This window comes from Chrysemys picta, chromosome 1, assembly GCF_011386835.1.
Source record: "Chrysemys picta bellii isolate R12L10 chromosome 1, ASM1138683v2, whole genome shotgun sequence".
Lineage (NCBI taxonomy): Eukaryota > Metazoa > Chordata > Testudines > Emydidae > Chrysemys > Chrysemys picta.
Genome location: NC_088791.1, coordinates 105238672 through 106392104, shown reverse-complemented (window position 1 = coordinate 106392104; position 1153433 = coordinate 105238672). Strand labels below are relative to the sequence as shown.

Sequence of the window (1153433 nt, the reverse complement as noted above, 5' to 3'; positions counted from 1 at the left end):
AGTTTGCAGCTCCATCAAATGTACAAGCAGCCATCTGTTTGGGGTCCAATTGACAAGCATTTAACTCTTCTAGATGTGGGTTGTAACAGATGCAGCTGATGTGCCTTCTATAACTTGAACATCTAGAAATCCATCTACTGGCTTACCCCTGACATCAAGATAACATACACAATGACTTAATACTTGATGCCCATTTGCATCAGTGCATTCTTCAGCCATGTATGCAAATTTTTTGAATGTGGTGAGAGAGTTCTTCACTTTTTCAACTGTTGAGTCTTTCACTGTTGCACTGCATGCTTCTAGCCAGTCAGTTGAGTTTCTTGCAGAAAAATAGTGAGCATTTGCTGGTCTTGTTCGGAACCAGTGTTCAACTTCAGGATGAACAAGTGACAATGCACTTATCACTTGGCCTCCAGTTTGTAGTGTGTGGTATCTCTTACTTAAATAGAAAGTAGGATGCCACAGCCATATTTGTTCGCATGAACTGTGTTGTGTCTCCAGCATTCTTAACAGCCTCATTAAATACTTCTAAAATTGGCTTTGAAAGTGGGCTTATAAAGCTTTCTGCATGTTGATACACTCCAGAGGCCTGGTGTTTTGCAGCCTTTTCACATAGTTTGACAGCATTGGCTTTGCTGATCGGTTTGACAAACCAAGCTCCTCCACTTTTACCAATTATAGCATTGGGAAGCTTTCCTTCTTCATAAGCTTTTTTGCAAGAGGTGCACCAGTAGCCATCTTTTGTAACTTCAATAAATGGAAACACTTTGACCGACAAACATTGGGAACTGCCTTTAGGTTTTGGAGACACTGTTTCTTCAGTAGGTAGTGCTGTATTTGTGCTTCGGACTGGTCGGATGTAGATATACCACTTGAACCTTCAGATGACATGTTGATATATTCTTGGTTCTTGATGTGTTCTTCACCTTGGTTAGTTTTTGAGGCCTTTGAGTGGAAAAAAATTTGTATCGTTTTTTGTCTTTTTTCATTTTCACTTTGACCTGCAACATATAAAAGAGATATGAATAAAGTAAATGTTTTGTTAGGATAATGCAAATTTAACATAAGGATAATGCAAGTTACACCAAAACACACAAAAGGTCTAGATTTCTAAAAAAATATAATTTTTTTTTAAAAAGTATTTAATTTAAATTGACTTTTGAAAAGTAAGCCCTCATGGGATAAGAGGGAAGTCCTCTCATGGATCAGTAACTGGTTAAAAGATAGGAAACAAAGGGTAGGAATAAATTATCAGTTTTCAGAATGGAGAGAGATAAATAGTGGTATCCCTGAGGGGTCAGTACTGGGACCATTACTGTTCAACATATTCATAAATGATCTGGAAAAATGGGTAAACAGTGAGGTGGCAAAATTTGCAGATGATACAAAACTATTCAAGATAGTTAAGTCCCGGGCAGACTGCGAAGAGTTACAAAGGGATCTCACAAAACTGTGTGAGTGGGCAACAAAATGGCAGATGAAATTCAGTGTTGATAAATGCAAAGTAATGCACATTGGAAAACAATCTCAGCTATACATACAAAATGATGGAGTCTGAATTAGCTGTTAACACTCAAGAAAGAGATCTTGGAATCATTGTGGATAGTTCTCTGAAAACATCCACTCAATGTGCAGCGGCAGTCAAAAAAGCAAAGAGAATGTTGGGAATCATTAAGAAAGGGATAGATAATAAGACAAAAAATATCATCTTGCCCCTATGTAAATCCATTGTATGTGCACACCTTGAATACTGTGTGCAGATCTGGTCACCCCATCCCAAAAAAGGTATATTAGAATTGGAAAAGGTACAGAGATGGGCAACTAAAATGATTAGGGGTATGAAACAGGAGAAGAGATTAAAATGACTGGGAATTTTCAGCTTAGAAAAGAGACGACTAAGGGGGGATATGATAGAGGTCTATAAAATCTTGACTGGTGTGAAGAAAGTGCATAAGGAAATGTTATTTAATCCTTCACATAACACAAGAACTAGCAGTCACCCAATGAAAGGTTGTAAAAAAACAAAAGGAAGTACTTCTTCACACAACATAAGTCAACCCGTGGAACTCTTTGCCAGGGGATGCTGTGAAGACCAAAACTATAACAGGATTAAAAAAAGAACTAGATAAATTCTTGGAGAATAGGTCATCAGTGACTATTAGCCAGGATGGGGAGGGATGCAACACCCTAGCCTGTTTGCCAGAAGCTGGGAATGGGCAACAGGGGATGGATCACTTGATGATTCCCTGTTCTGTTCATTCCCTCTGAAGAACCTGGCCTTGACCACTGTCGGAAGACAGGATACTGGGATATATGGACCATTGGTCTGACCTAGTATGACCATTCTTATATAAAAATTAATTATAATAATAAAAATTTTTAGTACAGGAACTCCCCAACATAATGACCTCTCAAGATAGCAACGATGTGAGATAACAACCTTGGCAAATAATGCATTTTAAAAATCTTGGCCTACTAGGAAACATATTTATATAAGTTTCCATTCCCAGTCACAAATCTAGCATTCTGGAGCAAAGTCACTAAAATATAGTCCAACAAACAAATTTTTATTTAACGTGCCCCTCACTTTTCCCTCCACTGCCCCCCACTCACTGGTGTTGTCCTTGGTCAGTGGAGACTTAGAGTTCAAAGGTGCTTTCACATGAGTACACCTCCCAGATGGGGGGCAAGAAGGCACCTTGCTCATTCCTCCAGCTGCTCACTGTTCGCTCTGGCCACTGCTGTTTGTTGTCCCACCGTTCACTCCACCACTCTGTTGCCAATGGCCCTGTTCCGTCACCTTCTGCTGCCACCTGCCACTGTGACCTCTGCAAGTTGGTCTCTTGAGGTTCCACCCAGCTCTCAGTGATTTCAGCTGAGCTCTCAGTGGGGGAACCTCGCTGCTAGTGCAGTCTTGGCCGTCTCTTCCACAGAAACACTGTCCCCACAGCAGGACTAAGCACTTAGACCTGATTATCAGTGATTTCAGCTGCAGTGGTCATTTAACAGAACAAAAGACTATCTATGGAGCCTAATCAGCTCTGTCTTTAAACAGTGGAGAGGGACAGGTTCCCATCCTCTCTTGATGCCCTCAATCACCACAGGCTAAGTACAGTTCTATTGCCCTTTACTCATACAATAAGAACAACATTTCATTCCCCCCCCCCACATTCAAGTGATTTGTAACCCAACCCCAACCAAAATCTATCACTTGAGCAACACAGCTCTGTTTGCTGGATACCTAGGTAGATTAGGTATGAATGTAAATACAATCTGGTCCTAAAGCCTTTCCCTCCAGCCCCAGCTCATCACTAGCTGTCAGGGAGAGCTCATTTAGACTTCGCTTACAAATCATCGTTTGAAATTATTAGGTTGGCCAACATCACCGAAATGAATGCACTGACATTGTCAGAAAACACAACAGCTGTATAAGGAAGCTAGTCTATGTTCATACTTTTCAAATCTTTTATACTTTTTCAGATACACGTATTTTATCATACACTTTATATGCTTTTAAAGCATATATTAATGTTTCAATTTCAATTCAAATTTCCAAACAGTCACTAAATTGGCATGTAACTAGTTCACAAAACTCAGGGGGAGGGGGTATTGGAAAAATTCAGTGGGGGTGTAGGTTTCCCAAGAAACACAGACTAACATGGAAGTTAAATAATGGAATTACTGAGAAACAATTGGATTACATTGCCATACATGATCTTTTACAAGTGGTGATATAGCAAAAGACCACTATCTTTCCGCTGGAACAGTTAGACTAAAGGTAAAAAGGTAAGCTAACACGAAAAGAGAGATGGTATTTGATGTGAAGAAACGGCCTCAACTGGAGGGATTTTAAAATCTAGCTCTCAAACAGATTTCAAGAGCGATGGGTAATGAATGATGATAGAGGAACACTGGGTACACTTTAGAGATGTTTGCTGGGAAGCTGCCACAACTTCACTTGAACCAAGAGGATCAAGGAAAGAATAGTCCATGCAGCCAAACACATTGAGACGGAGGAAAGAAAAACCTAAAAATCGGCAAAGCACCCTGGTCAAGATGAGATCATTGCTGAAATGCATAAACCTGGTGAGGATGTGGTAGTATATGAACCACATAAGCTTTATCATGTAGTTTAGGAGAAAGAACTCTGCTCAGAGGATTGGAAGAAAGGTGTGATCTATAAATTACTGAAGAAAGGCAACCAACTGGCATGTGGTAACTGGCAAGGAATGACAATACTTTCAGTACCTGGACAAATGTTCTGCAGTATACTGTTGAACAGAATCAAATGGGTCATAGATGAAAACTGTGTAAAGTGAAAGCCAGCTTTAGATCAAAAAGAGCATGTGTAGATCTCACATCTTTGCCCTGAAATCATTTTTTGAGAAAGGGCTTGCTTACCAGAGAACATTAGTCTTGAACTTCATAGATTTCATCACTCTTTTGGCGGCATTCACAGAAAATCACTATGGGAGATCTTGCAAGAATATGGGCTTCCTAGAAAGATAGTGTCACTGGTCAATATACTGTATGAAGGTTCAAAATGCTGTGTAAAGACAGAAAGTGGAGAGACTGGTCGGTTTGATATCATCACTGGAGTGTGACTGGGTTGCCTTTTATCACCTCCCACTTCTTATCTGCATTGTGATAAATTATGTGATGTGAAGAATAACATCAAAGGAAGATACAAGAATTTTGTGGAGTAGAGGAAAACTTCAAGATCTTGGACTTTGCAGATGACATTGTTCTGTGACACAGATCATGATGCCATGAAAAAAACCACTATCAATGTCAAATGTGAGGCTGCCAAAATAGGATTAAAACTCAGCCAAAAGAAAATGGAAGTCATGATCGTTGAAAGAGGAGTCATCAATTAAGGTACATATGTGATTGTTCGTGAAGAATACAGCATAGTTAATGAGTCTGTATATCTTGGAAGCACAACCAGTAGTGATGACCGACTCCATAATGAGATGGAAGCAAGAATTCAGAAGGCAAGTGGCACTTTTTTGAGATTGGCAAATAGTTGGAAAAAAATAGATTCACAAAAGAAATAAGATAAAGTTATACAATGTCATCATGATACCAAATTGTTATATACTTCTGAAACTTGGCAAATTTGTGAAGCTCACAACAGGAAACTTAGCACATTAAATCAGAGATACTTGCAGAGAATACTCAAAGTCTGCTGCAGAGATAAAGTAACTAATGCTGATGTGTTACAAAGGAATGGCCAACAGACTGTGGAGAAAATGATTTGAGAAAGAAGGCTGAAATGGTTTGGGCATGTTGTATGGATATAAAAAAACCCACAACCCAGACAAAACATATGACCAGACAAGCCATTATCTGGCTAATGCTTGGTGGAAAACAGAAAAGAGGAGGACAACAGAGGACTTATAAGAAAACCATTGACAAAGGTGTTGATGTCATGGAAACAGACTATAAAGAAGCAAGAAACATGCCACTAAACAGATGGAGATGGAAAAACTGTATTGCCTTATGTGTCATAAGGCGTGAGAGCAGCTAATCTAAGTAATCTGCCTCCTAAAGCTTAAAATGTAAATAGAGAAGACAAAAACGATAGGAGAAAGGCAGCATTTTTCTTCCCATTTTACAGTTCAGGAACTGAGGTACAGCGAGGTTAAGTGCCTGGCCCAAGATCACATAGGATGTCTGTGGCAGAACTGGAGATCATGCCCAATTCTCCTGAGGCTCAGTCCAGTGTTTTAGCTACAGGAACATCTTTCCTAGGCTGACCTTGCTGCTACAAAGTCCGTCCATTTGAACAGGCATGTGCAAAGGACTGAGGTCATGAAGGTGGGTTTTTGTTTTGGGGCATAGGGGAATCTGAAGGGTGGATACATTTCTACTTGTAATATGTATTGCTGGCTGGTGGTTTGTGTATAAGAGGCAGGTGTGAAGGGAAATGTGTTGTTATTTTGGTCTGGTAATATTGGTGCCTACAGCTCAGAATAGGCATTCTTTTCTGTTATTTTATTTAAATCCAAATAAATAAACAAAAGGCAGAAATTCCCCAAGCTGTGTTCCATCACTAATGGCCAAGCTTGTGATATCACACAAAAGCTGGACCTATTAAAATGATGGCGTTCAAGACTATAGGGGTCACTAGTTTGAAAGGAGTTCAAGACAAACAAAATACCTGACCTAACCATGAACCTTAAATGCCATTATGTTTGGAAGCCCAATGGCTTCTGATGTGGTTTGATTTAACTTTTTTTTTTCTTCCCTTTTTTTTTTAAGAACTCTTGAGAAAGAAGCTAATACAGAACTGACCTATGGAATGTTATGTCTGAACCCTCTGGGAAGGAGCTAGAATGTATTATTGCTGTAGCTTTTTCTTTTTAATCTTGAAAGTGATTTAGGAGCTAATAACACTGGCTACTAAATACCAATACTGCAGATACTATGCAAGTTTTTACAAGGATTTTTGCCAACTTTCCTCAGCCCTGAGCTGCAGTACCCCTTTTATTCCCTCCAGCAATCCTGTCAATATACCTCAGTCCCGATCTGCAATATTCACAAAGAGAGGACTATACAACTCATTTAGGTGATGACCTAACCTAAGATTAGTACTTGCTGACAATTAAAAAGCTAATTCACTAGCCCATCATACCATCTACCATGGCCCTACAGTGTAAACATCAGAAAGTATTAAAAGCCAGTGATAATTTGTCAGCACACATCTTAAATGCACACATTAAAACATAATCAGGCTATGGTATTTAAATATAAATACAGTGCGGCCCACTTAAAATGGATGTGTACATTCAGCAAAATCCAAGCAATTCTAGTTTCTAAAGCAAATCCATTGAGACCAGGGCTTGTGCTGATGGTTAAGCCTTACTGAAAATTGTTTTCTGGACTCTTTCCCTGCTTTTTCTCCTTCCTGCCCAGCACACATTTGCTTCTTTCTCTCTAGCCACTTAAAATGGACATCAGCTAAAACAGACTAAACAGGATTTGGCCGATAAATCAGTTCTAAGCAGCTTGCACTGAATCCTAATGCACAATTCACAGTGTTCATTACTACTTGAATTATGTTTCTATATTTGGTATTACTCTGAAATTGTAGAGGGAGCATCGGAGCCTATAAAAATGTGCTTGAGCTAAAAGAAGAAGTGGAGGGACCTGCTTTTTGACGGAATAAACATGCAGGCTATCTAGGCCTCATTCAATTTGAAGCATTGTATATTTTAACAAAAAGCTCATTCTGGGCTGCTTACATCTCTATGGGGATTAAGCCACCAAATGGCTGCATTGGCCTTGTAGAAATCTGCACATGAGGATTTCAAGAGGTATCCCTTAGGGCAGCATTTCTCATTATAAAGGTATCAGCAACATTCCTGCAATACTGTATAAAGCTGTTTAATGAGTTTGAAAACTCTTTCAGGGGAAAACACAAAGCTTTATACAGATTTCAGCAAAGGAAGTGTACCACGTTCTGGTTACCTATACACAGATTTTAAAATAGCTTGCTTTAGGGAGGTAGGAGACTAAAGGCTTGATCCCACGCCCATCAAAGTCAATGGAAAGAGTGTCATTGACTTCAATGGGCTTTGAATTAACCCTTAAAATAGGACAAGTTGAACACTGAACAAACAGCCTTTCTCCATCCTTTAGCCTTCTAGTACATTACAGCTGATGTCAGAGGTGAACCTTTTTATTTTTATTTTAACTCAGATGTTTTGACAGAAGCTGTTTCTACAGTAAGAGGGGGTCCATTGAGTTTTCCTTCCATCTTCTCATTTAATATATCCATCAAGAATATTTGTGTGTGCATATGTCTTAAGTTTGCTTGCCAGTTTCATCACCTAATAGGGAACAAGTTGAGGGCCTGGGGGTTAAATCCCACTTCTTTCATTTTGTCTTTGAAAGAATGATGTGTGTGTGATGTTGGTTTTTAGCTGATAGAAGCTACAAATCTTGTAAAGCAGCCATGCACTGCATAAACTACGCACCATGCAGGCTTGATGAATTTACAGGACACAGGTGTTGTGCAATGCAACTATGAGATCTGGTTATGTTTGTCAAATTTGCTTTCCAGTTCTAAGCACAACAGCAATTTCTCTGCTTCTAGGCTCAAGGAAAACAGATATTTCTCTCCATGTGGCTGTGGTCAGTAATTGCTGTTAGCACTAATAGGTGTTAAATATAGGCAGCAAGGGTGACATTCAGGGCAAAATAGTCTATATCATTTAAGCTCTGTTGCAGGGCTGCTTGGGGAGCCACTGTCACAGAGGCTGCACAAGGAAGCTACTGTACTCTGCCTAACAGAATGGGGGCTTCCATTACACCCTGCCCCAGATTAGCATGGATGGTAACACTGGCAGTGAGCTATGCATGTGTGGAGGGGGTCAATTATGAGATGTGCAACTATGCAGATCCAGTGGCTCTGACACCCTGTAGAAGTGGTACAGAAAAGTAGAGGCTATATGTATTGCAGGCTGGAGTAGCAGCTGTGGGGGAATGTGCTACAAGCCAGAGCTCTGAATCTGGGTTTTGGAGTGGTTGGGGTTGGTTTAGCAAGCAACTTTGGCTATATCTATCTTGAGTGTTGCTAAGGTGCCTAGCACCTTAATATCTAAATGAGTGAAGTGCATGTCACCCCAGAAGAATTTTCCCCCAAGTATTAGGACATCAATGTGTCAGCATGATTTTTATAGATGTTACTAATGTCTTTAAGTACCTGAGGTTTGATTGCACTTTGGAATGCATGTAGTGCAATTATACCTTATTGAAAGGCTGGCCAAATTTTAAGTACTTTTGGCCAAACGGTCTAATAGGTGTGCAATGAAGGGCCACATCCCATTCAGCAGAAGGCAGGTAGAGACAGAAAAGGTAGCAGTAACAATGGGTGCACAAATGAGGAATGAAAACAGAGATTATCAAGTGAAAGAAAGAAACCAGCTTACCTCTCCAACTGCAGGAGGGAAAAAGCACAAACCATGTGTTTTAACTTAATACCTGGAGAAGGAGCACAGCATTGGAAAAAAGAATTCTGCTGATTTTCCTTCTCCATGGACATTGGGTATGCTACCATAGTTAACATGAGAGCACCCAAGAAGGAGTTTCACCTACTCTCCCCTTATACATGCTATTTGTCTGGGTACTTAGATTGCCCCTCATCACCTCACAATCATTAATGGAGTTTATGCTCAAAACTCCTCTCTGAGGTAGGGATATGGGACTGAGACTCAGGGTAGATTAAGAGACTTCCTCAAGGTGACCCAGGAAGTCTGTGGCTGAGCCAAGAATTGAACTTAAGTATGTGAATGCTAGATAACTATCCTGTCTGCTAGACCATCCTGTCTATGCTAGCAACTTGTGCTATGCCTACAGGCTGCAGTTTGTGAGTGATTTATTGTGTTAAATCCTGGGATGGGTCTAAACTACAAAATTAGGGTCCACTTCAAAATTCAGGGGTTTTCAGATCTGGGATTTCCTCCAGTCATTATAAATCACAAAAGCATTTACAAAACAAATTCAGAATCCCTCCCCACCACAGAGTTTAGTGGTGTTTGAATCTAGTGGCTTGGTTCAGGCCCAGATTCTAGTTATACCCCAAAATAACACCAATCAGCTGGGGTAATATAACTACAGCCTCTTGACCCCACTAGAACAACATCATCTGATTTCAATATGCTAACAAAATGTTATGTTTTTCTTCATTATAACCAGAAAACCTCACATATTTGGGGAAGAAAATCTCTTTTAAATTAATCAATAGCCCAGCTTCTTCTTGGTGTTGAGGTGTATAGACCTTCTTCAAGGACATAACACACTTACACTCTCCTCTCCTTGAGCAGAGCAAAAGCCACAGCTGTATGCCCTAAGCCTAGGGATTGTCAGGATAGCAGGGCTGGACCAGCTGTCATAAATTAAGCAATTACCCACCACCCTATAAGAGTGAGGGGCCAGAGAGTAGAGGCCTTTAAAAATAAAAAAATAAAAAAAAGGCAGCTCCATAGAGAAGGGTGGTTTGGGTGCTTAGAGAGGAAAGATTCTAGTCTATTATTTTCCTATTTAAATGAAAATGGTTTCTTAGAACTATAACTAAATAGGGAGGTAAAAACACTAGGCATTTGTTAGGACTATTTATACTATAGTCCTGAAAAGTGTATTAAATATGCTGAGTATATAGTGCAGTATTTGGGCTGTGTAAACTGAAAGAGAGATGTCTAGGGTATCCTTCCCTGATCTGTTCAAAAATATTCCTGGTACTTGGGGCAATCAGGCCAATTCTAAAGGTGCAAAAAAGACCCCAACAACAACAAAAAACAGTATTCTCCTGAAGTGTTTGTAGAAGCCTTGGAGAGGAGTCCTTTCTATCAGGAATGAGTCCATCAGTATACAGAACTGCTGCAGGAAGATACAGAAGTATTTAGATACTGTATAGAGTCCTATATATTAAAGGAAGGGAAATCATCCTAATTGCCTGTTAATTTTGATAGAATTCTAAGGCTGTCTGTAAACATCTAGGAGACCTTCAGTATGTAATTGTGACCATAGTTCTCCTAACATACACCTCTGCGACTAGCACTTGTATTAAAATCTTATTTTCCTCAGCCTTTTCCAATTTACTTATGGGGATCAAAGTTGGCATAGGGAAACAGGAAAAAGTGGCATTTGTTCTAGGGGTCTTTCTGGTATAGATCAAAGAAGAATGAGCAAAATACAACACAGTCATTGAGAAAAGGCAGATTCACCTGTGAGGCAAAATATCCATAGGCCTCCTGCATCTGCATTCTGATCTCTACTTCTGCCCTACATATGTGACCTACCAACTTCCCCCTATTATCAGAGATTTCACAAACATCCCGTCAGAAACCAACAACTTTCAAGCCCAGGAAAGCTTGTCTGTAGAGACTGTAACATTCTGGGGTGCAATTCAGATCAGTGAGGGGTCATCACTGCCTGTCCCACAAACTTGGGTGCCTCACAATGTTTTGCTGTTGTAGATACCAACCTGGGCTACCCACAACAGCCAAGCAGTATGCAGGTCACACCCTGAGTGTCTGTATATAGCTACAGTCCTGGCCTAGCTGCTCTGAGACCAGCAGCCTGTCAGCAACACACAGCCATGCTCTGGCTTCCACCAGCCTTGGTTACCACTTACAGGGTGATCCCAAAACACTCCCAGTCCTGAATCTTCCCAAAAATGTGTGTTTTGCACAGTTCAGCCCCTTCTTGGGCAGTTCAGATATTAAAGGTCTGTTGCCCCTGGAAGGGGTCCATATGCAACAGTTTGCTACTTTAACTGGAGTAACCAAACAGTTCAGTTTAAACACAGCACTGGATTAGTTTAGATTAAAAAATAAAACAAATTTGCTTAATTACAAAGATTTTAAGTGAGTACAAGTATAAGTATTAGTCAGAAATGGTCACCAAAGAAATAAAGATAAAAGGCTTTCTAGTAGATAAAACTTAACAAGCTAGCCTTAGTTCATGGTAAAATCCTTTCCACAGGTTCCCAGCAACATGTCTGACCGCCAAAGTCAGAATCCTTCCCCAAAGTCAAAGGGCTGGTTCCTTCGTCTTCTTTGGGCGGGGGAGAGAACATAGGGTGTTTTTTGCCCTTCACTTTTATAGTCCGGTCACCTTTTGAAATGCATTTTCCTGAAGGTTACCCCTAGATAAAATCCATTCAGGCTGTGAGGATGGAGACAAAGCGGTTCCATGCTGCTTGCTAAAATGCAGATCCATCTGTTCTGGCCCCGCTTTGTTGCCAAAGAATGGCCACTTGTTGGGTGATTGCCAACCAACTTGGGCACCTGGCTGGAGTCGTCAGCTTGTCCTTTGTCTTTGAGAAACAGGTTTATAACCCCCCCCTCCCCCGACATGTTTGGTAAACACATTCTAGGCATAATTTCAGCTTATGTTCATAAATCTTAACACCCATTTCTTACATTATACAAGAATATTGATCTGTTATTAGCTTTCAAATGATACCTCAAGGTATATTTTGTACAAGATTATTGCAATAGTGTGTTGGGTGTGAATACAGGGGTGTTTTTGTTCAGACATAAACACCGGTACAGGCAGAGAACCAGACTTTATCCCCACCAAAGGAAACGGGCATATCTGGAGATGATGCACCTTAGCACAGCATCCCACCAAAACACTAGCACAGCTTCAATGGGATTGTTAACATGAATGAAAAGAAACTTCTCAATATGCATAAAAGCCTTGGTCTATACACCCTCAATGGGGAAAACAGGAGGGGACTGCCTAGGCAAATTGCCCTTTGCTGAGTTAATGATAAATAATGTGATTGATTATGCCCAATAATGGATCTAGAGTTCAGTGACATGAGTACCAATAGTCAAACCCCAGTAATTCTTATTAGACCACAGTTAATTGGTCCTGTAACTAAACCAATCATACTGAATGCCGGTGAATAACAAAACACCACAAAACCTCTATGCACTACTCAACAAACATATCTGGGGACAAGACTGAAAAAAAAATGAGCCTTGAAAACCACCATCACTGAAGATTTAATTTAAAGTTTTAAAATTAACACAATGGCTAAACAGCCACAAAAGACTTCTAAAGAATCCTCATCCAAGAAACAAAACAATCCCTAGCCATACAACTAGCAAAAGGAGATTTCAGCTCAAAGGGAAGGAAAAGGAAACAAAAATGGCTTGATAGAGGCTGAAAAAAGTGAGGGAACTCTGCAACTGAAAATAGAGACACATTTGACATTAACTTTGTATAGCTGAGCATAAAACCCCGTAGAACTCAAACCAGTACTCCAGTAGGAAAAAAATCAGACCACGTGAAAAGAAAAATTAGCACAAAGATACTATAGACACCAATTCCTTCTGGCAAAGGTGGAAATAATTTAAAGTAAACAAGGAAACAACTAGTCATCCAAAATAGAAAACCATGGAAAGAACACTAAAAAGGAATCCAACTTGGATATCTGACAGAAGAACAAAACATTATAAAAAAAAATGACTCTTGAAGACTCAATAAAAGCTATCAACGCACTTGGATGTTCTTATAACAATTCAGGAATTAAGTGAGTTTCTGAAAGTTCTCCGCCCAGTAAATCATGTGTCCCAGATAACATCTCAAACAAAGTGCTGAAACACTGCATCGAATGCATCCAGAAAACTTTTGTAAAGTTATTTAAGCTAACCCTCCGATCTGGACACAAGATGGATTGATTACCCCAATATACAAAAGTAGAGATGCCCTTATGCTCAACAGCTACAAAAATATCTGGGTTAAAAGCAACATCAGCAAACTATTGTGTAACCCCTCAATAAAAGAATAGTGCAATATCTGACTGGCATCTCCATAGTCCATAAAAGCCAAATTGGCTTCTTCACTGAGAAAAGAGCCACTGACCACATCTTTACCTTTCTGATCTCAAATTACTACAAAATGGAATAGTGGGAAAATGTAGGACTTCATTAAATCCATGTACCACTCCATCAAATGAAGGATAAAAGTAAACAATATGCAAGCAGAGCCCTTCAAGAAAGAAAAGGGAGTAAAACAGGGATGTAACCTTATCCTGTTCCTCCTTGCCTATATGTCAATGATTAATCAGCCCTACTGGAACAATCCTCAAGCCTGTCCTGGGCTGATGATCTAGTCATCCTCTCACCTGTCTCCAAAGAAATGTACACCTTCTAGATGCCTACTACAATATGTTGGCCCTACAGATCAACCTGCCACAAAGAAAAATGAGATTTCAGGAAAAGCCCCAAAACAACTAATAAAGAGTAAAAATATTAGACATAGAGATTAAACACATCCTAAATTATATAAACCTGGATCTCGTAATAAATGCAGAGAGCTTCAGAAAGTCTATCAAAGCGTTATAAGGAAAATTCTGCAGGTCTTCTATTCCATAAGGAAACTGCTAGAGAAATACAACTCACAAAAAAACAAAACACACAAAAAACCCCTACTGCTAAAATGTTTCAATGGTGTAAACTAACCGATTCAGTTATATGGAAATCTGGCACCCAGCTTTAGCAACCAATTGCACTGACTGAGCTAAATCACCAACAAGAATCTTACAACTGCAGTTCTGCAAACAAATAGTCCACATGCACAGAAACTCCAGCAATAACCTCTGCAGAGCAGAGCCCCATGTGCAGCCTGCTAATCCACATACAGAAAAGAATATTTATCTTCTGGTGCCACTTCCACCAAAGCAGCAAACGCTTCCTGCACCACAAAGCACGAAAGAATCAAAAACTAAATTCAAATGAAAATACAGTCCACTCATCCATACATCTATCTTGTCATCCCCCCAACCAGTGGAGCAAACAATCTCACTCTAACCTGAAAGAACCAAGATGCTAGATCAACACCCAGAACGTGACTATACTAGTCCTAGGAAAGAACATGATAAAAACAGCAATACGCTAGCCTGTTCTGTGCAGGGATCTAGCAGCTCACCTCACTACAGTAAAATGTACAAAGCTAAGGCAGACTCACCAAATACAGAATCACTGATCATAAACTAGAGATGGAAGATACGAAGCATAGTCAAACCACTGTCTACGCTGGCTTTCCATATAATATAGAGTCATGTTCAAGGTTTCAAAGTGCTCAGTTATGTAGACCTAATATCTAAAATTTTCTAAAGCTCTCTCTGGGAGGGCAATGGCAGACAACACCACTCCACTGGTAAAATTGAACTAATGTTTAGATTTTCACTTCTCTTAAGCCAAATTAGATAAGGAAATCTCTGCTTACTGGGCTACAGAATACATGTCCTGAAAACAGCTCCCCTCTCTTTGACTTCTCTGGTCAGTCTGTCACCATCATGCTGCCACTTAGATACCAGCTCCCTTTGCTGCATCCAAAGGTGTCTTGCCAAGCCCACCCAATCCAGGGCTGTGGCTCCTGCTTTACAAATCCATTTTTTCCCAGTTGTCTGCACACATAATTGGATTTGGACTCCAGGCTTTATCTATCACAGGGGTCAGCAACCTGCGGTACGTGTGCTGATTTTTAGTGACACACTGCTGCCCAGCTGGGATTACGGAACCCCAGACCAGCAGCGGGATGAGCCGCTCAGCTCGCTGCTGGTCTGGGGTTCCGGTCGCCGGCCCTGCTCAGCCTGCTGCCAGCCTGGATGGATGGAACCCGGGCTGGCCGCAGGCTGAGCGGGGCCAGCGGCCGGGAGCCCGGCTGGCAGGGGCCGGTGGACGGAACCCCAGACCGGCAGTGGGATGAGCCACTCAGCCCAGTGCCGGTCTGAGGTTCCGTCTGCCACCTGCACTGCCGGTCTGGCATACGAAACCTTTTACTGGCACACAAAACCTTAAATTAATGAAGACTTGGCACACCAGTTCTCAAAGGTTACCGACCCCGATCAGGTGGATCACTGAGGAGACAAAGACTCCTTAATAACGAGTTATAGCTATCTTTCAAGGGCTTGTAACCTAGCCTAGATACCACCTTTCACAGACCCCCGTGGCTGCCTGTATCTAGCTTCATTCAGGTCTCTTGTTGAAAACACCTAAGCAGTCTTTTTTTTTTTTTTTTTTTTTTTGCCTTCAAATATGAACTATGTCCCCAAACCCTTCATCACAGGAGAATTGTCTAAGTTGTCTCGTGCTAATTTGCTTTTTTTGACCACTTATTCAACAACGAGATGTGTTCACTGAGCTACCCACAAGAGCACTCTCTTTACAGCACAGTTCACTCAGATTGGCTAGCCAAACTGCAAAGCTGTGTTCTAGTAACTGCATCCACACTGGTGCAGCTTGCATGAGCAAATACAGCAGGGATGTCTTGGGGTGCACCCTATGGTTCTTAACACTACTTGAATCTGAGCCACTCTATGAATTCTTTTCCAGTGTGGTGGGAACATGGGTAAAAATGGCCTTAACCCATCAGCTCAACAATGTATACAACTTCTGGCTTGGCAGGTGCCAGATTTGTCCATTGCCTTTATTCCAGACAGTGATAAGGCATGGATCCAACTCTGAATGATGACCTGCACCAAATATTGGCATTCAATGCAACCCCCATTTTGGGAACACGAGGAAGATACCTGGACAAGACACAGCCAGGGCATTTCAACACCCCCGCCTCCCAAACCCTACCCAGAGCCCTTAACCCATCCAGTGTGAAAACAGGCTCTGTATTTGGGTCACTGCTGATCATCTAATCTGTCTCCTCATAAAGTGGGTTGTGGGAAAGGCATTGGAGGACTAGTAGCACTTTGATGGCTTAGGCCTGCATCCACATTGTGGAATGGTCATATTTGCAGCTCAGGTACTCGCAGCACTCAGTGTTTAGCATATACCCTCTCTTGGGCCAGCCAGCTTGAGTGAAAAGCATTATTGCACTCAAATGAGAGGTTTTTGTGTCTGATCTGGGCTCTGGCTGGGCCAGCACTAGAGTAAGAACTTGCGTGAATTGTGCAGTCAAGACAAGGCCAATGGTGTGTAATATAGATAACTGGGTTTGCGATGACTGGGAGAATCGCATGGTGACTTGCCTGCCTGGTGCGAAGGTTGCGGATCTCTTGAGACATCTAGACAGACTTGTATGTAGTGCTGGGGAGGAGCCAGCGATCATGGTACATGTAAGTATCAATGACATATAGGGCAGGAGAGGATAGAGATCCTGGAGGCCAAATTTAGGCTGCTAGGTAAGAGATTGAAGTCCAGGATCTCCATGGTAGCATTCTCTGAAATGCTTCCAGTTCCACATGCAGGGACACTTAGACAGGCAGAACTGCGAGATCTCAATGCGTGGATGAGACAATGATGTAGGGAGGAGAGGTTTAGATTTATTATGATCTGGAGAAGCTTTTGGGAAACGGGGAGCCTATAGAGGAAGGATGGGCTCCACCTAAACCAAAATGGAACCAGATTACTGGCACTTAATTTTTAAATTAAGGGCTGGGGGAAAGCTGATAGGCGTGGAGGAGCACGTGGTTTGTACAGCAACATCCCTTAGGGAAGGCTCTATTAATGGAGATTCTCTATGTCCTAGTAAGGAGGAGAGGATGGAAGATAAAATACAGGTAGGATCACATGAGAAACAGTCAAATGAAAAAAGTCCCTTTCAATTACATCATGTAATGGCAGACAGCTAAAAAGTGACAAGTTTTTAAAGTTCTTATATACCAATGCTAGAAGTCTAAATAATAAGATGGGTGAACTAGAGTGCCTAGTACTAAATGAGGATATTGATATAATAGACATCACAGATACTTGGTGGAATGAGGATAATCAATGGGACACAGTAATATCAGGGTACAAAATATATCAGAAGGACAGAACAGGTCGTGCTGGTGGGGGAGTGGCATTATATGTGAAAGTATAGAATCAAATCTTAAATGAACCCAACTGTACCATAGAATCTCTCTGGATAGTAATTCCATGTTCTAATAATAAGAATATAGCAGTAGGGATGTATTAACGACCACCTGACCAGGATGGTGATAGTGACTGTTAAATGCTCAAGGAGATTAGAGAGGCTATTAAAATAAAAACACTCAATAATAATAATGGGGGATTTCAACTATCCCCATATTGACTGGCTATATGTCACCTCAGGACGGGATGCAGAGATAAAGTTTCTTGACACCTTAAATGACTGCTTCTTGGAGCAGCCAGTCCTGGAACCCACAAGTGGAGAGGCAATTCTTGATTTAGTCCTAAGTAGTGCACAGGGTCTGGTCCAAGAGGTGATTATAGCTGGACCACTTGGTAATAGTGACCATAATATAATTAAATGTAACCTCCCTATGGTGGGGAAAACACCACAGCAGCCCAAGACTGTAGCATTTAATTTTGGAAACGGGGACTACACAAAAATGAGGACGTTAATTAAACTGAAATTAAAAGGTACAGTGCCAAAAGTGAAATCCTTGCAAGCTGCATGGAAACTTTTAAAGAACACCATAATAGAGGTTCAACTTAAATGTATACCCCAAATTCAAAAACCTAGTAAGGGACCAAAAAAGTGTCACTATGGCTAAACAACAAAGTAAAAGAACCAGGGAGAGACAAAAAGGCATCCTATAAAAAATGGAAGTTAAATCCTAATGAGGAAAATAGAAAGGAGCATAAACTGACAAATGAAATGTAAAAATATAATTAGGAAGGCCAAAAAAGAATTTGAAGAGCAGCTAGCTAAAGACTCAGAAAGTAATAGAAAAACATTTTTTAAGTACATCAGAAGCCGGAAGCATGCTAAACAACCAGTGGGGCCACTGGACTATCAAGATGCTAAAGGAGCATTCAAGGACAATAAGGCCATTGTAGAGAAACTAAATTAATTCTTTGTATCCATCTTCACAGCTAGGGATGAGGATGAGGGAGATTCCCAAACCTGAAACTATTGTAAATAACAAAATTGTCAGACACATGTTGGAAGAGTCAACATGGTTTTTGTAAAGGGAAATCCTGCCTCACCAAAGTACTAGAATTCTTTGAGGGACTCAACAAGCATGGACAAGGGGTATTCAGTGGATATAATGTACTTAGATTTTCAGAAACCCTTTGACAAGATCACTCACCAAAGGCTCTTAAGCAAACTAAACTGTCATGGGATAAGAGGAAAGGTCCTCTCTTGGATCGGTAACTGGTTAAAAGATAGAAAACAAAGGGTAGGAATAAATGGTCAGTTTTCAGAATGGAGAGAGGTAAATAGTGGTGTCCCCCAGGGTCTGTACTGGGCCCAGTCCTATTCAACATATTCATAAATGATCTGGAAAAAGGGGTAAACAGTGAGGTGGCAAAATTTGCAGACGATACAAAATTACTCAGGATAGTTAAGTCCCAGGGAAAGCTACAAAAGGATTTCTCAAAACCGGGTGACTGGGCAACAAAATGGCAGACAAAGTTCAATGTTGATAAATGCAAAGTAATGCACATTGGAAAACATAATCCCAACTATACATATAAAATGATGGGGGTTTAAATTAGCTCTTTACTCAAGAAAGAGATCTTGGAGTTATTGTGGATAGTTCTCTGAAAACATCCACTCAATGTGGAGTGGCAGTGAAAAAAACCTAACAGAATGTTGGGAATTATTAAGAAAGGAATAGATAATAAGACAGAAAATATATTGCCTCTATATAAATCCATGGTATGTCCACATCTTGAATACTGTGTGCAGATGTGGTCATCCCATCTCAAAAATGATATATTGGTATTGGAAAAGGTTCAGAAAAGGGCAACACAAATGATTAGGGGTATGGAACGGCTGCCATATGAGGAGAGATTAATAAGACTGGGACTTTTCAGCTTGGAAAAGAATCGACTAAGGGGAGATATGCTAGATGTCTATAAAATCATGACTGGTGTGGAGAAAGTAAATAAGGAAGTGTTATTTACTTCTTCTCATAACACAAGAACTAGGGGTCACCAAATGAAATTAACAGGAAACAGATTTTAAAACAAACAAAAGGAAGTATTTTTTCACACAATGCACAATCAACCTGTGGAACTCCTTGCCACAGGATGTTGTGAAGGCCAAGCCTATAACAGCATTCAAAAAAGAACTAGATAAGTTCATGGAGTATAGATCCATCCTGACTAATAGCCACTGATGGCTATTAGCCAGGATGGACAGGGATGGTGTCCCTAGCCCTCCGTTTGCCAGAAGCTGGGAATGAGTGATGGGATGGATCATTTGATGATTACTTGTTCTGTTCATTCCCTCTGGGGCACCTGGCATTGACCACTGTTGGAAGACAGAATACTAGCCATTCTTATGTTCTAATTAATTAAAAACCCATCAACAAGTAAGAATAATTCAAATTTTCCCTTTCATCCATTATTGTATTGCCTAGTCATCTAGTTTTTGTTAGTCTTCAGTCTTTACTAGACTTTTTACTTTTAAATTTTGTGTCCAGGCCTATATTGGCACCAGGACCTGCCTCAGGGGAAATGGCGCTGTGGGTGAACTTGTATTTTGGTGCCCCTGGCTCTTGTGCATACAGTGTCCCCCACATTGCCCCTGGCCCCTATGGTTGCCCCCATTGCCCTTGACCTCCATGGGCTCCCCATTCCCCTATCACCATTGGCTCTCACTTAGCAACTTCTACATTAGCTAAAAAATAATGTATATAAACAAGTGCAAAAACCATGGCATAAGTGGTATAAATTTTGGGCTTGGACATAAATTGTTTGCTATTAAACAGCCTTTACAAAAATAATGATTTGATTAGACTAAGCAATATTGCAAAAGTTGATTCCAGTGCTTATTCTAAAGAAATGATCGTTATTAGGAATTAATTTGTAGGGAAATTCCTCCTCTGAAAACCTATACATTCTAGCTTCAACAACATTACACATCTGCAATGTCTGTCTCAGAATCGGGAAGAAAACATGCTTTATCTCTCTCAGCACATGCTATCTGTAGCCAACAGGAGTCTGGTATACGTCATTCTACTTCAGGATACAAAAACTGTATGGTAGAACATAGAATCATTCTTAGTTCTCAATGGTAGCAGCAAAGCATTAGCATGTTTGCAGACAAATCAACACCTATCTAGTGCTGCTCCAAAACTCTGAACTGCCGAGCTACAGCAAGGGCTGGGGACAGATTGTGCAACCTTCATGAGTTCAATGGGATTAAGTGTCTGAGGAAGGATTCCTTGCAGAGTAAAGGTTTCAGGATCAGATCTTTGGCTCCTGGTGGTAGGTTTCTGCATGCTCTTAAGAATAACATAAGGGAAGAGGAGAATCCAGGCAGATGAAGGGGGAGATGGACCCAAAGAAGCTGAGAGATGGTAGTCACTGATTTAAAAACTGAGCGTGATTTCAGGCATCTATTCTGAGACGTGTGTCTGAAATTAATTGTAAAATACACAATAATAATGAATAGCCCCTTCTCCCCAACCCCTCATGTCCCCCTTCACCCCATCCCCTTCTGCACCCCCCCGGTGCCCCTAACCCCTGCACTCTCTTCCTGCGCCCACATGGGGAAACTAACCTGGTTGCACGAAGCAGCTGGCAGTATTCCTTGCTCCCCTCCAGAACACTGCTTCTCTGCAGCCCCCATCGGGCTCTGATGGGAGGAATGAGGAACAACGCCAGGTGCTTCCTGCATCCAGGTCACTTTCCCCACCTGGGCTGCATAAGGGGAGGGCAGAAGAACAACAGCTCCTCTCTTTGGCATTGCTCCTTGCTCCCTGCCCATAGCCGCCCAGGGGGGCACGGAGGAACGTGCAGAGGTCGAGCAGTATCTGTGCATCACTGTTCTCTCACTCACTCACACGCGCTCTCTCTCTCTCTCTCTCTCTCACACACTCACACACACACACACACACACACACACACACACACACACACACCTTCACCAGGAGGGAAGAGTCTGCAAGTTTGCAGCGCTCCCCTAAAAGCTGGCAGGGTGCAGGTCTGTGCTGCTTCAAGGTGCTTCCCTGACCACAGCTACCTGGGTGGTCACCCTCATGGCCCGCCCCTAAGGCCAGCCCATTTTGTCACCTTGTTGTGTTTAACTCCATCTTCCAGATCATGATTAATATATTAATCAGCACCAGTCCTGGTATCAGGTTCTTGGGAAATTCATTATGAAACTTCTGCGTTGAGAAATTGACTTTCTACTCCTATTCACTGCCTTTGGTCTCTTAACTTGTTCTTAATCCTTAACCGAACTTCCCTTTCCTTAATACTCTCCTGTGAGATTCAAAATGCCTTTGTCAATGTAAGTCTTAGTAAACTGCCAACTGGTTCTCCTTTAACTTAATAAGCACATTTATTTGCTTCTCTCATAGGCCAAAGGAAGTCTGTTTTCCCTCTTGTCTAAATACACCCTCAAGTTCATACCTGAGAAGAGATGTTGTTTGCCTTGTCAAATTCAGAAGGAATAAATGGACCAAAGGGGTTAACATAATTCAGTCACTGTCCAACATTAACCAGTGTTAAATAATGTTTTGGGGTTTGGAATACGGAGACCTAGGCCCGTTTAGTACCAGCGCAAACACACCCTTAAACATCCTTTTAACTTTTTATTAAAGATACAGAAAAGAAGGACAAACATTTGCAATGTAAAGTATTAAATAAGACTTGTTTTAACAACATCTCTTGTTCCCTGTCCCTTTAGCTGGAAAGAGATTGTAGAAGAAAAAAATGCCTTGCTTAATGGTCTCTTAGATGGTATCGGTATCAAAATCAAAGATGGCAATAATAGTCCTTTGGGGGGAAAGAGAAGAAGTTAATTGAGATGGGCCAGAGCTGTCACTGTTGTTGTGGTTGTTAAAGTCTGACTTTGTTTCACAGAAGACGAAACAAGTCAAACAGTCACAAGAAGGAAGAGAAAAGAATTGCAAAAAGAGAGCACGCAGCTTCTGTCTGTGGTGTTGTCTCAACGTGCATCCTCACTGCTGGAGAAACACAGGCACAGCACAGAGTCTTACCAGCCACTCGGAGACCTGGAGTACTTGTACCAGCTTTGGAATGTTTAGGCATTGCTTTTAATTGCCTCTTCCTGGTCACATGTCTCTCACCTATCCCGGGCCCAGCACAGCCACAGCAACACTTAAAGCAAACAGACATTTAAAGAAAAAGCCCTTGACTTTGCCCACATCTGAAAGTGAGTAGTGTTGTAAAATATACAGCTAAGACTCTCATTAGAAAGAAGGGGGAAAAGGAGGGATAGGAAAGAAGAAATAAGGTGGGGAAGGAAAGGGACAGATGCGAGGGGGGGAGAAATCACATTCCAGCTGATGTCTGGGATTCAGCCAGGGCGGGTAGAGGTGGCAACATCATGTGGGTCCCTCTCTGTGTATTGGTCTGGTCAGAATATCTCTCAGGATCAGGATGAGGAAGGCCTGGGGACCAAGGAGAGGAATGGGGTAGCAGCCATGATGGTGAAGCTCATTCAAGTAGCCAGTTTTTCTCCCAATGTCTTGATGTTCTCCAAAAAAAAAAAAAAAAAAAAAAAGGGGGGGGTTGGGGGGGAGAGACAAGGAGCCAAATAGCTCACCTCCTTACCTGTCACTAATTAGGCCTAGTTTTCCAACACACCAATTTTGGCTCATTGATTTTTGGTTCCACACTTTTCTTGTTTATCAAACATGATCTTAGTGCAGTCCTTGAGTTATATCAGTAAGCATTTTTGTTTGGACTAGTGCAGTCTATCTCCCTTTTGTACCTTTTCCCAGCCACATTTATTGTTCTAGGTTATTTTGACATCTTATGAACTTGCGCTCACTTTTCACAGTTGAGCTCACAACTAGGATAAATTGGTAGACCAAATTATCACAACAGATGTGTAAAGGTAAACAGACATGGGCATGGCTGATTCCGAAGTCAGTTAACTTTTGAAAACACTCAGTCATCATCCTCTTGATATTTGGTGTAGTGCTCCAGCCGTTTTCAACTGCCCCTGCAGCACCTGGAAAGAGACAGTCTGCTAGGTAGCCAAGCTATGTAAGGTTTTACGGATCAGAGGTTGTCTAGTTTAACAAATTGAAGTGGCAGTCTTATATTCCCAAAAGAGGGTGGATAATGTTATTTAATGGGGAACAGCAGTAAGTGATGGTCCGCCACTCTGTACTGAAATGAAGTAAGTGCGTTAGTACATTACTGGAATTAGAGTGCATGGACATTCACAGATTTGGGAAATTAGGTAACTGGGAGTGTGGTCTCAACTTTCCAAAACAAATAAACATCAAATCTATCAAATTAAACTTAGTTTGCAAACTGTAGGGACAGACCTTGCTTTCCACTCACACAACCAGAGGAGACTTAAACTTGGAAGGGCCCGGCTAGGTGGTATGAAAGAAAGGAGTGCTCCCTTATGTATAATACTCCCACCTACTGGGATCCTGGGAAAGCCTTTGGACTTGGCCCTCAGTAGCATTTTGGGTGTTGTGCAGCTGGCGGCGGGGAGAAGGAAGAAGAATGCAGAATACCCACACTAAGAACAGTAATTCGACTTTGTGAGTCCACACTAACGGGGCAAGCGTCGACATTGGAAGCGGTGCACTGTGGGCAGCTATTCACAGTTTCCGCAGTCCCCACTGCCCATTGGAATTCTGGGTCGATCCTCCAATGCTGCAGGGGAAAAAAATGTGTCGAGGGTGGTTTTGGGTAACTGTCGTCATTCAACCGTCACTCCCGCCCTCCTTCCATGAAAGCGCTGGCGGGCAATCAGTTCGTGCACTTTTCTGGTGAGTGACAGTACGGACGCCACAGCACTGCGAGCATGGAGCCTGCTGCGACCATCGCTGCAGTTATGGCCATTGTCAACACCTCACACCTTATCATCCACCTTTTTCAGAGGCAGATGCTGAGAAATCGGGCGAGGAGGCTACGGCAGCGCGGTCAGGACATTTAAGTCTGAGAGTGGCATAGACCTCTCGCAAAGCACGGGACCCCGCGCCATGGACATCATGGTGGCAATGGGTCATGTTGATGCTGTGGAACGGTGATTCTGGGCCCGGGAAACAAGCACGGACTGGTGGGACCGCATAGTGCTGCAGGACTGGGATGAATCACAGTGGCTGAGAAACTTTCGCATGCGTAAGGGAACTTTCCTGGAACTTTGTGAGTTGCTGTCCCCTTCCCTGAAGCGCAAGGACACCCAGATGCGAGCAGCCCTGACTGTCCAGAAGCGAGTGGCCATAGCCCTGTGGAAGCTTGCAACGCCAGACAGCTATCGGTCAGTCGCGAACCACTTTGGCGTGGGCAAATCTACCGTGGGGGTTGCTGTGATGCAAGTAGCCAACGCAATCGTTGAGCTACTGCTCTCAAAGGTAGTGGCCCTGGGAAACGTGCAGGTCATCATAGATGGCTTCGCCGCGATGGGATTCCCAAACTGCGGTGGGGCTATAGATGGAACTCACATCCCTATCCTGGGACCGGAGCACCAGGCCAGCCAGTACATTAACAGAAAGGGCTACTTTTCAATGGTGCTGCAAGCACTGGTGGACCATAGGGGACGTTTTACTAACATCAGCGTCGGATGTTCGGGCAAGGTTCATGACGCTTGTGTTTTCAGGAACTCTTCTGTTTAGACGGCTGCAGGAAGGTATTTACTTTCCAGACCACAAAATAACTGTTGGGAATGTGGAGATGCCTACAGTGATCCTCGGGGACCCAGCCTACCCACTAATGCCCTGGCTCATGAAGCCCTATACAGGCGCCCTGGACAGTGAAAAAGAACTCTTCAACTACCGACTGAGCAAGTGCAGAATGGTGGTGGAGTGTGCTTTTGGACGTCTCAAGGGGAGATGGAGAAGCTTACTGACTCGCTCTGATCTCAGTGTGGAAGCAGAGAAAGAACTGACAGGAAGGGGATGCAATGCATGACAGTTCGTTAGCAAGAGTTAGGCTAACTGTAACCCTAATAACGTGAGATTTGTAGAAGCGAGGATGTGTGAGGCGAGTGGGAAAGAACTGTGTGAGAAGTTGTTGCGACCTTGTGTAGATAATATGGAATGTAGACTAAGAGTCTACATTAGTGAGCAAAACAAGATATCAGAATGACCTATATATAAACAAAATGCAACTGTTGCTCATTATTGTCTGTAACAAAAGGTATAAATGCTTGCTGTAATTGTTTACCTGTTGAGAGACCTGCTTAGCTCTCTCCCTCTGCGCAATTGTGAGAGTTAATAAAGCATCTGACTTGCTATACCTAAACAAATAGTGAGAACTCTGTTTTTCTCCGACAATTTGGGGGCTCGTCCGGGATGGCAACACCCGCAGAGGCACCGGCAGCTGCTACGGATCGTTCCCCTTCGAACCCCATGGCGCCACAATAGAGGTAGGAGACCTTTTGAAATCTCTATTGGGGTGTCGGAGGAGGACTGTCCGTGGGGCCGTCTGTCCCTGTTGGGCTCACGCCATCCGAACTTATTGACTGTGCAGCAAGGTCAGATGCTGAGCGGCGTAATAGGGGAATTGTTTGCCGCCCCCTGTATGCATATGCTAGGTGCATAGGGTTTGCACCTGTGTTGAGGGGTTGTTACCGCCTCAAGAGGGGTTTTTACCGCCTCAAGTGATGCATCGAGGTACTTGGGAATAGTACCTGGAGGTACTTGGGAATAGTACCTGGAATAAGGCCTTGGTGTGTGTGTGTGTGTGTGTGTGTGTGTGTGTGTGTGTGTGTGTGTGTGTGTGTGTGTGTGTGTGTGTGTGTGTGTGTGTGTACCAGTGTGAATTGAGTGTTACCGGAAGACGCCCAGAGTACTCTGCGAAGTCTTTTGGCTCGTGACCAGAACTACTCTAACGCAAGCCCGGTAACTAGAGGATCTTTTAGGAGATCCGACCCACGGTGGGCTAACTCGGCCTGGCATCGTCCGGCGAGGAGGCTACCTGGGTCTAGGAGTGTGTGAACCCATCTTCCCTCCCCCTTTTCCTCTCCGTGTGAGCCACTGACAGTCTGATCATCTCACTGGATGCAACAGAGTAAGCGGCGCCGTCTCTCTGAGACTAGCCGACGCTCTTTGCTGAAGGGAGGTGTAGGAGGGTCGTGGCCATCCTTGTTAGTCTCTCCTGTGTGAATACCCTGTAGGGAGAGATCCTTAGTTTATGTGCCGCTAGCGCGGACAGGGCATCCTCCTCCCTGTGTGTGTGATTGGAAATGGGTGGGGGACAGTCTAAGTCTTCCCTCTCACCCACTAAGGGTACCCCAGCTTATTTCATGTACGTACATTATGGTACTAAAACCTGCAGGTATTTAGAGAATTGAAATCATTACACGCGTGAAAAATTCATCTAAACAATGCCCACTAGAAGGTACCTTCAATCTAGATAAGATCATACATCTCAGAGGAGCTTTTAATCACAAAAAAGCCTCTGACACACAATGGGAGCAATTTGTCTATTGAGGAAAGGAACGGGTTAATTTGAAATTCAGCTTGGTCCAGAGATAAAGAGAAAGTTAATCTGCGTTCAAGGTCAAGAATCAATGCAGACCAGGCTAAGTACAAAGAAAAACTGCTTTCGGCCCCAGCTGACTGTGAAAAAATATAGACATAGTCAAACCAAAGGCAATACAAGTTACAGTGCTGAGATTACATTTGCAAAGCTTAACTGTCCAGTGAGATCCAACAGTCTGCCTTTGCGACCCTGGAGCCGGCGTGGTTTGGGGAAGCTGAAGAAGCCACAGGCAGCCGGCCTGGACTGGAATCACTGAAAAGACGCCCCAGGAGACCTCAGGGTGTAAAAGAACTGCCCTCCCAAGAGAGGAAGCAAGTTGGAGATTGCACAGCACCTTCTCTGAACGTTATACACAGACGTGGCCAGTCTGGACGTACGTGTGTGAGTATGAAAGTGTGCCTACTCTCAGCCGCAGTAAGTCTGAGAACCGGAGAGGGATTTAGCATTCCTCTTTCCACCCCGGCTGACCGGGAAGGGTGTCAGGTGGATCTACCCCAGTCGTAGCAGGACTGGGCAATAGAGAAGTTGGAGAAAAGGGAAGAGTTGTTTACTTGATAACTAGAATTGAGCAATTAAGAGCATAGATCATGAACCAGGCAGCAACTCAAACCTACGCCCAGGGCAAGTTGCAAGCCTTGAGACAGGACTTCCAGGCAGAAAAGGAAGCACTGGCTAAGCAAGTACCGGTCCTTCAGGGACTTGTCAGAATTTAACCATTTGTGTTAGCATATGCTGTAAGAGCAGTGTGTTTGCCACAAGAGAAAATTGAATAGTTAAATGCCAATGGGCCATGTGTTTTGCCCAAGTGGCAAGCCTCACGGGGGAGGACTCGGGTAGCCTTGTGAGTAAGAATGTTTAAGAGAAGAGACCAGGAAGGGTGGGGGCTAGTTGAGAAGCCCACCCTCCTATCTAAATTGGTAGTGAAAAAGCTGGTGCCCATGGAAGGGACGGTTCAGCGAGAAAAGCAGGATCGGGCCCAAGCGGGCAGGCAATAGATAGAGAGATTGGAGAACAGGTTGGAAACTTTGAGGGCATAGTGGAAGGAAAGGAGTAAGTAATTATAAGCATGGGGATTTCAAATCCCCAGGATAATAATTGAAATGGTAAAATGTGTGTAAGACAGTCTTTGTACCAAGGTGCAAGGCTCTCCTTTCTTCTGCTGAATAAAGCAACTCTTCCTTATCCCTGTCTGGCTGTTATTGGCTCTCAGCTAGGTGGACCCGATATTTTGGTGACAGTTACTGGCGACTCCGGTTAATGAATTTCTGTCTTATACATTTAGGTGTTAGGTGTGTGGACGGAACTGAGCCTCTCATTTGTAATTCCTCAGAGTGGAAGCCATCGCGTGCAATGAAGCTCTGAGGTTGAATTGGGATCCTTCTGTCCCGTCCCCTGTAGCGGTCAGTATTAGTAGAAATTCCTGTAATAGGATCCTATTAGGCCATAATTCCCTCTGTTCTCTGTGTAATTCTCTGTTAGAGTATCAGCAGGCAGATGGGTGGGTCTCTGGTAAAACCCTCTAAGGATAGCCCTTTGAATTATATGTTAAGTAAATGGCCTTTACCCGGTGTTCAGGAAAGAATAAAGATTTGAATTTGTTTTTGGGTAACAAAATAGCAGATAAAAGATCTGGTAAAAAGAGAGAGAAGGACAGTGCCCCTGGCTCTGTGTGGTCGAGCTGTCACTTTACTAGGGGTGCATGGAGATTTTGTAAGCACAAAAGAAACAGTTATACCTTGTGTAGAAATTGATGTGGCTAGTGTTGTGGAAATTGAATTGTGGATAGGATGTGCATTTTCCCCAGAACATGTGCAGTGTATATTGTAGCAGAGGTAAAAGAAATGCAAACCTACCAATATAGGTTGTGTCGTCTCTTTCAGATCACTGGGTGTTTGAAAGCAGGAGTTAGAAGTAAAAGGCAATCAAAAGTCTGGGAAAGTTAATTGTGACCCTTTTTAAGTAAGAATCTTTAAGCTGTGGATAGCTTTGGATCTGGAAGCAAGCCAGAAAGCATCTGTATTCATGCAATTTTCTAACTAATAAGGTAGAAGCCACTGAAACCTGGGCTGCCTATGAAACAAATACAAGGAAATATGGGGTAATTCTGTTTTGTCTAAAATCAACAAGAGTATGTGTGTATATAAAGGAAATATTTTAAGTAATGACTGACTGCCCAGAAGGGGTAGACCTCTGTTCTTTTGTCTTTCAGATCATCACAGAAAATGGATGCCAGCTGAACAGCATTCAAAGTACCATGCATTTACTGGTACAATAGGAATTATTTTTGTGTTCTTTGTCCTGTCTTGTGGCGTTTGTCTTGTGGCCAGAATTGTTGGGTTTAATATTTTCATAAGACAGTCTAGTTCAAAATTAAATAGAAGGGTTAAATCAAAAAGCAGATACTTGTTTTTATTCAACTTGGAATACAAAAAGTGTTTGGATAAATCAGGAAAATGTGATATACTAAAGTCTAATACAGTTGCTTAAGTAAGAAAAAGAAACTTCATTGGCCAGATTTTTTTTTAATTGAAAAAATTGTTGTTAAAATTTGCATACCAACAGTCTTTGGAAGCAAGGACATGGAATGTTAACCCACTCCCCATATTGCCCATGGGATCCTTCTGGCTACTTCAGATTTCTAGCCAGAGGGCTGGGGAGGGAGGAAAGCTATTGGACACCTGAGGTTGTACCGAGTGGACTCCTCAAAAGTGGGTGTGCTTGTCCTGGTTTGTTGCTCCAAAGCTCTGTAATAAAGTTATTTTACTGGAAGGGTGTACATGGCATACATTGAATAATAAGACTAATGTACTGTATAATGGCAATGTGTATGTGTTCATTGTTGGGAAAAGGTGTATGAGTGAAAAGTGGAAGTTTCCTTTGTAGGTTAAAAGAAGCCAAGAAGGGGAGAAGGAAAAAGAACAGAACGAGTTAACTGAGGAAAAATAGCTAGCAAGCTCAGTCCAAAGATAAGATGCTGGCACCATCCAAGGACACTGCCCACAGCTAAGACTTGGCTGATAGCCAAGAAAAGGGGGGCCTGAATGTGCCCAAGCAACTATGAGATCTGCAAAACACTGCCAGGCATTAATGAAATGTGTTAGGTTTCTTTTCTCACAGATAAAAGAAGTGCTACCCAAAGACCCTAGCAGCCCTGCCATTCATTGAAACAAGGAGACTGAGTCTACGTAAAGTCCATCAACGAAAGACTGCTTTGGCTCCACACTGGAAAGGCCCTTTCCAAGTCCTGTTAACCACCACCACTGTGAAGTGCCAAGGACTACCTGCCTGGACCCATGCTTCTCACTGTAAAAAGACCCCTCCACCTCGGGAGGACTCTCCGACTGATAAGCCTATTTCTCCTTCTAGCTCTGCTGTGTCTTCTGGACAGCAGGAAAAAGAAAGAAAGAAAGAAAGAAAGAAAGAAAAAAAAGACAAGGTGAAGTGCTAGTAACCTCTCCCTTGTCCACTGACAGACCTACTGTGCCTCTGGATTTTTCTAGAAGAAGCAAAACCATTACAGGGTGATGTGCTAGTAACCTCTCCCCTGTATGATGCTAAACCACACTGTTTCAGGAAAAGAGAAGAATGAACACTTAGGCCTTGTCTACACTACGAGAGTAGTTCGATTTTACTTGCATCGAATTTTTGTAATCGATATTGCAAAGTCGAACGTGTGTGTCCACACTAAGGACAGTAATTCGACTTTGTGCGTCCACACTAACGGTGATAGCGTCGACATTCGAAGCGGTGCACTGTGGTCAGCTATCCCACAGTTCCCGCAGTCCCCTCTGCCCATTGGAATTCTGGGTGTAGCCGGCAATGCCTTCTGGGTAACAAAATGAGTCGAGGGTGCTTTTGGGAAACTGTCGTCATCCGTCCATCACTCCCGCCCTCCCTCCCTGAAAGCGCCGGCGGGAAAACAGTTCGCGCGCTTTTCCAGTCATTGACAGCGCGGACGCCACTGTACTCCGAGCATGGAGCCCGCTGCGACCATCGCTGCAGTTGTGGCCGCTCTCAACGTCTCGCAGCTTATCATAAAGGTTTCCCTGAGGCAGATGCAGAAAAGTCAGGCAAGGAGGCTACGGCACCGCGGTGATGTCCTGAAGTCTGAGAGTAGCACAGACCTGTCAGAAAGCAGGCGACCCAGCGCCGAGGACATCACAGTGGCAATGGGTCATGTTGATGCCGTGGAACGGCGATTCTGGGCACGGGAGACAAGCACTGAGTGGTGGGACCGCATAGTGCTGCAGGTCTGGGATGAATCCCAGTGGCTGCGAAACTTTCGCATGCGGAAGGGAACTTTCCTGGAACTTTGTGAGTTGCTGTCCCCTGCCCTGAAGCGCAGTGACACCCGGTTGCGAGCTGCACTGAGTGTACAGAAGCGAGTGGCCATAGCCCTGTGGAAGCTTGCAACGCCAGACAGCTACCGGTCAGTCGCGAACCAGTTTGGGGTGGGCAAATCTACCGTGGGGGTTGTTGTGATGCAAGTAGCGAAGGCAATCGTTGATGTACTGCTGCCAAAGGTAGTGACCCTGGGAAACGTGGAGGCGATCATAGATGGCTTCGCAGCGATGGGATTCCCAAACTGCGGTGGGGCCATAGATGGAACTCACATCCCTATCCTGGCACCGGACCACCAGGCCACCCAGTACATTAACCGAAAGGGATACTTTTCCATGGTGCTGCAAGCACTGGTGGACCACAGGGGACGTTTTACCAACATCTACGTGGGATGGCCGGGCAAGGTTCATGACGCTCGTGTTTTCAGGAACTCTGGTCTGTTTAGACGGCTGCAACAAGGTATTTACTTCCCGGACCACAAAATAACTGTTGGGGATGTGGAGATGCCTATAGTCATCCTCGGGGACCCAGCCTACCCGCTAATGCCCTGGCTCATGAAGCCCTATACTGGCGCCCTGGACACTGAAAAAGAACTCTTCAACTACCGGCTGAGCAAGTGCAGAATGGTGGTGGAGTGTGCTTTTGGCCGTCTCAAGGGGAGATGGAGAAGCTTACTGACTCGCTGTGATCTCAGCGAAACCAATATCCCCATTGTTATAGCAGCTTGCTGTGTGCTCCACAATCTCTGTGAGAGCAAGGGGGAGACCTTTATGGCGGGGTGGGAGGTTGACGAAAATAGCCTGGCTGGTGATTACTCACAGCCAGACAGCCGGGCGATTAGAAGAGACCAGCGGGAAGCGCTGTGCATCCGGGAGGCTTTGAAAGCAAAGTTCCTGAGTGAGCAGGGTAACCTGTGATTTTATAGTTTGTGTACTGAGAAGCTAAACCTGCCCCCGTTTCTTTACCCAGGTAATGTTGACTATCCTATCCAGTTACATACCCCCTTCACCCCCCCTCCAACACACGTGTCGAAATAAAAATAGTTCTACTTTGTTAAAGCACACCGTTTTCTTTAATACTGTTTTAGCGGGAATTTTTTAAAACTGGGACGCAGACTGTGGTGCGGGGCGGGTCTAGTGTTGTGATGCGAATGCAGCTTCTAAACTCAAGGATTGACAGGCTCCGCTGCGGTGGGATGCTTGTTTCAACGGAGCCTGTCAACCCTCCTGATCGGGACTGTGTGTATGGGAGGTCTATTTGACTTTGTGGCAGGGGGAGGACGGTTACAGATCCCATGCTGTGTGGCTCTGTGATCCTGTCTAAGGACCGGCGCTTAAGATCTGTAACTGCCCTCCCCCGCCACAAAGTCACAGAGCAACCCACCCCCCCCAACATTACATCAAAACAACCTCCCAGACTAACCGGGGCAACTAGTCACTGCATCACTGCACTGTGTATGTGCCCTGCTGCTGTGCCTGCCCCCGACTATGTACCCTGCCAAAGGAGACTGTCCTGTCCAATTTCCAACCCCCTTTCCCCTCCTCCTCCAAAAGAACATGATTGAAACAGTAGTTAACAGAAACGAATTTTTTATTATCAACTACACATGGCATTGGGAGGTGAAACTTGGACGTGGGCTTGTGTCAGGCGGGAAGGAAAGAACTTTTCAAATTTTGGGAAATGAGAGCCTTCTGCTACTAGAGCTCTCTGCAGGGGTGGAGTGAGAGTTAGCAGGGACTCTGCCGCCTCTCCTTCTTTGCACTTTGGGTGAGGTGGGTATGGGACTTGGTGGCGGGGGAGGGCGGTTAGAGATGGACTGCAGCGGGGCTCTGTCCTCCTGCCTCCGTTCCTGCAGAACATCCACAAGGCGCCGGAGCGTGTCCGTTTGCTCCCTCAGTAGTCCAAGCAGCGTTTGAGTCGCCTGCTGGTCTTCCTGCCGCCACCTCTCCTCCCGATCCATGTTGGCTTGGTGCATTCGGGTCAAGTTCTCCCGCCACTGGGTCTGCTGTGCTGCCTGGGCTTGGGAAGAGGCCATAAGCTCAGAGAACATGTCCTCCCGTGTCCTCTTCTTCCTACGCCTAATCCGCGCTAGCCTCTGGGAGTGTGATTCCAGGCTAGGTTGTGAGACAGTCGCAGACGGGGCTGTGGAAATGGGAAAAAGGGAGTGAATTCCTCTGAAAGATAAATGTAGTTGTGAACAAAGAACATAGTCTTTCTCTGTGAACAAGACCATGCACAGCACCTTTCACATGCGCACTCAGCACAAGGTCGAATTCTCGGCCTTCGCATTCTGTGCCTGGGGTCTTGAACAGCACATTTGAGAAGCGAGGCAGCACAACGGAATTTCTGTTGCAGGCAGACATGGTAAGCCGTACACTTGTGGCAGTTTAAAACTTTTATATTACCACTGGCCTCATTTCACATTTAAATCAATGTCAGTCCCTGCTGCCAGCAATCCGGCAAGCGGGAACTCTGCCCCTGTCCCACCCCCTCGCGGCTGTCCCCGGGAATGATCCCTTTCGGCTGCCCCTCTCCCGCCTCCACCGCGTGGCTGCAAACCAGCGGTGACAGTTCTGTAAAGGAACGGGAAAGCAGTCCCAACACTAACATTCCCCTACCTAATTAAAAGCAGGTCACCATGGCCGACATCACCCTGATGAGGATCTCCGAGAGCGACAAAGAGAGAATGCTCCGGGAAAGCCTCCAAAGACCAGGGCCGTATGCCGCCCTGCTGTGCAGAGCAATGATCCCCGAGTACCTGATAATCTCGTGGCGCGGCAACGTGTCGTACTTCGGAGGACCCAATAAGGCCGCTCTCCCCAAGAACCTCATGCAACGGCTTTCAAGTTACCTCCAGGAGAGCTTCATCGAGATGTCCCAGGAGGATTACTGCTCTATCCCCGCACATATAGACCGCATTTTACTGTAGCTGCAGTAGCAGGGAATACACAGTAGAGCGGCTTGTGCAGGACAATCACTGAAAACCGGACATTGCTAGATTTCTTTTCAAAACTTGCACTGCCCCTTACTAAACCGTTAAGCGCCTAGGGCACACTAATCATGAACAACCCATTCTTTTAATTGTTAATATTCCTGTTTTGTTAAAAATAAATGTTTAGATGTTTACAACACTTACTGGCTGATCCTTCACCAGATTCTGTGTCCGGGGTAATGGCTGGGGACGCTTCGTAGGGGATCTCTGTAAGGGTGATGAAGAGATCCTGGCTGTCGGGGAAATCAGCGTTGTGAGAGCTGCCAACTGCCTCGCCCTCCTCATCTCCTTCCTCATCTTCCCCGTCCCCTAACATGTCTGAGGAACCGGCCGTGGACAGTATCCCATCCTCAGAGTCCACGGTCACTGGTGGGGTAGTGGTGGCGGCAGCACCGAGGATGGAATGCAGTGCCTCGTAGAAACGGGATGTCTGGGGATGGGATCCGGAGCGTCCGTTTGCCTCTTTGGTCTTCTGGTAGCCTTGTCTCAGCTCCTTGATTTTCACGCGGCACTGCGTTGCATCCCGGCTGTATCCTCTCTCTGCCATGTCTTTAGAGATCTTCTCGTAGATCTTTGCATTCCTTCTTTTGGATCGCAGCTCGGAAAGCACGGACTCATCGCCCCACACAGCGATGAGATCCAAGACTTCACGATCAGTCCATGCTGGGGCTCTCTTTCTATTCCCAGACTGCACGGCCATCACTGCTGGAGAGCTCTGCATCGTTGCCAGTGCTGCTGTGCTCGCCACGATGTCCAGACAGGAAATGAGATTCAAACTGGCCAGACAGGAAAAGGAATTCAAATTCAAATTTTCCCGGGGCTTTTCCTGTGTGGCTGGTCAGAGCATCCGAGCTCGCACTGCTGTCCAGAGCGTCAACAGAGTGGTGCACTGTGGGATAGCTCCCGGAGCTATTAGCGTCGATTTCCATCCACACCTAGCCTAATTCGACATGGCCATGTCGAATTTAGCGCTACTCCCCTCGTCGGGGAGGAGTACAGAAGTCGAATTAAAGAGACCTCTATGTCGAACTAAATAGCATCGCAGTGTGGACGGGTGCAGGGTTAATTCGATTTAACGGCGCTAACTTCGACATAAACGCCTAGTGTAGACCAGGCCTTACTTCACTGAAACCACAAAGTCCAGGGATTCCTGACTACAAGAGACATTAAGAACTGACCCTGGTGAAGAAACTTGTGGGACCCATGCTTGGGAACGTGGTATTGATTGGATTTTGGGGTTTATTCTACAGGCTGCGCCCTGTGTTTTGGATAAGTCCTTCAGCATGTATTGCCCTCCCTAATTGGATTTTAAATGATAAGTACCAAAGGCACCTTGTTGCCATTGCCCCTGCCATCTCCTCCATTACACTATTACCCCTGTAACACATCCAAATACAGACAATGCCATATATTTGATAAAACCAATGACTAAAGCCTTCACACTTTAGTGATTTATTTAAATATTGTTTGAAAAAATATATTTTTAAGGTTCAGGATATCCCATATAAGCGAACAATTGAATGGATCAGTGGAGATAAAAGTATATGATATCACTACCAGTGAACCCCAAGAATTTATAATTGCTCACAGGGGGCTGCCATTAGATTAGCACAACAGAGGGCTTGGGTTATTTCTTCTAGAAAGAAGAGAGACCGGATCCCTGTGGGATGGGGCCAATAGTGCAGCAGCAGTTTGGAATATTTTTAAGAACCAAGAACATGATGAGAAATTGGGCCAACTAGAGAAGGCCATAGGCCTTGTTTCTGGAGCACAACTAACCCAGGTACAGGCTGGAGTTGGTGAGTTACATGTTATTTCTGCCCTTAGTTCAATGACCCAGAAGTTGCTGACAGAGATGATATTGAATATCACTGAGGCTGGGAAGGCATTGCAGTGGGATCTAGCATGCTCAGAAATTCAGGATTTCCTGAATGACCAGCTAATGGCCATTCGGAATGATCTAGAGCATCAGGCTTGGCCCACTGCCCTTACAGACACATCAGGAGTACCATCTGATCTGTGGCCATGGAGACACACTTGGAAACTTTCTGGGTGGAAGTGTGGACGTTCTCAGTGCTCCTTCCAAGCATATGGACCGGTTCAGGGGGTGTGGGCTCCCACATACCGAATCCTGCCGGGTCCATGGGGAGGATGCATGTGGGATTGGGTAATTCACCGAGACATCTGGGAAATGAGACCTCCTGGTATGCCCAATCGATTTTTAGTCAGTGCTCCTGGGATTACATCTGACATTTGGATGGGGTTAGGGAGTCAATGGACATTTTGGCCGTTACAACCCCCACAGCTTCAGTGTATCCGTAAACTGAAGCCAGGAGAAGTTGTTACTCTTCATGACTACGTTTGCTGGGAGGGTAGGGGACAAGGAACTACCCTGACAGGACACTTATTTTTTAAGCTAATGATAGCTGTGTGTATGTTAAAGCCACCACATTGCAAGACATACATTTTAATCTCATTACCACTGCAGGCAATCATATTATTTACTGGCCTGCAGATAGAATTTTGCAAGTAGTCCTTAGGTTCCAGATACCCTTTAATTGGACTAGTTTAGTACCTGATAGATTTCAAAATTTGCTTTCACTGTTACCAGAGGTTCAGAAAATCTCTGAAGTACAAGGGCAAATTCACATGCTTCAAAATATGTATCAAGTTAAAAAGTATGCCTTTCAGACAGCTTATAGAGTATCCACCTTATGTACTAAGTATGATGTATTGTGTTATATGACTAAGATTGTACAACAACCCCATCATATTATTGCTATGGGAATGTTATTGCTTGTGTTGTGCAGGAGTATGTTATTGTTGTTGTAAAGGACGTAATAATAGTAATACCTTTCATGTCCATGCTCATCATGCATTGTCATTACATCCAATCAAAACCCCTAAGGTTGAAGCATCTGATGTAGAATCTGAATTCCAAGATTTAATGCAAATAGAGATTTGAAAATGTTTGTTGTACTAGTAGTACAAAAGGGGGGGTTGTGGAAGCAGAGAAAGAACTGACAGGAAGGGGATGCAATGCATGACAGTTCGTTAGCAAGAGTTAGGCTAACTGTAACCCTAATAACGTGAGATTTGTAGAAGCGAGGATGTGTGAGGCGAGTGGGAAAGAACTGTGTGAGAAGTTGTTGCGACCTTGTGTAGATAATATGGAATGTAGACTAAGAGTCTACATTAGTGAGCAAAACAAGATATCAGAATGACCTATATATAAACAAAATGCAACTGTTGCTCATTATTGTCTGTAACAAAAGGTATAAATGCTTGCTGTAATTGTTTACCTGTTGAGAGACCTGCTTAGCTCTCTCCCTCTGCGCAATTGTGAGAGTTAATAAAGCATCTGACTTGCTATACCTAAACAAATAGTGAGAACTCTGTTTTTCTCCGACATCAGTGAAACCAATATCCCCATTGTTAATGCAGCTTGCTGTGTGCTCCACAAACTCTGTGAGAGCAAGGGAGAGACATTTATGGCGGGGTTGGAGGTTGAGGCACATTGCCTGGCTGCTGATTACGCCCAGCCAGACAGCAGGGCGATTAGAAGAGCCCAGTGGGACGCGCTGTGCATCCGGGAGGCTTTGAAAGCTAGGTTCCACAGTGAGCAGGGTAACCTGTGACTATTAAGTTTGTTTAAAGAAAAGCTGAATCTGCCCCCGTTTCTTTACCCACTTAATGTTGACTATCCTCTCCAGTTACATACCCCCTTCACCCCGTTACCCCCCTTCCAACACACCTTTAAAAATAAAATAAATGGAACTTTGTTCATTAACACAGTTTCCTTTATTAAGGGTTTCATGGTAAAGGGTTGAAACTGGGATGCAGACTTTGGTGGGGAGCGGGTGTAGTGATGGAAAGGATGCTTCTAAACTCGAGGAATGACAGGCTCCTGCTCCTAGAGTGGTCCGCAGTGGTGGACTGGTTGTTTCAACGGAGCCTGCCACCCCTCCTTTTCGGCACTGTGTGTGTGTGTGTGGGGGGGGGGGGGGGCGGCTATGTGACTTTGTGGCGGGGGAAGACAGTTCCAGATCCCCTGCTGCGTGGCTCTGTCATCCAGGCTAAGGACAGCTGCATAAGATCTGTAACCGCCCTCCCCCGCCACAAACTCACATAGCCTCCCCCCCCCCCGAACATGAAAACCACCTCCCAGGCTGACAGGGTGCCTAGTGACTGTGACCTGCTGCTGAACCTGCCCCCCGTGTCTGTACCCTGGTAAAGGTGACTGTCCTCTCCAATTACCAACTCCCTCTCCCCCCTTCAAACACACTCTCCTCTAAAAGAACATGACGGAAACAGTAATGAACAGAAACTAATTTTTTATTAAAAACTACACAGTTAGGGGATAACACTGGGATGGGGGCTTGGGTGAGGTGATTTTGGAGTGAAGGAAAGGACTTATCAAAACTTTGGGAATGAGAGCCGTCTGGTACTTGAGCAGTCTGCAGGGGTGGAGTGACTGTTTTCACGGCCCCTGCAGCCCCTCCTTCTTGGGACTTTGGGTGAGGGGGGGATGGGACTTAGACTGCAGCGGGGCTCTGTCTTCCTGCCTCCGGTCCTGCAGAACATCTACAAGGTGCCGGGAGCGTGTCGGTTTGCTCCCTCATTAGTCCAAGGAGCGTTCGAGTCGCCTGCTGGTCTTCCTGCCACCACCTGTCCTCCCGTTCACTGTGTGATCGCTGGTATTGCGACATGTTCTCTCTCCACTGGGTCTGCTGTGCCGCCTCGGCTCGGGAGCAGCCCATAAGTTCGGAGAACATCTCGTCCCGTGTCCTTCTCTTTTGGCGCCTAATCTGCGCCAGCCTCTGGGAGGGGGATGCCGGGGTAGGTCAGGAGACACTCGCAGCTGTGGGATGGGAAAAAGGGAGTGAATTCCTCACAAAGATACATTTTTGTGAACAATGAACATAGTCTTTCTCTGTGAACAAGATCATGCACGTTACCTATCACATGCGCACTCAGGACAAGGTCGAATTTTCGGCCTTCGCATTCAGTGCCTGGGGTCTTGGAGTACAAATCACACAAGCAGAGCAGGACAGCGGAATTCGGCTAGCAGGTGGACATGGTAAGCCGTAGACTTTTGGCTGCTAAAAGCTTAATTTATAGCAGTGCCCTCCTTTCACGTTCAAAGCAGTGCCCCTAGCGTTGGCCAGTTCCTGCTGCCGGCAATCCGGCCAGCATGAACTCTGCCCCTGCCCCACCCCCTCGCAGCTGTCCCCAGGAAAGATCCCTGTATGCTGCCCCTGTCCCGCCTCCACCGCGTGGCTGTAAACCGCCGGTTACAATTATGGAAAGGAACAGGCAATCAGTCCCAATACTAACATTCCCCTAATTTAAAGCAGGTCACCATGAGTGATATAACTCTGATAGGATCTCGGACACAGAGAAAGACTGCATGCTGCGTGAATGCCAGCAAAAACCGGGGCCGTATGCGACCATGCTGTGTGAGGCACTGATCCCGGAGTACTTGCTGTTAGCCTGGTGTCGAAAAGTTTCCTACCATGGAGGACGCAATAAGGCCGCTCTCCCCAGGAACCTAATGCAAAGGCTTTCAAATTACCTCCAGGAGAGCTTCGTGGAGATGTCCCAGGAGGATTTCTGCTCTATCCCCGTGTAACCCTTCTGCCCATCTAAGTTGGCAGCAACAAGGGCCGGGTTCTGTATCTAGGGGTTCCATTTCAATAACGCAATGCAAAACCGGCTTGAGCCCCCACCCAGTGACCTGGGACAATTACATACCACCCCCTGGGTGCCTCTAAGGCTTGGTCTACACTAACCCCCCAAATCGAACTAAGGTACGCAACTTCAGCTACGTGAATAACGTAGCTGAAGTTTGAAGTACCTTAGTTCGATCTTACCTCGGTCCACACGCGGCAGGCAGGCTCCCCCGTCGACTCCGCGGTACTCCTCTCGTCTAGCTGGAGTACCGCAGTCGAAGGCGAGCACTTCCGGGTTCGACTTATCACGTCCAGACAAGACGCGATAAGTCGAACCCACAAGTTCGATCGCTCGCCGCCAAACTACCGGGTAAGTGTAGATGTACCCTAAGAGGCAATACTTCCCCTCTCGCAAGCACGGAGTCTGAGTGTAACAGAAAGTGTTTAATAACATGAGGTAAACGACATCAGCATTAAATTGGAAAAACACCACAAACAGGATTCATAACACAAACCATGAGCAAAAAACCCACCCCAGCAAATTGGGCTGTGTCCTTTCCTTTTGGTTCTTGAATCCAGTAACCCAAAAATCACCCAGAGTCCCCAAATTCCAACACCCCCAAAGTCTCTTGAGTCCAGCAACCACCCAAAGTCCCAAAAGTCCAACAGACCCCAAAGTCTCTGTCCCTGGCCAGTGCAGCCCCAGAGTAAAAGGGGGGGGGCACGCAGGGTGTTAAGGGGCACCTTACGTGATCCGAGCCCGGGTGGCCGTCTCTCCGTGGGCTTCCGCCACAGCCTTCACCACGAGCCAGTCCACTTCCTGCCGTCCCACAAACTGCTCCGCTCTACAAGCTACTCCGCTCACCAACCTGTGAGCCGCTCCAGCCGTCCCCGCAAACAGCTCCGCTCGCCGTTCCTTGGGCCACTCCAACCGGCCCCACGCCGCTCTTCCAGTCGTCCCCACAAATTGCTCCGCCAGCTGCTTAGCAATATAGCTTCAGGCTCCCCCACTAGTTAACACAGTACTCAGTGATCTCAGCTCTTAATAACTTTAGCTCTTTTGTGATTTCAGCTCTTAGCAATTTCAGCTCATAGTAGGGGAGCCCCAGTGCTAGTGCACCATTGGCCCAAAGTGAATTCAGCTCAGCAGCCTGTAACTAGACTCCTAATAGAATCAAAGTTAGCTCTGACATTCAACAGTGGAGAGAGGAGGTAGTGCAATTGGTGTTTCAAACCCTCAGAGGGGGCCCATATCATCAGGTATAAATACCTGTCCCCATCCTCTCTCAATTCACTGGGTTTTGTAACCCATGCCCCTTGTCAAGCAAGTGCTACTTAGGTAATGGTGAAGGACTCACTCAGTCCTTCTGTCATACAACAGTTCCACTGGCCTTGATTCACAGATTCAGGGTAACAAAACTTTATTCTTCCCGCCCCAATAACAGAGAAAACTGGGGATCCCACACCAGCCAAAGTAACCACTTTGAGTTGCTGTTGTTTTATGCCAGGAGAGTGGTTGTGCCTATGCAAATAAGATCAGCCCCTGGAGTTCTTTTCCACACTTGCCATAATTCACCACCAGATGTCAGGGTAGAGCTCATCCTGACTCTGCTTACACCCGGACATATGGACACAATTTTCCAGTAGCTGTGCTGGCAAGGACTAAAAAGTAGAGTGCCTAGGGCAAAGTAATCATGCAAAACTGAACATTTTGAGATACTTTTGCAGTAGTTGCACTGGCAAGGACTAAAAAGTAAAGCGCTTAGGGCAAAGTAATCATGAAAAACCCATTGTTAATATTCCATTCCTGTTCTGATCAAAATAAATGTTTACATGTTTAAAACACTTACCGACTGATCCTTCCCCTGATTCAGGGTCAGGATTAATGCCTTGGGAGGGTTGGTAAGGGATCTCCGTGAGGGTGATGAAGACATCCTGGCTGTCGGGGAAATCAGCGTTATATGCGCTGTCGACTGCCTCGTCCTCCTCATCTCCTCCTTCATCTTCCCCGTCCGCGAACATCTCCGAGGAAGCGGCCATCGACAATACCCCATTGTCAGAGTCCACCATCACTGGCGGGGTAGTGGTGGCGGCCGCACCTAGAATGGAATGCAGTGCCTCGTAGAAACTGCATGTCTGGGGCTGGGATCCGGAGCGTCCGTTTGCCGCTTTGGTCTTCTGGTAGCCTTGTCTCAGGTCCTTGATTTTCACGCGGCACTGCGTTGCATCCCGGCTGTATCCTCTCTCCGTCATGGCTTTGGAGATCTTCTCGTAGATCTTTGCATTCCGTTTTTTCAATCGCAGCTCCGAAAGCACGGACTCATCGCCCCACACAGCGATCAGATCCAAGACTTCCTGATCAGTCCATGCTGGGGCCCTCTTTCTATTCTGCGATTGCATGGTCACCTCTGCTGGAGAGCTCTGCATCGTTACCAGTGCTGCTGAGCTCGCCATGATGTCCAAACAGGAAATGAGATTCAAACTGCCCAGACAGGAAAAGGAATTCAAATTTTCCCGGGGCTTTTCCTGTGTGGCTGGTCAGAGCATCTGAGTTCGGACTGCTGTCCAGAGCGTCAACAGAGTGGTGCACTGTGGGATAGCTCCCGGAGCTATTAGCATCGAATTCCATCCACACCTACCCTAATTCGACGTGGCCATGTCAAATTTAGCGCTACTCCCCTCGTTGGGGAGGAGTACAGAAATCGATTTAAAGAGACCTTTATGTCGAACTAAATAGCTTCGTTGTGTGGACGGGTGCAGGGTTAATTTGATTTAACGCTGCTAAATTCGACATAACCTCCTAGTGTAGACCAGGCCTAATTCATTGTGGCAGAAGTCAGTGTATTCAAATAATACCTTTTGTTACTTTTTGTTAGTGAATGCTCAGTATATTCTAAATGTGATACACATGATCTGCAGCAGTTAATGTTGCGATGCCTATTTCCCACTGAGGACTTGATTATGTTTTTAGTTTGTAAAAAGCAAATTATTGAAAACTCTAGGACTATCTGGATGCTAAGGGTAGCACAAATCACAGTGCTTGCTTTATTTTTGCTGAAAGGTGCAGGATCCCTTTATCTGTCTGGTAGGGTTTCCATGTCTGTATTGTTAACAAATATGATCATTGTTTAACTTTCACCAATTGACACATTTGTCTTTAGTTCTAATTGTGTCTTTCATTCTGTCTCAACCTGAATTGGCTACCTAAGTCAACTGTAGACCAAAACATAAAGCAGTATACTAAATGAGATCAGATTTAGATGAGAAAAGAATAGAGCTGAGCAAATAACTTACAATGATTTTTTTAAAATGAATTTAGACTCTTCTTATAGAATACCATGAATGGATCATGATTTCCCTGAATTTATTTGATGACTGCCTGAGTAGTGAGCAGTGCTTAGTTTTGATTGGTTAGATATTCATGTTTCTCTTTTCTGACTGGGTGAACCCAATACATTGTTTAACTAAAGCATACCTCCAAATCCAGATTTGGATGCCTTTCTGGAAGGTATGCTTTAGTTAAACACAAACACAAGTTATTGGATTACTTATTAAAATGAGAAAATTAGCCATATGTTAATATATTTCAGTCATTGTTTTATAAATCCAGAGTCACCGAGGGAGACAAATCCAGGGGTTATAGAACAATAAATGCTATATTTTTCATCTGGATCTGAGTCCATTAAAAATCTGAACATTTTGCAGATAGCCAGTCAGCTCCTTATTGACTCCACGTTGGAGGAGGCTCATGCCAGTACCAGATTTACCATGGTGCCAGGCCCACGGTCCAAAGGGTCACCCGCCCAGCCCACTCTTCTCTGCCCCCTGCCCTCCGCTCTCTCTTGTGGGGGTAGGGGGTAGAAGCTTGGTTCTGCCAGTGCCAAGCTCCGCCCTCCCCCGCCTCTTCCCCCAGTGTGCTGCATTCCTGCCCTCCCCCCTCCCTCTCCCTGCTGCCGAACAGCTGATAGCCCTTGCGAGGGAGGGGGAGGAGCTGAGCAGAGCAGCAGCGCACTTGCTGCTCGGGGGAGGAGTCGGAGAAGGGGCGGGGGCTTGGGGAAGGGGGTGGAATTGGGGCATACCCCCTTCAGCCCCGTGCTGTGAGCCGGTTAGGGCAGGGGGCTGGGAGCACCCACACCTCTGCCCTGACTCCTGCCCCCCCGCACCCCCGCACGACCCCAGCCCTGACTCCTGCACCCCCACACATACCCAGACCCCCCACACACCATGCCCTGACTCCCTGCCACCCCTCCCACATCCTCACCCCCACCCCTCGCACCAAATGGGAGCTCCTGCACCCCCCCCCATTCCCACCTGCACCCCTCGCACCAAATGGGAGCTGCCCCATGTAAGCGCTCCACACTCCAACCTCCTGCTCCAACCCTGAGTCCCCTCCCTCACCCTAGCTCCTTGCCAGACCCTGCACCCCAACCCCCAGCCTGCTCCTGCACCCTAACTCCCTCCCAGACTCTGCACCTCCAGCCCTGTGCTCAGTGCACCCCCACCCTCAGCTCAGTGCAGAGAGAGACTAAGAGAATGGGTTAGAACCAGGGAGAAGGTAGGTACCCACTCTATGTGGGCAGGGGTGTGGGGGGGAGCCTGTTTACCCCCTCCCCAGACCTGCTGCACTTGCAGTTTACCCCTGGCCCCTCCCTTGCTCCAGGGAATAACTCTAGGTCCTGCCCCGCTGTACTTTTGCCCCCAGCCCCTGCCTTGCTCCAGTCAGCAGGAACTAATCCATGCCCCACTGTGCTCATCTTGCCCCTGGCCCCTGTCTCACTCCAGCTGGGGACCAATCCTTCCCCTCCCCCCCATGTCCCACCATGCTCTTGCCCCTGACCCCTGCCTTGCTCCAGCTGGGGACCAATCCTTCCCTTCCCCCCTCCCCCCCATGCCCCGCTGTTAGGGTGGATAAAAATAAATTACTTTTTTTACTTAAAAAAAATAAAAAATTGGATTTTTTTTTATTTAAGTCAGATTTGTGAGGAAAAAACTTATCTAAAAGTTTTAATTAAGATACATTATATCTCATTATGAAATAGGTATTATAAAGTCTAACGTTATAGTATGAGACAATATATTCATGTAATGTTTAAGAAAAGTTTTGTAAATGAGTTCCAATAGTTCATGGATTAGGGACCCAATCTTATGGGGTTCCAGGGGCTTCTGTATAGATTATTTAGGTTAATCTTTCTATCTACCCAAATGGGACTCAGTGCTCAGTCTAGAAGATACCATCAGAGATGCTTAGTTTTGCAGTTCTCAAACTGTGGATTTGTGTCTCCAGAGGTAACATGCTTGTTAACAGCAAAAATGTTTTTAAATAAATAATTAATCTATAGAGGTGAGAAATAACAGACCTCAACTCTATTATCCCTCTGCAAATTTGTGTACACAGAGTCAATCCCTTACCTCTCTTTAAAAGTGAAAAGTTTCAAAAAGTTCAATGAATAGAAGATTGTTGGGGGTGGAATAGATCTGGACAAGGAGAAGAAGTCTGGAGATAAATGTGAGAAGAGAGGGACATATGCTTTTTTGTTAAAATATTATGTTTGCCGTTGAAGAAAAAAGTCCAGAATACTTAACATTGTTGTTTTAGTTAAATAAAACAACTTAAATGTCTGTGTGGTGGTGATGTTCTCCTCCTAATACAGCCTGGCAAGAAAATCCTCCAAATATTAATGATTAACCTGTTGGATTGGAGATAGTTCACCTCCCAATGACTTGATAAATATCTTCTTCAATTATCTTTGTTAAATGAAATAACCAATACTGTATTTTCTGGCGTATAAGACTACCTTGTAACCCAGGAAAATCTTCTCAAAAGTCGGGGGTCGTCTTATACGCCGGGTGTCGTCTTATAGGGCGGGTGCTGAAACTTCCAAGCCGGACTGGAGAATCTGCGGTCACCGCATATGGTGGGGGGAGCTCAAAAACGGCCGCGGCCACATCCCCGCTGTATGCGGCGACCGTATGAAAGCAGCAAGGGCGGAGCAAGCTGCAGGCGTCTGGGACGCCCGGGGTATGGAAAAAAGAGAGAGAGCGGCGCTGTGCCCAGAAAAACACGCGGTAGCGCAAACACGCCTCTTTCACCCGTCTGGCCCGCCCTTGTATCCTATTACCTCCTTCTCTGCCTCTCAGATCTCGCTCCTGAGGACTGCAGTGAAGCGGCACAGGCACGCATGTGCTAGATCTGAGAGGCAGAGAAGGAGGTAATAGGATACAAGGGCGGGCCAGATGGGTGAAAGAGGCGTGTTTGCGCTACCGCTCTGATAGTCTTGGAGACAGGGAGGGCTGGGCAGGCAGGGAGAGCTGACCAATCCAAGCAGGCTTTGTATACAACAACCAGCCAATCGCCGGTAAGGTACATCACTGTTGTATACTGGGTACCACATACAGTACAGCACCAGTATCTGTACCTGTTCATACAGTATAGCACCAGTACATACAGTACAGTATTCAAATTTCCAACAGTCCAAACCCCATCATGGCTCCACCAGCAAGAAGAAAGAAATATGAAGCCAGTTTCAAACTTAAAGTTGTAAACTTTGCCATGGAACATAATAACTGCACTGCTGCAAGGCAATATGGAGTAACAGAAAAGATGGTTCGGGACTGGAAAGCAAATGAAAAAGCATTAAAGAGTATGCCAAGGGGTAAGTGTGCATTAAGAAGAGGCACCCCACCTTGGCCAGAACTCGAAAAACATGTAGCAGACATGGTGAATGAGCATCGCCAAAACGGTTATGTAGTGACACGAAATAAAATACGTTTGTTTGCACTTCAGTGGGCCAAATCTAACCCAGATCACAGCAACAGATTTAAGGCCACTGTATCCTGGTGTACTAGATTCATGGGAAGGCATAATATGGTACTGAGGCAAAAGACGAAAATTGCCCAAAAATTACCTGCAGATCTTGATAGCAAAGTAAATAGTTTCCATCGATACGTAATACAACAGCGCACTAAACATGGCTATGCGTTAAGTAGTATTGGAAATATGGATGAAACTCCAATTAATTTTGATATGGTTGGAAATAAAACTGTCCATCAAAAAGGTGAAAAAACAATTTTAATTAAAACAGGACATGAGAAGTCCAGTTTTACAGTGGTACTAGGATGCACAGCTGATGGCGCCAAACTGAGACCAATGATTATTTTTAAAAGAAAAACAATGCCGAAATTCAAGTTCCCTGTTGGTTGTTTTGTACATGTGAATGAAAAAGGCTGGATGGATGAAGAAGGGGTAAAGCTATGGCTTGATAATGTATGGAGCAGGCGACCAGGTGGACTTATTCAAAAATGTAGTCTACTGGTGTGGGATATGTTCAGGGCTCATTTAACTCCCAGCACCAAGCAAAGGCTTGCAAGACTAAACACAGATGTGGCAGTTATTCCTGCAGGATTGACATCGTTGGTACAGCCACTGGATGTGTGCCTAAACAAGCCATTTAAAGATCGCATTCGAGAACAGTGGAATGAATGGATGGTTAGCGGCGAAAAGTCATTCACAAAAGGAGGAAACATGCGTGCTCCACAGTTGGATGTTTTTGTGCAAGTTTGTCATAAAAGCCTGGAATGATATTGATGCAGAAACAGTAATCAAGTCTTTCAAGAAGTGTGGCATATCAAATTCATTAGATGGTATGGAGGACGACTACTTGTGGCAAGATGAAGAGGAAGCTGAAGCTGAGACCACACCATCTGATACGGAATTCGATCCATACGATGACTGCCTTACAAATGTATCACAAGATGTCATTGATGTACTTATGATATCAGATGACGAACAGGAGGATTTTGAAGGCTTTTAAAGGGAAACTGTCATGCCAGCAAAACCTGTAAAAATACCATAGCTTGCAGTTATGATGGGCGTTGCTAACTCGCCAGGGACTTGCCCGGCACTTGCTCTCTCTCTATTGTTTGTTATCTTCCTCCTATCATCATCAGTTCCAGTTTGGTTGACAGCTTAGAAAACAAACAGCATGGCAGCTCCCATGGGTTTATTGTCTTATCCTTCCTTTCAGCTTTAGAGTGAATTAGGAAAAGTTTAATCCACTTGCACTGTTTTATGTTTACATGTTTGATGACAAACAGCCTTATGTTTATAAGTGACAGTTTTCCTGCTAAGTACCTGCATGTCATAAGCATTTGAATTAAAATTACCATATTGAAATCAAATCTGATGTTTTTTTAATTTTTATTTGGTGTGCGTTGGAAGAGGGGTAGTCTTATACGGCGAGTATATCTCAAACTCTATATTTTAACTGGAAAAGTTGGGGGTCGTCTTATACGCCCAGTCGTCTTATACGCCGGAAAATACGGTAATTCATTTTCTCATATAGCTGTAAAACTCATCTGAAAAGTTTTCAAAATAAATCACTGTTTAAAAATGTATAGTGTGTACCTTCTAAAAATGAAACCTATATCTATCTCCGAGTTGTGAAGAATATGTATTAAGGTTATAACAACCAACAAGAATGCACTTTTATGTAGAAAACCATGGTTAAATCAAGTCTTTCTGACTTGTGATTTAAATCATGATTTAAATCAGAGCCTGCTGTGCTCTTGCCGCTGGCCCCTTCATTCCCCAGGGGGCCCCACAAATATGTTTGGGGCCGGGCCCACAAAAAGTTAATCTGACCCTGGCTCATGCCCATGGTTTACTCCAAGTGTAATGTACATATTAAACTGTGCTCATCCACAGTGCTCCTGTTTAGTGTTGGCCAGGTGAACGTGAACAGCTAACTTGGGCAAACTCCTCTTATTTCTAGCTAAAACATAATCCATTTCTTTTCACTTTGAGTGGAAGCAGATGGGGCACATATATCAGATCTCAAATGGGCTCTTTCCTGGAGTAGAAACGTTGTTGCAAATGTGACTGCTAATGCATCAACCACAAACACTGGTCTGTTTTTTTGGTGATGCACAAATTATCTCTATCAGAACCTACCCTGAAATGACACTGTACAGTGCCGACTTTACTGTTTTTGCCGCCCCAAGCAGCGCGCCGAATTGCTGCCGCAGACGGCGGGGGCAGTCCGTGCACCGTTAGGGTGGCATGTGCGTTTCAGCCGGAAGACAGAAGCTGCCGAATTGCTGCCGCAGGCAGCTGAACATAGAAGCTGCCACCGAATTGCCACCGCCACGAAAACGTGCGTGCCACCCTAACGGCACACGGACTGCCCCCGCTGTCCGCGGCGGCAATTCGGCGTGCTGCTTGGGGCAGCAAAAACACACGCACTGCCGCCCCTTTCAGATTGCCGCCCCAAGCACCTGCTTGGAATGCTGGTGCCTGGAGCCAGCTTTGACACTGTAATTTAGAAAATAAAACCGTGTTCATCTGGAGAAAATAAGTGTTGAATTTTATAATAAGGCATAAATTGCAGCTTACTTTACAGACCTGAATCTATCAATATATTGAGCCCTTGTCTTTGGGCAAGGCCCTTCCCACTTGAAAGAATTAATAGCCAATAGTGAAATTGATAGTAGTATTTTCTGGTGAGCCAAGAAAGTTTGTTCATTCATTGTACAGTATATACAAAAATAGAAGATTAATTACTACTTAAAAAAGAAAAGTCCACAGGTAATAATAATGTCTGATATAGTTCATCTTTATCTGACAGTTTATGGCCCTGCTGTGATGAAATTAAAATTGCAGGTACGTTACCTTCCCTTAAGAAAAGAAAGAAAATGAAAAGTGAAAGATAGCTTTTATTTAAAGGAAAAGTACCAAGGGGTGATCAGCTTCTTATTGTACAGATCTCTCTGATTGCAAAGTGCTCAGTCTTGGTTTCCTACTCCTCAAAGGCCAGTAACAAATATCTCTACCTCCACAGTAACTCTCTCTCTTCTACTTGTTGTCCCCTTAGAATACCCTTCCCTCCCATCTCACATATAAGCCACCAACCCCACTTACCAAAACCCACATGAATCCTCATTAAGAATCTGGTTAAAATGAACAAGCTAGGACATGGTAGGCCACATCTGCAAATGTCAACTTCTAAGTGGAGTTCACCTGGTTCAACAAACATTGGCTATGAAAGGCTAATATATGAACCATAGCACCACCTAGCTCTTTTTCCCCCTTCCCCCTTCAAAAGCCATGTATGGAAGTTGGGAGTGGGGACAGGGGAACACTGTTGCTTATAAGGTTGCTTTCCAAAAGACCCAAAGGTGTCATGGAAGCTTAGGTACATCAAGTATCAATACCTGAACTGAATTCAACACTTATTTTGCTGATGATGTCATTTTTCCAGCAGCAGCAGGGGGACATGCTGCATAGCAAGCTAGCCAGTACATCAGTGTTAGAAAATAAGAGATGAAGGATAAGAATTTTTTTTTTTTAAGGAACCAGTCTAACCCAAATTCATGGTGTAATTGATTTGAATGGAGTAACACCAGAGATGGATTTGGCTCAGTAATGTAATGACATTTTCAAAAACAAAATTTATCACCAGTCAAATAATATAAGATCTCATAATTCAGGTCCTGCTTGAAGCCACCACAGTCTGAGGCAAAGCAAAGTGTATGCCATACTTTCCTAGGAGCTGTGAATCCCAATTTTTTTCACCTCCCTGTGTTAAGAATCTCAGACACAAGAGCCATCTTTTTGACTGGACAGGGCTGGAAAATCTCCATTTGGATCTAGCCAACACAACTAATTGATCTGGAGAATGGGGAGCATCATTTGTTGAGCAATGCAAAGCACTCTGTCAAATACTGAGTTGTCGCCTTCTCCTGATACTGGGGTGTGCCAGAGCTCCTGAATCATGGTGCTGAGGTTGACTGTTCTGCCCTCTCTGCTATGAGTTCTTCGTAGGGTTTCTTTTGTCTGCCCTTGTTTTCTTGCACCACTTGGTTTCCACATGACAGCTTCATTGTGTGTTGGCATCTGGAGTACATGTCCCAAATATGTCCAATGCTTTCTTCTCATTCTAATGGAGAAGAGCTGCTGGTTGATAGTTTCTCAGATCTCTTCACTGGCAATTGCATCTCCATCCAATTCCCAGAATCTTTGTAGGCACTTATTTTCAAAGTCCTCTAGTTTTCTAGCTGACATTTTAATAGCTCTCCAGCTCCCGCAGCTATATGTTAGCATAGAATGTGTATGAGTTGAATTGACTGTTTTGTTTTGGTGCTGTGTATCATTGATTTCCACAGGTTAAGTTTAGTGACCGCTGGTGATGCCTTTCCTATCCCTGATGTCACTTCTCTCTTGAGGTCTCTGTTGGCTAGTATGGTGCTGCCCAGGTAAATTAACTGTTCGACTTGCTTGATGGTTTTTGCCTTCTAATATGGTATCACTGCTTGACATCTAGGTTTCAAGGACATTTTGGTGTAACTGATTTTGAGCCCTGCTTGGGCTGCTGTTTTTGCTAAGGGGTCTGCCTGTGTTCATAACTTTCCAGGAGTGTCACTCAATACTGCAATATCAGCAAAGTCTATATCTTCTAAGAGAATTTGCCATCTGTACGTGCTATGCCACGGTTTGTGTTGCTAATACATGTCTTCATTATCTAGTCTCTGGCAATGCCAAAAAGCAGCAGTCCTGTTTCATATCAGAGTCCACGCTGAAAACTCTTGTCTGGTTGTTCACACTTACAGCGCACTTTGCATCATTGTACAGATCTTTGATGTTGATGATTTTAGCTGGAATTCCATAAGACTGAAGAATATTCCACTATGTACACCTGTGCATGCTATCAAATGCCTTTTGAAAATCAGTTAAATTGAAGTGGGAGTTTGCCATTCAGATGGTTCTTAATGTGAATATCTGATCTACACACGATCTCTTGGCCCTGAATCCAACCTGTTCTCTGTAAGCTTTGCATCTACTGCCTCCTTCATCCTCTGTATAACACTACAGAAGACTTTCCCTACAACAGATAGTAATGAAACTTCTCTCCAATTCTTAGCAGTAAGATCACCCTCTTTGGGTATTCTGTCAGTTATTCCATGTTTCCACTGGTCAGTAGAGATCTCTCTTTCCTTAATTGAACAGCTCTGTCAGTTTTCTTAGGGTGGTAATGTCAACTGCTTTTAGCATTTCTGCTGTGATCTAATCCTCTCCTGCCGATTTGTTGTTTTTCTGCTTCTTGATTGCAGCCTGTACTTCTAGCATCTCTGTTGGACCAATATTGATACCAAGTTAATCACATGTTTCATCAAACTCTAGCGCTAGGTCTGTTGAGGGTTTATTTGAAGTGCTTTTTCCATCTGTTCTGTTCATACATCAGTTGTAAACATTTTTCCATCTTTACTTTTTATTGACCCATTTCCTGTTTTGAAGTTTCCACATAGGGTTTTAGTCACTTGGTAAATGACTCCAGTTTCGTATCAGAGCAGCAGCTTCAGCTTCTGTTGCTGGATCTTTAACAGATCTCCATTTACCTTTCCTTGTGTTGCTTTCTATTGCTTTGCCCACTTTCTTGTACTTCTCTGACATTCTTGTCATTTTGGTTAATGATTCCCACCCATGCTTCCCCATTGCTCTTTCCATTCCTTGATTGTCACACCCTATTTTAGCATTAAAGTTGTCCATCATAAGAAGTAAATCATGTTTTTGTATTCTATCAATCACACTTTGGAGGAAATTATAGAACTTAACTTTTCCCTCATCATTGTGTTCATCTATCAGAGCATAGCAGTGTATGATTGACATCTTTAGGAATCTGGTTTGGAATCAGGTCTATACCATGTTAGTTGATAACCTTCCAGCTGATTAGTGATGTTTTTCATAGCATCTGTCATAACGAATGCTACTCCCTCTGAGTATACATTGTCACTGCAAGCTGAATAGATGAAATGTTTTTGCTCTTGCTTGAAGCACTCCTTATCTGCTTCTTTCAGTCTGCTCTCACTGATGACTGAGATTTCAAGTCCATGGTTGCCCATCTCCCTCATGATCTGCAAGATCTTTGATGTTTGAAACCTTGTTCTCACATTCCAATAACTGATGCTGGAAGTAAAAAAATACTTCAAAGTCAAACGTTTTGGCATCCTGACTTCCAGAGACTGTCTTTCACCAGGATCCTTCATGCAGCATGAAGGGTTGGCAGTATTCTTGATGGAGCAGCCATTTGTACTGGAATGGTAGCCTGGTTCCACTTCTACAAATCAATTAGGTGTTTGGAGGTTTTTTAAACAAGGCTAGGTCATTAGCCTTGCATTCAACCGATCCCGCTTTATTTGGGCTTGGGACCTGCAGCCACATCATAGAGCCATAGAATTGTAGGACTGGAAGGGACATTGAGAGGTCTTCAAGTCCAGTCCCCTGCACTCAAGGCAGGACTAAGTATTATGTAGAACGTCCGTTACAGGTGTTTGTCTAACCTGCTCTTAAAAACCTCCAATGAGAGAGATTCCACAACCTCCCTAGGCAATTTATTCCAGTGCTTAACTACCCTGACAGGAAGATTTTCCGAATGTCCAACCTAAACCTCCCTTGCTACAATTTAAGCCCATTGCTTCTTGTCCTATCCTCAGAGGTAAAAAAAGGTTTTTATAAGGAGGAGGAATAAAAATTGTTCTCTTTAAGGTACTTGAAAACTGTTATCCTGTCCTTCTTCAGTCTTTTCTTCTCCAGACTAAACAAACCAGTTCTTCCAATCTTTTCTCATAGGTCATGTTTTCTAGATCTTTAATCATTTCTGTTGCTCTCCTCTGGACTCTCTCTAATTTGTCCACATCTTTCCTGAAATGTTGTTCCCAGGACTGGACACAATACTCCAGTTGAGGCTGTATCAACATGAAGTAGAACGGAAAAATTACTCCTTGTATCTTGCTTGTCCTTATTGAATTTTGTCCTATTTACTTCAGACCATTTCTCCAATTTGTCCAGATCATTTTGAATTTTAATCCTATCCTTCAAAACACTTGCAACCCCTCCTAGCTTGGTATCATCTTCAAACTTTATAAATGTATTCTCTATGCCATTATCTAATTCATTGATGAAGATAATGAACAGAACCAGACCCAAGACTGATCCCTGTGGGACTGCACTTGATATGCCCTTTCAAGTTGACTGTGAACCACTGATAACTATTCTCTGGGAATGGTTTTCCAACCACTTATGCACCCACCTCACAGTAGCTCCATCTAGGTTGTATTTCCCTTGTTTGTTAATGAGGTCATTCAAGACAGTATCAAAAGCCTTACTAAAGTCAAGATATATTACGGTTCCCTCCCCCCCCATCCACAAGGCTTGTTATCCTGTCAAAGAAAGTTACTATGTTGATTTGATACACTTTGTTCTTGACAAATCCATGCTGACTGTTACTTATCACCTTATTATCTTCTAGGTATTTGCAAATTGATTGCTTAATTATTTTCTCCATTATCTTTCTGGGTACTGAAATTAAGCTGATTGGCCTGTAGTTCCCGGCGTTGTCCTTTAGTCCCCTTTTTATAGATTGGCACTATATTTGCCCTTTTCCAGTCCTCTTGAATCTCTCCAGTCTTCCGTGACTTTTCAGAGATAATCGCTAATGGCTCAGATATCTCCTCAGTTAGCTCCTTGAGTATTCTAGGATATATAGGCCTGGCAACTAGAAGACATCTAATTTGTCCAAATAATTTTTAACTTGTTTTTTCCATATTATAGGGAAAGTGCAGTAGGTGGGGTTAGGTCTCTCTCTCTCTCTCTCTCTCTATATATATATATATATTCATTCTTGTTCCATTTGACTGATTCTTAAAAGCTGTTTTGACTTTTCCTCTTTAGCAAGATACTTGCACCAGAGGAGTCCCCATGTGTGTGGCATATGAAAAATTAACTGGTGGATTTTCAGCCTTCTATTTTACTAAAGGGGAATTCTACCTCTAATTCTATATGTTTAATCATCAATCATACAATTATAATAGTACCTTTTAGACTGTGTTTAAGGGAGCTATACAGTACACAAATAGCATGGAGCAACAATTAAAAAGAGAAAAGAGAGACTGAAATATATGTGTGTCATAACAAATTGAAACAGTGACTGTTTGTGAATAATGATGCTAACTTAGCATCCTTTCTGTCTGCAACATACTAATTAAAACCCTGCAGCACAAATGGTTACATATTGTATGTTATTGGCACCCGTTAGCAGTGCTAAAACTATCACCACTCAAAATTAACTCTCACAACCAACACTGTACTGTACAAATAAATAGCAACTCCCAGTTCCCTAGTAATGATTGATATAAATGTGAGATGCTGTTTTCTAATAAAATCCTGACATATACACTGATGTAATTATTGGGAGGCAATTCAGAGGAAGATCTCTTTTTATGGGGTATGGGTGGGTTGAGCAATACAATTGTAACTTTAGCTGTTGGTTGGCATGAAACCTTTTGTTTGTGGAGTATCAGATTTATATTTGGATATCTTGAACGTAGGGGAAAATGCACATCCCACAAATGTGGGTTGAAGTTCCCACAGTCCTCCCTCTTCCCCCAGATAAAGATATATTCCCCTAGAATATAAAAAATGAGTAGAGGTGAATAGAAAGGAAACTCCTGACTCAAGCAAGAATAATGCAGATGAAAACATTTGAAAAGCAGCAGAAGTAAATCATTCTTTTTTTTTATCAAAGATGCTTTAATGTTGACAGCACTTTGAGGAGTTTTTCAGTTCTTCTATGATATTAATGGTATAGCCACAGCAGGTGCTGGCTTGGATTCAAATAACAGGCATGCAACCAAAAGTATATGAAACAAAAAGCAAAGATGTTTTTCTGTGGGACTGCAAAGCTCTTCCATTACCTATATTGCTTGTCATGCTGTCTCACTTCACTGCAAACTCTTTTCTTAGATTAGTGGCCCTGAATGCAGATCCTTTTGCAAACGTGTGGAGAGGCGAGACAGGAATAAATCCCACAAGCCTGCACTGCTGTTTGATAACCCAGGCATGCTAAAGATTGGTAGGAAATAATTTCCTTTTCATTCCAACCCCAGCTCATTCCTGTTCTCTTCATTTGTATATATCCATGGCACAGATGCACATCTGCATGTGTTTGATGTATGTGAGGTGTTTTGCGGGGTTCTTATGGAAATGTAGAGGATTTTTAAAAGCTTTTAAAAATAGAAATAAATATAGTACTCAAGACAAGAAAATGATAATCGCAGATAACACGAGGCAGACTCAAAGGGCTCAGTTCTACCCTTCATTTGAAAAACAGACAAATATATAAAAGAAGTAGGTGTCTTTCTCCACTTTCTATTATTTTGGTTTAAACCATTTATTAGCCTGACGTCAGATCAAATCAGCCCAAGATTTAGGTGTTTTTTTTGTAAAATGGAGAATCAGATTATGCCCCTTGAAATTTATGGATGGGGGAACTGTCCACTCAAAGATCTCTTCACTTCAATGAAGAAGACTCAGTCCCCTTTGTAGAACAGTTCCCTCCACCTTATGGAGGCCTATCTGTGGGGTGCAGGGCAGAGACTGGGAAGACTGGGGGGAGAAATGGTCAGACGAGAGGTGTGGCCTGGAGGAATGCATGTCTCTCTCTCTCTGTAGCCCTATCCTAGAATATTAGGATTGGAAGAGACCTCTGGAGGTCATCTAGTCCAATCCCCTGCTAAAAGCAGGACCAACATCAACTAAATCATCCCAGCCAAGGCTTTGTCAAGCCTCTAAGGATGGAGAGTCCACCACTTCCCTAGGGAACCCATTCCAGTGTTTCACCACCCTCCTAGTGAAATCGTGTTTCCTAATATCCTACCTAGACCTCCCCCACTGCAACTTGAGACCATTGCTCCTTGTTCTGTCATCTGTCACCACTGAGAACAGCCGAGCTCCATCCTCTTAGGACCCCCCCTTCAGGTAGTTGAAGGCTGCTATCAAATCCCCCCTCATTCTTCTCTTTTGCAGATTAAATAACCCCAGTTCCCTCAGGTTCTCCTCATAAGTCATGTGCCCCAGCCCCCTACAAATTTTTGTTGCCCTCCACTGGACTCTCTCCAATTTGTCCACATCCCTTTTGTAGTGGAGGGACCAAAACTGGATATTAGTTAAAGCCTTGAGCAGCCCCCTTTGAGGGTCTCTGGGTGGGGAAGTGATGTCTGGGAGGAGAATGGGGACATCCCTGGGAGCTTGGTTCTGATGGAGCTGGAGGTGGAGTTGGGTGCAGGTGGTGGACTCTCGCAGGTCACAAAGATCTGCTACGCTTGGTGGGGAAGGGGCAAAACTCTGAACCTTGAGACAGTGTTAGGGGTGAGTCTTCCCAAGGGAATCCAGAAATTATCCTGCAGAAGGGATGATCGGGGCTGGGCTCTACAGCATCAAAGACCAATATAAATATTTCCATAATTTAAAAATAAAATCATTAGAATAATTTTCAACACAATGAGTAGTCTGGAACTCATTGACACAATATCAATGAGGCTCGAAATTAGCAGGGCTCCAAACAGGCTGGATATCTGGAAAACCAGAATGTCCAGTGTCGCTATAGTAAATATTAACAAAAGAGAGTTTTGGAGAGGATGTGAAACATCAAGCTTCAGGGTTTAGGCAACCTCTAACTATTGGAACATAGGAAGAACTTTACTGGGGGCAGATTGTTCCAGAACTGCCCATTGCAGGGTTTCACGTTTCCCTCTGACGCAGCTGGTGTCTGGGCATTTTCAGAGACAGGATGCCACTGTAAATGGACTAGTGGTATGAGCAGGTATGCCAGTATGCTCCTAATCTAAAATAAACTTATACCCCTGCTAGTGCATGATAATCAGTACGTGAAACTAACTAATATTATTCTCACTGTTCAAACACTGCGAGAAATGCAAAGAATAAACCACCAGAATAACCTGTATCTGATGAAAAGTACATTAGACTATCAAAAGTCTAAAGGTGTTTTAGTATCATCATAAGCAATTACACCTCTACCTCCATATAACGCTATCCTCGGGAGCCAAAAAATCTTACCGCGTTGTAGGTGAAACCACGTTATATTGAACTTGCTTTGATCCACTGGAGTGCGCAGCCCGACCCCCCCGGAGCGCTGCTTTACCGCGTTATATCCGAATTTGTGTTATACCGGGTCGCGTTATATCAGGCTAGAGGTGTATTTTTTTTTAAAAATAAACCTGATAGTGTCCTTTTAAGCTTTATAACATATATACAGAATGCAGAGGCCTCAGAGAAGCAGTATCTACATAACAAATATAAGTCTTTCATGCTTACACTTTTAACTAAAACATATAGATAATAGGAATCAAAATAATGAGATAAGAGTCCAGTCTAGTGTTTTGGAGATATGCATTCTCAAACATACGTCAAATGAATTAAATAGATAGTGATCCAAATATGCTTTAAGAGGAGTCTTTCTATTAGGGAAGAATATTTTTAATTGTAGATATTTGTAAGTCACTTTTTCACATTTTTCTACTCAACTTGTAAACTAACTATGCATACATTAACATCAAGTACTGTATGTTTTTATTAATGAGGTTTCTATAATTGTTTACAGTACATATTAACTTCTTCCAGATAAGAGGAACTGAGCTATGATGAACAAGCAATTGACTATTACTGTATCGTAATTAGCACTCAGGGGCTTCAACGAAGATCAGTGCCCCACTGTGAGAAGTGCTGTACAGACACATAGTAAAAGACAGATCTGCCCCCGAAAGCTTGTCAGTTTAGAGACAAGATAGAAGTTGAGAGAAATGAATTATAACCTCTGTACCTCAGTTCTGTAAAATGAAATAACACATTTGCCTGCTCCAAGATTTATTGCACCTTTTGTAGAAATTGGTGCGGGTGGCTGTTGGATAGGAACCACTGGTGAACCAGATGGACCCTGACATGGCAATTTCTATGCTCCTGTGATTTGCTTATTCAGTATGGTTATTGAGAAATAAGTGTTTAGTGTACAGTGGTGATGCAACTGGAACAAACTGGAATGCAAGAAATCCCATAAATGGGGACAAAAGTGCAATGTTATGAATCGGTTATTCTATAGCATCTCTGCACTCTGGTGAAGACACTTTTATTTCAGTATAACTGGCAACAATATGTCCAATTAACAGGCTCCACCAGGTGTGACAACATTTGGAAAGTGTTCCTCCACACAGTAGGATCTAAGGAAATCACTATTTAATTGTGTATGAGGCCTAGCAGGATCCAACATTTTCTGGCAACCATTTGTCCTTCCTGGTCCAAGCTTAAGTCATGTTTACCGAGAGTTATTTTCTTTTGAAGAAGAACAGGAGGACTTGTGGCACCTTAGAGACTAACAAATTTATTAGAGCATAAGCTCTAATGGATGCATCCGAAGAAGTGGGCTGTAGTCCACGAAAGCTTATGCTCTAATAAATTTGTTAGTCTCTAAGGTGCCACAAGTCCTCCTGTTCTTCTTTTTGCGGATACAGACTAACACGGCTGCTACTCTGAAACCTTTCTTTTGAAGTATTCTTTTCATAACTAAGTTTAACTTTTTCAGTGCTTTGCTATGAAGAGAACACCCCCTCCCTTTTTATTAAGAAATGGACATTTTTCTTTACATATTCACATCTATGTATGCTATGTTAAGAACATATGGATGGCCATACTGGGTCAGACCATGGTCCATCTAGCTCAGTATCCTGTCTTCAGACAACAGTTGATGCCAGATGCTTCACAGGGAGTAAGCAGAACAGGGCAGTTAACTGCGTGATCCATGCACTGTCATCCATTCCCAGGTTTTAGCAGTCAGAGGTTTAGAGAAGCCTAAAGCACGGGATTATGTTCCTGACCATTTTGGCTAATAGCCATTGATAGACCTATCATCCTTGAACTTATCTAATTCTATTTTGAACCCAGGTATACTTTTGGCCTTCACAGCATCCCCTGGCCATGAATTCCACAGGCTGATTGTGTGTTGTGTGAAGAAGTACTTCCTTTTGTTTGTTTTAAACCTACTGCCTATTAGTTTAATTGGGTGACCTTTGGGTCATGTTATGTTGAAGGGGTAAATAACACTTCCTTATTTATTTTCTCCCCACTATTCATGATTTTAAAGACATATACCATATTCCTCCTTTAGTCATCTCTTTCCAAGCTGAACAGTCCCATTCTATTAAATCTCTCCTCGTATGGAGCTGTTCCATACCCTTAATGATTTTTGTTCTCTGTACTTTTCTCAATTCTATAATATCTTTTCTGAGGTGGGATGCATACAGTATTCAAGGTGTGGATATACCATGCATTTATATAATAGCATTATGATACTTTGCCTTATCTATCCCTTTCCTAATGATTCCTAACATTCTTTTACCTTCTTTGACTGCACTGCATATTGAGTAGACATTTTCAGAGAACTATCCATGGTGATTCCAAAATGTTTGAGTGGTAACAGCTAATTGAGACCCCATCATTTTGTATGTGTAATTGGGATTATGTTTACCAATCTTTATTACTTTGCATTTGTAGAGCCCTGTGTGGATACAAATTTATATCTGCGCATATGGATATCCGTGGATATAAATTGGTCTGTGGAACTGCAGGGCTCTCCCAGGAACTGCAGTGGTGAAAGGAGTAGCACACAGGGCCGCCACTCCTAGGAACCAGCGCCCCGCACCAGCAGCTCCTCCCATGCAGCTGTACTGCCCCCAGTCCCACCCCCAGCCCTGCTCCCATCCCTTCCATGCAGCTGTCTGTGCCTCCTGTTTGGGGGCGGTACAGCCGCGCTGGAGGAGTTGCTGGCATGGGGCACAGGCGCCTAGGAGCGGTAGACCCACATTCTGCTACTTTCACAGCTGCAGTACCCGGGAGAGCCCAGCGGTTCCACGGACACTAATTTATATCTGTAGATATAAATTTGTATCTGCACAGGGCTCTATGCATTTGTCAACATTGAATTTCATCTGCTATTTTGTTGCCCGATCCCCCAGTTTTTTTAGATCCCTTTGTAACTCTTTGCAGTCTGCTTCAGACTTAACTTTCTTGAGTAATTTAGTATCCTTTGCAAATTTTGCTACCTCACTGGCAAATCACTTTTTTGCAGATCATTTTTGAATATGTTGAACAGAACTGGCACCAGTAAAGATCCTTCGGAGATTCTGATATTTATTCCTCTCCTTTGTTTCCTATCTCTTAACCCATTACTGATTCATGAGGACTTTTCCTCTTATCCCATGACTACTTACTTTGGGTGAGAGACCTTGTCAAAGACTTTCTGAAAGTCCAAGTACATTATAACCACAGGATCACCTTTGTCCACATGTTGTTGAAAGCACAAAAGAATTCTAATAAATCGGTGAGGCATGATTTCCCATTACAAAAGTTTTGTTGACTCTTCCCAAACATATCCTGTTCATTGGCCTGATAATTCTGTTCTTTACTGTCATTTACACCAATTTGCCTGGTACTTAAGTTAGGCTTATCAGCCTGTACTTGCCAGGATCACCACTGGACCATTTTAAAAAAATCCATGTTATATTAGCTATCCTTCAATCATCTGATATAGAGGCTGATTTAAGTAATAAGTTACATTCAACAGTTAATATGATGGGGGCTAATTTAGCTACAACTAATCAGGAAAAAGATCTTGGAGTCATTGTGGATAGTTCTCTGAAGACGTCCATGCAGTGTGCAGCAGCAGTCAAAAACTCAAACAAGATGTTAGGAATCATTAAAAAGGGGATAGAGAATAAGACTGAAAATATCTTATTGCCCTTATATAAATCCATGGTACGCCCACATCTTGAATACTGTGTACAGATGTGGTCTCCTCATCTCAGGATGCCCATTTCTACTGGCATTAGAAAAGGTTCAGAGAAAGGCAACTAAAATGATTAGGGGTTTGGAGCAGGTCCCATATGAGGAGAGATTAAAGAGGCTAGGACTTTTCAGCTTGGAAAAGAGGAGACTAAGGGGGGGATATGATAGAGGTATATACAATCATGAGTGATGTGGAGAAAGTGAATAAGGAAAAGTTATTTATTTGTTCCCAAAATATAAGAACTAGGGGCTACCAAATGAAATGTTTAAAACAAATAAAAGGAAGTTCTTCTTCACACAGCACACAGTCAACTTGTGGAACTCCTTGCCTGAGGAGGTTGTGAAGGCTAGGATTATAATAGGGTTTAAAAGAGAACTAGATAAATTCATGGAGGTTAAGTCCATTAATGGCTATTAACCAGGATGGGTAAGAAATGGTGTCCCTAGTCTGTGTTTGTCAGAGGGTGGAGATGGATGGCAGGAGAGAGATCACTTGATTATTACCTGTTAGGTTCACTCCCTCTGGGGCACCTGGCATTGGTCACTGTCGGTAGACAGGATACTGGGCTGGATGGACCTTTGGTCTGACCCAGTATGGCCGTTCTTATGTTCCTATACTTATTATTCAAACATAGAATTTCTATCCATAGAGATTCTGTGATGCTGTTTTATTAATTTAAGATTTTTACTACATTTAACTGTTGTTTTTGTCACATATAGAACCAATCCTGCACCAGCATGACCCATTCTGTTGTTCCTATATATTTTGTACCATAGTACTACAGAGTTCCATTGATTGCCATCATTCCATCAGGCTTCTATGATGCCTATTATATAATATCTTCATTTAATACCTGGCACTCAAGATCACCCATTTTAGTATTTAGACTTCTTGCATTTGTATGCAAGCACTTTCATAATTTATCAATATTTAATTTTCTGCCTTCATAAAATGTAATTAAATGGGACTCTTTCATTTGACTGTTTTTCTCTTCAGTTCTTATTTGTACTTTTCCAACTTCTATTCTCTTTTCTTTACCAGGATATAGAATATTCCCTTTAATAAATCTTCCCCTACGGGATGTCTCTGTCCAAACTGCATGATCCTCTGCACCAGTCGGCTTTCCTTCAGCCTTTAATTTAAAAACTCCTCTATGGCCTTTTACATTTTACATGCCAGCAACTTGGTTCTGTTTTGGTTTAGGTGGAGCCATCCTTCCTATATAGGCTCCTCCTTTCCCAAAAGATTCCAGTTCCTAATAAACCTAAATCCCTCCTGCAAACAACGTCCTCTCAGCCACACATTGAGACCCTGCAGTTCTGCCTGTCTAAATGGCCCAGCATGTGGAACTGGAAGCATTTCAGAGAATGCTACCACTGAGGTCCCAGATTTTAATCTCTTTCCTAGCAGCCTTGGAGACCTCTTTTCTACCTTGTCATATGTCATTGGTACCTACATGTACCTTGACCATCAGCTCCTCCCCAGCACTGCACACACTTCTATCAGGATGTCTCAAGAGGTCTGCAACTGGCAGGTCATTCACCACACAGTTCTCCCGGTCATCACAAACACAAAAAGGCTGTCAGACTGGGTGTGGGACCACTCTAATGTGTTTTGGAAAGCCGCCTCTATGTACTTCTTTGTCTCCTTTAGCTCCTCCTGTTCCAGCACTTTTGTCTCAAGACCCCGTTACTTGGTCTCAGGGGCATGAGCTGCTTGCACTGAATGCACATGTACACCACCTGCCCATCAGGCAGGTAATCATACATGCTGCGTTCAGTGTCATAAACTGGATAGCTTCCACTCGGCTGCTGGACTTCTGCTTGCATTCCTTTTACATTTACAGGATTGTTGTGGGACGGGATGGGAATGTTTGCTGGTCTAAGTTTAGAGAATGTTTGTTAGGTGTATCTGGCTCTCACACTCCTCCTGTAAACTCTGTCACAAAACTCCCCTGTTTGCTGCTACTGGTGACTAGCTCCGTTGGGCACTTATGAACTGGCTTTCTAAACCCCTGTTCTCCCTGAGTTAGCCATGTCAATGCATTCTAAAGGGATTAGGCTAGAGCCTCATTAGGAAGTGCTCCACTTTGCCTAGCAGGCAGGTGTTTAATGTCAGTGGTTTAGAAGTTATGCTGCAAGATGGTTCAAAAGGCTTTTGCATCCTAGCGTGTGGGGACTTAAGTCCTGCATTACTTTTATAGTCCCTCTACGTAAGATTAGACACAGATATGTATTTTTAAATACATCCTGCATGGTGGTGACTTTGCCCTTAGGGCCAACCGTTATTGATGATAATTGGAAGGATATGACTGAGAGAGGAAAAATAGGTAGATGCTGGACAGGGTAAAAGCAGAGAGAGGATATACCTCTGATTATAACACTTTAACAGCATTGTGCCATGCAGTGTGTGATGCGTGAGACAATTTTATTTTCACTATATATTTATATGCTAGATGATGACTGTGACAGGGTCGGTGGCGCCTCCTCCTGGCCACTTCGGGGAATTAGTTTTGCGCCAGTAGAGCGCCCTCTTTGGGTGGCGTTCCGCCTGTCGTCTCGCCTCTGTGGGGAGCACGGACTTGCGTTGCTCCCGACGTCGGCGTCCTCTTCCGAAGCACTGCCCTCCGACAGTGTCCCTTTGTCCAATCACACCCCCTTCCGGGGGGGGGGGGTAAACAACAGCCCCACACCTTCGAGTCCGATCCTCACCGTCTAGGACCTGGTGTGGTTCTGACCGGCCGCTCCCTGCGGCCCGTGGCTGTGCGTGGGGTAGCACAGCAAACAAAGGGGGAAAAAAAGGGGGGGGGGGACTCAGGCCCGCCCACTACTGAGTCCCGGTCCAGAGGCCCTCGGGTGACAGTCTCACTGTCTTCCTTCTCCTTCCTCCTCTGACTATCCCTCTGGACCGCTTCCCCCAACAGCCCTTCACTCCGCTAGGCCTCCTCCTCCCAGGCCTGCCGCCTAGCAGGCTATGGAGTAGGGCCTTCTCGCACTCTCTCAGGCTGGCCTGCACTGCACTGTCCGTGGTGCTGGCTTCCCAGCTCTGGAGACAGACCTTCCCCTCTGAAGGCCTGGGACAGCCTGACTGCTCCTGCTCTGGGCAGCCTTTTATATGGCTAAGCCGGACCCTGATTGGCTGGCTACAATCTGCCTTCTGATTGGCCCTCTGTAAGCCCTTCCCTGATTGGCCGCGCGTCTACGCAGGCGCCCAGGCCTGCCGCAGCCTAGTCTCTCTAGGTGTGGGGTAATCGCCCCACCACAATGACATTAAAATACATGGCTAATTTGCTCGTGTGTATGTGAAAACTAAATCAGTATGTCATCCAAACGATTATTTACCAACTAGTCAAGGATCAATAAATTGCTTCAACAGTTTTCAATTTTCTTTTTTTGTCTTCAGCACTCCCTACACACACTCCAAAAATACTTAGGGTAGGTTGACATATTTTATCGTGGTTTCATTTAAAACGTTAATGTATGACATGAGCAATCAGCTAAAATAGCTATCTACCAAACTGATAGTTATGTATGTGAGGCAGGAAGTTGACTTTCTGCTCATTTCAGTCTTCCTGAATCTAGTTGCTGATAAACACCACATCAATGCAAGACTGGGTTTGTTGATAAAGGAGCTAGTTTGGGGAACATTTTAGCAGGTTTTGATAAAATAAAACAATTGGAAATACAAAGTACATACTCTGTTATCAGAAAAGTAAACAATATATGTGTGATCAATGAGAATGCATCTATTTCATCTTGTATTCAGACTAGCACCTTCACATAGGAAAAACAAAGTTGGATTTGTCTGGGGATATCCATTAAGACTGGGTACACTAACTTCTGTATTGTCTATCTAGCCACAAGATGTCCCCATTGTGCCTCAGAAACAGAGCTGGAGGAACATTCATCTGGCAGCAAAACCAAAACTGACTCTGAGAAAATGGTTGGAAATTTGAAAAATTTACTTTGCTTGGCTCCATATCAGTCAATTGTTTTACATCTGTTCTAGTTCACTTCAGGCACTTATGCTGTTTAATCAGAAAAACAATTATTTCTCATCTTGTAGATATATCGACCAGAAACATAAGATGTTTTTCATTAATGGAAGCCAGATTACATTTCTATATGAGAAAGTATCCAACTGTAATCTGCCATGGAAGAGGGAAATGCCATTGATTAACATGAGATAAACAGACTTGGCATGATTTTCAAATTGTTTTTTCAGAACATGTTTTAAAATCTAATGTTGTGGCCCTTAATGCTTACATAGCTCTTTTTATCAGTAGATCTCAAAAACCCTTACAAAGGAAGGTATGTACCATTATCCCCATTTTATAGATGGGCAAAATGAGGCACAGAGAAGTGAAATGGCTTGTCCAAGGTTATGTATCAGGTCAGTGACAAATCTGGGACTAGAACCTAAGTCCCAGTGCCATCCCTTGCCATATTTTTTATTGGGCCAACCTCAGCCATACTGAGTCCAAGGGGGAAAATGTTGACTATTGTACCACCATCACCATTTCTTAACACATTCTTTGGAGGTCTCCCATTCAAGTTCTGGCCTGACCCAAGCTTGCTTTCACCTATGCAGTCAGAAAAGATCACAAACCAATGTGGTGTGTTTATATAGGGAGCTGGGTTGTGTTCTTGAAAACAAATTGTCAATTTGTATTGGATAAAGGGGAGACAAGCCAAGTGGGTGATATAAGTGGAGCATATCAGATGCTTTGTGGAATTTTACAGCTGCTTTCACTTTTAGAGTATTACTGTGGTGCAACCTTAACTTCTAAAGACTGACACTTACTCAAGGCCAAACAAGAATCTTTCTTGACTTTGAAGTGGCTTGCTAGGTAGATGATCAAAGGAAAACAAGCCCAAAGTTTCGTGATAGGGGTTTTATGCTGAATGTATTTGTTCTGCTAAAAGTACAGCCATGAAGTAGAGAGGATGGTGTTCTGACCACTCTCTGCTTTAGTTTTGGTTGCAGATCTTCTTGATCAGAGATTTAACTAAAAAGCTTCCTCCTTTGTGGTGTGATTTTAAATGAAACTAACAACAACTGTCAAATTGAACATAGTGACAGGGCATCTTTGCTGGATTGAATTTTTCTGTGTGCAAGGCAAGCAAACAATTGGTTTCTAAAACTGTCATCACTTTGTCAACCCTGTTCTTTAACAACCTGCATGATTGATTGGAGAAAATGGTCCTTTCACTGAAGACACGCCTTCACCTGTCTGCTTCTGGTGATTCCTCTGGCAGGATTACTTACTTCTTGGCTTCAGCTTTGATCCGAGGAGGGCAAAGGGCTCTGCTAATGAACTGAGTTGTCCTACACTCTTGGAAGTGATTTTTACACTGGTATTTTTATTTAAAGCTATGTTTTTAGGGCAAATCCACATGCTCTAAGTTTGCAGATAGGTTTCACAAGATGGTTTCCCATGGGAAATCCTAAAATGCTGTGGATTTAGCAGGTCCGTCTTCTGTGGGGGCTTCTCAGGGTAGGCTTTGCCTACTCTGCCTTGAGTCCTAGAGAACACTCTTTACCTGCTTGCTAGAAATGAACTCTTAATGCACTTTTATGTCTGCTTTGTCTAGCCTCTGTCAGATATTGGTAGCCTGCAGTACCAGGCTGCTTTGTGAGCACCAATATCATCCCCTGTGTCTGCAATCAAGTTCTTCTAAGACAACACTCCTTTATCAACTCATTTTTTTTCTTTATATAGGGCTCACTCTAGCAATAGAAATCCCCTTTTCGGTAGAGGTTATTAATCTAGTCACTTAATCCAGCAAACATTTCCCTACAGATTGACTTCAGCAAGAAAAACAAAGCCTCTTGAGAGGGGCTGCTGCTCTATGTTGGAATAATTTGAAGTGTGTTCATTGCAGAATTCCTGCTGTTCACTGCCTGGTTACACTCACTGGCTCAACTTAGGAGCCAAATAGCAGCTATGTCTCTGAAAATACATAGCAGGCTATTGTGTTTCTTGTTAGAGATGATACGGTATGAAAAGCACATTGATTTACATTGCATTGCTGAGATTAGAGAGTTTAACAAACTTCATCAACTAGCACTTGGGTGATTTCAGCCACTGATGGGTAGAACAGGTTGAACAATCAAAACTAAAATCTGAACCCCAGAAGTGCAGAGTTCATTTCATTTCAGTTTGTATTGATCTCTATTACTGCTCATAATGGTTTCTATTACTCAAGTATTTGAGTAATACACTTTTCAGTATGAATTTTCAGGAGAAGAATAATTTATTCTAAGGTTTGTAACATTTAGAATTTGCAACTATTTTCTCCAGACTTTGGGACTAGAAACAATACCATGTGACTTAGCTGACCAACCACATAACAGAAGTGAAAAACAGCAAATAGTCAAACTGAAGCAATCCAGAGATTGAAAATGTATCCCTCTGAACTATTTGTTGAATATTTATAAATAAGTTAAACTGAAGAAAATGAAGACTAGTCCACAAACAATTCACCAGCAAAAAGGAACTAAATTCACAATGAATATTATTAATAATGAATTGTTCAGCATCCTCACTTGATGATTCAATCTACCCAGCAGTGTGGGGAGGGTACGATTAATTATGATTCATAATAATGAATTTTATTCTTATAGTACTAGCATAGTATTAGGTGTTTTACAAATAGTCCAAGTGACAAAGACAAGTCTTGAAAATGCTTAATCTAAATTAGCTAATAATCTATCCTAGTGCCATTGTGCCAGCAAGATAAAGGTACAATTTTTATTGAGTTCTGTTCTCTTCATTTCATTGACTCAGAACTACAAGAGTTAACCCCAGCTGCTATCTCCAATAGGCTTTCAAGACATAGACATCCTTATTGTCCTGAATGAATTCCATAGCCTCAGGAACTGAATACAGGATCAGCAACACTAACTGTTTTACCACCTTAACAAACTTCTGAGTTAGAAGACTCTTCCTGCTTTGATGCATAGATTACTTTTTTTTTTTAAAGGAGGGTCATCATTCTAAGTAGATGAACTGAAGATGCTACAGCAAATTCACTAGTCAGAATGTCTCCTGTATCCCTAATTTGACCACCTTGGAATGGATGTGATCTGCCTAGCAAGCCTTATAGCTTTAACCAGGGCATCAAAACTGGGAGCGAACAACAAGCTGAGAAGTTGTTGCTGGTGGGCTACAGATCTAAAACTCATACCCGTAAACAGCTCTTGAGGCAATGCTCTGCTCTTCAGTGCTAGAGAGAAGCCTGTAACAAGGACAAGACTGCCAAGTAGCAGATTGTTTTCACTGATGCTCCACCCCCTGTGCACAGCAGGAAGTCCACTTTAACAGAACACTGTGATGCTCCTGAGGAGGAAGAAAAACTTAATTGACATGTGTTCCTCTACACATAGTAATGGACTTAAGGGCCAGTTCATGGCTCGTCCTGGGCATCTGGGCATGTGAATAAGGAGGCATAAGGCAAGTAACACTGATGCAGGGGAGGGGAAGCAGCTTTCCGTGCAGCTGAGTGGGTGGGAATTTTGTTGAGCCTTAAAGGCATCCGTTCTTTCTTTTTCTTATTTAATGTGACTTTAAATTTGTTGGGAAGAGAATTTGAATGCTGCTTCCCCCTCTTTCTTGCCCCCCCCTCCCCAAAACCTTGACAGCAGCTAGATTTCCCATGGTTCCCTGCCCTAATCTCAGTCACTATATCCAATAATATTGGATAAGGATATTAACAGGATGTTTCTTCTAAAATGATTGGCAGGGTGATTAGTAATGTAGCCATTAATTTTTCACTCTTAAATTTCAGCCTTAGCATCTCCTTCAGTGAATGGGGTAGTCCACATTTCACTTAAAGCTGTCTTCAGCCTCAGGAAGGCTACATGCATTTTACATGCAGCTCACGTTTTGAAGGTTATCTTTGCAACATAATAGCTACTCGTAAGCACCTATTTTCACTTACACTGGTAGTCCTAGCAGGAAACTGTAGCCAACTGTAGCCAACTCCTCCTCCTCCTCCTCCTCCTAGTATTTATAGTGAGGTAGCAACTAAAATGTATTAGGCACCTTCCCAATATAGAGGAAGATAGCCCATGCCCTGAAGTATTTACTTACATACGTATACTAGTAAAATGCTTCATCTCCTTTAGGTTTCAGACACTGCATCATAATGTTTACATTCAAACAGCTGTTCTTTATTGATTAAAGCTTTAATCATTTATAAAAATGTTTCCATTCATGTTGGATTTGGAAACATTTTAATAGGCATATTAACTACTAGAGGCTATCCCTTTAAAATACATACCAGGAGGGTGTTGGAAGGAAACTCGTATGTGTGTATAATTGGAACTACTTACATTTCCATTTTTAAAATGTTTTTCACCCTCCACCCCGGTTTTTTAGTTTCATGTTTTCACTATGGGCATTGCTAAAACTGTAGTTGACTCTCCCAGGCGTGCTTTTTCTTTAGTTCTCAAGCACTTTTACCTTGATAGTGATTTTCCAATCAGCCCCTTTCATTATCTGTTGGCGGTATTAATTCAAGATGTATTCACATTGAACTGTTCTATCTTATCTGAACAAGGAGCGTGGAACAGTTCCAGCACAATAGAAGCAGTAATATTCTGAGTCTGTAATTATATTCACAGTTGATGTGCTGCTAGAATTACTTGCAAGTTAAAACTATTGAGTGCTGGAGTTTTTAAATCTCCTAGATTAGTGGAGAAGGAACACACAATATTGGCTTTAGTAGACTGGAATCTCCCAGGTTCTCCTGGGAAATGTTATCATTTAGCTGCCTGCCTAGAAACAGTTAAGTTTGAGCACCTTTCTCAGGAAATGGGGGGTGGAGGGGAGGATTGGAGATTTGACAAAATATATTTTATGGGACACACAAAAACTAGCTGTTTCTTTTTTTTAAAACAACAAACACCTTTCAAGGTCTCCTTGTAAATTATAAAAGATGGAAAAAGGATACAAGACCCCCATTTCTTTGCTCTGCAGGCCACCATTAAGGTTGTATAAAGAACTTTGTTGGTCAGCGTAATGAGAATCTTACTTCCCTGCTGTCAGCTCATTCAGATCTCTTGGGTTTATTACCTGCTCATTCTAGGGCACCCACCTTTATCCTTCTGTGGGCTCAAGGCATAACCTGGTTAATGTAGGCACCCCCACACTCTTTCCCAGTTCCTAGGGCTCCAGGCAAAAGGCACTTACCCTTGCCCCATTCGTAGGGCTCAGGGCCAGCTCATGGTGTAACCTGGTTAATTAAAAAACCCACCCTTACCCAATTCCAAGGGCTCAGGGTATAACCTTCTGCAAGTTTGTGGGGTCTTTTCCCAGTGAAAGAGCCTTAAATATTAATATCTTTAAACTCTATTTATTAACAGTTACCAAAACAAAATGCTCACCACTCCCAATAAGGCAGATGAACTTTTTCTGGTGGCCAGTCAGGATCAGGTTGTCTGGGGATTCCAGCTTCTGCCCGATATAGTTGGCAGGGTGTTGAGGTCTGGCAGCTCTGAACTTGGGCTGCATCCTGGAGTTAGGTTCCAAAAAACTTCCTTATGGATCCCAGTTTATATAGTGAAACTTGAGTCCTGCTTAGGTAGACCTTAACAAATCATTTTACTAAAGTATTATAAAATAATTCTTTGAATCCTAATATATTGTGAAACAATGCTTTACCCAATAATACCCCATCAACTTTGTTTCTATTACATTACTAATTTTGCAAGGTTTAAATCAACTATCAAAGAACTAGACAGAAACCATACAGACAAACAATAGAGAAGTAGGGACCATAAAGGCAAAACAATACAGAAGTATAGATTTCACAATTACAACTGTTGATAAGTGATTCCTTGTCAGACAGAACATTATCTAAGTTTTCTTTAAACAGTTTAAGATCTGTTTCTTTATCTGGTGATGGTGGGTACTATTATGATAGGAATGCCTTCTTAACAGCCCAATATTACATTGTTTTAATGTAATTTAGATGAAATGTGAAGATGTGATTTTCTGCTTTTTAGCTTATGGCTGTCGCTATCCTAATGTGGCTGCAGAAGAAGGCCTTAGACCTTACAGTGCCTTCCTTAATGACGCTTTTACCAAAGCCATTATTACTATTACAGGAGTCCAATACTCAGACCTGATGAGCTTGGGCTTGCTTCCTGGGTATAATTAACAAGGGCCTTATTTGACTTTGGAGAATACAGGAAGCTGGCATACAAACAGTTATCTTCATCTAGCAAGCCAAAGCTATTATGCTCACTGCTAAAGCCAAGTGGATTCCAATAATCACCACTATGGGGTGAACCATTATATTTAGCACACCAGTTGCAGAAGGTGACCACCCTAATAGTGTTTCCCATCGAGTGCTGTCCTGCATCTGCAATAGTTTTTAGTACATGAGTGATTTCTATATTTGTTCTCCTGTCTGTGCAATATATTCGTAAATATGAATGTAACATAAGATGGACCAACAATTTTCTTGTCATGGTCGTATTCATGCCTAAGGTTACAGATATTTCATTATGATACAACTGTGGTTTCAATTTCAATTAGTTTACAGTCCATGCAGATATAGTATTCAAAATCACAACTTTTAATCTTTTTAATATTGCAAAAACATCTATTAACTAAATAAACCATAAAATACAATTCATTGTCTATTACTACCATTGGACAATGATACCTAATATAAACACATCCCCTTCCTGCATACCCAACAGCTGACTTTTGTTCAGTGAATGTATCAAAAATTTGGGTTCCTTTGGCTTTAACATAAAAACATTCATCTCTTTCTTGTAAAATTTCGATCCTCCCACACATATCCCAAATTTTCATGGGCCACACACTGAAACATGTCAATAGTTTTCCATTGTTGATGTTCTTTATATGCCCAGGAATGATGATCAGCAGAATACATAACCAAATATTTTGTTAACTGGATTCCCACAGGTACCACCGGATATATATCAATAGTGACAATGGGATACATGGTTATTAAATATGTTCACAGAAGCATTTGGTCTTTATTCAGTGTAAGCTTTACCAATTTACACCAGGCCATTAGTTGTCTCTCCTCTTCTGTAACGTTTTCCCACAACAACTTTTTATTTCCAAAGGCAAATTTCCTTGCATGCCTTCCCAAATCACTTGGATGGCCAATTGCTAACTTATTTTCTGGGCCCGTGTACAAGCAAATGCTAAGGACATATTTTCTTTTATTATTTGCATAGTCCCTGCTAAAAGTAACAAATTCTTTTCACCTTACTGTTGCCATACTGGCAGTACTTTAGAAAATAATTGTTTCCTCATTCCTAATTTTGACAAGGACGCACTGATGAGCTTTCCCAATTCTTGTATTTCAGCTGTAACATAACTTAGTTTGTTTGCCAATACCTCTATGTTAGTAGCATCCAGTATTCCAACTCTGAATCCAGGTCCACCCAAACCAGTTTCCAATATGCTCCTTGGGAGCTTTTTTTTTTTTTTTAGGCTACCCACCCCTCCTGGCTGCCAAGCAAATCCAATAACCTTCATATCATAGTTTGCAAACTAGACACAATCAACTCAGGATTAAATAAGGACTGGGAATGGCTGAGCCATTACAAACATTGAATCTATCTCCCCTTGTAAGTATTCTCACACTTGCTTCTTATCAAACTGTCTGTACTGAGCTACCTTGATTATCACTTCAAAAGATTTTTTCTCTTACTTAATTGGCCTCTCAGAGTTGGTAAGACAACTCCCACCTGTTCATGCTCTCTGTATGTGTGTATATATTTCTCCTCAATATATGTTTCACTCTATATGCATCCGAAGAAGTGGGCTGTAGCCCATGAAAGCTTATGCTCTAATAAATTTGTTAGTCTCTAATGTGCCACAAGTACTCCTGTTCTTTCTTTAACTGGTGATTGTGAGTACTATTAGGACAGGACCGTCTTCTTAACAGCCCAATATTACATTGTTTTAATATAATTTAGATGGAATGTGAGGATATGACTTTCTGCTTTTTAGCTTAAGGCTGCAGCTGTCCTAATGTGTCTGCAGAAAATGGCCTCAGACCTTGCATATTCCTTAGTCTCCAAAATAATCCTGCCATGTCCTCATTCACCATGGCTGGTCAGAAGCAATGCACCCTCCTCTGTATTTTCAATGGCAGAATGCTGAGAGACCTTTCCAAAACTATCACATTAGTAATCTCCCGACTGTCCAAGCTTTGGGTTTTAAGCAGTGAGTGGCAAGGTTGCAAAGTTCTTAGGCAGGTGTTAGAGGACAATCCCCTGGACAAACTAGGCAAACCTAGTACAGAAAGTGATGGCAATAGGCCTCTTCAGTTAGGACCAACTGGTCCAACACAGCAACCTTTATTATGCTATAATCTCTGGCTGCCTTCTCACTGAGTCCTTGGTATGTGTCCTGAGCTTCCCTAGTGAGAATGAAATGGGTGGCCTAAGATGCTTAGCCCCACCTGGCTGCTTTCACTACTCCCTCATATATGATAAGATTGGCTTCAGGGTCATCTGGTCCCCAGTTGGATAAAGAACTGCTAGGCCTTGCCTGGTAGCCAACAGATGGCTAGTTCCCCATCAACTGGGCTCTTCTTAACAGATTAAGCAGGGCAGCCTGTGATGTTGATGCTGCTCTTCCATGGTGGCTTCCTGTTGTGCCACCAGGTACAGAATCTCTTCCATGTTCTTTTTACTAGGAAGGGTCTCGCAGTGATACCAGCATGTAATGGAGTTCTTCTGTGATGTCATTGTCTCAGTTTATCCATTTCCCTTCTTGTTGGATGGATGATTTGGGGGATTGGGGTTAAGTCCTCCAGCCAAATCTATATAAAATGGCCTTGCCTTTCTGGGTCAACAAAACAAGTTAATATGAGACAAAATAATGTTGCACCCAGCCCTCCCGGAGCTTTGTAGTCCCTTAAGCCATTGTCAGTCGCAGTGCTGGCTCTCCCATTAGCGCATGGTTAGCACTGCTAACCCATCACAAGGGCAGCAGGCAGGACAAGGAGAGAGGCAAGCTATGGCCCTGCACCCATAGCCAGCTAGCACAATTGGCCAGTCATGGAAGGAAGTTAAGGCATTCAGGGCCAGAACCTCAGCTGGTGAAAATCAACATAGCTCCACTGACATCAGTGGAGCTGTTTACAGTTGCTGACTACCTGGCTCCAGAGATGAGGCAGCTGCCCAAGTCTTTCCCCTGAGTGGATGAAGTGATCATGGAATCCAGGAAGGTGCCCAAGTAGTTCTAATTATTCCTTCTGAGGTGCACAACTTGCATTTCTCAGTGCTGAACAACATCTGCCATCATGCTGCCCGCTCATCTAACTTAGCTGCATCACAAGGGCCCCATGACCCTGTCTGCATTCCCTTCTCTGTATAGCCCAGCCTGGTGAAGGCAGAAGTCTTTATTTCACAAGACTGTGTCAAGGTACCCAGCCTGTGCACTGCCTGCCAGAGCGCTCGGTCTTCATCGTAGCCAGGTGACTTGAAATGCCTTGGTAAACACAGAACTAGGAAGTTGCACTGCGCCAACAACAGCCTGTTGCACAAGGAAGGACTATTGATACCTATGTTTTTATTTATAGACGAGAACTCACCAGGGCAGTTCCTGAGCCCTGCCTGAGCAGCTCTCTTCACAGCTCTGGAGGGAGTCAATGCACAGGTGACTTTAAGCCACTTTTACACACCCTTCAATCTTAGCCCATCACACTGCTGGATCAGTCCCTGGGGCTATCTAGAGCAGACTCAGGGCTGCTCTAAATTGCATGTGGTTGCTCATGGCCTAATCCTGAAGCTGAGGATTTCAAGAGTGCTGCGGCCATGCCCCTTTGCCCTGGTCACACCTGCTATGCCTGGGGCAGGGTGGCACAATGGTTCTAGGTGTAGCTATGTTGGGTCTGTGCCACCCAGGCATTCTCCTTATGCAATTACATTGTTTTTTCTGGCACTGAGGAGGAGAAAAATAGTGGCTCTGTCCCTGGAAACATCGGCGGGTTCAGGAGGAAAGATGGGGAGTTAGTCTATGGAGACTTATCTTGAGATGGAAGCAGGACATCCAGATGTTTGAAATGCAGCTGGAGATACCAAGGAGATAGGTTGGGAGGAGATGGACAGATGTATGTATCTGTCATAGGAAGGTTGTAAGTGAACCATAGATGTAGCAGGAGAAGTTGGTGCAGGTCAGGAATGTGTTGTACCATAAGAGCTGTTTGATACAGGCTCACAGCCCCTATGGCAGCTTTCCTGGTTCTAGGCAGCACTACCAGCCCCTCTGTGTCATGAGCACTGAAATTCACCCCATACTCAACTTAAAATAACTTGGAAATTCCTCTCCACAGCAGAAGTAGCTCAAAGGAGACACAGGTTCCCTCTCCGCAGATTTCATGGAGTGCTTTATATAAATGGAGCCCAGTTCTTTAGATTCCCCACAGTCACAATACCCACCTCTCTGATTAGACTAGAATAAATACATACTGAAATGAGAAACAGTCCAAAGCTGGTAACTGGAACTCCTCTCCTGAGGACATAGTTTATAACTCATCAGGCCCTTCATTAAGAAGCTAATTTACTTGTGTAACTTGCACTGAAGAAATCAGATTGATCCTCCAGTTGACTGACTGATTCCAGGACTGGTTTAACATAAAGCTGCCCCAGAAAAATGAAGACTCTTCTGGATTTTGCCCCAGCCATGGGTCGTGGTCTGAATCAGATCTTAACTGAATGGAATGGAGTTGTGTTGTACCTTCGTTTAGGAGATGGATTCAATTATGTTGGGCCTTCAAAAGGAAGGTGCCAGCTACCATCTTTTTGTGCTCTGTTTGTACAGCACCTAACACAATAGGTGATAGACTCTAGGAGCTCAATCTATTTAACTTAACAAACAGAAGCTTAAGGGGCGACATGATCTGTAAATAGCTACATGGAGAACAAATATTTAATAATGGAATCTTCTATCTAGCAGAGAAAGGGCTGAATGAAACATAAAATTTGGAAGCCTATTCTGAGAGAGAAATTTTCCTCCCCCTCACCTAGGGTACAGATAGTAGCAGAAGAACTACATCCTGAATCCTATCCTGCTCTTGAAGGAACAGGATACAGAGGGACTAAAGATCATATGTCAGACAGTTGGAAACAGGAGTCAAACTTTACAAAAGAAGGAGCTTCAGGAGGAACAGTGGCCAATAAAGAATTCCCCAAAGCAGCCAGAACAAGCTTCAAACTAAATATGAAATCTCAGCAAATTTCTTTCCAAGGTACGTTAGAAATCTAAATAAACGTGTAATATGATGAATGGAACTGGATAAAGAGGATCAAGTTTCAGGAGGGACAGAGATTGGTGAGGGACTAGAGGCTCCCAAATGCAATCCTGGGGCTACAGGACCTCAACATGTATTATTGGCCTCCCTACATGTTTAACAAAGCTTTGTTCCTTATAGTTCTGCCTGTTTGCTCTGTTGTTATTTCTAACAAAATAGTTGTTTCATGGAAGCTGTTTGCTGAAATAATTCAGTATTGCCAATGCCAAACATTCAAAAATCACAAGATGTTTAAAAAATAATACATTTTGGATTGTTTTTTCTTTGCCTTCTGATTTTTAGCCTTTATGATTCAAATGTTCAAGGTTTTTTCTGCAAGCATAAGGGCTTGAAATGTACATTCCCCCCCCCCCCAATGGAAGCTGAGTCTCACATAATCAAATGGTTCCAAGAGGTAGGCCTTTCAGACAAAGGGCAAATATCATGAGACTAGCAATAAACCTGCAAGGGTTGGCAATGCTGCAATTGTAGTGAATGTGCAGGCCAAGGCTTTGCAGACACAGTAATTAACAGATTGAGGTTCCTGAAAGATGTGTGTAACAAATTTAGAACTAAGGGCAGTTCTCCAGCTTTGCGCTTTGTTCTGTGCTAAGCACCCTGCTGCGACTTAACAAACATATAATAGTAATAGCTGAAAGTCGTAAAAGATAAAGGGTGGAAAAAGCCTGTTTGACTGATTACATCCTCCTCCATAGACTGTCGGGATATAAATACTCCAGATAATGTCCTAGATAGGAGACTAATACTAGTGCACTCTTAATATGTTACTCTAATCTGTTTTCTCAGCTTTTAGTTCACTCTTAAATTCTAAACATTGAGCAAAGGAACAAAAAACCCAACCCCACATTCTTGTTCAGCTTTACCCTATAGTAGTTTGGCCTGCACCACAATTAAGGTGACAGCATAGCATTCCCTCCCTTCCCCATAACATGTTAAATAAATTCCATCTAGTCTAGTGAAGCGGATGGCTGATGGCGGACATCAGCTGGGTTTGTTAGTTATAGAATGAATAATCTTACAGATCCTTTTCTGTCTTTTGGAGATACCTTTTTATTAAAAAAAAAAGTGTTTGCTTCTTCTCTATGGCTTTGCTTAACTACAATATAGCTAACAGCTTGATGTTGTTGTTTGAACCAATGTACCATACACATCAAAGGAAATACAAACACTTTTGAACCTGCTCAAGTGCCTTTTCTCGGGCTCGAAGAGTAGGGCTTAGGGAGGAGTCAAACTTGACCGAGCTGCAAGTTAAGCTCTGATCTTCTGGTGAAGGGGACGAATGAGGAGCAAATGGCATCTTGTGCTGGGGAAATGTATAAATATGCTGAAGAAAAACATACTCACTTCTTAGAGGTGTTCTGTTTTTGAAATGAAGAGTCAGACTCTCCCTGCCCGTGGTCTAAAATTTTTGCACACGGCAAAATTGTGAAATAAATAGGACGAATGCAGCCCTCTTGCAGCTCCTTTGAAATCAATGGACGAACATGGCCCGGTATGTCCAGGGAGGAAAAAGGCAAATCAAACACAATTGAAATACACTGGGCATTTCCCAAGCCCCTTCAAGTTTGTTTCCTGAGGCACATCTGCTATTTCTGTACTGGGTTCAGCCTTTCCCTATTCTAGCATCTTTTTAAAAAAAAATTATACTCTCCCAAATTACCCCCCAACCTAGCATTATTAACTCAATAATGTCTTGTAGACATTGGAGTAGAAATGGGTTACAAGGGGGGGGAGGGGGTTGAGTCTGGAGAGAATAGTGGGCTTGAAGACCAGCTCAGGAAGAGTGTTCAATGGACAGGAAATAGTGCGTGTGGTTCTTGCCCATTTGTTCTTGTATTCCAATAAAATAGAATAAGTTCACTAGATTCCCTCCCTCCACCCCGCCGCCCTCAGATGGTAGTTAGGGTTTGGGAGGAATTCCCCATTCCTGAAGGTACTGGCAGAATCTAAGCTTATTCTCTCTCTCTCTTATTTCACTGAACATCTATTTGATCTCCAATTTGTATTTCGATTCTTACCCATATAATTGTGACTCCCTTTTTCAAGTACTTATGCAATGTGCAAGTCCATCCCATGCCTAAAGCTTTTTCTTCTCCAAATTGTTTGGCGTATTGCAGGATATTTATTAAAAAGGAAATGTGTGCATTTTTCACATTCTTTAATATTGGACATACATTGGTGGTGACCAGCCGTCTTGATTTCTGCTTCCCTGTTCTTAAGAAATATCAAAACCTAACCATACCTGCTGGACTGCTAGCTCTCCAAATTAACTAAAAGCAATTTTGCACATATCTATTGAGACTGACTGGTTTTGATATTACTGTTGTTTCACTAGCAAACAAACCTTTTTATTTTGCCCAAAGACAGGGATCTATGTAATCTTGAAAGCTTAGTGTGTCATGTTCTCTAGTCTGTCTCTATGCAAATGATCACATCCTATATACCACAACCCTTGTTGTGTCTTAACAACTGTTTAGCCAGTGTGTGCTGACAGACACAAATTGTTTGTTCACTTGAGAAATACTTTACAAAGGAAAAAAAAAATCTCAGACATAACATCTTGTTTTAACAACTGTCCTGGGGGATTTCACAAATGTAGCAGCCTCTGCTGCTGCTTTTCACATTAAATTGCATCCAGTAAACCTAAAAGGAACATAGTTTTACAACAATTAAAAAAAAAACCACTCTGAACTAATAGAAGTTCTCTTATTTGGAAACCTCTGATATCTTTAACAGCCTTATGTTCTCCATCATTCATGCAGCTGTTTCATAGAGCCACAGGTCCATATTAGAAGATTTGCAAGTCCTCAGCTCTTTAGTCCCAAGGAAGGGATGAGCTTTTTGCCTAAATTCAAGAAGATTTGTGGGTGTATATAGTGCAGATTCCTGAAACCAGGTCTTTTTGCAACCTTTAAATACTGTTGGTCCAAGAAAGGAAAATGAATGTTCTTATCAGCATTGACCTATGAGGAGATAAAACCCTTTACGGTTGTCTTAAAGATCCTTGTCAAAAGCCGTGTAGGGTTCTGTGGCAGTAATAACATTTAAACTCATCACAGGCAAGAAATCTAGTTTTCTGAAGCTCAGATTTAGGGGAAGGCTGCCATTCTTGAGTCTACTCCCATTTTGACATGAGTGGAAAAGGGAAATCCTGGGGAAGATCTTTCTCTCTTGAGAGTTTGAGGTCAGTGCAGAGGGTGAAAACATAGGAATGTTGGAGGAAACTAAGATACTAAACACTTGTTAGCAAGCTCATATCATGGTAGCCAAACTTTATATAATGAGGGTATTTTTGACATAAATCAATTGTCTTTTTGAGGCCTGCAGAAATTCAGAGAACACAGTGGTTACAAACAAAACAAGAATGAAATTCAATAGCTGAAGTAGTAGCAAGGTATGTCCCCCCCCACACCTTCCAAGTTCAGTGTCCAAACATTACAAAGCTTGCATTGGCTGAATTGACTGCCTGTTGCGCTTTTTCACCTCTTTGTCCACCGTACAATTGCAGAACCTCAAACCCTTCAGCTTTCTAACCATCCATCAAAAAATGGCAAGTAAAACCCCACATCAAGAGTGAGCGGTGACTACTGAAACCAGCCAAAATACTGCACTATCACTTAGTGGAAAATACATTTGCCTCATGACACCAAAAGTAAAGCAATAAAGAAATAGTCCCCAAAAATATTGGTGGAACAATGGAATTTTCACAGCAAAATATTAAAAGGAAAACTAAATTGGCTGTGGCACAAGACGTTAATTTATTAGCTATATGTAGGGCAGAATACATTGTTTGAAATGATTGCACATCTTAGCAGCACTTGGGAAGAAGAATCTCTGCAGGAAAATGTTTAAAACTTCTATTTAAATATCAGGTGGTAATAGCAATAATCAGTTGATCTGTCTATCACTGTAGTATCTGGGTCTCTGCTGTGATCCCATAATCCATCATATTTACTGGGGAATCAATAATGAAACTGGGGTTAGTGTCCATTTGCTTTTTACGGGTCCATCAGCTTTCACTAATGGGGAATCCCCAGGGAATGCTCTAAACATTAATTGCTATTGAATTAAACATGACTAGTATCAATTGAACCTAAAGAACAGTTGAAGAGTAATTATATATAGTGATCCAATAGAATCCATTCTGCTTCTATAGAATATTTGCAGTCTGTTTTCCCTCTCTCTATTAATAGTGACATATGTGAAAACAAGATTGCTGCTTTTTAACAGCTCACTTCATTCACCTGAACTGTTCCTCTCATTCTCCTGCTTTATATTTTTAATCTAATTCCCACAGCAACCAACTGTGGTGTTGAAAAGGTACAAACTCTGCTCAAAGCTCAAGTAAACAGGCTTTGTGCAGGGGATCTCCACACAGGTCTGGGTTCTATCACTGTAGTTTCTAAATGCATTCTTCCCCCACGCACACCGTCTCCACATACAGGACAGAGAACACTATCAGAGACATTCCACAGCTGCTATTGAAACCTCAGCGGTTTTGGCTAGTGGAGACATGCTCCTTTTCCTCCCTTGGCAACTTGCTTTCCCTTATGCAATGGAATGGAAAGAACCTCCACAGAGCACAGCTCTCTGGCACATGAAGGGAGAGGAGTCCCTCAGCACGGTGTCTCTGCAGCCGGGACCAGCGTGTGTGCTGAAGAACGCTGGCATTCAGCAGGATTTGGTCGAAAGAGAAGATTCTACCTTGATCTCTGCAAAATGTTTGCAATGAAAAGCCAGAACATTCTGGTTTTCCATCTGAATCTTGGGAAATCTGTGGTTTCACTTGGTTTGATCTAAAACCAACTTGGTGATTAAGGATTAGGTGGGCACCTAGCATCAGCTTCTGCTCAATCCTGCTTTTGCAATGGAGTAGCCTGCTCCTGCAGTTGTGGTTATTGCTGAGGTCGTGGTTTGGTATTCTGCTTTCCCACCCCACATGCAAGCAGTAGTTCACCTTGTTTTTAAGAGGAAGTTATTTGGGACTGAGGTTTATGGCTGTCCATTATTACTGGCTGGCTTGTTCCTAACATATTGGGCCTAAAAGAGTGATATGGCTTAACTATTGCACTTTAATTTTTAAAGTGCTTTTATCCTCAAAACTCGGCAGTGCCATTGGATGAAGCAGAGATCCATGTCCAGAGCTAGCCTGCATGAACAGAAACGACTGGAGAAAGGAGGACTCTTGTTTAGAGTCATCTCTGTTGTATTGCAGTGGTGAGAGGAGAGACTGACACATGCCATGCCAACTCTTTCTATTCCGTGCACAACCAATGAGAAATAACTCCAGCCAATACTCAGATGTCAAACAGAGCCCTGAGAGAACAACCTAGTCATCATTTAGGCAAGAAATATACTTGTCTATTTATAGCAGTCAGCTGAGAAGGTTGTGGAGAAATGCTGCCACAGTGTTGAAGTGAGGTTCTTACCCACGAAAGCTTATGCTCCGAGTACTTCTGTTAGTCTCAAAGGTGCCACAGGACCCTCTGTAGTGTTCTAACTGAAACACGGGATTAGTGATAAATTACTACAGCTGTGAGAGTGACAAGTTATGTCCTGGTTGGTGCAAATGCTGATTCACATAGGATGGTGGTCTGCATTACCATACCATTTGGAACCAAACTCCACCCCAAATTGTATATTGCATTGTTGTTAGGACAGTGTACACCTGCTGTAGGAATGCACAGTTTGGGCAAAACATGCAGTGAATAGGTCCCTTTCCTGCATGTGCTCCCCAACTGTTACTGAGTAAAGTGACTGAGCTTTTTGCCCAGGTCCCACATTGACTTTAGGTAGGGAAATAAGCAGCAGGTGCAGATGAACCAAGAAATAAGGATGCAATTTTCATGTAAATATTCCTATGTCCTTACAGCAAGGGACAGAAAACAGACCGTACATGCTAAACTGTTTTCATATTGAATTTATCAAATATTTCTGCCAGGCATCAGCAAATTGACCGTCATAATCTAGTTCTTGCAACTGATCTCATCTCAGAGGGAGAGCACACTGTGCTCAAGATGAGAACTAAGTGATGTAAGAAGTGGAAGGAGTTCCGTGCACCTGCCCATATAGCTGCATTTCAGGAAATCCCAGGTAAATGGGAACAAAGCAGGATTGGAATTTGTAGCAATTCTGCTAAGCGACCCTTTGAGAAATGTATGGCTGAGTCCTGAGGACAGATAGGACTTCTGATCCAACATTCAATGAAGTCAAAAGAAGGACAACTGTTCGCTTTGCTGGGCATTGGATAGGAGCTATGGAGAGCTCAATGTGCAGCAGCCCCCACCCCAAGAAAATATTCTTTCATGGATGTCTTACCTGGAAGATCCAAAAGAAAACCCCACACATAGCTTGTGTCCTGACCCCTAAGAGACATAAAAAGGAATGTTCTTAAAAAGTTGAATATTTAGAAGTGAAAAAAGGTAAAAAGCTAACTTGAAAAGTTGTTAACATCTGGTTAGGCAAAGTCTCTCCCTTTGAAAAAAGCATCAGTAAAAAAAAAAGCATGCAAATCTCTTGACTGCATTTATTTAGCTATTTTTCAGTATTGAATAGCTATGAATATTGATTACATATTCAATACATTTTATTGAACAAACAGTCAAGTTAATTACATTTTTTAAATTATTTGAGTGAGGAATTGAATGTTAAAAATTCAAAAACTGCTGGTAGCAGGCCTGTACAGTGCATCACCAGGAAGTCATGCTTGCCCTGATGCCAGCAAATCTCCTGCCTTTCCAGGTCTCCAACTTCAACAGGTACAGAATGGAAGAAAGGGGGATGGAGGGGAGTGTAAATGTTCTCTCCTCTTTGGCCATGGTGTGTAAGAGTTCCCATATATGTAGCAGAGGGTTGGATTTTGATGATAAATAAGACTGCAGAAAACTAATCCAAATTCTCACCACCCATGCACAGGTCCCCAGTTACTTCTTGGGAGAGGGAAAAGGGCAATAATCTGAAGTTTGTGCTGTTAAGGAAAATTCTTAGTAAAATGTAGCCATGTAAATAGGTTGGAGTTGTAAGGACCAGCTGTGATGCTGGCAGACCAGGTGCCAGCTCATGCCAAGGCCTCTAGGACTTACTGAACACTGACGAGTGCATAGCTGGAAACCAGTCTGGCTCACCTGTGTATTAGCATTGTTAAAACGGATGTTAAGTTTATAAGAATGTGTTTAGTGTTTGGGCTCTATGAAATGCTTGAGAGGTGTTGTGTGCATTAAATGTTACCTTATAACATGGGCTATAGATATTACAAGTGAGATTAAGTGTTTACTTTGTAACTATAAAAGTGTTTGTTATGAAACTGGACACCCCCACAGTCAGAAGAGAAGCATTACCAAGCATGAAATACTAGTTTACCACAAGAGGTGTCCTCTCCTACCCAACAAAAGGCCTATAGTCACCAGACAAACCATTATGAAACATCAGTGGACAAAAACTTTGATTGCTCCCCCCCACATCCATGAAGAGGGGATGTGCACAAACCCGCCTCCCATTACAGTTTGAACTCTAGCAGAAGGGAATAAAAATGCCTGACCAGAAGGATCTGTATCACTGTGCTGCTTGGAATTTGGAGAGGGCAGTATTTCCAAGCATAAGCAAGGGATCCCAAAACTGCTTAGCTTGGGTTAGCCATAAAGGCCACATAGAACTTGCATGTTACAGCTGCTTCTATTACTTTTTGAAACCTAAGACCATAGCTCATTTGTGTGTGTATGTTTGCCTGGGATTAACCTTATAAATAACTCTCGTTTCTTTTTCCTAGTTAATAAACCTTTAGTTTATTATAGGGTTGTCTCCAAGCATTGTCTAAGGTACAATTGACCTGGGGTAAGAGACTGGTCTTTTGGGACTGGGAGTAACCTGAATGTTGCTGTGATTTTTGTGATAAAGGCCCATCTATCACAAAGGCAGGCTTGCCTGGGTGGCAAGATAGATTGGTGTGCCCAAGAGGACTGTCCATGACTCCATGTTAAGACTGTTACAGTGCTTGAGGAGTTCACACGTGAAACTTGGTTGGTGGAATCTGACTATAGAGTACACAACCAGTTTGCAGTTTATGCCCTGGTTTGTAACAGTCTGCCCTGAGGATGGTACCCTGGTTTGTGAGCCACTCCAGGCAGCTTGCCACCAGGATGTGAGCAGTCAGGCCTGATGGTTAGTAAGGTGCCACAATAAGAGTCAGCGACAGAGGCGGGGGTAGGAAATAGAAGCAGAGATTGGGAACAGATAGGAGTCTGGGATGAGGAGGACAGGAAAAGGCAGGGAAGCAGGCACGGTCCATAATAGCAGCCTGCCAGAAATTTCTCTAGTTGGTCAGACTTCTGTGCACAGCTTGGGGACCTATGGGTCTAGGTTTGAGGCCCAAGATCCCTCCCAGGAATATCTAATAGAAATTCTAGGCATTTCCTAGCAGTTCTTCAGTACTAAGCAACAGAGGGTCCTGTGGCACCTTTGAGACTAACAGAAGTATTGGGAGCATAAGCTTTCGTGGGTAAGAACCTCACTTCTTCAGATGCAAGTAATGGAAATCTCCAGAGGCAGGTATAAATCAGTGTGGAGATAACGAGGTTAGTTCAATCAGGGAGGGTGAGGTGCTCTGCTAGCAGTTGAGGTGTGAACACCAAGGGAGGAGAAACTGCTTCTGTAGTTGGATAGCCATTCACAGTCTTTGTTTAATCCTGATCTGATGGTGTCAAATTTGCAAATGAACTGGAGCTCAGCAGTTTCGCTTTGGAGTCTGGTCCTGAAGTTTTTTTGCTGTAAGATGGTTGGAATACAAGCTGTCAGGAACAGTATCCCTGATGATGACACAGCACAACTTATTGCTGAGCTCTGTGACTTTATCCTCATGCACAATTATTTCAAATTTGGTGACAATATATACCTCCAGACCAGTGGCACCGCTATCGGCACCCGCATGGCCCCACAATATGCCAACATTTTTATGGCTGACCTGGAACAACGCTTCCTCAGCTATTGTCCACTCATGCCCCTTCTCTACCTACGCTATATTGATGACATCTTCATCATCTGGACCCATGGGAAGGAGACCCTGGAAGAATTCCACCATGATTTCAACAGCTTCCACCCCACCATCAACCTCAGCCTGGACCAATCTACACGGGAGGTCCATTTCCTAGACACCACCGTACAAATAAGCGATGGCCACATTAACACCACCCTATGCCGAAAACTCACCGACCGCTACGCCTACCTTCATGCCTCCAGCTTCCACCCCGGTCACACCACACGATCCATCGTCTACAGCCAAGCACTGAGGTACAATCGCATCTGCTCCAACCCCTCAGACAGAGACCAACACCTACAAGATCTTCACCAAGCATTCTCAAAACTACGATACCCACACAAGGAAATAAAGAAACAAATCAACAGAGCCAGACATGTACCCAGAAGCCTACTGCTACAAGACAGGCCCAGAAGAGAAACCAACAGAACTCCACTGGCCATCACCTACAGTCCTCAGCTTAAACATATCCAATGCATCATCAGTGATCTACAACCCATCCTGGACAATGATCCCTCACTTTCACAGACCTTGGGAGGCAGGCCAGTCCTCGCCCACAGACAACCTGCCAACCTTAAGCATATTCTCACCAGCAACCACGCACCGCACCATAACAACTCTAACTCAGGAACCAACCCATGCAACAAGCCTCGATGCCAACTCTGCCCACATATCTACACCAGCAACACCATCACAGGACCTAACCAGATCAGCTACAACATCACCAGCTCATTCACCTGCACGTCCACCAATGTTATATATGCCATCATATGCCAGCAATGCCCCTCTGCTATGTACATTGGCCAAACTGGACAGTCACTACGCAAGAGGATAAATGGACACAAGTCAGATATCAGGAATGGCAATATACAAAAACCTGTAGGAGAACACTTCAACCTCCCTGGCCACACAATAGCAGATGTAAAGGTAGCCATCTTACAGCAAAAAAACTTCAGGACCAGACTCCAAAGAGAAACTGCTGAGTTCCAGTTCATTTGCAAATTTGACACCATCAGATCAGGATTAAACAAAGACTGTGAATGGCTATCCAACTACAGAAGCAGTTTCTCCTCCCTTGGTGTTCACACCTCAACTGCTAGTAGAGCACCTCACCCTCCCTGATTGAAATAACTGATTATCTCCACACTGATTTATACCTGCCTCTGGAGATTTTCATTACTTTCATCTGAAGAAGTGAGGTCCTTACCCACGAAAGCTTATGCTCCCAATACTTCTGTTAGTCTCAAAGGTGCCACAGGACCCTCTGTTGCTTTTTACAGATTCAGACTAACACGGCTACCCCTCTGATACTATTCTTCAGTACTGTTTCCCAGAGTGGTTCTTTGTTGTGCAGCTACATCCCCTCTTATGGTGATGTTTTCACTCAGTTCTTGGCAACATATACACCTAAGTGTTTTATACAATATGGCCCAAGTTCTGCTTGCTCCCCTTGTTCTCTGTTGGGTGTATGTGGCTCAAAAGGCAAAGAAACCAGTGCTGTTCCATTGTGTCATGGAAAAAGGCCCCCAGGACACACACCTTTGCAGCACATAACTATGTGCCATGGAAACTCCACTTGCAGGAGGGTGGAACTGGAGGATTTGGGAGACCTATCAGTAGATTGCAGCTATGCGGATTCATCTTCAAAACCACCTGCACAGAGAGGGGAGTGTGAGGAAATGCAGCTTTCACTATTTTGCTGAAAGCAGATGGAAAACTTGTGGTTCCCTCCCACCCCTCTGGCCTCAGAGAGTTCTCTTCCTTCCTGCTCCTCTGTCTAGGGACGTGAGGACACCACTTCACCCAATAGGAGGTTGAAAAGACATGGCCCTGTGGTCTCTATTTCTCTCCTGTTGGAAGACCTTGGTGTGCAGCTTTTTGTCCTGCTTTTGATGTGACAGCAGGAGTGGAGAGCTTACACATGCCCTCAGACATTGTGCAAAGCCTGAGGGGAAAACAAGAATAAAGCTTTGGCAGCTCTTCCTGATGCCCCATGGCTTAGGGAAAGAGAATGGGGAAGAATTTTACTGCATAAATCCTTAAAAAAAAATAATCTCTCTTCCCCTCCCCTCCCCCCAGATTCCACACATCATAAAATCCCAAAGCAGAATTTGAAACTCCTGATTCTAAATGTACATTTTAGTATGAGCTACATGCATTTCTCTTCAGTGTCAGGATCCCAGTGTCATTGTGTTGCATCACTCAAGGTAGAATATACAATTTATTCTAGATTACAGGGTTTCACAGGGTCCAAACAGTGATTTCCCACATACACACACGGGTGAAATCCTGGTCTTGGTGAAGTGCACACTTTGAGTTACAAATCGAATCACCATCTGCAGCGCTTGTAAGCCATACTATCTTTAATATGAAAAAAAAAACCCACAGTTTTGTAGGGTCCAGAAATTACTCACGTACACCATGCAAAAGCTTAAAATAAAACCCAGTCCAGAGAACAATGTTGATGCTGTGCCCCATGTCTTACGCTACTGTACTCCAGAAACTTTGCAGAAACCACCAGCAATGGATGGTTTGCTTCTGACCCAGAGCCAGTCAGAAACTGACTCAGCAATGCCATGGGGAAACAATAAAATGGTGGTGTGTGAATAAACATAAAGGACAACATTCTTCAGCCATGAAGTGTTTCCCCCAGAGCTCTTCCCACTCAACCTTTGTGTACATAGATGCCTGGATAAATAAATCTTTCTCTCTCCTGCAAGTTGGTGTTTGTTTGACAGCTTGGTGGGTTGGGGATTGGGTTTGAACTGGTGCAGATGTGTGCATCTAGCATATTGTTCTTTCTATTTTCTTTGTTTTTAATAGCTTAGAAACCTTCAAACACATACCCTTGAGGCATCTCCATTCTTTATCTAACTTCTTGGCATTTGTATGGTGCCTATTATTATTAAATATCAACACTGCAGTAGAGCCTGAAAGCCCCAATCAGGATCTAGGCTCCAGTGTGGTAGGTCCTGTATAAACACACAAGGAGATACAGTCCCTCCCTACCTATATTGCCTCAGTAAATAGACATATGTGTCTCCTCTTCCTCTGTATGTTTGCTTAAATGCAGACAAATGGAGAATATGTCATGCTCAGACACGGTGGCACATGCAGATCCTCATTTATGCATATAGAGTCCGATCCAACTCCCAGTGCAGTCTTTGGGAGTCTTTCAATTAACTTTAATTCCAGTTGGATCAGGCCCATATGTAGCGGCATGTGCAAACAGGTACTTCAGTGCACATGTTTGTTTGTTTGAGCAGTGACCTGCACGCAGGGGGGGGGGGAGGTGGGGTGTCTACCTGTATTTTGAATGTGTAGTTTAGAAACTAAGGAGTTGTTTTGTTTGTTTTTTGCTTTTTAAATCTAGCTCATACTGGGTAAAAAATAGCAACTCTTATTTAATGGGTACTGGGAAATGTATTCACTTGAAATATAATCTATATATTTGTGCATGCAGGCATCAGTTGAAAATGCTACCAGCTCTTTTGGGTAAATTATGCTGGATGGTTGTGCTGAAGATGATGAAAATGTATTAGGATGTTCAAGGCTACTGTTGACAGACATATGTTAATCATGCTTTGCAGACCCTGTAGCAAGATCCGTTTTCAACGTGTCATTTCCCCCAATATATATGTGTGTGTGTGTGTGTGTACATATGATTTTTAAAATAATTTTGATCTAATGATTAGCATTTGTCATATGGAATATGCAGTTCTTAGGAGACTGAATAAGCCTTTGGAAATATTCAAAAGTGCTTGTCTAGTTTATAACAACTCTAGTGGCATGGCTTGGGATCTGGCAACATATTACTAGTGCCCACGTGTTAATATAGCCGTTGTTTTTTTGTGAGCACTCCATTGATGATAATGATTCAAATTCTTGTTCTGCCTGATTTGACTGGATGGCTCGAGGGTTTGAAATGAGATACTGAGCCTTTCATGCCTAGATCATCATTTCGCTGTGGCCCAGGCCAGAAGTGACCAAAGGTTGTTTCCATCCGAAGTCTAGTGGACAACCTGTGTGGAATGAGTTTATGGTGTTGATCCAGCAGACAGCATCCATCACAATTAGCAGCCCTGTTAGCCCTTGCAACAGAGAAACTCATGACTCTGGGACATGAAGACTATACTACCTGTTCACCCTTAGGTAAATTATGATGCGGAATTAAAAATAATGTTCCAGGCTTTGACTAATTTTTATTATTTCAAATCCAAATGGGGAAACAGAAGCAGACCTGATTAGTCGGTGCTGGTTTGCAAATTCCATTTCTTTAGTTTAAAACTGCTCAGCAGAGGGGACAAGCCATTCATGCTAAAAGACTGGGTGTCTCCTACACTATTGTTTAGACTTGTCTGGTACACAAAGCAATAGAACTAAATGAACAATTTACAATGAATCTTCCCAATTTTTCAGTTTCTATATTGTCCAAAAGTTGATCTTTTTTTATATATTTTTATTACTTCTGTGAATAATTCTAACTGCAGTTAATTTGCAAGTCATTTGAGATGATTCGGTACTGAAAGTCTCACACTTGACCTATGTCTGTTAGATTTGATTGGAGACATAGGTCACATGATATTTTGTTTGTCTCTTGATTGGATGAGTGTGACTCTTAAGAATCAGGTTCCGGGTGGAGAACTTTCATGATCATGAATTGCTTTTTACAGGAATAATTGTTTATTGGTGTAAACAGTTGTTGCTTCCACAAATATTCCTGCCAGTAAACTTGTTTGCTAGTATATTCAGAGTGAACATAAAAGTAATATGAAGACAATTGAAACAAATGTGCTAAACCTTAAATGAATATTTGTGAAAAATGTTTTGTGGCATTCACTCAGCTCCTCCAAAATGCAAAAATCAGCTTTGACACGGTTTATCAGAAAAATTAGGTTTGCATCAATCCAGTTCAAAAACTGTTTGTACTTTGGGAAAAACGATCACAGAATAAACTGAGCTCATTTTGCTCAAGTCGACATCTTCTATAATCAGGGTCAGCTCTTTCTCAGTCTGGCTTCCTCTCCCTGTCTAAGGTATAAACAAGTGGAGCCTAGGTGTACCCCGTGAATTCCAGCTATCTTGCTCGCCAAGATACTTGACTCTTTCTTGCATTGGCCCCAGGTGATGAGTGTGGGATAAGGATCTGTATAGCATAGAATAGAATTCTGGTGACAAATACAATACAGGAAGAGTGTTTCTGAATCTATCCTTTCTCAGGTGGACCTAGCCCCCGTGACCAGCGCATACTATGTCACAACCATTTTTGATTTTCCACTTCTTTTTGCCTAATCTCTGCTAATTCATAAAGATATAGAAAAGGTGCAGATAATTATGTGCAGTTCCCTGGAGTTCTTGCAGGATTTGAGCTGTCCTATGTTGCCCTCTACATGGAGGAATTCCTATGGCAGGCTGCATGGAATGTGTGCTTTACAGTGAGTGTGAATGACTTCTTCAGTACTGAAGATAAAGTGTAGTGTTCAGAAATATGAAAGAAAACCCTTTTTTGATTTAACAGCGGAAACTGGGTGTTCAGAGTTATTGAAAAGAATCCCATACACACATGCAGATCTTCATAACAGGCTTCTATGCCAGTTGAGGGCATGAAATAGAGGAGTGCAGCCATGTGGAATCTCCTGGAGCACAGTGAGTTGGTGAATCTGCTGAATGTGGGAGGCAAGGAGGTGGAGCTGGGAACTATCTGAGCTCCACAGTGTCATCCCTTGTTCACCCTGATCCAGGGTTGATGGTGAATACCCACCATGACTGCTACTGCACAGCTTTTGTGTAGACTCAAGCAGTGGCAACACACATTCCAGAAAGAGCCATGCTGCCAGTGGGCAAGAGACAGTTGCCATTCACAGGGACACCATTGCCTCTAAGGGTCTAGAATTGGGAGAAAGAGAGTGCAGTCCCCCTCTATGTTCCACAGCTCTTTCTACTGGAGAGGGGAGAAGCTCTGGAAAACTATGCCAGGTGAGCATTGAAGAGTTTGTCCCTGTTTTGCAGGTTCCTGTGCATGTGAGTATGAGCTAGCTCAGTATCGTTTTCCATCCTCAATATTTATTATTTAATGCTTGTATTACAGTGGCACCTATTGGCACCAACCAAGATAGAGGTCCTTTTGTGCTAGGCACTGGACAAACAGCTGAAGACAGTCCTTGTTCCAAAGATCTTACAACCTAAATAAATGCGACTGACAAAGGTAGGGGGAAGTGATCTCAGAAGCAAGCAGAATGAATCATGTAATGACTGGCAAACATCATGTTCTCCTTTTTTTATATTTCTGAGCAGGATATTGTTAGGAGAGGATGAGCTGATTGGAAGGGCAAAAGAAAGGGAGAGGGGACACTGAAAAGGGAGATACGTGGAATAGGAGAAGAGGGAAGAAAGGAAAGCGAAGCATGGAAGGCAGTAAGAATTGAACTGAGATGAAGATATTGGAATGGGGAGGGTTGGAATAAAAACAAGTTAGCAGATGGATGTTCAGAGCAAAAAAAAAAAAGTTGTAGTCCAACAGCCTTAGGGAATAAACAAATTTTACTTGGCGCCCCTAACACGGGAACTGAAGTAGGCAGTTGACCCCAACACAGTAACCACCTGCATACATGCGGAACATCCTTGTTAAAAGGTCTCACTGGAAAACTACGGTTAATAAATTATAGATGGGCGTGCCTGATGTCCCAGCTGATACTCTGGCTGGAAACCATCCCCCCTTCACTGCTCTCTTCAGTGTCTGCCAGCAGAACTATTACTTTCTGAATTCCTTTATACTGTATTTATAGGACCCTTGTGAAGTTGTACTGGGTCTCTGCAGTACATTTAATGTGGTGGCTCCTGCTGACCATTTCCCTCTTCCTTCGCTGCTCAGTGGGAACTGACCAAACCTTCCAGAAATGTCCACACTATTTCATTTCATTGCTCATACTTACCATAACGCTGGCTGACTAGGGTTTGCCAAGGAATGGCTGATTCTAGCTAGTAATTTTTTACATCAGACCAATTGATTCGGTCCTATTTGTAATTGTTTAAAAGGTCCCTTCTTCAGCCATGATATGTGATATATGCCTGTGCATTTCCACAGACACTTGCATGCCTTAGTATAGTATTGGTGGATTATATGAAAAGTTACAGTTGTGTGCTGAGTACAGATGCTATATGTGCACATGCAGTCAAACAGCATCAGAAACACCTTCAGCAGTCTAGGGCTTCTCTTCTAAATAAGAGATTTTTTTTTCTTAATTTCACACCATTTCCAGCTCTCTGATAGGCTACTCCTTTGATTTATAATTTCAAAATAGAATTCAATCATGAAAGAAAGCTGAGTGCGCTAGTCCACTAGCAAGCCCTACTGAAACTCCTTGCCTTTTATATCCCCAGGTTCCTAATCTCTGCCTCAGTCTGTCTCTGCTGTTTTATTCCCTTTCATGTTTTGGGACTAACATGGAAATGATTGAAAAGAGGTAATTCTCTTCTATTTTTTTAAATAGCAGTCAAAGATAAAGGTGCACCATTTGACCAGCTGCTCAGAGCTGATGAATAAAACTAGTCTTGAGATGTGCTTAGAATGGACTTACTGGGTGAGAACAGTTTGTTTCAGCTCGGATTTTTACATCTTTTAATTAGCGTGTGCAGAACTTTCTAACACACAAATGACTGGGAGATCCATTCAACTGAAAATTACTGTGTTTGTTTTTATTCACTTTGCAAACTTCAATGGAAAGAGATTTTGCATCCTGCATCATAAAATGTACTTTATTTATTTGAATAGATACATTTGAAATGACTTATTCTAATGCTTCATGGTATTTGTAGGCGGCAGACACAATACCCTCTGTAGTTAAGGCCGAGTTCCAGCTGCCACATTAAACCTGCTTTATCAGTTGTTTATAACTTATATGATTTCCAGATTGGTGGGGGGAGCCCATTAGCATAGTTAAAGGCCGACCCCCTCAGGGGAGGGGCCACAGATCCTAGAAACAAGTATGGGTGACAATGCAAAAACAGGGATGGAGGTGCAGATTATAGGGGCAACACAAGGGATCTGGGGAGGAGGATAGTGCAGAGAACCTCAGATAACACCCAATGCTCCAACAAAGAGTCCAAGAAGTCAGTGGAAATCCCTCAGAGGAAGTCTGCTCATGCATAGACAAGATACCAGAAATAGATTCCGCAGTTCCAGAGCGCCCCAGCCCCATTCATCAAGCTTTCTCCTCTGGAACTGTTATATGGTCATATTGGCCAGTGCCAGGAGGAGGTTCATGGTGAGGTCCCTGGATTAAAGGTGACAGATTACTCAGCCTTGGCACTGAGTCTGTTAATTCAAATGACAAATTTGAGGCAAGAGCAGTGCAAGATACCTCTTGATTATGCTTCATCTTCAGTCATGTCCTGGAAAGTCCCTGCCCCAGAGCAATAAAGGGTAGTTCAGTTTCTATGTCTGTTCAATATTTGGCCTCTGCTGTGGTAGCTAATGTCGATTAATGCTAAAAACAATACTGTTTGGTAATGTTCACTAGGGAATGGACGTAAGTCAGCTACTCATTTCACATGAGGATAATGAACAGCAGTCAGATGGCAAAGAATTCTGGGCTGCATTTGACCTAGTGATATAGAGGTAAATAATTCCATATCTACCTCATTGCCCCTCCAGCCCTGAGCCATAGACTTTTAAAAGTGACTTTGCTGTAATGTCCTTGTGGGGGGGGGGTTGTACCTCGTAAACCCCTTTGATTTAAGGGGGGGGAGGTTAACCCCGCCTCCCTGAGTCTACGGTGGTCTTACTACCTCTCCGGTAGTCAGGGCTGTATGGCCCAATGGCCAGAGTCCCTCTAAATCTGCTTCCCCTGGTAGGATAGCGTGGCCTAGTGGCCGGAGTCCATATAGTGCGCTCCTAAAGCAGTGGGGCCCAATGACCAGAGTCTCTCTACACTTTCTTCCCCTGGCGGGGTAGTGCGGCCTAGCGACTGGAGTCTCTATAGTGTGCTCCTAAAGCAGCGTGGCCTAATGGCCAGAGTCTCTCTAAATTCTTTTCCCCTCGGGGGATAGCGTGGCCCAGCGGCCGGAGTCCATCTATCTCCTTTGGGGTGAGAGAGGGGTTAGTGAATTATGTCATCAAAAAAGGTGGGGGGGTTAGAGACCCCCAGTAGGGGAGCCTGGGCCCATCTTCACTGGGCTCCAACCCAGGGCTCTGTCAGTGATGGCATGATCCACCACAGGTCAGCGGGGAATCCTACCACAACACACTGCCCTCAGAGTTGTGGTAGATACCACTCCCTTCCCTTCCCTGGGTCACTTCCTACCAGTTCTCCAAACGTAGCAGTCCCTGTGGCATCAGGGTCTTCAGGTTCCTCAGAACCCGGCGCTCCCTGGGGTTCCAACAGCTGTCAATCTCTGGCAGGGCTGCCCAGAGGATTCAGGGGGCCCTTGGGCAAAGCAATTTCGGGGGCCCCTTCCATAAAAAAAATTTGCAATACTATAGGATACTATATTCGCATGGGGGCCCCTGCGGGGCCCAGGGCCTGGGGCAAATTGCCCTCTGGGCAGCCCTGGTCTCTGGGCCCGCTTCCTGGCTCCTCAGCTCCCTCCTGTAAGGGTCGCAACTGCTCCTGGGCTGGAGCTTCCAGCGGCTGGACGTCCTCCTTCCCCAGCCGCCAGCCCTGACTGAGCAGTTCTGCAGGCTTTTATGCTTGACTCCCGGTTGGAGCCTCAGGGGCATGGCTTTCTCTGCCAGTATGGAAGGGTTAACTCTTTCAGTCCCAGTGCGGGGCCAGTCCATCCCGTCACAGTCCTCCCCTGATTTTGTTTACATTTACAAAGTTTTTCAAAACTTTGAAATCTACTTTTGAAGCTTGCAGGATTTGCAAAACTAGTTTGTGCTTGTGAAACAGTTTACCTGTAATTTATACTTCCCACCCCCATCTCCCAAAGGTGATTAAATTTAACTAGGGTTATTTTTTTTAAAGGAAATCCTGCATCATATGTTCAAATTAAAAATTCACCCAAAGTTCACTCGTCCTGATTTCAAATACAGCTTTTTAAAAAATAAATAGGCATTTTCTAATAGGAATAGCATCAGGAGTTGCACTAATGAGGAAATAAATACAAGAGCTGTCAATCCTTATGCTTTAGAACATAAATTGATCACAAGCTGTGTGGGAGAGAAGTTGCCCTACACCAGCCTCCATAGTTCAGTATTGAACAATTAGGCGCTTTAGAGGAGTTTGATGCCTCCTTTTGAGACATTGGTCATTAGCCACTGTTGGAGACAGGATACAGGACTAGGTGGCTATTGGCCTGTTCCAGAGTGGAAATTCACAGGTTTCCTATGTTTTATTCAGTTTGATTTATTCAAGGTTAATTGACTGTTCTGTTGCTCAAAGCTCCTATTTTTGCATTTGCTGTTTCATCAGACACTACAACTCTCAAATGTCAACAACAGGAAAAAAAGTGTTTTGTATTAATTCAGACTGTGCTTTAACTACTGAATATAGTAGAATCCCAATTATCTGGACCCCTGCTGTCAGTCCCTCCCTTTCTCAAAGTGTCAGCATGGCTGCATGTTTATCCAGGTTCCCATTATCCAAATATTTGGTGTTGCCACAGCAGATCAGGTGATCAGGATTCCACTGTCCCTATAATGCCATATCAGACCAGTGGTCCAGCTAGTCTTCTCTCTGACAGTGGCCAATAACACATGAAATAACAAAAGGATCTGTGTTTTCCAAGTACTCCACTGATATCAGGTCCCCTCGGGCCAGTGTTTGGTCACATCTCGAGTCCAGTAGGCCAGAATGTGGTTTTTCCTTCAATTTGGACAGACAACAGAAATGGCACAGATGCCCTATCAGGTGCATCTGCAGTAAGGCTACTAGTCTGTCTGTCCCAAGATATCACATTCCATTAAATGGACAGAATTTCTTTGTCCAAGCTGCCAGAACCAGAAACATTCCCTGGTGCTTGTAGTTTCCTCAAGCCTTTCCTTTTTTCTGGGAAAATGTGCTAATCTGTTGGGGATGAGCACTTGGCTTTCCCTTGTAGATCCAGAGACCTGGAACTCCAGTTGTCACCAGGGATTCACCTGTTTCTCTTCACTGTTGGGAGAACTCTTCCAGATTTATCCCTGAGCCTGGGCCCACATCCTCTTGGACATCTTCAAGTCCTAACTTAAAAGCCAAAGACTGGGGCTTGCTGTTGGGGAAGCAAGTGCACTCCGCTCAACAGAAGGGTGGGTCTAGCCAGACTCAACACAAGGTGCTCTTGCAACTGCTGTTTCTTCATAAATTGCTACTGGGCCTCTGGGGCTGCTCCCTGAGCCTGCTGCACTATGAATTTTAGCATCTCCTCAATTTCCCCTTCATTTAAAAGGGGATTTCACCAGCAAGATCCAGATGGCTATGCCAGTTGTAGCAGGCTGTGCCCCCTAGAGCCAACTTCTCCCATCTGGCATTTTAAATTATTTCCACCCAGGCTGGCCATAAAGCATCTCAAATAAACAAAACTTGAAACAAAAAACTTCAAGAAAACATCATTTTCTTCCCAGGCATCTTTTGGGGTGGGATTTTCCCAACACTCCTGCAAAGTTTAGAGAGAGAATCAAAACAGTTCAGTCTCACTCTCCCTTGCCTGTGACAAGTTAGCTAACAGCCCTCTTCTTACTGGCATCATCCCCATTATGAGGTGAGAGGCCAGGGGTGAAAGTAACTTAAAGGACTTACCGGTAAGCAGCGTCGGGGTCCTGAGCAGGGGGGTGAGGCCTCAACTGGAAGAGGCGGGGACTTTAAATCTGGATTTAAAGGGCCCAGGGCTCCGGCTGTGGTAGGGTTACCATATCTCATAAATAAAAAAAGAGGACCCTCCACGGGCCATGGCCCCGCCCATTTCCCCACCCCTAGCCCCGCCCCAACTCCGCCCCTTCCCCCACCCTAACTCCGCCCCCTCCTCCCTCCCACTCCCAGCCAGGGGGAAAGGGCTGCCCCAGTGCTACCAGCTTCACGGTTTGCCGGGCAGCCCCCAGACCCTGCGCCCCCGGCCGGCGCTTCCCCAGCGCAGCTGGAGCCTGGGAGGGGAAGCGCCCAGCCGGGGGCGCAGGGTCTGGAGGCTGCCCAGCAAACCGTGAAGCTGGTAGCGCTCGGGCTTTGGGCAGCCCCTATGCCTCCGGACCCTGCGCCCCCAGCCGGGCACTTCCCCTCCGGGGCTCCGGCGGCTCTGCGTAACTTACACTGTATAAGTTACACAGAGCCGAAGAGGAGCAGAGCCCCCGCAGCTGGAGGCTCTGCTCCTCTTAGGCTCTAAGAGCCGGGCTGCCCCAGCGCTACCGGCTTCGGGCAGCCCCCGTGCCTCCGGACCCTGCGCCGCCGGAGCCCGGGAGGGGAAGTGCCCGGCTGGGGGCACAGGGTCCGGAGGCAAGGGGGCTGCCTGAAGCCGGTAGCTCTCGGGCAGCCCGGTTCTTAAACAGAGCCTCTGTGTCAGTTACACACAGCCCAGGGGGCTGGAGGCTCCAGCCGCCCCCCCTCTGTTTAAGAGCCGGGCTGCCCAAGCGCTACCGGCTTCGGGCAGCCCCCGTGCCTCCAGATCCTGCACCCCCAGCCGGGCACTTCCCGTCCCGGGCTCCGGCGGCGCAGGGTCTCCAGGCACGGGGCTGCCCGAAGCCGGTAGCTCTGGGGCAGCCCAGCTCTTAAACAGAGCCTCCAGCGGCTGGGGCTCTGTGTAACTGACACTGTGTCAGTTACACACAGCCCCGGCGGCTGGAGGCTCCAGCCGACCCCGCTCTGTTTAAGAGCCGGGCTGCCCGAGCGCTACCGGCTTCGGGCAGCCCCGTGCCTCCAGATCCTGCGCCCCCAGCCGGGTACTTCCCCTCCCGGGCTCCGGCGGCGCAGGGTCTGGAGGCACGGGGCTGCCCGAAGCTGGTAGCGCTCGGGCAGCCCGGCTCTTAAATAGAGCGGAGTCGGCTGGAGCCTCCAGCCGCCGGGGCTGTGTGTAACTGACACAGTGACACAGTGTCAGTTACACAGAGCCCCAGCCGCTGGAGGCTCTGTTTAAGAGCTGGGCTGCCCCAGAGCTACCGGCTTCGGGCAGCCCCGTGCCTGGAGACCCTGCGCCGCCGGAGCCCGGGACGGGAAGTGCCCGGCTGGGGGTGCAGGATCTGGAGGCACGGGGGCTGCCCGAAGCCGGTAGCGCTTGGGCAGCCCGGCTCTTAAACAGAGGGGGGGCGGCTAGAGCCTCCAGCCCCCTGGGCTGTGTGTAACTGACACAGAGGATCTGTTTAAGAACCGGGCTGCCCGAGCGCTACCGGCTTCGGGCAGCCCCCTTGCCTCCGGACCCTGTGCCCCCAGCCGGGCACTTCCCCTCCCGGGCTCCGGCGGCGCAGGGTCTGGAGGCACGGGGCTGCCCGAAGCCGGTAGCGTTCAGGCAGCCCGGCTCTTAAACAGAGCCGCCATTTTCCCGGACATGTTCGGCTTTTTGGCAATTCCCCCCGGACGGGGGTTTGACTGCCGAAAAGCCGGACATGTCCGGGAAAAAGAGGACGTATGGTAACCCTAGGCTGTGGTAGCAGCAGCTGGAAGCCCCGGGCCCTTTAAATCACTGCTGGAGTCTCATGGTAGGGGTAGCTGAGGTGGCAGCCGGGAGCCCTGGTGGCGATTTAAAGGGCCCACTTTAAAGGGCTGCTGCCAGGAGCCCCGGGCCCTTTAAATCGCCACTGGAGCCCTGGAGTTCCCGGCTGCCACCGCTACTTCAGGGCTCCTGCAGCGGGGCTCTGGCGCTGATTTAAAGGGCCCGGGGCTCCTGCTGTACGGAGCCCACGGCCCTTTTAAATTGCCGGCCTGGGGAAGCTGTCCCCTGCTGGTATGGTCATCTGTGTACTGGCTCTTGCCCGTATGCCATACTGGATCGTACCGGCTTACTTTCACCTCTGTGACTGTCGTCCTTCCTGATTGGCCAAGAGAGGGGGAAGCCTGCCCGACACCCTATATTACAAGTCACCTCTTGCCAGGGCCTAAGGGAAGAGTAGCCTGAGGTTGTTCCAATTGCCAACAGTTGCCCAGGGACCACTTCTCCCTCTCTGTCATTCCCTTGGACTCTGTCTGCACCAGAACTTCTGCAGGGGGGGTAGCCTTGCCCCTAACACCCTCCCCTCTCCCCCCGCCTGAAAGGGCCAGTATACCATATTGCAGGTCAAATATGGAATAATCCACTCAGAGGTGCTTCTTGCTACACCCATCAGTTAGTATTTGGCTAATGCCCTGAATCATGCCGTATGCACTTATCCCTATTTTTCTTACCAAACAATTCATTATCAATACCAAAATGTAAACCTATTTTGAACCTTACAAAGCTCATTGTCTTACTTTTACTATCTTGTGGCAGTGGGTTCCATCGGTTAATAATGTGCTGTGCTAATAAAAGCATTTCACCAGTTTTTAAATTTAATGTTTCATTGAATGTCCCTTTGTATTATCAAAAAGGGTAAATAGGAGCTTTTGACTTTACTTCTCTTCACTATTCATAATTTTTTCTGTCAATGCATTGTCTCCTCTGATACCTCTCCCCACTAAACAGCCCCAATCCTTTTAACCTATCTTCATATGGAATTTTTTCTACATCCCTAATCATTTCATTATCCATTTCAGAACCTCTTCAATTTCTGCCCCCCCCCTTTTTTGGGATGGGTTGTTACACCTCTGGCTGCACCCCAGTTAGTGGACGGTCACCAGTCTGCTGCATTAGTCCCAACTAATCTTTGCATCCCGAATGTTTTCAGGTCCAATGAGTGTGAGCAGCATCCAGTCATTATCCCTAACTCTGGCCCTCTAGCGCCCATTTTGGGGGTGCACTCTCCCTGTCTGGGCCTTTTTGGAGGTGGGACTCCACAGACCAACCGCCCGAAACTCTGAGACCAGTGCTGAATCTTTCAAGTCTCCCTAATCACCCATGCATGCGCCCCCCAGAACTCCATCCCACAGAACACTCTGGCTTATTGTCTAATTCTCTGAGGACTATGTGACAGTTCAGGAAAGGAACACAGTCTTCGCAAAAAAAAAAAAAAAAAAAAAAAAAGTATTAATCACACACACACACACATTTTACTCTTAGACAGTATAAGGAAGGTGCAGATCTAGGCAAATCAAACATTCAAATGAGCCTTCCCCACAACCTGAGTCCTTGAGTTTGGTCAGCGTCCTTGGAGGAAGGCAAAACCTCTCTTACCCCCAGTCCTCCAGCTGGGTCTTCCACTTCCACATTGGAATGGCTCCCCTTGCTCAGAAAACCTGTCACTTTAAAAATCAGCCAGACCTTTTTATTTCCTGTTCTTCAAAAGGAGATTTTCCATACTGCAACCCAGTGTGGGACTGGTGGGCAGAGATAGTTAATTCAGTGGTTCAGCCAGGACCAACTCCATTGTTCTACCGGGGTAGAGCTATTCAATGCTGATAATTCCTTGATGGCCCTGTTTCAGATTTCCTGAGGTAGTCTATTCCTGCTATAAAAAGGAATTCATAGGTTGACAGTGGGGCTTAAATTCTTGGAGGATTTCCCAGAGCCTCAGGGCTTCAGCCCTGCCAGGGCTCGGGACTTCAGCCCTGCAGGAAGTGCAGGTTTGAAAACGTTTACATGAGCTCCACTCCAGACAGCTCTGGTTGACAGAGACATATTCCTCAAACTATCACAGGGTGACCGCAATATTCCAGATGTGGGTGTGCCATTGAGCTAATATTTCCTGGAAATCTTTATATCAGAGAAGGGAAGGGGTAAGATGAATCCTTTTTTTTTAATTAAAGAACTGCAATTTCAGGTCGATTACACTTTGAAGTTTACTAATGGAACATGGTGTTTCCTTCCATTTATAACTGTTCTTGTGTGGTGAGTGTGGCAAGCAAAACCTGAATAAATGAATAACTGCAATTTTAAAATCATAAAAATGAGGGGGGGGGATTTTCATCCTGATCACATCAGGACAGAACAAAAAGCAAGCTCTTTGTTCACTTCCCTCAACCATAACTATAGAAGCTGGACTGTTAAGGGTCACATTACTAGCACAATATTCTTAGTTTATAGTAGAGATTTGGGGTTTGGTATTAATTTATATGATACAGTGAGCTGCTTTTCTACCAGAATTACTGTATGTCTTTAACGTCGAGACTTATGAAAAACCTCCCAACACAGCTCTTTTTAAACCCCTTACAGTCTTTGGAAAGAATAAAATTAAGACTAATTAAAATTATGTAAAGGCTGCACAATTTTCTATTAACAAGATTCCCCCACCCCCTTCAATGTAGCATTCTTTAGCTTTAGACCTGCTTTTCCTTAGGGAGAATGCAGCAATCTATCAGGGACAAACAGCAGACGTTCACAGAATACTGAAATGTTTATTAGTCATTTTACAAAGTGCATAATCAATATTTATTCTGGTCACAATTAATACTCTGCAAACACAGAGCATATCATGTCCCTCTGATACCACCACTTTTTCTTTACACTGTCATGATTTGAAAACTGCTAGTTTAGCCTGGCTAATTATAAAAGTAGCCAAGTGGGCTGTGCATGTGAACTGTATTTTACCCCTAAAACAAACTTTGGTCTTGGGTGGGTTGGTAGGAAAGGTGAAGTGGACATTTTTTGCAAAAAATTCAGTTTTAGAGTCAGGGAGAAAAGAGTCTATTTTTTCCTGTATTTGGGTCTCAGAGAGGTTAATGTTTAATAACAGCAAGAATAGAACTGGGTGAATAGTGAGAAATTATTCATAAAATATTTCAGCACCTTCTAAAATAGAATCTCTCCAACCTGGCTCAGGCCCTTTTTCTCTCTCATTTAGTGAATATGTTATTCATAGAAATGTTTGTGCCAGACCCTGGATTAGTTTAATCAGAAAATGAAATGCATTTAGTGACCAAACAAAATTTTGTTTTTGAGTGAGGTAGAGGTGGGGCCTGGTTTTGATTTCACTTACATTGGGTTTTACTACAGTGTGACTTGACTTTGGTGTAGGGACTCTTGATGTACACTAGTGTAAATCAGAGGAGAACCAGGCCTATGTGTTCCTAGAAGTTGGGCCTTTCAGACACATATGGTTGCCCAATCCCACAGCTCACATATGAATAGTAAACAGAATACTCACAGTACAGAGTTTGAGCCACAGTGAGATTAAAATTTGTTTGCACAAAATATTTGTCAAACTATTTTGAAAAAAAAAATGTGCCTGGACAGTTTGAAAAGAGAAACAGTAGGGTTAACAGCCTAATCCAAACCCCATTGAAATGCATAGGAGTGTTTCCTTTGATTCCAGTGAGTTTTAGAGTAGGTCCGACATGTGATAGTTTGTTACAGAAAGTTCACCTTACTTTAACCAAAGTTCACAAACTGGCTTGTTACCACAAGAGCATGCAACATTCTCTACTGTAATTCACCAGAAGGCTTAAAGAGGAATTTGTTAAAGCTAATTGAAAATTTAAATTTCTGTTCTGCTTCAATTTATTATTTCAACATTGTTTCCATGCTGAATCAGGCCAAAAGGTCAACATCAAAGTTTTCTGAGGAATGAAAAGTTCCAAAAAAATTAATTTGATTTGACATGTCAAAATGTTAAATTTAGTCCCAGTTTCATATTAAATTGCATTTTCCTGAGCCACCACAGCATCTCCTACCTCCATTCTTCCCTGTTTCCCAGGCTTTCTGGCTAGACTACATATCCCATAATGTACTATGGCAACTCAGATGGAAGGAAAACCATGGTGCATCATGGGAAGTGTAGTCCAGCCCAGGAGTCTGGCTCATGTGGGGCAAAACAGGGCATGAGGTGCCACAAAAATCTCAGAGCGACACAGGTTAATGCTGAACTGACCCCAAACTGATTTTGCAGAAACAATATTTTCTGTTGGAAAAAACATCATTGTTTATAGGATTTAGAGTTATTCTGTACACTCATTCACTTGTAGCTATTTCTGCTTTTATAAATATTATTCTAGGTGACGAGCTGAACATTGGTAAGATGTTTTCAAACCAAAATGAAATTTCACAATGTGTTCAGAGTTTGCACACAACTGAGGGGAGACAAAGGAGAAAGGAAAGAATCCTACACTGGTAAAGAAGTCCATGCAAATTTGCTTTGTTAATATTGTGCATCCTGCTGAGAAAGCAGTGCTTAGATATCTGAGAGAAACTTGAGAAAGGCAGACAAGGACTCCAGATTTCTAACTCAAATGATCAAAGTGAAATCAAGTGGCACAGCTTTGTTAATAATGCTCAAGGAAAAATTACAGACAAACTCCTAGAAAATGAGGGTGGGGGGGTGGGGAGGGAAGAAGGATTAAAGAATATCAATTTTGTTAAAATTAAATGGGAAATTCATGTTGTCAAATTTAGTATTATTCAGATGTGTATTAATATCCATTCCCTTAGCAGAGAGGAGGAGCAAAATGGCAAAGCTTGTACAAGTTATAGGGGAGTCCATATACCACAGCCCCTGAGTAGACTGCAGATGGAAATGCTGTCATCCTACAAACAAAACTGATTAGCCCCTATCCTCCTTCATCTGATGGCAAAGAGTTTCAAATGACTAACATTCCAGAAGGGATGATCAATTATCCGTTCCCTTAGGAAGGTCTATACACACTAACCTTTGCCATAACAGGGGAGCTGGCAGATTATTTACAGATATAACTAGTTCTTTAAATGAGACCCCAAGCAAGAGTCAGCACTGCAACCAGACATTAACTTTCCCCACTGCCTCCTTCCAATTTTCCATCATAATCTGATCATTTCCAAAGAAAACCACTCCCTGAGCATCTTAATTCTAATTGTTCCCTTACCTTTGGAGGGAGAGAAAGAAGTGGGCCATTGTCCTATCAATAATTCGCTGAAATATCACTTTTAACCCAGTTTATCCAAGCAGAAGAATTTTTCACACTTTACCAAACCAGCACAAACGGCCTGAACATACATTAGGGTAGTGAAGTCATCAGCTTGTGCCAACAAGATATATAAAACAATGATGCATATGCATTATTGTCCAATATGGAGAAATCTCCTAGATGGCTGCTCAACAGTTGCTGAAAAAGGCTCAGTGCTGAGGGAGTATGACTAGGGTGACCAGACACCAAGTGTGAAAAATCAGGACAGCGGGTGGGGGGGGGGGTAATAGGAGCCGATATAAGAAAAAGACCCAAAAATCGGAACTGTCCCTATAAAATCGGGACATCTGGTCACCCTAAGTATGACATGCTGGACAGAGAACATCTCTGATTTCTTCTATTGAGCAATATTGATCAGCATTGTTCTTAATCTTCAAAGCACTAATTCATCAAAATGATACAGTAATGTAACAAGATAACAAAGTTGTCACAATCCTTTCACAAACACATTGAAGGTTCTAAACAAACATTTATGATCAATTTTCGCAAAAGCTTTCTTCCCTAGCTAAAGAAATGAGCCTCGCATCAACATTAGAATTTACAAAGTGTTAAAACGTTTCTGATTTAAAATGCAATGCTTCGGTGCACATTTGAAATGATCAGTATGAGTGCATGTCATGTCTGAGGCACTTTAGGGGGTTTCAAACAATCTCTAAAGCAAAAAAAGGAGTCTCCAGTTCTTTAAATGGTTTAGCTGTAGTGTAGCCACTGCTCTGAGGCAGCTAAGGGGCAGTGATTTCTCCTGAATGCATCCCAGATGTACATTTTTTAAAAAAAGGTAATTAATTACCAGTTATGTCCTCAAACTGTTTTTGAAACTCTTTGGGCAAACTGTCAGTGCCAGGGGCTTTGCCATTAGACAGCTGGTGAACAGAGGTGGAACATTCTTTCAAAACACAGTAATACTTTCAAACTCTGTTGATTCTCACGAGGCAGGTAGAGCACCCTGGAGGAGCTTCTACCCTGCTTCTTCATCCCTCTCAGCACTTTGTAAATCAAACAGGGATGGCACCTTGTCTAATTTCTGCAGGATTAACTCTTTCTTGACAACCGGATATCTTTACACAATGAACCTCTGTTTCAGTCTTTTATGCCAACCCCCAAAATGACACACACACGAATCTATATCTTCCAGCTGGTTGAAACAGGCTTTGGTCAGAGCACTATATACCCTCTTGACTGACAGGTTTTCTATGAGTTGTTTCTTCTCATGTAGGTTCTGGCACAGTTTTCCATTCATCCTTCCATCCAGACTAATGAAGCTCCAGGATAAGCACATCACGTCATGCATGGAATGATTCAGGCATCTGAACTGGAGAGAGGATGGTCAGTGGTTAGGGTGCTAGCCTGGGACTTGGAAGACCTTAGTTCAAGTCTTGTTCTGCTACAGAATCACTGTTTGATCTTGGCCAAGTCATTTAAACTCTCAGCACCTCAGTCCCCCATCTGTAAAGTGAGATAGGAAAATACTTTTACCTCCACCGGGGTATTGTGAGCTGTTCAGATACAATGCAAATGGAGGCCATGCAAGTACCACAGAGAGAGCTATTTATAGCCTGAGTGTTCTGTTGACAAAGCTGTTGTATTTGTACCTCCTCTGTTGCTCACTACCATCTGACACGCTCACGTTTGTTGTTGCCAGCTCTCCCGCTTCCAAAAGGCAAATGATTCACGAATTAGAAATCTAATAGCACTTTAACATTGAAATGCCAGTGGGAAATGAGTGCCATGTCCCGTCTAGCCTCCAGGGGTGTGTCTACACTGCAATTAGACACCCATGACTGGTCTGTGCCAGCTGACTTGGGCTCCTGGGACTCAGGCTAAGGGGCTGTTTAATTGCGGTGTAGAAGTTCAGGTGCAGGCTGCAACCTGAGCTCTGTGACCCTCCTAACTCGCAGGATGTAGAGCCTGGTCTCCAGCCTGAGCCCAAACATCTACACTGCAATTAAACAGCTTGAGTCCAAGTCAGCTGGCATGGGCCAGCTATGGGTTTTTAATTGCAGTGTAGACATACCCTATATGATTTTGAATTAACCATGTGCTAGGCGCACTCCTTGTTGGATGGATAAAAGCCGGCATACGTGATTCAGATCAACGATGTACAGTAAAGTATAGAATTCTTCTTTCTGGTGTGGGAGCAGAGATCAGCATGGCACAGACACATTGTTTCTAACAGAACAAGAGCAACCCTTCTGTTGGGAAGTTCCCCTACTTTCCTGAATCTCCCATATAGCAATTCTTACCCTCTGTGTTAGGTGGAGAGGACCTATAGCATTTAAGTTTTAACTCAACACCACTCCATATTCTGGCTACATGGGATGGTCTTCATGAATTTGGTTTAAAATATGATCAATAGTGCATTTGTGGTCTCCCCATAAGCAAACAATGCTCTGTGGGGTCAGTTGGTTAAGGCTTAAGGCAGAATTTGTAGGACTAGAATGTGATTGTAAAAGAAAATGGAAAATAACATTACTGATATTTACATCTACCCATAAAAGTAGCCTCTATACAATCTCCTGCAAGGAAAAAAACCTGTGCCCTTGCACCAAAAAAAAAAAACAGAACAAGTCACCACAGCATTCTTATTAGAGCCAAAGCTGAAAAATCCTTTCCTTTCCCAGTCTCTCAAATAATTGCCTAGGTTCTCAGGAACTGAATGCATTTCTTGTCATGTTGTAGTGCAGGCAGCAGCCCTGGCACAGAGCAGTTCATGGAATTACTACAGAGGTGTATGCTAAGTGTTTTGTTAGTAGCAACCCAGAAGTGATGCATACAGTCAGCACTACTTTCACATGTAGTAAGACTTCTCTCTTTAAAATGTCAGAGCATATTTCGGTGGCCTGTTTTTATTAGAAAAACCCAAACAAACATCTGTGCCATTTTCTCATTGCTGCATCCACTGATGATTAGAGGAACAATATGAAGCGAGATTGTGGAGGTGAGAATTAAAGGGAAGGAAAGAAGACCAGTAAGCACACAGAGAAACAAGTGATTATGGAGCGTGTGTAAATTTAACAGTTCCTAAAAGCTGCTTAACTTTGCAAACAATCTTCCTTAAACAAAAGCATTTTTTACTATCAAAGCTGTCAGCTGAAATGTGTCTCAGAAGAAGAGAGGCAGCATTTTGAAAACACTAAGTCAGGAAAATAAGCCTCAATCTCAACATCCCCAATTTCCTTTACAAAACCACTAATTTCCTTTACGTTATACAGCCCCCCCCCCCCCCCTTAGTCCCCCTTGTCTAACTGGGACATTAGAGACAGAAGAGCTGTCAGAGAAACCATCTTCCCTCCCCTAACTCCAAAATCTCATAGTGATGTCACAGTCAGAGATCTACTGCAACACTATCACAACTCTCATTTGGGAGGCAGCTATGAGCCTGCACTCAGCAGGGAAAGATCACTACGGAAGCACCTTCCATGCCTGTCTCTCCAGAAACAGCATTGCTCCCACCACACTCAGATGTTATGTCCAGAGGACCCAGGACACTTGAATGAGTGTTTTGAATTTTCATGCATAGAGCAGTAGGAAATAAGTCATGTTTGTCAATCCTTCCCACAGTGGGGACAGGAACCAAAACCAACCACACATGCAAAAAAGATTCTTGTAAATAATGGCATAAGAGTCTTAGCCCCAAATATTATTACACTGACTGACCAACTCTAAACTAGAGCTTCCCTGGCTAGTGTAGCCTTGTATTTTATTTAAATTGAATTTAATGATGTTGTATGACACCACCCTGGGTTCAGCTCCTCTTGCTACAGTTTCAAGCTCAGCAGAGTGAAGATCACCTCTGGTGCTTTCCTCAATTTGGAAACTCGAGGAACACACAAAGACCAAGGATAGTGACCACAACCACAAGTATAAAGTCTTATCTGTACTACAAGTTTTATTAAAGCAATAAGTAAAGCTCAAATTACCCATGCATATAGAAATCCTACAAAAACACAGGCAGGAGTTATAACTGGAGTCATACGCACATCCTCAAAGATATTCTAGGGTCTGATGGACACCTCAATAGATGATCAGCGATAGAGAGATGGTTCCTGCTGAGATTTCTCATGGGGTCATCCCTTGGGTCTTCCCACTTTCACCCAACCAGGGAACCCTCATTTATATTGTAATTCTGACCACATCTAACAACTTATGCATATGCATGAAGGCATCAACAACTCTTTTCCTTATCTATATTTCTACACCCCATGAATATTGGGGTGCTGTGATGGGGTGCTTCACTCGCCACTAGTATGGCACCTCCTCCTGGTTGCTCTGGGGATTAGCTTGCAAGGTTGATGCCTCCTCCAAAGGTTGCACACCGTCACTCCATCTCTCTCTCTGGTCTGCAGCCCCTTTCTCGCTCCAGGAGTTGATGCATCCTCTTCATGATTCGGCCCTCCAGCCAGGTCACTCAGCGTTCCCCCTTCCGGGGTATAGTCCTTCAGTCTCTGTCACTCCCACAGTGACCCAGATAGTTTTCCAGTTCACTGCCTTGCCAGTTCCACTTCCCCAGTGACAGGTAGAGGAACCTGGGACCACCCTCTATGTCAGGTTCCAGCCCAGGAACCCTACAACATGCAGCCAAGGTCCATTCAGTCCCTAGACTTACTGCTTCCTACCCTGGCCCTCCCCCACTCTCTGGGTTTTTCCAGCTTCTCTACTCGCTCCTCCCAAGGAGCAACCATGGGCTACTTGTCTCTATAGTCCCCAAACACCCCTCCCTTCCCCCAGGAGTGACTGCAGATTAGCTCCTTCCAGCTCCCTGGCTTTATAGAAATCCTTCCTGTTCCTGCATAGGTGAACTTCCCCTAATTAGAGCTTTCCTCTTAGCCTTCAGCCTAATAGGTTAATTGACCCATCTGGCTTCTTTTAACCCTTTCTGGGTGAGTGTGGGGTGGACACCCCATCACAGGTGTCCCACTTTTCATAGATTGTTTCTTAGTTCTGCTTATTCTCATTAATATCTACGCACAACATTTACCCTGCAGTCAGGACAGAATTTTCAAAGATGTTGCAATCAGGTGTCTCATGGTCTTGGACAATATATAGTGGTCTATTGCAATCCACTTTTCTATAACATCACTTATTGGCACATCTTTTACAGTAATCTTGTGACCTTAATGGCATAGGGTTATTCCTCAGTCACCCACTCATGTCAAGTGCTCCAAAAAGCTATGGCCTTGTCTGACTAAGCTAAAATTTTACAGGTCTCCGCCTACAGGCCTTGCATTCCAGCCATGCTTTACTAGTATACCTAACACACACTCATCAGTCCTAAATACTTGTCAGTCTCATACTTCTATAATCCTACAATTTAAATCTGTTTAGCATACATTGATTGTATGTGAAATAACACATGAATTGACCGTAACACAATGATAAATAGATAACAAAATTAACTAACTGTCTACAATGAAAAATGGATGATAAAATGAACTATTTGGCTACATTAGGGACAGTGACTAGATAGCAACGGAGTAGGAAGGGAAATAAGTAAACACCTTAATATTTGTTAGAGCTCTTCTAATGCTGAACTAGTTTTGGACTGCCATTTTGAAAGGTGACAGGGCACATATAGGGGGACAGAGTAGATATGGGAGCATAAGAAATCTGTGCAGAAACAGAAATATTGAAGGACGTTCTCTGGCCTGTGTTATGCAGGAGTCAGACTAGATTATCACAATGGTCCAATCTGGAGTTAGAATCAATTAATCTAGTCTGATAAGTGTGCTCTAAAGTGTTCAGTCTCAAGTCTACCCACAGTCTTGTTTTTTATCATATCCTTCAATCCCCCTATTCTCCAGAAAAAAAATCTTAGTGTATAATGAAAGCAAAGGTTGGAGAGGAAAGACTACGAGTCAAATCATGGCCCAGATGAAGTAAATTGCAAAACCCTCATTGACTTCAATAGGGCCAGGGTTTGACACTAGAGCAGTATAAAAGCAGATTAAGTTAATGCTAGCCAAAAGCCAAGGGGGAGAGAGAAAGTTTTACAAATATATAAAAGAGGAAGTGTAAAGAGAAAGTAAGTATTCAGATGAATGGGGAGGTGGATGAAATTAATGATAACTAAAATAGCTAAACACTAAACTTTTTTTTTCCAAATCAACTTTGACAAAAAATGAAAAAGTTAAAACTTTGAGCAAGTTTTAAGGAAGGAGAGTTATTAGTGAGCAAGGATGGCAGAACTGGACCCCAAATGAGAATTTGCAAAGTAGAAAAATGCAAGAAGATTTATCTTGCGGGAAATAATCTGAAACACAGATATTCATTTGTAGGAATAATCTTGGAAAGCCATAATGCTGAAAGATATGTGGGGAATATTGGACAGCAAATTACACGAGTTTGCAACGTGACATGACTGCAAAAAGAGCCAATGCTATTTTGTATTGAATATGCAGAAAAATATGTCAGAGTAGGGAGATAAAAATCCATCTCTATATGGCTCAGATATGACCGCATGTGAAAAATGGCTTTCAGATCCAGGCACTGTTACCAGAACATATTGACAAATTAAAGGGGTGGAGTTCAGAGAAGGGCAGCAAAACTGATCAGGTGGATAAAAGAAATGGCTTATTAGGAAAGATGTTTAAAAAAAAAAGATTTAAAATAATTTGAAGGGATGCCTGGGTGACATGGGGATAACATATGACAGTCTACAAATATTTGAAGGGTAAAGTGAAGGGTAAATATTCCTATTGTACTGCAGGAATATTTCATTCTTGCTAAATGGTAAATATTTACCTGAATGGTAAATATTTCTATTATAGGGTAATATTTACCCTACAAATATTGAAGGATAAATATTTTCAAGAGTAAATATTACACATATGGAAATGTATCATTTAGAGTGGTGCATGGAGATGTAACTAGGAGCAAAGGAATGAAATTTAAGATGGGATATTTAGGGTGAATATTAGGAAAACCTTCCTGATAGTGAGATATGTTATTGTTTTTTAAAGAACACAGGAACCCAACAAATACACCGACATACATCACAAGCCATAAGATCAATGGATTTGTATTACAAAAACGAATTTCAACCACACAGAAGGCCACATAGTTCCAACAATTTATAAAATCAAAACAATGAAACCATATGTGCAGTTTTCCCCCAGCAGCCCTGTAGGGTTGGCAAAAAGTCAGCAGCAAGTCCATTCCTCTGATTTTCACTCTTCTGCCAGAGTAGAGAGAACAGGCCCTGTTTGACTAATGACTATAAAAGGAAAACATTCCTCCAGCATTGCCCTGCTGCTATTGCATCCTTTCTTACCTCTTCTATCTGCTGCAGCTGACTAAGATGTCCTGAGAGTCCATCATCCCGCCAACCTTCTAAATCCATGGCTTTTAGCCCCCATCTCCCACGTACCACCAACCATTCTGGGAGACTAAACAAACCAGGACCTGCAAGTACTACCTGATGAATAGGGGAAGTGCGGGGGGGGGGGAGTGTAAATAAGGTCAGAAACAAAGGATGTCATGAACCCAGGCCACTAGTTTCTGACCTCTCCATTAATACACACTTTACAGAATTATTGTACGTCTCCTTCCAGTTTCTGTTCCATTGTGCTGCCCATACACCTTCAGAACTGTCCCAGGACTAAGTAAGTACTAAACCTACCATTTTTCAGGAGCCCTGGAGATGGATCACTGCCATCAGATCCCCAGGATTAAACCCCAGGTCCCTCAGTACCAGAGAGCCCAATAGTTTGGGGAGAAACTTGCAACCTTCAGACTCCCCTCCTCAATTTCCATAATCCCAGCATCTCTCAGCTCCTCAAAAGTGACTGTCACCTGGACATTCCCAATCTTCTCCTTACATTTGGCATCATTTGACTCCCTGCCAGAATCTAGTATCAGCAGACATCGTTCAACACCTCCTGCAACTTCTACAGCTACTTCCAGCTGACCCATCAGTCTATCATCCATGAGCTGTACAGGCTTGCTAATCATGCCCAATACCTCTGCCTGGGCCTCCAAAGCTAAGGCAGTCATAGGCAACCTGGGAAAGCCTCTACACAAACTTTAGTACATTATACAGCATTTACTGTGGCCTGTTCCTTCAGTCCACACAAACCTTCCTCAACTCTCAGCATTCATGCTCCAGTATCAGAAGGCTCAGCAGGGCCCACAGGCAGTACGGTTTCCTCTCCATCAGAGGCAGCAGGCATTTTGGTCCACTGCCCATCCCTGCCCTCTGAGCGGATCAGGAACAGGAAGCCTCTTCCCTAGGAGACTGTGGAATAGTCTCTCCAGAAGAGGGGTGGGACGCTTCTTGCGGCATTTAAACGTAGACTTGAGAAAGTATCAGAAAATATATTTTAGTAGGAAGCAATCCTGCCTTTGCAGGGACATGGGCTTGGCTGACCTAATAGGTCTCTTCCATCTCTAACTTCTATGATTCTATTATTCAATGAACTAATGTCCTCTACTTTAACATCCTCTCTTATAACCTATTCCATGTACTTATTGCCCTTTTAGTAACATAATTATAAAAGCATCATTGGCCGTCTACTCCATCCTGAACATTGCAGCAGGATAAACGACATTAGTCTGGAACCATCCACAATAATGGATTGTGAAGTCGAGCTCTGAATACCTCCAGTCTTCTCGAGTTCCGCCATTTACTTCCATTTTCCATTAAATCTCCTCTGTTGTCAGAGGTTCACTGGTGTGTGACCACAACTGCCTGTGGATAAAAAAAAAAAGAGATAAAAGGAGTATCAAGTGTGTTTTGTGAGAGTGGGATTAAAAGAGTAGGGTGGGGGAGGGAAAGTAAAATAATAAATACTAGAGAAACACTGAGCGAGGATTTACTAGCTCAGGTTTTTAGCAATGGGGTACAGAGCTTTTTCCATTGTTCAGATCTCTAATACACCTCTGAGCCAGCATAGCAGTGATCAAAACGAAATTAGAATATAATTGCTAAAGAATGGGCAAAGTGAAGTGAGCTGGTGTCATTCCAGTTCCTAGTGGACAGATGTTATGTACACATCACAGAAACCTCTGTCATAATAGGCACTGATTATCAACTTTGTTGACAGTTTCAGAAGAGATGCCAAAGAATGAATGGCCATGGAGACTGAACTGCCTTAACCAATAGTCCTTAATGCAGTATGTCATATATAATCATGCTGGTGAGGTGCCAGTGAAATGCTGTCAATATCAAAAGTCAGATGCTAGCAGAAATTAAGTGCCTTAAAGAAAGTGCCAGATCATAAATCCTGGTAAGTGCTCTATGGGAGATGGGACAGAGGCAAAAATATAGATACAGACAGCCAAAGAAAGTATTCTGGAGGAAAATCACCCAACAGGAACATATGAATCATGAACTTGTGGAACTCCTTACCTGAGGAAGTTGTGAAGGCTAGGACTATAACAGCGTTTAAAAGAGAACTTGATAAATTCCTAGAGGTTAAGTCCATTAATGGCTATTAGAGTCTAGGGACACCATTCCTTACCCATTGTGGCTGTTTGTCAGAGGGTGGAGATGGATGGCAGGAGAGAGATCACTTGATCATTGCCTGTTAGGTTCACTCCCTGTGGGGCACCTGGCATTGGCCACTGTCGGTAGACAGGATACTGGGCGAGATGGACCTTTGGTCTGACCCAGTACGGCCATTCTTATGTTCTAACTATTTTATAACTTCTCTGTAGAAAGATGATCCTGTTGCATGCATACTGTGTATTGTAGGATGAAAGAATCACACATGGAATATGATGCAAACAAGCTTGAAAAAGTGATTGCAAATGTTCACAGGAAGAAAGCATCAAGAATGAAAAGGGAAGAGAACTCACAGCAAATGAATGATTGGTAAGAATATCAAATAGTGACAGTGTGACAGAGAGATGACTAATTAGCTGTAAAGTTGGTGGACAAAGTACCATCAAACCCACAAGATTGTAAGACATGAGCAATTCCATGACAAAGGAAGCAGTGGTAGAGATCGCGGATAGGCAAGAAAGATAAACAACTGCATCAATATCCTAGAAGGAGAGGATGGCAGAGAAGAATAGAGAGTGAAACTGACACCAGCAGAATAAAGACTAAGAAATAATTTACATTCAATGGTCATTAAAACCAATATCCGTTTTAAAAGTACCATAGTGTTTAAAAGTACTCTTTGCCAATACACATTGTATGTTTCTAAATCAACATTTTGCTGTTGTTTTCTTTTGCTTCTCCAATGTGAAAATAACAGAAATCCTGCTCGGGCTACTTCACAAGGCTTGCGCATGTTATCAGCCATGTTGCATAATTGCTAAATGCACTCAGAACGCTAATGGACAAGTAATGCGTGCAGGAGAGCCCATTTTGTAGATTAGATTTCTTAATGGACTTTTTGGAAGCAGTAGAAGTAATTAATCTCCACAGTAACGTACTGTCGCCTGCTGCTGTGGTTTTTATAATTTCCTTTACCAAGACAGCACTTCTCTTTGTATGGTGTTGTGTTCATCTGCTTTATGAACTGTGTATTGTTTATGATTTTTTTTTATTGTTGATTTGTTTTGTGTGACAAAACAACCTGAATAGCACGTGGAATAGGCATAATTTCATTCAGATATTATACTGAAAGTTTTCTACATCATGTTAGCAATTTTCCTGTTACTTCACAGCTGAAATATTCTGTCTCTCTCCAGGAGTGCTCAACATCCAATTTCAGCAAATGCTCAATGGGTGGAGCCCCCACTGAAATCTGTGGGCCTTTCAAGTGTTGCTCAGTTGCAGACTTGGTTTGTGTTTTCCAAATAGCATTGGAACCCTGGTGTGTCACTCCTTAACCACACAGGCCACCCCCTCAAAATAAAGATACTTGTGTTTTAGTGCCATTTAGTTATGTTTTAATCACAGTCCTCATGTGATGTCATTGAACAAACTGAGAAGAAGGCAGCCATGGTATTGTTAAACCTTTGTAAGTGAAGAAAGGTTAAAACAAGCTTCTTTACAGTGCTTCTCAAAGGACTCCTTTCAGTGATCCATAGCAGAAGACTGAGGCCTTGTCTACACTGGCAAGTTTCTGCGCAGTACAGCAGCTTTCTGCGCTGTAACTCCCGAAGTGTACACACTGCCAAGCCATTTAGTGTGCAGAAACTGCGCAGTTGCAGCGCTGTAAAAAAAGCACCCCTACAAGAGGTGTACAGCTTTCTGCGCCGGGGCTACAGTGCCGTGGTGCCAGCATAGAAACCCTGGTCGATTACAGCGCTGCGATTGGCCTCCGGGAGGTGTCCCACAATGCCTCGTCTCGCCTCTCTGGTCATCAGTTTGAACTCTACTGTCCTGTCCTCAGGTGACAACCATCATCCCCACCCCTTAAATTCCTTGGGAATTTTGAAAGTCTTCCTGTTTGCTCAGTGATGCGTGCAGTGGTCTCAGCGCATCTTTCCAGGTGACCATGCCTGTTCCACGCACCAGGTGATCCCCCGCTTGGAGCAATGCCAAGCTGCTGGACCTCATCAACATTTGTGGAGAGGAGGCTGTCGAGTCCCAGCTGCGCTCCAGCCGTAGGAATTATGATACCTACAGATAGATTTCAACGATGCATGACAGAAAGGGGCCATGACTGGGACACATTGCAGTGCAGGGTCAAAGTGAAAGAGCTGTAGAACGCCTACCACAAGGCGCAGGAGGTAAACCGCCACTCCGGTGCTGCGCCCACGAGCTGCTGGTTCTACAAAGAGCTGGACGCGATACTCGGTGGTGATACCACCTCCACTGCGAAGGCCACTGTGGATACTTCGGTAGCTCGCATGCCAGCCGAGAGTGGACCGAGCTAGGTGGAGGAAATCTTGGACGAGGATGTGGAGGGGGACCCAGAGGCAGAGGACGACTCAGAGGTCAGAGATGCATGCAGCCAGGAGCTCTTCTCAACCCCAGAGGAGGCTAGCCAGTCACAGCTGTCGGAGCTTGGTGAAGCGCAAACAGGAGAGGAGGCCCCCAGTAAGTGGCTTTGATTTTTGGGAATCGCTGAAGTGAGTTATTGGGGACAGGAGGGTTGCAGAAAGCAGGCTTGTGTCTGTATGGTGCACGTACCACCACATGCCTAGTCTGAGCGGTGAAACAGGGTCTTGAATGACTCCCTCACTTCATGGGAATCTGCCTTAGATCTCCAGAAAACTCTCATGGAGATACTGGGCAATCACTGCTGCAGGTTCTTTGGCAGAGCTGCTTTGTTTCTTGCCCCATTAAGGGTAGCTCTCCCATGCCACTCTGCTGAAACTATGACGGGGGAAGGAACCATTGCTGCACACAGGTGAGCTGCATAAGGGCTCACCTGTGTGCAATCTTGGAGAAGACCCTCCCTTGATTCCCTGCTCACCCTCAGCAGCGAGACATTTTCCATACTGAACACAGCCTGTGGAAAATGTGGGGACAGTAATTACTATAAGGCCCCCTCTACAATTCTGGCTTTCCCCAAGAGCCACGTGCCCAGTGTACAGTACGGTCCTGGAACACTGATTTCCCTTGCCCATGTGGTTACTCACCATTTTGGGTGTCTTGTGGCTCATGTGTGCTTGCCTGGGGTCAGCCAATTAGTAACAGGTATGTGAATACTGGCTGTGTTTTAAATCCCTGAATTGGTGTTCTCTGTGTTGCAAACAATACTGCTCCTGTAAAATGTTGCATTTTGGCTTCACAGAGATGACCTTGAGAGCCCAATCTCCCTCTTTGTTATCACCAACTGAACGGCTGTGCAGAATTAGAAAGCGACCATGAAGAACTAAAGAGGACTTTCTGTGTGATGTCATGATGCACTCCGCGGCCGAAAACCAAGAATTGAAGGAGTGGGAGGACAGCAAGAAGAGGGACTGAAAGGAGAATGCAGTGCACCAGAACAAAGCCATGGAGTGGCTTGTAAACATTATGGAGCACTAAGCGGACACACTCCAGGTGCTACTAGCACTGCAAACTGAGCAGCTCCATGCCCACCCTCCCCTGCAGCCACTGTTGCAAAACTCTTTCCCATGTGCCCCCCAGACACCGCCAACACACTCTTATCAACCTCCTGGCTCCAGTCTGTATCTGCTGCATTCCACTCCTGCCCCATCACAGTCCAGCCCTGCGGACTCCCAGTACCCACTGCACTCAACACCCATTCCTCTTCAGTTTAGCCCTACTGAAGTATAGTACCCGCTGCACTGTATTCCAAAGGACAAGGTTGCATATGATACCTGGACGTACACAAATCTTTAACCGGGACCCCACCTCCTCCTGGGACCCTCCCTTCCCCAATCCCCCACAATGCTGATGTGGGGTTTTTTTGGTTTCTCTCTCTCCTCTGGGTGTTGTTTTTTAATAAAAGAATTGGTTTGGTTTGAAAGCTGTCTTTATTCCATTAATTGAAAGCAAACAGAGCCCTGCAAAGCAACAGGCAATTTTCTTACACCTTCATAGTGCATCATTTGCACCAATCACAATCACCTCCTAGCATTACAAGCACTGCACTCCCGAGCATAGCAACAAATATTAGTGGCTTTCAGCTTCAAATTGCTGCATCAAGGCATCCCTGATCCTTATGGCCCGTGCTGCGCCCCTCTAATAGCCCTGATCTCTGGCTGTTCAAATTCAGCCTCCAGGTGCTGAGCCTCAGCGGTCCAGCCCTGTGTGAAGCTTTTACCCTTCCCTTCCCAAATATTATGGAGCGTACAGCACGCAGCTATAAGCATAGGAATATTGTCATCGGCCAGGTCCAGCCTCCCATATATGCAGCACCATCGGGCCTTTAAACGGCCAATAGCACACTCAACTGTCATTCTGCACTTGCTCAGCCTGTTGAACTGCTCCTTGCTGCTGTCAAGGTTCCCTGTGTTTAACTTCATAAGCCACGGCATTAAGGGGTAGGCAGGGTTTCCTAGGATCACAATGGGCATTTTGACTTCCCCTACAGTGATATTCTGGTCTGGGAAGAAAGTCCCTGCTTGCAGTTTCCTGAAGAGGCCAGTGTTCTGAAAGATGAGTGCCTTGTGCACCTTTCTGGACCAGCCTGCGCCTGCAGAACCATTGAGAAATACCCCTTCCAATGAATGTACTTGGTGGCGAGGTGGTGGTGCCAGAACTGGAATATGCATGCCATCTATCGCCCCTCCGAAGTTAGGGAAGCCCATTTGTGCAAAACCATCCACAATGTCACAGTCTTTAATCGCATCCTGCTCTGAATGGCCCTGCACACTTCCGTCAACACACATCCAATGGTCAACTTTCCCACTCCGAACTGGATCGGTAGCAGTCTAGAGTAGCCAGCTTCCACAGTGCAATCACCATGCACTTCTCCAATGACAGGGCAGCTCTCATTCTCATATCCTTGTGCCACAGGGCTAGGGCGAGCTCATCACACAGCCCATGAATGTAGCTTTCCTCATCTGAAAGTTCTGCAGACACTGCTCATCATCCCAGACGTGCATCACAATGTGATCTCATCACTCAGTGCTTGTTTCCCGAGCCCAAAAGTGGCGTTCCACTGTGGTCAGAACCTCCATGAACGCCACAAGCAATCTCATGTAGTAGCTACTATGCATGGTGAGATCAATGTCGAACTCCTCTTGCCTTTGTAGTTTAAGGAACAACTCCACTGCCACTGTGATGTGTCAGTGAGAGCGAGCAGCATATTGGTCAGCAGTTCAGCATCCATTCCTGCAGCCCAAAAGAGGCAGAGCGTGCAGTACACAAACCGTTGAAAGATGGTGCCAAATACGGACAAAAGCACAGGGATTTCTGAGATATGAAGTAATGCATCACAGGGCATTGGGACAGGATCCAGGATGCCCCACGACCCCCTCCACCTTCCCACAACTCTTAGTGGCAGAAGAGGAAGAGGTACTCTGTGGGATAGCTGCCCAGAGTGCACTGCTCCTAATAGCGCTGCAAGTGCCGCAAGTATGAACACGCTATTGCGCAGGCAGCTGACAGTGTGAACACACAACAGCGGTTTTCTTTCCGCGCTCTCTGAGCGGCGCTGTAACTGCTGGCAATGTGACTCTGCCAGTGTAGACATACCCTGAGTGTTGAGATTTCATGCAGATTGCCTGCTGTTGTTTGCATTAGTATTCATCTATAATCATGCTTTATGCAGAGCCCACTCCTGCTATTCTTGAAGTAAATGAGAATGTTGCAACTGATTTCCATGAGAGCATGAGCAGGCCCATAGATACAAATTAATGGGATAGGCATGTGACATTGCACCCCATAATGCTTTATGGAAATATGCTTATGAATATATATATACGACATAACTGGAATATGTTTTATGCTACATATGCCATGTAACATATCTCTATAAAGGTTATGATTTATTGATATATTCATCCTATTTGTATGCATGTATCATTTTTGTATTCGAAGTTATGAATATTGGCTGTGTACTGGCTTGATTTTAAGTAGCCTTAGTAAGGCATTTGGTTAGCTTTTTAAGAAAGGAATTTGCAAGTTAAGTGCCCAATCAAGAAACACTTAACAGACAATGGAACCTTGGAAGACTTCAATCCACATCTGAGCTTTCCTGGGAACATTCCTGTAGAGAACTAAGTCATGCATGGACATGTGACTTGCCCAGGTGACTCCAAAACTCCATTTTGTAGCGGGGATCCTACACAGGGGAAGGGAGGGGTCTCCACCCACAAGAGAGAAACTGTTTAAAGCCCTGGGAGACGCCTCCATTTTCTCTTCAGCTGGCTCAGTAGCCTCTCCACGCCCAAAGGATACCTGAAAGAAACTGGAACAAAGGACAGTGACCACAGGGGTGTGAGTGATTGTTGGACCCAGACTAGAAGGAGGCTAGTCTGTAAAAGAAGCTTACTGGAACATCTCTGAAGGTGAGATTTCATCTGTCATCATTTTCTTACTGTACTAGGATTAGACTTGTGTGTTTTATTTTATTTTGCTTGGTACTTCACTTTGCTCTGTCTGTTATTACTTTAAACCACTTAAATCCTACTTTTTGTATTTAATAAAATCACTTTTTACTTATTAATTAACCCAGAGTATGTATTAATATTGGGGGGGGGGGGAAGGGAGGCAGCTGTGCATCTCTCTCTATCAGTGTTACAGAGGGCAAACAATTTATGAGTTTATCCTGTATATGCTTTATACAGGGTAAAACAGATTTATTTGGGGTTTGGACCCCATTGGGAGCTGGGCAGCTGAGTGTTGGAGACAGGAACACTTTTAAGCTGTTTTCAGTTAAGCCTGCAGCTATTGGGGGGGGGGGGATGTGATTCAGACCTGGGTCTGTGTTTGTATCAGGCCAGCATGTCTGGCTCAAACAAGGCAGGGCACTGAAGTCCCTAGCTGCCAGGGAAAATGGGCTCAGAGGTAGTCTCAGCACATCAGTTGGCAGGCACAAGAGGGTTTCTGTGATCCAACCCTTCAGAAGGCAGACACAACTCTGTTAAAGCACCCATCACATTTAATGAGAGTTTATAGGTGTACCGGATTTTTAAAAATCAGGCCACTAATTTATGTGCCTACATGTGGATTTAGGATCCTATCTTTAGGCATCTACTTTTGAAAACTTGCCCTATATTTCTTATGGATTTTGAGAATTCTGAAAGAATTGTGCAAAAAATCATTTTATTTTGGGTTTCTGGATTGATGATATCCTTCTGATCTTTTTGTTTATGATGTTGCAAAACTCTCTGTGTTATTCTGAATGGTATAATGTTCATGGTGCTGGACTATAGAAGGCAACAAGAATCTGTTGAGATTGATTAATTGCCATATGTAGCTAGTGTATTGCAGTGCTACAACTATTTATGTTATATATCAAGTTTATTCTGCATTCCTATATTTTGAGAGGGGAAAATGGTATTTGTGGAAGTGGGATATGGGGTTTTGAACTGATCCAATGATTTACTTGTGCTGCTTTCAAAAAGGGGAATGTATGAATTTCAAATGGGTGCTTTTGAGTTAAAATTTAAAATATAAGCCATCACCAAGAGACAATATGTATTGCTTCTCAAAATAGGACATAACCAGCGGTTTGAAAGTGATACAATCTCTTTCTTTGATTATCTAATGATATATTAAGGATAGTGCTAAGACAAATAATTACAACTTCACTGGGATGGGACTATAAGGTGAATAATTTATCTGAGTGAGTAACCTGTGTGGAAAAGGAAAGATGTAATTGGGTACAGATAGTATCATGTTGGTCAAATCAATGATTTTTAAGAGGATTATTTTTTGTAGGCTGTGATTGGGTGAACTGATTTCCTGGGATAACTCTTTATATCAGCTCTTCTGCGAATAGATTCCAGCTAAGAAGGATGATCAGGTTTTCTTGATGGGCATCAATATCTACAGTATATTTTCCCAATGTGGCAAGAAAATGCATTTATTAGTACTGGGAAATAGGAAAAATAAGCCCTTCTGCCTCTATAGACATTTAGACCCAATTTAAAGGATTCTGGAATACATTAACATGGAACCTGACACTTAAAAAGCTGCTTGGTATTTAATGTGTTAAAGTAAAAGCCTTTAGAATCTTTGAAATAAGTTGTTATCCTTTACAAAAAATGGCACTAAATAGGCAGGATAGTTTAAAAACAAGTATATTTTTAGTTTTCAAAAGGTTGACTCAACCTAATTTTGCATATCTGGAAAAACTGTGTGCTTACAGCTGACAGTTAATGGCAAGGGTCGAAATGACAGCCTGTAAGGATTTATACTGGTAATGAGCTTGGCCAAAAAATGTCATAATAGGCTGCTTCCCTTAAAGCGGAGGGCAGGAAAATGCCCTTTCATTCATGCGAACAGCATCTTGTCCAGTTTAAGGTGAGCAAAGAACAGTTTCACCTGCAACGAGCTGAGCTCTAATCCTATGCTATCTCAACCAAGAGGGGAAGAGACTACCCCATCTTGCAGGCAGGTACATATCTGCTCTCTGGTGACGTGTAGGGACCCACACTGCCTAAGGGATTCTTCTAATTGGCCTATTCCAGCCACCAGTTTGGCAGCTTGTGGAAAGGGCATCGTTGCCTCCCTGGTACCCCCTTGCAGCTGAGTATGGTGCTGCTGTGGCCTGCCTCAGTTTCCCCTCTTTAATGAGGTTACTTAACCAGCCTGGTCAAGGAGAACACTCTATTTTACAGCAGAATATCTCCCTTTGATAAAGCCTTCAGAAAGGAGCACTTGTACAAGGGTTTAAAGGCCCTTACCTCAGAGCCCAGATAAAACTTAAAACTCCCCAAACAAAAGTCTCTAAGTTCCAGCAGCAGTTCCTTCCTGCTGTAAGGCCTCAGGCTTCTCTTCTCCCTGGAAAGCTCTGCAGTCTTTCCCCTCTTTGTTCAGGGTCTCTCCCGGGCTTCTCTTCCTGGAGAGTTTTTACCTAGTTCAGGGTTCCTAGAAGTTCCCATCCTTTGGATCTTCCTTTGTTCTCAGGAGATGCTTCCCTCACCCCAGCTGAGCTCTCCCATGCCTTTTGGTAGACCCCGGAGCTTCTTCCTTAGTTAACTGCCTTACAGCTATTTAGGCAGTTAAATCTCTCCAGCTGGACCTGGGCTGGCTTGTTCCCTTCAGTGCAGCCTTGGCTCGGCATCAGACTCCTTTAAAGGCCTCTAGCCCATGACACATCCCGAAAGTGAGTGCACTAATTCAACCTACATGAAAGTTCTGTCCTGCCACCAGGCTTGAAGGTGCTGTTTCCTATTCATTTCACATTCCTGGGCTCTTTGTCTTCCTGCCTTGCTGCTTCAGTTGCTGCATTTTCTTAGTGACTATTGTGATTCTATCTATCTCTAGTTATAGAAGGTGCTGCTTGGTGCTGTAATATCCTTTCCCTTAAAAACCAAGAACACGTGGACAGAACGACACCTTTACTGGGGATGAGGTTAGCCAGCTCTCAGCGCTGAATATGGATTACGTGAAAGGGCCAGACCCCCATGGCCCTTCACTCCAGTAAAGAGAGGCTCTTGGGCAAACCCAAGAGAATAGTTATCTGTTTGAAAGGTTTTGTAGAATTCCCCTGTGGGGCTGTGCTTGTTTAATTTAGGCTTCTGCTCCATACAGCGTTAGTGGCAAATGAGACACTCTACTGTTCTTTTTCTAAAGGTGAATGATGTAAATTACCCAGAGCTGGGAGCCAGGAAGTCCTCTAGTCTAACTTCAGCTCTCATACTAACAAGCGTGACCCTGGGCAAGACACATCACTTCTCTCAGTTTACCTATCTATAAAACACTAATAATATACTTGCATCCCTCTTGGGGTGTGCGCTACTTAATTACTGTTTGTGAATAATTTTGAAGACAAAAAGCATTGCTTAAGTGCTTAGTATATTGTTTTTCAAGATGCTGAAAGGGGAACTTATGTACAATTGTAACAAAGTTTAAATTGGTTTCAGAGTAGCAGCCGCGTTAGTCTGTATCCGCAAAAAGAACAGGAGTACTTGTGGCACCTTAGAGACTAACAAATTTATTAGAGCATAAACTTTCGTGGACTACAGCCCACTTCTTCTAGTTACTGGTTATAGAGCTGTATTACAGTTTCATTTTATGTAAAGATGGTAATTTATAGACTACAAACCAATAGAAGCACAGAATTAAGTACTTAAAAGTGCTATTTGAAGGCTCAGACCAGGTCAAAATATGAGCTATTTCAATGTGTCTTGAGTATGGTTGGGGGTTGTTGTGAACATTTCACCCAGCCCTGTCACCCTTTGCTTTTCAGTTTCATCAATGCTTTTTTTTTTTTTAATTCAGTCTGTGCTCCCCACATACAGCTCTTCTCTGTTTCATTCTGTTTGCCACACACATTAGTCTGTCTTAAGTTTAATCGTACACTATACAAGTATAAGGAACAACTATACAGCACTATACCATCAGATCCACGTAGTGAACCGCCTTCTTAGCAAATTCACGCAAAGATCAAGAATAGAAGTGATTAAAATCCAGCTCAGTCTCCGAGAGTTATGTTGATTCTTTGTTGCTAACAGAAGTAAGAAGTAGTTAGGCTTTGTCTGCACTGGCACTTTTGTCGTTAAAATTGTGTCACTCAGGGTTGTGAAAAAACAGCCCCCCACCCCCCGAAAGACAAAAGTTTTAATGTCAAAAAGCACCAGTGTGCACAGCGCTTCGTTGGCAGGAGCTGCTCTCCTCGCGATGAAGCTACCACCCCTTGTTCAGGGTGGTTTTATTTTGTTGCAAGGAGAACTCTTTCCCAGTGACAGAGTGGCTACATGGCACACCTTACAACGACGTGGCTGCAATGGCACAGCTGCGCTGTTGTAAGGTGCACAGTGTAGGCCTAGCCTTAGTCAGGTAAGCATACCTGACCTTGAATGCCCACAATTAACAGATCTGCTGAGTAAGAAGGTGCCAATGTTTCATTGTCACTTCAGGACAGAATCCACATTTGAAACTTTTCTAAGGGTTCTACCTGACTTTCTCTCAAGCAGTAGTTATATTTCTTTCCATTAAGAAAATCCTTATAAATACCCCTCTGAGAATATCGTCTTCAGATGCCAGCTAATCAAAGCTTAGTTGTGCTTAGATATATTTTTTTTTAAAGAACCAAATGGAAAATAATTACTGTAAAGTACCCTCTTATGAGAATAACTCTGCTCATCAGTTTAATTACCAGCAGCCACTGTATTTCCACCACAATAAATTCACAATGATTCATTAGCTTCTATCGGGGGATGAAATGGATCATCTTGTTAACATTAACACTGATTTGAACGGCTGATTTCACTGTGTGTTGTAGTCACGAGCATGCACACAAACCAAAAATAATTATTTTAAGAACAGTGTTTGAGAAGATGGGAGGGAAGCCTGACATGGGGAAGGTAGCAAAGCTAATATCGCTGCAAGACGGAGCCTGGATGTTTAACAGCTCTGTTAAACATTGTGATGTAGCCACAAAGCTATACAGGCAAAGGTAGAAGCATAATTGTCTGGTAATCCCTCACTATAACGCTGACTTGGTTTTTGCCATTGAAACAAAGGAATATTTGTGTGTGTGTGTGTGTGTGTGTGTGTGTGTGTGTGCGGAAAGAGATCATAATCAGCACAAGATCCTTGGGCATAGCATTCCATCGGCCCATATATATTAATGGAGCTAAATCCATCCTTGGTGTAACTATTGTCTTCATTCAGTGGAGTTACACCAGGCATGAATCTGGCCCATTGTTTGTTTTAAAAACTGCATCAGACTTTCCTTTCCCTCCTCCTTTTGCAGGGATTTAAATACAATTGTGGTCCTGCTGAATCCCTCAATCCATTTCCTTCCTAAGGCTGCCAGTTTGCTATGTGGATCTGACGGAGGGAATTTGTCAAGAAGCTGCCTCTGAATGTAAATTAGGATTGCTAACAAGAGAAGAGAAAGGGGAAATAAAACGTACTGTTTACAAATGGAATAAAATAGGAAGTAGGAGAGACACTGGGTCTCATCTCATCTCATTACACTTACGCAAGTGTAATTTCATTGACTTCACTGAAGTTTCCTTTGATTTGCTTTGATGTGAGAAGAGAATCATAGTCATTGTTTACAGTTTAAACCTTAATACTCTGACATGCACTATACAGATCCTACTTTATTATTTATTTTGGAGGTTGTTTAGATTGTAAACTCCTTGGGGCAAGGACCGCCTTCTTGTTCTGTGTTTTTTGTACAGCACCTAGCACACTGGGGTCCTGATCCATGACTGGGGTTCCTATATCCTGTGATGATACAAACAAGAAATAATGATAAAAAAGCATGACTGAAGGATTATCATTGTAAATTCAAGATACAATATTGTTCATTTATAACAAAGCCTGGTTAGTTTGGGGATTAAGTTTTCCGTGTTCGCTACCTCTAAAGCTCACACGTTTGGTTCTATTCCATGCCTCTCCAAATCTGGTTTCACGTCGGAAGGCAAAACAGCCACTCGAGTTTAGAAAAACCCCAAACCCTTACATGTTCCCTTTTTCCAGTCTTGTATCTCTTCATGCTTTCCCCAGCCTTCTATCTGCTTTGATTCTTCAGCTTCAAGGAAGTTTAATCCACATTTGCCTTAGACAATTAAAAAATTCAGGCCGAAACCCCTACCTCGTTGGAGGCACTGGGCGTGTTGCCATTGACGTGCATGGTGCCAGGATTTCACCCTCTAGCAAGGCATAGGCACAGGTGCTCTGTTTCTGCTGCTTTCCTGTAGCTCAGCATATACCTTTCTTCTGGGCACTATGGATCAGATTCTGCCACCTTACTGATGAGTAGCTCCTTATTCCATGGAGGAAGGTTCTTCTTGACATGATTAAAGGTAGTGAATTCTCATCCTATATGCATAGTACTTCATACGCTGTGGAGGAGAGGTAGTTGTGGTTTTAATGCTCTTATGGCTCCCATCATATGTAATAAGGTACATTCAAACCCTACAAATGCTGGAGGGGCTCTGGCATTGGCATGTGATAGTGAGACTGCATCTACGTATATCGAGGAAGATACAGACAAATGGGAGGCTGTTCAGAAAACAATGCAGATAATCATAAACAAGAGGGATTGACTCTTAAAGAGAAATTAAGAGCCTAAGTACAGCGTACCTTGGCTAAGAGCTATTGGGGTGTATGTGGAGGATGGGTGTGGTGATTCTATAGAAGCTGAAGGGTGTAAATACTACTTTAAAGCCACCATGACAGAAAAATTCACTAGACAGAACAGTACTTATGAAAACCCGGGGGGGGGAGGACCAATCAGCCACAAGACAGAATCAAATCCCAGCTATACAATGGGAATAAAGTTATCAACCACTATATGCATGGGATAGGTACATCACAAACTGAAAGGAGACAAGCTTGCTGAAGTCCCTAAGCTTATACATTGAAAGACCCATGAAATCCTTACTGCATTTGCTCCCAAGCCATGCAGTGATTGGTTACTGAGTTCACTCCACCTCTATGTCTAGAAGGCGTCTCCCCCACCACTGTGCAATGGCTCAGGAGTTTCTGCTCCCTTTGTCTCCCCAGTCATACCAGCATGGTACCCGCTAAGCCTCGGAGCTGCCCCAACTCTGCACACCTCCGCTGACAGAAATCTCACAGCTGCTGTGCCAAAGAATGGCACATTACCCCCCATGTTTGTGCTTTACAAAGGAATAAAATCCCCTGAAAGGTTGGGGGTAGTGAACTGACCCATACATGAGCCTCAGGGCCATCAACATTGCGAGTTTTGGAGCTACTACCCATCCCCACTACATTGTGTGGCTTCAAGGCCATTCAAATAATAAGTGCTCAATGGTTTTGTGTAGATCTTGTCTAGCCTAGAATTAGACTTCTCCCTTTTAGGGGAGCATGTTGGCCCTTACACATGACTTCCCTGTACCTGCTTTTCTGTTTGCTGGAGTTTGGGTTTATCAATACAAAGTGGCTGATATGCTCTCCCTACTTGGACAAGATCAATCATGGGACACCTACTAGCTTGAATCTCTAAAGCTTGGAATACTATAATGTGATAAAATAAAGCATCCCCCATACTCTTTCTTTGTGATATTTACTGTTGCTCTCTACCTAATCTGGCTTCCTCTGTAAAAAACAAAAAAAAAACAAAAAAACCACCATACTCGGCTTACAAGATGCCTAAGAGAAATTTTCGCAGGCTGTTGTAAATGACAGATTTCAAAAAACATCATCTGGCAGTTCTCGGCCTTGGTTTTCACCATTCCAGCATCGCTCAGCTCTGTGATAGCAGCTAACACATAATTACTCCCAGCCTCCTCTGTTATAGCAGCAGCACATGCCTCCTTGACAACTCTGGCTGCAACTTCTCTCCCTGCCACGGTCCCAATATCGACACAGTCAAAGGCAGTCCGTTAGCACTTCTGCCATTGTGGCCCCCTGCTCCACCCCACAGAGGGAACAGGAAGTGTTTTCCTCCAACAGACTATGGAAGTGTCTCCCTAGCGAAGTTCCAAAAGCCTCATCACTTGGAGCATTTAATACCAAATTGGATGGAACACTAGAAAATGTTCTGCGGGGGGGACCATCCTACACGGGCAGGGCAGTGGATTGGATTACCTAATTGGTCTCTTCCACCTTTAACTTATGTAGCCATGAGACTAGTGTAGCCTTCATTTCAAGATTTTTCTCTTAGACGCAAATACAAACAAATGGTCACCTGACAACGCATGTCCTCCCTTCCAACTGTTTCCCATGGAGGTGACCTTGGTCAGCAAGGTGTGAATAGGTATGGTGTAACGATGTGCCCTCTGGCTGGACACAGCTGAGAGTATCAATTCAGGACAAATTGCTTAGAGCAGGGCAGTTACAGCCCAAAGCTGGAGTTCCTTTACTATGAAGGCACCAAACCAGCCAAACAGAGAGGACTTCGGTTTCATCCCACTGGCTAACCAGAAGTCATACAAGCAATTCCCTCAGACACTCCAGTTTCCCAGTATCACCACCAGCACCACTCCTTATGGGGATGAATGGTTATGAAAACCAATACCCCAGTAAAAGAAAAAAGGTTCTCCTGATCCCAAAGGACCGAGCCCCAGACCCAGGTTAATATACCAGTTAGATCTTACCCACAAATCACGTTGTTGCCAATCCTTTAGAATCTAAAATCTGAAGGTTTATTCATAAAAAGAAAGAAATATAGATGAGTTAAAATTGGTTAAATGGAATCAATTACATACAGCAATGGCAAAGTTCTTGGTTCAGGCTTGTAGCAGGAATGGAATAAACTGCAGGCTCAAATCAAGCCTCTGGAGTACATCTGCAGCTTGGATGGGTCATTCAGTCCTTTGTTACAAACTCGAAGCTCTGCACAAAGTTCCTCCAGGGATAAAATGCAGGATTTAAGACCAAATGGAGGGGTTTCCAGGGCCTTTTATATTCTCTGCCATGTGGAAGGACCCCTTTGTTCTTACTGTGGAAAATCATAGCGGCCAGGTGGAGTTTAGAGTCACATGGGCAAGTCACATGTACATGCATGACTCAGTTCTTTACAGGTGGAGCAGCCATTGCTCACATGCTACCTTGAACGTTCCCAGGAATCATATGTGGATTGGAGTCTCCCAAAGTCCATTGTCAGTTAAGTGTTTCCTGATTGGGCACTTATTGTGAAGAGATTCTTCAGATTAAGCTGGTGAAATGCTTCACTGGTGCTACTTTGAAGTTATTAATATTGGCTATGTAATTATATCTCAATGTGTTTGATTCTAATACAAAAATGATACATACAGACAGACAACATGATTATAACCAGCAAGTTACAACCTTTTCATATACAACGGAGGTCCAGTAAGGTGTCTAAGATTTGGTGCAACTATAGGTTGGTTGCAACAATGATCTATACATTCACAGTTCATGTCAATAACATCACACGACCTAATCGGTCTCTTCCACCTTTAACTTATGCAGTTCCATGAGACTAGTGTATCCTTCATTTCAAGATTTTTTCCTCTTAAACGCACATACAAACAAATGGTCATCTGACAATGCATGTCCTTCCTACTGTTTCCCATAGAGGTGACCTTGGTCAGCAAGGTGGGAGTAGGTAAGGAAACCAAATGCAGACCAAAAACCGTGATGCTGGAGACTCGACAAAAGCGTCACCAAGGACCAGTGTTCGAATATGGTTTCTTTGCTGGTTATGGTGGATAACACACAGTTTGAGCACACAGCCCCTTCAAATGCAACCAGAACAGTAAGTCTAAAGTTCAGTACTAATTCTTAACCATAATGTAACTTTTCTGGTGTTTTTTGTTTATTTGTTTTTTTTAAAGATTAACATGCTGCCTCATCTTTCCCAAAGCTCATTTTCTCTGGGGTTGATTTCTAGAATGATTGTTTCTGAAAAAGTCACTGCACAATGGACCTAGGATCATTGCTGTAAGTCTTTTGAATTGAAGGTTTGACAGAGGAAAATGAGCTTGCAAGTCAAATGACAGGAAAACTTCATCTTTTATAAGATGGGAAGTGTTCAAATACTGTGGTTTTAATCCCAGCATACTCAAAGTGCTCCCATAGGACCTTCTCAGTTGGTCCAGTAGCTCGCTTTGTTTTTCCAAGCTGAATATTCACTAAATACAAGCTTCATAGTGGCATTACAACGAAATCAAGTTAAGAATTAATTATGCAGCTTTTTCATTGTAAAGACATTTATAGTCACTTCTGTGAACAGACAGAATACAGTATAAACATGTAACATCCTTTGAAAGAACATTTTTACAGCACCATAAGCAACAAATGGCAAATAAATAACTAATAGCTGGACTCTGCTTTATTTACCTATGTTCCATGGACTGTGGACCAGCACAGCTATGAAGCAGAAGCAACTTCCAACAATTTTATTCTAATGGACAAGTGAATTTAATTGCATGTTTCATTACAGTCCATTGGATGCTTTCTGAGCGCTTGGGCCACAGGAGTTACTTCTGATTTATACCTGTGTCATGAGATCAAACCTAGACCCAGTAGAGTCAAGCCGTGGCAGAGAGTACTACACCCATGCTCTACAACAGGGATCGGCAACCTTTCAGAAGTGGTGTGCCAAGTCTTCATTTATTCACTCTAATTTAAGATTTTGCATGCCAGTAATACATTTTAACATTTTTAGAAGGTCTCTCTCTATAATAGATAACTAAACTATTGTTGTTTGTAAAGTAAATAAGGTTTTTAAAATGTTTAAGAAGCTTCATTTAAAATTAAATTAAAATGCAGATCTTATCAGTTTAGTGTGATCCTTGCCTTTGCTTTTCCTTGCTGAGTTTTCCAATGTCTGGCACTTATTTGGATACTTTAAGCTGCACACAGACTTCTGAGTGATCAGTTGTTAACAGGCCCCAAGAGGGTCAGAGGACAGGTTTCATATGTGAAAATACCTGTTCACACAGGTATGTGGATCCAAATGCTGAAAGCATTGCAAAAACAATTTTCTTCAAACAGTTAAATTTCACTGGCAGGGACGTCCAACAGGTCAGAATAGAGGCCCCATGATCTCTCTTGGTAGCTTCAAGTGCATGCCGCAGATCTCTAAACTTTGATGTCCACAGTTCTGAGCTTTTTAACTGAATGAGCTGCATTTCAAAATCTTCAACACCCATCCACTGAAATACAGACAAATCCAAGTCGCTTTTGTTGAACTTTTCAGGTTTAATTAGAAAAGAAAGCATTGGGCCAAATCACTGGAAATCTTGAAATCTGTCAGAAAATTCTGATTCCAGTTCTTGCATGTACATTCCAATCTCATCGACACTGACAGTGCAACGTGTCGATAGCTCTTTTATGTGTTGGAAGTAGCGAAAAGTCCAAGTTTGACTATCCCGAGAAAAAACTGTTAATTTTACAACAAATGCCTTCCAGGTTCCATAAAGATCCAGAACCATTTGCCCTGCACCTTGGAGATAGAGGTTGAGTTCATTTAGGTGAGTGGTGATGTCAGTCAGAAACATGAGCTTACACAGCCATGTGTCATCATCCAGTTTGGGGTAGTGTTGTCCTTTTTCCGAAAAAAAGGCCTTGATTGCATCAAAACAGTTTACAAAGCACACCAAAACCTTGCCATGATTTAGCCACCAAATGTTGCTGTGAAGTGGAATGTCATTATAAGCACTGTCCATCTCTTCTAGCAGTGCTTGAAACTGTCTGTGAGTCAAAGGAGATTAAGCAACAAGGAAATTCACAATTCGCACCACTGTATTCATCACATTATTAAGCTCTGAATTAGAAATTTTAGCACACAGGTTCTTGATGGATGATACAGTGAAATTTAACTCTGGGGCAGCCAATTTGATCTTCAAGTAACTTTACAAATCCCTTCCGTTTTCCGACCATGGCAGGAGCACCAACTGTTGTCACACAAAATATTTTTCTGATGTCAACTCCTCGTTCTTCAAAAAGGTTTACAAAACTTTCCACTATATCTTCCCCCTTTGTTGTGCCATGCTGGGGTTTTAGGCAACAAAGTTCCTCTTGGATTTCATTGGAAGCACAATATCTTGCAACAACTGCCAAACGTGGAACGTCGTTTATATCCACACTCTCATCAACTGCAACGCTAAACATTGCTGTGTCTTTTAATGCAGTTGTCTGCTTTTCATTTATGTTTTCTGCCATTTCACTTACATGTCTCTCAACTGTTCTGGCAGAGACAGGCAGTTCTTTTATTTTAGATACGCATCTTTATTTGGCAAATCATTGAAAAAACCTCCAAACTGCTGAGAAAAACTTTTTATATATTCCCCATCTGTAAACGGCTTTCCATTTTTTGCAATGCACTATGCAATCTTGTAACTTCCTTCTGTGCCTTGATTTTTACTTACACTTAAGCATTTAAAAACACTGCTTTGCTTCTCATATCTGCTACTGCCTTTTCGATGATTCACTCTTGTCTGCTTCGTCAAGAGAGGTTTTCTCGATCTTAATTTGAAAATGTCGTCGAACACTTAAAGCGTGACAAACACTTTCATAACAGAAAGTACAAACAGCATGGTCCTTCTTTTGAATAAACCCAAATGTGTCTGTCCAAGAAGGCTGAAATGAACGGACATCTAACTTTGCTTTCTTAGGAGCTGACATTTTGTCAAATGTACCCATCAACTTAGAGTGGGGGGAAAAAAAAATAGAGACAGACGGCATGCACGACGTCAAATGCGGTGCGCTGTGCCGCGTGACATGATTGTGATGTAAGCAGCAAATCAGGACTTAAAAATATCCCAGTACAGTTGCGCTGGAACAATTTTTAAGGTGGAGGTGGTGAGCTGTGCCCCCTCTTGCCCCTGTCTGCACCCCTCACTGCCCCAGGCTGGGTTCAGTGGGCCACAGCTGGGAGTGCCTGCAGAGCCCCGGGCCGATGGCTGGGACCCCAGGATGGCAGTAGAGCACCCAGGACCGGTGGCTGGGACCTGGTGTGGCAGCGGGCCGAGTGGAGCTGGAGGATGGGGCCCCGTGTGGCAGGGGGCCGGCAGTAGGACCCCAGACCAGCAACAGAGCCCCCGGGACCAGTGGCCGGGACCCGGGGCTGGCAGTGGGCTGAGTGGGGCTGGCGGACGGGACCCTGGGTGGCAGGGGGCTGGCGGTCAGTACCTGGGCAGCGTGAGTGCCACTCAAAATCATCTTGCATGCTGCCTTTGGCACACATGCCAGAGGTTGCCGACCCCTGCTCTACAATGAACTCATTGGCAAATGCAGGATTAGTATTGCTAGGCAGCAAACAGAACCACATCCAATTCTTCTTTGCCAGTATGGTCATCTCAATACAGGGCCTTCAAAAGGAAAAAATCAAAACATGGCAATGGTGAATCCATGGAAAAAATAATGATGAATGAGATTGAAAGGGAAGCAGAAACCCCACTTTGACCCAGAGCTCAAGATATTAATTGCTATCCCAGTTGTCATGGCATCCTTAGTTGATACAACATGAAATCCAACTCTGGTGATTTACAAAATTGTCAGTAAAGTGAATCAAGCACAAGTTTTTAATATAAAGAGTTATTTTTGTGTTTTATGGGATGCAGAACAATAGCCTACTTTCTGCTCTGATTAAGGGGAAGAAGTGACTATTTTTCAATGCTGCATCATTTATTAAAAATAAAAAAAAATCCTTTCAAAGATGGATGTGGCAAATTAAAGATGTTTTGATGAATACTCTTATCTCCAATTAATTTAAACTGCCCAAATTCTTTAGCTGAGACATTGAAATGTATTGTGATGCTAAATTGATTTGGTAAAGTCTAGCAACAGCATTGGATTTTTCCAACCGCCTGATTTTTATGTTGCAGATGTGTCAGTGTGAGCATAGATGCACCAATCACTCTGGTATAATTAACTGCCTGGTGAAATGTCTCATTAGCGTGGGGTGTTACTGATGAGCAATTTGTCATATCCTAATTATTCCTGCCCCTCCCCTTTTAAAAATATATAATTATAAGTCACTAGGAAATAAATTTTCAACACCATACAAGTTCTCATCATTTAGATCCATAAAACACTTCTGAAGCACCATTTATGTTAACGGATGGAAATGAAGATACCTACAGCAATAACCATTCTCTGCTTGTTAAGGGTCCAGATAAGGGCCTGAGAGTGGACTAGGCACCCACCTGTTTGGCATTACAGGCACCATTTCTTGTTAGTGTTACTCTAATTGCCCCAAAGGGGTGGGGGGGGGGGAATTAGGAAGTTGTAGGATAAAAGCAATGAGTGGATATAGTTATGACATGAACGTCAAGAGCAGGTTAAATTTAATCCAAAATCAAATGACCACCTATCAAGCATTCTTAGAATCTCCTCAGTCACAAAGTTATCCCAACATAATAAAATAATGTTTTAAAAGTAAAAAATTTATTACACCTCTAAAAAAACCAACCTCTAACCAGAGAAGCAAAAAGAAACAGAAAACTCTATGAAGTCCAGAAGCGACTTCCTTCTGCTGTTCGAATTTACCTGGGAAGTACAGGTCTGTCGCATCTTATGCGCATTTAACATGCGCGAATTCAGCTTTACGCAGTCGGCAAAAACAAAACCAAAAAAAAAAGAGAAAAATAACAATTTAAATACTGTTCCTGTAGTGCGGGCGATTCCGCCCGCCATTACACTCAATGTAATTTTGACTATACTCGGTTTTCGCTTTACGCGCTGACCACGGAACGTAACCCCAGCGTAAGATGAGACAGACCTGTATTTGGATTTTGTGGTGATGGACTCTCCAGAAAACCCAAGACAGATATCAGAGCCACCCAGCTGGAGGAAGAGTGAATGATGTACTTTCTACACGGATGGCAGCACTGCTTCTTTAGCATGCACTCCCTGGGTACACCAGCAGGAGTTTTGACAGTGGCAGCTGGAATTCCTCCAGACTTGTTGCCGTACAGATTCCTGCATACTTTCCAGCAGTATTGTGGCCTAACAGCCACCAGTTATCCCTAATATACAGCTCCTGGCCAAACAAACAAACAAATCCAAAATACTGGCTGATAGTGAGTTAATAATCTTTCACCAAATATGTACTACAGAAGGAGAGATTGGATGACCCACTCTAAAATATCCTTCTATCTTATCTGTAGTTTGAAGGGGCACAGCTCCACGGTCACCATATGAATAAAGAGTCTGCACCAATTTGGACTGCAGTATGTCCTAGTGATTAGGGCACTGTACAGGCAGTGAGGAGAGTATGGTTCTAGTCCTCATACTGCCACTGACCTGCTGTATAACTTTTGGCAACTCATTTCACCTCCCTATGCTTCTGTTTCCCGCATTTCTATCTGTCTTCTTTATTTAGCTTGTAAACTCTTTGGAGAAGGGACTGTCTCTCACTATGCTTTTGTATAGGTCCTACTAAGTGGCCCTTTAAGAAAAGAAGGGCAGCAAGTTTGGACCTCCAGAGTTGCCTAGAAAGGCTCCCAGAGTCAGCTGTTGGTGGAACCAGTAACTAGAAGAGGTGGAAATAGGCAGAGGCTAATCAGGGCTAAGCAGGCCAGATAAAAAGGGCTGGCTGCTTCTATCAGGAATCCATGCTAACTTCAGTTAGGACAGGGGTGGAACACTTTTCCTACCCTACCCCAAGGAACCTGGCCCAGTCAGAGCTTAACCTTAACAACACCAGTCTTGAATATCTAGGAAGGACGAGTGTAAATATCATGGACTTCAGTGTCCCCATGGCTATGTTGAGTTGAGATTTAATTTGTTTTCTGTTAACCCCCAAAAGGGGACTGGAGTGAGAGCTGACCTGCCCAGAGGGGCCAGGCCAGGGAAGCCACAAACTGTTACAGACCCAGCCTGCAAGAGGATGCTGGAAAATAAGACCTCATGCAATGGGGTATTCTGACCCAAGGGAGTGCTCTGGTGGTGAGTACATTCAATTACAGGACCTCTAGACACTACTATATTTCAAAAATAACCTTATACACCTCTACCCCGATATAACGTGACCCAATATAACACGAATTTGGATATAACGCGGTAAAGCAGTGCTCCGGGGGGGCAGGGCTGCGCACTCCAGCGGATTAAAGCAAGTTCGATATAACACGGTTTCACCTATAACGCAGTAAGATTTTTTTGGCTCTGGAGGACAGCATTATATCGAGGTAGAGGTGTAGTTAATGTTGTTAGGAGGGCTGGGCAAACGTTTTTAGCCAAAATGTTTTTTGCTCACAAGTATAGACTCAAATTGACCAAAACATTTTGCAAATTCAGGTCAAATTGACCAAATTGTGTCAGTCAGGGAGGAGAGAAGAGGAGAAAAAGAAATCCCCACCCCCAAATAAAAATATATTGAAACATTTTGTTGCAAAAATGTAGAAATAATTTTTTATTCAAAATTCCTTTTTAATTTAGAATCTTACTACAATGTTATTTAAATAAAAATTAAACCACCAGAAAATGAAACAAAATGTTTGGTTTCTTGTCAGTGATTTTTTGTTTTTGTTTTTGCAGGTCTGACTTGACTCTAGAATGCTTGGGGTTGGCAACACTGAAAAAGTCCTCTCACTTGAGGGTACAATAGTTTAAAAACTAGTTTTAGAGAAACTACCAGCATACTTTGTCTCAGCATCATGCCATATATTACTGTCACCATTTCCAGTATTAAAGCTGCTAAGAGTAGTAGGTTCAAGTTGCTATTGTGGTATAAAACAGGTGGCATACAACCTCAGAAATCCAGTGTTCATTATTACCACTGTGACCCTGGTCACCCAAATGGTCTGGAGAGGAAGATAAAGTGTTTCATTTCTGAACACTGCCTCCCTCACCTTGACAGGCACAAGAGCCTAAGAAATATAAAGTATTGTCCTCTAGCTGCATTTGGTGCTATCCATGGTCCCTAATTTCTATTCTGGCATTGACAGAGAGGCCTGGACTAATAATAATTCACATCAAATTTGTGAAGCAGACACTGCCTTGCATAAGCTCAATGCTTTCCTATTGCTTATCATCCTTCCATGCTTTCAGGTCTTAAGTATTTTTCAGTACCACCAACTTTCTCTCAATTGGTCTGGAAATGCAATAAGGGTGAACTTGGCAGAACTAAAGAGTTTGGGATATAGGAAAGTTGAATTCCTTGTTTGCTTATTTCTATGAAAGGTTTTTGTCTTTCTGAGGGAAATATACACATACGAGAGAGAGAGAGATGGATAGCTCGTTAGATAGGAGATATTATGTATTTATATTGCTGATTCATAGAGCCTCAGAATTCAAACCATGGTCTGTTGCTATTTCCATATTCTCAAATCAGTACCTATTAGTCCAACCACAGTGACATCACTGCAAGAAGAAAAGTACTTTAAAATGATTTTTAAAAATAAATAGAATATCAAAATATTCCTGAGCGGTGTAAATATACGTTATATATAATCATTAAGTTCCCAGTTCTTAAACTTAATTCTCCTCCATTCTTGAATTACATTATCAGCCTCCTTTCAGAAAAAGATGTAGCTTACTACAGCAATTGATGTCCAGTCCTCCAGACCCTTAACCTGGGAATTATTTTTCCCCATGTGAGACATGCATGCAGGATCAGGTTGACACTTTTCTAGTATCAGACTTTAGGTTCAGCTCTCTGTAATCTCTATGGCTTGCATGCAGTGAGGTGTGACATCCTGTGAAGAGAAAGAAGAAAGGCAATTTAGTCAGCTTTCTTTTGAAAACATGTATGGTCTTGGCGATCTTCATTCTATTTTGACCCATAGCCTCAAACACACTCTTTGACTAGCCTCTCTGCACCACAGTTCTCTTCACCTCTCTTGGTACATCTACAGAGCTACTGGCAGCCCACAGCAGAGAGTCTCAGAGGCAGGGGCGGCCCTATGTATCTTGCCGCCCCAAGCACGGCAGTCAGGCAGCTTTCAGTGGCGCGCCTGCAGGAGGTCCAGCTGGTAACGCGGATTCGGCGGCATGCCTGCAGGAGGTCCACCGGTCCCGCGGCTTCAGCATACCTGCCCCCGAATTGCCGCCGAAGCTGCGGGACCGGCGGACCTCCTTCAGGCAAACCGCCGAAGGCTCCCTGACTGCTGCCCCCACAGCGACCGGCAGGCCGCCTGCCGCGGCTTGCTGCCCCAGGCATGCGCTTGGTGCGCTGGTGCCTGGAGCTGCCCCTGCTCAGAGCCCAGGTCGACAAAGTTAGTCTCGTGCTAAAAATAGCTGGGTAGACGTTGCAACTGAGGCTGGAGTTCAGGCTGTGAAGCCTAGGAAGGGAGATGCAACATCCTCACAGCTGTTTTTAGTGTGATAGTGAAGCCCAAGTCTGTTGGCATGGGCTCTGAGACTCGCTGCTGCTCACTCTGTAGATGTATCCTCTATTTCTTAGCCCTTGTCTACACTACTGGGGTAAGTTGACCTAAGTTATGCAACTCCAGCTACGTGAATAACGTAGGTGGAGTTGACATAGCTTAGGTCGACTTACTGCAGTGTCTATACTGCACTGCGTTGATGGGAGTTGCTCTCCCATGGACTTACCTTACTCTTCTGCGATCGATTTACTGGGTCTTCACTAGACCTGCTAAATTGACCCCCAGTGCATCGATCGTAGTGGCGTTGATCCCCAGTAAGTGTAGACATGCCCTTAGTTTCCCCATCATTACAATGGGGATAGCAGTGCTTGCTTGCCAAATACAGGCATTATGACACTCAGTTTGTTTGTCTATGAAGTCTATTGAGATTGGAAAGCTACAGAAGAACAAAATAGAATACATTTGGGATCTGGGCCTGAGCTACTTAGGCACCGATCTCCCACTGAAATCAATGGGAGTTAGGTGCCTAAATACCTTTGGGATCTGGGCCTTACTCCCTAAACTAGTCCATAAAGCCATTACTCTCTCTTCCTTCAACTACCTCTGCAAGACCCACTTTTATCTTGATGCATACAAGAAATTGCTAGTTGCTAATGTCGAGGTGGAGGGACAGTGAGTAATATTCACATTTCTTTATTTTTTTTAAATCAAAATAATCCAGATTTGTCAAGTTGTGCACATAGCTAACCAATGTAAAAAAGAGTTCATATTGCTATGACCTTCATCCTCCTCCCTCTTCCTTCCTCTTGTTTTTTACACTCACTTCTTACAGCCTAATTTAAAGACAAAACATAAGCTCTTTGTGGCAGGGACGGTCTTCCAATGGGTTTGTACAGCACATAACCCAATTAGTTTACAGTGGCATAATTAATCATTGGAACAGTTTAACAAAAGATCTGATGGATTCTCCATCCCTTGAAGTCTTTCAGGTTCCAATTTGGGAAAGCATCCCCCATCAGGACAGCCTTTAAACCTCATGCTTAAGGGCTGCCCACAATAGTGGTGTATTTAAGCAGATGCATGTTTTCCTGGACTGGGAGCTGAATCAAGATTTTTTCCAAATGATATGCCTTGTTCAGCTACAAGCTGTTGGCTTTGATGAAGGAATTACTGGGTGAAATTCTGTGGTTTGTTATACGGAAGATCAGATTAAAAGATCATAAATGGTCACTTCTGGCCTTAACAATCTATGAATCGGTGGATTCCCCCAGTCCTGACGTGGTACTTAAGGTGCTACTGTAATACAAATAATGAGTGGTTTCTTGAAGAATTTCCATTGCTGAGGTATGAAAGGGTTCCCCTATACACGCGAGAGAATAAATACCCTCATTGGCAACATCATGGGTTGTTTGTTTGCGAAGATTCCATATCCTATAGGGAAGTGTGATGCACTTGTTTATAATTTTAACATACAAATATTTGATGTACTGTGTGAGCTTGGGCAAGTCTCTGTGCATCTCTTTCAGTACTTACCTACCTCACGGGCATGTCGTAAGGCTTAATTAACATCTGTCAGTGGCTTTGAGCCACTTGGAGACAAACCGCTATATGTTATAATAACTGCTGTATTGTAAGCTCTTTTGGGCAGGGATCATATTTTTGTTAGGTTTGTACAATGCCTAGCAGAACGGGGCCCTGAGTCCTCAAAGAGTCTTCCAACTGTGACTGCAATATAAATAATATAGTGAGTGCAACATGTAAAATATTATAGTGATGATATTGAACACGTTATATTTTCCTGAAATGTAAATTGCTCCAAGCCCTAGAGGAAAAAGGAAGAAAAATACAAACGATAATGCAGAATTGTTTCTAAATATTACATTTTCAAGGTTTTCCACATGGCATCAGCTGCTTTTTTAAAATATGAATGCTCTAGTTTGCTGTGCAAAGTAACACTTATGGAGACTTGCTTTACCTCTGTTGGCCATAGGGAGCCAATCGGTAGAATGGAGCTGGGTGTGAGCAGGGACGTATTATTCCCCCCAAACCTTTCTCATACCATCATCATCCTCAAAGCATGTTGCTTTCAGCAGGATTATTTAGCATAGGGATGGTAGCAATCATAAACATGTGGCTTGAACTCTAGGTTGCTGCAATATTGGAGAGAAAAAAAGTAAACAGAACAGTGTGTTCAAGTTGTAAAATCTGCATCTAATTGGTCTTACCTTGGCATATCTTTCATATTGCCTAGTTTTATCTTCCTGCTGGCTGTCTTTCCAATGATATACTCTGCTAATGGAATACAAGAGGTTTCAGAAGTACAGCTTCCCATCACTTTGACAGCATGTTCATTTGTGTAGTAGCTCATTGGAGCAAGAGAATTAAGGGGAAAAAAATGAACAAAAATATCAGCCTTGCAGAAGTGACTGTTGGCCATGCTCGAACAATTTGGAAGTGGGAGCATGCTTTTTTGACAAGCATGCTTCCTTTGACCCACTCTCCTTTATTGGAGAGTCATGCAAACTCACTGAAAAATCTTAAACTGCAATTGAACATGTATGGGGTAAAGAGGCTCTCTAGGACGCAGCCATTGGTCAAGGTCACAGGGATTTCGAAGACTGAGGTTCATTTTGGGGTAAAGATCTGTGCCATCCTGATCCATCTTAGCATGTTGTAGAAGGTGTAGAGCAGCTTTGGGGTTGGGTCCTAGACAGCCACTACTCACTTTGACCTTTGCATATCTCCACAGTTCCATATTGGAAGTCCATGTATGGGACTGCAGCTACCTTTACTGTTAGATGCTCCTCTAGCTCACAGGTGATAGAGGCCCATGCTTTTAGATCCAGAGGTCTTGAGTTCAGATGATCTGAGAGGCATTTTCACCCCCACTTTGTTTACGTATTCACCAAATGCCTACTCTCAAATCCTTGCTTGTAAACTTTCTGGGGCAAGGTTTGAGTGGCTTGTTTGTACAATCTGGCCTGTGTCCCTCAATGGGGACATGTTTTACTCTCAATACCGTCTCAAAATGAAGGAAAAAATACCACCATTTTAGGGAAGCTAAATGTATCTGTTTAATTGAATTTATTAAAAAAAATACTTGCAGTCACCCTTGTTTGCTGTTCCCCATAGCCATGCTGCTACTACTGGCTTTGTTTAGTGGTCCAGGTTGATGTTGCATTAAATTATGTTTTTCTTCTACAGGAGTTCCCTTGTAAATTAGCAACAGTTAATGGAGAGTTAAACTGTTCTCAAAATTGACTATTAAATCTACTCAATAGGGGAAAAAATGATGGTTGCAAAGAATTGACATTGTTACAAAAATATACCCCAGGGAACACTAAGAATGGCACACAGAGAGAGGTGGCCATCAGGAAAAAAAATAGGTCTTTTACATAGTTCCAATAGAAAAGTGCATTGCAGGACCCTTATTCATCCACTCTGATATAATTACCTTTCCTCATTTGCATCAGATCATACTATCTTGATTCATTCGTGGCATTTATGGGTAAATATAACATTTTATTCTTAGTACTCAGCCACCATGAGCTCATGGGGATAACACTGATCTGAGGGTGCAGGTTGCATAGAACTACCTATAATGTGATGTCTTAGAAGCTGATCACCCAATTTGTATTTTGTTGTGATTAATTAAATTGGGGATGGGTGAACAGATGGGTATAAAATAAAATAAAAATATCCCAAACCTTTGCTCAAAGCTGATTCAAGTTTTTTCTGGGGTTCACAAAAGATGAATAACTTAATAGTTATCTGAACATTTACTTGTGTCTGCACTTCTTGACAGAGTATCTAAAATATAACAAAAATGTTGTTCCTGCACTAGTGCTGGGCCAACCAGAATCAGAAAAGCCCCAAAAACCTCACCTGAAACTCTCTCCTAACATTGAACCAAATTATGCCTGCAAGTTATGCACATGAAACTTTCATTGACTGTAACAGAGGATAAAGAGTAGAATACCGTGCCCAATATTCCCAGCCTAATTTTGCAGATGCCAGAGATCTGGGTAGTGTTTAGATCAACATCTAAACTTGTGCAAATAGAAACGCCAAACCATTTCAGATTTGCCCATCATTAAACTGAAAACTTTATTGGATGGGGAGAGGGTGATAAAATTGTCATTTGAGAGAATTTTCTTTAGCATATCTACTGTCTTAATTACAAGATTATTTCCTTCTTCAAGTACTATCAGCAATGCCAAATTCTGTAGGAGAAAGCTGTCACTTTAAGGTAATCAAGTGGCATTGAATAGTGCAGCTGAGGCTGAAGGATAGGTGAGTGGCGACACGTAGATCTTCCGCAGCAGAACCGCAGGCTCTGTAAGTTTTACTTACACACACACACACACACACACACACACACAGTAGTTCAAGATATCAAATATGTCACATAAAAACTCACAATTGAAGTCTATCAATGAGAACCATGTTTTGGAGGCTGAGTCACAGTTTGTAGTTCTTGAGTATAATGTAGTGGGGAAATGACTTCAGCGAAAGACACAGCAGGAACTTCAGGGAGACAGTGTTGTGAGCTGAAGTGCAGTCTGGGCCAGCTTTGGTTGGATAGTGGTGTAATGTGCTTTTCCCCCACCTCCCTCTGCTGGTTTGCCTTTACCTACTGAGCAACTGCTTACAAAAAATTCTCATTTGATTTGTTTTTAACAATGTCAATTCTCTGCAAAGGTTATTTTTTCCCTATTGAGTAGATTTATACACAGCACAGTCAACCTGTGGAACTTCTTGCCAGAGGATGTTGTGAAGGCCAAGACTATAACAGGGTTCAAAAAAGAACTAGATAAGTTCATGGAGGATAGGTCCATCAATGGCTATTAGCCAGGATGGGAAGGGATGGTGTCCCTAGCCTCTGTTTGTCAGAAACTGGGAATGGGCAACAAGGGATGATTACCTGCTCTGTTCATTCCCTCTGGGGCAACTGGCATTGGCCACTGTCGGAAGACAGGATATTGCGCTATATGGACCTTTGGTCTGACCCAGTATGGCCATTCTTATCAGAACCATAACTTAGCATATTTCCTTAAATGGCTGATATAATCACTTCACTGAAATGTTCTAGGAAGGAAGGTATCTGAGTCATTACATCAGTTGATCTGTAGCACACTAACTTGAACAATATATCTTTTATTATCTGGGGCTTCAGTTAAAAAAAGGACAAAGCAGCAGCACAAGCAACCCAAGTGGCCTTCACCTACGAATTCAGGGTTCATTTTCCTGGCTGTAAGCTCATTGATCCACTAATTAAGTACTAACCGAATAGGTTCGCTTAGATCTTAAGATGCTCATACATTTAAAATAATGTGTTAGTTTCCTTCCAACAGAAAAAGAAGGCTTTTAGAGTATCCTCTTCCTACCCCCTGCTTGGATGGAATACATGTACTAAAATATGCCAAGTGGCTGGATAGTTCAGGATTGGTAGTGGGATATAGGAGTGTTTCATCCTTAGGTCACCAGTTCCATTCTGGCTCAGGTGAGCATAATGAATGGAAGTTATGAGTTGACTGTTAAGTCACCTATGTAAATTAGCTGAACTAATTTCAGTTTAGTTCTGAGTGTGTCACAGATATGGCTATCTGAATGGACACTGATTTTCACCCTCCTTGGTGATCTCATCAGAGAAGCGAGGGGCTGAATGGGCGATGGAGAGCAAGCTACTTTTTCACCATTAGAAGTGGTCCGTTCAGGTTAGCATGAAGCACATTTGCAAAGCATCATAGTGTAGGATTGCAGGTGCACTGCTCTTCCCTGTTTCTGTTCTGTGGTAAAAGGAGGAATTCAAATTGGCAGTCAATTCACTTGAAAAACCATCAGCAACCAAACCAAAAATCCTTTGCTTTTAGTAATTTACTGTTGTACAAAAGTTGCACGGAAGCTTGTATCCCAAATTCTACGAAAGATTCCCCACGTTCTCATTTTTAATAATCAGTTGTAGCTATAAATGATTTAACTTTTATGTACACCTAAAGTGACATGCTGTAATTTATGAAAATACCAGTGCAGTGAAATAACCCAAAACACAGATGAATATACTGTCAATTGCAATGTAATTACTTCAGAGCTGTTACTTTTTGTTCAGTGCATTAGTGCATAACAAATGTGAAACACCCCAGTAATCAATATTCCTTGTCAAGAACAAGTATATTACCATGGAGTTATTACCACGTTATTCCTTCTTTTCAATTTGTTTAATTAATCCAGCTGCATTGCATTACCTTACTTAACATACAACACTGCAGCCTAGAGTGGATCACTAATAAGCTATGTGCTAAGTAGCCCTTTGATATTTTGAAAACCATCTTTAAAAGGATGCCTGAGCAAACAATACCATTTATAATGCACTGCAAATATAGACTGTTTGTTGAGATGCTCTTTTCTTGTTATTTAAGCAACTTGGTGTCAAGTGGTGCTACATCGCTTTATTATTTTCTGTGCAATGGGTGAGATTAACATGTATGACCAGAGAAACACAATAGCTAGCTCACTGAGGTGCTGTGCAAAATCAGTGCAAGTACAAGTGTGGCAAGCACTTTCACCAAGCAATGCTGTGTCTTATCAACCAGACCTAATTATTTCTGTGGGAGCAGGCTATTTTCCATAACTATCTTCTTTGTGTATGCGTTTGTCTGAATTTAAAGAATAGAGGGTTTTTTCAGAAATGAGCTCTCAGATCTTCCCACATAGGTATACATTTAGAGTAGAGAGTGTCTCAGGCTACCAGTACTGTGTGAACTGGGCAGGTGAATTGAGTCACCTGACTCCCAGCTACTGCTTAATTTCCAGTTTCATAAGGTTGTGTATCTAAACCCCATGGAAGCCAACGGGAGTCCTTCCATTGACTTCAATTAACTTCAGATTATGCCCTTACCAACGTCATCTGAAGAGTTTAGAAAAGGGTGTCATGGACATAGGATGCCACCCCACTAGCTGTTGGGAAGCTGTTTTCCCATCTCATGAGAATTTGAGACTTGAAAAGAAAAAAAACGTATCCCAAATTGGGGTGAAAAATAAAAATCTCAAATTTTCACAAATGGGGAAAAAAAAACCCCGAAAACAAAATAACTTCAGGTTGGGTCAATATTTCGTTTCAATTTTGACCTTTAAGTTTTGTACATTTATTTTTACCACAAATTAACTTAAATTTCAGAACAAAGTTATTTTAACCTGAAAAAAGAACTCCTTTAAATCAATTTTCAAAGCTGACCCTTTCCTGCAAACTGTTTGTTTTGATGAATCAGCATTTTTCAATGACAAGATGCTTTATTGAAAATTTCTCGACCAGCTCTAATCTTTACCTCTTTGGACTTGTGCTGCCAGGAAGTATTTGGCAGTAATCAGAGAAGTCCCATGCCACCTGCTGCTTATTGACTCACTGGAGTTCTGTTTTTCTTCATCTGCCGATCAACTATATACTTTCAGTCTGAATAACTTTAATATTAGATTAAGGGAAAAAATGAAATGAGAGAACAAACTTAGTCCTCTTAAGTGAACACCTAGTGATTCAACGTATTCTGTAAAAGCAGCCCTCTTGAACTGACACTGCTCTTCAGAATGGAGGCCCTCGCATCATTAGAAAGGGATAACTGCAAAGCGGAGTCAAATTGGTTACATGGTGTGACCCTAACAGCATCCCAGTGCAAGAGGGCAAAGGGCTCACTGGTATCTGGTAATGAGTTTCAGCTGGCCTGATCAGTTCAGTGTATCCCTATTCGTTAGTGTCATAAACTGTATTTGATATGCATCGTGTAAAGTACCATTGGAAAACTAATAACACAGATATCATTAATATTCTTTCAGTAAATGCCCAAGCGACCATACAAATATGAAGGAAATATAGAATTAAAATATGTTTACCAGAAAAGACTGGGGAAGGAGTAAACAGGTTTCTCCCACACAAAGGACAAGCCAATGCTCCCAGCCAGCTGCCAGAGTTGATTAGCAATCACATGTCAAGTGGCCATTCATTTGCATTGGAGAGAGCAGGAACAGATCAATTTGAATTTTAGCAAATACCAGTGGGAGAAGAAACTACCATAGAACTTCCTTCACCACCAGATCCCATGTCTCCTTCATCATAGCTTGAATGAACTTTATTTTGGGGAGTAACCTTCAAAAGAATCCATTTCAAAGATTCATTGAACTATAAAAGAACCCCAGTTATCTTTCCCCTAAGAAGACACTTTGTATTTGGGGAGAGATCCTGACCAAAAGGGTTCTCAGTCATCTTGCTGGAAGAAATGTGTGGCAAGAAACTTACCCAATACGTAGACAATAGCTTCTTAAAATGTTAACATTAGAAAGCATATTTTTACTTTTTTTTGTTTTTCTCTAACTTTATTCCTCCTATTTGGTATCACTTAAAATCCTATCTCCTTTTGTTAATAAACCTGTTTTACTTTTAATCTAAACCAGCCCTATGCTGTGTTTGAATCAAAGTGGTTACTAACGCCAGTGAAAGTGATAAACTGTATATTTTGTCTCTTCAGAGGAGCAAACAAATCTTATCATCCCTCTGAATGGTCCAGGAAAGTGTTGGACATTGCAGAGCACAGTGTTTTGGGATAATCTGGGATTGGGGAATGTTGAGGTCATCTTGCTAGGTGTAACCAAAGATGATAGATTCCAGGACGTGGCTGGGCTGTAACGAGTAGGCTGCTGGAATCAGTCGCTGAATCAGAGCTGCTTAACACACAGACAGTCAGTGCTTGCTTGGCTGCTGGCTGTCAGTGTCCAAACTATGAGCCAAAGCACAGAACATCTGAGGCACCCAGGGTTACAAGACAGGTGGTGACATAACCTCTCACTGTTCTAGACTGCACACATGAATACATAAACCGTAAATTGACCTAACTACAGGAACCAGCCACATGATTGTCAGGCATCCCTTAACCCTTTCCAGACTACTGCTATATCCCATCACAGACACAGACCCTGGAAATCCACAGTGCAAAATAGAGCTGTGCTTAACAAACAAACAAACAAAAAACAGAGCATGCCGAGATGTATGAGATGGCAGAAGAAAGAATTCCATCCACTTGTCTCTGAGGAACTTTAGACCACAATCAATCTATTAGTTCTCATTTTTAGTATTGTGCTGTAAAGAGGATGGTAGAGAACTATCTGGAAAGGCTAGGAAAGCAGAGTTTGTAAACAATGGAGCAAAAAAGGGGTAAAAGGGAGAATGCTAAGTTGGAGGTAGTAAGGATATTAAGGGGCATCTTACTTTCTGGATTAATAATTCCAGGGCTATGGCACATGAAAGATCAATGGAAAAAAATAGCAAGTGCAAAAAGAAGTCAAGCAAAATCATTTCTTACAGAAACTGGTGAACATGGGCATCAGCAAAAAGAATTACCACACAAATCACTGAACAGAAGAGAAATATACAGGTTCCTGAATTACTGAATACAGTCATTAATTAGAAGAATAAGTTGGATTCTATTACACCAAAGCCAATCTTCAAGACTGTTCCTATACCAGGGTTCTATTTAATTGTGTCTCCAATCTTGGATAATCTCACTCCAGGTTTAGAGTGGCACCCCAGGTGGAATGATATTGATGTTCTTCTTTAAATGTACTGCTGTACAGCTTATAGCTATTAATTCCAAAGTCCCACCACTTCTGAAAAGGTTAAGCTCTTTTTCTGTATAGTAATAAAACTCCTTTTCCCTTCACACCTCACCCAAAATACTAAATCTTTAAAAAAGTGATGTACTGTCAGTGAAGTATATAAATCTTCCTATACAGAAACCATGTCTTAAATATTTGCAAGGTGGAGATGGTAGGCAGACGAGTTTCGTTTGTAAGCTCTTCAGAGAGAAATTGAAACATTTTCCAAATTTCACAATTTTCGGCACATTTTGTCCATTTTCTTCATATTAGTCAGCCATGATTTTTTAAGTCTTACATAAACCTATAATTGATGAATGAACTTCCCCCCTTTTAAGGGGATGTCTACATGCAAATTGAAACCAAACTATCTAAATAGTTTGTAATTCATACATTTAGTTTTATTGCAAGTCCTATGGGTTGGTGATCTTATATCAGTTCAAGTGTCCTATTATAATTTAATTGAAATCAGTAAAAAAATACTGACCAATGCTATAAACTAGATGAACAAGAGAAAACATTTTTCCTGAAAAAATTCCAGTGTAATTTGTAAGTTAGTTTTGATTTTGTTTTTGAGCTGATTTTCAGAATCAAGCAATCACAAAGCAAAACAATTTTAAACTACCAAGTTTCACTTGGCTTGATGGGTTTGATGAACAGTCATGAGACTGTGACCCAGATTTGCTTGAACATCAAGCTTTTTAATAGAACTAGTCAAAATATATCTTGACAACTTTTTTCTATCAAAAAGTTCTTGGTGGAAAAGAGATGTGGTTAAATCAAGATTAACTAACACCCCTCAAAACAAACCTCAATCTACTAGTGTAATGTAGATATCCCCTAACTACTTCTTACTTCAGTGTAGTAGACCCATGACTCAGGTAAATGTGTTAAAGTCAGCAAAAAGTACAAGCAGATAACAAACATTGTGAATCTTTCCCTCTCGGTATATGAGCCCAGCTGTTCCAGGGGGAGGGATAGCTCAGTGGTTTGAGCATTGGCCTGCTAAACCCAGGGTTGTGAGTTCAATCCTTGAGGGGCCCACTTGGGGATCTGGGGCAAAATCAGTACTTGATCCTGCTAGTGAAGGCAGGGGGTTGGACTCAATGACCTTTCAAGGTCCCTTCCAGTTCTAGGAGATGGGATATCTCCATTAATTAACCAATCATTAACCAAATAATCATTTCTTGTTTACTTTGGCCACTGACATGGCTAATCTTTCTAACAGGTAATTTTGTAGATCCAGTACCACACATCTCTATGGACAATTTTTCTTTCTGAAACGTTTTGGATCAGATACTTGATATATCATGCTCTGGAAAACTGGTAAAAATCTAGAATTGAATGGATGTGGGGGTGGGGGAAGCAAATAGAAGTTCTAATAAAAATACAACCTAAGCAATATTTGAACATTAAACATTTGAATATGAGTTGGGTACGTAGATCCTGATTCTACTAGCTACTTAAATATGTAAATAGTTCCACTGGCCTTCACTAGAACTACTCCAGTGCTGAAAGTGAGGCACATGCTTAAGTAATTTGTTGACTCTCACAGACTCAAAGACTTTAAGGCAAGACAGGACCATCATGATCATTCTAGACTGACCTTCTGTACATCACAGGCCACAAGCCTCACCCACTCACTGCTGCAAAAGGCTCATAACCGCTGGCTGAGTTATTGAAGTCCCCAAATCATTATTTAAAGACTTCAAGTTACAAAGAATCCATCATTTACTCTACTTGAAACATAAGAACATAAGAACGGCTGTACTGGGTCAGACCAAAGGTCCATCTAGCTCAGTATCCTGTCTACTGACAGTGGCCAATGCGAGGTGCCCCAGAGGGAGTGAACCTAACAGGTAATGATCAAGTGATCTCTCTCCTGCCATCCATCTCCACCCTCTGACAAACAGAGTCTAGGGACACCATTCCTTACCCATCCTGGCTAATAGCCATTAATGGACTTAACCTCCATGAATTTATCCAGTTCTCTTTTAAACGCTGTTATAGTCTTAGCCTTCACAACCTCCTCAGGCAAGGAGTTCCACAAGTTGACTGTGTGCCAGCAAGTGAACTGTGTTTTACTCTACTAGGTGTCTGGCTGGTAGAATTTAGATACATTATCCAGGCCAGTGGGTGGCTCCCCAATTGTTCCTTGACTGCAGTGGAAACCCTGAGAATTACAAGGAACATATTAATAAAACGATCAAATTCAGTGGGCCAGATCTGTAGCTGCTGTAGATTGTCATAGCTCCACTGACTTAAATGTTGCTATGACAATTTATATCAGCCTCAATGTGTTTCCAAGTTCATACCGAGATCAACATTCATGCAAAAATTCATGAAAATGAGACTTAATTTGCTACACTACTTGGTGTGCTCTAGTGAGACGATGATAGTGAGCAATTTCCCTACGTTCTAGGAATACATTTATCCATTAAAATAGAACATGTATCATAATAAAATGCTTATGTGTAAGTGATGCTAGAATGATTACATCTATTTTCAATATATTCGAGCATAATTAAATTCCAGTGCATAATTTAAGGTCCAGCACAGGACAGTGATACAATATTCGCCATCAAGCTAACATCCAGTAAAGACAGTAGTGCATGATCTGTTTAAATAGATAAGATGTAACAGCAAATAATTCAGTGTAATTCTCTCCCTTTTGGTGAATTGTCTGCAAACAAGTCCTGGTTTGTATTGGCTTATCTGTTTTGAAATTGAGTGGATTGTTTGTGCAGATTTTCAACCAGCATAAAGCTGGCAGAGCCAGCTCACCCACCACCCTCCCTCATCCACCTCCACCCCATTCAGCATAGGGAGTCTGATATGGGAAGAAAGGGATGGGGGAGCTCTATTCTTACCCAATGGCCGTTGTCAGTTGGCGTATGTCCTCTGAGGGTGTTTAAGGGGCTGTTTAATTGGGGCGTATACGTTTGGGCTCGGGCTGCAGCCTGAACTCTGGGACCCTCCTACCTAGTAGGGTACTAGAGACCAGGCTCCAGCTTGAGCCCAAATGTCTACTCTGCAGTTAAACAGCCTCACAGCCCAAGCCCAACAACCCTGAGTCAGCTGACATGGGCCAGCTGCAGGTGTCTAACTGCAGTGTACACATATCCTTAGGTATTATTGCTAGCTGTCTTAAATTAGAATAGCCCTTGTGTCAGGGCAGGGGACAGCACCACAGTAGTCTGAGAATGAGGGAACCGAAGCTAGCTCCCTATTGTGCACCTCCCTCCTTGTGCTGAGTGTAACTTGGTTCAGAAAGTGAATTTAGCCCACGAAGGAAGAGAATTTAGTTCCTTCATGAGCTAAATTAACTTCCTGCACAAAATTATACTTGGCCTGCCAAAAAGTGCTGGGGTACAGTCCATTTCAGGGCTCTCAGCCTGTGCGTCTGCCCCCTTTTGAAGAAGACTGCAGAGAGTCAGGGTCACCGCACATCTAACTCAGCCTAAATCCTGGCAGCAAGGACAGGCACCTGTGATTCTTTTGTACAGAAGCAAGGTAAGCTTTCTTCCCTTCTTTGGACATGGGAAGTGCACAGCACCACAGCTGTTAACTGCACGTGTGTGCTCAGCTCTGGGTGCAAAGAATGCAGTCACCTGTCCTTCCCATCCCATTTGAATAGCTGCCTCAGTGCTAGAAGATTGCTACTCTAAGTTTCCCATGAAACATATATACATGTGCATATACTGAATATACTGATTTTCCATTTTCTGTCATCTCCCCCAAACATTCCTCCCAGTCACTGATGCACCATAATTATGAAAGCGAGCAACACTTGTTGGAAAGGGAGATCTCAAGAGTGTAGGACTTTGTCCTTATCTTGGAAACCAATCACAGCTTCTGTTCCTCTGCTGTGGTAACTTCAGGAGTGTCTTATTGCCGTTGATAACCTTTATCACAGATGGATCATCAGCACAAGCAGTGAACAAGACATGTACTCGACACAGCAGCAGAGGGAGAAAAGAGTTCTGCCACAAAGACACTTTATAATCTATAAGCAGAAGAGAGGGGTGGGTGTAAACTGGGTACCACCAATTTAACTTTGTCGTCAAGCCAAGTACTTCTCCTCATGTCCAGGAAAGGTGACCTGTAATAATCTCTGTTTTGGGGGGGGTGTTAACTGAAGAAAGCAGGAGATCAAGGACTTGGACCCATTACAGTACATGGGATCTGATGTAGGCTGTTATGCAATCACTGGGGGACGCAGAAGTGTTCAGTGTGTCATTTTACTAGCATAACATGGCAATGCATGTGTGAATTTAAGAAGTGGCCAGCAAGTGGCAATAGGTAAGAGATTTTCTGGCTGCTTAAATATCCTCCCATCCTCCTCTCTGCTGCTTATACCGATGGTATTTATTTTGTTTTTAAAAAGTGATTTTAAACCACTCTTAATCTCTCCCTGTCTCCTTAAGCCCTTCACTGCCAAACACATGCAGCCAATATATTCAGGAGATTAAGACTGCAAAAGTGACATGTGACTGGAGGTGCCTGGGTTTTTCAGAAAGAGCTGAAAATCATCCCTTTTTCAGGTGTCTTAAACTTCAGGCAAGAACGTCTGGAACAAACACACTTTGCATGTACAGATGCCAGTTTGTACATTGCTATGTTAATTTGAGTTTGCATAAATATTTTCAGGAAAGTGTGTGTGGGGGGGAGTAAATTCTGTCCCAGTGTGCACACAAACAAAACCCACTTTTTACCCAGCTCTAATAACGGGAATGCTCTTTTCCTAGCTTGACTTGAGTCATTCCCATCCTCCATACCAGGATCACTGCAATTTACTCACTTTTCAGCAGAAGAAAATGTCATGTTCTGCTTGACAGCCAAAGATTATTAGAGTTTAGCTACAGCTCATGTGCAGCTGGGCTCCTACTTTTACAACCTCTTAAACCATATTTACAAAAATTGCTTTATTTGTTTTTAAAGAACTTCTGAAATCTTCTGCCTCATATGTGGCATCAAATTGCACTTCCTGCCACATTGTATCAGATTACCCCAATCCTGCTGAATCACAGGTTATTTAATGTGGCATAATACAAGTGAGCAGAATTAACTGCAACAATTCACAGTAGCATAAATGCTGCAGAGCCCATGAGTGAGGCAGGCAAATACTGCAGGTAAGATAAATGACAATTTGAATGGTTCTCAGATTATTCAGGTGCTTTTGTGCAGTATGAAATGGCTGTAGAAATCTCCACACAAATGGAGCTTTCTGATTTAGTTGCCAGTGATGGCAGTGACGGAAACCCATTGTGAGAATGGCTAGTAAGTGCACAGATCCAATTAGAAACTACAGATAAAAATAAGTAAACCATTGCATGATAACAAAAGTTACTCCAAGGACTGAATTTCAGGGTGGTTACTGCATTTCTTGAGAGGTTAAAGCCATTTGGGCTCATGTAGGCACTTTAAGAGGTGCCTTGATCACCGTCTATATCTTATCTTGATTAAGATAAATAGACTCAAGGAGCTCAACCACTATAAGTCATATTTTCTAATCCTTTAATCATTCTGATGGCTCTTCTCTGAAACCTCTCCAATTTAGCTCTATCCTTCTTAAACAAGACACTAGAACTGGACACAGTATTCCAGGAACGGTCACAGCAGTGCCAAATACAGAGGTGAAATCACCACCTTACTCCTACTCAATATTTCCCTGTTCATACAGCCAAGGATCGCATCAGCCCTCTTGGCCACCACATCCCACTGCCAGCTCATGGTTCCGCTCATTATCCACCATCACCCCCACATCTTTTTCAAGTCTGTGTGCACTCAGTGCAAGGTCAGAGGTCTGACAAATGGTCCATAAATCTATTAAGAGGACTTTTCTGACCCACCCCCCAACAGGTCATTAAATAAGAACGTCTATAAATGTACGGCTAGTTTTTGTTTTTTTGGCCGCTTAGCATTAAGCAACAGGGCTATTGGAGTGGATAGAGTGTAATTCAGAGAAGGCAAGCCTTACATAGACTAGCAATATTGTGCTGTAGAAAGCCCAAGCAGAGCAGCAACTGCAGCAAGAAAGCAGGACGAGTTAGCAAGATGAGGAAGTACATACGCAGGTGCACACAAAACATGGATGCAACAGTGAACTCCTTAGCATTGGTCCCAAGTAGAGCCATAGCATTGCTAATATAAACATGAGAATCTGAGCCATGCACACACCGCTCCAGAATGAAGAAGACATGCCTTCCATCCCTGTACCGTGGCTGCCAAATGGCATCAAGAAATAAGTGATGGCATCAACACAAAGAGTAATCATTGCAGCGTCAGGAGTAATGGAAGTTTAGTGTGTGTCATGGGGTGCGGCAATTGCTAGTGGCACCTCCTGCTGGCCATCCTGGAGATTAGCTTTGCCAGGTGTTGTGCCCCCCACTCCTTCCCGGCGGCACCTCCCCTGTGAACCCCTTTCGGTCCAGGTACCGCAACTTCCTCTTTGTGACTCAGCCCTCTGGCCAGGTCACTACATGGTTTCCCTTCCAGGGGGTTTACCTGAAGTCCTTCTGCACACATCTCAGGCAGTCTTCTCCAGCATTACCCTGATGGTGTCACTTCCCCAGTGGCCAAGAGGGGAACCTGGGCCCGCCCACTACTCTGGGTTCCAGTCCAGGGACCCTCAACCCAGCAGTTCTCTCCTAGCCCCCACTGCTCTGCTCCTTCCCTGGACTGCTTTCTACAACTCCTGGTTCCCCCCCTTTCTCTGGGAGTACCAGCTCCAAACCCTCCTCCTCCTTCCCAGGGAGTGACTGCTGCCTACTTCCCCTGCAGCTCCTTCTGTTGCCAGCTACCTGGCATTATGCAAGCCCCACGTGTTCCTGTCCAGCTGAGCCTGCTTCCAATTAGTTCCTTGCTCCCTGGCTTCTCTTCCAGGTGCAGCCTGTGGAGTTAATTAGTCTGCCTGGCCATCTTAACTCTTTACAGTCTTGTGTGGGTTGGACATCCCATCAGAGTGTGGTTGATGCTGTTACAGCTGCTTGGCCTTCCAAGCAATAGAGGCTCTTGCCCTGACATAGTAGGTAGAGCTATAGCTATATAGCTATATCCTCCTGGCTCATTATTCCTCATTAGTATGCTCCTGCTCCTCTCTCTCATTGTCACTCGTTGCCTCCATGGAAGCATGGTCATATTTCCACATGAGCTGACACATTAGAAGAATCAGCCTGTCCAAATTAGGCACTATCATTAGTAGCAGCAGCCTCTTTTAGGGCCACTTGTGCCACAGTTCCTGGCTCAGATGAATATCCCCCTGATTTATAGATCCACCTGGTTACATTAGGAAGCTAAATCCTACATTTTTGGGCAGCAGACTTCTGAGGTCCTCAGGCAGAATGGCCTATTGGTAGATGGAGGGAGTAGCCAATGCTAAGGAAACAAAGTGACAAACTTGGAGCCTTGCTCCTTGCGGTAGCCCCTGGTTAATGGTCACTTTGCCTTGCATCTTATGTAATCCTTTACACCTGTGAACAGTGTTAAATGCCACCATGCAGGCTGGCATATAGCACACTATATGCACTTTGCCCACATGTAAATGGCTACATGAGGTGCAAGGCAATGAAGACTCAGGCCCATAATTTCCAATATAGGAGAATGTAAACAATTCCTTGACTATAAATTAGACTATTAAACTAGGCAGCAAGGGAACACGGGCCTCCCCCTTCAAACTGAGGCAGCAGGTGGTCAATACCACAAGAAAACAGATTTACAGGCATAGGTTCCTGTTATAAAATGGTATATAAAGTAGGGGACAGTATTATTTTAACCTAAAATATATTCAAATATCTGTTTCCCGAACAATATAGTAACTAGTTACAACAGAATTGTGTTTCCGATGTAGCTCAGAGAGAAAAGCTGTAAGTTGTCCCTCTGAGAATTTAGTCAAAATGGCTTTTATTTATTTATTTATTTTTGACCCGCTTGGACATCTGGAGTACACTCAGCCAAAGAAACTATAGCAATCACATGTGACTTCATCCACGTGAGCAATCCCAATTACCTCAGCTCAGAACTTAATAATGCATTGAGCTTTATGCTGCTATCCAGGTGGAACAACAAAAAATTGTGCCCAACTTTGACAGTGGTTTTCTTTAATATTAAGAATTTTGATGAAAGCAGTATATGCATTCTAGCAATACTTGGTCCTGCTAGTGAAGGCAGAGGGCTGGACTCAATGACCTCTCAGGGTCCCTTCCAGTTCTATGAGATAGGTATATCTCCATATATTTTATATTTATTTAAATACAAGATGTCCGGCAGACTTAACAAAGGGGCAAATTTTGATTGTTTTCAGTTCCGCTGTAACTCTTTTACATAGCTTTGGTAAGTACTCAGATTGGAATTTATCTAGGTCATAGGGTTAACCCTGTTACTTTTGTGAAAAGTGCTGTGAGATCTTTCCTTTTGGTCATTAATCTGGATTTTGTGTTCTCTGAAAAATGGCACTTTTAGGTGCTCCCTTATCACCATGCTGGGGCTGTGGTCCACTCCTGACTTAAGAGGATAGAGTGTTACCATTGAGTAACTAGCACAATTTCCTGAAGCACCCAGGTGTTGCTTGGAGGTCCTTTTCCAAGTGTATCCCAGGTCCTAATTTGCTTAGCTTGTGATATTTGATGAGACCACAGATCATACATTTTCATTACTTGACAATGGGTTGGTTGAAAGATGTTTTAATCTAATTGGTAAAGCAAGCTAATGAAGTGAATATCATTGTGTTGGAGCAACTAATCTGTTGTCTTCCTGCCCATCTGGCACAAATGACTAAAGTTAATAAAGACCCGACACAAAAGGCCAAAATATCTTCTGGTCTATCTTCAACTGACTTACATCATGGATGAACCTGGCCCAATGTGTCTACAGCAAAGTTTTAAGAGTCTTGTTTTCCTTTTAATTTTGAACAAATAAATACTACATTTTGAGCACAACAAAGGATGCCAGAGAGGGTAGGTTAACAATATAAGAAAGGACAATGTTGGACATGTGCATTACAGTCCAATAAGAAATAATGTCATAAAGAACAGTTGTGATTTTATTTTAATCAGGCAAGTTCTTCAGGCTTAGTTCACCCATCTGGACTCTTCTTCAATTTATTTGGTTTCATTATTATGTTTATCTTATTCATGATTATTTTTTTGAAACAGCTTTCTGAAATCAAGTTTGGTGTGGAATGCTCACGGTGTATAAACCCCATATAAGTGAGAATTGTCTAAATTTTTATAATGATTGTACAGGGGATCAAACAGCCAGATGACATTCTGGAAGAGATTAAATATTTTAATCCAGCGCCCTATTGGACACTTTATAAAGATGACATAGGTCACTGTGGAATATGTTGCAGCTGGGCATTTACTGGATGACAACATTCTGCATCTCTTTTTAGTGATGGTTTTGTAAATGAATGTGTAATGGCTCTGACTGCTAGGCCACACTGCCCAGTACAGAAGGGCAGTCCCATTGACTCTGGCCAGTAGGCCATTCCGCCCTAGACTGAAGGGTGGTCTGACTGGCTCTGGCCACTAGGCCATATTGCTCTGTGCTGAAGGGCAGTCCTATTGACTCTGGACATTAGACTGAATCTAAAGATGGCCCCTCTGATGCTGGCCACTAGGTCTCACTGCCCTGGGAAGAAGGGTGGCAACTTAGACTTTTTCCACTGAGACTTAGGGCTTATTTACACTACCGCACGGGGTTGATCTAAGATACGCTACTTCAGCTACTTGAATAGCATAGTTGAAGTCAACAACTCGTGCTCTCCCATCGACTCTGCTTGTGCTCCTCGTTCTGGTGGAGTACCGGAGTCGATGGAACAGCACTCAGTGGTCGATTTATCACGTCTATGCTGGACACGATAAATTGACCCTGCTGGATCGATCACTGCCCGGCGATCCAGTGGGTAGTGTAGATAAGCCCTTACTGTCCTGAACTCTGAGACAATCAGACTGACTCTGGTCATGGGCCTCCCCACCCTGAGAAGAAGAGTGGTTATTTGGACTTGGCCACAGGGCAATAATGCCCTAAAGGGTGACAGGCTATACCTGCCACAGAATCAGAGGGGCCGTCTAGATTCAGGGCAGCACAGCCTTATGACCAGAGTCAATAGGACTGCCCTTCAGCACAGAGCAATATGACTTAGTGGCCAGAGCCAGTCAGACCGCCCTTCAGTCCAGGGCAGTATGGCTTATTGGCCAGAGTCAATGGGACTGCCCTTCTGAGCTTGGTAGTGTGGACTAGCAGTCAGAGCCCATAGGGCCATCCATCACCACAGGGCAGTATGGCCTAGTGGCCAATGGGGAGTGGGCCACCACCCAGTGGTGGATCAGCGGCCAGGGTAGGGGGACCTGGGCCTTCCCTTGTCCACAAGGTCCCAGCCCAGGACTCTATCAGCAGTGAGCATACCTGCCACTGGGTCACCAGGGATCCCCCCAAAACATGCTGACTCTGTTCCTGGTACCACAACCAGATCAACGTCTGTTTCCCCTGGGCTATTTCCTCCCCTGTCTTCCTGCTCCATAGTCTGCAAGACCTCTGGTTTTCCAGGGTACTCAGCAGGTGGGGTTCCCGACAGCTCCTTTTCCTCATAGCCTTCTGCGGAGAGCTGGGTATTTGACTGGGTTTCAGCATGCCTGGCCTCTGCAGTTTGGGGCTCTGACAGCTTCCAGGCAGGAGCCTGCAACACACATTCCCTCTCCTCCCTGGTCAGCCCCCGCTGAGCTGAGCTAAGCTGCTCCCTCTTATACTGTGGTTCCAGTTGGAGCATGCCTAGCAGGGTTGAGGAGTGTGAGGCTTCCTCAGTCCATAATATGCCCGGGTGGGGAAGTTATACACTGTCACACATGGGGAATCAATCCATGCTCCCATTTTCCCTTCCCCTTCTTCCCTCATGTTAAAATTCAGAGAAAATTGCAAGTGTGAAATGCATGGAGTTTCTAGTCTCCTACACTGAAGGAATCTGTGTGGAGAATAATAAGGCCCTTCTGTTGTAAATGACTAGAAATCATTGAACTACATTATCACAAAAATGGGGGGGGGGGGAAATCATAGACTAGCAGATTATTCCATAAAGAAAATGTGTATGGGCTGCACAGAGAGCAAGAAAAAGAAACAAATGCATTTAATGATGGAATACAGCCAGGCAGCTTGTTTATTTTTGTAATCCATAGATTGATGACTGTTTTCAAGTTTGCAAGTTTTAAAACTGGAGCCTCTAATTAGTGCAGCAACTGTGGTGGAAATTATTTTAAACTACTATGAAAAAACCAAGGGGACTTGGTCATTCAGAATCATTTGTTCTCTGTTCTCAATGTGTATTTAGCAGCCTGAGGAGTTCCTGAAGACGTATGGAGGTAGGCAATTTAATTACAGTTTTAGTTATGCCAAGAGTACATATGCAAAGACTCTGTAAAATGAAAGGAAAAGTTGAACCATATAATATGTGCATGAGGAAAGAGAATCTAGATTAAATTTGATGGAAAAGGGAACTATTGAGCGTGTAGTGTGGTCTGAGCACAGGACTCCAGATTAGGAACTTCTGGGTTCTAATCCCACATTTGAGTTGGACTCCATGACTTTGGAGAGGTTATTTAACCTTTCTGTTTCACTTCACCAGTTTCAAACCAGAGATGATAGGATAAAACTAGTTACCCCTCAAGGATGCTGGGAGTATTAATTAATTTCTGTAAATAACTTTAAAGAGGAAAAGCTAAGAATATTATTTATTTGGCTTTCTGGGTAATCTAGTTGTAATTATACTTTGACTGAATTTCCATGTGGACGATCCTAGTGTTTGATTTCATGTCACAATTTTAGCTTGAAATGCAGCACATGTAGCCACTGGAGACAGGTAAGGCTAGATTTTAAAGGTTGTTGGGGTGCCTAATGATGCAGATAGGTGCCTAAGAGTGCTTTTTAAAATCCCAGTGGCATCTATATCAGCCTCTTTACAAGTCTAAATACTTTTAAAAATCTGATTTGAACTGCCTTTCAATCCTTCAACACTGAATTTCAACCAATGAAGGTGTGATCCATTGCCCACTGAATTCAATGCACAGGAGCCTACTGACCTCAATGCTTAATGAGCATCAATGATGGCCATGTAAGGGAATTCTGGCTGATCCTCATCAGCTAAAAGATGTTAGCTACAGTGCAGGGTTTCGTGCATGTGGAGGATGCAGTTCTGTCACAGAGTTAACAATGTGATTATTTACAGCATCTAGCCTATCAGCTGAGAACACACTGGGTTTTGAGTCAACATTAGATACCTGTGAAAGGAAAATGGGGCACATGAATACAGTATCGGATTGCTCATAATCAATCTGGCAACAGGCTGCAAAGCACAATGAAATCCACCTTTACATGAAAACTGCTGCACAGGTGATAGTAATTATGTTGACGTGTCAGAATTTTTGGAAACTAGGTAATGAAAAAAAAAAGAGCAACTGTCTTTCAAAGTCAAATCAAAATTTGCTCCTGTCAGAGGAGTTATGGATATGAAGGACAGCTGTCAGGTTGGTAATATAAAAGCACTGGCTAATTTGCAAAAATATGCAGCTGAAAGATTGGAAAAGCAGGCAGCCAGTGTTAAAACATCCAGTACACATTATCTGGCTTTCTAAGGACAGGAGTATAGAAAGCTTGGCATTAATTAAAGATGGTAATAAACTCAGGTGGCTCAGGAAAGCACCATTTAGGGATTTACCCTTTACTGCTATACTTGCCCCAAAAGTACAGGAAATGTTCTAGATTATCTCAACACTCAGGTTATTATTTTTTTTTTTTTAGAAAAACACCTGGGACTTGCAAGTCAGTCTTGAATTTTATTTACACAGCAGCAATAGACTGTAAGAAACATATTTTCTAGTGGGGGTTGAAGGCTTTTGCCTTTAGTTTAAGATTCACCCATATTTTGGTATTTCCTCACAGCTAGACCCCCATGGATCAAACTGGGACTTTCACCATGTAGCAGGTCAAAGATCACACTCAGTCTGAAGTAATTCCTAAACATTTCCCAGCCACGCACTGTTCTGAGGATAGATTACTATATAATGAAGCTTGTGCATTTCATGAACACAGTTGGCAACAATTACAACCTATGTATGTCATTGTAACAAAACTTCTAGTATATTTGCAAGAAAAATATACTGGTAAATGTTGTTGGGGAAGAGATCGAGGGCCTTCTTTGTAGAACCAATATTCTAGAATTAGTCTTGTGCAAATTCAGAAAATCACCCCCACCCCCACGTAGCATATTGAGTATCTATGCCTCGTGCCCCATGGGTCACAAGTCATCATCTCCATTTCCTTTACTAACTAGACTTCTTTACTGCTGTCTATATCTACACAATCCCTGAATATATCTGTTGAATATACCATAGCCAATCTTACTATTAATACTAAATGCTATGGAGCCATTTTTAAATATGGATCATTGAGTCTATTGTCTGGCAAAGACAGGATATAGTCCTCTGATAAAGGATTTGTCAGATACTAAACCAATATCACACTAAACTCGATACCTGATCTTAACCAAAAGAGGTAATGAGATATTAAACTAATAATTCCCTTGGTCTGAGGCAAAAGGCAACTAATAAATTTCCCATATGAGGTTATCCAATATTTTAAGTAAAATAATTATGTTGTATTATGCTAATAATGTGTTGGACTTTAGACCAAAAGCTATGTAACTTGGGGTAAACCTGTGCATCCTCCCCCAACAACACCCTACATTTCTGTTCAGTAGCTGTGTACAATGGAATGAATTAACACATTTGTTCTGAACCCATTAAGTGGTTCAATATAATAAAAACAACCCGATGTCTTTTCTGCCATGTAAATAGGGGGCCAGTCCACATATGCTGCTGTGTATTCCATCCCAGGTTTGTCTGACTGAGGTAGGTCTAACATACTTCTTTAATATCCTCTCAGTGTTGTTCTTTTTTGTGTATACTGTGTGCTTTGGTCTGTTTTGTATAGAGCTAGGAACATAAGAATTATCATACTGGATCACAGCAGTGTTCCATTAAGACCATTAACCTTTCTTCGACAGTAGACAATAATAGTGCAACCCCCCCCACAGCTGACATATGACAATTTGTCATAGAAGCTTCTTACCCAAATGATGAGGGTTAGTTAGTTTATACTCCGAAGCATAAGGGGTTTTGTAACCCCTATATTGTAATGGTTTTTATCCTATCTGTGTATCCATATAAACATCAATTCCTTTAAAAAAATTCTACTAAGCTCTTACTCACAGTGCTATCTTGTGGCAGTGAGTTCTAAAGGCTAGTTATCAAAGGAAATATTTTCTCACACATCTTATAAATTTTAAATGTTTCCGTTTTATTGAATGTCCTCTCATTCCTGAATTATGGAAAGAGAGTAAATAGGTAACCTGGCTTACATTTCATATATCATGTCTAGTATGTCTTCTCTTATTCATCTCTTCTCTAAATGGCACCATTCCAAACTTTTCAATTTCTCCTCATGTGGAAGTCTCTCTGGCCCAGATCCTCCAAAGTATTTAGTCATCAAATGCTCTTTGACTTCAGTATGAATTAGGATACTAAATTCCTTTGTGGATCTAGGCTTCCGTGCCTCCAATACATTTTTTTTGTCACCAACCTCTGCACTGAGATAGGTTGACCAGAACTGAACCCAACATTCCAGGTGACTTCATACCAGCAATTTATATGACCACTCTATGATATTTTTGGCATTATTTTTCCACACAGCCTATATGCAACCTAAGATTAGTTTTTTGACCGCTGCAGTGCATTGAGCAGCAGATTCATTGAGTTATCCACAATCATGTTCAGTTTTTTTCCTTGGTGGTTACAGTTAATTTAGAACTCAACAATGTGTATGAGTAGTTCAAATTATTCCAATGTGCATTACCTTGCGTTTGTCAACAATGAATTTCATGGCTGAATTATTCGTTGTGAATAATTTATCTGATGAATTTAGTACTTTCCATGAATTAACCACATATCAGTTTTGATTTTTATGAATGTGTTTGTCATTTGTAATTGTTTGACTAACAGTTTATGCAAACAAATTTTAGCTGATGGTTTGTTCACAAAATGTTTACTTTGACTGTTCGCTATTCATTACTTATTATTTGTGAGTCTGACTGGTCACTTAAGTCACAAGGTATTATTTCTGTTTCTGAATGGATTGCTGAACTGTTTAAACAGGAGAATAGCAAATAATGAATTGAGAATAATGAACAGAAAAATAATCTTGTTCATGCACATATACACTTATCAATATGTTAATGATGAGATTCTTATGAAGAGACATCATTCCCCAAATAGCCATGCAAACAAAATGGATTAAGCCCAACAGCTACTCAGAATGAAAACAAATGGCTGTGAACACTGTATTATACTATTTGCCATCCATTCATGTGGGGGAGGAGGTATTGAGGGGTCAATTACTTTGATTTTATTTAGGGCTGTTGTTTAATCTCAGTTAACTCACGCAATTAACTCAAAAAATTAATCGCAATTTTAATTGCACTGTTAAACAACAGAATACCAATTGAAATTTATTAAATATTTGTGGATGTTTTTCTACATTTTCAAATATATTGAATTACAACACAGAATACAAAGTATACAGTGCTCACTTTATATTATTATTTTAATTACAAATATTTGCACTGTAAAAATGATACACAAAAGAAATTGTATTTTTCAATTCACCTCATACAAGTACCATAACATAATCTCTTTATCGTGAAAATGCAACTTACAAATGTAGATTTTTTTGTTGTTACATAACTGCACTCAAAAACAAAACAATGTAAAACTTTAGAGCCTATAAGTCTACTCAGTTCTATTTCTTATTCAGCCAATCGCTAAGACAAACAAGTTTACATTTATGGGAGATAATGCTGCTGGCTTCTTATTTACTATGTCACCTGGAAGTGAGAACCGGGGTTCACATGGCACTTTTGTAGACAGCATTGCAAGGTATTTATGTGTGAGATATGCTAAACATTCATATGCCCCTTCATTCTTTGGCCACCATTCCAGAGAACATGCTGATGACGCTTGTTAAAAAAAAAATGTGTTACTTAAATTTTGACTGTACTCCTGGGGGGAGAATAGTATATCTCCAACTCTGTTTTACCTGCATTAAGCCATGTATTTCAGATTATAGCTGTCTCGGAGGATGACCCAGCACATGTTGTTCATTTTAAGAACACTTTCCCTGCAGATTTGACAAAACACAAAGAAGGTACCAATGTGAGATTTCTAAAGATAGCTACAGCACTCAACCCAAGGTTTAAGAATCTGAAGTGCCTTCCAAAATCTGAGAGGGATGAGGTGAGGAGCATGCTTTCAGAAGTCTTAAAAGAGCAACACTCTGATGCGGAAACTACAGAAGCAGAACCATCAAAAAAGAAAATCAACCTTCTGCTGGAGGCATCTGACTTAGATGATGAAACAGAACATGTGTCGGTCTGCACTGCTTTGGATTGTTATTGAGCAGAACCCGTCATCAGCATGGCCGCATGTGGTCTGGAATGGTGGTTGAAGATGAAGGGACATATGAATCTTTAGCGTATCTGGCACGTAAATATCTTGTGACACTGGCTACAACAGTGCCATGCGAACGTCTATTCTCACTTTCATGTGACATTGTAAACAAGAAGAGGGCAGCATTATCTCCTGCATCTGTAAACAAACTTGTTTGTTTGAGTGGTTGGCTGAACAAGAAGTAGGACTGAGTGAACTTGTAGGCTCTAAAGTTTTACATTGTTTTATTTTTTAATGCAGTTATTTTTAATACATAATTCTACACTTGTAAATTCAACTTTCATGACAAAGATTGCACTACAGTACTTGTATGGGGTGAATTGAAAAAAACTATTTCTTTTGTTTTTTACAGTGGAAATATTTGTAATAAAAATAAATATAAAGTGAGCACTGTATACTTTGTGCTCTGTGATGTAATTGAAATCAATATATTTTAAAATGTAGAAAACATCCAAAAATACTTAAATAAATGGTATTCTATTATTGTTTAACAGTGCGATTAATCACAATTAATTTTTTTAACCGCTTAACAGACCTAATTTTATTGAAATAAAATCTAAAATTATATTTTCATGGATTGAAGAGTTTGTGTTTGCTTGTGAGTGGGAGCCTTTGTATAACAACAGCAGATGTACAAGACACTAGAGACTTGGCAGGTCTGTAAGAAGGCATTTGCTGTGGACCAAATATGTCACAGTACTGGAAAACTTGATACAAAGATCACTGTAGGAAGAGGAAATAGCACCAAAATGGACAGTGAATCTGGGAATTTGTGTATGTTTTGGACAGACAAATGTAAGTTCTTGAGAGCTGACCCATAGAACGACTAATTAACAGATTGGAACAGTAAATGACAAAATGTGAATGTTGCTCTGAAGATCTGGATACATTGGAAGACTTTCGATTCAAACTACTTTTCATGTTAGGCATTAATCTGTGGGTATAACCAATAGAAAGATTGCTATTCAGCCCAAGGCAGTAGGAAGGAAATGAAATGATCTGAAAAAATTAGAAGTGATTGAACCAGTACAGAGAGGAACAGTTCCATACATTTGACCACTAGTCATTGTTTTAAATCAGATTTGAAAATTAGTCTCTGTATAGTCATGCAATGGACAAATGAAATGACTGTTGGCTATAGAGAGGAAAGTAACCACTAATTCACAAAAAAGCAGATGAATAAAATGGCATTAGCAAATGGAATCAAAATGGCTCCTTACCTGGGTATAATGTGAGGTAAAATAAGATTCCAGGGCAAATCTGGCGTTCAGTAGACAGTGGGGACATAGAGTACTTACACACAAATAATCACTCTAGCTACACTGCTCAGTAAATTCTGTTGGCAGAAAGCTTGAGTGTGCACTGTGCATTGGCTTGTGGGAAATATAAATAATAGGCTAAATTACTTCCTGGTGTAACTCCAGTGAAGTCGGTTGAACATCACCAGGGGTGAATCTGGCCCTATGTGCTAAATTTTCCCTTCTCAATAAACATCACATACCTTAAAGGTATGCCAATAAACAGTCTGGACACCAAATTTGACTTAAGGTATGTTGACCGTGCAGCTGGGAGTATACTTCCTAGCATGGGTAGAAAGACACTTGCTATCTCTGCTCAAGCTAGCACACTAAAAATAGGAGCAAACCCTATACGCTCAGGCTAGCCACCTGAGTACAATCCCACCTGAATCCCCTAGATATGTATGTGGGCAGCTAGCCCAAGCCACCACTGTGCTGCCTCCTGTCTGTCTTGCTGGTTTTGGTGAGTTAGCTTGAGCAGAGCTAGCTTGTGTCTGTCTATCCATGGTCCCAGCAGACGGGTAGACATACCTTTACTTTTAAACTGGCATGATCTGCTGACAGTGAGGATCCTCGATCCTGAATCTCTTTCCTTAAAAACAAAATGCAAATGTCTGTCACTGAGAAAATAACACACTGGAACTGTGCATGGCTCTGGACTACATTTGTTCTTTCGCTGCTCCAGCAACTAAAAATGTTGGTTGGTCCATAAGGGCAATTTGTCATTAAATCCCCTAGTTAACTGTGAAAATCTCAACACTTATTCCCAGAGTTGAGCAGGCAACATGGAGGACATTGTTCATGATGTTTTGATGAAGCCATTGTTACAATGGATCGTGTTTCATTACAAATGCGTTCCTTTTCAGCTTCCCACCAATAGTCAAACAGCTTGGGAGAAAAATGCTCTTTTTAAAGCTTCTATGAGGCTGGGATTAGCAAACATAATCAATTAATAATGAATTGTTATTGTATTTAATTGTTTATATTTGAACTCATTCCCGTGTATCTAAGCGCTATGCAAAGCTAAATCAATCACTTTCACTTTGCTATGTTTATTCCCTCTATCAACATCATGTTTAAACATTGCGTTGAACCAAGATTAAAATATAGATAGGTTCAATGGCCCACAAAAGAATCAACTGCTCTGACAAAGAATGACAATAAAATCATTAAACAAACAAAATCCAGAAGGGTAGAGCTGGTGGCAAAGGGAGAACCAAGTTGGTTAAAAATAAACTGAGTTGAATAAAAGGCCTTACATCAACTCCTTGAAGTCTATGGTAAAGGTAGTGAGTGAGAGATTTCAATATATGGAGAGTCTGAACCAAGAAGTCTTTCCCCCACAGTCCACTCCAAATGAAACTTCAGGATGGAGAGATTGGAAAACCGAGTTTAACTACAAAGGAAACTTTAGGCTGGATATTAGGAATAACTCTATTATGTTGCAAGCACTTTGTAGGATAGGATTAGAGGTCAAAACAACCTTGACATATTGGAGAATTGTTCTGAAACCAACAAGAATAAAATTCAGTAATGATAAGTGCAAAGTACCACACTTAGGATGGAGAAATTAAATGCACAATTATAAAATGGGGAATTACTGGTTAGGTGGTAATACTGCTGAAAAGGATCTGGGCGTTATAGTGGATCACAGACTGAATATAAGTCAACAATGTAATGCAGTTGCAAAAAAGGCTAATATCATTCTGGGATGTATTGACAGGAGTGTCGTGTGTAAGACATGGGAGCTAATTGATCTGTTCTACTCAGTACTGATAAGGCTTCAGCTGGAGTACCATGTCAAATCCTGGATACCAGAGTTTAGGAAAGATGTGGATGTATTGTAGAGAATCCAAAGGAGAACAATTAAGATGATAAAAAGCTTAGAAAACCTGACCTATGAGGAAAGTTAAAAAAGCTGGGCATGTTTAGTCTTGAAAAAAGAAGGCTGAGGGGGAACCTGATAACAGTCTTCAAATATGTTAAGGGCAATTACAAAGAGGATGGTGATCAATTGTTCTCTGTGTTCACTGAATATATGGGCTTAATCTGCAGCAAGGGAGATTTAGGTTAGACATTAGGAAAAACTTTATATACATAATGGTAGTTAAGTTCTGGACTAGACTTCCAAGGGAGATTGTAGAATCTCCTGTTTTTAAGAACGGGTTAGACAAACACCAGTTAGGGATGGAATATTTTTAGTTGATCCTGCCTCAAAGCAGGGGGCTGGACTTGATGACCTCTTAAGGTTCCTTCCAGCCCTACATTTCTATGAGTCTATGTTTTGTCAGACTATGGAACTGTCTCCCAAAATCCATTGCTAGACCTATTCATAGGAAGATTGAACAAAATTTTTAGACAGTAAGAAACAGTTTTTCTTTTCTCGAGAGTGGAACATGGGGACCTATTACAGTAGAACCTCAAAGATATGACCACCAGAGTTATGGACTGATTGGTCAACCAGACACCATGTGAAACCGGAAGTAACCAATCAGGCAGCATTGGAGGAAAAAAAAAAAAGCAAATAATGTACTGTCCCTATATTGCATCTTAATGGGGTAGGCACCTCTGGGCTGCCTGTCCCCACCCCTACCCCCACGCATGGGGCACCCACTTAGAGCTAGGAAGTGAAGACGCTGAGATTCTTAGGCAAAGCTGTGAGCCCCCCCTGTCAGCCCAAGGCAGAAGGAGCAGGAGCTGCACTGGGGTCTGTGCTGCTTTCCTGTAAGCCGTGTGTGCTGTTTTCACACACCCCCACCCGGGAGGGGGACGGCTGTTTTTAACCCCACCTCCCCTCCCCCGCCCCCCACTGGCCAGGAGGGGGGCACAAGGTTGCCTGGGACAGGGAAAGAAGCTGCCTGCAAGAAAGCTGCCAAGCTGCCTCTAGACCCTGGCCCCGAGTGTGAACTGCTGGAGCCAGAGCTGCATTTTCTTCAGAGTTATGAACATTTCAGAGTTATGGACAACCCCCATTCACAACTCTACTGTAGTTCTTTGCTCCAATTTCTGTGATAGAACATATTAGCAGAGCTGACTAGAAAGCAGAATTTCCCTTCTATCAGAAATTTGTTATTTTGATGTTTGTTGTCATCTCAAATTGGGATAAAAATGTGAAATACTGAAACTTTGAGTAATGAAAAATTCCAAAAATATTCCATTAAAAATAGTGAGATGATTCATTTTGACACTTTGGATTGAAACAAAGCATTTAGACATTCCTGAATCAAAATGTTTCATTGTGAGCCAAATGTTTATTTTTGGGTTGGGTTGATGTTAATCTTTGTGTCTGCCTGTCCACCACAATATTTCATGAGAGTTATAATTCCCGGTCACTCATGCCACCACTCTTACTTTTGGGGTTGGTTTCTGGCTATAATACGTCTTCCATGATGCACTGCTGTTGTCCGTGAGGCTTAGCTGCTGAAGTGCAAGATAGGACTTTCTTTATTTCTTTTTCAAAAAAAGGGGGGAGAGGATAAAACAGTTTTGATCAGCTCTACTTATGCATATTTGTTCTGACATTATCTATTTTCAGGGATCCCGCCATAACCTCTTAGGTCAAAAGGACATTATGCCTCTGTGCTGGCAATCTCAAAGAAGTGGAACTCACTTTTCTTGAAATCCATCTCAGCCCATCCCTTCCCTCTGTTTTTTGTTTTGTTTTGTTTTTTGTTTTTATAAACACCTGAAAATTCTTTTGTTTCCTTTTTCAAAGGTGTTTCTTATGACGACTCTTGCCCCATATTTGCAGCCTAATGGGAGTTTTGCACTAGTTAGAAGTCTAAAGTTTTCAAGGACTACAGGACAGGGTCCTGATAGATTTTGTAACTCATCAGACTTTTCCTTGCAAACTGTTATGCTAAAACAGCTGATACTTTGAGATATCTGGGGTTTGGGACTGAAATAGGTTGACACAAATCCTACTGGGCTCTGGGTAGAGTTTGTGGCATAGATGTCCTAAGTTAGGGAATTTTTATTATCAGGAATTCCCTAAAACTCCAGGGCCAACAGTTACCAACTAATTCATTGATAGGAACCTAACAAAAATGTTTATCCCCTCAGAAAATTTAAAGTCCATCAAGTGCATTAGATTACTTCCTAAAATGGCAGAAGTAGCAATATTAAAAGGCAATATGGGGGAATCTGAATTATCTAGGAAATCTTCTCCTCAAACTGTAGCTTGCCAATGCCTCCAGTCCAAATCATATTCAAAATAAAATGGAGGTGGCCATTAGCAAACACGGTGGCATTTCAAGGGTTTCAGAAGCAATTTTATTCATCAGCAGTGAAGTACAGAGATAGTAGGAAGAGCTATACAAATTCTTATTAACTTATCACAGTACTTAACTTTGCACAACATGAATAATTCCACCAGGGCTGTTAAAACAAAGACTGAGGATAAAGATCCTAGTTACCTGATCTGGAGAGATGAAGGGAGAGAGATACAGTGGGATGGAGGCTGAGGGAATGCAAGAGTCAGAAAAAAGAAAATCAAAGGAAAAGCCTGTGCAAATGGAACAAAAAGAAACGGAGGCAGACTGAAAAGTAGGAGGCAAAAGGATATTAAGATGCAAAATATGATACCAGAGAAGTATGCAACTGAATCTCTATTGTATTGTGATGAAAAACATCCTCATTCATACCCTAATCCAGGAAAGTACTTTGGGCATTTGAAGTCAGTGGCAAAACTCTCATGGTCTTCACTTGTTCAGGATCAAGACCTTACGGAGGTGCTTAAAGTTAAGCACCTGCCTCAGTGCTTTCCTGGATAAGGATAAGCTCAAGCATGTGATTTCCTGAATTAGGGCTTGAAAGTGCATTATAAGGTGCAAAAACAACTGAAACAAAGTGTTTGGGTGTGAAATCACAAGTCCTGTGTAGGAGGGAGGTAAAATGGGAACTCTGGTGTTTAATGTAAATCAGTGAAAATGCCAGAAGCAGCAACACGTTAGTACTCAAGATGGAGCAGAGACCCTGGCAAAGGGTGACCAGGTTTTTATGGAAGAAAACAAGTATACTTCTCTCAACATTGTCATAATGTCAGCGCATTTTCCCTAAGTAGCATGCAGTATCAGTAGGGTCTTTCTTTCCCCTTTTCTCCCAGGGTTCCATGTTCTTTCACTAGTTTGACAGCATTGTGTTGGAGTACTTTTCCAAGATTATTAGAAGTGTTGAAAATAGGGACAAATTTAATTCTGTAATTAATAAAAACATTTGAAAAAAACATCTGGCTATTAGAATGCAAGATTATTTGAAGTAATTTTTAAGTGGAACATCTATATGCTGTTTTCTTAAATTATCCTGTAGCTTATCATGTATTGTCTTGGGACCTTTGATGCTGTGAATATTGACCTATACATGCTATACAAATTGAAGAGGTCTCTGGTCTGTAGGTCTGGCATGGAGACAGTGGCATGACCGGACAGAACAGTGTGTTGGGGTCCTTCACAAAATAGGGAAAATACAAAATGTGAAAATGGTAAGGATAATGGCTCAATATGCAACAATTTAGTACCATACCAATATGTGATTTTAATCACAAAATACCTGGCCTGATTCTCCTCTCATTTATACCTGTTACTCCCTTGACTTCAGTGGATGGAGAATCAGGCCTGCGCTATTTAATTAAAGCAAAGCATAACGTGACTAGGTTCTGAAATGCAAGATTAAATGTCTCCCCTGAGGTCAATAGCTTAATGTCAAAAATGTCAGACATTCAATAAAGTTTACTTTAAAGATCCAGATTAAATCTAGGCATAGGTGCTGGAACTGGGGGTGCTAGGGTGCTGCCGCACCCCCTGGTTTGAAGTGGTTTCCATCATTTACAGGGTTTACAATTTGGGTCAATGGCTCTCAGCCCCCCATACAAATTGTTCCAGCACCTCTGGATCTAGACCTAGATCTAAAAATCATAAGTTAAATTAAACCAAAATGATGGGGGGAGGGGGGGGCAGGAGGGGAGTTTGTCACAACAACCCTGGATGGCTATAGTTTGTTGAAGACCTATGCAGCACCATCAACACTGGAATATTTTGGGTTTGTTAAAATTAACCTTATTTTCTAACCAGTAATTAGTGCCATTATTACCCACAATGCTTTACATTCTATTCTTGCTTGCAGTGGCTATGCAAAACTTTTGATTCTGATTAGATCTGAAGTAATGCTCAGGGCTGTCATTCCAGTGTATCTGCAGACTTCTGAACAGGAAAAATAAATGATCAAATGCCCATCTTAACATTGACTGATATTGCCTCAGATTATTAACTATAATTTAGCATGTGCCAAAATTAGAATAAGTGATATTGGATCAATTTTCTCCTCATCTCTCAAAATGACAGAATCCTATGTAGAAAATGTCCAGAGAAAGATTATATAAATGAGGTCTTTTTTTTTTTTTAGACAAGTCTGCTAAAGCTATATCTATTTCCCTGGAACGAGTACCTTTAAATATAATGTTGTAGAAACAAGTGTGTCTTTGTGAAATTAAATGTTATGGCAAAAATAGAGTAGAAACAGAGTTGGGTGAACTATTTATTAAACAAATTTTGCTCTTTTACTTTTCAAATTGTTTGTGAATACACTTTGATTAAAATGAATGAGCACATTTGAAATTATTCAGTGCTTTCATGTAAACATGTTTAACCCTATGGTCTGCTCATAAACTGTATTCACCCTGTTTTTCTTGTTATCTGTTTTTATTGCTGTGACATCAAAATTATGTGGTATTTTTTTCTGTTTCTAGAGTGGGTGAGTGTAACTATAACAAAGGGAGGTAATGGGCAAGGGTGCCAGGTTTGTATAATTTTTGGTGGTGCCCAGAACAGGTCCAAGCAGAACCGTCCTGTCCATAGGATGGACTGGGGCAACCACCCCAGGCCCCACGCTTCAGGGGGATGCGGGGTCCAGGGAAGCCTGGGGGGTTAACGGGGGACCTGGCGCTGGCAGCAGCGAGCGACCTGGCCCCAGCCTGCCCATCCCATTCCACTCTTTTCCCCAAGCCCCCACCCCCACCCCTTTCCAGCTTCCGTCCCCTCCCCTGGGTGACACCAGGGGTTGGGCAGGGTGGAGCAGAGCGGGCTGGGGCTGGGTCGCTCACTGCTGCTGGCACCAGGCCTCCTGCTAACCCCCCAGGCTGCCCTGGACCCTGTGTCCCCCTGAAGTGTGGGGCCCCCCAAAGTGCGGTAAGCCCAAACATTGGTGGAGCCTGGCCCACGTTCCTAAATATTGGTGGAGCACGGACACCACGGGCCCATATAACTCGCTGCCTATGGTAATGGGTAGTGTAGTTACTTGGCCTTTGAGTCTCACAGGGAGAAGGTAGGAGTAGCTTCTGGAGTCAGGAGTAGCTAAACTAGTGGAATTAAGGAATTTGGGAGATATTTTCTCTTTTTTTTCCTTTCTGTGCCAATTTAATCAGCTCTTGCTTAACATCACTGCTAGAAAAAAATTGTAATACTGTAGGCTGAGATCATACATTAAATTAATCTTCCCTTGTCATAGTCACACAAAATAAGTGTGTGTAGATTGTATGTGCGCAGTCCAGCTTTGAAAAGCGTTCTTGTCAGGGCTCAGGGCTGGTCCAAATTAAAAAGATACTGACACATACTCTTGTCTACAACTGCATATTTGTGCCAAGACTCCGGCTTGCGATTTTGTGAAGAGTGGTGCATTGCTGCGGCTAAAGGAGAGGAGATCTATGTCAAAAGGGATAATTAAGTAAAACAGAAGGTCTTAATTAAAAATGATGCTAGCCATTTGGTTTGTGACTTATGAATTTTACAAAATGTATTTCAACGCATACAGTGTTCAGTAAAAAAGGAGCACCTCTTCTTTGCTCTAGTCCAGTGGTTTTCAGTCTGTGGTCCGCAGACTCCCGTGGGTCCTGTTAAAAATGAAATGGAAAGCAATCCTTAAAAGAGCAAAAAATCAAAATGAAGACAAGAAGAATTCCATCAAACACCAGCCTTATGAGGAATGATTGAGGTTGCCCTTGCATAACTGGACAGAAGGAGCATGCAAGAAGCAACCAATTCCTCCTGTGTTGACGGGCGTTAGGTCTTCCTCCATAGCAGTCCACTTGTTCTGGAAAGCACAGAGATTTCTCGTTCCCTGCTCTCCCCTTGGAGCAAATCATTTGAAATGGGGATCGGTCATGGTGCACCAAGGGGGAGCAATCTGTGCTATGCTAATGGATGGAGCCAAGTGCAATACTCCCATGGGCACTGAACAGCCCTAGGAGAAGTTCGGTTTGCCTGAGGTGCAGGTGCTTTTCCTGGGATGGTGCATCTTCACGCCACTTCTCACACTATCTAACCTTTATTGAAGAGACTCTTGATCTAAAGCACAGGTCTTTAATAATCATATAATCCATGATTATATGGGGAGGGGGGGGAATGTGAGGCCTAACAGACCTCTATTTATCAGTTTGTTTTGAAGCCACTTTCCAACATTTTTTCAATGTCAACAATCTGAAATGTGGAGCTAAAGACTAGTTTATCCTGCATCAGTGTCATCTGTCACTGACTTTACGTTTTTAAACGTCTGTAAACATTTAATTAACAAAAAAGAGAGCATCTCCTTAAAAGAAGCCTTAATCCAGAGAAAAGAGCACGTGCCCCTGCTGGCACAGTTAATGGGGTCATTTATTGCCATTGCTTGTTGCATTATTGCAGTTGACAAGAATGATGAGTGGAACAAGAAATGCAGTATTTGATAACTATTTGTAGAGGAGTTTAGTGGGGCGGCTGCCCCACTCCGATAGGCAGGGGTTAAAAGCAGCCAAGCTAGGCTGATTGGGGAAGCACACACAGCTGTGGCCAGCTCAATCAGGGCCGCAGCTGGCCCTATAAAAGGGCTGCGAGCCAGGAGCTCAGCCAGTCTTTCTCTAGATTTGGAGAGAGGAGGACCTGGCTGCCTGGGAGAGAAGGGTACCTGAAGTAGAGCAGTGCTAGGGAAAGGCAAGAGGAGCTCCAGCCTGGCAAATCCCCAGATTGTGGGCCTCGCTAAAGGCCAAAGCAGGTACTGGGACTACAGAGGTGTAGCCTGGGGATAGGCAGAGGCAGCTGGTCCTATCCCCTTGCCAGTGATAAGCAGCCATTACATATTGCAGTCTGCCCCAGTGAGAGGGGGCTAGATGATGACTGGCAGTAGCCACTGAGGCAAGGTGGGTTTAGAGGGTTGGGGGTTCCCCTAGGAAGGGAGACCCAGAGTGTACAGAGTGCTGGGAGCAGAACCCTGAGGTAAAGGGCAGGGACATGGGGGCCGGCAGCAGGCGAGACAGCCACTAGCAGAGGGTGCTCTGTACGCTGGAGAGCTAATTCCCAAGATGACCAGCAGGAGGCACCGCGCCAGTGAGTCTTTGACCTTGCTACAAGGAATCTTTTACATAAACACTTCCTACAGAATATAAAACATGTAAACAGACACTAAGCATGATCATTTACATACCTAATTCACCTTCTGAGAAAGCTGTCTTCTTCCTTGGATCTTTGTTTCATTTTTATTCACCAAAGTGAAGCTGGAGATGTGTCTCACTTTTGAGCATTTTATTTTGTGCTGCTCTTTAATCAAGTATGGTATTGCTGTTGGGAGCAGATTCCTCTCCTTTTGTACTGATTAACAGAGATGCATTTGTTTCATTTAACGTCTGGAGCAAAGCAGCTGACCTCTTTGGTTCTCACCTCTTGGGCTCTTTGAATGCTACTGCAGGCCAAAGTTTCACCACAGAGAACTCAAGAGAAAATCAAACAAGGGAGGATGTTGACAATATCTCCTCAGCACTTTCACTTTCTGCTGTCTATGAAGAAGTACAGGATGAACAGAGGAAGGAGGTCCTGGGGCTAGGGTGACAGCCTGAGAAATGGGGTTCAATTCCCTGCTCCTTCCCAAGTCACATAGGGCCAGATTTTTTTAAAGGTATTTAGGCACCTAAAGATGCAGATAGGTGCCACGAGGATTTTCAAAAGCCCCTAAACCAATTAGGTGTCTAACTTCCATATATTTCAAAGGGAGCTGGGTACCTAACCTGATTAGGTGCTTTTAAAAATCCCACTAGGCACCTATCTGCATCATTAGGTGCCTAAATACCTTTAAAAAATCTGGCCTTTAGTCTCTTTGTCTCTCAGTTCCCCATTTGTAAAGTGAAGCACTTCCCTACCTTTCAAGGGTGTTGGGAGGATAAATACATTAAATTTTGTGAGGTGCTTGGGGACAATGGTGATATGGGGCATATAAGTACCTTAGATAGATAAATAGACATTGCAGAAGCTCTGCTACTTTAGGATAACATACAGCAGATGTTCTTAGTCTCAGCGACGGGACACTTGATATGGAAGTTATGCTGCATCTCTGGCCTTAGTGTCAGGGTCATGTGATGAATCATGTATCATAACACATACGCACCGGGGGAGGGGAATTAAGGTTGTACGGACTAACTTAATTCTGGCATTTCCTATCGTTTGAACGCTTACTGACACCCACATGGGTCATCAACAGGACTGGAACTTTTTTGGACCACTGCTCCTACTTCTGCCACTTGAGCTAACAGAGAAACTGATATCAATAATAGGTTGTCAACCTCCCTGTGGATTGTCACCTCACTATATGGTGATGAGGCGTGCACTTTGCCAGGGGGGTTCACAGATGTTTGCTGACAGCAGAGGAATGGTGAGACTCAGGAAACTGAAGTGCCATTCTCTAGTGGGCACAGACTCTTCTGCCTGCTTACCCAATCTTGTCTCCTCCAACTACCTGTCCCTCCCCCAGTCTTGTATCTTCCCTACCCTGGCTCCTTTCCCTAGTCCCATTCTTCTTGTCTATCCAGTCCCAGTCCTCAGCCTCCTGCCCCAGTCAGTCCTAGTTACCTACTTCCTCATCCAATCCGTCTCTCTCCCACCCCCTCCTACTAGCTCCCAATCCCAGTCTCCCCCTGGGCTCATCATCCAATATCTGTCTCCCCTCCCTGGCTCCTTGTCCCAGCCTCTTTGCCCAGCTAGTTCCAGTTCCCTGAACCCCAGCTCCTTGTCAGACCTGTGTCTCCTCCCATCCTATCCTAGCATCCGATCTCAGAGTACCCCTAGCCAACTGGCTCCACTTCACACTCCCCAATTTCCCTCCCTGATTCCCAGTCCCAGTCTCCAACCTCCAACTCCCAATAACAATTTCTCCTCTCTCTCAGTTCAGCTTACCAGTCTCTTTGTCCTAAACTACTACTTTCCCTCCCGTGGTCCAGCTTTTGTTCTCTGCATTCAACTCAGATGACTTCCTCCTCTGCCTGGGTGCCAGCAGGGGGTTGGGGGCTTTGAGAGCAAAGGAGAGACAGGCTCCCTGCTGTCAGGTTCAGTGCCCAGCTCTGCCTGAAGCAGCCATTACAGGGAAAGTTCTTCTGAGCCTTCTTATATCTTATCCCTGGTCTGCAGAATGCTCAGTCACTCTGTGGGGATGGTGCCTGCGCAGTCTGGGCAGCACTAGGAACTGTGAGGGGATGAAGTATGCTCAGAAAGGAGACACTCTTTGGAGATTTTTAGCTCTGAAACTCGAACACGTCTGTAGTGAACATGTGAGAATGGCAATTTTTCAAAGATTTATAATTTGGCCAAATGTGGGTGGATTTTCACAGATATGGCAAAATGAAGATCCTGGATGCACAGGCCACCAAATGCAAGTGCACACTCATGCATGTGGGTAGTGGAGCATCTAAAATAAAGGTTTCAAGAATTTTGTGTAGGGAAAAATGTACTTTCCCTGGCCTTATTCTTGGAAATGGCTGAACCATTTTGGCTGAAATTTTCCAAAGTCACCCTGAGGCATTGAGCCAGCATAGGAAATTTCAGACGAAACAGTTAAAATTTGGCAAAGTTATAAGTGACTGAAAACAGTGTCTTTTAATAGGAAGTGTCAGGCGACCTTAATAATAATCAGAACTTCTGTCTGGGGATCTACATGTGCTTTACAAACATTATTAATTGTAATCATAGCACCCTTTATCCTATAACTTCAATGTTTTCAGATGGGAAAACGGAGACGCAGAGAATGTAAGAGATTTGTCCAAGGTTACACACAAAGTCTGTGGCAGAGTCGGGAATTATTACCCAGGTCTCCTGATCCTGAGTGCCGATCTCTAACCCCAAATACATCCCACTGAAGTACAGGAATGAAATACAAGAATTGTAAAATAGGTACAGAAGGGAAATAATGTATGGACTATAACAGATGGTTCATTAAAAAAAATCCTAATGGAATTAGACTGGCAATTTTTAGCAGGTCTAAAAGTTTCCAGAAGTTACTAAATGTATGTCCATAACTTATAACAGAATGTCCTGGACATTTAAACATATCTCCACTATCATATAGCTAATACCATATGTTATATATGAGCTGAGTGCCATTATAATTCATTACATTTCCTAATAGGTTTAATATTTTACAATGTATGTGTAAGCGGTGGAATTGTCCCACTATTGTGGGGAACTTTCCTGGCTTATACACTACCCCAGTGAAATGGGCTAATGAAAGGATCTGAGTCCTCGCTCCCACTTCCTTTTCCCAGAGGCCTGCCTGACCTCAAGGGCTCCCCTTCCACTCTCCTGTGGGGCAGAGTCCTCATAACCCCAACAAGGCTGGGCCCAGGACTTCTGGGGGGCTTGACCCCCAACCTTGTCATGGTCACTTAGGGCAGGGGCTAGGGTGTCCCCACTCCGGGGTGCTCTCTCTGCACTGGATGCTTCCCTGACCCACTGATCATGACATACAGTTCAAAGCAAATACAATTGATTAAACAATCAATTAAAAAAAATAAGGAAAAAATGGGAAAGGTTAAAAGAAAACACGTCACCCCACTCTGTGGCACAGGGACATAACAACCAGCGTCTCTGGAATGTAGGGGAAGTTCAGTCTGTTCCTCACATGTCCCAGGCCTCCTGCCCAGGCCCGGGCTGTGCTGCAGGGATGCTGCGGGTTGGACACTTGCTCAGGCGGTGGCCACACGCTCTCAGGCTCTAGGTGGCAGGAGCCTTCTCCCCAGCGTCGCCCCTGCCCCGTCGGGGTTACGATCCCCCTCCCAGTCTGGCCTGCAAGGCCTCTTGGCTGAGGGTGTCTCCCTGTGCTGGGCCCACTGCCCAGGGTCCCCCTCACACTCCCCAGCTACTCACCGCACCCAGCTCTGGACTGCTCCAGTTCCACTCTGCCACTGCTCCAGCTCCAGCTCTCTGCCTCAGCACGGCTGCTGCTGCTTCTCTGCCTCCAGCTCCCTGGGCTCCTTCTCTGGCCCCTCTGGTTCTGGTTGCTGCAGCTCCCCTCCCAGCACAGGTCTGCTCTGTGGGCTGCTTCTGTGACTCTGCTCCCAGCACTGACCTGCTTCCGGGGCTGCTTTTCTGGCCCCTCTAGATCTGGCACAGCTCTGCTCCCAGCTCAGCTCGGGCCCCTGCTTTCTACTTAGCTGGGCCCCCTCTGTCTGACCCAGGCAATTCCAGCTCAGGTGGAGTCCCCACCCCCCTCCCCAGGCCTGGTGATACCCTGATTAGCCTGCCCGCCCTGTCAATCAGGCTGACGTGGAGCATTGGTCTCTCCCCATTGCCCCTGGGGACTGTCAGTCTCAGGGTCCTGATTTCCCATCGACCTTTCCCCTTTCTTTTGGTGCTGGGAGCTAGCCCACCAAAACACTCCCACTGAGTTTTAGTATGTGGACAACAGTCCACTTATATATGTACATAGGCCAGAATATTGGCGCAAAGTGCCTGGAATCACTGAATGGGTAAACTTGTTTATCTGCTTGCCCCCTGCATGCTAAATAAAGTCTGTCTTGTTGGAGACTGAGCTTATCTGGGAGCTGATAGAAAGAAATTCATAGCTGGCTACCCTGCTATGCTGATCGCATTCACTCTTCTTACTGTCTTCCTTATATTTAATAAAGATTAAGCATCTTACTAAGGAGCTGCTTTGTGCTGCGTCAATACCGGATGGATGTTTGAGTTACTGTGACAGCACCAACACTTACAACAAGGAAGTTGTTGAAGTATGCATAAATCATCATCCAAATCAAACTAACACAATAATTGAATGTGTGACAGAACGATAAATGTGATGGTTCTCATCCAATAAGAATTACATTTTGGATGGGGGTATATGAAGTAATATAGAAAACTCTAGACATGGAATTTGAATAAAATCATTTTTTTTAATGTTCTGGGCCAACTTCTGTTTACGTTAGGCTCCATTAAATAAAACATCTCTTTAAAGTACTTGTGGGGGAACCTTCATTTTACAGTAGCTAAGCTTGATTGCTCCACGTGCTACTTTGTGGAGACAAAATGCATAAGAGGTCAGCATAGTGGAAGAAATTACTCCTTCTCTGTTGGCTATCAGCTGTGGACTTGCTGTTTCATCAGGCCAGAAAGACATGGGAGAGGTAGTTTATGGCAGAAAGGTGTGCATTTGTCTAGGTGGTGTTTTGGTGCAATAAACTTGGGGCTAAGTGGGAAACTTGTTTTATAAATTGTAGCTATGTGCAGCAAGTGTCAAGGGACTGATCCAAAACTCCTGAGCTCACTGGAAAGCCATGCAATGACTTCAGTAGGCTTTGGATCAGACCACAATGTAAGATCAACCAGCCAAATCCAACATTCCTTACTCACGATGGGGGAAATGGAATTTTGCCTTAGGAGTAAGTCCTGAAGAAACCATGCAGAATGTGGACCTGGCTGTAAGTACTTTCAGTTCTCACAGTGTGGTGCATTGAGGTTTGCACCTATTTCATTCTGCATATTTTTCAGAGAGCAGATAAACAAAACCAAAGGAATATTTCTAAACCATAAGCAGTGTGGCTTAGTGGATCGAGCTCTGGACAAGATGCAGGAGACCTGACTTCGATTCCTGGCTATGGCCTGCTGGCTGATCTTGGATAAGTCACTTTCCCCATTTGTAAAATGAGGATAACGATACTGACCTCCTTTGCAAAGCACTTTGAGCTCTACAGATGAAAAGTGTTGTGTAAGAACTTGTTGTTATTGTGTGCTCTTTTTCAGGCAAAAACCCCATTTCATTTCAGGGTCAGGTCCATTGTTCACACAGTAATGATAAAGTCTGCAGTAGTTTCCTAGATTGCTTTACTTTTGTAATGAAAAGTGTCTATTGTGGCATTAAATAAGAATAATTAGCGATTGTTTTATTTTTAAAGCATCCTCCCTCTGCTTGATGTGCAATATAACAAAAAATAAAATACAATAGTGTGCACTGAAATGTTATATTAAAATTAAAACTAAAACAAAGCCAAACATACTAAAGCTATCCTTGAAAAATTAAGATTTGATCCAAAGCCCATTGGAGTCAATGAGAATCTTTCCACTGAGTTCTATGCGTTTTGAATCAGGACCTTGAGAAGGTGTATGACACACAAAAAGAGTAATTAATATATGGGCTCAACAGTGGACATTCAAGAAACAATTTAGTGGGCAAAATCCCACTTCCCTAAATGTAGGGGAGGAGGGGCTGAAATACTTGTCAATAGGGAAATAAGTTTCATGGTTTATCATCATTGCAATAAAAGAGCAAGTGACTGTGAACCTAAGAAAACTCCTGAAAGATATGTGGTGTCAGAGTGCAATTGTTCATCGGGAAGAGGCTCAAGAAGGAGGTCTCTGATGCCACCAAGATCTTCACCGTTAAGAGTTTTAAATCTCAACATCGTCATAGAGCTTAGGGCCAGAAAGGACCACCAGATCACCTAGTCTGAGCTCCTGCACATCACATGCCACTGAATACCATCCAGTTACTCCTCTATGGAGCCCAATAACCCCGATGAAACTAAAGTATTACAGTCCAATAGTTTACAGTATAAACCAGCATTTCTCAAATGCAGCCACCGTGGTCGCAAGCGGTCACCAGGGGCTTTTCTTGCAGCCACAGCCTCCTGGGCTGTAATGGGGGGGGGAGGAGCAGCAGGGGCCCCTCTTCCAGGACCACCAGTGGGGTTTGGGCCCCGCCCAGCTCTAGAGACACAAATGCTGGAGGTGCATGCACCTGGTGAATTCCCCGTGGTGGGGGGGGTAAGGGAGGAGGCTTAGGCAATGGGGCTTCGGGCTCCATCCACACAATAGCAGGCTCTTGTTCCAAGCTCACCACCCATGCCATCATCCCTGGGCCCCGCGGCCTCCCTGCCCACCTGCCCATCCAGGGCTTAATTTGTCCCAAAGTTTGTTGGGGCTGAGTAAGTTTGCTGTGAAAAGTGATATTAACAAACATACAAATATCTCTCTTCACAGCAGCAGACTTACTATCTAGCAAGTTTTTTTTTTTAAAGCAACCAAAAAAGCAAAAGAAACAACAACAAAAAGACAAGAACATGCAAAGCACCCAATTTGTGTTTCTATTTTGTTTAGGTCCAGTAAAGAATAGAGACCACTGTACATTATTTTTATTACTGAGTCTGAAAAAACCCTACATAAATAAATTACAATGATTTGGAGATGTATATGTGCATATTTATTTGTTTTTCCTAAAGTTAATTAAGTATTTTAGAAAAAATTGTCAGCACGGCCACCAGCAAGAGAAAAGGAAGGACTGAGATTCACCAATACTTGAGGCCCCCGCAATGACAGGGAATTGATTTGGTGAGATATACCCAGGTGGTCCTAGCAAGCACCCACATCTCATGCTGCAGAGGAAGGCAATAAAATCCCAGGTCCCTGCCAATCTGACCTAAGAGGAATTCCTCCCTATCCCTAAAAATGGTGATCAATATGTCCCTGTGCATGTGACCAAGACCCACCAGACAAATATCTGAGAGAGAGAATTCTCTGAACTGCCTCACAGCACCGGTACCTCCATCTGATGTTCCATCTCCAGCCATAGCCGTCTGTGATGCTACAGAAGAAGGAGAAAAAAACAGAAACATTCCAGAATACCCTGGGGTGGTGTGGGGGAAGAGAATTCTTTCCTGATCTCTATAGGCAACCAGCGAAAGTCCTGAAGCCTGAGATTTAGAAACAGGACTGGAAAGGACTCCCTAGGCCCCTAAGCCTAGCCCATGCCCACCACCACCACCACTTCAGGCAACTTCATCATACAGTCCACCTCATAAATTTAGCGGGCTGTAACTTAAAACTAATCAGTCTCTTTGCCACCAGTATTCCTATTGGGAGGCTGTTCAAGAGCTTTACTCCTTTGACGGTTAGAAATCTTCTAATTTTCACACTAAATATATCCATGACCAGTTTATACCCATTTGTTCTTGTACCAACACTGTCTTTTAACTTGCATAGCTCTTTCACCTCCCTGGTGTTTACCCCCCTGAGGAGCAATCTTATCCCCTCTGAGCCTTCTTTTTACTAGGTCAAACAAGCCAAGATGTTTTATCCTTTTTAAAAAATAACTTTAAATCAATTCACCAATTTATAGGGAGATGATGCCTAAATAAAATACAGGACTGCCATAATATGATCATATGAGGTCAAACCAGTAAACAAATGTGCTGCTGCATTCCAGGCAGTGAAAATAACACTCCTGGTTATTCTGCTATATGGGAATTCCAATAATCAAGTCTAATTGTGATGAAGTTTTGTGTTTCTGTACAGGGCCAACACCAAACATTTGGATGCTTAATGCATGGTGTGGTGGGGTGAATTGCTGGGGGATGCTTCAAAAATATGACTTAAGAAGGATTTAATGGTGCAGACACGTGGAGCTGGCCTGCTACACGGGAGAGAATTTAATCATCTGTGAGTATTGAGTGTTTTTTTTTGGGGGGGGGGGGGAGTTGAATGGCATTTGTCCAGCTCCTAGTCATAAAGCCATTCTGGCTTGTGTATATACACACACAATGAGCAGGTAAGCAATCGACAAGCTACTCAGACTTCCCACCATTATCCATCCCACCTCTAAAAATTATATCTGAATTAAACTTAACACTAACATTGATAATACAATGTATACCTATAGTGTTAAGTAACAAACAAAAAGAAGGGAAGGAAACTGAGAATAATGGCCTCAAACATCTCAGCATTTCATAGCAGAGACAATACTTCCTAGAGAAATGCAAGTCCAAGCAGGACTCCAGCTGTTTTTTAATAATTGGGTTGCCGATTGCTTTTCAGTTATTTAATGAAAAACTATACAATTCAGGCATTTTTCTTCAACCACACTTCTCATTTATAATTGTACTCTCTGGAGTTGGTTATTAATTTGAGAAAGATACAATTATCTGGTAATGCAGGAGTCCTGCAATTTCTTTAAAAGTCAATTTTATTAATATATAAATAAATAAATACCATTAAGCGGATGGTCCTGAGGGGGGAAAAAAACCCCGCAGAGATAAGTAGTGCCTGCAGTGCAATGTCTTTACCATTTCAGCAGTTTGGATTAACTGAGAGAGAAGAGATGGAGAAGCCTCAAAATAATGACATGTCAGAGTCAGCTGACTTTAATTGAACAACAGCAGCAATGGCAAAGCAGCTAAGCCGTTTTTAATAATGTAGTAATGAAGCTGCTGGATGCTTTGGGTCTTTTTGTCCGGTGGGCCATGGGTTTAAATCCCGATGAAAGCAGACAAAATTACCTACTTGCAAAATATGTGGAGTTTACCAGTTCTGTGTTCCCTGAGATGTAGGTTTTCTTGGAGCAAGCTTCAGGATTAAACAAAATGCCACCTCCACAGACAGTATATATTTGCTTTTAATCAATCACAAGTCAGTATTTAATTCTGATTCCACACAACTGCGAAATCACAGAAGCAGGGAGTCTGCCTGCATTAGAAAACAAAACCAAGCCAATCAAAAGGTAGCGGAGGAGGCTCAGCCACGCATGGGAAGCCATGTAGACTCTTTGCAGAGCGAAGTATGCAGCTGTGCTAAATTACCAGCATCTTATATACATTCTGTACACTCTAGTTTATTGTTTTCATTCAGTCAAACTTTCTGAAATGGAATCTGTTCTTTGTTGACTAGTATTATCCCTGCAGTAACTCATGCACACCCGTGCCTTATCTGTGCATTCCAAAGGCCTTTTTGGTGGGCTACTAGGAATAACAAGATTAATCAAATTAATGCCAGCCTCCTCCAACACTGCCCCACTCTCACTTGATATTGGTCCAGATTCTGCTCTCATTATAGGTACAATGTAGTAGGCAGACCCGAAGAAGAGCTCTGTGTGGCTCACAGGCTTGTCTCTCTCACCAACAGAAGTTGGTCCAATAAAAGATATTACCTGACCCACTTTATCTCTCAGATATATCACACAAACATATAATTCTCATCAGAGTCATTAGGGGCTATGCATACATCACTGAGGGCAGAATTTGGCCTGTTGACTCCAACATATACATCTTTTCTTTAAAATGCACTGGATCCCACAAAACTCTATATGCTTTTTGGAAACGTTCCTCTGTCGGTGGACTCCATCTGTAAGGGGTATAACCGTGTATCAAAGGTCTTTAGTTTACTTCCTTAGGGCTAGATTGTGCCTGTAAGCATTGCCCTTGGCAAAGGGCAGTGTGTGAGCTGCACCATCCCAGCAGGAGCCTGGTGACTCAGAATTCCTCCCCTATTCTCTTCTTGCTCCTGGGGACAGTTATTGAGGGCTGACCTATAGATGCAACAAATTACAGCACCCCATGTGCTGGCTAAGTTACTCTGGCCAAGATTTCCATAGTCCCTGTCTGTGCCTGCCCATCTGCTCCACATAAGGGGTAAGTGCAGGAGTAGATCTGTCTATTCCTGCATGCCCAGACCCTAGATCTAGAGAGCTTTGTATAGGGGGTACTCATTCTTAGTCCCTTGTGTGGGCACATAGTCCAAGTCACTATCCAGCCATCATTTATTTAGACGTACCATAAAAAGGTAATAAATATATCAATGCTGTAAATTCAAAATGGAGTTCTTAGAACAAGATGGACATAAATCAGGAGTTGCAGCTCCCCTCATGCTGGTTAGATTAGCCATCAACTAGAGGAGAATATATCACCCTTGCAATGAGCCAGAACACTCGCTGCCCTCCCAAAAACCCATGAAAACAGGAGAGATTGGCAGCCTGTGCTGAAGGTCAGTGGTTTGGGCTTATTTTCAGACCATGGTGGGAGAAATTGCAAACCTCAGAGCCCCTAACAGAGACTGATTTGTGGGCAATTGCAAAATCACGTTCATTTCCAGATTTCAGAGTTGAAATTTAATTTCAGGTTTTATTTATCATAGTCAAATAGTTTTTCCTCTCAGGCTTTTCCTCCAACCATATATGCAATACAGAACTAGGTTACTCTAAGCAGCATCTAAGTTGTCAAATGCTCATGTCCATTAATGGCCTGAGTTTTCAAAGATCTCTGAGCACTGAGTTCAGTGAAGGTTGTGGGAGCTCAGGTCTTAAGAACATAACATAAGAGCAGTCATACTAGGTCAAACCACTGGTCCATCTGTCTTCTGACTGTGGCCAATGCCAGATGACCTAGAGGGAATGAACAGAACAGGTAATCATCAAGTGATCCATCCCCTGTTGCCCACTCCCAGCCTCTGGAAAACAGAGGCTAGGGACACCATCCCTGCCCATCCCAGCTAATAGCCACTGATGGACCTTTCCTCCATGAATATTTCTAGTTCTAGCTCTTTTTAGTTATGGACCAATCAGGCCCTTTGGAACTTATGGACTGATTTATAAACATCTTCCCTTTGCATGTCATCACTCAGCAACAGCATCTAAAAATTCCCAGACTCTGGGAAAATTCCGTCCCGAAGCTGAACATTACATCTTGCACCATCTTACTTATTCGAGCTGAAGCACTCAACTATTATAGCTAATGCTGCCTAAGCATTTCTTTACAACTTCCTAGCTTTGGTCACTTATAATGCTATGAAACTTTCACTTTCAGCCTGAAGGTCTCCGGACCGAATCTTTTAGGGATAGTTTTGAGTAAAACAAGTTCATCTATTTTTGAATGACAGGAGAATAAAAATTAAAACTTTTTCTCCACCATTAAAACAAACATTTAATTAAAAAAGGTAGTAATATTGATCTGAACAAGGTCCAGTACCCAAATGGCTAGAGTGAGAAGGTATGTGAGGGAAAGAAGGATATATTTTTGAAGGTGTTGAGGAGTTTGGAATGACAGAAGCTTAAGATGGATTAATGAGCTGTGTGCAGATGAGGTGGTCAAAGGTGCACGATGAATGCAGTTTGTCACAATGCTCTGAAATGTATCATGCTGATGTCACCACCACGTTACATCCACAGTGCTATAATATATCCCTAAAAAGTAGCCACACCTAGGTGGAGAGCAGAAAAAATGAATACATTACGTCATGCATGAGTGTGGTGAGGGGGAAATTTTGTCTGACATCAGAATCAATCAATCAATCAATCAATCAAAAACACACAGTCTACTGAGGACTGCTGTGCCAGCCAGTTGATGGTGTCATGCTAGGCATCATGTAGTGAAGTTCCCAGATCTGGCTCAATCCTGCAGATCCATGAATCTCAGACAGCTCTGCGGGCAGTGCCAATTAGTCAGGCCACGCACCTATTTGTCTGCTGATGTGGAGGTTGAGAGCATGGTGTGCTGGGTTTTTTGTTTTTTTTTTCATTCTGGTGACCGAAAAGCATGCAACACCACTTAGGAATATAATGAGCGATTGAAGGAAGGCCAGATCTCTGCGAGTTAATGACATTTTGCACAAAGTCAAACCACTTTATGCTCAGGATTTGGCACTGACAGTGTATCTGGAATGTCTCTAGCCATTGCAAGTGTGCCTGTAAGAGGATACAGGACATCACAGCATCAGGACAAACCTTATTACAGAAAATATCTTGGGATCTTTGCCACCTATATAAAGCATAGGGGGACTCAGTTATTACAGGCTCATCCAAATGGCCCCCAAACAGTTAACTACAAAGGTATTCAATTATCTATCTTGGGCAGATGAAAGGCTGAGTAGACCCTGCTGGGATTTTCCAGAGGTGGCGGTAACTCTAGATTTGTCAAACTAATGTTTATACTGCTGATCTCCCTCAATTTTCAATTTTTATTTTTTTCCCTTTTGACTAGGGGGTCCTCCTAGTAATAGGCAATACATTGTAATTTGTGCCAGTCTGCAGCTGTGGCCATCTCATTCAGCTGTGGAAGTGATGGGAAGAGGGCTTCCGAAATCTGTTTCAAGGCTTGATCCAATACCATTAAAGTCAAAAGGAGAGAGATCAGGTTCGCAATCGCTAGTTCATAGATTCACAGATTCCAAGGCCAGAAGGGACCATTGTAATGATCTAGTCTGACCTTCTGTATAGCACAGGGCATAGAACATCCCCAAAATAATTCCTAGAGCAAATCTTTTAGAAAACATCCAATTTTTATTTTAAAATTGCCAGTGACAGGGAATCTACTGCGGCCCTTGGTAAGTTGGTCCAATGGATATTTATTCTCACTGTTAAAAATGTACACCTTATTTCCAGTCTGAATTTGTTTAGCTTCCCACCATTGGATTGTGTTATAGCTTGCTCTGCTACACTGAACAGCCCATTATTAAATATTTGTTCCCCATTTAGATACTTATAAACTGTAATTAAGCCCCTTCATTTTCAGTTTAAACTGATTTTTACTGAAAGATTTCCAGGTTTTACAAAAAGTATTATTCAGGTTTTTTTCTGATGTTCACCCTTCTTTTGTATCATTCAAATATATAAAAATATCTTATTTTATTAGGGAAAATACAATACATTGCATGAGATATATGTCTTATGATAATACATTAGTCTGTGTGTATATGCAAAGTTGTCTGTTGAAGTAAAGCTATGTAATAGTCTAGAACAGTGGTTCTTAACCTTTACTGCAGCCTGCACTCCTTTGGTTCTCAAAATATGTTCTCGCACCCCTTATAAAAATCATTGAAGTAGTTAAGTTCTTTAAACCTAGATATATTTTTTGTTTGTATATTACAGTGATCGTTAAAATTTTTTAAAAAATACATAGGTTTGATGAAACAAAGTAGTTGTACTTACGTGCCTGTGCTTAATTTGTGTTTTCGATGATTTACCTTCTAAAAAAATCTGGCATGTCTCACACCCTCAGAAAGGGCATCTCACACCCCCAGGGTGTGTGTGCATCCCAGGTTAAGAACCACTGGTCTAGAAGATACACACAATAAACAAACAGACACACACACAAGTTCTCAAGTGTGTGCGCATCTGAACGTACTGATGAATCTCACACTCACCATGTACATGTTTCAAGCTATTAGCAGATAATGGTTTAAAGACTTGACACACTAAAATGGGAAGAGTATGAAAGTCTGTATCGGAATACATTTCAGAACACAAGGAAGTATTCAAAAGTTTTAAAAAACCAAAAACAGGAGAAAAGAATGAAGTTGAGTGTATGTGCTGCAAATGGTGTGGCCCAATTATTAAATGTAAATATTTATAGACTAATAGTTCTAAGTTTACAACAATAAATTGTTTATTCAAATGAAAAGTTTTATTTGAGGATTAGAGATGTATTGTTTTCTTAAACTCAGAGGTGGCGTGTTTTGAGTTCTGTTTTAGTTCTGCAGCAAACCACATTGATGAATGGAATTCAAAGCATTAATCTACTGAATACTTTCCCCCCGTCTTTCCCTCCACCAAAATAAACCCCAATATTTATCCAGAAAAAAATATTAATAGTTTTTTGCACTGATTTTCATCTATTTTTGTTGTTGTGATAATAAACACTGATAAATTCCTGGAAAAGATAAATAAAATAGAAGCTGAAAACAAAGGGTTCCAACAATAATCATGTCACCCCTTAACCTTCTCTTTGTTAAGCTAAATAGATGGAATTTCTTGAGTCTGTCACTATAAGACATGTTTTCTAATCCTTTAATCGTTCTATGAAGCCTCTTCAATTTATCAACAGCCTTCTTGAATTGTGGACACCAGAACTGGACACAGTATTCCAGCAGCGGTCGCACCACTGTCAAATACAGAGCTAATGGCTTGGAACCTATTTTTTGTTTAAAAAACAAAGAAGTAAAAACCAACAGAAACAACAACAAAGTAGGTTAAGCATTTTGCTAAGAATATACTCCTGGACACTTTGAGGTATATTCACAAGGGGGACGTAGGCACTTAACTGCCACTTTAGGCACCTAAGTCCAACATTTAGGCATCACTTGCATTCACAAAACTGCTACCCAGCCGTCACCTAACCCTGTAGATTGTTAAGTGTCCACTGCTCAAGGTGACAACGTTTAGTTAGTTGGGTGTGTGCTCAGCTGCCTCTGTTATGACACTGCACAGCAGCTTGGCACTTAACCTACACTACTACTACCACCTCCTCCTCAGTTTTTCATGAGAAACTACTAACCTGCCTTAAATACCTAACACCACATGAGGTATACAGCCAAGACTACTGAGTGGAGATAGGGCCAGTTGTAAGTGCCTATCTCCTTTTGAGGAGCAAGGCCTAATTCATGCCTCTCTCTTCCGCATTTGCTACTGGCTAGCTTAGGGAGCTCCCCGTTCAGTGTCCTGGGTTTGTGAATCTCTTTTTAGGTACCTAACTCTCCTCATGCATTGTATAGGGAGCTTGGGTGCCCTGCTTGGGGCTGTGAATTCCATTAGGCAGAAGGGCATCTAAAAATTAGGTGCTGCAACCAGTGGCGGAGCTAATGGGGGCAGGGGTATGACCACCCATCTGGCAGCCTTTAGGTGTACATGTGCACCTTTTTGCAAGGGGCTGGAGAGTGAGCCTGCCTTGTTCTCACCCAGCAGTGGCAGCTTCTGACCCATGGGGCTTGGCCTGGCTCTGCACTCCAGGCGTTGTGACATGCCCTGTGGTTCTATGTGCCACATTACAATGCCATTCACTTAGATTTGGCCTGGCTGCCCCTCCGTCATGATGCAGGGGCAGTAGGGCCAAACCTGAGTGGTGCTGTGACCCCATGTGCCAGGTCTCAATGCCCAAAGTGGGAAGCCACGCCCAGGCCCGCGGGAGAGGAGCCGCCTCTGCTAGGTGAGTGCAGGGCAGGCTCACTTTCCAGACCCATCACATCCCTTAGGCTCCAAAATCTGGCTCTGCCACTGGCTACAATGCTGATTGTTGCAGTGCCTAAGTCCCCTTTGTGAATCTAGCACTTTATGATTCATTTGAAATATACTGTTTGATAAGTATTGAACACTTCTATCATGTTTCTTTATTTTTCATTACAACTGTGGGCTACCAGATCCCTCATTCTGTGCCTGGACTCTCTTAGCATCTCAAGAGGATGCCATCACTGTCTAGTATGTTGCAGGTAGACTACAATAGAGAGATTGCACTTAAGGTACTTGGTTTATCTATCTAATCTACGTGTACAACAGTAGCTGAATTACCTACCATATTAATAAAGCAAAGCCGCAAACACTGTCCCTCCCTTCTGTCTATGTTGGAGTAGCTTGAAAGGCCGAGGTTTCACCCCCACACTAATTCTTTCATCTCCCGATCTCCTCATATGTGAGTAGACTATGAGAAGGGTTACTAAGGAGAAGCTAAGTCAAAGAAATGGCTTTTGCATTTACTTCTGAATGTGGTGAGGTCTGTGGTAATTCTGATCTCCTGCAGAAGTTTAAGTTCAGTTCCAATGAAAGCTCTGTCTCCCACTCTCACAAGCCTCCTGCTATTGGTCAACAGTTTCATGGTTCCAGTGGAACATAGCTATTAAATGGAGTTCAAGTTCATAGAAGGATAGGCTGTTTCCTAGGGAGCATTTTCACTATCAGGACAAAGACTTTGAAAAACTTCATTTGCAGAGTAGGGACCAGAGCAGTGGTTGAATATGTTTAAGGCACCCTGAGTTGCTAGGCAACTGGGCTGCTTCAGAGAAGTCTTCTTGGTGTTCCCCTAATGCAAAGGAAAGGATTGCTCACACTGTGGCATCCATGTTTCCATGAATTTTGAGATGTCCCAGACTTTGGCTAAGAATATCATCAGACTTTTGGATGAAGCAAAGTGGAAAGAGCTGAAGCAGCTGTATTTCTGTGAGGCATAAAAAATAATGGACATAGCTCTTGAGCTTCTATCTCTGAGAAGGCTGGGCCAATCAAGGCAGTAATGAATGAGCTGAATATCAGGTCACCTCCAAAACAGAAGACATGGTGCAGTGGACAAACAAAGACACTCTCCATTGAGTACAATACAGTTACTAACAGGAAATACCATTACAGAAGATCAGTGCTCAAAGTCAGAAAAGGAACATCTCCTGTTGACTTTAAAGAGTGGCATGTGTTGAAAAGTTCAGGTACACAGGTTCCTGATAGGCCAAAGGGTTCAAAAGGCAACACCTAGGTCTCTTTTATAGACTCATGGGACAAGGAGAACAAGTCTACCTCTGCTGTGTCTGGAATCTACCCTCCTTAGTTATTTCCTTAGTTTGGAATCAAGAATGGTAACTTCATCCCCTCATACAAACCACACAAGAAATAACATTTTTTTCCATAATACAAATGTATTATCTGTAGGTTTCACACTGATTTATAAGTATCTTTCTGAGTGTTTTTATAGCGGAAGACTCTTGTGATGATGTGTATTGACAGTCAGAAGTATACAAAATTAACTGATATCAAAATAAGAAGCAAATATTTCTGTCAGTTGGACCAGCGAGCCTTAAAATTGAAAACATCAATAACATTCAGTAGCTCTCTGCACAGCACCCACCCTATTGAGGAAGTTAATAATACATCGAGTGTAGGTGGTGTTCTGGAAACAGCTTGTAAAGTTACAGGATAATACATTACATCCTTCACTACAGCTCTTTTTAAAATAAAAGGAAAATATCTTTAATGCATTCATTTCTGTCTCACTTTGAAATGTATACTAGCTCTCTTTTTAAAGCTATTTTGCAAAAAATGCACATTAACCTCTCTGTGTGATTATACTACATTAACAAGAAAAAATAATGAAAGTTGGTCTTAGGCTGTACAAAATGATCACGTAAAGTACTTTATTTTATATCACATCAGCTTCTTAATCCTATTATACATAGCAAATGGAGAGTGTCAATGTTCAACATCCCTGGCGTTAAAATCTCATGGGGATTTTCTATGAACATCACTTGGAAGTTGTCTCTCTGCTGTTACTGTGTTTACACTTCCTGCAGAGAGGGTTTAAATAAAAAGTAAAGTAGTGCTGGTATTATGTGCCAGCATGATAGCACTAGGAGGCTAAATGCCTCCGCTTATCCACAGAAAGGTCGACTGCTAGCAGGAGTAGAAAGGTCCCAACCATGTACTTTAACACCGTTCTGGACAGACTTCCTTTAGCAGCAACGGCCTGATACAAAGCTCATAAAGTATATGGAAAGATCCCATGGGAGTTGGATCATGTCCTATAAGAATAAGTACTTTAGTCTCTATGTCCATTCTTTCATTGGCTTCTCTGTTGAAACAGTCACCTAGGGTGGGGATTACATGATTGCTGCTGATGATATGGACATAGAAACCTGCCCTATAGGGAGCTAGACTGAGAACAACTCATTTCACATAAAGCCATCAAGCACCTAGTGGGGTCCAGCAGGGGTCAGTCTTGAGTCCAGTAATATTCAACATTTTCATTAATATTTTGGATACTGAAGCAGAGAGTTTGCTTATAACATTTGTGGATGAAACCAGTCTTGGAGGGGGTGTAAGCAATTTGGAGGACAGGATTAGATTTCAAAAGGACCCCGACAAATTGGAAAATTCGTCTGAAATCAACACGATGAAATTCAATAAAGACAAGTTCAAAGTTCTACACCTAGAAAGGAAAAATATTATGCACATATTAAAAATGGGGAATAACTGGCTAGTCAGTAGTACTTCTAAAAAGGATTTGGGAGTTACAATAGATCGCAAATTGAATATGAGTCAACAATGTGATGCAGCTGCAAAAAAGGCTAATATTCTGTAGTGTATTAACAGGAGTATTGTACATAAAATGACATGTAATTGTCCCACTCTGTCCAGTATTGGTGAAACCTCAGCTGGAGTCCTGTGTCCAGTTCTGGGTTCCATGTGTTAGGAAAGATGTGGGTGAATTGGAGAAAGTCCAGAGGAGAGAAACAAAAATGATAAACGGTTTGGAAAACCTGACTTATGAGGAAAGATTAAAAATGCTGGGCATGTTTAGTCTTGAGAAAAGAAGACCGGGCGGGGACCTGATAAATCTTCACATATGTTAAATCCTGTTGTAAAGAGGACACCAATCAATTGTTCTCCATGTCCATTGAAGATAGGACAAGAAGTAATGGGCTCGATCTGCAGCAAGGGAAATTTAGGTTAAATATTTGAAAAAAACCTTTCCAACTCTAAGGGTAGTTAAACTCTGCAACAGTCTTCCAAGGGAGGTTGTAGAATCCCCATCATTGGAGGTTTTTAAGAACAGGCTGGACAAACACCTGTCAGGGATGATCCAAGATTACTTGGTCCTGCTACATCACAAGAGGCTGGACTAGGGGATCTCTGGAGGTCCCGTCCAGCCCTACATTTCATAATCTCTGTCAGTAGCAAATTTTGGTCCTTACCAAATTGATCCAAAGTCCAAATAATGAATAAGGTGAATGTATTTAAAAATGTGAAGGAATATTCACAAAATTTCCTTCTCTCCCCTCCCCTCTCCCCCATCTCTACTGTAAATGGATAACACTAAAGACCACACTCCTATATAGTGTACCTAAACCACTGGTAGGCTACTGTCGGTGATTCAGGACAGTCTTCTAGTTTTCTGCACTGCTTGGGCCTGTTACACTACACTGTCACTGATCTGTAAAGTTTAAGACTTGAGCCCTAGCTATCTCTCCCAAATGACAAAGGTTGCACTTCACAGGAGCAGAATCTGGAATACCTTCATCTGGTCTTTCACAGAATAGTCTCTCTTTATCCTTGGCCATCAGGGCTTTCCATCTACATGCCTTGGGCCACTGATCTGTGTCTACAGCTATGCCCCTCTACTGCCTCCTGGCAAATCTGCTGGGCAGTTATTGAACTGGGCTCCTCCTATCCAAGAAGGTGGCCTTCTCTTTCCCTCTCCTCACAGTGGCTCTGAGAGTTAGCTCGCCCTGGGAAAAAGGAGTGAAGGGGAGAACAGTTATCATTGTCCTCCTGTGAAAGTCTGGTTAAGGGTTGGGGCTGTACAATGAGATAATTAGCTCACCTTGCAAAATCATATCCATTTACCTGCGCCATCTGGTCTCTCTCCCCCTGAGAATCCTGTAACTTAATTGTGACCAAGGCTGTGCTGCTTCTCTTTTGAACAAAGTGTCCATGAAAGGACAGAAAATATCAATTCTTTTCTTTTTTTTACCTTGGGAAAAATGTAAATGATGCGTGGAATTTAAAACGTTTAAAGAAAATGCTTCAAAAGGCCAAATGTTATGCAACAACCCTTAGCTATCAGCTGAAAATGTAGCTTACTCAGAGGGACAATTGGACGTCCCTAGACAGATCTTATCTAATAACCTAAAAAACTTCAATGCCAACATCCCTTGAATAATGTATTTTGATCCTAAAATTATTGTGGCTAGTCTCTATAAATGATCACAAGAGGAATCTCACTGCTCTTATATCAGTGGTTCTCAAAGCCGGTCCGCCACTTGTTCAGGGAAAGCCCCTGGCGGGCTGGGCTGGTTTGTTTACCTGCCGCGTCCGCAAGTTCGGCCAATCGCAGCTCCCAGTGGCTGTGGTTCACTGCTCCAGGCCAATGGGGGCTGTGGGAAGCGGCGTGGGCTGAGGGATGTGCTGGCTGCCACTTCCCGCAGCCCCCATTGGCCTGGAGTAGCGAACCGTGGCCACTGGGAGCCGTGATCAGCCGAACCTGCGGACGCGGCTGGTAAACAAACCAGCCCGGCCCACCAGGGGCTTTCCCTGCACAAAGACCGGCTTTGAGAACCACTATCTTATACAGCACTCAGCAGGCCTCATTCTTTTCTCCAAGGAAATCAGTTGCGTTACATCAACATTCAACTGGTGGAAAAGAGAGACTACTCAGGCCCCACATATTCAAAGGGCTCTGTAGATAATAACTAATCATCACAACATTACTGAAAGGTAGGTGAGCAGATGCTATGGTGCAGATGAGAACATGGAGGCACAATGACTTTGCATAGGTCAAGCAGTGAGTCAGTGGCAAACTCAGAAGCTCCTGCCTCCCAAACCTGTTCATTCCTGTCTAGACCATGATACCTCTATTTAAGTATATTGGTTTTAATGGTAATGAGCTAAATCCCCACCTTCCCACTGAATGGATGTGGATCTCAGCTAGAGCTTCAGGGCCTGGGTGGGCTCCTGAAGCACTACAGACACCCCCCGGGTTATGCAAACCCAACTTATGCAAATCCGCACTTACAGAAAAAGTTCTGTAAGCTAGAAATAGGGTTTTTTTGCAGGGGCGGGGGGTTGGGTTTTTTTGCGTACTGGTTGGGTATACATTTCAGAGTTACACAAAATTCAAGTTATGCAAGGCATTCCGGAACGGAATGCTCGCGTAAGTCGGGGAGCGTCTGTACTCAAATCTAGATTGGGGAGACCATCATTTGGTTGTAGCATCTCAGCCACTCCCTTTAGCAACTCCATGCCTATCGCCATCCCCACATAAGGCAGTGGGCAGCATGAAGAGGGCAGGGCAGTGATGCTTTCCCTGATATCTCTAAATGAAGGGGAAGAGATATGTCTCCTTTTTGGCCAGCCAAGATTCAAGACTTGTGAAAGGCTGGTGGGGCTTGGCATGTCCTCACCACACAACTACTGAGGGCTCTGTGAACTCCACTGCACCTGCATGACAATCACACAGCCATGCAGGCCCCATATTCCCAGGAAATCCAGCTCATGCTCACAGGATTTGTTGCTATAGAAATACCATCCACTGGATAGGCTAAACTTTTTATTAGAATACACCCAGAGCTCATGATTTGCATCATGCTGCCTTTATTCATCGATACCGAGGTCTAAATTTGCATCCCTTGTATACTAATTTGCACACCTACTCTTTTGTGCACAACCGATTTGCAGCAGCAAAAGTGATTGTGCACCCAGTGGGTGCCCACCTCCGTGACTGGACTGCAGCACAATCTAATCAAATAGTGAATATCACACTGAAACAATTGCCTGGTGTTAGTCATACCTAAACCACACAAGAAATTGGAGGTTAGAGCATGATTCATGGGATTTTGCTTTGAAACTTAAAATATATTCTTTGTTTTTCCAATCGTGTAATTAAAAAGAATCCTGTCACAATCTATTGGAGAGCTCGTTTCTAGTCAACATACTTAAATGTCTCAGCATTAACTGAAAACATTGCGAAGTCCTGACGCACTCCATGCCTTGTTCTCTTTATAATGGTGTTTGGAACATACATTGTCCCTTTGACCACAAGAGGTACCTGATGCTAGGGCGTTAGAGGGAATTACTGGCATGGTGTGGGATTTGAGACAAAGAAATCGGGGCAGTAACAGCACCTGTCTGTTTGGCACTGAAATACATCTGACCACGGAAAAGAGATAAATATAGAAATTAAGGATCTGATCCAAGGCCCTGGACGTCTTTCCATTGACTTAAGTAGGCAATACTGAGGTACCAACATATGCGGAGATAAATCTGTTCGATTTCAGCATTTTGGGGGGGGCAGCTACAGCTTCTCAATTCAAGACTCGTGCTTTGAAGGAGTTTAAAATAACAGAGAGTGCTGTAGCTCCAAGGTTAAAAGGGAGTGTGAGGGGTGGTCTAAATAGCCACTGAAGTATGTAGTTTCTGATGTGAGAAGACAAGTATGAAATGAGGCCATAAAGGACCTGACATTTGTAAAGATGCTATTTGAATTTCTTTTTTGACAGCAGGTACTTCTATGCTATAAAAGCTTTTTATTTAACTGTAAACCTAGATTAAATGTGATCACTAATTATTAATGATTATTATCTCTATGATGAGTCATTTACACAATGTAGCAGCAATTTAACATTGGGCTGCAATGAGATGCATTAAAATCACGTGGGTGGCTTTTTTCAATTTCTTCATTTTGAAGTCTTGAGGCTGTTGTTGCTAATCACTATAGTTTTGCCATTAAGTATCATTACATTCTCCTAACCAGTTAGGATGAAATGTCAATTTTTGCAGTCCAAACATGTGAAAATATGACGTTCCTGAGTTCTATGCAAAACCCACCTTCCCTTGACAATTCAGCCCATTTTAACCTGGTAAAGTTCCCATTTGGACTGGAAAAATTGGGTCTATTTTCACCACAAAATAGACTTAGTTCTGCTTGAAAAATGCACAGATCAAGAATATTTCATGAGGTTTTTTTAATGGATTTTATATATTTGGATTTCTGAACACACTAATAAAGTTACCTATTGATATATATTTTGAATCCATACAAGACAAAACTGGGCATAAGGGTACAAGTAAAGGTAATTTAAAAAAAAAAATCTTCCTAATATTTTGTCCGTAACTATTCAACAGAATGGACATTTATAAAATATTTGCTTGTATAGTGACAACCCAAATGTGCACCATTGTAAAATAGTCCACAGCTGTGACACCGTCAGAAAAGCCCAACCAGCCAATGTGGATGCAGATTTGGATAATCAGGTGACCCACGCCATATCCTAATGCTAGTTTATGCCAGAGGAGGGGAGTAGGGCCTAATACTTTAGAGCAGGGAAACGGGACTCAGCACTGTTAGTGATACGAAATGTACAAAAAGGGACGTTGTATAATGGCCACTTGCATAATACCTTGTTCTTGCCTCTGGCATCTGATGCTTTCTTTTATGCCACCATACCGACCCATTGCTATACAGAAATGGGGAGGGGGAGGTATAATTATAGGTAGAAAGTGAGCTGGAGTGTGACCCATAGAACCTAGGACCAGCAATTTGTACTGACAGGTAGGGGTGTGTATGTGTGTGTGTGTGTGTGTGTGTGAATAATACCTGACGTTGTGCTGTGCTACAAAGGTTTTAATGGCATGAGTTTGTGATAACCAGATTATCAATAAGTGGTTAAGTCACACATGAGTAATACAGATCATTCTTGGTGTAAGATGACACAATCTTATATCACAACATGATCATGCATTGTGTATACAGCACATATTGCATATTAAAATTATTTTAGAAATGTTTTGGAGAGCTTTACAAATTGTTATTGGGAATCTGTGTATTTTTATACCTGTAAGGTCAGATACCTTAGGTACCATGAGTTCAAATGTCTTTGACCCAGAATAAGAGGGAAAACATATCTACTCATTTATTGATGTTTCTAAAATGTATTTTAAATAGTCTTTGAAAATATCAAAGTGTCATAGTGTTAAAAATTGAATACCATGGAACTTCCAGAGCCAAAGTCAACTGCTCTATGTTCCATTGCAAAGCTAGGAATATTCCAGTGGTATACATTTACCTATATACCAGCTCCAAGAACTGATCCAGGACTAAATATGTCCCTCTTGCAATCCAGAAAAGTATAATTTTGCATGGGAAATGCACATTTAGGTCAAAGAAAACAGTTCTCAGGCAGACTGATTATATTATTACACACATAAAACTGTGATAAAAGAACATTATTAAGGTTGTACACTCAAAAGTTAGGAAATGCCAGAATTAAGGTTACCTTAATTTGGTCCCCTTGTGCACATGCATTATGAAATAGTTTTTATTTACATGAGCACATAATATTTTTTTCCCCACAAGAGCCATGTCTCATTCAGTATCCACAGTGGATGTTTGGGTTTCAGCCCAAATGGTTAAAGTTTGGCAAAGTTATAAGCAACTGAAAACAGGGTCTTATAATGGGAAGTTTCAGGCAACCTTGATAATAGGTGGAGCTACGAGCCCTGCCTATAATAATAGGTGGCTGTTTTAAAGCTAAACAGAGGTTTTGAATGTTAAAATTAGTCCCAGGGAGACTAATTAATGGGCAGAGTGCAGTGGATACAGTCAAAGATGCATGATGTTTACAATTTATATAGTGTCTCCATAATTTACAGTATGACTACAGTCTCCACATATAGCAATCGTTGTGTTGATTGCCACAGTAATTCTGCCAATCAATTGGTAGTATGAGAAAATAATTACAGCATACAGTGTGTACGTTATATGTCCATATGTTTAAGGACAGTAGTGGCACAATATAAAACACACTCCATGCATTACTTTTTCAGTGGTATGAATTATTTCCATTTTACATATTTTGTGTGTTTCTTTGATTATCCCAGCTGAGAGTGGGGACTAAACCTTAATACCTGCCCTGCTTTCCAACCAGCTACTGCACACAGGTCCTTGAATTCAACAGAATAATTGCCTGCTAACATTATTATTTGTCCTTTTACCTTTCAGTTAACTTTGCCCATTACGATAGACATAAAATGCAGAGAGACGGTGGGCCAAAGCAAATAGGATTACATTTCTCTCTGCCCCTCATAATCCTGCAATGACACTCATGACCAAGCTGCTACAGTGTCAGCCACCACCACCACGTCACACATGATAAGCATATGTAAGTGATACGGCCTTAATGCCTTATATATCCTAAAGGAGGATCTGTCAAAAAACAATGCAAGCATGCATGCAGGGGGAAAAATCACTAATGAAATCAAGCATTGTGCAAAGATAGTTATGCCTTTACTGTGAAATTGTGTGTCTCATGGTCCAACACCATCCTAATAATCTGTCAGATCTAATCAAGGAAAGCCAGTCAGACTATCACAATATTTTGTGCAGCTGGGAGCATTATGTCAGGACCAATCAGGCATTACCATCTGTCACTTTATTGTATATATATTTGAAATAAAGCAACATAAACTCTGTGGCTTCAGTTTACAAGTTAAAATTTTTTAAAATCATTTGGTAGTAGAAGGATCTGTTTTTCTTCGATAGCCTGAGCCACTTAATGAGGTGAAAATGCACACGACAGTGGAGGGAACTGTGAGACAACAGCAGTTTTCCTTAAGAGGGACCTGTCCCATGCTGCTATGATTCATATTGAACAGACCCCTTTCCCTACACCTTTTAAAACATCACTGTTCAGTTAGTAGGAATCAGGAAGTGAAGTGGAAATCAGGAATTCATGGGGCACAGCCATTATGAGGTTGCTAAAGATTTGCCAAGTCCACTTAGAAGTCGATGACAACAATAGAACTGTACTATAACATTCAGCAGTTTGATTGAAAGGCCTTGTTTGGTCTTGCAGAATAATAGGTTTTTGAGTTTCTTCTGTAGTAACCTAAAGTTGTTACTTTCTGGTGGCATTTGGTGACCTTTGTGAAATGAATTGGTGGTGTGGGACCACTATCTTACAGGCAAGGGTCTGTCTATATACTAACACTACTACAACAATTTGGACATAGTATGAGAAGGGGGCCTTCTGGTTTATTGAGTCCAGATGAGGTACTGATACTCTCAAAAAATAAAGGCCAAGAATTAAATGGGTGTGTAGACTATGTTACGTAGAGGTGATCCATGCAGATCAGGATAAAGACACACAGGGGAAGGTGTTGTAGGGTAAATTAGCACTGCCTCCGCTGTACCATCTTCGGTGGTTGTTCTGTTTTAAACTAACAGTCCAAATTCATCCTTGGGGTAGTTTTACTGAGATCATATTGAGTTACACCAGGGATGACTTTGATCCCAGGCTGTTTTTTAAAAAGTAAGTATAGGGGATAAACCCCATTGTTAACAGGCCAATATGATAAATCTCTGAATAAACCAGAATGTAAGAACAAAGCTGAGGAGAGCATAAAGGCTGTTCCATTTATCTATGCAGCCACCAATATCTAGCATTGTTTTGGAACACCGTGATTATGAAAGAAGATACAGAAAATCACATTCTATTAAGCTCTCTCCACACATTCTAATTATCCAAGGAGCTAGGAGTACTAGCAGTGCCTAACTATCAAGTAAATATTTGTGACAGACCAGCTGGAAGAGAGGTTTGTACATTCTGTTGTCCTGACACCAGAGGAGAGGGAGAAAGTAAGTAGCACTCGTTCACTTCAAATATATAAGGAAACAAAATTGTCTTGTCCCTCACCAGGGCCAATTCCAATGCTATTGCAACCCACCTCACCTTTGTTCTCCCTTCTTGTCCCCCACCTCCTCTGTTCCAGATGGTTCTCTCCTTGGGCCTACTCTCCTGGCTGACCCATCTCCTGCTGGTCACAAGCCAGAAGGTGAGGCTGAGAATAGTAATGGGGAGGCAGGCCTCCTGAGTAGAGCTGAGTGAATAATTCATTTGATGACTTACCTTCTTTTCTCCCTGTCCATGAATTTCTTCAGCAAATAATTCTTGGTGTGAAACTTGTTTGGGAATAGTTTGCTGTAAATATCTGACATTTGAAATGTATTCTACATTAGCTAGTTAGCTAAAGAGATCTCATGGCTTTATTTGGACATTTGAGCTTAAAATTCTCTTCCCATGAAGATCTAAGCACAGAAGGTGTCCAATCATGAATATTCATGGGAAATGAATGGAAAAAATAGGTTGTGAATATGGGTGAATTGATATTGGATTTTGAATGTAAACAAATATTTATAGACAATTGTTACTATTCTTTGCTCACCTCTACTCACTGAAGTTTTCAGAAGAAAGGGATAGTTTGAAAGTCAGTCTAGTCAACATTATCAACTTTCCTTCTTTCCCGCTGTTAAACCACCAGTTACCTCCTGAATTGGTGTCTTCTAAAAACTCTACAAAACAACTAGTTCTCTAAGGAATAACACATGTTCTTTCTACTCCTCCTCCTCAGTCATCCATGTGGCTAGTGTCACTAACAGTAGCTTGGTTATCTGTCTCCTTTGGTAGTCCTTAAACATGGAATAGTTTTCTCCCTCCTCTATGAACAGCTGGCAGGGTGACCCTCTCAATCTTCTGCTGGTACTACTCCATGAATAAATGAGCAGATGGTGCTCATACAACTATGAAGGTTATCAAATTAACACCTGCCCATAAAGACTCATGTCCTCTGCCTATAATACAGGAGCTGCTAAGAAACTCTTGGATCTGCCATCTGCAGCAAATGGTAATGCACTACGTGCACTAGGGAAAACAGCTCATTTGGAATAATTGTCACAGTCTGTTTCTCAAATCCACCACCCCTGAGAAGTTTAGAATTAAATGGCTGAAATCTTTGTCCTAACAATCCATAAAAGTGGGGGTGGAGATCATATCTTCAATAAACATTGGAGATTCCAAAGGCCCCCACTGTTTGCAGATATTTGACTCTTCTATAGGAAGCTGAACCCATCTCCTGGTGCAAATCTTTACCTGTTGTTGACATTTAAAGATAGGTCAGGAAAGTTTTTAAGGCTTGCCTGGGAGAAAAACATCCATGGTGGTTTGCCATTACGATAAAGATATCTAGCAAAGATTGGAATTTTACAGTGAAGTAACCCACACCATATTTTAAAAACTGTTGTAAGATATATTTTTGCAATGTACTAACTACAAGATGTGCACAAGATATGTAATGAATAAAATGTCCAAAAAAGGCATCAATCATGACTAACCTCAAGGTGTTGAGATGGTTTGAAAGTTATGAGGGAACAAGAAACTTACGAGATAAGGAGAAATATGAGCCAGAAGGAGAAAGTAGATACGGGTTGGAATGATGAACGAATAAGCATACCAAGAGTATAATTATACCATGAAATAATGAGGAATAAGACCTAAATTCCCTCTAAGCTGCACAGCCACGCAGGAGACTATCAAGGGCCACGCAGACAGGGAGAGGCACCCCCAGCCAGAGCCCTCACCCCCGAACTCCAGCCCTCTGCCCCAGCCCTGAGCCCCCTCCCACACTTCGTACCCCTCGGCCCCACCCCAGCCATACATCACCTCCATATTGGTGCACATAACAAAATTCATTCTACACATGGATGTAAAAAATTAGAGGAAACATTGAATAAGACTCCTGAGGTCCCTTCCAACCCTGATATTCTATGATTCTATACAAAGAGTCTTCCACAGCTGTTGGTAATTCTATGCCTCTTTGTGTATGTGCTGTCTTTGCTATTTGATTAATAAATCCCATCAAAGCTGACATATTTGAGGTCTGTTATTATTAATCAAATATGAATTCAAGAGCACTCTATTAATTAAATATATAATCACAACTAAAATTCCTATCAATTATTGGTTATTGAAAGCCTTTGACAAAGTCATTCACTAAAGTTTCCTAAGGAAACTAAGCATCCATAGGATACAGGGAAGGTCCTCTCATGGATCAATGACTGGTTGAAAAATAGGAAGCAAAAGGTAGGAATAAATGTTCAGTTTTCACAAAGGACAGAGGTTAAATGCAGGGTCCCTCAAGGCTCTGTGCTGGAACCTCAGCTGTTCAACATATTCATTAATGGTCTGGAAAAGGGAATGAACAGTGAAGTGGCAAACTTTGCAGGTGATACAAATTTATTGAAGATAATTAAGACCAAAACTGACTGTGAAAAGTTACAAAGGGATCTCACAAAACTGGGTGAGTAGGCAATAAAATGGCTGATGAAATTCAACATTAATAATGCAAAGAAATGCACACTCGAGAAAATAATCCCAACTACACATATATCTAATAATGATTTATAAATTAGCTGTTATCATTCAAGAAAGAGATCTTGCAGTCACCATGCATAGTTCTCTGAAAACTTCAGCCCAGTGTGCAGCAGAGGTCCAAAAGGCTAACAGAATGTTAGGAACTATTAGGAAAGAGATAGAAATAAGACAGAAAATGTCATACTGCCACCATATAAATCCATTGTGCATCCACACCTTGAATACTGTGTCCAGTTCTGGTCACGCTATCTCAAAAAGGATATAGTGAAACTGGAAAAGGTTCAGAGAAGGGCAACAGGGGGTATGGAACATATGAGGAGAGACTAAAAATATTAGGGCTGTTCAGATTAGAAAAGAGACAACTGGAGGGGATATGCTAGAGGTCTATAAAGTCATGAATGGTGTGGAGAAAGTGAATAGAGAAGTCTTGCTTACCCCTTCACATAACAAAAGATGTAGGGGGTCACCCAATGAAATTAATAAGCAGCTGGTTTAAAACAAACAAAATGAAGGATGTCTTCATACAATGCACAGTTAACCTGTAGAACTCATTTCCAGTGGATGTTGTGATGGCCAAAAGTATAAGTGGGTTAAAAAAAAACTAGATACGTTCATGAAAGATAGGTCCATCAATGGCTATATTAGCCAAGATGGTCAAGGGTGCAACCCCATGCTCAGGGCAAATCTAAACCTCTGATTACTGGAAGCTGAGAGGGGAAGACAGGGTTGGATCACTCCAACTGCCCTGTTCTGTACACTCCTCCCTGAATTTCTGTTATTGGCCCCTATTAGAGACTGGATGCTGTACTACAGGGGTTCTCCTGGGGGTCAGGACACTCAGGGGGTCACGAGGTTATTACATGGGGGATCGTGAGCTGTCAGCCTCCACCCCAAACCCCGCTTTGTCTCCAACATTTATAATGGTGTTAAATATATTTTAAAGTGTTTTTAATTTATAATGGGGGGGGGTCGCACATAGAGGCTTGCTATGTGAAAGGGGTCACCAGTACAGAAGTTTGAGAACCCCTGCTCTACTAGATGGACCATTGGTCTGACCCAGTATAGAAATTCTTATATTCTCATGATCAGTCACAAATTATTGATAAATGATTATTGATGATCAATATTGCTCACTGGCTTTGACTCCATAATCATATATATTAATACTTTATCTGTAAGACTCTTAAACTCTCACATCCTTAAGCACATATCATATATACATTTCTCCTTATCAGCTTTACTGCCATTGTATAAGGAAAGGATCCACTGTTCATTGATTCAGATAATTTTGGAGAGATAAGATTTTATTTTCCTAGTCTTGCATAGAAAATTTTATCTTCAGTCCCTAGCACATCTCTGGTCTTTAAAACACACACACACACACACACACACACACACACACACACACAAGCTTGCCAGACACACAATCCCACTCAGTACATTTCTATTCTCTAAAATGTTTATCTGATCTCAGCTGCAGGATTCCCCTGCATGGGGCACTATGGCATTTGGTTGATATCTGTATGGCAATATAGACCCTGTGTCCCATTGTTGCCATTATTGACTTCAATTGGTAAGCTCTGGGGTATTCTTCCTGTCTTACAAGTGGTATTAATGTTTTTAAAATTCCAGTAAACCGTGGGTTATGTGACTTAATGCTTGGTAGATGGGTGAGCAAACAGCACCAACTGATCCTTAGCATCAAGACTGGAGCAATATTATCCATTGTGCCTGATGTATTCAGGTTTTCTAAAGATACCAGAAGCTGGACAGAACTTCCTTCCTCATTTTTAAACCAATTGTCCATAACCAGCACAACTGTCGTATTTATGTATCCCTCTGGGGTGATTTTGATTTCTCTATTCCAAATTCCCCTTGGCTCTCACTTTCATGCAATCAGATGGCTACTGCAAGTTACCAAGCATTAAACAACGCTCTTTCTTTTGGCAAAGCAAGCAACAGAGAAATAAAAAATGATGGGGATAGAAAGAGTACCCCAGATAAGACCAGTGGTGGCAGCAGGTGACAGACTGTCCTCTCTCCTAGTGAAGGCATTAGTAACATTTGCAGTGGCTGTGAAGCTGGAAACTTTGAGATACTTAAAGTCAGAGCGACAATTTTCACAATCAGGAAGATATGGGGAAAACAATGGGTAATCTAGGCATATTACATTTTATACAAATGTGTAATCTAGACATGGTAGGTTATACATGCTCTCCGTTCACTAACTGGCTGTAGTTAACTCTTCAGATTCTGGTGGTACAGTTTTGACTCAGTCAAACTGTCTTTTTGGAGGTTTTCAGGATAGTTCAAGAGAAAGGAGATTAATACTAATCTCTTATGAGTTCCTTGATATTTTGAACTAGATAAGGCACTACTGAGGGAAGTGAATGTCATGGTTGGAGCCCTGTTTATTCTCGATTCAGATCAAGGCTCAAAACTAGGCTTTGCCAAAAACTGGTAATTTTTAACAATTTTTGTCAACATTTCAACTTTTGACCAGGAAGGATGACAATTTTTGAGAATTTATCATCCCATTTTTCAACAAGCTCTTCTCCAGATGTTTCTGAAAGACGTTATAGAGACAAAAAGAACAGGAGTACTTGTGGCACCTTAGAGACTAACAAATTTATTAGAGCATAAGCTTTCGTGGGCTACAGCCCACTTCTTCGGATGCATAGAGACAGTGAAAATTATACCACAAGGTATGGAGTTCACAGATTAAATAGGCAAAAAATCTCCTGCTTCCATTTATAATCCTCTGCTCTCAGTCTTCAGTGATGGTAGGGCTGGCCTCGGTGGTTGGAGCTGTATCCTTTTCTTTCATTGTTCTGCAACTTCCTTTCACTTAGAAAAGTTGCAGTAATTCCACTTATCTGTCATGTAACTTGTTCTTTCTCCATAATAGAGTAAAAATGGACTCCAGATTCTGGTTGATGGTGAATTTTTAATCTGAGTTGGTGATAAAGGTGAAGAATATCCTTCCTATATATACTCTCACCTGAGAATGAAATGTAGGGATACACATAGATTGGAAGCTTCTTTGACATTCTTCTACTGCTTATGCATACTGATTGGTTCTTCTAGCAGTGACGCTTAGAAGTACCTTTACACTGTGCACTCTATATAGACATTCTAGAACTTGGCTTTGGAAGAACAAGGATGGATGTGAACTGAGGAAAGAGAACTACCATTTTATTGACCTATTTCTAGTGCCCCATCTCTTCTCAAAGGCTTGTATAATTAGGGGTACCTGGAAAGACTGGCTCCCACCTTTACCTTAAAAAAAGGCAGATCTGATGGGCTATATGACTAGCTTAAACAGCATTAGTCAAACAAGTAAACCTCTACCCTGATATAACGCTGTCCTCGGGAGCCAAAAATCTTACCGCGTTATAGGTGAAACCGCGTTATATTGAACTTGCTTTGATCCACCAGAGCATGCAGCCCCGCCCCCCGGAGCGCTGCTTTACCGCATTATACCCAAATTCGTGTGATATCGGGTCGCATTATATCGGGGTAGAGGTGTATATACTAGTTTGTAGCATACTAAACTGATGAGAAATAGGCTTGCCTTCCTAGCTAGTAAATGAGGGGATTATTTATTGAACTGTCGTTTTGCCTGCTAAGGAGGTGTTCTAGTGTCTCCACAGAATGAGAGATGAATCTGAATCAACACGTCAAATCTGAACATTTATAAATTTTTGGTCTCGGGTTCTATATCTAAATGATGTGTTGCATCCTTTACCTGCTTTGTTTTGCGGTTCACATATATCTATGCATAGACTTCAATACAGGCTATTTGATGAGTACTGGAAGTATAATCTTCATGCAGGGTACTACTTGAACCATCTATGATAGAGACAAATTCTGGAAAAATAGGACTTTATTCAATTCTTTTTCAGTTCTTGTCAGAAATGCCATCCAGGTTTAAATTCTCCTAAGGCAAAAAAGATCTGTAAGCAATCGTAAAAGAGCTTTGGCATCATTTTTCAACCAGGATTAGGGACCATGACAGTACTTGGAAGAGACACTTGCAAGAAATTTAGAGGAAGTGATGGCAATTGCTTCAGTAGAAGGCACTCTTTCTTCTGAGTCAAAGTGAACCTGGGAAAAGGGAATGCCTTCGCCAAATCTTTTCTAATGAAGAATGAACTGAACATCTACAAAGAGTACTGTGAAACCAAGCCAAAACAAGTGTTTCACCAGCTGGTTTGATCCATTTTACAGGGAATAACTGGGATACCAAAGTATCTAATTACAAATATCTATTGAAATTCTTGCCAGACTGGTACCCAGGCCAGGACTTAAACACAAGCAGCCGCTTTGTGCCATGCATACTCTGCAATCTTTTCATCATAGACACCAGCCTTATGTCACATTTCAGTAGCAGGATAAACACATGGCCTGATTTTCTGCCCTTATCCCTGCCCCCTACCTGTTAGTAGCTTGCAGACCCACAAATCCAAAGGTTGATAGTACAGCAGTACATTTACAGTTTCTGCACAGATCTCAGTCTATGTCCCTTTTGACATGTGAAGCTTTAATTCCTTTGTTATGTTCTATTTTCAGTAGTCACTTATTCCTCTTTGATTAAATAAAATGTTGCAATGTGACCTTTCTGTGATTTATGAGTCTGGTAGGTGTCTTCCTTTATGGGAAAAGAGGTCTTAGAAAATAAAATTCTTATTAATTTACAGTAGCACCCATTAAGAGTTAGGTGCTTTCCAAATACTTAGAGAGCTCTCTCTGTTTCAAGAAGCTTACAGTCTAAGGAAATAAGACTGACCTTTCAAACATTTTATCTCTTTAAAAAGATGCTCATTTAAATTGTTAGGCATATTAGGAATGACATGTTCTTATTGTTGTACTGATTAAGAGTTGAACACCATTGCCAAATGTTTTGGTGCCCTTATCACCTACTCTCTGTAGGCAAGACATTGTGGGGACTGATTTAAAACTCACTGAAGTCAATGAGAAGACTCCCATTAATGTCAGTGGACTTTGGATCAGGCCCTGTGTTTGACAGGATCTGCCTCCAGCAACAGTTCCTGAATAACCCCGTAGTATAGCTGACTACTTGATTGCTGGCGTCCAGTCCCTCTTTCCCCAGTATCCTGAGCAGGTGCATAATTTTAAGCATCAAAGAGAATGGAGTATTTTCAGCTAACTCAGTCCTGTCTAAAGCAGTTGTAAAGGATAAATATATATGGAAATCGTTCCCAAAAGGTGACTGTTTTTTTTTTTATTTAACCCCTGCTTCTGAGGAGCTACCAAGTAATCTGGCATTTCACCTTTTTTCCCATGGTGATCCATTTTACTTTGTATTTTGACCAAAGGTGTATACTTCAAGAAATGTGACTTGGTGCTCCCTTTATGTTCTTTTGAGCTCCTGCTATCCTGAGGTATGAGGGACCAGCTTAGGACCCTGCAATCTGCTCCCTCTAGTTGTAGAAAAATTACATTTCTGGGCTGGCTCACTCAAAGGTAAGAATTCTTAAAGCAAATTGGGTTACACAAACTTTCTATAAATAAGTCCAAAGGAGAGACAAGGTAATTTGTCTTTGCACTTGACAGGCACTGATATTTTATAACTGGCAGAAGCTAACGGAAGCACCATTTGATTTGCATGATGAGCGACATTGTTTCTGGGCCTTACAAATGCATTTCAATGGAAGTGCTTTGAACTCAACAATACATTCATTAAGAAAAGAGTTTTCTGATTAGACAGTGGAGCAAATAGCGCTTTCCCCCCATCTTACAAACAGAGCTGTTTTACATAAGCAATAATACAGAGTAGGGTGCGGATTTATTCTGCTGCCACATTTCATGATGTGGCTGCAGCATGAAAGGTCTTTCAGCACTGAAGAAGTATGCATGGATATGTGACACTATTACTGCATGCCTTCAAGTGGATTGTATACAAGAAACAACTATTATATAGATTTGGCTAATGGTTCTGACCAGCGCACCTATGTTTCAATCACATGATTCACGTACTTTTTCTATCCAACCTGATTGCTGTCACTCCAAGTTATTTCATGGAATTACATTTGGTGGCAGGTTTGAATTTATTAATATTATCCTTTATGCCTGGGCTGAGGGACCCCTGAACAGTAGCCCTCTTCAAACATTTCAGTGAGAGATATCCAGTTTTTAAAAGGCGATACCCAGTGTTTGCTATTTCTTTCAAACACACATGCCCTCTGCTGTGAGTGCTGATCTTACAGGGCAGGCCATCAGCTGCTAGAGATGGAGATGTTTTGTATTCCCTCAAAAAAAAAAATTGGCAACAATGTTTTTAAAATCATTTTTGTTGAAAATTTTCTTCAAAAGTTTCTTTCTGGCAAAAAATGAAACCCCCCAAATTGAAAAAAAGTTTTTTTTTTCAGCAACCAAATATTGATAAATGTTTCAGGTTTTGGATAATTGTTGCTGTTGTTTTGGTGGCCGAAAGCCAAAACTTGTTTTTCCCCAGTTTTTGGTAACTGAAAGAAATGTTTAGTTTTGTTGAAAAGAAAAACAAAAACAAAGAAACCTGAAAAATTGAATCAAAGCAGACATTTCCCTGAGAAATTTCCATTTTGACAAAAAAGCCATTTTTCATGACAGGAAAAGAAAAGTTGAGAATGAAAGCTTTCACGTTAGGGCTCAGTCTGCCTGTGACTGTCTTCTGAAGGCCCACCTGGGAGTAACTGACTGCCCCAAGTAGCAGCTTAATGGTATAATTGGTAAACGAGCATCTAGACCTAATAAAAAGTTACCAGAGCTCAGTTAGGGTAGGTATTCCCGGGGAGAAAGTGCTCCTGGAAAGAAGGGGCTCACACAGAAAAGAGCAATCCCAGAGAGAAAGTTCTCCCAGCAAAGGGACAGGAGTAGCCTAGGAGAAGGAACTAGGTGAGGGACCTCCTGGATAGTTACGAGGGACTTACTTGGCAAAGAGTGATGCACTGCCTCGGGGGGAAGAGTGGCAGGCAGCAAACTGCTGGGCAGAGGCCTTGATTCCAGACAGTGAATGCAGCATGGGAGTGCTCCATGGCTAAAGGGCCAAGATATAAGACTGACTAACCCAGAGGTGGCAGGTTTTCCTAGGGAGTAGCTGAATAAAGGATTCTCTTGTACACTGTGTTGTTTATTGTTAAAAAAGACCCTCCAAAGGGGGTGCTCTTGAGTATCTGAAGGCTTGCTTGGACTTATTCATACCCCGGGTGGGGGGAAACCAAGGCCAGGTTCACCCACAGCACTGCACCTGGGGATGCAAGGGGATAGCCTGTGACATAATGGGGAGATATCAGCCAGCCAGTGTTATTCAGCAAGGCATTCAGACCCCAGACAGCAATGGATAAGAACAAAGAATTTTCCTGCATCTGTGTCTGGATATTAGCCACTCTGAATCCGTAACTGGACATTACTAGCCGTACTCTGGGTACTATATCTACATCACTGGTGTTTTCTTGGTTATTAGCAACTTTTAATTGCCATTCTTTTCTTTTCCTTTGTTTTCACTGCATGTGTGTGCTCATATTGGGGAGTTCTTTTTCCTCATTGGGCAATTCTGAGACATCATCTTCGTGGACACTGGCTTCTATTTAGTGCATGGTCCTTGACTTCATTGGGCACAGGATCAGCCCCATAGGTCCACAATGTTGGTGCACGGTGGTGGAGAAAGGAGGCGAGGAGCCTTCTTGTCTCCACATACTGCCCAGGTAAGAAGTAGGCACCACTGCGATCCCAGCACATAGTGGAGCACAGGGACTGCTCCCTTGTAGTACCCCTGGGGTAGTGAGCAGGACTTCAGTTTCTATTTTTAATTAATCTGCATACAGGCTGCTTTACCCCTTGCCCTTGTCATACCAGAGAATTCTGCCGAGACCTTGTGTTAGTTCATTTGCATTTGGTTTTGGTTTTGATCTTTGATAGCCCTGAAAGCGATGGACTCCCATGGACTCAGTTGCAGAGCTGAGTCTCCCACAACCAGACCTGTGCTGTTGACCACCTGGATACTGAAGAATAAAGGCTAGGTGAGTTCAGTGCCCTGTCATACCATGTGGCTATGCTACACCAGCCTGCCCAGGGTTAAATAATTGTTCTGGGCTCAAGCAACCCCTCTCTGACCCACCTGCCAGATGTGTCAGACCTGGAGAGAAGATGAAAAAGGGAGAAACACAGCTCAGCTGGTAGCAGACCTGAGAGGAGAGCAGACCTTCACTTCTCAGCTCTTGGAGAAGGTCTGGCTGAAGGCTGTAACTGCTTGGAACACAGCTGCCTATTGAGGACCCCTTTGAGGGGACGGAGGGCCCAATATTGAGTCATTACTTTGGAACTATTATAATCGTAATAGTAATGGTAATTACCAGTAACTGTCCTGCAGCTGCCAGATTGGGCTATGGCCTACCGAAGATTCTCTGAAGGAAGAGAATTCTGCCGAGACCTTGTGTTAGTTCATTTGCATTTGGTTTTGGTTTTGATCTTTGATAGCCCTGAAAGGGATGGACTCCCATGGACTCAGTTGCAGAGCTGAGTCTCCCACAACCAGACCTGTGTTGTTGACCACCTGGATACTGAAGAATAAAGGCTAGGTGAGTTCAGTGCCCTGTCATGACCCTTCAGGGCACCCTGGGAGACCACTCCCTGACAGTACTGTATAGCATACATGCCCTGTGTGTGTGGAATTGTGCAAACAGATCTACTTTCTAACAGAGACATAGTCCTCAGTTTGTTACATTTATACCAATAAGGGATGGTGTTTATTTTTGTACTTACAAAGAACCCTTTCTTTTTCTTACAAGGAAGCTTTGTTCTGCACAATAGTGATGTGCTGGAGCAACATGTCATTTAAATTAGTGCAGAAGGAGGTGTGAATGCTATGCAGACACTTCCTGATGTATGGAAAACATTATTTGTGCCTACTTATTCAGGGATCACCATTTGAGGTTGTTAGCTGTCAAAATTCTATCATCGGAACATCAGGGTTTTTATTTTTAACCTGGATTAGATGTCCCTATGGTCAGTTAAGCTCTACCCTCAGTTAATTCATTGACAGTAACCTTTTGACCTCTGTATAGCTGACAGCTGCTGATAAGGCTCCATGGGATTGCCATTCCCTTTAGATGTCTAAGCTTGGCATGTGATCCTGCAAGTGGGGATGGTGATCTTCTGCTAACCTCTGAGTCCAGAGGTGAACTAGAAAAAGAATTGCTTTTAATTAAGAGAGAAATTCAACTGCAGAAGCAGGAGCAAGGGCTGTCTCATGTGGCTTTCCATTTACAGAACTTTCTGAGCTGGGGATTGATGAAGGCAACACTCAGCCAACAAAAAGTATGACATCATTAGTTGTTAGAACTGTTAATGGTAATAGAATGATCAGGTACCCGATAGGAAGGATACGGTTACCTAGCCATGTCTTGTGGATGACCCCAGCTATATTGAAGATAGAACTTTGATCTATGAGCCTCCATAACAATGGCGGTTGTCTTCTAGGACAATGCAGATCACAAAGCCCAGGTGTGAGGAATCATATACCCCTCAGCCTTTATTTTTTATTTTTCTTGGTTAGGCTAAACAAGCCAAGCTCTTTGAGTCTCCTCTCATAAGATAGGTTTTCCATTCTTTGGCTCATCCTAGTAGCCCTTCTCTGCACCTGTTCCAGTTTGAATCCATTTTTCTTAAACATAGGAGAACAGAACTGCACACAGTATGCCAGATAAGGTCTCACCAGTGCTCTGTATAACATTGGATTCAGCCCAAATGTTGGTGAACAGATCAGGTTTTTCATATAGTCTATAAATAATTGGCTCACACACTGTCACATCATCCATGCACAGATACCAATACACGGATGCGGGAAAGCTTCTCTCCACCACCAAAGTAACAATTATTTCTCATGCAATACCACAGCTGTGAACCACTTTGAGGGTGTTCTTGCAATGCTGAGTTTATTTATTTCACTTAAATCCTCCAGGAGAAATACTAGAATCACCCAAGCTCTTTCTACCCCTAGAATTTCACTGGTATGTCACACAACTTGTCCAAAAGAACTGTAATTTTGAATTTGACCACAATGTGTGGATTCTGTCTAAGAATTCCATGTAAAGACTGTTGTGTCAAATACTGAATTTCTACCCCCATCTCTAAAATCTTCCATTAGGGTTGAACACGCCAGTTCATTTTGGAGAGGCAGTCTAGTCTAGCGGATTGAACAAAGGGCCAGGAGCCAGAAATTCCTGTGATGTAACCCCTGATGATTACTGATTTACTGTGTGGGATTTGACAAATGACTTTCAGACTATGTCTACATTACAAATTACTTTGGTATAGCTCATGTCGCTCAGGGGTGTGAATAATCCACACCCCTGAGTGACATAAATTATACCGACCTAAAGGCCGGTGTAGACAGCGTTATGGTGGTGGAAGAGCTTCACTGACATAGCTGTCACCTTTTGTGAGGAAGGAGCTATTGAACCATGGGAGAACAGCTGGGCCATCAGTGCAGCTAGGAACTGTAAATGATGATGTGTAGACATAGCCTCACTTAAGGCCCATCTATAAAATGGGGATAACAATACGTGCCTACCTCATAAATGGGTGGTGAGAATTGTACAGGGTTTTGAAAATGAAAAATTCTATTTAAGAACTAAGTATTATTATTATTATTAGAGTTGGTTGATTTAAAAAACAAATGTGCATGAAAACTATTCCCATTAGAAAATGTGGTTTTTTGAAACCGACCTTGTTTTTTTTCACTTCGATTTTCTAACAGAATTGAAATGAAAAATTGTTGAGCTGACAGCTTGAAATGTCATTTTGTCATGTCAGCTCGTTTGGGGGGATTTGTTTTTTTGTTTCGACATGTTGATTTGAAAGTTTTGGAATTGTTCGCTCTGTGAAATTTTTCAATGTTTTGACTTTCCATTTGATTCTAAATGAAAAGTAATTTCTAAATATTGACACTTCTTGAGGGATGAAAATTCCATTTTCCCAACCAACTCGAATTGTTTTGGGTATTGCTACCTGGACCATTGGTCAGTTGACCGTCAGAAGGTCAACCAGCCCAAATGTTCAGTGCTTGCTGTCAGCCAGCTTGCAAATAAAAGGCCTTCAACTAAGCATCCAACAACACAATTGCAATGATCTGCTTGAGCTCATGCTTCTAGAGTCTGTCCACATCTGAAAAAGATGATCTGACAGGAAGCCATGAGACAGCTTCAGGTGAAAGGGAGGCAGGACCTCCTGTATCCCCAAGATCTGCATGGATCTTGGCTGCAGCTTGCGGGAAGAACCTCCTACTTCTTCCAGGGGGTGAGGATGTGTGTGTGTGTGGGGGGGTATACAGTCACTGCCCTTTGACAGAAGAACCGAGAGGAAACTCAATGAAGGGAATTTCACAGTGTTTTCCTCCCCTCAGACCATTTTCATGAGTCTTCCTGCAGGAGGACATTATCTGGTCCTACGTCACACTCTGCCTCACCCAAAACCCACAATCATTTGAACTGGTTAGTTTACATCAATACAAACAATCTTGCCACCAGTACAGTTTGAATTTTAGGGCACAGTCCTACAAACCCTTATTCATGTGCATAATCCATATTGAAGACTAGGATTTGCAGGATCATGCCCTTAATTTGATTGGGATTTGATTGGGAACTGAGATACTTGAAGAATGGGCTGGAGAACTTGTTCCTCATTTGTGATATAATTATATTTGAGATTTCCTTAAATGGTGCCCTAGGTAGCAGGTCGGAAAGTACTGCTGAGATCAAACGGGGGAAAATGCCAGATATTTCTCCCAGTGTATGGCTATTCTTCATAGGTATTCCCCCAGTTTTCTGATATGATGATGTAACTGTAGCTACCATTGGGGAAGTGCACTGGAAATGAGCAAAAGATATAAATGGATCATGTGTGCATACAAAGTAAGCTAGAATTTTGATACCCACCTCTTGCCATGCTTGCCAGTTAATGACAGACATGAGCTGATTTCTCAAAATCTAACTGATGTTTTCAGTTTTGCAAAAGTCAAAACCAATGGCCTGATTATCCTTTCATTCCATTGACTTTGAACAGAGATGGTCAAATTTTTCCCTCAGTTTGATTTTTCATTGCAAATTCACACTGGGATTTTGATTAGGAAATAAAAGGGGGCAGAGGATTTTTTTAAAAAAATCTGGATTTCCCCCCCATTTATCAACCAGCTCTAATTCCAAAACATGTCTTCTGATTTACACTGATGTAAGTGAGGGCAAAATCAGGTTCCCAGAATGGTTTAGTTCCAGATTCTCTTTTCACCAAATTTTCTGGAGGGTTCAGATAAAATGGGTCTGATAATGACCCATTTCCATTACATGTAGTTTAACTAGATGTGTTAAACAAACAAACAAAAAACCAACAACCATCATTCCCTCACAAAGATAATTATTTTTGTTTGGTTTTCAAACAAGACATTTTATGATACAATGTAGACATTCCCTCCAAAAATATTTCATCCTTAACATGGCTGAAAGTCTCTGCGACAGGGTATATAAATCCCTCACTGGGATAGAGTTAAGGAGCAGTTCTGGGTCCAAGCACCTGCATAGCCTACTCTAGCTGGAGGAGGAGTTTAAGAGAGCCAGACTGCTCAGTAAGCAGGGGGCAGTGAGGATAGGGGGATGCACTTATACTGAAAAGTCCTGAGTGAGGGTACAGTGTGGGAGCTCTTCATATAGGAAAGGGGGTAGGAGGTCCACAAGCAGCAGCTTCCCCAGGTCCCAGCAGAGGGACTAGCTGATCCTTTATGTACTAAGGAACCCTTCACTTGCATTGTTTGTGAGACTGTGACCATGAAGTAAATGGTAGGAAGTAGCCCAGGGAGGCAGCTTTGTAGCACTGCTGGATGTTTGATATTACTGCCATTCCTAGGGCCCTGGGTCAGAGTTCAGTGGAGAGAGAGGGCCTGAGCTCCCCTACCACCCACTCTCCCATGAAGTGGGAACAAACTCCTTCCCTACCCCCCACCCTCCCCGGGAGATAAGGGAGGATGGAGACATTGTAAACCCTGAGGCAAAGGTGTGCAGCCACAGGAGCCTGGAGGTGGACTGAAGACTCTTCCTTTTGTGGGGACACTGGACATATATATTTTGGTGGACTCTGTTACCCAGCAAAGGGGCAGACTCAACTGGTGACCTGGCTGGTGGTCTGAGTCACTACCTACTGCAAGAGGGACTGCCCCAGTGCTGGAGTGACTGTGGGCAAAGGATGCTGGAGATGGTGAAGAACTGGACCCCGTGACCTAACTGCTAGGAAGCACCACTAGTAAACCCAGCCCCATCACAGAATCCAAACTCTGATATTCAGCTCCTAAGTATGATTAATAAACCACAGTATTGTCAGTCTCATGCAAGGTGTCTGAAATTTTGGTCATGGTAAGTGCTGAAGAAATGGACTAGGAGCTTTCTTTCTCAAAAATTATCATAACAACCACAGTCAAGTGGTCACTACTTTGCTGCTAAAAGGCACATACGTTTTTATTTGATCTGATGTAAAGTCTGTCCTAGTTTCCTTCAAAGCTAAAATCTCAGGTAGATTCTGTGCTTCATTTTTTAGCACAAGGAAAACAATTCCACAATTTCTCTTGTCAGAATACACCAGCTTAAAAAGAAAAAAAAATTCTGGGATTTGGAGGAGACAGAGTTTAACAGTACTAGTCTGGTACTAGTACTACATCTGCATCTCTAGAGAGGGAATGTAATCGGCTACTATTCTTATTTGGTAGCATCGTACATCCAGTTTGCAGTTGCTGAGACAAATCTTCAGCTGGTGTATACTGATATTGCTTAACTGGTTTTTGTGGAGCAAAATCAATTTTACACCTGCTTTGTAGGTGTAAAATCAGAGCCTGTGTCCACTCTTGACAGTGTCAGGACCTACCCAGTCTAGAACAAGCTTTTACTTTTATCACTGATTAGTGGTGGAAGGAGAGGACTGAGTCATTCCAATCGCTGCCTTCTATAAAAGGAAGGAAAAGAGAATGCTACCTTTTCTGAGCCTTAATTGCAATGTGTTTCACCTGGTTTACTGCCTCTAGCTGGATCTCTTAATTGCTAAAAATGTTTTAATCATTATATACTGGTAAATTGAACATAATATTATGACAGCACTTTCCAATACAATGAATAGCAGCTGAACAGTATAAGCACTGTACTGAACAAATGCTTGCAATGACTGTGTTCCTTTCAACATTCAGACCTGTCCTTTAAACCACTACTAGCTCAGGAGATTTCCTCTCTGCCAGCTGCAGTTCTTTGCTTCTTTAAGTGATCAGATACTGTCCTTCAACTTACTTGACTAGCTGATTAATTCTGTCCATTGTGTCTCTGAGTGACATAACCCTGGACAACAAGAAGCACCCACACCCACCAATTTTGCCACTTTGGAAGTGCAAATACAATTGCGGTGAGGGGCTGCTCTCTTATGTCCTGCAGCAGCGTGTTAAAATCCTTAGATAAATACAAAGAAAATATCCATGTACACCCTTAAGAGGAAATTACTGGATATACCACAAAGTGCCACCAGGGTGTATCTTGCTGCACTGGAGGTGACAAAGGATATGATAGATCTGACCACTGCAACATAATTCATACTTCACAAACTGTGTGACTGATTTAAAGGCCCATCAGATCTTTCCTTAATTAGATACCAGGAGACTTTATTCAGATATAATCAGCATTCTGTCACCACCATTGGGCACAGATGTAAAGTCCACACATTTTATAGAAATCTGATCTCTTAATTAGCTAGACAAAGTGGTATAACTTATTACAGCAAAGGGATTAAGTGGTCTAGTGACTAAATTCTACTCTATGGAGGAGGATCCATGCATAGATCTCTGGCTGCAAATAAGACAGCACAAATCAAGCAAAATGTAGGCCTGTCTATAATGCAGATTTTGCTCAGTGAAACCAGCTATGAGAATGGTTTCTAGAATTGTACTGCTCAAATGCTTGACAAGTGTTCAACCAGCTAGCATCAAATCTAGGAGCTAAATTGAAGTATGCTGTGGATAGTTCGGATTCCTCTTCCAACTGCCTAACACCGAATCAGTTCGTTACTCTATAAGCTATATGCACAGTACATAGAATGTATTTCTAACTAGCACTGACATTATCTGAAGCACATTTTATACTTGTATGTGAACTAGAAGACGAGAGTCAAAGCAGATAATCTGAAAGTTAGTTCCATGGCAGATTTTTCTAGACAGTATTTTACAAAAATGTCACCAAAAGTCCAAATATCACATAAAGCCATCAGTGAGTCATTTTCAGTGTCAGCAAGTGTTTGTTCCAATGAGAAGCATTAAGGGTTGCAGTATCATTTTGGCATGGCTGGAAGTGAAGTGGAAAACCATGTCATGCATCTCCATTGTTTTGCTATGGCTTGTCCTAAGCTAGTGAGGGGGGACAGAGTCATGGCCCTGCCTCCTTACTCCTCTGGAGAGAGGAGTTTCTGCACTCCCCCAAAGTATAGGGATTATGATTGTTCCTAGCCCTTGAGTGACAAGGAGGAGTCTCTCTCTCTCTCTCTCTCTCTCTCTCTCTCTCTTTGCGTCTCTGTACATTTTCACAAGGACCCAGCCATAATCTAGCCCGAAGTGCCTAGTAATCATAAAAAGAAGAACAGGAGGACTTGTGGCACCTTAGAGACTAACAAATTTATTAGAGCATAAGCTTTCGTGGACTACAGCCCACTTCTTCGGATGCATATAGAATGGAACATATATTGAGGAGATATATATACACACATACAGAGAGCATAAACAGGTGGGAGTTGTCTTACCACCTCTGAGAGGCCAATTAATTAAGAGAAAACAAACTTTTGAAGTGATAATCAAGGTAGCTCAGTACAGACAGTTAGATAACAAGTGTGAGAATACTTACAAGGGGAGATGGATTCAATGTTTGTAATGGCTCAGCCATTCCCAGTCCTTATTTAAACCGGAGTTGATTGTGTCTAGTTTGCATATCAATTCTAGCTCAGCAGTTTCTCGTTGGAGTCTGTTTTTGAAGTTTTTCTGTTGTAATATAGCCACCCGCAGGTCTGTCACTGAATGACCAGACAGGTTAAAGTGTTCTCCCACTGGTTTTTGAGTATTTTGATTCCTGATGTCAGATTTGTGTCCATTAATTCTTTTGCGTAGAGACTGTCCGGTTTGGCCAATGTACATGGCAGAGGGGCATTGCTGGCACATGATGGCATATATCACATTGGTAGATGTGCAGGTGAACGAGCCCCTGATGGTATGGCTGATGTGATTAGGTCCTATGATGATGTCACTGGAATAGATATGTGGACAGAGTTGGCATCGGGGTTTGTTACAAGGATAGGTTCCTGGGTTAGTGGTTTTGTTCAGTGATGTGTGGTTGCTGGTGAGTATTTGCTTTAGGTTCGGGGGTTGTCTGTAAGCGAGGACAGGTCTGTCTCCCAAGATCTGTGAGAGTAAAGGATCATCTTTCAGGATAGGTTGTAGATCTCTGATGATGCGCTGGAGAGGTTTTAGTTGGGGGCTGAAGGTGACAGCTAGTGGTGTTCTGTTATTTTCTTTGTTGGGCCTGTCTTGTAGGAGGTGACTTCTGGGTACTCGTCTGGCTCTGTCAATCTGTTTTTTCACTTCAGCAGGTGGGTATTGTAGTTTTAAGAATGCTTGATAGAGATCTTGTAGGTGCTTGTCTCTATCCGAGGGATTGGAGCAAATGCGGTTATATCTTAGAGCTTGGCTGTAGACAATGGATCGTGTGGTGTGTCCTGGATGGAAGCTGGAGGCATGTAGGTAAGTGTAGCGGTCAGTAGGTTTCCGATATAGGGTGGTATTTATGTGACCATCGCTTATTAGCACAGTAGTGTCCAGGAAATGGACCGCTTGTGTGGATTGATCTAGGCTGAGGTTGATGGTGGGATGGAAATTATTGAAATCATGGTGAAATTCCTCAAGGGCTTCTTTTCCATGGGTCCAGATGATGAAGATGTCATCAATGTAGCGCAAGTAGAGTAGGGGCGTTAGGGGACGAGAGCTAAGGAAGCGTTGTTCTAAGTCAGCCATAAAAATGTTGGCATATTGTGGGGCCATACGGGTACCCATAGCAGTGCCGCTGACTTGAAGGTATATATTGTCCCCAAATGTGAAATAGTTGTGGGTGAGGACAAAATCACAAAGTTCAGCCACCAGGTTAGCTGTGACATTATCAGGGATACTGTTCCTGATAGCTTGTAGTCCATCTTTGTGTGGAATATTGGTGTAGAGGGCTTCTACGTCCATAGTGGCCAGGATGGTGTTATATAACCGCATTTGCTCCAATCCCTCGGATAGAGACAAGCACCTACAAGATCTCTATCAAGCATTCTTAAAACTACAATACCCACCTGCTGAAGTGAAAAAACAGATTGACAGAGCCAGACGAGTACCCAGAAGTCACCTCCTACAAGACAGGCCCAACAAAGAAAATAACAGAACACCACTAGCTGTCACCTTCAGCCCCCAACTAAAACCTCTCCAGCGCATCATCAGAGATCTACAACCTATCCTGAAAGATGATCCTTTACTCTCACAGATCTTGGGAGACAGACCTGTCCTCGCTTACAGACAACCCCCGAACCTAAAGCAAATACTCACCAGCAACCACACATCACTGAACAAAACCACTAACCCAGGAACCTATCCTTGTAACAAACCCCGATGCCAACTCTGTCCACATATCTATTCCAGTGACATCATCATAGGACCTAATCACATCAGCCATACCATCAGGGGCTCGTTCACCTGCACATCTACCAATGTGATATATGCCATCATGTGCCAGCAATGCCCCTCTGCCATGTACATTGGCCAAACCGGACAGTCTCTACGCAAAAGAATTAATGGACACAAATCTGACATCAGGAATCAAAATACTCAAAAACCAGTGGGAGAACACTTTAACCTGTCTGGTCATTCAGTGACAGACCTGCGGGTGGCTATATTACAACAGAAAAACTTCAAAAACAGACTCCAACGAGAAACTGCTGAGCTAGAATTGATATGCAAACTAGACACAATCAACTCCGGTTTAAATAAGGACTGGGAATGGCTGAGCCATTACAAACATTGAATCCATCTCCCCTTGTAAGTATTCTCACACTTGTTATCTAACTGTCTGTACTGAGCTACCTTGATTATCACTTCAAAAGTTTGTTTTCTCTTAATTAATTGGCCTCTCAGAGGTGGTAAGACAACTCCCACCTGTTTATGCTCTCTGTATGTGTGTATATATATCTCCTCAATATATGTTCCATTCTATATGCATCCGAAGAAGTGGGCTGTAGTCCACGAAAGCTTATGCTCTAATAAATTTGTTAGTCTCTAAGGTGCCACAAGTACTCCTGTTCTTCTTTTTGCGGATACAGACTAACACGGCTGCTACTCTGAAACTAGTAATCATAAAGCACCTTACTGAGAATCCAGAGCAAACAATGGGGGAAGGGGGACAACTTTTTAAAGAGAGACAATATTTCAGAGGGAGGGAAGGAGACAGAGCTCCAGAAAGAGAGGAAGCAAATGAAGTGAATGATTGCTGGGGTGAAATCCTGGCCCCAATGAAGTCAATGGCAAATGGCTAGGTCTCTGAAAACATCCACTCAATGTGCAGTGACAGTCAAAAGATTGAACGCAATGTTAGGAACCATGCGGAAAGGGATAGATACTAAATCAGAAAATATCATAAAGCCATTATATAAATGCATGGTACACCCACACCTTGAGTCCTGCGTGCAGTTCTGGTCACCCCATCTCCAGAAAGATATACTAGAAATGGAAAAGGTACAGAGAAGAGCAACAAAAATGTTTCAGGGAATGGAACAGCTTCCATGCAAGGTGAGACTAAAAAGACTGGGACTGTTCAGCTTAGAAAAGAAGCAACGGGGGAGTCGGGGTATGATAGAGCTCTTTAAAATCAGGAACGGTGCGGAGAAAATGAATAGGACGTGTTATTTACCTCTTCACCTAACAAAAGAACTAGGGGTCACCCGATGAAATTAATGTCAGGTTTAAAACAAACCAAAGGAAGTACTTCTTCACACAATGCACAATCTGCCTGTGGAATTCATTGCCAGGGGATGCTATAAAGGCCAAAAGTATGAGTTGAGAAAAGAATTATATACACTCATGGAGGATAGGTCTATTAGCCAAGATGGTCAGGGATGCTACTCCATGCTCAGGGTATACCTAAATCTCCAACTACTGTACTAGAAACTAGGACTGGATGACTGGGGATGGATCATTCAATATTTGCCTTGTTCTGTTCATTTCCTCTGAAGCATCTGGCACTGGCTGTTTCTATGTTTTTATATGTCCCATTGACCCAACTGGGGCCAGGATTACCATCTTAGTGTTCAAAGCCAGTAAGAAAAAAACTCATCATATTCGTCCCAGTAGCTTGTGATTTAAAGAGGCCAATTTAGTTTTCTTTTCAATGCGCATCTGAATGTACTCATGCTGGTAGATGATTCTTATCTTTTGAAATTTCATAGTAATCGTCTGATGAAATGGTGTTTCCCTCTAAGCATCATGAAATGAATAGGGGCAGGATTTTATCTGTCTGAAATTGTCATCTTTTCTTGAAGGAAACAAAAGTCTTTCAGATGTGTCAGTAAGCCCATACAATGTTCTTGAATGTCCTGGGGCACTTACAGTAGCAGATATGTATTGTGTAGAGCTGGGCAAAAACGTTTGGATGAAACTTTGTTTTGGCAAAAAATGCAGTTTTGGCAACACTGATTAACGCTTTGTGAATTCATGTTGGTTTGGATGAATTGTTTGTATTGGGGGAGGGGGAAAGCAGCCAAAAACATTTCAAATAATTTTGTCTGAACACTTTGTAAGCAAATGTTTCCATTTTTTGATTTGAAGCAGCTTTTTGTTTAGAAATTTCTTTTAATTTTACTTTAAAAGTTTTAAAATGCTCAAAATCAAATCAAAATGTGTCATTTCAGGTTGAACAACATGCTTTGTTCTCCCAGAATGATTTTTCTTTTCTGACTTTTTCTGAGAACTGCCAGCGAATGAAATATCAGTTATTGACACAGCCGGTACATCACAGAAGGCAACTGGGAACCAGGTTGAGAGCACTTTTTTGTTTGTTCATTTAATACCCTGAAGTCACCTTTTTACCCTGAAGTCTTGCTTAAAATCAGGGTAAAATCAACCAGTAAAAATCATGGCTTTTTTTGCCCTGTTCTACACCTAAAATTTAGGCCTACTTCACTACGTCACTCAGGGGGTGTAAAAATTCAATCCCTTGAGTAACATAGTGAAGTCAACCTAACTCCCAATATTGACACCGATGAATTCTTCTGTCAGCCTAGCTATCACCACTGAGGGAGGTGGATTACCTACATCAATGGAAAAAAACCCTTTCTAACGATGTAGGAAGTATCTACAGTACAGTGCTACAGCTGCATAGCTGCAGTGTTGCTGTAGTGCCCGTATTGTAGATGTTCCTTTTCTCTCCCTTGGGAATTTGCAGTGGGCTCATTACACGGCTTGCTGGCTTCTGATTGCTGAATTGGGACCAATCCCAACTATAGACTATAATTTCAACAATTTGAAGTGGCTACTTGATATCTCAAAGGTGGTGCATATCTGCTTTCAAACTGATCATTTGATGCGTTAGCTCAGAACTGCTATAGCAAGCCCCTAGAGGGAAAACTTTTCATTTAAAACTACTATAAAACGGGCAAGAGTCTTTTGTTGTGTTATTTTAAAATTTTGTATTTAGTCTTACAGCTGAAAAAATGTTGAATATATGTGCATTTTTCTCAGATTCTGCCTTCTAATTACACTAAAAAAATAGTTTTATCCTTCTAAGTGGTCTCCTGCTGTGATCACTTTTTAGTCAGTTTACATGCTTAAAAATAACCTTCCTATACATAGTTTATTTTTTTGCTACCATTTTCTTAGACTAAACTATTGGATTATGGGGAATGACAAGACAATCAAAAATCTTTTCCAATGTAAAAAAATGGCATGGTACAAAGCACTATGGGTAATTACAGATTGCAACTTATTATCACTTATAAATAGCAGAGACTTTGGGTACATCTACACTGCAATAAAACCCCTGTGTCTGGCCTATGTCAGCTGACTTGGGCATAAAATTGCAGTGTAGATGTTTGGGCTCAGCCACCAGCCAAGGGAGTTTTTTGCAGTGTAGGGACTCCCTTTAAAGTTGGATATTTCCAGAGGTACTCAGCATCTGCAACTCCCGTTGACTCCAGCTAGTTGGGGGTGCTCAGCATTTCTGACAATTGTGTCTCGCATGACCCCACAGCCAGGCAGTGACAGACCTGCAGAGCTGAGAATAAAACCCCAGAGGTCAAACTCCCAGTCCCATTCTAACCACTAGACATTGGTACAGAGTTTGCAAAAATACTAACTATTGTTCTTAAATTATGTGTAGGGGTATACTTACAGGGAAGAACATCCTGTACATATGGGTCCAGATCCACAACTGGTGTAAATTGGTGTATCTCCATTGACTTCCGATAGCTAAGAATTTAGTCATTAAACTTCAATGGACTTTCCACATCAGCCAGTAACTATTTTTTAAAGATGATCAGACTCCGACTCTCAAATCTTATGGTTGCCCCTTTTATTGCTCTATGGTTTCTTTTCTTGTCAGTGCTGATTACCAGGTTACAATAGCTGTGTATAAATAGACACCTTTATTTTTTCTAATCAGCATCTTCCTCTCTGATTAATTCATTGATGTCATCACAGTTCAGTTTTTGACATCACAGCTTATCATTATCACCCTGGGGAAATGAGCATTTCAGGAAGTAGGAGGAGGATGACTAGAAAAGAAAAAGCTGCTTTTTATAAATACATTTCCTGGTGCTGGAAAGATGAATCTAGAAAAGGGAGATAACTGTAGCTTGCCACACCTAAAAATGTTTGTGAGTGCGGCAGTGGCTTTTTAAATATATGAACCATTGTTTGCATGATTAGCATTCCAGGTCCAAAAAATGATTGTGATGCACTGAAGTGCATGCAATATGCTGAAACACACAGGCCATATTTATGCTAGTGTTCGACATTATATCTTTGTGGCCCAAAAATAAGGAACAACACAAAGCCAGTGCACTAGGAAAATATATAAATAAATTAATATTGAGAGTAATAAAAAAAATAGTTCAGAGTTCCCATTGTCACACACCTTCTGGGTTCGTCCCCATTTCAGAACAGAAAATCTATTCACACACAGTCTCCAAAACACTAAGTTATTTGTTTAGAGCATAGAAAAATAAAGCTCTGAACTTACTCATAAAAAAGGTCTGTTGTCAGTGATATTATACACAGATCTCTTCCCTGCAAAACTTTCTTCTGGGTCATGTTAGGCCAGTAAACCAGACACAAAAGACAAATAAACAAATTATCCAAAGCAAATGAACGCAAGAGAAATCAAATTCAGAGTAATTATTCCCTACCCCATCCTCCCACTTTCATTCAAAATTTCTTCATTTATGGAACTGGCAGCAAAGAAAAGTGGCCACAGAGGAAACATCTATTGCCACCCCCAAATCCTCATGTTAAAGCAAGACCACCAATGTATTAAAGATAAAATCCTGGCCCCATAGGTGACAATAGCACAGTTGCTGTTGACTTCAATAAGGCCAGGAGTTTACCTTGGAAGTGTAACAACTTTATCCTCTTCTCCTCTGCTGCGTCTAGTTCATCCTCAGTATACAAATACCCTGTCTTCCTTCTCCTCTCCCCCAGCCTCTCTGATACTTAAAGGGGAGTTCATCTCTGAGTTCACTCTACTTTTAGAAGCAGCTTGTGTCTCTCCTATTCATGAGGACCATCCCCTTCCCTGGGGTATGTGTGACAGCTACCCTAACTTGTGCCCCAATTACCAGAGTGCTCCTATAGGGCTTACAGCATTGGGGAACTGCCAGGTTCCAGGACTACTCCGGGTACGCCTCTTCCTGGTTTTTATCTGCTCCCTTTCTTCTCCACCTGACCCTTGACATGATCTGGGCTTCCCCAAGAATCCCTTATCCACAGGACTCCTGTGCAAGGCAGAGCCAACTGGAAAGAAGTTTCCTGTGCCAGTGCTGTTCACAGGGGGAGCTTGACACCTTGCATTCCCTGTGCGGGTGGGTGAGAGGGTTCTGACAAAAGAATAACCTAGCTGGATCTTTTCCCAAAACTTGAGCCAAATCCAACAATTCTGAGATTTAAAAAAGCCAGTGTGTTTTTATCCTTATTATTAGAACTGGTTGAAAAAAAATCATAATTTGAATATTTTTCTTTTTATGAAAAAGGGACACAATTCTCATGAAAAAAAAAGTCTTTTTAAATGACCTGCTCTATTTTTTTCATTGTCATGCATGTTCACAACTCCTGCTTCCAGCTGGAAGCCAAAGTTTTGAAATTCTACCACAAAAGACTGTTCTTGCATTATTTCTGGCAAAGCCAAAAGCAAAAAACAAAATAATAGAAATCTCCAAAAAGAGCCTGTTCTCTTGAAATTTACAACTTAGTTTTGCAGCACCAAAAAGTTCAAATAAGCAACCAAACTTTTCAGTGTTGAGCCATACTAAATATCCAAATCTTATTGCGGTTTGGTCCAGGAATAGTTCCAAATCAGGGTGTCTACAAATGGTAACTGTAATTTCTTCCACTTTGAAAAGAGAGAGGGGATTATGTTGTCTATCTCCTTTTCTCTTCGTTTAAGGTTTTCCCCAGTTGGTGCCTCCAGACTCTTTCTTGCCACTTGTTCTTGCCTATAGAATTTGCATATAAATCATAGGCTCAAATAGCTTTTTATGAAAAGTCTTCTGTTTGGATTCCTTGCTTGATTATACAAGAACAGGTATCTAATTCATCTTCAGAGCTTTGTCTTGCAATATCAAAGTATAAGAATGACCAAAATCAAAGACCCGCTTACAGGCTTTGCTTTTTTCTCTTCTGATTTGTCTTGCATATCAGACAGACTGGAGTTCAGTCCTTCAACACTGGGTTGAATTTTCCAGTTCAGCGAGTTGTATTTTTTTCCTCTCCTTTCTCAATACACACTAGAAGTTCAACATGACACTGCAGACCAAGCCGTTTCCTTCTCCCCTAGCTTTCCATATATAACTCCTAAAAACATTCAGCTTTAATAAAAGGATTGAGAGAGGTGGGGTTTGAGGACAGGCCTAGCAGACTCCTGAAGTCTAACCCCAGCAATGAGACTGACTCCCTCTATAACTTTAGAGAAGTCATTCAGGCCAACATTTTGAAAAGTAGTCTTGGATTTCGGGTGCCTCAGTGTTTGAGTGTCCAACCTGAGACACCTTGAGCTTGACTTTCAGAGATGCTGAGCACTTGTATCTTCCATTGGTTTGAGATGGTGTTGTAGGTGTTCAACTCTTCTGAAAATCAGGCTCCTGGTGCCTACAGTGACGTACCCAAAAATAAAGGCATCCGTTTTCAAAATGTTGGCCTTTACTTTTCTATGCCTCTTTTTGTTATTTTGTTTAATGGAGATAATTACCCTACCATTCTCAATGGCAAAGTGAGATGATCATGAAAAATACTATAGAAATGATAAATATAACATACGAATCAAAGTACGTTTCTTCTCAAAGCAGCTAAGTGGGATTATGGTAATCATTAGTATGCCTGGAAAGAAGTCATGTGTATTCTTCCTTGCAGTTGCCCATGCTACCATATAGGCCTCTTGGACTTTGCCAAGTGATTATGCTATATAATTGATAAGGCTGGGGAAAAGGGAAAATTCTATTTACAAAACATTCAATGGAGGCACAACTGTTTCCCAGAGGAAAAGTAGTAATTTCTAGTTTAACATTTTCTTTGATATGTATATCACTTTTCACATCTAGAGTTAATTGGCTTAAAGTGTAGTTCTACTCTGAAAATTAACCCTGGCATCACAGAGCTCCGTGTTTATTGTCTATCTATGACTCCCAGTGCACATTGGCTCATTTTACAATTATAAAAAATAAAATATAAAAAAAATTACACATCAACATCACAAACTCATCCTGGGATCAAGTCTAGGTGTGTTCTTTCCTCTTGGCTCGTTATCATTATTACTGTAGTGCTTTATCATTCTGTATTGTTATTTATGAATTGTTAATTGCCCAAAAATATGTTCAGTGCTTTATAGGATGCAAAAGAAGACATTTTTCTGCTCTAATTAGCTTAGCTTATCCAATAACTTTGGTCCTAGTGAGGCACATTATAGGTAAAGTTAAGGTATTCACTTTGGATAACATTACAATGATGTCAAAAATAATATGGGGTGAGTAGACATCAAGTAGAAATGGGATGGCTTTGTGCAAGGATTATAATAAACAAAAAACAAATAAATAAAAATAAATTTGGGTCAAGGAAATATATTTTTTTTAAAGTTGACAAATTGAACAGTAATAAATACATTTTAAAAAATGGTTTGACCTAAAATAAAATGTTTGTTTTGATTTCAATCATTTTAAAAGTTTGTTTTATTTAAAAGAGAAAAATAAAGGGCATTTCAAAATGAAAAGTTGCTTTGAATTGAAAAGTCAAAATGCTTCATTTTGAACCTATCAAAATGAAACATTTTGATATTTGGGGGGAGAAGGATGGCTGAAATGAAAAACTCGGCAAAATCACCACAAATTAATGAAATGTTTGGGTGTCACCAAATCTGGTTTTCTTTCTCTGGGGACAAAAAAAAAAAACATGTTTCCATTGAAAAATTCACCCAGCTCTATCTTCATGCCACATTCCACTCATCTGCTCAAATAAAAGCCCCTCACCCAATTTGTGCGGTACAAAGCCTCTTTAATTATGATAATTTGGAAGTGAGGCATGAAAAAATATAGTCTAAAGCATTAGTGGGTGTCAAATAAGACAGATCCAGGAATCTCTCAGGATGAAAGATGCATCAAAAGGTTGTGTGCATGTTGAGGCAGAGGCAGGTAAAGACCATCGGCTCAGTGGCTATGAAGCTCTTTTGAGCCGTTACTACCAACAATTTGATAGCAAATGTTTTGATCTGAAATTCTTTTTGAACTGGAAGTTTGCAAAGAGCAGAACTTTTCTTAGTGTTTCCTTCATGTATATGAATCAGGAATAGCGCCAGAACAGCACATCTGTAATTTCTAGTGTCACTGAGGCTCAGTTGCTGTTACTTTTGCTTCTGGCCCAGATGGTTGTGGGTTCAATTGATACTGCTTATATCTGAGGCTGACCCTGCAGTGTATTGTTGGGGTGGTAGAAATAGCTGCTGCCCTGTAAGAAGTCTTCTCATTCAGATGAGCTATTAAATCAAGGACTCTTTTGGTTGACCATGTGGAGATTAAAGATCCCATGACAAGTTTTCAAAAGAACGTAAAATAATCCCAGTGGTTATTTGCCTTCGCAGCCTCTGGACTATCCAAGCATCAAACTCAGTGCTTTATAAAACACTTGGGAATACTTGCATGGAATACAAAAGGCACTAACCACATTTAACTCTCTTCTTTTTTAATTACTTTTAGGTGTTTATTACCTGAAATGTGTAGTTCGCTCAGCCAGTTCAAAGTCTCTCTCGAACACAGAGGAGTCTTCAGGATGAGTCCAGGGTTTTGCTATCACACCACTTTCTATTGGATCAGCTTCCTAGCATCTTTACTGAAAGGGCTGAGCTCTTTAGAGGGAAGTGTCATGTGATCTTGCAGTGAAAAGTTGGTGACCTACTGGATGGTGATAATGGTAGGGAACTGCTCCAGACTGTGCTGTCCATGATGCATTCAAGCAATTTAAGTATGGGCAGATAGTTCAAAGCTTTGTGGGACTGGGTTCAGCAGCAGGTGCTATCACTTTGCTCCACTTTTTTTATTGATGATGACTTCTCTTCTATGCTCTCTTCTTCTGAAGTACTCCCCCCCATGCAAATTTATCCAAAAGCATCTGAAATCTCACAACTCAAGAAAATCTTCTTTACCAAGATTTCTAATTTTATGATTTCCTTTCTCTCTTTGTTCTTAGCAACAGATGCCATTTTCTTCAGGGGAACAGCAGCTCTTCTTCCTCCTCTCATCCACCACTTCTCCCCACATCCCTGTCTTCTCAGTTCACCCTCTTATGGGAGCACTGACTCTAGGACACTCATACTTCACTGGCATGGCATGTACAATGCCTAACACAATGAGGTCCTGGTCCATGGCTAAGGCTACAGTAATAATAATACAAATAAAATAATAATAATAGTATAAATAGCTAGGATTATGTTAGCCCCATTGTATCAGGTTTGTATGGCTTACACACAAACTGTACCTTGAAGGTTCACAGGTATTGGAACCCAGCTGCTATAGGATGATTAAAGGTTCAGATTATATACAGGTCCAAGCCTCCAAGAAAACTTTTCCTCTTCTTCCCCCAGGTTTCAGGTTCCTGGCCACATTCCTTACCCCTGAGGTCAGGACCTAGGGCTAACCTGTTTACCTATTGATTCTATGAGCTGGGGGAATAAAAGGGAAAGCGGCCCACTCAGGCCAAGATGGTCTTTTGGGGCTAGGAGTCCCTGCCACCCTTCCCCAGTGTCCTCCGAAGGCATTGAGTGACTTGTCCTCATGAGGGCCTTTGGGGAGCTACTGAGTATGGACCACCATATCCTGCAATTTGATAGTCTTCGGTGTAGGAGAAGAATGCACAGCAGCACTTTCCCCAGTCCCACAAAGGGCAGCTGGAGCAGGGAAATAAAACCTGCCATTGCTGCCTGTCAACTCTCTATTAAACTAGCTATAGAAACACTCCATAATATCTGGTGTCGTATCTGTAGAATAAACAGGGATTCCCTAGCAACCACACACAGGGGATTGTGGAGTTTCCTTTTCTAGCATTCAGTTGCTAGGGAACCCTTAGGGTTCCCTAGTTACCACACTAAGAACTGTGGGGAGACTCTTCAGCCATCTCAGTAGGGTGATGGCTGGCAATGGAAGTGTCCTTGTTCCCTTATGGAGAAGCAGTCTTTTCACTTCCTCATCTCTTTGAACAAGGATAGTGGAAGGCAGCAGCTCATGCCAAGTGTCCCCTGGAAGCCTGTGATAGGATGGAACAGTCACCAAGCTCTCCCTAGAAATCAGAGGAAAGAGGCAGAGGATACCACCCACCTCAGGGTCTCAATGGGCCAATTGCCCATCTCCCCAAAGACATCAAAAGGTAAAATGGGAAGTCCCAGAATCTAGGTTTGGGGGGCCGGGTGTGATTGATGCACAGGTACTGGGGAGCAGGGCTGTATGGATTTCCTGAATTTGGCTGCAGTTCACAAAAGTAATAGACCATGAACCCACTGTAATTTGGGTTGGTTTATGCATTTGTATGTGAGCCTGTCACCTGTCCATAGTCATGACTCTTTTATCTTCAGCCTGAAAAGCAGCTGCAGTCCTTGATAACCCACTTCAGGACAGTTTTCTTTCCACCCTGCTCTTATTGATTTTAACTTTAGAGGGGAAAATGCAAACCATCCAGATTTTACACAAGAGTAAAGCAGCTGCCCATTTACATAATAGGAAAGCATAGGAGTTGAACAAAAATATCCATAAAAGTAAATTTAGTCAAGAAAAAATGTAAAATGAGATGAGCTAATGAATAAAGTCATCAGGATCAGGGAAGCAAAGCACCTCATATTGTACGGGCAGCAGGGGAACTTTTAGAATGTATAATAAACTTTTCTGAGCTGCCATCAAAGACGCTGGGCTCCCGAGGAGGTATGGGGAGTAACTATTATATTCTCTGGGCTAGATCTTCAGCTGATATAAATTGGCACAACTCCATTGACTTCAGCTGAGCTATGCCCAATTTACACCAGCTGGAGATCTGTTCCTCAAACTCATTTAAATGTGATAAGTAAGTATAATTTAATTTAATGAATACAATTATGTTTTCTACATGAAGGATTATTTTAGGAATCTGAAACTTTCTTGTACTAGAATTTCAGGTTCAAAGATCCATGTAAGGTCTCTGTGGGGGGCAGGGGTCCCCTCAAGTCCCTATTCCAGGTCCTTGTACTGTCTTTCTCTCAACCCCCCACAACCGCAGGCAGATGCCCAAGGGATTCTTGGAGCATAAAATAAAACAAAAGTCTTCTCCACTCTTTCTTCCCTTATGAGAGAGGGGAGTCTATGGGAAATTGAAAAGAAGCAAGAGTGACCTGGAACTCAGCTATAGTCAACCTGTGGAACTCCTTGCCAGAGGATGTTGTGAAGACCAAGACTGTAACGGGGTTCAAAAAAGAATTAGATAAATTCATGGAGGATAGCTCCATCAATGGTTATTAACCAGGATGGGAAGGGGTAGTGTCCCTAGCTTTGGTTTTGCCAGAAGCTGGAAATGGGTGACAGGAGATGGATCACTTGATAATTACCTGTTCTGTTCATTCCCTCTGAAGTACCTGGCATTGGCCACTATTAAAAGACAGACTGCCAGGCTAGATGGACCATTGTTCTGACCCAGTATGGCCGTTCTTATATTCTTGTGTACTTCATGTTCACTCTTCCTGGATCAGCCTTTTGGGCTTAGTGTACACTGGGTCCACCTCCAGACCCTTCTACTGGGTTGAGCTGCTCTGAGACTGGATCATGCAGCTTCAAGAGGCTTGTTGCTGTCTCCCTCTCAGTGAGCCTGTCTGAGGTGGAGCAACCTTATCCCAGTTCACCACCCCTTCCTGTGGCACATTTTTTTCTTTTAAGCTCTCCCCCACAGTCCTCCAGGCAGAACAAGCCTTACAGGTGTGCCTGGTTGGTGCTGACCGGGCCAGGAAGAGCTCGTTAGTCCCCCTCTCTGTCAGTGTGAGGGTGTGCCCCTTCACAATCTCCCATGTATTTATCTGTATATATACACCCAGCTATGTATGTGTGCATTTGTTAGGGATTGTCCAGCCAGTTCAGATAAAATAAGGAGTGACATGAAACCTTGCCCCACCTCGCAAACTGACTTAGATCTGAGCCTATTTTTAAGACTTGAAAAAATTACTTTGGGGTCTCCTCACACCAGTTCTAGCCCATTGACTTCTATGGAATTACGCATGCTTTACAATTATATATATGAGAGGGGACTCAGGCCCACTAGGGTTATTTTTTTCTTGTTTTTTCTCTCTTCTATATCTACACCTCTACCCCGATATAACACGACCCGATATAACATGAATTTGAATATAACACAGTAAAGCAGCGCTCGGGGGGTGGGGGGGCTGCGCACTCTGGTGGATCAAAGCAAGTTTGATATAACGCGGTTTCACCTATAATGCAGTAAGATTTTTTGGCTCCCTAGGACAGCGTTATATTGGGGTAGAGGTGTATCTATACTGCCTGGTTACAGGAGAGACCTAAACACCAAGTGCTGAATACCATAAGGCAGGCTCCTCTTGCAAGATTTCCAACATAGTTCCGCACACTTTGCAGTGCTTATCAGAATTGAATCAAAACTCGGAGGTTTGCCCATCTCTGGTGCGTACAGTACACAAATGGTGGTAGCAACATAATAGTTCTTATTTTCATGAGTGTGTGAGGGAGGAAGACTGCCTGATTTGCAAGTGGTAGAGCAAAGCCATGAGTAATGCATGGTTTTCCCCAAATAACAAAAGTACTGTTACAGAGTGAAAACATATAAGAACATAAGAACGGCCGTACTGGGTCAGACCAAAGGTCCATCTAGCCCAGTATCCTGTCTACCGACAGTGGCCAATGCCAGGTGACCCAGAGGGAGTGAACCTAACAGGCAATGATCAAGTGATCTCTCTCCTGCCATCCATCTCCACCCTCTGACAAACAGAGGCTAGGGACACCATTCCTTACCCATCCTGGCTAATAGCCATTAATGGACTTAACCACCATGAATTTATCCAGCTCTCTTTTAAACACTGTTATAGTCCTAGCCTTCACAACCTCCTCAGGTAAGGAGTTCCACAAATTGACTGTGTGCTGTGTGAAGAAGAACTTCATTTTATTTGTTTTAAACCTGCTGCCTATTAATTTCATTTGGTGACCCCTAGTTCTTGTATTATGGGAATAAGTAAATAACTTTTCCTTATCCACTTTCTCCACATCACTCATGATTTTATATACCTCTATCTTATCCCCCCTTAGGCCTGGTCTACACTAAGAGTTTAGGTCGAATTTAGCAGCGTTAAATCGAATTAAGCCTGGACACGTTCACACGGCTAAGTCCCTTTTTTCGACTTAAAGGGCCCTTTAAACCGGTTTCTTTACTCCACCTCCGATGAGGGGATTAGCGATAAAATCGACCTTAGCGGGTCGGAATTGGGGTAGTGTGAACGAAATTCGACATTATTGGCCTCCGGGAGCTATCCCACAGTGCTTCATTGTGACCGCTCTGGACAGCACTCTCAACTCAGATGCACTGACCAGGTAGACAGGAAAAGTCCCGCGAACGTTTGAATTTCATTTCCTGTTTGCCCAGCGTGGAGAGCACAGGTGACCATGCAGAGCTCATCAGCACAGGTGACCGTGATGGAGTCCCAGGATAGCAAAAGAGCTCCATCATGGATCGAACGGGAGGTACGGGATCTGCTCGCCATATGGGGAGATGAATCAGTGCTAGTTGAACTCCGTAGCAGTAAAGGAAATGGTAAAATATTAGAAAAGGTCTCCAAGGCCATGAAGGACAGAGGCCATAACAGGGACGCACAGCAGTGCCGCGTGAAAATTAAGGAGCTAAGGCAAGCCTACCACATACCCAGAGAGGCAAATGGAAGGTCCGGGGCAGAGCCACAAACATGCCGCTTCTACATGAATGTGAAGTAACAATGACTTTATTGCCTCTGCAAGTGGTGCTCGAGGGGGGGAGGGAAAGGTGGGGTGGTTGGTTTACAGGGAAGTAGAGTGAACCGGGCGGTGGGTGGGTGTGGAGGGTTCATCAAGGAGAAACAAACAGAAGTTTCACACCGTAGCCTGGCCAGTCACAAAACTCATTTTCAAAGCTTCTCTGATGCGCACCACGCCCTGCTGTGCTCTTCTAACCACCCTGGTGTCTGGCTGCGCGTAATCAGCGGCCAGGCGATTTGCCTCAACCTCCCACCCCGCCATAAATGTCTCCCCCTTACTCTCATAGATATTGTGGAGCGTACAGCAAGCAGCAATAACAACGGGGATATTCTTTTCGCTGAGGTCTGAGCAAGTCAATAAGCTGTGCCAGCGCGCTTTTAAACATCCACCACCATTCGGCACTTGCTCAGCCTGTAGTTGAACAGGTCCTGACTACTGTCCAGGCTGCCTGTGTACGGCTTCATGCGCCATGGCATTAAGGGGTAGGCTGGGTCCCCAAGGATCACGATAGGCATTTCAACATCCCCAACGGTTATTTTCTGGTCCGGGAAGAAAGTCCCTTCCTCCAGCTTTCGAAACAGACCAGAGTGCCTGAAGACGCGAGCATCATGTACCTTTCCCGGCCATCCTATGTTGATGTTGGTGAAACGTCCCTTGTGATCCACCAGGGCTTGCAGTAGCATTGAAAAGTACCCCTTGCGGTTTATGTACTCGGTGGCTTGGTGCTCCGGTGCCAAGATAGGGATATGGGTTCCATCTATCACCCCACCACAGTTTGGGAATCCCATTGCAGCAAAGCCATCCACTATGGCCTGCACGTTTCCCAGAGTCACTACCCTTGATATCAGCAGGTGTTTGATTGCCCTGGCAACTTGGATCACAGCAGCCCCCACAGTAGATTTGCCCACTCCAAATTGATTCCCGACTGACCGGTAGCTGTCTGGCGTTGCAAGCTTCCACAGGGCTATCGCCACTCGCTTCTCAACTGTGAGGGCTGCTCTCATCCTGGTATTCTGGTGTTTCAGGGCAGGGGAAAGCAAGTCACAAAATTCCATGAAAGTGCCCTTCCGCATGCGAAAGTTTCGCAGCCACTGGGAATCGTCCCACACCTGCAACACGATGCGGTCCCACCAGTCTGTGCTTGTTTCCCGGGCCCAGAATCGGCGTTCCATGGCATGAACCTGCCCCAGTAACACCATGATTTGCACATTGCTGGGGCCTGTGCCTTGTGAGAGGTCTATGTCCATGACAATTTCCTCATCACTCTCGTCGCCGCGCCGCAATCGCCTCCTCGGCTGGTCCTGGTTTTGCTTTGGCATGTCCTGGCTCTGCATGTACTCCAGGACAATGCGCGTGGTGTTCATAGTGCTCATAATTGCCGCGGTGATCTGAGTGGGCTCCATGATCCCAGTGCTATGGCGTCTGATCTGAAAAAAGGCGCGAAACTAGTATTTGACGGAGGGAGGGAGGCAGGGAGGGGCTAGTGACGACATGGCGTAGAGGTACAGGAATTAAAATCAACAAAGGTGGCTGTGCATCAGGGAGAAACACAAACAACTGTCACACAGAATGGCCCCCCCAAAGATTGAACTCAAAACCCTGGGTTTAGCAGGCCGTTGATTTCACGGCGGGAGGGGGAAGCAAATGAATACAGAACAAATCTATTTTTTAGATCTTAAGCTGGCAGACGACGGTGCAGCATGACTGATAGCCCTCGGCATCTTCTGGGTGCTTGGCAGAAAATACTGGGCGCTTGGCAGAAAATAGCATACTACGACTGATAGCCATCATCGTCATTGGGAAGGCAGTGACTGGGGGACATACAGAGTTTCAGCCACTGCAGTACGACGACAACGGATACCAGTCATAATACACCATCTTCTACCAAAAGGCAAGGGGCTGCTGCTGTGTGCAATGCAGCCCCACGTCTGCCAGCCCCACATCTGACAGCACCCAGATCGCCAATGAAGGCTACCAGTCATACTGCACCGTCTACTGCCAAAAGGCAATTAGCTGCTGCTGTGTAGCAATGCAGTACCATGTCTGCTGATACCCAGAGGACATATGGTTACGGTGATCTGAGCTGAGCGGGCTCCATGTTTGCTGTGGTATGTTGTCTGCACAGGTAACCCAGGTAAAAAGGCGTGAATCGATTGTCTCCGTTGCTCTGACGGAGGGGGAGGTGCCTGACGACATGTACCCAGAACCCCCCGCGACACTGTTTTGCATCATTCAGGCATTGGGATCTCAACCCATAATTCCAATGGGTGGCAGAGACTGTGGGAACTGTTGGATAGCTATCCATAGTGCAACGCTCCGGAAGTCGACGCTAGCCTCGGTACTGTGGACGCGGTCCGCTGACTTAGTGCACTTAGAGCATTTTATGTGGGGACACACACAATCGGCTGTATACAACCGATTTCTATAAAACCGGCTTCTATAAATTCGACCTAATTTCGTAGTGTAGACATACCCTTAGTCTCCTCTTTTCCAAGCTGAAGAGTCCTAGCCTCTTTAATCTCTCCTCATATGGGACCCGTTCCAAACCCCTAATCATTTTAGTTGCCCTTTTCTGAACCTTTTCTAGTGCCAGTATATCTTTTTTGAGATGAGGAGACCACATCTGTACGCAGTATTCGAGATGTGGGCGTACCATCGATTTATATAAGGGCAATAATATATTCTCAGTCTTACTCTCTATCCCCTTTTTAATGATTCCTAACATCCTGTTTACTTTTTTGACCGCCTCTGCACACTGCGTGGACATCTTCAGAGAACTATCCAGAATGACTCCAAGATCTCTTTCCTGACTCGTTGTAGATAAATTAGCCCCCATCATATTGTATGTATAGTTGGGGTTATTTTTTCCAATGTGCATTACTTTACATTTACCCACATTAAATTTCATTTGCCATTTTGTTGCCCAATCACTTAGTTTTGTGAGATCTTTTTGAAGTTCTTCACAGTCTGCTTTGGTCTTAACTATCTTGAGCAGTTTAATATCATCTGCAGACTTTGCCACCTCACTGTTTACCCCTTTCTTCAGATCATTTATGAATAAATTGAATAGGATTGGTCCAAGGACTGACCCTTGGGGAACACCACTAGTAACCCCTCTCCATTCTGAGAATTTACCATTTATTCCTACCCTTTGTTCCCTGTCTTTTAACTAGTTCTCAATCCACGAAAGGACCTTCCCTTTTATCCCATGACAGCTTAATTTACGTAAGAGCCTTTGGTGAGGGACCTTGTCAAAGCCTTTCTGGAAATCTAAGTACACTATGTCCACTGGATCCCCCTTGTCCACATGTTTGTTGACCCCTTCAAAGAACTCTAATAGATTAGTGAGACACGATTTCCCTTTACAGAAACCATGTTGACTTTTGCTCAACAGTTTATATTTTTCTATGTGTCTGACCATTTTATTCTTAACTATTGTTTCGACTAATTTGCCCGGTACCGATGTTAGACTTACTGGTCTGTAATTGCCGGGATCACCTCTAGAGCCCTTTTTAAATATTGGCGTTACATTAGCTAACTTCCAGTCATTGGGTACAGAAGCCGATTTAAAGGACAGGTTACAAACCTTAGTTAATAGTTCCGCAACTTCACATTTGAGTTCTTTCAGAACTCTTAGGTGAATGCTATCCGGTCCCGGTGACTTGTTAATGTTAAGTTTATCAATTAATTCCAAAACCTCCTCTAGTGACACTTCATGTTATGGAAGTGTTCACAGAGCACTAGCTGCCGGGCCCTGGAGAGTTGGCTGTTCACATGGTGATGGCTTCTCCACCTTGTTTCTAACTGCTTTAACAATTATCCAAATTTCCTCTTTGCAAAGAAGAGCCTGAAGGCTTGTAGAAGCAGCCAGGAACAAAATGGAGGCACTAAGCCAGTTGTCTCAGGAATGAGGAGCCACCACCAGAGCAACTGAAGCTTCCAGTCAGCAGCCTTAGGGGAGAAGGGAATGAGACAAACGGGACCTATATCTAGCACAGGAGAGGGAGAGAAGAACTAGCTGGCTGAGCTGCATGTCCAGTGGCGAAGGAGACAAGGAAACATAGTAGCATGGAAACAAGTGCAGAGTGAGACTGAGGAGAAGGGGCCAGTGTCAGAAAAGCATGTGATAAGGGGGGAAAGTGGGGAAAGAGATGGGAGGGCAAGATGAAATGAAGCGCCAAAGTGGATAGTGTGATTAATTTTTTACAAAAAGGACAAAATTGCTTATCACATTAAAGAGAGTTAAAAATACATGAATATGTTCCTGATAATACTTTCCAAGAAAGCCATTGCTGTAATGACTGGAGGGCCATTCTGCATTTGTGAACAGTCAAAGAAGTGATCCCACAGGTGACCGTGGGAAGGAAGGTGTTGCAGAAGATTCTCTCTCTCAGGTGTCTTCTACACTCAAGAAGTTTCTAAACCTTTGGATTACACTATACACCATAGCAGAGCACACAGCATGCAGAGTAACTGTAGGGATTCGCTTGTTGTTATGTTCCTTAAAATTGCTCGTATATTGCAGCATAGTTATAGAAATAATAAGATTTATTGATGTGTGTTTATTTCCCATTGGTACGGTATGTTGTATTATTCTAGCTCTGCAGTCACAATGCTCCCGTTATGGTTGAAGAGGCAGTTTCATTATAAACTCCTGTCTTCAGAAGCTTATAACTTTATGGGAGAAAATGTCCTTATATCAACCAAAAGATTATGATTTTTTTTCTTTGAAAGTTTGTTGAAAATCGGGTTGCTTTAGGGTTAGAAAAAGACTGAAAAAAGTGTGTATGCTTTAAAATATTGTTCAGACACTATTTTGCCATATAAATAACCCCCAAACAACTCCATTTTAAAATATTCAATTTGCTGTGAACATAGTGGTAAGGACAAGTTCTCTGGAAGGAAGGAATTTGGTTTTGAAATTACAAAGCTTATAAGGATTAGTCAGCTGTATGGTGTGCATGGTTCAAAGCTCAGTGAAATCAAGAGAAGTCTTTGGATAAGACCCTCTGTGCCAAACCCTGAAGTTTTTACTTAGGGGTCCATTAAAATTTAACTTTACATTTCAAACTTGGTTTTAGCCATCTGTCCTTAGTGGGAATTTTTCCTAAACTTCAATGGGATTTGGGCGGAGTAAAGACTTCAGAATTTGGCTCCATGTAATTATCTACTTATTTTCAATAACACACTATGGTGCAGAACAACTTGTATACACTAAGCATATTTGCACCCACAGGTATATCGTGAGCTCCAATCTCTGAAACTGGAAATTGGATAAGATCTGTCAGTCAAAACTCAACTTGTTTGTCTTAATTTTAACCACTCTGGATCTCCTCCACATCACCCCCTTGAATCCCTGCTAGTATATTTAAATTAAAGTATGGTCATGATATCTTGTTTTTTTATGCTCTGGGGTTTTACACCCAAGAGTTCACCACAGCCTATACCATGCCCATGAAACTGGAAGAAAAGTTAAATAGAAGACAGGCAGGTCTAAAAGAGAGACCTACAGACCTACTTGGTCTGCCATATTAAAAGTTAATTGATTGTTTCTCCTGTCACTTACACGTTTGTAAATCCAGAGTAATTCTATTTCAGTTAATGGAGTTAAACTGATACAAAATCACTGTCAGATCAGAATCTGGCCCAAGATGTTAACATTTTCTTATGCTCCTTGAAATGACAATAGAAGGGGCTTAGATAAACCAGCTCCTTCTGTCTCCTTTTCTGCATTTCTTAACTGCAAATTTCAAAAGTTTGCACACTGTAGGTGCACTTCCCTAGCACATGAGATTGAATGGAATGTGTAATTTAATGATTGTATAGTCAAAAGACAACATAATTTATTAACGGATAACATGTTTTGTGTGTGTTCATGAATTGCACATTCATTTGAACACATTAACACTCACCCTCCTGTTCTATACATCACCTTTGAACACTCAGTTCCTCAGTCCAGATTTACAGTTACTCTGGAAACCATTTCTTTGTATCGTATGTTTAAGTTCTCATCCATGACATCTTTTTGGCACTGAATACCAGAAGTCGCTCCCATTACAATGTGTATATAGCATGCAACATAACTGCAGGTCTGCCCCATTCTTTAGTTTCACTGTCACTCATAAACTATACATTCATCTTGTAGTTCTGCAGCTAGAAATGATACTGCATATAGGGACTGATCCTGCATAATTAAAGTTGGTGGAAGTTTTAGCATTGACTTCAATGAAAGCAGAATCAGGGCCATCGTCCTTACTATTACAGAGTTGAGTTATGCACAGTATATAAACACACAGTTACAAACATGCAAAGACAGACAGGGAGGACGTTCATATTGGGTTCTTTGATTATACTAGTGAGGGTAAAGACCAACTGGCATGTGTGCTGATCTGAAAAAAGCTCATAAACACATTAATAGACCTATCCAAGAATGAAATTAGAGGATGCCAGCTCAGGAAGAGCTCTGATATCAGACTGTAGGATGGCAAACCAAGGATGAATGGTTTGATCATGGTGTTTGAAATGCTAACAAGGCAGCATTTGGATTTCAAGCAGTAATTCTGAAGTAGTTTAACATGCTTGTAAAAAACAGGATTTTGAAAAAGAATATATATATTTGATCAATCAACCTTTCTCCTTGATGCACAGTCAGAATGGAATGGTCCATCGTTACAGTGTGAAGTGTCCTCTTCTAAACTGAAGCTATGACTGGTCAGTCGATCTCAGCTCTTTGATGGAACATCTGTTTGTATGTTATCGCTATGCAATATCAACCTGAACATAATGAAAATACCTTTTTTTAACCACAACGTATCATGTGCTTGATGCGAGCTAGAAAAATGAAGTTTCTTTGACCTTGCATCTACTGTATTTTCAGAAAAACTTGTATAAACTCACTGAGCAAAGCTTTGTTTTGGATGGCCACTAACCTCCCATTCTGAACTTCATTCCTCCAGTTGTCATCCCCACCTCATGGAAATAAAGTGCACCATGTTTCCTACCATTATACTATGAAAATGCCTAGAATCTTAACTGAAACATACAGAAACTGAAAAACACCCTAATGTGGATTTAGTAAATGTTAAATATGAAGCCTTTACTGAAGCAGATTGGGTGTAACTTAAACTTCACAGTCCAAAGTGACCAGATCTACTGTGATCTCTAACAAGCCCAAGACTGAAAGCAATGCACCAGAGGTTTAATATTTTTGGTTAGTACTGTAATACTAAGTGTGTATGCGTAATGTGTCCTCAACTGGATAGGCTCAGGTGGCCTTTTGGAGGTAGTGAACTCAAGTTCTATCCCAGCAGCCACTGTGAAGTTTCAATTGCTCATGGTGTATAACACAGCATCAGCTGGGACATCCACAGAGCCCACATATTCATCACAATTTTATCTAACTTGGTTTCTGCCTGCTTAACTTTTTAAAGGCTTTGAAAACATTTGGGTGGGTGAGAATATTTTTCAAGCATTACCACTGCCCTTTTTTTCGGCTGAAGTAGGACTGAACCACAGCCAGCCATCCTTGAGCACAGTGAGGATCATATGATACAGGCATCTGAAGATGGAAAAATGTCTGTATGGATAAGGGCAGAGGCCAAACTCAGAGAATCCCCACCCCCACTAAAAATGATCCCAGTGTTAGCACCAGTGTCTCTTTGGGCAAGTCACTGAACTCTCTGCACTGGTGATCTCGGTCTATAGAATGGAGATAGTTGTATTTCCTTGCCTACCTCTCAGTAAGGTTAGTTCATGTTCGTAAAACACTTTGAAGATGAGAAATGTTACATATCAGCTATTGTATTACTCATTTGGTTGTGGCCCGTCTTTTGTGGATCCTAGGTTGATAATTAAAATGATCTCCTTTGACAATTCAAGTCATTTTTTGTGCTGAGACAGACAGAAGGAAATAGCTTGCCTCCTTCCTGGGTAATGTTTGGTTTAGAGGTCCTGGGATAAAAATCAAATCTAGCGTGATCATTCACAAAAGGTGTTGTTTGGGCCTAGTGGCTCTGCTTTCACTCTGCACCTCATAGGGAAAGTGACTGACACAAATATATAAGTACTTTTGAAGTGAAGTCAGTGATGTAGCTTCTTGCCATTTAAAAATTTTACAACCCCCTTTACTCTTTGGCATGATATTGAATAGACCATCTACAGCTGTCATCATGGCCAATAAAGCAAGGCCTGGTAGCCTTGTGCGGCAATTTTCTGTAATGCAAGAGAGCTTAATGCTTCTAATACACAGCTGATTGTATTATACATCCCTCTACAATAGACTCTGTTGTATAATGGAAGTACTAAGCCAATTTGTGTTAAGGAAAATTACTGTAAAAGACCACCAGATCTTGCTTTTAGCTGGGTTTGCACCTGCACAGTACTTTAGTCAGAATCGACAGGACTACAGACAATCTCTGTAGTTTCAAGAGAGTTGGGGTATAGGGAATCCCAAGAGATGCTTTAAAGAGGCTCTCTCCCTCCGTCCCCATATATAGCAGTATAATAATGTGCCGTTGGCACAAACACAATGTGCTTAGGGGTTTGTTTAATTATCATTGATGTGGATGCTGTTCCTTGCTCTCTTCTTACTTTTTCTCTGGCTCCCAGTACTCTCTCACCTCCACAACTCTTTCCCTGCCAAAAAACAAAGATAACAACCCCCCTTTCCCACCCCAAAAACCAGCCCATCCTTCCACAAGCAAACACAAATTCACGTGGTCAGTCATTAACAGCATAACTAAAAGGCATTATGATCTAAGAGGGGAGGTTCCCAAACTTTCTCTATCACTCACAACCCTTTTTTGACTGTCCATATACTCACAACTCATAGTGGGTTCTTTGAAATGTACTTTTTATAAACATTTATAAGCATTGACATATGAGATATAACTTACTGCTCAATGGGGTAACAATGCCTGTTTGCTTTCACTGAACTGCTCCATTCATGGGTTTATATGTGCATGGCACAAGAACAAGTTATTTTTCATTGACAAGTCTTTATATTTGTTTTTAATGGCAACCCTTCTTGTGGACCCTTGTTTGCATAAATATATTGTGAAAGGTTTAGGAAAAAAGTTTGAGAATCCTCAGTTTTTATGGAAACTCCTACACAGCTTGAGTGCAGAGTCCCAAATCCTCAGCTAGGGTAAACTGATATGAACTCCATTGATTTAGGGATAGCGATGCTGATTGACACAAAATGAAAATCTTGCCTGTAATCTCAGTTTTAAAGTGTTACCACAAAATAATTCTGCTAAAGGATCATCAGGTCTACCCTTGTTAACTCCTTCCACAATAAATGGGTCACCTATTCGCCTCTTTTCTATGTAAGAAGGGCCATCTGGGAAGTAGTCTTCAAACTGTGTTTAAAACTGTTTAAAATGCCACTTGAAAAAAATATATTTCATGTCAATAGTCTCAAACCATTTGTTAAAAATCATAGATGATAGAATGTATCCGAGCTGCCTTCTACAATACAAGTGAACCTGATTTTTTTCTTCTTCTTAGAACATATTAATTTTGTCTTTGGATGCTATGAAGTTCAAATTACCCCCTGGATGGCAAGAGCTGCATTGTTCAAGAAGCAAAAATCTTGGCAAAGGAAGCAAAGTTGCCATGAAACGAGTGAAGTTACTGCATGTGGCAAATGTTGCTCTCCCAGAAAAATGTACATTTATATTTATGATTATTTGGGGAATCTTTCTACATACAACTTATATGCTCTGGTTGATTTTATGACACTGATGTATCATTGAACCCCGCAGTGTATCTAGGCATCTACCATCTGCTCTCAGGGCTGTGTTACATATCCCCCAGATGAGTGACAATGGAAGGTCATTAAATCTTCGTGACTTTGATTCAAATGGGAACATCTTAGGACAATGTGATGGCCATATACTAGGTGAAACCAGTTTTCATCAACTTCTCTGCTGGGGCCTGGGGTTTGGAGAATGAAAGATCCCCAAACTGAAGAACAAAGAAGTCAGTTCTTAGTACTGTCTTAAAAAATACAGCACAGAGCCAGGGTAGGGTGGGGCGAGGCAGGGGGACTCAGAGGGATCACAAAGACAAAGGAAATTTGAGGAGAGAGGATCAGAAGGGTATGCTTTTGTAGCAGAGCAGTCCATTTTAACTGAGGGGCCAACCAATGAAGAAGGAAATTGCCTGCAGAGGAGAGAGACTCCATGATTCAGATGAGAATCCATGAGCAGAAGGGGGGAATCCTGGACTACTTAGAAGAATTTGACCTCAGCCAAAGAATGCTCAAGAGTGGTGAAGAAACTGAGGCAGGGAAATGAGTACAGGTGTTTTATTGTTTTGTCTAGACCTGCATATTTCTCTGCTAACCAAAAAGTGATTCGTTATGGAAACCCTTTGCAAAAAGTGTGTTTGCTTTCCCTATCACATGTCCCTGAAGAGGTAACTATTAACCCAGAGTACACACAAGGTTGGACCTGGGGGAAAAAAGAAAGCTACTGGAGAGTCTGAGGGGTCAGCATTGGTCATGGGGGGCCGTGGGTAGCTGGGATTTGAGATTCCATATCCATGAAGGGGTAGCAGAGAATCTGTGCCCAGAAAGTGTGCCAGAGAGGCCAAGGAAAGAGACAGTGCTGCAGTCTTACAGCATCCAAGTGAAATTTAAGAGCACATGGTGGGACTCAAACACAACTTAACACACAGCTTAAAGTCAATGAGACACAAGCACACGTTTGAAGTTAAGCACATGTTTAAGGTCGCTCCTGAATCAGCACCTAGATTTGCATCTTTCACATCGGATTCAAATGCAAAGCAAATGTTCATCCATAGCACAACTTGGCAGCTGTTTTCAAAATAACAGTTGCTTGCGAACAGTGTTGCTGCAAATAAATCTGACAAAGCAAAACTATTATCACAAACTTGAAACACTGCTAGACTCCTCAAACTGTACTGCAAGAGGTGACACTTCCCCCGGTGGTAGCAAGGGTTGTGAGGCACCTTGCTACCACCTGCCCTGAGCATGAAAAAGACTTGTCTGTGCCTGCCAGTGGTCAGCTCCCTGACTCCATCAGCCACAGTCAGCACAAGCACTCCCCTCACAGCCTCTGCAGGTTAGCAATAGGCACACCGCAGTCCCCAAGCCCTCCGGTTGTCTGCTGGTAATGTCCAGCCCCAATTCCACTAGACACGCTCAGGATTCCGAGATCCTCTATTCTCAAAGGTACAGTCCACCATGAATTACCAGTTACACCATAGTACACTGATCTGCTTAATGTGCAGCACTTAGATTCATTGATAGAGAAAGCAAGTCTATGTTTATTTAGCAAAGTACAGCGAGATTCAAATCATACAAAGCGGAAATACTGGTAACAAAAGGTTACATATAAAATAAAATCATAATGCACATATTAGAGCCTAGATTTAAACAAGATACCCTCTGTCTAATAAAGTTTATCTCATCCAACTTTCTTCTCACAGCATTTAATAGACTGGCTAGCTGTGATCCTTTTTGCAGGAATAAACTCACTGCAAAAGTTTATTACTTCCTAGGAGAAAGATCCAGAGTGAGTCCCTGTACCTACAGTTATAGTCCCCAAATCCATTGTCTTCACTTGTACACAGGACTCCCTCCTGCTGGGTTATTTCCTCCTGTAAATTCCCTCTCCCTGAAGATTTCACAATCCTTTCATTAGCATTCAGGCCAGATATAAATAAGCATCCATTGTGAACCATACAATACTCAACTTACATATAGACAGACCAATATATAAACATCTTTTGCCTGAAAGAAATTTAACAACTTCTGGTGACTGGCCCCAACTGACAGACCATAAAAACATAATTTTCAGTTTAGATACCTGTATTGTCCGTTCATGCATTTACATTGATTATGATGACCTGTGTGACACAGGCTTTCAGTAGGGATCTTACATGATACTCTTTGGTGAACTAGTTTGTAGATAACAGACCCAGGGGATCCCTTTACACCTTGTGCACCTCTGCCCTTTGCTAGCTGGCACCAAGAGGTCACTGGTTCACACAAAATATTCACTCTAATACTCGAGTGGAAAGTTGCTTGCAGAGATCGTTAGCTATGACCTGACGAGGATCTGGCCCATGACCTTTCTGCTATCGGTGATGATTAGAGGTGTTGGACCAGACCCACAGCTGGTGTAAACTGAAGTCACTGGAGCGATGCCAATTTACATCAGCTGAATATCTGGCCCATTGCAACAATTTTGATATTCTTACATGAATATTTTTAAATGAAAAGAAAGGCTCTCAAATTTATTCATTCAGAATTGTTTCTTTATTTATCCATTGCAGGGTACCTAAGTATGGTCTCCTATTTTAATCATTCTGTTTCTAACAAAGCACACCAAGTTGCTTGGAGCACTGCACAGCTGAGAAGAAAAACATGCCGTTTTATACAAAACTAGCCCATGCATTGCTATAGAGTTTGTTCTTTCTATTGACCTGAATTTCTCTCTTTACTTTATCACTCTGTGATGGCCAGAGTGAATGTGAACTGGAACTGTATTGGTTTTATTAGTGATGCTATTGTTAATGACTGCCCAAGTGCTTACCGATTCCTCATGCACCTGGCTCAGAATCAGACTGCAAGACATGTTGAAATAGAGATAAATGGATTTCTGCCATACCCCACACAAAGAGAGATTTCTGCAGGCTTTGCTTAAATAGTACCCAATTACTATTGCTTTTATTTATCTGTTCTTTATTCTTTAATCCTGCTCTGTGTCTTCCCCCTCATTTCAGTGTTCTTAACACTTTGCTCACTCTAATTCACCTCTGGGGCCCTCTCTGATTATTAATTTTGAGTTAATTTAATAGAGCAGTTTGGATTTGATTATCCAGAAGGCTATTAACAATGAATGTCTCCAGTTTAGAATGTGTTTGGATGAGATATTATTGAACCCATTTGGATAACATTAGACTCCCTTCCAACACTTTCACCCTTTTTAGTACCAGAACCTAACTAAACTTTTTTTTAAAGATCTGATATATTTGTGTAATTAAGAAGTATATATTTTGTAGGCCTTTTGCTAAGAGAAAAGATGTTATTGTGGTATTTCCAGCTAGAATCAAAAGCAGAAATACCAGAAACCTCAAAGAAAGCCCATCCCTGTGAGATTTCAAGCCCAGTTTTACATACTAAAAAGTTACAGATACTTTTGGATACTAATTCAAGCCAAACCCAACTTTCCGACCTTTAAGCATTCTTCCCCCAGCCATGCTAACAGCAGGTAGGCATCACACGTCAGTAAGATAATAAGAGGTCATGATTACTTCCAATCTGTTGGACTAGGGTCTTTATATGAAGTTACTAAACTAGATGTAAAGTGCAACTTTTGTTTAAGAGACACCAACTGTGTATTCCTCTCTGTAGGTTTCTTTGGCTTGTTTATACATTTAACTAAGGGAGGAGTTGTAGTATATGCACACCCCAGAAAAAGTGGAAGTAGACAGTGAATGACCCAAAAGGGAGGAGAATGGAATGGACACACACAGCATGTTGCATATGTTTCCCCCTGGAAAAAAGCTTATGCAAGTGTCAGAAATGTACATTTCTTAATTAAAGCTGACTCAGAATGGCTATGTCACCAGTATTGTGAGAGTGAGCCCTCACCTGCATTTCATTCACTTCAAGTAAAATTAAGTATTCCATTCAGACCTTTTTCAGTTCCTTACCATCTTGGGTACCAACATTATCAGTACAACTCAGTCCTGCCTTGAGCAACTTCCAGCCATTCTATTCCTGTTTCTGACCTTCCTCGGCAAAGATTTAGTCATGCTGCATTTTTGTGGTGCTTTTATGATAAGAGGTAGATTAGACCACTAAAGTAACTTGTAAAATCAGGATTTGAACCCACCTCTACACTTATTGCCCCATGGATGTTGTTTTTCTCTTAGTGCTCTTTTCTGCTCCAGTGGGTCCTTCCTCCATGCACAATCTCCATGGGGACTTATTCTTTGCAGCTTCTGCCATCTGAAGACACCTCTCTCTAACTTTCTGGCCCCAGACAGTCTTTGTCTCTAATCAGGCCAGAGCTGCTGTTTTATCTTTTTCTTGCATACCTAAGCCTCTTAGTTTCTCAATCTTGCTGCTGCTATTTGTTTCTGTACATTCTTTCTGAAAGATACTATACAAAATAGCATGTCTTTCTTTCTCTCTGTGTATGTGTGTGTAAAACTGTAGCGTCCTAACCCCCTGTGCCACTGATTCCCCATGAGGTTGCTTTCCCTTTTATTAACATTTGTTTGTATTTTCAGTACATACTATGATCCCCATCCCGCAAACACTCAGGCCTGTGCTTGACTTTCAGCAAGCAAGTAGTCCCGTGGACTATAGTGGGACTTCCCCCATGCTACATGGGGATCGTGATAATTGCCTCCTTTGCAACGCACTTTGAGATCTGCTGCTGAAAAGCGCTATATAAGAGCGGAGTATTATTATGACATTATTAAAGCTAAGCATTTGCAAGTTTGCAGGATGGGGGCCTATTTCAGTAGAATAGTCACAACAAGCAAATGATGCTATTAACCAAAATCATACAGATGGTATTTAACTGAAATAGAAAGCACCATATAGGTGCTACAAAACAAAACAACAAAGCAAACATATACATGCATACACACACAAGCCTGAAAAAACTCCACCGGACTATGCTGATCTCCAGTCTACCTAACAGGTCTGTCTAAATTATGTACATGGCTAGCAAGGCTGCTGTCCTCAGTGTCACTGCAGATAAGTAATCAGGATAGGGACTCTGAAATTAACCTCACAACAAACCTAGCATTATTTTTCCGAACAAAAGAGCCTTTTTTGCATTTGGCACTATCCAAAAGCACTGATCTAAACTGCAACCGTGTGAGTTTATTTGCTTTTCCAGTTCATTCGTGTTAATTTGTTTTTTGGTGCAATTTTTGCCCTCTTCTGGAACTACTTCTTTTCCCATTTATTTAAAGGATGTAATTGACAAATTTGTCACTGTATGGCCATCAAAACTAAATCCCCAAAGTCAATTTATAGTTCTTCTAATAACATCTCTCCAGACTGTCCCCTTCCATTACTGTAGAAAGGGACAGTCTTACACCATGCGGACAATGGAGACCTTATTTTCATCATATCTCTAACAATTTACAATTCTTAACACCCTGATTCTGGACAAGCAATTCTATACATTTATGCACTGATTTATATTCATGTGCTGGACCAGAAATATCTTTGAATGTCATAAGAAATATTATCCCAATCTGAGAGAGAATTATTCTGAGATCTCATTCCGTATAACACCTGAAGCACGCTATTTGGGCTTAAATGCTTATTTAGCAGCTTGCAAGTCTTTGAGGCTGAATGCTGAGAATGGATAAGATCAATATGTAGCTTTTCTACAACGGCAGTGTTGCATTTCTTTACATGATGATATCTCTGTATTTGAGACTCTGGTAGATGAAAATCTCACTGTAGCCTAGTAAACAATTTAAGATTACACTCTACAGTAATGTCTGCCAGGTAATGATTTCCACAAGCAATTCACTGATGCCAGAAGAAAGAAGGTATGATGATCCAAAGGATCATACAAATAAAGGCTTATAGAAGCCAGAATGGATTAATTCTCTGCCGGCCATTGTGATGCTCAGGGCACCCAGAACCGTAAACTACTTTTACATCCCTGTCTCAGCAAGGGAGAACTTTTCTGGAGCTTAAACTATGCATCAGCTGCCTGCCACATCTGTCTGTCTGCCTCACCAGCAAATGCAATGAGACTCTGCCAGTCTTAACCTTGCCTTGCAGGTAACATTCCCCCAGTACCCAAGTTCCCCAACACATCTCTCTGCAGTGTACAGTGCCTTTCTTTGGACGCCCACAGGAATTGTTACGTTTGCTGCATCCAAAGACAAACCAGCCTGTTGGCTTCCTGAGGACACACTCTTTACCTTAAAACAAAACACTGACATGGTTTATAATAACACTAAGAATAAGTTTATTAATAAAGAACAGATTTAAGTATACTAAGAGGAGTTAGTAGAAACAGAAAATGAGTACAAATGAATCAAAATAAAACACACTTTCTTGTGTCTAAGACTTAACTTTAGCAATCTCCTATTTTTGCCTAAGCAGCTGTCTTAAGTACATCAAGCCACTAGCATCTCCAGCCCTTCTGGTAGAAGGAGTCACAGAATCAGAAGATGATATCCATCACTTAGTGGATAGAGGGACAACTAGAATGTCTTTTTCTCCTTTTATATTTCCCATAGTCCATTATATTTGCCTCAAAAGCCAGATTGACCTCCTGGGGGTTCACACTACTGTGAACGGTTTCCTCCACCGCTTGTTAGTTTGATTACTCTGTTTATGTTATATGTAAATGTACTTTCATTGTCCTCTGCCTGTAACTGAGCCACATAGACAGGTAAATCCACTTTCCTTTGTCTAAAGCAGGCTTGTTTATTCACTGCCTCCAAACTATATTTTAAGAATTTATTTCCAGCACACATATGTAATTCTTTATACACAACCCCTCACCTTGTAGCTGGCTGAGCCATGGGCGGTCAGAACTAATGGCTGAAAGAAGAGTATGTCCTAGTGGTTAGAGATGGTTCCAGGGCAGGCAGACTCCTGGAATGAGCCAAGTGTCTGAACCAGAGGGACAGAAATACAGTGCCAGAGCTGAGGGTAAATCAAAGTCATAGGCCAGAGATGGAGCTGAGAATCAGTACTGGAGAGACCAAAGCCAAATGCCACAGCTGGAGGGTCAACCAGAGTTATAAGCTCAGGGTGCAGCCAAGTATTAAAGTCGGAGGGGAATAGATGCTGGAGCAGAGCGAGAGCAGGAGTAGGAACTGGGAATGGACTGGAACAGAGCAGGAGCAGGGACTGGAACAACGGCTAGGAGCAGGCAAGCACAGCTGTAAACCTGGTATCCATCCAGAAGCAGCTGATCTGCTATGGGGGGCCAGGCTTATCATCAGGGCTGCTAAACCAGCAGCCAATGAGGGGCTGTGGCCACTCTATCAATTCCAAGGCAGTACAGATGGCATCATTGTTTGTCTAGCAGCTAAATTAGTCAGGGCCAGGGCCGGCTCCAGGCACCAGTGAAGGATGCAGGTGCCTGGGGTGGCCAATGGAAAGGGGCGGCAGTGTGTCCGTTGTCAGGGTGGCAGGTCCAGAGCAGCAGCGGCGGGACTTTGGCGGCAACTCAATTGGCCCGCTCCAGATTGGCGGCAACTCGGCGGCAGCTCAATCGGGCTCTCTTCCCCCCTCCCCAGCTTGGGGTGGCAAAAATGTTGTAGCCGGCACTGGCCAGGGATCAGGCTAGCAGCTTGTCCTAGCTAGTCTGGGCCCTGGCATACACACATGTAATGACCAGCGTGTCACCAGTTTTTATATGATACCTTAAAAGACACTGTTTGTCTAAATATTCTGACAACAATATGTTGAGTGTGCCCTTTGCCAGTTGGCATAAAGAGGGTCACAGCTGTGATAATTTGTGGAAGTTTCCAGCTCTTCTAAGAGAAGAGGCCTATTTAGTTTCCTGAGAGCGGGAATATAGAAGTGAAGGCAGTTTCCTCTCGAGTTAGAGGGGTGTGAATGAGTATAGAATCTGATCCCTAGGTTTCATATCACCATTGCTTGAGATCTGAATGCTATGGTATGTTTAGTAAAATTGGGCTCAATTTGTTTTACTTCAAATGAGCCCCACATGAATATCTGAAGACTGCTACTTCAGAGTTCAGCTCAGATTTTGATTTTGATTTTGAAAAGCACTCTAAGTGATGTAGAAGCACAAGTCTCATTGATTTTCAAGGCACTTAAAGTGCCTTTTGAAAATCATGCCCTATATTATTATACATTTGAGGATTTGGTAATTTGAAAGCAGCCCACCCACCCACACTAGTGACATTGGAGCTTGTAATTTCTTTAAGGCCATCCTTGCTTTGTTATCCAACTCATTTTAATTGCTTTAATATCACAGAGAAAATTGAAATGGCTTCCAGTTCTCTTTATTATTATGTACCTCTCAAAGAGGCGGGAGAAAATTACTGGTAATTATATCATGTATTGGTAGCCATAGTCCTACATATATTTTTATTATTTGCTGGTAAAAAAAAATCACTGAGATCTTAAGGGTAGCAAGAAAAAGGGAGAGTATAATTTCAGATCATTGTCTAGCAACTGACAGCCTGAATACCTGAGGAAGACTGCAGAATAATAATTTTCTGCAGACTTGTTCTATTCTTTCTTGATTATTATTATTCATTAATTTAAAGTAACATGAGTACAGAAGGTCAGAATTATTTTTTTCGCGCTACCGAAAAATTTCATCTTTTCATTAAAAAAAAAAAAGATGTCAGGTTTTTATGAAAAAATGCTGGCGTTGGAGGAAAGATACTCTCCATGAACTTTTTTGTTCTTGCAAAAACTCAATTTTCCATCGAATAAGAGATTTGCCAGCAAACTTTCCACCAGCCCTAACAAGAAGCCTCAAATAAAATCAAGTCCCCATTATGTCAGACACTATACAGACATATAGTGACAGTCCCTGCCCTGAGGCACTTATAATCTAATGTTGGACTATTCAACAGGGCCTAAGGGAGTTCCAACTCCTATAGAGGTCCAATGGGATTTGAACACCCTAACTCCCTTATGCCTCTTGAAAATTCCCAGGATAAACTCACAAGACAAAGAACGGAAGAAACAAGTATCACGATCCCCATTGCACAGGGGGGAACTAAGGCACAGAGGCCCCAGTTCGGAAAATCATCCCTTTTCAGGCAGGATGCTCCAGTGCTTTCCTTCTGCATCAGAAATTAAGGGTCAGATTTTCAAAAGTTCTCAGTACTCACCAGCTCCCCACCATTGCCTGCTTCAGGAAATCACTAAGGGCAGGTCTTCACTACAGGGGGGGTCGATTTAAGATACTCAAATTCAGCTAAGCAAATAGTGTAGCTGAATTCGACGTATCGGAGCCAACTTATCCCGCTGTGAGGACGGCGGCAAAATCGACCTCCGCAGCTCCCCGTCGACGGCGCTTACTCCTACCTCTGCTGGTGGAGTAAGCGCATCGATTCGGGGATCGATTGTCGCGTCCCAACGAGACGCGATAATTTGATCCCCAAGAGATCGATTTCTACCCGCCGATTCAGGCGGGTAGTGTAGACCTAACCTTAGGAACATACTTAACTTCAAGCATGTGATTAAGTCTTATTGGCTTCATGCTTGAATGCTGTCCTGAATAGAAATGCTTTCCTAAACCACTGACCAGAAGAACAATGACCTCTAGCCTGTTAACACCTCTGCAGTCATAGGACAAAAAGAGGGGGTTAGTTGGTTAAAGATTGTTGTAATAAGCCTTAAATCCAGTAACTGCAGAGATGTTAATGGGTCACTTTTCCTTGGCTGGTCCCTTAGAATACCCACTAACTATTTATGCTAAACAATCTGTTTCACCTTGCATTTAGCTGTGACACCGTCCCCAAACCTGAAGAAGAGCTCTGTGTAGCTCAAAAGCTTGCCTCTCTCACCAACAGAAGTTGATCCAATAAAAGATATTACCTCATCCACCTTGTGTCTCTAATATCATGGGACCAACATGGCTACAACTGCACGGCATACAAATCCCAGTCTCATGCTTTAATCACAAGACTATCCTTCCTCTGAATGTTCAAGGTTTCTTTTCATGCTTTATCCTCTCTCAAACAACTGCCCCATCGGTACTCCCTTAGTAGGATGTCTTGTGCTGGCTAGGTGTCACTTGCATTGTTTAAGGCCAAAATGGAATGAAGCCAGCCAAGTTAGATTTCCTATTGTGGGCACTTGCAGCTGAATATGATAGGGGAATAAAAAAGGAACTGAGGTAAGACAATGTGTCTAATTTGACTTTTGGGGGCCGGGGGTGTTTCTTAAGTAGTAAATGATGTTATATTCATAGGTTTATTGTTGTGAAAATGTGTTTTTATAGTCATATTCCCTTATTAGCTACTCATTTGGGGGGATATTGTATAAAATAGAAATACATTCGTGCAATACATATTTAATATTTTTAATTTTTTTTAAATCACATTTTTGGAAACTAATTACAACATTTTATGAGCAATAGTAAAATCCTTCAGCGATGCTTCAGATCTTACATCTGGAATCTTCTTGAAATGGAATAGTCATCTGTGAATTTTACTACCTATTCTAATGCTGCACTATTATGTTTTTTTTAATCTTGGTTTATTAAGATCAGCCCTTGTCACCTGATCCAAATGGAAGTGGCTTTGACTGAATACAAGACCAATACAATATTCTACCTCTGGGGCTTTTCAGCCCAGGGTGCTTTACATTCAGGAATTGCTTCATCACTGAAATGTAATGAACCAGGCACACAGTAATGGGAACTCTTGGCTAGGACTAAGGGCTGAGCTCCCATCATTTAAACATGAGACCTCTTTAGAGATCTCGGCAGATCAAAATCTTGACCGTATACTACACACAAACATATGCACTTGCACATGAGCAAAATTTTTGTCTGAAACACTTTTGGCAAAAAGGGCAGATTTGGAGATACTGAAACATTTTGTGAATTTGTATCAGTTTTACCAAATTGATTTGGAAAAATTCACAAGCAAACCAAAAAATCTCTGAAAAAATAGAAATGTTTTGTTTCAAGTCATTTGCAGTGTTATTGAAGCTGTGTCGGTCTCAGGATACTAGACAGACAAGGTGGGTAAAGTAATTTCTCTTATTGGACCAACTTCTGTTGGTGAGAGAGACAAGCTTTTGAGCTTACACAGAGCTCTGCTTCAGGTCTAGGAAAGGTACTCAGAGTGTCTGAGCTAAATTCAAGGTGGAACAGATAAGGAGTTAACACATGTTGCAAGAGACCATTTAAGGTGAAGTTAACACTTCTACAGTCATAGGACATAGGAGGGTTGGTGTGTCACAGATTGTTGTAATGAACTGTACATCCAGTGTCTTTATTAAGTCCATGATTTTTGCTGTTTAGTAGAGCTATGAGTTTAAGTTCCCAGGCTCATCTTTTAAAACTGTTCTGCGGGTTTCCTTGTAGGATGAGAACTGAGAGGTCAGCTATTGAGTGATCGTTTTGTGAAAATTGTTCACCCATGAATGATATGGTGTTTTTGTCTTTTTCATTTTTCTTTGTCAGTTCATTCAATAGTGTGTTGGCTGGTTGCGCCCACATAGTTGTTATTGGGGAATTTAGTGCATGGATGAGGCACACCACATGTTTAGATATGCATGTGTAGGACCCATGGATCTTGAAAGGTGTGTTATGGGGGATATTTATCATCACAGCAGTGGAGATATGTCTACAGGTTTTGCATCTGTTTTTATGGCAGGGGCTGGTGCCACTTTGAATTGGTGTGTCCTGGTCTGTGGGAGTTTGCTTCGGATGATGAGCTTGCTGAGATTGGAGGGTTGTTTGAAGGCCAGCAGAGGGAGTCTGGGAAATATTTTTTTTTATATAATGTTGTCTCCATCGAGTATGGGATGTAATTGTTTAGTGATATCCCATATGGGTTCCAATGTGGGGTGGTAGGTGACAACTAAGAGTGTGCAGTCAGAGAGGGGGATTTTTTCCCTACATTGAAGTAGTTTCTGTTGGGGTATTTGGGTGGCTCATTTCATGATACAATCTACTTCTCTGGTGGTGTGTCCTTGTTTGGTGAAGGTGGCTTTAAATGTGTTAAGGTGTATTTCCCAGAGTTTCTCCTTGGAGCATAGTCTGTGGTATCTGAGTGTCAGGCTGTAGATAACAGATTTCTTGGTGCGTTTGGGGTGGTTACTGGATCTTTGGAGGTAGGTGTGGTGATCTGTGGGCTTCTTGTATATAGTTGTCTATAGGGGTTCCATTGCTGAAGCTGATCATGGTGTTCAGGAAGCTGATGCTGGGATGGGAGTGTTCTAGAGAGAGTTTGATGGATGGTGGTTATTGAAGTTGTGGTGGAAATCTATGAGGGAGTGTAGATCATCTGTCCAGAGGATGAAAATATAATTTCTGTATCTCAGGTATATCATTGGTTTTGTGGTACATTTGACCAGAAATTCTTCCTCAAGGTGGCCCATAAAAAGACTGGCTTACTGGGGATCCATTCTATTACCCATGGCTGTTCCCATGGTTGGACAATGTTTGTTGTTAAATGTAAAATTATTATGGGTAAAGATGAGATTGTTGAAGTGTTTGGGGGGGATAATCTGAGGGTTGTCCATTATCTGGTAGATATTTGAAGTAGGCAACAATTCTGTCATTGTGAGGGATGTTGATGTACAAGGAGATGACATGCATGGTGCTAAGGATAGTGCTCTGAGGGAGGATGTTAATGTTGCAAACTTTCAAGGTCACACTTTTAAAACAAAACATTTTGATTTTTTGGTCCGAAACAACTTTTCATTTCAAAATGTCCTTTAAAATATACTTGATTTTTAAAAGAAAATTAAACACAACATTGAAACAAAACATTTTGATTTTGTTGAAATGAAGCTTTTCATTCAACACCCGTGATTGCCAGTGAACTAAAAAAATCTGTTATTCACACCATTACACACACGCCAACACATGCATATGTACACACACGAGATTTTTCTCATGCATGTGGAGAGCACAATGTAATATAAAACCTGTACATTCTTAAGGATTTCATTTAAACTGTGTAACAGAAGATTCATTGTCTGCCTTTTGTTGCATAGAAACTGAATTTGAAGCCCAAGGGGTTGTAGTTTTAGTAGAAGTACTTCATATCTATTATTCTTGCAATGTCAAACGGATCACTAAATTTTCAACATCTAATTAACTCTGCCATCTAAAGATCCTCTCCATATTTTACAAAAATATTTAATCTTTCTTTTATTTAAATGTCTACTACTAGTGACTACAGCCTTCACTGTGATTATAGGCTGATGGGTTCTCACCACTTTTCTACACAAAGAAAAAGAAATTAGAGCTGTAAAGTGTCTGGCACACCTGTATGAATAATAATTGTAGTAAAGGCCTGAAACATGTAGGGCTCTCTTCCAGCTTTCACAGCCAGAATCATGCTGCGTGAGGGTGGCTGCAGGACTGTTTGGGATTGCCCAGTCTCCTGCAGAGGTAAGTCAAATGCCTTCAAAGGCACTGGTGGTGGGAGCATACTTAGAAGTGCACATATACTTATATAAAAAGGGGGTTGTATCAAATACTGCCCCCAGTTTTATGATCAAACCATTAGTGAGAGTGTACTAGGGTACTGAGTCCTGGTGACACTAATGCTACTTAGCCACAGAATCTTCGCCACACTAGCTTCTCCATTGCATTCTGGACGCCCCTGAACAGGTGTGTAAGAGGTGGCAAGGTTTTCTGGGGTGTTTCCACCCATCCACCTGGTGCGCCACCCATAATCTAGTAAAGCGTATGTTAAAGAGTAAGAACAGCTCAGTCAAGGAAAAATGTTAACTGGAGCCCTTTCCCCTTTGAAACTAATTGCCTCGACACTGCTCTGCTGTTACACCTCATTCCCGACCTGAAACACCCTTTGCTGTTCCTGGCTGAAATCCTACTCAGCTTGGCCTATGAGCCTCACTCCTGACTGATTGGTAGAACTCAGCTGACTACAGTGTGCAGTTACGCTATATAATGTGCTGGCTTCATGATGTGGACAACTGGGGAGCAGAAGCTGAAACTCATATTCACTTGTGACCTAAGCAAGAATTTGAGCTCTCCCAAGTTGAAACGTGTGCTACCCTAACCCAGCCTGACTCAAAGCCCACTGAAGACAATGGGCAGACTCCTGCTGAGGACTTTGGATTGGGCCTTAAAACATTGCAATATAGCTTATTTTAAAAAATCCATCAGCCTGTCAATCCATTTGTGAAGGTGGGATAGTTTTATCCCTCATCTCTGTACTGTGTACTAACAGTTTTAAAACTATTGAAGAAACTAATTAGAGCAAGCTTATTCTTTTCCTGCCCTGCAGGACTGGACTCTTGGAATCAATGACTGTGTTACTATAAGAGGTTGGCAGAGTGTGGGTCTGTCTACACTACCCGCTGGATCGGTGGGCAGTGATCGATCCAGTGGGGGTCGATTTATCGTATCTAGTCTACACGCAATAAATCGACCCCTGAGCGCTCTCCTGTTGACTCCTGTATTCCACTGCCATGAGAGGCGCAGGCAGAGTTGACGGGGGAGCGGCAGCAGTCGATTCACCGCGGTGAAGACACCACGGTAAGTTGATCTAAGTACAGGGCCGGCTCCAGGCACCAGCGTAGCCTGGGGCGGCCAATGAAGAGGGGGGAGGCACGTCTGGCAGTTCGGCGGCAATTCGGCGGCGGGGCCATCACTCCCCCTCGGAGCGAAGGATCTGCCGCCGAATTGCTGCCATAGAATGAAGCGGCGCTAGAGCTGCCACTGATCGCGATCGCGGCTTTTTTTTTTTTTTTTTTTTGGCTGCTTGGGGCAGCAAAAACGCTAGAGCCGGCCCTGTCTAAGTACATCGACTTCAGCTACGTTATTCACATAGCTGAAGTTGCGTAACTTAGATAGATTCCCCCCACCCCCCAGTGTAGACCAGGCCTTTGTCTGAAACACCACAGCTGGTGGTGGGCCTGCTGGGAAAGAGTTAAAGGGTCTTGATGATTCCCTAGTACAACTCACCTTGCTGTAAGGGAGTCAGGAATAGCCTTTAGGCAGAGAAAATGTATTAGGGTTTGGGATAGCTGGATCTTGAGGCAAGCTGGGGAAGAAACTAAACATGGGGTAAAGCAAACATGGTGGGGCAAATTCTGTCCCACCTACAGCCCAAGGCTGCTGCAGTGATGTACAGGGACCAGAACTGTGTGGCTTGGGATTTGGGGAGGATTTTACTGCCTCTACTCTAGTCCCCTCACTAACCCTAGCATGGGGGCATGCCAGGTGTGAGGAAAGGGAGTTTCAGTAGAGCATGCCTCTGTGGAGATTCTGGGCTGCTCCAGATTGTGGGGCAGCCCTTGAGAAGATGACATAAATTAGAGAATTCTTGGGGCTGCTCTAATTTATGCCAGGGATTGTTTTGCCCCTCTGGAGACATTCTGAAATGAAAAGTCATTTCAGAATGAAAAATTGAAATGTTTTGCTTAAAAAATGTTGACTTGAAACCAAACTTCAATGTTTTTGATTGCTCCTTTGTTTTTCCCAAAACAATTTGGTGAAACTGATACAAATTCACAAAATGTTTGTGTCGCCAAATCTGAGGGTGGGTTATAGCCACATTTGCCCCTGCTCTCCCTGGTTTACGCCTTCTGTGCAGCACAGGCCCAGCACAGGAGAAAATGTCAACCACGGCAGCAAAGCCTGAGAAGAATGCTTAGTCTGGGGCTTCATATAATTTGGAACATTATTTTATAATCAAAACTAATGTTGATATACCCTACTCCTGGCAAGTGTCTTTATCTTGGATTTATGAGCGTATTGTTTAGTTTGGAGTAGGGTAGGGTTGCCAGTTATTTTCAGTTGCCAAGACATCTCACCATACAATGAACGATTTCTTACAGTTCTCTGGCAAGTGAGGCCAAAAAGGGTTGTTATCAAGAGACGGAGACCTACAGCATGCGTGTGTTTACAACAGACACCATTACTGATATTATAGTTACTAATCCTTCTCTTGCCTTTTAAAGATATGTTGATTCCATCCCCTCCTCAAAGACACAGCAGAGCGATAATAAACCCTGCTGTTTCTGCATTGTATTAAGTTTCCTGTAAAAGAAATTTATTCTCCCGGAAAAGAGAGCTTTGCATTAGGGAACAGATTATACCTCCACAATCGGAAGCTGCAAATGTTTGCCTTGTTAGTGCACTTGGCAGCGAAAACAGAAGAGAAAGGAAGACATACATTACGCCAACATGATATCATTTTCTTGCTGCAAGAGTGAGGCTGTCTAGGAAAAAGGTAACCACCGGGAAAATTTAATCCAGAGTGATATTTCAGACATAGGATATCTTCATTTTATTCTTCTCTAGTCTAAATAGCCTTTTTTCAAAAGATGTTTTGATCAGGCATTGACATGCTTTGTCAGGACATAGGCACAATGAAATATATTTATTTATGGGAGATTCTCTAATTCCTTTCTGTGTGGCATAGTGAATAGCACACAGGACTAGGGTTCAGAAGACCTATGTTCTGATCCTGGTTTAGCTACTGGATGACACTGGACAAGTCATTTCACTTTCCTGTGCCTAAGTTTCCCTCTCTGTGAAATGAGGATACTAGTGCTTTGAAATCTGGTGATTAAAAAAGTGCTATGTAAGAACTAGGTGATATTATTATTATCTCAATTGAGCTAGAACTTCAGCACCCCCTGCACAGATAAGCACAATCTTTACCAGTGAAAAAGTTTTAGGATTAAATGTGTCATTAAACATTACAAATGGGTGGTCCATAGCTCCATGCCACCCGCTTGGACCCATAGGGATTTTTGGCATCTCTCAGATCTCTCCTCCCATTTACTATGTCTCAGCTTTCCAAAAGAGCTTATATGCCATTGTAGTCAGAAAAATACGAACTAGATTTTCAACAGTGGGTATGGGCTGATTTTCAAAAGAACTCAGAACACTGTGACTATTTTTCAGAATCAGTTCACTTGTTTTGATGCTTAAATGAGAGCTGAGCTCTTTTGACTAGCAGGCTGGATATGATTTTCTTGTTGTGAAGCAGTGAGTGTAATGGTTAGAGCACAGGACTGGGAGCCACCACTCTTATATTCTTTTCATATCTCTGTCATTGACTTCCTGTGTTCTGACAATATTTTAACAATGGACTCCTAAGAAAACACATCTCCATAGCCATAGGGGGGGAAGAAAGGGACTGGGGAATCTATGCATTTATTAACAAAACCACATACTAAGGAGGGAGACGGCCCCACGTGGCAAACAAACTTAATTTGACTGCACTTGCTAGAAATTTGATACTTGAAAAAATATGCTTTGTACAGTGTAGCATCATGCTTAGCTGATGTGATTTGAAATGGGAGTGGTGGTGAGTTGACCAGACTTTGTAGACAGGCCCAGGACCAAAGGAATCCAACTTAGGACATTGTTGTTTAAAATGTATCTGACAATTGGTTCCATTTGGTGCATTCCAAAGACAAAACATTTGCTCTCATCTCTGATAGATGTGATCTTCACGCATAAGCAGGAAAATCACCCTGTCCTTCTAAAATCACCATATACTTTCCTTCAGCTTTGTGATTAAATGTTAACAATTGACTATTGAAAACCCTTTCCAGCATGACGGATGTGACCTTGGGTGAGTCACTTAATGTCTCTGTTCCATTTTAAACATGGATATAATACATACATACCTACTTCACTAGGATGGGAGGCTTAATTAATGTTTATAAAGTGCTTTGAGAAGAGATCTGAGGATGAAAGGCGCAATGCAAGTGCAAAGTATTATTATTTTTTTATTATCGTTCACAGCTATATAATTGATGAAATATTCCAAACCTAATCCCCCACAGACTCCACTTCTGTGCTATAAACCCTGATCATCTTCATGTACAAGCTGCTAATACTTTACACTGGCTCCAAAGAATACAGATGTACCGAACTTGTGCTGGTAGCATTAGCTACATCAATGGTCTCTTTTTGTTGCTAGCTCTACAGCCTGATAGCTGTCCTTCTTATCCATTATCTCCTTTGGCTCAGGATTCATGAGGCTTGTTGCAGTCATTAAAAGGAACTCCAGGGAATGCAAATGAAGGGGACTCTCATTACTAAATCACACTCTTAAATGCCAGCTAACAAAGTGGCCATTTCTTTTATATTTTAAGCTTTTAAATTACTAGATCCAGATCCTCAGACAGGTATAAATCAATTTAGCTCCATTGATGTCAATGGCACTACACCAGCCTATACCAGCTGAGGATCTGACCCCGCTCTCCCCCAATCTTCTTCACTCCTATTTGCTTGTGAGAGGATATAGTAACCCTACCCTTGCTGTGGCAGGAGAACAGTTAAGTCTGTCCTGAACTCTTTGGCTTTCCAGGCCTAAATAAGTGGAGAGAAGGAGCTGAATGAATGGGCCAAGACAACTGTTTGAGGTCTCAATGAAGATAAAGGTTATTTCAGGGGAAATCAGAGACAGGAGGATAGAAGTCAGCAAGGTCAAGCTAATGAAAGATCTAAGGAAAGGCAAACTTCTGAACCCAGAGTGGTAAGTATAAACCCCACTGGACTTTTTATCCTGTCTGTGTGAAATCTCTTCAGTTTTATTTTAAGACACCTGACAGTGCAAGCCCACAAGAAAGCTCTCCCTTGGCAAGACTGAGTTGTTGGGCTCTGCTTGGTGATCCCAGCAGCTTACAGGGCTGACTTATGCTTGCAATCCTACTAGCGTACAGTACTGGAATGGCAACTATCGCATGAAACATTTTGAAGTGAGATGTCTGGGCGTACCAGCACTTACACAGTAATCCGTTCAAGGATGAAGAGATATGGGAAGCGGCTTTCAAAACAGCCAAACCTTCTCTATTCCAACACACCTCTGAGATGTGGCCTTACCACTATCATATTGCAGCCTGTGAGTCCTCATATTTCTTCAAGAGTGCTGGTCATCAGTCTCCCACTTTGTGTTTGTTGGGGGTGTGACTTGCTTCTACCCTGTTGTTGTCTTCATTCTGTTGGGTGGTGTCTTGTTGGTCCTCTGTATTGCTCAGAATCCTCCTTTCTTCTGACTCTCCTCCATCAGGCCAGCTGATGGCTCTGGATCTTCCTAAGTCCTAGTCCCGGCCTTGGTCCAATCAGTCTGGGTGTGATGGTTGTCTGCTACTACTCTGCAGTTGTCTTCAGTTTCTTCTCCACTGCTGTCCTAGGTCTGTAGCTACCGCATATTACAGTGTCCCACTGCAGCGGGACTGTTTTGCTATTGCTTTGTGTTTTGATGGGTGGACACGGACTTGCTCACTTGTGCATAGAGACCTCAGATCCACAGCTCCTTTGCCTGCCTAACTTGGTATTCACTTAACTGTGCCTCTGTCTTGTCTAGCATTCCTCTTCTGGGCTGCAGGAGACTATCCCTCATGGGAAACGCTCTTGAGTTTCTAGCCCATCAGTCTCTGTGCTGGGCTACTATCTGGTGCCTGGGAAGGTGTATTGCATGGTGTAACCAGGGCTGGTGCAACCATTTAGGTGACCTAGGTGGTCGCCTAGGGTGCTAGGATTTGGGGGGGCGCCATTTTCTTTGGCAGTGACCGCGGCGGCCGGATTGCTGGTCGCTGCCAGCATTTAGGCGGAGGGAGCTGGGGCAGTGGAGCGTGGGGAGGGACGCCTGCAGCAAATGGGGGCGCGGCATGCAGGGGAAGTCCCTGCCCCAGCTTACCCCTGCCCCGCCTCCTCCCCGAGCACGCCGTTGCTGCTTCACTTCTCCCACCTCCCAGGCTTGCAGCACCTAAGCTGTTGGCTGTCTCTACTGCAGACTATGCCTCCCGTTGCTTTGTGGATACCCAAGAGAAGATATCCTGTGCTCAAAATCCCATTTGGTGATGAATCATTCAAATTCTGGTGCAATGTGCTGTGACCCATTGGTTTTAGATCAGTGCAGATCCTCAGTTTATCTGAAGGTTTTCTCATCACTAAAAGGCTATTGATCCACTCTGTGCTAGTTTCAACAGTATAGTGATGCCTCTTTTTTGAAGGCTTATCAGTTCCTTTGTCGGTGGTTCTACCAGGGCTAATGGAACTCTGTGTTTCTGTAGTCTTCAGGGCTACACGTGGAGGTCTATTTCTAACTTCAGCGTGCCCTCTAGATTTTCATCTCCTTGAAGTATGTCATTATATTCTGTTGGAATCCTGGACAAGGCCCATAGTGACCCTTCTCTCTCATGTTGAGGATATTCTGGAGTTGTAGCATGATCAGATCCATGGCTTGCACTGCCCTACTGCTCAGCAATGAGTGGCACTCCTGTGTGCCAACAACTATAAACTCCAAGCGATAACGTATTTTATTTCATGGGTTTCTTATCAACAGCTTGCATTTGCTCATTGGCCTCAGAATGGTTTTATTATACATCGCCACCACTTAGAATCATAGAATCATAGAATATCAGAGTTGGAAGGGACCTCAAGAGGTCATCTAGTCCAACCCCCTGCTCAAAGCAGGACCAATTCCCAGCTAAATCATCCCAGCCAGGGCTTTGTCAAGCCGGGCCTTAAAAACCTCCAAGGAAGGAGACTCCACCACCTCCCTAGGTAACGCATTCCAGTGTTTCACCACCCTCCTAGTGAAATAGTTTTTCCTGATATCCAACCTGGACCTCCCCCACCGCAACTTGAGACCATTGCTCCTTGTTCTGTCCTCTGCCACCACTGAGAACAGCCGAGCTCCATCCTCTTTGGAACTCCCCTTCAGGTAGTTGAAGGCTGCTATCAAATCCCCCCTCATTCTTCTCTTCTGGAGACTAAACAATCCCAGTTCTCTCAGCCTCTCCTCATAAGTCATGTGCTCCAGACCCCTAATCATTTTTGTTGCCCTCCGCTGGACTCTTTCCAATTTTTCCACATCCTTCTTGTAGTGTGGGGCCCAAAACTGGACACAGTATTCCAGATGAGGCCTCACCAATGTCGAATAAAGGGGAACGATCACGTTCCTCGATCTGCTGGCAATGCCCCTACTTATACAGCCCAAAATGCCGTTAGCCTTCTTGGCAACAAGAGCACACTGTTGACTCATATCCAGCTTCTCGTCCACTGTGACCCCTAGGTCCTTTTCAGCAGAACTGCTACCTAGCCATTCGGTCCCTAGTCTGTAGCAGTGCATGGGATTCTTCCGTCCTAAGTGCAGGACTCTGCACTTGTCCTTGTTGAACCTCATCAGGTTTTTTTCTGCCCAATCCTCTAATTTGTCTAGGTCCCTCTGTATCCGATCCCTACCCTCTAGTGTATCTACCACGCCTCCTAGTTTAGTGTCATCTGCAAACTTGCTGAGAGTGCAGTCCACACCATCCTCCAGATCATTAATAAAGATATTAAACAAAACCGGCCCCAGGACCGACCCTTGGGGCACTCCACTTGAAACCGGCTGCCAACTAGACATGGAGCCATTGATCACTACCCGTTGAGCCCGACGATCTAGCCAGCTTTCTATCCACCTTACAGTCCATTCATCCAGCCCATACTTCTTTAACTTGGCGGCAAGAATACTGTGGGAGACAGTATCAAAAGCTTTGCTAAAGTCAAGAAATAACACATCCACTGCTTTCCCCTCATCCACAGAGCCAGTTATCTCATCATAGAAGGCAATTAGGTTAGTCAGGCACGACTTCCCCTTCGTGAATCCATGCTGACTGTTCCTGATCACTTTCCTTTCCTCTAAATGTTTCATAATTGATTCCTTGAGGACCTGCTCCATAATTTTTCCAGGGACTGAGGTGAGGCTGACTGGCCTGTAGTTCCCCGGATCCTCCTTCTTCCCTTTTTTAAAGATGGGCACTACATTAGCCTTTTTCCAGTCATCTGGGACCTCCCCCGATCGCCATGAGTTTTCAAAAATAATGGCTAATGGCTCTGCAATCTCACCCGCCAACTCCTTTAGCACCCTCGGATGCAGTGCATCCGGCCCCATGGACTTGTGCACGTCCAGTTTTTCTAAATAGTCCCGAACCACTTCTTTCTCCACAGAGGGCTGGTCACCTTCTCCCCATGCTGTACTGCCCAGTGCAGCAATCTGGGAGCTGACCTTGTTCGTGAAGACAGAGGCAAAAAAATCATTGAGTACATTAGCTTTTTCCACATCCTCGGTCACTAGGTTGCCTCCCTCATTCAGTAAGGGGCCCACACTCTCCTTGATTTTCTTCTTGTTGCTAACATACCTGAAGAAACCCTTCTTGTTACTCTTAACATCTCTTGCTAACTGCAACTCCAAGTGTGATTTGGCCTTCCTGAACCACTTAGCCACATATCTCCAGTCTAACATTGCTACTTATCAGTGTCTCTGGGATTACTTTACAGTTGATTCCACAATCCAGGGGGATTCAAATTGCTCATTGATCCAACAGCATAATTGAAAATATGACAATTCAATGGCTGGCAGCTTTCCTCTGCAGTGCGTGTACATTGAGAGTCTTTGGACGTGCTAAAGTTTGGGCTGGTCCACACTAACCCCCCACTTCGAACTAAGATACACAACTTCAGCTACGTTATTCATGTAGCTGAAGTTGAAGTATCTTAGTTCGAACTTACCGCGGGTCCACACGCGGCAGGCAGGCTCCCCCGTCGACTCCGCGTACTCCTCTCGCCAAGCAGGAGTACCGGCGTCAACGGCGAGCACTTCCGGGATCGATCCGGGATCGATTTATCGCATCTAGACAAGACATGATAAATCGATCCCAGAAGATCGATTGCTTACCGCCGGACCTGGAGGTAAGTATAGACATACCCTTACACTACAGGCATCCTGCTTTTCACTGGCAGTCTCTAGGTCCTCAGTCACTGCATGTACTGAATGTACTGTTTTTTTCTTCCTGGGGTAGGGGCAGCACTGGGACATAAAGTGGTTCTGTTTCCAACCACCCTGTTGCTATTACTCATAAGTTGGGCATTTTTCTTTGTGCTTTTAACATTGCTTTCCACAGTACATATGCTCGATCATGATGCCTGCATTCTCAGTTGGACAGCTTCTGTCATACTTCCTGTATTCCTCTATCTTGAGCCTATTTACTTGTTCTGTACTAGGGGCTGTCATAGCTTTGCCTTTTCCTGGACAATTCAGCTGCTCTTGCTATTTGGAGACATTTCTCTCTTGTTAGATCTGTTTCTCTCAACAGTCTCTCCTGTAAGCTGGACTCGCATGTCCCACAAATGATCTTGGTTCTAATTAGTGAATCTTTTGTATCTCCAAAGTTGCCCAGCATGCCAGAGTTCTCAGCTCTGTAATGTAAGTATCTATTGCTTGTTTCACGGGGGGAGTCTTTGAGTGGTATAGCAGCTCTACATTCCACCTCCTGCCAAGCACAAGGGGTGGGGCTGAGGAAAAGTGGGTGTGGCTGGGAAGTCTTAGTGCTCTGGCTATTTCCGGATGCTGGAATGGACTCCTGAGGTGTGGACATCCAGAAGTAAGTTAGAGCAGCCTTCTTGTGGAGTCACATGTACTCAAACCTCTTCAACCCCCTTATTTTTATTTTGTCAGGAAAACGGCTGCTTACTCATTGGAAATATACAAACCCACCCACTGTTGGATTTTTTTTAATACAAAAAATGATCCTCACCCACACATAGGTCCATTTACATTTTTTTTAATCACCTTGATGCAGCAAACTGGCACAACCCTATGCCAGTCAGAAGAAGGCTAACAAGCACCTCCGAGCCCAATCCCTGTCAAATAGACACCTGCAGCATCTGCTCCAGTTGGAGGAAGCATGCCTAAAAAGAAGAGCTGGTCACAGGAAGAGGCAGCAACCAGGAGGGAAGCTGCTGCAGCTGAGAAGGGGCTGACTTTTGTTACAGAGTAACGGAGAGGGGAAAAGTTGACAAGCCTCCATTGCCCACATAGACTTACCAAAACCCAGGAAGAGCTTTGAAAGGGGGGAAAGGTTCTGAAACTGCCTGAGTGTGACCCCCAAGAAAAGCCCGGCCTATCTTTGGACCTATTTTTACTTTGAGCCTTTTCACACCTGTTTATGATTTTTCAAGTGGCTTTGCATTTTGTCATGAATGTTTCCCTTCTCCTTGTTCACTCTGCTACTGCTGAATTATTGGTGACTGAAAAAAAAAAGAAGAAGAAAAAGAAGAAAAGTGTTATTTTAGGTATTCTGGTGATTCATTGTAATTCCCCATGGCAAATGATCCCAGCGCCATAGGGAACCTTGAAACTTGACTGAAGGAAATACAAAGTCTGAGTCTATATGTATTGTCATCCTCAGATCTAAGAATATAAAAAAGGGAAGGGGGGTTGAAAGGGGGCTTAATGAACCACCGGTTTCCATAGTAACCAGTTTGGAAATCTATATCTTGCCGACACCCTTGTTAAGAAGATCGCATTAATAAAGCTCTACATTGAGACTGGGGATGGAAGCAAAAGGTAATGGCTCACAAAGCCATTCAAGCTGCAAAGATTTTTTTTTTCCTAGTCACTTTTTCCCCCCTTTCCACAGCACTGATCTCCTGCGAATCTCATAAAGACTCAATTATTTTGAAGTTAACAAGATGCAGGAAAGGCTACAAATGGGGACCGCATATCTTCTAAGCAGAAAACGGAGAGCTTAAAGAACTCATGATAAATCTTTCTCCATTTTGCATGCCTTCTCAGACAATGGGATTTAAACTGAGTGGCATTAGACTTCCCTTTGTTCCATAGGCATTAGGAATTGAAATATAATCTGCAGTTTATAATCATGTCAATATGCACTCCCTTCTCATTTTTGTGTGTCTTGCTCTTCCTCAGAGAAGCTTGTGAATGTTTACATTTCCTATACCCTCTGCTGCTTTTCAAAGTCAATTCCACTCCATTTCCCTGATATTACATTGTCACTGAAAAATGTCCTATAAATGGTGTATTTCCAGTACTTAACCACTAGAGTGGTTAACAAGGCAAGAGTAAAAAACATTGGGCTAGGTTGCGATTTGGACTACATCCCTGTATGAAGGAGCAAGAACCTGACTTTCTTCCCTACGTGGGCTACCCAGACCTAGCATGTGGGCTTATCTGAATAATCAGCATGACTCCCCTCCTGAAGCATATGGGTGGGGAATGGATAGAACATTGGCTCCATCTGCTCTACCTCAATGGCTGGAGTAGCTAAGCCAGCTGGGTTACGTGGCCGCAGCCAGTTGGAAGCAGGGAGGAAGCAGGGGAGAAATTGTGGCTCAGGGCTTGTCCCACATGAACATTTGGTGTGCAGCAAGTGGGGGTGTAAAGCTACCCTGCACTAGCTGCCTATGTGACCCCTCTGGCTGTGCACTAACAGTCCCCTAGTGTGCTTTGATCTACTCCTATTTCAAAGCAGGATAGATCAAAGCACACTAAGGAATGGTCAGTGCGCAGCAGCAGGGTCCACATGGACAGTAATGCGGGGTAGATTCACACCTCCGCTTGCCACAAACTAAATGTTTATGTAAACAAGCCCTCGGAGGTATGTCTCTGACCCAGAATGCCTCCCAAGGCTATTCTTGCGAAGGTTGCCAACCCATCAGGAATTAAAGATCAATCTTTAATTAAAATTTATGTCATGTGATGAAACTTCCAGTAATATGTCCAACCAAAATTGGCAACCCTATTTCTGCAGTGGTGCAGCTTACACACCTCCCCTTGCTTAGGGATCTGCCTAGAGGCACCATCTAGTCCTACATTTGTACTAGTGCACCAGCCAGCAGGCAGTCTGACAGATTCCTGTCCTACCACAGAAGGGTTTGGCAGCTGTTTTTCCAGTGTTTGACTTGTAGTTAAAGTCACAGAAATAAACGTCTATCTGGTAAAATCTCGACTCATTTGAATGGGCTGATTGGGACTACATTCCCAGGGTAAGGTTCACCACTCCACTCAGTGGGGCCCTTTATACTCTGTGCCTTTTATATAGAAATCTCCCATTGGTATCAATAGGATTTCTGTGTATGGACGGCAAGCAGCTTCTGTGATGGGGATCCATACAGTGCATCTGAGAGGAGAATTGGGGCCTCAGTGAGGATTAAACATGGATTGTGTTCTTGATCCTTTTCTTGTAACAAACATGGAAACTGTTATGTCTGTGTGATGTGGCATTCCAAGCGTTTTGTCCCTCTGACAGCCCAGCTCGGAAGCTTTGTCTGTTTACCATACAACCTCACTGCTGACTTTCAACTCTTAGGAATATAACCAGTTGGTCTCAGTCCAATTCTTTTCTATCTATATCTTTATCTTGGGTATTTAGATGGCTTCTATTACCACAGTACAGATGCACCTCACAATCTTTAATGTATTCATCCTCACAATGTCCATTTGAGTCAGTAGAACTTCATCTTACAGATGAACAACTGAAGCCCCGGTGGGTCTAAATGACTTGCACATGGTCATATGGGAAATCTGTGGCAGAGCAGGGAATTGAACCCAGGTCTCCTGAGTCCCAGGGGAGGTATTTTTACTGAGAGTCTCAAGACAGAAAGGGCACAGAGACCAATGTACCCTCTCACTTCAAGAGGTGGGGTCCCTCCCAGTCGGGAGTGAGGCCTTTTTGGCTGGTGTAGGGGGAAGTCTGCCATGCTGCTACCCTCAATGTACCTCTTCTATGGCTATATAGGAAACTTCCATTTCCAAAACATCAGTCTGATGCCTTTTGCCAGCACTAAAATTCATTTGAAAGCCAAACAAATAATATAACCTAATTTTTAAAGTCAGCTTTAAGGGGGAAGTATTTTATATTACCCACATCTCTGGACAGGTCATTTTTTGCTGCTATTTAGCTATGTATAGATTATAGAACAAATTTGAAATGTTAAGTGATATCTAAGTGGCTGCCTCAAATGTTAATAAATTAATGGGGGCCAGATCACATCCTCCAACTCGGTGAGTGGAAAGGGCAAAAACCCAGCAGACCTCTGCACAGATGTCACATGATGGGGGAAGAAGAATGTTCCCTGCAGTCTACGGCATCATCCCCTCACTTCTCCTGGCCTCTTGGAAGTTCTTTTGTGGCAACTGTGTAAGGATCAGGAGGATACATAGTTGGAGAAGTGGGCTGGGAAGATGGGCTGTGGATACATATTTCTCACACACACCAGCCATGCAGGGATCCCCTAGATATGTTAATATTACCTGAGGCAGCATTAATGAAGGTACACTGCTAACCCCTCTAGTCTTTGGTACTTCCCTTTGTAAGGGAAGTGCTTCTAGATTCAGCAGCAAGACTTGTACTGACAGGGAGCTGGGAAAGGGCTGCAGGATGCAGAGAATCACTGCAGAGGCAGAGGGCAACTGCATGGACAGCCATGGCCTATGGTACCCTCAAGAACTTCACAGTTCTCAAAGAATCATCAGGGTTTGGAGGCTGATCCTCCTATGCCATCTGAAAAGGGTAAAACCTATCCCTATGGGAGAACAAGGTATGGAAAAATCTGCAAAGAGCTCCTCACCGACTTTACAGTCTCCTCCCCGGGTAATCTCTGCATAGAGGAATTTGTGTCATGATCAGGGAATTTAAGTTCTTCAGTTTTCTCTGTCATACCCACAGTTTTATCAAGTATGGCCTAGGAAAAGCACAATGTTTTATGCTCTTGTGTATCTTCACTAACTCTTCAACAACATTTAACAGACAGACTCTCTTACAGTGGTGGACTGACCTCATGGACAAATCTGGTGCCCAGATGAAGACACAAACCATCTGTGTTTGCCAAATGGAATTAACAGTGGCAGGGAAAGGAAAGCCAGTTATACATTTCAAACATTTAAGATGCAATTAGAAAGTAGAATGTTTTTTTTTTTAAAAGGCATTTGAGCACCTGAATGAATCAGAGAATCAACTGACTAGTCTATTCATTGAATTTCTCCTTATTGTATTTAGAGAGGTATTATTTGTATAAGCATAGGTACTTGGAGCACTAGTCATGGACCAGGACCTCATTGTGCTCAGCGCTGTACAAACATAAGACAAAAAGATGGTCCCTTCTGCAAAGAGCTTACAATCTAAGTATGAGGCAAGAGACAAAAGATGGATACAGCCAGAATTATTGCAGCAGGGAATGAGAGCTCCATATTTACAAATCTCTCTTCTACTCCTTCTGTTTCTGAAAGCATGGGAAATATTTGGAAAGAAACTTCCAAATGTCACCCGGATTCAGGATTTTTGGTAAGCAGTCTGATTTTCTGAGCAGAATAAACTGGCTGACCATATGAATGTGCCAAGCCTAAAGTATTTTAGACTAAGTGAAGGGAATAAACTTTTATTTAGTCTTGAAAAGTAAACTTGTGCATAAAAGAAGAATAAATAATAAATGTGCCTTGTGACTATGCAGCAAGTGCTTCCTTATTTGTTTGCCTGTTTCCAAAGCAGGTCGAGACACTGTGTTCTCACTTCTTAATAAGGTCTAACAGCGAGTTCTGTTTGTAGTGTAAACTGTAAAATCTCATCCACGAAAATAATCAGTCCCAACATTCTCCTTTTAATACCAATATACAACTCTGCATGCACTGTCTACACAGCAGAGATTTACTATGATTGTTAATAATAATAATAGTTATTATTATTACTACCGTGGTTCTTAAAGTCTGAAGCTGAGATCAGAGTCCCACTCTGCTAAGTCCCTGTGTATGCACCTAGAAAGAGAAAAACCCTGGCATGAGGAGCTAACAACTGTAAATAGACATGACAGAAAAAGGAAATTTTGGGATCCCTATTTTACATATTTCAGATAAGGATAAAATTTTCGAAGCACCTAAGTGTCATTTTCAAAAGTGACTTAAGCACTTGGGAGCTGACATCTCACTGAAAATTCTGAGGACTTGGGCTCATAAGGGCCATATTTTCCAAAGGTATTTAGGTGTCTAAAGATGCAGATAGATGCCTAGTGAGATTTACAAAAGTACCTAGGTGAACTGGGAACTTTTGAAAATCACACTAGGCACCTATCTGTATCTTCAGAGTACCAGTTCATTACCTTAACCAAAAGATCAACCTTCCCTCTGTATTTTGTAGTTCATCTTCCTCTTAAGAACCTTAAGGAATACCCATCCCATAAATTAACTGGAATGCTCCTGTCTTTTTTCTAAAAACAACGATATAAATCATTTCAGAGTAGCAGCCGTGTTAGTCTGTATCCGCAAAAAGAAGAACAGGAGGACTTGTGGCACCTTAGAGACTAACAAATTTATTAGAGCATAAGCTTTCGTGGACTACAGCCCACTTCTTCGGATGCATATAGAATGGAACATATATTGAGGAGATATATATATACACACATACAGAGAGCATAAACCCACCTGTTTATGCTCTCTGTATGTGTGTATATATATCTCCTCAATATATGTTCCATTCTATATGCATCCGAAGAAGTGGGCTGTAGTCCACGAAAGCTTATGCTCTAATAAATTTGTTAGTTTCTAAGGTGCCACAAGTCCTCCTGTTCTTCTTTTTGATATAAATCATGTAATCTAAGTTTTATTGGCATTAAATGTAAGGAAATCACATGTGAGAGCTGGTTGAAAATTTTCAAATGAAAAGTTTTTATAGTGAAAAATAGCCTTTTATTTTTAAATTGATATTTGTAGTGAAAAATTGTTGACTTTGACATAGTTTATGAAAACTGTCATGTTTTTAAACCCACCCATCCCCACTTTTTAATCGAAAATGATTACAAAAAAGATTATCAAAATGAAAAATTATTAATCTTTTTGATTTTTTGTTGGTTCATTTTCAATAGAAAATTTGAAAGAATATCATGAAAATTTGTAAGAAAAAAAAGATTAATTTCAAACACTCCAAAATAAAAAATAAACTGTGGTGTGGGGGTATGTGGGTGTGGGTGTGTGAAAATTCAGTTTTTCATATTTCAACCGGCTCTACTGTTTATGGTCATCTAGTCCAGTCCACTGCACTTGTGGAAAGACTAATTATCTGGACCATTTCTGACAGGTGTTTGTCTAACCTACTCTTAAAAATCTCCAGTGATGGAGATTCCACAACCTCCCTCCGCAATTTATTCCAGTGCTTAACTACCCTGACAGTTAGGAAGTTTTTCCTCATGTCCAACCTAAACCTCTCTTGCTGCAATTTAAGCCCATTGCTTCTTGTCTTAGCCTCAGAGGTTAAGAAGAACAATTTTTCTTCCTCCTCTTTGTAACAACCTTTTACATACTTGAAAACTGTTATCATGTCCCCTCTCAATCTTTTCTTTTCCAGACTAAACAAACCCAATTTTTTTTCAATCTTCCCTCATAGGCCATGTTTTTTAGACCTTTAATCATTTTTTTGCTCTTCTCTGGACTCTCTCCAATTTGTCCACATCCTTCCTGAAATGTGGCACCCAGAACTGGACACAGTACTCCAGTTGAGGCCTAATCAGAGTGGAGTAGAGCGGAAGAATTACTTCTCATGTCTTATTTACAACACTCCTCCTAATACATCCCAGAATGATGTTTGCTTTTTTTGCAACAGCGTTACCTGTTGACTCATATTTAGCTTGTGGTCCACTATGACCCCCAGATCCCTTTCCACAGTACCCCTTCCTAGGCAGTCATTTCCCCTTTTGTATGTGTGCAACTGATTGTTCCTTCCTAAATGGAGTACTTTGCATTTGTCCTTATTGAATTTCATCCTATTTACTTCACACCATTTCTCCAGTTTGTCCAGATCATTTTGAATTTTAATCCTATCTTCCAAAGCACTTGCAACCCCTCCCAGCTTGGTATCGTCTGCAAACTTTGTAAGTGTACTCTCTATGCCATTATCTAAATCATTGATGAAGATATTGAACAGAACCAGACCCAGAACTGATCCCTGCGGGACCCCACTCGTTATGCCCTTCCAGCATGACTGTGAACCACTGGTAACTACTCTGGGAATGGTTTTCCAACCAGTTTTGTACCCACTTTATAGTAGCTCCATCTAAATTGCATTTCCGTAGTTTGTTTATGAGAAGGTCATGCGGGACAATATCAAAAGTATGACACCTTCCTCTGAAGCAGCTGGGGCTGGCCACTGTCAGAGACAGGATATCAGAGTAGATGGGCCTTGTGTCTGATTTAGTCTGGCAATTCCTATGTTCCTCTGAGTAGGTGTGGATGAGAAAAGGGATCCAGTTTTGTCTTTGTTGCTAATATGAAGACAAGCTTATGGAAACAGATTGAAAAGCAGAATGAACTGCAATGGACTGGTTCATGACATAAACAGTGATAAAATGTTAGTGAGGTTTTCTGTCTATGGGCACGTATGGAAGCATGTTTTTATTTGGGAGGAAGCAATTTGCACGGTATAACTCAGCACCGTGCAAAGAGACTTTTGCTTTTAAAATAGTGCCTTACTTGGCAGTCACCCTCACTTTATGAAAATGGTCAGGACATACTGTTCAGCTTTGCTTTGTAATTGTTCCAACATACACAGTAATTTAATTCTAAGAACCTCACATTCTTAGAGGGGCCAATGTTGGGGGGAGAGAGTAGGAAGAAATAAAAAAGCCTGAGTGCTGTAAATGGGAAAATTGAATGCTAAGCTACACTTCTTTCAGTGGTGGAGGGTTCCTCTACCTTAGAAGAGACCCTCACCCACCCTGTGGGTTACAGTCACACTGCAGTTCAGTGAGATCTTTCCTTTGTGTAGGATACTAACTGAAATCATGTGTTGCCTATTTAGTTCATTGTGTCCTTTGAGCAGGAAGTTAATAGTTTGATTTAAAAAAGAAATAAAATCAATGCTGGCCTTGAACTTAGCCCACGCCGGGGGGAGAACACAGGGCAATAATTCCTCCCAGTATAGTTTTGTTCATTTCTGGAACAGAGAATATTTTGCACCCTTGTAAGATGTGTGCAAGCAGGGTTGGATGAAGACTATGGTCCTGTGCCTCAGGTGCCAGCTCCCAGAGTCATGTGATTATGTCAGGATCACAGTTTTCATTTTTAATAGAAGTTTCTAGCCCTCGTGTTTGTGAAAAAAATCAATACTACTCCGGGGGGGGGGAATGGTATGGGGGGTGGGTTTAAAGGAGAAGTGCCTAGGTCATGGTGTGCAGTCACCAAATTGCCTTACTCCAACCCTGTGCACAGGGGGTACATATGCCCACTGGAAATGGGATGAATCAGGAATAGTTTTGCAAAAGCAACCTCTGTTGTCATGTTTTAGTTTTGCAAAGGGAAAGAAATATGAAATCCCTGGCCTGATTCTGCTACCTTCCAGCAAGATGAACCTTTCAGTAGGCAATTGGTATAAGAAAATCTATTAGATTTACCAGTAGTGCCAGATGTAGGAAAGTGATTCAAGGAAGAGCGAATAATCAAAATATGAATTCATTGCAGCGTACAGAATAGGAAAGAGAATGAAAGTTACTTTTGTGGACTCAGATGGACAATGCCCCAGAATTCATCAATCCATAGAGCTTAAGGCCAGAAGGGAACATTAGATCACCTAGTCTGACTTCACATATATCACAGGCCACAGAATTTCACCCAGTTACTTCTGTATGGAGCCTAATAACTTATGTTTAACTAAAGCATTTCTTAAAGAATATGGTAAAGGTCAGAAGGAGAACCAGCAGCAATGACTAGACAACCCTGTCTACATTTAGGTTTCCCAACTTTCTAATCGCACAAAACTGAACACCCTAGACCCGACCCGACCCCCCACTTACTACATTCCCCTGCCCTTGGTGACTCACTCTCCCCCCACCTTCACTCACTTTCACTGGGCTGGGGCAGGGATTTGGGGTGAGGGAGGGGGTGAGGGCTATAACTGGGGGTGCGGGCTCCAGGGTGAGGCCAGAAATGAGGGGTTCAGGGTGCAGAAGGGGGATCCAGGGTGGGGTAGGGAGTTGGGGTGCAGGAGTGGGTGAGGGCTCTGGCTGGGAGTACAGACTCTGGGGTGGGGCTGGGAATGAGGAGTTTGGGGTGCAGGAGGGCGCTCCAGGCTGGGGGATAGGGCCAAGGGATTCGGAGTGTAGAAGGGGGCTGCAGGTTGAGGCAGGGGGTTGGGGTGCAGGAGGGGGTGATGGCTCTGGGGTGGGGCCAGGGATGAGGGGGTTAGGGTGTGGGGGGGGCTCCAGGCTGGGGCAGGGGGTTGGGGTGTGAGGGGGGGTAAGGGCTCTGGGATGGGTATGCAGGCTCTGGGCTGGGGACAGGGATGAGGAGTTGGGGTGCAGGAGGGGGCTCCAGGTTTGGGGTGGTCTCAGGTCTGGGGCAGAGGTCTCGGGGTTGGGGTGTGGGCTTACCTCAGGTGGCTCCCAGTCAGCAGCACAGTGGCATGACTTTTTTTGCTCCTGCTCCTACCAGGCTTTGTTAAAATCCCCACACCCTTATTCCGTAGAAATAAGGGCATTTACAAGAAAGACCAGATTAGGTCACAGAAGGGTGGCAGAACAGTAGAGTGTGGCACTGTATGCTAAAGATTCCTTAGTGTCTAATGAGACAATTTCGGAGTGGACAGAACCATCCAGTAGAAGATGCATTGTCAGAATATATTAACTTCAGTTCAAATTCCAGGTGCTTAGCACATCTGAAAATCAGGCCTGATGTGTTTCATGTCGGAGGAATCCCAAAACAAGTGACCACTTTTGAAAATTTTGATCATACTTACTTAAATCGCATAGACTCCAAACATGTCCTTATTCAAGAACAGATCACTTTTTGTTCTGCTTGTTTCCATTGGTTACTTTAGAAGTTCACATAACATCCTGTCAGATTGTGATGTACTAGTTTTTCACTTCTTTTTACCCACGTTGGCTCCCAAATACTGCCCCATTGAAGAGACATTGCTAATGTAAAGTGTGTGTGTGTGTGTGTGTGTGTGTGTGTGTGTGTGTGTGTGTGTGTGTGTGTGTGTGTTAGCCTTGCCAGTAGCTGTATAGCCCTCATCAGACACAAATAGCCTTACTTTTAACTCTCAGAGTTATTCCATCAGTGCCCAGGGGGGTGCCTGTCCTTATCGATCACTGAGATTTCAAAGCAGAAAATGGATATGAAAGGCTTTCTTGTGGTGTGTTTTATGGGGGATTGAAGGTACAGTTTTCATAGGAGTATTGGCGCTTTGCCTGTCCACGCTCCTAGGCTTTGTTCCTTTCTCTTGAATATTGTCATGTGGCTCCTCTTATGAAAAGGGTGACAGGCTTCAAGTTTTTGATCCAAACGTTTTTCAAGGTACCCTGAGTTTTATTTGCCTAATTAGAAAATCACACATAACATAGCGGGAAAACCACCTTCTCCCCCATCCCTCAACTCCTGTGAGTGGTATGGGAAGAGGCACTTAGGATCCTAAGTCCTCAGAATTTTCCGTAAGATGTCAGCTTCCAAGTGCCTAAGTCACTTTTGAAAATGAGCCTTAGGTGCTTTGAAAATTATTAAATTCAAGGCAGAAGAAAGCAATGCAGAGGGCACTGAGGTAGCTTTGGAATAGCTGTTGGTTCTCAGCTGGGCCAAGTTCTCTGCTGGTGTAACTCAGTGTAATTCTTTTGAGCTCAATGGAATCATGACGATTGATGCCAACTGAGAACCTGGCTGGCTGAATTTTCAGGTGGGGTGCATTTTCCTCACAACATGTCCTTTTAAACTTGGCTCTGAAATGACTTGCTTCTTAGGGGAGGGAGAAAGCGACAGCCAACTGGCTTTGTTGGTTTGTTATAGGTTAGGGTTTAGTCTAAGGTTAGAATCTTAAATGTACAATAGCTGTAGCTTTGGAAGGAGTCAGTTTACTGGTTATCACAGTTATTCTGTTCCACGTCCAGAAAGTGTTTTCCCCATCAATATTTACCAAAATTCAAAGCAATGATTTTTTAAAAAAATTATTATAAGTTAAAAATAAATCTCCATGGACTGTAATGTGTGTAAATAGGCCTTTGGGTAAGAGATGAGGTCCCAGCATGTGTATATAAACATGCTCTCTGCCATCAATGGCTGAGTCACTACACAGAAGCGAGATTCTCTGCCAGGTTGGTTGTTTCCAGCAGCACAGAAGCTGGAGCTTGCAATTTGCAGTTAATGATGATATTAATAATTAATAGTAGTAAATAAAAATTTGTGGGCATAGGTTTAAAAATGACTGTTAGAGAAAGAGAGGACTTCAAACAAAAGTATTGTCATCCTTTTATTAATCCCTAGCTCTCCACCAGCTAATAAGCTCACAGTGTTGTGACATTTTCCCAAGTGAGGCTACAGTTTGGGGTCGCTCTGGGCTTTGGGTGTGATGTTGGCTAAGAGGACTCTTTGTCATAGGAAGGGTGTATTAATCAAGAGGCAGTTGTGTAACAGTTGTGGAAATAGGTAGAGTTACAAAAAAAATAAATTAGGCTAGAAATAAATTTTAAAATAACGATCTTTCAAAAGTGAGAAGTAATTTTGGGTGCCCAAATTGAGTCACCCTAAATGGACCTGGGGTAAAATTCTCAAAAGCACCTACATCTAATTTTCAAAAGTAACTTAGGCACTTTGGGCTAGATTCACAAAGGAACTTAGGTGTGGTGACACTGAGAGTGACAACGGCTAACTTTTAGGGACCAAGAAGAATCACTGGGCTTCACAAAGCCTGGGTTTGGTGCCTAGACTCCCTATACAATGAATTGGGGGAGATAGGTGCCTAAGAATGGGATTCACAAAAGCCAGCATGCTGAATTGTCTAAGCTAGCCAATGAGGAGGGTATGCGCTAAGTTCTACCCTTCTCAGAGTTAGGTTCCTATCTTTGCTTGGGATTTGCAGTTGGAAACCCTCTCCTAAAGTCAGGTATCTAAGTCTTTTTTGTGCCGCTGGAGGAGGATGAGGACCTCCCTCAAAACATTTAGCCCAGGTTACTCACCTAGGATGGTGGAAAGCCTCACTCAAGTCCCCACTTTTCCTGATGAGGAGAGAGGATTTGAACAGGGATCTGCTACTTCTCAGATGAGTGCCCTAACTCTTGAGCTATAGGATATTCTAATGTGGTGTGTGGGGTCCCTCAGTCTCTACTGTTGAAGCTGTGAATAAATAATTAAATAGTCATTTGAGCAGGAGAAGGAGATTCTGAGTCTCACATCCTGGGTGAGTGTTCTCACCACCAGGCTATAGAGTCATTCTCATGCTCTCCCTGGCCCAATGACCATTTAATGAGGGCAACACTGAACATTGTGGTTTCAATTCTACAAGGTTTTCAACACACATAACTCCTTTTGAAAATCCCACCCATATAGTCCTTCCAGCCTTTGACAGGGCCCAGTCCTGCAAGGTGCTGAATACCCTCAACTCCTGTTGATTTTAGGAGGGTGTTGAAGACCTTGTAGAAATGAGACCTCAATGCAGCAAAATACTTAAGCGATTGAACTTCAATAGGACTCATGCATGTGCTTGAAGTGAAACATGTGCTTGAGGTCTTTGCTGAATCGGTCTTTGCCTTTATCTCTAGTTCATGCTACAAGCTCCACTTTTAAAATAGTACAGATGGTTCAGATGCCTGAAGCTCCCTAGTGTTTTATATAGACATACTAATAGTTTCTAGATAAAAAACAGAATACAGATAAAATTGTAGTTCAGAATTAAATATTATAGAATAGACTCTATTCCCAGATTTAAAAAAAAACAATTTAGTTATTCTGTACCAACCATTTAAGGGAGAAAACGTTAACAGATATTTTTAGATTTAAAAAAAATTGAAAACTCATAAAATGCAAAGTTATAGATTCATAGATTCTAGGGCTGGAAGGGACCTCGAGAGGTCATCAAGTCCAGTCCCCTGCCTTCATGGCAGGACCAAATACTGTCCAGACCATCCCTGATAGACATTTATCTAACCTACTCTTAAATATCTCCAGAGAAGGAGATTCTACAACCTCCCTAGGCAATTTATTCCAGTGTTTAACCACCCTGACAGTTAGGAACTTTTTCCTGATGTCCAACCTAAACCTCCCTGCTGCAGTTTAAGCCCATTGCTTCTTGTTCTATCCTTAGAGGCTAAGATGAACAAGTTTTCTCCCTCCTCCTTAGGACACCCTTTTAGATACCTGAAAACTGCTATCATGTCCCCTCTCAGTCTTCTCTTTTCCAAACTAAACAAACCCAATTCTTTCAGCCTTCCTTCAAGGTCATGTTCTCTAGACGTTTAATCATTCTTGTGTTCTTCTCTGGACCCTCTCCAATTTCTCCACATCTTTCTTGAAATGTGGTGCCCAGAACTGGACACAATACTCCAGTTGAGGCCTAACCAGCGCAGAGTAGAGTGGAAGAATGACTTCTTGAGTCTTGTTCACAACACACCTGCTTATGCATCCCAGAATCATGTTTGCTTTTTTTGCAACAGCATCACACTGTTGACTCATATTTAGCTTGTGGTTCACTATAACCCCTAGATCCCTTTCTGCCATACTCCTTCCTAGACAGTCTCTTCCCATTCTGTATGTGTGAAACTGATTGTTCCTTCCTAAGTGGAGCACTTCGCATTTGTCTTTATTAAACTTCATCCTGTTTACCTCAGACCATTTCTCCAATTTGTCCGGGTCATTTTGAATTATGACCCTATCCTCCAAAGCAGTTGCAATCCCTCCCAGTTTGGTATCATCTTTTTCTTTTTCTCAACTCTTAATTAATTTAAGTGTAAGGTGCTTCATATAACCTTAACACGACCTTCTCTGATTTGGAAATCAACCAGAGTAGCAGTAAGTAGGCCTTGCAGGTGGTCTATAGTTAGTAAACATTGTTATAACTTATTTGGATCCCACCATGTCCGTGTGGTTCCTCCATGCTATTGTTGTATAAAGAGCAAAATACATGGCCCACACCTCTGCTGCAAGCAGTCTGAGCACATCTGAAGCATTTGCTGTGCTGAAACAGCTGTCTTTCTCACTTTTGTGCAGATGGCTTCATCTTTGATCTGTGGCAGAGCAGTGGTAACACAACATAAGGAACGGCACCACTGTAACCAAACCTTTTCAGTTAGACAAATCCACAAGAGTCCCCTGCCACTGAATTCAGAATAGAGCATTGTGAAGGATTTTACAGCCCTCCGCTAATCTCTTCCTGTTTCTAGGGCCAAGAGCTACAGAACAGAGGCAAGAAAGAGGGGCTAGTGAAGTGGGGAGACACCATCTGCAGTCTGCACCATCTGCACAGCAATAATCTCTTCACATTAAACATTCAATAGGGAAAGTTGGAATGGAAACCCAGTTCTCTGGAACAAAATATTTCCAAATCTCAAAATTTGGCACTACAGCTCGTTGTTCCTGTTATTAGTTATGTATTTGTGGAGTGCCAACAATGTGCTCTCCATGCACCACATGCATTATGGAGTCACTCCCTAGTTAAGGTTGCAACTGAGTTTCCACTTCAAGACTGATTTTTGTCCCTTGGAATTCCACACACACAGAAAGTCACATCAACCAGAAAATTGGTAGGTTTTATCTGGGGCCAAGGTACTATTATTTTGCTACACGTTTAGAAGTGAGTTCAGCTAGGGGCTTCTGAATTATTGTAACACTTTAAAAACAGAGGTGCTGAATACAGTTGCACAGTTCTTTTTGTGTGTGTGTGCAACATTTTCTAGCCATCCCTTGCCCCTCAAAAAAAAAAAAAAGTAAATGAAAACCAAAACCAACCTATCCTTTAACCCGACCCCTGGAAACAAGGAAAAAGGAGAGAGAGAGAGAAACAACAACTTCACATGGCTCCCCTAGCTCAGATCTAGTGGCCAGGACCAAAATTTAATTGCTGAATGTGAGATTATAAATGTTGTTAACATTCGCTTCAGGAAAATCATTAATACAAGTCTACTGAGACAAGCTCGGTACAGCTTCTCCAGTGGTTGCAGAAGACCTAAGGCTTGCTGGGGTTTCTCTCCTGTTGCTTGCCTGAGGAGGGTCAAAAGAAGGTGGGAAGAGCACTCTTGCGCTCTTTTCCCCAGTTCTTAGCCACTCCCCACTGCGCCTAGACCTCCCGAGATTCTTCAGCGGTGCTCGGTAGTTCCTAGCTTTCTGACGCCCCTTTGACAAACCATGGATGGAGAAGGCAGGGAAGAGCCAGTGCTTCCCCCTGCCTTCTCCTCCTGCACCACTAAAATGCTCCTGAGTTTCCATTTTCCCACTTGCTCCACTGTGTTCCTGCCATCTCTGCTACTCCCAGCAAAATATCCATTCCCTTATGTCGTCATGCCTTCTTGGGGCCCCTCTCCCCTGTTCTTTCCCATGACCTCCCTAATAGAGGCCAGATATTTGTATGTGAGGGGAGAGCCTCAGGAGTGCAAGAGGAGAAGGCAGGATTTGCATAACAACCGGACTGTTGTTCATCGGAGGGAGCTCAGCTGCTGTGAACCACAGAAAGTTTATCTGCAGAAGCCAGGGGCACAACTCATGCTTCCTCTCCCTGCCTTCCCCTGCAGTGCTGAGCTGCTTCTCAGCTCCCTCCCTAGCCCACTGTGCTTCTTGCAGTTCTCCCATGTCCACCCACTAAAAGCCCACTCTCCCCTCATTCCTCCCACAGCCATGCTCCCCCCACATAACTAACCTCTTCAAGGACCTAGGGCTTGTGGGGCTCCACAATCAGAAACTCATACAGTGATGGGGGGTATACAAGTCTCCTAAAACTCATAGGGATTGTGGGATTACTGACAAAGACTGTAACACTTATCGGGAGGTTGATGAATTTATCCTGATGGAGCCCTACTTCTGTGTACCTCCTAAGGTTCATATTAGAAAAATCTCCTCTCCCAAGAATCTTAGGAGTGAGTCCCCTGGTGTAGAACTCAGAAAATGAAGAATAAAGGAGATAATCCCTTCCGCCTAGGCTTTCTTGATTCTCTAGAATATGCTCTGACTGATTGCAAACTGTTTGTTTGGCTCTCTCTCTCTCTCTCTCTATATATATATAAACAAGGAAACTCCAACACAATACAAAAACTTTGTTAAATAGGATATAAAGTTGCAGGGACATATGAACCGTCTGGGGGCATATTATTTTACAAGAATGTTAAAGTAAATAAAGAAAAATAAATAATCAACTAGTAGGAATCTAGGAAATAGAAAGTAAGCATTGCAAAGCTATTATTTAACCTAGAAAGAAGACCTGGAAGAGATTTTCTTGGGCCCTATGATTACAGAGGAGGACACAGTGAAAACTAATCACTCTCTCCTTTGTATGCTGTTTGACAATATGAGGAAAAGGGTGATTTGATGGAATTAATTGGTGACTGTAGAAGAAATAAAAAGAAATATGCTATCATGCTGCGTGGTCAACCTGTGGAATTCACCACCACAGGAGGTTATAGAAGTAAATGCTACTGCTGCTAGGTTTAAATAAGGACTAGATTATTTTTGACCAATAATATTAATAGTTATGCAAGCTAAGATAAGCATGCTCAAAGCTCATGCTTCATGCTGATCACTACAGGAGTCAAGAAGGATTTTTTACTTCCCATGAACAGAATTGCACAATTTAGTAGGCACATAATGTTGTTTGTTTTGTCTTGTGTTGTTTCTTTTACCTTCTCTCAAGCAGCAAGTATTGAGCACTGCTGGAGACAGGACACAAAGTTGATGGCCAAAGGTCAGATTCCATATGGCAAAACATAAAACATAAAAAATGCAGGGGGAAAACTCCTTTTAAATATATCTGCAGTAGAAAAGATATGCATGGAAATGAATAAAAAGTTGTTCAAATAAAAATTGAAAATCCCTTAAGCAAGGTTCACAACTAATTTTTCATAAGCATTTGTGAAAATTATTTGCTTTGTTTTTTCATTTCACTGATATTCCCAGAAATTCTCACACATATTTTTGCAAATATGTGTTTGGACAAAGGTTCATGCCAGACATGTTCAGGCAGCTATCCTGTGTACTCTTTGATTTCTCTTCACCTCTTGTACAAAGGTTGTGATTACTGGGAGCAGAAACAGTACTATGTGACTCTGGTGACCAGTCACAAAGTCATAGCCAAACAAACAGTTTGCAATCAACCCACATGCTAACCCTGATCCTCCAAGCTGTGGTATGTGTGCAGATCTCTGGGCCTACATGGAGCCCCCAACATCATAATCAATGGATGGGCTGTAGAGGTCTGCTTGCATGGAACAACTTGCATGTTTAAGGCCAAAATGTTCATTAAGGGCTTGATCCTACATTACCCTAAGTACTTAGCCAAAATTATGTTAACTGTCCCTAAAATGATGGCTGTGATCACAATAAGTGAAAAATATTGTTATAAGGAGCAGGTCACCGATTTTTGGCAACAAAAGAATACTAGAGGAAGAAAAGGCTAAAACCACAGAGAAAGAGGTTTGGAGTTTTCATAAAGTATTTTACTTTTGATCATAGATGTCAGAGTGTTCTACTTAATATCTGGGAAGAGTTTGAAATATTTATTTTAAATTTAATAGCTGTGGGTGTTTAATCTGTTGTAACTTGTATTTGCAAGATTATTTTTTGGGGAAAACATAGTAAATACTAGTTGATTATATCCCCTTTAATTAAACATGTTATATCTGCTTAGGTACACAGTGGAAGAAAATTAGATCAATTTTAAATATTTAAGAGGGTAGAATATAAATCAGAGAGATTATTATTATGAGCCCAGAAGGGATGCAGAGAGAATAGTTAAACAGAGATTAGCCACACAATATATATATATAGACCCAACATGAGTCAGATGGCAAAGATCTGATACATTTCATAAACTGTATACAGTGCTTTTGGGGACAGATCCTTTGCTAGCTTCTTGGCATAGTAAGTAGGCGGGTCTGCCAAGGAGCTAGTTATGTGTCTCTGATGCTGAGGCCAGATTTGTGCTGACTCCATTCCTACCCTGGATATGAAGCCATCAGCCCTCAGGAAAATCCAACTAACACAGATCTCTGCAACACGTGTCCTCAGCAACATGGGTTATCAGCGCACATCAAACCTGTCCTCTGCATTCCACACTCTCTTTCCATAGAATGTTGAGTCAAGTTCAAGGGCTTGGTTCTATCATCAAGATGCTCAATGGCATGGACTCAGGATATGTAAAAGGCCACCTAAAGCAGTAGGATGAGGACCATGGGGAATCACTTTGCTCCTGTGGTACAATGGAACACTCTACAACAAGGGTAAAGCTTGCTGGTGCAGGAAACAGAGTTCTCAGGGGCCAGTCTCAGACTATGGAATGAACTGCTACAAGAAGGAAGGCCCATCACGAACCTCACTACCTTCCACTCCAAGTACAAAGTGCAATTTTCCAACCTGTCTTCTCCAGGAGTGGAGCCAGCATTTTTGGCGCCCTAGGCGGGGGTCCTTCCGCGCTCCCGGTCGTCATCAGCAATTCTGCGGCAGGGGGGTCCTTCACGCTCCCGGTCTTCGGGGCACTTCGGCAGCGGGTCCCGGAGCGAGTGCAGGACCCGCCTCAGAATTGCCGCCGAAGACCCGGAGCGTGGAAGGACCCCCCGCCGCCGAATTGCCACCGAGGGTGGCAAAATGCCGCCTCCCCAAATCCTGGTGCCCCAGGCGACCGCCTAGGTCGCCTAAACGGAAGCGCCGGCCCTGGTCTTCTCTAACACATAGCCACATACACATAAAAACCAAAACATGATGTTGAACATTCTTCTCCTATTGGGGAGAGGATGAAAGAAAAAAAACCTACTCATGGCAGATATTAGTCACTCAAATTATTTAAAGCACTACTGGAGGGTGCTCTGATACTATGGTGATAAGGGCAATACAAGGATCTTGCATAGACTAGGAAAGAAGTTGATGTAAATTCTGCCAATTAGTAATGGACTCCAAATGACCTGCTGGGAATAACTGGAGCACAGCACACACTGGCTATGCTCTGTCCCTGGCCCTCCTATCCTGGATACACCAATTGCACAGAAGGCTGCAGGGGACATGGCATAGTAGCAACTACACTCTTAACACTTGCTGGGAACTCCCATGCACATGGTGGAGTCACCAGCAAGGAAGATGAGGCCTGTCTCCATTCTTGTTGTGCTGCAGGATCAGGGCAAAAGGAGCAGAGTGGGTGGTGGGACACACCTCCTCTGGCACAGTGAAACTCTCAGCAGTAAGAATAAAGCTCATCTGTGCAGAGAGAGAACTTTCTCTGGGGGCAGTCCAGGATTGTGGAATGAACTCCCCAAACAACTAAGGACCATGGCAAAGCTCACTACTTTCTGCTCCAAGCGCAAGGCACATTTCTTTGACCTTTGACCGTCTCTAATATAATCACATAGCCACAGTTATATTTATTTTTAAAAAAAGACACACCCTACCAAAATAAGACACTTTACTGCACACACTTCTCCTTCTGGAGAGAGGATGTGAGAAGAAATAACATGTGACAGATGTGTAGTTACATTGCTTAATGCATTACTGGAAGGTGCTGTGATATAGAAAACCTGAATAGAATAGAACAGAATAGATTAGAACGAGGAAGAGGTTGTGATGGTGGCAGGTAGGGAATGAGGATGAAAACTCTGGAAAGATTATAGTGCTTTCTCTAAATACAGGATGGTTATGATTTAGTGGGTAGATAATAGACTACCCCTCTACTGTTCAGAGCACCCTAGTCACCGGAGCTACTGAGAAGAAATATTTAAATACTAGCCGTAACCTTGTTAGCCAAATGCTTTTATCTTTCCATTTTTATTTAGGGCTACATTGTACCCTAAGGCTTGGTCTACACTACCCCCCTAATTCGAACTAAGGTACGCAACTTCAGCTACGTGAATAACGTAGCTGAAGTCGAAGTACCTTAGTTCGAACTTACCTTGGTCCACACTCGGCAGGCAGGCTCCCCCGTCGACTCCGCGGTACTCCTCTCGCCGAGCTGGAGTACCGCAGTCGACGGCGAGCACTTCCGGGTTCGACTTATCGCGTCCAGACTAGACGCGATAAGTCGAACCCAGAAGTTCGATTTCCAGCCATCGAACTAGCGGGTAAGTGTAGCCAAGGCCTTAGACACAGCTTCGAGTGAGGGTTGATATGCTGGTGCACCAACCCTGGGGAAGCACTGAGCCCCTGAACGATGTCTGTGAAGCACAAATCCTCCCTGAGGATGAGGATATGCACAGGTCGCACATGACCACACAAGATGTGAGGAAACCTCATTCCTCCTTACTCCCCCTGTGCAATCGTGTTGGAGCACAGTCTAGCCACGAGGTAGGCAAAGTAAGGCGGTTGCAGCAGAGCTGCTTTCTTTTTGTTTGTTACTGAGCACTGCCACAACTCAGACGGCAAACAAATGATGCTGTGTGTCTTGAAGGACTTACAGTCTAACCTGAGAAAGACTGCCTTGGAATATGTGTGTACGGTGCTCAGCACAATACAGCCTTGATCCTGATTGTGGCCCGTGGGTGCTACTGTAATGCAAATAATCAATAATAATGATGCAGGCAGGAAAGAGCAGTGGACAGACAAGTGACCCCAGAACCAACCTAACAGTGACTCTACACGGGCTATAGTCATTATTCATTCCTACACAGGGCTCCTTGCTCCATGAGACAGCAAAGGAATCCAGACTCTGTTGGAATATTTTCCTTCTTCCCTGTGACAAAGACTAATGAGAGTGCAGGATCCTTGTCTCTTGAAGCATGAAGTTGAAGTGACTCTGTCAAGAAGAGACCAGTGGTTGCATAGGCACAACCCAAGAGAAGTGCAGGTCTAGTCTATCCTGTCTGGAATGAAGGGATGGGGCAATGGAATATACAAGGGGAGGTAAGGAATAATAATACTTTTCCACTCCGTGAGGCTCTGAGGATTTATTTAATACATGTAAATATCCTTATATGAAAGGCCTATAGAAATTCAGGTATGGGAAGGGGTTGTCTAAGATCCTCCCTCATTTCTCTTCACTTAGACCCTGTCTAGATTGAGGACTTGTCCTGATTACAGCCATCAGTGTAGCAGCATCAGTGCAATCGCTAGTACAAACAGGCAAAGCTCCTATTTGCACTGGTTACATTTTCACTTGTTTCAAACAGGTGTAAGTTCAACTAGTGCAAATAGCAGCTTTGCCTCATCTGGAAAGGGAAAGAGTCTGGAAAAGAGAAGACTGAGAGGCAGGGCTGGATCTAGCGTTTTTGCTGCCCCAAGCACGAAATAAATAAATAAATAAATAAATAAAGCCGCGATCGCGATCAGCAGCCGGTCCTTCACTCCCAGAGGGAGTGATGGCCCCGCCGCCGAATTGCCGCCGAACAGCCGGACATGCCGCCCTCCTCTTCATTGGCCGCCCCAGGCACCTGCTTGCTACGCTGGTGCCTGGAGCCGGCCCTGCTGAGAGGGGACAGGACAACAGTTTTCAAGTACATAAAAGGTTGTTACAAGGAGGAGAGAGAAAAATTGTTCTTCTTAACCTCTGAGGATAGGACAAGAAGCAATGGGCTTAAATTGAAGCAAGGGAGGTTTAGGTTGGACATTAGGAAAAACTGTCAGGGTGCTTAAGCACTGGAATAAATTGCCTATGGAGGTTGTAGAATCTCCATCATTGGAGACTTTTAAGAGCAGCTTAGAGAGACACCTGTCAGGGATGATCTAGATAATACTTAGACCTGCCATGAGTGCAGGGGACTGGACTGGATGACCTCTCGAGGTCTCTTCCAGTCCTATGATTCTGTGATTCTATGCTAGGAGATTAAACTGGTGTAGCTTCACTAGTATAATCAGGGTACTAGTATACATATGGTCTTTTACCACCTTTAAAAGTCCCACATCAGGCTATTGTATCCTTTCTGGCCAAGGAGGACTGAATACTATTCCTTCCCTAAATTGGCCAGAAGTAGAGCATCCCATGAGAAGCTACCGTTTTGATGTGGGACTTCATGCAGATGGTCTTTTGCCTCTGCCACATCCCTTACGCCTGATTTTCCATTGCCTTGCCTCTCGGGTTGCCATTTACACCTGTGCAAAGTGGATCCATGAGTGGACAATTCTGATTTGGGCACCCAATCTGCCCATGTGTAAATGATGGCACAAAAGCTCAGGCCTCATGTGTATAGGGTTCAAATCCCTGGCCTCTTCTGAACAGCAGAAAGCTCCCCACTGCACCCCAGTAGAAGGATATGAAGGAAACAGTTGAAACGCACAGTTTCCACTCCACACCATGGAGATAATTTGTGCAGGGGAGAACATGGCACATAGATTTCACCATATACGGTTAATTGCTCTGATTGTTTGAAAGGAGAACCATACATACTTTAGATGTGGTCAAACTCTGCTGCTTCTTGCTCTTTGCTTTCAATGAGCTACTCATCCCAGCTTTTGATAGGCACAGGCCTCTTTAAAACTGGTGGGCATCTCTGGTTGTCAGAAGATCGTTAATGTTTCTGCTAAGCAGCTAAGAAGCATCGAGCCGTTAGAAACCTTTAACAGGTGAGTTTGCACTTTTGCAGCCACTGGGGGTAGAAAAAATAAATAATCTCAATTTTCAGAAGTACCAAAAGTGAGACGCTGTAGATCTCATTGAAGTCGAGGGGAAAAATAGATAATGGTGGTGGAATAGTTCTCCCAATTCAAGGCTGTTCAGACCTTGAGCTTTGCAAAGCTACATTGGAACACATGAGATCTTCCATAATGCAGCCAACAATCAAGCCTATCAATCACTACTTGGGATTCAGCCATCCATGGCTAGTAACTGCTGTCACTGCACCAATGCATAGACAAGGAAACCTGTGATTTGTACCCATTGACACCAGTGTAACCTCCTCCAGAACATGTCATGACTTTCCTTGTCTACAGTTGAGGAGTGCACCTATGCAGCTAAACTAGTTGCTGGCCACCAGTTGCTTAATCTGAGTTAATCCCAAATTTAAACAAGGCTTTAGTCCCTCAAATCATTCTCCAGCAGTAGCTAATACCTAAAGCCCTATGTACTCTGTAGCAAGATGGATCTAAATTCTGTCCTATGGTACCTGGATTTCACAGCACACTGGGGCAGCAAACTGGAAATTCTGTGGAAGCTTCATCTGGAATAGACAATGGAGGGTTTTATTGGCTTAAATTTGAAAATTAATAATGCAATCAGCCCAATAGCTCCTGTATTATTTAGTTTGAATTTAAATTTCCATTATCTAACATTTTTACTCTGCTGCAAATATTTTGATTGAAAATACTTAACTGCATTGCACAAGATGTCTGGGAAAGCCGAATGCTTGGCGGGGAGAAATCAGGGTTTTGGCCTGGGAGAAGATGTGGGAAGCAGTTTGGGATTATGGGATAAACATGTTAGTTGGATGTTTCTGGAAGACGTGTGACTAAATCCCTTGCATTCCTTTGAAAATTTCAGCCTTAACCTCTGTGCCACATGTTCTCTACCTGTAAAATGGAGACACAACCTAACCCAAGGGGTTATTAGAAGGTTATTAAATGATTCATGTGTGTCAAAGTGCTTTGAGATCCTTGACTGAAAGATGATGTATAAGTGTAAAGTATTGTTGTGTTGTTTTTTTCTCAATGGCTTTCATATCAAAATTGTTCAGTTTACAAATCAAAACATAGTTCTATTAACTCCCACTCTGCAAACTAAACCTGGACTTGGAAAATGAAATGTATTTCTTCTGCATCACCAGTAACAAAAGTTCAGCATTCAGAACTGCGCTGGCACATTTATTAATGATATGTTAAGCAAAATAGCATCCAACTCAGTCTTCCGTAGCAGTGTTGGCTCTGCAGTGCTAACAGTAATAAAAACAGCATTTCATTTTGTCACTAAAGGAAACAGATGTGATTCAAAGATACATAGAGGGAGCCAATATGTTGGCAATGGCACCATTTTTACACAGTAGCTTTTCTTGCTGCAATAACATTTTAAGAAACAGTTTGTGTATGTGTTTAATTGTTTTGTTATTTATGTAGAAATAAAATATAATTTGATCGTGTTGCCTTCCATGAAGTGTGAAGCTGCATTTCTAATAGTCTTAGAAGAAGGAAAAGGCAATCTGAAATGGCTGAACAATAACTATACAGAGTCATACACTGGAAAAGGAATTTAACATGCTGGGAGGAGGGAGAAATTTCTAAATGGTTGATTTTAATCTTGAAAAAGCATTTAGCCACAGGGAAGCTATAAGGTTAAATGTAAAAGGAGAAATCTCTTTGAGTTGTACTAAGTACAGAATGGGCTGCACATCCTGGTAATTGGCTGCTGTTCACACATTTGAGCTTGCACTAAAGAACGTGCCACAGAAGAAATGTGCTGCATCCCAGTAAAATTGCTAACCATGTATTATTATACAATATATGATGTGTTTGCCCTTTTCTCTTTATGATGGTGAACCTAGGACTATATCTGTAAAGGGGAACTTCATGGATTTGTCCTCTACCACTAATCTCCTCAGAGGCTTTTATTTGGAAGAGAGGGTCATCTGAATGTAGAGGAGTAGTAACTGGTAGGCTGAGGACCTTAACCCTATAACAGCAGAGCCTAGCCTATTTGGCAGTGAGGGAATTGTAGGGACTGATCTAAACTCAAACTTTATCCTGAAAGAGAGCAGCATTTTAATTGTTAGATCATCTCTTCCAATCTATGAAAGATTTTTTTTGCATTTTGACAGTTTGAGGGGAGCACACAATATAGTATTATTTGGAACCAAATTCCATCCACAGATAAATGTTAAACCATGGTCTGTTGCACTAATATAGTATTTTCCATCCCAGGATAAAAGGTCAGCAACCTAAATGGTACTCTATGAGCGTATCTGGGGTGAAATTCTGGTCCTACTGAATTCATAGGAATTTTGCCATTGACATCAATCAGGCCAGGATTTCACCCCTGATGAGAAATGAGTATTTATTAGATAACCCCTTTGTCTATATTTTCTAATATGGCTTTTCCAACATCATTCCATGGGATGGAGTTTCTTTTTCCTGGAAAGGCTAGTGTTTAGGCCCCCAAATCCCAAGCTCTTCTACAATACTCTCCAAATTTGTCCGACCTTTTAATTATTCATGAGTGGGCCAAATCGTGCTCATCAGACTTTGGCAAATAGTCCTACTTAGTGGCTTAGTCAGACGACCAGGATTTCACCCAGTGAGGACTTCGGTAAAGGTCTAAGTGCCATTATTGTTCTTTAGTTTAATAATCAATCTTTATTTATTATGTTTAATCATCTTTTTGATCCTAAAGTGGCCAACCTGATACTCATATTATGGGGGCAGCAGCATGAAGCATCTTGGAAGCAAATACAGTTGAAAATCTATCCTATCTTTGAATTAGTTTTTACTGTTATTAGTAGTAGTGTAGACTGAGATAGTAACTACAGTTTCCAAAAAGAGGAGGACTGTCCTGCCAAGGACAGTGTATTATATTAAACGTTTGCCGCCAGATGGAGTGTGTATGGGCGGGGTAGGTTGGGTCAGGTCATGGAGATTCTAAGGGCTTGTCTACACTGCCCTGCAGTTCAGACTACAGGGCAGTGTGCACCAAAGTGCCGCACTGTAACTCCCCCATGTGGACACAGTGGACAAGAACTTAAAGGCAGTGAACAGCAGAGTGCACCAAAGTGCCGCACTGTAACTCCCCCATGTGGACACAGTGGACAAGAACTTAAAGGTTCCCACTTCGCATTAATGCAGTCAGGTTTGAAAAGGACTGTGTTAATGCAAACTCAGAACCTTTTACTTCACGCCTGCAGCCTCCCTTCAGGGGAGATACCGTGCAGCACTTTGGTGCACACTGCTATTCACACACTTCTAGTCTCAACTGCAGGGGAGTGTAACCATACCCTAAGTCATTTGCTGTATTTTTATCTAAAGTACTGGGAATGTGCAAAACAATAGCATGTGAACATGCTGTCATCATCAGACTGCCATAGTCTAAGTCAAGTTTTCATTGCTAGTGAAATGCTCTTTAGTCTTTGCACAACAACAATAGGAATATGAAGAAACCATATGGGCTCAGCTGAATTTGTCATGTTTAACGACTATATACAAACGTACAAGTTGAGCTGGCTGGAAACTGGAATTCCCATTGCATTGGAAATTCCAACATTAGAAAATAAAATTCTAAAATGAAAGGAAAAATGAAATTTTCTATGGAACAGGAATTCCAAAATGTTGTTTTGCCCAGGAGTCCTGGCCCTACCACGGTTTGCCTAGTGGGCTGGCCCAGAACTGGAGACCCAGGTCCCACATAGTCCTAGGTCCTCAGTAGCCCATGTGGCAAGTTGCCTTTAACTGGGGATCCTGAAAGCCCTATCAGCCCCAACTGTGATGCACTGCATCTGGCAGTCTACTCTGGAGCTGTGAGCCTGAGAGTCAGGGTGCCATCAAAATCCTGTCTGGCTTCCTCTGGAGTTTTGTCAAAATCAACATGGTCCTGTGAATTTTTTCTGTTTTGATTAATTAGCATTTTCTGAAGGAGAAACATTCAGTTGAGAAATTTCTATTTAAAAGCTCTAACTGTGTATCTACACCAATCCCAAGGAGCAATGGCCCTATCTCCTGGTTTTCTCAGAGTACATTCTCTAAGAATTTACGTATTAGTACAGTATATGGTTTCACGTGCATGCATGTACAAAAGGGCACTTGAAGGGCAGTGGTAGGAGGGAGGTGATTGGCTTAAAGAATAAAATGAGCTGCTTGGAGATTGAAAATGTCAGGGGATTGGAAATAAGATAAATAGCTTTTTGTTCTAGAGTCCTGGTTCATACCTAAATTCAAGTCCAAAGCTGTTATCTTCTGGCACCTACACTGTGTGAACTTATCTCAACCCAGTTTCTAGTAAACAAGGGTCCACATCACAAAAGCCATCACACCAACTGGCATTAATTGGCACACTAGCTAGCAATCTCAGCAGACAGGTCAAGGACTGAAAGGCTCAGAAAACTGTAGAGTTGTCAGCAATCCGTTCTCCAGTTGTTGTATCTGATCCAAGATGTAGACAGATCCTATGTGGTAATTGTGTAACACAAGCAGTGGTCCTTTCTCTGCAAACTGGAGAGCCAGGGAAAGTTAGTGTTTGTGTTTACTGAGCGATCAATTTTAGTAGATCAATTCCCTCTTTGTGTTTACTGCACCTGAGTCCTGTCTCGTTTGCTTCATGAGGGACACTATAAGATTGACTGACCCTTTCCCCCTTCTCTACTGCTATATTTAAAACCAACCAACAACAAAATTCTAAAATGTGTCAGTGCTGGGGAGGGTCCCACAGGGGTATGCTGCAAGGACATTGCTGTAATTAACCTCTCTGGCCACCGAATGCTTCTGATGTCCCCCTGGAATACAGCAGAACTAATGGAAACAAACAAGCCTCTTGAAGAAGGAAAGAAAGTGCAATGACATTCTTTCTTTTTGGGTGAGGAGAGTAATATCTAATTTAAGGCCAAATGGTCTCCACTGGGGGATGGGACAAAACCTCAGTGGATCCTCAGCTGGGAGGTGAGGAAAGAGAGGGAAATGCTGCCCCATGGTATCATTCTCTCCTTGCTCCAGACCCCCGAGAAGTCCCTCAGCACGGGTATCTGGAGAGGTGAGGGCTGGGAAGGGAGCACACTGTCAGGAGGCTGGGGAAGGAAATGTGTCCTCAATAGCACCACAGGGATTCTGCACAGGTGTTAATATTAGCTGCATTTGAGCTTAGAGCTGATCAAAAACCAGAATTTTCACCCGGTGGGAAATTCCAATAGTTTGACATTTATTTTAGTCTCAAATTGCAACAAAAAGTTAAAATACCAAACTTTTTGAGATATGAAAAGTTGCAAAAAATTGCCATTTGGAAATGTTTAATTTCATTTCAGGCTGACATTAATCTGTGTCTGCCTGAGACACCACAGTGCGCTTTGACAGTTGTAGTTCTGGGTCCTTCAGACCTATATTCGCCTCTATGTACCCTTCGCTGTGAATGGAATCCATGTCCCATGATACACACCAACCTCTCCAGGATGAGGCCCACGATGCATCACAGCAGCTCTTTAGGATCAACAAAATGTTTCAAGTCGATTTTTTTGCTGGAAAATTCAGCCAAAATCAATCTTTTCCCATGAAACGTTTTGATGCTGCTGAAACCCCATTTTCTGTCCAAACAATGTTTCATTAGAATTTTTTCAACCAGCCTCACTTTCAGCCCTTTCCTATCCATTCATTCAGATGGAGTAAAATCAGAATCTAGGAATGGAACCTGTAGAAGATGGAAATACCTTTAGAAAAGATAGTGGTCTCTCTGCAATGAATCTAAAGTGGTATTAGGCCTTGTGCATGTAATATTGCCCCTTAGAATAGGCAGACACAATCATTGTCTATACCTACAATACAGGAGAGCATGTAAAGTACACTTTGTAGCTTGGCTCCCAAATAGCAATATATAATTTGTGACCTCCAGTGACACAATGTTCTGATCAGCAGGGATTGCTGTTCAATAGTTTGCTCATTCAGATGGTATTTAATGTTTGTACTTCCCTGCTCATAAAACATATTGCTCCATTTCACTATCATAAACAGTTATGACTTGTGCGTCGGTGGCAAAGTTTTACTGACGCACTGATGTTTCTCCAAAGCCTGCCTCCACGTGCCAGGTTTCCTGCTCATTCAGGATTATTTTGGAGCATACTGATCGGGTGGTGCCAGAAGCTGTATATGAATACCAGACATGGAGAAGCTGGTGCTTAGCCAAAAGACCTATTGTTACTGCCAGTGGGCACCTGGCTACAACTAATTAAACTTTAGAAAAGTAAGTACCTGATTTTTCAAAGACTGATACGTGTGCGTAATTTTACTCACACAAGTAGCTCCATTGACTTCAATGTGATTACTCTCATAAGGGTCAAGTCACTCATGTGCATTTGCAGGACTAGCCCCCATATTAGTCTCTGATTTTGCTCAAGCTGATTGAAGTGTGGTTGAAAACTGCCAGCTCCATGGTTCTACAGGTAAACTAAAGGACTCTGAAGATTTGAGTGCCTGTAATTGTGGGCTTTTTAGGGGAGAACCGCTGACAATGATTTTTCCCCGCACATGTATATTGGGAGATACAGTTCTGGGGTTTTATTTATTTTTACTCCGCCCCCTCTTCACAGAGACAAAGAGGTGCCCATCCCCAACAGTCACACCCTGACTTAATATCATTTCACAAACAACCACCCCAAAACCAAATCAAAAACAAAAGCCCCACAATCAACTTGTCTCCCCAGTCTAAAATAAACATGTACCAGCAGATAACGTAACTCCCCAAACAAACTTTAACTCTCCCTCACTCTGCCTAGAAGGCAAAGTGAGCCATGCATCATGGCATGATGGTTAACAGAACTAGGCTCTGGCAAACTGAGTTGGTGGAGGTGGGGACGGAGGAGGTTTCCAAAGCTGAGGATCCCTTGTAGAGAATATCTTACTGAAAGTCCCTCTCAAATGTAATGAGTAGGGCCCTACCAAATTCACCGCCGTGAAAAACATGTCAGAGACCGTGAAATCTGATCTCCCCCGTGAAATCTGCCTATTGCAAGGGAGGGGCAGGGCTGCGGGTGCCCCAGCCAGGGGATTTTACTGTTGGCTAGTCTCCAGCTACTAGTCCTGGCTCAGACTGGAGAGGGATGGGACTTCCTCTTCCCCTGCAGGGGCCGCTCCCAGAGGTGGGTCTGACCCATCTCCAGGGACCAACCTCAGCTGAAGAAAGCTCCGTGGCTGCTGGCTGGGACAGCCCCCGACCTGGATGGGAGGCTGCAGCCTCAGCTGTCCAGCCCCCGACCCGGACGGGAGGCTGCCGGGAAAACCCAGAGGTATGGTAACTCCCACCCTATGCCACTCTTCTGCACTACCCATTTATGGCACTGGCTTTAGAGCTTTGAAACCTGCTTGGCAGTCAGTGCAGATCCCAGAACATTTGCGTATCAATGTACTCCTGATGTGAAACTGCTTAATAATCAGGCTATCATAGTCTGCCCTACCTTTGGTTTGAATGTTAGTCACATCCAGGAAGCACTATGTAAATATAATTTCAAGGCAACAAAGGAATGGATAATTGTGGCTAGGTCTCTGCATCAGAGAAAAAAGTTTGCCTTCTCTTCACCATTTTTAGATGGAAAAAACTATTGGCCACAGCCTCTAACTGGGCATCCAGGAACAGCCCAGGAACCAACAACACACTGAAATTGGGCAGCTGTGTAACAAATTGTGGTCAGACACTTTTAGTTAGGAATATCAGTGTAAATTCTTTCATTTCTTCCATCTGCTTCCCACAACCCATCAACATTCTTTCTATCTTGTCTGGAAAAAGTCTCCTCCAGCCAGTCCTTATGAAAGCCCTAATCTCTTCTAGATCCTGGGCCTATTTATTCCATTGCACTACCCAAGGACAACAGCATGCTTTACTAGGGTGAATAAATACTATACCTTTTATTTTGCACATGGAGAAATGGAGAAAGTGAATAGCAGTCTAGAATACTGATATGGGTGTGTATTTGGCCTCAGTGAATGATATGGTGATAGCTCTGAAGTGAGATAGATTAAAGATAGGCAGGTTGTGGTGAGAAATTGTGTCCCCTCCCCAAGTTAAAGGGCAGGAGATTCTTAAATTCACTTCCTAGGTTTCCCCTTTATGGATTCTGGGCATAGTAAAAGTGTCTTGGATCCACAACCAGCAGGTCTTTAAAGGGAATGGGGTTCGGCAAAATAATCTGCAGAGCAAAGCGGTAATAGTGAGTTTGTTTTAATGGGAGAGAGAGAGAGAGAGAGAGAGAGAGAGAGTGCATGTGGTGTGGCATCAGAAGAGCCCTGCATGGGGGATTAACTATGATCTTCCTTTTATATGAATAAATTACATTCATAAGCTTTCATTTTAGATATACAACAAATCCTAAATCTTTAAATCTGCATTGTTTCATTAGTGTGTACTAAAGCCTAAAGATATGTGCAGTGATGCACAACTGTGCAGTGACATTTTTTTCTGCACTCAGTTAAATTATCTACCAACCTACCAGAAGTGATGAAAATATCCAAAGTCTGCTCTGAATTCAGCCCTCAGGGCTATCCAACGCCTACCCCTTATGGAAAGATATTTTTCTTCTTGTGACCCTAGGCACCCCTGTTTTCACACCCTATATACTACTGCAATAATATCTGTACAAAATAGGTCTTGTGATGTAGCATATGAAAACTAATAACACACTGGTTATTAATATCATTGTAAAATGCATGTGAGAACATTTTATGTGGAGTTTTGATTTCCCTCTGTATGATGTTACTAGAAATATATAAGACCAGACAGTCTAGCCTAGAAAAGGGTAATAAACAGGTCTGTCATATACAAGGGAGTGTGGATTTTCCTCAATTTACATATTAGCAGTAAACAAAACCATTGAGCTAAACTGGTAGGAGTTATCCTCATCTTGAGAGACAGAATTAACATGGCTCCTGCACCCCAGAAAGACCCGAGAGACTGAATCCCCAGGAGGCCTTTCTGACTTGTAAAACAAAGACATCCCTTTGGGGATATAAGGAACAGAGAGATTCCAACTTTATCCTTCATCTTAGGAGACAAAGAATCCAAGCCATTTGGTCTTTGTGATAGGTCCTGGCCAGGCTGGTCAGTAAAAAGCTGGACAGGAGACTGTGGGTGAGAGAAACCATTTTGAACAAAGATTATATGATGCTCGATTCAGGTTTAACCTTTTTTTCACTGCATGTTTTCACTTTTATTTGCTTGTTACCATCTCTACCTTTCTCTCTTTTACTTGGTTGTATCACTTAATCCATGCTCTTTTCTTAACAAACTTGTTTTGCTTTCATTATAAATCATCAGTGCTGTGTAAGTTCAGTGAAGTGTGGGCTTCTAAAAAGCTAACGGGTTGGAGTGTTTAACTGTCTCTGTAAAGCAAACCCAACACTTTCTCTGTGAGGGCCCAGTGAGAGGGATTAGTCCCCGCAGCAGGATGATTTGGGGGTTTACTTCAGGCCTGGAAGGGCACTAAGGTCAGCCCACAAGGAATAGCCAGGTTGGGCAAAGCCAGGGTGAGGTTTGTGGGCTGGTTGCAGACTGTTGGGGTCAGAGCTCTGGACTAAAGCTGCATAGCCACAAGGAACCCAGAGTAACAAGGCAGACAGTGACCAAACCCCTTACTGGCCTGGGTGAACCCCAAAGTCTCACACTTCTTTCATGGATATGTTTTCTAGTTTCATGTACCTGATGTAGCATTTCTGCTTACTTTGGGCTATCTCAGTGATTCTCAAAATAGGGCCGCCACTTGTTCAGGGAAAGCCCCTGGCGGGCCAGGCCGGTTTGTTTACCTGCCGCATCTGCAGGTTCGGCCGATCACAGCTCCCAGTGGCCGCAGTTCGCTGCTTGCTCCAGGCCAATGGGGGCTGTGGAAAGTGGCGGCCAGTGTGTCCCTCAGCCCATGCCGCTTCCCGCAGCCCCCATTGGCCTGCTGCAGGTGGTCCATTCACTGCTAGGATGGCATCTCCTCCTGGTCACTCTGCGGAATAGCTCACCAGGTCAACACCCCTTCCCGCAGTGGCATGCCATCACTCCATCTCTCTTCTGGTCTGCAGCCCTTCGCATGCTCCATGGGCTGCTGCTGCCTCTTCATGGCTTAGCCCTCCAGCTAGGTCACTATTGTGGTTTCCCCTTCCAGAGGTTGGAAAGTCACTTCTGACATACAGGTTCAGGCAATCTTCCCATTCACTGCCCTACTAGTGCCACTTCTCCAGTGGCTGGCAGGGGAACCCAGGCCCACTCTCTACTCCAGGTTCCAGCTCAAGGACCCTCTAGTCAACAGTCAAGGCCTGTTCCACACTATACCTTACTGAATTTCCTTGAGCCCTTTCCTAATCTTCTAGCGCTCCCTTCCTTCTCTGCGTCTTCCAGCTTCACCACTCCGTGCTCCCAGGGAGCAACTGCAGGCTGCCCGTCTCTGCAGCCTCTAAACACTCCTCCCAGGGAGTGACAGAAGCCTTCCCCCACCTCTGCTGTCAGCTTACCTACTTATATAGGCCCTACCTGTTCCTGCAGTTGAGCTTCTTCTAATTAAGGCTTCCCTCTAAATTTTAATTCACTCCAGCTTGCTGCCTAATAGATTAATTGCCCCTTTCTTGCACTGCCTTAACCCTGTCAGGACAAGTGTGGGGCGGACACCAGACTGGCATCTGGCGTTTCAGTATAATGACTTTGTGCAGGTAACCGTTTTCATTTCCTTTTTATTTGAAGGTGTATCTTGTCCCAAGTAATCTCCTGTGGTATGATGAGTGGAACCGGAGAAAGAGGTTTAGGTTTCAGGAGGGACCAAGACTGGTGAGGGACCAGGGGCTCAGGATTGTAAGCTTGGGGACTGGCTGCTGGGAACCTCAGCAAGTAATACTGGCCTCTCAACATGTTTAATAAGTCTCTGATTCCTACAACTCTACTTGCTTGTTGCATCACTTATTGCTAATCAAACAATCCCCCACAAAGAAAGACCTTTCAATTGTGTTCATTTTCAATAATCTCCCCCACCCCTGTGGCTAATGGGAAATATTTTGTTATTAACTAGAAATTAATTTTAGTGTTTCTGCATGATTATAGATTGACAGGACTGAAGACTGAAATTCTCTGTTTATACTTCCCCGCGGCATTCGACCTGCCAATGTCCTTCATTGTGGACAGATTACTACAGAACTTTGTTTTGGAAGCACCACCTCTGGGGATGAGAAGAATAGTTCAAATTCTATGTCTATGCCATTCAGTGTTTGATGTACCTTATGAGACTGCCCTCAAAAGAGTACATCTCTGATCAGCTACGAACTGACCTGGGACCAGCAACTCGTTTCACACAAACCAACAAACAGTTATTGGTCAGCCAAAATGTGTAGCTGTTTCCAGTTTGGGCTATTGTATGTTGAACAGGAGGTAACATGTTCCATACTCCATTAGCCTCTCTTGATACATCCTGTCCTTCTGAAGGGCCTCAGTTTACACTTTTCTGGATCTGTACAAGAAAATCAACTAGATATTGAGATCTTCTGGCTAGAGAGCAAAATTTCCCCCACTCCTCCTCCTGTCATCCCCATATCAAATATAAAACCTACATCTTCTTTCTTTTAGTTTCATGCCTCCCATTGGATTTAATGAGTTTTAGCCATGAGGGGGAGAGCTAACAACATGCATTGAAACTATCTAATCATTTGTGAACGGATTGTGCAGAAAACATCTGTTTTCTGCCCAGCTTCACTTGTTTGTATACACTCATGGCTTCAAATGATGCAAAGCTGGAGGAAAATACAACAAAAGGCAGCAGACCCGCCTTACTTGTTGGCTTTCCGAGACATGCTCATCCCCATTTGGGCAGTAACTCTCTGTACATCAAAAAGAGACGTCGACCCAGTGAACTAAGCAAACTAACTGAATTAAGGCTGGTTTTGTACTTTTACCCAAGATTTCTTGCCAATTTCTGCATTCAAATTAGTAAACCTCTTATTGTTTCCAGCCATGTCTGTACAGCTTTGCCCTCTTTCATTAATTCCATTGTGAGGTTTTGGCAATGCTTTCTTTACTGTGCATCTATCAAAATATAACTATCTAATTAAATAAACATATGTGGTAGATAATAAAAGGAGCAAGACTGGCATTATTGAAATGTATAGTAAGCCTGGAATTTGGAATGTCAAAAGTGTTCAGTCCTTTTTACATGGGCTTCTAATTCTTTTTTCCCTTTACTATTTCTAATTCCATCTTTGAAGCATGAAGATAACATTTCTTTCACCACCGATTCGTCCTTTTCTACTTGGCAATGATGTCACCATCAAAATAAACCACGTAGCATTAAATTTCTTTGCTCTTTCCAGGTTGCTTACTTCCCTACTTCCCTTCATTATGAGATTCCCTTTCCCTCATCCTAGGACACACCCCACCCCACCCCCAGACTAGGAACCTTCCTGGTCATGGTGGGAAAGCTCTCTGGGTCTGAAATCCAGGTGCTGTGGAATGGTGAATTCAGATTGAATGTATTCTAGTTTTTTTCCCCCTTTGCATATAACGAGTTTATACACAGGCCTTATGTGTTGTGACCTCACTATGGGCCAGATTTTAGAGCCCTTACTTGCACTGAATACTACCGTACTCTGTATGGAGTCCGATTGAGGTTTATGGGACTACTTGTGCAGTAAGGAGCTACCCAAAATGATGGTGATTATTATGATGTGCTATTACAGCAGCACCTTGAGGACCCAACCAAGATCAGAGTCCCATGGTGCTAGGCACTGTACAAAACACATTGTAAGCAATAGTCCTGCCTTGAAGTTCTTACGGTCTAAATAGACTAGACAAGATGGACAGTGTGGGTTGGGAAAGAAAGGCATAGAGAGGTGCAGAGACTTGCCCTATGTCACACAGCAAGTTAGTGACAGAGCTGGAAATTGAACCCTGCTCTCCTAACTCCCAGCCCAGCATCCTATCCACCAGCACACACGTTTGGCTTTATAAATACTAGATATCTCTTTTTATATATATGATTTATAAGTTACTCAGAAATTAACTGGACCCAAACGTTAGAAGCTACTGTCATGCATTGAGTACGAGAACCATAATATGGCCCAATAGCATCTGTCCAAAAGGGCTGAACTCATCTCCCTTAAAACCACCAGTAGTGCTGTGCCTTATCTGCACCATAATGTCCCATTTTTACTAAATCTCCATCCCGCTCTCTGTAACGGTGCTGAAAACGGCTGAGTCCTGTGATCTACCCTCTCTGCTAAGCTGTTCAGTAAGATTCATTACTGACCATTACTGTCAGCAATGGGTCAGTAAACTAATGTGGCTGGCGTTTGTGTCACTGTTGAGATGCTTAGCAAGTCTGCTGTCCCTGAATGCTCAAGGGGTGAGAAACCAAGCCTGGGATTCAAGCTTTGTTTACACTGAATATGACCGAGAGTGCCTCTCAGTCGGTGTTTCACAATGTTTTCCATAGTGCGATACCTCCCTGCCCCCACCTCTCTGAATTGCTGATCTAGCCAGGAGCCTTCTCTCATTTAGCAATATGAGAAGAACAGGGCGTGTGCCAGTCTCTGGCACCTGTGAGTGAACCCCAGTTTGAGAACACGCGCTGCAAGTTACTGAGTTGGCCCCTGGTTTGAGTCTGATCTCTTTGTCAGGTCAGGCAGCAGGAGGAGCAGCACCCATTGTACTCCTAGTTATAACTATCCCAGTTCTTTTCATTATGGCCAAATACTTTTTGGTCTCTAAAGTGTGGTTTCTGTGCGGATCCCCGTTGTCTGTTCATTTCTTTTAACTTTTATTTAACTCTCCTTCTTTCCTGCAAACACAGATCTCCAAGCAACACAAATGTAACAATAGGGGCAAAATGTGGTGTACCCTGGAACATTCCCAGAGCCATTCATTGTTCAACTAGTAGGGCTCTGTGCCTAGTTGATTCAAGATTCTCCGACTCAGAAGGAGCTTGTTGGAGCTCATGCCCATGTCCCTACGGCCCCCTAAGCCCACATTCTGTGCATTTGACTCTGCCCCTGCTCCTGTACAGATCACCCTTTCTTCCACCTGCTTCTTGCCTATTTACTCCCATCTGGACTTTAAGGGGCCAGACCCTTGGCTGATGTAAATCAGCCTAGCTCCACCGACATCAATCAATGCCTTGAAGCCAGTGGAGCTGTGTTCACTTACGCCCATTAAGGATCTGACCCTGAAAGCTGTTCCTGATTGTCATGTGCTGTTCACATGGAAATAGAGTGTCTAGTGAATCTGATCATTCATGTTGGCAATGTGTTAACCTTAACGGCTCTTCAATGGGCGCACAACAAAGAGCTCCTGGAGCTGGCACTGTCTTTGTTCACAAAGGAAAGAGTCGCCTGGTCCCAGGAGGATGACAGTAGGTTGAACAGAAAAGAGAAACAATCCTTTCTGAGGAAATTCTCCTCCGTTATTTTTCAAAATATTTTTCCCCTTTAAAAGAGTTCTGTCATGGTCCCCATGGCTCCTGGAGGGAAGTGCTATTAAACAACATGGCTTCTTCTTTGGAACAAATACTAAACAGGAGGGGGAAAGCAGTTTTAAAACTCCAATAGGATTAAAAAAAAGATGTCTGATTGCATCGTCCTACAACTCTGGCATCGATGTTCATATCCTATGACCTGTCAGCTGGAGAGGAGGAGTATATTCATGTTCACTGTTGCTTTAGCCAACGTTTGCTTTTATAATATGATCTTCCTGTTTTTCTTTTAACAATTGTTTCTTCTCCTCAAGTCAAAGGCAGCAGGCCAGCCCCCAGGAGCAACCCTACAATAACAAATAAGCCTGCAGAGTACAGCACTGCTGTGAAACCAAACAGTAACGAACCAGCGTGTGAGCAACACAGGGTAAAAAAAAGAGTCAGGAAGAAGACTGATTTAACTCTCCTGATTGCACAGCTGTTATAAGCAGTGAGGGGAGATTATTCAAACATCATGAAAAACATTATTTAAACTTCAAAGAAAGTGCCACTTAGTTGAGGGGTTCCCTTGTAAGCCACTCATTTCAATTAGTGTTTGGGTGGAACCTGCTCTTCGGTTTGCTTGCTTCTGAATTCACTTTGCCAGTTTTCTTTCTTACATAACTTGCCACCCTCTCCTCTTCCAAAGTATGGACATTACTTCAGAGTACTTGCATCACAACACGGCTTCCTGGCTTATTTCCTCAGTGTAGATCTTCCAGTGGTTTGCCTGATTCTGATGCAATGTTATCGCAGACCGGCCACAGCATCAATCCCAGTTGTGTCACAGTGAGGATAATACTGCTCTGCCATTGGACAGGGCAGTCATCTACTTTGGTCATGGGCATAAACAATTTGGCTTTGTCAGCTTTTCCATTTAGGAACTGGATTAGTGCCCATAAAATAGTGCCATGCTGGCACTTGTACTTCATTATAACACTCGGCTATTTTCAAAAAGCTACCACTTGCAGGTAACACTGTAATAATAATCCTGAGCTTTTATATTGCACTTATCATCCATAAATCTCAAAGCCCATTACACAAGCGGTAAGCCTCATTATCTCCATTTTACAGATGGTGAAACTGAGGCACAGGTCAGTGATGTGACCTGCCCAGCAATCCAGTGGCAGAGTACAAATAGAAACCAGTTTTTTTGAATCCCAGTTGAGTGCTCTATCCACTAGGCCATGCTGCTTCCCTGTAGAATTACAGGCTCAAATCTAGAGATCAGTGAACTGAGCTTAAAATAGGAAACAATTAAAACCTTCATCTCTCTATTGAACCAAGCTATTCTTAAGGGTGGAAAAAGTTTGGTTGGGGTCAACCCTTTCTTTTATCTCTCCCTTTTCCATGATGCTATTGTGGAGCCCAACACTTCATTGTCCCAGCTGCAGTGTAACCAAAATCTCACTTGCTTTGGACATGATGGGACAAGGCTCTGGACTGTGCTACATTTCGAATTAATCTGCAGTAGGACTGCAGGGGAAGGGGAATTGCTAGAGGTGCTCAGCTCCTCTGCAGTTGCTGCAAAAGAGGATAAATCCCAGGAAGAGAGGGAACCAGGTCTGGTGGTTGGTGGTGGATGGTCACTCTGAGGAAGTCATCAAAGGTTTGAATAATATGGGTCAGGTTTGGAATGTTTGGGTACTTATCTGAACTGAACTGTTTGAAACTTGACCATCATGTGTCTGGTCCACAAAGCTCATTGTAGAACACAGCTTATACACAAACCTCTCAGTAAGATCACCTAATTTGCATACCAATACTGCTACCATGATACAACTGCTGAAATGGAAATGCCTTCTGAACATTAGCATGCAAATCAGTGATACCAAATGCCCAGCTTCCCTTCAGAGAGTCTTAGACCCACCAGAACTACAGGGCTAGATTCACAAAGAAACTGACATTGACTCTTACACCTAACTTTTAGGCACTTTGAAAAATCACTGGGATTTGCAATGCCTGAGTATGGTGCCTTGCCTAAGCTAGGCAACAGGACATGCCAAGCCCCTCTCTTGGAGATAGATGCAGGACAGTGCCTCCCTCTGCTTGGGATTGTCAGCTGACAAGCCTTTCTTGGTGTCAGGCACCCATGCTGTTTTGGAGAGGAGGAGGAATTCTCTCATAACTTTTAGCTCAGCGTTAGTTAGGGTACTCACCTGGGCTGTCGGAGAGTCCCTGGTTCAAGTCCTCCTTCCACCTGAGGGGGAGAAAGGATTTGAACTGGGGTCTGCTACCTCTTGGCTTATCTGCAGTGCCGCACAGTTTGAATTATAGGGATGTGACTAGTAGTGTGCATCAAAGATCTGTGCGGTAACTCCCCCATATGGATGCTGCAGATGGGAACTAAAAGGTTCCTAGTTTGCATTAATGTAATCCTGTAGTCCTACCATCATCATCATGGCAAATCCTAAAGAGGGGACATAGCCTCCTTGCAGATCAAGCACAACCTAGTACAATCTTTGGGGATAGAGAATAAGACTGAGAATAGATTATTGCCCTTATATAAATCGATGGTACGCCCTCATCTCGAATACTGCATACAGATGTGGTCTCCTCATCTCAAAAAAGATATACTGGCACTAGAAAAGGTTCAGAAAAGGGCAACTAAAATGATTAAGGGTTTGGAATGGGTCCCATATGAGGAGAGATTAAAGAGGCTAGGACTCTTCAGCTTGGAAAAGAGGAGACTAAGAGGGGATATGATAGAGGTATATAAAATCATGAGTGATGTGGAGAAAGTGGATAAGGAAAAGTTATTTACTTATTCCCATAATAAAAGAACTAGGGGTCATCAAATGAAATTAATAGGCAGCAGGTTTAAATCAAATAAAAGGAAGTTCTTCTTCATGCAGCGCACAGTCAACTTGTGGAACTCCTTACCTGAGGAGGTTGTGAAGGCTAGGACAATAACAGAATTTAAAAGAGAACTGGATACATTCATGGTGGTTAAGTCCATTAATGGCTATTAGCCAGGACGGGTAAGGAATGGTGTCCCTAGCCTCTGTCTGTCAGAGGGTGGAGATGGATGGCAGGAGAGAGATCACTTGATCATTGCCTGTTAGGTTCACTCCCTCTGGGGCACCTGGCATTGGTCACTGTCAGTAGACAGGATACTGGGCTAGATGGACCTTTGGTCTGACCCGGTACGGCCTTTCTTATGTTCTTATGTTCTTATGTTTAATCTCAAGCTAGGTCCTTAAAACCATCTGTCTGGATGTTCAGTCTGTGACCATATTGCACCACTGAAGCTTTGACAACAATGGGATTGCTGGCAGTGTAGTGGCATTCCTTAGTAAACACACTTTGTAGTGTATTGCTCTTCCATCCTAATAATATGCCTGTACCGAGAAAGGTCATTAGTGAATAAGAACATAAGAATGGCCGTGCTGGGTCAGAGCAAAGATCCATCTAGCCTAGTATCCTGTCTACCGACAGTGGCCAAATCCAGGTGCCCCAGAGGGAGTGAACCTAACAGGTAATGATCAAGTGATCTCTCTCCTGCCATCCATCTCCACCCTCTGACAAACAGAGGCTAGGAACACATTCCTTACCCATCCTGGCTAATAGCCATTAATGAACTTAACCTCCATGAATTTATCCAGTTCTCTTTTAAATGCTGTTATAGTCAAAGTTGTTACCTTCAAATATCTGCACAGTGGCCGAAGGGCCTCCTGGTAGACTCAAGCCAGTTCTCAGTGGAAGGGCACAAACTTAAAAACCACCACTGTCACTAACACACCCGGCAGCATTGTTAAAGAGTCCAAGGATGGAACTACAATGGAAATTGATCTATCTTTTCACCTCTAGAGCTGATCCATCTGGGTCAGGATAAAACAGTGGTCCCCAAACTGTGAGGCATGCTCCCTAGCGGGGGCATGGAGAAATGTTCAGGGGGGCAAGAGGTGGGGCCCGAGCCAGTCCTCACAGGGGACAGGGAGGGAGTGCCACGCTTCCAGCCCTGCTTCACCCCCACACCAGCTCCATCCTCAGCTTCACTCCTCCCCCAATCCTGTTCATCCTCCAGTCCTGCTCTGTCTCCAGGCCCAGGACAACCCCATGGTGGGCAGGGAGGGAGTGCCAGGCTTCCAGCCCCGTGTTGCCCTGCCCCCAGATCAGCTCCACCCCAAAACCCATTCAGCCCCCAGTCCTGCTCTTCCCCCAGGCCCAGCTCTGTCCCCAGGCCCACTCCATCGCCAACCCTGCTCTACCCCCAGCCAGGTTCTGCCCTCATTCCCTCTCTGCTCCCAGACAAGCTCTGTCTGTAGCCTCAGCTCTACCTTCAGCCCAAGCTCAAGCCCAAGAGGACGCCTAGGTTGTACAGTAATGAAGGGATGGACATGCACAGATTCCGTTAATGGTAAGCAGGGGGCACGACTGGGAAAGTTTGTGCACCACTGGGGTAGAAAGTGAAATATAGCACCTTTCACCAGTTCTGATTTTACATGAAAAATTCAAACAAAACAGATCCTGTGTTCACCCTATTAGTGTCTATCATTCTGACATGGCAATTCAGCCTCGTGTAAGTACAGTATAGACTCATCCTTGGGTACCGGTTGTGTTCACTTGCATCCATTCTATTAATAACCAACGTGATTTTTCAGTCACGAGAGTTTCTCATGGGAGCAGAAGCCTGAGGTCAGGTTCAAGTTCCTGGATGTTGTGTAAGCAGATGATTTTGCAATGTGCTTTGGAAAAGGGACAATGGAAGAGGAAGGTTACTTCTGGGCTTCAGGCATTAGACTGGGACTCAGGAGAGGTGCGTTCAATTCCCCGCTCTGCCAAAGATATGCTGAGTGAACTTGGGCAAGGCACCCAAGGCATCCAAGTCCCTTAGGCCCTTTTGAAAACTGCAGTTTTACTCTCTCCATGCCTCAGTTCCCCATCTGTAAAACTGGAATAACAATAATCCTTTCTCCAACCTCGTGTCTGCCTTACGTTATAAACTGTTTGGGGCAAGGATTGTCTATTACTATATACAGTACCTAGACAATGGTCCCAACCTTGGATGGTGCCTGTAAGTGCAAAGGGGCATGCACAGGAGTTTACATTTCATGGCTTTTGGAAGGGCATGTTCTGTGCCCCTGCCGGGACCCTGGGCTGGAGGAGCTGTCAGCTCCTGCTGCAGCCTCGGGGCTGGAGGAGCTCGCTCTCCCTGCTGCAGCCCCAGGGCCAGAGGAGTTCTGTGCCTCTGTACATTATTGGCAGCACCCGTGCCCCTGTTTGCCCTCATTCTGCACGCCCCTGAGTGCAACCATAATACAAATGATAAGAACAGGTTTCCCCATTGGTGTCCTCCCTGGGTTTTTTTCCATGTATCATTCTGCTTCTACACTTGAGGAAAAGAAAAGAAAAAACTATGCCCAGTTTTTAATTTCAAATTCCTTTTCTTTTTTTTTGCAAGCCGGGGAATACAGAATACAAAGAAATGTTTCCAGCAGGCAGGGTAATAGACATTGGATAAGGATCTTTCGCTATGTTTTTTTAATTGGCAGACGAGAACTGCTGGTTTGACTCTCATAGTGCGTTTACATCCCAGCTACATGATATGCAGAGATGTCAAGTTTAGGATGTCAAGAGGCTTTCCCGTTTAATAACATGGCAGCGAGAGGAAAAGGATGCACTTGCAGGGTGAACACAGTTATTACTCTCAAGATGCTTCTGTTAAAAGCAGCTTGAAGAGTTTCCATCATTATGCATGGAAGAATTACTTGCCGAGGAGAAAAGGGTGTCTTCTTAAAACTCTCAGCCTTCAGGTAATGCTGGGCTCTTTCAGGGCTCACCAATCAGTTGAGAAGAGTCCAATCCCAGGGAAGCGCATGAAATACATTTCTCTATATTCCATTGCAGCTTTTCATCCGTAGCTGTTGACAGCAACACATTTCATCTGAGCTTTCCTTCTGCCCCCACCACTGAAACACTGGCTTATGCTTTGATTATCTCTCACCTTGACTAATTCTGTCTGGCCTACTGGACTCCCACAAGTGACAGGGAAGGATTCACATTTGCAACACATCTAGGTCTCATGAAGTCCTTAGAACACCCTGGGTGTGTTAGTAGGTGGGGTGTGTCTCAGCCCAGCTCTCTATTTCCTTCTTAGCTCTACAGGTAGAAGCAGACAGGGAAAAGTTAAGGGGCATACAGCACATCCAGCTGGGTTCGGCAACCTATCAGGGCTCAGGTGCGGGGTATAAAAAGCATAGAAAGCAAGCAGTGGGTGTTTGGTAGAGGGGAGACCAGCCTCAGGAAGGCAGAGCTCTTATTTTACTCTCTGTCTATGAGAACTTTTATTTGAAAGCCCTAGAATGAGCAGGGGATTTGCCTGGATTGTTATGTCCTGTGAAGGAGAAGAACACTTGCCATTGGACTGCTTGTCATGCTGAGAGTTTGTTTGAATGTAGGGAGGTCCCAGGCTGTCTAACTGCCCTCTAGTCTATTCAGACAGGGGCTGTTAAAATAATCTTACTCAAATGCCACAAATTATACCCTCTCCATAAATCCCCTCACTGCTTCCTTCTAGTATTAGGATCTAGAATAAAATTCATTCATCTTGTCCTCACTTTCAGCTCTCTTCATATAAGCCCTGCTTAAATCTCTACTCTGCTTTCTCATCGTACTGATTCTTGATCCTTCACTCCTCCAAGGAACCCGGCCTCACTGGCACTCACTCAGTTTTCTTATCCTACTGTAGTTTCTGTGCCTTCCTCCATGTTGTCCCATACACCTTGAATGTTCTCCCTGTCCCTCTACCCCACACATCTCCTCATTCAAATCCCTCCTGAAGTCTGACTACTTCTAAGAGGTGGACAAATGCTAAGCCTTGTCAGTGGGTGAGGTAGGGGAGTGCATCACAAATTGTTGAATGACCATTTAATGACCTGTACCAATGAAAGTTTTGGCTATGAATTCAATGGGAGCAGGATTGGAGGTGTCTGCAAGCTCATTGGCACAAGAATTATCTTTTCCCATAGGTTTTAATGTACAGTCCTGAGCACATTGTTTGCACTTACCACATTATTAATAATAATAATTAATAACAAATAAGCCTGCATGCACATAAAACGATAGAAGTATAGCCAGAGGCTAAGCAAGGGATGGATTAGGAAACCACAGAATTAGCAAATTGGGAATTGATTGAGGATTGGACTCCAGCACCTCTGTAGAATCAAAGCCTTAATTTGTCCGTATTTTATTTGAGAAATAGGCAAATTCTGAGGAAAATAAACTAATCTGAGAGTGCCATTTATTTTCAAAAACTGCTGATTGAGTGTGAGTCAACATGGATATAAAAATCATTAATTAAAAAAAGATCCAGTTGTAATTTATATTATTTGGGGTACTGATGTGATATAAAGTCCTAACTTCACCTTTAACAAGCTTTAAGAGATTAACACAATCATATAGTCTTGCACATTATGCTTCTGGTTCATGTTAGCTCACATTCTCTTTCAGAATGTGACCCTTTGTGTTCTTAGAGTCATAGCTATTAAGTTTGTGCCTTGCTCTATAACAGCCTGATGCCAAGCCCATGGAATACCTTGGTTTTAACTCTTTGTGTTTCTCTTCTCTTATACTGTATTATGAAGGGGTATACTTAGAGCATTCATGACTGGATGTAAAATGTTTGCTGTAAGTACAGCTCTTAAAAACTATGTTCTTTAATTGCAAACACAGATTTGATTTTATTAATGGTACAAATGTATGGTCAAGGCAAAATAGCCAAAAGTCTTTTCACAGGAGGAAAGTCTGTAGTCATCAGGCATCTCTGAGATACAAATTCTATCAAGAAATTATTAATCTAACAGATCCTGACATTAGAACTGAGGTTGATCAGAAATGCCAATTTTAATACAGTAAATTGGATACAAAGCAAATTTTACATTTCAAGCCATCAAAGCCTTTCCCCCACCTTCTCTTTTCAAAACATTAATAATAATAATTATAATAATAATTTATATTATTATGTTAAAGACACATTGATGTTGTTCTCTTTTGGAAAAATTCTAGAATAAAAGTTCCTATTAAAGCATGGCTTAAAGATACAATGGGATGTTTGGGAGGAATCTGGTGTTATGTGATGTGTAACATTTGAATGCTGTAGTTAATTTGAATTTATTTGTTGAGGGGCAGAGTCTGTAACTCAAAAGGGGTTCAGTGATGTGTGCGTTTTTATGTCATGGTAAAGATGGATCCCTTAACTGAACATTTCCTCACTTTTAAGGGTTTGCATGAATATGATGGATTTGATGTAGCACTTAAATGACCCTAACTGTGTTTCAGTGAAGTACTGATGGTGGGATAGGAAGGTGAAGTTAGAGATCGTGCAAATGAGAGATTGGATTGATAGATTAAAAACCAGAAAGGACCATTGAGATCATCTCATCTGCCCTCCTGCATAACACAGGCTATATGACTTGCCTGAATTAATTCCTGTTTGAACTAGAGCATCTCTTCTAGAAAAAAAATCTATTCTTAATTTTAAAATTTCCAGTGATGGAGAATCCACCACAACCCTTAGTAACGTGTTCCAATGGTTAATTATCCTCCCTGTTAAAAACGTATGCCTTATTTCCAGTCTGAATCTGTCTAGAGGGCTCAAGCCAGGCAAAGTTCATGTAGACATTGTGCAAGCTTCCCTAGCACAACTTTGCAATACACCTAAATCTTGAACAGCCACCAGCCTCTGATACTTCAGGCCTCTGTCCACACAAGTCTTTCAATTCTCTTTAATGCTGAGCAGAGTCAAATAATCATGAAACAATGTGCCGGAATGTATGATGGATGTCTGGTATGCAAAAGTCCTCAAGTAACTAGAATAAAACCATCAACCATTTCACTTACTGTCTAAGCCCGGATTTGAACATAGGTTTTCATAGGTGAAATAATTTGATTTACCCAATGCAGCACAAGATCACTTTGCAAAGGTTGAATAATCAGATTGGTATACTAGCTGTCTCCCAACACCACACCATCTGAAAATGTGGTAATGGACAATGATTTGGATAAGAAAAAAACAAGTTAAATGTTATGGGGAAAAAACCCTTAGATAATGTGGAGTGGGAGGTTTGCAAATAAATTATTTTAAAAAATGCCCTTTTGCCAAAAATCTTTTCTTGCAAAAAACTTTAACCAGTTCTAAGGAACATGTTGAGCACAGACAGTATCTCTTTCAAACTGTCCCCTCGCCTTGCACAATTTCCTATTGTCTTTGGTCAGTTCCTCCACCAGAGGGAAACTTTTCTGCATACTGCTTATTTTTGTATTTCTCTTCTGTTTCCTTCCCTTTTTTGTTCCTGTGGGAAATGTGGTACTGAGCTAGTCAGGGCAGCTGTAAGTCCCCCTGAGGTTTGTAATGATCTGTGTTATCACTAAATAAAGCCTTCTCTTTCCATTGGATTCCTTAATGCTTTCCAAGAAGGCTGGGAAGCTTAGAATGGAACTGTCCTGTAGGCTGTAGAATTCCCTGTAAATGTTCTACAAACTGATAAATTCCCAGCACCTAAATGATACTTTGTAAACCACAGTATGGCATTTGTTCTTCCCTTCACTTACCTCAGCGCACTTATCTCAGCGCACAAACATCGTTGTGGATTACCTTGAGCATTTAACTTTATAATACATTTCTAGAAACAGCCTTGCATACCTGAAATTTCCATTAATTTTGTGTGGCAGATGCTAGGTGACTTGAGCCGATTACATTTTCGGGGATCAGCTAAGGTCGTGCCGTGTTGATTGATCCCTTGTATTTAGTGAGGTAGCAGTCCCCTGCCTACCTTTTGAATGTACATTTTACAAGCAACGCTGAGTGTAATAGAAGGTCATGGCTGCAAACAGAAACTTACTTAGAGACTTATTAAATAATAGAGACAGGTAATCAGTTTAGTGAAACCTGCATTGGCCAAGGCTACTCATCTGGCTGCAACCTTGTGCCTTCCAAAGGTCAAGCTCCTAGTTGGAATGGACTCATTATTTTTGGAACCCTGGACTTGAGATGAAAAATATGCACCTGCAACCTGTAAGATTAAAATACAATGGGCCAGCTCTTCAACTGGTGTAAATCGGTGTAAGTGAATAGATCTAAGCCAACTGAAATCAGCTGATGATCTGGGCCATTGTATTTTAATCTTACAAGTTGCAGGCGTGCATTTTTCATCTCAAGTCCAGGGTTCTAAAAACAATGACTCCATTCCTAGTAGAAAGCTTGACCTTTGGAAGGCAAAAGTTTACTGTATAAGTAGCTTCGGTACAAGTAGCCTTTTTTTTAAACCCAAAGTCTGGAGTTTCATGTTAGACACATGAAAACAGGAAAATCTGCAAACAAAGCAAATCTGGCAATAATTTCTACCAGCAGTAGGCAGACAAATGCTATCAGGGCTGGATTAAGGCAGGGGCTTTAGGGGCTACAGCCCAGAGCCCCGGTTCGGGGGGGGGCACAAAAATAAATCACAGGCAGTGATCTCTGGGCCGCTAAAAGGGGCGCTCAGGCAGGCTTCCTGCCTGCCATAGCCCCACGCCGCTCCCAGAAGAGGCTGGCTGCTGGCACATCTCTGCGGCTCCTGGCAAGGGGTGGAGGAGGTAGCTCCGCATGCTGCCCCCACCCCCAGCACCATCCCCCGAGCTACGGGGCCAGTATGGGCAGCGTATGGCGACCTGCTGCTCCCCTCCCCAAAAGGGGCACGCAGAGACGTGCTAGCAGTCAGCTGCTTCCGGGAGTGGCGTGGGGCTATGCAGGCAGGCAGCCTGCCTGAGCCATGCTGCGCTGCCAGTCGGGAGCCTCTTGTAGTAAGCACCTCCCAGCCAGAGCCTGCACCTCGCACCTCCTCCTCCACCCCAACCCCCTGCCCCAGATCAGAATCCCTTCCTGCACCTAAACTCCCTCACGGACCCCACACCACCTCCTCCACCCCAATCCCTGTTATTAAAGTGGGTTTTTTTACCCATCTGTTAATTTATCTGTAGATATTGTAAAGTGCTAAAGTGAACCATTTATCCACTACATAGATGGATACTCAGAGTATGTTGTCTTTCTGTTTTGTGATCATCTTGTGTCTGTACATCATACCAATGTTCATATGCTGACATTCCAAGAGTCCAGTGCTGTGGGAAGATAGGATAATTGAATGAGCTTCTGCATTAATTGAAAATGATTTGTTTATGATTATCTTTCCACCAACCACTAGCACTAGCCTCCAAAGAATGTTGTTGTTGTTTTTCCCATTCTCTCATTACTGACATTAATAGCTTTTCATGAATTAGCCAGTGGGGGAGGATTCTTTAATAGGGGAAAGACTCTGTGCTGAAGGCATTGTTTGCCATATGTTTCCCACTCTAACTCTGTTATTATGCCTCTGGCCTGAAGCATTGGCATCAGATGATGAAGAAGTGGGATGCTGGGTACTTTGAAGTCTAGCAGTAGTATAAACAGCAAAGAGGAAATATCAGAAGCAATGATGATCTTACATTTAGCCAACAGCTTCTTCCATGAAGTAGGATCCCAACATGCTTTACAGACTGTACTCATGGTTGTGATCCACCGCATACAGTCTTGAGAATCGCAAGTATAAACCTTGGTCTACTTGGGTGGCTCTTAGACATGATCTCAGTTCTCCTAAACCTGTATCACCTTGTATCTTCTCCCCTATCACTAATTTGTAGTTCTCCCTTCCTCACTCATCTCCTTCCCAACTCACCAGCTCTTTCCAGTCTCTTGTACTTCACCTGCCCTCTGTATTCACTTGTCCTCACATTTTCCCTCCCTTTATTTTATAGTACTCTACCCTGGCTCTGTTTCTCACATACTATAATGTTGTTGTTCAACCAAAAACAAGGTAGTTTTAGATAGAAATGAAAGTATTCACCCCAGTAACCTGGCTCATCAGTGATGGAACACAAATAATATGACTCATCCAATCAAAATTAACCAGTAAATCTCAAATTTCATCCATTTGCAAACTGCTCATAGTCAATCTCCAGACTGAGAAGTATTCACTGGAAGTATTCAACAACAAATTAAATGGGAAAATCATAAGCAGCTTGCAGACAATTGGTGAACAGGAAAGAAATTTAAATTCATTATACACCTGTATTATGTATTGTAAATTATTCACTGAGCTTTACTTGATATTTAGTTCCAGATTGAACACCAAAACAACAGTGTTTACCTAAACTTAATTCCATGAAACAGCAAAAGTGGAGTTCGTTTTCCAAAAAAGGACATGATCATTATGATTTCAAGAGACACATTTAAAATATGCTTTCAAGCTGGGGACAGTGGAAAAGGAAGGATCATCTCTGGTTGAAACACTGGTCTGGGAAACAAGAGATCTGGGCTCATTTTCCAGCTTTGCCACCGACTTCCTATGTAATCTTGTACAAGTCACTCACCATCTCTGTGCCTCAGTTCCTTATCTATTAAATGGTGATAATAAAACTTATTTTACCCACTGTGAGCGGGGGCACAAACCCCACAGTGGGTCTGAAGGGTTAAAGGAAACCACTTAGCCCAGGGAGCCCCCCACCCCAGGCCTGTAGATCCTGCTCCAACTGGAAAGGAAGCTTAACATGGCAACTCAGCTCAGAAGGGGAAGGTTGAGGAGGAAGACAGACGTACTCTGAGGGTTCCTGAACAAACGTGCCTGTAGAGCCCCGCTGGGGCTGAAAGTTTAGTTGTCTTTTTTTCCCCCTTGCTATCTCAGATTGGACTTGAACATGCTTGGGGAGATGGATGGTAGGCAGTGATTGAGGGAGGAAGATCTGGGGCACTCCAGAGTGCCGGACACTATTCTCTCATAGGGCCCTATGGTGGAGCCTGGTGGGGTGGGTGGGCCCGGGCTTCCCTAGCAACTGCGCTAGTTGCAGAGGGGGGCATAAACTTTGTTTCCACTCCTCCTCCTTCTAGTAAGGAGAAGATAAGGATGTTGAAAACCCTGAGGTGAAGATAAGCCATGTACAAGGATTAGGAAATGGACTGCAGGCCCTTCCTGCTGGGAGGCTGGAGACTGCAAGGTGGGTGTGCTAACCAGTAAGCCTCCTGGCTGTCTGAGGACTCTGTTATGCTCAGCTTTGTTTGTCTTGCCTAGTTTGACTATAAACTCTTCAGGGCAGGAACTTTCTCTTACTATGTATATGTATAATCCCTAGCACAATTGGAGCCTGAGCTCAGTTGGGGCCTCTAGATGTTACTGTCATACAAATAAGTAATAATAATAATAAATAATAATATAATAAGCAATAAATAATAATTAATAGGATTGCCAACAATTTGGCATACTTTTTATATACCTGTATGTTTTCCTTGATGGAAACCTTTCTGAAGAATTACTGTGGGATGGGTTGAGGTAAGAGGTAATAATTTCCCCACAGAAAGTTTATTGGAAGAGTATTTAAAATATGTAGGCACAGGCAGTGTTAGCTCAACCCTTAGGACTCAGCATATGCAAAAACATCTATTGAACCCTCCGTCATGAATGTCTACTAATCAATAGACAATTCTGCTCTCGCTGAATCAAAAGGGAAATGATCCAGAAGAAAATAAAACATGATAGGTTAAATCCTAAAGTCCTTAGTAAGTTGTTCTCATCTTTACTGAGACAACTCTAAATAAATCTAGGAGGGGTTTTGCCTGTATGCAATGGCTAAGTAAAAATCTGTATCAGAACGTCAGGATTTGGGTTACTGAATTTCTATCATTATTCATTTTATCTCCGATAGATTGCTCCTCTTTCTTACTTGGGACTGGTGGAAGAGGTTGATCCCATCTCATGGACCATCTAATTTAAGAAGTGATCAGCAATATGAGAAAATTTGTCCTAAACCAGCAACATAGGTGAATGGCTTTTGGTGTTCATAGAATCCAAACAAACAAACAAACAAACGTTCAGTGTAACTCTAGCATTTCTGGAAACAAAACTTCTTTATTTTAAATAAAATTACATAGCCAACTGTTAATTTAGGAGGGAAGAGGCAGTATTTAAATGCAGAGGAATTCTATGCCGACCAGCCAGGAATTTAGAAGGAAGGGTCATACTTTGCTGTACGCCTATCCACCCCATCCATGAAATCTCAAACTTAGAAGTAGCAAGCCCCTGCTTTTCATAAGCTTCCCTTTGGGTCCTCTTAAGCTGAGAAAGGCTTTCTCCAAAACGGGAAGGGTTTGGAAACCTTTTAGTTGGGGATTGAGTTGGCAATAAGAATACTTCTTAAGTCTCTTTGCACAGAAACTCGATCAGGAAAAACAGTTCTTCAGAGCTTAGAAGTTTTATTGCAGTATTTCTGCTGAGCTTCCTCCGCAGCTGGCTCAAAAGGATTTAAAATCTGTCTTTGTCTCCACCAGCAGCAGCCAGCAAGTCCATTAATGTTTAAGCCACACAGGATTCCTGTCATTTTGTTATGACAGGTAAGGATTTGGGGGAGGGGGAGGGGGCAAAGAGGTGCTTAAAGGAAGTCATGGGGAGGATGGACTTCAATTTCACCATGGACTGTAGCCCTGCATGCTGGCACTACTGGCTTAGATGCCGGAGAGAGACATGGATGTTCTGAGGCTATTAAAGGGAAAAATATATGGGAGTAATATGCAAGGGGCCTGCCTGGGCCTTTAAGTCTTTGGTGTCAGTACAGAGATGCACCATTCTTATGGAAACTCCAAGACTCCCTGTGCAGCAGGCAGGCAATGTACAAATCCCCCACCCCCTGCCTGCTGTCTACACAATAGAAATATTCTGAAGAAGAGAGGGTGGGGCCACAGCAAAGGCTGGCCCTTGGAATAGGTCAGTACCACTGTGGGTGCTAGCGTCAAGTCATCCTGTGCTGAGGAGACCACAGAGACTGCTACTATGCCTGTTCCTTACATGCAGGGACAAAGAGAGATGGCTCCTTGATTTCTAACCACTCTTCCCCATCCCACATGCCTGTGCATGGCTGAAATCCAAAATGTGTGACAGCAAAGGGCCCAAATTGCAAATTATAGGTATTTAAATAAAACCTCTAAATCTATACTGAAGCTGGCACCTAGGGAAATTATGGTTATACATGCATCTAAATGCAGCATGTGGATGGATGCCTATTAAAACATCTGTATTTAAATTTAGTACCCTCATTATAATAAGGAGAATGAAAATTCAGGCTAGGAGTTGTGTATGTGTTTGTGGTTTCCTATCTATCTGCAAATGTCTTTGTTAACTAACAGTTATAGCAAGGAAAATTGTGACAATTGCAAGCTAGAAACACAGTTCTGTACTTTGGTATATTAGTCTCTGTTTTAAGCAACAAGAGTCCTGTGGCACCTTATAGACTAACAGATGTATTGGAGCATAAGCTTTCGTGGGTGAATATCCACTTCGTCAGTCATGCGTCTGACAAAGTGGGTATTCACCCACGAAAGCTTATGCTCCAATACACCTGTTAGTCTATAAGGTGCCACAGGGCTCTTTGTTGCTTAAAACAGATCCAGACTAACACGGCTACCGCTCTGATACTTGTCTCTGTTTTGTATTTCTCAGTGTGAAATTCCTGCTTTAAAGGAACTTTTATAATGCAAGAAAAGCTGTGCTGGTCTTCAGTTCTGAATTACTTTCCTTTTACAAAAGCATGGTAGTGATTAGTCATACTCCTCGTTTCAGAGGGTGAGGATTTTACAGATTCAAAATATTCCAGCATTCCAGAACAACTTGCTACATTTTCCTTATAATACATGTTAAATCTTACCATTGCCACATGTAAATCTCTCTATCCCATCCAACAATCCTTGTATCTCAATTTTTTCATCCACTTGCAAGTTCTTGGGTTAGGCTCTGTAGGCTCAATATATATATAGCACACTGACAAATGTGTATGTCTCTGAAGAAGTAGCATTCTTTGAATGCTGCTGCATCCTGCAATATTTTGGCAAACTGACTCAACCATTACAGCAATTTGACTCATCCTGTTTGTCATGCACTAACAAACTCTTTAGCCCTTGCTATTGATTAGGATAATTAACGCAGTTGTATGGGAGGAATCCTATAAATCATGGTAAATAAAGTACTTTGTTAATTTCACTTTTATATTCCAGTGCAGTCATGGACTCTTTAAGTTCTGTTTCTCTTGCAGAGTCATTAACAGTGGGTGAGGGGGAACTAGGGTGACCAGACGTCCCGATTTTATCGGGACTGTCCCGATATTTGCTTCTTTGTCCCGCGTCCCGACCGATGTTTGGTCGGGACGCGGGACAAAGAAGAAATTTTCCCTTCCGCTCCGGCTCCGCCCCCTTCTCCCCCCATTGGCTCCCTCCTCAAATCCCCGCCCTGGCCCCGCCTCTTCCCCAGCATTCCTCCTCCCTCCCAGGCTTGCAGCATGGCGGTGCAAGCCTGGAGGGAGGGACTGGCGGCGGCGGTGCCTGGATCCTGGAGCTGGTAAGTCAGCTCCAGCACCCGGGCACCGGGCAGGCAAAGGGGGCCTGGCAAGGGAGGGAGACGGCGGGCTCAGCTGTGAGCCCCCCCGCCGCGCCAGAGGGCTTCTTTTCCCGCGGGCTGCCTCACCCGGGGCCGGGAGTGCAGCCTGGAGGCTGCTCCAGCCCTGCAGCCCGCGGGGCAGCGCGGTGGGTCCGGGCGGGGGCAGCGCGGTGGGTCCGGGCCGGGGCAGCGCGGAGCGGGCGGGGGGTGGGTGGGTGGCGCGGGCTGAATCCCCGCTGCTGCTGGGGAGCCCCGCGCCTCTCCGTCCCGCTCACGGCCGCGGCTCCTTCCTGGCCGGACGCGCCCCCCCCCCCCCGCTTGCCCCGCGCACATGCGGTGCACATCCAGCTGCTCCTTCCCGGCGGGAGGGAGACTAGGCGCGGGGGACGCGCGCCGCATGTGCCCGGGGCAGCGGGGGGGGCGCGTCGCGTCGGGAGGGAGCCACAGCCGCGAGCGGGAGGGAGAGGCGCGGGGCTCCCTGGCAGCAGCGGGGATTCGGCCCCTGCCACCCACCCGGCTCCTGCCCGCTCCGCGCTGCCCCGCATATGTCCGTGGCGGGCCAGGGGGTGGGAGGCTCCGCGGGGAGGGCAGCGCGCGGGGCCTGCTAATGCCCCAGGCCCCTTAAATTTTTTGGCCCCGCCCCCTTTTTTGGCTCCGCCCCCGTCCCAATATTTTAGGCTTGTAATCTGGTCACCCTAGGGGGAACCCACATGTGGTAATTATGTATTTGCTTTCCTCCTACAATTTGCATGGGGATTGGTGTGTGAGGGGAAACAAACCTAAATTACCTTCCCAAATGAAGCAGACTCACCCAGCTAGTATGATGTGAACAATTTTACCTTGCTAACGAAAGTTTAGGTTTGTCTTAAATAATCATCTCAGTGCCCTTACCCAAACCCTGACTCTGTAGGGGTATGATCCTGGTAGACAGAGAAATAGTTGCATTTGGTGAGGGGAGTGAAGGGGTGAAATTGTTATGCAGACATGGCCTAAAAAATACTATGGCTGCTCTGAGTCGGCACACATACCAGCGATGAACAATTAGTACAAAGTTGAGATGTTGAGAACAATATTAATCAAGGAATCAAAGGATATGAAGAGAAGAAATATTTGAATTGCCTATACACGTATACTAGGAGCCTGGACAACAAACAAGAAGAATTGGAATTGATCATTTATGAGCATAAATTCGGTCTAGATTTATTACTAAAACCTGATGGGATGATTTGCACTGTTGGAATGATAAAATCAATGGTTATAACCTATTTAAGTAAGGACTGAGTGGGCAAAAGGGGATGGGGAGTGGCACTCTATTAAAAAATGGGATTACCTGTTTATGAGTCACTGATAGCTCGGAAGAAAATGGTATTGAATGCTTATGGGTCAGTGTCCGAACAGATAAACCACAAGATGGAATAGAGTTGGTGCCTGCTACATTCTACCAAATCACACTGGAGAACAGGATAACTGCCTCTTTGCGCACCCATCTATGATGTGTGTGTGTGGGAGGGGAGCTGTGTGATCCTGGGGGAATTTCAAATTGAATGACACATGCTGGAGGTCTCATGTTGCCAGTACTAAATTATCCTTGGTATTTATAACCATTATAAATGACAATTTCCTAACAGAATGTGTTGCAGCACATTCTGCTTGTATATTGTGAAAGTGATCAAGTCATGATCACTTGGACCTAAGCTACCATTAAATTTTAGTTCTGTCACCAGTTCCTCCTTATCCATTAAGACAAAGGCTAATAAAGTCCAGACAAGTTATATAAATACTTGGTACTTTAAAGGGTATCGTTTCACAAAGCTGAAAATAATTGAGCCAAATCAGCTGGGAGGAAAAATTTTATAAGAAAAATGTGAATGATAATAAGGAATTTTTTAAGAACACATTATGAGATGCCCCAAAGCCACAATCGAGGAAGAAGATCATATTGGTTAAAAAACTGACCTAGTTTAGGGAGGAAGTTTATATTTTATATATACACCTCTACCCCGATATAATGCTGTCCTTGGGAGCCAAAAAATCTTACTGTGTTATAGGTGAAACCGCGTTATATCAAACTTGCTTTGATCCGCCGGAGCGCGCAGCCCCGCCACCCCCCCGCCCGAGTGCTGCTTTAGCCCGTTATATTCGAATTTGTGTTATATTGGATCGTGTTATATCGGAGAAGAGGTGTATAAATATATAAGTTAATAGTAATACATATAAATCAATATAAATCAGAAGTGGGGAATTGTCAAAAATGGATAAGGGAAGCAAAGGGACACAATGAGAAATCTATGGTCAGCAGAGATAAGGACAATAAGGAGGTTTTAAAATATATTAGGAACAAAAATAATCTAGACAATGGCATTTCTTCATTTGGTAGAATTATCAATAATAGTGCAGAAAAGGGAGAATGGTTCAATAAATATTTCTGTTCTGTGTTTCAGGAAAAAACAGATGATATAGTCTCATCATATAGTGATGATAACAAACTTTCCATTCCACTAGTATCTCTAGAGGATGTTAACCAGCGGCTACTAAAGTTAGACATTTTAAAATCAGCAGGTCCAGATAATTTGCATTCAAGAGTTTTAAAAGAGCTGGCTCAGGAGTTTGCTGGACCATTAATTTTGATTTTCAATAAGTCTTGAAGCACTGGGAAAGTTGCAAAAGACTGGAAGAAAGCTAAAGTTTTGCTAATTTTTAAAAAGGGTAAACAGGATGACCCAGGTAATTATACGTCTGTCAGTTTGACATCTATCCTGGGCAAGTTAATGGAGCAGCTGATAAGGGACTTGATTAATAAAGAAATAAAGGAGAGTAATGTAATTAATGCAAATAAACATGAATTTATGGAAAATAGATCATGTCAAACTAACTTGATATTTTATTACAAGTTTTACAAGATTACAAGTATGGTGGATAAAGGTAATAGTGTTGATGTAATATACTTAGATTTCTGTAAGGCATTTTATTTAATGCTGGACAACATTTCAATTAAAAAATAGAATGATATAAAATTAACATGGATTAAATGGATTAAAAACTGACTAACTGATAGGTCTCAAAATGTAATTGTAGATGGGCAATCATCATGGAATGGGTGTGTGTCCGTAGGATCATGCGGTGTTTGGATCTTGACCCTATGTTATTTAACATTTTTATCAATGAGCTGGAAGAAAACAAAATCATCATTGATACAGTTTGCAAATGACAAAAATTGGGGGGAATGTTAAATAATGAAGAGGACCGGTCACTGATTAAGAGTGATGCGGATCTCTTGCTAAACTTTATGCAAGCAAACAATATGCATTTTAATATGACTAAATGTATACATCTGGGAACAAACTAGATAGGCCATACTTACAGGGTGGGGGATTCTATCCTAGGAAGCAGTGACTGAAAAAGATCTGGGGATTATGGTGGATAATCAGCTGAACATGAGCTCTTAGTACAATGCCATGGCCAAAACACCTAATGCGATTGTGGGCTGCATAAATGGGAATCTCGAGTGGGAATAGAGAGGTTATTTCACCTCTGTCTTTGTCACTGGTGTGACCATTGGTGGAATACTGTATCTGGTGTCAACAATTCATGGATGATGTCAATAAACTGGAGACAATTCAGAGAAGAGTCACAAGAATGATTAAAGGATTAGAAAACATGTCCTAGAATGATAGACTCAAGGAGCTCAATCTATTTAGCTTAAGAAAGAGAAGGTCAAGGGGTGATTTAATGAGTATCTACATGGGGAACAAATATTTAATAATGGTCTCTTCAATGTACAAGAGAAAGCTATAACATGGTCTAATGGGTTGAAGTTGCAGATAGACAAATTCAGACTGGAAATAAGGAGCAACTTTTTAACAGTGAGACTAATTCACCATTGGAACTTCATCACTGACCATTTTTAAATCAAGATAGAATTTTTTTAAAGGATCTGCTCTAGGAATTATTTTGGGGAAGTTGTATGGCCAGTGCTATACAGGAGGTCAGACTAGATGATGACTATGGTCTCTTCTGGCATTGGAATCGATGTTGAGGAACTTCTGTAAGGACTCAATCCTCATTGACTTCATTGTGCATTGGCTTAGACCTTAAATGGCATGAAGTTTTGTTGGAATCCCAGAAAATGTATTTGGAGGGGGAAAGGGGTGGGGTGGGGGTCAAGATTAGCTAAATGCAATGTGGCTTAGACACAGATTCTAGTTATTTTAAACCACTATGCTCATTGAGTGACAAATTTTCTCCTTACCACTATCCATTTTCTCTCCTGTTTTCATTCCCCACCCTCTTTGCCTGCCATCATCTGTTTTTATTTCCCAGGAGAGGTGTTTTCTGATTTTTGGTAACATTTTTCACTCTAATTTTCCATTTCCAAAGCGACTTTTGCAAAGAATGCTGTCGGCGAGGTGATATATTTAAAACTAGCTGAACAATGTCCAGGTCTGTCTGGAACTCAATTAATCTGTAAGCCATTAAGTAAATGAAATCTAAAAATGTTTCCTTGTTCCTCTGAAGTATCAATACATTAGTACAGTCTGCTCAGGCTCCAAGCCATTAAAATAATAGAGTTAGTTTGCCCACGCACTCATCATTTTCAGGGAACTCAGCCTCATGCCCTGCTCTTCTCATTAGCAGGAAGGCAGATCATATTCATCTTTTTTTCTTGTCCCTCTTTCTGGAAGCTTTCCCAGAGTAGATACCATCCTCCACCTGTCCTGCTCTGAAACTGAACCCCACTGCTAAGTTACTTATGTTGGAATTAGAAGAGGTAGAGCTCCAAGGGCAGCCTGGCAGGCCCTGAAATGCTGACTCCCCCCACCCCCATATGCCCTCTCAAGCTGGGGATAAAGCTGATCCACTGCAAGTGAATGTAAACAACAACCTGTCTCTATTCACCTGGCAAGGAACAGATAATTAGGTCACATCTGCTTTTAGTTTTGTTTCTTATCAAAAGTAGATGTATGAGGCAATCAGGGCAATTGTAAGGTTTGGGGAATTTGCCACTGCATCCCTTGCTTTTTGTCACTGGTGTGACCATTGGTGGAATACTGTATCTAGTGTCAACAATTCCTTGAATTAAAAAGTTCTGGCTTTGTCGGGAACTGAGACATCAGTTTGTCAGAATCTTAGGTATTATACAGCTGCCCTTACCATCAGAGCTGAGTGTCTCACAATTTTTAATGTATTTATCCCCGCAACACCTCTTAAAAATGCATTCAGAAGAGCAGCTGCAAGTACACTTTATTATTACATTTTATAATTATTATTATATTCATATATGAATTTTACTGCCATAATACAAATTAGCAATCATCACCATTCTGGAATCCATTTTGATAATCTTATTGTGTCACCTCTTAGAAAAAGATGGAATTCTGGTATTCCCTCTGTCCTACCTGCGGTACAGTTCCTTCTACTTCAGTAGAAGTCACTTGTGGTCTGATGAGCTAAAACATGAGGAACATACAGGGGGAAAAAAGGGTTTCGAATATTTGGGTTCATTGAATCTGATCCCTTCATATTTCAACTGCAGATCAACACTTAAATCTAAAATCTGCACTTATCCAGTTCAGACCTAGAGGGGACCTTGCTTCTCATTAGTGGAAACTAATGAGTACAATCTCTGGAGATCTAGATTTAAATGGTGCCAGCTGTAGGAGCTTGGCACCCACATGTGGTCTTTGCAGTAGGCCAGCTCCTTATCACCTCTCTTCCAGGTGTTTGTATTTCCTTGCTCCACCTTACAAAAATAAATTACATTATCCTATAGTAATGACCCAAAGCCCTACATCTTATAGGAGTAAGACTGCAGGGTTTGGGTGGCTATTTCTGTAGAATGCCATATAATTTTATTTTATATTCTTTTTGAGGAATGGGGAGTATTAAACCCCTATCCCATCGGAAGCCTTTGTGTTCAGGTCTGACTTGTGTTCAGTATCTCCCGCACTGGGCCAGATTCTGCTCTCACACCAGTGTAAATACAATGTAACGCCAGTCTTGAAGACAATGGAGTTATATCAATGTAATTCAGGAATAAAGGAGAGTAGAATTTGGCTCATTGGTGTTACTTGCTAAATAAAATACTATTTCATGTGAATAAATATGGAAGAATTAGCCCGAAAGGATGTAACTCCCATTGATGATTATGGGAGTTTACTTTTGTAGCCAAGGGAAGTTTTGGTCTAGGCAAAATCTTGCCTGTATGGAATATACAGCATATGGGTGAATTGGCGACATTTTATTTTTGGTAATACTGACACTTACATCTGTTTCATCCAGCCTTGCTTTATAATAAGGTATAAAGGGGTAAAAACAAGAACTGCAACATCACTATAAAAGTAACCTCAGTCTCTTTTGTTCTTGTTAAGCTGAAGACAAGTTCACACGACAACATCCAGGTTCTGCTGCACAATATGAACCTGCACTGATTTCCCGTTCCTGCCTTTGAAATGAGCAGATACAGAGCGTATGTCAGCAACAGCTAAACAAAGGCTCTGCGAATCCCTTTTTTTTTCATTTGTTTTCAGTAAAATCCTAGAGCCCATTCTTATGTCTCATTAGAGTCCTTTAGAGCCCATTATACCTACCCTGAGCTTTTCAGTTCATTTCTACAGTTGAAAAGCAAATTGGAACTTTAATCTGCCCTCTCATGCTACCTTAATTTAGCATTAAATTTAAAATTGCTTTGAATTACAAATCAGTTCAGAGATTTCAAGTCAATGAGCTTGCCTTTTTTTCCCCCAGACACTTTCCTTCCTGTAACAGAAGGTGTTAGAAGAATAAGCTTTGGAACACCTTCCCAGCCTCAGATCACATTGGTTGGTTTGTTGTCTGTCCTAGGGTGAATTTAGTGCTGGTCGAAGTTTGTGATTCACAGCACAGAACACTAAAATTTGCTGTTTATCAATCAAACACATACAACAATGTGGGCAGTTGCAGCTCAAGTTTCTTTTCACTATCCCACATTACACCTCTCCCCTGATATAATGCTGTCCTCGGGAGCCAAAAGTCTTACCGCGTTATGGGTGAAACCATGTTATATTGAACTTGCTTTGATCCGCCGGAGTGTGCAGCCTCCCCCCTCCCACCCCCGGAGCACTGCTTTACCGCATTATATCCGAATTCGTGTTATATTGGGTCGCGTTATATCGGGGTAGAGATGTACGTGCATCAAACCTGAATGACCAGACCATCTCTTGGGTGCTGGGGAGTCCAGTTTCTATGTCTGTTCAGTCCTTACCCTCTCCTAAGGATTCCAGGAAAAATACCATCCATGGTTATAACTCTGTTAGAAGTCGCCAGTTGGAACTATTTCAGATGACCTGCTAGTTCTGTTTCGTTGACTGTATGACCGATTAGCTCTTTGAAAAATGCTTATTGTGCATGTATGGCCAGATCCAGATCTCATTGAAGTCAATGGAAAGGTTCCCATTGATTGCAGTGGGCTTTCGACTGGATCAAGTCCATAACCTGTAATGCCTTTTCCCCCTCTTAATCGCTCTGTGACCAAAATAATTTCCTTAGGGGCAGAGCTGGCTGCTGCTGACAGGTTATACCCATACAAGCAAAACATTACATGGTGCCAAATTATTACTGTGATGTGTTATTCAAAGTGGACACCTGCACACTAGAAACTGGATTCCAACCAATGACTCATTCCTCAATTCAGTTCAATTCAATAAGACTTAATTGGCATGACAAGCTATACAAGTGTAGCCAAAGCATAAAAAAAAAGAGGCAGCTCCTTCAGGTATCTGTCAGAAGTAATTACGATCCACCCAGGATGGGGCTATGCACTCTGGCTGAGGGTTTGATCCTTTATCTCCTTTTGTGATTACTGTCCATTCCTGATCTGGTGGCAGGTTGATACATAGCTCTCTTGTCACTTTTCTCGCAGGATTAGGGAGGTTTTCCCTCATTATTTTTTGATGAAAAAAAATTTGTTTACAACTCCTAATTGTTGAGGAAATATCTGTCTTTCCTTTCCCCATGTTTTGGACATTGAAGTAGAATGGTTTCCTCTTGGTCTCAATTGCCACTCTCTCACGCTGGTTGCACAATCACTTCTCTCTGGATTCAGACTGTGCTTTAACATACTCAGCTAGAAGAACTCGTGTCCAATCTGGCCAAAGAAGAATGGCCCAGAAGTGAATGGCTCCATGTCCTATGAACAGTCCCCAAGACAAGGCTGACCCTCTTCTAAATGACAGGTTGTATCCAACTTTTAGAAAGGTTCTACCCAAAGGAGATTCACCATTGAACTGGAAGCCTAAATAACACAGTTGTTTGAATTTAAAACTACTCTGAATTGAAAACAGGCTAATTATGGGCTGGATCCTGCTCTGATTTACATCCTGTATTGGAATCAATGGTTTTGCAGAGGATGAGAGTCAGGGTAGAATTTGGCATTTAGTTTTACCATGGCCACTAACTGTGATCTTGGAAATTGACCAGTGGTACAGGAACTGACAATTAAGGTATAGTGATGCCAGTGATGCCAATGCTATTTTTAGCATGTTAAGCTTGATCAAAATTCCTGCATGTATGTCTACCTGCGCTGGAAAGTACATTTCCAGCTGCAGTGTACACATACTATTAGTGTCCCAGGGAAGAGGGCTTGCTTACTTGTCCTGACTTAGCCAGTTTGGTTATTTGGTTGGTTGTTTTGGTTTCGTTTGGGTGGGTTTTTTTGCTAATATGTATTTCCCATCTAATTTTGATTCACAGGCTCTAATTCTCCTCTCACTTTCCCCAGTTTTACATCAGTATAAGCCCATTGACTTTAGTGGACCTATTTCTGATTTACACCAGTGTAAGTGCAAGAAATATTTGTCTCTAATACCTGCTATTGGAATAAATTTTACTACTCATGTCTAACCGTCCAGCAGTGTTGCAGAGGCCATATCTAGGAAAGATGTCAAAACCTACCCCACTCATGTTGACTGAGTGATGAGAGGGAACATTTGTATAGCAGAGGAACACTTGCAAATGGGGATATGTCTGAACTAAATGCCAAAAATGCCACTGGAGATTGACACTTGGACTTTGAAAGCTGCATTGGAATATAATGGATATGATGCCTTGGGAGAGCCATGCTGGTGTTGTGGATTTCTCATCTGTTGCCTTTCTGAGGTCTGCGCCATATACAGAAAACCTGAAGAAGTTCTGCTTCCTTTCAAGCCTTGTGAACCTACGCATGAGGGAATAGAGACAGGACTGGCTTTTAAACATTATTATTATTTATTTATTATTTATTGTTTGTATTGCTCTAGCTCCTAGGGACCCGGATCAGGGCTCACTGTGCTAGGTGACATACAAACACATGTCAAGACAGGCCCTGCCCCAAAGAGCTTAAAATTTAAGTAAATGTTTCCTTTAGTTCCATTAAACATGTCCTTTAGCCACGTGTTGTGTAATAAAAAAGCATCTTTAATATTCCTGATTATCAAATCTTGTAGGGAAAGCTGCTGATTGTATTTTTATTTATATAAAAGGTTTGACTTATAAAATGGTCATACCCAATATCTGTCCCTGCCTTCTAACATATGAGGGAGCTTCATATCCATTGAACCTTCCTTTATTTAAAATATACTTATTTTGTCAATTGCAGTAGTTCCCCATTGTGCTAGGCACTGTGCACACAAACTTACATTCTATGCATAGCTTAGTGGTCCTTAAAACAGCCTTTAATCAAGCTTTGGTTTAATAATTCAGCTGGTAAATTGCAGAAGATGGAATCTGTCTTTTAACCAATAGCTCTGTTTCCCCTTTTCTGCTGTGCTATGTGGAGCTGATTGCTCACAAACTCTACCACAGAAGTGACAAAGAGTAAATTATTAATCTTTAGTGACTGGAACTGATGAACCTATTTGCTTTTTAGTTTTCCACATAGCAAGATGTCTTACACATAGTCTCAGATCTCTCCTTGCTATGTAGGTAATAGATGACCAGCTAAGGTATGTCTTAGCCAAAGCAAAAAACCAGAAGGCTAAGTAGTGCTAGATACAGAAGGACCGAGTGAAATGTATGTAGGTAAATTGATGTTGTTCTGAACAAAGCAAAATGCACAGATATAATCACAGTAGGGTCTACTGATGATAATGTGGAAACGACAGGACTTGAAAGAGACATCATAGTCTTTGAAGGCTCCCTCTCAGATTGCTGGATGATGGCAGGTTTTTGCTTTATTACGATTCTTTTAACAGCTCCTGTACCTGTCTTGGTAAATAATGCAGAGAGGGCAGCTGTGAGAGCCTACTGTGTGCTGCTAAAATGAATACTAATGAGGGTCCCAAGACAGCACGTGGATTCAACTGAGGATATTAAAAATATAAATCCTACCCTTTTTAAAAAAAAGGGAGGGGGAAGAATCAAACAAAGGTTGCTTTAACAACCTTCCACCCTGTGCCATCTCCAAGAAAGTTATTTCCCAAGGGGTCCATTTCATTTGTCATCTAGTCTGGCTTCCTAGAATGCTTGTTCTATTAGAAGGCTCCCTGTACATAGGTAGAGGTGGATGTTGTGTTTTCTCCCACACTCCTTCCAAACAAAATTCCAGACTTCATGAAAACCAAATGCTGAAGACTTCCTGCCTCCAACCTGTTATGTTTAGTTATCCTCAAGGCCAAATTAGGGCATAGCGTATTAGGACCCACCTCCTGGAGTCATGTGGTTACATCACAATCTCTGGTTTCATTTTTTTAATAAGTAGTTTCTAGCTCTCATGATTGTGAAGAAAAACGTAACCCCTATTTAACAAATGCAACAAAGCCTACCTAAGTCTGCAGAGAGCCTGAAATAATGTTTCTGGGAGGGAGTGCCTTACCCATTCATCTCAATGAGGTGTTAATGCCCAGACCCACTGCTCTGGGAGACCTTGCTAATACTACCCCAGAAGAGAAGTCTGTGTGGCAGGATGGGAAGAGAGCAATAGGCTCAGCCAACCCATCCACCCAATTACATTCCAGCTGCTGGGGTAAGGACTCGGGAGCTCCCATGCTGCCACACCTGTCTCTGTAGAATAGGGGAGAAAAGGAGACCATTGCTGTCCCCTGTTGCCTCTCTGGGGCCCTCCACGAACCTGCCTTTCTGGCAGAGGAGGCCTGTGGGGGATGGGAACCATGGCATGGGGGTGGATCCATTGGGGAGGGCAAGCCATGAGGTGCCTATGCATCAGGACTACATTAATCTGACCCAGGTTGTCCTGTTAATAGATGTCTTTTCATGCCTTCCTTTGTGTACATCCCAGTAGCCTTCTTATAATCCTTCTACTTGTCTCCATTGATTTCACTTGGAGGATTAGTGTCCCGAGATCCACTGCGCTGTTCCAAAACCCAGTAGGAAATCTAGAACCATCTGGCATGTCCAAACAATTCACCTTCCAAACTCAGCAGCCAAAATGTCAACAAGCCCCAGTTAAAACATGTGCAGCATCTCACACTATTCATAGAAAACAGGATTTGAATCTCACGACCAGCAGCTTTTGTCATATTTTAGTTGTAGGGCAGATTCCTATTTCTATCCTAGAAATCTCAGGCAAAAATCTTCTACCAATTGCACTAGTGCAATCCCATTGACTTGAATGAGTTGCGCTATTGTAGCTAAGTCAGAGCAGAAATTGGCCTCCAGAGATTTTCACATAGTCTTTCATGCTCACTCTGTGGATTGACAGATGTGTTGCTAGAATAGGGATTACCAATGGCTGCAAAACCTTTATCCCAAAACACTCATTCTAGTTTTTGTTGCTACAGTTGGAGCTCAAGGATCCTTAATGCTTTCTGTGTCAATAAATAGGGTTCCCACACCAGGCAACAGCTTCTGGAATGCAATGGGATGTCTAGGAGACCTTTCAAAGGGGTCATTTGGGATATGAAGCAGGAAAGGTGGGTTTTTGCTTTAGGCTGCTTTGGAAATTGGAGGAATTTTCAAAACTAGCTGTAGTGTTCTGACTGGCTGCATCTTTTGGCTCTCAAGCTGGCCTGGCACTCTGGGACTTTCAGAAGGCAACTATCACATTAGTCGATGGTACCCATCCCGTGTTAGCAGTGGAGGGTAGGTATCTTCCTCAGACTCTTCGTGGGCCCAGTGCTGCAGCACACGCTCCTGCTCATTTCCCAGGTACACAAGGGATGAAATCTCTTTGGGTGAATTTCCACTCATGAAATATTGTGAGCACATTTGGTTCATTCTGGCCAGCACAATTAGAGGTTGCCTGGACCCAGGTAATTCAATTCATCCTGCACCATAACCATTGAATAGCACACTGTCACCTCTACATCAGAACAGGCAGGGCAACAGAACCACCCTGGATCTAAGAGGGCCAGCGTGCATCGCCATAGTATCAGGCATAACCAGCCTTCTTATAAGGCAGCTGCTGACCTAGCACCAAAGAAGAAGGGAAAAAAGGGAGAGAGAGAAAAGATAATGGCCTGCAGGTGCAGTCATTATCCCATTCCCTCTCTCCCCACATCTTTTTTTGAACACGTTGTGTTCATGCACTCAGGCAGGCTAATTTTGCTTTGGCCATAGGCCTCATGCTCTAATAAAAAAGCATGTTCATTAAGTGTGACTATTATTAACTTAAAGGATGCTTCATTTTATACTCACCTTCAAACTGCTGGCAATCAGCCTGTCCCAGATGGCCGTGGGTGGGGCCACCAGCCAAACAAATTGCTCCTTGTATTCCCCAGGATCACCATCTTTCTTCACCTAGCTTATCCTTAGCACTCTCTACTCTCCTTTCATCTTCATCATCACTGTCTTGGGGTATGACTGAGGGAGGATATGCTAACATATTTTGGATCACACTTTAGGAAAGAAGTGGACAAATTGGAGAGAGTCCAGAGGAGAGCAACAAAAATGATAAAGGGTTTAGAAAAACTGACCTTTGAAAAAAGATTTTAAAAACTGGGCATTTTTAGTCTTGAGATAAAAAGTCTGAGGGGTGAGCTGATAACAGTCTTCAAATATGTTAAGGGCTGTTCTAAAAAGGACTATGATCAGCTGTTCTCCATGTCCATTGATGGTAGGTTAGTTGGTTAGTTGGTTAGTTTCCAGCAAGGGAGATTTAGGTTGGATATTAGGAAAAATGTCCAACTATAAGGATAGTTAAGCACAGGAACAGGTTACCTAGGGAAGTTGTGGAATCCCCATCAATGAAACAGGACACAGGAACACCTGTCAGGAATGGTTTAGATATACTTAATCCTGACTCAATGCTGGAGGATGGACTAGATGACCTCTTAAGGTCCCTTTATATTTCTATGAGCTGATGTATGTGAGCCCCTTATGGCAAAGATATTTGATATCTAAACTTGGCAGAGCTTGATTTTTTTTATCATTTCAGTGAATAATATTGATATTTATTTTACATCTCTTTTTAGATTTGTATTAATTTAATTTTTTACAGTTTCATGAAATTATGGGCGGGAATCAGACAATAATTATTTAATGACAATGGACACTGAGATTCAAAATGTTAAAAGTTTACAACAATTCAAACACAAATTGTCAATAGTACATTTCAAAATATACAAAGTAAATATCCTTGAATCAAACTCTACATTCTCAAGCAGCATTTTTCTGACTTTGCCTCTCTAAATTTTGAGTATTATCAGTGGAAATATTCTTTCATTGGTTTGTGTGTATAGGGTGAAATTGTTGTTGACCGACATTTACCAATGAAAATCAAATCTTTCCAAGCCTATTCATAGCCAATGGCAATGCTGAACAGCAAAACAAGATATTTGCAACACCCTGTTTACTTTTCCAGGTACATAAATAGTTTATGCCAAGATTTTCATGCAGGCATCTGAATCTCATTTTGATAAAGTCTAGTGTCTTTTCTGTGGCTATTCTAGTGGATCTAAGGAAAGTGTTATGTTTGCTTTGCCCTTGACTGAGGATTTACAATGGGGGTGAGGAACAGGTTTTCAAAGCGTGTCCTCTGTCTTTTAAGAGACGAAAACACCTAAGATTTATTAGGTGTTTGTTCTATCTCGTGGTGCTGAATATGACAGCTGTGTTATGCGTTTGTAAGGTGTGCATGTAATATATTTTTTCTGCTCACCCAGGAATAATGCATTTTTAATGGCTCCACTATCAAATGGTGAAGGGAGGAATGATTTGCCCTGGATGTAGAAGTCACAGGAGGAACTAAGGGAGCTCACTACCCTGGCTGTAAACTGCCATTTGGAGTAATAGAAACACATCATGTACAAAGAGCAAGTGTGCGCCCTGATCCAGTGTGTAGTATTCCTACTGCAATATGCATCACTGTTCATTGAAGAACCCTCCAGAGAATGTGTGTCCCATCTACCATGCCTAGTACTGAAGGAAAATAGGCTAAGCACACTGGGTCTCTGAGGGTATGTGGCCCACGGCAGCGAGACTCCCAGCCCTTGTAGACAGACTTGGGCTCATGGTACTGCACTAAATATAGTTGTGTAAACGTTGTGGCTTGGGCTAGATCTTGGACTCTGAAGCCTGGAGTGGGGGGTAGTGGTGGGCCTCAGAGCCTGAGCCACAACTTCAAAGTGCTGTCTACACAGCTATTTTTAATGCAGTAGCACAAGCCCCATGAGCCCAAGTCTGTCGGGATGGGAGGCTCAATTCTGTGGGCTATGTAGTCATACCCTGAGTGTTTTTGAAGAAAACCAGTGGTGTGGTCAGACCCTGCCCTGTCCTCTGAGAGTGCTAACCACATCCCAACTCCCATCCTCCCACAGAATGCTATGGAGACCTGGGTATGACTAACAAACTTCTCTGAAAAACCCATCAGCACCCAAATGCATGCACATCCTCATTTGGATCTCAAGTTACCAGAGATCCTTTAGTGTGCACTGGCAAGGCCTACCCAGGCCAGTTAGTGCACAACACCTTGGAGAGCTTTAGAAGTCACATCCCTCTAGTATGCATTGCTGCACCATATAGAAAAGCCCTAAGACACAGACAATACCAATAGAGTGAATAATGTGATAGCAGCAATATCATGTTGATTCCATGACTTGGGGGGGACAGGTGGGCAGAGGATGGTGCATAACATATACAGCCATCTGGCTAACTAAGCAATGCTTTACCATGGGAGGAAGAGATTTCTTCCTGACCCCATCTCGCAGTTATTTTATGCCTTAAAATATGAAACTTGATTGACTTTGTCATCTTCTTTCTAGTGACTGTAAATATCTATTCCTTTCAAAAATGTTGCTAAATTCCTTGCCTCTGTATCCTATGGAAATGAATGCTACAGTTTAAGTATCTGTTGTGTGAAAGTAGTATTTCCATTTACTCATTTTAAATTTGTTGCCTTTTGGTTTCATTGACTTTCCCATTTGTTTTTATATTATGAGGGAAGATAAATAGGAACCTCCAAATAGCTATTTCTATATCACTCATTAATTAACATATTTCTTCAGTCTACTCTTGCTTTTCCCATTACCATATGAAATGATCCTAGTTTTTTCCAACCTCCCCTAGTATGGAGTCCCCTGCAAACACCTCCCCACTCTTCCTCGTTGACCCACCCCAAGTTCTCAATAATTATATTGCTGTCTTGGGTCCTTTTCTATTTTTACTCCATTCCACTCTTTTCTGATATGTGCATATCCTCCAAACCCACATAAAGCCAACTGGAGGAATATTGCAATGGCCATTGGCCTGTCAGACTGAATAACGATTAGGGCTGAATGGATAAGGAAGAGGTTGAATCAGCAAAATTGTAGTAATGAGTCCATCCAGTAGCTTATGTTGCCTTAGTTTGTCATGCCAATTGGATCCTAACAGCCCCAAGGCCACCTGCTTTCTGTCATGGTAGCTCGGCTGTTCATAAATTTCAGACATTTGTGCCAGTAATTAAACGGTGCCAGCAAAGCACTATTACATTTAACTATCGCAAAAGGAGCGAAATAATTGATCAGATCTGTGGGTCGTCAATTTGTTTGTGGATATATTGAAAATGAGGATGGTGGGCAACTTTACAAAAAGTATCTGAGTCTCAAAATCCATTAACATTGATTTCAATCCAGGACACGGGGCCTGGCTAGCACAAAGCTTGGAGTGATAATTTAAGAGACATATTTTTCCAGTGGCAGAGTACAGTAACTTTGCTGCAAGAAGAAGAAGTAAATAGGAGCTAATCACTCCAAAGAGCTATGAAGGATTATAGACAGTTAAGGACGCAGCCTTCATTTGTCTCTCTTCCTACCCTTTAATTGCATTGTTATGGTTGAATGTTTGCTTTTTATGGATATTGTTGCTCAATTAGAAACCAGATTTTTTCTGCCCTCTTAAGCTATGCTTTTCATAGACCCACCATGACACTGAGACCTCATGAGTTCCAGAAGCTGGAGATGATTCATTGACTTTGTTGGATCATTCTTGGAGCCTTTCTGAGTTGGGGTGGTCACATGGGTAGGCTTGGGCTAATAGGGGCTTTGGTTTTGTAATGTGTCCTCCATGATTAATATATATTAGGGCTGTCAATAAATCGCAGTTAACTCATGCGATTAACTCAAAAAAATTAATCGTGATTAAAAAATATTTTTAAACTAAATGGTATTCTATTGTTTAACAGTTTGATTAATCATGACTAATTTTTTAATCACGCAATTAATCGTGATTATTTTTTTTAATCACTTGACAGCCCTAATATAAATGTGTTATTCTTGAGTCAAAATGTGTCACTTTTCAATCAACCCAGTATCCTAGAGATTAGGGATGAAAAAGTATTACCAAATTATCTAACCTGTCAACCTGCTAGTGTAGGATTGCTCCCTACATATATATTCTAGTATTCTGTGCAGTCTAGTTTTGAATGATTGAAGTGATGATAGTTCTGTGTAACAAAACCCCAACTTGGAAGCATTTCTTGCTACTTGTAGAGTCCTGAGTACAACTGGGTGAATAATTTGTAACTTAATTTTTCTATTAGTTCTCCTTTTAAAAAAATAATTCTCAGAGACAGTGATTTTTTTGAGTTTATTAGTTATTCACGATATGAATGGGAGTCAGGAGATCTGGGTTCAGTTCCCAGCTCTGCAAGAGACCTCCTGTGGGACTTTGAGCAAGTTATTTAATCATACCGTGGCTCAGTTCCCCACCTGTAAAATAGGGATAATAAAGTTTCCTTTCCACCCTTTGTCTGTTTTCCATTTAAATTGAGAGCTCTTTTGAGCAGGAACAGTCTCTTAGGGTACGTCTACACTATCCGCTGGATTGGCGGCTAGTGATCGATCTATTGGGGATTGATTTATCTATAGACGCGATAAATCGATCTCCGATCGCTCTGCCATCAACTCTGGAACTCCACCGTGGTGAGAGGCGGAAGCTGAGTCGATGGGGGAGCGGCAGCAGTCAACTCGCCGCTGTCCTCACGGCCAGGTAAATCGACCTAAGATACGCCGTCTTCAGCTACGCTATTAGCTTGACAGATATTCGCGTAGCTGAAGTTGCGTATCTTAGGTCGACCGCCCCTACCCCCAGTGTAGACCTAGCCTTACTATGTATTTGTATAGTCACTAGCACAATGGGGCACTGGTCTTACTTGTGGTCTCTATACTGTACTGTAATACAAATACTATAAATACAAGTGTCTACTGAACTTATATATTTTTAAATAATCAGGTCCAGGTGACTTGCATCCAAGAGCTTTAAAAGAGCTGGCTCAGGAGTTTTCTGTATCATTAATGTTGATTTTCAATAAGTCTTGAAGCACTGGGGAAGTAGTATTTCCATTTACTCATACACTGAAAGAAAGCTTAAGTTTTGACAGTTTTTAAAAAGGATAAATGGGATGACCCCAGTAATTATAAGCCTATCAGCCTGGAATTGATCCCGGGCAAGATAATAGAGCAGCTGGTATGAAATACAATTAATAAAGAATTAAAGAAGGATAATATAATTCATGCAAATCAACTGGGGTTTATGGAAAATAGATCCTGTCATACTAATTAGATATGTTTTTACGATGAGATTAAGGTAATAGTGTTGACATAATATACTTAGACTTCTGAAAGGTCTTTGATTTGGTACCTCACAATATTTTGATTAAAAAACTAGAATGCTATAAAATTAATGTGACACACATTATATGGATTAAAAACTAGATAACTAATAGGTCTCAAAATTTAACTGTAAATGGAAATTGTCATCAAGCAGGTGTGTTTCCAGTGGGGTCTCACAAGGATCAGTTCTTGGCCCTACACTATTTAAGATGAAGAACAGGAGGACTTGTGGCACCTTAGAGACTAACAAATTTATTAGAGCATAAGCTTTCGTGGACTACAGCCCACTTCTTCGGATGCATATAGAATGGAACATATATTGAGGAGATATATATACACACATACAGAGAGCATAAACAGGTGGGAGTTGTCTTACCACCTCTGAGAGGCCAATTAATTAAGAGAAAAAAAAAAAAAAAAAAAAAAAACTTTTGAAGTGATAATCAAGCTAGCCGAGTACAGACAGACAGTTAGATAACAAGTGTGAGAGATTCAATGTTTGTAATGGCTCAACCATTCCCAGTCCTTATTCAAACCGGAGTTGATTGTGTCTAGTTTGCATATCAATTCTAGCTCAGCAGTTTCTCGTTGGAGTCTGTTTTTGAAGTTTTTCTGTTGTAATATAGCCACCCGCAGGTCTGTCACTGAATGACCAGACAGGTTAAAGTGTTCTCCCACTGGTTTTTGAGTATTTTGATTCCTGATGTCAGATTTGTGTCCATTAATTCTTTTGCGTAGAGACTGTCCGGTTTGGCCAATGTACATGGCAGAGGGGCATTGCTGGCACATGATGGCATATATCACATTGGTAGATGTGCAGGTGAACGAGCCCCTGATGGTATGGCTGATGTGATTAGGTCCTATGATGATGTCACTGGAATAGATATGTGGACAGAGTTGACATCGGGGTTTGTTACAAGGATAGGTTCCTGGGTTAGTGGTTTTGTTCAGTGATGTGTGGTTGCTGGTGAGTATTTGCTTTAGGTTGGGGGGTTGTCTGTAAGCGAGGACAGGTCTGTCTCCCAAGATCTGTGAGAGTAAAGGATCATCTTTCAGGATAGGTTGTAGATCTCTGATGATGCGCTGGAGAGGTTATATATATCTCCTCAATATATGTTCCATTCTATATGCATCCGAAGAAGTGGGCTGTAGTCCACGAAAGCTTATGCTCTAATAAATTTGTTAGTCTCTAAGGTGCCACAAGTCCTCCTGTTCTTCTTTTTGCGGATACAGACTAACACGGCTGCTACTCTGAAACTATTTAAGATCTTCATCAATTAGCTGGAAGAAAAAATAAAATAATCACTGATAAAATTTGCAGATTACACAAAAATGGAGTGAGTGGTAAATAATGAAGAGTGGTAAATAATTGATTCAGAATGACCTGGATCGCTTGGTAAATAGGGTGCAAGCAAACAATATGTGTTTAATATGGTTAAATGTAAGTGTATACATCTAGGAGCAAAGAAAGTAGGGCATACTTACAGGATGGGGGATTCTATCCTGGGAAGATGTGACTATGAAAAAGATTTGGGGGTTGTGGATAATCAGCTGAACATGAGCTCCCAGAACGATGCTGTGGCCAAAAGAGCTAATGTGATCCTGGAATGCATAAATGGGAATCTCAAGTAGGAGTAGAGAAGTTATTTTATCTCTGTATTTGGCACTGCTGTGACTACTGCAGGGATCTGTAACTTTCACTCTATGCATCCGAAGAAGTGAGGTTTTTACTCACAAAAGCTTATGCCCAAATAAATCTGTTAGTCTTTAAGGTGCCACCAGACTCCTTGTTGTTTTTGTAGACACAGACTGACACGGCTACCCTCTGATGCAGGGATACTGTGTCCAGTTCTGGTGTATACAATTCTGATAGGATGTTGATAAATTGGAGAGGTTTCGTAGAAGAGCCACAAGAATGATTAAAGGATTAGAAAACATGTTTTAGAGAGATATACTCAAGAAGATCAATCTATTTAGCTTAACAAAGAGAAGGTTAAGGGGTGACTTGATTGCAGTCTACAAGTACCTATGTGGCAAACAAATATTTAATAATGGCATCTTCAATCTAGCAAAGAAAGGCATAACATGATCCAATGGCTGAAAGCTGAAGCTAGACAAAATCAGACTGGAAATAAGGTGTAAATTTTTAACAGTAATTAATCACTGGAACAATTTAGCAGGGGTCATTTTGGATTCTCCATCACTGACTATTTTTAAATCAAGATTGGATATTTTTCAAAAATATATGCTTTAGGAATTATTTTGGGGAAGATCTGTGGTCTGTGCTATTCAGAAAGTCCAATAGATGATCACAATGGTCCCTTCTGACCTTAAAACCTAATAAATGCTTAATACTATGTCTGAAAATAATTTTTGTTTGGCAGCTTGTTCTCAAGCAGTTCCTTGCAAATATTTGGAATCTGAAATTCAAAGAGGTTTGACTAGACACATAGCTTACATTTCATGTTTCAGTTCTCTGACTGTACAAGTATAACAGAGAATCAGGCTGCTAGTGTGAATCTGAATTCAGAATTCACTTCCTGGAAATATTCTGCAGTATTTGTTTAAACTTCTCTATTTTGGCAAGCATTCCTGCCAATAAACTCATTTTAATTCCAGTCATAAAAGTGAGACAAGACAGGTGAGGCAATATCTTTTATTGGACCAACTTTTGTTGGTGAAAAAGACAAGCTTTCCAGCTTTACACAGAGCTCTTCTTCAGATTAGTCCAATAAAAGATATTACCTCACCCACCATGTCTTTCTAATATCCTGGGACCAACACAGCTACAACAATCACTTCAAACTTCCATTGATACAGTCAATCTAGCATTTAAAAAGTCCTTTTTGCACTTATGTCTAATTAGTGGGTCCCCCTGAGCTGTCAATTTGTCTAGAAACATTCCAGCTTGTAGGGCTTTCTCTCATATGGTTGTTGCCGAGTATGTTCAGGCTACCAAATGTGTTTTGTTTTGTTTATTTATTTGGCTATTTATTTATTTATTTGTAGCTGAATGTGACGGACCCAAGATGAAAGCTGAGGGCATTATGTAAAGCTACCCTAATTATAGCAGACCACAGAACTTATGCAGTAGCTGTTGAGAGTTCTGGTACAGAGCTGTACACACAAAGTCGTAAAGCAGAGAAGAAAAATAGATCTATATTTCTTGACTCCCCTCCACTGCCACCCCGCTTAAATCCTCAGCTTGTCCTTATAGTTCATATTAATAGAAACTTGGACCAAGCTTCCAGGTTAGAAGAGAATAACTTAATTCTGGGTCCATTGGAGAAGAACCTAATGTACAAGTTACTGTTTGGGGAATAATAGTAGTAATAATAAAAAAAATCAGTTACTGATATGCATTTCATGAAAATTCATCCCATGGGTTAAACAGGGGATGGCAGGTATGGGGGGTTGAAATTCTAATCTACTCTAAATTCTTGTACTGTGTACGTCACTGGTGTCTGAGGGCCTGTATTTCAATGAAAGTGTCTTGCCAGTGAAGTAAAGGTAGAACTAGCTGACAAATAGTGCATATTTACTTACACACACCCACACAGCACACACTATTTTTTTCTAAAATTTTCATGGATTTTTTTCTTGAAAACGAAAATGTTTTGGTTTTCAGTTATTTGGATTCCACCCTTCCCTTTGTCTATCATTTCTCCCTACTCCCTTCTTTTTCCTTTTTATATTTTGCCACTGGAAAGGGGAAAAATGGTGGGAAGGGGAAAAAACAAACTTTTGGTTTTCAAAATTATTCCAGATTTTGATTTTACAACAACCAAAAAAAGACCTAAAAAAATCAACAACAATGAAAAATCACTCAAATTTAATTTAGTAAAAAAACATGTTTTGTTGGGGGAAAAAACTGATGAAAAGTTTTCAAACAGCTCTATATAAAGGCATGGTTTTGCTCTAAAGTCCTCTGGGATTCTGCCCACAGGTTAACATCTCTTCCAACCCTGAAAGACATCCATTGGCATGACTGGCACCCTTCCATTCATGATGGGTGAGGATAGTGCTGCTACAGAGAGCTATGAAAAAAATATTCAACTCAAAGATATTACACATCAGACCTTAGTTCAAGTTTGACTTGCACTTGACCCCTTAAGAAAGCTTGAGAGAGAATTTGTAATGAATAATTTAGTCAATTAATTTAGCCACGTTTTTGGCTAGAGAATTGTCTATGAACAGACTGTGTCTTTTTAAAATATTTTAGTTACTATTCATAATTATTCAACAAATGCTCTGTGCAAACAAATTTAAACTTACATTTTTCTTTCAAAATTTGTTTGCTGCAATTGCTCATTCTGCTAGATTTTGTGTAGCTGCCAAAGTGTTTGATTGAATTAACTGGTCTCCATTTTATGTCATTCTATCACCCACCATTCACCATAGCTATTAACAGTGTTTATGGGCACAGCTCTATTTGTGAGGGATGTCTTTGTCTATCTTTTCCCCTCTTTTATCTGATTCATTGTCAGGCCTTAGACCTGAAGGATTTAAGGAACTGTTGTGGATTTTTAAATGTCCGATCTCTAACCCATACTCTATTCAGCTTTATTTCACAAAGGTGCTAAGTCTGTGTAATTGAATTCCCTGGTCTCCATTATCTATCACTGCACCATCAGTGTCAAGTCATACGCACCATTTAGTAATAGCATGTATGTGCTTGTGCTTGGTCCCAGTTGCAAAGGGAGTAGGGTTGCCAATTCTGGTTTGACATATCCCTGGAGATTTCATCACATGACATACTATTTAATTAAAGATTAATATTTAATTCCTGGAGACTCCAGGACAATCCTGGAAGGCTGGCAACCATAAAAGGGAGCAATATTCCTTTCCATCTCATTTGATTAACTGCATTTGAGATTGGAGCAGACATCCCCTGTCAGGGTGATGGAGACCTGTTTTGGTGGTTCACTCTCATAAACTAATGGAACTTGAGTGTTTTCAGAGGATTTGGGGGGGAGAATACTGACAGTACACTCAAATTGATGGTTTAGTCATATTTCATAATACTCCTTTATCTTCCACCATCCATGAGGTAGTCCCAAGGTACTCTCTTTTCAGGCTCCATGATGGTCAGACCTTTGTTTACAGATTACATGACCTAAGAACCCTTTAACGCCAACTGGAAAGAGTGTGTGACAAGAATGTCCTGATTCTGGTATGTACATTCTGGTTCACCAAGGAATGTCACGTGAAGTTTTAAATGAAAGCCGGTGTTGGTGTATATATATATATATGTGTGTGTGTGTGTGTGTGTGTGTGTGTGTGTGTATATATATATATATTGTGATTCATATATCCATGTAATACATTATAGGTCATTGAGGCCTGGTATGAATGATGCGTGCTTGACATTAATGCATGCGTTGCAAGTTAGTAACCGAAGCTAGAACTTAGAGTCAAGGACTATTGGAACTCTTTATGCAAAAACAATCTTATGTTCCGAGAAACATACAGAAAATCATCAGAACAGGAAACAGCTGGACTGATATACAATTGTATAAGAATTGGAGGAAATAGCATGCCTTGGATCATGGTGGCCTGTCCAGGATTGTCTCTTTGGAATTGTATAGGTAAAAGGCCTAGTAAACAAAGGCAAAGAACCGATGATGCGATGGACTAATTTGGTAAAATTGTTGTGTATTGCTGGCTCAACAGGTATCTTTGATTGGCCCTGTTTCACATAACTGTGCAGTCCTAAACTGTCCTCTCAAGTGTTTAATGCTGACTGGCTTTTTACGGTGGCCAATGCTAACATCAGCAACAGAAACACCTGTCTCTTTTGGTTATTATTCATACTCACAAGCACCCTTCCTCTCCTTTTCTAAACCTGAGTTCACAAAGAATTTTCAAAAAGGCCATGGGATCACTTCCAATGCTAGTACCCCTGTCAGCAACCAAAGCAAGAACTTAGGGTCAAGGACTATTAGAACTCTTTGGGCAAAAACAATTTTATGTTCCGAGAAACATACAGAAAATCATCAGAACAGGAAACAGCTGGACTGATATACAATTGTATAAGAATTGGAGGAAATAGCATGCCTTGGATCATGGTGGCCTGCCCAGGATTGTCTCTTTGGAATTGTATAGGTAAAAGGCCTAGTAAACAAAGGCAAAGAACTGATGATGCAATGGACTAATTTGGTAAAATTGTTGTGTATTGGTTGCTCAGCAGGTATCTTTGACTGGCCCTGTTTCACATAACTGTGCAATCCTAAACTGTCCTCTCAAGTGTTTAATGCTGACTGGCTTTTTACTGTGGCCAATGCTAACATTAGCAACAGAAACACCTGTCTCTTTTGTTATTGTTCCTACTCACAAGCACCCTTCCTCTCCTTTTCAAAACCTGAGTTCACAAAGAATTTTCAAAAAGCCCACGGGAGCACTTCCAATGCTAGTACTTCTGTCAGTATTGTATTTGCATTGAATATTTGCAATGCTTTCACTTTCTGTGAACATTCTTGCTAATAAATAAACTTCTTGCACAAAAATTCATAGAAAAGAGCACGAAAAAATTTACAAATACCTGGAAAATGGAATGAACTATTTTATACACAAAATATTTGCAACTGCTTCTTTCAAAATGCGTTTGCCAAATTTTGTAATAGTAATACCCAGCTCTTATATATCGCTTTTCATCACTAGATCTCAAAGAGCTTTACAAAGGAGGCAACTATCATTATTCCCATTTTACAGATGGTGAAACTGAGGTACAGAGAGGGGAAGTGACTTACTAACAATCACCCAGCAGGCTAGTGATAGAACGAGGACTAAAACTCAGGTCTCCTGAGTCCCAAAATCCATTGGTCTTGCCACTGCTCAACAGCATACAGCGATAATTTGCTCACATTTTTTCCAGGTCCATGAATGTTTCATCATAGCTGGATTTGAGCTTTGCTCCTTTATCTAAATTTCTATGAATAATTTTGAGGTGGCTGTTCTCAGAATGTGAAATTTACCCAATATATAGAGGGCTAGGAAAAGAGCTATGTGCCACATACGTCCTGTTTAAACCCTGTTTTGAAGGTTTAAATGGTCTCTAAGTAGTACAGTACCTAGGGTTTTTCCTGTCCCTTTGCACCGGGATGATTTTCACACGGACGAGTAGTTTTAGCTAAATTATCTGATCAGGATGGAAAAAATCAGCACAAACCAATTTGATCTTAGCCTCTGATTGACTATGAAATAGTGGCCAAGGCTTGAATTCCTAATTCCATCAGTTAGTGAAAACCAGCTGTTCTGAGGCACAGAACATTATGTGTGCTATACTTGAAGACCTCTGGGAAGCTACAGCTGGTGCAGAATGTGGATAAATTTATTGAAAATAATTGGTGTTGGGGTTTGTCAAGGCTGCTTCCCCACTCTGAACTTTAGGGTACAGATGTGGGGGCCTGCATGAAAACTTCTAAGCTTAACTACCAGCTTAGATCTGGTCCGCTGCCACCACTCTCGATGCTAATTCCCTTCCCTGGGTAGCCTTGAGACCAATTCCCTGGTGAATACAGATCCAAACACCTTGGATCTTAAAACAAGGAGAAATTAACCATCCCCCCTCCTCCCTTCCACCAACTCCTGGTGGATCAAGATCCAACCCCCTTGGATATAAAAACAAGGAAAATCAATCAGGTTCTAAAAAGAAGGCTTTTAATTAAAGAAAAAGGTAAAAATCATCTCTGTAAAATCAGGATGGAAAATAACTTTACAGGGTAATTAAACTTAAAGAGCCCAGAGGACCCCCCTCTAGCCTTAGGTTCAAAGTTACAGCAAACAGAGGTAAACACCCTAATAAAAGATACATTTACAAGTTGAGAAAACAAAGATAAACTAACACGCCTTGCCTGGCTGTTTACTTACAAGTTTGAAATAGGAGAGACTTGTTCAGAAAGATTTGGAGAACCTGGATTGATGTCTGGTCCCTCTCAGTCCCAAGAGAGAACCACCCCCAAAACAAAGAGCACAAACAAAAGCCTTCCCCCCGCCCCAAGATTTGAAAGTATCTTGTCCCCTTATTGGTCCTTTGGGTCAGGTGTCAGCCAGGTTACCTGAGCTTCTTAACCCTTTACAGGTAAAAGGATTTTGGAGTCTCTGGCCAGGAGGGATTTTATAGTACTGTACACAGGAGAGCTGTTACCCTTCCCTTTATAGTTATGACAGGGTTTTTGTTTGTTTTTTAATGGAAATCAGGGAAATTCAGTGAGTGGTTTTTCAACAAAATTCTTAACTTTTTATTAGAAGAAAAAGTTGTCACCATTGATCAAGATCAAAGCTCACTGACTTTAGTGGAAAACCTCCTATTGACTTCAGTGGGTTTTGGATGGGGTCCCAAATGAGCAATCTGACCAGCTCAGGAGCCATCCCACTTCAACACTTATCTTCTCAGGCCAATCAGTTCTCTTCTCAGCAGCTCTGAAGTTGATCTTCTGCACAGCTCTGCCTCCAGCTTAAACACAGGTGCAAAACAGAATGTCAGGATGTGGGCTAGAATGGTCTGTCCTCAGGCACTTCTAGCAAATAGGAAAACCGCAGTTCACATGGACTCAAACTTAGCCTCAGCGCACATGTCATGTGATAATTAACACTTTAGATACTGAATTAAAATGCAGTTCAATGTTGATATGTAACAACCCCACCAGTATTTAAACAAAAACAAAACAAAGAGGCATGAGACATATTTTTTTTAAAAAGTGGGGGGGGGAGTGCGAAGCCAGGTCAGGCTTAGTGCATGAAAATGCACTTCTGGAAGATATAAACACTCTCAACTTTCTGAACATGTAAAACCAAGCATTTATGTGTGTAAATGACACTCCTGCACACCAGTTCGACTGGCACACATTTACATTGACTGCACCAGGTTGCAGCTCCTTTTCCTGCTCCTCCAGAACCTTCTTCTCGTGTTCTGGCTGCCATGAAGTTGTGAGACCTCCTCATCAACCTCCTCCAGACTTTGGCCAGTGTGGCCATCCACCATGCCAGGAGAAGGATGCTGGATGGGGATGTGTTCTGCAACTGTGGGGCTTATTTCCGCTCCTTTTTAAACTCACGTCTCTGGGCAGAGGTCCTCTGGGCCACGTCTATTGGCTACCTGGACACATTGGAGGAGCAGTGGGCACTGTCTGGGGTTGTCTGCTTGGTGTCCCTCTCTGGATAACTGCTTTTGACCCTGTGACTCTCACTCCTGCTCCTGTTTTTTCATTTGTTTTCCCCCAAACTTACCCGAGCCCTGGGTTCAGGAGCTTCTCCCCTTAGGCTGGGGGAGGAGCCCTTAGTTGTGGGCAGACTTGCGCCCACCCATTCCCCCCAGGAACTCAATCGGTGCATGCCAGCTGGATGGCTAGGCATTTATCTGATTTGTGGGCAAGTCCAGGTCTTTGCATGCTCAAATAATTGTGCGCACGAAGTTGCCAGTGCAAATTTGGAGGCCATATCAGAAAAATTTGCCCTGTAGGTCATGGATTCTTCAAGAATCCAAAATGTTTGGTGGAAGCTGTAGACAGTGTAATGCCTGTGGAAGTTGCCAGGCAGCACAAAGTAGAAAGAGGCAGCTTCTGGCAGCCCCAGCAGCAGTGACAAAGTAGCCGCTAATGACTAACAGTGAGAACTGTAGATACATTTGTTTTTCTTTCAGTCCTACCTATCTCAAACAAACAGAAGAACCCAGGACAGATGTCACTTAGTACTTGTTTACAAATATGAAAATCCAGTTAAGACATCGGGGAAGTTATGTGGTTGCTCTGTTTCTATGGTACTCCAAATTATTTTGATTTAAAAATAACCCTTGCCCCTGCTTCCTCTGTTTCTTAGCAGCGTGCAGAATGCTGCTCACCCTCTCACACATATGGTACTACATCACATCCATTTTTAGAGGAATCCCCTGGCCTCCCAGTCATTTCAGGAGCTAGCTCTGAAATGCCTTCCTTGTTTGTACAACTCCAGACCTGGCACTCACTTCACTGCCTCTCCCTCCACTCATTTAACACCAGCTTCCTCTCTGTCCCACTGCATAATCTCTTGCCATCTGGAACAGCCTTCCAGTATCTCTCTGCCTCATCAGCACTCCATCTCATTTAAAATCTCATCTAATAACATCTCTTCATTCCCCTGCCTACACCTCTTATTTCCTTTCTCTCTCTCGGTCGTTATCTGGTTTTAATATATTCTACATACAGCATCTTTTTGTCCCTGTTTTCTCATAATCTATACAATATAATATCCACTGTCTTGTATTATTTAAATTTGTAAAAGATTTTGGGGTGGAGTTGGTATGAAAGAAGCTATGAAAAATAACACTGCATTGTATTATGGATTGAATTAGCTGAGCCAGTTCTGTGGCTGTTCTTTTCTTTTTCTTTCTTGGTATCCCCACTGGAGCTCTGAGAAATCACTTCTTAAAATATAGACATACATGTAAGTACACTTTTCTTGATTTACAACCCATCCACGAGGATTTCAAATTGCAGCCACTCTATTTCCAGCCCTGGAAACCTAAGTGAGTCACCTTCTAATATTGCTCTCCCACTCTTTGGTCCAGCAGAGATCCCGAGTGCCATGGAAGCAATACACATTTTATCAGCGTAGGGAGCAACTGCCTTCTATTATATCAACAGCAGCAATTTCAGGTTCTTAGATCAGTGGAGTTGATAGGTTCTGAAAGGAATTCTGGCTAATCTTCCTCAAAAATAAGGATGGTGTCTGTGGCATTCAGGGCAGGAGAGAGAGAAGGAGAGGTTGGCCAGAGTAATCCATTCGGTTCTAGTCTCCTGGAAAATCAAACTATATGGTTATGTTGTTCTAAGAGCTACCCAAGCTTTATTAACTGGTAGGTAGTACAAGTGTCACAGATCTAATACAAATGAGCAGATGAAGACTGTATAAATATTCTCTCTGATAAGGGAAAAATTTTTGTCTTGAACATCTTGAGGGTAAGGTTTTGGGGTGGGGTGGGGTGGAGGCCCATGTCCCAGGAGGCTGCTGCAGCCATTCTGCTGATTGTAAGTTTATAACTCTGGCAAATGACTTAGAAACCAAAGCTGTGTTATTCTCTATATGGGAGAGTTGGTGCCAGGCTCTGAATAAGTTGTCAAAAAGACCTTAAGGAAAGGGGAAAGAGGTCAAAAGGAATCCCAGCCTTTGGGTAGCATTAAGAAATGGAACTTGACCTTTTGCTCAGTTCAGGGCTGGTGCTACCATTAAGACAAACTAGGTGGTTGCCTAGGGCGCCAAGATTTGGGGGCACCAAAAAGTAGTGCCCCCAATTTTTTTTACAGCGTTCCTGGGCTGGGCTGCCGGCGGCGTGCTGACACATGCGGCTCAGACTCCCTCTCCCAGCGCAGCGGCCGCTCCATGCAATTATTGTCATTGCCGGTGGGGGTGGCGTGCTCGGGGGGGGGGCATAGCAGAGGTGAGCTGGGGTGGGGAGCCCTGCAGCAGCTCCCCGCCTCTTCCTGAGGCACACCCCCCGCCGCGGCAGCTCCCCGCCCCCCCCGGCCCGGGGAGCCGTGTGGCAGCTCCCCACCCCAGCTCATTTCTGCTATGCCCCCTCCCCAAGCGTGCGGTCTCCGCTCCACTTCTCCCGCCTCCCAGGCTTGTGGTGCCAATCAGCTGTTTGGCACCGCAAGCCTGGGAGGGGAGGAGAATTAGAGCAGGGGCAGCGTGCTCGGGGAGGAGGCGGAGCAGAGGTGAGCTGGGGTGGGGAGCTGCCGCACGGCTTCCCGAGGGGGGGAACTGCCACGAGGGGTGCGCCTTAGGGCGGAGGGGGAGCGGGGAGCTGCCGCAGGCCTGGGGGGGGGCACGTAAGGTGGAAGTTTCGCCTAGGGCACGAAAATTCCTTGCACCGGCCCTGGGTCAGTTGAACACCACAGACGGATCATTACAAAGCAGTGGCAAAGGCAGTCAGCCTAGTTTAAACATCTATCTTAAATGTATTCCTTTCATTTCCCCTTTCAGTTGCTTCGCCATGAATTGCATAAATATGAATAATAGTCATCAATTAAGGCAAAAGATCTTCAAAGTCTTTCATCAGTTTCTCATTTAAGTCTCTTTCTGTTCATTTCACCTTTCTGTTTCTCTCACGCACACTCGCTCCCTTTCATTTTGCTTGCAATTACTTGCCTGAACCTTATTTATATGTTTAATTCACTTTATGATTACAGGTACATTCGCTCACTCTCTAGTAATTATTGCCAGGGCCGGATGTGATTGGCATGTATAATGATGGTTAGTCTCAACAGCGGACTCTGCAGTTCCTTCTCTCCCCTGAGGAATAATGTATGGCTTCCTCTAAGTTTCACTGTGCAGAGGGAGAAAGGTCACCTAAGCCTAAAAGCCAAGTCTTATAGTACATTTTGAGTCAAATTCTCAACTGGTGCAAATCAACGTAGCTCTTTGTTTTTGATGGCAATTTACACCAGCTGAGAATCTCTCCCTTTATTTTTGTGTAGTGTATTTTATACACTGTAGGTATTGCAGAATGTTTTACAGCCAGTTATATGCTCTGCAGGCAAATAGAAAGGTGGGAGGGTGGGAATTGAAAAATAATCTACTATAGAGTTAATGTCTGTGGAAACAGTAGCACAGGAGAAAAAGGTATAAAGGCCAAATTACAGCCAGGGAGAGCCTCTGAGCATAAGGGAATCCGGGCAGCTCAGAGAGTGGAATTTATTGTTTTAATGCAGAAAGTGTTAGGAGTCATCCAGATGAGGGAGCACTGGTCATCAAATTCAATATGAAGAAAGCCAGGGAGGATGTCATATTTAATGGGCGGGGAGGGAGTAGCATGGGAGAAGGATCTACATTAAGGAAAGAGGGAAGAGAAAGAAGTCTAATATTTAAAGACCTTAAATCCAAAGGCCTGATCCAAAGTCAACTGAGCTCAATGGGAGCCTTTCCACAGTTTCAGCTGGTATTGGATCAAGACACACAGTTATGCAATCCTGGATTCCTGCAAACTGCAGGTCCCTCATTCTGCACCGCACCGTTCACACAAGAATGAGCCACCTGAATTCTGCTCAGGAAGATTTGCTTCAAACAAAATAGGATGGATTTCCTTTCAAGGTCAGTGCATACATGTTATGGGTGAGGAAAATGCAAAGGGTAGTTGACCTGGTATCTGGGCACAATGTTACTTTGCCTCATAAGTGCAGTGTAGATGGTGGCAGTGGTTTGAAACAGGAGAGAACCCTCATTTCTTAACAAAAAGTCATTTCAAACCAAAAAAACAAAACTTGGTTTTGATAACGTCGAAAAGAGACATTTTAACAATTTTGAAACTTCTGCCAGGAGGCAGCACCCAAGCTAAAGCGGGAATGGGGTTTGGGAGGGACATGGGGGCCAGCAACAAGTGGGACATCGGCCTGCAGAGGGCACTCCAAAGGCTGGACAAGCTAATCCCCTGGATGACCAGCAGGAGGCGCCGCAGGGTGAGTCGTCACATTGCTACAGGTGGCCAGAGAGGCGCCGTGCACTGCCCCCACCCCCAGTGCCGGCTTTGCAGTTCCCATTGGCTGGGAACTGCAACCAATGGGAGCTGTGGGGAGTGGTGCCTGCGGGTGCGAAGGCAGTGTGCACTGCGCAGAGCCGTCTGACCGTGCCTCCACCTAGAGGCCACAGGGACCTGGCAGCCGCTTCCTCAGAGCCACGGTAAGCACCGGTGGGACCTCACACACTGAACCCTTTCCCTCACCCCAACCCCCTTCCCTAGCCCAGAGTCCCCTCCTCCATCCCAAACCCTTCATCCCTAGCCCCACCCCAGAGCCCACAGCTCCAGCTGGAGCCCTCACCCCATCCCGCAACCCAATCCCCTGTCCCAGCCTGGAGCCCCCTCCTGCACCCCAACCCCAGATCCTGCACCCCCAGACAGAGCTCTCACCCCCTCCTGCACCCCAACTCCCTTCCCCAGCCCAGTGAAAGTGAATGAGTGTGGGGAAGAGTAAGGAATGGAGCGGGGGGAATGGAGCAAACAGGGGGTGGGTCCTCAGAGTAGGGGTGGGGTCTGGGAGGGCCTCAGAGAATGGGGGTGCAGGGGTGTTTGGTTTTGTGTGATTAGAAAGTTGTCAGCCCTAGGAGTGAGGTGTTCCCTCAGGCCATTGCATCATCTTGTTAGTATACTCAGACCCATACTGGAGTTGGTTGTCCACTGAATAAACAGTATCCATGAACATTCATTCAAAGTCTTAAAGGCTCTTCAGGTCAATAATACTTGTATCTCTTATTATTTAGGCATGGATTTCATTTGCATGGATGTTTGGGTAATAGCTTCATATGAACACCCATATCCACATGAAAAGTGTGGTGTATTGAAAACCATTACAATTACAAGCTATCGCTTTAAATTATAAGGGGTTTCCTGGTCTTGCTTGCATGCTAGGGAGCACTGAGGGAAGCTGGGTGCTCTTGAGCAGTCTGTAAAAGGGTCAGTCTTAGAATTGGTGGGTTGAGTTGTGCCTCTGTGCAGCCTACTATCCCTCTGTATATTTGGTTGCTGTGTGCTAGATTTCTGGATTCTAAGAAATAAAAAAGTGTTATGTTGCAACCTTTCAGGAACAGTATTTAGGTTTTGTTTCCAACTCTCTGTTGTATGTTTGTATGTATGCCACGAACATAACAAAAACAAGAGTGTTTATGTACAAACAAAAGCATCCACTATTCCCCATTTGGTATTCATTACTCTCCTGTTTAAAAAGATTCAGTTATCCAATCAGAGAGCAGCAACAGTATAATGTGACTTAAATGTCCAATCACACCTCAGGAGTAACAAACATTGAGTAAACAAAGTGAATCAGTTGCAAACACCACAAAAGCTGAAAATTGCTAGTATAAACTATTTAGTGAATACTTTCGACTATGCATTTGTAGAATTTTGGATTTGTTTCAAGAATGGAAAAAAGGGCTATAATAATTTATAATGACTCAAGAATGAATGATTTATTAGCTCTTTTCAAAACATGCCTATGTTTGTAATGGGCACTTTTTTTAACTTCTCAGAAAGGTGCCAAGTTGGGCTTAAAGTAAGTAAATTCTGAAGGTTCAGGTAAGTTCTTATTTGCCCCCAAATCATTTATTCAGCCACATTTATTGTTTTTTAAGCACTGTATTCCAGAAAATGTGAATCACAGTTTGAAATAGTATCTTGAACACTGATGACTGTACATGGAGATTTTGGCAAAAAGAGATCTGTGTGAATTTTAAGAAAGTCATCCTGGACTGAATACCAGTCTCTGGGATTAGAAACAAAAAGGTTATTTTTGTTTGTTCCAAGTAATATCTTCGTAAAGTGAAAGAGAGAGAGTGCTACTGACCTGATCAGAGTTTAAATTAGAACTCTTATTTCCAGTGTTTGGAGATAAAAAAAAAAAAGAATCCTGGCTTTGCCACTCAGTGGCACATTAAAAATAAAAATAAGTTTGCATTTATCTTGGCTATGGATGAAATCCTGAGTCTGTTGAAATCATTAAACATTTTGCCATTGACTTCACTGGGGACCAAGATTTCACCCTTTGACTTTAAAGTCACAAAAGGGCTGTTATGGGGTTTAGTTTGATTTGGTTTAGTGTCCTCTGTTCACCAACAGTGCCATTATAGGCAGCAGGGAAACTGGGCCGCTGTTCCATGAAAAATGCTGAGGTTTTTTCCCTTTCCTCTATGAAATGAAAACAAAAACAAAACATCAAAATCTCTAACTATTTTATTAAATGGAAAATCCCATCCCATCCAGTTCTACTGCTGGGCATATTGTGGTGGTTGAGTCAGTGCTCTGCCCCCTCCCTGCTTTTCCCCTCCCACATGCACATGTTGGGGAAGGCATTGCTCTGTGGAGCCTGCTTCCCCCTGTGCACAGGAAGTGGTGGTACGAGTTTTCAGCAGAAGGAAAGAAGGGGGACCTTATTCTCCCCCTATTCCCTTCTTCCAGTGCAAAGAACCGGACATGCTCTGGGTCTTGCTTGCTATTTGAAACAATTCACACACTTGAGGTGAATATATTTTCACCCCCAAATTATTTGTTTCAATTATATTTCAGAATTGTTGTTATTCTTCCCTAATTTTTTGTGGTGCATGACTGGTCACCTAAAATATATGGTAATTTTTCTTCTTTGTGATTGGAACTTTTATGAACAAGTGGAGGAAAGTCAAAGAGATTGGCCCAGGTTCCCCTGCCAACCTCTGGGGAAGTGGCACAGACCTGGCGGTGGAGAATGGGCTGCCTGGGACAGTATGCCCCAAAAGACTTTAATACCCTAGAAGGGGAGGACTATAGTGAGCTGGCCAGAGGGTCAAGTTACAAAGAGGAAGCTGAAGCTCCTGGAGCAAGAGGGCAACAAGGCGAGACAGGATGGGTAAAGAGACTGGGAGAGGAGGGCAAAGCACCTGGAAAGAGCTAAATCCCAAAGTGACGCAGGAGGAGGCATTACCTGCAGTGAGTGGATCCTGTCACAGAGCCATATGAATACTTCTTGAGTGAATCTATGCATAAACATATATTCACATAACTGTTCAGCAGATATTTGCTTTCTGCAAACATATTCTAGCAAATAAACAAACAAAAAAAGAACAAGATTGTGGAAAATGAGTAAAAAGAGTTAAATTTAATCAAAGTGAGTTACAGGAATTCATCTGAACAATTGCTCACAAATATATTTTTACAGTAGGTACCCAGATTTTATTATAATCCTTTGATATAAAATACTGATTCTCCGCTCATTTATACCAGTGTATTACTCCACTGAAATCCATGAGTTGCACCGGTGTAAACCAGTGTAAATGAGAGGGAAATCAGGTCCTCCAGATTTATGTTCAATCTGTCTTAATCCAAAGACGACATCTTTTAATTTTTTATTCTGTTCTCAAAACCAGACATAAAATGACCAAACATCTTTCCCCAGACACCCAGCCAAGAGCTTCCTAAATTGATCTGTCATGATACACATCAGATGTTTATTCTAATACTAACTTCAGAGGTTTTGCCTTCATTCAGCAGAGAATTTTTGAAGATGCTGTGAGAGCATTAAGTAGCTGCATCAACCAAATTAGTCCTTCGAGAAATAAATATCCAACATTTTAAAAGGAATTACAGGATCCTTTCAAATAGACGGTCTTGCTGTCAATTACGCTCCACGTATGGCTAAGTTTATTAATCTGGAGCTGCTTAAAGGCTACTTTGACACTTCACTATCTTTTTCCCTTTCGAATGTATTTTCCAGGATTCCCTGGAAACTTCAGAGCATTTACAGTATTGTTTATTCCAGAGGTTTCCAGCCCCTAATGCATGTGTTAGTGAGATGAGTAATTAGACAGACATAGTAGCCCTGTAACTCTTTTAACTAACAATTCCTTTCCAAACTCCCCCCTATTACTTCCTCAGCATGAAGCTGGGAAGATTCTGCTAACACAATCTAATTAGCTAAACAAAGATTATCTAAAGAGCATCTAGATCCCTCCAGATCCATTAAATTACAGCACATTCATCCCAGTGAAGAAGCCTCACAAGTTTTTCCTGGATTTAATTGTGATAATCCATTTCCAGGTCCTAGAAACGGATGGGTCTTGTGCTGGACTGCACAGGTCAGCTCAAAGTTTGTGGTAGTGGTTCAGAAGGTGCTGCTGATTTTTCTAATGGTTGCTGTTGGTATTGTATTCCCAAGTCCTGTAATTCAAGCACTCCTGAAGATGGAGGGTTTTGCCACAATTACTTCATCCCAGCTGGAGCCATTAGTTAGTTGAAATGTGGCTATTCCTAGTTGCTCAATTACTTGTGGTTGCTCTGAAAATTTGAATAATAGAGAGACAATGTGGGTGTAGTAATGTCTTTTATTGGACCAACTTCTGTTGCTGAGAGAGACAAGCTTTCAACCTTACACAGAGCTCGTCTTCTTAATAGTATTTTTCTCCTGTGAGGCTGCTGAATACGTACTCAGCAGAGATTAATGGAGGGTTTGCTCCTTGAAGCAGATGTAGCAGATATGGTGAAGTACTTTATGGTCAGGAAGCAGAGTTGAGTTTTGGATTCTGTAGACAGTGCTGTTAATGCAGCAGCATTTTAGAAAATCCCTCTCTAAAGCAAAGGCTGCTGGAGACCACTGCATGGCAGTGCACCCTAAAGTTCTGTATTTAAGGAATATCTTCTGTAATACCACAGGGAGGAGGATTGAGGCAGAGCACTTTTCATGAGGGTTTCTGTGATGGAGTATCTACTCCCAACTGGTATTAAAAAGTGTTAACTGGAGCTAGGGAGCTCAATTAAAACACCTGGTTGCACCTGGAGGCTGGGCCAGGCCCAAATGAAGAAGAATCCCTGCTGGTGGAGGCAATCTTAAAGGGAAGAAGCCCAGATGAGAAGGGGGCTGCAGGGAGAGAGGGGAAGAACTCTGCAGTCCCTCTCTAGTTGCTAGGAAGTGAAGGAAGGGCCTAGAGAGAGGCAGATGTATGGAATGCCCAGGGAGGTGCTGTGGGAAAGGGCCTGAAGGAAGGCCAAGGTCAGAGAAAGTCCAGGGAGGCAGCAAAGAGTCTGCTACAGGGTCCCTGGACTGGAATCCAGAGGAGAAGGAAGGCTTGGGTTCCCCTACTGGCTACAAGAAAAGGTGCAACAGGAATATCCTGACACAAGGGTGAGAAGCACTGTTGAATTTGGAGCCAGGCACCTAAGAGAAAACCCAGATTGCGCTGCATAAGAGTGGGAGGATAATGCTGCAGATCCCAGGAAGGGGTGAAGATTCCATGAAGGAGTGAGCTTTGGTAGGGGAAAAGAGTTATATTTGTATGAGTTTAGTTTACTGAACTCTCTGTTTACCCTGGAAAGGGTGGAAGTAAACATGACCTGGTCGGAGGGTCAAGTCACAAGTAGAAAGACCACCACTGGATGGGAACAGTTGTCAGCAGGGGGCAGTAGATGAGGAAAGAGCTTCTAGGCCATGCCAAGCCATGATGGGCACCCTAGCAGTGAGCCCACGGTTCTACCGGTTCTGAACATTGGAAACCACTTTCCCCCGTGGTCCACCAGAGTCTGGATGTCTTGGGATGGGGAATCTGGAATGCATTATGTAGAACTGATTCTCTCTCTCTCTCATGTTCATTAATGGTTCTTCAGTCACCTAACGTGATGGGTGCTCTAAATCAATTGAAATGAATAAATCAGTGTTTCTGTGTCTGAGGATTGACCACCCCTTGTCAAATGAGTCATGAGATTTCTTAATGCCAAGCACCAAAAGCCACCTAGAGTAGAGGCACAGCAACAACATCTCAGTGGAAGGAAGCAGCCCTTTCCCAATGGAATTTCTGTGAGAGGCTTCCCCAGGAGTGGATACTCCCCTCCCTGCCATGCAGCTGCTTCCAAGGGTGTTTGTGCAGTTTTGCTCGCCAGGATGAATCAGCCCCTCAGTTTCAATACCAGGAAGTAATGAAATCTAGACTCCCTCAAGTTGCCAGTGGCATGTGGGGAAAGAGACTGGTATTCCGTGACTATGTTGGATGCTGTGGGTTTTCCAGAGACACTAGAGATGCTGTTAATAATTTTGAATGGTCAAAAAAAACCCAATATTTTTATCAAAAAGTTGACTTTTTGAAATGAAATTTTTCATCTAAATCTGACTTTTTACAAATGTTTTGTTTTTCACAATAGTTTTATTAAGATTTTAATTGAAATGGTTGTCAACATTTTACTTATACTGAAAATCTTTTTTTTTTTTTGTAAGTAAAAACGTTGATAACCCAATTAGATGATGGTTTTGAATAAAGATTCTATTTACATACTGATTTAAAAATTCACCAGAAATAATAAAACATAAAAGGTTCAACCTTGTGACATGAAAACAAACTGACACATTTTAAGATTTTTGTCAGCTTTTTTTTCCATTTTCAGAACATCTGTAATGTGCATGGAATTGTGGGAATAAATATTTTTTCAGTTCACTGGCTGAAGTGAAAAATAAAAATAAAAATTTGTTTCAGATTGACCTAAAACAAAAAAAAATGGTTTTCTTGGCAAAACAAAAGCCTTAACGAATAAAAAATGTTTTGAGTTGTCTGAAATGAAATATTTCATTTTCACGCATTCACAGAAACAAAGAAGAGAAGCCCCATCACCTCCATCTGACAAATAGCCTTGTGGTTAGAGCACTCACCTGGGATGTGGAAGACCCAGATTCAAAGACACCCCCCCCCCCACTGATTTGGAGTGGGGATTTGAACCCAGTTCTGGCATATCCCACATGTGTGCTCTAACCACTGAGCAATAGGATATTCTGAGGTGAAGCTTTCAGTCTCTCCTGTTCCCCCTTTGTATAAATACAATAGATTCCACTTAATTGCAACCTGAATATTGACATCTATCAGTTAATAGCAACATTTTGCCGGGCACCAATCCCATCTGATTAACATTAATGTGAATGGGATTCAGACACTGGCATGATGCTTATTAGTAACATTCTTTGGAAGAAAGGCTCTCCAGCAGGCACGTTTACAAGGTTGTAGAGAGAGAAGGAAGTGCTGAGATGTGCCTTCCCTGGCTGCAGCCCCACAAACCAGCCTGCAGCCAGTGCTCAACCCATCCCAGTGCTTCCGTCTGGGGCTGCAGTCCCATAAACCTGCCTGCACACTGGGTCTTCACGGGAGATATGGAGCTGTGGGCTGGGAGGGGAGGCTATGGGCAGGGCAGTAGTGCAGGTAGAGGGGGGCTGCAGCCTGGATGTGGGAACTGCAGGGTACCTCTCCTCAGCCCCAGCCCCATCCCTATCAATTATGGTGCCCTATGCAACCTGAGCTCCTGCCCCCCACACCGCAGAGGGTCTGGGCTGCGCTCAAGGCCTGCGGGGCCACGGAGGCAGGAGCTGAGGGGAGTCACTTTGGGGGAGGCCACAGGCCCAGAGTGGCCCGGGGGATTAGTGGGGGCCCTGGCACCGGCAGCAGGAAGCGGAACAACCCAGCCCCCTCCGCTCCCCCCACCCCAGCCATGTCGGTCAGGAGAAGGGGTCCGCCCCTCCTTCCCCCGCACTCACCGGCGGTGGGAAGTGGAGCGACACAGCGAGGAGCCAGCGGAGTGGAGGAGGCTGGGTTGCTCCGCTTCCTGCCACCGCCGGTGAGTGCGGGGGTAGGCCTGACCCCTGCTGCCAGTGCCAGGCCCCGCCGCTAATCCCCTGGACCACGTCCGCCGCTGGGGGAGGGGGCTTGGGAGAAGGGTTCGAAAATGCGGATGGGGTGGAGGCAGGAAGAGGTGGGGCACAGGCAGAGGAAGTTGTCCCAGGCCCCGCACCCCACTAGGAATGCACAGGGGGGCCAGCTGGGGTATGGGGCTGGCTGCTGGTGCTGCCGCATACAAAGTATGCAGCTGTGTAGGGCACCATGAAATTTGGGGCAATTTGGTGCCCCAAATTTCATGCTGCCCTACGCAACTGTGTATTCTGTGTATGCCTAAGGACAGCCCTGCCTCTCCCTATATTCTGCAGTCTGTGCGCTGGCTGGGGGGCTGCATCCAGAGAAGGCAATGCTGGGATGTACTGAGCTCCAGCCCCCAGAGTGTGCAGGGAGTGGTACAGTGCAGCCCTACAGGCTCCCAGTGCCTCTGCTCCTTGTAGAAAGCCCCAGCATCAGGTTTGCAGCCCTCTTCCCGCTGCCACCCTTCCCACAAGCAGGTTTGTGGGGCTGCAACTGGGTAAGGCCTATCCCAGCACTTCCTTCCCTGGCTGCAGCCTCGCAAACCTCACTTCCACTCATGGGTGCGGGAGGGCAGGGGGCCATTTTGCCCCCCTCCCCCCAAAAAACTGCAAGCCTTGAACAGGCACGGAGTGATGCAGGCCGGGAGGGGGGACAAAGTGGGACTTAGCCCACTTCCATGGTCTTGCTCTTTCCCCCAAGGCCCCAACTCCTGGCTAGGCTGGAAGCCACCTGCCCTGGGTTGGGGGCCAAAGGGCCTGAGAGCAGCCCCGGCACGTGTTCCCAATCCCCGGGGTGTGCCGCCCAGGGCAGGTAGCAGGTCCGGAGCTCCCCACAGCAGCCTGGGCGATTCTGACCACGGCCTGGCTCTAGCTTCCAGCCTGGCCAGGGGGCAGGGCCTCAGGGGAAGAGGAGAAGTGGGGATGGGACCTCGTGGTCCCCCCACTTCCACCGAGGTTCCAGTGCTCCTGCTTGTGCTTACTAGCAACTGCTGGATCATAGCAACTTTTCGCTGGCAACCAAGGGGTTGTAATAAGTGGAATCTATTGTATTTAGATATTCATTGGGACAGAGAGAGTATGTGAGAATGATTCTGCAGCCTGGTGGTTAGGGGACACAGGTAGGTTTCAGTCCCTGCTCCAAGGACTATTTATTTATTCATACCAAGTGGAACAGCTTCAAAAGGAGAGATTGAACAAGATCCATCCCAGAACTCTTTACAAGCCAGGGCAACAAGTAGGGCAACTTCCTGGGATATGGGAGCCCTGGCTTCAAATCCTGCTGCAAGTCAGGCAGAGGAGGGACTTGATCCCAGGTCTCCCACACCCCAAGCTAGTTCTATAATCACAGGGCTATTAGTTATGGGGCGAAGAGGCACTGCCTCCTCTTCAATTTCGTGAATGGCACCTAACTTGCCTTATGAATCTAGCCTGATTTTGTTTTTGTTTTGTGGCCAAACCTATATGGTGAATTTGTGTTGAATTTGCAAATAGTTTGCGGTTGACTGAAATGGCATTTTTTAGGGGAACAAACTCTTGGTCTGAAAAATTTCTCTCAGCTCTAAATGTACATCACTGAGGTGAGTATTAAGATCAATAATGGAGACCACAGTGGAGGCGAGAACACTGTTGATGTCAATAGGCTCCAAGCCCAATCTCCCATCAAAGGTACTACTAAGATCTGTAGAATGAAGAAATGAGATTTTGACAGATGTGGGCATAGCATGAGGCAGATTAATCCAGAAAAGAAAGAGCTTCCCAGTGGGCATTCCTTTTAGGGACAGTATCTGGTCCCTGAAGGAGAATCTCCGTAAGGCAAAAGATGCAAGATGAAATGAGCAAGTGAAAATCTGTCATGCTTGTCCCAGCACTGTGTGGTATGGTGAACTCCCTAATGACTGCAACAAAATTCTGAATAAAGCTGGTTCAAATTCTTCATTCAACTTTTTTTTTATGAGAAAGGTTCTTCCTTTTTTAATGTATTTATTTTTTATGAAAAACTAAAAACCAACAAAAATTGGTTTTCAAAAATAAAGAACAAAAAAAAATTCTCATTAAAAACTACTTTTTCAATTTTAACTTGTTCATAGAACATAGTTACCATTTTCCAACCAACTCTAATTCAAAATGGAGGCATCTCAAGTCTATATACCTCCCAAACTGAGACAATGTATTCCCTGAAGACTCGATGATGCATCAATTTGTTGTATTGTCCCACAAATGGGCCTGGATTTTTTTATCATTTGGTTTGAAATGTAAACAATCATCTTTTTAATGTCCGTAGAGTTTTAGTCATATTTAATCTTTTAAAATACAAACTACTCCCTGCTTGTTTCTATTTCGGGATATGCTCAAATCAGCAATATAAGCCCTGTATTTTTCATAAAACTGTTTCACTTTGGCAATGAGCCAGCTTGAAAGGATAACTTAATAATTGGGCCATTTCCCACTTGCCATTGTCACTGATATCCTCTTACTCTTCAGACCTGCAAATCTGAAATAATGAAATTTTAAAAAGATTATATGCTACATTAGTCAACAAGTTTCAATTCCACATCCATTTAGAACAAAATACACATGCAATGGCATGCCCCGCTGGACAGGCTTTGTTGTTGTTGCTGCTGGAGGGAGAATGACGGTGAGCAGCCCTACCCTGTCCTAGAAGGCACAGTCCTGCAAAAGAATCCTCCACTCCCATCCTATGAAGAGCAGCAACCCTTGCAATTTGAGTGACTGAAGATCCTCTGCCTTGAGATACTGAGGCCAATCCCCCACAAAGAGTCAAAGAGCTGCTCTTCACAATTTAAGGAGTACAGTCCCCCTCTGCTAAGGCATTCAGTGGCCCCTCTTCATCTCAGGACCATCTTCTCCACCCTCGTTAAAGACAGCCTTGCAACTGGAGAAAACAAGGACCCACAAAAAGCAGTTGTTACTCCCGCAATATCTCCCTTTGTAACATCCCAAGCTTCATATCAAGAGGAACAGCATGCCGTCATTTAAGATATGAGCCCTCCCACCCTTACCTCATATAACCCCTGTGCTATCTGCCTTCTCAGCCCCAAAGGCCCATCAGGTTGTACAGTACTGAATTATTTATTAATATATAGCTCCAGAATGTGCTAGATTCCGCACAGAAGGCACAAATCCCAGGCACTTGCAGTCTAGATGTCAGACTTTATGGTAACCAGCAGAGAGAAGGGAACAGGGCAGGAAAATTTGAGGGTTAAGGTGGTAAATTCCTGTACTTGCAAGGATTAGGGATGTACTCATCTGTGATTCTTTTAAGGGTTTTATATTATTTTACTTGTCTTAAAAATCAAAATAAAGAAGATATTATTGGAGGATAAATATTAGTGACTCCCACATTGTGTCTGCCATGGAAGAACCTTCATTTTCTCCACTGTAAGGTGAGCCTTTTCTCCAGCAAGCAACTGTGCAGCCTTTTGAACTGAAATAAATTAGTCTGAATTAAATTAGATTTTAAACTGCTTCAAACAATGATGGTCTTATTATTCTGTGTTGGATAGCGCCTAGCACAAAGAGGTCTTGATCCCTAATCGGCACTCCGAGGCATTAATGCAATACTAATCAACAATAACAATAATTAGTAGTAGTAATATGTGTTTGGTAGGAATATACTCTACAAGATTCTGGTTCTGTGTCCTGTTTACAACACTGAAAGTTTAAATAAGGCTGGAAAATACCATGGCACAATAACATGCTAATTCTATTGTCGTAATGACTATCTGAGTTGGCTCAATATAATTTACTCACTTAGTTAGTCATTATGTAACCCTAGGCTGAAAGAACAAATATGTCAGTCTTTGGGGTTCGTAGGTTGTTCCCATCCACATCCCCCAGGATGATAGATGTGCTTTACTTTTGAAATTACACCTGGTGACTTGGGCAATCAATGGTATTGTTGTCATTTTTTATTTTAGAATATATCTGAAATGCAGAATTTCCAGGATAGGTGAGTAGAAGAACATCAAGACAGTAAAAAGTGCTCCATGTCACAGTGTATAAATAGATCTAGCTGAGAACATAGCAATAGCTCTGCTCCTGCTGCTATCTCAGAACTGAGCTGATCCTAATAAACACAACGGGTGATTGTTTCTTGCTGTCTTTCCCTGTGTTGTCAGGGAACGATTGTAATGATACCATCTACTAAAGTGGATGAAACTCAAGGAGGTAAACAGTAATCTTACAATAGGAAGTACACTCAGGGTGCTTTGCACATATTCACAGGCTGGTTCTCTCTGTTGGAGATGAGATCTAGAACTTCCTCCATTACACACATGCAGTGTATCTTAGGAGAATTCTGTATCATTGCATACACCCATTGATCTGTGCTGTGAAGTCATTCCCAGCACTGCCACCTTCCCTGGCCGGTAATTCTGAGAATAGTGCCCTTGCTTGGTTCAGCATCTATTGCATGTTTTGATTTTGGATTGTCTCAAAGCTGCTTCCTAGGATGTGCTGGTTGCCTAGTACAGGTGGCCTGTAACTAAAGATTAAACAAAACTGTACTGGAAACCTGAGGGTAACTTTAAAGTGGTTAGTTAAGATAATCGTTTGCCTATTGAATTGGTTACTGCAGGTATCATTATCAAGAGGAAGTATGGTCTAATGAACTAGAATGAGGAGCTAGGCACCCTTATCTCCTCTTTGTCTATGTTCCCCCATCTGTAAAATGGGGATAATAATACTAACTTGCTGGCACTTAACTTGCAAGGAGAATTAATTAGTTAATATTTGCACAGTGCTTTAAAAATGAAAAATGCTGATCTAAATCATTTACCTGTGGGTACATGAATCCAAGGTCAAAACCCGCACAGAACTTCCTAGAACCAGAGAAAGAAGAGTGAAGAATCCAAGAATTTCGTTAGTTGACCTCCCCCTACTAATCTCATTAACCTGGGAAGTGTTCAAATACTATGGTAATAGGTACCCACACAAAACACGGAGTAGATATTATTTATAAAAGAAAAATGCCAAAGTATAATTCCTTCAAGAAGGGAGAGAAAGTAATTATTTGATTAAAGCCTACTAATTTTTCAGACCACAGACAAAGATAAATCAGAGACAGTATCCCACAGGCTCCTTATTCCAAGTAGTAGAAGTGGGGGATACAGAATAGTGCAGTGTTTTAGTTAATTCTCTCTCTGTGTCCATGATTTGAGGCAGCTCAATAGATGCCAATAATTGCTGACGTCTCTGAAATTAAAGATGCCAAGCAGACCAATATTAAACATTTAGTTTAAGTTAATGAACATTTTCTTTCTTCTGGCAATCAATGCTATAAAATAGCAACAATTCTTTATTTGTTCCCCTTGGAATGAATTGAATAATCCTGGTAGCAATTAAGCAAAGACAATGAGTTCTCATTCTACAGTAATGACTCTGAATTCGCTATGAAGCCAATAAGGGAACCCTGTAACTGCTAGTAGTATTGGAATGGTTTAGTAGAGGAAATTATTAATCTTCCGTAGAGGCTGTGGCCCAGAGGACCAGGCACTGGCCTGATAGCTAAGACAGCTGGATTCTCTTCCCAGTTCTGCTGCTTTACAGGCACTAATAACTTGGGCAAGTCAGCTCTGTGCCTCAGTTTCCCAACCTGTAAAATGGAAAAATGATGCTTACGTTCTTAAAGTGTTTTGAGTGTATCTATGGCTGTAAAAAGCAAATGATTGTTTGTCATCGATTCCAAGGCCAAAAGAGACCATTGTGATCTAGTCTAACCTCCTGTATAACACAGGTCATAGAATGTCCCCAAAATAATTCCTAGGGCAGATCTTTTAGAAAAACATCCAGTCTTGTTTTAAAAATTGTCAGTGATGGAGAATCTAACATGATCCTTGGTAAATTGTTCCAAGGCTTAATTACTCTCGCCATTAAAAATGTACACCTTATTTCCAGTCTGATTTTTCTAGCTTCAATTTCCAGCCATTGGATCGTGTCTGTTAGACCTTTCTCTGCTAGATTGAAGAGCCCATTATTAAATATTTGTTCCCCATGTAGATACCTAAAGACTGTAATCAAGTCACCCCTTAACCTTTTTTGTTATTAAAGTAGATTGAGCTCTTTGAGTCTATCACTATAAGTTGTGTTTTCTAATCCTGTAATCATTCTAGTGGCTCTTCTCTGAACCCTGTCCAATTTATCAACATCCTTCTTGAACTGTGGACACCAGAACTGCACACAGTATTCCAGCAGCGGTCACACCAGTGCCAAATAAAGAGGTAAATAACCTCTCTACTCCTATTTGAGATTCCTCTGTTTATGCATCCCAGGATCACCTTAGCTCTTTTTGGTATGATCTCATACTAGGAGATCATATTCAGTTGATTATCCACCACAACCCCCGGATCTTTTTCACAGTTACTGCTTCTCAGAATAGAGTCCCCCATCCTGTAAGTATGGTCTACGCTCTTTGTTCCTAGATGTATACATTTCCATTTAACCATATTAAAACACATATTGTTTGCTTGTACCCAGTTTACCAAGCGATCCAGGTCATTCTGAATCAGTGACCTGTCCTCTTCATTACTTACCACTCTCCCAATTTTTGTGTCATCTGCAAGCTTTATCAGTGATTATTTTATTTTTTTCTTTCATCTCATTACAAAAAAATGTTAAATAGTGTAAGGCCAAGAACCAAACCCTGTGGGACCCACTGGAAAACACCCACTCAGTGATGATTTCCCATTTACAGTTGCATTTTTAGACCTATCACTTAGCCAATTTTTGATCCATTTAATATGTTCCATGTTAAATTTACATCACTCTAGTTTTTTAATCAAAATGTTGTGTGGAACTAAATCAAATGCCTTACAGAAATCAAAGTATCAATACTATTGTCTTTATCAACCAAACATGTAATCTCATCAATAATGATATCAAGTTAATTTGACAGGATCTATTTTCCATAAAATCATGTTGATTTGCATTAATTACGTTACTCTCCTTTAATTCTTTATTAATCAAGTCTCTTATCAGCTGCTCCATTATCTTGCCCGAGATTGATGTCAGGCTGACAGGCCTGTATTTACTCAGGTAATTCAATTTACTCTTTATGAACATTGGCAAAAGAGCCACTTTCTTCCAGTTTTTTTAAACTTCCCAATTGCTCCAAGACTTATTGAAAATCAGCATTAACATTCCTCCAGGGTCCTGAGCCAGCTCTTTTAGAACTCTTGGATGCAAGTTATCTGGACCTGCTGATTTTAAAATGTCTAACTTTAGTAGCTGTTGGTTAACATCCTCTAGAGATACGAGTGGAATGGAAAGTATGTTATCACCACCATATGATGAGACTATATAATCTGTTTTTCCCCAAATACAGAATAGAAATATTTATTCAACTTCTGCTTTTTCTACATTATTATTGGTAATTCTATCATTTCTATCTAGCAATGGACCAATACCATTTTTTACAAAGAGTGCCTCTTCTCATCCCATTTTGCCCACTCAGCCCTTCCTAAATAGAATCATAGACTTTAAGGTCACAAGGGACCATTATGATTGTCTAGTCTGATCTCCTGCACAACGCAGGCCACAGAATCTCACCCATCCACTCCTGTATCAAACCCCTAACCTATGTCTGAGCTATTGAAGTCCTCAAATCATGGTTTAAAGACTTCAAGGTGCAGAGAATCCTCCAGCAAGTGACCCGTGCCCCACGCTGCAGAGGAAGGAGAAAACCCCCCAGGGCCTCTTTCAATCTGCCCTGGAGGAAAATTCCTTCCCGACCCCAAATATGGCAATCAGCTAAACCCTGAGCATGTGGGCAAGACTCACCAGCCAGACACCCGGGAAAGAATTCTCTGTAGTATCTCAGATCCCACCCCATCTAACATCCCATCACAGGCCATTGGGCATATTTACTGCTAATAGTCAAACACCAATTAATTGCCAAAATTAGGCTATCCCATCATATCATCCCCTCCATAGACTTATCAAGCTTAGTCTTGAAGCCAGATATGTCTTTTGCCTCCACTGCTCCCCTTGGAAGGCTGTTCCAGAACTTCACAGCTCTGATGGTTAGAAACCTTCATCTAATTTCAAGTCTAAACTTCCCGATGGCCAGTTTAGATCCATTTGTTCTTGTGATTTGGTCTAGTTAAACCATTTCATTCCAAAGCAGAATGAAAACAATTTTTGAAACCTAGAAAGCTGTGAAACAGAACTGTTGTCCTCCAGCCAGTTCTAATTTCCAACCAATGTTACATGTAGGTTTATGCCTTACCTTTGTGAGGTCATATACGTGTGCCTCTCCAGTCTCTTTACACATTATTCCATGGGCTGTCACTGAACTACATGTCCCCAAATGATTTGCAGTGCTATTTGCCTGCAGACATGTCTGTCCAGTGAAAAGATAAGAACAACACACATTTTAACTATTTTTAAATGACAAAAGTATTAGAAAAATTAAAACTGGATTATTATCCCTTTCTTTCAATTATATTTTTAAACTCTAGCAAGTTGATATCAGAAGAAGGGAAACACAGAATCTAGTCGCTGTCCCACTCCAGTTAGTGCTCCCTAAAACTAGAAGAACTAGTCACAGCAAAAAAATATTATTAGATTAGGCTCACAAACTCAGATTTGTCTGTGAAATGATTTAATACATCATTTAGTATGTGTATTATTGCAGTGCTGAGGATCCCCAGTCATGGACCAGTACCCCCTTGTGCTAGGCACTGTACAAACACAGAACAAAAAAACAGATTACAATCTAAGTAGAAGACAAGAGACAATAGAAGGATACAGACAGACGGACTAGGGAGTCCAAATAAATGTGTTACAGGTATACTATATTCCATGCCATGGCTTGCCTGCAAACTATGGGCCATATTCTGAAGCTATCACTCATACTGAATAGTACCTGACCCAGCAAGTTTTCTCACTGAAAGCAATAGCAAGGTAATAGTCCCTTAAGTAAAGGTATCGAAATCAGGCCTTATATGTAAGGAGTATGCTTTGAGAAAGTGCTATTCATAATTGACTGTGTTGTGTGATTGGTCACCTAAGTCACATGGTATTATTTCTGCTCTATGACTGAATGGCTGTACAAAAACTTCATGTGTAAATGCCTCTGTGAATACATGTGTATGTGATTATTTGTGACCCTTTCTCATGGTGTGAATGTTTATGTGAACAAAAATTTGCTTATATGAATCTTCATGGGAAATACCAGTGCCACCAAAGGAGAACTTGCAGTTTTCATGGGAGGAATGGCTGTAAATACTTTTTACAATGTTTTATAATGATTACAATGTTCTCTCAGCATTATTGTTTACCCCATTTTGAGGGGAGAAGAGAGAATCTCCAGGGACCCTTTTGTAAGTTTCTTCTCCCCAGTCCACGTACTGCAGCAAGGTAATAAAGGTATGTCTGTGGCTCCCACCAGGGGGCTTCTATGCTATTCCAAAATCAGTGGTTTTGCTTTATAGACTTTCCTTGTTGATTTTGGTTTGGAGGATTTCATACTTCCAACATTTTATTTGGATTTTTCAGGTGTGTTTGAACCAGAAAACTCCAGACAAAACATGTCTGAAACTGTTGAGTTTCACATGATTCCAGGTCAAAACCTAAATCCCAGCCTGGTATCCACAGGGAGAGGAGTTTTTACAAAAAACATTGTCCACCTTTATGAGTAAAACAGGTTCTTTTGAAAGGTTTGCAAACTTGAACTAATTTAGGGTTCATAAAGATTCCTACCTTGTTTGGCATAGTTTGGGATGTACCTTACTGAAAGGTTTAACAGTGTTAGCTCAAAATGCTTGAGCGTCGTGCAAACTGCTTCCTTCTACTCAGGGTTTGGGCATAAACTGCCCAAGTGCTTATGCCAGTTAATCCTGCATTGCTGTACCTCATTTCCCACCAGCAAAAGCTGCTTCAACATGTTAATGATTGTCTGAGTAATAAGGGACCATGGGCTGTGTGATAGTGCTGATTAATTCACAGCTCAGCTTCCGTGCACCTGAGGTGTACATTGATCAGCATGGCTGTGTGGTCTGAAGTGTCTTGTGATTATTAAATGAGCTTTTACATTTGAAAGAAATCACATTTTTAATGGTTAAAATGCTTTGTAAGAAATGTCCAAGTCAGCTAAAATCTGATAATGCCATAATTAGACAGATTCCTGGAGGGAAATATTTTAACCATTACAGGATTTATAGTTTGGGGATGGGGGGAATGCTCATTAACTGACTCTTTTCTTTTCTTTATTCCATAGAATTTTTCTTCCCTTCTTAGTACGTTTAAATATTTCTCCCTTATCTTATGCATCATTAGGGTACCACATTATGGTTTCCATCACCCCACAATTGTAAGTAATTCATTAAATTTTCTATTGATCAAACATAACTGAGAGGCATAATTTGGTCCCACCTATTACTTTTATCAGAAATTTAAAGTAAATCAACTGCTTAAGCCTTGTGATGCACATTTGAGGAGAAGGATGGAAGAAGTTATTATCCTATTTCACCCCTGGATGCTGTTTTGATTGAACGCATAAGTTGCTAGGTATTGATTCTCTTTCCTGATTGCATGAGCATAACTCTTAGAATGAAGTTTCTGGTGCAAATACTTGACATTTTGAGTTCAAAATTCATTTTGGGGGAATATTTGCTTTTCATGAACATTTGAGAAAACAAGTTTATTTGCAGAAATATTCAACAAAATAGTTCATTTTTCATGATCACAAAATGTGTACAAACACACCCAAAGCAAACTTGTTGAAAAATTTCAACACATATTAGTGGGTAATTGTTGCCACTACTTTACCAATTCTACAACGGATATGTAAATACACATACAAGTTATCGTATAGGGCTGTTGTCACCTGTTACTGAAATGTAGACACCACTGATGTGAAAATTGTGGTATAATATAGATACACAGAACAGTGTGCAGTAGTTTATGGCAAGAAGTGAAGAACGCTGTGTCCAGCTGAAATTTAAGAGGGAATTTAAAGAAGACACATTATTACTCAAACAGGAATTTGGCCAGGGCACTGAGACTAACTTCCCTACTCTTGCAAAAAGTGTGGTTAAATTTTAATGATTACAAGTAGCCAAGGTAATGGGAGTCTTCCATTAACTTCACGGGTTGTTAGATTGGGGCCCAGTAAATTGGTTTTACCTCTCTCAATTCAGAATAGTCCCTAATGATATGCTGTGTCACTGGTTCACTATAGACTAAGTGGAAAAAGTAACAGTTAGAGGATCACCAACAATACTTCCTGCAGCAGCTTGAACATCTTATTGGTGGAGTGTGCAGCAAGCTGGGGATTCTTCATACCACACTTCTAATAGAATTGAAATGACATTGTAATTACTGTTTGAAAGGAAGGCTTTGGTATTCCTTTCTTGATATGAGTACTATGGAGTGAGATCTATTCAAGAATCTGAGTAGTACAGGTCATTGAAAAAGAATTTCTAGAGGATGTGGGTTTTTTTCCAAAGTATGATCTGTAATTTAAGTAGCCCACTTGCAAATCAGTACTGGTGAGAGGTGCTTTGAGGCCACAGAGCTTGGATCCGAAGACTCCCTGTTCATTATGATGTCACAGCCAATTAATGGCAACTTTGCTTTGTTGTGTAGAAACACGTTCACTCAGAATTGGACTGAAGCCACCAACTTCTTTCATATGTGCTACCAAACAGTCACCAGATCATAGTTACTTTGGGCCACTAACACCTGAAGGCAGATTAGAAACAATGGTAACTTTGAGACCACACCTGTAATCAAAACTACTTAAGAACAGCACATTTTCAGAGTATGGTTTGGTTGGGGGTTAGCTTGAATTCTTCAACCCCTGGGAAAACAACATTATTCTTCGAGACCCTGATTCTGCACCCTTTAAAGTCAATGGGGAGGAGTGTGTGACGTTGCGCTCCATATGTTTTATGGAAATATGCTTATAAGTGTGAATATGATGTAAGTGGAATATGCTTTATGCAAAAGGTCTCTTGTAAGGTATCATTACAAATCTTATAATCTACTGAATATATTCCTCCTATTTGTATGTATCATTCTTGTATCTGAAGCTAGAAATAGGAAGTATAACTCTGAGGTCCTATTGTAATTATGCAAAGTGTGGGCCATTAATAGTGGTTTAGAATCTTGATGGCTCCCATTGACTAGGACAATTGGTTGTAAATGGCTCTGTTTACTTACAAACCTTCCTGTGTACTGTAGGCCAGCCCAGGAAGAATGGAGGCTGGGGTCTCCCAGGACATGTGATCATGTCACTTGATACTGGAATCCATCTTAAATCTGGTACTTTTCCATTTAGAAGGAGGGGTGGGGACCCAGAGAGACAAAAGATTCCTGCCTTGTGCCAAAGCTATAAAAGGGGGTGGAACAGAACAAAGGGCTGCCAGTCATGAGAAACCCCCTAGTTTCCACCTAAGATATCTGCAGGAACTAACAAGGACTGTACCAGAGAAAAGGATTTGGCCCAGACTAGGAGGGAGTCTAGTCTGTGAAAGAAGCTTATTGGAACATCTCTGAAGGTGAAATTTTACCTGTAATTAGTTTCTAAATGTATTAGGCTTAGACTTGCGTGTTTTTGCTTTATTTTGCTTGGTGACTTACTTTGTTCTGTTATTACTTGAAACCACTTAAATCCTACTTTTATACTTAATAAAATAACTTTTGTTTATTATTGAACCCAGAGTAAGTGATTAATATCTGGGGGAGCAAACAGCTGTGCATATCTCTCTATCAGTGATATAGAGGATGAACAATTTATGAGTTTACCCTGTATATGCTTTATACAGAGTAAAACGGATTTATTTGGGGGTTTGGATCCCATTGGGAACTGGGTGTCTGGGTGCTGGAGATAGGAAACCTGCTGAGCAGTTTTTGATTAAAGCCTACAGCTTTGGGGACATGGCCCAGACCCTGGGTCTGTGTTGCAGCAAGTTAGCATGTCTGGTTCAACAAGGCAGGGTTCTGGAGTCCCAAGCTGGCAGGGAAAACGGGCTCAGAGGTAATCTCAGCACGTCAGGTGGCAGTCCCAAGGGGGTCTCTGTGACCAAACCCATCACAGGGGGTGTTGCCATTGACTTCCTGGGTACAAACTCAGACCCTAAAACCTCTTCCCAGTTCACCTGCATAGCTGGCAAGAGAAAAGGTTTGTAATCTTTGGAGATAAGCCCCTCTTTTATCCAATGGTTAATCTTTCCTTACATCATAGGCTGCAATAAAGGGTATACGGTTAAGTGCATTTCCTTCAAAGTCCCAGAGAACAGTTCAGTATGATCTGAAGAATGCTTCCTCTCTTCACCCCCTCTTTCCACTTTAATGTGATACCCTGCTCCCCTTATTAAATGTGTTGTCGAAAACAAACAGGTTTTGGCCTTTGCATTGCTGATTTTTTTTATTTATTCAACTAAAACAACAGCTTGGATATTAAGATGGAACTGGTAATTGGACTTTCTCCTGGGGCTATTTCTTATTGCTAGGGGGCTTTTCAGTTCTTAGACTCACTCAATCCAGATTAGAAGCTGAAGAGTCTGTCAACAATGAAGACTTGAAAATAATATGAAGTTTGTGAAATATGCTGAAGTTCAGGAACATCTTATTAGAGTGAAGGCTCTGCATAAAAAAAATATGCACAAAGGAGGAGTATGGAAAAAATCCAGTAAATAACTCCCGATGCTATAAGAAGAAAGGAAACTGCTGGTATTTCTATATACATAATCCATGCTCCCATTAATTGCTACAATACAGTTCTATGACATAGGCCCTGATTCAACAAAACACCTAGGCAGGTGTGAACCTGCAAGTGTCCATCCGTATTCAGCAAAGCACTTAAACATATGCTTAACTTAAACTTGAAGCAAATACTTATACCTGACAAATTGGAGAGGTGAAAAAACAGTGCCTGAAATTAAAGAGCTATGTACATGTATGCCGCTGCTGCTATTTGAACTAATATGCAGTAGCAGTTTTCCTCCATGTATCGTGAATTGTTTATCAAACATTAATTAATAAAACTACGCAACAGTGCTCTGTGTTGGGTAAGTATTGCAGCCATTTTGCAGATAGGAAAACCAAGCCATAGAGAGGTTATGCCCTACATTTTCTTAAGTGCCTCACTTTTTGAGCAACTAAGGCTGGGTCTACACTACCCGCCTGAATCGGCGGGTAGAAATCGACCTCTCGGGGATCGATTTATCACGTCCCATCGGGACGCGACAATCGATCCCCGAATCGACGCTCTTACTCCACCAGTGGAGGTGGGAGTAAGCGCCGTCGACGGGAAGCCGCAGAGGTCGATTTTGCCGCCGTCCTCACAGCGGGGTAAATCGGCTGCGATACGTCGAATTCAGCTACGCTATTCACGTAGCTGAATTTGCGTATCTTAAATCGACACCCCCCCCCCCCATAGTGTAGATGTAGCCTAACTCAGGATACCTAGGTCCTGATTAAACAGCTCACATTGACTTCAGCTGGATTTGTCAGTGTTCAGATCCTCTGAAAACCAGGCAGTCACTGGGTGGCTTAAGTTGAGAACCCAAAAACTATGGCACCCAAAAGTAGCAGGCTCTTTTTTGAAAATTTGGGCTTAAAATGACTCACCTAAATGAGAGCTAGGAAGACAATCCAGGAATCCTAACTCCCTGCCCTGTACTAAAAATACTAAGACCCAATTTGGGAAAGTTTCCCTATTCAGGAAGGCATTTAGGCACGTGCTTACCTTTTAAGCATGTAAACACAAGCTTAAAATTTAGCAATTGCTAAAGCTCTTTCCTGAGTTGGTGCCTACACCACTAGAGACAGATTTTATGGAATATTACTATAGCTTATAAATCCAATTAATGTATACATTTCTTGTATCTCTCTTTTAATATGGAACAAAATATGGGTATACAATATCCCGCAGTGGTTCAGAAAAGTAGCTCTTTTCCTTGGCTCAATCACCATGCAAAAGTTCTGAGTTAATGTTCACCATAATCTTTCAAAGGAAGTCATGCAAAATTAAATAGATACAATCAACTGGAATAATACACGGGATCTATGCAGTTCATGGAGTTAATTCAGGTTGTTTCCTGAAGATGCAAATCAAGAGCAGCATGTTAGCAGGCTTCATAATTTATTAAATTTACACCACAGAGGGACTTTTTCCAAATGGTGTGGAAATGCACAGACATCAGAATATTCCCATTGCCTCACAACAAACACATCTACTGTATATAGATTTCAGCCTCCGTTTGGTATTAGTGCAGGAATGTGCTTCTGCATTGGCTCGGTACTGATTTTTAGGGAGACAGGTGTGATATCATCACAGACCCTTCCTGATGGAATTATACCATGTTCCATTTCATCATCCTCATCTCACTCTGGGATGGATGCAAGAATGAATTGTTCTTATCAGCATTAATAAAGGGTACATAAACTGTATGTGGTAAAATTAGAAAGATTAATAATAGAAATTATGGTTTAATGAAAAGACACACAAACTTGGCCCACCCATGGATCACAGTGGTAACTTGTCAAGAGGCTAAAGGCCATATAGAAAGGAGAAGATTTATCTTAATGTTTAATGTAGAGGTGTGACTTGTCCAGACTACAGATCCCAACATTCAATCTTCAATTTCTATGCAGGATTACATGCTGGGATCTGTAGTCACCACAGGCCATATTAAAGAAGACAGTGCATGCAAGACACTTTATAGAAACCCCTTGGTCTCATTTGGCCTGTTGGCTGAACTTTGGCCACTCCGGATTTATTGCTATTAATAATTAGCACAATCGTCATTGCAGCAATTTAAAACTTCAATTGGGACCTTTCTTTTTTCCTCCTTATAAATAACAAAGCATATTAGAGAGGCTGTTTCAACCAGATATAATACAATTTTGAACTACTAAGCTATTGTCACGCCCTCAAGGGAGTCTCTCACTTCCTTGTAAAGTAATCCAGTTGATGTATTGCTCCAGGGACGTATACAATTCAGGTAACTTATAGGAAGCATCTCTGAGCAGTGCCAGAGAGGATGCACTTACCCTGTGCCTGAAGGGACTACTTGCATAAGCAATCAGGATTATCTATTTTATTATTTTAATGTAAGTTAATTAAATAAAGCCGTGATGGGGTGGGGAGCAAAGTTTTGCTTACTATTCTCATGTTTTGTAAACACATTTCAGCTTTGCTGTAGAAACAGTGGCTAGATTTTCAGTAATGATGGTACACCAATAAGTCTACCAGATCTCTTAGGACAACTTTAAAATCCTCTGTATAGTAATAATAATAACAATAAAATAATAATGAAAAGAGGGTTATGGGCTTCCATGAAGATAAACAAAGGCTGTGCAATTTCCAAGACTGAAGAAAGAGGGATTTTAGAGTAAAGAAGTGGGTGCTGGAATATATGGCAGTAGCTGATATTTCTCAAACTCAGGATATTGTATATACACAAACTGCCATGAAGCGAGACTGATTTCCATCAATGTGAATTACATTTATACCAGCTGAGGAGCTGGCCCTGTATCTGTATTTTTATATAGTGCCCTTCACACAAAGCTCCCCAAAAAACTTTACAGTGAGAAGCACAATAAAGTGAACATTTTAAAAGAGTTCACACAGGAAATAGGGAAACTACCCATAGAGCTGGAGTAGACTAAAGTAAAGGAAAAAAGAGCTGGAATTTAGCAGTAATAAAGATAAAAGTATTTTTGCAGACTAGTTATGCTGAGGGGTGACTAGAGGCAGTGCGGAAGAGCAAGGACACTCAGAAGGATTATTAGTGTGAGAGATGAATAGGAGGCAGTTGTGGGAGTGCAGAAAGATGAATAGGTTTAACCAAGCAAGGTGAAGAATGGGCAACACCGTGGCAAATGAAGTCCAATGTTGATAAATGCCGAGTGTTACACACTGGAGGAGGGGGGGAAATCAACTATCCATATACCTTGTTGGGATCTACATTAACTGTATCAACTCAGGAAAGGGACCTAGGCATTCCTGGGGACAGCTCAATGAAGACCTGAGCTCAATGTACAGCTGCGGTTAAAAAAGCAAACAAGATGTTAGGTTGAATAACAAACAGGGTTGAAAGAAGAACAGGAGTACTTGTGGCACCTTAGAGACTAACAAATTTATTAGAGCATAAGCTTTCGTGGACTACAGCCCACTTCTTCGGATGCTTGAGAATAATATGGAAAATATCATGCCATTATATAAACCAATGGTGCAGCCTCAGCTGGAATAGTGTGTGCAGTACTGGCCACCCCATGTAAGGCTCCATGGGTTCTCAGGCAGCCCTCACAACCTGGCCTCTATTGGGCAGCTCACCCAACACTACTGGAAGTGAGGGGCTGGAAGAACTCTCTGACCCCTCCCCCAGATGCATTACCCATGAGGATCTTGCTAAGGTTGATGATCAGTCCCATCGATTGGCCTGACCATAGTATTTAAGCCAGAAGGAGGCAAAGGAAATTGACTGAGAGACTTCCTGACTGGCAGGGCCAGCTCCAGCATTTTTGCAGCCCCAAGCGATGGGAAAAAAAAAAAAGCTGCAATCGGCGGCAGCTCTAAGCACCTAGTTGGTGCTCTGGTGCCTGGAGCCAGCCCTGCTGACAGGCTACTGGACCTGACTCTCACTTGTTCCCTGGATTCTGAACCTGGCTCTGACTCCTAGCTTGGTTCCTGGATCCTGATTCTGGCCCTGATCCCTGGCTTCATTCCTGTAAGGGACTAGAGTGTAGACAGTCTGGCCTAGCAGTCACAACTGGGTTGAGGTCCACCACCAGGGACAGTAGTCGCCAAGCAGGAGTTGGAGGAATCACAAGAGCCAGGTTCCATAAGCAAGTGTCAGAGTCAGAGACTGGAGATTAGAGGCAGTACCAGTCCAGAATTGAGAGGCGGGAATCAGGGTCAGAGTCAGACTGGAGTCAGAGATAATGAGATCAAGCAAAGTCTGGCATTGCAGCAGGCCAAAGTCTGTGTGGGTGCCCAGACAACTTCCTCGGGTAACCCCTGAGGTTAAACACAGTGCATAGCCACAGGAAACCATCACTCTGGGTCTCTGGGGGGGTAATTCCTGCAGCACCTACTCTCCATGGTGTTCCCTGGGTATGCCTCTGCATGGCCTCCTGGTGGCACTGTGGGAATATCAGCTATTCCAGACTCCGCAGACATTGGTGCTAGTCCCTGGGTCCTTACAGTTCCTGATTTTGGCTCTTTGACTCTTGGCTGGATTCCTGGACCCTGATTCTGGCTGTGACCCTTGGCACTTGGACTCTGTCTCTGACCACTAGGTTAGACTGGCCACATCTGGGTCCTAACACCCCTTCTCAAACAGGATATGGCAGACTTAGAGAGGTTTTAGATTAGGGTGACAGAAATGATTAGGGGCCTAGAAAAACACTCAAATGAAAAGTGATTTAAAAGATTGTGATTGTTCATCATAGAAAGGAGATGAATAAGAGGATATGATAAAAGTATAGAAAATAATGAATAGTCTAGAGAAGGCAGACTGGGGGAACAGAAGCTCCCAGTCTTATAACATAAGAACGTGGTGGGGGACACTCAATGAAATTAAAAGATGTCAAATTCAAAACTGATTAAAAGAAATATGTTTACAGACAACATGTAATGAAATGGTAAAACTCATTGTCCAGGATGACCTTGTGGCCCAAAAGTATTGGATATTAATATGGATGTCAAGAAGATCCAGAGTTATAACTGATAATACTAGCATAAATTTTGAAAGAACTATTAAACCACATGCTTTGGAATTTAAAACAAGTAAAACAATCTCCAATTATTAGAGATTAGGAGGCAATTTAATATAGAGGGCAGATTACCTCCCTTCTGCCTTATGTGAGGTTACTTGCATCTTCCTCTGAAGCATCTGGGTGCTGACCACTGCTGGAGACAAAATTCTGCACTGACTGGTCCATGAATTTGATCCAGTTTGGTGATTTCTCTGTTTCCTAAGGCATTAGCTTGAAACTAACAAGAAGGTTTAAATGACTCATTGGTTCTGAGAAAGGAAGTGAGAGTTGTAGACAGATTCAATAAACAGCGAATCCCAACTAAAAGATTGACCTGTCCTTCTCAACTTAGCCCTCACAAAAAATGCAAAGAGTTGTAGATAGAAGAGATACAAGACAAATACATAATCCTAAGTAAGTGATCCTGTGACACTCTGAGTTTGTTAATAGAAAATGGATTAGACTGTCAGGTCTTGCTTTGAGGCACCTTTATTCATGAGTAACACCCAATTTAGCCAGAGGTCCAATTAATTCCAGTAGGAGTATTCACCAAGGGCCTGATCCAAAGCCCATTCATATCAGTGGAAAGACTCCCATTGACTTCACTAGGTACAGGATCAGGTCCCAAGTAGGGTGCTAATCATCATACGCAAGGGTGGTACAATATGATCCTTAGATTATGAGCACTACAGGGCAGGAACCCATGTCTTCTTGTGCATTTGCACAGCATCTAGCATAATGACAGCCTGATTCCTATTAGGGTCTGTGGGTGTTACTATAATATAAATGTTCAATAACAATAGCATGAATGTTGTGCCAAATTTAAATAGGTGCACTAAGACTCTCATTCAGCAAACTAAATGCATGCTTAAATCCCATTGACCCGTGGTTAGATGTTTTGCTGGGTATGGATTGATATATATATAAGTATATGCTTCAAGTGAAACGTGCTTAAATGCTTTGACAAATTGGAGCCCAAAAACTGGATCCTGCAAGCCCCAAGTGAGATGAGGATGCACTGAACATTGCAGGATCAAAATCTAAGAAATCTTGCAAACTGTAATATGTAACTGAATTAATAATAAAACCAAAATATGGGATTAGTTCACAAAGACCCTCATTCTACGTTAGAGCTTTATCCTCACAGAGTGATTAAAATAATTGTTTTACTTGGATCCATAGGTGGAGGTCTGAATGGATGGGGAATGGAGCAATGGAGGTCTTGCACCTCTGTGACATTGTCCCCAGAACACAGAGCTGTGTTGGGTCAGACATCCATGCATGGAAAGGAGTGGGCCTTGAAAAGGGCCAAGGCAGAGCTGTGTGACTGCACTTGCTATGTGCATATTCCTTTAATGTTCTCCATTCCTTTTTACCACCTTTGTTGTCCTCACCACTCCCACACACACAGTCTTAAAATTACCCCCTTCCTATATCTCTCAAGCTGTACACCAGTTCTTAAGATGAAGTTGAAGTTGCCTGGTCAGCAGGGTAGATTTCCATTTACTGAATACCTGAAGCATGACAGGAGAGAACCCTTAAATTTTATTCTAGGGCAGGATCTTATCAGAATGATTTTACTTTGTCATCAAGTACCAATACATCACCAAGTTAATGCCTAATGGAGAACACAGGGTTATTTTTCTGTCACTCTCAGGCCAGGTTACAGAACATTTTCTGGCAGAAGAAAACAATTTCCATGGATTTGTGACCCTCTCTCATTTCAGAAGCAGAACCTCTGCAAATCCATCCGCCAGAGTGCAATCTTCCATTGGTGTAAATCAACAGTGTTCCATTGAAGTCCCTGGAGCTCTGTCTATTTACAGCAGCTGAGTGTTTGGCATCTCTTATGACCTATTGGATTTTGAACCCATCTTCCTCTTTATCCAGTTAATTAAAATAAAGAAAAAAACATGGTATGATTTACACTAGTGTTTCTATTTGCACACACCACGTCTGTGTCTAGTCAGAGGAAAGTGGGTACTTATAAGTATAGCAGGGCAGGCTTTTATTGACTGAAATCTCATTATAGGGAGATTCCACTGAAGCCTTTGCAGTATGTCTACTAATTAGCTACTGTAGAGCCTGGTCTGAAGAGAGCTATTGATATTACCGAGCCTGGGGTTACTGAGTTCTGCGGGGGAGAGGGTGGACAACTTCACCCACACATTGGAGGCCTCTCTGATATGTAGCTGCAAACTCTTCAAATTAAGGTATCCATTTAAATTCAAGAGAGTCCTCTCCCGCGAGCTGACAGAAGTTGTCTTCAAAGGCAAGCGAGCAACCCTAAAAAGAACTGATGTAACAACCATAAATACCCCTGTGACAGATGTGTAATATTTGTCTTGCTGTATAGAGGAAATAATGAAGAATACAAAGATAGGCCACGGCTAGGTAGGCGGGAAGCATTGCAGCTGATAAGCAGGAGAATTAGTAATGCCTGGGGAACACAAAGATCGTATTGTGAGCTCCAAAGAGTTAAGGGAGAATAACCCAAAAGACAACCACCCTCGTTCCAACCACTGATTTGATCCGTGACTGCGCTTTGAGTTACTTCGGGTCATTTGGGAATATGGCGTTAAGAAGCAGGGGGGAAAGGAATAATGGCAAGGACGTTAATTAGGAGCTGGGCCGGCTTTAGGCCGATTCCACCGATTCCCCTGAATTGGGCCCCGCCCCTAAGAGGGCCCCGCGCAGATCGGGCAGTGTCCCTGCCTGAAGCAAAGCTCTGTGGCTCTCCCGGAAGCAGCAGCTGTTGCTGCTAGGCAGCGAGAGGCGCTGGCCGGCAGGGGCCTGAGGCAGAGGCAGCAGCGGCTGTTGCAGGTCAGGAGGGGGGAGGGGAGGAGAAGGCACATGTGCTTTGCAGCCTTCCCCTCCCCTCCCCCCAGCACTCACCTGGAGGAGACACCGAGGGGGCTTCCTGTCCGGTGGGAGACAGGAGTCTCGGCAGTGGACCTCACTCACCTTAGCAGCTGCTGGGGCTTCGGTCGGTGAGAGTTTGACCCCGTGATTCCCCATAGGTGTGTAATATTGGGTTGGTTTTGTGGTTTTCGGCGGTGTTGCTGTTTGAGGGTGAGTTGTGCCTGCCTGCGTCTGTTTCAAAACTAAACTCGGGATCATGTAACCCAGGAAGAAAGCCCCGAGCCAGTACTTAGTGCTGTGAATTCCAGGTGAGAGAGAGAGAGACAGGGAGGTTTGGAGGAGGAAATCAAATACATCAGGAGGGGAGAATGCGAAAGGTCTGCAACACGGCAGGCTGAGACTTTTATCTCTCCCTTCTCCCCCCGAGAGAGGGGAAACGGAGGCACGGAGTGATCTGATTCCCCTCCCCAAATTATTTTGCAAAGGAGGGGGACGGGGGGCTCCTATCCAAACCAGTTCCCTTCCCATCAACTCTGCTTCCCCTGCTGCAAGACTGCTGTAGGGGCTGAATATTTCCATTAAACTCTGGCTCCTTCATTTGCCCTACAACAATAAAATAGACTGGCTTGGGGGGGAGGAATATCCCCCCCCCCAAGCTGTGTGGACATTAAGGTTTTTTTGGGGGGGGGGCACGATAACATTCCAGATCGATCAAACGCCCAGCTCAGCTTTCTAGCCATCCAGCAGCTCTAGGGTAGGGAAGGAAGGGGCTCTTGGTGCAGAGTGGTCACAAAACAGGGGTGAATTTAGCAGGGGGGGGTCCGGTTGAAATCCCACCTGATGCAGCCACACAGAATCTCTGGCGGCGCTAGGAGAGGCCAGGAGTGGAAGCATGTGGCCCGGGGGTGGGGGGACATTTGCCCTCAGTCCTGGGCTCTGGGATGGACTAGACTGGGTGGGTGGTGGGTTCAGTCTAGTCTTCCAGCCTGTTGCTCTCGCTGGGGTTTGTGGTTTTCATCTGGCTCCACCGAAAAGATCAAACAAGCCCAGTAGAAAAGGGGGGTGAGAGAGGTGGGAAGGGGTTTGTAAGGGGTTAAAGTGACCCATCAACGAAAGAGTAAAACCAGAGTTTGACTGGGTTTCCCCCCAGCCACCACTCCTGCAAACACTGGGCAAGGGGCAGCCCCATCCCCCACCGAGGCTATGGTGAGGGGCAGCAGGGGAGGAAGGAAGCCACATGTGATGGCAGTCCCCTCCCCCCCAGCACCCACCACCCCCTCTCCGGCCCCCAAACTCAGTCCCAGAGCCTGCACCCACCCCTCCGCACTCCCTCCCAGAGCCTGCACCCCTCCATCCATCCTGCACCCCACACCGTGCCCCAGCCCAGAGCCTGCACCCAAACTCTGTCCCACTCAGCCCTGGGCAAAGCTCTCCTTGGCTGGCTCCCAGCCCCTCTCCAAGGGTTGCAGCTGTCTGGAAGTGCCTGCCTTCCACACCTTCCTCATTCACACCTCATTCATTCAACAGGTCAAGTGATTACAAAGTGGGGGAAGAACTTATTCTACTTCTAGCAAAAAGACATTTTTCTTTTACCTTAATTATACTACCTTAGGGGCCAGCTATAACATTACCAAGGTTCAATACAAAGTCATATAAAAGTTATACAAAAATGCATAATGCAGAGATTTATCTACAACTGCACTGATTGACTGCTGTGTGCAGTAATATAGTGACCCCTGGGTCTTTGAATGAGGCTTTATACTTGGGGGGGGGGGGGGGCGAGCGGGTGGGCAAGCGGCGGGTGGGTAAAGAGGCAAGCAGTGAGCAAGCAGGGGTTCTAGGGGCGGGCATGGGGGTTTCTGGCAGGGGAGGGAGAAGGTGAAAGGAGGCAAGTGGTGGGTGGGGGACTGACTAGGAGGGACACAGTAAGCCAGTGGAGGGCTAGGGGGTGAAGAGAGGTGTGATGGTGGGGCTGAGCGGGGAGGGGTCGGGTCCTATTTTACTGCTGTGATCTGGTCACCCTATGTCACCCCCCACCCCCAAACCTTCCTTTTCGGCCCACAGCTGTTTCGGCGGGGCGGCCCTGGGGAAGCAGAGTTTGTTTCCGTGGGCCGGGAGGCGCTGGGGGGGGGGGGGGAGGAGGAGGACACAATTTTATATCAATAAGGAAATATTTTATAAATTTTAATAAAATAAACATTATTGAAGAAAATCAGTTGTACAACTATCAAAACATGAATTATTTTCCTAATATGAAAGTGAAAATCAGCTAATTAATATATAATTTTGTTATTATTTATATAGTCATGGAAAGTAAATAATACATGGAAGAAATGAAAGGGTTCTTTTTAAGTGGCTTTTTTTTTTTTAGTCATCCCTGCTGGGGCCCCGTCGAAACTGTTCGAATTGGGCCCCGCACTTCCTAAAGCCGGCCCTGATTCGGAGTGCCATTCCTTAGCACGGCTTCGCCCCCCTGCCCTGTCAAGGGAAGAGGGGCTTTGGGAACTGGGCTTATAGAACGTTTCCCAAAGCTGACGAGCGGGGAAGTTTGAGTGTCCAAGTTTCCAGATAAAAAGATAAAGAACACGCTAACGTTAAACATCAGTAGGAATGGCAGACTCCGGCTTGCCATTGCCAGGAGGACGGGAGTCCGTCTCTCTCCGAGGGCTTGAGCTGTGAAGCACTGAACTGTCCAGAGTGCTGAAAGCGGTTAGTAAAGTTGCGATCATCCCCCGGGCTTTCACCGAGACGCTCAAGTTTCTTCGGTTGGTCTGGCCCTCAGCCTCACTTAGCTTCTTTCTGACTTGAAGCTTCGCTTGACACCGGGACGTCAGTTTAAAAAGCACTCGGTCAGCTGGGGTTTGAAGTCTTGTAGGTTTGTGCTTCTACGTGCAGTAACTAAGAAAACATGATGCGGGAAGTAACTCGGTTTCTTGTTTTTACTTCCTGCTTCAGGGAGAACTGCATTAAAGCTATCGGCCTCTGCGGTAGACTTGGTATGTTGTACCTACAAGACCTGGGTCATTATAACCCCAGCTGGCCGGCTGTACTTTGAAATCATGCACCCTCTAAATGCAGCCCATATACCTTCAGTATAGTGCTTACTAGTTCTTTGCTTTTAAAGCAAGTTTCACAAATATTTCTGACGGCCGTGAACATATGCTGTGTTCTGACCAGTCATGTTTCAATCATTTGCCTAAACCCATGTAAAGTTCCATGTATATTATGAGATTACATTGGTGGCTCAATAAATCTATATTATTTTGCAGATTGGTCTGAAATGGTCTTGAGATCAGTCCACATACCTGCCGCCGTTCGCGTAGGAAGCTATGGTGTTTTCCAAGATCAGGCAATGCCATCTATACCTAGACGCCCAAAGAGACGTCTGCAATTTGAGGGGTTTATTGACAGACAAACTCATTGCGCGTTCATATAGCAATGCTTCCGACGTGTTAGCTTCTGATCGTCACAGTGCCTGGCGGAATGGTCTTCCAGACACGGGTTAGACCCTTAATAATACAGTAGATTTAATGTGTCCAGCGACCCACCACTCCCTTTGGAACGAGAGTGGATCAGTGTGGCTTTGAAAATCACCCTGATCTCTGACTCTCATCCCAGATCGCTGCGAATTTCAAATTAATCGGTACGGTCTGTTTTGAATCATTCCCATTATCCCGGGCTTTGAGCTTCCAAAGGTCTAGGAAACAACCGTCATCGCGCAGGGAAGGAAGAAAAATAGCGATTGTCTGTTACTGATTCAATAGTTAATTCCTTTAGCTTGGGGAAAACAAGGCATTTTTCTCCTTGCTCTCTGTGTTCGAGTGCTTTCAGGCTGGAGGAAGGAGCTATGCGGTTTGTAGTTCCCTGGCTAGCTAGCTCCTGAGTTGCGATATTACAATGATTCATTACCTTCTCCTGGCAGATCTAACTTTACTTTACTCATATGAACAGAGGGATCTGGACTTAGGCAGCTCAGTGTGTGCCCTTATCTGTTAAAGGTATGAATATCAGTTCAGCTAGAGCATTGAATTTCGACTCGGTAAGTGCCTTTTAACCATTTCTTTGCATGGAGACTGACTTTGTTGTTTTGTTTTGTGTCCTTTCCTCTGTCTCTTCCTCACTCTCACTTGATTGATTATAGTTCCCCATTATTGTTGTTGCACTGGACTCTGTCAAATGCCTGCACCGCTACCCAGCTCCTTTACATCAGCCATCTGAAGGCTCCCATGCGGGGACGGAGTTAAATGAGTGCAGTGGCACATAGAAAGCTAAGCAGCAGAAAAACTAATGTCACTAATCTTATTTAGATTGACACGGAAGCCCTAGAATATCCCGCTCCAGAAATAACCCAGTGTAAGTTAGTGGAGGATCAGGGAGGTCAGAAGCTACAATAGTTTTCGGAAAGGTTGTGAATACAGTGCTACAAGTACTACTCGGAGACCTCTGTTCATCGTCTCTGCCATAGGGTATTATGGCTTAGCCCCGGCTAGATGAGTTTAATGGGTCTCCTTTCATTGCCTGGCAGCAAGTTTGAGAGTCATACAATAAACAGCGAGCGGTAGGAACATTTAGACCAAGTGTCCATATCCAGGCTTTTATTTCTCCAAAGAAAGGCTCGTGCTCTTTTATTCATTATTATTATGGGAGACCCGTAGCCTAAAATGGCCTTCTTCCGCAGTGGTGGAAGTGCTTTAGCTACAAGGAAGCATATGGCCCAGGATAAATTTGCCGTTAGCTGGTTGCTTTGCTAAAGAAAAAGGAAGCAGTCCATGGGTATTCCTGAGACGCTGTCCCAATTTGAAACGACCATTCCCTGTCAGGGTGCCTCTTTTTCCCTACGGAGGAACGAATCTGATTCCAATAGACCCCAGGGACAGGGAGCTGAACCGCTGACGGGGAAGCAAATGGTCCAGTCTCCCTCTCTTCGGTAGCACAGGTGGGTGTCCTCTCTCTCACACACCCCGTCCCCGGGCCTGATGAGTCAGAACGCGAGCTGGCTCCAGTCATGGAACCGCTGTGTCTTGAGACGCTGCTCCTTGGAGGCGAGCCTGCGTTTTCATGGAAAAGGAATGTTTACATGAATGAATGAAGAGTAGCAGTGCCAACTATTTGCCCCTGGGGTTAAGACATACCTGTTGCTGTCAGCGGTGCTGTGAAGGTGCGCGGCTTTTAACACCCAGGCTCTTTCTAGGGAAACTTTGCTAACAGCTAGGCATGCACAGTTACATGCAGTACCGCTCCACGTGTGATTTTACCAGTGCACTGATAGCCAGTGTGCATGAGTTTAGTCCCATGCACAGAGAGACTAGTGGTTACCTGAAAACGGGATGAACAGGATGATCAAACTTTAGGACAGGTTCCTTTTTATCGCAAAAACAGTGAGGGGCAAATCCTGCCCTCTAGTAGACTGCAATGGGACCCCTAACGAGAGCGAGGCCAGCAGAATTTAGCTCCCCTTTCCCCAGGTAGAAACTCTGATACCGTGAGTGGAGCTCCCTGGATTCATCTGGGCTTGGATGCTCTAATAGTATCAATACCTCTGGGAGAGCAAGATGAGAAATGTGCAGCATTCCCGTCTAGTTACTTCACTCCCCAGAAGACGGGGATTTCTCGTATGTCCTAGAAGTGACACCTTATGTTACACCTACAGCCAGGTCGTGCTGTTGTTTGGGTAATTGTGCGCACTCACGGTAATAGCTGAGCGGTTTACTCTGCAAAACTGAGGAGACGTCGATTTCCCTTCAGGCTTGGAAGGTTTTGAAGCCTTATGTTATCTTCTTCCCAGTGCGCACTGAGGCGCTGAATCAGGGAATTGCTGCAATGCCCTGTAGAGCACAGTTTCATCAAACCACTTCCTTCTGATCTTGCAAGAACTACCCCCTCAGAAAGGACTATGCAAGATACCCCCCGCCTCCAGCAGGATATACAATAAAAACGGCCGTAGGGAGGTCAGGGAAAATGTCTTCATGGTGAATACATCCGACCGCATCCTTCCATCCCTCGCCCCATGTCATTTATCCAGATTGCAAACTCCTCGGGGAGAGGACTCTTTCTTTTCCCGCTCTCAACATAACAGGGGGCTTCTCTCCTGCCTGGGCGCTGTTATCATATAGCTATAGAATAATACGGTGAATCACATTAGGAACGGTGCAGCCACTGAAACTTTCCCAACTTTATTTCCTCCTCCAGCAACACTCCTAACCTCATGGGTGGGATGGGGGGGAGAGATAAGTCTGGCGTTAGTAAATATCTGCTTCAGGTTACACTGCTCCCGCCCCCCTTCTTAACATCAATTTCCCTCTACAGCTGTTTAATAGGTTGCCGGCGATTAGGCTTTTTGTTTGCCCTTGCTTGTTTGAGAAAGGGTTCTGCATTTTAAACATTTTAGACTCGGGAGCAGCAAATGTGTTGTAGTTTGTTTGTAAAACAGATTTATTGCTCCAAAGAAAGGAGTTTGCAATAACAGATGCTCTGTCAAAGTTAAAAGGCATTGTTTACCAAAGAGTCATTGGGTGTCATCGAGATATATCTGCTAAAACTGGTTATGAATACAGTTTAGAGAGAGAGAGGCGGGAAATCCCTCTAATTTCCTTAGGAAAGAAATATTGTGTCCTATAAATTTCAGAGACAAGAAGTCTTAATAGGCCCTAGGCACGGCGTGCAGGAAAGAAGAAAGAAGACGAAGAAGTGCATTTTTATATACTACGATTTACAGCAACGTGGCTTTATTTCTCTGGGGAAGGAGGGTTGGACTGAACTGAAACAAGCCAGTTTTGGGGGTTATTTAGTTACATTTTCATCACTTAGGGCTCTAATCAAATGCGATCCCCATTGGTATCTATATCTCAGCCTTGGGCTGGAGCTGTGATAGGGTATATAGGAACCCGCTTAAATCAGTAAGGTGTTGGGGAGCCCCCTGTAGCTGGCTAGAGCCACTAACGTCCTATCCTGAAGGCTACTTACTGCCTTCAAAGTCTCCCTATGAAGTAATGAACTTCGGAGGGGATCATAGTGGGTCCCTCCCCTACAAAAAGAAGTCCTTTTTCCTTCTCATGAAATGAAGGAAGCAACATTTTCAGACACCCGTGCTAGTGAAATACCGGAGAAGGGAGAACAGTTCAAACTGGGCTATAGTTGTCACACCTCTTAATCCGCCTCGCCATAGGCAAGGCTGATTTGTGTATATGATAATTGAACTCTAATTAATTCCACAGGAATCAACGTGCACAATCAAACATTCACAACGCACCTGGGGAAAAAAAGAGGCGTGTACTCTCCCGTTTTCCCCTAATGAGGATCTTGATTAATGCATTTTAAAATATGTTAAGCGACAAGGTCTGGGAGTCTGCTAATGTGACTTCAAGAGTTTGGTGTATCTGTTTCCATACTCCTCTTACACCAGTAAGACTGTTGTAAATGTAGGTGGGTGAGTACTTTTAGAGCCTGACTTTCCTCTCGCTTTTGCTGGGGTAAATCAAGAGTATCTCCATGGAGTTACATTGTAGTTAAACCTGTGTAAGGCCCTGGTTCGAAGCCAAAGGGGTGACTGATGTTGTTGATTTAAATGACTTTTGGATTAAGGTTTATGCGAGAAGACCATCAACCCCATTAATTCTATGGGGTTGATTGTAATTATCTTACATTCCTGTGAGGGTCAGGGGAATCTTTCTAGGTGGCATAAGAACATAAACAGTACGAGGTTTGAATATATGCACCAGTTGCCTTGGCACGCTTTGTATTTTACACCTAAAGAGTTGCGCATCAGCCAGCAGTTAACCCCCCTCCCCCGCCCAGTGTGTCCAGGACAGGAATGAAAACTGTATTATACCCAGAGCCTTATAAATCCAAAATTCACTGACTTCCTAGGCAAGGTGGGCTAAACACCACCACCTTGACAATCTATATAGCCTTGTTTGAACCAAGAACTGGCCAATGAAAATGATTGCATAGGTGAACATTCTCCTCTCCCTAAGATAAGAACTTCAGATGTCTTCACTGGTCCTCGGTCCCTTTAGACATTTTAAGCTCTGTACGTAGTGCTGGTGTATTTAGTATGGTCCCAGGAAAAAAGGCATCAGCTGAATTCAGCAGTGTGATGTCTAGTGAAGCAGACGGATTAGCAGAACGGGCAAGCACACCCTGAGAACCACATCTATTGAAGTGTGTGGCTTCTATGAAACGGAGGTTAAGGGGAACAAGGCCACCAGTTTCAATTCTGGTTTAGATCATTTATCTACAGTCCTACGTAATAGAACTAATGGTAACCTGTTCAGGTTGTGCTGTATCGCCTTTACACTGTCTGGTATCCTGTTCTAAAAGCAGTAGGCCCTTCTAACTGCGGGTTAGCTATTTGATAAAAAACTTTGGGATTATTGGCTAGAGTCTCAAAATGCAAGGCACATAACACCAAGCCATAAACTGATGTCACCTCCACAAACTCTCTCTTTCTTCAGATCTGTCCTACAAGATATGTTTCTTCGGATACCAGAACCGATTACCTCCCCTCTTCTAGTTCCTCACACCCAGTATCCCCCCGAAGGGAATAATCATCATCACCCCATAGTACAAATCCATACAAATCAATATCGGGTTGCCAGAACGGCAAACATTTTTTTAAAAAGATGTTTATAGCTAGATTATTCCCCCCGAATTGGCAAATTCCCTAAAGCAAAGTAAATACTTCTCAGCCTAATGACTATTAATTAAAAGGGAATATTTTACACCCAAGGAGAATTAACTGTTGTTCGCAGAATGTATCTCCTTCCCCTAATTCGTTTGTCATTGTGCCAAGGAAACAACATCCCATGAATATTTCAGCACAATAATCTGTTTAAAAAAACTAAACTGGATTTTGTGTAATAACATTTCCCCCCTTTAGTGCACAGAGACGCATATGATTGCAATAATCTAAAACCAAGACCTCCTTTTTCACTATACATTGGTTGAGATTTACAGCTATCAGGGGATTGCAAAAGCAACCAGAAATAAAGGGGGGGGGAGTGCTGTGTGTGTGAGGGAAGTGGGGGGAAAGGTAATTGAAAAAAAATCGGTTCTGATGTGCAAATTGTAGATAAAGACTTCTGATGAGGGAGAGGGGAAGAGAGAGAGGGAGATAACAAGAAGCAGTAATTTCTATTCAGTGAAGCCACCAAATCAGAAAGCAGTGCTGATCTTATTGGAGGAGAGCCTTCAACAGCAACTAATCCTGTCATATTGAAAGAAAATTGTAAATGTTCTCTGAAGAAATTGCCTGCCCCTTGCAGCTAATCGAACACACACGGCACAAGGGGAGCTGCCTGACGATTCTAACTCCCGTGCTAACAAGGAAATGTAACAGAGAAGTTCACCTAGGCGCATCTTCCCAGCCGGTCCTTGGGTCTCCAGGAGCGCGGGGAGGGAGAATGAATTATTACCAACCCACTTACGAGCCTCAGCCTCTGCTATTTTTAATTCTCTGAGTCTTGTCCAAACCGTTGAGCCCGGTTTGATAGCACTGTTGCGCTACATTTTTTCAGAAAAGCAATTAAACTTGAGCTGAGGCAGAGGCTTCCAAGTGCCAGACGCCGCTGAGCGAGTATGTGTGTGTGACAAACTCGAGCAGCGCGGACAATACCACCTCTTGCCCAAAGCTTTCAAACGGCTGTTCTTTCCCACAGTATCACAGCACCGACTAATCTGTCTCTCTTCCCCCCACCCCCCTCCGCCGACCCACCCCCTGTCGAAGATATGGAAGGGAAAGATAAAGAGGCTGCCACTGGACTCTGACTGTGTGCAGTCTGCTCTTTGCTTTCAGGGCTGGGTGGACTTCCCAATCGCCCTTCCCAGCAAATCGCCTGGGATGCAACTTCTCGCGACTGCATTACAGGTAAGGATACCTTTGTGTTGGCTGTCACTTGGTCTTTTCTGTCTTTTTCTTTCTTTCATGTGTCCTCGGTGGTCTGACTTGGTATTCAGCTGCTGCTGTTATAAGAAAGTCCGCGCAAGGATCTTAAAAATCATTGAGTCTTGCATTTTGTTTTCCAGTAGAAAATCTGTTTTGGCAAAAGGAAACTTTTGCTAAATGGATTCGGCGTGGGGAGGGCGACCAAGGGATAGTAGCTAGAGGGATAACGGAAAGCAATTGCATCAACCAGACAACGGTCTGTCCTGAATTATCATTATAGTAATAACGCTGAAACCAGGCTAAAATGGTACAGCAGTGAAAGAGAGGAGCAGGGTGCTGATTGCAGACTCCCTCGCATGTTTTAAGAAGTATCCACGGCTTTTTTATGTAACTGCTGCATTCCAACGGAGCGTGGCATTTTCTGGGCTCTGTGTCACTCCTGCCTATAGCTGTGACACGTTTATTTCTCCACTTCTGAGAGATGTTACCTGCTAGGGAATGATCGATCCTGCCTGCCCTCTCCCATCAAAGGGATTTTGCTTTAATACCGCAGGACACTGTATTTACCGATGATAGTTAAAAGAAGGTAGCAAATATTTGCCAGGCACTGGGAGGGGAGCGGGTGGGATGAAGAGGTGATCCCTGACAGGCCCGTGCCTCAAACCTGGGTTCGGAAAATGACGAGGTACAAACCGTGATAGAGACAGTCTGTTACCTCGCTGGCTCAAATATAGCTGTGATCACTGTAACGCTCAGGACTGGAGGACTTTTAATAACGCACGCGTTGGAGGTGGAGAGACAATCGTATAGTTAATTTACGACCCAGCCTCGGTGACAGCCGCTGCTGCTGCCCTTAGTTTCCCTTTGTTGTGCTCGAACTAGTGATTTGCGCTTACAGCTCTGTCTAAATGCCCCCAAAGAGCGGGGCGGGGGGCCGGGGGAGGAAGAGATGGGCGCTTGGAGCTGTTGACACATAGGTTATTTGAGGCAGATGTTCTCTCTGAAACTTTCATACCAGTGGGAAGACCGAAGGGCTCCAGTAGCTGTTGTGAAAGTGAAAGGGGGAGAGAGAGGAAGGCAGGTCCGAGAGGCAAAGAGGTGATTGCGGGAAACGGTATGTGGGATCCCAAACCACAGGAGCGACCCGCCAGAAATCATCAGTATTACAGCTCCTCAGCTGGTGTAAATCGAGGACCACAAATTGAAATCAATGGGGCGATGATTTATCTCAGCGGAGGATCAGGCCCAGGATCTCTGCGTTCTAAATGTGCCTCTTTGTCTCTAATACTGTGATGGGTCACATCAAAGGCAGGATTGGGGTGGGGATCTATACAACGGGGGGGAGGGGGAAGAAACAACCTAATGGCACAGCTATAATGCAGAGTGTATACATACAGAGTCTGAAGACTCACCAGTCATAATATTGTCGTTTATAGGCACTTTCCATTCCCATCTGAACATTACTTCTTTGCATATCACTGCTCCACTCACAAGCATATGCACCCTTCCGATTGTTTTTTGTATGAGGAGAGTTAGAAGCCACCAAAATGGTGAGGTGTCAGGGGATGAATGCTCTGGGGCCGGATCCTGGTCTCTCAGACCTAGGGGACCGATCCTATTGATTTCAATGGGTTAGAGTTTGGTTAGCAAGATTTCGCCCCTATGTTCCAAATAGGATGTTTCTGACCATGCCATTTTGTGTTTATTGTGACTACACAGTATCTGGAAATATATGCATATCACAAGGGAGTAAGGTCTCAGACCCGGAATTCTGGGGAAAATCCACCTCTGAAATAACAGCTCCCCGAGGTTCTGTTTGTCTCCCTGGCTCATCAATCAGGTAGTTGCTCACTCCTTCCCCAGCCCTAAGACACACACACACACACTCCTGCCACCAGGCCCACCACCACCTGTTTAAATATAAACATCGATTCGCCACTGTTGTAAAGATTCCTCTGTTTCTTCTTTTATGCCCGTCATCAAGTCCCCCGGCTCATCTTCGTTATAAAACCCAGTTGTGCAAATGCTGTAGCAGCCCTAAGATGAGGCTGCTGCACTGGGGGGAGGGGGGGTGTTTTTGTGTCCGGGCTGCCGCAATAGGAAATCCCTGCTCCATGCAAAAAGCTCTATTTATGGTTTTGCCTGCTGCACACATGCTTTTCTGTAGGCACCGAAAAGTCAGTTCCCATCCGAGATACTTCCCATTAGGAAAGCTACACCAAGGGGACAGGGGTGGTGGTGTCGGTGGAGGTATGATAGGACAACCCTGAAAAAGAAATCAAACTGTACAGCTCACACTTTACAAGTTTAAAGGGGAACTAGCCGAACATGGCTGCTGTAAATCTGCATTCAAAACCAATTTAAACAGCATTCCACTGTAGTCGAAGCTCCCCTTCCCCTACCAGAGCCTATGGGACAATTGCAAAGGTCTCAAGGAGGCGCAAAAGAGGCATGCTAAAATTCTTAGTTTGGGGGCACATTTTCCTGGCCTATATTGCGTGCCTTCCTACAGCCACCACAAAACTCTCTCCCTCTGGCCTCCCTTTCTCTTCCCTTTGCTGGTCAAGCAAATTAAAGACTCTAAAAGAGCCTGATATTATGTAATTGACAAGGTCAGGCTTCCCTAGGTGTGTGAATTCGTACAGAAGACCAAAGAGCAGGTTCCATCGGGACATAGTGTTCTTTTGACAGATAACTAGACGCTCTCTGTCTTGCAAGGGAGGGACTGTGTCCGTGTCATATCACAGCACAGCAATTTATCCTGGCCTGAGAGCCAGCACCAGGGGGATTAAAGTGTCTCACCTAAAGAGGCCGGCAGGATTATTTTATAAGGGTCTGACCCAACACTCATTGAAGCCAGTGGAAGTTTTTCCATTTATTTCAGTGGGCTTTGGATCAGGCCCTAATTTCGCAAATTATAAAGAGGAATAAGGTCATAAATAATAGATCTCCCTTCAGGCTATCTCTAAGTAGCTTTTCTCCCCTCCACCCTTCCTCTATGACTTCCTCTGATCAGGTTCGATGAACGGAATGGAGTTCTCTTTCTCGACTGGGGAAGTATTTCCCTGTCGGCAATTTCTTCGCACTAGGACTCCCTCCTTGCTATGGATTGCCAGTGAGGGATGGTTTTGCAGCGAGAAGCAGAAAGCATGTCTCTATTTCAGCCTCCTTCCGCGGAAGCTGTCCCTCATCTCTGCTCTGAAATGCAGAGGCCAGGGGGCTGCTCCCCTGACTGACATTCTGTACTTGTAGCTGGGGGGGGGGGGGGGGAGGAAGGGGAGGTTAACATTTGATCTAAAAAGTAGGCACGCCGTGCGCTTTTATGGCATTACAAAGCCTGTAATTTTTAGCTGAGTGTTCCCTGCCTCAATCTTGTGGTATATGACACAAACCACTCCGATGACACATGCATAAACCTTGTAATGCTGATCAAGGAATGTTTTCCTCTCTTATTTAGGCAACTCTTTGTTATGTTTGGCTCAGCTCCTCTTCCCTCCCCCCCCCCCCCCCCCCGCACGATCTCTTAACGCTTTTGTTTGCAGTTTGTGCCTTAACAGCAGTATGTACTCTCACGTTGGATCACGAAAGCATGTTCTGGGCTGGGCCCTGGGCCAATGGGCAGTCTCAGGTGCAGGAAAGCTGGCCCGTTCCGCCCTGCCTGAGACCTACCTGTAAATTCTGCATTGCAGTCAGCAGCTAGGTTGCTCTATTAGTACTCAAAATAGTTTCGATTTCAGTTTGAGTTGCCCCGTTTTCTGTTTATTCCATTACTTTGGAGAAAGGTGGGAGGGGGTCAAACACCCGTCGGTTCACTGCTTCCTCCGGGTCAATGCCACAGTCATAATCAAAGGCTATTTGCCCAAGACATTTTACCTTTGATGTCTGCACACAGTGAGAGCTACCTTCCTAAACCAAAAGTGTTGCCTGTAGGAGAGTCCAGTTTAGGTACCAGTGCGTGTGTTGGAAGTGGTGTGCGTGGGACCAATATCCATGAAGGGAGACAAGCGAAGTCGGTTTATTGTGTGAAAACGAGTCTCTAAGAACTATGGACATTTTTAGCCGCTGCTGGTTATCCCCCCCACTCCCCTACTCTCCCCCCACCCCCTGGTCTGGGTCTCCATGTGCCCTTTGTGGATCTCTATTGCTCTGCTCAATGTGTCTGAATCATTCCGCCTGTTTCAAGTTGGTTGTTTCTATTCCCTTTACAGGTGTCTGATGTGAGAGCCCCCCCCCCCGCACCCATTCCACTGTTAGAATCCCAGACAGTTACCCCAACCCGCCTCAACTTTCTCATCTTCATTGATATTATGACCTACATACATCTTGTTCTTTCTTGGTGCTGTTTCCATAGCAATACGGCACAGGAAACACGGCGAGCTCAGTTGTAATGAAACAGATCCTCTGCCCCCAACGAAATCAAGACCTCTAGCGAGTTCAAGTTAGGTGAAACCGAATCTGAAGCGAGTTTGCTCTCAAGCGCAGAGTCCCAAATGGCAGCGCCCTCTAGTGTCCGAGAAAGGCCAGGAGAACACCGCTGGGAAGTGGGAAGCGGCCCTGGGCCTGGATCAAATCCGCTCCGGGAACTGACCTCCCGAAGTAGGTGGTAGGCGAGACGGGCACCTAGTGGTGCTTTCAGAACTAAGCTACCGCAGGCATTTTAAGTTCACAACGTGCCTGATTCCTAACGAGGTTAGGCACCTCCAATGGGATGCGCAAACTGGGTGGGTGAGAAGGATGCACGGGTGAAACTGAACTCGGGTGTTCGGGGAAAGGAAGGAGGTGTCTTCTCAATCTCTAGGGGATGTGTAGCCAACAACTTCCCCGGATGTCTGCCTTCGGTGGACATTTGGCAGAGTATGGTTATGTCTTGGGGAAAATGGGAGAGGACGGGGGGGGGGAAGTCAATTTCCCCTCCTCCTTTATAAGGGGCTGGTCCCAACAAGGGAAGGGGAAAGTCATAGCTTGATTCCCCAGCTAACTTCATACGTTGAACCTGATCCAGAAAGAAACCAAAAGCTTTAAATACCTTGTTCTTTGGATGTACCAACGGTAAGAGATTCAGATCATTCTCTGAGTCTTTTCTGTTCGGTCTCACAGCTGTTCCTTGAGCTATTGTTCATGCTGCACAATTTCTTGCACTTGTCTTACTTCCAAGGCTAGGTCTTTGGCTGTCCTCCCCACCTCAGGTCTGCCCACCCGCCCTCTACAAGATTCTGTAGACCTCTTTAATATTTGTATCTGTCATTGCAGTATAGCAGCAGATGCAGCAGTAAGGTGGTCTGAGTACAGGAGGGCAAGCCAGTTCCAGTCCTGGCTCTGACAGACTCACATGGTACACTTAGCTTCTTTGCCTCAGTTTCCCCAGCTAAAGTGGGATTAATAATACAGAAACACATACCTAGTAGGATGGGTGCATTATAATGATTGATTAATGCTTGCAAAGTGATTTGAAGATGAAAACAATATCAAGCACCAAGTGTTCTCAGAATCCCAGTCAGGGCAATACCTATCCCTTCTCATTTACATCTTGCCCACTTTGCCCCAGCTCTGTACTTCATAATCTGCCCAGGCCCAAATATGGGTAGAACACCCAAAACATGCCAGACAAAAACCATTAGTGTAGAGAACTGAGGGGTTTATTTGGTAATCTTTTGTAAAGTTTTCTATAACCCCAGTTTTCTGATTCAAAATTTCTGCTATGAATTATTCACCATAACAAAAAGGGAGAGCATTGAATCCGTGTGGCATGAAGGTAAACCAGGAGACATTAGAGACCGTTGTCTGATTCCTCTGTAGTCCAGGGGGAAAAAGGGCAAGCAAACAAAATGAGGTAGGTTTGTCTCCATCTGTTGTCTGTTTCCAGTGAGTTCTTTCCTCTTCAGTGAATAGTCTAAAAACCCAGCTGATCTCTCTTTATGGTCTTGGAGGTTAAGGCATCACATTCTAACCTGATTGTACAACTCCAGAGAAGCAGTAATTGGAGCTGGTGGAGGGGGTCTATATTAGCCTTTTATTCACTAACTTTGGAAGCCTCCTTGTTTTCTGTCCGACTTGAGATACTATGGGCCTAATTCTCAAAGATGCTGAGGCACATACAGTTACTGAAGGCTTTTGAAAATGTTGTCCTTACCATATATGCTTTGTAGATGGTGCACATGTGTGGGCATCAGTGGGTAACAGTGATCAGGCTAAGGAAGGTCAAGAGGCATCATTCAAGCCTAGATCCAGCCTGGTGGAGGGCAAAGGTGTTGTTTTTCAAATGCCTGTAGTATTAAATGCTAAAATCATATGGTGGTGTTTTCAAACCCTAGTGAAAAATAAGAGAAGAGGCAGATTCACTCCCCTGGGCACAAAGTTGCAAATTTCTTCATCTCCTCCATGCCTGTGGAAACACTGTACCTAAGGAGAATTAAACCACTGAGTATTTCTTCCATCCTCCCCTAGAAATCCTGTCTGTCTGGTAAAGGCAATTTACAGTTCTGTCTAGACCTCCACACCATTTCCCAGATGAATCAGCTACCTGGCTGTCCTAGCCCCACCACTTCCCAGACAAACCATGTGTGCTTTCGGGCTGCACCATTTAGCTCTGGATCCCCAGCAGAATGAGGGTGATAGATGGATTGTGTCACTGTACTCCTGCTTTCCAGCACCAGTTCCATTGACACAACCCAGCAGAATTAAGAAACGAAGTCAGTCCTAAGAGTTGGATTAAAAGACGGAGACCTTTTCCCAGGGTCTCTGCCATCTATTCTCCTTGCTCAGGTTTAAAGATATTATTTAGTGGGTGTAGGAGATTGTTGTTGGCAGACAAGTTTTGCAGCATTACCTTCAATGCTGTATCTTTGTGCCTAACACTGCTTGTGTCCCATGCAGACAGTGCTGCAGATCAGCATTGGCTCCAAACAGATGCCTCTCCTCACGTCACTATCACCATTATCTCCATCAGTAGCGTGATTTTAAGACCAGAGAGGGTGGGGTCAAGGTGCACTAAATTTCATCTTGTTTCTATCAAGCACTATAGAGTATGCTTGCTAATAAAACATATCTATCCTGTGGTCTCAATAGTGCATGTGCTGCCATATGTTCATTTTCAAGAATATGATAAAGGTAAAATAAACCAAATCATCACTCAGAGCGAGATCCTCAGCAAGGTAACAGAGTTGCATTGACTCATACCAGCTGAGGATCTGTCGCTCTGTTTTCCTTTTGACTAGATGCTGTCCTGAATCCTTGCTACCTAGCAACTTATTTGGATCTATGGGCTAGATTTTTATCTTAATTACATTCCACTCCTGCAAATCAGGAGAAACTCCACTGATTTTAATGGAATTACTCCTGATTTATGCCAATGGATTTTAGCTCAGAATTTGCCTTTAATAGTAACATTTCCTTGAAGAAACTTCATCAGGATATGCTTTGAGATTTTGACAACTACTTACTAAACAGCTCTTGGGAGCTTGCTCCCACTAAAGAGAAAATGCAGTGTGATAATGGACATGATTAGTGGGATGGAACAGCTCTAATAATGATAGCAATTAGACATCTTTAATAGTGACTAAAGCACAAAAGGTGATGAGCAATTGCAACTCCTAGCACCTCTCAGAGTTTGCAACAAACTTTTTGAAAAGCAGTGGAGAAATTGCAGATGGATAAAATTCATGCACAGACAGGGAGTTAGATACAATGCCCTAATAAGTCTAGCTAGTCTTGAGCTATTGTGAAAAGCCTTCCTTGACACACAGAAAAAATAAAATGATTTGTTAAAAACAAACTCAGAAAAAAAGACCTCCCCGTTCTCTAATTTCTTTGGGTTCAATCTTCAGCAGGCGTGAATGGGCATAGCTCCTTTAACTTCAATGAAGCTATGCTGATTTACATCATCTGAGGATATGGCCCTTCATCTTTGTGAATCCATTTCAGCTTGTGAAAAATGAAAAACAACACATCTTGACCATGAAAGAAATAATGCTCTGCCCAGTCAGAAGCTGTATATTACTCAGATCTAGATACTAACGAATTTTCCCCTCAAGCTCTACAATAGGTTTTCTAATGTCCCTTTTCCCCAACCCATCTAATTCCTATTTAGCCAGTTAATTTCCACGGGAACATAATACAGAGAATAGGGGCTGGTGATTCCTTTCATTAGGCCAACCTAACACTTTAGAATTAGAACTGGTCATGTATTAAAGACATTTTACAAATATTTTAATGAATAAATATGGTAAGTTCATTCCACTGTTATTCGTGAAGTTATGTTATTCATTGTTTGTGAATATTGGGTGACCACAGATTTATTCATGAAAATGTGCATTCAACTCAAACGTTTCATGAATTTAGCATGGATAATTAACTGGAAGTGCATTATTTGTAATAATGACTCATTAGTCTCTTAGTCAAAAGTCTTCAGTTGTCCAGTCAGGGAACATAGGAATTGCAACAGTAGATCAGATTGCTGATTGATTTTGACCAGTATCTTGTCTGTGACAGTGGCTAATACCAGATGCTTCAGAGGGAGGTGCAAGAAACACCACCGTAGCCAATTATGCAGTCACTTGCCCATAAGGGAAATTTCTTCTTAATACCCAACAGTTACTGGCTGATTTCTCCCTTAGAAAAATGAGGGTTCATATCCCTTCTAAAAAAACCCAAACCAAACAAAACCCTTTATCCATTGTAATGTTACTTTGGATATTCTCATTATCCATATTAGCAGTTAATCCTGTTTTGACTCCCATTAAGCTCTTGGCCTCAGTAATATCATGTGATGATGAGTTCAGCAGGTCAATTATGTGTTCTGTAAAAAAAAAACAACCAAAACACCCAAACCAAAACTTTTAATCCATTTTAAATGTGTTGCCTCTGAATGTTGTTACATTCTCATGTGTTATGAGAAAGGGCAAATAGGAGAGTCTGACTGTTCTTATATGTACCATTCATTGTTTAATTTATCTCCTTTTCTTTTTTTCCTTTCTCAACTAAACAGTCCCAGTCTTTCCAGTCGCTCTTCAGATGGAAGTTTTTCCAGGTTCTAATCACTTCTCTCTATTTCTTCTATTTTTTTTTTTTTTGAGATATGGTGACCACGGTGTTCCATGTGAGGGCATAACATTGGTTTATTTAATGACATATTTTCAGTATTAATCTCCATTCCATTCATTAAATATCCAAACATTTATCTTCTTTTGCTTTTTTGACCACTGTTGTACCTCTAGCAGAGTTTTTAAGTGAATGTCAACAATGATGCCTAGGTCTTTTTTTCCTGAGAAGTCCCACGTAATTTAGAATGCAGTAAGGTGTGAAATATTTCACATTATTCTTTCCAATGTGCATCATCTTTTACCAGTCCACACGGCATTTAATTTGATATTGTAGCTGCCCATTTACCTGGCTTGTTTAGTTCCCTCCAAAATTCCGCAGTCTCCTCTAGTCTTGTTTAAACCAAATAATTGTATCTGCAAATTTTGCAACCTTACTATTCTCTTACTTTTCCAGATGATTAATAAACAAACAGTATTGTTTCTAGTATAGAACCATGGGGAACTCTATTCTTAATCTTCTACCCAGTTGAAAATAGACCATTCAAGTGTAGTCTTTGTTTTCATCTCTTAACCAGTTTCTAATTCCGGATGATACTTTACCGCTCACCCCCATGACTTCTTAGTTTCCTTAATACCTTCTTGGGAGGGACTTTATCAAAGATTTTTGAAAGTTCAAACAAATTATATCAGCCAGTTCTCTTTTATCTGTGATCTTGTTGATGTGTTCAAACAATTCTAACATATACAAGAGACCTATTTTTCTTTTATAAAAGCTGTGCTGGTTTGTTTCTCTCATTTGGTTTTCATGTAGGTGTTTTATCATTCTATTTTTGACTGTTGTTTCAACCAATTTAGCTGGTAGTGAAGTTAGGTTCTCTGATTTATAATTCCTAGAATCAGCCTTTCCTAAACACAGGTACAATGGTTGTCATCCTGCAGTCCTTCTACAGCATATCTGACTCCAATGAGAGAGTGCATATTTTTGTTATCAGCCCAGCAACTTCATTTTTAAATGCCTCCCAAACTCTGGGATGTACAACCATTCAGTTCTTGCGACAATGATGCTATTTAGTTTATCAGTTTTTCTTTTTTAACACTTGAATATCTAAGATAGAGCTGGCTAGAATTTTTTCAACAAATCATTTGTTCATCAGAAATGCCAATTTGTCAAAACTGAAACTTTTTGCAAAGGAGGCATGGGTTTGACAAATTTCCTGACTTGAAAAAATACAGAGAAAAAAATTCTGAAACTGTTGAAATGTTTCATTTTGACAATAAAAAAAATCTGGTTTTCCAGTTCAAAATGACTCTTCATTTTGAAATTTAAGCTAAGTAGGCTGGAACTAAATATTAAACAAGGAAAAAGATGAAAATCAAAGTGAAACATTTCAAAATTATTGAGAAAATCCTGTTTTTATTGACCTAAAATGAAAAAAAAATTTTTTTTTTTTGGTTCACAAATATTTTTGAGATTTTGACTTTTATTCCAATGTGGGTTGAGGAAAAAATTCAAAAATATTAATAGGACAGGAAAACCATTTCCTGACCAATTCTAATATGACAATTTATGTTTCCTTTGTTTCCCTGAAAAGAATAGGCCCATTGTAGTCATCACTGCAACATCTTCTTGTGGTGAAGACAGATTCAAATAAATCAGTCAGCATCTCTGCAAGTTCTCTCATAGGCTTCCTGATTTTAATATGCTTACAGAATATCTTTCTGTATTTGCTCGTCAACTGCTTTCTTTGCCATCTTAATTTCCATCTGACACATATTTTATGTTCCTTATTTTTGGCTTCACTAGGAGGGATTTTCATTTCGTGGAAGTTACTCCTTTGGCTCAAACCTTGCCATTTAACTAAGCACTTTTTTTTCTTCTTGCTTTTCTTGTTCCTTTCTGTTTGGTGCATTCATGCCTTCTCTGACTCAAAAATGGTATACTTAAGTAGTCAAAAGATTTTAATTTTCTTATTTTTGACTCCAGGGTCTTTAATTAGCTTACTCTTTTATTATTTATTTTTTAACCCCCACTTTTTAAATGAGCTAATTTTTGGAATGACTCCTGCCCTCAGGATGATAAACTCATTTATATTGTGGTCTTTACTCAGTTGTGGCTCAACTACAGTTATTTCTCGAGCCAACTCTTGAACAGCCTCTCCTTTTGTGTACTCTAGGACTAGTTATTCCAAGAAAGAACCACCTAAGGCACTGTGATGGGGTGTCCACCTCCACACAAGCCCTGAATGGATTAATATGTTCCAGGTGAGGCCAGTTAACCTTAGATGCTGCAGCCAGAGGGGAACCACGCATTGATGGGGCCTTATGACAGATGAAGCCCAGCTTGGCGAGGAGCTGGACTAGGATTATTAAGCCAGGAAGTGAGAGCAGGAAGGGGCTGCAGGGAGGAGGTCTACAGTTACTCCCCAGATGGAAAAGGAGTTGGCCAGGGACAAGTAGGAGATCAAGGGTTAGAGTAAAGCCTGGCCATGCCCTGAATGAGACAGTCTTACAAGAGGTCAAGAAGGGGGAAATAGTTAATGGGAGCAGAGGAAGCTCCAGAAGTAAACCTAGAGGTAGGGAAAGGAGATGGGATAGGAAGGAGCCCAGGGAAACAGTACCAGAGCCTGAGGTTGAGCAGAACTAGGTTGCTAGGTGTTGGAACAGAAGACTGCCTGAGATGGCGTACAAACAGCTGTCTGGATGTGACTTTGTTATCCCAGAAGTAGGGGGAACTATATAGTGACCTGGCTGGAGGCTGAGTCATGAAGAAGGAGCTGAGAGAGGGACCGCATAAGCAATCAAGAGAAAGGGGTGCCAGATGGGGCAAGAGAGAATTCCTAGACACAGACACAAGGAGGTATACTTGCAGGGAATTAAACCCTTTCAGAGGCAACAAGAAATTAATTTTTGAATCCTGATGTTAGGGATGGGGTAGGGACAGGGATGGGGTAGGAGCATGTCAAAGTGCAGCTGTGCTACTGCTATCCTCTACTGGTGGAAAGGTATTTAAAGTCACTTAGTAACCTGGTATCATTGGGTTAAGTTAGAATACAGTAACTCCTCACTTAATGTTGTAGTTATGTTCTTGAAAAATGCAACTTTAAGTGAAACAATGTTAAACGAATCCAATTGTCCCATAAGATTTAATGTAAATGCGGGAGGTTAGGTTCCAAGGAAATTTTTTGGGGATAGACAAAAGACATTATACTGTATACCATACAGTACTGTACTGTGGTTGGGAAGTGCCCCTGGCTTACTCCACACAGGCACAGCCCGCTGCAGGCAAGGACACTAGGAAGCACCTTTGCAGCAACAGCGGTAGCTTCCCCAGAGAACAGGCTCTGATTTTGCTGGGAATGCTCCAGGCCCGCCTCTTCCTGTCCTCGCTCCACTCCAGGCCCACCTCTTCCTACCCCCACTCCACCTCCTCTCCAGAACATGCCACATCCCTCCCCCCCAAAGTCCTAAGTGTGCCAAACAGCTGTTTGGCGACACTTAGGACTTTCTGGGAGGGAGGGGGAGGAGCGGAGATGCAGGGGTTCCCCGCTCCTGCCCCTCCCTCCCAGAAAGCCCTAAGCGCTGCCAAACAGCTGTTTGGTGGTGGGGGAAGCGCTAGGAGGGAGGGGGAGGAGGCGGAGAAGTGGAACTTGTGCAATGCTCCCTTGTAAAGTCGCTGCTCTTCCACAGAAGCTTACAAGCAGGCAGCCAAACGCCGTTATAAGGGAGCATTGCACAACTTTAAACGAGCATATTCCCTAATTGAGCAAGGACGTAACATTGAAACAATGTTAAGTGGGACAACGTTAATGAGGAGTTACTGTAGTTCCTCACCTTCTCTAATTCATGCCAAGACCAAGTGGCACAGGCTGGGGGAACCACAACCAACTTCTTGACAGCCCCATCTTGCAAAGCTCTGCCATGAGGGAGAATTCACCCCATAGTGTCTTATTTTTACTTTCATACTACACAAGGTGCAAGGCAATAGTGACTCAGGCCCTGCTTTGGTAGTTTTCTCACTGTGGCTGGGGACAGAATGAGTGCACAGACAATGAACTTCTCAGTGAACTTAAAAACGATCACTCCAGGTCATGGTTAAGGGAAGAAAAGCTTTAGGGGAAGGGGACAGGCATGGGAGAAGCTTGCCCTGTTTTCCATTCTGCGTTGTGGCTAAATTGAAGGCTTTGGTCTCCAGATCTGTCACTCTGGCATCTTTCACCAGCACTGAGTTCACTTTTCTATTTTGACACATGACTTCCTGGCTGGTGAACATGAGTGACATGAAAGAGACAGCCACCACTAAGCTATGTTCTATATTTAGTCTGACAATTTCACACCTTCTCAGTCAGCTGAGGGCGTGTGATTGGGCCCCAACAGGGAGGCTGTAAATTGGGTATCTCACTTGTGATAGCTTTTCCTTCCACCCAAACACATACCTCATGTGAGCTGTATAGTGATGGGACAGGAGGAAGTTAGAGCAGGTACCACTTTGTTTCTGACATCTATGATAACAAACACACTTCTTTTCATTAGAGGGAAACAACAAGTGAAGGGCTCGCTGTTACATTCTCATTAAAATGAGGGTTTGATATCTGCAAGTCATTTTGACAATTTATACACAGGGAGGGAACTTAGAGGACTTTACCAAGAGGTTTTGACATCAGGAGAAGCTCCTTATGAGGAACATCCTACCTATTATTAATTTTATAGTTGTGAAGCAATAAATGCAAGGAAATAAGAATATAAAAGTGGAAGGAAGCAAGCAAGAAATAAAACAATGCTTTGATGTATCCTGCTTGGAGAAAATGAGTGAATTTCTCACCTCAGAAAAGAGTCAGCGAACATAGTTTACATCCACCTGTGTCTCATCACTGAAAACATCTGGCCTAAGAAAATCCACAAACCATGTCACTCTCTTTGGCACCATGCCTTTGGCAATTGAAGTATCAAATAGGTTTCTTTAAAGGTTCTTAACAATTTAGTAAGTGGGAAAATGGAAAGAGGGCTAGTTACAATGACTGAGGGTGGTTTTGCACTTGATTAAGACTTTGGAGGTATGGGTTCAATTCCTGGCTCTATCACAAATTTCCTATGGGCTAGTCATGTGATCACCCTATGCCTCAGATTCCCAACTGTAAATTGTGAATAATGACGTTTCCTTTCTCACATACTATGTCTGTCTTGCCTATTTAGATTGTAATCTCCTTGAGGCAGGAAATGTCTCATGCAGTGCCCTATGCAATGGGGCTCTGAGCTTGGTTTGGACCTCTATAAATAAACAATAAAGCAACTTTTAAAAACATTTCTCATTTATTTCTTATAAAAAACATAGTTATACACTATAGGCCTGCTCCAAGTCTCACTGGAGACCATGAGAATCTTTTTCTATTCACTTCTTGGGGTACTGTCTCAGGCCCTATGCTTGAATGGGTGTATATATATATATTTGTGTGGGTGACTGTGTGCTCCGCTGACAGTGCTCTTCAGTGGCATTAGCTTTAATCTGGCAGCAAGTCAGATACTTGCTGTCATCCTTGGGTGGTAGGTCACCAAAAGAAGTACAAGAAATGTTGAAAGCAATTTAATTAACCTCTTGCCCCTCAATGAAATAAATATAAAATCATTCTATTTTTTTTTTTATCTAGAACCTGTTCACTTGGAACAGAGGGAAAATCATAACACACTTGTGGCTTCCAGGAGGATCAGTGTAGTACCCCACTGCCAACTCCAGTATGTGGTCTGACCTTTCACTGTCTATAGGCCTGATACTGCAATCTGATCTATGCCGCTGCACCCCCACATGCCACAGAGCCCTATAACTTACATGTTGATCCTCTTGTCTTAGAATATCCATGAATCAGTGTAAAGGGGGAGGGGGACAGAGGCTTGCCTCCTCCCTGCCCTCCTTTTAGCATCCTGCTACCTGTATGAAGCATGATTGAGCAGTCCCTGCAACCCAGAAATGTGAGGAGTGCATGGACTGCTTTGTGAGAGGCCTTAACACACTGCAAAAGTGGCAGGTGGTTGCTCAGGGAGTTCTGCTCATTTGCATAAAATCCTCCCCTCCCAACTGCAGAAGGAGCAATGGTCCCTTGTGTAGCAAGTCGATGCAGCCTTCTGGGGGTCATGCACCCCATATTGCTATTCATAGATTCTAGGACTGGAAGAGACCTTGAGAGGTCATTGAATCTGGTCCCCTGCCCACATGTAAGCTGGCATCAGGATTTGGGCTTAGCAGGTCTTTTTTTTTTTTTTTTTTTAAGGCTCAAACTTATAAAATAAAAAGCAAAGCTGAAAACACGATGGATGGTGCTTTTTAAAAATGATTGCTGCGTTGCTGACACATTTAATGTTTCCAGGTAGTGGGACAGGAGGTCATTAGGAAACTATCTAGGCTAGCATCCTGCCAAATTGGCCATCATTGGTCTTGTGTGAATCACAGTCATTACTTGGCTCATTCAAGACTGTTCTGTACAGTATATTCATACCAATTTAAAAGTTTGAATAAACATGAGTAGAAAAAGGAACTGAACAGCTCCGAAATAAACTGAGGCCAAGTTTTTTAAAAAATGTCTAAAAATGATGTCTCTAAGTTCATATTTAGGGGCCTAAAACAATGGCCTGACTTTCCAAAGGGCTGACCCCCCCTAGCAGCTCCTACTGGTTTGAAAGGAGACCTCGGGGTGCCCAGCATTTTTGAAAATCAGGCTACTTTTTAGTTAAGTATGGATTTAGATGTGTAAGTTTAGGCACAAGTTTTTTTGAAAATTTTGGCCACAACCTTTTAAAGATAAACAAATTGGTAACAGCAACATGGGCCCAGCTCCCACTGCCTTGCCTCTTGAGTCCTTCACAGCTGTGCGAAGTGGGTGTGACATGCTGCCATTCCGATCTGATAGCATTTTGTCCCCACTTTGCACAGGTGTAGATGACTACCCAGGGTGCAAAGCAGTGGAAAATCAGGCCCACTGTGCAAAGATTAGCAGGGCATCCTGTTCTGGGGGCAGTGCTGATTTTTGTGGGTTTCAGAAGCTAGGGGGAACTTTGCAGGCAGGTGATAAAATGTTATTACAGGCCACTGTGAGTTGGAACAAGACAACTGTGTTCTTCTGACAGATGGTTGAATGACATTCTCTTCTGAGAGATAAACATGGGGAGAAGGAAAAGGACAGGACGTTTCAATATACCACTTTTCAAGTTTTAGCTGGGTAATGAGGGAAGTGAAAAGCATTACAATCAGTACATAAAATTACTAAACATCCCTTCTTGTGAGGTATTGAGACATGGGGATAGTGCTGAGAGCTCTCGGCTTCCATCTGGTCAGATCCTGCTCTGTTGAAATCAATGGGAAAACTCCCATTGACTTAAAGAGAGCAAGATAGGCCCATAGACTTCAGTGGGAGCTGAGCGTGCTTCTAGGAGGTGCTCAACACCTCATTGCAGGATTCAACTCTAGCACACACACAAAAAGTATAGATGTAAAAAATTACAGAGAAATATATGATAAGAAGAAACGGCCTCAACAAGACAAAATTCTGAACCTTAAAATATTTGGTGGCGTTTCTGTAAGCCACTACACAATGTGTTATATACATGCAGTGTTTTGCCATTGACTTCATTAGAGCAAAGATTTCATCCTTTGCTCAAGTGCTAGAGTGCTTCTGATCAGTTGTAGGTTCAAATCTGCTGTTGCCCTGTGATGAGGGGTTGGTTTGGCTGTTATAAAGACACAGGTTATTGTGGATCAAGGGTTTAGTTTTTCAAAACCCTTTTACATTGGGGGTGTTCAGGACTTTGGTTTAGCTCATCAGAAATCACTGAATGATTTGCAAAATGTGAACCCAGGTTCAGATAGTCTGACACCCCACCTCCATCCAAAGTTTAGAGATTTTCATGTCTGGGTTTTGGATAGGGCTTACTTTTATTTTGAAAGGACGGTTGAAATATCCGTTCCTCCTTCACTTGCCAGCAACCGGGACCCACGTTCAGAATGCTCTGTTTCCTCCCTACAGATGATGGCATTGTAAGCATCTACAGTTCAGCAGCATAGCGGAGCTGCATTGCCTTCATTCCTCGCACTGCTTAGATGCCAGTATTGTCCTTGACTGTTGCAGCAGGAGCCCAGGCCCCTGAACCCATCTCCGGGTAGGTAAAAAGTTTTGGTTCAACTTTAATTCAAAAGAGGTTGGTGGGTGGGATGAAGGAAGAGCTCAACCCCCCTGTCCTCCAAGCATTTCTTTGTGGACTTATTTCCTCGCACATTGTTAGTTTTGAATATAAGACAGCAATGAGAGTGAGGAAGAAATTTGAGCAACCAACATCCAGCTTTTTTTATTATTATTATTATTATTTATTATTACATAGCCAGAGCTCAGTACCAGTGTTTTATTTCTCTCTTCTTGCTTCACTAAACGAAGCAGGAGAAATAAAAACACGAAAGGCAGGACGGAAGGGAAATATGCAGTTTAGCACCTAGCCAGGAAAGAGAGAGAATGAGTAAATAAGGAGGAATCAATTACTTATTTTGAAGGTTCACTCAGGCCTGTGCTGTGGGGAATCACAGTGAGTTGTTTTTGTTGTTGCACTAATTAGCTCTCCATTTCTTCAGCCCATTGTGCACTGCCATGAAGCTGGGTTCCTGCACTGCAGTGTTAAGACATGATGTTATCCTTTATTTTGCAATGATTAGTTATTTCACAGGCTACGTGGACCCGCTCTGCAGTTGTCACACAAACTCTCTCTCCTGTGTATTGTTTTAATCCTCTGCTCCCTTCTGCAGAGCTCAGCTCTGCCACAGGGCAGTTAGTAAGTGTGTGTATGCGTCCTACTCTTTGAACTCCGACTGCAGGACACCAGTCTCCCAAAACAACAGTAGGGACTATAGTCCTGTTTGGAGCACAGAAAGGCACACATTTTAGAGACTGGTATCTCTTGGTCTGCTGTAGTTTTTCTGTCATCATGATCTGAGAGGAGGCCTCCAGCTTCTCAACAGTAAACTCCTCTGGCTAGTTAAAGGACAGCATCAGTGAGTTTCAGAAGGAGTCTAATCCATTCCTCCACAGCTGGCAGTCTGATTACTGGGATATGAGATCTTGAAGGTAGTGAGGTCTCAAGGAAATTGGGGAGGGACTCTTCTTGGTGGTTTGAATAATAATTTTCATGAACAAATTAGGGCTGATAGAGTCTCACAAGCTGTTTGTAGCAAGGACTCCTTCCAGTATTCGGCGCTCAGAACACAGTAGTCTCTCTATGTGTGATCATCATCCAGGTCACATGACCTGGTTTCTGTTCCCTGATTGGATGACCTAGCTTTTATAAACACAGCAGAGCCTGAAAAAAACACTATGTTATCATTTCCCTCAGAGTGGAAGCATGACAGACAGACACAGAGAATGCTAAGACATTTTACATTTTCTCTAGCGAAAAGGGGGATAGGAGAGAGCATGAGATCTGGCTATATACATAGCTAATTTCAAAACAGGAGGGTGGGAGAGACAGAACATGAGCCAGATTCATTGGCTATTCAGCAGACTTTACATTCACTTTGCTCCTGTTCTAGTCACATCAAGTGATTGCTGTGGGCCCATCCTTCCTAACTGGTACTGCTATTTTTTGTCTACCCTGCCCTTCGCCCTGTCCACCCATACTCCATGACATTAGCAGCAGCAAGTCTATGGCACCTCCTCCCTCCCAGCAGCCCTCATACATGGTGCTGATACACTACAGTGATGAAGGGTGTAGGTGGGATACAAACCCTCTTAAGACAGCTAGGCTAATGCAAAGGAACCATAGGCTAGGCACAATCCCCATCTTGCAAAAATGGGGACAGTCCTGGGAGGTCCCATGGGTGGGATGGAGGGTGTGGTTGGGGTGTTCTTATACCCAGCAATTTATGCCGTTCCAGTGACCCATAGTGCCATTACAGTACAGATGCAGTTTAGGTTAGCCCTCAGAGCTGAGCTAAGCTCGAATAGAGAGCACACAGCAGCTCCACCATCCCAGTACCAGCCCAAGGATGAATCTAGCCCTGAAAGATGATATAGATCGGATGACACTGCAAAAAATAAATAAATAAATATATAATGATCCTATGTCACATATAGAGGTGATCCCATAGGGAAGTTGTTCCTGCTCTTTGATTCCCCCCTTCTCCCTCCCCCTGGGTTCAGCATCTGACTACTATACTGACACCTTGCTGCAGATTCGGGAGCTGGAACAAGTGCAGTGTCTCCAGGCATGAGACCTTTCTACTGTTTGAGCATCACCCCTCACCTTTGGTCACTTCAATAGAGTCACTTTCAGAGCAAGGTAGTATTCACTGTGAGCAAGGGTGGCCAAATGTCTCCCCCGCCTGGTCTACACTATGAGTTTAGTTCAAATTTAGCAGCGTTAAATCGAATTAACCCTGCACCCGTCCACACAACGAAGCCATTTACTTCGACATAAAAGGCTCTTAAAATCGATTTCTGTACTCCTCCCCAACGAGGGAGTAGCGCCGAAATCGACATTGCCATTTCGAATTAGGGTTGGTGTGGCCGCAATTCAACGGTATTGGCCTCCGGGAGCTATCCCACAGTGCACCATTGTGACCACTCTGGACAGCAATCTGAACTTGGATGCACTGGCCAGGTAGACAGGAAAAGCCCCGCGAACTTTTGAATTTCATTTCCTGTTTGCCCAGCGTGGAGCTGATCAGCACAGGTGACCATGCAGAGCTCATCAGCACAGCCAGAATAAAAAAAGAGCTCCAGCATGGACCATACGGGAGATACTGAATCTGATCTCTGTATGGGGAGATGAATCTATTCTATCAAAACTCCGTTCCAAAAGACGAAATGCCAAAACATTTGAAAAAATCTGCAAGGCCATGATGGACAGAGGCCACAACAGGGACTCAACACAGTGCTGCGTGAAACTTAAGGAGCTGAGACAAGCGTACTAGAAAGCCAAAGAATCAAATGGACACTCACGGAGGGAGGGGCGACTGATGACTGTAGCTATCCCACAGTTCCTGCACTCTCTGAAAACCATTTGAATTCTGGGTTGAGCTCCCAATGCCTGAAGGGTCAAAAACATTGTAGTGGGTGGTTCAGGGTATATGTCATTGTCCGTTCCCTCCCCCCCGCCCCCCCGTGAAAGCAAAGGAAACAAATATAGTTTCTCGCCTTTTTTCACTGTCACCGTTTGTCTACTGGATGCTGCTGACAGACACAGTGATGGTTACCAGTCATACTGCACCGTCTGCAAAGCAAGACGGTGCAGTATGACTTGGTAACCATCATCGTCGTCCCGTGGGTGCTCCTGGCTGGCCTTGGTGAGGTCGGTCGAGGGCGCCTGAGCAGACATGGGTGCTCCTGGCTGGCCTTGGTGAGGTCGGTCGGGGGCGCCTGGACAAAAATGGGAATGACTCCCCAGGTCATTCTCTTCTTTAAGTTTTGTGTAATGGAGATTCAGTCCTGCCTGGAATATCATGCCAGCTGGAGGCTTCTGCCTCAGGCTGCTCTCCCAGTCGGCAGCCCAGCGCAGTCGCACCTACCCCAGCCTACCCCTTGCTCCCAAGGCTCACAATCAGATACTTAGACCTCTACATTTTGCTGCAAATAAAAAAATAAAGCTGCCGTTTAGGAGCACACATGACAGCAGCAGACGGTACAGTATGACTGGTAACCATCTTTGCCAACTTGCAAAGCAGCAGACAGTACAGTATGGCTGGTAACAGTCTTTGCTAACTTGCAAAGGCAAGGGGATGCTGCTGTGTAGCGCTGCAGTACCGCATCTGTCAGCAGCAACCAATAGACATACGGTGACAGTGAAAAAGGCTGAACGGGCTCCATGGTTGCCGTGCTATGGTGTCTGCCCAGGGAAAAGGGCGCGAAATGATTGTCTGCCGTTGCTTTCACGGAGGGAGGATTGACTGACGACATTTACCCATAACCACCCGCGACAAATTTTTGGTCCCATCAGGCATTGGGATCTCAACCCAGAATTCCAGTGGGCGGGGGAGACTGCGGGAACTATGGGATAGCTACCCACAGTGCAACACTCCGGAAGTCGACGCTAGCCTCGGTAAATGGACGCACACCGCCGAATTAATGTGCTTAGTTTGGCCGCATGCACTCGACTTTATACAATCGGTTGACAAAAATCAAATTCTGTAAATTCAGAGTAATCCCGTAGTGTAGACGTACCCTTTCATTGGCTTTCTCACTCGTCCTGACTCCTGACAGCCTCACTCCCACACGTACACAGCCAGTATATGCACTTCCTGAAAACACAGGGCAACAAATCTGAAACTGACCAAAAGAAAGATTTTACTCCGTGACTTTTAATTTAATTCAATGGAATTATAGGCCATGGACAGTCATTGAAATAAACAGGCATTTTTAAAAAGCATTTTTGTGTTCCTTTGGAGCATGAAATACAGACTGTTTCTGCACGTCAGGTCATTTGACCAGAGGGACAAATGGTCTTTTTCAGTGTGGTAATTCCTATTAGTCTATGTACTAGAAGAAGAACAGGAGATTAAATTTACATGGGAGTGAACTAAAGGAAGCCCAGTGAGGATGATCCTTTTGCTTCTATGGTGCTTTCCCTCTGACTGTGTCAGAGTGCTTTAAAAACTTTCATTCAATACCCCATGAGATAGGGGACTTCAGTATCCCCATCAGTAATGATGGGGGCAGAGGGAACTCTGAACCACAGAGAGAAATAAGATACTTATGTTAAGTCACAAACGGCAGCACCAGGACTAGAATCCAGATCTCCTGTCCCCGCTCCAATGCACTGCCTTCCGTGTGAAGCTTTATTTATATTTGCCAGTGTCAGCTGGAATGGAAGGAGAACTAAAAGAGAGAAGCGTATCTACCTGAAAACAGGTTAGCCAGGCTAACTACCACGCATTTGAGAGGTCTGATCCAACTTGGGACTGACCTTAACCCCCACTTCCTATCTTAAAATTCCTCTCCCCACATGTGAGCCCCTTTATCCTTGACTCCTCCTTCCTTTGACAGGACATACAATAGCCAGGGCTGTATAAATCAAAGCCTCAAATCAGGAGAGTTAGAATAGATTGGAAATGCCAGTTCCTCAGGAAAGAAACAAGACTGCCGGAGATCAGAAGAGTGATTGCAGCTTCATTACAGGGGCCGTTTTGCCATTGAAACAGGTTATTGCCTGTCACAAGCTGTTTTTATTTTCCAACTCCCAACAGATGCAGGGCTTGGCCTGAAATAAAAGCGATCTATCCCTGTTTTGTACATCTCATGCCTCTTCCTCTATTCAGTGCTTATGGATACTTACAGGTGCAAAATGATATTTCATCTGAAAAATGTGTCTCAATTATAAGGGAGGATGGGAGGGAGAGGATGAAGGTTCTCTCAGTGGCCCACACTGCTGTGTAACTGTAACAGGACTAACTTTTAGTCACATAAAAGTCTAAAGCCAGGCACTAACTCAGACCATGAAGAGAGGCTCCTGCAGTGTACTCTTAGTGGAAACGTGCCCCTTTATTTGGACCACATTTGGATTCAGTCACCAAATCCTAGAGCTGGTCAAAATATTTGAATGTTGAGTTTCCAATTAAAGTTTTCATTCAAAATTCAATTCATGATGAAAAAAATCTGCCCCAAAATTTTGTTTTTTGACAATCAAAAAACTTGAACATTTTTTTTTTTGGACATTACAAAATTTCAATAAACCAATAGATAATTTCAAAAAGCAACTGATCCCTCCATTGAATCCCAGAGCAAAAGGGGAGCGGAGAAGGAATTGTAACTCCCTGATTCACAGTTCTCCCAGGGCAACACCTACCCCTACATGCTGCCCATAATCTGGGCTAGAAGAAAAAGAACAATGTAGTCCTAGGGAATCTTTCTGGGACAGGAGCCTCATCTTGTCTTTATATTGTCTGTAAGGCATCCACCACACTGTTGCTCCTATATTCATGCCTGTAGGACCAGTTACTGGTAGAGTACAGCTTACATGTGTATGACTTGATGAATGCTATGTAACTACAGTGTGCAGTTCCGATCAGTCTCTGCAGACTCCTTTGAATCACATTTGGTCATAAAATCTAGGAGTCCTTTCCATGTAACTTACACTTTGGTTCAGAGGCATGTACTGTGTGCACTCTGTAAATAATGATGTCAGGTTATATTTTTTTTTGTGTTGCTAACAGTCTTTGATGCTACCTCAGTGCCCTTAGTCCTAATTCCAGTGGGTAGTTTTTCCTTGTAGCCAGAATCTGCATGATCACTCGCACAGGTAGGCCCATTGACACCAGTGGGATTACTCACATGAGTAAAGGCTACTAGCTAAAGTAAAGGTTGCAGAATTGGATTCCTTAATTGGACATAACATGTCAAGGAGTTGGCTCCTATTATTTGGCAGAAATCTCCAAGCACTGGCAAGATGGTAAAGGTCTAACTGTCATTTTGTATTTGAGAGTGATATAGAAGAAACTTGCAAATGACAAGGCAGTTGAAGTTGCCATTACTCTTTTAAAAATAAAATGTGTGTGTAATGTGTGTACAGAAACCTCTAATCGGTTCCCTGGCATTCAGGAACAAATCACTATACAAATTAATAATGAAGTGTATGGGCCAGATTCTCAATTTTGTGCATCAGGGTAGCTGTATTGAAGTTAATGGAGCTCAGCTTATTTTACACCAGCTGAGCTCCCCTCCTCCCCCCGCCCTAATTAACTAAAACAGTTTTTCAGCCCAGCTCACTCTGAGTACGCTGCTAGCCTTTCAGAGGAAAACATTCTTGTGTACACTCTGTCTTGGAACAGCTCATTCAGGAAAATTGACTCATTTTGCTACTGATACCCATCAGCATGTTGTTGCCTTAGTAGAATGTAGCAGTGAATGGATTAATTAGCTTGAATGCATTGGTCTACATTTAAAAAATCCAGGGAATGTACTGGGCTTCTTTACACAGAATAGTTTGAGTTGTGGTTTTGCTTTCTTCACATACTTGGGAAGTGAAGTAGCACTCGTGATCAAACTTACATTTATCAAATGGGACAGCATTCATAAAATCTTGATGTTTTTCAGGACATAGTCTAGAACTAGTATGTACTATTGTCTCAGTCTGTCTTTCTGTTCCTTTGTCATCTTCATTCCCCTCCCTAATTCACTTATAAGAGTGGGAGTTATTGTATCACTTACAAAGATCTTCTAATTTCAATTTCAGGTCTAAATTCACTTCTTTAAATTATGTGGCTCTTTCTTCCCTATTTTAATTCATTACAATGATTATGTATCACAGCTATTGATTATTCATCATCACCACTCCCATAATCACATTGGTCATTGGGGCTCCATCACTGATGAGCAATCAACCAATTGTCTCCACCCCGATGATTGTGTGTCAATGCTTGAGTCTCCATGAAGTCCATTCCTGTCCACTCTTTTATGTTGTCAATCCATCTCTTCTTCTGTCTACCTCTTCTTCTCTTCCTCTGTACTGTCCCTTGGAAGATGTTCTTGGATAGTCCAGATGATCTTGTTACATGGCTGTACCACTTCAGCTTGCACTTTTTCATGGTCATCAGGAGGTCTTCATATGACCCAGTGCATGATGTTGCAGACCTCTTCATTAGTGACGTGGTCAAAGTAGGAGATGCCGAGGATTTTATGGAAGTATCTCATCTCTACTGCCTGTATATTCCATTCAAATTCTGCCGTAAGGGTCCATGTCTCGCACACATACAGAAACATGGAGATGACCAGTGCATGCAGCAGTTTCAGTTTGGATTCCAGGGAGATGTTCTTGTTCCTCCAAATTGGCTTTAGCTTTGCCACCATTGCTGCTATTTGCGCAGTTCTTGCCAGAATTTCTGCCTTTGATCCTTCATCAATGATGATTGCCCCCAAATACTTGAACTGTTTCACTGTCTCCGGCTCTTGTCCACTGGCAGTGATATGTGAGCTGATCCTGTCACTATTGAATATTATGTACATTTTTATTAAACTATTGCACATAACAAATCAGAATTAATTAAAATAAAGTACAGCAATATGACTATAGCTTCTTCCAGATAAACTCTCTTAAAGTTAATGACAGATAATACATAACATCAGAGAGAGGGATAAATTAAACACCCTGGGCTGGGAAAAAATTATATATTTTCAGATGTAATCTGAAAAGTGATGGATGCTAAATGAATTCCAGAGATGTAGGCAGGTTATTATTTTATCTTGTCAAAAATTTTCCATCAAAACTCTTTCAATGAAAAATTGGGTTTTCTATTAAATGAAAATTTTCACAGAAAGTGTCTGCTTTCCTTGGAAAATTTTCAATTTATTTTTTTTACTCAGCCAAAAATCAAAAGTTTTTGGCCAACCCTCCTGAACGATGGGATGTTCAAGTTTTCCTTTTTTTTCAACAAAAAGTCAAAATTTTCTGCTGAAATATTTATCAAAATTTTCCCTGGGGCGGGGGAAGAATCCCACTTTCTATCCAGTGACTACACATGACAAGAGTTGCATAAGAATAGGCTCTCACCTTAACAGTGGCCAGATTAGGTGAATGGAGAAAGAAGAGACCAATGCTAGGTTAGTGAAGGGAAAGGGGAGAGAAGTAACGACAGATAATGTTTGTGAGATAGTAGTTGGGGGAGGAGATGTATTTGTTATTAATGAAATATGTCCTGAAAAAAGACTTTGGATCAAAATGTTGACATTTTGCTGAATAAAATTAAAGTTTATTAATCCTGAATGGCTTAGTCTACATTTGGAGTGCCTTACACTTTACCATATGGTAGGTAACTTTCCCTGTTGATATGGCCAATACAGGAATTCCTCAAGTAGACTAGAACTATTCATTACAAACTGAGGCTTTGATTCTGTTAACATTTAAGCACATGTTTAACTTTGAAACATGAGTATCTCCCTTGGCTTCAGTGGGACTATTCACATGTTCTAGTTAAGCGTGTGTGTGTAAATTTGGGCCGTCATTTCTTTTTTTGTTGTTGAATCACTTGCAATCTGATCTCATTTTCTTTGAATTTATTCATCAAACATAAATACTTGCTGAATAATTTGGATCAATAGGGGCTGTTCATGGCATGTTTTCTTTGACTAATTGTGATTCATGTTGTGCAGTTGACCTACTTCCATAGGTTATTTGGGACTACTAGAGCAGGGGTGGGCAAATTTTTTGGCCTGAGGGCCGCATCGGGTTTCATAAATTGTATGGAGGGCCAGTTAGGGAAGGGGGTCATGGCCCAGCCCCCATCTCCTTTCTGCCCACCCCCGGGACTCCTGCCCCATCCAACCCACCTGTTCCCTGACATCCCCTCTGGGACCCCTGCCCCATCCACACACCCTCGCTCCCTCCCAGACCCTCACCGCCCCATCCAACCCCTCCTCTCATTCCTGACAGCACCCCCGGGACCCCTGCCTGCCCCCTGCCATCCCATCCAACCCCCGCCTCCTTCCTGACTGCCCTCTAGGACCCCTGCCCCCATTCAACCCCCTGTTCCACCCGACCACCCTGACCCCTATTCACACCCCCGCCCTGACCACCACCCCAAACTCCCCTGCCCTCTATCCAACCCCCTCTGCTCCATGCCCCCTTACTGCACTGCCTGGAGCTCTGGTGACTGGCGGTACTGCAGCCGGGCCACACTGCCGCCACCACGCAGCACAGAAACCGGGTCAGGCCAGGCTCTGCAGCTGCGCTGCCCCAGGAGCTCACCGCCCCGCCGCCCAGAGCATGGTGCCATCGGTGGAGCGAGTGAGCTGAGGCTGCAGGGGAGGGGAGATAGCAGGGGAGGGGCTGGGGTCTAGCCTCCTGGGCCAGGAGCTCAGGCAGGACGGTCCCATGGGCCGGATGTGGCCTGCAGGCCATAGTTTTCCCATCCCTGTACTAGAGTGAGGCCTTCATTCAGAAAAGTATCCCTATTCAGGACAGGGTAAATCCCACTGAAGTCAAAGCATATGCTTAAGTACTGTCCTGAATTGAAATATTTTGAACTTGGGAATAATGAGGAACAAATAGCAAATCATAGAGTTCAGGTCTAAATTTTCAGACAAGTGATCACCTGTGCTAAAATTAGTGAAAATCTTGGGATTTGCAAGTATTTATGCAAATACCTGGCACATGTTCAAATAATTGCAAATGATGAATAATATGACACCAGGAATCAGCATGACCTGAACGGAGTCTGCACATTTGCTTGTAAAAAATATTAATGAGTTTTGGTTTTATTGTGTTTGAGGGCTTTATTTGTGCCGGGGCTTGCTGGTCCTGAGCCCCGACGCCTTTAGGTTTGTCAGTTCATAGCCCCGGCACCTCTGGGCTCCCAGCCACTGCTCTCCAGCTGCCCAGCAGCGCAGGCAGCACCATCAGCAGCAGCAGTGCAGAAGTAAGAGTAACAATCCCATAGCAGGATTGTCTTCGGTAATGACAATAATATCGTCGCACATTCAAAGTCATAACAAGTTTAAAATTAAATCATTGCTTGATCCCCGGCACCTCTTTCATTACAAATTAAGCAGCAGTGTTTAACTATTCTACTAGCTCTAGAACAAACCCATAATGTAGAGGGAACAGATGGGGGCAGGAGGGAAGAAAGAGTCTGAAAACATCATCTATCCTTCCTGAAGAAATAACTCAATCTCAAGGTCTATTTCTCTGGCCGCAGCTGAAAGAAAATCATTACAGGGTCCTGGGGAGGTCATACATATAATATATAATCTTACGCCCACACAAAAGCAATCCAACTTGCTCTGTTTTTCATCTTGGCCTCAGGCCAGCGAAATATTTCTATATAAAACTGACAAGATCTAGTCTTTGTGCCCACTCACTCAGAGCCAAAATGAGTGACTGACGCCTCCTCTTTGTTGTTTCGTATGTATCATCTTGAGGGGGAGGGGGAGGAAAGGTGTTTCCTGATATCCTGAATGTATTGAGTCTAATCTAATTGAAATGGAAAGAAGGAATTAAGAAGCTGCAGCAACGCTGCCAATGCATCCGTGAGTCTGGTGATGGCAACACACACGATTCCAGCAGCCTGCACACATTTTCTTAGAGGAATACATTAGCAATGACACCACCTCTTTTTCCTGGTTCAGACTTTCTCCCTCTCTCCCTTTTCAGTCCATTTGGTTCTGAAGTCTGTCTCATCAGCTCTACATCTTGTTTCCTGTTGTTTTTTTAAGCTGTCCTGTATTTTTAGCAGTGCCAGAGGTTATCTTTGTTCCAGTTTGCTACTATTTGCCCATCTTTCTTCTGTTGCTTTTATATTTATTGTTGCTTTTCCTTATCTCCTTTATTTTCTAGAACTTTTGACTTTTCATATATTTCTCTTTCTTCTCTTCCCTTTCTTCCCCTGCTTTTCTTCTCCATTTTGCTGCTCAGTTTTTTGTTTCCCATAGATGCGAATCACCAGCTGTGGTACTGGTAAACTCATCACCAATTGGGGTGAGTTTATATGCAATGTAGCTGAAGAGAGTGGAATGAAGGGCAGAAGGTGGCTCTGTGCCAACTTTCTGCTCTGCCAATTCTAGACCAGCCAAAGGCCAAAATGGACCCCGGGGTAACGTAGAGCAGCTGCAGCTGGCACAAAGTAGCTGGAGATAGGGCCACAAACCTGGTCCTTGATTTTTATTTCACTCATTTTCTTTTTGTTTCTTTATAGTTAAAAATAAGTTTGAAATTTGCCTTCATTTCCTGTCTTTCCACTTATGTCCCCTCACTAATCTGCTACAGTCCCTCTGTGCTTGCTACCGGTGATGGCTGAAGCAAAGCCACGCTGGCTGAGACCGATTCTTGCTACTTGGGAGGCCCTGGCACTGCACCCACACTCCTCACATAGTATTTCCTGGTATAATTTGCACAAAGGGGCTGATCCAAAGCCCATTAAAGTCAGTGGAAAATATCGCATTGACCTGAATGGGCTTTGGATCAGGCTCAGAGTGCACATAGATTCATAGATTCATAGACTCTAGGACTGGAAGGGACCTCGAGAGGTCATCGAGTCCAGTCCCCTGCCCTCATGGCAGGACCAAATACTGTCTAGACCACCCTGGATAGACATTTATCTAATCTACTCTTAAATATCTCCAGAGATGGAGATTCCACAACCTCCCTAGGCAGTTTATTCCAGTGTTTAACCACCCTGACAGTTAGGAACTTTTTCCTAATGTCCAACCTAAACCTCCCTTGCTGCAGTTTAAGCCCATTGCTTCTTGTTCTATCCTTAGAGGCTAAGGTGAACAAGTTTTCTCCCTCCTCCTTATGACACCCTTTTAGATACCTGAAAACTGCTATCCTGTCCCCTCTCAGTCTTCTCTTTTCCAAACTAAACAAACCCAATTCTTTCAGCCTTCCTTCATTGGTCATGTTCTCAAGACCTTTAATCATTCTTGTTGCTCTTCTCTGGACCCTCTCCAATTTCTCCTTGTCTTTCTTGAAATGCGGTGCCCAGAACTGGACACAATACTCCAGTTGAGGCCTAACCAGCGCAGAGTAGAGCGGAAGAATGACTTCTCGTGTCTTGCTCACAACATACCTATTTATGCATCCCAGAATCATGTTTGCTTTTTTTGCAACAGCATCACACTGTTGACTCATATTTAGCTTGTGGTCCACTATAACCCCTAGATCCCTTTCTGCCATTCTCCTTCCTAGACAGTCTCTTTCCATTCTGTATGTGTGAAACCGATTGTTCCTTCCTAAGTGGAGCACTTTGCATTTGTCTTTGTTAAACTTCATCCTGTTTAACTCAGACCATTTCTCCAATTTGTCCAGATCATTTTGAATTATGACCCTGTCCTCCAAAGCAGTTGCAATCACTCCCAGTTTGGTATCATCTGCAAACTTAATAAGCGTACTTTCTATGCCAATATCTAAGTCGTTAATGAAGATATTGAACATATGCAGTGGTGGTTCTGTTATTTGGGCCACCTCACTGGGAACACTGAAATTTGTACTGGCTCATTCAGAAACATGTGGACATAGATTTATCTTTGATTTAGTCTGTCTTCAGCCTACTTCCACGCACTGCTCACGGCCATTGATTTAACATCTCTACAAGTTCAGCTTCTGAAGGAGATATGATTTCCAGGCATCTGCTCCATTTTCCTCAAGCCTGTCGTGCATACTCCACAAGGTGTGTCCAAAGCTGCAGCAATATCAAGATTTCTTGGTGGCCACCTGCATTCCATTGGCCAGCCTGGCAGCCATAGCAGAGGACTCAGGAACTTTTCCCAAAGGTATCCTAAATTAATCCGCACATGATCAGCCAAGAAGGGTCACAGTGCCCCTCACAGAAATGCTGTTGCTCTCTCTTATGCACCATATTATTGCAGAACATTCCTTTTCTTCTAAAATGTTTGAGTCCAGTGTATTTCCATGTCAGATGAAGGCATGTTCCCTCTTGCCTCTAAGCTGCCTATATTCATTACTTTCATATGTTGGTGTCTAGAAGAGTAACCCTGGGTTAGCTGCTCTGGACCAATGAATGGAGAGACTTTTTGGCTTGGATGGCTCAGAGTTTGCAGTCTGCTGGCACTAAGGAAGCTAATGGACAATAATCTCCCACAGGAGTGGTTCCATGAGCAGACAGTGAAATCTTTGCCAGGCTGCAGCAGTGGGGGACACGTCTCAAAGGCAGGGCTGCTCTGGAAATAGGGCATAATTCCGTTCCAACCTGCAGAGTTATCTGCTGTATTAATGCTTTGTGTCAGCAGAGACACACCCTTTTATCCAAACACAATTGGGTCAGAGGTAGTCTTCCAAGATATCCTGAAATATGTCACTAGTACAGTTGGATGTGAAGTGGGTTTTCAGTTTGTCGAAAATTTTACAATTTCAATTTTTTCCATTCCGAAATGGAATGGAAAAAAATTGAAATTACCTGTGAAATTAAATTTAAAAAATTGTTTGGGGTTGATCAAAACCTTTTGTTTAAATAAAATCAAAACATTTATTCCAAATCGGACATTTTAAAAATTATATATAAGAGAGAATTTCATTTCAAAAGTCATTTAGAAACCAAAAAATCACAATGATCCGTTCTGAAAATGTCCAACTGAGATGCTTTGACATTATTGAAACATTTAGTGTTGGGTTTTTTTCAGACAAAATTTCATCAAAATTAGACATCTTTCAAAACATCTTGATTTCCATTAAAACAGCATTTTTTATTTAAAAAAAAATGCAAATTTCCAACCAGCTTTAGTCACTAGATCATTCACTCCATTGTTTGGGGAATTAAAATAATTCAAAAGTTAGTTGTGGTGCAGAGGGCCATACAAGCACCCAAACAGGTAAATAGGGCTAGACCATCACTCAGTAGAATTACTTTTTAATATATGATATGATATTGCATGTTGCGTGCTATGTGGAATTATTGTGTGACATATCATGTTCTTCATTATCATATCCAGAGAGTGACTAGTGATCCAGCAATTGTTTGGATCACTAGGTAGCTAGCCCCTTTCTTTGAAGAGCCTGCTAACCCAGGCTATTACTTTGGGTATGTCTATATTACCCGCCAGGTCGGCGGGCAGCAATCGATCCAGCGGGAGTCGATTTATTGCGTCTAGTCTAGACGCGATAAATCGACCCCCGAGCGCTCTCCCGTCAACTCCTATACTCCACCGCTGTGAGAGGCACAGGCAGAGTCAACGAGGGAGCGGCAGCAGTGTTGACTCACTGCAGTGAAGACACCGCAGCGAGTAGATCTAAGTACGTCGACTTCAGCTACGTTTTTCACGTAACTGAAGTTGCGTAACTTAGATCTATTTTCCCCCTTATCCCCACCCCAGTGTAGACCAGGCCTTTGTTTGTTTTGCTATCCAGGCCTTACTTGCTTTCTGACCTGATGCTAAGTCTCTCATTGTACTGTCTAAATCTCTGCAATGTGGTACTTGTAGGAATTGGTATTACAATGACAGACACGTTGAAACACTGCTTTCGGCATTATGTTGTTGCATAGCAAGTTTAATTCCCTTCCAAGATACTCAGTGATCTCTCACAGAATGTCATAACATGTCCCACACTATTGAACACTGTTGACAGGGACCATGTGATATACAATGCCATGGAGTAAAAACTTAGCTCAAAACACCCATGTCCTGAGTGAGCTTGAAGTAGCCAAAAAAAAAAAAAAAAACCCAGAATTTCTGTTTGCTTAATTGGGAAAAAAAGTCACCTTAATAATGTTTGAGCACAACCACTATTTTCTGGGGGCTAAAATAAATAGAAATAAATTGCTCCTGCTGTTGGTTTTTGTTTCTTAGTTCCTTTTGCTTTTGTCAAGCAACATTTAATGTAATTTCATAAATAACCCTACACACTCTTTTTAATGTCTTGTGAAAAAGTTCCTCTTCTGCTTTGGTGGGTCCTGTGCTTTTTGGCAGATTTGCTTGCCTCAGAGGTTCACGGCAGCCCTCAGTTTGGCCGCTTCTGCTAGAGGCTCAAACCTGCTGTTCACTCAGCTAACCTCATCACTGGCCAGCATGGGGGAAATGGAGAACAATCTCCGCAGTCTCTGTGTTCCACTAGTGAGACGGGGACTGGCCAGATCCCTTTCCAAATTAGACCTTCCCTTCTGGTGTTGCTCACAGACCAGGTCAGCTCCTCCTGTATCCGATGAGGGGATGGGGAACCCGGGCCCGTCCTCTACACCAGGTTCCAGCCCAGGGCCCTGTGGATAGAAGCTGTCTACAGTGTTCCCTGTATCAGGTGAATGACAGCTACCACTCCCTGGGCTACTTCCCCATGGCCTCCCCCCGGCACCTTCTTTATCCTCATCACAGGATCTTCCTCCTGAGGCCTGATCACACTTGTACTCCTCAGTCCTCCAGCAGCACACCTTCTCACTCCTTGCATGCCCTCCACTAACTGATGGGAGGTGCTTTTTAAACCAGGTGCAGGGCCGGCTCCAGGCACCAGACGAGAAAGCATGTGCCTGGGGCGGCACATTGTAAGGGGCGGCATTCTGGCCAATTTTGGGGTGGCCAGCCCAGCCCTGCAGGAACATGAACTAGCGATCCCCGCCACTCACCGTGCCGCCGGGCTCCCCGGGACACGCCACTCCCCGCCGCTTGCACCGGCCTCCGCCTCCCGTGCCACTCTGAGCCTGGCCCGGCCGAGCCGCCTTTAAAGGAGTGGCTGAGCCAGCACCTCCTGCAGCCCCCAGGGGCTCCGCCTGCCCGGCCGGGAGAGGCACCCCAAGGCCGGAGGGCTACCCACAGACGGAGGGAGTGGGTGGGTGCCACCCTTCACCCCCCTGCAAGCCGCCTTGACCGCCCTCCACGTGCTCCCTGCGGCTGCTTTTTTTTTTTTTTTTTTTTTTTTGCCTGGGGCGGCAAAAAAGCTAGAGCCGGCCCTGATCAGGTGTCCTGATTAGTCTGCCTGCCATAATTGATTCTAGTATGTTCTTAATTGGCTCCAGGTGTCTTAATTAGCTTGCCTGTCTTAATTGGTTGTAGCAGGTTCCTGATTGCTCTAGCGCAGCCCCTGCTCTGGTCACTCAGGGAACAGAAAACTATTCATCCAGTGGCCAGTATATTTGCCTTCTACCAGACTCCTGTACCCCACTGGTCTGGGTCTGTCGCAGTCTGTTTATTCTCTATCCATCTGTCTGTTGATTTTTCCTTCAAGTTTTTAGGGAAGGTCATTACAAAGTAGATTAAAAAACAGATTTGCAATCAATATCCAATCAGTATTGTATTGCAGTATCCAAAATGTGAACGCATGGCTAGAGCATTTCTTTTAATGCAATTTGTCTTTTATGTAAATTTTATCTTTGCCTCCTAGTTCTGTTGCTGTCACTTACGATATAATTAATGGGTAAAGGATTTTGCCATTCTACACATCCACGTTTAACTAACAGTAATGTTACATGTGTCACAGTAAATGTCTGTGCCTCTATTGGATAGGGTATTATCCCCTCACTTTCTTCCCAGCTTCACTTTTGCTTTAGTGAGTTTGCTTTACTGATTTTGCTTAAGGTTTTCCCTACTTCCCAGGTGTTCTTCCTCTCTCTGCCATCTGTCAGGAATTGCATCTAGCAGCTTTACAGAAATAATTATGGGCATTCAAACAAATTTATCCAGCCCACTGCAGAACTGGGCATGGCCTTTAACTCCTGGGCCTGACATCTGAGGAGAATCACAAGACTGAGTGTGACACATGTGAGCCAGGCCTCCACTGTTACCTGTTCTCCTGACAGCCACCATCACAGATCCTGTCAGGCAGTATATTCTGTCCTCCTTGTAAAACAAAATCTGAGACCAGAATTTTAATGCCACCTGCATTCTCTAAAGGATCAAATTTTTCATATTTTCTAAAGGGTAGTTTACTGGTCAGAGGTTGTGGAGCATTTTGAAGCCTGTGGCTGCACTGAAACCATGGTTGTGATAGCATGAGAAGTCACCCTCTACATTGTGAGGATTTATGTCCTATCTCAAACATAGCTATGAAATGTGCTGTTTCCCATACAGCATTTTTTAAAAAGGGCTGTTCCTGCCAAGCTAAAATTTCTGATGGCAGAGCGTATGGAGTGACATTTTTCAAAGTGTCATGTGGCTATCATGAATCTGAAGCCCGGCTATTTGGCGAATGGATTGACTTGTGCTATCCCTGTGATCCTCCCATACAAGGATTCAGATGTCAAGTTCCTTTTGCTAAACAGGGTGGCATTCCATGTGCAGAGTGTTGCATGAGTAGATTGGCATCTCACACAACAATGATAATACTGACCTCCTTTATTAAGTACTTTGAGCTCTACAGATGAAAAGTGCCATATAAGAGCTAGGCATTATTTATTTATTTTGTATTTTATTTTATTAAGGAGCAGGTGGAGACAGCAGAGCTGCACATCTAATACGTTACGCCTTTTCATTTGAAAATGTCATGGCCACATGCTCTTCCCACCCACATTCAACACTAAACATGCTGTAATTGCCAGAGCCCAGACTTGTCACAGGAGGGAGTTATCAAGAGCGATGATCTATTTTTAATATATATTGGTTTGTTGGTGCATGCCCGTTTCAAAAGGTGGTCTTATATAAGCTCACAAAGGAAATGATCAAATCTGGATCTGGGGCAAGACTGTATCCCAGCTATGGCCAGGTAGTCTCCTCTTTGTAATTGAGCTGCCCCAGTTGATGAAGTCTCAGAGCTCCCTTGTAGGAGAATATCACTCTAGTACCATCTAAAAATATTGCTCCAGACAGAAGAAACCTGAAGTTTGTCCTTTGATTGCTTTTTACAATACCTATTGCATACCTATATGCAATTATTATTGTGCAATTATGTGATAAGCAATTATTAGACATGCTGATGTCCTTAGCCAATCATTCCAGTGCTAATCAGTTCATTTCATCCCTGGCTTGTTCTCTGATTTCTTTCCTGAGGTGAGCAAATAGTTGTATGGCTTATAAGGTGATAATAACAATAAGGGGGACATTTCTTTTGTTTTCAGTTTTGGTTTTAAGTATTTGACTGAGCAGGTTATTTTGCAACGTGGTGACATTATTGGGTAATGCCAGCATCAGCCTTGAAATGAGTAATTCCATTGTATTCTCTGTCCCTTTTAAGGCTTTAGATTAATGTTGGCCCTTACTGGTCTTCAGGCAAGTTCTGGCCCTTATAGAAATCATTTCATTCTTTGACAGACTGCAAAAAGGATGTGATTCAACACAGTGAAAAGCTCTCCAGTTAGAGTACCCAACTGTGAGTACTCATTAGTTCAATAGTAGAGAGGGTGTCGATATGTACAATAGATTCTGGTTGGCCTCGTGATGTAGACAGAAATCTTACATCAAAAGTACCCACCGGGGGGGGAAACCGCGGCGCAAATTGAAGTCATGGGAGATTTGCCTTTGACTGCGTGAGGCCAGGATTTCACCCCACAAGCTTGTGGACACCAAGTACTTGACAATAGCTTTCTTCAGACTAAAAAAGGATGAACCACGGCAGGAAATCAGATCCTCTTTCCCTTTAAAAGACTAAGCAGGCTGGATAGCCCGTAAGTATTTGACTGTCTTAGGGTGAAATCCTGGCCTCACTGAAGTCAGCGAGAGTCTTGCCACAGACTTCAATAAAGTCAGGATTTCACCCCTAGTGTTCCAGATTCAAACATGTTCATCTCTCCTCTGGCTTATCCTTTGATTTACTACCTTTAACATATATATAATTCCTCAGACTTGGCAGAACCTACTTTTAATACAAGTAACTTTCATGCTAAGTGCCACTGCTGTCAGTGCTGTGAAGATTAAATTACACTTTCAACACAACTCCCATCTTACACATATGGAAATCCCTCATATAACTAGGAAAAACTAAATTGAATTTTTCACAGGAGTACCATAGGGAAATGCATGATGTTCAGAGCTTCTGGGAAACACCACAACCCACCCACGCTCCCATACACTTTAATTGGAGCGGATGGTGTTCAGCACTTTTGAAGATCAGGCCTATTAGGCAAAAAATAATAAATCAGACATCAGGAATGTTTAATATAAGTGCTGAGCTGGTAATGATAATGGTCTTACTTTTACATGTCATCTTTCATCTACTGGCAATCATAAAATACAGTACTAATTGACTGTACAATCTTATGCTTCACCCACCACTGAAATACAGCTACTTCTGGAGTGAAACATTTCAGAATGCGCAACAACACTGCATATCAGCTGAGGGCAGGAATGAAGAATACTGTATCTAATTGTAACTGCAGGAGAAATCTAGGACAGAAGAATGTAATTACCCAACATAGAATAGCAGCAACATATCTGATCTCCCAAGGCCAGCATGTTCACTTCCTAGAAAAGAAGAAGTCCTTTGAGCCATTTATATTTGTTCACAGTATCATTTGTGGGCTATGGAGGCAGCTTTATCTGGCCCTTACTAGTTGAAATGAGAGATACCATAACAGGGGTCTTTATGGGAACCAGCAGGGAAGAAAAGAGAAGAAATTGATAAAAGTAATTTCTTTTTCACATAATTAGCCTGTGGAACTCATTGCCACAAAATATCATTGAGGCCAAAACTTCTGCAGGATTCCAAAAAAGATTGGACATTTATATGAACAATGAGAACATGCAGTTATAACAGTAAATATTAACTCCCTCCCCCAAGTTAAAACAAACACACACACACACTTCAAGGGTTTTGAACTCTCCTAGTTCAGGGAATAATCCAACCTCTCTCTGTTGGGCAGGGGGGGTGGAAGCATTTTCCTTGGGGGCAAACTATTCCATGACTCCCTGCAATGAGTTTTTGATCCCTCCTCTGAAACAGCTGGTGCTGCCCAGTGTTGGAGGCAGGGGATGTATGTCTCATCCTGTGCAATGGGGAAGCCTGGAGAAATCCCCCCTGCCACCCTGTTAAGATGTTTAACATAAGTTGAAGGAAGGCTAAATTCAGAGCTTTCCATCTATATCCCATCTCTGAAGAAGCGATCGTTCTAGGCTTAAATTGGTGAGTCTAGCTCAGTGGTTCTCAAACTTTTGTAGTGGTGACCCCTTTCAAGTAGCGAGCCTCTGATTGCGCCCCCCCCCTTACAAATAAAAAACACTTTTTAAATATATTTAACACCATTATAAATGCTGGATGCAAAGCGGGGATTGGGATGGAGGCTGACCGCTTACGACCCCCCATGTAATAACCTTGCAACCCCCTGAGGGGTCCTGACCCCCAGTTTGAGAACTCCTGGGCTACTCTTTGTGCTATAGTCGCCAGTCAGAAAATTCTGAACAAACTTTTTCTGATGCTGCATTTGAGGCTAATCTACTAAAGTAGTGACAAGACCATAAGTAAAAGTACGGTAACTGAATGCAACATAAATTATCTTTTTTCAGTGATGTGGTATCTTACTGCCAATCTCACTACAGCATATTTGAAGTGTTAGTTTACAGTTCCTCAGGGGCTGGGGAGGAGGCAGGAGAGACACTTGAAAAGGAGATGAGGGCAGGAAGAACATGAATTTTAATCTTAATGTATCTTCTGCCTGAACTACTACTTTATGGAAGCAGCTACCAGTTTCTTCCAGACTTTCTCATGCTGATTGCTCTACTAAAACTTTCACTGGCCAGATTGATGCCAGTTGAAAATGAAATCAAAACCAATAAATCTACACTACCCGTTATCCGATAAATGAATCAAGGGACTGCTGACGCTTAGTAGAAAACTTTCAAAACCATGCAGCTTAGTAGCAATTTAGATGATCTATCAGGTACTGTGTATATTTTTCTTCCTTCTTCTTCCCCTGATCCTGATTCTGCCACACTTTCTCAGCACAGTGCCCTTCTCCCCTACTACAGTGTCTCTCCACCTTTCCAGACTACCGTACCCCTTTCAGGAGTCTGATTTGTCTTATGTACCCCCAAGTTTTGCCTCACTTAAAAACTACTTGCTTACAAAATCAGATATAAAAATACAAAAATGTCACAGCACACTATTACTGAAAAATTGCTTACATTCTCATTTTTACCATATAATTATAAAATAAATCAATTGGAATATAAATATTGTACTTACATTTCAGCATATAGTATATAGAGCACTATAAACAAGTCATTGTACGAAATTTTAATTTGTACTGACTGTGCTAGTGCTTTTTATGTAGCCTGTTGTAAAACTAGGTGAACGTCTAGATGAGTTGATATACCCCCTGGCAGACATCTGCATATCCCCAGGGGTATGCGTACCACTGGTTGAGAACCACTCTCCTAATAGTCCCATACATTTTAGTGGGGTTACTGCAGGATTAAAATACTACTCAGCTGCAACCTAGTGTATATCAATAGGGCTACTCAAGCATTAACATGCTACTCAGCAATAGTCCTATGTATGTAAATAGGGCTACTCTAGGAGTAATGTGCTAGCCACTAGTAGTTCCATATACTTCAAAAGGCTTATTCAGGGAGTAAATTGCTACTCGCAGCAGTCACACATATTTCATAGGGCTTTCCAAGGAATAAGATACTACTCAGTAAGGATGACAGGATTCAGCTTAGTCCATGTGGCCCAGATTCTCAAAGGTATTCGGGCTCCTAACTTTCACTGATGTCAGTGGAAGTTAGGAACCTAAGTATCTTTGTGGGTCTGTGTGTTTGCTTTAAACTACCATGAGCCTGTGCATGAAAGCCAGGTTCTTTGTTGCTTAGGAGTTCATTTGATCCTGCTGTTTATATTCATTAGTTAGGGTTACCATTCGTCCGGATTCCCCCGGACATGTCCGGATTTTTGAACTAAAAATAGCGTCCGGGGGGAATTTGTTAATGTCCGGACTTCCCCCCCCCCCCCCCCCCATGCAGAGCACGCGCGGCTAACAGGGCAGCCGGATGGTGCCACTTACATGTGGCTCCGACAGCGAGAGAGAGTCCCTCCTCCCCCCTGCAGCAGAGCTCACTCCCTCCCTCCCTCCCTGCATTCACCTCCGGCAGTCTGGAGCTCCTCCCCCACTGCTGCCCAACGTGCCAGGAGAACGGCTCAGACAGTTCCTGAGCAAGCTCCCAGAGAGACCTTAGGCGAACCGAAGGCCAACAACAAGGGAGCCAGGGGGTTTTGGATGGGGCAGTCAAGAAACGGGGGGGGGGGTTGGGAGTTCGGGGGGGCTTTCTGGGGGGATGTGGATAAGGTTTTGGGCAGTCAGGGTACAGGTAGGGGGTAGGGTCCTGGGGGGCAGTTAGGGAGGGGGTCTTAGGAGGGGGCAGTTAGGGGACAAGGAACAGGGAGGCTTAGGAAGGGGGTGGAGTTCTGGAGGGCAGTTAGGAGCAGGGGTCCCAGGAGGGGGCAGTCAGGGGACAAGGAGCGGGGGGGGTGTTTGGGAGTTCTGGGGGGGGGCTGTCAGGGGGCAGGGGTGGGGAGAGGGATCGGAGCAGTCAGGGGAGAGGGAGCAGAGGGGTTTAGATGGGTCGGGAGTTCTGGGGGGGGGCTGTCAGGGGGTGGGGAGTGGTTGGATGGGGCATGGGAGTCCCAGGGGTCTGTCTGGGGGTAGGGGTGTGGATAAGGGTTGGAGCAGTCAGGGTACAGGTAGGGGGTAGGGTCCTAGGGGGCCAGTTAGGATGGGGGGGAGGGTCTCAGGAGGGGGCAGTCAGGGGACAAGAGGCAGGGAGGCTTAGGTAGGGGGTAAAGTCCTGGGGGGCAGTTAGGGGCAGGGGTCCCAGGAGAGGGCAGTCAGGGGACAAGGAGCGGGGGGGGAGGGTTGGGGGTTTTGAGGGGGGTGGGAAGTGGGTGGGGCAGGGGCGGGGCTAGGGCTGGACAGGGGCGGGGCTTCTCCCGTCCTCTTTTTTGCTTGCTGAAATATGGTAACCCTACATTAGTTGCCTCTTCTCTGCCATCATAATCATCTCCACTGCAACAAATGATAAGGTCAAAAACAGGGCAGTTGCAACTTCAGGTTGAGGAATAAGCAGCAGGAGTAGATGAATGCTTAATACATATATGCCACTCCCTCCTCTCTTCCCCTAAATCCCCACAACAACTATGCCAACCTATGCATTTTGTCTTTGGGCAACTACCCACAGCAATACAATGCAAGAGAAGAGAAGTAGCAAAACTATTTAATTTAGAAACGAGAATGTTCTCCAGATAACATATTTTGAAGAACTTTGTGAGGTATCTCCAGGAGAGAATACTCTAAAATGCAGAAACAGAATTTATTGGCATGGATTAGCCAGCTCACCTTACTTTTTTATATTTTCAGCTTCTGCAAATGATCTTGTCACTACCATCTCTGAACAAATCTATGCAATGCAAAATGAGTATAACAGATAGCAACTAAATGGTAGGTTCACACTTCTCCACTAGCGGAGAGTGTATGTACGCCTCTGCACTGTCCTGGAAAAAGACACTGCTTGAGTGGGACTTGAACTATATGTCCACACATGAATTTAAGGGGAAGCGGGTACCTCCTTATGTTTCTATGTGAGCTATTTGGACCCTGTGGGAGTAAACTGGTGGTTTGAATTCACTACAGCTGGACAGGAATCTTCTGACAAAACTTTTCTTACTGGAAGTCAATATGTTGCAACCCAAACTACCTGTGAGAGAGAGTTGCTTTAGCTGAGTCTTACAATACAAAACGTTTGATTTTCCGCCCCCCCCGCCCCCACACACACACAATCGTCAAAGTTGTTTCAGCATTTTTTGAAACAGTTTCTAGTTTCAATTCAAAAGGACTTTGTTTCAACATTTTATTTAACTTATACAAAGAAAGGTGAAAATTGGAATGAAACATTTTGATAAATGTGACCTAAATTTTATAGTTAAATGCTCAGTTTAGATGCTCACCTTCTTGCAAAAAAACAAACAAACAAAAAAAACCCCTACATCATATAGAGCAGCTTATAACACAAAAAAGTAGAAGAACCAGGGATCCCATGAAGTCCACTAGGAGCCTCATTATTACAAGCCCAAGGGGATGGGGGGCAGTAAAAGCCTAAAACAGACAAGTAGGTAATGCTTCTAGTCATACATATGCATTAAGTTGTGGAATGATGTAGGCAAAAGCATATGGCAGAAAACGAGTAGTAAAAGAGTCAAAGGAATGTGTGTGGAATGGAACCAATGGCAAAGTAAGTGGCAAGAAATGGACTATTCTACGTGCTGGGGGTGAAGAGGAGCTCTCCCACCTCTTGGAGGCAGCGCTGTCTTCATAAGTTCATGGTTCGACACCATGGATCTCCAGGTGGGTCAAGATTATAGAGATACACCAACCTGGAGGACTCCATGCTGTTGAGCTGTTCACAACCAGCGGAAGCCAATGACTCCTTCTCAGCTACCTGGCCATTTTCTCTGTCCCCCACTGAAGCTCTTCTGATTAAGTCATTTCCATCCAAGTTGGTAGGTGTCATCCAGCTGGGAAATCAAAAACCCACCTCTGCAGACAAGAAACAGCAAATCATCCACAACCTGAGGATACCTACATGATATTAGTATAAGGAGAAAATCATGTTATTAGCGGAAGAAGATCTGTGCAGTTTCTTACACCTTCCTCTGAATCATGTGGCTCTGGCCATTATCAGAGACAGAACCTAGATAGGCCAGTGTCCTGATCTGATATGGCAGTTCTTATGTTCCTATGAGGATAATGATGATAGCAAGAATAAGGTAATGCCCTTTGCAGTGCTATTGAAATATGAGATGGATGTGGCCTTCAGGGAATTAAACCAAACCTGGTCTACAAATAGGGTCATATCTTGTGCATGAAAACAAACATATTTATATAGACTAGATTCATTCTGATTCCTGAGCTATTCACCTGGGCCTAACACCTCGAAGTGAGCAAAGGCATTTTGTACTATATATGGCTGGAAGGTAAGAATAACTGAAGGGGATGAAAACACTTGCTTAGTCCAGCAAGCCATGGGGCTGCAGTCTGCAGACTCATCGGCTTGCTGTGCCTGTGAGCACCTAGGCACTCCAGGGACGGTGAGGCAGGTTCAGACAGTATTGGCTTGAAGAATTGCCAATGGCAGAAGTGAGTTCATTGCTTAAGAGAGGTGTGTCCATTTACGTTTCTGTTCTCCCTTACAGAAGGATTTCTATTTTGGGGGATGAGGAGGGAGGAAGAGAAAATGGGAAGGGAAATAAACAAGAGCAAGAATCAAATGAAACAAGACATCCTTGTGCATGCTGCATCGAACCGTCATTTAAATATGGCTGGGCTGCCACTGACAAGCAATTTAAAGTGATGGATTTTTCACAGGCTTCTGACTTTTTTAAAGGCTTTTCTACCTTCCCTTTTGGGGGTGGGGCGGGAAGAAAGAGAGAGAAATCTTTGTGGGGGCGGGGGGAAATGACTCCCAAGACAAACGATGCATCTGTATTATACTGTATTGATTGTGAGTGGCCCTGCAATTACTTAGAATTACAAGCTCTCTTGCTCTCCACTTTGCTTGGAATGTTTTATGTGCCGTGCATTTGTAAAGAGCCGATAGCTGAATGGCCGTTTATTTCATTCTTTTCCCCGTGTCCTTAAAGCGGCTTGCAATGACTCGGGAGAGGAGTGGGTTGATAAGCACAGAGAGTGGAGTCAGTGTATTACTCACTTTCGAGTGCTGCATTAGCATACTGCTGAGCTGACACAGGAGTAAGAAGAGCCCTCTCCAAAGCAATGCTCAGCAGTTGCACACACCAGACTGAGCGAGTGAGAATGTGCGCAGGGTGATGTTTCTTGCCAAGGACCTTACGTGACAAAGGAAATGTATGGATTCCAAAGTGGCTAAAAGTCACCGAAACATTCAAAAGGCTTATTCCACTCATGCTAATCAGGAACTGGCATTTCCAGCAGATATTCCACACGACAGATGTTTAAAAAGGGCTTTGCAATGCAACGAGTTAGAAGCTGTTGTGTAGTGGCTGCGAGGGCTGAGGCCGCAGTTACGGGGCATTTTCAAGAACCGTGCTCACACAGCACAAGCTAGTCAAACTGTTTCACTGAAAGGGAAAGCATTGGCCAGGATGCTAGGGTTGTCTTCGGAGGAGAGAAGGGGGTTGTTTGTCCCACCCCCTCCAAAAATGGATTCTTACTCCCTTAGGCTGCCTTGAAAAATCTCAGCTCTCATTTAACTTGCTTTTCTTATTTGTAGGTTTTATTTTTAGATTGCATTCAACGTTGTATTACAATCCAACAAGACAGTTGATTATTCAGTACGTTGTACCTGTAGATTAACTACAGCTGCTCTATGTCTGGTTGCAGAGGGCTTTTAAACATTTTTTAAAAAAAATACATTTTGAACCAACAAAAGGCTATTTTCATTGTTTATGGAATTTTACAGCATATGGAAATTTGTTAACAGGCTGAATCGTCCCAGCTGGTACATTTAGCTTGTGAGATGTTCAGCACATGCTGCAACCAGCTAATCAAGTTGCTCATTTCAACCTGCCAATTTAATAAAGGCTGTAAATTCATCCTTTTGCTTTTGGGCAATCTGTTTAACAAACTGCACTGAAAGTGGCCCATATGGTCAGTGGTCAGTGTTTGGCCCAGCTTAATGCAGTGAGTTAGACACCCTTATGCTCCTTCAGGTTAGTGCTCCCCTCACCCCCTTTACAGAATGGGAATGGGGGCATTGTGAAAATGTCAACTTGTCACACCACTTTGCAGGTGGGCAGACGGGGGCACAGAAGAGTATAGGGAGACTTGGCTCCGCCTTTCCCCATGCAGGCTAGCAGAGTGAAGGACTTCATTAAGTTACATCACCCTGCGGTAAGGGGGTAAGGAATTGTGACTTTGAGTGCTTCTCCTCCGGTGATACAACTACCACCCCTTTCCCAGGGCACCAAGCAAAGGCTACATCTAGTCCTCAATGACTCCTTTTATATTGAGTGTAGTTTTAGCCGTGTCGGTCCCAGGATACGAGAGAGACAAGGTGGGTGAGGCAATATCTTTTTTATTGGACCAACTTCCATTGGTGAGAGAACTCACTCACCACCTCTCTCTCTTCTTTTATTTTCATAATACAAACATCAGCCATGTGCTCAAGTCCCAGCCCTGGTTCTGGGGATTATCCCGGCTCTGTCTTGTTAGAGATTCCCCCTGCAGCATGCTGATGTAGATCATTTCAACAGAGTGTGACATTAGCAGTGGCTAACAACAGAGACTGAGAGGATTTAAAATGGAGGAGAAGCATGCAGTACTGCCAACTCCAAATGTTCAAAAATGATAAGTCAGGCCCCTGAAAAACACAAGGTTGATTTAAAAATCATGAGATTTTTTTAAAATCATGAACTCGGGGTTCTTCTTATTTGCCCCCTGTTGTTTGAGCCGTTAGACTTCACATTTTCAAAGTTTCCTCTGCAGTCCTAAAATAAAATGAAAGCTGAGAAATTGTCAGAATCACCTGATTCCAGGAGCGGGGGCTTTTAGAACAACCACCAGTATTACAAGACTTGTGATAAAATCATCAGAGTTGTCAACACTGGATTTGGCCTTCCTTGATCCATAGATCCTGTTTCTGATGGATTATTGTTTTTGTTTTTAGAAAAAACATAAATAAGGGGGTGTTTTTAGTGGTCTGTCCTCCATATCCTGAGCACTGAGTGTTCATAGGTTCTCAAAGGAAGTAGAGCTGTTGTGAAGTTGAAAATTCTGCTTTTAATTGACTATTATATTATCAGATAGGGAAGTTAATGAAGACGGACACAATAAATGATGGGACAGCTTTAGAAGGGAATATGGAAGCCATTCCTTGGCTGGATCGTTACTCTCCCTTGCCTTGTATAGACACATAGAGAGAAGTAGCCTACCTTTTCTTTTGGTCCCTGCACAAAGACCAACCACAATTCTAGTTCCTGTGTCCTTCCACAAGGGTTCTAGGCATAAGTCACTCCAAAGAGGGACAGGTAGGAAGAGGGAGGGGTTGTGACCGACTTCCCCCTCTGCACCAGCCAGCACATCTGCCCAGTTGTGCTCAAGTATGTGCTGCACCCCTGAAGGACTGTCCACAATGACTGTCGTGATCCTGTTTGGTTAGGGGGGAACCACACTGTTGCCCAATGCCAGGATGTAGCTAACTATCAAAGTTAAGCACTTAAAATGTAGATGAAGTCTATAAAGTGTCCGTGAGAAAGCAGCACTTCTTTCTCTACAGTATCCATGTGTCCTTGAGAGATTTCTGCTTCATTTACTGACCAAACCAAGTTTGTCTATTATTAGCAAAGCAGAATTATTACAATCTACAAGAATGGGCTGCATTCTGTTCTGACATATGCACCATAAGCAAAATTGTTAGCAAAGTCCTAATCGCTGCATTATTTAGGGTTACCATACGTCCGGTTTTTCCCGGACATGTCCGGCTTTTCAGCAATCAAACCCCTGTCCAGGGGAATTGCCAAAAAGCCGAACATGTCCGGGAAAATGCTGGCCGGGCACTTCCCCTCCCGCGGTGGCTCTGCTCCTCCCCTGACTCTTCGGCTCTGTTTAAGAACCGAGCTGCCCGAGCGCTATGGGCTTCAGGCAGCCCCCTTGCCTCCGGACCCCAGTCGCCGGCCGGGCACTTCCCCTCCCGGGCTCCGGCGGCGCAGGGTCCGGAAGCATGGGGGCTGCCCGAAGCCGGTAGCGCTCGGGCAGCCCGGCTCTTAAACAGAGCCGAAGAGTCAGGGGAGGAGCAGAGCCTCCGGCCGCGGCAGCTCTGCTCCTCCCCTGACTCTTCGGCTCTGTTTAAGAGCCGAGCGCTATGGGCTTTGGGCAGCCCCCATGCCTCCGGACCCTGTGCCGCCGGAGCCCGGGAGGGGAAGTGCCCGGCCAGGGGCGCAGGGTCCGGAGGCATAGGGGCTGCCCGAAGCCCAAGCGCTACCGGCTTCACGGTTTGCCGGGCAGCCTTCAGACCCTGCACCCCCGGCTGGGCTCTTCCCCTCCCGGGCTCCAGCTGCGCTGGGGAAGCGCCGGCCAGGGGCACAGGGTCTGGGGGCTGCCCGGCAAACCGTGAAGCCGGTAGCCCTCGGGCAGCCCTTTTTGCGTGGCTGGGAGTGGGAGAGAGGAGGGGGTGGGGTTAGGGGGTTAGGGTGGGGAAGGGGCGGAGTTGGGGCGGGGCTGGGGGTGGGGAAATGGGCGGGGCCAGGGCCCGTGGAGGGTCCTCTTTTTTTATTTGTTAGATATGTTAACCCTAGCATTATTATTACTGGGGGTGATATAAAATCCAGGATGAACATAACTCAGGGTTAGACACCAGGCTGGGTTTGCAGGACTAGCAGGTAGCGAGATCATCTTTTGACTTTCACACTGAGCCAATATGATACAGAAATCAATGCAAGATAGCAAACTTGGAATGGAATCCCAGATAGGTCACTTTTCAGTCACTTTTGTGGTTACCACCTTGTTCTAAGTTAGACAACAAACTGGTATTAAACTGCTCTGTTTCCAGAAGAAACTTACCTGCATCTCATCTCTGCTCACTTTGAGTTCTGCCCTGCATACATAATGGAGGGGGAGAAAAAACACCTTTGGGCTAAATCTTCACTAATCACAGAGGACTGGGAATTTGTGTCTAAAAATTGTCCAAACAGTCCCATGTACTTCAGCAACAATTGCTAATGCCAAAAGAAAATAATCATAATAAATACTAACATATTTACAGCAAAAAGATGTGATGGTGTCTCCCACTTGTGGTTCAAACCTCCACAGCTGGAATCCTGTTCAGAGTAGTAGCTCACTCCAGTTAAACAGCAGGAGTGGGAAGGTAACATCTGAAGAGCATCTTGGCCAAATCCTGTACCTCCCCGCTCTCAAAACACAGTGGGTGTTCTGTTTTAACTTGAAAGTGTTGCCTCCCCATAAGCCTCAATATAACTTTTATGATGAAATATGATGGCAGAGCATGCTGGACAGAGTGACTCAGTGACAGAGATGTATTAATGTATTGCCGCTGGATAGACAGTTGTTGCTAATGACCCAGCTGAGCTGCCAGCAGCCCAGGCTGGGAAATCCATCGTGATGTTGCACCTGACAGTTCCGAGGGTGGGATAAAGCTGATTACACCCTCCTCGTTGTGTTGCCCTTGCTCTCAGCCTTCCTGGAAAACTTCAGAAGCCCATGGAGCATGCCAGTTTACTAGCCCTCTGTGTGCCCAGATCATTGCTCTGCAGCCTGGAGCACTGTGAAGTGAGGGAATGGCAGCAAGTTGGGGAAAAGGGGCATGCATCTGCTTTCATGCCTCTTTCTTAGGCTGTCATTTCTAATGAATTTTCCCTACAAGAAGCACCAGGGCTCCTTGCTCCAGAAAGTGATAGATTTTGATATGAGTGGAGAAGAAAGAGATCCAGGCTTTCCCAAAGATACGCCTAGTTCCTGCACTATACAGAGGTGTGCTCATTGACTGACAAGGTGTATGAAGCTGTCCTGTTGGGCTTTGAATGAAGGGAGCTCTGTGTGAGTATGTCGGACGGGTTGTCCCTGTTTGCAGATTGGCATGGGGAGAGATGCCCTGTCGGGCGAGGCATGTGAGCGCCTGCCGGTGGTGGTCTATTTGTTGACTGGGTGCTTTGTTCTGTGTGGAGGGGACTGATTGGTGTGGCAGGGGAGGAGGCACTTGATTGGCATGCTAGTAAGAGGCAGAGTTGCTGTCTTTATTGCTGTGGGGAAGGTGTTCTGTTAGCATATAGCCATGGAGAGGGGTTGCTCTCTTGGTGTGCAGGATGAATGTGTGGGAGTATACTCTTGGTAGATGGGGTTGGAAGTGGTTACTCTGCTGAGGCTTCATCTTGCCTCCACCAAAGCCAATGAGAGTTTTGTTGCTAATGGGAGCTTTCTCATACCCTTGGTGAGCAGAGTGTGTCTGTGTAGACAGCGCCTTGTTAAAATATTAGCAAGCATTACAAACAATCTCTCCTCTTGAAAGAGAGAATGGCATGATAAGATCTGAGGTCTGGAGCCTGTAACCCATGCTAAGTCCTTGAATGGCATTTGCTAAAGCACTTAGTGGCAGCAGATGGAGCAAAGTTGTTTCTGTGTTACTTTTTAGCAGACAAAGACATTCTGTAGACTGCCAGATCTATTTCCTTCCTATTGATGTGCACAGCTGTGGCACCCAAAGGCGCCAATCAGAGCTCCATCGTGCTGGGTGCTGTACAAACACACAGGCAGTCTCAGTCCCAGTCCCAGCCCCAAAGAACTTAATTCAGTTGACTTTAAATCTCCAGAAAAAAATGATTTCCAGAAATAAACAAGTAGCTTATGCTACACTTCTAGGGCCAGCCCACAATAACCTTAATGACCCCCCTAACTTAATGAGCCCGTTAACTGTGAGTGCCTTATATGTGGGCTAGAGCTCTTGGTAGACTTTTTTGTTTCTAATCACTTATGCTTGCTCCAGGAGATATGTGTAAAGGACCAGCTTCCTCCAACATAATGTAATTTGATTTTTACATACTAACAGCTACATTTGTATACAAATAATAACTTCCCTTGAGCCAAACAACGTTTTCTCACAGTGGAAAACATCTTCCTTAATTAAAGAAGGTCTCATGAACATTTTATTTCAGCAGCATATTTGATTTTCAGTATATTCACCCATGGACAGGACTCCTGAGAATAGGGTTCTGATTTACAACTTTTTTCCTGATGATCACAGGCAAGAAATTTGCTCCCCTCGAAAGCCATGGATTTAATAGAGTGCAATGTAAATGGGCCAACTGCCTTTACAGTTGTACTTCTATTTATCCTTAATTACTCCTAAATCATGTGCAACTTGCCTCAGATGCAAATACCCCAACGGCATTTTAGTCATGTGATATTTAGATTTGCTATAGTTTATAATATTACAGAAATATTACGTATCGTGAACATGCTTTCTCTTGAGAGCTCTAAAAAAGTAGAGTTTTCCACGTTAACAAGCCAGACAGATTTAAATACACAGTGTAGTTAGACTTTCCTGCAATAAATATATATCTGCAAAGGTTACAGTTAGCAGTGGAAATTCAAAGTAGTCATTAATAGCAGGGAAAAAGCAAAAACTTGTTTTGGGGGCGGGGGGCAGAGGGGGAGAGAAAGAGAGTGAGTGTGTGTGTTTTCTCTCTCTGTATATATACACCAAGTTACCTCACAGCTTTTTCCCTGCTATTAATGACTACTTTGAAGTTCTACTGTTAACTGTAACCTTTGCAAAATAAGCATATATATGAATTTTATGCCCATTTGAATATAATTTTAGAAGCTCTGCTACTAAAGTATTGAACTTTAATGAGAAAACTACTAGAGGATTTTGCTTTTCTTTGAGGATACCCCTTTGTAATGGCTTATAGCACTTTACAAACATGTGGACTTGGATTCTATAGGACCATACCATTATTTCTTCTTATTCTTTGATTTGCTTAATTTTTCATATGTCCCCATTTAGTCATGGTAAAAATGTTAAGTATAACCCAGCAAAACCCAAGAAAATGGTGTATGCAATGATGCATTTGTATTTTATCCTAATAAGCTTTGGTTTTTAGTTCAATGCGACCTAGTTTCAAAAACTTCAATAGAAAAAGTTTAATACATAGATGTCTGTGTTTTTATTTTTAGGTAGTATCTAATGATAGATGACTTTAAGAGTAAGACCACATTATGCCAAAATACATTATGCCTTTAAAAGACATGGGACCAGATTCTTGGTTGTTATAAATTGGTGTAGCTCCTTTGAAGACAATGGAACAGTGCTAACTCACACTATTAGAGAAGCAGCCCCATAATACTTCCTGGGCACTATGTGTGGAGGAAGCACTGTGCAGAGTGGCTCTTTCTACAGCTATAAAAGTGATACACCACAGCCCACCCATGCTCAATGGGAATTTAAGTAGATACTTAAAGTTAAGCATGTGCTTACATGCTCTCCTGAATAGGGATAGACTTAAATACATACTTAAGTGCTTTCCTGAATCAGTGTCTATGTCCATACGTATATATCTCATGAACCTTGTAACCGATACTCGTAATCCCTCATAATTCAAGCCTGCCCCAGATGTGCAGTTGTGTATATTTGATTTTTAAACATTAACTTTAATATAATTTGTAAATTTCATTTACATGCTGAATATGTTTTTCCAGGCCCTTAATGAATATGTTATATAAAACCAAACCTTCACAGCTCCCGGTGACACATTACAAGATGTCTCCCTCCAAATCTGGTACATTGCAGTTAAACATTATTCTTCATTTGCAGTTCCCTGGCTTTTTTCAATCCAGGTGACAGACAATGCTCATATCCAACCATTAATTGTGAGAGTAGCTTTTCTTCAGACATCATATCAAATGCTTGAATAATACATATCTTAATTATGGAAAATCATTTGACGGTGTCTCATGGTGTGTTACTTGCAAAGTTAATTACAGTAGGTGTGGATATGACACATGGTATGAATATGAAATGAATAAAATCTATCTTTTATTCATTTATTTTTTACAACCCATGGATTTTGGAATGAGCCTCCTCTGTTTGTTATACATCCTATGGTATGTTTTTATAAAATTAGGTATGTTAAACTAAGAATCTTGGCCGAACTCCAGCTCAGGAATTTATAGTTAAAGCAGTATAGCCCGTCTAGTGTAGGCAATGTCTTGCACAGAATCCAATCAAAATTCAGCTCATCACAAAATGTGCAGAAATATCAAAATGTTTCCAATTGTGTGGTGCTTTTGCAATATGTTCTAATAGGGCCTCATTTCATTGTGAACCACCCTAATCTACCTCTGAACCAAAGCTATGACGGTGATAAGCCAGTGTTCTCAGTCTGATTACAGTTGTCACCTTTAAAACCTTTATTTTCAGGACCAAGTACAACAACACAATGATGCCATAATGGTGCATCAGTGTGACGATGGTTTAATATGTTTCAACAGTGTCATGTCACAATATATGTCCTCATGACATATGTGGGCTCATATCAGTTAGAGATAGAAAAAAGATCTATTAGTAGGTCCTTCAAGGGCAGGATACTGTCTCCTGATAGAGTAGATATCTGATATTAAACTGATTTAGAAATTTTATTAAAGCTAATGTTAACATTATATAATACACAGTTTGAGGAAAGAGCGTCTGTACACCTGAGTATAGTGCTTAGATTATCCACAAATACAAAGTTTGGTTTAAAAATCATAAGCTACATTTAGTACATAATCTGAAATAACCCAAATTTAGGTGAATAAATTTAACAATACAGTTTAGATATTAGCATCCAAATATTTGGGTACATCACTCATGAAAAGTTATTCAGAGAGTTGGTTGTAGAAAGCAAATATAGGAATGAATGTAGATTGTCCCTCAGTGATTGAGAATTTAGGATAGGTTGTCCCTTAGAAAATACAATCCATCAGAGAAGTGTGTCTGTTACTTTTCCAACTTTGCTTCTCAGCTTGATCTTAGTCAAAAGGTTGAGAAGTGCTCACAGACATCATGCACTGAGTCATCCTTACACATGGTAAGCAAGCTTTTTATGGTATTATCTCTATCTGCATAGCTCCTGGATTTTTGTGCATGTCCTTCAAGATACAGAATCCATGGTGATCTGGTGAAAACAGAGGCAGGTGACAGCCCTGTGTTAGTCACTTGGGCTGCTGCAACAGCATTTTCCCCCCTTTTTTTAATTAACAAAAGATTAAGGCAAAGAAAAAAAAATCATGAGGTCCTCTCCAACAGATTCAAACAAGCCAAGCCTTTCTTCCTGCACATGAAAAGAACAAAGAACTGCACTCATCCCAGACTGCTTCCAGCTATTGTGTAACCAGAAAGTGGACTGAAATTTTAAAAGCCTTAAATACTGGGTAATTCTCCATCTACAATCACTGAGGAGTTCTCCAGGGAAAAGCCTTACTGTCTCTGAAAAGGCAGGAAAATATCTCCCTTTCCCTTCCTTTCTTTCCCTCTTTTCCTGTGTCTCATCCTTCTCTTTCTCACTTCCTATTACTATGTTGCATATGTTGCCAGATTGTTTTAGCTCTCGTATGCCATTGCTGAGGATTCAGACTCTTGACAGGGATAGAGTGGATGCTCCCAGTGAATAGACTTGAAATAACGGTGGATAATTTAAAGTTTCTCTATCTGTAATAGGGGATAATAACACTAAGATCCCACTCCTGCAGGCTGCTCCATGCAGGTGGACCTGTACACTCTTGCAAAGGAGTTGACAGGATAGGATTAGCTACCTCATTGGAACGTGGTTCAATTAGTATATTACAGTCCTCTGAAGATGTAAAGTGTTGTATGATTGCTGAATACAGTAACACCCGTAACTAGAGAGCCTTTATTAGAACCTGCCTTGTTTTGTTGAAGGCTGTCCAAGGAGAATGCTATTATGCTGTAAGTGGATTTGTATTCATTAGGTAGCTAGCAGGACCATTAGTCCACCATAATAAGTACTGTGATAAAGGAGTTTAAGTCCCTGAAGGATGCCTGATTGGGACATGTCATTTATCTCTGTGAAAGATGACTATAGCAGACAGGCATTGATTGTCTTCTAATGTGTAAGATAACAGATTTAAAAAAAAAATGTTTTCTTTTAAAATTTAAAGGTCATTGAGTGTTGGTGAAAAAGTATCAGGCTGACAGATGGGGAGACTGTGTTTGCCCCCGCACTATGGACATTGTGCAGACAACATCCAGGCCATGGTTAGCAGCAGTGAAAGCTTCCCCAGATTGCCCCACCCACCACTCAGCACAATGGGGTAATTCAGCCTCTATACCCATTCAAGTCCTGGGCTCATCTGTTGCACCTGTCACAAGGAGGCCAGCTGTTCTGGGGCTGCTTACCTACTAGACCCATGCTTCCCTGACAGCCCTAACATGGATTATCATACTGCTCCTCTCAGGGCCAGCGAGTTATATGGGCCCGTGGTGCCCAAGCTGCAGCAATATTCAGGGCCTGGGGGCCCAGCTCCACCAATGTTTGGGGCTGGGTCTCTCCCCTGACCCCGCCTTCTGCCCCCATGCACTTCTCCCGGGCCCCGGAGCGTCCCTGCCTCAAGCCGGAGGCTGCCACCTGCAGCTCTGGGCTGTGCTCAGCTCTGCTGGCTCCTGGCATCAACTGCCGCCGCAGGGTCCCAGTGCTCCCCATTCACTAGTGCCAGGGAAGACTGACCCTAACCCTGCCCTAGAGCCTGGGACTCTTCCATTTTCCATCGGGACCCTCATCAGCACAGGAGACCCCCCCCGCCCGCAGTCACCACTCCTGCCCCACGCTGGGCAAGGGGCAGCCCCATCCTCACCCCCAGTAAGGCTACAGTGAGGGGCAGCAGCAGGGGAGGAGGCGCACATGTGATGGCAGCTTCCCCCCACCACCACCACCGGCACCCATCACAGGGGAGGCAAGGGGGCTTCCTGGACCTGAGAGGGGCCCTAGGCGCACATGAAGTGACAGTGGTGCCGGGTGAGTGTGCTGTCGGGGGGAAAAAGGGGACCCCTCCCGCAAAGCTCGCTGCTGCCAGCGGGGGGAGGGCTAGGAGAAGTCCTCCTCTCTGGCCCCAGCCCCAGGGCAGCTTGTCTGCACCCCAAGCTGCTTATCCCCGACCCCCCCCCCCCCAGAGCCCTCACACTCCTGTACACAAACCCTCTGCCCCAGCCCTGAGTCCCCTCCTACACCCTGATCCTCTCATCCCTGGTCTTACCCTGAAGCCCTCACCCCCGCACCCCAACCCTCTGCCCTAGTCCTGAGCCCCTCCCACACCCCAAACCCCTCATCACCAGCCAGAGCCCTCGCACCCTAGCCCTCTGCCCCAGCCCTGAGTCCCCTCCTACACCCTGATCCTCTCATCCCTGGTCTTACCCTGAAGCCCTCACCCCCGCACCCCAACCCTCTGCCCTAGCCCTGAGCCCCTCCCACACCCCAAACCCCTCATCACCAGCCAGAGCCCTCGCACCCTAGCCCTCTGCCCTAGCCCTGAGCCCCCTCCTGCATTGTGATCCCCTCATCCCTGGCCCCACGCCACAGCCCTCACCCCTGCACCCAAACCCTCTGCCTGAGCCCCTCCCAAACCCCTCATCACCAGCCCTACCCCAGAGCCCTCACATATTTACATTATTTTAAAAAAGATGTATCGGCTTACAAGGCATGTGGGGGGAGGGAGGCAGGACTTGGACCTATTCTGGGCACCACCAAAAATTATACAAACCTGCCCCCCCGGCTACTCTTTCATTCACTCTCTCCCTTCAGATCTCCTTGCCCAAGAGGATACAAGTGTATTCATTAGTTACGCTGAATGTCCTCCCAATCAGTGCCCAGACAACCTGTCTTTGAACACAGGCTGAAGGACAGCCTTCCTAGGAGTCCTAATCACATATACATTTATCAGGGAAAGAGGCTTTAAACTGAGTTGCCACCTAGATGAGAAACTTCTTTATGGTTTCAGAGAGGATCACTGGAAACTTACTGCAACATGTTCAAAAGGAGCCTCTAATCTTGGATGCCTCAGCATTTAGGTGACCAACAAAAGGCATCTAATTTGTCTCAGATTAGGCACCCCAAATCAGAGGCCCCTTTTAAACAAATTGGCCTTACTGCATGACACTGTTTGGGGGAAGGGCAGTATTCTCGAGGGGAAGGGGGATTAGAGGACAGACTTCACCTGTATGGTTTGGAATTGTAAGCTGTCTTTCCTAGGTTTTGAACTGTCTGGTAGCAAATGTGTATTTATTATTAACACAAGCATATTAGTCAAGTTTTCAAAAATAACTACGTGACTGAAAAGCCCACGTCCCACTGACTTTCATTTCGATTTAGGCTCTTAAGTAACTCAGGTGCATTTGAAAATGTTACCCGTTGTTCCTAAAGGATGCTGAAGCCAAGCCTTAAACTTGAACTTTATTAATGGGTATAGAACTGAAAATACTATCTATGGATATAGTTTATGTTAAAGTTGCTTGGCCAAATTTGGTAATGACTCTTCATGCAATAGTACTCAGTTTAATAGATCACATCAGCTGTAAATAAACCCAGAACTTGTTAAAAAAAATTCCCTTTAAAATATTTCACTTAGGGATATATTGGGTCTTATGCAGGTCTCATAAACTTCTCTGGTTGACAGATAAGCATTTCCAGCAATACCAGTCTCTGAGTCTCAAATCTTAAAGGATAAGCTCTTAATTCTCTGAAGCCACATCAGTACAAAACATAGCTCATCTTGGTCAAATTCCCAACTTCTGAAGAGTTTCCCCAGTTCCTGTCCTCAGCAGAAGTCTTTTGTGCCCTCTTTCTCAAGGCTGCAGTGAGGATAAATTAATTAATGGTTGTGAGGTGCTCAGATACTAGTTTAATGGAGGCCACATAAAAGCATAACTAGATATGGTCCTGGTCTCTGTCTTGTGTCTTCCAATTCTCCATTTCTTCAAGTTTCTGAATCTTGCTGTCCTAGAATCCCCCAGTTTCAAAATCCTAAAATTCTAGAATCCTTCATTTCTAGAATTCTGTTTTAGAATCTTGCAATATCTCTCTGTTCTAAACCCTAATCACTTTAAGCCAATGCCGTCAGGATGCAAATAAAGGGAAACAAAATTGATGATTCTAATTGGCTATGGAACAGTCCTCTTTCCAGTCTGCTTCTTGGGTCACATTGTTTTTTCCCCCCTGGCACTTGAGTCCATATTATCTTACCAGTTTGTCGACAGCCAGCATGTAGAGATTGACTAGGACTGTGAAGAAAATTGCTTCTACCCTACAATCTTTAAAACTGAAAGAGAGAGAACAAAAAAAGCGAGCCTTTTAAAGCTAATATAACCACATACAATTGCTAAACTATGGTATAATTACCATCACAAATCTTGCATTTTCTCTGCACTAAAGCAAAACTAAGGTAACATTTTTAAAGCACCTAAATTATTTAGGAGCCTAAGCCCCATTTACAAAGGTAACAGCACTTAGGAGCCTACGTCTCATTGAAAGTCCATGGGATTTAGGTTCCTAAGTGCATAAAGCACTTTTGAAAATGGGACATAACATCCTAAGTCACATAGTTATATTTTCAAAAGCATCTCATGTTCCTGTTGCTCATGGAAAAATGAAACCCAAATCCTACTTTCGGTGGCTTACCTAATCTGCAACTTGCAATAGGTCTGTGTCACTGAGGAGGGTTGCAATGTTGCACAGTGCAGTACCATTTAGTGTCATTGAAAGGTGTACATTTGCACCCCAACTTCCAGAACTTTCACAGAATCTTTGTTACAGACCTCCAACTTCAGTTCCAGAACCCTAAAGACAGACCTGAGATCTGCATTTGCAGTAACAGGGAAAAAAAACCCAACACATACTTTGTTGCTTCAACCTCCTTCTTCCCAGATATAGGACACTGGAACAGCAGGTGGGGTACATGAAAGAAGAAATGCTCTTTTAATTGTCTATAAAAAACAACCAATCAACCCACATCTGACCTGAATTTTAATATTGCAAAAAGCCATACAGCTAAATGATACATTCCTATATTATTTAATAGGATTTAGTGGTACAGCAGAAAATATTAATAGCATTCCATCTTAAATTACCATAAGCCTTTTCCCTATACTGTAACTTTCAAAATTACCTCTTTCTGTCACAGACATGCCAGATCCCCACAGTTAAGAGGAGTTGTCCCTAATTCTTAGCAAAATATTTACCATTTCTCCTTTTATCCTTCCAAACAGCTCTACTAGTCCAGTGTATTTTAGTGGCATTTAAAAGGGGTCTTCCGATTTTTCTCCCTACTTGTTCCTAGTTTAGCATTCAAATATAAGCAAGTACTTTGTTTATTCTCCTCCAGCAGGCTGATGCACAGGGGCTTTTATAAATTCCATTAAAAAATGGTAGCATTACTACAGAGTATCCCAATGGTGCTGCACTTTCACAGGTTACTATTGACTACGTGCCTCAGAAAAACTGCAGTTACATGCCTACACAACTGATGATGAAGGGCCAGATCCATTGATTTTCCCAGTTGTAATGGGAATTTCTCAATGGAGTTCTGCTTGCAGAGAATTTGGACTCAAATCAGGTGAGAGAGACTAGGAAAAGATCCACATGGAAGATACCTGACTTTTCTTGCATGTATTGCTGGACTGGGAAAAGAGGAGGATAGCAGCCATTAGCAGACCTGATCTTATCATTTACCCATAGTCAGTCACACAGAGACCTAACCATTTAAAAAAAATAATTTATTTCCCCAGCAAAGGTCAGTTTAGATTCTTCATTTGCATTTTTTCAACGGCCTTTTTTTTTCTTTCCATTTTCTATAGTCTTGCAGCTGCGCTTGCCTGTGGCACATGGAGGGTGTGACATTGCTGGTTACTTCCATGTCATTTTGCCCTTTAAGTCCATATTGTACCTGTAGGTGACACCTCAACTGAGTCAAAAACCCAGCCTCATTCTTAACTCACAACCAGCAACCAGGTTGTCACTCACATCACATTTACTTGCCTCCGGCTGAAGAAAAAAGTAATGTTCTCTTCTGAAAGAATCCTACAGTACCTTTGCCAAATATAAATTAGCTAGGGCAATCATCTTTGGTTTCCTTAAACAAATTAGACTTCTAATATCAGGTTAGGGTATACAGAGTAAATACAGGGAAAATAAACTTAATTAGGTCTTTAATCACACAACTTTTCCTGTGAAAAGGGTCTGTGACCTGGAACATTAAGCTCCATTACGATACAGTAAAATGCATATTGACTCTTGGAGCATGGCTGAAAGCTGCCTTCTCTCAAACCACGTGGATGTGTTTTGTAATTCACTGGGGAGGCAATGTCTCACTGTGCCCAGAGCTTGGGTTAGCTGCAGCCACATTTTCTTTGAAGATTTTTGGAAATACACAAAGGGGCAAAGCGATATTTGATTTGTCATTTTGTTAAAATGCAATCTCTCCTGATACGGCTGTTTCTTTAGCAATGTGGTCTCTGTTTTTACACAGATACTACTGTGTCATGGAAGAAGTGTAAAGGCCTCTTCTGCACAGGGGTGAATTTCACCCTAAAATAGGCTCATTTCATACAAGGGCCATATTCTGAAACCTGGTTACAGCCCCTTGTATCATGCAGATGGCATAAAGGAGAATCATCCATCTGTAAATCACCGGCAGAGAATTCCCCTGTCATAGGGCAACTTTCAGCTGGCACATCTGTGACTGGGCCAGAGCATGGGCCTCTGCCACCACCCCTGATATTGGGGACAAGTTGGGGCAAGAGTGAGTGAGGCAAAGTTATGCTATGTTGTGCCAGTCCTCTACTGGCATATGGTCCATTAAGCAGAGTTCTGCTTCAGTAGAGAATCTACACCAAGATCTTTGACTGTCAGACACTTCTTTTTTCTCTACTGGTGGATGAACTAGTCCTTGGATTCTTTCTTTATTTTAATAATTCTCCTGGGTGATCATTGTGAGAGTTTTTAAGACATGGCCCTTAGGAATTGTTTTGCCAATTTGGGGCAAACAGGCCTCTTAAAGCTAATGAGAATTTAGCAGGGCAGTTTTTCTTCAAAGCCTCTGTGTTACATACATTAAGTATAATGGTGCTTAACAATACCAAGACATTAATCTTCATGTTACAAATACCAAGCCAGGAGTATAGACAGCGAATCTCATTTAAGACATTAGTTATAATAGAAAGGGAATGGCTTGGTCATGGTTTCATACACCAAATCCATGTGGATTTTTCTTCTAGAAGTGTTTCCAAATTACGAAGAAATCTTTTAAAGTATTTTTGAAAAAATTGCACATTGGTTTCAAAAAATCATTTCCCCCCAAAATTGATCAGCATTTTCCTGGAAACCCCCAAATTTTGTTTTAAAACAAAACAATAAAACAACCCCTCTCGATCCCGAAAGGGAAATGTCTTGGAAATGGTCTGTGCCTGAGGTATAGCAATGCTCTGGGTCATCTTTTTCCCCTTCCCACTTCCTCATGTGCCTGCACCCTTCATCTGTCACCAACATTCCCAAGAATCTCATTTACGGGGTTTGCAATGCTTCCTGATACATTAGAGGAGCGACTGTGTCTGTCAGATTCACAGAAAAATAATTAATGAAATTATATTCATTAAACAGGATAAGCTCAGAAAACTAGGACATGCTGCCCAATGACACAGATCCAATGAATTCCTTATTGTGTCTCCTACCACCAAAACAGTGGTGAACCAGATCTGAATGTGAGAGCAAACTACGTCTTAAAATCAAGTTCCAGACTTGCTGTAGGTGATAGGGGTTGGAGTGAAGGTTTCATTTGAAATTGCTGCCTAGAACTTCTGAACCACTCTGATGTCTTGAAGTATTGGAGGTATCATTTTTTTGACTTCATGACCTGCCCCTCAACCGGTGTTTGGCACCATGTTGAACTTTATCACTCCAAGGAGTCCTGTCATCTTCTTCATTCATAGCAACATTATACTTCTGAGAGTGATGTGACATCATCTAGTAATCTGGTTAGCCGTATACAGTGACATCATTAGGCTAGTTTCACAAAAGGATTTAGGCACTTAGCTGCCACTTTAGGCACCTAAATCCCAGAATTAGGCCTCATTGAGATTCACAAAATGCCCAGTCAGCTGCCGCAGAATCCTGTAGGCAAATAAATTTGCTTGGCACCTAATTTTTTTGCAGTAAAATTTCCCTAGGCACCTATCTTTCTGCCTCCGTGATGCTTGCTGTTGCTTGGCTGTAGACATCTGGACGCCTAAGCCTCAGTGTAATGCATGAACCCAGGAAGATAGGCATTCCTTTGCCTAACTCGCCTGCAGGGCCCAATTTGGTAAGCATGCTCAGAGCTCACCCTACTGGATTGGGCCCCGAAGGTGACTGAGAGATGCGAGGAAGGAGGAGGAGGACCTAACATCCAAAGAGGGTTTTCTTTTGAGAATCCTAAGAGGCAATAGGTATCTCCCTGCAGTCTGGTCTTAAGCACTCAACTCACCGAGAAGAGAGAGGCTTAGCACACACCCCTCTCCTTGGCATCTCCAATTCTGAGGAGCCACCTAGCATGCTGGCCTTTGTGAATCCCATTCCAAGGTGCTTACCTCTCCCCTTCATTGTATGGAGAGCCTAGGTGCCTAGCTTAGGCTTTGTGAATCCCAGAGATTTTCTAGGTGCCAACGTTTCTTTGTGAATCTCACCCATTTGGTCCTAAGAAATGCTACGGCCCTCCCAGAGTAGCTCAACACTTAGCATCCCTGGTGGTCGGTATCATAATACGACAATAATACTTTTAACTTATCTGGCACCTTTCAACTGGATACCTCAAAGCCTTTTGCAAATCAAGTAACTGAACAAGTGTCCTTTTGAAGGAATACTTTTCACAAGAGATGCTATGCTGTGATCACACACCTCAATTCCTTTCATGCTAAATTTATCATCACACTTTCCACTATTTAAAATTTTAATCTTCTGATGGAATATACACCGAAGAGACTTCTGACTCCCAATCTCCTGCTCTGATTTCAGCATTGTTATTTTTCAAGCACTGTTATATTTTCAAGGAGCTGGGGACAGAGGTAAATGTCTATGCTTGCTACAGTAGATCTATTCATCCGGGCTGTTGAAATTTGTCCTTGACCCATGCCTCTCATTGTGGCATATGCAATGAACAAGTTCCATACAAATCACAGTAACCCACAGCACAGCTGCACCCTCCATTCCACCTCACCTAATTAATATGAGCTGCCATCACATTGCCTTCTTTGCTGCTGGACTCTGCCACTCTGTTACTTCTCGCAACCTCTCTGCTTCTTACCAAGGGATGAGAACTCCGCACGCATATCCAGTGAATAAGTTAGATAGCTTGTACAGACGTTTGACAGACCACTCAGCTACAGAGCACACCCACAAAGGGACCATTGTAGAAAGTGACACCTTCTTCACAGGAGGAATCTATCACCTACCCCTCTTTGTCTGGAGGACTGTTGAGGTTGGTTTGTTCCTTACAGATGTGAATGACAATGCTGGCCAGATATGTCAGTGCATTATTTCTCTCTCTCTCTCTTTCTCTGATCTATGAAATCCTTTCTGGGAGACGAGAATACACTAGACAGTCTTTCCAAGGACCAGTACTGCCTGGGGAAATGACAATAGCCCTTCATGATTGAGTTTGAACTTCTTGAGCATTCTGAATGAAAGCCACTTGGTTCTGCTGATGGAAATGCTGAGCCCTCAAAGAGCCAAGCAGCAAGACCTCTTAACAGATGGCAGAAAACACGACAGGGAATCTGTAGGTTATGCTGGCAAGCAGCCTTTCGTGATGAATCCATTGGGCTTTCATTTTGCATTTTGCAACTGAAGAATCATTACAAAAAGGGTTAGAGGGATGTTGTGGCATCCCAAATTTGAAACCAGCACATTTTCACTGGCATTTTTCTTTCCCTTCCTGAAATGGGAACCAGTGCCCATCAAGCAACAGTTGTTTTGCTTTATTTATTTTCTGTTCATACTAAAACATAAAGGTGCCCTCAGATTCCTCCATTTAAACTCAGGCTGGCCCACTATGCCCCTATGTATCACTGGCAGAGGAATGATAGCATTTAGCTTTTGCTGTTCATTTGCTGCTATTTTTGTTGAAGACTCTCTTCTGCCCATTCTCTCCTTCTCTCCTGCCCAAAATGTTTTTATTGTTTAACCAGTTGGGAGCTGCTCCCCCATAGGCAACAGGCCTAGGTACAGGGGTCGGTAACTTTTCAGAAGCGGGGAGCCGAATCTTCATTTATTCATTCAAATGTAAGGTTTCACGTGCCAGTAATACATTTTAACATTTTTAGAAGGTCTCTTTCTATAAGTCTATAATATATAACTAAACTATTGTTGTATGTAAAGTAAATAAGGTTATTCAAATGTTTAAGATGCTTCATGTAAAATTAAATTAAAATGCAGAGCCCCCCGGACTGGTGCCCAGGACCCGGGCAGTGTGAGTACCACTGAAAATCAGCTCGTGTGCTGCCTTCGGCACGCGTGCCATAGGTTGCCTACCCCATGGCCTAGGCAATGCAAGCCACATCATGCTGAATATTTCCTTCTTCCTTTATCCCACTTCAGAGCACCAGTGACTTGTTCACCGCATAACTTCCCTGAAAAAGGCATGATTCAAAGCCCATTGAAGTCAATGGGAGGGTTTCAATTGTTGCAAGGTGCAGTACCATTTGGGCATCAGGCCCAAAGGCATAACAGTATGTTTCAAAGGATAACTATTGTGTGTGTGTGGGGGGGAGGGGGGGTGTAGTGTGTACTAGTGAGTAGCTCTATGCCTGGAGGCCAAGTGGCATCACATTCATAATGTTCCTGAAGCCTTCTGGGGAGTGCAGGCCCTGAGGTCTTTCCTGAACCACACACCTGTCCTTGCACGGCAATGCACCTGACCGACTCCCCTGCAGCTGTAACTGACAGTGGGGTTCAGTCAAACAGCATCTTGATGCATGTACATCAATTTTCCCCTCTCCCCACATCAGCCATTTTGTCTCACAAACACTGTCAGACTTGAACACTCCTGCTAGGCTGCCGACTTGCTCTGTTCCATGACTGGCCCTGCCCTCTACTTACGCCCATCTCTCATCTTCAAAACAGCAGGCTAAATCTCTGCTCTGAAGTCTCTGAAACAGTATTCCTCTTATGTAGACCACCTGTCTTCTGGGCCAAGTCTTCTACCACAAACAGCTCTCCTCTAGGCCTGGACAACACCAGTTGTTGGGGCAGGCTGTCCTGCTGCTCCCTGCACTGCAGCTCCTTCAAAGAACACAAACCCTTACACAACTGCAGGCTGCATTTGGCTGGAAGATTATCCTACCTAGCAACATTGCTATAGAAAGTAGGAAGAGTTTGGCTTCCGCTGTTGTTGTGGAGTAGTGAATTCGCTGCTGCTTTGGCACTAAGAAACGGGAAGGAGTTTGGTGGCCTGACCCCTCCTTTTGTTTATAAGAAATATGGTAGTAATAATCTCCTCAGCCATCACAAGATAACATGCTTTGCATTTTTGTGATCTCACAGGCCACACCCTGCTGGTTGCTATTGTTTTGCTCGGAAATCACAATGCCTGGTTCAAGTGGGTTAATACAATATGGCAGCGGTTCTCGTACTTTTTCATAGTGTAGAAGAGAGGTATTGCTTTGTGGATCCATGGCTACTCAGACTATTTTCCCTCATATTCACGATCACATAATAGCCCCAGGGTAATTACAGCAATTGTGATTATGTAAAATAATATTATTTAGGGTTGCCAACCCTCCAGGATTGTCATATTGGAGACTCCAGGAATTAAGGATTAATCTTTAATTAATACAACATGGAGTCCAGTGGCACCTTAAAAACTAACAGATTTATTTGGGCATAAGCTTTCATGGGTAAAAAATCAACTTCATCAGATGCATGGAGTGAAAATTACAGATACAGGCATTATATACTGACACATGAAGAGAAGGGAGTTACCTCACAAGTGGAGAACCAGCGTTGACAGGGCCAATTCGATCAGGGTGGATGTAGTCCACTCCCAATAATAGATGAGGAGGCGTCAATTCCAGGAGAGGCAAAGCTGCTTTTGTAGTGAGCCAGCCACCCCCAGTTGCTATTCAAACCCAAATTAATGGTGTTAAATTTGCAAATGAATTTTAGTTCTGCAGTTTTCTCTTTGAAGTTTGTTTCTGAAGTTTTTTTGTTCAAGTATGGCTACTTTTAAATCTGTTATGGAATGTCCAGGAAGATTGAAGTGTTCTCCTACTGGCTTTTGCATGTTACCATTCCTGATGTCTGATTTGTGTCCATTTATTCTTTTATGTAGAGACTGTCCGGTTTGGCCAATCTTTAATTAAAGATTATGTCATATGATGAAACCTCCAGGAATACATCCAACCAAAATTGTTAACTCTAGTAGTATTAGGAAAAAATTGAATTAATTTAAAGGTAGCCTAATGTTACTTAGCAGCAGGAAACTAGGAGAAAAGCTAATACCATATGGGGAGGTAGCTATCAATGCATTACTGGCATGCTCTTCATGGACCATCAGTGGTCCACAGACCACAGTGTGAGAAACCTCTGCTATATGGCTTCCAACAAGAGGTTGTCAAACATTTTCCATCAAAAGCTTTTTTTCTCCAGAAAATTGTTTTGTTGACTAAATGAAAATGTTTATGGAAAGTGTCTGCTTTCCTTGAAGCTTTTTGATATTTTACCAGAAAACCTGAAAATGAGATTTTTTTGGGGTCAATTTTGACAACTGAAGATTTTTTTAAAAAGTCAAAAACTCCTGAAAATTGAAAGATGTTCAGGTTTGGGGCTTTTGGTGAGAAGCTAGCATTTTCCACTGAAAAGAATAGTTTGTGCTCTAAGTCACATCTTGCTTCAGGTTGGTCCTGTGAATCAGGAAGTTGTAACCTGATGCACTCCCAGTGCTGGTGCAGAAGAAAATCTAGCCTTCAATCACACTATGGGTATGTCTACCCTTTGAGCTGGGGGTGTGATTCCCAGCTTGAGGAGACATACCCGCACTAGCTCTGATTGAGCTAGCACACTAAAAATAGAGTGTAGCTGTGAAGTCACAATGGAGCTACATCAATTTACACCAGCTGAGGATGTTGCCCTTGGAATCTTGAAATGCTCCCTTTCCATTTCCTATTCCCTTTGGGTCTCTGATCTGAAAAGCAGAGAGGCACGAGGTCCCCAAACAGGGACGGTTAGAGAATCATTGTGATGGATTCAGGCAGACAGAATGAGTGTTTATATTTCCACACAATGTCCGCTCCAGACTCTCCAGGTTTATGGTGTGTTTAATATTGCCTTCCACACTCCCCCGCATGTCCTCACCTTGTTGCTTCCCATTAGATAGTGAAAAGTTAATGGCATTGCCAAGACAATCTGTGGTTTCTAGGTGGAGTCATTTCCCCTCCTTTTGCCTTACCCTGCTTTATTTTCAACAGACGTTTGCTATCCAAGTTTCACTTACCTTTGAGCCCAAGGTTAAACTCTCTCCATTAAAATCATTGTGTGGCTACGAACTGAGTTACTTGAAAGTAATTGAAACTTCGAGGACATTGGGTTTGTATATGCAGGGGAATGCTAATGAGCTGCAGCAACTCTCATTTCCACAACGAACAATTTCAAATAGCTACTGGAGAAGGAATCCAGCAGAAGTTATTCCTAATAGGGGAAAAGTTATATTTTGGATCAGTTTCGGGTTGGTAATTAATTAATAGACAATCCAATTTAGATAAAATGAGAAATTGCCTGAAAATGTACCTGAACCTAAACCTATTTTCTATTATTAGACTATCTAGTTCATATTTATATATGTATATTTAACCTTTCTATGTGCACCCATGTATAAAAATACCAAAATAGCACAAGAAAAAAACTATTCTCACCAGAATGTATCTCAGACCATGCTGAAAGCAAGTAGTACTGGAAATATCAGAAGGAGAGACAGCCTATGTCTACAGTACCCCCGAGATTGACACTCTGGGGATTAATGCAACAGGGTTGAATTAGCGGGTCTAGTGAAGACCCGGTAAATAGACCACAGATTGCTCTCCAGTCGACCCTGGTATTCTACCCCAAATGAGAAGAATAAGGTAAGTTGATGGGAGAGTGTCTCCTGTCGACCGAGAGCAGTGTGGACCCCGCGGTAAGTTGACCTAAGCTACGTCAACTCCAGCTATATTATTCACGTAGTTGGAGTTGTGTAGTTTAGGTCGACTTACCGCGGTAGTGTAGACATAGTCATAGTCAAAAGTTCAGTGAAAACTGCCATCAAAATTCCTAATTTCACCAAAAAACAGGGGAAATATTTTAAATAAAATGTTTGCAAAAACTTCTCACACTCTTGATCAACTATGGAACTAGTCAATTTTTTCAACAGTGATGAAATGTCAAATTTTCTTATTTCAATAAAAAACAAGATGTTTGTTCTTATGGGATTTCCAGTGGGGTTTCTAGAGCAAAGAGGTCCAGATAAGTTTGCTTAAGCTTCAATCAGGAATCTGACCTTTTGGTTGCTTACCTAAACTCAGCTAAACATTCCAATGTTCACCCATTGCTAGTTAAATCCAGAACCACCCCACCTCGTCAATTCACAAGTCAAAACAAGATTGTTCTAACTGTCAGCATTGCAAGCTCAACCTCTACTCCTGGGGGAATTCTGTGCCACTGCACAATGCAGAATGTTACAGAAATTAATGTGCGTGCAGAATTTCCTTTCCACCAGAAAAATGGGCTGCAATGCTGCTAGCCGCCACTAGGGGCCACTGGACCTGGCAGAGTCCAGCTCGCATATAGAAGACACTTCTGGGGGGAAGGGGAGGGAGTTGGAGGGTTCCCAGCATTTGCAGTTTCCTGCGCACCCTGAGGGAAGGAGACAGAGGTGCGCAGGAAACTCCATACAAGCCCAGGACTCAGCATCAAGATATTTCTCCCTCTGGATCACTGGGCTGGGGAGGGGAGGGGATGTCTGGGCAAGAGGAGGCCCTGTGTCTGGGTTCTAGGGGGAGGGGGTTTGGGTGTCTGGCCCTCTGGCTGGACTCTGGGGGGTAAAGGGGCAGAGAAACAGGAACTGGGTTATCATAGGGGTTTCTTTAACTCTCTACTCCTGGGGGAATTTTGTGTGTGTCTGTATTGTTACAGACATACTTGCTGACAGGTATTTTGAAATAAATTACCAAAATAATTGAAACTGGCATGATTATGTAGTGTTATTATGACAAATACATTTTGCAGAATTATAAAATACTGTGCACAGAATTTTTATTTTTTGGCACAGAGTGCCTCCAGGAGTAAACCTCATCCCTGGAAACATACTGTGTTTTCTTTTTCCTTCAGACAACATCACCAAAAATGAAAGATTCCGTAATCAAGTTATCTGGCAATTTTACTGATGATACATGAATTGGAACAGAATATAAATTGATCTCTTTTTGTTAGGAAATCCTGCAGGTGTATCTTCAGAAATGGGATGCTTTAATTAACTCTGTATATTGCCTTGGGTTTCTGTATAGTTTTCAAGGACCTGTAACTTTTATAAAAGGGTTAATTGAATGACACTGTGTCTGGCCAAATTTCTAAAGTTGAGCATGTACATATATTTGCATGCAAAAACTCAATGTGCATTTGCAAAACAGGTATACACATGTATGTACTTACCAGTTACCAATCTAATTTTACATTGCCAGTTACACACACACCAGGAGTTTGCACGCATATATGTTAGGTGTGTGTATTTACATGTAAGTAACTTACAATATTATAGCCTTGTGTCCCTGATCCTCGAGTATATTGGGGCTGCTCTCTGGTGCTCCTGTAGTGCAAAGCTGGTGGATCCGGGCGAAGGATTCCCTCTTTGTATAAGAATCCGCAGGTACTGATGAACCTTCAGAAGCTCCATTGTCACCCTTTTCCCAGCTATTGAGGCAGATGGTGTGACCATGAAAAAAGTATGTGGTCAAGTATTCTTGTGCCCTAGAGATCAAGACTGTGGATCCCTTGCAGGGCCGGCTCTGGCTTTTTGGCCGCCCCAAGCAAAAAAAAAAAAAACCTGCAGTGCGGCCAGAGCGTGGGTGCAGGGGGACCGGCTGGGGGGGGGGGGGAGGGGAAGGGAGCGGGCGGGAGAGAGAGAGAGAGAGAGAGAAGGGGGCGGCCAGGGCTACAGCAGGGGCGCTGCCACGCGGCCCCTCCTGCTGCACTGCTGCCTGCCACGAGGGCTCCGCTCCGGTCGGTGGGGAGGGAAGGAAGAGGACTGCCCCTACAGGGCAGCCGGAGCGGAACAAGAACAACAAAAAACAAACAAACAAACAAAAAAAGCGGCCGTGCCACCCTAGGATTGGGCAGAATGCCGCCTCCATCAATCTGCCGCCTCAAGCACCAGTTTGCTCAGCTGGTGCCTGGAGCCGGCCCTGATCCCTTGGGGAAGTTGGCAGCTGGCACCAATTAGAACAGCACACAGACACCAGACCAGCCTTTGGATGGCTCCAAGATAGGGAAACATAAAAGCTTAAAAACTCTTTTGCACCCGTCTCCTGAGCTTTCCTGAGTTCTCTTTGATTGCAGCCCAGGATTTGTCCCTGTATCTCTAAAGTCCGCTGACCCCGGGGGTCATCTTGTGACCTATACCAGCCCTCTAAGGATGTATTCATTCCTCTTGTGTTTTCCTACATACAAGAAGTGTCTAAACAGCTTGTATGAGAACAATACAAACTGTAAGTATATCTAAAGTATATGAACACAGTTAAAAGATCTGTCAGCATGTGGTTATTGCAATAGAGACAAATACAGTATATGGAGAGATTTCAGTAGTCTAACTGTCTGACAGTGATATGCTAGCACCCATCATGGCAACTCATTTACAGAGTGATGGTGGATTCCATAAATTAATTAATCTATCAACCATGTCTAATTTTATACATTTTCTGAAGAGATTCATGCCTGAGAAATGTATTGCATATGACAATGTTGAGCTCTTATCTATTTCAGTCTAGTGGTAAAATCTTGTTTTATTAGTAGCTCTAGTACAATATATGAGATATTTTCTCTTTCTGCAACCACACTTATGAACAAAACTTCCAAATGAGGGGAGTGGGGGTGGGGGGGGGGGAAGTTATGAATTCCACTGAAGTAAATCTATTCAGATGAATGTTCACAAGTATTTGGTTTTTGCAATATTCTCACAACTCTAATCTCAATATATTTCGCTGCTAAAATATAGCAATATAGTGTGTGTGTGTGTGTGTGTGTATTATAAAGAGAGAGTGAGACTAGGGCATGGAAAGTATACAGTATGTGGACCTGACTCTCCTGTACTTTATTTCAGCGTTACACTGGTAAAACGTCACTGATTTCAGTGTAACTAGACTTACATAAAACTGGAGTAGTGCGCTGGTGAATCAGGCCCTATATGTGTATCTACTGTAGTCTCTGTGTGCATGTATTATAGTGGTCACAGCTGCATGGTGAAGGTTGAATACACACACATGCACATATCTATCTTAGGTTTTCCTAAGGTATCTATCCTTGTGGTACCAAAGTGATGTATACACCGCGTATATTATCACACACACATATGTACAGCATTGCAGAGCCATGGCAAATCCCAGTTAACTCCATTTGACAGGCGGCACTGCTTGCAAGATTGTGCTGACCCCATTAGAACCCTTGCCCACAGCAACCCTGAACACTTATTTCCGCTTCTTCTTTTCAAGAACATGGTACAGGTATTGAACTGTGTTGGTGTAATGCCAACAGACCCCAGTCGCCGGCGGGCAGGATCAAACCTGGGCCCTTTGGAGCTTAGTGCATGAGCTAAAAGCCAACTAGCTGTTAGCTCAGGCTGTAGAGCAGACTCATTTTATCTCTCTCTTTAAGCGGTCTTGGTGCCAGTAGATGGGACAGAACACCACACCCAGAAGATGTGTGGGTTTCATTATCAAGGAAAGATAATGTGCATTGCCCTTTTAAATAACAGCCAAGTTGAAGCAGGGGGCTCTTGTTTCAAACCCATTGTTCCCATCGTCTTTATATCCCTGCTTTCTATATGGCTGGTAACTCAGCAGCTAAATTGCAGAAGGTACTAATCAAACTGAGTGAGTGTGTTCTCTGTTTAATCCAAATAACTGCTCAAGAAAAACTGTGTTAATAGGGTCAGAGATTAGAATAGGTGCTCTGAAAATTAACAGTTTTTAAAGGAACAGCACATGAGATGGATGTGAGGGTTGGTTGGAGAGTGATGAGGTGCATTGACTAGGCCTCCCAGGTGGGATTTTAGGAATTCAATTAGAAGTCCGTATAGGTTTAGGGAGTCTTTGTTGAAAATCCACCTCCCTCCTCTAATTTTTGCTGTTGGCACATAACAGCTGGTTCTGTATAATCAGGACTTTTTCAGTGACTCAAAGGGCAAATGAGCCCGAGGCTTTCACATACGTTGGAGAGTAGTTGAAGTTTTAAAGTGGAGCAAAGAGAACGTGCAGGGAGAGATGATGAATACCAGCATCCACTCCTGGGGGCCAGGGAAGCACGTGCACACATACAGCAGAATCGAAGAGGCTTGTCTCCAAAACTGACGTTATCCCTGCAGGGCATGTAATTCAGTTTAAATGAAGGAAAAGGTTGCAGTGTTGTTGGCTTTCCTTTTCCCTTTTTGAAAGTTGACATGCAGCTGTACAATGAGGAGGGGGAGAAGGAACAAATGGGGGAGGCAGTGGTCTGGGAATGAAACAGTTGTATATCCAGACAGAAGGCCAAATTAGAAAGTTCTTATTCAGGCAAACTCCCATTAAGCCCACAGGAGTTTACCTGAGTGATAACTGAGTAAAAACAGTAAGGGATTTGGTTCTGCATTTGGATGGAAGGGGATATTTTATTCAGTAGCTGGCCCCTTTTAAGTGAAGTGGTCCCAGCTCCCCTGTGCCAGTTCAAGTACATCCCACATTGGCCTGATTAAGAGAGTGGGACTGTATCTGAGGCTAATAAAATTGGAGGAAGACAGCTGTAATTGGAAAGGAGGTCGCTGTGGGGGGCATTCCCTGGGAAGGCTGAGGGCAGGGAAGGTATAGTCTGAGACATTCCTGAGCTGGAAAGCCAGGAAGAAGCCTTGGAAGTACTCAGCTGGAAGGACTGGGGGGTTGCTTTGATAAAAGAACACTTGGGGACTGTAGGAAATACTGTGGCAGCAAACACTGATGCTGGTATGTGATTGGACTATGTTTTTGGACTTTTAAGGACTATGTGCAATGTGTAGGACAAATGGGCTGTTTTGTGGCTTTCGAGACTATTTGCACTTTGCGGGATAACAAACTGGCTCCAGGTAAGGGTAATATTGTACCCGGGAGAACCTGAGATGGGGAACTGAAGTGGTCACCCTGGCATTTTTGTGCCCAGCCGCAAGAGGGGTCTTTGGGTGCAAAGGGGAATCATGGCAGGGTGAAATTGGCCTATTGAATAACGGGGGCATCCTAGTCTTTGAAGACCATCTGCTGAAAAAAAAAATATTTTTCCAGCTTAGAACAGTGCAGGGAATTTATTTCTTACTTACACTAAAGGTCTCGGTGTCAGACCTAGAGGTGTGTGGAACTAGATGGGTTTGGTTGGTAGGAGTTGATGACAACCTTCTCTTTGGTTTCTGTTTGATATGGGCTCACGTTAACTTTGAGTGTCTTTGAATGACCCAAAACATCAAGGTGAAACCCCTAAGTTTCACCTAGTTTTGTACAAACAAGCCGTGGTTTGTTTGAAATTGGTTCTAAGTTTGTTTGGAAAGGATGTGACAGCTGGTAAATCAGGCACAAGCTTTGCATTTGTAATGAAACATGAAGCTGGGGGAATGCTGTGTGGTTTGGGGTTATGCAGTGGATGGTTCACTCAGCTCTCATCACAATTCCTGTGGTCCACTCCTTGGTCTGCTATTGACTTTCTGTCTAACCTTGACCAAATCATTTAACCTGACCAATTTCTTCATCTGTAAAATGTGTATGCTTAAACCTAACTGGCTCAGAGGATTACTGCATGGCTTGTAGAACTCATGTCCGTAAAGGATATTAAGATCTTTGGATAAAAGCAATTACGTAAGTACAAAGCATAAGTATTATTCCACACATGTAGCAAAAGAAACAACTAATACTGAACCACAAAAGTGCAGTTGCAATGAGTCTCTCAAATTACACAAACAATAAAGGTGAATAGAGGCAAGGCAGACAAATACGTCTAATACACTGCTGGATGACCTGTGAGGCCCTAACTGGTGATTGAATGGCCAGTACTAATTTAGAAAATGAAATGTCTCCTTGCAGTTATTTCTCTGTGTGGTTTGAAAACATCTAAAAGTACACTGACTAAAGCCTGCAGCTAAAAATCCTCTGATTATAGCTTATTCTGCTCTCTGACCAAATACTTCTATCACTTTCAATCTGGATTTCCCAGGCCTGACATCTTCATGTTTCATTATTGCCAAGCGAAAAATCCCATTCCCCCTTTTCATGTGTCTCAGCTGCAGAACAGTGGCGTTCAACCAACCCAGTGCTTCAGATGGAGCTGTTAATTTGCCACAGTGTTAGCAATCCGCAGCAATGTGCCATTTCCAGGATAGGAGTGAAATCCCTTTGCAGTTTGGAACACCTGAGAGAGTTATTCGGGACAGATTAAGAGAGAAGAGCCTGTCTGAAAAGAATTTTTTTCTTAATAAATAAAATACTTGTCTTGTGGAAGGCCAACATTACCTGGACAGAATATATACAGACATTAATATGCAGAGGTCCAAAAATGAACACTTTTATTAAATATGCATTCAAGGCCAGATCACTAGCTGGTGTAATACACTGATTTATACCAGTTAAGGACAAAGCCTGTAATTTCTAAGCAGTTATGAAGTTATATATGACAATATATTTAAAATATCACATTTGTCAGTTTACATTTTATGTAAGATACAGTGTGGCACATTGCACTCATGATTTACATTTTGTTCAGATATGTTCTGAGGCAGAAAACTTTTGAATCACAATGTTGCCCACCCATGTCTGTCTGCCTGCCTGTGCTCCTATCACCATGGTTTCTAAACTGGACTTCTACCTATCCACTTTACACAGGATGCCAATGTATAGATACAAATCTTAGAGGCTCAGATGAAGCCCCTCTGAAATTTGAAAAGCAATGTGAAACTTGTCACCAGATTCTCTCATCCTAACAGGAAATATAATTGCCATATGAAAAATTATCAGCATGTTGTAAAAATTGCTCCAATTTCACAGATGATTTTTGGACTCAAAACCAAGGCGATTCTGATGAAAAAAGATTCATAACACATATTTGAGTAATTGTTTTTTATGTTTTCTTCTGTTCCTAGTATTTTTCTTTTGTCACCTTTAAAACCTCTTTTTCCACAATTTTTTCCTAGGGTATTACATTAACAAAATGGATAATAAAGTGGGGGAAAGGCAATGGATATAATTAATTTATATTTTCAAATGTGTTTTAATAAATTCAGTAAGTAGAAGCCATTAAAGAAACTTGGTAACCATAGGCTGAGAGGAAAACACTTGCACTGTATTATTTTTATTTCCATTTATAATGTTAAATGCACCCATGTGAGTCTCTCAGTGGATGTGCAATTACTTTAGAAAGACACAATGCAAAGTATTACAGCTCACAAGAGACTAGATTATGATGTGCCACAAAGAGAGAATAGCAGGGACTGACATGCACTAATTCCCAAGGCCCCTGCAATGGCAGGGAACTGATTAAGTGAGATGTAATCCTAGCAAGTGACCCATAGTCACATGCTTCAGAAGAAAGCAGAAAACCCCCAGGTCACTGCCAATCTGTCCTGGGGGGAAATTCCTTCCCAACCCCACATATTGTGATCAGTTAGACCCTGAGCATGTGAACAAGAACCAGCCAGCCAAGCACCTGATAGAGAGAGAATGCTTGGTGCTACCTCAGAACCCTGGCCCACCCCATCCAGTGTCTCATCTCCAGTAGTGGCCAAGACTGAGGAAGGAGACAAAACAACCAAGTAAATCCAGAATATACTTGGGGGAAGGAGGAACCCTTCCTGACCTCTGCAGGTGGCTTGCTGAAGCTCTGAAGCATGAGCTTTTAGGAACATATCATATGACAGAAACTGGAAGTGAGGCCAGGGCTGCTGACTCCTGCCCCCATGTTACACAATCACACTTGTGAAACTTGTTATTTGCATCCACAACTCCTAATGTACAAAAACTCACTCCTCTGATGATTAGAAACTTTCCTTTAATTTCCAGCCTGAATTTATTCATAGCCAGTTTATGCCCATTTGTTCTTGTGCCAACATTGCCTTTAGTTTAAATAGCTCTACACCCTACCTGGTGTTTATCCCTCTGATATATTCATGGAGAGCAATCACATCCCCCCTCAGCCTTTGTTTTTACTGGAATAAACAAGCCAAGCTCTTCCAGTCTTGTCTCATAACATAGACCCTCCATTCCCCTGATCATCCTAGTAGCTCGTCTCGACACCTGTTCCAATTTGAATTATTCTTTCTTGAACATGGATGACCAGATCTGTTCACAGTATTCCAGTGGAGGTCTCAACAGTGTCTTGTACAATGGCATTAATACTTCTCTGTCTCTACTAGAAATGCCTCATCCTGATACAACCTAGGATCACATGTGTCTTTTTCACGGCCGCATCACATTGATGGCTCATAATCATCCTGTGATCAACTCCACACCCAGGTCTCTCTCCTCTGTTTCTTTCAACTTCCAAGCCCCCATCTTGTAGCAGAAATTCTTAATACTAGACCTTAAGGGCATGACCTTGCACTGTGTACTATTGAATTTCATTTCATTCTTGTCACTCCCATCTTCAGGGCCATCTGGATTTTCCTGTGTAATATTCCGATCCTCCTCTGCATTGACAATGCCTCCCAACTTTGTATCATCGACAAATTTCATTAGCACACTCCTGCTTTTTGTGCCAAGCTCATTAATAGAAATATTGAATCCATGAGGAACTCCACAAGTAACCTCTTTCAAGTCTGATAGTTCATCTTTCAGCGCAACCCGTTGCCTTCTCCCCTTTAGCCAGTTCCTTACAATTCTTGTATTAATCCCCATCTTCTCTAATTTAACTAATAATTTCCCATATGGTACTAAGTCAAATGCTTTACTGAAGTCCAAATATATTAGATCTACTGCACTTCCCTTAACTAAAAAATCAGTTCTTTTCTCAAAGAATGAAATCAGGTTAGTCTGGCATGATCTAACTTTGCTAAGCCCATGTTGCATTTCATCATCTTTACCATTTACCTCCATCCATTTAATTATTCTTTCCTCCACAGTTTGTTCTAAAGCCTTGTATACTACTGAAGTCAGACTAACAGGTCCCTGTAATTACCTGGATGACTTTGTTTTCCCCTTCTTAGATATAGGTATGACATTAGCTATTCTCCAATCATACAGTACTACTCCAGAGTAAATAGATTTATTAAAAATCCTTGCTACTGGACAAACAATCTTATGTGCCAATTCTTTCAGTATGCTGAGATGGGAATTATCCGGTTTCCCAGATTTAAGCACATTAAGCTCTTTAAACTTTTCTTCCACCTCAGATGTGGTAATTTCCATTTCTACATACTCATTTTCATCAGCCATCCTGTCTTCATGCCCATGTTCCATATTATCATCCTTATTGAAAATGGAGGCCAAGTATTAATTTACTTTTGAGGCCATACCTAGATTATTTTTAATCTCTTTGCCATCACACTGCAGCCTCATCCTTCCTTATTCTCTTTTGATTTATATAACTAAAAAACTGCTTATTATTTATTTCAATTTTCTTGACAAGGGTTAATTCGTCTTGATATTTAGTAATTCTCACCTTATTCCTATATTTTCTAACCTCCAAGATACAGCTTTCTTTTGCTGAGCAACCTCTTTTCACATTACCTACAGGATCTCTGCTTTTTGAGGTGGTTATTCATCCAGCTGGGTCTGGAGCCTTTCCTTACAAGTTTTTCGTCTTTGCTCGGCATGTAAATGGCAGGTAGTTTTTGTATAGTTGATTCGGAAGGAAATCTTAAGCCTCCTTTACATTTAAGTCCTTGAGCTCTTTCATCTAGTTGACTTCTTTAATTCCCTTAATTAACTTCAGTGCACTTATACCAACTGAGAAACTAGCACCAAAACTCTCCTTCTCAAGTCATTTCGCTTTAGCTGGGGAAAACTTGATAAAATACCTACCGTAGTTAAAATTTTTGATCAAAACATTTTCCTGGCAAATTGTGCAATTTCATCGGAATAGAAATTTCCCATGAGAAAATTTGACTTTTGACTTTTTTTCTGATTTTTCAATGGGAAAATTGTAAATGAAATTTTTGTTTCAAATTGACATTTCACCATTTCCACTTGTGAAAAAAATCACTATTTTGAAATGTCAAGCATCAGTATTTTGAAAGAACATTTTGTGTTTCAATATTACTGAACAGAATATCTTTTGCAACTTTTTGTTCCATGAAAATTTTTGATATTTCACATTTTTATTAATTTCAGATTGAAAACAAATATTGAAATTTCAAAATTTCTCCTGGGACAAAAATATAATGTCCCCCACAGCTTACATGAGAAAGGCTTTGTAGAATGCTCTAAAGATCAAATAAGTCAGGATCTTGTGAACACAAGGGTAGTCAGTTCTACAACTGAGGATGTCTCTGAGACTGCCAAGTTACCACAATCCCCCAATTTAAATCTGGAGACTATTATCCTGAATGCCTCAGCTGAGTTGAACTGTTGCAGTAGCACACAATGAGAAATGCCTGTAGAGACAGGAAGCAAGTAGTAGTGATAAATTATTAAATTTCAGCATCAGAACAGGTTAATAAATGGGGGTGCCCAAGGGACCAGTACTGGGAGCCTGGTGGTTCATTATATTTATTAACTGCCTGGAAAAGGGGGTGAATCGTGAGTTGGCAAAATTTGCTCATGGCAGTTATTTAGGTTAGTCAGGAAAGGCAAGGAAGGATTTGAGGAACTCCAGAAGGACCTAATTAGGCAAGATAGTGGGGAAAACAATTCAGAAGGAAGGAACAATTTAGACTACCCCTACATACTGATAGACTTTGAACCAGACCTTTCAGGGGAAAGCAAATTGTTGTTGAGAGCTTCTATTCTCTACTCTAATGTTGGTCAAAAATAGGCAAGATGTTAAGGAGGGAAAAGTGAATACAATGGAAAATATCATGTCATTATATAAATTAATGCCTCCGCCTCACCGTCAAATCTGGAAAAAAATGACAGAGAAGAAGTAGAAAAGGTCCAGAGGTACTGAAGGAGTGCATCAGTCTGAGGAGTGACTGAAAAGAGTAGGACAGTTTAGTTTGAAAAGAGAGAGGTAAGAAAACTAATAAATTGCATGGAGAAGGCCAACTGGACACTTCTGTTTATCCGGTCTCATAATATAAGACACATTAGTAGGCAGCGGATATAAAACAGATGAGAAGAAATACAGATCTATGCAACATTTAATTAAATGGTTCGCCTTCACTGTAGTAAAATATTACCGAGACTAATAACTTAGTAAGATTTGGAAAAGGGTTATGCTTATATGAATTGCAAGGGGTATCAGTCCTTGTGCTTTTGGGCATTAGCCGATCAACAAGGAGAGTCAGGAAAAAGTTTCCCCACGTGATATATTATTTCACAACTAGGTGCATTATTGGAGTTCTAGAGACCAAGGATGGGAATTTCAAAAGCACTCAGCACTGGCCTAACTCTGCCTCCACTGAAAAGTTAATGAGAGTTTTACCCTTGACTTCAGCGGGAGCAGAAGTAAGCCAATGCTGGGAGCTTTTGGAAACCCCACTTTTAATTCTTACTCTGAAATATCCAGCACTGACCAGTGTTGGAGACAGGATAGCTGATGAGACAGGCTATTTTGGCCTTTTCCAGCATTCTCTGTTCCTGTGCCAGAAGCCGACTAACATAAGTAAAACTTTCCTGCTACATATTTCTTTTATGCAGCCCATTTTATCCGTTCGAGTGATCTGCAATGTGTTACATGAATTGCCAAGAAAGAGAAAGCAAAATTATTTTTAGTGTTTTCCCTAGTTTATTATGGCAACATTGATAGGTTTCTTTGGCGCTATCATTTACCATGGCACACTGTAAGCAGATTAGTTACCTGTAACAGGTACTCACACAAAAATGTATTTACAGATCACTTGAGCATTAGAGATGGGTAATTTTGAGACTCTTATCAAATGTTGTTCTGCACAACATAAAAATATTGGATGATGTATAAGATGAAGAGAAGGATGAATAGACCCAATGTACTGTAAATGTAATTTGCAACACTCTCTACTATACCAGATGTTATGCAGCTTGCAAAGGCCTGATCCAAAGCCATTGAAGTCAATGGAAAGTCTCCCATTGTCTTCAATGGGCTTTGGATTAAGCTCCAAAAATGCATTTAATTTTTGACCTGCCTATTCCCCTGCTATTTCAGTTGAGTCTCACCTGAGCAAAGAATGAATTTTGTAATGAGCACAAATGTCAATGGGAGTTTGGCACCAAGTGCTCTTGAAAATCCCATTAGATGCCTATCTGCATCTTTAGGCACCTAAATACCTTTAAAAATCTGGCCCTCAGTGGCTAGGCAGAACGTTTGAACAACTATCAAAGGAATGCTACTTGTATGCTCCAGTGAGGTAGCTTTTTTGAAATATCTTGTGCCCAGTGAGGGCAAACACCTCTGTGGTGTCTATCAAGGAGGGCTGTCCTTCCCAAAGTCAAGCAGAGTTGATCAAATATGTCTAGTGTCCAGTGATAGGACATTTCAGTGCAGTGCCCAATGTTCATTGGGCAGGCTTTCCTATAAGGAAATGGAGGAGTTGCTCCCATGAGTGCTTGCTGGTGTCTACTGAAGGTGCATCCTTCTATTTGTTCCAGAGCTTCTCTTTTTTCAGCCTCCAGAAACTCCCTCTTTAGACCCAAAAGCCATTTTTATCAATCATTTGTATGCCTCAAATAAATTCCCCCCAAGGAAAGTGACGAAAGAAGAAATGAATGCCTTTTTTCATTGCCTGTGATATCTCTCTGGTGAAGTATAATTAAGGTATTTTCATGCTGGCTGGCCTGTACTGTCTGCCCTTCATGAGAGATGAAGTCTATCGAGCTGTTATTTGTTTTTTGCACATTGTGTGAGGAAGGATTAAGCCACTGCAGTGTTTAATACCAGTAAATGATCTGGAACTCCATAAAAACATCAGTTATGTTACAGTTAAAGGTGTCTCAAAGCTCTCCTGGAGAGCTGGGGCTCTGTCTTCATTCCCTCTCATGACAGAACCTATGGGCAATTGTCTCTGGAGATTATGAGAGGCTTTTAAGTGAAGAAATCAGCTGAGGGATTGCTAAGAACAGAGGGGATTTTCTCCGTTATCATTTCAAATGTCTTTAAAAAAAGATACGGGAGGATTGTGCTGGCAAAAGGTGCGATACTCACAGCTCTGAAAAGAGGGGAGTCCTTACCTCAGTGCCTCAGCCCTGACATGCAGGGAGGATAGTTAATCTTCAGGACTATTTGGTCCTTGACATTTCTAGGAAGGCTGTCAGCAGTGATGGTAATTAGTGCTGATTGTGATACTGTGTGGGGAGGGTTAGGAAGGAGGGGAAGAGTGAAAACCTGGGTATTAGGAAATGGACTGAGCCTAGCAATTCATTTTGCACAGGCTACTAAATAGCCATCAGATGGCAACAATTTTCAGTCACTATCAACCTGAAATGGGTAATGTCCTTGATGTAAAAGCCTCTATGGCCCTTCATCCAGTCCTCTGAGCCTGCCAGTCACCCCCATAATCTATCACTGCCTTTTACAAACATGTGTGAATTGTTGTGCTTGTGAGTGAGAGACTGATAGTTCTGGTTAAAACCAGACATAGTGCCAGACACTCGGAGGGTGCAAGTTGGCGTAACTCTATTGGCTTCAATGGAGCTATGCTGCTTTATAACCAGAGGACGGTCTGGAGCATAGCACAGATATGAAATGCATAGATATGCACAGATATGATATGCATAGAAACGTCCCTTCACACAGCCCTGTTAATGTATCTCAGTTTTGACCAGCAGCTTCCTCTGATATTTCAATTTTCTAGGACCCCACACAGATTTAAAAGTGTGTTTCAGTCCTTCCTGAACAGCCACACCCTCAGTCCTGGCACTCTGCCAACATATGTTAGTCCTGACCTTTGGAATCCCCTGCTATTACAGCAGCAACAATGGTATTATCTACTGGTACAGAGTAAAATAGGTACCTGTAATTTTTCTGTATTTACTAGGAATTACCTAAGTACATATTCTTGGAGATTTCTTAATGCCCTTAAGTCACAAAAGAAAATAACAAGGGACACTCCTAAATACCACATGCAAAGTAATTAAATGCATTACTCAGTTAATGAATGGATTGTGTAATTACTAAACATTGCTACAAATTGCTAAACATTGCTGCAAAGTGTAGAATGGGTACATTTGCTTACTACTATCAATAACTTCAGTTATGCCATTGTAAGTACATTTTAGTCAGAGTCCAGAAATAAAACCCCTATGCTCTTACAGAGAGTCCCTGTGAGATTCCCAGAGCAAACTGAGGTGCGGAAGAGGAGGGATGTCTGATTTTCTGGTGACAGGCAAATATGGGAGAGCCAATGTTCTAATCAGGGCTGAAGAACTATGTGTGGTCTGTCCTAGATCCAGAGGTGAAAGTAAGCCGGTATGCCCCGGTACGTTGTACCGGCAAGAGCCGGTGCGCTGTACCGGGGTAGCCCGGCTTCCCCAGGCAGCAATTTAAAGGGCCTGAGGCTCCCAGCAGTGGCTGGAGCCCCAGGCCCTTTAAATTGCCGCTATAGCCCCACTGCTGGAGCCCTGGGGTAGCAGCAGCGGGGCTCCGGGGGTTATTTAAAGGGCCGGGGCTCCCCCTACCTCTACTGCCCTGGGCCCTTTAAATAGCCACCGGAGCCCAGCCACCGCTACCCCAGGGCTCCAGGGGCTATTTAAAGGGTCGGGGCAGTAGAAGCAGGGGAGTGCTGGGCCCTTTAAATAGCCCCCAGAGCCCTGGAGTAGCGGTGGGGCTCCGGGGGCTATTTAAAGGGCCCAGGGCTCCTGCTGCCTCTAGGGCCCCAGACCTTTAAATAGCCGCCGGAGCCCTGCTGCTGGAGCTCTGGGGTAGCAGCAGCAGCCGGGGGCTCCAGCAGCGGTTTAAAGGGCTGGGGCCGTAGCAGTGGACAAGCCCTGGACCCTTTAAACTGCTGCCGGAGCCCCCGGCTGCCGCTGCTAACCTGGTGGGGGAGGGGGAGGGCACTTACCGGTACAGGGTGGGCCGGGGCTGGCTCTGACCCCCCCATCCCCACCCCTTCCGCCCGAGCCCACGCCCCTTCCGGGGGCCAGAGCCTGCCCCAACCCAGCCCCTTACCGATAAGTCCCTATTTCTACTTTCACCCCTGCCTAGATCCCAAAACACTCTTCACTAGACAACCAATGGTAGAACATGGAAACAGAGGACACACTGGAAAAACCCAATGGTACATGTAGTCCATTACCTTGTCTTTCACAGTGTCCAGCAGCCCTGCAGAAAGCAGTTATGGGATAATCTGTTTGTATGGAAAGTTTTTTCTTAATCCTGAATAGTTAGAGGTTGGCCTAAAACCTGAACCCTTGAGTGGAAGAGTTTATATTTGTATCCAAACTCCATTTTATTTTATTTTTTTTGCTAAATTTGTACTAAAATAACTCTAGATATTCTTGTTAGCCATATCAATGTCCAATCCATTTTTAAACCTGCTAAGCTCTTGCCCGCAGTGATACTGTGTGGCAAGGAGTTCTGTAGGTGAATTGTGAACTATGTGAAAAAGAATTTCCTTTTACTGGTTCTAACTTTGCTGATGTTCTGTTTCAAATGTCTCCTGGTTCTTGTATTCTGAAAGGGGCTGAACAGAAGTCCCCTATCTATCTTCTGTATGACATTCATTATTTTATGCAGTGTAGTTGTAGCTGTGTCAGTCCCAGGATATTAGAGATGCAAGGTAGGTGAGGTGACATTGTTGGTCCAATGAAAGATATTACTTCACCCGCCTGATCTCTCATTCATTATTTTGTATATCTTTATCCAGTCTCCTCTTAACTGGCTCATCTCTAAGGTAAACATTACCAATCTTTTCAATCTCTCAGTGGGAACAGGATCAGCTAAATAAACCTTAATGTAAGCTGAAGAAGAGAAGGAGATGTATTGATTTGAAGTATGTGGAGAGAAGAATCTTGAGTCTCAAAATGTCAGGCCCATTCAGTTGCAGGGCTTGGGAGCAGCGCAGCTTGGAATAATTTGCTGTGAGTAATATTCCTGGCCAATGTTGCTATTTTTCTTCCTTCAAATAATTATTCACATTCTTTTCCATTACTGAACCACATTGAGTAAAAAGTGCAAGCAGGGCCGGTGCAAGCATTTAGGCAAACTAGGCAGACGCCTAGGGCGCCTAGTGGTTGGGGGCGCCTAAAAGCCCGCTCAGGCGAGGAGGTGGAGTGGAGGTGAGCTGGAGTGGGGGGGTGTGGGGAGGGGCGCCCGCAGTAACGGAGGTGGGGGGACGCACAGGGGAACTGCTCCCCGCCCCAGATCACCTCCACTCTGCCTCCTCCGCTGAGCACACAGCCCCCACTCTAAGTCTCCTCCAATCGGCGCCGCAAGCCTGGGAGGGGAGGAGAATTAAAGCGGCGCCGGCATGCTCAGCGGAGGAGGCGGAGCCGAAGTGAGCTGGGGTGGGCTCCCCAGGCAGGGTTAGCTGCCATGGAGGTGGGCTCCCTGGGTGGGGTTAGCTGCCATGGAGGCGGGCTCCCTGGGTGGGGTTAGCTTCCGTGGGCGGGGGGGTCTCCCCGGGCGGGGTTAGCTGCTGCGGAGGGTGGGGGTCTCCTTGAGCAGGGTTAGCTACAGGGGGGGGTAGCTGCTGCGGGGTGGCGGGGTTAGCTGGGTGAGCAGGAGGGCGCAAGGTGGAAGTTTCGCCTAGGGCGTGAAACTTCCTTGCACCGGCCCTGAGTGCAAGAGTTAGCTCTTGAAGCAACAAGAACAATCAGATCAAATCATGGTGTGGGTTAGGGGGATGGAAGTGAAAATTTTCCCCTGGAGAGGTTTTCAAAGCTTAACACATGCATTGACCAGGAGCAGGGACATTTATGGTGGGGAGGAAGAGGCCTTTGACTATTGTAGTTGTTTTTGATGGAGGGGACTGGTCTTCCAGAACATGTAAATACTGTGAGGGTTTTAGATGTACCTACCTTGGGATTGCAGATTAGCTGGATGGTTCAGTGTGGGTTTTTGAATTATACTTATTGGTCTCTCCTTAATGGAGAGATGGGCAGAGATTAGTTTTATTCAGTACTGCAAATCTAGTTGCACGTTCTTTATGGCACTGGCATGAAAAGATCAAGCTCACTTCACTGGTGATTGAAACGGGGACTGAACCCAGATCACCTAAAGTAACCCAGTATGCCCCTGACCCTTTGTCTCTGTCTCTCCCACCCAGTTCATTCAATCCCGGGTGGGTGCTTAAGCAATTGCTTTCAGAATATTATCTTCACTGTCCCAAACAAATAACCACCAGAGGAGTAGATTTGTAATCTTATTTTGTTCTTGTTTATTTGCTCTCCTCAGTCACCCATAATGAGGAATCATCCACTCCCTGATTGAAGACTCCACTCCATGTGTGTAGGATAGGGCATGCCCTTCAAGCCCCACCCGAAGCTTGCTCCTATTTCTCTGGCATGTGCAATTGTCAAAGCAAACAAACAACACAGCGCCTGAAGGAAACAGATCAGGCAAGGCAGTCAAAGAATGCACATTTGCAGTCATCTGCTGTCCCCCTCCTCCCTCACAACAACAAAACAAAAGCCAGGAGAATAAATTACGAGGGAACCCTTGCAGTTTTATGACGCACTTTATATGCCATGAGCCGGCCACTGCCGTGCCTCTCCACTGCCAGAGAAAGCAAGGGTGAATACAGATTTGATTTGTCACCCAGCACAAGATGTATGGGCAGCATTAGGGAAATGACACTTGGAGCGGAACATAATAAAAAGTGTCTCACTTGGGAGGCTGGCTGGCTGGCCAGCTTTATGAAATGTTATTACCATGTTGTTTACTCCACTCATTTCAAGGTATTTATAACATACTCAATAGACTGTCATTTTTCTCCTACTGACTCTGCACAAAGGGGGTGGGGGGGTCAAATGGGAGACAGGAATAGAGATGAGATCCAGGCATTCCCTAAGATTAGAAACAGAGGGTGAGGGAAGGCCAGAAAGTGCACTGTGTACAATTAATTAACTCAATGCATTATGGAGCAATTTCCTCTAAAATATTAGGTAGTGACACAGAACTACTGTCCTCAAGAGACAAATCCAGAGACTAAAAATTGCACTGTCACAATGCACACTCACAAGGAGGCCTTAATTCTGCCTCTTCCTAACTTGAATATGCTTGACTTTGTAATCTTAATAATGTTCTTTTGATGTAGGGTGTGTGTGTGTGTGTGTGTGTGTGTGTGTGTGTGAGAGAGAGAGAGAGAGAGAGAGAGAGAGCCATATTTCCTAGCACACACTGAATACTTTGTGTTGCTCTGGCAATAGAAAGCAGCCATAAACTGTAAACATAGTTTAATCGTCTAGTTTATGGTTATGTTGCATGAATGGAATGGTAAAAACCAGGGCCGCCCAGGGTGGGAGCAAGTGGGGCAATAGGCCCCGGGCCCCGCAGGGGCCCCCATGAGTATGTCGGAGGCTCCCCCCGCTTCCGTCTTCCCCCATCCCCTGGCGTCTCAGCTGGTAAGGGGGCGGGGCTGCGAGCTGCAGCCGACCAGCGGGAGCTCAGGCCCCGCTGGAGCCAGGCCGCTGCAGCGCTGTCTGGGGCCGCTCCTAGATGCGGCGCCCTGAGGCTCCGGGAGAGGGGGTAAGCGGCATAGTAAGGGGCTGGGGCTGGGCACCCCCCTGATCCCATCCTGCCCACAGCCCTGACCCCCAGCTCCGAGCCCAGCCCCTCTGAGCTGGGCACCCCCCATCCCCCCCACAGTCCAGACCCCCAGCTCAGAGCCCAGCCCCTCTGAGCTGAGCACCTCCCCAAGTCCATCCCCCCAACAGCCCAGACCCCCAGCTCCGAGCCCAGCCCCTCTGAGCCGGGCACCCCCCTGACCCCATCCTCCTCACAGCCCTGACCCCCAGCTCCGAGCCCAGCTCCTCTGAGCTGGACACCCCCCCGACCCCATCCTCCCCACAGCCCTGACCCCCAGCTCCAAGCCCAGCTCCTCTGAGCTGGACACCCCCCTGACCCCATCTCCCCACAGCCCTGAGTCCAGCCTCTGTGAGCCGGGCACCTCCCAACCCAGAACCCAGCTCCCCACCCAGCCCTGGGCAACAGCAGCACCACCCCCAGGCAGCAACAGCCCATTCATTACAATCATTACCATCACCCAGCAACAGCCCATTATGTAATTGCAAATGTATACATACCATTAAAGCATTTAATGTTTTTAAATAATGTATTTAGTGTATTTTCAAATTATTACAAATTAATTTTTGAATGTATTTCACTAGTTATTTTTTACATTTCCAAATACATGTTACTATAGTATTGCAACTTTTTTTTATGGAATGGGGCCCCTGAAATTGCTTTGCCCCAGGCCCCCTGAATCCTCTGGGCGGCCCTGGTAAAAACAAACAAACAGCCAAGGTAGCAGTGAATCTGGCCCATGTTCTCTCTGATCCTTTTCTCTCTTTTACCTATAGTGATTTCTCTTTGCAGTTATTGTCCCATTTAGACATAAATGATCTTGGGGTTCCACTAAGAGGGAAATTTTAATATTCTCTGAAGCTTTATTCATCAAACCACAAATCCTTTTGCCATGTCAACAATCATCGCCTTTTCTTCCCTCTTTCTCTGTCTCATTGTTATTTTTCTTTTCAACTTCCTTTTGTCCTCCTTCTGCCCTTCTCATCCCCCCACTGTTCCTTTCATTCCCCTCTCATGTTTTCCCCTTCTTCTATCCCTTTGTCTCTCACTCTATTCCCATCCCTCTCCTCTTAGCCCTGCCCCTCATCACTTCCTTGGTTTTCCTCAATTCTTCCTCCCTGATTTCCTCCTTCCTACCTCTTCATTATCTCCGTGGCAATGAACACACTTGATCCTCTGCATTATCTACAATTTCCTCTCTCCTGCTGTGATGGTGGGTTCTCCTAACATAGCTTCTACACCACCATCTTTGCTCCAGTGGTGTCTTTCTCCAGTCTGCATCCAACTCCCCGACATGTGTATCAGCCAGTTTGAAACTAGTAGATGATTAAAATGCAGGAGCAAAACAAGCAACAGAAGCACTTAATGCTATAGGAAGGAAATAGGGACACTTGAGTCCAGGCCGTTTGCCTCTCAGGATCTCCATGAGGCCGTTTATAGTCCCTTTTCTAACTGGAGCTGCAGTTCAGGGACATGATTCTTAAGTCCAGACAAGAGGTGCTCAGGTGCAGGGCCCAGGAGATGAGAGTAAAGCTGGTTTTATGCCACTTTTGTGCTCTCCTGATCCTCAGGGCTGCTGAGGGGCAGTTTGACCCATGTCTTAAATTAGAGCAGATTGAAGACCCCTGTAATGGCACTCAGTGTTGTGGCAGCTGAGGAATCAATAGAGAGCCATAAACATGCTCCATAAATGCCCCTTATGGTGTGTGGAGGCATATGTCACGATTCCCTTATAGCATGGGAATTCTCAGCAGGTCTCTCTTAAAGGTTGCTTTCCATCCCTGGAATGATGTAGCCCAGTGGTTTCCAACCTTTTTTCATTTGCAGACCCCTAAAAAATTTCAAATGGAGGTGCGCACCTTGTTGGAAATCTTAGACGTAGTCTGAGGACCCCCAGCGGTGCGCAGACCACAGGTTGAAAATCACTGTTCTATGGTAACGACAACCTTTTGCGGACCCCTTAGATGTAGTCTGTGGACCACAGGTTGAAAAACTGCTGTAGCCTTCTCAGGGGCAATGATCTGGCTTTTAGGTCCTTACTTTTCATTAAGATTTGGACAGAAAAACACATTTTAAATAAAACATCTAATTGGCAACATTTGTCAATTTTTAAAAAAAGTAAAAGTTTCAGGCATTGACATTTTCCTCAGCTTATGTGATTTTTCTTCAGCTTCTGGAAAAGACACCCACCAATTGGCTCTTCATTTTCTTCCTTTCCCATCACATGAATATTTCAGGCAGTTTTGAGACTCTGTAATGAGAAATAAGATTAAACTAAAGGCACGTTAGTAATTTTGACAAGGGCTGAAAGTGCAACGAAAAGAATTTAAGAACAGGCTGTATTTTAATACACCTGTATTCCGAGCAGAATCACCTGAGAATATATGATCACAGAAAAATTATATAAGCCCTTGTTTGCATCAAGGCTGTCTTATTTAGCACTCATGAAACATATAACAGGAGGGCCCAGATGGATTAATGAGGTAAAATGTATCCTGTATGACTCATGAACTGACTTATTAAAACAGTATATAAGATATTTTGCTTTCCAGCAGAAAAATCATCTCTGTTTTGTAGCCTTTGTGTGTGTGTGTGAATACAATATAAATCAAATGAAGCACTGACATGCAACATTAGTAATTAGCTGCAATATATCTCCTAACAAAGAGAACTGATCCTCACTCAGTGTTCTGATTGAGAAGAGTGTATTTTTTTAGACCTGCCGTTGAAAGGTGAACTAAAAAACCAACAAAGCTAAGCACAAATTTGTGTGGAGAAACTCTTCACTATGCAGATTTGGGATCTGAGGTGGGAATCCAGCCAAGAAATACATTTGTTAACATAATTTTTTAAAATGGCCACTCCCTCTGTGGATTCCTTCATCACTTTCTCTGGTTTACAGAAAATATCCCACAATGCATCAGTTTTACATTGCTGATGAGTTGTTTTGGTTACAATGAAACGTCTTGTGTCAGTGGGCCACATTCTGATACCCCTAACGATTCATAAGCAGTGATTCACTCCACAAGTAGTCCCACTGAAATCAGTGAGATTCCTTGCAGAGTAAAGGGCAGAGTTATAAAGGTATTTAGGTGGCTAAAGAGGCAGACAGAAGTCTAATGGGATTGAGGTGCCTAACTTCCAGAGAAAGTCAATTAGTTTTGGATCAGATCTAAAGTAGAATCTGGCCCTGGAACGTGACCGTAGCTTTGCTGTTCACCTTTAAATAGGGTGACCAGACAGCAACTGTGAAAAATCGGGACAGGGGGTGGGGGGTAATAGGAGCCTAAATAAGAAAAAGACCCAAAAATCGGGACTGTCCCTATAAAATCGGGACATCTGGTCACCCTACCTTTAAAGCCAGGACCAGTTGTGGCTACATGATTTCAATGATGTAATAAAATATTTTGTGATACTGACATAATTTCACCACTGGGAAAGGAGGAAATAGCCCCCCTAGTGTCCTGTTCTGTGGAAGGCAGAATGATATTTGTTGTGATTCACTGAGGAGCAATTGCTGCAGGAAGTTACAAAATTGCATTTCGGCCGAGGATACACAGGCACTTTAAGAAGCCACAGTGAATCCAGACAACTTTACAATCCATTTATCAAAGTGCCTGCAATTCCCAATTCAAGGCAGGTGAAGCAATAATATAGAAGGAGCAAAGAAAGTAAATCTGTACCCAGAGAATTTTAATAAATAAAAAAAATAAAAATAAAAAAAAAACAGTGCAGACCCATTGGGCTCTTGCCAGCTCTTGTTATTACAGCTGGAGCTTGGCACTTGCTTATTTACTGTTTCATTGAAAAGAGATCTGTGGAATAAAGGATCTCTTACTGTTGAGCCCATAAAGATGAAAGAGAAGGGGCGCGATAAGAATGAATCACCTATTATGTAATGGGCTTTCTTAGACCAGTTCTGCAGGACTCAAACTGACTTCCCTGTATAATTTCTAGGCTTTCATCCAGGGGTTAACCCTGCACTGCTGCGTTAAATTAATCTTCTTATCATTCACTCCTGTCTCAGCCCCTGCTTTTTCCATGATCTTTGAGCATTCTCCTGGGCCTTCCTTAGGAAAGGTGTCTCATGAGTGAATGGTCACCACCAATGGCTTGCAGAGAAATACCACTAACTCCTACCAATTTATTGGGTACAAGTTACTGCAGGTAGCACACAGTTACAAATAAAAGGCATATAGTTTATTTAGCGTTGAGGGTTCAGCGCCTTTTACTGTTTATCCTGGGGGGGGGGGATAACACATGCATCACAGAATTGTGACACATTTTTTATCATCATTATTATTATTTTATTAGTGATGCCCAGAGACTCCACTGTGCAAAGCACTGTCTAAACACATAGTGAGAACCAGTCCCTGCCCTGTAGAGATTACAGTTCAAATAGTAAGACAGACAAAAAATGGGGAAAACTTCCAAGGAGAACATTGGGAACTAAAGGCCAGATTTTAAAGGTGTTTAGTTTCCATCTCCAGGTAAATATCACTGCATTATATAATACAATGTCATCATGCAAGGATACAGCACTTTGCCCTTGCACAGCCCCAAAAGTTCTTTTGGGACCCTTTTTATACCTTACAAGTTAGACTTCCAGGATATAGGAAATGGCCCAGTAAAATCAGGAGAGGAAAAAAACGGCATGTTTGCCAACCCTAATCTATCTGCTTTGTGATTAGAGTTGGGCAAATAATGGGAAAAAAAGTATTGAAAAAATGTCATGGAATTCCTCAAATATGTTGTTTTACAATTGTAAGAACAGATCCTCCACTGGTGTGAACTGGCATAGCACCATACCGATTTACACTAGCTGAGGACGTGGCCCATCATGCATCCAGCTCAAACTGTAATATAATAACTCCTAAGTATTTTCCTGGGTGCCTTTGTGAGTGAGCTAGGGGTAGCTGACTTCATTGTGATGCTTCTGTTGTGAGTGTTTGCATAGAGAGAAATCTAAAAGAATCAAAGCAGAATCATCAGTGCAGACTGTGTTAGTGTCATGGTTACTGTAGTGAGGGAGGAAACACCTGGCCCCTCAAGGCATGTGTGGTTGGGACCAGAAGCTGAGGCTGGCAGGTGGCTGCTGGTAAAGTAAGTGGAGGGGTGGGGGGAGGACAGAATGCAGAGCCTATGATAAAGCTGGAGAAATGAGAACGCTTCCATTTGAGCAAACCCATAGTACCAGTGTCCTGTGAGTCTGTTTGGGACTGGAAGGCTGGAGAAACAATCGTTTTTTTAGATTGCATGGTAGGAACCTACCCACTGACCTTTGTTTTCCGAAACAAACAATCTGTACGTTCCCATTTGCAAAGATGCTGCCATTGTGTTATCACGGGATGAGACAGGAATGAAAAATGGGGGTGAATGGAGGCACAGGGCCAGATTCATCCCTGCCTAAGAGTGGCTTTACCTTATGTTCCAGATGTACATCCAAAGAGCCAATGCACGGATGCAAGCAGGTTTGCCAGAGCCACACCCCCTCTTGCTCCCAGCCATAGAACTGGGGCCCCTGTGGAAGTGGTACAGTTTTGGCGGAGCTGGATCTGTACTTGTCATAGCAGCACCAAGCACATGCCTGGGGCAGCAAGCCGCGGGGGGCGGCCTGCCAGTCGCTGTGAGGGCAGCAGTCAGGCTGCCTTTGGCGGCATGCCTGCGGGAGGTCTGCCGGTCCCGCGGCTTTGGCAGCAATTCGGTGGCGGGTATGCCGAAGGCGCGGGACCGGCGGACCTCCCGCAGGCATGCCGCCAAAAGCCACTTGACTGCCGTGCTTGGGGCGGCAAAATACATAGAGCCACCCCTGGCTGAGAGCATGCCCCAGAGAGGTCCTACGCCTGCCCTATGTCTTCTTTGCATCACACTGGCTGGTATAAAGGGGTTCTATGGCAATTATTAATTCAGCCCAGAGTCTGGGAAGTCAGGAGACCTCAGCCCAACTCTTGGGAATCAGCATACATCCTGAGTAGCAGACTGCGAGCCGGTGATCTCCCCAAGGGCTTGGAGGAGGAATCTTTAACTCCCACATCTGGCCAGGGAGCAGCTGCCACTGCAATCATCTTGATCCTGTCTGTGCTGCCTCTCTCTGTAGGGAGCCAGAACATTTACAAAGCAATCCACTGACTCTGTCCCCCGCCAGCTTCTGCCATGCCCTCAGCGCCCCCCCCCCCGTGTTTTATGGAACACTCCGTGCAAAGTGCGGGAGGAGGGAGGCACATGGCCTGCAGCCCTCTCCTCAACACAAACCTGGTGCAGTGGAATTGCATCCATTCTGCCACGTAGGAGACCTTTGCACAGAGATGTTGCTCCTAAGTCTCTTTGGACCTCAGTTTCTTCCATTGTAACAGGGCTGACAGCACTTTGGACACTTCTACACTGCACACTCCTTTCAGCAGTGTGTAGAGTACATATACTGCATGCCCTCCTAGCATGGGTATAAATCACAGAGTAGACAGTGAGGCACTGCTTAGGCGAGGAAAAGACATGCCTGAACCCTGTGGATATTTACCCTGCATGGCTCTCTACATGCCCAAGCAATGCCGCTCCCATGTACACTGCTATTTTTAGCAGTGTAGTGTCCCACTTCCTCCTCACTACTGGAGTCTTTCCCTGCCACAGGGAAAGGCTCTGTCAGGGGGGAGGTAGCAGGGAAAGCCTCCAGCAGCTCTTCACTGGCACAGCCTTTCCCCACTCCCCTGCACCTGTCCGCCAGAGCCTGTCACTGCCACATGCAGCTACACACCACAGGCTCAGGGCAGCTTGGTTTTCACTGCAGCATGTAGCTACACTTACCCTCCATGGCACTGCCAGGGGTGTGTAGTGTAGACATACCATTAAAGAGCTTTGTAATCCATTGATGAGAGGTGCGGCATAAATGCAAAATAACTAACACTATTGCCCATTCCTGCAGATTACCATGAAGAATGATCCCATTACTGATCTCACATCTGTGATTCGATCACACACTACTTTTCACAAGCTATGGCCATTGTAAGGCAAATTAACTGTTGTATTACAGATATCTGGCCTTGTAAACTGTAGCTGTGACTGGATGTATTTGCCATCTGTCAGCTGTGTGCTGGCTGATGTGAAAAGAGCTGGTGGTCGGAGTTCAGTTCCTGGTGAGCAGATGTCAGCCTCAACAACCACCATCACCGCCGCTGATAATAAGCTCTATTGTTAGTTGTCTCCGCAAAGTTAAGTCAAAGACTGAAAGGGCATGGAGTATAAAATACCTCTAGTGTGGTGATTCTTTCCTCCTGTTCAGGGCAGGGCTTAGACAGCTTCTTGGGAATGAAGGAAGCGTGCACTGCCACTACCTTTCTGTACAGATTCCTGGGTAAATTGAAAGCTGTGGTCTTCAAGGCTAATGGTGCTGATGTGCTGTATGAGTTTCCTATAGTCATTATTGATTTTTGGAATGGGAAATTTCCAAATGTACCACGGGACTCCCCTATGCCATCACTTTTAAAAAGAAATGGCTTTAATTAGTGTCCTGTGTATTAAAGTCTCCAACATGCCCACCTGTGGTATCTTCTAGTTAGTCACATTTGAAAGTGTTTTAAAATGTCAGCTCTGCACCACCCAGAGATTTCCCTAGAACAAGAGAACACTCACTAATCTATCTGGCTAGCTCAGCTTTATGGTCCCTTTACACCATCAGAGCAGCACAAAGGGCCTGTGTCACAGCCAGCATCTGGATCTAAGTGTTTTATAATTAGGGAGATCAAAAAAAAATTGAAGAACAACTAGCAGAAGACAGAAATTAACAACAAGGATTTTTAAAGTACATCAGAAGCAGGAAGCCTGTCAAATAATCAGCATGGGCCACTGGACAAGTGAGGTGCTAAAGGGGCACTCAAAGAAGACAAAGCTGTTGTGGAGAAGTTAAATGGATTGTTTGCTTTGGTCTTCACTGCAGAGGATGTGAGGGAGATTCCCACACCTGAGACATTCTTTTTAGGAACTGTTCCAGATTGAGGTATCAATAGAGGAGGTTTTGGAACAAATAGATAAATTAAATACTAATATATCACCAGGACCAGATGGTATTCACCCAAGAATTCTGAAGGAATTCAAATATAAAATTGCAGAACTACTACCTGTTGCTTAAATCAGCCTCTGTATCAGATGACTGGAGGATAGCTAATGTGATGCCATTTTTAAAAAAAGGCTGGAGATGCAATCCTGGCAATTACAGGCTGGTAAGTCCAACTTCAGTACCAGGCAAATTGGTTGAAACTATAGTAAAGAACAAACTTATCAGACACATAGATAAACACAATATGTTGGGGAAGAGTCAACACAGCTTTGTAAAGGGAAATCATGCCTCACAATCTATTAGAATTCTTTGAGGGTGTCAACAAGCATGTAGACAAGTGTGAGCCATTTGATATAGCATACTTGGACTTTCAGAAAGCCTTTGACAAGGTCCCTCACCAAAAGCTCTTAAGCAAAGTAAGGATCCGTAACTGGTAAAAAGATAGGAAACAAAGGGTAGGAATAAATGGTCAGTTTTCACAATGGAGAGAAGTAAATAGCTAGGTCCCCCAAGGATCTGTACTGGGGCCAGTGTTGTTCAACATATTTATAAACAATCTGGATAAAGGGATAAAGAATGAGGTGGCAAAGTTTGCAGACAATAGAAAACTACTCAAGATAGGTAAGTCCAAAGCCGACTGCAAAGAGTTACAAATGGATCTTGCAAAACTGGGTGACGGGGCAACAAAATGGCAGATTAAATTGAATGTTGATAAGTGCAGAGTAATGCATATTGGAAAAAATAATTACTACTATTCATACAAAATGATGGGGGTCTAAATTAGCTGTTACCATTCAAGAAAGAGATTTAGGAGTCAACATGGATAGTTTTCTGAAATTATCTTCTCAGTGTTCAGCAGTAGTCAAAAAATCAAACACAATGTTAGGAACCATTAGGAAAGGGATAAATAATAAAATAGAAAATATTATAATGCCACTATAGAAATCCATGGCATGCTCACACCTTGAATACTTTGTGCTGTTCTGGTTGTCCTGTCTCAAAAAAGATATATTAGAATTGGAAAAAGTACAGAGAAGGGCAACAAAAATGATTGTGTGTATGTACCAGCTTCCATATGAAGAGATATTAAAAAGACTGGAACTGTTCTGTTTGGAAAAGAGACAATGGGGGGGGGGTGATATGAATCATGAATAGTCTGGAGAAAGTGAATTAGGAAATGTTATTTACCCCTTCACATAACACAAGAACTAGGGGTCACCCAATGAAATTAATAGGCAACAGGTTTAAAACAAACATAAGGAAGTACTTCTTCCCACAGCGCACAGCCAATCTGTGGTCCTTGTTGCAAGAAGTTGTGAAACCCAAAAGTATAACTGGGTTAAAAAATAATCTGATAAATTCATAGAGGATATGTCCGTCAATGGCTATTAACCAAGAAGGTCAGGAGTGCAACCCCATGCTCTGGTTGTCCCTATACCCTCGACTGCTAGAAGCTGGGAGTGGACAACAGCAGATGGATCCCTTGATGAATTCCCCTATTATGTTCACTCCCTGTGAAACATCTGGCAGCAGCCACTGTTGGAAGACAAGATACTGGGCTAGCTGGACCACTGATCTGACCCAGTATGGCCATTCTTATACAGTGGAAAGTGGGCATTTATTATTTTTTTCTTGTGTTTTTAGCATTTTAATGTTTCTTTGGTCTTAACCACTTGGTTACAAGGTTTGGTTCCACCTAACACTGCTGATGATTTAGATCTATTATGAGTTTGATCTTATTTGTAAAAACAGTAGCCCATGGCAGTCACATAACTTCTTTCCCTCCTTCTGTTAGCAACATGATGGTCCAATCTTTGCCAGGAACTCTTCAGTTCCATTCCAGTAACTCTGTCCCCTGTGGCTATTTCCTTGGTTTTAATTTCCAGTATAGTTTTTCTTTAAGTATGTTATCCATGGCTCCTCCTCAGAATAAGTTAATCCCAAAGACTGAATTGTATTCCTTTGATCTGCCTTTCCTACTTAGATGTATTAATAATATTATTATTTACCATTTTTATCATGCTTTTTATTATTTACTATATTCTTTCATCCATAACGTGCCTTTTATTCCTTTATTAAGGGCCCCAAATTACTTTACAAGCTTAAAGTGTTATACAATGTATATACCTAGGGATCCCTTAATCCATGACCAAAATGGCAGATGCCTGTTGGGTGAATTACAGCAGCTGTTTACTAGCAGACAACACTGCTCAGCAGATCAGGACGGAAAGTGAAAAATACTGTATCTAAGACCCTGTGATACCATGCACCACATTAGACCTGAATTATGTGGGCAGGCCCCACTAGTTATGTGGCAGAGCTATCCTGAGTTCTGCGCCAAATTGGCAATTATATGTTAACCAAGCTTGGGAGCTTTGTGTGGCTTGTAAGAATGGGAAATGGGGAGAAAGCACTGTCTTGTAAGGCACTGGGGTGGATGGTTGAATTATATGGATGCCATTTGAGGTGTTTAAGCTACACAGAAGGGGGCTGTGCTCCTGAGTGGTTCAGAAGCTCTGAATGGCAGATGCTTTCTCAGGGCCACCGAAAACAGGAAAGATGGGAGAACAGTCATGGGCTCAATCAAAAACAATGAAAGGGGGATAGCTGGATGGCTGCTGAGCTCTTTGTTTTCTTCTATCCTTCCGTTTTCCTTTCCATTAGCAATTGCAGTGTTCAGGAAGGAGGCAGGCTGGTTGGAGGAAAAAACAGAGCATTTTTTCCCCCAACTATACAGGCAATCAGCTCAATCTGAATTTGCTCTGGCCTCTAGAAACATCTAGCTCACACTGGGCATGCTCAAAGGTTGAAGATAGACATAAGCAAGAAAGCAAAGCCCTTCTCCATTTTTTTGTATGTATTCAGTGTTTACTTGCAATCTTCTGATTCTGCATATATTCCTGCTAGTAACTTCTTTGCAAGTGCTGAGATTGTCAAAGGAATTCAAATGAGAAAGGTGCTTAAATCCCATTGAAGTCCATTGAGTCGGGTGCCTAACACCCTTAGGCTCCTCCAAAAATCCCAGCCTACAACATTAGCCAAAAGAAAATACAAATGGGTCTGAACACAGCTAAAGCCAAGTGTTTACAAATCTGAATGAAGAGCAGCTGGGAAATGTTTTGCTGCTTTCTTCCAGCTCTGTTTGCAATGGGGTTGGAAGAACAGAAGCACAATAAATGCTCCATTTTATTTATTTATGAGATTGCCAAAGGTGCTGGTGGCAGTTCAGTGCCCAATTCCTATTGACATTTAATAGGATTTAGGCCCCTGAACACCTTATTGTCTGGAACTGTCTGGTAAGCTCCAACCTGCCAACCAGTGACCTGCTAACACTTCCTAGGACAGAAGCTGAACCCTGACAGAGGACTCAAGTCCTGGATCCTGACTGGGAGAATGCTGGGAATCCTGATTGGTCCACAGCTTCGATATAAATCCAGCACAAGAACAGACAATTGTCCATGCAACTTGGCTCCAACCTGCTCTGGACTGTGTGGCTTCTGTGCCCCTGGCTTGACTTCCTTGCTTCCAAACTTCTTGGCTTGACTCCCGGCATCTGATTCCAGACTCCAGTTTGTCTCTTGCTTCTCACCTCTTGGTATCCTGACTCTGACTCCTGACCCATGGTTCTCATCTTCAGTTTGTCTCCTGCCTCGGACCCCCAGTATCCTGACCCGGCCTGATTCATGGTTGTGCTCTCAAGTTTGTTTCTTGCTTCTGATCCCCCAGTATCCTGACCCAGCTGACTCTTGGCTCCCGTCCCATGACTGTGGACCTGGACTCTGACCACTAGGTCTGGCTGCCCATGATCTGGCCATGACATTTATGAATTGAGGCAAAATGTAATTGGGATCTGCCAAGACAGCAGATTCCTAGTCCTGAGGAAAGGGCCAGCAGATCTTGAAATGACTGAATAATCAGGTCTTCTGTTTTATCTCCATCTGAATGAGGGCAGCCATTCTGGCCTGTTTTATATCTCTTCAACAGTAGAAGGGAGACTTCCAGTTGCGCACACACGTGATCATTAACATAGATACTGTCAGGCTGGTATGCCCTAAATATAACCTAAAAACACATGATAAAAATAAAACCTCCTGCCTGATCATGATGTATCTGTCAGTTCCACAATGTGAGGTCTACAACACTGACAGCAACTTGGAGAACTTCTCTGCTTGGAAATCTGTCAAGAACAAACCCAGGGCTGTATGTTTGTTTCTTTTTTTCATGACTGCATTCCTCTGGCTGTCCATCTCTGCTACATTCTGGTGAGCAAGGTGAGTATCAAAACAGCACAAGAAGCCTGGGTCTCAGAAGATTCAGGGTGAGAGGTTTTCCTTTGACTTCAGTGAGGCCCTTGGCATGTACATTATTTGTGAGCAGTTTGTTGTGACTATTTGAAATTCAAACAGTGATAGTTAGCATGGATTGAGAACAAAGGCAGTCAGGCTTCCATGGTGAATACTGACATGTATGAATTCAAAATTTGTTTTCCATGGCTATTCTCTTAATATCCACTTAAAATTTGCTGTTTTTATGAACATCCCCACTGCTAAATTTATTCTCTAGAATATTCATAGAAGACAAATACAGAAGTGGCATGAGCAAAGAGCAGAAAAAGTGAATTCAGCTTTTATTCCAGCAAATATTCTCTTTATTTTAGATAACCCCCTAGCTCTGTTGTGAAATCAGAAAAAAATGGTAAATCCTTAAACCAAAAAAGAGTTTGAGAGGTTCAAGATATCTCAGACTCAGTGGGCTTTCACTTTCCTAACTGAAACACCAGTTGATTTAAATAGCTCACATAATTAGGGTTATACTGGATTTATTGAGGAATACTTGTGGCACCTTAGAGACTAACAAATGTATTTGGGCATAAGCTTTCATGGGCTAAAACCCACTTCATGCATCTGATGAAGTGGGTTTTAGCCCATGAAAGCTTATGCCCAAATACATTTGTTAGTCTCTAAGGTGCCACAAGGACTCCTCGTTCTTTTTGCTGATACAGACTAACACGGCTACCACTCTGAAACTGGATTTATTGTTCTCCATCCAATACCCATAACTAAGTCCAGAACCCTTGTAGGAGATGTTGAGAAGAGAGAGAGAAAGCAAGAAAATTAAATGGGACAAAAAGAAAGAAAAGGAGGGAAAAGGAAAGAATATAAATACAATGAACATACATAGAGAGAGAGATAGATGTTTCCCTCTCTCTCTCTATGTATATATCCTATTATATTTCACAGGCATTGTATTTATTTCTAATGTTCCATCTATTGCAGAACAGCTTTTTGTAAAGGAGGTAAGAAAAAGAATAGCCCGAATCATGATTAGCCCTGACTACATTTTACATTGTCTGCAATGGAGGCTGCTGCTGCTGTAGAAGCTTCTTGAATAAAAACAGGGGGATAATAGGAGATACCTGAGATGTCACAATAGGAACAAAGAAGAAATACCTGGGCTATTTATAAAAAAGAAAGGAAAAAAGGAAATATTCAATTCTGACTTCAAACAGTATGAGAGCTGAGAAGAATCAGATAAACACTGCACAAGTGGATCTTATCTTGCCTCTGTGTGAGAAGACAGACACAGGAGATTATAATACGGTACTTGGATGGTCTTGCTCTTCATTCAACCACTTATTACATGTCTCCCATGATGAGAAACAGATTCCAGGGTATCTTTTGAATGTTTTTAATGTGACAGGAGACAGGTTGCATTACTTAGCTAGCCAGCAGGCTGTGTCCTCCTATGTTCAGCACTGCACAGTACATGCAAATTGCCCACAGCCACTCTGCTTAAAACTGCTTCTTACATCTGTCTAATATTTTTACCAGAAGGAAAGAGTAAGAGGAAATTTTCAGATAGTAAATGTTTTATGTCATATTGGTAAAAATGTAGTAAAATTGCATAAATGCGACAGATCTATATGGCCAAATCATCAGTAGACAAAGAATGGATGCTTTTATCAAGTGTCATTAACAAACTTTTCCTTTGTGAAGGATGTCCCCAGAACCCTTTTGGAGATCTGAAGATCTCCTCACTTACCACTGGTATTATTAATTACTATTATTTATTTATTAGTTTGCAATGCCATAGCACTTAGAGGCTCCAACTGAGATCAGGGCCCCACTACGCTAGGTGCTGTACATACACACAGTAAGGGACAGTCCCTGCTCAAAAAGGGTGTATAGGCTAAATGGAATTTTATAATTCACTGCCTTGCTTGCCAGCTAAGGAGAACAGGATAAGATTCCCTTTGGAGTCCCTAAATGCTGCACCTTATTTGTCCAGAATGATCACCACTGAGTCATGGGGATACTGTCTCCCCTCTTTGAGGTTGAATAAGCTGCCTCTGTAGCACTCCCAGTCCATGCAAGTTGGAAGAGACAGCCATCTGGAATGGGAATCAAAACCAGACCCCCAGCATTGTACAGCTAAACTGGCCCATAATCTTGTTTGATAACTAGCACACACTTCACTGCTGCTCCTTCAGTTCATTTGCTATGCTGCTGTCCTATTAATACTCACCTTAGATCTGTAGGATTCTGTCATACACGTAGAATTTTTGGTGATACCACAGGTGCACTCTTCATGGCTGTGCCAAGCATGCAGTCCCCAATACCTAATGATTTTCCAAATCATGCCTTGATTAGGGACTATCCCTAAAATTGCAAAAATAACCCTAGCTGTCCTGTTCATTTCACTACAATTCCACCACTATCCTGGCAGCAACAGCCATAAGATACTGAAAACCTATGCAGGGAAGTCCTTTTTCCAGTCAGGTCCTGAGGTGCACTACCGGAGCATCTCCAGCATGGAGGAAGTACTTCACAGAAGTCAGTGCAGCTTTAATTTTGTGAGGTTTTTCCTGGGGGTGTTCAAGAGAGGAGGGAAAAAAAGAGTTCTTTCTGTCCATGAATGATGCCCATATGCAGCATGTAGCCAGCTCTCAATGGGCTCAGTTCTGAGGTGATGTCAATTGAAGTGTAAGCCTCACCTCAGCAAGTGCATGTTACATGAAGGAAAGGCAAAATGGTAGCAAGAAAGCACATAACAGGAGGCTGTAAAATGAAGTAATCTTAGAATATCACACATCCCCCTTTTGATTGCCATTTTTTCTATAATGCTGCCATTTTGCACCTCCTCAGACTGTTGTTGTACACACATATTGACGGTGTAGTTGAAAGGTGCTAATGGCTGCCAGGAGCAGAGTATTGGTTCCAACGACAACCACAGAACTCATTAAAGCCAATGGGTGTGCCAAGCACTCTTGTTCAGGATCATAAGAAGGAGCATTCAAACCCCATTAATGGTTGAGGGCTGTGGGGTTACCACCCAAGTCACCAGGTGTGTGGACTGAGGTTTCAAACAGAAGGGCTAGTATATTGGCAGCAGGCCGTGTGTGGGTTGGAGGCCAAAAGGAATCATGAGCACTGCTCTGAGAGGAAGCAGAGGCCAGGGCTTCTTGGGCACGGAGCTCACTGGCATGGCAGACCTTTGGATTTCTGACAAGGAAACTTCCTGCTGTTGTTTGTGTCTGTGTTCAGGGAAACAGGGCTTTGTGTACATTCTGTGTAAATAAGCAAGATAAGACCAAGAATATTCCTGACTCATAGCATCAATTTCTCATTCTCCTGGAAACAATCCTGTTAGGCTCTGATTATTGACTAATCGATCAGGACAAAAAAGCAACACTGCATATGGGCTAACATTTCCAAAGCTGAGTAGGGAATTCAGACACACTTTGATTGGCTTTGAAAATCTCAACCATGATTGTTCAACCTAGCTGGTTATAACGAGGGACAGATATATCTCCTCACCACTGCCCAAAACTCAACCTGCTACTTTGGAGTTTGGTAAAATGTTCATTTAACTTTTCTTCAAACTTTTCTTCTTTCTCCTCTTCCTCTAATCTTCCAGGCTCCAATGAGATCCAGCAACGGAAGTTACAAATCACCCATAGTTTACCTAGCCTGACTGGAAGCAGGAACTACCAGAAACTTGGTGAATGAGCCAGTTCTTCCAAATTTGCAGATTCAAGAGGCTTACATACAGGCATACAACCTATGGGTTGTTTATCTAAGTTGAACAACTAAAGCCTTTTGCAGTTTGCCCATCAATAACACTGGCTCTCACTCACTGGTTGAATATAAGTCTCAAAAGCAATTTAGGATCCCTGCTTTTCAGGAACTGGCAAAGCAAAGGGCAGCACTCTTCACACACAGAATGCTTTACGGAGCCCTTCAGAGACCCTTAGAGACAGCTGTGCTTTCTGGGCCTGATCCAAACCCCATTCAAGTTAATGGGAGTCTTTCCCTTGACTTCAATGGACTTTGGATCAGGCCCTGCAAATCTGTGGATGTGGATATCTGTGACCCATGTTTGCAAATTGCAGATGGATGCGGATCCAAATTTTATTTCTAGAGCCCTGCAAATCTGTGGCTATCCACTTCATATCCATCCATGGGTATCCGCATCTGTGGATGCAGATATCCATGGATCATATGTGCATATCGCTGATTGGATGCGGATACAAATTCTGTATCTGCACAGGGCTCTACTGGTAAGGGCTTCCACAAAAATCTCCTTTTGAGTCTGTGTCCAGGGCGCAAATGTTCATAGAGAGATGGGTTTGAGAGAATGAGGAATCCATTCATTTCTTTTGCCATTCAAATGCTTTCTCATAGCCACAACCAAATGAGATAGCACCAGTAGGCAAATACATTTATATGAAGGGTGATTTCTGAGAATGGTTATACTTTGCTCATGAAAAATGTACTACAAACGTTGGCTGCATAGCAAAGTGATCAACTTGTATAGCTTGAGTTGGAGGTGGGGACTTTCTAGGGGATCTGGAGGCTCCTTCCATGTGTTAAAAATATCTGATATTTTGGAGCAATTTGGTACATCACAAAGTGTTTTTTAAAGAGTTCTTCATGACCATTTGTATAAGCTGCAGGGATGCCATGTTTGGCAGGGATGCCAGAGTAGTAGCCAGGGAGATGGTGAACTCCATCTGAGGCAGAGAAATCAATCCAAAGCACCTGTCAGTTTTGTGGCAGGGTTTTAACACGGGGCTTCCTGCTGCCCCAACAGTACATCATTGTTAAAGTAAGGGGGAAGAGGGTAGGCATGTTAAGGGGAACAAAATCTCTATAGTGCATGTGAGAGATGAGACCCCACTCCTCAGGCTACTTACTCGAATGGATTTTGCATCAAAAGTGGCGTTATTTATAGAAACACATGCTTTACCTTAACACTAATAGTAGCCAACACAAAATAAACTTGGCCACTTAATGATCCACCTAGTGGAAGTCTACTAATTATTCCCCACTCCAGCCCACCCACACATATGCACAAAATTGACAAAGAAACCTATTTTTCCCCATTCAATTACATTGTCATTGTCTTTAGTCGGGCATCAGTACATTTTCTGCAGCATCACTATTTATTGAATGCCAAAGAAGCACTGTGTCTCCTTTCTAATATTGGAATGGCAAAAGGTATTGCAGGGTTGTGTAGAAACCCAGAACTGGAATAACTGGGGCTTCTTATAGATTAAGGTCGAAGTATATTTTCACAGTAGTTAGGACTCACAGACTCTGCCTAGTTCTAGATAGTTGTATCAGCCCCTCATGTTCATAAGCAAGCACTACATACACCCACAAAGGGAAGCACATTGAAGAAGAGGAATAGGCCATCTTTCTCAATGCAGAATACAGAATAGGGTGGGAAGCTCGTCATCAAAAGAACCTGGCTACTTTTCCAATCTCCTTCCCAAACTTTTTGCCAGCTTTAGGCATGGACATGTTTCTGACCTCTGATATGAATGTTTGTAGAGACAAACAAAGTATAAGTAAAGTCAATTCCAATGGCCAGCAGGACTAGTCAGGAATTCCATATGTCACACTATCGGATGTACCAATGTTATTTGGGAAAACTCTATTCCTAATGCTTAATCTTATTTGCATCAATACTACAATCCAGGCTTCCTGTGTATGATTTAAACTGGTACTTACTGGTAACATCTGCTTTGAAAAAATAAAGGAAGAGTTTTTTGTAAATATTTGCTTCAGCTGAAAACAAGGAAAAATCCTATTTTTCACACCCTTGCCATTTGTTGTAACCCTTCCTCCAGCTCCCCCTATTCCTTGTCTGTTGAACTTTGATGAGTGACACATGCCTTGAAGCTGGCCGTTGAAAGCATAAAAGTGTGGCTGACAATAATAGGCCAGACTAATTCCTTATGTAAAGAATGAATCTGATCCAATGAGGGTTACAGGATTGCTTGATCCTCTTCCCACTAACACTCAGACAGCCCCACATGCTTACGTGACATGTACACATACATACATTCACACATAAGCAGACATTCTTGCATAGATGCACGTGCACACACAGGGAGACAGATGGTCACAAAATCAAAAGACACACACACAGAGTTGCCCACACACAAGCACACAAACACAGACACTCACAACCTCACATGTGTACACAGCTAAACTGTTGCTTGGAAAATAGATGTTGTGACATAGAAACCATAATGCTAAAGAGATTTGTGAGTTGCAACTACTTAATTGATAGCCACCGAAATCAGTGTAGCCATTGGTCATGTACAGCAGCTACAACCATCATCATTTCATGACAGAGCAAGGAAAACAGCCGGGATTCCACCGGCAGTGCCTTCTCCAGCCTGTTGCCTCTGAGGTAGAGCTGGCTGGGATTTCATTCCTAGTGCATGAGCATGTGACGTGGGAGAGCAGAGCTATATTTCATTTCACTCGTAAATCATACTGTATATTCTTCCATTGACCACATAGCCCAGGATGACAGTCAGCTTGGATCTCATTAACTGATAACACCCAGGTGGGTCACTATGCCCTGAACACTATCAGAAGCTCTGGTGATAAACATCTCCCTGTCACCCTATTGCTTCCTGACCCTGTCCACCCTTATCATATAATTAGATCAATGCTTCTTTCCATCCCTGTCTCAACTCAAAGTTAGAATGGTGAATGTTTTCAAGAACCACCCCCTCCACCTTCCCGAGACACAAACAAAAACAGGCCATTCCCTGATCTCCCATGCATGTGAGGGACTGAAATAAAAAGGAATTTTTTGGTTGTTCTGTGAGCTGATTCCCTAAGAACACAGTCCATGCACTATGCAGGGCCCAAACTAAGCCTCTTCCTAAGGTTTGGCTTTATTCATTAAGTCAACTTGTACATAACACAAGTTTAGCTCATCTCTTCTTTCCCCAGTGGGCTACTCCTCAGGGTTTCTTCTTCAGAACAGCTCAGCCCATACCCCTACCACTGTTATTAAGGGAGCCCTCAGTTTTAAAGGTGTAATAATGATCATCTGTTAAGATTTTGGAATGTTCTGAATATGCACATCATCAGACATAAAGCAATTGGGAAATATAGAAGGGCAACAGTTCCCTTGAGTGTTGTGGACCAGGGTATGAAGAATTAAGCCAACTCATGTATACAGAGAAAATATATAATGGCATGGATGTACAGAGGTTTTATTGTCATTTGTTTAGGATGACAGCATTACTTATGAGTGGAAGCAGATTCATTACGGGTCTCTAAAAAGGGCGACTACTGACATTTTCAAATGCTCATTTGCGAAGTAGTAAATGTAAAGATACAGATAATTAAAAATATAAAGGACATTCCCCCACGATGGCATGCAACTGGTTAACCAGTCAAGCATGTACCCAACTGTAAATCACTTGATCATGTATCTTACAACAGGAGTGTCCAAACTTTAATCAATCAAGAATGACATTGAAGTTCAAAAATTAAACAAAAAGACCCCCCCCGCCAATATTAATTAATGTCAATCAGACAAATGAAAACACAACTGAACCTCAAGTAGAATTTTATACCCTACATAAAATTCCATTGAGTTATAGTTAATTATACCTTTTATACTCCATACATAACCCTACCCCCAAGCAGAATCTTTATACCCTAAAAAGAAGTCCCATTAAATCCATTAGCCACTTCACTATTGCTATTGATTTTATGTGGAAGGTGCTCAAATACTATGGAGATGGGCAGCAACTGTGACAGACCCAGACCAGTGGGGTACAGGAGTCTGTTAGAGGGCAAATATACTGGTCACTGGATGAATAGTTTTCTGTTCCCTGAGTGACCAGAGTAGGGGCTGCACCAGAGTAATCAGGAACCTGCTAGAACCAGTTAAGGCAGGCAGGCAGGCTAATTAGGACACCTGGAGCCAATTAAGAAGAAGCTGCTAGAATCAATTAAGGCAGGCTAATCAGGGCACCTGGGTTTTAAAAAGGAGCTCACTTCAGTTTGTGGGGGGAGTGTGAGGAGCTGGGAGCAAGATGTGTAAGGAGCTGAGAGGGTATGCTGCTGGAGGACTGAGGAGCACAAGCATTATCAGACACCAGGAGGAAGGTCCTCTGGTGAGAATAAGGAAGGTGTTTAGAGGAGGCCATGGGGAAGTAGCCCAGGGAGTTGTAGCTGTCATGCAGCTGTTACAGGAGGCACTATAGACAGCTGCAGTCCACAGGGCCCTGGGCTGGAACCTGGAGTAGAGGGTGGGCCTCGGTTCCCCCCAAACCTCCCAATTGACCTGGACTGTGGGTTCTTCCAGAGGGGAAGGTCTCTGGGCTGTTCCCCAACCCACATGGTGAATCTCTGAGGCAAAAAAATCCGCCAATAAGTGCAGGACCCACCAAGATAGAGGAGGAACTTTGTCACACAACATAAACCCCTAAGTTAGACAATATCTACCCTCAAACCTTAGTTGCATAAAAACAGAGAACACCAAATCAAACACCACCTTAGAGATATGGTCTATAGCATGGTTATTGAAACCTGGGGGGGGGGAGCGGGGGGCACAAGCCCCAGGATCATCACAAACAGGTCTCAGGGGTTCCTGAGCACCCGCCCTTTCTTTATAGCTAAATGCATTGCGGAAGTCCACTAGGTGACTCTACGCTGTAACATACAGTCAAAATATGGAAAAGGTTGAAAACCACTAGCCTATGAGAACTACAGCTCCCAGCATGCATTGCTCCGTCTGAAAGGCATGCATCAGGATGGAGAGTAGCCTGCTAGCAGTGGGAGTTGGAGACTCCTACTTTAATATGATAGCATATGGACACAGAGCATGTAGCTGTGTTTTCTTTTCCACTGCCAAGTTCTTTTTGTTTCCTTTGTAAAATAAGAAAAATCCCACTGAGAAGCAGTTATACCAAAATATTCTAAAACTGCTTATATCCTGGGAGGGGAAAAAATGACTTGCCGGAAATCTCTCTTGTTTTCAAACATTGCCTTTCAGATACCCCTTTGAAGTCACAGGCTCATAGTGTGAGTGACTGAGAGCAGGGAGCTATGAAATGTGCCTCTAAGTCATAGATTTCTTCAACAGCAAAACAGGGCGTGGCTGACTGGGGCATATGACATCTGCACATCAGCGTGGCATCACTGAGACTTTGTTCAGTTTCAAATGTGGGGATTTGAGGAGCACGGAAGAGTTCAGTGGTGAAAAAATATATAGACAGTTCCCCTTCCCTTCTAGTCCCAGCTCTCCCAGCACACACAAAACTAGTGTTGGTGAATTTTGCTGATGAGGGAGGGCCCAAGGATAATGCAGATAGGTGCCATTATAAGCTTCTTCTTCCTTTCTCCCACAGCTCTGTCACTATACTGTGGTCCTGGGCCCCAATACAATGCTAGAAATCCACCTGAAGTAACCCTACTATTCCGGTTTGGGTCCCTCAAAGCAATTCTGCCACTGTACCATCCGTTTTATTGACCCAAAGTGCCCCTTCCTAAGGCAGGCCTGTGATTCTCTTAAGCAAATTCATAATGCTGCCACTGCACCTCAATCCTGACCGACAATGTCCCCTGCTGTTGCACATGGGTCTCCTTCCTGGCTCAGCCAAGGCAGCTTCTTGCCATGGTTGCCAATGAAAAACATTATACAAAGAATAGTGTGACCTTCAGGTCAACTCTAGCATAGGGTGCAATGCCAGCTTCATGTGACTCTGGAACAGACACACTGAAGTATATCAGCTCCATATAAACTCTGGAGGAAACCTGAGCATGATGATCATTTCATGTAAACTGTATAGTGAAGTAGCTGGGCACTCCCACACACTGTTCAACTGGGGCTAGAGGATACCAATGTGGTGTGCCAATAATTATTTTTACAGTTCAGCTGTGCGCCTCATTGGAGTCCTCATGGTTTGAAGTTCTTGCTTTCTTCCAGGCAGCAAGAACCTACTTTTGTCTCTGCATTTCAAAGCATCCAAAGCACTGCTTCAGCAGTGATGGCAAGGGATGTTGGGACAGTTCAGCCTAGAAAGAAACAAGAACTGCAACTATAAGGACTCCAGAAAACACTGTAGTGAAGAAAACATAGCAGCAGGTTACGGATGGACCTATAGGAGAGCCCTATAACACAATGTGTGACAAAAAGAAAAGGAGCATGAAAGGAAGACTGATTTGGATAATATTGATGAAAAATTCTTCTCAGACCAACGAGATGCATTTTGACTCAAATACTCTGCTCCTCCCTAAATGAGGCCCAGTGTGCAGCTCTGAGAGTAGAATGTTAAATAGGGGAAGAGCTCTAGAGAGAAAGAGGGGTTGGTAATAAAGTAAAAGGGGAAACAAAGATATCAAGGCAACTCAAATCCCCGGAACACAAATCAGTGGCAGCTCCAGGTAGCTAAAATGTGGGCCTGCCAATATAGTTGGGAAACAGGAGACCTGGTGTTCTGGACACTGAGCTCATGGGGTTTCTCTTTCTTAGATTATTTATTTACTTATTTTAATTGTCATGCACAACCTGGTTTCATCTGGGACGAGAAACAGGAATACAAAAATGCCATGAGAACTGCGATTCTGATAGTATTTCCAGCCCCCTTGAAACCAGCCTCACCAAGTGTCATCATGCCTCAGCGGGTGATAGATAAGGATGCCAAATTCAGGACAAACTGCTGAGAAATAGGGCAGACTCACCCCAAATTGGTGGATATGCTATCCTTAGATTATAGAAAACCAGTAACAAAAGTATACTTCTGTATCACCGGACTCATTAACAAGAAGTCAAAAATGCAGTCTTCTTAGGCATTCCAGCCCTGGTTTTACCACCCAGACACTGAACTTTAGGATGAGTTACTGGAAACCAATTTCATCAACTAGAGGGTCCTTCTATTCCCGAAAGATCAGCCACTTAGCCAGATCAATATATGAATCAGATCTTACTCAATAATCACACTGATGCTAATATTTTAGAAATAAACACTAAGGATTTAATAATAAAAGAAAAAGAAAAGAATGAAATTGCAAAGTCCTTATAACAGGTTTGTAGCAGTGATGGAATAGATTCTATCTTATAAAGCCTCTCTGTTAACTTCCAGAACATTGGAAGGTCATCAGTCCATAGTTCAAAATGTTCCTTTTAGCAGTGAAGACACAGTCCAGAAAATCAGGGCAGGAAAGAGGCAAAATGGAGATATCTCAGAAGTCTTTTATATCCTCTGCCATGTGCCTGGTAACATACTATCTCAAGATGGAGTGCAGGGTCACATGAGCATATCACATGTCCTTACATGCTTTGTTGACTCACAGGGGGCATCCATTGCCCGTATTCTTGCTGAGGCACCAACAGGAATGCTTAGTGGATGGGATGAGTTTCTTCTTTGGCCCATTGTCGGAATGAAATGTCCTTAATGGGCCGTCAACACATAGTGGTGTGGCTCTAATGTAAAGTCTATCCGGTGGGTGTTACCTAGAACTACAACACACGTGTATGATGTCAGTACATAGCCAATATTCATAACTTCAGATACAAAGATAATACATTCATATAAACAGGATAATCACACTTAGCAAATCATAACTTTTCCATGGACACTTTCCATGACATACTTTGTACAAGATTTGTTGCAATTGTATAACAGTGGCAATGTCAATGATATAAATAGTCACTCAGAACCATATCTAAGACTCTTCAAAGTTGGAATGGGAAATAACCCCACTGGAAGCTTGACATGTATTTTCCTTTACTCTTTCACATTCACACAAGTGTGGTGTCATAAAGTTTTTCATGGATGCAAGGCTGCACATGTTGATTGTTGCTGTAGACAAACTAGGTAGGTCAAATATTGATCTGAGCAATCTTTACAGTGTCTCTCAACAAAAATGAGGAATCAGCCCGGGGCTATTTCCTTGAGTGTTGTAGTCCTGAGTACAAATATGCGGTTTATGTCTTTAACATGGATGTACAAGGTCAGAGACAGCCCCCAAATCATCTGTTATTAAGCTGTTCCTGTTAAGTATTATATTTTTGGTGACCATAGAATAAGGAGCTTGGTTTTCTCCCTTTAGTGAATGATTCATATTCAAAGCTAAGGTATGGTACTTCGTTAACCAAAACCTCAATGTGTTACAACCAATATTGGTAGCTATGCGTCAGAGCCAGAATTACCCTTGCAAAAATATTTGAAATCTGTAGTGGAGAAAAATTCAATTTGACTGCAACCACAATCTATGTAATTAAAAGCAAAGCAGGTACCAGTTGTTTAGAGATGTAACACAGCCAGAGAGTTACAGGGATTATTAAAAATGTAGTGACTGTGAATGAAAAAAGCTACATCTACAGACGAACTGCTAACTGAATTTTCGCTCCTCAAAGAAACTACAAACATTCAGGTTCTTGTCTCACAAAAATGGGAGATAATTGTGCAGGCTCATAGTAAAGAATCACAAAGCAATAGTAATAAGAACACCTTATCTACGATATCACATCTTCCATTTGAAAAATGCAAAGCACTTTACAAAAATGGGTAGTATCCCCATTACACAGATGAAGAAACAACAAGCTGTAGGATACTGCTCTCCCATCCTTTTTCCAAACTATTTAAACCTTTTGAACTGCAGCACCTGCCTGGAAATCTTTCAAGAACAGATTTTGTCATGAGGTTTCTGGTATCTCCTATTTCTAGTAGGATAGAAAATACCATTTAACAATGGTCACAGCTGGGAACATGACCTGCAGAGGTGCTCAAACATAAAAAGTTATTAAGGTGTCCAAACTTTTTTTTAGTTTCAGAAATGGGTTTGAGATTGGTTCAACTTCCTGGTGAAGATTTGGGTCAATTCTTTTATCTGAGCCAGTTCTCTCCATAGTTCTAAACTGAATCTGCACAGATTTGTGGAAAGGGAGCTGAGTAACAACAAAAACGAATGGATATGGAAGATGTAGAAATGGACACCATTTCCAGGTTCTCCAGAACTCAGTGAAAAAGTGACTAAAGTTCATTGTGGAATGACAGAATGTCTTTGGATACATTCTACAGAAGATTGTTCCAGAAGTAGAACCAAAATATAGTATTAAAGCCGATGCCTAAACAACACGATTGGTGAAAGACAAAAAGAAAGAGAGCGAGAGAGAGGGTACGTCTTCACTTACCGGAGGGTCCGGTGGCAGGCAATCGATGTTCTGGGATCGATTTATCGCATCTGGTTAAGACGCGATAAATCGATCCCGGATCGATCCCGGAAGTGCTCGCCGTCGACGCCGGTACTCCAGCTCGCCGAGAGGAGTATGCGGCATTGACGGGGGAGCCTCTCTGCCGCGTCTGGACCCGCAGTAAGTTCGGACTAAGGTACTTCGAATTCAGCTACGTTATTAACGTAGCTGAATTTGCGTACCTTAGTCCGAAGTGGGGGCTTAGTGGGGACCAGGCCAGAGAGAGCACATTCAATTTATAAAAAGAAGAACAGGAGTACTTGTGGCACCTTAGAGACTAACAAATTTATTAGAGCATAAGCTTTCGTGGACTACAGCCCACTTCTTCGGATGCATATAGAATGGAACATATATTGAGGAGATATATATACACACATACAGAGAGCATAAACAGGTGGGAGTTGTCTTACCAACTCTGAGAGACCAATTAATTAAGAGAAAAAAAACTTTTGAAGTGATAATCAAGCTAGCCCAGTACAGACAGTTTGAAGTCTGTACTGGGCTAGCTTGATTATCACTTCAAAAGTTTTTTTTCTCTTAATTAATTGGCCTCTCAGAGTTGGTAAGACAACTCCCACCTGTTTATGCTCTCTGTATGTGTGTATATATATCTTCTCAATATTTATTCCACTCTGTATGCATCCGAAGAAGTGGGCTGTAGTCCACGAAAGCTTATGCTCTAATAAATTTGTTAGTCTCTAAGGTGCCACAAGTACTCCTGTTCTTCTTTTTGCGGATACAGACTAACACGCCTGCTACTCTGAAACCATTCAATTTATAGATTCCCAAACAGGAGACCTACATGTATAGACATCCAAACTCTAATAACATTATAAGATATTATTTAGCAAGCTCCAGCTAACTATTTTCAGAACATAGAGCAAAATCCACATTTTTGCAGCCTACCTGTAAAAAGAGATACAGATGAGCAAATATGAGGGAGAGTAAAGAAAGGAAGGAAGGAATAGGAGTGGGTAGAATTCCAAATTTAAATAAGTGTCCAAATGATTTAAAATCCACCTCAAATAAAATATTTTGTTTTTCTTCTTATTCTGGTTGGCATATGGAGACAATGCTGATTGGTGTTCTATAAATGCAATAGATGGATAGATTAGATGATATCCTGAAGAATAGATATTCAAAAGCTCCGCCTCCCTTTGGTGGGCATAATTTGCACCTGCAAAAGTTGCAGATGCTTTCCACACCCCTTCCCACACACACCCAGAATGAATGATGAGTGCCAGTTTTAGCAGTTGGACAGCTACCTACCTAATTTGCATCTGCCTGTCCATAAATGTTAACCTGCTAAGGTCTGTATTGGAACAGAATGGGACCTCTACTTACTGTAAACTCAGAAGTGGAGCAAAGTCACCTCCATGTGCAGTATGTATCAAGTTTAATCTGCACATTGTCTATGGTTCAGAGGATTACACACTGGCCTCAGTAAACAGAAACATACTGCAGCTTTTGAGCATCTGCAGCTATTTCACTCTATTGCCCATTAGCTTTCTGATCATTGTGTTTATTTCTTAGTATTTGTCTTTTCTGTTCAGTGTTCTTTCACAGTATCTTTAGTTTCTAGGTATAGGATTGCTTCTCAGATTTGATTTATGCACACACCCTTTTTCCTGCCCTTCTTCGGGAGTGGAAGATCAAAGGGATTTTACCTCATGATTGGAGAGATTCAATTGCTGCCATATGACCACTGGCATGAGCAACCACCATCTGTTCAGTGGAGCTATTGAGATGAGTGTCTAGAGTAGTGTCAGAGTTGAGTGGTTCTGATAATCAGAATATAAACTGTTCACAGTAAAGGGTCAGTTTAATCAAATTTCCTATTTTGAAACATTTTTCAGAAAAAAAAATGAAATTATAGCAATGGCGAGGTTTGATATTTTTGAAACAAAAAAATTCAGTTTTTCAGGCCAAAATGACTTTTTGTTTCAAAATGTAAGTTAATTTATAATAAAAATACAAAATAAAATATATAAGGTTGATATAGAAATGAAACATTTCAGAATTATTGACTAAATATTTCTATTTTTTGTTGTTGTTGTTTAGCAAAACTTTTCAAGATTTTGACTTTTTGTTCCAGTTTGAGACGGGGGGAAAAATGAACTCTCAAAAATTCCTGTGGGACAGGAAAACAATTTCCAGCCCAGTTCTAGCTGTAGCTGAGTGAACACTATAAGAAACTTTGCAGCCAGGAAGTCAACAGAATCAAGCACCTCTCTGAACTGATGAGAATATGTAGCTGTTGATGTAGCAGTTTCTTGGCACAATTATATATAAAACGATTGAGATGCTGGTGAAAGCAATGGCTGAGGGCAAAGCCCTCCTTCAGGATTCAATGAATTAGTTGGCTTCTCAGGCATAGGACAGCTGGATGCTTTCTATAGCTGATGAGAAAGGCATCCAGGGGAATTTCAGCTATCTGCTGTCAGTAAAGCTGGTGTATGCGAAGAGACTTTGAGCCTGGCTAGATGACAGATGAGTGCTATGCAGTGTTGTGAATAGGGAAATCACTGATAACAACTAAATGCTAGAACCAGTTCCCATTAGTGTAAATGGAAAGACTCCCATTGAGTTGATTTGTAACAACTATCAGCGATATTGTTGTGGGCTGCGGAATCACTGTGGGATATTGTGGGTTTCTGCAGAATTCCCTGGGACTCTGTGGGAACACTCTGTGATTTCAAGCGATCTGGAGTGATTCTCTGGCACAGCATAGGACCATTCAGGCCTTTGCCTGACTTTTTGGCACACTCTGTGATGTAACAAGTGATCCCCGGAGAAACTCTGTATACTGCTTGAAGCCTTAAAGTGTTTTTGTTTGCTATCATTATTTCACATCCAATAGTCCTGCAACCTTTGAGGTACTGTAATCTTTGAAACCAATAAAAAAAAAGTCTTTTTTGTTTGTTTGGCTCCATCTATGGAAGTTTTTAGTAACATCTTCAGTTATGTCATGAATTAGCTCCAAATATTGAGAGCAAATTGGGTATCAGCTTGAGTCAGCTTTCTGAATCCCCTCCTCCACCTGTGGCTTTTTTCACCTGCCAGCCAGGGACTTTGAGTAGTTCTGAGAAGGTTCCTCTGTTTGATATCGCAGACATGATACATGGCTTGAGGGTAATGAAGTGCTTTAAATCCAATTCCTACTTGGTTGCTCAGGGAGTGTTTACCTGTCATGGCACGAATTATTCAAGGAATATCTTCTTGGAATCTGGTATTGTTCCATCTAATCTTAAAAGAAGCTTAAATACCTCCTTCGCTGAGGAGAATTTTCCTTGGCAGCTGAGGATATGACTAATTTTCATCAGGTTTCTAATTTAAGTATTCTGTCTACAGTGCTCGAAGAAGTCATTTATATTCAGATACAAACTCATTTTGTTCAGCTCAGTGTATAGGAAGAATTCCAATGAGACCATAGAGATGGGAGGGCAGCACAGAGCTTGCGCTGGTGAAGGGAGTAGAATGACTTGAGGGGCTTGGTGTAAATCAACGTAGCTTAGGGTTCTCACCCGTCCGGGTTTTACCCGAACAGTCCAGATTTTGGCTTCTGTGTCTGGGTGCCATTTAAGGTTGCCAGGTGCCTGGTTTTCAACTGGACAGTCCAGTCGAAAAAGGGACCTGGCAGTGTCCAGTCAGATGTACTGACCGGACACCAAAAGTCTGGTTACTGCGGGTAGTGGGGAGGTGCTGGGTCATTAACCGGTATTAGCCCGTGCTCAGCCAGGGCCACCTCCTACCAGCCGGCAGGCTCCTTGTCAGGCTGCCGCAGCTCTCATCCCAGCCCCAGAGCAGAGGGTGCCCACGTGGGAAGGGGGGCATGGGAGGGAAGTGAAGATGATCCAGCAAGTGACGGGAGGAGCAAGCGATGGGGGTGGGGGCCTTGAGGGAAGAGTCAGGAAGGGAGCGGGGCCTCGATGGAAGCGGCAGAGCAGGGGCAAGGCCTTGCGGGGATGAGGCAGAGCAGGGGCAAGGTTTTGGGGGGGACGAGGTGGGAGGGGGCAGAGCCTCAGGGGGCCCGTTCCCAACCATTTTTAGAAAGGTGGCAAGCCTAACATAGCTCCAGTGGAGGAGCTGAAGAGGTAGGCCTTAGTTTTATTAGCATTTGATGCAATTGACAATGACATTCTTCTGACACATTTACCATCTATTGTCAGGCGACACTTTGATTTGGTTCAATTCCTATCTGCAGCATCAAACAATGATGGTTATCATGGGTCAGATTAAGCCCTGGCCCGCTCCTTTGTGCATCGATGTACCTCAAGGATCAGTATTAGGATCACTCCTTTTCTGTAGCCACATGTTTTTATAGTTAGGATAGGGGTCGTTTTCATGTACTTCAATTCTTTATTTTCATTGCTGGGCAGATGTGACTCATATCCACTGATACCTCAGGATTCCATCAGTTTGCCAGGCTGAGCTTTCTTTCAGTGTATCCCACTGGAGAGAATGCATAATTTCATTAAAATCTGAAACAAAATTAAGATTTTTCTAACTGGTTCCAAGCATGTGTTGTGTGGCGCATCCAGCCTGGTGATGCATTTCTTTGAGCCCAGTTCCTGTTACAAAGAGCTTGGGCCCAGATACGATATGTCAATACATTTTGTAAATCCTGTACCATGTACCAGGCCTAAGTACCCAGGGTGGCCCCAAAGACACTGGAGAAAAAAGGAATTCTCCACCACAGGCTGCAGACCAGCGGCAGAGCTGCTGCATGGCTTTGGCTGCACTGGTGTCCACCACTCTGGTATCACTGCTTTGCTTTGTGTTCTTCATAATGCAGGATCCATAAGCCTTGCTCCTCCCTTCGCCATTGTCTGCCCTGCCCTCCAGACCCTAATGCATGAAAATGCATAGAGAGCCCTCACAAAGCTGGCTTGCCTGGATATAGAATTCATGCAAAGAGATGCTCAGATGGTGCAAATTGTCTTAGTTCCACTGAAAGATTTGCCTCATGGGGTGTAAACCATCTGCCTGGGTAACCCAAATCTTGCTTCCTCAAACTCCAGTGGAACCATACCATTCCAGGATGTCTGAGGCCCTCTGATGTCATGGAGAGGGGGGCAGGATTCAAGCTTTTGAAATTAGAACATTTCTTATCAGAATATTGCCATGCAGAGACCTTCACTTAGTTATTGTACAATACTTTCAACTTGTCAAGATTTGACTGCTGCAATTCTTTTGTCTGCTGTGCTCCCATTTATGTTTTGTCCATAATGCAGTAAGCACAGAATGCAGCAGCCAGTAGTTTTACCAATGCTCTCACGGTTGAACGTCACCAGGATGAATAATGTGTTTTAAGACCCGAGTATTGTTTCAACTTCTGTATTAATTGAAATGTCTACAATTTTCTAAGCCACTTCAGTGACGGATGCACAATTCCCCATTAATTTCAGTGAGAGTTGTGCATCTAAATCCCCTAGACAGTTTTGAGAATCTCAGCCTTACTATTTACCTTTCACTTTTGTGGCACTTAATGATGGTGGCTCTTTACAGCTGCAGAGATACTTTTGAATACCGCAGACACTTTTTTAAAAATAGGGAACTCTGATACAGATGCATGCTGGTGCTATAATTTAATGTATCTGACCTGTGCTCAGATTGCTCTAGAGAATGTATTTTTGGAGAACAAGCATTGAGTCTGTTCCTCGGATTCCCTGTGCAAGTTAAAATGTGCACTATTTTTCTCAAAGTGCAGAATCCCACATCTCTGCCACCAGGCTGTTGTTGTTTTTTTTTAAATGGTGTATCCTCTCAATTCTCGCTGTGGGCATGAGTATTCTAAAGTATGGACTATACTGGTCAGGAAAAACGTCTTTCTATTCAAAAGGCCCAAAGTAACCAATTGTCACAGAAATCGCTCTGTCACATGCATGCTTTGCTGTTTGGCTGATTCCTGTCAACCATGCTGATTAGGATATTTCAGTGACTTAAGTATCTGACTTTGTACTTTAGCGACCCATTGAATTATACTCAAGATCATTCTCTTTTCCCTGACTGTGACACCCATGTAGAACCATCATTTTTATTGTTATTTGATTGTAAGCAATATTTTATCAGTATTCAGAGACTGGAGCTCTATTATTCTAGACACTCTTTCTTTACTATCTGTGGCTCTGTAAAATAAAGCATAACAAAAAGGAAATAGTGCAAATGCCCCTGGAACACAGTAACAGAAATGAGTTACTTGAATAGGGTGACCAGATGCCACAGATTAAATATCGGGACGCGGGGGGGGGGGGGAAAGGCCGCGGGGGAGGGGGGCAGAGAAGAAAAAAGCCGGCGGCGGAGAGGGAAAAAAAAAACAAAAACGGCCGGAGCACCCCCCAGCCGAGCCGCGCTCCGGGCCCTTCCTGCAGCTCCCTGCCCAGCCGTTCCCGGGCTCCGTCGCCCCGGCCCCGCAGCAGGGGCTGCTCCACTCCACCCCGCCAGGGCTGGGACACTCGCCCCCGCAGCCCCGGACAGCCCCTCTCCAGCCGCGGGGAGCTCGGGGACCTGGGCAGGGGGCGAACCAGGTAGCCGGGCCCGGCCCCTCCCGGCAGGAGCGTGTCCGCCTCCGACCCACCGCACTGCCCCGCGGGCTGCAGGGCTGGAGCAGCCTCCGCACTGCACTCCCGGCCCCGGGCCCTGAAGGCGGCGGTGAAGCCAAGCGGCTTGCCCTGGTGACCCTAAGTGAGCCTAGGGGGCGAGAGTCCCTCCAGGACATCAAAATTGCTTGTTTGTCCAGTGTCCCGACCGCACATCGGTCGGGACACTGGACAAACAAGCCAATATCGGGACAGTCCCGATAAAATCGGGACATCTGGTCACCCTATACTTGAATGTCTCAGGAAGTAGTGGACCCCACTACAGGGCACAAAAATGGCTGAAATAAGTTTGTTTAAAAATTCAAAGCCCAGGTTTTTAAAAATGGTTGAAATCCAGAAAGGTGGTGGGAACTGCTGGATGGAAATAAGGCCATATATTTATGTGAGAAAATATGGGCTTAGTGGCCTAACTTTATGTTCCTGTTTTTGAACATCTCAGTCCAAATTAATATTTACAGAGCAATTTTTGTGATCACTCATTTGAATGTTGAGCTCCTCGGATTCACCCAGGTCTAATTTCACCATCAGTTCAAAAGGGTTACAGATAAAGAGCAAACTAGAGTGTCAGTAAGAGCATTATAGAGCTGGACAGAAACCAGATTTTCTGTTTGATGGGAAATTCCATGATTTAGATTTTTTTTCCCATTCTGCAACACAGAGAAAACAAAAAAATTGACATTTCCCAGGAAATGAAATTCCAGGAAAAAAAATTCATTTGGGGTCAATCAAAACATTTAGTTTTGGTAAAATCAAATGTTCCATTGCAATTTTGATTTTTAAAAAAATGTATATGCTATACTATATATATATATATATATATATATATATATATATATATATATATATATATATATATATATAAAATAAAAAGTTGTTTCAAAATGGAAAATTGAAGCATTCCATTCCAAAAATGTTTCAGTATTTCCTTTCAACCTTATGGAATGCTCTGTTCCATCCCTCCTTCCAAAATAAATATTCACCACAAAATGCTTCACTTTCAACTAATCAGCATTTTCTGATGGAAAAACATTCTGCTGGAAAATTTCCAATCAGCATTATTTTTCCTTTTTCTTTGTTGGCATTCTATGTCCTTTTTTGCCCAGGCCCCTCATTAAAAGCTCTTATAATTGCACAGTTCTCCATCCCACTGTAACTATTCCCATTCCCAAACTGACATCATTTTTGGCAGCATCCCAAGGGCTGTCATCTCCTAGGCCAACCCCCAAAAGGATCCCAGCAAATAAAAGAGAATGTTTGCTCATTCTTTCCTTCCCTTTCCTTTTCCGTCCCTCTTTGAGATGCAAAAGGGAAATGAACAGGAGTCCACTTGGAAGGCAGTGAGGTTGCAGTCTCGTTTTTCAGAGCCTTGTGCTTGTAGCTGAAGTAAATGTCAGGTGAAATGCCACAGAACCAGTCAATGTTGAAAGCATGAGGAGAACAACAATAGATTCTTCCCTTCTCCTTAAAGTCACAGCTCACGTTTGCCTATCAATCCATAAAAACAAATCCACAATAACACTTTCTCCTTTCTACTGCTTCCTGGCATTTGGTGTCCCATAATCACAGCAACCTAGATTTCCAGTCTTCTTCCAACCTTACATGAAATAGGAAAAATAACCAATCTGTCCTTTTTTTCAGCTTTCCACAGCCAAAGTGCTCTGAATAGTTTATGTTCATTGAAGTCAACGGAATTACATCAGTATACAACTGAAGTAATCCAGTGGTAAATCAGACCCTTAATTTGTAATTTCCTTTCTCCAAATCCCCTCCATTCTGTAAACATCTTTCAGGTGCCTAAAGCTGCACACAGTAGTCAAGGTATAATCTCACCTCCCTAGAATGGGATTTGACAATCTTCTCACTAGTCTATGGAAAAAGGACTCTTTGTATGCAGGGAGACACCTCTGAATCATGGTGTGTGTTTTGCTCCAGAAGGTAAAGTCCAGTTTTATGGACCAAAATGATTAGATAAGGTTTGCATGTTTACCTTGTATTTTTCAGGTTTGCCCAGTGTAGTAAACAAGCAAATGCAAACTGGAAGTGATGTCCGCAGGTCAAAAGGAGAATACAAATGCTTTCATGATCATACAGACAGTCAAATACCCCAACACAAAGTAACAGCTGCTGGAGAAACTTTTAAAGAACAGACACTAAATAGGATATCCTGATCCTGACATGGGCCTTTGGGCACAATGAGAATAATAATTATAATGAAGAAATAACTCATTAATATTCAGAGCCTTATGGAAACAACAACTTCTTCTCTGGAGCTTCCCACAACTAGAGAGACTATATATTGCCAAGTCCAGGCTTTCCCTTGTGTAATTTTAAGTTCAGATCATTGTGCTAAAGTCAGTAAATTAACCAGTTTTAGATGATTGGCACAGAGGTGAGCAAGATGTAATTAAGTGCTGTACAAATTCCCAAGCCCAAAAGATGGAATTAAGGCAGTAACATCAATGCAGACATTGCCACTTATTCATATACCACTCCCCACTATTCTTAAGGGAGTATTTTTATTTTTACTTTATTTCTGCTGTTGCCAGAGACAGAATATGCTTTTGTTCTGTTAATTTTATGGGACTGTGCTTTGTTTACAGTTTAAAGACATGTGCAGAGATTTCTTGGTATATCCTTAACTCCCCCTCTGGGGGAGCCAGGGAAAACCAGGGTCAGGAGACCCCCTGGAACACAGTCCTTGAAGAAAATATGCTGTTCAGGGGCCACAGGGAGACAGAAGTGAGGAGGATGGGCAAGAGTGCAGACGCAATAGCACTCCATACAGATGCCTCCAGTCCTGACTCTGGCAAATTCCCTGAGATGACTCATACAGGGAAGACTTTGTCCTTTTGCTGTTTGGGAATGTTCCATGGATTTCTTACCAAAAGCAAAGGTGAAATTTATAACATCTCTTAAATTCTGCAATGAAGTCTACCAAATGTGGCTAGTTGACTGGCAAAATATTTTCACTACTGGCACCTGCTGGAAGACAGGATATTGGACTAGCTGAGCATTGATGTGACACAGTATGACCATTCCTATGTTCTAACTGGTGCATGGAATGAAATGAGACCCAGTAATGATTGCAGACTGGAGATTAGTGCGGACACACCAAGACCTATTCTGACTGACAGAACAAATCAAATCTCTTCTTCATGAGTTTGTGGGGGGAAATATGAATTTTTTTCTGCTTGTGTTTTGAGAACTGAATCCTGAAAGATGCTCAGTATATTGGCCCCAAATCAGCAAAACATTTAAGCTCCTGTGGGTAGTTCCATTCCAGTCATTGGACCCAAATTTCAGACACGGAAGGTCTGTTTCCTTATGGGTCCCTTGCCTTTGTATACTGTCCTAAGCACCAGAGAAGCCCTTCCAGATTCTCCATATTAAAATTGGGAACTTATAAAAAAGGAAGTACCTACCTAATAAACCCTGGCGGGCCTGTCACATCAGTCAGATTTTTGAGCATACACAAAATTATTGTTATCAACTTTGTGTGGGATGTTGAATATATCTTCTAAATCAAGACTTTAGAATTGCACTTGTGCTAAAGGATTAAGCTGTACCCTAGTGGTGTGACACCATGAGGGTTTAGGGCAGTGGTTTTCGACCTGTAGTCTGCAGACTCCCAGGGTCCACAGACTACATTTAAGATTTCCAAAGGGGTCCGCACCTCTAGTCAAAAAAATTTAGGGGTCTGCAAATGTTGAAAACCACTGGTCTAGGGCAAAGCAGATCATGGGAGTGTGATTCACAAGTATGTTTGATTTGCTAATAGTAATGCTGGTGAGGTGGTGCAGTTCAGATTCTAGTCTTTTCTCCATGTATTCAGATTTTTGACTGTTTTTTCAGGATGTGTATTGTACTAGAATGAACATATTGAATTCCACCAGTTTGCTTCATGGTGCAAACTGCAGTTCCCATTCATAGTGAACCTCAGTTTATAGGTACAAATCCACTCCTCAGAACCCTGACTGAATATCTCAGCTGGATGCAAGGCGAGCCAGTAGGACAGCAGGAAAAAATCTTTCCTCTCAAGAACGTGCTGTAGCTATGAAGGCGCTCTGTGGAGGCTACTCCAACATCTGCCAAGCTAGAAGGCATGGAGAGTTTGTGTAGCAGCCAAAGTTCTGACCTCATCCCCATTACTTCAAAACTTGCTTTCATTCCTCACGGGAATAAAGAGAAAACTTTCAAATGTTTTCCACAAAATGGAATTGTGGCAAAATGTCCATTTTTGGATTGGAAAAAGGTCCAGTTTTCAGTTCAGTTCTTCTCTTTCTCCCTCTGGGAGAAGTGACCAGAGAGCCCTGGAACTCAGAAATTTTTCCATTGAAAACTTTGTTGAAATCAATAAATCTCCACAAAATGTTTTGACTTTGACAAAACAGCATATTTTGACTAAAATAGATGCCATTGAAAATGTTCTAGCCTCCCTTGGGGGGGAGGGATAGCTCAGTGGTTTGAGCAATGGCCTACTAAACCCAGGGTTGTGAGTTCAGTCCTTGAGGGGGCCACTTGGGGATCTGGAGCAAAATCAGTACTTGGTCCTGCTAGTGAAGGCAGGGGGCTGGACTCAATGACCTTTCAAGGTCCCTTCCAGTTCTAGGAGATGGGATATCTCCACTTATTTCTAACACTGGATAGAATAGAGCTGAAAGAGGCTCCACATGGCCCTTCTCTAGTTAAATCATAGGTGCTGCGGACTGCTGGCCAGTCAGCACCCCTCACCCTCAGCTGGCCAATGGGTTCCAGAGACTCCTGGGGGGACAGGAAGAGCTACCTGGTGTCCCTCAGTGAGTTTTTCCCTCTCTTGCAGCTGGGACTGTCCCCCCTCACCACCAGCCCATCAGGTTCCCCCACCCATAGAGGCAGGTGGGTGGCATTTCTAATACATACAGTACATTGCTAAACCTACAGTATTATTAATAAATAACATCTAAGTTCTTATTCTTTTGTGACTCTTTTGTTGTATTCCCTTTAACCTATTCATACTACAGCAAGCACACATGTGAATTAAAATGATTTCACTCTTCTTTTCAGCCTCTTTCTCTCCCTCTCTCTGAAATACCCTTCTTCCGTCCAACCCCACCCTAATGCTCACTGATTGATCAATAGAAAAAAAATGTCTGTCCATCCAGGGTTTTATGCCACCCCCATCACAATAGAGTCTGGAAATCTTTTTCCCAGCTGTGTTTTCCCATCACCTCAACCTTTGCCAAACAAAAATCTCAGATAATTGTAATGTTAGAGACAAATACGTAAGCTCCATTTTTAGTCAATTGTTCTGCATCGGATATCAATTAGAATGGTGTAAACTGACCTCAGGCTCTTAAACTTGGTGCAGTCTTCTAACATCCCCCAAAGCCCAAGTTTGTTTGATTTTCTTTATGCTTACAGGTTATTTACTGTGCTGACAGCTCCCATCATCTTCGTCTTTTCTAGGCCCAAAGAAAAAGTGCAGTAATTTCATTCCAGTGAAAAAGGATCATCCTGGTTATGAAATATGGATTATATGTACATATATGGCACCTGGTTAGTAGCAAGTACCACAAAAAGAAACTCTTGATCTCCTAGGGCAGTATTCATGCATTATGCAAGTTGAGTGGATTTTTTCTTCCTTTATGTAAGGGGACTGTTATCCCCTTATGGGTGTTTTGGTTGGCTAGCTCCCAGTACCAAAAAGGGAAAGGTCGATGGGAAATCAGGACCCTGAGACTGACAGTCCCCAGGGGCAATGGGTAGAGGCCAAAGCTCCAGGTCAGCCTGATTGACAGGGCGGGCAGACTAATCAGAGAATCAGGAGGCCAGGGGGGTCCCGTCCTCCCTGTGAGCTGGAATGGCCTGAGTCAGACAGAGTGGGGCCGAGCTAAGGAGAGAGCAGGGGCCCAAGCTGAGCTGCTGGGAGCAGAGCTGCAGCCCCAAAGCCAGAGCACAGCCCAGAAAGAGCAGACCTGCCCTGGGAGCAGAGCTGCAGCAACCAAAGCCAGAGGGGCCAGAAAAGTAGCCCAGGAAGCAGGTCAGAGCTGGGAACAGAGTCACAGAAGCGGCCCGGGGAGCAGACCTGTGCTGGGAGCAGAGCTGCAGCAACCAGAACCAGAGGGGCCAGAGAAGCAGCCCAGGGAGCTGGAGGCAGAGCAGCAGCCATGCTGAGGCAGAGTGGAGCAGTCTGGAGCCGGGTGCGGTGAGCAGCTGGGGAGTGCGAGGGGGACCCTGGGCAGCGGGCCCAGCACAGGGATACGCCTCAGCCAAGAGGCTCTGCACGCCAGACTTGGAGGGGGATTGTAACCCTGACAGGGCAGGGGCGACGCTGGGGAGAAGGGTCCTGCCACCTAGAACCTGAGAGCGTGTGGCCACCACCAGAGCAAGTGTCCAACCTGCATCATCCCTGCAGCACAGCCTGGGCCTGAGAAGGAGGCCTGGGACCTACAAGGAACAGACTGTGAACTGCCCTGACATTCCAGAGACACTGTTTGTGATGTTCCCTGTCACAGAGCGGGGTGATGTGTTTCCTTTAACCTTTCCCATTTTTTCTTATTCCTTTTTAAACTAATTGTTAATTAAATAAACTGTATTGCTTTAAATCGTATGTAACAATAAGTGGGTCAGGAAAGCATCCAGTGCAGAGAGAGCACCCCGGAGTGGGGACACCCTAGCCCCTGACCTAGGTGACCACAGCAAGGCTGGGGGTCGAGCCCCCCAGGAATCCTGAGCCCAGCCTTGTTGGGGTTACGAGGACTCTGCCAGACAGGAGAGTGCAAGGGGAGTCCTCAAGGGCAGGGAGGCCTCTGGGTAAAGGAAGTGGGAGCGAGGACTCAGATCCTTCCGCTAGCCCATTTCACCGGGGTAGTGCAGAAGCCAGGAAAGTTCCCCACAATAGCGGGACCATTCCCCCGCTTACATAATGTCACTCACACAAACTTTAAAGCTACATATTGAAGATCTGATGCCTTGTGGAAAACATTCAAATTAGAAACAATCTAATTTCTTTGTCACATCTGGCCTTCATGCCTTAATCCCTTGAATACAACACATAAATAATGTACACTCAGAGACTGCACTGACAATTCCATTGCATTGTATTGATTTCAGAGGGAGACACAAAAAAGGATGCTGTATAACCATAAGGCAAAAACACTTGGTCATCTATCAAATGTATATTACTAGTATTTTACTTTTATTTATTGAGTCTGACAGTTTGTTTTATAGGGCAGAAAACAGGTTGGTAAATATGAACAAAACTGGATGTTTTGTTTCTTTATGGTTCACCTGCCTTATGTCTCAGTTCTCTGTGACATCAGTGATTTCAACCACTTACTATGTCACAAAACAGAGGATTGTGACACATAAAGGAAAAGCATTAGACAATTAACTCTTCATGTTAAAAAAGCATTTTTTCATGCACAAACAGGAAAGAGACTATACAGAACTACTTTAAAAAAGTTTGGTGAAATCTGTGGGGGAAAAAACTTGATAGCATACATACTGATTTGTTTCTAATTAGATGAACAGATCCTCAGTTGGTAGAAATTGCTTAACTCTATTGACTTCAATGGAGCTATGCATATTTATATCAGCAGGGCATCTGGGCAGCAGGGAAATTTTTCAGTTTCCCATGCAGTGCCAGCCTCTTTTCAAACTCTGAAAAGAAATAATTGGTGTGTAATATTAGAAAATTATTGTGAGAAATTACACCAGCTTGTCCTATGTACCTCACAGAAGCCTTCCTGGTTGCACCTTACAAAACAGAGAGAAACTTGTTACCCTTTACCATCCAATTCCAAATAAAATTTATCTTCATTCAAAATTTTAACAACTCTTTGATGAACTTCCCAAGAGAGATTTAATTTAGATATGGTCTTGAACCAAAACCTTGGATCAGAGCATGCCTAAACTTTGGAGGTGTGGGGAGGGACTTGAAACCGAGATTCAGTTCCAAATGATGTGAATAGTTCTTAGTTTTATAATGAGCCACAAGGAAAAAAAACTTGGATCTCAACAAATATGCATATTAGTGTATTCAAAATCTAGGTCTGGATCCAAATTTTGCATCCTGGTTCAAGCTTCAATTTAATCACCTCTATATATTATTCCCAACAGGAAATTACAAACAGCAGAATGTTTTAGATAAACCATGCCCATGTGGTTCTGCCAAACCACAATCTGCTACATTGAAGTTCTTTCCATACACATTTTTTCTGGGCTCCATTTGCCAGAATCAAAAGGCTAATTTCATAATGAGATTTCTTTTGTTTTCTTTCCTCTGCAGGTTTAAGTGATAATTGGTCATCGGGTTTCTTGTTAGAGACACAGAAATGAATAACTCAACTTACATAAACTCCTCCGCCGAGGATGTTATGGCGCTGGGGAGTCCCTATAAAACTGTTGAGGTGGTCTTCATAGTCCTGGTAGCAGGATCTCTCAGTCTCGTGACCATCATTGGGAACATCCTGGTCATGGTGTCCATCAAAGTCAACAGGCATCTGCAGACTGTCAACAACTACTTCCTGTTCAGCTTGGCATGTGCCGACTTGATTATTGGTGTCTTTTCTATGAACCTGTACACACTTTACACTGTGATTGGCTACTGGCCCTTGGGGCCCGTGGTGTGTGACCTCTGGCTGGCTCTTGATTATGTGGTCAGCAATGCCTCTGTCATGAACCTTCTCATCATCAGCTTTGACAGATATTTTTGTGTCACCAAGCCTCTGTCGTACCCTGTAAAGAGGACCACTAAGATGGCGGGTATGATGATTGCAGCTGCTTGGGTGCTGTCCTTCATCTTGTGGGCACCTGCGATTCTGTTCTGGCAGTTCATTGTTGGGGGAAGAACTGTTCCTGACGGGGAGTGCTACATCCAATTTTTTTCAAATGCTGCTGTCACCTTTGGCACTGCTATTGCAGCCTTCTACCTGCCCGTTATCATCATGACCATCCTCTACTGGCAGATATCCCGTGCCAGCAAGAGCAGGATAAAAAAAGGAAAAAAGGAACCAGCACAAACCCAGGATCCAGTTTCTCCCAGTTTGGTCCAAAGTAAAATAGTGAAACCAAACAATAACAATATCCCAACGAGTGAGGATGGGTTGGAGCACAGCAAAATTCAGAATGGCAAAGCCACAGGAGAGGCTGTGACAGAGAACTGCGTTCCAGGGGAGGAGAAGGAAAGCTCTAATGACTCCACTTCCATCAGCGTGGTTGCTTCCAATGTGAAGGAGGATGAAGCTACCAAAGAGGGCACCAAGGCTTCTGTCTCCCAAGTCCACTCAAAAGGGGAGAATTCCAAGCTGACGTGCATCAGGATAGTCACTAAGTCCCAAAAGGATGACTGCTGTGCCCCAACCAACACCACCGTGGAGATTGTAGGTACTAATGGCCAAAATGGGGATGAGAAGCAAAACAATGTGGCCCGTAAAATTGTCAAGATGACCAAGCAACCAGCCAAAAGGAAACCACCCCCTTCTAGAGAAAAAAAAGTGACCAGGACTATCTTGGCTATTCTCTTGGCCTTCATCATTACCTGGACACCATACAATGTGATGGTTCTCATCAACAGCTTCTGCGTCTCCTGCATCCCCAACACTGTATGGACTATTGGTTACTGGCTCTGTTATATCAACAGCACCATCAACCCTGCCTGCTACGCGCTCTGCAATGCTACCTTTAAGAAAACCTTTAAGCACCTCCTTATGTGTCATTACAAGAACATAGGCGCCACAAGGTAAAAAATAAAAATTGTGGAAAGAGGGGAAAAGTTCCAAGTTTTAAAAAACAATGCCATAGCACTTTATGCTCTAGTGTGGAACGTGCAATCAAGGAGCCTAGTGGAGTCACTGACCTGAGGTGTCAGCTGTGTCTTTGAGAACTGCACTTAAAACCTTTTTTTAATTATTATTATTATTATCATCAATGGGTCTTGGGGAAATGGTGATTGAATGAGGGGTCAGTAGGGAATGTGGACTTGAGGCACAGTTCCTTGTTCTCTCATGGTATCATGCAGAAGGGCTTTTTGAGTCTATGATTTTTGTCCATTCTTATAGAATAACAATAATCTTTGTGTATGTGTCTGTCTGTCTGAAGAAAAAAATGTAAGGACACTTTGACAACAAATGAAACATACCTAATTGGAGAGGGGAGGGTAGAGGAGATAGAGAGACACTGAGCAATTCAAACTCATCTTGCAAAGATTATTTCCAAAGTTAAAAGCTGACAATTATTTTTGTCAGGGTCTCATGTTGAGAAACTTAAAGGTAGTCTAACTGTGACAGCTAATATAGTATCTTTACCCCTCTCCCATCACCATAAATATATCCGACAAAATTAGTCTTTATCTCACCGTGGATCCCATGAGTCACTATCCATTGTTTCAAGCATATCAGCTTTCTCTTACTGGGGGGGGGTTGGTCCCATGGTGCCAATGAAGATGAAAATGAAAGGGAAAAAAGGAGGTCCTTCCCAGCTTGCTGTACCACAGAGACTGTCTTGAGGCCCTTATAAGCCAAAGTCTTTGAGGATTTAGCTCACTTAAGCTCTTTTATGTACCATCCCCCAGGAAGTTGTATTTTTTTTTCAATCAGCCTTTTCTTCTTTTTTTGCACCTCCCTGCCCAGGGCATAAGGATTGAAAATCAAAGCCAGCTGTGAATTAGAAGTTTTCATCAAATTAACAACCATGTGGCCCAAATCAAGAAAGTAAGTTGAGACCAGCAAGAGCAGTTGTTAATAGGTAACGAGAGAGTTATCTCCATTTCTGATGGGCACAGATTTTATGTCCAGGATTTGCTTGTGGCTCCCAGAGGTGAAAGGTTAACATAAGACAGTCCATCTTAATGTCCAACAGAGAGAAGGTTCCTACTAATATATTTGTTCTAAGGATGAGAATAATCGCATGTAGATTACTGTGCCTACCTGGAAGTGACTCTGGGTATGTTCCTGGAATGAAGAAGCCAAAGTCTTTCTTAGGCATATGATGGGGACTATATATACTTTATGGAAAAGATACACTGCTGGCCATGTTGCCTTTTGTATCAGCATGGAGCAATATTATCTCTACCTATCAGGGGATAAAGTAGTAAAGGGAGGAAAACAGTGGTTATACAGATATAGGCACTGCAATATAATTATTTTAAAATGTTCCAAAAATTGTCAGTTACTCCAGAGAGTTGACTCCTCATGCCTGTAGAATAGCTACTTTTGCAGTATTTGATATATATTGTGGCAAAATTGAGCTCTGTGTGAATTTGGCAGAGTGCATCAGATTAAAGTAGACAGCTATTCCCTGCAAGATTTGCATCTGTCAATATTCCTCCTCTCATTGACTCTTCCAGACACTTACAAAGGTATGCCCGTGGATTTTGCTATCCAAAGAGTAGCCTTCTATAGTGACATTTCCATGGGGTTCCTTCATTGTAATCCAAAAATATTCACCATCATCTGGAATGACGTAAACAAGTAGACCACTAAGTCATCTAGGTATATCATCCTTCTATATTACAGTCTTCCAAAGTGAACTTCAGAATAGCAGCCTTTTGGATTACAGGGAAATTAACCTTGATGACTTAATTTTAACCTTTTCAGATGCTCAACTGAACTGTGGATTGGAGGCACTTTGGAAATAGGATCTTTTTGACGTGTACCAGTCCAAAGTTCCTGGCAGAAAGGGAAAATTAACCATGAAAAAAAAAAAGAGGTCCAAAAGCACCTATGCAGGATATGTTTTGACCAGCCCTGTTTTAAATGGCAGTGCTTGTAATTTAAGGTGCCATTTTTGGGGAATAAATGAATTAACTCATTAATGGCCTGGCCCAAAGCCCTTTGAAGTCCATGGAAAGACTTCCATAGACTTCAACAGGTCAAAGCATTAGGTTAACAGAACAAATGCTTGCTCACTATGGGTCTGATTCTGCAACCCTTACGCTGAACAGCATTACTCCCATGAGTCCAGTTTTACTGTGATTACTCACTTAAGTAAGTGCTGCTCAATGTAAGGGTTGCAAAATTGATCCCTGAGTATCTGTCAAGGCTACTTTCACCTGACGTGTCTTGAAGGCCTAAAGGAAGTTATCTAGTCATGTTTCAGCAGTCTGTGTTGTTTATTCTCTTCCAAACGGTGAAAAATCCAGAGACAAAAATCAAAGAGCGTGAAATATGTTCATTTTCTATACCTTTCTTCAGGAAAGAACAGCTTTCCAAGAGACCGTGCCTGTTCCTCCCTCCCAGCAATAACACATTCCCAAAGGGGGAGTGGAGGGGCAGTATATTCTTCCCTGAAACCACTAACAGTTCAGCTTGTAACCCTGGGCCTCTGACGTGTGTCCGGGCTCCATTTTGAACTCTCAAGTCATCACCAGGACAGGAATTACAAATCCACTTAGCACCACGAGGCACCTCCGCAGGTTAAAAAGTGCACAGTTACATCGCAATGCATTCTGCTGCATTTCATGATGTGATGAGGCACAATGTGATGTGAAGAGAAATAGACATTGTGCCAAAGACCCACCAAGAAATGAAACATAACATACAGCTTTCTAATGCTTCTTCCTAACACCCATCACTATCTTTGAGCCTGTGAAAAGAGAGACTTTATTTCAAATTGTATTAACAGACAGTACATTTGGAAGGTTGAGAGGCCACACTAACTGCATAGTGTACTATATCCTTAGTGTATGTTTCCTAGTTGTATGTAAAATGTCTCTGCTGATACACATATACACACATTCTTCAAAACTTTAGAGTTCCAAACATGAAATAATGCGTCTGCAAACACACATACGTGCGCATAGAGCATATGTGTGCAATATACATTTTTCAATATTCAGTGTGATGCATAGGAATGATAGCCGTGCTGCTCTCCTTATCATCTAATCTGAGGTGCAAGACAAATTCCTATTCCTCATGCTGTGTATACCCTGCTTGTGACACTGAGGCTCAAAAAGCCTCACACATTCTGTAAGGTTTAAATTCAGTTTGGGGGGTGGATTAGCGAGATCCCATAGTCTCTCATGCCTACTCAGTAATTTATTCTTTCAAACAAAGAGGCTCTTGTTAAAAAACCTACATGGGTTTTATAATCCCTCTCCCCATGCCTTTCCTTGTTCTTCCAAATCTACAGGATACGTCACATTCACTTCATTCCCCTTTGGATTATAGTTCTGCAGGCTGTAAATGTGATTCTTAAGAAAATGGTGCCTTCTACCTACCCATTTTAGCTCCTCATTTGTCATCTGAATCTGTCAGCTTCGTTAACTGATAAAAACCACTGTTGTTGGTGCTGTTAAACCAATGAAGCAGTGGAAAGAAGAGCTGCGTTCTGTTCTGGTCCATGCATCATCAGCCATAGTGCCAGCTTTCTTTGTAATATTAGCACCATTATCTTTGTAATGCAGGTGGCAGAAGAAGCCCAGCTGGATTTTTCACAGTCCATGCTGAGCTTTACATGTAATTTTCGCAAACTGTATATGTAACTCATTAAGAAATATGGAAGACAACAATTAGCACGATTTGTCCCCCCTCTTTGGCAGGCTCCAGACAGAGGACAAGACATGACGAGGCACTGAGCTTGAACCACTCTTTCTTCCCCATAAAGGTGGTCCCTCTAGGTCAGGATTGAGTCACATTTTTCAGTCCAGTGTAGGAAGACTTGCAATTGTCACTGTCCAGTCTATAGCTGCTTTCTGAGGAGAGGACAACAGCCTGAAGGTATGTCAATATGGCGCCTTTTGTGAGCATTAACATCACTCTAGAGGGAAAAAACGGTACAGCTATCGCAACTGTCAGCCAAAGTAACATTGAGAAATCTGCTTTCAGCTGTGTGCAAAAACCTAAGGAGCATTCTGGTCAGTCATCTGTTTGGCATTTTTACTTGATTTATTAGGAATCATAGGGGTCCATTTGGACATAGAAATGCTTTTGATGGTTGCCTTGTGAAAAATGGGCCATGCGAAACAAAAGAAAGTCAATATATGTGAGACTTTTTTCTCTCAAATGCCAGTAAAGACTGGCACCGAAGGGTCAGATCCTGGACACTGGTTGTTTTAGACCCAGCACAGCATGGAGGGGGAAAAAGCATCTGTACGTTACTTTTGCATTTCCCTAATCCTCAGGCCAGCAGATGTCAGGTCTGGAGGAGCAACTTCGAGTATTCCTGGTGTGTACAAAATTACACTAGCTGCAATGTCCCCCAGCAGTCTCTTTCCCTTGCCGTGCCCCCATCTCACCCAGCATACCAAGGCCAGGAAAGTAGGCTATGAACATCCAGACATGCTGGCTGTAATGCCACTCCAGATTCCCTTACATTGAGGAAAGTGGCAGCTGGCCAGTGAAGCTAATTTTCCAGCTGTTTTTGTGCTGCCAGAGAGGTGCAAAGCAGATGAAATAGGGGTCATACACTAGCCCTCTGTTGATTTATTTTGGGAAGGGGACTCTAAGCTAACTTCTCACTCACTCAGACTGCTTCAAAAAATGATGACCACATGGAAATATTTTGGGACTATCCCATGCATCTCCTTTATAATATAATTCATATTCCTATTCCTCCCATCTCACTTCCTGATGAGTGGTTCTCTTTTATAACATCAGAAGCAGTTGCCAAATCAGTAAAAAATTGTTTCTGAAGTAAAAGACCCAGATTCACCTCTGTGCTTTGGTTGCTTTATGAGGCTGGGACAATATTAAGGCAAGCTGGGCTACTCAACCAGCATGGGTGTGTGGGAAGAGGCTGAAAGAGAAGGCCGGCTACTCTGTGACACCAGTCAGCCAATGAAGGAGATTTTAGTGGTGTTTGCAGCAGGCTCCTGGATTGTCTGGCAGAGGTACAGGACAGTTAATAAAAGGGCCAAGGCAGGCAAAAAGGGCCCCTTCCTTGCTCTACCTCACCTCGCAGCTGGATGTGCACTTGTTGCTGTTCTGTAATTCAGTGTGGAAAACCTACTGGATCCCCCCTTCCACCACTGCTTAGCTTTGCTTTTGAGTATCTGGGGCTAAATAAAGACTCTTCCACTCCCAGGGCTTTGTGGCTGCCCTAGGCTCTATTTGCTGATGGATTTGACTCTTTTATACTGCCACAAATGTTCAAGCCTTTCCCCTCTGGTGGAGCCACCCGCCACTCTGACTGCTCTATGCCTTTCCTGCAACACACAGCAGCCATTCACCTGGCTTTAACCAGCCCGTTAAACCAGCTTTGTATCGCAGAACTGGTGCTGGTGTATGCGGCCAATTCTGGCCACAATTTTTACTTTAAAACCCCGTACAAATAACTCAAAAAGTCACAAGTCAATGCTTTTATTGACCGAAAAGCTAAATTCATACCAAGGAACAGATTGCCGGACAATAAACAGTCTGTCTTAAGAGGGCAGATTTTCAAAGGCACAAAGAGGAGTTGGGCAACCAAAGTCAATGAGAGTTAGGTGCCTAAATGCCCTTTGTGCCTTTGAAAATCTCCCCCTAAATATCGATGTAGACACAGCTGGTGGAAGAGTAAGCAGTTGAAATTAGGATGATAAAAGTGTGTGTGACTTTTATCATCCAAATCTACTAACGCTTTTGTGCCCCATGTATAGTGCCCTTGGCTGTGAACAAAACTTCTGCCCATGTATCCTCTCCCCATGTTGTTGCACTTCACTGTAGACTTTAAAAAGAAACATTTTTTTAATTTAAAAAACCCTTGCCCCAGTGACATACACTGGTAGAGATCCCCAACTTTGTTTTTCTTTTTTCCTACTTCTCCTCTTCTGTCCTGTTCTTTGAAATAAAGCCATGTTTCCTCTTACTTTGCTGCTTTAATTAATGTCTTCCCAGCCATTTCAGCAATGGATCTGCACTTTCTCTCAGATATAGTGAGTGCTAGTGTATTGATACTTCTGCCCTGCTAGAGTCATGCCATTTTGTAGTGTGCAAACAAGCCTGATTCAATTCTATATTCTTAGATGTACTACTGGAGATAGTAACCTCAAATCAAGAACCCTTTTAAATGCTTTAATTTTAGAAAAAACAACACAAAAGCAAGACAATCCTCTCTGTTCCCATTTTTAAAAGTGTATCGGCTCCAAACCAGAAAATAACATAGGTAATTATGGAGATTATATATTGTTATGATGAAATATTACATGACAAAACACTGTGCAGTGGTCTGTGCATCATGAAATGACAAAGTGGGGGCCTTGTCATTCATCCTGAGCTACCAAGGTACTGTTAAAATATTCTAAGTGCTCTCTGACTTCACTGCCTTTTTCACTAGGGAATCCCAAAACTGGGACTGTAACCAGAGCCAGTCTTATTTTGATCAGTACCACACACTGCAACCAATGTCTTGCAAATATTTTCTTTCATATTTTTACTTCCCTCCGTTTTCTATAATCTCCTTTTCTTTACTATGGAGGGGGGGAAAGCAGTAGTACTGCTGCCTACATATCGGTGTTCCCTGTGCTTGAATTAGAGAGGTAGCTGGTGGATTTGGCACACACGTTAATCTGCTGCTGCTTGAAGAAAGAAAAAAAAGTGGACCATTCCCCGCTCCATAGCTCTGTCCTTCACCTGATGTCTGGAGACTGCCATTTCTCTTCTTTTTTGATATGGTTGGCAAAATTCACCCCTGAATTGTATTTATGAAGGAGCATGCATGAAAAGCTTTTCCTGTAAGATAGCCCCAACTGCACTAACTCTCTGGGAGACTTTGGTATCTGGCAGGATCAGATGCAGTATCACTGTAGTAGTCATTGAAATGGAAGGTCCTGTTTCTGCTGCCCTTCGTGACAAAGGGTGTGTTTCCGTGCGTTTAACATATACATTGTTTCACCCTCTGGCACTGTAAAAAGCACAGTAGGCAGGGAAACAAGACAAATTTTCTGTTCCCAAAGCTCCAAACGGACAGGCAGATTGCAGGCGTTCTGGCATTACCGCTTTTCATCTGCTCTGGGGAGGCTCAGAGGTTTTGGTTCCACAGATGATTCCATCTTTAAAGTTCTACCCCAAAGATATCCATCCTTTTCTGAAGCACATAATAGTGATAATAAAAATATAATAGGTGAGAATGTGCCAAGGTCAGTAATAAACTGACCTTTTTATGACTTAACCCTTAACTTCTGGTGCCATTTTGAGGAGGTCATTGGTGAGCTTGAGTCTAATATTCAAACTGTAAATACCTTTAGGCAGTGTGTTTTATCATGACCAACAGCATACCTTGGCTATGTACAGAAATAATACAATATGTGTAATACTATCAAGATAAGGTTGCAATGTAAATATATCTACAATGAATGTTCAGTTACTCTTCAAACTGTATGTACAAGAAGGGGCCTAGTCTCCTCTCGAAATCTAATTTTTTTATTATTATTTTTTATCTCAAGAGTATGAAAAACCTATTGTTAATTTGCAAAATTCAGTATTCTTGTCTTAAAAGAAATATACTATATGAAAAAAAGTGCACTAAATGTAAATGGTGTCCAAAATCATATGGCAAGATTGAGAAATGAGAATCATACAAACTAGGGCTGCTGGAATTTGGTAGCATTCTTGATGCCGTACATTTGATCTCATATAAATAAGATAAGCACAAGTTTTATGGTTGGCTATGTAAAGCTAACCCACGTTATTATATATACCTTAGATATATATATATATATATTTATATATACTGTATAGATATATACATATTATATACAGCATTCACACAGTGAAAGAAGCGCGTGGTAAAGAGACATTTCTGTGAATTTGTGCATAATGTTTCGGTTCAGAGGGAACAAAGACTGCTATACAGCGACATTAGAATATGTTATGCAGGATGAGGAGAGCCATAGCCAGCTAGGCAGGAGAGGCTCCAACATAACAGTTAACCAAGGACTGAGATGATGAGGGTTTGAAATGTTTTGAAGACACAATGAAAATTACATGCAATATACATGTATGTACCTCTGCTGAGTTGTATTCCTAGTTGAAGCATTGCATTAAACAGCAAAATATAATAATAATAATAAAACTGTTTTTGTATGTGGTACCTCTGTTGTTTTTTTTCCTTATTGAGCAAACTACATTGTTTGCCCTCTGGGGATAATGGGAGGCGTCAGGTCACTAAACTCCCTCAGCCTGAGTTACATGGTGTTCAGTATTTCTCTTTTTTAGCGGCTAGTGATAGTTAAACCTTGTTTCCTGAGGCCTTCCTGGTGAATGGAAGGTAGTCCAGCTTTACAAACTAGGGATCAACTATCTTAGTCCTCCTTTCACTCTTCCTTCTCTGCTTCCCCTGCTGTATCTTTATACATCTTTTCCTTGGCCTCTTTCAGTGTCCCTGTTTTCCCTCAGAAGACCTTAAGTGCAGGGTTCTGTCCATATTTTAACAAGGGGCGCCTACAAAATATCCCTCCTCCTTCCACTTAGCTTGACCCATGTCTTTGGGGCACAATCCCTACAAGAGAGGAGCAGTGAAGGGACTGGGATAGCTATTCATTGCTTTTCCTGTTTAAACAAAGGCATGTGTTCACAATTTACCAGGAGGGCAGCAGAATCACTGACAAACAAACTTATAGCAATCGCCCTTTGCTTGAAGTGTCTATAATTTGTTCCTAAACCATATGTCGAACTGGATTGTCCAAGATGTTGAGCCACCTTCAACTCCCATTGAAGTCAGTGAGAACTGAGGGATCTCAGCACATCATAGGATACTCACCACTTTGCAACATCATGACCACATTGCATACAGACACCATCGGGGAAGCCCAGAGATATCATCCTTGGAACCATCCCTGCCAACTGATGGAATCTGCTATATTCAAAAGGCAAAAAAATGTGCCAGTATTGTGGTTCCCAAATACTGTCACTGGAACTTCAACCATTAACTTCAATGGAATCAGGAACAAGACCTTCATGAGCACAATGGATATATCATCTCTGGCAGGGATGTTTAACAGTATCGAGAGATGGGATAACTCCGTAAGAGGCAGGGACATCACCCTGACCCTTCCTAGCAGGTGACTCCCTGCTGTTCCCTCCAGCACATCCCTGTTTAAATGCTTGATTTCATTTTTTCTCCAAAGCCCTCTCCTTTCTTCAAGATCTTTTTGTTTCTCTGATTTGGCTCTTCTCCTTCTAGCAGCTTTGACATCCATGCTTGCCTCTCTCTCTCAATCTCTTCTCACTGTTATCTCTCCTCCCTCCATTTCTCCAGCCCTTCATCCATATCTCCACCTCAAAGTCCTTGATCTTGGAATAAGGGCTAGAACACAGATTGCATTAGATATCCTGCAATTCACCATCTTTGTGAATCTTTGTGAAACATTCAATTAAATTTTCATGACAGGCAATTCTACGGATGGTGCTTATATGGCCCCCAGAATCACAGTATCAGAGTACCTCACAATATTCAAAGTATTTATCCTCCCAGTAGCCCATCAGGGAGGGAAATACTATCATCCGCACTATACAGATAGAGAACTAAGGCACAAAGAGACTAAGTGACTTGCCTACAGTTACATAGGATGTCTGTGGCAGAGTAGGTAATTGAAATCTGGTCTTGCAAGTCCCTAGCTAGTGTCCCAAACATTGGACCATCTTTTCCCTCCAAAGGAAATGCAGATCCAAACAAGAGATGAACTCAGATCACTGATTCAGAGTCCACAGTGTTAACCATTACACCGTGGAACCATTTTATTAGCCTACTGGTACAATCCATCCAATATGCACTTCCTCTTTGCAATACCTGAGAATTGCTACTGTGTGGCTCCAGCACACCCTCAAAATGCAGGTGATGAATGTTTTGATAGAGGAGTGACAGGGAGAGTATGAGGGCCAACTTCTGGATATGTGATAGTTGACAACACTAAGACTAACTAGATCCTTCTCCATATATTTTGTGAAGCAAAGACAAAATGCTTTTCTTTCCAGTATGTACTTTTAACACTATTTGGGTATAGGTTCAGTATTAATTTCATGAAAATTCAAGGTGGGTGATGGGAACCCAAATTTGAGCCTATCAGTATTTGGACCTGCAAATGCAAAGCATCAGACTGGGATGTACTAGTCTAGACTGTGCACACACAACACTGAGTTAAAGACTAATTCCCTCTGCTGCATCTAACCCGAATGCACACAGTAGCATTTCAGTGAGCAGGTGGGTTGTCAGAATTCTGCAGTCTGAGCATGTGGAGAGAGGGCAGGGGGAAAAGATAGAATGTGTGGCTGGGAACCAAAGCAAACAAACAAACTAACCAAAAGGAATATATACTCTTCCCTAATCATCTTGCCATCTGGACTTTCACAAAATTACCCCTCTCTTTAATGGTACAGGATCATGTCCAAGCAATGGCAATACTTAATGTCACTCATGCCTCCCTACCAACCCAGTAGCATTTCCTCCTGTTCAATGTTTTGTGAGTGTTTGGAGGCTCCTTGTTTCCCAGTGCTCCCCAGTCAGATGTGTTACATCCTGGAGGAGAGTGCTTCAGATAAAGTTACCCACTCCAGCAGTGTCTCCATTAGCGACTTCCCTGTGAGCCAGCTATTCATTGGAAACTCAGACTGTGAGTTGTAACTGCTTGCTGTGTTCAGGAAATATCCTGGGAAAATCAATACAGAGAAAACACTGATCGTTTGTAAATCTATTAACTCTCTTCTGGCCCCTCGCCAGCCATTTTATTCACTGGCTAGACATGGAAACCCACTTGGCTGTGAAAGGAAATGGACTTCACCGCTTTGTTCTTTCGGGGCCTTACCAACTTCCATTTCCACCACTTCACAGATCCAGCAGGAATAATAAAAATGGTAATAATGATTTCAAAGATGTGGTGAGAAAAAGAGAGACGCATTTACCCCCATACAAAGATTCCTCTCTTTGTTTTTCTCCCAGCTCTTTCAATGGCCTCTCCGGCGTTCACTCTTCTGAAAAACTTGCTAAAAGGCACACAGAGTAAATCATGGTAAGAGCTGTGTCTGTAGCCTGAAAAATGAGGAATGGGATAGAGGGAAAGAAGCTACAGTTGGAATATTTCAAAGACTATTAAATTTGAGCTGATTGTTAAATTTATAGACTCATAGATTTTACTTGACGCCTACCATAATCACTAAATCTGACCTTGGATGCCATTGCAAAATGTTTGGAAATAGGGCCAAAGCAAGGGTGATTGGATCCAGAGGGTGTGACAACAACATCAACAAATGGGAGCGTTACAGCCTCCTTGAATCATTTTTTCGGAATATGGGCACAAATAGACCGTGGCCTCATAAAAATCTCCTTGGCCCTGCTGAAAACCACGATTAAAATAAATAACACGCCAGGGCAAAGTAACTGAACCATCACCCCAGTCAAGATACTGGAAAGTCACAGCTCCCCTTGGTATCAGACAGCATGGACACATTAAATATGGAAATTTTGGTACCCTCAGAGGAATGACAGCAGCACAGAGGAACAGGTATTTCCTTTGGTGAACACCTACATTTCATAGCACAAATAATTAAGAAATTCCTGACCATTTAGCTGGATTGTCCTTTTGGTGCAAAGGTACAAGTTACATTCACCCTCTCATGAGTCAATTTATACCCTAAATTCTCATCAGGAGCAAAGGGGTGAGGAGAGGAGCACAATGCAGTATGCATGGACTGCTCAGGATAGTCTGGAGAAAGAATGGATGTAGCATTCCAGATAGCAGGAGAGGGAGGCGGTGGGGCTAGGTCAAATCCTATACTTGTTGTACAAGTGCACTCCTAAAGCAGCATAAACAGAAGGGAGCAACAGCTTTAACTGGCACACTTGCCACTGCACACATGAAAAATGATAATATCACTGGTGTGGGAGACTTCAGGTAGCTGGAAGACAGATATTTCCCAGTTGTAATATATGTCATTTTTGTTAGAAGCTGGAGAGTATACTGTGCTGAGTGGAAAGGAAAGTCCTGAGGGTATTAGAGAGGAAACCCAGCTGGGGAGGAGAACCACTGAGAGTAGAAGGTGCTAGGAAGGAGGTGCTAATGCCAGGTGCTAGGGACAAGGTGCTTATGTCAGGGAGGAAGAGGGAAGTTCACATATTGGAAAAAATCCAGTCACACGCTTTTGGATGCGACGCAAAGGATGATGGCGAAAGCTGCTGGCAAAGCCTCAGGCCCAGACTCTGCCAGTGGGCACGGCCCTGTGCCACCAATGGGAGAGAGAGAGTGCAAAGGGAAAACGGGGCAGAGGAGACGACCTTTCCCTGGGTCACACCAGGGAGGGGATGGTCTTTTTTGAGCTTGTCCAATGGCCCTTTATGTAACCAAGGATGAGGTTTCTGTTTCCTACTTTGGAATAACTTTTGGAATGTCTCTTTTCAACCCCCAGGTTCTTATTTTATAGTCCAGAGCAGATGCAAGGACTCCTTATATTTTGCTGAACACACATTTAACTACTGTACATATATGGGAGCTATTTATAACAACAAAAGCAATAACTAAATAGATAGTAGTTAAAGCATGTGATCATCCCTGGACAGATCCAGTTTAGCTGCCATGAAACAGTTTTGAGGAGAACAGATCAAGGGCCATTTTGTGTGGAACCATGAGGTTAACTGTTAGAAAGTAAGGCCTTTGAGCTAGGCAATTATGACTTACTTTTTCATCAGTAACCAGTGATTTTGGGTACTATATATCTGGGTGCCCAGCTTGAGAAAATTTACTGGGTACAGTTTGTATAGGGTTGCCAGGCATCTAGTTTTCAACCGGAACGCCTGGCGGCTCTGGTCAGCATAATTGACCGGGCCGTTAAAAGTCCGGTCGGCAGCACAAAGTCCGGTCTGCGTGTGGCTCCCGGAAGCAGCCAGTATGTCCCTGCAACCCCTAGGTGAAAGGGAGGCCAGGGAGGCTCCGCGCACTGCCCCCTCCCTGAGCGACAGCTCCACAGCTCCCATTGGCCTGGAACCATGGCCAATGGGAGCTGCGGTGACGGCACCTGCAGATGGGGGCAGCGCGCAGAGCCTCCTGGCCACCCTTGTGCCTAGGGGCCGCAGGGACATACCAGCTGCTTCTGAGAGCCACCTGAGGTTACACTGCCGCCCAGAGCCCACACCCCAAGCCCCCTCCCATACCCCAACCCTCTGCCCCAGCTTGGAGCCCCTTCCTGCACACCAAACCCCTCATCCTCAGTCCCACACTCCCAGCTGAAGCCCTCAGCCCGCCCCGCACACCAACCCCCCCGCCCCAGCCCAGTGAAAATTAGCGAGTGGTGGGGGAGAGTGAGTAACGGAGGGAGGGGGGATGGGGCCCTCAGAGAAGGGGCAGGGCAAGGGTGTTTGGTTTTCTGCAGTCAGAAAGTTGGCAACTCTACCCAGCCAGAGCCTTCATCCCCTTCCTCTCCCACACCACAACCCTCTGCCCCATTCCGGAGCCCCCTCCAGCACCCCAAACCCCTTATCCCCAGCCCTACCTCAGAGCCCACACCTCCAGCCAGAGCCCTCACCCCCCCCCACATACACACACACCTCAACCCCACACCCCAGCCCGGAGCCCCCTCCCACACTCCAAACCCCTCATTCCCATCCCCACCCCAGGAGTATCTTGAATACATATTCCTGTCTGGAAAAGTAAATCCCTGGTGTTGGTGCTGCATGGCTCTTCTAAATGCTGCTAGTCCTGTGACATCTGGATTCAGATACACTGGAATACAATAGGATGGCAACTGAGATATATATTCAAAGGAATGTAGGACTGGAGAAAGAGCATCTCCTTCCACTGCTCTGATCTCAATAGGAACCACTGGAGTGGAACTGTCCTCCCCACCCCATACACATTCATTTCAGGGGAAATGCACTGAGCAATATGCTCAGCTCCTTGACACTCAGACAGTATAAAGTGAGCTGGAAATGGCAGAAGCGGCATTCCAGTGTTAACACAGTATGACAGCCCTAGCACATTAGCTCCTCTCCATCACTCCATATTAATATTCATCTTAGCTAATATACTATGAATGTCACTTTCCAATATTACTGCACATGAATATTAACCTGAAATGATATGAGCCATACAAAGGAGACTGCTAATCTGATTGCAAGGGGATAATATAACAGAGCCCTTAAGGATGAATAACTGACAGGCAGTGGTTTCTGAGTGCTTTCCTCTTTAGCCCTCCTCCCCGTTGCATATTGCTCACACGGGACAGAGAATAATCGATTTGGAAAGGCAATTCCACACCAGATTCTGTTGTTCCTGTTACTTTGGATATCTCATGATGTATCTGTGATGGATAAGTGATGAAGGCACTCATACAGAATCATCCTTTGACTTGTTCATAGGTTAAAAGAAACAACCCACTAAGCTTCTGGTTTAAGTACTTTTTGGTTGCTCAAGTTCTCACTCACTGCATTTGCTTTTCCCCTATATTCAAAGTTACCTCTACTGTGGTTCTTATTTTTCATTCAGTTATTGGCCTATGCATGGAACAATAATTCTTTGGAGTCCTAGATAGCTCTGATGTAACTGGTAATGAAATACAGAATTTCTCCTCTCTAGGCTGTTGGCTTGACATAATTTCTTAGTCTTTACTGGCTAAAAGTCATTACCACCTATTGGCAACAAAATATCTTCAATTTGGTGGCTCTGCTGCCTCAAAGTGAGGCTTTAAAAGGAGCTCTCTAAGAAAATGCAGATTTCATGTGGGCAGGGCTATATATCGCTTGTCCACTATCCATCACCTTGTCAGTAGCCCATGTGAAATGAACTGATGGCTGCTTTTCACTTCCTAGCAAACAGGAGACACACCCATGACTGGCAGTTTTTGGCAGTCTCAGCAAAAAAACTAAAGGTGGAATGGACTGCCCCCCACCAACCTGAGAAATGGTTCTTCTGTTCTGCCTGCTGTGTAACTAGAAGATTTCAGATGTAAGTTCTGTCAGTTTTGCAGATTACACCAGCATGAATTATTATGATGATTAATTAATAATAAATAATACTAATAATAATTCCTAGCTCATATATAGCACTTTTTATCAGCAGATCTCAAACTGCTAGTGGTATTTAAGTGCCTAAATACCTTTGTAAATCTGGACCCTTGAAACCATTTGAAATCTTCCCATTGATTTCAATGAGCTTTGGATCAGGCCCATACTCTTCCTTCATGAATGGCATCCCTTAAGTAACTCAGGTTATTTCAACTGTCCATTCCCTCATGGAGAGTCACATTTCTTTCTCCAGATGATCCATGGGCTGTTCTGGTTCACGGGGCACCGGGACGAGGGAAGTGTTTCTGAAGTGGAGTTATTCCTTCTTTAGTGTAAATGAGAGCAGAATCAAGAACCAGGCTTCTAGCCCTTTTGGTTGTGAAGAACACTTTAAAGATACAAACTGTGTGTAGCCAATGCAGTAATGTTTTCCTGAGTTTGCAGGCAGCCTGAAACAATAGCTCAGAGACATGTGAATTGCATCGTTCATTTCAATGGAGTGTTGATTCTGCAACCTAATCATGACACTGCAAATGGCAATATTGTTAACCATTTCACTGCAGATCACTTTAGCAGAAACATCCTGCCAATGAGCTTAACCCAAATTGCCCTTATGTCTTCCGGGGTGACAAAAGCCCCAATTGTCTGTTACCAAGCTGCCGAAACCTCCAAGTTCCTCTGACAGCATCTGTACTGCAGTCATTCCTCAGTGATGCAAAAATCTGCAAGCAATGAAATCTGAGAGTTTGGGGTCAGAGTGAAGCAATTGTAATTTAATCTGAATGTAGATAACAGAGGGGCTACTGTGCTGACTAGTATTTATGTTCATATCTAATCATTAAACACTTCTTTCTTCAATTGCCTTGAAGCTGCTGCAGAATTTCCAGCCCGCTGCACACTCAGCAGATATGCAAGTTTGACCGTTGGGCCCACTAGCAAAGCGTTAATATGGTGTTCCACAAAGCACTTTGCCTGTAGCTCGGATAGAGGAGGGTCGTTCAGCACTGACACACAAGGCAGAGCCAGTGTCATCCTCAATACTCCAAGTCCCTGCCAGCCCAGAGCGCAAGGGGCCAAGCTTGGCTTCATACTCCAATCCCCGATGTGGTATGGTCCCCAAACAGAGTTTGTGACAATAACCTCACAAGAAAAAAGGGGTTATTCAGATGGAAGTCTCATATGCACCAGCAAAAAACAGCAATGTTTCCTGTACCACCGATTCCAAACCACTCCCTGCATCTCCCTCAAGGGTGCTACTCTGTGTATTGAGCTGTAACAACGCAGCCGTCCTCCCACATGGTTATTAATAGGTCCTAAACAGCTCAAATACACACACATGCAAATGATATTTTTCTTCATAAGTGCCAGTCTGGAATCAATTCAGTAACAACTAGAAGAGTGCTAAGAAGTGTTATCAATTGTAAAACGTATTGAACTCACAGAATCTTTCATTGAAACCTCCCACACCAAGCAATCAGAAGTCTGTTGCTGCTGCATTTTAACTAGGAGTCTTCAGCAGGGCCATAAAACACCTTCTCTGAGGAGTACTTGAGTCATTCACATGCCAGACACCCACTTTTCCTTGCCTATCTGGCAGCTTGGTTTGGCCACTAAGCTGACTTCAAGGAGTAGAAAGGATACTAGAAGCATCCACTGGTGGGGGGAGGGTAAAAATATAATGAGTTTCAACATGAAACTCTGCAGTTGAATATAGGGCCAGTCAGTCACTGGCTCGATATCTATCCTGCTAGATAAGCTACAAGAACTTGGTCTCCAGGCATCTCACCTGGAGTAAGTGGTTGGGTTGCAGTCAAGTACACCTCTACCCCGATATAACGCGACACAATATAACACGAATTTGGATATAACCCGGTAAAGCAGCTCTCCAGGGTGGGGCGGGGCTGCGCACTCTGGCAGATCAAAGTAAGTTCGATATAATGCAGTTTCACCTATAACGCGGTACGAATTTTTGGCTCCTGAGGACAGCGTTATATCTGGGTAGAGGTATATAATAGTGAACTATAGAATCACTGGCAGCTTTTGTCCAGTACAGGCTTTGGTTGCAAAGACTATTTGGCTAGATAAGCTAAATAATATTACATGCACCGAAACCTACATAACTTGCTTTTAACATATTCTAAGTCAAGCACTCAAAAGTTCAGAATGTCAAGTTTACAACTGGCCATGATCCCATAATTCCACCCACTACCGCAACTGGTGCACTGAATGAGGTAGGGGAGCCTATGGAAAAAAAGCATGTAATCATGTCATTAAAGATTCTATACCTTAATGCATATGCACAAAAGGTTTGAATTATGGTTGCATAGTCAGCCACAAATCTGGCATTTCCTAATTTTCAAGTTGACTTTGCAACAAATAACGTTCTTTAAACATTTTTTTTATCTGCAAGACTTTTTTAAAAAGCAAAAAGGTAAAAATCTGTTATATTACATGCAGTGTGTTGGTGTCCTCTGAGAATATAGGGTTTGACTCATATACAGGATGTGGGAACTCTGTCTGAGTATGAGGGTATGCACCTGAACACTAGGGTAAGGCACAACCAATGGCTGAGCATTTGGAGAAATCTGGCAATAGGAGAAGAAGGCAACATCACCTAGGGGCAGAGGAAGACACCAGTACAGGTTGATGACAAAGGAAGGAACCAGAACTATCTGGCTTCTATAACAGCTAAGCCTGGCTCATTCCTTGAGATAATTATAAATAAACCTTACTCACTGACAAGGCAACCATTGACCCCCATCCTTATGTTGCTGTGTCATTTGAGAGGGAGGCTTAAAGGGAAGGAAGAGTGTGGAGTCCCATTGTCCCTGACCCATACGGCGGCTTGTGTGTCATTAGCCACAGCTATGCAAAAAAATAATGTTACCAAACCATACAGCAAACTCTTGGTTTTGGGGATCTGTGGAGAGAGAGCCAGATGCCTAAAGCACGCTCATACAAAAGGGGAAGAATCCAGCTAGCATTTCCCTTCCTTATTCCTTTAAATAATAAGTTTCTTTGAGTTCTCCTAGTTACATTTTGTAGCCTAAGACCAGTTCCCACACTGGCTGTTTCACTGCTCAGGGAGTGAGTCTACAATGACATAGGACAGAAAGGGAGACAACCTGAGCTCGTTTAACCACAGCATGGTTACAAGCCACCAGCATTTTAGCAAAAGCTCAACACATTAAACAGCTTTTTTCCCCCCTGGTGTCCATTTTTCTGCTCAGATACTATTTGGAGGAAGGTATCTCAGAGTAAAATAAATCATATGAAACACATCTATATATTTTTATTGTCTATATGGGAAGGCAGACAGACAGATGGATGGACAGAGAGACAAAACCCGCTTACAAAGTTCCTACGAATAATACATTAGGATACCAGAGGAGTTCTGCATCTGATCAGTCCCAGAAGATACTTTCATATCTATCACCTGCATGGGAAGCATGCAGAAGTCCAATATGATATTCATAATATTAAAAGGTTTCAGAGTAGCAGCCGTGTTAGTCTGTATCCACAAAAAGAACAGGAGTACTTGTGGCACCTTAGAGACTAACAAATTTATTAGAGCATAAGCTTTCGTGGACTACAGCCCACTTCTTCGGATGCATATGCATATGTACTCCTGTTCTTTTTTGATAATATTAAAACAGTCACTCTTACATCCAGTAATGTGGTAGAGAAATGTATTCATGATTTGCTCATTATTATAAATGTGTCTGTGTCTGCAGATGTTCGTTGCCTGATGTTTAGTCAGAAGCAAATGCAGTGCAATGATAAAGTATTCCTATGGGGAACTTTTACATGCGCAGTGGGTGACTCCAGATTGCCACCAAGGGTTGCTCTACCACCTGTCCAACACTATCAGGCGTCAATTTGTTCAAATCAGATTCTGAGTGCTTTGTTTCCAGCACTGAAAATGGGATGTTTGTATATACAGTACCATATCCTGCCTGCCGGTCAACTGAAAGTGAAACAGACAGATAAGGATAGTATGCAGAAACAGGGCTGTTAACTGTGATCATGCTCACCTGAGGTTACACTGCTCTGCGCAGTTTCTTGAATGAAAATTAGGTTTCAAAGTCACTGAAATTCCCCCGACCCGCCTCTTCATAGAAGGAATTAGTGCATATTTCACTGACTGTACTGAACAGCAGACTCCATTTCTGTCACAGCACTGTGGAATTCACTGGACTCAATTATTATTGTGGCCTCTTCTAGCTTTAAACTCTATGAATCTGTGGAAATCTAGGGTCTAGACAAAGCTACTTACCTTAGGAATCAGAGAACCAGCGCAGATACATATGAAAAGGCTTGACTCATCACCCTATCTTCATACTGAACCTTCTCTGAGACTTGAAATTGGTGGGTTCATTCATCTTCATGCTCTTTGTGCCTTGCACCATAAGTGGGAGTGTGCCCAAGAAAGAGACTTTGTATAGCATACTGGACCCTGGCAACACAGTGAAATATTAGGAATCCTGCTTGAGAAAGAAACCTTTGGATCTTTATCTAAACTGAACTGAGGGTCATTCACTGATCCCTAACTTCCTGAATTCTCCCATGCACATGGCATGTTTATCAAGAAACAATGCATGAGAAAATGTCTGTTTTATAGTTAATATAGTTAAATATTGCATTATTTTAAGTAAGACTTTTTCATTTTCCTCCTTTTCATTCCCTCTCTCCCTTCCTTTTTTTTCTTCCCCTCCCCCTTTTCTCTCTCTTTCTCTTTTCACTCGGGTGATCTGCATTTTATGGGTAATACTTTTAATTGGAAAACCTAAGCTGCAATTCTAGTAGTTCCCAAGCCCCATGATTCACATAAGACTCTCCAAGAATAATTTTTTTTAAAAAGTGAAGGGACATCTTCTATACAAAACAGACCACCTCTCTGTAGCTGATACACCAGGGATCTATCCAGTGGTCAATTTATCTATTTATCTTTGATAAGAGTTGTATGTGTAATTATCTGCATATGTTGAAAAGGAAGTTACAAAACTCAGTGGAAAAAGAATGAAATTGTCTAAGTAAATGAGTTGCTTGAACAGAATGATTATACTAACACCAATATGGCACCGTCCATAGTCACATGTTTGTCTGTCTTTACCTTGGCTGTTTTCTAAAGGCTAAAAGACACTAATATAAAATACTCCTGCTGCAGGATTCCATAACAGGTCACCCCTCCATCTCCTTACTTGGGGTGGGCAGAGTCCCAGATATTAGATAATCCACATACAGAGGTGAGTGATGATCAATCTGCTTTTGTCTCATTGCAATCCCATTTGCACAATGTATGTTCAAAACCATATTTCAATTACAAATGTTATTGAGTTTCCATCCTGCTTCCAAGAGATTATAACCAAAAGGAGAAATGATGGGACCAAGAGGGGGGACGTGAGAAAAATAAACTCAGTATATACACTATAGATAGGGCATCCACTTGTGCCAGTATAGCTACAAGGTTTCTTCAATCTCCAATAGATAGCACTAGTTCCTTTTATCTAGATAGAACGTTACAAAACAAATGGCCCCCTGAATCTCCTTTTATAGTGTCACAGTTCCTAGCAAGCACCCCTGGCTGACCACCTACAAGAACTACTATGAAGGGAATCCAAGCCTCTGCTCTCTTGGGAATAGTTCCCAGGAAAAGTGAAAGCCACCACTTAACACCACTTCCGGGGAAAAAGTTGGAGAAGAGGTGTGAGACTATAACATCAACATTTGGAGGTCTATCAGCACAAGAGATGCAAGTCAGGAAGAATCCTCAAAGTCCCTTAATTTGAGTCCAGGAAACTAGAAGTGCATTCATTCTACTTCCAGATGACGCTGCAGGGAAAAGAGCCAATGAGGCCATCACCAAAATTACAGGATTGTTATTTAATTCATAGATTTTAAGGCCACAAGGAACCATTATGATTAGCTACTCTGATCTCCTGCATAACAGAGGCCGTGGAATATCATCAAGAAATTCCTGAATCAAGCCCATAGCTTCTGGTTGAGCTACAGCAGGGGTGGGCAAACTACGGCCCACAGGCCGGTCCAGCCCCTCAGGGCTTTGGATCCGGCCTGCAGATTGCCACCCCTGTGGCGCCGCAGGCCCCGCGCCACTCCCAGAAGCGGCCAGCACCATGTCCCTGTGGCCCCTGGTGTGTGTGGGGGGAGGGGGAGCAGAGGGCTCCGTGCACTGCCCTTCCTTCCAGGCACCACCCCACACAGTTCCCATTTGCTGGGAACGGGGAACCGCAGCCAATGGGAGCTTCGGGGGAGGTACCTGGAGGTGCAGCAAGGGCAGCGTGCGGAGTCCTCTGCCCCCCCCACCCCCTTCCAGGGGCTGCAGGGATGTGGTGCCAGCTGCTTCTGGGAGTGGCGCAGTGCCAGGCAGGCAGGGTGTCTGCCCTGGCCCCGGTGCACACTGCTGCCACCCCGGAGCCACCCAGATGTGGCCCTCAGGCCAAAAAGTTTGCCCACCCCTGAGCTAGAGCATATTTTTAGAAAGTTATTTTGCTCAATCCTGACATCGGGCTCAACGGGTAGTGATCAATGGCTCCATGTCTAGTTGGCAGCCGGTTTCAAGTGGAGTGCCCCAAGGGTCGGTCCTGGGGCCGGTTTTGTTTAATATCTTTATTAATGATCTGGAGGATGGTGTGGACTGCACTCTCAGCAAGTTTGCAGATGACACTAAACTAGGAGGCGTGGTAGATACACTAGAGGGTAGGGATTGGATACAGAGGGACCTAGACAAATTAGAGGATTGGGCAGAAAAAAACCTGATGAGGTTCAACAAGGACAAGTGCAGAGTCCTGCACTTAGGACGGAAGAATCCCATGCACTGCTACAGACTAGGGACCGAATGGCTAGGTAGCAGTTCTGCTGAAAAGGACCTAGGGGTCACAGTGGACGAGAAGCTGGATATGAGTCAACAGTGTGCTCTTGTTGCCAAGAAGGCTAACGGCATTTTGGGCTGTATAAGTAGGGGCATTGCCAGCAGATCGAGGAACGTGATCGTTCCCCTTTATTCGACATTGGTGAGGCCTCATCTGGAATACTGTGTCCAGTTTTGGGCCCCACACTACAAGAAGGATGTGGAAAAATTGGAAAGAGTCCAGCGGAGGGCAACAAAAATGATTAGGGGTCTGGAGCATATGACTTATGAGGAGAGGCTGAGAGAACTGGGATTGTTTAGTCTCCAGAAGAGAAGAATGAGGGGGGATTTGATAGCAGCCTTCAACTACCTGAAGGGGGGTTCCAAAGAGGATGGAGCTCGGCTGTTCTCAGTGGTGGCAGATGACAGAACAAGGAGCAATGGTCTCAAGTTGCGGTGGGGGAAGTCCAGGTTGGATATCAGGAAAAACTATTTCACTAGGAGGGTGGTGAAACACTGGAATGTGTTACCTAGGGAGGTGGTGGAGTCTCCTTCCTTGGAGGTTTTTAAGGCCCGGCTTGACAAAGCCCTGGCTGGGATGATTTAGCTGGGAATTGGTCCTGCTTTGAGCAGGGGGTTGGACTAGATGACCTCTTGAGGTCCCTTCCAACTCTGATATTCTATGATTCTATGATTGTCTTGACATGATCTTGGTTTAAATATTTCAAGTGATGGAGAATCCATCACATCTTCCTCTAAATTCTTCCAGTAGTTAATCATCCTTACAATTCAAAATTTGCCCCTTATTCGTAATTAATTTGTCTAGCTTCACCTTACAGTCATTTGATTTTGTTGTGGCTTGTGATGCCTTTAGAAGGTTAAAGGCTATTGGAAACTTTTCCCCATATAGGTACTTATATACTGTGAACAAGTCAACTCTTGACCTTCTGTTAAGGTTAATCAGCAGATTGAGTTTCCTAAGTCTTTTACTATAAAGCTTGTTTTTCAGTGGCTCCTTTCGAACCCTTTCCAATTTGTTGCCTTTTTTTAAAATGTGCTCACCAAAACTGGACACAATTTGTCAGAAGTGGTCTCCGTCATGCTATATACACTACTACTAACACCTCCATACTTCTGCTTGATAGTCCTCAACTTATACCGCCAAGAACTGCATTTAGTCTCTTAGCTACCACATCACACTGGCAGCTCACATTCATTTGGTTAGCCAACATGACCCTTAAGTCCTGTTCTGAGTCACTGCTTTCCAAAACACAGTCCCCCATCCTATAAGCGAGACCTACATTCTTGGTTCCTTGATATATGACTTTGCATTTAGCAGTATTAAAAAGATTATCGTTGTTCAAATGAGCCCATCCAACCATGCTATCGCCATCACCAACAAACAGCTTTTGGAAAGGTTCCACATTTCTCATCCTCCCAGCTGGAGCACAGATTTTACAGCAGAGATACAGCCAAGATGGTTGAATTGAAGAGAAAAGGTTCAAAATGAATGGAAAAGAGACACTAACCAGCATCTCAGACACATCCGGACCATCCAGAAAAGAGAACTGAAAACCCCCCACCATTCTATAACCACCTACCATCCATTTTTCCTCTGTTTTACTGTTAGTTCATCTGGAAACAGGGCTTTGGGAAATGCAGAGCAGTCCACACCCTCTTAAGTCCCCTGACATGCTGCAAGCTGGCAGTTGATACAAGTCAGCCCCCTCTGCTTTCCTCTCTTAAAGAACCAACTTTGAAAACTAGTCATGCCACTTTTCTCCCTGGCTGTCTCAGGAAATAGAGAGCGGCCGAGCCAGAAGGATTTGTGGGTCTGTGTGTTTTTCCCAACTACAGGGCCTCAGGCAAAGAGAAAGAGACAGAACGTGCCTAAAGGCAACACAAATTCATAGCACTGCTCAGTCCTTACAACAGCTCTCCCAGGTAATTACACCATTTGGGTCTGAATTGCTTGCACGTCCAAGAACACAGAGGAGCTCAGCTTCGCTATTTTTAACCTCAAGGCTTCCTTAGTCTTTTAACTATTTGTCCAACTTCTGTTGTGCGTTCTGCATGCTTGCGAGGGCCTCCTGATGCAGAGCACCCCATACAATAGCAGTAAGAGCTAATTATGTGGCTGCCGCTGACCCAGCCCAAAAGGTAGGGTTTGGCTAAGATTCTTTATTGTTTGTTTTTAATACTACACTATTCCACACTATTCCTAACTTCTTTCACAACAGACTCTGCAGAAACTGAGACATCCTGTTTTTAAAGGGACAGTCCTGTATTTAAGCCCTCCTGCAGATGTCCCGCCTTTTTCTTAAAAACGGGCAAATTGTCCCATATTTTCTGTCTCCCCCGCATCAGTACAGGTGGGTACTGCTACTGGCCGGATCCCTGCTTGCCAGCCACCTGCCCACCAGCGGTGAGTGCGGGGGTCCAGTGGCTGACAACGGGGGTGGGTGTGTAAGGCTGGTCGTGGGGTGAAGGTACAGCACATGGGGCTTGCGACTCCCCCTGCTGGTCAGTCAGCACAGCCTCCGCTGCATGCCGTCTGGCCGGCGCTGGCTGCGTGCTGTGAGCTGTGGTGGCTGGTGCGTGTTGGCAGGCGCCAGGCGGTGGCCGGTTACATGTTGCCTCTGCTTCCCACCCATTGGCCCTCTACGTGCTCCCCCTCTTGCTGTCCTCTCCCTGCTTTGCCCCTTTGCCCCCCCCCAACCCTGCTACTCCGCCATAATCCCCTGGTGGGACATGTCCCACTCCCAGCGCTGTGCGGTGAACTAGCCCCTGGTCGGAGCGCTCAGCTCACCAACAATCTGGCTGTCAGGCTCCTTCCTTCCTCCACTGCCTCTGGCTGGGCCGGCGCCCCAGGAAAGCCCAAGACCTTCCGTCCCTGGGCACTGGCGAGGAGAAGCCGAGCCCTGCATGTGCCAAAGCCCTGCACAGCACTGGCACAGTGAAGCTTCTCTGCCCCTCAACTTAGCTCTGGAGTGGGAGGGAGGAAGTGATTTCCAGCCTGTTCACGCCCCAAACCTGCAGGCAGAGCCATGCCTTGGTTAGGGCGAATCGGGGCAACTGCTCCGGGCCCTGCGCTTTGGGAGGCCTTGCAGGCCGGTGCGATTGAGCAGCGTGGTCGGTCCCGGAAGAGACGAATCCATCACTTCCGCCCTGGGCCCTGCACCCCCCTAGGGACGGCCCTGCCTGTAGGCTCCACAGCAGCCCCCAGAGCAGGGGCTTAGCAACCCTCTTCACCCCGCACCTCCCTGCCCTGTGTCCTGCCCCCAGGGACAGTGGGGCTGCTCTGTCCCTAAGCACCCTCCTCTGCTGAGCCACCTCTCTGGCCCTGTTCGCTGAAGCCCTTGCACTCAGGATTCCTGGGCCCTGGTGCACAATGCATGTTTAGGGCTTAACCCCTTCCTGCCCGTGCTGTAGCCGGAGGCCAGCTGTGACCAGCAGCAGCCTGGAGGTGTTAGCTGCCTTTCGACACTGTGTGGGCAGGAAGGGACAAGCTGCTCCCAGCCACACTGGGGGTGGTGGGGAAGAGAAGAGTTTTCCAAAGATACGGGCCAGGTCATCCCTCCCCCCACTCCTCCTCCCATCGCTTTCCTCCCACACAGTGCCAAAAGGCTGTCGCTGGCCACATTCTGAACCCTGGCAGAAATGTGACCCTGCGTGCCGTCCCTCCCCAAGTGTTCCCTCAGAAGATGCAGCACCAGGTACCAGGAGAGCCAGGTCCATTCCAGGAGCCCAGCCAGGCATGGAAGGTGGAGAGCACCAGGCAGGGAGGGTTGGGTCGGTCGGTCAACACCCTCCCCTCCCATGAGAAAGGTGTAGGGGAGTGTGTTTGTGTCACCTCTCCCCATGTGGGGGGAGGGGGAGGGATGGGTGTGTCACCCCTCCCTGTGTGAGCCCTATAACCTTAAAGATAAGAAGGGAAATAAAAAGAATCCAACTATGCAGGATTTCTTTTTAACAGGGGCTCAGTCAACTTGATGTTAATTTGAATGTTTGTACTGCATAGTTCTGATTGATTGCCATTGAACTCGCTTGAATACGAGTCATTTTACCAGGTGTCCAGTATTCAGCATAGGGAAATGTGGTCACCCTATTGAGGGGCAGCCTTTTAATGATGTACGAGAGCGTGCCTGTGAGACTACTATTGCCCATGATTAATTTACATGTGCAATTAATCCCTATGAGTGGTTTCCCTTTGGAACGTAGCCACCTGCACAGAGGGGATTCTCCTTGCAATTTATACCTCTGCCTAGTTTCCCTTTTGAATGCATTTACAACGATTCCCCCCCTTGTAAATTACTCAGATGTATGGACTCCTCTTGTATTGTATGCATCTGTAGAGATTCTCCTTTCTTCCTGTTGATCACTGAGCTGCACATGTGCCCCTGTGTACCCCTGGCATCTTCCACAGGAAGGCAAACCCCATCTCCCTGATGGAAGAACTCCTAAGGAACTCAGTTTCTTGAAACTCCCAGAGTTTCCTTTCTCCTGCATAGTAGAGAATGGGGCCTATAATTAGGAAAGGGTGTTTCAACATGTTTGAATTCACTAATAGAAAGATGAGTAATGGGAGACGGGAAATGCTGATGATTGGATCAAGTGTACAGCTCGGGGCCTGAGTGGAAGAGAAAACTGAGTTAAGGGTGAAGAAGATAGTGGAGGGCAAAGGTCAATGGAGTTATCAGCATGTGTGATACACAATGAAATCTTCCATTGCAGAGGATTGAACAAAACTTCTACTGGCTCCCTTTGCAAAGGCAAAGAATTCCATGTACAGCTGGGTTGGAAAATGAGGGCGTCTTCATGAAAGATTTTGACTTTCTATCGAAAACCTCACAACCAAAAATGTGTTGTCAAAAACTGCCAAAAGAAAACATTTTTGGTCTTTGGCCAAACAATTTTGTTTTTCTGACAAAAAATAATAATCAACAGTTGCCAAGGAAACAGAGACAAGGTGCCTGAGGTAATATCTTTTATTGGACCAACTTCTGTTGATGAGAGAAAAGCTTTTGAGCTTACTTGGAGCTCTGATTAAGTTTCCCAAGCCTGAAGAAGAATGTCACAGTAAATACAGGGTGGGACAGATTGTTTAGCATAAGTAGTTAACACATATTTCAAGGGACCATTCAAATAAAGCAGACATTTTCCATGAAAATTTTCATTTAGTTAAAAAATCCCATAAAAAAATAAAATTGGACAAAACATTTTTGACCAGCCCTAACTCCACACTTTAACGTCTCTTCATGAGTGTGGAAGGCTGGTACTATAAATCGGTGTATGTGCCTCAGGAAACCACAGAATGGCAAGTGGCTGCTAGAGATGAATCTATGGGGAAAAGGAATGTCCTTTAATACTGTGTCTGTTAAAGACACCTCGACAGCTAAAATAAGGAGATAATAGCTCCCTGTTATCCCTCACACAAATCCATTCCCAAGTCTCCAGGCTTGGCGAGGAGGTGACACAGTGTGTAGCTGCTATCACACAGCTACACAGAAGATCCATCATTTCACACTGGAAAAACAATCAGTGTCGCAACAGATTAACATAAACCCCCTTTCATTTCCAGAGGAGGGAATTTCTTGATTACCATAAGCTTCAAGCTTATTAAAATATCACAAGGAAGAGTGTATTTCTGACATTTCTAGGTATTTCTTTTTTCTGTTCACTCATCCTCACCAGAAGCAGTTATCAAAGGTGTGGGAGGACAACTCCCGTTAATCAGAAGCAGCCTTCAAGGGCTAACAGGTCTGATCTAGGCTCTTGAAGAAGACAGAGAGAAAATCCTCCAACAGGAGCATGTCTTCAAAAGGAGGGATGGAGAACATTCTGAACAGGAGCAGGCTACCCCCCAAACAGTTGAATTCCAGGTTTTCTGCTTCCAAATTAGTTAGGAATAGAAGTTGAAATTTTTACCTTTTATTAATATTATTAATTCCAATTGAGTTCATAGTGCATAAGGACCCCCTTGCATCAGACTCTGTACAAGTAAATAACACAAACATAGGCCTTGCTATAGAAAATTCAGCATCCAGGGATTAGACAATATGTAAAAGGTGGATAAAGAGACCCATAGGTAGGTGAGTGGTGGGAAAAAAGGAAACAGGCATGGGTCTGTTTCCTTAAGTTCATAGTCACAGTGATCGTGGTAGTCACAGATAGGTGTGGCCAGTTTGTCTGCTTTTATCTGGTAGTGAGTTGTAGACATCACGGCAAAGGTAGGTTTTAAGGAGGAATTAAGAGTCTGAGCCAAAGCCTATTGAGGTGAATGGACCAACTCTCATTTAAATCAAAGGATTTGGATCAAACCCTAACAGAACATAAACTAGTGACTTTGTGGGGGGGGGGTGATCAGTTTTGACAGGAAGTAGGAATGTGGGACACCCTCTCCACACATTTCTGGCAAGTTCTTTCCTGTGGATCTTAAATGTGGATCTTAACTACTCAATATTATAGGCAGGGCTGAGTTGGGGGAGGGGTTGGGATTTCCGGGATTGAAGGCTCCTCCAATAAAAGTTTTTTTTCTGACCAAAGTAATATAGCTCCCTGGATAGACATATCAGCTTTCCAAACCAACAAGCTTTAATAGCCCTGCAAAATGGATCCTGAATTATTCTTAAAGCTAAAATATATATATATTTATGTTTCTATTACTGAAGTACCGGATGGTCTTGAGTAACTTTTGCTTTCTAGAAATTTACAAATTATTAAAATGTATTTCCATTTCCAGTCCTAATGGAGCTTTAAATTTTTAAGTAAAAAAGAAAAAAACAGCACCGGATTTATATCAAATAACCAATTTAATGAATGCTTATAAACTGATAATTAGCCTAGAAATGCAAACTTGCACTCTCCCTCTCTCTGTTTGACTTTGAATTACTGAGATATCTAAAAGGACCCTGTGACACATCTCCTCAAGGATCCTTTGGGATTTTTATTGTCTTAAGCAGACAGTCAAACAGAACAGAACAGGGTGCCCCAACTCATCTGAAAATCTTTTACTAAAGAACCTGTGATTTCTCTCCTCATCCTGCGTGTCCTGCTGCATTAATTATGAACAGAAATGTATGCATATTCAAATCCCAAATAGCTGATGAGCTTTGGATGGCTTTTCTTTGGTCCCTTCCATTAAGCAATCATGAAAACTTTAACAGTTCCATTTTGCCTAAGCAATGAGTTCTTTGTTGATTAATGAACTGACAGAACGTGCCCCATGGTGGATATTTCACCCTTCCAAAGAGGCCATGCTCTTACATCATCATAGACCAATCTCATCAGTTCAGGAAGTGCAAGGAGAACGAAGGAGCCAAGATTTCCTAACTCTGTAGCACTCAGACTAAGCAACCTGAATATAGATAAATTCTCCACTGCCCTGCATCTTGTCTTCTTATTTACACCTACGTAAACAGTTTGTGTAAAATGCTACTACATATATCAGTATAGTGACATTTCGCACTCACTTTTCACAAGTATATATAAATGATGACACAAGGTGCAAAACAGTGGTGAATCAGCCTGAAAGAGTCAAATTTTGCTCTAATTTACACCCATGCATTTCAAACCTAGGCTTCACTGGAGCAGAAGCTGTCACTAATCTAATACTGGCCTACAGAGTACTTTAATGTACACCAATACGGAAGTTTGAAGCCCCAGCCACCCCTCATTGCCTGACTCTTTTTCACTTGTGCCTTCAGACAGAATCTGAACTCAGGTCTCCAGAAGTGAAAGGCACTAATCACCTGCATTAACAAGTTTTTCCCTCTATGTTTGACTTGAGTCTTCTGCTACTGGTGCTGGTCAGATGTCTCAAACAACAGATAATACTAGCAGACCAAAAAAGAGTGTAATAGCGCTTGCCACTTTTAGGGAATACAGTACTAATTAGAAACAAGGACACAATAAATACACTTAAATTGATGGGCTATTAAGGGATTCTCTCATCCAGGCTCAGTTCCAGCAAAGTAAAATTTAGATGGACTTTCAGGAACATTTTTCATCACAGTAAGGTCTATGAGCTCATGCAATGAGCTTGAGCACTTGAGGGCCAATTGAAACTGTTCTTTGAAAAAATGGGAAGTGTTCCTCAAACTGACCAGACGGAGGGATATTGGGGCTACCTGGCATGATATAACACAGCCATATACAGAAACGGGTGTGGGGGGGAGTAGGAAAGTGCATTTCTCAGGTGGCACAATCCCTCACCCAACAGAGTCCTTGAGCAATGGAGACTACACCTTCCTAGAGAATGTTGCATCCTTTTTCCTTGCCACAGTGCACCTGGCTTCCTCTCGACTAGTGCATAAGAAGGGGGATGGGGCCAAAACCCACATCATCCGTTCCTCTACTTGTCCTCTCTGGAGCACTGTGAGCCTCTGGCATCCCACAGAGGAAGGCATATAGGCAGGAATGAAATGTGGGAGACCCTCGCTAAGTTCATGTGAGAGGTGAGCTCCCTTCCCCACCCTCTTAAGGGACTGGCACAGTCAGGCCCATAGAACATAGCATTCTCCCTTTCTTTTCCCGCTGTCGATGGTTTAGAGATCCTCCCTATTACTGACATGGCAAAAAGGAAAACATACTTGCTAACCACTCCTGCCTCTGTGGACTGCTATGATTGGATGGCATGACATTACTGTGGAATAGAGACAATAGAACATTTAAGAATAGAAATGATCAGAAAAGTTTTCCTTTTACTTGGGTGTGTGCGTTTGCTCTCTTTTCTATCAGATCAAATGCATCTGGCTGATTGTGCCTCTTTATTTTTATGCATTAAACTTTCAGCAATATAAAATTCACAAGACACTCCCTTGGCCCTGTCTGTTGTTTTGCCCACAGAAATGCTGGCAGGGGAAGGGAGAGCTTGTTTCTACTGTCAGTCTAGAGCCAGAGCCATTTATGTCACCCTATTGGAGAAATTAGTTGGGCATTTGTAGCTGACCTACAGGTTATTTTGAAATAAATCAGTGACATGATAACAAATGAACTTCATTCATTCTTGGCTCTGGCACCTTAGCGGTCAAGAGTTATTTCAATATCGCCCAGCAAAACTCCATAATGCACCTGAGATTCCATTTCACTATGGCTCTTGACTGTCTATGTGCATACAGTTGCCTTCAGAACCTCCATATGTCACCTCTAAATTATGCCAGTTCCCTGACAGCTTCGAGAAGAATTATCGCAGATGTGATACCAAAACTAGAGAATTGACATTTGGTTGATAACACTCCATCAGGTTATCGAGAGGATGAAGTTGTGAATCACCTTATGATGTGTTATGAAATCTTGTCATACATCATAAATGTTACTTAGAAAAGGCAAGCTGCAGTCCATTTGTTACAGGAAGCAGATTTCCAAATACAGAGACAAATACCTCTTAAGACATTGTGACATAGCCCCCAATAATTCTATTAAGTATATTGGTTATGTTATGACATGTCATGGTATCTTGTGACATATAATGGTAATGACAGCAATTATGCTAAGACTAAGTAAGTGAATTTATGGAATCCAAAAGTGAAATCTAATGAACAGATTAATTTTCACTGGAAGAGTTAGCTAAAAACTAGTTAGATTATTGATAGATAGAATTCCTATGTACCTTGAAAAAAGTTTGTCTCAAATCACTGAGAAGGATGGTCATTCAACTGAGTCATCAAAATGCTCAATTAAATGCTAGGTACCTGAAACAATACCTTTGGCAAAAGTGTGATGGGGAAGGAGGGTGGTTATACTAACACAAGTGATAATTTCATATAACAATTCATTTACTGATGCAGCATATCAGAACTGGAGATATTCACTGTGAATTAATTTTCGCTTACATCCACAACCTTGTAAAAAGTCAGCAAAAATAATTGACAGCAATTATTTCTAGCAACAGCAAATTGCATTGCTCCCCCTCAAATGGCCATCTGGGAGTGTGAAAATGATTTAATATGACTAGGCGGCCTGTTTCTTTTTCACTAAAATAGACAGTTCTACAGTGTATTTCATATTTAAACTACATTGTGCCATCCATATGCCTCACATAAAATACCATCAACATTGGCCTAGTCTGTAATATATTTCACTTACAATTTTCAAAGGATTGACAATATTTATTTTTTCACAGGACTCACTGTAGTGTTCTTACTGGATGGTCTCTTAAAAGTATGCACTCATATATTTACTTTTAACAACAGCAAAAGCTCCCTTTCATTTAATTGAAAGGGCAATAAGTGCTCTATAAATCAACAGCAACAAATCACTTAATTTTTTTATTGCCATTGTGTTTACTCAAAGAATTCCCTTGCCCATCCAAAGTTTCGGACATGGGGACGAGTGAAATAGAAAGAAATTGGTTTCACAGCTCCATCTAAGCTTTGATACATGAAGAGCCAGATTCTAGCCCAGCCTTGATGACATCACCGGAGCGTAAGAAGGAGTAAGACCAGCCCACTTGTCCCTATGCAGGTTACCCAGTCCTTGGGTCTGGGCATACATGGATAAAGGTCGCTGGGAGCCTACTTAGACGCCAGCAGTGAAGGAAGAGGAGAATGTGAAGAGGCTTAGTTTCCCCCTCACCCACACACTACAATCCACCACTCAGTGGAGCTGAGCCAAAGCACAGCAGGGATGCAGAGAAGTAATTTGTTGCTGGTGAAAGCCGGCAGCAAATTACTACCTCCTTTGGAAAAAGGCGAGTAGTGTGACTCCCTGAGCTGCAATTCCCTACTGCCCAGGGATGTTCCTTACTATTGGCTGTATCCTTGGAACGCACTCTAGCCCTTACTTTTCTGAATGATTGCTTTCTCTGAAGAAGCGAGGAATACGTCACATCCATGCAGCAGACACAGCAACGAGAGAAATTTTGCCATCATTTGAAATTCTTGTGTGCGTTGCTGCTGCTGCTATCTGTCTGGGGTTTTCTGAGCTGCCAGGCTTCCAGCAGGGTGATTGTCAGAAGGCATCCATCTCTTGCAATACCTAATAGGCTGGGATAACACTTGCTTACAGCTTTCTCATACACATTCCTAACTGGCAGCTACACCGGCAGCATCAGGAATCAATCCCAAAGGTTTAGCAAATTTTTCTTGGTGATTGTCCTTTCTCATTAATGCATGGTATCAGCATGGCTGAGAAAAAGATGCTAAAAACAACAACAGCAAGAAACAGATATTTGTATTATTGTTAGTGAGAACCAACAGAACATTTCTCACTGACACTTCAATGAGCAATGTCTTACTAACAGATTCTGAGATTGTAAAATCAGAAGAAACCACCATGATCATCGAGTCTGAACTGCATAACACAGGCTACAGGACATCCCTGAATTAATTCCTCTTTGAACGAGAGCATATAGTTTAGAAAAAGCATCCAGTCTTGACTTATAAGTTGCCAGTGATGGAGAATCCACCTCAAGCCTTGGTACATTGTGCCAATTGCTCTCACCATTAGAAGTTTCAGAGTAGCAGCTGTGTTAGTCTGTATCCGCAAAAAGAACAGGAGTACTTGTGGCACCTTAGAGACTAACAAATTTATTTGAGCATAAGCTTTCGTGGGCTAAAACCCACTTCATCAGATGCATAGAATGAAACATACAGTAAGAAGATATATATACATACAGAGAACATGAAAAAGTGGAAGTAGCCATACCAACTGTAAGAGGCTAATTAATTAGGATGAACTATTATCAGCAGGAGAAAAAAAACTTTTCTAGTGATAATCAAGATGGCCCATTTTAGACAGTTGACAAGACGGTGTGAGAATACTTAACATGGGGAAATAGATTCAATATTGATTCAATATAGATTCAATAGATCTATTCCCCCATGTTAAGTCTCACATTTTTTCACTGGAATTTTTTTTTAATAAAATATATGTTTTCAACAACAACTAAAACTTTTCATGACACAATTTCATTGATTCCTGATGAACTTTCAAAACAAAAAACCCCCCAAGTTTTTTTGAATTTTATTTGTTTTGAAATTGTGGGGGAAATGACACTTCTTCATAACTTCCTTCCCTTGTTCCCCACCAGAGAATGGGTTTCTCCCACTTTACCTCATGTTTTTACTTCCTTGTGCTCATTTTGGTATTTTTAAAGAGTGGGATTTTTGTCACCAAGGAGAAAAATATGAACTGAGATGTGCCAAAATGAAACATTGAAATTTTGAAACAATTTTTTCCCCTCAAAAATGAAAAGATTCCATGACATTTTTTTTAAAAAGATGGAATCTTCCATTGTTTCCAAAAATGTTCACCTTTCTCCAACCAGCTCTAACATTAAATAAATATCCTATGCTAAAGATGCAAATCCTATGGTGATGGGAGGATATAAGTACCAAAGTTAGATGGAAAGGAGAAATAGCTCTGCAAAAATTAGTTATCTGTCAGAACTAAAGGAACCCATGAGGGGGCCTCTCCAACTCAAGCCTCGCTATCCAAAACCAAAGTGAGAACCAAAGAGGTGTGCATGTTTAGTGGGGTCATCGAAGATCCAGGGCTACTGGCTTCCTACAGAAGAAATAACAAGTGATGCCTCTATGAATTCTGGCCCACGTCAATGAGTGTGCGGCAGCACAGGACCTGCAGACCAGAAGCCGTCACTTTGCTTTTCTCTACTGAAGAGGAAGAGAGGTTGTCTGAGATGTCCCAGTGGAATGACGACAAATGGTGGGAAACCCCTAAAGAGAGGAGATGGGGTTTCTCTTTATGGAGAGTAGCCAATTTAATTCAAGATGATCATCAGCCTCTGTGTGTCATCATTAAAGACGTTGAAATAAGTGATCTTAGATATTGTCTTTGTTTAAATCTTCAGAGATGTAAAACTACACATCTTCATTTCTAATGATTTGTGGAGGTATAAAAAAAATACACACACAGCACTGAGAGGAAAAAGTGGGATTAGACCATTGTGGGCCCAATTTTCCACTGCCTTGTGCCCTGTATAGCTATTCACACCTGGGCAAAGTGAGTGTAAAATGCTACCAAATCTGAGTGGCGGTGTAAACATCCACTTTGAAGCCTGCCTTTCACCATGTATAGTCAAAATTCCGGTTCTCCACTGACAATCACAAGGCCTCTCTAGAGGTAATCTAACAGTTCCATTTGCTCAGACCTGTATATCTGCTGAGGATTGATGGCGCTCAGGGATATCACAGGCACACCTATCTCAACTATTCCCTCTACACCAGCCTCACAGAGCAGTATAGTGTAGGCGTTGCTATGGTAGCTCTGTGATGCCAGAAGAGCCTCCTAAGCTTGGATACTCCTCCAAGGGCTGGCTATGCTGCCTTGAGGGCTGCATTTCGATGGTGGAGCAGTGCAAAGCAATCCTAATAGAACCCAGGATTGGGGCCAGATTGTTTCCTCACAATGTGAAGAGACCTCGCCTTTCGGAAAAGGTATGTTTTCTCCCCACTAAAAGTGGCTGGCTAGAAACACTGTCTCTTTCTCTTTCCAAAATAAGATACTTTCTCCTAATCATCCACTCCAGTATGTCAAAGTTAATCAGATCTTTCTTTCTTTCTTTCTTTCTTTCTTTCTTTCTTTCTGTAAATTTTTGAGTCATAGACAAATTTAATTGAGTGATTAAGCCTGAACAGTTTTAGGATGAAACAGAACAGGAATATGACCTTGAAAGTATGAAAGGCTTATTGGTGTACTACTACGTGCCTCAAAGTGCTAAGAAAGCACGAATGCCCAAGATTGTAATAGTTTACAATGTGCACAGGATAATTCATAATACATTACAGCCTGTTTCTAATTATGAGATTCTTTAGTAGGAGCTCTGACTCTGTTGTTCAAGTGTTTAAAAAACAATTATAAATAAAAACTAAACTGACATACTGTACAACCAGAGGAGAAATCAAGAGAGAGAAAAAGAATTGCACTGATATAAATATGGTACAAGAGTCTGCAAACTGTTAAAGATAAAGCATGATAAATTATTCCTAGGTTGAGTTTGGTTTTGCAAGCTATATGTAATATGCTATGGATTGTTTGAAGGTAAAAGCATACAGCAGACACTGTTATAGATGAAACTGGTAGCACTGCCTACTATTAAGGTTATCCAACACTTTCCATTATAAGACTGTGTTTTCAGTTGCTTATAACTTTACCAACTTTAATCATTTGGACTAAAATTTTCCATGCTAGGTGTCTGCCTCAACCTGAATTATTATTAAGTGTTATTATTAACCATTTCCAAGAATGAGATTAAGGAAAAATAAATTGCCCATTTAAAAAAAAATTCTTGAGACCTTTTCTTTGAAATGCTCTAGTGCCCTCCATGCTTTGGAGCAGGGACTTGAAGTTTGGCAGGGGATGGCGTTTTATCAGAAATATGCCTTTGGCCATCTCAATAACAAGCTGACCAAATGTAGCCAAGTTATAAACCTTTGAAAAAAATCTCAGTTCACACATGCTCAATAGAGACTTGCTAGAGTTTCACAGTTAAAAGCTCTGAAGATTCTATCCTCGCTGAGCATGTTCCAGGCTCTCACAGGTCCTAGTACTATCCATACCATGCATGCACCACCCCCAGAGAGCAACTGAGCATTTTCTATCCCCTCACAACTCCTACATCTAACTAGAATGCATGTGTACTATCCCCACAGAGCAAGCCATACAGTTGCACAGGCAACCTTAATTCTAGTATTTCTTAACTTTTCAGTGCTTGACTTTACAACCTTAATAATGATCTTTGATTCAAAATTTTTTGCTTTAAGTCAATTATTTGCCCAAGTGTACTAATAACGACTTGCCAGGCCTCCACTCTTTAATGGTCTTGCAAAACACGTACAACTAGTATCTTACTTGCATAAGTGTCAGAGCAGAGGTAGGAAGTAATCTCATGAAACCCCAAATTTGGCCTTTTCAAAATTTCATGCTTGTCAAAAGCTTATAGGAGAAGATGAATTATCAATGCAAACACAGGAGATCAACAGCTTTGATACCCACTGCTGCTACACTAGCATGTGAATGCCTCAGACTGACTCAGAAATATAGACATAAAGTGTCAGCAGGCATCAGAAGTAGAATGATCCATCACTGGCAGTGACCCTTCTAGTTACTGTCCAAAGTGGACTCATCATCATTAGCATATCATTGAATTCAACCTTTCACTTCCCTGTGCAAGTCAGGCAGACAGCAAAGTAGCTCCATCCATAAGGCTTCTCGCTCCCCTGCAATTAGGTTTCCTTATAAGAGGCTGCTACAGGCTATATTCACTGTGGGAGAGAACTGAGAATTGTGCCAGAAACCCATTTTCCCTTTGGGAGAGACTGTGCCATAATTTTCTTCCTTAACAATATAAATGATGTTATTCTTTGCTGGAGAGGTTAGGAAACATAGTGAAGGTTAATCACATCAGTGTTATTAATTATCACCAAGCAAAAATACAGGGTACTCTACATTGGGGAAGAAGTATTCCTAAAAGGACATTCTTCTGCTGGCAAAGAGAAACACCCTGGAAAAAGCTGCACACAAGTCCACTGACAAAGCAATTAGAGTTTCTCTGCCTCACTTAGAAAACAGACACTGGTACAATTGACTTATTGCACATTTTGAAATAAACCAGCCAACGCACTGAAAACATAATCATCACACTCACGGCAAGCTGGAATTACAAATCCGGCAGAGTGCAAGGGATGGCTGAGAAATACAGTGGGAATAAGATGATACTCGCTCTGCTGACACGAGATTAGATAGATGGATAGATTACTTGCAGATGATGAAGCTATGATACATCTATACCAAACATATGCTAGTGAGAACATTATATTGCACCAGCACACACTAACAAGTATTCATACATACAGATGGATACATAAATGAAGAAAGAGACGAAGAAATATTTATGACCCAACCCTGGCCAGGTTAGAAGTAACACCCATTAAAGTATAGTGAGGTAAAATTTTCAAAAGCGCTTAAGTGACTTAGGAGCCTACGTCCCATTTTCAAAACTGGCTTAGGTGCTTAGGAACCTAAGTCACACTGAAAGACAAATCAAACTCCCAGCAAACCAGCATCACTTCTGTTTTGCCAGGAGTAAAATTCTTCAATTTACCCTCATCCAAGTCCATATTATGGCCAGGCACTGAGGAAGCTCAGACATTACACCATCTGAGTATGGCAAAAGAATTCAGTTCCACATCATCAGCATAGAGAGGCTTCTGCAGCACAAACTTCTTACCATTTTCCAACCACAGCCATATGTACACATAGGACATAAGAGATGACAGAACAGAACTCTATAGAACCCCACAAGATAGAACTGTTTGGGCAGAAAAACCATTTTTGAGCTTTCTGAGAAGAAAGGCAGAAAGGAACCATTTAAGAGCAATGCCATTGACTCATGCAAGGATTTGCAGTCAAGTCAACTCACAGTCCATAGTATCAATCACCATTTTAGAGCTCTAGAGCCTTCCAAAATTGCCTGTCACAACCTTCTCAACAACTTTTCCCTAAAAGGGAACTCTAGAGACATGACATTAGCTAGATCACAAATCTCAACAGACAGTTTCTTGGGCAAGGCACAACAACCACTCGTGTGAGGAATGCTAACTCTCTGGTTTCCCTGAGAAAGCATTAATGATCATCATGAACAATGGGACGGGATGACAGCAGATGCTATAAAGGAGGAGAAAAAACACTTTATTTTCCTCCACATCAGGTATGGGATAGAATAAATATCCCCTTCATTACACCTCAGTTGACCTCTGAATCTGTCAGCCACCATCTGTGCTTTAACCTCTAACTCCATATATTTAGTCTCTCACAGGTCATCTACCCACCAACAAGCCCCATGAGGTTGGTGCATGAAGACAAGTTTTTTTAGGAGCCATTATATGAGTTGTCATGGACAAGCAATAATCATAATATCAAACCGTCAGTAGAATTCTCCACTGCTGCACAGCACTATGCCTAACTGACATTAAAAGCAATTTGGGTCCATCAGACTCCATCAGCAGACCAATGAATCAAGACCACTTGCCCTGGTGAGAACTAAAGTGAGCCCTAACTTCAGATTGGAGATGGTGATGGTCAGGCTAGGATCCTCACCTCCTGTCACCCATCCACACCAATCCACAACAATATCCTACAAATATGCAGTGATTCTAAATCATCTGGACTAGTCCATGGTTTTCACAGCAGTTAGCCAAGCTTTAACGCCTTTGGTGCCTTCTCTCATTGGTTCTTTTCAATAATCAGTTAAATAAAACTTTTAATAAAAATTGAAGAGCAGTCCTTTACTTTACACTTTCTGTAAAGCGTGGGGTAACAAGACTTGTTACATCCATTGTTTCTGCTTGCAATAAGTAACATTAAGTGCTATCTGGAGCTCGAGACGAGTGATTTTCAGTTAGCGTTAAATGGGAAACTGCTTATTATCAATTGTTATTAAAGGAGCATATTAGCACTAAATGCTAAATGGTATAGATAAACTTTTCCATTAAGCAAATTGATATTAAGTGGATTCAACCATAGATTGTATGCTTTACACAAGTTGAGGGTTCCTTTGCTAAAACGTAACCCTTGATAAAACTTTTCTGTCCTTTGGTTTCCAGATTTATCTGCTATCAATTATAAATATCCATTGTGTAACACAATCTTGTGTATATTATTGTACTTTAATCCTATGTCTGATATCAACATTAGAAGTTAATCACTGCCTAGATTCTTGAGTAGGTTCTTACTTTCTTTTAATCCAGACACTGATTTAAATTTCATATTTCACTAACGGTCATTATTTATATTACCAGGGATGAATTTAAGAGCCTGATTCCCTTCTTCCTTGCACCAATGTAAATCAGGAGTAACACTGCTGAAATCAATAGTTACACTCTGCATAAGTGAGAGGAGAATCAGGCCAAAAAAGTTTCTACTCATTTGAGAGATATTACCAGTTCTACAAGTGTAGAGGTTCTCTCTCAAAAGGCTTTAAAGCAAAGGAAGCTGTCATGGGATAGGAGGGAAGGTTCTCTCATGGATCAGTAACTGGTTACAAGATAAGAAACAAAGGTTCAGAATAAATGGTCAGTTTTCACAGTGGAGAGAGGTAAATAGCAGGTCCCCCAGGGATCTGTGCTGGGAGCTGTTCAACATATTCATAAGTGATTTGGGAAAGGGGGTAGACAGTGAGATGGTAAAGGTTTCAGAGGATACAAAATTATTTAAGGTAGCTAAGTCCACAGCAGACTGTGAAGAGTTACAAAGGGATCTCACAAAACTGAATGGCTGGGCAACAAAATGGCTGATGAAATTCAATGTTGATAAATGCCAAATAATGCACTTTGGAAAACATAATCCCAACCAATCCCCATAAAAATGATGGGGTCTAATTTATCTGTTACCATTCAAGAAAGAGATCTTGGAATTATCGTGGCTAGTTCTCTGATAACATCTGCTCAATGTGCAGCGGCAGTCCAAAAAGCGAACAGAATGTTAGGAACCATTAGGAAAGGGCTAGATAATAAGACAGAAAATATCATATTGCCTCTATATAAATCATTGTACACCCACAGCTTGAATACCACAGGCAGTTCTGGTTGCCCCATCTCAAAAAAGATATATTAGAATTGGAAAAGGTCCCGAGAAGGGCAACAAAAATGATTAGCAGTATGGAAAAGCTTCCATATGAGGAGAGATTAAAAAGACTGGGACTGTGCAGCTTAGAAAAGACATGACTGTGGGGATATGATAGAGGTCTATAAAATCACAGGTGGTGTGGAGAAAGTGAATAGGGAAGTGTTATTTACCCCTTCACATAACACATGAACCAGGGGTTACCAATGAAATTAATAGGAAACAGGTTTAAAACAAATCTAAGGAAGTACTTCTTCCTACAACACACTGTCAACCTGTGGAACTCATTGCCAGGGGATACTGTGAAGGCCAAAATATAACTGGGTTTTAAAAAAAATTAGATATGTTCATGGACTGTAGGTCCATCAATGGCTATTAGCCATGATGGTCTGTGTTGCAAACCCATGCTCTGGGTGTCCCTAAACCTCTGACTGGATGACAGCAGATGGATCACTTGATAAATTGCCCTGTTCTGTTCACATCCTCTGAATCATCTGGCACCAGTCCCTGTTGGAAGACAGGATACTGAGCTAGATGGACCATTGTTCTGACTCAGTATGGCCGTTCTTAAGTTCTTAAAGTGGTGGAAACTTTCAAAATGGAAGAAATTTTTAAGAACAATCACTGTATTAATTCAAAACTTGATTGTGTCAAGATATTTATGGTTGTTCACTGTCATCACTTGGCTGGAGTAGTTTTTGAGCTCTGACTTGGAGCAGATTTTTTAACACCTGACTATTCCTCAAATGAAGAATCTCCATGAGGAGAAGCGAGGTTTCTCAGACTGGGCCAGAATTCACAAGTCTCCACAAGAAAAGAACCAGGTTTGTTCCTATTGCTTAGCTGATATTCTGGAGCCTCCTGAAGGAGCCAATGGACACCTTAGGCTGCAGGTTGAATTCTGAACTGTCCATAAACAGGAGGAGCCAAGTTTCTTAGACTGGTATTGGAATTAGAGTCTCTTGATGGAGACAGCCATGTCCCTCATCTTGGATTTGGAATTCATACATTTACCCTGCAGGGGTGACAGGTTCTCAGAGAGACTGTGTGCCAATGAAATCAGGGTGCAAACATTAATAATCTGAGATGGGGCTTTCCATTTTTCCCATCTCTAGGTTGGTTTCAATTGCTTAAAATTTATTTTTGAGTGATTTTGTGAAAGCCTCCATTTTTATATTCTGATTTATAGAAACTGCTTTGCTGGAATAAGAAGTAATTCTTCCATTCTGCAGACACGGTCTTTTCTGAATTGTCTTCGGAGGAAAGAGAAAATAACATTATAAGAAAATTTTGTGCAAAACAGCCTGTCCTGTGTTTGTGAAGTGGCAGCATGTTAGAAAACTAGTGCGACAGCTTGATGGGTTTCCATGGAAACTGCTAGACTTGAATGCACGGGTGCACAAGCAAGCTTGCCAGGTGCCTGTTATTGGGTTGGAGGAGGGAAAAATTACATTTCCATGACAGTTACAGATTAGCTGAGCAAGTAGCTTTCTAAAGTGATGTACTTGCAAAAATAGATAAGCACAGTCCAGAATAAAAATGACTATTTTCTACAGCAAGCTGGGTAATTTGATACCCCGTCCCCTTGCAAATTACCAGATTGCGTTTCTACCCACTGACTTTCACCCAAGATACCAGGGTCTTCTGTTGAGAAGTAATCTTCTGGAAAAACTCATAAACATATCATGGAGAATGAAGAAACCAAAATTGAAATGGGAAAGTTATTCTCCCCCAAAGAGAACCACACTGTCATTTTGGACATGAGTAAGTTACATAATAGAAGGAATGACAAGAAGGGCTCATTGTGAGGTCCTTTAAATTCAGACTCACTATGCTGGTTCCTGCAACTATTTCTGAAGCTCTAAACATAGCCACATCCTCAGCTGGTATTAATCAACATAGTGCCATTGAAGTCAACTTTTATGCCAATATACACTAGCTGTGGAGCAAGCCTACTATTCTTCATGGGTCACACACAGAATAGGGACCAGGCACACAATGCATTTTCAGGGTTGTATTCTCCCTTCAGTGTGTGCACACTGCAGCCCTCTGTGTTAACACGGTGGTGAGACTAGATGTCTAAGTAAGCAGTGTGAATACAAGAATGTCATACTCAAAATCAAATAACAGAGGCAGTGAATGGCTCAGGCGACTAGTAATGGACTACCGCGGCTTTCGTTTCTTGCTCGTCAGCTTACATTTGCCCTGGATCAGTGGTACCAAGTGTTTCTGTGGACAGCAGGGTAGCTTGCAACTTCTCTCTCCTGTAGCACAGTGCAGATTACAGGATAGTTACGTTAGCATCTGCCAAGTAGGCTGCAGAAGGCTGTCCACACAATAGCGTAAAAATGTAGGAAGTCCATGATCCAGCACCCACTGAAATCAACCCATGATTTTAGTGGTTGGATCAGGCCTTATGTTATGAGGGTTTAGAGGGAATTGCTCACACCTGCAGAAAAACCCACAGAAGGGGTCCCTGAGGTCACACAGTTCCCCCCAAACCATTCCATGGGGAGGACGGTGCCACTACAAAACCCTGCAGATAACTCAAGATCCTCCACAGGTTTCCATGCACAGAGAAAGTTAGGCTGCAGTTCCAGACTTAACACTAGTGACCAGGGAACAGATGATGTGCACCCCTGACACACCCCACCCCAAGTCCTACCCCTCCTAGCCATTCCCCAAGCATGATTCTCAGATTTGTAGAGGAACTGCCCTAGAACAAGGAGAAATGCATCTCAGAGGCTGTCAAGTCACCCTTCCTCAGGGGAAGGTGGAGATCCATGCACATTAACAATTCTCTCTTCCCCTCCCCCAACCACCTGTTTAAAGAGTTAAAGTTATATGACATGAGTATCATTTAAAGCATTGACCATTTCATTGCACAGAAATGAACAAGTGCCAAGATACCTCAAGAAAGGTTGTTAAGGGGTGATTTCTAGTCCCATGTGGCAAACCCAGGTTTTTGGATAAGTCAGGCTATTAAATAAAGTCTATAAACAGACTCCACTAAATAAGATACACCAGGTGCAGGTCAGCAAAAAACGTATATGGGTATTTACATTTACATTTGTTTAAGATGGCTTGTCCCATCCCAGAAAATTAAAGTAGACAATTAGTCCTATGCAAATCCTAAAGAATAGCAACACATAACAGATAAGCCTTGTGGATGTTTGGTGTACATCCAGCTTAAGCTATGGGCCTAATCATGTATAGCAATGCTGCACAAATATGTATATACTGGCACATAGCATTACTGTACCAGCTACATGCAAGAAGTGGCATTTAACATTGAACTGTGTATAGAATAAAAGTTATTTTAAAGAAATTACTGCATTTAATATAATCTGTTCTCCCATGTACACGTGCAAATATGTCCTATTAATTTGGAAGCATACCCTCTTAGGAAGTAATCCAACTCCCACTGAAATTAATGGAAATGCTCCCATACACATGAATGGGAGTCAGACCAAGCTCTTGGCCTATGAATTTTCAAAGCAGTTTGCATACTGCTAGAGTCCTGTGGCACCTTTAAGACTAACAGATGTATTGGAGCATAAGCTTTGGTGGGTGAATGCCCACTTCGTCGGATGCATCTGTTAGTCTTAAAGGTGCCACAGGACTCTCTGTTGCTTTTTACAGATCCAGACTAACACGGCTACCCCTCTGACACAGGATACACTTTGAAAATGCACCCCTTAAAGAAATGGCTTGATTGATTTTGAACTTTAATTTAGATCTCTCTTAGGGAGCAGCCATGAGTTTTATGAAAAGTGACTGCTGAGCTGCACAATGCTGCAGGTGTTACTGCTTTTTATATTCCTCTTGTCACAGATGAGCCACCTGTGTTATTATGGAGGAGGAGAAAAGGAGGAGAGATGGCAGCAGATCTGACTACACAGAAGTACAAAATGGTCTCAAAGCTCACTAGCTTGTCCAATAGGCTGAGAATGGAACAATGTAATAGCCTCAGGAAAGACACAGGTCCATTGCAGCATGTGGTATTTTTCTACTCTTTTCTTTTACTAAACCACAGTTAAAGGATAAAACGATGAGACAAGAAGAACCTTGTACAAGTGTATTTAACATAATGGTGGAATGAGTTGGCTCAGGAGAATCCTGCATGTTCAAGCAATTTCTTTTCTGTTTTTCCCGACACTTCTGCTTCTGGCTTCCTGTAATACATAATTGATATGGAGATTAAAATATGAGTGGAGAGTAAAAAAAAAAAAAAAAAGGTCAAAGTACTTGAACTCAATTATTCTTCCTTGCCTCGACCAAGTCATTAATGTTACAGTAAAGCAAAGTTGGTTACACTAAGCAAATACAACTTGAGTCTAAAGGCAAAGACAAAAGTCTCGGGTTCCTCAAGTTAACCTGCTGATGACCAGATACTATAGCACTCTTAAGGAATTGGGGGGTCTCCCAACATGTATATAAATGTGCACATTAGTGAAGTTAGGGTTCAAATTGTGACCCACCTTGCCAGCAGACTGCAGTTCTTTCAGATGAGCCTCACACCTCCACGCACACACTTCAAAAAAATAAAATAAAAACAAGCCACCAGTGGAGCACTGCAAATGCTCTTAGCAGCACAGGAATGTAAAGTTTATGAAACAATGAGTGAAATGCTATTGATTGGAGAGAGTTTTCCTCAGATGTATCTGGCTAGTCAACGTCATGGTGTAGTCCTTTTAAGTCAAAGCCTGTCAGATGTTGAAAACAGATACGTTGTCACAGTTACAGGGTTAGCTGCATCTCTGAAGCCTTTCTGGTCTGGGTGCACCCCAGAAAGACCTCATGCAACTACCTTCCCGGAGTAGAATCCCACCATTCTCCCACTCTGAGTCCAGGTATTAGGTTTCAGTACCGTGTGTACCGATGCTTACCCCCCAACAGGCCCTACTCGACTCTGTCCCTGCTGTTCATCTCTTTAGCAGTTAGTGACCAGTGGTGAATGAATACAGTGATTCAATACCACCCTCTTAAAACAAGGTATTGTTTAATCTAAACAGAAGGAACAAAGCTCAGCATAAGTGAAAAGTGATTTTAAAACAAAAAGATCTACAACGCATGTCTAACTTACCTGGAGTCCTAGGCAGGCCATCTTTCTTCAGAGCCCTACATTTTAGAAATCTGAGTGTCCGTCTCAAAAAAAACCCTTCATCTCCCTTTGTTCTCCATTTTCTGGGCTTGGTTTTGGGCAGTAAGTCCAATTTGGTGAGCTCTGCTAGAGGGCAAGCCACAGCATCAAAGCGAATGGCTCTTGCATTGTCTCAAATGTTTACTTGAGAAGGATATGTTAGAATCCACCTCCCCCTTCATGGGTGCATTTCCCAAGTAACCTGGTAATCAATTAGCTGAATGTAGTAATCGTCACAATAACCTGATCAAGATACAGTATTCAAGAATCAATCCAGGCAGCGCAGAATCCATGACAATGTCATATTTAAAGCTTGGGTAAAGCAAAGGGCTTTTCTACAAATAGATTAAACTATCATACCTTTAGCCCAAGAGCAGAGGTGTCCAAAAAATGATTGAGAAAGAGTTATAGAACCAGGAGTAGGAATGCAAGACACTTCTGAGAAAGTCCATGGAGCTACCTTGCTGATATTTTCAGTTGTAGTAGTCTTCAGAGGACAAAACCACTTGTACTACTGTGAACATGTATCGTCCAAATGCAGCAATTAAATGAGAATGCCATGGAACCTAATGCCTCAGTGGAGAAGCATACAGGGATTCTCAAAACAGGATCTCAACAAGGGTTACTATCAGCTTGAGCCAGACCTTGAATTCAGACACCTCACCACAGTTCCCAATCATTAGCATCAGGCCCAGTGAAAGAGTGTCATATGGAATATCTGTGGTTGCCTGACAGAAATAATCAGTCCTGTGAATAATGTGCTGACCACAGAGATGACTCTTGTCTTTGGCACAACAAGCCAACATTGTGATGAAGTGCTAGAGAGTTTCCTAGAGTCTGAAAACACTGCACTACCTTTGAAAGTGTCTGTTAGTCTTCCATGTATTTGCTGGGTTGTGCAAGGGAACACTAGTGCCCTACCGCAAAATATCTGTTACTTCTGCAGCTATTTGGGGGGTTCTTCTGGAATGTGCATGACACACTCTCGGTCACAGGAGCAGCTTGCTCATTCACAAATCTTTCGTCCAGAAAATGGAAATTCTAGTCTGTTAATGTAACAGCTGGGAATGGTACACGGATGTGGGATAAAAGTACATTTAATGTACGTGATTTCATTTTTCTGAGTGAGGCAGTGGCTGCGGTGTCCCAAAGGTAGAACCACCCCGGGAGCCAGCCTATCCCTGACAAAGCCCTTGATCCAGCGAAACAGATAAGCATGTGCTTAACCTTCAATACATATTCAAGTGCTTTACAAAAACAGGGACAGACTTAAGCGAATGTTTAAAGTTAACCATGTGTTTACAATTTGGCATGTGTTTAATTGCTTTGCTGAGTTGGGGCCCCAGGCAGAAGGCTTTGCCTCAGCTAGGAGTCACTTACCGTCATAGAGCTTTACACCAGATGAAACAAAATGCTGATGTCTGCAAAGGTTCACAACTCAAATTTCAATACCACTAAAATAGACTGTAGCTCAGCATTGATTAAACAACAGGATTCTTTAGGCATTACTCACTGCATCCCACACACTAACACTAACTTTGGGTAATTAATATTAATAAATGCAGAAGGAATTAGTATTGACTAGACTGTTATTCTACAGTGCTCCTGAAACGCCTGTGAGGAAAAAAAATGAAAACAATCCAGCCAAGATCCCAAGGAGTTTAACAACCAATCATAAGATGCCACAATCTGTCAAGCAAACCTACCCACTGAATAGTTTTGGTCACTGCAGTGTGGAGTATTCAGACCAGCACAAGGTAAAGAAAGAAAAAGAAATATTCAGAAATAATGAAAACAGAACAAAGAGAAATGCATGTAGAACACAGGATGTTATCTGCCATTTTTGTTTGTTTTGTATCAACTATATTCGATCTATCTACCTATGTCCTTATACCGCCCTCAGCACCATAGCATTGAGTGTCTCAAACAGTGAACTTATCCCCCAACACTGCTTTGAGGTAGGGCAGGATCACCCCTATTTGCAGATGGAAAACTGGGTGATCAAACAACTTGTCCAAAATCACAAAGGAAATTAGTGGCAGAGCTAGAAATAGACAACAGGATTCCTGAATCTTAGCCAGAACCACAAGGCCAACCTTCTTTGGACTCAGTTTTCCACCTGGAGAGTATTTCCATTGGATGATGATTGGGTGGTGAAGAAGTCAGATGATATAGTATGTCATTGCATAACAATCCTCAGTATGCATGCCGGGGGAGGAGAATGCAAAATCTCTCATAAGGAGTTTCTGCACTGATCATTGCTTCATTGATTTGAGGGACAGGAAGGGCCTTTGATGTTTTTCTGTTTGACCCTTTAGCTGTGGGAGGTGGGGAGAGCTACCATCATTTTATGTAGCGTAGTGTTCTGAAAATTCAATAGGTGAGAGAACTCACAAACGTAAATTGTGTTTATGACAGAAGGAGTTTTTGGCTTGAGGGAGGTTGTGAGAAGAGTTACTTTTCCTCCACTTTACTTCCTCATATCAGTGTAGCCCTTCTCAAGGCAAAGAGGATTCAGTGTTCGACACCACTCCATGATGTAGCTGGGGAGTGACGAGGGCAGGAAGAGAGAGTGTTCAAGAACCACAAGAGACACTTCTTCCATTAAGGGTGATCCTGGGACTGAGGGACAAACCCAGAAACCAAACCCATGGAATTCCTCTGTGTTTATTCCACCAGGAAAGCAGAAAAGACTACAGGTCTGGTCCACAAAACTTGCTAATCTAGAGAGATGTGCAGCAGGCCAGGCTAATTTATGTGTAGGCCCTGCCCTCCAAGGTGCCTGTGTGACTCCTGCAGGCAACCACCCTCACTCCCTGACAGATGGGCTACATTGGAGACTTGCTACCAGGGTTTTCCCAGCCCAGGGCTGCCTATGGATCCCCCTTACAGATCCTACTGTGGAAAATTAATCCTGCCTGAGGCTACATTGCACCCTCATCTCCATGGTGATAGTGAGGAAACAGTGTTCACTCCTGTGGCCACAACTCTACCCCATCACTCCTTTCCCTGTCCACCCACTTCTTTCCTCTGGGTGGTAGCTGGACCCACACCACTGAGTTTAAGGGAGGCAGGCAGTGCTAGCCACTAACCTTCCAAAGGCTTCTTCAGCATGCACTGGGGATAGCCTAACACCTGGCGTGTATTCTCAGGTTGTTGAGAACTCTGCTCAGGTTGTTGCAAAGCCCTGCTGTGGAATCTGGAAGAGGTATGAGCAGGAAATACCATAAACTGGCTTCTATTCTGCATTGGACACAGAATGAGGAACAGGGACAACTTGTAATATCTTCAAATTAAAGATATTGCTTAAATACAAAACATGAACAGTTTTGCTGCCAGGCCTCAGACACTCCCAGCTGTAACCAGAAGCCTGAGTTTCAGCTGCAATGTCCAGAAGCATCTGTTATCCTGTGAATGGCTGCAATGCTGGGCTGACTCAGGCAGCTTACCTTTGAAGGCTCTGCTCCTCCCCTCCCCCGCCCCAAAAGAACACACTGAAAACCACCTTCCACCATACTCTATTTTCCACTCTTCTTCTCCTTTATTAATTCAGGCTATAATATGCAACCCTTAATCACACTGGTGAGCGTTTACTCACTCATGTAGTTTTTTTTGTTTCTGTGGGGTGGCAGGAATGCCTGTGCGAGTAAGTCTTCGCTACTAAGAGTAAGGGGTGCACAATCTTATTCCTTTATTTGTAGTTTCAGCGCTGGAATAGCAGGGCATCTTGTAGCTCATGCTTGAAGTGCACTGGAAAAGCATTTACTTACCTAAGTCTGCCTCTAAGCAATGCTATCAGAACTGGCTTTATTTTATTTATTTTTTGTTGTCCGCAATTTGTACTAGGTATTTTTGAGCTCACCCCCATACAAATCTATGTGGTGCATTAGCTCACATTTATTTTCTTGCAGGTGTGCACTCAGCAGAGGTCATTTTAAAAATAATTGCCATCAGATATTGTCAGAGTTGGAATGGATTGAAGTGTTAATAGTCAGAGTCATTATCCCTTATTCTCTTGCCATGAATCAGCGCACTGCTGCTTGTTTATTGACTTACAGATTATCAGCAAACTGCTGCCATTGTGTCCAGGAATGCTCGGACGAAAAGTCCAGCAACTCTAACTGCCATTATTATAACTCCTTAGCCTGCCTTCCTATGAATTACACATATTGTACAATACAGCAAAGTCTCCCATTCACCAGGGGCCTGAGCCAAAGCTCAATGAAATCAGTAGCTGCATTCCAATTGACATTAATGAGCTTGGGATCCAGCCCCAGACACCTAAGGGTAAGGAGTCAAGACAATTCAAGAGGAGTAAGACAAAAAATGCCATATTTAAGTTCCTAAATAAGAGATGTCTGTTTGTCCAGGTGGGTTTTAACCACAGAGCTTTGAGTATTTACCTATAATGATAGCACTAAAGAATATACGATAGGGACCAGCCCTTCACTGGCAGGGGCATGGGCCTAGCTCTACCTCCTGTGAATCAAAGTTGAGTAGTTCTATTGGAAAGAGAGAAAAAAAATTGAAAAGCAAACAGTGTGCCTAGAAATGCTGTAGCTGCCGCATGCTCAGCTGCCAGGAAGAGACAGGAGAAAGGGTGTTACAGAAAGCACCTCGTATTGCTCTACATCTGTTTGGGCCCTATGCCACTGATGGACAGCACTGCTGTGAAGATTGGCCTTGCCTTCACCACCCCCACCCATCCCTAGTTCCTGCTGCCAACTCTTTTCCCATCGGAGTAGGGGGGCATGATCTGAGACAGACTGTTCAGGCTGCAGAAGAAGGCATGTGCTGCCACTTCAGGGAAGTAGCCAGCCAAACAGAGCCTAATCTCAGAGCTCAGGGAGAGGCTCAAGTTATATGGTCGCTAGGAGCCTGCACTAGACATAAGAATCAGCCACTGCCCAATGGGCAGGAAGTACATTAATCTGGGATTTAGGAGCCAAGACTGAAGGGGCAGTGGAGACTGTAATCGATAGAAGTACGGTTCCTTTTAGGCATCTTATATTTATGTCATAATCCCATTGACTGCTCTTTGCAGTGACACTGGGGTTTTGTACATGCTAGTAAAGGCATTGGGATAGATCTGTGCATTGGGTAAATTCCTTCTTCTCAAAAGATAGTAAAAGTTTGGAACAACCCACCAGAGCATCCAATTAAGAATTGGAATTGGACTCAGAGTCTCATCCCATGCACCTGAGCTGGAAGAGTGGTACCTCTGAATTAAAGACAACTAACGAGACATTTTTCCAGGTGCAAAACCAATGGCTGCTCATGATGGTGGCAAAAGGAAGACATAATATACCTGCAGTATGATTTTGTGTCTCTTCACATTTAATTATGGCTACATGTTGCTTAGAACAGATTGCCCTATGTAAACTAAAGAAGGGTTTGAATTCCTGGGGGAAATAATACAAAATGTGATGGCATAAAAGAAGATTGTTCTCTAAATAGCTTGCTTTCCGTCAGGCATCTGCTGTCCACTCTATTGGATAGACTAGTAAAAGTCTGTCTCTCTCTGTCTCTCTCTGTCTCTCTCTCTCTATATATATATATATCTTTGTAAACTAGAATTTTAAATTGAACCCTGCAACAAACTGGAAACCAGTGCAAACTGGGTGTAACAGGTATAATGTCTTCCCTGAGAAAAAACTATCTCTTAACAAACCAACTATCGCACTCTGCATCAGCTGAAGTTTGACTGATTGTAAGGTGTAGCCCCAAGTAGAATGCATTGCCACAGTCCGCTCTCAAGGTGAATGGTGACACAGGCATGAACCACTACGATGAGGTCACTGAACAAAGGCTAAAGACCTATTCGGTTGCCTACCACCAGGTCCACTTACCAGAACTTTCAAGATTTTTGATGAAAGCAAGAAATTCTCTCATTGCTTCCCATACAATCATAACACAGATGACTTCACAAACTCTGTGGTTAACTGGTCAGATTCAAACCAGGAGTTTTGCCACTAGCATTCTACAAATCTTCTTCCCCACTGTCTTTACACCAAGAACATCTACGGGGACAAAGCTGAGGAACAAACCAACAGGAGCCATTGTATCGATAGCTGTGAAGAAGAGAGTATTATGTCTAACATGGCCATTGACAGAGTGGGCTGCTCATTGCACAGTAAGCTTTCAATCCAGGTTCAAAGGCAGACCCATAACCCAGGTCCTTTGCCTGAGCAGGAAAGTGAACTCCAACATCAAAATGCACCAGGTAGTGACTAAGGTCCAGCCACCACCTCTGCCATGCCAAGTCCCATCATAAAAACAAGGGCTTCCATTTCCCCAGCTGCTAAGACAGCACCTTTCTCTAGCATTAAATGGGCACACATTCATTTTATATATAGGTTTCTAAGTCTGTAGCCTGATTCATATCATTTTGAACCTGATTGTCACCCAGCACTTGCTTCCAGTATCCCTCCCTCTCCTGAAGGACCTCAGGGAGACTCCTAGATACACTAGTTTGAGGCAGAGACATAGCCAATCACCTCTGCTGACTCTTCCTGAAGTGTCTGTTAAATCTCCGCAGTTAAGACCTGTCAGATTGCAACAGAGCTTCACATAGCTCGGTTTGAAAGAAGCCAGAGAGGGTGAAAGGAAGAGGAATTCTTTCCAGCTCCTTCTCTCTTTTGTCAGGCTGATGGTTTTATAGGGGGGAAAATGAGACCTTGATCATTAAAAAAAAACCTAATTACACAAAACAAGAGAGAGATTGTGGCAAGATATTTTAATGGCACCATCACTGGTGAGTTGCTATTGGGATGTCTCAGGGTATCTTTGGACTGCACTAGAGAGCCTGGCATCAAAAATCTCCTTGGTGGCTTGCCAGGCATGCCTTACACTCTGAGGCAAATGTTGTAGGTGCCTCAAATGCTTGGTTCCTGGTTTTCCCAATGAGAAGACACATTCAGCAATAAAGTCCTAAATATGATTCAGGGGGCAAACCAAATGGCATGTTCTAGGACAACCTTGAGACTCTGGGCTAGGCTTCTGATCAGGATGCTCAATCTTCTGTTGCCTGGGACTCATGCAGCATCTAAGGATGTTGATGGCTCCCATGTTTGCCCTTGCAGCCACTGCGGCACTTTCCTTGGCACCAGCTCTTAGTCAGAGATGTTCCTCAGCAGCTCCCCAGAGGTTCTATTGGGTCCACCTATTGATGCACAGTTGCTTCCTTGCTAAGCGCCTTCCCTTTTATCAGCCCCACTCTGGACTAGCTCAGACACATCCACAGACATCTAGGGGCTGCTCTCCCTTCTCCTACCTCTCCTGAGATTTATCTGCAGTTCCCTGATGCCTCACCTCTGCTCTGCACAGGGCTGCTCACTCCCTAGCTCTTTGAACATGCTGTCTTCTGACAGATGGTTGAAAACTTTTAAATTTAGAACATTTGATTAAAAACAAGGGGCATCCTGTTTTCTGACCAGACCTATGCCTGCTTCTCTCTGCTAAGTCTCTTCTTAATTCTCTGCAGCTGGGTTTCTGCCCACTCTATTTTGTTAAGACAGCAATCACAAAGGTCACTGACCACCTCTGAGCCATGTCCAAAGGCCTCTTGTCCTTCCTCAACCTCCTCTGCTGTGTTTAACATCTAGTCCAGTATCCTGTCTCTGACAGGGGCCAGTGTCAGTGCCAGACGTGTCAGAGGGAATGGATAGAACAGGGCAATTTATCAGGTGATCCATCCCCTGTCATCCAGTCCCAGCTTCTAGCAGTTGGAGGTTTAGGGACACCCAGAGCATGGTGTTGTGTCCCTGACCCTCTTGGCTAATGCCATTGATGGACCTATCCTCCATGAATTTTCTAATTCTTTCTTGAACATGTTATATAGTTATATTTGTTCATACCTTCCATCTAAACATGATCTCCTCTCCCCAAGTCTTCGCAACTCTGTGCTTGACTGATTCTCTTCCTGTCTCTCAGACTACTCCTTCAGTGGCTCCATTGGTGGTTCTACATCCTCTCCTCTGCCACTCACCATTCTTCCTTGGCCTCCTTTCTCTTCTCCCTCTCTATTCCATCCCTGGGTGACCTCACTGATTCACAGCTTCACCTACCATCTCTGACCTGATGCCTATTCACCTCTGCCCTCTCCACATCTGTTTCATTTCACTTCTGCAACTCTAACACCTCCTGGATGCCCCATTGTCAGCTCAACACCACATGGCAAATCCAGAACTCCTCATCTTCCCCCATGTGCTCTCCTCCCATTCCCTTCTCCACCATGGCTAATAATTCCACCATCTTCCTCAAATCCCAGGCACACAATCTCTATGTCACCCTTGATTCCTTCATGCCTCACATCCAGGTCACCGTTAAATGTTATTGCTGCTGCTTTAACAGCTTCTTAAAAAGTCTCTACAATATATCTGAATAATCCATCCTGTCCTCTCCATTCCTATTGTCAAAACCATTTTTAATTAATCTCTTTGTTGATGGTCCACCTATATACACCTATATACAATCATCTACAGTTTAGACTACTGCAGAGTATTTCTTGCATACCTTGCTATGAAATATCAAAAGCTAAAAAAAGTTAATGAAACACTGAAGTTGAGAACAAAATGTAGTAAAGTCAGGAAATAGTCTTCCCACAGCAACATTCATTTGGTTACAGTATGTGTACGTATTAAGGTATACATATTATGGGGTAAACTAAATACTACATCATGAGCCAAATTGTCTCCTGGTAACTGCAGTGAAATGACTCCATATGTGCGATTTGACGTTTACGTCACATTGCTGTGGGAACATTCACTTTTGTTTCATGACTTGTTTGTTGCATGATTTAATATAGTAGATTTACCATAGGCAGATAGGCACTAAGGTACGAAATGAAGTATTTGCTGCCCCTGCACAGTAGCAAAACAGTCAGAATGACAGAAACCTTAATGGAAAGAGATAGCAAAACAATAAAAACCAGTCCAGCTCTGTCAAACTGCCATGTTTAGCCAGTCTGCTGTTATCAGTTCTTTGAAAGGGGCTATTTAAAATGATGACTACAGGGCAGTTCTGTCTCCTGATAAAGGAAGCAAGTGTGTTGAATTTCCTTGTAATCTGAGATGCTGGAGTGCCCAGCTTTCACAATTCAATCTATTCTTTTTCTTATGGAAAATAGGGGGTGGATGGTGGGAGTGTGGAGTTTGAAGGAGAAGGTCTTTCATTCGCTTTATTTGACTAGTTTGGTTTGCTTTTGTATCTTGAAAGGGGGAGAGAGAGATGATTGGGTGATTTTATAAGCTGATTAGTGGAAACTTTTTCTTATCAACATCAACCTTCATTTAAAAAAGAGCGAAAGAAGAAAAATGTTATATGCTCAATGGCAATTGCTGTTAAAGAGACCCACACACCAACTCCCAGCCCCCCACCACCATAACCCCTCCCCCCCCCCCAAGAGATGCACTAAGCAGCATTAAAGAGACACGAAACTAGAATCTTGGCCAGTGTCAATCAGCTTCGCTCCATTGACTTCCATGGAGCAAAGCCAGTTTCGACCAGCTGGGAATGTGGCCCAGTGAAGCAGATTCACACTTTTTACAACACTTTTATATTTCTCCCTACAATCATTTCAGTCTAGACTGGTTTAAACACTGAGCTTATGTGCCCCCCAGAAGGGCAGCCTACTTATGATGAAGTCTGTCCAAAACAGTGCAGTTCTAAAAAAATCTAAGGTCCATACACTGCACTCCGTCCACACACACATACACCTCTCTCAGTGATACCAAACGCAGTTACATTGAAACACCAACAGCATACCTGGCTTTTAGGACTAATATAGTCTAGTGGATGCCACTAGTCTTCCTCCTCACTGTCTAGGCTAGATCCTTCCCAATTTCTGTACACCCTTTAACAGCAGTTTATATCTTGTGACTCAGACTCCAGCTCTCTCCCACAGGTGGGAGCTCTGTCATCTCAGTCAATGCTCACTATTTGGATATTTGCTCTTTCTGACAAATGGAACACAAACACACTTGGTATCTTGTTCAAAGCCCTGATCACCAACCTCATGTGATTCTGCTCCCTGCCCCCAATGTAGACTTACAAAGACTTTCCTCACTGCTTTACACTTGGGCTGCCTATGCTGTTAAAATGATCTGCCTGTCTGTTTCAATTCAGAGGCTTTCACGTCCAGCACTTTCAAGCCTTAGGGGGCTTTAATTCCTGGACTTGCTAAACTGGAATCTCTCTGTTGCACCTCCCAGCTTTAATCCTGATCCCTGGCTCTCTCTTGCTCCCTGGCATATAGGAAGTTGCTTTCGCTGGGTGTTTTCCAATCAATTCCCTAAAACAAACAGATATGATCCTATAAAAACAGTCCTAACTTGAGCATCATCTTCCTCCATTCTGGGTATCTCCCTGCTTCTTTCCAATGTGCCCGGGCTGCTTTTTCTCAACATGGGCTTGCAATGGCCTCCTGCCCCCTGCTGGGTCTGGAGGGACTCTGCTGCCACTCCTCACATTCTCCTCATGATCCACTGAGAAATAGGGCACTTACTGCAGGTGCACACCCTCATGGCGGGGTGTGGCATAGCAGCTCATCTCCAGCACCTCCTGCCTGGTCCTGTGATGGTCTCATTTGTTGCCCCAACCCTCCAGCCAGGTAACATTTTAGTTCTATGCTTTCGGGGTAAGAGAAAGTCCAACAAGTAATTCCAAGACCTTGTGTTGGATCTCCAGCCCCTGACTCTGGGCCCAGCGGCCCTATGCCACTCTCTCAGGGTTCTAAATTATCCACGTCCTCTCACATCAGAGGGCTTCATACCACCTTCCCAGTGGCTGGTAGGGGAACTCAGGACCACCTCTCCCACTCCATCTATCCTGGGCTCCAGTCCAGGAACCCTAGGATGAGCAGCCAAGGTCTGCTCTGTCAGACACCTTGCCACTGCCTCCAAGGAGTCCTTCCTATTATTAGCCTTTATTTAGGCCTTTTCCCCAGATCCTTCCTGAGCTCTTTGTAACTAGCAACACTGCCCAGGGCTTCTTCGCAGAGGTCTGATTCCTGCCCTTGTGTCAGGATCAGCCACAGGATATTGCTCCAATCCTGTGTTTTCCAGGTATCTTCCCCTACCCCCACAGGACTTCCTTCTCACCCTGTTCCTATTCACCACAGCTCTCCATTCTCTACCCCCAGGAGTGTGACTGCAGAGTTCTTCATTCTTGTTTCGCAGCTCTGCAACAGGGCCACCCAAAGTGGGGGGGGGCAAGTGGGGCAATTTGCCCCGGGCCCCGCGGGGGCCCCCACGAGAATATAGTATTCTATAGTATTGCAACTTTTTTTTATGGAAGGAGCCCCCAAAATTGCTTTGCCCCAAGCCCCCTGAATCCTCTGGGTGGCCCTGCTCCTCAAACTTCAATCCAAGTGTCCATTAGGCTGTACCATCACTGCCTCCATCTTCCTCCTGGCTCACAACAACCTGCCTCTGGCTCCCAGTCACCCAGGCTTCCTCCTGGCTCAGGACCCGTGGTTCTGGCTTTAGGTCTCCCAAGTTTCTCTCAGCCTTTAACCCAAGAGAGGAAACTCCTGTCTACCTCTTTCTTTGGTCTCTTCCCTGGTCTTTTTTTCCCTACTACCCTATGCTCTTATGAAGATCTAGCTCCTCCCCAGCTAAGTTTGATCACCAGCTATGCCTAAAACCCAGCCAGATGACATCCAGTGGCCTAAACGGCTTCACACTCCTGCTAACCAATTGTTAACCAGTGTGTTGTTTATACACCCCATCACACCCATCCTCGAAGCAACCCTCTGTCCCCTCTGGAAGATAAGTAACGGTCCATCAGAAACACAACAAGGCTCTTACCCAAGCTGTTAAAAAAATAAACTTCCAGGGCCCCAATAAGGAAAGTGCAAACGAAAACCCATCAACTACACATATATAATGTGCACTAACCAAAAGAGATTTCTGAAAAAAAACAGAAAAACAGAAAAATGAAAAAATGAAAAAACAGATTTAGTCTTTTCCCAATCCCCTTTTTCTAACATCACCATCTTCAACTTATTACTGACCAACAGGATGGGATTCTCTTTTTGTTATTATTGGGAAGAGACATTGATCATAAATGGAACACCTGGTTGCTGATTTGTATCAGAGGGTTTTCTGACACTGGCACTGAACACAGATAAAGCAAAAGAGTCAGAGAGCCTCAGGAGCCTTGACAGCCCTCCCCCAAGGCATTTTTAGCTTCTGTCTATGCACAGTTTTCAAACTGCGGTAGCACCTTAGAGAACAGTGTTACACACGGTTCTCACTGGGAAGATGCTGCTGACACATTTTGAAAACTTTATTTGGCTGGAGCATAACCATGTTACAAAGTGTGTCAACTGTTTTCTAATGCTTATCGGCCTGCTCCACATGCACTTTTCAGGGAGCATCAAACAAGAGCTGTGCTTCAGCCCTGCAATAATGTGTGAAAACTGCCTATTGACAGGCGCTTGGTATCTATAACTACATAAGATTGTCATAGACACATAGAATCATAGGTGGCTTGGTGCCTTGGCTGGCATGAAGAGCCTGTCAAAAGCAAGTCCTGTTTAGGAGCTACTTGGGGATTTCTCATCTCTTGGGGAGAAAAGTCTAGGAGTGTTGCAGAAGCCCTTGATCTTTGGAGGGGGATGGATAGACAATAGGTCGGAACATGAGGAGGCATCTTTTGGGTGTGGGGGAAAGAACAGACCAGAGTAACATAACAGAGAAATGACCTTACTCATTCCTAGATTTCTTTCCCCATAGTTAAAAACCTCCCACCCTCACTTCTCTTCCAGACTTGCCAAATTGCTTATATTGGAAACCCTGTCCAAAGCCCAAGCTCGTAGAAGCAGAAGGGGGGGAAGAAACCAAAAACCACACACAAGCAGAATTAGGGCTCATTTAACTAGGGAAATAATTATTCCAAAACAGCTCCCCAGCAGGGCCGGCTCCAGGGTTTTGGCCGCCCCCAGCAGCCAAAACCAAAAAAAGCTGCAATCGCGATCTAAAAAAAGCCACGATCACGATCTGCGGCGGCAATTCAGCGGGATTGTGGGACCGTCCGCCGAATTGCTGCCGAATACCTGGACCTGCCTGGAGCACCTGCTTGAGAAGCTGGTGCCTGGAGCCGGCTCTGTCCCCAGGTAGACACCATTTCAGAATAAAAGTCACTTTTATTCCAGAATAATTAGTGCACTTCCAAGCAATTTTTTCCAGAATAAAGTGACTTTTATTCTGGAATTGAGTGTCATATGGGGAGCTATTCTGGAACAGCTACTGTGGAATCCATAATCACTATTCCATTGTCCTCATGTAGACAAGCCCAGTAGAAAAATGTCCCACTAGCCAGCATGCCCCATCATGGCTTGACATGATATAGCAGGCTCTCCCCCTTTGGTGCCAACTTCTGAGGGCTGCTCCAGGATGGTCAGCCTCTTCTTGTGACTCAGCCCTCCAGGCAGGTCACATACTCTCCCTCCCTCCATCGCCCATCAAGGTAACAGAAAGTCCCACCAACAACGTGTGACCAGTCTTTCAGTGCCTGACTTTAAGCCCTGTGGTCCTTACACCCTCTTGTCTCAGGGCTTCCAATAGCCCTTACCACTTGTGCCAGGAAGTTTCACTTCACCTTCCCTGGTGACCAGTAAGGGAACCCAGGCCCTCCTTCTTCTCTGGTTTCCAGTTCAGGCACCCTGTAGTGCGTAGCCAAGATCAGCTCCATCTGACCTCTTGCTGCTTCTCTGAGCTACTTCCTACCTGGACTGTAGTTGGACCTTTTTCCAAGCCTTTTTCCAAGCTCCATAGAGTCCTTTCCAGCTCTGGTAGCAAGCAACACCTCCCAGAGCTTTCCACCTGAAGATCCAGTTCCTGCCCTTTTATCAAGACTCACAGCAAGGATTGCACCCCCACCCCCCCTGTAGTTTCTCAGTATCTCTCCTGACCTGCTGTCAGAATTCCCTTAGCAGGAGAGAATCCCAACACCTACTCTCCCCCTGAACTTCCTTCTCCTTTCTGCCCCGACATCCTTCATATTTGCCACCCAGCTGTGTAGCCCCCTTAATTGACCCTGACATGCCCTATAGTTGCCACCAGGTGTCACAACTGAGCTGTCCAGGTCCAGGTAACTCCTCCAGAGTCAGCCTGGGGGTGCACACCCCATCACAGCCCTTTCACAATAGAAGAGGAGGAAGAGTGGAGCAAGAAGCTACTGTGGGCAGTGTGTTCTAATAAAAGCTGGGTGAGGGGCCAGCTCCAGCCCCTCCCTCCATTGAAAGCCTCTCAGATCAGAAAATGTTTGCTGGAAACCTTTCACTGCCTCGAAGCCAGCCCCGTAATTGATTCTACATCCTCATTAACTAATCCATTTCCAAATGAAATATGGACTAGAGTCAACAGAACAGGCACATAGCAGGAAGGAAAGAAGGGAGCTAGGGTAATAGAAATATATATATTTGGTGATGTAATTTCACTAAAAGCTCTAAATTAAATAGTATTCCATAAGGTCTCTCTCCCACCTGTCTGCCCACACATGACATTGGCCTGTTTGGGGGATCCCCCCCCCCCCATTAATTTTGGATGCAATGTAAACTGCAGAGTTCATTGGGATGAGGGCCAAAATCAAGGGATGGGATTCTCGATTTGTCACAGTGTTTGTGAAAGAAATCTTCTTCCTGCAGCTGACGGTAAGGAAAAGCTGTCCTCACTGTTTACATTTCGTAATTATGATCAAATAGGTTGGGTCATTTTTTCCCAAACACAACTTAGGGTCTTGTTTGATTTTCAGGAAAGAATGCAAATGAGGAGACCATGCCAGAGGCAAACATTGGTTCTGGAAGATACCCTTTCATAGGGTTACCAGATAGCAACTTTGAAAAAACGGGACAGAGGGAGGAGGTGGGGGGTCAGTAAAAGGCACCTATATAAGAAAAACTCCCCAAAAACGGGACTGTCCCTTTAAAAACAGGACATGTACCCTTTCACCAAGGTTTGTATCATATAGAAGGCCTGTACTTGACTAGGCAGGGAACGGTGGCAATGGTCTTGTGTAGTGACAGAATAGAGGAAGATGCTGAGAGTAAGGATGGTACAGATAGACATGGCTCAAAAGATGCTCATGTAAAGCAGTTCAGACTCCAAAATGAGTAAGAGCCCTTTTAAAAATAAGTTTTGTGCTAGTGGATGGTGCCAAGATGCCTGGAAACTGACGCCCCTTTATACAGCAGGTACAGCACAGGATGCCACGATGCAAGCTCTCCTACGTCACCGCACAGATGATGTGTCTGGCTCCTGTTTCAGAAGGACCTGTGGGTAGGAGAGGAGCGTTTGGTTACCATGCCCATTCAGTCCTTGGCGTCACTGCTAAAAGGCTGGCAAATTGTGGTACCTGTTTCACATCAGTGGTGAAAGTGGGCTTTGTGCTGTGGACACAGCATAGCAGAATTTGGCTGAATAATGACAATGTGCATTCACAACTAATGTGCCTGACATTTGGATGGGGTAAATGAATACATTGTTTCTTTAATATTATTTGACCATCTATAGAGCTTCCTAAATAATGAAAAAATGATCTGCTAATCGTCCATTCAGTAACACGTTTGTTGACTTATTTACACCAGGTCTAATCCATAGGAATTAGACTGAGGTCAGCTCATTTCGCCATCTGCTGTCAATGTGCTTTTGGTTAAACTCGCTGCCAGTCTACACTGGATTTTAGGTTTCAGTACTGACAGAAAAGAAAGACTGCATCCCAGCACTGGCCCTCTTGAGCCAACCAGCTATCTCCACTCTCTTTCCCCGGCAGTTCATGTTCTCCTCAGCAAGATACAGCAGGAGCAGTAAAATTTTCCTGTCAGCTCACAGAATCACAGTACATTGTACATCTTGCCAGCAATGGCTGGTTAGTTTTCACAGTGTACTCTGCCACTTAGTAAAGTGGCACATACTTAAAGTCTAAACACACTACCAAAAAATAAAAGTACATTCCAAAGGAAGAAAGGCAACCTTGCTGTTTATATTCAGGACTCATCAGAATTATTAACTGTGCATATCTGTTCATGCTCCACTGAGGCTTTCCAGACCACTAGACATACAACAAAATCTTTCAGAACAGAGCCAAAGACTTGTGGGCCCAATCCTTCAGTCCTTCTGACTCAAGCAGCACTCCTATTGAGCTCAGTGGAAATTCAGCTGGAATTAGGAGTACAGAACTGAGTCCTGAATAAATTATAAAATTTGATTAAGCTAATGCAAAATATTGCTCACTAATATTCAGTCAGATTTTTACGGAGTTCACTTTGACGCTGCTCATGCCCTTTTTGTGTTTGTTTTCCATACACTGTAGCAAACGAGTTTGCTTGCAAAAATGTTAGTGGACACAGCAAATTTTAAGCAATATTTTAATCTGCGGTTAATATTCTCACCAGCAAACTAATTTGAACCAGGCAAGGGGCAGAAATGTATTACATGATCTACCGTGTGTATCCAATGAAAACTAACCAACATATCTCAGATTTCAACGATCAAATTCTTGCAGTGTGGTGCTCATGCTCAATCTACAGACCAATTAACTAACTACAGAGTATATTGATCACCACCAAAAGTTTTGATATATAATTCTGAATGGCAGATACATTTGAAATGGTCGTGAGTTGTTTAAGGACAGTAACGAAACAGAAAAATGCAAAATTTGTCCAAAAAAATCCACTGAGAATTATTTGCCTATTTTTTTTATAAATAATATTGAAAAACAAGGCGCAAACCTGACAACTATTCAGAAAAAAATAAGGGTGATATATAGCATCCAAAACTGTGGGCTTGGAAATGGGGTGTCCCCTCCATTTCGCCTCTCTGCCCTTCTCTCCTCCCATTTCTATGCTTCTGTCTACCAGAATGCTCTTTAAGATGGAGGTGCAAGGAGATCAAAGCAGTGCTGAATGGCCTAACCACGGTGTCTCCTGTGGGGCAGGAGGAAGAAGTGCAGCAGCCGAATTCAATGTACAGTTCTTCTGTCCTGAAGACAGTGCAAATTTCAAGTGAAGAAGCGAACAGAACTAGAACAAATCCAGACATTCCAAACGTGGCGAGAGCAGTTAGGATGGCAGAGGGATCGTGTAGGAATCGGGAGTTTATTGGAAAAGTAGCCAGCCTCATCTACTCATCCCTGTGCCCATGCCCAGTATAGGCTCTGGATCAGAATTGCCTTCAGCCCTACTAAAAGAAATCCAACTCATCCTCCAAAAATCTTTAAAATGTAGACGAGTAAAGTGTTTTGGAGGCTGAGCAGTGAAAAGACTGAATTTAAAGGTGTCACACACAAAATGCGGGTAAATTGAAAAAGCTCTTAGTAGCATAAAATGACTGCCAAAGCTGCTTTATGCAGCAACCTGCTCAGAGGAGCTGAAGGTTAGAAGGGAAGCACCATTTAAAAACATATTTCCGTGGTAAGCAGAGACAGACTAGGGTTTTCTGGAGATGGAATCTCACCAAGGAATGTAGAGTTGCATTCCACATTCTCTTTGATGTGACAGCCTGACTTGCTTGCCTCTTACTGTATGTTTATACAGCAGACTGATTCTGCAAATGTACGGTTTATGTCAGCTCTCTGTTCCATACTAAAGGCATCCGTAATCCATTCTCCTCTCCATTAAACGCTCTGTTATTCAGAGCTGTTACTTATTTTGAGCAGGGACAGGTCTAATTTTATGGGATCTGTTTAGCAAGACCACTTGGCAGAATGTTTTAAAAGAAACCATCATCAACTTCTGGCACTGAGACGCCTCTTCCTGTATGTCAGGAGTCCAGGATGTGGCACTGTGACCAGATGATGTAAAGTGGGTATGAAGAAAAGGCATCCTGCCATCTCGGAAACCCTATGGGACAATGTCCTTAAGATGGTAGTCTAGCTACCTTACTTTACCCCGTTGTGCTAATGACTTAAGGCTGGCACTGCATCTCCTGCTGTAACAGAATGGCAGTTTTTAGACGTTGATTGTAAACTCTTTGGAGCAAGGACCATGTTTTTTTTCTGTGTTTGTACATTCCATGACTGGGGCTACCACCATATAAGTTGTCATACTGGAACCTTGCATAGGAAGGCAGGGCTTTGTTGTTGAACCACCCTAAATTCAGGTGTTTGAACCAAGATGCAGAGCCATGACATGCTGACTTATTATGGCTGGTGAATCCTGAGAGTGCCAACCAGGAGATAAGAGGGGTTGGAATGTTTCGGCGGGGCAAGAGAATTAGAGGTGGAGATGGAAGATCCTGCAGAGAAGCCCAAGGAAAAGCCAAGCCTGAGAACAAAAGTTCGGCTGAGGTTTCTGTTTTGTTAACATTTGAGTCACCAGGAAACCCAAACCCCAGGAAGGGAGTAAGTTTGGTCTATAGATGTTGTGTACAGCGAGCCGCATTAACCCATTACACACACACACTTCTGGGCCCCTACCTGCTCATGAATAACAACAGCCAGACAGGACGCTCTCTGCGGCTGGGCTGGCCGTGCTGCGGCTCTGCTGGGAAAGCTCCTCATCCTGCTGCTGTTCAGGATGCTGCTTAGTGTGACAGAGGGTGGCTGGGCCAAATCTGAGTCAGTGGCATTGTGACCTGGTGCATGGGGTTGCCGTGCCACTTCGGTTAGCCCCAGCCAGACTTCTATCATGGTGAGCAGTGCTCCAAGCAGCAGTAGGATGAGCCACCTGTCCTGGTAGACATACAAAATGGCCAGCCCAGCTGCGGTGAGTGTACTGTATGACTGGTTGTTGGGCCCTGCCCCACCACCACCAGTTTGGAGGCACATGCCTGGTTTGCCTGTGTGTTAATCCAGCCCTGATGCTGCTTATTCCCTCCCTCTTATAGAACGTACCCCTCCCATCTCCTTCAGGAAAAGTAGAACTAGAATAATTTCAGTATAATAAGGATAAGACTCTATCATGCTGTATCAAGCATAAGAAAATAATCATTCATTTGGGTTGGGACAGTTCAAGGTGTTGGTAATGGCCATGAGATTTGAATTTTTCATTTCCAGGCCACTGGTCTGAATCAGTCCTTGTGTGCAGGAGAGGACTTTTGGTCAATACAGTCCAATAATGCCTGTTCAGTAACTACCATTTAATGTTTCTGTGCAGAGCTGGTTATATGGTTTTGACTGAAAATTTTTTTCTCTGAAAAATGTGGTTTCATCAAAACTGAAATTTTATGTGGGAAAATGTTGTTTTCAATTTTTTTTCCAATGAGGAATTTTGAAACAAAATGAAAATGTTCATTTAATTTCATTTCAAATTTAATTTTTCTTTTCCCTTTAGTTTCTGAAAAGCGAAACATGTTCAAAATGTCAGCACTTCTGGATGTTGTCCTTTCCCCATCTCGTTCCTCTTTTGACTCTGAATGGAATGGAATAAATGACCAGGATTGAATGGGCACTGAAAGTGAATAACCCTCTCACCCTCACAAGGGCAGGGTTAAAGCAGATTGATAGGGCAGCGTAGGGAAAGCTTACCCCATCATTCTCCAGGCTGAGCCTCTTCTGGGAATAAAAATAAAAGTGTTGTCACTAGGGATGTCTACCTGGCACCCTCTATCACCAGCACCACATCCAGTTTTTGAAGCTTATAAAAGGCGAGATTCTTTTAATATATAAACCTGTGACTGATTCTTTGCCCCACAACATACACAGTGAATGCTTTTAAGGTTATGGCTGGGGGTGGGGGGAGAGAGAATTACAGCCCTTAGAAAGATACTTGAAGCAAAAAAGTGGCTTCATTTCTTGCAGTACTGTTAATGATGTACAACTGTGGGTGAGTGTGTGTTGAAGTGAGAGCCTCTATGGTCCCATCCCCCGCAATGTCCATCTTCCATTTGATTCTTCCATCATATCTGGGTGACTCATCCTTCTAACAGTGAAGGCAACACAGCCTAGGGGGACCACAGAGCCAGGAAACTTAATGGAAGCATGAAGCCTTCAAATGGATGGTCCTGGCAGAGCTCCTGAGATTTGTGGGTTTCCAGGGCCAGTTTTGCAAGGTAATTAGGACATAAGGTCAACTTTCCTTCCTTCCCTCTCCTCCCCCCCACCCCCCTGAGAAACATAAGATATAAACTCTAAGTCAAAACGTATGACATTTCCAGTCTCATATCCAGGAAAACCAGCACAGAGGACAGCCTAGCCCAGCCACGCTGTCTGATAGCTCTTGTGTAAGCAGCCTATTAGCAATCTGTAATTCCCCACCACCTCTGTGTTGGTTTTTTCCACATGAGAGTTCCTTACCCAAGATGCAGTTACTTTGTAAATGTACCTGTAGCACTTTTGTAGTTACCAGATCCATAATACGTGACTGATTCCACCACATGGTTCATGGAAGCTGCACAGTGAATGTGTGGCCACACTACAAGTAGGTATACCACTCACGTTCAGCACAGAAATGACAAGATCGGCTAAGTTACTGAAAGTAAGTAGGATTTAACTTTTCAGGTAGAAGTCATCATCTTTTAGGAGTGCAAAGTAACCTGTAATATAAATACTCCTGCCATGGCCTTTATCCTTTACACTGTGTTCCTTTTGCTTTCCTTAGTTCGCTCTCTGTCCTACCACAATCTCGGGCCAGATCATCAGCTGGTACAAACCAGCACAGCTCTACCAAAGCCAGTGGAACGATGCCAATTTTGCACCAGCTGAGGGTCTGGCTCCTTACCTCAAGCACAGGGTTACCTTGTTGTAATGGGAGGAAGTTGCATTGTTAATTCCCATTTAACCTTCGCTCTTCACCCTGTCCTGCTTTACCTTCCTATGCCACTTTCTCTTGCAGGAGCTCCATTCACAGCACCTGCAAAGCCCTCTTTCACTTTCCCTGACTGCTTAGGAAGCCTTTCTCTGGTTGGAAGTGTATTATCAGGCAATTGAGATCTACGCCCTCAGAGACTGGTGGAGATATGAGACTTAGCGATAGCAGACGTGGCAATTCCCACCCCTTTATAGCTGTCAATTCAAAATAGTTTCCTTTCTATGAACAAAGGCAGGAAAAAAGTAACTGCTATTGGATGGTTTCCTGAACAAGCGAACCTCATGCATTCCCCAGCCTTTCCAACTGTTCAACCTTTTACAAGTCACAGCTGTGTCGTCTAGCTGTTCCTTCAACTCCTGTCTCCCCCATGCCTACACAGCACCAGAGACCCCTAATCACATCCCCCATTACACTGGATTGATTTTCTGTGCAGCCTTTTAATATAAAACATTGAAAAGGTGATCTCGGTCCTATTCCCTGACAGCCACATCTCAGATACTGCTAGCACAACTGGCACTAATTGGCAACTTTGTTGGCAGCCTCAGCCGATAGGCCAGCTTCTTGGCGGAGGTGGTCTCTCCAGGCTGAGGCAGAGGTACACTTACTGGAGAAATAAGCTTGTTTAACCCACTGTTCAGTGTTTATTATACATTTTCTGCTGTGCCTGATTCACTGAGGGTTTGAATCTACTCCAGCTGCCAGCTCAGGAACTTAGGTTCCAATCCTCAAAGGTATTTAGGTGCCTAACTCCCTTTGAAATCAACGGGAGTTAGGGGCCTCAATACCTTCCTCAAGGCTCTGGGCCTTTTATCCTTTAGATCAGGCTGTCAAGGCTCATGATTTAGCTCTGGAGATCCAGGTTTCAACCCCTAGTGACCAATGGTGATGATTGCACCGCAGCTACCCAACCTGCGTTCATTACGTACATGAATATAGGATTTTATCCATCAAGATTGTCAAGCCAGCTCTTTTCACCTTCGCACAAAACTCACTTAAAAGAAAAGTTAAATGAAAGTTCAGCCTTTGCTTTCAGAGGTGACATCATTTGGGTTTGATGTTTTCTAAAGGCATAAATAGCACCAGAGTGAGGAGAGACAAGAAAAAGTTAATTCAAAGCACTGAAAGGCAGGGAGCTCCCCATCTATATGCCTACCTAGCTTTTCCCATTCCTTCCTGGAGGTGGGTAGCCCCTTTGGAACAGCCATGAAATCTGCCACCAGCCGCCCCCGGCTTCCTTGCTTTAGCATTCACACTTGCTGTGTGGCATCGAAATCACAGAGGATGAATCTAAATATAAAATGTTGTTCTGACAAAGGCTCTCACATGCCAGGAATTTGGCTTAGAGTTCCTGTCGTTTCAATAGAAGATATGGATGTGGGGGGAACGAACATCAGTCTGACAAGAACTAGCCTGTGCCAATCTGTAAGCAAGCGAGAGACAGGGATGGGAATTTGAGGGCCTGCTAGGGGCTGTGATGATAATATATTTATAAAGCCCCTTTCAGCCCAAAGGATTCAAAAGCTCTATACAAACTCTTGGCCAAATCCTCCTTGGGACCTCTCGTGAACAAAAGCAGTGAAGCCTCCAGTTTCAGATCTCGCAGGAGAGACACAGAAACCTTGCGGGATCAAGTGTGTCAATGGAAGGGAGGGGATGAATTTCTAGCTATGGAATGGGTCCCACAGAGTGTTTCCAAATCATCTTCATTCCCTCTCAATGGCATCCTGTTTGGCTTGCTTGTTTCCAGGAGTCCTTCACCTGCTGCTGAGACATGCCACTTCACTCTTCTTCCCAGTAGCTTTGTGGATCTCACAGAGCAGCAGTGAACCAGGAAAGGGCATCAGAGTCAATTCTCTGGAGTCACACCTGCCATGTCACACAAAGGAAACAGAACACCAGAAAGAACAGTACTTTCTGAGCCCCAGAGCACTGAATAGCAGAATCCTTCCCTGCTTCCTTTCTCTCCCTCCTGAGCTTCTGTGATGGGACATGCTCCTGTTTTAATTTTTAGCCTCCTGTGCTCTATTCTGGCAGGGGGCTCTTTCCATACCAGTTCACTACTCTAATCGGGAGCTGGGGGGTGGGGTGGGGGAAGGTTAGGCCCTCTGTTTAACCCCCCACACTCTTTCTGGCCCCTTTTGGAGGAAGTTATGAATGGATTCTCCACTCTTTTGCCATTACGTTAGAACCGGGGGTGTCAGAGTTCAATTTTCTGCTCTGCAATAAATAAACTCTGTGCTCTTGGCTCATTCACATTAACCTCTCAGTGCTCTGGCTTTCTGGAAAATGAGGCTAAAAAATACTTACCTCACAGGGATGTTGGAAGCCTAATTAATATATGTAAAGGGCTTTGAGCTCCTCAGATCAAAGGTGCTAAGCAAATACATAATGATCCTAATAATAAAAAATATTTTTCCTCTTTTTAAAATGAGGGTTTTCCACATGCTTATGTAATGGAAACCACTTGTTCAATGAGACGTACCGTTTAATATTATAGTGTAGAATGGGTGGAACCTTCTGGGTTTTTTATGTTACTGTCCATTGTTCACTCTGTCCTATAGCAACCTTTATACTGACCCTGAGGTGCTGTCATGCACTGCACTAAAATAATTTTTATTCTCATAGTGATAAATCAGAACACTTTAGGAAGCTTTGCTGATAAGAGAGTGAGTAGCACTGATGAGACACAGACCCAGCTCTAAATCCAACCACTTACAAAACAGTCTTTATCATAGAGTCCGTATGTTTTCTCTTTGCCACACTCCAGCTCTGCAGGCTGCAATGTCAGACCTATCAACAGGAGGTGTTGGTAGGAACAAAACAGAACCTTTGTATTTAATGTCAATGGAATGGTAAATGAGGCCCCGAGGCTGCCAAGAGTTGCGCATATCCTTAACTATACACACTGTGAGTTGGCCTGTTGAAGTCAATGAGACTACGTGTAGTGTGTAAAGTTAAGCACGTGTAAATATTTGCAGGATCAGAGGGTACATCCTTTGCATTCTATCAGGAATGCAACATACAAAACATTGTCAAAATCCACTCTGTAGTGGAACACAAATCCATTTAAGAATATCTGGCCTCAGAGAACATGAGAAAGAATCTCAGGCCTCCTTACTCACATCTCTTTCTTGTTTGTGTAATGATACCCTTAATAGGTGCACCTGTGGTGACTGAATCGCGGACCTTTCGGTCTAAACACATGGGTTTGCATTTAAACTCCAGGTTCATTAGCCCAAAGGCAGTAGCAGTCTCAAACCTCTCTCTTGTGATACAACCACTAGAGGGAGACAAAGAGCCACTCTGTGTTACAGATTCATAGGCCTTGTCTACACTACGAGAGTAGTTCGATTTTACTTGCATCGAATTTTTGTAATCGATATTGCAAAGTCGAACGTGTGTGTCCACACTAAGGACAGTAATTCGACTTTGTGCGTCCACACTAACGGTGATAGCGTCGACATTCGAAGCGGTGCACTGTGGTCAGCTATCCCACAGTTCCCGCAGTCCCCTCTGCCCATTGGAATTCTGGGTGTAGCCGGCAATGCCTTCTGGGTAACAAAATGAGTCGAGGGTGCTTTTGGGAAACTGTCGTCATCCGTCCATCACTCCCGCCCTCCCTCCCTGAAAGCGCCGGCGGGAAAACAGTTCGCGCGCTTTTCCAGTCATTGACAGCGCGGACGCCACTGTACTCCGAGCATGGAGCCCGCTGCGACCATCGCTGCAGTTGTGGCCGCTCTCAACGTTTCGCAGCTTATCATAAAGGTTTCCCTGAGGCAGATGCAGAAAAGTCAGGCGAGGAGGCTACGGCACCGCGGTGATGTCCTGAAGTCTGAGAGTAGCACAGACCTGTCAGAAAGCAGGCGACCCAGCGCCGAGGACATCACAGTGGCAATGGGTCATGTTGATGCCGTGGAACGGCGATTCTGGGCACGGGAGACAAGCACTGAGTGGTGGGACCGCATAGTGCTGCAGGTCTGGGATGAATCCCAGTGGCTGCGAAACTTTCGCATGCGGAAGGGAACTTTCCTGGAACTTTGTGAGTTGCTGTCCCCTGCCCTGAAGCGCAGTGACACCCGGTTGCGAGCTGCACTGAGTGTACAGAAGCGAGTGGCCATAGCCCTGTGGAAGCTTGCAACGCCAGACAGCTACCGGTCAGTCGCGAACCAGTTTGGGGTGGGCAAATCTACCGTGGGGGTTGTTGTGATGCAAGTAGCGAAGGCAATCGTTGATGTACTGCTGCCAAAGGTAGTGACCCTGGGAAACGTGGAGGCGATCATAGATGGCTTCGCAGCGATGGGATTCCCAAACTGCGGTGGGGCCATAGATGGAACTCACATCCCTATCCTGGCACCGGACCACCAGGCCACCCAGTACATTAACCGAAAGGGATACTTTTCCATGGTGCTGCAAGCACTGGTGGACCACAGGGGACGTTTTACCAACATCTACGTGGGATGGCCAGGCAAGGTTCATGACGCTCGTGTTTTCAGGAACTCTGGTCTGTTTAGACGGCTGCAACAAGGTATTTACTTCCCGGACCACAAAATAACTGTTGGGGATGTGGAGATGCCTATAGTCATCCTCGGGGACCCAGCCTACCCGCTAATGCCCTGGCTCATGAAGCCCTATACTGGCGCCCTGGACACTGAAAAAGAACTCTTCAACTACCGGCTGAGCAAGTGCAGAATGGTGGTGGAGTGTGCTTTTGGCCGTCTCAAGGGGAGATGGAGAAGCTTACTGACTCGCTGTGATCTCAGCGAAACCAATATCCCCATTGTTATAGCAGCTTGCTGTGTGCTCCACAATCTCTGTGAGAGCAAGGGGGAGACCTTTATGGCGGGGTGGGAGGTTGAGGAAAATAGCCTGGCTGGTGATTACTCACAGCCAGACAGCCGGGCGATTAGAAGAGACCAGCGGGAAGCGCTGTGCATCCGGGAGGCTTTGAAAGCAAAGTTCCTGAGTGAGCAGGGTAACCTGTGATTTTATAGTTTGTGTACTGAGAAGCTAAACCTGCCCCCGTTTCTTTACCCAGGTAATGTTGACTATCCTATCCAGTTACATACCCCCTTCACCCCCCCTCCAACACACGTGTCGAAATAAAAATAGTTCTACTTTGTTAAAGCACACCGTTTTCTTTAATACTGTTTTAGCGGGAATTTTTTAAAACTGGGACGCAGACTGTGGTGCGGGGCGGGTCTAGTGTTGTGATGCGAATGCAGCTTCTAAACTCAAGGACTGACAGGCTCCGCTGCGGTGGGATGCTTGTTTCAACGGAGCCTGTCACCCCTCCTGATCGGGACTGTGTGTATGGGAGGTCTATTTGACTTTGTGGCAGGGGGAGGACGGTTACAGATCCCATGCTGTGTGGCTCTGTGATCCTGTCTAAGGACCGGCGCTTAAGATCTGTAACTGCCCTCCCCCGCCACAAAGTCACAGAGCAACCCACCCCCCCCCAACATTACATCAAAACAACCTCCCAGACTAACCGGGGCAACTAGTCACTGCATCACTGCACTGTGTATGTGCCCTGCTGCTGTGCCTGCCCCCGACTATGTACCCTGCCAAAGGAGACTGTCCTGTCCAATTTCCAACCCCCTTTCCCCTCCTCCTCCAAAAGAACATGATTGAAACAGTAGTTAACAGAAACGAATTTTTTATTATCAACTACACATGGCATTGGGAGGTGAAACTTGGACGTGGGCTTGTGTCAGGCAGGAAGGAAAGAACTTTTCAAATTTTGGGAAATGAGAGCCTTCTGCTACTAGAGCTCTCTGCAGGGGTGGAGTGAGAGTTAGCAGGGACTCTGCCGCCTCTCCTTCTTTGCACTTTGGGTGAGGTGGGTATGGGACTTGGTGGCGGGGGAGGGCGGTTAGAGATGGACTGCAGCGGGGCTCTGTCCTCCTGCCTCCGTTCCTGCAGAACATCCACAAGGCGCCGGAGCGTGTCCGTTTGCTCCCTCAGTAGTCCAAGCAGCGTTTGAGTCGCCTGCTGGTCTTCCTGCCGCCACCTCTCCTCCCGATCCATGTTGGCTTGGTGCATTCGGGTCAAGTTCTCCCGCCACTGGGTCTGCTGTGCTGCCTGGGCTTGGGAAGAGGCCATAAGCTCAGAGAACATGTCCTCCCGTGTCCTCTTCTTCCTACGCCTAATCCGCGCTAGCCTCTGGGAGTGTGATTCCAGGCTAGGTTGTGAGACAGTCGCAGACGGGGCTGTGGAAATGGGAAAAAGGGAGTGAATTCCTCTGAAAGATAAATGTAGTTGTGAACAAAGAACATAGTCTTTCTCTGTGAACAAGACCATGCACAGCACCTTTCACATGCGCACTCAGCACAAGGTCGAATTCTCGGCCTTCGCATTCTGTGCCTGGGGTCTTGAACAGCACATTTGAGAAGCGAGGCAGCACAACGGAATTTCTGTTGCAGGCAGACATGGTAAGCCGTACACTTGTGGCAGTTTAAAACTTTTATATTACCACTGGCCTCATTTCACATTTAAATCAATGTCAGTCCCTGCTGCCAGCAATCCGGCAAGCGGGAACTCTGCCCCTGTCCCACCCCCTCGCGGCTGTCCCCGGGAATGATCCCTTTCGGCTGCCCCTCTCCCGCCTCCACCGCGTGGCTGCAAACCAGCGGTGACAGTTCTGTAAAGGAACGGGAAAGCAGTCCCAACACTAACATTCCCCTACCTAATTAAAAGCAGGTCACCATGGCCGACATCACCCTGATGAGGATCTCCGAGAGCGACAAAGAGAGAATGCTCCGGGAAAGCCTCCAAAGACCAGGGCCGTATGCCGCCCTGCTGTGCAGAGCAATGATCCCCGAGTACCTGATAATCTCGTGGCGCGGCAACGTGTCGTACTTCGGAGGACCCAATAAGGCCGCTCTCCCCAAGAACCTCATGCAACGGCTTTCAAGTTACCTCCAGGAGAGCTTCATCGAGATGTCCCAGGAGGATTACTGCTCTATCCCCGCACATATAGACCGCATTTTACTGTAGCTGCAGTAGCAGGGAATACACAGTAGAGCGGCTTGTGCAGGACAATCACTGAAAACCGGACATTGCTAGATTTCTTTTCAAAACTTGCACTGCCCCTTACTAAACCGTTAAGCGCCTAGGGCACACTAATCATGAACAACCCATTCTTTTAATTGTTAATATTCCTGTTTTGTTAAAAATAAATGTTTAGATGTTTACAACACTTACTGGCTGATCCTTCACCAGATTCTGTGTCCGGGGTAATGGCTGGGGACGCTTCGTAGGGGATCTCTGTAAGGGTGATGAAGAGATCCTGGCTGTCGGGGAAATCAGCGTTGTGAGAGCTGCCAACTGCCTCGCCCTCCTCATCTCCTTCCTCATCTTCCCCGTCCCCTAACATGTCTGAGGAACCGGCCGTGGACAGTATCCCATCCTCAGAGTCCACGGTCACTGGTGGGGTAGTGGTGGCGGCAGCACCGAGGATGGAATGCAGTGCCTCGTAGAAACGGGATGTCTGGGGATGGGATCCGGAGCGTCCGTTTGCCTCTTTGGTCTTCTGGTAGCCTTGTCTCAGCTCCTTGATTTTCACGCGGCACTGCGTTGCATCCCGGCTGTATCCTCTCTCTGCCATGTCTTTAGAGATCTTCTCGTAGATCTTTGCATTCCTTCTTTTGGATCGCAGCTCGGAAAGCACGGACTCATCGCCCCACACAGCGATGAGATCCAAGACTTCACGATCAGTCCATGCTGGGGCTCTCTTTCTATTCCCAGACTGCATGGCCATCACTGCTGGAGAGCTCTGCATCGTTGCCAGTGCTGCTGTGCTCGCCACGATGTCCAGACAGGAAATGAGATTCAAACTGGCCAGACAGGAAAAGGAATTCAAATTCAAATTTTCCCGGGGCTTTTCCTGTGTGGCTGGTCAGAGCATCCGAGCTCGCACTGCTGTCCAGAGCGTCAACAGAGTGGTGCACTGTGGGATAGCTCCCGGAGCTATTAGCGTCGATTTCCATCCACACCTAGCCTAATTCGACATGGCCATGTCGAATTTAGCGCTACTCCCCTCGTCGGGGAGGAGTACAGAAGTCGAATTAAAGAGACCTCTATGTCGAACTAAATAGCATCGCAGTGTGGACGGGTGCAGGGTTAATTCGATTTAACGGCGCTAACTTCGACATAAACGCCTAGTGTAGACCAGGCCATAGATTCCCAGACCAGAAAGGACCATTATGATAATCTAGTCTGACTTCCTATACAACATAGGTCTAAAATGTTCCCAAAATAATTCCTAGAGCAGATCTATTAGAAAAACAACCAATCTTGATTTAAAAATTGCCACTGGTGGAGAATCTGCCATAACCTTTGGTCAATTGTTGCAGTGGTTAATTACCCTCACTGTTAAAAATGTACATTTTATTTCCAATCTGAATTTTTCTATCTTCAACTTCTAGTCATTGGATCATGGTATACCTGTCTCTGGTACACTGAAAAGCCTATTATCAAATATTTGTTCCCAAGGTAGATACTTATAGACTGTAATCAAGTCACCCCTTAATCTTCTCTTTATTAAGCTAAATAGATTGAGCTCTAAGACATGTTTTCTAACCCTTTAATCATTCTTGTGGCTCTTTGCACCCTTTCCAATGTGTCAACATCCTTCTTGAATTGTGGACACCAGAACTGGATACAATAGTCCAGAAGCAGTCACACCAGTGCCAAATGCAGAAGTGAAATATCTACTCCTACTCAAGATTCCTGCTTATGCATTCATTATCTCTTTTGGTCACAATGATGTATTGGGAGCTCATGTTCAGCTGATTATCCAGACCCAAATCTTTTTCACAGTCACTGCTTCCCAGGATTGAGTCCCCCATCCTGTAAGTATGGCTTGCATTCTTTGTTCCTAGGTGTATAAACTTACATTTTGTTGTGTTAAAATGCATATTGTTTGTTTGCACCTAGCTTACCAAGCAATCCAGATCTCTCTGTATCAGTGAACTGTCCTCTTCATTATTTACCACTTCCCCAATTTTTGTGTCATCTGCAAACTTTATCAGTGATGATTTTATGTTTTCTTCCAGGTCATTAATCAAAATAAAGAGTTTAGATACAAGAATACATCCCTGAGGGACTCCACTAAAAACACCCCCCACACACACTTACAATTACATTAGCAGACCTAACAGTTAGCTAGCCTTTAATTCATTTCATGTCTGCCATGTTAATTGTATATCATTCTAGTTTTTTTAGTCAAAATGACACGTGGTTCCAAGTCAAATGCCTTACAAAAGTCTTATTACATCAATAACATTATCTTTATCAACAAAATGTGTAATCTCATCAAAAAAAGTTATTAATTTGACAGGATCTATTTGCCATAAACCCATGTTAATTGGCAGTAATTGTACTCTACTCTCCTTTAATTCATTATTAATCAAGTTCTACATCAGCCAAATAGCTATCTTGTCCACGATTGGTGTCAGACTGACAGGCCTATAATCACTGGGGTCATCCCATTTATCCTTTTTAAATATTAGCACATTTGCTTTCTTCCAGTCTTCTGGAACATTCCCAGTATTCCAAAACTGATTGGAAATCACTATTAATGGTCCAATGAGCTTCTCAGTCATCTCTTTTAAAACTCTTGGATGCAGCTTAACCTGACCTTCTGATTTAAAAATATCTAACTTTAGTACTACTGTTTAATTCTCCTAATGTGCTAGTGGAGTGGAAAGAGTGTTATCATATGTTATGACTAAAGAGTTGGGTTTTTTCCCTCAAATACAGAATAAAAGTATTTATTGAACACTTTTGCCTTGTCTGAATTATTTTGACAATTCTGCCATTTCCATCTGGATTTTTATTTTGTTCCAAATATACTGTAAAAACTCCTTCTTATTGTCCTTAACTGTTCTGGTCATAGATTTCTCCTTGTGTCTCTTTGCTTCCCTTATCAATTTTCTACAAATCATAGTTTTGGTTTACATTCATTACTATCAACTTCCACTATATATACCTTAATTCTTCCCTATCAATCCCCTCCCTGTGTTTCCCATTTCCTCCTGTGTTCTCATCTTAATTTACTGACTGCAATATCTCTCAGAGCAAGGATTCTGGGTCAGATCCGCTGGACTGGGCATTTGCCACCTAGTGCAGGTTAGGCAGATGGGGGAGTGACAAAGGTTTCTGTAAGCCTTCTTTGTAGGTCTCTGATCTTTGGGCCACTGGGAGCTAATCTAATCACAAAAAGCAAATATATTGTGTTGATGGTAAATGCCTAAGGAGCTATTCCTGTAACCTCTGCCATATTTCAGAGGACCCAACAGGGATTAGAGATATTCTCATACTGATTACCCTGTGACGCTTTATCTATTTAGTGTCAAATCTTCTTTTCCCACAAGTTGTCCATTATGCTATATGCTCAGAAGACTGCTGCGATTTAAATGACAGGATTGTGCCTGATTTAAAGATTATGGGGTTTTCTTTACTTTGGTGGTAGATGAACACTAGATGCTGAGCAAATGTACCTTCAGGATAGTGCCTGTGAGTAAGTGACTTTCCCATGTGCCATGAGACACAGCCTACATGACCTGCATAAAGTCAAAAAAACCCTCTTCCCCCTTCCTAGAGTTTGATTTTATTATCAAACAGATGGATAACCAAACAACATTTGGATCAGTCCAAGCCTTCTCTTCAGACTCAGCTGCTTGTAGTTCAGTCCACCCAGGAGTGTAAGTAAGTCGGTGCCCTCCTGTACGCAGTACCGGCAAGAGATTTTTAGCAGGTACGAGGTACCAGAAAGACTCGGGGCTAGCCTTAAAGGAGCAGAACGCAGCTAGGGAGGACATTCATTCTTTAAATGGCTTTACCAGCACAATACATATGCTAACAAACAAACAGAGGCTTTGTTTAAGTTTGTTAGCATATGTATTGTGCTGTTAGGTTGGTCAGGAGTCCTCAAGAAGGGTGGCGTGGGGAGGACAGAAGGTGTTTAAACAGTGTTTTTGATTCTGTTTCTCCCCATTGGTCTGAATTATCCACGACATTCATACTGTATCACATCAAGTCCAAATCATTAGAGGAATGTTTCTGCTTGCACTGACCAGAGGATGTTTGGATTCTGATGTCAGCCCAGTTCTGCAGCCTTATGGGAATCAGGTGCTGTCCCCAGTGTACATAGAATTCTTCTTTGCAGCCAAACTAGTCTAAAATGCATTTTGTTAACTGGAACTGGAGCAGCAAAACAAAGAAAACAAATGCCTTATGTTTCAGCTTTGTGGGTCAGAGAACTATAAGTGAAGATTATAATGCCAGACCCTGACGGCCTTAAACCAGCTGCCTCAGGAATCTGTCAAGAACTTTGCTGAAAATATGTTCCTCATCTTAGCAACGGAGATAAGACTTATCACACATCTGCCCACCTTTATTCGAATGAAGCTCCTTCTCATCTGACAGCTCAGGCATTGCCAGTTTCATCCAGAACAATTTACAAACTTGGAACCTAATTCTGTAAACCCTTAAGCATTTGATCAATCCCACCCAACGTCCACCCTAATCACAGTGCCCTAAGAGCCTGACACTTGACTTAAGCACTTGAAAAAGGCAGCGAACTTTTATTAATATATACTGCAGGATGGCCAGCCAACCAAAAAGAGTTAAAGGAATGTCTTGGAGATGACTGAAATACCCAAAACTTTTAGGGATATAGATACTCGGATGAGCAGCTAGGATTATTTCTTTGCTCTTTCACTGCTCTGGTAAATAGACTGTCGGGGTTTTTTGCACCTTTCTCTTAAGCATCTGGTGGTGGCCATTGTCAGATGGGATATTGGACTAGATGGACTATGGGTCTGAGCCAGTCCGGCAATTCCTATATTCCTGTGTTCATAGGTCTTAACCCTGAACACTTCTTGCTCCACCAAACCCCATGAAATATGTTTAGTAATAAATATTGTTCTGTTGATCCCAGATCACAGAGAACAAGGGCTACAGGAGCAGCATGCTCATCCCTCAAGGCCAGGACACATTGATTAGCCACAGAGCTTCATTAGAGAGTGACACAAAGTGGTGGCTTTCAGAGAATCTGTCGAGACTTGGGTTGGGCATGTGTGTGTTTTCTTCACAATGCACAAGCTGGTTTCTGTTCATTAATTCTAAACTTATACACTACTTCAGTGTTATGATTTTTAACAAATCTCTTTCCCCTTAGATCTTATGTTTTGTTTGGTGCAGGCCAGTCATTCAGCATTGGGACTGTTCTACAGTTTACAAGGCCAATGGTAGTTTTATGTGTAGTGTAACTTGCCGAGGATCATAGAATCATAGAATATCAGGGTTGGAAGGGACCTCAGGAGGTCATCTAGTCCAACCCCTGCTCAAAGCAGGACCAATCCCCAACTAAATTATCCCAGCCAGAGCTTTGTCAAGCCGGGCCTTAAAAAACTCTAAGGAAGGAGATTCCACCACCTCCCTAGGCAACCCATTCCAGTGCTTCACCACCCTCCTAGTGAAAAAGTTTTTCCTAATATCCATCCTTGAGTAAGGTTGTACTTTTAGCCAGGAATGCTGTGACCATGGTTTGTAAATGGAATATAGAACTTGCCATGCTAGATCCAACCTATGGTCCATCTAGTCAAATATCTTGCCTCTGGCTGTGGCTTCAGAAAGCGACCATCCTTTCCGTCCATTGGTAACTAGTCAGTTGAGAAATGTTGTACATTGGAAGGAAAGGGAGAGAATTCATTCCTCATCTCTGTGGTAATCAGCTGTTGCCATGAAGCAGGAGCTGCGATTACCTTTACTTTACCCTACATAAGAACTGATGTTATTAGGCACCACATAAACCATCTACAGCCTGTGACTAGAAGTGCCACTTGACTTCTATTCCCACTCACTACCAGGTATTATTATGTTCATTGGTCTATGTAATTAACACGGTGTGCATAGCAACCTCTAGAGGTATGTAGAAAAGTGTCATAAGAGGTGTTAGAAGCATGGCGCCTGATTCTCACTGTACACTAGGATCCCTTTATGCCACTCTGTCAGGATAAATGAGCCTTATAAAAGCCCTCTGAGAATTTCTTCTGTCCAGGGGGGGCACCTCACTGGTGTATAAGTGCCATAAGGGCTCTCTGCCAACCACGTACATGGCACAGTGGGTATGTTTGGTGAAGGGAAGGTGTGGGACAAGAGTGCCCTACATAGGGAGACATAGGAAGCAAAGTATAAGTTAAAGCACCTTGATAACTTACACCTGGGTAGACCCCTGAACAGCCCCAGAATACAGGCAGCATAAAAGAAGCTTAAAGCTGCCATAACTCCCTCTCTGATCCCAGTTTTATAGTGTAAATGCTTGCCAGGCAGATTATGGAAGATTATTATTGCATAAATAAATAAGAGTAGGTAGCTGGTTTCCTTGTGGGCTTTGGCTTGCCAAGCCCTTTAGCGATTTGAAGAATACAATGGCAGTTTTCACAGCTTACAATAGTAGTTCATTGTCTTCCTAACAGTACTAGAAGCCCATTTACTTTTCCTAGCTCTATCACAAATCCAGCCAACAACCAGCTTGGGCTCATACTTCCAGGCATAACACCTCTTGTCCTATCAGTGGGGAATAGAACTGCCACTTCAGCAGGAGAAGAGCGGGTGGGGGAGTATTCAAAGTATTTGAATATTTAAGAAAACAGTAGGGAAGGGAAACAAAAATAAAAGAAAAAGGGAATAGGAACGACAAGAGGAGGCAGACAAAGGAGAAAGACTTAAGAAGGCAAAAGGGGAAGGGAGATGGAAAGAACAGATAGGCCATCATCACTTTATTACCCCTCTTCTTTGTTCCTTAATGGAAATGAAAATATCTTATCTCCTGTCTGATGCCCAGTTACTTCCCCCACCATTGCCACACCTCTTCCCCAAAAGGATTAGACATGGCAGAAAAGGACTGAGGAGAAGATTCCATTCTTGAGGAAGTGCATGATATTCTTATTTGAGACCATGAGAAAGTTGGTTCCAAACTCCTCTCCCACCTCTCAGTGTTGTGTCTCTGTTCTGGAGTTTATTAATAAAGTGTTTCCCTTTTACGGGACTGGGAAATGGAGGGAATTTTGAGAAGACAGACTTCAGTCTAGATGCCCATGACTACAGAGGAGCTGCCCATCTCTGTTACTTGGCCAGGCTTCTTCCTGCAAATAAAGACTCTTTCTAAGAATTTATACAGAAAGGGGTTATTAAAAATGCAACACCCCAAGGCTGACATCAAACTGACACCACACTGGAAGATATACAGCCCCTCCAAAAATCTTTGGAATTCTTGCAGGAGACTTTCAAAGTCCCTTATTGTTTCAACAAGCAGATGATGACACCGCCAAACCTCTGTGTATTAGTTTATTTAACATCTTCATCTCCACTAAGAGCAAGTAAATTATGTTGATACAATCAGTAAACATATACATTCTCTAGGACCTCCCACGATCCTGCCAAGTTAAGGGAATCATTAAGGAATGTTACAGGATTAATGCTTTCATCCTCTAATGTGTATATATGGCTTTCATACAAGTTTGAAAAATATCAAAAAGATAACACACAGCTAGCTTACAAAATCAATATACAAATTAAAAAAAAACAAAAGAGAAAAGGAAAAGGAAAGAACCCATGAGAAGACATCAGATAAGGTAAGGTTTTATGTACATAATTAGAAATTCATTGAGTGCAATATTCAGCCTGTAATTCGTTATTTTAATGTTCATTCCCGTTTACATTTTTAATACCACAACTACAGGGATTGGGAGGGTTTTATTTTATTTGCAGCAACATAAACCATCCTCCTTTCCTCCCCATCCCCGGTTCCTATGTTCAAACACTTCTGACTGGATCCCTCTCCTAGGAAGTTGCAGCAAGGACAGGGCAGGCCACTATGGTTTTCCCTTTACTTGGTGGTGGTAGAAGAGAACATCACTCTGAGACAGAGATCTTAGCCTTTGTTTTGAAGAATGTTTTGCACTCTGCTTAACTACTCTTGGCTCTAAAACAATAGAGTTGCTGGCCATGATTCTCTGCTGGCTTGTATCTGGTGAAGTCATTGTGCTCACTTTGCCCAGGTCTAATTCATTACACAAGGGAAAGGGCCCTTTCTATTTTTATTATTTTAGATTGGTGCCACAATTTTTTTAAGATACATTTTGAATCATGGAGTCACTCTTTGTAGTTTCTATAAACTGTTGTTCTAGAAAGGTGTTGTGCCTGCTTAGTGACATCCTCATTTGCCAATTTCTAGCTCTAAGCATTAGTAGTATCCTGCTTTTCTGTTAAGACCCATCGATGACCAAAAAAAAAAAATCTCTGAAGAGTCAAAGCCCCTCCAATCGGGAAAGTCTGAATGAATCACATAATTACCACACTGAAAGTGTAACGATTCACTGGGGGAAACCAAATAGATTCTTGTTGCCAGACAGATTAGGATGAGGGGATTCAGGCTGTATAATTAATTACAGGAAGGTAAGTATGGATAGGAAGCATAGGCTGTAAATTTTCTTACCTTTACCTCATGGAATTCAAAGCTGCAGCCTTCTCTCTGCAAACTTCTCTTATCCTATTTAGAACCGTAAATGGCCTTTTGAACTGGCTTTGATTGGGGAACACCTCTTCGGTCTTCACCAAAGCCTGAAATGGGCAATTGCTTTTGAAAATAGGAAGCTCTTTGTCAGACATTTAATAAGAGAACTGTGGGTACAGTTGCATCATAGGCGGCTCATTCAGCATTCAAGAAGTCAAAGGCTGGAAGAAACCAACTGGACTCAGGGCCTCTTTTGACTTTAAGGAGTTTTATAGACAAAGGAAAACACCAGGAAGGCTTAATGCTAAAGAGTAATGAATAAGGGTTTATTTCTGCAAGCCATAACTTCTTCACACAGTTTCTGACCACCCTTTAAGTTCTATCCCCTCATCCTTAACCCCACTGAAGCTGTCAGGGTGATCTCCACTGTTTTCCCAGTTTAACTTGAAAAGGGAGCCTTGTGGGTTTGAAGCGGTTCTCCTTTACATTGGAGTCCCCAGTTTTCATTGCATATGATGTGTTCCACTCTACCAGAAAGCCCTCAGCTAGAGAAGACTTGTGAGGAAAGGGCTTCACCAAAAAGCCCATCTTCTCATGTAATTTGGACAGCCTCTTCCTAATTCCAGGGTCCCATTAATTCTCAACTTAATTTTGTGCAGGACTCACAAAATGGGCAAAAAAGCATCCAATGATCCACCATAGCCTACAGTTCTGTGTGCCAGGAATAAACAAAGAGAGATTTTTGAGTGCTGTGACCTGCTGCTGTGGGATGAAGGGGCCGAGTAGGGAGAACTAGAGTTTTCTGGGGCAGGAAGTGATAGGCTTGTGGCTGCATTCAGAGGTGACCTTTGGATCGCTCTCAACAAGAGCTCTTCCTCTCCCCCTCCCCACCCCTGGCCAAAAATGCTATTGCAGTTTCAAACCTCCAACCACTATTTGCTCAGGTTTGGAGAGGAGCCCCAGCAATGCCTTCAGAAGTCTGAGAACCATAAAAGTCTGAGGAGCTCAAAGGGAAACCCTCCAACTTTGTCAAAATTTAGTGGGGGAACGCTCCTTTTGAGAGAATAACCCCTGGAAAACTATTGCAGGTTCACAGGAGATGCCCCCTCGCAGGGCTTAAAGAATGGAAAGGGAGATTCCCCTTCCCCACCTTTTTCTCCACTGTGGACGGCTCTGGGAGGTTTGTGTTGAAAAGCCAGAGCTGATCAAATATTTCACTAAAAAAGACTTGGCAGGTTTACATAAATTGATGTCGATGCAGAGCAATTTCAGCAACACTTCAGTTCAGAAGACACAAATCATGTGATATACTGACACACAGAGATAGCCAGAATGCAGAAAGAAGGGAACAGCTGCTTTCATCCCATAGCTTTTAATCCTAATAACAATCACAAAGTAATCTGATAGTACTTGAAGGAATTCCCCTACACAAACTGGAAGTATCTATCAGGCCCTCACTCAGGCTAAGAGCCTGGTTAGTGCTGGGATATTGCATGTTAGGTGGCTGTTTTCATTCTCCCCTGGATCATTATCAATTAATGCACCATGCTTTATTTGAATTGCCTATCACTGGAGGCCAAACGATGAAGGAATAGCTATGCACCAAGGTGAGGGAAATATGTTACGATTTCTCCTATCCGCATCAACACCACTTGAATTCTTGTAGCTATGAAGATGATCATATTACTCCTTTCTTTTTATATTCCCTGCTAATGGTCAGCTCAGAGGGACTTCATTTCCCAGGCATGTCACTTGTGCTTTTAGTGATGCTCCATATTCATTTAGTTGCAGTTAATGCACAATTCAAAGAAAGCACAGAAGCAAAACTTCCACCCAATTCCCACGTCAATCCTGCTCCACAGAGAGAAAGAGACACGAGAAGTGGACACAAGTGGTGTTAATAGAATGATTTCTGAGTTGGCACCTAGCTATTCTGAACCAGGAGCCCAAGCAAGCTGCTGCTTCCGATTGCTGATTTTTATGGTTCTCAAAATTGCAACATCCCTCTCCCCTGAAAAGTAGATCTGGAAAGAATGGCACAACATCATTAGATGATCCTGATTGCTGGGTGACACAGTGTTAGTGTTACAAACAGGGACCTCCATTTCAGCATGGGGTGTTTCTGTCAGGAGCAATGTTAAAACTAGGCAGCATCCCAAGCCACAAAATGTGGATCTGAATCTAGATCCCAACGTCCCCAAATTTGCAGGTGTTTGAATCCAGGGTTCGCACTCAGATGCATCTCAAGCCAAAGCATGGCATTTCATCTCTCTCTACTGGTTTTGAGTGTCCCTAGGAGGTCATGTTATTTTAGGGATACTTATCATTCCCTCAGCGCCATATTATAGCTGTAGCAAATGAAGATGGAAACCATTCCTGAAGCGGGGCCACTTACATCCACTTCTAACCCCTTACAGGTGGAAGGGGAGAGTAGTCCTCTTTATAAAACTTTTAGCCCAGTATATATCAGAGGAGAATGAGGCCATCTGTCTGCAGCATTATCAACTCCTGACAGCTCCTCATTTAATAGAGGCAAGCTACACCAAGGTAAGCCAGGTTTAAAATGTTTTAAGAGCGTCCACATGCAAAGCTGCACCAGTTTCACTACATTGGGGCAACATCACATCTTTCGGCTATGTCTCCACTACAAAGCCTATGCCAACATAGCTACATGGGCATAGCCCCCCCCCATTGTAGACCAAGAGAACTCCATCGACATAAGAACCCTACCTCCCCATATAACAGTAGCTATGCTCACAGAAGCACTCTTGTGTTGGCATAGCTGCATCTATACTGGGGGTGTGGTAGGCATAGCTATGTCCAACCAGGAGTATGTGTTTTTCACACTCCTGGCCAACATACTTATGCTTGCATAAGTGTTAAGTGTAAACCAAGCCTTAGTAAGCTGTGCACGTCTGTGTGTTGGCAAGCCTTTGAGTGAAAGAAACTCTTTCCTCCTGGAACCACCTTCCTTTCCAGCAACTGCTTGTGTCTCACACTGTTACAGGATGCAGGGGGTGAAGGAGAGCTCCGGAGAGCAGTTTGAGAACTTCTGCCTTGCAAGACATAGCCTAAAGCATCCTTTCCATTCCAGAACCAGGGAGAGCACAAAGAGTATGTGCCTGGAGTTTATTTGATACGGTGGTGGTGGGATTTTAGTGTGTTAGTGTGAGGAAAAGAAGCTCCACCATTTCTACAAGCCATGCCCCAGTCCTGTAGCGTGATCTGTTCAGATGGACTCCCCCTACACCAAGTGCAAAACCACTAATGTCGGCAGGTTCTCATTGATTCATATATTTTAAGTTGAAAGGGGACCATTGTGATAATCTAGTCTGACCTGCGTAACACAGGCCATAGGACTTCCCTGCAAAAATTCCTGCTTTCCTATGCAGCCAAATCCTATCCCTTGTACTAGAAGGTTGGGATTTTCAAATGCAAATCGAGTGGCATTTGGGCACTGAAATTCCTTAAACTCCTAAATGTTGTCTTGACTGAAAAACCAGGCTTCTCCCCAGTGTAGCCCTTTTATGGGACTTTCCAGGAGCCAGCTGGGTAGCACTTTCACTCATATAAAAGATGCCTTTTCCCTGAGCCTCACAGTCAATTGAAATAGTGGGCTAAAATAAGAAATGATCAGCCCTCCTGTACCCTCAAGAAAAGGACAGATCCAATATCTATTAAAATTAGGGCTGGTCAATTTTTTTTTCAATCAACATTTTCCCTCCACAAAATACTTTTTAAATGAAATTTTTCACAGAAAAATTTTATTTTGATTGAAATTTTCCAAGTTTTAACAAAAAACAAAACCTTTCTTGGTTTTCACTTTCCCTTTTTTCTAATGGGATAAAAGAAAAGGGGAGAGGAAGCGGGTGAATGAAAAAAAATGTTTTTTTGTTTCAAAAAAACAATTTTTTTCCATTTTTGTTTTCTGGAAAAACCTGAAAAATTCCATGACCATTTAAAAAAAAATCATGTATTTCAATTTTTTCTGCTGAAAATACTATTTCTCAACCAGTTCCAATTAAAATCAATAGGAAGGCTCGCACTGACACCACTGGGAGATGGGTAAGGCAAAAACCCAATGCTTCCAACAAGACTGCATGAAAAGGATATTCCCCTGCTGGGGAAGAGAGGGTTGAAGGTATTTTTGCAGGATTTCAGGTAAAGAGAGGGAAACATTTTTCTCTGTTACTTTGAATTTTTCATGAAAACAAAAGGAGAGTTTTGATGTTGTTTCACGATAGGGTGACCACATAGCAAGTGTGAAAAATCGGGACAGAGGGTGGGGGGTAATAGGCACCTATGTAAGAAAAAGCCCCAAATATCTGGATTGTCCCTATAAAATCGGGACATCTGGTCACCCTATTTCACGATGACAAGCACTTTTTCAGCCAAGTGCCACACTGTGAAAATTGAGGACTTTGCCTACCCCAGCTTTCTAGAGAGGATTTCACCATTCTTGTTGCCAATAAAGTGCCAGTGGTAGAAACAATGAGATTTTAAACAGTAGTATTTTGAACTGAATACTTACTGTCCCACCCCCTCTTACTTTTTGCCAGCAAATACTAAACCTTCCCACCCATCCCAGACAGTTTCCACACAATTCTCTAGTTGTGACAAGACTTCCCCTCCCCACCCCACCCCCAAAAAAGTCCTGTTTGTTTCAGACCCAAGGCCTGAATCTTACACGTTACTGCATGTGGGCAGACTCCTGCTCCCACACACTGCCCCACTGACTTCCACAGGCTCAAGGTTCTGCCTGCATGGAGTAACTTATCCAGATTGACATCTAAAATAAGACTTGAGGGGAAAAATACCTTAAAATACTCTACATTGTTCAATATACCGTAGAAATAATTTTCTGAATGAAATTACAGTTCTTTATTGCAGGCCTCTAAAATGTTGTTAGGGTTATACATTAAAAAATACTAGAGTAACATTTTAAAAAAGGTGTGTGTGTGTGTGTGTGTGCGTTTTTCCTCCTATTGTACAATTAAGCTATAAATAATTTTAGGGTAAATTGCCTAGATGTAAATGAAACTGTTAACTGATCACGTTTGCTGATGTCCCTTTCTCCTGCTGCCCAGCATGGCTTCTATTAATCCAGCATCTTCTCCTGTTTCTTGCCTTCCTTTTTCTTCTTCTTGGGTTCTGCCAAGATGACAACAATGAAAAATATTAATAGCTAAATACAGTACCAAAAAAACAACAACACTTAACCCAGTGCTCAGGCAGGTAAGAGAAGCTTTTTCCCCCTATCTTCTCTGTGGACACAAGAACTGTTATTTCAGAGCCAGGGAAGAAAAATAAAAAAAGAGGGAAGGATCAGGACCTTTCCTATCTGATTGGCTGACTCTGTTTGGCATGCAAGGCATTGTCTTAGGCACTTGCTTAGAAAATAAGAAAACAGCAGGCAGCTCCTGGAGAAACCAGGTCACGGCTCAGTGGAGAGCTGGAGAAAAGCTTTGCACACACACACCTCCCTCATTTCCTTTCTGTTTCATTTGGCTTTCTCCGAACGTCAGAGTGACTCCAGAGGGTGGTGAGAAAGCTCTCTTGCTTCCCTGGGCCCTGTTCTGCCAGTGTCTCCCCTTTTTGTTCAGAACAGCACCTGGATTTAAAATCCAGTCCAAACTCAGACACAAAATGCACCCACTGTTGGCCCGGACCGTAGTCACCCAGGGTTTTGTCGCTAAGGGGTATGGAGTAGTACATGGCTAACATTGAGTGAGTGAGGAAACAACAGTATAGATTTAATTTAAGGTTCCTATGTCATGCTCTTTTATAGATAAATCAAGTTCATAGTGTAGCCTAGCAAAAGATTATGAACAAGAGGAATTTGGGGGTTAGGGGAAGTATATGGTGTGACGCTGGCAGACCAGGTGCCAGCTCATGACAAGGCCCCAGGCCTTACTGAACACATACAAATGGATAGCTGGAAACCAATCTTGTGTACCCGTGTGTTAGCATTATCAAAATAGATGTTAGATGTTAAATCACTAAGAATGTGTTTAGACTTTATAAAATGCTTGTAGGATGCAGCATGTATTGATCTCATTTATAACCTTGGTGGTTATAAGTAAGATCAATGGCTGCAGCTCATGTTATAAAGTTATGAGTGTTTGCCTTGTAAACCTCTGTAATTGTGTAACTCACTAAACAGGAAAAGAAGCATTAATTAAGTCAAAGTGCTCACCCTGCACACAAGATGGCCCATTGATGGTAAATGAGGTATTATGTAGCATCAAAGGACAGAGGCCCTGTTAACTGCTTTCCTACCTTCCTCCAGGTAGGAGAGACTTGTGCATGAACTCATCCCATCAGTTTTGGATTCTGGAGTGGAGGGGATAAAAATCCCTGACAAGAAGAAACTGAATCTCTTTTATGCTGTCTGGATTCTGAGGGGCAAAGATTCCTAAACATAAGCAAAGAGATTCCCATGCTGCTTGGCATGATTTAGTCCTGAAAGACATTTTGAATTGGCAGATTACTACAGCTCTGTCACCTTTTGAATCACACACTGAAACTCATTTGTGTATACATGCTTGCTTGCTCTGTCTTGTAAAGAACTCTCTTACTTCTTTTTCCTAGTTAATAAACCTTTAGTTAGTTTATTACAGGATTGGCTATGGTATGAGATCTAAGGTACAAATTGATCTAGGGTAAGTGACTGCTTCTTTGGGACTGGGAGCAACCTGAATATTTTGTGAGTTTGGGTGTAAGTGACCATTTATCACAGAGTCCAGCTTGCCTGGCTGGCAAGATAGGCTGGAGTGTCTTAGGGGACTGTCTGTGACTCTGTTATAAAACTACTGTATTACTTTGAGAGTTCACATTTCTTTCTGGGTTGGTGAAATCTAATTATAGAACATACAACCAGTGTGGGGTGTCTGCCCTGCTTTTTGACAGTCTGCCCTGAGGCTGGCAGTCTCGGTCATGAGTCATTCCAGACAGCATGACACTTGGACTACTCTTGTAAGTCATTTTTCATTGGTGGATCACAAACCTCTCTGTAAACATTACTTAATCCTCACAATGCCACTGTGAAATACAGTACCGTTTATATTATACTCAATATACATATGAAGAAACCGAGGCATGGCACAGTTAAGCTTCTTTCCCAGGACCACACAGCAAGTAGTGGCAGAACTGGGAACACAACTCAAGAGTCCTAGCTGTCCGACCCTGCTTTAACCACTAGGCGTCACTCTCCATCAAATCACACCATCACTTCTTCCCTTTATAGGAAAAAAATCCATGTTGAAATCACAGGACAAATGTCAGCCTCCAAGCCAGGAGTTTGCCAGGTGCTGATTTGGTTAGTGTTCTTCACTAGCACTTCAGAGTTCTGAGTTGGATGGCTGGGTATGACTTTTTACTCTGATTGCATCATTAAACTTGATGATCTGGGACTCATCCGCTGAGGTAAATCTGCATAGTTCCACTGAAGTAAATAAAGCTACACCGTTTTACACCAGCTTAGGATCTGGCTCTGAGTATCTTGAGCAGAAAGGTTCCCCCTGTAATCTATCTCCTATTTCTTGGTTACTGAAGCCAAAGGAAACCAACCTCAGGAAAAAATAGAAGACTATGAAATCCCCAGAGCCAGCATCCATTTTTCACTTCATTTTCCTTGCCACCCCATAGAATGTGCTAAGTAAGGACTTGTCTACACTAAAAACACTACAGTGCAGTGCAGCTGCAGCGCTTAAGTGTAGACCAGGGGTCTCAAAGTCCCGGCCCGCGGAGGAGAGACGCATGCAGCCACACTGCCGGCAATGTCTGCGGCAGGCACTGCCCCCCGCAGCTCCCATTGGCTGGGGGAAGAGGGACAGAGATACCATTACTGGTTGCTAGGCAGAGTCAGCCTTGGAGGCAGCGTCACTTTTTTCCATAATGAAAATAAACAAGTCAAAACACCAAACACAATTATCTGATGCACACCTTGCTGCAATCCTGAAGGTTTCAACTGCTCAGTCACTGAGGCCAAACATCAACAAACTGACAGAACTGAAGCGTTGCCAGGTGTCTGGCAAACACTAAAAACTCTCTGGCAGGTGAAGGATTGTATAAAGTTGTTATGACAGTTTTATTATTTCTAAGAAATTCGAAATGAAAAATACAATATAAACATTTTCTTTTCTGAACACCATCTTCAGTCACATTCTTGGCCCGCTGGGAGGATTTGAGGACTGGCCCTGGCCCTAAGGTAAATTGAGTTTGAGACCACTGGTGTAGACACTAACTAGGCTGACAGGAGGGATTAGGTTGATGTAGCTACGCTGCTCAGGGGTGTGGATTTTTCACACCCCGACGGATGTAGTTAAACCAACCTAATTTTCTAGTGTAGACCAGGCCTAACTCTAAGGGTATGTCTACACTTAAACCACTACAGCAGCATAGCTGCAGCACTGCAACTGCGCTGCAGTAGCGCTTCAGTGTAGATATTACCTACAGTGATGGGAGGAATTCTCCCGTCAGCCTAATTAATCCATCTCCCTGAGAGGTGGTAGCTAAAGAATTCTTCCATCAACCTAGCACTGTCTACACTGCAGGTTGGGTCTGCACCGCTACATCTTGTAGGAGGGTGGGTTTTTCACATCTCTGAGAAACATAGCTATGTCGATGCATGTGTTCAGTGTACACCAGCCCTGAGCAATAATTGGTACAGATGGGGCATAGCGTTACTGATCCTCCTGAATGATACAAAGGGCCCTCTGAAGAGACCAGTCTCTCTCTCTCCCCTTCCACTAGAGCTACTCCCCCTTCCTTTCTCCCCCTCAATCAGACAAGCCTTGGAATTTGTAAAATCCACTCAGACTCAGAGAAAGCAGAAGAAAATGTTGCAGGCTGCAAGTAAAATTTGCTAAAAGCATTGGAGATAGAAGAGGGTTAGTTACCTGTCCACAGATTCTCCCGTTGACCTAACACCACCTCTTGGAGACGTGGATTACCTACTCTGACAGGAGAATCGCTCCCGTTGGCATAGGTAGTGTCTTCTCTGAAGCACTACAGCGTTTTAAATGTAGACAAGCCCTTTTTCTCACCTGAGATTGGGAAAGACTATACCAATATATTGCACCTTTATGTCAATACAACTGTCCACGCTGGGAGTTGTACTGGTATAAATGTATCAGTTGAAAAAAAAAATTAAACCTAACTGAATGTTATACTGGTACATAAACTATAGACCAAGCCTTAGGCTCATTTGAAAATCCCACCCCAGCTGCCTAAACATGGATTTAGGGGCCTAATTTTAGGCAGTCAGGTTTGAAAACATTGGTTTTTGTATTCAGACCCTGCTGGTTACCACTACTCGTGTCGGTTAACAACTGCTACGCTCCTCTCTTTATTGCAGAGATTATAGATTGTAGCATCTCCACAGTTAAGTTTGGAAGCTGCTTTGAACTGTATTTTGTTCATTTTTGCCCACTGTTCAGCCCACAGCTCTGCAGCTGTGTGGCTCTCATTTCCATCCTCCTCCTAATTCCACACTAGAAAAGTAACTTGTATTGTACAATAGCAAGTCAGCTTCTGGGGCCACACAGGAACCCATGCCACGTCGCTCACTCAGCCCTGAGCTAGTTTCCTGCCTGTGGCAGTCTGATTTGACTGCAGGATCATAATGCTAGCAGTGCCAGAGCTGACCCCTTGTCTGGAAGCCCTGACTAGCTCACAGGGCAATGGCAAATTATCTGAAACCTCTACAGTCTCATTCCCCCTATCTGCTGAACAAAGGGAATCGGGGGAAAGATCCATTGGATACACGGTATCTGATAAGCCACTTTTTCATGTTCCTATCCCAGGCATGAGACGCCATCTGGGTCTGATTCACCTTGGCACAGATTGGATGCAAGACCTTCACTTCAGAACATTAGGTGGGGACCACATTTCCTATTAGGCTTTTTAATGTGGTCTCAGCCTGCCTTCTGCGGTAATCTGTCAAGCTGTCTCCAGTGATAATGAGCCTTTGGGATGGAAGAGTCACTGCACTGCTGTTGCCAATGCTAACTGTCCCCACACAGCAGCCTGATCTCTTTCTCTCTCTCTCTCTCTCTCTGCTGCACAGCACTGAATCGGGAGATGCCAGGTGAGGCAGTATTGTCAGTGCTGCCTGCCCTCATAGAACACTGCCAGCTTTGCAAGTGCTCTGTATCAGCAGCAGGCTCCTGCAGCTTTTCCATTTAATGAATGCCATATTTGCAAAGAGGAAGTCACAGACTCTGCACATCAGCTGTGCGTTGGCCATGGGGAATTTGTTTGCACCTGACATGTGTTAGTTATAATCACCGGAGCTGTTATGAGGAGCTATGAACAGATGAGAGGCAGGTGCCTACCCACTCGCCTGTAATTCTAACTTGAATTTACCCACTGCAGCATTCACTTAAAGGCACCTCAGGCACCGATCACTGCAATGCAGGAGGGGCCCCAGTAAAGAAATCAATGGCATCAGTAAGGTAAAAGTTAACAATTAAAGGGCTCGATCCTTGAGTTCAGTCAAATTGTACTCAGCACACAGAATGGCAGAGGGGGCTCTTTGCCACATTTATGCTCTCCCCTAGGGGCTATTAATCTGACTGGGGTTTGCTGGAATGTAGCAGTAGCCCAGATCTGCCCTCTCCCTCTGTCTTTATGCTATACACTATGCTGGGGAGCCAGGGGAGGGAGTATGAAGACTTTTACACCATCTCTATGCCAGATGGGGATTCTCTCTTATAAGAGGAACCCTTAACTGCCCTATTAGGGCCCTTTACACTCTCCTTGCATCACTGGAGCAGCAGAAAGAAACCAAAGGATGGGCCAGGTATGGCCCCAACTATTTTAACTAAATCCAACTAAAGTGTCATTAACAGACCTCAGCAAAAATTTTCAAACTATTTTTTTTTCCAATGCAAAATGTAAATTCAGGTCAACCAAAACAGCTTCAGTTGAAAAAACGTATTAAAACATTCCCCCCTTCCCCCCCTCCCATGGACATATTTTGTGTTGACATTTTCAAAATGAAACCTTTCAATTTTTTTTAATTGAAACAACTTTCATTTAGAAATTTACTTCAATTTTATTTTTTTTAAATTATTAGTTTTTGAAAGCTTGAAAATGAAACATTTAGTTCCATTCAAAATTATTTATTTTTTCAATTGTTCAGTTCACTGAAACATTAAAGAAAAAATTATTTTGCTTCAACTCAAACCAATTTTTTTCTGTACAGGCAGCAAATCAGTTATTCACACACCTCCAGTTATTAACATTTTGTCTGGATGTTTAGCAAAAAGTGTGTATCTAAAACTTGACACTATGTTTTCCCTCTTCCCCCCCAAATCACTTCTTAAATACTTCCCAATGCCCCTGTCCAGCTGGAAACCACAATAGTATTTCAATGCCCCAACCCAAGTAGAAACCAGAATACTAGGCAGTACACATGCAGAGATAGAGTTCAGGCTAACTGGTAATACAGACACAGAATGGCAATCAAGTGTGCTTCACAACAAAATAGCCACTTGCTGGAACCCAAAGCATTTCCTCCAAATAAAGAAATAGCCTATCATTGTACTGCATACAAATACACCTCAGAAAGAGCGTATGTGTGGCTGTATATGGATTTAAGCCTGCAACCATTAATCACACCAGCACTCCTTACTCATCAGAGTAGTGCCATGCATAAGGAATATTCACTTGAGCAGGATCAGGAATGGTCTTTGATTAGAACAGAGCCACTATGGGTCTGATCCTGTTCCCACAATGGCCAGTGACAAACATTCCATTGGTTTCATTGGCAGCAGGCTCAATCCCTTATTTAGAAACCACCATCATTTGATAGCAGCACACTCTCTATGCATGTCAGAATCTTTAAGAATAAGCCACTTTTTACTCAGCAGGATGCAATAAAACATGGAAATATTTTTGAACTGGTGAAAATAACCGTTTTCAATCCTAAATACAGTTTAACAAACATGGCTAACTGACAAAAATCAATCAATCAATCTCTCTTTCCCTCTAATCTGTGGCTGTCTTATCTACATACATTTTATGCTGTTTGGGGCAGGGACTTTCTACTACTCTTGTATGTATAGCACTTAGCACAGTGGGGCCCCATTCTCAGTTGGTCCTTAGGCACTACCATAATAAACACATCATAATAATAATAATTAATAATTTCAGTCACAGGATTTTTTTTCCCAGAAAATTGCCCTTTCGTCATATTGAAACTGTATGAGACCATCATGGCACAGGTTTCAAATTAAAAAAAGAGCACTTTGAACATCTATCTAAAGTGGGACTCAAGCCTGAACTGAAATTTGGAGGAACTAAAAAGTCCATTTACTCCATTTTAGTTTTTGTGCACCTCTACACTCCCTGCAGTTAGCCTGGATTGAATGTTCAGTGCTATGATACAGTAAGAAAGGCAATGTTTTCATGAGATTTCCTGTCTCGGGAACATAAGCCACACGGAATCAAACAAGTATTTGAACCAAATGCTCTGCCTGTTCGGGCATATTCATCACACCAGAAAGCCAGTCACAGGAGCAGTATCACCAACCCCAAGCATTCAAAAATCAGGAGTAAGGCCCTGAAAAACCACTAAATTGGCTTTGAAATTATGAGATTTAATAATAACGATAATAATTTGAGATTCCTTTTCTTCACATTCTAGTACTTAAGCCTTTAGGGTTATAGTCGGTCCCATTTTCAGGCTTTTTTCTGCAACCAAAAGCTAAGAACTTCCTTTTCTTTTAAAATGAAAGCTGAGATGTTCATATAATCACCTAACTCCAGAAGCTGGGGCTTTTAGAAAATACCAAATATAGTAAGACTTGTGATAAAATTGTTAGTGTTGGCAACACTGCTGGAGCCCTTCCAGCTGTACGTGCAAGAAACATTCTGTGATTGATGTAGGAAGAAAAGAAAGTAATGACCAGAGCAGTGTTGAGTCCCCTCCAAGCATCCAGCAGGATTTAAGCCACAAAATCCCTGACTTTGAGACTCACAGGAACTCTCATTAATGCCAATGGGAGGGTATACCTGTGGACCCAGGGCAACGTGTTGTTTCAGGTTTTACTCTCTGTGTTCACACACCAATGGGATACTGCCCAACAGCCAAAAGCATCGCTCTAGAGTATTATACACAAATGTGCATGTAGAAAAATGACCAGATAACTTGACAGGTAGGCTGCCACTATATATTACCCAAGATTAGTAAATTGCAATTTAACAAAAAATAATTTGCTTGTGATTTACGGAAACCGGGGAACGAATATTTGTTCAAGAGCTATGTGCATTTCTCTGTCATGCTTGCTGCACCTGCCCACAGATTACCTCTTTGTTGTGAACTAAGGACACAGGCACTGCTTTTATCAGTGATCCACACTTCAAGGAGCTGGCTTCAAGGCTTCTGTGACAAGAAGAAAAGACAGAGAGGAGGAGATGGAGAGAGAAAGAAAGGGGAAGAAGGAAGGATAGAAAGGAAGGAAGTGAAGAAGAAAGAAAGAGAAAGGAGAGAAAGAAGGAAAGGGAGCTCTTTCACTGCTTGGAATGGTAATGAGTGTAAACATTTGCTGATGGCATATCTTTTATCCCTATAAGTCCCACAGCTTCAGGCCCTTTCACTGCTGAAAGGCACTGATGAATGCCAAAGCAGGCCGAGTGTGCGGCTGAAAGCCAGGAGAGTGAGGCAACGAGCATGTAAAAGCATCAGGATACTCAGACTGTTTAAACTTTTCATGCACAAAGTTTTGCATTAATGCTAATGGAGACCTTTGTGGTCCCAAAGGGTAAATGACAGTCATATGACATTTAGTCTTTTTCACCATTTGGGGCAGCACACAAAAAGGAATCAGACATACAAACCAAAGGATGAAAAAAATGCTGAAACTTGGTATCCAGGAAGCTCTTAGAATTTTGATTTTTTTTAAAAAAAACCTCTGCAGGATTGTGAAACATCTGAGAATATGAGGTTTTGAAAAATAATATTCTTTCAAAGCTAAAAAAAATCTGCCTCTTCTTTCTCCCTCTCCTGAACGCATTTTCTTTCTTCTGAATAAGAGGCAGCTTCTGCGTGGGTCAATCCGATAAATGTTGCCTTTTGATTCTATGGAGATATTAGTAATTTGTCTAACATTCAGATTTCTCAAAGGTACCCATATAAGGAGGACAAAGCTGGAGGTCCCAAAGAGACCTGAGCAGAGAGTGCTGACAAGTCACCATCAAAGGCAAATCAAGGGCACCCCAACGTTACCAACTGAGGGCTTCACAGGCTCCTTGCCAGCAGATCAAGATGAGCCCAGACCGTAGCCAATCTTCTCTTTTACAATCTACTCCTGCGTCCATCAAAATCAATGGCAAAAATCCCTTTGACTCCAGCTGCAGAAGCAGTGGCCTATATACAGAAATACGTCTCACAGAAACTATAGTTCCCAGCAAGCAGTGTTCCATCTAGAGCTGAGCAGTCTTCCACCTATGTCAAGATGGAGCTCTTGGGGTAATCCTGGCTCTGCCACGACCTTGGGATAGTCACCTTACCTCTCTGGGCTGCTGTTTCTCCTGCCTTTTGTCTGTCTGAGCTCTTTAGACCATAAACTCTTCAGGGCAGTAGCTGTCTCTCACTTTGGGATGTGTACACTGCAGTTGGGAAGTGTGACTGAAGCATGTGCAGACATACCTGAGCTAACTTGAATCTAGCTAGATCAAAGCTAGCTCCACTAACAATCAGGGCCAGCTCCAGGATTTTGGCCGCCCCAAGCAGCCAAAAAAAAAAAAAAGCCGTGATCACGATCTGCGGCAGCAATTCGGCGGGAGGTCCTTCGCTCCGAGCGAGAGTGAGGGACCGTCCGCCGAATAGCTGGACCTGCCGCCCCTGCTAACAATAGCAGTGATGAAATGGCATCAAGGGTTGTGGCACAGGCTAGCCACTTGAGAACGTACCCAGGGTCCTAGGTGGACTGGAATAGCCCAAGCCACTGTGGCTTCACTTGCTGTTATTACTCGAGCTAGCTTTGATCTAGCTCAGTGGTTCCTAAACTTCAACAACCTGTGAACCCCTTTCACTAAAATGTCAAGTCTGGCGAACACCCCTCTTAAAAATGAATATTTCTGGGGATTTACTTGAGTATAAATTATAAAAGCAGTAATCTTGGAAATATAAAATTTGTTTTTGTGACATGCTTATTGCACACTATTTATTATTAATCATTACAGTATTTTTATTACGTTATGAAAGCGGCAACACTCTTCCAAGATCTCACTTTCGTAGCTTGTATCACTTTGAATAAGCCTGTTATAAGACAAGGCTCCTATGTTTCATCAAGGAGTATCAGATGTGGAACAGCATGAAGGTATCTAAGAAGCCAACTCAGAGTTCCTCCTACACAAGCATTCAGGTCTTGAGCAGTCCAGGCAAACAACTCACATTACAACAAAGCTTAAACTTGTTCTTCATAATAATTTTAAAAACAATACAAGCTGTCTATTTAATTTTAAAAACAGCAAAAAATATCTACCTCCCTTTCCACTTCTTATAAGGGGTCTTGAAGTTTAAATCTCCTCAGTGTGATAGATATGTTTGCTTTGATCTGCTTAGCTCTTGGAAGTCCAGGAGCTCCAGGCTGCTTGCCCCGTGCTGCCCAGGGTCCCTATGGACAGCTCTGTCAGCCATTAGGGAATTTTTTCTCAAGAACCCCCTGTAACATTTTGTGATCCCCCAGGGGTTCACGAACCCCAGTTTGGGAACCACTGCTCTACCTAGATCAAATCTGGCTTGGGGATGTCCACATGTGCTATAATCACACCTCCCAATTACAGGGTAGACATACTCTTGGTGTTTATTCAGTGCCTAGCACAATGAAACCCACAGTTTGGGTCTGTTGACACTGCTGCAAACACAAATAATAAATACCAGGCCCTGCAGGTCCCATACGGCATACATTGCAGATAAAGAGGAAGACTGGTTTGGGCTACATTGTAAAGCTCCAAGTGCTATGCTTGCCAACCCTGGAATAGCATCTATGTAGCTGGAGTGAAAAGAGAAGTTTCTCCCTCAGAGGATGGGAGCCGTTTTTTAGGAAACCAACTCCAAGGTTTGGAAGAGCCCCACAATTAAGCTTTTTCCTTTATTGTTTCACTGTCACAGCTGTTTGCCTAAAGTGAGAAAATCCCTCATTTTTATATCTCATTAGTTTGAGCAGCAACCTATTATTCTGCCTTCTATAGTACTAATTATTATGCTAGCCGCATGTATGCATGACTAATGAGTTACATTAAAGGCTGGGAGTCCTGGAATTTACAGAGGGAGAAGGAGCCAGGCCTGTGATGCCTGTGAATTCAGCATCTTTATATTTTTTTTAAAAAAAGTTCCTAGTGCTCATGAATCTTTTCCCACTCAGAAGAGGGGATATATATTTCATCCTTTATAATAGGAGAGGGCACAGTACAGAATGCACAGTCCAATCTACCAACATGGCAGATCATCCACTCCCTCAACAGGGTCAGTCAGGTGGCAGCCCAATATGGCAGCCAGTCTGTTTGAGCAGTAAGTAGTTGTATATCAGGCCAGTGATCCATTCAGACAACACCACAGGCAGCTCCTGCCACTAACCGGCAGCCAAGTCATTCTGCCAAGATAGCACTCTGTTCTGGTGACACAATGGTTAGCAGTACATCCTGTCTGCAGCTGGATATCCAGTCTCCTACTATGGTGTCTGGTGCATTATAGCAACAGGCACCTGGTATATTTGGCTTCCAGAGCACAATCCAGCCTGACTACATAGCCAGGATCTGAAGAAGGACCCGAAGAAGAGCTCTGTGTCGCTCGAACGTATCTCTCTTCCACCAACAGGCTGCTCATTTGATTGCTGGCATATCTGCTCAACAAGGTCCAGCTATATATTCTGGCACCTTCTAAAGGAAGATGGAAAATAACTTCCTGTCAAGCAGCCTGAGTATAAACGACACATTAGTATCTTGAATCTGCTCAGATTGCTAACTCCAAATCAAAGATTACAATGGAGATAGAGATACACCATACTTATCCTGAAAAATCATGCTGTTTTAATAAACATGGGGACTGGAAACAAAAGGAAGCAGCAGCCACTGCTCAGAGTATAGAACTTGTCAGGTGTTCTTGATTCTGTTCCTGGATCTGCCACTGATTCTGTGTGTGACCTTGGACAAGTCATTTCTATATCTCAGTCACCATGCCTCTCCACAGTGGGGATCATAGTATTTCCCTCGCTCACAGGGGTGTTGTGAGGATTAGCTAATTGTTGTCTGTAAAGATTCTAAGATAAAACACACTATGTACTGCAGAGTATTAGTATTAGTATTGTAAACTCTACCCAAGGTGCCCAGATGACATGATATAAGCAAGAATACAAAGAGGATTATATTCCTTCTGGGGTACGGACACCCACACTTTGAGAAAAAGAAAGAATTGCAATGACAACTTGCCAGGAGCCCAAGGGCTGCACCTTATCTATTTTACTGGCGCAGACTACAGCCACCTTTACCTGTAATATGGAAGCCCACAGGGATTTAAGGTAACAGAATCCAGTGTTTATAGTGGGTTGATCCAAGCAACCTTCTGGAATATTGGATGCTGGGACTTGAAATCTTCCTCAGGCTATACCCTGGCATTAAAGATGAGAGTGGCTGGAGGTTGCAAATACAAAATGGTGAAGTGTATTTGGAGCATGAGCAATAATAACTGGTCATCCCGGCTGACGAGACTGAGTGGAGTAACAGCGTGGTAATTCAGAGCAGATACTTAAAAAATGTATAAAAAAGAAAGACGGGAAGGAGGAGGGGATGGGGAAGAAGATCAAAATATGTGTAAAAAAATCAGAGAGAAAACATAGTGGAGTTAGAAAGAAAGAGGGCTACATTGAAGAATGACCAGATAATAGGTATATACTGATGATTTAATCTCATATTATTTTAATCTGAAGAACAAACAGTCAAAAATATCAGAGAGAAAGATAGATGGGAAGACAGTGAAAGTGAGAGGCAGGTTAAGAGAGAGACCACCACTGAGACAACCAAGCTCAGTGAAAATAAATTCTTCCCCTCTGAGAAGCAAAGGAAAAATATTTTCTGAAACCTGACAATAACTCATTCTTTTACTTTCTGGTCAACTGGAACCTGAACACTTATCAATCAAGTTTGGGTGGCCAGGAAGTACGGCAGATGGAGTTTATTGGCAGTGCTTTCCACTCATCAACGCAAGTTGGCCATTAGAGAAGCTGCTCACCGGAAGTGCCTGATTCCTTCATATCTATCAGCATAGTTTAGAAAGACCTTGAACACCACTGGCACGGCAGACACTGGTTAGAATGTATGATTGTACATGCTTCAGGAGATTCAGTTGCCTCTGCTGGGATTCCATGATAAACATTATTCCTTTAACTCTCCCAGCCTATGACATGTTTTCTCATGGCCTCATTCGTGTGACAGACACAAACTATGGCATCTGGGATATCATCATCACAATTTGAGTCCTAACAACTTCCCAATCAAAATGCACCACATTCAAGGTGGTGTCCAATTTTTTCATTCTAGGATATAGTAGTGTCATCATATTTTGACACACTAACCCAGGATCAAGGCATTATCATCAGATATCGTAGTTCCCCAACAAACCTCCAGAGGAAAGTAACCATTAGAAAATGTAGTGGGTTTTGATTCAGTTGGTTCTCTTGGTAAAGGTCAGCAGAGTTTCTTTGAGATCCCTCCATCTTCAAGTAGTGAAGTGGAGGGTGTCGCAGACTACAATCAATACTTAAAGTTGGCAGCTATGCAGTACCAAGCAAAAAAAGAGTGCTGAGGTGGATCAATTTCTGGTGAGGAAGAAATATAGGTGCATTTGAAACAAGCTTTCCAAGCTCTAAAATTTGTGTCTGAATTAATGAAATTCCACCAGCGGACAACGACAGATTGGACACAGCTTGCAGACCATTTTAAGGCCTTTCCACGTCTACTGATTAATAATGAAGAAAATGTATAAAATGGGAATGAAAGCCCAGGTCACCAGTTTCCCAAGCCTGAGGTTAATAAGTAGCTGCACTGATTTAGCTTAGCAGAAGTTTTGTTAGAGCTCTCACAGGTTCCCAGAAAAAACAAAATATATACCTCCCAGTGGGACACCTAAAGGGAAGTCTTCAATATTTATTTTTCTCCCTCTTTATATGCACTTTTCCTTCTTGCAATACAAATAGCAATCTTGCAGAAAATCAAACAATCATCTTGCGACGTGGCCAAGAGAATATTCATGTTAACAATAGAAAGACACATGGTTCCATCCTAGGACCAGTGTTGTTCAATGTAACTATTAATGAGCTGGAAAAGGGGATAAGCAGTGAGGTAGCAACATTTGCAGATAATAGGAAATTGTCAGTCAAGACTGGAGACAACTATGAAAAATTTGAGAGTGAATTTCATCTGTTCCATTCCCTTAGCTTGGATAAGTGTGTGCTAAAAAAATTCAAAGTACTGCACACTGGAAGAAATAATGTGAACTACCAATACACCTTACTGTAGTCTAAATTAACTATATCAATCCAGAGAAAAGACCTGGGTATCATTCTGGACGGCTCAATGAACATCCCTGCTCAATGCGTAGAAGTGGTCATAAAAAAGATGCATGGTGAATGGGATGGTGAATAATAAAGAGAATATTAAATGCCATTATTTATATAAATCAATTTATTCCAGGCCCTGACCTGAAATGCTGTGTTCAGTTAGTCAACTCATCTCAAAAAGGATTTAGCAATAATACTGGAGATTTCAAGGAAGAGTAACAAGAAATATTAGAAGCATGGAAAAACTTTTATGAAGAGAGGTTGAAAAGACTGTGACTATTTAGCACAGAGAGAAGGCAAACAAGAGGGAACATGATAAGCGTATATAAAATAATGGATGGTTAACGTTTCTATTCACCCTCTCTCAGAACACCAGAACAGAGGGAAATTCAATGTAATTGAAAGGCAACAAATTCAAGGATCAAAAAAAGAAATACTTTTTCACAGAACACACAATTAGCCTGCAGAACTCATTGCAACAAGATATCACTGAAGCCAAGAGCTTGGCAGGGTTCAGGAAAAGACGGGACGCTTACATGGATAATGAGAGCTTCAGAGTTCTAGCAATAAATATTTTAAATGAAATTTTGGAAGGGATATAAATCCTCAAACTTCAGGGTGTAAGCCTCTCTCTATCAAGTGGGGCTTAGGAGGCCGTTCCTAAAGTCCCACTTGCACCTTCCTCTGAAGGATACTGGACTAGATGGACTATCTGACCAATAAGGCAATATCTCTGTTCCTATGGAATGACTTTTGGTCATACTGGCTTGGTTTGAAATTGAGCTCAAATAATTCTTGGTCTGTCTTTAAACAGGATAATCTACTTTGTATTTCCAACATTCGGTTGTTTGCTTGCGTTGTTTCCTTCTTTTCAGCCTAGCACTGCTGGAGAGATAATCAGAGCTTACCTTCCTGCTGGTAAAGAACAGAGACGCTGCTTTTGAAGCATAATGGTTAGAGGTGAAAAAGATTAATCTGATGGAGAACATCTCAGATACCAAGCAGCGACTATACTTGCTGCTGTTCATGATCACTGTGGGAGTAACAGCCAATCTATGACACTGCAGCTCACTAGCACATAACAGGAGTTGCAGCATGTAGGTACAGAGCATTTCATGCACTACTCTGCCCCAAAACGACATGTTTCTCTCCTCCTAATGAATTAAATAGGGTCCTAGTCTAACTGGAGACAAAGTGCAGTTTAGTTTTTCCTCCATCTAGTCCCAGAGTCTATTCTAGGTGGGCACTGAAATCCATCTTACAATTCCCTTTCTCATGAAGAATGTAGTCACTTTCTGAAACAAAAATATAGTCTCGCCCCATTTAGTATTTCATCAGCCAAGATTTTTTGGGTCAGTTAAAAAAATTCCACCTAGATTTTTATGTCCTCCTGAAATACATTCTAATTTCTCACCCTTCCCACCCATTTACAATTCAATGAACATGGAGTTCCTGTAATTCTCTCTCTCACACACACACACACACACACACACACACACGAGAATTCTGCTCTTAGATCAACTATGTTGATTTCTTGTCCACCTTGAGTTTCTCCATTGTATTCTACACTTGACTCCCACATTGAACTCCTGACTATGCCTATGGAAGTTGGGCACGGGGGTAGACTGCAAGAATGTGCCATAAAGATCTCCAGTGGAGATCTGAGAGTATAAATTATCCCCTCAGTTACTATAATTTTTAACTGCAAAGACCTACATTTACACCCATTTTTCATTTGTATTGTTTCAAAACACATGGAGTTGTGTCTTCAGATTAAGTTATGCAGCACAGCAGGCTTGCTGTAACCAGCATTTCAGCTCCCCAAAACCTTTGTGTTTGGAGTACTCCAAACTTACATGACCTCTCTCTGTTCATGTAGCTCCATTCATTGTTAGAGTGACACAGTATCCTGATTCAGGAAAGCCAGTTCCAGTTTAACAAGGGCTGCTACAATAATCCCAACAAAGCTTTCTTTTTTAAAGAAATGAAGCTTAAAGGCTGCTTTTCCACCATCTGACTGCATCTCCCCCCAAAGTGTTCCTCCACCAGGGTTCTGCCTGTCTTGCTCTGCCCCCTTCTGTCAAGTCATTGACAGAAAACGCTGATTTAGCAAAGTTGCAGAACAGAGCAACAGACTAGTGGGGACAGGGATGGCAGAGGCCTTCTGGTAGTGTAGGGTGAAGCTTTATCCAATAACCTCCCAAATGCAGCAAACTCAGCTAGTCTCTGAAAATCCAGTTTGGTCCTTCGAACATAATCATCAACACAGATTCTAGAATCATAACTCATTTGATAATTCTGTGTATGATGCACAAGGCTACAGCTATTAGCTACAGCTCTACTGATTGTAAAGCTCTCTCTCTCTCTCTCTCTCTCACACACACACACACACACACACACACACACACACACACACAAAACATTTAGTTAAGGAAGTATGTATAATCTGATACATAAGGAGCAGACCATTAGCAAGTACTCTATGGACCACTTGTGAACCAATGATGACACTTTAGGAGTTGCTAATATAAGGGACACCTGTCACTTTTAATCATACACAGTATTTTTTTTATATTTATTCAGAGAAAGAAAGCAATAAGAAACTCTGGAATCTGCTTAACCTCATCTGGTTTTTAAATAAAAATAGCATCTGTTCCAGCAAAAAAATGGCCATGTGATGTGCCCTATGTGGTCTACACGAGGCATATTGTCTGAGACCAAGTGGTACTTCATGCAGGCTAAACGCCCACTATAAATTATCCTGTACCTGCTGCTGCTGCAGAAGAGTTCATTAAAAAGCCTGAGTGATTAGAAAGAAAACAAGTTTGCCTGATATTGACCCAGGGAGTCTGTGACACATGGAAACAGGATGAATTAGTGGGACATATGGCTGTCCGCGAACTGGGAATTGCATTGTTAATTGCAGCAAGAGACAACACACAGCCCTTTCTTCCTGCCACCCCTGCATTACCAACACTTCTCTTAGACTTGAGACCACATGATCCAAAGTGCACAGAACATTCATTGATTTTGCAATGTTATTCTAGACACCCTGAGCAGCAGGGAGAATAACCTCTTCTCTCCATGACTTGTACGAACAATATTCCTTAAGCTATTCCCATCCCAAGGGAAAGCCTTGGCTTGTCAGCAGGCAGTTAAAAGTCTAACAAAAAGGAGATATGAAAAAGTTATTAGTATTGTTAGAAACATTTTCTCTTCCTGCTACTGGTGTATTCCCATCAGTAGAGGTTGTGGGAAGAGGACCTGTACCCTGAAGCCATGAGAGCATAAACACCCATAGTTAAAACAAACTGGTAACAGTACATTTTCAGTGGGGTTCAGTTAGGGATTCTATTTGTCAAGGCCCCATGGCTTGGATACATACTCCTGGCTGGGAGATCAGATGCAGAAGCAGTGTTGTGGCTGGGAAAGAACAAGAAATTACAATCCTTCTTCTACTCTTGACTTCCCATTAAGGCATTTGGGATTCCAGCAGTGACTGGATTTAAATGGGGTAGCACATTACTGGCAGCAAATGGGTTGTACCTTGAGGTTTAGGTTTGGTAAGCTTCCCACAGGGCTTTGAGATGGTGACAATTTTCTGGCAGTCAGCATTGTGAAGGGCTCTCTTCAGGTTCCCAGTTCGAGTCTTCAAGGCAGTATTCAGGTCGCATTCTCCCCAGGCCTGGAACTGGTATTTACACTCCGCTGCAAAGAGTGTGGGAACACAAAGAATTTTTTAAAAAGAATCATGAAGCATGAATAAAACATTACCCAAGTCTAACCAGGTGGGCACATACTGCCAGTGATTTCAGGCAGGTGGATCACACATCCAAAGAAATGGAATGTGGGCAGCAGCAAAAATTCAAGGGACATTTTAGGAGGTAATTTTGCCCCCAAATATGACCCAATGTAAAAGCATAATTATCTTGCTCTTGCATGGGTATAGGATTAATGTTATAAAAAGGAAACTACATTTTAATACTGAAACTACAAAAGAGAGACAATTTAGTGGAAAACATCCTCCAGATTTGAAAGGCCTGATTCTCCACTGTCTTGCGGCATCATTTACAAATGAGGTATGAAAACTAGCAAACCAGAATAGTAATATTTTGCACTCTTGCGCAGGTATAAATGACTACACAAGGTGTGAGGCCGGGGAGAATCAGACCCTTTAATATCTATTTTTTCTCATCAAGAAATTAAAATATATTAAACCAAAAGATTATGCCACTGTTTATCCATGACTCACTGTATAAAGTGTTATGGCTCTATCACTGCAGAGGTGGCCAGCCAGCTGATTACAAGTTAACTAACAAGATTTTTTTCCGCAGAATAGTTCTCACTAGTGAAGAGTTGGAGCAAAAAGTTCAGAGGGTACTATCTAGTTCAGATGTGTATCCAAACATTTGTATGGTTTTTTTCTGAAAATGAACTATCCAAACCTCTTGAATTTGCAAAATAGGGCCAGAAAAACTGCAAGTGCCCAGGTGCAGCACTGGACCTGCCAAATCCAGAACCTCTGCACTGACAGCCTGCAGCATTCATCGTAGTGCCATTATCAGTTCAAGTCATCCACGCTGTTTAGTAGAGAAAAGCTGAGTCTACAAGGGCAACCATATACCTGAATCCTGGTTACACAGCTTGTCCAGGATGGAAGGAAAATTTTAGTCTTTCATGGATTAAATGCTATGGCCTTTATCCACTCCCCAACAAGACTCAGCAACTAGTGTGAGAGGCTGCACATTTTATATCATGTTCCAGTGTGGAGGCTGCAGTAGCCATGGGGGAGAGGGGCAGTATTCACAACTGTGGAAAGGCAATAGAGAGCAACTTTAACACGCTGCTGGGCCTCTGGGGGCTGTATTGGCTGGGTGGATGTCCTGCCAATAGGATCCCTCTAGTAGAGCTCGATGAATATTATTAATTAATTATTATTCAAATAACAAATTCTCAGAAAAATACAGTTTCATAGTGACCAAAACCATTTGTGAATTAGGGAAAAATATGGCAAATAGTTTCAGTCACACTCAAAGAATGAGGGGAAATTTTTCAAAAAAAGTCAAAAAATGGTAGTTTTGACATTTTTGAAACAAGCCATTTTGTTTTGAAATATTTGAATTGACCCGAACAACTTTTTTTAATAAACATTTTCATTTTGGCAAAAATAAAAAAAATCAGTTTCAGTTCAAAACTAACCAATTTTTTTTTCAGGTTTTTCAGCTTGGCCACCACATAGAAAAATCAGTTATTTGCTCAGTTCTACCCTCTACCATGAATATCCTCCTTCTGCTGGCCTAAACCCAGGGTGACTCAAGCCCTGTCCTTGAAGGCCTGTAAAATCTGCCTTCTCCTACAGAGTATATCTCAGTGCATAGGGTTACCATATTTCAATACTGCAAAAAAGGACACTCCATGGGGCCCCAGCCCCGCCCCAACTCCACCCCAACTCCGCCCCTTCTCCAAAGTCCCCGCCCCAACTCCACCCCCTAGGGTGACCAGATCACCCAGGTCAAATATCGGGACGCGGGGGGGGGGGGGGGAGGCAGAGCAACAAAAAATGGTGGCAGAGCAAAAAACACCAACAACCCCCCCCCCACCACCATTCCTCCTCCCTCCGCAAGCGCTGGAGGGAGGCCTGGGAGACACAGAGGGAGCGCGGGGCTGGGGTGAGTGAGTCCGGCCTGGCCCCGAGCGCAGGCAAGACTCGGGCAGTATCTGGAGGGAGAGTAGGGGGACTGCCCTGGGGCCAGGCGGTGGCTGTTCGTTCTCCCCACCTGGGCGGCTGGACTCAGGAGCAGCCGCTGCTGCAGCTCCCACTGCCACGGGGGGAGGAAGCGGCCAAGCATGTGGCGCTCAGCGGCTGCGGCTCTGGCGCCTGGTCCCGAAGCCTCCGAGCCCAGACCTGCTGTGGGGACCCAGCAGCACGCACGCTGCGCACAGCCCCTCGCCAGTCGCATCTGGGCTGGCTGCCCAGCTGGTGCAATCCCACGGGCGGCCCCAGGGCGGAAGCATCGGCAGCCCCGTTCGTTCCCCTGCGGGACCCATGCAGGACGGGGGGGCTGAGGCCTGCTGCCCCCACTCCAGGGCCGCCCGCAGGACTGCACCAGCTGGGTCCCCACAGCAGGCCTGGGCTCAGGGGGTTCACGCCCCGGGCGCCAGAGCCGCAGCCGCTGAGCGCCACATGCTTGGCTGCTTCCCCCCGCGGCAATAGGAGCTGCAGCAGTGGCTGCTCCCAAGTCCGGCTGCCCAGGTGGGGAGAACGAACAGCCGCCGCCTGGCCCTGGAAAGTTGGAGCCCGGGGAGGAGGCGGTCCCCTTACCATGCCTCCCTATTTTCACGGACATGTCCTGCTTTTTGGAAATTCCTCCCGGACGGGGATTTGAGGACCAAAAATCCGGACATGTCCGGGAAAATCTGGACATATGGTAACCCTATTAGTGCAGCACTTCCTGAATGGACTGTAATCAGAGCTAGTGAAGAAATGATCCCCCCTCCTTTGTCCAATCCCCAAAACTCAACAATAATAAAATAAAATTTAAAAAAAAAATCACACACATTTCCATTTTAAAAGCCATTTTTCATTAAAAAAAAAAAAAAAAAGTTAGTGAAAAATTTCCAACCAGCTCTCGTTGTACTGAACATGAAGCACTGCAGAGAAAGGCAGAGCATGTACACTGGCCCTCGGCCCAGGCTGAGCACACACAAAGGGTCATTTCCCAATACTCAAGTTGGAGATAAAGTGAATCACTGGAGATAGGGGAACCCTTACCTCCAAACTGCTTCTTCCAGTTGCAGGGGATCTTACACCTTTGGGTCTTCATAGTTTGCTTACACTCAGCTCCAGTGCGAGTGCCCTCGCGGGTCCCTAGGCCACAATCTCCACTGGTGGGTACACACACGCTCCACTGCCACTCGCCACAGTCGGACTTCTTCACTTTCTTCTCTGGATGGAGCCAAGGAAACCGAACCAAACCAAGAAAAGTGGTCAGTACCCAGCCAAAAAAAAAAAAAAGCCACTCTAAACAATCACACCGGGTAAACCAGTAAACAAGAGACTCTCATAACATAACTGCCTTAAATCGATCAAAACTGAAGTTCTCCTCACAAGGTGCTGCAGGTTGTATGTTGACTGCCTTTCTAGAGGCTGACTTCGAACTGACTCCAGACCAGGGTGGATCACTGAGGCCAGGACAATTTCCCAGTGGGTGTGATGCCTCTGAGTCATTGCAGGCAGGATTCACCTCTCCAGAAAAGGGAGTCTTCTAGAACAATGGTTCTCAAACTTTTGTATTGGTGACCCCTTTCACATAGCAAGCCTTCTAGTGCGACTCCCCCCCTATAAATTAAAAACACTTTTTAATATAGTTAACACCATTAAAAATACCGGATGCAAAGCAGGGTTTGGGGTGGAGGCTGACGGCTCATGAGCCCCCCGCCCACGTAGTAACCTCGTGATGAGTGATGAGCTCCCAAAATCCTAATAACCGGTTCCCTACTGGGTCCTTGGCGGCACTTTGGCGGTGGGGGGGAGAAAGAGGGGGTCTTCACTCGCTCCGGGTTTTCGGCTGCATTTACCCGGAGCGAGTGAAAACACACACACACACACACACACACACACACACACCCTGCCGCTGAAGTCCCGGTAGGGAACCGCGCGGTGAGTACAAGCCCCACGTGCTTGTCTCCCCGCCCCCCATCCGACCCCAACCCACTTCCTGCCCCCGACTGCCCCCCTCAGAACCCGCAACCCATCAACCCCCCCGCTCCTTGTCCCCTGACCACCCCCACCCGAGAACCCCCACCCTAACTGCCCCCCAGGACCCCATCCCCTACCCAACTCTCCCCACTCCCTGTCCCCTGACTGCCCCGACCCCATCCACCACCACCCCGACAGACCCCCGGAACTCCCACACCTACCCAACCCCCCCGTTCCCCATCTCCTGACTGCCCCCCCAGAACCTCCGCCCCCTCCAACCGCTCCCTGCCCCTTATCCAACCCCTCCTCCCAGCCCCGGCCCCTTACCATGCTGCTCAAAGCGCCAGGAGCTGCCCAGAGCGCTGGCGCCGGTGGCGCGGCGCGCTGGGGCTCTGCGAGAGCGGGGGAAGGGCTGGGGGAGCCTCCCCAGCTGGGAGCTCAGGCAGGCCAGACAGGACGGTCCCGCAGTCCGGATGTGGCCCGCGGACCAGAGTTTGCCCACCCACCAGCCCCTTTAACAACCGGTTCTACACCGGCTTCTAAATTTAACAACCGGTTCTTGCGAACCGACTCCAGCTCACCACTGCTCGCGACCCCCTGAGGGGTCCCAACCCCCAGTTTGAGAACCCCTGTTCTAGAAGCTATCAGAGATCATTGATCTACGTACACACACACTCACAAAAGAGAACGTTCTGCCCCTTGCTGGTGGCATATCAACATTTTCAGATTAAATACCAAGTACCACATGGGCCAGGAGTTTATGCATTAATATGGTGTTTCAAGGGGGATTTGGTGTATGCAGTGTTGTTGTAGCCATGCTGGTTCCAGGATATTAGAGTGACAACGTGGGTGAGGTAATATCTTTTATTGGACCAACTTCTGTTAGTGAGAGATACACGCTTTCCAGTTTACACAGTGCTCTTCTTCAGGTCTGGGAAATGTACTCAGTGGCACAGCTAAATACAAGGTGGAGCAGATTGTTTAGCATAAGTAGTAAACACGTATTTCCAAGGACCATTCAGGGTGAAGTGGCCAGTTAACACCTCCCCAGTCATAGGTGGGAAATGAGGGGCAATAAATAAAAATAAAAATAAAAACAAGCTGGGGAGAGTGGGGCTTAGTGGATTATAGTTGTTATAAAAGGTCATAAATCCAGTGTCTCTATTTAGTCCATGATTTTTAGTGTCTAACAAAGCTATGAATGTAAGCTCCCAGGCTCAACTTTTGAAGGTGTTGTGCAGGTTTCCTTTGTGGATAAGGACTGAGCGATTTGTGAAAAGTGTTCACCCACACCTCAAAGGACAGGTAATGGGGTACAGGCCTTTTATCTTTGTTGTATACTATACTTCATGTCAGAACACATTCTGAATTTTGGAGGCAGAGACATAAGCTAGCAGGGGAAGGATGTGTCAGTATATCTGAACATGGATACAAATTTCATTACTGATGGCTACCCTCCTACTTTTATAATGGCCCAAAACATATCTAAACACCTCCAAAAATAGGTGTTATAAAGATCCAGTGCACAAGAGTGCTGGTAAGAAACTGGTCTTCAATTCACGTTGCATGATCTTAGTCCACTGAGAGAATTAGCCCAACTGCCAACTCCTAGTATTCAAAAATCATGAGTCAGGCCTCAAAATATCATAAGATGTTTTAAATAATATATTTGAGCTCTTTTATTTGCCTTCCAGTTTTTGCACCTTTATGGTTCATATTTTCCATTATTTCGCCATATCCACAATGGCTAGAAATGTACTGTCTGTTTTGAAATGAAAGCTCAGATTCTGAAATATTCACAGGTCTCACAGCCGTAGGGCTTAAAGAAAAATGCCAAAAATCATGACTCGTGATAAAAAGCATAAGAGTTGGAAACATCCAGATTTGAAATCTAGGTCTGAGTTTTCCAGCTCAGGACTGTCTCTATTTATAATGAGGACTGGGTCACTGCTGATTGAAAGCAGTTACACCAGATGTGTGTTTGTAAGGTTCTACGTGAAACAAAGTCTTAGTCCAATTCCTAATGGATGGGTTTCCCTGTCACATAGGTGGGATCTTTATTGTTAGTATAATCAGAGTAGGTAAGGCATTCATATGGTTTTAAACCAGACAGTCCTCTTTATGTGTGGCTTGTCCAAGTTGTCCCTCATCCAGTACTGAGACAAAACCAGACATGATTTTATCTGGGATCGGACAAAGGACGCCATTTTGAAGAATGTCCCACTCTGCCCTTGCCAGAATGACCACACACACGCACCATTTGTGTGAGGTCATGCCAGCGTGGGCAGGGTCACATCAGCAGGGGCAGGCCCACGCCATTCCCAGAAGTGCCAGAATGTCTGATGTTCTGGGAATGTGAGAGTGGCCACTCTAATTCAGAGAGGCCAACAAAAGAGCAAGGTGAGTGAACCACTCAACCCTACTGGGAACCTCTCCAGTAGCCCAAGAGAGCTTGAGTCCAGGGCAGTGCTGAGGAAGGCTGTACTGGTGCTGCCATGCCATACCTGTCCCTTGATTAAAAAGAGAACTTCAGTCTCCACAGCTGTCAAACTGGCAGCTTTCACAGAAACTAATTTCTGTACTCCCATTTAAGTGAAAACATGTCACTGCAACAAATCCCCACTCTGTGTGTCAAAAAGTTAATGATTATCCTGAATTTCATAACAAAACTGAAAGACTTTGACATTCTTCTATCGGTGGAATCTACCTCAGGGAAAAGAGAGAGTGAATTAAGTCTTGGCATGCAATACCCCAGACATTCTGTACTAGGAAATAGTATGTAATACATAGACTTCCTAATGTACCTTAATCCAAATGCCACTCTGTTCAGCTATTCCATTTCTGGGCACCACACACAGTTCTCTCAGCCTACTATATTCCTGACCTGCAGCATCCCTGCCTTTCCAGTCCTGGTCCCTGCCCCAGTCCAACCACATACACAGTCCCCCAACTGTACTTCAGTCCAGCTTTGCAGTGACTCCTGCTATTCATTTTAGTTCTGGGTCCCCCACATTACGGAAATGTATCTCGTCCTCATATGCAGCACCCTGTTATTCCAGACTCAATCTCACACTCACAAATCACCAATGGATTTCAGACTTAATCTGTAATAATCCCTGCTTTCTAAATCTTGTGTCTTCATGGACATTCCTGGCAATACACCTCAGTCTTGAACTGCAGAATTCCTTGCTATTCTAGACCTACCCATCTATACAGTTCTGCCAATGCACCTTAACAGCAATGTGCATTATCCCCCCCTAACACTGGCTCTTTCATGAGCACAGTCTGTCACTTTTGTCAAAAAGTGCGCAGGTTTACAATACGGACATATGTCCTCAGGCTAGGTGACAGAAATTCTGAAGCAAGAAAAAGGCCGACATAAAATAAGAGGCAAATCCAAAAATCCATTCCAGCTGGGCACCAAATCCAGGTTAGATTCTCTTTTTTTGTTTTTCCATCTTTGTATCAAAAGGAAATGAATAATTCAGGAAATCTTCTCCCTAACTATCGGTAAGGTCTTGTTCTGTTGGCAAATATTTTTTTCAGTCATGGATGGATCTGTAACTCGGGTTTGTGCCAGTCGGGTTTGGACTCTGAGGTGGGATGGAATGTCACACCTATCCAATGGAGAAGAAGCAAATGGAAACCCCCTCACATTAACAAATTATTTTCTTTTAATTAGTTGATGGTGACAAACAAGTCCATGCATCCCAAATGTAAAATACAGAGGAAAAAAAGTATGTGAAACATACTGATAAATACAGTAAGACATTTTGGCCTAAATCCTCAAATATATTTAGGCATCTAATTCCCATTGAATTCCAAAATAGATTTTAGTGGGCATTTGATTCCTAAATACCTTTGAGGATCTAGGCCTTAGACACTAGGAGCTTGATCCTAACCCCACCGAAGTCAATAGCAAAACTATCATTGACTTCAGTAGTGCAAGATCTGGTCCTAGGCCCTCTCTGCTACCCCCCACCCCCATATCTACTGCACAATTGATTACATTGTACCTGGTTTTTCTTTTTTGCCAGCCTCAGTAGTACTCATGGCTGCCAGAATGAAAATGAACGCCAAGAGGGCGGCTGTGAACATTCGGCGCTGTTGTTGTTGCTGCTGCATTCTGGAAAAAAAAGAAGTATGGTCAGATTCGGGAAGGGTACATAGGGAAAGGTATGTCAGACTCCTTGAGAGAAAAACTCCAATCAAACATTCTAATAGAGGGGTACTACCAAATGGTGAGACTATGCATTTCTGTGCAGCTATACTTAGGGACAAGAGGAGCTCAAACAGATAAAGCATAGGATTAACCGTTGGCCAAATGTGTACAGAGTTTTCCACTTCCTGCACAGAAGTCTTCAAATCTTCTTTATAGCTGAATACCCTATTTACCATTTTCATCCCAAATCCACTGCATTCCCAATGCAGCACTTCTGTTTTACCATGTAGTGTAGATGTATATGAAATGTAGTTGTAGCTGTGTCATTCCCAGGATATGAGAGAGACAAGGTGGGTGAGGTAACATATTTTATTGGATCGACTTCTGTTGGTGAAAGAGACCTGTAGAAGAGCTCTGTGTGGCTCAAAAGCTTGTCTCTCTCACCAACAGAAGTTGGTCCAATAAAAGAGATTAGCTCACCCACCTTGTCTCTCATAGATAATACAGTAATTATTTTATAATTGCCCAAGTGGCAGAAATTTGGGAGAAATTATAGACTAATGATTAAAGTAGGACACAGAGTAAGGATTCCTGGATTCTATTCTCAGATCGGTAACAAATTCATAATGCAATATTGAGCAAATTACTTAACGTGTGCCTCAATTTACCCATCTATAAAAGGAGGACAATGCTACTTAACTGTCTAGCCAAGGTTCAAGAGGGTGTTTGAACATATAAATTATGTCAAAGTGCTTTAGGTTTCTTTGATGAAGATTATATAGATGAAAAGTGATATATGAATCATCATTGACCATACCTCGTTAGAGCTCCCAGGTCATACTTACACTTTTCCTTCTCCTCAAATTAATATCTATGTATAAAATGGGTTGAACTAACATGCCCAGAATGGGCAAAGCACAAACAGAAAGTGTTTTCCCCTGGATTAGACCACACAACTAGCCATGCTAAGTGATGCTCAGCTCTGGACTTGAGGAGCAAAATACAAATATGAATAAAAATGTATTTGCTCAGTGGTGAAATCTCACTTCCTAGCCACCCAGCTGAATCACTGCACAACAACCAGGACTGGTTGACTGTGCAGGTCTGATGTTCCAAACAAAGCTTCTGCAAAGCTTTTCAGGCAAGAGCCATTTCCTCTTTCACCCTGCCTTGCTGCATTTTGTGCTGCAGTTTAGGCATTTGCTGCCCAGGAGGAAGTGACTAAAAGATCCAGCTACCAAGATACCTTAAAATGCAACCAAATTTATATTACAAATAGAGTTGCATGAAATTTTGGGGATAAATCATTTATTCACTGAAAAATGCAGTTTCAGGTTGACAAACTATTCGTGAATTTGGGTTGAATTCAGCAAAATGCTTCAACTGGAAAAAAATGGGAGGGATTCAAAAAAGTCAAAATGTTTCATTTTGACATTTTCACCATGAAACGTTTTGGCTTTTTGGTTCAAAATGACATTGCATTTCAAAATGTACTCAGATTTTTTTTTTTTAAGGGAGTAAAAAATACTAACTGTTTCATTTCAGGTCAAACAAAATGTTTCTTTCAACCCAAAATGTTTTGGTTTTTTTTTTCATTTTGTTTCAGTAAGAAGAAACAAAAAAATATTCTTTTAAGTCAACATGAAATGAAATTTGTTTCTGTTTCCCAAAAAACTGAGTCAGGTAAATAATTTCTGTGATAAGGATAAAAAAATTTCAGTAGAAAACGGGGGTTTTGACTACATGAACAATTTCATGGAAAGTGTCTGCCTCCATGAAAATTTTTGATTTTTCCATCTGAAAACTGACTCATTTTAGTTTCAGAAGTTATCAGGCAACATTGTTTACGTTTTTGGGTTTGGAGGGATTATTTTCTTTTAAATGAAACATCAACATATTCCAAGGGAGACAAATTTTGATCTAGCAATGAATTAGTGATCTATTTGTGTCAGTCCAGTTCTTGATGGAGTGGTGTCCCTAACACAAACACCAACAAGACAGGTGGCACTAATGGGTGCCCTTGATACCTTGTGGCATTTTCAGCAGAGTAGCCAAGGAATAAATGGGCATGGAGGCTGAATTACCTCTACGTAGTCCTTACAGTTCAAGACTGAAGCACATTAGTAGCGGGGCATGTAATATGTGGGGAACGCTCACACTGTGTCTGCCTGTGCGCAGTCTGTTGTCCAGATATATAGAGAATTTCCCTTTCTGGGCTAACAATCTGGCAGCATTCACGGCTACTGCTTTCATTTGGGACCTTTCACCTGTAAAGACTCGCACTGACTTCAGCGAGCACTGAATCCAGCCCTTAAAGCGTTTTTAAATTGAAGAATACAAATAGTGACCTGATTTTCTGGAGCCATCCTAGATTCCTACTGTAGAATTCTATAAGATAGGTCAAAACCCTATAGCAAGGCAATCATTCTCTATTCCTTTATATAGGTTGTTAGAGTAATCTCCATAAACTCAACCCTATTAAAGAACCCTAACGGGTTCATTTATACTACTGTAAATTCTTATGTTCCCCATTCCAAAAGACAACAATAAATAACAAACAATAGAAGTTTACACTTGAGAGAGGGGTCCAGGTCTCCAAGTAGTATCTGTAAGCTTCAGTTTAGAAGCTATACTATTTCTGGCAGTAAATATAGTAAAACAAAATATGGGCAAACTGGAATGCATTGGAAATCTATTCAATAGCCAAAGTCACAGCAGGTGATTTATTTTCACATACATTTGGAGTCTGAAATTCTTTCTCTACAAACTGAAACCACACAGAGGCTTGATGCAGAGGACGTGCCTGGTACCTCAAATCTGTCCGTGACGGCACAGGACCAACTTGGAAGTTTGTCCAAGCTGCTGAAGCAAAGTCTGAACCTGAGGGCATACATTTGCTTGTAGAAAAGGCTGGCAACCTGATACCGACAGTGCCTCCTCAATGATATGCAACAGACGGGAATAATGTGCCATAATGCACAATGCTTTTCATTGCATCACACAAATATCTGTAATCTGATGTCACTGGTTGCAACTACAAAGTTACAGAAGCTCTGTTGTACTCTATAGGCTGGCAGGGATAGTGCTACAAACAGGCTATAGGCATCACAGTATCCCCTGTCTGGAGGAGCTGGTACCAGATGTAAAAGTTTCTCAGGAAGGTGGGAAATCTCAAACCAGGCTGCAACCATCTGTTGTCAAAAGCATACATGGGAATTTTCATACTAACTCCTTCAATTTTTCTTGCAACTATTAAATCTGTCTTGGGGACAGGGGGTTGTTTCCTAAACAAAAAAGGAGGGGATTGATAGTAAAAACGACTTATTTTGAAAATAAAATTTCTTGAAAAAATTGAGTTTTTTTTTTTTTTTTTTGCAAAAAAAATGTGACTTTTTCATAGAATACCAGGGTTGGAAGGGACCTCATCTAGTCCAACCCCCTGCTCAAAGCAGGACCAATCCCCAGACAGATTTTTGCCCCAAATCCCTAAATGGCTCCCTCGAAGATTGAACTCACAACCCTGGGTTTAGCAGGCCAATGCTCAAACCACTGAACTATCTCTCCCCCTTTGATACTTTTGATAATGTTTCCAAACAAATTTTTGATTTAAAGATACTGCCAAAAAATGTAGCAATTAACCATTTCCAACCTTGTAAAATAGAAAGAACTTTGATAGTTATGAAATCTTTCACACATTTTTTATTTTTCTTTTTATTTCAGCCAACTCTCATAAATAGGGCTAAATGTGCTGAAGGAAAAGCATTTTGTAGAACCCTGTGTGAAAGCAGGAACAGCACCCCCTGAATGATTGGCAGACACATTCACAACCAGTAGAAAGATGCAGACAAAATGGGAGAAAGAAAAAGACTTTGGAAAAAGGTGGTTTTAAGAAGGGACGAGATGAAGCAGTGAATGCATGAGAGAAACAGATAAAAGGAGAAAGCAATTAGGACAGTTTAAATGGTGAGTTGGACTGAGATTGATAAAAGGAATAGAAAGCATAAGACAGAAAAATCACAGACACAGCTAAAAGACAAAGAAAGGAGTAAAATAAACTGAGAGGAGAAACAAATAACTAATTAGAGTTAGTAAGAGCGAGAGAGTGCAGTGAAAACATGAAGTGGATAATGATAAGAGAGATGCAGCTTTGCTGAAGTTCATTGTAGCAAGTGTCTTCTCCTGAGGAAGATGAGGTACGTGAATTACTGTGATGTAATGATTCATTTCACGATCAACTCTGGTGGGGAGAGAAAAGTAAAAGCAAAACAGAAAAGTGGGTGACAATCAGAAGATGGATCCCATTTCATGAGTTCAGCCCCATATCAGGTGGTCAGAAAATAAGAAAGCCAGCCAGAGATTCTGCAGTTTCTTAAAGGCCTTCTGGTTCTGGGTGCACCCCAGCCACCTGCTTTACCAACTCCAGTTAGTCCCCAACCCATTTTTACCATCACACTTGTCTCCCCTGACTTTCTTCACCATCTTGGCACATTGCCGCCTGTGATGGGCACAGCCCACACTAGTTCAAGCAGGGGAGGGGCCTGCAGCGGCCTGCTCACCCCAAATGTGCATGGCCTGCCAGTTAGAGGGAGTGTTTGCACCCAGGCCCATCAGAGCGTATAGTTAAGCAGGAAGAGTTAGCTTGGGGTTGGTCACAGGAAAAGCATCCTGTGGAGAAGTGGCTTAATCTGACTGGAAAGACAGAAAAGCAGAAAGGTTGTATAAGCACCCAAGGGACAAATGGGAAGCCAAAGGATTGATGAAAGAACCTTGAGAAGAACAGAAAGAAATGGTCAAGGCAAAAAGAACTGAAGGGGTTCAGTGCTTGGACCAGACACTCACTTAATTTTCAGGGCCAGAACTCCCTGGAGATGGTGGGCAAGAGCTGCTCTTCAATGCCACCATATCAAGATGGAAGCCTTACTCCCCCTTGCCCCCAAAATAACTCCCATTTACCATCTCACTCACATTCCCCCACCCGTCCTCCCTTTACTTTCTCACTCCATGTCCACGGGTCTTTATTGCTTGGAGACAATTCGGGCTGTAAACTGTGACATGGTGTCACCACAGAGGAGAACAAGTGCCATACTGCACCCCTTTAACAAGCATCGCAAGTGTGACGCCAGCAAGAATAGCATGTGCAAAGGAAGGATATTGGACAAATCTGTTTATGCATCCCCCAGTATCCACCCTTCCTGTGGTATCGGTTCTATCTCGTGAGACAATCCTGCAGTTCTGAAACATTGATTTATGACACAGTGGTAGCCAACTTCTTCAGTCCAAGAGTTGAACAAAGGTCAAGGGGTCACAATCAATACTTTGGTGCAGATTCTCTGTCTTGTTCTGCTCAGGTGGCATAAAGGGAGGGGAAACCATTCATGCCTCCCCTGAGGGAGGCTGCACCTGGTGTGAGGGAGACCCTACCAGGGCTGGATTTAGGGGCAAGCAACCGCTTGGGGTGCCAGGCTTGGGGGGTGCCAGGCTTGGGGTGCTGTAAGGTATTCAAAAGTTTAACAAATGAAGTGGGAGCACCAAAGACGCTCCTCACCTGGGGCACCATTTGGTCTAGGGCTGGCCCTGGTCCCTAGCATGCATAAAGTCATTATAGTCAGCACCTACACCTCCATCCCACTAGCCTTGATGCAGGGACATGTCAAGAGCAGGGAAGGGGAATGGCTAGAGAGTGCTATGTTACAGCTTTCCCCACCCAGTCTATAGTCCTTCAAGGACCACTGCCAGCTGGCGCAAGTCAGAGCTCCCTCAGGTTGCTCTAACCTGCACTAAAGTAGAGATTCAGGGAGCTTTAAACAGTGGTTATTTTCAATTTCTCTTATTTCCCCCCCCCCACACACCTCTCCTGGGCTGTTCTGGGTGGATGTGTGCAGGGAAGGTGAACCATTCTTTGCTAGGCACTAGTCCCCTAGGCTCTGACAGAGCCGGCTGAGCTCCTGTCCTACTCTTTCTTGGGCTCCCACAGCCTTGCAGATAAGAGGCAATGGAGCAGCTAGAGCTACTCTCCTATGATGCAGCAGGCAATCACCAGGGGAGCTGCTGAGCAGCTGACAGCAGCTGCCCAGAGCTCAGACTAGAACAGCTTCTGGGTCTGCTGGGGAATGGTGAGAGGCAGTGCCCCCTGGTGACAATGCTGATTCAAACACTTCCATTTTCAAATCCAAGGTTGCAGTTTAGGGAACACATTTTCAATTTGCAATCAAATACACATTTGCTTCTTAATGCAATCACCTTGGAGGGCCACAATTTAGAGACCTGAGGCCAGCAGGCTGAACAATATTGATATAAAATGAACAAGGGAACTGAGAACTACATGACAAGGAGAACCTAGGAAAAAAGTGATTAATATGAAAAGAAAAGAAAAAAGGATCAAATTTCCTTAAATAATATCCAATTAACATGCCCAATCTGGCTTTGTTCAAGTAAATAAACCAGAGTAATTAGTTTAGTTGTGGATCACAGTTCTCCTTGCCTGTGATATTAGCATAGTTGATTGCATGTTTGCCTTCAGAATCAAGCTAAAGCATGTAGATATGCAGCAGACATTAACACTTCCAGTTCCTTGGGCATAATTCATAGTTTGGGTTGATAATAGGGGTCCATGATTGCAGGCATTCTACCATTCAATGTACATCATACTTTGGGCTGACATAAAACTCAAAACTATAGCTAGTTCAACAATTTTCAACAGAACAATTTTCCATCAGAAAATGCTGTTTCATCAAAATTGAAATGTTTTGAGGGAATGCATTGATTTTGACAATGTTTTCAATGGAGAAATTTTCAAAACACTTCATTTCAATAAGGTTGGAATATTTTGTTTTGAACTAGTTCAACAAAAACTTGAAACTGCATTTCCTTACCATGGGTGCATTGCTTTATGAGAGTTCTAGTTTGGGCCTCGATTGTTTCTGTGGGCTCCCTGGAGGACTGCATCTCCCACATGCATTGCAAGACACAGTGGACAAAACTGCATGTGGATTCAATGGCTGGACTACATCCCCCATGATACACATGGAGTCCTGACTCCCCTGATGCACACATATCAACCAACACACAGGCCAGCTAAGACAGAACATGAACTGCAATTTATCAAGAGGACCTGCTTTCTCCTGCCCCAGTAGATCACAAGCACGAGGAGATGGAGCCCCATCCATTTGTGGCATTCTCCTGCCTACTCAGGTTTTCCATTCACTCATATCAATGTCACCATTTTTCCTCTTTCCCATTCCCTGGAAGGCATCATCAGCTCTAACGATATTATGTTGTCTGTCTATGTTGTTGGAAATAAATATTAACTTTCTAGTGGGGCAGATGATTCTCAAAGTGACCCTGAACTAGAGTTGGTCACACCAGGGAAAAAATCATGAAAAGTTTTTCGCTTTCAAAGTTGTTCCATTTTGTGAGTTCAAAATAGATGCATTTTTGTTTATTTTTCAAAAATGTTCATGAAATCATTCATTTGATTTTTTAAAAATCAAAAATAGCTATTGAAACCAGGTACTGAAAATTTTATTTAACAAAATACTCATTCCTGTAGCCTGCACCACTTCCCACAGCTCCCAATGGCCGGGAACGGCGAACTGCAGCCACTAGGAGCTCCCGGCAGCCATGCCTGTGAACGGTTAATGTAAACACTGTCTCGCGGCCCACCAGTGGATTACCCTGACGGCCGCATTCAGCCCGTGGGCCGCAGGTTGCTCACCACTAGTCTAAATAGATGCAGGTCCAAATTTCCAAAAATGACTAGATATTTTAGGTGTCTCAGTTTCTGAGTCTCTAATTTAAGATATCTCAAAGAGGGCTCATTTTCAGGGAGCTATGAACACACCACACTGGAGAATCAGGCCTTTTTTGGGTCAAAGGTGGGTGGGGCGCAGGATCTGCAACAGCAGCAGTGTTGAAGTATTCCACTGTCATAGTTGTACGGGGGAAAAGTGTCCACAATATCTGGTCACACAATGGTTGGCTCAACTCAAGCCAGTGTCATCAGTCCCTGGCTTTTATGATAACCTTGCTGTTTTCCTCCTCCCAACATTATCATGCACATATACACCTTAATAACAAAGGTTGAGATTAAGAAATTAATTACTCCAGTAAAACGATGGATTTCCCCAAGTTCAGATGTCATTGACTAGGTTTCCTAGTATGGTCTATCTTTTCAATATATACTTTTCCTTCAGAGAACATTAGGCAAAGGATTACAAGCTTTGGGGAGAGACTAATGCTGTCCTTATAAGAGTAGTCCCCCGCTGGCCTATATTAAACATAGCATGGGTACAGAGGCTGATATTCATCTGCAGATCCCAGACCAGCACATAGAGGCCTAAATGTCTATAATTTGTCTTCAAAATCAATCTCCTGGATTTCCTTTGGCAGAGTCCCATCACATACACACACACACATATCCTCCCATCTCTATCTACCTTGAGGTGGTGGTCAGAGTGGCCCTGGCTGGTGGCTATCAAGCAGTGCCTAATGCTGACCTCTGCCTCTATTTGGGGCCCTACAAAACCAAGGCTGCTATTTTAGTTCATTTTTTTGTGCCTGTGGCTTAGGGTGACCAGATCGCAAAAGTGAAATATCAGGACACATTGGGCGAGCGGGGAGGGGAGGGGGAAGGAAAGGGGGGAAAAAGACAGACAGACACAGGAGCACAGCCCCGACCAGAGCCAGAGGCACACTGGTCCACCTGGCCCTGTGCTACCAGCATGCCCCTTCCTGTTGGAGGTGGGTCCATGCTGTGCCACACACCTCCCCTGTCCAGCGCCCCCTGGATCCACTATGCCCAGAGCCCCCCTACAACCCTTCCACCACAAATGCACAGTGCTGTGCACACACACCCTGCCCAGCACCCCCCTGCCCACAGCCTCACCACAGCTGCCCAGCACCCCACACAGAACCCCCCACTCTCTAGTTTCCCAATACACACAGATTTCCCCTCATTCCTTTCCTTCCTCCCTCCCAGGGCCCTTCCCCACAGCCCCGCCACTACAACTACACAATGCCCCACACAGACCCGCACTGCCCAGTGCCTTGACACACACAGATTTCCCCCAGTGCCCAGCAACCCCCAACAGGCCCCCACTGTGTCACACCCCAAAACACACAAACCTCCCCCACTGCCCAGCACCCTCCACACCCTCACAGCACAGCGCCCCATACACACCTCCCAGACACTCACTCCATCACACCCTGCCCCCTTCCCTGGCTGCACTCACCAGCCCTGCTGGGAGGTCTCTGGCTCCTAGGGTGAGAGCGGCGAGGGGAGTCTCCAGACTCTCCACGGGCTGCGCCCGTCACAAGCGTGAGCTCCATGGCTCCCATTGGCTGGAAAAGCACCAACACGAGCTGCCAGAGCTGTGGAGTGGGGCTTGCAGGCGCCGGCAGCACACAGAGCCCCCCCACCTTAAGAGCCGGAGGGACCTGCCAGGGGGTAAGGTGGGGTGTCCTGGTGGTGCTCACCTGGGGCAGCTTCTGTCCCAGGAAACATCCGGCAGGCTGCCTCTGACTCCTATGGTTGCGGGTCGGGTTGGGTGGGGTGGGCGGGGTGGAGGGCTCTCTGCCCACTCCCAGCGCCTGTAAGCCCCACCCCTGCAGCATGTGGCGCTCCTGCCGGCGGGCGGGCACTGGGAGCTGCCCCAGGTAGCGGTGAGCGGCGGTGCTGCGGCTGTGGTCTGGATGGTCCCTGATATTGGGACAAAGAGCGTCCCGACCGATGTAAGGTCGGGACGCAGGACAAGTCCCCTAAAATCGGGACTGTCTGGTCACCCTACTGTGGCTTCTTCATTTAATGTCCTGTGTAAGCCATTTCTGCTACAGTGATTTTGCTCCTGTCCTCCTCCTCCACACCACCACAATAAGCATATCTGTTATAAATATAAACATTTAATAATAATCTATGTTAGGTTTCTTTGTGCAGCCATTTTAAAGGGTATTAAATACAAAACTAAGGCCTGGTCTACAATGGGGGGGAGTGGGAATCAATCTAAGATATGCAACTTCAGCTACTAGAATAGCGTAGCTGAAGTCGACGTATCTTAGATCGAATTAAAATTACTTACTTCGCATCCTTGCGGCGCTGGATCGACGGCCGCGGCTCCCCCGTCGACTTTGCTTCCGCCTCTTGCAGAGCAGTCGGGGATTGATTTATCGCATCCACACTACACGCGATAAATCGCTCCCCGATAGATCGATCGCTACCCACCAATCCGGCAGGTAGTGTAGACGTACCCTAAGAGTGATGGATCTGACTCAAGCCCAGAGAGGCCAGAAAATTCCACGGGGAGAATACAAAGGTAGCTGCCTTAATTTTCTGCATCTTCCTATTTCAGTGAGACCAAGTCAGAGCCATTGGGTCTGATTCACCTTTACTGCACACCACCTTTACATTGTGTCACTCTCCCTGATAGTCCACTTCTCCCACAATCACTTCATGCCAGCTCTTACGGATGGCACGAACTCTCCCCAAAATTGGTAAGCCCACTTACCTTATCTTCCTTAATACTCGCTTCGGTTGTGATGTCTTCAGAACACAGTCAGGTGGTAACGGCTAGGCAGGGCAAGCTACCCTGTGGACACAGCTAGCCTGCATGATAAGATGTTCGTGGTGTTGTTAGCGCCTATTCCTGCTCTCCCACCCCTATCCACTTGTTTGTTTCATCCTGCTGTTCTGTCTTGTCACTAACTGCCTTTGTAAACTCTTTAGGGCAGAGACTGTCTCTTGACTTCATGCTTGTACGACACCTAGCACAATGGTGCCCACATCCCTGACTGGGGCAACTTGGCATGACTGTAACATAAATCAGTAATAACCACAATAATATGGAGCCAAAGTCAGTTCTAGTCTAGAGGGTGCAGCGGCCACTGACTTCGTACCTCCTTTTTCCAGGAAGGGAGGGAAGGAAAGACAGAGAAGCACAGCTCCCTTCCTCAGCTAAAAGCAACAAGTCCATAGATCCCCCTCCTCCTCGACTGGTGGAGGGAAAGCTCCCCTTTCTCTTCCTATTTACTTTAAGCACTGTCCATACTAACTCATTGTACTGCAGGCATTGTCAATAAAACAGAGTGTTTCTTTCCCATATGCATAAATCATAACAGTCCTAGTAACAATAACCACCCTGTTATGATGCACTGCCAATGATCTGAGCAACCCTCTCTGATGGTACTTTTGTTGCGACATGAAGAGCTGTCCAACAGGAGCCAGGCTGAGATTCTCTGCCTCATTCTCAGTCAGTCTCCATGTATGTCTCTCCTTCTGCACCAATGGGAATTTTTTAACTGGGTGACCTCAGACAAGTAATTTCACCCTTCTGTACCTCAGTTTCTCCATTTGTGAAATGTGGCTAATAATACTTGCCTCCTTTGCAAAGTGCAGTGAGAGTAGGGATGAAAAGCGCTATAGGGCTATGTGTTATTATCCCACATTAGCCACTGAAAAGCTATTTGATTGTAATAATTTTTGCACAATATTCTTCTGAGATGTATTTAACCTTGTAGTGAATTAAAGCCCAATCCAGCATCTTGCACTACTTACGTAGGCCCCTGTGCCCATGAAGGACCCTACTGACTTGGGCAGGGCTCCACTGGACACAGGGATCTTCCCAGATGCAGACAGTTGCAGGATCGGAGCAATACTCTGCAACCAATTACCAGTCCTTCAAGTTATCAAGTCATCTGAGCAAAGCTATACAAAACAATAGCTTTCTCCAATCTGTGTCAGCCTCCACCCATTTCTGCTCTTCATTTCTTGTTATATTTTTGAATTTACTGTGCTTGAACTGACTGAGGTACTTGAATTAGGGTTGCCAAGCCTCCTGGTTTGGCCGTGAGCAGGGCCGGCTCCAGGCACCAGCTTGCCAAGCAGGTGCTTGGGGCAGCCACTCCAGAGCGGGGCGGCAGGTCAAACTATTAGGCGGCAATTCGGCGGATGGTCCCTCACTCCCGCTCGGAGCGAAAGACCTCCCGCCGAATTGCCACCGCAGATCGCGATCATGGTTTTTGGGTTTTTTTTTGCGCCGCTTGGGGCGGCAAAAACCCTGGAGCCGGCCCTGGCCGTGAGTCTCCCGGAATCAGGTTTGATCTCCCAGAGGCTACTGAAGTCAAACCAGGAGATTTTAGGCCACTAAAAGTCTGGCGGTGCAGCAAGGCTAAGGCAGGCTCCCTACCCGCCCTGGCTCCACACTGTTCCCGGGGGTGGCCAGATGTCCGGCAACGGCTCCTAGGAGGAGGCACGGCTGGGGGGGTGGGTCTCTGCGCACTGCCCCACCCCGAGCACTGACTCTGCAGCTCCCATTGGCCAGGAATGGAGAACTGCAATGGGAGCTGGGAGAACGGCCAACGGGAGCTGCAGGGGCGGCGCTAGCAGGCAGGGGCAGCGCGCAGAGCCTCCTGGTTGTCCATAGTCTAGGAGCCGCTGCTGGATATTCCGCCACTTCCAGGAGCCACCTGAGGTAAACGCCACCTGGCCGGAGCCTCCACCTCGAACCCCCTCCCACACCCTAATGCCTTGCCCCAGCCCTGAACCCCCTCCTGTACCCAAACTCCTTTCCAGAGCCTGGACCCCGAACCTCCTCCTGCACCCCAAGCCCCCTCCTGCACCCAAACTCCCTCCTGGAGTCCACACCCTGAACCCCCTCTCTCACCCCAACTCCTTGCCCCAGGCTCAGCTTGGAGCCCCCTCCCACACTTCGAACCCCTCGGCCCCACGCTCCAACCCAGAGCCCACATCCCATCCTGCACCCCAACCCCCCGCCCCAGTCCGGTGAAAGTGAGTGAGGGTGGGGGAGAGTGAGCAACAGAGCGGGGGCGGGGCCTCAGAAAAGGGGCATGGCATGGGTGTAGCCTTGGAGAAGGGGCGGGGCAAGGGTGTTTGGGTTTGTGCGATTAGACAGTTGGCAACCCAACTTGAATGGTGTACCAAAAAGTGTTATTTAGCCTTTCCCACACTACAAAAAAACCAAACAAACAGGGATCACCCAATGAAATTAATAGGAAGCAGGTTTAATACAAACAAGTGGAAGTACTTTGGAATGCACAATTAACCTTGTGGAACTCATTGCCATGGGATGTTGAAATGATTAAAAAAAGAACCAGGTAAGTTCATAGAGGATAGGTCCATCAATGGCTATCTGCCAAGATAGTCAGAGATGCAACTCCATGCTCAGGGTGACTCTAAACCTCTGGACTACCAGAAGATGGGAAGAGAAGACAGAGGTGGATCACTTCAACTGCCCTCTTCTGTATACTCCCCCAAAGCTTCTGGTACTGGCCACTGTTGGAAAATAGAATACTGGGCGAGATGAACCTAGTATGGCAATCCTTATATTCTCATGACTCTCAATTCTGGATATTTATTTTTTTCTTAAGCTTTTCAAAATACTTTATACTCCTAAAGAAAATTAGTTTTAATTTTAATCTCTTTTGCTCATTAGACCTCCCCAGCTCCTTTCTCCCCCGCCCTCTCCCTAACTCCAAAGAATATGCAATGCCGTTGGAAAATTATTTAAGCTGAAAGCATGTGATCTTTCACCTATGCCCTCTATTAATTTTTGTGAAGGCATGTGAACCCTGCCTATTTTTTCCGGGAAATTGCTTCTTTGCTTCAACTATAAATAAAAAGCGCAGGGTAGCTGCGTAGAAATGAAAGAGAAAATTAATTCAACCAAAACAGAATGTACTGTGCAAATGAGTTTTGTTTTTCATCCACCATGTGATTGTCATGTGTGAATAGGTTTCGGTTTTAAATCATTTTCTGTAAGAGGAATTAGCGAAAAAGGAACAGGACTTAGACAAAAGGCTGTCTCCCACTTGCAAATCAGGAAGCAATGGCAACACTGTGGGACGTGTTCTGTCTGCCATGATGCTACGAAGGCAGTGGAGTGGAGAGCATCAACAAGAGCCAAAGAAAGGCATGGAGAACACAAATCCCCATCCTCTGCTAACAACAGACATTGGGCATTGGGATGGGCTCACTACTCTGAGCCACTCTCTCCCTTTATTTCCTTGACAGCAAAAGTCTTTCAAAATAAAGTTCTCAAACATGAAAAACTTAATAGCCAAAGTCCTTCCTCCTATGGTTTCCTGTGGGGGGATGGGAGCTTCCATCCCTCCTGCACAGCCTGCAAAGATGACACCCTTTTCCCCCTCCCCCACCCAACAATGAGAACAGGAAGCCTTTGGAGCCATTCTTCCCTCCCCAGGGTGTGCCTTGATTGGTTTGGTAATTTATTGCACCTAGGGTTGCAAGGCATCCGGTTTTCGACCTGAACGCCTGGTCGAAAACGTTAAAAGTCCAGTCGGTGGTTCAACAGAGCTCAGGCAGGCTCCCCGCCTGTCCTGGCTCCACACAGTTCTCGGAAGCAGCAGGTATGTCCCTGCGGCCCCGCAATGAGGCTCTGCGTGCTTCCCCTGCCCCAAGTGCTGGCTCCGCAGCTCTCATTGGCCTGGAACCATGGCCAACCAGAGCTGTGGGCACAGCACCTGCAGGCGAGGGCAGCACGCAGAGCCCCCTGGTCACCCCTGCACCTAGGGTCTGCAGGGACATACCAGCCGCTTCCAGGAGCCACTTGAGGGAAGCTCTGCCCAGAGCCCTCCCCCCCCCTGCACCCCAACCCCAGCCCTGATCCCCCTCCCAGAGCCCACATCCCACACCCCAACCCCTTGTCCTAACCCTGAGCCCCCTTCTGCACCCAAACTCCCTCCCAGAGCTGGCACCCCTCATCCCCCACACACTCCGAACCCCTCGGCCCCAGGCCAGTGCCCCCATGCATCTCAAACCCCTCATCCCTGGTCCCACACCAGAGCCCGCACCCTCAGCTGGAGCCCTCATGCCCCCTGCACCCCAATCCCCTGCCCCAGCCCAGAGCCCCCTCCTGTACCCCAACCTCCTGCCCCAGCCCAGAGCCCCCTCCCACACTCCAAACCCCTCGGCTCCACCCCCCAGCCTACAGCCTCATCCTGCACCCCAAACCCCTTATCCCCGGCCCCACACCGCCTACTGGAGCCCTCACCCCCCCACACCCCAACCCCCTGCCCCAGCCTGGAGCCCCCTCCCACATCCTGAACTCCTAATTTCTGGCCCCACCCTGGAGCCTGCACCCCCCAGCCGGAGCCCTCACCCGCTCCCGCACCCCAACCCTCTGCCCCAGCCTGGTGAAAATGAGTGAGTGAGCGAGGGTGAGGGCACGACAGAGGAAAGGGGCTGGAGTGAGTGGGGGCAGGGCAAGGGTGTTCGGTTTTCTGCAGCCGGAAAGCTGGCAACCCTCATTGCTCCACAAGGCTCCTGCTCCTGGGCCCGCAAAGAAATGGTAACCTTGTTTTCCTGAAGACACCACCCCTCCCTGAGACCATTTCCCCTTTCCCAGCAGCTGCCTCTGCCACTTCCTAGGGTCCGTTTGCTCCAGAACCGTCTCCCTTAAAGGGCCAAGCTATCCGATTATATGCACGATGGCCACACTCCTGCCACATAAAACATACCTGCCATTCCCTTGTGCCAGTTCTCTTCACCCACAAGCTCTGTGTGTGTGTATTTTAATCACTCATCAATTTTCTGTTACTTTACCCTCTGTTGAAATATGCTTGAAAAATATTTTTAAAAACCTCGTTAGCTCAAATATCCTGTGTAGTTTGATGTTCACTGTCTCCCCCTGCTCTTCTAAGTATCCTTCGAAGTGTAATAAGCCTCATCTTGTCTAATCCCAAATGATTCTTCCCCTCCCTCTGGGGTTCCTGGATCCTTATATAAATAGACATTATTTCTGGATGGAATCTCATAATGAGTCAGTCAGCACCTTATGGCTGCTTGAAGTCACAGAGTTCTCTCACGATGCCTAAACAACTTAATCATTGAAAAAACAAACTCCAAAGCAGTGGAGACATAGCATGAGACCTGTATCGCTTTTGAAGACACCTGCCCGCCCTAGAGCGCTTGCATCTTCCTTTTATGCTCTGCTAACTTCTTTGGGGGGAAAGAATAAACTTATTGTGCTTGTTAAAAAGGGGGTTTGCTCTTAGTATAGTAAAATTCAGCCATCTCACTAGGTGATAAGTCAATACAGTGTTAGCCAGGAGAGTGAAAATTCACTGATTAATAAACAGAGCAGTGTGAAATTTGCCATGTGAAAGCTGCAATATTGGTGAATGTGAGGGCAGAGCAAAAATTCCTGGTAATTTTGAGAGTTCTGTGGAGGTTGTTTAGCAAAATATATTCCCAATGCCAATACTTTTTGTGAAATTTTCATTAGTTTAATGATAAATTTTTAGTAAGATTTTGTGCATGAAGGGTGAAATCCTGGTTCCATTGAAGTCAATAGCAAGACTCCCACTGACTTCAATGGAGCCAAGATTTCACTCTCGGTGTCATTTTAACTTTCACCAATGAAAGCAGCTTCCTGAGCTGGGCAAAAATCAAACTGGGAATACTGATGAAGACAAAAGGGCAGCTTTTTAGCTGCAGAAAACATTTTCATAGAAAATAGAAGAAAAAAGATGTGAGGCAAAACCACAGAAATGTTTCCTTCCTGTGCCCAGCTTAAAGGGGCCTGATTTTCAGAGGGTGAATGCACAACACTTTCTAACAATCAGGCCCCTTTAAGGTGCCCTAAATTGGGCATGCAATAATTAAGGCACCCAGTATTCTCTCGTCACTTAAAAAAAAAAATTGGCCATGATTCCTACATCAGTTTTGCCAGCCAAGTATGGTGGCTGGAAATGCTCAGGATATCTATCTATGCAACGGGGGAAATAGTGGCACAAATGGGGTGCCATAACTATGCCAACATGACCCTGTAGTGTAGATGCAGTCTACAGTGGCGGAAGAAGATTTGCTGCTGCTGTAGGAACAGCACCTTCCCAAGCGATGGTATCTAGGTTGATGATGGAAGCATTCTTCTGTTGACCTAGATGCCTTTACACTGGGGTTACAGCTACAGAGCTCAGGGGTGTGGATTTTTCACACCCCTGAGCATTGTCACTATATCAACCTCAGCTGGAATGGCAGTAGGTGTTTAAGGAATTTAACAGCATAGTTAGCTAAAGATGTAAATCCAGTGTTACTAATAATCTGACTCCCACCCTGGTCCCAGCAAATATCTAATTTGAGTTAAATGGGGCTTTAAACCGTCTCATGAGGTGGGTGTGTTGGAAGTTGAGTACTGTTAAAGCTCAGTTTGGTAATGCAGTGGGGACTCATCTTGAGAAGCAGGCAGTGGGCTAACAATTAAAAAATGATCAGATCACTTTGAAAAAATATTATGAAGTTAAAACATTTGTCAATTTATTTGACCTGCTCTACTTTGAAGCTGGAATGAAGCAAGAAGAGATCTGAACATAATGTATTGTTCCATCACCTAAATTTGAGGGTGCTTGCTCTGGGATTGGCCCAAGCCAGGTATGTGGTGCGGGGAGAGAAAAATAAAGTGCAACCAAGCTAGGATCAAAAGTGGGTGTAATGAACCCCTTCTCCACCTGTGGGCCAGTACTTTTGAAAGTGAGCAATGTTTTATTTAAGTCACTTCCCTAGTGAGCCACAATCCCCTCAGGATGTTCCCTTCATCCTATCCAGGGAAAAAAAACAAACAGAGCTGGAAATCTTCTCAATGCTTCATGGAGTACCTTGCATTCTTATCAAGTATAGGAAAATTACAAAAACAAAGCTTTCCCATCTCCTCATCCTCAATCCATTAAAAAATGCAGTAGATCCTGTTTCAAATCCAAATGGCAAGGCCCTCCCACACTCTGGATACAAATTCTGTGGCAAGGTCCCTGGCTTCTGTGGCATTCTGGTGAATATTCTGGAAATTCTGTGGCAGCATGAGATAGAAGTCTAAATGGAGGGTTTATACTGAATTAAATATGAACTCAAGTGAAAGCACAGGAAGTTAGCAGCCTAAATACCTTTGAGGATCTGGACCTTAGGACCTAATCGCATGGCAGATATTGTTGGGAGGAAGCTGGAGGGTTTGGCACCTGGTTAAAGGAGAATTAGACTTGTGGCATCCTGGGATTGTTTAGTAAACATCATAGCTGGATATTTCTTCAAAAAGGACGGCAGAGAAATAGTTAACAACTTTAGCACTTTAACAGTCATCCTTAGGTTTCAGAGTTAATGACTTATAAAGATAAATAGGGCAATTCACAGATTTTTCCCCCATGTTGTCTAAAGACTCAGGAAGTGAAATTATAAGTTTACACCTGATTAACTTTTTCAGTGTAATCTTTACAGTCATGGGGGCTAAAAACAATCATTTTAATGAAAGCTCAGACTCTGGAGCAAAATTATGTGGCAAGGGGTGAATTCTGGGACATATTACATGGCCATGGAATTGCAAAATAAATATACAAGGCCCTAGAAATAGAGGTTTCTGTTCAGGGTAAAGGAAGCCTGCATTCTCTGCCCACAGACAGGGAGTTGGAACAGCTCTAAAAGTAGTTAAACTCTCAGTGGGAAAGTAATTTTGATTCAGAGGTGATTCCTATTCAAAGGAGGTTCCTATTAATGTAGAAGTTCTTTTTTAAAAGCATTTCCAATACTACATATTGAAATATAGAACTCTAGCATAAAAACAGTATAGTACAGCTCACTGCAATTCATTGGTTGTTTGTTTTTCCCAAGAGGATCCTTCACACCTCTCTCTGAGCCCCTCCTTTTCCTAGCCTCAGGGCCTCACCTCACAGTGACCAGGTTCTGATGAAAGAATGCTGAACTAAGCTCCTTTTGGAACCTTGAAACACCTCTCTCTTGTATCACAGTACAGACCGTCTTCAGTCTTGAAGCGGGGGCTGGATGGGAACACCCTACTTCCACAGCACTTCCAGTTCCTACCCTCTTGGGAGTAGGAGGTTGGAATTGAGTCTCTGTGCTTACTCACTGCATGGTACTCTGAGACTGCTGGGCTGGCCTTCCCTAGTGTTTGAGAATCACAATGTTTCCTGTGTGCTGCAACATCTGCATTTGCTGTTTAGAATCAGGACACGCCTCATCAGAACCACCATCTATGGATATGCCTAATCTAGAGATACTCCTTTAATAACATGCATATTTACAGAGACCTGGACATTCTAGTGAAAGAACTGTGTATGAACATACTAGTTTTAGATCCTCTAGCCCTACCACGTGCCCTAGAATGCTCCCATGTTTCAGGCTGTGTTTCCAAAGCAGAGATGTAGGTCCTGAGCTGGTGTAAATGGGTGAAGTTCTACTGACCCCAGTGGAGATATAACTTCTACCAGTTGGGGGAGCTGGCACATAGCCTTTAATTTTTAATTCTTTTCCTCCTCGCTAAACAGGTGGTATAGTTAGAGCCACCATCTCTTCTCCTCCTGTTCTGCTATTCCACTATTAGGTGCAGAAATTCAGCACTGTATTCCCATATGAAGAAATTGGCAAGAAGAGAATGTGTGCTCTTGGCAAAGCCTTACCCTGGGGTTATGCCAATAAACAATCATTTTCTAGCTGCCACAAACATTCCATTATTTCTGCTGGGCCATTCAGGCCACTCAAGTTCAGGCTCTGTCAGTCCTTCCTTAATAAACCCCTATTATCAGGGGCTTAGACCTCAGTGGTTAGAATTCCTGCTCAGCCGAGACTTGGCACTCACGGTTTCAGCCCAAATGTTCTTTGGGGGGGGAATTAAAACACACTGTAGCAGAGCCAAGACAATGGAAGTTTGTTGCCTCCAACTTATATTTGCACTTTGAAATAGCTAAAAAAAATGTGAAATTTTAAGTTTGTTTTTTTAAAAACAATGTTTGGAGACTGGCTATTGTGGAAAGAATCATGATGGCAGTGAGTGAGTGAGTAGCTGACTATGCAAATCCATTTCATTTTCTCATGCATTTTTAATCACATGCTTTTAGGGACCGATTTTCAAGAGCACTCTGCACCCACCTTCTGACATGTACAGTGCAGAAACACGACTGCTCAGCTGCTGTAAGTATACAGCTCTACTGACTTCATGCCCATGACATACTATCTCAATCCAATGGATCTATGACGTACATGTGCTTTACTCCTTCATCCCATCCTTCAGAGACTTTACAGGTCATATGGGGTAGCACACCATTCAGGGGCACACTGACATATCCTTGTGAGCAGCTCTGGCCTTAGAATTTTTGGTGCTCTAAATAAGCTTTTGTTACTATTAGGGATGGCTTACCTAGTCTGTCAGGAATAAGAGCTTGCCCAATCTACACTCAATTCCTGATCTCAAATCAACCCTAACTTTAAAAGGAAAAAAAGAGAATGTATCCCCATTCCACACAGTTCCCCTATACATGCAGATAAAGCTGCAGGGCCCAACAATTCTGGCTGCCTCCCTCTTGGCCGTAGTCTTTATTCTCCTTTGTTAAACTACATATAGACAGCTGTGCCTGTGCAACGGCATCATAAAATGGGTGTTAAACCATAGAACCAGTGAACAGCATCCACACTACTACTCTGCAGTGATTTGGTCCTTATGCTATTGTAGTTACAGTGGCTGGCTCTGTGAGCCAAGGTGCAAATGTCAAACAGGGCAAATCTAATCCAAAAAGGGGCACGGTTAGCAAAGATTTACACTGCATTTATTCTCCAGTTGGGTGTGTTGGGTAAAGATAAAAAATGGCTGGTGTAGACTAAAGTACCCAGGAGGCCACAGAGAGAACCCACGCCATAAGAACATCCAGCAAGGATATGCTCCATCTCTACCTCTCTGGTGATGACTGCTGATAGGACCTGTCCCTTTCCATGCTCCCCTTCCCTACTGCCTTTTTAGTTCAGGATTATTGACTGGCATGTAGACCATGACAAATGTGATGTTTGCATTGCATAGGGAGTTGGATTTACAGAACACTATGGCATAGGTGTAATGTATGGAAATCACCAAGGATTTGTGTAGCTAGGAGGTGTGGGAGAGAGAAAAAAAAATGGGCAAAAGAGCTGAGATTATTGGCTGATAAAATGAGGCCCTTTCCCATTGCTTGTTGGAAGTGGGTAGATGTCACTTTGCGAGTTAATACTGCACTGATGTATGTTTGGGAAAACCTTGCCGAGGCAGTGGCCTGGGAGTCAGAGCTTTTCCAGAGAGGCTCTTTCCCTCTGTAAGAGTTATTTGGTATTTGTCTCAGGAACTGTTTGTATCTCTTTCCACATAAAGCCAACCGAGACCCTTTTTACTTGTGTGGGATTCTCCAAATTCCCTGAACAGTAGTGACAGCAGCATCAGTCCAGGGAATATACTAATTACCACCATGAGCTGATGCTGCAATGACAAAGGAATGAACAGAAGGGAATGGGAGCATGGCTGAAAGGCCCACACCATTGGCTCCTTTCCCAGAGGAACTCCTGTCTGTTTTGAAAAGTACTGGAGAATCATGCTGTAATTTACTCAATTGTACTAGAATTACCTGTGGAACTGCAGCTGTGACGGCAGGAAGATAGGAGACTTAAAAGACTCAGTCAGAGAAGCCTCTGAGGTTTTAGTTGCTTACATCAAACTGGATCTCCAGACACTCTGAGGTCAACATACCCCTCAAGAGGGTAGATGGTTGAACATATTTGAAGTTGGGAATGGCTCTGTCCCCTTAATGCACCCTGCAATCCTTTCTTTCAAATTCTATCATGGGAATTTCATAAGCAAAATCTTAGATCAATGTCATGAAACAATTTGAAGTGTGCAATCTGTGTGGAGTATGAACTTAACGTAAATTTATTTACCAACAATTTGTGTATTACTCCTACTTATTTTGGAGATTTTGTTTCAGCTTGGGGAATGTTACAAACAAAAACATTATAAAGAAAACCTTTGCAAAACTGCGCTCGTTTTTCCACAAATGAAATGGAGATGATGGGGAGAGGAGAGAAGAGAGAGGGATTTTATTTTTTGATAATTTCATTGAAAAGTCACAAAGGGTCTGCTTTGATTTATAGATGGAGATTTTCTGCACAGATCTAGCAGGTGGTGCACAAGTCAATTCATTACAGTGTCAGCAGCATATCTACCACAGATTGTAAGGATTTCTCTTATAGAAAGCATGAGTCTATAGGGAAATCCCATCCCCTGGGTTCCAATCCCAAAGAGCTAATGTAACCCATCACAAATTAAAACATACAGTTGTTCCTTATAGATTTCTTGCAATAATAATTAGTGGCATCTGTGTAGGTGCAATACAGCACTACCCCCTCTGGAATGTGACAGATGGACTCATTTGCAAGAGGTCCCTCTGGTTGAGCTAAGGGGGATAAATTTAAATAAGTGTAGAGATGGCGTGCTAACATGAACCTTTGCAAACACAAATTAAGAAAGAAACAAATGGTATACATACAAGTGCTGGCATAAACACAGAACTCAGAGTACTCAGCCCTTGCCTAGACAGGCAACAACTGAACTTAAAGGCTACCCAGCCCAAAATGCATTCTGCATTGAGCAGAGTCTAAACATTGCTCCCACCAGAAGAGGATCAGATTCATAATACCACAAGTGGGTAGAGACCTATGTTTCTGGAGCCTAAATCCTACATTTGAATCCCACTTCTCCTGATGCAGCATGGTGGCCTCACTGTTTGTAGATGTGCCATCATAAATCACTCCCAACTGGCACCTAATTAGGTGGACACTATTACCCAGTCTTTTACTTCCTGGCAGAAGGAAGTATCTGCTCGTACTGGCTCTGGCAGTAAAGACCTCCTGCTGATGGCTCAGGTAATACTTCCAACTTCTCTTCAGAAATGAACCTGATGACCTATTTCAAGAAAGATGTGTGACCAAGGAGAGGGGTAAGTAAATGCACCTCTAGGCTGATACAGAGCAAGGTTTTTTGGTTTCTTTTACTACTTTTGATCTAATATTTGCTGCTCTGCACTGACTTGCTGACAGTGAGGTGTAGGAAATCAAAAGCTTCATCCCCCCTCCTCGCCTGAGATTGGTTGATTGTAAGCATATAATCAGCCAATCAAAGGATACAAACTCAGTTTTTTATTTTTTCAGCTATTAGCCTTGCTGATCATGCAAAATAAAAGAGGGGGGCATTTTGCATCCTGTGACTTGATGCTTCACAAAGTGGGACAACAGCCAGAGAATCAAGACATCTGCTACACTGTGACTGAGAGAGTCCTATTTGAGAAAGAAAATCCTTTATTTTTGCATTAACCTATCAGTCACACTAAAGCCCAGGCCTCAGTTTATTTTAACCAATTATATGGTCCCTTAACCCCTCTTCTCTAACACTAATCCCACCACTGCACACTCTTTTCATTCCAGCCTCACTCAAACACTCAGCCTACCCATCTTGTTCCTTTCCATTAGTACACCCACCATTCTCCCCTCACAAACTTATCTGCAAAAATACCTTTACTGTTTTTAGACTGGTCTCTTTTCTATCCATCCATTCCATGCTCATCATTGTGAGAGCACTTACTCTTCTCTGTAGGTATTATTAACTCCATTTCCAAAGATGCTTTCCCCCTTTCTCCCTGGATGAGAGTCTCCACACTGTACTCTGTAAAGAATTCTCTCTTTTATCTGCCTCTCACGGCAAGGTATTCTGCGATTCTCTGTAGGAGGCTGCTTCCTAAAAATAAATTGCATGATGATCGGTTTTCACTTATGCTTGATCTAATTAAGTTTTGCCACCATAACACAACATGGTGCAACAGTGACATTTCCACTGTATTAAACAGGGCTTTGTTCTTTCCCTGCTCCTTCCTTTCCCTCATATAGTCAAACCAAAGGCAATGGTTGGGTTTTAATATGAAAATAATTAGCACCATCCAAGTGCATTAAAAAAAAATAAAAATCCAAGCTGTCTGAATTCCTGAATTGGTTGATCTCTCAGAAGAACTTAGACAACACCAGCAGTCAAGAAGAAGATGAAACAGCTCAACAGCATTTGTTCACAAACCATAGAAGGTGCTGTGTTTAAATGCAGCAACTGGCTCATCTCTCCAGTAGCGAAAAAACTCAAGGATGGAACCATTAACTATTACACTGTCAAAGGCCACATACTGGATAGAGGACAACAGTGATATAATTAGTGGTGAATTCTGGGATAGATTTAAAATGTCCAGAATTAAAGTAATGCTCCTAAATTCATATTTAGGCATGCAAATAAAAGTTTATCTATATGTCTAAACATATATGTAGGAGCATAACTTTAGGCACTAAGGTTTGAAAATACTGACCTATAGGAATAAATGTATTATTATTTTTAAAGACTAATATAGCATCATAATTGTGCATGGGAATTTACAAAATGGATAAAGACAGTGTCCCTTCCCAAAAGATCTTATCATTTAAACTGAAGGTACATTTTAGTAGCTCCCCAAGGAATTTATGCAGAAATTCAGGGCTCTTAATCTGTGTTTGAATGCTGCACCCCCTTGACTCCCACTGCAATGGTTTAACTATGCACTACCTCTAAAGCAGACCACTATTTGAAAGACACAATCTACCCCTTGGGTCTGATTCTGCAGTGCCCTGCACCTTGTGTAGTCATTTACACCTGTGCAAAATGCTTCTGATCTAGTAGTATTTTACACTCATTTGTCACAGGTATTAGGGTTACCATATTTTGTGCCTCCAAATGGAGGACACTCCACGGCCCCCGGCCCCGCCCCCAGCCCCACCCACACACCCCCACCCAACCCCGCCCCCTCCCCAAAGTCTCCGCCCCCTCCCCTGCTTCCCGCGAATATTTGATTCGCGGGAAGCCTGAAGCAGGTAAGGGGGGTGTGGGGGGAGGAGGCGCGGCCCAGGCTGGCCCCCCGGCGTTTCCAGCCTGGGTCGGCTCGGGCCCTGGGGTGCCGGCCCCCGCCGACCACCCCCGGCCCGCCCAGCACTGCCGGCCCCCGGCGGCCCGGCGCACCCCCCGGCTCCCGGCCCCGTGGGCCCGGCTCCCCGCCGGCCCGGCTGACCGGCTCCCCGCCGGCCCGGCTCCCCGCCGGCCCGGCTGACCGGCTCCCCGCCAGCCCGGCTGACCGGCTCCCCGCCAGCCCGGCTGACCGGCTCCCCGGCCCCGGCTCCCGGCCCGGCACCGCGCCCCCGGCTCCCCGTCCAGCCCCGCGCCCGGCCCGGCACTGTGACCCTGGCCCGGCACTGCACCCCTGGTTCCCGGCCCGGCACCATGCCCCCGGCCCCACACCGCCGGCCCCGGCCGAGCACCACCGAGCCCTCCTGATTTTCCTGGACATGCCCGGCTTTTGGGGATTTCCCCCCGGACGGGGATTTGAGCCCCCAAAAGCCGGACATGTCCGGGAAAATCCGGACGTATGGTAACCCTACAGGTATAAATGACTACACACAGTGCAAAATCAGGTATCTGAAGCTGTATCCTCCTGTTGTGATGATAGCAGAACAGTGGGAATGCTCTAGGATTTCTAAAGAATTTGGTATTGGTTGGTGCCTACAGCAGTCACCATGGTCAGCACTTCAGACACTCTTAAATTTGGCATTTATGAAACGATTGAGATTTTCATATAATCCCCTAATCCTACCCCATCACCTCACTGCTTAACCATTTGAATGCTGCCAAACATACCTGGATATATGGCCAAAATGCACCTTGCGTATTTACCCAGATACATTGCTTTGAATCATCAACATTCCAATGAAACACTGATGCTTTCAAGACAAATAGCAATGCAAGGGTTTATTTATGACTCTTTGTATTTTAATGGTAATATTTCATTGTGGGCACTCACATATCTGTTCTTCTGAGTTTTTCATTTCAAATTATACTTTGGCAATTTCCCATCAGGTAGTGATGGGAAAACTATAAAGGAGACTGAGTACTTAGCAGTCCGAGTGGCCATGAATAAAATGGTGACAAAAATCACAGGAAATTTCTAGATGGCAGTTTCAAAAGCAGATGCAGAAGGAAGAGCTCCCAAACTGCTGACTTTTTAAAATTCCTCTTTCCTCTCCCAGGGAATAAGCCTCCCAAAGGGCTTTGCACAGTACCTGTGTCAGACACTGATGCGTACAGGATCAATTTACAACAGGGATCAGAGAGCAAAAGCTCTCAGAGGCCAGACTAGGGGCAGGAGAAGTCTGGCAGCATCCTGCCTGCTCCCCCTCCCCTGAATTAAATGTCACAGATAGAATGGGAACAAAACTAGGTTTGTTCTCTTTATAGTGATACTATATAACTGGATTTGGAAATTAATGCCAGCAAGTGGGTTGGAAAAGTCTAATCTGGATTTCAAAAGATAGCACATCCGAGCGGTAACACAGATATTTAAGCCTTTCCTTCAACCCCACTTTGTACCTCAGGCTCCCTTTTAGCTCCTGTCAGAGATGCTGTCTACAGCCTATGAGGGTCCCAGTTTGAGTCTCAGCTGCAGTAATGTACAAGAAACACCCACATACCCCAACCACACATCTGGGCACCTAACAAGAGAGTCCACTGATGAAGCACATCAACTCCAGTGTCTAGCTATACCACCTTTATTTACAAAGTGAGCAAATTTGCCCACTTGTTGTTATTTGCAATCAACTCTGTTGAAAAAGCCAGGGATGTCTTGTAATTTTAAAAATTACCCTCTCCTGATTGACGTTCGTCATACATCCATTAATCCCTGGGAAGCAAGGGACTGAATTATGCTTCCTTGCCAAAGGCATAGTCCCAGAAGCACTGAACACCATCAGCCCAACCCAACTTCAGAAGAAGTCAAATGCACTCAGCACCTTGCAGAACTGGAGCCAAACCTTCCCCCCACCTATTCTATTGCACAGACACTAATTTATTGTTGCAGGTTTCCATATGGGCACTGAGTTTACAAAATAGATTACATCAAATACAGCTTCTTATAATCAGAGAAGGGAGAGGAGCTGAAGATTTCATGAAGTCTGCTAGGTATCTCACTGTGCTGATCTAGTTAACCAGGTAGGCACTCAGATACTGTGGTAATGTGTGCCAGCATACAAGACAGGAGGCCTGATTCAAAGCCAATTGAAATCAATGGAGTCTTTCCAGTGACTACATAGGGCATTAAAAAGATCCAGATACATTAGTTTGTTATTATCCGGTTGTTCACAACAGGTGAGCTGCTGGCACTTGTTTGTTTATTATTTTTTGCTGAGAAAGGAACATTACAGCTTTTGTGTGGGGGTAGGAATCTCGCCTATAAAGAACAAGTATTATATAAAAAAGATACAAAGACAAAAATAGGGATTGATGAACCTGTTCAGATAAAAGGAACAGCAAGACAACTCAGCATTACATTTGCAAAACAATTTACCAACATAATTAATCTCTGCAACATCCTTGCTAGGCAGGTATTTATTATCACACACACCCATTTCAGAGGTGAGCAAATGGAAGTACTGAGAAGTTAATTGCCAAAAGACCAGAGCCATAACTAAGCATTTTAGCACTGGGGATGAGCAAGCATATTTGCTCCCCCTACCGGTTTATTTTAGTCATTTTTCAGTCCCATTTTTTGCCCCCACTTTTTGGCATCCTGGGTGGCTGCCCTGCTCGCCCCACCTTGGTTACAGTCCTGCAAAGGACAAAGAAACCCAAAGGTAGAACCAGAACTTGGACACAGGAGTTCCTGGCTTCTAGTTTCTTGCTCTAGAGTCTAGACACTGCAGCTTCATTGAGAAGATAACCAACTTGAAATTTCACCCAGAACTTGAATCCAACCTTGTTTGAAGTTCTGAACTATTTCAAGTATTTTCCCCCCAAGCCTACTGTGTTTTATGTTTGTATGTTTCTGCAATTCTCAATTCCAGAAAAGCAAATGACAAAATGCACAAAGTGGTGCAGGAGGACAAAAAGGGGGAGGTTTTTTTTAATGTGAACTATTCATCTTTCTCTGTTACTAATGCTAATTTCCTCTTCCATGGTGAGAAAAGAAAGAAAGAGCGAGTTCCATCAACAAGGACCATAAAGCTGGATCTCTCATACCTATGTTAGAGGAAAAGTGAGGGAGCATTCCTGCAGGTAATTAGCCCTGGCTGCTAATCACATCAACCAAAGATGATGAGCAAATTAAAAACTTCAGTGGAGCAGTTAGCCTGATGCTTTCCCCTGAGCCCCAGAACTAGTTAGTGGGATGCTATGGTTTGGATATCAGCCTGATGGAGAGAGATCACTGCTGTGTTCCTGTTAGAATCCAGAGCCCGGCCGTCATTCCAGAGTGACAACAGTTTATCTTTTGGGATGAGCAGGAGTTAAGGGGGAGTGGGAGGGGTGCACTCCATCTGTTTACTACTCAATTCCATCAGTTGTGAAGGATCACAGCAGAGTTTTGAACTCTGAATTCCCCCACCAGGGCCGGCTTTAGGAAGTGCGGGGCCCAATTCGAACATTTTCGACGGGGCCCCGGCAGGGATGACTTAAAAAAAAAAAACCACGTAAAACGAACCCTTTCATTTCTTCCATGTATTATTTACTTTCCATATCTATATAAATAATAACAAAATTATATATTACGTACATTGCTGGCTGGAGGTAGGGTCTGGCTGCGGGCAGGGCACGGGGTGCAGGGCTGGCTGGAGACAGGGGCTGATGCAGGCAGGGCAGAGGGTGCGGGGCTGGAGGCAGGGCAGGGGGTGCAGCAGGGGCTGGCTGCGGGCAGGGCAGGGGGTGCAGCAGGGGCTGGCTAGAGACAGGGGCTGGCTGCGGGCAGGGCAAGGAGTGCGGGGTTGGCTGCGGGCAGGGGCTGATGCAGGCAGGGCAGGGGGTGCAGCAGGGGCTGCCTGCGGGCAGGGCAGGGGGTGCAGGGCTGGCTGGAGACAGGGGCTGGCTGCAGGCAGGGCAAGGGGTGCGGGGCTGGTGCAGGCAGGGGGTGCAGCATGGGCTGGCTGCGGGCAGGGCAGGAGATGCGGGGCTGGTGTGGGCAGGGGGTGCAGCAGGGGCTGGCTGCCGCTGCGGGCAGGGCAGGGGGTGCGGGGTGCAGAGCTGGTGCGGGCAGGGGGTGCAATAGGAGCTGGCTGTGGGCAGGGGCTCCCCTGCTTCTACCACCCCAGCCCTTTAAATAGCCGAGGGAGCCCTGGGGAAGCAGCGGGGCTCCCGTGGCTATTTAAATGAGCGGGGCGGCAGTGGCAGCTGGAGCCCCAGCTCTTTAAATAGCCGCCGGAGTCCCCCGCTACCCCAGGGCTCTGGGGGCTATTTAAAGGGTCCGGGGCTCTCCTGCTTCTACCACCCCAGCCCTTTAAATAGCCGAGGGAGCCCTGGGGAAGCGGCAGAGCTCCAGCGGCTATTTAAAGGGCTGGGACGGTAGAAGCAAGGGGAGCCCCGGACTTTTTAAATAGCCCCCAGAGCCCTGCAGCCCTACCCCAGGCTCGAGAAGTGGGGCTCTGGTGCCAATTTAAAGGGCCTGGGGCTCCAGCCCCTGCTGGGAGCCCCAGGCTCTTTAAATTGCCCTCTGGGGAAGCCAGCCGCCCCGGCACAGCATACCTGCGGCGACAAGGGCGCGGGGCCCTCTTAGGCGTGGGGCCCGATTCAGGGGAATCGCCTGAATTGGCCTAAAGCCGGCCCTGCCCCCCACCCATCAGTCCTGATTCCAAAACCAACACAATCAAAGAGGAGCAAAATGATTCATTCGGTCCCTTCAGAGTCAGCACTTCTTCACAAGAATGCACATCCAGACAAGTTTAGCTTCGGCTCACAAATGATTCAAGTGGAGAAACGATGGAGGATTTAGATTCAAAGATGTTGTATTCCCCCTTCAGCTAATCCTTTTAGAAATACTTTATATATAAACAAAAATACTACTACCTTGGACTTCAACAACACCTTTCATCTGAGATCTCAAATCATTCTAGACATTAATTAAACCTGCGAAGTAGGCATTACTACCTGCATGTTACAAATAGAAAAATACAAATGCAGAGATGTTCTGAGACACTCTGTGCCCAGTGGGGGACACAATCACAGTCCCTGTGCTCTGCCATGAGTAGGGACCACTCCCACCTGTCTCTACTAGGGCTGTGAGACACCCCAAAGTATGCAGAGATTCCACAATTATGACTGTTTATATTACAGTAGCGCCAAGAAGACCCAACTAAGATCATTATGCTAGGTGCTGTTCATACACCTAGAGAGAGACAGTCCCTGATCCTAAATAGCTTACAATCTAAATAGAGAAGGCTGAGAAAAGAAGTATTATCCACATTTTACAGATAAAGGAACTGAGGAACAGATTCAGCCAAGAAATTGACTCTGTATACAAGGAAACCTGAAAAACTAGGAGATGATTATGTCACAGGATAATGGCTTTAGGGCTGGTGGGACAAAGCAGGACTCATCATACGTTAAGAGACTGGAGATGTGGGTCACATATGTGCCAGCTGATCTTCAGCTCCACTTCTCCTAGTCTGTAGTTTAATTTTTCACCTTTTTTTTTTTCCCCAAAAAAATCTGGCTTTGTTTATAAAGAACCGATCTCACGGCAGTATTTAGGATACTGTACATAGTAAGTCAAGAACTGGGTTCTAGGTCCAGAAGACCATCATGCAAAAATAGTAGGCAAAGAAAAAGTTTCTACCAAGAGAAGAGTTGGTGCAGAAAGGAGAACCAAAATGATGAAAAGTGGGCTCCAAGAACGCTGATTGAGAAGGAAGCTTCAGTACAGACAGCAGCCCAGCTAATTCCAACTGCTTTAAAGAGACACAGAGATTGGGGTGGTTGTTCAAGCACCTCAGGACTTGATTAGTGGGTTTTGTGCCCTGATGAGTTAAAATGTAGGACCTTGATGAGGGAAATGAGGAAACATCAACTGACTTTTCTTTCCAAAGAGTTTTCTTCCAATCCTAGTAGACTGTAGCTTAAATTGAAACTTCCTAAGAGGAAGCCTATAAAGAAAAAGTTCTATAGAATATCATAGTAATGAAACATATAGGACTCAATAGAAATTACTTTCAAATTTTATTGAATTTAATTTTTTTAAAAATCACAATTCTATATATTTTTTTTAAATCTTCCTGTAAAATTTTTCCCTTAGGGATTTAATTTTCTATTAAAAGTGGTTAAAAAAACTTGAAGAAAAGTGATTGGTTTTTATTACATTATATATACATGTTTTCCATGAGAAAACCATCTGTGAGCATCTCCTTCTGAGCTGAGACCAAGGACTCAAAGTACAGACTGAGGAGAAGAGCCTACGTGAAAGTTTTTGTACAAAAAACTTCCCCCCCCCTGAAAAATACCGATTAGGATTGACAAAAACAATTGGGTCATTTTCAGTATTTGTTTTCAGTTAAGAAAAAGAAAAACAAATTAGAAGTATCAAAACGGTTTGTTTCAGCATTTCCGGTCAACTAGAATATTTATATAGACATGTAAGGAAACTTTTATCAACATTTCAGTTCACCATAAAGCAAAGCATTTTCACTTTGAGTCAACCCAAAACTCCCCCGACCGAGCCCTCAATTTTTCAGATTTGCATGCAAACAAAATATTCAGTGTGACACTGAGCCAGTGAGGGTTAAACAACCAGCAAGATAAGTGACCCAAGATCAACTTTTAAGAACATATTAAGGAAGTACTGAAATGGCAAACAGGGTCGTTTTGTGGATACAGACTAACATGGCTACCCTTGATACTTTTTGTAGATAGTTATCAAAGCCATGTTAAATGGAAAAGGGTTCTGTATTTTGAGAGAATTAGAAGTAAATACTAATCGTATTTGCCTGTGTTTACCTTTATCTTGTTAGATGTTAACAATGTGATCTAATCAGCTTGTAGATGCTAAACTTCTGTTGCTGTCTGTTACTATATTCTGTTGATTCAAAGATCAAAAAGGAATATTAACATTTAGATGAAACTTGGGCATAATAATATCATTGTCCATGTTTCTCTTTGAAGTTTGTAGTAAACTGTCTATAAACTGCTTGAATAGGTAGTTACTTTATGCTAATGAATACAGCTAATTACCAATGTATACATAGGAAATAGGCGGTTTAATTCAAAGTAACAATGTATATTACCTATTCTTCATCCAAGGAATATCTGCTGTGTTATCTGCTGTCAAGAGGCTATTGTAGTCTGCCAGAGATCTATAAAAAAAACTCTAGGGCCTGATCCTGTCATCTCAGATCTGCTTGAACTTCGTCGGGGAAGTTTAAGTCACAAGACTGAGGTCTCCAGCTCCAGTCTGGATTACCCTGCTATTTCTCATGAAAGAATTTAAACAGACTCTGCACATGGACTGCCAATTGGATTATAACCTATGGAACTGTTTCTGAAACAACTTTTTACAACTCAGCAGCTCATCATCTTTGCTATGAAACTGACCTAAGAAATTTATTCATATCTGTATGTATAATGATTAAAGGCTAAGATTTTGTCACAGATATTTTTAATAAAAGTCAGTCAGCCATGGGAGCTGGAGGAGCCACCACAGGCGGGGGAGACCCCGCAGCTCCTGGCCAGGCCCCTGCAGCTGCTGGCCGCCACAGGCCGCGGGGGACCCCGCAGCCCCCAGCCGCAGGATGGGGGGGACCCTGGAGTTCCGAGCCCCCACGGATGGTGGGGGCCACTGGAGCTCCCAGTTAGCCCTGCAGCTGCCCAGTGGCTCCCCACTTTGTCATGGATATTTTTAGTAAAAGTCAGGGACAGGCCACGGGCAATAAAGAAAAATTTATGGAAGCCTGTGACCTGTCCCTGACTTTTATTAAAAATATCCATGACAAAGTGGGGAGCCACTGGGCAGCTGCAGGGCCAGCTTGGAGCTCCAGTGGCCCCCACCACCAGTGGAGGCTCGGAACTCCAGGGTCCGCCCCCTCCTGCGGCTGGGGGCTGCGGGGTCCCCCACGGTCTGTGGTGGCCAGGAGCTGCGGGGTCCCTCCCACCTGCGGCAGCTCAGAGCCCTCCAGCGCCCATGGCAGCCATGAGCTCTGGGGTACCCCCTGCCATCCATGGCAACCAGGAGCTCTGAGGATCCCTCTGTGGCAGCTGGGAGCTGCAGGGTACCCCCACCACCCATGGCAGCTCAGAGGATCTGCCTTAATTTATGTCTTGCTGCCTATGGTCTAAAGGCACTTTTGTCCCAGCAGCTAGGAATAGCCAGAACACAGCAGCACTCCAGCCAACCCCTGCATGCTCCTGGGAACATGTCTTATGTTCCTCCCCCTCCATACAGTGATCTTCACTAATGCAGTGTTACTAGATCAGGGCATTTAGACCAATGATATTCAGACCAAGCATGCCTCCTTGAAATGGCACTGTAGGCAGCAGGCCAACCTACTGCCATGGTTTTCAGTACACTGATGTGATGTGTGGAAATCTCCCCTCCCACACACCTTGTCTCTGCTTTAGGGAGCAGCCCCCTCATTAGTCATTTATATTTAAGGCACGCAGCCCCAAGAAAACATTTATTTACTGGGAGATGAAAGACTTCCAAAGGGTAACAGATCAGTTTAGTTTGGTTTTGTCTCAGATAAACATATGTGGGTCTGGAGGCTGCTAAAAGATTTAACAATGGAAGTCCTACATCGAAGGAGTGGGATTTCCAGCACCTGTTTCCAGATTTGTGATAAAGGCTGTTCTATCCCATTCTCTCCCTCGTCTATTTATGGAGTCTTCTCCCCCGCCAGAAGCCGGGCCTTTAAGCTGCTTTCTGCCAAAACAAGCTCTAATGATTAAGCTAACTACCTCACAAGGCTCAAGCCTTACACCTCCCTATTTACTGAGCCAGAAATAACACAGGGAAGTAAAACCAGACTCAAAAGTTACATACACAGAGGTTCCTTGGGAAAACATTTCTGGGAGGCTCAGCAGATTCAGGTGGCCCTTCTCAGTCAGAACACACTCACCAATTATGCTGGCAACAGTCCACTCTACTAGGGCTTAGGTGGGTGTTAGTTAGACAAGCCAGGTGATCAGTAACTCTGGAAATCATTAAGATGGCAAAACAATTGAGCATTTCTTTAGCTTGTAAAGCTTTGAGCCTTTCTTTACCTCCTACTCCATACATTGGAGCTACAATCTTATCTCACTTGCTCCAAAGGGCAGTTCTCATTGGACAGCTTTCCATCATTTTTGGCTTCTGGAAACAACCACTCCAAAAGCAGTGAGCAACTGTAAAAGCTAGTCAAATTATTGCTACACGGTTGTTCAAATGGCTTTAAAATGTTCTCCACGGTCTCAAACCTCCAAATTTGGCCACTGATTTGAGGCCTTAGCTGAAAGGAATTTGGGACTTTTACTACATTAACCCAGAGGGATGGAAGATTCCTTTGGGAAGAAAGGAGATGGGGAGGAATTTGCAGATCAGAATTTACAGTCCTTGTCACAAACGAAACGCGTTAAGAAACTTGAGTCAGCACTACTGTAAGTCACATGGAAGGTTCCCTAGGACTGCATTCATTTGGAATAATTTGTTAAAGGAAACACCATTCTCCTGGCAACATACAGAGAGCCTGGTCCTGCATACTCTTGTTGCTTATACACAAAAGTAGTCACATGAGTAAAGAGGGTGTGTGACTAAGGATTCAAGGGATTGTGTCCACAGTTACCTCAGACTGGCATTTGCACCCTGGAACTAAACCTTTAGACTGGCATTTGGATCATTACTTGAACATCAATGTTCATCATAACCATCCAGGGGCAGCCATACCGTTCATCTGTCTCCTCAGACACACATTTACCTTTGTTCCATGCAATTCTGGAGTGCTATCACTTTTATTACTGTAAAATGATTTGCTTCATAGATATGGCACCATGAGACTATCATTATAGAGTCAGTTATTGATGCTAAAATAATTCATCTCACTTTGTTTCAAGCTTCTAGCACTTATTTTTAATGTGCCTCATTCTGATGCTTGCAGGCTCACTTTGTCCCATATTTGGGCCTCAGGAGGTTGAGACATATGCAAGTTACAGTCAACATCCCTGAAAGGGAAGCAAAAGCACAAGCAGACAAGATTGCATAACCCACTTAGTCGTGTTAGCTCTGGAGAAGCAGAGAGCTTGAGCTGTCAGATTTTCCATGTAACCATATGGCCATGTGGAAAATCCCATTTGCTTATCCCCAGGACCTCACCTCAATTCTCTGCATGAGAAACTGAATGAGAGATAATAGAGAGAATGAAAGATCAGATGGTAGAACAGCAAAGTGATTGGATGGAGGGAAAGGGTTTAAATGCCAGGGAGAAGTCAGCCGCTGGAGAGGTGAACGTAAGTGATTTGTACAAGACTTGTGGATCATATTCACTTTGTGAAACTGGATGCTTGCCTTATGAAATGCTCAGGGAATCTGTGGGTCACACAAGGCTTTAACAGACTGTTCTATAGGGATCCCCTCCTCCCTATAACAACAGGAACCGATCCCTTCCACCTTAGTTCCCATTTGGCCTGTTACCAAACAGCCTTCCCTTTCAGCAGAGTCCTTTTATCAAAAATGTCGAAAGAGGGCACACCTTTCTTCGACCTTAAGCATGCCAGCTAGAGTTGGTCAACAATTTTCCATTGGAACAGTTTTCTGTTGGAAAATGCTGATTCAATGAAACTGAAACATACCATGGGAACATGCCAATTCCGTCTAAACTTTTGATGGAAAGGAGGCAGGAAGACAAGCCAGGCTGCCTTCTTTCCTGCCACCTCACCCACCCAGCTCCCTGGGCTCTCCAGCTCCCCAATAACCCACCTGAAGGGCTGCTGAGGAACCCAGTCTGCCTGGATCCTCACCAAGTTAGCTGCTGGGCTGCCTGACTCTCTGGGATCTCCAGCTCCTCTGTGGCCTGTTCCCTAGGTGCCCAGCTCCAGTTGACCAGTCAGGCAGCCTGGGAAGCATTGCCCCCCACTCTCCAAATCATAGAAATATTCCTGCAGAGGGGATGTTTCGGTGAAATGCAATATTGCAGAATTTCCATGGAGATGATGGTTTTTCATCCCTTGGAGATGAAGATATGTCCCAAAACTTGACATTTTTTCACGGAACAGAAATTCTGGTTTCCAGCCAGCTCTAATGGCAACATATCAGAAACTTTGCTGCAGGCATCACTTGTTCTGTACCAGACAGTGTATATGGAACTCACGTTGACCAGTCATGAACTTTATAGCCAGTTGTGACAGGGTGCTGTTGACAACTTCAAATTAGGCTCTATGGAAGCCAGCACCCTGGCCACTTAGAACACCCAGGGCACTTAGTGTGGTGAAGGCAGCACTTATACCTGCAGGTAGCCTGATGAGTTAATGAGGTAATTAGTTCACCAGCTGGAGAATCCAGGAAGGAAAGTAGGCAGTATAAAAGGCTAACCTAAGGAGCAGGAAGGATGCACCTCATAACTGCTGCTATATGGTTGTATTGTACTTGAAGCATAAGAAAGAAGACAGATAATAAACACGTGGTGACAGTATTTTGGTGGACCTCTGCTGTTTACCTCACCAAGAGGGCTGACCAGCTAGGGTCTTCCTGAGAGGAAGGAGAGCCCATTCACACCAGTTAAGAAGCAGGTACCATCTAAACTCCTTGGTGTGAAGTACAGGGATGATGGGGCAAGTGATTGTGGGGAGCAGGATTAGCCTCAGGGATCCAATGGGAGTGTGAAAGAACCTAAGTAAAATTCCTATATAATCACTGAAATAAATTAAAGCCTTTACAAGGTCCTAGGTGTCCCATACAACACTGGCTTCTTACCAAACTTCACTCTCCTCTTTTACAATTCATAAAAGGCAGGTATGAATAGAACAGAAGTAAGAAGAGAGCACAGGGGAGAGATGAGAAAGCAGGACTCATCTAGGGAAGCAAGTGTAGATCTGAGTCAGGGAGCAAAACACAGAAGAGGGATGGGAACATAGGGGCAAACACTGCAGAAGAGGGTGCATAAATCCTCACACATTAATTGTTATTTTCCTTCCCTTAACCTTTATTTCAGACTCTGCATCATATCTGTTCTGTTTCAAGTGAAAGGAGAGTACAGAATGGTAGTTAAACTCTGACAATCTGCCCTAAGTGGATTCCAGACCCACAGAGGAAGCATCTAAAAATGAAAACACAGAGCAGGAAACAAATCTCCCATCTGGAGATGGAGTGGGCCTAATTTACAACCCAGAATATATTTTAAGTGCTGCTAGTGGTTCAGTTTACAGCCTACACACTTTGGAATAAACCTCACGGAGCTGATCTTTAGAGGTGTTGAACTCCCACTACTCCAGCTGAAGTCAATTTGAGCTGTGATCTGAATATCTGGGCCTATACATATTTCTTGAGGGACCTTAGATATGGTCATGCAGTTTGTATCAAAGCTGCCCAGAGGATTCAGGGGGCCTGGGGTCTTTGGCGGCGGGTCCCAAATTGCTGCCGAAGACCCGGCACTTCGGCGGTGGGTCCCGGAGTGGAAGGACCCCCTGCCGCGGGTCTTCAGGGCACTTCGGCGGCGGGTCCCAGAGCAGAAGAAGCTCTGGGGGCCCAGGGCCCACGAGAGTTTTCCGGGGCCCCCGGAGCGAGTGAATGACCCCGCTCCAGGAGCCCCAAAAAAGTCTCATGGGGGCCCCTGCAGGGCCCAGGGCCTGGGGCAAATTGCCCCACTTGCCCCCCCCTCTGGGCGGCCCTGGTTTGTATATTATCATTACGCCTCGACACATTCACCAATTTTGGTGATTCTAGATTGTTGTATTTTTCAGGCTCGTGAGCTGAGTTTACACTTAACAATAGGACTGTTATTCCATTGGTCAAGCTGGAAGATATAGAATGGAATTCCTACCAGTGATGGTAGCAGTGAAATATGAGGGATGATTACTAAATATTTATTCTCGTCAGAGGGGAAGGCATATCTGTACCAGATGGACTTTGCAGTAATACTTAGTGACAGGTGACGCTCAAAATGATAGTTTTTAAAAAGCAGCTAAAAGTTTGGACATTTGAAAACATCTTAATGTTTTGTGTTTTGCAAAACTTAGCTGGTTCTCATCTTTCATTTCCAATTCTTCTTCTTTCTTGTCAGGCTAGAATGATCATGAGAAAAGACTCTCCTCAGGTATTTTGGAATTTCCACTCCCAGCCCAAATGAGGAAGCATACAGGCAGACCCAAAAATGAAGAAAGAACAAACTACTCTCAATGTTCTAGAACCTCAACCAAAAATACCCATAAGAATAATATAAAATAAATGATTCAATTCAAAAGATGGATGCAGGTTCACACCATTTTTATCTATGCTGGTTTGTCAAATGTTTATACTAATGCAACATGCTCCAAAAAGATCCCTTCCTCTTAAAATCCTCTTTTTTCCAGAGAGAAAGAATGGTCTTCTGTTTAAGACACTGGACCAAGACTTTAGAGATCTCTGTTTAACTCCCAGGTCTGCCACAGACTTGCGTGTGATCTTGGGCAAGATAACTTGTGGTTTGGTTTAAGAGTCTCTTCATCATTCCGTGCCTCAGGTTCCCATCTGTAAGATAGGAAATATTCTGAGCCCTTTCTCCTATCCCTTTTGTCTGTCTTGTCTAGAGCTCTTTGGGGCAAACACTATCACTTAGCATGTGTTTGTACAGTGTCAAGCACAACAAGGCCCCAGTCTTGGCTGGTGTCTCTAGGCTCTACGTGATACAAATAATAATAATATGAAGAAAACACAGATGGGTTAAAACATTTCTCTGTGCCCCGTTTTCTTAGTCTTTGTTGTTAATCAAGGAGATGAATTTTTTTCACTGAAGGTGAGGGGACATTCTCTCTGCACTACACACTCCATCCACATGCAGACTTCAGCGTGCAGCCTCACTGAAGGATGATGTATGGTTACACAAATGAATTACCTCAATATTAAGTCCCCAGACATAATCCTGACAGAGATTCCAAGCACTTGGATTCCTCTTTCTATGCAATTTCTCCTTCCCCTCTCCTCCCTCTCTCTTTGCTTTGATTCCTTTGACAGCTAAGTTCTTAGAGAGTTACTCTAGGTTACAATGTGTCACCTTTAATGGAATTCAAAGCTGTAATTCAGAAAGTGGCCACTCTTGACCTTTGACCCCACTGCCACCCACTCTGCCCCCCCTCCTTTCTCCATCTCCATGGAAATGAATAGCAGAGCAAAAAAAATGGGAGCAGGCGAAGTCTAAAGCTTTTCACAGAGCCCCTGAGAGAAAGATGAATGAACTCATTCATCACAGAGCGAGAGACCCGAAGAGCAATGGTGACTGAAAAGCAATCCAGAAGAGAGAGCAAGAGAGAAAGACAGAGATAGAAAAGGTTACCTCATGCAGGAAGTTATGTGATTTGAAAAAGAAAAACACAGGAGGTAAGTCCACTTTCAAAAACTAGCATTTCTACAAAGAAAGAAGATGTTATTCAGGGTGCAAGTTATTTCCTCAGCTCCTTCTCCAGTTAAGAACTTTATTTTGAAGAACAGAAAGGGATAGACATTTGCAATGAGTGTATGTGTGTGTGTCTCTCTCACACAGACAAAAATACCCCTTCTCTTTTCAAGCATTAAGGACGGGCAAATCATTTCAAGGAAGAAGAAAAGCAACCTAAAAGACCAAACAAACCAGAGTGCAAACCATGTTTCTGAAACACTTCAGAATGTAACCTAAGCCTTTGGAGTTGTTTTTCCCTTCATCCCCAACCCCTCTATTTGTGCCACCCCAGCTCTATTTGTGCCCACCTTCGGAAAATGCAACATCAAGTGCAAGTAAAAGGTAATGTCTTTTTCATTTAGATGCAGCAGTGCACATTTCCAGTTTCCCCACCCCTCCCAGCAGCGCTTGAGATAGTCTCCCTGCTTGAGATGCCCCTCCAGGAACAAATCAACATGAAAAAAATTCTCACTGCCACCAAGTGAAAGAAATATCACATCAGCAGCCTGGACTAGTGAAAAAGCAAGAACATTTTTCTCACACTAAAGCTTTTTGGATTTTTTTTCTTCCTCCGAAGAGAAAATGACCATTTGTATTGCAGACAGAAAAATATGCCATTACACACAGCTCTGCTGTAGATTCTAACAGCACAAAAGAGCAGGGAACTCAGTGGTACTGCAAAGGGGATGGGACAAAGCCAGACTGGAGATTCAGCAGCAGCAAGGAGTTTACTTATCTGCACCATTTGATCTGCAGGACAGCAAAAAACTTAGTAGAGGGCAAGAAGCAGAGACAAATGACTCCCTAAAGATGACATATTTCCCCAAGGCCATAGCTTGGGAAGATACTAAATGAAGGATGCATATATTATAGTGGGGCATCTTTCCAGGTGAAACACACTCCCCAAAACTAAACTTAAAAAGCCAGAATCCAGCCAACTGGCTCACTGAGGAGTGGTAGAAGGCAACAATAGTGGCAGGGCACTCAAGGAGGCCTAAATGGGAACTGAACCCAAGAATGCTTCTAAGGTTACTCTTCATGCCCACTCCTGGCTGGGAATCGATGGGGAACATCTCCCCTATGCAGAGGGCCAAATAAGGTTTATGCACCACTTAAGTCCCACTCAGAACAGAGCTTAGGGAGGAGTTAAGTGGTAACTAGATCTGGTAATAGCCCTCGGCCCACGGTGAATTTCACTCTGAATTGTGAGCTTTTCCTCTTTCCAAAAGCGAGTCAAGGCAAAATTCTCTTGAGTTTCCCCCAGTCCCTTCAATGTGGTTGTAAAGAAAATCAAAAAAGCCAGGAGAGTGAAGAAGCAACACACACACACACCTCTTCCAGGACAGTGAGTTCATTGCTCCTCAGTAAATGCTCATTATGTGAACAAGATGCCATGGGCAAAGCTTCTACTTTCTGGGAGCTATAAGGAACGGTCACAATAAATAAATAAGCACTTTAAAGTCTTTTGGGGAAAAATGTGTGTGTGAATCCAAAATTATATCAATGAAATAAAATTAAAATAAAGCTGACAGGAAAAGACACCGCCACTCTTATCAACATTTCAGCCCTTAATATGTCTTGTGCGTGCACACAGAATCTAATTTGAGCCTACTATCACTTTACACCTATATTCTCTTAATTCTCCTTCCCTGCCAGACACCTGATGTTGTTGAGCTGCCCTTGTAGCACCTTTTCCCTAGTTGGGAAACGAGCCAAGAGACCTCTTCTAAACACTGAACGGCCCCTGTGGGGGTAACAGAGATGGCAGGTGTCATTCTCTAAATAAACCCCAAGTGCAAAGCATTAAAAAGGGACTCTTGTTTTGAGGGGAGGGTTTTCCAAATAGCTTTAAAATACATCAGTAGTTTCTATTACAGTGTTTACTAATTACCAAGAACAGGTCTATTTATGTATAGCATTGCTAAGTTTACTATGGTTCTATTATTCCACATGTTCTTTAGTCTAAATGACTTATTATATATTAGAAACAAACAAAAGTAAAGACTTGGTGACAGTTTACCCTATACGTGTTTCTCCTCTCTAGAAGCCTAAAACCATCCTTACCTAACTCCATGTCCTTGAAGATTTTCCCATTTTCGTCCTCAGCTTGATCCAGACTGTGTCCTTATCCTGAAAACATCAGTCCTGCTTCACACACCATCTCTGCTTATCCTACACAAGCTGATGGTAATAGGACTGCTCTCTCCAAGAACAGTACCTAGGGACGGGAAGTCTCATCTCACATTCCAGGGAAGTACTGTCTCGTGGTAAACCAAAACACAAAATCTGTAGTGCCCACACAATAAAAATCCCCTCCTATATGGCTGCTTCCAACTCTGTAGTTACTGCTCAGCCTCTCTGCATGAAACTAGCTAACATAGTGCTAGGAAAACACTCCAGGGCTCAAGCACCCACACACACACACAAAATAGAGGGTGCTCAGCACCTATCAGCCACAGCTCTTGGGTGGGCCTGCTGATCAGCTGTTGGGTGGCTGGCAGGAGGTGCTTGTGGGAGGGTGGAGGGCAGTGAGCAGTGGGTGGGCAGAGGGCCTTGGGAAGGGGGCAGAGCGGGGTGGGAAGGGGGGAAGCGAGGGCAGAGCACCCACCAGGAAAAGTAAAAGTCAGTGCCCCTGCTTCACTCCATTTCTGGCCCCAAAGCCTTGAAAAGCCCAAGTCCTCAAGCAGTGAAATAGGTCACACTATCAGACATCACAATGTGGCCAACCTGTCTGAAACATTGTCTGACTGTGAGGCTGCCACTGTGGTTTCTTCTGTGATGCCTATAAGGTGAAGGGTGCAATCTCCCCACTTAGCATAAACATCTACAAACAACAAAAAATGCTTGTGCCCCTATCCAGATATAATCCAGACTTACACCTTTGTTGCTGCATGTCAGACATCTACACGCTGGCTATTTCCTTGTCCATCATCTACTTGACAACAATACCAAACCCTGACTACTATTCCTCAATACAGCATGCTCTAGAGATCAAGCTCCCAGCACAGCAGTTTGGAATGCTCTGGGACCAGTGGAATTACAACCAAAAGCCTGGTGTGGTTCTGTGTGGGTGACACAGACAAGGAATTGCACAGTCCCGTTGGCAGGATGGTCTGTCTGAATTCAGTGATGTTTCAAAACAGGGAGTTAACTGGAATAATGCAGGACTTATACTCCCTCTGGCCAGGCCTTTTAAAGCTGCTCTCCCATACCCCAGGACCATTGCTTGCAAACTGTAGTCATTCAGGTCTCTGGGGATTACTGTTCACTGTGTTATTTAAACAATAAACTCACCTAATATTAGGTTTTCAGAGGCCTAGCCATATAGACATCTCTCCATGGGAGAGATAACACAATCAAACTAACAATATTTCCTACTCTTACTTACAAAACAGAACCTGTTCCAAAGAACCCCCTATTTCTTATTTCTTTAGACCATCAATGGGAGTTCTCTGGGGTAATGGCAGATTAAAGATTATGGCACTTATCTCACTCCCATTGAACTCTTTCCATTGACTTCCACTGGCCCTAATTTAGACATCCTACAGGTAGCTTTTGACCCTTCTCAATTTTCTGGACTATTGTAGAAGGCAAAATCCCAGGCACAGCTAAATATACCCTGGTTTAATAATTATATCACTACAATTGTCACAAAGATAAAGCAAGAAACAGTGGGTCCTGATAGACAATGGGACAGTATGATATTTGCTTGAAATATAGTTGGTGAAATAAGAGTTTAGAGGCTGCTCTAAGTTACACCAGAGAACTGGCCCAGTGTAGAACCATCCCAAAGATTAGGAAGTCTAGAACTGTGCCTTTCCACCCCTATGCCTCCATGCCCAAATATTATTAGGTGCGGCTGAGAATCTGCCCTATGAAATGTATTTAATGGTACACTTATGCATTTTCAGGGAAATGAACTAATAGATCTTTCCCATCTTCTGGGATCTGATCTTTCAAAACCTACTGACATGATGCTTCCATTTTATTATACCTCAAGTCAGTGCTTAAACTGAGCTAGATTTCAAATATGCTGAGCTTTGGCAGTATAACCAGCATTTCTCCTGAATTTGAAAACAGAACTTTCTCACCATTCCACTTGAACAAGAAAAAAAATAGGCAAAGATTTAAAAGGGGCAAATAAAGAGCAAATAGAATAAAGTGTGTGTGTAGAGGGAGACCAGCTGACTCATGGATCCTTCAGTCCTCAGTACTATTTCCACATGCTCCCCCTCAATCCCCCAACCACGGTTCTCCATTCCTGATTTCCTCTTCTTAGGCCAACCTGGTTGCAATATTCCCTCACTTTCTCATCTTACCCTCCCTGCTTATACCTGTGCTGAGTTCTCTGTTTTTCTCTTCTGAGCTCCCTTCAAAAGGGGAGCCTTCCCCCAATCACATTTCCAGAGTCATATACTGTACAATGCTTCATGCTAAATGACCCACATGGTATCTGCAACTTCCAGGCCTTCTGAAGAAATGGAATTTCCATTACATTTTTTGTTAATTATAGAAGGCACTTAAATTTGAATTGAAATAATATTTACAGTAATAAGCAGCTACAATTCTGCATCCTCACAAGCCCAAGGACCTCTTAGATTTTACTCAAGGAAGCTGCCTCTGAGTGGTGAATAATGGCAAGTACCAATACAATCCCAATTCTGTTAGATGAGGATGTGATTCTTCACTGAGTTTTCTGCTCTGTTTGGAATTACCTCTGACAAGTCAGTATTAATATTTTATGTCAATGTGAAATTGCTGAACTATTAACTATGGTTTGTAACCTGGCCTTTAAATCAGCTTCTGTACCCAATGACTGGAGGATAGCTAATGTAACGCCAATATTTAAAAGGGGCTCTAGAGGTGATCCCGGCAATTACAGATTGGTAAATCTAACGTCAGTACCGGGCAAATTAGTTGAAACAATAGTAAAGAATAAAATTGTCAGACACATAGAAGAACATAAATTGTTGGGTAAAAGTCAACATGGTTTCTGTAAAGGGAAATCATGTCTTACTAATCTATTAGAGTTCTTTGAAGGGGTCAACAAACATGTGAACAAGGGGGATCCAGTGGACATAGTGTACTTAGATTTCCAGAAAGCCTTTGTCAAGGTCCCTCAACAAAGGCTCTTACGTAAATTAAGTTGTCATGGGATAAGAGGGAAGATCCTTTCATGGATTGAGAACTGGTTAAAAGACAGGGAACAAAGGGTAGGAATAAACGGTAAATTTTCAGAATGGAGAGGGGTAACTAGTGGTGTTCCCCAAGGGTCAGTCCTAGGACTAATCCTATTCAACTTATTCATAAATGATCTGGAGAAAGGAGTAAACAGTGAGGTGGCAAAGTTTGCAGATGATATTAAACTGCTCAAGATAGTAAAGACCAAAGCAGACTGTGAAGAACTTCAAAAAGATCTCACAAAACTAAGTGATTGGGTAACAAAATGGCAAATGAAATTTAATGTGGATAAATGTAAAGTAATGCACATTGGAAAAAATAACCCCAACTATACATACAATATGATGGGGGCTAATTTAGCTACAACTAATCAGGAAAGAGATCTTGGAGTCATCATCGATAGTTCTCTGAAGACATCCATGCAGTGTGCAGCGGCAGTCAATAAAGTGAACAGGATGTTAGGAATCATTCAAAAAGGGATAGAGAATAAGATGGAGAATATCTTATTCCCCTTATATAAATCCGTGGTACGCCCACATCTTGAATACTGCATATAGATGTGGTCTCCTCACCTCAAAAAAGATATACTGGCATTAAAAAAGGTTCAGAGAAGGGCAACTAAAATGATTAGGGGTTTGGATCGTGTCCCATACGAGGAAAGATTAAAAAGAGGCTAGGACTTTTCAGCTTGGAAAAGAGGAGACTAAGGGGGGATATGATAGAGGTATATAAAATCATGAGTGATGTGGAGAAACTAAATAAGGAAAAGTTATTTACTTGTTCCCATAATACAAGAACTAGGGGCCAAATGAAATTAATGGGCAGCAGGTTTAAAACAAATAAAATGAAGTTTTTCTTCACACAGCACACAGTCAACCTGTGGAACTCCTTGCCTGAGGAGGTTGTGAAGGCTAGGACTGTAACGGGGCTTAAAAGAGAACTAAATAAATTCATGGAGGTTAAGTTCATTAATGGCTATTAGCCAGGATGGGTAAGGAATGGTGTCCCTAGCCTCTGTTTGTCAGAGGGTGGAGAAGGATGGCAGGAGAGAGATCACTTGATCATTACCTGTTAGGTTCACTCCCTCTGGGGCACCTGGCATTGGTCACTGTCAGTAGACAGGATACTGGGCTGAATTGAGCTTTGGTCTGACCCAGTATGGCCATTCTTATGTTCTTATGTCCCTAGCTGCCTAGTGAATAGACATATAAGATACCCAAATGCACTGCCTGTGCAAGGAGTACAATTCGGATTATGAGTTGATCTGTTACCCTGCTTCTAGTTTTCATTATGACTGCTTCCACAAACCATCTGTGGCTAGAAGATGGAAAACCACTCATTACTATTAGTGGTAGTATTACAATAGCAACCAAGATCTGGGTGCTAGGCACTGTTACAGACACATAGTATGATAGAGTCCCAAACCCAAAGAGATGACAGTTTAAAAACAAGATAGATAAAAGGGCAGGAGAAAGGAAGTATTATTTTCCCCATTTTACAGATAGCGAAGAGAGACACAGGAAGATTAAGTGACTTGCCCAAGATTATATAGGAAGTCTGGGACAGAGCCAGGAACTGAATCCATGTATCCAGAGTTCCAGTCCAACACCTTTCTAACATAATAATGAGGTGACTAAGCTGTTATGGAGGTCAGTGTCCTCCTCTCTTTGAAATCAGGTTATATTAATAAAAGGATTCCTCATGCAGTCAAGTTCTTTGACCATTCACTATCAAAGCTGCTCGTTTGAACTTGGAGAGTACCTCACATCCACAGATGCCCAAAGCAGAGACAAGTAGAGCTGGTCAAAGCTCAGAATTTCTCTTTTATGGGAAATGCCATCATTTCAAAATGTGTTTTCCTTCCAAATTGGAATGAAAATAAATATTTTCAAAATTTCCCAAAAGATGGAAATTCTGAAAAGCTTTACTTTTGAAAATTTCACTTCAGAAAAAAATTGAAATTTCATTTCAAAATTAAATTTTGCTTTTTAAATGTATTTTATTTTTATATTTTCACATTATTTCATGACATGTCTGTAGTAGAGTAAATATTTGATGCCTGTTAAAATATACAGCTCATAATAGGTTAAGTTCCTAAGATATTCCCTAACTTGAGGTCTCTTAGTTTCAAATTACATTATCAATATCAGCTGGCAATTTGATTGGCATAGTTTATTGACATATCTAGTACTTTGTGAGAAGCAAATGGTTCTCTTATCCGCTAATTTAGGAAACAAGATGCTTAATAGTTGGTGGTTCTCTCTTATTGGTGTTATTTAGGAAAATTACATATTTCCTTGATTACTTACACTTGAGTATATGTGAGGTTATTGCTATGATAAAATGCAGTACCAAAACTACATGTACTCTATGTATATGTATGTAAAACAGTTACTCTAGTTGGCTCTGAAGACAAGGTTACCCTATTTGCTGTGAGAATTAGATCAGCAATACCAATACAGGCCCTGTATTATGTATAAACATTCAAAGGGGCTTTTGTGAAATTATGGACCTCCCCACACAGAGTGATTCTTTTGTGAGCCCTCTAGTATCCCCATTCTTTCCCCCCTTCCCACTTGGGTCTGTTAGATGGCAGTTTCATACCACGTATCTCAGGGGAAGTAATAAAATGGTTCACAGAGAAGGTAATGTTCTGTGAGTTGATGGACATAAAAAAAGATCTTAAAGAATGAGGCCAGCACCGTTCATAGAGTAAGACAGACTGCCAGGTGGGGACATATGGAACATAACAGTAGTGCTCTGGCTATGACAGCAATGGATTACACTCATAACTGAGTTCATATATGTGGAATTCTGAGGAGTAATCCAATTACTTTTCAGGCTGAAAGATAACATGTATTGCCTTTCAGCTACCTTACTTGTCAGCATTGTCCCAAGTGTGACTGATAAGCACAGAATCATATCATAGAAATGAGGGCTTGTAGGTCATCACAGGAAGTTTATAAATGGTCCTTGTGGGCTATGGCAATGAGCACCTTACAAAGGTGTGTAATAAATAAGCAAACAAATAATAAATCAAACCCGCCTACACTAGGGTTACCATATTTAAAAAAAACAAAAAGAGGACACTCCACAGGGTGCTGGCCCCACCCCAACCCCACCCCCAAACCCCCAGTCCTGCCCCAACTCCGCCCCCTCCCTGAATGCTCCGCCTCCTGCTCCTCCCCCTCCCCTGCTTCCCGCAAATCAAATGTTCGCGGGAAGCCTGAAACAGTCAGGCAGCAGGTAAGCTGGGGCTGGGGCGGTGGGGCGCGAGGAGGCGCGGCCCAGTCTGGCCCCCCCAGCCGAGCGTCTCTGGCCCCGGCGTCTCCGGCCTGGCTCGGGCCCTAGGGCGCCGGCCCCGGTTCTGGCCGAGCGGCTCCGGCCCGCCCCGGCCCCGGAGGCTCCAGCTCGGCTCAGGCCCCGGGGCACCGGCCCCAGCCAAGCGGCGCCAGCCGGCGGCCGAGCACCCCAATCCCGGTCCCAGCGGCTCGGGCCCGGCTCAGCTCGGAACCGGGGCCCGAGCCACTTCAGGTAAGCGCCACCAGGCTGGAGCCCGAACCGCTCCTGCACCGCAACTCCCTTCCCTGAGCCCCCTGCCTGCACCCCAACCCCCTGCCCTGAGCTCCTTGCTGCACCTCGCACCCTTCCTGCACTCCAACCCCCTGCCCTGAGCTCCCCATACACTCCGCACCCCTCCTCTGCCCTGAGCCCCTTCCTGCACACCACACCCCCTCCCACACCCCACACGCCCTCCCGCAACCCAACCCCCTGCCCCAGCCCTACATTCATGGCCCTGCATGCAATTTCCCTACCCAGATGTGGCCCTCAGGCCAAAAAGTTTGCCCACCCCTGAACTAGCTGGATTCAGGTGACCTGGGTTCAATTCCCAGCTGTGATGGGTCAGAATCTGATCCTTAAAATCAACTGATGTTTTAATCCTGAGGCTCAAGATTTTATCATTACTCTTACAATATTTGATGTTTTTCTTAAAATCTCATTTCCTAGATTCATGTTATTTCATGAGTATCTCCACATATTTTAAAAAGCTTTTAGAAGTTTCATGGTTGTAAAGAAAAGCCCTAGTGTACACTCACTAAAAAGAATTAAATATTAAAAAAAAAACAATTTTTTTCTGATTTTAAGACAATATAATTGGGGAGGGGCTGACTCATGATTTTTGAATGCTTGGAGTTGGCCATTAAATGGCATAGCTGTACTGAAATAGTGCTAAAGGATTTTTCCTCATTAGTATAGTTAAAATCAATATTAGTTTTATAAGAATGTATTAGTGTTTAGACTTTATGGAATGTTTGTAGGCTGCTGTATGTATTAATCCTACTTATAATATCTGTATTCCATGCTATAGAGTTATATTGAATGTTTGCATTGTAATTGTGTAACTCATCAAAAGAAAAAGCAGCATTAATTAATGTAAAGTGCTTATCCTGCACACAAGATGGCCCACTGAAGGCAAATAAGTCATTGTGTAGCATCAAAGGACAGAGACCTTGTTGAGAGTCCAGCGGAGGACAACAAAAATGATCAGGAGTCTGGGGCACATGACTTACGAGGAGAGGCTGAGGGAACTGGGTTTGTTTAGTCTGCAGAAGAGACGGGAGGGGGGATTTGATAGCAGCCTTCAACTACCTGAAGGGGGGTTCCAAAGGGGATGGAGCTCGGCTGTTCTCAGTGGTGGCAGATGACAGAACAAGGAGCAATGGTCTCAAGTTGCAGTGGGGGAGGTCTAGGTTGGATATTAGTAAACACTATTTCACTAGGAGGGTGGTGAAGCACTGGAATGGGTTACCTAGGGAGGTGGTGGAAGCTCCATCCTTAGAGGTTTTTAAGGTCCGGCTTGACAAAGCCCTGGCTGGGATGATTTAGTTGGTGTCGGTCCTGCTTTGAGCAGGCGGTTGGACTAGATGCCCTCCTGAGGTCTCTTCCAACCCTAATCTTCTATGATTGCATTCCTAACTCCCTCCAGGAAGGAGAGGCCTGCATATGAATTCATCCCATCAGTTTGGATTCTGCATTGAGGGGGGGATAAAAATCCTTGACAAAAATAAACTGGGTCTTTTGATGCTGCCTGGACTCCGAGAGGCAAAGTTTCCTAAACATAAGCAAGAGATCCCCATGCGGCTTGGCATGGGTCAGCCCTAGGACATACAGAGCTGCTTATTATAGAAGCTTAAATTACCTTTTTAAATCTAAGACTAACTCGTTTGTGTGTGTATGTTAGGGTTACCATTCGTCCGGATTTACCCGGACATGTCCTCCTTTTTGTGCTAAAAATAGCGTCCGGGGGGAATTTGTAAAGCACTCACAATGTCCGGGATTTCCCCCCTCCCCCGGCACAGCAGAGCGAGCGGCTGGGAGGGCTGCAGGAAAGTCCCGGGCTGGACTCCGGAGCAGCTGGAGAGGAGCTCCGCTCTGCATTCTGAGCAAGTGTCTCAGCACAAAGTGCAGCCCTCCCCTTTTGCAACTGGGAGCGGTTTCTGCCATGCAGCGTAGCAAAACGGGAGCGAGAGCACTTTGTGCTGATACAAGGGCAGCTCTCCCCTGCAACCCGGTCCAGACCAGGGACCGGGTTTTGTTGTGCAGGGCCAGGGACCGGGTTTTGTTGTGCTGGGGAGCTTAGCCACGTGTCCGGCTCGCACAGAGCCCAACACCCTGTTCTGAGCAGCAGGGTAAGGGGGGCAGGAGAAGGGGCAGGGAGGTTCTGGAGGGGGCAGTCAAGAAACGGGGGGGGGGCTTTTTGGGGGGAGTGGAGAAAGTTTTGGGCAGTCAGGGTACAGGTAGGGGGTAGGGTCCTGGTGGGCAGTTGGGGGGGGTCTTAGGAGGGGGCAGTTAGGGGACAAGGAACAGGGAGTCTTAGGTAGGGGGTGGGGTTCTGGAGGGCAGTTAGGAGCAGGGGTCCCAGGAGGGGGCAGTCAGGGGACAAGGAGCGGGGGGGGGTAGGGGGCTGGGAGTTCTGGGGGGGAGCTGTCAGGGGGCAGGAGTGGGGAGAGGGATCGGAGCAGTCAGGGGACAGGGAGCAGAGGGGTTTAGATGGGTTGGGAGTTCTGGGGGGGGGCTGTCGGGGGCAGGAGTGCGGAGAGGGATCGGAGCAGTCAGGGGACAGGGAGCAGAGGGGTTTAGATGGGTTGGGAGTTCTGGGGGGGGGCTGTCAGGGGGTGGGGAGTAGTTGGATGGGGCGTGGGAGTCCCAGGGGTCTGTCTGGGGGTGGGGGTGTGGATAAAGGTTGGGGCAGTCAGGGGACAAGAGGCAGGGAGGCTTAGATAGTCCTGGGGGGCAGTTAGGGGCAGGGGTCCCAGGAGGGGGTAGTCAGGGGACAAGGAACGGGGGGAGGGTTGGGAGGTCAGGGGGGCGGGAAGTGGGAGGGGCAGGGGCGGGGCTAGGGCGGGGCTCCTCCCATCCTCTTTTTTGCTCGCTGAAATATGGTAACCCTAGTGTATGTTTCCTGTTTTAACCTTGTCAATAACTCATTTGTTTTTCCTAGTTAATAAACCTTTAGTTAGTTTATTACAGGATTGACTAGAGACATTGTCTTTGGTTTGAGATCTAAGTACAACTGACCTGGGGTAAGTGACTGGTTCTTTGGGACTGGGAGCCACATGAATATTTTGTGATCTTTGGTATACAGCAACCATCTATCACCAAGTCCAGCTTGCCTGGGTGGCAAGATAGATGGGAATGCCCAAGGGGACTGTCTGTCTGTGACTCCATGGTAAGACTGTGATAGTGCTTTAGGCATTCACACATGTTACTGGGTAGGGGAAATCTAATTATAGAACATACAACCAGTTTGGGGTTTCTGCCCTAAGGTAGGCACTCACGGTCTTGAGCTACTCCAGACATTGCGACCAAACTGCTGCCTGCTACTATCTACTCTAGAGCCAAGGGCTTGATCTCGCTCAGCCAGTCCATTTAAAGAACAGGTTGCAGCTGTAAATTGCTGTTACGCAGCATTCACATGATTGATGGATTTTTCCCCTCATTTGTTTCATTTTGTTTTCTGTTGCGATGATGTAAATTAAATCCCATTGTAACTACTGGTTTGATCCTGCCACATCAATCCAAAGCCTGAGAGATGGTTACATCCCTCATCTTATGCAGCTGTATGACTGGGAGCATTAGGAAAAGAGATGGGTTATTTAACAACACAGACATCTGAGGAACACTTTCATACTAAGCTCTTCAAATAGGCTTGTAAACGTGCCCGTGACTCACAACTGAGAATGCCAAACTCAAGACAAACTGCTGAGAAAGAGGGCAAACAACCCAAAACTGGTGGTTATTCTTCCATAAGTTATGCAAACCAGTAACAAAAGTAAACTTCTGTTTCACCACATTGGCTAACAAGAAGTCATAAAAGCAGTTTCCTAAGGCATTCTAGTTCTTATGTCACCACCAAAAACACTGGATTTTAAGGTGAGTGGTTCTTTACAGCCAGTCTCATCAAATAAAAGGTTCTTCTGATCCCAAAGAACCAGCCACACACCTAGGTCAATATATAACTCAGATCTTACCCAAAAATCACACTGATGCTAATCGTTTAGTATCTAGAAAGAAAGAAAAAAGAAAAGAGTTAAAATTGGTTAAAGGAATCAAATACATACAACAATTGTAAAGTTCTTGGTTCAGGCTTGTAGCACTGATGGAATCAGGGGTGAAAGTAATATTAATTCTTACCGGTACAGGGCCAGCTCCAGCCCCCGGAAGGGGCGGAGCTTCTGGTGGAAGGGGCGGGGTGGGGGTTCAGCCTCCCCCAGCCAGTCCATCCACGCTGCTTGGCCCCCACTGCCCGGGGCTCCGGCAGCAATTTAAAAGTGCCTGGTGCTCCGGCCACTGCTGCGGAAGTGGTGGCTGCAGCCGGGACCCTCCTTAAGTCGCTGGAGGGTTTCCAGGGCCTTTTATATCTTCTGCCATGTGGAGGGAAATCCATTGTTTTAAACAAAAACCTCAGCACAGCTAGTAGAAAATGAAAAGTAAAAGGTAGGAGTTTGGAGTCACATGGGCAAGTTACATGTCCATGCCCAATTTCGCTCAGTCATTGCAGGAAGCCATTACCTATACTCCAAACAGCACAGTCCACCCAATGTAGATGGGCATCTCCCACGGTCCATTGTGAGTTAAGTGTCCTTTTGGTGGGCCACTCAATTTGAATAGTCCCTCCAAGATGTGCTGGCTAACTACCATATGGTTGTTACCCCAGGAGCAAACATTTGAAATACAAGTATAGAGCCAATACTCATAACTTCAAATACAAACATGATACATGCATACAGATAGCATAATCATAACCAGCAAATCATAACCTTGTCATTGATACCTCACTTGACTACCTTTGTACAAGATTTGTTTCAAATATATAACAGTGATTGCAACAATATCTATGGTCATATTTTAATCACATAACATCACAAGGCTGCTTTTTGTACGGTCAGATATGCCAGCCCCTCCACATCTCAGAGAATTCTTTTCTGAGTAGCTCTCCTTGTGGTCACAATGACACTCCAACTACCTGTTCTTGCATTCAACTAGAGCATCAGAAGGAATGTGTAGGATACATTTTTCTATCCCACTTTTTTGTTCTATGTTGATGCCAGCAGTAGGTTTTCATTTGGGGGGGACAGTGGGTGGAAAGGAAGGAAGATTTTTGAGAGAGATTGAATTTGTACTATACAAAATCTAGAGGTTCAGGATAGGTGTAGTATGGAGTTTTTTCTTTTTTTGACATCTCAGGTTAAAAATGGAAAAGAAGCAGTCAAAGGGACAGAGGGAATGAGGGAGGGGAAAAAAAGACTAGGAGTGTCCAGATCATGGATGTTTTAAAAGGTTTCAGAAACCTCTCAAATATTTTACACTGAAAATAAGACACATAGGGCCAGACTTCAGTGAAGCCACACACAAACTTACATCAGCCAAGGAACTGGTCCAAAACATTTAATAACTGGATTACTTTGGTGAACACTTAACTGCGGCGGAGAGAGGCAACTCCTGCCCACCAGTAGTATGAATAGGTTAAGTATGTATCATTCCCTGTCTCATTACAATCCACTGTTCATGTCGTGCCTGTTCCCATTGGGATATTTCTCATGAGAATCACATTTTTCCTCTTTTAAGGATGAATGTGTTGCAGAGAGAGAAGCATTAAATAGCATTAGCTAAGCCAGGCTGACGGCAGACAAGTGCAATGTAATCTTTCCACACTCAGCTCTGTCTATGCTTCTCAAATCTCACATGTAACATCCCTGCTGGCCCCACCCGGGGCCACCACGCACCTGTGGCAACAAAATCCAGTCTTAACCTGAAACACCCCTGATGTGTTCCATCCCTGTCCAATACACAGAACTACTCATACACTGCAGCCCTAACTTGTAGCATCCCTACTGTTCCATTGCTGTGCCCCCTTAGTCCTGATTAGTAGCACCATCTGCTAGTCCAGACCTGCCCTTGAATGAATAGAATAAGGGAATCACAGCTTCAGGTAGTTGTACAGTGGCTCTTTATTTTGTGCTTATATGCTTAAGGACCTGTGAGCAGCACTACACTCACCCCACCAGTGACCCAGGTGAAGCATCAGTAAGACCTTGAAAATCCACATGAGTTGCAAGGGGAGTAAATAGCAATGCATTGGAGTAGGTCAACCTTTCCAATGTTCTAGACTATGACTGACTCACTACTGATTGGTTTTCTACTGGCACAGCTTTGGCAGCAGATTATCAGCATCTCATAGCTCCATTGTACAAAGCACAGGCTTGAGGTCTAGTCCAGTGTCCACTGAATTCAATGGAAAGACTTCCATTGGTTTCAGTGGGTTAGAACAGACTTTCAATATTTATCAGTAATATGACAAAAATGATAGCCTCACCGGCAGTTTCTGTTACCATCTGCTCCATATACTAAGCTATTCTCTTCCTCTTTCCCAAAATCCTGGCTGCTCTGGAAGTTTAGTCCAGCCACTGAAGCAAAAGAATGAAAGAGGCTGTGAAAATTTCATGGTGTCACTCGAAAGATTGGAGGATTTAAAACTACCAAAGCTTTTGCAGAGTGCAGTGAAAGTTGTATTGTAAAGAGTTTTCATTCTGGTTTAAACTTTGAGAAAGGGGTAAGTGAAGTGGTCAGCTACTTTAAATAAATGCCACAAATTGTCTTCTGCAGTTGCCACTCACAGGTGTGTGTTGGCAGGTGATCTAGAAGCACCATCATTAGGAGATGCAGGTAAACAGCAACCTCAGCTCACTTCCATCACTGCTGCTGCTTTGCCTCTCATAATATACCCAAAGGTGTAATGCTTTTAGAGAGTTACATGATGACAAGCAGCACTAAGCCCATGTGTCCATGCACTGCATCCTACCTAAGAGCTACTTTAGCAGGTCAAGAATAGGAACAAGCTCCTTCTTAAATCCAGCGTAATCCTATTAAACGGTTTATATGAAAATGCTGAGAGACAGAATTTAAGAGGGCAGCACACGCTACTAACCTATGTATGCATCTTTGAAGAGAATTAGGGAAAGGTAGTTTCCTACATTCAGCATAGGCCCATGTGGTTTTTCTCCTCTTTTAGAAATATATTTGTTCTAAACTTTCTGTTCATTAAAATCACTGGATTTAAGAATGGGTTCAAGTGACCTCTGTCCCATGAGTGCAAAATCATCCTGTTCAATACTGCACCACATTTCTGATATTGACCTCTCTTCCTGATCAGATAGCTTTGGCTCTCCTGCTGTTGGCACACGCTTATGCAAGTTGATTTGCCTCTGCAATGGTTGTGTCTGTGTAGGTAACATGAAAAAGAAGATGCACACAGATCTGGGAATGGCTTGTGAGTTGCATGCTAAGGATAATGCACTGTATGCAGTGTAGTTGTAACCATGTCAGTCCCAGGATATTAGAGAGACAAGGTGGGTGAGGCAATATTTTTTATTGGACCAACTTCTGTTGGTGAGAGAGACAAGCTTTTGAGAGTAATGTATTTACATTTTTCCTTTATGTGGAGGTGGGAGGTAAGGGAGAGGCTGCCATCTTTGTTCTGCTGAGCGGAAAAAAGGAGGTGAGTCACGATGTTGCTTCTTCACCTACCAAGTCCAGAAATAGAGGATGCAAAAAAATTTCCATGCAGAAAATGCCTTGGGATTGTAAACAGTGTCTCTGTAACATCTGCTTCTTAACTCTGCATGTAAATAATTTTCAACAACAGAAGTAAGGGAATGTCAACGTGGTGTAGAACATGGGTACCTCTGAGATTAAAATTAGGGACATTTTAGAGGTACGAGTCTGACTAACTGAAGTGATCATTTCAAAAAACAGTTAACTAAATTTTCAGCAAGGTACAGGGAAGGTAATCAAGCACCAGGCTTATTTAGAGTTACGGGAGGCAAATGGAGCTTGGCCAGTTTAGTAAGGGTAGAAGTACCAGTTAGTGTACCTGTTCCAGAATGATTATCTATTTACTATGCACACACACCTACTTGATTGCAAGCAACATAAGGCTTTTGGATACCATGAGAAGCTTACTAGGACAGAGTTTACTAAAATGTTATAAAAGAGACAAGAGGCAGCCACAGTTATGGCCCAATCCAAAACACCCTGAAGTCAGTGCACAGATTTCCATTGACTTCAGTTGGCCTTTTGATCAGACCTTAAAGTCATACCACCTGAGAACTTGACAAAGTCTCTTAAAATGAAGCTGATGAAGCTAAAAAACCTGGCATTCAGGGATCACCTTATGTCATTTCTTAAACCTACTGAAATAAGTATAACCAAAGCTACAAAGGAAAAATAGATTGAGTCATAAAAGTGAGGAACTGAAGGATATAGGATTCCATAGGGTCTCTCCAAAGATCTTTTCTAGGTGGAAAGGACCATTATGAGTGTCTCTCTGACTACAATCCTGATCCTTAAGACTATACCTATATTTGTAAGAATGTAGTATAGGTCTACAAAACAGACTGGAGACGATGTATACACAATGCTGAGAGATCAGGATGACAATGACATCTATGTATTGTCAGAACATTACATCAGGACACAGTTTGATAAACAATTCCTTGATACAATAATAAAACCTGGCTGTGAAGCTTACAGGAAAAAGGCTTCTGTGAAGCTAGTCCCGAGTAACAGAAATAGGTTTATTCAGGAATTAAGTAATACTGAACTTCTAGACTGGGATTTTCAAAGCATCTTTAGGGAATTAGAATCCTGATTCTCAATTAATTTCAATAGGATTTGGGTATCTAACAGTTATAATATAGTTAAGCTTGGCATTACAACTAGAAGATCATATCAACTTTTGTAGCATTAAACTTCAAAAAGTGCACCATTTGGGGTTTTAGGTGATTTTTTTAAAGACAAAGTTAGTTGGAAAGAGTCTGAAGAGAACATTAGGGAAATAAAAATCCAAAACTATCAACATGCAGATTCTTAAAGAATGTCTTGATGCAATCACTGAAGGTCTGTCTACCTCAGACCAAGCAAAAAAAGGAAGATTGAAAAAAAATAGTCTAATTGCATGGCAAAGTACTGGAATTTATTCCAGGCAAAAAAGTATCCTTAAAAAAAAAAAAAAAAAAAAGGAAATCCAGCCCTTGTGATACAAATAGAAAGGAACAATTTTGGCAGGTGAGATGGAAAACGGAGATTAAGAGGGCTAAGAGTAAATTTGAAGAACAAAGAGGCAAATAGAGAGCGACAAGTAATAAGAGATTCTTTAAGTACATCAGAAATAGGAAGCTTGCAGAAGAGTTGGTGGGCCTGACAGGCTCGGGGGGAGAGGGGGCGGGGGTAATCAGAGAGATAAAGAGATTTCACAGAAACTAAATGATTTCTTTGTTTCAGTTTTCACCTCAAAGCATGAGGGGGAATGCATACCAGTGAACCACATTCTAATACTGGGGGAAAATATCTGAGAAAATCATTAAAGGCAGAGTTATAAAACACCTATACAGGTACAGAACCCACACAAACCATCACAGTATAAAACAGCATGGTGTAGAGGTAAATCCTGCCTCTCTAACTTGTAAGAATCTGTTAAAAGCGTTATCCTGATGAATAAAGGATTGGTGGGGTACATTATTTAGTTTTTCAAAAGGCTTTAGATAATAGCCTCTAGTGAGAGATTTTTAAGAAATTTGATAACCATAGGATAAAAGGCAGAGTCCTGACACAATTTCAATGTGGGTAGCAAATAAGACACAAGGGGTGAGAATAATGTCCAGCTCTCAGTACAGAAAGGGATTACTAATGGGGGTGCCTCAGGGATCAGCACTAGGTCTAATGTTGTTCAATACAATTATTAAGAATCTGGAAGAGAGAATGAATAACGAGATGTGATGATAACACAAAAATTATTAGGTTAGTTAAGAATTGAAAGGATTATTAGGAATTCCCCAAAGACCTAAAGTAATTAGATAATTAGGCAACATCATAGCAGATGAAATTCATTAGGCTGGTGAAAGGGGTTACAACACATCAGAAGGAAAATCTAAACCATCAATATATGTTCATGAGTTCTGCATTAACTATAGCTTCTCAGACTCAAGATCTAAGAGTCATGGAATAACCTGCCTAAAAGGGAAGTGATTTCCCACCCAAATCAAAAATATAACTTCTGTAATAAGGGAAGTTTAGAAAATAATAAGAATTGCCATACTGGGTCAGACCAAAGATCCATCTAGCCCAGTATCCTGGCTTCTGACAGTGACCAATGCCAGGGGACTAGGACTTTTCAGCTTGGAAAAGAGATGACTAAGGGAGGATATGATAGAGGTCTATAAAATCATTACGGGTGTGGAGAAAGTAAATAAGGAAGTGTTATTTACTCCTTCTCATAATACAAGAAGAAGGGATCACCAAATGAAATTAATAGGCAGCAGGTTTAAAACAAACAAAAGGAAGTATTTTTTCCACACAAACAGTCAACCTGTGGAACTCCTTGCCAGAGGATGTTGTGAAGGCCAACACTGTAACAGGCTTCAAAAAAGAACTAGATAAACTAATTGAGGATAGGTCCATCAATGGCTATTAGCTAGGATGGGCATGGATGGTGTCCCTAGTCTCTGTTTGCCAAAAGCTGAGAATGGGCGACAAGGAATGGATCACTTGATGATTAGCTATTTTGTTCATTCCCTCTGGGGCACCTGGCATTGGCCACTCTCAGAAGCCAGGATACCGGGCTAGATGCACCTTTGGTCTGAATCAGTATGGCCGTTCTTATAGTCTTATGAGGGAGAGGTCCCCCATAGAGTTTAGGAACCTAATTTTGAGAGGTAGAAGGTATAGATATTGTGACAAATGTGAACCCCTCTTGCAATTGCTTTACATTTAGAAGCCTATCTTTACAAGCAAAAGGAACTTGCTGAGTTTTTTTCTTTCAATAAGACACATCATTCCAACATTCCTAGGACAGAGGTTAATAACTTCCTAAGCCTTTTCTTATCTCAGACTTACTCATGTGCACTAGATCTCATCAAGATGAACAGATTCATAGATTTTTAAGGCCAGAAGTGACCATTATTGTCTTCTAGTCTGACCTCCTGCATAATACTGACTGCAGAATTTCATCCAGCCACTCCTCTGTGTTCTAGAGCAAATCCTTTAGAAAGATTCCCAGTCTTGATATAAAGTGATAAAAAATCCACAACATCCCTTGGTAAATTGTTCCAATGGTGGATTACCTGCAATGTTAAAAACTTACACCTTATTTTCAGTTTGAGTTTATCTAGCTTCATCTTCCACCCATCAGATTTTGTTATGCTATGTTTGCTAGATTAAAGAGCTGTCTATTATCAGAAATCTTCTTCCCATGGAGGTACCTATAGATCATGATCAAGCTGGCTCTTAACCTCCTTTTTGATAAACTAAATAAATTGAGCTGCTTAAATCTCTCACTGTAATGCAAGTTTTTCCAGAACTCAGATCATTCTTGTAGCTCTTTTCTGAAACCTTGCCAATTTTTCAGTGTCCTTTTTGAACCAGATTGTTTTGAGTCAATCTCATTTGAGATTTCTAGGACAAGACATTTTTAAAATAAGACGTGGGGAAAATGCTAGAAGAATTTTCAAAATATGATTAACACTTTTGTTTTCTGAGTCCCTTTTTTCTGAACTACATAGAGTATGGACAAAAATATTGCAATCTGCAGGTCCTGCTGAAATGTGCTCAGCGTAGAACTCAAGAGGGGTGGGAGGACAAAGGTGGCCGTAGCTTCCCTGATCCCTGGGTTGCCAGGGGCCAATTTGGCCATCAATGCAAATTTGAGCAAGCTCGGGGCTGCTCTAACTTCTATCAACTAGTAACAGCCCAAGGGACAGTTATGCCAGCTAGGACTCACCAGAGTGCTGTCATATTCCAGCCACACCCCTTCACCTAGCCATACCCACAGCAAACAGAGTGGGGAGTGGTAGTAGACAGCATAAAGCCAGCTACACCAATACTTTTCCACCTAGAGACTCCCGCAAGTAAGGACAATCCTGAGGTGTTTGGATAGAGTATGTTTATGGGGCCTGTGGACTGTCAGACAAACAGGGGCCAAACTGTAGACCAGAATCTGGCTCCATTTCTACAGGTCACAAATACAAGATGCAAAATCTGAGATGAAAAGGACCTATGCTGAGAATTTTAGAAGGGGTGATGCGAAAACAGATGGATGAAGCTGAGACTTGCTTCCCACTGTCTATGAAGAGAATACTGCATCTTCATAATTTAGCTGAAGAAAAAAGAGTAAAAGGTGATAGAAGTATTATAATAAATTATAAAAGCTGAACTAGATGCTCCTCTTTAGCTTTTCCTAGAATACAAGAAAAATCATATTCAATTAAATTAATAGGCAGAATGTGGGGAAAAAGTCCAAGGAAATAATTATACATTGTGTAAAATAAGTAAACTATGGAACTCAGTGCATCAGGATATTACTGAAGTAAATAGTTTAATACAAGGATTTTCAACCTAGGGGTTGCAATCATACTGCCCTTCCAATATTGCCAAATGGGACGTGGCTCTAGCTAGATCAGGCTCCAGGTATTTCCCTATAGAGAAATGTCTGAGAATGCAGCGGTCAGAAATCAGAAAGTCCATCCTGCAGGAAATCTGTTTATTTCTACATACGTTTTTGCATCAGATTGGGATGAAAACTCAAAACATCAAAAAATGTTGCTGAATGCAAAGTTCTGGAAATATTGTGATTCAGAAACGTCTAAATGTTTTGACTTTCCCAAATTGAACTGCTTTGTTTTGAATCAGTTCAACTTCAATCTCTGTCTCTATTACAGGATAACCCAACCAGGAAAGGACTAAGGAAGTATCCTCATTTCACGACCTGAGAGAGGCAAAGGAAAGCCTTTGGGGCTTTGTGTTGGTCAGGAGAATCACTGCCTCTTTGTGTGTTTTAACTATAAATTGAGCTCTAAGGCAAGGCCATGAAATGGCCTTGGAAACAGTTCTTTCCTGGGCTGGTGAGACATTCAAATAGCTGACAGTCTCCCTAAGCTGCCATGGTGCCTCATGGGAGTTGTAGTTAGAATTAGGGCTGTGCAGGAAACTCCATGATTTTGAAATTTGCTTTCATTCCAAATTGGAACAAAAACAAAAAAAATTGAAACTTACTGTGAAACAAAGTTTTTGGGGGAAAATTTTTCCATTTTGATAAAATAAAAATGTTTCATTCCAATTTTAAGAGGTATTTTATTTTATTTATAATATAAAATAGAATTCAAAATGAAAAAGTTGCTTTGAAACAAAAAAATAAAAATGTTCCCATCTAATAAAGGTCAAAATGCAACGTTTCAACATTATTGAAATACTATCTTTCAATTTTTTTAAAATGAAATTTCATCAGAAACATGCAAATTTTTACAAAAGTTTTGATTTGGATGAAACGCTGTTTTGATGTAAAAATATTCCGTTGGAAAATGTTCAACCAGCTCTAGTTCAGGTGCCTCAGGCCCTCATTCTCCTCTGTAGGCGGGGCTTACTGTCTGGACTATATCTTTCATGATGCACCATGGTCATGGAACTCCCATGGTGTACAGCAGCAAGTCGATCAGAGGGAAGACTGCAGTGAATCATGAGAGATATAGTTCAGACAGGAAGCCCATCCCACAGAGGAGAAAATTGGCACATGTAGCCTGCAAACTACAACTCTCATGACGCACTATAGCGCCACAGGCAGACTCAGAATGACATTAAACTGACACAAATATTTCAGTATTTCCCAATGAAAAAATAAAAATAATGTCTATCAAAAACAAAAAAAAACACTATTTTGATAGAAAATTCTTAACTGTGATGCTCCCCAGACTTGCGAGACACCTAGGGTTACCATACGTCCGTTTTTTCCCAGACATGTCCGGCTTTTTGGTAATCAAACCCCCATCCGGGGGGAATTGCCAAAAAGTCGAACATGTCCGGGAAAAATACCGGCCGGGCACTTCCCCTCCCGGACTCCAGCTGCTCTGCTCCTCCCCTGACTCTTCGGCTCTGTTTAAAAGCCGAGCTGCCCGAGCGCTCCGGTTTCAGGCAGCCCCCTTGCCTCTGGGCCCCGAGCCGCCGGCCGGGCACTTCTCCTCCCGGGCTCCAGCTGCTCTGCTCCTCCCCTGACTCTTCGGCTCTGTTTAAGAGCAGAGCTGCCCGAGCGCTACCGGCTTCGAGCAGCCCCCTTGCCTCCGGACCCCAGCTGCCGGCCGGGCACTTCTCCTCCCCGGCTCCAGCTGCTCTCCCCTGGCAGCGCAGGGTCCAGAGGCAAGGGGGCTACCCGAAGCCAGAGCGCTCGGGCAGCTTGGCTCTTAAACAGAGCCGAAGAGTCAGGGGAGGAACAGAGCAGCCGGAGCCCGGGAGGGGAAGTGCCCGGCCGGGGGCGCAGGGTCCGGAGGCATGGGGGCTGCCCGAAGCCCGAGCGCTACCGGCTTCATGGTTTGCCGGGCAGCCTCCAGACCCTCCCGGGCTCCAGCTGCGCTGGGGAAGCGTCGGCCAGGAGCGCAGGGTCTGGAGGCTGCCTGGCAAACCGTGAAGCCAGTAGCGATCGGGCAGCCCTTTTCTCGTGACTGGGAGGGAGGAGGGGGAGTTAGGGCGGGGACTTTGGGGAAGGGGTGGGGAATGGGCGGAGTTGGGGCGGGGAAGGGGCAGAGTTGGGGCAGGGCCGGGGGTGGGAAAGGGGAGGGGCCAGGGCCCGTGGAGTGTCCTCTTTTTTTATTTTTTAAATATGGTAACCCTAGAGACACCTCACTGCCATCTGCCCTTAGCATGAGAAGGCCTTGTCTGTGCCTCCAGTGGTCAGCTCCCTGACTCCACCAGCCACAGTCTATACAAGCACTTCCCTCTCAACCTATGTTAGGGTTACCATCCGTCCGTATTTCCCCGGACATGTCCGGCTTTTGCGTCTCTAAATAGCCGTCCGGGAGGAATTGGTAACAAGGTTAAAATGTCCGGGGTTTTTTTCTCCCTCGCCTCCCTCCCTCCCTTCCATGCAGAGTGTGGCTGCTGATTGGGCGGCTAGGCCGATTGACCCACTCCCATTGGCCTCCAGCAGCCAGAGCCCTCCCCTGCTCCCCCCTCCCTCTCTCTGTAGTCCTGTGTAACGCACAAACCGACCCACGTGGAGCCAGAATGGTAAGAGGAGTGGGGGGGGGCAGTCAGGGAGTGGGGGAGTGTTGGATGGGTCCCCAGCCTCCACCTGCCACCCCCGCCTCCATGCATCCCCCCCTCCGTGGGTCCCCCATCCCTGTCTGCCTCTCCCTTGTCTGCTGTGCTGGCTCTGGCAGTACACGCAGACAACTGCTGTCTGCTGCCCCCGGGTCCTAGTGCCCCCATCCACTAATGGGAAGACAGGCTGCCCTTACCCTGCCCTTCCACTCTAGCCCTGAGCCTCTCCAACACCCCAAACCCCCCAGCCTTCATCCCCACACACCCTAATCCTCTGCTCCATCCCTGAGCCCCCTCCTGCATCATGAACCCCTCATCCCCAGACCCACAGCCCTCACCCCTGCATCCCCTCCTATCCCCAAACTCCCTCCCAATCCCCCTCCCTCTTCCCACACACCCCCCCGCCCTCAAACTTCCTCCTAAAGCCTGCACCCCCTCCCTTTGCACCGCCTTTCACCCCCAAACTCCATCCCAGAGCCTGCACCCCTCACCCCCTCCTGCACACCCACCCCCTGCCCCAGCCCGGAGCCTGCACCCAGCACCCAAACTCTATCCCAGAACCTGCACCCCTCCTGCACCCTAATCCCCAGCCCAGGACCTGCACCCCAGACCTCCTCCCCCCACCCAACCCCCCTCCCAGAGCCTTAGGCAGGTGGGGTGGGGGGTTCTGGGCACCACCAAAATTTCTACAACCCTGCCACCCATGCGAGTGGATAAGGGTCAGGGCAGTCAGGGGACAGGTAGGGTCCTGGGGGGGGGGGCAGTTAGGGTAGGGGGTTCTCAGCAGGGGACAGTCAGGGGACAAGAAGCAGGGGGGTTGGGGTTCTGAGGGGAGCAGTCAGGGGGTGGGAAGTGGGAGGGAGTGGATGGGGCGGGGCGGGGCTAGGGCAGGGCTCCCCCCCCCCCCCCCCAGTGTCCTCTTTTTTGTTTGTGGAAATATGGTAACCCTAACCTATGTAGGCTCCACCACCATGTTAGTGATAGATACACTCCAACCTCCCAGTCCTCCAACCAGCCCCCTCAAGTGTCCAGCCCACTGAACATTCACAGAATTCATAAATCTGCTACTCTCAAAGAATAGTACACACCAGCGTATCAATTTCAAGATCACCATTACATTTAACACATTGAGCACTTAGATTTGTTTACAGAGAAAGCAAGTTTAAGTTTATTTAACAAAGAATAGAGATTTGATAAGAAGCAAGTAGAATTAATGAAAATAAATGGTTACATATAAAATAAAATCATAACAAGCATTCTAGAGCCTAAATGTAACTAACAAGATGCCCCCTTTTTGCCTCTAACTGCTTCTTTTACTTTGTTGTTTAGCCACATTGGCACTTTTTTGGTCCTCTCACTATGTTTTTTAATTTGGGATATACATTTAAATTGAGCCTCTATGATGGAGTTGTTAAAAAGTTTCCATGCAGCTTGCAGGGATTCCACTTTTGGCACTGTATCTTTTAAATTCTGTTTAACTAACTTCCTCATTTTTGTGTAGTTCCCTTTTCTGAAATTAATGACTGTGGTGGGCTGCTTTTGTGTTTCTTTCCCCCCACATACACACAGAGGGATGTTAAATGTTATTATATTATGGTCAATATTACCAAGCAGTTCAGCTATATTACCTCTTGACCAGATCCTGTGCTCCACTTAGGACTAAATCAAGAATTGCCTCTCCTCTTGTGGGTTCCAGGACTAGCTGCTCCAAGAAGCAGTCATTTAAGATGCCAAGAAACTTTATCTCTGCATACCATCCTGAGGTGATATGTACCCAGTCAATATAGGGATAGTTGAAATCCCCCATTATTATTTTATTTTTGTAGCTTCTCTAATTTCCCTGAGTATTTCACAGTCACTAACACCATCCTGGTCAGGAGGTCAGAAGTATATCCATACTGCTCTATTCTTTATTATTCATGCATGGATTTACTATCCATAGAGATCCTGTGGTACAGTTTGTTTCATTTAAGATTTTTACTTCATTTCACTCTACACTTTTTTTCACATATAGTGCCACTCCTCCCCCGCCCCATCAGCACGACCTGTTCTGTCCTTTCTATATATTTTGTACCCTAGTATTACTGTGGCCCATTGATTATCCTCATTCTGCCAAGTTTCTGTGATACCTATTATATCAATATCCTCATTTAATACGAAGCATTCATGTTCACCCATCTTAGTATTTAGAATTCTAGCATTTGTATATAAGCACTTAAAAAAAAGTCACTTTTTAGCTGTCTGCCATTATGTGATGCAACTGAATGAGACTCTTTCATTTGACTGTTTCTCATCAGATCCTACCCGTATTTTATCTTCCATCCTCTCCTCCTTACTTGGATATAGAGAATCTCCATTAATAGGTCCTCCCATAAGGGATGTCTCTGTCTGAACCACATGATCCTCCACACCTGTCGGCTTTCCCGCAGCCCTTAGATTAAAAACTAAGGGCTGGGGGAAAGCCAACGGATACGAAGGATGACAGGGTGTCTCTCTGCACCCCTAGATATATTAGACTGGTCCTTTGTTCTTCACCTGTAAGCAACACCCCCCGCACACACTGTTCATCTCTTCCTGTTAATTTCTTCTCCTGAAGTCCCTGCAGTCTCTTTATTAGCATTTGACTCAGTATGCAAATAGAATTCCACTGTAAGACACACAATACATAGTAGTCAACCAGGGACATAAGTGTCTCCTCCCCCGTGTCTAACAGAACCTGTCTTTAGGCATCTCACCTCTGGGTGGCCTCCCTTTAACTTCAGATTTTAAGAACACATTTTCATATATATAAAACTGCTTACATATTATCCACACATACATTTCATAAAGATCAACGTGACACGGGTTTTCACTAGAGAACTTACATGACACTGTTTGGTGAACAAGAATGTAAATAGCATACCAGGTATCTCAGACAGGGGATCCCTTTATGCAGTCCTGTTCCCTCTGCCAGCTGGCATCAGCCACCTCTTTATTCAAAACTACTGGTCTAGTCAAAATCCAAAATAAGATTAGAACTTTACTGCATATGTGGGAAGTGTCAATCTAAAGAAGAGATTGGCTTGTCATTTACAAGATGTTTTATGCAACTGGGAATTCTAAAGTAAAGTGGGATCTTTGTGTTACACCTCTTTATCCAGAATGCTTCTACAGTTCATTGATATTTAACATCATTGCTGATGTCTGGAATCTGGGAACAAAGTAGGAGAGTGGGACATAAGTTTGTGTACACCTAATTCTTTTCCACGCACAAATGAACACTCTCCATAGCATTTCTAAAAAATACTTCTAATCCATACACCCTACAATTTACATACAAAATCAGTGGTTTCTAATTATAGGAATACTTCCTAGTCTATATAATCATAAATAATTTAAACTAAATTACAGTACATGCCAATTAAATGAACAAAGAACATTTTGTAATGCATTATACTTTTTTTTTTGCTCATTTGGTTGTATGGTAATTTTCAAATTTCAGTAATTCTCAATAACTCTCCCTGTCACTGCAAATTAGTGAGGTTAGTGGAGTTCTACTGTGTTGTCTGTATATTAAAAATATATATATTTAAAAAAAAAAATCAGGATAATTTTTCACATCACTCTGCCTATAAAGCCAGGAAAATTAGTGGCCATCAGTCCAACTGCACAAGACTCAGAAGGAGCCCAAAACTTCTAAAGTAAATAAAAGAGCTTTTCTATACAAACAGTATATTATATATGATCAAAAAAGGATGAAGGTATTTTGTATTTTTCTATTTTACCTCATTTTTTTTCAAAATTTGTAAATTTTTCTTCTTTTGAAAAATGTTGGCCAGCTCCATCATATGACAAAAAAACAGGGAGAAAAAAAATCATAGATTTTGAAATGTTCCCATTTATTTTTCTAATTTCAACCAGCTGTACTAAACACATGCTACCTTTAAGTGTAATATGTTGGCCCCTATCAGGGCTAGACGCAAATATTGATCACACTGGAAAGCTGGGAATCTCTACTCGTCATTGGTATAAAGATCCTGCTTTTATTCCATTCCCTGCAGGACTGTGATATGTCAGACTTAATCATGACATTTTTAGATGCAGAAAAGTTGTAAGTCACCTATGGTCAGACATTTCTAGAGTCGGGAAAGGAGGAAAGACCACATTTACAGGGAGAAGGGGGAAATATTTCTCTGACAGATTGAATTTTTTAAATAAATGGACCACTGGAAGTTGCTATGATGTTTGGAATGCTAGAATAAGTTCAGGGGGAGATGGTAAGTCAGGCAATCAAAAGTCCATGATAAATAAATTTATCCCATTGCTCTGAAATTTAACACAGGGATTTCTGTGGTAGGGGCGTGTGTGTGTATGTATCTAGCTAGCTAGCTATATCTATCTATATATTATTGTGACAGTCTATACCATTATGTTCACCACTTTTACAAGACTATGATAAATTTTTTACAAAGCATGCCTTGTGAAGGATTATTTGAAAAGTCAAAGTGCTGAATATTATTGTCCTGGTAAAATGTGTGTGACAACATTGTATGTAAAGCTACAAGATTCTACTGTATAACATTGTTATAACATGCTCTAAGGTTAAGAAAAGTAGGCCCAAACCCATTTTTCAGAGACAAAGTCACACTCCAATCAGATGCTAAAGGACTATCACATGCTTAAGCAACCATTCACCAGCAGAGGGAAGGTGTAAACAAGAAATTTACATTCCATCACAGGGATGGTTCAAACCTCACATCCACATGAGACTGTTTTGTCACCATGATTCAGCAAGGTTGTTGCTAGCACAAGAAGTTGAATTATAAAGAGGGGAGAAAAGGCTTGACTCCACTCCTCTTCCCATCTTTCTGCTCATGACATCAATGAATAACTGAAGGACACTGACCTAAGGGGGAGGGATCCCAAACTGAAAGGAGACCCAGCCTGTGAAACTTACTGCAGTGTACGGTGAGGAAAACCTTCACTTTGAATTCTGTTAGCTTGTTAAGTTAGGTATTAGCTTGTGTTTTACTCTTATTTTCTTTTGTAACCAATCCTAACTTTTATTCATCATCACTTAAAATCTATCTTTCTGTAATTAATACATTTATCTTATTGTTTTATCTTAACCAGTGTGTTTGGATTAAAGTGTGTAGGAAACTCCATTTGGGATAACAAGTCTGGTGCATTGTCATCTTCCTTTAATAAAATAACAGACTTTCTATGAGCTTGTACTGTTCTGAAGAGTATTGAGCAGTACAAGATGCACATTTCTGGGGAGACAAGACTGGAAATAGGAATTTGCGGGTGTCGCCCTGTGTGTAATTCATGAGTGACTGGTCAGAGTGCTCTTGTATTTATTTGGAAGTGAATTTGCATGCTGAAGGCTGTTGGAACAGATCAGGAGTGGCTATTCTGACAGAAAAGCAGTGCAAAAGGCACCCCAGGCTAGAGAGTTAAGGGAACACCACTGTTTGACAGTCCAGATTGTACCCTGGATAATGTCACACACACACAAAGATATAAACTAAAGGTATGTGTACACTGCAATCAGGAGATGCAATTGCAGCAAGTGTAGGCAGACCTGAACTAGCTTTGATCTAGCTACAGTAGAACCTCAGAGTTACGAACACCTCAGGAATGGAGGTTGTTCAGAACTCTGAACAAAATATTAAGGTGGCTCTTTCAAAAGTTTACAACTGAACATTGGATTAATACAGCTTTGAAACTTTACTATGCAGAAGAAAAATGCTGCTTTTAACTATCTTAATTTAATGAAATAAGCACAGAAACAGTTTCCTTACCTTGTCAAATTTTTTTTAAACTTTCCCTTTTTTAAAGTAGTTTATGTTTAACACATTACTGTACTGTATTTGCTTTTTTTTTTTTTTTTTGGTCTCTGCTGCTGCCTGATTGTGTACTTCTGGTTCTAAATGAAGGGTTGACTGGTCAGTTCGTAACTCTGGTGTTTGTAACTCTGAGGTTCTACTGTATATCAAAGCTAGCTTGAGTAACACTAGCAGTGAAGCTGCAGCAGGCCAAGTGGCAGCCCTCTGAGCATGTACGCAGGGTCTTGAGTGGGCAGAGCTAGACCATGCAACTGCCTGGATTGCCGCAATTTCACTGCTAGTGTTACTCAAGCTAGCTTAAATCTAACTAGATCAAAGGTAGCTCAGGTATGTCTACACTTGCTGAAACCACACCTCTTGATTGCTGTGTACACGTATCCTTTGAGTAGTGCCATTGGCTTCCGTGGAATAACTCTCAGTGCACAAAATTAACCACATGAATAAACCTTTGCATAACTCTGGCCTAAGTTTGGACAGAGGTGAAAGAGAGAGAGTTCCTTAACACCCCCTGCACACACACACACACTACATCTACACTTGGAGCTAGGGGTGTAGTGCCCAACTCAAGTAGACATACTTCTGCTAACTTTCATTGAGCTAGTGCATTAAAAATAGCAGTGTAGCTGCAGTAGTACTGTCAGTGATGAGCGGTGTTACAGGCTAGCTGCCTTGAGTACAAACCAGACCACATCCCCAGCTCCAAGTGTACATGTAGCCACACACACCTACAACTATCTGTTATACATCCAGAAAATTTTAGTACAGGGGTTCTCAAACTGGGGGTTGTGACCCCTCAGGGGGTCGCAAGGTTATTATGTGAGGAGTCGCAAGCTGTCAGCCTCCACCCCAAACCCTGCTTCGCCTCCACCATTTATTATCATAGGTGCTGGTACTAGGAGTGCAGTGGGTGCTGCCACACCCCCTGGGTTGAAGTGGTTTCCATTATATACAGGATTTACAGTTTGGTTCAATGGCTCTCAGCATCCCCACTATAAAAATTGTTCCAGCACCCCAGTTTATAATAGTGTTAAATAAAGAAAGTGTTTTTAATGTATAAGGGGAGGTCACACTCAGAGGCTTGCTGTGTGAAAGGGGTCACCAGTACAAAAGTTTGAGAACCCACTGCTTTAGTGCAAAACTCAGAACAAACTCAAACTAAACATTCAGGTCCAGTGGCATAAAGGGAGCAAACCCTCTCCTCCCACCCCACCCCCCATCAGCTGGATATTCTTGGGTAGGGTTACCATATTTAAAAAATAAAAAAAGAGGACACTCCACGGGCTCTGGCCTCGCCCCTTTCCTACCCACAGCCCCGCCCCAACCCCGCCCCTTCCTCACCCTGACTCCGCCCATTCCCCGCCCTAACTCCCCCTCCTCCCTCCCAGCCACGCAAAAAGGGCTGCCCGAGTGCTACTGGCTTCATGGTTTGCTGGGCAGCCTCCAGACCCTGTGCCCCCGGCCGGCGCTTCCCCAGTGCAGGTGGAGCCCAGGAGGGGAAGCGACCAGCTGGGGGCGCAGGGTCTGGAGGCTGCCCGGCAAACCGTGAAGCCGGTAGTGCTCGGGCTTTGGGCAGCCCCCATGCCTCTGGACCCTGCGCCGCCGGAGCAGAGCAGCCCGGGAGGGGAAGTGCCTGGCCGGCGGCTCGGGCTCCGGAGGCAAGGGGGCTGCCTGAAGCCGGAGCACTCGGGCGGTTCGGCTCTTAAACAGGTCCGAAGTGTCAGGGGAGGAGCAGAGCAGCTGGAGCCCGGGAGGGGAAGTGCCCGGACGGTATTTTTCCTGGACATGTTCGGCTTTTTGGCAATTCCCCCCGGACGGGGGTTTGATTACCAAAAAGCCAGACATGTCCGGAAAAAACTGGACGTATTGTAACCCTATTCTTGGGGCTTGGGGAAGTCACCAGTAGGCATAGATTCACCTGCTACATCACCCCATACCTGATGCAGTTCATACCTGATGCAGCTGGGGGATGGTCTCTCTGAACTTGTTACCAGCTGGCAGATTTTAGAGCAGCCCCCAATCTCCTGTAAACTCTGCCAGGGTGTGGCCTATATAAAATTGGCCAGAGAATCAGGGAACTGTAATGGCTCCCTAGTGGGTTTCCCCTCTCTACTGCATAAGTGAAACCAGAATGAGCCCACAATGAAGAGTGTATAATTTACCAACAGCAAAGGAACACTCTATAAACAATGGAAAAACAATCCCTGCCAAGTAATCACTTTACTTACGCAAACATCTCTTATGAAGATTAGCAAAAACATCTGACAACACACGAGTTAGACAAAAAATATGGGCCAAAAGGATCATACTGCAAAATAAAGATTAGGCAAGCACGATGCAATGAGGCTCCCTGAATCAAATCTTTCTCTGCCTCTGAATGCCTCTAAAGGCACTGAAAATTATAGCCATTGGCTTAGAGGGAAACTGTAGTAGTAGTAGTTTTTTTCTTCTCCCATGCCATTGTATGCTCAGCTGCACCCGGGTAGGCTGCTAATAGAAGCAGGAGACTCTCACACAAACAAAAACATCATTGTGACCTCTGGGAATGCAGCAATCCAAACAAACAAGCCAGTCAGATGGCACAAGCCACTGGGAGGCAATCAGAGCATCTCAGAGGCCATCCCCCAGCACCAGAAGGGAAGCTGATTCATTAGGATGGCAAATGCAGCTTTTCCCTGGAAAAGCAAAGGAAAAACCATGCTGGGCAGGCAGAGTCAGAAGATTATAATATTTCTTTTTAATTTGAGGGAAGACAGTTTCTGGATTAGTATTTCTTATGATTCCAACTGAAGAGAGACACAATTTCTGTCCTATCAGCATAATGGAGAGCAACGGGAATGGAAGCATTTCTTTAGTTAGGACAAGATTCTGATCGCTGTATTCACTCTGAGTTGTACCTCACTTTGCAAGTAGTCCCATTGCAATTAATGGAACAATTTGAAGTACAAAGTAAGGGTGCCAGAATGGCATTTTCCCTGTTTGCTATCAAGCTATGAAGCACTATTACAATCGTAACTTATTTTGCATAAAACAAAGGGAAAAGGTGTCCTTTCAGAATTATGGTCTGACTCCTGCTGTCCTTACTCAGGCAAAGCTTACCCTTACTTCAGCGAGAGGTTTGCCTGAGTAAGAACTACAGGATTTGGTCCTAGATTAATATTTATTTCCACCAGGGAGGGAAGTGGGGAATAATTCTGAATGCGTGTTAGTAGCCATCTTGACACTGAACCAGAGGTTCTTAGTTCAAGTGCCCCAAAGCAGGATTTATACTTGTACCCAGTGCTGACTCTGCAGTGCTATAATACAGTTAGGAAGGCATTGAATTATTAGAGATGCCATCCTTCTGGGAAGACATTATTCCCAAATCCCTTCATGTTTCATTTCTAATGGAAGATAAAGATCCCATGGCATTTTCTGAAAAAGATTCTATGATAAACCCAGTCTGTGTGTAATGAACAGCATGTCCCGCTTAACAAACTAGGGTCAGGGCACTCTAAGAAAGAATGTCTGAGCAGAGGGGCAGCTTGGGACTCTTCACACACACATCCTTATCTATTTGTATTTTGTGTGTGTTGTGGAACTAAGATATGGGTCATTCATGACTCTGATAACTTTGTATATTGTAGCCTTTTTTACTCCTTGCAACTGTTTTTTTGTCATTTTAGATCTTAGAGGCCAGGGTTTGTACCTCCATATATGTTTGTACAGTAACTAGCATCTTTAGGATACTTCTGCAATAGAAGTAATAATAACGTCCCATGCTGTGAGATCATTATTGCTGAGTGCATGGTGGCTCCTAGATTTTCACTGTGCAACCAGCATCTAATTAATTGTGTTCTATAGCACTTCGGAATATCTGAAGTATGAAAGATATAAAACCCAATCTGTGTGATCATTGTATAGTTTAAATGCTACCTGACTTTGACATTTGTCTGAAGATCATCTTAAAACAACAGGTAGGCAAAGTCATCTCAAAGTGCTCGTAACATTAAGATGAACAAAACCAAAACACAAGACAGGGCTCACTAAAAAAAATATTATGCCTATCATTGCTTGAAATTGAACTGACCAAGCTTTCAGGTGGCATAGACAGATTTAGGAGTGTTATTTTAAACCAAGTAATGAGATGTGGTACGCTGATTTCCACAACCATCGCAGTGTGTGTCTCTTGTCTATATTTGGTAATTCCCCCTCTTCCTCCTTCCCATCCCACCCAGCACCTGGATAACATGATGAAGAACAGGATTACATGTTTTGCACCCTCCTCACCCCATTACCCCAGGACCTCACTGAGCTCTGGAACTTATGTGGGGATCAGAGGTAGATTCTGTCCCTTAGAAAGCAGTCAGACCTTGGAGGGGAGCCTAACCTCTGTTCCAAAATGTACACTGAGGACATGTCTACACAGCAACTGGACACCCACAGCTGGCCTGTGCCAACCAACTTGTGTTTATGAGGCTCAGACTGCAGGGCTGTTTCATTGCTCTGTGTACTTCCAGGCTTGGGTCCTTTCTATCACTCCAGGGTAAGACGCTGCTGAACACTTCAGTGCACCGAACAAGCCTTATGACATCAAGGTTATATGTCCTCAGTACTGGCTATAATAAAGGGTTGGCACCAAGAGGAACTTTACCTTTTCCATACTGAAAAGGCTCTTGAAACTTGAGAATGACTGAAACACACTAATGAATCGGACACTACAGAAGCTCTGCCAACTCAGAGCTAATAAAAATATAAACAGCAGATTCCATACAGATTGCCAACTATTACTTCATTAGCTAGGTAATTCTCATAGTAAAGATGCTGGGATCAAAGATGATGATGACGTCACATTGGGTACCACCTCCGCTTCATACAAGATCAAATGTTTACAGCGCTCATCTAAAAATCCAAATGTAGTTGCCTTCAGCTTGAAACCCTCTGCCCTAGCCATGCTACTGACCCCAATTATAATGATTTTTTGAGCCCCCGCAATGGTACTCTATGTTCACAAGCAGCCACTGTCTAGTGGCAAATGTTTAGATACAATTCTGCTGGTTATCTGAATATCTCCTCCTTCATTCTTTATTATTAGTGCATATACTAATAATTGTGGGTGCCTTTATATAAAATCAGGATCTCATTTTCTAAGAGTTGGTCTACTTCTGCTAACAATACTTAGTCTTCATCTGAAGTCATTATTACTTTCTAGTAGTGAAAAACAGCAATTATTTCCAAATCATATAAAATTGTAAAGAATGAAACAGCGACAATTCCACTATCAGCCATTGGTGCAATGCTCATGGCAGATAGGGGAACAGGACACTGGTTATGGTGGAGAAGACTCTCTTGGTCTTGATGGTCTAATGTCCAACATTAGTTATTACATTTGGAAAGAAATAAAAAATTCATTGCTGGAAACTGTTCTATAGTTAATCTAAAGACTATGATGAATGAATGCTAGCAATTTATTCTGTGGAGCTAAAATACTAATTCCATCATTTCGTGGCTAACAAATCCACCTCCAGGGCCAGGTGGCTTTGGTTGCACTGTATTTCCTGAGACATCCTCTACTTTCCACTCAGTAACTAGGCACTTGGTGGTGGACAATGCACAGCTGGGACTGCTGCTGGCACAAGTAACTAGAATAGATCTCTCTCTCCCCACAAAGTTTATGTCACCATGAGAGCTATTGCTTCTAACAAATTGTTTGACCACTGCCACCTTGTATGCCATGTCAATTAATTGAGCCAGAGTAGCAATATTTCTATAGTAATAATGCGCAAATTGTTATGGCCGGTTATTTTACTAAAAGGCACATTTTACATACCATAGCTCACCTCTGTACTTTTTAACCCCATTTTGGGCTTACTCTGAATAAAGCTTTTTATATAAAACTTCAATTGAAGTAAGGCTCTTGCATTCTGGCTCCTCCCAAGCCCTCTGAAATCCACTTTAAATATCTTACAATACATACTTTTCTACTTCAACCTAAACAGCTCTACAGAGAAGGAACACTCTATGTACTAACATTCAGAAAGCCACAATTGAGAAGATTTTCAAAAATACCTACGTGATAGCAGCCATCAAGGACTTGGGCATTTTTTTAAAATGTTATCCTTTGTGTCCACGTGATGCTAAATTGCTCAAACTAACCTAAAATATGGATCCTTCTGCTTATCTCAAAACACCGGTTGTCTAAGCTGTATCTGAAGTTCATTGTTGCTGTTAACTATGTAACCAGGGCTGTTAGGCAACGCTTAACAAGCACTAACTAACAATATGAGGATATGGATATAAATTAGAAATGCACACCCTAAATGGCTTTGATAGTTTCACTAAATATACACAGCAACACAGAATGATATTCCTGCTGTCAAATGTCAATATCTAGCTAGAAGCTTGATGGCACCATGGAAACTCGGACACATGTAAGTGTGGTATTGAGTGGATGGAAAATGAGGCTGCAGTTTAAGTTTGAGGCTGCTCGGCATGCCAAGAATTGTGAATAATTTGCAACATAAACTCCCTGTGAACAAGGCTGTCCAAGGAAGATAAATCAGAGACAACCATACCAGGTATATGGATTGACCAAGTGCAGGTCACTCTAAGCATATGAAGAGCAGTGTGTATGTGTTACAGTGACCTGGTTTGATCCCAGGACAGCATTTTAAATGATTTATTATGAATAGGCTTGACACATATATAGATTTCCTCAGTTAAAGCCCTGAAATGAAACCTCTACGCGAAAAATGCTTTTGATGCACCAGTCAGCAAAAGGCCGCAAATATTGAAGTGGAGATTACACTGTTAGTCACAGACCTGCTCCCATAGAAAACACCACAAGCTTATGGAGAATATATGCAAGGGAGGTGGCCTGTGGAGGAAGACAAGGTTCATGAGCAAAGCAAGTTCCATCCACAGTAACTCAGTGTTGCATTGTAATTCTCTATATAAGTGATAACCCCACTAAGGCACTGCACAAGTGTTTTAAACTATAACAGAGTGTGTGTCAAATCAGTATGTTTTCAGAGCTCACATAGAAAGGACAGTTCTTCTGTGAGAGTACTCCGATCTAACAGACTCCAGCGAGACCAAGAGAAGGGAGATCAGATCTAGTTGTGACATAATTTGGTGGAGGTGATGCTGCTGGAAGTCAGACAGCACCTCCCACAAGTCAACCAAGAAAGTGCCCACATTAGCGATGAAGGCCTCCCTTGTCTGCACCATTTACCAGAGAGGGAAGGAAGATGCTACTGACTAAAATAAAAAAAAGCAAAAAATGTATCCCTTTGGAAAAGACAAAACTGAAGCCAGTGACAAAATTCCCTCCCACCCTTCTGTCCAAGTGCCTGCTCCAAAGCCCACTAAAGACAAAGGGAGTCTTTCCTTTTTCTTCAGTGAGTGCTGGATAAGGTTCCAATTGCTAAGGAACTTAGTCCAGAGAGACACCAACTTTCTACTTGTCCCTCCACACATACTTGCCCATATAGATGGTCATTAAGTTATGCACAGCTTTTTCCTTCTAGCTGGATAACTTTTCCTTTCCCCTCCATCAAACTTACAACAACAAATAAACAGCTTTACCATGTCACAAATTACATATTACCTTTTCTGGGGGAAGTTTCCCTTTGGATCATTTCTGTTGATTGATATTTCAGTGTTGTTGTTGTTTTTTTGGGGGGGAGGTGTTTATAATAGACAATAAAAAGTAAAATTCCCACTGTACAGCAGCTATCATGCAACATTCAAAAGGTACATAAAAACAACTATCCCCTTAGAACAGCCTGCACCTACAAGCATACCTGTTCCCTCAATCCATTAGCTACCCCAAAAGCTATATTTTGCAACAGGCTCAGAACAATACCAAACTGAAGCTGTGATGGAACAATGGAAAGGTAGCAAGTTTCAGAGCTGAAGAACCTTTGGCTAAAATGCCCTTCCACCTGCTCCTCTGACTTAAAGTAAGCTGGATCTAGTTAGAACCCACTCCTCTGGCCACAGTTGTAAGGATATCGAACAGGGAAAAAGCATAATATATACAATTCCACACTGCTTATAAACAAGCCCAAGTGGATGTGGTCACAGCAGGCTTAATTCCTGGTGGAATTTAAGCTTCAGAACTTTCCTCAAATGTATTATTCATTCATCTCCTTGTGATATCAAAAACTGAGAAGTCTGACCTCAGGTAGAGAGCAAGTAACAGGAGCAGATAAACTTTTAATGAAATGAAAAGATTCCCTTTGCATGTAAATAGCCCTAATATATATAAGGAAGACAAATAAATGACAGAAACCAATACGATATATCAGCAGAATTATCTCTATACTCAATGGGAGAAGTTATTCTCTCACTTAGAAGTCAATGGTGTTACTTTGTATTTACACCAGTCTCACCGACAGCAGAGTTTGGCCTAGTTTTCCCAACCCCGCCCCCACAGGCCTTTAAGTTTTAAAACAAATTAGCAATAACAACTCTACAACTGATCCATCAGCACCTGTTGGAGTTACTTATTTTAGCAGCAGTAAAGGGTCAACTATTACTCTAGGTCTAGGTCTACACTACCCGCCTGAATCGGCGGGTAGAAATCGACCTCTCGGGGATCGATTTATCGCGTCCCGTCGGGACGCGACAATCGATCCCCGAATCGACGCTCTTACTCCACCAGCGGAGGTGGGAGTAAGCGCCGTCGACGGGAAGCCGCAGAGGTCGATTTTGCCACCGTCCCTACAGCGGGGTAAGTCGGCTGCGATACGTCGAATTCAGCTACGCTATTCGCGTAGCTGAATTTCAGTATCTTAAATCGACCCCCCCCCCCCCCGTAGTGAAGACCTGCCCTCAGATAAGCAGGTTAACTCCCATTACAGTCAAACAGCATTAATGTGCTTATCAGTGCATAGAGTTTGGCCCTAAGTCTCTGAGACCAAAGTGAGGACATTGCTTGCACCATAGATCCATAGGACTGGAAGGGGACCTCAAGAGGTCATCTAGGCCAGTCCCCTGCACTCATGGCAGGACTAAGTATTATCTAGACCATATCTGACAGGTGTTTGTCTAACCTGCTCTTAAAAATCCCCAATGATGGAGATTCCACAACCACCCTAGGCAATTTATTCCAGTGTTTAACCACCCTGACAGTTAGGAAGTTTTTCCTAATGTGCAACCTAAACCTCCCTTGCTGCAATTTAAGCCCATTGCTTCTTGTCCTATCCTCAGAGGTTAAGAAGAACAATTTTTCTCCCTCCTCTTTGTAACAGCCTTTTATGTACTTGAAAACTGTTGTTATGTCCTCTCTCAGCCTTCTCTTTTCCAGGCTAAACAAACCCAGTTTTTTCAATTTTCCCTCATAGGTCATGTTTTCTAGACCTTTAATCATTTTTGTTGCTCTTCTCTGGACTTCCTCCAATTTGTCCACATCTTTCTTGAAATGTGGTGCCCAGAACTGGACACAATACTCCAGTTGAGATCTAATCAGTACGGAATAGAGAGGAAGAATTACTCCTCGTGTCTTGCTTACAACACTCCTGCTAATACATCCCAAAATTATGTTTGCTTTTTTTGGAACAGTGTTACACTGTTGACTCATATTTAGCTTGTGGTCCACTATGACCCCCAGATCCCTTTCCGCAGTACTCCTTCCTAGGCAGTCATTTCACATTCTGTATGTGTGCAACTGATTGTTCCTTCCTAAGTGGAGTACTTTGCATTTCTCCTTATTGAATTTCATCCTATTTACTTCAGACCATTTCTCCAGTTTGTCCAGATCATTTTGAATTTTAATCCTATCTCCAAAGCACTTGCAACCCCTCCCAGCTGGATATCATCCACAAACTTTATAAGTGTATTCTCTGTGCCATTATCTAAATCACTGATGAAGATATTGAACAGAACCGGACCAAGAACTGATCCCTGCAGGACCCCAGGTAAGAGAGGCATCCATAGCAGGTTGCCTATCCTAGGTGCATGCTGCTGGCCTTCCTCTTGAGCACACTTTCTGCCCGCAGATCCTGACATTTTTTTCTTTACACTGTGTAAAGTTCCCCCTCCTGCCCCTTAGCTTTTCAATACTGCCACATATTGATCCGCCAGCCTTTTATGCCAAGTTATGATCAAGTGGCTAAACCGAGCTGTGCAGTTGCCTCAAATCGCGCTGAGCTGAGAGCACGGAACTGCTCTATTATCCTATTAGCCTTCAGAGTAATCCTCGGCGGCGGCCTGGAAGGCGGCAGCCAGGCAGGGGAGCTGGAGCAGCTTGCGGGGAGGGGGTTGGACAGATCATCCCCCTGGAGTCAGTCAGTGCTACTCACGGGGGCGGCACTTCTCGGGGGCTCTGGGGGCTTCTTTTTAGGCTCGAGTCCCGCGTCTGCGTGGCGGCGGGGAGCAGGCTGGGGTGCGGATACAGGTGTCTGGGGAACACCTTCGAGTACAGCCCCAAGTCACCGAAGGGGTGGGGGGCGGCTCTTTTCCAACCCAAGAAAAGCCAGATTGCTGCTCTTTTGGTCCCTTGGGCGAGGCCAGAGCTCCTCGGCCACTACAGCCCCGGGAGAGAAGCAGCTGTGCCCGACACCAGTTGGCCGGGGGGGGGGGGGGGGCGAGGAGACCCCCAGCAATGCCCAGAGCGATGCTCTCCGCGGCCCCTCGGCACCGCTCACTTCCCTCCCCGCGAGTTGCTACCTGGAGAGGACCCGCGCAAGGCATTGCCCCCGGCCCCGCGGAGGGAGCCCAGCCCGCTTCCCGCGGATGGAGACCTGCCCCCGGCCAGGCGTCCGCACCGCCCTGCAGCGCTACAGTTCCGCGGCGGGCCAGGTGAGAGCCCCGCCCCGCCCGCGCTGAGCCCGGCAGCCGCCTGGCTCCGAGGGCAGCCCGGCGGTCCCGCTCCCCCGCGCTGTCCTTGCCCCCAGCGGAAGAAAGCGCCTCGGGCGCAACCCTCTGACACGCGCGCCTCAGCCCCAGCAAACCCACTTCGACTTACGTGGAGTTGCCGGCCACGCTGCCTTCGGGTCGGAGGGACGGGCTGGGGGCTTGGCTGCCTGGGAGCGCGGGGCCGACCCGTCTCTTTCGGGCTGGATCTGGGGGCTCCTCTCCTGCCTCGCCGCCCCGTGCGCTCTCGCTTTCCCCCTCCGGCCGGGATTGTCTCGCCAAGATTTGGCTGCTCAAGGCGGGGAACTCGCCGCTCCTCGCTTGGACTCAATTGCTCGCAGACTGCGAGCGAGAGAGGAGGGAGGCAGAGCGCGAGAGAGCACTTTGCACTCATGTGATCTGCTTGGGAAGCTGATTAAAAGCAGGTCACTCCAGGGGCAGTCTCGCCCACCGGGACGGGAGGAAGGCAGGGGAATGGGAGAGGGGCTAGGACTCGAAGAGGTGCGGGATTTGAGTTCCTCGGTTACTGCTAAGAAAAGGGAGCTGCAGGGTAGCATCCCTCCTCTGCAATTTCATATGTTGTATGCACTGGGGCTCTGGTGAGCAAATAGTAAAGCTTTGTTGGGAAAGAGAAGCTCTACAAAACCCTCGTCTGATGGTGACAGTTCCCCAAGTTCTGTTACTTGGAGAGGCAGTGTCAGCACCATAATGTACTGGGTCAGGAGGGCTAATGTCTGCGAGCCCCTGTGCCAGGTAACTTATTAAAAAAAAATCCGATTGAATCTATGTTCCTGTTTGCAATGTGCACACATAAGGAGCTGAGACGGCTAGCGTGGGTTCGCTGTCAGCCACAGCGCATGGGAGATTCGCATTTACCTCCCAGGTAGCCAGTAACAAATCTCAGAAATTTCAGACAAAAATAATTATTTCACTTTTTGGCACTATGGGCCTGATCCAAAGCCCATGGAAGTCAAGAAGAGTTAACTGGGCTTTGAATCCAACTTTATTTGAATCTCCTGACTGGAAACATTGAAAGAAAAAGATGTCTGGTACTTTTAATTTCCAGTTAGGCTGAAAATATCACAAAACTTTTTTTTCATGAAATTTCATAACCTCTAGTTCTGTTGACTGCTGGAATTACATAAAAGCTTTCACTTGGGGCAGGCTTTCCCTACTTTTAGCCTCATTGCATTTGTTAAATGAGAATGCTCCCCAATTGCCAATTGAATTAAAAATGTAGCTAACATTCTAAAGTCAGGCATATTCTTTCTAGTTTCTAAACCCTAGAGTGAGACTATTTCTTGGCTATAAAGGCACACAGCGTTTTGGGGTTTGGTCTTCTTTCTGGGGTCATAAATTTTGGCTCCTATTCCAAGTTAATGCAGACATCCAGTTCAGGTTCTCCTGTTTCCAGATAAATTAGCTAAGAAAGTCCTCTGTCTGGCAAAAATGTATATTGCATCATCTAACACCTTCCACCTGTAACAATAAAATGCACTGTACAGTAAATCCCAGACTGGATAATTGCACCCACCTGGATTCTTTCTGGCTGAAGTAAACTAATCCCTTCCATTTCTTCCTTTGCTTTCATCACACAGCCACAGCGGGATTTAATGATAGCAATGTCACTGAAGACAAACAACTTTGATCATCAACACAAAATAGTAGACTGGTTCAGATAGAACAGTTCTCTCTAGCAGCTGGGCTAGCAATATAAGCCAGGCTTCTCTGGAGTCAAATGGCCAGGACTGCAGTGAGAAATCTACTTCCTTCTTATGGGATGAAAATTATGCAAGCCACACAACAATAAAGAGGGATACTTAGTAGCTGACTTATGGAGTCCCTGGAGTGCTCCACCTGAGAGCTGGACCCTATTGTGCAAAGCACTGTACAAACATAGTAAGTGACATTCCCTGCCCCACATAGCCTAGAATGTTTGACATCTTTGGCCTCAAAGGTTTGTTCATCTGATTGCCACCAAAACTGTGCTCTGGATGAAGAGTGAGGTTGGAGCAGATTGGTGAGACAAGGGAAGAATATTGCAGATTGACTTGTACATTTTTCTATGGGCTAAAGAGAAAATCGAGACATAGAGCAGGTCAGAATTATGTTTCCCCGTGCAGAAAATTTCAATTTTTTGTTGAAAAAAGGAAAACTGAGGTTGTTTGTTTTTTTAAAGAGAGGGAGAGAAACTTTCTGCAGAAAGCAGTCACTTTCCATTAAAATTTTCATTTTGTTAAAAACCCAATTTTCCACTGTAAACCAGTTTCAGCTGACACTTTTCCCCAGTTACAGCAATCCCTGGTACCTCCCCCACCACATCTCAGATCTGAATTTGATGAAACTGAGTACACACATTGAACCAAATTCTAATCTTGTGTGATGTGACTTGCATTAGGATTTGGAGAGGCTATAGACTCAATTGTATACATGATTATGCATCTGTTCAACTGTAAATGAATTAGAGTCTGAAGGAACTCTAATCAAAAATGAAAGCACCTCAATTCTGGAAAGTTAAGTAATAGGTGTGTTTTAATATTATTTGTATCACAGTAGCACCTAGAGGTGCCAACTGAGCACAGGATTTCATTGTGCTATGCACTGTATAAACATAGTAAGACACATTCCTGCTCCAAAGAGTCTACGTTTGACACCTTTGACATTAATAGGACTATGACAAGTGACTTTCTAGATGGTCTCATAACTAGTGAGGTGGGCCTCCCAAAGTACTTAAAGCAAGATGGGACAAAATCAACTGGACAGCATGGAGAAGAATGGTGATAAGGAACCAGTTAACTGGTGCAAAAATATTCTTGTTAGATGCAGCCAGTGGATTCTGCCAAGTTCTGTTTCACCACCTTGTCTCTTATTATTTCACCTGACCCAACCAATGGTTTATTTCCTACATCTAGATGGTCTTCTTGGGTGATGGAAAGGGGGACATAAAGACAAAGAGTTAAGTCTGGGTAACATGTGAAGGATAAAAATACCTATACTGAAAGGCAGCCCTTGGTTATTAATAATCTGGCCTAGACACACAAGGAATCTAAATTTAACTAAAAAGGAGATCTTGCTTACAGGCTGCTAGAGAAACCTGCTATCTCTGGCTAGGTTTTAAATCTTTTCCCTTATGGTTTGTTTGTAGCTATCAGTTTTAGATTGGTTAAAAAAAAAAGAAGATAAAGAATGGGTTAGGAGCTACAGGAGTCAAACCTTTACTTTTGAGTAGCCTCTTCACTGCCTAAGACAGTGTCTCCAAGAAGAAAAGAAGAGTGGTGAAGACTGCTCCTTTTAGAAAGGAAAAGAGCAAAGATTAAGGGAACAAGGTATACAGATTTTTTTGACTGTTGATGCACAATGGTAATGCACCAGTAAATGACTCCAAATATTTCCATCAGCTGATGTTCACAGTATTTTTGGAAGGGATGGGTTTTCCTAAAGATAATCAGGATTGGGAATCTTGAGTGTGCCTAAAAATAGAAGCCCTTTCATATGAGAATTCATCTTGCTGATTATTTTCCTTTGTAAGGTGTTAAGCGCACCCTCAGCTCCCTTTGCCTTACATTGGAGTTGTGGATGCTCAGTACCTCTAGGCAAGGATTTCCAAAGGTGCCAATAGGAGTTAGGCACCTAACTCTCAGACTTTCAGTGAGAATTGGGCACCTCACCTCCTTAGAAAATTCTAACCCTAAAACCTGAGTATGAAATTTGGAGGCAATACCTTGTGCAATTTGCCCCCAATAAGTGTTTCATTGCCTTTGCTCCCATCATTTAGCAGAAAGATGCAGTGCATTTCTAAAACCAAACAAAAACACATGCCAGTCAATAGGTCAGCGTGGTTTGAACTTTGTTTGTTTGTTTCAGACATACTGTAAATATCAATTTCTTTTTATCACCGCTCAGCTCTCAGCTGCAGCTGCCACCAGGAAGAAATAATATAATTCTGGGAAAGCAGAAAAGAGAACACAAGAACAGTTAAAGATTTTTTCACCTTTTGCTCCATTGTTGTTCTCCAGGGTCTGGCTGCCAAAACCAGCAGTGAGTGCCCACAGAAGCCTGCTTCTCCACTAAGATCAGACTTCCATTAGTGATACTGAATTATTTAGTAGATGTATTGAACAGTGGAATCAACTGCTTCTGAGTTGTGTTTCTTTTCAGACCAGCTTTATATTAAGGCTGCACAGTGGCATGCACATTGTCACAGAAACTATAGCCCTATAATTAGAATAGGGGGGAAACGATGTGGTTTAAAAAACGATAATCATTCACATCACAAACTGTAGTTTAAAAGTGATCCACTCATTAAAACTCAGTTTTTCAGGCATATTGGTGAAGAATGCAAACCAAGAAATTGCAAATTCAATATTATTATTATTTTAATAGTGTGCTAAGTACTTCACAACAAAAACCCACACATTTAATACCCCGAAGTATCAATCTTAGGCCTCAGTTCTGCAAATACTTATACTTATGTGTAACAACATATTTGACTAATTCCATTTTCTTCAATTGGGCTACTGATCACCTGCATAAAGTTGCTCTTGTGCATACATGTTATTTAGTTTAATATTTTCTTATTTTGTGCTGGGGAGATGTGCTGGAATGACACTCCTGGAGAGAAAGGTCTAGTTATGCATTGTCTGAAATTTCTCATCAAGTAAATGTTCCTGCTGAATAATACAGTTTCAGAAAAATTGAAAAATGTCATGGGAAATTGTCAATTCTGGCAAAAAGTTTTGCTATTTTTCCAATATGAAATGTCAAAACAAATGTTTCAACTCACCATGTTGAAATTAAACAAAATTTTTCATTTCATTTTCACTTTAAAAATCGTGTTTCATTTCAGCTTTGAAGTTTGTAAAAACGAAAACAAAATGCTATGTTATGGTCAAATGCTGATTCAAAACAACAAGTTTCGTTTTGTTTCAACTTAAAATGTTTTGTTTTGTTTTTGTTTTATTTTTTTGGTTTAAAGCAACGAAAATGACATCTTAAGCCAAATCAAAACAAACATTGTCATCCTGAACTGTTTTGAAACTTCTAGCAGGAAAATATTGAAAAAAAATTGTTTTTGAATAATGATATCATTCAAAATTTCTCACAGGAAAATTTCAGTTTTCTGATCTGCTCTGTTATCCACTTAACAGGTGAAATGCAAGCAGCAGTAACATCTGCTGTCCTGCTCTTGTATCTCAACTGTGACATGGAGGACTCTCAATGACCCAGACGGGGTTACTGGATAAATTGATTAACATATAAACACAGCATTTCAATAGACACATTAAGGCACCAACCCTGCAAACACTAATGAACATGCTTAACTTTACTACTGTGAGTAGTTCAGTAGGACTAGTAAATATACATTTACTGCCATATAAGTACTGTGAATACCACTGACAGCAAGTCACGTAAGATATCACTCCATGCTAAATGAAGTATTGCCAATTCTCACAATGTTATCATAGAGCCTCATGATATGAGGGTTTTTTTCTTTAAGCCCCAGCTTCCAGAGTCAGGTGATTACACAAGATGCTCATCTTTCATTTTAAAGAAAGTAAGCTTCTAGCCCTCCTGATTGCAGGGAAAAGTTTGAAATGTGAAGCCTAAGAGGCTCAAAAACCTGAAGGTAAGTAAAAAGACCCAAAATGTATTACTTTTTAAAATTTAAAGATTGTTAAGCCAATCTCATGATTTTTTATCTCATGCTTTTTGAACACGTTGGGTTGGCAGTACTGTACATTTAATTTTTCAAAATAAAGCAATAATCTTTTACTTCATTATGTCTCCCCATTTTTTATTCATCAGTTTCCTCTTCCCCTTCACTTCGATGCTCTCTTTGGTTCTTCCTTCTTCACATTCACTCAGTTGGGCTAATTTTCTTCTTTGTCAGGCTAGTGTAAATCAAGTGTAAATCCAGGGAAATCAATGCAGCTACACAAGTGTAAAACCAATGTAAGTGAGAGAAGAGTCAGGCCCAGCATCTTCACAACCAGTAGAAATATAGGTTCTGATCTTGCAAATTAGATCAGCACAGTTGAAGATTTGCATCTGGGAATAGGCAACAGGGGATGGATCACTTGATGATTACCTGGTCTGTTCATTCCCTTTGGGGCACCTGGCATTGGCCACTGTCAGAAGATAGGATACTGGGCTAGAAGGACCTTTGGTCTGACCTAGTATGGCCGTTCTTATGTTCTTATATTCCTTCATGGAGCCTCATTAATTTAAGCGGGGTAATATATGAGTGCAAAGATCTTCCCATGCAGATCAGATCCCAGTATCTGTCAAGTGAACATTTAGGCCTATGCTCAAGAAACCCTCTCTTGACATTGATGAACTTGGCAATTATCATTTTGTTTACCATTCTTTTTTAAAGTATGATTGGTGAGATTTTGGCAAGGAGATTATCTGATCAAGTTTCCTTGATCTGCTTTGTTTTGGAATTAGACCTGTGTGTGGCATGGGGTTTTACTGGTCTTGCTCATTGATATTTTCCATCTAATAATCAATAAGGAGCAGGTTTTCATGCTGAGTCTTTTGCTCTATCAGCAATTTCTTTGTATGTTCTTTGGGGCAGTATTATATATCCAATGCCTAGCACAAAAGGGGCCCAAATCTTGGCTGAGGCCTATAGACTCGAATGTAATGTTGTTATTATTAATAATAATAAATTCCCTTATTCATAAGGTAGTATTGAAATGTTTGCAAATTCTGAGAGGGAGACATGAAATTGTAGTTCAGTAGCAACATTCCCATTGCTGTAACTTACTTTTAAACATTGTTTAACACTACAAGAATTCAGCCATATTTCTATTTCAAGCTATAAATTATTGTTTTCATCCCTCCTGGCCATTCCCTTTCCATTTATTCTGGATAAACACTAAGATATTCCACTGCAGACCTTTCCAAACAAGCAGACTGAGCTTTTGGTTTTCCTCCCATGCCAGACTGCTTACAATGTTAATATAGGTCCTATTAGTACAGCATAAAAGAGTCTACAGAAACAACAACAAACGATTTGTATTGGGGAATACTGTTAGCTGCCTTGAGGCAGGATGATATTTAATAAAATGTTCACATTAATATAACCTAGCTAGTTACTTTTCGTTCATGGATGTAGAAAATCTGAGGCCTGCTGATGCCTTTAAAGAGGAGTTTGGGAGAATCAGTCACATTGCATCATTGGCTTTTAATATGCTCTGCATATCAATTAATTTTCTTTTATTGATAGTTATTGTTTCAGCTGCTTTGAATGGGGAAGGATGAGAATGTTGATAAATGGATTGAAAGGTTGTTTAATGTCAGCAGGTGCCGTTGCTGTCCTCTTCTGATATGCTGTTTTGGACTGTCTTAAAGTGATATTGCCAGAGAGTAAGAGCTATTCCTACAAAGAGTTGATCAAATAGGAAATTTGCAAACATATTCATGGATTCAGTCCCCAAGTGTGATTTACTGTTATTCATAGGATCTTATTAATAGTTATTCTCCAACCATCAGAGAAGTGTTGGAAACGTATAGACATGTTTGTGCAGTGGCTTTTGTTTTGGCATGAAATTAATTGATGAAAACATCCCCCCACCACAGTCCAAAAAAACCCTACACACTCAGGGTAGGAACATGTCATTCTTCCTGGAGTCTGGTTTAACAACAGAAGGGTAATTCAAAATCATGAAACCCTCAGTCTAAGCCTTCTTCATAGGCTTGGCTCTTTCTAACAGTTCATTCCCACAAACTTTCTGTCCCAACTGTAGCGTATACATGTACACACATTGTGGCCAACTGAAAAAAAGGGGCTTAGCATGGGAGCTGAAATGAAACTTTAACTATTGTTACTATAACTATTGTTGCCATAATACATTGCACTTCAATAATAATATCCATCTCTTACATGGCACTTTTCATCAGTAGAGGTCAAAACACTTTATAAAGGATAGCCGTATCATTATCCCCATTTTACAGATGGGGAAAGCCAGGTCTCCAGAGTGCTACTGTCCACTGTGCTATCTCCTAGGCTACACTACCTAGAGCTACAAGGTTCATAAATTTTCCCATCCCCACTTTACAGATGGAGAAACTGAGGTAAAGAGGCTAAAGTCAAAATTATTTTTTTTAATGACTATGTATTGTAGGTGTCATTTTTTGGGTGCCAAACCTGAGACACTTTGGACCTGATTTTCAGAAGTGCTAAGCATCTAGAACTCCTATTAATAAAAAGATCCCAAACCCACTCCTAGATTGCTGGTTGCAGGGGTTGGAATCAGTCTTCCACCTAATGTAGACATGGATGGGTGGAAAGCATGTTGCAGTTCTGCAGGCTATATCCTCCTCAGCCTCCTCCCAGTTTTCATTTAAAGCCCCAAGAAACTGTGTGTGGGGAGAATCGATTTCCTATTTTCTTTGTGCTGGAAGTGCTGCAACTTGAAGCTTGAAAAAAATACAGTACACTGGCTCATGAAACACTCCTCAATGCAAAGGAGACAGGATATGTCTATACTGCAAAAAATAAACCCACAGCGGCGAGCCTCAGAGCGCAACTCAACTAACTTGGGCTCAGGCTAGGAGGCTAAAAATAGCAGTGTAGATGTTCCTGCTTGGGCTGGAGCTTGGGCTCTGAAATCTGGTGGGTCTCAGAGTCTGGGCTCCAGCCCAGGGCAGAAATGTCTACACAGCTATTTTTAGCCCTGTAACACAAGCCCTGCATGCCCAAGACAGTTGACCTAAGCTCTGAGACTCACTGCTGGGGGTTGTTTTTTGCTGTGTAGCCAGACCCTAAGGAAACAATAAGAAGCAAGGTGACATCCACAATAGCAGTAACATTTATCAGGCATGTTATCAAGTAGACAGAGATGAGAACTGGAATTTAGGGTCCTTGGGTCTGTTAGCAATTGAGGCACATGCACCTCTGTTTAGCCAGCTGTAACATGAGTATGCTACTCACGGACTACAGCGGGGTGGTGTGAAGCTTAATTAGTGAATGTTTATATAATAATTTGATATCCTCAGATTAAAAGGGTTATATAATTGTAAATATATTATATTTTCATCTCTGAGAGAAGCTTTTCCTCATAGAGAGTAAAGATGGCCTTGTGATTAAAGCCAAGAACTGACGTCTAGAAAACCTAGGTTAATTTCTTGGTTCTGCCACAGACTTCCTGTGTAACTTTGGGTAGGTCACTTAGGGCATGTCTACAGTGGAGCTGGAAAGTACAATTTCCACCTTAGGTAGACATACTCACACTAGCTCTGGTAGAGTGAGTTTACTGAAAATAGCCGCATCGTCATCGTGACATGTGCATAGGACAGGCTAGCTCCCCTGACTGCATGCCCTAGGGTCTCAGATGGGATTGTACTCAGGGCAGCTAGCCCTAGTGCTGCCGCCGCTCTGCTTCTGTTTTTAGTGTGCAAGCTCAATCAAAGCTCACATGGGTCTGGCTACCCACGATGGAAATTGCACCTTCTAGCTCCAGGGTCGATATAACCTACATTTCACTGGGCCTCAGTTTCCCATCATTAAAATGGGGAAAGTCTATTTAGTCTCTCAGCTCTTTGGGGCATGGATTCTCTCTTACTGTGTCTTCATACAGCACCTAGTTGTAGGACTGTGATCTCATTTGGTGCTCTAAGTGCTACTGTACTACAAATAATAATGCCAATCTTGTGTCTAATTTAGTAGGAAAATATCTTTGTGATGAAATTTCCACACTATAGCTAGCCAAAATACAGCCTCTATAGCTCCTAATGCAGCCTTGCCATTGTAATGTTGTGCTGGAAGTCGTTAATAGCTGCCATTAAGTGAGTGTTTGATCCAAAGACAATCACAGACATGATAAAACCTGATGATTGTGCTGAGCACCCTCCTTTCATTCTAATTAGAAGGCGCAATTACGCCCATTCATGTACTGAGATAACTGAAAACAATAGAAGCTACTGCCCAAAGCAATCCGTATGGTGAGGCCAGTGCAAAAACTAACCTGAGTAGATTAACAGGAGTTTCCCTAATTGCAAAGGCAGGAGGTAAGTTTTTTGTATTTGTATATAGTGGGGTTAGAGGCTGAAAGCAAGAGAGCATTTTCTAGAATTTATTGACGTTGATGATACTACAGGAGCTGGTATGACAAATGTGCTTCTTAAAAAGCTGGAAGATACGGGAATTGCGATAGCTGACATGAGAGGTCAGGGCTACGATAATGGTGCCAACATGAGAGGAAAGAACAGGAGTGCAGACACGGATCTGAGAGTTAAACCCTCGAGCTTTTTTGTCCCATGCAGTTCTCATTCATTGTACTTGGTGGTCAGTGATGCAGCGTCAGCTTCTAGTGAGGCTGCTGAATTTTTTAATGCAATTCAAAACATCTATGTATTATTCTCTGCATCAACTCATCGATGGCAAATTTTGAAGCAACATCTGGGAACATCCTCTCTGACACTGAAACCACTGAGTGCCACACGATGGGAAAGTCGAGTGGAGGCGATAAAGCCTATCAAACACCAAATGGGGAAGACAGATGATGCCATAGTTGCCATTATGGAGGATAATGCTATGACAGGAACTGTTCGAGGGAGAACAGTGGCAGAGGGAAATGGAATCACCAGAAACATCACTTGAAATTTCTGTCTCTTAGTGTTGTAGCATGACATACTGTTTGAAATAAATGTTGTAAGCAAGAGACTCCAAGGTGTTGACCTTGATATATCTGGAGCAATGGAACAACTGGACAAAGCAAAGTCATACCTACAGTCTTACCGGTCAGATAAGGGATTTCAAAACGTTCTGAAGAGTGCACAGAAGTTGGCAGAGGAACTTCACACTGAAGCTATTTTCCCAACCATTCAAGAATACAAGAGTAACTGAAGAAGACGACATTTTGATTACAAGCATAGTAATTATGATTACAAGATAATCCCATAAGAGACCCCAAACAACAATTCAAAGTTGAATTATTTAACCAGGTGCTAGATTGAGCAATACAGTCAGTTGAAGAATGTTTCATGCAGCTCAAGGAACACAGCAGTATATTTGGGATGTTGTATGATATTCCAAAACTCCTCACTATACGTGAAGAAGACCTACACCAGCAATGCAGGGCACTAAAGACAGTGTTGACACATGATGACATGCACAATATTGATGCAAATGATTTAGGTGATGAACTGAAAACCCTTTCAAGATACATTTCAGCAGGATCAACTCCAAAGGCTGTTCTGGAATATATGTGCACAAATAAGATGACCACCCTCTTTCCAAATGCTTTTGTTGCTCTGCGCATACTTCTAACACTTACCAGTGGAGAGCACAGCTTCTCCAAGCTGAAGTTAATAAAAACACGTCTACGCTCCACAATGACACAGGAGAGGCTGGTTGGCCTTGCAACCATCTCAGTAGAGCATGAGCTGGCCCAGACTGTGGACCTTCAGGAAGCAGTTCAAATCTTTGCAACCAAGAAGGCATGGAAAGCACCACTTTGATTATTCAAACTGATACAAATGCCAGTGTTTACTATGCAGACAAGAAAAGTTACATTTGCTGTTCAGGCGTTTGAAAGTTAAGTATTACTTAAAATTTTTGAACAAGGCATTTTAAGTTGTTAGTTCTCCTTTATTGGGGTATGTAGCAGAGCAGTACCATGAGTATAGTAGAACAGGAAGAAGGCAGAATTGAGACCTTTCAAAGTTTTGTCCCAAGCGAGGGGATATGGGGGCATCATTTGAGCTCCCCGCCTCTGGTGCCAAAATGTTGTGGACCGGTCCTGCAAATAGATGGATAGCAAGAAAGATGCTGAAACTGGAAAAATTGGTTGTGCCCACTTCTGGCCACAATTGCTATGGTGTCTCTGAATTCCGCAACATTCAATAGCTAGTTAGGCCAAGATTTTCAGAAGTGACTAGTGATTTTTAGGTATTGCGTGTTCAGTGTGCCAAAATTGACACATCTGATTTTCAGAAAGTTCTGAGCACTTACTTTCGGTAATGGTTAAAGTCACTGTCAATTTAAATCAATACTATTAGGATATTGAAGTTTTTAAAAAAAATTGAAATCCAGAAAATTGTCATGTTTCAAAAAATCCTTAATAGCAGAAAGTGTGAAAATATTCATTTAAGTTTCAATTACCAACTTAAAGTATACCTACTGATCCTAATTACTATCCCCCATTTTGCTGTCAACTACAAGTCACAGACTGCCATTATTGCACTAAAATACTTTACACACTGTCCTGTAGTACTGAAAAATGCAAATCCACTTGCTAACTAGAGACCAGTGACCAGATTTTCCTGTGCTTTCATGGTACAGGTCAAAGACCACATCTCAGTGCTAGTGTTGGAACCTTAACTTAGTCTGCCTAGAAATTCTGATATTTAGGTTTTTGAAATGCAGCAGACTTTCAAACAAACACGCACTTATAATGTATGGATATAAACATACTACTGATGTTTTAAATTAATAGATATGTTTCACTCTACAACATTAACTATAATCTTGGTAACACTTCACCATAATATTAATTGTGTTCTTGTCTGGGAATAAATCTTAAATTGCAGTTCCTTGCCTCATCATTATGTGGCATGTGGTTGAGAACTACGAGAGGAACTGTGGGCAGGACTTTGAGAACTTTAAATAGCTGCAAATGCATTGAGAAGCTGGTAGAGTTACTCATTGTCTTTGTTCTGCCATCTTTTTCAATCGTACACCACAGTTATGTCTGCCCTTCTGCTTTATACTTCGTATGATATGGCAGAAGAGGGAGAAAATGAGAAAAAGTGAATGTCCAGAATAATAATGATTCCTCACATTTATATAATGCTGTTCATCCCAAAGTATTCAAAAATGCTTTGCAGACAATATTTAGACCATTTCACCCATCAGTGAATTTCAGTTGCCCCCTGAATGTTTTTCTGCTGGCCTAAATTAGCAGAGCAACATTGAAATCAATTGGTGCTCTGCACATTTTTAGCAGCAGAGAAATTGACCAAGTATGTGTATATACAGACAGATATATAGGTATGAAGCAACCGTGGAATCACACTCCACCCAACACACAAAATTCTTGCTCCTGCTGGCTAGTTATATCAGCAAATATATAATCAAATCCTTGTGTGCCAATTGCTGCCCCAGCATGGGCCCCGCAGCAAGGTGGGTTGGGATAGGGATAAGGATACAGGATGGAAGAGCCAAAGCACAGTTCAGAAATAGTTTTGGTTTTCTCAGAACTTTCCCAGAAAGTTCCGCCAGCATTGGACTATTTCAGCTCTTTGGTAAGAGACCCTCTGCTACCACTCTCAAAATAGTTTCCAGCTTCTGCAGAACTGTGCAGTCAGGCTTAAAAAACCACATCTCCTTCTTTACCCTGGGATCAGCGAGAACTACTCAGCAAGCCACCACCTGTTCTATTTTTTTGAATGATACTTCGATGCCTTGACGATGAATGTATAATAGATAGATTGAGCTGCAATCACAAGGTTCTATTACACTCACTACTACTGATCTCCACTCGCTCTTTGATTAAACAACAGTCTGATTGTGAATATTGATCATTCACAATCTTTTGTCTGGCTCTCTGTGTAGTTGCCAGAGAGTCCTGCTGATTCCATGTCTCGGTGTATGGATTTTTTATGCTGAGTTTCAGCATTAGTGTTTCTCGTCTCTTGGGAGTAATCTTTAGTCTTTTGATGCCTGGGCTGGTGCATGTCACATTACTGCTTGTGGAACGCCTCATCCTTGAGTATGAGCATAGTAGCATCCTTGGCCATGTTTCTTGTAAGGATTCAGAGCACTCTGGATCACTTGGTAAACTGGGCCCAAGCAAACAATAGAGTTGTAATATGGCTAAATGTAAATGAATACATCTAGGAACAAAGAAGGTAGGCCATACTTACAGAATGGGGGACTCTATCCTGGGAAGCAGTGATTCTGAAAAAGATGTGGCAGTCATGGTGGATCATCAGCTGAACATGAGCTCCCGTTGTAGCCAAAAGATCTAATGAAATCATGAGATTCATAAACAGGGGAATCTCGAAGAGAAGTAGAGAGGTGATTTTACCTTTGTTTTTGGCATTGGGGTGACCACTGCTGGAATACTATGCCCAGTTCTGGTATCCTCATTTAAGAAGGATGTTGATAGATTGGGTCACACCTCCCCCACTTACAAAGCTGCAAGAGGGTTAGTCATAGGCTGACCAGCAGGTAGCAGGTCAGACCTCGTTTCCTGGACAGGGCATCTGCCACCATATTTTATTTTCTGTTTATACAGGAAGAAACCTGTTTTGTCACCTGTGTCAGTTTATAGTCTCCAGGACATAATGCCAGAGAGCATCCCTAATTTCACCTACAGTGTTGTTACAAACATTTCACAGTAACATTAATGACCAGTGTGTTATCAGCTGTCAAATAATATATTACATGCCGCCTTTTATATAAATTTCATGATATCAGTGTGAGACAAGAGTTGGTGACAAGAGTTGCTAGCACAGCATAGTGTCAAATGGGCATCTGTGGCATGCTGACTTGCTTAGGGTCTTAGGCCTGGTCTACACTACGAGTTTAGGTCGACTTTAGCAGCATTAAATCGAATTAAGCCTGGACACATTCACACGACAAAGCCCTTTCTTTCGACTTAAGGGGCCCTTTAAACCAGTTTCTTTACTCCATCTCCGACGAGGGGATTAGCGATAAAATCTGTGAACAACACTCACAACCTCTTGCCCAGCCTCGCGAGCTTTCTACTGCTTTTGAATCTCAAAATCGTTCTGCAGCACTGACAGCTGCAGCAACCTGGTTTCACTGGAATAACAGAAGGAAACTTGGCCCAACCAATGAGTGAGCTTCTTCACTTTTATTCTGTACATTTCCACACAAGTCACAATACAGAAAAGGTGTCCAAAAGTAATAGCAACTGGTAATTTCATTGTTTACAGGTTTCCCTTGCTTTCAGGTTAGCTCACATTTAAAACCTCTTTTTAGCAACACAGTGATCAAGATACTTTGTATAAATAGGAATTGCAAGAAAATTAGGGAAGAAAATACTTTGTCACTTTATTACAAAAAAAACCCCTTCCTCTTTCCCCCTGCCACCACCCTCCACTGCACCCTGATCCTTTGTTAAACACGTCACCTCACTGCTGTTTTGCCTGGATTCTGTCTGCCAGCTGGCACGTTCCTGGTGGTGCACAGCTCTGGGGCATTATGCAGTGGGGTCAGACAGCATAAAAGAGCCCTTTGTGATGTTTTTACAACTCCTGGAACAGATGTGGATTTGAATATAGGATATCTACAAATACTGGAACTCTGGATGCCCATGAAATGCTGGCTGAAGATGGATGGTTATGCCTTGGCTTTGTTGTTTTATAAAGAGGAATAAAACTATTAGAAGACAATGGTCCAGATTCTGATTTTTTGTTACACTGGCATTAATCTGGAGTGACTTCACTGACTTCCATAGAGTAACTCCAGATTTATACAGATATAACTGAGATTGGAATTTGGCCCTCAGTCTTCGATTTATCACAGTCCCCTGACAGTGGTAAACGAACACCCACTATATTGCCTACTGGAAATCTCAGCCCTTTCACCATGACCACCACACCTCCCAATATCTCCTGGTTGTCTGATAAAACCCAAGTGTACTTTTGCATTACATCAGTTTTGTCCCTTTTTGGAAAAGAGTTATTCAATTCTCTGTGTTCCACTAATTACTATCCTCATTCTGGTTCATGTATCATCCCTCATTCCCTGGGTGGCAGGAGCATAAAAATCAACCCCCTAGGGTGGGTAGGCAGTTGAGAATGAATGCCATACATCCTTCTCCAGCAACCCTCTCAGGCTAACAGAAAGTTGCAGCACCAGGCTCCAGAGGGTGCAGCATCCAATACTCCTTGGCTAGAGGAAGGGATGCTGTGACCCCTTTGATGGTGGGGTAGAAACAACTGGGGTGAGGGGTTCTCAGATGTTTTCCCCTCCAAACCCCCCAAAAAGAAACAGCCTGTGATCAGTGAACTCTTAATGCTTAGAAACACAGATGTTCAAGAGTTTGGCAAAACATATCTAGTGTGTCAACTGGGTGCGTGGAGGGAGAAGACCACCTGAATGCCCTAATTCAAAGGAAACATCACCTGAGTAAACATTTTAATATGCAATATTTTAAACATTGAAATCAAGCATGAAAAGTGCAAATCTCCTCTTCAGGAACTTGTCATCTTCCAACACTATTCTCTACATCAATTACACTAAGATAAAATAAAAACATAGAACAATGCTAATCCTCTTCCTTTAAAATGTGGCACCAAAAGAAGCAGGATATTAAATGGGACAAACTTTGCAAGGCACAATGAAGAACTGTAATAATGATTAATAATATGTAGCACTTACATAGCACTTTTAATCAATAAACCTCAAAGTGCTTTACCAAAGTGGATAAGAGTTATTATCCCCATTTTACAGATGGGGAAACTGAGGCACAGAGAGGTTAAGTGACTTGCCCAACATCACATTGTGAATCAATGGCAAAGATGGGAATAAAACCTAGCTCTCCTTATTCCCAGTCAATTGCCGTATCTATTGGACCACAATGCCTCTCTATAAAGACATGCTGATTACTTATTATTTACTATAAATGCATTCTCAGTAATGTGGAATAACCCTGTAAACACGTGGTTATCTAGACTTAAATACACGAGGCACAAACATATAATTAACATGAGGATCAATTCCTATGTAAACTCTTTGGGGATACTGTAGCTAAACCATGGGTCCAATCCACAAGTCCTTGCTCAGACAAAACTTCCACTGAGCTACTTGTGGACAGTCTTATAAAATGTCAGCAATCCCTATAGACACGGCATTCTCATAAACATATAATAAGAGTTTCATGACTATTTAGATGAGTGTTTTTGTCCATATCAAACAATTTGTGCCCATGATGTGATATATTTAATGTGGTGCAACGCAGAAAATTCATTGCATCTCTAAAGCTGTGCAGAAGCAAAGTATTAGATTTAAAAAAATACTAAACAAAACAAAAAACCTGTCATTTGCAGCAATAAGGTTTATTCACTGACTAAAAGGCAATACTGAAATTCCATAGATAGTTGGAAAGTTTGCCCAGTGGGTATGGAAGCCCAGCCCTCAAAATTCACCTCTTACCAGGCTGAAGATTTCCCATTGTTAAGTCAGGAAAGTGTTACAATCAGGTGCCTCATATGAACAAGTTTTCTGGTGGTCTGTTTACAGTCACTAATATAAGCTGGAGAACATTAGTGCACACTCCATCTCGGACCAAGCAGCCAAAGATAGCTCTCCACCTTGCTGAGCTTCAGGGAGTGATTTGCTACGAGTTGTATTACAATGACAAACATTTGCAAGTTATAGCCTCCTTTAGGAAGGTACTTTAACCTCTGGCTATTCAATTTTCCATCAGAAGAGGGGGTAATGCAGAATGCTCAACTCCTGGTGGTGGAAGATGTCACTTGAGTGCCAACATTTACAAGGGAGAATTCAGAGCTGTGGGGTTGGGAGATAACTAGGTGCAAAACCTCCTCGGCCAGAAGAGGTTTCCCTATTACCAGGGAAAGTAGAAAAGAAAATACGAGGATCTTGGAAGACCTCCCCAGAAAGGAGGGTGAGACAAAGACTTACTTGGAGCTGTAGGTATTTAACTGAGGTATTTAAAGTGAGGCTCAAAGACATTTCCCTGTGGCATCTCTGGGATGGGGAGTCTCTGAAGAAAGGTCACTTCCCCCTGCAGCGTTGGTGCATGGCATGTGTGTTTCTCTGCACATTTAGGACCCAGTTCTGTGAAGTCTTGATATAGCTCAGATAGAAAAACAATGATTAGACAGACTTCAGTGGGAGTTCAGAGTACTCAGCACCCTGCAGGAGCTGCTCAACATTTTGCAGGCTCAGCCTCTCCCTTCCTTTCCCCCAACACTGTTAAGTGATTTAAGGAGTCAGCAGTATGGCAGGGAACCATTCTGCAGAATGGATACTAGAGGTCCTTATAGGTCTTTTCCAGCTCTCTATGATTCTGTGAGCTGCAGGATGAGCAGAGACAGGCCTTTCATCGTACTGAGAAGCTTTTGAGAAAGGAAATGATTTGGGGGGAAGAAGAAAGTTGGGGCAGTTTGATAGCCCAACCAACCCCCGCTCACCCAAAAACTCCATGGCCATTTATCTTTTGGAAGAAGTTGGCACATCCTGCAAAACCTTCAAAGAGCAAAACAATTATTTGTCCTAGGCAAAATTCTTCAGTGGGATAAAGTTGAGCGAGTGGAGGTGTCGCAGTCAGGGGAAAAACACGACTAATTGAGACTGCTTTTCATTTACTCTGCATTTAAGGTTAAAAGATGGACATATCACAACCAAAACCACAAGTGCAAACTATCCCCATAGTTTATGCTCCTGTCCTCATACACCTTAATCATGACACATGATGGAAATTCTTCCTGTTTCATTCCACCATTAGGGTCTGCTCTCTTGGCTTGAGAGCCCTGCCCATGAATGGTACCTCAGAGATCCACAGCTCTACTCATGCCAGGTCCTGACTACTCAGAAGTGCCCCAGGAAGGATTATCTAGCAGGAACCTCTCTGTGATGCTGGTCATGCAGAGGGGCACAGAGAAGGTAGAAGAGCACAGTATATAGAATCAGGAGGAGCCTTTTCAGCACAAATAAAGTGAGCAGGAGGTAGGAAGGAGAGAAACAGCAGTATGTGGGGAATGACTGAATGGAAAGAAGTCTGATGGAGGTAATAAAGGAAAGAGAAGGAAGAAGAAATGGGCATGGGCCGGAGGGCAAAGGGAGGAAAAGCAAAGAGCACCTGAGTTTAAAATAAGCCCACCTTAAATTACTTTCCATTCCCTGCCTGCTCTTACTGCTACCTATCCCACCTTCTCTACAGGCTTGGGGACTGATGCATATCCCCAGAATGCCTTGCACAGAAGGAATGTTGCCATGGTAATGGCAAGCCCACAAGGAAGCACTGAACCACAATGGACCAATTGCTAGGTGCACATATAGGTCTGCTTCCTATTAAAACAGACACAAAAAACCTTCTCTCTGTGATCATGAAAAAAAATGATGAAAAGTAACTGGAGAAGGGTGGGGGGTGGGGTATTCGCCTTTTTTTGTCTGCAGCAAGTGAGAAAAGTAGCAGTTTGTTTCAGGGTGGCATTGTCATCAATCTTTATGGGGGAGAAACTCCTTGGCAATGTGTGTGGGGGGAGGGGTGGGGGGAGGCAAATGTCCAAAGTTGACCATTGCCCAATTTACAGCTTTTCTTCAGTATTTGCAAAGATCTCAGGAGTTGAAAACAGAGAATTTCACGCATTTTTGGACTGCAAAGGCATAGACAAGCAGGAACTTTAGTCTCCCCCCCCCAAAAAAAATTAGGGATTGCATTAATAAAGAAAGAAAACACTGAGCTCAGAACAGCAGCTCACTGTTCTCACTTTATTAAAAGTGGACAAATTTAGTCATGCTACAAAACTGCTCATTCCAGTGATATTCTACGGCTTATATTGTATTTTTTTAACTCTCACTCTTCTCTCCCCCCCTCCCCCCCCAAAAAATTGTTGATGGCCTTCAACTGACATCCATCCTTCAGGGGGTCCTAATATGTACTGAATTTAACTTCTGCTCTAATTTCCCCACCCCCACCCCAAATATCATAGCACTCCATGGAATAAAACATACCCTAGAAAAATGAAACTGTCAATTAGAGTCATAGTAACCAGATAAGTAACTCCTATGTCTGGTATTTTCAGTACAAGAACGTCTTGTTTTTCTCAGTAACTATAACATTACTTCCTACAGATTAGATGGGAATCAGAAATGCATTAACCCCTTTCCCTCTAGACTGAAGGCTCTAGAGAAATATGATAATTAACAGACATTAAGGCAGTTAGAACCAGGATGCCCTTAAGCATATACTAAGGATTAAGTGTTACTATGGTTCATATATTAATTAAATTATTACTGTATGACAACAGTTGTCATAGAATACTGGAATTTTGCAAATTCTGTGTTTATTGCAAATTAATAGATGCCCATTTTTATCTATTCAACTAATTTGTTATTAGACACTTCTTAGTTAAGTACTTTTTAATTATCAGTGCTGTGTAAGGACCAGATATTGATACCTTACTCATATTGAGTAGACCTTTACTCCTCGAGTACTCTCACGGATGGGACTAATTGTGGAATCAGGTATTACTCAATGTGAGTAAGGATAACAGAATCTGGCTCTAATACAATAATTCTATAATTAGTGATATATTACTTAAAGGAATGGTGTCTATTTCTTGTATTTTAGAACGTACATCTCCTTATTGTACATATGAAAGTTTGAGCTGCTAAATCATCGATAAATTATAATTACACAATTGTAATACAGTGCTCCCAGTTCAGCTTGTCTTTGTAAGATGATGGCAAGAAAATGGAAACCAATTGCTATAGAAAATATTTCAGAGTGAATTTTCTGTTCTCCCATTATTTTATCTCTGCCGTGTCTGTTTTTCTTTGAAAAATATCTAGCCTTCAGGTCTTCACACTTCTCTGGGATTGGAGAATGTCCAACCATAATTGGATACATTTAAGTGGGCTAAAAATCAAATCTTTCACTGAAGTATTGTTGTGTGCATGTTAAAACAAAGAACACTTGTTAAAAAGGACTCCTTCCTTTACCTCTCAAAGGACTCCAGATCTTGCATCTGGATGGGCATTATTAAAGCACATATAGAAGAGGAGTATGCTAGCTCCTTGCCTTCCTCTTGCTAGCTCGATATATGTGCCCTCTGTGGGAAAGACTCTTCTCTTTTTACCGTGCAAGAAATGAAGACTTCACCGAGGGCTGGAATATATCAGTTTATAGAAAACGTTGGCTATAAGATGCAACCTGATTGCTTTATGAAGTGAGATTATTCAGCACTTAGTCTGCCTAATCATCAGAGGCTTGATCCTGTGCGCATTGAAGTCAAATGCAATTACTTTCCTGGGGCAGGATCAGGCCTGAGGGAGGGATTTTTTCCTGCCACTATGGCAGCCCTTAGCCAGCAGGGTGAAAATTCCTCTGACACATGCACTGCATAGGACAGCCATAGGCTTCTCTCTGCAGGCCCCATCACAAACCCTAATGTAGGAGGCATGCCAGAGGCAGAAGGGGAGTCCCTCTAGCTCATGCAGCTACAGAAATTCTCAGCAACTGCAGGCTACAAAGCAGCCCATAGACAGACCAGGGAAAGAGTGTTGTAACTTATAATAGCCAGTCATTGGTCTAAATTACTGTGGAAGCCATGGGAGAGCAGCTTAAAGCTACCTTTAAGATCCTTCCCCCTACTCAGCAGAGCCTTCCATTTGCACTTCCTGGTGGAGTTGCAACACAGAATCTCAAGAAGCTTTTCCTAACATTTAAAAGTCTAGACTTAGATGTGCCACTGTGAAATAATTTTTGGCACATTATTGGACCTACTTTAAAATCCACTGTAGTGTGGTGGGGAGCTCCTCCAGATTTTAAATATGTGTTTAAAAAGCAATTGCCCATTCTATTACTAAGAAAGAAGACACCCACCAGTTTGAATCCTGTAACATTGTTTGTTCTGTTGCTTCAGAGGCAGCCAGCAAGGCATGAATTTACTAACAAACTGTTCCCAGAAATGCTGCAGTACTAAAGACACTCCTGGATGATGCTTTTGACAAACAAGGAAGTTAACAACCTATTGCCAGGTTGGCTTGTGTTCCCAGAGAAAAAGGAGGGAAATGTACCATTTAACAAATAGGAAAGATCAAACACAATGCAGGAAGAAATCCTATTCTCAAAGTGCTAAGGGAGCTGTTACAAACAATGGAAAGTAAAACCTTAAACATCAAATTTACAAAGTGCTTGGCCATGTCCCTTTATTCTGACCAAAACCAGGAGGTAAAAATGGGGAGAGAGAAAATTATGAACTTCAGAGGAATCAGCACAAGGAACCATTTTAGCAGTGCAGTGCCACGCATGGACAGGACTACTGGACAGAATTTCTCAAAGTGTCTTCAAGGCATCCAAATATCCAGCATGCCTATATACTCATTGAGTGTCATTACATATGTGAAAGCCCCAGGGAGCTTAAGGCTACCAATTTACCTGCTCGCTTAATACTTTTTGCCAGTTCTTCTCACTATGAATTTGATGCATTGGAACTATCAACACCTAGGTGCACCCAAGTGCAGCATCTGGGATAGCTGAATAGAAAATAGCAGCTGGTAAACCACCATCTATGTAAGACCTGATGTGTTGATGCTATTCATTACAATTCATGTCACTGTAACAATGAAACAGCAAAGTTGAAGAGAGACGTGAGTAAAAGGGGTGATTTAAAAGCCCAAACAAACCTACCAGAACTAAATGCAACACACCACCACCAAACTGTGTGCTCACTTGTTCATCCAAATTAGCACCAGCTACACATATACAATTGTGAAGATCAATGGCAACAAAACATTTATTTTGTTCTATTTTCTTTATGTATCTGGTGCGCTAATGGCCCCTCTTTGTGCATTACAGAACTGCCCATGAACAGTTCAAAACCCAGGCTACAGAACTGTGAATTGATATGGAATGATTCCATTGTTGTTGTTTTCACATTTGGGAGATACAAAGGTGAGGGGTGTCAGCATAAGAATCTAGACAGACAGATCTCAAACTGCGAGATGGCCCCTAAAGCTCAGACTGGCTATCACAAATTTGTTCAGAGTGAGCGTACAATTACAGAGACATTTTCACTGACTATTGCTGATGCTATACCCCTACGTGCAACACCCACTAAATACAGAGGGCTGAGGGGTATTTTATATTGAACTTCCGTTTTATAACCAAGAGCTGTAATTTCCTTGAAATCTACTGCTTTCCATGGCCACCCTCTTCCTACAAGGTCAACAATGCCTGAGGGATGCTATAGTTACCCAGAACCTTGTCACATTTTATCACATAATGTATATAGAGATATATATTTATAGAACATTGAGATATGCAATAACAAAAATAACTAATGTTGTTAAATAACAAAATTGTTTATTTCATTAACATTAAAAATATTTTCTGCCCCCAGTTTCACTTTAAAATGGGACAGTGCAGCACTCAGAATGGAACAATCCAGGAGTTGCTACATTCTACATCAAGAACCCCTATAAGGCAGATTAACTAATAATATTCTACCAGTCCAGCAGCCTCAATGGTTGATCATCCCTAAATTCTTTACACTTCTAAAATAATAGCTCCATGGAAAAAATACCTGCAGTAATGGAAAAAATACCTGATGCCCAGTCTGCTTGCTTCTGATAACTGTCCAGAATCAAGGATCCTGTGGCATTTGAAAGGAATAATCCCTACTAGGGTCCTAGCCCAACATTCCCTCTCTCAATGAAACAGGTTCTGATATCCCAGGCTGAGAGAGAGCCATTGCAGAGAATAAATATATGCTCTGTTTAGCTACATAATCAATATTCCCCCAGGATGTAACATGTTGTTTGTGACATGCATTGGCACACCTTGACCATTGACTATGTGAATGCCAAGTTCTGTTCTATTTTCAGTGCTGGGTTTTGTTTTGTTTTTTTTTATTTCCTCTCATCATATAGTAACTGCTTCCTACAGAGTTTTCAGAGTGAAAAACTTTCCAGAGGCACAATGGTGTCCTTCTAGTCATAGCATCATTTTCCAGCTGCAGGGAAAAATAGAAGGCCAGATTCTCATTTGGGATCCAGCTCCTTTAAACTGTATGAATGGCACAAGGCCGCAGATGCCAAGCTGAAAATTCTCCCTGCAGAGGGGAATTCTTAACTGATGTAAAAAGCCAGTTGCTGTGCCGACCATTTTCCCAGTTCTCAGGGCACATCATGGGAGAAGAGGAAAATCGGTGATGGGGAGGGGTGGAGCACAACCCTGCTACAGTGATTCACAGCCACTGTATGGTTCCCTATGGACCACAACAAGCGGTCATAAGTTAGAGCAGTTTAATGGCTGCTCTAACTAATGTCTGGTCCTGGGCCAGGGAAGCTTGAGAATCAGGGAGCTATAACTGCCTCACTGACCATCATGACCCCATGCCCCAAGTGTACCTTGGCACAGGTCAGAATTTAGCCCAAGGTACCAGTCCCACTTCCTCCATTTCTCACATACAGAATGCACAACCAAAAGTGAAAAAGCTGCATGCCTTTCCTCACAGCTGGGAAATAATGCCAGGACTGCAGTGACAGCACAAGGGGAGGGTTGTTTGTATGGAAGTTTCACACACAGAGAAATTTTACTCTGCTTTCTGTCCTTGTATGTATACACTGGCCCTCCATGGAAACCCCTGAATGAGTAACCAAGGGAAGAATTTAGCCTTAATCTTTTGTTTTTAAATTAGAAAAATAAAGTGAATAGAGAAAATAAGACAAAATACATTTCATGTCGCCATTGATCTGTAGATTACAAATATAATATAATCTTCTTTCAGCGGAAGAAATACTGAACAATATTTTGCTCACATTGAATAGAGCTTTGAAAACAAGATAAATGAAAAGGCTTATTATTCAGCTCCCCCTCCTCTGCCAAAAGACTCACTTGTTTAAAAAAAAAAAACTGGAGAGAAAAATTCACCAGAATCACATCAATTTCATCCCCACAACTGCTATTAAAGGAAGAAAAACTTATCTGAAGAATGACCTGATGGGTTTTCCTGGGTTCAAAACTGTACACCAATCCTGTTTAGCACCAACCATCAAAAACCTACACCTTGCAAATGCATGTGAAAAGAGAGAGAGAATTGGATCTTCAATTACAAACAGTGTTGGTATTATTACGCCAGGATTGAGCCTTGACAGTTCTCATGGGGGTAGTCAGACTAAGAAAAGGGAAAGCCCCCTTAATTCTGACAGCTGAATTCCATAAGTGATAGAAAACCTTAACATGAACACTATGTATATGTGAGTATGTTTGGGGTGCGGATGATTCCTCTGTTTGATGGTGGTATTCTTTGGGTCAGGAAAGTAAGGAGCAGAATAAAGAAACCATGACTACATGCCTGACAACAGCTAAGCAATATATGTTTTTAACCCTATGGTGTGCAATGAGAGGCTAATGGTTGACATTTGTCTTCTTTTGAATAGGATAATCTCTCTCTTTTAAAGCTTTGTTCCAAATCCCTCTTGGAATCTGCCCATCTGTTTGCATTGTATTTTATTATTTTAAAAATGTCTAATGTGGTGCTCATCCTCTTGTTAATATCAGCAAGCCTTGACAGACAGCTGATGCTTTACATTTGGTTTCTATGACTGTAAGAGTCAATAAGTCAAAGTGGCAGCGCTAGTAAGTCAGTCAACCACAACTGCATCCATCATACTCTGATCTCTCCCTATCTTAAAAACACAACTTGACAGAAGCTCCAAATGGCTAATTATAGGCAGGATTCAGATCTGAGCAGAATCAGTCTGTCATTATCAGCAGAGTGGCGACATGAGACATCTTATTGGTTACTGTGTGGTCTGTCAGAAGACAACACAAAATGTCACACAGCAACTCCCTTCCACTCAAATATTTCATGAGGACACCTTTAAGATATATTCAGAGACAGATAGAAGGCTAGCTCTTGTCAGTGCTTTAAAGCTAGCTGGATCCAGCACCCCATAGAACAGGGCAGTAGAAAGAATTTGTTCAAAAAAAGAGAAAAAAACTCCCTGGCAATTAAACACTGAGAATTCAACTTCCGAGGGAACAGTAGGTGAAGACTCAACAGGTTCAAAAGTCATTTTTTTTCCTAAGGGCATCCAGAGCTCCTCAAAGTCTTGCCTATCACCTGTCCATTTGTGAAGAATTAATACAGAGATAACAGATATTATTTAATTGGTGACAAATGAGTAGGATGGGAGAGGAAGGTATGTAGGGCACTGTAGGAATGGAGGAAGGGGTTGGTTGGGTTTATTAATGTCCAAGTTAGTTTGGTTTTTTTCCTCCCTTTTTCTTTTTTTAAATAAATTGTACAGATGAACATGGGAGAAGTTCATGCTACTTGCTGGAAGCAGTAAGGGTAAATTTCCATGGTCCATGGATTCCACAGACCTTTGAGTGTTTCACCTCATCCCCAATGGGCCATCACACGGGAACACAACAGTTCTGTGACAAGACTCATTAGCCCTTAGAAACTGGTGGCATGTCCTCAGATATTTTGCATGAGAGCGAGAGACACGTTGATTCCATCAGCTTCTTCCTCATACAATGCCTGAGTGTCTCAGGTGCAGCCTTGTTATTTCCTAGGGTTCTCTTCCCCTTCACGGACATCAAACTGCAGTCTCCAGGTCCTCATGGGAAACCATCTGGTAATTCTGACGACTTTCCAGGTAGGAGGCCAGATCTGAGTCCCCAGCTTGCTGAGCCTTGTCTCTAGGTGTCTGACCCTACAATGAAGGGACACAGATAGAAAGCCTTACACATACATTTTTAGAAGACAAAATTAATTTATGTCCCACAGAAGGTAACACTAGAAGTACAGAAAGAAAATTCTGAAGCAGAAATGTGAAGAGGCAGCTTGACTGGTGTCAAGTTAAGGTTCTCCATGAGAATTATTTAATTTTACTATATGCATGGCTCCTGGGACTGGTGTCTTGCTGCCAGGCTTCCTCCTACTTAAAGTCTTTACCAGATTTAGAATAAACCCCTCAATTTTACAAGAGACTGTGTGGTTTGCAGTCGCTGACAAATAGTATATAGACACCAAAATAGATTTAGCAGAGTTCCCATCCAATGGCTGGACATACTGTGTGTGCATACCACACAGTACTGTAGCTGAGGCATGAAAAGAAACCCATAGAGACCATAGGCAACAACTATCAAGTGTGTGAAGAGAAAGGCTCCCAATATCGGAGTTTGTAGAAGCCATGCTGAGCTGGCCTCAGTTGATAATCACTCTTTAGGGCATCTTACTGCTACCAAGTTATTTTAAGGTTGCTATAACCTAAAACCAGGAATCTGGAACATCAAACTTTGAAAAAATATTGAATGTTGATGTTCCTACATTAATAAACATAGGAACATCCCAGTCCCCCAGGAACATCAACATCCCTGGGTTGATAAAGACAGGCAGGTATCAGGCTAGTCAGTGTCCACTTGTCGGCGTTTCAGCCTTTGCTGACAGTAGTATTCAGTACTATTGTCCAAAAGGAACAGATGAACCTTCTCTTCACAAGAGACTACTCTGCACCGCAAAATATGGGAATAATGTTTTTAAAACTTCATTTATCTGTAGAGAAGCAACAAACCTTGGATTCTAAATTCCTGAAGTCTAACTGCCTTTTTATCACACCTTTCAACCATTACCCATAGGTTGTCTGCTTTTACTAACTTCTTGCCAGAAGGGCAGCTTATGTAGCACCTTCCAAGGTGATTCTGGTCACCTGCAGACAGGTCAGCTGGGGTGATTAGACACCCTGGTACTCAGTGTAATGTGGCAGTGGCCCCGGCCCCTCCCTGTCCATGCTCAAGTTTATTTATGTTTGTGAACTTCTTGTGGATGTTTAGTCAAACAAACCGACACAATGGTTGAATATTCCTAGCCTCTAATTTTGCCCATATGTTTTCCTCAAACTCAGACAGTCTCATTAGGTCTGTTCAATTTTGAGTTTACACTAAGAGGGTGGGGGAGATTGTGGTTGGTCTTGCATGAGTGGACAAAATGGAAAGTTGGGACACAGAAGGGGGTTAGCCATCCCCACAAAATAACTAGATCACAACCACAACATGCATAGTCACCATCAAATCAAACTAGGATTCCTAATCAGTGACCCATACATCTCTTTTACAGTGCCCAGCGATGGTACTACTCTGCCCTGGAGATGCCTCACTGACACTCCATTTGAGAAAACAGTTTCAGGACAGGTTATCACTATGGCAAAGATGACCCAGGTTGGGGATTTAACTGGGGTCTCTTGTGTTTGTTTAAATCAAGACATTTTTCTAAATAAAACGACATGTTTGAAAAGAAATGCTTTTGGAACATACAGAGGCCCTCAATAATGCAGACATCAGGGACAGATGCTGATTGGTCTCGCTTGTCTAAAGTGTTTTATAATTGGTTCATTTGGTTTGGTTACCTTGGAATCTGTATTTCTTAGAGATGCTCCCGCATCCACCAAGAGCTGGCAGATGCCACGATGGCGCTGGCAGGCCGCCTTGTGCAATGCTGTCTCACCCCTAAACCAAAGCAGAGGAAACCAGCCGTAAGTTAAAATGAAAAATGCAGCATTTCTATGAAGCTCTCTTCTGTTATCCTTGGCATAGACATGTACACTTTCTCCCTCAGCTTGCATATCCTCCGGATCAGTAGAGCAGCTTATAATGCACAGATGGAGATGGAGTACTTCCGGGTGGGTGGAGAAGGGAACAGGAACTGTTGCCTTCGTATCTTTCCTTCCTATTAGTACTCTTACAGAAACAGATCACCACATTCTGCTGGCTGCTGGAAGAGCAAGTTAGCTGCCTTTCTGTTAATTCACTGTAGGGTAAACAGTGGTGATTTTTTCTATTATTTCCTACCCAAACTAAATATTGACACTTTGGCTCCTGCAAGCAGGGACAGATACATGAAAGTCAAAACTCCTGCCTGCCAAAGTCAGCGCTTGCACCATATTGTTGCCTGAGCCCGGATCCCCACCTCTTCCTGACCTCCATCAGTGAGTTAGTGTTCTAGTCCTCCACAGCTGGAGATCAGCATTCACTTTAAAGCTCTAAACCATTCTGATTTTCACAAGATGCGGAGACCGTCTCACAGTACCACTGCAGTTGAAGTAATCTTCCTCATATGATGAGGAAGAGGAGGAGAATGTGTGCTCTAGGTGGGAGTGGAGGGAGGCTCTGTTAGTGACAATATCAACCAGAGGGTGCCACTATACATCTATAAAAAATGAATGCCAAGAGCTATGCTCTAGCAGGGCAGATTTCACACATATACAGAGCCAGCAGGTGTATGTGTATGTGTGTGTGTGTGTGTGTGTGTGTTCTCAAAGGAATTTCAGACTCAACATATGGAGGGGGGCAAGTTGAAACATTGACTGGGTACCAGTGTGACAAATCTCTCCTAGCTGGGATTTGAACCAAAGATGCAGCACTAGATACCAACTGATTTCCAGATGAGAACTAAGGGACAAATTCATGCCTGTGCTGGTGCTAGAGCTAGTGCAGGGACAGAAGGGAAGTGGTTTGCAACTCCCGTTTTCAGGATTAGACAGTGAATGGTTCAACCTATGGCAAAGGCTAGGGAAGCCCTGGATGCTGCCCTAACTTGCACCTCTGTTGCAATGATCTCTTTGCACCATTGCATGGTGCAGAATCACTGGTGCATGGGAATGTTCCATGCACGCCTCTTCATGCCCTCTTCCAGAGTACTCTGGAACGCTCCCTGCAGTGAAGACGTCTGTGGAGATGGGGCAGAGCTGGTTCTTTGCAGGGCACTGGCACCCCTGTGACAAAGCTATGCTTACCCTATTATGGCCCTTTTGTGGCAGTTCAATACAGATGGTGCAAAGGGGTCATAGATAGGGTGACTAGATAGCAAGTGTGAAAAATCAGGACAGGGGGTGTGGGGGGGTAATAGGCACCTATATAAGACAAAGTCCCAAATATTGGGACTGTCCCTATAAAATCGGGACATCTGATCACCCTAATCATAGAACAGCTGTGGTTTAACCCTATAAAGTCCAAAATGGTTTGGGTTCTGACTATTTGAGATAAAATTCTTCTCAGCTTGTGGGAGGGCATTGTCAGCAAGAAGTTCTTTCTTGCCTTTGGAATTTACTATCCCTCTTGGGCCCTCAGTGCCTGGATTCAGTGAGTGTCAGGACATTGCAAATCTCAGCTGTTTTCCTCTAGGACAGTGGTTCTCAAACCTTTGCATTGGTGACCCCTTTCAGTCAGCAAATCTCTGAGTGCAACCCCCCCTTTAAAATAAAAACACTTTTTTATATATTTAATACTATTATAAATGCCTGAGGTGAAGCGTGGCTTGAGGGTAGATGCTGATGGCTCGTGACCCCCCACATAATAACCTCTTGAGGGGTCATGACCCCCAGTTTGAGAAACCCTACTCTAGGAGAATTAGGGCAATTAGGAGATGAGGGGAGAGAACGAAGTTTGTTTTGGAGTTTGGGAGGAGGAGCGTGGTGCTCATTGGGGTTGGGAATCCTTTTTTAGAAGTCTGCCATTTTCACACATTTTTATTTTAACTTTTGTACCGCACCAAGAGATTTCCAATGAGTACAAATGGAAGGAAAGTGAAACAAATCAATCATTGAAGGAAGTGGGTGTCAAGTGGGTTGCACTTACGTTTCACTGTCTGTCATATCCAGTAACTCCGATGGACCTGTGAAAGAAAGTCCCGTATGTCATATGCAGTGTTGTTGTAGCCATGTGGGTCCCAGGATATTAGAGAAACAAGGTGGGTGAGGTAATATCTTTCATTGGAGCAACTTCTGTTGGTGAGAGAGACAGGCTTTCAAGCTTACACTGACCTGTGAGGATAAGCTCGAAAGCTTGTCTCTTTCACATATGTCACATGGTATGCTTTATGTTCTATGATTGGCTGATTATTGTTTTAACCAGTAAAACTGTGCCTAATATTGTGGGTTTGGTTAGAGGTGGATATGGTGAACCTTTCTTTGAAGTTTCACTGCCTGTGGGTTCATATCCCCCAAATTCAACTTTGGACTTTCAGGTTGAATGATCCTGCAAAGTTTACATCAAATCTCATCTGAAACCACCAAATTTTACACTATTTGTTACAAAAGCACAAAATAGAACCCCTCTTTTCCTCTTTTGCTGTTTTCCTGTGGGTGTGTTGGGAGGGAGGAGAACAGGACCCAATGACCTGTACCCCCTCCCCAAAACCAAACATTTTCATTACCACTCAGGAAAGCCAACTGGCTGTCTCCTGGAATTGTAGGTGGCCCACTACCTTCCTCCTCCATCTTCACACTGTGGGAGGTTGGAAAAAGCAATCCCATTCCCCATACCCTTACACTGTAGAAATCTTTAAGGAACCCTGCAGCCTCACTGTTTGCCCCAAGTTACCAGCAATGTGCTCAAATGGCTCCACTGGCTGCTGCAATGGCCTCGAACTTCATAAGGGGACTTATGGCAACTGAGATTTCACCAGCTACTAGGGAACGTGCTCCCATAATTAGCTGCTTTGTGCTTTGGGGGCCCACTCCCCACACAGCAGGGACTGTGGGTGCTATAGACATAGCACATTCAGTTTCTGCTTGGAAAGGCTGCACCGTAGTCCACCAATACACAACACTTTACATTTTCAACGTGCTACACAGCATTAATCTTAATAAGGAGCAACAATGATGGATTCCACATGGATTCAACCCTCCTTGACTAGAAAGGTAGTCAGATATAATGAAGGGCCTAGGAGCACAGAGGAAGGAGGAAAATAGGCAACTCCTTGAGGGTCTGAAGCCCCTGCATGCCAATAAGCGGGAACATGAAATTTGAATGTTCTCATGCCATTAGAATCAGACAACTAAGAAAAAAAAATCTAGGGTCTGTCAAAAGATTATTCTTTTCAGGCAATGCTGCTCTTCCAGCTTACCAACGTTGCCATTTGCCAGCCATTGGGCTTAGACAATACACTGTAGCCCGCTGGGAAACACAACTGGAGCTTTGCCCCTCCCAGATACAGACACACTTCTTTTGGGCATGGAGATTACTTTGAGTGATGACTGCTTTGGGGAGAGGGAAAGACAGTTTGACTGAGGTGCAAAGTGCCTTGGTAGATAGAGTAAGGGTAAAAAGGGAAATGGGCATCAGGGGAGAAAGGGAAGGGGCATGAGGTAATTGGTCTGGGATGGCAAAGGAGCTGGGTTAAAATGATGGGGAATTAGGCCTGCTAAGCAGGGAGACCAAGGAGGAGGGAAAATTGGACTGGGATGGAAAGGGGATGAAATTAGGGCGAAGGGGGATGGGGCTGATGGCAAGGGGCTCAAAAAGCATTCTAAAAATATAAAAATAAGAAAACCAGCACATTTTCTGCCACCTTAGGGAAGGGGGTTTATATGATATTACACTGAACTAAGCTATTTATCAGCATCCCAACTATCACAGCCAGCTTGAGGGTCAGAGACTGGTAGTATATAATTCACATAACAATATGGTACCCAGATTATTGTTTTGTTCTCTTATGTTTACAGCTCAAACTGGAGGCACTGAGTCATGCATAATATTAAGCTGGGCCCTTATTTATGTTCAGCAGTGCTTCTCTTAAACCATCTCATGCCCTCCTTCTAATTCCCCAACCCCTCTTTTTGGACCTTGTTTTTACATCAGTCTCCCTGGCGCTGCCAACCGACCATTCCAAAACCCCTCTGGTGCAGGACAAAAGCTGCACAGATGTGGGAAAGGCTGGCACTGGGAAAGCTAACAGCACTGTCATCCTGGCCCAGTAGGGAGCCGCCTGTTTTACTGGGGACAAGAGGCAAAGAAAGAAAAGGGGACTGAGACACAGAGAGGGAGAGGACAAAATAACCCAATAGAAGTCCGGAAGGGAAATGCATGAGTGAGAGTTCTATCAAGGAAAACAGCAGGGGGGGAATAAAAACAAAAGATAAAAATGTGTTGGGAGGTGGAGGAATAAAAAAGGCCCAGGAAAATAAAATAGGGGATGGGGGGTGGGGGGAGAAGAGTTCGCTTGAAAGGAGCTGAAAAGCAAGAACCATTGGGGAGAAGACCAGCTGGGATCACTCTCTGTCCTTAATGTCTGATAGTAATTTCACACAGAAAGACTAATTTTCCCCCCCCTCCCTCTTCCCCCCTCCCTGCCCCGTTTGCTCCACCAAACCCGCTCTCTGATTTCTCAGGAGGCATAGCAGTCTGGGTTTTGGGGAGGGACAAGGAGTGAGATGTTCAAAAGCAAAACAGCTGCCCTTTAGCTGAGCTCACTACAACATAAAAGAAACTAAATGATCACATTTCCAAGGCTATTTCCAAAATCTATGGCACCATGCAAGCTAAAAGTCCTCAATACGTGCAGCAAACCCTACCCCTTCAAACTGAGGCTGCTAAAGCTACTCTTTCCCTCTTCAAATTCAATCAGAGGGAGAGGTTAACAGTAACTGTCTTTTACAGCTGATGTCTTTTTAACTCGACTCAGGGTCTCCCCCATGACTTAAGGGTGGGGCTCTACTTTGAAAAAGTGACATTGTGGGTTTCCATATTTATTGTCTCAATAATTTCCATATAAAATGGGCTTACAAGTAAAAAGATGGATTTTCTGTCATCCTCAAACTGGGATAGCAAAGCCACATAGTGGTCTAGCTGGCTTAGGTACCTGATTTTAAAACAAAGATTTTGCAAGTCAAATGCTGTACTCGGTTATACCACTGCAACCTCACTTTCTTCCAATTATGTGCTTAGCACAGTTATGCAATCCCTGTGCCTTCAACAGGATTACATACATGTCATTTAGAGGAGAATTTGGCCCTATATTTGGAATTTACCTAATAATTCTATTCATGATGTGAGCCAAAATAGAATCCAGCTCACACTCCCAGAATTGTGTTGGCTCTTCAGTGCTAAAACTGTATCCTTCTCACCAAAGTAAACTGATACGACTCGGAAAAAGGACTCAAAATGGCACTTTCCTTCTCAATAGATCTGCTCCCTCTGTGTATTCAGAGTACAAGTCCACTGGAGGGTAGCAAGGCTGTTGAAGTTTGAGGAATGTTCAGGACTGGGGCCTACTGCTGAGCGTACTGACTCACATTCCACTAGCTCTGCCTCATCTCAACAAAAAGTTAGCGCAATACCTATCAGTGTCATCTCACTATTCTACCAAAAGACACTGCATGAGTGGCTAGACCTGCTCCCTCCTCCTGAACACATAGGGGAGAAGAGAAAAAATATCCTACTCCACTCCATGGAAAGGGGGACGAGAATCACCAGCACATATTCTCCTCTCATTAGTTAAGGCTAAATATTTCAGAAGTGCCACATAAAGAATCAAGGTCAGGTTTGAGTCCAAATATAGATGAAGATTTAGGAGGTTATTTTTCCCCACCAGAACTGGTTAAGCCTTTCCCAGTTAAATTCAACTAGATTATTTAAGAGATTAGCTCTTCTAACAGATTTATTTCTGTAGTGTAACAGAGCAACTGTGATGATTGGGCATTACTTGGCACACTCACAGTTTCTAAAGGGTGTGTCTCCACCCATATGGGAAGGATCCCTGACTCTGGGAATTCTGGGAGGAAGTTGAGGGTTTTGTATCTGTTTTTCCTGCCTCTGGGAAAGAAGAAAACTTCTTTGTTACAGCCATGCCAGGAGCCAGCAAAGTGTTGCTTCTGTACTCTTGTAGAAGAGTCTATTCACTGCAGGTGCATCCTCTCCTGGCTAGGCAGGGTGTAGCAGCTCTCCTCCTCCTTTGGTGCCCCCCACTGACAGTGACCTGGTCCTGTGGTGGTCGTCTTCTTCCTGTGAGTTGGCCATCCAGCCAGGTCACTTTTAGTCTTGGGCCTTCTGGGGAAACATGAGTCCAACAGCCCAATGGCCTGGCAGAATCACACCAGAGGTTCTACCCAACTTCAGGCTTTTGGGGCTTGTCAGCCATAGGCTCTGGGGTGTTCATGCCCCTGTCCTAGGTAGGCTGATAGAGGAACCCAGGCCTACCCTCTACTCTGGGTTCCAGGCCAGGGACCCTGTATGAAGCAGATGAGGTCTGTTTGTTGAGATCCACTGCTGTCTCTCTGGATTGCTTCCTACCATGGCCTGTACCTAGGCCTTCCTCACAGTCTCTTACCCTGCTGACTCTTCTGCTGGTCCCAAAACAAATGAGAGCCAAACCACTTATGAGAAACAAAAGAAACAGACGTCCTGCACCACGCGTACCTTTCCCCAGGGGGCTATGACCCATAGGAGTCTCTGGTTAGGCTCTAGCTCCAGTTGGCTCTTCCTTCCAGGCAGCTTCAAGGCAGTCTCTGGCCCCAGCTAGGGCTTTCTTCACAGGGTTAGTTCAAGATATCTACTCCCTCTCTCAGCCAGCCACCAATGAACTGGGCTTTTCCTCTTTTATCTCCTTCCTCCAGGCTTGACACCTTGCATAGGTGTAACAGGATGGGGCTGATTGGGCCCACAGGCTCTCATTAATCCCCTCTTGCTCAGTATGGGGTCTGCATACCCCATCACACTTGTCTTCCAGCAATAAACAGATGTGATTCTGATGCCTACTGAGTTTGTACCTGTATTGTCATTCCAGGGACTATGCCGGGTTGTTCTAGCGCACTAATAAGTACACTGCAGCATTGCATAACAGTATCTTTATATGACTAGCCTATGATTTTTCTAATTTGAGACTTTTTCTCTTAACATCTGAAGTGTTTCAGATCCAGAACATGGAACAGCTTCTCCTCATGACGACACTGGTGTGTTTGAAGATGGCATATGCCCATCATCACAAAGGGCCTCCTCACATTAATGTTTCCTTATTCTTCCTTCCCTACCTCTGAGAACATGGGATTGGATTTGCCTTTTCTTTATCATATTATATTCACCTCCCTAGTTCAATGTGAGGAATCTAAAAGTTCTGCCAAATCCTTTTTAGCATTCAGAACATTTTCCCTATATGATTTAGTGCTGGATTTTCAGCAGCATACCCTGGAAGGTATTTTGCAGTGTGACTCCCATTAACATTAGCCATATCCAAGAGTGCATAGGCAGCAGACATACTATAGAGGCACATGACTGGGCAGGGATTGAGGCAGTAGCAGGGATAAAAACCATTCCTGTATCTTCTCACATTAGAAAGGATGGACATTAGCTAAAATGATTTAGCATAAGATATTAGGAAGTGTCAGAAAACATCTGAATCATGGATTAATACACTTCATGCTCTGAATACTGATAAGGTGCTAGGGGGCACAATCTACATTTTAAAGTACCATAGAGAAGCAAAAACATTACACTGATGAACCTTCAGCAAGTTGGCTCAGAGAGATTATCAAAGAATGAGAAGTGTCCTGTGTAGAAATGACTTTTATTAATTTCTTGGATGCAGGTGGAGAGAACAAGTGGACCTCCATTAGTGCATTGCCAATTCCCAGTCAGATTCCCCAGAGACTTACACAAACAAGGCAGCTGAGACACCCAGAGGAAGAAGATCTAGAAAGGTTTCAGAGGGTTCCTGCCACACTGGTGAAAACAGGGCTGGTGTTTGCTCAATGCTATGGTTTGTCTTAATTTATTCTTGTCATAGCCTCCTCACACTTTCTCTGTTAGCTGAGGCAACTCCTTCTCATGAGTTTCCTGTTCTAGCTTCAACTACTACTTCAACTTGAGTCTTCACATAAGTCTAACTGTGCTGGAATTCAATTGGGATGCACACATGCAAGATGTGCCTGAGGGAAATATTGGGGAGGGATGGGGGATAAGTACACAGGCCAGGTGTGTTCTGAGAGGCAGTCTGGAGAGAGGGATCAATGAAGGAAACTACAGAATTCAGGGAAGTCCTATGGCCTGTGTTATGCAGGAGAGCAAACTAGATGATCACAACAGTCCCTTCTGGTTTTATAATCTAGGAAAATGTTGCATCTCCTACAAAGTTGTCCTGTTATACTCTTCACTTGCTCCCCCTTATCTAGGGCCAGCTTCAACACTTCTTCCAAATCCATAGCAACATGCTGCAGGAGGATAGATTGGTAAGGGGTTTTGAGTAAACTTTTATTCTACCACAATGACACTTCATGGAATGTGATTCTGTGTGGGTTTGCACACAATTACTCACCATGTTCTAAGATGTATTTCACAATTTCAAGGTGCCCAGTCTTGGCAGCATGGTGAAGCAAGGAACAGTGGTCAGGTCCCTGGATTAACAGATTAGCTCCTCTCTTACAGCATTCTATGAACTGGAATGTAAATGCACAGGAAGAGGACAAGAAAACTGTAGGACAAGGTGCACAGGTAAATAAACATGCAGGTAAATTAACTGTCAGATTTGCTAGCAGGTGGCTAAAAAGGAGAGGTGGTAACCACTAGCCAAACTTTTAGGCCCTTACAATGCACAGCAAAGGCTTTTGACCTAAAACTAGCAAGGCTTAAAACACAGTGAGTTAACAATGTCAAATCACATTTCCTGACCACTGGATCATTGGTGATATACTATAGATGAATTATTGCTTGCAAGTAGGGCTGGTAAAAAAAAAATCATTGAAATTATTTGAGATTTTTGTTTGTTTGTACATTTTAATGAAAAATTGGGTTTTCAACTAAACATTTCACCAAAAAGTGTTTGATTTCTGTGGAACATTTCAACTTTCTGATAAAAAAACAAACACACATAAACCAACAAAACTGAGCCAAACCCCCAAAAATTTATTTGGAAATACACAGTGCCTTATGGGAGTTGTAGTTTGGGTGCCTTATGCCCCAAGTCCATCTGCAGAGATTCAGATACAGAGTTTATGTGCATGTGGGTGTCTTGGTTATGCCCTGTTCAGATGTGTGGTGGGGTGGATCACTGTGTGTTTGTATGAATACATGTTAGTACAGTGGTGGTGCTACAGTCTGTAAATGAATTTGTGAATGGCCCATGTGTTCAGGATTGGGTACACACTGTATATTGCTTGGAAATAGTAAATTGCTCTTTATATTTTCATGTATATTCCCATGTATATTTTTAGCCAGTAGGGGCCCTAAGCACCAAAGGATCATTCCTAAATACACTTGTATGTATTTGCAACTGATATCATGGGAAGAAGCTTTTAAGAATTAGGTTTTGGGTCTTTTCCCAAAATCTTCCTGCCTTGCCTTTCCTACTGCTGCCCTGAGAAGATCTGAACCTCTGTAAGGAAACCAACATGCCAGAGATCAGGTGCTGTACCTCCTACTTCCTTATCCATATATTACACACACACACACTTTTCTACTTGGATCTCATTGTAGGGGAAGATTCGCATTGGGAAGGCAGGAAAGAGCAGGTGATTGCTTCTTAAAGTTGCTGCACGCTTTGGGAATTTGTAAAACACACTACAGAAAACAGTGTTGAGATTGCATTATGACAACGGGATATTATTATGTCATGACACAAAGTCATGATGCACCTGGAGAAGATTCAAGGGAGCGTTGCATCTTATAAATTACAGTAGCCTTAAGGGATGGGGAAACTGTGCTGTGAAATTCAGAACAGAATGTGATATGAGGGAAAGAGCAATATTGTACGAATAAATGGTGGTTACAGTGAATCATTGCTACTGCTGTTGCCAGAGGGATAGTGGGGGCAGAGGTGTGTTTCAATAGGCAAAGATCAGGAGTAACAGAATTGCCACTTTTTCAGATAGCTTCAAGGCTTTTTTTCCAGTTAACGTTGCAATTGTTAGTCACAATACTCACCCAAATTCAGGGGCATGTTTGCAAATCCCAACCACTTAGGGTACATCTACACAGCAAAACAAAACAAGCAAAACAAAAACAAAAACCAAACAAACAAAAACAGTGGTAGCGAGTTTCAGAGCTTTGGTCAACTGACTCGGGCTTGTACTACAGGGCTAAAAATAGAACCTAGGCTGTGAGACCTACCCCCAGGAAAATCTACAATGCTATTTTTAGCCCCAAAAGCCTGAGTGAGTTGATTCGGGCTTTGAGACTCATTACCATGGGGTTTTTATTCACTGCGTAAATGCACCCTTAGCTGCTGAAAAATAGGAATTGCAATTGTCAGAAGTGAGCTTCACACTTATAGGAATTAAACACTTTCCCTCTGCCCCCTTTCCTCCTTCCTGAGAGAGTTCCCAATAGCTGACACTTAGGGCTGGGCCAAGATTTCTTGGGTTTCAAGCCCTTCTGAATATCAGAAGAACTCGGTTCATAGTTAATACTGACATTACAGTGCAGTGCAAAGGGAGCAGAGACTGATGAACTATCAGAAGTGTCATCTATCAGGTCATGAAATGCTAAAGCAAAGTCCCTTCTTCCTACCTTTGTAGTTGTCTAGGTGGAAGTTACAAATATCCTTACACTCTTTGAAGAGAATTGGGGACAACGCCGGTGTTCTGACCAAGATTCCCCTTTCAGTAAAACAGGCTTTATTGTGAAAGGCTGGGTTGGTGATACCGTATTGCTCAGCACTGCATTTGCCTACATAATCATTTCACTGTGTAATCAACCCATTGCTCTGTGAAGTACTTTGGGATTCCTGGAATATGAAAGGTGCAGTATAACACCAGATTCTATCCACTTGAATTTCAATCATATCTCACTTGGCTATTGTTCCTCTAATATTCAGTGTACCCTGCAAGTGGCATTTGGCTATCAATCTTTACAGCAGCATGTTTATGTTTTGAGAGAGGAGTAGACTATAACTCATAGTCCCTCACAGCTTCAAATAGCTGAGAAGAGGGAGAAACTCAGCTTGCTGTACTTACCTTTAGAAGATCACCGTCTATTACTGCTTGTAAAAGTGCTGCAAAAGACAAAAGACAAGACTAACATCAGGGATAAGGACACCAGTATAATTATTATTTACATAGTTCCACAGATGAGCACAGTGCTTGACAGTATTAAAAATACATAGGAGGCAAGGTCCCCAGGCCCCAACAAGCTTGCATTCTAGTGCCACAACCTTAAATCATCAGAACCATGCTCTGGGTATGACTACACTGGAGCTGAAAGTGCAAGTTCCAGCTCAAGCAGATGTACCTGTGCTAGCTCTGATCAAGCTAGTGTGCTAAAAATAGAAATGTAGCTGCAGCAGCATGAGCAGTGGGATGGGCTAGCCACCCCAAGGACAATCCTGTCCAAGACCCTAAGTGCATATTCAGGGAAGCTAGTCCCTCCTGCAATTCATGCCACACAGTGGCTACACTTCTGTTTTTACCACATGAGCTTTATCAGAGCTAGTATAGGGGTCTCCTTGAGCTGAGATCACCCCTTCCAGTTCCAGTGTACTCATACCCTCTGGCAAACATTACAGAATCGGAGAGGGAATATAAACAATATTGTGTCAAACACTACCAAAAGTTTAGGCCAATGTTTTCAAAAGTGGCCATTCCATTTGTGCACCTCAATTTTTGAATGCCCAACTTACGACATGTTAGGTCATTTGCAATGTGCTTGCAGCATTGGTTTAACTCTGTTCCAACTGAGGTCAACAGTGAAACTCCCATTCACTTAAATGGGAGCACAGATAGGCCAACACTGAATGCAAAGAAAGTCCTTCCTGGGATCCTCTCAAGATTTATACTTATGAACAATCAGTCCCAGTAGTGGATAGCAGAAGACTCAGAAATAAACAAAGGGGAAAGCAGAGCATTATTAATTATTTAGAAGTCCCTAGACACCCCAACTGAGATTCAGGCTTCCATTCTAGTAGGCATAGCACAAACGCATCATAAGAGACAGCCCCTGCAGCACTTGCAATAAACAGACAGTGGATGGGAGGGAAAATGGAGGTACAGAGAGGTAAGATACTCAGGGTCATGCAGCACGTCAGTGGAAGCACTGAGACTAGAACCCAGATCTCCCAGTCCAGTGCCCTACCCTACCCAGTAGGCCACATTGATTTATAGGTCAGGAGAGGCATGCGGGGAGTCAGACTAGATGATCACAGTGAAACTAGCAACAGAGAGTCCTGTGGCACCTTTAAGACTAACAGACGTATTGGAGCATAAGCTTTTGTGGGTGAATACCCACTTCATCAGACGCATGTAATGGAAATTTCCAGAGGCAGGTATAAATATGCAGGCAAGAATCAGACTGGATATAACGAGGTTAGTTCAGTCAGGGAGGGTGAGGTCCTCTGCTAGCAGTTGAGGTGTGAACACCAAGGGAGGAGAAACTGCTTTTGTAGTTGGTTAACCATTCACAGTCTTTGTTTAATCCTGATCTGATGGTGTCAAATTTGCAAATGAATTGAAGCTCAGCAGTTTCTCTTTGGAGTCTGGTCCTGAAGTTTTTTGCTGCAGGATGGCTACCTTTAGATCTGCTATTGTGTGGCCAGGGAGGTGAAACTAGTGTCTCATTTGGGGTGTCTAGGCACTTCTGTAATACAGACAATTAGTTGGGAGCCAGTGGCTAGGATGCTAGACTGGGGATCAGGGTTCCATTCCTGGTTCTGCTCCTGATGGGCTGTGTAACTTTGGGCAAGTCACTTTCTCTTCCCACTGTTTTTAACCAGTGGAACAATTTACCAAGGGCTGTGGTGGATTTTCCACCACTGGCAATTTTTAAATCAAGAGTGGATATTTTTTAAAGACATGCTCTGGTTCAAAAGGAATTATTTGGGGGAAGTTCTATGGCCTCTGTTATACAGGAGATCAGACTCTATAATCACAATGGTCCCTTTTGGGCTTGGAATCTATGAATCCTCATACTGCCTCCCCCTATTCCTAATCAGATTACAAGAAAAGAGGGTGGCAAGAGACCAGAGTTCCAGGTATTTTGGTCATAGCTGAACTATAGAACTCACAGGAGAGTTTCTACACTCTCTGGGCAGTAAGTAACCACAAATGAGGGTGATACAAGTTTCCTACCACGGAGCTATTTTCTCCTTCCTTTCCCTCCTCTTAGCATTACATATACAGCAAAAATCAATAGTGAACTAATCTTTCTGGAAAAAATGTTATTAAGGCCCGTGAGACAGAAAAGCATGTAAGTGCCTAAGCCCATCTTTGTTTAGAACAGCACTTAAGTATGTGCTTAACTTTAGGCAGAAGTGTAAAGTTAAGGATATGCTTAAGTGCTGTCTGGATAAGGATGCTTTCCTGAATCAGGGCCTAAAGGAAGAATAAGAAAAACAATACCATAGTATTTTATCTGGCAAACACAGCACTGGAACCTCCATGGTGACTATTCCACAAGGAGCTCATTACAACTCCAGGAATAACATCACAAATGAGTTAAACACTGCAGGGGAGACAGGGGAGAAACCAACAAATGTTTCTTTCTTTTAAAGCACACGAAAGCACATTTTTGTGCAGGAGATTTGGGGACCTTTTCTCACTTCATCCCCTGGCTGTGTAGCAGTGGGGAAAAGCAAAACTTCACCCAGCAGAGTTCTGAATTTGGAAAGCAGTGCTACAATCACAGTTCATATTTATCCTGCAGCACTTAAGGCAGTTTCTGAGTGAGCACTAGTTAACAAACTAGGTATCGTAAATCACCTGGCAGCAGCACAAAGTTCTTAAGTAAAGAAGGAGACACAAAGCAAAGGATAAGAGCCAGAGTTGGGAAAATACAATTTTGTGCCCCAGACTCGGTTTTCACATACACTGGTTTAAATCCAGTGTTTCTTCTCTGTCTTCAATGGATTTATACCAGTGCAACACAGCAGAATTTGGCCCTTTGTGTTTATTTGTTGCTGCTCCCAGCCCACCATAAGCCTTAGAAACCGCCTATGGGAGGGCTGAATATCTAAATGACAATATGTGTCCTTCACGAACCATATTCCTTCTTGAAGAGAGGGGATTATTGATGCCAAAGAAGAAGAGCGTGTCTCTTATGGACAGTCCTCGATGGGGATCTGTCCTTGTGCCAAGAGAGCATCCATTGCTCTCATGGAAAGCCTTGGAGGAAAAGTCTTTAGACTTAGAGACCAAGAGCTCTTCTTTGAAGCACATGCTCGAGGGGTGGGAGAGTACTGCTCGTTTGGTGAGGACAATGTAAAGAGGGGTCTCCCTAGCCTGGATTGGAGAGTGGCTTCTCCATTAAGTGTTTTCTAAGGCAAAGCTCACTGGCTTCATGAGTTCTTGGTGGAAATGAGCGACAAATGATAGACTTTGCCTAAATGTTTCTCACCGACACAGTAGAGGCCGCATTGGTATTCATTGCTGATGGAGAAGGATCTAGGGCAGGAATGCAGTTTTTGAAGCCCAGGACTCTGGGCATAGTCCCCGACTGCGGGAAGGGAATCCTAAGTCCAGGGAAACAAACTACATTAACTTTACTAAAAATTAACTGTACTAGGCTAAAAGAATAACTATTTATAATCTTATTTACAGGATTTTCTGAAAGGCTGAAGCAGGAGGACACTGGATTCCAATGCAGGACCATCTTACTGCCTCATGGCCTGAGTGGGTATTGACCTGCACTGCCTCTTATTCCCTTACTTGGAAGCATAAGAAGATCTACTGTACTGCACATCTGCAAGCCAATGGACATTGCTTGTTAAAATCTCTGGACTCGGGCACTGGAGTGCACGCATTCCCACGTGTGGAATACACATATGGCCCAGCAATCGAAGAATGACTGGTGATACCATTTCCAAGCTGTCTTACACTTCCCATTATTTCAACATGTGCTGCCTTAAAGTTCCTTTCCAAAAGCAAGATATATTTTATCCCATTCGAACCAAGATGACTACCTATGGCTACAACTCTGAAAAGATAAGGGGTAGAGTAAGGTGTAAATCAAAGTTTCCTAGAAGTCGCACAAACCCATCTCCCAGCAAATCTCAATAACTAGAGATTGGCTAGTGGCTCCTCCTTTATTGTGTTGTGATTTGACTATTGAATGTGGACTGCTATCAGTCACAAAGAATAATTTATATGATCTTTTTCTCTCTTTTTTAGACCCTGATCCAGCAAAACACTTAGACAGGGGGTTAACTTGATGCATGACTAGCCCCATGGAAGTCAATGGGAAGACTTGCATAGTTCAAGGTAAGCACTTGCTTAAGTGCTTTGCTAGAATAAAATCTTTCTGCATAGATAATAAAATACACACATACATACCAAAAAACAAAACTGCTGCTATAGTGAATGGATTGAATTATAAGAATTCAGTGCTGTGACACAGAATGCCACGAAGTTTAGAATACTGGAACAGGTAGAGGTAGTTGCCTTTTTGGGGCAGGGCCCATACATGTCTGTACAAAGCTTAGCACAATGAGGTCCCAGACCCAACTGGATCTTCTGTGTGCTAGGATATTGATGATGATGATGATGACAACGACGACACCACAATAATAAATTCACCCACTTTTAAAATAGGTGGTCAAAGCAAGCAAACATATGGTATTGGTGATAGCGAAAAAAGGGCAAAAATCAAATGAAAAAGCTATTAACAAGCAATGACAAAAAGTAAAAAACAAATGTGAGAACGATTTTATTTGTTCTGAGCAAAGTATGTTTGTCACTGGTGTAGTACAAAACATGAATTATGCAATTGTTTTATCATACCAAAAAATACCTTCAGGTCTTAAAGAGTCTAAAATAATTACTTGATCTAATAAACATTTAAATCAAGTAATTATTTTCTTGATCCTTCCCAAGCTGGCTATTTGCAATGAGTAACAGAAATGTTTTATTACTTATTTTTTGGGGGTGGAGAGTAAGTGAATTTACTGCAAATGAAAGCTACCAGATAGACAGAACTGGAGACTGAAGTCCTTTATCCACATAATTGGCAAGCACACAGTCTGCAGTAGTGCTAGATTCCTTAGACTGCCTTCTCAATAGGTCTCAACTCTCTTGATTGGGCACCAAGGATAGTTCATATTCCATACCTCTTCAAACCTTTGACCTCTTTGCAGAGACTGCCAATGGTGCTGTGTTTAGACAGGGCCACCCATGTACTATAAAATGGATAGCCAACAATTCATTTAATATACCTTGGTTGTCGTATGGTAATAACTTTTGGTCACTGAGTTAGGCAAAACCAATGCCCTAGAGACTTTGGCAGCATCTCTTTAATTCATTAAATAAATAAAAAATACCAGCAGTATAAATAAAGAAGTCTACAAATTGTCAGTTGATAATGCAGTAAGAATAGAAAATCAACCAACTCAAAGTACTTTACAGTTCTAAGGTCAGACCCTGCCAATGTGCACATGAGTAACTTTACTCACATGAACAGTCTGACTTCAATGGGACTGCGTGTACAAGTAAAGTTACTACTCATGGCATAAGTGTTTTCCAGCTCTGGACCGGAAAGGCACCTCTCTCCATTGGACCCCCCCCCCCACCACCACCACCCAAACTAATATGCACTGGGTGCCATTCAAAATTTGTATCATTTTGAAAGCTTCTACCATTCCTAGTGGAATTCCTCATTATAGAACTAGGAAATATCCCTGGAAAGGTTTCAAACCAATGAAAATTTCAAAGTGTACCCATTCTATAAATGGATCATTTTATCCCTGGTTGAAATGCAACCACTTCTGGGACAAAATAGCATTATACAGCAGCAAAGGAAGACTACCATGTCTAACTACAGGGGCAGTGTAGGCAAAATTTAATTACTTAAACTTTGGCTAGAAAATCAAGGTAGATAAAATCTGTAACTATTTTGAGAAGTGAAATGAAATATTTAATGACACATGATCCGGACCTTGTTTCATCCTCTGAGATGAAAGACTGTACTCCAGCAGCACAGTGCCTTCTAATACCATGCTGGTGTTCAACACTTACTCACCAGCCCCATTTCCTGCAGGACATACTTCAGGCACTCCTTGAAAGTTTCACCATGAAATACTGACTTGCCCCAACCTTGCAAGGTATGACAGGACTGCAGAAGGTGATACAGTTCAGGTTCTTGGCAGTTATTAAATTTAACTTTGATCATTAACTGCCAGAAAATTCCCAACCTAGAACTCATGACTGCTGTTGTAGCCTGCGTGAAATTCATAAACTTAAAAATTGAATGCAATTACTGTTTTATATGTTCAAAAGTTAAAAGCTGAACTGAATAGTGTCAGAAATGTGGTGTTTTCTTTTTACCTGGCTGGACTTTACCTACCAGTTAAGGACCTGTATGATACTAAATAATAATATGCAAAATTGAGACTGAAGACTTTTCTTGAGCTTTATAGCAATCAATTTATAGCAGTTCTCTTTCTGTCAGAAAGAGAAATTTTCAAGTGTGTGAGAGATCTACTTAGGTTGTAATTTATAAATATATCATTTTTCTCTGTAAACACAGCCACTTAATTGTAGCAGCTTTGTTCATTCAGTGGTTGTAGGGATTCAGATACGATGAAAGCTGAATATGAAATAGTGAAATTACATAATATTATTCAATAATATGTAGAATTGACTATTATATTGGGTTATGTGTTACAAACCAAATTACCAAGAACTTTCTCTCTCTCCAATATTTTAATTTATTTTAGAAATTTTTATAAAAAAAAAGTACAAAAAAACCCTGCCAATAAATAAAACAGATAATGAAGGTACATATGTACATTACATATGAAATGTACATTTCAAATTGTAACAACTTTAAAAGCAACTGTTTTTATTCTTTGGCATAATTACTTGGATAATTAAGGAAATCATATATTACAATGCAGAGAACACCAGAAAGGTAAGACAGCTGATTTTTTTCAGAATTCTGAAACTGTAAATCGGAGTGTTTAGTTAAAGCCACAGCAAGTGGCTCACCTCTAGGAGACTCATTCCGAATTCACTAAGATTTCAAATCAGAAAGACACTGGTCTACAAGCATACTATCAGAGACCCTGGAGGGTTTTCAATGGAAATCGATCAGAAGAAGCTTTTTGCAAAGAGAGCTGCTTCCTGGTCACAAGAGCACAGCCAGATTTTGGTGCACGCTGGCTGGGTATCCCTGTACATGCAGCCCTAAGGAGGGCAAGGTTGGGGAGCAGAAAGTGGACTGGGGACTAAGCAGCTGCCCTGTAGGGATGAGGACTGGCAGAGCTCCTGGCTCAGCACAGCCAGGGGAAGGGAGGGATGACCCCCAACAGCCTGGCCGCCCCAAAACTCAGTAGTGAGTGGGAGTCAGCCCCAAAACTTCTCCACAGATTTCCAGGGACCCCTGGGAGGCTGGAGCTGTGGCTGGGGGGAGCTGCAGCTGGGGGCCGAGGGAAGCTGGCACTCCCTCCCCACCCACCCAGTTTGGAGACCACTGCTCTATTGGGACAGCCATTAACTATGGTTTGTAACCTGTCCTTTAAATCAGCTTCTGTACCCAATGACTGGAAGATAGCTACTGTAATGCCAATATTTAAAAAGGGCTCTAGAGGTGATCCCGGCAATTACAGACCAGTAAGTCTAACGTCAGTACTGGGCAAATTAGTTGAAACAATAGTAAAGAATAAAATTGTCAGACACATAGAAGAACATAAATTGTTGGGCAAAAGTCAACATGGTTTCTGTAAAGGGAAAGCGTGTCTTACTAATCTATTAAAGTTCTTTGAAGGGGTCAACAAACATGTGGACAAGGGGGATCCAGTGGACATAGTGTACTTAGATTTCCAGAAAGCCTTTGACAAGGTCCATCACCAAAGGCTCTTACGTAAATTAAGCTGTCATGGGATAAAAGGGAAGGTCCTTTCATGGATTGAGAACTGGTTAAAAGACAGGGAACAAAGGGTAGGAATAAATGGTAAATTCTCAGAATGGAGAGGGGTAACTAGTGGTGTTCCCCAAGGGTCAGTCCTAGGACCAATCCTATTCAACTTATTCATAAATGATCTGGAGAAAGCGGTAAAAAGTGAGGTGACAAAGTTTGCAGATGATACTAAACTGCTCAAGATAGTTAAGACCAAAGCAGACTGTGAAGAACTTCAAAAAGATCTCACAAAACTAAGTGATTGGCAACAAAATGGCAAATGAAATTTAATGTGGATAAATGTAAAGTAATGCACATTGGAAAAAAGAACCCCAACTATACATACAATATGATGGGGGCTAATTTAGCTACAATGAATCAGGAAAAAGATCTTGGAGTCATCGTGGATAGTTCTCTGAAGATGTCCACGCAGTGTGCAGTGGTGGTCAAAAAAAGCAAACAGGATGTTAGGAATCATTAAAAAGGGGATAGAGAATAAGACAGAGTATCTTATTGCCCTTATATAAATCTATGGTATGCCCACATCTTGAATACTGCGTACAGATGTGGTCTCATGTCAAAAAAGATATCCTGGCATTAGAAAAGGTTCAGAGAAGGGCAACTAAAATGATTAGGGGTTTGAAATGGGTCCCATATGTGGGGAGATTAAAGAGGCTAGGACTTTTCAGCTTGGAAAAGAGGAGACTAAGGGGAGATATGATAGAGGTATATAAAATCATGAGTGATGTGGAGAAAGTAAATAAGGAAAAGTTATTTACTTGTTCCCATAATACAAGAACTAGAGGCCACCAAATGAAATTAATGGGCAGCAGGTTTAAAACAAATAAAAGGAAGTTCTTCTTCACACAGCGCACAGTCAACTTGTGGAACTCCTTGCCTGAGGAGGTTGTGAAGGCTAGGACTATAACAGCGTTTAAAAGAGAACTGGATAAATTCATGGTGGTTAAGTCCATTAATGGCTATTAGCCAGGATGGGTAAGGAATGGTGTCCCTAGCCTCTGTCTGTCAGAGGATGGAGATGGATGGCAGGAGAGAGATCACTTGATCATTGCCTGTTAGGTTCACTCCCTCTGGGGCACCTGGCATTGGCCACTGTCAGTAGACAGGATACTGGGCTAGATGGACCTTTGGTCTGACCCAGTACGGCCGTTCTTATGTTCTTAAAGGAGCTAATTTTGCAGTTTATGTACTCATGTGCTCCTTATGAGCACCCGAGTCCCATCAATAGTACTGTCACAGTTAAGAAATAGGGTGGGCAGTAGAGTTTTCCCACAGTGCAGCATATTCATAGGGCTAAAGTGTTAACATGGGGAGGAGCACTAAGCATTCTGGGATAGGGTTACTTTGGCTCAGGTCTGTGTACTGCACTGTGGATGCTAGAGCCCTAAGTTGAAGCATGGGTCAGAAAATCCTTAACCTAGGTGTAACAGGGTGAGCACCCACCCCTCATGAGCATCCTCCTTCTCTGGCTGATATGCCTGCAATCACAGTGCTTTTCAGCAGGATAGCCGCCACCTCTCACCAGCGGCACTGCTTTGGTTGGTTGGATGTGAGCCTGTTTTTCTTTTTCAATTCTTACTATGGGGTGGCACCTGCCTCTCACGAGCACACACACACACACACACACACACTCGCGAACGATGGTTCTCTCAGCAGGTGTTCAGCGACTCAGCCCTCTGGCTGAGCAGCACACACTGTCCCTCCTTCCAGGGTATACACTCTAGTTATTTTCCTGGCAATAGTATGGGGCCATAGCAGTAAGGCTTCTTCCCAGAGGCACTGCCTTCTTCAACAACCCAACTGGGGCCATCTCAGTACCCTTGGCTGGAGTCCTTTCCACAGCCTTCCCTGGGCTCAGTCTGCAACCAGACCAGGAGGGCCCATCTTGGTACCCTCATCTGATTTGGCCAGGTTCTGTGCTCAGTCCCCCAGGCTCAGCCTGCCCACACTGACCTTCTCATGGCCCTGCTGCTCTTTCCACCAGCCAGGCACCTGGTCTTCAGCAGCCTTTCCTGGACTCGGTTCTGTCTGGTGAGCACTCGGTGGTCCCACTGTTCCTCTAACCAGCCCTACACCCAGTCCTCCCTCATCAAGCTCCCCACAAAAACTGAAAGCTCTGCTCTGCTGCTTGCCTTTTATCTGGCCCTTCTGGCCCCTTATTGGTCACTCCAGCAGCCCCTCTTATTGGCTGCTCCTCTGCAGCCACTCTAGACTGCCTGGAGGACTTCTTGCTGCTCTATTCTGGGGCAAAATGACTCAGGGACACAAGGCCTCCAGCAAGGGGCCTCTGGACATAGTCCACCCTGCCGCACTAGGGTTGAAATGCAATTTAGACACTCAAGCCCAGGGTTCCCTGACATGGCCAGCTGACTCAAGTCCCACTAATCCTAGGCTTACATAGCTGGTTAGACATTCCCTGAGAGGCAGAAAGCCAACAGAAGGTAAAAGAAGCAATGGTGAGAGTGGCCCTGAGAGGAAGCCAAGGGACAGAGATTCTACTGGACACAGTACTTGTTAGAAACACAGACTTGGATTTCTGAGCAAGGAAACTGCTTTCTGTTTGGTTCTATAGTGTTCAGTGTACATTCTTTGTAAATAAACAGGACTGAACAAAAAATACCTAACTTATATAATCAATTTCACCTGCTAACAGAAACAACCCAGCAAAGCCCCAAATATTGGCTAACTCCTCAGACCAAAAAGGGGTAAGAATACCAAAGACATGCAACAACAGCCAGCTAGGGAATTGCTTCTTGTGGGTTGTTGCTATAATGGTGCATAGCATTTGCCGAGTGAAGGACACACTAATTTGCTCCTCTCAGCACTCTCAGGGCTAAATTTTCCTTTATAATTGTTCAAACAAAAAACATCCATGCACAAAGCAACCATTTTTATATGTAAATCCTGTAAAATAGCATGCCTGACTAACCCATTTGTACATGCAAATGAGTACATATGAACATTCTACTTCTGCAGTTTGTCAGTCCTGTGACTAAGTCCTATTTTAATAAGATCTGCAACTTGGATTGCACACAATGGTATAAATTTCTCATCAATGTTTGTGGCTGCCTCTTAGCTAAGAAACCATCATCTTCATAAGCAATTTAAAGGCCAGGGCTAACACAGGCTTCAGTGCACCTGCCAACTAATTTGGGAATAATACAAGACTTTTAATATGTAAAAAGCATCGATTGCTCAATGTAGTTATAAATACGTATCAAATCTTTTTCCTTTTAACATTTTAGATTCAAACAAGAGACTGTATCAAGCCCTTTGCTTAGAATAGGGAGGTAATAAAAACAACCACTATCCTGCCACACGCATTTGCTGTACAACTGAAGGGCCAGATTCTCAATTATACCAAGGCCCCTTTTCACCTCTCTGGCAGTATAAAAGGGTCTTAAAATGGTTATGAATTATATTTACACCCATTTACACTGCTCTAGCAGTGTAAATGAGAATCTGTCCTGGAACGCTCCTGTAGAGCACAGCTGGTGTTGAGATCAGAGTGTAGGGATGGCTGAGGAATGGAAGTACTTGACTGGCTGATGGTGAGGCGATGCTTTCCCTTCTTGCATGGGGCAATTCCAAACAGCTTTGCAAAGGAAGGGATGACCATGAAGGAGAAGGACCTTCTGTGTAAATGGTCCAAGAAACAAAGAACAGTTGGGGAGTTGTGTGCGCTGTGTGAAGAAGAACAGTACCATCTGGCTGGCATCTTCACTGTATCCTAGAAAGCTATTTGTTTTTTAAACCAAGACAGGAACAATTAATGTTACTTTCAGGAGTGATGAAATGGAGGAAAATGTTGCTGACCAAGCCAGAATGCAGACCAGGAGGATTTTAGCTGGCTAAATCTAGGCACTTTATCAGAATGGCATTACTTTGGCAAGGGGAGAACTTTAAGCAGAATAATTAAACAATGTCATTTTTTATTAAAAAAAAAAAAGACAGAAAGCAAAGAAAGTTAAGGGCCAGACCATTCCCCCCCTTACTCACATCAGTGGGCAATTGCTCACACAAGCAGTCCTACTGAAGTTAGAGGCCTCTCTTCTCTCTTTTCCCCAGAGGCCTTTGCAACCCGACCTCTGGCCCTGCTGTGCATTGGTTCTGCCTGTCAATACTCAGTGAGTAACTGTTCATCAGTAGAGAATATGACCCTAAACAATTTGCAAACCAGTTCAAGCATTTAATTTTTTGCAGGCCTGTTGATTTTTTTTTTTTTTTTTAACATTGGCCCTGTGATCGGATCCTAAGCAGAGGCACTTCTCACTGTCAGAAAGAGCGACAAAAAAAAAATCCATGTGTTAAGGACTTTCCATCACTGAGTTCTGCTTAAATCTGGATATTCTCTCACTCTGACAATGTGTGCCTTGGTCATATACTTGCTTCTGGGATGAAGAAATAAGCCATATTTGGGAAATTACCTCAATTTTTCTCTTTTACTCGTCACTCTGAGGCCTAATACTAACCAGGCCTGACCTGCCTTCTCAGAAAGGCTACCCATGTCTCCCTCTTGGCCCTCCATCCTTCTGTATGAATCTATATAGGATTCTATTATGAGAAGCACCTTGGAAATACTTAAGAAAGATCAATACTACTCGTGAGCCAGCTGCAAGGGGCCCCGACAGAGCGATGTGAGGCCCTTCCTCCTGCTACAGGTACAATCCCAGCCTCTGTGGAGCTGGAGAATTAAGGAATAAGCTCAACTTCTGAACTCTGATTCCCCAAGCAACAGACGATTGGGGCTGGCCAGGGACACACTTTCAGAACAATATATATGAGCGCTTTCTTCCCTAAGTGGTTAATTAATCAAAATAAATACCTGCAGTCAGGAGCCTCCCCTGCCGTGCTCTCTTTGATTTGTTCAGAGAAAGCATTCCAAGACATCTTAATTTGTTGCTATGTGAATGGCTGCGACTTCACCCTGAAGTCTACAGCCTCTCAGTAGGAGCTGTGTGAAACCATTGATCACTCTTTTGAGAATATTTGGCATTCAAAGCACAGCTTTTCCTCTCTCTTCCCTCCCTGCCCCCAGCCCAGTTTTACCAGCACTAAGAGGTTTGGGATTTTATTTTATTTCTTTACACAACTCTCTGCTCAATGTGACCAGGAGAGTTAAAAGTGGAGCAGAATTCCTGAAGCGAACATCCCTTTGCACACTAACACCAAACTTGGGGTGCCCAATGAGTGAAGCTCAGGCTTGGATGGGCCCACAGGGATACGAGGATATCAGGAACAGTGACAGGCTTCTAACAACTTTCTTTATGTTCTGGGATGCATTGAAGAATAGCCAAAAACGGACTGTGGATGCTGACCCCAGGGAAAGGAAGAATCTACCCCTGCCTGAGGCAAGAAGCTCCTCCCAGAAATCCGTAACCCCATAGCAGCCTGTGGAAGCCGTTGGAGAACCTCCCAGCAGACCCCCTCCACCCTAACCAAGGCCTGAGGAGGGCACTGAAGAACTTGTTGGCAATGGGCCCTCTTGCCTGGAGGCCTGTGCTGGGGGGAGGGTGAAGAATCTCCTTGCAGGTCCACCTGAGATACGGTGAGGTGGGTGAAGAACCAGGTGGCAGGAGTCTCTTTCCCAAGGCCTGAGGAAAGAGGTAAAGATTTGCCTGAATGGAGACCCTAGCCTGAACTGATTTGTTGCTCTGAAGAGGGATTGTTTTGATATGTCAATTCAAAGTCACAGATGCAACCCCCAAAAGCAAAAAATACCTTAGCCAAACAACATATTGACTCAAACAGACTCAATCAGTAAATCAACTTAACGATGCCCCATCCCCATTCCTGCTCCTGCAGAAATCAATTCAACTTGCTAACCCTCAAGAGAAAAATCAATCACATCTTCCCTTCCTCCCTCCCACAATAGCTATATGCAGAATCCTCTGCATAACTGCCTGCTTTTCCTGGATATAAGTCAGCCACGAGCTTTTCACCCCCTTCCCACCGTGCAAGCACTATTGGGAACCTCTTCAGCCCAGCCCCCACCCAGGCCTCAATGAATATGTCTACACTGCATCGGTCCACTGTGGGGCTTGTGGGGCTCACTCTAGCCTGCTAAAAATAATTGTGCAGACATTGCTTTGATGTTCTGCCTTGAGCTGGAGCGCAGCTATTTTTAACATGCTAGCACAGGCCCAGGAAGCACAAGTCTGTAGACCCGGGCCAGGAGGCTCGCTCCCAGATGCAGTGTAGACATGTCTGGGATGAGGGTGGTGAGTGTTGGGGTGTTCTTCAGTACCTTCCCCTCCCCCCCAATAAACCCCTGCTTTTCCAGGAGGTTCTTCATTACCTCCTAAAGCCTAGGTGAGGTGCCACTGAGAGGATCTACTTTCTCTATAGTTCAGGAAGCTTCTTTCATTTGACGGTGCTGGTGCCCACACTGCATTCTGCATCACTTCTCTACAGTACTGACACCATCCCTGGGAGGCAGCACCTGCTGTCTTTCAGGCATAGGGGCAGTTGGGAAGGCCTGGGGAAATAGGTACATCTTGCAACTCTTTCTAAAAGCATCCAGATTATTCAACTAGACACTAATTCAAAGACCTATTGTTAAAAATCCACTACACTCCTAACATGTAGAAGGGCCAGCCACCTCCCATGCACCCCCTAATGGCCTAAGGTCTCACTACAGGTAGCCTGCCTCAGTGTCCCCATTTGGACTGTTCAGTAAACTCAAAAAACACTTTTGTCCACTCCCATCCCTTCTTATGTTCTGCTTTATTAAATTAACAAACGTTCAAAATAAAGTCCATCCAAAAGTCCACACAAACCAAAGTTTTCTCCTCCTCCTCGTAGGCATTTCTGTCTAGGGCCTTTCCTGCTTTGGCAGGCCCTTTCTAGGCCCTGTCTGGCTGGAGTCTCAGTCCTGACTCTCTTCTAAAGCCTGCTCACTCTTAGAGATCTCTAATCCTTGAGCATCATTATTATTTATGTATTTATTATTAATTATTATTATTATTATTCCTCTTCTCACCTTCATTGCAGCGTCCTGCTGCTCTTTATAGGGGAAGCACAACGATCTCTTCTAGGTATGCCTCATTCTATAATCAGGGTTGACTAGCCACAGCCCTTAAGGGGATGCTACCCTGTTACAAGCAGCATTAAATGACTCAGCATCAGCCAGCCTGAAAACACTGCGGAGAGCAAGTCCAGATCGGGAGATACTAAAAACGAACTCCTGCCAGGGTATTAAAGTTTTTTTTTTTTTAGTGTCTCCATACGCCTTTCCAAACAGAAAATCATCCTCTATCTTCTCCCTTCACAAATAATTATTAGAGTGCATTAAGAAAACTGGCTCCAAACTCTTTTCAATCTATTGTTCTCATCTTAATTAATTTCCCATTTATGTCCTATTCCCTTGTGGACGCAGAACCTACTCCCAAGAAAAGAGGTGAACTTCAAAATAATAGCTCACTGGAAATGCTGCTGGTGCAGCAAAGAATGTGTTGTCATGCCTACTAAAAGAAAAAAAGGCGAAGCACAATTTTCAAGGATTGAGCAACACTAGGGGTAACTAAATGAAGGGACAATTACTGGGATACAAAACTTGTCATCTCCATGTCAAAATTTGACTCAGGTGGATAGTGACTAAACAGCGTTGGGCCTGCGTGCACCAAAGGAGATAGGTGCCTAAGTCCCAGTTTTGGAACTACTGTGATATGCAAAACTCCCGCAGAACTCTGTAGGCACCTAAACTCACTCGGTGCCTACATTTTTGCAGTAAAAGTTCCCTAGGTGCCTATGTTTCTGGCTCTGGGCATGCGCACAGCACCTCAGTCTAGGCACTCAGACACTTATCTCCCACCTAAGCCCCAGAGCGATTCACAAACCAGGGGAAAACAGGTGTTCAGACACCTACATTGTGGGATGGGCCCAATACAATAAACGTGCTCAGAGGCTGCCTACCAGATTGGGCCCCTCAGGTGAGTTCACACAAAGCAGCAGCAGCAACAGGACCTCCCTCATAACTTTTAGCCCAGTGGCTAGAGCACTCACCTGGGATGTGGGAGACCCTGGTAAGTCTCCCATCCACCTAAGAGGGAGAAGGGATTTGAAGAGGGATTGGTCAGCTGCATGCTCTAATCACTGAGCTATGGGATATTCTGATTGGGGCTCCCTCAGTCTCTCCTGTTCAAGCTATTGCACTCTGGATAGAGTCCCCACAGCAGGGGGAATGGATCCTGGGTCTCCCACCTCCCAGGTGAGTGCTGTGACCACCAGACTATAGAGTGAGTCAGTCTCTCTCTCACAGTCATCTGGGACAAAGAGAGAGCACAAACATGAGAATGACTCTATAGCCTGGGAGTAAGAACAGTCACCTGGCTTTTTTTTAAAATAGGAAAACAAAGTGTATGGTTCAAATATGCGTGTCAGATTCCTACAGCGGTTGTGCAGTCCCTTGCAAGATCTTAAGGAGGCACTTTTATTGCAAGCCACTGTTTCCCTTTCTGGGGCAAGAACTAAATGGTCCTATGTTGTAGCTGATAAAGGTGCCTTTAACATGCGTCCACAACAAGGAGCATTGTGTATTCATTGGATGCACAGTTCCAGACTGATGGTGCTTTATCCCCACTCCCTTTGAAGACAGCATGATGCATTGTCCTAGTAGGGATTAATAGAAGTGCTACTTGCATTCAGAACTAGATACTGGTAGCACTTCTGTAATAGTACAGACACTAGAACTTCTGCTTGAAACTCATGCTAGAATCATTTAATGTGGGGATGGAGGAGGAGGACAAATGCCAAAGTGAGGAGGATGGCACAAGAATCTATACAGACTAGAATGGCATAGATCACCAAGGGAAAGGACAAGTAAAGGACAGAAATGGCAGTGAGGAGGTGGAAGGATGGCAAAGACATGAGGTACCAAGGAAAATAGTGGGAAAGAAAATAAGAATGGAAATTAAAGAGGGAAAGAAGAGATCAGAGGCAAAATGTGAAGTAAAAACAGGAGATGGATCACACCAAAGACAGCACCTCATCTCAGTAACAGCCAAGATGCAATGCCATCAGAAAGCCAGTTCTGAGGTACTACTAGAAAGTGACCAAGGTGCTAGGGAGATGCAGGATTATGCAAAGGGGAGAAATTTAAGTATTGCCCCCTACTTTTAAAATTGGGCCCATACTTTATGTTACCATTCCCGTTAACACATTTCTGAAACTGATCAAGCCCCACTGTGCAACTCAAAACATTATCGGGTTATTAAAAGAAACAGCATTAAAGCACTGTTGAGAGGTATATTTTCAACATGATGAATGGGCATATAGCTGAGTGCTGACTATTAAGAAAGAGAGTCACACAGCTAAATCCTGGAATCCCACTTTAGTGAAAATATACCTCTCAATGTCTGAAATAAAATCATAAAGGCCAGAGAATACAGAGTGAAGGGATTAAACTCTGTCCTTGACCCTCCCACAGTCACTATTTAGAAAAGGGTTCTCAGAGTAGTGAGTAATCTTACCTACTATGGTGCTGCAATACTTAGCCACAATGGGTTTTGAATGGCAACCTTGGCTCTGAATTTATGGCTTTTATGAAGTTACATCATCTGTTATTCCACTTGGGAGCCTTCCAATATTTGATACATTTAGGACTGTACAGTGAGTTAAGAATGTGTCCAGGGCATCCAGCCTCTCCTCCAAAGCGGCAACAGAGCATAAAAATTCTGTTGTGCTTCAAGCAAGATGCAGATAAACTAAACTTACTCCATTGCTTCGTGTTGACAAATTAAAATAGATATTCCACTTCCACCACACAGAACCTTGTAAAGACTATGGTATGATAGGCAGAGGCTAACTAGTTAAGCGTGTGGGGGGCTTTAATGCTCCATTTCAAAGTAGGCTTTTTAAATTTTTGGAGCGTTTAAGGATACTGATCAAAATGAAGACTTGTACCCTGATCACATAGGCACAGGTGAGAGGTATTTGTGGGAAGAAGGAAACAATAAAAACAGTGAAAGGAGAAAGGAATGAGTTAGGAAATGGGGAACTATTAGAGATTAAAGTTTAGAAGATCATAAAGAAACAGACCATACAATGTCTGTTGCTCCATTAATAGAGTAAATGCAAGGAAAACCTATAAGCAAGTGCAATTAATCATTGATGAGCTTATCCACTGACAAGTAGTTCAAGACCAGATCCCAGAACACCATATTAAAATGTAATGTTTCTCCTGAGCACTGGGGAGTAGGGGGATGGTGTTCAAATTTTGCAAGGCTCCAATACTCCCAGCTTGAGTGGTGGGGAAGGGAAGAGGGGGCACTTTCTTTATTGGGATGTCATTTCAAGAAGATGAAGGAGATTTTTAATACTTATTTGTGGCCGTGTGTCAATTTATTGGCATTTGCTGGATTTAAGAGTTCTGCCTAGAACCAAGTATAGTGCAGCTGGGTGCTATACAAGGTTTCCTCATACTGTTTTGCCAATGCATTTCAATGGTGCCCTGCAAAATCCCTTGTTAATTACAGTTGTGGGCCCTCACAACACTGAGTCAATGCCTCTCAAATCTAACCTTCCCACAACTCTCTCAATGCACTCAGCCTTGACCTGCAACACTCCTTACTATTCCAGTCCTGGGCCTTTGTTGAGCAGTGACTAACACTTGTCCTGCACTGTGGGAAATGGCGTGGTTATCTTATGAAGTATATGCACTGGCAGGCAGAGAAAACTACCAAACTCACTTCATTTGTGCCCCAAGACTGTGTACAAATCTCCCGAGGTAATTCAGCAAATGATGTCACCCCGGTAACTACTTTATTTGCCAAATATTTTCAGGATAGAACAGGAGAGACTAAGTTCTGTTTGAGCATGACACTAAATGCATGGAATTACATAGTGGTTTTGTGGGTGCAGTAGCATGCATGATTTTGCATATGAAATCATAATGTAATGCAATGCGACACAATAAACCAATTCTGTTAGAATGTCAAAAATATGGATAAAGACTGACATTCAGTGGCTCTTTTACACTTTCTAAATAGGGATACAGAAGTTCCATCTCCATATTGTTTAGTACTGGCTTAAAATAGAACTACAAACACACAGACAGCCTGATTCTTATTTAGATTAAGGCCCCTTTTCATGAATCTGGCACTGGTAATTTACTCCCACTTCAAGGGCCCTTTACACTGTCAGAACTGTGTAAAGAAGCCCTTATGTATCTGAGAATCAGTCTTCAATCAATTAATTTAACTAATAAACAATACAGTTCTTTTTCAGGCAGCACTGGCTAGAATCCAGTAGTTGGTGCTAACTGACATTATTCCTGTAACCCCACAAGTTACCAATGAACTTATTCCTAGCCTGTAACACTTCTTTCTGTTCCATTCCTGATCTCCCATGCAGCTCTGCCAATGCACTTCATTTCTGACCTGCAACATCCCCTTATTCCAGTCCTGGGTTCCCATGCAACTCTATTAATGAATGTATCTTCACCTGCAACTAACCTTGGATTCTTACATGTGGGAACCATCAATTGTGCTAAAACCCATAGGTGTTCTGACAGAACAAACATACAAGACCACCAAACTGGTTTTAGTGGTAGTCCAAACTAGCTTGAAAGCAAAAACCAAATGTACTCATTCTCTTCACCTTCTAGTGTATGCTGCCTCTCCCCTAACAGTCATAATAGTTTAGCATCACCTAACCCATGCAAACTCTTTTGAGCGTGTACATTTCTTCCCCTAGGCTGAGCCCCAGTGGTGATGAGGTACATGAATCACACTGCAAATGCTTTTAGTGCCTCAAGTTTAGTTGAGCAAAATTCATTTTGCAGAATTTGGGGTAAAAACCTAAACACAGACTTGGCTTTTACTACATTGAACTTTAACCGATATGAATTTGAAGTCACAGATGAACTAAATATGAACATCAAAGTGTTATCTTTGCAAGGTTGCTATTCTCCATCACAGGGATTAACAAACACAGCTTCCTAACTGGTCTTCTGTTCCATTTTTAATCCTTCATCAATATAAATAAAACAGGATCTTACCTTGATCTTCTGAAGAGACGGGTGGCCTGGAAGAAAACAAAGATCAGTCAATCTTTTGTATGATGAAAAGGCTGCAGACAGGGTTCAGTGTCACCCTAGAAAATGGTGCAGGCGTGCTGGATATGAGGGAGCTGAGATATTCCAATCCCAGCTTCTCTCAGTAAGAATGTCTGTAAGAGGGGTGACAAGAAGGGAGCACTCAAAGCTATTTCAGGAGCAAGGCCTCCCAGCCAGAACAGTCTTATGGAATATTACCACAGTTCTGGGCTGGTTGTGAGGCAGCTCATAGTTACTTCAGCCCTTAGCAAGAGTTTCTGTAGGGTCTAACTATGGGGGAAGTCTCGGGACCTCTAAGCAGGTGTCAGGGTTGGAAATATCTGAGGAATAATGGTCATAGTGAGGAAGCAGTTTCTCAATCGCACCAGGTGTCACTGCAGGGAATTGTGAAGGAGTGCTGGCTGTTTGGAGAGCTGCCCAAGTCGGGTTGCTAGAGGGAATGGAAGAGGAATGGCTGCAGAAGAACTCACAGAATGTACAGTCCCAGATTCTCCTAGCAGGGAATAGTGTAAAAGCACTAGCAGTAAGTCACAGAAGATGGGAGCATTTTAACAGGAGCAATGTATAAAAGTTTAGATAATAAAGAGCCCTTGAAATATATCTGCTGAAACTTTGGATACATTTAACTACCGTATAATACAACTCAATGGCAGGGTTCTGGGGATTGAGGGGATATACAACCACTGACTGAAAGGTTTGAAAACATTCCAAGAGTGACGAGGTATGAAGTGTGGTCAGCTAGTCAGGTCCTCAGCTGATGTACATTAGGATAGCTTGCCTTACATTAGCAGAACTATCCCATTGTACACCAGCTGAAGATCTTACCCTCCATCACCTGTGATCAAAAATAAAAAATAGCACACATAAATTAATGCAAAGTACTGTACTTCATTTTTCTCCCAACATATTAGCACGGGGCAGCAGGGCTGGGGTTAGCCAAGTGCAAAAAATTTTGGATGTGCTTTGGCTATTTAAACTCAGTTTGGCAGCGTATGGTGGGTCAGGCCATCACCTGAGCCATTCCTACAAGATGACTTTAAAGTAAATGCACATTCTTGCTGCCAAGATAACACAAGAGCTAGCTGCTAGCATGGTAAGGCTTCTGTTTTCTTTCTGGCATAGTTTAATTTTACATTGATGCACAAACATGACAGATTAGCAAGATTAAACAAATGTCAGCATTGCAAGCAAAGTGATCAAAGCTGGAGTCAAAAAAGCATCTCATGGGAGGGGGTGGGGGGACAGAAAACATACCAGGAGCAAAAAGAGTATGTGTGTGAGAGTAACAAGTGGGGATAGAAGGGTACAAGCTTTGAATTCAGAGGAATAAAGAAATTGAGGGAGGAGTCACGATCTCCTTCCATAACTATAGGGCATCCGAATCAGAATCAGATAGGCATATATATAGGCGCAAACATGAAAGATGGAGAGGAAAGAAGGAAACTTCCCTAATGAAGTTTGTTTTTTACTTTTTAAAAAGAAGAGCTTTGCAGGGAAAGAGAGGAAAGAGTTACACTCAATTAGAGAAAATAAAGGAAAAAAACAGATTGCCTAATGAAGATTATGACCATGCCAATATCCAGTGTATCTGTATAGATCAGAATTAATCAACCTGCTGCTACTGTTAAACACTCTGACTGCTGCTGAAACATCCTAGCCATGTCCTCTTCAGCCAAGCAGGCTGGTATATCCTGCCATTCCAATAATTTCCATGCAACATGGCAAGATTGTACGTAACCCAGAGGATAGCATCCAAAATATTAAACATTTTAACTGCCCCACAGCATTAAGCAGTAATTGTCCCTTTCACAGTGTATTCCCTTCTTCCCACATGTCCCCAGTAAGGTATAAAATTCTGCAAACATAAAAGGCTAAGTGATGTAGGATGGCAGATACCAAGAGGTGCAATTCCGCTCTCTCTTTAGAAAGATATAACCAAGCAAATATTTACAGATAGGACCTTCACCAGAATTCTCAGCTGTTTTATCTTGATGCCTCACCTGCCGAAGTGGTTTCGCCCAATCTCAGGCATTTATTCTTTTTGTTTGTTTCTTAGTCACACAATTTTATCACTTTCCTGATGCAGAGCAACAGTACAGAATAGGACACACTATCCTAAAATTCAGTTAGATTACACCTGGGAAGACATATGCTATTATCTCTAAAGCACCCACAAGGAAAAAAATACAGAAAGCAAGAGAGAATGTACATACACAGCAGGAGACCACTTTAGCAAGCACAAGACTTGTATTTATCATTTTTAAAACTAACGGTGATATGTGTGCAGCTCTGAAAAGCACTTGGAGATCTCTGAATGAAAAGCAATATATGAGATATTATTAATTATTATTATTATTATTATTATTTTCACTTGATGGGCTGCAGAAGGGTTGTTTTTTGTAGGTGAGGTTGTTTGTTTTTTTGTAAAGAATGTGGGGAGTTTGGTCTCTTTTAGCATTGTTTCGTTCCCTGCAGTCTATATAGTTTAAGGTTGGGATTTTCAGCATTGGCCTAATTTTGCTCCCACTAAAACAAATGGCATTTCACCAGTGCCTTTACTGGGAGCTGAGTTAGGCCAATACCGAGCACTTTGGAAAATCCATCCTAAATTGTCAAATGCTTAGTCATTCTCTGCCAGATCATCTGGTCCAACCAAACTATGCTCATCACAGGACTGGAGAAAGGAAGGAATCAAAGGTGGCCTTAAGCCTAATGGCTGCTTTAAGTTATGCCCAGTTGCCCCAGAGCCAATAGGTGCTGGGAATCAGTCAGATGCAGCCATTTTCTGGCCACGCCCCCTGCACTGGGGACTGAGTAGGGTTGTACCATAGAAAATGCCATGGTACTTTGCCACCAAAGGATTCTTCCATGTTGGAGGAATTCTCAACTGGCTGGATCCACTGGCTATAGAGCTGCTTAACACCAGCTGACTGATGCAGCGCAGCTGCTGCATGAGCCAGATTCTATTAAAATGAACAAAATATGGAGAGCTAAAGAATCAAGCTGCAACTCACAGAGCCTGATTGCATTAAAAGGGAAAGAGAGAAGACAGAAGAGTGTCTCTGATGCAAAGAAGTTAGTTGCCCTACAACCAGTGACTCTGAGCAAAAGCATGGGTGTATACAGCTTGCATGAAACAAGATCTTCATTAATTCATTCTTATGAGCAAGGATTGCTTTACAATACAGGGCAGACAAGGCAGCTGTCCAGGACAGCAAAACAGAAGAGCAGCAAAATATTTAGTGACTATTTGCTGTTTAACAGAGTTGTTGGTGGGCAGGTGAGGAGGAGGAGATCTTTTCTAGTATACCTAGGAAAACAAAGACCTGACTATGTGTGTCTTGACAGGCAAAGCAGGCTTTGCTTCATCCTCCACAACGTATAGGGTCCCATTGCAGTGTTCTTCTTTCCCCCGTCCCTAGAACCAACCCAAACTTTTTTTCAAAACCTCCAGCACCATAACCTGAACTTAGCTGAGATTTGAGGAAGTTCATGTAAGTGCTGTCCCCTTCTCTCTCCATTACCCCAACTGGCCACCTGTCTTTGATTAAATCCATCATAGGCTCGGAGCAGGTCTGGCGATATTTTTGGTGTTAACAGCTGATGAAAAGAGCTACCAGAGGAAACCATTTGCAGTTATCGGTCCTACAAAACACAGGAACTATGCTACATATTCTTGAGCACCATTTTGTAGCACCTTATCTATTAACTATTTGCATATATGCAGATACAGAACTCCTGTAACAGTTAGGATCACTTTTGTCCTCAAGTCTGGTGAATTCTGTGGCTGCTCTGGGAATCACTTGTATGAACAATCCATTGACAATATGAACTTATCACTTATCACTTATATGAACAAACCTCTGACACAGGGAAGGTGTGTGTAATATTCGAACAAAGCCCCCCAGAGGAATGCCAAGCCCCAGACCTCCTCCCTCACCTCCATAAAAATATTATCATAAAGGTAGGCTTTAAGCATTCAGGGGAAGGGAGTTGGAGATAAAGGAAGGGAGCTGGGTGGAAGGAGAAAAGATCTTAAAGTTTGGAGTAGAGAAGAAGGGTCTGATGCCTGGAAAAGGAGGCAGGGGAAGGCATTGATAGGTTCACAAAAGCATCTAAGGACTTAACCAAACTAAGCCCTTTGAGTTGGGCCCATCACTAAAAAACAATTCTCCACCTGATGTCCAGAACTGTGCTATGTCACTGTAAATTACCTCCAGCCAGAATGAAAGCCAATGCAGATTAATGGCAACATAGCAGTACGGTACCAGACAGAGGTTTAGCTAGCAATTACAGATCTGTACACACCATTGTTTATCCAATGCCTGCCAACATCCACAGTGCACCTATAAGACCAGAATGGCAGCCTCGCCTCTCTTTTTTCGCAGGCATAAATCCTACAATTAAGAAAGCTATGTGGGTGCAAATCTAATGTGGGTGCAAATCAATAATTTAGTGATGTAATTGGTAGGATTTGAACCTGTAGCTAGTGCAGATGCCAAAAATGAGAGCATATTTTTATGGGAGAATAATCTGAGCCATAGTCTCCAAAACTGGTTACATCTTCAAAACTATTTGCCTGAATTAGTTGTGCCAAAGACAGGGCTCCCTTTCCATCCACAAGTGTGGAAAAGAAACATCAGACCCTTTTTTGGCCTTTGTTGAGCTTTACTGTATCATTACGTTGCTGGAGATGGGACCAACAGCAAAACAACTAGCCAGAAGGCAGGACAGCCAGTTCTTGTGGACAAGCAAGAACTGCAGGACTAACAGAACCGTGACCCACAGATCTTGATATTTCCACTCCTCCCTACTTCCCCTCTGTAGTACCAACAAAGTGGGCCTTAGTCCTACATTTCTGTCACTTGTTGGCTACCCAAAAGCTGAAAAAGCTGGTGGATTCTGGGAAATTCAACAGAGAATTTGGCCCTTGATTTCCAACTGGATAGGGATGTAACTGCAGCTTTTCTGAAGGATACAGATCGGGATAAAATGTCAAAGTGCAGCCCCAAAGGGATACCGTGTAGTAACACCACCATTTTAATGGAATTTACATACACCAAAAACGAATAGGAAGACAATGCCTATAGTTGCTTATTTCCAGGATAGCAATAACTAGTGATGCCAACTGTAATGTAAATGCCACCGCCTTGATAGAGATTCCACTTGGAGAGCCTATTTCTCTGACACCTCTCCCCCTCCCTCGCTTGCCACATCCGTGTTTGTGCAGAGCAATGCTCTGATGTGTTAGTTATGGAGGGGACAAAGATGGCTACACTAGGGGTGTGGGAAGAAGAGTGGTGGTGCTATCATGTAGCCTCCTTTTCTTTCCACACATTGCATTCTCCTTTTAATGAGTCTCCGACAGTTGAGTTCCCCTCTGTACTGCACAGGAGACAGCATGCCCCCGAATGGGTAATTGCACTTGCAATTACCAATATTCAAGGGGAAACTGTGAGTTGACTACACAATTATCCCTTTTGGAAGCACAAGTGCACATTTTGCATGTATATATATTTAAATATACCCCGTACAATCACTATCACAGCAAGCTAGACAGAGATTTAGCAGTGCATTAAAAAGACCTGAATAATAATCATTTTAAAAAAACTGTTAGTCATCATAATGGACACCTCCAGGAAATTAAACAGCCTGTGCCATGACAAGCATGGTGTTCACCTGCCTGCAACATAGCATCAGGGCCCAGGGATTAAGGGTATAATCCAAAACTCATTGGAGTCTCTCCATTGGGCTTTGGATCAGGCCCTCTCACAGGATTAATCTCCTGTATGGCCAGGGCACCTTCGGCATCATGCAAACATTCCACTATCAGCGAAGCACTTACAGCAGCTATTTCCAAACGCTCTTTTCAATCTGAGGGCTTGAGGTTTATTCAGCACCGGAGGGCTAGGGAAGGGAACACTTATTTGTAAGAAGGGAAAATGGGGAGTGTTGTGATGTAGAGCTCTGTCTACAGGGGCTTGAGAACCTAGAGAAACCCAGCCAATCTCCTACAGGTAAATTCTAACAAAATTCCAGTAAATGGGTACCTTTTTCTTGAAGACTAAAGCCCCTAGAGAAATAAACATCGAGCTGGTGAAAAACAGCTATTTTTATCAATAAACCTGCAACCGAAACCATTTGCACCAGGGCTACTTAAAACAAACCGCTTACAATTTAAAGGCCAAATAGCAACCTGTGTGCAGCACTTACATTGTTTTCCTGTTATCTCCCCTGCACACACACTTTTCTCTACTTAAATGATGTAATGCTGAAAACTTGCTAACTCACTCTAATTTTGCCAGTAACTAAAGGTAGTTGGAGGGGGAGGGGAAAGAGGGGAGCCTTTAGACTAAATCTGTTCCCTTTCATTTTATGTTTTTGTATACATCTTCAGAACTGTAAATCACCTTCCTGATTTAAACTAATTTACGTAGACCTCAGTTTTAATCAAAGAGAAGCTTTAACATATAAACATTATTCAATGTGCGAGCTCCCCCACACCCTGGCACCTGCACCTGTCACTGATACAGTCTGGGACTGAAGTAGCTATCAGCTCCCATAGCCAGCACTTCCAGTGTGCTATACCGCACCTCCTGATGAGAAAGGTGGAACTGAACTAGAGATATTGGTCAGACTGTCACCAAAATTGCACAATCTTCCATTCCATGCAGAACCTCCTACTGGGAAAGGTGGAACTGAACTAGAGATATTGGTCAGACTGTCACCAAAATTATTCCTGCAATAGCAACTGATGGGAAATATTGGAACCAGAGTAATTGTGAGTTTCCCCACATGCAGCACATTTCACCTACATCTACTCTCTATGGTGCCTTCTGTTGTGAGAAGCTAGGAATCTGCTGGAGCACTTCCACTGCACTTTCTCAGAAGCTAATCAGTCCATCTGTCTGTCTTTCCTTCGTTCCTTTAATCTATTTCTCTAAGATAATGGCAATACTGATTAAAGCAGCAAATAAAGAAAACTCCTGATCAACAACGCTCCATTCATCAAACAAAATCCCATCAGGGCCAGCTCCAGAAACCAGCCAAGCAAGCTCGTGCTTGGGGTGGCAGATTCTAAGGGGTGGCTTCCCTCCAATCCTTTTTTTTTTTTTTTTTTTTTTTTTGTGCTTTGCTGCTCCGGCCGCCCCGCAGGTTTTTTTGTTTTGGTTTTTTTTGCTTTGCCACTCCGGCCGCCCCACAGGTTTTGGGTTGTTTTTTTTTCTTTGCTGCTTTGGCCACCCCGCAGGGGTTGGTTTTTTTTTTTTTGCGCTTTGCCGCTCCGGCAGCCCCGCAGGTTTTTTTCTTTTTGGTTCGCCGCTCCAGCCGCCCTGTAAGGGATGGCGGCGCGGAGGAGGGGAGCGCCCTGCTGGGAGCGGGCTGCGCACTCCGTCTGCCCGAGCTGGTGCCAGGTCTGCAGCAAGCCCGGCAGGGCAGCCCGCTTCCTTCCCTGCCCGATGACCGAAGCGGCGCGGAGCTCTCTCGGCTTGCAGTGTGGCGGGAGAGGCCGCGTGGCGAGCGCCCCGCTGAAGGAAGCCCTGGCCGCCCCCTTCTCTATCTCTCCCCTGCTCCCAGCCCCTTCCCCCTGCTAGCCGGGGCACGCACTCTGCTGCCCAGGGCACGTCTGCAGCGCAGGGAGTCCCCCTGCACCCTGGTTCCGGCCGCCCTGCAGTTTTTTTTGTGTTTTTGTTTTTTGCTTCGCTGCTCCGGCCGCCCCGCAGGTTGTTTTTTGTTTTGTTTGGGGTGGCAAAATAGCCAGAGCCGGCTCTGATCCCATTCAAATGAAGAATGGTACAATTATTTGCCAATTTGTAGACATTCATTCAATACAGATAGCTCAATGCTTCTTATTAAATGTAGTGATCTAATTTTGGGGAGTATTTCCCTTTCCTCCTTTCACTTCTGTCTCCATCTGCACATGCAGTCATTGAATTGAACTGTTTGCAGGCAACCTAACATGCAAGAACCCAGCCCAATGTTGCTTAGTGGAAATGTCTCATGAAAATAAGTGCAGCTCCAGAGTATTTCTCTGTTTCTCCAGAGCATTTGTGCCCTTCATATTGTTTCATATCTTTTCCACTGCTATCTCACTTTTTAACTCTTGCAATTTGTTTTATTTCTCTCCCCATTATAATGATTTTGCAAACTGAATAGGATGGAGGGAAGAGTGCGGAACAAACCGGCTATACAGTACTTGAAGTTTTACTGCCATCTAGGGGAGTAGGGGCGTTTCCATTCAACGGTAATCAAACAGGGAAAGGCCAGGAGAAAGATGCAAGGATAGAAAGCAACACTTAACATTGCTTTAAAAGAAACAGGCTGAAACAGCTTCATAAGCTACCCTCTGAAAAAGAGGGGAATACTATCCAAAGCAGATAGTTTCCCCTGAGGCCAGGAGGGGAAAGAGTCCTCTGAGTACCTTGTACACCTACACTTCCTTCCGTTTTATGCTGTTGGCTGAGGAAGACCCTGATGCAGCTCCTTTTGAAAGGAAGGATCTACCCAAATGACTAGCAGGATCAATACAGAGCTATGTGAGGTTGTTCCCTTCACATTATTCACCCTGCTGCTCCGGTCCTAATCAAGACGTGTTCTAAAAGAGGGAAGGTGAAACATCTGTTCAGTCTGGGCCTGATCCAAAGCCCCATTGAAAGCAGTGGAAAGATACCCATTGACTTCAATTCTCGCCGATCTGACCGATGAGTCATTGACAGTGGTGGGAGACAAGGGGCAGGGAGAAAAGAGGCGGCTGATGGGGCGGTAACTCTAGTGGGAGAATATGTTTCAGTCCCATATGCAGGCGGAATGACACACTAGTGGGAATATAAGGCCAAAGAGTTCTGCTACCCATTCAAAACCACGAGGAGGGGGCAAGGAAGAGATGAAGGGTATATAGGTTACTCAGCTTGCTCTGGGAAGCTGAGAAAAGGCAGCGATCAATCTGGTGGTAAATTCATTGGATTCTCTTGCATGACTAAGGGTCTTATGTGAATAACCTTTTCCAGAGTCGGCGCTAGGCATAAGCAGACTAAGCAATTGCTTAGGGCCGTGAGCAGCAAAAAGGGGCTCCTATTAATTTTTACTATGTGTTTGGGGGGTGGGGATATTCCTGCTTAGGACCCCCAAAGGGCTAGCACCCCCTCTGCCCAGATAAGCTTCTGTCACCACCATAAGCTTTTCATTTGGCCCAGAAAAGAATTGTTTGGTAACTGCAAAGCCATCAAGAAGGTCGGAAAGCTGCTTTGGAACAGATCAATGGGATAATGTACTGCAAGCTTAGATAAAAACAAATTACACCCACCTCTCCAAGATTTTCAAAAACAGGTGCCTAACGTTGGGGTCTTAGATCCACATTTTGGTATCTAAATAAGTTGCTAGATCCAGGGACCCCCAAATAGCTTTAAACATACTTTTAAATAAACATTGGCCATGGCACATGTCACATCCACACTGAAAAAGAAATGAAGGGTCATCTAAACCCAAAGCAAAGTAAAACTGATGAATTTTGCACAATACTGCTGTGGACTAACTAATGGAGAATGAACCACATAATGTTTAGCGGTTTGGGTGAGTCCTTTAAGGGGAACAGCACAGAATTACAGTCCAGGAGGCTGGGGTTAAGGAGGCTTTCAACCCACAGGCGCTGACTCAGTGGGTTCTTGAGCACCCACAGGAAAATAATAGTGGGTGCTCAGCACCCACCAGGGGTCCTGCCAATCAGCTCCTCCTTCGCCTCCCCTACCGCTTCCCTCCCACCAGTGATCAGCTGTTCAGCAGCATGCAGGAGGTACTGGGTGAGGAAGAGCAGGGGGTAGGATGAGGCAGGGTGAGGGTGGGGCGTGCTTGGGGAATAAGGTGGAACAGGGCGGGAAGAGGCAGGGCGGGGGTGGGCGGGGCAGGGAGAGGTGCGCTGGGACAGGGCAGGGATGGGAAGAGGCGGGGCAGGTGGGGCCTTGGGGGAAAGGGTGGATGGGGGCAGGGCCTGGGGCGGAACAGGGGTAGAGCACCTCTAGGAAATTAGAAAGTTAGCCTCTGTTTAAACCACTTTTGCACCCTCCTAATTCTGGGCTGCTCCAGGCGCTGAAGCAGCCCCCGGCATAATTTCGACCCAATCTATCCCTGCCTGCCTATAGGCAACAAGACTGCCCAGAATCTGTGCAATGACATATGCTTCCGCCCCCGCCTCCCCCCAACCCACCCTGACATGCCCAGCACAGCACAGCCAAACCCTCAACAGCCCTTTCCCCCCACCCCCAATGCCAGAGTTTATGAAGGGGTCCTACGGCTGTCATCCTCATTTCCTGAGCCAGAGACTTTGCTTTTACAGCCCCTTTACTCAGCATTTGCGAGGTCGTTCCCAGCAGCTATCGGTTCTCCCAGCCTCAACAATGAGGTAGCAATGACACTGCCTAGCTTTGTCTACCCCTTTTCAAACATCATATCAGTCAAAACAGCCACTAGATGAAAACGTTAACTAGCTATCATAAAATAGAATCTGTGGGCACATGATGGTACGTGCCTGTGAGTGTTCAGTGTGTGTGTCTGTGTGTAAGAGTTTGTGTATGTATGTTGCCGTGTACATGTGTGAGCACATGCTGAAACTTTACAGCCCGCTTGGTACTGAATGAAAGCGGATTAGGAAATGGTCTTGTCTCCCAACAGATGGTGGGTCCTTATGGCAGGGACACAGCGCATGGACAGAGGACTGTGAGTAGGCTTGCCTATGTATTGCTGGGTAAACCAGGACATCAGACCTTTTCCATCTTGGCTTAACTCTTTTTTCTTCTTCTTCTTTTTAAGATAAGACGGCAAGGCTAATTTCCTGTGCAGCTTTGAAAGATGTGCACTGTTATGTTCAAGTGGAGAGGAAACCTTGGGCATCAAAGGGTAAGAATTTCCTTCACTCTGTCTTTCTAATGAAGCTTGAAGCAAAGAGAACTAACTGTATACACAGACCTAGGTGAACAATGGATTTCTTCTCATCGCATAATCCTAGCCCACCCTGTTAAACCCAGATAGATTTCCCTTTTGCTGGCTGCCGGTATCCTCTGGAGGGCTAAGGATGCTATTTGCACTCCCAAGAGTACCCAGCATTAGGAGAAAGGGATATTCAAGCAGTAGTAACGTTACCATCATCACGGCCTCCCATCCCTTTCCCTTAACAATGCAGTTTACCACTTGCCTTAGGGCAGCAGTAATCCCTTAAGGTCAAATTCCCAAAGGTCATTTTCTCTTAGCCAACGAAATAGAAAGATGTTGCACTAAAGCTGATATTCCCATTTGTTCCCCTGCCTTCCCTGCTATAGAGTTATATTATTCTCTGTCACAGACGCATCTCCTTCACTCCACAGGAAAGAGCTTGAAAGGAAAAAAAGAGGAGAGAGAGAGAGAGAGAGAGAGAGTGCAAGGTAAGTCATCTATTCTACTCTGGCCCGGACAATTAGCCAGAGATAGGAGGAAGATTTGTGGCTTCTCTGGCAAGCCATGTGGAGAAAACAGATGCACCCTGCTATCTCATCTCTGTCAACACAGATTTCATCTTTTAAACTCATTCCAACAAAAACTTACATTCCACTCAGAAAACTCATTTTCTCTCCCTTATCTGCTGACAATATTTGGAGGGGATTTTAAAACCAAATTGCAACAAGCTGTCTCTGCACCAGGGCCATGGAGTCCTTAGCCAATCATGCATTTGTTCTGTTCCTTGGAAATCAGCTCCAGGGAGAGGTTGGAGGCTGGGTTGTTTGTACTTCCCTTTCAGAGAGCAAGATGCCAGTCAGCCATGAGATCTCTCTAAAGAAGTCAATTTGTAGTCTCATGATGTGTGGGTGTGCTTTGCGTTTCACTATCTGCCAAAACAATTTATTAGCAGGGCAAGTTTCCTCAACTGCACATCAGGTGCTGGGATTTTACAAAATCATGAAGAGCCTTCATTTCCAGGATCAGGAACAGGGAGAAGAGGAAACTAAAATCCATGCCAAATCTGTTCTGGGGTTCCACTCTGTCTAAAGTATTCACCTAAAAGAGGGGGGAAAGTGGGCCGGTACGGGCCGGTATGGCGTACCGGTAAGAAGCCGGTACTGGCCTGTACACAGCCCACATTAAAGTGCTGCTGCAGCAGTGCTTTAACGTCGCTGCCTCTTTTGCCTCCCCCATCGATGGCCCTGCCGCTATGGCAGGGCCGCCAACCGGAGGAGGGGGGGAGGGTCACCGACGTTAAAGCACTGCCATGGCAAAGGACCCTCCTACGTCGCTGCCCCTTCCCCGTCAGTGGCCCTGCCAGTAGGGACGGGGGAGGCAAAAGGGGGCAAAAAGGGCAACAACGTTAAAGCGCTGCTGTGGCACTTTAACATCATTGCCCCTTTTGCCCCTCCCCTGGCTGCCGATGGGATGAGGGGGAAAGGGGCAGCTGCCCCAGGGCTGGCGATTTAAAAGGGCCCGGGGCTTCCAGCTGCTGCCATCGCTACCGTGGCAGCCACTGCAGCCCCGAGCCCTTTTAAATCACCGCTGGAGCCCCGGGCGGCAGGGGCCAGGCAGCGTGGATGGGCTGGCTGGGGGAGGCTGACCCAGGGCCGGCTCTAGGCACCAGCAAAACAAGCTGGTGCTTGGGGCGGCACATTTTTAGGGGCAGCATGGCCGGCGCCAGAATGCCGCCCCTGCTGCCCCTAAAAATGTGCCCTGGCCACCCTAGCTCACCTCCGCTGCTGCCATGGCACGTGAAACAGCTGATTCATGTGCCGCTGCTCCCCCTCCCTCCCAGGCTTGAGAGCCTGGGAGGGAGGGGGAGATCCCGAGCGGCCGCGGCGCGCGAAACAGCTGATTGGCGCGCCGCTGCTTGCCCTCCCTCCCAGGCTTGAGAGCCTGGGGGGAGGAGGCAGGGCTGGGGATTTGGGGAAGGGGCGGAGTTGAGGCAGGGCCGGGGGGTGGGGTAAGAAAAAAACCGGGGGGCGAGTGGCCAAAATTGATTTTGCTTGGGGTGGCAAAAATCCTAGAGCCGGCCCTGGGCTGACCCCCAGCCCTGCCCCTTCCACCCAAGGCCCTGCCCCTTCTGGGGGCTGGTGACAGCCCCGTACCAGTAAGAATTTAATATTACTTTCACCCCGGCTTAGAAGTAGGGATGGTGGGAAATATTATATTTCACAGTATACAGAATACACTGTATTTCCATCATATACAGAAGGGCCAGAAACACAGATAGTCTTGTCAGATCCAACAGCTTTCATTACAACCCCTTAGAACCTCAGTCCCTACACAGCAGGAGGCAGAAGACCTAATTCCAGAGGAAAAAAACAAACATAATTTGTCTAGCAATCTTTTATGCAAATAGGTTTGTGTCTATGCAAATGAAAAAGACACTTTAATTTCCTTTTTAACCACATTTATTAACAGCAGAAGAGGTGGCACAAGACTGATTTAAAGTTCAGTTATTGCTGGAAAAGGACTGTCAAAATGATGATGCGGGGCTCCATATATACTGGGTCTCAATTACTTTCATGGAAATTTTACTCTGTTAAATCAAAAAAATGATTTCTCTAAATGCCAGTCCTGATTAGATAAGTCAAGACCCTGGCACTGTACTGACAGGTGATGCTAAAGGCTCACCCATTTCTAGGGCACAAGTGATTAACTTGAGTGCTTTCTGCAGCATCTGTGATATCTTTCTGCTCATTTCACAGACTCAAGTCACTCACTAGGGACAAAGGGCCAGTAAAAGCTCCTAAAAGTTTATACTGGCTGATGCCTCAGAACCCCTGCTGGGCAGAGCTCTCTTGTATCCAATAAGGTATACCATGACGTATATCACTGGTGGTTGTTGCCACAGTCTGTGTTGTGAGAATGAATTTGTGCTGTGGCATTTTCTGTTTTCTCAGTTCTAGGTCGCCAGAAGGCAACACCATGATCTTCATGCACCCAGTGCTCACTACAAGACAGCAGGAGGATGGCTGAGCTAACTCTGAGCCTTTCAGAATCCTGAGTTCTGACTGGTTATTCCTGTCGTCTCTTCCGCCCAGAAATGGGGCCTGAATGGTAGAAGACAGGGAATTACAGCTCCTGGATGCCCGAACAGCCAAAGATCTGTTTGTTTCCAGTTGGTGCTAGTGGGGGGTTTCCTTGCTGACAGAGCCAAAATACCAAGTTTGAGATCTGAACTGATTTCATGAAAATCAAAAACAATTTTAAAATAAAAGGGGTATGGTCAGAGCCAGTCCTAGGCAAAGATGTGGTTTGGTGCCTTTCCTTCCCACTCGATTCCCAATTTGTGCAGCTTTTCCCTTCAAAATGGTGTTCCTTTTTCTACTCAGTTGTCCACATGAGGTGCCTTTAGTTCTCAGCCATGCCCTGGAATGCCTTTTATTCACCATGGTGGTGATTAAAGGAGATGTTGCATCATATGGTGTGAAGGAATTTGGTGTGGCTCTGAGGGCACAAGAATAAGCCAAAACAGGGACACCACTTTGGAGAAGCTGAAGGGGGACTAGGTGTGCAGAAATGCCAAAGTTGGAGAGGACTGGGTCAAAACTGGCCTGTAAGTGAGTGACCAAAACAGACCAGACACATTTGTTATTGCCAATACTTCTGTTAGTCTCAAAGGTGCCACAGGATCCTCTGTTATTTGTTATCATGCCTCTTTTGAGGTAGAATTCTGGATCAACACATTTATCATGTGCTTTCCCCACTGACCTTGGGGTAAGCTTTGTAAATAGTAGCAGAAGCAACAGGCATTTTTTCCAGGAAATTTTTACAAGAATTGGACACTGAAATCAGCATCCCAGAGTATCAGACACAGATAGCTGCAGCAGCTGCCATTAAGAAACTCCTGAAATCCTATGGGCTGCAGCCTCCTGAAAAGCAGCACAACAAGCTGAGAGGGAGTCCAGAAACCATACTTCTTTGTGCAGTCAAAGTGCAAAGAGACCGAGTTTCCCTGAGGAGTGGTCCCTTTTATCCAGAGACATCTACCTGCAGTATGAGGATTGTTCTTATACATAGTTTACTGTACAGGGGGGAAATACTTTAGATATATATATATATATATTTCTTTAGTGAAATGAGTACAAAAGAAAACATCAGATTGATTCTGGCAACTTCTACCAAGGCTTTGATTTTGCAAACATAGGGATCACAATGGAAGAATAGATTATTTTATACCATTGTATTTAGCCAAATATTCAACAATTCTTGTAAAGCCTTGCTATTATGTCTCAGTCTATAAGCCTTCTTTGAAGGTATACAGTGAAACTTCTGAAATTCCATTCATGTAGTGCTGGGACTGTCTCTGATTTCCATTGTTTCACGGTACATAAAACTGTCCAAGAAAAATAAGGCCAGGCAGAATTCTGCTTCCGAGTAAAAGAACTACCTTCAGAATGGAGACCCAAGAAAACCAACTGTGTTTGAATGCAGTGGAGAATACACCAATACACCTTTTAATCTCTCTCCCTTCCCCTCCTGGGTCATCTTGGGAAAGATGCTAAAATGTAAGCCTTCCTCATATGCCACATTAGGGTAATGAAAGTGGTCCCTTACAAGCTATCTTGTTAAGAGTGGAGGGCAATGCAAGAGAAAGAAAGAGAAGACCAACAGATGGAAAAAGAGGATGAAGTAGAAGGGAGAAGCAGAGAGGGAGGGAGAAATTCCATTTCATCATGCTGTTGCTCTTAAATTACATTTTACAAGAGAAAGTATATGTGGGTGAGTGGGTGACAGGTTGAATTTGTGTGTGTCACCCTCCAAACGTGATTGGGTTGAAAGCCGTGACTACACTCACAAATACATGTCTATGATCTTAAACAGGCCTGGAAAATTGGTTTCTAGGGGTGAGTAAACTGCTTGGATAAAATAAGAATATCCCACTCAATCCTCAAATTTGCACCCAGAGCTTAAACAGAATCTGAACCAAACAAACCTTTTAGTGTGTGGTGCTGAAGTACTACCAGACAAACTATTTGGATGTATTTGGGAACGAGTTTTATGACATTTCATGCTCAGTTTTCCAAAAGTAAGAAGCATAGTGAAGCATCTGAAGTTTTAAATGCTTATCCAAAGCAAACCTCTGGACCTCCTCAGTTGCACTCATCACTAGCAGCTTGCACCACACATTTTCAAACTGCACATGGCCTCTTTACATTTTCATAATCCTGTCACTGCATGAACATTTCTCTCCCTTTTCAAATCTAAACTCACTTCCCTGATGCTTCTCTCACCTTGTGCTGCACACAACTTTCTTTTAAAAAATCTTTGTAACATCTGTACTGCCATTCTGATTTCCTCAGCAATGTTCCAATTCCTTTGGTTGTGATAAAGCACTTGACCTCCAGCCTCCTTTTTCTCCCCCCTCGGGAACTCTATTATTGCTTCATAAAGGAGTGGCTGGTGATATTACTGGCTAATTAATGTCCACTTATTGTGAAGTGCTGCTGCCATCTTCAAGCCCCTGTAGGCATTTTTCTTCTTCTGTATAACTTAACCAGATGGTGTGTTGGCCAACCTTCTCCCACCCTTCACGAGCCATGCACTTTACTCAGATAACACATCTAACAGCTCTGGACACACAATGCCATTACAGCTGGGTAGATGTTAGACATGTTGCTATTACTCTTTCCAGGGGACTGAAGATGAAGGAGTTTGGTTTAGAGGTTCTTTCATTCAACATATTGCCAACCTCCATCAAGTACTGGTTACAGTTCACAGCTTCCCTTTTCAACACTGTCTTTTTTTCCCCTCACCTGCAGCAGCTAATATGGCAGGGGTGGCCAAACTATGACTCGGCTCTTTTACAGTTAAAGTGCGGCTCATGGAGCCCCCCACACCTCTTTCCCATTCTCCACCTACCAGACTGGGGGGAGGGGCAGGGGGAGCTCAGGGCTTCTGCCCTGCAGTGGGGAGGGGGATGTCTCAGAGCTTCAGCCCCGTGGGAGGCGCCTGCCGGGGCTTGGGCCTTCAGCAGGAGTGGGGCAGAAGCCCCGAGCCCTGGCAGGTGCGACCGGCTCTAGAACTTCTGAAAATTACTGTATGCGGCTCCGAGAGTCAGTGGGTTTGGCCATCCCTGGAATAGGGTAACCATCCTGTGGCCTGAAGGTTTAAGTAAATAGCCATGAATGTTCCCCAATGACAGACCAGCAGGTAATGCTCTAATGACACAGCAAATATTTTGAATTCATTCCTCACATTGCTCTGCTGCCAGAGAACAAGCACATCACCTCTGCATTCCACAGACGGTCTTCATGGACCCACAGAGACACAGGTTTCAGGAGAGCATGCCTAAATCCAGCTCTTACTAATGACAACTGGCAGCTCAGAGGTGGTTTTGGAGTTAGGAGGTGGGGATGAAGTGACATCCCTTGTTTTGGTAGTCTCCCACATCCTATCATATGTCCAGCCAAGGACTGCTAAGAAGCATTTGATCAGATGAAAAGCAATTACTTCAAAGAGACAGCTTATGTGCTTAAAGTTAAGCACCTAATTATGTGCTTTGCCGGACTGAGGCCAGTGTTCAGCACATTGCAGGATCAAGCCCGCTCCCCATCCTTCCACCCCATAGGCAGAGCATTTCTCCAGCTCAGCTCTCTCAACGGAACATAGAGTTTATTCATTCAGAAAACCCTTTTTCAAATGTAACTTCAGGAAGAATTTTAGCAAGCCAGAACACAACTACCCAAAGAGGAAAATTTACAGAATACAGGAGATACCTCGTGTCTTGCATGAAGTTCCATCAGATCTTTTAATAGCTACAAGTGATCAGAGGCCATGTTTTACATCTCATCAGCAATACTGTACAACACCTCCAGCTACACAGCACAATATCCCTTAGCACCATACTAGGGCATTGGTCCAGCACTCGCTCTGGAGGAGGAAAGAGTGCCTTCAGCTGATTCACCACTGCCATTTTCTGCAGGCTCTGGGTTTCCTTGGAGGTCTCATTTTCAAGCACTTACCTGGGCAGACTTGTCTTAGATCATGAGAGCAGACCACAGCCAGGAGGAGTATGGCTGATGGCTGTCTGGAGTGTCCATATACCACCCTTTAAAATGCTGTCAGCCTTTTTGAAAATGCAGGGACAATTGAAAAGACAAGATATGTAAACAAAGAGATGCCTTAAGTCTCTCCAATCTGAATGAAAAGATCTACAGAGAGAGAATCTGAAAATAATTACAGTGCTTGGCACTGATCCTACTCTTAAGCCCTTGGAGGGAAAGAGATTTGATTTTAATGGTTCCTAGGCAGGGGTCTTTGTTAGAGAAAATTAATTACCCTTTTGTTTTTAATTAAGTGAGCTTCATGTGAGTTTATTTTCAGATGGCATCTGATTAATGATATTTCCAGTTTTTCCCCTGCTCCCTTTCTCCCTACCCCTTGATATGGAAGAGCTGTCTGTGGCCAATGCTTAGGAGTAGATCGCTAAAACCTCAGCACAGTAACTGGGAGGGGAGTCAGGCTCATTTTACGGCTGGTGAACACAGGCCCAGAGAGTTTAAGACCAAAATTGTCAAAAGTGCCCACTAATTTGGGGGTCCTGCAGACAACAGTCGTCCTTCACTACACAATCCTGATTTCTCGCTACAACAGCTCCATCCTGTACACTGAATAAAGCAGGGGAAATTGTATGTGACCATGTAATGTAATTCCAGGTTCTGGAGAGAGGGGTTTCTAGTGGTTACGGAACCTTCTGACCCTGTAACCCTAGCCTATCCACCCACCCAGGCTCCTTCTTCCTTTCCCCTTCTATTCCCATCTAGCCCCACACATTGGCTCCTTCCCCACTCATTCTGCTCCTATCCATCATCTCCATCCTTTTGCTCCTGCTCCCTCCCTCTGTGCCAATATACTCTCCCACCCACTACCAGCTCCTAACCCGACTCCTCTGCTCCACCCACTTCCAGTTCCTGAAACGTGATCCCCCTGCTTCCACCATTTCTCACTCATCTGCTTTCTAGCCTTCTCCTCCTCACTGCCTGGATGTAAGCAGCAGAAGCATTCAGAGCACAGGACAGTCTCCCGCCTCTAAGTTCTTTATGCCTGGTATTGCAATGCCCCTACTCCCACCAGGAGTAGCAATCACAGGAAAAGTCCTGCTCTGCATCCCTGCATTGAAGCATGCTCAGTATGGCCAGAATCTTCAGATAATGTAGCTGCCAGACTCGAACAAGTCTCTACTGAGCATGTATGAAAATTTTCCAGAGGTTTATAAGGTGGCCATATTTGAGTGAATTTTCATGGAAATGGCAAAAGGCACATCTCTGGAACCAGGCTGACTAAATTTCAAGTCCCTGATCCAAAGCTAGAGCGTCTCAATGAAACGTTGTAAGATTTTTTGTAAAAACAGGCAAAACAAAGTACTTTCCCCTAATCTTCCCCATTCTCGGAAACAGCTGAACTGTTTTAGTTGAAACTTTCAAAAAAAATTAATTTGAGGCAGACTCTTGTTATGGAAAATTCCAGCCCAAACAGTTAAACTTTGACAAAGTTCTAAGCCACTGAACACAGGGTTCTATAATTGGAAGTATCGGGTAACCTTAACGATAGGCAGCACGACCAGCTGTACCTGCAATAAATGAATCCCTCTGAAAAACACCATTGTTGTATCTATGCAAATGTTTCTTTACACATCACTTTAAACAAAATCTGTCCTCACAGCAGTCAGAACATTTTCCCCATGTAATTACCTTTATTCCACTTGGCCAGGGTTTACATTACATCATTCTAATTTCTTTCTGCTTCACATGCCCCAAGTTTAAGGCCCTACATTCTGGCCTGGGGAAAGCTGCAGACTCTCCCAAGCTGTTTAGGTTTCCCTCTGCAATATTCACAGTCCCTATCATTCTGGGGAGCACAAGATCAAGGCCAAGAACTGAACCAAAATATTCCCCATGACAGGGCAGAGTACTAACCAATGGACACTGTGGCAGTCCCTTTTTACATGTACACATATAATTGATCTAAGAGACAGGAATTAACTAAAAGTCAGGCTATAACAAGGTCCGTGTGATCTGTATATATAATTGCTCTTTCCTTAGGCAGACCTGGGTTTTCTCCCCCTCTCCTCCCCCCGCCCTCTCCCCTCCCCCCCCCCCCCCCCCCGATTGCGAGTAACTGGAAATGTAAAAGAGAATTGATGTAAATCAATCTAAATCAGTTGCTATAGTAAAAAGGTGAGAATTCCAGAACTAACAAAGGAATTCAGCAAGCCTCCTCCCATTTAAGTTTCAATGGGAGTTGTGTGTCTCTTCATTAGTGTTTGAAAAATCTCAACCAAGAGGAACAAGCAGCTGGGCTCCACTTCTGAAAAAGGTGGAGAGGGTGGGGAAAATGAAAGATACATGCACACGCAAATACACACCTTTTATGTAATGAGCGTCAATTAAGTCTGGGGTGTAGCCTAAAGAATCATCTCATTGACCCTCCCCAAATCCTTAAACTGGCCCTGAACATCATGGTATGATCATGGTGGATAGGAAGCTGTTACATTGTGGAAGTGGGACAGCAAAAAGTTGCCTAACAGGCCTGCCCCAAAATGCTAACCTTGGCTCTGATCCCTTGGAAGCTGTGGCCTATATTTTCAAAATGACTAGTGATTTGGCGAGCCTCCATTTTGGGGTGATCAACCTGGCGCACCTTAAAGAGGGCTTTTTTCAGAGGTTGAGCATTCAGGTTGTTCTGAAAACCAGGACCTTTTAAGATGCCTCCAGTTTTGTAGCCCAAAATTTGACATATCCAAAATCACTACTCACTTTTGGAAATCTGGACCAATGTTTTTAAGACTACGGAAGACTGAAAGCTGGAGAAAGAAAGGAAAGGAAAAGCAACAGACAGAGAAAGAGGATGAAGCAGAAGGAAGAAGTGGGGGGGGAAAGAAAGATTCCATTTCATCCTGTCACTGTAACCCACTACATTTTAAAAGACCAACTAAAAGTTGTCAGTCCTGATGGTGACGGTGCAGCATCAAGCAGAGAAATGCAGAGGGCTCTTACTGCAGCATGTGTGTCTGGCTGGCGTCCTTTTGTTTGTCAGGTACCTCGTAGTGCGGGGAAATCTTGCCAAGGCCACTGTCACTCAGCATCCGCTTTCGGACTGCAGGGTTCCACCGATCCGATATTCTAAAAACACAAGGAAGAAAGAGAAAGAGATGAATTCCACAGCGACTGCTTTTCACTCTCCAGTTTGAAGCTCCCTTATACTCATTCATTTGCAGTACTTTTCTAGCTGGATTAACCCTACATAGCTCATTGGGAGAAGTGAGTGTGGGGTTTACTTCAGTGTGAGCATATATTGAACCAACAACAGGACAAGGGGAAATGGAGACACTTCATTGTAACTCCCAGATTCACAGGTCAATTTAAGACTCCATGTACCAGTATCTGAACCTAAGCCCCATAGAGAAAGAGTCTGTAATTTGATCAATGGATCTGTTTACCCAACTCCTTACTTTAATATCTGCCTTTTCCTCTTCCTACTGTCGGAGTGCAGGAAGGGAAGAGCCCACTCCTGGAAAAGCTGCAAAGGCCAGAGCCCAGCCTGGGAAAGGAACTACTTACCCAGAGGCCTGCTCCACTACCAGATCCGGCATTCCCGGCGGCGTCCCCACCTGCTGTGATATCACCAGCTCTGGGTCCAGGATAAAAATCTCGTCCTGAGAAATTTCCGTCACAAAGTGCAAATGTTCCTTTTAGAATGAGATAGAGAGTTAATAATGAGTCACCAGCAATCTGTCAGGAGGCCAAACTGGCTATTAGAAAGCTAGGTGAAAATTGGCCCATCCTGCAGGATTTCCCCCTCCGTCTGCAGCAAGTATCAATTCCGTAACAATGCTTACAAGGCTGGTTCCACCTTGTCTCCATTGGTCTCTATTCTACATTCCACCAACAACTGAGCAACACCTCCCAATAGACAACTGAAAGATCCACAGAGACTGCTGACACTGACATTTGTGGCTAGACACTCCTGCCAGTGTTCAGGATTGAGGGCTGCCTGGAAAGCCAGAACTGACTTTCCTTGGCACAGAAGAACATTTCAGAGCTTGGTGGGACTCTCCCAAGCCATTTTATTTCTTTTGTGCCTAGTTAGTTAGTTAGTAAGTTAGTGGGGGGTTGCATCTCCATTATCACTGCCCCTCTCCTTCCAATTCCTTGGAGACATAGAAGACAGCTCAGAAATCCCCACCCCTTTACCATTCTGGGAAGTTCAATGTGAGTGTGAGGGAGAGTAAATCTGCAATCCTGTGCTCAGTGGGAAGATCATGGATCCTCACTTTCAACCCCAAAGAGACGGGGGAGGAGGGAGAGAGCAGACCAAAGGGCATCTATAGCTTCATAACGAAAGCTGTGCAAAACTCAGTAGGATCACATCCCTAGAGGTTCAAGCCAACATTTTACTTCACTCTGCTTGTGAGTTTCAGGTTCTCCAAACTTTAAAGTAAAATCTCATCCAAGCAGACACCTGGCTATTTGTCAAATTAGCAACTTGTGTAAAGACATCTCTTCTCAGATGATTCACAGCAATTGAAGCTGGGACCTCTGGTCTACAAGCATGATCCTCTACTGCACAAGCTACAGGACCATCTCCATCAACTTGGAGACAGTAGCAGACCCAGGAGACTTTTTCACATGGTCCAGAAAAAGAACAAAGACACACCTGCCCAGTGTGTTACAGTTCCATGATTGTGATGCAAAACCATTAACTGGCCCATCCTGATTAAAAACTAAGTCCAGGGTCATAAATTAGTCTCACACTCAATTTGAAAATAAAACCTGAAACCAGTGGAGTTTGATAATTGTTTTCTGTTTCTTTATGCGCATTTTATACAGCTCTAAGCATAATTCGCAATTTGTAACATCGTAAGTTCCACAGCTATCCAATGTCATACACAGAAGATTAGGTTTTCAGGTTTGTTATAAACAGCAGAAGATAAACTGATAAATATTCTGTTTGCACACATATGTCCTTAGAAATAGAGGATAAGGAAGAAGAATGGAAAAACTATTTGAACATCAAATTGCTTGTAGATAGAAGTGCAGATCTTCAGTTGGTATAAATCGTCACTGACTTCAGTAGAGCTATGTCAATTTACACCAGCTGAGGATCTAGCCCAAAATATATTTCAGTTTTTCATGAGGCATCAGCAGAACTTTAAGACACACAGGAACAAATACAGATAATTCATTTTAAACTGTGTCTGACAATGCTTTAAAAAGATCTATAGAAATAGTAAATGGATGGAAATTTACCTGAGATCTGTCAATGCGGTAAAAACGATCAGCAGAAGTTGCTGCAAGAAAGGGAAACAGCAGAGCTGTGTTAAAGAAACTGCTCTGAGCAAAACTGAATCTACAATGTAGATTGGACTAAATTCAGCCCTTGAGTAAAGACAACTAGAGGAGTCATGCCAGCTTTTCATGAGGACTAATGTGGAGATTTTAAAGGCAGAGTTTAACAAAACAAAGGTCATGGTACTTAGGATTTTTTAATAATCACAAAAAATATCACACACACGAAGTGAACTTTAAGGCTCACTGTGAAGTTTAATATATTTTATAATAATAATATCACAGCTCTTATAGAGTGTTTTTCATCAGTAGATCTCAAAACACTCTACAAAGGAGGCAAGTAAAAGTCTTTCCCTGCGTTGTTAATACTGCTCAGCAGATACTGCTAAACAATTTATTTGTTCTGACCATATTCATATCTGCTCTTGTTTCCCCCCACTTTCTGCTAACATTTCCAGCAAATGATTTTATTGGCAGGAATGTTCTTTAAAACAGCAAATTTTAGGAAAATAATGCAAAAATATGGAAAGTGAATTTCAGATTTGTAATAAGAGACAATCATACCAGAAACCTAATACAAAGAGTTGCCTTTCATTCAGGGAACAAAAAAAACCACATATGATTTATGTGTCCAACCATATCAGCTCAATTTTTTATATCAAATAAATCAAATGCTTGTGAACAAGCTGCAGATCAAATAATTGGCTAATAATTTTGAATTGAAAATAAATTCAAGAAAATTGCAGTCTGTTCATGGCAAAGGTGAAGAGAAAAAAAGTTCTATTTATGAAAGCAGCTTAGATTATTAAAACTGAAAGCATTTGAACTGTCTACATTGTTTTTCACCATCTGTGCTATCTGTTTACCTTATGCATGGCACTTACTTTGGGCAACGAAACTACAGACTTGACAGTTTCACTTTGGGGTTTTTATGCAGTAGCATTTTGCTGCTGTGTTTTAATTTTCAACACTGCAGAGGAAAGTTGAAATCCAAAAAGACCAAAAATGAACCAAAACCAACAACAACAACAACAACATTTGTCTTCAAAGGCAATTTCAAAGGCCTGCTATAAACAGATGCAGCCATACTGGGGGCAAAGTACGGCCAGGAACAACATACTGTTTTAGGGTGACCAGATGTCCCGATTTTACAGGGCCAATCCTGATATTTGTGGCTTTTTCTTATATAGGTGCCAATTACTCCCCACCCCCGTCCCGATTTTTCACACTTGCTATCTGGCCACCCTATGCTGTATCTTTCAAAAAGAACAGCCGGTGAGGGGGGCGCATCTACACAGCCCATGGCAGCGAGCCTCCTAGCCCAGCTCGACAGACTTGGGCTTGCTCTACCATACAAAAAACAGCTGCGTAGGTGTTGCAGCTTGGGCTGGAGTTCGGCTCTGAAGCGTAGGGATGGCAGTGGGCTTTGGAGCCTGATCTGCAACTTAAAAGCACTCTCTACACAGATATTTTTAGCGCTGTAGTCTGTGGACCTGGGCTGGGAAACTCGCTGCAGTGGGTTGCCACAGGCTATGTTGATCTAAGTGCTGCTGGCCACAGCAGGCACACTAGTCAGCCAGGCCTCTAGCCACACACAAGAGAAAAGTCTTGCTCTGCTTCTGAGAAGGAAAGAAGAGGCACCCTTCTCTTTCTTACCTGCCAAGCACAGCAAAGGGCAGCACCTGGCCTTTACGCTCAGAGTTTTGGAAATACTAGTCTCTCAATGTGTATCAATGACAAGACCTGATCATAGCGCCAGAGGAAGATACACTTACCATCTAGGAAGCACCATCTAGGAGAGAGCCTCTGAACAGAAAGTACTCGTGGGAAGGAACCTTCCTGATCCTGGGTGCGGGGGACGGAAAAAACATTTTAAAAAAACCTCTTTTGTCTAAAACTGTATTTATTTATTTTTCTTTGCTGACTTTACCCTAAAGGTAAAAGCTAATTAGCCTAGTCCCACTTTCTAGCTGTCAGTTCTTATATGCAAACCCATCTTCTTTGCCAACACCAGTCATATCCTTTGGTACCCATTCCCTTCAGCTCAGAAGTCTCAAAAGCCCAGTATCAAAGCTAACTAAGTCACCTACTATGTCACATGGGAATTACTCATTTACGGTGGTGGAGACGATGATGAATATTGAGATGGGAGGGGTCTAAAAACAGACACTGGAGACAAACAAACATGTCAGTAAGGCTAGGTCTACACTGCAAAAATAGGTGTGTTCTTAATCAGGTTAGCTAACATGGGTTAAAATAGCAGTGAAGACACAGCAACTCAGCTTTTAACTCAGGTTCGGAGTTTGAGTGAAATCCTGCAGGGCAGCCTGGGCTTGAACTCAAGTGCTAATCTGAATTAAAACCCAAATTATCTTGTTTTCACTGCTATTTTAACCCCAGTTAGATAACGCAGGTTAATACCATACTTTATTTTTTGCAGTGTAGACATGCTATTATACGCCTGTCTTCACCCTGATCACAATGCTTGTACGTTGTGTCCTTGTCTCGTTCCCTCCATCTATCTTCATATTTCTAGTCTGTCTGCTCATTAGGTTAGGGACTGTCTTCCTCTGTGTTTGGAAACATTAGCACTTTTGGGTGCCACTGTCATTTGAACAAATAACAATAATCCACTAACACAACCATCCTTCTGGCTGAAGAGAGATGCCTCTCGAAGCCTGGCAACGCCATTACTAGAACTGCCTAGAGGAGAATTACTAAGGAGAAATATGAGGCTTCCCCTGCACACAACAGCACCAAAGAGCTGAACATACTGGCCCTGCAGCATTCTCAGTTTCATCTGAACTGGGGAGCAAAGAACCCAGATTCTGATCCACCATATGGTGCTGTCTGGTGCTGCCACTAGACCAACAGGCCAGCTGATTGCAACACTGTGCTGAATGATTTACCAGCGTAGGAGATGACTCGGTCCAATTGGTCATAAGTGAACACCCAAAACTTCTGTACATTTAGGGCCAAATTCTGCTCTGATTTACATCTACAGCAGAGATGTCCAGTAGGGTTGCATGGAGTGTAAATCAGAGCCGAATCTGGCCCTGAATTAGAATGCACAACAGACTATGGTGGGTATGCACCAGGGTGCAGGGAATGGGGATCGATAACAGCACAAAGGGGAGGAAAGGCTCCATTTGAGAAAACATTGTTTTACATGGACACCACAGCATGATAATCATTTTATTTCATTTCAATTATTTTTTGTTTAAAGATCTAGCACCACAAAGTGAGTTAGAGAGTCACAGACTATAAAGCCTGGAGGGACCATTATGATGTTCTAGTCTGACCTGCAAAACAGCCCATGGAATTCCACCTAGCAATTCTTGCATCAAACATCTAACTTCTATTGGAGCTAGAGCAGCGGTTTCCAAACTTTTCAGGAAGACCACCCACCAGCTGCATCTTGTCTTTTTTCATGACCCACTCAGGGTCCAAATTTGTGGGCCCAAAATCAGGCCAGCGTCCTTCTCCTCCTCTGCCACTGCTACCTCCTTCTCCTTGCCCTGCCAAAGGGGTACTGACCTCTCAGAGAAGCACCTTCCACCCTACTCCGGGCCCAGTGCAGAGGAAAGGTGCTGGAGTGGGGATAGGAGAGTGAGCACACCCCACACTCACCCCATAGTGGCAGCTCCGGTCCCATGTGGCTGGGCTGAGCTTCTGGCTCCGGACATTGCCACCTGGTGCATGAGATCATAGCACCACTCAGGTGTGGCCCAGCCACCACTCTGTCATGATGGAGGGGCAGCTGGGCCAAGTTTGAGTGAGTGGCACTGTAACCCTGCATGCCAGGTTGCAATGTCCAGAGGAGGGAGCTAGGCCCAGCCCCACGAGACAGGAGCTGTTGCTGCATGGTGAGTGTGGGGCAGGCTCACTCTCCACCCCCACCCAAGACCTCATCTCCACATTGGGCCCAACCCATCTCCAAACTTCCCATGACCCACCATTTGAGAAACACTGAACTAGAATATATTTTTTTTTAGAAAGACAACCTTGATTTGAAGACTTCAGATGATGGAGAATATATCATACCCCTAGGTAAAGGTAATTACCAGTGATTAATTACCTCCACTGTTGAAAATGTGCAGCTTATATGGAGGAGGAGAAGGAGGCTGCTTAATACACAAGAGGGAAACTGTATTAGGTATAGAAGGTAACATAATGGTCGGTTTCTCTTTATTGTGCACAAATAACACATTTGGAGCTTCAATACAGATACTGTCAAGTACTTTGTTTATTTAATAGCGCTTAATTTTTGTGGATTTACTCATCAATATTTGTATCATTTAGAAACGTGAAAATAACATGTATTCCCCTGTGGATAGTTTTGTTTTTCTGCTTTGCAAATGATTATTTGTTTTCCAACTATCTGAGATATTTCTAAGATGTCTGAAGAAACCAAAGAATCTAGGGGGAAGGGAAATGGTGTTTCATCTCTCCATTCCCCTAGGTTGCAGAGATGTGCAAATCAGAATGCTCAAGAATTTGTTGGTTTGTTTGTAAATTCCTAGGGAAAATCTCTGAGTGACCTGAATGAGATTGTACTTTCAGCTAAACTCTAGATAAATGAAACTTCTGGTTGATCAAATCACAAGTCACATCTCCATATGTTAGTGTGTATCATGCACAGCTTCTTCATTTATCTAAAGGTATTAGATGCTTCCTCAACACTTGGAGTTGTAATAGGGTTATTCCAGTACTGTACACATATACACATTCTTGGCTTCCCCGTTATTCTTGGTCAGCAGAGTGCTTGCATTGTTTACAATAAGCAGTTCCCATGATTAGTGTTTAATGTTTTGATGGACTGTGTCTTTTGTTTCTCAGCCAGGTGGATGCATATTAGTTTGGCACGAGGCAACTGCAAGTTGTTAACAACTTTCCTTGGCAGCCTACCAGCTTTTGTAAGATTCATCTTATTAGCTTCTGCCTCTGAGCTTGATTTGTTCCATCTATTATTGGCTTCCTTTCCTGACTATCCATGAGGAAAAAGCAAAGGCTGCTCTAGACAACTTATACAATGTTTCAGTGCACTCAAAGATTTGGCACTTTGCTAGAGTCCCAGCAGCAAACTTTTGCCTGAGTTGCTACAGGTTTACAGTTTTCACTTGATGAAAAACTTCTTACAAATATTACCCATACCCACCCTCTACTCCACAAAATGTAAAGTTGTCTCAATTCACTCCCAAACTTGCATTTTACTGGAGTCTCTAAGGCTTGGTCTACACTAACCCCCCAAATCGAACTAAGGTACGCAACTTCAGCTACGTGAATAACGTAGCTGAAGTTCGAAGTACCTTAGTTCGATCTTACCTCGGTCCACACACGGCAGGCAGGCTCCCCCGTCGACTCCGCGGTACTCCTCTCGTCTAGCTGGAGTACCGCAGTCGACGGCGAGCACTTCCGGGTTCGACTTATCGCGTCCAGACAAGACGCGATAAGTCGAACCCAGAAGTTCGATTGCCAGCCGCCGAACTAGCGGCTGGGTATAGACGTACCCTAAGTCCCGCATTCCTTTATTGCCAGTGCTTATCTGTCCTTCCCTCCTTTTGTCTTTGGTCACCATATATTTCCTTTCTTGCATCCACTGCCCTATGTTTGAATACAACTGTACACTTAAGTCCTTAAAGAGACATGAGAAGGAAAGCAGAAAATCCCCACTCTGCTTATGCGCATACTTATGCGATGACTTGGCTTAGTGATCTACACATCAGGTTTGAAACACGTGGAAACATGTAAAGCTCCCTGGAACCTGACATCTGTGGCTAGCAGGACTGACTCAGCTCTTATCCTGAGTGCCTCGCAAGTAATAGGAAATAGGGATAACAGTAACAATCTTTCTTCCATCTCAGCTTGTAGGAGAAATAGTATGCTTAGATTATAGAGTTTGTTTGTGTGAGTGAGTGGATGTGCTGTGTGTCTAGAACTTATTGAGGGAAACTATGGCCTAGAGGATTTTTTTGGATTTACTAATGTGTGTGTGTGTGTATACTACTACTTACCCTTTTATTTGACAATAGGGTGAGGACTAGAGTAAAAGAAGCAGGGGATGAAAATGAGGAAGAATCTGAGGTTATTGATGTATATCAGAGGGGTAGATGGTATGAGGAGGAACTGAAGCAGACATGGGGACAGATCCCTGGAACCTATCAGAAGATGCAGTGGAAAGGATAACATTGCCAGGTGGAAACTTAAATCAGAAATCTGAATGTGCTTCCTCCATTACTTCACTGAGGGCAGGCCTGCCTCAGTAGCTAAACCCGGATGGGCGGGTATCACTCATATGAATATGCATTAAACATATCCGAGGAACAAACAGAATGAAAAAAAAATCTAGCAGCAATTTTTGAATGTGCAGCGAGCTCACTGATAAGTTTATGCTGACTCTCCTCATTTCCAACTGCAGAGGAGGCCCAAGAGAGAAATGTAAATGTTTATAAGATTTAAAAGTGCCTGTGAAACCTTATTAGTGAGATATGAAGACAATGCTATCAGCTGAAGCACTTTACTCCTGCTCTTGCCCTGATTTCTCTTCCTTTCCATAATTTATAGTTGGTTGCCAACAAAATGTGGAACAGCCCCCAAATTAACCTAACAAGACAGTTTGTAGCAAGAACCCACTGAGAATACACAGATGCCTGAACCAATCAAGGATAAACAAGCACAGAAGACAAAACATAAAGGCAGTGTCATTCAAAATGAAACATCATAAAGTATTGATTGAGGTTTCAAGCTGACTTGCATTTCCAGAACCAGTTAGGTGATTCATTTATACAGAGCAGATAACTACAGGGGTTAGAGCTACCTCAGTGCTGTAGGGAGGATGAACTCTGACATTTCACTTTGGCTACTCTAGTTTGTGCCTGCATATACATACACACGTAGACCAGCATTTTACGTCCAGCTGTTCCTTTGTGTGAAGCAGCCAGCAGCCAGTTAGGGTAATTCTGGATATGGACTCTTCTATAATGAGCTGAGTGGAATAATTCTCACCATTTTATTGTCTAATGTATAATGTTCTTATGCTCAATAGTTGGAAGAGGCTGACACAAATATCAACAGTACGATGTTGAAATTGGAAGGGGAACAACGGAACCAACAAACACCCATTCAAAAAAGAACTTTCAAAATCATTTTTTTCCAAATGTACATTTTCTATTCGTATCTACCAGAGCTCAGGGCATATGTTGGGGATTATGTCTAACTGGAGTCTATGTCACCCAACTAATCACTGATCCTCAAAAAATAATCTGTTCCTAAACCATAATGCTCTCGTAACTACAATGTACTTGAGTGCTTTCTGTGACGTACTTAATACCCTTAGTTCCTACTGATTTCAATAGGAGTTGGAGACATTAAACCCTTAAAAGGATGCTCAGCATCTTGCGGGTTTGAGCCGTATGGTTTGGATTCTATCACAGTAAATCTTTACTATACCATTAGTAAGCCATTGCCAATGACAAATTAGTGCAGAAGACAATAAAGTCAATCTCAGGTGGGCAGTCCCACTGATATATTCTATTCAAATCCCTGTTTTCAATTTTAAGGTGGTACAGCGGACAGAATGATTAATTTTAAGAGAGCATTTCCTAATATAGAACCAGATAAAATACCCCGGGCACAGTATCCCAGTTATCGCATATGACAACGTAGTTAAGAAATACATAACTGGCCTTCTAAGTTGCAAATACAAATGGAAACCATGCTGCACAGCATTCTGTTTTATGTGCAAAAGAAAGATTTGCATGCACAATTTAGACAACCAGCTTCTAAAATGTATCTGTGTGAATTAATTTAAAGCTGGGATAGATGCACATTCTGATCTGTGTGGTGCGCAGTGGTTATAAATGTTCCAGGGTTGCTGTTTTTAATCTCACTGACATACTGTGTTATTTCAGGCTACTGGCTGTGTGAGATATTATATTATTGTTCCGTTTATCAGAAAAAGTGAAAGTATCTATTCAGGTTTAGCCATTTGTCCTACAGGACAAACTCTTCAAAACACTAATTTGAGAAAAAATGCAATGGTGTTGCAGTACAACCTACATTATGATGTTGTGCCAACCCAAAATAATTTTGAGAACAGTTCTACAATCTAGGGTTTGCTACATAAGGGGCTGTGTTGTGAGGATACAGAAACTCATCTCAAACTTTGGGATACCTGGCAATTTAAGGGTAATCTAAGATAACACACTCTATTCAAAGTCTGGCTTCATATACAGAGAATGTAATCTGAATTCAAACATCAATCAACTCTTTGCTGAGACGAACCTTTCTCTATATCTTAAAGAATTAAAACAAGAAGTGCTCTTCATATTTTACCTGGTAGTGAACTCTCTGCGTAGTAGAAGTTACCGACTGCAGGTCCTAACGTGAGAATAAAAGAAATGACAATGACAATGAATCCAAAACCAATTTACAAACTCCACACAAGAGATGCCCACACTAACTCCACCCAATTTATTTATTTAGCATGTGCAACTCCACCCAAGAACAGGGTAAAAACACAAAAGAATTTTGCGACTATTTATTCACATTTTTTAGACTAGTAGCTTTCATCGTGTTTGCAACTCTTTTGTGCTCACTTCCAATAAGCATTCTAGCAAATAACTCTACTGGCTGCAGCGCTCGCTCACTCAGAGGATCTGAAGTTAATACTGAGGATATTTCTGGAAAGCAAATTTTGCATTTTGAAATGTTTGGCCCAGAAACCCAATTCTTAGAGCCATGTGAGGATACAAAATTTGTATCTGCATCTGATCTGCGATCCGCAAACATAGATATTTGCATCCGCAGATATAAGAACTTCTAAGAATTACCATATGTTCATCCTAAGAGGGAATAATGACATACCAAGTGACCTGTATCCCCCTATTACAACAGCTCAAATGTAGAATATTCACAACAAACTGTGAGCCCTGCCAAGATACCAAGTGTGGGTATGAAGGGGAGTCATTGTACACTTAGTGGGGCTTCCACTTCCCATCCTGTGAGTAAGTAGGTGGGGAGTGGATGAGCCTTGGCTCCAGTCCATCTCCTCCCACAATGTGCTAACCAGTGGAACTCAGCCACCATAAGCAAGGGAAGTTAAACCCAGTAAAGGGCTGCAGTAACATAGTTCCCCCATAAACTGGAGCCAGAAATAACTCAGGGTCAGAATTCCTTTCCAGGTCTCTTCCATGCTGAGTGAAGCTACTTTCCATCCTTTACTCAGGGCTTTGAGCATGTGATTAATGTAGGCCATAATTTATAATCTGATGGGAAATGTCCTCCAAATCCTCTCCCTGCATCATCACTCCCAAACCTGTCTCCATATTAAGATACAGCACACTTCTGTTTTGTAGTCCTGACATGTTATTTGCATTTTAAGAGCTCCATTTGCTGATATACATCCTAGCCAAAATTTTAAAAATAAATCCTAATCTTAGGCTCCTAAATCTGCGTTTAACTATCTAAATAAGAAGCTTCATTTTCAAAAGGGCTGAGCACTATAGCAGCTCCAACTGGCTTCAAGGGGAGTGGTGGGATGCTTAGCATTTTGGGCCACCACCTCTGATGCCCTCAGTATGGACCTGGGAGCCTAAATCTGACCTTTGTTTTTGAAGATCTTGGACAAAAATAATAGAGACTGATAAAAAACACCTACCAGAAATTAAAAATAAAGTAACAGCTGTTACATCACATTAATGAGAGTCCATTACCTTGGTTCCTAAATACATGTATATTTTAAATTATTTTGATTGTGGCTTACTGGAGCATTTGGCGATTCTGTCTTCGAGACAGAATGTAATGTTTAATCAGCTCTTAGGAGACAGTTTGTCAATAGAGAAAGTGCAGCACTTTTATTAACTACATGGCCCCTCAGAGTCAACACAGGCTTCTGGAAATACCTAGTTCATACTTGGCATGCTCATAGCTTTACCACAGATATGAGCAGAGTCACTTCCATACAGATATTACATCATTTGCATAGTCAGCTCCATTTATCTATCCTTACATGATATCTATCCTTACATGAATAATCAGGATCTTCCTAATCCTAACTACTATTTTTCATTGAAGGACCCACATTATTTTTGCAAGATTCATGGGGTGGCTGTTCTGATCAAATTCCAGCATCAGTAAATACAGTCCACCTACTACCTTTCATTCCTTTCTTTGCTTTAAATTGATAGAGTATTCTTTCTCTTGCTTCCTGCCCTCCAAATATTGTGCAATACTATTCATGAATATATAATAGCTCCCATGTCCCACCCTCGAGAAGTTTCAGTTTCAGGGGTGAGCAAAGTGAAGGATTTCTTATACATTGTGTCTATAACTATCGTTCTGTAACACACTCAGACTTGAGAAAAGTATGTCATAAATCAATAAGTAATAACTGAAATTCTCACTGACTCACCTCTTGTAGCCGGTCAATGTACATACGACAGGCCTCCAAGTCACAATCTCCTCGTATAACTATAATTCCCAGAGGTATGGCTGGGGGCAGCAAAAAGAACCCTTTAATTAAAATCTCTCTTTTTCAAATGTTAAACAAACATTCTCAGTGCATTTTCCTTTTATTCCCCAATAAGATTTTATTATCTACTTTTTAACACCCACCTAGAAACCTGACCCTATTTTTCCTTATCCATTTTACCATTTTGTATTTATCAAATCATCTGTTTTCCTGCGTTGCTAATACTGCAGGTGCTAATATGGCTACAGTGTGTTTACATCCTTCTTTGTCTGCCAACACTATCAATTATGTTGACACAGCAAAAGGAATAGAATCCCAGCAAAGGGGTTATTGGTGTTGAGTGTTTTGTTATGCATTGCAAAAAGCCGTGATTATTTTTTGAAATGAGACTCTGGAGCACCTTTAAAACAATTTAAAGTCAATGAAAAACAAATAACCTTGGAAGCCTAAAAGTTACATCTATTTTCTAACCATTTTTCTTCCACTTACCTCTGACTCTCTCTTTTAAAAAAAAAAATCTGTTTTGGAGCTGTGCACACTGATATGAAATTTTAGGGCTGTTTATGATCTCCAGCCTGGGCATGCTGATTTATTAATTTAGGTCTGTGACTGATGTTGATTTTATATTTCTGCATTTTATTTATTTTAGCAGAAAAACAACTGAAGCATTTGTATCAAAGAAAATTTGGCAACAGTTGCATGGACTTTGTGATGAGATACAAGGGGGAAAAATGAGTTCAAATTTTGAGATGGCCAGTCTTGACCACTGATCCTCTAAAATAGACATTAAGCATTCAGAAGCTATGGCCCACCAGATTATAACAAGAGAGGGTAGAAAATGTTCTGTCAAAACATTTTTCAATGAAAAATGGCTTTTTGACACAAAAGAAATGTGTTCACACCTTCCCTTGCCCCCCAAAAATCCACTTTTGCAGAAAAAATATTCACATTTTTGTTAAAAACCCAAAAACACAAAATGTTGTCCCTGGTCCTGGAGGCATCACTTTTAATGGCAGCAGGGAAGTTCAGTCCCTGTAGCTACTCTGTTCTTGGACCCTTCAATGAGCCTGCAAATGAGGGTGCTCACTTGCTTTAGTAGCATCTCACCAAACAAGTAGGAGAAGGGAGACTCGGAAGTACTCGTATTTCTAAAATGGACTCATTTAATAATGTCTTCCCTCTCCCTAGACAGGCTTTAACCAAACAGAGCAGCAGCAACTGGGGAAGCAGCAAAGAACTAGCAGGAAGAGATCAGAATATTCATAGGAAATATTCCAGGAGAGGATGAGATCCTTATCGTCATAAACAATTTAGTTGATTGGATAACAAGGAGTCATGTAAAGTTACTGACAACAGTAGTGTAAATTGAAAAACTAACTGTGCTGCAACAGCAGATGCTCTTGTAATTCAAAAGGATTTGATTAAGAGAGACCTTGGGATGTTTGCCTCCTGAGGAGCTCTTCGTTCTGATAAGTGAAGGAAACAGACAATGACAAGAGATAATGAGGAGAGTCTTCATGGTTCATATTCCCCTGGCCCACTGAGGCAGGCTAGAGAAGTTTAGCAATCTCAAGCATGGAAGGAAGAGTTCTGCAGCGTTCAAGCTCTGCACAGGGCCTACTGGCCAACACAGACCAGAGACGTGGCATTAACACCATATCCAGCACTAATGATTATGAGCCTAAGAAAAAAGTAGGATGTTCTGCTCGGTGGCGGGGGTTGAGAAAAGAAGAATGGGTATGTGGGAGGAAGGTAGCTGAGACCAATAAGGAAGGAAGAGAATCTCTCTCATTCCTTCTGCAGTAATGAAAAAACACATTTCCTTCTAGCAATCTCCCACTCATCCACATCTTAATTCTTACAAATGCCAGAAAAGAAGGATTCCAATGCTGATCCCTAAGACCTTTCATTACCAAGAAGAGTTGGTGAGGAGAGCCTATAGAAGAACAGTGCCAATTGTTATGTGCTTTTTATTTGTTTAGATACTCTGGGGTACAGACTAATTCTCTTGGCTCAGTATTTATTATTGCTTAACCTGCCCTGAAAGGAGAACTGTAAGCACATTGATGAATGTATTTAATGGCTGTTTAGTTTCAATTCTGTACGCCCCTCTACAGTCCCTGCTGAAATGGTATTTTGTAATGTTTTACAGAAGTAATCAGTGAATCACAACAGATATCACTATGCCTCCAATAGCAACAATGCACAAGGGGACTGTGTAATTGGGTCCTACATTTTCCTCTTTTTTTTTAAATTTCTTTTCTATTAACCCCCTCCATTGACTAAGGGATTTATGTGCCTAACTGGGACCAAAGCCTAGTCCTACTGAGACAATGCAACTAACCAAGGATTGAAGTTGTTAATGAATAACAGTAATAGTTCCTCATGACTCATAGAGGAGGGACTTTAGAATGTCTGGAATTTTAAGGAAATCCATAAATCTGAGATGTAAGTGCTAATATGCCAGAGACAGTTCAGCTATGAAATTTCCTGAAGTTGAGTTATTTGCATGGATGGAAGAAAAGCACAGTGTGCCTTTCAGTCTTCACAGGTGGGAGAAAGAACATTCATTAAATTAAGTCCCATATATTAATTTTAACACGGTATTGATAAAAGAATTTTATAAAAATCATAGTTAGGTGATTCCACCCATGAAATGATGAGAGTGACATTTACAATGGGTTTGTATAAGTGCCCTAGCTCTTCTGTATGAATCCTGGGCTAGTGTGACCAAAAACTGAAATGTTAATTGCTTATTTTATCAGGTAATAGTAAGTACTTTCAATGTACATGTCAGTGTTCGTCCAAAAATCTCAAAGTACTTTACACTGGTTGGCAAGAAAATCATTGTTTGCTGAATGATACCGATAAGTGGTATCTAGGATACTGTAGTTATTGCCAATTCTAAATATAAGGAAATATTGTGATATCTCAGATAACATGGGATGGATGGTACCATTTGATATATGGTGACCACTGTATATGTTGTTATCCCCATTTTTCAGGTGGAGTGTGCGAGAGGGAATAGACACAACTGTAGATTAGGGATTTGTTCATGGCCACACAGCGAGTGATAGATTAGAGAAAGTACAGAAGATTTCCAGATTCCCAGTTCCTTGATCTAATCACCAGACTACGCTGCTTCCCAGTACAGATAACTATGTGCATGGCAGAGCAATGAGGAGGGAGATACAAATAAATTGCTTGGGAAGATCACCAAAGAGATCCTTTAAAGGGAAATCAGTTTCCTAAAACAAGAAGGGACAACCTGAATTTTATAGATTAAAAGGAAATTAAAAACAGCTAAACACGGAAGAGAATTCTCTTCAAAATTGGAGCTGGATGGAAAATTTTATCAACAACAATCTCCACACACACTCCTCATTTCTCAACCAGTTCCACTCAGAGCAAGTATATGGACCCAATGTCACCCCACACTGAGGGTACGTCAAGACAGCAAAACACAAAAGAAAAAACAAGCCATAGCAATGAGTCTCAGAGAACAGGTAAACTAACTTCAGGTCATGGTGTTCATGCTGCAAAGCTAAAAATAGCAGTGTAAAGGCAGAAGTCAGACTGCAACCTGGGCTCCAAGACCCTTCTTCCTTGCCTGCTTTTGATACCCTGTACCCCCATCTTCATTATATTTTGTATAAAGTATGCCTTGTGAGATATTACTTGAAAACTCATAATCTGCTGAACACCATTGTACTGTTATGACGTGTGTAACAATACTACATGTGAAACTATGAGATTTTACTGTGTAATGTGCTATAGTTCTGGAGAATGCCCACAGACTAATTCCTCAGAAACATACCAAAGAACTAAGCACAGGTATTAAGAAATTGTTAACTGCTTAATCAGAGATTCGCTATCAGGGGAGTTGTAAACAGGAAATTTACAATTCACCTGAAAGACGTTTGCAAGCTCACGTATTCTATGGAACTGCCTGACCCCATGACCCAGCAAAGGTTTTTACAGCACAAGGAGTTAGGGTATTAAAAGGGTGACAAAAATGCCTCTAGATCTCTCTTCTCTCCCCATCTCTACTCACAGCAGCAACATCATTTGAAAGAACGTACACTGAACTGGGCGAAGTGGTTCTAGCTGGAAGGCTTTCCAGTTAGCATGGACTGCTGAAAGTTATTGGGTGAGAGAAATCTTCTTGCTTTCTAATCTTATTTAGCTGGGTTCAGTTTAGGAATTAGATTGCGGTTTTATCTTTTATTTCTTTTGTAACCAAGTCTCACTTTTATGCCTTAAACACTTATAATCACGTAAAATCTATCTCTTTCTCTAGTTAATAAACTTGTTTTATTCTTTTATCTAAACCAATGTGTTTTGTTTGAAGTGTTTGGGAAAGCTCTGCTCAGGTTAACAAAGGCTAGTGCATAATCATTCCCTTTGATGGAATGATGGACTTTTAATGAGCTCACACTGTTCGGAGGGGACCTGAGCAGTTCATGACGCACATTCCTGGGGTGCCAGACTGGGACCAGAAGATTTGCAGGTGTCACCCTATACATAGTTCATGAGTGGCTGGGAGAGCATTGATGTATTCAGCTGGGAGTGACTTTGCATGCTGAAGGCATCATGAGCAGGCCAGGAGTGGCTGTTCTGACAGCAAAGCAGTGTAAAAGGCACCCCAGGCTGGACAGTTAAGGGGACACAGCAAAGTTCCACAGTCCAGATTGTATCCTAGGGGATGTCACAATGGACCCAACGTCACCCCACACTGAGGGTACATCAAGACAACAACAAAAAAGCAACCATGGCTCTCACCAAAATACACATAAATGACTTAATTATTTTCAGTGTCGGAACGTCACTCAATGCAGGTGAAAGGTGTGGGCATGGGAGCAGTCAGAGAGATAGGGACAGCTCCCTAATTCTCCTGTGCTGATGAGAGTTAGAATGCCATTATAAGAATATAGGTAAATGAATAAAACAGGCAGAATATTTCAATTAGTTTACTTCCTGGACCGTTGCTGATGAAAGTTTGTTGCCTATAATGGCACTAACTTCAATCAAGTATCAACAAAAGGCTGGGTTGGAGACACAGCAACGTGTCTGGTGCCACACACTACTCTTTGCTATGCAGATCACCCCAAATGCTGGCTGGAAGAATTATCAATGATTTCTAAACTCCTCATGATGTTAGTTATGGAATGTACAAATAAAGGAGAAAACTCCCACCTACCATCCCTTCATTATGTTGAATCCCTGAAGCTAGTGAAAATTTCATACAGACACAAATGGAAAAAAACTAAAAATGTTGCCTGTTAACACCAAGAAAAGATCAAATTCAATTAACTTCCTCATTTGCTGTTGCTAAGGGATTCAATTTGTGATCTAAACACCACAATTTACCTGCAAAAATCCTGATCAAAACAGGTGTGATCTCCTAGCAAGTTCAATACCTTCAGGGATGTGGAGATTATGTGTTTGGCTGTAAATGTTTAATGTAGCAAATAAAAGATCCCGTATGTTCAGGATGTTATAAGGATATTGTTTTCCTATGAGATTTCCACTGACATTAGAAATGTAAAGGGCCAAATCATCACAATAAATTCTCTAGTCCCTTGAGTTGGAACTGTAAAATAACCAGACACATATTAAGGGGTTCAGTTTGTAAAGTGTGGTTGTAGACCAAGAATTGAGTATTTAATAGGACCTTCTTACCACACAAACACTCCCTGTCTCTGCTCAGGTCATTTCTGCTGATTTTACTGAAAAGAACAAGAGGGTTTGGTTTGTTTACTACTGTCAGAACTTGTGGGTCAATGCAGCTGTGGTAGAGAGAGCTGCATTCTGTTTGCGTCCACATTATTGGCAGCTTTGCTGGTTAATTTCTAACAATAAGATCCTAATTACTAGTTACAAGGTAAGACCTGGGAAAAACAGTCTGATTTTTCTTTCTCTCTCTTTTTGGGGGGTGGAGGGGCATTCCAGGTTGAGTTTTCAGTGTAGATTGTTAAAACTGGGCATATTTGATAGAACATATCTGAGTAAATCTACAGAATAAATATGAAACTACACATATAAACTAGATTATGGATGGTTCTGTGCTGGTGCATAGATGGAGGTGCACAGAGGACACTACAAACCTTTCCCCATTGTCCCATTAAGCAAGTGCCTGCAATAATGTGGAAAGTAAGCATTGCCAACAGCTCTAGTCTTCTCAAAAGGGTCAGGGACAAGGAATGGTCATAGCTCACCTCCACCAACCCTGCACCAGCAGGCACAGTTGGCTGGTTACAGCGGAGAATACATGCTGTGCTTACCGGATCATTGGGCTGCCCTTCAGTATACATGCCAGGGAGCCATCAGCCAGAATTCTGGTGTTTGGGGCAAGGAGCTTGGTGGAGAAAAACTGGGACTAGGAGTTGAAGGGGAGACTGGGAGGGAAAGGAAGGGGCACTGGGAGCCAGTAGGTAGGGAAGAGACTAGGATTGTGTGAGGAGAGGCCAGAACTGGCTGGGCAAGGAGTCTGGGACTGGGAACCAGTGAGGAGGGAAGACAGGGAGACAGATCTGATGAGAAGCCCAAGTGCAGGAAGAGAACTAAAACCCACTGGGACAAGGAGCCAGGGAGCAGGTGCAGAGGAAACTGAGATTGGATGAGGATACCAGGGATGAAGACTGGGACTGTGAGCCAGAGTGGATGGGGAATGTGGGTATGAGGGTGATTCAGGAGCGGATTTACCATGAAACAAACCATGTGTGGAACGGGGCCCCCAACAACAGGGGGTGCCCCCAAAATGCAGGACAAATATCTGACAAGCTGCCCCCGAGTCCCAGCTGGCAGCGCAGCAGGGCTCAGGCAGGCAGGCTGCCTGTATGCCGTGGCCAATAGCCCCATGCCACTTCCAGAAGCGGCCAGCATGTCTCTGTGTGCCCCTGGCAGGAGGGGGAGGTGGCTCCTGCCAGTGCATGGAGAGCCGCTGCCCTCCTCCCGCTAAGGGGTGCGCAGAGACGTGCCAGCAGCAGCGCTGCAGGGTTAAGGCGGCTCCCTGCCCACTCTGCCTCCCTCCCTCCACACCGCTTCGGTCCTGGAAGTGGATGGCATATTCCTGCGGCCCCTGGGGGGGGGGGGGGGAGTGTATGTCTCTGCATGCTACCCCTGCCCCGATCACCAACTCTGCAGCTCCCATTGGCTGGGTCCTGGGGGGAGGGAGGGCGAAAATGAAGCTATGCACAGGACCCCACTAACGCTAAATCTGCCACTGGGGTGATTGGAGGCCAAGGGCATTAGAGGGCGAGGGAAACTGATTGAATGGATAAGTCTGGGGACAAGGAGAAGGGCATGGACGGGAAACTGAGAATGGCTGGGCAAGGAGATGGCCTGGTGGGGAGACTGGGATGTGGAGACTGAAATGGGAGACTAGAACTCACTAGGCAAGGAAACTGGGACTAGGACGGTAGATCTGAGGAGTGGAGACTGGCCATGGCTAAGTGAGGAAAATGGGACTTGGGTGAGGAGCCAGGGGTGGGGAAAAGATAGGACTTGGAGAGGGTCGGGAAGAGCTTGGGGGAAACTGCATGCTTGATTTGGCAGGGGTACACACCTCTTTTGACATACTGAATCTAAAAGCATTGGATTACACTTCTTAGAGCATACAGAATGCTAAGCAGATTCTGTAAGAGTCACTGTGCAGTTCCCACTCCTAGTGACCTTATTCACCACTCTGCCATCGTGGTGACAAATCTAAGATGGCGATACTGTGAAGAATCAGAAAGGGATGCAGACTGCTCAGTTCACTAATTGTGTTATGAATATTTGCTGCATGTCCCCACAGAGATAAGCATTTCTGCTCCACAATAGGAAGGGGGGGAAAGCATTTATGATGGTCTGAATCTGAAAGGCTTTTATTATTAAAAAAAAAGAAAAGGTTAGGTGGAATAAATTCAGTTTATGACCAACTCAACTCCTCCTCACCACGCCACTTTGGATCAAACTCTCCTGCAGTTACAAGGAAAAGCAGAGAAGATATCCAGAGACATATCGAGAATGCAGCCCTCCATATCTGGAAATATCATTCCATGTCATTTATACTAGCAATTCACAGTTATTCATAATCAGACTGCATAGTCTATGGATGGTGGGTATCGTAGGTCACGGGAGGCTAAGCCTTCCCTAACCCAGACCTGTAGCCCTGTCCGCACTCTGCCCTGAGGCCCTGCCCTCGCTCCCCCCTCCCCTGAAGCTTGTGGGGGCTGGCAGCCAGGTGCTGGGGCTGCCCGGTGCTTGGGCTAGCAGCCCAGAGTGGCTGGGACAGGCTGTCTGGCATAGCATGGGCAGTGGGGAAGGGGAGGTTGGGGCTCCTCTGACCACAAGGGGGTGGCCTCTGGGCTCTGGGGGGAGGGGGGGGCCTCAGGGCTAGTCTCCCCAAAGTGGGGGCTTCACCCGACGCCCATGGAACAGTCATTGGGCCAGAGAGAAAGAGAACTCTCAGATTCGAAGGCCAGAAAAAAAAAACATTGTGATCATTTAGTCTGACTTGCTGCATAACAGACCATAGAATTTCCTCCAAAATAATTCTAGTTTGAACACCTCTTTAAAAAAAAATCTTGTTTCAGAAACTGCCAGCAATAAAGAATCCACAACCCTTGTTAAATTCTTCTAATGGTTAACTACCTTCACTGTTAAAAACTTACACCTTATTACCAGTGAATTTGTCTAGCTTCACCTTCCAGCCATTGGATCTTGGTATATCTTTCTCTACTAGACAGGAGAGTCCATTATCAATTCTTTGTTCCCCACATAGCTTCTTACAGTCTGTGATCAAGACCCCCCTTAATCTTCTCTTTGTTAAGCTAACCAGATTCAGCTCCTTCAGTCTATCACAATGTGACTGTGGCAACACGGGCAGCAGCTCAGGCTAGTCACCTGAGTACAATCTCACCCAATCTCTGGGCACCTACTTAGGGTGGCTAGCCCAAGCTGCCAGCTGTGCTGCCACAGCCACACTGTACAGCTACACACGCTGGGAATTACACGTCACAGGTGCTGTGTAGACATACCCCAGAAGGCATGTTTTCTAACCCTTTACTCGTGCTCATCGCTCTTCCCTGAACTGTCTCCAATTTATCAACATCCTTCTTGAATCGTGAACACCAGAACTGAACACACTATTCTCACACCAGTGTCAAATAAAGAGGTAAAATAACCTCTCTCCTGCTACTTGAGATTCTCCTATTTATGCATTAGCCCTTTTGGCTACATCACCACACTGGGAGCTCATGTTCAGCTAAGTATCCAACCCCCACACACACACTCCCAAATCTTTTTCAGAGTCTCTGCTTCCCAGAATAGAGTCCTCCTCTTGCAAGTCTGGCCTGCATTCTTTGTTCCTAGATATTTACATTTACATTTAGCCATATTAAAACACCTATTGTTTCCTTCTGCCCTGCTTTCCAAATCAATCTGTAGCATTGATCTGTCCTCTTCATTACCTACTAAGACGTTACAGTGAACCAATTTTTAATTCATTTAATGTGTGCCATCTTGTATCTTTCTAGTTTCTTAATCAAAATTGTATGTGGTACCAAGTCAAATGTCTTACAGAAGTCTATGTATATTACCTTCAAATTATTACCTTCATCAGCCAAACTTGTAACCTCATCCAAAAAAAATATCAAGTTAATTTGACAGGATCTATTTTCCATACACCCATGTTGATTGACATTAATTATATTACTCTCCTTAAATTCTTTATTAATCAAGTCCCATATCAACTGCTCCATTATCTTGCCCAGGATCGACGTCAGATTGACAGGCCTATAATTACCTGGATCATCCCATTTACCCTTTTTAAATACTGGCACAATATTATCTTTCTTCCAGTCTCTTGGAACTTCCCCAGTGTTCCAAGAGTTATAGAAAATCAACATTAATGGTCCAGTGAGCTCCTCAGTCAGCTCTTTTAAAACTCATGGCTGCAAGTTATCTGGATATGCAGATTTAAAAATGCCTAACTTGAGAAACTGCTCTTTAATATCCTCCTGAGTTACTATTGGAATGGAAAATATTTTCATCTTATCATATTGTGTGACTGTATCATCTGTTTTCCCCAAATACAGAATAGAAATATTTAATGAAAACTTCTGCCTTTTCTTCATTATTATTGATAATCCTACCATTTCCATCTCGTAATCAATGTTCCACAATTCCTCGCTTCTGATTTATATTCGTCATTTCAACATCCCCTTTCTTCCATTTGTTATCTATTATTTTCTTTGACACTGTAGCCTGGTAATTAGGGCTTTCCCTAAGAGAGACCCTAAGTTCCTGTTCCAATGATCATTTAATTATCTATAAAAAGAGGCACAGCTTCAACAGGATGAGCGAGATGTGGTTATGGCAGTCTCCTACAATGCAGGAAACCCAAGTTCAAATCCCCACTCCCTGGTGGGACATTGAACTCAGGTTTTCCCACATCCTGGGTGAGTGCTGTAACCTGTGGGGTAAACGTTGTACAAGTCCTTATCTAGTTGTGCTGTGAACGGCATCTAAGTTGGGGGGCAGAGAGGGAATTGATCAAAACTATTCATGTAAATTTGCAAATATTTTCGGTCAACCTAAAACTGCATTTTTAAATGAATAAACTATTCATTAAAATTTTTTTTGCCCAGCTTTACTTACATCACGTGTGTTCATGCACACACACACACACACACACACCCCCACAGACACGCACACCCCATTCTCAAAAGAATGATGCTTTAATAGTCAGGAAGCTACCCATTTCTCCTTGCTGAAGGGTGCAAGGTATCCCCTACATTTTCACCATCCCAGTGATAATATCCAGGGGTAGGTAGAAGAAAGAACAAGAGAGAGGGAGTGGGGAGGGAGTGCTGGGGCAGATAATTCGGTAGCAAATGTTGGTGAAATTCCTGCCAAAGCAACAAGAAAAGTAGACCATGACAGAAAAAGAGAATTAGGTGCGAATGGTCGTGCCCTTCAGAGGACAGAGTGACACCATTTAATTGCTCAAAAGGTTTTCAAAATGAGGTGTCTACCTCCAGTAGAGCATAGATTAATCTTCCCTGAACTGTTGGTATGACAAGTTGTTAGACGAGGGAAAAAATTCAATTTTAGATGAAGCAGCTGATAGAATCAAATGAGTATTTCAAGCACACAAGGAGCGTGAAATGTGTTTACTCTGAGTTAGGGTGATTCAGATTGTTATGCTGATGTCAGAGCTTCCAAAACTCTATTATGGAGACATGTCATAGGCAAAATCTTAATAGCTTTCCTGAAGTGTTCCTGCGGGGAGAATAAAGTGGGTTGTTATTAACTGGTTTCCTTTTCATGTTCTGATTTCTGTCTTCTTGTTGTTGGCGGTTTTTTATTAAGATAGTGGGAGCAGGGAAGTGGGCAGTAATTGAGATATTCTGGACTTTCCATATCCATGTTGATTTTGTTACAGTACAGAAAGATGTGTGGACTGAGACCCACAAGGGTACAGAGTGAGAAATACAGGCTGCTGAAAGCCATGGTGTTACTGTGGGGGCATGACCTGATGCAGAGAAATTGGCACGCACTTCAAAAGTGAGCCTCTCCAACTTAGAATTCATTCAGGGTCTCTGCTTGGCAGCAAACAAACAGCTATATTTCTTTGGAACGTAGGGATTATCTATAGTTATGTTTTAAAATCAGCCTTGCAAAATTCTACCTACCCATTTGCCCAGGGTAAGTGATTTTTTTTTCTTTTGACAGGCGAGTAGACTATCATATCATTTTCATTATAATTATCTTGGTAAAGAGCAGGTGAGCAGTTTTTGTTTTTTTGCTTGGGCTGGTAATTTTTAATGATAATTTATTGCAAAAGGCACAGGTGCTGGAACTCGGGGTGCTGCTGCACCCCCCGGCTTCAAGTGGTTTCCATGATATTCAGGGTTTACAGTTTGGTTCAATGGCTCTCAGCACCCCCACTATACACATTGTTCCAGCGCCCCAGACAAAAGGAGGAATCTCACTGATGAAGACAGAGAGTGGGGGTATTTGGTCTACCTGTTCAGACCCACTGAGCTGCTATCAAAAATCATTTAATATATATTCAATAACCCACTTCAGAAATGCAGTAATAATAGTTACCTGCATTTTTCAGTTAGTTGAAAAGGTGCCTGGTATCTTCAATCTCATTCCTTGCCATACCCAGAACCATGTTTTGCTGATTAGACACCTCGATAGGAGATCTATGCTGTCTATGTCACAAGGTAACTGGGAAGGGAGGTTATGTCATTATGCTCACTGGACTGCATGGATAATTTTTTTTCCTAGGTGTCAAATTCAAGATGATGACTATAATTTATGAAATAGTTTGGTTTCTAGCATCTGTAGAGAACTCTTCTCTTCCCTTGCACCATCCTGAAAGTTGATTCAAACTCCAGCAAACTGAAGTAAGCACAATTTTAGTAGGAAGTATTTAGCTCTTGGCCCAACAAAGTACAAGTCTGTTGACTTTTAGGGTAAATTTCAAAGATTATATATTCACTCAGGACTTTTCTAAGTATTGTAAGGGGAGTGGGGAGGATGCATGTCTTTTGTCGTCTATTTTAAGTTGATTCGAGGGGGGCAGCTGGAGGGGGACTGGGCTTTTTTGTTTGTTTTCCAACATTTTTACTACTACAAAAAGCATTCAGAGGAAGGAAGGAAGGAAGGAAGGCAGCGAGTAGTTGGGTCTTGGACCAGGAAAAGGCTTTTGAGAAAGCAATGCTGTACTAAAAAGAAAGTGAGGAACCAGTCTGGGGTCAGAGGTGGAATTAGCAGGAAGTCAAACAGCAGGAAGACGAGATGAAGGTGCAGGCTAATATTTAAAATGGTCTCCACTACCTGGCAGTAGCCATTTTAAGTATTTGACACCCAAATTTTTATTTTTATGATGAATCTGAACAAAAATCCAGCAAATGGCCAGATTCCCATACAAACAAAATCCAGTTCAGAGATCTGCCACATCTCTCATAATACTCTTACATTATTTACTAGACATTTAGTATAACATCATCATTGTGTTTTTCACCAGTAACAAATAACATAATATGTATTTACTGTTGTAATAACAGTATCCCATCTTCTAAATTGTTTGTTTGTTAGAACAGGTTTGTTTTAGGCCTGTTAAGGGATTTTAAAAAATGATTGACAATGGATATGTTTTCCTTTCCTCAAATGCTGAGACTATGCAACAGGAATAGAGATTTAAAAGAGGCATCAATTCACCCAAAATAACATTTTCACAGTATAAATGAATATTTATAATCTGTTCCCTTTTGTCTAGGGTCCATCGGACTCACATCTCAAGTTTATTAATAGAAACTCCACTCTACCATCATCCACTCCACTCCACCATCATCTTGTTATAATTCTCATCAGCCCTCTGATGGAGTCAGTAATTGCTTTAATTATGGCTGAAATCTACCAGCAGGAGCTTACAAGAGGCTGTCAGAACCTGTATTAAAATTCAGACCATCTCAATTCTATTGCTGGAAGAAGTGATGGTGAGCCAGGGAACTAGGGAGGAGTGGGAGAGAGAGACTGAAATAGTATTGCTATCTTTCTACAGTAAGATAAGCAAACCAATTAAAAGGCTTGCCATCCTGTAATTACCAGGGAGTCCTGTATTATAGAGGAAGCTACAGCTTTGTTACACAACAAACAGACTACTTGTAATTTAACATGAATAATGAGCCAGATGCATGAGCAAGACTCTATTAAACTGTTATCGCAAGCAGCCGTGTCCCGCATTGATTAATGATTCCATGTGTCATCAAGGAAAGGGACTTCATTTTAAAGCATGTGGATCATCGTCATCAGTGATGCCAGTGCAACCGACTGCCTGTTTTCAACTTTACACCCTGAATGTGGTAATTAGTAAGAGATGTTAAGAGGAACAAGAAGGGCTTCTTCAGGTATGTTAGCAACAAAAAGAAAGTCAAGGAAAGTGTGGGCTCTTTACTGAATGAGGGAGACAACCTAGTGACAGAGGATGTGGAAAAAGCTAATGTACTCAATGCTTTTTTTGCCTCTGTCTTCACGAACAAGGTCAGCTCCCAGACTACTGCACTGGGCAGCACAGCATGGGGAGGAGGTGACCAACCCTCTGTGGAGAAAGAAGTCATTCAGGACTATTTAGAAAAACTGGATGAGCACAAGTCCATGGGGCCGGATACGCTGCATCCGAGGGTGCTAAAGGAGTTGGTGGATGTGATTGCAGAGCCATTGGCCATTATCTTTGAAAACTCATGGTGATCGGGGGAGGTCCCGGATGACTGGAAAAAGGCTAATGTAGTGCCCATCTTTAAAAAAGGGAAGGAGGAGGATCCGGGGAACTATAGGCCAGTCAGCCTCACCTCAGTCCCCGGAAAAATCATGGAGCAAGTCCTCAAGGAGTCAATTCTGATGCACTTAGAGGAGAGGAAAGTGATCAGGAACAGTCAGCATGGATTCACCAACGTCAAGTCATGCCTAACTAACCTAACTGCCTTCTATGATGAGATAACTGGGTCTGTGGATGAGGGGAAAGCAGTGGACGTGTTATTCCTTGACTTTAGCAAAGCTTTTGCTACAGTCTCCCACAGTATTCTTGATGTCAAGTTAAAGAAGTATGGGCTGGATGAATGGACTATAAGGTGGATAGAAAGCTGGCTAGATTGTCGGGCTCAACGGGTAGTGATCAATGGCTCCATGTCTAGTTGGCAACCGGTTTCAAGTGGAGTGCCCCAAGGGTCGGTCCTGGGGCTGGTTTTGTTCAATATCTTCATTAATGATCTGGAGGATGGCGTGGGCTGCACCCTCAGCAAGTTTGCAGATGACACTAAACTGGGAGGAGTAGTAGATATGCTGAAGGGTAGGGATAGGATACAGAGGATCTAGACAAATTAGAGGATTGGGCCAGAAGAAATCTGATGAGGTTTAACAAGGACAATTGCAGAGTCCTGCACTTAGGACGAAGAATCCCATGCACTGCTACAGACTAGGGACCAAATGGCTAGGCAGCAGTTCTGCAGAAAAGGACCTAGGGTTACATGGACGAGAAGCTAGATATGAGTCAACAGTGTGCCCTTGTTGCCAAGAAGGCTAACATCATTGTGGGCTGTATAAGTAGGAGCATTGCCAGCAGATTGAGGGATGTGATCATTCCCCTCTATTCGGCATTGGTGAGGCCTCATCTGGAGTACTGTGTCCAGTTTTGGGCCCCACACTACAAGAAGGATGTGGAAAAATTGGAAAGAGTGCAGCGGAGGGCAACAAAAATGATGAGGGGGCTGGAGCACATGATTTATGAGGAGAGGCTGGGGGAACTGGGATTGTTTAGTCTGCAGAAGAGAAGAATGAGAGAGGATTTGATAGCTGCTTTCAACCTGAAAGGGGGTTCCAAAGAGGATGGATCTAGACTGTTCTCAGTGGTACCAGATGACAGAACAAGGAGTAATGGTCTCAAGTTGCAGTGGGGGAGGTTTAGGTTGGATATTAGGAAAAACATTTTCACTAGGAGGGTGGTGAAGCTCTGGAATAGGTTACCTAGGGAGGTGGTGAAATCTCCTTCCTTAGAGGTTTTTAAGATCAGGCTTGACGAAGCCCTGGCTGGGATGATTTAGTTGGGGATTGGTCTTGCTTTGAGCAGGGGGCTGGACTAGATGACCTCCTGAGGTCCCTTCCAACCCTGATATTCTATGATTAAATCACTACAAGAGAACACAAAACACTGATTTTTTTTTCCTGTATGGAGTGCTGAGGGCTGTTAAAGAATAAGGGATTCAGGTTGCAGGATTCACCTGCAAAGGCAAATGTATCTGCTTTGTGACCATCCTAGATGCCAATGCAACTCCTAGATATGATATGATTAATCCAATAATTGAACACCTGCCTGGAAATTTTAAGTCAATTACAGAATCTTTAAAAATTAGTAAAATCCAATATGGCCAACAGGGAGACACTGATTTAAAAAAAAAAAAAAAAGACAGCTGTTTTCAATTACTGTGCACAGTACAAGCATACTATCCTGACTTATGACTACTGTCTAAGTCCATACATGGATGATAAACAAGGATCAGTTATTCTAAGATTAATGTAAATAACATACAAAGTTCATGCCTAATTATGGACACACTTGTATATTCCATGTACAAGCTACGCATAATGAATACTTGATCCTTGCACTTTTTCTAGTATCAGGTCTATTACAGACATTATCTGGCAAAAGAAAGCAATAGCTCAATCAGCCACTACTGACTTACAGGCTTCTCGCAGTTTTTCCTTGTCATAATGCAGCCCCTCGTAATCTTGTAAACTAATCCTGTTCACTCGGATCCGCAGGCGGTCTGGGATGGAGTGGGGACTGCAATGTGAAAAAAAAAAAGATCAGTTAGAAAAGACTAAAATCTCAGAGTGAAAAGGGGTTAGAGTATGGGGAGATTTTAGATGAATGACAAGAGGGAGAAAGCAGAAACCTCACCAAAGCCAACACCCCATGGGCACATAGTTTTCCATCAACGGAGTTGAGTTTTTAACAGATTATAACGACTGCCCACTACAGACTGAAGTAACCGGCGTGTCTTTAAGAACCAAATGGGTCATGAAGATTCCTTACTTGCTATGCAGTCGGGAATCACATTTTTTTCTGATCTCGGTAATTTTCAGTTTGATGCCCCCACTAAATTTCCAGGAGACAATTTGTGATTGTGTACCTGGCTGCAACCCCACCTGACTGCAAAGGTGTAATTGAGGGCAGAATGCTATCCTCCAAATCCTTGTGATGGCTCAGAGTATGTAGGCCCAATTCTCAGGACTGGTCGTTAAGCACCTAGGGCAGCTCAGAGAAGTAGGTTCACAAATATGGCTAAGAGCCAGATTTTCAAAGGTACTTAGGTGGCTATAGATGCAGGTAGGTGCCTAGTGGGATTTTCAAACATGATTATGCAGGTTAGGTGCCTAATATCTATTTGATTTCAATGGGATTTAGGTGTCTAACCTGCTTAGGCATATTTGAAAATCCCACTAGGCACAAATCTGCATATTTAGGCACGTAAATATCTCTGGAAAATCTGGCCCGAAGATCCTTATTGTGGATCCATGCTTACCTCCATCTGACCCTGACCTGGTGTTTTAGTCTACCATTCAAAGGGGCTACTAATTGAGATCGAAAGTAACCTGGCCACATTTGCATTTTCCAGCTGTAAATTTGGGCTATTTGTCCTTCCATCAGAAAGAGTTCAGCAGGACAAAAGGAGCAGTTCTTAGGGCTACCTGGAACAGAAGGTTAGAGCACAACTGTCTCTCTCCAGGAAATCTGGCTGGTGATCTTAACCCAGTGCCCAGTGGACAGCTGCCCTACAATATGGTCAGGAAAGACCTAAGATTAGAATAGCAGGGAGTGTCATAAATCAGATGTAAGATGCTATAACAGAAGTGTTTTGGAGGTTAGCAGGTTTGGAATAGTAGGATTGACATAATCCTAATTGACATAATCGATAAAAATCTGTCAAGGAAGCCTTCCTTGCAGTACATGTATGCCATACACAGCCATGAAATAAATATGTGTATTGCAATCATGCTTTACACACAATAATGCATTAAATTTCACAGCACCCCATGTGATAAGTGTGATATCCATTTTATTGGTGGGGAAACTGAGTCACACAGAATGTAAATGACTTCCCTGAGGCTGACAAAGTTATGAATCAATTCCCTGTCCTGTGCATTACCAAAAGACCATCCATCCTACTTATATTTCACTCAATATTATGCCAGTAATATCAGTCTGCCAATGTCGCTAGCATCTAATACACTCATGGTCTTCCAAAAATTAAGATACTACACATAGATATATTTGTACGAAGAGACATGTTTCTATCCACTTTATTAAGTTTTCTATTTGGTCCTTCTCCTTTCCACTGCATCTGATCTACAGGCATTTTGCCTGTTGGAAAACCAAACAACACTAGCTGTGTTTCAGAAAGGGAAACTTTTTACAAGTCTGCCAGTATTCCTCTGTCTGAAAATACAGCTGACTTAACAAGACATGTTGTCTCTGACCTGTCTTGGTAAATCCACCGAGATGGCAATTAGCAAGTATTTCAGAGTGAGCTTATTGTATACTTTTGATCTGTTGGTATAAATAGTTGTGTCACCTCTGGGTAGATGAAAAGAAAGAAATTGAAAATGAAGTCCAGTTAAAGAAGCACCTTAGGCACAGTTGTCTTTGCCTGAAAAGTGACAAAGAATAATGAATTCAGGGTTCTTCTGTAACTGGGGAATAAGACAACACACTGGAAAGAGCTTTATCAAAGAACCTCCTGTTTCATACAGGAGTTTCTGTAGCAATGATACAAATGACCTGTACATAAAGTACAACTTATAAGGAATCATAAATGTTAGCAGCAGCAGGAGGAGTGATGCTTTTTGCAATATACAAGCTACCAACATTTCTCCTGTGCTCCTCTTGACGGGAGCTGTGGTGTCCAAGTGCCCAAAGATGTCAGGAAGCTGTCCATGTGCAAGCTAAGCTTGTCACAGTTTATTTGACAGACAGCTGGGCTAACTTCCAGCACAGCTTCAGGGGACACCCTTCTAACTTAACTGGCATTACGATATTCCATATAACCAGCTCTCTCCAACTGCAGTTTTTACAGTTAGGCAGACCAACACGGAGACAGATCTATAGACAAGGGTGGGAGCGGTGAGCACATAGATCAAACAATATCTATATAATTATATTTAGTCTCTTTTTGTCAAAGAAATTTAGTGTCAGACAGCCGGCTGGCTGAGAAATGAATAGGACAGTCTGAGGAATTATGTTTCCTTGCAAGTCATATAAAATACAGGTTCCTAAAATGAAAAATTGCCAGGGATTTTATTTTTAGCAAGAAAAAAAGATAAGAAAATGTTTAAGTCTGGGAATATAAGAATTTAATTGCATGGTCTTTGTCTGCGGGAAGGAAAACATATTTCAGTGAATTTATTCGAGTTTGTGAAAAGTGACAGATTGACAGCCCTGGAAACTGAAGTCTTTTGTCCACAGGTGAAGGGGAAAGTGCTGGCTTCCCCATTATGTCCTGTGCTTTAACAATAACCTGAGGCCCAGCTCTGTGATTATAAAGATAATTCACTCTCCCAGCACCTGGGTGCTCAGCCTGGGGACTGTGAACAGGCTCGGGAGTGGGGGGGTCGTAATCTCATTCACTTTCTTTATGGTTAGACTGCAGGGAGGGGCAAGGGGTTTAAAAAAAGCTTGTATCTGTTGCAATACAGGGTCACACTATCAAAAAGGTGGAGAGCCACTGCCCTATCTCATTCATTCTTCTTTACGAAACTGCCCATAAGGGTTCCAGTTATGAAGGTGGTTTGTGAGATATGGACACCTGTTCACCAGGCACTCAACTGAAATGACTGACTCATCCCATCTCACACAGCTGTTTGGTAGCAAAATCCAAAACCAAACTGGTGACCTTCAGTCTACAGAGGTATTTATATGGCCCCCATGACCATCATTTCTGAGCTCCACACAAACATTAATTTAGCCTCGAAACACCCCTGAGAGGTAACTAAGTATCATTATCCTCATTCTACAGAGGGAGAACTGAGGCACAGAGAGATTAAGAGACTTTCCCAAAGTCAAACAGAAAATCTCTGATAGAATGAGGAACTGAACTCCATGCTCCAGAGTCCCAGTCCAATATCTTCTTATCAACAAGACCATCTACCAGTCCCCTATATTATTTAGCAGGGCTGGTTGAATTTTTTTTTGTTGTTGAAACTGGTTTTCAACGGAAAACTGGAGTTTTGAATAAATACAATTTTTCACAAGAACTGTCTACCTTCTGTGGAAATTTTTCATTTTTTTCACTGAAAGCTGAATGACTGAAAAACAAAATACTTCTGTTTTTGAATTTTCATTAAAAATCAAAAATTTCCATGGAAAATTTAAAAGAAAATTATTTGTCTTTGTTCTCATCTAAATATTCCAGAGGTGGGGGAGGGAATTCAGCCAGCTCTACTCTTTAGTTCCTCAGGACAGACAGAGACGACTCTGTGGAACTATCCCCCAGACACAGGGCTTTGCTCATGATAATCTATTTTGGGGGTAAGAATATTGAGATGGTGAAGCCACTTATAGTAAAAGTATCTCTGACTTTCCTCAGCCCAGCCAGCCTGTTGCAGTCCAGAAACTGCATTGGTCATGTTGGTTAATGATTTCCTTGGGGTAATGGATGAAAATCTTGTGTCCTTGGAGATTCTTTTGATGCATTAGCTGCCTTTGACTCTTTGACCATAAGATTTAGGTAACATGCCCGTCAATTCTAGGAAGGGTAGACGAGACAACTCAAGTGGCTCCTCATGTACTTTTTCAGAGATCCTACAGGGAACAGTTGGGTGGTGGCTCATTTACCCAGAAGGCATTTTCTTATGGGGTACCACCATTTCAACTAACAACCTTTCTTTGCATGAAGTCCAGGGAAGGAAAAGGCACAGAGAAAAAACTACCCTCTCACACCTACACTTGGTCCAACCATGTCAAGGTTGGTGCACATTAGTAGTGCAGCTTTGGGACAGGCCTCACTGGTCCTGCTTATACCATACTCGTTCTGTAAATTAGAAAGGGAAAGAGGGGAAGCAGGGACCCCCAAAGTGCAAGAAGTCCATTCTATGTTTCCACGTTCAGAGCCAGAACTGGAAGAGTGAGGTGAGATTTATAGTCAGTGGCAAGTCTAAAATAATATTTGGAGCTCAGGAAAGGTATGAAAAAAAACAAACCATACGACACGCTCTTCAGTAAGAAACACCTTTTCACAAGAAAATGCTTAAGAGGGTGCTTTCCAAATACTCTAAAAAGCATTGCTGTAATTGTATGGTGCATCTTTGAATTTGTTTCTATTAAATAAAACAAGCACATAACCTTGAAATATACTATTTGACTTCAGTAGACATAATTCCTTTCCAGTTCAGTCACTAGAGTGCAGTTAGCTGGTATAAATCAACGCAGCTGCTTTTTTTCCCCCCCAAAAAAGAAGTGCAGCACTAAGATGCATATTTCAAAAATAAGTTACAGCTGCTAAAATATGCAGTGTGCAAGAAAGAGGACATGCCATTTTAACCATGTTCAAGATGAATGATAATACTAAGCCACAAGATGTTACCTTCTTGGAAAAAAGAGCTCTTTGGTAGCACTAGGCTAATATTGGAAGTTGCAGTGCTAAAAGGTACTTTGTAAGGAGCAAGATGCATTTAATAAAATCTAGTCATATGTAGTACATCCAGAGTTCGACAAGTAATTCACAGTGAACTATATCTTCAACGAATTTACCCCTGAATTACCTGAAAACACACTTCAGTTTCTAACAATTTGTTCATTTAAAATTTATGTGATGAATTGCTTTCTATTCATGACAGCAACTGCTTTCAGTATTCACTATTTGTAATTCACGCACATGCAGTGAGATTGGTCACCTGTTTCGGGTGGTATTGTTCCTGGCACCTAACTGGATGATTCCCAGACCAAAAGAGTTTTTAAGACAAAAGAGCAAACAGTTCCAGTACAAATATTTGTGCAATTTGCATAAGTAATCATGTGAGAAACCATGTTAGTACACATAAGCACAAATACTCTACCTTTAGACAAACATGCCTGGGAACAACAGAGTTGAACTCGCAACATGTTTGTGAAAAAGCTAGTAAAATAGGTTGTGAATACCACTGAATACTAACCATAGTATTTATTCAAATAATGTTTGCAAACACTGCAAAAAAAACCAAAACAAAAAAACGTGTTATTCCAGGTGTAAAATGAGGAAGAAAAGTTTTCAAGCCCTAGACAAACCCAAATCACAATCTTATTTCAGATAAGGAGAACACTGGTCATTCAATAAAGATGACTTGGGTCACCATTCTACTAGAAATAGTTGAATAAAACTGAAAAAATTCCTTTTCATCTTATTGCTGTTGAGTGCAGTTGGTTGGAAAATGGAATTTCCCATCCTGCAGGAATTTCAGACATTTCAAACTTTGTTTTCATCATGAATTGGGTTAAAATGTCAAAATTTGGGGGGAACAGAAATTCCAATTGAGAAATGTCTAAATGTCTTTATGAAAAAAACATTTCATTTAAATCACTTCAAAATGTTATAATATAAAATGTTAAAATATAGAACATTAAAATAAATATTTTATAATATAAAAGTCTAAATGAAACTACATGGGAAAGTAGAAGCAAAATAAGAAAGTCCAACAGGACACTCCATTTCGATTTCAAATCATTTGAAAGTATTTCTGTCAAAATTTTTGTTGAAATCAACACATTGCTGAGAATCATTTTGATTTCCATGAAATAGCATTTTCCAACAGAAAATAGTTTTGTCAAACTAATTTCGACAAGCTTTACTTATGACAAATATTGTAACTAGAAGAAAAATGGTAAAATGGGCATAGATAAGACAAACATAGTTCTGGAGCCGTTAAGTAAGCGGTGCCTTGATGGGTAGATGAGGGAGTTTAGAATGTTATTGGTATTAATTAGTGGGTATTTATCACTGAAGATTGTATGGGTAGATTATTATATCATATGGAATTATAGTTGATGAACATATTTGACAGTGTGTGCCGGAGGCACCCAGAGCAAGGGTTGGGCATTTTCTTCCTTCAATCAAACCAATCCTTACGGAAAAGATCTGTAGAATGTAATTGGGATGAAACACGAAAGCCTCTACAGAAATATAATCAAGATCTTTAGAAATAACTCTAAAAACCTCAACTAAGAATCTCCTTTCGGTAGCAGGGGTATAATTTTCCATTAAACCTGTATTGAAACTTGTTGAAATGTTATCATTTTCTATTACATAAACTCTGTAGGACTTTCCCATAAAAGGAAATACATAATAAGAAACACAGATGTTGACTGACAGCAACCGGACTGAAATCTTCATTTATGAAAGTAAAAATATTGGGTCTCCCACACTCTCTTTTGGAATTAATTAGAAATTCCTAATTTTCATTTAAAAAAACAACAAAACAATCGTTCTCCATTCCTTTTCTCTGCTGTGGAATCCACCTACTCCCACATCATGCACCAGCACTGCCCCCTCCAGGAACCAAGGAGTTAATATCTGCTAGGTGTACAGCAGGAATCAGGTCTTTATCATGCTAGAGAAAGACTCAGTTTATTAGATGCAGTTATTTTAATTCCCACCACCTCCCTAAGGGAAATTGCTTACGGGAGAAGTGACACACTTTTATCTAACGATAACCAGTCCTTTAACAAACTACAGCATTCCTGGAATTCTGTACCTGTGAACTAACAAGCCTGCTAAAGAGCCTAGATTTATAAACTTGAGGGATTGCGTACAGACAGACAGACAGACAGCAGTAAAACAGCCATGCACCAAGCAGGGCAATTGGCATCACCCCACCAATGTCTGGATGATTAACTGCTGGCAGTACTGGGGTCACAGCGTCATCAAAATATGAGTGTGTCTTACAGTGAGATACACCACGTTCTGATGGTGGTCCCCAGAATATGTATGCATGTATGTTTTGTATACGTGTGTTCAGACTCGGACCTGGGGAAGAAAGCAATACATCAGTAATGCTTTCTGTCCCTTGTCTGTGTCTGAACTCATGTAGACAACACACATACATATTCTGGCAGTCACCATCAAAACCCAGGGTATTTCCATCCAGCAGTAAGGCACACTCATCTTTTGATGAAGCTCTGACCCCAATACTTCCCTGTTAATCATCCAGACGTTGGTGGGATGATTCCAAATGCCCTCCTTGGAGCACGGCTGTTTTACCTCAGCTCTGTGTTTCAGCCTCCAGTCACCCAGGAAAAAAAGAATAGGAGAGGTCAGGCTGGCTCCAGTGTGGTAATCAAAACACACTTGTGCTAGGACGCCAGGTTGATTCAACTGGGGGAAAACAACTTGTGATATACACTCCGTAATTCCCATTCCAATTATTTATAAATCTGATGAACCGTTTCTCATTGTTCATGTCTGCATAAAGATAGAGGAAGGGGTCAAAAAACAACCCCTGAAGAATCCAAGTGAGGTATTTTTCACAGCTCTTTCCAAATACAGCCCACCTCAAACTATGCAAATGCTGTTAATAACACTCTTAATGGGATTCACCAAAAAGCGTCCTCAGCTCTTCCCTCCCTTCCTCCTCCACTCCTCCCCCACCCCTCCCCCCCCCCAAAAAACCCTAAACTTTAGAAAACACAAAACTCCTCTGGGGCATGTTTGCAGTGACAGATTAATGAATTACCTATCTCCTGAAGAAGAAATAAACATGCACAACTAATTAAATGTCCTTGTGTTTAGAACAATCAGGAGCAGGATAACAGCAATCAAAGGAGAAAAATAAATTAACCTCACTGCTAAAATCTCATTGGCAGAGCTTGGAAATGATGTATTAAAAATTAGGTTGCTTCTGACAGCTCTTATCTATTTAAAACATAGAAACTGCCATAATGGAAAAGAACCATCTAGATGGTGTCCTGTCTCTGACAATAGGCAATGCCAGCTGCTTCAGATGAAGTAAAAAAAAAAAAACACACAAAATCCTTACTAAGCTATTTGCCTAAACAATATCCTGCAGAAGTGAGTTCCACTGAACAAACAAATATATATTAGCCGGGATCCAGCCAAGCTTGCTTCATTCAGGATTGGGGGCTTTATGCCACCTAACAGTTCTCCAATTCTGGAGCTGGCCCAATGCCCCAACACAATATAAAGTAACCTCAGGGCTGCTGTAAGTTGCACCAGGCTGACTGTGGTCCCAAGGGGTTATTCTGGAAGCTAGGGATCAACAAAGCGGAAGAGTTATCTGGCCAGTCCCCAGCCATGCCTTCTAAACTCTGTTCCAGCACTAGATTGACAGCCCTTTGCACTGCAACAGTGTCACAAAGAAGCCGCAGCATGGCTGAAAATCTCCCACTTTGTCTTTTAAATCCATTTGAGTGTTATAAAGATTCAAGCCTGATCATGACCATCTCACTGCTAACCCAGGAATCTATTACAAAAAAAATAATACTAGAGACCACCATTCTCTTTAAAAAATAATAATAAAAAAAAGTTAGCACTGATCAACATTCATTCAACTGTACTTACATCTAATTGATTTCAATAAGTATACTGGGCAAAGTCCTCTGTAGACTAAATTATCTTCTTCCAATCCTACTGCTAGTTCATGACGCTGCTATGTACTGGACATTATTCTTATCAAAAAGGATCATTTCAAATAGCCAATTCATAGTGTCAGCTGTTAAAGGCCAATCTTGCTAGGGAGTCTGACCCATTCAAGTCAGGAGTTAGTTGGACTAAATGGTCTATTATCTATCAAACGTGTCATTTGCACACTATATTAATTTCTTTCCTTAGGGCCCAATTCAGCAAAGCAAATAAGAATGTACTTAACTGTAAGCCCATATGTAATCCCATACCTATTCAGCACAGCACTTTTGTTCTTGCTTACGTCTCATCAACGTCAGTCGGACTAAAGCTTCTTCCTTACACTATCTACAGTGCACCCGTGCAACCCAACTTACAAGAGTAGCATTACCCAGGTGCAAACTTCACTGCATGCCTTACGTCAGAGGTTCTCAAACTGTGGTCTCCATGGACCACCAATGGTTCATGAGCTCCATTCAGGTGGTCCGCGGATAATTCCCTCTAAGGTGCGCACCTGGGCAGCCGCACATGAGAGAATGAAGGGCCACCCACCTAATTAGTGGAGCCGCACAGGCATGGCTCCACTAATTAGGTGCCTGGACCCTGGAGAAGACACAGATGTAAGGTGAGGTGATGGCCTTGGGGGGAATAGGGGGTAGGTGGGAGGGGGCAGTGGGGTGAGAAGAGGGGATGGGGGGAATTTGGGACATGCAGGGCTGTGGCGGTCAGAGAAAGAGGCAACTTTCCCCAGCTCCAGGGCTGCAGCTGCTGGGGAGAGACAGCTCTTCTTCCCAGCCTCAGCTCTGTGACTGCTGAGGTGGAGGAGAGAGGGAGAACCCCCCTCCTTTCCAGCCCCAGCTCTGGGGCTGCTGCGGCGGAGGAAGAGAGGTCACATCCATCACATTAGAAAGGTAAGACTACTGATATTAAAATATGTGCATTTATTTGTAGAACAAAAAGGTTAATTATTATTAAGGGTTTTTTATCAAGCATTTTTATCCAAAGCGCTTTACAATAGTTAGCTAACAGTACAAACATTTGGAAAGATCATTAAGTGGTCCTCCAAGACCCTCAGCAATTTTCAAGTGGTCCGGGGAAAAAAACGTTTGAGAACCACTGACTTAAGTGACATCGGATGGTCCGGGAAGGATCAGAAAACTCACTTTTAACACTAGCCCATTGTGAAGCATGGAGATTCTTTTCCCCAAGAATCAGGCAGGGACAGACAATACTGAAGGGGTTTATTTCACGGTACCGGGAAGACTGATAAACAGCTTCAGAAGTGTGGGGTTACAGAGACCAATTATATACCTTTCTCTTATCACTTCATTTGCATTTATCTTGTTCTTACAGAGACAAACATTGTTTCAGAGACAGAGAACGCACATAACATGACAGTGACAGGAACAGAACATACGCATCAAAGCTATTTTGATTACATCGATTATCTATAACTGCCCTTTAGGCAAAGTGGTGGGGGTGGGGGTGAGTGTTTACAAATATCCGGAGGGCTGTGAAGGGAGGGTTTGTTCTCTTCTAAGAGCCAAGTTACTGGGAGGATATTTGACCATGTAAGTTTATCAAGTGTTTACAGCTACCAGTGTCCTTGGGCCTCTGGTGTTTCTGTTTCTGACTCAGCTGCTAACTAAATTTTTAACTCTTGCCTAACACCAGCGAATGATCAACTGATTGAAAACAGAAAAAAGGACAAAGAAAAATGAGCATCTCACATGCTTATAATTCATTCAGAGGTAGGAGGAGGAGAACCTCTTTGATCCTTAATACCACTGTTAGACATTGACCCATTTTCTCTAACTCACCCCCGCTGTCTTGTTTTACTTTGGTCCTCGTTATGCTTTCTCTTTTACGGTTAGGGTTTTTATTTGGCCATTTCAAAGAGTCTGTAGTGCAGGTGCACACCATACAAACAGACTTCTTTAGACATTCAAATTTCTAAAATCAGAAATTGATTCCTTTCAGAACTTTTGTTGCCCACACAGACAAAAGATGTGAACATTGCTGCAAATATCACACACTCCCCACTAGCCAAGAATACTCGTTATATTAGATACTAACAACTAGACAATAACATTTTTCTGTATGCAGATCTTAATAGTAAATAATCACAGCATATCCACAGTGCTCCTTTTATGCATGAAAAGTTTGTGGAAGTTGGATCCTTTAGTAATGCTTACTTCTCTAAACGCAGGCCCAAGTAAGTCAATTACTTCTTGTTTTTCAAGTAGCCAATGCTAATTTTTCAGATAAATCCAAATAGTTATACTGCTTTGCATCAACTGCACAGCTCAAATATGATATTCATATGCATCATCCCAACTGAGCATATACTCAAAGATCTAAACATCCATCCCACTTTAAAAAACACTCCACTAAAAGTGGATAAAAAAAAAAGGATAAATGGACACAAATCAGATATTAGGAATGGCAATATACAAAAACCTGTAGGAGAACACTTCAACCTCCCTGGACACACAATAGCAGATTTAAAGGTAGCCATCCTACAGCAAAAAAACTTCAGGACCAGACTTCAAAGAGAAACTGCTGAGCTTCAGTTCATCTGCAAATTTGACACCATCAGCTCAGGATTAAACAAAGACTGTGAATGGTTAGCCAACTACAAAAGCAGTTTCTCCTCCCTTGGTGCTCACACCTCAACTGCTAGAAGAGGGCCTCATCCCCCCTGATTGAACTAACCTCATTATCTCTAGCCTGACTCACTCTTGCTTGCATATTTATACCTGCCTCTGGAAATTTCCACTACATGCATCCGACGAAGTGGGTATTCACCCACGAAAGCTCATGCTCCAATACGTCTGTTAGTCTATAAGGTGTCACAGGACTCTTTGCTGCTTTTACAGATCCAGACTAACATGGCTACCCCTGTGATACTTGACACTAAAAATGTGAGTACTCTACTCTACCCATAAGTCCTCAGTAAAAAAATCAAGGCATATTATACCCAATCCAAGTTTCAAAACTCTCTACTGTTAATAATTCAAAGACAATATCCCCCACCAGTATCCTTTTATGATTTTCTGGCCCCAAAAAATCTGCCCAAGATTGATCATTTGAGAGTTGCCTGGAATAGAGAATGGACTACAATTGTATCTAATGTTAAAAAAGCAATTACAGAACCTGAAGCTATGGCTCATTCACCAAAATATATGTTTTCAGATATACTGGTCCCCACACAGACTAATGGTAATAAGCCGCATAAATGCTGACCACTGTTGGAAATGTAACTCCCTTGGTATTCATTAGCTCGTATGTTTTGGGAGTTCCCCTGTATCAAGAATTTCTGGTATAAGGTGGGTCAAAGGAACAATTTGGATGCTAAATTGGAGCCCTCCTCCTTAAATTTCATTCTTGGATATATTCTGGAAATCTGGAGATTACCTGGTAACAAGGTAGCCTGGTTCCAGTGTGTAGTTTTGGTGATTAAAAAATTAATCCTGCAAAAATGAAAAGTCAATCCCGACCAAATATTGATGCCTAATTCAGTGATCCGTCTGACCTTGCAGCTAACGGATGACTGGCATGCCGCAGAAAGGGAATGCCTGAAACATTCAAAGCCATTTGGGCTGACTTTTTAGAGGTCTATGATTAACCTAGACTCAGGAGATAGATATGTCACTTCCCTTCTCCTCCTTTTATCCAAACCCTCTTAATTTACTTTGGGTATTATGATGAATCTGGTATTTTCGTATATTTGTTGAATTTGGAAAAATTAATTTAAAATATATAATTAATCGGCGTGTGTGTGTTTCTTTCTTTCACATTCTTTGCTGCCCCAAATTCAAGATTTATCCTGTCCACAGACACTGCTCCAGAAAACCTGAGGGTTATCTAGGGTGCAGGCTCTATCCCCGAAACTCCACAGAATCCCTCTTGCTGTAGTCTGCTAACTGGAACACACATACTTTCTGCATTACCCAAAAGACGAGGAACATTTGAATCTCAAAGCAATCACAGCCCAAATCAAATTTCCCTAACACCTCTTGGGTTCTTACTTATATTAATCAGACACATTAATTGGCAGTCATAGTGCAGCTGCATGTTTAATCTATTTTTACAGATTTCAAGATACAGTATATCTTTGACTTACAAATTAGCTTGGGTCCCATATGTCTTAGAAACTGCTGTTCTCTTTCTGCCTTATCCTGACAGTTGAGACCCGATGGGATACTCAGGCTAACAGTACCCAGATTTGGAGGTCATTCTCATTGGATGGCCCTTGGCTCTGAAACACACTCCCCTGCTCTTTGGTCCCCAAGTTTGTTATCGTTCAGGACATGCAGGAAGGCTTTACCCAGGCCATTGCCAGGTGCTTGCTTTGAGGGGTGTATCTGGTTTTATTAAATGGGGGAGTTATTTTCTTTGTGTTAATATTTTTTCATAGAGCTGAGTGAATATGTTATAGCAATAATGCATGATGAATGAGGATATTTTCCTTGTCTGTCAAATATCAATGAGCTGCTTATAATTTTTTGAAATGTATTTGTTCTTTTTTTGAATTATTCACTGAATGCGTTGAGCAAATAAGTCTTGGTTTGACGACAGTTTGTGTGCAGTTCATCGCAAGTACTCAATATTCACAAATAGAACTGGGATGGTTAGTTTTCACTGGGCAAACAGATCACACACAACATTGTTGCTGTTCCATGATTATCTGAGCATAAATTTTAGAATCAAGTTTCCACTGGGAATATTCACAGTTACAGTCTGAAATTCACTATTCTTTAATATATTCTTCAAATTCATTTTTTCCACAGACCTGCTTGTCATTCAAAGTTGACCAGCAGAACATTCACAAAACATGACGACAAAAGTGGTGCAAACACAAAACCAACTGCTTTTCTTATTTCACTGCATATTAACAAAACATCTTTGAAGCCAAGCTGTACAGATAGGATTGACATAGTACATGGTGGTTGTTTTTATTGTAAATGTGCCCAGGTTGACAATAAGGCATATCCTTATTAAGAGAATGAGTAAATAAAGCAATAACCAATTGTCTGTGCCTGCTTTTTTTAAAAATCACCAGTTCTCAACATTTTTATAGAGATGTTAGATTCTTGAGCTACAGGATAGAGCTGGAGTTACTGACAGTCAAAATACTGCCAGGAAGGGACTGTTTTATTTTCTAATGCAGCTGCAAATGGAATAGTAACTTTCCCTTTCAGACATAGGTGCTAGAACTAGGGGTGCTATCACAGGCCATTGCTTGAAGTGGTTTCATCATATACATGGTTTACAGTTTGGTTCAATGGTTCTCAGCACCTCCAGTATACAAATTGTTCCAGGACCCCTGCAGGAATAAGTTTCTGGTTTTTACCAGTTAGGCTTGGTCTACACTAAACCCCCAAATCGAACTAAGGTACGCAACTTCAGCTACGTGAATAATGTAGCTGAGTTCGAAGTACCTTAGTTCGAACTTACCTCGGTCCACACGCGGCAGGCAGACTCCCCCGTCGACTCCGCGGTACTCCTCTCGTCTAGCTGGAGTACCGCAGTCGACAGCGAGCACTTCCTGGTTCGACTTATCGCGTCCAGACAAGACGCGATAAGTCGAACCCAGAACTTCGATTGCCAGCCGCCGAATTAGCGGCTGGGTGTAGACATACCCTTAGAAGAAGAAACGCTTATGCTTGGAGGGTGGGGCGGGGTTGGGCTATTTTTGGTTAAAACTGAAAACCAAAAATCCCAGTTATGAATATTATAAATTCATGAAAGAGACGCTAGTCACTTCATCTCCAGTATTCCCAGGGATGCTGTGTGACCATCAGAAAAGGAACTTGTACCTCTTCAAGACAAATGCATTTTCCAAAAGTGCAAGCACAGACGCAGCAGTATAGTTCTAGCTACTCAATAACTGGTTGGAAGCTGTGCTAGGAACATTAGTGAACAATGCTATAGAATAAACAGAAGCATCAGCCTCTGCTTAAGCCAAGCAAATGCTCTGGATATGCATTTGAATAGTTAACAATGGCTATGTTTGAGACATGTGCAGGGCCAGCTCCAGGGTTTTTGCCGCCCCAAACAGCAGGGGGAGGAAAAAAAGCCGCAATCGCTTCTTTGGTGGCACTTTGGCGGCAGGTCCTTCCCTCTGAGAGGGATCGAGGGACTCGCCGCCGAATTGCTGCCGAAGAGCCGGATGTGCCGCCCCTTCCCCTTGGCCATCCCAAGCACCTGTTTGCTGCGCTGGTGCCTGGAGCCGGCCCTGGACATGTGCTTCTGGAGGAACCCCAGAAGGTCTTGTTCATTTCTCCTTGACTGGAGGGAAAATAGCCATGTCTCCTTCCAGCAACTGTCAATGCTTCTCTAAGCATTAGTTGGGGGAGGAAGAAGGCACTTGAGAGATGCTTCCTGCTTCTTCCAGGGCAGGAGCTGAAAAAAAACATGGTGCCTTCAAAGCACCCCTGGTTTCTGACAACCTGCAGGCCAGAATCAAACCCAGCAGCCAAAGAATGCAGCTGTGCTTAGGACTTGACATCCAGCTCATGCAACAAAAAAGAAAGATCAAATAGAAAGAAACAACTCCTATTCTAGGCAATTATCACTGCATTGCTGAATCTGCTCCTTTGGGAGACAGACTGTCTTGATCGCATTGCTGCCCGGATGGTGGGTACAGTAGAAGAGTGCAACAGACAAAAGTTAAGGGAAGCAGACAGAACACACTTGAAAGGGAGGAAGGAAATGAAAAGAAAAAGCAGAGTACTTACATAGTGAAGGAGTCAGGGGGAGCAGAGACTCTTCTCAGGTCTGCAGCGCGCCCTTTATGGATACTATAGGCAGCAGGAAATGAGCAGCCAAGACAGAGTCAGCACAACAGCATGGATAGACAATGAAGAAGCCAGGCGAGAGAAAGAGGGAGAGAGAGAGACATACAACATTTAAACAGAAACAAAAGGAATGCATCACATAACAGTTGAATGAAAATACATGCAAAGCTCCAAGAGTGCACTAGAGAGGCAGCAGCAACAAAAAACAGGCAAACAGAACAAATGACAATGTTCACTGCGAAGTGACACAAAGGTCTTTTTTTGAAGGCTGTGAACGGGCTAATGGCAAACAATGTGCACAGTTACATTAGGAGAGGTTTCTGGGCCAGGGTCCCACAGGCACTGAAAGATCTTAAGCCTGTAGAGTTTGAAAAGCCTGCGATGCACCTTGCAAGTCGAGCAAACAGCTATCAGAGCCAAAGCTTGATATGATGGATTTGCCTCCCCAAATCTGCCAATTTTTGTTAACATTTACAAAAATACTCTTAATCGGAATTCCTCTATCCCAATGGCAAAATGCTGTCCTTATTCTTCCTTAACATATTTTAGAAAACCATGCATGTAATATACAGTAACTCCCAAAGCTGGTTTCTTTAGTTTCTATACTCGAAGGGGTCTCTATACCTCTCTCAACTGTCCCAATGGAATGCTTCTATATTTAACCTCTGGAACAATTTTTGTTTCGTAACAGCAGATCATCCTTCTTTAACCCACACTGAAAGCCAAATACTCTCTCTGTAGGATTGTGTATGACTCTGATTAGCTACAACTTGCAAAGCAGTATTTTAAACTGGGGCTCCGGGTCAGAGAGTGACCCTGGGGAAACTGATTCTTGGTGTCCCTTCTAATTTCTCTTCAATGACTTCCACATAGAAAAATATTGTCTGATTTGTAAGCAAAACCTACCTGCCAGCATTGCATGCTTAGCTTGATCTCTGGAAACCAAGCTGTGTTCTGTTTCATAAATCTCCTGCATCAACAAGAGAGCTTATGGAATCAGAACTTAACTGGCAAGTCTTTTAATGATGCATGCAGCAGAACAGAATGCAGCTCGTTGTTCTGCAGCAAAATTGACTCTGCTAGACTGGCTACAGTAAAGTCTTATTTTTGCCACTAAACTTAAACTGACTCAGAAGACGAATGGAAATCAGATATGAGAAGTAAACAAATTTACCATTACCCCGTAATCTGCCTTTTTTCTGTCCACAACTTGCACTGTTCCTGAGTATAAACAATATCAATCAACATTGTACAATTGTTGCACCTAAAAAGTCACTTCTGGATTGAACCTCTTTACTTTATTATATCCCCATTATGTGTAATGGTATATAGAATGAGGCAGAGACTATGCCTTCTTCTATGTTTGGAAAGCACCTATCAGAAACAAACAATGAAGTGGTAGAAACATTATATGAACGACCACGGTATATTGACCCTGAACATTGTCCTCCAATTGCAATGCAAACATTTTTTTTAACTTTTAAACCAATTTTCTTTGACTGTTAGGGTTGCCAGGTGCCTGGATTTTGACCAGAAAGTCCGGTCGAAAAGGGGACCTGGCAGTGTCCAGTCAGATGTACTGACCGGACACCAAAAGTCTGGTTACTGTGGGCTGGGGTGGGGGGAAGTGCCAGGTCATCAACCTGTGCCAGCCCCTGCTCAGCCGGGGCTACCTCCTACCTGCAGGCAGGCTCCACGTCAGGCCGCAGCACTTCCCATCCCAGGCCTGGAGCAGAGGGAGCCCAGCTTAGGGGGAGGGAGGTGGAGATGATCCAGTGATGGGGGAGAGGAGCGAGCAGGGGGTTGGGTCCTGGGGGAAGAGGCAGGGCAGGGATGGGGCCTCAAGGGTCTGGTTTTCAGCTAATAGCAACCATATTGACTGTATTCAGAACTTTTTACATTTTCTTCTTGCAAATTAGTTTAATTGGCAGGATGTTTGCAGAAGCAGAAAATTTTAAGAAAATATCGTACAGTATTTATTGAAAAAGAATTTAAAATTCATAATCAGAAGATGTTCAAACCAGAAACCTGATTCCGGTTAGCAGTGGTATGCTCATCCAATCAGAGAACAGAAACAAACTGTTTGTTCGATCAAAACAGCTCAAGTTTCAAATAGGAAATATTCAATAATGAACTGAATATTCATTGATGAACAATGAAGAGACCAAGGAATATTTGCAGAAATTATTCTATGAATAATTTCAGATAATGAATACATTTGAGAAGATCACAATCTGTTCATGGATAACTCAGTAACCGAAGAGGTGAAATTCATTGGATAAATTATTCATTGCCAATTATTTGCCCAGCTCAGGTGGAATGCAACACATGTGAAACTGTCTGGTCCTCTAATAGCTGAAGGCTTGAATAAGGCTATTAGTGCTGCTGCTGTCAGTAAGGAAAGGAAATTCTCCTTCAGCTTAAGTGGCTCAACAGTACTGCTAGATTTGGATCCCCGGCTCTCATTCTATTCAGGAGCAGATTTCTTGTGCATTCTCTTTTATAACCTTTAAGACATTTTACTCTCAAAAACAAACATTAAATGATGCTCACTTCCCCACAACTTGGGATGAGATGAATTGGGAAATGACAGAGAAAGGAGATGGCCCTTAGATACTAGGGTAATAAGCATGGTATAAAAACCTAAATTAGGTAAATGGATGAGAAGCAAAATATTCAAAAGTACCTAAGTGACTTAGGATCCTGAGTTCCATGGCAAGTCAATGAGACGTAGGGTCCTAAGTCTCTTAGGCTTGGTCTACACTACCCTCCTAATTCGAACTAAGGTACGCAACTTCAGCTACGTGAATAACGTAGCTGAAGTTCGAAGTACCTTAGTTCGAATTAGTTCGAACTTACCTTGGTCCACACTCGGCAGGCAGGCTCCCCCGTCGACTCCGCGGTACTCCTCTCGCCGAGCTGGAGTACCGCAGTCGACGGCGAGCACTTCCGGGTTCGACTTATCACGTCCAGACTAGACGCGATAAGTCGAACCCAGAAGTTCGATTTCCAGCCGTCGAACTACCGGGTAAGTGTAGCCAAGGCCTTAGATGCTTTCGACATGTTACCCGAGATGAGCTATGAGATAGATAAGGTAGGTGAGTTCCCATTGTGGAGACTACTCCATCTAAAAAAAAAACCTATAGGGAAGCTGCTCTCTGAAGGCCTAATATTTATCACTGCCTCAACATGAAAATATGAAGGAAGGAAAAGTTAGGTTCACCACCTTCCTAATATCCACTGACAGCTCACATCCTATACCAGGAGGTAAATGAATTTACTAATCAGCACAACAAAGGAAAGACAACCCAAACATCCAGAAATCACAACAGCGGAAGAGAAACCAAGGGAGCCCATTTAATAGCAGTAGTCAAGGGAATGTCAGATGCCTACAGTGACCTTCCTTTTCAGTAACAAAGGTCCGCATTGTGTTTCTATTTTCTAAGGTTAAAAAAACAATGACACCAGAATACCCTGACTATTTCTGTTGGATTTTCCCACCTGAGCAACTTGACTTCAAATCCTGCTTAGGGTCACCACTGTAACATTTCTTAATATCAACTAAAAACTCCAGCAGACAGATGCCAAAACCACCACACCTTTCAATACTCAGATTCCAAGGCCAGAAGAGATCATTGTGACCCTCTAGTCTGACCTCCTGTATAACACAGGCCAGAGAACTTCCCTCCAAAATCAGGGCCGCCCAGAGGAGGGAGGCAAGTGGGGCAATTTGCCCCAGGCCCTGGGCCCCGCAGGGGCCCCCACAAGAATATAGTATTCTATAGTGTTGCAACTTTTTTTTAATGGAAGGAGCCCCCAAAATTGCTTTGCCCAAGGGCCCCCTGAATCCTCTGGGCGGCCCTGTCCAAAATTTCCTAGAGCTGATCTTTTAGAAAAACATCCAATCTAGATTTAGAAACTGCCAGTGATGGAGAATCCACAATGAACCTTAGTTAATTGTTCAGTTAGTTAATTGCCCTCACTGTTAAAAAATAATGCCTTATTTCCAGTCTGAATTTGTCTAGCTTCCAACTGAAAGCCACTGGATCACGTTATACCTTTCTCTGCTAGACTGGAGAACCCATTATTAAATATTTGTTCCTCGTGCAGGTACTTATAGGCTGTAATCAAGTCAACCCTTAACCATGTCTTTGTTAAGCTAAATAGACTTTGCCTCTTGAATCTATCACTATACTGTTTGACTACCTCTGCTTGTCGAAGAAAGATTACTGGTCAAAATAGCATTAGAATAAGAGCAAAGGGAAAAATATATATTGCTCCTCCAAACATGCCTCTTTCTAGCCACTTATTAACACATTTCTATTTACTAGAGCTGAGCAAAATTTGAAATTTCCATCCCATGGGAAATTCTGACATTTCAACATTTGTTTTAATCCCGAAATGAGACAAAGTTGAAATTTAGAAATTTTTCATGATATGCTGAAAAATGTGTATTCAGAAATGTTTAAATTTGTTTCAACATTTCTGATTGAAACAAAACATTTTGACATTCCTGAAAATCAAAATGTTTCCTTTCATTCTGTTGAGTTGACCCCAAAGGCTTCCTTTTGAGTCAGATCAACCTTAAACTGCATTTTCCTGGCATGCTGCTTTATGGGAGTTTGGGGATCCATTGTGTCCTATGAACCGGACTCTCTGCAGGTGAGCAGTGTTTACAGGTTCTGAAGGAAGACACTGCAGGAAGATAGGCAGCTCTTTGAATCTGAGGAGAACAAGAGAGTTGGGATAGGTGCAGGATGGAGGGGGAAATCTCTGTAGCCCTCACTCCTTCCAGCATACACAGACACAAAAAATGGTTCTGCTCTTTTATAAGATACCAAATATTTTAGTTAAATACACAGAGTTAAGTGCAAAAGAGAAGTTTTTGGGTAACTAATTTGTTACAGCCAGTTTACTATTGCACTTTTCCATTTGATGGCTTAGAAATTCATTCCTCCAGCAGGTTTATCCCTCTATCAAGGATTGACCTCAAAGAGTCTCACAGCTAGATCCTGTCAAAAATTTTCCATCAAAACTGTTTTTGATGGAAAATTGAGTTTTCAACTAAATGAAAATTTACCCAAAAAGTGTCAGAAAAAAAATCCAAAATTCGAAAACTTTTCAGTTTTTTCAAAGAAAAGTCAAAACTTTCCATGGGGAAAAAAAAACCCACTCTCACCACAGTATTTTAGGGTAAGTGTTTTGCCTTGGTCCACAGAAACTGTTTTATTTCATAACAGGTATATGTCCTTAACAGTTATTTGTATAAGTGGATAAGTGACTTTTGAAAAAGTCATCGGCAGGGCAGATGGTAAATTTACCATTCCCGGCCAGCCCTCAATGCTATAAAAAACAGAACTCCAAAACAACATACAATGGGAAGTCAGAAACACATTTAGAAACTTGAAAAAGAAAAGAAAACTTTCTCACTTGTGCCACTACATCAGACAAAATTCCAAAGGGAGTTTCTGCTATTAACCTCCTCCTCCAATATCATCAAAGTAATTAATAATAGCTTTCAGAATTAGTGTGATGTGAGATTATTTTTTAATCACTGTATGTGCAGAAAGCTCAAGAAAAGCTTCCAGCAATTGCAGATGCAGTGCCAGACCCATTCAGTAATCTCACACATCTATAATTCACAGGGTGCACTTTCACCAGCCTGAGGACAAAAAATCCACCTATTCTATAAATTGAAAAGATTTTGATGGGATGCCTTTAAACACTGCAGACATCAGGTTAAGAAATTTATATGACAATGTAAAAGGGAAAACTTGGTGTCTGTGGTGGGATTTTGCAGAACAGTGTCATACTGGGCAAACTCCAGTTTAGTCAACTCTAACCTCTTCCTCCTATAATTCATCTTTATTATGCCAAGAAACTCAACAAACATTCCACCTGCCCGCCCATTCCACCTTTCTTCCCAACCGTCCAGACACACCAACACACACGTCTTGCAGAGGTTTGAGATTGGGATTAAAGTCCTTGACGAATTGCCAGTAACCCCCCAAAAACACAGACTCACAGCTTGGATATTTCATTCAAACCAAAAGGTACCCAAACAACAGAAGCTCTGAACCCGATGGAGTTTGGCATAGCATATTCAAACCAATTCTGCCATGAACAATATTCTCCACGGCTCAGTGGACCTTAATTACTGTATAGCGTTACCATGATGGGGTGGAAAAGTATACCCCATCCAGAGTTTAAACTCAGATGCTATAGCTCATGCCTGACCATGCTAATAACTAGACTGAAATACACCAAATGCTTTCTTCCTACTGCTGTGGCCTCCCTCATGGTTGGAAACAATGGCTCAGGATTGAATTTTTCCAGTTTGGACTTTGTAGCATGGTATGGGGTGGTGAAAAGAAATTAGAGGTCATTGCTCAGGGGGTGATAGTCTTCTATTCATCAACTGTTCAAGGTGAAATGTATGCCTAACATATTTTCAAGACAAATAAGGATCTAATGTGGTAAACACAAGCTTAGACTGCTGTTCCAAAACGTTTGTCTCGTTAACAGAACTGAACATGCAAAACTGAATAGGGAGTCATTGGTTGGTATATCAAAGTACTTGATTTTATGAATTGATACACTTCTGCTTCTAAAGGTTGGCAGCCACTGGATTATATGATTTGCTAAAAGGAATAACACACTCCTGAGTATGTAGCTGTTTGAATGAAACACATTTGTAGGGTGCTGGAGGTATCTGGCTTTAAACCGAGGCTCAGTATATACTGAAGGCCTGCCTTGTCTTTTGCAATTTAAATAATACATCATGAAGATGATGGCGGGAATGTTTATTAGCTCCCATCTCAGCAGCACAGAAAGACTCATTGGTAAATCAAGAATAATGGCATTTTTAATATTTAAAGTCTTTTCTAAAATATTCTTATGCTATTAAAATGCTCTCTTAGGGATTTTTTTAAACTAATGTTTTAATATAAAAAGATATTTTAAAATTTTATCTTCTATTCTTTGGATGTTTTCTGGCTTCCATTTATTTCAACCTTTCCCTGTTCCTTTTGAGGCTACTCTAATGCTGCTTCCCTCTCATTTTATAGCTTATCTCCTTACCTGTCCATTCTCACTTTTCTTCCTTTCTTTTCTGGTTCCCTGATCCAGAAACTCTCAATCCTAATCCACCCTCAGATGCAACTCCCTAAAGCTAACACTCTCATTGAAATCTGAGTACGATAGCTTTTCTTTTAGCAGACTGGGAACTGCCAAATATACTGTATCTAGTGTCTCACGCAAAATGCATCCCTTGGTACTTCCTAATAGACCAGGAAAGTCCCCTTTGATTTGCTGACACTTCCAAGAACACTGCAATGTTTTACCACTGCCCAGACACTGCAGCACAAGAAGAATTACTATTGATTTGAGAACTATTGAACTCTCTCAATTAGGGGTGCAAATACACTGCAGCTAGGAGCATGCCTCCCAGCGCGGGTAGACAAACTCTTCTTGAGCTAGCATGTGAAAAATGGTAGCCACAGCAGCAGTTTAGGCTAGCCACCCAAGTACATACTCGGGGGTCACGTGCCATTGTATTCAGGCAGAAAGCCAGAGCCATCACACGTGTCACTGTGGCCATGTAGCTATTTTTTAGCACACCAACTTGAGTAGAGCTAGTACAAGTCTGTCTACCTGTGCTGGGAAGCATGCTCCCAGCTGCAGAGTAGCCAGACCCTAAGGCTCGGTCTACACTACAGACTTTTGTTGGTATAAATATGTTGCTCAGGGGTGTGGAAAATCCACCTCCCTGAGCAACATAGTTATACTGTAGACAGTATAGCGACGGGAGGGCTTCTCCCATGACATAGCTACTACTTCTCAGGGCAGTGGAGTAACTACACTGATGGGAGAAGCTCTCCTGTCGGCATAGGTAGAGTCTGTATGTGTAGACAAGCCCTTAGTGATTTATACCAGCACACTCCAATCAGGATTCCCCACATGGCAACAAATAGCTCTAGTCAGTGAATCCTCAGGCTGGTCCCATTTTCAACTGGGAGCAGCATGCTCCCAACACAAAGACTCAATATAGCCTGAGCACATCTGTATCCTGCAGTGGACTGTGGATATTAATTGAATGGTCTCAATGTGGGATCAAAAAGACTCAATTTCAGAAAGCACATTATATGGCACTTTAAATTGTGTGAGGGGCATATCTGCATAGCTTCCACGAGTGTTAGTAAGAGTCACACAGTAGAGTCCACTGAGACCTCCCCGAATAGTTGCCCCTTTGGATAATTGAAAGACATAACATCTTTCTGAAAGCAGGACAAAGGGAACCCTGTTAGTTGAAGCACACACAAAATCTGGTAAATATATACAATGTGGAGGAGAGGAACATTCTGGGGTTTCTGGACCTCTTTCTCCAAATACTCTGATGGTTCAGTCCATGAAAACTCCCTGTTTGAATGCTCTGCCCAGTAACAGCCTCCTTGTATTAGGACATGAACAAGTCCAACTCACTCATTGAGTAAAGGCATGGATGTCCTCCTCTTGCTCTTCTGCACCATATTGGCCTGGTTCCTTAGGGAGATCCGAATGAGAGACGGAGCCAGTCGACATGGCTCCCCATCCACTTGCATGGGGATAGACTTGTATGTTAACAGAGTCACTTCCCGGCACTGATGCAACCTTTCTCCATGACCTCCCACCTGAAGAGCAGCCTGCAGAACAAGAACAAAGAGGAGGAAAGCCATAATGTTACCATCCTATACCAGCCACTTGAGTTAGCTAACAACTCCCTAATCCTGTTTTACCCAGCACTCCATACCCTCTGCTACAAATTATTCCGTTTGCACATGAGACTCACCCTGTTGCAGTAAGTGGTTTGTTCTGTCACAGGGAGATTTACATGCTTGCCATAATACAGTCCAAAAGCAGCAGATGGTCACTAATTTGGAGGACGCAATGCAAAGAACCCACTATTCCAAATTCATCACCACTAGGAAGTTGCATTTCAGGCCAACCCCACATTTCCCCCCATCTAAATTTGCAGAATGGCTTTCCAGTAAGAGACATGGGTGTACATGATGCATTCAGGCAATATTCCAATCAAAGCTTTTCAATAAGTCATTGCAATGAGGCATGACCAATGTAATTCCATTCACAGAAAAGACTTAAAATGGGACTTAGAATGCTAGAATAAAGTCCTGGAGAGAAGGATCAATGGGCAGAGGTCAGGTGAAGCAGTCAAACGTACATGACAAATTCATGTATCACATGGGTATGAAATTTATCATGTGGAGGTCGCCTCATCATATGTGGTGTATATCTATATTTAGAGATCTAGATAAACACTTATATGCTTGCACACATCCAAGATGCATTTCTGTATATTTCTACATCTTGTTTTCAATTATGATTGCTTGTGTTGCAGAGTGCCTACAGTCTACGACTCAAGGATCAGGTCCCACCTATGCGATCTAAATGCTTTTTCGAGCAACAGTATTAATAGGGGTTTTCTTTCTTACCAAGGCAATACTGTCCTTGATGTGAATTAGATTAATCTGAAATAATTATTATGACAGTTTATATAGAAATTCAGCATCAGGAGTAGACAAGCTGAAAAGAGCAAGGAGAAAAACCTTGTTTGATAACTGCAGCTGGAAAGCAACTAAATGCTATGTTCAAAAATTGTCTTGAAGAAACAAAACAAGAGAGCTGTACCATGTGCCCTCTGAGACACCCACCCACTGCCGCAACATTGTGTCCATAAGTTGACTGAAACAAGTCAACAGAAACAGGGCTGCATAGTTTTCATCAAACAACAACTTCTTGACCAACAGCATTCTGTTAACTTAAAGAAAAAAAATTAGCCAGCTTTCCAAGCCGATCTCCTCTCTCCTACCTTAGTACATGCAACCTCTTCAAAACCCAAACCAGGAGTAAAGAAGCAGTGGAAGAGGCAAAGGGGATAAAAACATATCAGAGACAAAAAGGTAGACAGAGGTTGTTAATGGCTCTTGCAGGGGCCTTGAGATTTAGGCAGGCATCTTGGGGCAGAAACACTGCACTTTAATAAAAAAATGTGAATATTGTCTATCAGATTTTAAAAAAATCTATATTAATACAACATTAGCATCAAGAGTTACAGGAACTGAAGTCACTGTTTTGTTTCCCACAGGAATCTTACCTGTCCTATTATGAATATAACACCTGGGCTATTGGTTACATGATGATGATCATCATCATCATATTACTTAACATTTATACAGGGCTTTTCATCCAAAGATCTCAAAGTGTGTCACAAATGTAGGCAAGCATATGATAAAGCATAGTGTGATGCACAAAATGTCTGCTACGATACAGAAAAGGTCTATTGTTATAGTGACTCTTCAAATCACAAACAAATATAAAACCTTAACTCTGACCTCAGTTTCTTTTAGGTAGAAATAGCTCACTAAGGGACCTGATTCTGAACTGTGGCCTAAATGAGTTCATGCAGCTCAGGAGAGGGATGGCAAAGGTGGCTGTGCATCAACCTCTGTGGCCCTCTGGAGGCAACCCCAAAGACTACTCTAACTCACTGTTGCCTGCACTGATTCCCTATGGGATGTTACATTGTAAATACAGTTCAGTGTATTCCAGCTACACCTTCTGATTCCTCCAATACATCCTGCCCCTTCCCTCAGTTATAACCTGACATACATCTACACCAAGCACTGTAATAGCGTGGGTAATTAAAGGTTATTCACCAGACCTACACTACTAGGGAATTCCTCTAGGGGTACCAATCAGTTGCCACTGCCTTTGTGGCACCCGTATGATAGCTCCACCAGTATACAAAGGCTATAGCAGAAACCCCAATCGGGGCATAGACATTTAAAGTAGGTCTAGCAGTAAGGCATCTTAGTTTTGCTTATGGTGGAGATCAAGTTTATTTCAGTGTGAGGAATTAGATGTCTGCATTGCGGATGGCTGTCTGCTGAAACTGAAAAGCACCATGGCATGGAACTGACGAGCCTGTGAATGTATTTGGGTGCTATGGCGAAAAGGTACAAAGACTGAGGTTGGTCTGGAGGGTAATACCACTGTAACTAGTGATCTTGTGTTTTTAAGGTTTGTACTCGGGAAATGCACTTAGAGTTAACTTTTTTGTGGGAGAACAAAAGAAAAACAATTATAGTGGCACTTACCTGATGCTTTAAAAGCACTTTACAAACATTATTCAATCCTCACAACACCTTTGTTGGGCAGGTAAGAATTATCACTCCCATTTTAGGTTAAGTGACTTGCCCAAGACTACACAGCAAATCAGTGTCAGAGGGGAAGCAAAACTCATATTTCTAGATCACTGCTCTGTGTTCTGACCAGTAGACAACACCCCTTTCAAAAAGTTTTATTCCTTTTCCACTAAATCACACAATGTTCTATTATTTCTCAAGTACCATGTTATCTTGCTCAGGGTTTTAAATGGCATAATTGTAATGCATAATTGAAAGGTGATGACACAGGATTAAGGTTGCTATGGAAATGCTCACTCTGAATTCCATGGCTGGTGCATATAAAAATGCAATGCTTATTTATGCATCAGCATTATTTTGTGTTTTAATGTACTCCACATATATAGATCTTCTTATGTAAATATTCATTATAACGCAGCACAAAATAAATCAGCCTCATTGGCTTTAGGCAAGACTTCTGAAGGCACTATAGACCTTGAGACCAAAGAACAAGTCAACAGAATTTGAGCTAACATATGCAGACTGTACATTTTCTTAATCATTTATAATATGTGAGCACCAGCTAGAAAACACAAATACTTAAAATAAACAGTTGCACTACTCAATCAAGAGTGTTTCTCTTATGGTCTCTGATCTTCTTAAAATTTCTCTCTCCCCCTCATTCTGATAAAACAGGGAAAACGGGAATTTTCTGAGAATATTTAATGCAGTAATTGAAATTATTTTAAACTATTCAGATTTTTAGGTGTGACTTTAGGTGGAGAATTTTTGCAATACCAGTGATGGTCAATTCTAGATGGTCAGTTCTAGAGTACAGCAGAAAGGAATGCTCAATTTCAAGATGGAGATGTGGCCTTTAAAGACCAGAAGTCCCAGCATGCAGTGCTCCATATTGCAAGTAAGCTGCAGGACACACCTACATACTGAAGACAAGGAGGGCTACAATATGTATCTATTTTATGCAAATTAGATATGTCCATTGAGCACCTGTTGATTTGACAATGTGGTACTTCTCAACCTTGCAAAGTTGGGACAACCTTTAATTATGTGATTAGTACAGATGGTTTTAAAAGAGTAAGTACGTTTCATCAAAAGTTTTAGGGGGAAAAAAAACCTAAAGATGTTTCTTTTTCTTTTCTTTTTTTTAAGCAAAATTATCCCTCTACCCCACCCCCCAACACACATGATTTCTTATTTTCTTTTCTTTTCTCACAGTGAAAAAGTGAAAGTAGGATTTTTTTTTGTCAAAATATTTTGTTGGTTCACAAATTTCATCGTTTTTTTTAAGTGTAATTTCTATACACACACACAAAAAATTGTTGCTGGAACCCTATTTTCCAACAAAGAATTTCTGACCAGCTCTAATGTATATGGAAAATATATAAAAACCACAGTTGTGGTGGGGCTGGTAACAAACAGCAGTTATTGTGCAACCAGAGAAGTTTCCCATAGTACAAACACACACACACATGCACACACATCCCTTCTATAATACTTTAATCTTCTTTGAATTTTGATTTGGGAGCATTTTGAAGCACCATTAGATATGTTCAAAGCAACCAGTTTTTCAGGGAGTACATTTTTATAATGAAATAATACTTCTCTTCCTTTGAAAACCATTATTTGTTCATAATTTTTTTAAAAACTGAGGCAAACACACATTTTTTCCACCTTATTGAACCCAGGAAAGCATAGGAGAGAATCTTTTTTTGTATGAAACTTTGTGCATCCTAGTGTTGAGCCATGGACATGAGGTGTCTTATACAAAATTGCACACAGACTAGTCCCAGTGCCCTAAGCAGTGTGAAATCTACTGCATGCAAAAAAAAATACTCAGCTCTGCCAAAATTCTCACCAGAGAGGCCATAGTGAACCCAATGACCTCAATGTAACCATCATCATGGCGCTGAGGTTCAAAGTCTCTGTGGTCGCTGGGGGTACCCCAGGGCATTGTGCCAGCACAATACCTGCAGAAAGAGGTTTAGAAAATGAGAGCTTTAGGGAGCATATTAAGAATTTGCCCCACTGGGTCTTATAACAATTAAAAGAAAAGAAAGCATAAGTACTGGCCAGTTCTTTATCTTCTGGGTGAATAGCCATACATCTATTCCAAAAGGTCTTAAAATCCATTCTGGGGCCTCCCAGTGACCATACATATAATTACAGGAAAGATCAGAAAGGGAACCTGCCCTCCAACTTTCAGGCTGGTGGGGCAGGCAATTAGTTTGTCTATCCCAATTTCTGGTAGGTTGCTGAGTGGAGATGGGAGGCAGCAGTGCCTTTTTGCAGTAGTGCTCAGGACTCTTCTCTCCCGCCTCCCCCCAATCCTTCTTCAGATCAGCTGTTCAGCTGGATTTTCACCTGCAGCCTCCTGCCAACAAAGGCTGCTTTGTGCCCCTACTAAGAAGGCAGGAGGCTGAAACCGAGCTTGCTTTCTGCAGACCCTAGTTTCCTCCCTCCCTCCTGGCTCAGGAGGTCTGGGAGCAGAAGGGATGCAAAAGCTGGGATATATTGGAGGAGGAGCTCCAGACAGTGGTCTCCTACCTAATGGCTGCTGCTGCTTCTCTCTCCTGCCTACCCTTAGGGATATATGGGAGACCTTGTGGAGCAGGGGGTGGGGAGAACTTTGGAGAGGAGACACCACAAAGAACCTTGCAGAGAGCGCAACACAGGAGGGAGAGGAAGTGAATACCTTGGAAAGAGAATCTTTGGAGAGGGGACAGGGAAGATGGGGGGAATATTGGGCTTTTAAAAACACACTCCACTGTTTGTGACACCCTCTGAGATGTTAGGAAACAGTGTTTCTTCCAGATCCATTTGGAGCTCTTCTATTTGGAAGGTACTGATCTGATTTTTTTCCTCCTGCTTTGTGTTTCTAATGAAGCAGAAGACAACTCTGTTCTATCTGTTGACTTCCTTGTTCAAGTATGAGGTGCACAACTCTGGAAACCGTATTTGTTAATTAATTGTTCCTATGAAGCCAGCAGTTTGTTGTTACTGGAGCTTACCTAGGTATATTTAAAAACACTATACATTGGAACTTCAGCTCCTGAATCTTTGGGGTCAGGTCTGTTCCATCACACTGCAAAAAACCAAGCAACAAAACAAAGAGGGGTTTGTAAATGGGGTCTCAGACAGGATAATAATTGCTGTTACCCCATTTTGTAACAACCTGCCCAAGAACATGGATTGCATTTTAGAAATACCCATCTCTCTATAACATAATTACTGGACACCATTCACTCTCTGTGAGATAGGTAAGGATGTGTTACTCAGTGGGAAATTGTCATGTATGTAAATCCCCAAAGGCTTTCTACAAATTGTGTTTCAAATGTCATGGTCAAACTGAAAGTAACAATCAATGGTCTGGTGTGATTAGGTCTGTTTTCTCAGCATTCCCTCTCTCTCTCTCTCTCTTCCCCCCCCCCCCTCTCTCTCTCTCTGCACAAAATGATGCCATACTTTCCTATACTTACCACAACTTTAACATGTTTGGATAAATCTCTGGAACTTCTCTGCAGGAAGTCTGAAAAGGCTGCCTACCAGACATAGGAAAAGGGAGGGAATTCAAATCAGAATTTTTTTATTTGAATGATCTACAGCTTCTTCCTTTCACTTTCCTTCCTTTGCATCCCTCCCCAGATTCTGCCACCACATACCATCCTGAGCTAAACTCTTTTCTTTCCTGCTCCCATTGACAGAGTTTTAGGCCAAGTTTCTTCTGTTAGCATCCAGTTAACAGTGCACGTTTCAAATTCTCAAGAGTCCCTTGAATCAGAGCCAGGGGGCGAGACACAGAAGGGAAGATTGGTACACTTGTTTTGCTGCATTAAGGTGCTACACTAAGAAAAGGCACTCCACTTTGGAAGATTTACCATGGAATACCATTGTGCACCCAAATCATCATGCAGATTCTTGCTCTGGTTTGTTTGTTTGTTTGTTTGTTTTTAAAGCATAAGGCTTCTGGGTGTGATGACAGTGATAGAATCTGACAGCGGAAAGACATGTATGATGGCAAGTATTATCCAGTCAATGACCTCCTTTCCTAATTACACCTTAGAATAAAGCTGAAGACCCATCCACATCCCTCCTGGATAAGAAATTGCCATCTGATTTGCATATTCATGTATGAAAATGAGATGCTCCAAATAGCAGCTCTCTGACCTCCTCCTCTCTTTAGTTCCAAGTCCAGGAGTGCTCATCAGGGGCTGAAAGATATGGTCAACGATTTTTCCTATGCGCTAGCAATTTCCCCAGTAAATTCAGTATCCAAGTGCTGCCCACAGATGGGAATAAATGTGAACACAACAGTGAAGCGCTTGCCAATCTGCAGCAGCGGGTACAGGATATTATCAGTCCTTCCTCCAAATGCTGTAGCACTCTTCTGAACTACTAACTATTATAGGGAAATAATACTTCAACCCCTTCCAAACAGACATGGGGAGGCATTGCCAGAAGTAACTGAAAGCAAACTATGTACTTTTAAAGGTGACAAGCAAAAGAATGGTCATAAGCCTCAGGAGTGAAAGGGAGAGGAAGGGGAATAAAATAATAAATAATTTAAATAAATAAACCAAGGCTATTCTGTAAAATCTATTCACAACTCACCCCAGCATAAAACATTTTATTTCGAAAGCGACTGTTGAATTTCTCTGGATTTGCTTCTGTAAAAGAAGAACAAGGAAGAAAACAAAGTCGTCATAAGGGAGAAAGTTTGCAAAGCTCCCTTGCTGTTCCAAGAAGTTTCATTCCAAGCTTTCCTGGAGGCAGAAAGACAGATTTCCAGCCTTGGCAAGCTGCTAGCTTTCAACCCATGATGGGGAAAGGGCAAGGGAAGTCTTTATTTTCAGCACGATCTACATTAGCAACCCTAATAGAGCAATTCCATGCGTACTGCCCATTGGTAATTAAAAGGTGAAAAATTTCAAATGAATTTTTACTTTCCAAGAATCTATCCTCTATGCTATTCTTTGCTAGTGGATTTCTATTTAGTGCAGCCCCTTCTTGGTGTAAGATAGAGTGGATGAGGATAAGGGCAGACAGCCCCCAAAGCATGATTCTCATGAGGGAAATTTACCACAACAACAGCTTAGAGAGTCACATTGTCTGTCTCATGATCCCACCGTAAACTTCCAACGGCACAATAACAACTTTTCAGTGACACAAGTACACACTGTACACTGAGTAGATCTCCATTTGGATCATTTCAAATCTCATGAAACATTTGAAACAAAACTGAATGGTTCATAGATTTTCAGGCAGACGGGATCATTATGATCATCTAGTCTGATATCATGCATAACACAGGCCATAGAATTCAACGGAGTGATTTCTGTACCTCGCCAAACAACTTGTAGTTAAAGTAGAGCCTAATTAGAAAGAGATCCAATTTTGATTTAAAGATTCTGGAGAATTTATCACATCCTTGGTAATCTGTTTCCAATGATTAATTACTCACGGTAAAAACGTTTTTGTCTTTTTTTTCCAGTTTGAGTTTTCCTAACCAGCCATTGGATCTTTTATGCTTTTGTCTGATAGACTAAAGAGCCCTCTACTATCAGATATCTTCTCTCTGAATAGCTACTTATAAGAGTGTGATTAAATCACTTCCTAGCCTTCTCTGCGATAAGATAAATAGAGCTTTTAAACTTCCATTGCAAGGCATATTTTCCAGCCCATAAACCATTCTCATAGTTCTCCAATTCCCCTCTAATTTTTTCAGCATCCTTTCTAAAATGTGCACACCAGAACTTGTAATAGGATTCCAGCAGTGGTCTCACCAATTCCATATACATAGGTAATATCTCCCCTACTCATGCATGATGATTCCCTGTTAATCCATCCAAGTATCATGATAGCCCTTTTGACCACATCATCACACTGGGACCTCAAATTCAGTTGGTCACCTATAAAGACCTCCTAAGTCCTTTTATGAATCACTGCTTTCCAGAATACAGACTTCCATATTGTAGTGTGACCTACATTTTCTATCCGTTGATGTATGGCCTGCACTTGCCTGTATTAAAAACACGTGTTGTTTGATTGCACTCAGCCTGCCGAATGATCCTGTTTGCTTTGTTGTGGGTAAACGTCAAATGCAGGACTCTACCATATCAATACATTCCGGGTCATATGTTCACAAATCGCTTGTTTTGTTGCACCTGCAAATCACATCTCTATTTACATGCACAAGTGGTGGTTCTGCCTACAAAGGGTTACAGTGTCCCCAGCAACTGGTGAATGGGATATCTACAGAGCAAGGGCTTCCCCTTCTGAATGGCCACATTAAAATTCCCTGGATTGCAGCTCTGGGTATAGGTGGAAGGCAGGGGCTGCATGCCCTGGACTCCTACTGTGACGTTGCACTCTATATGATTTTAGGAAAATATGCTAATGAGTGTGAATATAATGTAACTAAAATATGCTCCATGCAAAAGGTCTCTTGTAAGGTATAATTACAAAGCTTATAACCTACTGAGTGTGGTCATCCTATTTGTATAAATGTATCACTCTTGTATCTGAAACTAGAAATATGAAATATAACTCTGAGGGCCTATTATAATTATGCAAAGTGTGGGCCATTAATGGTGGTTTGGAATCTTGATGGCTCCCATCAACCAGGACAATTGACTGTGGATGGCTCTGTTTGCTTGCAGGCCTTCCTTTGAGTCAGGCTGGGAGGAATGAAGGCTTAGGGTCTTACAGGACATGTGACCATGTCACCTGGTACTGAAATCCATCTTAAACCTGGTGCTTTTCCATTTAGAAGTGGGGTTAGGGACCCAGAGAGACAAAAGATTCCTAACTTGTGCCAAAGCCATATAAGGGGGTCGAACAGAACAAAGAGGGCTGCAATCATTAGAAATCCCCTAGCTACCACCTGAGCTGGAACAAGGGCTGTACCAGGGGAAAGGATTGTGCCCAGATTAGGAAGGCGTCCAGTCTGTGAAAGAAGCTTATTGAAACATCTCTGAGGGTGAGATTTTATCTGTATTCAGTTTTCTTACTGTATTAGATTTAGATTTGTTTTATTTTATTTTACTTGGTAATTCACTTTGTTCTGTCTGTTACTACTTGGAACCACTTAAATCCTACTTTCTGTATTTAATAAAATCACTTTTTACTTATTAATTAACCCAGAGTATGTATTAATACTGGGAGGGGGGGGGGGGGGCAAAAAGTTGTGCATACCTCTCTATCAGTGTTAGAGTGCAAACACTTTATGAGTTTGCCCTGTATAAGCTTTATACAGGGTAAAATGGATTTATTTGGGGTTTGGAGTTGGGCATCTGAGTGTTAAAGACAGGACCACATCTTAAACTGCTTTCAATTAAGCCTACAGCTGTTAAGGGACATGGTTCAGACCTGGGTCTGGGTTTGCAGCAGGTTAGCGGGTCTGGCTCAAATCAGGCAGGGCACTGAAGTCCCAAGCTGCCAGGGCAGGAAAGCAGGGGCAGAAGTAGTCTTGGCACATCAGTTGGCAGCCCCAAGGGGGTTTCTGTGATCCAACCCATCACACCCACTTCTCAAGAAACTGAGTGGGGAGGAGTGGAGCGCTCTGTCTCAATTATACCCCAAGCGTCAGCCACCAAATGTGGCCAGAAACGGGGGTAGGGATTAGGAAATAAATGGCATATCTAAAAGGGGTGAAGTAATTTACTTCCTCCTAGAGCAAGAAGAGAATAGGGGAGGAATTGTGACTCAGAAGCAGAGTTTCCTTCCCAGAGCTCTTTCCGGAACAGCACAGCTACGTGCTGCCCCATATTCAGGACCAAGCCTAACAGTTCAGTCTCCCCTCAAACAAGTAACTGGTCACATAAGCACCAAGGTCCCAACTGAAAAGGCAACGTTCATTAAAAGTAACATTTGAGACACTTACTACCTAGTCTACCTAAAGGGAAATACCCAGCTACCTTAGAGGGCAGTTACATTTCAACACTGTGAAATGCCCAAGTGGACTAGGAGAGTTCAAGTCGGTATCTTTATTTATTTTATTTGCTTCATGATATTTTATATCATTAACAATAGCTCTGAAGGCAGGAATGCGCATGCACGTTCAATTCATTGGACCAAATTCTGCTTTAATGAAACTAGTGTAAACCCAGAATAATTCCACTGATTTCAATGGACTTACTCTGGATTTACACCAGTTGTAAATGAGATCAGAGTCTGACCCATCCTGTTTATGTCCATAAATAACACAACAGAGGAAATTAAATGAAAACAAACACACACAGGACAATAATGACACCAAAATGTAAGCTTTAAGCTTTTCTTCCCCTGTACACACAGGACTCATTTGTAAGTTTTTGTGTTCAAGAAAGTGAGAAAATAACTGTGCCAGCTAGAATGGGAACAGCAGATGCAGGTGCTTTGCAAGCTTCTCCATCCACACATACCCACACACAGATTGCTCTGAGTATTTTCTCTCTCTCATCTAAATTTTTAAAACACTGGCATGTCTGGAATAACATCCATTCTTTATATAGCTCTACAACTTCATAATTAAGTAATGCTTCCACTAAGTGAGAGGGTAGCCATGAAAATCCTCTATACTGTATGTTTGCAACCACATTAGGAATGCACACTGGGGTGCACTTATAAAGAAATGCAGAGTGCTGTCATCATTTCATTCCTGTGCCCTTCTGTGGCCCTTCATTATTATTCCTGAAGCTTACAGCAGTCTTAAACATTATAAAATATGCATTAGCTCATTCCATCAGGCATTCAGCTCTTTATTTAGCCTGGCATGAGGGTGCTATCTTTTTACTTTTTTAATGACATTGTTATAGTAGAAAAATGAGAACAAGTGAGAATTCAGTTCAAAACTCACACAGCTAAATCAACAACATGCTGACCAAGGAAAATTGAACAGCAGCTCTGGTAATATAAATATGCTTACCTAACACATGCACACAATGTACTGCCTCTCAAGCCAAAACTCAGCTGTTTAGGCATATTTGGAATTCTGTGAGAGTTTCTGGCAGGACACACTCTTCATCAGCATGAAGAGAAATAAAGTAATACAGCAGCCCAAGCTAGGACTCCTGGGGGATTTTTATGGATTATTATGAAGGCCTGTTTATTTCCTTACGAACATAGCGGATCTAGGGCTCAGTATTGTCTAACTCAACACAATAATACTATACCATAGTCTTTCATAATAAGTCTCTCTCTAGTTCTTCTGTAAACCTGACTTTACTACTGCTGCATCTACAATCCACAACTTCACATCCCTATCACTCCCCATTCCAACCCCTCCCCCACTATGGGAAAAATTTGCACCCAATGTAAATTCTCTTTTTCTCTCTGCTGTTTCCTTATTTTTGTCCACATGCCCTCATTCTGGATCAACGTAAGCCTTTTATAGTATCTACAGCTCCCTTTAACATCTCCTTTAGAAACTTCAAATCTCTCCCCTCTTAGTCTCTTTTCCTCCCATGAATCTCAGCTTTTCCAACCAATTTCATCAATCTTGTTATATCACCAAAACCTTTTCTATTTCTTCAGTATCCTTTCTTCAGTGTGATACACAAAACTGGACACATTTGTCCAACTGTGGCATAATAAGTCCTTCAGAAACTAGTGCTAGAATCATTCTTCCCACTTTCTTGTCTGGGACAGGAATTTATATGTTTCAGCATTCCCTTTAGATTTTGGGAAACAAGTTGTCATAGCCAACCCTAGCTAAAATTCAGAAGTCATTTGTCCATTCCTATGATTCCCACAGCTAAGGGAATTAAGGCTAGGTCTATACTACCCGCCTGAATCGGCGGGTAGAAATCGACCTCTCGGGGATCGATTTATCGCGTCCCGTTGGGACGCGACAATCGATCCCCGAATCGGCGCTCTTACTCCACCAGCGGAGGTGGTAGTAAGCGCCGCCGACAGAAAGCTGCAGAAGTCGATTTTGCCGCCGTCCTCACAACGGGGTAAGTCGGCTACGATACGTCGAATTCAGCTACGCTATTCACGTAGCTGAATTTGCGTATCTTAAATCGACTCCCCCCTGTAGTGTAGATGTACCCTAAGAGTTCCTCTCACCTCGGGATTCATGGAATTCCAGCGTGACATGTGCATCAAATCCAAGGCTGAAGTAATTATTGAAGACACTGAGTGGAAGCTGCAATCAAAGACCAGAAAGAAAACATGTGAAACTGTTTTGGGTACAGTATGCAAGAAAAGACGACCAAATATTTCATGCCATCCCTCAAATTAACAACTTTTTGAAAAGCTATAGAAGGAGAGAAGAGAAAGCTGTGGGAAATTTTATATGCAGAGTTGCTATGAAGGCTGGAAACAACTTGCTGAAGGTAATCAAATGCAAAAATGAAAGAACACAAACACATCTGCAGTGCTTTATGGTCACATAAGTGACTCTGTAAACATGACATCATGGGGTTCCCTATTTATCCTCTCTCAGCAATCTCCTATTTAACATGTCAAAACAAAGATTCTCCTAATTGCTGGCACTACAAGCTCAGCATGGCATCTGAAAAATCAAGCTGTGTTCTTTCTGCTTCATACATCATCAGCAGCAATACAGATCCTGGATTCAGAACTCAGCTGGTAATTCTGTTGATGATGCATGAGGCAGACTAGAGCACATCTGGCCCTTTCACTACTATATTGGCTCTATTAGGCTGACAAGAAGGAAAGCTAGAGTTCAGTAAATTATAACTCAGAAAGGTTAGAGGGCTCTGTGTGCAGGAACAAGGAGTCATTTCATTTTTCTGGCTATTGCCTCACTTTAAAATAATTGCAGATTAAACAGGAGAGAACAGAAATACAGCTCCTCCCATGACAAATATTCCAAAATATTTGAAAACCTTCCAACTCACAGACCAAATGGGGGAGGGTCAGTGATGTAACGGGACCACACAGAGGGAAGGGGATGACAACCTCAAAAGACACAGGCTAGCAACCCATACAAAACTTAGAGACCAGATACACAACTGGTATCCACTAGCAGCAGCCCAAAGAATATACATCTGCTTTGTGGTTTTTCAATCAATTGAGGACTGGATCATGGGGCTAGCCTTTATCACCACAGCTAACAAGGCCAGGGGAAGAAGTAATAATCTGACAAATGAAATGCCACAGATGTTCATCCTTTGGCCCAGTGAACAAGGAGTTTGTTTAAGCGTTCAGATATTGAGCATTATGAGGGACAACAAATGGGCAGCTTGCTGTAACTATGATCTACGTCTGAATGTGGTGACATCTTTAACCTTGCTGTAGGAGACGACGAGAGTGGAAAATGTTTTCCTGAGTCCCAGAAACCCCAGCTTGCATCCTGCAGGCTCTCTCTGCTGTAAAACAGGCAGCTCTAACCTTACGTGCCCCGTCCTCAATTTCTTCCTGCGGCAAATCGGGGTTTCGTTCCACCTGGAGGTTCCAGCGGTCCAGCTGGACAATAGTCCCATCTTCTACGTGACAGAGAATCTTCGAGACAGGCTCATCTGTGTAACCCTGGAAGCAGAATGAGCACCACCAAAGACTCACTAATGGACTTCTAGAACACCATCACGTCTCACGTTAATTACCTGACTGAGACACCAGTGACCAGGCCAGGCCAGATCTGCGTGAAGAAAGTTTGCATGAAATCCAGACTAAGTCTGCCCAACAGGTTCATAAATTTAGACTGTGGATGAACCAGGAACAAGAGGTTTGGCAAACAACTGTTGAGATTTACAATCTCTGACCAGCACAGTAAAGCCAATGGTATATGGAGGTGACTCAACAGATTTTACTAAGAGTGCCATGCCGTTTTCTGCAGTCCACAGGTCCTACTGACCACAGGTGGCAAGATTCTGTACACACATGCAATAAAATCCTTGCCCTAAATTGTTCATAAGATCTTGCCTTGTTTCATCACAAACCTGAAACGCAGTATGGGTTTGTGAACCTTTGGGCAGATGCAATCTGAGTTTCACATAAACCTTTTCATAGCTGTCAGGGAGGGTGGGATGGTTTCAACCACAAACCAAGCCAAAACTTGTTTGTTTCAGATGAACTGAGCTTTCACTTTTTAAGCTTGCATAAACCCAAAAATCAAAGCAAACTCAGAGGGTGCAAATCCATAAGAACCAAAAAAACAAGCAAAAGTAGCATTCTAGAACCCACATGCAGCTGCTGAAATTCGCACAGTTCATTTGCAGGATCTGGTCCAAAGTAGGCACTAGTTATTAGAGCAGTTGAGGTGCCCTGTATTTTACTTCATTGTGTGGGCTAGAGAGACATGTTAGAATTTAATTTTGCTGTCAGCTTTGAATAGACTCTGGATCCCACCATGGAACAGGGAAGAACTTCAATTGTATTTGTCTCCATCTGCAATAATTCTAAGTGCATCACAAGAATGGAAACAGGCACAAAAATCAATTTCAATCTGGAATGGATTTTGGATATGTCCCTGCCTTCACTCCACTGCTGTAGCTAGCAGAAGCCCCACCCAGAACAACTACCAATTAGAATGAATAGCTGGTAAGGCACAAAGAAGAGAGTACTGAAGTCAGTGCTTACCCCTCCCCAGTTGAGGGTGCGAGCAAGGTCATTCCCAGTGCCAAGGGGAAGGACGGCAACAGGAGGCTGGGGGCTGAGCTGTAGCTCATCCAGGATGGAGAGGATCCAGCCCACCTGCAAACAGAGAACAGAAAAGGGAAAGAAATCAAATTAGGTGGATTTAAATAGTGAAAGAGAGAAACAGACAAACAGTTTATCCTCATCACACAGATGGTCAAGTGATATTAATGGGAGATGCAGAAATGAGCACTGCTGAAAACCATTTAGCCTCCCTGCCTCAGCTTCCTCTTCTGCAAAATAGGGATAACAGCCTGCCTCACAGGAGTGTTACAAGGAGCAACTGGATGTCAAGTTGTACATAAATGCTGATTATTAAAAATAATGAATTGGCATTATTTATTATTATATTGATTTAACAACAATCATTCCACCCTTTCCCTGAACAGGAAACAAAAGCACCTACAATTATGGACTTGTATTTATACCTGACTTAACATTGCTTTGAGGGTTTTTTATTGAAATTCTTCTCATAAAACAAAAGACCTCCTTGGATTATCTTCTACCAAGAACCATAAAGCAAAACTAGACAGCATTTTAAAAAACTGAATAAAAAAATTAAGTTAAAAATTACTAAGAACAAACATCTGAAACTCATCCTAATTATTTTTTCACAGTAACAGCATTGAAAGTAAGGGTTATAAGGAACTGTACCACTGGAGATGCCATCCTTTAAATGAGGCACAAAACCAAGGTCCTGACCATTTGTGGTTATCAAAGATCCCAAGGTACTTTTTGCAAGAGTGGAAATGTTAGCTTTGCTATCCAGGCCAAATTCCTACTTGAACTCCAGTATCTAAAGAATTCTTGTTTACTACTGAGTAGTGTTGCTTTGTGCTATTAAACAGCTTTCATGTTCTACCAATAGCTGTGGATTAGTGGTATGTGGTGGTGGAAGTGACTCTTGTAGGTATAGAATTTTTAAAGGACTTTCTGCATTTCTTTGAGCTGAAAAGGGCTATTTAACTATATTAGAATAATGTAGAATTTACATTTTAAAATGGTGGTATGGGAAGCACAGTTACTGAGGGACAGATTTTTTAAGGTCTTTAGACACATAGTGGGATTTTCAAAAGGGGCTAGGAGCCTAACTCCCATACCTTTAAAAATCTGGCCTCTGGTGCTTAGAATAGGAGATGGAGTCAGGAAACCCTAAGGTGAAATCCTGGGCCCAACTGAAGCCAATTGGACCACCACTCTGCCATTGACTTGCTATCTAAAATTGGGCAGATCACTTCATCGTGCCTCAGTCTCCCAGTCTGTAGAGTGGAGATAATACTATTAAATCACCTTGTAAAACTGCTTTGAAATGACACATACATTGATTCTATTTGAGTGGCAAGCCTTATTATTTAGTTTGACTCAGTCTCTAAATATCCAACAGCAGTCTTGGGGCAAGAGGTGACAAGGCCTACCATCGCTTGTGAACTGTATGATGGTGAAAGGAGCGGAGATTGACAGCCCTGGAGGCTACAGCCTTCCATGTATCCCCAGGAAAAGGAGAGCAAGCAGTGAAACTGGAAAAGCTTCTGCCTTCTGTTTCATGTCAGCAAGGCAAAGTGATATCTGGTCTCACTGAATATTCACTAAGTCCATCTGAGCAAGATTTTTCATTGGCTTTTGGGACAATAAGATATTAATTTGTTTCAAATTTAACAGCAGCAAAGATAACAGTCTAGAGTTGTTCACACTAATGATACGGTGCTGCCCCCTATTGCTCATACTGTGAAGTCAAGAGAAAACAAGAGTTGGTAAGAGCCAATCGAGCTGCACTAATTTTTATATTAAAAATTCTGTGGACCTAGATTAACTCACATTATAGTTTCAGCTCCCTTGGATGGCAGACTGGAAACATTTGACAAATACATTGGAAGATTATCTATTTTCACTATGTCCTCCGCTGAAACAGTGTCCTGTAGGTTCTGAAGGAAACAATCCCTAGTGAATCACAGAAGATGGCCCTTTGCTGGACCCTAACTGGTTCACTCCTACTTTTTCTCCAACAGAGAAGGCACCCTTCCATTCATATTAATATTCACTAAGGCTGGGATTTTTACATGGGCCTAAGGAGATTAGATACCCAGCTTCCCCTGAAACTCAATGGGAGTTGGGGGCCTTATTCCTTTAGGCTCCTTTGAATATCCCCACTTATGTCCATTGTAAACCATTCCAGCCCCCAATGATATGATTTCTCAGCTTGGGTGGCAGAATTCTGTCATCAGGGTAGCCCCTACACCTTATATACCACCCTGGTGGAAATGCACCTGATCACATTTAGCTATCTCAGAAGGGACAGTGCAATGTCATACACACTGGAGTATGACAAAATCACAGGCAATATTGAGAGAAGCTGATTATGAAGAAGAAAGCTTCTATATTGGCTCACAAATAGGCTACATCTACACTAGGAAGTAGAGGTGTGATTCTCCTCCTCATGTACATATGCTCCCACAAGCACTCAGTGAGCTAGCAGTGTAGCCACAGTAGCATGGGGAGCAGCGGCAGAGACATGGATGAGCCATGCCAAAACACATATCCACTGATTTCAGAGGGATTTGTACTTGGCATGGCTTGACCACGTCTCCACTGCAGCTGCCTGTGCTAACACAGCTACAATGCTACTTATACTTATGCTAACTCAATGAGAGCTAGCAGGAGTATGCGTGTATGAGCAGAAGAATCACAACCATATCTAATACTCAGCACCTATATATCTTAGATATTTATATGGTCCTTGTCAGTGTAGAATCTGTGCACCGCACAATCTCTAATTTAGAGATCCTCATCACACACCTGTACTATCCCCATGTTACAGATGGGGAATTGAGGCACAGAGAGTCTAAATGACTTGCCCAAGGACACACAGGAAGTCTGTGGCAGAGCGGGAAATTGAACCCAGGTCTCCCAACTCCCAGGGTAGCACCCTAGCCACTGAACCATCCTTCCTTTCATGCACAGATATCAAAATACTTTACAAAGGAATTGGGAGAGGAACACACAACTTGCCTATAGTCACAAAGGGAGACAATGGCAGACATGGAATAGAAAGTGGATCTCCTGACTCCTCATCACATACCATGGGCATAGTTGAGTGGGACAGAAGATACTGCCCCCCCCCCTCAAAACTGCAAGTCTCGGACAGGCATGGAGTTTGCCCCACACACACACGTGGCCCCGCTGGCCTGACTGGAACTGCCCCCCGCCTCCCCGCAAATACAGAAGTCAAACTATGCCTACGTCACATACCCTTCCCACTGGATCATCAGTTTTTGGATATCAGCAACAGTCAGAATGGTGATACAGCAGAGAAAAAGACCAGTAAAATTGAATATTGTTCAGTTGTAAAAGCTGCTTAAGGGTGAAGGAAGCTTTTTTAGGCATAGTATCATGTACATATTTTATTCATAACAAGAATGTAATCCACAAATATTATAACAGATATCACCTTACCCCCCAGATATTCTTAACCAGGGTGGCAAGGGAAACTTTGCAATATATCTTATCATGTTGAAAAGTCTCTTAATTATTAATGTTCCCTTCAAGCAGATACTGGACTGAGGTCTCCTTTGCAGGGGCTTTTTTGTCCAACTCTGTCCTTTCTGAGTTAATGGAGACAATCATCGAGTTTGACGTGAAATGCACAGAAGACCTACCGTTCCATCCCCACCGCAGGCCAGGATTCGCAGATTTGGCACTTTTCTGTACAGTTCGAGTCTGGCAGGGGAAATGAAGGGGGAAGGGGAGAGTCGTAAGGAAGAACATAGGATGGAAGTGAGCAATTAGAAATACAGTGACTGCAATAAGGGACAATAAACAAAACAATGGAGGCGGTTGTACATACCAATGAAAAAAATATTACAGAGAGCCAATTTTATCACTAAATACACTTACTTCACCGCGTAGCATTCAGTGTCAGACATAGGCGGTGGCATGGAAAGAAAATCTGCCCCTACAACAAAAATGCTCCATGTTTGGAACAACTACCACCCACTGCTCAAGAAAAGTTTACACCTGGAACAGTAAGGGTGCTGTAGTTCAGTGGCTTTCAACCTCTTTTCATTTGCAAACCCCTAAAAAATTTCAAATGTAGGTGCGGACCCCATTGGAAATCTTAGACATAGTCTGCGATGGCTCCGCGGCCCCCGGGTTGAAAATCGCTGCTGTAGATGAAGAATGAAGTGCCCCAGTAACATGGTGTGGATGAAGCTTGAACCGTGTCTGCCTCAAATAGTTTTGGTTCAACCGGTGCTGATAGTAACTCACTTTCACCAAAAAATTCACTCCAGTATCTGACACGAATAATGCAGATCTCGGTACACTGTAGAAAGGACTGCAGGAGATTATTAGTTATCCTGGAGCACCCTCTAGTGGTACTAAAAAAGGCTACAGAGCAAAGGAGTTCTATGAAAGCTTTTCCATAAGGTAGAACTTCACCTCTTAAGAGCTTCATGCTTCATAATTCATTTCTCATAGATTTCACGTTTGTTCCATGTGCTTTGAAACGAAACAGCTTATTTTTCTTAAAGCAGTAATGTCTTTTGACTGGTATGACCATAGTAAATAGTATACTACCAAGGGTTAAGCGATATATTTAGGCCTCTTTTCTGAACGGATAGCTCAATTCAGCAGTAATTCTCCATACAGAGTCATGGAATTTGGTTTTGTGGAAGAAAATTAAATCCTATTGCTGCAGGTATGACTATGAAAAACGAAAAGTCAACCAGGAAGCAAGCCTGGGCTCTTCCTTCCATGGGCTCAGCAGGCCTTATTCAATAGGATTAATTTTGGTTTTTAAATCTTCAGTCAAGCTGAAAGGAGACTTTCTCGCTTCAGCTAAGAAGCTGGGAAACTCCTGATTTTCTCCTTGTATAAAGCAAACAAACTTGAAATTAAAAATCAGACTGTAGGTTGAAAATGCAAACACTCACTTTCAGGCCTACTGAGAGTCCTGGCGAAAGTAGGAATATGGCTAAAGTAGGATAGCCCTTGCATTTGGGGCATTTCTCCTGCCAGCTCCTCTGACTCCCACTATGTTTCCTCTAGACTGTTAATCTCCCTCTTGCTTCTGAAGCAGATGACTATATTGTGGAGGCACACACTGATCAGATGGGTGTTTTTCTGCGGTGTTTAACACAAGTGCGCTCCTACTCAGCATATTGGTGGGTTCCCGTCACAGACGGGAGCACCAATTATTAAACTGACAGGGAGAGCAGTCTGCTAGAAGTTTGAAGGTGTGCAGCAAATTTCATATCACCAGCAGGATTGGAGGGAGCTGAGGAAATGGAGAACAATTACAGGTTGGGTGGGAACAAGATAGAACAGAGGGAGAAAGTAAAACTGGAGAAACAAAATCTGAATTTCCTCCCAGTGTTGACCTCCTTGACCTGAGAGTGAAACTTGACAACTATGAATTTAGAAGGGCTTCAGCCATCACCATGGTGTTGTCTAAACTATTGAAATTTACCTTAATAAGTATTTGCTCCTCAAACAATTGTAACACACCTCACATACATACGCAAAAGTGCTCCAAACAGAGTTGCCACCCATCTGGATTTTACCCGGAGAGTCCAGTTTTGGGTTTTCTATGTCTGGGTGCCATTTAGGGTTGCCAGGTGCCTGGTTTTTAACCAGAAAGTATCACCCACACCAAAAGTCACAGTTACTGCAGGGCTAGAGGAGGTGCAGAGTCACTAACCAGTGGCAGCCCTGCTCAGCCAGGGCCACCTCCTACCTGCAGGGCACCTCCTACCTTGAGACAATCCAGCGAGGGATGGGGAAAGGGGAGAGGAGCTAGTGATGGGGGTGGGGCTTTGAGGGGAAGAGGTGGAGCAGTGGCGGGGCTTCCGGGGTTCAGTTACCAGCAATTAGAAAGATGGCAACCCTAGCTCCAAAGAGTTTATAGTGGAGCTAAATACCACATAGCTTATGCTTCATCAGGGAATACCGACTGAGCTGAACTATTTTAGTATTAATTGTTTTAGGAACAATGTAGATATAGACAAGTTGAAACTAGTCCTCACATTACCATCCCACAGTGCACTGATGGCCTTTCAAAGTCTCCCGGAATGCAGTGTTGTTGGGAGCTGTGCCAGCAACTCTGGGATAGGTAATCAGAGAGCTTTGCAACTGAAATGGTTTAGCACAGTGCTAGTGTGGGTGTGGAGCTACCCTGCAAGATTTCAAAGCACAATTTAGCAGGGCTAGTGAGGATGCATTAAGCTATTTGTGCTTAAACCTGTGTGATGCAAGTTCCATTAGTTCCGTTACCGGTGTTTCATTTCTGTAGCGCAGATAAGGCCAGCAATAGTTCATCGTGTTTCTTCACCATCGTATATTCAATCTGAGATACCAATAATTTAGTCAAAAAGCAATGGTGATAAAGAATTGCTGTGATGAAATGATACTGCGATGGCAGACGACCATGGTGAAATGCAATCCTGATGAAAGACCACACAACTGAATAATGTGGATACAGGTTTGATGGACTCTGGAGTATAAATTGAGGGGCTGATTCTCGTTTATACTCAAGCCCTTTTACAGTGCTCTGACCAACTGAACTTTCACCCACTTTAAGGCCTCATTACATTGCCAGAGTGGTATTAAGGAGTCCTGGTATACATGAGAATCAGGCCCTGAAGTTTTGGATGTATGGACAATAAAATCTTTCTGACCGCTCTCACATGGGGAGGTATTGGAGTTTACTTTGTGGGATTTGTATCTGTTTTATGTTCTGCATGATCTTAAGGAATGGTTTACAAATAAATAATTAAGCAAATTAAATGCTTCTTTTTCAGGTAACAGAGAGACAGACAATCATTTCTAGCCTCCCTCCCCAATGAAATGGAAGAACTGAAGTCCCTTGTCAGCCAGCCCCTATACAAGGGAAGAGCTGCTTACCTGCCTGGGGGAACACTTATTTGATAAGCTTTGCCAGCACTGCGCCTGTGGCCCAGGGAAATGAATTACTACTTGGGCAGAGATAGTTACACACAGTTGCCACATCTGGAGAGTCACTCCTGGTCCACAGTAATGGATAACTATTAGAAAAAGGTCAGCCAGCACGTGGCTGATGACTTGGGTACCCAGCAGAGATTTAGGCATGGTGCTTTGTTCAATTAGGCTGCCCCTGTGACTATGGGAGTCTGACCACCCATCCTATGTAATAAGAAAGGTCCTTGATTGGGTAGGATGCTGAATGCATATAATAAGAAACTGCTAAAAAGCTTTTGATCCGATAGAAAATGTTTTAGAGCAGTAATCATACAGCATATCAAACAGCGTGACACAACGTATGATTTTGTATTATGACTAAAATGTGGTATCCCTTAATGGAAACTTTTGTCCTGTATTTTTCATATATCTTTGGCCTGTACTGCCTTGAAAAATAGCAGGTCACCCCATTCTTCAGCTACCCCTTTACCATAGGAAGTGCCATCTCTTACTATATCATTTCCAGACTTTGTGTTTTATGTCATTATTTGGCAGGGCTCTTTCAGAAAATACAAACCACCTTACAACAGGGACACCCACAATTTTCCCAATTGAGGTGGCCATTTGCCAGGACACAAAAGTTCACACCTAAATATCATAGAATGCAACAGATTACACACTCCCACCTTTATTAGAGTGGTACAAGTCATGGAGGTTACAGGTTTCAGCATACAATGCTCTCTCTTGATTAAAGTGAACTCCACTCCACTGCATGGAGGTTACTCAGCATCAAGATGAAGCATTGCAAGCTGGGCCATGGAGTCTCCACACATCTATATAAAAGAGGCAATAGCAAAAAAAAAAAAAATCCAACCCTAAATTAACACAGAGTTAAGGATGCTTGGTGGTATATTGTCCCATTTCAGAATAGTGAGTTGAGCAAAAACAAACGTCTGAAAACCAGGACATGCACAGTTAAGGTTGCCCATTCGACCTTAACTCTGCCCTCTTTCAGCCATGCCCCAAGATGCCCTGCTAATACATAAACCTTTACTCTGCCACCACACAGTTGATGAAATCTACAAGCTTGTCACCTCCTAACTACTGTAGTTCCCCTTCCCACATTGTTGGCAGTGAATGCAGCTCCCTGAAGTGTTCATTCTCTGGTATTCAAAATTTCCATTACTCTTACTTTCCACCCTCCTATAACTCAACTGAGGTGCCTGGAGTGAAGGAAAACTATGTTACAGTGAAACGGTGCTCCTGCCTGGTTTCAGAATGGTTGGAGGGTGGAATCTGTGGCAGGACCAGCGATAGAAATCACAGGCAGGGTTTCTGTTCCAAACAACTGACAGTTTTATGTTTGAGAGAAAGATCCTCTGACTGTGTCCAACAGATGTACCCCATCTCCCAGAAACAGTGAAGTGCCAGAGTTTGTAATGTTTCTATGCCATATAATGCACATTTTGCAGTGGACCATGAACCCTTCAATTTGCCAATTAATACTCTTCCAACCTTATTAATAGATTTTTAATTGCTGCTGTAGCAATTAGACATTGAGCCAAATCAGAGAAAACTATCACCGTTCCTGGACACAAATCTCTGATGAAGTCCAAATCTGCTCTTATATATTGTATGAGGTGCACACCAGGAATAAGGCTCAGATCATTTCAGCCCAAGTGAATCACCACAATGTATGGTTGATCAAACCTCTTAAATCACCCAGTTAGACATTGCACAGTGGACAAAATACAGGGCCCCAAAATGACACCAATGGAGACTACCTCGCTCCACCCAAATTAGCCTGTAGTTAGCAATCCCCATGTCCTCATGGTGTACTCCTTGCTCTCCTGTAAACCTCGGGAACATCATGATCCAAGAATCGCCCAAAATCCACATTAGCAACCCCAGCAGTGCACATATTTCTTTCCCCTCAGCAGTCAAGGTACCTGTATTGTCAGGTGTATGAAAATCTATAGAGGTCTATAAAATCTTGACTGGTGTAGAGTAAATGAATAAGGAAATGTTATTTGCTCCTTCACTTAACACAAGAACTAGAGATCACCCAATGAAATTAATAGGCAGCAGGTTTAAAACAAACAAAAGGAAATATTTCTTCACACAACACACAGTAAATCTGTGGAAAGTCATTGCCAAGGGTTGTTGTGAAGTTAAAAACTATAAGAGGTGTCTAAAAAGAACTAGATAAGTTCATGGAGGATAGATCCATCAATGCCTATTAGCCAGGGTGGTCAGGGATGCAACCCCATGCTCTGAGTGTCCCTAGCCCCAGTTTGCCAGAAGCTGGGAATGGGCGACAGGGGATGGATCACTTGATGATTACCTGTTCTGTTCATTCCCTCTGTGGCACCTGGCACTGGCCACTGTTGGAAGACAGGATACTGGGCCAGATAGACCATTGGTCTGACCCAGGATGGCCGTTCTTATGTTTAGTTCCAAACCTCCACCCTGTGTGTCTTTAGAAACACTACATTAATCTGCCCCAAGGTCAGGAAGTAGCCACTTGCTTCCCTTCCCCAGCCAGAGGCCAGTAAAATACAGATTTTCTGAAATAACCAATCCAAGGCTTGCCTACCACCCACCATCATTTCCCAACCTCTCTGCAGCCACAACCCCTCGCCCTGTCCCTGATTTCCCCTCCTCCCCCTCCTCCACACACACACACACCCAAAGTCCCCTGTCTCCGGCTCCTCTCCACCTGATAAAACAAAAAAATTGGTTAGACTGGCTGCTGACTATTCTGCTTTGTGTTCATAGTGAACTTCCACATAAAATAAAAACATGTTATCTTAGAACAGAGACAACTTGTAGCAAACAACTTGAGTTATTAAATCTGTATTGCACAGGTGTACCAAGAATGTCAGTGGCAGGTGCTCATCAGAGACAATGGCATCAGCACTTTCCCTCAGACTACCCAGGCAGGCATTAAATGGCTGCATCGAAACTCTCTCATGATCTTCTACTTTATTGGAGCGTGTCAAAATTTTGACAGGATTACTGGTCTAGTGAGTGGGGCGGGTGAGGGGGAAGCTGTAGACATGATATATTGTAATTTTAGTGAGGCTTTTGACAGTCACACATGACATTCTCATAAGCAAACTAGGGAAATGTGATCTAGATGTAAGGACTATAAAGTGGGTGCACAATTGGCTGAAAGACCATATTCAAAGAATAGTTTGCTGTCAAACTGCAGTCCCACGGGGGTCTGTCCTGGGTTTGGTACTATTAAATATCTTCATTAATGACTTGGACAATGGAGTGGAGAGTATGGTTATAAAATTTGCAGATGACACCACACAGGGTGGAGTCCCCCACCACTACAGGATGGGAACCAACTGGCTAAGTGGCAGTTCTGCAGAAAAGGACCTGGGGATTACAGTGGATGAGAAGCTGGATATGAGTCAGCAGTGTGCCCTTGTTGCCAAGAAGGCCAACGGCATATTGAGCTGTATTAGTAGGAGCATTGCCAGCAGATCGAGGGAAGTGATTATTCCCCTCTATTCGGCACTGGTGAGGCCACACCTGGAGTATTGCTTCCAGTTTTGGTCCCCCCACTACAGAAAGGATGTAGACAAATTGGAGAGAGTCCAGCGGAGGGCAACGAAAATGATTAGGGGGCTGGAGCACATGACTTTTGAGGAGAGGCTGAGGGAACTGGGGTTATTTAGTCTGCAGAAGAGAAGAGTGAGGGGGGATTTGATAGCAGCCTTCAACTACCTGAAAGGGGGGCTCCAAAGAGGATGGAGCTAGGCTGTTCTCAGTGGTGGCAGATGACAGAACAAGGAGCAATGGTCTCAGGTTGCAGTGGGGGAGGTCTAGGTTGGATATCAGGAAACACTATTTCACTAGGAGGGTGGTGAAGCACTGGAATGGGTTACCTAGGGAGGTGGTGGAATCTCCTTCCTTAGAGGTTTTTAAGGCCCGGCTTGACAAAGCCCTGGCTGGGCTCATTTAGTGGGTGTTGGTCCTGCTCTGAGCAGGGGATTGGACTGGATGACCTCCTGAGGTCTCTTCCAACCCTAATATTCTATGATTCTATGAAAGCAATTTGGGGGACAGGATTAGAATTCAAAACAACCTTCACAAATTGGAGAAATCATCTGAAATCAACAAGATGAAATTCAAGGAAGATAAGTGCAAAATACTATATTTAGGAAGGAAAAATCAAATACACAACTACAAAATGGGGAATAACTGGTTAGACAGTAGTACTGCTAAAAAGGAACTGGGCGTTATAGCTGATCACAAATTGAATATGCGTTAACAATTTGATGCGGTTGCAAAAAAGGCTTACTATAATTCTGGGGTGTATTAATAGGAATGTCATGTGTAAAACATAGGAGCTATTTGTACTGCTCTACTTGGTAAGGCCGCAGCTGGAGTACTGGGTGCAATTCTGGGCACCTGAGGAAAGATATGGACAAATTGGAGAGAGTCCAGAGGAGAGCAACAAAAATAAAAGGTGTAGAAAACTTGACCTATAAATAAAGGTTTAAAAAAAACTGGGCACGATGAGTCTTGAGAAAAGAAGACTGAGAGGGATTTGATAAAATTCTTCAAATATGTTAAGCACTTCTACAAAGAGGATGGTGATCAACTCTTCTCCCCTTGAGTGCAGGGGACTGGACTATATGACTTATTGAGGTCCCTTCCAGTCCAACACTTCTATGATTCTATGTCCATTAAAGGAAGGACAGGAAGTATCAGTTTATTCAGCAGCAAGGAAGATTTACATTAGATATTTGGGGAAACTTTCTAACTAAAAGGATAATTAAGCACTGGAATAGGCTTCCAGTGGCGATTGTGAAATTTCCTGCTATTGCCTGCAATATCTTGACAAACATTGTTCAATTAATGTAAACTTTATTGAATTAACTTTAAGTATTTTAGGAGTTTGTTGTATTAAAAATACAAATGTTTGTGTCAGGTTTCAGAGTAGTGTGTTTGTGTGTTATTGTAGGCTTGTATGTAACCTGTCCAGGAGACATGACTAATATAAACCTTGGGAAGTGATATAAGCGTCCAAGGACTTTTTTAAACAATGGGCTGAGACAAGAATGAACTGTTAGTTGAGGAGGTTTTCTACAAAATACTTGGGAGAAGAGCAATACAAATGCCCACCTCCAGACCTAATCTTTTGAAGCTTGCCCCCAAGGAAGGGACCTTTGTGTCTGACTTACCTATTCCCAGAATCAAAAGGCCCAAACAGCATAAAGGAGTAACTCCCAGATTCACAGCTGTTATGACCTTGTGACCACAGAGGGGTCTGAAGGATTGTCCACCAGCCAGAGCCCTTGTTGCAGCTGGGGTGAGTCCTTGTAAACTTATTACCATGTGTGTAAGTTCTTTCATTGTTTTTAATATGTTTTCTCTGAAACCCTCTTCCCTTAAGAATAAATGCACTTACTTAGAAAGAGCTGTGTGGTAACAACTATGGGCAGTTATGTTGTTTGTAGTTTCTGAGGAAGGAAGGCAAAGCAGGCCTGCTGAGGCAATCTGCCTTGCTAAGTAATAACACAGTGTAGCAGGGAACTGTGCAGCCTGGAAAAACCCCAGTTGGCAGGGAGACGTGGGTCTCTACCCAAGAGAGGTGATGGCTGGGGAACCAAGAGTTTGAGAATAGGTGCCTTTGCTGGACCATAAATGGAGAATACAGCTGTAATTGCCCTGAACTGTGATACCCATCATTGAAGGTCTTTAAGAACAGGATATACAAATATTTGTCAAGTATGGTCTAGGTACACTTGGTCCTGCCACAGCACAGAGGGCTGGACTAAATGGCCTGTTAAGGTCCCCTCCAGCTCTGAATTTCTAGGGTTCTGTGTGCACGGTTATCCTTCCAGACTGCACAATTACGTAAGCAAACAAGTGAACACTGGTGGTGGGTATATTAGGCTAGGGAAGGCACTGCCTTCCCTGGCTGGAGCCACTGCCATGGGACGCCAGGCTGGGGCTGATCCAGCCGGCCCAGGGCTGGGGCTGCTCTGGCTGGCTGGCCCAGGGCTGGGGTTGGCCAGCCGGCATCGCTGGAGCTCTGGTCGGTCAGCCAACTGGGACTTGGGCTGGCCTGGGACTGGGGGTGGCCCAGGGTTCCTCTGGCAGCAGGGAGCAACTCAGGGTTCCGGCCGGCCCAAGGGTTCTCCAGCTGTGGGAAGAGGTGGCAGGGGGGACCCAGGGCTCCTGCTGCGGGAGGCGGAGCCTCATCTGGCAGGAGTGGGACCGTAGGGCCAGCCTCCCCGAAGAGGAGGGTCCACCCGCCACCCATGGAAGTGAACATGCTCTTAAACACTATTCACAATTTGGGTCCCCCAAAAACTTAGTGGGCACCATGCAACACCCAATATAAAAATTGACTGATTGAGACTATATTGACCCACATCACTGCAATAGTTTTATCTCTAGCTCTGCACAAAGACAGAAAACACCTAGAACCTTTTTGGAAAATAGTTATTTTTTCTGGACTTATATCTCTGGAATCCCTTGCTCAAATGACCCCCCTAATCTGGGCATTAACCCTACTCTGCACTCCCACAAGGCACAGCAAATTCCAAAAAAATCCACACAAGCATCCGGATTTTAGAGCACTTGGAAAAGAAGTCTTTTAATGAGGAAGGATAGAGGGAGGATGAAGGTGAAAGGTTTCCCCTGCACATCCAGCTGCATCACAGGAGACTCTGAACGGCCTGGAGATGAATACAGCCTGAAACAGTTGCTCTGAGGTGTGTGAACTGTTCCATTAATCTCAGTGGGTGTTCTCATCTCCCTCAGGAGAGCTTTAGAGCCTGGAATATGCACAAAGTATGCCTGTTCTCAGCTTCCTATCCAAAGGGGCAGGACTTCCCCAGATCCTGCCTCACATGGGAGGTATGGAGGGGGGCCTCAGACCCTCCCAAATGGGCATGCACCCCCCTTAACCCAACTCTCATGAGAGGGAAGTAAAGGGGGGGGGCAACCCCTGTAGATGGGCCCAGAGCCCCTAGATCCTGGCTCACACATGGGGGCAGCAAGAGGATCTCGGACACCACCAGTGGGGCAATTGCTCCATATCTCAGCTCATATGAGGGAGGCAACATGGGGCCCAGACCATCACTAGAGGTGTAAGAGCCCCCTAAATCTGGGCACACATCTGGGAGGGGAAATTGTGGGGTTGACAGATGCCCCTGCTCTTATTCTACCCCAGTTCTCCTGCCACTCACCCCCACATCCCCCTTCCCAGTGTCCCTCTACCCCGAACTCTTCCCTCACCTGAGCCCCCTCCTCTCCCACCCATCCCTATTTATGCTCCTCCCCATAACCCTACCCATTGACACCTAATACCCTTCCCCTCCCACCAAGCATTCACATGTCTATTTTTTTTACTTTGATTACATTCCCTCCAAAATTAAATTGCCACTCATGACTCATGAATTGAAGCAACTTCCAGCCACTCAGTCTCAAACTCCTTTTGTTTTAGGTGGGGGCTTGTGATTAATTTATCCTTCCTTCTGATAATTGAAGGGTCAGTTCACAGCCATCAATTTCAATGAGGTCTGTGCATCCAGTCATTAGCACCTTTCAGTTTAACAGAACAAGGCAGCAGAAGGAAACTGTTTTCACAGGGCCTGTAACTTGGGAACCCCTTGGTCAAATAATCCCAAATGTGGAGCACGAATGCTACCCCATACCTCATTAGGCACACCGAATTTCAAAGCAATCCAAGTAACCGTCCAGATTTTAGAGCACTTACAACAATTGAGCTTTAAACCATGTAAAATGGTGGGAATGGGAAACCTCTAGCTGTTTTTCTGTACTGGTGCATGCAAAATGTACAAAATGTCCATTTTCTTAAACACCATTCTCACCTTGGATCCCCCAAAGATTTAGTGGATGCCATGCACTACCCTGACTGAGACCATTTTGACCCATATCACATCAATAGCTTGATCTCTAGCTCTGCACAAAAACAACCCTCATAGAAGTTTTTGGAAAATGAAATGTGCAGTTAAGCAGGTACTTAAGTCCTTTGCTCAATAAGGATGGACACAAGCATGTGCTTAACTGCATTGCTGAATCAGGCCCTTAAACAGTGGATCACACTTTGATAAGCCTGGCTAATCCCCCTATTACTATCAGGAAGCTGCATCCAACCTATCCTTTGCCCACATACTTAACAAGCAAAGAAGGATGTTGGCAATGTTAAACGCTTCAGTACTTACGCATCTCTTGGCCCTTCCTGAGAGAGATCGAAGACTTGGCGTGGATTCAAGTACCACATGAACATCTGGAGAACCTTAGTGCCCTGTTAGGATAGAAAATGGAAGGAAAATAAATGAGCAAATGAACTAATGACTCTCATACGTAATAATATTTATTATTAACTTAATCTTCATAATATCTTTCATTCATTTGTGTTTTACAGAACAAAAGCAAACAAAAAAGGAGTATTTACTGGCAAGCCAAAGCAAAAACTATCCATTGTGACAGATGATTGCCCTAGAGAACATTCACGTCGCCTACCATCCCACTCTTTCTGTATTTGTAGCCTCTTGGGGCAGGGACTGTCTTTTTATTCTGTGTTTTTATAGTGCCTGGCACAATGGGGTCGCAGTCCATGACTCAAGCTCCTACGTGTTACGGTAATATGAATAACAACAACAACATATGTCCATTGAATTTAGAATGCAGATGTGTAGTGGCTTCAAGTTCACAGTAGAGGTAGTTGGAAAAACTGTGATGGAACCATTTTCATCAGAAATCCCAGTTACAGCAAAATCAAGATGTTTTGTGAAATAGTTCCAAGTTTGTTGAAATTTTGTTTTGGAGAAAAGCATACAAAAAAGGTTCTGGAAATGTTGAACGTCCCATTTCAACATTTCCTGAAACAAACATTTTTATTTTTCATTTAAAAATTACGTTTCATTTCAACGTTTTATTTTAGATTATAACAGAACATAAATGTTTTAAAAGGTCAAAATTAAAACTAAACAAAAAAAAATTTAGAATTTTCCTTTGCATGGAATTTTGAAATTTTTGTAATGATGTGTAAACCCACTGTTTACTTCAGCTCTACTTGCATGACCAAAGTATTCAGCCTGCTACTTACAACTTGATAATGGAGCAATATGCCTAAGCAACAGCGTCATGCTCTGAGACTCAGTTTTCTAGAGCACCATTTCCAACATATTTACAATTCAGGACTATGTGGCTTTACAACATAAGATATGTGGCCAAGGGATGTTGAGAGATTGCTCTGATTAAACCAAACCAATGGTAGGGCAGGAGGATGACCGGCAATTACTTCGGAGAATCAGAGAGCTCCATTTCTGTGGAAAGACTGAGGTTTCCTGAAAGACTCCAAGCCGCTATTCTGGTTTCCTCTCAAAGAATCAAAACCTGGGAGGAAGATCACACTGAACAATCCAAACCTCAATTCTGGTGGGAAGAAGATTCACCGTGAAGGGTCCAGTTCTCCATTCTAGGAGTCTGCATCCCAGGTCACATGAAACCCTCCCTTTCTGTGCCTCACCTGAAATCATTTTATGACACATAATTTAAAGGAATTTGTAGAAACTTTGTGACTGGGATCAAGTTGATGCCTTTACCTGATTCCCTCCACTTTTTGGATTGACAAACACCAGCAGTGGTTTCATGAGCAGCGAAGAGATGGGCTTTATCACAAATGGTCGGCCTTTGTTTTCCTGCAAAATCAGAAGTGGCAGAGTACTTTAATTAGAGCTACACAAAACTAATGCTAAAATCTCTAGCAAAAAAAAAAAAAAAAAATCACAAAGCATTCTCAATTCTGTTTTTAGAGGCTTTTGTGGTCATGAAAGCCGCTAGATTAAGAACCCCTGTGACCTTTAGTCAGAAAACCGCTATAGCATAGACAACAAGATTCCCTGTGCACCCCCTCATCATGCCTCAACTATTCAGCCTAGCCTATTCTACCCTAGAGAATAAATCTATGCATCCCATCTAAAAATGGGAGGATAAGTCAACCTGGGCTGGCTGATCGATAGACATGCTAGATTTTAACTGGCAGTCTAGAGATAAAAATATCCATTCAGTCCACCTTTCAAATACTATTAATTAGGACTTACCTCATTGCTTCTTTTGCTGGCTTTTCTTTTAAAGGATGTTCTCTTCTTCCGCCGGGTTGAAGTTTTTAATGAGTTCTATGAAAAAGAAAAAAAAAGGGGGCTACATGAAAAGCAAAACAAAAAATCAAGTCAGCCCCAGAAGTAGCCTCATTTAAGAAGCTCCTTCATGCATGGTCCGTTTGGAGAATGATACAGTGTCTGGCACATGCTTGAAGTTTAGATCACATGCGTCTCATGCTTTACACTTCCACACCACCATTGATGGAGAAAGCCACACACGGAGACCAGACTGGTGCTTTGGAACTGGAAGCTTTCCCACGCCGTGGGGAGAAAAAAATCAGATACTCCCAGAGACTCACATAACACCACATGTTGTACCTGCCAACCCTCCCAATAGGGGTAGGAGACGCCCGTTTTCCCTCCGGGGCTCCAGTCTCCTTCCCAATCAGGCTCGTCTCCTGGTATGGAGACCACCTGCACAAAAATGTAATAAAACATGATAAAATGAGCTATTTTTTCATGTTTAAAAACCAAAACAAAAGCAAAACAAAACAAAACCCCAGTTTTAGCGGTGGTGACCACCATGACTCAACATAATGCATGCCACCACTGCATATGATGCTGGCAGACAAAGTCAAACCTGACCTACCATGAAACTAGTGTAATAATCTGATAGAAAACCTCCTCTGAATTCTTAATATTTAAGGGTTTCATTTTTCTAAAATAAAAACAAACAAAAACCTCTGCCACTCTATTGCAGAAAAAATAGTTAAAACAAATAGATACTTTGTAGGACCTACCCAAAAATTGCAGTTAACTAAAAATACTTGTCCTGCCATGAGGGGGCTGGACTAGATATGGGGAAAAAAACTATTCCCCAGAATAGCGCAAACTTCATTGATGGTGGAGCACAAAAATGTGCTGAAGTGGTCAGGGCCAGACAAATTGAGGCTTTTCTTTTTTAATTACTGCAGTTGTTGAATTAAAATAGCCATATCCCTATAAATTTTCTCCCTATTCACACAGTGCTGAGTTTCAGCTGAGTTGGAAACACTGAGAAAATGGACTTTCCCCACAGTATTTCAGCTTAGTCTATTCAAAACTAGGAAGTACAGTGGGGCAGAAAATTAAAAGAAAATTTGCAGAACTTCTAACCTCAAGAAGTAAACAAGTTCCATTCCATTTTTTTCCCCAAAAAAGTTCAAGTCACTCTTATTTTATCCAAATTGATCCAGACATCCCTACTGAGAAAAGTTTCACTGGCCCAGAGAACTGCGAGTGGACACAGCAAAGCCATTCATCAGAATCCGCTGTTTTGACTCAACCTTCATCTTCAGCCAACAGTCCAATTACATTAAATAGTGTATTTACTGGATTCACTGCTTGATTCCTCAGTGACCAGCTCTGGCATTTCAAACCAGCCAATTTTCCTGTTGCTTTTCACCATGCATAAAGGGATCAGCATTTGTCGCACTCCCCGTCAATACCTGGCCCAAGCCAGGGAAGCTAATAATCCAACCAGGGGACCAAATTTGGTTATGAATCCTGGCCACATGCCACCTGAGGCATGTTGCACCTATGCTAAGAAGCAGGAGACTGGCTCTATAAAAGTGCTCTAAACTTCCCATGCTTTGGTGCATATGAAAGTGCACTAGAAAGCATCATTTGCTATAAGGCTGCACTGACAGGGGTAGGTGGATGGTGTGACGTTGCATATTATATGATTTTATGAAAATATGCTAATGTCACTGGAATATGCTTCATGCAAAAGGTCTCTTGTAAGGTACCATTACAAAGCTTATAATCTACTGAGTGTGATCATCCTATTTGTAGAAATGTATCACTCTTGTATCTGAACCTAGAAATATGAAATATAACTCTGAGGGCCTATTGTAATTATGCAAAGTGTGGGCCATTAAAGGTGGTTTGGAATCTTGATAACTCCCATTAACCAGGACAATTGACTGCAGATGGCTCTGTTTTACCTGTAAGTCTTCCTGTATATGTGTGTGCTGGCAAGTGGGTAATGAAGTCTTACAGTGACATGTGATCATGTCACCTGAACTGGAATCCATCTTTAACCTAGTGCTTTTCCATTGAGAAGGGGGGTGTGGGCGGGAACCCAGAGGGACAAAGGGTTCCCGCCTTATGCAAAAGATATATAAGGGGGTGGAACAGAACAAAGTGGAGCAGCCATCATGAGGAATCCCCTAGCTACCACCTGAGCTGGAACAAGGGCTGTACCAGGGGAAAGGATTATGCCCAGACTAGGAAGGCATCCAGTCTGTGAAAGCAACGTATTGAACCATCTCTGAGGGTGAGATCTTATCTGTATTCAGTTTCTTACTATATTAGACATAGACTTGCATGTTTTATTTCATTTTGCTTGGTAATTCACTTTGTTCTGTCTGTTACTACTTGAAATCACTTAAATCCTACCTTCTGTATTTAATAAAAGCACTTTTTACTTATTAATTAACCCAGAGTATGTATTAATACCTGGGGGGGCAAACAGCTGTGCATACCTCTCTATCAGTGTTATAGAGGGCGAACAATTTATGAGTTTATCCTCTATAAGCTTTATACAGGGTAAAACAGATTTATTTGGGTTTAGACCCCACTGGGAGTTGGGCATCTGAGTGTTAAAGATAAGAACAGTTCTGTAAGCTGCTTTCAGTGAAGCCTACAGCTGTTAGGGGGCATAATTTGGACGTGGGTCTGGGTTTGCAGCAGGCTAGCGAGTCTGGCTCAAACCAGGCACGGCACTGAAGTCCTAAGCTGACAGGGCAGGAAAGCAGGGGCAGAAGTAGTCTTGGCACATCAATTGGCAGCTCCCAAGCGGGTTTCTGTGATCCAACCTGTCACAGATGGATCATATATATCCTACTAGTTTTTTCACTCTCAAATAGTGCAATCAGACAGAAGGAGGATACGAAGTTTAAAATCAGTGTAATGAAGCAAAAAACATTGCTTCATTTATAGTAATCAATGTAGAGATTCTTAGATTCATTCTTCAGAGCTTCTCCCTGGGAGGATTTTTTCTTGAAACCTTGTCACAGAGCGAGACACGGAGTGGCCTAGTGGATAGAGCACTGGACTGGAACTCAGGAGATCTGGCCTATATTCCCAGCACTGCCACTGGCCTGCTGGGTGACCTTGGGAAATTCAGTGTTTCCTCATCTGTAAATGGGGATAATGTTACTTATCTCCTGTGTAAAGGGCTTTGAGTTCTACTGATGAAAAGCACTATATATAAAGAGCTAGCACTATATTAGAGGCATTGATTATACTTACCGGTAATTATTTTACTGGAAGAAGCTGACAATCTGCTATTTAGTGGAAGGACCTAAACCCAGTACAGTTCTTCTGCATAAAGCCAGGACAATTAGGTAAAATAGCATTATCCTCATTAAAAAATAACCATGTGTAAATATATTTGTTGCCAAATCATGTTGCAACATATCTGCTTTTTTGCCATTGTGGACAAAAAAAACCCATATTATAACTTTGATAGAAGAACATGCCTTGGTCTCTGTATCTACCAGGATTAAAATATAATAGTGTTTTGTATCTGCACACACTGGCAAGAAAAGACATAATGTGGTTTTGTCAAAACTATATTACGCCACAGTGTTTAAGTATGCCTATTTTTGTGATGTTTAGAGAGCCTGAATGTTTGCTACAACTTAGCAACAGTAGCTATACAACAGGTAAGAGGCAGGGGCACTGGTTTTCCATGTGCAAGGTTTCATTTCAAACTGGTAAAAGAATAGCAGCCCTGGGAAATCACTGGGGTATACATGGTGAGCTGAAGAAGTTGTTGCATGTGCCATCTTGTCCATATTGAAGTCTTCCTTCTCCACAGGAAGAGTATGGGCGTTTTGACAAAAACTAAATGCTACTCAGTGACATTCCATTGACAGTAAAGAACACCTGTAAGTGGACAGGCCTGTATGTAAATCCTGAATTGTCTCTAAAAGAGGAAAAATCTCCTTGGTGACAATAATTTTGTCCTTCTTCAAAGATAAGAAGCACAGATCATATTACATCATGGTCATTGGAAGTGTTCCAAGCCCACTTAGATAGATTTATGGAAGGAGTAGGACAGGGCCCTCCTTGAGTAATGTCAGGTGGTGAACTGACAGTCTTAGGTAGATCCTTTCATCTAGAATGCTGCAGATTTAATTTTCAGCAGTTCTGAGCCGCAGTAGCTCCAAATTACTTGAACAGGAGCAGCAGGTGCACAGCACCGATAAAAGTCTGACCCTATGATCTTCAGGCAGTTCACAAACTGAAATGAGGCACAGATAATAGTCTCAAATCAGTGGCTTCAGCCAGCAATACAGTAAGAAGAGAGAGTAGCCCAGTAGTAGACAGCTTTTGCAAGCTCCTTATGAAGGTTCCAAAGAGAAAGGAAAGCAGATTCACTCACCTCGATCATAAACCCTTTCTTAGCATTGGGATCCAGTTACAATTACTGCCTCTGCTTTGTATCCAGAACCTCAGAAGGAGGGCTGTCTCTGTAACTTCATCACCCAGATCCTTCTCATCAACTGCTCCTCTCTCAAACATGCGCATGCACGCGCGCACACACGCACACACACACACACACACACACACACACACACACACACCAAGTCTGTTTAACAACATTCAGGCTGCCAAGTATCAAATATAAAAAAGGACACTAGCCACTGTAGATACCTGCAGTTGCTAACTGGAACACTTAATTTATCTGAACTCCAGGAAACCAGACCCAGAGGCACTGAAAAGCGTTAGAGAGGCTACAGAAGAGGCTCATACAATGAACATAATGAAGGAGGTATTGAGAATTTGCCATCTATATAAATGGGTCATTACATATAGGGATACCACCTGTTCCAAAATTATCCAAACTGTTCTGAATTTCCTTCATCCTGCAAACAGAAGCTTGCAAGAAGTAAAAACTCCCCATTTAGCAGGTAACCTAAGGCAGATTGATCTTATGCAACTACATCGGGATGTTGCATCACCAAGACACTGCCGGGAGCGAGAGGGGGGCCTGTTCTTTATTCAAATAGAGTATTAGAAAGGTGGTAACCCATGGTCCATATAATGATCATGGAAAAACAATAAAAACAGAAAGTAAAACTAGGTGAAGAGTCTCTTCATGAAGCTCTCTTGTTTGCTCAGAAACAACCACCAAAAGGAAGTACTGTAAGGGACATTGCTAGAATCCATTTTAAATTAATAGAAAATCCAGTCCAGGACTTGTGTGTGATCAGTCTGAGTTGTTAATAAGTGGAGCTGAGCAAATAATTTATAGTAAAAATGTTACTAGACATATTTATTTCAGGTCACGGAACATCTACAAACAGATTTCTGTTTCCACGTATTTATTCATTCATTAAATTTCCTCTAATTTATTTATGAGTTTTTATTTATTTTGTCCATGGATTGATTGCTGTGAACGTCTGATACTACCAGAAATCCAGACTGTGTAGATGGGTTAGAAATGGTCAAGTCATTCACAAGTTAGAGCTGGTCAGAACCAGTGGTGGGGGCAGTTTCAGTGGAAAATTTTGACTTTTCACTGAAAAACTGAAAATTAAAAACTTTGTTCTAATGTCCACAATTCAAAAGGGACATTGATAAATTTGAGAGGGTTCAGAGCAGAGGCATGAAAATGTTTAAAGGACTGAAAAATATGTCTTATAACTGAAGCTAGAGAAATTCAGATTAGAAATAAGGCATAAATAGTTAACAGTGAGTGTAATTAACCATCGGAATAATTTACCAAGGGTTGTGGTGATTCTCTATCACTGCCAAATTTAAAATCAAGATTGGATGATTTTCTAAAAGATACGCTCTAGTTCAAAGAGTAGTTACTTCAGAGGAGTTCTCCGGTTTACATTATACAGGAGATCAGGCTAGATGATGCCAGTGGTCCCTTCTGGCCTTGGAATCTATGAATCTATAAATTCCTACTAGGGTTGGCTTTTCTCACCATGATTTGGGTTTCCTTGCTGGGTTTAGGGTTTTGTTGTTTTTTTTTACATTCCAGGGGGCTCCTGATCACACTCTGCCATTAACATTCAGCCCTTTGAGAGGTTTCCACCACAAGAGAGCATCTATTCCGGTGGTTCTTCCTTCAAGCAGCCTGTCAAAGGTCTCTAGATCACTAGATTAAGATAAGATTCAGTAATCTGAGGACTGGTGGCTTGGCATTTTTGTTGCAGCAAATTTTGTGACATAGGTCATGGGGCTACGGAGAAGCAACACAGGCATCAAAACAGCATAGCGCCACTGCGGGGAGCCTGGGTAGTTGGCTATCCCATGCATGGGTTGTATGCCATGGAGCACAGAATCAAGTCTCACTTATTGTGGAAAGGGGACACCCTAAGTAGGATACCTGGTAGGTTCTGGGGAACAAAACACACGGGGCTGGCAAGAGAACTAACTATCCCATCAGTTATTTCCCATGTCCCTTTTCTGGTCTATCCCAATAATTTAAGTTAAACTGGGTATTATCAATAAAAATGGCTGTGTCCTTTGCATCATAGACCAGTGTTGTGCATTCACTCTGAATAGGAGTCCGGGGATAAATTACACCAAGTACATTGCATTTACTGTTCTGAATTATCGACCATTCCCCCCACCCCACCCCCTCACCCCCCACATGCAAAGTAGCTCCAGTTGCTTGGGTGACCCTAGTCGTGAAGAATGCAGTCAGCACCTTCTCTGGAAAGGGGCTCTGGAAACCCTTTTTCCCCTGCTGTGTTGAGCAATGTCTTATCCCATCTAAGATATACCAAATCTGGTGCAAACGCTGACAAGTTGAAAACTCATTATCTGCAAGCATTTGAGCATAATGTTCAGCAAGCATTCATGTGAGTAAAACATGATCGTCCAAACATCCATGGAAAGTGAATGCAAAAGGGAACTGAGCACAGCCATGGCCAATTCATGTTTCAATTCAACCAAATATTTGTGGAAAGCTTTTTTTCCTGTATTTGCCCAGCTCTACTTAGCGAAACATGCTTGAGTACCTAAAACATAGAGGATTCTTGCAGTCCGTTAGATGAACTTGCAATAAGAATGAACTGTATTGCTTAGTGCCAAAATCAGGTTGCTCACTTATTGCCCCAAACGAGACAATGAAAGAATCCTTCCGGAGGGGTAGATGAAAGAGTGAGATAGAGGTTCATAATCATCATGGGTGTAGCTGGGTGTGAGGGGCATGGACAGGGCAAACAAACATGCTTTTGTGGAGGAATAACCAGGAGCAGAAGCCAGGCTCACCCTGAGCTGCCAAACAGCATCAGAAACAGACATCAGCATGCAGTTACCTGAGCTTTCTTCACCTTAATGATCCAGGTGGGAGGCACAATGACAGCAGCATGAGCCCCCAGGGAACACGGCTCCTCGATGTGATGTAACATGAAGCAGGTGACTTTGTTGTGAAACTAGCGAAGGGAGAGCAGAGCCGTCAGTGAGGTGGACAGAGTGCAAAAAAAGGAGAAAGAGGGAGAGAGAAAGGCATGGTAGGGACAGAAGAAACAGGGAGAGATGTGTGAGGCACTGAGGAATATACCCAGCTCAACTTCTTTTCCCAGTCCTCTGGACCAAGAGAGTCTTAGGAACATTAACCAAAAAAACCCACCTCCCCATTTTCTCATCCTTTGTCAAACGTGCCCCCTACCCCCAAAAGACACCCCTGCTTACATACACATAACAGTAGTAAGACCAAATTCTAAACAGGCAAGATTATACAAAATGGGAATCCCTTTTTCTCTGAACCAGTAACAGCAATGGAGTGCTTGAGAGCGAACCCTCTTGTTACCCCAGGAGTGGTCTTGTTATACTCCAAAAGGAAGGAGCTACATTCAGCTCTCCTCCACCAGAAGAATAGACTACCCAGGAGTAGCATCCTTGGGGAGAAGAAATAGAAAGGGTACAAATAAGGAGATTCTAGGGGGCTCTTTCCCCCCTAATAAATGAGCACATAAAACGACCAGGATAAATGAAGTCAAACATGATGATCCTGTGTGGGCAAAGCCCCACCTCTCAACCTCAGTTCTAGCCACTTACCGCCTGCTTGCACCAGGAACAACTGATGGCCACAATCTCTTTACTGTGGAAGGAGAATTTTTGCTGAAATCCCTGGGATGGCAGGAAGAGATAGGAGAGGAAGGGTTAAGCTGCTTTCCATCACATCCACATACTTCTCATCACATGAGAAAGTTTAGCACCTTTAACTTTTGTCACATGACTGAGCTAGATCAGTTCAGGGCGGTCATATACAGTCTTTCACATCTCTTGGCTGTCCTATGAATGGACTGGTCCCTGGGGGCTCTGAACTGTTGCACATTACTGCAATCAACAGAATATCATGACATACACAGTTCATAAACACCCAACAGGTTAAATCCATCATTGTTATTTAGCTCCCTACTATTATGGAGTGCCATAGTTAAGGTTGTTACTGAATTTCCATTATAAAACCAATTTTGGCCTCCACGATAAAATCTATAACAAACATCTTATCAACCTCAAAGTTAGAAGATTCTACCTGGGGACAGATAGCATTTTATGGAAAATTTGAAGTGACTCCTTTCATTTAATATATGTAATATTGAATTATAATACCCTAAAAACAGAGGTGTTGGACACACATCCCAAATTTATCGTCTTCCCTTCCCTCTCCCCCACAACTTTGTAGCGAAAAAAAAAAAAGAAGAAGAATCAGTAAAGAGAGAAAAACTATTTTCATAGATTTGAATAGAACTGTGTGAAATTTAGAATTTCTATCCTGCAGGAAATACCAACATTTCAACATTTGTATTGTCTCATATCTGGATGTAAAATTACAATTTCAATTTTTTTTAATAGAACGTAAATTTCAAAACCTTTAAATTTAGATATTTTCGATCAAAGCATTTCAACATTCCCAAAATCAAAATGTTTCATTTCAGTTTGTTGAAATGACCCAAAATGCTTTGCTTCGAGTCATTTCAACTTTAAACTGAATTTTTCGATTGTGGCACATTGTCTTGTGGGAGTTGTAGTTCATGAGGCTGATGCCCCCACTCTTCCTTATAGGCCAGGCTCTCTGGCTAGACAACCTCTCCCTTGATGCACCCAGAATCATGCGACTCCCATGATGTATCACACAGAGTCTGGGAAGAGGAAAATCCACATGGAGTATGGGAAATGTAGTCCTCCAATAGTATGGGAACAAGTGCCTCAACTATGACTACCATCAGCAATGTGCTGATAGGGAAATGCAGCTTAATGTTTATAGGGTGACCAGATGTCCTGATTTTATAGGGACAGTCCCGATATTTGGGGCTTTGTCTTATATAGCCGTCTTTTACCCCCAACCCCCGTCCCGATTTTTCACACTTGGTGTCTGGTCACCCTATATTGAACTGATTCAAAAAATGTTTCAGATCATCTCAGCAAAACACAATAGTCCAATTTGAGTCAAATCAAGTCAAAACAAAATATTTTGTTCAAATTTTTCCATCGGAAAATCACTTTTTTTTTCCACAAAACTGAGATTTTGCCATGGAAAATTTCAATTTAGCAGAAACTGCATTTTTTCATCTGAAAATCATTCCAATGGAAAATTCCCAACCAGCTCTATGCTTTAAGACCAGAAGGGACCATTAAATCATCAAATATGATAGCATGTATAATATAAGCTGTGAAACTTCACCGAGCTACCCCTGTATTGAGCTCCATAACTTCTGATTGACTAAAGTATATATTTTCCAGAAAGGCATCAAGTGTCAATTTGAAGAATTCAAGAGATGGAGAATCCATCATTTCCCTTCATCATTTGTTCCAATAGTTAACCACATTCATTGTTAAAAAAAATTGTGTTTTATTCCTAATTTGAATTTGTCTGACTTTAACTTCTTGCCTCCCTTGGCTCTTGTTATGCCTTTCTTTGATAGGTTAAAGAGCCTTTTACTATCTGGTATCTTCTCCCCATGAGGATCAATGACTTATCCACTGTAATCACGTCACCTCTCAATCTTCTTTTTGATAAACTAAGCAGATAAGCTAAATTTTACTTGAATCCCCTAGCTGACATCCAGTGTCCAGGTCCAAAATGGAGTTGTTTGAAGAGTTATTAAAATTTGATTTAGTAACAGTGCCAGGGAACATCTGCTCCCCTGCTTCAGTAATCAGCATGCCTTTTATCATAGCTTCTGTGGGGGGAAGGAGGAGGGCAGGCAGGTGCAGAGGAGCAGGCAGATATTATTGGTCAGTGCCATGAAGAAAGAGAATTAAAACAATAAACAAAAATAATCCAAACTGGATTATCCAAATTTGGGCCCTTCACTTATCCAAGTAAAGGGCCCAAACGTATCTATTTTGTCCCCGCAAGATGTGGTTTAGGAGACCACAATCAGCACTCTGAAGAATGGAATTCTCTCTCTGCCTGGCCAATGTGAGAAGGTGCATGTTCCAGCTGTCTGTCCAATACTTAGCCTAGGCTGTACAATATGTCCCATGCCAGAGCCCCTGGATCAAATTCAGTCTCCTGAGGCATCACACCTTGGGACCTCCACACCTATACCTGTTTTTTTTTTTTTTTTCATTTTTAGTCCCCTACAATCTGTTGATTTCAGGGCTTAGTGGCCCCTCTCTCAACTGAAGGGGCAGGCTTTTCACTGTGCTGGTGGGCTTCACCCACCAATCCTGTCTATGAAATAGGCCCATTGACTTCACAAGCACAAATAGCCAGACTGCCTCCTGATTGGGCAAACCTAGTACATCATTTTATGTGGGCCCAAAAATCCAGTCTCAGATCTATAGTATGTCTGACAGGAGTGACTGAGGACTGAGGACAGTTAGAGACTGAGGACTGACACTGGGCAGATTGATTGCTAACTAAGGGCTTGTCTACACTTAAAACTCTACAGCGATACAGTTACAGCGTTGCAGCTGTGCCACCGTAGCACTTCAGTGTAGATGCTACGGTTCTGACATTGGCATATGTAATCCACCTCCCTGAGAGGCAGTAACTATTTGGACAGAAGAATTCTTACATTGACATAACGCTGTCTACACTGGGGGTTAGGTCAGCTTAACTACACCACTCAGGGATGTGGATTTTTCACACTCCAGAATGATGTAGTTAAGCTGATTTAATTTTCTAGTGTAGACCAGGCCTGAGTTTCTCATAAATTTAATTCCTCCCTCCTTTGAAAAAAATATTTTGGCTCCTGGTGGATAGAAACATTTTTTTCCAACTGGGTGGAAATACTTGTCTCCCAAACCTGCAACTAAGAAAAAACAAAATCTGGTACATTTGTTCCAAGGGCCGTAAGTGGTATTTTTTTAAACTGAGCAGCTTGCTTTGTTTCTGGGTGAATCTTTTTTTTTTTTTCATTTATTCTGTAGGCTATTTGATTTCTTACAGAGTTAATAGTGAAAATGACCCAGCAATAAAAATATAATAATGATTACTTAGAAGTAAAATAGCACTATTCTTCCTCAAATTGCTTTACAAATATAAGCTAATCTCTCCTCCTGTCAGGTACGTTAGTAAATATTAAGAACCTGAATTTACATACAGGGAAATTGATGCAGTAAAGTGATTTATCCAAGGCCACAGTGGGAGTTGGTGAAAACAGTGGGATTAAAATATTGGAGTTTCCCACTCAAGTTTCCACTCAAGATCAGCTTGCTGGCCATTGCCCCCGGCTTCTTCCTGCCTCCCCTCTGAGTAACATAGAAAACTAGAGTTCACTTTTTCTTTGCTGTTCTTGGGTTGGTTTGCCTCCATTCGCTCCTGAAAGAGGTAGAATTATCCCACAAGAAATACATTGTGTGGTTTGAGAAACACGGGTATGGAGCACTAACTCCATATTTGAAATGGGGTTGTTCCATTAATGCCTGATTCATCCCTTTCAGGTGTAGCATGTAAAACTATATGTTGTGAGTTCTTCTTGTGAAAATAAATCACATCGGTGCAGGCTGGAGGAAATATATTTGGAGGAAGACAGCTCCTGGATCCCCAGATTGCATTGGGATCACAACCTGTCCAAATAATTGGAGTCAAAGTCATATTAGCAGCTTCCCATATATAAAGGAGCTATAGACCATCAGTTAATCACCTCTGATTTCTGTTCTCCAATTGATCTATAGAGTGCAGAGCTTGCACTTGACATAAGCAGACTAAGCAATTACTTCAGGCCCCAAGCAACTGAAGGGAGCCCCCTATTAGTATGTGTTGCGGGGTGGGGGGCATATTCCTGCTTAGGGCTCCCAGTGGGCCAGCACCGGCACTGATAGGGTGGGATCCTTCATAAGAAACCTCAGGAAAAATCTCACGATACACTATCCTGTATCAGACCATCGGTCCATATAATCCAGAAACCTATCCCTCTACCCCACCTCCCAGCAGTGGCCAATGATGCTTCAGAAAGAAGTAAGGCAAAAAAATAAACTAACACACTAAGCAAATGATGTATGGGGAAATTCATTCCTGATCACAGGCTTATGACAAGAAATATGAGATGCGATTGCCCCTAAATCTTTATCTTGCATAACAGTAAGTATTATTAATGTTCATTACAATATTTTCACTATCTAATTCAAGCCATGGGATTTGACTGATGACCTCCTACAATAATGAGATCCACAGGATGATTAAGCACTTCATGAAAAATACATTATTTTATTGCTCTAAATGTACTTCCATTTCATTTCAATGACTGTCTCCTTTATCTTGCATGATAGGGGAAGTAAAGGATGGTTTTAAAGGCAGAAGCACAAAAAGTATTAGAGCACAAAATAAGCAAATATTTGGTTATAGAGGAGGTCACTTTGCCATTAAAATACAAAGGCATTTTTCTTGTTTGTGTTTTCTTTTACCCTTCCTGGTTTCTGGACAGAGAGCTCTACCAGAACATATGCATTCAAACTTTAACTCTGTGTGTATTAAGGTGTTATTCTCTTTGCACTTCTACTGACCTCAACCTCAGGGGAGCCATGTCTTTTGTCAATTCCAGTCCGGACTGGTCATGTAGATACCATGAATGTGTCAAGTGTTGGTTCTGGTACAATATGCACTGACTGTTCTACAAGCATAATGAATCCCTTTGACACCAGCACTGGAGATACAAAGCAATGCCCAGAATGGCAAAGGCACAGTAAAACATGGCTCCAATGTCATCATGTGTCAGGTCAGCATAAGAATGCTGCATTAAGCCTCTCACTGCTGGTGCTCACATGCCATCTGCCATGAAGAGGATACTGCATCTTACTGCAGCTAGTACCTTAGCTCAGTATCCAGGGCCAGTTTGTTACATCTGATTTTCTGGTTCTGGCTAAAAAATACATACCACGGAGAACCTGACAAGACATGGGCTCTGCCCTTTGTCCACACAATAATTAACTGCTGAACCTGAGAAAAGAGAGATTTCAGAAGGAAGAGAAGAGAGAGACAGTAGCATAACCTAGTCCTGGAGAAAGGAAGTTATGATTACATGTAAATTAATTTCACAACCTCTTAGATGCTTGGAGGACTGGAAGATATGGGAGAAAAGGTCCTATAGGGAGCCAAGTTTTCTCTTATCTTTTCTATAGCCTTTGGAAATGGGTTTTCAGAGTCTGTACAGCAGAGGATTCATTGACAAATTCAGTCTAACACACTGAGAACAATTACGTATCAGGGATGAAGGAATGTTGCTGGACTATAGTGCCCTAGGCATTTCACTTCTGGAGATCTGGGATCGGGCCACAAGTAAAATGAATTTGCTGTAACTATTTTGGTCCCCATTTGTGCACATCAGAAACCCACCATCCCATTTGGCATGATCATCATTCCCTGCTCAAGAGAGGGCTGGAATAGAATAATTAAATGGTTGGGAAGAGCTACCTGCTGAATTGAATCTATCAGTGTTTAGAAAATCCTGGCGTAATCATTATGATGTACATATACCACTTACCTTTCCACACTGCTTACACTTTCCTTCCTGCCTCCGCCTATGCACCCAGTGATGTCGGACAAAGTTCTGCAGGAAAGGGACAAAATGAAAACATTAATAAATGATAGCATCTTACCTTTACAGAGCACCTTTCATTCCTGATCACTTTCCAGCCATATATATACACAAGAATTACTTCAGCCATGACTGAACTGCAGTCACTTTTGGAGCAAAACATGGCAGCCATTAAGCAGCAGTACTACCCAACAGTTTATATTGGAAAATGAAAACACCATACACAACTGAAAGTGCAGGAGGAATCTAGGTAGACAGCATTCATTACCCAAATTGGAATCTGGACAGAACAACCCCCCCTGCTACTCTCATACAAAAAGAACAGAGTACAGTCCAGCAAAGACAATTACAATATCATCCCAGGGAGAAGAAGTGTCCTTAAAACACTATGTTTACCTATGGCATAGGGCCCACTTCTACTCCCCATTGAAGTCAATGGGAGGAGAAGTTCATCAATGAGTTCAGTGGGAGCTGGGTTTGGTCTTATAAGGCAAGAACATAGGTTGTCCTACAGGTCCACACAGGGGAACAAGGAGGTGTAAGGCGTTCCTTTACTCCCCGACATGGGCTACCCACACATGGATCACAGCACGGAGGGAAGGAGAGCAGCATCTGCAGGGCTGCTTCCTCCCTTTCCATGCATGTTGCCTTGACTTTTTCCCCACAATACACCAGCCAGCAGAGCTGAGCTAATGTGGAAGGGGATGTAATCTGCATCTGGTACAGACTAGTAGCAGTTTTCTTCCCCTTGGAGAAAGGGAAGAGCCAGAGACATGCTTGTAACTCTAAGATTATATCTATACTCAGGAATGGCGCCAGGGTTTTTGCCACCCTAGGCGGCAGCACTCCTCCTCTGAGCATTCGGCGGCGGGGGTCCTTCCGCTCCGTGTCTTCGGGGGCAGGTCCCAGAGCGAGTGAAGGACCCACTGCAGAATTGCCGCCGAAGACCCGGAGCGGAAGGACCCCGCGCCACCAAATTTCCGCCAAAGGCGGCAAAATGCCAACCCCCAATTCCTGTCGCCCTAGGCAACCACCTAGGGTCACCTAGTGGAAGCGCCGGCCCTGTCTACACTGCAAGTGAAGGGATGACTTTAGCCTGAGTAGGCATACCCCTGCTAGCTCTAATGTAGTTAACAGGGGTAACAATAGTGGTGTAGATGGGCTAGCAACCAGTATATGTACCCATGCTCCCCAGCAGGCTTGCACTTGGCTACATCTACACTTGGAAGGGTGTGACTCCCAGCTAGCAGAGACATATTTATGCTAGCTCTCCCCAAGTTAGCATTCTAAAAAATGTAGTGTAGCCACAATAGCATGGGCAGCAGCAAGTGGCAGCACAGTAACATCTTAAGTGTGTACCCAAGGGGTCCGGGAGGGTTTGTACTGAGGGCAGCTAGTAATACACTACTACTTTTAGCATACTAGCTCAGTGAGAGCCGCCGTACATCTGTGCAAGCTGCAGATCGCACCCCTAGCACCAAGTGTAGATGTAGCCTCAGAGCAGGCTTGGAAGGTTTCAATTTTTATTGGTCAGTGTTGATAAACATCGATTGCACTGTACACACACAAACCGACGAAAAATATTTCCATCGATAGTAATCGACATAGGCAAAGAAATATGCTGCTTGAGATCTTATTGCAGTTTGATTTAAAGCTGTTCGTCGTTTCGCACATTTTGACACATGATGTTGACAATTTGTGCTTTAACCGTTATAAAGCTTTAACTTTTTGAATCTCGACATTTATTGTTATTAAATAATTATTGTCTGATGCCCCCATAATTTCCCCAACTATGAAAATTTAAATTGATAAAAATAAAAAATGCTGAAAATCCATGATTTTGTGCAACTGTGAACATTTAAGTAGATAAAAATAAAAAGACACTTAAAAATAAACATCAATATTAAAGGTCAAAATAATTAAAAAAATAATAATAAAATCCTGCCAACCCTTCCTAAGAGTCACCAGATCTGCTCCTGGGACAGCACAACTATGCACTGTCCCTTGCTATGGATTAAGAATAAACTCTCAGTCTAGCCCATAATTTATACCGTACCCTCTACCCTACACTTTAAAATCTTTTCCTGAACTCTCAGACTTCCTTTTAACAACTAATACTATCTGGCTTATCAATGAAGCTGGGATATTACACTAGCAAAACAGCTCAACTTTTTTCCTTCCTTTTCTTTATTTAAAAAAAAATCTAAACATCTAGGAAATAAAATGTGAAAGCCTGACATGAAGACAGGAAATAAGTTTCAACTATAATGACTCTACTTTGCTGCACATGTGCTTTTTTCTGTGCCTGTTTATTCTTCTTAAATATATTCCTTAGGGTTTATGTCATTAAATACATGCTTAAATACTGTAAAACATGCAACATCTGTAATGTGGCCAAATTCAGACTGCAGTTGGAATTAACTTTTGCATTTCTTGAGGTTTTGTCATTTTTAATTCTGGAAGCTAACAAGAGACTTGAAACACTGAAAATGCTATTGGCAAAGTGAGGGGAAAGAGGGTGAAAGAAAGGAAAGAAATAATGGAGAGATGCAGCGATAGTAAAATCAGAAAGACTGGTTGAAAGACAGGAAATAAGAAAGGAAGAATATGAAATATAAGTAAGAGCAGGGCCGGCTCCAGGCACCAGGGCAGGAAACAGGTGCTTGGGGCAGCCACTGGAAAGGGGCGGCACGTCCGGGTCTTCGGCAGCAATTCGGCAGCAGGTCCCTCAGTCCCTCTTGGAGGGAAGGACTGGCCGTCGAATTGCCACCGAAGAATGAAGCGGCACAGTAGAGCTGCCACCGGAGTGCCGCCGATCACGGCTTTATCTTTTTTTTTCGCCGCGTGGGGCAAAAAAGCTGGAGCCAGCCCTGAGTAAGAAAATATGAAAAAAGGATGATCGGGGAGAAAAAAAAAAGAGAACGGATGAGGGAATATGGAAAGAAAATAAATTGATGTTGTTGATGTAACTAATGTGGCTATTTGTCTAGAATTCCTTTTATATTCATTGTGAAGAAGAGAATGTGTCCCAAAGGGGGCCAGTTCTCTTTCTAAGGCTCCAGTGAGTCTAAAAGCACTGTTCCTACTCCACAAATCATAAAGAGGAGCAATGGTTAGTCATAAATTACTTACTTCTCTTGGAGATCTGGAGCCCCCCTCTCGGAAAGTTGGTTTGCACCGGAAATTAATCTGCCATTAAAAGCAAAGCAAACAAATAGGGAAAAAAATCAATATTGTATAGGAATGTAAACAGAAATCAGAGGTGGCTGTAAATGTTGACAATGTGTATGGTAATATAATGAGTGAGAACTGTTCCCCTATATTGTATTAGACCAGCTCTGCAAAATCCCTTTTTCCAAAACATACTAGCTCAACTAAAAATCCAGTGTCCCAACAAAGAGATTCACCTTGATGTTAAAGAGCATGTGTCTGCGTGCACCTGCCCAAACAATCCACGTCTTGCCTCCCCATGTCTCTAAACAGTCTTTTCTTCACCATGTTGTGGCTGTCTGTTCAGCGTCTCTTCTTTCCTTGCCCTCCCCCTCTTAAAAGGCAGCACTGCATCAGTTTAACCTTGCTTTTCATGAGCAACGTTACCTTTGCAACCAGAGGCTGGCCTCAGCTGGTGGTTTTAAAGTCAATGGAAGCTGGGCATCAAACTCCTTCAGGGCTCTATGAAAATCCCAGGTTTATTCCTTTTTAAATAAAAAGAACGAGGAGTACTTGTGGCACCTTAGAGACTAACAAATGTATCTGAGCATAAGCTTTTGTGGGCTAAAACGCACTTCATCAGATGCATGCAGTGGAGAATACAGTAGGAAGATATATATACACAGAGGACATGAAAAAATGGGTGTTGCCATACTAATTATAAAGAGAGTAATCAGTTAAGGTGGGCTATTCTCAGTAGGAGAAAAAAAACTTTTGAAGTGATAATCAGGATGGCCCATTTCCAACATTTGACAAGAAGGTGTGAGTAACAGTAGGGGGAATATTAGCATGGGGAAATAGGTTTTACTTTGTGTAATGACCCATCCACTCCCAGTTTTTATTCAAGCCTAATTTAATGGTGTCAAGTTTGCAAATTAATTCCAATTCTGCAGTTTCTCATTGGAGTCTGTTTTTGAAGTTTTTTTGTTGGAGTATTGCAACTTTGAGGTCTGTAATCAAATGAGTAGGAAGGTTGAAGTGTTCTCCGACTGGTTTTTGAATGCTATAATTCTTGACGTCTGATTTGTGTCCATTTATTCTTTTGCGTAGAAACTGTCCGGTTTGGCCAATGTACATGGCAGAGGGGCATTGCTGGCACATGATGGCATATATCACATTGGTAGATGTGCAGGTGAACGAGCCTCTGATAGTGTGGCTGATGTGATTAGGTCCTATGATGGTGTCCCCTGAATAGATATGTGGACAGAATTGGCAACGGGCTTTGTTGCAAGGATAGGTTCCTGGGTTAGTGTTTTTGTTGTGTGGTGTGTGGTTGCTGGTGAGTATTTGCTTCAGGTTGGGGGGCTGTCTGTAAGCGAGGACTGGCCTGTCTCCCAAGATCTGTGAGAGTGAGGGATTGTCCTTCAGGATAGGTTGTAGATCCTTGATGATGCGCTGGAGAGGTTTTAGTTGGGGACTGAAGGTGATGGCTAGTGGCGTTCTGTTACTTTCTTTGTTGGGTCTGTCCTGTAGTAGGTGACTTCTGGGTACTCTTCTGGCTCTGTCAATCTTCACTTCAGCAGGTGGGTATTGTAGTTGTAAGAATACTTGATAGAGATCTTGTAGGTGTTTGTCTCTGTCTGAGGGGATGGAGCAAATGCGGTTGTATCTTAGAGTTTGGCTGTAGACAATGGATCGTGTGGTGTGGTCTGGATGAAAGCTGGAGGCATGTAGGTAAGTATAGCGGTCAGCAGGTTTCTGGTATAGGGTGGTGTTTATGTGACCATCGCTTATTAGCACTGTAGTGTTCAGAAAGTGGATCTCTTGTGTGGACTGGTCCAGGCTGAGGTTGATGGTGGGATGGAAATTGTTGAAATCATGGTGGAATTCCTCAACGGCTTCTTTTCCATGGGTCCAGGTGATGAAAATGTCATCAGTGTAGCACAAGTAGAGTAGGGGCATTAGGGGACGAGAGTTGAGGAAGCGTTGTTCTAAGTCAGCCATAAAAAAATTGGCATACTGTCAGGCCATGCGGGTACACCATAGCAGTGCCGCTGACTTGAAGGTATACATTGTCCCCAATGTGAAATAGTTGTGGGTGAGAACAATGTCACAAAGTTCAGTCACCAGGCTTGCTGTGACATTATCGAGGATACTGTTCCTGACAGCTTGTAGTCCATCTTTGTGTGGAATGTTGGCGTAGAGGGCTTCTACATCCGTAGTGACCAGGATGGTGTTTTCTGGAAGATCACCAAAGGATTGTAATTTCCTCAGAAAGTCAGTGGTGTCTCGAAGATAGCTAGGAGTGCTTAAATGAAAACTTAGATTCTGCAGACCATTCACATGAGAAATGTTGGGACTCACCCTGAATGAGTAAATAGATTTTTCTACCTCTTCATCAGGCCATTCCCACTTACCCACCCACAAATCCTGGCCAGACTAGCAGTGCCTCAAAAAGGATCAGCTACATTCCCTGTTTCTGAGGGCAGAGTAGAGTACAGGCCAAGAGGCGCTTTCAGAAAACTGAAAATATTAAACAGATTGGAAACAAAAAGAAAGGATGAACCAAATGGTTGAACCAAATGGTTGTGGGGAAGGAAAAGGGAAGAAGTGGGAGAAAAGGGGATGCAGAGAGAATAAAGAAGTAATGGGGGGAATACTGAGAGAGAATAAAAGGGAGAGGATGATGGGAGAGGTGGAAAAAGAAATGATGCATTTAAACTGAAGTTACCAATGGACCTCAGGTTTGCATCGCCACATAAAAAGAAGAGTCAAATTTCCTGTAGCAAAATGAGAGCTCTTTATAATCCCATCTTATTTCAAAATGTGTCAGTAGTAGCAACACAAAATTGTAATTCTTAATGCCTGGTCTTACAGGATGCAAAATGCTACAGTGTAAAAATTTTACATACACATTCTGCAAATCACCTACATAGAATCATAGACTATCAGGGTTGGAAGGAACCTCAGGTTGTCATCTACTCCAACCCCCTGCTCAAAGCAGGACCAATCCTCAACTAAATCATCCCAGCCAGGGCTTTGTCAAGCCTGACCTTAAACACCTCTAAGGGTATGTCTACACTACCCGCCGGATCGGTAGCGAGAGGCGGAAGCAGAGTCGACGGGGGAGTGGCGGCCATCAATCCCGTGCCACGAGGACGTGAAGTAAGTCAATTTAAGTCAATCTAAGATACATCGACTTCAGCTACGTTATTCTCTTAGAATAGATCTTAGATTGATTCCTCCTCCCACCCAGTGTAGACCAGGCCTAAGGAAGGAGATTCCACCACCTCCCTAGATAACCCATTCCAGTGCTTCACCACTCTCCTAGTGAAAAAGATTTTCCTAATAGCCAACCTAAACCTCTCCCACTGCAACTTGAGACCATTACTCCTTGTTCTATCATCAGGTACCACTGATAACAGTCGAGATCCATCCTCTTTGGAACCCCCTTTCAGGTAGTTGAAAGCCGCTATCAAATCCCCCCTCATTCTTCTCTTATGCAGACTAAACAATCCAAGTTCCCTCAGCCTCTCCTCATAAGTCATGTGCTCCAGCCCCCTAATCATTTTTGTTGCCCTCTGCTGGACTCTTTCCAATTTTCACACATCCTTCTTGTAGTGTGGGGCCCAAAACTGGACACAGTACTCCAGATGAGGCCTCACCAATGTCAAATAGAGGGGAATGATCATGTCCCTCGATCTGCAGTCAATGCCCCTATTTATACAGCCCAAAATGCCGTTAGCCTTCTTGGCAACAAGGGCACACTGTTGACTCATATCCAGCTTCTTGTCCACTGTAACCCCTAGGTCCTTTTCTGCAGAACTGCTGCCTAGCCATTCAGTCCCTAATCTGTGGGAGTGCATTGGATTCTTCTGTCCTAAGTGCAGGACTCTGCACTTGTCCTTGTTGAACTTCATCAGATTTCTTTTGGCCCAATCCTCTAATCCCCCTGCACACCCTTCCCCCATGGCCACTAGTCTCCTACCTTGGCTGCACCTAGCTCAGCTGTGCAGCCCACCCTGCCCGCCTGCTGCTGCAGTCCTAGTGCGAGGGATCCTGCTCCAGTTGAGGTCACTGGACCCGTGATCCTGCAGGGTAGTGTGCACTGAGCACCCGGGCCTCCCGTCAATGCTGCTGGGCATGATCCTGCCGGGAGGCGGAAGCTGACGCAACTGGATCTGACCCTGCCAGGAAGCGGCTGATGGTGGGCCCAATCCTGCGCTGCCCCGTTTTTGCATCCCGCTACCAGCTCTGCATCTGGGGCAGATGCCCCTCCCACCCCACACTAGTTACAGTCCTAAAGATATCACATGGGCCACAGCTGTGTGCTGATTGGGCCACAGGTTGAGAACCACTGGGTTAAATGATAAACATGGAAGATGATACTAACAAGGGGAAGACGCACGTCTGAGAAACTTAGACTGGCCGTCAAAGTGAAACATAATTAAACATATCTCTCAACTGTCCATTATAAAGGCAGAGGGGTTGGGCTTCCTTATTATAGATCCAATTGATCTCCATCCCAAAATGAAAGAGCAGCAGCTTCATTTAAGTGTTGTAAAATTATACCATTATACATAAATAGAAAGTAGCATAAACTCTGGCAAGTCAGTAAAAGTATAATTAGAAAGGCCAAACAAAGAATTTGAGGAGCAAGTAGCCAAAGACTCAAAAACTAACAGCAAAAAAAATGTAAGTACATCAGAAGCAGGAAGCCGGCTAACAATAGATGGGGCACTGGATGATCGAGGTACTAAAGGAGCACTCAAGGAAGATAAGGCCATTGCGGAGAAACCAACTGAATTCTTTGCATCAGTCATCACTGCAGAGGATGTGAGGGAGAGTCCCACACCTGAGCCATTCTTTTTAGGTGAGAAATCTGAGGAACTGTCCCAGACTGAAGTGTCAATAGAGAAGGTTTTGGAACAAACTGATAAATTAAACAGTAATAAGTCACCAGGACCAGATTGTAGTCACCCAAGAGTTCTGAAGGAACTGCAATATGAAATTACATACCACAGGTAGTAGTTCTGCAACGTATCATTTAAATCAACTTCAGGAGGATAGCTAATGTGATACCAATTTTTTTTTAAAAGGCTTCAGAGGTGATCCTGGCAATTACAGGCCAGTAAGCCTAACTTCAATACCAGGGAAATTGGTTGAAACTATCGTAAAGAACAGAATTATTAGACACATAGATAAACACAGTTTGGTAGGGAAAAGTCAACATGGTTTCTGTAAAGGGAAATCATGCCTTACCAACCTATTAGCATTCTTTGAGGAGGTCTGCAAACCTGTGGATAAAGGTGATCCAGTGGATACAGTGTAATTGGACTTTCAGAAAGTCCCTCACTAAAGGCACTTAAGCAAAGTAAGCTGTCATGGGATTAGAAGGAAGGTCCTCTCATGGATCAGTAATGGGTTAGAAGACAGGAAACAAAGGTAGGAATAGGGCTGTCGATTAATCGCAGTTAAATCACGAGATTAACTCAAAAAAATTCATCACGATTAGTCACAGTTTTAATCACACTGCTAAACAATAGAATATCAATTTAAATTTATTAAACATTTTGGATTTTTTCTACATTTTCATATATAGTATTCTGTGTTGTAATTGAAATCAAAGTGTATATTATTTTTATTACAAATATTTGCACTGTAAAAATGATAAACAAAAGAAATAATATTTTTCAATTAACCTCATAAGTACTGTAGTGCAGTCTCTTTGTCGTAAAAGTGCAACTTACAAATGTAGAATTATTTTGTTATATAACTGCACTCAAAATCAAAGCAATGTAAAACTTCAAAGCCTACAAGTCCACTCAGTCCTACTTCTTGTTCAACCAATCACTAAGACAAACAAGTTTGTTTACTTTTACAGGAGATAATGCTGCCCTCTTCTTATTTACAATGTCACCCAAAAGTGAGAACAGGCATTTGCATGGCACTTTTGTAGCTGGCCATACAAGGTATTTACGTGCCAGATATGCTAAACATTCGTATGCCCCTTCATGCTTTGACCACCATTTCAGAGGACATGCTTCCATGCTGATGATGCTCATAAAAAAAATAATGCTTTAATTAAATTTGTGACTGAACTCCTTAGGGGAGAACTGTATGTCCCCTGCTCTGTTTTACCCACATTCTGCCATATATTTCATATTATAGCAGTATCAGATGATGACCCAGCACATTGTTCATTTTAAGAACACTTTCACTGCAGAGTTGACAGAATGCAAAGAAGGTACCAATGTGAGATTTCTAAAGATAGCTACAGCACTCGACCCAAGGATTAAGAATCTGAAATGCCGTCCAAAATCTGACCGGGACAGGGTGTGGAGCATGCTTTCAGAAGTCTTAAAAGAGCAACACTCCCATGCGGAAACTACAGAACCCAAACCACCAAAAAAGAAAATCAACCTTCTGTTGGTGGCATCTGACTCAGATAATGAAAATGAACATGTGTCGGTCCGCACTGCTTTGGATTGTTATCGAGCAGACCCCATCATCAGCATGGACGCATGTCCCCTGGAATGGTGGTTGAAGCATGAAGGAACATATGAGTCTTCAGCGCATCTGGCACATAAATATCTTGCGATGCCAGCTACAACAGTGCCATGAGAACACCTGTTCTCACTTTCAGGTGACATTGTAAAGAAGAAGAGGGCAGCATTATCTCCCCAAATGTAAACAAACTTGTTTGTCTGAGCCATTGGCTGAACCAGAAGTAGGACTGAGTGGACTTGCAGGCTCTAAAATTTTACATTGTTTTATTTTTGAAGGCAGTATTTTTTGTTCATAAATTCTACATTTGTAAGTTCAACTTTCATGATAAAGAGATTGCGCTACAGTACTTGTATTAGGTGAACTGAAAAATACGATTTATTTATTTTTTTACAGTGCAAATACTTGTAATCAAAAATAAATATAAAGTGAGCACTGTACACTTTGTTTTCTGTGTTGTAATTGAAATCAATATATTTGACAATGTAGAAAACATCCAAAATATTTAAATAAATGGCATTCCATTATTGTTTAACAGTGTGATTAATCACACAATTAATCGTGATTAATTTTTTTCATCATGCAATTAATCGTGATTACTTTTTTTAATCGCTTGACAGCCCTAGTAGGAATAAATGATCAGTTTTCAGAATGGATAGAGGTAAATAGTGGTGTCCTCCAGAGGTCTGTACTGGGACCAATACTGTTCAACATATTCATAAATGCTCAGGAAAAAGGGGTAAACAGTGGAACTTGTTGCCATGGGATGTTGTGAAGGCCAAAACTATAACAGGGTTCAAAACAGAATTAGAGTTCATGGAGGATAGGTCTATCAATGGCTATTAACCAAGATGGTCAGGTATGAAATCCCATGCTCTGGGTTTCACTAGTCCAGTGGTCACCAACCGGTAGATTGCGATTGACTGGTTGATCATGGAGCTTCTGACAGTTGATCTCAGTTTCAGTCTAGGGTTGCCAACCCTCCTGTAGCCAAACTAGGAGATCGGCCACTAACAGTCTGGCGGCACAGCGGGGCTAAGGCAGGCTTCCTGCCTGCTCTGGCCCCGCACCGCTCCAGGAAGCAGCCAGCACATTCTTGCAGCCCCTTGTGGGTGCAGGGTTCTCGCGTACTGTCCTCGCCTGTGGGCACCGCCCTTGCAGCTCCCATTGGGATTGGGAACTGTGGACAATGGGAGCAGCAGGGGTGGTGCCTGTGGACGGGAGGAGTGCACAGAGCCACCTGCCCCTCCTGCCCCAGAAGCCGCTGCCAAACATGCCAGGGCAGGCAAGGAGCCTGCCTTAGCCCCACTGCGCCACCCCCCAGAACTGCCTGAGGTAAGCAGTGCCCAGCTGGAGCCTGCACCCCAAACCGCTCTGGCACCCCAACCCACTGCCCCAGCCCTGAACCCCTTCCTGTTCCCAACCCCCTGCCTCAGTCCTGGGCCCCCCCCCTGCATCCAACTCCCTCCCAGAGCCCACACCCCACATCTCCTCCTGCACCCCGACCCCCAGTCCTGAGCTCCCTCCCATACCCCAATCTGTCCCAGAGCCTGCACCCTGTACCTCCTCCTGTACCCCAACCCCCTGCCCCAGCCCCTTTCCAGAGCCTGCACCCTGCACCCCAACCCATTGCCCAAACCCTGAGACCCCTCCCAGAGCCAGCACCCCGCATCCCCTCCTGCACCCCAACCTCCTTCCCCAGGCCTGAGCCCCCTCCTGCACCCAAACTTCCTCCCAGAACCCGCACCCTGAACCCCCTCCTGCACCCAACTCCCCTGCCCCAGGCTCAGCCCTGAGCCCCTCCCACACTCCAAACCCCTCAGCCCCAGCCCAGAGCCCGCACCCCCTCCCACACCCCAACCCCCTGTCCCAGCCCGGTGAAAGTGAGTGAGGGTGGGAGAGAGTGAGCAACAGAGGGAGGGAGGGAGGGAGGAAGTGAATGGGGCAGGGCCTCGGAGAAGGAGTGGGGAAGGGGCAGAGCCTCGGGGAAGGGGTGGAGCAAGGGTGTTTGGGTTTGTGTGATTACTGTTATTTCTACATTTTCTTTGAGATAGATCCTGGGTTGCACTTAAATTCAAAAAGTGATCTTGTGCTTAAAAAGGTTGGAGACCACTGCCCTAGTCTGATTGCCAGAAGCTGGGAGTGGACAACAGGGAATGGATCACTCAATGACTGCCTGTTCTATTCATTCCCTGGCATTGGCCATTGTTGGAAGACAGGATACTGGGCTAGATGGATCATTGGTCTGACCCAGTATGACCATTCTTATGTCCTTATGTTGGAACAGGAAACAGCATCATAGAGTTTAAAGCCAGAAGGGACCACTAGATCATCTAGTCTGACCTCCTGTATATCGCAGGCTGCTACCACCACCCAGCACCTGCCCACTAAAACCAGCAATGGAAATGGGACCAAAGTAAATGAGACCCACAGGAGACTAGACTATTATGTTCCAGTCAAATATTAGGAGGGATCGAGGTGCACCAGTGCTTAAGGTCCCTACAATGACAGGGAAATGATTAAGTGAGATATACCCAGATAATCTTAACAAGTATCCCACACCCACACGCAGCAGAGGAAGGCAAACTCCCAGGCCCCCCAAAGTCACTGCCAACCTGATCTGGGGGGAAATTTCTTCCTGACCCCATATATGATGATCAGTTAGACCCAGCACATGTAAGCAAGAACCATCCAGCCATGCTCATGAAGGAGAGACTGCTTGATACCAACTCAACACCCTATCCAATGTCCCATCTCCACCTGTAGCCATCTCTGATGCTTCAGAGGAAGAAGATTAAAAAACTCCCAGAATACAATGGGGGAGGAAGGGATCCCTTCCTGACCTTTGTCTGAAACCCTGAAGTATGAGCTTTAGGTACAAAACCAGAGTGCGCCCCAGGGCTATTAAGCCCTCCTCCCATATCACAAGCAACCCCATTGTACAATGGCACTCATAAATTTGTCCAGATCTCTCTCTAAACTAATTACGTTGTTTGCCGCCACAATTCCTATTGGGAGGCTGTTCCAGATCCTTCTTCCTCTGATGGTTGGAAACCTTTTTCTAATTTCCACCTTTAATTTGTTCGTGGCCAGTTTATACTCATTTGTTCTTCTGCCAACATTGTCCTTTAGCTTAAATAGCTCTTCACCCTCTTTGGTATTTACCCCCATAATATATTTAAAGAGAGCAATCATATCCCCTCTCAGCCTTCTTTTTACAAGACTAAACAAACCAAGATCTTCCAGTCTGCTCTCCTAAGATAGAACCTATATCCCCCCTACTAGCTCTTCTCTCCACCTCTTCCAGTTTAAATCCATCTTTCTTGAATACAGGTGACTGGAATTGTACATAGAATTCCAAATGAAGTCTTACGAATGCCTTGTACAAGGGCATTAATACTTCTCTATCTCTACTGGAAATGCCTCACCTAATACATCCTAGGATTGCATTTGCCTTTCAGAGCCGCACCATACTGGTGGCTCATACTCATCCTGTGATTGACCCACACACCCAGGTCTCTTTCCTCCTCAGTCATTTCCAAACTGATGAGCCACCAGCTTGTATCAGAAATTCTGATTATTAGACCCTAACTATATGACCTTGCACTGTGTACTATTGAATTTCATCCCATTTCAGTCACTCCAGTCTTCAAGGCCATCCAGATTTTCCTGTGTAAAATTCCAATCCTCCTCTGCGTTGACTATGCCTCCCAACTTCATATCATCAGCAAATTTAATTAGCGCGCTCCTGCTTTTGGTGCCAAGGTCATTAATACAAATTTTGACAAAGAATAGTCCCAAGACTAACCTTTGAAGAATTCTCTGCAGTCTGATAAGTCACCTTTCAGCACAATCCCTTGCAATTCTCCCCTTTAGCCAATTCCTTAGTCACTTTACAATGTTTGTACTGATCTCCATCTTCCCTAATTTGACTAATAATTTCCCATGTGTTACCATGTCAAACGCTTTACTGAAGTCCAAAAACATTAGATCTACTGCTCTTCCCTTATAAAAAAAAATCAGTTCTTTTCTCAAAGAAGGAAATCAGGTTACTGCAGCATGATCTACCTTTAGTAAACCCACATTGCATTACTTTCCCTTTACCTCCATGAATTGAAATTATTCTTTTCTTCACAATTTGCTCTAAAGCCTGGCATTCTACTGAGGTCAGACTAACAGGTCTGTAATTGTTCGGATCACATTTTTACCCTTTCTTAAATATAGGTATGATGTCAGCTATTATCTAGTCATATGGTACTATCCATAAATAGATAGAGGTATTAATCCTTGTTACTGGACTAGCAATCATGTGCTGGTTCTTTCAGTATTCTGGGATGGAATTATCTGATCCCCAAAATTTGAGATTTAAGTTTTTCTTCCACCTCTGATGTGGCAATTTCCATTTCTATATACTCATTTCTATCACTCACAGTGTATTCATGTGCATGTTCCATATTACCATTGTTACTGAAATCTGAGGGAAAGTATTCATTTAGTTTTTGGGCCATATCTAGATTGTCTTTAATCTCCTTCCTATCCCTCTGAATAGCACCCGAACCTCATGCTTCCTTACTCTCTTTTTTACCTATTATTTAATTTTTTTGGCAAGAGCTAAGTCAGCCTGACTTTTAGTAATTCTCACTTTATTCCTGCATTTTCTAACCTCCACAACGTAGCTTTCTTTGCTGATCAGCCCCTTTTTCCATTCCATATAGGCTCTCTGCTTATGCCTAACAACCTTTTTGAGGTGGTTATTCATCCAGCTGGGTTTGGAGTCCATCCATACAAGGTTTTTCCCCCCTTTCTCCAGATGCAAATTTCAGATCGTTTTTGTAAAACTAATTTGAAGAAATTTTAAGCTTCCTGTACATTTAAGTCCTTGAGTTCTTCAGTCCAGTTGACTTATTTAACTAATTCCCTTCCAATGCTGTTCATCTGGAGTCTTGCGTCCTTGTTTCACCATTGAACTTTGACAAGATGGAAAAAGTCACCTAAATTCTAATTATTTTAGTTAAAATTGACCCCAGGACAGAGGAACAAGCACCACTAACATCCCATAAAATGGGATTAAAGAGATGTGCAGATCTTGGGATAGCCTCTGCATTGGGGCAAATTTCATACTCTCTAGACTAGTAGAAACAAACTAACATTCAACTCAATGGCCTTCATCTGAGTGTGCACTTTCTCTTATTACTTGGGACACCATAAACTAGTAGAGATGTAAGAAATTGTCATCACTTTTGGTAAAACCGGTCAAGAATAATGGATCAATGCGATTTTGTCTTATTTTACCTTCTGCTGTGTTAACTGGAATGTACTAAAACTCACTGAAAAAAGAACCCCAACAAATTTGTATTTAATGACGTTTTGCAAAACTCATCCAAATCAGGGAAAACTAAAAGCCTTTTCTAAAGGGCTGCCACTGCAAATCTTTGACGTATTACCCACTTCTGTGCAAGAATCAGTGTCAGACACATGGGGTAAAATTCTGACCCCATTCAAGTTAATGGCAAGATTCCCATTGACTTCAGTGGCACCAGGATTTTCCCCCATGAATCCTATTGGGAAAAATTCATCCTGTAACTGTTAATTTATAATCAGGAATATATGTATTACCAGATGAAGGAGCATTGATAGAGAACTGCATTATATGATCAATATATTATTGGATTTTGAAGGTTTGGGGAGGTTTCTTTAAAGGCAATTGTAAGCGGGACAGATATCAAAATAAATTATTTACCAAGGCAAGGAAAGATTTACAAAATATTTCCAGTTGTAACTCAAAGTGCTAAATTCCTAAAGTTTAGGAGCAGTGAGAATCTAGGGAACCCTATTAAAATATTTATGGAGGTTGTTGATCTCGGATTCCTTTTAACAATGGCAACTGCCATAAATTGAGTGATGCTGTTGTAGTTGTGGAATTCTGTGACTGGCAAGTATGTATGGGATAGGAAGCAGGGCATTGTCTATCTTTCATTTTTAGTCTACATCATCTTCCCCTATAACTAGAGCAGGTTAACAATATGCTTAAAAAAAATCAGTATAAAAAAAATCATACTTTCAAAGTTGTTTCTGTTTCACATGGTTCAAAATAGACCTGTTTTGGAAATTTTTCAAAAATTTTGATTAAAAAAATGCATATCAAAAGCATTTTTGAAACATTATTGAAATTTTTCATTTACTGTAAGCCAATTTAGATAATTATTTAGGTAACAATTTCAGCTAAAACTGGTAATATTTTAATTAAAACATTGCAAAAAATCTAACAAAAACAAAAATAATCGTAAAAGTCAATTTTTGCATTTTGTGTCTTAAAAACGGCTTTTTTTTCCTATAAAAAAAATTCCATTTGAAAAATTCCAACCAGCTCTATCTATGATATTATGAAAGCATTGTAATGTATTTGACATACAGTACCAGAAATTAAGCTCATGGGATTTTCAGGATAATACTCAGTTATGGATTTAAAAATGTGTACTGTACATTCAATATTCCAGCAGGTGGTGTCCTCTTACCTTCTCTAACTGTTCCATGCATGCATTGTGGACCACAATCTTGCAGGCAGCACACTTTCGTCGGAGAGCCGATTTCTACAGCATTTGAGAACAATGTGGGTGAGAGTGTATGGAATGAGGGGAAATCATTTACAGAAGCAAAAACATTTATCAGAAGCCAGACAGCTTCTCTTTCCCTCATCTTATCCAACAGGTCTTCTGGATTATCTTCAAAACCTGATTGAGCTTTATGTTGAAAAATGGCTTGTAGCTGAATAGTCAAGAATAAAGGTATAAACAGGGTAATAAGGTGGGACATGGGACATATGGCATGGGCATGTGGATGGAAAACAAGAACTAAAGGGATTTTTAAAATAGTAAATAAAGTTACTGATGACATTTTGAATACGACTTCCTTATCAGGAACAGTCTGAAATGGAAAGGGGCATAGCTAGTGAAGAGACAAGGAAACACACACTTTACTGAGAGTTTCAGTAATGACTCAAGCCAAACTGGGGAAAAAGTTCCTCCTCTACTGTTCATATGAAGCACTGAATTTGATGGGGCATCTCTCTGACCAATGCCTTGCAGAAAAATCCTGTGTAATTTATTAGAGAATGATAATCGTCCTGCAGAATTTTGTTAACCAACCTATAAAATGTTATAGCAGGAACATAAATTCTCTATTAAGTTCTTTAGGGTGGCTTTACAATTCTGTACAAAAGAAATCATCTTCTGTTAATCAGTTTTTACAGCAATTTCCATAGAATACTACTGGTCAAATTCCTATTAAAGTGAACACTAGATGTCCATTAAGCACAGAAAGCCTTTACCATAAACTTAATTCTTTCTTGTTCTTACACATACTTAATCATTCTAATGAGTCTCGCAAAAGACATTTTTACAGAAACATTTATGATTGAAAGACAGAAACATGATCAACACAATAAATTAAGGCTGATTTGCTTGAAACTTGCAGTCATTTTTATCATAGTCATTGAGAGCTTGTAATTAATGTTTTCTTTATAATTTTCAATATGTTATTAGCTAGATTTTGGAAGCAACAGCCCTCTTGTAGCTAACATAACACTATTAAATTTGCAGTATTGTCAAATCATGATTTTTCTTCGTAAGTCTCTCAATTTTTGGTGTTTTTCTTAAAACGCCAGCTGATAGAATTATGATATAGCATAAGAATCTCAGCTTTTCACAAAAAGTAAGTTTCTTAGTCCTCATGATTGCAGAGAAAAGCTTGAAAACCCTAACAGCTTAAAGACCAGAAGGAAAATAAAAAGAACCAAACATTTTTTTTAAAAAGCATCATGATTTGTAAACCAATCTCATGATTTTGGGCATTGGACTCATGATTTTTGAATGTTGGGGCTTGCAGAACTGATTCCAAGCATTAGTAAGGAAAGACTGGTGGATAAATCAGACTGAGTCTTTTCCATCCCATGTACTATTTATCAAAGTGTCAGCTCCAAAGGGTGAGAGTTCATATCCTGCTAAGGCCTTATGTTTATTAAAATTTCTATGCATTTTTCCATAAATGCAATTATAGATTAATTATTTCATACCACTTTTCCATTAAAAAAAGATATCTGATCTAAAAATATTTTATATGTAAAAAGCAAAGTAACAGAAAGGCCAGTGCAGCTATAGAAAGATGTAGCATCTCTAAAAAGATTCAAATTGGAAAACCATTAGCCATTTAATTGATCAAGATAAGCAAAAACATAATTAGAGTTAACTAGATTCTGCCCATCTACAGTTCACATACCCATACCAGAAGGCAGCACAAGTGCTACTTTGTGTTACACTAATAGATTCCCCGCAACCAACAAACCCTTAAAACAGAAAAGAATTTCAGTCAAGAAAAGGCCAAGCAATTAAAAATTGTCAGTTCTCACATATGACTCCACATCTGTGGGCCTGTTGGCTGGAAAAGCCTTCAATCAACTAAGATTCCCACCAGCCAGAGGTGGACTAGGGTTTGTAGGGGGGGAGCCCTAGGCCAGAGCAAGTGGGGGTTCCTCCCCACCCCTTCCACCTGCAGTCCCCGTCTTCTCCCCCCAGTGCTCCTGCTGGGGAGCGGGGTCGGTGGGCTTGCCCTGCTCCATCCACCCAGCGCTCATGCCAGGGAGTGCGGTCAGGGTAGGGGGGCTTGCCCCGCTCCGCCCGCTTTGCAATCTTGCCAGGGGGAGAAGGGTCAGGGCATGGGGGCTCCCAGCAGGAGCATTGGGCAGAGCGGGGCAAACCCCCGTGCTCCGACCCAGCTCCCTAGCAGGAGCACCAGGTGGGTGGGCGGAGCAGGTTGGGGCATGGGGTCACCCATTTTTCCAGAGGCCCCCAATTGGCCAGGGCCCCTGGGCATGGGCCCCGTTGGCCCAGTGGCTAATCCGCCACTGCCACCAGCATTTCCAAAATGGTCCTGATTCACCACGGTTACTGCAGTTTTATTCCAGGGTAACAGCACTGATTTCAGTGGAGATGTCCCCTCATCAAACTGTAATAACACAGTAGTGAATTAGGCACAGTATACTTTTAAGGGTCTATACTGCTTGAAACAGGCAAAATTCTCTAGGGTCTTAAGCTCAGTTCTCATTCAGGCAAACTTCTACTGACATCACTGGGAGCTTGCCCAAATTAGGACTCAGTAAACACCTCAGATTTCATACTATTAGTAGAAATAGTACAATTTTGAGAGGTTTTTAAAATTTTGTTTAAATAAAGAATTTGACCAATAGTTTTGATTCTTTCTTTCTATCTATCTGCTATAGCAAGGCACCACCAGTCACACTAGGAAATGCAAGTTCTCAAGCTTCTGAAGTAGTCTCTTCAACCAAAACTGGATTCATTGCCCTACAAACAGATAAGGAAGTCTGAAACTCTTATACTCACTGCAAATTTGACTTGGCAACTGTCTTCCCCCAGGTAACACAGGTCCCCAGAGACATTGGTCTCCAGCCACAGGTGCTCTCCATTCACTGCATTCTCCTGAGAAGAGATGATTGTTAAATTGGCTGAGGTGAGTACAGTATGTTAAAGAATTTGAATGCTAGCTTAAATTAAAAACAACGATGATTAACTCATCATCGCTTGTGATCTAAGCCACAAGTTTAGTGGTCTCATCCTAGAACCAGTCAGATACTTTTTCACAACACAAAACCATCACACTGTGTTTCATAATTGGCCCTCCCTCTCACAAGAAGCCTGTTGTAGAATGATAGGGGTGCCGTTGGTCGGGACTGATGTTTATTGACAGAGCTGTTTGGAGGAACTTTGCCTAGCACCTGCCCACACTATGCCTAGGTTAAACACTACTATCAGTTCCTCACTTTCATCAGTATGAAATTTACCACTATATTTAAAATAAAAATTAACGTGAAAGAAGCAAAAGACAATGTTATTGATTGTATTGATTGCAGACTAAAGAACCAGACCAGGAAGTGGAAACTACCATATCCAATGTAACTACAGGGGTATTTAGATAGGAGCTCTGAACAAATCATTTCTACCTGAGTACATACCACCACTCTCATGAAAAATGCCATTGGAATGTTAATGGCCAGAAGTAAGGACCTTGGGTTTACATCTAAAGAATGCCAACTCCTGCTGGTTAATGCTCTCAAAATCAAGCTGGTGTATTGGTGATCTAGCCATGATTCACGGAGAAGTGAATCATAGAATTGTAGACATGTAGGGCTGGAAGGGACCTCAAGAGGTCATCTAATCCAGCCCCCTCTGCTGAGGCAGGACCGAATAAACCTAAACCATCCCTGTTTGTCTAACCTGTTCTTAAAAACTTCCAGTGATGGGGATTCCACAACCTCCTTTGGAAGTCTATTCCAGTATTTAACTATCCTTATAGTTAGCTTTTCCTAATATCTAACCTACTTTTCCCTTGCTGCAGATGAAGACCATTATCTACCCTTAGTGGACACTGAGAGCAAGTGATCAACATCCTCTTTATAACAGTCCTAAACATATTTGAAGACTTATCTGGTTCCTCCCCCGTCCCCACCACCGCCTTAGTTTTCTTTTCTCAAGACCAACATACCCAGTTTTGAGAAAAGAAGACTGGTAACAGTCTTCATATCTGTTAAAGGCTGTTATAAAGAGGACTACGATAAACTGTTTTCTGTGAATGAATCACCCAGAACACTTACTGAGCTTTCCTGAGAAGCCCACATCTATTTATCAAGCCCAGCCCTCCTTACTTCATGAAATCGGACAAAATCTCAGCCTGAACAGATCTGGCTACAGAAAGATTCCAGTTTCCATCCTAATGTGATACTACCTTAAGAGCAAAAATAAAATGGTGTACATGCAATATTTGAGCAAAGTGAATAAGCAAGAATCTTGCTTTATTAGAATTAAAGTACAATGGAAAATGCTTTGCCAGTCTTTGGCATTTCGTTCCCACACTGCAGAAGTCACAAATGATGTTGCTTTCCAAGCAGATGGTGTCCGACAGCAGGATGCTTCTAGCCATTTGGGTCAAAATCCTTTATTTTAAATAGCACTGACAGTTTTCAACCTGATGAGACAAAAGTTACTTCTCTCTCACATAAGGATATTTCAGGTAAGGCTTTTTAGTAGGGAAATGTAGCAGGCATAGTTTCTTTGAGTTCTGCAATAGAAATGCATTCCCAATAACTAGATCAATATTAACTAGCATTTAAAAATTGCAAGTAGATAATTGGTATCTGTCAGAACCATGGTGCCAATTTACAAGAAGTCATCAGGTCACAAATCCAGAAAGGACAGTGAGGGAAAGGAAAATAAGGTATTTTTACGGTGACAGATCTGCGTGTCCATATTTCGCTGTATAAACCAGAAATAAGCAGCCTAAGAGTGACCAAAAAACTCCTCCAAATTATGTCAGACTTGATATTGTCCCTAATAGGGGACTGAATTAGGACTCGGGTTCTATTCTTGACTCTGCCACGGACCTGCTGTTTGACCTTGGGCAAGTCCCTTCCTCTCCCTGTGCCTCTGTTTCCCCTCCCACCTTTTGTCTGTCTCATCCATGTAAATTGTAAGCTCTTTGAGGCTTGAATTATATGTATGTACAGCGCCTAGCACAACAGGGCCCCAACCTTAGTTAAGGCATCTAAGTGCTATAATGCAAATAATAATAATAATGATGACTTTTTAAGACTTGAGCTCACTTAGGAACAAATCATGCTTTCCTTACTCATATGAGCAATTTTACTGAATCCATCCATTTTTTCTCCAAATTCATCCTCACAGTAAAGCTGTAGTCTACAGGGAAAATGGTAGCCAGAACTATCAAACAGGTTTTTATAGTACATCAGGGGAAAACAGTCATTTGAAAGCCCAGTCACTTCATTCTAGTGAAGATGACTGTACCTCCCCATCATGCAATGCCTGAAATTCTAATTTCCTGCTCAGTTTAGGGGGTGCTAAATTTAATAGTGGGACAAAGAAGCAGATGAGTCTTCCACTGTCCTAAGCTGTTTGAGTGGGACACTTCCCTGTTAAAATAACCAGTGGTTAACAACATATAATGGCTCATAATATTAGCTAGTGCTAAATCATGTAGATTATAAAGTAAGTCTGTTTGGAACAATCAATTTGGGAAGCTAAGCAAGAAAGCACACAGATCCAAAGTCCTGATTTTTAATCAGGAACCAAAATTCCCTAAAAAGAAACAGAACAGATTAAAAGTCCCTCCATTCACGTCATGTTTCTCCATGACTTTCCATTCAAGATTTCTAAAGATAAAGTGACCTATTTTCATAACCCAGTTTAAACCAAATTAGATTTTGTTCTCTGTTGTTCCTGAATGGGTCATATATTCATAGGGCCTGGTTTTCTATCAGAAGTTTGAATAAAACAAATCTGTACTCCGCTACACTTTCTGGCCTGTGTTACTCAGGTCAGACTAGATGATCACTGTGGCACCTTCTGGCCTTAATATCTATGGACCAGATTCTCTGTGACTTTGCACCTAGTCATTTACACCAGTACAAAAAATGGGCATAAAACTTTACCATTCCCATCTGGTGGCATTTACACCCATTTTGCACTCACTTTCCTCTGATGTAAATGACTCCAGGATAGAACTGGTCAAAACTTGGAATTTCCATTCTGAGGAAAATTCTGACATTTGAATAGTTCCTTCAGTCACAAATCAAAATGAAAAAAATGTCCTGGTGGAAATATTGTAACACCTTATCAAAAGGCTTTGGCCTAAAAATGTTCAAGCACTTTGGCTTCATAGTTTCTACTTTTATATTTTACTACAATTTATGATGGAGACTATTATACAATAGCATAAAAATGTTCCATCAGAAAATATTCAACCAGTGTTACTCCACAAGGTGTGGAACAACAACAAAATCAGACCCAAAGGTTTTAAGACCAGATGGTGCCGCTAACATCATCTAATCTGACATGCTGCATAACATGGGAGATAAAGGGTGGCAGAGTCCAAATTATTATATTTATATTTCTGATGCATAGATAGTTTTCTGCTGGAGACTGAGTTGGGTGGACTACTAATTAATACTTTGCCTGGTTAAGTTGTTTTGCACTTGCTGGTGGAATTGTTCATGTGCAGAGATTTACTTTGTATCAGGAAAATAATGGAATAAGGCAAGTACAAATCCCACCTACAATTTGGGAAAAGCCAGAAACTCCTCCTGTTTAATATTTTGAAGTATGAGAGAAAACAAAATACAAAAAAAAAGTTAGGAGACAGTCTTTTTAGCACTATCATGAATGTAACTTGTAGCTGCTATGATTCCACTTGTAAATTGAGACAGATCTCCTCCCTGAAGCAGAAGCAGCTGCCATTATGTGTTCAGATCCAGGCTGCTATAGAGGTGACACAAACACTGTGCTCTCTCAGATGGAGATTTTCCATTTGTTTGTTCTTGTTTTGTTACTGATTTAAGATAAAATAAAGTTCTTTTTGGTATACGATTGCTCTTTGGGTATGGAAAAACGAAACACACACTGCCCCAATTTGAGGGGACATTAATATCAGCAGAATGGAATTTAGGGGCAATTGTAATTACTTGTGTTTCACCACAACTAGCTGTGCATATTTTTCAGCCTGTTAAATTTGGTTTCTCCTTTAAGAAGTGCCCCAGCCTAGTTCAAAGCCAACCAGATTTAGTGAAGCCCTTTGGCCCTCTCATATGTGTCAGCTCTGCAAGCTGCAGTCAGAGTAGTTTGAAACACAATGCAAACTAAACTGGATAATTTAATTTAGAGTGGCAAGCAGCCATGGATATTCAGCCAATCAGATCACCCAGTTGGCTGAACATTCCAATTTCAAATGAGATATAGCATGACTTGTAGCAAAAAGAAAGGATCTTTCCATAATTCCTGTCATGGAGAGAGCTTTTCAAAATTATATATGAAAGGATTTTGAAGTAAACCATTTAAAGGAGGAAACACTTTCAAACATGCCAGGCTAAGAATTCCAGTTTAATGCCATTTATTTGGGAATTTCCTTGTTTGTTTGTTTTTAATATTTAAAAATACATGAATACTAAACAAGGAGCCCAAAGAGATGTAACCATGTGATATTTCTAATAATTTGAAGATACGCAGTATCAACTTTATACCAGCAAAGAGTCCTGTGGCACCTTATAGACTAACAGACGTATTGGAGCATGAGCTTTCGTGGGTGAATACCCACTTCGTGGGATGCATGTAGTGGAAATTTCCAGAGGCAGGTATGAATATATCTAGCCTGACTCACTCTTGCTTGCATATTTTTGTTAAGGGCAGCTGTAGTCTGAGTGCCCCTGAAGACAATGGAAGGTAGATGTCCAGTCCTTCATGGAATTCTCTGGGAAGAACATTACGTGTCACAGAATCATAGACATGCAGAGCTGGAAGGGACCTCAAGAGGTCATCAAATCCAGTGCCCTCATGCTGAGGCAGAACCCAGTAAACCTTGACCATCGCTAACAGGTATTTCTCCAACCTGTTCTTCAATCCTCCAATAATGGAGATTCCACAACCTCCCTTGGAAACCTATTCCAGATTTAAATACCCTTATACTTGGAAAACTTTTCCTAATATCTAGCCTACATCTCCCTTGTTGCAGATTAAGCCAATTACTTCTTGCCCTTCCTTCAGAGGAAATGGAGAACAATTGATCACTGTGCTCTGTGTAACAGGGTTTAACATATTTGAAGACTCTTATCATGCTCCCCCCTCAGTCTTCTTTTCTCAAGATTAAACATGCCTCATTTTTTCAACCTTTCCACATAGGTCAGGTTTTCTAAATCTTTTATTATTTTTGTTGTTCTCCTCTGGACTCTCATCGATTTATCCACATCTTTCCTAAAGTGTGGCGCCCACAATTGGACACAGTACTCTAGCTGAGGCTTCACCTGTGCCAAGTACAGCAGGACAATAACCTCCTGTGTGTTACATGTGACACTCCTGTTAATACACCTCAGCATAATATTAGCCTTTTTCACAACTGTATCATATTGTTGACTTATACTCAGTTTGTTATCCACTATAACCAGAGATCCCTTTCAGCAGTACTCCCATCTAGCTAGTTACTCCCTATTTTGTATTCGTGCATTTGATTTTTCCTTTCTAATTGTAGTATTTTACACGTGCCTTGATTGAATTTCATCTTGTTGATTTCGACCAATTGTCCAATTTGTCAAGGTCATTTTGAATTCTAATCCTTTCCTCCAAAGTACTTGCAACCGCTCCCAATTTGGTGTCATCCGCAAATGTTATAAGCCCACTCTCCACTCTATTATCTAAATCTTTAATGAAAATATTGACTTGTACTGGACCCAGGACTGACCCCTGGGGGATCCCACTAGACACACGCTCCCAGCTTGACAGCAAACCATTGATAACTATTAGTATGGTCTTTCAACCAGTTATGCACCCACCTTATAGTAATTTCATCTAGACCAGATTTCACTAGTTTGCTTATGAGAATGATCATGTGTGATGGTGTCAAAAGCCTTACTACAATCAAGGTATAGCACATCAACTGCTTCCCCCCACCCCGAGCCACTAGGCCAGTAACACTGTCCAAGAAGGAAATTAGGTTGGTTTGGCATGATTTGTTCTTGACAACTCCATGCCGGCTATTCCTTATAACTATATTATCCTCTTTGTGCTTACAAATTGATTATTTAATAATTTTTTCCAGTATTTTTCCAGGTATCAAAGTTAGTCTAATTGGTATATAATTCCCTGGGTCCTCTTTGTTCCCCTTTTTAAAAATAGGTACTATGTTTACCTTTCTCCAGTGTTCTGGGACCTCACCCATCCTTCACAAATTCTTGAAGATAATTGCTAATGATTCCAAGATTGCTTCAGCTAGTTCCTTAAGTACCCTAGAATGAATTTCATCAGGCCCTGCTGACTTGAATACATCTAACTTATCTAAATATCTTTAACCTGTACTTTCCCTATTCTGACTGAAGCAAAATAGGCATTAAACACTTCAGCCTTCTTGATTTCATCAGTCATTGGCTCTCCTTCCCAGCTAAGTAGAGGACCTTCACTTTCCTTCATCTTTCTCTTGCACCTAATGTATTTACAGAACCTCCTCTTATTGCCTTTTATGTCCCTTGCTAGATTTGACTCATTTTGTGTCTTAGCCTTTCTGGTTTTGTCCCTTCATGCTTGTGTTATTCTTTTGTACTCCTCCTTAGCAATTCATCTATGTGTCCATTTTTTGTAGGATACCTTTTTGATTTTCAGGTCATTAAACAGCTCCTAATGGAGCCACATTGGCCTCTTACTATTCTTCCTATTGGGAAGAGTAGCTTCCTCAACTGAGGCTTTTATATTGTCTCCTTGAGAAATGCTAGCTCTCCTGAACTCCTTTATCCCTTAGATTTTCTTCCCATGGGACCCTACCTACCAGATCTCTGAGTTTATTAACATCTGCTTTTTTTTAAGTCCTTGGTCCTTATTCTACTGCTCTCATTCCTTCTTTTCCTTAGAATCATCAAATCTATCATTTCATTATCACTTTCACCCAAATAGTGACCCCTTCTGATTTGCAACCAATTCTGCCTTGTTGATCAGAATCAAGTCTAAAATGCTGAAAGAGAAACAGCAAAAAATAATTGCTCATCCTAAAAAATGTCTTCAAATACAGGCTATACACAATTCCAGTGATTTTTAACTATATGGGAAGACTGGATTCACTACTACTTCCTGAGGTGAGAGCTAAAGAAGCGGCTAGCTAAACCACACTACACTTTTCAAAAGAGGTAGTGGCATAGCCACATGCAAGGATTCCCCCTATTAGTGAGCCTCTGATGATGTATGTCTCTTCCTATCTGCATACTTGGTTCCCAACTACAAGACTTAGTTTTGCAGAAATATTAATAGGAAGAGACATCATTCAGTGTACAAATTAACGGAGTATATGAAATGATGATTTACAAGGGAGACCATAGACATGGAAAAGAAAAGCATTCATCTGGATTAATGTTGTTGTGACAAGTCAATACAAGTGGGATTAGAGTTGATACACTACATTTTATGTGTATATATAAATGTAGAATATCAATATATACAAATACACACACATACTTCAATCCATTGTTCTTTAAGGTAAGGGGCCAATAGCTCTGGCTAGAACCACATACCAAAAAGAGGCAGAGTATGATGAAAGCATACAGATTCACATGTATAGGTGTAAATACATCCAATGGGCAATATGGGCACCCTTATGAAAAAGTCCTATATAACTGAATGGGAAGAATAACCTTTTTATACTTTTTTAAACATCTAAAACTCTCACTGAAATTTTATAGTCTTACCAAACAATCCTGTATGGGCGGTTAAAAACAGAAGCCTATGAAATGATACCATCTTCTATTATATTACATTGGTTTTTAGAATAATTTCAATAGAAACCTATTTCTATAGAATCCTACATGTTTCATTCCTATTAACTTCCACAAGACTGTATAACATGGCTATAGAGTTATAATAGTTTCCCTCTAAAGAACACTCAACATACTCCATAGGTCTATGTAAATTGTCCATTCACAGAATGTACAAACCGGGGTCCAATCCTAAATTTTGCTACTTCAAAGGATACAAAAGTGGGCCCTATATATTCATAAGTCCTTCCAACTGCCCCTTTAAAGGATGTTTATCATACAATCAAAGGCCAAACAAGTGTTCCTTCAAAGAACATACATCATAGATCCATACACTGAATATTATTATTATTTATTGTATTACCACAGTGCCTAGGAGCCCTACTCATGGAGTAGGACCCATGGAGTAGGACAAAAATACAGTCACTGCCCCCAAAGAATTTATAATCTAAGTATAGACAAGAGACAACAGATGGATAAACAAACAGACAGGGGAGTACAAAGAAACAACGTTGGCCAACATGATAGCCAGTCATATCAGCACATCACCAGCCGAACTGTTGTCAATTTTTTTGTAGGCATCATAGAAAAGGGAAGCTTTAAGGAAGGTGTTGAAGGAGCATACTGAATTCATTTTGTGGATGTTTACAGAGAACTCCTCCCAAGCGTGTGGGGCAGCATGGGAGAATGCACAGAGGTGCTCATTTGAAAATCTAATAAGTGGACAATGGAGGCTGGTATCATCTGCTGATCGGAAGCAGGAGTCACATACAACCTAGAGCAGTGGTTCTCAAACTTTAGTAACCCAAGGACCCCCATTTTGATTTCAATTTTTTGCATACCCTCAAGCCCCTGCTCAGCCCCATGCCCCACCCCCACTCTACCCCTGCCCCTCCTCTTCCCCACCTCTTTTCGCCCCCTCCTCTGAACACGCCCCATCTCCGCTCCTCCCCCTTCCTCCCAGCGCCTCCTGCATGCCGGGAAACAGCTGTTCCATGGTGTGCAGGAGGCACTGGGAGAGAGGATGAGGAGTTGATCAGTGGGGCCAGTGGCCCCGACATGATTCTGCCCCCTCCCCTGAGCGCGTCCCATCCCCGCTCCTCTCCCTCCCTCCCAACGTCTCCTGCATGCCGCTGAACAGCTGTTGAGGGAGGGAGAGAGGGGGAGGAGTTGATCCGCGGGGAAGGTGGACCCCCTTGAGTACCCTCGGGGGCCCCCAAGGGGCCACAGACCCCAGTTTGAGAAACGCTGCCCTACTGGAAGAATACACACCACACATCTTTAGGGAAGGGCTTACTCCATATTGCCCTATGGCTATAAAAGCAGCTTCTCAGGGGGTATACAGGTTACAGCAGTGCTGCAAAAAGAGATCACTAAGTTAGAGAGAAGCCAAAGGATAGCAAGTTATTAAAAGTTTAGAAAATGTGACTAACGAAAGTGAGATTAAGCTATGAATTTATACATCTGTGGGGAAGAAAAGAAAATCTCAGGAGCAATACCTCGCTCTGGTCATCGGCAGATCTCAAAGGTCAGCATTATTATGTACAAATGGAGAAATTGAGGCACACAGAGGAGAAGCAAATTGCCTAAAGTCACCCAATAGGCCACTGGCAAAGCTAAGGATAGAACTCGAGTTTCTTGAGACCTAGTCAAGTGCTCTATCCATCAGGCCACCCTGCCTTCCATATGTGACACTGACAAATAACTAGCAAGGAGATAACAAAAAATGAAGGGTGTGATCAGGGAATTATTTTCAGCCATCATTGTGGAGGCATTAAGGAAGGAAACATTTATGCTACAAATTTAGGCTGCACTTTTTGGGCATGATGTCAGTAGGATACTGGAATAACCTGCCACACAAGGTCAATGAATCACCTACACTAGAAGTTCTAAAGGAACGTCAAGACAGAACCAACAGGGATGCTGTAGGAATCTATTAATATTATCTTGCAGTGTTATAGAGAAATAGATTAAATATCAACATGTCCTTTCCAACCCTAATACAAATTAATCCAAATACTCTGTCAAAGAATTTACTGTACATATCGTATCCCTTGGGCTGTATGAGTTCCCCATGGCAGATGGGCAGCGCACTTCTATATAGGTTATATAAGAAACCACTTGGGAGGGTATACATTGTAGAGTGCCATTTTTGAAAAGGGCAAGTAGTTGTATTAGGCTATGATTTAGCAAGGTATTTAATTGAGTTTTTGCCTAACTTGAAGCACATGAGCAGTGCCACTGACTTCAATGGGAAACTCTCGTGCTTAAAGACAGACGTGTTTAAATATCTTGCTGAATCAGAGACCAAGTTTCCTCTGGAGCAGGATTTAGGTTTTGTAAGGCCAATCCCTTTGGGATCCACACAGGATCTCTGAAACGGAGAGGATTGAACTTTTTTAACACTCTTCTCTGCACTCTATTATACATTCATAGATTTTAAGGTTAGATGGGACCCTTGCAGTCATCTAGTCTGACCTCCCGTATTACACAGGCTAGAAAAAAAATTCAGCTAGTGATACCTGCTTCAAGCCAAACAACAGTAGCTGAAGCAGAGCATATCACTTAGAAAGACATCCAGTCTTTAAATAAAGATTGTCTTGGCCTAAATCACAAAACAACTTCAAAAGGAAATAAAATCTCTCTAACACACCTATACTTGTCACCTTAGGGCTTGATCCTGCAAGATGCTGAGCACTCAGGCATGTAATTTTGCTGTACTGGTGCTAAACTTTCAACATATCCAGTCCCATAGACTCTGCTGGGACTTTTCATGTGCTTAAGTGCTTTGCTGGATCGATGTCAGAGTTCTCTGCCCCTTACAGGATCAAGCTCAGAGTGATCAGAGCTAACATCCAACCCTGTTACATGCACCTTTACCTAGCCATGTAAAAAATGAAGGTTAGAGGGAACATGGGCAGGAGATGTTATTTAGATAAATTGCCATGATTAAAAATAAACACCTACACTCCATTCTAGTGTTGTTCTTGGCTCCTTCCCTGGCCCATTGGAGATTGCGATGCTGAGGGAGTGCACAGGAGCCAGATGCTGGAGGCCTGATCTGGAGATTGCTTTCCTGCAAGATGAGAAGAAAAAACAAAAACAAAACAACAGCACTCTTTTTTTTGTCTAGAAAATCAGCAGAGGCAGCACAGCTGTAAATTTCAGTTTGGTGGAAACAGGGCTAGGAGGTTATATTATGCTGTAAAGAGCCAGGGGAGCAGGTAAGTGGGTGAAGGAAAGTCAGAAAGGGAGTGAGAAGAATGCAAAAGCAGCTTAGTAGAGAAATAAAGCAAGTTTGATAACTGAAAAGTGCTGTTTAAGACAGATCAGTTACCCTTCCATACCCAAGCATAAAGGGCAAAATCCATTGGGCCAAATGTAGCCCTGCACTCATTGAAATGGAGTTCCTATTCTTTACAATCAGGGCTGTTGGGCTCATTGTATATGCAACGCAAATGAAGATTTGAGTTGCTTTTATTGAAAGGGGGAAGGAAGGCCTTGAAAAAGGAAGAAAACACCCTGTTTGCTTTACTCAGATAGCTTGCCATCTGAAAAAGAAACTCCCACTTAAACAACAGAAAACCTAACACAGAAAACTGAGGTAATCCTTGGTAGGGTGACCAGACGTCCCGATTTTATCGGGACCGTCCCGATATTTCCTTGTTTGTCCCGCGTCCCGACCAACGTGCGGTCGGGACAACCGGACAAACAAGGAAATGCCCCGAGCCTCGAGCCCGGAAGTGCTCGCGCCCCCCCCCCCTGCCCCGACTCCGCCCCCTCCTCCCCCGATTGGCTCCCTCCCCGAATCCCCGCCTCTTCCCCGGGCTCACCATTCCCCCTCCCTCCGCAAGTGCTGGAGGGAGGCCCGGGAGACTCAGAGGCAGCGCGGGGCCGGGGTGAGTAACAGTCCGGCCTGGCCCAGTGCAGGCAGGACTCGGGTGGTTGGGAGAGGAGGGGGGCGACCCGCGGGGCCAGGCGACGGGGGAGGAAGCGGCCATGGCGCTCGGCGGCTCTGGCGCCCCCGAACCCCCCGAGCCGGGGCCTGCAGCAGCGCGTACGCTGGGCCCAGCCCCTGGCTAGGCACGTCTGGGCTGCCCAGCTGGTGCTATCGCGCGGTGGCCCCGGGGTGGAGGCATCGGCCGCCCAGCCCCGTTCGTTCCCCTGCGGGACGGGGGGGGCTGGGGCCTGCTGCCCCCACTCCAGGGCCGCCGCGGGATAGCACCAGCTGGGCAGCAGCCCAGACGCTGGCCAGGGGCTGGGCAGCAGCCCAGACGCTGGCCAGGGGCTGGGTGCAGCGTACGCGCTGCTGGGTCCCCACAGCAGGCCCCGGCTCGGGGGGTTCGGGGGCGCCAGAGCCGCGGGCGCCAAGCGCCATGGCCGCTTCCTCCCCCGCGGCAGTGGGAGCTGCAGCAGCGGCTGCTCCCGAGTCCCGCTGCCCGGGGGGGAGAACAGCCGCCTCCTGGCCCCGCGGGCCGCCCCCCTCCTCTCCCTACCGCCCGACTGAGTCCTGTCTGCTCGGGGCCAGGCCGGACTGTTACTCACCCCGGCCCCGCGCTTCCCCTGAGTCTCCCGGGCCTCCCTCCAGCACTTGCGGAGGACGTTTTTTTTTTTTTTTTTTGGCCCCGCCCCCCGCCACGCCCCCCCCCCACGTCACCCCCCCACGCCCCCCCCACGTCACACACACACACCCCCCGCGTCCCGATATTTGTCTTTGGTGATCTGGTCACCCTAATCCTTGGGAGCAGGAAAGGTTCAGATGTTGCCCCTTTTTTGGTGAGCTCCACCAGGGATATACTCCAATTTCTTTCCCCGTTCACTTCACTCCCATCTCTTTGGGGCCCATGTGACTGAAATTCTCTTAGGAGGGATAGCATTCCCTGCAAAGGCCACAAATGTTATTCAAAGCATCAGCCAAAGGCACTCCCAGCCCCCCAGGGCTGAGTGCTCTTCCGCCATACACTCCCCAGCCCCTGCCAGCGCAGCAAGTAAGGTCAGCCCTGAACTTTAATCCCTCAAGTGGAAGCACATGCTATCATAATACCAGGCTGCTCCAGGACTTAGGCTTCTTAAAGCTATAGGGCTGCAAACATCAAGACAGCATGGCCTGATTGGTGACAACCGAAAAAATCTTACAAGTTCTTTCTTCAGCAGTCAGTGCTGTGGGGGTGGTAGTGTGTTGAGGGGAATTCCTTTCTTTTCGCAAGCCTAACACATACCTTTCTCCCTCCCTCCCTGGAAATGAAATGACAATCTGTTTTTGCAAAGCGCTTTTCTGCAATAACACTCCCATCATACTATAGCTATTTATAGGCTTGCCTAAGCATACAAATATCCCAAGGCAACTTACAATAAAGGTCAACAGAGCCAACGATGGCAATCCAGCTCAGCCATACGCTAAATGAATCTCTTTACTCCCTGTAAACATAGAGTGCACTGTACGTCGATAGAAGAGGAGCTCAGAGCCCGCAACGCTTTCAGTGCATGTCCTGGAAATCAGGTAGGGTGAGAGGAAAATTACAAATCTTTCCCTTCTCCCACATCCTCAGACTGGTACCCTATTCAGTTGGTAGTATCTCGTTTAATGAACACACCGTACATTTATAGCTTCCAGTCCCCATCCCTCATGCCACTGCATATCACCAATATGTTGGCATACAAGGAAATTTTAAAAATGTTTTACCTAGACTAAATCCCCTTTAAATATGGGCGGGATCCTGAGGGAAGAAGCTCTCAACAGCTGGCAGAAGCATTGTGAGAGAATGATTTAGTAGCTAGCTAGGCACCTGTGCAGTACACATTACCATGGTGTGGTCAGTAGACCATAATCTGGTCTTTATGAGGATCAAAGGAAGTCTGGAGACTGAGGACCTTTAAAGAGGTAATTTCACACTACAGCAAACTCTACAATGTAAAATACAATCTATGAATATTTATACATAAAGTAGTTTCCGGTATGTGGCCAGTCTCTCTCGATATTCCTTTTGGTACCATTTTGGTTATTAGTGCTTGGCAGAGAACCATTGCCCAGTATCTTCTGCTTGATCTTGCCACAAACCCAGTCCTGTATTTATGGCATCACAATCTCTTGGTGGAAATGAATTTCTGCATTGTATCAATAAGGGTAATAACAATCACAATTTAGTGGCTGCTTGAACTTGAAGTCACAATGATTGGAGTAAGTTTCTACGTTATACAAAAAAGGTGTGGAGAGGAGGATCTGAATCACAAGTAAAAGTATTTACAATTAATTAGTTCATGAAAATGGCAAATTTTGCAAGCAATATTATTCACAGAATATTATTTGCTGAACTATAGAGTTATTGAATAATAAATGCAAATTATTTGCATCTGCTGAATTTAAACATGTCTAAATTTGCAACATATATTACTAGTCACATTATTTGACCAGCTCTAGAGATAAGGCCTCCAGTGGCCATGAATTCAACAGAGACATAAAAAGTAAATATGCCTAATTAATGGCTACAGACTTCCCAATGTCAGGCTTTGGATACAATTTAAAGCCAGGATTACATTTGTGCAAACCTTTTGCAACAAAACCTGAGATTCGGCCCATGCTCCCTGAAAGGTTAGCTGAGGTTGGTGAGACTTTGGGGTGAAACTTGGCTGAGTTTTATGCCTCCCTCCCCATGCCTACCAATGATGGATTTACGAGTTTGGCTGGAAAACATGCAAAACACAGTCACTATGATGATGTTTTTCATCTTTGTTGTAACACAAAACCTTAAAATAATCCCATGTGTTGTAAACCCATGTAAACCATAACAGCCCATCAATCCCAACTCAAGCTAAAAATACTATGTGTAGTACAAACTCTTGTCAGAACACTGCTTTGGGAGGTAAGAGATATGAAGTGCCAGAACACACTGAGCTGAGTTGGAGGAGGTCTATATTGCAAAGACATACCAAAGAGAGAAAAACAAAGGCCACATCAGAGAGAAAATAATTTCATGTTCTGATTTAAATGAAAAAGAGGTTATATGGCAGCCATCCTGGAAAGAAAGAATCTGGAAGAAAATGCAAAGTGGATAAAGTAATGGATTCTATAACCAGGTGAATGGACTCAGATTGTTCTAAGTAGTTCATTAGAGCAACTGTGACTTTTCAGGCAGAAAGGTCACATGAATTACTTTCCGTTACTTTTTGCAGCTAAGTGTCCTGAGCATGTGTAGCAGCAAAAGGCTCACCATGCAGCCTTCACCCATGAAGCAAAAGTAATCACATTATGAGAAAGTAATAGGAAAATATATCTGCGTTTAGCTATAAATGTCCTTTCTTCAAAGTAATAAGGTCCATAGATCCATACAATGGGTATGTCAGCTGGCTTACAGCTTGGTGGCAGAACCAGACCGGCCAGTCACTGGCAGAAGAGGCATGCTCCACCTCCATGAAGTTCTGATCTGTGGACCTTAACTCAATGAAAAATGAGCAATATTTTGCTGATTACATTTTAGATCTAATAATTTGTATTAGAGTGCATCAATGCACTTATAACAAAATCTATATCATCAGGGCCAGTGTAACCACTAGGCAAACTAGGCAGCTGCCTGGGGCGCCAAAAAGCGGTGCCCCAAAATTTTTTTACACAACAGTGGAGTTACATCTTATGCAGGGGTTAGGTTCTAAGTCAGCGCGTAAGAGGAAAATCACTTATAGTGAAAATTACCAAAGTACAGTACACACAGTATACACTAGAACAGGGGTCCTCAACAGCGGCACGCATGCCAAAGGTGGGACGTGAGCCAATTTTTTTTTAATGGCAGGCTGCGGGTCCCGGCCGCTGCTGAGCCCGCTGCCAGTCTGGGGTTCCATCCTCCAGCTCCTGCCAGCCGGGGTCCCGGCCGCTGGCCTGCTCAGCCCACTGCCGGCCCCACTCAGCCCACTGCCAGCTGAGTGAACGGAACCCCAGACCGACAGCGGGCTCAGCGGCGGACGGGACCCGCAGCCTGCTATTAAAAAAAAAAAAAAAAATCGGCTCACGTGCCACATTTGGCACGTGTGCCGTAGGTTGAGGACCCCTGTTCTAGTGTATGCAGAGTATACTGTGTGTACTATACTTTATGGTAATTTGACAGGTTTCAGAGTAGCAGCCGTGTTAGTCTGTATCCGCAAAAAGAAGAACAGGAGTACTTGTGGCACCTTAGAGACTAACAAATTTATTAGAGCATAAGCTTTCGTGGACTACAGCCCACTTCTTCGGATGCATAACGAAGAAGTGGGCTGTAGTCCACGAACGCTTATGCTCTAATAAATTTGTTAGTCTCTAAGGTGCCACAAGTACTCCTGTTCTTCTTTTTATGGTAATTTTCACTATACGCGATTTTCCTCTTACACGCTGACCTTAGAACCTAACCCCCACATAAGATGTGACTCCACTGTATTCATTTTTGAAAGTTTATAATAAGCGATGCTCCAGGGAGAGCGGGGGGGGGGGGGGGGGACGCAAGGTGGAAGTTTCGCCTAGGGCGCAAAATATCCTTGCACCAGCCCTGTATGGCATATACCATGTAGAAAGTAGTCTGATACTAATTCCACAGTTCATATCATTAAGGAAATACTGGAGCAGTCCAGCTAACCAATCTTAGAAACTCAAAGAATTCTGACATTCAGGTTTAATTACTGCATATTTTAAACAGCATTATGTTTTCTTCTTCATTTCACTGAGTAGTCAGGCGAGACTCAAAGGATACATATTTGATTTGGGGGAATTTGAATTTATATCCCAGGTCTTGGCTTTGCTGAACTTCTTCCCTCCACCCTGGGCAAATAAAAATCCTCAAACAAACTGTTTAGAGTGCAGTGATATGCCTAAATCCCCAAGAACCTCAAAAAGGCAATTAATCGATGTTATTCTTCTCATGAAAGTATTCCCTTGGTGTTAAAAACACCTATCTGGAAAAGAAAGGATACTTTAGTACTGCACATATTTAACAGACCATCATTATTTTGTTTTGTCACTTGTGTTTAGTGTGCAATCTAGCTGCAAAAGTGTACAAGTTTTTATTACAGGTAAAATATATCCTTTTGGAAGTAGGGGCACCTTCTGAGTTTAATGCTCAGAAACTGGGGGGAAAATGCAGCGCTAACACAATAACAGTGCTCTACAGCCAAAATGCTTCTGAAATAAATGTAGTCAAACTTTACTAATTCTGGGTCACTGAGAACGAAAATGATGCTTAAAATTGTTGATTGGCTCTAGTTTTCAAGATATGCTATTGGGTCAGTATATACGACCCTTGACTTGGGAATGGCAGAGGATAAGTGAGTTATTACGGGAAGGGATCTCAATTTAAACCAGAAATTACTAAAATACATCTTTGACTGGATCTATGAATAAATCTATGACTGGATTTGTACAGTACTTGCTTTTTAGGCAAAACAATGAATGATGCAATCTGAAGCTGGTATTGCATCATACATGATATGAATTGCATCATGTTATTCCTAGAAGTCATGGATGATGCAATCATAACGAAGCTTACATCACTCTGCTGAACAAATTGCCCTATATCAGCTCTAGAAATCATACAGTGTCGTGCTCTCTTATTTGTCAGTGTTTGATTTTGCAAAGGGACACGTTTCTGTTTAGCCAAAGTGAGCAGAGATGCCTCGTACTTGTGTGAACAGTGCAGATAACTTCTGCTATGTTTATGGTGAAGTGACTTTTGCATCACAAAAGCGCAGTATAACCACTATGGTTAAGAAAGCCTATCACCTTTATTTTGGCTGCAACATTGGAGATCAGGACAAGAGGTGGGCCCCACACATATGCTGCAACACTTGTGCAACAAATCTTCGCCAGTGGTTGAACAGGAAAAGGAAATCTATGCCTTTTGCAGTGCCAATGATTTGGAGAGAGCCAACAGATCATACCAGCAATTGTTACTTCTGCATGGTGCCTCCAGTTGGGAAAGGTGTGTCAAAGAAGAAAAAGTGGACTGTGCATTATCCAAACATTCCATCAGCTATACGCCCAGTACCCCACGGAGAAGGACTGCCGGTTCCTGATGCACCAGAATCATTCTCACTTGAGTCAGACGAGGAAGAGGATGAAACTTCTGGTCCTGAACCATCAATGTCACAGACCCACATTTTCTCCCATCCTCCTCCTCTGAACCACACCTCATAACACAAGGTGAACTGAATGACCTTGTCAGGGATTTGGAACTACCCAAGAGTAAGGCAGAGCTGTTGAGCTTCAGACTATAGCAGTGGAATCTCCTGGCAGGTGATGTTAGGGTTTCCATGTTCCGTGACCGTCAAAAGGATCTTGTCCCATTCTTCTTCATGGAAGGTGATCTTGTAGCCTGCAACAACATCCATGGTGTGATGGCAGCCCTCAACATCGTTCACGATCCAGATGAGTGGAGACTGTTCATTGATTCATCGAAGACGAGTCTTAAAGCTGTTTTACTGCGTAATGGCAATGTTTTGCCATCAATTCCGGTTGGTCATGCAGTCCATATGAAGGAAACCTATGACAACATGAAACAACTTTTGAGGTGCATAAACTATGACCAACATCAGTGGCAGCTTTGTGGCGATTTGAAGGTTGTTGCGCTCTTGCTTGGTCTGCAGACTGGATACACAAAGTACTGCTGTTTTCTCTGCGAATGGGATAGTCGTGCAAGAGATTCCCACTACATCAAGAAAGATTGGCCACTCCGACAGTCATTGGAGCCTGGGAGGAAAAGTGTTCAGCATCCACCACTTGTTGAATCAAGGAAGATTTTGTTACCACCCTTACACATCAAGCTGGGTCTGATGAAGAACTTTGTCAAGGCCATTGACAAAACACAAGCAGCTTTCAAATACCTCCATGGAAAATTGCCAAGGTTAGGTGAAGCTAAGATAAAGGAAGGTGTCTTTGTTGGTCCTCAGATTCGTGAACTTCTTCGAGATGATGCATTTGACCATGCACTGCGAGGCAAGGAAAAGATGGCATGGAAAGCCTTCCAGTTAGTGGCAATAAATTTTCTCTGAAACAACAAGGCAGACAACTACAAGTTGTTTGTGGAAAACCTCCTCAAGGCATACAAAAGCCTTGGTTGCAACATGTCACTAAAGATACATTTTTTGCACTCTCATCTAGATTTTTTTCCACCGAACTGCGGAGCAGTGAGCGACGAGCACGGCGAGCGATTTCACCAGGACATTGCAACAATGGAGAAACGCTATCAGGGCAAATGGAGCCCATCAATGCTTGCCGACTATTGCTGGACAGTGACAAGAGATGCTCCGTTTAATGAATACAAGAGACAAGCCAAGAAGCGCCGAGTAGACACTGAATAGGACTAAACTATGTACATCATAGCTTTTTGCCTTTTGTTTCATAATAAATTTTATTTATATAACCCTTTTGCTGATTTTTAAAGTGTTACATAAACAGGACAGGTGAAATATTATCATGTAAAGCAACCATAAACACATGAAAAGACCTAGGTTTACAATTTATGATTAAAACTCTACTATCTACACAATATACATAGACATAAAATGTAAAAACTGAAATATCTTAGAAACAGTAGCCAATCAGTTGTTTTAATTGTCATATCTGAATTCAGCACATCAAAATACATAATAAATAGCACATTTTATCTCTGAAGCAGACGACTTCTCAAAAATTATAGACCAGTGTAATCCTCAAAACACATAAGGCCACACATTGTCATCACCACCCTGCAAGTCCAGGGTGGATCCTGTTTCTGTGGATGTGTATGGTGTATACCCACACAAGTTGGTGCTCATGAAAATCATGGACAATTAGCTCTGGCTAACCTCTAGTATGGTTTAAGCTTTCAGCACTCAGCTCTGCCAACATGATGTGCACCACCCCCACTCTCTTCTGATCTAACCTTGGACTCTACAAGTGTATTACTCTCATTCTCAGTATCCCTATTACAACCCCGTCTCTCTCCTGAGTGTCTGAGAAGACACTGCTAATCCAGCTGTTCATGTCCACTAAAGATTAACCAGGAGACAGACAAATTTCCACTTATCATCTAATTTAGGATTTGAAGTAGGAAATCCAAAGGGGAAAGGTTACTACAGTACTTGAGTAAGTGCATTCTACAAACAGCCTCCAAAATCTCTGTTCTATTGTTTGGCGGGTACTGATCCTATGAAAAACCAGATACCACTATCTCTGTGAATGAATCAATTTTGTAAAAGCAATACCCAGGTATACCTTGACTGGAAATGTGAGGCAATGTGATAGGAATGCTAAAGACATATGCACAGTTCAACCAAACATCCAGTTTCCACAGCCCTTATCACAAAATACTCAATATTGCACTCATGAACTGGGAAGGACAGAAAATGCAAAGAGCGTTTAACACACTATGTTTTGTTACGACAGGCAACAACTCTCTGTATAAAATGCAGAAGCCACTTTCCTTCTTGCTGCACATGAATTGATGCCTTTGAAAGGATCTGTGTCTATCTCAAGGAAGGAGTTTTGGAGTCATTACTCTCCATGATCAAGAAAATAAGCTTCAGACCACTTTTACCAGCACTTACATACCAGGATGATAAGTGTTTTAGAAAGAACAAACAGAACAGGTGGTTGCCTGCTGCTGGGTTGTCAGAAGGATGCCTATTTCCTCCTCGTCGTTGGATTATGATCATGCGTGACATCTGATTCTGGTTGGACAATGAAAGGGTCAGACAAGTCCTTTGCTGATGATGTCCCCACAGTCCTACAATAATACTCAGAGCTTCAGCTGGCTCCATAACAGCATGGATCAATTCTACAGTTTCAGATCTAGTCACAGATATCTCGAGTATGTTCTTGACTTCGTCTTCATGTTGTTTTGTATTCAAGAGATCCAGGAGTCTGGGTCTCTTTCAGTCACTCTGAAGCAGTTGATTAAAATCCCAGAACAGGCATTTCTAAAAAGTTTCAAATTTTCTAGTCTTTACCCCTTAGAGAGTGAATTATGGATAGAACCCTGCAAATCTGCAGATATCCGCAAACATGGTCTGCAGATCACAGATCAGATGAGGATACAATTTTGAATCTGCCCAGGGTGCTAATTATGGATTCAACTGGATCCAGAGCTGTGCTGAACTTCTTGGTCCCTCAGGCTCTCTCATTTATCAAGCGATCATCTTCCTAGATAGTGAAGGTGCCTGCCTTCTTTTATCTAACAACCCTGGTGCTGGAGCACTGAAACTGGTTTTCCGGAAAATTTCTCTTGGCACCTCCATCATGCTTCTCCATCTCAGTCTGGAAACTGAAAACAGTTACTGTTGGGAGGGGAAATTTCCTGAAAAGCCATTTTAAAAAAGCCCATGTTGGCAAGAGAATATCTAAGAGTCAGACATTTAATCAAAAACTTAAACCATAAGGAATGGTTGAGAGAAACCAAATCTCAGGAATTCAGAACCTCACTAGAATTCTGATCTCTGTTGGCTAGAAAGGAGGATTGTAAGTATCACTGAATAGTATTTCACCAAAACCTCCCTCCCCTCCTCCCCCCTCCAGTTTTTTGTTTCATTTTGTTACATTTTTGGGGTATTTTTAACCTTTTTTTTTTTAAGCAAATCTACCTAATTTCAAAACAAAATGTCATTTTGAAATAGAAAGTCAAAACATTTCATTTTAAAAATGTCAAAATGAACCAGTTAGACTTTTCCTATTTGGACATAACTATTAGCCAAATTCAATACGGATTTGTGAAAAATTTAATTAAACCAAAAATACATTTTTCAGCAAACTATTTGGAAAAAAAAATTACCCAGCTCTATGTCTGGAACTCTTCCCACATCAGGTGCAGATGGAAAATAGATTGAAGCAAATTGTGGATGAAGATGAGTGTCATATAATTACACTATTTATTTTTTCTCTCATATGCTGAACAGCAGATATTTATTAAAATTTGGCAGGGAAAATGGTTTTCTTTTCTTGCAAAAGAGATTCATGTTCTTCTGATGTTGCTCAGACTACTAGAGGAAAACAGGGAAGGTTTGGTTTTTCAAGAGAAATTTCTGGCATTCATTTGGAGATATCTGTGCTCTATTCTTTGCAGGTATTTCTTGGTGGTATAATATAGTCTTCCTCTGAATTTTAGGACAAAAAAAAAAAAGACAAAATCCTCAGCAACCTGGGACAAAGAAAAAAATGACAAGAGATTTTTTTTTCTGACACTATCATTGTAGATATTTTTCAGCCTGTCTTAAACATCAGCATTCTGATATTACTAGGAGGCCAGATCCTCAGCTGGCACAAATCATTTACACAAGCTGAAATTTGTTTGTGGCTTAAAAGCTATATGGCCTCATGCAAACTTTAACAATGAAGAACTTCTGGTTTTCTTCTATCCTGCTAATACAAAGCATGTGTTGTAGTTTTATATTGGATCCAATATAACCTATAAATGTGGAATTCATAGAGTTCAAGGCCAGAAGGGACCATTGTGATCATCTAGTCTGCCCTCCTGTATAACACAGGCCAGAGAACTTTCCCCAAAAGATTTCCTTTGGAGTCTTTTCACGTTTCCCTAATGGTACTGTGTGCTTCTCTTTATGTTTTCCTTCTTCCTTTAAAAAACCAAACAAAACAGGGAAGAGATTCCTCTTTTCCAGTTTATTCATTTATACATTTTCAGTTAACCAAAGATCAAGTGCCAATAGTGATTAAGAACAAGTAAAACAGATGCTCTTCCTCTTTTCTGAGCATGCAAATAAAAACATGGGAAAAGGTAACATACATTCAACTTCTCTGTGCAAATCAGAAATACCTGAAGATACGTTTTGTTTTTTTAAAGCAAGAAAAGTCAAAAAAAAGTCTTGATTGCTACGCTGGTACAAGCTTAGGTCTAAAAACCAATTGTTATAATGTAACTGTACAAGAATCAAGTTCTATTTCCTGGTTGCCCAATATGCTTCAGGATATCAAATTCAAGGGATGACTCAGAACTACAGCAATCTTGATATCATTCCAAAACAACAAAGATTTCAAAGGGATCTTAACAAGACACAACCCAAACCAAGAAAAATAATATACTGAAACGCATTGTCTTTCCTTCTCTCCCCAAAGCTATTAAGGTCATTGGATTTCTGAGTTTAATTGTTAAGACAGAGAAGAGTGTTCATGTAAGTAAGCAAACCTGAGAGGAGAAAAGTATGTTCAGATTGTGTCATTCCCAAGCAGTATAAATGTATAGCAAAGCATACATTTACTTTTCATTACAATGACACTTGGTAAAAACTGACAAAAATAAGGTACCGTTCAACAACTACAAGAAAAATCTCTGTTTCTTTCATAAGAACAGACGCACAGAGATTCAGATTTACCAAAGGTTGCCTCCTCCTTTCAGAACTATATGAAATACAGATATAGAACACATAGGTACTCATGACTGTGTCTTTTTTTCCTCACTGTCCATCTATCAACTGCTACTGTAATTAGGCTGCAAACTCTTACTTAGCTAGTAAGCTTCTTGAGTACAGTACCTAGAGCAACGGGACCCTAAATTGTGACTGGGGCCTTTATTACACATCAATAATAAATAATAATAATAGTCAATGTTCGAGGCTATCTACATGTTTGACCCCACTCTAGTCTCTCTAAGAGCATCCCCTCAGGTGACAGGCCCTGCACCTTCATCTCTCTCAGGGTGGAATCCCATGAGTCTCCCACCCTCAGACTGGGTCCCAGGAGTACAGTATCATGTGTACCAACTGTAATTCCTCAAGCAGGCCCAAGCCTTGCTAGTCTTTCCTTCAGGAGTTGTCACCAGGGTGTGACTACAAGGACATAAACTAGCCTTTCCAAAATAAAATATGGTTTAATCTCAATAGAAGGAACAAAGCAAAACAAGAGCAAAAACAGGTTTAACCCAACTAACTGTCTAATCGAATATCTATTTTACCTAAAGCTTAGAACAGCTGATCTAGACTCCCCTATTGCTGGGACTGCCATCCTACAGTCCCTCTTTCTCTCCTGGTCCAGCTAGACCATTCTGGCCTCTGGTCTGTGCCAGGGAACTGGCCACTCTGTTGGGTACTAGTCTGGGGCTGGTACCCCATTTCATTTCTCTTTGACTTCATGCAGCAACATCAATTCACTTCAGTGGTACAAGTAAGCCGGTACAGTCAGGTACACTGTACCATTAAGACATTTATTGCCAGTACACCATACCAGAAAGACACATTGTCGAGAATGAATTTTAGAGCTTTGCACGGATACAAATTTATGCCTGCGGATGGGGATATCCGCGGATACAAATCAGTATGCGCTGAACCACAGGGCTCTCCCGGGAACCGCAGCAGCGAAAGGAGCAGAACGTAGGACCGCCACTCCCAGGAGCCAGCACCCCATGCCAGCAGCTCCTCCAGCACAGCTGTACTGCCCCCGGCCCCACCCCCAGCCCTTCCATGCAGCTGTGTCTTCTGTCTGGGGTCTGTACAGCACCAACAAAGGACAGGGCTGGGGGCAGTACATCCATGCCGGAGGAGCTGCCAGTGCAGGGCACTGGTTCCTGGGAGCAGCAGCTCCACGTTCTGCTTCTTTCGCTGCTGCGGTTCCCGGGAGAGCCCTGCAGTTCAGCGGATACCGATTTCTATCTGCGGATATCTGCATCTACCGGTACAAATTTGTATCCGCACAGGGCTCTAGTCACGGAACATTTTTTGTGAGGGGGGAATCAGGGGGTCGGTACCATACCGGTAAGAGTTACAATCTACTTACACCACTGATTCACTAGTTTTGATTTTTTAAATTCTTTAAAGTCCATCTTCCTCCCTTTGCACATTTCTATTAGCTCATCTCTCTTGAACTGCCCTGATCTCATTTGTCCAGCCTGTCCTTCCCGAACAATCTAAAAGATCTACTCTCTGTTTTCAGTCTAAAAGCAGTGGTTTAGTTCCTTGCAAAAGCCCCCTTTTAAGCAGCTTTGCTCAATGCTATGCTGTACTCACATGTTGCCACCAATTTGTTACAGTCTTGGCTGAGTTCCCTTAGTGGATGGTCACCAGACTGTGCTAACTGGATCCAACCTTTGCAACCCACCTGCTTCCAAGCCAGCAGGATCTGGGCAGAATTCAGATACTGTCTCAGTCTCTGAGCCTCTTGGACATACTCCCAGGTGCGGACTCCCTGCCTGAAACCCTTCTTTGGGACATGGGACTCCACACTCCCACTGCCCTAAGCTCAAAACCAATGCTGAGATTTCCCAAGCCTCTCCAGTCACTCATGAATCCTCCCACAGAGTCCTACTTAGCTGTGGTCCTTCTGGCTTATGGTTTAACCCCTTGGGGACCCCGTGGTGGTTAAAGCAAAGTACATGGCCTTAGCAAAGGAACTTCTTAAACACACACCCATTTTTCTCTTAGACAGGAACAGAGCGTTACAGTTCTAGGCAAAAACAACAAACACTTGTATGCAATCCCTTCTCAGAGTCCTCGCCTCTCCTGAGAACCCTTGGATTTGGTCAGAGTCCTTGGAGAAGAGCAGGGACTCTCTTCCCCCTGTTCCCCCAGCAGTGTCTTCTATTTCTGGGTTTGGACTGTCTCCCTTGCTTAGAAAGTCTATCATATTTAAAGCCAATCATTGACACTTTTTATGTTTCTCTTCTTCCATTGGGGATGCTCCGTGCATCAGCCCTCTGTTGGCAGTTGGGCAGAGGGCTATTAAAAGCCAATGGCTCTGCAAGTAACAATCCCATTGTTCTAGCAGGGTAGAACTATTCAAGTGTTGATGGCCCCTGGATGGCCCTGTTTCAGCTTCCCAGACATAGTCTGTTCCTGCTACCAAATGGAGGTTTTAACCCACACAGAAGGTGACAATCGTAAATGATATTAATAAAACAACAAGGGATTCATAAATTGACAGATGTTCCCTCATCTATCACAACAATATACCTGTGTTTGACATAAATTGAAGAAGTGGAGTAGAGGAGGGGAGAAAGAGGATGAACTACAGCAAGTGCAAAACCAGTAAACAAATCTGAAAAGAAGTGAAAGCTCATCCAGTGAGGTTTTAGTAGTCTTCTGCTCTGTTAGGTCCTGATCCAAAGCCCATCAAGCTCAATGGAAAGACTCTCATTTACTTTAAAGGGCTTTAGATCAGGCAACAGAGACTTACGGGCAAATCCTAAACCACTTACACAAGTAAACCCATTTGATGTCCATGGAAGTATTGTCTGAGTGAGGACTGAAGGATTTTGGCATCAAAGAATAATTCAGAGTGGACCTTCACTGCCCTCCGAGTTCAGAACTAAGCAAAATAATTGTGCCCAAAGTGACTTTCCTGCTTGAATATGCAGAAAGTTGAAAAGTGAAGAAACTGCGTAAATTTAATCGCTTAACTTTTTATCAAATTATTTGCACTCAGTTATGAGTGACTGGATCTCTACAGTTCCTTCTTTTCTCTTTTTTTCGGTCTGTTGAACTTGAAAAATTATGCCCATGCAACTGCTAACTCCAAAAAATGTCTTAACTCCAGGAGAAATAGGGGAGGACACAGGTGAGTGTGAGTTAGCACCAAAAATTGCATGTTGGCAAAATATAAATTCATGTTCTTTTTTGTTCCTGAATAAGAATGAGTGCTTAGCTTGTGTTCTAAATTTACTTCTGATGGTCAACATTACATTTATTACATTTCTGATTAGTCATCCAAAAATCGGAGTGCTCCCCTACCCCACCCTACCATATTGCCCGTAGGAAGTACTTTTCATGTCCAATTAAAAAAATACATGATGTCATGTAATGTTACATGCCTCATTGGAATTATATTGAGAGTCTGTTGCCTTCGGCTAGAAGCTGCCACTAATATGGTGCAGCACTGAAGGTCTAAGGTGCTATCAATCAGAAGACCGTCTACTTTACTGCCTTATAACCCTGAGAGATAGTTGTCATGGAGATGGGGATAGGTCTGTTTTGAGACTTTGAGTAAGAGAGCTTTCAGGACAACAACACTAAAACAAGAAAAGTGCCAACATTACATTGGCTAGAACAGCAATCAGCATGGCAGAGGAGAAAGCCTGGGTCTTCAGTGCTCATTAGCAGCTCTGCCGGAGCCAATTAACCAGATCTTGTCAACTTTTTTTCAAATTGACAAATTGCATTTTCTGATAGGGTTCCCTGTCTGGGTTGGTTTGTTTGTTTTGTTTAAATTAAATTCTTTTAAATATATACACGTGTGTTTTCCTGCTCCCCTGGTGACTGATTATGCAGGGCAAACTGTGAAACAGATGATAAACAGAGAACTGTCAAAAGCACAAAGCAAACAAAGAGCGGAAAGCAATTGTCTAATCTCCTTTTGGTTACAGTATTCCTGGGTGTTACTTGTAAATACAGTAGATTGAAAAATTTCAGACAAAAATATGATTTTCAGTGTGATTGTGTCCCTGCAAAGCCAGAAAAACCCTCAGCTGAGGTTAACTGACAGCTCCACTGACTTCAGGGGTGCTGAACCCATTTATACCAGCTGTGTATCTGGTCCTTAATCTTTACAAAGCATAATTGTGTGAGAACCTTAGAGCCACTATTAACAGATGTGTCCCTCAACTTGGAAATGTTTAAATCAGGGAAAGAGAGCATGAGAGTACACAAAGATCTTCTCATGGCAAGCACCCAGATCCCATTTCATTGTATTACTATTAATTTTGATCATTTAGAGAGAAATATAAATTTGAGATTAAAGGAGTCACCTAACAGGATAATCACAAGATTGGAGCAAACTAATAATATATATTTATTAATTATTACAATTCAATATTATTGCCAGTTTGGTTTCTTTTCATTGAAACTTAGTGATCATTAACAGATGTTGACTGACAGCACTGGAGACAGAAGTCCTCCATCCATAAAACTGGCCCAGCTCAGGTATCAGCTGCGTGAGCTTCGTACACATTTCCTCACCAATGGGCTTCAAACTTGACCTAGAAGCAATATTTCTAGTAGTCAGAGGGTAGTTCAGTCTCCAAGTCCCTTCCGTCTTTGGTTTCAGCTTCCTCTAAGACTTCCTATAAGGCTGCCAAATGCATTCTTCCCTCTTCCCCCGCCCTCCAATTTAAATAATTGTCCACTAGGCATAGGTATGTCCACTGCCTCGTTTTACACAGGCTACTGAACAATCCCTAGATAGGAATGTTTTCAACCGTTGCTGTCTCTGGCTGGATTCACACAAGCGTCTGAGAGAAGGTAGGTTCCACAGTCCATCACAAATGCCTTCAGCTGTCAGTCTTTCAAGCTGTACTGCCTGTTAACACCCCAGCACTTGGGGATCCACAGCTGGTTATAGAACAGTGTACTTCAATGCCTTAGGTGGCTAGATATAAACAGAGTTACCATCAACAAGAAGTATTTGATCAGCACTGTCACCATCCGACAACCTGAATATCTCCCAGTTGTCTTGAAGAAGGCAGTCAGGTTCCGCTCCACTTATTGGAAGGAGCAACATAGGCGCTCTTGCTGCCTGAGGCTTAGCAATAGTGGCCTGACCAAGCCTGCAAAGAAGGGACCTGCGAGACTCTTAGAAGGCCAAAAACATAATTGTTATGCTCAGTTCTTTACTTTACCCTGTGGGAAAGAGGGGACTGGTAGGAAGTTTTCCAGGAAAGCAGCTGCATAGTACCGCCAGGTGCAGGGCTTAGCTGCCTACCATTGGGCCCTGGATCGAAGCCCAGTGGAGAGGATGGGCCCAGGCTCCTCGGCTATTCCCTAAAATGGGACAAGTACTAAAGCCTATCCCTTGGCAGGAACCTATTTGACAGAAGACACTGACGCTACAAGGGTCCAGACCATGAGGCCTGACTCAAGAGGGAAGCCCTGACTCCCTCATTTGAGCCTGATTACCTTCCTATTATTGGACTCCTTATATGTACCCTGAAAGGGGTGGACTTGAAAATGGGACCTGGCTGAGTTACCTGAGTAACTAAAAGATCAGACCACCCCGGGTGGAGCAGTTGTGAAAAAAAAAAAGCGGGGGGACTCCTTAAAGACTAACAGATTTATTTGAGCATAAGCTTTCGTGGGTAAAAATAACCCACTTTTTCAGATGCATGGTGTGAAAATTACAGATACAGGCATAAATACTGGCATATGAAGAGAAGGGAGTTACCTTACGGGTGGAAAACCAGTGTTGACAAGGCCAGTTCAGTCAGGGTGTATGTGGTCCATTCCCAATAACTGAAGAGAAGGTGTCAATACCAAGAGAGGGAAAATTGCTTTTGTAGTGAGCCAGCCACTCCCAGTCCCTATTCAAGCCCAAAGTAATGGTGTTAAATTTGCAAATGAATTTTAGCTCTGCAGTTTCTCTTTGAAGTCTGTTTTGGAAGTGAAAAAAGGGAATGCGTGGAACACAACCTGCCATACCCCCACCTGACCACTAGGCGGCACCAGCAGTGAGTGTTGTCCTTCACAATGCCCTCTCAGACTGTCCTCAGAGTGCTCTCTTTCACAAATGTAACATGATAGTTGTGAAATCTGACCTTTTTCCAAAAAAAAAAAAACCAATGTGCACACACACACACACATACACACACCAGAAACCCAGACAACTTCAGAGCATTTGATTTAATAGTATTGCAGTATGTGCATTCAACAGTATGATGTTTAGATTAGCTATGGTTACCACTAATGTCATATTCTCGGTAGTCAAAAATATACTGATCCACAACTGTGTTGAAATTAAACTATTTTTTAAATAAAATGCTAATTTCCTCCTGATGTTTCTCAAACAAACAAGGCCATTTAAAAAACAATAATGGAGGAGGGTTCAGCAGAGAGGGACATTTTGCATTGGATTCCACTGAGAAGTTATTTCTTACTAAATTCCACTGATATCCTTCAGACATAGGGCCAGATCCTCAGCTGGTATGAAGCAGCATAGCTCTATCGAAGTGGAACTGCACCAATTGTAATAACTGAGAATCTGGCCTATAATGTACGAATTATACTGCAGGAAACTGTAAATAAGGCTCTATTCACACAGCCTGGGGTTCTGATTCCTCAAACCACTCGAGCTTCACTCTTATGGTTGCCAGGATCTTATCAACACCCAGTGATGTGTATAGCTCACTCCAGGGTAGAAAGGAGGGAAGGGGAGAGAGGAAAATATGCAAAGCTGTGAGCAAGAAGTTAGAAAGTATTAATCATAAGAATTCTAGGGAAATGTACTTAATTTCTGTGTTTTCTTGTATTAAAATGTACTGTTAGCAAGTCTTCCTGTTATAGCAGTCTATCAATTAGTTACTCTCTAGTGAGGGTGGGGGAAAGCGGTTTTAGCATTAAGATGGATTTTGATGAACATTAGATGGTCGTTTGATGAACTACAGATTGAACATTTTTATAATAAAATGTTAAAAGGCGAAGGACAAAGGGTGTGGTGGCGTGTGTATGGTAGTTTAAAGACAGAAACAGCATATGTATGAGTCTCTGTGTGAGTGACTGAGTGAAAGAGAGACCATTAAATCCCTCCAAGTTTTGCAAGCATAAGTTATCTAGCTATCAAAGCTAATACTGTATGAACACAAGATCCATCCTTATTAGGTAGCTTCTTTCCTTAGATCCCCCTCAGAGCAGATTGTCATGACAACTCTGCAGCCACTGCTTCTTCGCAACCGTAACATTAAGGCTTGCAAGCCCTAAAGTGATATTAAAAGGTTAAGAAAAGTTTCTACAGAGAGAAAGCCACAAGGGAGATAATTACAACTGCTTGTTAATATCTTTGTAACTAGCAGCAGGTAATGTCTTTAAAGAGAATACCACAGCAAAGCACTTGAATGCATACAGTCCTGGAGCATGAGAAAGACGCAATATCTTCTTACCTGGTGGAGGGAGAGAATGAGAATCACCTTAGAATTAACCTGAATAAAATACCAGCTTCACCAGAGTTTTCCTGAGTAACTTGTCCCCTCCTTGTGAAATTTTCCATAAGGGGAGTTGTTATGGCCTTACAAAGAAAGGTAACACTTGGAAGCCTGCAATAGCCTTGTTAAAAACAAAGGCTCAGTCCTCAGATGGTTTAAACCAACACAGCTCCATTGACTGCAATGGAACACCACCAATTTTTAATATCTGAGGTACTGGTCCCAAAACTGCCTTTTCCATCTTAATGAGCAACCCGTATACTATATCATAGTTTTTCAAAGTTAATCAGTAAAGTATTGCATTAAAATCATGTTCAGCATTTTGGGGAATATTAATAACTTACAAAAATCATTGGAAAAAGGGTTAACAGACAACCTAAACACGATGTTGGAGCTAATGAAGTACTACAAAAATATAGCAGAAATGACTGGACATTAGGAAAGAAAGACTTACACCTTATTTACATGAGAAAGCTGTACCAGTTAGACTGATTTAGTTATACCAGTGTGAATCCTTGTGTGGACACTCTTATTCCAGTTTAAAAGTGGCTTCTTGTTCAAACTAATTTGGTTTAAATTCACACTCTAGATTAATCCAGTGCAAACGTCTCATGTGGACAAGCCCTCAGAAAAACAAAATATGTGAATTATGTACAGTAGCATACTGAACAATCCACTCTGAAATGTACACCGACTGAGAATTAGTCAAACTTGGGAAGGCAGCGCAAAGGAGTAGCCACAGGAGAGGAGAGGGCAAGCCTTTCAAATGTTTCCAGAGTCTCCGTTTTTTTTTTTTTTTTTTTTTAAATAAAGGCAAGACTCTAGCTGTTATGGTTACAAAGAAAAACCTGGCAAACCTAACCCAGGTGTAACTGATGCCGCCATGTCTGCCTAAATTTGCAGCAACAATAACTTTGAGGCGTGAAAGGGTCCAATTCAGTTGTCAGTTACAATATTTTAAACGGTTTCAGAGTAGCAGCCGTGTTAGTCTGTATCAGCAAAAAGAACAGGAGTACTTGTGGCACCTTAGAGACTAACAAATTTATTTGGGCATAAGCTTTCGTGGGCCAAAACCCACTTCAGCAGATGCATGCAGTGGAAAATACAGTAGGAAGATATATATATACAGCGAGAACATGAAAAAATGGGGGTTGCCATACCAACTCTAAAGAGACTAATCAATTAAGGTGGGTATTATCAGCAGGAGAAAAAAAACTTTTGTAGTGATAATCAGAATGGCCCATTTCAAACAGTTGACAAGAAGATGTGAGTAACAGTAGGTGAAAAATTAGCACAGGGAAATAGTTTTTAGTTTGTGTAATGACCCATCCACTCTCAGTCTTTATTCAAGTCGAATTTAATGGTGTCCAGTTTGCAAATTAATTCCAGTTCTGCAGTTTCTCATTGGAGTCTGTTTTTGAAGTTTTTTTGTTGAAGAATTGTGACTTTTAGGTCTGTAATTGAGTGTCCAGGGAGGTTGAAGTGTTCTCCAACTGGTCATTGAATGTTATCATTCTTGATGTCTGATTTGTGTCCATTTATTCTTTTGCATAGAGACTATCCGGTTTGGCCAATGTACATGGCAGAGGGGCACTGCTGGCACATGATGGCATATATCACATTGGTAGATGTGCAGGTGAACAAGCCCCTGATAGTATGGCTGATGTGATTAGGTCCTATGATGGTGTCCCTTGAATAGACATGTCGACAGAGTTGGCAACGGGCTTTGTTGCAAGGATAGGTTCCTGGGTTAGTGATTTTGTTGTGTGGTGTGTGGTTGCTGGTGAGTATTTTCTTCAGGTTGGGACTTGTCTTAGATATATTAGATCTTAGATACAACTGCATTTGCTCCAATCTCTCAGACAGAGAAACACTTACAAGATCTCTATCAAGTATTCTTAAGACTACAATACCCACCTGCTGAAGTGAAGAAACAGATTGACAGAGCCAGAAGAGTACTCAGAAATCACCTGCTACAGGTCCAACAAAGAAAGTAACAGAACGCCAATAGCCATTACCTTCAGCCCCCAACTAAAACCTCTCCAGCACATCATCAAGGATCTACAACCTATCCTGAAGGACGATCCCTCACTCTCACAGATCTTGGGAGACAGGCCAGTCCTCACTTACAGACAACCCCCAACCTAAAGCAAATACTCACCAGCAACCACACACCACACAACAAAAACACTAACCAAGGAACCTATCCTTGCAACAAAGCCCATTGCCAACTCTGTCCACAAATCTATTCAAAACTTCAAAAACAGACTCCAATGAGAAACTGCAGAACTGGAATTAATTTGCAAACTGGACACCATTAAATTAGGCTTGAATAAAGACTGGGAGTGGATGGGTCATTACACAAACTAAAAACTATTTCCCCATGCTAATTTTTCCCCCCTACTGTTACTCACACATTCTTGTCAACTGTTTGAAATGGGCCATTCTGATTATCACTACAAAAGTTTTTTTTTTCCTGCTGATAATACCCACCTTAATTGATTAGTCTCGTTAGAGTTGGTATGGCAACCCCCATTTTTTCATGTTCTCTGTATTTCTTCCTACTGTATTTCCACTGCATGCATCTGATGAAGTGGGTTCTAGCCCATGAAAGCTTATGCCCAAAGAAATTTGTTAGTCTCTAAGATGCCACAAGTACTCCTCAATATTTTAAATGTCAACGTGTTTAATTATTTCACTGCTAAGCAAAGCATGCAAGAAAGAAGAAGTAATATCATATTATGAAGGTCCACACAACGTACTCTGAGGGCTTGTCTACACTACAAATTCTTTTCTGGATCATGTATCGGGGGTAGCCGTGTTAGTCTGTATCTACAAAAACAACAAGGAGTCTGGTGGCACCTTAAAGACTAACAGATTTATTTGGGCATAAGCTTTCGTGAGTAAAAACCTCACTTCTTCGGATGCATGTCTATACCACTGTAGCTACATTGGCAAAGCCCCCAGTGGAGAGACAGTATACACAGATAAAAGGAGTTATTTTCCCAGTATAGTTAAACCTCCTCCCCAAATGACAAATCATACTGGCAAAAACAACGAGGAGTCCTTGTGGCACCTTAGAGACTAACAAATTTATTTGGGCATAAGGAAAAAGGAATCTTTTGCTATATAACTGTATCTCCACTAGGACTTTTTCTGACATAGCTGTGTCAGTTGAGGTGTGTGATTTCCCCTCCACCCCCACCCACTGAGCAGACATACCTACGCTGGCAAAACTTGGTAGCGTACACCAGGTCTGCGTGACTTCTTACTGTGGGTAGGCCTTTAACAACAAATGGCTGGTTTGCGAAGTGTTACTGGTTTCATTTTCTTGAAGGAGTGGGGCTCAGCTTTCAAAAGTTTGGGAAATACTGCAGTCGCTGATGAAGACTGTAATTCCATCCTGGGTTTCTGGTCATTTAAGATCTGCTGTTGTGGTCTATGGTGTCACCAGAAACCCTTGATGGAATTACAGATGCATTATGTGCAGATGTGAATGTGTTACCTCCCCAGTCATACGTTTTATGGGTTTTCTCAGCAGAGAAAATAAGCACCTGGATCAAGTGAGGAATTATTTATTCTGATTTATTAGTTAATTTATAATATGCGCTTCATAAATATAGCTATTAGCTCAAGTAATATTTTCTTGTTTAAATTCAGTCTAACTTAATTAGTAATAAACTTGTCATTTTTTTGACAGTACTGTAATTTGGGTAATTTAAGGTAGAATTTAGTTTCTATGGTGCCTTTCATACTCCAGGTTTCCAGAAGTGCTTTATAAAGCAATGAGTCAAACACTGGCACTGTGTAATGACTGTGCAGGCAAAATGGAACAGATGTTATATGCTCGGCAATAGTTCATTTCCACATGGGCATTCAAACCAGTTTCAGTATGGAGGATGGCATTGGTCAGGGCAGCTAAGATTTTCACCAAGTGCAGTGGAATTTTAAACCATCACCAGACAGGAGGAAAAGGAACTTGCCTGTATATCTCATGTGAAGGAAAATATTTCTAATTGAATAGCACCTCCCTTGTCTTCTCATCCAATGTATAGAAGTCTTAGTACTGAAACCAAATTCACTGCTGGCATAAAGGCAAACCATTTCTGGGGACAAATTCACTTCAGTAGTGAAGCTGTGTCCACAACATCAAAAGTACATTTGATCTCAGCCTGAGGCAAGAGTGCTACCACATTAAAGGTAGCTCATCTCTGAGAAATACTTCTGGGGACACGGAAGTATCTGCATAGTATAGGGCAGTTTTTCCCAAACTAGGGCCGTCGCTTGTTTAGGAAAAGCCCCTGGCGGGCCAGGCCTGTTTGTTTACCTGCCGCGTCCACAGGTTTGGCCGATCGCAGCTCCCACTGGCTGCGGTTCACTGCTCCAGGCCAATGGGAGCTGCTGGAAGCGGCGGCCAGTACGTCCCTCAGCCCGCGCCGCTTCCCGCAGCCCCCATTGGCCTGGAGCAGCAAACCGCGGCCAGTGGGAGCCGCGATCGGCCTAACCTGTGGACGCGGCAGGTAAACAAACCAGCCTGGCCCGCCAGAGGCTTTCCCTAAACAAGCGGCGGTCCTAGTTTGGGAAACACTGCCCTATACTATGCAGATACTTCCATGTCCCCAGAAGTATTTCTCAGAGATGAGCTACCTTTAATGGGAAACACTGGTATAGGGGGACACACATGAATAAGAAACTTTTAGAGGAGAGGCAGCCCCCAGCCATGAGGATTCTATTACCACGCATTCTGAAACCACCCAGGCTTTAGGAATTCCCCTCTGTCATCCTTGAGATCAATGGGTGACTGAGCTTTGGTTGTGCAGTCCCTAAAATGGAACATGCCCCCCGACCCCCCGCTCACCTGCTCAGCCCATCCCTTCCAAGATTTCAAAGACTTCCTGAACATTTCTTTTTCTGGGATGTTTTTCTTTTTCTCTTTCTTTCTTTCTTTTTTTCCCCCCTTTGCTTTTTTTTTTTATCATCATCAGCCCCATCGCACTCTTTCTCCCACCACTCACCATCCACACCACACACATATAGTATGATTCCTCTTAAATGATGGTTGCATGGTTTTAGGATGTTTTACTGATGAAGACAATAAAAAAAATATTAATACTTTACACTTGGGGGCCTGATCCAAAGGCTACTAATGACAATGGAAAGATGCCTACTAACTTCAGTGACCTTAAGATCAGCCCCATATCATGCTTTTCATCCATAGAGCGCAGAGTGACATGTTGTATTCTCGCCTTACAGATGAGGCACAGGGAGGTGAGGTGACACATCCAAGGTCATACAGTATGTCAGTAACTGAGATGGGAACAATACCCAGCTGTCCTGACTATCAGTCCCATGAAGGATCCACTAAAGTCCAGCTGCCCCTATGTTTTAATTGTCCAATCTATAGAGTCTATTCCATGTTTGTATCTTGTTGTATTTTAGCTTTAATTATCTGTACTGCTCCTCAGTCACCCTGGCAGAGAGAGAGAGAGAGCCATTTATACATGTTATTTTTGACATTTAAAACAGTTTAATTATTGTCACTGGAGAGCTGTATAAAGGTTGTCATAGAAATAAGCCAAGTACAGACTTGATAGCAGGTGCAACGTCCATTAAAGTCAATGATAGACACATTCCTTAAACCAGGTTGTGAATTTGGCTCAGTCGAGTTAATGCTTTTTATTGTGATATGTCAACTGGGGTGAAATCCTGGCCCTACTGAAGTCAATGGGAGCTTTGCCAATGATGTTAATAGGGCTAGAATTTCAATCCTGTTTTCCAAGAAATTGATTAAGCCCTTATAATTTTCTGTACTAGTATTTTAGCCTCTTTAACTTGACTTTGCCCTTTGTACACTATCTTTGTCTATCTGGGTATTTTTATCCTCCCAACTCCCCCCACCCCCAACCCTGCCCTTCAGTAGCTGTGAACCAGTACTGAATATTGTAGGTATTTTGCTTATCTTCTTAATCAATGTTGAAACTACCCAAAATAATTTTTAAAAAGTCAAAATACTACAGTATTCTACAACAATGGCCCAAAACAGTAGAGCTTACCAACCACATTAACATAGAATTTTGAATAATTACAATAAAATATAGCAGGAGACTACCAATGTATTTCATATATTAAGTCATGGTATGCGAATGGTAGCAAAAAGAATTCAAGTCTCACCATTCATTATGTCACCAATGCATTAAGATTTAACTAGGACACTGAGGAAATAATGACACTTCAGAGACAGGTAATGTAGCCTTATCACTGCTTCAAAAATCTGCTAAAAAAAAATACCATTTTTCAAATCATTATACCACTGGCTGGCCCCAGAGCAGGAAGAACTGATAACTATTGTGTTTCTATTACTTCGTGTACTCTAACTGCATTGTTATAGATAAAAAGCTTTTATTAGCAAATTTATCACTTTTGTAATTTTACTTAGCACAAGTGGAACTATTGTTTCTGAAAAAAGGACCATCATAAAAAAAAGATAGGCAGCTGAGTTAACTGGATTGTCATTGCATTATACAGACACCCCACTGAATATATCTGTGATGTGTGCATAGACAGAGAACAAATTTGAGCTTTCGCAGGATTATTATTATGTATTTAAACATTTATTCTGTATCTGTTGCCTCTTTATCATTAAATGGTTACCAGTCTCTGCTTATAGGGGAATATGTCTTCTTGTGTCATATTTACATGCCTATTAGTTTCTGTTGACATTGATCAAGGAAAAACAGTAAATAAATACAGTGCAAAAATACATGAGAGAGTAATAAGGGATGGAAAAGACCTTTCAGATCATCTAGTCCCTCCACCTGCCAGTGTAGGACTGATATCTTCAATATATTCTTCAATTACTTATCCTATCTAGTTCTGACCCTCTCAGGTAATAAAGCTTCCATCAGCTCCCATGGGAGACTACTCCACAGACTTACAGATGTCTATAGGGCAGATCCTTAGCTGGCATAGTTCCATTGTCTTCAGTGTAGCTATGCTGATTTTCACCAGCTGATATTTTGCTGCAGGATTAAAAAGAGCTACGTATTATCCATTTTTATACCTGCCCACCTCATTTAAACCAGTATCTCATTTTACGTTTCAGATCTTCTTGTTCCTTTTGTTTTAAAATACTTTAAAAGGACACAAAATGAAACCAGACAAATAAAGGACCTTTAAGCTTCCAAAGCCATTTCACTGGGTTTCCATGGAAATGGGGACCTAGCTCCTTAACCGACATGACATTAATGATCAGGTGCCTGAAGCTGCACAAAGGAGAAAAAGGGACAGAAATTGCAAGCTGTCCAATGGTGCGACAGTCTGGAACACACCCTCAGCAATTAGGGGTGAGATATGATATGGCCATGAATTTCAGCAAAAGCAGTTCCTGCTGTGTCCAAATAGAGGAGGATCGTTATTTTTAATCCTGGTGAACTAAGTTTGCTAACTTTAGAAATATAATAAATAAAACAATAATGCTGTCATCATGTGGGGGAGGAGGAGGAGTGAGAGAAAGAGCACTTTTAATGAAAGCTATTCTATAAATGTAAAGCCATGTTCCAGCCCCTTGCATTGTATCGGTTTCCCAGATTCACCCAGCCATACATGGTATCCCACACTCAATCTGCCATACATGGTTCAACAGTGGGTACTAAAATGGAATGACCCTGTATGGAAATATTTATGATTTTTTATTATTATGGTAGCATTTAGAGACTTAAACCAAGAGAAGAGTCCTATTGTGCTAGGTACTATACAAACATGTAGTGAACAATAGGCCCTGCCCTGAGGATCTTACAATCTAAATAGACAAAGGGTGGGAGGGAAAACAGGTGAACTGACTTGCCCGAGTTCATACAGCAGGTCAGGGACAGAGATGGTATTAGAACCTAGGTCTCCTAAGCCCCAGCCAGGGCCCTAGTCTCTAGACCACACTGCATCTGTAACACACAGCTAACTTTTTTTCACCTCTCCAGATCTGTATTGCAGTCCTGGCTTGGATCATAAGTGTTTGTTTAAAAAGGTTGTTGGCCTCATCCTGTATCTTCATTTGTCCTTACTGAAAAACTATCGCATGAATGGTCATCTCTGCTGTTCAGGCTAGTGACTTTAAACCATGCATGGATCAGGTCAAGATTGAAGGACTCTGTGTGTGCAAAGCTTGCACAGGGCTTGGGGTGGGAGAGACGGGAATGTCACCCAGGTTCTGTGTGCTGATCGCCTCACTTCTGCATAGAAGTGGGGAGGCAACTGTTTCCATAGCAGCTGACAAAGATCCACAAAGGACCCCCCACAAGTCCTGGAATCCACATATGGAGAGATAGCAAGGATGAGTGCACTTTGCTCATTGTGTAACCAAGGGGAAGTCGACACAGAAATACACGCACACACAATTTTAAAATCTGACAGATACAAGCTTTCAGAGTCTCTGTAGATCATTCAGGAATATGAACAGAAACAAAAAAGATATTTCCTCAGTAACCCTCTACAAGCATTAGATGAATCAGGGTTGGAACCCCTTGTCCCATCAGTGCCATAAACACAGATCCACTGAAGCACCATTGGGGTACTAGTAGACAGGGTTGCATCTACAGAAAACCTCTTGGGAAGTACAGCAGAACTTTGTGATCTTTAACATAGAATTAACATTTTCAAAGTGCAACTTGTATAAGAAAACAGGATGTGGGTTGTTAATAGAATTGTCAATCAAGCAGAATTCACAGGGTTCAAATTTTGTTCCATACATGAAAATCAAGCACCAAACTAGATTTCTGAGTGACTGGGGATGTTTCAGTGAGATAAGAGAGACCAACAGCCATGTGGAGAGAGTGGATGTAGCAGTAAGGTTTGCCTTACATTCAGTTGAGTTTTCTCTCCCCTCTGCTTCCTCTCAGGTGAGTTCTTCCTGCACTCACTCTGACGGAGACTTGGGACTTTATTTTGATATGTCAAAAAAATATCCAGAGAGGTGCTTTAAAATACATGTTCATATGTGAAAGATTTTATTTTAACTTCCTGAATTTATTTAAAAAATAAAATGGGAGGCATTTTCAGTTTAGGCTAGGGTCCATCCTCTGTGGCAGGATTTAGAAATTTCTGGCACTTATAGCTAATTATTGGAGGAACCAATGGGTAGCAAGAGATAAATAATACAGAACAATGACGGTTGTTGAACATATTCTTAACAGTTACTTTCAGACAGGCCTATGAGACAAATATACAAAGAACTGTATAAACATTTTCAAAACAACTCCTTTTCTTTGTATGTAAAACTAGTTTGGTGCTTCTGAAAGGTGTTGGACTGACATCTCTGGAGTATTTAATCTTCCATTCAGCCATAGAAGAGGTTCAACACAGACTGGACCAGTGCAAGTTTCCCACATACTGTCCCAAATACCAAGATGCTATGACCTTGTCTGAAGTGACCACTAAGGGGAGAGAAAATGCAGCTTAATCTTCATGCCCAAGGCCACTCAATCTTTGGCCTTTCTCTTAGGCATGCATTAGCAAGACATTTGTTTATTCGAATTAGGTAATTATTTGTGATCACTTAGAACTAACAGAAAAAATGTTGGGGATCAGGAATGTACTAAACAGAACACTGTCAAGGTTGATGGGACCCAACCTGACCTACAGTTTCCCTCATTTCATTTGTCAAAGCCCATGACATTATTTAAAATATGAGAGATTTTGTTTCAAAATATTTACTTCAATGCAAGCTCTTTTTAAAACAGAAAATAAATATTTAATTCCCAATACCCAGCTCTCGGGAGAAAGACTACAATAGCAATTGTATTATAGGCAGGGCTGGTGGAACCCCCTGTTATTAAGACTGCATTGCACTTCCCATTATAATAGCCTGTTTTCAGTTGCTTATAAACTTTACCAAACATTAACCATATGAGTGGAATTTTTCCATGTTGAGTGTCTGCCTCAAGCTAAACTTTTCTGGAAAGTTTCAGCCAAAATGGTACAGTCATTTATGGGAAGGAAGCTAGGAGAAATACATTGTTTTGCCCATGTTAAAAAAAGTCTGGTGATATTTTTTAATATGCTCTAGTGTCCCCATGCTTTGGAGTAGGGACTTGAAAAATTTCACAGGGAAATGGCCTTTGTGTAAGGGATGTGCCTTTTGTTGTCCCAGTTAAAATCCACCCAACATTTGGCCAAGTTATAACCCTTTGAAAAATCACAGTTCACATGTATTCAGTAGAGACTTAGACCTTAGCAGCGAAATTTCCAAAAGATTCCATCTGCACTGAGCATGCTTCAGCCCGCAATTCCCCTGCAATTGCAGCTCTGAGTTGCTATTGGCCAGGCTGGGTCCACGTCTGGACACCAGAACTGAAAGCAAGAGACTGTCTCCCCTGTGTTCTTGAGCCCATGCTGGTGCCAGGCAGTGTCAAAGAGGAAGCTGATTTGAATACAGAGAAGAGCCAGACCTATGGATAGAGTTGATTGAGGAGAGACCGGAACTGGAGGCTGACAGAGAGAGAGGGAAACTGGGAGTTGGGGTATGGGGGAGACAGGGACTGGCTGGGCAAGGAGACTGCGGCTTAAAATTAATGGGGCAGGTGGAAGTAGGTGATGGGGGACTGCAGCAGGTGTGCGACAGGAGAACTGAGCCGGGCTGGGCAAAGAGATTGGGACAAAGAGTGGGAAATGGGGGACTTGAAAGGGGGAACTTGGAATAGCTGGAGAAAGAGACTGGGGCTGGGATAAGAAATCTGTTGGGGAGTGGAGACTGGAACTGGCAAGATGAGAAAAATGGGACTGGAACAAAGAGCCAAGGATGGGGAAGAGACAGGACTAGGACAGGTACAGGTTGGAGGGGACAGAGCTGAAGAGTCTTTGCCCACTACAGAACACTACCCTCCAGAGCCTGGAAAGGAAGCCAAGATTCCGGCAACTCACCATTCCTCTGCTGTCAGCCACTATTTATGAACCCACTGGCAAAGTGTCTGATTCCCTTCTAGTGCTGGCCCAGATAGCAGTAGTAGGTTGTCATCCTCTAACAGTTACTCTGATTTTGCAACCTTAATAATGGTCTTTTGACTTAGGTTTTTTTGTGTGTGTATGTAATACGTAAATACTCTTTTGAGCCCTCATCTCCAGGCAGTCAGATTGCTACACCCATGTTGAGCCCCAGTGACTTGGGCTCCATACAGATTCTTACTCCTGGGGGAATTCTGCACCATTGTGCATGCACAGAATTCATGTCCCCCGCAGATTTATTTGCTTCCCCACAGAAAAATGACTTTCTGACGGGGAAGCAAAGGGAAGCCACAAGACCAGTCATGCAACCCTCCCAGGCAGTATGTTTTGGGTGCCTGGGGCAGCCGACAGAGAGATAAATCACCTTGGAGCAGGAGGTGGGACTGGGGAAGACACAACTGGTGGCTCCTACCTTGCACCAGGCTCAGCTGAAAGTCCTGGCAGGACTGGGAAGTACGGGATTTCCTCTTCCCCTGCACAGTATCCAGGGCTGAGTCAGACCCACCCCCACATTTCTCCCCAAGCTGCAAGAAGCTCTGCAAACTCCTCCTTTCACCTCCTCCCCCCCCTTGCTTCCTGCACCCATTGCTCCTCAGCTGCAGGGGGAGGGATCACTGTACAGGGAACTGCTCCCCCATTCACCCAACCCCCATACATCCAGACCCCCTCAAACCCAGACCCTTCTGCCAAGCCTCACCACCCCCACCCAGAACCCCCCATGCCAAGCTCCACTCCCTCTGCACCTGAACCACCTGGATGAGTTGCCCGGATCCCCACCCCACTAAGCCCTAACAAGCTGCACCTGTATCACCACCCCACTGATCCCAACTCCCACAGCATATGGACCCCCCACCACCACATCCAGACCCCCTTGATGAGCTCTATCCCCACACACACAGAGACTCCCCTTCACCCCCCGCTGAGCTCCAACCACGTTCACCTGGACCCCACTGCAGAGTCCCATTACCGTTGCACCCAGAACCCCCTAACAAACCCAGATCCTCCATTGAGCTGCCTGCACCCAGATTGCCCCACACAGAACCCTCTCAACCCATGCCTGGATACCCCCATACTAAGCCCCTCCACACTTGGATCTTGGCAGACTGAGCCTGCCTGCCACACCTGGTGCACTTGGCACAGAGGGAAAGGGCCCTGGGGGTTTTCTAGGACAGGCCCAGTCCTTGCGCTGTGTCAAGATTGGGTGGAGCCTCACCACTGAGTCCGTGTCCCGGGGGGAGCTGCAGAGTGCTCTCCCACTTCTGTGCAGCCAGTGGCCTGTGCTCCCCAATGCCATCCTGGAGCCTCCACATTTATTTGACAAATAAAATCTGCAACTTCTGCAGAATTTTAAAATATTTTGTGCAGAATTTGTAATGTTTTGGTGCAGAATTTTTTATTTTTTGGCACAGAATGCCCTCAGGAATAGCAGATCCAGCATTCAGCCCATTGGAATCACAATGCAGGATCAAGGCTGTTAGGATATAAATATTCAGGCCTGTCTGCAAAGGCCTATACTTTAAGAATTTAGGTGTATTCTTATCACTTAGCTAGTTATAGAGTACAAAACAAGAATCAAAATCAGTCTGCCTGTTTATAGGCCTTCTCTCACAATGATAGTCTAAGGCCTTGTTCTTAGGCTAAGGCCTTTGGCTAAACAGCAGGGGCAGCCATAAGCTGGGAAGTGAACAGTCACATGCTCACCAGTCACACTGAAATAAGGCAGTTTTGGGCTGTTAAAAAGATGATCTGATCTGTCACATCCAGACAAAGGGAAGAGCCTAAAAGATTTAAAGAAAACTTAGTTTGATAGCATCCTGTCTGGAAAGAACTCACTTCTCAAGAGCTGGGGTGTAAAATCCTCATTTATTTGTTGTTCTATCACTGTAGTCCCCACTTCCCTATTGTTTGTCTGTATAATCTCTGTCTGGTTCTGTAATGGTTTCTGTCTGCTGTAGAATTAATTTTGTTGGGTGTAAACCAATTAAGGTGGTGGAATATAATTGGTGAGATAATCATGTTACAATAGGTTAGGATTCGTTAGTTAAATTTCCGTAAAATAATTGGTTAAGGTATAGCTAAGCAGAACTCAAGTTTTACTATATAGTCTGCAGTCAATCAGAAAGTAAGGGAGTGAGGAGGGGGGGAACTGGAATCATCTTTTGCTAAGGGGGGGGGAAATGGGAACAGGGAATGGGAACTGGGACACAGGCAAGGCTCTGTGGCATCAGAGCTGGGAAGGGGGACACTGAGGAAAAAAATTGAAATCATTGCTTGCTAAAAGTTCACCCCAATAAACATCAAATTGTTTGCACCTTCGGACTTCGGGTATTGCTGCTCTCTGTTCATCCAAAAAGGACCAGGGAATAGAAGGGTAAAAAAATAAGCCCTCTAACAATGGCTATATAGAGTACCTTTATATAGTTTACACAATATCTCTCTCCAAAGTCCTGCTAGTCCTTGGACCTGCTAGTGAAGGCAGGGGGCTGGACTCAATGACCTTTCAAGGTCCCTTCCAGTTCTAGGACATAGGATATCTCCATTAATTTAATTTAAAGTGCTAGAACCACTGGCACCAAGTGCTGGAAGTTTCATGCAAGAGTATAAAAATAAACGTCGTCTAATAAAAACCATTATAAAATACCCTTCCTTTAAAATACAAACACATCAAAACAAATAATGAGAGGGTCCAATTTGGAAAAAAAAAAAAAGAAGAAGACAGGAAAGGAAGATTGAATGGTATGTCAATAAATATGGGGCCAACAATGGTCATTGTAAAAGCATCCTTTTAAAGGTGATTTTGGCCAGCGTACACACTCCAGCACTCATGAACAACCCTTGAATAAATCAGTATAAATGAACCAAAAGGAAGAGAAGTCAGTCACTAAGGAAACAGATTTCCAAGCTTCCAATGGGTTATTGTAAACATCAGTAAGAGAAAAGATGAAAAATACCTTTGCAGAGTCTCCTTTAAGGGATTATAAGGCTATGTTTACACTGCACTTTTGTTGGTAAAACTTTTGTCAGGTAGGGGTGTGAAAAAAACCCACCCCTGACCAACAACAGTTTAACCGACGAAAACTGCCTGTGTGGATAGCGCTATGTCAGCAGGAGATGCTCTCCCACTGACAAACCTTCCACCCCTCACCGGGGGTGGCTTTCTTTTGTCGTCCGGAGAGCCGGACTATAGCCCTGACATTCTGGTTCAGAAGAATTCTCCTCCTTCTCCTCAGCCTCTCTTAATTCCTGCCTGCCAATAAAACATGTGATAATGAACAATTGGATTCCAATAGTCTATTTTTTGCCACTTGAAGCACTAAGTGGGCAGTTCAAAGGCTGTTGATATACATTGTTTCCTTTGCTTACAGAGATATACTTTGGTTTAAATTATTCCACCTCAAAACCAACACAGTGACTCAAGTGCTCCAGTGGGCTGATTGTTCCACATATTCACTTCCAGAAGAAAGACGGGGGAGGAAGGGAAGGAAGGAAGGAAGGACGGATTTTACATTTGTATTAAATATTTAAATACTTGTGATTCCTCCAACAGTGTAATTTGATGCTAACTGAACAAACATTATATTATATAGTGAGTTTTTAAAAGTGCATGAAATACTTTTAATCTCTTCTACTTGTAAAGGGAAGGGGGGGAGAAATTAAGAAAACGAGTACTTGTCACGGTTACAGAGCTAGCTGCACCTCAGACCCCTCATCTGGTCTCACAGAGGGCACCCCTCAGACCCCAGGCTTCACACCTTCATCTCTTTCAGGGTGAAATCCCACAATTCCACCACTCCTAGACTGGTCTTTGGACAACAGTAACCTGTGTATCCACCCTACTTGCCCTGCAGGTCCGACTGGATTTGGGCACCTGCAGTTCTTCCCTACAGGAACCGGTGATCTGTGGATTACAGTCACCTCAAAATAATCGTCTTAAAACAAAGTATTGTTTAGTCTGAACAGCAGAAGCAAACCATTACAAGAGAAAAGGATTTTTTTTTTAAATAAAAGGTCTACATGCATGTCTGTCTTACATAGAGTCCTAGGCAGGCCTATTCCATTCCAGGCTCCTAAACTCTAGGAGTCTGGGCCACTCTCTGTTCCCCTTAACTCCATTTCCCTGTCTTTGAGAGCCTGTCTTTTAAATCCAGCCAAAGTTCTCTGTTCCCCAGGCTTGAACTAGCTACCCAAAACCAGTTTAATGAGCTACTCGGGGATCCAAGCCAGGTCATCAAATTAAATGACTCTTGCATTGTCTCTCAAGTGTTTGCTGTAATGTGTATATATGGATCCATCTCCCCCTTCCTGGGTGCTGTTACTGACTATCCTGCTATTGAAATTATCTCAATATATTCATAAAGTAACCATCGCAATAACCCAGCCAAAATATAGTATTCATAAGTTAATACAGGCAGCTTCAGATCCATTAGAAGTATCTCCTTCAGAATGTTCCCAACTAGCTTTATTCCATATCAGATAGTACCACAATTGTATATCTGAACCCCCTCTCCCCCAAGCTTCCACACCCCTCTTTCCAACACTGACATTCTAACACAGTGCATTAAGTTCAGTGGCGGAAGAGGAGGATGAAACAAAGAACAGCAAAATGCAGTTAGTTAGAAAAGAGATGTCTATACAGTGAGGGCCAAATTTCTCCAAGAGTAAATTGGCATGTTAGGCCCATGAGTGCTCAGTTCACATAGGAGAGTCTGTACTGACACAGATTATTAGATTAATTCTCTCAGGAACCCTGCTTCTCAAGATGGTTTGTATAGAATGTTTCAGTCGAAAATGGAGAACAAACACAACAATGTACCTGGTTATTTGGGGCAAGCTATATCATGGGTGGAAAAATTCCCAGATCCATCCAGTAAACCATTTATGCCCTGAATATGCGGTTTGCTTTCCTATACCATTGACTTGCACTGTCCCAATTTAGGGGCAGTTGTCTATATGATATTCACTCAGATCTGTCCATTTTTTAAAAAAATACCCCCTAATTATTTAATATGGAAATTAATTCAGCAGGTAATACATTACATAAAGTAGAATTTCCTAACAATATTAAATTTGCTACCAGCTTGTTTCAGCAAGTTACTCTTGAGCGTAGCAAAGCATTGGTGAAGAAGAGTGAATTGGTTTGTTCTGAACTAAAACTCTTCTTCAGCACTGGGTGAAATTTTCTAACATCCCTAAATCCCATTTTTAAAAGTGAAATGCACTCAGGAGCCTACATCTCATTGAAAGTCCCTAGGACTTAGGTTCCTAAATCACTTAGGCATGTTTGAAAATTTTACCCTTTGTCCACATGGGAAAGTTGCATTGATTTAATACATTCATTTATTAACCTGTGACTCTCTTACCTTGGTTTAAAAATGGCTTATTTCAGTTGAGTTTAAACCTGTCCCCACTCAACTTAAGCTAAACCAAAAAACAGTCACTCGACCGGAAATAAGAATGCCCAGAAAAACATTTGAACCAGTTTAACTAAACCGGTTTAAATTCACATCCTAGGTCATAGGTGCTGGAGCTAAGGGTGCTGCCGCACCCCCTGGCTTGAATGATATACAGGGTTTACAGTTTGGTTCAATGGCTCTCAGCACCCCCACTGTACAAATTGTTCCAGAACCCCTGTCCTAGGTTATAACCATGCAACTTCCCCTGTGGGCAAGGTCTTACTCCTCTTCTCTTTAAGATAAAAGGACTGTGTCTCTCTAGTTAACCGTACTACTACTCTTCTTTGAGCCAACCAGCAACAAAATCTTCCTAGTCTAAATTGATTCCTACTCTGTTTAGAAGTTCAAGGTAGATGACATATTTGCAATGATAACGTGAAGGAGAGAGAGGTAACAGAGCTACTTTGACATGTGACATATTTCAGATTGGAATCCTAGCAGGTCCTTCATCCTTGACCCAAAAAAAAAACAGAACCAAGGTCCAGTCTGTTAGATTCTAGAGCATTTCTCATACAAAAAAGGGTTTAGTGTCTCACACATTACACAAAAATGGAATTATGTAATGGATTTAAGATCCAAGTGTCTCTGAAAATATTTCCCAGGAAGAAAGCTTTTCTTTCATAGCTAAGCCATACTGGGAATTCTCACCCTTTAAACTAACAATAAATAAATTAACAGGTCAAAGTGCTTTATAAAACATTTTTAATCTTCTCATAGACCTTTCCTTCTGCATCATATCCCCTTCCTGTGATTGCCTCCAAAGCCCTACCTACTTATGCCCTTCCTACTTGCCTGTTTGTTTGTTTGTTTTTTAATTGCGTCATTTTGTCTGCCCCCTTTGTTCCACCAGTAATACCAGTATCTGTTCCCCACCTGTCTGTTTCCTGAGCTGGCCTGTAAAACCAATAGCTTCTCATTTATATCCCTCCTGAAGCCTCACTTCTGCAATTTCTACAAGAAACTAGCTAAATTCACTACTTATTTACTTAATTTAATTATTGTTTGATTGATCTGCTCATTTATGCTGAGAGAAGGGGTCAAATGTTGGGAGGGAGGGTCATAGGAGCTGATGTTGGGGCATGCTGTGAGGGGGACAGAAGGGAATTGGATAGCAAAGGGAAGGCTGAGAGAGGTAAGTGAGCGTGATTAACAGAAATCAATCAAACAAGCTTATACAAGCACATGACCACCCTCATCACTTTGCCTGCATGTTATATCCCCTTCATCTGTTTTTTGTGGTTTCAGATTGTAAACACTTTAAGGCAGGGATTCTGTCTCCCTCTACTTTTGGAAAGTGCCGACCATATTTTGGGTGATACCATAATATAGATATAAATAATAATAATCTTCTCAATAGCCCTGTGAGCAGGTAAATATTCTTACCCATACATTACAGATGCTAAACCAGACACAGCTTAGTCAAATGACTTACTGAAATCCATATAAGAAGTGATGGCACAAATCATGAGTGCCTAATTTCCAGACCTACATTTAATCCACTAGAACATACACTGATATGTTTTCTTTTTAATTTGTTCCCCTTCACCTTCTAATACTGAAATGATCTGTTTTATCCAATCCAACTTCTTGCAGAGTTTAGGTTCACCGGATCAAAACTGCTCAATTCATCTAAAGTATTAGAATGAATTTTCCTTCCTTTCCCTTCAGAGGTGTCCTATCATTTGCCCTTTCCCCATATTGCTCCATCCTCCCTCAAGCTAAACAATTATTTAGAGTTTGACTTGTGGGTTTCTTTTTTCCTCTCTCCAATTGCCAGAATGTACAACATGTACCAATCTCTGTACTTGTGGTAACACTGTGTACTCTGTTACTATGGGGTTAGAAATTTAATTGCTTTTGTGGTAAAATATTCTAAACAAACAGCAAATAAATGGGGGTATATTAGTTTTTAAATGAGGAGCCTCACTGCAAAGTGTCCATTTTCTCTCAGTTTGAATCATTGCTGTATAGTACAAAATGTGCTGGGAAGTCACTTTACCTTGGGGTGGAAAGCTCTAAAAAGGTTCTCTTAAAATAATCATCCAGAAGTTCAGATCCTTATTTGAATTTATTTGGTCTAAGTAACAGGCTGGAAACCTTGCGTGACTAAGCACTCCTGTGAGATTCCCATGGCATTATATCGGACTAGTCAGAAGAATATTAGTAGTAGTATTTCAGTAGTGGCTAAAGGTCATGATTAAATTGGCACCCCATTGTGCTAGGAGCTGTACCAACATGCAGAAAGACCGTGAGGATAATTTTTGATGCAGTGTTTCCTCCTCTATCCTCAGCTACAACCAGCCAATGGAGAAGCTCAAAAAAATGTGATAGAGAAAAACAGCTCCTGAACTTTCAGAAACCTCAGCAAAGGTTTAGATCCAGCTAGTTCGTTCATTCATTCTTTCTTCAAACCACATTATTCTTCTCTAATGTAATGATCAAACTTCAGAGGATTGGTAGAGAGCATTGTGTACACTTCTATAGGAACCGGTAACTGTAGGCCAATTTTTGTGGACTCCTTTTTGGCAGCTTTGAAATCTATCAGGTGCTACATGCTGAGGGGGAAAACGGTTTTAAACTGACAGAGTCCTACGCCACAACTGAGTCTGAGGATATTGCCAAACTGAAACTCGTCACTGCATCCCTGACGAAGCCAGCCATTTAAACACCCAGAGTCAGATCCTCAGCTGGTGTAAATTGGCATGGAGCCATGTCAATTTGCACCAGCTAAGGATCTGTCACCACATCTTCCTACCCAGCTCCACAATAAGGATGGCAACTGCCTTAAAAATAAAAACATCTTTTATTTCAGTTCCCTTTTTCTGTAAGCACAATGGAATCTTGGCTTCTGCTACACTCATGCTGCCTGGCAGGCTCAGGAAGATTTAATTATTCAAACAAATCCTTACTAAGGTTGAGGGGGCGGGGGTCTGGCCAGATTTTGTGCCTCCTACAACAAAATGAGAACTGTGTGTTTGATGTTGATAACATCAGGCTTGTTAGGGCCCTGTCTGTACTGAGGTTTTGACTGCATTTAACCCATTTTAAAAACATGGATCCAGCTGAAATGGTTTCCAAAACAGTTTGGACAATGTGAACCATATGTAAAAACTGGCCTCTAGATAAAACTCCTGCCTCCTTGGTACTATTACACCATCACAAATGGAGTTGGACCCTGTCTGTTTTAACCAGCCAAACCAGTGTCAAGCCATTTTATAGAGCTGAGTTTAAATAGTCTCTACAGCTTTCTGAGAAGTTCATGATATCTTCTGTTCAGACTTATAAAGCTGATTTGGATTACCTGCAGGTCAGTATATGACCAGGGCTCCCCAGATAAGAAATGAAAGCTGGAACTACATACATGGGCTCCCCCTTTTATGGCTTTTGATTAAACATCAATTCAAACTAAAATGCTGGATCTGAATACTACTACATTAAGGAAAAGTTTAGAGCTGTTCCAAACACAGCCACTCAGGCCAATCTTTAGTTGTGAGCGGTTTTACAGTCAGTCTTAGGGATTTGCCTGAATATGAACAGTAAATTCATAGTACCACAAAGCCCACATATACTGTGCATCAGGTATTATCCATCCACTTATAAAATTGGACTGCATCCTGACTCTTGCTTGTGGATTCACCTCAAGAGACCTAGGTTTTGGGAGGAAGCGTCCCCCTAAAACTCCTATAGTACTTTTGTAGTTTGAGGGGAGAAGGAAGAAAATTCCTTAGCCACATAAAAATACAACACACCGATGTTAAAGCAGACATCAGCGTGAAACCAAACATTTTTACTGGAAAGCGGAGACATCAGGCAGTCCTCAAAATGTTCCCTTTATTACCACTTCACCATGTGTCACTCAGGCTGACCTTTCCTCTAACTGAAGTGGTCTGGACAGAGATCCCTCTGAAATTTGTCATCATCAATTCTTGTTTGGTTAGAGGGGGCTGTTACTCCCTTTCTCTCCCAGGCCTACCTACCCAGAACTTTCAGCTCCCAATGGCCAGGGGTGTCAAGGACAAGTTTGAGACCAAACTTTAGGCTACCATTGTGCTGTAGCAGCTCAGTACACTGCCCACAGACTACTGAGGCAACCCAGCTGTTTCTGAGCCGCCAGTGAATTCTGAAACAACTATGCCCTATGGCCCATCCTGCAAGGCCAGTAAAGACACAAATTCCAATTGCCTGCAGGAAACAATGGTGTCTGCACAAATGAGAGAGAAAATCTAGGCATTCAGAGGCCACCCTCTCATGGTGAGGATTTGGATGGGTTTTAGGAGAAGCGGACACATAAAAGGGTGCTTAAAGTATCATTTTAGCCATTTAGCTTCATGAGCAGCATTCATGGCAAAGAAATAAATCTGGAAGCTCTGTTGCATACATTTTCTATTCCTGCAATTCTCCTCGGTGCACTGGGCCATACAGGCAATCATTTTCTCAATGGCCCAGCAGTTCCATTTGTAGTCTCAGGATTCTTCCAATTTACACGTTGTTTTTGTTTTGGTTTTAAGAGAACCATTTTATATCATTCAAAGGCACCTGTATCCTTCAGTAATGTGCTTTCATGGCTTCCTTTCCTCTCTTCCCTACTTATGAATATCATAGTCCCCAGTCCTGAGAGAATGGTGGCAAATCCCCTAGGCAATGTACGGGGGGCTTTATCCATGAGCTAACAAGTAACTTTGATCTTAAAGCAAACACTGGATTTTGCATTTGTTTTCCAAGGGCATTTATTAAACATCAAGCAAAAGCCAAGAAGAGAAACAGAGAGGCAAGTCCCTCTCTCTGGATGAAATTCTAGTTTAAACATAGTTGCTAGCACAGTTTCCTTAATCTGAGCAGGGTGTAGCGGAAATTGTACAGGAAACTATACTGTAAGCCTTAACTACCCTATAAAATACACCCATGCCAGGGGAAGGGGGCATGGTTACAATATGGGAATGTGTTGTGGCATAGAAGGAATTGTGTTAACTGTGCTTTAACTACCTTCCCAACAGGCCCAGGTCTTCAGCACAATTCGGAAATGCGGTTCACACTCAACTAGGTCCTCACTATACTAAAAAACTGAGACGCACTTTAACCATGCCAGAGGGAAGCTAGGTTGTAACTCAATCCCTGACATATTTGTATTTGTTGTGTAGACCTGGCCACCTAGAGAGGGGATAGCAGTTTTATAGCACGGTGTTCAGAAAGCCTCCCTGACACCATTCAAGCTGTGCTTGCGCACAGTTATTGCTAGCATAGGTAAACTACAGGGCTCACCGACACTACAACTGTAACAAAGTCTTGAACTGAATCCTACGACTCCAGATCTTAGTTACATTCTGGGGAACATGGTTAGAACCTGTCCAGATCACAAATTTTAATATGTTGTAACAAGGCCAGGGAATAATTTTGTTGTTACAGGTTCCACTATAGTGTGGAGGGATCCATAGTGTAGCTGGGTTCTTAAACGGTGAATAGGAGGATTGCTATATGTCCCATCACAAAAACAGATGCCTGTCTTCCTATAACTCAGTATTATCTATTGACTGTGATACTCACATCAACCTTACCTGTGTGTGTCCTACACATACGCCACATCATAATCTACAGGCTGTGCTGACAAGAGTGGCTTATGTTAAGGCACAAAAAATAATCTTAGATAGCAAACACTACATGAGCAATCCAGCAGAGCTAATTTAATAAATTTATTTAATAAAGCATCCCGCATGATGCATAGTCCATATTAGGTAAAGCAGCTATACAGAAAGGTCATATGTCTAAATAACTATGAGGCTGATGAAATGCACCTGGAAACGAACACGAGGGTGTATAGGAAAGTGAACCAAGATATGTCAGCCAATGCATAAATACTGCACTGAGAAGGGTTCCTTATTTGTCAGATTGCGAGAAACTCTCCAGAGACTGCAATTTTGTGCCCAAATCTGATAGCTTTATTTTTGCAGCTTTCCGAGGTACCTGCTAATGACAATAGTACAAGTCAGATGCCTTCCAGGAGTCCTTCTGAGAAAACACAGAAATTCTAATAATAAAAGCTTATGCAAACGGAAAACCAAACCAAAAACACTTTCTACTCCCACCCCAATTTACCACAGCTCACAGAGCCCTTACGAGGATTAATCTGGAGTCTCGGTTGCTGGAGGATGACTGGGGTCTTCTTCTCACATTATTTATTTTCCTAAAAGGATTCTCGGGGCAGGGGTTTCCAGTGTGATCAGGGTAACCCTGCCAAGTGCCTCTAGAGCCAAGTTGTAGTAATTTTCAACTGTTAACAAATGCCCACTCGAGATCACCCTAAAACCCAGAAATTTGTTCCACTTGCGTTCCAAGCAAAATGTGAAGCTGCTGGCTCACTCCTGCCCTTGTTTGTCTACCACGCAATAGCACACTTTCCAAGATACAAAGGGATGTGTTATATCGAAGGACAGAATTAAACCCTAATGTGGAAGAGGGTGAAGGATTAGCACACCAATCCCGACCCTCACCTTTTCCACCTCACGTTATTTGTTTCTCAGAGTGACACTTTTCACAATTTAGGATTGTAAAAGAACCCTTCCAAACCCAATGTAAAATAGCAGTTTCTCACTAGGTTAATGCTAAGCACACATCTTGTCAGTTTCAGGTTTTTATTTTGTTTCTCACCAAGGTACAACGTCAGGTGAGTTGCTTCCATTCCTCGCAGCCTCATCTGAAGTCTCCAGAAAACACAATTCCAGGTGCTTTTTGGTGAAAATCAATAACAAAGTCCCTTACAGCTCCTCACTGGCACCCTGATACAACCCTTCCTCTGGCCAGAGATCTCCAGTGATTCAGTCACAATTCAGAAATATTTTACCAACATTTTCTGTCCCTGAAGTTGGGGAAAGCCTCATTTCTTTGAAATTTCAATAAATGTGCAAAATATTTCATATGAATTGAACAACTTCATTCAAGATATGCACAAGATGGGCAAAAGGAGGGTACAGGCAAAGGTCTCTGAGCTATTCAGTGCTTTTGCATCACCATGCAAGTGCACGTTGTGACAGTATTTTTCTTTAAAGAGATAAGCTTTCATTCATTACTTTAAAGTAAAATAAATTGATTAGACTGACTAATTACTGAATATGTGGATGAAGGTAGATATCAAATCCCACAATCATCTCCTCCTCAGATTTCTGTTTTATTATTTCCTCTCTCCCATCTGTATTGTACTGAAGTATCCAATTTTTTTAATTGCTGCATCCATGCTATGCAGACATCATCACTAAGCTACTCACAATGACTCTTATTCCTTAGAGAATCCCACAGGTTCAGAACCCATCAATGTACATGAGAAGTTTAGGCTATTTTTTGCCAGAGTGCATTACTTTGCATTTAGTCAAGTTACGTTTCAAGTGCCACCATCATGTTACATAATCCCCAAAGCACTGAACTCTATCTCAAGCATTTCACAGCCCTCTACAATTTCTACTACCCACTTTATTTTTCAATTCTCTTTTATACTGATTGGCCTAGTGAATTCCTCTATTTCTCCAGAAAATAGTGTCAGCATCAGCAGAAGCAGTGCAAATTTCTCCACGCTGCCCTATCAATGTGTCTGGGCCCTAACATTGAAGGATCACCTTTAAAGGCAAGAATGTCTCTAGCTGATTTAGTTCTTGGCCTCTCTAATTAGAATGCCAATTAAGGTGCCAATGATGTAAGTGGATTTTGTGATGTGATTCATCTGCTAGTAACTGGACAAAGACTATCAAACTTGTTTCACATAGGCCACTGAACAGTCAATGAATGATGAAAACTAGAGTCCTGCAAATATTGGGAGGGACACAACAACAAGTTTTCCAGAAATATTTATTTGAATTTTTAAAAGAATGTGTTCCTGTGTTTGCTTTCTGAAAATATCCTAATGACAGGAATGTTTACTGAAACAGCACATTTTATGTAGACTTTGCTGAATTCAAAGAAAGGAAATACAGGAAACCTGATTCATAGACTTATGCTCATCCAATTCAGGGAACAGAAACATACAAAATGTCATGTATAGGTCCAAATCAAAACTGATTGGAATGCAAGTAGCTAACACTCAAAATGAACTACTCACAAACAAGCACAAGACTACGGCTGTTGGAAATTTTATGGATTTAATGAACATTTTTGCCATAATTTCATATTTCTATGGAAAAAAACTGCAGGGAAATTGAAAAAGAAATGTGGCTTTCTCCCCACACCAATTTCCGTCTAGCTCTACTAACGACCAAGAATTATTCACAGAAATGTGTAATTTCAAATAACAAATTCACAAAAATCACTGTCTGCTTTTGGACAGTTAATGAACGGGAATAGGAATAATTGTAGCTGAATAAACTATTCACCCAGCTCTAACAACCGCTGTTGGTCACCACTTACCTGGGCTAGATCTGAACCAGTAAGCTATCAGTGATAGGCTCGGTTTCCCAATACCAGCCAGCTGAACCATCCAAGCCCTCTGACCAAAACCATTTCATGTCAGACTTCACCTCTCCACTTTTCGCTTTCACCTCCCAGTGCTTCATAGTACTTGGCCCAGCTACTGCTCATCCAGCTAACAACTTTACTCAGAAGCAGCATACATTGATTATAACTATTTCCTTTAGCTTAACCAATTTTTAGGGCATACCAAGACTTTGGACCCAAACTCCATAGCTACTCATTTTCTTTTATTCACTTAGGAAAAGCTTTTTGAAAGGCCAAGTAAATCAGGACCATTAAGTAATCTTTATTTAGAGAGCGAGAGCACACGTATGTTATTCTCCTTCTTACAAAGTATAGCAAGTAATAGATACCTTCTTTCAGAAGCTGTGCTGATTTGACCCTATGAGTTTATACTAGCCAAGTGTTAAACTATTCTGTCCTTAGACTCTCAATCCAATCCCTCAGAACTAAAGCGAGGGCTGGTGTGGCTATGATTTTTGGGATCTCCTGTGGCTCCCTTTTGGAGACTGACACTACATTATTGACATCCCAACTGTCAGGAACAGCTGCTAGTTTTTCAGGATATATCACATGCCCTCACCAGTACCTCGGCTATTTCACACTTTATTCTCTATAGTAATCTCAGATGAGTGTCATCCGGTTTATGTGATTTACCACCCTGCAGGTTCTCAAGTTGCTTTACAAAACACATGCAAGTCTAAAAAAGTGTCTTGTCAAAAATAACCAGAGTAAACAATATGGATTAATGTACTGTTCTCAATCTAAAATAAAGTCTATTGTTTGCTTGAAGCAAGTATTTCAACTTCAGCCATACACCTTATGTTTATAAATTTATATCTAATCATAAGTAACTTCCACTGTGGGACCAGAATTTGCCTCCAGCCCCTCACCCTCTCTACACACCAATTCTGAGGCTAGTTTTCTTATTCTAATTGTAAATCATTGCTATCAGAAATGCTGAACCATGAAAGTGAGAGTGTATAAAACATTTCACACATTCAAGGAATAAAATCCCTCTGAAAATTAGACCCCTTTGAGGTGCTTCAAACTGGGCACCCAAAAACCAAGGCAATCAAAATTATTACTTATCTTTCAAAATATCAGCCCTAAAATCCAAATTTATACACTTCAATAAATGGACTGATAGAGATGGAGTCAACAGGAGCTGAGATTTCTCTTCTGAAAATCAAGTCTCTTATTTAAATGCCTAAAGTGGATTTAAATGTCTAACTATATACACCCAAATTTGTAAATTTGGGCATAGCCGAGTTATCCAGGATTATACTGAGCATGAGTGGCAAACCTGGAGGACAATTAAAAACTCCCAACTCCAATTCCTTTATTTAACAGTTTCTTCCTTCAGTGCTGCACAATTAATCCAGAACATGATTTTTTTTTATTTTTTAGGGGGATGGATGGGATAGTAATCAGTTAACTTACTGATTAAAGTAAGTTAATTGTAGCATCTTTATTAACTATGCATCTGAGCACTTTTGCATGCTCACTCAGATAAAAGTGCATTTCTAATTACTAAGCATAGAAATGTTTAGATTTGGCTCAGACAAGCACCCTAAAAGCACAAGTGTTTAGCTGAATTATCCAGACCTCTTGAGACAACAAGATTGGTCTGGAACTCTCATGAAAACAAGATTTGCAGTCATTTCTGCTTCTTTTTGGCCAGGAGTACAATGGGAATAGCCAGTGTTATGGTACATCAGCATTTCCCTGAATGTCTCAGCCAAAACCCCAAGGGAAGGTTGTGAGGGTCTCCAGAGATGAGCACCGTACTAATGCTGAGTAGGGTTGCCAGGAGTCCGTTTTTTGACTGGAACGCCCAGTCAAAATGGGACCCTGGTGGCTCCAGCCACTAAAAGTCCGGCTGGCCACAGCAGCCAGCTCCCCTTGGCTCCCGGAAGCGGACGGCATGTCTCTCCAGCTTGAGGTGTAGGGGGGCTACATGTGTTGTCCCTGCCCATTGAACCGCAGCCAATGGGAGCTGTGAGGGCGGCGCCTGCAGACGGGATCAGCGTGCAGAGCCTCCTTGCCACTCCTGTGCCTAGGAGCCAGAGGGGGATGCCAGCCACTTCCGGGAGCTGCCTGAGGTAAGCGCTGCTCGAAGCCCGCACCCCAAACACCCTCCCATACCCCTACCCCCGAGCCCTCTCCTACACCCCAAACCCCTCATCCTCATCCTCAGCCCCACCCAAGAGTGCGCACCCCCAGCCAGAACCCTCAACCCCTTCCGCACCCCAAGCCCCTGCCCAGTGAAAATAAGCAAGTGAGTGAGGGTGAGCGAGAGCAAGTGACAGAGGGAGGGGGGATGGAGTGAGCGAGGGGCGGGGCAGGGCCTCAGGGAAGGTGGCAGAGCAAGGGTGTTCAGTTTTATGCAATCAGAAAGTTGGCAACCCTAGAGAGAGAGAGAGAGAGAGAGAGAAATACTGAACTTTGTTGCACCCTGAACCCTGAGAGAAGGTTTAAAAGTGGAGGGTTGTTTTACCCTACCCTGTTCAGATACCAGAAGTGTGAAAGATAGGCACAACAGAAAGGCAAACTTACTTGAAATTGGAGGGTTTGCTGCATGTTATGAACTCAAATAAGGGACCCATTTTACAAACTTTTCACTCTACATGGATCACATCCACTCAACAAATGAATCCATTTCTGAGCAACAGTTGGCTTCAAAAGTCAAATTTCCCCCTTGGGAAGGGTGAAAGAAAGGTGCAGAAAAATTTGAAGGGTACAAAATTTTCCAGATGAAACAGCAAATATTTTTGTGTAAGATTCCATAGAAACACCAGTTTAACACCATTCAGCTAATTCATCAATTATTTTATTCTAGAGAGCTAGTTTAAATAAATAACCTGATGTTTTGAAGCATCTTGTAAAGAACTATTTGAGTTAGTAATTGATATTGGAAATTAGGCCTGGGAGAGAAATTCTTTCATTGATTATTGTCTGAAATATTATTTCTATATGGACTCAATCTCTCCTCACAGGCTGAGGCTGGAGCATTACTCCCCTGTCTCCTTTAGAAATGAAAAATGAAAGCAATTTTGATGGTGGAAAGGGGAGACTTCGTCAAATCTCATCAATAAATTTCATTATGATATTAATATAAACCCCTTTTTGAATACCTCTGAGAGCAAGCTTAGGGAGGGCCGCTAACTACTTTTTCTTAAAAGTAGAATAAAATGAATTTCACTACAATTGCTGATTAAATAGCTATGTCTGTAAAAATCCATTTGCAATGGGTGTAATGAAGTTTCTTTGCTTTTCTAATTAATAAACATTATTCGGTATAAATCCTTTAAAAGTTTTGTTTAAGGTCCAGTTGGATGAACTCAAGTGCATCTGAATGTTTGGTTTCTTCTGGTCCTCTCTCAGCAAGACACAAAAATAGTGGTGAAGGTCCAAAAACAAATAACCTAATGACAATGGCATGATCTGAGAAGATCAGAAAGAGAGAGGTTCTGCAAAAGGAGATGTAGCAAAAGATCCAACCACTAGGCAAAGCAGCACCTCACAGGCACAGATAAAAGCTATACTCAGGGTTGGATGAAAAGCCCATTGAAGTCCAAGAAAGTCTTTGCACTGACTTCAGTGAGCTTTGGTCAGGCCCTAAATGGGATGATAGAAGCCAGATTAAAGTTGGCCCAGATGCCCAGCAATGTCAAGCAGATGAACCAGGTGCTTGGCCCCTTGCCTGGCAGGGACAAGGATGCAGGAAAGTCAGAAACTTTAAATTAGAATACATCACTACCTCGCTATAACGCGACTGGATAGAACACGAATTCGGATATAACGCGGTAAAGCAGCGCTCCGGGGCGGGCGGGGCTGCGCATTCCAGTGGATCAAAGCAAGTTCAATATAACGCGGTTTCACCTATAACGCGGTAAGATTTTTTTGGCTCCCGAGGACAGCGTTATATCGAGGTAGAGGTGTACTTTACTTTGAAGGGAAACTCATTCATTGCTCCTCAGCCAAGACAGGGTCCAGAATTAGGCATCAAGAGCCAGGGTTAGCAGGGACAGGGAGAGGATGGACAGGTGGGTGGGAGAAATCTCCAGAATTTGGAGACAGACATGAGGGACCCTTAGGGGAGAAACAGTTACAGTTTCTCAGAAGTGATTACAAGCAATTTCTTAGCATGCAGCAGAAACATTGCATGATTTGAGCTGTTTAAAGACTACAAAAACAATTAGCATTTCCATTGGGTGGGGGACAAGCTTGTACTCTGTCCCCCACCCAATCTTCCACCCAGTTTGAGATCTTGAGTCATTTTCTACAGTAGTAGGTATATACACAGTAATGCTGTAAGCTAATATGGCCTTGTCTAATCAATTAATTGTGCCAAACAAACACACACATGTCTAAAGGTAAGTGAGCTGGTACAATACAATACAATACAGAGTGTCATGTTGCGCTATAGGTGGAGTTCTTCATGGAAGCAATGTATTACTAGGAGGAGGAGAGGGATATATATGGTATACAGGAAACACTTGGGGACAGCAGCCAAGCAAAACTGGCCACCATGTCACTAACAAAGCTAAGAAGCAGTCGTTCCTGCAAACACACACACTTACCAGCTATCCAAGGAGCCTGACACGGACAATTTACACCTGCTCTGCTTCCTGCCGCTTTTACGAAAGAAATCCATGCACCCCGCACTCATAGCTTCCAGGAAAAGCCAAGACCTGAAATCCAGTGCCTAAAATGGCCAGGCTATATGAAAAGCAGATATGAGTTCAGTCTTCAGGGAAATCCCCTGCAAATTCACCAGTCAACTCCTTCCCCCGCCTCCCATCTAGCTAAACAAATCAAACTGAAAAAGGAGGCTAAGAAAAAAAGAAAAAGAATCCAAGGCCAATCTTTTAACATAAATGGTTCTCACAAACTGATCAGTATGAAGCAGGAGTCTGTTTAAATGATGTATGGCTAAAAGGCAAGCATGTATACATATACACACACCTACGTCAGACTCTTCCCTGGCAAGTGGATTAACTGGCAGATGGTGTCAGAACCTGAGCTGCTGTCAAGAGCAGAGTTCACACAGTCCTCCACTTGACACTGCTTGAGTAAAAGAAAGCAATAAACAAACAAATGAACAAAAATGGCCAGTGTGTATATGGCATAATCAGCTTTATCCTGGACAAGGACGAGAGGCTCCGATGTCCCTTTTATTTTCTCCCTTCCCCACCTCTAAATCCCTTAAATGCAAACTCCTGTCTTTTGGAGGAGACAGGAAAGGAGAGAAGCAAAAGCCATGGTGCAATTTCCATTCACTAGAAAAATACACCCTCCCTTTAGGACTACAGGTGCCTGAGTTTTATACAAAGAAATCAGATCTTAATTTTACCAACAAAAATAGTAAAATCTGGGCCTGACAAAGACAGAGGAAGAGAGAGAGAGAGAGCACACACCTGGTTGAAGCATTGTCAAAATGGAAGAGAAAAAACACCAACTAGGATCGTCTAAATAATAAAGACAAATGAGGCAGATAACAGGCAGTTGGAAGGGAGGTAAAATTGGAGCATCACAATGACATTGTGCAGACATCTTTGTTATTAATAATTATTATTGGTAATAAATAATTGAGAGGATTTCATACTAAGCCAGCGTCCTTTCTTTTCAATCCCCTGAACCCCACCTTCCTCTGTCCCTCTGAGCACCTGCCTTACATAGCTTCCCTTGTATTATCGTGAGCTGCTTGGATAATTGATAGCTGAGCTCGTCCATCCCATGCTAAGAAAAGAACTACAAAGTACTTAAACATGAGCCTACTATAAATAAACACACTACGTGACCAACATTTGCCAGTATCTGATGAAGGCTTCCCTCCAGGGTCCTAACGTGAGCTAGTTTCTGAGAATCAGAGACTCAAGTGAGAGTAAGGTAAAAATGCTTTCAGTTAAATCTGCAGGGTTGAGGGAGAGGAGTGCTTTCATATTTTATGTGATCCTAAAAAAATATCCACACTATCAAACGTTGAGCTTAGTTTGCTAGTCACATTACAAAGCTCAAATTGGCTCAATTGGCACATGGGCCCAAAAACTCGGAGGCAATATTTAAGGTGATGTGGCTTGTACATTAGTAAGTGGGTGCAAGGAAATCTCAGATGGTTTAACTCCATGGCTGGCATTAGGCACAGGCTGCCTAGGGCTCTGATTCTGCAAGGGCACCTCCATCCCTGCCACCACCTGGGAGCCATATTAGCACTGGTCTAGCTCATGTCCAGTTAAGGTGTCCCAATCCACAATAGCAGCAGTATCCAGCTACCCCAGCACACCCCTTGGAGCGATGCCTAGCATGGGAAAATATCTAGCTCTGGTCTTGTTGAACTCACACACTAAGGAGCCAGACAAAGGCAAGAAGATGCGTTGTAAACCAGTGTGTGGCCTGCTTTAACATACGCCTTCTTGACTAGTTGCTTTTCCTCCTCTTCCATACCCTCTGCATCTAAATCACATCAGCTTACAAAGCCAGACGTATCACCTCTTTATTTGGCCCTAGCTGTTTAGCCAAACCATTTGTGCCTGCAGAGTCACATAAATATCTCCCCTATGAGCTTGCTGGTATTTCCTGCTTTTGGTCAGGATAGAAACACCACGAGAAAAGTTCTCTTTATGGCAGGTTTCTTCATGAGGTTGATGGATTTCCACTCCATATGACTAAATGCAGTGCCTTGCATAGTGTCAAGTATCAGAGGGGTAGCCGTGTTAGTCTGGATCTGTAAAAAGCGACAAAGAGTCCTGTGGCACCATATAGACTAACAGATGTATTGGAGCATAAACTTTCGTGAGTGAATACCCACTTCGTCAGACGCATTCATCATGTGTCTGACCAGGGGCGGCTCTATGTATTTTGCCGCCCCAAGCACGGCAGTCAGGCGGCTTTCGGCGGCATGCCTGCGGGAGGTCCGCTGGTAACGCGGATTCATCGGCATGCCTGCGGAGGTCCGCCGGTCCTACGCCTTCGGTGTACACATCGCCAAATTGCCGCCGAAGCCACAGAACCGGCGGACCTCCCGCAGGCACGCTGCCGAAGGCAGCTTGAATGCCGCCCTCACGGCGACCGGCAGGCTGCCCCCCGCGGCTTGCCGCCCCAGGCTCGTGCTTGGTGCGCTGGTGCCTGGAGCTGCCCTGCATCTGACGAAGTGGGTATTCACCCACGAAAGCTTATGCTCCAATACTTATGGTTAGTCTATAAGGTGCCACAGGACTCTATCGCTTTTTACAGATCCAGACTAACACGGCTACCCCTCTGATTCTTTATGGCAGTTACCCACTTCCACCTCTGCTTCTGGCTGGAACCCACAAGCACACACTTTCATTTTTATGAGTTGTGGGGGGGATTATTTTTATATGTAATTAACCCTATCCTTTTGATCTCCAGAATTCCTTGCTTCTGGATTTGGGTGATGGTTAGAGTCAATTCTTATTTCATATGATCTAGTTCATCCACCCTTATTTTGTGGATCATAGAGATTTTGAAAATGTAAAAGATCTACTATTTCTGGAAAGTTGCCTACTCTCTTCCTTCAGTGTCCTTTCTCCAAACACTAGATTAGGCCTTTTCTAATGGAGATTTGCCCCAATTTCAGCCATCTGTAGGCAACTATCAACAGAGCTGCACCAGTGCAAAATCTCAGTGTGGAGAAGGCAAACTGCAATTTACATCAGTAAAGCTTAACCCATTTCCAAGCAGGTGTGAGCTCCATCAAGGCAAATTGCGACCTGCCTTGACTAGTCTAGGGATTATACTCTTGCAGCTACATTGGTGGCTACCAATGACTATAATTGGGGCAAATCCCTATGGTAGAAAAGGACATAGACTTGCCTCACAGCATCACCTTCCTGCCATAAAATCCATGATGATGAAAAGGAGCAGAGAACCTCTAGAAATTAACTGTTTGGAGATTCTTGAACTAAAAGTGAATGCTCCCAATCCAGGGGTCTGTACACCCAGTGGGTCACAAAGTCAAGAAAATGGCCAGTCTATTTACTCCAAAATGCAGTGAAGGAACAAAAACCTTAGATTTTTGCTTTGCTCAAATACTTATGTCTTACAGACGTGTCCTCTCCTGAGTTTCCTTCTTCTCTGTTCATTAAGTCTCTGTTTGGAAAGCATGGTTGCTCCCCCCAGATTTATAGGTTATTTCAGCATATGCAGACTTATTTATTCCCAGACCAAAAAAAAAATACAGTAAAATGGAGTGTAGGTTGAGAGTACATACCAGTAAGGGTAAAACACAGGTTAAAAAAAACCCACATTACAGGAATGTTTTAATTATCCCAAAAACCAGTTATCACAAACCCAGGAAAGTCAGACTTAAGGCTACACTTAAAAGAAATCCAAACCTATTAAGGTATGGATATACATAGTTAAAACACCTAAACAACCTTAACTCTGCCCTAAAAAGACAACATGCAATAACCATACAAATATGTTTGCAGCATTTTAGTATTTGTGGTCTCAGATTAGATTGAACTGATTTTTATAGACATACTAATAACAGAAACCCTTTAGGTTGTCACCAGTGTTGCCAACTCCACACAGGCATGGCAACTGTGCCTAGTAATCTACCATCTGTTCACTCCTCCTCATACAACCAATGAAACTGTTGCTTGTAAATTAACTGTGGAGTAAGGATGTTGATTGATTGAGTTACCTATGATATCCCAATGGTCTAGGAGTTTGGCATGGCACAGATGAATACTTGCACTATACACTACATGGTAATAATTTGTAAAGTCAAAATGGCTGGAAACTTAAAAACTGGATGGCAACAGACTGCACAACCCAGTGATGACGGAGCCTGGTGATACTGTGAATAAAAAGAATTCTCAAGCATGCTGTTTCCATCACTTCATGCTGACTCAACAAACATTCTAGGCTTCAGAATGGCAGGGAGTGACAATCCTGAAATCTTATATTGATTAAGGTTTTTCCCTATTTTTCCTCTCATGGTGACTGGTTGAGTTACCTCTGATGTCATAGCAACCCCACTTACAACTTACTAACAAGGATCAGTGATGAGTCTCAATATATTGTTATTTTGAATTTTTATAAGAGAACAAATGAGCCCTCTTTATACTCTTGATTTAGTTTAATAGATGTCATAGATGAGAAAACCTGTCTTATTTCCCCCTAGCCTGCACACCAAGTGTCCTTATTTAGGACGAAGAGACCCTTCCCCTACTTTTTTTTTTAAACAAACCATTTATTGTTTTCCTACCATCCTTCCAAAAAAGCTTTCTAGTCCAGTCTATTCCAGCTGAGCTATTTTATTTTATCCCTATTGGCCCTAGATTTCGAAATGTTAGCCTGTATATTCTAGGATGATGGCACAGAGAACCTTCTGCATGAAGCATACAGGTGTGTTCTTGCAGCCAGGAGAGCTGCAGCAGTGTTCAGCTCTTATCTTCTTACTGTGCAAAAGGCAAGTCCACTTCATGTTGGATTTTCCACCGCACATGAGCAATAACCCATGGCCGCACCCTCCTCAGTTGTCAGCTAAAGCATATACATGGGGAAAACAGCTCAAAACCTGAGGATCCAAAATACAAACTACCAAAAGGTCTGATGAGCTAATGGAACAGTGCCCCAAAGGCCAACTACCAGAAGGAACTGATACACTTGAGAAAGTCTGACCTATTCCATCCAGTAGAAAGCACCAGTTTGACAGGCTCACAAGCCTGTACACATCACACAGACCAAGGAGGTAATGACATGACTTCAGCTGGGTTGATGTAGCCAGCGCAGCATCAAAATTCTGCCTTGAGGACCAGATGTAGCTGCAACGCAAGACTATTTCATTTCATACAAACTGTATCCCAGACTGCTTTACTGTTAATACAGAATTTCAGCAATGAGCACTATATATAATAGAAACAGGAGAGAGAAATGTAAAGGTGTGGCAGAAATGGAAAATCAGGGAGGAAGAGCAATACATGAAAGGCTGTGCAGGATGATGAAAGCTGCAGAGGAAGTGGCTGTTGCACCAGAAGTATTTGAGGCCAGAAGAGAGGCTAATACTACTGTAAAGGAGGCAGAACAGTAGTCTGTAGAGAGACCAAGTCTATTAGATAGGCTGAAGCAGGGATCGGGTGGGGGGACGCCTTGCTTAGTTAATTAGTAGCATCATTGTTAGATTTCATAGATTTCATTCCAATGAGGTGAATAGGAGCAACTCATACCTTCTGTCTTCCTGAAGACTCAGGCCACATTGCATGGGCTTCACATTCTGTTGGTTCTGCCATGAGGGCTAGAAACTTAGGATATGTCTACATTGCAGCCAGGAGTGAGCCTCCCAGCCCATGTTGGCAGATTGGCACTAGTGGGAGTCAAGCTAGCATGCTAGAAATAGTGTGGATGTTGTGACTAGCAGAGACTCAGACTAGCCACCCAAGCTCAGACCCAGGGGATCAAGTGGGCATGAGAGTCCAAGCTGCTGCCTGAGCCACAACATCCATACTGCTAGTTTTAGTGGGCTAGCTGGAGCCCCTCTAGTGTGAGTCTGTTTACCTGGGCTGGGAGGCTCACTCCCAGCTTCAGTGTAGACATACCCTTAGGGGGCCTGATTTTCAGAGGTGTCGCATACCTGCAGCTTCCTCTAGTGTTAGCTGAAGTTGTGGGTGCTCCGCATTTCTGAAAATCAGACTCAACCCTTCATCCCCCCTTTTGTCTCTCAAATGGAAATATGAATTCTAGAGAAACAGAGCCCTCAGAAAAGGTCTGGTACTGTATACTACTACCTATTGGCTTACTCCAACCCAGGGCTACAGCAAGCCCATGGAAGATTTAAAAACTAGGAGGTGAGTTTAGAACTTGACCCTGAAATAAATGGGGAGCCAGTGGAATTGTTTGATGACAAAAATGATGTTTAAGATGCTTCTGTGCATAACAGTGTAAGAGTACTTAGACAGAAGTGCATTCCTAAGGCACATACATCCGCTCTTCTCAGCACATTACCTTCACAGGCAGAACGCAGCAAGGTACAAAGGTCTGAACAAGCTCATGCTGGAAATCGTGAGTCATGTCACAAGTCCTCTCAAAGTGCATGCTGTGAGATTTGCCATGGCAATGGTGACATTTCTAGGAACTGGCAAGTAATGTAGGCAAATACTTTTCCTCTGAAGACAAACCACTGTCTCTGCAGGAACTTTTACTGGGATCAGGAAGAAGATCTAAACTCCCATTCCCCATATTTCTAACCCCTACTTCCTAGGTGGCTCCAAACAAGAAGCATTACATGTGGCTCCCTGTGGAGCCTTCTGTGTTGACCATGCCTGAATGAGGATACACATATGGGAGCAATGCCACTCACCCTCCCTGGTTAGTCCTGCTTCTTACAAGACCCCGTGCTATGGCACCCATTCTGTGAAGCACTCAAACTATACAGACCTCGCTCTTGAGTACTGTACTGGCTTGTGCCTTTAGACTAAAACCGGCAAGGCAGAGTCTGTGTAAACAGTTCCATAATTTGCACTTTGCGCAACCTCATGTACACAGATGGTTCTGTGCGAATAGTGATAATAAAACAGGAATTAAAGTGTGCAGGTCCCAGATTTCTATTACAAACATGTGGGGGCAGAGGGATGTTGGGGGAAGTTTTCCCAACTATTCAGGGTGGGAATATGCCATAGCTGCAGAGTTTTTGTTTCTTTGGGGAAGGGAATTTTCCCCCCAGGCTGCCCATTTAGTTGGAAACAGCACTCATTACAGATTCAGTGAAAAGAAAATGCGCTTGAGGTATGAGCTCACATGAACGTAACTGTGTGGCTTTCGATGGCTGTAAAATAAATAACGTGCTCCATCTCCCTTGGCTTTTGTTCCTTTTTGCTTTACCCTGCTATTTCCCCACACTCTGCTTTCCTCTTCTGCATCTGAGTTCACCTTTTTCTAAGGCTTTTGGTATCCAGGGCTCCCTCAGGTTAATCTTTTATCATTTTTCCGACTTTTTAAATGCATCTTTCCTTCAATAAGCTTTCTCCTCTTCTTTCTTCAAGTCGTATTTTCTTCTCTGATTCTCTCTCCCACCTATTTGTTTCTTCCCTTTGGGTATTCTCCTCTCTCTCTCTCCCCCCACCCCTCACTTCAATGGGTTTTTTTTTATTTTTTTGTTTTGTTTTTACAGTTTTAGATTTTTTCCCCCTCTATTACTTTGATTTTCTCTCTTCTCTGCTAAACCCCTTCCTCTCACTTGCCTACATTCTCCCTCTCATCTCCACATATTTTCAGCACTAATCTTTTGATCCCTCCCCCATTCTCTCTCCCTTCTCCGTCTCCCAGCCCCGGCTCTCTCCCGCTTTCCTCCTACCACAATAATAGCATTTTCTCTCAGGTGTCTCCCTTCCCCAGTTTTACAACCCACTGCATTTTTTTCTTCTATTCCAGGGTTTCTCAACCTTCTTTGAATCAGGCCCCATCTGAGCATATGTTGTTGTTTTTTAAACTTGGAGCGCTCCCTCCCCCAAAAAAATATTTGTGTGAGTGGTGGTGGTGACGTTGGTGCTTTGCCCCCTCCCCACACTTTTACTATAACTACAGAATTTAACTACAGAATTATCAGAAGGCTCATAGAATCATAGAATACCAGGGTTGGAAGGGACCTCAGGAGGTCATCTAGTCCAACCCCCTGCTCAAAGCAAGACCAATCCCCAATTCACCCCCCCCCTTAGATATCCCATCCCCAGCTGAGAACATCTGATCTATTCTATTTAAGTTATTATGCTGTATCCCTCAAAATTTCATCTGGTCTCTTCAGCCTCAGACTCCCACCTGCACTTCAATGCTTTCTTCTGTCTTCTACAATTTACTGTTCCCATATTCTCTTCATCCCGCTCCCTTCACTTCTCATTATCACCTGGTTTCTCTCTCTCTCTCTCTGTCTCTCTGCACCTCCAGCTAATCTTTTAGTGTTAACAACCACCTCCTGTCAGAGTTCTGAACATCAGGGTCTTTCAGATCAGGGATAAACTCCCAGATCATAGAGGGTCCCCTAAAACACACAGCCTTATGCACTATATAGCACCACATTCCACACACACTTAAAGTTAGTCCTGTACAGTTTTCTCCTGCCATCCTCCATCTTCAGCTTTTAAACCATCATTAGGCACAGGTAAGTTTTAACTCTGTTTGGCTGGTGTAGAAGAGGTTCCTGAGGCATACTCTCTATTGTGTGTATAGACAGATTCACTCATTCCCTCTAGAGGGCACTCACACATACAGGTGGTTGACATCTTACTATTAACATCACAGATGGCTGCATCGCAAGTCAGTTTGACAAGATCTCTCAGGTCCCCCTTGTTGACACACCCTGGTACATGTACACAACATCTGCCGGGAAATGCTCCCCCTGATACACTGCTCTTATTCTCACTTAATTGAAAGCCACACCAATATCCTGGTGTTGAAGGGGGAAATATTATTCTTTCACAGGCAGAGAAATTATGTTTGCTAGACAGACAGGGAGGATTATCATGATTTATTTAAAACGTACAGTGTGAGAAAGTGAGTTCAACAAACAAAATCCAATTAAGAAAATCACTCAATCAACCTCCCTGAGGCTGAGGGTTGGCAAAAGAGCCATTCAACAGGCCTTTCATTATAATATCTCTATCTAGGCTATATGAACCTAGTTATTTTCCATGTTGCACTGATCTCAACAAGAGCTATACTTAACCTCCTTTATCCTTCGCTCACCTTCAGAATCTAATGACTAAGTACTTAGGCTTTTACAATTTGTTTTTTAAATATTAGTTTGGAGCTGAAGGGGCACATAGAGCTCACAAGCGAGAATTGAGATTGTGGAGCTGAGAGCTTTTGAGTAGGGCAACATTTTTCTACCAGAATTCTTCTCCCATGATGCACCCTGGCTGAGAATTCCCATGATGTACCACCTCTCCTCTCCAAGATGGGAGACCATGATGTATCACGAGAGATAGTACTCTGAACAGGCATAGAAGAGAATGGGGGCATGAGGCATGCAAACTACAACTCCCGTAAGGTACTGCATCAGCATTTCCAAATCAAATTTTTTCAGTTTTCAGCCAAAATGTTTTAGTATTTAGTACGTATTTAGTATTTCCCCTAGAAAACTGAAGAAGTTTTTCCACTCAGAAAATCAGATTTGACCAGATGTAGTATTGCAGTAGGATGGCCAGGGTGGCAGAGAGCAGTAATAGTGGCTGTTTTCCTGACACAAGGGTGTTTGAGGAGATTCTCACTGGCATGTCTAGGGGAGAGTTGTTATTATTAGTTCTGTTTTTATTATGGTAACACCTGAGAACTCCAGTCAAGTTTCAGGGCCCCATTGTGCTAGGCACCTTATAGATAAGAAAGGAAGAAGAAAGTCTCAAACCCTGGAAAGCTCACAGTCCGCATGGCAGATAGGACAAAACCGACACACTGGGTGGAGATAGGTTGGAAGGAGGAGGAGGAGGTAACCATAAAACAAACAGAATTTAGCAAATCAGCGGAAATGTCACTTGCCTAACTAACCCCAGATGGGAGTGATTTGTAGGCATTGCAGCAGAAGTCAGTTTTGAGGAGAGATCTAAGAGAGGATACACTTTACAAATGGTGAGAGAACTGTCCCCAGGCATAGGTGGGTAGCATGGGAAGAAGGATGGCAGCACTAGAGGCAAAGCAGATAAGCAGGCAATGAAGGCTGCCATCATTGTCACAGCAAAGGCGAGTTAGGGTGACCAGATGTCCCGATTTTATAGGGACAGTCCCGATTTTGGGGTCTTTTTCTTATATAGGCACCTATTACCCCCCCACACCCTGTCCCAATTTTTTACACTTGCTGTCTGGTCACCTTATGAGTGCCAGTGGTTCACTAAGTTAGTAGATTGGCTAGAATGGGTGGGACTAAATGGTGAAGAGTCTTAAAGACAAAGGAGCCCGTGTGTGGTGCAGTGGAAGAGGGGGAGACAGTGGAGGGCTGCAAAGAGGTGGGTGATGCAATGAGCATCATCCAGTGCTCAGTGCAGGAGAGGGGGAGTCAGGATTCATGAGCTCTACTCCCAGCTCTGGCACTGATTTGCTATGTGACCTTGGCCAAGTCACTCAGGCCAGGATTTTCATATCCATATATAGGCACCTAAATAACTGCCCTGATTGTCAACAGTGCTGAGCACTCCACAGCTCTGACTGACTTGCAAGCTGTGGAGTTTCAGTACCCTCTGAAAAATCAGACCGTCACTGACCTGCTATTTAAAGACCCTAGACACCCTGCTTTCACTGTTCTCCTCTGATCTCTGTTCCTCTCTCTCTTCTTCTGAAACATAATAATACTGCCCCTCCAATCTTTCACAGATACACACACCAATTTAGTCTTAGGCCTCACTCCTTCCTCCTACTCCCATAATTTCATGTAACATAAGCAGGGTCAGACTGAACAAATCAGCATTGAGTCTTTCTACAATTACTCTCCAAAAATGCAGAATCGGGGCCAAATTCCCCTCTCATGCTGGCAACAAACCCACTGAAATCTATGGGACTGCACCTTGTAAATGAGGAGAATTTAGCCCTTAGCTGTTGAATCCTTCTATAAACAAAAAAGCCAGATAGGTCAAAGGAAGAGACAGCTCAGAAGAGAGTAATGAAAGAATCAGCTGAACTGGCCTGTGTGCACAGAGAATGAGAGCGAAGGGGAATGAGGAGGTGAAACTGAATTTAGCACAGCAAGGCAGAGGGGGTGAAGAAATGTTTGTCTTTATGACATAGAGACGGGGGTACACTAATCTTTGTGGATACCTTCACAGCTAGAATCCCCCTTAAGGCGTAGCAGAAATACAGATTATTCTGGCAGTGGACATAATCCACGGAAACAATCCTAATGGTTTTATGCCACATGTGAATTTACCCTTCCCTAGAGTGGCTGGGGGATGCTAAACCCATTGGTGCTAAACCCATTGGTGCATGTTGTAGCAGCCTGAATGCTGCTCTAACTTACATCTGGCTACTGACAGCCTCACTTCTTGTAGCTGACAATACCCAGCAGCATTCCACCCATGCGTCCTGGGGATCTTTGTTTTGAGAGTCATGTAGAGTTAAACTCTGTGTCAGTCAGGAAAGCCCTCTATTACCAGGGGAATTCCCCAGGAAACTGGATCCATGAACTTTATGGCCTCTTTGCACAGCTGCCATTGGGCGGTGGTGAACTGGACCTTTTATCTGTCTCATGCTTGCTCCTCTTCTCTCGTTTTCCAGTCTATTCCTCTAAATTGCAGAGCACGGGAACATAAATTGGGAGATTCAGGTGGATGCTTTGCTTCTAGTGTTTGGGCTGATCTCAAAGTATGCTCCGTCCATCCTTCCCATGTTGGCTGTGGAAGAGCAGGGGCAGCAAACAGCCATTCTCTCTCCCCTCGGCCAAACTGACAAAATCACTTCTTTTCTGCATTTGATGCAAACCATGCAACAGTGGGTCTGTCTACACCGCAATCCCCGGGTGTGACTGCAACTCGTGTAGACATAGCTGAGCTTTTAATCTAGCTAGCTCAGGTACTGGACTCGCAGTGAAGCCAGGGCAGCATGGGCTGCACAAGCTTGCCCAGGACCCTGGGAACTTACTTGAGAGGCAGCTAGCGAGATTAAAGCTAGCCCAGGTGTGTCTAAACGAGCTGCAATCACACCCCAAGACTACAGCGATCAAGTGGTCAGTTTTTTTCAAGACCTTGGGGCCTGTGCTAAGTCAATTCATTCTTCTCTCTCTCCAACCCAAATCGTTAGTGCTTCTTCTGGCAGCCTGTTACCATAAGAACCCTTATCTTTATCTGCTTTGCTTGTTAGATGGGCTGAGATCAATACATATCCTTCCTGCAGCTCCCATACCTCCTCCACTCTCCTTGAGGGATTGAAGGGAGGGGAATATATTTGACTCCCTCTCTCCCCCTCCTTGAAAGAATCTGATCTTTTAAATCTTAACGCGCCACGCTTGACAGAAGCAACCGATGTTGTGCAATTAAATGTGTTAGGTGGGTGTGCTGCAAGGCTTTGTAGATACGGAAGGGAGAGATGGGAGGGAGAAGGACACCAGGTCAGACAAGAACCAAAAAGGGTGCCTGTTTGAAAACCAGACACCACAGCGGCAGAGGGCTTTCTGGCTTCGGAGCGCACGGTGCCGATTATCTAGGTGGAAGCACTCAGTCACTTTACATCACAGCTTCCTCCTCACACACAGTTTTCAGCAGCTGCACTGTCCCCACTCATTACACATAAAGAGAGCACTTTTAATGGTATCAGAGAGGGGGAAATGACAAGGCGTGTTTCAGAATAAGAAGTCTAAAAGGGCAAGCAAAAAATAAAACCCAGATATACGTGAAATGCCAGTGAGAGGTGCAACAGCAAGGAGTTTGCAATGACCCAGAGGTTTGTTAATGTGAAACAGGCCTTTCCCCTCTGGAGGCCAGAGATAAAGTCCAGAATTATTTAGCTCACAAGTGAAATTTGTTTGGGTTGGTCTTAAGATAATCCTTACATGAGAATAGCTCCCTCTCAAAGACAGTTTACACCAGCGTACTCTACTAGGAAGAGAGACCCAGAACTGAAATTGCAAGGGAAACTGCAGGTCAGAAATGAGGTGAATCAGTATGCTGTCTGGGAGCATGGTGTCAAGTATCAGAGGGGTAGCCATGTTAGTCTGGATCTGTAAAAAGTGACTAAGGGCTGGTCTACACTGGAGGGGGGGATCGATCCAAGATACGCAACTTCAGCTACGCGAATAGTGTAGCTGAAGTCGAAGTATCTTGGACCGAATTACCTGGGGTCCACACGGCGCGGGATCAACGGCCGCAGCTCCCCCGTCGATTGCGCTACCGCCGCTTGCTCTGATGGAGTTCCGGAGTCGACGGTGAGTGCGTTCGGGGATCGATATATCGCGTCTTAACAAGACACGATATATCGATCCCGGATAAATCAATTGCTACCCGCCGATACAGCAGGTAGTGAAGACGTACCCAAAGAGTCCTGTGGCACTTATAGACTAACAGACGTATTGGAGCATATGCATCATATAGCAATGCCACCTATCTCCTCCCCACCACACACACACACACATACATATATTAGGGTTTGGGGTTTTTTAACATTCTCGGGAAGCGGGGGGAGTGTTAATTTTATGAGAACAAAGAGGAATGTGTAACCCATTCGTCCTATGGAACAAAAACCTGAAAAGAATGATCCTGGGATGGAACATGAAGTAATAGGGGGAGATTATAGGAGACACAAACCCCGCACTACTAAGGAAGGGGTTAAGCTGCTGGTCTGGACTCAGATAGCCCCACCTTGACACACCTGTCAAGCATGCATGGCTTGGAGGAGGAGCTCAAAAAGAGAGCAGGCAGCTCTGTTGGGGACAAGCAGTGGAAGGGAGCTGACCTGTGCTCTTGAGAAGGAGCACTACAGGAGCTCTTGTTGCCTGAGGCCTGGTAATTCTGACAAGCTTGTCGGGGGGCAGGGCGCGCTGGGGATAGTTTTTGAAGGTCAGAAACTTTCTTTGGTGTTCAGTTCTTTAATTTACCCTGTAGAACAAAGGGGATTCTGGTAGGAAGTGACCCAGGAAGGCAGCTGCATTGCACTCCAAAATACAGGACTTAACTGCCCACCATTGGGCCCTGGATCAGAGCCTGAAGGAGAGGGCAGCCCTGGGCTCTCCTATCAACCCCTAAAGAAGGAACAATGATAGAAGCCTATCCCTCTGCAGGGAACTTAGTTGGGTAAGGCTTTGCATGCACCAGGGTCCAGACAGCAAGTCCCTGACCCAAGGAGAAAGCCCTAAAGCCTTTGCAGGCATCTGAAGACTTCCCCATTATTAGACTTTCTTTTATGTACCTCAAAAGGGGTGGACAGGAAGGTGTGACCTGGCCAGAGGACTGAGTCATGGAACTGGATCACCACAAGCCCAGGGCAGCTGCCAACAGGGGCACCAGGAAGAAGAGGACCTGCCCCACCCTGCCTGAACACTGGGTGGCGACTGCAGTGAGTGGTCCCCTTCATAAGGGAGGACCTAGTAAGTCGGCGTTCATACTATACCTAGCATAGTGGTGTTGTATTCTGGTAAACCAGGAAGATGTAATCCAGATTTGCCCAATACACATGTCTTTATATATTGGCAATCTAGCATTACCAGGCGCTCGCGCTCTCTCTCTCTCTCTCTCTCGGGGTATCAATTTCTGGATTATTTGGGTACCCCCAATGATTACATGACTCCAGCCGCTGTGCAGAAACACTTATGAGTCATGATCCTCACTGAACTCCTCTCAGAAAACTCTTCTTGCACCAGAGGGTGAGGACATGACTCCTATGGCCAAGGGTTTGCTGATTTCTAATGCAAGACTTGAGCTGGCCTGTTGTATGTTTCAGGGGCCCAAAGTAGTCCTCTCCAAACATGACATTGCTTCTCCAATGCTTTTTTAAGACTATTTGTGCTAGCTGCATCCATTGCTGCCTGTTGTAGTTTATTCCAAAGAAATTCTGCTTCAGCTTAGCCCTTAGTGTTGTTTGCAATCATGGATTAGTTCTCCCATCCTATTTCCATATTTAGCAGTAGTTCCAATAGGCCTTTGTTTTTTAGTGGAAATGTGTATCCTTCAGTGAGGTCACCTCCTAATTTGGGATCAAAGGAACCTCAATACGATCAGAGTTCAGGTTCAATTCACATAAGCACCCAAATGGCCAGGTGTGGCCCCAACTCTTGAGTCTGCCAAACTGGGTCGGTAATATCCTAAGAACTGGGTCTCTTCAGATTTGATTCTTCTTGCTTCCAGATGGAGGAAACATCACAAAAGCAGTCCCCTTCTCGTAGTATTTGTGCATGTCTGGTGATGTCCACAATCAGGAAGTGCTGAGACAAATGGAAACCTTTTTTTTTTTTAACTTTTTTTTCAAATGTGAAAAGAAGTTCTGTTGAGGTTCATTTGTATTCTGTGGTGAGGGTTCAGGCCAGCTCCTATTTTAATTGAACCTGTCCCCACTCGTAAGCCTCCCTTTCCCAGTAAGCTCTTTCTTTAGAGAAAAGAGATCCTCGAGCTCTTCTATCAGCCTTTTTTCTGTCTGTGCTAAATCCTGTAGAGTTGTTTTTATAAAGAGGTGAACACAATATTCCCCATGCTAGCCCTTTTAAACATAATGCATATTCCAGACTAAAGTAATGCACAAATCATCAGTCATATTTTGCGGGGATTGGGGTTTTTTTTGGCTTCAATCCCCCTGAGTTCCCACCCCCAGAATTTTGTTCTGAGCTTTGTGGCTGAACAAACCCAAAATGAAACTCAGTTGAAACTATCAAGTTTCCACTTATTTCATATCAGAGCCATGCAAAACAGGGGAGGGGGAGAAAAGGGGGGTGGAAAAATCACACATTTTGCAAGACTTAGGCATGAAGCCATACATCATCCCATGTTTGTTTGAAACTGGTCCCCTGTTCACTTGAGAAGTTTGCACCCTTAACAAACCTTTCAGCAAAATGATCTGAATTCAGAGTTTGCTACAAAATCCAGAACTAGGTGAGTTTCACATGGAGCTTGAGGGTTTTTTGCACAGCTCTGCTTACACAAGGCCCTCACAGTTTATACAGTACCCCTCCGTTTATGGATCCCAGAATGGCTTGCTTTCCTTCTGTGCTATAGCTGCTCTGCCGTCCCACCCCCACATCCTTCTCCCACTCCCTCAGTGACTCAGCCTCATTAGGATATCTTCCCTATTCTGGTTCATCATTTCTAACACGATTACCTTACATCTCAATACATAGCCCACACCTATGTAAATCATTCCCCTCCCTCCCCATCTACTTCCTTTCCTTCTAGCCCCTCCTGACCCTTCCCCTACCCTGCCCCTGTCAGAACTAGTCAAGTGCTGCTAAACAGAGCTCTTGAACGTTCACTCAGATTCTGAACCGCTGCTCAGTTCAACCATATTTGTGCCGCCTTGTGATTTGCTGTCTGAAAACACTAGGGCAAATGGGGTTTTGTTCTCATGAACATTTGGGGGAATAGCTGTTCTTCATCAGGACACCCTATCCACCGGCAAGCAAAGAAACGTGTGCATGAACAAGAACATTTGTTCATCACCATTCGCTACGCTCCTGTTTAAAATGTTTCAGGTAGGAGTTGCTGCTCATTGTGTGCTAGGTGGGCCTAAGCCCCATCAATAATACACAAGTTTTCACCCACACTCTGGATTCAGTGTAACCTGTGTCTCTTGGATGATTGCAGAGTGCACCGGGGGGGTTCATGGTGCGGACAGAGCAGCTCCAGCCTCAGCAGGAATCTTGGCAGTATGTGGGCTGCAAGCAGCAGAGAGAACAGGTGCAGAGAGGGAAATACAGTCCTCTATAGAAGGTGGTAGAAAGGAGGATTAGTGTCCCAACGGCAGGATATGGGACTTCCTGCACATAGTCACTGCTGCTTCTGCACCTTGTCTTCCTGGAGCAACAACTGATGGAGATAGGGTTGGGAGAGGTGCCTCGGAGATGAAGGGGAGTTTGGCGGAGGATTTTGAGTTTAAAAGATTCTTAGCCCAGCAGAGATCAGTAGCAGGAGAGAGGGTTTTCTGAGCTTGAGCTTCAGGCATACACATGGGAGAAAGTTGCAAGGCTGGCATGATCAGGTTGGATCAACAGGGTGTTTTGAGGACAGAAAGAGGAAGGGTTTTGGTGCCGAGGGGAGAGAGGGTGCTCTGAGCTGAGGTGCTGTTGGATAGGAATAGGGAGAGATTTCTGCCTCTGATGGGGTCAGGGAGAAAGTGGGAGAGATTTGAAACAGAAGGTGTGAACAGAGAAGACTTAAGGAGGAGTTTCCAACCCCATCCCTAGGACTAATTTTACTCCCTACTAAATTCATTGCTTACAATCCATTACCGTGGATTAAGAGATGAAGAATGTTAATATCTGGAGCATGCTACCATGTGCCATAGTTTCATAACCTACTTTTTTTTTGGTTAATTCATGTTTAAATGGAGTACTCCTGAAGATGAGGGACAGGAAGCACTGTCTAGAGCAAGGCATGCTATAAGCAAACTTCCTCAGTTTCTTTTCAAACAGTTTTGCAGTTTCCTCTGCAAATACACCTCCATTCCGATCCATTCCATGCCCTGCTATTCTAATCCTGGAGCCTGGCTTAGGCAGTGTAAATCAAGCCCAGCTGAGTTATGGGTGTATGGGTGTGTGTGTGTGTGTGTGAGAGAGAGAGAGAGAGAGAGAGAGAGAGAGAGACACACACACACACACACACACACACCTGGAATAGAATTTGAATCTCAAGGTGAAAGGTCTGTTCATTAACTGCTTTGCAGACCCTCTAAAAATCTCCACACCTGTTGAATGGCTCTCTTTAATTTTGCATTGTATTATTCAGCTTCATGGAAAAAGTGAGTTGGAACCACACTGCACCTCACTCAGGTGGAACACATGCCCAGCATATATATTCTCTTTTCATGTGCCAACATGTGCAACGTAAGCCTTGCCCACATAAAACATATCATCTGAGAGAAACAGTGCTGAGGGGAATGGACATGGAAGAAAAAGGAAAATTATCCATTCACCTCCTCAGACTTTTTGGCAGGTTGCAAATTTCACACTGTCAGGGTGCTGGATTGTTAGGCCTGGAAAGATGTTCAGATGTTACAGCAGGGGTCGGCAACATTTGGCATGCGGCTCGCCAGGGTAAGCACCCTAGTGGGCCGGGCCAGTTTATTTACCTGCTGACGCGGCAGGTTCGGCCGATCGTGGCCCCCACTGGCCGCAGTTCGCTGTCCCAGGCCAATGGGGGCGGTGGGAAGCTGTGGCCAGCACATCCCTCGCCCGCGCCGCTTCCCGCTGCCCCCCATTGGCCCGGGACGGCGAACCGCGGCCAGTGGGGGCCGCGATCGTCCGAACCTGCCGCGTTAGCAGGTAAATAAACTGGCCCGGCCCGCCAGGGTGCTTACCCTGGTGAGCCGCGTGCCAAAGGTTGCCGACCCCTGTGTTACAGTAATGGGGCCACATAATTAGACCAATCAATAAGACAGAAGTGAAGTCCTATCATTCATAGAATGGATAAGGCATGAGCATTGGCAAGGCAGCATTCTCCATACCACATTGCCAGTATGACTGATTTCCTAGACAAAAGGCACCATTCCCTAGAGATAAATGGGTGCCCGCTATTCACACCTTGGCCTCTCTGCTGAGACAGTCAGTAAAGGTGCCAGTTACTGTTAATTGTGGTGGTGGTTTTGCACTGAGGGGAATACTTCTCTAGGGAGAACTGATCCCTTATCAAGAGAATTAGGTTTACTCTGATTTACAGTTTGGAATACCCACATTAACATCCTCCTTCATACTTTTCTCCTTTATCGCAGGAGGTGTGTGAACAATCAAATTCCAAGTAGAACTGGAAATCTTTTTTTGCACACATCAGTGTTAAATTGTCTAGTGCGCCTGTCTGTTATGGCACAACAATTTCAACCTTTCCTCCCACCCTATCCCCCTATTATGCTCCCCTGGAGAAAACCTCCATCATCATCATAGAGCGACACCTACTCGAAGTCAGCTCCGAGCCACATTTGATCCCTTGCCTCTGTCCTTTCATCACTTACAATTGCCAGGTGGGATCTCAATTTGCAGACACCTGAGGAGAGTGAGAGCATGCTCATCCTGGAATTGTCTGAATGCATCACCCACTGGAAGAATCTTGTCTTGTCAATTTAGTTTTTAAATTCAAAACATTTCTGGTTTGCTTTTATGGGTAATATACACTGCCAACCATCCACTTGGCAGTGCCATCTCCCTGTCAATCAGCTTCATTTGACTACAGGGCTTGCACTGAGGGATGGTGCATGAGTATATGCCATATACCTTCTTCTCCCAAGCTGCCATCTTCTGTTTCAGAATTTAAAGTAAACCAACAAAAAGAATAATAAACCTTTCAAACACGAACCAAGTTTAACTTATGCCCAAGTTTGCAGAGAGCCTGAAAATAGCTCTGAAAGGTATGAACAGTCCTGCTCATCTCAGTGATGTGTTAAGGCAGATGTCCAATAATATTTGCTGTCCAGTTGTTATGGAATGTCTATTAACTATTTCACTGCTGATCAAGACATGTAAGAAAAGAAAGAAATGAACTGATCACACATCAGCCAGAATACATGCAAACTCCCCCATCCCACTCTGATCAGGGCATAGACAAAGCACCCTTTGTTGGTACCACAGTACACCCAATCCCTTTGCATGTTTCCCAGCACCAAAGAGGAAAACTGGAGGTGGAGACACTTTCTTCTTCCTGAAAAGAAAGTGTTACCATTATGAAGAGGAAATGGTGTGACATAGTACATAGTATTTGCACTAAAAATAGGAGAGGAGAGGGCTAAAGAGAGGCTTTTCTCCCCTCTTCTAGTCATTTTAGGGCTGATACCAATAGAAGCAGCAGCACACACTTCAAGTAGCCCCAGATGACTCCACTTCCATTCTACCAGTGTGGGGCTCCTAAGTACCAACAGGACAAGAAAGGGGAAAGTCAGAGACACTAAACATGCAAAAGTATTACTTTATATATGTATAAAATGTATTATTAATAATAATAAGAATGTATTTATTTTTCAAATTTAACTTTTAATCAACCTGGTGCTCACTTTTATGAAAGGAGAGGAACAAATCAAAAACCAGCACAGCCTCATTTTACTGCTTTCCTGGGTACCATTTCCTGAGTTCTATTTCTGCTTGTTTTACTCTAGACTCTGTCTCACCATTTCCTCCTCACTGGATTCTATAAATCCATGTTTTGAAGTTGCAAGATACAAAGTACTATTCATGAAAGCAAAGGTTTAAGAGTTCTTGGGGCAAATTTGCTGTTTTTATTCCAAGAAAAATGTACATCACAAAACTGAAAGAGGCTCCCAAATAAATACAAGTGCGAGTGACAGCTTATGCACACACACAAACACTCTCAAACATCAACACTCCAAAATCTAGATATGGCCAAATGAGAAAATGGATGCACATTTGTGTACTTGCTCTGCATTGCATTTAAGATTCTGAAGCTGCCTTTGTTTCAGTACTCCTGTAGTGGCCATGCAGGAGTAATCTGTAACCTGATTTTCAGGAATAGCTCCTCATTTCTATCTTCTATTTATACATTTTTTTTGGTTTTGTGGAAAACAGCATCCTTGTCCCAGACCCACTTTTTAAGAGAAGCTTGTATTCTTACCCAATGCAATTTTCTCTTGTCATTCTACCACAAATCAGAACAGTAAATGTGCTTGCTTTATACCACTTTCAACAATTGGAAAAAACACACATTCACGCACAGAATAGAACCAAGCTCGCAAAAATCTGGCTGCCAGCTAGCAAAAACACCACCCACACACAGCTAATGTCATTAGAGGATTATATATTTCATGGCTGTTAGGTCATACCCATGAAATAGAATATTTTTGAGGTATGAGAGACTCCAAACAATTTCTGCAGCATGATATTCATTTATTTAGAATTTACTTTCCTGCTAGATGCCTGGCATCTGAGAGTCTCCGTTTTTTAAAACCAAACAAATGCTAAGACTGCTTATGTGGGTAGCTAAGAAAACCAGTTTTAATTGATAGTACTCTAGCATGCACTAAATCTAATGTCAACTGTAGTGGCCATTTAGCTTTCACGTCATAATCTCCATCTTTATCTACACTGTCAACGAAAAATGAAAGTAGACGTTTAAAACACATTGCAAGAGTCTCGCTCCTGTTTTACCTGTTCAGTTACATATGGACAGGAAGATTAGAGACTTAGATCCAATTCACCATCATCCTGTGTCTTGTGTAATCATTTACATCAATTCAAATACAGCAAAAAATGCTATCAAGTCAGAACGGTAGCATTTTCAGCCACTCAGCACTGGTATCAGGACCTAACCCACTGAAAATTGAATGCACCAGAAGTCTTAAGTGACTATACCAGGTTCAGGGCAATGGTGAATTGAGCCGCCAGTTTTTAATCTTGGATCAGATATTGATTTGCTGTATGACATGGGGAAATCTCTCAAATTCCCTGAATCTTTGATTCCCCATCAATAAAACTTGGATGTAACAAGGTAGCCTGTCCCCTCTAAGGACAGTGGGCACCCAGCAACAGTCAACTGTGTCTCAAGGCATGGCCCCTTTAGGAACAGGTAGTACCAGGAAGAATTAGGAAACTAACTGGGAATAAAGGCCAGGCACTTGAGTCATGTACCTACCTGCAGAGAATTATAAAGGAGAGCTCTTAGCTCAGTCAAGGGGGAGCCTAGAATTAGGAGAGACCTGCAGGGAGGCTAGGAAACACTGTCAGGATTCAAGCATAGCCCCAAGAAGGAGGGCTGTGGAGACACTACCCCAACGGAAGGAGTTTGAGCCCAGGACAGGGTCTAGGGACTTGAGGGAATGTCTCTCCAGAGAGCCTGAGATGCCAGGGTGGCAACAGCAGAGCTCCCCTGCCTCAGAGGGAACTTGGGAGCTGAAAGAGAACCAGAATTGGGAGTCCCTGACCAAGGGAAATTGGAAGTACTGAGAAAGAATGGTTTGAGCATAGAAGTACAAGAGAACATATGTATGTTGTGAGGTCTTAATAAAATTAGACCCCAAGACAGGGAATGTTATGTTCAACTCCTGGCTAGGAGTAACTGAACTGGAGAACCAAGAAAGGTCTTGAGGCAACGTGGTCAATGTCATACAGATTGAGGGGGAGTTTTGGGGGAGGGAAGGCACATGTAGGTGGTATGCGGGGGGGGGAGGAGAGGAAGGGTGTATAATGATCTCACCTGGTTCATAATATTTATAAAGTGCTACATAAACTATTATTAAGACCAGTAAGTAATAGAAGTGGAAATAAAAACTCATGATTTCCTTGTTCCCAAACCAACTCATGCTTACTCCATTAGATTATGTGGGTTTGAGGAGCAGCCCCTCCATCTCCTCCTCACCTTGACTTCCAAATCACTGACTGAATTTCTCAATTAAAAATGTCTTTTTTCTCTCCCCACAAAAACCTTGATCACAACAAATATTTCGCATGACATTTCTTGGGAAAAAAATTAAGTGCCTCTAAATTGAGCAAGTTTTACAAACTCAGAACCATGATACATTTGAACCAAAAAGAGAAACCTGTTTCACCCAGCTCTCATTGAAATATAGGAGAATAACACACTCCATTGGGATAGGTTAAATGGAGTCTTGTATATTTACGGGACCCATCCACTAACAATATCAGAGGAGACTGGCATGGAGGATGGAATATGCTGACAAACAAACCCAATGCACTGTTCTTATTCCCAGTGGGTCACCCAGCAGCGCTGTTGGCATTTTAACAATGTGGCAGCCCTTGTTCTAGGGCAAATGAGAGACTTGGGATCAGAAGGATAAAAGAAATTTCATTTGTAGGGCAGGTCAAATTTGGGGCCTCTCATCCTGGGCAATGCCCCTTTAACAATTTTTTTTCACTTGCAGGCATAAACTCACAGGAGACTATTAAAAGTGTAATATTATTCAGAGACTGCTAAGTCCCTTGCCACACTCCAGCACTTCCAGTGTTTAACAACATCCATCTAAAGTAGTTTTAGACCTTGGTGACAGTGAGAAAGAACTTCTAATCTCCTCCCTTTAACATCATGACAGAGACCAACAACATAATAATAATATATGGAGATATACTTATCTCATAGAACTGGAAGGGACCTTAAAAGGTCATTGAGTCCAGACCCCTGTCTTCACTAGCAGGACCAAGTACTGTCCCTAACAGGGTTTTGTTTTTTTCCCCCAGATGCCTAAATGGCCCCCTCAAGGATTGAGCTCACAACCCTGGGTTTAGCAGGCCAATGCTCAAACCACTGAGCCATCCCTCCCCCCACCAAATTGTTTATAAACATAAAGCATGTATATTATATGTACACTATTATTATGCACAAACAGACAGTATATTACACACATGCACACACAAAAAAAACCTGTCCAACCTCCTTGCATTCCAAGAATGCTTGTCTTTCCATCGTTCCCACATTCCCAGGGAGCTCAGCAGTACCCCAGCCTCGGTACTCACTACTCCAACCCTCTATGTGTGGTGTCCTCCTCCACTGCTCACTCCATGTGCTGTCACTGACAATGGCAGGAAAGCAATCCACTCTGAAATATTACAGGAACTTCCCTGTGACTGCCCTGTTGTGCATGAATGGGGGGGAAAGGATGGGGGAGATGACTCCTGTGACATCATTAGAACTGTTGTCATAGCAACAGACTACTTCCCTTCCTAGTTTTTTAATTTTAGGTCCAAACATGAGTAGTAATAACCTTTAAAAGGGAACAAACCTTCTTAGACATGGTTTTTCCATGGAGAACCTGACAGTACGTGGATATCAGGACAATGGACAGGAACTGAAGGTTCAAATACACACAATTTCTAGTGAGCTCCTTGGACTGGAAGTCTTACTGAATCCCAGTGGAACTAGTAGAATAGGCACCAAAAACTCCAAGCGCATGGAACATCAAAAGGTTAAATGGGTGGGACTTCAGGATTTGGAACCCCTTGCCCCATCCCGCTCACAACCAGAGTGACTTTGAATGGACAGCTTGACTAGACAGCTCTTAGCAAGGTCCAAATAACATAACTCTTTACAGTGAGTACAAGGCCAAGCCAAAGTGCATCATAATAGAACTTTGCACTTATATAGCAACTCTTATCGGTAGATCTTTACGTAGGTAGGCAAGCATCATTATCTTCTTTTTACAGAGAAATTAAGAGAATTGCCTGCAGTCACACAATAAGTCAGAAGCAGATTTTGGAACAGATTTGCCTCATTCACAACACACAGCAATATTCCATCCCGCGATAATGGCAACTCTCCTGCTTTTTGTCAATATGATGCAATAAGGGAAATTCCTTGCTCTCCACGTCTTCCAGTTGGGAATTTTGGTTATTTTTGAACCACACAGCACCAGTTCTTCACCACTGGCGTTCTCCAGCTCTACACTGCCTGGTATTATCCTTATGGTCCAACCCAGTCTTTTCCAGAAGGGAAACCTGATCATGATATAAAATCTAGGGAGTGGATAATGGGAAACTGGAGAAACTCCCTGTATGCAAGCTTCATGTAATCATTACTGTCCACCAGTCAAAAGAATCGAACTAAGCTCTTTCCAATGCACGTATGACAGAATTCTTATTCTCACCAGACCTATGGGCATCACCATCTTTGCCATTCTCCCAGACCTTGCAAGCTCAAGGTGCAAAAACCTCCACTGTTTCTTGCTACTGTTTAGCACTGCTCTGAAAGCCACTGAGCCAGCTCAGCTGATCAGCAGTTAATGCAGGGGTTCTCAAACTGGGGGTCGGGAGACCCCTCCGGGGGTCATGAGATTATTACATGGGGGGTCGTGAGCTGTCAGCCTCCACCCCAAACCCCGCTTTGCCTCCAGCATTTATAATGGTGTTAAATATATTTAAAGGGGTTTTTAATTTATAAGGGGGGGGGGTCGCACTCAGAGGCTTGCTGTGTGAAAGGGGTCACCAGTACAAAAGTTTGAGAACCACTGAGTTAATGCCTTTTTCTCCATGATCCGTGCCATCAACCACCATTCCTGATGCATCTATACCAAGTAAATCAAGGAAACCACAGACCTGTGCTTTCAGTGCTGACCTTAATCTATTCTTCCACCTTGAATAAACGCTGTGTCTGCTATAAATGACCACTTCAATACACTGGGCACAGTGATCATCCCAGAGAAGCACCTTGCAATATAGAGCAGCCTCGTCACTGCATGACCTAGTCTCCATCTAAGGCATTCTACCATTCTTATATATGGATAAATAAATCCTCATCTTCGCTCAGAGACTGTGAACTATTCTGAAATATTTCCATTCAGCATTTTTTCCAAACAGCTTCTTAAAATGTCTTTTTATAAAAACCAAAGCTGACTCACCCTCTAGTGCAGGATATTCTCTGACTCATTTTTTTTTTTTAACTCTTTGGTCTCAGTGGCTTATTTTGGTCAGTGGCTGGCACACCCACAGTTATATTGCACATGAAGAGGGAAGGGAAAACATACTTTAAACACTCACTCAGTTCCAGCCCATTGAGAAATACACTCAGGATAAAACTGCACAGAAAGGAAAATTGTTATAACAGACAGTGCCCTACTCAATATTAGAATAGAAGTGAAAAATTTGTCAGTGACAGAATTTTTCTCTTTCATATCCCAAATTCAGATGAAAAGGGAGACTCCACATGGGAGCTATTTTGCTTGAGGGGGTTCTTTTTCTTGGTTAGCTTCGTCAGAATGCTCAAAATAAAACTAAACAACATAATTCAGAAATAATATGACAAAAAACCCCACAATTTTTCACATGTCTCAGAGCATAATTTAGCCCTTAGTGCTGGTAAAATATGCCAGACTGACAGCCCAAAAAAACTAAGGGCCAAATTCAGGCCTGGAATAAACTGCAACCACTTACTCCCAATCTGAACTTGGTTAAATCTTCTGTTTGTCCATTGAACAGGGACAGCACATGCAGTGGTAATGCAAGTTTTCCTACCAATGTCCCACAACCCTGACTAGGGTGGCTCCTAACATCCCCAGAATACAGAACATACTGGTACTTCTGAAACAGTGTGGGCCTGTCCCCACCTACATGACCCCACCTGCATTACCTCACATGCAAAGTGGTGCGAGGTCACACCGCCAGATGGAGCAGTGCACTCTGCAACATGGTGTCCTCAGTGCGTCCACCGTGACACTGGACAAAACCACACCCGGTTTTCTATCAGTACCAGACAGGACACATCTTACAAAAACATGACTGTTTGGATTAAAATCAGACAAATGGCCTGCCGAACCCTGACCCTTGAAGGACCCCTGGAAGAGTCAGAAGGAATCAGTAATTCAGATTTCAAGGTATTTTCAAAGGAGTTTAAGGGAGTTGGGGGCCTGGGTCCTATTGAAATCCAGTGGGAGTTGTCCACTCTTTAATCTACTTCGAAAAATCCCAGCTCTAGTCTCCCTAGCCTATTCAGTTTTGGGCCTAGCTGTTGAGATAGTCAACAAGGCGGCCAAAGAAATGTAGCAATGTTTTCTTTTCTGGATATTTGTCCACTAGGAACTAGACTAAAGCCACTGATGCATCTTACATATTTATTATTATCATTATTATTGTTAATTATTTGTATTTATATTACCTACAAGCCCTAGTCATGGACGAGGACCCCATTATGCTAGGCACTGTACAAACATCGCACAACGACGGTTCTTGCCACTGCACTGCTTTCAGGTTGTAATAGCTCTCAGTCATTATTAACCAGGGACAGATTCATGTTTGTGACCTAGAAGATAAAAAGCTCCACAGGCCAGAATAAGTGCCTCAATTCATCCCCCGAGCAAAAAGCAGATTTCTTAAGTAGGATTGTATTTTTTCAATCCTGCTCTTATTAAATAAAATAAAAATGACAGTAAAAGAAGAGGGAACAGTTTAACAGAACAGACAAGTTTTTATTTAAAATAATAGATGGAAACAGCATTAAGCTTTGCTTTGCTTTGTTTGTTTTTATTTTGTTTCGGGGGGGGGGGCGGGGAGGTATAAGAAATCAGTCATCCAAAAAAGTGGGGTTTTGCTTGTAGCAATTTTCACCTATTTATTAAAGGTCAGGAAAAAGAATACCCTTTGCTAACATAGTTCCTTTCTGCTTTGACAAAAGAAGTTAAAGCCCATTCCTCCTGCCCTCACGTTTTTAGGGTTGGTTTCTTTTTTGTTTTTGTTTTTTAATTACTTTTTAGTTTCTAGGTAACCCTGAATTCCCAGGCCTTTTATTCAATGGACATTTTTCTCAGCCACAGCAGATAAGCTGTTCCATAGAACTAGATGCTGACACATGGAAGAGATTCTGACCCTCAGATGAAAATTCCTGAGATGTTTACATTCTGTTTGGCCTAAGATGAGAGTGAGCAAACAGTTGCTACAACCTGAAAAATTTATTTGGTGGCCAGTTTGAAAGGAGCGCTGCCCTCTAGTCAGTTCCTCATGGACAAGGGAGCCACCTACAAATTCTGCTATCACAACTGGTATCTTTGTGGTGGTCTCAGTATGAGACCAGAGTCTGAATGGACAATAAGGTTCAATTTCCCTCTTGCAGATGAGGCAGTCAAGGCGCAGTTTATCACATGGCTCCAAAATTTACCATGTGGCCGTGACCCCTCCTGAGTAATGTCATCATCCCAACCTCAGAGTCATGTATACACACTTTCTCTTGTTAATGATATGTTATACACTGAGGTACATATAGCTCAAGATTAGTATTAAAATGTGCTTATCCCATGCCCTACAAAGGTATATACAAATAATAGATATCCAAAAGATCCCCATTAAACCAATACACATCCTTTCCATCCCAACAAGACTGCAACACTCCATTCTTTTAACCCTCAACCTTAGAAAAAGCCTGGGGAAATAAGTAGTACACCTCTACCCCGATAGAACGCTGTCCTCGGGAGCCAAAAAATCTTACCGCGTTATAGGTGAAACTGCATTATAGCGAACTTGCTTTGATCTGCCAGAGCACGCAGCCCCCTCCTCCCCCCCGGAGCACTGCTTTACTGCGTTATATCGGGTCGTGTTACATCGGGGTAGAGGAGTATGTCTTGAAGGTTAAACAAGCTCTGTCAGAGAAAGTGGGGAGCAAAGCTAAGAACTCTGCATTCAGAACAACCATCTCCCACCCCCCTCGTACTCAAACCTAAGCACTTTTAGCTCAAGTGCCTCAGATGATCTCAGCTGCTGCAGTTGCTCATGAGGAAAGGGATGTGGGGTAAAATCCTGGCCCCATTGAAATCAGCTGCAAAACTCCCATTGACTTCAATGGGGCCAGGATTTCACCCATGGTCTCTGAGGCAGCTAAGCTCCAAACTATTTAGGAATTCATAGGTGCAAAACAGCACCTCAAATTGCACCTGGAAACAAATTGGAAGCCAGCACAGAACAGAACACATGAAGTATCCTCCCTGCAAAATGTACCACTGAGCTCTAAGCATGTTGCCACACCAGCTAAACTTTGTAAGTGGCCTTCACGCAGACCCAAATAGAACGCATCGTGGTACACTAATCTCAAAATGACAAAACCTCAGAGCACTACACCCAAAGCTATATCCACAGAAAAGTTTGCAGCTTCCTGGTCCATCTGAAAAATGTGCTACCTCTACTCTCCAGGCATCCAGAAGTCACTGAGGATTCAACAAAACTTCTAATATGCAAAATTATGTAACAAAAGGTAGGCAAGCCCGTTTAACCAGGGGAGCTGATATATTCTCTGGCATTTCCTCTGGTTATTCCAAACAGTATTACTATTCTGATCCAAAATGAGCCTCAGCCAGATCATATAGTTCTGTAAAGAACCACACAGAGTTAATTCAGCAGAGCCTGGGTTTCTAGTTTGTCTCACTATCAGACTCTGACTGGCAGCATTCACTGTTGTATCACCAGCATTCCAGCCAGGTCTGGACTTTGCACGTTTTCACAACCTCAGAGCACAGAGCTCCCCAAAATGTCTGCGCTTTGCAAAATTGTGAGGCTTAAAATGAGAAGGGGGGAAAAGTGTGTTTGTTTTTTAAGAAATAACCACCACTCCCTCACACTACAGAGCTGTTTAGCAGTTCAACTAGAAACCTGTAGGGCCCAGAGTGTTCCTATAGTAACCAGCTCTCCATTATTCCTCTAGTGGAAAATCAAATTCTGCAAAAGAAATTAAACACACACTTGGAGAGCACCTTATTACTGGACCCTCTCATTCAAATGCTTCTGGGCTGGTTATTATTAAATACTGCTTGGAAATATAAGAGTTAATATATATTTTCAAAACATGCAAACGTCAGATGACAATTAGCGCTGGAGAATCAGAGGTTGCTCTGCTTGGAAGAGTCAACTGGCTGGCATCCATATCTGGCACAGAAATCAACCAGCAAATTTCTAACCCATAGCAGAATTAGAACAGCTAAAGTGGCCACTTTTCCCTGAGCAGCTGCCTCTACATCTATAAAAGAGAGAGAGAGAGAGGATTTTCCAGAGCACTGTATCCTATCCAGTAAAGGGTTGCAAGTAAGTGACACCAAACACACAGGGAAAGAGGTATCTGCCAATCTGGGGCACAGGGGAGAAGAAAGGAGGGTTTCTCCCACACTGGGGGGGATGAGTAATACTACTCCTCACAGCATCACATACTACTTCTCTCTAAGCACTCTGCAAAGCTAGGTAGGCATTGCTGGGGCAGAATCCTTGGAACCCGGGCCCTACAATCAGAAGGCACAGATGGAGCATGAAGGAAGAGTAGCAGGCAGCAAGCATCACAATGTGCCTCCTATTGCTCTTTGTCAGATGCCAACTGGGCAGAGCTGGGCTGCCTCAGCTGGAAGGAAGATCGAGGACTCCATGGAAGACAACAGAGAATCTATATTGGGACGGCTGGGCTAAGTGAAAGAGTTTGTCAGAAAGGCAAAGATTATTTTCTATGGGGTTTTAGTTGGGTTGGATTTAGGGACTATTTAGTCTTAATCTGCCCCCAAACCTGGTGCAAATATAAGGATGATGTCATGCAAGATACCATGGCAATTCACGTACTCAAATGCCAGGCAAAACAAGTATGTTCAATTAGTACAGTTAGACCAAGACAAAAAAGGTCATTTGCCAGACAGATATACAGCATTATCATTTTCAAAGCCACAGAAGTGCAGGAGAAAACACAGGGCTTTACAGGCACTGGCCAGAGTTTTGGATTTAATCCACTGCCAATCATTTTTTAAATATTATTTTTTGCATTAACTAAACAAGCTCTTGTGAAGTTGATACAGTATCTGTGATGACTTGCTCCTGTGATGGAATAAAGATGGCAACCTTGGCAAGCCCCTGTGATTGCTTTTGTTCCATCAATTCATACCCATAAAAAGGGGAGAGAAAAGGACTCATGAAATTCTTGGATATAACTTCAGTGTAGGAGGTAGATGTTGTTTTGTGGTAAGGCAAAAGGCTGTGCATGCTTGAGGGTAGGGGGAAGGAGAAAGGGTACAAACTCTCAGATTCTGTTCATGAAACACTTCAGATTTGCCCATCATTAATTATACCCCTTTTGACTTTGCTCTAAAAGCCTCATGTCAGTGATCTTCCAGCAAGGACTTCCTCCAGAGCGCATCAGTGCTTCTCCTTCAGTCAACTAGGGAAGAGAAGGGACAGGACTGGTCAAAAATGGGGGGAAATATACAAAAAAATATATATTTCTCCATGTTTGTGTAGAAATTATTTTTCCAGTGTCGGATTGCTTTTGTTTTTTTGGTTGGGTGGATTTTGACCAGCTATTGAGACACAGGGCCCAGTTCTCTTCTGATATGGACCCCTTTTGTTGCTTCACTAGAGCAAATGGGCCATAAAACTGACGGATCTGGCCAGCTGGAAACTCCCCTGTGTAGGGCAAATACATGAGTGGTTTAGATCAAGATAGCAACTCTATATGCCCCAAGCCCCTACCACATCTCCCAGTAAGGCTGGTAAAAAGAGAGTGTTGCCAACACTACTTTCTGGTTATTCCTGTCTATCACAATGGCCCTTTAAAGCCATAGGCAGCCTGGTTTAAGTCACACTGAGGCTGCTTTAATTTACGCTATAGGCCAGTTAAGACCCAGGCTAACCAAAGAATCAAGAATTCCACAGCAACCCTACCCCACCCTCTCTCTTTCTGTCCATCACTCAGGTGTGGGTGGGTAGGGGGAGGTGTCCCTACTCAGTGTATTGTCTGTTTCTAAGTGCACAGACTCTTACTCGTGAGGTCATTCTGCGCCAAAAAATTTAAAATTCTGCACACAATATTTTAAAATTCTGCAAAATTTTGCAGATCTTATTTGTCAAATAAATGTGGAGGCTCCAGCATGGCACTGGGGAGCACAGGCCATTGGCTGCACAGAGGTAGGAGATCACTGTTCAGCTACCCCCCGCCCCGGGACATGGACTCAGCGATGAGGCTGCACCGAACCCTTAGACAGCACAAGGACCGGGCCTACCCCAGAAACACCCCAGGGCCTTCTCCCTCCGTGCCAGGTGCACCAGGTGTGGGCAGACAGGCTCAGCAAGGCAGGATCCAAGTGTGGAGGGACTTAGTGTGGGGGAATCCAGGTGTGGGTTGGGTGGGTTCTGTGTGGGGCAATCTGGGTGCGGGCAGCTCAGTGGGAGATCCAGGTGCAGGGGGGGATCTGAGGGGGATAGTAGGGGGAAGACTGGGGGGGATAGAACTTGGCAGGGGAGTCTTGGTGTGGGGGGCTCAGTGAGGGGAATTCAGATGCTGGGCGAGTGGGACTCCATGTGGTAGACCCAGGTGCAGCTGGTTGGGGCTCAGTAGGGTGTGGGTCCAGGCGGCTCATCAGGGTGGTCTAGGTGCAGGGAGGAGTGGGACTTGTCGGGGGGGAGTTCTGGGGGTGGGGGAGGTGAGACTCACTGGGAGGGTCTGGATGCACGGGGGTTGAGCGGATGGGGAAGCAGTTCCCTGTACAGTGATCCCACCCCCTGCAGCTGAGAGGCGATGGGTGCAGGAAGCGGGGTGGAGGGGGAGTTTGCAGAGCTTCCTACAGCCAGGGGAAAAATCTGGGGATGGGTCTGACACGGCCCCGGATGCCGTGCAGGGGAAGAGGAAGTCCCATCCTGCCCAGCCCAGCCAGGACTAGCTGCTGAGCCTAGGAGCCACCAACCAGGTCTTCCCCAGTCCCGTCATATGCCCCACAGTGATTCACATCTCTGCTGGCTGCCCTGGGCACCCGAAACATACTGCTGGGGAAGATCTCATGACTGCTCTTGTGGCATCCCTTTGCTTCCCGATCAGAAAGTCATTTTTCTGTGGGGAAGCAAAGAAATCTGCGGGGGACATAAATTCTGTGCATGTGCAGTGGCGCAGATTTCCCTCAGGAATAACAGACTGCAGAGCAGCCAAGGAGGGGTGGCTGTTTGAGCATCCAAACCTGAATCTCTTCACTCTGCCTCTGGCAAAACTCACTTTTGAGCAGCTGTTGAGTGGCCCAGCTGTACCCGCTGGAAATGGTCTTTGGTTACTCATCCTCCAAATTACACCCCCACCCACCACCTAGGAGTATTTGAGCCATTGGGAACTCAGAAAACTTGGGCCTGGATAAACAGCAGCTTTCAAAATCCCCTGGGTGCCCAACACCCATTTGAATCCTTAACTAGGTACCCAAAAGGCTATTTGCATCTCCCCCAAGCTTTTGAGAAAGCTGCCCTCTATTCCTCAGTTTTCTCTTCTGTAAAATGAGGGTGATAATAGCTTGCCCCCTTCCCTCACACGGCTGTAGCACGGATTCACTTGTTTCTGTACAGTGTTTGGAAACTGTAAAGCAAGTGTAAAGCATTTTTAATTTCTTGAAAACAGAAAATGCTTATGCAGACAATTGTAGAAATTAACATTAAAGGTGCCAGGGGATGAGCTCAGGGTTTTGAATGCTAAGAGAGAGCCAGTCTTAAAAAATGGCAACACAAGCAGTGGCACAGTGTGATCCCCCACATGCTGTCATATAGGCATTTTGTGTATAGATTGTTATGCTGGCAAACCGGAGCAACCTGGGTAATACTTTTGGTAAATTCTCAGAATAGTTGTAAAATGAGCTTTACTCTTAAAGACTTAACAACTGGTGAGCTGAAAATGGGGAGACATTATGACTGAGGCAACCAGGTCCTACGTTCCCTCTAAGGTGCACACCTGTATGGTGGCTGCGCAAGTGTGCACACTGCACTCAGGGGCATGGGGTGAGGTGGGCAGTGGTGATAAGGGAGCTTGGGGCATGTGGGGCTGCAGTGACTCCCCTGCTCCAGGGCTGCAGTGGGAGAGATGCCTTTCCCCATCAGCTCCGGCAGGGAGAGAGGACTCCCTCAGCCCTGGGGCTGCTGCAGCTGGGGAGTGATGCTCTACCCCAGCCCATGTGCTGCTGCGGGGAGAGGGCTGGGGAGAATTCTCTCTCCCCGACGCATCCCTGGGCAGCCTGCACCTCAAACCCCTCATCCCTGACTCCACCCCAGAGCCTGCAGCCCCAGACAAAGCCCTCACACCCTGCACCTCAACCCTCTGCCCCAGCCCTGAGCCCCCTCCCACATCCTGAACCCCTCATCCACAGCTCCATCCCAGAGTCCACACCCCCAGCCGGAGCCCTCCCCCCCGCACCCCAACTCTCTGCCCCAGCCCTGAGCCCCCTCCCACACTCCGAACCTGTTGGCCCCACCCTGCCACACATCACCTCCACATTGGTGCATATAACAAAATTCATTCTGCACATGGATGGGAAAAATTAGAGGGAACATTGACCAGGTCCCTAGAAAAATCTGCTGTTCTACATTCCATTTCCCATACACACGCCCTCTGCCCCCCAAACATGAGTTAACTAAATGACAAGAGAGAAACAAAACAGAAGCAACAAACTCGCGCCCACGCATAAACCTGCAGGCAATTTCTTGCCAGCAGTTGCCATCCCAGTGTCACCCTCGGCTACTCTCTTACATGACATCCACCCCCCCCCCCTTCCCTCATTATATAGTAATAACTGCTCAACAGGTCTTCTACTAAAACATCGCTGCTGAGCAGTCTGGATCACAACAACAGTAGCAGCAGCAGCAAGTCAAAACGAAGCAGTTGTTGTCTTGCTCTGACAGAATGCAAGACACACTGACTGGAGAGAAGAAACCAGCAGATACTAGAAAGGCAATTGAAATTCTTCCAGCTTTACTGTGTAAAACGTACCGAAACATAGTAATACCCTCCTCACCACATCAATGGAAATGGTCTACTGGCCATTGCACTGACGAAATGGGCCAAGGGGCTGTTGAAAGCAAATTATCTGATTGGCTGAACATTTCATATGGTGCTTCAGGTCAGTTCCTAGGATCTTGGGACAGAACATCCACACTTGCCTGATTCAATTTGCTCTCTCTGCTAACTAGCCTTTAGGAGCAAATGAGGCAAAAGCTAAGTTATCAGACACCGATTCTGCAATATTCTAGCTCCAGAAGTCACGATGTTCCTGATACAACCAGCTACAAAGACAAAACTCATTAGAGGTTAAAGTGGCCTTTCACAATCATGTCAGCAATGAAGTGGTTAAGCTACTTTGATTTCAATTCTTTTAAAAATGGTATTACTTTTAGGCCCCAGTGTTTATTCCTCAAGTAAATTGTAGTAGAACATTAACCCCAATGGCATATATTTTTCCACACCTAAAAAGGGAAATTAAAAAAAATACACGGGAGAAGTGAGTGTGGATTCACACATGGATAGTCCATGCCAGGGAAATCTGTGGCTCTCTCTTTTTCTCTCAAGCTGGTTTACAAAGCTGCTAGCTGATACATCCTGGAAAACTTAAAGCAATATTTTTTTTTTTTTAGAAACAATTCTGTTCTTCTATTGTATATCTACTTCTTTTCGCTGAGCCTTGTTCTTTATTTGGAACAACGTTTTGTATAAAAACAGGAGCTTTGTTTTGTTTTTTAAAAGGCATCTGTTCCAGCTGCTTACTCCTCACTTAAAACTCATAATTAATCCTCTTTTTATGACACCATAATTGTTTCCACGGCAACCAGTTGTGATGTCAAACAGGATTATAATTTTAGGTAGAAGCATACCGTAAATAGAATTAGCTTCTTATTTATGTATTTGTTTAAATCCATAACAGCTGTTATGCCTGATCAAACCACTGGCCCATCAAGTCCAGCATTTTGCCTCCAGAGGTGGCCAATACCTGATATCTCAGAGGTGGGCAACCAGAAAAACAAAGAGCAATGTACCCTAGTCAAATGTGGAAAGCTATATCACAAAAAGAAGACTATTCCTCTCCAACCTCTGCAGGTGACCCCTTTGCACCGTGAAGCATGAAGGTTGGTAACTATTATAACTTTTTGAATGTAGTTAGTAGTGAGCCTGGCAGCAAATATGATTCATGTTCATATTAAAGTCTCATACTTCTTTGAATCCTGCTAAACATTTTGCTTCGATGATTTCCTGCAGCAGTAAATTCCCTAATAAATGCACATGAAAAAAACAATTATATAGGGCACAGAAAGGAGAAGCCCCTGAGCACACTTATTTTATATCCTTTTATTCCACTCAAACTAAATAACCTCAGACTATCATCTTTCCTTCTGCAGAATAATCACAAACACTCCAATGCCTTAAGTAATTTACAGTAGCCTTCTCTAGTCCTTTTCCATTTCAGCGGCATCGTTTTTTTTTTTTAACTTTCCAGCAAACAAGAGTTACAAAGAGAGAAAAGAAAAAGGAATCAAAAGACCCAAATATCAGCAACCATCCAGACTCCATCAATCACAATATCAATAATTCTCAAATGTCATTGATGAGGTATACGTATCTGGTTTCCCCTTTAGTTTTTTCTTAAATTTAGTTTTTATCATTCCAATGAGATTAATAAATGTGGATTGTTCGTAAGAACTATGCTAATTTTAAGGGGTGATCAAAAATTGAGACTGGCCCATAAAAGTGGACACCTGGGAGCTGTAAAGATGGGTGAGTGTTCCATCCCAACATACACACCTTTCACCAAGTATAACAGTCATTCCCAACAACCTGGCTCATTGTTCCCTGCCCCAGACTGGTTGGAGATGGACTATTTAAGCCCAACACCTATTAGGCCTGATCCTTCAGGGAACTGCCTTCCCAGCCCTAAAATTAGAGATTAATTTTGTTCTGTGTACCTATGTGAGCAATAATCATAACCGAGCATCTAATCCCAGTTATTCCCACAAGACAGAGTTAATGTCCAATAACGGCCTGTTTCTTTCTTAAATCCCATTGAGGTGGATTCTGACAGGAGCAAAGAACTCCAGACAGTTAATATTCTCTGAGAAAGGAAAAATAAAATAACTTTTGGAATTTAACTTTAAAACTTTCTATTATTCATTTAGTCTCCAGAAAAAGTGCTGGTTTGACAGCCCTGGGGAATGAGCTCTCTCTATATCCACAGAACAGGTATAGAGTAGTGTGAACAGCAATAATGCAAAATGAACAGGTGTACTTGTGGCACCTTAGAGACTAACAAATTCATTTGAGCATAAGCTTTCGTGGGCTACAGCCCACTTCTTCGGATGCAAGTGGGCTGTAGCCCACAAAAGCTTATGCTCAAATAAATTTGTTAGTCTCTAAGGTGCCACGAGTACTCCTGTTCTTTTTGCGGATACAGACTAACACGGCTGCTACTCTGAAACCAGCAATAATGCAGGCTTCCCTGTGTTGCCCTGTCAATGCACCTCAACCCTGACCTGGACGGTCCACCTCCAATGGTCAGACGGTAGTTCAGTCTCCTCTCTGCAGAAGCTACCAGTGACGGTATTAATTAGTGTTAAATGTAGTACTAGTTCCTGTAACAGATCCTTTTCCAATGGAAAATTGATGATCCAACTCATTTCATATAGGCCACCAGCCTTCAGATAATTACTTTTGGCCATTACTAGAGTTAGCTGAAACTCATTCTGAATCAGAACAAAAACAAAACCTTTAAAATATCCCACTTAAGTGAAATTTTGGGGGGAGGGGAATCATTTTGGGTCAATCATTCCAAGTCTGGCTTTATTTTATATTATGATATAATAATATAAAATAAATATCAAAATGCTTTTTAAAAAAGAAAAGTCAAAACAAAATTTCATCAAAACTGACACATTCCCACAGAAAGTTTCAGTTTCAACAAAACAGCATTTTCCAATGGGGAAATGTTCCCTTAGAAAATTTAATCAGCTCTAGTCACTACCAACCTGAGTCAGATTTGAACTACAATGGCATTATATATATCATAGTACCTCCAGAGATAGTATCTGCTGTTCACATACCCTCTTCTCTATGTTTTAGTTTTGATAGAGAATTTTTTGTTTTTGTTATTATTTTGGGAGATACCCATGTGTTTTCTCATTGCTGCTTTGTTTGAATAGATCCTTTGCAAAAGTCTCTGAGATACCTCTTAAGCTTTTACATACGTACACCCACTGATCAGAAGACTCCACTGTGATGCATTCTTTAAGCCTAACTGCTTGTTTGTATTATCTACTTGTTTGTATACCTCTATCATTAAAGAGCTGAGAGTTGACATCCTCTATTTTGTCTGTGCATGTTTAATGCTACCTTGAATAGATAGTCTGAGATGATCTCACTATTTTGCATTTATACCGGTATTATTTATGTTTGATACATAATAGAAGATGGCTTGTGTGAATGTGTAGTAAATTTTCCTCATTGTTTTACAGCCTTGCTGTGAAGAGCTGTTAGAACAGATTCACAATGGGCCCAACATTTCCATCAAGCAAATAGCATTCTCAACACCTGACAAATTGTGACACCATCTTCAGAATGACTGAATCAGAACAATGCTCCAGCTGCAACAATCAGATGGAGGAGGGGTAGAAGATGATACTCAGTCAGAGAGAAGCATAAACAAGGCATTGGGGTTGGGGGGAAAGACTGCCAACTCATGGACTTCCCTGTACAAGAGCCAGAAGATTTTCTAGTTCAGAGCTGCGCTTTCTGCAGTAGTGTCAGCATGAAAGGAGGACTGGAATCCTGACACACTGTTGCATGACTTTTCTGAGACAGCAGTGTGCTTCTGCTGTTGGAGAAGAGTTAACTTCTTCTTCTCCCGCACCTCATGTCAGGGGTGGATTAGCAGAAAACTGGGGCCATGGGCTCAAAGGAAAAAAAGCCCTGTCCCCTCTCTCTTTGTCACACACACACACAAATGGACTTTTCTAAGCTCAAAATCCATGCTGATAGATAGCCTTATCTGTAGTATTTGTTCACAGCTGGTACCATTCTTTCTGTACCCCAATCTCCTCTCAAATTTTCTCCTGTCCCACTGTTGCTTGTGTGAGCTCTCTGAGAGGGTAAGAATTGGGATTCCAACATTAACTGGCTAAAAATGCCTGAAAGTCTGATCAGGGCCACAATGACGACTCCCTGTTGGTGCTTCTTTCTACGGCCTGACATTAGGAACATGTCTGAGCTTTCCTAGCACATCTCCTCATGCACCCTGTGTCCTGTAGGAGGCATGGACACAGGGTTTTCATTCAGAGAGATGTACAGTTGAAAAGTGGCAAAATGAGCATTGGTGACAGAAGGGCAATACCATCAGGTGGCTGCTTAACACTCTACATGAAAGGAGCTGGGCTCTTGTCCCATCCCTAGCAAACGAAATCCACTATTAAAAAGATGGCACCCTCTTGGAAGGCTCAGGAGAGAGAGAAGCCAATGGCTGAACAGAATTTAAATGATCCTCTCACTCCACTAATTTGGGGCTGAGACATATTTAGTGCATGATGGAAGGTTACACGGCTGCTATCTGTGGTGCTCCTTTCTTGTGAACAAACAGAGGCCCTCAGCTTCTAGGGTGTATCAACACAGCACCCTTCATAAGCACAAGACTTACTCTTTTTTTTCCCCTCTAACATTATGTTATTAGTTATCATTACATCAGAGGAGAAAGAAGTACACAACCCCAATAACAACAAGGAGTCTGGTGGCACCTTAAAGACTAACAGATTTATTTGGGCATAAGCTTTCATGGGTAAAAACCTCACTTCTTCGGATAGAATCAATGACAAGGGCATTTAGATAACAACACCTGTTCCTTCATCTCCTTCAAAATCTCTAGGTCCAGAATGCAAAATGGCAGAGGAGAGAGTAAGCAGGAGGGGGAAGAAAGGAGCCAGCACTGAGGGCTTCAATGGCTATGGGTTTCTCTTTTTCTGCACTCAGTTTTTATGGCTGCATTACTTTAATTCAATACAACGTCAGATTTTAACAAAAACATTGAGCACAAAACCTCCCTCAAAAAGGTGGGAATTGCAAAGCTAAGCATCCATTGATTGACAGGTTGATGGTGTTTTCATAATCCTATCAAAGCAGATGACAGAACCACATTTCGCTGTCTTCCTCTTCCACTCTGGGGAAAGGAGAAGGGACAGCATGATCAGTGAGAGAGATTAGTGGAGGCTTTTCCCTAAACTTCATTGCTACCTGATCTCTGGCACCTTCCCTAGATTTGAAATGAGAAATTGCAATGAACAGCTTGGAGCCTAATGTACCACTTGGAACTGAATTGACTGAATCTTGTTTATCTGGATGACCATAGCGTCAAAATAAAAACAGCTGAACGTGCACTAGAAATCTCTCCTGTCTATGAAGAACAATCAGCAAACTCACCTGAGGTCTCAGTCTAAAAATGTATAGGGCACAGTGTAATTACAAAGGAATAGAAATTGACTTAAAAAAAAAGATAAAAGCCATGCATGAGTCTTATGTGAAACAGACATCCTAGCTGGAGAGCACACACTCCAGGCTAGACTGTGCCCTGCACTGGACAATACAGGTGCATGACAGAAAGAAAAGAAGACACAAGAAGCTGTCTCCAGCTTCAGACCATGCACTTCAGCCTGATGGAATGTAACTGGGAAGCAGAGGTGCAACTCTTGGTTAGTGTCATTGGTGGCACCAGTCTCCCCAAAGGGGCGAAGCAAGGGCAAGGCCATGGACTTGGTCATGAGCCAGCAGAGCTGAGCCCACTCGCTGGTAGTGCATGGCTGCATCCTGGCCAAAAGGTGGTGGAACTTCTCCCCCAGTATACACTCCCCTCCAGAGCCCAAGGAGGAATTCTGAGCCAGCCACAATTCCTCCAGCTGCATAGCTTCCCCACGTTCCCCTCTAAAGGGGGCTTAAAACCACAGCATACTCCTCAGTGTACAATTGTTTCCCCCCACTTTTGAAGACAACCACTTGGGAGACTGGAAAGCTCAAGGAACTGATAGTGAGGGAAGAGGACTTTCACCTCTAGGTCATTGGTTTGATCACAGACCACATCAACTGTGTCTGAACATGATCAGTTAGTTGCTTGATGGCCTATGTGAAATGAATTATTGGTCCCAATCCAGCTTCTAATGGACCCAGTATTACAGCTGACACCAACTATCCCTCAACCCCCATTTCAGTCTAGTCAGTTCTTGATCTCTCTTGCTTAGACATGGAAACTGAGTAGCCCTCTCCCCACTGCCAACAGTGGTGCAGACAGTCACACACACACATTGTGCATAGTGCATACCATTGGCAATGGTGCCAAGACATCAGTGTTGGACCCTCCTGGTGCAAGAGCTGGCCCCAAAGAAGTGGTGAGAAGCAGAGCTGGCAGCATCACTGCCCACCCACATTTGGCCCCTGCAGTCCCTCCATCATGATGTGGGGCAGCCCCTTTGGGGCCAAATCTGAGTGGGCAGTGGGGTAGCTAGCACTGCTCCGCCTTGCCACAGCCATGGGGACAGTTCCTGTACCAGGGCTCCCCACCACCACCAAGGGGCCTGCCTGGCCTCACCCCACTTCTAGCAGGACTCACTCAGTGACAGCTTCAAGACCTCTGCCACAAGTATGGAGAGCTGTGGTGAGTGCCTCTATGGGGGAGCCCTCCGGGAAAGGGGCAGCAGGGAGGCCTGCGGCATACCATGTGAAAAATTTCTGGGGGCACCCCGACTTGCCATATGATGAAATGATTAGTCATCGTAGCAATATGATGACCTACATCACGGAAACATGAAATGAAAGACAGGTAGCTGTTCCAGATATCCAGGGCCAAAAATAGCCCATCAAGACTCCCTATAGCACCAAACGAGAATAAGCATGATGTTCAAATTGCTATCCTGACTGGCCTATTATTTGCTTGTAATATGGATCCTGGTTGCAATACGACACAGGATTCTCTGCACTGATGGTTTCCAGCACTCCCCACCAACAGCTTTATGAAAGGGCGATTTTTCTGTGGGAGGGAGAGGGACAGATTTTTCTCATGCTGATCGGGGAACTCCAAAATCAGGCTCTCTCATCCGCCTTTTACAAATAAGGTGCCTATGCCAATTTGTGATCACTGCAACATATCCTGTCTTTTTAGGACTTAAGGAATTCCATAACTGCAAACATATCATGGTGGGGGGAAAACAGCTTATGCTGAGCTTCCTGACAGTAAAGCCACCGAGCAGCACAGAACTATCAAGCCTATGCCAGCCACAGGAGACAGGAAGAAGCTGATCTCAAGCAGGTTGAATAACAAATATAGCCATTCACTATGGAATGTGAAGTGGAGTATGTGTACACATGTGTTCTTCATCCAGGTCTCCACTGCCATGCAATTCGAGAAACACCACACCGTGTGCAGAGCATAGCTCTTCTGGTAACCATCGGAATGCAGCAGGAAGGACAACTGCAGATTCCAGGTAAGCAGAGCAACAAGCCAGGGAAGGAAACAGTGAGAAGTACAGTGACAGAAAGAAAGAGACACAGGGGTGGTAGTCAGGGAGAAGGGAGGGCACTGAGAAATTAAATTTTCTATCATGATAAAAAAATTACCAGAAACAAAAATTAAATAAAACTATTCAACCCAAAGCAAAATATATTGGCCTGGAAGAAAGAGTAACAGATGAATCTGCTGGCTACCTGCAGAGGCAAAAGGAAAAATAAAACATGGCTTTCCTCTGATCTGACACAAAGCCCAATGCTCCTGAAGATTCAGGCTGCTTGGGCACTGCTGACTCCTTCGTCAATGTCACTTTAAATCATATAAAGGCCTGAAGGTGACTTCAAAACCACAGTGGGGTTCGAAGTCCTGTGAGTCTGAGCAGCAGAAATTACACAGGTACTGTATGAGAAACATCCCTCCAGGTAAAGGTATCAAAGGCACTTTTCCTTTGCTTCCAGTCTGCGTGGGTTTGTACATAGCCCCTGCATTTCACTTTGTGTTTCAGAGTCCAATGACCCTCAAAACTCACAATGAAACTTGTCCACATCTGTGGAGTTTAACTTGGGTTTGTGGGGAAGCCATGGGCCTTAACTAGAGTAAATGGTGGATTCTCTGTAACTGAAGTCTTTACATCAAGATTTGAGGACTTCTGTAACAGAGGTTATAAGCATATTGGAGCAGTGGGTGGGTGAGGTTCTGTGGCCTGCGATATGCAGGAAGTCAGATTAAATGATCATGATGGTCCCTTCTGGCCTTAAAGTCAAAGTCTATGACTTTTAGTCTCCTAGCGTGTCGACTCAAAACTATAACTCAGCCTAAAATCTGCAAAAGCTGAGGGCCTGACCCTGCAAGCTCCCCACACAAGGAACCCCACTGACATCAGTAGGAGAGATCCACACTCAGAAACCTCATAGGATGCAGTCCTTAGTTTGTAATGAAATCCAGTGGGTTTTCGCAACAAAAAGTTTTACACAGACATACTCATGGGATCGTTTGGTAATTAGATAAGAGCATAAGAACTACCCCCATTACCACCCTCAAAGGAAACTCATTAGCAGGCTAATGAAATAAAGTAATGATACAGTATCGTGATGAGAATGCTTCTCTGACATCTTTTTATGCTAAGAAGCTTGAAAGCCATTTCATTTTCTCTCTCTTCCCCAGCCCCCAGAGTCGTCCCAGCACCCTGGAGAGCATGATAAAACAGCATAAGGGACCAGTTTCTAAACATAGTGGGATTCTAAGTGGCACAACTCTCATCAGCTTTGATGGGATATGTGCAGTTCAACCTTCCCCTACCACGCACCACTCTGAAAGTGTACCCCAAAGGGTCAAATTCCCATATGGCATACAATTTGGAAAGGACTATCGGGCCATCAGAACATGTGATTTCATTCCACCTTTCAGAAAAGCCAAGTGCTGGAGCACTTGTTTGGGGAGTGAAGGAACATCACATAAAAAGCATGGTGTCTTTCACAAGCAAAAGATTTACACACAAAGTTGTTTTTAATACCACAAGTTCTTCTGTTTCTCCTTGTGAGGACTAAACATGTCCCAGCCAGAGCTTCCCCGCTCACTCCTCTTACACACGGTGACTAGGCATAGCCTGTTTCACACCCACATGGCACACTCATAATACTGGCAGTGAAAAGGTGGCATGATTTTTAAGGGCATATCCACTTCTCAAATTGATGGGGGTGATGTTGAGAAGGTTCTCGCCTCCTTGCCCTTCCATGAGATGAGCCCAAGGTCTCCACTCCCAACTCCTGCCAGTCAAGTGTTTCCCAAGAAAACCAGAAATAGAGCTCATGTCTCCCAAATGAGGTTCCCACGACTGGATAAATGCCCCATTCCACCAAGACGGTCTTTAAAATGGATCCACACTGTCAAACCCAGCTCTGTTCTAGGGTCATCGACCACTATCTCCTGTGCAATTACACACTGTTTTTATGAGAATTCAGTGCTGGTGAAATGTGCGTGACTGGCAGCCCAAAAGATTGAAATCCTGTAAGTACTTGTGCCCTGTATTCCTTCACACAGGTATAGGATGGGAAATGGTGGGGGAAGTTATCATGCTTCACCCAACCCAACTCTATTCCCATTCAATCCTGGGCCTTGCAGATGAAGCTATTAGCAAGGGCAGCCTTTTCATGGAGATGGTCTTTTCCATCTCTATCTTCTGTTATTTATGAGTCATCTCACACAACCCACCAAACAGCCTTTGGACAGCAATGGCTTCTGCCACTACCAACCTGAGCTGGCTTTGAGCTGGTAGCCAGGAGACAAGAAGTTTTGGATCTCATTACCAATCCCAATAGCTCATCCCCAATTCACAATTCTGAGACCCTGTGGCCTTCCCAGAAATGTCACACCGAGCACACCAGAGCAGTGTCAGAGTCCATCTCAGTGTCTAAAGCCACCCTCCTTTTATCAAGAAAATAATAGCACAATAGCCAATGATCATGAATTCCAGATAGCCAGTTAGGAAGTATTTAATAAAGCTGCTCGTTCTTAACTTTCACACTGAGTCATCTTAGTGTACTACTTGCAGGGTCTCAGAAATCTGGGACACTACACGCTACCCAATGGTGGCCAGCAGCTAATGTAGTTCTTTAAAAATGAACTGCCACAATCATTCAACATGCAAATAATTTGAAGCCCAAAATTTGAAAATGTGCACGCCACTAATGAGATGAAGTGATAATGTTCTTGCACCTGCCTGCCCTCTGACTCTCCCCCTCCCACATTTTTTCTGAAAGTCGCTGTCTTGATTCTCTTATTTCCTTTTGAAGTGAAGGAACACTTTTGTAGTTAAAGGCATATGATTAAGAATCAGGGCTCTAGGGTCTATTCCCAGTTTTGTCACAGACTTTGTGTGTGACCTTGAGCAAGTCACTTTATCCTTCTGTGTCTCAGTTTTTCCCATTTATAAAATGGGGATAATACTTCCCTATCACAGAGAGATTTTTGTACAGCTTAATGAATTATTTTTAAAGCTTTTTGAGGACCTTGGTTGGAGCGTGACAGAGAAGTGTTAACTTTTGAGGCTTGTCAAAGTGAGGGACCAATCATACCTGGAGCAAGCCGGTATGACAAATATAGCACAGGGGTTTCTCCCTCCCACCCCCACCCCCACCCCCCAATGAAACTCTTTCATTGCACCCAAGGTCCTGATCCACCACACTGCCTGATAATCCACTTATGGGCCTCTCCTCAGCAGAGACCTCCAAGAGTACAACATTGCATGATTGTTTTGTAATATGAGCAAATCTTCACTGGCAGCAAGGATAAGAATCCGTAACAATCTTCCCAACTCTGTCCCCCAAAAATGCTACATTTCATATAAAACCAGAAGGCAAAACCAGGTTTCAAGAGGACAACAGACTAGCACATGAACTCACTGAAATTTCTCATCTTTCTTGTTTGATAACATACAGGCATAGCTAGACCATCCTGATCGCTTCCCTGGAAGTTCAAGATGCTATCATTGAGACACCCCGGTAGAGAAGTGATTCTGAAATTCTTGTCCCATGGAAGAACCAGTGGTGGGAGGCAGGGCAAAGAACCAGTCAGATGCATTCAATCCCTTGTACTAAGGATGATTAGCTGGTGTGAGGAATAAGAGGGGAAACTGTGAGAAGAGTAAGAAAAAGAAGCCGTCTAAACCAGGAGAAGCCTAATCAGTCTGGTTTAAAGTCGTTAATTGTCAGCTCTGAAATGTGACCCTTCTTGGCATAACACCTTCAATCAGAAATGAGGCCAGAAATGAGGTAGTTCAGAAGACCAAGGGCCTTCACTTTGTGCAAAAACATTCACATTCTATATACATAAATATGAATGACCACAGCTGAAAGGAAAGCTGAATAAAGGAAAAACACAGTAATCCATAAACAAGTAAAACAATGGTTGCTAATGATGTCTCTTCTTATTCCTCCATATACATTCACATAAAGCACACATGTACAGAGCCCAAAGACTACACAGCCCAGACCTATGTTCTCACATTCATAGGCTGTGCCGCACACATTAAGCCCACAGAAAGATTTAGTACAGAGCTAAGTTCTCTCTCCATCACACACACGCCACAGATGATTTTTACAACACAGCCTACAAAATACATAGCATAGGTCAAACATACACAACATACATACCTACATCAGTCAAAAATACACACACACATACTCAAATATACACCCTTCTGCATACAGATGAAATTATTCACATACCATTTTTCCTGCCCACACAAACAGAATCTCATGAATTACTCATCACAGACCCCTAGTCACAGACTCCTACAGCCTCTGTGTACACACACGCTCACAGAAAGACACTCCACTTTCTCTCTATTTTTTGATTTGCCATTCTTCACCTCTTCCACTCCTAGGCAGGTTCTCTCTGATGTGGGTGATGATTGGTCAAACTGCTCAGAACTCCCAGAGCACAGGAAAGAAAACCCATTAGGGCACTCAGGTGAGCAATATGATTAAGCTAATATATCACTCCAGCCAAAACATAGTGTGCAAACCCTTGTAGACCAACACCACTGAAAGGGGTTCCTCTTCCCCACACCCCATTTCATTTCAAGACAAGACTCCTCTTGACAACACTGCAGCTAGAAGAAGCTGCCAAGAGAGCTGCAAGTTTCTCCTGCTTACTTTTGTTTTTTAATATCTGGGAAAGCCTTTGACTGATTATCAGTGTCACATGCTAGGACTGTGCTGGATTTACAGCAAAATAAGCCAAAGAATTAGTGAGTTGGAAAGCGCACAGAAGGTAGTTTTGCATCTACGTGTCAGCTTCCCAGCAGCCTGACCAGAGAGCCAAGTTCAACCAAATAAAAAGCTGGAAGAAGCCACATGAGATTGCATGAAAATCATTTTGTCAACACTGATACTGTCTCAGGTGAGACATGTGGATTATTGGATTATGTACTCCATGGGAATAACAATAATGAAGGTGTTCTCACCCTGTGTGGCACTGATTCAGCTTTCATTAGCTTATGCTTTTCACCTGGGGCAGTTGCCAGGCAATCCTAGACTATAGTTTTGTACCTATGCTAAATAACACTTTATTATGCACTTATACAGGCCCTGATTCATCAAACCAGATAAGCATGTGCTTAATTTAGAGTAGTTCCATTGTAGTCAATGTGACTACTTATGTGCTTAAAGGTAAGCACAAGTAAATACTGTACCTTGCTGAATCTGGGCAAATATTACAGAGGTTTACAAAAATGAACAAGTATTATCCCCATGTATCAAATGGGGCAAGTCGGATACACGGTCTAAATTTTCCAGAAGTGGCCAGTAATTTTAGGTGCCCATATTGAGACATCCAGGGCCTGATTTTCAGGGGTGCTGAGCACCCAAAATTCTAAAATGAAGTCAAAAGAAGCTGTAGGAGCTCAGCATCTTTGAAAATTGGACCCCATATACATTAAGTTGGGTGCCTGAAAGCTAAAGTACCCTATTGAGAGTTTTGGATCAAGTACTTTGTTCCAAACATTACACAGCTAGTTAGTGACACAACTGGGAATAGAACTCGGGTTTCCTCAGCCCCAGACCTAAGCACTAGCCACTAGAACAAGTTATTTCCCTGGCTCCCCACTGATTTGGTGCAACCTGCCCACTGTAATTCTCTAACAGACTTGATTCTCCTGTACATCATCATGGAGCACTACACTGCTATGCCATTAGATCAGTCATCTTGAAGGTATGTGTCACAAAGCAAAACAGAAAAAGAGTGAGTATAGGAATAGGGAAGCAGAACTCAGAACCTCCACTTCCCTTCTCAAAGCATTATAAATAGTTTGAAGGAGAGCTCTTTGGAGGCCTCACCATGTACCCAAAAGCATGAAGTTGATGCATTTTGCAGTAAATTATAAAAAAAAGTGGTAATGCTTCAAGGGGAAGGCAAAGTAGTTTGAAACGTCATATGTCAGTGTGTACCATAACAGTGTTACATGAAACTCAATAGAAGAAGGTTGTAAGCGGCTGTCATGGGATTGAGCCAGTACCTGAAACTTACTTTTTGACATGTGTTAAAGGATAAAAATTCATCTCCTGCCATTTTGATATAGGATTACGTTTGTAATTCATATTGCTGACTGGGAGACCAATTAAGAATTAGATAATGTTGAGAGTAAGCAAACAACATGATTAAAAGATCAAAGATACTCCATCACAGAAGGTTTTTTATTTTATTTTGACAAATTTAATTCAGTTTTAATTATTTATAATGCTTCGTGGTACATTAGCAAATGTGCTGTCATTCTGTAAAAGTAATGAAGTCTTAGTAGTATGAGATGTCACCATAGCACTGTCTCTACTACTCAATTTTCACTGAGAAGTGAAGTGAGACCTACAGGAGTTTTGTGAGAATTATCGCATTTCCAAGTGAGTGACGTGAGAATTACAGAGGTTCTGGTCTACTCTTTGCAATTCTGTTGTGGTCCAGAGACTCCCCCTTAGCTCCAGGCTTATCCAGCTAAGTATTTATACCACATTAATCATTGTGGTATCAAAGCACCTCTTGGTCTTTGCCGTGTATCAGCCAGTGACTAGTTCCATCTGACCAGAGCCTCCCTGGGTTTTGTGGCCATTGCTGACAAATAATAATCATGGAAATTCCAACTGCCAATTTTAAAGAGTCACTTTTCTGAGTGGAACTAGACTTTAAACAGACTCAGTAACACAGAAACACCACCCCCAACCACTTCCATTAGTAAAACTGAAACAACATTGTTTCCTATCAGGGCAGGCTGCATTAGCCAAATACAATGCATGATGAGTGAGTAGCCAGGCTGCTACATATTAGCAGTGCAGGGCTCATTCATTGTAGCTCCTGGTCCAAACATCCTTGACAAACCCCTGAGCAAAAGCCATACACTGCTAAGGTTACTAAAGCCTGTTTAACACTCCATCAAATAAAGGTTGTCTCCCACAGGTCAAGGTGAAGACAGAATTAAATTTATGGACTACATAACCTATTCATAGGAAAGTTCTTTGGTGAATTTCACTTTAACTTTTAAAAGACTGCAACTGACAACTTTTAAAAAAACAGAAACCTTACCTTCATATTCCATGTGTCAAATACTTCATATTTTTAATAGCACTAAGTATTAGAAGTGAAAGAAGAGCCAATGTCCTTGTCAAGATTTATACTCCTTGATTACTTTTTTAATATTTCTCTCCACTTAAATAATGATAACCAAGAGAGTGCAGTTTCCCTTTTGTTTATACTCAGTTTAATTTTAAGGTTTATAAACCTGCTATGGTTTGGGGTTTCAAATGTGTCAGGATGATGTCTATCTTAAACCTTTCATTGGCTGTTTTCTTTAGTGGAAGCATTTCTACTGATCGTCAGTTTGACAAAAGCTGCTTTTAACAAAAAAAATAAAGTTTGGACTAAAGTTAAGTTGATAGTGTCCCTTTTAAGTGAAATATATGGAGTTTGCAGAGGCAAAATTCTGGTAAAAATTATGGGTGGATGGGAGGAAGCTTTCCCAGCACCTTTATGTGGTAACATCCAAAAAACTCAACACAGCTAATTAAATGTCCAGCTAGGTCTTGTGATTTTAGGGGTAGTGCTCCTAGAAGGACCAGAGTTAGCAGAGCTTTTGCTTTGTGGGAGGGGCATCTGTTTTTGCCAATTTCTGTGGAGGATGGAGGTGAATATTTCATTAAATCAATATCTGTAAACAATGATAAACTTCAATTTGTAAGCCCAATATTCATATTTAATTGCTTAAGATGCTTACCACAATATTTGGGCAGTAAAAATCAGCATTAAAATGGCTGCTTGGGTGCTTGTATTCCAATGTAAAGTCCCAGATATGGAAGAGAACTTCCCAATTTAGATGCCTGAACTGGGCTCACAAGGCAGACCATTTCCTCAACTTTCATGTAGATCAAACAGCCACTGGGGCTGGCCACATATTCTTGATTTAGAGAAAATGCCACACACCCACAATGCTTTTTTACAATGTTGCTAGAGAGACCGTAAGATACATGTTACTTGATAGTTAAGGTCTAGCAGCAAAGCCCAGAGCTTGCTTCACATAACTATGTATTGAGAGGTTTCAGAGTAGCAGCCGTGTTAGTCTGTATCCGCAAAAAGAACAGGAGTACTTGTGGCACCTTAGAGACTAACAAATTTATTAGAGCATAAGCTTTCGTGGACTACAGCCCACTTCTTCGGATGCATATAGAATGGAACCATTCTATATGCATCCGAAGAAGCATGCATCCGAAGAAGTGGGCTGTAGTCCACGAAAGCTTATGCTCTAATAAATTTGTTAGTCTCTAAGGTGCCACAAGTACTCCTCTTCTTTTTATGTATTGAGACTACCCCAAGCCTGAAAATGACTAATCAAAGTTAGAAGGGCAAGTATCCCATCTGCAAATGAAGATCTACTTAAACTGACTGTACATATGCACATATACATACTCAACATACACACTATCTTATGCACAAGCACAGATAAGTTCCACATTCCCACTGTGTATATAAATACATATTTGGGAGGAAAATAGCAAGCAATCATCTATCCTAATAGTATGAGCAGCTTTCGGAGTAAACAAAATGTTTTTTCCTCTAGTAGCTCTGCAAACATTCTCTTGGTATAGACTGAATATGGTAGATGAGAGTTGGCAACACAATACACTTAATTGATTTTGGAGCACTATGTGCAACATGCCTAAAGACACAAAGCAATTTGTTATGTGGTCTTCTCTAAATCCCAAATACTGATTAGATTTCACTATATAAAGGGACAAATATGCCCATGTATGCATATATTACACAACTTCATTACCAATTTAATAAATCAATCCCTGTACTCAGATACACTGGTCACATGAATGCAAACATTTACATCTAAACTAGGTTGTTTATTATAGTTATGGCATAGCCCCTGTGAAATTAACAAGTTATATTTTCACAGTAACTACATAATTACCCTAACTAGATCTTCTTACAAGGAAACAGCTGTTGCTTAGCAACTAAATGGGAGGACGAAAGGAATGGAACTAAGAAAAAGTAACCAAAATTCATGTACAGCACAGGTTGTTGTGTATGACAGGAAAGAGGCATACAAACACAGCACATTAAAAAAAATTCCTTTCTTTCTTTTTCCCCCCCTTTTTCTCTCTTCCCCCTCCCCCCACTCCCCACCCACCCTTTATGGGAAAAACATCTCACCCCCTTCCTTGACACTCATGTTCCACTTGGCCACTTGTCACTAATGCAGTTTTTACATTTATTTGCATGGGTCTGGGCTATTTTAAGCATGTTCCTGCTATATTCTTTTATGTACATATAAATACAGATGTATGCTTGTGTGTCAATATAATACAACACACACAAAGACAACCCTAAATGAACCATTTGAAAGCCAGTGTGGTGCTTTGAATAATTTCTATTGTACTATTGTGTGAAGGAGTCCAAGTGCCAATATAAATAGAGTTTCCTGCGTATTATATAGTCATTTGCATTTATAAATCCATTGCAGCACCATAATTTGCAGAGAAAAAAAGGTAGTAATTTTAAGAGGGGGAAAAAACAAACTCACCAGCAGTGCTTTGTACAAGTCTTTGATTCTGGTGTTTGCTCTATGGGTAAATGAAAGAAAGGAACATTCCGTGTAGGAAATCAGTTCCAAAAAAAAAAGTGTGTGGAAATCCCGGGATGCATAGAGAATTTATTTTCCCTTTCTCAGTCTAAATCAAGCAGAATGAATAATATGCCTCCAGAAATGGTTATTTAAAAGCTACTGAGAAAACCTCCCATTTCTAAAGGTTCAGGACTTGCTGCATGCTCACACATATGTGGGGAAAGGAAGGGGGAAGAAATCCCACTATTCCTCCCAATGTACATTTATTATGAAACCCTTACATATGCACAGTACAGAAATGTGGGGGACCCAGTGAAAAGGCTCCTCATACTTCACAATACCAGGGAAAGAGAACATGTTACAAATAGATTTGTAAGTATAAGATACCCAAACTAATCAAATGAAGTGAACGTATACAGCTTGAATAGAAACACTTCCCAAATCTACTGCAAACCACATTCCTCTTGCACCAAAAGCAAGTTGGTGGCAGATGTCAACATTTAGAACTGACCCTCCCTAGCTTATTAACCCACCTTTGGAGTTCCCGGTCTTCAGCTGCAACTGGCACAAGCTGCTGCCACGAAATGTACAATTTTAAAAAACCTACTGTAATAAAGTTATAAAAATATTGAAAGATGCTATATACACAAATAGTTCAAGAGGAAGCCAGTGTCACTCACTAAGGACAGCCCAGTATGAATCACTCACAGCTTTATTCTCATCAGCTAACTAGTCACCCCTTATTCAAAGTCAGAAGAAATATTCTCTACCCACACATGAGGTATTATCTAAATTCAGCTTTAACTATGGAGGGGCAACATCTCCCCACAAGTATGTAATTACATCATTTTAAACCATCACTCAGAGAGAGAGAGAGAGAGAGAGCAGCATTATTAACCTGACTAGAATATAAGGGGACAGCCCAAAAGTATTTTTACTCAGTGCTAGTGAAAGTTGCTGAGCTGACAGCCCTGGCCACAGAAGTCTTATTTTATTCTAAAGGCAGAATAGTAGCAGCTATATGATCTTCTTCCACCCTCAAGTTAATGTGGCTCACCCATGACACAGGTGTGGGGTCATATGTGATGGGTTTTTGGGGGAACATGTGGTTGTAAATCATCTAGAACTAGACTGAGGCCACCAACTTCTCTGACATGAGCCAAACACCTCTTAAACAGTAACAATTTTCAATAGTTACTGACTTGGGAGCAGATGGTAACCGGTAACCTAAATAAGGAAGGACTCCATTAGCATGCCCTAGTTATGAAGTCACAGAAATGCATTTTTGAAAGAGGAATCTAGTTGTTTGAGTATATGGTGTAAATGCATTGTGACAAAATGAAAAAAAAGTCATAAAAGCAACACCACACTTCAGTTATACCAAATGCCCACACTTTCCAGGTGTTTGGACATGCTTAGCCTTTGGTCTTCTGCCTCACAAATCAGCCAAGCTGTGTGGGTATTCGGTATAACCACCCACACACCTTGTCATCTGCTAATGCTTACATAATGACTCACTGGGGAGTTGAGGGGGAGAGAAAGAAGACTTGCTCTTCATGACACTTTCCATAGAGAAATCCTGATCAGAAGTAGCAATGCCACAGGAAAATGTTTTTGTGACCCCTTTCTAATAAATGTTTTGAGGCCCAAGAAATGATAAGCAGCCTTAATTTTATTCTAAACAGCAAAACTCAAGAATCACTCCACTCCCCTGACAGTCAGGCAGTATTTCTGACCCTCTTTGGCTAATCCTGAAGTCTGCACACACACACACACCCTAATGCTCTCTACCTATTTGGAGGGTTATCGTAAACAAGATCATGGTTTCTTTTTTAGTGTAATCCAGATTGACTGGGGAAAATAAAAGCAACACAGACAATTATGGTGCTGCCCTCACCCTAATCCTTGACTCTGCAACATCATTCTGACAGCGTAACTCCCACAGCCTGCTGTCAGGGCACTCCATGCAAAGACTACATCAATACCAACTGCCACAATATCGCATGTTTCATGGACAAGCATACTAATATACCTACACAAACATATAAACGCATATATATAAAACATGGATATGCATACATACACACACTACACACACACACACCATTTATATATAATTTTTTGACATTAACTTGGCCAAAAGATTATTTCCTATAACACTTTCTCTATATTTGAGCCCACTGAGTAAGTGTCTTTCTTGTGGAATCTCTCTCCCTCCCAAAGCCCACCACCACCTTCCTCAAAGCTGTCTGTCTGCTCCTGGAGACCACCAGAGCCAGCTCAGTGGGCTACTGGGGATCCCCGCATCTCAGCCTGAGCTCCCCCACTTGCCCATTCCTACCTGCTGGAGTGGTTCAAGCTACCAACTTGGTGCCTCCTCTCAGCTATTTCCAGGGCAGCAAAAATGCAGCGCTGAAGGGGGAGCTTGCAGCAGCCACCAGGGAAACTTCCAAGGCTGGAGCCCTTTTCCTGCGGCTCCAGGAGTCCCCCCATCCAAACCCCCGGACTCCCGAGGCTGGTGCCAGGGGCGCGTGTCTGGGCTCGGGAGCCCCTCTCCCCCGCCCTCACCCACCTGTAGGACACCTGCTTCCTGAAGGTTAAGTTCCTCAGCTTTTCTTCCAGGGACTCTTCCTTCTGGCCGGCGACTCCCATCTCCTCCTCGGCGGCGGCCGCCGAGCTCCTCGTGTCCCCGCCGCCCTCGGCTCCTCGGCAGCAGCTGCCGCTGCCTGCAGCCCCCTTGTCCTCACCGGCTGCCGACGGGGGGTTCATTGCGGGGCGGGAAGGACAGCAGCCCCCCGGGCCCTGAGTAGCAGGGAGCAGACGCGGGGCCGGCGGCGGCTGCAGCCGCTGAGGTGCGGGGACAGGGACAGGGACAGGGACGGGGACGGGACGGCTGCTGCAGCTGGAGCCACTCGCCGAGGAGGCTGCAAATGGCAGCACCTTCCCGCAGCATCCATCGGCGGCTGCACTGCAGCGGGGCATTGTGGGAAACTCTTTGCCTCCCCCTCCTCCCGGGCCAATCAGCGCCCGCCTCCTCCTGCTGCTGCTCCTGACACTCCCTCCTAGGACTGGAGCAGTAGCATCGCCGCCAGCCGGGCCAGAGCCCCGGGAGCAGGCGGGGGCTGGGTATTTTTTCAGGAGCCAGTGAGGGAAGAGGGGTGTAAATGGGAGGGGGAGCCCTGGAGCGTTTGGAAAGGGAAGGGGAGATATTTAGGAGTTAGGGTCCCCTCTGAAGATTATAGGACGATGGAGGGTGGGGGAGAAAACAGGTGGGGAAGGGGGGTTCCTGCTGGAGTGTTTAGACAGGGGAAGGAAGAGGGGAGGGTCACGGCTACAGCAGCTAGTTAACTAGCTCTGCTCCCCCTGCGCACGCACACACACAGCCCCAACTCGTCCAGGAGATTTCTGACAGCTGCTTTGGGCACATTTCCTGCTGGAATGGTCTCTCCTGTATCAATCACACTCGTTACAGGGGGAGAGAGACAAGGCTGCGGGAGAAGTGGCACCCGTGTCATATTTTAAATGAAAAACCAATACGTAAAAACAGCCTTCCTCCCTTAGAAGGTGTTGGAGTTGTGAGGGCAGAGGAGGCATAGATCAGCAATGAATTAAATATGTTCTCGTGAAAAGGCTCTCCAGAAAAGGGCTGATTTTTCTTTACCTTTTGGGCTACATTAAACTTCCTAGAGACAGGTCCAGGCTTTCACCTTTATTTCATCACAGGATCTTGACTCTTATCTTTTTTTTTTATAAGACATTACAATCAAATCTGATTTCTGCTTCGATTAAGCTGAGTTTAAGCTGTAAAAATTTAATACCAGTGGGAAATTGTCCAGGTGGTGACCGTAGGACACAGGGGTGGGAGTGCTGGAGAAGGAGGTATTAATGCACAAGCACTAATGAGGGATCCAATGAAATTTTACCAAGGTAGGGGGGAAAGGAAAGGAAAGGAAATCTGAACAGACCTGTAGGAGGAAGCAGTTAATAGGCACTTTCACGACTAAGGGCAATAGTTGGAGGGAATATTAGTGAATGGACACAGTAAGTAAATACAGCTTACGTGGCTGCATATTAAATATGTGACAAAGAACAGACAATTCCAGAGACATCAGCCATCACTCCACATAGTTCAGTAACATTTTTTCCATAAGCCACTGAAGAAACCCCAAACCAAAAGAGCAGCCTCGACCTCCCAGCCCCCAACAAATGGATTTAAAATACTAATATATTCTTCCATGTTAAAATAAAATATAGAGCCGCCCGTGCCTCCTGGACAACTGCAAAAGCTTACTACTGTTCTCCTCACCCTTCTTCACCTCTCACCCAGTATTTTTCATCTAAAAGTTGTAAACACTGACATAGGAAAATGCTCATGTGCATAAATGTACACATCATGTGTAAGTGTGCACAGGATTGGAACTTTAGCTTGCATATTCTTCAGACAGGGACCATGTCTATTTGTATTGTGAAGTGTCTAGCACACTCTTAGACACTATACAAATAGTAATAAATCTATCTGGTTTCTTCACAATGTTGATCCTTCAACAACTGTATCTGTCAGGTACCTTTGAGTACCTCCAGGATGCCCCCCCTCATAATCTGCTCTTCATTGCCTGTCTCCCCCCCCCCTTTTTTTTTTTAAACAAATACTATATTATTCAACAGGAATGGTCCAAAACACTACGTTGCAAAAGCACTTGGACAATGACAATAGGATACTCACAGCTGACCTTAGAGGCAAGTGGACAGGCAATCAGGGTGGAGCTCAAGATTCAGGGAAACTAAATCCCTATCCCCCATTTTGGGCATGTGGTTATGTGTATTTTTTTCCCTCCTGGGAGACAAAGCACCTCTGACCAGCCAATCCCTGACAGTAGACCAGGGCCAGTGCCCCGTATCAGAACAGGTGGGCCCACTTGAACCAATTAAAGGGGACAAGGCTACACCTGGGGTTATAAAGAGCTGTCAGAGGTCACGGAGTATTGGGATAGGCTGTGCCTAGGGGAACAGAGCCACAGTTGAGTAGAGCTAATGCCTGTGGTGGGTCCCTAGAGCAAGAGAGGAAGGTAGCCCTATGAAACACTAGGACAAAAGGTAAGCAAATTTTATTTGTTTTTCTTTGCACAATAAACCTTCTTAAAGGAGACCAGGCTTGGCATTGAGTACATACTAAGCTGGGGAGATGCCCTGCCCTGTGGGAACCCCATTTTTGCCTTTCCTTCTGACCAAAAATTGTTGGATGTTCTTCCAACATAAACCAATGCTGCTCACAGCACTAGCCACAGAGAGATCCAGGAGGTTCTTCTGACATGCCCATCTCCCTGTACAGTATAGTATTCCCAGTGCTAGTCCAGAAACTAAGGGTTGGGCCCTGAATTCAGATCCCCATGTGGCAGAGTATCGTGTTGTCCCTGCACTAGCAGAAATAAAAACAGCACTTAAAATAATATATTGCACCCTTGGAAAAAGGGATCAAACACACTCCTAGAAACTCCTCTTTAGCTACATCTACAAAATTAATTGGTGATGCAGCTTATGACACTTGCCTGCCTTAACCTTGTCTCATCTATTCCTAGAGTCATTAAAAATGCCTTCATGAGAGATAGGTCAAGTGGCCAAGAGAATCAGATGCTGCCCTAATCCTCTCAGTGTGTTTGTTTATGCATTAATCTCTTCCAATTTTTTCCCCATGCAGTCTGTTTTTAGTACACTACCAAATCAAACACCTGGCTCCATTACAGAACCTATTAACAAATGAAATACCCCACCCTCTTTGTTCCCTGCCTCACCCTTTTGTTGGCCAGCCACAGTGTAAGAAAAAGTCACAACATGGGACTGTTTAAACACCTGGGATAATAGTGACAATATTAATTTAAGAATGTAAAGGTTGAAGCTGGGGCTTTGACGAAATCCCAGAGGAATATACCCAACAAGCACCTAGTTTTCAGTGTCCAGAATCCAGGGCCACACCAAGGCAATGTGACAAAACAACAACGCCCCAAACAAACAAAATCCCTACCCCACAAAAACACATCCATAAGAAAAGAGGGACAGGATGATCAATACAGTTATTCTAAAAGAGAAATTCAAAGGGAGTACTTTCGGATCACTTGCTGTATAAAAGCCCACTGTGTGGTGGAGACTTTTGCAAGGCACTTGAGCTGAGGTGATCCTTAAAGGCCATTTAGAAGCTTCAGTTAGTGCTGACTGTGGCTGCCCACCTTGTAAGTAGGGCAAACTGGTGACAGCTTATTACCGCTAGAGAGCGTGTGCACGCACACACTCTCCACTGCCTTGCACTTCATTTTTGGGTAAAATTCAGTGTGCTTGTTGATCTCAACAAACCCATAATGCTATAGAGCCTAGTTAACCCAAAGACTCCTCTTGCAATGCTCCACTGTGTTACTTGGAATCAGAACAGTACAGCTAACTATCCTATGGATATAATTGGAGGGGGTCAGGGCAGGACATTGCAGGGAATTAATCCCTGTACCAGGGCTTGGGGCAGTTTAGGGACAAAGGGGAGGCAACTTGCACTTCCCATATGCTGAGACTGCCAGGGAAAGAGTCGCCCCTGTCATCACTACATGTCTATACTATATTATGGGATCACCTATTTTTGCTATTGCTGCTGAAATTTGCATGACTAATTTGCAACATATGGTGCTAAACAAGCTTCCAATACAGTCTGCTTTATAGTAGCACTGAGGAGTGAATCTGAAGGCCTAGTAAGATAAGGCCTTGCTCGCACAATTACACCCGAAACATGTCACTTTTTAAAGAAACATAGGAGAAACTTCTTGAAAATATCAGATTTATTCATAGATTTCTTTGTAGACTTCATTCCCTGTGGCTAGACTAAACTGGAAGAGATCAGTACATAAGAATAGAACCTTACCAGGTTGACAACATCTGGGAGTTTTGTGCTGGCAAAAGGTGCTGGATTCCAACAGCGGGTATCACAGTTCACAGGTTGGCAGTGATACAGAGGCTCAGGCTTTGGGATAAAGGAAGTACCATGCATCATTTTGCAGTGACTCCTCTGGCTGGTTTGGGAGCATTGATAGACTTCAGCAGGTGTTATGTTAAGTCCTCTTTTAGGCAGTAGGCTCATGGCTGCAATGCCTGGCTTGAAGAGCTGGTTAGATGGCATGAATGAAACAGGAAATGCTCAGACAGGATTAAATTCATCCCTGTACAGAGGGCCAGGAAAAAGCCTTTGCACTATTTAGTGTCACTGAAGTTCTATTCTGAAGGCTTCAATGGTGCATAGATTCTGTGTATGGGGGTAAATTTTAGGGGGGGGGGTACAGAGAGAGAGAGAGAGACAGAAAATCCTTTCCATTCTCCAGGTAAGAGTAATTTTTGAAGAGGTCTAATTGCACTCAACTTCTTTCTCCAACATAAGCCCAGGACAGACTTACCTAGGCTAGCTTAGGTTTCCATTCTGCATGCTTGGTTCAGGCACTCAACTCCTTCTATGGTCAAGCAACTTCTTCAGGGTAATGCTTGATATAAATTGACCTGATCCAACATCAGTTCAGTACCCCATTAGACAGAGTAGTTTAGCTGCTGGGGTTATGGTTGCATTAGACAGACAAGTGGACAGTCATGATTTGTCTCCTTGCTAAACTCTGATTTTGTTGGTACAAATACACTGAGGGGGAAAAAACTTAAGCAGCTGCTGAACATTTTTAAACGTTGCCTTTAGAAAATGGAAGAGGTGCATCTCAAATTTGAAGTTATCCTAAAAGGGGTTTTTTTGCTCTTTAAAAAAAAATATGCCACATAAAAGACAGAATTGAGACTTTTTTCCTTGTAGAGGAACACACAATTCCAATTTTGTAAAAAATAAAATTTGTATATAACTTGAGATCAATAAAAAAATGCAACTTAAAAAAATTGAATTAACACACACCTTTTTTTTAAACAAGTTGATGTCCCCCTGCAGTATTTGAAGCCCAAACAAAGCACTAAGAACCTGAGAACAAAACTGACTAACCAGAGTAAAACTGACTTCATTAGTTTTCAAAGTCCTTGTAAAGAGGAATGCAAAACCTAAACAAAGAGCATACTTTACAACAAATAAAGTGGACTTTTAAAGTGCAATAATGTCTAGTACCTACTTCGTATATATCACTTTTCATCAGTAAAGCTCAGAACTTTGCAAAGGAGGTCATCATTATCATCACCATTTTATAGATAGGGAAACGGATGCACAGAGATGTCATGGCTTTATCTCAAGTCACCCAGAAGGCCAGTGGCAGAGCTGGCAACAGATACCAGTCTAGATCTGCAGTCCAGTGCTCTATCCAGTAGGCAACACTGCCTCTCTGAATACCCTGAGTCATGGCAGAGATGCAGATGTGTTCACAATACATGAATTTTAAATACCCATTGTTTCTTTATTGTTTATTCATTTGTTTAGAAAAATGCACTCATACACTGTGAAAAATCAGTGGCTGGTGAAGGTTCCATCTCTCTCTCTACTGCGAGTACAGTATCCGTAACGGGGGCAGATACTCTGTCAAATAATATCATCAAACTGTCAGGAGCAGATTCCGATAGCCTCTCTCACTGATGGCCATGGGCCTAAACATGGCAGAAAGTGTTACTCAATGTGAATAGAGGGATCAGGATCTGGACCAGAGTAAAAATAGTAACAGATTTTCCAAAAGACAGTATGTACTGGAGGGTGACAAGGTGTGAACATGAAAGTCTCATGGCCAGCATTTACTTCTACGACGTGGCTATCTGGTGTAATCACAAAGTGCATGCGTTACCACTTACCTCATGATGCTCTAAGGGTCATAACTATGATGACCATTGTTGCTTAATTCAATATTGTTAATAGTCACCTTGCATTTTTATTCCCAAGCCCTATTCTTCAATTAGGCAGAACTCAGCTATAACTACTTAAGACAGAAAGATAATGGCCATAATCGGTCACCCCCTAATGATTTTCCGTTAAGATTTTTCTGCTCAATTTCATGCTTGTAAAACGTATCCTGGATTGATAGCTCTGGCAGCTGATATTCTCTAGTCAGAGAACCAGGACTGCTGTGGCAGTCGGGGAAGGATGGTTGTTGCAACATGGTCTCAGAGTGGTGAAAGCAGAGAAGAATGAGTGGGATGCTTAGGACTCCCACAGGATATGGCATATCCCCCTTCCCAGGGAAGGCACAAGATATTTAATTCAGATGCAGTGGCCAGTCAGACAGGCATAAGACCAAATTTCAGGTGGGTTCCTATAATCACCTTAGATGCTCTCATGCCCTTTAGTTAAAGGCACTTCTGACAGAGGTCTTTAATCCCCAGCTGTAGCAGCCAGGCTGTTCAATGAAGTGCTTCCATGCTACTAGGAGTGTACACCTGTGCGTAGTACAATCTGGGGCAAGGGAGCAGCTGCTGCTTAGTCTAGAAGAGTATTCTGCTGTACCATGAGATAGTGGAGTACCCAACCCAAACAAGGATGGCCTCATTCTTTTCCCAATTCTTGCCACAGACTGCCTGCATGACCTTGGGCAGGTCATTTCATCTCTCTAGTCAAGATTTTCAGAGATGTTTAGATATATTAGTTGCCAGACAGGACAGCTACAAGCTCCCACCCTCTGAAAACCAGACTCTTAAGGTGTCAAGAAAGGTGTCCCAAAACAGAGCCATACAAAATCCAGTTATGTATCGGCTTCTGTTTCTACCCTGTTTCCCCGAAAATAAGACATCCTCCGAAAATAAGGCCTACTTACAGTTTTGCCTCTCGTTGTAATATAAGGCATCCCCCCGATAATAAGACCTCCCCGATAATAAGGCATCCACCGATGTGTACCGTATTCTTCTTCATTGAAAAATAAGACATCCCCTGAAAATAAGACCTAGCGCATCTTTGGGAGCAAAAATTAATATAAGACACTGTCTTATTTTCGGGGAAACAGGGTAGGATGACCAGACAGCAAGTGTGGAAAAATTGGGACAGGGTGGTGGTGGTGGTGGGGTAATAGGCTTCTATATAAGAAAAAGCCTCAAATATTGGGACTGTCCCTATACAATCAGGATATCTGGTCACCCTATCTGTTTCTCATCTGTACAATGAGGGTTATAACTTCCATTCTTCCACCTTTTGTCTGTCCTCTCTAGTTAAATAGTAAGTTCTTTAGGTACACAACATGTGTATGTACAGTACTCAGCACTGTGGGGCCCTGATCTTGGTTGAGAGTTAGTGACATAAATAACATCAATGGCAAGACCTCCCCTGGAAATGTTAATTTCATATTTGAATGATGCATGTCTATTCCCAAGCTCCATGTATTGGCCGTGTCACCATAGCGAGGCTCTCAGCTGGGAAAGGAGAAATAGAAACTTATTCTACTACAGTGTGATTCTCTCTCACTGAGAGAAATACTGATTGATTTGTACCAGGCTTCTGGCTGGATGCTGCTACTTGCCACAGTGCTCCTGCCTGACATCTTTTGGAAAGGAAAGACTGTTCCTTAATCAGGCGAGAATAACGTTTTTAAAACAAAATGGCAGCCTCCATTTGAAAATTGTGGTGGAAAACCAGCACAGGAACAAAGTGCATTTTTCCCGGTACATATCATGTGTGTCATAATAGACTTCAAGCTGGGGAGGCCCCTCGGAAATAGGAGACAGGCCAGAGATACATTGCCCATGTGCCCGTGACCTTTATCTGCAATGTCATCTAGATTTTTTTTGAGGATTCTTTAGTCTCCCTCATAGATCAGGCAGTGGAGTTCTTGATCCATCCACCCACTCAAACACAGAATATGTCAAAGCCAAAGTATTAACCTGGATTTGGAGCATTCATCCCAGAGGCAATGGATATTCAAGGGCAGATCCTCAGCTCTTGTAAATCAGGGCACATCAATGGAGCTCTGTCAACTTACACATGGTGAAGATCTGATCCCCAAAGTCAAGACAGTCAGTCAATATTACCAGAATGTAGATTTTTTTTTTAAATCTATGAATTTAGTATTAGCATAGCTAAGTTGCATAATTCCCTAAAAATGCTATTATTACAAAAATGTTACCATCCCACCTCCACCATGATTAACAAAAACAATTCTCCAGTTTCAGCAATCTTGTTAAGAGAAAGGGGCAGACAGTTACTGTAAAACACATACACATATCACTGCTTTTAATCTTCTTCCAGTTCAGTGACATGTTAGATAATCAGGTTAATTTAAAAAAAAGAAAGTCAGACAGCACATGGTCTTGTGCTTGCAAAATACAAGAGGAGACCGGATTTTAAATAAATGGGAAGACAAAGGAGCTATTTTTGCTTTTTTCTACATAAAATATTTATTTGCAAGAATGAAAAGGCATAACATACTTTAGTTTTTACTTAACTACATATATGTAATCCTACAAAAGCATTTAGTTTTATTCCAATAATTGTTTTCTTGTAGAATTCAGCAAACAATTTCTTTACACTAAGACTTGTTTGCAGCGTGAACAACCAGATGGGAATGTATCCAGATGAGCAGTGCATGTATAGAAGTCATTACAAAAAGAGAGACTAACCAACATGCGCACACACACGGTTAAACATACATTTGGCAAAAGAACATAGACGTCAGCAAAGTCAAAGGAGGCTCTGTTACAGTTTACTGAGGGGTTTGGTGGATTTTGTTCTTGCACAGTCCCAAATAACTGCCATCTTTTTCACAATGGATAGTTTTGTTTAATATGCATATGGGCAAACCATAAACATGTGTGTCATCTGTATTTGCACACATACAGGGAGAGTAATCAAAATGATACATGGATGTAACCTGCAGGGTGACATTGGTTTGGATGGCCCGAAACATCATTTCTGACCCTCCACAGGGAAGTATTTCATTTTAGAGGAGAGGACTCCAGATAACTTGTCCTCTGGAACACTCAGGGCGACTGGAATATACCTGCAATTTGAATTTGATATAATTTCATCACTACATGGCCCTTTATATGCCCAAGAAAATTCTTTGCATTAATTTTTTGAGCTTAACATGTGGTTAAGAGGATGTGTTCATGGGAAAGTAGGATCCTTTAGCTCTTGTACCAGAAGACTAATGCTATTCCTTGAACTGTCACTCCCAGACCTCACATCTTATGGCCTTCTAATTTACAGCCCTAAAAAAAGTGGCTGAAGCTGTAATTCCATGAAACAAAAGTGACACCCAAAGGCTAATTAGGGTAAAGCCAGGTACATTTCCCTGTACGTATCCAGAGCTGTCTATAGCAGGTTTGGTGTTCAGTCCAGGCTCTATTTACATAAATCTTCATACAGAGTAAGAGAACATTTACAGAATGTGACAGGACAGCTTTCAGATAGGTAATACCACTGCTAATCCCATTTGCACTGCAGTTCAGATGGAACTTTCTATTGAACCAAGTGGAATGTGTGCCAGCTGTTCAGATAAATGCATAAATGATGATTTATAGATGAATAAAAGCCTTTATTTAGAGTGGCTTATTATTTTAAGAAAACTCCTGCAAGTGTCTTTAAAAATCACTCAATACAGAATATAGTTAACTATATCAATCAAGAAGAGGGGATTCCATTACTTCAGCATCACTGTACCAGAATCAGCTTTGGTCTGATACAAACACATATTTTAAAACAGAAGTCTTATTGTGACTCACCCACTTCTGCTCCTCTTCTGTCCTTACTCACCCCATTATATGAACAATAAAAGATCAAATTTATTTTACCCATGTTGCATGAGAAAGTGGAATCCACTGAAAAGGTCAGCCCCATTATTCTCCATGCACAGGGCTACATAATTAAAAAGGCAAGGAAGGAGAGAAGGTAAGAGTGGGGAAGGTGTCAATCTATACAAACAAAGATTTTCCTTCTGGGCGTGAAGAAATTTTCTCCTTGCTGCTGGAGTCCCCCTCCATCTCAGAATTACTCCACCCCCTTTGAGGCAATTTTGGAAATCCAGCTTTCCCTTACTCCATATCCCCACATTTTACTCTCTTTGAGGGATGGGTTGGAAGTGGGCTGTAAGTCAGAGCAGAGACTGGTGGCAGTAACTAAACCACAACACAGGCCCATTTCAGTCTCCTGAGAGTTTCTTGCAAGACCCAAAGCAACACAGGCTTAGAAGATAGGAGGCAAAACCACATCTGTGCCTTCATAAAGAAAAGCAGATAGGTGATATGCATATGGAAAAACAAATTCCTGGCTCATGTCTAGGGTCTCTCTGAATACAATTTATCACTGAGGCAAGGCAGTTAACCTGGATCTCACCCACAATCTAAGACTGAATGTCCATGGTGCATCTGCTGGGTCTTAATATTATTGGGTGTGCACATTGATTCACTGACTGAACCTGTATACATTTATTGATGTCTATAATGCACTTGTGTGGCCAGTTTATCCCCACACTCCCAACAGTCATTTGCCCTTAACACTGAAACAGTAAGTGCAGCTACAGTGCAAAGCTGCAGAGTATATAGTAGTTCAACAAAGCACCTCTCAAATATACTGCTTTCTTCCCAATCACCAAAGTAATGACCTACTGTTTCACCTTCAAAATGCAAAACATTCCCTTTCTAATTAGTGCTTGGAGAATGAAATATTTTAGTCACAGAGCATAAAAATACTAACTATATTTCTGTTCTTATACAATGGCCTGTTGGCGCTAGCTAGAATCTAGAGCCCAAATACTCTGTGGCAATCCCTTGTGATGTGGCAATTAATATTACTCATTTATTTGACCTACACTGTAACTGTGTCTAGACAATGTCCACTGCTGAAAGTCAGTTTTACAGGAATTACCAAAAAAAGGGGGGGGGGGGGTGGAGGTGAAGGGAAGGCAGAGTTAAATTTTAGTCTAAAAATATATTTTGATGCAGATAAAGCTATGGGGTATCACAGGGTAGCTGGTCCCTATGGATATACTGAGCCCTGGACCAGAGCCAGTGAGTCCAATCCAGCCAATTAAAGAGGGCTGAGCTACACCTGGGCCTATAAAGGGCTGCTAACTGGGTAGCTGGAGGGGGGGATTGATTGAGACAGGCTGTGACCTACCTGGAGGAGGTAAAGTCACACCAGAGTGGAGCAAAACTCCAGTGGTGGGGCCCCCTGGAGCAAGGGGGCCAGTGGCTGAGGGAGACAGCCCTGACACTGCTGCCCCCAAGAGGGAGCAGAACTGGCCAGAACTGGGAACCTGCCAGAACTGGGAACCTGCCAGAAATCCCTGAGAGGGGTAGAGCTGGAACCTGAAAGCAAGGACTGAGTTAAGCCTCTTTTTTTCCTGTTTGTTTACCTGGGTTTATTAAGAAAATAAACCTCCTTGAAAGAGACTGGACATGGCAGTGTATACTTTGGAGCTGGGGAGAAGCCTGGCCCAGTGACAGGAGCCAGTTCCTCAGATGGTATAAATCAGAGCTACTCCATGTAAATTGTGTAAATGGAAACTCTGCCAGCTGAGATCTGGCCTATGAACCTTGGTGTATTAAAATATTAGTCTGCACAGAACAAATAGTGAACACATATGAAACTAACATAGAACTATAAATAGCATACCAACCTCTCTTCCTCCTCCCCTCCATGCTAACATGATTAGAACGGTCACATGGCCTGGGCCTGATTTCCATAAATATATATTTGTATTTAAAAAATAATGCCCTACTTTTCCTTCATAGCTTAACTTCCTAGACTCAAAGACTGACAGCTCGGGGAATGTCTGAAGGTTATAGGGGACAAGCAAGGTTTTACTGGTGTGGTAAAACATTGGTTTAGCAACAGGGTTCCACGCGGGCAGCTTTCAGGGTGTCTGTGCAGAAAACCAGCACGAAGGCTATATACTGCGTAAATTCCTGAGGCCCGGGACCGCTAAAGTGGGGCTTAGATGATTTCTTGGGACTTAAGTTGGTGCATGAGTTGTACTGACCCTATATCCAGGAATGAATTTCACCCCAGAGTAAACAAGTGACCGATTGCTAGAAAAAGAACTTACAGAAGAAACCCATTTCAGGTTCAATAGGAGTAGTTGATTTTAAAGGAATAATATTCCCCAGCAGTGACTTCACCCCAAATGTTGTGCTAGTTTAGGAGATCCACAAAAAACAGCTAAAATTTCATTTTAAGCATCAAACATATTAGGGCTATAGAAAGAGGCTATTTTTATGGTCATAGGAACACAGGAATTGCCGTACTCCATATTATCCATACATAGATCAGACCATCTAATCCAGTAGCCTGACTCAGACAGTAACCTTTATCAATGAAGATGTAAAACCCCCATGAATGGTGTGGTGTATCCAAACTGCGCGAATTGCAAAAAGCAAACGGCTTTAATGGTGATTAGCAATGATTTGGGGAAATTCTCTATTTTAATAGTGTAAATTATTATTTAAATTAGTAAGGTTAATAGTGTCTCTTTACTGGGAGAGAATGCATTCGTGCATTAAGTAGGGTAATGGGCACGAGAGATTAGACAGATAAGCCTCCACCTGCTCCACATTCACATTCCATACACAGCTATATAAATAAACCCCAAGAGAGAAATTTTGGGCCTGTTTTTCAGGAACGCTGAGCCCCCACAGTTACACTCAAAGTCAAGGGGATCTGGGGATGCTCTGTAAACCAGGTCTTTCGTGAATTTGCTAATCCCTGACTCATGCCTACCTGGTTGTACTTGGATGCCCTGAGATAGCCAATATGGTAAATTTAACAGGTCATAAATTTTCCCCTTCCCTTTGCTGACCTCAGATGGTTAAAATAATGCAGACACCACTTGTGTCTCAGTTCAGACGCTCCCTCACTCACACCCATCTTTTCCTTCCTCTTTCCATCGTGCAGTTATAATGTGGGTTCCCAAAGGGAGAGCTGTGTGACGGTTGTCTGTGTGCACTAGCGCAATCCAGAGAGCCTGGGAGAATTAGCATGGCTGACCCTTAAGAGGGGATATGCCTTAGGGGTTGTACTGACCCACACTGACAAAGGATTGACTGTGAATATGCTCACAATGGTATTTCTCTCTCATTGCCACCAATTTCTTTTTATTTATTTATTTTTTTAAATAGACACCTGGACAGACAAATGGGGTTTGACCTAGAAAGTCATGCACACAAGAGGTGTACACACCAAATTCCATTATCTGCTAGTGGAATTGGGACACATTTCCCACTCTTGCCAATTTGAATGTTGTTTCTGGTCATGGTACAGTGGGGACTGATCCAAAGCCTACTCAAGCCAAATGGATTCTTTCCATTAACTTCACTGGGTTTTGGATCAGGCCCATAGTGAACAGATGGGATAATGAACAAAGGAAGGGAGACTAAAAAAGGAAAAATCCAAACAGGAAAGGATGAAGCACTGCAGAGGCTATACTAAAATACAAAAACAATACACTTTTTCTTTAAAAATATTTTACAAAATAGAATACCTGGAGGAAAGAGTTACTGTACATGGTATAAAACACAAGGCTACACTAGTTTGGTCTCCTTATTTATGTAAAAAAGGAGAGGTTTTTTTTAAAAAACATTTTAAATATTTTTTTAATTGAGTTTTCCTGGTAAATTGCAAAAGTAGCCGTACTATTCTATCCTATTTAGGTTTTTAGGCTAAAGCCATCACTGGGAACTCTGAGCAGCCCTTTGTAATAACCAAATAAAACCCAGAAGCAATCACTGGTGGGTTGGCTGGATCACGGAAAGGACAGTTGAGTGGAAAGGGCAGCCCTGCCATTGGCACAATCTGGGTATTGAGAGAGGGAGAATCACCGCACTAGAGGCAGTGTGCATTAGATGCATCAGCATGGTGCTTTAGAAGCAGTATGGTCTAGTGGATAGGGTACTGCACTGAGAGGCGGGAGACTTGGATTCTATTCCTGGCTCTACCAATGACCAGCTGTGTGACCTTGGGCAAGGCATTTCCCCTCTCCGTGTATCTATTCCCCCTCCCATCTTTTTTCTGTCTTGTCTATCCAGGATAGCGGCTTCAGGACAGGGACAGTCTCTCATCATGTGTGTGTACAGTGCCTCGCACAATGGGGACCTGACCTTGGTTTGGTCTTCTAGGTAGTTTTGTAATAATAAATAACTAGAGAGGGAGACCATCAGCACTGACCTAAACTGCGTCTAATTGGGAACATGCAACAAATTTTCTCCTAAGCAGTTGCTTTAATTCCATGTACTTTTAGTAAAAGGGAGGAGGAAGGGGAGCCTCATTACATTCTAATAATCATTATAGAGAACTAAGTTTAATTTAAAAAAAAAAGCATATTTTTTCCATCTTGATTTCAAAGTTCACCAAGAAAACCTGCATGGTCTTGGGAGCTTGGCTCTCCAGTCTGGCTACCAGAGGGAAATTTTGGAAAGCTAATAAATACTATTTACAACAGTAACAGGAGGCTCGGGGGAAGAAGAAGAACCTAGAGCAATCTGAGGCCTTGTCTACCTCAAAAAACTGCACCGATGTATCTAAATGGATTTAGAAACTAATTTAATTAAATCCATGCAATCCCCTAATGTGGACGCTCTCATTTTGGTTTAAGAGAGCCTAGTATTGATTTAGTTTATGCCAGTAAGGAATCAACTTAAGCTAAATGGATACAATATACTAGTCATAATCTTATTTAAAAATTTCCACACAAGGGAGTCGCACAGATTAAACTCAATCAGTTTCTAAACTGATTTAGTTAAATTGGTGCAATTGTAGACAAGGCCTGAGAAGACACATGGGCTGACTGAACTTTGCCTGGATCCTTCATAAGGATGGCAACAGTAAGGAAACTTCACCCACCACGTGATAAAGGGGCAGGAAAAGGGGGGTGTGTGTGTGTGAGAGAGAGAGAGCGCGTGCAGGGAGAAGAAAAAAAAATCAATACTGCCATTGAACAGACTCTCCTGTCTGTGCTGTTGGCTCAATAGGACTAGTGTCTGTTCTCTGCCCTCAGTGGGAGGGATGGGAACTGTGAACACATTTCTCTCCCCATAAAGCTCCAGTGTGCCAGAGTGATGGGCATGGAGCTGTGGCCAAATCCTGAGCAGTGTCACACTGTATCTTTCAGTTTCCTTCTCCCACGTGACCTACCACAAACGTTCCCCCGTCAGTTACATTTATCCTAATCCTCCATTCGATGGCTCTGCCCCTTGATTAAGATATACACACAAACCAACCAGCTGTACACCCTTGTATTACCAGTCAGGGACAGCAGTAAAAGCAGAAGCAGGTTTGTGTGCCCGGAGGAAAGGACAGAACGAGGACAACTGCTGCTGACTCAAGTCACAGACTCTTCAGCCAAATCAGAAGTTGGCAGACTCTCTCTCTTTTGCCCTTTGGTTCCCTGATGGTGATGAGTCCAGCGGAAGGGGTGGGGCTTGGGTTGGAAAGAAGGGAGGATAATGGGGGGGAGGGGGGAGAGAAGGCCTCTTTTTTAAGAAGTGGCATTAACTCGTCTATCAATTTCAATTATTTTCAGCGTTTCATTCACTTCCAGCTCTGAGCTGACCCTGTGAGGAGAAAAATAAAAAGGAATATTATACCTGTATGCAATCATGCAAAAAGCGCACACTCCACTGAAACTGGCTATTGCTATTACAGTGCCTGTTATTTACCAGGAGCTCACTGGTTGGAACTTGGTAACACATCAAATTAGTCACCTCACGCTAAAATAGATATGCTGGGGTTAGGGGGTGGGGGCACAGGGTGTCTCATCCTAGTGCTTTAAGAGACGTATCCAAATAAAAACCCATTTGGCACAATATAAAGGATCTGTTGAAGAGATCCAGGCCTTGAGCAGCAGGGTGGTGGCAGGGCATGCAGAAGTACAGTGAAGGAAAAGACATCACACATCAGTTCTTCAAACCAGAGTGTGTCTCATTTTTGAGGAGCACCAAATCTCACATTATTTTAAAGGAAAGAATGTAACAAGGAATTCAATGCAACTTTCTGAGGGTGACCCTTCTAGCAATACATGTTCCACCTTCCCAGCTCTGTCCTGCAACAAACTGCAGAGCCATCTTGAGTGCAAAAGGCACCCAGTTCCTCATAACCCGCCCAATCAGAAATCTTAGTAATCCACAAGCTCATGTTGCCATTCAAATGGCAATGCCCCATGGCCTGCATATTTTTAGATTGCTTGATGATGCGCATTTCCCCTCAGCTTTCAGCACGTAGGCAATGCATCTCCCTCTGGGTTATATTTTACTGATATTTTCCGTCCCAAGAAGTTATTATTTGTATAACGCTATACGTGTGTGTCTGTGTGTAATTGCCCGCAAAATCTTTCTGAATTAAGTTAAACCTTACTGAATTAAGTTTCAGTATCTTAGGAGCTCACTGTATCAAAAATGCAAATGTTTGTGTGTTATTGTGGGATAGTATGTAAGCTGTCTAGGAGATAAGACTAATATAAATGCGGGGAAGTCTTATGAGCTTCCAAGGACTCTTTTAAACAATGGGCTAAGACAGGGGTCGGCAATGTTCAGCACGCGGCTCGCCAGGGTAAGCACCCTGGCGGGCCGGGCCAGTTTTATTTACCTGCTGACGTGGCAGGTTCGGCCAGTCGCGGCCCTCACTGGCCGCGGTTTGCCGTCCCGGGCTAATGGGGGTGGTGAGAAGCCGCAGCCAGCACATCGCTCGCCAGTGCCACTTCTCGCCGCCCCCATTGGCCCGGGACGGCAAACCGCGGCCAGTGGGGGCCGCAACTGGCCGAACCTGCCACGTCAGCAGGTAAATAAAACTGGCCCGGCCCGCCAGGGTGCTTACCCTGGCAAGCCGCGTGCCGAACGTTGCCGACCCCTGGGCTAAGACAAGCATGGACTGTTAGTTGAGTAGGGTTCCTAGGACATACTTGGGTGGGGGGGGTGGGGGGGAAATGCAAATGCCAACCTCCAGACCTGATGTTTTGAAGCTTCACCCTGGGAAGGGGACTTTGGTTTACAAATTACCTATTCCCAGGATCAAAATGCACAAATGGTATAAACGAGTAGCTCTCAGATTCATGAGTGTTCTTGTTCTGAGCAAAAGGAATTATGAACTTGTTAGTCATAGGAAAACCCCTGGATGGGGTTTGAAGGACTGTTCACTCACTCTTCTTGGAGTTGTGATGACTTCTGGTAAGCTTATTAGGATGAATATAGGTTCTTTTATTGTTTTTAATATGTTTTCTCCAATATGCTTGTACCTTAAGAATAAATGTGTTTGCTTAGAAAGAACTGTGTGGTAACGTAACTGTGGTAATTACGCTGTTCACGATCTGAGGAGAAAAGTAAAGCAGGCCTGCGTAGGCAGTCTGACTTTGCCAGGGAATTCACAGCGTATGCACAGAACTGTGCAGCCTGGAAATACACTGCTCAGGAGGGAGAGGCGCGCGGTTCTCCACCCAAGAGAGGGGAGTCAGAAGCTTAAGCATGGATGCCCTTGGTGAACCAGCGAGGGGGGAATATAGGTGCAGATGCCCTGAACCATGACAGGGTGGATTATACAAAGTCTTGTGTCAGTGTCATCACTAAAACTTTCTATAGGGAGCTCTTATTAATACAGGCAGAGTAACAGTCTTAAATGACATCTATACTGCGATTGTTGTTTGAGAAGACTACCACCCTCTAGCTAGTATAAGTCAAAGGAACCCACACCAGGCTCAGCAGGAACCCCATAACTACCGGCTTTCCAAGCACATGGTCTTGGATAGGAAACATAGTCCAGTGGATCGGACATAGGATTGGGAGTCAGGAGACCAAGGTTCTAATTTTGGCTCCACTACTGACTTGTGGTGTGATTTGGGGCAAGTCACGTTACCTCTCCTTGCCTCGGTTTCCCTTCCCGCTCTCAGTCTGGTCTATCTAGGCTGTAAGCACATCAGGACAGGGACGGTCTCTCACTAGGTGTTCGTACACCTAGGTGTGCCTAGCACAATAGGGCCCTGATCTTGACTGGGGGCCTCTGTGCACAACAGTAATACAAAGAATTGTCCAGGAAACACGCAACAAGGAATTTCATGCAACTCATGCCTAGGCCTGCTTCCTCTGCACTCACCTGTGCGGCTGCAGCCCCAGCACCACTGATTTCTCTAGCCTTGTCTCATTGGCTACTGTGAAGTGTGTGACTTTGTCCTGCTGTGCTCCCGGCACAGATTCCAGAGATAGTGCTGTGTGTTTGGAGGCGTCCATGCGCCTATCCCAGACATCACTGCGATCTGCAAAGGAGATTGAACTGTACTGCTCCTCCAGTTGGCGGGGCTCTTCGTAAATTAGCAGACTTCTTGACCGGACTGTGTACAAACAGGGGAGGCAGAAACTAAATGAGAAACATAGTGAGCCCAGATACAAGGGCACTGGACATTTGGGGAATTGAAAGTGGACAAAAATAAACACAGTAAATCCAGCTGCACAAGATTTTGCTACCCATGGAGATTAACTAGAAATTTTGGAGCTAGGGAAAGATGCTGCACTGACTGCCCGCCATGTACGCCCACAGAAAGTGCAATATGAGCACTGGCCATGCAAGGGTCCTTCCTGACTTGTCCAGCCACTGTGCCAGAACTGGAGGGATGACTTCTGGGGTAAACACTCAGATACCATGGTGACAGGCTCTATTTTAACGTAATAGTTATCGGAGACAGCTAGCATCTACTTCCATCCCGGTGCCCCGCTCCATCCTTGGCCTCTGACACTGCCAACAGAAAGGCAATGGATATCAGCTGTGTTGGAGGTTTTTTGGCAATGTGAATTTGGCCACTTGGCAGTGAACTGAGGCCAAGCTCACCTGGAATCTTTTGGGAGCTATGAGTCTGATGCCTGCAGCTGACACACAGAAGCCTGACTGGAACTACCAAGTAGGTTGGGGAGCAATGGACTCCTCCATCCCTTCATGATGCATTTCACCAACAGCATGGGTAACCCAGCCATTGAACTTTTTCAACTGACTCGATACACTTGCATTTCTATAATGCAAAAACACCAACACCTCAAAACCACTAGAGGTCAGACTTTATTATTGTTTTGGATGTGGCCCTCGAGTGAGACAAGAGGCTGGTGAGTAGGAACCTGCGGTTCTCATCCTCAAAGAGGCGGGGGAGAAAGGAACATTTCCTGAATGTCAGCAATGCCCTTTTCCAGGTTGTGCAAGAAGATATGTTGAGAGGCTCCAAAGGAGAATTCCCATCCTGCCCTCAGACAGAAAAATGACAACCACAATGTGGGGAACACAGCTACTGGGAAGGGAAGAATAGGCGGTGTGCACCGGACTCCCACAAAAATGCAAAGGGGATCTTGTGGGGGAGTGAGTCATCAAGCAAACGGCAGCACTGACTTAGCTTACCAATGGAGGCCGTGTACAACTCTGGTGTGGAATGCTGGCTGGGCAGCACCATCTTTGTGGCAGAAGGATAGGGCCCGTAACTCTGAGAGAAGCTGCCAAAAATGCCTGCGAAGCACAGCACCACCACCTGGACAAGGAAAAAAGCAAAAATAAAAGCAATCTCACTCTTTGAACACAAATACATGGGAATTAAGGTTAAAGCAATGGCAAGTCACACAACTGCTGTAATTTTTTTTTTAAATATTGATTCCAGGCTACTTTTTGGTTAATATATATGATGCCCCTAATCAAAGGTGCATGGACAATAACAATTCAATATTTAAAAGGAAGATTTCAATGCAAGAGTCTATTTTAAAGACCTGCAGCCATTTTATTCTGCTGAACTTCTTTATTTGGAAGTTGGAAAGGGCAGTGCCGGGTTTACAATGGCTCCAGTGGCTCCATGGAGCTGGGCCCATGCTCAGAAGGGGCCCCGGCCTGTTCCGCTTGCACTGCACCCCGAGACCCCACTGGTTCCCCCCTGCCCACCACTTGCTTCTCTTGGCCTGCCCGCCAGCTGGCCAAGGGCTCCTCTCTGCCCCCTGGCCCCATCCCCTGCTCCTCTCAGCCCCCTAGCCGGAACCTGGGGCACCTCTGGCTCCCAGCAGTCTCTACTTCCCACCACCTGTGGGGCCCCACCTATCTCCCCAGAGCTGAGCCGCCTGGGACTGGTGCAGAAGCCTGGCCAGTCTCAGCCAGGTGTGTGTGTGTGGGGGGGAAACAGTGTGGGGAGCTTGGCTGGGCTCCTCCAGGCAAGTGTGTCTTGAGGAAGCCCGGCCGGGGCAGGTCCTGGCCTAGCTGATCACGCCACTCCCAAGGGGATGGAGCAGTTCCCGGCCCTAGCTTGCAGCTGGCTCAGCCCAACAGACACAGTCGCCTCCCAGCAGGGCCGGTGAGTGTGACCAGGAGGCAGGGGTTGGGGGAGTGGGTCTGTGGGGAGTCAGGAGGGTGCTGGGCTGTGAGGGGGTGGGAAGGATGTGTGTGTTGGGGCACTAGGGAGTGGGGGTTTTGTGGGGGGGTGCTGGGCAGTTGTGGTGGGGCTGCGGGCAGGGGTGGTGTTGTGCAGGGCACTGTGCATTTGTTGGTGGGTATGGGAGGGGGCGCTGGGCATAGTGGGTCTGGGGGAACTCTGGCCATAGGGAATCGGGTGGTGTTGGGCTGAGGGGGAGGGGAAGAGGCTGAGTGGTGTGGCATGGGCCTGCCTCTGAGGGGAAGGGGCACACTGGCAGCACAGAGCCGGGCAGGTCACTGTGCCTCTGGCAACTGCCAGTTTGTAAATAGTGCCCTCACATTGGGTGGAGCGGGGCTGCCTCTGACATGCCATGACAGTACTAATGTGGACACGAGAACGAATGGATATAAACTGGCCGTGGGGAAGTTTAGGCTTGAAATTAGACGAAGGTTTCTAACCATCAGAGGGGTGAAATTTTGGAACAGCCTTCCGAGGGAAACAGTGGGGGCGAAAGACCTCTCTGGCTTTAAGATTAAGCTAGATAAGTTTATGGCGGGAATGGTTTGATGGGATAACGTGATTTTAGTCAATTAGTCAACAACATGCCATCGCTGGTAAATAGTATCAATGGTCAATGAGGGTCTGGCTGGAGAACCTTGCCTGCATGCTCGGGATTCTACTGATCGCCATATTTGAGGTCGGGAAGGAATTTTCCTCCACGGTGGATTGGCGGAGGCCCTGGAGGTTTTTCCCCTTCCTCCGTAGCATGGGGCAGGGGTCACTAGCTGGAGGAGTCTCTGCGACTTGAAGTCTTTAAATCACAGGATTTGGGGACTTCAACAGCTGAGTTAAGGGAAAGGGGGTGGGTCAGCTTTTGTGGCCTGCATCATGCGGGAGGTCAGACTAAATGAGCATAATGGTTCCTTCTGACCTTAAAGTCTATGAGTCTATGCCCCATTGTCTCTGGCTGGCACCTCACTCCGGGGACTGACCTCCCCCGCGCCATGCTCCATTGCCTCCATGGGGGCACTTCATCTAATCATCAAGAAACACCCTGAGACACTTTACCTCCTGCAAACCACACACTTCCAGATGACAGTAATTCCATCCTCACACCCCTTGCCAATGCCTGCTAAAACAGATGGACTTTGTAGAGGGCCTGGAAAGTCAACAGTCTTGTGCTCTTGCAGCCCCAGGTCTGACATGAGTACATTCCAAAGAAAAGGGGTCCCCACAGAGAATACTCCACCAGCAGCCCTCCCCGCCTCCGGTTTTATACCAAGTGGGAATGCCCCCAAGGATCATGACTGTGATAGTATGTCTGGGGGAGAGAGGTGGTCTCTTAGATAGGAAGATCCCATGCTATGACGGCCACAAATTAGGCTTCTTTTCAGCAAGGTGCTATCTATCAGAAATCCCCAAAGTAATTCAGAACTTTGATACATTTCATTGTTAATTCTTGACGAGAGACGCTTCCCACCCTCTGGGCTTTCAGACTGAACAGAATGGGTGGAGTACCCTTCAGCAACAAAAATCCACACCCATCCCAGGCTGCCTCAGTATTCATGACTTCCCAAAGCTTCCAGCTGCTAGCACGAAGCTGACCGGTGCTCCCACCTCTTTTTTCAAACCTGCAGTACCATTATCCAATGGAGAGACAGACATGAGCTGAGCCAGGGAACAGTGGTTTTAGCAACCGCTGCCTGTGGTCCCCAACTTTTGAGTCACTCACCATGAGACAGGTCCCTGTCTGCGTGCTGGCTGCTTTACAGGAACGGGACACTTTGCCAGCAACCATGGCTTGGAGTCTCTGTAACTGCTGCAGAAGAGTTCTGGAATGTCAAGAGTAACACAGCCATCAATATTAACCAATAGATTTACATACCTCAGACCATGTGATCATACAGCTTTTCACCTTGATCTCTGTGCCTTACTAGCAGTAAACATTTACACGCAGGTGCAGCTAGTTAAAAGTCAGAGGCAAGGAATGGCTGCACTAATTTTCCAAAATATAGTGCACAATCACATTAGACTTTTCAAGGAGTACTTTGTTTTTCCACAACTGATGTCAGTTTCATTCTTCCCCAAACATTCCCACCAACTACTTTACTTCCTACTTTTGAGGCTCCTATTTGTTCATCCAGGAAGGATCAGATTTTCAGAAGAATGGGAGCAGGATTACCATGTATATACATACAGTTGAAACGGTTACATTCACAGATGACCAGCTGCACATTTGATCTGATTTTGTGCCATGATTGCAACAGGAATTTTGCCATTGACTAATAGGTACAGGATCAGGTCTACAATTACTCTAATCAATTGTGTAGCTGTGCACACACATTTCTGAAAATCTGGCCCTTAAGATAAACTGGAAAGCTTTTGTAAATAAAATGCCTTTAGATCTCAAAACCTGTAATATGTTCAGACTTATCTTCCCATACATTTGTTTTAAATAAAATATTTAATGTTACTTCCTCCTAAGGTTACCTACTAAGTCTTCCATCCTCCAAGAGCTGATGAAATCACAGCCCTATGTTGCTATTACAATCATTCTTAGAGGTCCCAACCACAATGGAGGCCCTATTGTGCTGGACAAACATAAGAGTCCCAGCCAAGAGCAGCACTTTCTATCCTCCTGGCTCTCTGCTTAGTGTAAAAGGTATGATCAACTGCTGCAGGGACAACAGTCCATGAATTTGAGTACTGGCCGTTTAAAAGTGAAGTAGAAACCGATCTCAAACTATAGTTAAGTATCTATTTTTAAGCCTGCTCAATCACATTCCATTACTGATTTGGGTCTCTCCAAACTGTTCCCATTGTGTTCTGACAAATGCTTTTCAAAGGAGTTGGACTACACCAAATACTCTACTTCAAACGCACACAAAAACCTTTAGAGAAGTTTGACCCTGGATCCTAACTTTGCAGCTCAATCCCATTTCTACGTTTCATTTCACTTATAAGAGAATTTGAGGCCTCATGACAAATATACATAGCAACCCCCAACAGCTTTAAAGCCTGCGATGTCAAAAATGCTGGAGCAAGAGAGAGAGAAAAGAATTATTTTAAAACCAAGTTATTACAAGCCAGTTGTAGGACAGACCCAGAGGTGCCTTAGCAGCTCAAAATACACTCACCTGTCTATTATAGACTTTTTAATCAATGATCATTGTTAATTAAGGTAGAATGATTTCAAGGACTTCAGAAGTGGAGTCTGAAATTAGTACAAGGAATACTCCCAGTACAGATTTATCTGGGCCAGCAGATCCTTCCCAACTTTCACAAGGGTGTCTAATACGCTGTTGAAAATATGGTTTGTTCTACATCCGGGTGTAAAATAAAAATTGGTTGTCCTCTTTCTGTTCCTTATCTACAGTAGGAGCAACTCAAGAGCCATTTCAATTCAGATGAAAGAGGCCACACCAACTACTCAATAATACTGTTACACAGCATGTGTGCGTCACACAAGCAGCTTTCCTTAAAAGGTAAATGCATACTGTGTACGGCTATTCCCATCTTCTAAATCAGTGTACACATTTCATGGGAAGGTTTTTTGAACCTTGGCATGTATAATCACTGTAGTGACAGATGACCAGATCCTCCCCGGGTACCAAGACAGAGTAGCTGGGCTTGGTGCACCAGGGTTCCAGAGGAGTTTCAGAAAGAAATTTTCCTTCCAGCTCTGGGCCTGCTACTGCAGTCCTGAGATAGCAACAGAAGCCTTGCGATAGCAACAGCTCTTGCTGCTCTGGGGGATTTGGAGGAGGAGGTGGAGATGGCTGTTGGAAAGGAAATGGCAGGTGGATCTGCATAGTGGCAAATCCACTAAAATTTCTCCTCTTTGCCCTCCCTGTCCAGCCCAAGCCTTGCTGTGCAGAGAGCCCCCAAAGACCTGGACTCCAAGATGCTATGCTCCTCAAATATGTCTTTTCTTCTCTCCACTCCACCCCCTCACCCAAGCAGTGTAACAATATCGGTTCCACTATATCTTGGGCCCTTCATGGCCAAGGAAGTGGGGAGTAAGATATGGTCCAAGTTATTTACCAACTACACAAGGTGTGGGTACTTCGTACTGAATGTAAACAAGTACTTATAAGTTCCACCACATGACCACAAATCTTCAAACATCTCTAAACTGGGCCTCATTTACACTGGTGAAAAATCAGGCGTAGCCTTTTTGAAGTCAACAAAGTGACTCCCTATTTACCCTGGCATGAGTAGAAAATCAAGGCCACTGTCTCTTTCACCACAGTAAAGGATTCAATGTTGGGAGTTAAAATACTCACGATGCATTTTCAAGATAAGAACAAGGAACTGAGGCAAGAGAAGGCTGGAATTCATTTGTTTGGAGGCAACATGGCTATCCCTCTTGCCCCCACAAAAAACACTCTTCCGTACTTCTTTTCTATAGTTCGGTCCAAAAAACTGAAAGATAGTTGAAGGTCAAACTCCTCTCCCATTGAAAAGTTACCTTCAGTATTATTACCATTGGGGTGAGATGTGCTAATGAAAACTGGAGAAAGGGAGAAAGAGCAACTTTAAGAACAAGGGCATTTTATACCAAGAGGCCTCCGCTGAACATCTGAAGGAAGGTCAAGAATGCTTTTAGTGAAACATATTGCTTATGGCTGAATTTTAACAGGAGAAAGTGAAATCTTAAAGCAATGTAGGTAAGGGGGTTGCACCCTGGGATTAATCTCACTCTGCCTGACACATTTCCTGATGATATTCAATTAGAGGGTCACCTCCTGGTAGGAGGTGTGAATATGCTTTCACGCTTTCCCTGCCAATGGAAGTGCCTCACAGGAAAGCTGTAAAGTAACTGAGGGATTCCCTCTCCCTTCTAGTCTTGCTGGAAAATCCACTCCAGCCTGTGATGTCTAATTTGTGCTTTTATATAGGTAGGTTACTTTCCAAAAAGGGTTCCTTTAACAACTGAGAATGGGTGCAATCCAAGGCTTCTCCACCACCCTCTCCTGAACAAGACTTGCTGTAGGGCATGAGCATGAAATCTGGGTCATTGCAGGATCTCTGCCCGGCAGGCTTTTGGAATCTGGCCTTTACATTTAAAAGCTAGCACTGCTCAGAGAGTGCTATATACTTTCAGCAAAACAAAACAAACTGTTTGCTGCGTGCAAGTTTTTTCACAGAATTTCTCCTTTTTTTGACAAAACAGAAACTGATTTTTTCAGTTTTCATTTTTTGAAAACTTGCGGTCCTCCACTATTCTCCATTTCTACACACACCCCTTTCTCCCTTTGGAAGAGAAAAAAACCAAAAGTGACTCTTTACAGTTTTTCCATCAATAACCAGAAAGTTTCTACCAAAAGGAAATTGAAAATGTCTGTGGAAAAATTTAGGTCAAGAAGCCATTTTTTCACCAACACTACCCCCTCACCAAAAAAAAAAAAAAAAAAAAAAAAAAGTTTCAGTGCAAAAACATTGACCTGCTCTGTTAAAAACAAGTGGTTGTTCCAGGGCTCTCAAGCTGTGTCAGTTTTAGAGAGAGATTTCAAAGAAGAAAGATTTTTAAAATGTCTCATTGAAAAACACAGCCAAGTCCTCCGTCACCCACAGGACATACTGTAAAATAAGTTTATAATCCCAGTTGAAGGAATTACCATGCAGATCAATAAGACTCGGCAACTCTATTGCTGTTTCAGCTCTTGCAATGCCCCATCTCTCTCACACTCACCTGACACTGCACCACGGAAGTCAATGGAAGTTTTACCATTGACCTCAGTGGGAGCAGAAGCAGGGCCTCAATGGACTATTCTTAGCATCCAATAAAGAGCCACCAGATTTTATTTTATAAAACCACTACCTTCCAAAAGTGATCTCAGGTTGGAAAGAGGCACAGCTTGCTTTCTGCTGTTGTTGTTTCCCCTGGCAATTCTATCATTCCTGATCCATATACAAGCAAGAGGTTGTGAAAACCAGTCTCTGTACTGTCACCATTTCCTTGTTCAGTTTGCACACACAGCACAAAAGTAATCCATACATAGGGTGACCAGACAGCAAGTGTGAAAAATCAGAACAGGGTGTGGGGGGGTAAATAGGAGCCTATATAAGAAAAAGACCCCAAAATTAGGACATCTGGTCACCTTTATCCACACAACTGGTGAGGCACATTTTAAATAGGATCCAATTTCTATTACTTCTCTGGGAAAGTAATCAGTAATAAATATCCTATTTCTTCTCTCATCTAATACAGGTAAATCCTATTTTTCAATACTCTTTTTAACCCCAAATATCTGTGTCCTCCAGTCTGACTGCATGCTGTTGTGGAGGAGGCAGCATGGTCTATGGGATTCTATTCCCAGCTCAGTCACTGGCCTCCTTTGCGACTTTAAGCCAGTCACTTCTCCCACACCATCCTTACATGTTTCCTCTCCCATCCTTTGTCTTGTCTATTGAAGCTCTTTGGCGCTAGGACGGTCTCTTACTTTGTACCGCGCCTAACCCAATGGAATCCTGCACTCCCTTGACTTCCATAACTCTGTGCTGTCCTGGTTCTCCTTCTACCTCTCCAGTTCCTCCTTCGCAGGATCCTTCATCAGCTTTCTGAGAGAGCTCCATAAGGCTCTGTCCTTCATCCTCTTCTTTTCTCCCTCTATACCTTATCTCTGTGTAATCTCATCCATAAACACAAATTAGACTACCATGTCTATGCTGACCACTCACAGATCTACCTCCCTTCCACAAATTAGGGATGTAAAAACTGTTTAACTATTAAAATTATATAATTTAACTGGTTAACTGATTAAAGGGAGAGGGGCCCCAGGTACCTACTTTGTCCCGATGCGGCTTCCGCAGATGCTCCATGCCACCCCAGCAGCAGCTTCCCTTCCCTGCGCACCGTCCACCTCCGCAGCCAAACCCCTTTCAGTGGCACAGGGAGAGGCCAGGGACTACTTTACCCTCCCCCAATGGGGGCCCCCAGCCCCTGCCCACCCACCCCGGCCTAAATGCGCTCCCCCTGCCCGGCTGGCCATCCCCCGCGAAGCCCCCGGGGCTGAGTGGGGCGGAGGTTGGCCAGCAGGGCCCGGGGTGGCTTGGGCAGAAGAACTGGTTCGAGACCCACGCACAGGGGGTTAACAGTTAGGGTGGGTTAACAGTAAGATTAATACTTACCAGTTAACTATTTAATATTTTACATCCCTACCACACAATTAAAATCTTAGCCTGTGTCTCAAACATCTCCTTGGGGATGTCTAACTGCCAGCTCAAGCTAAACATGGTTAAAACAGAGCTCCTAATCTTCCCCGTGGATTAATCTTCATCGTGGATAACACCACTATCCTGCCTGTCGCTCAGGCCCATAACCTGGGTGTCATCGGACCCTGACCTCTCTCTCTAGTCCTTCACATCCACGTTATGTCTAAATCTTGCATATTCTCTCTCTGTAACATCTCTAATATACAGCCTTTCCTATCCATCCACATAGCTAAAAGTCTTGTCCAAGCTCTCATCATCTCATGCTTCCATTCCTACATCTCTCTCTCTAGCCTTGACAAACACAATCTTGCCTTGCTCAGATCTAGTCACAAAGATGGTTTCCCTAGCCCGCCGCTTTGACCAATACCACTCCCCTCTTTGAATTCCTCCACTGGCTCCTGCTTTTCTATTATATCAAACATAAGCTACTGGTCTTCACTCTCAACTTTCTGATGCTCTTAATTCCTTCTTACACCTTCCTGGCCTATCCCCACCTTACCTATCATCTCTCATTTGCTACTGAGCTGGCAATGCTGGCCTCCATTTGACCCCGGAGGGTCATTTTCAAACAAGTATTTTTCTCCTGTGCTGCCCCACGCACTTGAGCATTTCTCCCTGTAAACATCTGCAAAGCTGCCTCATTATCCACCTTCAAATCCCTCCTCAAAACTCACCTTCACCAGGACATCTACAAAAAACCTGAACAGTTAGACTGCTAACATCCTGAGATCACTGCCTACCATGCAGATCAGTACCATCTCACTTGTACTTCCCCATCTGTCTGTATCCAGCCGTTGTCTCTGGTCTTATACTTAGACGGTAAACTCTTTGGGGCTGTGACCATCATTTTGTTCGGTGTCTGTACACCTAGCCCCAGGAGGTCCTGGCCCATGACAGAAGCATCTAGATCAGGGTAGGCAACCTATGGCACACGTGCCGAAGGCGGCACACGAGTTGATTTTCAGTGGCACTCACACAGCCCAGGTTCTAGCCACCGGTCCGGGGGGGCTCTGCATTTTAATTTAATTTTAAATGAAGCTTCTTAAACATTTTAAAAACCTTATTTACTTTACATACCATAGTTTAGTTATATATTATAAACTTATAATATAATATAAACTTGCATCCGAAGAAGTGGGCTGTAGTCCACGAAAGCTTATGCTCTAATAAATTTGTTAGTCTCTAAGGTGCCACAAGTCCTCCTGTTCTTCTTTTTGCGGATACAGACTAACACGGCTACTACTCTGAAACTTATAGAAAGAGACCTTCTAAAAACATTAAAATGTATTACTGGCACGCGAAACCTTAAATTAGAACGAATAAATGAAGATTCGGCACACCACTTCTGAAAGGTTGCCAACCCCTAGTCTAGATGCTACAGTAATATCAATAAATCTCAGTGCCTCAGTTTCCTGGAATAATAATACCATCTCCCCTCACAGAGGTGAGGTGTAATTAGTGTTCTGAAGGACTCTGATACTACAGTGAGGGCACCATAGAAACACCCATGAGGAAATGATCAGTCCAGGGTTTACACGGTATGCATTAAATAAAGGCCTGGGGGCCACACACTGAATGAGGAAGATAAAGAAATATTGAATAACTACTCATTCACTGAATGAGGCAGGGATCCTGTGAATACATAGGCAATACGATCATCTAATTAAAGAGACTGTACCATGATGAACATGCTCCAGGGCCAGAAAGAAGGTTGCATGGGCCACAGGGAAAGGATCCACCAGTGTGGAAAAGGCTCTGGCGGGGGAGGGGGATGCAGCAAAGAACGGCTCTGACAGCTTTCTCCTCCGCCAGAGCCTTTCACTGACATGCGTCACTACAAGCCGCAGCATGGACTCATCCCGCTTTTCACTACAGCGTGTAGCTACACCTACCCTACACGCTGTCACCAGTGATGTGCAGAGTGGACACAGCCAAACCCCACCATGACTGATGAAGGGAAACTATGCAACTAATTCTGCATATCTGGGATGTAAAGGATTTGGGGATAACATCACCTAAACAAACAGATGCTCTTTCAGGGTTTACTCTCAGAATTAAGAGCATCAGAAACTTGGGAAAACTTTGAAGAGTTATTAAAAATAGAGCTTCTTTTCATTATTTGACGAGGCAACCTTGGGCGTGAGGGACAGACGACATGAGCAAGATTTTTGGAAAGTCTGCTGTGTCTAACATTGGGGAAGGCTGTGCTTACATGTAAAACTATCTTCCCTGGGGACAAGGGCTACTCAGTGAGAACCTTTTCAGTAGGTTGTTAAGGGGAGTGTAGTCTATAACTGCCTACTACCTAGTTCTTGCACCTTCCTCTGAAACAGCCGGTATCAGCCCCTGTCAGAAACAGATGCTGGATTAGACGGACCTGGTCTGATCTTATACAGCAATGCCAACATTCTCATGTGTAAGGCAGAGTGGGGAGATAGGCAAAGGAGGGGGGAGAAATGGCTTGGCTCTCTCCAAACAAGCAGCAGATGTCTTTATGCACGAGCAGTGTGTGGGAGACATTCTCCAGCAAATTACAGTGATACGGGGTCTGTCTCCATGAAATTAGAGATTGGATCCGAAGATTAGAAACCACACATGCCACTCAATGAGCAATACATTGGCTGCCAGACAAATTCTAGGTCCATTTCTACGTCCTAGGCCTTATCTTTAAAGCTCAGCTATTTCAGTGATCACCTCCCTCCACACTTCAGTGCCACAACTGTGCGTCTGTGTAGGTATACATACCACACTCATCTGGGATATATTCAGATGGGACAGGGCATTCTCAGTGGAATCTGCCAGCACCAGAGATCAGATTGAGCTCAGGTCTTATAACTTTTAAATCAGAATGCACACAGGACCCAATCTTTTAAATCAATATCAGTCTTCCTTTTATCTGACATTCCCTTAAGAACTAAACTGTGGAATGGTCTCAGCTGTTTGTCTTTTGAGTAAACCACTTGGATTCACCTACAACTGCTTCTAAATGAGCTGAGGGGTGAGAAATTGGTTTTCTCTCAAAAGAAACTGCATTGCTAAACTGATATAGATGCTATGGTGATAGGTGCCTTAGAAAGATGTATGATAGTTATAATGATAAGTAGCAATCCCAGAAGAACTAACTACTAAGGGCTCTAGATGTACGCATCAGGGCTCCACTGCAGCCTTATACTCCAGGTTAGGGCCTCTCCTTTCCAAGGTCTCGCGTCAGACCAGTCTTCCACTAGTCGAAGAGAGCTTGATGAGACTTCTGTGCTAGTCCATCAGTATCACTCCTAGATCAGTCCAGAAGCTTGCTGAAGAGTGACATAAAGAACTCGCAATTCTTACCAGCCTAGGGAGAGCACTCAGACCTAAGCGTCAAACCCAAGCTCTTTCATATTATATTGAGCACTCAGCCACCATGCCAGTCTTTTTACATATTTTACCTCCCCCATCTTTGTCATTAACCAGATCAGATGGATCCATTTCGCATCAGTCATTGTCCACTGCTCTGGTATTTGATCCCTTCTTTTCCAGATTTCCCACTTTTCCATTTTGGAAGCATGTTTCAGTTGTCCTTTCAGATCCTACCTGTTTGTGTTCTCCAGGACTTCCACTTTCTTACGCAGCTCACTATTTTCATTTGAACAGGACTCAACCCTGAGGAAAGCACAAAGAGAGAAAGGCAAACTTAAAGCCCCCATATACTTCAACAAAAGGGGTAAAAACAGAGTTCTAAGGTTCTTTCTATACGAAGTGAAAAAGCATTGCTGCAAACCTTTGCAAATCTTGAAGTCTGACCTCACACAAACCTGAAAAAGCCCCTGCAACTGCTACCCCAGGCATTTTACAAGTATTGGAGAGACCTGCTAGTTGTAACATTTGGGAGGAGTTCTTAGCTTAGGTCCAACTCATTCAGTATTGACTACAGTTATTTCTTCCTGGAATAGACGGGATGTCCTGATGAGCCTCCTAGTTCCATCCACCACGCAGGACTCCATGTTTGAAAATTACCCAGAAGACTTTCTTTCCAGGAACAGTACTGTGGAACTATCGGTGTTCTAAGGCATGTGGTGTATGGACCTGCCACAACAGCTCTGACAAATAGTGCTGCTACACGCATGCATTTCTGTGGCCGAGACGGCCACAGCCCAGCTCGGGGCAGGCAGTTTAGTGGCACAAGGGCCAGGAAGTGACAGGGAGGGGCCCTGTCTGCAAGCATGGCAAGAACCAACAGGTCAGAGCAGGGCCCGCCCTGTGGGATTGGAGCCGCTGTAGGGTGAGTGCAGGACAGGCTTGCTCTGCAACTGCCCCTTCACCACCACCACCACCACCCCCCAGGGCTACCACTACCCAGAGGAAAGACTGACAATCCCAACTCCCTTCTGAGGGCTTCCTACTCCCCAGAGGCAGGATCCAAGACCCCTGCATTTCACCCCCAGGGGCAGGACTCGACCTCTTGTCCCCCACCTGCTCCCTATTCATTTTAAATGGTGTGCCGCAGCTCTGATTGCAAGGATGAGACAGACATCCGTTTCATTCAAACCACATTTCTGACACTGTGTCCCGGATAGCACAGACACCCCTGAAAGATCACAGAGTCCATGCATCTCACCTTCACAACGTGAATAAACCATGAGATTTATTTCCAAAGAATACTGGTCATTTCCAAGCTGCCATTAGAGATCGCCAAAGAGATCCCATTGCATCATGTTTGGTAGTGCGAGTAAGGTGACCAGACTCTCAAACAGACAAACCAGACTCCCATCGCAGTCTCTTAGTGGAGGGGGAAGGTGCACATGGGAGAGCTTTGCCATGTGTTTGGGCGTGTGATGGGGTGGATGGGAAAGAGGCTTTCAGGGGTTTGCCCTGGGAGTGCAAGACTTTCAGCTGGAGACAGAAAGAGCAGGGGGAAATTGAGTTGGGGGATTCACCAAAGGAGGTGCAAGGAGTTTAGCAGATGGGGGTCAGGCCCATCTGGCCAAGGGCACAAGGAGAGATGAGGAAAGATTCAGGATACTTGGGAGAGGGACTAATTTGGGGCACAAGTCTCTATAGGAGGATTTGATGCTTCTTGCTAAAGCAGACTGCTAACATGCTCCTTCTCCACTTCCGATTTCAACTCCTCCTTTACACCTATTCCTGCCTCTGTCCCCACCATCTTAAGAAAAGGAATTTATTCATTCGGAGCCCAACTTGGCCTGGATACTGCCTGCCGAGCGAACCATGAAAATCATGCTATGTAGCCATGTCGCATATCGAATACTGAAACACAGCCATGGACATATATTAATGTGTTTTAGCTTATTTAAAATCCAACTAACTAGGTTGTTAGCATGGTACTGGGATTTGGCCTGGGCTCTTTTTGCGTTAGCTCATTCACAAATAGTTGGAGGAAGGTGGCAGGTGTAAAATGAAGATTCTGCACAAAAGTAGCTAGGCAGCTGTACAACAGGAAGGGGAGCACAGCAGGCTGCTGGTTGGGGGGGGGTGGCGAAAATCATGGATTATATTGAAACTAAGCCAATATCCTGGCTTCACGATACTCATCTGAGGCACAAGGATATCCTCAACAAACACAGGACTTTTCAGGTAAGGCAGAACAGCTGATCACTCTAGGTTTGTGTGACGAACCAACCTCAGAAAGTAGGAACCAGTTTCTTCAATGCTATGTTAACATCAGAAGACCTACTACAAAGTACCAAGTGTTGACACAGTAATATTTGCTTAACATTAATCATAAATAAATACACGATCTGTAGAACCCCCAAAAAACCTTTCCTCTTTCCTGGAGATAAATCCTGCCTGTAGCCACCACTAGGTGGCAACTGAAACACATTCTGCAGGAAACACAGTATCAATCCTCCCATCTCAGCAACTGTCTCATTGGTTCATTTGAAAGGGGAGGAAGGCTGGCTTACTTTTTTTCCAGGCTGTCCATGTATTCTTTCTTCTTTCTCCTACTTTCCTGGGCAGAGATCTAAGAGGGACGGGAAAACCCCACACAAAAGGAAGCCACAAGCAAATCAATAAACTGGTTTAAAACATTGGCATTATTAAATCCACGTCTGCTTGCCGCTCTTCTTTATTTTTTTCCCCTTGGCAATCAGCTCTAGAATTTCCTTGCCAATTCCCCATCCTAGTGCAAATACAGTCTTAACGAAGGCAGTAAAGTCACTCCCCTGCTCTAATTCTCTTTACCTTCTACACCACATCAACACTCAGACATCTCAGAGAAAAAATTCAGGGGCAGGGATGGGACAGGGGTTTACAAACACACCAGGCTCCATTTTAACGCTGGATAACTAATACAAGCCCCTGTGCACCTGTAAAATACCTGAGGGTGTGCAAGATCTGTGCAAGGACAATTTAGGTGGTCAGGTTGGAAAACTTGCCCTTCTAGCCAACTATTTCCCTTGCTGCAGGAAAAGCAAGGCACTTCGGATATTTCAGAGAGTCCTGACATAAAATAGCTAATTTAAGGCCCTGGAATTGTACTGAACGAAAAATATGGCACTGTGATGCACAGAGGATTTAGAAACATGAAAATGGTAGGTAGAAGTCTCCCTCACCAGGTAGAGGGGACACAGAGGCCTTGTCTAGACAAGGTAAAAAAGGGGTGGCTTTCTTAAATGGAGTTAGATGACATGATTTCATACACCACTAGCACCTAATGTAGGCATAAATTAATAGCTTTACCATTTTGTTAGCTTTAATTGCTACTCAGATGCTATGGTGATGAGCAAAATAAGTACCTGGACAGAGATTAATTATCCATCTAGTCAGTACCTAAGTGGTATGTAGCACGGGATAGAAGGAAGTATTATTGGCTGCTTTTGTAGAACTGTTGTAGCCTTTTTGTATGAGACATGAGAGGGGACCATTCAGCAGAGCTCCAGCTTAAAATTACCTTGTTCTTTATTTTCCTGCGGATTTTCTTCAGTGCTTTTTCCTCTGCCTTTGTCAGGGGCAGTTTTGTAGGAATAGGGTACCCCTCAGCTATCAGCGTCCTCTTCTCTTCCTCCGTCAAGATCAGTGGACCAGTCCCCTGCAATTTCTGCATGTACCAAAGGGATAAGGGGTGGGGGGTGGGGAGAGGCAAAGAAAATAGGAAACGCACCCAGATTAGTGGATCCTAGCACAGTTGTGCTGTAAGACATTGGCCCTGGCAAATCTAACGCCAGCACTGGTGACCCCACTTTGGGGTCCCGACCCACAATTTGAGAACCAACCAATGATGAGTACTTATGAAAATCCCACCATAGAGTTGATCACCTACTGCCTAAAGACAAAGTAGCAAGACATCCACTGTGATGCAGGTGATTGCATGGGTCATTAATCTATCAGAGCAGAGTAGTAGCTGCAAGAAGGTATAAAGGAAAAGCTTGTTACATAAGATATCCTTTCACTTCAGACTCCAGCTCCAGACAATCAGTGGGGAAGCCAAAGCCCAACTACTTGATCTGGAGTTTCAGCCAAAGTCTGGGAGGCTCCCCAAAAGGGATAACAACAAACTGGAAGTACAGAAAAAGTAAATCACCAGGTAACCAAAAAAAAAAAAAAAATTGGAAAAAAGTCACCACGACTTACATGTGGTGCAGTCAGGAGAGGCGAATTGGAGAGTGCTGAAGCCATGCGTGATGTCACTTTAGCTGTGGCTTGTAGTTGGACAGGGCTTGAAGGCGGGAGGGACCTGGTTGGGCTTTGCCCTCCCTCAGAGTCACTGCCATGGCTGCTGGGAGGGGTTGGAGGCAGGTGCAGTGGATCCATTGCTGACGGGATAGGAGAAACAAAACAGAAGGTGTTTATCCTAATGAGAGCACAATTGGAAGCTCCAGGAGAACCAACAAATAAAAGTAGGTTTAAAACTAGAGGCAAGTTAGCACTGAGAACAACTTGTTCTGAAGGCCCTGGAGCGAGAAAGATTCTCAAGGGGAGACTTGTGAATGTGCAGCTGCCCCGCCCTTCCAGCTGTACAGCACTTAATTAAGGGTTTGAAAAGTATGACGTGACCTTTCCCAATGGCTCATCCCTCTAAGGAGCAGGATTAAAAGACTCTGCATACATGGTACTAGGTCTGGGAATTTCTACTTCCTCCCCAAATGCACTGTGGTACAAAGTACACTCCTCCAATATGTGATATCCCCTTCACTCATGAAGCAGTATTAATGGAGACAGTATCCAGCCAGTGCTTAAACTCTGCTAAGTCAGCAAAATATCTACCATCTCTTATTACTAATTCAATTCTAACTTCACTGTGTATTAACAACAACTATTTGGTCTTTGTTTCCAGTGGCATCCACAACAGGCACTGTATGAACAGGGAGGAAAGAGCCAGTCCTGCCCTGAAGAGTTGACAGTAACAGCAGATTGTTTGGAGGGTTTAGTAGTTTGGTGCTACTGGAAGGCACCAGACAGATAGCCCTCATCACTGAATTTTTAATTCATCCAGAGTAGTACAGCACAGGTAACAGCAATATAAACTTGTCCCACACAGTGCCGGCCATACTGTCACAAGACAGGACACTGGGCTAGATGGGCCATTGGTCTGACTCTGTATGGCTGTTCTTGTGTTCTTAAGATACAAAGTAGGAAGAGTCAGTTTCTGCTATGCGTTTCATAATTCCAAACACCTCAATCAAGTCCCCTCAAGTTTACCTCTTTTCCAGGCTAAGTAATCCTGAGTTTCAAGGATTCTAGTTCTATCCAGTAACTGTGCAATCAGTAATACATTATAGATGGAAAGGATCATTTTCTGTATGAAAATTTTTTTATAAGTGGGTCAAAGAGGCTGGTTTCTTAAGCAGCCTGAATCAAATCCCTAGGAGACAGCAGCCGTGGTCTGGAGATTAGCAAAGATGGCTAGAAAGCCAAATAGCTCAACAGAGCACACTATGATCATTCTGCATTCTGGCTATCAGTCCAGCATCTTGGATTGGTAATTAACAAACCTTCCTTAGAAGACAGGTTCAGGAACTGATCTACTTCATGTGGCTCCAATTTAATCTCTGGAAGAACCTTCTGGCTCAACGGTTTCATCTACAGAAGGAATTAAAAAAATAAAATTTGAGTATAAGGAAACACTGAGAAGCTTCCCTTAAGTGACCAGACCTCTTTCCCCCTCCCTACTTCAAGATTTTTTTTTTTTTACTGCTTCTCTGTAACGTATTAACCCAGGTCAATGAGACCATTATCCTGAAAAACAGTTGCTGGGGCTTCTCTTACTGATACAATTAGTTAAATAAGAGATTACTTCTCAGGATGACATTTCAGACCGACAGGTAATGTGCATTGCACTCAAATTACTTCTTTGGAAACAGAGCTGGCACTAGCATTTGCTGGACCAACATGCAAAGGCTTTGAGCAGGTTTCTGCAAAAAGAGAAGTATTCTTTTTGGTGGGAGGAGGGTTTGGTACTATTGAGAGGATGTCAGGAAAGTTACCATCTGGAAGGGGCATCAGGGTTCTTGTCACTATGACCTGGGATATTAGGCCTAAGTTCATTTTACAAAGTGGAGAAGGAACAGGCAAAGCAAGTTATAGGCCAGAATTGGAAAGGGATACTGAGAAAGATGGAGCCCCCACAGCTGAGCACAGGGCTAGAGTCAGACCTGCTTTGTGAGCCTATAATTCCTGACCCGAGTGAGTCAGTCTTGCTCATTGGAGTAGCCAGTACAGCCAGAATCTTGCTGTGTAACTTTTTGGCCCAAAGCAAAAGTAAAAAATCAGGACCCAATAGGTTTTAAGAGTAACATAGTCCTGGGTCCTGCTTGTGATATTGTGGCATCCCAACTTCGTAGTAGTGCACATGCTGGAGACTATGAATTCACACTCAAACTACAAGATAGTTAGGACAGTCTTAAATCTTTCAGCTTCCTGTGAAGTGAATTAATTTGCACCTGAGCACTTCTGATATGCAACCGAGCAATGAAAGTCTGGTTGTGAACATGGCCTGCCCACGCTGCAGCTGGAATGACATCACCCTGATGGATTGGACACCCTCCACCATCACAGGGGCGAGAAGGGAGGAGCTGAAAGAATAGGCCTTTAAAGCGGAGTTCTGTCTCATCAATAATTCTTGTCACTTATTTTCATCGACTGAAGCACATTCAAACTAAACCCTGGTAAATGTTCTTTGGCTGTTGAATCTGTGGTCACAAATGTATCAGAAATGCTCCTTACTAAGCCTGCTGGGCTGAAGGCAGCAGCAGCCCAAAGTGTTGTAAAAGCTGAATACACTGAAAACGCAGGTAAGCGGCACAGCTGACTTTACAGTGGTATGGAAGTTCTCATTACAAGCGCTGGCCACCCCACACAGGTGTTCTCATTTGGCTTAGGGCGAGTTTGAACAGCCTTGAGTCAAAATCATTGTGGATAACAGAAGATGTGCATCTTGCCACAGATTCCAGGGGTTAACTGGTTAGCTATTCTAAGTGGGACTGATTCATCAGATATTAAGTGTTCTAGAGATGCGTGAACCCCAGGCTTTGACCCTGTCCGGAAGAGGCTGTAAGTATAGAAAAGCAAATGATGCAGCCAGCAGCTAATAGTACCAGAGGCTGAATTATATAGACATTTTAAAAATGAGCACTCACAATATTGTTGGAGACGAGCAAACAAGAGACTATACCAACCCATAATGCTTTGCATGTCTGGAATTCTCAAACCTTCACACCAGAAAGGCTACACTGCAGTGCAAAGCTTTATGGGAACCTCCATCTATCTGGACAAGCAGGAGAATAGAAAATATGCAAGTACCATGGCATCAGATTGCAACTGGGGTTCTTCGCCTTCCAGGGGTACAGGTGTGATGGTGAGACTGACAGAGGGGGTAAGGCCTGGCGCCTCACACAGCACAGGTTCAGTTTTTATTGTTGCTGAAGTCAATTCTGCACCCAGACACCATTCCTCATTCTCCAGATCAGCTGGCGGGGAAAGAAAGTGAACAGCACATATTTAGATCAGAGATAGAACATAAAAACAAATCAAAAATGAAACCAGTTCCACCTGTCCCCGACAAAAGAAAACCAGAGAAGGCGGCATTAGCTCATTGTTATTGACAGAACCCCATACCTATTTTCAGCTTATTGTTCCATGCAGACAACTGAGCCATTTCATAACTGTAACCTAACCTTAGCCCTAGGATATGGGGATAAGTGGGGAGATGAGAGAGAGGGTAATCACCACCATATATTGCTGAAGGCTGCTAACACATGGTGGAGCAAGACTAAACAAGCCATCGCATAAAGCAGCCCGAGAGTAGCATTCTACACAGGCTAATGTCAGTTTTAATCCTTCTCACAGTGCCTGTGTCTGGGCAGACTTTTGCTCACTCTTGTGCTTCCGTCATTACACAGCTGCAGAGACTGAATGACACTTAGGAACCAAGAGGCTTTTGCGCTTCCAAAATTCAATTTCTCTCCCCCCCGTGTTTTAGTTAATTAGCATAAAAGGGGATAATGGCTTTAATGATTTCATAGGAGTATTGGTGACATCGTGATTAGCTCAGCTTCCTCCCCAAAGCAGCTGGGAGTCACAGCAGAAGATGTGCACTTTGACTGACAGCAATTAAATGTACATCATGTGTTGGCAGAGCTATAACAATTCACAGTTTATTGAAAGCATCAAGGGAAACTCAATGGTATTCAGCGGGCCAAGCTGGATTCTTTGCACTGAGGGCCAGGATTTGGAGGGGGTGGCAGTATCTCTACAGACTCTCCAGTAACACTCTGGTCAATCTGGTGAATCAGAGCACTTCAGGAGAGAGCCATGCTCTGCTTGCCTTGGTCTAAAGAACGAGTTAGCCTGCACTAGAGTCATGAGGGTAAGGGTGAGAAGTCAGGAGGATTCCCACTTTTAACACAAGCCCATCAAGAGCCAAAACAACTGCACTATTACCACCACATATATCTGTGAATTCTGATCATTGCATCCTGCCCAAAGAAATTATCACTGTTGTTCAGTTGTGTAAGCTATTCATCCCCCCTGTGCCATGTTTCTGGTTCAGAGTGGCTGCATTTCAGTGGTGGGATAATAGTACTTGTGAGAGGCACGCTAGCTAAATCAACCAGTTAAAAACTCAGCTGGGTAGCATGGATATCTATCCAGGAAAAGGATTGTGCTCTTTCTGCTGCTTCCCTATCCTGACTCCACACACACACACTATGGAAGCAACAGGAAACACAAAAAGCCTTTGCATGCCTATATATTGATGTGCCGTGGAAGCTCAGTTTGTAATTGACTGATTTAGGGCCCTACCAAATTCATGGCCATGGAAAATGAGTCATGGACCGTGAAATCTGGTGTCCCCCGCCCCATGAAATCTGGTCTTGTATGTGCTTTTACCTTATATTATACAGATTTTATGGGGAAGCCCCGTATTTCTCAAATTGGGGTTCCTGACCCAAAAGGGAGTTGCAAGGGTGTTGCAAGGTTACTTTGGGGGTGGGGGCAGGGCCGGTGCAACCATTTAGGCAAACTAGGCGGCCACCTAGGGCGCCTAGTGGTTGGGGGTGCCTAAAAGCCCGCTCAGGTGAGGAGGGGAGCTGGAGCGGCGGGGGGGGGTGGGGGCGCACAAGGGAACTGCTCCCCACCCCAGATCACCTCCACTCTGCCTCCAAATATATAAGGGGGGATATATTTAGGCAGAACAAAGTTACTGGAGTTCAGACGCAAACGTGCAGCCTCCATCTTCATTTCGCCTGTTGGTATCAAGACTGCACACAACATTGCTGACAACTGAGTAACTGGAAGGAGGAAGACAACATACAGTTTTCATACTAGTCATTACTTTGTGGTATAACCTAACTTACACTGCTGGCAAAAAGAGATGTAATTTGAATAGACACACTGAGGGGGTTAAAAATGAAAACATATATCCTGTAATCAGAAACCCCAGCTCTACCAGGGAGAATAACTGTATAGTGAGAGCTAAGACTTTTGTTTTTAATGTCTATGCCTGAAGTCTTCTGGGCAGCTTAAAATAGAAACAAGCATTTAGAGACAAAGGCAATACTGCCGAAATTTCAACTCAGGATAAAGGACACTGTGCTCCCTCAACCCTCCCCCCACGCCCACTGCCTTTCCCGCCACAATGAAAATTTCCATTGTACTGAAATGGAGTTCCCTTCAGTTTACGGTGTGTAGATTACTCAGATTTTTTTAAAACAATATTCTCTGCTTTGTCTGGACATTAAATATCCCGTGGCACTTTTCACCAAAGCAAATCTTTTCTTATGAATTCTGCGAAAATGTTCCCTCCCCTCAGCTGTTGTGCAATGTTCTGTGCATTAGTTTGTTACTTCTCTTCTCCCCAGGGGTGGCCACATTTTAGTGGTGCTGTAGTTTGTAGGCCACTTTAGGATCCGTTGGGAGGAAAAGGACTCTTAATTTACATTCATAATGAACTGAAGAAGCACCCTTTAGAGTTCTCCTGAGACATAGGACATCACACAAACAGAAGACCCTGCCCTCTAGGTTATACTTGGTGATTATTAACAGTTTTAATCACTGATTTCACAAGGGCCTGGCTGCCATGACAGAAAGAGACATTTATCATTCTTTAAAATAGTCATTTTGCTGCACTGGAATCTCCAGAGGCCTCCGTAACAGCCATTTAGTTCTGCAGAAGTTATTTGGAATTATTCTAGACCTGAAAAGCCAGTTTAACCAATCAAATACTCATCAAGGCACAGATAGGTTAGCATTGACGTACTATATTTAACCAGGAAATTATTATAAGGAACTTGATTGTCAAGAAAAGAGCCAGATAATCTCGTATATACACATGAGGAACAATCTCATTCCATTCAATCAACTCTTTGAAAGTGTGGAACTGAGAAATGTACCCACCTGACCAGAAAGCTACAGGTATTCCCCTCCCCGTCCCCCACCACTCCAGAGCAGAGTGCATCAGTGTATCTTAAAACATTTCATTGTCATCTTTGCTACAAAATCTCTTCCTAAGGCTTCCAAACCCTGGCTCCAGAGGACAGTGTTATCCTGAGAGCACTGCTGTTGGCTGCTAGCACTGTCGCAATCTAGCAGTGGTCATTGAAACACCAGAGTTCCATTATGCCTCAGCTTCATCAAGGATTCCAACGAAGGGCCTTCACTGCATCCGTCCAGCCCACCATGGATTGATACTGAGCAGTAATGAACCTAAGTGCACGTTATGCCTCCTAGCCTAACTTTTTTCTTCTGGAGACTTGATTTTTCACATGGACTTAAAGTCATTAGTAAAGCCATTTAATTTTTAACCTAGCCTCTGGCAGACATTTGTCCATTTCTTAAAACCACCAGCCACTGTCTCTCAACAGGTAGTTTGAAGCATCGCTGTTCAGACATTAGATTCAGAGGTAGGTGGGGGCCCTACCACTGGAACAGCACGATGGCACTAAAAGGCCAGACAGATATGTTTGCAGAGCTGTATGCTGCTTGTTACTTGCCTGAATACTACAATCCCCTCATGTTCACAATCCTTGACATTCAAATGTATCGTCCCTTAAAAAAAAAAGTAATAATGGAGGCTGATGACATCTGACAAGTGAAGCTGCAGCCTGAACGCCAGCTTATAGCAGGAGGTGAAGCTCATACTGTAGCGGACTCAAAGCTTTATAGGAAAAACACCCACCCCCATCTCCACTGAAAGAAGATAAGGAGAACCCACTCCTCAGTGAATCAAGCAGTGCCTTTTACTCTGTAAAGAACTCATGCCTGTGTAAAAGCCCTCACATGCTGCTGAAGGCATCACTCATAGCACAGTACAATATCCTAACTCAGTGGTCTGATTTACACTCTTTTCCAGCCTCTGAAAGGTAGCTGGCCCCTGTCTGTATGAATAACTGTTTCCTTATGCTCCCTGACCCTCCCCCCACCTCACAGGCCCTGGTCGCTCAGCATTACTCCTGCTACCCCCACTCAGCACACCCAGAGGCAGACACAAGCCCCGTTTATTAAGTCTGTAATGTTAGATGCCAATCCCACCACTCTCTACCCCACCCCCATCAGGTGAGAGGCTGCATTCATCTACAAATAGTTCCTTTTACAGACTTCCAGATGGTTTCCCCACCCACTTCCCACCCTCCCACTGCTACCACCAAAGATAATGAAACCAAAGCCACTGAAGCAGTTCTGACAAAGGAGGCACTGTTTGGTAATCAAACACTGGGGTACTTTTCAGACTGGCAAAATTAAATAGAGAAGGGGTGGGGAAGAGGGGGGAGTGACAGAAGTACAGTGATCACACTACAGCCGGGATAGTCAATAGGCAGACCGCAGGCCAAATCCAGACCACCAGCTGTTTTGAACGGAGCCCAAAATATTTTTATTTACTTATTATTAATTTTCTCTGGAGTCCTGACCTTGACCAAAAAAATACATCCTTGCCCCGCCCTTTGCCCTTCCCCTGCCCCACCCCTTCCCCGAGGCCCTGCCCCACTCACTCTATCCCCCCTCCCTCACTTTTACCAGGCTGGGGCAAGGGGTGGGGTGCAGGAGGTGGTGTGGGCTCCAGGGTGGGGCCGAGGGATTCGGAGTGTAGGAGAGGGCTCTGGGCTGAGCCTGGGGGCAGGCAGTGTGGGTGCGGGGTGCAAGCTCTGGAAGGGATTTTGGGTGCAGGAGGGGGCTCTGGGCTGGGGCAGGGATTTTGGGTGCAGGAGGGGATGTGGGGTACAGGCTCCGGCCGGGAGGTGCTTACCTCAGGCGGCTCCTGGTCGGCAGTGCAGCAGAGCTAAGACAGGCTCCCTGCCTGCCCTGGCCCTGTGCTGCTCCCAGAAGTGGCTGGCACGTCCCTGTGGCCCCTGGGGGGCAAGGGACTCTACGCACTGCCCACGCCACCCCCGCAGCTCCCATTGGCCGCAGTTCCCCATGGAGGGTCTGCGGTGCAGCACCCCCTGCTGCCCAGGCGCCCCCGCCAGGCTCCACTTCCCACCTGGCCGAGGCCTCCGGAGGGAGAGGAGGGGTGGGGGCGAGAGCGGAGCCCATGGGGAAAAGTGGACAGGCCAGTCCACTTTCAAAAGATGGGAGGGCCCTGGGCCCCTAACGCCCCCTATTCAGTGCAGCCCAGCGGGAGGCTGCATCCCAACCCACAGCCCTGAACCCCTTCCCAGAGCCAGCACCCCATGCCCCCTCCTTGCACCCTGAACCCCCTCCCGAACCCCAACCCCCTATCCCAGCCCAAAGTGAGTGAGGGTTGGGGGAGAGTAAGCGACTGAAGGGGGGGAATGGAGTGAGTGGGGTGGGGCTTTGGGGAAGGGGTGGGGCCTCGGGAAAGGGGCAGGGTAGATCCTGGGTTGCCCTTAAATTCAAAAAGTGATTGTGGGCATAAAAAGGTTGGAGACCACTGATCTAGGACCATTAAAGCACTGCACCACTGTGACAGAGTTCCCTCTCCACCTCTGAGAAGTGAGCAGTGAAGCATTTATTGTGGAAGGTTGGAGTGGGAAAGGATTACATGCATTTGGAAAAAAACAGTCAAATTTGGAGGCAACCAACGTTGATGCCTTGACAGCATCCTTTGCAAAATGAGCTATGTGGAACTTCTTTTCACAAACAACATTTTGCTCTGAATTAATGGGAATGGACAAGGTGTAGATCAGTGAAGAATTTGCCCCACTTTATTAATTCAGTATTTAAGGAAAACACCTGACAACATAAGTGACAGGACCCTCTTTGTATTAGGCATATGGAGATTAACTTGGGCTTTGATTTTATAAGTGTCTCCACGTTGTCTTGTTTTGTTAGTTTGTTTTTGGTTTGTTCATTTTTAAAAGAACCCATTAGAGAATAACACTGCCTTGGCAAACACAGGATGAGTATTACTTTGGGGCAACCCAATTTCAGCCTCTCTAACTATAAAATTGCAAGACGGTTTTTGCCACAAATGCCAAGTCTCACTTTTAGTCAAGGCAAGTTGTTTCAAGTCCAGGAGCAACCACAAAAGCATTCCTGGGTACAGAAGCACAGGGAAGAAGGCAGGTGTGCACCAAGGATAATCCTCAGCCCTTCAGGGATAAGGGAAAGGAACGTACAGCCACCTGGTCACCGTTTATCAAATGAACAGCTAGTTGGCTGATCCCAGTGCTGCTGACCCTTCTCCCTTCACACACCCCCAGGAGGCTCCCAAGGTGGAGTCTGCCAACAAAGTATTTCATTTTCCTCAGGAGTCATAAAACTCCAGCAAGACGTAGAAGCCTCAGCCTCCAGATTCCTGCCATTCGCTGCTCTCTTTTAGTATGGCTATTTGTATTACATTAGCACCCACAGGCCCCAGTTAAGATCAGGACTCTACTGTAGTACATGCTGAACGTAGAAAAAATGGTAAGAGACAGCATCTGCCCCGAAAGGGTTCACAATCGAAGCAAACAAGATAGACAAAGAGCAGGAGGAGAAGGAGATGCAAAGAGATTTGCCCACTGCAGGTCAGTGATAGAGCCAGGAATAGAACCCAGGTCTTTCCCATCTCCTAGTCTGCTGCACTATTCACTGGTCCATGGTGCCTCTTAAGCTTGTGTTTCTATCTCCTACTACTTTTTGGGAAGGGGTAGGAGGAAATATTTTCCCCTGTCTAGCTGTAATAGCAAATAAGGCCTGTTCTTGAGGTTTAAAACTCTCAAAGGGGACCTAAGTCCCCAAAAGATTTTAATATGCTGTGAGCGCTTCTATTCGCATGCTCCACACAGGAATGTCTCGTGCTTAGAAATTATTCAGAATCCTACCTTCATGGGAAGCCTCTGCAATTGTTCCCCAAACCCAGGGTTCATGGTTAAGTTGAAATAAATTGTAATGCAGGAAATGAACACTTTGGCATAAGCTCATCAACTCCTGGAGCATAGTTTCTATTTTCATGCTATTGTCTACATATCTCCCCAGGCATATGTGTGTTCTGTCTAAGTGGAATGCAGCCAGTTCTTATGCTTTGCTCCTTATTCACCAACTTAGAAAAACACCAGAATATCGTCAGCAAAGGGTAAGTCAATGGTTCACAGATCTATATATAAAAAATGATTTTTACAGATTGTCAGTGTAGTTTACAAATTTTATGCAGAATTTAATGCCATAAGAGAGTCTGAAAATTCCAACCGACATCAGGCATCCCTTGCACATATGCTGCAAAATAGCTACACTATGCATTGCACTCATATTACTAGACATATTTGGATTGAAGCTTTCAAACAACATGCAGTTTTGTAGATAACCTACAAATATACAGAAAAGGTTTTGGAAAGAAAATGTATATTTTGCATACATTGAACTTTAAAAGAATTATGAACTAGGAAAATGAAGTGTTAAGTAAGGCCCGGATCCTGCGAACAGTTAAGCCTACGTTTAACTTTACTCATGTGAAATCAATGGGACTGATCACATAAGTGAAGTTAAGTATGTCCTTAAGTGCTTGCAGCAGTGGGAGGTTGTTTAAAAGTTAGAACTTCTTGAAGCTCTATCCATATAAATTATAGTTGTAGGTCTTAATTTTTTAAGTCATGGAAATATTTTTAAATACTCCTGACAGTGGGCCAAATTCATTCCTGGTGTGTGCCACTTAGTTGAACTCAGATCAGAAATTAATTGGCCCCATGTAATAAATATTATTGCAAGTACAATAATAAATAATAATAATCAGAATAATCATTCAACTACTATAATTTAAAACAAAAATTAAAAGACATGTTTGATGTGAATGTTGTGGACCAGGAATACCTTTGAAGCCTTGGTTTCAGATAAAAACAGGAGTAGATTCCTCAATATCTTCTAAATGTAAATTGTGAAAACCTTTCACAAAACACCAAATGTACTACTTTTCTTTAGCTTCACCTCATCCTGTGTCCCAGTGGTTAAAGCACTGGACTGGAACTCAGGAGACCTGGGTTCTATTCCTGGGTTCTGCCACTGGCCTAGTAAATGACCTTGGGCAAGTCACTTCATTGCTCAGTTTTCCCCATCTGTAAAATGAGGATAATAATACTGACCTCCTTTATAAAACCCTTTGAGAGCTAAGGATGAAACCCATTATGCAAGAGCTAGTATTGTATCATTACTACTCCCTATGAGAGACCTTTCTGATATAGCCACTTGATCTGCGTAATCTGTTCATAGAACAAGAACTTTTGGATTCATACCTTAGGCTCTAAAGCAGCAGGTCTGAGCTCAGTTTGGTTCGGTTCCCATTTGCAGATCATAGAGGTAAACCTAGTGGTCTTGAACTGATACAGAGTGAAGCAGAAACCTCTGCACACAAGTCCCACCCTGTGTACTACACTTACCAGGGACCCTGCCTCAAACTGGAGAGGCCAATCACCAAGGGCTCTTTGATAGCCTGACGGAGGGATTCCCTCCAGCAGAAATTCAATATAAACTCCACCACCCTCTCCCCACGTGGGTGGACAGAGGGGGCTTCCTCCTCTTCACTCCATCTCTATTCAGAGTGTGTCACCTGCTGCTAGGACGGCAACACGATTTCCAGTGAAATTAAATTAGAATCTCTGTTACTAGGGAAACAAGCTTCAATTTCCAAGGATATTTAAAAAAAGGCAACTTTATCCTTTAGGAAATTGGATGTGGAGAATAAAAAAAAGCACCTCTACATCGCTGCTTAACCTCTCCACCTCCACCACCCCCACCATGCCTTTTATGCAGGTGTCCTCCTATGGAGCAGCTACATTATATTTAGTGATTCACCAGAGCCATGATTCACCATAAGGCCGGGGGCCTTCAGCGAGGGATTTAACAGTCACCTGCCCACTCCCAATTCAAGTAAAAATAATACATAAATGGTGACGGAATGCTAAGTAGCAGATCCGCTAGAATTACATAATTAAAATACATCAAGTTAAAAACAACTAAATAAAAAGCTCAGGAAGTTAGTTTACAGCCAAATATATATCAGAACTTTTACCGTATATACTCGTTCATAAACCAAATTTTGTTAGTAAAAAAGGGAAGCATCAGAGAAGGGGATTGGCTTATGAACGGGTATAGAGAAGGGGAGAGGTGGGACACAGCCTCTCCCCCCCCCCCCCCCCCGCCTCCACCCAACAAAGGGTGAAAGGAGAGGCAGCACAGCCAGCAGAATCAGGGCCAGCAGAATCAGGCTGTGGCCATGCCGCCCGGCCTGCTGAAGCAGCTCCAGCCAGGCCAGAGACATCCTCCCCTGGCCCACCCCAGGTAAGGTGGGAAGGATGGGATGGAGAGAGCGTGAGGGTCCTGGGCTAAGGGTGACATAGGGAGGGGTCATGTGGGGAGGTTCCAGGTTAGGGGTGGGGTCATGTGGGGGGTGGTCACAGCAGGGGTTACTTCCCTGACCCCCAGCTTCTCCCCCCCCGCCCCCAATTCCCCCCCAAAATTTCCCCACCAGTTGCTGTCCCAGCCCGTCAGGGTAAGCAGCTGGCGCACCAGGACATTTTGTTTACTTAGGTTTACCTCCGTGCCTGCGGACGCCTTGAGGTAAACCAACCGTCCCAGCCCACCAGTGGCTTATCCTGATGGGCCAGGAGCCAAAGTTTGCCGACCCCTGAATGGGTCATAAAAATTTGCTATTGTTACTTATCCATCTTGGAGGGGGGTCGCCTTATAAACAAACCGGCTTATGATGGAATATATACGGTAATGTAATAAGCAGCCTTGATAAAGTAATAGGTGGCAAGGCATATGCTATAGAATTGTTACTTGTGGTGCCATGACGGTAGCTGGTAGTTATTGCTTCCCTTTGAAAGTACGTATGATACTTTCCCTTAGGCTACATCTACACTGCACACCACTGGCAGCGGCTTGCAGGGTACGTGCAGCTATGCCCCACAGTGAAAAGCAGGCTGCATCTAGGCTGCCGTGTGTAGCTACACACAGCAGTGGGGAAAAGGTTCCATTTGGCAGAGAGGCAGCAGGGAAAAGCTCCAGCGGCAGGGAGCTGCTGGTAGCTTTTCCCCAGTGCTTCCCTCCTGTCAGAACCTTCCCCTGAGGAGGGGAACGGCTCCAGCAGCAGGACACTACGCAGCTAAAAATAGCAACATAGACGGGGGAGGCACTACTTGGGTATGTGGAGAGCTGTGTTGGGTACATAACTTAAGGGTTTGGGCATGTCTTTATTCACTTAAGCAGTCTCTCACCATCTACACTGCTATATATACACACACCTGTGCTAGGGAGCATGCAGCATATGTACCCCACGCACTGCTGTAAAAAGTGTGCAGCATATAGACACCCTTAGTGTTACAGGCTAAAGGTCTCATCCAACAATGTTCCTACTCCTCTCCCCGCAGTCAGCGCGCACTGACTTCAGCAGGAGTAGAAGGCACTCAGCACCTTGCATGGTTGAGCCATAAATGCTTATTGCTAGGCCAGGGTGTTTAAACACACACACACACACACACACACACACACCATGCTAAGTTATTGCCTTCAACCACAAAACAGAAAAGCATCTTTGTGTGACGACATGGTCCAGACACCCCAGGGGGGAACAGGAGGTCTGAATTCCAAAGAATAAGCAATTGAATAATCTGATTGTATACAATATTATTGTACTGTAAAAGTGAATTGAGTAAGATATCGCACCAAAACTGGTGACACGCTGGCCATGAATATCATTGCGTGATGTATGGGATGGATGGTATGTAAAGAGTTATGTTCCTAAAATATGTTTTGGGGGCAGACTTGATAAACAAGCCTGCCATAGACAAAGGAATGTGTATTTACCTGTCTGGATCAATCTTTGTAAGCCATAGACAATGAAAGTACATTTACATATAAAGGTAAACAAAACAATCAAGCTACCAAGCAGCTGGGGAAACAGCTTAGTGAGCACATCAGGGGACAATCTGCACCCCCAGGAAGTCTTCCTGGCTCTTGAGGCCAAGACAATGGACCCTGGGAAACATAAGGGGAGCACAAAGATAGTCTAGTGATCCATCACTAGATGGATTATATGAGCAAAAATGAATAAGACTGGGACTTTTCAGGTTGGAAAAGAGACAACTAAAGGGGGATATGATAGGTATGGGGGTGATGTCCCTAGCCTCTGTTTGCCAGATGCTGGGAACGGGGGACGGGATGGACCACTGGATGATTACTTGTTCTGTTTATTCCCTCTGAAGCACCTGGCATTGGCCACTGTCGGAAGACAGGATACTGGGCTAGATGGACCTTTCGTCTGACCCAGTATGGCTATTCCTATGTTCTTATGTTCATCATTTAGGGGACAGAGAACAGCACCTCGGAGCCTGTGAACAGTCAATCCTCTTGGCCTGAAAGGCAGGAGCTGCTGAAAATTTGCCGTGAGAAACTGTTTTAGGCAAAGGGATAGCTTGCTCAAATTCAGTTTTAGGCACTAAAAAGCGTGGTTTTTGTTTTATTTGTAACCCTTTTCTATCTTTTATTCTTGGCTGATATCACTTAAATCTGTGTTCTGTATTAAACTTATTCTTGTTTGATTACAAAACCATCTCAGTGCTGTTATACTGAGGTAAAGTGGGAGTCCTCAGCTACACTAACAGGCTGGTGTGTGCTCTGTCTCCTTGGCAGCAGCAACCTTAGTAACTTCTGTGAGCGTCCCAGTGAGGGGACCGGACACCACAGGAAGACATCTCTGGGAAACTCTGGAACTGGGGTTCACTGATTGTTACCTGCAAAGCAAGGTTTTGACTGGCAGAGGCAGACAGGCTGGAGCGTCAGGAAGCGGATACAGTTTAGCAGCAGCAAAGCTCTCACTTGCATATAGGCTACATGGCGTATGGGCTACACGGTGGCTTACAGTTCTGGGTTCCCTGAGGAGAGGGTCACGCTGCCCCACATGAAGTCTTACAAAATAAGAGCCCCATTCTATAGGGCTGGATCCTTAATTTGTGTCAAAATCTGATCCGATTGGCCTGTACTTTTTTCTGAGCTCTCTTTTCCTCATCATTTCAGATTCCCTCCGCAAATATATGCAGAATCTTTTTATCTAGCCTGCTTCTGGCTCCCCTCCTGCAGAATTTTCTCCAGTGTTAGTAAGATCACAACTCATCTCCATGGAGTGAATGCAAATATACAGCAGTAGGTGTCAAGCCATCTGCTCAGTGGGCTAATATTTTAGAGAATGTAATTCCTTTACACATTCTTTACACTCAGCCTCTTATCTGGCCTCATCTCTTGATTTCCCCCCCCCCCCCCCCGATTTCAAGTACCCAGGGCCTCTCCTGGAAAATGCAAGATTGTTTCATAACACCTATTATGGAATTTGTCGATCCTAGTCAGAGGGGAAAGTAAGCTGTTATGGTGTACTGGTAAGGAAGTGGCTGCCGGTCCACAGCTGACTGTACCGGCAGGGCCACTGATGGGGCGGAAGGGGGAAGGGCAAAAGAGGCAGCTACCTCAGGGCCCGGCGATTTAAAACGGCCTGGGGCTCCCGGCCGTGACTGCCGCTACCGCACCAGTGGCTGGAGCCCCAGGCCCTTTAAATCACGGCTAGAGCTCCGGGCGGCACGGGCTGGGCAGTGCTCACGGCTGACTAGGGGAGTCTGGCCCCAACCCCACACCTTCTGCCCAAAGCCCCTGCCCTTCTGGGGGGGCCCAGAGCCGGCCCCCTCCACACCTTGCCCAGGACCCCGGCCGCCCTGCGTATAGGTAAGCCAGTTAAGTTGCTTTCACCCCGATCCTAGTCCTGTTATCGGTTAGTCATATGCAGATGCTCTGTTAGTATTTGTCCCATTATTCCCCCAAGGACTGAAGTTAAAATTGGACAGGAATTATCAGTGCTTGTGCTCCACCTGCACCTCACTTCATTGAAGATAAGTGAGGAATTCAGTTCTTAACCTTGTTCTGTTTTACCCACAGTACTTCCGCAGTTCTCTGGATTTTTCCCCCCCTCCACAAGTCATCAGGACAATTAGTTCAACACTTAGTCAATGTATTTAACACCCCCGAGTGTTACATCTTGCAGCCATAAACGCAGTAAATTTTCCCCCAAGTATTCTCCAATCTGTTTTTGTTTCAACAGCGACTATAGGGCTATGCTAGTGACTCCACTCCAGAGTTATGATCTTAACAGCTCTTATGGGAATGTTCTATATAATTTAACAGATGAAAAGCTTTCTAATTTTCTATTTTTAAACCCATCTATTGAATTATATAGTAAGAATATCATTCTCTATTAAAGTCTATAGATTTTTAACAAACATTTTGAGCCCTATTTAACTCCTGATGTTTCACCCCTATTGAATTTCATTGGACTTGTCCATAAAGGTAGCTAACAAAGCCCAGATCACTTCCTTCATTATAACTTCTTCAAAAAGATGCTAACTGAAATTTCTGGTTCTCTGTGCTTGCATGTTCTCTGGCCATAAGAGAAATTTTCCCACATAAATAGCGTGAAGATAATCAGACAAGGCAGCCTGGAAACATGAGTGATATTGGAGCTTGTTGGTAAGTAACATTTTCTGGATCATTTCACAAACTCTTTCACCTAGAAACTTCATTGGTTTCATTCAGTTGTCCTCAATGAGGGCCAGTGCCTTTGAGTGATTTTAGGAAGTGTGGTTGGATTACTTTAGAGTTAAGTACCACAAAACTAGAATCTTTGGAAACTCAGATTTTTGGTGATCGTTATGAACGGCTTAGACTGCTAATCCTATAGACCTAAGCACTAGTCTCCCCCGTTTTTTTTTTTTTTTAAATGCAGCTTATGATTGTACTGCTTTTCATTGCAAAAATAGCCTTGAAATGTAAACCAGTTATTATGAGTAAAAGTCTGTCAAGGCTTTTATTCTTAATAGTGAGTTATTCACAGTCCTATCCTATCCCCCTCCCAGCCACTGGCTGTCAGAGCTTTATCTTACCTGCTGGCATCTTCACATAAATATGCTTTCCCCCCTAGAACTGGCAAGCTCGGGCTGAATCTCCTCCCTCCCTTCCTACCCCCATGTTTCCCTCATATCCCTGCTCTGCAAGTCAGTGCCTATGCCAGCAACTCTGCTATGAAAAGCTGCTAATGCTCACCATTCCTTGATCCACAGCCTTTCCCCTATGTCCATGCACCCGATAAGAGTTGTACCTATCTACAATTGTCTGAGCAGCTTCACAAGGTTTCTATTACTGCTTCAGTTGTCCACAACTCTTTCCCCCTATTTTTCCCCTTAGGAGCCTAATTTCTAAAAGTAATTCAGTATCTCAACCGTTTTAGAATCATTGGGTCAGATCCTCAGCTGTCAGACCTTTGCCCATGTCCACCAGCTGAGAATTTGGTCCGTTGATTACATCTCCTTCCTTGTTTATTAGTGAGCCTTCTTCCTCTCTAGGGTTTTTTCCCCCCTCCATATATTTACAGAAGTCCTTCTTACTCACATCAACCTCATTCCAGCATTAACCCATTCTGCTTTTTTGCTACCTCATCTTTTTCCTGCAAGCCTTAGCTAACTAACATTTTGGTTTATTTTTCTTCCCCTCTCCTTCATTTCCCAGAGAGGTTCTTTTCTAGTCTTATATCTACAATTACCCCATAGAGAAATGACACTGGATGCTTCTTGTCTCACTTACCCACCCCCATCTCATTTCCAGTGAATGGCAGCAGTATGTTGAACTTTAATTGCAGTGACCTAGATTTTCAGACTTGGGCATCTGAAGTTAAATTCCTAAATACATACATTATAGGGCTGTTGATTAATCACAGTTAACTCACACGATTAACTAAAAAAAATTGATTAAAAAAATTATTGCGTTTAATCGCACTGTTAAACAATAGAATACCAATTGAAATTTTTAAATATTTTTGGATGTTTTCTGCATTTTCAAATATATTGATTTCTATTACAACACAGAATGCAAAGTGTACAGTGCTCACTTAATATTTTTATTACAAATATTTGCAATGTAAAAATGATAAATAGTATTTCAGTTCACCGCATACAAGTACTGTAGCGCAATCTCTTTATCGTGAAAGTGCAACTTACAAATGTAGATTTTTTTTGTTACATAACTTCACTCAAACAATACAATGTAAAACTTTAGAACCTATAAGTCCACTCAGTACTACTACTTTTTCAGCCAAGCACTAAGACAAAAAAGTTTGTTTACATTTACGGGAGATAATGCTGCCTGCTGCTTCTTTACATCACCTGAAAGTGAGAACAGGCGTTCGCTTGGCACTTTTGTAGCCGGCGTTGCAATGTATATATGTGCCAGATATGCTAAACATTCGTATGCCCCTTCATGCTTTGGCCACCATTCCAGAGGACATGCTTCCATGCTGATGATGCTCATTAAAAAAAAAAAAAAGTGTTAATCAAATTTGTGACTGAACTCCTTGGGGGAGAATTGTATGTCTCTTGTTCTGTTTTACCCACATTTCATCTTATAGCAGTCTCAGACGATCACCCAGCTCATGTTTGTTTTAAGAACACTTTCACAGCAGATTTGACAAAATGCAAAGAAGATACCAATGTGAGCTACAGCATTCGACTCAAGGTTTAAGAATCTGAAGTGCCATCCAAAATCTGAGAGGGACAAGGTGTGGAGCATGCTTTCAGAAGTCTTAAAAGAGCAACACTCTGATGCGGAAACTACAGAACCTAAACCTCCAAAAAAGAAAATCAACCTTCTGCTGGTGGCACCTGACTCAGATGAAGAAAATGAACATGCGTCGGTCCGCTCTGCTTTAGATGGTTATTGAGTGGAACCGGTCATCAGCATGGACACACGTCCCCTGGAATGCTGGTTGAAGTATGAAGGGACATATGAACTTTAGCCGCATCTGGCATGTAAATATCTTGTGACACCAGCTACAACCGTGCCATGTAAACGCCTGTTCTCACTTTCAGGTGGCATTGTAAACAAGAAGCTGGCAGCATTATCTCCTGCAAATTGTAACCAAACTTGTTTGTCTGAGCGATTGGCTGAACAAGAAGTAGGACTGAGTGGACTTACAGGCTCTAAAGTTTTATATATTTTTTATTTTTGAATGCAGTTATTTTTTAATACATAATTCTACATTTGTAAGTTCAACTTTCAAGATAAAGAGATTGCACTACAGTACTTGTATTCAGTGAATTGAAAAATACTATTTCTTTTGTTTTTTACTGTGCAAATATTAGTAAACAACAATAAATATAAAGTAAGCACTGTACACTTTGTATTCTGTGTTGTAATTGAAATCAATATATTTGAAAATATAGAAAGCATCCAAAAATATTTAAATAAATTGTATTCTATTATTGTTTAACAGTGCAATTGCACGATTAATTGCAATTAATTTTTTTAATCACTTGACAGACCTAATAAATTAGGCACCAAAATAGGTGGTTATTTCTTCAATGCTATTGAGGATTGAAGAGCTCCAACTGCTAAGCACTGGATTTAAAAGTCTTGCATTAAGCAGCTTAATTTGAAGACTTTTGGATGGTGTGGTTTATGATTCCCTAACTTTCTTCTATGCTCATAAGAAAGAGCTCACCTGTAGCCTACTTTCCTCAAATTTCATTCCCCTTTGATAAGCCCATGTTGTAATATGCTGAATTCCAGTAGCTCATGATCAGTAGTTTCAGCTGAGTGGAATTTCTCTGCCTGGTGACAATCTTAGTTTATGCTGTCTGCAGATTTATAATCAAATTAAAAACATACGCTTCTTCCAATTTATTTTTAGTCATAATTCACTCTCATGCATGCTCACATTTTACTTTACTAAAAGTATTACCATCCTAGACTTGTGCAGCTAGGATATTGCGCCATTCACAAGTAATGCACACGACAGCGATTTTTTCCACACAGGTCAGCATCAACTCATCCACATCACCATTACCTTCATTGAAGTTGTCGTCAGTCGAAACGTGGGTCAGTGGGGACTGGGGGCGAGAGTCGCCGCACAGGGAGTAGCTGTGTTCTGCCTGGATGAGGGGAGCTGGGGATGCTGGGGACAGCTCCACTTCCATCATCTCATTTTTCTCAGACATGAAGGGGTCATTCAAGAGCTGGCCTAGGACATCCTGTGAAAACTCATCCAGGAACTCCGTGAAGTGCTGGGAAGACAGAGAGTGAAGAACTCTTATCTAACGGGTGTCTCTAGCCAACAACAGAGATGCACTGACCAAAATAATTGCAGTATCTGCACCACGTGTCTGTGCCAGTTCGGAATGGAACCCAGCAGTCCTGCCTCCCAATCCCAGCTTTAACCACTACTCCACATTGAAGATAGAACAAAAAGGTTCTCATGTATGTACGTTAATTTAGCTATGCTGTCTCATCAGCAGCAAACTGTTACAGACAATTATAGTTTTCCTTATTTATGGATTGCTCATGAAGTGAGCAGACTATATACATGAAAACAGATTCTTAGTTAGTGGACGATGGCAGAGATCGTACCAATGTGTACCAGTGAAGGAGCAGGCCCTTTAAAATGCCTAGTTGCTGTGGTGATTGGCTCCCTATAAAAGTCTAAGAAACAGGTAAAAGCCCATGTTGCTGAAAGCAGAAAATAAGATCAGTTGCCATGTTCTGAAGCCAACCCCTTTGTTCCCAGGATGCAATTTTGGAGTGTGTTGCATTAATGAAAAAGCATATTTCATCCAGTCATGCAGGGAAACATCCTTAAGGATTTATATTCAAAACACATCCTTCGACTGTATATGTAATCTGTCCCATGGGGTTTACATGCTCATTGAGCCACAGAGAAAGGATGGAGGGGGAAACTGGTGATCAGATCCATAGTATTTAGTGAACCAATCAATCTTTAAGCCCAATGTGCCTATTCCAGTGGTGTGGAACATTCTCTTCATCTTACCCTAGCGTAGAGAAAGGATCAAAACCCTGAACTGTGTTTGTTCTGGTACAAACTGCTAGTACATTTGGTTTAAAGAATTACATTCAGCCTGAATAGCTGCATGTTGATTATTTTTGACCGGAGGCTAATGTTAAAGTTCAGGTTCTCAACTCTGCAGTAACAGGCATTCTGACTACCAACATTAATAAGTCCTTCCCTGGTGCACTGCAAAGGTTACATTTAAGATGCATGACACTTTTTTGTCTATTATTAGAGATGGGCCTGAATCAAACCACCTGATCTGATTAATATCCAAACTCCGGGGTAGTTTCAGTCAAGATGCAAACTTTGCAGCGGTTATTATATTTCCTTCGAGGGGCAGGAGGCTTAGTGTGTGTGTTCATATTTAGTAATTGCATTTCAGGAAACAATTCCAGACAGCGGCATGGCATACACAGACAGAGTATGATAGTTTCCATTAGTCACACACACACACAGGGGGTTCTCTTTTCATACTCCAAAAAGTAAGCAGAAGATAGAAATGTAACTTCTTGCAAGCAATCAGGCATCCTGCATTAACAGCTAATAAATACAGGAATCTTTAATGAATTGGGCTATAATATCTTGAAAGTGGAAATTAAGTCCCTGGTTTATTTGCTCTGTTTTTGCAGGCAGTGCTGATTTTGGCGCTTATTCTCTCTCCTGCACAAGGAAACACAGATTCAAGATTTGGCTCCCTTGAGCATAAATTAAGAGTTTAACTAGTCAGTGATGTGTAGTCAAGTAATGGAAATGGTGCAGCTACACTCACATACCCCCTCATTTTATAGCTCCAGGACAGCTTGCAACCTAAAAGCCTTGTACTGCAAAGTGCTGACTTGTCTTGAATCCCATTAAAGTCACTGGAAATTTGGAGTGCACAGAACCTTCCGGGGGAGCAACTTGCAGGACTGGGCCTTACCTCAGCATTAACAGACTCCTGTCAACTGTACTGGCCACTGGAGACAAGAAAAGGTTTTTATTAGACTAAAGGGTAGTTTAAAAAAAAAAAAAAAAGAAGGAGGAATTAGGTCATTGACTAGTAATGATGCTGGCTAGTGACAAGGCTGTTAAAAAGGGACAAATACATGTATACTCTTATCTTTAAGTGCCCTGAATGATAACACTACTAAACAAACTCCAGGACTAGTACTGGTTGACCCAAAAAGAGTGTCATGACCACTTCAAACCATTGTTTACATGAATTTCTAGAGCCAAGGACTCACTAGTGCATCACTTCCCATGCGCCTCTAAATATTTGCAATAGTAGGCATGCATTGTAATTCTCCACTGTTGGATACGCAGGCTAGAAAAATAGGCCTTTATTTGCCTATCCTATCGCCGTCAAAATCAAAAACACCGTTATTGACAGGACAAGGTATTTAACTATTGTCAAACTGTAATCAAGGAGAGAAAGTCATGCTCGAACAAGTGCAAGACACAAGCATGGCCAATCCTACGAGAGGCAGTACTGTTCTAAAGATGGATTTTCCACAGTGCATACTGCTCCCTTTCCTCCATGCCCATGGAACGCATCAGTCATTTCTTTTCAGTTTTATAGGGCAGGCTCGGAACATTTCTCTCTCTAAAATACTTGCGTGTGCTTATTGTGATTCTTTAGTCATGAAGATACAAAACAAGCATCCCAATCACCATCTCCCATTTCTGACCCCATATCATCTATTAATTATTAATTATTATTATTAAAGAAAATGACTAAAACTTTCCATCCCAAAGGATCCTAAAATGTGATTTGCTACCTTAAACGAACATGCCAGGAATCATTTAATCCAGAGGTTCTCAACCTTTTTCCTTCTGAGCCCCGCCCGGTATAAAAATTCCATGGCCCACCCGTGCCACAACTTTTTCAGTAGATTAAAAGCCGGCATTAGGGAGTAGCAAGCAGAGCAATTGCCCAGGGCCACACCACAGGGAGCCCTGTGTAAAGGGACTGTTGGCCCCTTACTAAAACTCAGTGCGTGGGGGGGTTTTTTTGTTTGGCTTACTCCCCAGTACCAAAAGGAAAGAGGAAGGATCGATAGGAAATCAGGACCCTGAGACGGACAGTCCCCAGGGCAGGGGTTCTCACAACAAATTTTTTGGTGGCCTCAAAGTGCAGCCACCAACTCTTGCTGGTGGCTGTGCTGACAATTGTTCCTAAAATACTTAACTTTACGGGGAAAATTATATATATATATATATACATACATACATACATACACACACACACACACACACACACCTCATTGTAATTTATTGAATATTTTTGCAGACTCAATAATAAACATCATGTACAGTTGTGTCTTTACAGGACCTAGACAGAATAGAAACACAAATAAGGTGTTCTGCAGGTTCTTGTCTTTTTTGTTGTTGCTCCTTTTCCTTTTCTTTGGTTGCCCCCCTTTAAAAAAAAAAAAAAAAAAAAAAAGACTTGCTAGCTCAAAGGTGGACAAACTACAGCCCGCGGGACCCTCCTGCCCAGCCCCTGACCTCCTGGCCCGGAAGGCTCGCCTCCGGCCCCTCTCCTGCTGTTTCCCCTCCCCCGCAGCCTCAGCTCACTGCGCCACCAGCGCAATGCTCTAGGCGGTGCAGCTGTAGCGCCACCAGCCACCGGTGCTCCAGGCAGCGTGGTAAGAGGGCGGGGAGTTCGGGGTGGTGGTCAGGGGGCGGGGGTGTGGATAGGGGTTGGGGTGGTCAGAGGGCAGGGAACAGGGGGGTTGAATGGGGGCAGTCAGGAAGGAGAGAGGGGGTTTAGATGGGGTGGCAGGGGGCAGTCAAGGGCAGCAGTTCCAGGGGGCGGTCAAGGGACGGATAAGGGGTGGTTGGATGGGGTAGGAGTCCTAGGGGGGCAGTCAGGAATGAGAGGAGGGGTTGGATTGGGCGATGGAGGGCAGGCAGGGCTTCCGGGGGCAGTCGGGACAGGGAGAGGTGGATGGGGCAGGGGTCCCGGGGGGGCCCCCCCCCATCAGGGAACAGGGGGGTTGGATGGGGCAGGAGTCCTGGGGGGGGGCATCAGGGGACGAGAAGCGGGGGGGGGGGGGGTCGGATAGGGAGTGGGGGCCAGGCCACGACTGGCGGCTGGGGAGGCACAGCCTCCCCTAATTGGCCCTCCATACAATTTCAGAAACCTGATGTGGCCCTCCGGCCAAAAAGTTTGCCTGCCCCTGTGCTAGCTAGTAAATCTGCTGCTGTGAAAGTGGTATTAAAAAAACATACAAATATCACGTTTCACAGCAGCAGACTTACTCAGTCCTGGCAAGCCTGAGGACAAATTAAGCCTTGGATAGGGAGGTCAGGAAGTGGGAGACAGGAGGGAATGCATGATAGGCCAGCAGAGGCAGCGGGGGTCACGGGCAATGGAGGCTTGGAGCCCCATGGCAGAGCCTGCTGCCCGCCACCCCAAGGCTGGAGCCCAATCCTACATCCTCAGGAAGGTGGGGAACTCACTAGCAGCCTCCTCCTCCAGCATTTGTGTCTCCAGAGGGGGGGCAGAGTCCAACCAATGCTAGTGGCCCTCAAGGAGGGACCACTGCTTTGCCCCTCTCCCCCCAGCCCAGGAGGCTGTGGCTACAAGCATTTGAGAAACACTGCCCCAGGGGCAATACGGAGAGCCAATGCTCCAGGTCAGCCTGATTGACAGGGCGGGCAGGCTAATGAAGAAGGCAAGAGGCCAGAGGGGTCCGTGGAGCTGCCAGAGACAGAGTGGGGATGACTTGTGATACCAAACCCATGGAAAATAAGCAGAAATTGGGCTTGTTTTAGACTTAGTTGGCTTGTGCATTGCAGGCTGGCTAGTACAGTATTTGGACTTGTTAGGGCTTTTAAAGTAGCTGGTGGCTTGTAGCTTTTTTTGGAAGGGGGGGCGGCTTGCCCCTGGCCCAGCTAATCAGAAAGCTTGAATGATGATTGGCAATTAGCGCCAGCTGCTATGTCACCTGCGGGCAGGGCACCGGGGGTAGCCGGGCTGGTAACAGAGTGGAGGGAGCAGAGCTTGGTGGGGTAGAACCGGGCATGGGACTTCAGGGAGTGGAGGAACTGGGCTGTGGAGGAGCTAAGCTGGGGGGTGGCAGAACCGGGCACAGGACCGCTGGAGGACAGAACTGGGCTGGGGGGAGGGGGGGAGGACTGGAGTCTGGCTGGGGGGCAGCAGAGGTGGGCAGGGACAGTGGGAAATTGGCAGAGGGATGGGGATTAGCTGGAACACAATGCCCATGAATTTGGTTCAGGGAGATTAAATGACTTGCCTAAGGAAATCCAATGAATCAGTGGCACAGAGAGAGATAGAACCCAGTGTGCTGCTCTAACCTTTAGACAACATTAAGTGTTCCCTAAATTTAGGCATAAAGGGCCATATTTTTAAAGGAACCTCAGTTTGGCCTCCTTATCAGATCGTTTGATTATGAAACAATTATGTGTGCAGAATTATGCGCCACAGATATAGAGTGTGACACTCTATACCTTGGGGGAACATCCCGAAACCCCCATATTCCTAATTTTTATATAATCGTGATCTTACATATAAAGTGTGCCTTGTGAGGTATCAGGGGAAGGGTTATGATCTGCTGGAAGTCAGTCATTTCTCTATCCATCTATGTATATCATTAATGTATAGGAAGTTATGAGAATTTTGTCCAGATATTAGCTCCCCAGACACAACAGCAAGGAAAGTAACCAACACCCAGGCAGGGTGTCAAACAAGTTAACAACCCATCAACCACCATTGTCCAGCAAGGGAGCTACATTCACCAGCAACTAGCAAGGCATTGTGAGAGAGCGCCCAGGCTGGAAGTGTTCAGGGGGACACAGTGTTCCCACAGTCCGAGACTGCACCCTGGGGATCCCGTCACACAGAGTGTTGGGGTTCTTTCAGGGATTGGCTTGTTTTGGCCTGGTTTTGAAATGGGATTAGCCTGTGTTTTTGACTTATTGTGAAAGCAGGTTGCTTTATTTACAGCATGAAAAGCTGGCAACGAAGTGAGGGCTGTGCCAGACAGAGAGAACCTGAGAAGCAGCCCAGGGAGCAGGTCAGTACTGGGAGCAGAGCTGCAGCAACCAGAGCCATGAGAGGGGCCAGAAAACCAGCCCAGGGAGCTGGAGGCAGAGCAGCAGCTGGAGCAGTCCAGACCCTGGGTGCGGTGAGCAGCTGGGGAGAGTGAGGGGGACTCTGGGCAGCGGGCCCAGCACAGGGAGACACCCCCAGCCAAGAGGCCTTGCAGGCCAGACTGTGGGGGGAATCGTAATCCTGACAGGGTTGAAAACTGATTTAATCCACCTCTGAAATGCAGCCACCATGCAAGTAACAGTCCAAGGTAACACTTTAGGACAGAAGGCAGAAAAGGTTCAGATCACACAATTCAGAGTCCAAATACAGACAATTGGAGATAGCTGGGTCTCTTCTCATTCAGTCTGAACCAGCACAAAAGCGTTCTCACTCAAACTACTGATACTTTTGGTCCATTTTAAATCACTGCCACTGGAACACTTGTTAAAGAGCAACTTGAATTATTTTTAAAGGAAACTGAAGTCCTCACTCAACACTGTTGCATTCCTACAGAATCAAAAAACAAAGGCATTTCAGCAACAATTATGGGGGAGAGACTTTCAAAAGGCACAAAGGGTGATTAGGCGGCCAACTTCCATGGACTTCCACTTAACTGCACTTTGGGCTTTTGAAAGCCTCCCCCTTATAATGCCTGTATGAAATGAATTCATGGGGTCCATCCAGTTTAGGGTGACCAGATGTCCCAATTTTATAGGGCCAGTCCCAATATTCAGGGCTTTTTCTTATATAGGCACCTATTACCTCCTCACCCCCATCCTGATTTTTCACACTTGCTATCCGGTCACCCTAGTACAGTTACAAGTGGAAAGTGCATCAGAAAAACAACCACCACTACGGGGACGCTAGTGACAGTGTCAATAGGGAGGTCAAAGACAGAATAAGTACACAAACTCTCACGCCTGGATTGAGGCCCAATAGGGGGCAGCATGGAGAATCTTACATTTCCAAAGCCTAAATATACCTCAGTATTGATAAAGAGCGAACTTCTGTATTTAGGCCTTTCAGTCTGGCATCTCTCACCAGAACAGAGTTCTTCTTAAAAAAAATTGTACCAACAATTATTATTTTTGTAGCTCTGCAAATTAGCTCTCTTGTGATTGCCAACTTCCTTCTACACTCACACACCAGTATAAACTGCAACAGCAGTGCCAGTACCTTCTACAGATAAGTGTTGGAACAATGAGTCAACTTGTAGGATTAAACTGTCTTCCCTGCATATTAAAAGGATCTCCTTTTATATTTTTCTTGTGGATTTTTGTTCTCTTTTCACCTTGATAAAAGTCGCTGAATGAGAACTATCTTTAAAAAAAAAAAACACATAGTAAAGGATGCTTACAATTTTCAAATGTATGAAGAGGGAGAATTTTCACTGCTGCTGTTCTAAAACTGTTCAGGACATTTGCTTTGATCTATTCTTGCCTATGTCCCCCGTGGTTGCTGGGAGCACAGAACTCCTAAAGACATCACCTGCGGTAAGCAAACAGAAGAGGAATCCCAGATCCAGGAACACATGGAACTTTAGATAGACCTTTGTCACAGAGTCTGGTCTATGCCCCAGCCTATAACCAAGCTCCTGGGAGTGACACCTCAGTGTGCTGGGCCCCAAGGACCCATACAGTTCTGCAGGGGCAAGCCCATGGCCTCCACAATTCCTGAACTGGACCTCCGGCACCAGCAATTCCTGTCTGTTTCCGAGGCTCCCTGTAGAGAATCCAGCCAAGCCAGATGCCTGCAGGAGGCTTGTACTATACCCCTTCAGGGCACAATGTTCTCATTGAGCATTTATAATGACACAGGCAGCTTTTTCAGAACAAGGCAACAATTTATTAGTCACCTGGCCTAAAGAATCTGAAATTCCTTAGCTGGCACAGAGAGGCAGAAGTTAAACCAGTGCCCTGATGAGCCAGCCAAGCTGTGATGGACTCCATCTCTGACTCCCTCTCTTGCCTTTTTGTCCACCCAGGTGAGAGCTCCCAAGTCCCTCCCAAGGGCAGCCTTTCTCCCAATCACCTGACACCATTTCCCCTTTGTTCTCCAGCTCAGTGTACATGTCCTGCCTGCTGGGGTTTCCTGATGTTAGGTATGGATTGTTCAGTTACCGGGGCATCTCTGTCTTGCTGGACCCTCTGTTGATTTGGGTCAGTTTCAACTTGTTCTTCAATGGCCCAGACAGTTAAGAGATAGAGGGGTGTGTGTCTGTGTCTTTTGCTCTGCCCTGAGAGCAGACTTAAATCCTCTCCCCCCCCCGCCCCCCACGCACTGGGTAGCTGCCATGCAAGTTATAGGAGGAAACTGAGGCACACATAGGCATCATAACAATATTGCAAAAAAACACTCCCACTTTGTCATAACCTTAGAAAGTAGAATTTGGCTATGGACCAACTGGGGCCTGAGGCTGCAGCTCTCCATAGCATCTACCTGTTTTTTGTCAGACCAAGCTCCTTTGCTAGAGATCTCCCTAGGCATAAGGTCTTCCATGTCTAGTGCAGAGAGATTCATTTAATCAAACAGGGACACTGTTTATGTTAACTTCATGGGAACCCTCACTTCTCCACATGACATCCCAAAGCCAGGCCTGACCACCACAAGTACCCTGCAAAAGGCAGATTGAGGTGATAGGATACCAGCAGTTATAGGAAGCATCACTGTGCTCTGAAAAGACATTTGAAAGAATTCGGTGCAGGGGGAGAGGAATTGAGAGGCCACATTCACATATGTAACAATTGGAACCTCTTAAATTTTGCCCCTTCCACTGGATTCTTTAAATAAAATACACACACACACACACACACACACACTCACTCTATACATATATAACCCTGACTCTGATTTACCTAGCCTAATAAAATGCATTATTAAAAACTAAGGCTCTTACATAGCTAAACTGTATAGTTACACAGATAATATTGCCCTGTCAAAAATATTTGTTCTTTCCAACTGAACCACTCTCCTACAGCAATGAACTGGATTCACTCCAGCTGCCAGACCCAGACTGTGGGCAAGTGGCACAAGCCACTCACAACCCCATTCTCCCAGGGGTCCAGAGCAAGCCAGAAAGTAAAGTAGCATGGTTTGGGGGAGGGGGCTGAGCCAGGACATCCAGGAGAAGCATTATTTAGCACATATCCTAGATGGAGTTCAGTTGCTTCCCTGAGGGACGATGGTAGTAGGACCATTGCCTGCCCTCCCCATGAGTAAATCTGCCACACAATCAACTGCTCACGTGAGTGCAGGGACATGTTATATACACCCTGCACTCATGAGTAAAGCCCACCTTAATTCTAGAAACAGCATGTTTCTGGTCTATTATACAGAGGTGCAATGGCAGGAATCGTATCCCCTTCCAAACTGCTCAGAAGTTGGTCCCTAAATTACATTGTTAAAATCATATCTTAAGAAAATAAAACAATCACTTCTTGCCCTCCAATGGCCATTCAGGGACCTGCATAAACTGAGACTTGGCATTACTAGCAGACAGTTGCACTCATCAAAAAAAGCTACCACCACCTCTAACGTGAACAGCCGTGCCAAGGAGCCAGCAGGTATGGAGACTCAACTATCTTCTCACCTTTAGCTCCACATTGGCTGTGGAGCTGCATTAGCTGCACAAACTTTTTAAAACAGCGTGGAAGACTTATTTCCTAATATGGCAGACAATATAGCAGAGGGACAGGTCCTTGGAAGAGGTCCTTCCAGGTCAGGTTTGAAGGACATTGGTGGGACAGCATAAGGAGGCTTGCGTTGCCATGGCTCACAGATCTGCTCTGAGGATAAAGAGAGGATCTCAATTGTCCAGCCTGTCAGTCTGGCACCTTCTACCAGTGCTAAATTCAAATAAAAAAAAACAAGATAATCACCTGCCATTACATTTTACTCTATTATGAAATTTGTTATCAAGCAGTTGGCTGACTTGAAATGTCTTTCTTTGCAGGGGTGCATAAAGCACAATATGGAGTTGGCACTTGAACCTGTGTGGATGAGTTACTTAACCAGGCCTGTTAATGCAGACTTCACATCAGTACTTAGTCATTTTAACATTGAATAATAAAACTGGATGTAACAAGAAAAATCCACTAAACAACTAACATTCTGGTTGTGTCAGCAGCTGGCAAACAAATGCCAGGAAAGTCAAGAGCTGATGGATTCACATGGTAGCTCAGCATGCACATCTTCCCAACTCACTCTGTTTACACAGCTAGAAACGTTGAAGTTAATGCTGGGTAAATCTCACAATGCAGCTCTATACTGCACACACCCATACACATACTTCCCTGGCAAACACTAAAGAACAGCTATTGACTAGATGTATGGGTTAAGTTTCATCTCTGATGAAGTAATACAGGGATTCTTAAATTAGCATATTGGTTCATTGCCCTCTCCCCCACCAAAAAGGGAGGGCCCTGATTACATGCTTTTACCAGCTCCAAGAAAACAAGACCTTAGGGGCCATTTCCCCCCCACACACACACACAAACCATAATCATTCAGAGTTTAGAGAGGGTGCAGTGAAGAGGCACGCTGCTCCAGTGAGAGCTCTCTCTGGCTCTGTGTCTAACTCAGGCACAAAGTCTCCTGGAGCTCTGACCTGGGAACAACTTTGTGGGCTGCTGTGGAGGGACAGGTAGGGTCACGGCCCCTCCCCACCCACTTTGGGGAAGCTAAATGTTGCTGTCTGCACTAGACTCGAGTCCTTGCGTTAGGAGAATACATGAACCAGATTGTGCCCTCTCCCCACCCTATTGTGCAGAGACATCCCTCTGTATGGGATCATCTTCCCATGCAGGGAAATGGATGGCACTGCTGGTTCCCGGCCACCTAGAATCATATAAATCAAGAAACCCCTCTCCCACAACCAGTGAGTCTAATCTCGCTTTAAATGGGTTGTGTATATATTCTGTTACGTCCCGCCCTCTTCCTATAAAATCAGGGATTGTGAACAGATGAGTCACCCAGGCCTGAGCTCCACAGCCGTGAGTCAGTAGGCTGGAAGCCCTCCAGGAAGAACCACATCTGGATCCTACGCAGATCTCAATTTGGTTTTAGCTCTGCTAGGTTCAAACCCAGTGCCTGGATTACTCTACTGGGCAGAAAACATTTGTTCTCTTGTTGTCCCAGCTACTATTGTTTGCCCCCTATCCCTGTCCACTAGGCTAATTGGAATACACATTCTTTTCATAAGGCTGCTCTTACGATCTCAGCCTGAGAAGCCAGATTAATATTGCCTGCACTCTTCTCCAGCATGCCACTCCCGTCTCTAGTTAATACACTGCAGTCATAACTTTTTATTAAGAGTGATTTTACTGCTTGCGAAGTGTGCTGGATTGACAGCTCTGGAGACGGAGCCTTTATTAGCCTCAGAATAGGCAACAGCCATGCAAACTTCCCAACACCAACTCCAGCCAACATGACTCATCCCAGACACATAGGGCAGTTCAGCCTCCATCCCACTCGGTTAGTGGTCTCTCTACTGATAGCAGGCAGCCAGGCAAAGCGTTGCTCATTCAGACCAGTTTTTTTTAAAAAATGACCTTCAATGAGGAAGGGATAGAAGCAGCTATTCTCTTCCCAGCCATACTGTGTGAGCATGAAACCAGCAAGACATTTTTGTTCTGGGATGAGAATTTGTTGGATGAAGTCTATATGTTGTTACATCTGCAGGGAAGGGACTTGCATTTAAAGACACATGAGGATCCTCTATCTACCAAGCACTTTCAGATAACAGCTTTTAGCTAAACCCTGGATAAACAATTCAATGAGTTTTTAAAAAAGTTAAAACCTCTCACCCACAGCTTTGTGGCTCACTAATCTCCTTTTAATGGCTTGTTTGTTGCCCTAGGCAGGAAGAACAAAATGTTTTGTAGCTGCATAATTGGCGTCAGTTATTGCCACTCAATTATTCTAATATCCTCTTGTATGTATGTGGATTTTAATACTACAATAATGGTTGACAAGACGGATGTATTCAGTACTTAATTTCATGATGGCTAGGACTGGTACTGTTTCCTTTTCCTCATCCCCACAAAACTACAGTGATTTCAGCCCTTGCATGTAATACAGCATAGGGCTGGATGAAAGGCCCGGAGAAGTGCTTTGCAAACAGTGAGTGAGCTTCACATCATTCCTTTGCAGAAGGTACTAGAAGTATTATGCCCAGATCTTCAGACAAAAGATGTTGAACAGTGTAGGCAGGAAGCACTGTTTGATATTTGCTCCATCTGTAGAACTTCTGTGCTGTGGCTTGCTGTTTTGATGACTGATATGACATTTTAAAAATCATTTTTTAAAGCGTGCTTATTTCTTTCCATATTTAAGAATTAAATCTTTTCATTGTTGTTTCAATATTGAAATAGCAAATTGATTTATGGGCACTATTGTTCATCTTGAGGTTTCTGGTGGCTTTAACTTTACTCCCATCATTTATACAGAACTGTATAAATGGAACTGTAGAGTCCTATAATTCAGTTGCCTAGGTATTATAAAATAGTAAAGATTTTGATTTTAGAGCCAAACTGTTGAAGGAGAGATTTCTCAATTTATTTCACTATGACTTACCAGCCTTTGCGTTGCAATTATATTTTCTGTACTCATTTAAAAGTAAAAATACCAAGGTTAAGATTTTCAAAAATGGGCACCTAAAATTAGGCTCCTAAATCCTTATTTAAGTGCTCTGCGCTCTTCAAAAGTGAGTTATTTAAGTACCTTGAGCCAGATGTCTGTGAAACGTTGCCTGAGTAACAATATTATTATGCACAATGATCAAAACAATTGGTGTATAAAAATAAATACACACACACACACACACACACACACACACACGTCACCCTCCAAATAAATTAACAGTCACTTGATTGGGTGGTGGTGTGGTGTGGGGGGGAGTTGAGGGAAGAGACAAGAAAAGAGGAGTAGCCTAAGGCTGTGGCTACACTACAGAGCTTGCAGCGGCACTGCTGTAGTGCTGCTAGTGCAGATGCTCTAAGACAACAGGGGAGAACTCTCCTGTTGACTTAATTATTCCAGCCCCCGCAAGCAGCGGTAGCTATGTCGGCGGGAGAAGCTTTCTCGCCGACACAGTGCTGTCCACACTGGTTCTTAGGTCAGTGTAACTTACGTTTCTCAGGGGGTGGCTTATTCACACCCCTGAGCGACATATGTGCCCAAGTGGTAGTGTGTCCACAATCTAAGCTTAGGGGAAAAAAGGTGAAGCAATCCACAGGCATGACACCTCATGTTGGACATTAGCCCACAGCCTTCATCAGAGCTCAAGGATCAAATGGCTTAGGGATGATGATCTCATCAGCCATGGGTTTTATGACCTGCCCAGTGTAAACTGCTGCCCTCTCTATCAGGAAGATATCCATTATCTAGGTGCAGGGAGAAAGAACATTGACAGGACTTTGTGTTCAGCTGCTGAGATGGGCATTTCAATTTCAATATCATTCACTAAGGAGTGGGGCTGGTTTTTGGATCACTCTATTACCTATACGTAATCTTACTAGGCAGATGGAACCCCCTGCCAAAAAAACAAACAAACAACACACTCCATAATCAAGAACCCTTTTAACTTCTCAGTAAATAAGTAGCTTATAGTTTCCCTTGCTCACAACACAAAGGTTCATCTTGCTTGTGATCCAAGACAGATGCCCCATCCTCCCAGCCAGCACTAACACTGACTTCTGTCATCTTCACACGGAGCCCACTGTTTTGGTGGATACCGGCATGGGCGGCCAGTGACCCGGCCATTGGGGGAGGCTAGCCCCTGGCCCCTCCCCTTCTGCCCAAGGCCCTGCTTCTCCCCACTTCCCCCACAGGAGCCCAGAGCACCCCCACCGTGGACCCCAGCCCCAGCGCACCAGGCAGGCAGCAGGGCCCAAGCGCTGAGCACCCCCAGTCCCCGCAGCAGGCCGGCCAGCCCCAGACAGTCTGAGCCAGGGCAGAGTGCTGTGAACTGCAGGAAGAGGTCTGGAGGTGGAGGGGGCCACACCAGGCTGTTTGGGGAGACACAAGCTCCCCCAGCCTATGATACCTGCCGCCCATGCCGTCCCTCACTACCAACCACCCACCATCACCAACCCGAAACCATGGATAAGCGTTCTGAGCTTGCAACTTTGTTCAAAACTGCGTGTCCAAACTAGAGCTATTCCAAGAATTTTTAAAATAGTGGAGTGGTTGTACTACTCTACTGCAATACCTGGAACAATGCTTTAACTTGGGACTGAGTATATAACTCTCTCCCCTCATTGTGGGCAAGAAGTCATAAGCACTGCAACTTATCAATTCAGCTGGTCCTCCTAATTCCATCCCACCATAAAGTGCCCTGTGTTTGGAAATGACCCAAAAGCCTTTGGTTCCCAGAAACAGTGCTGAGCACTATGGGATAGGTACTTCAAGAATCCCAGAATGCATTGATACAGCCAAGGCTGCACAGCATGTTGTACCCTAGTGCATGAAAGAGGTTCTCTCCTAAAGATGTGATAGACAAACAATCCAATACACCCATTTCGTGAAATCAACATCCCTACAATGCTTTCTCCTTTAGAAAAGGCACACTATGTCTTAATCCACCCGGGGAAGAAACCATTAATTGAAATAGGTGTTTACTTGACCCTAGACAAAACTCTTCGTGAACTTTTACCAAATTTACAAAACTAAAAAAGGAAACATCCTTATAGTCACAGAGGCCCAAACGAGGGAATGGGGAATAAGACCAGACAAATAAATGTCCAATGAAAAGCAAGGTGGGTGAGGTAATTTATTTTATGGGACCAACTTGCGTTGGTGAGAAAGAGAAGCTTTTTGAGCCACACAGAGCTCTTCTTCAGGTCTGGAAAAGATACTCCTGAGCATCACAGCTAAATGCAAGATGGAACCGATTGTTTAGCATAAGTAGTTAGTGAATATTCTAAGGGACCATTTAAAGTACAGTGGCCCACTAACACCTCTGCAGTCATAGGACAAAAGGGGAGTTAGTGGATTACAGACTGTTCTAATAAACCATAAATCCAGTGTCTATTCAAGCCATAATTTTTAGCATCTATCAGAGTCATGAATTTAAGCTCCCAAAGCTCATCTTTTGAAAGCGTTGTTCAGGTTTCTTTTGAGGATGGGGACAGAAGTCAGACAGAGCGATCACTTTGTGAAAGTGTTCACTCACAGGTGATAGGTTGTTGGTGTCTTATTTTCCTGTGAGTGTTGATTCGAGCGTAGTGATTGTCTGGTTTCACCCACATAGTTATTGGTGCATTTAGTGCACTGGATGAAGTATACACCACATGTTGTGATAGGCATGTGTGTTGTATGGATCATTGGAGTAGTGGAGATATGTCCACAGGTTTTGCATCTGTTGTTCTGGCGCTGCTTTGAGTTGGTATGTCTTGGTCTGAGGGAGAAGGTATCCGGGTGGCCTGTTCCATGATGCGATCTACTTCTCTGGTAGAGTGTCCTGTTTGGTGAAGGCACTTTTAAGTGTGTTAAGGTGTATATCCTGGACTTCCTCCTCAGAGCGTATTCTGTGGTATCTGAGTGCCCAGCTGTAGAAAACAGATTTCTTGGTGTGTTTGGGGTGGTTACTGGATCTATGAAGATAGATGTGGCGATCAGTCAGTTTCTTATATATGGCTGTCTGTAGAGTTCCATCGTTGAAGCTGCCTGTGGTGTCTAGGAAGTTGATGCAAGTGTGGGAGTGTTCCAGAGAGTTTAATGGATGTGTGGTGGTTGATGAAGTTGTGGTGGAAATCTATGAGGGAGTTTAAGCCGTCTGTCAAGAGGAAAATATCATCTATGTTGATCATTGGTTTCATGGTGCATTTGTCCAGAAATTCTTCAAGGTGGCTCATGAAGAGGTTGACACATTGGGGAGCCATCCCAGTAGCCCTGGCTCTTCCCATGGTTTGGGCAAGTGTTTGTTGTTGAATGTAAAGTTGTAATGGGTGACGATGAAATGGAGGAGTGTGGTCACGTGTTTGGGGTGGATATCCAAGGGTTGTCCATTGTCTTGTAAATATCTGAGGCAGGCAGCTATGCCATTATTGTGAGGGATGTTGGTGTATAGGGAAATGACATTCATGGCAGTGAGGATAGTGTTCTGAGAAATCTTGTCAATAAAAGATATCGCCTCACCCACCTTGTCTCTCTAATATCCTGGGACCGACGGCTACAACCACAGGTGCCGGCTTCCTCCCTGCTTTGGGAGTGCTCAACCCCCACTCCACCCCATGTCCCGTCCCGTCCCCCCACTCCACCCCTTCCCCCACTGCAGGCTCCACCCCCATTCCACCCCTTCCCCTAAGCCCCCGCCTCTTCCCCCTGCTGTTCTGCCTCTTCTCACCCAGTTCCCCCCCCAGCACACCCCATTCCTGCTCCTCCCCTCCCCCCCCCAGCGCCTCCTGCATGTCGTGAAACAGCTGATCCGTGGTGGGTGGGAGGGGAAGGAACTAGCTGCCAGTGGGTGCTAAGCACCCACTAATTTTTTTTCCATGGGTGCTCCAGGACTGGAGCACCCACAAAGTCAGCACCTATGGCTACAACTACACTGCATATAAGGAAAAGCATGTGTACTGTTTGCCTAAGTTTTGTTTTCAGGGTCTCTCCCCCCCCCCCCATTTTTAGAGCCTGCATTCCAATTTCCTGGACTAATGGAAAGTTACAATCTCAGGAAAAATATTGCTACCTGTTTAGTCAACTTTACAGAGCAAAAGGTTAACAAGTGAAGGCTCAGGACCCAGAACAGTCATTCATTCCCAGAGTGTAAAGGGGCAGGTGGGAACCTTTGCATCACACGACAGGGCAACCACAGGTGAGAGAGACTTCTGACCACAAAGCTGCAAAGTTAGATCTTCCCTATGAAGCTTAGTGTTCCACTAGCACGTCTCCTTAGATAATACAGTGAGTGATATGACCATTTGCTCTTTTTCTGAATTTCCCCCGTTTATCCTTGCCCAGCACTGTAACAATTACAAAGGGAAATTCACTCCTGCACTGTGGCCACTTTGTACCACTGGTGCCTTGAGAAAACATGTGGGAGCAGAGTTGGCACTATGAGAGAAGAAACTAGAAGACAAAGCCGTGGAAGCAACAGCAACGGAGAAAAACACCACTGGGGGTGGGGGAGGAAAGATGAGCAGCATGCGAAGATTATGAAAGCATCTCTTCCATCCCCAAATAGATGTTTTTGCCAAGTAAGTGTCAGTGCATTATATCTTGAAATTAATACCAATTATTATGGAGTCAATCTGTAGCAACTGCATGATTAAAGCTGCAAGAACTTTTCACTCTAGCCCATCTAACTTAAAAATCACACTCTTTTTCTAGCCACAACGGAGAGTTGGGGAAAAGAAAAGACACCGAGGCCCAGGAATTTAGATTCCTGCTTCCCTAAACCAATGGAAGTCAACACGTGTCACAGTGAGGGGTCACATGGAAGATTCTGAAGAGCATATTCTAATTTGCCCTATTAAGACTGATCAAAAACAAGTACACTCCCATATATGCAGCTAGAGTTTTCTTTGTGAGGGCAGGGAAGGGGACTGGGGAGGGGAGGGGGAAGGGAGGAAGAAGGAAGAAAAGGAAAAAGCTTCCTCCCCCGCCGCCCCCCGCCACAGCTTCCCCTCCTCCATTCTCCGTACCTCCACAATTGCAACATCACACATGCTGGAGTGAAGCATACATGGAGAACTACTCCCATGTGTTTTCAACATTTTTTTAAATATTAAAAACAGCTGGTTTTAAACTCTCGGTCAGGCTTTGGCTAAGGAAGAATTTGGGGAGGGAGGTGTTGAGAGAGAAAAACTGGCAGAATCCTGTAATGGTATCTGATATTGGAGGAAGATAAGAGGAATATGAAAAAAGTGACAGTTGAGAAGAACAAAAACTGATGCCCCCTCCACCTCCCAACTCCCTTCTGCAACAAACCACATTAAGTCTATTCATTTCCTCCAGCTCACTGTAGCCCAGCCCCTGCTATTAGTCAGGCCCCTCAAGCCATCCCCACACAAAACTGGATCAAGATTGCCTCTAAGTAACAAGAGAGGCTGCCCATGTGACCAGCAACGTGTTCTGGAGAGTCCTGTACACCTCAGAGCTGGGAAACTAGCTGATTCTGCTTCTCATTCCAATTCACCAGCTTTTTTTTTTGATGTCCTTATCAGAAATCCCACGCAGGGAACACAGTTCAAGAATCAAGGTTTGAGGCCAAAGGTTGCTCATGTGTACACATAGCAACCCATACACTTCCCTTTGAATGAAGTAACTGGCAAATAAACCTGACAGCTCAAGTCAACAGCATGAGCAGGCAAATCCTCAAGGAACAATCCATTAGAAAGGGTCTGCCCTTTTTGCTTTATTTTTTAAGGACCCAACTATGCACCTGTTTGTTGGGGCTCTGTGCTATCACAGAGGCCACGTGAGTTTCATTCCAAGTCTCTCACTGCCCAGCCTGGCATTAAGGGCTGAAAATGCTGTGAAGTGTGGGGTGCTCCTAGCCCCCCCACGCCCCCTGCCACCCCGGGTAGAGTGACCAGACAGCAAGTGTGAAAAATCGGGACAGGCAGTGGGGGGTAATAGGAGCCTATATAAGAAAGACCCAAAAATCAGGACTATCCCTATAAAAATCAGGACATCTGGTCACCCTACCCCCAGGGAAGGCAAGAGCTTATAAGGTATGTCACTAAGGAGTGTTCACGATCAGCTGTTAAAAGAGCAGAGCTCCACAGGAATGCCTCTGTCATGTTCTGTTTGACTGGTGGCTCTGACTCAATAAATAGCTCAAAAGGGGCCAGAGAGGGGAAAGTATGGTGGGAGATCCTGAAGTCTAATTATGAGGTTCAGAGGGTACCATGCAAGGGATCAAAAAGCTATAAACACACGCTACTCCCTATCCCATATTTGATATTCTTCATTTCCTTATGAGAAACAGAGGAAAAACTGCAGCTAGGCAGAAGCCAAAATACACACACATGACCGAGACCCCCACCAGGGGGTCATTGTGTATTCAGTTGCTAAATTAAGTACACACTATGTGTGGAGCATAGATTTTGGCAGTAATGGGAGAGTCCCGAAAAGGCTGAGAGAAATCATGAGAGACTTTCATACCAAGGGACAACTTTCAAATAAAGAACCCATTTATCAGTCACATATTTAATAGTTTCTCTTACCAGGCTTGCTAATCACCAAACCAGCACGTGTCTCGGCTTCCCTCCCCCCATCCCCACAGCACATCAAATCCCTAAAAGTGAAGTCATGATGTTGAGTCCTCAGAATCAGAAAGATTTCCATGACAGAGATCATAATAAAAAGATAAGTTACTTCAATGGTGTATTAAATACAAGCGAGAGAACTCTTACTAAACCACACACACAAGATTAGTTAAGGAATTTAAAAAATAAATCTTATTTTGCTTTAGTGCGAAAGCTCCCCTTATTTTTATAAATTAGGGTGGAACTGTCAAAACAAGCCACATTATTCAATAGGAATGAGGGGCGGCAGAGAGTACAGGTAAGGGAGTTTCAGCCCCCAGAAGGCAGAGTTGGTCTGCAATGCTGAGAAAGCACAATTTCACCCCAGCTGACACATACACTAAAGTCCTACACACACACGCAAAACATACACCTTTTTTCACTGGCACTTAGAGCTTTGTTATTAAATTAATCTTATCTACTGAAGTGAGGGTGGTCTCGAGATGACCAAAAAGATTTGCTGGGTTAGTAGTGACAGAGAAGGGGAAGGAAGAAGTTGTAGACACTGCATAAGCACATGCACATATAATCACTCACATTACCCTGGGCAATGAAAACCCAGACTCAGGAAGCCACAGTTAAAGGCTGCTCATGCTCTGACTGAGTGTCTGGAAGGGGGAGGGGAGAGAAGAGGGAGAGAGCGCGAGAAGATGTAAGGTGGGGGAGGAGATAATTATTTGTCATTGTGAAACATGACAATAACAGCAGTTGTATTTTTTAAGAGATCTTGCAATGAATACAAATTCTATTTTTACCTTATTCTCTGCATTATGATCTACATTCCCATGAATGCTGAGCACCCGTAGGTCAGATTAAACTATGGGTGCTCGGCCCCTCTGAAAGATCTAGTCGTAGTTTCAACAGGTTTCCTCCTCTCTAGTCAGATCTTTGCCACTGAAACCCTCACACCACGTCTGCTTCTGGGTCCATGCCATGATGCCATAACAGACATGTCTTCATCATCAGAAGCCAGCCATTAGCTGGGACTTGTGCCATCAACGTGCCAGACTTTAAAAAAAGAAAACCATTGTTTCCATTAGCTCAGTGGGAAAGGCTCTGAATAACTAAGAGAAGTAATATGGTCTAGTAGTGATTAGGGTTCTAGCCTGGGACTCAGGAGAGCTGGGTCTATGCTCCACCACAGACTTCCTGTGTGACCTTGGGCAAGCATTGAGTCTCTCTGTGCCTCAGTTCCCCATCTGTAACATGGGGATGATAATACTTCCCCATCTCACAGGGGTGTTTCAAGGAGAAATACACTGAAGATTGTGAGGTGCTCAGAGACTACAGTAACAGGAGTTATATGGAGCACTCAAGATGGCAACTATAGTTAGATTCTTCATCTTGGCCTTTTGTTCCCTAGCACCAGGGAGAGCAGAGCACTTAGGCATCAAGGTGGAGAAAGGGACCGAACAGGAACATCAGACTCAAGGAAATTAAGGGACAACATGGACTAGCTCTAATAAATCCTAGATAATTTCCCATGAAGTTTTTCCTGACTGAAGGAATGGTGACTGAAACAGAGTTAATAAAAAAAAAAAAAAGAGAATGATTTTCCACCACCACTTTGGTTACCAAGTACACATTGTAAACCAGCGACAATAGATAATTGTATGAATCCCTGAATGGATCATCATCAAACTGGTGTAGCACCCAGCACCATTATCTTCAACAATCATTTCCCCAGGAGATCAGATTCACATCTGATGGAGGAGACAAAACAAATCTGTCCAGACAGGTGGAAGAGTGCCTGCTGGGGTGGGAGAAGGGAGTGTTTTTTGGAACTGAAAGGTTCAAGGTTGAATGAGACTGGAGCAGTTAGCTAGCACTGATGTAATCCTGTTTCAAACAAGACAACGTTAAGGCACACTAGGTACCTTTTAGTTCCCAGCAGCAGAGTCTACACAAGCAGTTAGAGCTCTCTGCAATTCACATCCCCACAGACCAGTATGCAACAAGCCGTACACATGTTTGGCTTTAGGTAAAGGCTAAGGCACGTTGCCAGGATAGTACAACGGAAACTTGCAGTGCCACTGCGCATGCTGTCTCTCTCCCTCCAATCACTTTATAATTACTATAGATCTTTTTATATTTTTATATATATATAAATATACATATACACACACACACACACACACACACACAGTATCACTAACTGTTCTGCAGCCTGCGGGCATCTGCTACAGACCATCTGGCCTGGAAGAGAAGTGAAACATTACAGGACTCCTGAGATATTTGAAATTCACCAGTGACTTTACCCAGAAAACTGTTATGTAAGGTATACAGGCAAATGTATCAAGAAGGTTCTTTCATTTACAAGAGAAAAAACTAACATCCAGAAAGCAAAGAATCCAAGCAGAGAAGTGATCCTGAAACTGCTACTTACTGACATGGATGGAACTGCCTGAAAATAGAGATGTTGGTAGCAATAACCACAAACCACTGAAATTCAGAACAGTAAGAAATAGGTTCACAGAAGGCAGCAGTATAGAATATTAGAAAATTATAGCTTAAGTTTGGGATTTTTCAAAGGAGCTGAAGAGTTAGGTGCCCAACCCCCGCTGAATTTCAACAGCAGTTGGTCATCTTTGAAAATCCCACCATCACTCTGCTTTTTCCATCAAAAAAAGTTAACAAAACAGAAAGCAATGCCTGCAAGTGATTCCTGTGTTTAGTTTGTAAAGCACTTCAGGATCCTTCTGGCTGAAAGGACTCCTGGATATCTGAACATTATCATTACTTTGGTCATTTCACAGGCAGCCTTTAGAAGATAGTGTGGATTTTGTAAACCAAAGATCAAACTGACTTTTCCTTCTCTGTGTGTTGTGGACTCAGGATATTCTCTGACTCCTAAAATCTGATTTTCACAGATGCTGAGCACCCACAACTCCCACTGATTTATACTGAAGTTAGAGATGGCTCAGCATCCCTGAAGAAAAAAAAAAAAAAGCAGGCCTTCAGTAAGAGTAGGATGATTGGACTTAGTCTGGACCAGTCCCATAAGAATGGCCATAATGGGTCAGACCAATGGTCCATCTAGCCCAATAGCCTGACTTCCAACAGTGGATGGTGCCAAATGCTTCAGAGGGAATGAACAGAACAGGGCAGTTACTGATTGTTCCCATTCCCTGTTGTCCAGTCCCCACTTCTGGCAGTCAGAGCGGTTTAGGGACATCCAGAGCAGGGGGTTGCTTCCCTGACCATCTTGGCTAATAGCCATTGACAGAACTGCCCTCCATGAACTTATCTAGTTCTCCTTTGAGCCCTTTCACTCGTTTGACCTTCGCAATATCCCCTGGCAATGAGTTCCACAGGTTGATTGTGTTTTGTGAGAAGATGTATTTCCTGATGTAGAACACAGCAGGTCTTGGATTTCCATGACCCAGTCCTACCTGTTCTATAGTCCTACCTGCTCACTGGTATGCCTAGATGTGGAACACCAGTGGCTGAGATCCAAGGAAAGGAGTGGAGAGTGATGAAGAACAGTATTTCCCCTTATGGAAACATTAGCAGAGGATTACTCTACACCATCCACCACATTTAAGTGTCCCAGTTTGTGTGGCAAAAATTATCTAGTTAAAATTATCTAGTAGATCAACAGATATTACATAAAAGTGACCCAAATTATGGAGGGATCCCAAAACAAAAATATACAAAAAAATCTTGTTACACAAGCCTCCTCCAATCTAAGCTTTACAGGGACACGCAATGTGGCTTTGAAATGTCTAACAACAGATGGAGAGAATAGGATTTAAACAGCCCATCTAACTAAACATAACCACCCCCTACAGCCTTTTACTAGTTGCAAGGGTGGGAGTAAAGTAGAGGTGGGATATATTACTGGTGACCCCTTCCTAAACTGTTCCGATATCTGGTTCGTGATGCAGAAGCTAAAGTTATGTCTGTATCTCATTATTTACTCCCTTTGGAAGAGGTACATAAGCCAGTCAGAATGGAACTTGGAATATTAATTCAAAACGGGAAGTCCCCTCCCTATAAACTGCAATTCAAATTAGATTCCCTTTTGAAAATAAAAAGATGAAAGAAAAAATGAGGGTAGCCTGGTATGGTTTTAAAATTTTAGTGCTCCAGACTTGATCATTTTTTAAGCAGGTCTGCAAATAAACACTTTTCGGAAAAAAATCAAGGAAGGGAGATGAGTATTAGAAAGATGGCACTTAAACACGGGCAGGATCCTACATTTGACACTAACAAAAAGCACTCACTGGGGACGGTAGCTGTGGGAACAGAGCCCAAAGGGAGTTTTCATACTGTCCCCTCAATGGCGCCATTGTAGACAAAGTGTCCTATTATTAGTCAGCACTGACATCATATACCATAATGGCTACAATGGAAGGAATAAATAAGCAAATTGACTATAGACCATAGGCATTTCATACCTCTGTCTGTCCCATGAGGAATGCCACATCTGAAATAATCACTAGGCAGATTTAAAGGGTCTGTTTATGCACTTCGTTTTTATTTAGCAAAGAAATTAACTTCAGACTGTTAAAAGGAAATGCAGAGAGGCTCCCAGGCAGCACTCAGGACAGCTATAGCACTGAAGGTGGCAGAGAGTGATCTGCTAAGAACTGCGGTGCCAGAGAGACCCAAAATGAGGGATACACCAAAAACATTAGCAAAATAATAAATAAATAAATAAGATAAGATAAGGGAGACATGTCTGTCCATTCTCCCTTCACTCAATCTTTAGTGCTCATGAAAGTAGCTGGATTCCCAGTCCCTGGAGACTGAAGCTATCAATGTGATCAAAGAGCAGAGGCAAAAACAAGGCAAGCTTCCTCTACAGACACATCCGAGTTCTCCTTGTAGGGATAACCTGTAGGCGCAGAAAGGTACTTCAGGTTCCTCGCCTAATTACTCTCTGCTGAGAATGCCCAAAGAGGTGCCAATTACGATAGTGGTCTTAGTCATATGGATGCATATTCACTGAGAGCAGGGCAGACGTACCCAAGCTCATTTTTCACAGGTTACCAACCAACCACCAGATAGATAACTGAAAACTGAGTAAGCAAACATCCACTTTAAATTATGGCTAACTCATGCCCACTTAGCATGGGGCACTTACAGGTTTAAATTAGTGTAAATGGTGGAGACTCTGTAACTTGAAGTCTTTGAATCATGATTTGAGGACTTCTGTAATAGACCCCTAACTTCTGGCTGAGTTACTGAAGTGGGTGGGTGAGGTTCTGTGGCCTGCAATGTGCAGAAGGTCAGATTACATGATCATCGGGATTGCTTCTGACCTTAAAGTCTATGGGTCTCTGGTTCTTCTTCGAGTGATGGTCACTATTGTATTCCACAGAGGGGTTTACGCTTGCGCATCACAGAGCTAGAGAATTTAAAAGTTGTAGCCTCTGTTGGTCCACCCACTTGTCCTGAACTCGCCCCTTGGTTTTGTGCAAGGTGATAAATGGCAGGGCGGACCAACTGCATCTCCATTCCTTCTCACTGCCACATGGTCCGTGTCAGAACAATTGGTGTCCCCTTGCTTGTGACACACTTTTTCTAACAACCTTGTATATACACCTCTACCCCAATATAACCCGACCCGATAGAACATGAATTCGGATATAACGCAGTAAAGCAGTGCTCTGGGGGCGGGGCTGCGCACTCCGGCGGATCAAAGCAAGTTCGATATAACGCGGTTTCATCTATAACGCAGTAAGATTTTTTAGCTCCCGGGGATAGCGTTATATCTGGGTAGAGGTGTAATTTTTACATATTTTTGCTACCTTTGGATAATTTCTAGTAGTTTGAGAGTAGAATAGTTAGTTTGGGGGCCTGTTTTGTCTCTGGCACCCATCCCCCCCATTAGTACCCATGCACAGGTACTGAACTATGCCAAAGACCCCCTGCTTTAAAATCTGTGCCTCCTGCCCACGTTCCATCTTGGTCAGTGATGAACACCAATGCCATCTCTACTGCTTGGGGGAGAGCTATGTCACATCCAGGTGCAGCCTCTGCCAGTCCTTCCCTGGAGAAGGTTGGGCTCTTGGCCTCAAGAGATATCTCATGGAAGTTACCATGAGGCCTCATTCGGATGCAGGCCGGGGGCCCCCCCGTGCATTGGCCTGAAACAACGAAGAGTTACAGAGTCCAAATTCACCACTGATGGTACCCCCACTATGGACACCACGCCAGGGCCTAGACAGGAGGCCAGGAAGCATGACTGTGAGACTTCTTCCAAGACTCCTTCCACTACTTCCAGTCATGGTGAGAGAGCTCGTGCCAAGCCTCATAAGCATGAAAAGAGCCCCCACAAGAGGACGGATCTGCCAGTACCAGGGATAGACTCGACACCATTGGCACCCCATAAGAGAAGCATCCTTTGCCATTGGTTTCCTATGCCCTGGGGTCCTCCGCAATATCCATCAGGAAGGCCATATTGGGGTCCTTGGCCACAATACCCGCTGTCAGAACCTCCACATTCAGCAAGGGAGACTTCTTCCATTACACTGTCCTGCGCGCCTTCCAGCAGATGCTCAGAAGCAGTGATAGAGAAAGAACCGCTCAGCCCAGTTCCAATAGCACCTACTGAGCAGGAGACATTTCTATCTTCTTCTCCAGATGCGGCACTTGGTTTGGCATCCCCTTCACCCCCTGATGGCATCACATCCCACTGGAGGAGGTACAAGATACCCAACACCAGGTCCTGGACATCCTGCATTCATCGGCACCAGAAAGAGTACACTACCCATTAACAAGGCTATATTCGAGTTGTCCAGGAGAGTTTGGCACATGCTCCCAAGGAGCCTGAAAGACAGTATTATGTGCCTGCTAAGGGGTCTAAATTTCTGTTCTCACATTCCCCTCCCAACTCTCTTGCGGTCTAAGCACTGACTGAGCATTCCAGGAAGCAGCATCCATGCGCCACTCCATCAGATAAGGAAGAACAGAAATTGGAACTTTTGGGTCATAAGGCAGTGCTTAATCTGTAATGAAAGAGGTGTTGGGGCTCACGCAATTTTTTTTTTTTTTTTTAAACTTTCATAACTGACGCAGCAAGCCCCGAGGCGCCAGGGCTCAGTCCTGGCACAAATTAAGCACTGCCGTAAAATATTCTCATCGGTGGGCCTTCAGTTCAGGATCTCAAACTACCAGGCATTCATTGCTCACCAAATATGATTTCCTAAACTACTGTAAAAAGGATGAATTTGCTGAAAAACTACCACAGCAAGATCAGGCCCATTTCCAAACAAGCAGACAAGGGTAAATTGGTGGCAAGGACTGTGCTTCAAATCAGCTCTGGATGCGATGGACACTTCTTCGCGGTCCGTGGCCCTGGGTATAGTTATGCGATGACAGGAATCATGGCTCCACTCCTCTGATTTCCCCAGGGAGATACAAAATACCATAGATGACCTCCCTTTCGATGAGCCCCATCTTTTTAACCAAAAAACAGACGATTCCCTCCACACCCACACGGATTCCAGAGCTACTCTGCATTCCCTGGGCATTTACACACCTCCAAAAAGTTAACCTTAAAACCTATGCAGTGCCTTGACTTCATAGGGGCTGCCATCAACCCAGTCACAGCTTGAGCCTACCTACCACAGGATAAGTTCTAGACTCTGCAAGAACTTATAACTCGTGTAACTGACAATCCGTTGGTCGTGGCCAGGACTTGTTTCTCCCTCTAGGTCGCATGGCCTCGTGCACATACGTCACCACCTTCGCTGCATCCAGAAAGTTTTTTCACCAACTCATCACACCATGGACCACATGCTCACAGTTCCCCACAAGGTACTCTCATCCCTCCAATGATGGAAGGAACCTCATGAAATCTGTGCAGGAGTTCCCTTTCTGTGCCCCTTTCCTGAAAGGACTGATCACCAACGCCTCCCTTCTGGGTTGTGGAGTGCAGATGGATGGACATATGACTCAGAGAACGTGCACCTCTCAGGAATCCAGAATGCATATCAATGTTCTGGAGCTCTGAGCTGTAAGAAGGGCATGCCAGGCTCTCATCTTGTTGGACAATGCCATGACGGTGTGCTACATCAACGAACAAGGGGGCACGAGGTCGCCAGCTCTGTGCTCAGAAGTGATCACCTTTTGAACTGGTGCATCAACCACAAGATCATCTTGTGTGCAGCCTCTCTCTCAGGGACACTGAATGTAACTGTGAATTCGCTCAGCAGACAGTTCAGCATCAACCACAAGCGGGAACTCCGTGATGACGTACTACAGGCCATCTTCAACAAACGGGGAACTCAAACCAGAGACCTCTTTGTGTCCTCAGTGAGCAGAAAATGCAACACAGTCTGCTCATGAGGGGGCCTGGGGCAGCACTCTCAGGGTGATGCCCTCATCCTTCCCTGGTCGGATCAACTCAATTATGCCTTGCCTCCTTTCCTGCTCCTACCATGGGTACTACACAACATCAGACGGGACAAAGCAACAGTCAACCTGATAGCCCCACACTGGTCCAGACAGTTTTGGTTTCTCAATCTCCTTTGCATATCTGCACACACCCTAATTTCCCTCCCTGCTCCACCTGACCTACTGACAACGTAACAGTGGCATCAGCCATCCCAATCCATGGGTACCTTCACCTTAGAGCATGGTATTTGGATGGACATCTCTGGAATGGACACGTTCATCACAGGTACAAAATATCCTTTCCAGCAGCAGGAAGAACTCCACTAAGCGTAGTTACTGAGCCAAGTGGACACAGGTTGCCTGCTGGGCGGAACGCAAAGGACTTTCCCCAGAAGCAGTGGGGATTCCCCTGTTCCTAGACTACTACTATCCTTGAAGGCGTCAGGTCTTTGCCTTAGTTCTATCGAAGTCCATACAGCAGCAATTAGTGCCTTCCATGTCCCCCGTGGAGCAGCCCTCCTTACCCCCACACTGACTGTTAGGTTTGGAAGGGCCTCATTAGAACTTTCCCACCTGTACAGCCCATCACTCCCCAATGGGATCTCAACCTGATCCTATTTATGTTAACAAAACCACCTTATGAGCCGTTGGTGTCGTGTTCACTGTCCCTCCTGTCCATGAAAGTCGCCTTCCTGGTGGCTATCACGTTGGCGAGGAGGGTTGGCAAGCTCAGTTGGCAAGCTCAGGGCCATGATGGTGAGCCCTCCTTTCCTCTAGAGTGGCCATGTAAAGTTCAGTTAGTCTTCACTACTCATTACATCTTGGTGCATTACTCAGCGGTGAATGCCTCCTTTGGTGCAGCTATCCTCCGCTCACTTCTCCCATCTACATCCTCACACCCTCTACTGACTTAGGTACTGCTTGATAGTCACCTTCAGTGGAGTACAATAGGGACCATCACTCAAAGAGGGGGAGGAGATTACTTGCCTGGAACTGGAGGTTCTTCGAGATATGTGGTCCCTATCTGTATTCCACGGTCTGCCCTCCTTCCTCTCTGATGCAGATCTGTTGATTTGCAGCGGAGAAGGAACTGGAGACGTGATTCGTCCGCCCCACCCTTTATCACCTCAGAAGAAACCGTGAGGCGAGTTCAGGGTGCATGTACTGACCAAGGGACACTACTACTTTTAAATTCTCTGGCTCCGGATGCATGGTAAGCATGCATAAGCCCCTCAGTGGAATACAGAGAGGGACCACATATCTCAAAGAACCTCCAAATTACAGGTAAGTAACCTCCTGAATCTAATTATATGTATTTTTACCACAGCCAAAGCATGCATCAAGAATGGCGTCTTATGGCTGTTGAATTTTTCATATATAAGCTGAGCAAATACAGCTTTTATTATCCCAATGACACCACTAGAAGGAGCTGTATTCTGCAGGTAAGGAGTCTGAAGCCTGGTGAAAAGAAACCTGTCAGATATGCAAAACAGGCTGACTTTAAAGAAACTACATCTGCAACATGTATTCTCTGCAGTTATTCCGAGACCTTTGGGGGGGGAGGGGGCGGAGTATTTCCCATGATTCACTGCAATAAAGCTACAGCCCTATCCCAGTACCGTACCAGACCCATCCATACCACTGTCACCATTTAAGACTCACACTGCGGTGATATGTGCATTAACAATGCCTAGATTTAGAACAGCCCCTTAGCAGGATTAAACCAAAATCCATTTCTCTGACAGTTTTTAGTTGAACATTATGCTCACACATTTTATTTGAATAGGGTCTCAAGAGCTGAGCTGCTGGCTTCAACTCAGCTCTTCTCCTCTCTCCCCCATCCCAAAGGAAATACTGAAGAATTTATTTTAAAAACATCCCTCCCACACAAACAAAGAATAGACTGTGCACGCAGATTATACGGCAAGAGAGAGCCAGGTCAAGTTTTGGGCCCAACAAGCCCCCATTTAAGGTGAGGTGTGGTTAATTTCCTTTTCATGAACAATTTCTGAAACTCTTTTCCAAGGTAAACAAGCTAGGTGACAAAAAAGTGAGACTTTCTATATGCTGTACAAAAAAAAAAAAAAAAAAACCACACACACACACCCCCCACACACACAAGCTGCTGGGAACTAAGAACAGGGGTGTTTACTTACACCAGGTTTGTATGAGATAAAGAAGAATTTGGGTCAGTAACAAGGGACCGTGGAGACTAAAGACTAGGAAGAGAAGTTACTTTCCAGATTCCTCATGGCGAAAGAAAAGCAATGCAAGCATTGGACCCAAAGCCCTGGAATGCCTGCCTGCCTCCACCTTCCCCTCCCTGGTTCCCTGATTGCTGAGACGCCCAGACAGAATGCATTCCATGGGGCGGGAGAGCTGGCAGGGTTCCAGGTGGCGTTCAAAACACCACTCTGTATTCTCCAGCAAAAAGGAATGTCTGGGACTGAGCGCACACATCCTCCTATGATTGCACACTTTTGCTTCCACTGTCTCAGCCCGTCTCTATTTATTTTTTTTTAATTGCAAGATACATGCTGGGGGGTGGGGTACAGCTATGAAGGCAGGCTATTATAATGAAGCACTCCCAGACCACCTGGACTATTATTAGTCTCATGTCCAAGTCCAATTTGGAGATTGTGGGCTGTGAAGGGACACCTTCAAGATGGGACGACCCAAAAATCTTAGTTATCTTAACATCTGCTTTATATAAAAAAAAAGTCTCTTTTGGAAAAGTCCATGCAACTCTTAGAAATTCTTATTATTTTTTTTAATACATTAGAAGTTTCAACACTATTTTTCTAAGAGACTAGGAGCTTAGTGCTCACAAGTAACTCAATAAATCAGTGTGAGCAAGACTGAAGGAATAAAACAGCTTTCAATTTTAAAGTTCCAAGAGGTTATAACAATGAGAGGTTTCAGAGTAGCAGCTGTGTTAGTCTGTATCTGCAAAAAGAACAGGAGTACTTGTGGCACCTTAGGGACTAACAAATTTATTTGAGCATAAGCTTTAGTGGGCTACAGCCTACTTCATCGGATGCATGTAGTGGAAAATACAGTAGGAAGAGATATATATATATATATATATTATACACACACACACACACACCATGAAACAATGGGTGTTACTATACACACTATAAGGAGAGTGATCAGTTAAGGTGAGCTTTTATCAGCAGGAGATAAAAAAACAACAACTTTCTAGTGGTAATGAAAATGGCCCATTTCCAGCAATTGACAAGGAGGTATGACGAACTGGGGGTGGGGGGCGAGAGAAATAAGCATGGGGAAATAGTTTTACTTTGTGTAATGGCCCATCCACTCCCAGTCTTTATTCAAGCCTAATTTAATGGTGTCCAATTTGCAAATTAATTCCAATTCAGCAGTCTCTCGGAGTCTGTTTTTGAAGTTTTTTTGTTGTAATATTGCAACTTTTAGGTCTGTAATAGAGTGGCCAGGGAGATTGAAGTGTTCTCCAACTGGTTTTTGAATGTTATAATTCTTGACGTCTGATTTGTGTCCATTTATTCTTTTACGTAGAGACTTTCCGGTTTGGCCAATGTACATGGCAGAAAGGCATTGCTGGCACATGATGGCATATTATCACATTGGTAGATGTGCAGGTAACAATGAGAGTCTGCCAAGTTATAAAAAATACTTCGGCAACATCTTGGTCGCTAATGCACCCAGGGTAAGGTCCCATGTGGAATTCTTCAATTGAATTGGATTGAGTTTCGTAATTAATAAAAATACAACCTAAATAAAACCAAAAGACAACATACAGACACAAAACTTCAGCTCTCAAGTCAGGGTTATAAACGTACAGTTTCTCGCCCTAAAACTAATCCTCTAGTCACATCATTAGCCAGCCCTTAATTGTTTCAAGAGAGTCAAGTCGCTGGCTTGCACAGCCCTGCAGACAAAGCCAAGCAACCTTTGGCCTTTGGTCTTCCCTGGCAGTTTTGCCAACAGAATCCTCAATGGTGCTATAATTAGCATAGCTAGAGCACTGATAGGAACTTTGGGGTAAAATTCCCTAGTATCGATATAGTCTTTGTTATAGTTCTTGCTTGCTTTTCCCCTCAGGGATAGCCTTTGCACTGTGTGTCTGGCCTTTAGTGTCAAATCAGGACATATTCTGTTTAAGGAACCTACAATGTATCCTATGTGGATCCATCACTTCCTCCCAGCTGTTCTGCAGCCTTGGGTTTTTGTTTTTGTTTTTTTGTTTTGTTTTGGGTTTTTTAAAAGTGGTTTAAAAACCAATTCCAACTTTGCAGGGGAAATTGAAGCTTCATTTCCTCCAATACCCCTCTCCAGATCTCCTTTTTCTTTTAAATAAAAATGAAACTGGATTGTTTCTGAACAGCCTCCTCCCCAGAGACCAGCTCTAGCACTACAATTGCATCTGAAGTTTCCACTTCAGCTGCAATGCCCCTCCAGATCCCTGCATATTGCAACCACAAAAGTGTGGCACTTCCACAGACAGTGCTGCAAACACAAGCACACACTGAGATGGGTAAAGTACGTTCAGGTGTTGGATGGGAAGCATGGAAAACTGAAGGTTGATTCACAAAAACCAGATATAAGCACAGACCGGCAGTATGAGCTTCCTTTCTGCACCCAGATTTCTAACCATAAGAGGTTATCTTCATCTAGGAAGGGGCAGGTCAGTCCATTTAATCTTTGCCTTCCACCGAGACCACCAACTTAGGGATCCACTTGTTACAGCATTATTTGTAACGTGAACATTTCAGTCACAGAACAGGTGCCATAGGAATCTCATAGCAGCTGCTCATCCAGTAGCAATTACTTCAGTTCTGTATCCACAGCAGTGACTGCGGTTATAAGGAACACATTGTGCATAATCTTTTTCCTTTGTTTGTTCTATAAATGGTGCCGAACTTCCCATTACAGCAATACTTAATTCATCCTGGCCATGCACAGTTCTATAGGCCTCCGTTAAGTTTCATTTGTGTTGGTTTTTCCACAGCCAATAAAAACAAAAGCTATAAGACACATACTGTAGCAGAAGCTCCATTGTAACACTACTAGGACCTTTGTCTCTTCAATAATTAATCCACACAAACATACCCATGGGGCATGTAAGTATTATCCCTATTTTCCAGATGGAAAAAATGAGTCAGAGGCTGACTTAAGTGGTTTAACAAACAGAAAGTTAAGTGCGGATTTGATCACAGTCTATAAGTACACGGGAAAAAGAAATTTGAAATAGAGGTCTCTTCAGTGCAGCAAACAAGATATAGCAAGAACCACCAGTTGGACAAATTCAGACTAGAAATAAGGGATAAATTTTGAACATGAGAGTAATTAACCCATTGGAACAACTTACCAAGAGTTGGGGTGTATTCTCCATCACTGGAAATTTTTCAGTCAAAGATTAGATGTTTTTCTAAAAATTATGCTCTAATTGACAAGCTAATGGATGTCCAGATGAGTGCCTCTCGACCTCTTTTAATTAGTTCTGCTTCTACGTTATCCACTCCAAAGACTATGGCTTTTCAGAGTCCGTACTGCATCCTCAACTTCATCAACCATATGAGGTGGTTCACCAGGAAATGCTGAGCTTCTAGACCCCCTCTGCATCCTTCACGTCCAGCTTAGAATTCATTTATCTCGTATTATACAGGTCTCAGCAACACTTACCCCAAGTGTTGGGTGAAATGATATTTTTCCTGCCCGAGAAACCTTTCGAAAGTCTTGATGGTTTGGTAGGCCTTACTAGTGACATTTGCTGCAAAAGAGTTCTGTATATTGATGCAGTATTGTTCAAGCCAATCTTCTTTTGCCACTTTAATCACTGCTTCTATTTCTTGTGTCACACGGGAATATTGCTGTCTTGGGGTTTCATCCATCTTCCTTTGTGCTCTTAGCTTCCTTCATGGATCATATAACTCGATAATCTTCATGATCCAAAGTTTCTTCTTTAGGATCCGTTTGCCCAGGAGTTCATCCATGGTCTCTCTAACGTAGCAGGAGATTTTGTACTCTATTTGATCTATGTGCCCCATGCGGAGGTCAGCAGCTTGCAACTTTCGTTCAATCATTTTCTTGAATTTCACTTGTGTTTCATAGACTTTCAGTTGACATTGTAACAGATTCTGAAGGTACTTGCTGGTCATTTCTTGTTTCACAGTTTGGCCTTTATGTTGGCTATTACTAAGTTCTGATTGGCTACTATGTCAGCCTTCTGGAAGGATCAACTCCCCATCATATCAGAACACCATCTCTTTGAAATCATGAAGAAAAGTCAGACTGCTTGTGAGTCTGAAAATCTGGAAAGTCCAAGTCAATTGCCTTGACAATTAGTGCTTGAACAAGGTACTGTTTAATATTAAGTCATTTCACAAACAGCATGAGTCTCCGTCCTCTACTGTTTGTCTTGTCATGACTAATTTGGAAGTGATTGTCTGAATTTACAGCATAACATATCATCAAAACAATCAGATGAAGAAAACTTGAGTTTGCTGGATATGTGGTACTCCTGGGGGAATTCAGCGCCACTTGGCATAAATTAATATTGTGCACGCAGAATTCCTTTCCCCCTCCCCCCGCCCCCAAAATGGGCTGCAGAAATGTTGGCCACCACTAGGAGCCACTGGACCAGCAGAGCCCAGCTCGCAAACAGAAGACACTGCCAGAGGGAGGCGGAAGGAGCTTGAGGGTTTCCGGCAGCTGCAGTTCCCAGCACACCCTGAAGGACAGAGGAAACTGTGCAAGACTGAGACCCAGCATCAGGGTGTTTCTCCCTCTAGATCCCTGCAGGGTAGAGGATGAGAGTGTCTGGGCTGGTGGGGGCCTCGGCTGGGCTCTGAGGGGAGGCGGTAAGAGTGGCTGGGCTGGGTAGGGAGTGACAGTGGCTGGGCTGGGGGGGGCATGAGTGTCTGTGCCCCCATCTGGGTTCTGGGAGGGAGGGGACAGAAGCAGGAACTGGGCTGCCATAGGGGTTTCCTTAACTCTCTACTCCTGGGGGGGGGGGGGAGGGATTTTTGTTTGTGTCTGTAATATTACAGACATACTTTCTGGCAGGTATTTTGAAATAAATTACCAAAATAATAATAGAAATTGGCATGATTATGTAGTGTTATTTTGAAAAATAAAATTTGCAAAATTTTGCAGAATTTTGAAATATTGTACACAGAATTTTTAATTTTTTGGTGCAGAATTCCCCTAGAAGTAATGTGGGAGGATGAGTGCAGGGAGATTGCGGCAGGAAGTTTTGCAGAAATGAGTGCTTCCTGTCCATTACAGCTGGCACCCATGGCAAAATGTGTTTTGACAAGGTGACTGACTGGGCAGGAGGACATATGGAGCACTTCTCAAGGCTGTGTGAAGACCTCAAACGTGGAGGAAGATTGCTGGCCAATGACTCTTGTGTGTTGTGTTTACTATTCATTGTGATGTGACTCTATAGTGCTTTGCACAATGAGAGAAAGAACGTACGTATGCATGCTCTAGTTCACACAAATTCATTCAGGGATGTTCCATAGCCTGTGTTATACATAAGGTCAGACAAGATGATCACAATGGTCTCATGGCTTTATAATCTAGGAATCAAAGCTACAGTGGGAGTTGGTATCTGAAGCAAAACTAGAATTAAAGAATTCCTGTGCTCAGATCAACGGCGCCAGAATGGGGAAGGGGGGTGGGGGAGAAGTGTGCAAAGGGACCATGGTCCTCCCACTTTTCACCACAGGCCCTCTTGCCCCTCCTCTTCCCCCCCAAGGCCCCGCCTTTCCCCCCACCCCCGGGCCAGGTTGGCGGCTGGAACCCAGCTGGGGAGCCCAGGCAGCGGGGGGCGCTGCGCAACAGACCCTCCACCTGCCCAGGATGGGGAGACCTGAGAGCAGCCCCTGGCCTGTTTTCCCACCCCCGGGTACCCCAACCAGGACAGGTGGAGGGTCCACGGCTCCTCACAGTTGCCTGACCATACAGCTCTTACCATGGCCAGGCTGCAGCTCCAAGGCCCCGTCCCCACACCGGAGTGGGCCGCTGTGGGGAGCCAGGAATCCTCCACCTGCCCTGGGTAGGGTTCCAGGGGGTGGGGAAATGGGCCAGGGGTACTCTTGACCCCGCACCGTAGGCAGGTGGAGGGTCCATGGCTCCCAGCCCGCTCCAGCTTCTAGCTTGGCTGGGTGCAGGGTTTCGGGCAGAAGGGACAGGGGCCCCTGCTCCCCTTCCCCCCCTCCCCCACACTTTTGGGAAGGCTTTGCCGTGGCTGGTTCACATCACCAGACTAGCCTCCTCCCTCCCTTAGGGCATGTCTACACTTACCTCCAGAGCGATCGATCCAGTGGGGGGGGGGGGGGGTCGAGTCGATTTTTATTGCGTCAAAAATTGACCGCCTAGTACTTTCCCGTCGACTCCGGTACTCCACCGGAGTGAGAAGTGCAGGCGGAGTCGACAGGAGAGCGTCAGCAGTCGACTTACCGCAGTGAAGACACCGTGGTAAGTATGTCGACTTCAGCTAAGTTATTCATGTAGCTGAAATTGCATAACTTAGATCGATTCCCCCCACCCCCCATAGTGTGGGCCAGGCCTTAGCCTGAGAAGCAAGCAAACTTGGCACTGCAAGAATAGAAATGTGAAGGTCTCGCACGATGGAGGAATTCCTTCTACATTCCAAGGGAAAATTGGCTTGAGCTGAGCTTTGCCACATGGGTTCAGTGCTCCATACTGGAGGTGGACACTGTACATGTTGAAGACTCTCTCTGCTCTGGAGAAGTCCTAGGGCTGACTAGAAGAGAGTACTGCAGATCAGAATTAGGAAACCTTGCCTGAGTGGAATGAAGATATTTGTACAGCCCCAGCTACATTATACTTTGTTCTAAACGGTCTCTCACTTTCATGAGTGAAATGCTGTTGCCTGTCCTCCCTTAAGCCACCACCCCTGAGCCTTAGAAAGAGGGCACTTCTAGTTCTCCTACCAAGAGCAGAGGGCACTCAAGTCCTCCTGCTGTGGAGACCATATACTTTTAGTCCATGCTCCTAGCGTGTACACCAGCAGACACTTAAAATCACATCAGACATCTCTGAAGGGGAAGGGCTAGTGCCTACTAGTGTCCAATTTGCCATATGCCATCCAGCTAGAACCTGGCACATTTCCTGCTGCAGAAGTGACGCATCACAGTGCTTCCAGGCATCCTGAGGGTGTTGAAAAGAAGGGTAGGGGTTCTCTTGCCAGGAAGCCTAACTAGTCCAGTTTTTTCTTAATCTCCCATAAGTCAGTTCTGATCATAACATACTACACTCTATCAGCCTCTCCATGCACAGCAATCAGGTCTGCAACAACCCCAACTGCAAGTACTTCCAGAATTCACAAATCGTTTTTTCTCTCTATTTGCACAGCAAGAGTTGTCACTATGCTGCACAGCATACCCACAGCATGGAACTTCACAGCCACAGCAGGGTTAGAACTCGGGTCCTCCTGCTCCAAAACAGAGATCTCTTCCTCTTGAGCTAAAAAGAAAACCTCTGCTAGCAACAGAGAGCTTGGAAAACACAGATGAGCAGTGTAGTTTCCAGCTAACATAGGACAGCAGTGCACTTACACATTAGCTCATTCATTCTAACATTAATGCTGGTTTGCGACTCCTGTTAACCAAGACTGTGGAACATAAATCTTAGAAAAGGAAAAGAAAGCTTTTTCACCTTGTATTAGGTATTTGACACGAGTGTATATGGAGAAATCCGAGACCATTAAACACTGCCACATCCTTCTCCTCTTGTTCATATGAAGTTCCATTTAATGGGACCCCACAATGTGCTAATTTATGTCCCTTTAGTAAGGCTGCCCATCTTCACTCATTCTTATGCACGAGTTCCCCCAGGGGGAAGGCAATGCATAAACGCCAAATCTGCCCACTCATCTGGCATCAAATGACACTAAAATGTAAACAAACAAGTTAGACATATCATTAGACACAGTATTACACTAAACAGGCCAAAGGTGACAAGGGCAACAGAAGAGATTCACTTAAATGCCTATTAAGGTTTTCCTTAGGGGAACAAAAAAGCTCTGATGTTGATAATCTCAAAATTCAGTTTGTGCTGTTGAATCCTTCATGTGCTACACTACCACCCGAAGGTGCATCTCCTTTGCTACTCTTGCTGTTTCCTAAAGCAATGTAAAATACCATTTTAAACACTTCTTCATTATCTTTACTTTTTTTTATTCAACAGTAAAACGTTACGCTCAAATGATGTTTTGCCTTGGGCTGCCTCCTGGGCTGTAGTCCACGAAAGCTTATGCTCTAATAAATTTGTTAGTCTCTAAGGTGCCACAAGTACTCCTGTTCTTTTTTCCCCTATCCTGTTACACAAAAGAACTTAAAAAAAAAAAAAAAAAAAGCTTAACATACCCATTTTTCCCCAGGGTTCCAAAAACTGACAGAGCAAGATTTCTAGCGATTGACAGGTGTGTTCAGTTCCTGAACCCTCTGAGAATACACCAGATAGACTCTGCATGTCTGCTTTGCTGTTCACATCACTTTTAGGCAAAGATGGCAAGGGCACTCCTATCTTCCTTTATATGTCCTAATCCTTTTCAATCGCCTCCCCGCTAGACAGCTTCTTAACCAGAATAACTGGCTGAGCCAGTTTGGGTTAAACTTTATCAGCTAATCATTGACCAAACAAAGGAATGCATGTTGCTCAGGCTGCCTCCCCTAGTCTGACAGGAAAGTCACACTTTCCAAAATGGCACCTATATGTATAACTGCATGAAGTTTGCAAAAGGAGAGAGAAAAGGGGAAATGCAATTTACAAATAGAGCTTGGTGTGAAAAGCCCAGTATAACTTACTACGGAGTCACAGTTGTTACTTCATAATACTTACCCCTGGAGATAGGAGTCTGGCCTCGCTGGCTGGTTCTGGCACCCCATGCTACAAGTAAGACTCCAGTCATCTACTCTGCATCCTCTCACTCCTCCTGAATGGCCCAATTAATCATACTTGATTTTTTATTTTTAACTATTCATACAGGCAAATTTTTCCCTCTTTCAAATAACATTTTAAATGCTCTCCTTCCCCCAATTTTGTCTCATCTAAAAAGCTCTCCCAGGTCAGCATATGCAGATGGAAGAACAGGAGTACTTGTGGCACCTTAGAGACTAACAAATTTATTAGAGCATAAGCTTTCGTGGACTACAGCCCACTTCTTCGGATGCATCCGAAGAAGTGGGCTGTAGTCCACGAAAGCTTATGCTCTAATAAATTTGTTAGTCTCTAAGGTGCCACAAGTACTCCTGTTCTTCTTTTTGCGGATACAGACTAACACGGCTGCTACTCTGAAACCTGTCATATGCAGATGGAAGGTGTTGCTCTATTTAAACATTTCAGATGGTGGCAGGTATATACTTTACAAATGGGGATGGGTCAGATTATACGTACATTTTAACAAACAAGAGCAAATGTCATAAGAACGGCCATACTGGGTCAGACCAAAGGTCCATCTAGCCCAATATCCTGCCTTCCGACAGTGGCCAGTGCCAGGTGCCCCAGAGGGAATGAACAGAACAGGTAATCACTGAGTGATTCATTCCCTGTCACCCATTCCCAGCTTCTGCAAATAAAGGTTAAGGCACCATCCCTGTCCATCCTGGCTAATAGCCATTGATGGACCTATCCTCCATGAACTTGTCTAGTTCTTTTTTGAACCCTGTTATAGCCTTGGCTTGGTCACTGGTCAATTTTTTCTAATGGAAGATTCTATTAGAATTTCCAGCTAATTGGGACCCTCCAGCATTTTGAGACCTGTAATGCAACATGCTTATTGAAAGCAAAGTGCCTCAGAAGGCCAAGGACCCTGGATAAAGTGCACTGACACTACAAGACACTGAACACAAAAAGCATATACCATTAGTGATCAGAAACAACAGACACCTGTGGAGCAATTAGAGAGGCTTTTCAAAGCCTGTGGGTAAATCAAGCCTGGATTTAGCAGGCCCTCATATTTTCTCTTTTTAATGCATTTATTACCCTGGCTAATTAACACAGGCGCTGACTTTCCAATGTCCTGGGGGGTGCTCAACACCCGGCTCTGCCCCAGGTCCTGCCCGCACTCCATCCCTTCCCCCAAGGCCCCGACCCCACCCCCACCCCTTCCTGCCCCACCTCTACCTGCCCCTTTCCACTCCCTCCCATTATCCCACCAGCAGGCAGGAGGCGCTAGAGGAGGTGCTGATAGGGGGGCTACCGGTGGGTGCTCAGCAGCCCAGAGTACCCATGGAGTCAGTGCCTACGCTAATTAACGCATGTCAGCCCTGTTAAGTCTCCTGCATCAAACAGCCACATTATCTGGTTACAGATAGTCTTCTGTGGCTGCTGAGGGCTTAGTCTTTGGGGCAATAAAATATCATTGAGTCACATTGTAACATTTTGCCTTATGAGGCTGAACCCTGCTCATCTTAACATAAGAACGGCCATACTGGGTCAGACCAAAGTATCCAGTATCCTATCTTCCAACAGCGGCCAATGCTAGATGCCCCAGAGGGAATGAACAGAACAGGTAATCACCAAGTGATCCATCGCCTGCCGCCCACTCCCAGCATCTGGCAAACATCCTGCCCAGCTTGGTTAATAGCCATTGATGAACCTATCCTCCGTGAATTTATCTAGTTCTTTTTTGAACCCTGTTATACTCTTGGCCTTCACAACATCCTCTGGCAAAGAGTTCCACAGGTTGACTGTGCATTGTGCATCTTACTCACACTATCGGAAGTTCCCTGGGCTTCGCTGGGACTGCTCACATAAGTAAGGCAAGCTGGATTCAGCACCAAATCATGAAATAACCTCACTATGTTCCAACACAAGCACTGCACAGGCAGGGCCGGCTCTGGCTTTTTTGCCACCCCAAGCAACAACAACAAAAAATTGGGGCGGCTAGAACAGCAAAGCGAAAAAAAAAACCCTGCGGGGCGGCCGGAGCCAGGGTGCAGGGGGACTCCCTGCGCTGCAGACGTGCCCCCGCTAGCAGGGTGGGGGGAGAAGAGGGAGGGAGCGGTGGGAGAGAGAGAAGGGGGGGGCAGCCAGGGCTTCAGCGGAGTGCTCGCCACTCGGCCCCGACCGCTACGCCGCCTGACGGGAGGGCTCCACTCCGGTCGGCAGGGAGGGAAGGACGCGGGCTGCCCTGCCGGGCTTGCTACAGACCTGGCACCGGTGCTGGGGCAGATGAAGCGTGCAGCCCATTCCCAGCAGGGTGCTCCACTCCTCCGCCCTGCCGCCCCCTACAGGGCGGCCGGATCGGCGAACAAACAACAACAAAAGCGGCCGTGCCGCCCTAGGATTGGGCGGAATGCTGCCCCATAGAATCTGCCGCCCCAAGCACGAGCTTGCTCGGCTGGTGCCTGGAGCCAGCCCTGTGCACAGGGGGCCGGCAGGCAAGGAGTCTTATCCCCACTGCCAATAAAAATCTCTGGAGCTCTTACATTTGGCCACTTCTGAACAAGCCTGATCACAGTTTTCAGAGGCTGTACTTTAAAAGTAATGAGGAAAGGGAAGAGGAGGAAATAGAAAAGGGGCCCCAGCTGCATCTCACATAGTGCGGTAGAGAGCTACATTTTGTCCCAGCTTTCCATTATTGGCACAAATACATGGAAAAGTTCACTTTTTAAATGAATACCGCCCACCAAAATAGCAATACTGCTTGTTTTTAAAAGTAAACTAAAGTTTCTGAGAAGATCAAATGTATATTTGCATCTAAATGGATATGCATATATTCCTGGACAGTGACTTTGAAAGCGACTCCCCTCACTCATCCCAAAAGCAAGAAAACACTTCTGTTTGGCTTGGCCCAGTCTCCCCAAAGAATTGCATCACTAACTGGAAACAGGGTTTTGCAGGCAGTTTCCAAGAAAATACTTGGATGAGTGATGCAATCACATGCCCTGCACCCAAAAGAACGGAAAAGAAAATCAAAGAATGATTCTAATTTACAGTGTCCTCGATTGACCTAGCCGGCAACGTGTTCTGGCCAAGGTGAAATAAATTTGTCCTCACAGCTGGAGCCTGGACGTTTCTTTGGATCACAGCAGCGATAGCTTGGGTCTGTGGTTAGAGGGTTAGCAGCCTCTGTTTTTAAAAAAAAAAATCTTAAGACAACCAGTGCTATCACCACCAACTAGTTCAAGTTCTCGCTTCCTTTTATTGATATGAGTCAATACACCTAGCTTTATCTGAACCCAAGTCATATCACTACACTGAGCTACTGAGTCCCAACAGGGAGAAATATGTCCATAGTTGTATACCTGGCCCAAATAAATAAACCCTGTTCCAGTTGGAGAGCTGCTACTTGCAACAATGATGTGACAGAGGAATTTTGAAGCAATTTGATTTTAGTCAGCTTGTATGAATATTAATACCCTGAAAGCTCTTCCAGAGCTCACAAGAGACATGGTGGGTGAGGTAATCGCTTTCATTGGATCAACTTCTGTTGGTGACCGAGACAAGCTTTTGGAGGTACACAGAGCTCTTCTTCAGGTTTGCGAAAGGTAATGCACTAGCACTAGGGTTAGTGAGGTATAGTTGTTTAAGCCCTCCCCCCACCCCATTTTTTGTCCTGTGACCACAGTGGTGTTAACAGGCCACTCTACCTTGAATGATCCCTTAGAATACGTGCTAACTACTTATGCTAAACACCTTGAATTTAGTTGTGACACTGGGGCCTTGGCTACACTGGCAATTCACAGCGCTGCACTTGCTGCGCTCAGCGGTGTGAAAAAACACCCCCCCTGAGCGCAGCGAGTGCAGCGCTGTAAAGCGCCAGTGTAATCAGCGCCTGCAGCTCTGCACGCTCGCTCGCAGTGCTGCAAGCTATTCCCCTCGGAAAGGTGGAGTACTTGCAGCGCTGCGAGAGCGCTCTCGCAGCACTGGCGGCGCGACTACACTTGCGCTTCACAGCGCTGTGAATCTGCGAGTGTAGCCAAGGCCTAAGAGTACCTTTCCCAGACCTGAAGAAGAGCTCTGTGCCTGGCTCTAAAGCTTGTCTCTCTCACCAACAGAAGTTGGCCCAATGAAAGATATTACCTCACCCATCCTGTCTCTCTAATATCCTGGGACCTACACGGCTACAACTACACTGCATACTTGCAGCTCAGTGTCATTTCAGAGTCTAGTGGTGTCTGAACTCTGGGAACAGCTTAGAGTTTTGAGCACCATTGCGCAGAGAAAGTTCTTTTCTGTATTTTTGCAAATCAGAAGCATGGAAGCCTTTCCCCAGGTAGGCATCCAGACCTCTGTGCCCCATTTCTATCTAGGATTCTTCACATCCATGGTTGTCTCATCTTCTCTGACATCTGATTCCTTATCTCTGCCCGGGCTTTGACACACATTCCGCTACCACTGCTAGACTAAACTGCCCTGTTTAGTCTATGTGGCTAAGACTCAAGACTGGTTGTTGAAAGTTCAGCTTTTAAGCCCTTATTTAGGCATCTACATCTGGCTTGACTTTCTAAAACAACTAGTGATTTTGGAGGGCCTTAATTTTGGATGTCCAGCTTGAAACACCTTAAAGGGACCTGATTTACTGAAACCAAGTACTCACCTTCTGAAAACAGGGCCCCTCTAAGGTGTTTCAAGTTGGATACCTGAAATGACCATCTACTTTTGAAAATCTTAATATTTTTTTATTTGTCTTTTTCCTTCTACTTTTATACCAGATTCCCAAATCCTACAGTTTCTATTGTCACTGTGGGGGCATCAGTTCCCTTATGAGAAGGATAATCTGGAGGCTAGGACACAAATCTAGGACATGGGAAACCTGAGTCCAAGCCCTGCTCCATCACAGACTTCCTGTAAGACCTTGGGTAAGTCAGTTATCCTTTTTGTGCCTCAGTTCCTCAGCTGCACATTACGGACAATGCTACTTAGTTTGTGAGGATAAGTAAACTGAAGATTGTGAGATGTTCAACTACCCCGATATGATAGAAATGAGGCTAAGGATGAGGAAGCTTTTCAGGAATCAGAGTAGCAGCCGTGTTAGTCTGTATCCGCAAAAAACAGGAGTACTTGTGGCACCTTAGAGACTAACAGGAATTTTCAGGAATGTGTGCTTACTGCACGTCAATCACAACTCAGCTACAGGGAGCAGCAACTTAAACAGCTTGAATCCCAACCAACTCACTAAGGCGTGTCTCAATTACTTCTACAGTATGTTGCATGCAGCTTTGAGGGTATTGAGCGGCAGGAGGGGGATAATGAGACAAGTTCCTGAACATAGATCTCCCACACACCAGCCTGGTGCACATGGACCCTCATTGTAGAGTGCTCGGGGTAATGGCACAAAGGAGGAGCTTTACTTTAGAGCAGCTGAACACACTTTTTGGAACTGCTGTTTTCAAAAGAGCTTTCAGAGCATCTTTTAAGTAACAGGTCTCACTTTCTAGCCTGCATTAGGCACATCACTTAAAAAGGAAGCCATCTTTCTGCCCACAACAAATTTCCAAGGATAAAAACAACTGAGAGAAATTTAAAATGCACACACTGCAAAGAAAACTTCCTCTGTTTGTACAGCTGGCGGAAGTGTGTTGACGCTCACGCAGACAAGGCCAAGTCCTCTCTTTTCTATTATGGGATTCACATATTCAGCATATGTCCTAACTGGGCACTCACTCTTATTTGTTAAAGTAGCTAAGAAGGGGGAGGACCTGAGACAATTGAAGGTGTACTTAGATTTTCAGAAAGCCTTTGACAAGGTCCCTCACCAAAGGCTCTTAAGCAAAGTAAGCTGTCATGGGATAAGAGGGAAAGTCCTCTAATGGATCGGTAACTGGTTAAAAGATAGGAAACAAAGGGCAGGAATAAATGGTCAGTTTTCAGAATGGAGAGAAGTAAATAGTGGTGTCCCCCAGGGGTCTGTACTGAGCCCAGTCCTATTCAATACATGCATAAATGATCTGGAAAAGGGGGTAAGCAGTGAGGTGGCAAAATCTGCAGATAACTATCTTGAGCAATTTTGTAAGTCCCAGGCAAACGGCGAAGAGCTACAAAAGGATCTCACAAAACTGGGTGACTGGCAACAAAATGGCAGATGAAATTCAATGTTGAGAAATGCAAAGTAATGCATATTGGAAAACAATCCCAACTATACATATAAAATTATGGGGTCTAAATTATCTGTTACCATTCAAGAAAGATCTTGGAGTCCTTGTGGATAGCTCTGAAAACATCCACTCAATGTGCAGCAGCTGTCAAAAAAGTGAACAGAATGTTGGGAATCATTCAGGGATAGGTAATAAGACAGAAAATATCATATTGCCTCTATATAAATCCATGGTACGCCCACATCTTGAATACTGTGTGCAGATGTGGTCGCCCCATCTCAAAAAAGATGTATTGGAATTGGAAAAGGTTCAAAAAAGTGCAACAAACATTAGGGGTATGGAACAGCTACCATATGAGGAGAGATAAATAAGACTGCGCCTTTTCAGCTTGGAAAAGATGACTAAGGGGGGGATATGATAGAGGTCTAGAAAATTGTGGCTATGTGGAGAAAGTAAATAAGGAAGTGTTATTTACTCCTCCTCATAACACAAGAACTAGGGGGTCACCAAATGAAATTAATAGGCAGCAGGTTTAAAAACAAAGTATTTTTTCCACACAATGCACAGTCAACCAGTGGAACTCCTTGCCAGAGGACGTTGTGAAGGCCAAGATAACAGAGTTCAAAAAAGAACTAGATAAATTCATGGAGGATAGGTCCATCAATAGCTATTAGCCAGGATAGTGTCCCTACCCTCTCTTTGCCAGAAGCTGGGAATGGGCGACAGGGGATGGATCACTTGATGATTACCTGTTCTGTTCATTCCCTCTGAGGCACCTGGCATTGGCCACTGTCAGAAGACAGGATATTGGGCTAGCTGGATCTTTGGTCTGACCCAGTATGGCTGTTCTTATGTGGGGTGACTGTATATGACTGTTGGGAGGGAAAGAGAGAGAAGATTTAGGGAAAGTCCCAAAAGACAATTTCCTCAGGACAGACACTGAGTAGATGGCAGAATTACTCTGTATCTACCATAAACCTAAAAAATTATGAGGATACCTACATCAGAACATGGAATGGTATTAACCACCTGTGAACTCATTTGATGCAGCTGCAGCAGGTACCTCAAATCACCCCCTCTCCACATGAAATATAAATGGTTTAAAACCGATTATACAGCTCAGAAGCGCTCATACAGATTCGACACCCATCCCTTCAGCTATGCTGTCCAAGGAAGCTTAAACTTCAAAGTATTCTTCCTTCAGAGAGACAGAGCTGGGGGGGGGGGGGAGGGAGAGAGGGGGATAAGGGGAGAAGGTCACTTATCTGAACGGCGTTTGAATATGAAGCATGTCAAGAAAAGAAATTACCCATCCTTTCTGAATGGGAATGTTCTACTTCTCATCTCCAGTGCACACGTCCCTTTCTCTCTCTAACCCCAGTCACGCTTCGCCATACAGGTTGTGTCCATATGGACTACACAGTGGCTGAATCTAGGTTACCAAAAAGGGGGGGCACCAATGTAGCTCTCCTGCCGACATAGCACTGTGCACACTAGCGCCTAGGTCGGTATAACTTACATCACCCAGCGGGAGCTTTATTACAGCCTAAGTCAGTATAAGTTGTGCGTACATAACCAGAGAGAGAGAACAGCAAGTGCAATGGCAGTGGAGTGCTGAGCAATGTGCCGCAGGTGTTGATGGTGCAAGGCACCGTCTCAGAGGTTTAGTGTCATTTGGGGGCAAGGAAGGAAAGAGAATCTCACATCATTGTAAAATGGGGATGGGGAAGATGGTTCAATTTCTGAGTGAGTTGACTAGTCTGGTAACAAAGGAGTAAAACAACAACTCTATCTCAACCCTGAAATTAAAGCAGGCCACTTCTCTCCCCTCTTTAAAGGAGCTCACCCCACCTCCTTCCCCCATATTACACACACACCCTGTCAGTCACTTTTTGCTTTTCTCATCCCTCATTTTAATGTTTTATCTGCATTCTTCTCTTCTTCCTCCTCTAAGACATGTTGCAGCAAATGTTCCTTTAGCTGAGAATATCTGGTTGATGCTACTCTAATCAGTTGCTGGAGACCAATGCAGTACCTGTCACCCCGGAGGCTGAGTATGCTTGGCATTTCTCCCAGACATCAATAGTACAGTGAATGATGTACTGTACCAAACTTGGTTCTGAACTCATTTATACGGTCTTTATATTGCAGGACCAGTCCCCTAATGCTTGTAGTCTTACTCTCTCCATTTCCTCTTCTCTTTGTGTCTGCTTCCCCTCTTATTGCCACATAACAGTGTTGTGCATGTGCTCAGAGGTAGCAGCAAGAACAGCAGCAGACTGAAACAGATATCCTTGTGGCACATTCAAGCTATCACTTTAAGCGCTGGGGAGGGAGGGTACTGAGATTCCTGGTCCTGCTTGCAGCAAGTGGCGGTAGCAAAGCATGTGATCTGACTCAGTCTGGAAAGAGCCAGCTTAAAATAAATTGGGGAGAGTTCCTTGCTCCCTTAGGGAGCAGCCTGCTTTCTTTTTCTCTGTTTTGGAGTTCAGAATCTTAACACATACAAATTCTAAGAAATAATGTATAGTTATACACATGCTGGAAGGCTGCAATGTATATGCCATGAACATAATTCCAGACTCCAGCTCAGCAAAGCACTTAAGCACCTGATTACACATTGATTTCAATGTGTCTTAAGGACATGTTTAATTGCTTTGCTGAACAGGTGTGGATTTAAGGAGTTGCTTAAATCCTTAGTTAGTTTCACTCCACTGCTCTAGCAGGCCTATTAAGGAACCACCAGGTGCAGGAGCAGATTCAGAAAGTTTAAGGCCAGAAGGGATCATCAGATCAACTTGTCTGACTTCCTATATGACACATTCAAACAAAGTATTTTAATAAAACTGAATTCGCCCAGATTATCAAACAATCCAGACTGCTCTGACCTCATCGTTAATTACTAATCTGCCAATCTTTGTGCAATTTGCAAATTTTATCAGTAGTGATTTTACATTTACTTCCAAATTATTGATAAAGTGTTGAATAGCACCAGACTCAATACCAATCCCTGCAAAAGCCCAATAGAAACATCCCCATTCATTGACTCCCCATTGACTATTACTATAGTACTAAATTTTATCAGAATGTCATGTGCTACTAAATCAAATGCCTTACCTAAGCCTAAATGTATTACATCTATGCAGTTACCTTTATCAACCAAATTTGGAGTCTCAAAGAATGAAACCAGGTTTCTTCAACAAGAGCTATTTTCATAAAACTACATTGACTGACATTAATTGTATTTCTATCTTTAATTCTTTATTAAATGAATCCTGTATCTACTTTTCCATTATTTTATCCTGGATTGATGTCAAACTAACTGACCTATATAGTTACCTGGGTCATCCTGTATGCCCTTTTTAAATATTGGCACAACATTTTCACTTTTCCAATCTTTTGGAATTTCCCCAATATTCTGAGATTTATTAAAAATCTAACATCAGCAAGTGAGATTCTCCTCAGCTAACTCAACAGGACTCTTGGGTGCAAGTTACTGGAGGCTGCTGATTTAGACGTGTTTATCCCTAGAAGATGATGTGTGACATCCTCCTTGGTTATTAGTGGACAAGAAAGTACTTGTTTGTGTTAACTATGATACAAGTGCATCACCCTGCTTCTTTCCAAATACAGAACAAAAATATTTATTGAACACTTCTGCCTTTTGTGCATCATTACGAATCTAGTAATGGGCCTACATCGCTGGGATTTCTTTTGTTCCTGATACACTTAAACCTTGATTGTCCTTAGCCCTGCCAGCCATGGACTTCCCCCTGAGGTCTTTAGCGTCCCTTGTTTTTCCTGCACCTTTAACTTCTAATTTATATTGACTGCTATCAATTTCCCCCACAAGTGCTATCCTCTACTTGGGTTAGGACTATGAGAATGGAGAACTTATTTTTCTGAAGACAGTCAAAAATTGGCCCTCTGGATTCAAAAGCCTCTTCATGAGCAGTGACAATATTTTTTGTATGTGGATGGTGCTGGTATTCAAGATTCACCAGAGATTAAAATGGCAATTGTTAAAAGACTAATATAAAGATTTCATATTTACAATAAAACAGCCGTTCATTCTCTTTGCAATATTATAAAAACTGCAGAAGAAACCAGAGTTTCAGTAAAGCCTCGGACTGTCTATTCTTATATCAATACTGAAAAACTCATTATATAATTAACTATAACCTGAAACTGAGAAAAAGCCTTCCAGCTCATCACTGTAGTGTTTTTTTTAAAAGCACAAGCAGTTATGATCATGTCAACTCCACACCCCCTTCAAAATACCTGCCAAAGCAATGCATGTTGAATGCTTTAAACCTTCCTCATAAACCAGTCCTTCCAACCACTTCATTTTTGTTGCTCCTCTTTGAATTGCCTCAAGATAGTCTCTCACAGGTGTTCAGGTGCCAAGAATCAAAACACATACTCAAAATGCAGTCACAGCAGCACCAAGTGGGATTAACAAGCCCCCAGACCTCATGACCTATGTGTATGCTTCCCCAAAAGTGTACTTTTTGCCATTGCAATTTCATGTTTAATTTGCCATTCACAGCCACCTCTGGCTTTTCTTTTGACACTACTGCTTTCCAAGTCTCTCTCTCTCTCAGAATAACTATTTCAATTATTTTTCCTTCTGTTGCCTTAAGAATTGCAAGTTTTCCACAATTAATCTATTTCTTGCCTTATTCATAACCTCTTTGCCCTCAGAGTATCTGTCAATGTTATCAGCGTGCTGAATTTCTTTCCCCCAGACCTGTCTTCTAGATCTTTAAATGAATAGTTAAAGGGACACCATTGATTTGAAATCTAGTTAATTTCTAGAAAGGAGTTAAAGAGACGTTTCAGGTACTATATTGGCCCTAGCATTTTTTCAGGTTTCATAGTCACATTTTCCTATTTTAAAAAACAACTAATGTCTATCTCTCCCGTGGGACTGTGTGAAAGATCCATACAGACAGGGAAAACTGACTAGCAGATGCCCTAAGAGGTCTTTCAGCTGGAAGAGCTATTCAGTTAAACGAATATCTACAAGTCACACAGCATTAGGATGAAGGTAAATTTACTTTGTTTCTTTTCCTTGTTCTGGGTGGGAGATCATCCTATCTGCTTCAGCATTAAGTTTCCACTGAAGGAAGCAAGGAACAATAGAATGGAATATGGACAAAATTCCAAAGCAGCAAGAAAACAAATTCCTCATTCATTTTCTAACAAAATGCCAAAATTACTTTCTGCAGTGGTTTTTCCTTTAGGGAGTTATGAAGGAGCAAAGCTTGCCAGCTATCAGCAGAGTGAGCTGGCTGGGCATCCCAGGGGCAGAGTTAACACAGAATGAAATCTCACATCTGCAGGCCTTCTGAAGGCTCCAGCTCACTCCCTCTCTTGCTCAACTAAAGTGTCTTTGTCATTTGTTAACTGTGCTCATGAACCCTTCCTATCTGTTTCTGGTGTTCTTCTCCCTTAAGGGATAGACAGCAGCTGGAATGAGAGGGGCCAGAGGAAATGCACGCTTTGTTCTCAAGAGTTTGAGAGAAGAGTTTGTTTCCATGAGTCATGTTGAGGGGGAAGGGCAAATGGAATACAGCCACTAAAAACATACATCCTTAACATAGTTGTTCTTACCCACTTCAGTCTTTCACAAAGAAAACAGAGGAGAGAGATTAGGCACCAGTCATACTAAAAAAAACAAAAAAACAAAACAGAAGTCTGTTTCTATTTTCTATTGAAAAAAACCTAAGTTTACAACCCTGACCCCTAAACACACACACCAAAAATGTAAGAGCCAGAATCACTCAACACAGCTGTGAGAGAGGATTGCTAGGAGGAAGGGGGCTGGGGCAGGGGAAGGAAATTCTAGTTGTAAGAAACTGAAAGAGAGATATACAATCAAAACTTGTGACTAGCCCAGCCAGACAGAATTACCAAGATGAGGGACATATATTCTCCAGGAAGTCAGCAACTGTCTCCTATAGAATAACTAACTTCTCACTGAAAAAATGTAAAAAGAACGGCTGCTACTCTGAAACCTGAAAAAATGTACAATACCGAAGTCAATTTCCCCTGCCTTCGTTCTGTTTTACTAAGAACATCTGCATGAAAGCCAAGCACTTTAAAAGTATCTCCTTCCTAATGCCAGTTCCTCACATGAAGTCATAATCCTGCCTGTAATGTATATGACTATCCTCTCCAGAGTAATTTTCATACATCACACACAGTAATTACTTCTGTTCTCGAGTAAGTAGGATTAGAATAACTCTTAATCAGACATTGTTTTCTTGAACTTGCTTAGTTTTAGTTCTGAGTATGTGTAGACAAAAAAAAAAATACTGATTATATATTAACAAATCAATTTTTCACTGGGCATTGAAAACTCCTGAGATGAAAAGGACTACAGAGAAAGCACTTTCCACACCCACATCTGTCCAAATGAGGCCAAAACAGACAAAATCCAGTAGTACAGGATTCAGTGTTCTCCTTTTTGCTCTCTCCTCTCCTACAAGGCCTTCCATTGCAGCTTCCAAACACCCCCACGTAGGAAGACTAAACAGGATTCTATTTGGATTTCATCATCAGTCCTACTGAGGTCAGCAAGAGTTACAACCAATGTGAGACTCAAGGAATTTAGTGTCTGACCATGTGGCTCCTATAAAGGATAAGAGACCACCGCTAGGGAATCTCAAAAGGCTACCAAATTAAAATGAAAATGGTCATGAAGTGCATTAGCTAACATCTGCCAAACTTCTAGCATCCTGCATTATTGGTTAGTTCAGAAGCAGTGCCCGTGGCTTACAGTGCATAACCAAGGCTCTTAGAAGAGGAAAAAAAGTCCAGGATATACACCTGAACTAGGGTTGCCAACTTCCAATTCCAGAAAACGGAACACCCTTGCCCCGCCCCTTTCGGAGGCCCCAGCCCTACTCACTCCATCCCCCCTCCCTCCGTTGCTTGTTCTTCCCCACCCTCGCTCACCTGCTCATTTTCACTGCAAGGCCCAAACTGGCATACTTATTGTTTTGACAGATGTATCATGCTAATTTCAGGTTTTATTTGTTACAGGACGCTAGAGCTGGCAGCAAAATAGTCCAGAAAGGTAATTTAAAAAGAAAAAGAAATTTCACAAAGAAATTCAGGATTCTTTCCCTCCCCTCTTCCCATTTTTCATACCCAGCTCCATGTTTTTTGTTCACTGAAGTTATTGTAATTGTGTGTGTGGAATTAGGACCACACATCATCACAGCTGTAATGGGTCTATTAAAGGCCCACTCCTGAAGCCCAAATACAAATCCATAGAGCACAACCACAGAAATGCACACCTGTCCATATACCTATATAAATAAATCTGTAGAAACGGACTCCTACACCTACATGCAGATACACACGTGTATTCATGTGTACACATCTAGCATGCACAAACACATATACTTTCATATTATTTATTCTTACAAATTGTTGGTTAGTGCCTAGAGACCCCAACTACGATCAGGGCTCCAGGGTGGTAGATGCTGAACATACACATAAAAAGAGAGAGTCTGCAACAAAGAGTTTATAATGTAGCTAGACAAAGGTGGGGAGAAATGTCTGATCCATTGGCTCTTCTGCAATTATTAGTCAACAATATTCACTTTAAGAAATAATACGTTTCTTTTAGAGTTCCCGTCTCTTTTAAAAAAACTTGTTATGATATGAATACACATTTTGTGTCATCAATTTCTTGGTGCGCAAACCAGCAAAAGGAATAAAAGTCAGAGTTAGGCTGCAAATTTTATTCACACAGGTATACACACATGCAGCAATACACACACCTCCCTACAGAAAGATACACAGTCTCTTACACACATACAATGCATGCATGCATATACTTGCCTACATAGACACACCCCGCCAGGAAGGGAGGAGAGGGGATGGGGAGGGAAAGAGGCCAAGGATGAGAGGAGGGTAGGGGTGAGAGGGGGACAGTGAAGAAGAGAAGGGGGTAGGGGGGTATGTAGGGAGGGTGGGGAAGCAAGCGGCTACAGGTGCATGAGGATGTGGAGGGGGAATAGGGGTGTATAGGGACATAATGGGAGTGCAGCAGTGTATGGAGGTGAATGGGGTGCAGGGAGTGAAGAACATGCGGGTGGCAGCTCTGGGAGGTGGAGAGGATGGGTGGGAGAGCACTGTAAGGGCTAGGATGGGTAGGTGTGGGGGCAGGGTGGGATGGATGCAGTGAGGGGGATGGGGATGCAAAGGGTTGGAACGGGGAGGGATGCAGTGAGAGGGATGGGGGGTACAGCCCCATTCCCAGCACTCAGAGATGGGGATACACATACCTCCAACTCCTGGGTGCCAGCGATGGGGCGACAGACTGCCGTTCGCCGCAGAGCACATGCCGTAGCTCGAGCCCAGCCACAGGAGGAGCACGAGAAGGAGAAGAGGGCCGGCAGCAGCAGCACAGACGCGCGCCACAAATCCTCAACAGCCACTTGCTAGGCATGCTAGTTCATCCCCTGCCCTACCTATGGGAGCAGCGCCTGTGGGCGGGGCAGCACGCGGACCCCCCCCAGCCACCCTTAAGCCTAGGAGCTGGACATGCCGACTGCTTCCCAGGAGCCACACAGCGCAGAGGCTATCAGGGAGCCTGCCAGCCTCGCTGCACAGCACTGCCAACTGGACAGTCTACGGCCTCGTCAGCGGTGCTGACCGGAGCTGCCAGGATCCCTTTTTGACTGGGTGTTCCGGTCTAAAACCAGACACCTGGTCACCCTAACCTTAACATATTTAAAACCACCTTCAGCAAACAAGGACACTCCTCCCTCCCCCAAAGAAATAGATCACAACATGGAAGAGGCCATCCAAGCACCCCAAGAGAACCTGCTTTAATATGGAAAATAAAACCCTCATCAACTGCACACAACTAGTTGTCTCAGATCGCCTCACCGTAGAACCCAGATATGGTATCTTTAAATAGTTGCAACCCATACTCAATGGGGACCACACCCTCAAAGAAATCTTTCCTGAACCCCTTCTTCTGACCTTCAGACAACCCCCTGCCCACAGCCTCTCCAAGATCATTAGAAGAAGCAAGCTCTACACATGCCAGGACACCTCAGCTCAAAGCAGCACCAGACCCAGTAAGAACAAGTAGATACAAAACCTGTGGACATATTTCCACTGTTAATCAACACACCTTTCAAGATCCATGGGTCCTATATACACCTATCACAATATGTGGGGTACCTCATCCAGTGCACTAAATGCCCCAACAACTATGTGGGTGAAACCAGACAATTACTACGCTCTCGAAGGAACTCACAGAGAAAAATGATTAAAAAAAAAAAAAAAAAAAAAGATAAAAACCATATCATTTTTTACAAAATGATCACTCTATATCTGACCTCTCAGTCCTCATTCTTAAAGGAAACCTGCACATCACTTTCAAAAGACAAGCCTGGGAGCATAAATTCATAACTTTGCTAGACACTAAAAACCATGGATTGAATTGACATACTGGATTTAGGGCATATTACAACTATCTATAACCCACTAATAACCTCCCCCCCCCCCCAGTTGCCTCCCCACCATGACTGGCGGGGCGTTACCAGGCCACCACACCTTGAATGGTCCCTTGAAATATGTTTTAACTACTTATACCAAACAATCTGTTCCACCTTGTATTTAGCTGTGACACTGGGGGCATATCTACACTACAAAATTTAGTCGACTTAAGTTACGTCGCTGTACAGCCACCGCAGTAATTAAATCAGTTTTGTATGTCCACGCTAGCTCCTTCTGTCAGCAGTGTGCATCCTCACCAGGAGGGCTTGCACCAGCTGTCAGCCACCCAGGGCTGACAGCCAGAACAGTAACTGCAGTGTCTACACTGACACTGCGTCAACCTAACTACACCAACCTAAGCACTATGCCTCTCGCGGAGCTGGAGCTATTAAGTCGGTATAGTGGGAAACTTACATCAGCAAGAGCAACACTGTAGTGTAGATGCTCACGTATGGCAGCTTATGTCGACCTAACTCTGTAGGGTAGACCAGGCCTAAGTATATTTCTAAACCTGAAGACTAGCTCTGTGTAAGCTCAAAAGCTTGCCTCTCTCACCCACAGAAGCTCATCCAAGATATTACCTCACCCACTTCATCTCTAAATACTTTGTCAGCCATGCCTTCGACACTCTTGGCTGCTGCGGCATGTAAGGATGATTTTATTGTTTAGCCAATTTCAAAAGCATCTCTCAGCATCATCAGCTTAAATAAGTTTGAAGCATCTTGTGAAGGCTGCGCTCCTGCTCTCATGCAAGTCAGTGGCAACACTCACACCATCTTTGATACAAGTGAGAGAGCTGGGTCCTCCCATCTGTCACGGACACTTTGCCATCTGAGGTAAGGCATGCCGGTATGATGTGGGCAATCTCTGCTAAAGCAAGAGCCAGGAGTGAAGTATTTCAGGGGTGTTGCAGAACAGAACTGAGTCAGGCTAGCAAAGCTGAGGGACAGCAGCTTCCCCAGCACCTGCAGCCCCAAACCATACAAGACAAACACATGTAGGTGCATTTCTCTTTATCCCTTTCCACGGTGAGGAAAAGATCTCACTAGCACAAACTGGCTTTATTTCTCTGATTTTGGACAAATCTAGCATATAGGTAGAAGAGAGCAGCCTGATGCTTCACTGCCATGGACAGCATGAAATCAGAGAAGAGGTTACCAAAACACCACATTTGGACTCCATTTTCTTACCATAGAACTAGGGTTGCCAACTTTCAATTTGCAGAAAACCCAACACTCTTGCCCCGCCCCTTTTCAGAGGCCATGCCCCCTTCTCACTCCATCCCCCTCCCTCAGTTGCTCACTCTCCCCCAACCTTGCTCACTTTCACGAGGCTGGGGCAAGGGGGTTTGGGGGCAGGGGGAGTGGCAGTGAGGGCTCCGGCTGCAGGTATGGGCTGTGGGGTAGGGCCGGAAATGAAGGGTTTGTCATGCAGGAAAGGGCTCCAGGCTGGGGCATGGAATTGGGATGCAGGGGACCCGGGGTGCAGACCCCGGGCGGCGCTTACCTCAGACCGCTCCCAGGAAGCTGCTGGCATCTCCCTCTAGCTCCTAAGTGGAGGCACAACCACATGGCTCTCCGTGTTGCCCACGCCTGCAGACACCGCCCCCTCAGCTCCCACTGGCTGCAGTTCCTGGCCAATGGGCGCAGCGCGCAGAGCCCGTGGCCATCCCTCTGCCTAGGAGCCAGAAGAAGATGCCAGCAGCTTCCCCTTGAGTTGCGCAGAGCCAGGTAGGGAGCCTGCCTGCACTGCTGACTGACTTAACAGCCCGCGAGGGTCCCTTTTTGACCAGGCATTCCAGTCGAAAACCAGACACCTGGCAACCCTACATAGAACTCCAGCAGTTTGTGTGAAATGATGAAGCATATCTCAGTGCAACTGCATGGGAAAATCCTTTCTTGGCAGACAGATTTCTAGATTTCTGCTTTTCATCAGTACCAATCACAGAAGAGTAGGATCACATGCAGAAGATTTAAAGCTAGCAGATGGCAAACAAGTAGACTTCCAATGTGCAGGACAGGCACTAAATGGTCACTGGCATCTTCACAGTAACTCACTTGGATCAAAGGCAGCTGCAGAGACTGCTCTATTCGCGTAAATCCATCCTATCTAGCTAGTATCCCATCCTTTATTTATGTTGTTTCTTTCCTCTCAGTGCCTTTCCAACCCCTCAACTTGGCCTCCTAATGAAGAGTGTCCCTCATTCAAGAGGGACGTTAACCTCTATTCCCCTCATGTTTAATATTTGTATTTAGTATAGCCCAGAGGCTCCTGATTGAATCAGTACTTCATGCTGTTAGTCACTTTACAGACACAGAAGCAAATATAGTCTCTACCCTAAAGCATGTAGGGTTTAAGAAGACAAGCAACATACAAAAGCTGTGGGGAAGAGAGCAAAAATATATTTTACATAAAATATAGCAAATGAATGTATTTACAATCTGATCTTTTTTCCTCCAACCTTCGTTATTGTATGTTACTTAAGTCAGAAATGTCGAATCAACTGAAAAAAAGAATGTTTGCTGCCAAAAAAAAGTTCCACAAGGCTAAAACTATCATCATTATTATGCATCCCTCACATTTGCCTCAGTCCCTCATTTACAGCTTAAACAGAACATCCCTAACCCCATTAGAATAGGGTTACCATACGTCCGGATTTTCCCGGACATGTCCGGCTTTTTGGGACTCAAATCCCCGTCCGGGGGGAAATCCCCAAAAGCCGAACATGTTCGGGAAAATCCGGCGCCGCTGGGCCAGGGGCTGGCCCGGGGACGGGGGTGCTGGGCGGCCGGGGGGGGTGCCGGGCCGCCGGGGACCAGCGGTGCTGGGCGGCCGGGGGGGGGGGCGCCAGGCCGCCGGGGGCCACCAGGGGCTGGCGGTGCTGGGCGGCCGGGGGCTGGCGGTGCTGGGCGGCCAGGGGGTGCGCCGGGCCGCCGGGGGTGCTGGGCAGCCGGGGGGTGCGCCGGGCCACCGGGGACCGGCGGTGCTGGGCAGCCAGGGGTGCTCGGCCGGAGGCCTGGGGGCCGGGCCGGGGGTGCTCGGCCGGGGACCGGCAGTGCTGGGCGGGCCGGGGGTGCTCGGCCGGGGGGCGGGCCCGGGGCCGGCACCCCAGGGCCCGAGCCGACCCAGGCTGGAAACGCCGGGAGGGCCAGCCTGGGCCGCGCGTCCTCCCCCCCCCACCCCCCACACACCCCTTACCTGCTTCAGGCTTCCCGCGAATCAAATGTTCGCGGGAAGCAGGGGAGGGGGTGGAGACTTTGGGGGAAGGGGTGGAGTTGGGGGTGGGGGCATGGGCGGGGCTGGGGGCGGGGCCAGGGCCCGTGGAGTGTCCTCCTTTTGGAGGCACAAAATATGGTAACCCTACATTAGAATTTAATAATTTATTCCTAACCAACTGGATTTTTCCTATTGCCTATTCCACATACCCAAGGAGAAATGCTGTGTTTACTCTTCCACTGTATTTTCTCTCTTGACTTCCAATTTCAATACAGTAGCATTTGCTTTAGAGCAGTTGCAGGGGACAACCAATAGGTCACCTAGATTCTCTCCACTGCATGCAACCCTGCCTCTCTCCCACGAAGTAGTGAGGTATTATGAAGGAAGCCTTCCCCGATAGAGAACTAGAGCCAGAGTACCAGACCTACGTTCAAAAACATATATATTTGGAAGCCTGGGACAGCTCTAAATGAGATCCCAGACTTCAAGAGACAATCAAATGCCCCTATCACTGAAAGTCTTAGAGTGTCATGGTTACCTCTGCCAGTAAAGGGGCCTCTGTCTAGAGAGACAGACTTCTGTCTCACTCTTCTACATGGTATTGAATGACAGAGAGGACCTAGAGGGAAGGCAAAGACGAGGCTCTCTCTCCCCTGAATTGAGAATGCTTGCGCAGAGCTATGTTGTGACAAAACTTCCGGGGACCTGCTCATTATTCACATTTCTTGGCAAAGGACTAGTTGTTTATGGGATTTTAACACTGGGCCTGACAAACTAGATAATGGCAGCCAAGGAGTTGATACTGGAGCCAAGTTAAGCCTTTGAAAGGTGGCTATTAACCATTAAAGGGTCTTTTGCCTTCCAAGGGAAGGCAGCAAATCCATACCCTAGTGTGTTTAAGTAACAGGAGAGGTCAGATTTGAAAAGTGGAGTTTATGGCCTTGGATCCGGGGGGAGGGGAAGCAGGCCCCAATAAAAGATCTCTGGAAGCAGCAAGGGGAATTGGGAAGGTAACGACTGCCTTCATGGCATGCAAGCTCTTCACCTCTCTCTCTTGCTTTAATTAAACTGAGAATGCCTCATCTAGCTTAGGTCATGAGAAGTGTAAGCACTTATCTACACAGGGAAATTTCCCAGTATAGCTATGGCTATTAGCTATGCTGGCATAATACCTTGTGTGGATATGCTATTCTGGAACAAACGTGATTCTATTCCAGAATAAATTACTCCACTTCCAAAGTCTTGGTCAACGGGCTTTGGCACAGGAGTCCTATCCCAGTGAGTTGTGCTGCCATCAGGCTGCAGCAGGCAAACAAGAGAAGCTAAAAGACAAGGAGGCAGCAATAGTTGGGCGGTGGGAGAGGTTTGGTCATAGGCCCTGTTTTAATACCTTGAGAACAACTGTGAACTTTTTTGCTTGTCTGGAGGCAAAGAAATCCTGGACTAGACAATCAGGAGCTTGGAGCTCTATTTGGAGAGGAAGAGGAGACAGACAGAATATGATAACTGCTGCATGAAGAAGTGACAGCCAGAAAACAGCATAACAAAGTTAAACTATCCCAAATGTGGGTTGGGGCGATCAGCTGCCTGGTAGCCTATCGTTACTGCTGTGGAAGATACTGATGCTCATGAAAAGAAAGAAGATTGAAAAGAACCCAGTTTTATTCCAAATCTATTTGAAAGGCTTGCACAGTTGCCACCTTTTCTAGGATAGGGCTGAAAAGGTCTCTTTAAAGCGTGGTACGGAGATCTGTGAGGAATTCTAAGGCTGTACTCTCTTCCCATAACTTAGCCAAATGTAAAGCTCTCTGTTCCCAGCTGTAGGACAACCCAGTTTTAGTAACATGAATGATGCATTCATTTGTCCAGACTATCACACTCTACCCACTTCCTTGATTAGCAATATACCTTTACATATCTTCAACAGGATCCTTCTAAGTCTTGAGAAACATTTAGCTGGGATATTGCAGACTACAGGCTTCCACAAGGTACCAAAAATAGTGTTTTCTGTGCTACATGGGCACACTTGCCATTACCCACCATACCCCAAAAATCATTCCCAGAACAGATCACTCTTCTTCTCTACCTCAACCACCATCACAGATTCAGCACCTTAAGTGTACAGTTACACGTCAGTCCAAAAGAAGCCCAGCTGGAGAAAAATCCAATACACTTATTTTTCTAAATTTAACTGGCAGGAAATATGATGGTGAGGGTAAAGTTTCAAACCACCATGTGTTTCTCTCAGTCAGGTTTTAGATCAGAGATGTTTACAAGAGATTTGCTGAATATTTGAACTAACTGTGTTCCTCTTTAAAAAAAAAAAAAAAAAAGGGCTTTAAATGGGAAGTCTAGAGCATAAATAGTTTGTTGGTTTTTTGTTTCAAAAGTTATTCAGCTCCTTCATAATTTATAATGACTGTCTCCAAGTTGTTTATTTAACTTATCTGCCTTTTTAATATATGTACATCTTTGCTTCTCTCTTTATTGGAGAGCCTTGACCAATTCTTTAGAAGACCTGATTAGTGAAGTCACATTAGGCTATAAACCAAGCTGCAGAATTGCCTTCCATGCCCAGTTACAGATGAGAAGAAATGATGAGTCTTTAGTCAACTCCTTAAGCAGGCAGAGTTAAAACTAAATGTGCAATATGATGAATTCCACTTTTAAATAAAATGTACCAGCACTCTCAAAATCAAAAGGAAATTAAATAAAAAGTTACATTAACCCAGGATTTTACAGGCATTTAAGACAAAAAACAGTTACATTTTTCACAGAAGCCATAACTTGGCTACCCTGCCAAAAGAAATTAAATGTATTAAATCAGTAAAGCTCACTCCAGGCCCAGTGGTACACATGCTGTGGAAACATTGAATTTTACAGTGTGTATGTAAAATTAATAATCATATCAGATATAATTAACAAATGAAATATAGCCTCAAGTGCCACACACTGAAAAACACAGGCAATCCAAGGAAGCCCATTCAGATGTACTCTTTCTGCAGAAGTCAACTGAATACTAAGCAGACGACAGTGATCAGAGTGTTTGTGAGACAGAGAAAATGAGTCACTGCAAATTCCTGATGAGATTCATTAGCCTGTAACGGACAATTTATCTGAAGAGATAAGAACAGCTCAAAGTTTCCCCAACTCTTCTTCGAGGACAAACACGATTCTGAACTCTGACATCATTGAACTTTACGTTTGGTTTGATTTTTGTTCAGGTGCATCAAATAGGGAAAGCATGGTCAACCTGCTGAGACTCCAGAGCGAACAATGCATTCCTTTGCACATGCAAACTGACTGCATACGCCCCACAAGCCCCCACACTACAAGTGTTCAGAAGTTATAGTATCCATAGCATCAACTGTAGTGTCCTCATGGATTTATACAGCTCATGCAAATGCTATACTGAAGTCCACACTGAGGCCTAAATTTTCAGAAATGGCTAGAGATTTGGGCCATTTCAATTTGCATACCTTTCAAAGGCTCCATTTTCAGAGGGCAAATACTCAGCACTTTGAGAAATCAGGCCCCTTTGAAGTGTCTCAAGTTGAGTACTCAAGAATTCAGATACTCAAATTCACTGGTCACTTCTGAAAAGTTAGGCCTAAAATATTTCAGTCAGCTATTTCAGTGCTATCCAACATACATACCTTCTGCATATGGCCAAACACCTCCACTTCTGCTCCCCGTGTATCACCTTTAGAACACGGATGGTCTAGTTCAATATTGATATTAAATCCAGCTGCATTCTGCTGCCATACAGAAGCAGAATCAAGCAATAAATAGGTTAACAACAACAAAATGGGAACAAGATTGCCTCATCAGAACTGGATACACTTTTGACAGTTAAAAGTTCTTTACAAGAACCATTTGCCTTTTGACTGCCTTCTAGAAATGGAACAGGTAGTTGGCATTTTACAGAGCATTTTGTCAACAGATTTATCCATCTGTATCAGGACCCGGTATTTGTCACTGAGGCACGCAGCCCTGCTGGGACGGCATCAACTGTAGGTCAGCTTATGCAGACTTGAATTCCAATGTGTTACTGTCTTTTGAAGAGTTACCTAAAAGGCCTGCTGCCTGCCAAGACCTGCCTGCAGCTCCTCGGGGCTCTGTTTCAGAGGATGTCACTAACAGTTACAGTGGCGCAGGGAGCCACATTCCTTATGGTGCTTTAGGCACTGCTGAGATCACCAGCTATGGCAAGAAAAAAACCACAGTAGCCCCAGGGGGCTGAATCTGGGCATGGACAATTTTAAATAGTTGTGTGTTTAAACGTATTTGTACTATTACACATGGTCTACACAGCTCTGATTAATAATTTGAATCTTGAACTGCTTTGGGGGTGTGGAGAGGGTTAAGCATTTTTAACTATATAAAGGCAGCTGTCTCAGGCAATGTCTCAGTGACAAAAATTTTATCCTTTTGTATATTACATATGCACACATCACTGTTAGACTGCAGAAGGAAAGTGGATCCTTCCTCCTGCCCGTAAGTTTTCCTATCACACTTTTTTTTTTTGATTTTGTCTATCACACATTAATAGAAGATTGTACCTATTCAAGACGTCTTTCAAAGGCTGTTCATATCTTTCCTAAACGCATACACACACGTCTCTCTGTTTAGAGGATAGGATGCTTAGTCACAAGGTGGGATGCTGGTTTCACTAGCACAGAGGTGTCTGCTGAAGATTGGGATTTATAAGCAGCCTTTATAATGGTGCATGTCCATCTTCTGAGATGGCACTAATGGGACTGTACTACCAACTTTTTCACATTTAAATCACAGTTATGTGCCCAGACAAGAACAGGCAAAGACCAGAGGAAGACTCAATCTGCATGCCATTGGCTGCCAACAAGACAGTGACATTGCACTAGGGAACATGGGCGGGTCAGCATATCATTTGAGAGAAGTGATCAAGCAAATAAGTCTGTGGTGTTCATCCCACTAAGCAGACAAACAGTTGAAGGCACATAAATCTGACAGCAGCAGGTCTACAGGGGCACTACAGACTCCTCACTGTCCATCCCCGTTGCTATTTACGGACACACCAAGCAAAAAACTTGCATATGTAGCAGAAGCAGCAAAGCCAATGAATCCTACAAGATCTGAAGTCTGAACCAGGGAAATGCTAAATTTTGACTCAGTTGAGAAGCTTGATTAAAGGTAGTTGTGAAGTTTTTACTTCATTACAGCAGGCACAACATATTCCGCCACAGAAACGGTACTTTGCAAATAAGAGTGCGAGTGACAGTAGGAATAGATGCTTTTCTTTCCCTGTGAGGGATTACTATGGAAAAAATAAGTAGTCAAAATAATCATACCATCCTCTCTTTTTGAAATACACCCACTTCATCATTCATACTATTGATCGCTTTTGTTTCTCCTTCTATTGGTGGCTTCACTCAGAATTCTTCCAACAACAGAAACATATCAATTTCTTGCCTCTGTTTGGGTCCCTTCAGAGGCCTCTTCCTACAGGCTCCTAAGAGTCAATGCCTAGGTAGGATTATTTGCCACACAACAAGCAGAGCACTCTCCATTTAAACACAGCAGAGACAGGAGCACTGTTTCTGACCACTGGGCAGCCAGAATGTCATTTATTTTGCAAGCTATAAACATTTCAAATAGCCAGTAACTGGATTTGGAAATAGTGTGACCAGATAGCAAGTGTGAAAAAAAATCAGGACAGTGGATGGGGGGTAATAGATGCCTATATAAGAAAAAGCCCTGAATATCAGGCTGTCCCTATAAAATCGGGACATCTGGTCACCCTACTGGGAAATGTATGTTGGGTGGCCACAATTTCTCACCCACGCTCTGGATTTTTATTAGGGAAATACTTCTGGCTGACAGTATGAATTAGAATGGCAATTCAATCTTTGTCACCGACAAAGATCCAAACAGTAGTTGGAAGGAAGCATCCCAAACACAGCTATAAAATCCAACAGAATATTCTCAGAGGGGTCCCTTGTTTCATTCAGAACATTCCTTTTTTTAAATTAAGAGGGAGGGAGAGAGAGAGAGAGAGAGAGAGTGTGTGCACCCTTCAACAGAACAGTGCAGTGCTTCCTGTCATTAAAGCTCCTATTAGCTCATTAAAGAAATCTAACATAGGAGCGCTTTCCCCCTAGAGCTATCTGAAGATATAAATTGTGCAAGGCATAAGAAATTTCAATGACAAAGCAGTTAAATGGGATAGTTAAAGAAAGACAGTTACAGTGTGCAACAGAGAGCCTGCCTTCTAGTTGCATTAAACTTCGGAACTTGCAACAGGCATGCTTCCCAGGACCTTAAGGCCAGCCTGCCTAGCACACGGCAAGTTAGGCCTTATATGGTTATTCATGTTTCTGCACATAGACTAACACAAAATCTTTGCTGTGATGCAGAATTATGATACTGCATGGTGGCACTATGGTAGTTCACAGATGAAAACCTTTTATTCCCTTTTATTTACCTGGGTATATTAGTACTCACAGAAGTGAGGCACAGATAGGACTGCCTACACTGAGCCAGGCATAGTGCAGGTAAATGCTGAGCAAGCTTCCTCATACAGCTCTGCCAGCGCACCTCAGCCCTCACCTATAGCAGTCCCCAGAATTACAATCTTGGACTTCTCCTGAGCAGAGACTCACCAATTGTGTCAACTTTTATTACTGTGTGCTGTGCACACACATTGGACTTGAATGCACCCTCTCCACCCACATACCCAAGAAAATATTACTCATTTTCACCTGAGATCAGAGACTAAGGTCTGCAGAGCTGAAAGGCCAGCACATGCCCACAAAACATCTCCTGCATTAGAGACAAGTAACAGCTGGAGGCCTAACACTGGTTTGGTTGAGGCTGGTTTTTTTCTCTTGTTTTGCTTTTTGTTGTTTTTAAGATAGTTGGCAAATACAGTTAAATTTCAGATATTTATTGGCCCTTTATAGCTACTCCCCCAAGGACTTTGCATCTTTGTTTTTTAAAGGCATAAAATAGTATTTGTGCTTCAACAATAATTTCCCACGGTAGAAAGGTGGTTAATATTGGAAACCAGCATGGTAACCAAATGATGCATTTCCATGGAAGAGAAAAGAGTTTAGTTAATGATCTTCATCTCTCCTTGCCAGGACTGACAGGAAGTGATAAAACATTCTGCCTTTGCAGGACAAAATCAAAGTTGGAGGGGAGGAAGACAAGAATCCTTGTGACACAACAGCAGCCCCTTTGATATGTTACGCCCCACTGATGGTCTCCAAAGGGAAAGGGAGCCCCAGCCGAAAAGGAAGTTGCCATAACTGTTATGGTAGGCAGTGGTGAAGAGTGGGGCTCATGATTTCAGTCCAGAGATTATACAATATACTTCCAGGGAAGAACAGAGACAAACATGCCTACAGCTTCACCAACAGCTGCTACCAAAAGCAAGTCAACTGGAATCTGAGGATTCAAGGGCAATTTTAAACTAACCAAAGGCCATGTCCACACCAGGAAAAAAAGGGTGGGTTAACTAGCACATTAGTACTACCACTATCTTTGTCTACATTAGGATTTTAATACACTAAAATCCCTATGTAAACAAGGTAATTATAGTTTTAACATGCCAATTAACACACCCTTTTCCCCCTAAAAGTCAGCCTACAAGAAAGAACTTACCAGAGGGATTGCTTAGCCATGCCATAGGAAAGTCCCTGTAAAGCATTTCACTTTCCAGGGTTAGACGCATGTTTACAGTGAGAGTTTCTGTAGCCAGAAGCTATGAAGTGTTGCACTGAAAATGCCTCCAATATTTACATGCCTCCATAGTCTGTGTCCAAATAAACTTTTTTGTATTAGTCCAATAAAAGATATTACTTCACCCACCTTGTCTCTCAAATATCCTGGGACCAACACAGCCACAACTCTGCATCCCAATAAACTAAAAGCCTACTAAACAGATGGTCAATTCCAAATTCTCAGCTTTGCAGCAACTAGTAATATAAAGTAATCTGCACCATGGTAGAATTCAATCACTCGGTACACTAAACACCCAAACCAATTTTTCTTCAATATTTTGTAGAATTCAGTCAAAGCCTGGCCCATTTCCACCCAACAAGGGTTTGTCAGCCACTATAAAAAAAATAAGATCTTCAGTAGAAAACACTGTTTTCTCCGACCTGGCTGTGGAAGACTGAGTAATTCTGCATTGTTTGCCTGGAAGAACTTAATTTTCCCCCTTTCCTATGGTACCCTGGGAAAACCCACTTTTGGCCTTATTTTGGGTGAAGTGACTTTTTTTGCACACTGCAGTAAAGTAAATCAAACATCTGGCTGCAGCTGTGCCTTTGATAACAATTAACAGTGCATTTGTCAGATGAGGACGAAGTCTTCTTTCTCTCCTTATACCCCCGATACACCACAAAAATCTTTCAGGAGATAGGAGGGTTCCAACTCCGTTTCAAGCATAACCTCTAATGATAATGGTGGGCTGCAGAAATGCAGGAACCAGTTCCTCAGAATTTCAAAGTCTTGGATTTCACCCAATTGCAGAATAAACCCATTATGGTAAAGTCCTGAAGTCTGTTATTTTCTTACTGATGCTTTAAGTTAAACCTTTACGAACCTCTTAATTGGCATGGGGGGGGGGCGGAGTAGAATCCAAACCACAAAGTTACACACCCATCTCTGCTACTACTGTTTTAATAAAATATGAAATTTCAGTCATTTTGAAAATGGCTTAGGATCCAACAGCACCTTAATGCACTGTAAGGGTTCTCCCTGTATGCTCACAGTCATTCTCGTTTGGAAGAACGTGAAGAAATGAAAATGCATTTCAGCATCTGTTTTCCCTAGTTACCACCCCAATTAAAATTCCAAACGCCAGCTCTCTTCCTCCCCCCCCCAATCATTATTAACTGTAAAGCAGTTTTAGGGCTTCCCCTCATAATCCAAATGGGGCCCAACTCTATCCTGGGTTTCTCCAGCCACCCAGCTGGAATGACAAAGAAAGCAAGGCTTAAAGGGAAGGAAAATGGTATTACTCATACTTTTCACACACATTCATAATCTCACAAGGAAGATTTCTGAACGCCTCCTACACCGAGTATTCACAAGAACTCTTGATAACAGACCAGCCTAACTTCCAGGCAGATGGGTGCTAGCCCAACTCCTGCTATTCCACCCCAAAGAAAGGGGCTTTCCCCCCTCCCCCATTGAAATTATTGCACACCCTCCCCCTGTGACAAGACGAACACACATTAGTGTCCGTACAGAAGACACACAAACAGCCCAGCACTGCTGTTTCTCACCGTATTGTTTAGCAGGGAATCGGAGTCCACCAGTTCTGACAGCTCACTCAGCTTTCGATCCCAGTGCAACAGGTTCTGCTCCCCATTTTCCAACACCTCCATGGTCAGTTAGAACCACAATAAAGCCAAGGGAGATAGGGTATGTGTATTTGGGCACACTTCACTATGGGCACTCTGCTCACACAGAGAAGCCTTATTCCATATGACCAAAGATCTCCTTTTGCTCACTCTTTGTACTTAATACTCCCTCAAATCTAGATCTATATGATATAGATATCTCAATTTAAGTTGAGACAAATTTCCAGAACAAACCCTACTCTCCTCTCTCCAGTGCTCAGTGCTGCAATTCCCGTATTGTTTGCACACAGCTGATCTGCATTAGAATGTGTCTGTGTTTGGGTTTAATAGGTAGCGAGTTTCCTCTATCAGCTGGAGACCCTCCCCACAGCTGCTCAGAGTCCAGACTCAAACTGACACCAGCAGCCTTCCCTCCCCACCCCTTCAGATGCTGGCTCCCCCTCCATAAAAACTGCCAATCACTGAAGGGAAGCTGGCTAGTTTCAAAGACTCTGCCCAATCAGAATTAAGGAACTAGCCTCCAGACTGCACTATTTCCCACACCTCTCCAGCTGTGGAATGTGGGCGGGGGTTCCCTGGCCTGCTTCACCCAATGGGGAGCCCCTCCCACGCCCCACCGTGGCCTATTGCTTTGCTTTCCTTTGACCAATAGAACGTGCCCCCACCCTCCCAGCTGCGCTGCTGGGCCAGCAAAGCTGTGGGACTGACAGTTGCTTTAGCCAATGCAATAGCGACAAGAATACAGCCTGGGGAAAGCCCCGCCCGCGCTTGAGAAGCAAAAATCAAAACAGTGAGTGCAGTGAGAATACACACAGCTAGGAAGCAGGCAGGCTGGAGGTCTTCCCCAGCTCTGTGTGTGTCTCATTCCGCAGTTAGCCTAAAGCCATCTTACAACACACAAGATTTTTCTGTATGCTTCCATGAAACACTTGCAATCTCCTTCCAGTTGTCACAACTATACTGCTGTGAAAGGCTGGGCTGAACCTGTTTATGTAGCCTCACTCCCTTGCTCTGATTGGTTGCCCTGGCTTCTAACCTGCCAGGGACCAGCACAGGTCACACTGGGATTATTCACATGCTTAAAACTAAGCACATGCTTAAATGCTGTGCTGGGTCAGGGCCACCAGGGTGCTCAGTACTTTGTAGGATGAACCCCTAAGTCCCAGATTTGCTATAAATTTTTAAACATTCAAGTGATGTGAAATTACATTTCACAGGGGGACTGGCCCCTTTAAGAGGAGATGGGCCAGCCCCACCTGTGTCTGATCAGCTCTGTCCCAACTGAGGCTGTGGAGCTAGAGGTCAAGTGATAGACTGAAGAGCATGCGGCCCTTATAAAGGCCAGCAAGTGGTCAGTTGGGCTGAAGAATTATAAGGAGGATGTGTAGTAGAAGGTGGAATAGAGGAAAGTACTTGACTATGAGATGACTCTTAGGCAAATGTGTTAGAAGTGAGCACTACAGGAACCAGGCAGATTCTTGTGGTCAGGTCAAGGACCCAGAGGGGCTGAGAAAGGTGAGGACAAAGCCTTTGTGAATTGTGGCCTATGCTGGGCAGAGGAGCTACTTTACTTTAAGTTTTCTGTTTAACCAATAAATTGTGCTTTGAGACAATGGCCTAAAACCAACTCTAGTGTGTGGCATTGATTGTTCCTGGGCCAGTGAGTTGGTCTACCGGCATACAACTGGACCTGGTCAAAAAGTTTCTGATGAAACAGTCTTCCAGTGGAAAAATGCTCATTTGGCTAAATAAGATTTTTCTATGGAAATGTATTGATTTCATAACATTTAAGGGGAAGTTATGGGAACATTGTTTCAACTTTTTTATAAATTATAACAGTCAAAACAATTCAAAAAGATATTTTTAAGATTTCCAAAAGAAAATATTTTTCAAAAATTTCATTTTGTTGGAAATCTAGGCTTTTCATTCAGCTGTGGAATGTCAAGTTTTGAGATGCCAAAGTTTGCTGCAGAGCAGAGATTCCATTTCTAATGAGGTCTATATGCAAAATTATTAATAGTATTTGACTTTGCCTACAAGGCCCTTTGTCACTGTGCCTGTTTAATTCCTGGGGGAAATATGCACCACTGCACTTGTGCAGAATTCATATCCCCCTGCAGATTTTTTTTTTATATTATTTTGCTGGAGAGGTGCTGCAATTACACTTTTTGCCCACCAGAGGCTGCTGTGGTGCAAAAAGAGCGGGTGGCCAGCCACAGAGAGGGAAAGAGCATAAGCTGCTTTTTCTCATAGTACGGTGTTTGTGGGGCCAGGTGAGGGGGAGATGGACAGAGTGAGGCATGTGGGGCTGCTGAGGGGGGTCATGTAGACTGGGGTTCAGCAAGGCTTTGGGAGGGGGGACAGACTGGGGCGGTGGCATGGGAGCTAATGGGGCAACAGCATTGAGCCTGGGGGCTGAATGGGAGGGGATGCAGGGACACATGAGGACAGGGGGAGGGGATGCAAGGAAAGACATGGACTGGATGAATGTTCCTGACTGAATGGGAGAGGCTAGGGGTCAGCCAGGGTCTGCATGGGGGAGGCTCCCCAACTCCCTAACAATCCCCCCCAAAAAATCTGTTCCATACTTCTCCCCAACAACCCTCCAGGTTCTCTCCCAGCAATTACTTCCCTCTCCCCCAGCTCCTCCATTATCTCTGACTCTGGCAAGCCTTTGCCTTGTTTCTGAGGGCTGTGGGAAATAAGTTTCTGTATTGTAATTTAAATGAATTATTACTCAAAGTTCTGTATTAATATATCTAGTAAGGAATCTATTTGTCAAAAAACACGTCCTGAACATTTTTTGTTGTCCGCATTGTTACAGGTATTACTTGCTGACAGGTATTTTAGAATAAATTACCAACATAATTAAAACTGGCATGATTATATTGTTGTTTTGACAAATAAAATATGCAGAATTTTAAAATATTGTGGGTGGAATTCCCCCCCCCCCAAGTGTACTACTCCTGCTTAACCCCAGCCATTAGAGATGCCAACCTCGTCTGTCCATTTGTCAGCTTCTCATACAAATGGTGTGAGGCTTTCTTCCACACAAAACAGCCTCTCTGAACTGATCCATAAGCCTTCTGCCCTTCTCCCCCCCCCCCACACACACACACTTTCCCTCCTCCACAGCCCACCCTCTGCTGTGAGGCCTATAAGAAATTAGACAATTAATGTTTGCTAGGTTGAGAGCATTAAGCATGTTGATTGTTTTTTTTTTTTTAATCATGTATTTGTGTGTGTATATATAACCTGCAGCCATTTTATTGTATCCCTCCCCTGACACCTTTCATGTGTCACTCATCTTCAGTTGCAAACTGGTCAGGTCTGTGATTGTCTTTGCATTTGTACAGTACCAAACACAATGTGGCCTGAGCCTGATGGGTTTCTGGGTGCTACTGCCCTATAAATATAAAATGTAGAAATACTGTCTCATAGCACTTCAATTACCCCCCACCTTGTATACTAACTAATTCCTGTCTTGCAGCAGTAGCTGTTACTTCTGCTAAACTTACATCTAGACCAGGGGTGGCCAACCTGTGGCTCTAGAGCCACGTGTGGCTCCTTGTATAGGCACCGATTCCGGGGCTGGAGCTACAGGCACCAACTTTCCAATGGGCAGGGGGGTGCTCAACCCCTGGCTCTGCTGCAGGCCCTGTCCCTACTCCACCCCTTCTTGCCCCCTCCCCTGAGTCTGCCATGCCCTTGTTCCTCCCCCTCTCCCCAGAGCCTCCTGCATGCCACAAAACAGCTGGTGGGGG

General features: G+C 43.3%; 6 protein-coding genes and 3 long non-coding RNA genes across 42 annotated transcripts; 2 read left to right on the top strand and 7 right to left on the bottom strand.

The window, feature by feature from the left end:
• Positions 1–32789: 32789 nt before the first annotated feature.
• Positions 32790–35331, bottom strand: LOC135975357 (uncharacterized). The gene is made up of 2 exons (XM_065566047.1): positions 34354–35331; positions 32790–33359 (listed from the first exon to the last, which is right to left on the bottom strand). The coding sequence occupies exons 1-2, from the start codon at positions 34928–34930 to the stop codon at positions 32884–32886; spliced, it is 1053 nt and encodes a 350-aa protein (XP_065422119.1). The 5' UTR covers positions 34931–35331; the 3' UTR covers positions 32790–32883.
• A 94021-nt stretch (positions 35332–129352) lies between these two features.
• LOC101939369 (uncharacterized) lies at positions 129353–144091 on the bottom strand. The gene is made up of 3 exons (XR_509139.3): positions 141168–144091; positions 140918–141092; positions 129353–138312 (listed from the first exon to the last, which is right to left on the bottom strand). It is a non-coding gene; the product is annotated as an uncharacterized LOC101939369 (long non-coding RNA).
• A 30084-nt stretch (positions 144092–174175) lies between these two features.
• On the bottom strand, positions 174176–179896 carry LOC101939830 (uncharacterized). Its single transcript, XR_255935.5, has 3 exons — positions 179578–179896; positions 175877–176225; positions 174176–174311 (listed from the first exon to the last, which is right to left on the bottom strand). It is a non-coding gene; the product is annotated as an uncharacterized LOC101939830 (long non-coding RNA).
• A 213661-nt stretch (positions 179897–393557) lies between these two features.
• On the top strand, positions 393558–570400 carry CHRM2 (cholinergic receptor muscarinic 2). 18 transcript variants are annotated; one of them, XM_065566000.1, is made up of 5 exons: positions 393602–394185; positions 405416–405503; positions 408884–408968; positions 411251–411383; positions 519526–522675. In XM_065566000.1, the coding sequence occupies exon 5, from the start codon at positions 519572–519574 to the stop codon at positions 520979–520981; it is 1410 nt and encodes a 469-aa protein (XP_065422072.1). In that variant the 5' UTR covers positions 393602–394185; positions 405416–405503; positions 408884–408968; positions 411251–411383; positions 519526–519571; the 3' UTR covers positions 520982–522675. The 18 variants fall into 18 exon arrangements, 13 of the variants coding, with proteins under 13 accessions (XP_065422072.1, XP_065422054.1, XP_065422048.1 ...); XR_010592287.1 differs by lacking the exons at positions 405416–405503; positions 408884–408968; positions 519526–522675 and adding exons at positions 535947–536082; positions 565426–570400 and having other exon boundaries at positions 393558–394185; XM_065565982.1 differs by lacking the exons at positions 405416–405503; positions 408884–408968 and adding an exon at positions 516657–517756.
• A 22722-nt stretch (positions 570401–593122) lies between these two features.
• On the bottom strand, positions 593123–595399 carry LOC135975336 (uncharacterized). The gene is made up of 2 exons (XM_065565905.1): positions 594687–595399; positions 593123–593692 (listed from the first exon to the last, which is right to left on the bottom strand). Exons 1-2 carry the CDS (start codon positions 595261–595263, stop codon positions 593217–593219), a joined length of 1053 nt encoding a protein of 350 aa, XP_065421977.1. The 5' UTR covers positions 595264–595399; the 3' UTR covers positions 593123–593216.
• A 6425-nt stretch (positions 595400–601824) lies between these two features.
• PTN (pleiotrophin) lies at positions 601825–714735 on the bottom strand. Of its 12 annotated transcripts, none has more exons than XM_042851936.2 (6): positions 714258–714474; positions 644932–645029; positions 634287–634396; positions 629344–629517; positions 626118–626279; positions 607873–608157 (listed from the first exon to the last, which is right to left on the bottom strand). In XM_042851936.2, the coding sequence occupies exons 3-6, from the start codon at positions 634393–634395 to the stop codon at positions 608105–608107; spliced, it is 498 nt and encodes a 165-aa protein (XP_042707870.1). In that variant the 5' UTR covers position 634396; positions 644932–645029; positions 714258–714474; the 3' UTR covers positions 607873–608104. The 12 variants fall into 12 exon arrangements, 11 of the variants coding, with proteins under 11 accessions (XP_005296408.1, XP_042707870.1, XP_042707864.1 ...); XM_042851930.2 differs by lacking the exon at positions 644932–645029 and adding an exon at positions 686372–686404 and having other exon boundaries at positions 714258–714395; XR_006174876.2 differs by lacking the exon at positions 644932–645029 and adding an exon at positions 616321–616396 and having other exon boundaries at positions 607992–608157; positions 714258–714491.
• LOC135975342 (uncharacterized) lies at positions 702301–757248 on the top strand. The gene is made up of 3 exons (XR_010592274.1): positions 702301–702428; positions 751024–751089; positions 757122–757248. It is a non-coding gene; the product is annotated as an uncharacterized LOC135975342 (long non-coding RNA).
• Positions 739976–1027765, bottom strand: DGKI (diacylglycerol kinase iota). 5 transcript variants are annotated; one of them, XM_042851905.2, is made up of 34 exons: positions 1027225–1027656; positions 923986–924094; positions 913052–913147; positions 910172–910246; positions 897132–897188; positions 893946–894011; positions 888067–888138; positions 887325–887441; positions 879997–880071; positions 879499–879594; positions 878113–878195; positions 866620–866680; positions 862910–863023; positions 861722–861859; positions 860432–860510; positions 854996–855051; positions 853864–853926; positions 853396–853469; positions 852243–852354; positions 847668–847867; positions 839127–839189; positions 823459–823559; positions 807161–807240; positions 805084–805128; positions 798525–798594; positions 796711–796751; positions 795022–795149; positions 794458–794583; positions 773432–773457; positions 753549–753586; positions 750914–751034; positions 744463–744499; positions 742236–742335; positions 740105–740543 (listed from the first exon to the last, which is right to left on the bottom strand). In XM_042851905.2, the coding sequence occupies exons 1-34, from the start codon at positions 1027632–1027634 to the stop codon at positions 740427–740429; spliced, it is 3246 nt and encodes a 1081-aa protein (XP_042707839.2). In that variant the 5' UTR covers positions 1027635–1027656; the 3' UTR covers positions 740105–740426. The 5 variants fall into 5 exon arrangements, 4 of the variants coding, with proteins under 4 accessions (XP_008169334.2, XP_065421958.1, XP_042707839.2 ...); XM_008171112.4 differs by lacking the exon at positions 839127–839189 and having other exon boundaries at positions 739976–740543; positions 1027225–1027765; XM_065565886.1 differs by lacking the exon at positions 839127–839189 and having other exon boundaries at positions 739976–740543; positions 887340–887441; positions 1027225–1027635.
• An 8177-nt stretch (positions 1027766–1035942) lies between these two features.
• CREB3L2 (cAMP responsive element binding protein 3 like 2) lies at positions 1035943–1150087 on the bottom strand. 2 transcript variants are annotated; one of them, XM_005296356.4, is made up of 12 exons: positions 1149592–1150087; positions 1082880–1083096; positions 1065878–1066044; positions 1064071–1064158; positions 1062710–1062891; positions 1062030–1062176; positions 1061041–1061099; positions 1058711–1058779; positions 1049652–1049751; positions 1046929–1047055; positions 1045645–1045879; positions 1035943–1043117 (listed from the first exon to the last, which is right to left on the bottom strand). In XM_005296356.4, the coding sequence occupies exons 1-12, from the start codon at positions 1149691–1149693 to the stop codon at positions 1043042–1043044; spliced, it is 1569 nt and encodes a 522-aa protein (XP_005296413.1). In that variant the 5' UTR covers positions 1149694–1150087; the 3' UTR covers positions 1035943–1043041. The 2 variants fall into 2 exon arrangements, with proteins under 2 accessions (XP_005296413.1, XP_042707838.1); XM_042851904.2 differs by lacking the exon at positions 1149592–1150087 and adding an exon at positions 1120895–1121033.
• Between the last annotated feature and the right edge of the window lie 3346 nt (positions 1150088–1153433).

Bases quoted from the DNA above. Each gene is read 5' to 3' on its own strand.
- LOC135975357 (XM_065566047.1), bottom strand. From the start codon at position 34,930: ATGCAGAGCTCTCCAGCAGTGATGGCCGTGCAGTCTGGGAATAGAAAG. The intron at 33,360-34,353 runs GTAAGTGTTGTA...CCATTTCCACAG, and splicing joins ATCTGGTGAAGGATCAGCCA to CCCCGTCTGCGACTGTCTCA.
- CHRM2 (XM_065566020.1), top strand. From the start codon at position 519,572: ATGAATAACTCAACTTACATAAACTCCTCCGCCGAGGATGTTATGGCG.
- LOC135975336 (XM_065565905.1), bottom strand. From the start codon at position 595,263: ATGCAGAGCTCTCCAGCAGTGATGGCCATGCAGTCTGGGAATAGAAAG. The intron at 593,693-594,686 runs GTAAGTGTTGTA...CCATTTCCACAG, and splicing joins ATCTGGTGAAGGATCAGCCA to CCCCGTCTGCGACTGTCTCA.
- PTN (XM_005296351.5), bottom strand. From the start codon at position 634,395: ATGCAGCAGCAACAACAACAGCGCCGAATGTTCACAGCCGCCCTCTTG. The intron at 629,518-634,286 runs GTACAATGTAAT...GGCTCCATCCAG, and splicing joins TGGCAAAAAAGAAAAACCAG to AGAAGAAAGTGAAGAAGTCC. The intron at 626,280-629,343 runs GTAAGGGTTCCC...CACTCTTTGCAG, and splicing joins CTGGAAGAAGCAGTTTGGAG to CGGAGTGTAAATACCAGTTC.
- DGKI (XM_042851905.2), bottom strand. From the start codon at position 1,027,634: ATGCCCCGCTGCAGTGCAGCCGCCGATGGATGCTGCGGGAAGGTGCTG. The intron at 847,868-852,242 runs GTGAGAATTTTG...CTTGTTCTGCAG, and splicing joins GGTTCACTATGGCCTCTCTG to GCTGCTCTTCAGGTGGGAGG. The intron at 807,241-823,458 runs GTAAGTCAGTAG...TGCTGCCCCCAG, and splicing joins GGAAAAACTGCGAGAAGCCT to CCATACCTCTGGGAATTATA.
- CREB3L2 (XM_005296356.4), bottom strand. From the start codon at position 1,149,693: ATGGAGGTGTTGGAAAATGGGGAGCAGAACCTGTTGCACTGGGATCGA. The intron at 1,062,177-1,062,709 runs GTAAGTCGTGGT...TGGTACATGCAG, and splicing joins CTCTCCTGACTGCACCACAT to AAATTGCAGGGGACTGGTCC. The intron at 1,045,880-1,046,928 runs GTAAGCTAAGTC...GTTTGTACACAG, and splicing joins GTTGTACACGGCCTCCATTG to TCCGGTCAAGAAGTCTGCTA.